Source organism: Ornithodoros turicata, chromosome 1, assembly GCF_037126465.1.
Source record: "Ornithodoros turicata isolate Travis chromosome 1, ASM3712646v1, whole genome shotgun sequence".
In the NCBI taxonomy this organism is placed as follows: domain Eukaryota; kingdom Metazoa; phylum Arthropoda; class Arachnida; order Ixodida; family Argasidae; genus Ornithodoros; species Ornithodoros turicata.
Genome location: NC_088201.1, coordinates 54131439 through 55284871, shown reverse-complemented (window position 1 = coordinate 55284871; position 1153433 = coordinate 54131439). Strand labels below are relative to the sequence as shown.

The window sequence follows — 1153433 nt, the reverse complement described above, 5'->3', positions numbered from 1 at the left end:
TTCTTTTTTTACAAGTATCTGTCCAATACCGCCTACAAGATGCGCACCGCGTGAATGAGCGGGAGGCGCTCATTATTTAAATAAAAATGCAAATGAGTTTCGTAAAAAAGCGTAACTTCTAAAGCAGGGCGCTGTCGGTATTAAAATGGGTACTACCCCTTTTGGGACCTTCAGTGGACACCTTTCAGAGAAAAATCTGCCACCGAAGCGGGTCATTTGTTGCAGTAATTAATTGGTTTCGGTTTACGTATTTTTGTCGCGGCTGGTCGCGGCGAAGCGCAAAAGGACGTAATTCATTGGTGTAATTCATTGGTGTAAGGACGTAATTCATTGATGGATAAGGGAGTGAAAGAGCGTCTTTTTGCGCTTCGCCGCGACCAGCCGCGACAAAAATACGTAAACCGAAACCAATTAATTACTGCAACAAATGACCCGCTTCGGTGGCAGATTTTTCTCTGAAAGGTGTCCACTGAAGGTCCCAAAAGGGGTAGTACCCATTTTAATACCGACAGCGCCCTGCTTTAGAAGTTACGCTTTTTTACGAAACTCATTTGCATTTTTATTTAAATAATGAGCGCCTCCCGCTCATTCACGCGGTGCGCATCTTGTAGGCGGTATTGGACAGATACTTGTAAAAAAGAAAGTTATTCGATTGGTGCACCGGTTCGCGAATTATTTAGCCCGGGGATTTAACTGAAACACCCTGTATACGGCATGCAAAACACAGGCACTATATACACACTATGCAACTATATAACTATGCACACTATATACATCTAAAATTCATCACTTATATAGTCTGTAGGCTATACCATGTCAAAGTGTGAAAGTACAAAGAGAAATAATTATACGATGTTCACTATATATGTACAATCAAGGTGGGTCTCGCACGATGGATACGTGGCCGTCCTGTGCACAAACTGAGGGGTGTGCTCCCCATAGCCTGTCGAAACGATCACGTTCGAGCACGAGTAGTTCCCGCTGCAGGAAGTTCGTCACATTCACGCGCAAGCGTTGCAGTAACAAGAACAATGGGGCGCGATTCCGACGTTGTGCCACCGCCTTACAGCGGCCGATGTCTCAATACGGCCGATAATCCTTTAATCCCCAAGTGTCGCATTACGGCCAAAGTCTCAATACGGCTGAAGGTAGTCTCATTACGGCCGAAGATGTCTCATAACGGCCAAATGTCAAAATGTGTATCGTAACCTGCATTGATATGTAATGTCGCAGCCAATTTGGATATATATTCAGCAGGGTATAAGCCATGCAGTGTGCCCTTAGGGCCCTTATCATATTTATATACATATATTGCGAGACAAACGGTATGTTATCATACCACAGCACAATGCAACATATTGTGTAATGTGTACTCCATGTTGCTGTGAAGCAGGCTACTATGTGGGGTTAGCTACTTGTGGAGAGCTAGATGAATATTGGCTTTGTTGTGACGTTTTTGGAGTCATCCTACAGTCACTGGCCAAGAAGGAACACCTATCTCAGTCTATTTCTCAGTTTATTTCTATTCGCCTTACAATGGTACAATTCTTGCTTCTGGAATGAGTGAACCTGCAAGAAGCGAAGAGCAACCATGAATAGGCTAGAATATTTAAAAACAAACAAACAAGCATTTGACTCTACATGGCTGGTTTTAATGTGCACAAGCTGCACACGTGTTGAGCGTGAACACAGAGCATGACCATGAGATGAATTTTGGTTCATCAGTTCATTCCCTTAATGGAAACATGTGAATATCAAATAGTGATACATTACAATTCATGAAATGATGCATGCATAACTTTCCGTTTCTGGTTTCTTTTTTATAAAAGTAGGGCCCGAATTAACATTCGTGCACTACTACAAAATTTCTTACTTCACAACAGAACCTTATGATGATCTTAACAGCTCACCTCTTCAAACAGGACTCCCTGGGCAGAAACATCCTATTAGCCATGTTGTTGTTTTTCTTTTTCGGAATCCTCCGTGCAGCCACATACCATGCCTGAAATGGAAAACCAGCTATAAATAACAATGTATTTGAATGACTTCCTCTTGAAGTATTTATTCTAATCAGATATGCTTTTGTGCCTAGTATGGTGCGCGAAGGCACATAAGTACAACATTTGCAGACGTTCGACGTAAGCAGTTCAAGGAGATCAATTCAAGTACGCCGACTTGCGCTTTTATTTTTGAACAAATACGACGACAAATTTTAACAAATTAAATATGGGTCACAATGATACGAGTAAATGCTGCTGTACGGTGATGCATTATCGGTATCTTATCGTCTTCGAATAAATTTGCTGTTGATAAACGCGCAACCAACTAGAAACGGCGCAAACCTACGAACAGATACCGAGTTACATCTATTACAGGCACTTCGGCTGTGTTGATTCATTTAAATTACTCGTATGAGAATGCAACTATGTGTGGACAGCACACTACTAAGCCAGACAGTCTACGAAAGCATAACTCACCAGAATTCCTGCTTGACTTGGTCTTGGTCAACACTGCGCGATGTACGTTGGGACTGCGGCGATTCATTCAACTCGGTGTCACCGGAACAACAGGCGCTTCTCGAAAGACAACGACGGGAAATAGAGAGCCGCTATAAAGTCCGCTAATTTGCACATTACAGCACTACAAATTTATATGTGAACACGTCGTAAATAGCAACTACTCGCTCACGCAAGAATCGAGATACCCAACGCTGCTAGACACCATCCGAACTCCGAAGTGAGAGTAGCAAAACAACAAGATATCAAAACACGAAAGGAAGAGTATTGACCCCCCCCCCTCCTTCTATAGCATGTAAAACGTGATTTGCGCTGAGATGAACATATATGTTCATGACGCGAGTAATTTTCACTGATCCAAAGGAGGTCACGTGGGATTGCTTGACGCTTGCCAAATGTACAGCAATGAAAATGGCGAAACGAAACTTGTGAATCGTGCATTTGCTCTTCATGGTAGCTGCCAGAAAATCGAATCAAACTTATGGGACACTGGATTACAGGTATGTTGGCATCTTTTTCATTCCTGCACCTGATTTACGTGGGGGTACGGTGTCTCGCGATGCTGGGGAAATATTTGCATGGGGAAGTGTGCATGGTTCTAGGCCTTTTATTTTTGATCGCGTAATCGAAATATCGGCACCTCGCGTGTTGTAGCTTGCATGTGACCAACCGAGAGCTGTTCCCCTACTTCCTACAACTACTACTCCCAACTTGTGCTACTTCCTACAAACGACAAAACCAAACATGTGGGAAGGTATATTTTTGATTGCTCATATATAACGAGAAAATGTACCGCTTTCAGGTGGCTACCACTGCTCAATGTGCCCGCAATTGTCCTGCGTGTATGATTAAACTACCGACGTCGCAAACCACGGCGGAAGTGTTTTGCGCACAAGCGTTTCAGCGTGAAGCCTGCAGGTAACATTTGCTGCTTACCCTTCTGATATATTGATTCTGAATTTACATACTCTAGCTTAGAGTAATTCCGAATGCCCAGAGTGACACACGCTTACAACATTGTGACATCAGTGCAGTGGCGCATAAGCACTAATATAGTGTCCTTCAAAGATGAACGAGGGGGACTCTTCCACCCCATGTAAAGCCTCATAAAACACCTTCTGAGATATTTTTCTGACTATACCACTGCATCATGATGACATAATTGTCATTGTTTACTGTAGTTTCTTGAATGTTTTGAATATATGAAAAAAAAAGTCTGGTTGACAACGTATGTCTTATCATGAGCATCAAACGAGAGCATATGTCGTTTTGTTCAGCACCTTATGTACTTTTTTTTTAAATTTCAGGTGGACGTACATTGTAGAAGGCAGCTAGTGGGGGAAAAGATCATGGTCATAGGTCATGTGGCTCCTGGTACATGCCCTTGTGGAGTAACCGTTTCAGAACACACACACAGACAGTTTGCTCGCAGGACCAATGAGTAGAATGTTGCTCGAATACTGAGACAAAATGGCGTAACAGATACATATGGGAATAAAAACATTTTTCACGAGGGATGCATGCAACTGTGTCGCAGTATTGTGTGCATGAACCATTGTGTGTGACACAAGCCGTGGGGGCACACCGCCTCGGACACACTTGGGGAAGCATAAAACACAGCGATGGCTAATATGGTGGATGCTTCTGTGTATATAAATATGATAAGGGCCCTAAGGGCACACTGCATGGCTTATACCCTGCTGAATATATATCCAAATTGGCTGCGACATTACATATCAATGCAGGTTACAATACACATTTTGACATTTGGCCGTAATGAAACATCTTCGGCCGAAATGAGACTACCATCGGCCGTATTGAGACTTTGGCCGTAATGAGACACTTGGGGATTAAAGGATTTTCGGCCGTATTGAGACTTAGTAATGAGATGTTACCCTAAAGCGGTGAGTCGCACGGTGATAGTCGAAATACACACGGCAAATGACATTTGTGTGACGGCGAACAAGACACCGAAAGATCCTCGCCGTGTAGGATTCGTAGAGCACATGATTGTTCGTCTCGACGTGTGCGCAGTATGGAGAAGTGTTTGTCGACACCAAGTTCCACAAGAAAAGATGGCCTTAACTTAACTGGTTAGCTTAAGATGGTTATCTTAAGATGGTTAACTTAAGTTAACTCTGAAGTAGTATTCTACTGGAAGCAGCGTTCAAAACCGTGTTGAGTTAGTCAATGAGGTCAGTATTTGCGTTTCAAAACTAGATCGAGTCAACCAGCGTGTTAACTCTGTCAACTCACCTTCCCAAGGTCGGCAGGGATGGGTAAGACCGAGTAGAGACGTCACTCCAGCTGCGTCTCCTCTTTTTCAGGGAACTTGAAAACGAAACTGGGCCAGCGTAAAGCGTACCACAGGAATAGCTCTCCAATAGCTAATCCCTTCGAGACAGTACCACCAAGTCGTGAGATGGCACATCCTAACACCATTCGAAAGCAAGCAAGCTGGCGCAGTTGGTTCAATGCGCGTTTTGTGACTTTGTTTTCGAAAGAGAAACATAGCGAGATTCATTTCCGCAGTTACGAAACTAAGTTTTACATTTTTTCCCCCTGGCTCAGGCGTGCATTTTGTGCTTTGCATAATGTGTTTTATATTGCATGCGCATCAGTTATGTAGTCATCCAAGCAAAATTCACGTCATGTTGTATTGTTTCAAGACTCCTAAGCTGCTGGAAAAGAATCGCGATTGCGTATTTTTACTAAATATTGCTACGATATTTTCATTTGGGATTGGTTGTTGGCTTTATCATGTTATATGACGGCGAGCTCTTTCAGAAGCACCATCACCACCACCACGACTTTTAGAAATGATGTAGTCATCCTGTAGGAGGTTCATGACGTCTTCCCACCCATCATCTCCGAAAAAGAAAAAAACGCTCGCCTTTATGCTTACTCGATGAGAGCGTAACATGCGTTCCCAAACCCGGTTAGCTGCTCTATGGTCACGTGGTACAACCGTCTCACGTGATCTCCCCAACTCGGGAGTTAGTTTAGGAACGCACACTAAATTGTACGAGCTAAGTTCCTGAGAATCAGCTTCGGATACTGGAACGGTACGCTTCTCTGTACTCTGTGCGCCCGCTTGCGACGTACGAGGGGCGTTCAAGTCAAACCGGGACTTTTCATTTTTCGCAAAAGTAAAATAAACTTAGAGGCGAGAAATTAGTTTTATTTTTCAACGTATTCTCCAGCTGGCACTAATGCGCTTGCTCCAGCGTTTCACGAGCGCTTGGATACCAGCACCATAGAAATCCTTACCGGCGCGTAGCAGCCATGATCGGACCGCATTCTTGACCTCGTCGTCGCAGCCGAAGTGGCAGCCCCCATGGAACGCCTTCAGTGGACCGAAGAGATGGAAATGGCTGGGGGCGAGGTCCGGACTGTAAGGGGGATGTGGACTTCATGACAATTCGCTGTTCGATGTGCGCGCTCACCTCGTTGTCGGCCATCTTGTCCAGCACGTGTCTTCTGTTTTGCACAAACTTTGGACCACCATGTGGTGAACGCGGAGGCCTGTCGCGTGTGAAAATGACGAAAAAGAAGTAGCGCGAGCCTTTTGTACACTCAGGAGACAGAAAGTCCCGGTTTGACTTGAACACCCCTCGTACTATGACGATAGAACTCAGGCTCAAGTACGTAGGGAAGTTTCTTCACGGTGCGGTCTTGCGTACAATGGCGTAAGAACTATCGCGTACAGCCAAGCTCTTCAAAGTCCGCATTATCACCCTGTCAGGGTATCATACATCTCAATTTGCCAACATCGTCTGCAGACCGGATCGTTGGAAACGCTAGCAAATGACTCAAGTGAAACTAACCATTCCTGATTTCCAAACTGCTTCTTCAGTGTCTCTACTGGCGTAGGATAATTTTCGTTGGTGAGATTGAGACCTTCAAAAGCCAATTCGGCTTTGCCCTCGACTAGAGAACATAGATTTTGGGATCTTACGACGTTTCACAGTGCCAGGTTGTTGTGGACCGCAGCAGCGAATTGGTCCCAGAAGCACTGAAGGGCAGACAATTCGCCATTGAAGAGTTATATGCGTAGTTCTGCATGTGGTGTAACTCGTCCAGCAGGTCCTTCATGTTGTGTTCCGGTAAGGTAGCGTCGGTCTTCCAGCTAAGCTGTCTATCTCAGCTTCGTCGATGATGGCTGTTTTATTTTGCGAGGAAGTAGCTACCGCCTCATATCTTGAGGGTGTCGTTGATGCTTTACCGCAAGTATTCTGAATTCCTCTTTGCGGGGCGAGGTCTCGGTTGTGTCGGCATATATGTCACGTAGACAACATTTCGTTATGGAGGCTCTGATAAGTGAGGTAGTGTACGACGGAGAGCAAATGATTTACATATGGCCAGCAACGACATTTGCACCATATAGGGGCTTTAGAGGGCGCGACCAATGATTTTCCCACCCCAGATAAACCCCCAAATACCCGCCAAAAAGGCAAAAACATCCAGTAAAGCCCGTTGATACATTCATCCCCCCCCCCCCCCCCAATCCCGCACAATTGCAACACCTCCATGTGATGGAAATACTATGCAGATCCCTACGGACTCAGCCCAGAAAAGTTTACTATGGCAGGGTTTCGCCAACGCTGGCTAACTTTAAATCGAAATCAATGGTTGCTAAAACTTGAAGTTCACACTCAATGCATTTTTACAAGTGTTAGTTGGTGACGTGATGAATGGTTCAGTGACAATAACCCCTTTAAGTGAAGCAGATTTAATCTTTCAATTCAAGTTTAGGGATTGTTGGTCTCGGTTCAAATATTAATCGGCGTTGGTGAATACGGGCCTAAGTTTACTACCACAGATTCCGGGGCTGTTCGCACTAAAGTTCCTTAAATATGTCGTCACTTCCCATCGCTGTGCGAAGAGCAGGGCGGCTGGGATAGTGGCACGCGTAGCAAACATTCATATCTTCACAGGTGTCAACTGTCTCATTCAAGCACACTGTTATCAAATCACACTACTATTAGTATTCATATGCATACATGAAACTCATGTTTTGAATTGGTTATTTTGCATGTAGGCTGCACCGTTTAGAATTACAAAATTGCGGAAAGCATTACAAAATATATATATACAGGGTGTTTCAAAAAACGTGTCATTCGGACTTTATAAAAAAACGGGGCGACGGAAAAAAAACGGGGTAAACGGCATTTGTGTGGCAACTGAATTTGCCATCTTTCAAAAATTTTTTCATTTGATTTTAATTAAAAGAAATTGAATTTCTTTAATTGAACTCCAAAATTTCCCAAGTCAACCTAACGTATTTTTTACAGAATTAGAGAGCCCGTAGCGAACTTAGTCAGATCCGCCTAGAAATTCGCTCGATATTGCAAATAGAACTGCCCCAAAAAAGTCCCGAAATTGAGGCTTCAGAGTTTCGGGTATTCAACGGCGCACAAAATCAGTCGCAAAGACGCACGGAGAGCCTGGCATGCTCCTGCCTCCACGAAGCTAGTACAATTTATCGTCGAACCGGCGTGCAGCACAAGACGTGCCGATAACAAGGCGGTTGACATTGCACCATACGTTGATAAGCGGCAAACAAAAATTATTCCGCCTCTTTTTTCCCGCCCTGTTTTTTTTTTTTTTTTTTCGACTTTCTATCTTTCATGGGGGCAGGAGCATGTCCTCCTCTCCACGCATCTTTGCGACTGATTTGGTGCGCCGTTGAATACCCGAAACTTTGAAACCTCAATATCGGGACTTTTGGGGGGCAGTTCCATTTGCAATATCGAGCGAATTTCTTGGTGGATCTGGCTAAGTTCGCTACGGGCTCCCTAATTCTGTAAAAAAAAAAAACGTTAGGCTGACTTGGGAGATTTTGGAGTTCAATTAAAGAAATTCAATTTGTTTTAATTAAAATCAAATGAAAGTATTTTGCAAGTTGGCAAATTCAGTTGCCACACAAGTGCCGTTTACCCCGTATTTTTCCGTTGCCCCGTTTTTTTATAAAGTCCGAATGACACGTTTTTTGAAACACCCTGTATACAGGTGTCCCAGAAAACGTGTCATTGAATTATAACAAAAAAAAAACTACGCCACCTAGAATCATGCGGTCAACAGCATTTCTTCTTATTACGTTTTTGCCACCTCCTAATGTGAATGTCATGTACTCCAAGTTTAATTATGTAAATATTTGCGAACTGAACTCGGAAATTTGCCAAGTAAAGGTCACTTTTTTACCCCACCAATATGAAGAGCGTGCCGAATTCACTCAAATTCCTGATAATTGACAGTGATATTCACGAGCTATCCCATCGGAAAAAAATAGCCGAATATCATGCTTTTCGAGGCACCGGACCATAACGCGCGATGACTTTTTGAGCGCAATCGCTCTCAGTGCGACGAAAGGAGGTTCCGAAGCCAGCCCACAGAGTGATAGTAGAAAAAGTAACAGTTCCTAAAATTGGGAGAGGGAAAGCATTATCCCAGCGAAAGTCGGACGTGATAAGCCGTGCCTGTTTTATCTCTTTCTGCGATGTCGGGGAGGGCTGGGTTTTCAACCTCCTTTCGTCGGACTGACAACAATTGCGCTGAAAAATTCATCGTGCACTATCCTGTGGGAGCTCCGTAGAGCATGATGTTCGGCATTTTTTTCCGATGGGATAGCTCCTGAATATCGCTCTCGATTATCATTAATTTGAGTAAATTAGACACGCTCTTCACATTAGTGGGGTAAAAAAGTGACCTTTACTAGGCAAATTTCCGACTTCAGTTCACAAAAATTTACATAATTAAAGTTACGTTACACGACATTCACATGAGGAGGTGGCAAAAACCCAGTAAGAAAAAATGCCATTGGCCGCATGACCCTAGGTGGTGTAGTTTTTTTATTATAATTCAATGACACGTTTTCTGGGACACCCTGTATGTAACGTTCGAAGGCTGAGGGTGGCTTGGTGGTTCAACGAGTGATGAAGAAACCAGGTTGTTATGTACAAATCTATTTACACTGCTAATTACAAGATGATGTTGACAAAGATGAGGTTGGAGCGTGGATGGTTGAGTGCGAAGTGTCCGATGCGGCCCTAGGCTTCGCTCTCCCTTTCTCCCGTCAAGGGAGAGTTTCCCTTTCCTCTGTTTCTTGGAACTGGTCCCTCGCTGTCTCAGCTCCAGGTGGCCCTTGAGGGGATATATACAGCAGGTCCCAGAAAACGTGTCATTGAATTTTAATTTAAAAAAAACTACGCCACATAGAATCATGCGGTCAACAGCATTTGTTCTTACTTGGCTTTTCCACCTCCTGATGTGCATTTCATCTAACCTAAGTTTAATTGTGTAAATTTTTGCCAACTGAACTCGGAAATTTGCCAAGTAAAGGCCACTTTTTACCCCACCAATGTGAAGACCGTGCCGGATTTACTCAAAGTAATGATAATTGACAGGAAGATTGAGGAGCTATCGTATCGGAAAACATAGCCGAACATCATGCTTTTCGGAGCACTGGCCATAACGCGCGATGACCTTTTGAGCGCAATCGCTCGCAGTGCGACGAAAGGAGGTTCCGAAGCCAGCCCACAGAGTGATAGTAGAAAAAGTAACAGTTCCTAAAATTAGGAGAGGGAAAGCATTATCCCAGCGAAAGTCGGACGTGATAAGCCGTGCCTGTTTTATCTCTTTCTGCGATGCCGGGGTGGGCTGGGTTTCCATCCTCCTTTCGTCGGACTGACAACAATTGCGCTAAAAAATTCATCGTGCACTATCCTGTGGGAGCTCCGTAGAGCATGATGTTCGGCTATTTTTTCCGATGGGATAGCTCCTGAATATCCCTCTCGATTATCATTAATTTGAGTAAATTAGACACGCTCTTAACATTAGTGGGGTAAAAGTGACCTTTACTTAGCAAATTTCCGACTTAAGCTCGCAACAATTTACATAATTAAACTTACGTTACACAACACTCACATCAGGAGGTGGCAAAAACCCACTAGGAACAAACGCCGTTGACTCTAGGTGGTGCAGTTTTTTTATTATAATTCAATGACACGTTTTCTGGGACACCCTGTATATATATGCAAAATACATTATATTATAGCATTACACCGCGTACATTCGGGCGTTCCCATGATTTTTCCAGGGGGGGGGGGGGCAAAGTTCTTCCAGAGGGATGGGGTCAGCAAAGCGAGGGACCCCCTCACCTCTCTTCCTGGAGACGGACGCTGCGGACTATGCGAGGTTCATTTTATTGTGACATCCGAGAAAAATCATGACGACCCATGAATAAAGGGTGCATTATTTTCCATAAGTGACCTTGAACTCCTGGGAGGGGGGCACCGCCCCTTCTTGCCCTCCTCTGTGTACGCCCATGACTGCGTGGGATTTCCGCGGTTCGTTAAAAGGGTCATTTTCTCGGCTACAGTAACTACAACAGAAGTGCACTGTTATATTACACGTATATGGCCTAATCGTGTCTGCGGATATGAAACGTCCGATCCTGTTTTATAAGATGGTTTTCGAGCAGTTATATATACTAGCTTACAGTGAGGCAGTATTGCGCTGCTCTGTGAACAGTGAAAACAAAGTGTCATGTAAGGACGCTATAGATAATTGTATTTACCGTTAAAAGTACACGTGAAGAAAATACGGGAATAATAGAAGGTCGACCTGATCGCGAACTAATGCAGGCGTTATTCCCTGAATGATAAAGAACAGTAACTTCCGGTGAAATTCGTTGGTTACACGTTAAACTTACAGAAAAGCTCAAAGCACACGCAGGCTTGTCTTTCTAGTTTTTTTTAATTCTCTCAGTGTCTTAGGTGCCAACGCCTTCGCCTACTGTTCTTGGAATTTACGCCTTATCCGCGTTCCGACACCGAAAAAAAAAACATTAAAAGTACTTTTCTTTTCTTATGCAAATTAAGGCGCATATGTGCCTCGAAGGGTGGCCAACCAGACGAGTCAGTCACCTTCGCTCATGTTAATGGAAAGCAAATATTTATTTCTTGCTTTCTGAACGGTTTCTTTCTTATGCTCATTGTGTGCGCTCACCGCTCAGCTCTGCGGCTCCTCCCCAGAGAAATATTCGAGGAAGAGTTTCTCTTATTGCAGCTTTTGTATAGGCAACCAGCCTCATTCACGCTTAGGAAGTGAATTTCTGTATTCACAGAGCGAACAACATAAACTTTTGCCCTGATTGTCACGTGTGACTATTGGCATCGCGATTTTTCGGCAGTAGAGCCATACTACATATTAATACATACATAATAATAATTTTTCAGCAAAAAATCGAACTCTGTTTGTTCCCCCTCCTACCCAAATGCCGTTATATTAGTTATTTATTTTCGCTTTATATTTTTTATTTATTTATTTTTGGATTTTGACGTACCAACTGGAAGAACGCACATCAAATACTTTCACCAGAATGTGTTCTGTTTAGTGTGTCTTCATGCTTGCAAATGTGAAGAGAAAATGCCAGTCCAATGAACTTGCGTTTAATTTCGTCATTACCACCAGCGCCGCGGTGATTGATCATGATACCAATACCATGCTTTCACCGAGGCAACAACAACAACAATAAATTCGTCCCACGACGCCTCTCCATCGCAGTGCAATTTTTTTGTCTATAATCAAACTCAAACAACAATAAATGACAAAAAAGTGATGATGACACGGGGTGTTCCCGTGCAAAGCGTGCGCAAGAGAACTTTGCTTGACTAACCTCTCCATATTTTTCTTTCTTTTTCCAATCCAAAGTATTGGCTTTGGGAATGGCTTGTGGGGTAAAAGAGGACGAAGAAGGAAGTTGGAGGTTGAGTGTGGAAAGAAGAGGACGAGGAAGTTTGGGAGTTGCTGTGCGGACGTGGAAGCGTGAAAGCGATCGGCTGTAAGATGTGAGTTATTAAAATAACGAGTTTCTTGGCACATCTTGTATTTATTGTTGTGTTTCGCCTTCCACGGGGACGGAACGGATGGGCTTTGCCCCGAGAGTGGGAATAGGCTCCCACAGGCTTTATAGCCAACACATCAGGATGTTCCCAGTGGGATGTTCCACTGGCTGGTCACATTAACATCGGTGAAGTCGCTTAGGCAGGTCATCCTCAGCGAGGGACGTTAGAGGAGCAGTAGAAGGACATTTGGGATTTCTCGAAACCCTGTCTAACTCATCACGTGCGTCCAAACAAAATATTTTCTTTGAACGGTGCAGCGCAGTTTCCAGAAACCCCCTTTAGCCATGTGCAGGAGCGGCCTCACCCTGCAGGTGCTGTGGGATCCGCTGCTGTGACGTAGGGAGCCCTGCGTGACGTAGCAGCATCGCAGCCAGCAGCCGTGATCTCGCGTTTCCTGCTGAAAATTGGTCTGCTACGGCCACGGCGGCGGCCTCCCATCAGTTCCTGCTGCGTTGCGGCCTCACAGATAAGGCGCGGACCCCTCTCACGCGATATAGGCGATCATTGTGTTTGCATTTGTCGTGCAACCCTCCGCAACCAAAGACGAAAAATTTATGAAAGAGCCTTTCATCGCTGCTCCTCGAAATATTCCTTTAATTCACGATATGCACACCTTTCGCAACCATCGCTAAAACACGGCCCTCGCTGCATCAGAAGCAGCCGGGAAGTCGCGACGCACTCGCCTCGCTGTGGCGTCACATGCTTGTTCGTTTAATGAGAGAATTCAAGTTCCCTGTCGTACAATGGACCTTTTTCACACTCGCGTCGTACCCTAGCGGCTGTCCAGCGAAACACGTTCGGAGCGCGCCAGCCGGCGCCCTCTTGGCGCCATCTATTGAATATGTAGGGAACCCTCTCTGGCGCCGTCAGGGTCACAGAGCATGCGCAGAAGCGTTCTGAAAAAGGTCCTACACGCGCTTTCCCACTCGCACTTGGATGGCCTTGGAAGGGAAAGGAGGCAAATTCTCCGGCAGTGGAATGGACGACTTCCATATACGTGCGTATTCATGCAAAACTTGTATAGCGCCATGTGTTGTGCACATTACGAGAGCCAGCGGGAATGCGAAACACGTTCTTTCCCATATGATGTTCTGGTCAAAGCCATGTCGTCTCTACATTAGTCTTTTGCATACTTCCATTGTCGATTAGATGCGGATTTATATTTGGTGTGACATAAGAAATATTGAGTTGTTTTGTGCGCCTTATTTCTTACCTACACTAGAGATTACTGTTGTACGTCACATAGCATCGTGGTCAGAAACCAGGGAAATCTCCAAAGGATATGACATCCTTCAGACCAGTCAGCCTAACCAGTTCCATATGCAAAGTCATGGAACGCATGATCCTTCATCGTCTGACGTGGTGGCTCGAGTCACACCACAGTTTGCCAGAATGCGTGGCAGGATTCCGGCGCTCCCGTTGTGCGATGGACTGCCTTATAGACCTTACCACCGACATCGACCACGAGCGTACACTCCGTCGCATAACAGTGGGTATGTTTCTTGACATCAAGAGGGCATTTGACACCGTAAGCCACCCGCACGTTATTTCTGCATTGCGATGAAGAGGCGTCGTGGGACGAATGATAGCCTGGTTATGTGACTTTCTTTCCGGCAGGAGCATCTTCATGCGTACAGAAAAAAGGGTGTGCCAAAAGCGTACCATGACCGCTGGCGTTCCGCAGGGCAGCGTGCTCAGCCCGGTGCTCTTTAACATGGTGCTAAGCGACCTCCCCAAGCTTCTTCCCCGGAGAGTTCATACTTCTCTGTATGCAGACGACGTTTGTATCTGGACGTCGTGCAACGCGCGACCTCAAATACAGCAGACCTCAAATACAGGAGGCTCTGGACACTGGTGAGATTCTTGTCAGAAAGTCGTCCTGCCTTTCACGCGCAAGAGCATGACGAGAATCCCTTTACGCCTAGTTGACTCTGTCCTGAACACAGTCAAGCAACACCGTTTTCTGGGCGTGACTCTGGATGCTGGTTTGACTTGGTCACCGCAGATAAAAAGGATCGCTACAAAAGCCGGTGCTTATCGCACCATTCTGCGCTCCTTGAGAGATGCGCATGAGATGGAGTAGTTCCTGTCAGTCTCTCCTGAGGCTTCACAGATCTTTGGTGAGGCAGACGGTACTCTATTCTCGTCCCGTTCTTCATGGGCTCTCGGCCGCATCGAAACTCAAGCTTCAGAGAACACTCGCCAGAAGCCTGCGTACAGTGCTAGGCCTACCTCGAGCAGCTTCAGACTGTTGCACATTGGTAGAAGGGAATTAAGGCGAACTCTCTTATTAAGAAAGTCTATGGGGAAATTTCGTTCGCGGGGTTCTCGTAAACCTCGCTAAATTTCTACACGAAACAGGTACACGTGCGTTCCCCTCGAGTTCATCTAGGGAATGACATATTTTTGAAGTCCTGGCTCGATGCACTGATTTTTGGCGAATTAAAGTTTGTCAAATTTTGAATACATTGGAGTCTATTGGAGGTGCAACAAAATCGCTTCTCTCAGCACACCCGCCTGCGATATTTGGGCCAAAATGATGTCATACCCTAGAGTAACAGTCGAGGAATTCACTGCAATCAACAAATTCGACAAGCTTACTGCAGTCTTCCAGAACCCTGCGATTGAAAATAGTGGCTTTGTCGTTTTCTAGCATGTTCTGCACGCTGGCGCCGCTTACATTACTTCCTTAAAGCGCAGGAGGAAAGCAAAGCGGAGAAAACAATTTTGTGACGCTTTAGCGAACTCTCTCCGGAAGCGAACTTTAACTAGACCGCATGAGTTCGCCATAACCGCCTGTACAAGCCCTGAGGGTGCAAGAGACACAGCGCCATTACCTGCGCTTGCTGACTCGTCATGAAAAACATCCACTAGTCCGGAAGCTTAGTGCTACTCTAAGTTTCACTCGCTCGTCGCCGAACACGTCACCCAGCTACCCACAAACTTTGAACCGTCTGCACCCCCAATGGTTGTTCCATGGATATTATGGGACCCAGTTGTATCCCTCACTGTGCCCGAATGTCCAAGTAAGCAAGCCGCCAATGTGGATGTCATTAAACAGCGAGTCCTGGAGATGATGGCAGAGCTCCACAGCAACCACTGTCATGTTTACATGGATGGGTCATGTACATTGGACACTTCTTCGCCCGCCTTTGTGGTACCCGAGAGAGGCATTGAAAGGCGTTATCGCCTATCCCACATGTCATCGCTGCTGCTGCGGAGATTCACGCCATTACCCAAGCTCTTCGATACATTAACACAACAAATCGCAGTCGTTGGGTCGTGTACTGCGACAGCAAAGTCGCTCTATTTGCGCTACGCAGTCGCGACCTATACTCATCGTGCGCTTCGATGTATGACGCGCCCTTCTTGTTCACAACGTTGTTGTCAAGGACGGTCACGAAGTGAGGTTTCAGTGGGTACCCAGCCACTGCGGTATCCCTGGCAATAAAAAGGCAGGCTACAGAGGCACATAGTATGCGCCGATGTCGTGATATTCCATTCACAGCGCACGATGCACGCCGACTACTACACAGCGTCATGTACGACGTTTCTCGTAGACTGTGGCTTGCAGACAGTAGCCGTAACCTGAATGTTCTACGATAGATGGACCCCAACCTAAGATTTTTCATGCCTCACGGCGTACCCCGGTCTGCTGAGACTCTTATTCACCGTCTTCGAGCTGGCGTCCCGTTCTGCCGTTCTCTACTGAACAGGATGGGTCTGGTTGAGCCTGCGTTGTGCCCCGAGTGTGATGTGGTGGATGACGGTGGTCACGTCTTGCTGGAGTGCCGCATCTTCAGATCAGGGAGACAGTGACTCCTTGCCGGCATTTTACGCATGACTGACCGCCCAGTGGAGATGGCTCATTTATTGGGTCCTTGGGATACTCCGCGCAATCAACGGAAGGCAATCCGTCTGCTGGTAGCCTTCCTAAGTGAGACTGGTCTCACAACTGTGTTGTGAACAATAAGTGCGAACCCCCTTTTAGTGTGAACTGCTGACACCGTATTTTGTAGATCTGTACTGTGCTATTTTGCTTTCCCGCTTTATTGATTGAGTGCCCGTGAGTATGTGAGGGATCCCGCTGTGATTCAGGGTTTTGATTCAGAGCTTGTAATAGCAATACAGCTTTTGCAATGGAGCAGGCAGCACCCATGGTGAGTTGCTGAAAGCTCCAAGGGGTATTTTATTTTACTAATTTACTAACTAACTAATAACTAACTGTCGATAATCGTCACTACCACACAGCATCGTGTTCTTTCTTTGCCATGTTAAGATAAAGCCGATATGTTACTTACCAAAAACAAAGTCCTTTCGTATAGGTCAACGTGAAACATAGCACACGTCTCTTCTTCTTCTTCTTCTTTTTTTACGTTAACGTTGTCGAGTCGAAGTCGGATGCAGTTGACGCATATATGTGCAGAACTCCAGTTCCCTTCAGTGCAATCGACAAAGAAACCTCACGCTGCTGCACGTCCGCAGAGAATGCAACGTGCAGGGCTGGCCAGCTAAGCTCCGGATGGAGAGCCACTGTATCCGTTTACATGCATGCGCATCGAACCCGGCACGAAGATTGAAGTTTGAGGTTGTTGAAAGTGCACTTCCGCCGGGGGGGGGGGGGGGGGCGTTTGGGATGTTCCGCCACCTTCATGCCGAACGTGAAACGAGCCCGGTCCCGTTCACTGGTTTCTTGATGACAAAAATCAAGGGGAAAATAACATTTGGAGGGTATGTTCATGTTCACCTTCGCACCGCATTCCCCGCCTCGAACCACGTCTGTCTGGCGGATTGGATACGATGCGCTTTTCTAACGAACCGGCCAGTTTACATGGGAGGATTGGATTCGGCAAGTGGTTTTCATACGCTTCTATCGTATTCATGTAAACGCGGCTACACTGTTGCTGCAGCAATTCTATGGCATCAGTTCTATGCAGTCTTGTACACGTTACTAAAAAAAAGTAATTGATTACCGTTACCGTTACCTTGTACGAAAAAGTAATTTTTTACCGTTACAAATTACTTGCCGGAAAAAGTAATGAAGTAACGCCTTGAAAAGTAACGCGTTACTTTGCCAATTACTTTCGATATCTGAGAAAACGATATAAAAAAAGATAGAAAAAAGATATCCACAAAAAACAAAAAAGGAAACTGAGCAAAAACGAAGCGAAACGAAGCAAAAACGAAGTCAGCATTGAAGCAGAATTTATTTCATAAGACAAGTCACGGCAACAAGTCATTGCAGATCGTCGACATCGTTGTGATATCGACAGTATACCGCACAAGACTGACAGGGGCTCATGGTCACAAGAGTGGCATTAGGTTATCGGGGTCGAGAGTTCTGTGAAAAATGTGTCGAGAGGTTGAGGGTTTTGAGAGCTCTGTGAAAAGAGTCCCAACTGTAACTCCCACAAATGACTCATCAGGTTCACGGTACAACATACAGTCCAACTTACTGCATACAGGCCGGGTTACGGATAGATAGTACACATGAATGAGGAGAGGACAGTGGACTCAAAAATACACTACACGTGCGGAACACTGTAGCAATTGACCTCGGAGGTCCTCGGGTAAGTAATTGTTGCGGTAAAATTCCTAGAGATAAGACTGCTGCCTTGCACCGAACTTGCACAGGGCAGTTGGTTTTGTCTTCTCGCGGCGGTGAATCATCCCATATATGTGTGTGTGCGTCGTCCCGAACAATGTGAATTCTTTAGTTTCCAAGTAATCGATTACTTGGTAATGGATTACTGAAAATTGTAATTGAATTACTCAAAAAATTACTGGGCCCCAAAAGTAATCGATTACGTTACAAATTACTCAAAAAAGTAATTGATTACTAGTAACGCAATTACCCGTTACCCGTTACGTACAAGTCTGGTTCTATGGCATCAAAAATTTCATCGCTGTGGTGGTGTTGTGTCTTACCACGTTTCTCTTTCTCTCTCTCTCTCTCTCTCTTCGTTCCCCCTTCGTTGCTTACGAACTAGTTTCGAGCAACGGCTCTCAGAAGACAGACAAAAATCTGACCGCTGCAGCCCTCATCGAGAAACGTCGTCTGCTGCAAATGCTACCGCGCCTGCGCAGGCGGGACCAATACGGATGCGGGTCATATGACTGGATGGCCTTCTGGCTGCCCCTAATGCAGAACCGTGCTCCCTAGCTGCCGCTGCGGTCCCTAGGCTTGCGCTTTCTTGGTAGCTATGTTTGAAGCACGGAGGAGTAGTAGAACCAACTGCGCTCGAAAGTGTGGCCGTGTGGCCCCGAACTCATCGAACCTTTCACAGCCGCTCCGCGGCGCTCGCGTTCCCTGGGAGGCGGGATTCCGAAACCAGGATCCTTACAGCGCTTTACAAATCATTGCCAAAAATACGAAGTTCAAGTCAAACCGCGCTTGAAGACGCAAGGAAGAACTGACAGGAGTTTCTTTCATCGTCATCGCTGTAACGGTTGTTTAGCTTCGTGGCCCAAAATTTTGATGTCTACTGTCCGAAATATCACATAAATTATCAGTGTTTTGCATCATTCAAGCTTCAAATTACCAGCACAACGCACACACATAAACATGACTTCATAATGAAGAAAGCAAGTAGACAACACGAACACAACAGCTCTGGGCTCTGAAGAGCTTTTCGAGCTGTTGTCGTCGTGTTGTCTCTGCGTTTTTTCGCCCACGCACAGACTTCTTCAAGCGGGTGGAGGAACGTTATGTTCCTCCACCCGCTTGCGTACGTATCTACGCGGTTTTATCTGTACACATCACTTCCTACGGCACGGACTCAGATTGCAGTAAATGATAGCCTTTGTCTGAAAAATAAGAAATACGGATAGACCATACGATAAAAATTAACTAAGGTCACCTTGAGGATATACCATGCGAATTCGCAACATCGAATATTTTTTATGTGCCGTTATTTTCGCGAAAATGTTTGCAAAACAATGCACTGTCGAGTCCATAGGTTTCGGAGTCCAGCCTCCCAAGGAACGCGAGCGCCGCGGCGCGACCTCAAAAGATTCGAGGAATTACGGACCATGTTTCATCGCTTGTAGGGTTGTCACTTTCTGGAGTTCAGAATACCGGCCGGGAGATGAGGAAAGAAGGTGAAGAGGAGGAAGGAGGGATGAAGGAAATGAGAAAGGGAGAGGAGGGAGGGAGAGGTACACAGTCTGCGCGCGATTCTGTCTGAACCTCGTTATTCTTACCTCCAGCATGCAACTCACAAAGTGCATGCTGCATAATCTTCGTATTATTTATTTTTGAACACATACTTTGCATTTGAGCGGGCAGCACACAACAGCTGGTGATTACCCTTTATTACAGAATAAAACTCTTCGCGTGTGCACCTCAGGTTGTGCCGCACACACAGTTCCGCCTCCACCGTAGCAACGCTCAGCCTCTTGCGTTCATCTGTCCATAAGTTTGTCATCACGCTAAAAAAAAACACGCTCCACGAAGGCATTGCTGCAGGGAATGCAAGACACAGGTTCCATGATTTTTTGCATGAAGGGGCAGTTCGCTTCCTTTAGAAATTCGTTCAGAATAGCAGTTTTGCTCTTGTTCCCACATTTGGACAGCAGATTTGGCAGCACGTCCATTAAAAAACAAAACTCTGTGTGCAGGTCGTCACCTTTTTCTTCCACATTTAAGTTGAATAAACTTGCAACACTCACGAAGCTCTGAAGCGCAGGTGGCGTCCCGCGGTCAAGCTTTAACTCTGCAAACATCTGGTACGTCGATTTTTCGAAGTCGAATCATTTTTCCATATACGACAGCGCCCTAGTACACACTTGAAGAAATTCCTTCTTGAGACTCTCGGCGTTAGGTATTTCTCCTAAGGCTTCTGTGGGCAGAAATCTGAAGAATTCGTCAACCCTTCTGCGTTGAACTTGACATCGCAGCTTGTTCATAACCGGGAAACCGTGTGTAGGGTCGAAATCCCGGCGCTCAAGTTGGAGGATATCCGCATTAAAAAGCGACAAGCGGGAGTGAACAAAATGAATAGAGCACTCTAGCAACGTCAGTCCAGAAACGTCCCCCTCAACAAGTTTGTCGCAACTGAAGCTCCAAACTACTTTTTTCACATTCCTCTTCTCCTTCGCCAAGCAAATATTCTTTAAAACAGGCTGCCATACCTCGATGATACGCTCAAGTGCAGGATGAAGACTCAGCCAACGGACAGGAATACGGCTCAGAACGTTCTTGTACACGTCGCTACAAAAGTCAAACATCGTTTTCAGTTCTTTGACGTTTTTAGTGCTGCTCGAAAACTCCTTGTAAATCTTCAAAACCAGGGTTTCGATATCGTAAGTGATCGTCTTGACTGCATGTTTGGCAGCATTGGGTAACACGTGACAGTTGCAGTTTGCCTTCACGAGAGCTGGGTTCTGTACGCACGTCTTCTGATACACTGATTTGTGCTTGCCGTATATAGTTTACAGAGGCATTGTCCGGACAATAACTAATGCCATGCTCTAGTCTAAGTTCAACTTCAGAAAGTTTCGTTCGCAGAAGTTCGTGTATGTCATCGGAACTTCCGCTTCACACTTCACAGAAGTCGAACAGCGCGTCTGTAATGCCGGGCCCGTCGACATCGTAAAATCTTACCGCAATGGGGAAGAAATTCCTGTTTGCTTTGTTGCTGGCATCGGTGGAGACGAAAAAGGAAGATTCCCTCCTGCTGGAGTTCTCTCTTTTTTTCTCTCTTTTCTTTTCTTTTTTTTTTTTTTTTTTTTTTGCCACATAACGTTCCTCATCTTCGTACGGCCGAGTTTGATTCGCGATGCCACGGCGGATTGCTGTAACGTTTGGCTCACCAACTTCTTCCCTCAGTCCATGGACATGTAGCTGTGGTTATACTTCACAACGTGGAACAACGCTGCTCATTCGGCAACGGTGATTCAACGGTAGAGTCCTTCGCCACGAAAAACTTGGAAATCGCCGTTGACGTCTTCTATGCCAACACTTTTTATCTGTGACTCTGCGTTACCACATGCTGTTTCACTGCATTAACGCCGTCGCACTTCACAGTAAATGTAGTAGAACAAGCTATGCACGGAGCAAGGCAAGGTTCGTTCTCCACAAGTGGAATCCTAGGCAAAATCCGGAACCGAACGCCACTCACTCATAATGGGTTGCGCCTTATTTGCTAGAGTAGCGCTCATGGTGAAATAAAACACGCTTGTAGTTGTAAGCTGTAAGTTTCAGGCGAGAGGCACGACTAGCATAGTGGCCTTGGCATGGAGTGTACCTCGAAATAAAGTGATCAGAATCCCCGTCGCAAAATAACCTACTGTAAATAAATGTTATCTGGCTATAAAATGCAGAGTCGCGCGCGCGAAACTGCCAACAGCGAACTTAGACTAACCTGGACCTTCAAATACAAACGCCGAACTTGGAGTAACATAATAAACTAACCAACGTGTCCGCCCTGCTAAGCCTAACGGCCGCTAATATGTGGCTTTCGTTCGCTAAAACGACTTGGACAGATATCGAAAACCCGTGAATTTCAGTGGTTAAATAGCGCCATCTACGAATATAGCCATCTTACGAAGCAATCGAGCATTCTCCTTGATTTTCCTTGCTTCGAAATCGGGGATTTCGCAACCGGGAATATCGAGGTCCTCCCCTCCTCCTTTCTACTCCGTGATTTGAAGATATAGTCGCACACTGTCGTACTTTCTGTTGTGCGTTGTGCCATCCCTGCCGTGACTGGTCAGTGTACCACTCACACTAGTACAGCGATGATATACAGTACACAGCGACTGTCGTGTCGCTGTGTACACTGTTGTCCCTTTGTAATTGTCCTCATTCTCAAGGAAATGGTCTTGAACATCGGACAAAAATCGATATCAGCTCTATCTGCAGACGTTTATGCTCAATCTGGAGCTGTCTGATATTATTTGCAGCCGCTTCAGCGCATTGGCCGGTTGTTGATCCGCATAGGGTCGTTTTCCCCATGAAAAAAATGAAAAATGAACCGAGAGAGAGAGAGAAAGCGAAAGACAGCCACACTTCTGCGTTGCTTCTTGGATTCAAGCCTTACTTCAACCAGCGCTTTGTTTTGACTTGCAACATCTCTGTTGTTCTTTAGTTCAGTAAGACCGTAAAGTTAAAATCGAGTGCATGATCTCGCAAGATTTTATATCACTCGATATATAACGGTTGACGGTTTGATTCCAAGTATTTTCATGCATGCACACGAATTATGTAACTGGGGCTCTTAGAACAGAACGTGAAATGCAGTATCCACTCTGTGACATTCATTTACTCCCGAAAGAGAGTATCTTTTGTGGCAATGCATTAAGTCCCCAAAAGGAGTAAAATTACTCCTTTTTTTCTTAGATTGTGAGCGAGTTTTGTGACAATAAAGAATAAAAGTAACAAAACAACTCCACTCAATTTAAAGTGTCACGGAAACAGCCTACATTTAGGCTGTTTCCGTGACACTTTAAATTGAGTGGAGTTCCAATTTAAACTGTAGACTATAAACTGTACGAAGTGGTCGTTTCCACTAATGTGGAATACATAACAGCTCACTGTATCCTTTTTGTTACTTTTATTCTCTGTCACAAAACTCGCTCACAATCTAAGAAAAAAAATGAGTAATTTTACTCCTTTTGGGGACTTAATGCAGTGCCACAAAAGATACTCTCTTTCGGGAGTAAATGAATGTCACAGAGTGGATACTGCATTTCACGTTCTGTTCTAAGAGTCCCAGTTACATAATTCGTGTGCATGCATGAAAATACTTGGAATCAAACCGTCAACCGTGACATATCGAGTGATATAAAATCTTGCGACATACATAGGGCACAATTTCGCGAGAAAGAACCTCTAACTACTTCTTCCTCTGTGTGGGTAGAAAATTGCTAAGTTGGCTGAGTTATACAGCCTTATGCCATCAAATTAACCAAGAGCACATATTAGACTGTTGCATTCGGGAAACCATTTGCGAAGTTCAGTGACAATTTGCAGTCCTGGGGAGTAAATGTTGGGGTTATGGGACTAAAATGGGGAGTAACTGCATTTTAGGGGACTAGAAGCTGCAATTACTCCCCATTTTACTCTCTTTTTTTCTTAGAGTGCACTTGCAACGTACAGAATAGCTATTCTGAAATGAAACATTTTCCCCCCCAATAACCGGAGAAAGTAACGCGTTACATTTTTAATCGGTAACGTATTACATTTTTGATGAAGTAATTTGTAACGGTAAAGAATTAATTTTCGCGCAGTAGTAACAGTAATTGTAATCAATTACTTTTTCGTGTAACGTGTACAACTCTGTTGGTAGCCAAGGTCGTGCTGAAGACTAGGAGGTGGTGGGTTCGAATCTTACCACCGGCTGTTCTGTATGAGGCTTTACGGCAATCTTTCCAGACGAATGTCGGCACATTCTCCTTGAAGTCGGCCCAGGACGAATACCCAACTTCCTTCCTGCTGTCCTCTCTCCATCTGTCCCCCTCTGTACGCCGCTCATAGCCACAGTTGCTTCAAGGTGCCCGCACGGAACAAAAAAAAAGCAGTAAAAACGTGTAGCAGATACAAGGGCACGTTGCAGACTGTAGAAAAAGAAACAGATGTGTATTATCTACTGTTATTTTATGGACTGCATAATTTTTTTTAAGTGCGATACTGAAACTTTAACCATCTTGGCATATCATGTAACATTGGAGCTAGATATATATATATATATATATATATATATATATATATATATATTTACTAAACTGCTGCAATTCTGCCAGCGCGCAGCCAGAAATTTATTTCGGGAGGGGTTCCATGGCAACATTACATGTAGGACGAGGATTTCACCCTAGTCACTACGTGACTGTCATCTATTACGCCCTTGGCTGTACAACTTGAAATGCAGGTTGACGTGGGTGCAGATTTATTCGTTCTTTACATTTGTCCGGCATACGCATAATTTAGCATATGGGGGGGGGGGTGAACCCCCGAAACTCTCCCCCTTGTCTATGCCAATGGATTATGCTATGGAAGCTCGTACACTTAGCTTAATTTCGTCATGTTGTGGCTCATCTGTTCGCGTTCCATATCGGTAATTTTAAGTGTTGGGTGAAAGGCGCACTGAAATCCAACACCTTGCACCCATGACGCCAAACACTCGCCAAGGTACAAATAGAGCTCCCTCCGGAAAGGAGCTGCCTGTATGGCCAGTCTTTACGAAAGGAACGGCTTCAACGAACTGTATACTTTAAACCAGTATGCGCACGAAGCTATCGCATTACTGCGTTCGCCGGGAAGGCTTGCTTTGATCCAGAGCACGATGCTCAGGGCGATGTCAGGTGGTGCTCCATTGTGCTGGTCTGAAAGCAGGAATTAGCATAATTCGTCGCGTGTGTTCACGCGTTTACGCATGCGCTACCCTTCCGGTGATCTGCAAATCGCGAGAGGATGAGATCGTGATGAATATGCTGGGAACTATTCCGGTTGCTTTTGGGGCTTGACTTCGAGCAAACAGAAATGTTGTGTCGCCGAATGTTACCTGCGATTTTGTGGGTGAGATTCAAATACTTAGGAAAAAGCCAATGTGTCCGTGTAATCCCAATGTTGTCAGCCAGGGTTGCTACCTATGACTATTGCCCCCGCCGAAATCCTTCGCTAAGACCCACCTACGGAACTTGAGTATATGCCGGACACGGTTCTGGCGTTCTGCCGAGTCCCTTGCCATTTACAGTGAAGCAGCGAAACCCCTCGTCTGCATGAATACCAAGTCGCCAAGTGCAGACGTGGTAGAACTCACGGTGCGAAATAGTGTAGAATTCGTGGTGGTGACGAGACCGGCTTGGCGTTGTTGGCCTCACTATTGTAGGATTACTGACCCGCACCTACCAATAGACAACAACTTGCACCTTGCAGTTCGATAGTGGAAGGGAATTACGGCGCAATAATTGAAGCCCAGCCGAGCCTCCCTCATGTGGCGACTTGCTCACAATCTCATCCGCCTGCGATTTCACTTTGCACCAGCGAAGGGTAACGGTCATGGTAACGGAAACAGAAACGACATATTACCGAAATTGGAGATGGTAACGATAACGGAAACGTAAACGCATACCACGGTCCTCCATTACGGGAAACGGAAACGAAAATTATCGTCCGGTATTGAATTCGGGTAATGGCTATTCCTGTTGTGCGATGGAATTTGCGTGAATTTCCATTTTTGTTTTTGTATTTTGATGACTCCATTCCCTGTAATGCTCTACATAGTACACGAGATGGAAAGAAGGCACAATATAATTGAGGGTGCATCCCTCGTTTACCTCGTCCCAGTCCTCGTAACTCCATGACATCAACACATGACTATACTCCACTATAGCACGAGGATGAGAACCTACTATTTTTAATTACCTATTTAGTACTTTTTTTTTTCATTTCACCGTGACCATGGCAGTATTATTTACTACTGAGAGCGTCCGCTTATGCATGCGACATTGGATGAAGGTTACGCCGATCTTTAGTTGCTGGACTCCGAGTGACAAAAGACATGTTCCTACATTATTTATTTTAAGGCTTGTAAGATGTGCGCATCCCAACGACGCAAAATTACTTGTGTAGTGTGTACGCGTGACACCGAAGCAGCACTTGGGCAAAACAGGGTGCTAATACAGCCGAACGGGCTGCCCTCCCGCCAGCTCTGTAACAGCCGTTCCATTACCGGAAACAGTAACGGAAACGTAACGGAAACGAAATTGAAAGGCCGGTATCAGAAACGGATAACGGAAACGAAAATATAGCAGTGACGAAAATGGAAACGCTAACGAAAATACGTCCGTTATCCTTCTCTGCTTTACACACTCCAATCACTCTGGAGTGCCCGATTTGCCGGCAAGATGAAAGTCTGGCATATGTATTTGTAAGATGTGCTCTGTCTGCGGCACTCATTAGACGGGCGGCCGATCTCTACGGAGTCCCTAGTGTACCCTTCAGCAGTATAACCAGCGACAACTCAAGGAACAAATCTGTTTGTGCTGCTCATGTCGGAGATACGAAGAAGACGAAGAGATGGAAGAGATACGAAGCTGCAGCCCACAACGAGGCTTCAACCATGTCTGCAGAGAACACATGGGGAGGCCAGAAGAGAGTTGAGATTCAGTCTTATGAGTGAAAGACATATTCTAGGCGTGAGGCCTTTCCATAGAATCAGTGTTGAAAGCCTGGGTTCTTCAAACTGCTAAATGGAGAGACCGATATACAATACTAACCAAAAGCGGTTGAAATGAGACGCTCCCCAGCACATGACACATCCGGCCCTTTGTCATCTGCAAGGGGTAGTGGTGTGATTGTAGCAGTTGGCTACGCCATCACCAGCAGGCTAGTCACTTCGCACTACCAGCGCGTGCCCGAGCCTTCGTGGTCCGCTGCCTTCCTGATCAAACAGTTCTACACTGTGGAGCATTGTCACCCTTTATTGTTGTCCACTCTACATACTCACTGAATAAACCTCTACCCAAGAAACGTGATCATGACGTTGGTAGACAGACTGAAACCGAAACAAATCGAAAGCGGAGGGCTGGGTTCCACGAATGGATAGAAAGAAAAGTAGGCCCGAAGGTCGCGTCCCTTTGGGGCACCATCGTAGTCCCCTCAAGACCATGGCTTTCGGGCGAACAACGCGTTGTTCGCCTCTAGCTTCCAGCGTAGTTCAACTCTACCAAATTGGTGGCGCTGTCGAACACTATGACGTCATTTGTTTACAAACAGGGAGAGGTCTATTCCCTGAAGTTCTCAGCGTGCTGTACGTTCAAACGACGACTGTCGTTCAAGACGCAACACCCTTCGAAGGGTCCTCGCACCACGTTCCGCCAATTGCGGATGTCTCCCAGACCACTCTGTGGCAGTTGCAGTGCAAGACATCTTCAATTTACTAGTCCCATCGCACACGCTTGACCTGGAAATTCATAATGCGCTTAAAATTTGGCGTTCGGATTGGTTGCTGTTGTGACGATCATTTCACTCTGGAACTCTGTTAATTCATCGAGACATTTCGCGTTTACAATCCGTGCATGCAAGTGCGCTTCTCAGGCAATGAATCACATGTCCGGACTGGAACATCAAACTCCAACGGATTTCATCTTCAGGAGGTAACGAGGGTTTGGTTGGCTGCAGCATATGGGATAATATAACGAGTGACGAAATCAAACTACTAAAAAAATTGACGCGCAGCGATTCTTTTGTGCCATTCAGAGATAGTGAAACACGAAGATAACTGGGGCTCTCAAAGAAGGCTGGCCCAAACCCGCTCGGTGTGTGCTCATATTCTTGTTATTTTAATTTCCTCACTGATTATCCCTCTCCTATATACTGAAGCCCCTCAAATATTCCTTACCTCCTGAAGGCGAAATCTGTCCTGGGGCTTTAAGCGCCAATATTATGGTCTTAAACTTCCAAAAGCGATAGTCAGTGAATTCATAGTTGCGGCCCGAAACAAGACACAAGATGCCCTGAAGTGGTTAGCGAAATGCAAGCAACAATTGACACGGGGAATTATCACCGCAAGAGGCGCCCGCATTGTAGCTGCGCCCGCGCTCTATAAAGCCTTGTTCGCGCAGCACCCATCACGTGGGCAAGGCAACTAGTAAAAACGGGGGAAGGCACTGCTGCCCCCATCTGAAAACGGTAGTAAAGCACCAGCGCTATGATCACGACGTGGAGGAAGTCCCATGCAGAGTCTCCCAGAACGACGAAGCAATGAGCCACAGAGAAAGACTATACTTTACAAGGAACTGATATCCACGACTCAATCAGGAAAGAGATATACCCTTTCTATGTGGTATACGTATATTGTTTTTTTTATTCTGTGTTAGTGCCGCGAAGCAACTGTCGCTATGAGCGGCGTATACAGACATGGGCAGATGGAGAGAGGACAGCAGGCGCGAGTGGGGGACAGGAGAGGTTAGTATGCGTCCTGGGCCGACTTCAGGGGGAACTCTGCCACCATTCGTCTGGAAAAACTTAGGGAAACCCAGGGAAAACCTCAGACAGCACAGCCGGCGGTAGGATTCGAACCCACCAGCTCCCAGTCTTCAGCACGACCTTGTACCACCAACGAGCGGACGCCTTTGCCCACTCGGCCATGCCGCTGGTATATTGTTACGGCGAGTGCGGGCGCGAGTATTCAGCCTGCTCGACTGCGGCATTGTGTCGCACCACAGTAGTTGGTCCGTAGCACGACCTACTAGATTATAGCGCTCATGTCATAGGCACCCCTTCTCTACGCCGCATTAGGAGGCTATCGGTGGCGCTACTCATCGGCCCGGTTATTGCTTCCTCAATTTCTACAATACTTTGTACTTCAGCTTACCTTAGCATTGTTGTAGAAGCGGTAGATGTCCTACGAGAGACGCTTCTTTCTAAAGTACATTATCGTCATCATTCTACGCGTTTCCATAGGATCTGTTGCTGTCGTCTGCTACCGTAGTCGTACGTCCGCTTCTGCGCGTTCAAAATTCAAATTTCCAATTTTCCATTGTCCAATTATGACGTAGATCTCGCGGGTCGATGCGTAGCGCTCCTAGCGGATCGTGCGGACGGGCTCCTCATAGGGGTTGCCGATTATGACGTGGCCGTTATAATCTAGTAGGTCGTGGTGCGTAGATTAAGTTCTGCACACCTGAAGGTTCATTAACTTGCGCTGAACTTTCAGCATACAGTCTGACCATTTGCACATTCCAGAGGCAGCCTGGCCAGCAGCTCCTTGAAGGCGACCTCAACCTCAGGACACGGCTTGCCATGGGTGTCGACCGACTTAGCTTGCTTGTACCTCATATCAAACATCGGCAAAACCGAGTGAATCCTTCTGCTTTACAGCAATTGCTGATCGAAGCTTACTGCATGGTTTCAGGTACTGAACCCACCGGTGAGACCACCGGTGTCCTGATTAGTATAGATGCTCAGGCAAGAGGCACCGATACATGGCGTCAGAAGCATCATATACTGTGTCTTTGGAATCTGCCAGCATGTCGTGCGTTGATCGTCAGGTTCACCAATATCGCTGCCTTCAAGCTGCAAGTTCGCAACGGCGCGGCCGGTCGTTGTAAGTACGGCTCCAGTACAGACTTATACGTATTTAGAGTATTGTATTTAAAATCCTGTATTTTAAATACAATTTGCGGTATTTTGGTACTCTACTCCTTTTGTGTATTTGTACTCTATTGTATTTTATGGTATTTTCTACTCAATACTCTAATTACATATTTTGAATCTCCCTCTCAAACTTTCTGTGTCTCGTCTTTCCATTATCTTGCTTGTTCAGTGGAAATTTCCTGAGTCCCTCGGACTTGACCCGGACATTGGCCCTTCTTGGAAGTCTCCATGCCCCTTGCCCCATGTCTACTAATCCTTGGCGAGTGAGGGTTCTATTATGTGTGCCCTGACGCGGTAACGCCGAATTCTGACCTCGCCGAGCAGGGACCTGCTAGAAGTTTGCTTTGTTCTGGGTCACACATAATTAGTGGAGTTATGTGGTATCTCTTTGTCATCTTTTGGGGACTTGTGATAGGAGTCATATGTGTGTTTAGATGACTCCTATCACACAGGGACCGCTTGCGTAGTACGCGGCGTTTAGGTGATTCATGTCACATACCGGCGACTTGCCGCATTGACCACTGACTGGTGACTTTTTGCGTTCAAGGTTAAATAGTATCTTAATTGTATTTCAAATACTGTTTGAAGTATTTCGTACTCTATCTTAATTACTTTAATTTTTATGTATTTATACTCTATCTTAATTACATTCTAACGTCAGTATTTATTAGCTTATCTTAAATACATTTTTGAGTATCTTGTACATGTCTGCTCCAGTATATCACTTCGGGAACTCAGGTGACATGTGCCGGTGTAACGACATGCATCGCGGTAAGGCACTGCGATATCTTTTCTGATCTGGCTCACATTGCTGCACATGTGGCACTTCGAGGGCCACCCTTTACACTGAACAGCTACATTGGCACTCCTCTCACACTGTAAGAAAAATTTGCGTAATTTTACTGTACAAGTGTACAGTAAGTGTACAGTACAAGTGTACTGTACTCTGTTGCTGGCATGTGTGCCGTAACCTATATGTAGGGTTCCGCGTTTTCGGTTTTAATCGAAAAACACCGAATACAGAGTGACATTCCAGGACATGAGAGAGATAAATTGGGGGAGGGGGATAACCGGGCAGAGTCGGGTTTAACCCGAAAAAGTCACTCTTTACCTATATCCTGCACAGAATCCGTTTGGTGTGCACGTTGCACGGTTACGGACTGGGCATTCGGAGTTTACTATCCCTTTAATGTATGTGGCTTTCATTTCGCTTATGGGAGCTATACAGTGTGCACTCCAAACGATTTTTTTTTGCAATAACTACTTTACGGCACATATACAGGCAACACAGTTAGCAGTCACGTTTGTGTAAAATTGCGGATTTTTTTTTTTTTTTACAGTGCAGAGAAAGGACACGTTAGGACCCATTAAAAGCGGTAAAACATCCAGTGCTGATTTCGTGAATATTCGTTCCGTACTGCATCCTTTCTTCTCTCCCTTTCCATATTCCCTCAATGGCGGTTTCACTCTGTAAGCTTATCCCATTATAAGAAGTTCTCTATTTCATGTGTGGTGTATACTGATAGTTTACTCCCACTTTCAATTTCTAGTCTTTATAATTTGTTCACCTCCTAATTCATTACACCGCCTTCGGTGGATCAGTTGGTAGTGTGTACCGCCTATACTAACCCAAAGGTTACGGGTTCGAAACCGGCTGAAGAACCCACCTAGACTCTATAAAGCCGCCAGCTCGGTGACAAGGTACGTGTTGCCTAAAAATGCCGTCTTTCGCGAGGGACGTTCAAAACAGTGTGCTGCGATTTCGGCGCACCTTAAAGAACATGGCGGGAGACGAAGGCAAAATTTACTTAGAGATTGTGACGTCGCTCATGATCATAATCGTCTCACGACGTAAACTTACGAATTATCAATCACTTTGCAGTATTCCTTTTCTCCTTACTATTGATGAATGATTCCTATATCAGTAATCAGTAGATTGTTTACACTGCTAAACGGTGGAAAGAAGAAAGTAAAATACTGAGAGAGGAAGAAAAGGTTCCCAAACCATGACATAAAGCGGGAGAGGTTTTTCGCAGTAGCTTCCAGAAGGGCACCCCTCTTTAGTGAGGACTTTCTGACCTAACCGGCGGCACAGTCTCATGCCCGCACCGCCTAGTGCGCCAAGTGTTATGGAATTGAAGTGACGTCCGAGAAAGAACTAGTCGTATGATCTCTAAAGAATAAAATTAATAGGGGAAGACAGGAAATTTCTAAAATTTAACATACGACACCTAAAGTTTAAAATATGAGCGCGAATGCAAACAAGGTAGGTGCGCGAACTTAAATTAAAGAGTCAAACGTAGGTAACACGCATCGATCGAACGCGGATCTAAGGGGGGGGGGGGGCGGATGTCCTGACCCCCTCCTCAACTTCTGTCTTCACAGGGTGTTTAATTGGCCCTAGGTAGTGTATGTAACATGCTGTCCAAGGCTGGACCCCTCCCTTAGAGAAATCCTGTAAAGATAAGAAGAGGAATACTCTCATCCAGGGTCGGCGGAACGTTTTGAATTCTGGGGGGGGGGGGACAAGCCCCTGGTTGGCGCCCCCCCAATGTCCCTGAGATATTTTGAATTAGCCCACTTGAGCCCTTTTCCACCTGGTGGTAATGACGATTGTGCGCCCCCCCCCCCTCTAGGAATATCAGGGGGACAATGTACCCTTGCCCCCCTCCCACAGTTCCGCCGCCCCTGCTCTCATCTCAGGAGAATAGATCAGTTCTTATCATCTACATAACGTTCTGTGCAAGCATATCGGAACAGGATAGAAACGGAATGGTTAAGTTCATCTGTACCCAGTGAAGAACTAAAAGGAGAGAAGGAATGAATACTCACGAAACTTTCAGGACGTGTGTGTTGTGTCCGTCTTTTTATGTCTTAACGCTGGGGTGTTTTACCGCTTTTAGAGAATCACACACACCAAACTAGCCCAAATTTCAACGCTATTTGAGAACATGTGGGACGTCGATCGAGTACAATCATTCCAAGTCTCAGGCGCAGACATACCCGCCAATCAGAAAATTTCGAGACGAGACATCTACGAGGCCAGTGAGTCAAAGAAATAAGGAAGCCGGAGAGCCAGACGGTGAGGGGAGAGCATACCACAAAAAGAAATAAAGCAACGAATTGGAGGAGCTGTTGTGGTCAAGGCCGGCATGTATTTTGCTGTCCAGGGAGGGTCAGCTTATCCTTCGCGGGCAGTTTGCCCCGTGCCACCTAGTTGCTGCCATCCTGCGATTCGCATTCGATACCACGATGCAATTCCCTAGTGTAAAGCGTAAGTGCCCACGCCCGCTGTTGTCCCCACTTGAGTCCACCTCTGCGACTCCGTCGCTTTCTACTCATTGCTGAGCCGCAAGCTTTGTCATATGTTTCCCGTGTGGAAGTCTCGTTCCAGATTTTCTCAGTCGCAGTTCTAAGGGTTTCCTCACTCCCTGCAGCCAATGTCTCACATGCTTTGCAGAAATTCCTTTCTTTTTTTTTTTTTATGGCGCCATAAAAGTATGGCAGAACATGAAAACTTTGTGCGACATGCTGTGACATAATTGAGTCCTACAGCTGGCTAACCTTTTCAGTGACTTTCATCTTCCTTCATAATGCTCTTGTTGCATTTGGAACATTTCACTGCCAAAGATTCGAGCACTGTAAATGATCACTCATGGTAACAGAAAAAGGTAAGAAGCGAAAAAATAAAATAAAAATAAAATCAATCAATCAAATAAACACACAAAAGGGAACAAAAACAGAACAAGAAAACCGAAGTAGAAATGTACAATGTAAAAAAATAAATAAAAAGTCACCGGAACCTACAGCTGCTCAGTCAAGAAGCTTGATCTCCTAAAGCGCAAAACGACCTCCCGTTTCCGGTTGCACCTGCCCGCCAAGTGTTGAGAGAGGGCAAACACGTCTTTCCTGGCAATATTTTAATTTTCGGATTCAATTGTGTATATCATCTGGAGCTGGCATACATCTTTCAAACGATTGCAGTGCTCGAAACGAAGCGCTTGGTTTTGGAATGGGACATTTATTAAAAGACAAGAAATGAAATTCATTCTCTTCGAGCACGGCGTCTACACACGCCGAAGCCGCCGAAGCACCGACGAGATGACAAACTGAGGGAGGAGGTTCATAAAAGGAGAGAGCAAGCGGCTATTCCATACTGTGCGCACACTCCCCAGAAGGGAGATATGCGGGTTGGCTTTACGCGGCGCCGCAAAAGTACCCGACATATATGTGTTTCAGTACATACTAAATATCACTCGTATAATTGATAATTATCTACAGAACATAACTGCTCTGTTCTATCAGCGAGTTTGTAGGTATTCCTGTCACAGAGGGAGTGAGCGTAGTTGAGGCACCACCCCTAGTGGCCGTTGTTTGGGGAGATCTGCGGCTGGGTTCGGATTGGTTTGAATTCGTCCGTGCGGTGTGGATATGCGTGCGGATTTTAGTTTATAAATGGTGTTCCTAAAGGTAAGTTCCGTACATTGCCTCGCAAAGCATTTTGTGACCGCGTGTGTGTTCACAAACTTGCGAGACATTTGAGGAATCACGTTTTGAACTGACAGGGCATTTTGTCTTTCGTCAGCGGCAGGTTGCGTTGGGCATTGTTTGGTGTTTGTTACTGACTATGCGGAATGTGATGCCTACTTAGAGGTAGGACAAAGTGCGCTTGGAATATTGACGCTGTAGTACTGACTGTGCGCGCAATGGTGAACCTGCTTTATCTCAACACGCGAAAAGGTCACACATACCTTCTTGCATCGGCCGTTTTGTTGTGTGTGTGTGTCTGTGTGTTTCTTGCGATAATTGTTTAGTTGATTGCTGATTAAGACATTTTCTAGTGTCGGTTGTGCATTACCTTGATCAGTACTTACATGTTCGTGTATAGATACGAAGCAATGCAAAATGTGCCCGGTTGATAAGCTGTGTTCGCTCGGTATTAGGGTTAGCGAGGACGCCGTTGCGAGGGTGCATTGACTCGAAGCGTATGACAGCACCAACTCGCGCGCGTATTTCACTGTCATAAAAGCCGCGATTTTCTTTTCTTAGGTGGAGCGGTGACGAAGCTTGGTGGACGCTAAAGCAGGACACTCCTACACGAGGGTGCATGCACTCTCCAGATTTTCTTTGAGGCATCCCTTGTGTGTCTAAGCTCTCCGTACTCGGAGAGTGGCCCGGCAACATGGCGTCGCGTTGGCCTTATATCAGATTGATTTATATCCTTATGACATTATTTGTGGTGTCCTCAAACGCACGAGAGCGCATCAACGTAGCTCTCTCGGACGACACATACCCTGGATACATCGTCCACAAGCTGCCGTACCGCGGGCAAACATTTAGCCTTCATTCTCTAGATGGCCTAACACCAGACGACAGTAGCAGCTTCACTGTGTTGAGCGATGGCATGGTTATGGTGAGCTCTAATGTGTCTCACCTTAGTGGCCAACGAGTCAACTTCCTTATCCGTGAGGAAGGTGGCTTTGACACCTCAGGTGTAACAAGGGAGCACCTATTGACTGTTCATGTGATACCGTCAAAAGAAGTCCTGCGTTTCCCTGAGGACTCTTACTCGACTTCGGTTGTTGAAAATGGTGAAAAGAGCACCGATATACTGAAACTTGCTACTGTGTCGGCCAATCCGAGGCGACGTGTTAGTTACACGATAGTATCAGGAGACCCAGACGGCAAGTTTGAAGTCGTCCGGCCCTATTCCAATGCGTCTCTGCTCTATCTTCGCACCAACGAGCCCCTTGATCGTGAAGCTCAATCACGCTACGACTTGGTTGTCCGAGCAACTGACTTGGATACAGAGGGTGCCCACTATGCTGAGGCAAACGTAGCAGTTGATGTCCAGGACCTAAATGACAATGCCCCAGTTCCAGAAAAGGAATCTTACACCTTTCGCGTACCGGCACACGTAAAACCTTACTCAGTTGTGGGCAATGTTAGCGCCATTGACTTTGATGGGGATGCTTTGGCCTACCGTCTCAGTGCACGACACCCTTGCTTCACAATTATCCCGAAGACTGGAGAGGTAATGGCTACTAAGCCACTGGATGTCAAGACTTACAAGCTGACAGTTCGCATAGGTGACCGCCGAAAGCCTCAAATGTTTGCCCCCGATGTGCCAGTGTTTGTAGAAGTGTTTGACTTGGAGCCAGAAGCATTTGAGGAACGTCTTCAGCAACGTGAATTTGTACGACAAAAGAGGTCCAGTGGACCCATTAGACCAACTAAGAGCTACAAGTACAAGGAGACGGACGGTAGGGACGTGAACAAGACTGTGTTTACGTTGGATAAGAAGTCCCTGGATGAGACTTTTGAATTGGAGAAGCCAAACCGTTGGGTGCACGTGAGCCCCAACGGGGATGTCCGCGTAAAGGAAAAATGGGACTTTGAACAGTTGGACAAGGAGAAGACCATAGACTTCTGGGTGCTAGCACGCTCCAGTGGCAGACCTGGTGAGTCCTTCAATTCTTTCTTTGCTTCTTCCAGAGAGTTTTCAAAACCCACATAAGCTACACTTTTGGATTGAGGTCCAGAGTTTCTCTCAGATATGTCTACAGCAGAGGGAAGTGAAGGAAACAGCCAACGTCCACAACGGCAATGATATGCGGGAAATCCAACAGTGAAGCCTTCTTTAATATTCACAGGCTTTCATGTAATAGTCTACATTTCTTCAGGTGCTACTACATGAAAGATTGTGAATATTAAAGAAGGCTTCACTGTTAGATTTCCTGCATATCGGATGAGTCTATCGAGGATATCAAAACGTTCAGAACAGTACTACGATCATGGGTCAGAAGTAGGGCCCTCGCAATCTTGTGCTATTTTGAACCATGCCTATTTGTAAGTCACATCCAGGTGAAGTTCTTATTAGCTGCAGGTGATACTTAGAACCAACACCAAGCTTTATCATGCATCACCTTTTGTTGTTGGTGGTTGTGAAGGTAGTATTGTTCAGTATGATAGCATGGATGGTACTTAATGGTAATAAATATTTCAGTTAAACTTAAGTCTGCAAGGCTACTCAGTGCGAGAGATCATAACGAAGCAAAATAGTATGTATACAGGGGAGAGACCCATAAGCAGTAGTTGCGGAGAGCATCAGTTAGAAGGAAGCTGATGAAAATGCTATATTGGTGGTACAGTGACCCGGTACTGGCAATGTGGCTTTTCTTTGTCAGCTTCCTTCTAGTGTTCTGACCAAAGCCGAATGCTTTTTAAGGCCAGTTTTTACATTTTTCAATCTCTATAAACAGCTTTTAGGAAGTTGTGGCTGACGCCATTGCTACTGTAGGCCATGCTTTGGCAATGCAGGCCAATGGCCATGCTTTGACGTGCTTTGCTCGTTAAATAAGTACCAAATGGTACCAGCGGCCTGGCTTGGCTGTCTGCTTCGTGGCAGTGTTTGGCAGTACTGAAAAAGCTGTGATGGTACTTCTGGCAAGGATGAATTGTAACGATAACGAAAAGTACGGGTGCTGGTAGAATGAATTGTTTTGACTGTTGTATCGGCGCAAAGGTTGGTCGCATCGGGGGCATTCGCGCGAAGGTGCAGTCACGTATGTATGCAAGCCCGTATGTGTGTGGTACATGCCGTTCAGCACGTTGGAAGAACAGTGCTTCAGCAGACGAGCATGCCCAGAAATGTTTTTGCGCCATTACGTCGTAGCTGTAAAATGTGGGTGACGATTGTGCCCATGTTTGCATGGCAGCAGCGTGTTTTGTTAAAACTCCACCACAAAGAGTGTACAATGATCGGGCAACACTGCTGGTACCTTTTGTGTGGGATGATGCAGAAAGCATTGGCATGTGAATCAACATTTTTTCTTTTATTTTCTATTAAATACTGCACAAAAGTGTCAGAATTGTGTGGTTGTAATATGGGGGATATGTTCCTGCTACACAAGCCTTGCAGAATTGCTGTATAACAAGTCCTAATGCTCACATCTTTTAATGCGCTGAAGGAATGGCTCTGTGATAGCGCAGCAAATAGTCCTTATTACGAGTGGAAGTCTAGCTTAGGAACACTGCAGGAGTGCGTGTATTCACACATAATAAGACGGTGCGTAATATGGAACATGAAAATATTGTAACCTGTTTGACTAGAGAAAGATAACATACGTGGTTATCTTTCGCGGTTTTGCGTATTAATAGCTAACATGTTAGGTCTTCTTGATGGTAGGCATATACAATGCTTATTGCAACATTTGTTGGAATCAACTGCTTTCTATGTGTCAAGTTTATCTGTTTGCATGGCATTGACTATTGCTTCCTCCTTTTCTTTATCGGCTTGTGCGGATGAATAATGCGTGATTAAACATGTGAAGTCACACTTCATCCGGGGTGACGGGTTACTGGTTGCTCGATTGTGCAATGCAGGATACAATGCCTTAGCTACTGTTCTTTGTCTTCTGGTGTTGCTAATTTCACTCGTGTTCAAAGTATTTCAAGTGCAGGGAGACTGACACTGGTAGAGTGTTGCTGACACCTCTGTTTCTGTTTACACACTACTTTTTGGGGCTTGTGTGCCTGTGGTAACCTCTCTCGTTACCTGGTCTGAATGTCTTCAAGGCGCCATTGTTGAGATCATCCACACTTCCTTCTGTTGCGCAGTGCTGCTTGGTCGTATGAATGGTTTTGTGGACTTTGGGAGCAGTTTCTTTGGTTCCCAAATTTCTTGCCGGCCACTTGGAGTCTCCACATCGAGGGAAAATTAAGCTATTACATGCACGAAAAAGGGATGATTCTATTACTATGGAACACTTTTAGTAGTAACATTACTGGTAAGAGCGCTGAGGCAACTGGGAGTGAGGGATTTTTACTTCCATCCTCATAGGCGAAATGTGCTTCTCGTGTTTGTGTGACAATTTGTACTCAGTAAGCGGTCATTGGCCTGTTTGTGGTTAGTTGTATTAAAATCTTTGTTTTCTTAAATGTTACCAAAGTCTGAGTATCCAATTACTATTTTAGCTGCTGCTAAGGGGAAGAAGGCTCATATAAAATCAAGTACTTATTTGTTGCACTGAAAAAAAAAACAAAGAAAAAGAAAGACCATGGCAATCTGTAAGCAATGCATTATATTAACTTCTGTGCGGTCGATAATTTTTTAATCTGTGTCTATTCCAGTAGTGGTCATTATCAGTCTTGTTTGGGTTACCGACATTCGGTAAGTTTTACTTACACGGGAGACCCTGGTATTACATGTTGCTTTCCTCCTACACATTGCGAGGACATCAAAGACAGTCAGTTGGTACTGGTAGTTGCAGTCTTCACTTCTCGGACTTGCTAAATACGTTAGCGTCCTTAGGATGTCATATGAGAACAGCTAAATTGATTAGTGTCAGATCTTAGCAGATGTCGAGGCTCGGAGCCCACTTTTTAGGTCACCTCTGTTGCCTGTGTCACCATGAGCATAGTGCATTTAAGATTACATAGGTAACAGCATTATCTTATATGGGGTGAGACTAGAAACCTATCCACTGAATCATTCCAGTCATGCAGAGCAGAAAACAATTGCACATGACCTCACAATTGTTTTCTGCAATTTCTGCCTGTTTTGTAGTGACCAATGGGGTGCCGCATTCCATTCATTCCAAGTGTTGTAGATATTAATCGGCAGCAGAGACAAGTGGAATACCAAGGAATCGTGGAAGTTATGCCGAGCAGTAGCACACGTAGATCTCATCCTGTGTCGTGTTTGGTGTTCTTGCGCAGAAAATTTCTGAGGAAGCAAGGAGACATACATTTGGTACATGCTCTTGGTACACTCTGCAGCCGCTGCATCGTCCAGGAAATTTTGACAACCCATCTGCGCACATTTCGGGGCGTACCGCCGTGGATCGTAAAAGGATTATACTACCATGAGCAGCTTTGACTTCGTGTAATCACTCCCCAGTCTTAGCCCAGTGCTGGAGATGGGTGGGATACGCCTTCGATCGCCTCGTAAACGTCGCCTGGGTCGCAACGGGAAGCGTCTTCTGAGGCGGTGCTATCGATTCCATATTGACTCCCCAATTCCTTTTCTTTTCCAGCTTTCGAAACGCGTTTCCCTTTGTCTCGTGTTCGATACTGTATTAATTATTGCTCGTCGTAATCCGTGTTTTGTTTTCGTATCTGAAATATGTTTCCAGCTCTGCTGCTGGCTATATTGAGTTTGGGGTGCGAGATACCATGTGGGGCCAGGCGGCGAAGATGGAGCTATTGAGCATAGTTTTCCGATGTGCGAAACCGGAAGTAATGGAGCAGGCGGAAATGAAAGTTCAGTCTTCAAATTGCGTTCGGGTCACCAGTTTTGTGGAGAACAGAAACTCGGCCTTTTATTTCGGCTTGTAAACGTACGAGGACCGTAAGAAATCGGATGTGTCTGTTCGGAGGGCTGACACCGTACTACCGTACAGGTCGCGCAGTTCAATACCGAAGGTAGTTCTTCTTCTTCTGCACTTCCTTGCTCGTTAGGGAGTGGTCTTTTTGTTTGTTTGTTGGATCGTTTCAATTCGGTTTCCTCTTTAATTTAATGGCAGAGTTCGTCTTTTGCAGCCTCCTTGATGCTGGGCAAAATTGCGACACCAAGTACCGAACTACTTGAGAGAAACGGTGCACAAGGACCACTCTGAACCCGTGTTTTGGCCCCGTCTTACATTTTGTATAAGAGACGTTATATCTGAAGCTGGTCCTGTAAAGGGCGACCGCAGAGATATTGCGTCGACCCACTCAGTCCTGTGCCGGGCAGAAATACGTATTACACCTTTAAGGCTCCACCCGACCTTATGTCACAGCGATGGCAGCACGGAAAAAAAGAAATAAAAAATGGGAATCGCCGACTCTGTGATAAAAACATGGGAGCCAAAAATACTCTGAGATGGGGAGTGCCAACGGGGGAGGGGGGAATTAAATCGGGTGAGAACGTTCGAGTTTCTCGGCAGAGGTTCCGTAGTACGTAAAGGTGTGGTTCCTGTTGGGAGAGACATGTCCCGCCTCTGAGTGGCATGTACGAGGGATATTCCCTGTGACAGTATAAGCAGTCGTTGAACACACGTTTTTTTTTTGTTTTTTTTGAGTACCTTGTCTTGGCTTATTGTACAGTTTAACGTTATTTTGAAGTTAGGCATTTAATACATCGGCTCCTAATTTCATCCTTGTTGCCGTTGCGATTGGGAACGAGCAGCTCGAAATCTCATAAAATCGAAGTCCGAACATGAGTTAGTTTTAGTGTAGCGCGCGCCAAGAGCTTGCGGCCCGCAAGCGATACGACGTGTCCCACGCAAAGTGGTTACTGCGCCATCTGGTCAACAACGCGACCGGTACTAATTCTACGCTTACGCAAGCGAAGTTTTCGCCGGAGGCGCGCGAACCGCTTTGCGCGCCGCACACATTTCAAAATAGCGGGCGCACGCATCCAAACTTTCTAAATTTTAATACATAAACATCGCGTGAGCATGCTGGTTTACTGTGTCCCTGTAATCGTACGCGACCGCCACAGTCTTTGTCTTGGTCACTCGACCAGTCCGGGCGCCGTTTAAATCGCTACCTTACCACATTTTGGATGAGTAAATTATTGTGCGTGGAAAGAAGCAATAAAATATGATCGCAGCCGGTCGGCCATTATTTGTATAACGGGGCAACTGTTGACGACCTATTTGTTGTTGGCAATGGAACTTGCCTCGCACCGTCGCTTGCGGTATTGACAGTTTACGTTATTGATTTTCTGACATGAATGGGCGAACGTTTTGCGCGAGAGTCACCGCATTTTTCATGCTGTACAGTTAGTGACTGTACATGGGTTTTTCTTGTCCCGCGTAACACGTACATCTACGTCGAAAAGTGTAAAATGCAGTGATCCGGTCCAAGTAGATTGACGCCAAAGCCTCGGGTCGAGAGGCAGTTCTCCTAATGGCCCAACGGAAGAACAGCTTCTGTTCGAGATATCGACCTGAGCCTTCTGCTTCAGTACGCACCTATGGGATTCCGAATATAAACCTGTTATCGAAATGCTCCTGGTATGAAGGGTTGAAGCACTACAGAAGATATGTTATCGCTCGTGTCTGCCACCTTAGTCCATATTTTCTTGCAGTCGCTGCTGTAACGGTTCCGTTAGCCTTTTTATGGTACGGGCGCCTCAGGGCCATTGAGATCACTTTTTGTGTGCCGTTAAAGTTTCGGTTGTCCGGGCTTTGTTGGTGTGGTATATGCGTAACATAACACACGGACGATTTTTTTTCCCAAACGAAAAACTAATTAATCTTCCCCAAAACAACTAGTGGGATCCCTATCGTAAGGTGGATATTTTCTTTTTTTGGCGCTATAATGCATCTTCCTGCTCTCGTTTTAATTGAGTTTCGTTGAGTTTTCCGCTACGCTAATTAATGAAGGTAGGCGTTGAGCCCACAGTGTTGTGCCGTAGTCCTTCGTAGGCAGATGCGGTTTTACATTTCCGTTGCATGGTGCACGTTGCTGGGGTACGTTATCTCATCGAGGAATGCTAAACATATGGAGCGATTTACTGAGGCTTTGCGCATGAAGTAGGACCCTCTGATTGGCAAAATTTGGGGTCGGGCGATGTAACCCGAAATTATAAATGCAAGCCAGTCGCTTTTTCCGGCGTTATCCTCAGCGACGGTGTAACATACACGTTTAAAACTGGGAGGGAGGAGGGGGAGTGGCGATATGAGCTCACCTTTGTTTGCCACACTGTGTATTCACACGGGCGACATTCTCAGGGAAGGTTCTAGTGGAAGAAAAAGCGAAAAGACTGCATACAGAGCCGAAGTTCGGCCTCGTTTTATGTTGAGCATTCGTACGCTGCCGGAATATCGGAAGTGGCGTACTGCGCATTTAGCAGCGGACACCGTCAGCGTCTTTTCCTGTCGTCTGCTACGGAATATCTTGTGGCTCTGTGTCGCAGGATATTCCCCACGATTAGCAGTGTACGCGAAGACACGACGTTGAGCGCTCACGTGACAGCAGAAAGCCGTGACGTTTCTCGCATCTTCCGCTGGGGTATTCGGGGGAATGTCGCTCGTGTGAATACACGGACAAGGGTGTGGGCATCATTACGTCTTAAAACGGAACTTCGTCGCATAACATGCTACCAGCCAACCATATCGGTAGTGTGTCCCCCTTAGGGGGGGGGGGGGGCGTGATGCGTCCCCAATCTACCTTAAATTTGATTCCAGTTGATGGGTGATGGAGAACTAACATCTGCAAGTGCAGTGTCTCACGTAGACGCCAGGTGTAGCCCATATGTTGTGTGTGTAGGAAAAAGAAAAAGTCGCCACGCAAGTTCCCCTCGCAGATCTTGTTTCTTATATGTAAATGATGCCATTGGACTGTTGCGCGATACGGGATTGAAATTTACTCCCGAGGCGTGTAGAAACGCGGTAGCTAAGTTCATTGAAACACTGCATAGACGACCACAACACTTGAGTTTTATACAACGCCCAATTGCATATTGCGATTAAAGAACGGCAGTTGATGAAACGGCCAAAGATCTCTGACCGGCAAGCTAACGTTCTAGTCCCACTGCTGCGCGTTTTCCTCAACGGCCGTTCTTTAAGCGTGCGCAGGCCCTTTTTACAGGCAGCTTTTACCACATGCAGTTGCAACTCGGCCATTATCTTTCCCGGTGCTCTCCTTTTCTGTCCGTCACTAGAACGATATGCAACTGGTTACGCCCGCAATCTTTACAATGAATCGTAACCGGACTTCATGCGGCACATAAGACATTTCACCGCAGTGGATTGCCCTTTTCTGTTTTTTTGCTCTCTGTCGGCAATCGAGAACCGGCTGACCGTGTTTCCGAAGGCGTCCCATCGCGTTTCGATTGCGGTGATAGAGGCAGGAAAACAATAGGTGCGTTTGACCGAAGCCATTTCGAATGTGGGCAGCGAAGTTTCGATATTAGGCTGGAGAACATAGAGGGGAGACGCCGATTGTGTCGAGAAAGAACCCGTCTGTTAGGACGACGGTCAAGGATGGCAATCACTATTGTATCGCCGGTTTCAACTGTGCTCTCCTTGAACCCACATTTGAACTTGTTGTCTGGTTTTCGCTGTGGTACGCAGCCGCCCATAACCATTCTTGAACTCATGATCACTTGACAGTAGGGTTCGGAATCCCGAGTCTTTATTACAATCTCGTGGTTTCAAAATGCAGATCCCAGACCGCATCGGGATTTATGTGTCCCGACGAGGTCGTATAGGACTGTGTCCGCTTGCGCATCCACGCTATTCCAAATAGCAGTACAGTACGTGTTGACTTCGCGCTTAGCTTAGCAGACGGCATCGTTTGCGTCGTTTCCTTTCGTCTGCTACGGAATGTCTTGGCTACGAATGTTTTGGCAGCACCGCACGATATTTCCCGCGGTTAGCAATGTACGAACACGAGCGTTGTAAGCGGCAGCAGAAAGCAATCACGTTTTTCAAACCTTACGCTAGAATATTGGGGGGAATGTCGCTTGTGAGAACCAGTGTGAACACAGTGATGGATGCGTTTTGCTCTCCATAGTAACTGTTCTGTTCTGGTCTGGAGTAGCCGGGTAGCCAAGTCTAGTTTTCTTGGAAATGCTGTGTCCATTTTTTTTTATCTTTTCACTTTCGATTCAGCGTATTGGTAGAGATGAACAGAACAAGAGGCAGAAAGAGAGCGGGAAAGAAAGATCTGCAATATTTTGGTGTAGTCTCACAGATAGGAAGAATCAAGACATACCGAAATGTCACTTTAACACACACACCCGTTGTGCTAAGCTAGGTACAGCTAGGTGTGCTCAGAAAGGGCAGCGCCCTCTCTGTTCCGAATAGCGCGCTTTTTCAGTTCGGTCCTTATTTTTAACACTCCCGGTATGCTAGCATCGGCTCGCTATTTTTCAGCATCGGGAAAGGGAACGTGGTTAAGCTATGCTGTCGTGAAAGCTGACAGCCTCGCACTTCACTTGTCAGTTTGTGGCTCTGTGACATTCTTGGAAGACCTCCTTTCCCAGCGAGTTGTGCCCAAACAGTTCGGTGCTGATGCCGTAGGGTGTACGAGGATTCCGCATTGAGTTTTCTGTGTGAAAGTGTTGGTTCAAGGTTGTTTGTTCGTATATAAGTGGATTGGTTTCGTTAGGCAAACACGCGGCAAGAAAATTTCCAGGGTACGCGAGACGAGTTAATCAATCTTAGGGGCTGGATTCGAGACCTTCACCAATAACGCGCTCGATTTAGCTTTTCTCACTAGGTTAGTAAATGTAACGAGCTGACTGCAAAAGTTGTTCCACAAGCTTCACCTGACAACCAGGTACAACGGGAATGTGGACTTTTCCTAGAGTACGTCGCTTCGTACAGCAGCTAAAGGCGGGGTTCCATAGTCTCGATTTGAGCAGCAGCAGAGCAACAGCAGCGGAGCAGCAGAGCTGCAGCGACACGAGCGGCCCCATAGCACTATGCGAGAGCAGCAGCGCTGCTTTTACTGTTGAGAAAACGAACCTACGTTGAATGTCACGAAACTGACTACACATCAACGAAGAGTCAATCAGGTAATACGAGGCTCAGACCACCACACTCATCTCAAAGTCCACTTATGAGCTCCAAATCCACAATACAGGGTGTGGGCTTTCACGAGCGCAACGCAAACACAGCGATGACAGGAAACCGGATGATAACTTTGCGCTACTTGTATAAGAAACAGGTGCTGCTAATTACGTAGCACCTGTTTCTTACTCAAGGAACAGAAAAAATAGCACCAGTTTTGTTTTGTTCGCCTATTTATGAAGTGCTAGTGAAAGCTTAATTTTGAACACCCTGTATATCTCTCACACAAACGCCTTTCACCTAGGATTGCGTTCCTAGGTGCGTGTACTAAAAGGCTTAGCCGCTGCGTACGCCTTTGGAATGTGCGAAATGTAAACAATGCCACAGTTGCCAACACGTTTTGTGTTTCCTAAGCCGCTGCTGCCGCTAATTCAAAACGAAGCTATGGGACGCCTCCAGCAGCAGAGCAGCGGCAACAGAAAGCTGCTCTGCTGCAGTGTTGCCGTGTTGCTGCTGCCGCACCGCTGCTGCTTTGCTGCTGCTGCTCGCATAAAGCTATGGGACCCGGCCCTAAAAGGCAGACAGAAATGATCGTCCGCGGGTGAAATGACGAAAGGTTGAACCCCCCCCCCCTTTTTTTTTTCTCTCCTCTGTGTATGTGTGTAGGAGTGTGAATGGCTCGGGTGTGCCCAAAGAACGTATTACGCTTATTGTGCGGGGGGAATTGAATTGTCGGATTTAAGACACAGATAGTACCAAAGCAAATCGGGATTCGTATTATTGTTGAGCTTCTCAAGGTGCTGTTCAAACCCCATTACACTTAAACAATACATCGGGCGCTACTGGATTCTTCCTCCCTGGGGAGGAGACGGAAGATTTTCCTGTATAGTCTCTGTAACTAACGCCCCCGCCTGATTATTTTCTGTACCAGCGTTATTTCAGTATTCGAGGTTCGGAAGGCGCAAAGTATTTGAATTCGTCGGAAGGGGGAAACACGAGTCGGGAAAACTACCAATTCACTGGGGAGTGATGGATATGTTCGCGGCACACAGGGTTGCCATGGTCAAAATCCCGAAAAGTCGCCAACGCGCCCTGAGAAAGTAGCAAATGTACCGTGGATGCAGCCAATTATGCAGCCTGTGTCGTGTAGGCATCATATCGCACGGAATGGACATAACTCCTCTGTGGTAATTGTGCAACGAAATTTATACTAGAATACATGCGATACACATTGATCAATTAGCAATTCGAGTAGAGTATTTGAGGCACGCAATATTTTGAGGAGAAAAAAAAAAAAAACATGACCAGGGCCGTGTCGACATAATTTATGTACCACGTGAAACATGACCAGATAACGAAACATAACCAGATTAGCGGCCACTGCGTAATCAAAGAGAAAGTTCACGTTAATTCGTGTAATGATAAGCCGCGTCTTTACGTCGCGAGAGAACTGTGATCATCAGCCGCACCGCAGCGCCACTTGATAAATTTCACTCAACCGAGGGATCTTTAACGGCATTAGATGTGTCGCCACGATGTAAACTGTCCCGTTTTAGGTACACACTTTGTCTCGAATGTAAGCTCCAAGTACTCGCAAAGTAGCCAGAAAATAGCCAGGTCGCCATTGCACGAATTTCGGCGCCACGACTGTCAGAAAGTAGTCAAGTGTGGCAACCCTGGCAGCACTGGCTACCTCCAACGTTACTCATTTTCACGGGCGGTTTACGCTGACCAGAGAGAACTTTGCACCTTGAAGTCTCGCATGAGAAATGTTTCGGTGACATCAGTCCGGCGTCATCGCATATTTTTTTCCTCTCTTCCGTACCACGGAAAAGCATACACACTCACATGCTGCGGTAATTTTCTTCCTAGCTGGCCGAATACCTCCCAGTCTTGCCGCGAGTGTGAAATTGTTGCTTTCCTTATACGCCGGGCCCCACTACTCCTGTAGCGAAAGCACGAGTGGGGAGGAGATTTGGAGGAAGGAGGGTTCTCTGCAGCACTGTTACTATCGATCCTGTCCATCGATCTGTTGTGTTACGCGACCTTTCCCTCTTTTCGGGGCTGTGGGAAGGGGCGACGAATTGTAACAGTACTTAGGGCGAAAAGGGAGAGGGAGGTAAATGTGGAAAGGGGAGCGGCTCGGGGCTTGGTATATCATTGCGCAAGCGGTCGCCCTTTGCAACTTCCATTGTGCTTTTTGTTTCAGCTTATTTTACTTTTGCAGAGAATTTAGCAGTAGTCGCTTCCGAGTCTGCTTTGCCGTATGATGATGGGAAATGAGGAGGACCACAGCACTTTTCTCTCTCTCTCTCTCCCCTCCGTTTTGAAGTGTAGAAGAGAGAGGTCGACGCTTAGCGTTATCGTTCGGTGGTCTGTCTAGTTTACGACATTTTTCTGTCTCCGAATGTGCGCGCGCGAGCAAATTGTTTCTTCTGCGGGTTAGCAATCGGGTGGGACACCCCGTGACAAACGACGTCTCGCATCGGCAGGCCGGCCGTTTGCTTCGAACGGGAGAAGGGGTCGTTTCGTCGCTCTTTAAAATACCGATTGCGTGGTTTGCTAATGAAAGAGGGCGATGTGAGGGTGTAAAAGGAAATTATCTCGCTGCTGTATCGGTTTTAATGCGCAAAAGCCTATTGACAGACATTTCGGGGGTTGGTACGGCCATAATACATTAGACGCCGGGTCTCTTCGCGTTCAGTGGTACGGATGTGGAGTTCGGCGGTCGCTTTGTTTTTCCTTTCATTCATTGTTCTTTCAGGATTGATCATTTCATTCCGAAACTGACCCCTTTTTGTGTGTGCGTGAATCGGTAGCGTTGGTAGGTTTTGCCTTCTTCGAATTACGTAGTTGTCCGTGTTATGTACGTCCCTGCCGATGACGAAAAGCGCCTCTGGTAATCAAATAGCCCCCATTTGTCGCGTTGATATGGATCTCTTCAATCGGCGAGCTTTCGTTCTCGAGAAGCCGCTGGGAGGGAGGGGTATGGGAGGCTGTGTGTAAGTCGTTTTCGCCATACATTGAGGCTCCTTTTCCAATGTGCTGCGAGCCTTCCAAGTTTGGGTTGAGCCGCTCCACTTCGAATCCACAGTTCTTTTTCTTCGTGCAACGTAGTCACATGCGACAGTGGTGAACGATAAATCGATTGCAGATGTTATTGGAGCAGCCGAAGTCAATTAAATGAACATTAAATTTTCCCTTTGGCTCCACGTTCGGTTTGCACGAATTGTCGGTACCATGCAAGACGTTCTCCAGTATATTGCATCTCTTGCAGTTCTTGCATATTGCTGTCTTGCTCTGTACTTGTCCTGCGTAGTATTCGCATTCTGTCCTAAATACTTTTCGTCGGTGTTCTCCACTCGGTACGAGAGATGCTGTACTCCAGGATATCGTGACTTCGTTGTTTTTGTTTGGGAGAAAGGAAACCCACGTTGTTTTTTCCTAGATCGCGAGGTAAAGATTTAGTTGGTCTTTGCTGACTTATCTAGGAGTTTCTACGCGACATTCCTACCTAAAATGCCCGAGTTCCCTGCGTGACCTCATTTAATATGTTGGCTACTGAGTGTGTGTGTGGGTGTTGTAGCAGGCCTTCCCTTTGCCTAGATGCACACGGATTTCGTCTGGACTGGCATCGTCGTGCTAGCGTATTTCATTATTTTAGGCGTATTCTGAACGTGTTCTTTTGGCGGTCCCTCTTCTGTAAGGCAGTGTGAGATTGCGTGTAATTTGTATAGTAAAATTCGCGATACTTTCAGAGACGGCCATGTTTCGCGTGTCGAAACTTAAAATCATGTCAACAGTTCTTCGCTCGAGCGACCGAAAAAGAAGTGCTATTTGATTGGAAGCTCGAGGGCGAGAAAAGGAAACGCGTTAGCGTAAGAATTCGAGCTGCGATCCCCCATTTTTCGTCGGAAGCTTCCCATAAATGGTTTCATCTTGGGTATCGGATTAGTTTTGAGCTGCATAGGTTTGCCTACTTTTCTTGTCGCCTTTGGGGTAACCTTGTCATTTCATTCATTTTCGTTTTGAACCATCGTTGCATCTGGGTTCCTTTAGCATCAGCCCAAGCAGCAAAATGTACTGAAAGTCGAGTGCAATAGGGGTGGACGGGTAGGTGGAAGGCCTTGAACAAACTCGTGAAACTAAAGAGCACTGATAAGACACATACCGTCCACCCCTGTTGCACCCGACTTTCAGTACATTGTGCTGCTTGGGAGGCGATTGGCCAGTGAGCTGGTTTTGACGCGATGCGAGTTTGCATTTGGAGGCTTCTTAGATTCCCAAGCAGCACAATGTACTGAAAGTCGAGTGCAATAAGGGTGGATGGTAGGTGTCTTATCAATGTTCTCGAGTTTCACGAGTCTGTTCAAGGCCTTCCATCTACCCGTCCACCCCTAATGCACTCGACTTTCAGTACATTGTGCTGCTTGGGTTACTTAAAGTTAAGACAAGGTGAAAGTGAGTTAGTGCATCGTACACTTGCGTATTTGCGTACATAGGGGATAACGTTTGTGGTTCTGCGCACGCGCAAAACAGAGAGCTTCGCGCAGTGCGCAGAACCACCACCGCTATCCCTTACGTACTCAGAGGCGATAGCGTACGACGCACTAAAACTCACTAATACGAATCTCAACCCAATGACATATTGTTTAATCCCGGTGGGTCTGGTTGGGACCATATTAACGCTTCCTGTGAGAAGTCACGCAAATTGACAGTACTGTCCTGGACATGCCAACACCCACGCATGCAAGTTGCTCTCTTCTCTCCGACAACCTTACAATAAATAAACGTTCGTACGAGACATACCAGAGCTGCATTGTAGTTTTGTGCGTTAGTGTGGAGGACTCTTGTGATGGACTTTCTGTTCTGCCCGCATCTTCCAGCATATTTCCTTTTGTTTAATGTCTCCCGGAGCGTTCGATCTGCGAGATTCTGGTATTATTGATTGGCGACGGTGGCAAGCCACTCAGAGCGGTTTTCCTTGAAATGCCCGAACGTTCCTGCATTATACACGCCAGCTCCGCAGTAACTGACGTCCACGTGTATCATAGATGAAGTGCTTTGCTCGCTTTCGTGCACTTCTTTCATTCTTCCGTACATTCCTTATTCATGCGAAACGCAGGATCTGTACCGTTGTAGCGGCACCAACGCTAATGCTGGGTGGATCTGTGTTCGTGGCTTACATTTCTTGCATTAGTGCCGCCTGAGGCTCGTTCGTGTTGATGTGCGTTGATGGGCATGTGTGCTGGCAGTATTCGCTTTGTTACAGGTCACAGCTAGGTTTGTGTGATACGCTCTGAATTTTATCGTCGTACTACGTTATCAGTATATGTGGCTTCTTAGTGCCAAATTTACGTGCAGTGCCGCGGTTGATCACACTTGGAACGTGATGTCGAGGTTCTGGAAAACATAAAAAGAACGACACACACCAAACACAAGCAGTGTTTGGCATGTGTCCTCCTTTTTATGTGTTATTTGCTCGAAGCTCGGCTTCCTTGCAGTATGGATTTCCGGTATAAGATCCATTCCGTTTTTTACACAAACATAGCCTTGAAAGTTTGTTTTGAGCAGATAATAGATTCAGCGAGCTACGTACTCTTTCCTTCGAAGTACATGCCGCAGTGGTATTCTGACAATTTTACATAGTGGTCCAGACAGCGTACTTTTGTGTGCTAGCTTGAATGGGGATTGCCGAAGTTTGTCTGCGAGGCGTTTGGTGCTCGCCCTTCTGCTTGCTCAAGTGTTGGACGTCTTGGCTAATATCTGATCGTCTATATTTCCGTGGACTTGTAGGCAGTCCTAATTTATGAAACAAAGTTGGGCGGTGCATTACTGTCTAGACTGATACGTCGTGCCGTCTACTTTTTTTTTCGCCAGAACACACTTCGCCGCATCGCTCTACATCAACGTGTCACGAGTCAAATTCACGTGTTTTCGTGACAAATTAACAAAACGCGTAAATGCTGATACGCGGATGCACATTGATGTACATTTTAACGTTTCCATACATTGAAACCTGACTCTAGTTGTTTACTGATTAAAGCTGCCCTTTTGTGTTGTGTTAATGAAACATTGAAACTCCGCGCGGCCCGCCGGCGTCCAAGGTTCATGCGAGGACAATTATTGCGGTCGTCAAAAGGGACCACGGTCTAGTCTTACATCATTGTTGGATTTGTCGTGTGCTTTTCCGTTGCCTCCTATTGTCTGGCGGTTTACAGCTTCGTCTTTCAGTCGTGCATTGTGTCGCTTCTTCTGTCTGTCGGGGTGTGGACCTGTTTTCCCCCATTCTGTTTATGTCTCTGTAGTTCGTTGCCTGTCGCTGCTGCACAGCGAGTGGTCGCTCCATAGCAGGTGCAGTCGATGTTTTGTTTGATGAGCGAAAATTCTTTTCGCGTGTTGGGTGACTACGATGAGTTATCGGGTCAGAGTCCTGTGGGAAGCGCGGACAGGCTGCTTGCAAGGCTGCAGATTGGTTAACTGTCTCACTCACTCTATAGATTGCCATTGCGCGGGGCTTGGGTATTGGAATAATTTCGGGTTTTGTCCCAAATGCCACCCTAGCATCACGTATGATATCGCGCCCCGTGCACAAAATATGTAAGCACGGACTGTGTTCATGGGCGTACCGAGAGGGAGACAAGGGGGGCCGTGGCCCCACCCTGTATCTTCACGGTCACTTGCAATAATTGTGCATTCTTTATTCGTAGGTCACGATTTTTCTCAGATGTCATAATAATATGAACCTCTGAACACCCGTACAGTCCGCAACATCTGTTTCCAGGAAAAGGGGTGAGGGTGTTGCACGCTTTACCCCCTCCCCCGAAGAAATCATGGGAATGCCCATGACTCTGTTATCGAGTTTTTTCAGCCAAGGCACTGTACTTTCCGTCTGCCTCACATACAGACATATATGTGCTCAGGGGCGGATGCAGTATGTTTCGGGGGGGGGGGGGGGTCTGGGACACCGTGCAGCATTGCACTGTAAAAGATAAATTAAAATGCACGGTGACGACAGAAATTGAGATGGGGGTTAGGACGTCCCCTCCATATTCGCCCCTGAATATCAATTCAATTCAGCTAAGTTTATTTGAACATTTTCCTTGGTTATGTGTTCGGACGCTAGCTGTATACCATTTATGCGCACAGGGTTCAGTTCCAGCCCAAAATTCGCCGCCTGTCCCTCTATGTATCTACCCATTCGGGAGCCCACCCGCACCACGTCTCACGACAATTATCCCCCTCTTTGTTGACGCAACACACATCGTTCTTTTCGATGCATGCGACATTCTCTAGGCGGCACGGACGCGTCGTTTAGAGAACGTGCTAGCGCGCGTGCCTCCGCTTGCGACGTGTCTGCGGCGAGAAGCGCCTAAGGACCAGTCGAACGTGATGCTGTGGCGCGGTGCATACTGGAGCCGAGCCTCGAATTGAGAGGTGTCCATGGAATACGCTTCTTTTTTTTTTTTTTTTTTTTCATCGGAAATATGAGACCGCTGAGCAACTCGTGTTGGTAATGGTAAACGTGTTCTCGGAGTACATTCCGCGTGTGCGCACAAAGAGCGTGACCGAGCATTACCGAGAAATGCTCGCCCTCTGGTGTAGCTGAACAAAAAAAAGGTATCGGTTTACAGCAAACCGGAATGCGAATTGCATACACGGGGGTGTTGCGGAGCAAACGGTCGTGAAACATTGCAACACTGGCAACATTCGGGTGTCTCGCCTCCTTTCCCCTATACGTGCTGATAATGCTGCGTACGTGGGGGTCGGCAATTGCTATTCCACTGCGGGAGGTGCCGCTTGACTCTCACGTAATATTTGCACAATGTTTGCAGTTACGTCCGTATGTGCCTGCAGGATTGCTGTTACCGCAGCTCCCGTGGCATAATGGTTAGGATGATCGCTTTCCACGCCGAGACTGGGAGGTGAAACGGGCTCGAATCCTGTCACCGGCTATGCTGTCTGAGGTTTTACCTCGGTTTTTCGAAGACTTTCCAGACGAATGTAGACACGGTTCCCCCTGAAGTCGGCCCAGGACGCATACTAACCCCCTGTCCCCCACTCCTTCCTGCTGTTCTCGCTCCGTCTGTCCACGTCTGTATGGCGCTCATAGCCACAGTTGCTTCGCGGTGCTAACACAGAATTTAAATAAAGGATTGTTGTTCGTTGTAGGCTTCACTATAGTGTTTGTCGTCGCCAGCATTCTTTTGGTACGATACTTTGCGCTGAAGATTCATTCTCGTTCCTCGTCTCCCCCCCCCCCCCCCCCTCCCCTGAGGACCTGCAACTGTGGCGTCGCTCATGATCATTGCTGTCTCGTGACTTAGGTCTCCAAATTGTCGCACTCTTGGTATTGACGATCGTACTCAAAGACAGGTGACTCTATGTAGGCTAGCGTATATTGATTGATTCAGTTCATTGATCCGTGTGACTCCCGACTTTATTGATATTGGTCGCCAGTGACACCTGATCGAAGCGTACATTTCCAGGAAGTGATAGGCGACGTGGAGCTTACTTTGAATCCCGAGGGTTGCTTTCGTAAAAGTGCACTCAGAAGGAAACTCAAAGGTACGCGTGAACTCGCAACATAAGAACTCGCAATAAATAAGAAAATATTTGTCAGTCACGCTTTTATACAACCTGGTGAGATATATCGACAAAAGGGCACATTACCCTTCGTAGGCATCTTACTACTGTCGAGCATCAGGCAGGCTTCTACAAGATGCTCAAAGAAGACTTATAAGTAACTGAGTAGAGTACTATATACTGAACCTTGAAAAGTATTTAAGTAGAATAATAAAAAAATAGGTAACTCGTTACGTTCAAGATATACTATCAAGCTGCAGTTCAGTTTTTTCTCAAACAAATGCAACAAATTTCTTCAAAGTGAAGACTAATTCCTGCGTCTTTTAGTGTGTACTCTCCTCCTCGTTTTCCTTCTCTCTTCGTCTCTCTGGACATCTCGCCCGATAATGTATAGCTCGCGCGGATGTGCTCAGAGAAAGAGCCACCGTAAGCGAGCAAACCACCTTAAACTACATCGATTGTCTTGATCAACGGTGCCTTTCAGTTAACATTTGTAGTACGCAAAGACACAATGAAACACCGGTCCTCTCTCCTGGCTTCGACAATCCCTAATCATACAGCAACATGCGCCCTTCACGCCAACACATTGTCCCACGTATCTACTAAACATAGGGCGCTGCACACTTACGCAGGGTACGCCACAGGAGGACTGGGTACCCCGGAGTATCCGAAATGAAATGTATACACACATGTAAGTGGCATATAGCGCCCGAGGAAGACAGGCGAAGTTAATTGTTTGCCGACCGTCCTGTCTCTCCCCCCCCCCCCTCAAAAAAAAAAAAAAAAATAATGAAAGGGAGTAACTTGGGAAGTAACTTAAAGGGAGACTCCTGGACAATCCGCAACTATTATAATGGCTGTATGAACAAGTTCGATGCATTCTTCCGAAACGAGAAATAAAGTTGGTTTGGCAGTCGGGGACTCGTTCGTTGCCAATCGATCTGGGAGGCTCAAAACGGAACCGAAACTTCTGAAGGTTCCCTCTCGTACTTCCTGTACCATGCGCGACGTCACCGGTAGTCTCGTGCGGGCCACCGGCTGTTTTTCGGGCATGCGCTTTGTAACTTCTTCGTGTCACATGGATGACCATGTCATCTGCTTCCTCGATTTTGTTCTAACATTCGCACGCGGTAAAAGCACAACCTACAGAAAGCCGTACAAGAGGAATACCGGTGAGGTGAAACCCAGTGTTGCTGGACTGCTTTTCCGTGGAGGAGCGCCTAATCACTCGAAGAAAATATCCATTTTCTAATTACCTGTGCCGCTTGGGGATGAGAAATTGTGTTCACTGAAATATCGTGCGGTACGGATTGATGTCGCACTGTTACCTCCACACGATTTTGGTGTACGGGTTACTGCCAAAAGTATTTAAGATTGGAAAACTTGAGTAGAGTATTTAAGTCAAGTACAGGTCTGGTATCACGTTAGATTCGGCCACGAGCCTGGCCTTATTCAGCAGCGAGCCTTCATAGGTACAGTGGGTGATACCTTCATTAACGAGGACACCTTGTTGTTGTAGGACGTGGCTTTGTGTCGTGCATTTCAGAGCGCGTATTCGTGGGAAGCAGCGTCCATTGTCCCGTAATTCCTGTAGCACCTGTATAGTTTGTGCGTTCCCCAAGAACGACCCACCTTGCCAGACAAAGCTTCACGTGCGGTCTAATGAATTCTTTGGTCGGGTTCCAAATTAAGCAAAGCGGCAGCCTTACGGAAGAGTAGGCTTTCATTCCCTAAATGGCAGCGAAATGTTCTTTGTTCTGAGGGGGAGTCACTTACTGCGTTAGCGCCGGTTGCAGCAGGTAAATGGATAATGTCGGGTGATCAAGGTGCCGCAGAGCGGGGCAGCCTTTTTGCTCCCTTGTTAGCAAATGCGGAGCTGCTAGTTTTGCTTGTGCTTGCCATCCTCGATGCTTTCGTGCCATTGGGATTGCGTGTTCAGGGTCATGCTTAGTTAACAGGCTTATTTTGTTACTCTATATTTGGCTTCATGCGCTCATGGTTGTGATCCAAACAGCAGATGACGGTGCGTAACTGTTTGTGATAGTGTGTTAGAAACGCATCCCTTTTGAAATTTGAATTGAGTTACGAGAAAACGAACAAGAGAGATTGGTTCTGGCACAGACTCCAGATTGTTTACCAGACTCCAATCTGGAATTCTGCTACTCCCAGGTTGACCCCCCCCCCCCCACACACACACTTCCCCACAAAAAAGAAAAAAAAAAGCTACACCATACACGTGACTCTTTGAACTGCTGCAAACGCCATGAGAAAAAGGAAAAACATTGGGCGCGTTAAGTAGCTGCCCTCTTACTCCTTCTCGGGCGCTCCGAGTTTGACGCCCGAGTTGAACACGATGAAAGATGAAAGTCACTGAAAAGGTTAGCCAGCTGTAGGCCTCGAACCCACATCTTCTGGATTGCCGGTCCAGGGCTCTACCAATTCAGCTAAGCTAACACGCCTTCTCAGTGACCTCCAGGGTGCGTCATCTGAAGGGACAAACCAGCCACTCTCTCTCACTCATCCTCCTTACACTCTTACGAGGGTGGTTCCATAAGTTTCCGGCCCGAGGTAGAAGATGCGCGTGAATTTGAAAATGCGATTAAGGACGCGTGGCGCTATCTGTTGGAGGGTCGGAGCACAACCCTCTCCATGCTTTTGTCGGTTGGAGAGCGGCATTTCAAACAGCCAGGGTGCACTCTTCAGTTAAAATGGAAAAAATTGAGTACCGCGCTGTGATAAAATTGAGAAAAGAGGGACTTTCGCCTGAGGAATTAAAGCGCGACTGGACAACGTGTACAGGGAAGCCTCTCCGTCGTACACAACGGTAAAAGACTGGGCTAAGCAGTTTCGACTGGAGCGAGAGTCCATTGAAGATGATACACGCGATGGTCGTCCAGTGGAAGTGGTGACACAAGAAAATTTTATCTTGTCGAAAAGGAAGTGCTGAGCGACAGGCGTCTGAAGGTGAAGGAAATCTCAGAAAGGCTGGGGCTTTCCAAAACAACCGTTTTTCGCATCATCGGCGAGGGCCTTCACATGAAAAAGGTCAGTGCGAGATGGGTGCCACGACTTCTCTCGTCAGTTCAAAAGCAACAGCGCGTCGTCTGTGCCAAAGAGTTTTTGGAGGTCTGTCAAGCGAACGAAGAAGAAATATTGAAGTCAATTGTCACAGCGGATGAGACTATGGTGCTCTACTATGATCCCCTTTCGAAAAAGGAGTCGATGGAATGGCGGAAACCAGGAGAAGCACCCCCAAGAAAAGCCAAGGTCACACAATCCACAAAGATCATGGAAACAATATTTTGGGATTGTCACGGGATTCTCCTCATCGACTTCAAAGAGAGGAACACCACAGTGAATGCGACTTATTATGCTTCACTCCTGCACCGACTGCGAGACGCCATCAAGGAAAACAGGCGCGGCAGGTTGAGTCGAGGTGTCCGGTTGCTCCAGGACAATACCCCTGTCCACACGGCTTCTGTTGCCAAGACTGCACTGAAGGAGTGCGGCTTCGAAGAAATCCACCAACCACTCTACAGTCCAGACTTGACACCGAGTGACTACTTCCTGTTCTCAAACTTGAAGAGGAATCTCAGAGGACGGAGATTTCAAAACGATAGTGAGGTGCAAGAGGCAGTTTTCCAGCATTTTGCGGACAAATAAACCTCGGACTATTTTTTCAAGGGTATAAGAATGCTGGTTGAAGGGTGTCAAAAGTGCATCGAAGTTAAGGGTGACTATGTCGAAAAGTGATACACTTGTTTCGTCTCTATGACTATTAAAAGTTGCTCGGGCCGGAAACTTATGGAACCACCCTCGTACATTTGTCCCTTCTATGTTGTTCCAGCCTCAGAACATCAGTCCTTTCATGTTCAACGAGTTGAACACGCACGCTGTACTGCCGTTTCTCCCCTTTTGTCTTTTTTTCTACTCTCTGCTCTGCTGCCGCCCCACGTCCTGCGTTCTCTTTCTTCGCTTTCGTGGAAAGGAGGGAAGAGGTCTCGAGACGGAGCATGATACCCCGTTTTCGTGCATCCTCCAAAAGCAGGGGCGTGAAGAGCGCGCACGAAACTCGGAGTACGCACGGAGTGCCAAACACTCGCGCTCCGGAGCAGTCACTTAACGCGCCCAATGACAACAGAACATGAAAGCCAGTGAACTGGAGTAGCCGGCTCGAGCCTAAATACGCTGTCTCCGTAACTCAACGCACTAGTGAACTCGCTGCGTCTCCTCTTCTTGGGTTCCCAAACGCCCAGAGCCTTTACGATGCGTATCATATTTCCATTGTTCAAACCGTCGAGGGCAAATTTCAGTTTTCGCCCCTTAGCGTGCGTATCTTGTGCGATGCATGGGGATATGTTCTCCGCCCGTTGCACACGTTAAACAATTTGCAGAGTCAGCCCTCCCAACTTTATGCAAAAAACTGCCTGCCATACAGGACGTTCAGGTGAAACCGGTGCGGGAGTATCTGAAAGTAGCGATATACCGGAAAGAACATGGAATTTCAGTTCTAGATACGGTGACCAGACGTTCCGTTCAGGCCGGGACAGTCCCGTTTTAGAGGATCGAGAGCGCCGTCCCGTCTTTTCCTCAGTGGAGCGATATGTCTCGTTTTCTACCTTCAGAAATGTGGTCACCCTAGTTAAAGATAAATCTTGTGTAGTAGCATGAGCGACGGACGGTTCACAGCCACTGCCTTCTATACATATGTCTTCGGCGAGCTGCCTCAAAAAGGGGCTTAACGTGTGATTTATAATGTCACCTTCACTGTGGTGCTGTGTGATATCTGCGTGCCCCTAATGCAGCATATGGGTTATTTTTGTTCACATGCGTGGTTTTGTTATCACTATAGTTCATGTCCAAGCTCTCGCGGGTTCGTCGTAACGGAGTAATGTTGTTCGGCAAGAACGACGTTTCAGTGGTTCCGTCCCGGTTAACTGCTGAATTCTGCAGTTCCACCACCACCACCACCACCACCACCAGCAGCAGCAGCACCTAAGGAGGGTATAGCAGATTGAGGGAACGGAAAAGTAACAGATGCGTATACGAAGAGGGGAGTCAAGTCCTGTAGATCACATAAACAAAATACAGAAGCCGACAACGGAAAAGTAGAAAAAAAAAATCACTGGGAATGAATTGTATCGAATAGCTAATATAACATTAATGTAACACAAGTCTTCATGCACAGCCTGCACTCTTCAGGTAAACGCGGAATATGTAACATTCGTTATATTATTCGGACGTTATATATATTTCACGGTTTGTACATATATCTGCTGCCTCCTGAAGAAGTGTAGACTCTGCATGACTGCTTGTGCTGCATTTAAGGTACCGTATTTTAGTTATTCGAGTCGTTTCATTTTCAGCGATTTTTGAGTTCGAAATGCCCTCTATACGTAGACTGTGCTTATCATTTGTGAACCGGAAAGGCCAGAAGATAGTCCTTATTGCCTTTCTCAAATATTGAGCGAGATTACGTTAATCCAGTTTTCGAAAATTACACGAGACAAATGCTTTCTGTGCGGCTAATAGTTTCTTACACGCCAATCTGCTGTTTGCATTTTTGCAAAAAAGATATTTTGCATAGTTTTGTCCAGCAGCTTAGGAACAGGAATGCTGCGTGACTTAACCTTGACCCTGCCTATATTCTTTCGTGCTTCTAGGATTTGTAATTCCATACGACTAATCGGTTAGTTGATTGATCCGTTCATCGTTGCGAGGCTCTAAAAATATGCGTGTTTAGCACAGGAACGACATTTTGTAAATCAGTCGATAAAAAAATTGAAGCAAATGGCAACGTATGCTGCATGTGATGCGGTGAACAATGGGGTTACTCAACTCCCATGACAAATTTATTTTTTGTTTAAACGTTTCAGTAAAATGTATCGCTCATTATCAGATACGCGGACTTCGCTTCTCGTTTTGCACTCACGGTTTCCGGAATATTGCTCAAGCAGTATACAGTGTACTGAATGTGCGACCGCGTAGGGGTGGTAGGAGTTTTTTTTTTTATTGGTGCGCAATTCTGGGATGTGAATTATCCCACCGGTAAGACACTCACCTTCTTCTCCGTGTACCTGAAGCTTCAGCACATTGGGCGAACTCGGTACTTTGGTTCGTATTCGTGTAAACGAGAAAGCATTGGACGACAGCATGTCGTACTCACGAGATTGCAGACTGTCACGACCATGCCCTTCCGTCCTCTCGCCTGGCAGATCTTTTCTCGTTGCCGATCCAACCACAGTGCCCCGTGATCTCTGTTTTATGACTCTCACCGTGATTACTATCGACCACTTAAAGGAAGCCCATTCCTTCTGGGTCGGAACCCATTCAAAGCGCCCGCTTAGTGCGCGATGAGTAGCTTTCGTTCTCTGCGTATTACGTGGCTGGTTCGATATAATGGATTGGTACCACTTTCCCACTATCGTAATGTCTTTGTTTGCAGAGGCAGCAGGCGTCATGGCGCGGTTATCTTACGTCCAAAAATAATGCAATTTTGATGCCAGTTTGGTAGACTCGGAATAATCTGAAAAACGGGAAGGCAGATGGGCGAAGCAAAGAAATGGATATCCCTTTCGCATCTTTAATGCCTTCTCGTAGTTCAAAGACGTCAGTTTGGACGCTTCTGCTGGACTCGTTCCCCTGTTTGTCCTTGTTCGAACTTTCATTGTTCTTCTTTTGCCATGATGGCTTTGTGGCTTCTTGTTTAGCAACGTGTCATCTCGCTATTTATCCCGCTGAAACAAATTTCAAGTCAAGCATGCAGAACGAACAAAGTGCTTCTTCTTTCGCGTCTGTCAGACGAAATCTAGCGTTCTGCGTCCTTCAGACTTGCCGTGTTTATCGGTTCATAACGCGCGCGTTATACGTGGTTAGAAAGTGCGTTCGCGTTACGCAGGGAGTACATACGGATATATATTTTGTAAGATGCAAACTGAAATTCCAGTTCGTTGTGACTTCTTAAGTGGTTACTCGATTTGGAATCATTCATTGAACAGCCGCGCAATTGAATTACGTATTTCTCTTAGCTAATCCTGTTTGAAATAGGGCAGCCTCTGTTCGAAATTTCGGCGACTCACGATCTGAGTCTTTTGCTTTAATCTACCATCACCAGGTCGCTGGGCTCTCCCACAAAACCCAGTATTTTGGACAGTAGACGTTCTCTTTAGTCCGACGCTCGAACTGTGGTTGGCTGTGTATCTTAGGTTGCTTCCTGCGAACTCGTTTTTTTTTTCTTTCTTAGATACTTGCTTAGTTACAGTCGGAATCATCAGGACGTTTCCAGGGAGTGGCTGCTATGAGTTGCCACAATTTGCGCGTAATTACAAGAGGGGAGTGCGAGTTGGATACCAAGGGAAAAGTTGCGACGTAAAGAGATACTATGGGAAGGTTACTTTGACGCCTAAGGCTCACTATCCACTACTTCTGCTTGATACTTAAGACTCTAGAGGGCCTTATAGACATAAATTACCTGACGAAGAAGATTCTGATGCACGACGTTCTTCCCCCCCCCCCTTTTTTTTTTTTTGTTGCTACACGTGTATAGCGATATAGACACTGGGGGAGCTCCCGAGTACACCCGCCTGCTCACCTCGCGCAAAGCGGAAATGTTCTTTGACCCGTGGAGAAAAATTCTTAGTGGTTTTACGCGCGCATTCTCGTTTGACATACAAGCTTTTTAACATTCTCCAGGCGAACACACACATCCTCAGCCACACCCGAGCTTTCAGATGCGATAGCTTGCGCACACGTCAATGCTGACGGCGAACAGTTCTCGGGTTGCCTTTGGTGTTCGTCGTGGCCGAATTGAGGTTGGAGGGCGTAACTGGTTGGGTCACTGTATGCTCGCTGCTTTGTAGTGTGAGCCTGCCGTGCATGAGAGGAGATGCTGGTCAGGATCGGCTGACGACGTTTCGAACGTGGATTCGTCTCTCTGCTGGAACGCCGGTTCTGTTCAGTTTGGCGTGTGTGTCTAATGGTACAAAATAGTATGACAGTCGAAGCACTCTTCCGAAACAATTTGACATCCTTGAAGCGGTAGTAAAATTGACCGACCAGCGGCATGGCCGAGCGGATTTAAGCGTCCCGCTCGTTGGTGGTAGTCAAGGTCGTGCTGAAGACTGGGAGGTGGTGGGTTCGAATCCTTCCACCGGCTGTGCTGTCTGAGGTTTTCCCCTGGGTTTTCCGAAAGACTTTCCAGACGAATGTCGGCACAGTTCCCCCTAAAGTCGGCGCGTACTAACCCCCCTGTCCCCCCACTCCTTCCTGCTGTCCTCTCCATCTGTCCTCATCTGTACGCCGCTCATATCCACAGCTGCTTCGCGGTGCTAACACGAAAAAAAAAAAGACCGATTCAGCGGCCATATTCCGTATTGTTCAACCTGATTGTTTCCACATGACCATCACACCACGCCAAATAATTATGCGAAGAATTCGAGGCTGATTCCATCGGACGACTGTCACTTTTATCACTTCATGCTCCTGCGCCCAGTGTCAAGGGCAGTCAAATGGCATCTGCAGTGACAAAGGGACAAATCAATGTGTTTATTGCGTCGAGCTTCCGGTATATCTCTATTGCCCTTGCAGGTACTGAGTTCAAAAGAGTCGCTGACAATAACACCGTTAACATAAGAATGGCTCTGCAGAGCCAATACCTTCGAAGCCTGCTGCAGAGGCGGCTTCCCCGAGAGCATGCTTGCCTAAAGTTGCGTTTACTTTCAAGTTAGCACACTTGTTTGCCGTGTGTGGTACGCGCAAGAAAAGGTTCGACGTGCTGAGAACTAGTACGCCCGGTCGAGGACAGTATGTGAACCTTTGGCTTAACTGGTCTCCGGGGGTCGATGGCCCTGTTGAAACGCTCGCTAAAGTTGTCCCCACGGATTTTTTTTTTTTTTTCATCCTTTCTGGCGTGCTTGCGTGTGGGGTACCTGTACCTTAGTTTTGCTGCGCTTCCCGCATTCAGGGTTGAAGTGATCTGCTTTATGATTGGGGAAGTATGCTCTCAAATCCAAGGTCAGGAATGTAATGCCAGTAAATGGGTGGTTTTCGAGTTGTGCAGTGGCGCTACGCATGCTGGGTCTTCGAACTTCCGGTCCGAAGTTTTAGTTTCGCGCAATTGGAGCAAAGTAAAACTTTATAAAGTCTGACTTAAATGACAACCAAGATAGTTCGCTTGAGAACGCCTGGCCCCCAGAGATGTAAGGTACTTTAACAAATACTTCGCACGTACTTTTTTTATGACAGATTTCATGACACCATGCATGTTTGGGTTTGGTGTGGCGCGCTTTCTTTTGCCTTGCGAAATGTTCTGTTACAACGCGGTCAGTTTGACGCTTCAGATAACAAAGATAACGAGCAACATTTCCGATATGGCACAACAAAATGTACAAGCAGCATTTTACGCAGCAATCTTCCGCATTCTTAGGATAGTACGCATGTAGCACTCAGGTACCACTCTGGTTCAGGTACCACGTCACGCTTCGCCTTTGGTACCTGAACATCATTTCTGCATGAAATAAAATGAAATGAAATGAAAAAAAAAGTAGTCGTTTCCTCTTAGTTCGGAACGAAGCTGTGACTTTATTGATATTCTTTTCACATTATGGGTTGATAATGTTATTACAGCCACGCGCAATTCATCATGATCAGTGCACGGCACGGCACGGCATTTAGTGATAAGTGCCTACACTCCTATTCCATTTTCGTTTACGGTGATGACATTTTCCCAATTGCGCAGGATCCCAGGGTACGCATACATTTTGTCCTTTTTCCACAGAATTAGGTAAGTTAAGCGCTCATCATCCGTTTATTTTTACGTTGAAAACACGCTAACGCTAGAAGACTCCAGTAGAACTTCGGACCGGAAGCGTAAGTCCACGTGACATTGCAACTTCCCTTACGTCATTTTGACAGGAATTTGCAAACAACCCATTGAAAGAAGTAGCGCGATTGGCTTATCATGTTTTCAGAACTGTTATCGTGAATACTGTTCCCAAGCAGCAAAATGCACTGAAAATCGAGTGCAATGAGGGTGGACGGGTAGATGAAAGGCCTTGAACAGATTCATGAAACTACAGAACATTGATAAGACACATACCGTCCACCCCTAATGCACTCGACTTCCAGTACATTGTGCTGCTTGGGTTGTGATCTACTGAAACTCCCTAATTTTAGGCGGCGATTCGAAGCTCGTGAAATACCGACGATGACAAAAAGGAGGACAACTGTCTATGAGATAAGACTCGCTTTCCGCTCAACATAGCACTCGCTGTGTACATCGCGATGTAATCTGTTAGGGCAGGCAAGATTTCGAGACATCGATACGGCAGTACAGGCATATTAGGTGTTGAGTTCGTGTTATTTCTCACAGTACTTCTGGAATTGGTCCTCGTGTGCGTTCATCGTTACAGTAACTCAGTTCAGAGATCGATAAATGTAAAAAGGTTATCTCCGCAGAGGTACTACCGCACATGCGGCTGTTCTATACCATAAATGCCGGGCGCGACAAACACTTCCAATCGGTTCGTCACCTGTGACTCTAGTATAGCGTGCAGCACGCTCGCGAGGCCACTAAACACGCAAGAATATCGACATCTGTCCTTCCACTTCTTAACGAGTAGTGCATAGAGAGGCTTACGTACGTGTGCATCAGGGTTTCTCGTACCGAGCGGCACGCCAGCTCATTCTTTTACACACTGATCTCTAATTTTCAGCGCCTTTTGCTTTACCTCCGTACAAGTGTGCTGGTAACCGTGTATTCACACGAGCGACATTCCTCGCAGAAGCGGAAGACGCGAAATACGTCATAGCTTTCCGAGCACGAGCGCTCAACGTCCAGTGTTCACGTACACTGCTGACCGTGGGGAATATCTTGCGACACAGCTGCAAGATATTCTGTAGCAGACGACAGGAAAGACGCTGACGGTGTCGTCTGCGAAGTGTCGTCTGCTAAGTGCGCAGTACGCCACTCCCGATATTCCGCACCGTGTGAATGCTCACATAACACGGGACGGAACTTCGTCTCTATGAGCAGTGGTTTTGCTTTTTCTTCCACTAGAATCTTCCGTGAGGATGTCGCTCGTGTGAATACACAGTAACTGGATGAGTTTGGAGAAAAGAGAGAGAGAGAGAGAGAGAAAAAAAAACTTGTAATATACAGTGTGCGCAATGTTGCTTCGCGGCGCTAACATGGAGTAAAAAAAGAAAGAAAAAGTGTGCGGAATGGGAGATGTAGTTGACAGTATGCACGCCAGCTTTTGCACTATCCCTCTAATGTGCCCAGACTCGGACTTTTCATATTATGGAGATGTAGTTTACCGGTAACAAAAAGAAAGGAACAACGGTAAGCAATTTCAACTTACACGAGTCGGATATTGGAATGATTTGCGCAGCTGGGTAGGGTTTAAGAATAATGGTCGTCTGAACATTAATAGTGGCTAATTGCTTTTTTTTTTTTTACAAACTTGCCGGCATAGTTTTTATGTACGGCCATGTCCCCTTTTCCGGAACTCGGTTCGTCGAACTGTTTTTTCCTCGGAAAAGTCTCGACGGTGGTTTCTATTAGAACGAAACTCCGCTTTCCAGAATTGAGTACGCGTGATATCCGATTATGAATGTCATCAATCCAGTTATTTTGACACCGTTATCCATACCACCTCTCTCGACCTCGTTCGCATGGCCTCGTCCGGACTCTTAGAGAGAATGTAGTCATCGGACAACCTCGCGGATACAACTACCGCTGACTCAACGCTTCACCTGCTGTGCGCCGGTCAGAGCCAGCACGGTAGGGGACTGTTCGAACGCCTATCCCTGACGAACGCGTGCGCTACCATCCACTTATGCGAGCTACGTGTCAGTGCAGATCGCTCTTGTGCGCCGTAAGGTATAACTAGAGACGATTTGCAGGTGAATAAAAGTGGTCTCGATAAATATCTGCAAGGTACGCGATGCAGGTATTTTTTTTATTTTTCTGGATACCCCAAGGCCCCCAGTGGGGAGTTATATGAGGGGGGGGGGGGGCGGGCGTAATGTATGTCAATAATATACAAACCATAACTAACAGTGTGATTTCAGGCTATAATAGTGTAGCATTTCTACACATTAGTCCAGTTGAATGCAAGAACGAAGGTAATACAATGAATACTACTTACGAGCGTCCGATGTTATGCACGCAGTCAACGCATAAATTTAAAGACTAACAGCTTAGATACCACTGTGAAGTAAGGTAAGGTAATTGGAGCAGATTTACACGCATAAGGTCGTACACGTATAAAGTGAAGTGCGAATTCATGTTTGGTGGTGGTGATGGATTTGCTTGCCGTAGTTGACCACGCCCGGGCGGACACTGTCATGACTATCGCAGGGGGTACGCGCGCCCTGGGCAGACTTCACGAGGAACTTTGCCGACATTTTTTCTGCCGAACTCATGTTTGAGAGTAACGCGATCGACTGTGGCGACCAACGGTGGCGGGGGATCATTCCATTCCATTATGGCACGTGAAAAGACAGACCAGAGAAACTGTGCCGAATGACAATTCGTGGGTTGTAGTTTTAAAAGTGGTGGTCTGATCGGAGGAGACACACATGCAGCAGGCGTAAGGAAAGGAGGTCGGGTACGAGGGCAGTGTTCGAATTTGTGGTACAGGCACAAAAGACTGTTTCCTGCGTAAGTAATGGAGGCGTAATTCAGCGCAGCTTTTAATCCGAAAGTACGAGGTCCGTCCGTGAGGCAATAGAGAGTTTTAGTACTTCGTACGCTATCCCATTTGCGTACGTAAGCGATAGCACTGATGATTCTGCGCACGCCCATAACAGAAGGAGAGCAGGTTCTGCGCAGTGCGCAGAACCACCAATGCTATACTTTACGTATGCAAAGGCGAAAACGTACGATGTACTAAAACTCTCCATTATATTGAATGGAATATCAAGCCGAACGTAGTCTGATTAACCATTCATTTCATACTAAACATCCCCCCTCCCCTTATCGGTGTCTTCTGGGTAATTACTGTGCAAATTTCTCAAACGGTGCAAGTTCAGTTTAACTACAATACAGCTGCGAAAGCCAGTTGAAAATGTCACCGGCCCTTGAGGGAACGGCTGCGGATTTTCGAAAATAAAAACTATTTGGTTTCGATAGCGTCCCAAGAACACGCTCCATTTCCGTTTCCTATAGAGGAAGAAAAATGGACGAACAAAGGGCAGGTATCTGGTGCTGTGTGAGCCATTTGGGTGGAGTAGGCTTTTCCACCGAGAACAGATATATGGGGAGGGGGAAAACGACGAAGGGTGACAGTGACGAAGCGAGGAGAGAATTGGGCGGGCGGGGGGGGGGGGGGGGGGAGTGGTGAAAAAGACCTTTCAGTTTCATTAGCCATATGGCTTTCGCTGCTGTACCGTTTTGGGGCTGCGAGGCACAACCGCACCTCCGTACGGACGTGCTTAATAGAATATGCCTCTCGTGTTTGTACCTCTGTCAGCCCTTTTTGTGCGCGTGCATGCAAAGAGACAATGTCTCGGTGAGGAAGCGGGTGAACACGCAAACCTCCTGCAGGTGGATTGTGCTAGGTCTCTTCTTCCACAGTTTAATTGATGTAGAACGAACAGTGTTGGCCAGGGACGATTTCCAGTGTGGCTTATTGGCGGCCCAGGGAGTGGGTGTGGTGTGATGACACTGCTGTAGTCGACAGTTCAATGAACAGGAAAAGATGCAAATAGGAAAGAAAAAAAAAGGATGCGAAAGACGCACCAACAAATGAAGTACTAGAAAAGATGGAGCTAATGCAGGCGAGCTGGTGGCAACGGACGTATCTCAGTCGATACGTGTCGTGTTGTCTTGTCGGTCCCTCATTCTCAGAGTTTCTGTTACGGAAGTACCTACAGGCGCAACCTTTTAAAAACGCGCTCGCTCGAAACTAAGCTCTCTGAATCATATCTGCACACAAATCGGAACAGCAAGTGAGAGAAAACAAGACTGGGAACTGGGCGCTACATTTGCGAGTAGACCTCCATTCAGGGACCGGAACCGAACCGAAACTGTAAGCTGAGCCGTAAAACGTTTGCAGTCTGTTCAAGTCTGGAAGCAAGATGAGGAAAAATGAGCCGTCTGAAGCTTGAGGTGGTAGACGTAGCACGTGGCAGGACTGATACGAACACACTCTCACGTAATAACTACAGCGTCGAAGATAGCCGATTATGTTCGCTCTATATGCGGCTGCACGTTGGAAATAATCTCAACTCAAGCATCGTCATATGCCGTGAACAGGTGCTTCGATGAAATTTGATTCGCATCGGCATGGTGTAGGGTTCAAGCATGTTCATTTTGAGCGTTTGCTTAACAGTTTACTGATTGGCTTTCGTCATGCCTAGCCCTTACACTGCATGACACTTAAAATAATTCAATCAGTAGCTCTATTTAGTACGCGCCAGGATGCATATTTTCGAAGTATATTCCGGAATTTACTCCAGCGTGCACCAGAGTGTCTGGAAATAACACAAAGTGATCATGTGTGCTCACGCTCACTATTCAGCAGCTACTCAGTCTGCGGTAGAGGTTCAGGACTTAAACCGAAAAGCATACTGGTTCCGCTATATTAGCCGGTAACCAAAAGGGAAAACCCGAAACTAAACCCTTTGCAAAATTTGGGCGCTGAACAGCATCCGAACCGCCATATGTTTGATTCTGTTTCAGTCACTGTCTCCATTTCTGTTATAATTTATCGCTTCCTATCGCGCGCGGTTGAGCGCCGTACTGCAGAGGGAAGACGATTCATTCGACGCGTGTAGGAACTAGAAAGACTATTCGTATGTAAGACTTCGCAAAATGTGGGGATAACCCACACATTACAACGCACGAAAGAAACTTCGTCGGCCCTTAAAATGAAGCGCCATGATGTCACTGCAATTTTGTCGCGCGACAATGTCCCTATTCTCTCGATTACGCACATCACTTCTAGCACATAAGTGCTGGAAAGATCGTAGAGAGACCTCGATATTCGTCCGGGTAACGTCATTGAGGCGATGGGGCTTTGCGGATCAGGCACGATGATTCGCGCCGTTGTGCGTGTAATGGTTGCAGCGTCATGGACGACGGCCTACGCACCCTTTCACTGTTGAGAGCTTCGCCAATTCCACGTTCATTAAGTGATTCAGCCTCTACGCGTGCATTACGTCGAATGTCCGAGGTTGCGGAAAAAAAGGTCGCAGAGCGTATCTAAGAATCCGATTCAGCGTGAACTCGCCGTCAGGGGACAGCGCTCGATTCGCTGTATTAGGGCGCTCAGACGTCGCGTTAGTTTTTATCGTAACAGGTGATCTCTACGTAGTCGCTTCATGCTTGAGCTTGCTTAAAAGATAACTGTACAGCTGAATCCTCGTTGATAGCGTAGATGTTAGCTTGGCATCCGTCAACTCGGTGTATCGCAACAGTGACATACTCACTAAACCAGAGCAGTTAGTGGCAGGTGTGACGTCTTTTATATTTTATATGCTCATAAATGAACCGTTCGTGAAGAAATGAGCTTCGGGAATGACCCCTTTGACCACTCGCAACGGCATGCAGGAGATAGCCTGACGCTTTGTTGTTTTCCTTGTTAGCCTGATACAAATAATAGAAACACCAGGGGAAAATAGAAAGACAATACTGAAATATAAAGGTAGGTACTTTGACAGCAAAATCGTGGTCTTTCGTCGCGACGGGGTCGTCTATATTTTTATGGGCCGCGGGGCGGCGAAGTTTGGGAACTACTGCCGTAGAAGAAAGTGTCGCCATTGCGGAATTAAAAATGGGCCTATAGTTGTATTAGAACAGTTGAATTAGAAGAAGCGGTTATTAGAAGTAGTTGAACCAGAAGCGTCGAAGCATGGTAGGACATCATAAGAACGTAAAGAGCGGTACAAAACACAGCGAAGAAACAAGCACACGCGCCCACTAACAACTGCAACGTTTATTACTAATGTGAGAACATCGCAATTTTTCACTCCTTACCTTTTTTCTCCCTCGCCCCTCCTTGTCTGCAAAAAGTTCCCTTTTGTAATAAACGTTTCAGTTGTTAGTGAGAGCTTGTGTTTGTCGTTTCTTCATGATCTCGTGTTTCTTACCGCTCTCTTCGTTGCTATGTCGAATTAGAAGTTCCGAGAATTGGTATTTGGGCAGTGTTACCTTTGTAATTTGGGAACGACGAGTCTCGAGCGTTGTGCTCGATAAAAGACTGGGATTCTTCATTCTCTTCTTACTTTGCACGGGGAACTTGGCAGTTTTCGTGCGAGCTCAGCAAAACAAAGCATTGGAGTCTAGCATGCTGTAGCATTTGCGCGCTGAAATCCCTGAAATTTGTTCCTTTTTCAAGTGCAGACAAATCGTAGGTTTATCAAGCACACACACAGTTGCAAAAAAAAAAAAAAAAATGTTTGCTTCGTGTACGGTTTATGTTACACTCGACAGTCTATGGAGGTGTGGCCTGGTTGCACGAAGACCGTTGGGAGCTGTTGAGTTAGCGCTGGGTGGTAATGAGATGGCAGTTGCGTGCCGCAAGCTTCGTCGTTTTGCTCCGTAATCTCTCTGGATTTCTTTTCTTAATGGCATGACGAAGCTGCTCCCGCAAACTTGTCTTTGCTTGTTTGGGTTGTGTGTCTCTGAAGTCGGGATACGCTTCCTTTTACGTTTCTCTTTATTTTTGTTGGTTACGAAGAACCAAGACCAGCGGCATGGCCGAGCGGGTTAAGGCGTCCCGCTCGTTGGTGATAGCCAAGGTAGTGTTCAAGACTGGGAGGTGGTGGGTTCGAATCCTACCACCGGCTGTGCTGTCTGAGGTTTTCCCTGGGTTTTCCGAAGACTTTCCAAACGAATGTCTGCACAGTTTCCCCTGAAGTCTGCCCAGGACGCATACTAACCCCCTGTCCCCCACTCTTTGTTGCTGTCCTCTCTCCATCTGTACGCCGGTCATAGGCACAGTTGCTTCGCGGCGCTACCAGGGAATATAAAATAAAAAAAAGAAACGAAGAGCCAAGACAGCGCAGCACTGCCGTGGAGCCATTCTGTTATGTTTTCCATGTAGGTTTTAATGCGTTTAGCTTTCTCAAACAGATTGTTAGATGCTGTTACAATACATGAGATGCCAGTATCAGCAAATTAGCTTCATTGTTAGGTTTTGATGCCACAGTGTCGTTTTATTGTGTACCGTGCGAAAACTTATACATCTGGTTACTAGGTGATCTGAAATTTTTTTGGAACATTTAATCACTGTAGCGGCTATCACATGACGCAAGAGATTAGCGTCTGCAACATATACGTAAAAGTAATTTCGAAAGAAGCAATCCCACCTCCGTGCTGCCAACGAATATGATTTGTCAAATGCATACACGGCCAACGTTTTCCAAAGCCTCCCCGTTGACAGATCGTGACTCAGTCTCAGACGTTCGCGCACTGCACCGAGAATAACGACCTTTCTTTCCATATGCACCATATCGAAGCAGCTCGTTAGCTCGGCCCTTCCACGGCCATCCGGTCTCTGGCGGTTTATTTGTCCTTGTGTGGGCGGGTGGAATGCGCCTGCACGTCGGGTTATCCCCTCCACCCATCCCTTTTTCGAACGATCTGCCCGTGCATGGGGAAAACTTAATTTGTTCCACTCGCAATGGCACTGCGCTCACTGGGGATGGTAGACGATTTGGTAGCTCGCTATCTTCCCATATCGACTGCGGGGGTGTTAGTCTGAGTCACGTGATGATGTTCTGGGAAGGGCTGCCTGTTTCTCCTGCCTTTCCATCGGAGCTCACTTGCTGGCTCGCTTGAACTTTGTCGCTGCATAACCTCGGCCGAGCGGTTGTTCTCATACGACGTTTCGGTAATCTGGCTGGTTTGGCCACATAACATCACGTAAGGTTATAATTTGTTGCAATTTGCGCGAGGCGATAAACATTGGGAGCTGCAGTGGTATTGTTCTAGTTTTCGTTCTACAGGGTGAATTTAGTGAAGGTTACACATTTTGATCGCGTTGCAAAAATAGGTGATGGCGTTTCTGGTGCTTCAAACTTTGCAGACTGATAGTCATTTGCCTGAAGTTTTAGCGATATTTTTTCAAATTCTGTCACTTTGTAGAAAAAAGAAAAAAGTCAGAAGCAAAGAAAATTCCCACCCCATGCATTTCGTATGGCCGTTACAGCCTGCAGGCCGCCATGTTTTCCTCTGTCTGCTTCACGTTCACATTCCCACGTATAGGTGGCGCTGCCTCGAAACCCTGCATCTGGTCCATCTGGTTGTTGGTCGTTCCATAGGTCTTGGTTTTGCCTCGTCTCCTGGCAGCGTCACCTATACGTGGTGATGTCAACGTGAAGCAGACAGAGGAAAAAATAATGAAAGATAAAAGTCACTGAAAACGTTAGCCAGCTGTAGGACTCGAACCCACATCTTCTGAATTGCCGGTCCGGATTGCCGGAAAAAATAATGGCGGTTTGCGGGCGGTATAGGTCATAGGAAATGCATGGGGTGAGAATTTGCTATGCTTCTCACTTTATTTCTACAAAGTGATAGCATTTGAAAAAAATATGGATAAAACTTCAGGCGAATGGCTATCAGTCTGCAACGCTTGAAGCGCCAGAGATGCTATCTTGTATTTTTACGACTCGATCGAAATGTGTAACCTTTGCTAAATTCACCCTGTAGTCTAGGTGTTGACGTGAAATGAGCCGCGTACATTCGAGAGAGACACAGTAAAACTGAACGTTGATGTGCCAGCAAGCACGCGAGCTCAACTGTCGTACACGTACTTCCCGAATCGCATTTCCATGCGAGTTCCTGGTGTACGCACTACGGACCACAAGACCAGCAGAAGCAATATGAAGGCGACATAGGTTGGGCTGGCGGGAAGGTTTCGCCCATACAATATAATGTCCCTTTGTTTGGCATAGCGAATGTGCTGACCGCCAGAGAACGCTAGGTGCCTGCTTCAAAAAAAAAAGAAAAAAAAGCAAGTTCGCCTTCCCAATGCAATACACGAAAATGGACGTCGTGGTCGTGCCATTCTCCACGGCGGGGATGGTTTTCTTTGGCGTTGCATTGTTTGCCCTTCCCTCCCCCCGCCGGTTCTTTGAAAAGAAGGCTTTCCTTGTGTGGCGATTCTTGAAGATGTCTGCTGAGAGAGGAGGGAGTGGATGAAGGGAGGTTTCTTGTGGTGCACTTTTCCACTCGTCGCGACGTGCAGGGGATTGGTCACGATAAAAAAGAAAAAAAAACTTCACACGGCACACGTATATGAACCAAAATTCTTGCGTGCACTGTTCAACATACACTTCAGACGAGTTAAAAGAGAGGGACTAACTTGCGTAGTGCCGCAATGCGCTACCTCTACTTTCAGGTGTTCTTCGGGTTTCTTGAACAGTGAATTCGAGGCTCGTTCGGCTGCCCAGGGGGCGCCCTCGCTCACTGCCATCAGTGGCACCTGTGGTGGCAAAGATAGGTTATTTACAGCATTTATTTTAGTTATTTTGCAGCTTCCTGCAGTTATTTCATAAGGCATCGTACATATTTACTGAGGTAGGTCGAACACAAGACAGAATTCACGCGATGACGTGTGAAATCGCCAACATCGTCTTCTGCGCTCGTAGAATACGCTAGAAAACTTTTCCTTTGTCCGCCACCAGCGAAGAAAGCCGGCGCCAGTGTCGCCGTGCAAAACTCTAGCCGAACGTCCTTCGTAGGAGAGCGCCACTGTCGCTAGCAGATTTGCCGCCATAATGTAGGTCCTCAGGTTTGTACAGGCCTTCACCCACATCGCATTGACCGTGTATTTCTGTTTCTAAGTTATTGTACTGTGTGAATATTATTTGTACCATATCCAATTAATGTCCATGTTTTCAACGTTAACAGTCCTCTAAATAGCATAGCTCCGAACGAAAAGCGGAACGAAACTTCGAGGGACTTACATCATGGCTGCGATTTCACTGCCCTCTGGAGGGGTGACGTCAGTGAATAAACTCTACTGTCCCACAGAGAATCGTAATTTCTGCGATACACGCGGAGCTGAATTTTCACAAACACCCGTTCTTGCATGGCGGTCGCTCGTATTCCATCCACCGTCCGTTTAGTAAGCAACACTCGAGCTCTCATTTAATATGGGCGCGACCAAACTCGCCATTTATAAATTAGCTTACCGTCTATGTCGAGAGAAAACAAGTGGTAACACTCATCTCACATCCATTGCGTTATCTGCCCGTCCGTGTACGTGTAGTTTGACTTGGGTAATGGAGCATGATGCCGAATGGAGGAGGAAGTGCAGATCAGCCAGGAATGCGTCATGCAGCTTCCGATGGACGCAGGTCGAGTAACAACTTCCGAGAGCATCACTCGTTCCTGGGAAAGAAGAGACTCTCTGCTATTTCGCTTTGTTGCTTCAGACGATGCAAGCTCCAGTAATATGGCTACTTCCACATCGGCATCTTGACTGTGACGTTTTTCGCCCGAATGTCGTTTTTACACTTCAATCGAGGTAGAACACTAGGAAAAAACAAAACATGACGCTGAATTTCTAAACATGTAATATGTACAAGCTTTCGCGTGGTGGACCACCATTTCGATCCCTTTGTACCTGATGAAGCGTGGTCCACCACGCGAAAGCTCGTCCATATTCAATCTTTAGAAAGCTTCAGTGTCTTCTTCTTCTTTTTTTTTTTTTTTAGTCATCTCGAACTTGACTCACCGTTATACCCACGTCTAACTTCAAACGGGGGAGCGGACAATTGCTTACCAAAACGCTGCTGAAGCCGGACAATTGCTCACCACAGAACCGTTGAAGCCGGATAATTACTCATCGCCTATTTCACCACATTTATATTGTAATTTTATTTCGCGTTTATGGCGCTTGACTTTTTTGTGGTAGCTGAACTTCTTTTTTAGCTTCCTAGGTTGCTTCAAATATACCTAGGAAATCCACCAGTGAAGAGGGTGAGGCGAGAGGTCGTCCACTTGCAGGCACTCCTGAAACGTCTTTGTCTGGACTACCTGCGTCCGTGGGGCGTTCCTATCGGATTTGTTTCGGGGGGGGGGGGAACTGCTTCCAGGGGGGCAAAGCGTGCAGCCACCTCACCTCCTTTCCTGGAGACGGACGCTGCGGACTGTGCGGGTGTTCACAGGTTCATATTATGACATCTGAGAGAAATCATGACCTATGAATAAAGAGTGCACAATTTTCACAAGTGACCTTGCCCCCCTCTCGGCCCGTGTGGCGGGGCGGACACGAGGGAACAGCACGTTGGTTAGTTCATTATTAGGTTAGGTTAGACTCGAAGCTGACCTTCAAGGCTCATGTCCAAAACCTAAAGATAAAGTGTGTCAAGTCACTAAACATTCTAAAAATCACTTCTCACAGATCTTGGGGTGCAGACCAGGAAACACTGCACCAGGTGTATACTGCATGAATTCGCTCGAAACTTGATTATGGGTCCTTTGTCTACGGCTCTGCTCGCGAGTCGGTGTTGAAAGCCCTGGACCCTGTCCATCACCAGGGGCTCAGGCTCGTGCTTGGCGCCTTCCGAACGTCTCCAGTACGGAGTCTATATGTTGAATCAAAGGGATGCTCCTTGAAAAGACGGCGTTCTTACCTCGGTACGTCGTACGCAGCTACAATATGTAGTCTACCCCAAAATCCAGCCTCGACTTGCGTCAAGCACACACGCTTTAAACAGCTGTTTATTAACAAGCCCTCTGTCGTCCCTCCATTCTCTTTGCGAATTTCTGCCACGGTTTCTCGTCCTGTGACCTACAAGTTGTAGAGGGTAGCAGAAAGCTCCCACCCTGGGAACCACCTCCAAGGTCTGACATCTCTTTGGCAAAATACAAGAAACAAGAGTGCCTCATCAGTACTTCAACAAGAGTTTGCACACTTAAAAGACAGCTTTGATAACCATACTGAGATTTACACAGATGGGTCCAAGTGTAGTGTAGGAGTGACTTGTGCCATGATTTGTGGCGCGCACACAAGGTCTCGTCGTATAAAAACATTTGCATCAATTTTTACTGCCGAGGTTTACGCCATAATCTTGGCTCTCAACTACATCTTTCAAGATTCCATAAAGTCCTCTGTTATATATACAGACTCCTTGAGTTCCATTAACGCAATTTGTAGTCAGCACACAACAAAGAACTTTCTTGTGCAGCGAGCAAGATCTTTAGCCAATTTGATAAGAACAAAGGGGTACTCCCTCATCCTATGCTGGGTGCCCAGCCACGTAGGCATCAAAGGCAATGAGTTGGCAGATCAAACAGCTGCAGCTGCTCTCCAAAATGACATCGCACCTTTTGAGATGTCTGTGCAAGACATGAGATCGGCACTCAAGAAATCACTGCACAGATTGTGGCAAGCCTTTTGGAACACACAGACAAATAACAAGCTCCACTTAATTAAACCTCACATTCAGGATTCAGGAGACCGGCTGGAAAACCGCCTGTTGTGCACTTTACGAGCAAGGTTGCGTATAGGCCATACGTACCTTACACACGGGTTCTTACTTCGGGGAGAGGAGCCACCTCAGTGTGCGACCTGTGGTCAGCTCCTGTCTGTGGTACACATACTCATCACATGCACACATTATAAAATACATCGCAAACATCACTTCAAGGTATTTTATAAATACTTCTTACCTTTTCACCCAGCCCTATTGCTTGGTGACGAGGCTCTCGTCCCTTTTACGAGCGTCTTTAATTTCCTGAGAGACGTTGGTGTTATTAGCCTTCTGTAGTCTTACACGTATACACTCATCTTTTATTAGTCATCGTGTTTACTCTTAAATAACCATAACATCACCACTGTCTCAACCATACCTCAGTTTATGGCGCATTATGATCTTTGTTGTCAATGCGCCATTAAACTTCCAATCATCATCATCATCATCATCATTATTAGGTTAGTCCAAGTTCAGTGTTTGCATTCGTATGGCCAGGTTGGTCTAAGTTCGCTGTTGGCAGTTTCCTGCGCGCAACTGTGCATTTTATAGTCAGATAACATTTATTTACTGTAGTTTATTTTGCAACGAGGATTTCGATCACTTTATTTCGAGGTACACCCAAGTTCAGCTAATATAAAAAAGTCAAGTATATGAGCGCCATAAACGATAAATAAAATCGCATCACATAAAAACACGAAATAAAATCACATATAAGTGCGGTGAAAGAGGCGGTGAGCAATTGTCCGGCCTCAGCAGTTTTTTTGGTGAGCAATTGTCCGGTGAGCAATTGTCAGGGATCCCTACAAGCGACGCTTAGATTCCTGTGTCTATATATTTGTCTAATATTTGTTTGTCTATGAGTATTGTAAAACCCTTCAATTTCGCGACCTCAATTTTTCGCGAATGGGGCCACACGGCACATATGCGCGGCTACTAAATTTCGCGAATTCTTTGTGCTAAATTCTTGGTTTCATTGGCATTCTTTGTGAGACGCCCGAGGTTACTCCCGGTGCGTTTGATCAGTTTGATTTAGCAGTAACCTGCATAACAAAGTGTGAAGATCAAGTTTGCGATTCCAGCATAGTTTTCGAAGTTTGAAATGTTGCAAGGCATTTTCGCATGCCGTTAGAATTCGCAAAAGTATTCAAATCGCGACTTTGGCGAATATTAAGGGCTAGCGATTAGGGGCTTGTGTTGTAGTGTAAAACCCGGTTTTTACCCCCCCCCCTCCTTTCCTCCTCGACTTCCATGCATCATCGTCACTTGGGGTACAACTCGAATAATCCGAAATTTAGCTTGTCAAAGTGCCAATTCAGCCATCACTGTGGGCACTGGAGTGCACTAAGCACTGCACGTTCAGCAGTGCAGTTCCGCATCTTGTGCTCATCTAAAATGCGAGCAGCGCTCTTTTATTTTCCACCTGATATTACCCGATTTTATCCTGTTTTACGACCCCTGAAATAAAACCCGGTTTTCACCCCCGATAAAAAAAAAAGAAAAAGAAAAAAAAAGCACAGGGCCCTACTCGCGATCAATGCGTGTTTTACAGTATCTACAGAAATCTAAAGGCTGAACCGCAGGACACGAAAAACTATCCGCAAACATCCCGAACCGAAATTGGGACAGAACTTTTTTCCGTGCATCACCGCATGGTACCGAACTGCAAGCTGAAGTTGGGCCGAAGACCTCTAACCTCGGGGCACATCGCCTTTCAACCTTCCAGCTCAATGAGATACTTAATCACTGTATTCATAGGTGTAGAAGTCACACACGCGGCAACAGTCGACCCGATTGCTACGTCATTGTTGTTATGGTTCCCCTTCCGGCTAAAGAACCATTGGATGCTTGCTACTTTATCGGTTGGAATCACTTCCCATTGGCCCGGAATTTTTGTTCCCCGAAAAAAGTTCGGAAAGAATTCGGACGCTTTTCGGGCCATGCGGTTCATGCGACTTTCTGTAGCTTACGAATGTTTTTGATATCTAACATAAATATCCACGGCTGGCGTGGGGTGTGGTGTCACACTTCCCCTTTTATGGGATTCCAGCAAACCCCTGAAGTGACAATGTCCTGTTCACAGCAGTGGAACAGCAGCTTGTTAGGTTATCGAAAATATACTTCGTCGGTACGCATACCACGAATTGCACTTTCCTGATAGCAATACAGGTACCAACGCTATCTAACCAACGGTGGCAAAGGCTACACTTAGAGATTTCACGTCAGGAAAGCAGCAGGAAAAAAAAAAAGCTGTTGTATAGTGTCCGATTTTTGTGCGCTTACTTGAATAATTGTTTCATGCATTCGACGACCGTTTACACTTGGTTTCCATTTGAGAGTACTCGGGAACCGGTTAGTGCCGGTAGAGTTAGCGACTGGAGTTTTGTAGGTCGATATCCATGCTCCCGTGTCAACGTCGCCCAAATGTACGACTTTTTGACGACAACATACTTGCAACATACTTTTTGTCACGAAGCTTCTTCAACCATTGTACAAACGATTCCCGTGTGTCTGTCGCCAGTGAGTACTGAGTAGCTTTCTCCCTTGCGAGTTTGCCAGCGACTGTTTCCAACTGAACTCTGGTATCGGACTGTTCTTCGCAAGCTTTCAAGATATTTTCCTCACATGTGTATCAACGCGGACTTGGAGAAGTTGGGGATACATTTGTACGCGCCTGGAAAGAACAGATTGCCAACAGATTGAAAGCCATTGTGGACTAAAAAATACATATATACTTTATTTTTTCTTAAATTTTGTTACATACCTGAACCTTGCTCAAATGCGTGGTACGCAAAGAACAAATGCCATCAGTGAACATTGCATGCGTAGACGATTGATTGAGAGAGAGAGAGAGAAAAAAAATGGAGATGCTCTTCCGGGAATTTTCGAAAGAACGCGGGAAACTCCGTAAATTCTGATTCTCCGAGACTAGGTGACGTCATCGACAGTTGGCGCGTCTCTCAGCGCGAGCGTCTCCGCTCTTCGCCCGACGTTGGAAGCCTCAAGGTGTCGATATTTCGAACGGAGACTCTTCTTCTACTCCCAGTACAACGGCGCCTGTTCGATATATCGTCGGCTCCTAACGTGAGGATTTTGCTTCAGTCTAAGTAAACTGCAAGTAGAGAGTATTCAATCTGTCAACATACGACAATGATGTCTCGCCGAAGATTGCGACAAGCTAATCACGAACTCTGGGTGTCATTAAGGTGTCCCCAGCCGTTATTTGTCTTCTGCGGTTCAAAGCCGCACGTCTTTGTGCTCCGAACAGCCGGGAAGATCGAAATTATTTTTCGCGAAATTATGAGTACACAAAATACCGTCTTCTGTAGAAAGAGCTTAATTATTTGAGCCGTTTTTTCTTTCCGGCCTGAGACCCGGAGCGGTGTCGTCTGCCGCCCGCCACGTCGTCTCGATAGGCCCTTTTTTCTTTCTTTTTTAATTTAAAGACGCAGTCACTTCCTGCCATTGTTACAGCAACGGTGGTGGCAAGGAGTTGTTCACCCGTGAACAATAGTCTGCGAGGGGCACCGGCGCGACGTTGGTTTGTCTCGCTCTGGGTTGCCCGCATTTGATTTACGGTCACGCTCGCTGCACCGTGTAGCCTCCCTATCTCGTACCGCGAGGTTATGGATCAGCCGCCAAGTTGGAGTGCACTATAGCGTGGGTGTCTTTGCGTATGTTCGATAGCGAATGAATGTTTGATAAAGTGCTTGAAGACTTCTCTTTGCTGAAAGATCCGTACTGCATCAGATGCAGACGAGGAGTACTCTCTTAATTCAGTTCGGAATTGGAGAGTTGTATCGGACAAATGAAGATACATTTTCATAAGGCGTATTTGTGGTCGCGAAACTGTGTTGAATGGAGAAGGATGGCCCTTGAGTTCGGTTTTCCTTGGCTGTGGACGAAGCTGCGTATTTCTTCTGCTTCTTCCGGAGTTCTTGCGCTTCACCGGTCTGGCGACGGATCTCTGAAAGTGCTCCCCCCATCATCATCCCCTCATCCTTTCCCAATGAGCGATAGGGCAGTGTACCGCCACAGCGGCGGTGAATCGCCTACCTCGTCATCATCCAACGCATGTGTGTGTGTGTGTATTTCATAACCGAAGGACTTGCGGAAACTTGTTTCAGTGTTGTGTGGATGACTTCGCTAGCTGGTGGGGGTGGGGTCTCCTTCAACGATCGATTTGGAGTCCGAGTCACTACAGTGGAGAAAAAAAAAAGACGAGAAAAGACAACTTGGTGTATGAGAACTTGCCCTAGCAGAGCCGCCAGCGAGCATGGCCCAGAGAAACACACGAAGAGTGTGACTTTGCACAGAAGCTAGCTTCCGCGATCGAAAGCGATAGCTCGAACCCCCCCCCCCCCCTCCCTCCCCCCTAAGACAAGGTGATTTCTTTAGGTACTCACAATAACATACGCCAATAAATATCAAAGCCAATTATTTATATTCGACTCATTCAACCAAGGGTTTGTTGCTCCGACGTCATTGAGTGCCCCCCCCGTATGGCATCAAAGTTTTATATACTGAGTCTTTAAGAACCGTTTTCATGCTTACTGCGCATTGTATTTCACTCCGGTTGATCATTCCTTTCAACTGCACTGGATTCCCTGCAGCGTGTTACATTTCTCATGATCATTCTTTCTGCGGATCATTAGCGAATGGAACGGTCTTCCTCTGCCGCTGGTCAGCATTACGCATTCCAGTAGGTTTCGTAACGAGCTTGCTTGGCTTTTGTTACGCAATCACAATCATTAATCTTGTACATATCTCCATGTATTTTTGTGTATTATATTTATGTAATGTGTATAACGTACTTCGTGTAAACGTGCCACCCCCCTCCCCCCTCATGTAACGCCCTTACGGGTACCTGAGGTATTTGTCATAAACAAATACATAAAGTCGCGGATTCGGAACAGTACTCGTTGACTACGTTTTCCAGAATCCCGAAAGTCCTAAGCTGCCTAATCCCTGTCGCACACCCCTGCTACGTTCACACAGGTTAGCCTCTTCGTGCTTATATCACCGTCGACAGAAATCTGATGTGCACATGCGGTTTTCTTTTTTTTTTTTTTTTTTTGCAAACTACGAAGTCCTCTAATACTGAAAAAAAAAAAAAAAAAGTTCGGGCAAAAAAAGAGAACGACCGGATACAGGCCCAAACTCATGCTTTTTTTACAGTATGAAGTTCCTCCACCAGCTCGCCTGCATTTATGCTATTTTACAGGTCCTCTAGTATGTAATATCGTATACGACTTTAGTCCGTAGCTATATGGAACGCGGCAAAACATTTCGACGGCACCCGCTGTCCTTTTACCGTTCTTCAGAGCCGAGCTCGACACCTTTGACAAATGGACAAGTTTTTCTCTCTCTCTCTCTTCCAGAAATAGGACGCGGCGTTTGCTTCATAACTTCTCCATACAGGTCTCGCGTTTTCGTAGGTCGCGCCGATTAAAAACTCTGAACGACAGTCCCTATTTTTGACACGTAGCAGGATAAACAAAAGAGAGAAACAAGAGAGAAACTGATCCCTACAGCTGGCTAACCTTTTTCAGTGACTTTCATCTTTCATCAGGATAAACAAACAAAGATTCCGACTGTGCGAAGAGAGAAGGTATACAATGATCTGTCCAAGAAAGAGGCAAACGTGTTGCGTCTCTGGACAAGCCTTCATGCAGACCTTCACGGCACTCACACAAGTAGTGGGCAGCCCCGTTTTTGTTGCCGCTTCTCGGGCACACAACGCAAAAATCGATTTTTTAAAACTGCTAGGCCCCAAAACAGTGCAAGCTTGCATTCGAATGCGTCGCATGCGCGCGTTTTTCTTCTGCGTTATCTATCCAGCTGAAGAAGAAGAAAAAAAAAAAATACTGTTGACTTACGAAATTTTCGAGCTCAGACCCAAAAATAACGGAAGCACCGTCAAGGATCGACGAGACCAACACCATTAGGTGACGGCTTCGATTCCTTACAACTGGCGACGCAACATGTTTGCGCTGCGCTACATTCATGTCATAAGTGACGAGGGCTTTAACAAGGAGCAGAGAGCGGTATTTGTATCGAACACTTCGAAGAGAATCCCTTGAAGGGATAAAGATGCAGATAATCATGGACGAACATAAGATGGGATTTCACATCGTTCCCCATAACTGGAAGCCGATTTTTAACTACGATGAATACAACAGACTCATATGCGGTGAGTGTGTGAAAAATATCAAATATCCACCCAAAACGCAGGTCTCTAGCGTAGAGTACGGTACAGAAGACGCATCAAGGTAGTATTAGCGCAGTTAGGCTCAGCGTAAAAGGGGTCATTTACGACAACCCTGACGATTAATGATCTAAAATACCTTTCCCCGTTTTCTGTGGAGAAGCCGTCGAAGGCATCCCGCTGTGAAGATCAAATGCAAACGCCCGTATCGTGAGATTGGCGCGGGATCCAACGAAAGTATTAAAAGTAAATCGGCGAAGGCGGTCCAGTCACGCGACTGGAACACGGGTCCCAGATCCAGACAGAGCTTTCGCTATTTCCTTTCCATGCGTCTCTGAGGCCGCCGTTGTACAGCGCGCAGTGCTCTAAACGCAAATCGACGTCCAGGTCGGTACGGCTCGTAGATTGGCTGAAGTGGTGTATCTATAGTGACCACTTTAAGAGGAAGGGTGTATCCGATGGAATCTAAGCAGGGGGGTGGGGGGGGTGGGGAGAGATTTCCGTCCGGGCCTGTCTCATTCCTCTTCATAAGCGAAGCAGACGCCGAGGTTTTGTGCTTGCTCCCTCCACTTTTTCATCTTTCGTGGTGTGAAGACCGAATGTGGGCCGTTTCCGGTCGCATGCCGCGGACAGTTATGCGACGAATTTCCGTTTGCGCCAAGAAAAACCTGCACTATGCGCTGCTACGTGTGCTGGGAAAGGGGAGCTGTTCTGGAATTGGAGAAGGTTTTGCGGTTGCTTCTTTTCGATTTGGCGTTTAGATGTTAATTTCGTTTGCACGAACGCGTGAGAAAGCAGTTGCTGTAGGCTTGTGTTGAATTTCGATTAAACTCGCCAACCATAATCACAAAACAAGGTTGTAAAGTATATTGTTCGATGTCATATCTGTAACAGTATTAATAGATATTTTTGACTGTTAAGCACAATTCGCAAACATTTCGAAGCTAATTGATTGAATTCGCTAAAAACACATTCGGGGGTTCAACCCCCCGAAATATCGTACCTTCGGTTGTGCATTTGGGAGACCGAAATGAGGGTGAAATCCTCCTCCCCCATGTGAAGTCCCCATAGAACCCCTCTCGAAATATTCTTCTGGATATGCCACTGCAGGGGCCTGGAGGGAAAAGAGTTTCTGTTGGTGACTCCAGGCCGTGGCGCGGTTGAAGCTGGCACCGTGGATTTGCCATCCTTGAAAACACACTGTAAGGAAATGGCGTAAAACTTATTCTCTGCAACGAACGTAATATGGTGTGCCCTCATGAAGGCACATTATATTAAGTTCGCTGCCGGGAATAAGTTTTACGTCACTTCAAGCGATCCATACAATTGTTTTCACCCGCAAGCCTCTCGTCGTAAACGCCGCTAATTTTCTGCTCAGTCCATCGGAGATGCGAATCCTATTTGTGAATATCTGCTCTGGTCGTACGGGAGGGGAGAATAAATGCACGTGCGATGGGGCGCCGAGGGTATAACTGATGTGGGGGCAGCAATTTGCGGCTGTCTGGGGAGCCCTACGTTGTAAGGGGCTTTGAACGCTGCACCAGCAGGCTGCCAGCCGTTGTCACGTGACAACGACGGTCGAGGCTACCCGATCAATGCGAGGAATAGACTAAACATCTCTGTGGCGGGGGAGCTGGCATGTCGGCGTTGAAGTCTCCGTGTGATCCATCCGTGTCGTGACTTGACAGGAAGAGAGGGCAGGAGAAGGTCAACAAAGGCAACGTTAGTGTTGAATACGGTTGTCGAGGTAGTCGGCGAGGTCACTACAGCAGCAGCACCTGAGCAACGATGCTTCTTGGCAAATGACACTTGGTCGAAACGAAGTTCTCACGTACGCGACGATGTATATTTTTCGTGGCAAGTACAGGGTGAATTTAGCAAAGGTTACACATTTCGATCGAGTCGTGAAAATACAAGATAACGTCTCTGGCGCTTCAAACTTTGCAGACTGATAGTCATTCGCCCATTGTTTTGCCCTTATTTTTTTTTTCAAATGCCATCACTTTGTAGAAAAAAAAAGTTAGAAGCCAAGTAAATTCTCACCCCATGCATTTCCTATGGCCTATACCGCCATTTTTTTTTCCTGTGTCTGCTTCACGTTCATATCACCTTGTATAGGTGGCGCTGCCTAGAGACGAAGCAAAACCAGAACCTATGGAACAATAAACAACCAGATGGACTAGATGCAGTGTTTCGAGGCAGTGCCGCCTATACGTGGTGATGTGAACGTGAAGCAGAGAGAGGAAAACATGGCAGTTTTCGAGCGGTATAGGCCATAGGAAATGCATGGGGTGAGAATTTGCTTGGTTTCTAACCTTTTTTTTTTCCTACAATATGATACCGTTTGGAAAAATATCGATAAAACTTGAGACAAATGACTAAGTGTGCGAAGTGTGAAGCGCCAGAGACGTCACCTTGTGTTTTTACGACGCGATTGAAATGTGTAACCTTCGCTAAATTCACTCTGTAAAACCGTCCTCGGTTCGGTGCCGACCGTCTTTTCATGGGGCAGGAACACTCCGAACGTAATCGGCCCGTCACTTGCCGTCTTTCACCGTCGTTTTTGCACGGGCGCCCCCACAGAGAAGCATGTCCTCCACTTCGTCCTTGCTGTCTTGCTGTCCTTACTAGAAAGACTGGTTTGCTTATCGACCTATTTAACGCATAGAGGGCGTGGTCTTGGTTTTGAAGCTTAGCACGCGACGTCGGCAAATACGCTTATAGCGCATCATACGGATTCTCGTTGAGCTGCCGTCCAATATATGGCCGTCGCAGAACATTTACTGACAATCTGTTCGTTTTCGTCTTCGCTCATTTCACTTCTTTCGTTTTATTGGTTGTTGTTTGTCGTGTGTATAGCTATAGCTTTAGCTAAAGCCTATAGCTTTCAAGGGGAATAAGTTACGGGTTCATTATGCGTACTTTACGGGTACAAGTTCTTGTGTTTCGGGTACCCAGTGTTTAATTATCTGAGATTACATTTGAGTATGCTACCTGGTTTTGGGGAGCATGCAGTTTCCGTTACCCCCTTTATTGCGCGATAGCACAGGGGGCAATCTTTCGTCCGCTGTCGAACACGACACGCGTTATGGTTGATGTCGTCATCCAGGCGATGACGAAGTGTGGCGGACGCTACAGAAACATATACCCCTGCAACAGGTTTTTCTTTCCTCAAATTGATGCGCGTTGTCCACAGGGGACGAGTATTTACTCGCCTTCTTTTCTGCTTCCTTTTTACTCGTTTTTTTTCCAACACCGTGCCCTTTTTTGTACCATTCAATTGTATTTCGGCCGGTTATTATTTTTCAAGAGATGCAGGGGTAGATCCAGACCCTCAGTTTGGGGGGTCATTGTCCGAGCGCGTTGTGGTGAGCGTGGTAAGTTCCGCTGACTTCCGAACTGTAGAAACCTGGGACTGTCGACATTCTGCGCAAAAGCTTTCTCGCCATTCAGGTAAAGTTTCCTATGCGGTACCGTCCGCATGGCTGCTATTAACATTCCGGTAGACTAGATAAATACGCCTGGATGAGGATCAAGAAATGAACAATGCCGAAGCGGTTCGCAGAAACATGTCGAGCAAACGGAGAAACAGCATCTAAAACGGTAGCAGCTCATATGGTGGCAGTGACCCATATCCCCCAAATGCTCTTTTCATCCGAGCGCCCAGAACCACCGAAAGCGGGATACTTGAAAGGACACGCTTCCCCGTTTAACAGGGAAAGGAGGAAGAATGAGCGCTTACTAAGTGTGCAGGAATCCAATGTACAGCTAGAAGCAGAGTTAACTGGAACGACTGGCGGAGCTAAAGTCCAGTGCTAAAGTCGGGGAGAGAGCAACCCTAGCGGCTATTACAAGAAATAAAGGAGAAACAGTGTTTCGACTGTCCCACTGTTGCTGCTGAAGAGTCCGCCTTCCCATGAGTTGTTGACTCAGCATTACCCTCAGCTGTCGTTATCATCGCGATGTTTGTTTGTGTTTGCGGCGATTATGTGAAGATGTGTATGTCGGCTGAATCGCACGGATGCGATGACTATCTTTTGATACACGCGAAGGTGGTCGCGTTCGCTCAGTGGGGCATTTTCAAATTCGTGATGAAATCCCACCATGACGTCGGTGGAAATGGGCATTTGGAGGATATGAGGCCCCATATCCTCCAAATGCCCATTTCCACCGACGCCCCAAATCAACCAAAAGCTCGTTTCATCCGAAAAAAATGTTCGGAGGTTCTGGGCTTTCGGTTGACCTGGGCACGCGGGTGGCAGTGACCCATATCCCCCAAATGCTCTTTTCATCCGAGCACCCAGAACCACCGAAAGCGGGATACTTGAAAGTACACTCTCCCCCCGTCTGTCAGGGAGTGGAGCAGGGGTTAGCGGTTCTTGAGTGTGCGGGAATCCAATCCTGCAACTGACTCAGTAGTGAAGTTGGCAAAGGAAAGGTATTATTGATGTCGATCGCGTTCAAGAAATGATCCGATCCGAACAGAGATATTTTCCATATGAGTGACTGGGGTCCAGGCACTGTGTAGGTCATCATAGTGGAAAGCGAATAGTAACAAAGCGCCCACTTCACAGGTCTCGAAAAAGAACCTCTTCCTTTACTTTTCTTGTATGCTTTCTGTTAATACAGTTCAGACGTTCAGAAAACACGCTATTAACCGACTGAAACAACCCCTAGAAAAAGCTTGCAAACAGTACGAATGCATGAAACCAACATATCGTCTGAACTGTCAATCTCCTCAGAAGACGTTTGAGGTTTGTGCGTTTTCCACCGTACCACTATATGTTCCAGCCACAGAACATACCATTCCCAACATGCTCTTCTTCTGTGACTCATGACGTGGACCTCCGTGACCTTCCGAATATAGTGCTTCTCCCGTCAGCAACATGCATACCAATAAAATTCATTTTCGGAATACCTCTCCGTTCAGATCATTTCTTGAACGCGATCTCATTTGTACACACCGAGTGTCGTGTCATTTCTATCCAACCACGATCAAGCTTCTTTAATATAGATCTCGTGCATCAGCTCTCATATTTATATTAGTCATATATGTTACATCTCTAAGGAGAATTATTAGTAAGCAGGGGAACAAAGGAAGCTGTGCAAATCAACGGACCGCATACCTCATGCTACAGAACATTTCGAGCACCGGATGAGCAGCAGTCAGGAACCCACGTGACCCTCTCTGGCGAGTTGAAGGAAGTACAGCTCGAAGCAGAGTTAACTGGAACGCCACTTCGACCGCTGAATCGGGAAGAGAATCACCCTAGCGGCGCTTAGGAGAAATAAAGGGAAATGTTTCCACTGTCCTACTTATGACGAATTGTGGTGGTCATTTAATTACAACACTGCCTGGCGCTCGGAAATTGCTAGGTCGGCTCCGGAGTTGGATCACGTGACAGTTGCCACACGAACACGAGTGCATGGGATCTGGCGGATCAGGATCATGCTCGCCTCATCCCTTTTGAATCAGGGCAGAGTTCGTGCACTTGGATCACGCTAGGGGCATCGCGGTCGCCTGTCTTCGAGTTCCGTCGTCTGCTAAATCACGTGAACTTCGACGTGCGGGCCAATGAGGGGACTCGCCACCGTTGCAGTGCGGATTTGACGACACCGGATATAGTTGGGCAACCCGCTGCTCGATCGTTTCGCGACTGAACGAAAAACCGGACACTGTTAGCTGGCAAATTCCGGGCGCACGGTATGCACCTCGCGAACATGCAAGATTGCTTGACTGCTCGGGATCTGGGAAAAAAAAAAAAAAAAAAAAAAAAAAACGCTAAAAGAAGTTGCCACCAAATGACGGAACTTGCCTTAGTAGATATCGTGGAAAAAATAAAAAGAAACATAGATAACAAGCTTCTAACCCTGGGCTTGTTCGTAGATTTGTCAAAAGCATTTGACATTGTTGACCACGAGACCCTGTTGACGAAATTGGAAAGCTATGGCATACGCGGCTGTACTCTACAACTTTTCAGGAGCTACCTGTCCGGAAGAAAACAGTACGTAACACTAGGATCACATCAGTCCTCTCAATGTCTCATATCCTGCGGAATACCACAAGGGTCAATTCTAGGCCCTTTCCTGTTTCTTGTATATGTCAATGAGCTACCGTCTTTCTTATGAGTAACCACCGCTCTTTATGCTGATGATATTAATGTTTTCGTGGAAAGTACAAGCCTGGATGCTCTATATAGCAAAGCGAATGAAGTGGCACAGCGATTGAGTCTATGGCTTTGTATAAACAAATTAAGACCTAACCTTGATAAGTCTTGCTACATTATTTTCCACCCTAAACAAAGAGTGCTAGACACAAGTAACTTAGAATTACGTTTCAGGGATATCGAACTTAAAAATGCTGAAAATGTAAAGTTTCTCGGGCTACACATCGACTCTCACTTGTCATGGCGATTTCATATTGAGCATGTCAGAAAGAAAGTCACAAGTGGATTATATGCGTTATCACGACTAAAATTTATCCTGCCAATACACAGCCTACTAATAATTTATTATTCCTTATTTCATAGCCACATCTCGTATGCATTAGAAGTTTACGGGTTGACATATGAATCCCGACTCAGTGATCTCTATGTCCTGCAGAAAAGAGCGCTACGTATAATGCTACAAATACCACTCCATGACACTGTTACATTTGCATTTTCCTTATTGCATATTTGGCCGTTTTTCGTGCTTATCAAGTATAAGTGCTTGATACTCTTGTATAAAATAATGAATAATCTTGTGAATTCCTGTTTAACAACTCCTCATTTTAGCACAAGTGTTTACGACCGTCGAGCTGATGATTTTATGTTGAGTTTGCCATATCCTCGTACTGACTTTGGGATGTTTTCGTTTTGCTATTCTTCCGGTAAGTACTGGAATAGTCTTCCTGTTGTTATACGCAATTCTCCCTCGCTTTATGCCTTTAAAAAGAGGCTCTCGTCTTTTTTTCAGTGATCACTGTGCCTAAGCTGAAGTATCTTGTTACGATACTCTCCCCCTACTCTAACTTAATCCGTTACCTTGTTTTTTATACACATTGACTGCATGTATATGACACTGCATATTCTTTTTCTCTAAGTATTCATGTATACAGAACCACATCACAGGCTTGCCTAGTGGTACTGTTAATTACATAGTTTTTGTATAAATGATGACAGAAAGAAAAAATAAAAAAGTCTGAAAAAGTCTGACCACCCGAATTCGCCATTATGCTGAGAGCGTGTCCGCCTTGGCATGAGTTGACTCAGCATTGCTCTCAACGGTGGTCATCATCGCGACGTTTGTTTGGGTTTGAAACGATTATGTACAGGTGCATGCTGGCCGATATCACGCGGATGTGATGCTGTTATCTCATTGATACACGCAAAGGCAACTCCAATAAATTTTCCACTGGACTCCGTGCACCCTCATTTGTTTTATCACAAGTCTGAAAATGCCCCACTGAGCGAACGGGCCCCCTTCGCTTCTATCAACGAGATAAAGGCTTCGTATCCGTGCGATATCAGCCGGCATACACATTCACATAATCGCCGCAAACACAAACAAACATCGCGATGATAACCACAGCTAAGGGCAATGCAGAGTCAACAGCTCATGGCAAGACTTACACCTCCACAGCAACAGTGGGTTTAGTGTTTCGACAAATAGTGTTTCGATCGAAACACTATTTGCCTAGAGCCGCTAGGCTTGCTCTATCCCCGAGTTTAGCTCCGCCAGTCGAAGTGGCGTTCCAGTTAACTCTGCTTCGAGCTGTACATCGGATTCCCGCATACTTGAGCGTGTCCTCCCAGTCTGCCGAATCCCAACTCGCCGAATGCTTTGAAGGCCGGGAGACAGCCGTAATCACTTGACCTCCAAATGTGCTGGTTCCGTGTCTTCCCATTTCGCCTATTCCCATTTTGCCTAATGCTTCTTAGCGGATTATCTCGCCATCCCTTAGCAGATTCACTGACCTCGAACTGCAGGGGGTCCCATTTGGCCTAATGTATGCTGCAGACAGTCCCACTTCGCCTACTAATCCGTGTTACGTAAGAAAGAAGGCGGTCCTCTGGCATGCTGCCAAAAGTCAATTTCGGATCTTCATATAACTTTACATGCAACCTTGTTGGTTTCACTGAAGCATGAGGTCTGTATTTATAATTCATATTACACTAGGGTTTCTTCCCTCATCTGTTGGTTCACAAATATAGACTGTCCAAGAGTGAAAACATAGTTTTTATTTACATTTTTTAAAATTAAAAGGGCAGCTTTGTTTTCTGCGCTTCAAAATTCTTCCAAATTTGCAGCTCTACTCAATATGCATTAGATGTCCCACGGCATCGAGGTACGACATCATGTCCCGTTCGCCATTCTGAATTATTGACTGCTCAATGACATTCTTAAGTAGCATCACAACTTTTTATTAATTCCAAAGCCCTACGCCGGCTTTTTCAACTGACCCTAAGTGATTTGGGAGAAATTCACAGCACACCCTGGAGGAGACTAGAATTTGTACGACACCGACCAGAAAAGGAATTCCTGTCGGAAATAACTTCCGTGGAAATAACTTCGGAAATAAATTTCCGTGTATAACTCCCACCGTTAGATAATGGGCAGGCCCTCTTCAGAGCACCTTTTTACCGAAAAACGCGCGCGTTATACACCGGAAAATACGGTAGTTAGGTTGAACGTGGGTTAAGGCGTCTCGCTCGGTGGTGTCGTGCTAGCTGGGAGGCGGTGGGTTCGAATCCTACCACCGGTTGTGCTGTCTGAGGTTTTCCCTGGGTTTTCCCGAAGATTTTCGAGACGAATACCGGCACAGTTCCCCCTGAAGTCTGCCCAAGACGCATATTAACCCCCTATCCCCCCACTCCTTCCTGCTGTCCTCTCTCCATCTGTTCTCATCTGTACGTCGCTCATAGCCACCTCTCATATCCACATAGCCACATCTCGCTCATAGCCACCTCGCCGTCGCTCATAGCTTTTCGGCGCTAACACGAAAAAAAAAAAAAAGAGTTAAATTAAACACGACTATAGTGACACCAGTTTCCATATTTAACATCGCTCAGGTGACACTGAACATGGCTCGAAGCCTTGTTTCATTCGTCATGCTGTCCATCAGGAGTCACTATGTAAAATGTTTGTAAACATGTTTGTAAACAAATGTTTTTGTTGTATTTGTACATTATATTTACACCTTATATTTGCAAATGTAAAGGGTCTTTGTTTCGGACGACGTAAGGTAGTTGTCCGACGAGCACATTCATTTCTTGCACACGTCATCATCGGGTCGGAGCGTGTAAGTAACGCCCACTTGCCGACAGTCCGGTTTTGCCTAATGAGATTGCACGGCAGTCCCATTTCGCCTAACGGCTGTTACCCCTCCCGCCTCTTTAATCTGATAATCCGGGTTAGGCAAAATGGGAATAGGCGAAATGGGATGTAACCGCTGGTTCGACTGGCCGAATGACCGATATGTCCCTTCCCAATTCGCCGAATTTACCTTACCACCGTGACTTAGTGGCTAAGACCATCGCCTTCCACATCGAAATTGGGAGGTGACCCGACTGCGCTGACTGGATGCTTTCTCTGGGTTCTCCTTAGATGTTGGTAAGGTTTCCTATGAAGGTGGCCCAGGGCGCACTGTCCTCCCAGCAGGGCCGGTGAGAGAAATTACAGACCCCGGGGATGCAAGTCTACGGAGTCTTGCCCGTACCCTGTCTCACGTCCCCTGGTGTTTGCAGCTGTCGGGTATTGAGTCGGGCAGGCTCGTGATGAGGCCCGGGGCTCCATTCCCCACTCCCCCCTCTCGCCGGTCCTACCTCCCAGTGTAACTTGTTCCGTCGCACCGGCAGGCAGAACGCTATGTAACTAACACGCCGTAAATCAACCAATTCGATTGTTCGTGGGACGTTCTGTCCTTCCTACGTTCATCTCTCATGGGGCTTTCCATTGCCTTGACAAGCATTAAGCTTTCACTGTAATTGGTTAATAAGCGATTATAGAGGGTTTCAAAACCATCCTCATAGCCAGCCACAACGTTACTACGGTAGGACCCCTCACGATAGTGACGCAGAGCTTACGGCTTCTAGGTTCAGGAGCCGAAATAAAATACCTTTAAAATATTTAAATGAAAAGCACAGAAAATTTAACTGACTGAAATGTCTCGAAGAGAGATTTTTCTTACTCTAAATGAACAAATTACGAAACAGCACACACATTGTTAATGAAATAATGTCGAGAAGACATGCGAGCTGTTGGCAAGGATTCAATCTTTCAACATAATTTCTAGTTCTCCAGCCACTGTTCACTAAGGGATGCAATGATTCTCGCACGTTTCCTGTCTACAGGTCATTTGCCACCATACCAAACTCGCCGAAATTTCCCAGCTTGCCGAAAGGGGTTGACCTTTCCCCTCAAAGATAATCCGCTTAACTGCATTCGGCGAACTGGGATTCGGCAGGTTGGGCTGTGACCTACTAGAGAACCGCTCACCCTTCCTCCTCTCCCTGTTAAACGGTGGACGCGCGTCCTTTGAAGTATCCCGTTTTCGGTGGTTCTGGGCGCTTGGATGAAAAGAGCATTTGGGGGATATGGGGCACTGCCACCCGCGGGCCCAGATCAACCGAAAGCCCAGAACCTCCGAATATTTTTTCGGAGGAAATGAGCTTTTGGTTGATTTGGGACGTCGGTAGAAACGGGCGTTTGGAGGATCTGCTACCAAATGTCACGGGGGGCTCTTTGAAAAAAGTCCCTTTGGAATAGCATTGGCGTTCCATCCATTCAAAAGAGATCCTTTGTCGGCGACGTGGAGATCGCTTGTATCAACCTCGCCTACCGACGTGGAGCCGTTGGAGGTGGCGTGTGCGAGTAAACGCTATGAAGTAACGTTGCGTAGACTGTAGATCGAACTGTCAGGTATAGCGAGCAGGCGTCGCTGAGGGGTACAAACACATGTAGGCAGCCGCAGCGACCAAGAAACGAGACACGAACACAAAACACCGCACTGAACCGGTAACTGTACATTACGCAGTTCGTCCGGTGTGGTGTTTCGTGTATATGTCTCGTTTCTTCGTTGCTACGGTTGCTTACATGCATATCTATACCAACCACCCCAATTCCAGACCTTGTTTGAGGGGTAGAATTTTCCTTGCTGTTGGTACACAAACTGATACCTTTAGCTGACACGGCATTGACGTCAGTGCTGTTTTCGATAGCAGCGCTCGGCTACGGTTTCGCGCATTCGCATATAATGCTCGTTTTGTCCTTCGCCCAACCCCTTCGTTTTTTGTTTTGCTGCCGTTTTATCGCGTACAGCCAAGCGTATCCTGAGCCTAGTTTCTCAAAGTACCGTCTTTTTGTGAAGCATCTCCCTTCCCACGATATTTCTCTTTTTGCTTCTCTTCACGTGCGAGGCATATTCCGGAGGAGACAGCCCTGAAACGGCAATTGAGTTATCTGTCCTTCCTCTTCGATAAGGAGTTTGCTGGCTCAGTTCAGATTGCTGTTTTCGTTTTCTGAGGCTGTTTGTCGTTGGTGATTTCCATTTAAGAACTGCCCCTAGTAAAAAGGAAAAAAAAAAAAGCTCCCCAGCATATTGTTTACTTTACAGGCGCCCGCGCGTCTGGCAGTTAATAATGCGGTTTTCCCCCAAGTATTGCGAATTATTTGTTCGTTTTAAAACTTTTGCATGGCGTGGCCGGCTCTTTTGCAGGGTGATCCATCGTCGGAATTTCAGGCTAAGAATCTTAGTGAAAATGCGTGCCGAAGTAAGACTTTTGTTGCCGCATACTGAGCGTTTTTTTTTTTTTTTTTAAAGGCGTACAGGTTCACTTCATGATATGTTCTGCTTCATGGACGTGGTACAGCATATCTAATGGCGAATTCCACAAGTCGTTGTGGTGCAGAAAAGCTGGATGGTCGTTTTCGTGCGGCGCAGTGTAGTGTACACCAGTGTGGGTTCAACCTAAAAACGAACGAAGAGCGAACAGAAGGACCCATGAAACGCGACGCACATTGGATTGAGGCGGCCATGTGACATGCACACTAGTGTATGTTGAGCCAGTGCTATTACAATGGCTTGAGTGTGCATGTTGTTCTGGTACCTTCGGTGCAACGTGCGTCGTTCCGTTCGTTTCTACACTGAAGTTGAACCCATACCGGCACACTCAACTGCACTGCACGAAAAAAGCTGGAATCCTATGTGCTGTACGTCTATTCATCCATAGCCCAAACCAATCCAGATTCTCCTCCCCACCCCCCTCCCCTTCGTTAATCACAGAGATACGTACCTTCCTGTAAAGACAACACGGACTTTCCATGACTTGTGTCACGGCAATCATAGACGTGTGCACAGGGTGGCTTATATGATAATATGCACCTTTGTGATCAATCTATTACACTTTTTCTTTTTGCTGTATGATAAGCGCACTACAAAATTTCAGACAAAGAATATCACGTTGTTAAATGGATGCAGGCGTAAATGAAACTCAAGGAGAAGGTAGCGCGTTGGTTGTTCATACAGAAAATGTTTTTTGGGGCTTTAATTGGGTCCTTAATCATTAAATAGTTAAATGAATTTTAGGGAATTAGTCTTGGATGTCCGGCTGGTCGTATAACTCAACTGAAAAAACGACATCCTTGGTGCTCTCATAGCATTAAAAAAAAAAAAAAAATTGTTGCGGATAAAAAACATACCCAGTAGGGTAAGGTGGGGCAAGATGCGACATTTTTTTGCCCGACGCCACCTGTCTCAGAGACGTGTTGCTCCATGTGCTTGAAACTTTACTCATAGGTGGCTCTGCATCTCCGCTTTATTGCATGTGAGAATTGTCCAGATTGGTGTTTGCGTTGAAGAGAGAGAAAAAAAATCTGTTACCTCTGCCTAAAGACCCACAGAAAAGGCGCGAATTTCTGTGGTCCTTTTTCTTGTCAGCTGTGCAGCAGCGTGTCGCAGGCTTATTCTGTAAATCTAAGTCCACATCCTATTTCTTTATTCATTCATCTAGATATATGCAAAATATGGGCACTCTTGGTCATCCGGTGTTTAACTGAAAAATTAATGCATCCGATGATATGCACGGGGCAAGACGCGACAACTTAATGTAATTTAAATGTAGTGCAATTAAATTTAATGTAGTTTAGAAACTGATAACTCAACTATTAGATGGCTTTATGCTTGTTCCTCAGAGATTCCTGTTTTTTGCATATTGCCTAGGATTTTCCAGGAAATTTTCCTGTGTCCTAGGATATTTCCAGCAAGGCAGAAGGCGCACGCAAAAGCGTGCAACCAGCTACACATCAGACTGGCGGTGCCTTGTTTGCAAAGGACGGTGGAGGGAAATAGCACCGGGTTCTGCGTGGTTTTATAGCACATCATGTAGGCGGTGGGCTCAAGGGGGCTGTGTAGGTGCTTGGATTGCAAAAACTACGTAATTTGTATAGTTCATTACCACGGCGTGTCTCATCTTGCCCCACGCGATGTCTCGTCTTGCCCCGAGAGTTGGGGCAAGATGAGACAATCTGCATTTTTGAATTTCTTGTTCTGTGTTTATTTTAGAACCGGCTACGTTCGTTCTGATTTACAGATGAGAAGCTCTAGACCTCTGAGAATGTGCCTATGGCTAGTTTTTTTTTTTTTTGAAAAACACGAAAAATAAAAATTCCATACTCAGTTGCAAATTTCTGCCTCATCTTGCCCTACCATCCCCTATATACATTATGATTAAAATGCCAAGGAGATTGCAAACAGAGTTGGACAACCTTTCTCAGAGACATGTAGTACGTTCTTTGTGGCAGCATATTGGCAGGCCCCGGTCCCCTGTCACACCTCAGCTGCGTCCGTGAAGTGTAACCCACCGTCATACTGTATAAATATGGTCATTTAAACAACGCTTAATCTGTCTTGATACCTTTTTTATTGCCTCCTACGTTTTTTTAAGAGTGCAGCCAGGCTCAGCAACGTCTTAGGCAAGATGCGAATTATAGGGTCTTGGGAACTGGCTCCAGGTCTTCGGCGTCGTGTTCTTCAGTACCATTTCCTATGGTGTTATCTGCTCTAATGCTAATTAGGTCACACATTAGTCATTGCATTCGCTTACAACTTTGATGTTATGGGACGTGAATAAAACATGAGCAACCCGACGAGTAATAGACACAACAGCACTGTATGCGTGGTGTACCTCGCTTGTCGGGTGCATCATTTCCTGCGGTGTGAGTCACTCATTGATATAACCGGGCCCAAGTCGAATAACGGTGCCTGAATCTATGGAGTTGTTGGAGTCTGCAGGGATGACTATGACCCCTCAGTATGGTATGAAAGGCGAAGGAAGCCTTCGGCAATAATTAAATATCGAAGTTCGTAGAACTTCAAATTTTCAAAGAGAAATTGTCAATTATCTTAACACTAATCATAATAGCTGCGCATGGGACAAAATACAGATAACGGAGACACACTTCCCTGCACTCGCAACTAGAAAAAGGTTGAATTTCACATTGACACGTTTTTAAAGGTTAGTACGTTTCCCTCTCTCCACTTCCCACTTTGTGTTGCGGCAACCTGTAGATAACAGGACTATGGAAGCTTTGACAGATAATCTATCTCCATCTAAGCCATCTATCTCTTGCCGCAACAACGAGATAGATGGCTTACTCATGCAGTTATCTGCTGCATTGTGTGTACAGAAGGCTTCCAAAATTCCTTTTTGTTTGTGTGTTGGCCCTATGCAGTACTGTTGTGCTCGCAAGCGCAGGACGGCATCCACATTCCCTACAATCAGGGGCGGCGGAACGTTTTGAGTTCAGGGGGGACAAGCCCCTGGTTGCCCCCCCCCCCCCCAATCACCCTGAGATATTTTGAATTAGCCCACTTGAGCCCTTTTCCACCTGGTGGTAATGACGATTTTGCCCTCCCCCCTCCTAGGAATATCAGGGGTGACAATGTACCCTTGTCCCCCCCCCCCCCCCCGTTCAGCCGCCCCTGCCTACAATGCATCGCTAAGTGCCATGATTAGTCTATGATTAGTAATTAGATGATTCTTATGATTTTTCTTAGTATGCACAACTACCCCAGTTCCGAACTGTCGTCTCTTGCGTTGTTGTACAGATCACCAGATTTTGTTCTGTCAGCTACTAAGTAGCGGAACGGTCACGCTTACATTGAGTGATGTGCGAATAGTAATTTTCAAATCGAAGCGAATTCGAAACGAATAAACGATGAAAGATGAAAGTCACTGAAAAGGTTAGCCAGCTGTAGGACTCGAACCCACATCTTCTGGATTGCCGGTCCAGGGCTCTACCAATTGAGCTAAGCTAACACGCCTTCTCATCGACTTCCAGGGTGCGTCATCTGAAGGGACAAACCAGCCACACTCTCTCACTCATCCTCCTTTCACTCTTACATTTTTGCTCACACACACATTCATACGACGGGAGCGACGCAGGCGGCAACTGATGAACATGAAAGAACTGATGTTCTGAGGCTGGAACAACATAGAAGGGACAAATACATACAAAGCCTCTGTATGTATTTGTCCCTTCTATGTTGTTCCAGCCTCAGAACATCAGTTCTTTCATGTTCGAAACGAATAGTTGTATGACCGAACCGACCACACACAGCACATGCCCATTGTATTTGCATAAGAATCTTCGTATGAAGCAGCACTGACTTTATTTTGCACCCTCTCTCCTGGCGTTTTTGTACTTACGAGTGCGATTTCGGGACTATTTGGTTTGGAAGAGACGACGCTTCTAATCGAAATATAGTATTCCATAGAATCTGGTATACAGATATTGGCTTCGGTATTCGAAAAATAAATACGGTGTGCCGTCTGCTGAAAAACAGATGAGAAGTGTGCTTGGGAGCTGGTGGGCATTTCCTTGAGTTGGAGGAACGAAGAAAAAACCAGAAGCGAAGGAGGTTAGTGTGAAGGTTATACTCCCGTCACACGGCAAAAATTGAATGTCATCCGCACTGAATGACATTCATTCCGGCAGAGTTGTACGTAACGCGTTACTAGTAATTGCGTCACTTGTAATCAATTACTTTTTCAGTGATTTTTAAAATAATCAATTAATTTTGTGAGCAAGTAATTTTTCAAGTAATCTGATTACAATTTTCGGTAATCAATTACTGAGTAATCGATTACTTTTTTAACCTTCTGTCAACAATGGCAACCCTTTTCAGCAAGCCAATCTGTTCTTCTGTTCCACCCCGAGTTCAACTGAAGCAATGACGCAGAGGTCACTGTGACGGCTGTCTCTAGTCCACACGTATTCCATGCACACCACAGTAATATGACAATCCCTTACAACCGCGACCTACTGGAGCAACAGTAATATAGGTGACTATATTGATAAATTGTGCGGGCTGAACATAACAATAGTAACAAAACGAAGCGGATGTTCCGACGCCTATGCGGGCGTCCGTGTTCTGTGCATATATATGTAAATGTGTATATAAATCTGTAATAAACGCCTGTACATGTTTTGTATGTTCAATGCAGGCTGGTTAGCTTTGGTATTGCCCACAATATAAAAGTAACGGGAAAAGTAACGCGTTACATTTTTAATCAGTAACGTATTAAATTTTTGATGAAGTAATTTGTAACTGTAAAGAATTACTTTTCGCGCAGTAGTAACGCGCAGTTTTTTCGAGTAACGTGTACAACTCTGATTCCGTGTCACACGGTGAAACCAAATGGCAATACATGCGAATGAGTTCGAGAAACACATTCGCTTTTCCCTCTGGCACCGACTGCGTACCCTCGTCAGGAGAGATGGTATCAAAAACAATTATAAACCGTTGGAAGAAATTAAATACGAATTAAAAGCTGTACAGCTCCGGTCAAACTTAATAATAAAACTGGAAAAAATGTGGTCTCGTTCCCGAGCGCGATTACAGCAACCCTTGGGGGCCATGAGGAAATCTTAATTGAACAGAATTATTTTGTTAGTTTAACGCGAGGATTTTGTTCACTTAACATTCCCTGAGTGCCCCAAGGGTGACTGTTATCCCGCTCGGAAATGAGACCCAATTTTTTCCAGTGTTATTATTAAGGTTGACCGGACCTGTACTTTAATATATTATCACAAATTTAATAACTTTTGACATCAAGCAAGGAAGGCACTCTTTTTCAGAGAACTACCCTCTTTCCCAGTCGCCATGTTGTCAAGTGTGGTCCAGATAGGCGTCTTACTTGTCTTTGCTTGTGATACATGGCGAAGTGAGCGTTGTCCAAAACGCAACGATTTTGCGAAATAATATATTCTTTCGCTAGTTTCGAAAAAATAAAATGCATCTAATGTACCTATGTATAGCTTCACATGTTCCGCCTTCGTGTCTTAATCATCGACAGTGACGTCATTTGCGAATGACATTCGGAGCTAATGTCATTCCGCTGGGAATGCCATTCAATTTGCCGTGTGACAGGGGTATTAGTGTGCCTTTAGGCAGAAGTGAAGGTGTTAGTGTCTGCCTTCTGTTTTGTCTTCGTTCCTCAAACTCGAGGAAATGGTTGCCTTCATCGCGTGCCGAGAGATTTCAGTGCACGTCAAAGAACCCTCAGGTGGGCAAAAGTAATCCACACACCGGCCACTGTGGCGTCGCTCATGATCACAGTTGTCTCGCAACGTAAAGCCAGGAATTGTTGTCATATTCGGAAAATTCGAATATTTGCGCAGCCCTATTATTTACATTCTCTCTTGACTGCCCCACTTCGTGCCATGAGAATTAGTCTGTGTACCCCTTACACGGGCAGTTGTTACTGAATGGAACCCCTCTATACAAACGGTAATTAACCGAGTGTCTCGTTCCGCGCACGGCGAGGGCTTGAAATAAAAGCGTACTCTGATAGTGTTTTGTTGAGCCCTTCGCCGGTTGTATGGATGTGGGGCAGTGACCGTGTCACCGGCGCCTTTCGAGCTAGTGTCCGAGCGTACTTTTATTCTGTTGGGTGGCGTCCAACTGGCCTTTTCTCACTGCGCGGTGCAAGCCTGCTTTCGTTGCCTCTCCTTTATAGTGTCATTGTATACCTCACTGTGTACGAAATGGTACTGTTCACTCCTCACTTAGCAGAAACGTTAAAAAAGCAGGGTGTTTCACGTAACTTGAGCCAGACTTTTATTTAAAAAAAAAGTGCATTATGCGAGGGTTAAACCAACACGACTTGGTCGTCTTGCCCATGTCAGGATATTTTGTATTGTCTCGAATGACACGATTTTTTCACTGTCACTTTTAAGGGCGATAATAAACAAGCATGTCGTAGATGCATGCTCAGAAAACCCAAATATAATTGTCTGCAATCAAGTACGCCTTACGTGTTTATTTCCAGGCTAAGACACACACACGCGACAACGCGGATCCGGGACTTTAGTGCTTCAGTACGTCGCGATAGTAGCCCCTCAAGCGCGTTGTGAACGAACGAAGACTCGTCATTCATTCCGCTTCTGCGCTAGGCTATCGGTGGATCTCTCAGTGCGCTTCAGGGGTCTAGTATTGTAGTGGACACTTGGGGCAGTTGGTGGAACAAAAACTTGCGCCTAACAACCTTTTACTCCTTCATAAATTTTACTCGATACAAGAAAAATAAACCAAAACGCCCGTTTGCCTATGGGAACGACACAGGAGTCATTGTGCAGCACGATTTCGGCCACGTAGTTCAGTCGTCCTACAAAATAATTTTTTTGAAATAGTTTGGTACAACGTAACTGGTTTCAAAACGTGACCTCTTCGCTCTTCGATGATGCAGCTTACTAGGGTTCTTCGTTTTTGGGCTAAACCCGATTTTTCACGATAGTTCCCCCCTGAACAAGCTTTCAAGAATTCGGGTAAAATCCGATATCTACCCGAAATCCTTGTGGTCCTTCAACTTGTCGTTCTAGGTAAACCTCGGAAAAGTGAATCATAATATCAGCAAAGACAGCTATTTGTGACAGTCTATTTGTCCTCCTCTTATAATCCCCTTCTGCAGGAGAAAAAAGACTAGCATTTGTGGGGCTCGGACAAGTGTTTGAATACCGCGGTCATTCACTGCCCCAGTTCCGAGCGGAAATATAAAGGTTCTTCTTTCTCGTCCCAGTGTAACAGCAGTGACTTGTTTCATATGAGAGAACTGTCATCGTTGTTTCATATGCCTTTCGTTTCACCCGAAAATCCCCGGTGACATATCAGAGATCGTAGCGCCCGATTTCTCCCCGCGTTCTCGTGTGTGAATAGCACCCGATTCCCCCACCCCTCCCCTCCGAATTTGAAAAATCAAAACCCGAAAACGAAGAACCCTAAGCTTACACCGTGGGTCAGGGCAAGTATCCTCAACGTAAGGAGAACTACGCTCTTACCATTATGCTAAGTACTCTGCCTACATAGCCGGACATATTCACAGTGCACATGTGCAGCCATCAGTTTGACCGACCTGTGCTTTCTCAAACTCCATCCTGTCACTTACATGTGGGCCACGCGAGCTGCTGCTTTTACTGCAAGAAGCAGCGGAACGTTCATTGCAATCCCCTCAGGAAAAACCAATAATGGAATATAGTTGGCGCTGCGCACGCTTGGCTCGCAGGCGCGCGCTGTGTAGGCAGCTCTTTTATATCCATTCTTCTTCCAAAGCGCCCCCTCGCTTGCGCTCGTTGGCTCAACGTATTCGGGTTGCGAAGGGAGCGTTGCATATCAGGCAGTGCACGCGCAGACAGACAGCACTCTAATGGAAGAGCTGACTGTGAGCCTTTAGAAAATGACACAATTCCGACAACGAACCTATTAATTATGCACGTTACTTTAGGCAGAGAAAACTGCAAGTTTTGTTTTCTTCACTCGAATGTACAGGGTGTCCGCTCCAACTGTGGTCAGACATTTTTTTTATTTTATAGGGGAAACGCCTTTTCTCAATTACAATAATTGGCGATATATTATCGGTTAAGTGGACCGCCTTATGGCCGCACTAGCGACCCCCAGCAGCGTTGCCCTCATTAATTTTCACTAATGAACCTTTTAATTACGAAAGGTCGGACCAATGACAACATCTGTTCCCTTTGGTGCGCTGATGCCGATGCAGTTGCGTTTTCAGAAAAAAGTCCGAGCCAACACACGCGAGGAAATGGCCCCGGAAAAACGGTAGATTTGGAGACCTTTTTTGTCACTCCCCCAGAAATACCCTCTTCCTTTGCCCTTAAGTGCGAGAGAGAACGGGCATTCCTTCTTTTATCTCCCTCTCATTTAGGGGCAAGGGAAGACCGCGTTTCTGGGGGAGCGACAAAAATGGCCTCCAAATCTGCCGTTTTTCCGGGCCCATTTCCTCGCGCAGTATTGGCTCGATCGTTTTTCTGAAAACGGCAAAGGCATCAGCATCAGCGCACCAAAGAAAACATATGTTGTCATTGGGCCGAACTTATATCTTTCGTACTTAAAAGGTTCATTAGTGAAAATTAATGAGGGCAGCACTCCGGGAGGTCGCTAATGCGGACATAAGGTGAACCACTTTGCAAAAAATAGATCGCCATGTGATTGTAACTGTAATTTAATTATGTTTATGAGAATGCAGTTGTAATAATATGTAATCATATTCATAATTAAATTACTTCTGTAAAGTAATTTTTACACCTCTGATTGTAGGTCGACCCTAGATTTCTGGACAATATTGCTGAATAAAAAGGTCGGCCTGTGTTGGGAGAAGTGCGGTATTTGGTAGGATTGTAATTAGAATATAGCTAGTGGATGGGTTGAGTGGGTATAAGGATATGCATTAGGAACAGGGAAAGTTCTTTAAAAATCTGCGCAAGTTGCATCTTCATCTGAATGCAGCCTTATCCCTAGTGCCCCCCATTCTCGGAGACAGTCCTCACGCGCCTGGAATGAACAATGCAACACAGCAGCGCAGTTCAACGCTGCAGTGAAAAGCTTTGTGTTCCGCTGCCTTGCCGTTGTACAGCTTGGATTGAGTCGACACTGCTGTTGATACTGCAGATCTTTACTGCATTGGTAGAAACAGGCTCAAAGCGAGAAGTTCCGTGTGCCAAGGTCATTTTGTACCATTCTTTCAATGCATTTTACTCTTCTGGAACATAATTGTAGGACATCCCTGTTGCCAATATGCTTTGTGGACTGCATTATGCCAATAAGAAAGTCCGGAGGAGTTTATTTCTGATGTGCGAGAGGCTTCTGAAGGACAGCTTTTTCTGAATGGTCAATCAGTCCTCTTCCTTGGGACGTACTAAAGAAGTCCAGTATCTCTGGAACATTGAGGACCTCTTTTTGACACAGCTCCATTCGAAAAATGGTGCAGCTTCCTGATGTGGGGTAGGGTAGCCAGGAAGTGCTGTACACACCTCTTTTGATCTAAATGCACAGATACATTGTCGTGAGTAGTATACCTCTGATATATGATAACCCGGGATAAATGTTTCAATGCTTGCTTGCTTTGATCCGCAAAATATGCGACAAATATGCGACCAGAGGCTACTCATTGGCACGCCACTATTGGACGATAGAAATTTGAATTCTGAACGTGCAGAAGCGTATGTACGACTACCGTAGCAGACGACAGCGATAGCTCCTATGAAAACGCGTAGAATGATGATGATAATCAACCTCAGAATGAAACATCTGTGGAACGTCCATCGCTTGTACAGAAATATTAAGGTAAGCTGAAGTACAAAGTATTGTAGAAATTGAGGAAGCAATAACTGGGACGATGAGAAGCGCCACCGCTAGCTTCCAAAAATGCGGTGCAGGGAAGGGGGTGCCCACGACATGATCGATCGTTATAATCTAGTAAGTCGTGGTTCATTCACAGGATCGAAAAATTCACCAGAAAAAAATCTGTTGTATTCCGTTGAGTAGCAAAAATGCTTTTATTACAGAAATGATGCCATATGTAGAATAACGGCAGCGGCGTAGCCAGAAAAATATTTCGGGAGGGGCTCTATAGGTATTTCCCTAGAGGAGGACTTCCCCCTCATTTCCCTCTCCCAAATGCACTACCAAAAGTACCATTTCAGGCAGGGGATTTGAACCACCCCTCCCCCTGGGTATGCCAGTGAATAACTGTATCATAACCGTATAACTGTATCATCATGATTACTGAATGAAAGAAAATATATTGTGGGAGTCTCACAAATCCACAAAATCTCACAAATCTCACAAAAGTCACACAAATCTTACAAAAGTGTGGCTGATAACTAGGGTCCCCTGTTTTGGTGTTCATATTTTCCAAGGTATTGCGAGATAGTGCGAAGATAAGTGGCACAGACAAGTTATCCTGTTATTTCATTATGTTATAAGCCAATTCAATCTTGTACTACTGTAATTTGCTTTGGCGTTCATGCTTACCGCGTTTCGAGAGGTCTCAAAAATTAAAAACACAGAAAACTCTCCCGATAACCTGAGGATTAGTTCGTTTTGAAGACACATGACACGATGCCTCCTCGCATGCTATCGCTGTCATAAATGGAACCATTCATTGTGTTCACGAAGATTGCGTTCAGTTTCATGAGGTTCACTTCAGACGAGGTTCTTTGTGCGCATCTAGTTGAATATGGCAAGCCCAGCGGTTTTTGAACAAGTTTCCCTGATGTAGAACACAGACGCGATTGGTGCTTGTCCTTATCATGACCTCGAAAGGATTATACGTCTGCGACCTTTTCCACCATAAGGGTGGAGATCCGGAGAAGCCTCCACCCCGTGCTAGGGCCTGTGGATTGTCAGGTGTCTCAAGTTTAAGAAAAGCATTTGCAAGATTTGCAATGGTCAGCACTTTGCCTTCTTGCACTGTTTCTGGATAGTTTCCAAAAAAGGAAAAAAGAAGGCAGCCCTGTTCTCTCTCTGAAAATTAGACATCAGAGATGGAAGGAGTGTACTGTGTAGCAAGGCCATGGGTGTAATTCGATAAAGTTTCTACTTTGGTGCCATGATAGTTCACAGTTTAGAAGAAGTAATCTCAGATGTAAGAAACAGTAGTTCCGGCTATAACAGCGTCACTTCTCTGTTCGTACATCAAGTACGACGTAACGAAATAAAGCTCTGCAACATGAATTTGTCTTTCGCAACCCATAACCATGTTTCAGCGAGAAAAATTTTGATTTTGCACTATTTTGAGCTTTTTTCAGTATTTCTGTATTTCCATAGATTGAATAGGAATCTAGTAGATCTACTGCAATTTCAGTAGATCTGGCAACAGTGCTAGCGTTTTGCATGAGTAACCAAAGCTCATTGCTCATGCAAAACCTGAGCTTCAAGTGGAACAAACACGAACTCCATGCAATGCTGATTGTTTTTCAAAACCAATGCATTGGTCAGTTCTCCTAAAGGGAGTTCCATTCAATTGAAGCAGGCTGAAGGACCTCACCCTCTAACTTGATTTTTGGGAAACATTTGTGCTGCGTGCCTGTGTAGTCACAGTTCAGTGAAGGTGATTATGGTCTTCTTTGGAGCCATTTCGTAGGTGCTCAACAGACATTAAGGATCGCAAAGCCAATCCAGTCGAACTACTGAATTATAAATATTAGTGTATGCAGTTGCATAGCAAAGCATATTTCAGGGCATGTCTTAAGCTGTACATCTGTTGCTATCCTTCAGGATGCATAGGCATCTTTGCAGCAAATTCTCAAACAAACAGAACACATCCTCCAGTGACTGTGCACAGTGAGTCAACTGAAATTTAAGTGTTAATGGAGCACTTCTGAAAGGTTTTCTCGCGATATTATAACAGCACGTGGGAGCAACTTCTTCCAGCAATCAAATCTCATAGACTGCCTTTATTGTAAAGCAGCTTTGGTCTTGGGAACACTTTTCAGAAATGTGCTCGGTGGGATACTACTGAGGGGAAACATTTGATGTCTACTAGACAGCTGCTTAATGATTTGTTTGATTTTATTTTTCCAGAAAAAGAGCGTCAGAGGATCATAATCCACATCGCGGACGTGAATGACGAGCCTCCATACTTCATCAACCGGCCGATTCCCATGCAGGCTGTTGTACAGTTGAATGCCCCGGCCGGCACTCCTGTCTTCAAGTTGCAGGCGAGGGATCCGGACACGGACCACAACATCCGATACTCCATTGTGCGAGACAGAAGTAAGCCTTAGGATTTTTCTCCGTTCGCTCTGGCGTTTTTCTCTGGAAAGCAAGAACCACGGGTGGAAAAAGGCAACACTAATTTCGAGATAAGCAGCACATTATTTCGCACATTATTTTGAAGGGACATTATTTGGAACTTGCGTTGCCTGTCTGCAAAGCCAGCACACGAGTGTGTGTTGGTTTTTCTATGCACTAGTTCCAGTTAGAATGAAATACCATTTTTTTTTGTTAAATTTTAAAGGGACAATAAACAGGTATACGAGGCGCACTTTTTTAAAGTACATTGTGATACGTTGCCGACGGTGAACGTTAAAAAAAAAAATGTTGTCGCAAAAAAGTAAATAATGGCTCCAAACCGGCTGAATATTCGCTGCACTCTTTCGTCCTCATGTCCCGCCCTGCGATATCCTGGCGACAATAGCGACACGTCATTTTGACGTCGCGCATCATCAGCCATTTAGAATGCAGGACGCTTATACATTAGTTTTGTTGTAATATCGAGAAGTGAGGTCAACTCTAAACATATTCCCCCTTGTCCAATCCAAGGTAACCAGTTCAAACTGAACCAAAAACCCTCAATATTCTACTTCACATGCGCACTATGTTTTCTGTGCTGTATTGCTCTGCGAGGTCACCGCGATGTTCCCGCAACCGGTGCCCTCGCGAGCTGCAGCTTGTCTCCGTGGGGTCCTTCATTGGCTAGGAGAGCAAAATCTCCCCCACCACCTGCGCCTAGAATTCGGTGTTGCTATACACTGAAATATAGTGACGTGACCCGGTTCCAAGGATAAGGAGAGGCTCGCGCGGATTATGCTCTTTGAATGGCATTGTTTCGTGTTAAAGACGCTCACAAGAAACAAAAGAATTTCATATTCGGATATCGTGAGCTACGTTTTTTCATTGAGCATAATAATTGGAGAATGTTCGTCGACCTGTTTTGTGCCCCTTTAAAAAAGAAAAGAAAAATACAGTGAATATGAGAACTACACACGTTTTTCACCTGACTGACACCACATCATAACTGTAGGTATTGATGTTGAACCATTTTACGGTGTGTCACTTCCTAAATACCTTTCCACACTGTAGCAATGCAGTCTCAAACATTACTTCGTCAATTTACTGTGCACATTGGCACATACATGAACAATTGATCTTGAGTGTGACATACTGGGCTTCACTGTTGTGTCAATTGTCTCTTATTCTTCGACTGTCTTTTGACGTTTTTTTTTTTTTCATCTGTGAAATTATATTAGTGTATCTCTCTGCACTGCATGTTATACTTGTGTGAGCTTCTGTCACTGGCAGGCTTTTGATATCTGGTATTGTGTGAGCTTCACACATTAAGGCAAAGTATGCTTAAAAGCCTTCTGTTGGTAGGGTGCCACCTAACTTCCAGCTTTGAGGGGTGAACATCCATATTTTGGGAAGAAATTCTGCATAAACTGCTTAAAAATTTTAGTTCATTGCACTCTTCTGTAAAAGCAAAAAGAGGAGGGCAAAGAAAAATAGTGTGGTGCAAAACAAGCCTGTGCTATACCTAGTCTACACTACACCAATAAGCATTTGTGTGTAATCACATTGGTTGTCAACCGTGTTATTATACAGAATTGCCTTGCATTGCTTAATTGTAGTAACACATTGGGTATTTATCTGCAGTTCTTATCAAATGGCACCTTTTATTTAGTATAATCCACATAGCATTGGTGTATTGTCATCTTTTCCTGTTTCTGTTGGAGTGAATGGCGATCAGTTGATGAGAGCAATAGGAGCGTAAAATAACTGCGAAGAAAGGAGATGAAGAATATGCTCTTGTCCTGTCTCACCCTCAGTAGATTAAAACTTTACATTCCCTTCCACATCTGAAAGGATGTTTGTTACACTTCCTTTGCTACCCCAAATTCTAGTGTTACTCATCCCCGAAGCTTGCACTTCTGTATCTTCATGGATAAATCTCCTGTTGCATGAGAAAATATAGAAGGTATTAGATGAATCCATGCCTGTTTCAGGAGTTTCTTGATACTGAATTCCTCCTCCTACATTTCATGATAGTAGTGTTGGGAGGAAAAAAAGGAAGAGCTTTAAGCTAGCCAAGATAAAGCTAAGCTCAAGATCACTTTGGGAAACAAATTCAAACTTGGCACCTGAGGCAACAAATTCTAAAATGTCTCATTCACTATTAAAAAGTGTCTTCGGATGATTTCTGATATTGACAAAAATTATTTTGTCGACCTTGTCTTTTAGCGCTTAGGTTGACATGTGATTTTGTCATTCTGCAGGCGGGAACCGTTTTGAAGTGGACCAGCACTCTGGGGAGATAATAACTGTGGGTGGCGCGCCTTTTATGCTGGACAAGGAGTACGTACTGTATGTAAAAGCTGAGGACCTGAACGGAGTAGTGGGTGATAGGCAGCATCAGTCTACCCCAGAAGAACGCCTCTCTATCGTGGGAGGCAAACGTCAGCCACAGTTCTACGTGCCTTCCTATGAGGCAACCATCCCAGAGAACCAGAGGAAAGACTCTGAGTAGGACACCTTCCTTTTTCACTTTCTCTCATTAGAATCTTACCCTTCCAGCTGTGTGAACAAGGAGTACTTGTAGTTCCATACAGGTACCTCTCGTTCTACATCTATGAAACTTCCACTTGTTTTGCTTAGAAACTACAAAGTAGGCAAGAGTGTTATCGCTATTGTGTAATGAGGCAACAAGTAGTTGAATAAAAGAGCACACACAACTGGACAACACAGCACGGGTGTGTGCTCTTTTATGGCACTATTGCCTCCCACAAACTTGCCAAACTTACACTTAGTACGGCCACATGAAGTTGTGGTGGAAGAGAAAAATTTTGTTTGTATAACTTACAATGTATTTCAGCATCATCGAAGTTAAAGCCAAATCTTTTGCCGACCGGGAAATCCGCTACACGCTGCGTGCCCAGGGCAAGGGAGCTGGCACGTTCAATATCGGGCCTACGAGCGGAGTCGTCAAGCTGGCCAAGGAGCTTGATTACGAGGACCTGCGCCAGCCCAAGTCCTACTCCCTTATTGTCACTGCCACTGAGGACTCTGGAGGATTCTCTACCTCTGTGGAGGTGCGTTGTAGCAGAGAGGCTGTGCCGCGTAACATAGGCGTGAAATAAGACCTCTGGGCTGTTTGAAATTTGAATTGAAACAGAATAGGCCTTGGTGTCTGGTGTCTTGATCTTTTGGTCTTAGTCTGCACAGGAAACCTGACTCAGGACTCCTGTGCAGTACAAAGTGTACCATCATGTTAGAAACTGCCTGCAGTGATGTCTATGCTGCACATGATTACAAGTAAAGTATGATGCACCATGCCACTGGTGTTCCATCCACAGGGTGACAGCAGTACTCGCTTTTTCTTTTCTAGCTGACGATCAAAGTGACGGATGTGAACGACAATGCTCCCCGATTTGAACTGCCAGACTATCAGGCTCATAATGTCGATGAAGATATTGCAGTTGGAACGTCTATTTTGCAAGGTAACGACCTTTACGTAATTATTTGTTAAATGCTAAGGGCATGTTCATGGAGGCCTGCAAATATTTGTAGTTGTAAAAATATTGAGTCGGCTTTTGCCGTCTCCCGAATGGGGCACAGATTACCCGCATATAGTGCAAGGTTTTTTTTTGCTTGAAGAAGTAGTCCTTAAAGACAGTCTTACTACTACACGCATTCTTCCATTATACGTGATACCCAAAATGCTGCGGTGTGATCACAGGCGCTAATCCGTCCTCTCTTCCCATCTTCACAGCTGCTTGTCTACAACAGTACTTTCGCTTGACCACACAAGCAGTGAGAAAGGGTGAAACGTTTCCTTTCGCCTTTGCTTGTCTGCTTGGCTTTATTACCATGTGCTTCTGAAAACGAAAGTGACAAAAAATGCTTTCAAGGCATGTGTCATAAATAGGGCCTGACTTTTTCGGGTTTTATTTTTGGCCAAATTCGGGGGGTAAATATCGGGTGATATTTTTCGTTTGAAAATTCGGGTGTATTCGGGTTAAATCCCATTACGGCATATTCTGTCGTCAGGAATTCGGGTGTATTCGGGTGATTTTTTTTGTTTAATAAAAATTTGTCTTAACATGGAACTAATGTTTAGCAATGTTATCAAACTTTATTTTAATGCACGCTTATGTGTGTGCCACGTGACCTGGATGTTTTCGGGTAGATTCGGGTTAAACCCGAATTTTACAGATTTCGTTCGGGGGGTAAATATCGGGCGGATACGGGTTTAACCCTAAAAAGTCAGGCCCTAGTCATAAAGTACAAAGTTTCAACACCAAGCAGCTGTACAGGAAAGTTGGGACGTCCACTAATATGTATGGATGAACTTCCCAGTGCTAGAGCAAAAGGCTAGCACAGTTTCCGACAATTTGTGTTGATGTTCTAGCCCTGCTGCGTCCAGCAGAGAAAATGTGCCATTGCAGAAAGAACTCGGGGATACCTACGTTATTTGCAGGCCTTTGCTGCTACCTTCTGGCATTCTATTTGAGTTATTCGGCAAAGGATGCTATCGTGTTGGACAATATTAGGCATCAGCAAGTCGAACATTCTTCTTCGGCATCTTCAATGTGTGTAACATCAGTCCTGTCAGCGGTACAACCAACGCATCATAATGCTGGGATGCAAGTCTCCCACATTTAACCATTAAAATGTTTTATGGTGTTCCCTTCCCGCAGTTGCAAACTTTCTCCTATGGCAGCACAAAAATTCCACCTCGCATTATATTAGAATGAAAACTTTCAATACAGTCAAACCTCGTTACAACGAAACGCGATATAACGAAATTCGCGATAGAGCGAAATAATTTGGATTCCCATAGAGATCAATGTAGCCAAAGAGGGCCATAGAGATCAATGTATTTTAACTCCCGCTGCAACGAAACACTTTTTAGCCGCCGCCTCGATACAGCGAAAGAACGATATACGGTTTATGACCCCAAAGCCGACTTTAGGGTTATGAAAACAAAGGGCGCAAGCAGCGTCCTGTTCCCGCGGCGAAAGATGGCACGCGCGATTAGGGTCGGGAGGAATCTGGTGCCTACAAAAGGAAGTTTGAGTCATTGGAAAGCTAGGAATTTTCTTCCGAGGCTTCTCCTTTTCGCGCTTGTTTTGAACTGACCGGTTGCAGCCAAGTAAAAAGAGCACGAGACGCAAGGCGCCATTGCGCGCGTGGGAAACGCTTCGTTTGTGTTGCGGCGTAAGTGACGAAATCAGCCTAGATGATTTTCTTGACGGGGACAAACATGCCGTAGCAACGGAGAGCCTTATGGAAAACACACTGTCATAGACGTAGAAGGTTTGTGGGAGATCGCAACACGATATGGAGAAAGCTGCGGTGGCTTCGGGGGCGTACGAACAATCTTAGTCTGCGTCTACAACTGCGTCTTCTAGGCACGATGCAGACGCGTATAACCGGCTATTTCACGCAAGAATAAAATACCATAGGTGCACTTTGGCGCTGTATTTGTAGTTGTTGTCATTTTTCACGAAAAACTTTTCCGCATCGTAGCAGGAGTTATCGACGCTTATGTCCAGCGCGCGCCCTCGCAAAGGTCGCGATTCGTGACCTTCAATTCGGTACAACGAAATGTTCGATACAACGAAAGAAATTGCAGTCCCCGTGGGTTTCGTTATATCGAGGTTAGACTGTACTTCCAAATATATACAGTAATCAACCACCCTGTTGCCTTCCTCACCGGATGTCGAGGATGATGTACTAGATTATTCCTTGTATTCCAAAAGCAAAAACCGTTGGCATACTAATCATTGCCATGCATCACGATGCAAGGTCTTCCTCCTACTGTGCACAAGCTCCTGATGATGTTCTGCATTGATGCAACCACCACTGCAATTGCATGAAATATCAACATCTGAGATTCGACTTTTGTCATGGCTCTCCAGGTGTCAGGAGAAGTGTGCTAGTAATCACCAAGCAACTTAAATGTCAAGTTGAAATGTGTGGAAAAAAATTGAGGTGTTCTTTATTGAAGTTGTCTGAAATATTGACATGGAAGTGCATTAGTTAGTTAGTTAGAATATGATGATACACAGGCGTTGTCCAAAAAATTTGTCAGCAGCTGTACTTAGAGAGATTTGCATGTGAATGCATGTGCAGGTCTGTTGCATCCCGATAGCTTGGCAAGATCAGAGTATACAATGTACAAACCCCCCAGAACAACAATAGGGAATGCTGCTTTTCTTTCTGCATAGTCTCGGCCACGGATATGGACACCGGGCGCAATGCTGAGCTGGTGTATTCGCTGGACAAGGACGACTTCACCATTGACAGCCGTGGCGTGGTCTACTCTAACAAGCGGTTGGATGCCGACGTGAACAACACCTATGTCCTGACCGTGCGTGCCACAGACCGTGGGGACACTCCGCTGACCGGCACAGCTACGATACGCATCTACACAGAGAACAAGAACGATGAAGCTCCCAAATTTAGTCAGGATGTGTACACACCAAATGTGGATGAGAATGCAGGAAAGAACACCCTGGTGACGACAGTAGTGGCCAGTGACAAAGATGGAGACAACATACTCTTCGGGTTTGTAAACAGCGGGACCACGTCGGGGATGTTCCAGATTGAGGAAAGGACGGGTAAGTGTTGCCATCTTTTGTCAGGGCCGTCTTAGGTACTACTGACAAGGGAAGGTTGAACATCTTTTGGGTTTTTGTTGTGCACATTTTCTGTCTGTACTGTAATATTTAAAGTGGAAAAACGAGCACTCAGTTTCGAGAATGATATAGAGAGGATCACAAATGAAGCACTATGTGAATTACTGTATCCTTTTGGTATGTGTACATTTGGTGGTTCTTTCTGTTTGGAACATCTCAGTGCTTGTTTTTTGTGTAACAGATACGTTTTATGGAATCCTACTGTGGAGTCTCATTAAGCCTTCGAAGGACCAAAGAGTTTGAGCAGAAGCTTTCCAGAACCACAATTTTTCATCCTGTTGCACTTTTACAAAAATATGAATGTATGAAGCAGCCTGTCCGTGTTGTTGGGTCCTTGTTATTCATTGCTGCATTTCACTTGTGTTATGTCATTCTCTATAATTTGCCAACAAATCTGTGCTTAATATGTCAAAGGTTTATGTGATACATGGGAACTGCTAATCAAGAACGAGGGAATCACAATATTATTTCTTGCCTTGAAGACAAGGCAAAACAAAATGTGACGGTGCACATGCCATGTTGACTGCGTTCATTGTTGTGCATTTATCATGGAATTCACCTTGAGACTCTCCGATATAACTGACAGTTTGTAGTGTCATGCATATTATCGATTTACTACATATTTGACATTCGCATCTTTTGCACTACTATCATGCACCATTGACATTGTTAAGCAATGACGTTTTAAAACTGTTGGCAATCAGGCCATATGCCCAACCAAACGAGGCAGCAGTGCAGAGGTCCTGCTGCACTTGGGTTCGCCACTATGAAATAGGCTACTTTGAATGGACCAGCCAGTTTAATACATTAACAGCCATACACATTACATCGAACATGGGGTGGTCCTGATTTACATAATTTCTTGGATTATACATTAGTAGGGCCCTGTGTGTTAGGGTAAAACCCATTAAAACCTGTTAAGACCTGTTTTTACCCTCCAATTTGCATCATCATCACTTAAACTAAAACCCAAAACAACCCGAAAGCAAACTCTGCGAAGTGCCAGTTCAGCCGCGACTATGGAGACTGGAGATAGCTAAACACTGTACACTCAGCACAGCTGTTCTGCATCTTATGTCAATCTAAAATGCGAGAAGCACTCTTTTTTGTTAATTTTCCACCCAATATTACCTGAGTTTACCCTGTTTTACAGCTCCTGAAATAAATTGAGTAACATTGATGCTTGGGCACAACACGTAGAAGAGTGGAAGCGCAAAAAATGACACAGACGAGTGAGCAGAGTAGGCAAATTAGCGCTTACTTTCAGCAATTGATGAAAAAATGACACACAAGATAGACAACCCGAAACAGGAAACCAGCACCAAACCAGTTGAATTATCAACCCCCCCCCCCCTTTTCCACGTACGCACGTACCCAAAGAGGAGCTCAAAGCAGACCACCCGTCATGCATGACGTTATGTCATAGCGCAAGAGGATGCGCTACTTGAGAATTTTAACTCCTTTTGTGACAGTGCGACAGACGGAGTGCTCACACAGCCTTGGCCTTTATCGTGTACTGCCTTAGCTTAAATTATTTCCCTAGTGAGTTGATTACTAGATTTTTTTAATATGGTACAAGCAGGAAACATTCGTTCACAACCACACTCTTAGCAGTGTCCAGCCAACCACCCGTCCCTGTTATTCTCAACATTGTAGGCATGCTCACAGAGACAGTCGTTACGACAACAGCTGGTCTGGGCAATATAGGCCTTACCGCATGACGAAGGGATATTATAAACCGCATTGGAGCAACACGCAGCAAAGGACTGCCTGTGCTTTGTGCGGTGCGACACGAAATTAGTGCGTGAAGGGTCAATGACCTGACATAATTTACTAAGTCTGTTAGGAGCTGAAAACACCACAGTCAACGATGAAAGATGAAAGTCACTGAAAAGGTTAGCCAGCTGTAGGGATCGAACCCACATCTTCTGGATTACAATTTGAGGCTTTGTTTGTATCTGTCCCTTGTATGTTGTTCCAGCCTCAGAACATCAGTTTCTCTCTTGTACCACAGTCAAGTTACAAGGGTCTCCTATCTTTTTGAGCCAAAGAAATATGGTGCACATACGGAATTAGATTCTTCTGCGGTCCGCGTTACGCACCGGGATGTGACATCTGGAAGACAAACGCTTAAAAAGGGCCTCAACGACTGAGGTTAAGAACTCACTGGGTAGCCAGTCCCTGTCAACCTTACAACCTGGTCCTCAAAACCAGCTTTGATTAAGCATGGGCACGTTCTTGTCAGGGCATTATTAAAGCACAAATTCACAATTGCCCCTTTTGATTAACTTAGAGTGTGATGAATGAAACGGTAGTAACAGCTTTTTAGCCCTCTGCTGGTATTGTCAGCAGATGAATTGATCGATTATTCCTGAAATAAAACCACATTTCCCCCCCCCCCCCCCCGATTTTCAAAAAACATACTAAAACCCTTAAACACAGGGCCCTATACATGAGCCATTCCAGCTGAAACCAGCCAGGGGGTGGCTCATCCTTCTTAGATTCTGCTGAAAAAAATTAGGCTTAGAGGTGTGTATGTAGGATAAGAGCTTTGTTTTCTCAAGAATTTGTTTTCTTGAACATTGGGGGCGTCTCGAACTCTTCCCAAACATGAAAAAGTGTTGTTTGTTTCGCGCATCATTAGACAGGAAAGGCTCGTCCTGGCTTACCGAAGGTCACATGAAACGAAAATAAATCTGGTGCCGTGCTGAGAGGTCATGAACGCAGTGTGTCTTAAACCAAGTTTGTGATTAATTTTTTACTGTTAATTTTGAGGATTATCGCAAACATGAAGTCGAACCTCGTTATAGCGAAGTCTCACAGGAGCCGTGAATTTGTTCGTTGTACAGTAAAACCCGCGGATAGCGATATCGCGTATAACGATATCCCTCGTAAAACGATGGTTCACGATTTTACCGTCAAAATATACATTGGTTCTATGGGGAAACGACCCGCGTATAGCGATGGAGACCGCGGTTTCGAGTATTCGTATAACGATGTTGGACGCTGTCCCGTGCGCGTAACCACGCGGCGATTTTCGCCGCGATAAGATACCGTAGAGTCTCGATGCTGCGAATCTCACGGGGTAGCGGAAAAAATTCGTATAATCCGAAATTCACATCAAAAGAATTAAACCAAAATAAAAATTGAGGCAAGAAAATAGACAGCGACTGTTCATTTTCCAATACTGTCAGTGAAAGAGGTAGGTGGCAACGCTTTTATGTCTCCGTATTTGGCCAATGCTGCTCAAATTCGCGAGATGATTCAAAAGGCCTAGCACGTGCTTTCCACCCGCGAGTCGCGCGACAGTGTTCTAAAGCGAGCTTCTCCTAGAGCACGCAGGCGTTAGGTGAAGCCGACTTGCGGAATGGTGACCTGTAGTGTTGCCAGAAGTTGTCCTGCTATGTTGTCTGGTTCCCTCCACGAGTTCTGATCGCTGTTTTCCCAAGCCACTGTGATGTCAAACAGCTTCGCTTTTTTTTTTAGCATCTGTTTCTTTTTCTTTTGCTACACGCGGGGTGGCGCGCGACTTTCCGGGGACGCGCTATTTAGGTCAGCCCTCGTTTAACGATGTACCCCGTATAACGATGGAATTCGCGATTACCGTCAATATCGTTATACGCGGGTTTCACTGTATCCGAAATTCGTACTAAAAGAATGCCTCCAGAAAATGCAGGAGATTGCCACTAAGCTACTAACAAGTGCGTGCACCACGCTGTGATATGATAGTCAGGCTACAACACAAAATGAGCACTCGAAAAAGCATATTTATTTGAAAAAGTCTGTTATCACTTGTTGCCTCGTCGCGATAGCATTGCGCACAACGATGTCGCTCACCTTGTCGAGACAACGAAGTCCGTTGCAAACATCTGCTTCTGACGCCTTAGGGTGTTCCAAGGGGAAGTCCTTGAATGTCCGCACCATGCTAAGCGCCTCGGCACTGGTTACGCGAGAGTTCTCCGTGCCTTTGTTTTCGCTGTCACTGCAGTCGTCATCACTGATTGCGTCAGTTCCAAACATCGTGTTTTGCGTGGTGACGGCAGCGATTATGTCACTGTCTGATAGCTCAGCTGCCACCACGACCTCGTCGTCGGCCAACACAAAATCTTGAAAAGTCACCTCCACCACCATTTGCAGACGCTTCCACAAGCTGGCTTCCACTTTGTGCCCAGCCTTGGTGAAAGCTTGCTTCGATGTTCTCCCTTGCTTTCAGAATCGTTGAAAGGGTGTTGGCAGGAATCCCGTACTTCTCGGCGACATTCTTCTTTTTCGTGCCGCTGTCAACATCCTGCAGGATCTGCATTTTCATCTCCAAAGACAACGCTTTCCGTTTGCGAGACATGGCGTACAAGGAGACATGGCGTAGGTGGTGACATCTCCAACTTCATTTTGAAACCGAACGGTTACAGAACAGTTCGGTTTCAAGATGAAGTGGGAGTTTGTCTCCACCTTCCTAGCAGTCCTCAGACTGTACCTTCAATCAACTGTGGTCGAGTTTTTGGGAGGAGTGTACTCACAAAGAGCCGGAGTTTGCATTGGTTCATGCTTTGCCCCCGTGCTCAGCAACTTGCTGCTGGCAAGATACGACAGGTGGCTTGAACGTTCCTACGCGATATGGGAGTCTCCAGGGTTTTCCAGTTTGTTGACGATGACTTGATCGTCTTTGACACTGAGAACGTGCCCGTGGACAAGCGCACAGGCCACATAGTTCTTCCAGCGCACCCTCTCACCTTTCACACTCACGAAGGAGTTACCAGTGGAACATCGACGAAGCTTCCTAGACCTCGAACTCTCCATCGAGCCTGACCACCTGTGCTGCACATGCGCCCCACGCTCTAAGAAGGGCCTTTTGCCGTTTTCGTCAGTCTACTCTAAGCTGGTGAAACGCAGTATTGCACTATCGGCAATGGAAAACGCCGTGAAACGCTCATGCCCACATCAAGTTCAGCGGAGCCTCCAGTCACAAGTTTTGAGGCTTGAGACTGCGGGCTTTCCCATTCAGCTGATGAGAGGCTTAGCTGAGGTTCTCCTCAGGAAGTTGCACAAAAAACACAGAGGCACTCAGGCATGATTGCCCATCCAGGATAGCGGCCATTCCATATATCCACACCATTTCCCCCAACATAAAGTTGCCCAGCGTGCCGGTGTTAGCGTTGTATTCACTGCACCTAACAAGTTAGGCGGGTTGTGTCGACACGTCAACAGTGAGGAAGCCGTTGCTTCCGGATGCAACAAAAAGCATGTAAGGCCTTTCATTCAGTGCAAGTATAATGTTATTCATGACGTTCCTCTGACTGCGCGAAGTCATGTGGGGCAGACAGGACGGTGTCTGAATGACAGGCTGCGCGAAGACTCATCCTCCCTGCAAACCCACACAGGCAGAAACCTGGCCAGGCACTGCCGCGATTGCGGATGCCGGCCTCGTTTGGAAGACGCACGTGTGCTTAGAAGCTACTCCGACAGGCTCGCCAGGGAAATTTACGAAGGAGCACAAATTCATAATAGAGGTGAAAGATGTGTCAGAAAGCCGTCAGTGGACCTATTGTACAAAGAGATTAGTTATCTTCAAGAGTGTTCTTGATTGTCCTCCTTTCATGTTCTTTTCTCCTTTTCGGTTTTGCCCCCTTTGGGAAGTAAAGCTTCAGTTGCTAGTGAGCGCTCTGTGTGTGCACTTGTTTCTTCTTCTTCGTGTCCTGTCTCTGCGCTGTTTTTATGTAGTTACGTACCAACTTGCCCAAATCGCCGCCTTAACCCACAATTATTATTATTACGAGACATGCCAGTGTCAGTCCTCAAGGTTTTGCCACCTTTTCTACCAATTATCGCAAAAGCCAGATATTATCTATGCTCATGAACTATTGCATAGAAATCAGTTAAGCCTAAAAATGTGAAGCTAGCCTGTACCCATTGTTTAAAAGATTGAGAATATCGACAGTACGTAAAAAACGTCACTTTTGAGATAGTCTTTTGACGTGCGTGATGTCTAGGAAGTGAAAAAAAAAAGTGATTTGTAGAACAGACCATCTCCTATAACACATTAAAAATCTACAGGTCTATTTTTTCTTGAAGAAGAAAAAAAATTGCGTTAGGGCATTCACATCCCGCTCTGTCAGGTGGCATTATCATACTTTGAATTAATTTCTCCTCACTGTTTTTCCACCACTGTTTTTTACGGATCTTCCTGTGCTAGTTAATAATAAATGTTGGTGCGGAGCGCGTTGGGACAATATTTCCGAAACAATCTATTGTAGTCTTGTTGTGCTGCAGGAAGCAAAAAAAGAAAGTCAGCATGTACACTGCCATTCTTTCACCGGAGATGGATGTTTTGGTTGCATATATCTGAGTAAAGGATATAGGCTCAAAGTAATGGCACCTTCTGGTGGCCTAGATGGGACATACCTTTTTCAACCGTATGGTGGAGACTCACAGCGCATGCACAAGTTTTCCTTTTTTCTTCTTTTTTTTTCAAGTTTTCTTTCGTCCAGCTGTGAAGGTGTCTGACTACGTGCACTGAATGGGTGCTGTAAGCTAGCCCTGCCAGCCTTTTAACGTTACTGCCAACACAGTCACTTGGCCCCGTACTGTGGGATTAGACAAAGTGCCACCAGGGATGTTAAGTAACTTAGTAAAAGTATCTGAGTATGTGTACTTAGATACTTTTTGTGTATCTTGAGGAAATATTAGATACATTTTCAAACACGCACGTCTGACTGTAACTTAATTACTTTTTCAGTAATTTGTATCTGTCTTTTTGAGTATTTTTTGAGTAAAAACAACGAAACACCGTCGCCGAGCAGAAGGTGGCGTGAAGGCGTCGTCGACACAAGGGATCCTCCATGCGCGTGAGAAGCTGCAGCAACCCGTCGAGGCTCCCTAGCCGACACCAGGCACGAGCTCCACTCCTCCTCGCCCTTGCTGCTGCGCACGCCTAACGCCCTCGCACTAGCACGTGACATTCCTTGTTCCTTGCCACTCCCTTGGCGGCCTTGGCAGTAGTGAAGAGAATGGCAGAGTTTGAAGGCGTCGACGCCACCTCGGGCGCAGACGCCTTCTGTGAGGCTGTAACTCCGAGCAACCTGAGCAAAGTTGCCTCCGTTCTGTCAGAGGTACCGTGGCCACAATATCGAGAGCATAAATTCATCGGAACGAAGGAGAACGGGAAGCTTGAGCTGAAATGTCTCCGCTGTGAGCCGAAGACGAAGTTTGTAAGCGTCTCACCTGTCCTTGTCTCGGTTACCCTCATGCAGTTTAGGCGTTCCTTTCAATGTTTTGCCCGCAATTACGTCCGATTACCCAAGAAGGGATGTCTCTGTGGCTCTAGAGTGATACCTATTATGAGCTAAAGGCGAAAGATATGGTCCGCGTACAGAATTGCAAAAAGTAACTCCACCCGTACTCGGATACTTTTCCAAGGTATTTGTAACTGTATCTCGGTATTTTTTCATGTCAGTAACTCTAACTGTAACTTAATTACTTTTGAAGCTGAGTATCTGTAACTGTAACACAGTTACTTTTGAAAAGTAACTTTAACAACCCTGAGTGTGAGTGTCACTCGATCTGAATACCTTCAGCAGAGCTTCCCACACGAACGAGTGCATGCTCAATGCAGTGCCAAGGCTTTTGAGTACGAGGCTCAAACTTTTACTCAACTTTTAAGCCGGAACTGTGTACGACGTTTTCTCGGCGCACTGAGCTTTGTGGTCGTGACGTCACTCCTGACGGCGAAACGTCGAGCCCACCCGCAAACGGCGTTTTTTGGATGCAGCCTAGGACCCGGCACAACGCTTGTGTTTGCGGCCCCTAGTGGTATTTGTCATCACGAGTGCCAGCTAGTATAGGCTGGCATAACATATGCAACAGGTATCGCTTGAAAAACATGCAGTATAACCTTGCATAAATGCGATCTGGTAACAAAAGGCGACAAACACGGTGCACCGACTATCGTCGTGGAAATCTCTTGAAATCTCTTGCTTGTATTTCTGCTTCCGTCCGCTGTTCTCCCGCTATGGACTCCCGCTGATGTAGCCATTTCAGTTCGTCAAGAAGAAATGAGTCACGACAAGAAACTGACGACGCAGGCACAAAAGCAAATATAATAAGTACTTCAGTTGGCATAACAAGATGAAGATTATATCATACTGTCCGAAACGTCCTACTGGGTGCAGCGATTTCTACCTCAGATGGAAACAGTAATCGATCAGTGTCTAGCAAGTGGGATGGCATGCCTTCTGTCGCACATTCCCCCCATGTCCCCAATTATTTTCTGTCCCGTTCCTGCCTGCAGCCCATTCTGTCTGGTCCACTTCATTCTGTCTTCCACTTGCGCGTACTTGGCGTCTGCTTCCACGCCGTCCATGCCAACACAGCTGGGCAGCTGTGCAGACTGTCGTTTCCGGCATGGCATGCAATTTGTCAAGACGGACACGTCGCTTCCTCTGCTTGCCGCTCAGATCTGTTCACCTCAGCTGTCGGCATCCCCGCTCGACGGCTATTGTTCGCGGAGCAGAACGTAAAAACGCCGAGCGCTCGGTGTTTTTGCATCCAGAAAACGTCGTGTGCTGGTTGGCCTTTATGTAAACAGGCCCAGATCTGTTCTTGTTCCATGTGCCCTTCGGTAAATCAGGCCGAGCCTTTCCCTTTTCTTAGATGAAGAAAGACTTGGAAGACGAAAAGCTTATATCCTACACACACACACACACGTCCCCGTAGGAATGCATACAATTTTTATCAGAAAAAATCTAGGAGGGTTGAGCTGCACGCCCGGCTGGTTTCAGCTGAAATGGCTCACATCATTTTTCCATGCACAGAGAGATGCTCCATAGCAATGATGCATATTTTTCTGCTTATACAGTTGGAAGACATGGCTTTCCAGACAATAGGTAGAATAATTCCCCAGTGTATACATTTTGTGGGAATTGGGCAAGCTGACACATATTTCGCAAGTGCTTTAATGTAATTCCATCATAATCAGTTTTTAAGGGTACTATAATTAGTGCAGTTCACATCTTTTCATCATTACGTGAGTTGTGGTTCTCATTAGACTTCTTGTTCTTCAGGTGTGATCCGACTTATCAATGGACCAATACAACTGGACAAAGACAAGTACGAGCTCAATGTGACAGCACGCGATGATGGTGCTTGTTGTCGTAATGGGGCCTTAACTCCGCACACCAGTACTGCCCTGGTTGTGGTGTTCATAACTGATGTGAATGACAATAAACCAGTGTTTGATGAGTGCCATACTTATGCCCCCAAAGTGGAAGAAGGTGCTCAGAGCGGTACCTCTGTAATCAAGGTATGAGTTGCATTTACCTTTATGTATGCTTTCAGTATCTCATTCCAATGATTACGTGTGCGATTGGTATCCAGAGATGTCCTTATTGAGTGTGGTTTCTGATGGCCTAGGTGAAAGCTAAAGATCTTGACAAAGGCCACAATGGGCAAGTTCGCTATTCCATAGTGCAGCAGCCCAACCAGAAGGGGACCAAGTTCAGTGTGGATGAACTTACAGGGGAGATCCGCACCAATAAGGTTGGTATTGGATTGACCTTCTCTCCTCCGTTTTTGCATTTCACTAGAAAATGTAACTGACTTATTGCTCTGTAGAACATGATATCAGCATGTTCCTTTTTGATGGTAGTACATGATTCTTGCAATGTTTCTTGCATCTAGAATTTCACTCTCTCAGCATTGTCTTCTGGAATTCCAGTGGATTTCTAGGATTTTCAATGCCTTCCTGATGCACATTCTTCTTACAGGGAGACAATTCAAAAGTACACTCAATATGCAAGGGATTTCTCTAAATGGTTTATAATGCAAAGGGGATGTATTCATGTAAAATGTTACCGGTAATCTAATTCTTAACATGACTGCATTTAAAATTTTTGTCTATGTGGGATTTTCTTATAACGTAACCATTTGTGATGAGTGAATACATTCATAGCCCCTGTGTGCTGCTGCTAATAGTTCAGTATAAACTTGCCAAGACCTTAAAGTTTTCTAATTGTAGTCCTGCATGATTAGAGCTATCCTTTTTGATGTGGGTGTCTTTGGGCTGAACTAAGAGAGAGTGCTTTGCAGGTTTTTGATCGTGAAGGAGAAGATGGCAGATTTGTCAGCGTGACTGTGAAAGCAACAGACCGTGGCAGCCCCCCACTAGAGGGCGTATGCTCCTTCAAAGTAGAAATCACTGATATCAACGATAACCCTCCACTCTTTGATCGTCAAGAATACAGAGAAAATGTAAAGCAGGACACGCAAGTGGGCATTCACATCCTAAGGGTGTCTGCTTCGGATGAAGATGCGGACAACAATGGGGCTATCGTGTACAACCTCACTGCCCCATATGACCCCAGCGATGTCGATTATTTCTCCATCAACCCCGACTCTGGCTGGATCAGTCTACGAAAAGCGCTTGATGTGAGTCAAATGGTTCTTTTCTTCCACCAAAAGTGTAGTTGTATTCCCCTGCTTTACCTGGCATGCTGGAATGAAGGGTGGAAGACTAGCATGCTGCAGAAACCCATATCTTGTGGTTCCTTGTGCAACGCGCACAATCCTTGGCTAGCACTGCACAGAAGAGGGGTTATTCTGTTATCCTGTGCTGGGTGCCAAGCCACACTGGTATATTGGGTAATGAATTAGCAGACCAGGCTGCTGCAACTGCAACTTCCAGTGACATTACCCCATTTGAAATCCCTATCCAAGATATCAGGTCAGCACTCAAGAAATCACTTTACGCTAAATGGCAGAGCTTCTGGGATACACAGACATGCAATAAACTCCACTTGGTCAAACCTCACATTCAAAGTAATGGAGGAAAATCAGGAAATTCAATAATTTCTACTGTATTTCAATATTTACACATTTTAATGCTAAAATTGGTTTTTACAGCTTGACATCCTAGCATGATCAAGCAACATTTTCGTTATTTTTTCAGAGGGACCAGTATCAACTGCGTGCCATAGCTCTGGACAAGGGAGTCCCTCAGCACCAGGCGACAGTGGAAGTAGTGATAGATGTGGTGGACCGAGCCAACAACCCACCAATCTGGGACCAGCCTGTTTATGGGCCAATTTTTATCAAGGAAAATCTGGAAGTTGGCAGCCGTGTGATCTCAATCAAGGCCAAGTAAGAGTCACTACAGAACTATATAAATTGTCTATGCCCTTGAATGTAATGCCACCCCTTCCGTTGTGACACTGGAGTCGTTGCTTTACATTGGAGGTGGTGTCGGCTTAATGTGAAGGGGGTGCAAGTGTGAAGGCACACCCATTGGTATCGATACTGAGAGCATGAAGTCGAAACTTGTGAAGACTAGAGGCATCTGAATGTCTGAAAAATTAAGTAGAAATTGGCTAGATTTCCTTACGCACAATAGTTTGAAAAATCTGATATTCAACATTTTGGAATTCAGAGTGTAGGTGAGATATTTGTATTTGGTTTGCAAATTTTGCTATTTGCACAGCTCTACACAGTTACATTCACTGGGATTTCACTGTAATCATTTTTTGTCAGTGTGGGGCATTGTTTATGGTTTCAAAGATAGGCCAATTTTTTATATTTGTACATTATTATTCACTATTTTCGTGTTCAGAATATTTCAGTACTTGTAGGTCCTTGGAAAAAACAGTGTTTTCTTACACCACTAATTCCACTTTGACAAATGTACAGTCACCGACCGACTTTTCGGACTTGAAGGAGTCATCGCGGCGAATTTCTGAAAGCGCAGCCTTGTCGTGGTACCTGTCCATCAGCATAGTAATGGCCGTAAGGATCGCTGCAGTTGATGGGGGCGCAACGGCAACATCTTCATCACTGTCATTGTCATGAGCTATCCTGAAGATTTGGAACACGTCTGAAACGGAGAGGCAATGCACACTAGGGGTGTGCGAATATTCGAAATATTCGATATTCGTACCGAATAACGGTACCGCGCTATTCGTATTCGAACCGAATAAGATTTCATCGAATACTCGAATATATTCGAAATTCCGCAAGCTGGCTACAACTCATGCCTCTGAGCGTTTGGCGAAGCCTACTTCACAATTCTGCGCCCCAAATATATCCTGCAAGGTGGCTTCACCTCATGCTGCTGAGTGTTAGGTGAAGCTTACATTACAGTTTTGCGCGTGCGGACGTGGCGATATTCTGCAAGTTGGCTTCGCCTCGTGTCTCCGAGCGTCAGGCGAAGCCTAGTTTACACTTTTGCCAGTGCCGCGGGGTTGCAGGCATGGTTTAAAAATGCGATTTGCGGGATCACTGAAAATTGCCACTTTTGAGAAATATTTTAGCAAATGTTGGCAGGGATGTCTAAGTTAGTTTAATTATTTTGAGCTTTGGCTGGACCAGCTATGATGGCATAGAAAGAGGGATTTAGTCACACAGCCAGCTACGTTATGTCTGGAATTACAATTTTCAGGACAATGCTAGCACAATCGTATTCATCAGTGAAATATGTGTATATAGTTTGCAGTCAGTCTCACCTGAGTCAACTGAGCACCAGTTTTCAATGAAAGCTTTTGCTTACTATTCAGTAATAAGCACATTTTTGTGTGGTATTCGACATTATTCGATTCGCTACTATTCGAAGATTTTACTATTCGATTCGTATTAGATTCAAACCCAAAAATCACTATTTGCACAGCCTTAATGCACACTCTACTAACCTCCACCTTCGCACATGCTGCGCTTCCTTTCGTGGCACAGTCCAAAATATTGAGTCCCAAAATGCACTGTAGTGAGTCTGTTTTGGCTCTTGCAAGACGAAAAGTAAAAAAAAAAAATGCTTGGAGCGAAATGGTTCGAAAAACCGGGCAGTCTGTCTGAATCATGGCCCGAAATATTGGAAGCAGAAATACAGTTGAACCTCGCAATAACGAATGTCAATTTAACGAAATCCTCTATTCAACGCAGAATTTCCGTCGCTCATACACGTCCCCATAGACGCCAGTGTACTTTTGCGCTCGATTTAACGAAATACATTCCTTTGGTCGCCTCTATTTAACGAAGTCTCTCAGCGGCAAAAGCCTTCAACACATGCTTTTCCCCCTTCACCACGAAGAAGTGGAGGGGAAACCGCGAAACCTTCCCTCTCCGTTGTCCTCACGCGCGATTTCGTTTGTTACTGCGGTTGTCACGTGCTGTAGGCATGCCGTAAAATGAGCGTGCAGATATGTGCGACCGCCGCTGTTAGTAATTTTCGGTACGCCGACACCATTTTGGACCTGTTTTCGCACATTGTTTGCCTCTCGCAAAGCCTAATGTGCTTTTGTTGATGCCAAAGACAGTAGGTTGTGGTTTTGTGCTGTGTTTACTTGCTTTTGTTAGCACCACTGATGCCAACGCCGATGGTGATTAAATAGGCACGATGCCACCACTGGTCGAAGTTCCATCGGCACAAACGTCTGGTGTACGTGATATGTACCCATTTCTCGTTCTTTTCGGTGTTCAACGACGGTGTATCTCGTTCCTTCCGGAACTGTTCATCATGTGCGTCATGAGCGCAGGTGAACCAACCAAGAAACGTCTATACGGGAGCGCGCAGGAGAACCAGGAGAAAGCAGTAGACCGGAGTTACGAAAGTTACGAACTCTCCAAGTGATATTTTGCATAAATTACATATTACCTAGCGTTATTAGATGAATAAAGCTCTATATTTTGTGCCCTTCACGTATTGATACCTGTTTTATGACAAATGGTGTTTTGCGGTACGCACGGCGGAGGTAGTGGCAGCGGCCATCGTTGTTTCACTTGGCATGTTCCATTTAATGAATTGCTCTATTTAACGAAACAAAGAATCAGCATTTACAAATTCGTTATATAGAGGTTCGACCGAATTTTGGGAGTCCTAAATATCGGTCGGTGACTGTGGTAGACCAGTGCCTCTGATCATAAAAGGAAGAAAATGTAATAAAAAAAGCACACAGTCCAGTGGTCTAATCTTGGAGTAAAAAAATCATTCATCGTTGTAACTTCATTTTTCACTCCAAGTTCATAAAAGGAGTATGCAAGCAAGCTGGTGTATACTTGGTGTGGGAGCATGTCCCTGAGTTTGGGGTGTAGACAGCGAAGCAAACAAAGAAACGTAAAACACATGAGTCTCAAAAGCCTTGACCTCTGTTGTACGTTTCTTTGTTCATCTCCTTGTCTACACACCAAACTCGGGGATTATGCCGCTCACATCGCTCCCTGAACTGTGAGTGTCACCAAAGCAACATGAAGGCTGTGCTGTGACCATGTTAGACAACTGCAATTTCACCCAGACAGAATTTCATCCGCTTGTGGTCAACACTCGTAACCTAAATTGTCTGCGTGGTAAAATGTTCAAGGATAAGTCGCCACCTTCCCACCTGTCCTACATGTGAACTAAAACTATCGCTGCATGTGAACTCAAAAATTCATGGTGTACTAAGTGGTTTGTGCTGTACGTACTGTGTTTTCCTTGTGAGGCACATGAGCATTCGTATTCCTGATTTTGTTTTCAGGTCTGGCATCCCTGACAACCCTGAGGTGTTCTACACCCTTATGAAAGGGAGTACGGAGCAGACCAACAAGAAGGACACCTTCTACCTGAACCAGAAGGTGGAGGATGGAAACACTGTGGCAGAACTGGTAGTGAATTATCCCCTGGACTATGAAAAAATTCAACAGTACAACCTGACGGTGCGTGTGGAGAACAATGGTGTGCAGCAGTTGGCTTCTGAAGCCACAGTGTACATAGTGTTGGAAGATGTCAACGATGAAATCCCTCTATACATTGAACGGGAACAAGAAACTGTACTTGAAGGGCTGCCACCAAAGACGAAAGTTACGCAAGTCCAGGCCGTCGACAAGGATGGAACATATCCAAACAACAAGGTAGGTCTTGGCTGTGACATACTGGCATCTGGCTCCTGCAGCTACTTGGAGTCCAGGAATACCAGCTCACAATCACTACTATGTTTTATGCACTCCTAATTGGGAATGGAAGTCCGTGTTGGAAACGCAGTCCTTTTTTTCATAGTGTACTCAAGTCCGTTTATTACAATTTTCAGTATAACGATAACTCATACATAGACGTGAAGTTTTAGGGTTTTACCCGATTCTTCCCCGAATTTGCACCCCGAATCGAAGGTTGCCTCTTTAGGGTGAAACCCGATTTTTACCCGGGAAGTTGCCGTCCCGGAATGTCTGTAGGAATGAACTATCTTACTTGTTTGGCAGGAAATGCAGTTACATCACCACTTGTACCAAACCACTACAGTTAGTTTGAGTAACTGAGACAGATTTCTCCCCGAATTTAGCATACTGGAAGTTTTTCCCACCCGAACTCGCATGAATATAGTGCGCATGTTTATTTACCCGATTTTTACCCCCCAAATTTAGAAAAAATATTTCCCAAAAACTTCAGGCTCTACTGATACATATTAGAATCATATTGTCGGTTCCCGTGAGCTCGCCCATTGAAGCACAAGTACACGAGACTTCATTGTAGCGATCGTGATGAAATTGCTTGCTCGCGTGTGGCAATCAGAATTCTCCTGACAGCCGGTAAAACTCAGACTGAGAAGCAAGATTCCAAATTTTCATTGAAAACTAAGGAAAGAGGCACTTTCAAGAACCATAGCCTGCAATATCGTTGAAGTGCGAGTGAAAAGAGTTTAACTGCGTACAGCCTACAGGAATTAGAAGTGCGTGTTGCAGAGTGTGCAACTTTTAAGACTCTAGCAAGAAGTAGCTGAGGTGCTCTCACTCCACATCATCCCCTCACGCTGAAGCTTTTTCTGGGTTGCTGTGTGCAGTGATACTCTGGGAACTGTTTTGTTGAGAAAAGGCACGTGCCTCGAAATGAAGTTGCGTGTACTTGACGAATTTTGTACTGGCGTACCAGTGTAAAACCTCGCTGCGAAGTACAGTTCCTTCCAAAATGGGAGTTTGCAGAGAGTTACGCATTGCCACTGAAACAAGTGTTGAAGACGAGGACGAGACGAGTTCCAACGGACAACGATTTCAATACTGAGTACCCTCGTGGTATCGGCTGTTATGTTGTTGGCTGGTTAAGCTACCATGGAATGTGACACAAAATGTTGCTTTCAACAAATGTGCATGTTCAGTGGCATTCTTCTCATACCGTTCTACTTTGTTGATATGATCCTGACAGTCGATTTTATGGAAGTTCTTATATAACGATACGTACTCTGATATGATAGGATTTCCTTGTTTCGGTCGGCATTGTTATAACCAGGCTCAACTGTACCTCTGTTTATGTAAAGTGTGTATCACACAATGCCCGTGTGACAGGTGGACAGGGCTCTTGCAGCCTTAAATGAGCGTGAAAACAAGTCATTTGAATGGGTGCGTGCCACGCTTCAATACCCAGGCGAATAGCTGTTGATGATGTGGTACATGCCATGTCTTCTTGTAGGAATTTTGAGTGTATTACATGCTGAAGAAGCAGCTGTGGCTTTCTCTAATGCTTCAGCTATTCCTACCCGAAACAGTTTGAAGCATGGTGTGCAGTGACTCTGGGTTGTAAACCCGCACGTTATGTAGATGTCAGTATGTAAACAGTGGGCGTAGATTTGCCACCCAGCTGGCGAGCCTGGCATATGAGAACAGATGATGCTAAGTTCAGCACCACGTGCAGGTATTCCCGCAACCTTGGAAAATCTGGGGTTCTTGCTTAACAGTGGAAGTGCATGCACTGCTTTGGCTGCTCCTGTAAATGTTTGTTTGTTTGTCAGCTGTAATGGTTTTTGTTCTGCTTCAGGTGTACTACGCGATTGAGTCGAGGGACAACGGGGACAAGTACTTCTCCATTGACCGCGAAACTGGCGACATCTACACCAAAGTAGAGTTCGACAGAGAAGAGAAGATGGCATATGCCATCCTAGTCCGTGCGGAGGACGGGGCACCATCAGCCAGGCCACATATGACTGACAACAGGCCAAATTCAGGTCAGTCTGCACGTTTCCATTGCTTTTGTTTAGGGCTGTGCGAACCATAAAGATATTGAATACGAATCGAATATGACTTTGAATATTGAATTGAATAATGACTTTAAGCAATGCTGTCTACTGGGATGTGCACATGCAGCACGTACAACCACATATTGATAATAAAAATTATGTAGGGAGGCATCAACTATGAATGGATAGAGCCTGAAGTTTTGGGGTTTAACCCGATTCTTCCCCGAATTTGCACCACGAATTGAAGGTCTCCTCTTTAGGGTGAAACTCGATTTTTACCCGGCAAATTGCCCTCACTGAGACGTCTGTAGGAACGCACACTAACTTGTTTTTGTTTGCAGTTACACACAGTTGTTGCAGTTTGCACACTAACTTGTTTGCAGTTACATCGCAGTTTGTACCAAACCAGTACACTTCGTTTGGGTAAATGAGCCCGATTTCTCTCTGAATTTAGCATACTGGAAGTTTTTTTCACCTGAATTCGCATGAATTTAGAGCACATGTTGATTTACCCAATTTTTACCCCCCGAATTTAGAAAAACTATTTCCTGAAAACTTCAGGCTCTATGAATGGATGAGGAAAACGTTGCCACTCCCATGAGACAATTTACACTGCTACAGTTTCCAGTGTACCCCACACATTGTCAGGTTCCTCATGGCAGACGTTAAATTTGACGTCGTGCGACTGTCCCAGACTCGAGGTTTTCACATTATTTACTGACTCCGTGTCATGTAGCACATGCTTGACAGCAACATCTTGAGCTCGATAGTGGATGTTAGAAGGCTGCATATCAGACTCAAAAAGTTGGCGACGTCCATATATCACACGCGACGCTGTCACACTGGTGCTGTCGGCGTAATCTGTCCTCTTTTGTTGTGGCAGGTGGTAGACACGCGGCACGACGTCTCTCGAAAATGATGTCCTTGTTAGCTAATTCTGAGAAGGCACCACTGCTCTCATTACAGCCTTGAACCTGCACCATCCAAGGACTCACACTGAGTACTATGCTTCCAGCTTTCTTTCGCGTGAAAGCTGCTGCTGCTAGTGATGCAAAACTATCGATAGTACTATCGATAGGAAGAAAACCATTGATAGTATACTGCCGATAGTTGGCTATCGGGAAAACTATCGGGGAGCAGATCAAAATAGAAAAAGAAAATGCCTCACCCCTACAAGGTTTACAATATTTATTTCTTTATACCCTCAAGGCATAGCATTACAGAGGGGAGTGGTTACACATGGTTTACAATGATCTTATGAAAGTAATTAGGATTAACAGAAAAGGCCGACGACGCAAGGCGGTTCAAATCATTACTGGTACGTGGTACAAAAGAACTCGGAAAGGATTTTGTACAACAATGCGGGACTCCTACCTTGAATTGATGGTCAATACGAGATGAGATGTATGGTGGTGAGGAAAGCAATTGTTCCTTTAAGGTAGGGTTATGGAAATAAATGGCGTGGAAAAGAGATAATCTAGCAATTTTTCTACGCGCTGATAATGGTTCTAATGACAGTGAGGGCTTCATCGAGGATACGCTAGCTGTGCGGTTGTAGTTTGATAAAATGAAATGAGCTGCACAATTTTGGATCACTTCTAATTCCTCTGTTAAAGTGGAGTGATCAGGATCCCAGACGGATGATGCATATTCTAATTTCGGCCGGACGAGGGTTTCATATAGTGTTAACTTAAGGTGAACCGGGCACATTGCAAAATTTCTCCGAATGTATCCAAGAGTGCGGTTTGCGTTATTTGTGACATGCTTAATGTGAGATTTCCAAGAGAGATCGGTTGTTAATACTACAGCCGAGCCCGTTTATAACAATATTGACGGGAACACGAATTTCAATTGTTATAACAGAGTATTGTCATATGCGAGTTTTCGCGAAATAGTCGCGCAGTATGTGGTACAATCGGGAAACATGCGAGAACAACAATAATGCAGATTGGCCATACCTGATTTATTGCAAAAATGAAAACGTCGTTTGCTTCAGCCTTGGACCGCTGTTGCAAACACTCTTTTCTAGTTTATCCAAGCACAAAAAAAAGTTTTGGTCGAGGCCGCGTGCAGCCACGAACTTCCTGAGGTCCGTGATAGCCTCCACAGCGCGCTGCACCGTGACTGGGCGGTCGTCTTCATCATCGTTTTCACTTTCACTGTGTTCATCGTTTTGGGTTGGGCACACCTCCTGGATGATGGACGCATCTGTCGCTTCCTCACGCGTTGATGCGCAGCTGTCTGCGTTCAGGAAGTCCTCGAGGGTCATGTCGTCTAAGGGCGCAAGCCGCTCCCACGCTGCCTCCACTTCTTCCTGGATTGAAGCTGCTTCCACTTCCTCATCTACCAGGCCTGTGTTTTCGTCAGGAACGCGTATTCCAGCTTTAACAAAACAGTTCCGCACTGTCTGGCGCTTCACTTCATGCCAGGCAGCGTACATCATTTGTACGGCCATGCTTAGGGTAATCTTCATCACGGGAGTGGTACGGGCCGCCGGGTTGGGTCCGAGGTCGCGAAGGATCCGTTCGATCACTCTCCGCTTGTATCAAACCTTAAAGTTTGCAATGATTCCCATGTCAAGCGGCTGAGTTTTGCAGGTGCTGTTTGGAGGTAGAAACAGTAGCTCCATGTTAGACAGCCGGGGATTGACACGATCCATGTCCAGCAGGAGGAGGATCTTCCTGCCTTTCCTTGCCATTTCTTGATCGAGCTCGACAAGCCACTCGGCGAACAGCACCTTCGTCATCCACGCTTTTGAGTTGCTCCTGTAACGCACGGGCAGGCTGTACAGACTTCGGAAGTCTCGTGGTTTCGCTGACTTGCCGATCACAAACAGCTTTTAGCGATCGCTGCCGTCCATATTGCAGCACAGTAGGACCGTCACTCGAACTTTGCTGTGCTTGCCACCAGCACACGTCTCGTTCCTCAATGCATGTGTGTGTGATGGCAGGAGCTGAAAAAACAAGGCAGTTTCATCTGCGTTGAAAACATCCCGTTCGTCGTACGAGGCGATTTTCGCGGCGTGCATGTCCATCCACTCGTCGATATTCGAGATGTCTGCGGAGGCTGCTTCGCCGACGATTTTCTTGAATCGGATGCCGTGTCTCTCTTTGAAGCGGTGCAGCCAACCGTTTCCAGGACTGAACTCCTCGTGCTCCATCAGAAAGGCCAGTTGCTTCCCTTTCGCTGTGAGAACGGCACCACTTACGGGGATATTCTGGCCATGGACTTCCAGAAACCACTTGTAGAGAGCGGCCTCGACGTCCGGGAGTGCTGCTCCCCACATTCTCTTTCGTTTCCCGGACGATCCGTCCAGTGTCGCGGACGCAACGATCTTGTCCGGGTTCCTGATGATTGTAGAAACAGTCGGCTGCGAAAGACCATACTTTGTAACCAAGGTCTTCACTGGAATCCCGGAACGATGGTCGTCTAGGATGCTGTGCTTCATCTCGAGGCTGATAGCTTCTCTCTTCAGCTGACTTCCCGACGACGCGGACGGCATGGTTGCGAGTGCAGTCGAATATTCACGTGCCTACGATCTGCAATGTGTGCTGTCGGCTCTGCAGGCACTCCCGGTGTCGAAGTGGAGGAGAAAAGGAGAAAGAGGAAAACGTCTCTCCGCCACCCTCTCCGAGGTCGCTTGCGTTAGCTGCGGTTACGCAGTTTTGGTTTTGTCCCGTGACTCACTAATCCCTCTGCTCGGGCGTCTAATCCCCAAGGACGCAAGGTGGCCTCAAAAGTGTTCCAAGAAACCTAGCTTGCATTGCTGAACGAATGGAACCCTATTCTTTAAGTCCTGTTCTCATTTTTTCCCCCGGGCTCAGAGCAAAATCCCATCGTTATACACGAGCAAGGCATTCCTATGACCATTGTACAAACGAAGTTTTGTTTGCACGTGTTTCAATGGGCTTGCTGACGGGATCCTACAATTTCATTGTAGTATCAGAGTTATTGTTATATTGAAGATTGTAATAAACGGGCTCGACTGTATACCTAGGTACTTGTACGCTGAGACTGATTCTAGCTGAAAGTTGTTAATGTGGTAGGAATGCGTGGAACTAATGCGTTGACGAGAAACGGACATGTATTTACACTTGTTAAGGTTAAGTTCCATTCCCCAGTGCCTACACCAAGCAAACATTTGTGATAGATCAGACTGCAAAATAGCTGTATCAGCGCTGTTATTAATTTCTCGATATATCACACACTCATCAGCGAAGAGATGGACAGGTGAAGACAGGGACCTTAGGAGGTCATTAACATATATTAAAAATAAAAGTGGACCAAGGACCGAATCTTGCGGAACACCGGAAGTGACCGGAAGGCGACAAGATGCACGCCCATTGGCTATTAAGTACTGGGTGCGATTGGAAAGGAATGACTCTAACCATGTTAGTACCTGGTGGTAAAGATTAAGGGCGCGTAGTTTGCGAAGAAGTAGGGAATGAGGTACTTTATCAAATGCTTTAGAAAAATCTAGGAACATGCAATGCGCCTGTGATCCGCGATCCAAATAGGTGTGTAAGTCATGTGTCAGCGAAATCAGTTGTGTTACGCAGGAAAATGATTTGCAAAACCCGTGCTGGCTAGGCGAAAAGAAACCATGGCTGTCTAGATGCTCTGTGAGATATTTAAATATGGTATGTTCCAAGATCTTGCAAGATATGATAGTTAGTGATATCGGTCTGTAATTACTAGCGAGAGATTTATCACCTGATTTATGGATTGGAACCACCTTTCCAATCTTCCAGTCGTTAGGCAGGGTACCGCTTTGCAAAGACTGCTCGAAGGGTTTGGACAGGATGATTGAACTGTATACATCTTGGTATTTTTTAAGAACTTTGAATTAATGTTGTCAACACCACATGATGAAGATGTTTCACGCGACCAACACGACCACCCACGAAGTAGATAATAAACGCTATAACACACAGACAGCCTTGCAGATGGCGCGGCGGATCGTAGCTCGTAGCGGCGAAGTAGCTGAATGCTTTATTAATGCTTTATCAATGTAGAAACTATGGAAGTGAGCGTCATTTTTAAAATGGCGTTTAGCTGTGAGATAATATGCGTCAACTTTGTTCTTTACAAAATTAACTCTCACGTGGTAAGGGTTGACCAATCCCTGGGAGCCCTGGACCCGAAACCCAAGTTGCTCTTTTTCGCCGTTTGTTGGCAGCACCGTCCACGTTCCGGCAATCTTCAAAATATTTATACGTAAAAAATATGCCGAATTGAGAAATAATGCTTTCTGTGTGTTACCAAACGACGACGTTGTGCACGCTAGTGGGCAAAAATATGGGGGTTATTTTTCACTTTTCGGTCCCTTTAAAGCGTGGCACTCGCATTTTTCTCAGAAGAAAAATAACGCACTGTCTTATGCAGCGCGGATGCTATATCAGATGCACTTGGTAAAGGCACTGGTTCGTGGCTTGCGTTGTCCTAATTTTCGTCGCTACAGTCCGCACGGTCCTCTGGTGTAGTCAGGCTGGCATACAACGCGTCAATGATGTCCGCGTCAGTCAAGATTCCAGTCTCTACGCCGTCACCTACGCTGACATGGTGCCAGTTTGGGAAATAAACGATGACAGTGAACGGGTTGTAGAACGATATTGGCAGTCGCAAAGTTATAAAAGCGAGTGATGGCACGTGAACGCACCTCCTCCCTTCACGTCCTCAACAGGAAGAGAGAGAGAGGAGAGAGCAGAGGGAGAAACGGTAGCGTTCGCGTAAGCATCTTGCTGCTGTCATAAAAGGTCAAAGCAACCTCGAACAGAACAAAATGGGGAAAGGACACGTGCACCATATTGAAGGTCAGTAACCGGGGAAATATGGGGCACTTTTGCAGTTCTGGTCTGTCACACGAGCTCTGTTGGTTCTAATTATCAGTCTAATAAGTCGTATACGCTCGTCCATTCGATTTACCAAGAGTTTCTCCCCATTGAAATACAGTCACTGACCGTTAATTCGGACTTGTAGCCACAAAATTTGTCAGAATTATCGAGCAGTCTGAATTAGTAGCCAATGTCGAAAATCTGCTTACAATAATGGCCTTTATTAGAGACTTTCAAGCTGGATTGAAAAAACTCAGTGTGCATCTATTTAGCAGCACGCACACAGGAGAGGACGTCACATCGCATTTCTGCTAAGGTGTCTGTGTCGGAATACACAGTTCCGAGTGTGTCAATGACTGCGACGATGGCCGCGGTTGACAGAGGATCTCCGATGTCCGTGCTACTGCCGCTGTTCTCTTCATCCGATCCATCTGCAGGCAAGTTAAGAACTTGGGCGACGATCTCATCTGTCAATTCGCCCCAAGGTTCGGTACACAGGTCAACGTCTGCGTAAGCGTCTAATGTTACGCCAGCTGGAATCACCATTCCTGTGCCGCGGAGGTCATCAACCAACGCCAGGCTGTCCGTTGAACTATTGTCGTTGTTGTCACTTATCTCAGTGCTCCCAGTACCAGTACAAAACCCAGCATGACGAAAACTGTTAGCAATTCCACTGCCTTTGACAGCCTCCCAGGCATTTGCGAGAATATGGAGGGCTCCGACCATAGTTAGGGTCTGATTTTTTTTGGGTTTTATTTTTCAGCAAAATCGGGGGTGTATGTATCAGGTTATATTTGGCTTTAATAATTCGGTTGTAATCGGGTTGAACTGAGCCCGATTCAACCCAATTCTTATTGAATTGAACAGAATCAGGCATAAGTCTTCGGTTTACTTCGGCATAATACACACAACACACCAGTAGTCACAGAGCCCATTCATGTAAGAGGCAGCAGGGTCTCTGTTTTGGCAGTTTGTGTGAGCATATTTATAAGTTTACAACACAGTTTCCAAGGTCCTGTGTTAGTTGTGATGATTTCGGACCCCCCTGGTCCAGCAGTTTTCGGGGAAATATCGGGTAAAACCCTGTTTTTGCTGATTTGAATCGTGGGTAAATATCGGGCATAATTGGGTATAACCCTAAAACGTCAGGCCCTAACCATAGTCACCTTGTAGGCAGTTGGTTTCCCTTTCGTGGCACAGAATGGCACGCGATAACAGCTGCGATCAGTTCCATCATAGTCACTGGACGTAGATGCTGACATTTTATCACTTTTGCTCCTTGCGCTGCAGGTCACGTAAGACACAACTTTGCACATGTGCAACTGCGACATGCAACTTCAACACATGCAACTGCAAAAATGGCATCTGTTTTGCTCTGCTAGTTTTTTAAATAAAAATTCTGCAACGAATAAGAAAAACACCCTGTATACCCTATAGCATCCCAATACCGTCTTACTGTCAATGTCCGAGGACTGTAGCTCACACCGGACGTGCCGGGTCTGTCAAGTATGACAGCGTGGAAATAAAGTTGGTGTTTGTTGTCAGACAGCCGAACAAGATTGCATTAGGTGCGATAGCTCAGTGGCGTAGAAAGCTCTTCATAGACTTTGCGCTTCGGTTGCTTCACTTCGAGAATATGCGCTGCTGTCTCAACGCACAGAGTCTACTGCCGAAGCACACAGGATACAATTTTACATCACTGTGATTTGTCAAACCTCGCTTCGATCGCCTCAGTCTTTGCAGCGCCCAGAAGATCGTTACAACAGTGCCCAGTGTTAAAATTTTTTTTTTTTTTTCAAGTGATAAGCGGTTTGACTGTTTTTACTTTTCTTTCTCTTTGTCAATAATTTGCACCCTCAAAAATCTTGCGCCCGGGGTGTCCGCCCCTATGCCTCCCCCTCCCCCCATGCTGCACCACTGTAACACCCTGTACTTCTGCTGACCAGGTGCGGATCTAGAGGGAGAGGCCATATGTCGGAACCCCCTTGTCGTGAGTTCGACTCCGTGGAGAAAGGACCCTGTCGAGCTGCTAAGAGGGCGGTTTATATTTGCCATAAGCCAGATTTAGCATCCAGCCGTGAAAATATTGTTGCACCTGAGAGCTGTCCTAGCTTCTGCTCCACTGAGGATATGGGGCGCCATTCACACTGCTCATGTCTGTTGAGTTCTGATAAGTCAACACTGATACGGATGCCTGATGGTTTCGAAACAATCACCGTTTGAGCACACCATACTACCACCGCTATGCGCCACCAAATTTTGCGCTATACTGTTGCTTCATCTACTGATGAGGTAACTCAAAGTTTCTGCATTCGCTCTAGTTCTTCCCGTGTGTTTTTAAAGAGTGGGAGTGGCACGTGGGGCAAAGAAACACCAGCATATGGCTTTGCATCCTGCTTAATTACGAGTATTTTCCTCCAAGAGGTTACAGTCCTTTGAAGGGCTGAGAGACGTCCTTTTGGGGATCGCAGAGGTGGACTGTACGGTACCTTCGTAACAAGGGGTAGAAGCCACGTCGTTCACTTGTGGGAACAAACAAAACTTTTTGATTACTGGCTTGCCAAGCAAGACTTCCCTTCCCCATGTACAGTAAAACCTCCATAGGCAGACACCTCCCCACCTCGGACAACTCCCCATGTCGGATGAGATTTCATCGCACCGACGGGCTCACATTGAAAATACATGGGGACGAAATTCTCTGTTGGACACCTCCCTATCCCGGAAGTAGGACAGGGTTTTCCCTGCTAAGTCGGACAGAAGCCTGGCCAAATTATCTCAATCTCGGCTCACCTTTGCACCGCAAATACCCAAACCGAGACAGTGCCCTTAACTTTCACCTTTTTTCTTTCCTATACTGGTCTCAGCATTTTGCAATCTAAAGCAATCAAAAGTGGGCTGACGGTTCAGAGACAAGTCCTTGAGCTTAATTCCAAGTGGGTTTTGCACTCTCGAGCAGCATGCTGCTCGAAAAGCTCCAAACGTAATGTCTGAGTGGAATCTGCACGGAATTGAATCTACCAGAATCAGCAACAGTTATCAGTTATCAGCGAAGAGTGGGTAAGAGGTTCCAGGGGCCACTAATGACCATGAATTGAAGGCGGAAATTTCTGGCAACACATTTGTGTTCTTTTCCATTTTTTTTATTTCCCTCATACTCTGTAACTCGGACACCTCCCTAAGCAGGACACATTTCAGCTGCACCGCGAATGTCCAAGATAGGGAGGTTTCACTGTATATCTCTCGTTTTGGTTTTTGGCCTTTTAGCTTGAGGTCACAAATGATCGTTCCTTGGATTTGGAGGGGTTTGCTGTCGGGACCGTGTAGCTGTCTCTTGGGATTTGTAAGCGCGAGGCTTGGCTTATGGTGCTGGCAGAATGTTTCATAAAATATAACTGTTTCGTCTGCCCTGGTGTCTATTTTGGAAAGGTGTAGCCTACCGTTCAGGAGCACTGATATATCCCATCTTGGGCTGCTATCTTCTCCAGCGATGCCTACGAAGCCAACGTCTTGCTGTGCTTCAATTGCGTGCACTGTTGAGGAGGATTTGCACACGAGTGCAAAATGTCCTTTCTTTTTGCACTTGCTGCAGAAGGCAGTTTTCACTGGACACTGTTGTCTCGGATGTGGATCCCTGCCACACCAATGGCATTGTCTTGCCTTTGGAGCTCTCTGAAGACTTTTGCTTGTGTTTCTTCGTGGTTGATTTGTTACTCCTGGCGCGTTTAATATTGCGGTCGATGTTGCTTTTTTTTTTCGCGACCCAGTAAGTGATGGAATTGCTGCGCCATTTGCACCACTCACGGCATGCTGTGCCATCCTGCGCCGTGGAGGATGTTTTTGCTGCATTTGCGCCAGAGTTCTGCCAAAGCGTGGAGTTGGCGACTACTTCGCAGTGCAGAGATCTCGCGCATCACGAGAAAACAAACTCGAAGTGAACGAGGCGCACCAGCTTTTGACCAAATTTAAACATGAGAGGGAGCTGTCGCAGCGGCTTACTAGCCTTGCTAATCAGTCGAAGCGGATACCAGGTAGGCCTCGCCAAGCAGTCACTTGATGCACATGTGCACGTCACTTTGACGCTCCAGCGATTGTGCTGTTCATTTTGTGTTATCTTTTGTGCTTTCCCCAAGCTCACGGACATATTGCCAATGTTAAGTACGCACCAACTAGCTCGCATTTTGCTTCTATGTTCATTGCTGTCCAAGCTGAGAGGCACGTGGTAATATCCACTCTAAGACTGCTTTTGGATTCCTAAGGGTAGCTTGACGTGTCTCCAAAGACATCGTTTAGGCCTATTGTTGATGGTCACTGTAACTTGCTACCTTTGAACATCGCTAGGCTCTTAGACAACAAAATTCATTGCGTACGTGGACATGCAGTTCACGCCGGCCTGCAACGACTCCTCGGAAGCTACTACGCCAGGTTAGGCTGGCGGCTCCCCGATTTCGTGCCTCTAAATTGAGTGCAAAATTGTCCAAGACACAATGAAACTGATATTAATGCGGAAAGCACTCATTCCACATAATTAATTCGTAACCATACACTCCGGAGGACGGCGGATCGTGAAGCTGCGCCATGCTGCGCCAAAACTCGATTTTTCCTGCACCAAGGGTTGCGCCAGAACACTGCGATGCACTTCCATCACTGGACCCTGTCGAAGGTGAGCCTGCCGCTTTTGAACCGTTTCATGTTCACGGGCTGTGACCAACGCTTTGTGGAGGTTGAGATCTGGATCCAGCTGCAGCTTCTCTGACAGTTCGTGATCGAGGAGTCCTACTACTAGACGGTCTCGGATCAGATCCTCGGACTGGCTCGGGTTCTGCTACCACACATTTCCCCGAAAGCCTTTAATCAAAACGTTAATAGACAAACAAATGACGTCAGGTGGTACAACAGCGCCGCCAACTTGGTAGAGTGGAACTACTATAGCACAAAACCAATAAGTCACAAGAAAAACACGTTTAAGTGTGGCTTCTCATATTGTAAGACTTTTTTGCAAAAATTCTTTACATATTAGTTGTATGGCCTTGTTCTGCCAGTAGTCCTATCTTTTTGTAGCCCTTTCTAAAGATGGCTACCGGGCTCTTCCATCGTCTGGAACCTGAAGGGCACGAGTTTCTCTCGGAGTGCACGTGGTGTCTCTATACAAAGCAAGCGCGAACTAAGTCGTAATAACAAACCACATTCCGCACAGGATTACGACACTGACTTTCGACGATGCAACTGTTGGGGTGAAGCCTTCTTTTCTTTCCGCCATGGATTGGGAACGCGAATGAAGACACGAAAGCGACTAAAAACGAGACCTCATTTATGTGTGCCACTAATATAAAGAAGCCACCCGTGACCTTCGTGAAGGAACGTGGCTTTCTGAAGCGGCAGTGTTCTCCGCCTGCGCTGTTTCAGTTTCACTGTGTCTACCAACGTCATGATTACGTCACGCTAACGTTTCTTTGGTAGAGGTCTATTAGTGAGTTCAAGTAATTAGTGATCTAGTAGTTACGTACTGTCTTCCTCAGAATGTCCGCGTGGCAGTATGACAAGCCTGCAAAAGTGACATCTATGCTGTTCCCGTAGCTAATTATAAAATATCTGCATAGAAAAAAATACATAATAAAAGAAATAAACATCCTTTGTATTGCCGTGTTCAACCTAAAAATCTCCTACGCCGATCGAGAGTGAGTTACTCATTTCGGTGGGACAGACGCGGTCGTGAAGGACGATTCCAGGCCCTGCCTATACCTGAGTCTCCACCCACTTTTTGAGGAATCTAGCCAATCACAGGTCGAAATACAGTTCCCTATTATTGCAGGCCATCCAGTACTTTTACCTCACCCTTATTTACTGGGTGCCACCATTTTGGAGAAACTGGATTGATTGGATTGAAACGGATATCGCTGGTGACGGACCAAAACGACGGATTTTGCACCCACTTTTATCAACGCCATCTGCATGGAGAGAGGCATGTTGGGAAGACTCAGACCTGCAGAAATGGTTGCTGGCAGAAGTGATTGGCCAGGAGAGCGGTAGAACAACGCCACCTACGAGGGGTGTTCAAGTCAAACCGGGACTTTTCATTTTTCGCAAAAGTAAAATGAACTTACAGGCGAGAAACTAGTTTTATTTTTCAACGTAATCTCCAGCTGGGGGGGCACTAATGCACTTGTCCCAGCGCTTCACAAGGGCTTGGATGCCAGCAGCGTAGAAATCCTTACCGGCGCGTAGCAGCCATGATCGGACCGCATTCTTGACCTCGTCATCGCAGCTGAAGTGGCCCGAAGAGATGGAAATCGTTGGGGGCGAGGTCTGGACTGTAAGGGGGGTGTGGCAGCAACTCCCAGGCAAAGTACCTGTAAGGTGCGTGTCGTGAGATGCGCGGTATGCGGGCGTGCATTGTCCTGTAGGAGGAGGACTCCTCTGGTGATGAGGCCCGGCCGCTTTTGCTTCAGCACCTTATGCACATCCCTGAGAACCTGGCAGTAATATGCACTATTGATGGTGGTGCCACTGGGCAAAAACTCAACATGAACAACGCCAGCCTTGTCCCAGAAAACCGTGGCCATGACCTTACCCGCAGGCGGGGTGCTTCGGAACTTCTTGGGAGCTGGCGAGCTCGGATGCTTCCATTGTTTTTATGCGCGTTTAGACTCCGGAGTGAAGTGGTGCACCCACGTTTCATCGCACGTGATGATCCGATCAAGGAACGGCTGTCCTTCAGATTCGAAACGGTACTTAGCTCTTGGGAGATTTCCAGTCTTATCTGTCGGTCAAACACGGAGAGCTGCCTCGGGACCCAACGGGCACTAACTTTCCGAAACTGGAGGGGTTCATGAATGTTAGTGTTCAACGTTCCCACAGAAAGTTCCGTCTTTCGAGCCAGTCCGAGACATGTTATCCGTCGGTCCTTGAGGATCAGACGCTCCACAAGTTGGATGTTCTCAGGAACTCTGACACTGAGCTCTGAGCCGCCCCGGCCGGGATCGTCCTGCACTGATGTACGGCCGTCTCGGAACCGTTTGCACCACTCAAACGCTTTGCTGCGGCTAAGTGTATCGTGGCCATGCTGAGCCTGAAGTCTTCTGTGAATTTCAGATGACTTTACGCCTTCATTCACGAGAAACTTCATGATAATTCGCTGTTCGATGTGCGCGCTCACCTCGTTGTCGGCCATCTTGTCCAGCACGTGTCTTCTGTTTTGCACAAACTTTGGACCACCACGTGGTGAACGCGGAGGCCTGTCGCGTGTGAAAATGACGAAAAAGAAGTAGAGCGAGCCATTTGTACACTCAGGAGACAGAAAGTCCCGGTCTGACTTGAACACCCCTCGTAGATACAGAAGACCTGCTTATTGTCTCCTCTCCTTCCTTCGCTACGTGGACATATAAAGTCAGAATTCGTCCGGTACTGGTGCGATTCCCCGTTCTGCGAATTCAGGAACTCGCAAATGATTGCACCTAACTTTGAACCTGCAGAAAAAATGTGCAACATGCTTTTGAGAAAGATATATATGACTGTTTCGTGCTTTATTTTACAGTTTTCCCCATTTAGTACTACTCGCAGACGACGGCGGTTCGTCTCCATGGCTACGACTGCTGAAAGCACGTTCGGGATTGGCTACGGCCATTGAAAACACGACCCTGATTGGCTGACTCTTAGTTATTACGTCACGTTGACGAGTGAGCAGGCTTTCTCTATCTAGGTGGTTGTCCAGCGAACCGGTAGAGAAGTACGAAGGGAGTTGCCTCAGGACAGGAGCCGCCGCCATTTCGAACAGAGACTGTTCTATCTAGGTTGTGTTTGGTAGAACCGCTTCTTCGTAGCACACGGCTGCCGGTGTGAACTTTTAAATCACGTAACGTAAGTGAATTTAATTAAAAAAGCGCAAAGATGTATGTATAAATAACATTCAGTGATATAATGCGAGATCTTAGGTACCAGGGGCGTCTTTCTTGCTATTTTCTTGAGATCGCGATCTTAACTAGGCCTAGCGTTAGCGACGAAACATCTCATTTTCGCGCAAATGATGATGGCGGAGCGAAAGTTGCAGCTGATTTTGCAAATGCGTACATGTGGATATATACTCGCAGTATGAAATTAAAGTAGTCGGCGTTTTTTTGTTCTTTTTGTCACAATCTCTGCTTCGGCGTGCCAAGCACCTTCCTCCATTTTGGAGAAATTTTGGTGTCAGGGCGGTGCCCATGGAAAACGGCAACCAATGTAATGCGCCCAAGTTCGATTGACAGGCAGAGCATCTGTTTTAAGCTCCCCCTAATGGCCAAACTCCCTTTTAATACACTGCTCTGGAAAATTCAAAATCGGCGACGCCCTCTTGCAGTACAAGTTTACCGTTCTGAGATTCATGACGTCGTCGCGCCCTCAAAAGTTTGCTTAATGCTGCCTTTGGATAAGGTTCATGAATAAACAGAAGGCTAGGTTGATGGTTGTTGGTCCGTCAAAATAGTCATTATGCTTTTAACCAGTCGCTTATCTCAATAAATTATCCCACAGAGTGTCAGGACGTCTTTACACGAACGTATGACACGAACAAATGCAAAGCACCACGTTTCTTTGAATATGACTTCATCCGCGTGGTAAATACAGGGACGTGAGGCAGTGCAACCTGTGCCATTCTTAGGTTGAACACGACCACACTTAGAGGAGTTTCTTCACTGTCGCTTGTAATGAACCTGTCACGCAATTACTGAACCTTGCATGCACGCATAATCTCTCCCCTTGTATCGCGCAATATTGTTTCCATTAAAATGTAGATCGCAAGTTGCCAATGGGGAACCCTTGAGTGTTTCGATATATGCACGTGTGCTCGTGGGTGGTTCACGAAAAAGGGATTCTGTAATTTTCCGCGCGTCGGTTCCTTCGTCGATAATTGCCTGGAACAGGATGGCTGTCCTCGGAAAACTACTTGTAATGGGAATTGTCTCCGACTGGAACGTGCCCCCCCCCCCCCCTTAAGTGGGAGTAATTAAGGTGGTACGCGAAGGTGCGTAGCGTCGTGCTGTAGCCTGTTGCGCGCAGCACTGACCTCGAAGTCTTCTAACGTGAAGGGGATTTCCGAGGGATCTTTCACCAGTGGTGGAGCTTGAGTTCGATTTCGTACAGGGGTTGATACATAAAAATACAGATTGGTTTTACTACAGTGCTAATATCCATTGTCGAATTTCGTTATGCAAACCAGCCGAAACCAAAACCGCGAGCCCTAGGAGCGCATGACCTACGTTCGCATCACCTTCGCTGACGGAGGCTTTTATCTGGACCGCAAAGCGGTTGACCTGGCCAGCAGATCAGCACCAGCTCGAATCTCGACTGCTCAAGGCCTCTCTATGCACGCCGTGACGTTACGCTAGTTGTCCCTCTACCGCTTCCCTCTGATACTTGGACGGTCGCCAGGGCGTGCCTAACGTCCCGCTATTGTTGTTGAAAGCGATGTTTTAACGAACGTAATGGAATTTAGCATGAACTCAGGAACAATGCCAATAAACTGGTGAATGAAGCACCTGTAAGTTTGTATATTTATCCGAACGTTTGGAACGTGCGTGGACCTTACGTGCGGTGATTGGTTGCTTTCAGTGTGGAGAAACCTCACACACTTGTCGGTCACACTCGCTGTCCAAAATTTGATGTTGCAGGTGTCTCCTAACTTGCTTTTGAAGTCGTCATAGGAAGAGTCTGAATTCTTCATCACTTCTTCCCTTCTGGTTCCTAGCGAATTTTCTAGGCTATTCTGAAGGGTCATGTTCTCCATCCAGGCACGTTTGCAGTTCGGTGATTCGCGACGAGCACGCGTAGATGACATGTAGGCCGGACAGTTCGGAAAAACTGAAGGCACAGCACCTGGCACCAGCCGTGTACTCGATCGCTTTTGACTTCAATCCTCATCCCAGTGGCCCCATTGCTGTGTGTGAGTTTGGTGACAAAGTCCGATTGCTGAAAATGCAGTTCGCAGACCTACGGGAGAATGAGGACGACTATATTATACAATGAACATGCAAACAACATCACACAGCGCATTCCCGCGGCAGCGGCTTCAAGTTTAGTTACATACCCTGTTTTCTTCCTATAAAACTGTTAAGTAGGCCAGTAAGATGCACCGTGAGAAGTAATTCACACCACAGAGTCACAATTATCGCAGAAATTGAATTCAAAGTACGCCGCAAAAAGCGACCATGCGCAACGGTGGTGGAGAGCAGTACCAGCCTGTGATCAGCCTGTGATCTGTCTGCGACCTCGCGCTGACGCCACAGAGTCCGCGCTCGCTGATTGGTTCAACTTAGCTGTCGTCTGTTACTCGGCTGTTCGGGGCTCTGAAAAAGCATTGCTCCTAGCTCGGTCATGATTCGGCCGTTCCTTCTATCCCCAATTCTCCGGGGGAACTGGCAAAACTGGTTTACGGGGGTAAAGGGACAGGGCGCTGACCCCCACTGACCAGCGAACCAGAACACTTGGACCCTGTAACGTCATCGGTAACGTGGCATTATGCTTCTCCTCATCGTTATACCCGGAGTGGAGTCTCGTTATACCCGGAGTCTAGAGGCCCACAACTTTTTTTCTGTTTTTGGTCAGTATGGAATGTTAGGCGGCCGAAAACAGTTTTCCCACAATTAGTGCAGCCGTAGCTAAATTGGGACGCCTGCAATAGCTCCCCGAACCTCCCGCGCGCGAAACACCCTCCTTCGCCTTCACGATAGGCACGTGATGAGCGCCACCACACACGTCACTATGTGACGCAAGTGGTGAGGACGCTCCTCATTGGACTTGGGATCACATGATCGAGGTGAGCAACATCGCCTAGAGTCACTGTACCGGGAGTCACTGTTCCCCCGGGTACAGTGACTCTAACATCGCCCAGGCCGGAGCGTCTGCTACCGCTTGGGAGACGCCATGCGTTCTCCGGCTTCGTGATGTCCGAAACGGAGGGTTTGAAGGCTGTCAACGACACAACCACGATTTTTTGGGACCGCAGGCACCACGGGAAGAACGAGTGGTGCAGCCCGAAATTAACTGCGTTTGTACAGCAAAAACCCCGTGCTTCTCGACAGTGTGCAGCCTGTCCGACAGTTTTCACCGCACAGTTGGTTCAGGGGCTAACAGGTGGCGCCACAATACCGCTTCCACAATACCGCTTCGCAATAGCTTTCTGCTGCTGTGAATTCTGAGATTGCACAGAAGCCACGGATATATTACTCTTGTGATCGTAATCTTATTTTCTCGGGCTGCGTATATGCTTCTTCTTTTAAAGAAAACGTGATATAAATCATATAAATAATAGAAGTCAACAAGAAGCAGCTAGCAATGTTCGTAGCAGACGGTTTTTCCTACGAACGAATGAGGGGCTCCCTACCACGAACGTCACACTAGAGTGGGTGTGGTCTGCAGTTGGAGCGCTCCGGCCTGTCACCGCGGCAGCGATTTTCCAAATTAATTGCACCGTGGTGATACAACTTTGGACAGAAATATTTTGTGGGAATGCTTTTCACATACTGCTTTACAAGATGACAGCAGTTTTGGGCCATGTTAGATACCACTTTAATGCTCCTTTAAAGGAGCATGGAAATGATCGGAATAAAATATGACGGGAGAAGTAGAAATTATGATTCTGAGCCCTGTGATACATATTCGCACAAAAAGTTTGAGCGTAGCGCGCAATCCTGGAGCGCGAGGGAGCTTTGAATCTCGCGGCAGAAATGCCCCCTCACTCGGCTGTCAGCCGCTGACGTCATGTGACCGCGCCGTCTTTTTCTTTATTTTTTGCGATTTCTCCGGCGCGCGCTGGCAAGCCGACCGGGAAGGAAGCGTTGTTGCTCATCGGACGCCGTGCGAAGGACAGGTGATCACTCTTTAGGCGACACGTCTGCTCTTCTCGACGAAACGTTTTATGGAGTTGGAGGCTAAGTTCCTCGAGCTTCGATTTCGCCACACGAATGTACCGGAGGCTGGTAAGTGATGCTGCTAAGTGTGAACGAACATTCGGATTGAAATATAGTGCTTCTTCTTGTTTACAAATGCATAGTCATGAAGACGCGGCGCAGTGACCAGTGTTTTCACTTGAAGATGTTGCCGCGACCATCATGACTTCTCCGTGTTGTGGTCAACACTATACGCTGTGAACCGCATGGACACTGGCATCTCTGAGGCGAAAGAGCGGACCGATGAACGCATAGCTGTGTAACATTGCGCTTACCATATCTTGGTGATACCAGGAGCGTAACGTCTCCACAAACACTACAACATGAATACCAAAATAAAGTTAGTAAAGTTCATCTGCTAGCGATCTTTGGGAAACCCCAAAATACATGGTCAAATAATCATTTTCTTTTTTGAATGGTCATACGCAGAATACAACACTGGCACATGGAATAAATCTCCAACTGACAGGAACGTATTTAGTCGTATCACATATATATATGCTGCACACACAGGCACAATACTGTTCACTAATGAACGACACCTCAGCACAATCGGAACAGAAATCACAACCGCGTACGATCCACCTCAACCCGGGCCGTCACTGCAACACAGAGGCCTGGCTACACCTTTTACACTGGCCGCAGTCTTGTTTTATGCAAAACTTACGAGACAAATCATGTAAGAACGCAAGTGAATGTCAAACGCAAATAAATAGCAACAGCGTCTCAGTCGGTAAGTTGCCACGATTCCGGAGCTAGCAGACGATTCTGGCGGGGAGCGGACGCTTCCGGCAGCCAATGAAGTGCTCGGACGCCTGACGTCACCACACGCCAGACTCGGCTTGGGGGAGACTGTCGCCGCGGAGCGCATTCTTCCAAACTAATTTTCTCAGGAAATTCGCGCTTTTCGAAGGAAATATTTTCCGTAACAGTTTATGAAGGTAGTATGTTCATATCAAGCGGTGAAAAAATATATGTTCCAAATGATTTCCATGCTCCTTTAAGGGTGACCGCGCGGAGCTATGTTTGAGTTTTTTTTTCTTCTTCTTCTTCTTCTTCTTCTTCTGGGAAACAGATTGCACACATCAAAACCTTTCGTGCTATTCGGTAAATTGACACACACTTTCATCAGACGTCTTAACGTGAAATTTTTTTGGATGGCCTTCTGTACTCCTTTAAAATCTGCGCGTGGAATCGCCTTCAGCCATGATTCCTTGAGAGCCTCATCCTTCGGAAACGAGAACACATGCGCCGAGACAGCGAGGAACACGGCACCGGCCCATGTGGAACTGAATCACCAACGTCGTTTCAGTTAACGGACACTGCCTGGCTGTACATAGAGCTTTCCAAAAGCATACGTACCTGTGTGAATACAAACGAACCATCACGCGGGAAACCTGACAATGCAATACGCGATGCAAACGACATCTATTCTGCTGACGTAGCTTTTTATTTAAAAAAAAAATGTGTAAACGAGATGTGTTCGGTTTTGTGTATGACTATTCGCTTCGCATTCGCTTCAGTTTTAAAATCACTATTCGCGCAGCTGTAGCAAAATCCCATTCGAGTTGGGTGGAATAACGCCTTGCGCTTGAGTTTTGTGTCGTGTAGACTCCTCCTATGTCAAGAGCACGCCGATGCAGCGTATGAACGCCGCACTAACGAATGAAGACGAAGTGTAATGAAATCGATAGAGCATACAGACACATCTATTCTGAGCACATTGTAGCGCTTGTCGCCGCTGTCTGTGCACTGTCGTGGACGACAATGGTGACGACGCGATCAGTACTTGCTTGTGAGTCGCCATTGTTTGGCCTCGGAAGATAGCCTCTTTTGAAGCTGCTCGTCCTTATTTGCATAATAACAAAAGGGCTTCTTTTAAAAGGTTACTACCCACTTGCCTTTTAGGAAAAGGGATTGCTTCAGAAATTCTCTGCTTGTGAGCAAAAAGGCGCCACTTAATTCCTCCTCGCGGAACGCGACCTGCGCGCATTGTGTCCTTTGTGTGCAGGATGTTTCGTCAGCGGAATGATTGGAAATTTGGACGCAGTTGCTGGACGGATTCGGCTTTTGGCAACGCAGTCATTTTGTCAGAACTGCGTCGTCAGTAGTTCGAAGTTGACAGGGGCTCCAAAGACTATGGTTTGCTAGTCCATCTCATATACATAGTGTAAAAAAAAAAAAAAAGCAACTAAAACATCTGTTCTTCCTGATACTTTTCATTTATGGCTTTGTTTCGAGCACACTTGCGAAGAGTTGCGTTAACGGGTACGAATTACACCCATTGTTTGTTGAAATCGATCGGGAAGCTTCGTTATGCAGGACCAGGGTGGTTATGCTCGCTGAATGTCTCGATAACTTGATGCGTCGAGAAAGCTAAGACAACGCTCTTATTGGGCAGCGGAATCCCCCCCCCCCCCCGATATGATTATCGGGGTTACACATAACGCCTAGCAGGTACTCATATCACCTGCTCGTTTTGATAATAATCTCAGTCCGGCCACGAATTCGTGGGTCAAGATAAGCACGTGGTGTAAATGATCAGGTGGTTGTAATGCGTGTATTCGAGAAACGTTAATCTCGACCAACTTCTGCTATCGACCACGGGATACGGCTTTCATTGCAATTGACTGAAGGGCGTCTCCGTTAAAGTCCCAAAATGACTTAAAAGGGTGGCAGCACTTGGCCCCCAAGCTATGCCTTGTGAATGTAAGCGACGGTTATTTGCATCAGTGTGAGCCTGCATCAAAAATTTTACGGCTGAGGGGGTAATAGGGGGTATACAGCTCTCCAGTTTCCCTCTTTGCCTGTGGAGCGACCTTATTCGTCCCTCTCGCACATAAGGGGACAACATATCAAGGTTGAGGCTAGAGTTGCCACGTGTCCGGTGTTGGCTTGGCCGGTTATTTGCTCGCTCTGCCGTTTGCCGTTTGAAAGGTAATACCGGCAGCCTGTTGCCTGTATTCGCAGCTCAAGGCCTTTCATAGAGGCTTTTCCTTTATGCCACAGCATCTACAGCATGAATCTACAGCATGATCCAACTGTGCAGGCACCAGGCCAGGAAACTGGGCCGTGGACACAGGGTCGACGACCATGGTCTCTTCTGTACCCACACCGGTCGGTCAACTCGTGTCCGCGTTCCAGTTTCTGTCCTCCCGACAACCTTCTCAAAACACTGGTACAACGATCCCCTGGGATTTTTTTGTGTGATTCCCCCCCCCCCCCCCTCCTCTAGTTATTCATTACATTCTTAGGTTTGGAGGGACAGGAGCAGCAGTTTCCCGCACCAGTTATTTCCATCACCTTTCCTCCTCTCACCCCCTCCGCCTTGTCTGGTGTCTTTCACGGCGAAATGTGACAGCCCTACGTACAGGGTATATGCAGGGCATCCAGCAAGCTAAGACTCACACGACGTCACCGGGACTTGGAGAGTGAATCTGTGGAGTTCTTCGGCTTCTGGGTGCTTGAAGCGCGTAATGTTCACTAACGAGATTTATATTTTGCGTATTTTTTTCAGCGAGGTTGATTTATAATACGAAATCAAATATATTTTTTAAGGCCCTAGTTGCACTTTAAGTTTTTAAGTTGTACTTCATAGGTAGTCTGGATGAACAGCTATTAACTTCCACTTGAGTGCACCTGCAGCAGTAAATCCTCTCGAAAGCCACATTGTTAGTTCATACCCTTAGAATAGCATGATTTAACTGATTAAATTGTGCAGTTTTTGTTACGTGTCCGCTAATTAACGTCGTCGAACAACCTCATGCGCGGGTCACTTTCAGCTGTTCAAATAGGGATTGGAAATTCGTGTCTCCAGTGTACGCAGGGCCGAAAGAGAGCAAGGAAGACAAAAGGATTGAGCGTGCCTACTATTAAATATGCGATCCTCACTCCGCTCCCGAACTGGCAAAGCTTATGCAAATGGCCTCCGCCCGAAAAGCTCGCTAATACCGTGCAATCAGCAAACATCAGAAAGCCACGGTGTACGTTCTTTCGAGTGATTCTGCGCTCTTGTACGTTCACCAGCCTCGTTAATTAGTAGCAGCCAGTAATGAATGAGCAAGGGATCGCGCATAATTTCAGCGGCCCAATGAAGCCCTCGCTTTTTTTTCTTCGCTGCTTGTTTTAGTTCGTGCAAGTGTACTGCGTCGTTCGCATCGAAGCTGCATGTTTTATTTCAACAAAATAGAAAAAAAAGCGTTTTATTACTGTTTTACGGTGCTTTCCGTTTTGGGTGTTCCGGGTTTGTGCGCTTACTTGACAGTCTTTCGACAGCTAAACCGTAGTTGCTCATGCGCCAATAAACATCAGCTCATCGTCAGCTAAACCGTATGTACACGGGGAAAGTGGACATATTTTACACATTTTTGTATAAATGTGTTCATAACATTTTAGATACGCCATCAGTAATCAGCTTTGCTGAATTTTCACGCCCCGACTCTCATCGTCCGAAATATGTCCCCCTTTTATGTGGATGATACTGCAGCTCGTCAGTCGTCCACGTGACGTATCCAGACGTCATTTAATTGTGTGTCAGGTCATGTTGACCTATTTCACTCATCTTATAGTCATTTTAGACAGGAGGTCCTCCGTTACCCCAAGCCGTGACTTGCTGTAGGTGTGACTTGGTGCACTACTGCATAGGCACTGCTGTTTGCAGGCACCTTATTCAATAAAGTATTAAGTATTACTATTATACAGGGTGTGTGCAGAAAAACATGACCCGCATTTAGGCACATAGCTTGTTGCCTACCTAACTAAGGAACTTCCGGTGGCGCACGATGACGCATTTATGCGTGCGAAATTTGTAGAAAAATTGTGGAAGCCATACCCAGCTTAAAAAATAAACGGAACAACGAAAACGTCGGCTTCCGTGCATCAGAATAGGGCAACATGGTGGACAACAGGGTGTATGTGAAAGGGCAACGTGGTGCACGTAGGAGAGTTGTGTTCAAGTACCGCTAGGGGAGCTATCGGTGCATAAATCGAAACGATGTCCCACATGGATGCTCATCGGCAGTACCCCTAGCCCTGCCTGCCTGCCTGCCTGCCTGTACCCTGCCTGCACATAACTCTCATGAGACGGAAATGCACTACAATGCACTGTCATGACCGCCCTATTCTAATGCATGGAAGCCCATGTTTTCGCGCTCTGTTTATTTTTTTACACTGAGTATGGCTTCCAGGATTTTTTTGTAGCTTTCGCACGCATAAATACGCCGTCGTGCGCCACCGGAAGTTCCTCGGCTAAGTAGACAACGAGTTACATGTAAAAATGCGGGTCATGTTTTTCTGCACACACCCTGTATTAGGGAGTTTTACCGCGTCCACTTCCTTCGGCAGAAATGACCAACTCGAGCGTCGCGCATGCGCTGTACGAATCGGTGAGCGAGTAGTAGGAAGAGCGATTTCGTACGAATGACCCACTCTCTCTGAGTCGTTAGGTTGTATACGGCGAGCACGACCGACTCACGTCGCCCAAGCAAGATGGCGGCCGTTTGGAGTGTTGTAGTTGCAGTGAGACTGCCAGATGTATACTGCTACCGACGGTGTATATCATCTGCGGTAAGTTGTTGGATATAACGACGTATTCAATAGAGCATTTCACACGCATCAGCGCGCGGTTGTGGCGCTGGAACATGTGAAAAAATCACGTGCGCCTGAACTTTGAAATGTTGCCCCCCCTCCCGTATCTGTGAGAATGACCAATGAGGTCGCTCCACGGGCAATAGGGGGGGGGGAGGGAATCTGGGGACCCGCGCAGACCGCTGACCTGCTTGCTGCATAGCGTATATATATTCCTCGTGCACTTTGCTGAGCTGTGCCTGCATGGCAACAACGTGTGCTACTTGCTTTCAGTGGACACGGAAGTGACTGCCACTATTCTTTCTTTTCTTTTTTTTTTCCTTTCTGTTTTTGTTTGTGACGAGAGCAGGTGACCTGCACCGCTTGAAAGAGGGAGACCTCTCTTCCACTATTGGAAAGAGCTTACAGAGAACGAGGGATGGAGGAGGGTATGACGTAGGCCGGCCAGCTCAAGATGAGAGAGAAAGGCACGGGGCCCTGCGCGGCTGCTTTCTCCGGCAATTTTTATAAATTGTACCGCACAACGAAAACATTTTGCATGGTGACTCCCGATGGACAGCTTAACGAATGAGACAGCGTTTCGAGCCACGTTGAATGCCGCCTAATTACAAATATGTGCTTGAACAGAAGATTGCATTCAACAAGAGCCTCATTACAGACGTTGGCACGCGTGCGAGAGGTCGGTGTACTATATTCAAGAGCATGCGCAAGAGCGTATTCCCTAATGCGGGTTGCTTCGAAAACGCTATCCGAAAACTGCCGACGAGGTACAAGGAGATAGTGGATTATTCATACCAGCAGCGCAGTATAGACGAGACAGAGTTAGACGACACAACGCTTCCGCTATCTGCTTCAGCAACCCCCAACGTGTGCAGTTGTCACATAGGACACAGGTGCACCAACGTTCTAGCTACCATGCGTAACTTTCGCCAAGTTCAGGTTACATTCGTATTGGACACTGAAACCATTTCCACAACGTCTTCTCTATAGGACTGTCGAAACAGGAGTTGGTCTGTGCTCTATGAATCGATATCGTATGGGGATGGGGATACTAATGTTTGCACGGTGAAGCATCTTAGCTGAAATCGAAGGTGCGAAGTTGTTTCGGCACCATGTGAGGTGGTTGAAATCGTCTAGAGCTTGGCGGAACAGCATGTCTCCACCTCCGTTTTTATACAAGGTGTTTTTTAAAAATCATTTACAGCTTTTTTTTTTAAATATTTGTGCAGACGGGTTATGCGGCCAGGCGGATATCCTGTGGAAAAGCGAATGTAACTACTGGACGACTAATTGCCTCGCATTCATTAATGGACTTTTAATAAGATGGTTTCGGGAAAACGCGAGAGAGCAGAATTGTATGCAATCATTCGCATCCACGCTTTCAAAAAAAGCTGAAACGAGGTCGTACTTTGAGATATAAACCTCCAAATTTTCATATGTAAATGTGCCGAAACCAGAACTACGCACTTCTCGAGCACAGAAACGACATTACCTTTGACTTACATGGGCCGGAAAACTGTATCTGGTCATTAGATCAGCGCCTTCTCCAATTAGCTCCTTCGCTACAAAACACATGACCCTCCGACGCGAACGCCCATCTCTTTCCTTTTGCTCCTCGATCAGTGCGCGTGGTTTTGGCTCATTTGCGTAGTAGAATTTAGCTATTTATATTCATATATATTTTTAACTCCGTGTTAGCGCCGCGAAGCAACTGTGGCCATGAACGGCGTACAGACGCGGACAGGTGGAGAGAGGACACCAGAAAGGAGGGGGAGGGACAGGGGGGGGGGGTTAGTGCGCGTCCTGTACAGAGTTTGGGAGAACTGTGCCGATATTCGTCTGGAAAGTCTTCCTCTCAGTCTCGCCGTGGAAAGCGATCATCCTAACCACTATGCCACGGGAGCTGGTATAGCGATTTATACGCCAATCGATGTGCTCGTTTCATGGTGTTTATGAAAGGGGGGATTTAAATAGTGATTGGCTACAATTCTGCTATCTCGCATTTCCCCGTAAACATCTAGTTAAGTTAATGAATTTTAGGTAATTAGTCGTCCCGTAGTTACAGAAGCTTTTCGACTGGATGTCCGCTTGGCCGCATAACCCACCTGGGAAACCCATCTAGGTAGCTCTCTTTTATTATAAAAATTCTGTACAGGATTAAAAAAACAAAAAATATCCCTCCACGGCAGTGAACCAGTGTCGCTTAGTGTCAGAAAAAACTCCAAACTGCAAAAAAAAAAAAAAAGCTTGAGTTTGGGCACAAAAAAGAGACTGACGACACAGGACTCAAGGACTTCTGTGTCGTCCCATCTCTGTTTTGTGCCCAAACGCAGGCTTTTTTACAGTACGGAGTTCCTCCACCAGGTCGCCCGCGTTTATGCTATTTTACCTGTCGGCAAGAACGTAGACGTCGCTTCTCTGGTCACCTGTTCCTGTTGCGTGTGTATAACAGCTAACCCTTCACTAAGCGCATACCGCTTCCTTATTTTCGTCAATTTGTTCTGTACGGTGAAAGGCGCTAATGTGCTGCATCACAAATGGAAGAGAGGGGGAATGGGAGAGAGGCTCACAGGGTTGCATCCTCAATCAGGGATATTACCGTGAGGCTTGAATGTTTCTTTCGTTAATTGAAACGTTCCGTGTATACAGATAGACTCAGCGTGTACTTAGGCGTATGTAAAAAAAAATTAAGTCTAAATTATATTTGTGGCATAACTGGGAAATGTTCGAGGCCGTTCATAGTGCCGGGCTCCTAGAAAAAGGTTTAGCCCAAAGACACGAATCATTAGGACCTCTGATCGGTTCACGCCTAAGACAGGATTTATTTGCCAGGTACGTTTTCACTAACGGGGTCCGGCTGTTTGAAACATAGATAAATCAAAGGGACACAGTAGTAGAAAGGGAAGAAAGTAAAGTCCAGACAACATCAACGCTCGCTCGTATTTTTGGCGAAGGATCATTACGTAGATCTCTGCGGACTTTCTGCGTTTTTCAACATTCAGGGAAAAAATGTAACCTGGAAACAGTGAACACTTGGGGATTGATTCCGTTTCCTTCTGCGCATTTCGCACGACACTCACGTTAGTACTTTATGAGCTTGTTCCTGTGCTTGCCAGGAACACCGAGTAGCGAAGGAAAAACAAATGCCTTCGTCGGAACATTGGTATGGAAGTATCTGGGAAACGCTCGCAGGGTTAGCCGTGCGGGCGCTGGTTGCGAATAGTCCAGTAACACAAATATCGGTTAGTTTTTTGTCGAATGACAAAGGAGATTGTTTAGCGACTTTGCCTTCGTCATCCGATGCTGTTTCTGCGAATCCGAAATGGGAAGACAACAAATCGTCGATTTCAAGAAATCCCAGTACTCCTTGCGGACGCTTTGCATCCAGGGCGTTTATTATCACAGGGGACGAGAGATAACAGCCCTTAGCGGTGTCGTTTACGTTGACACTTCGTGGATTGTGGGCCGAGGCAGGAGAAATCGAAACAGATTAGAGACTGTCTTCGCTTTTCCGATAACAAAATTCCCAGAGTTCAAAGTGGCGTTTTTTCTCTTTTCTTTTTTTCTGAAGTCTTCCATTCGTACGTGCGTTCCTTTGACATTAAAGAGGCTGCGACACTTCGTCTCAAGTTCTAGACCTATCCCTGTTTACAAACAAATGCCGTCAGATGGTACAACAGCGCCGCCAACTTGGTAGACGAACTACTCTAGCAAAAAATCAATGAGTCACAAGAAAGCCACGTTTACATGTGGCTTCTCATATTGTAAGATTTTTTTGTTTGTCATTCTTTACATATTATTATAGTTGTATGGCCTTGTTCTGCTCCATTCTACCGGTAGCCCTGTCTTTTCGGTAACCCTTTCGAAAGATGGCTACCGTGCTCTTCCATCTTCTATCTCCTGAAGGACACGAGTTTCTCTCGGAGTGCACGTGGTGTCTCTATACAAAGCAAGCGCGAACTAAGTCGTAATCACACATTCCGCGCAGTCTTACGACATTGACTTTCAGACGGTGCAACTCTTGGGATGAAGCCTTTTCTTTCCGCGGTGGACTGGGAACGCGAACGCGACTGAAAACGTTACCTCATTTGTGTGTACCACTAATACGAAGAAGCCGCCCGTGACCTTCGTGTAGGAATATGGCTTCGTGAAACGGTGCTGTTCTCCACCCGCGCTGTTTCGGTTTCACTATGTCTACCAACGTCATGATTACGTCACGGTGACGTTTCTTCGGTAGAGGTCTATTCCGGATAAATGCAATGAACCATTTACTCATTCGCGTCGTATCCTAGCGGCTCTCCAGCGAACCACCCTCGGCGCGCGCCAAAACAAACCCACGCGGGCAGCACAAAGGACCAAAACCGGTCTTCGAGTGGGGCCGATGAGTTCGTGCAGTGTCCCCACTCCTGTCGTCCCCATCCCGCGCCATCTATTGAACACGAAGATTATCTGGTGCATCCAAGGCCATCGGCACAACAGCGCATGCGCATAAGCAGTTGTGAAAAAAAGGCTCATTATTTGTATCGATGTGAACGTGCATGCATTCCAAATTTTACAGCGAAGGGGGGGCAATAGGGGCGTAGAAAACCGGCACCGCGAATACCGAGACTCGTGCGGCTCTGACGTGACGGCAGGCATCTCTGCCAGTGAGGATGCGTGAGAGAGGCCACGTGCTTGAGACTACCAATGGAAATGGCCGGCGGTCTGATGTCGGAGCTTGACGAGTACGTGTGTTCAATGGTTTCTTATATCTCCCGAAGTACGACGCCTAGAGAAAAGAAAAATTGAATACTCTAGTGTGTAATACAATGTGCGCATGATGTAATGAACCGCATCTATCAAAATGTCAAGACCACATTTACTGGAGTCTGCACACGCCAGGAAGTCCTGTATTTTCTTCACAGTGTTGTTAGTGAACTTTTCTGCGATACATTATTTTTCCCCTCACGACGAGATTTTCTGTGGGTGCTCACACTGGACTTATTCACGGCTAGGAAACGAGCCCCACAGCAGCATTAACTCTCATTTCCACTAACGTTCCATTCCAGTTCCGAAAGACAAGCTGTTTCAGATTACGACCACTCATCTAACTGGAGGTACTCAGACATGTTTTCTTTAGCTGCTGTGTTGAAATATATAGCTAGCGTGCCTGCTGTTTCGTGTCTCCCTTGGTGGTTACATTTTTCATTAAAATATAAATCAGCGAGGTGGTATTAAAGACAGCCCGGAAAACGTTAATTAAAATTTGCTCGGCCTTGCGATTTTTTTTTTATATTGGCCTTGTGAACTTAAACAACGCGAAAGCCACCGTAAAGAAAAGAATAAGTTACTCGAGTGTAATGTGCGACCGTAAAGTAGAAGGATGTAGCTAGAAAGTAAAAAAAAAAAAGAAAAAGTCGTGACGCGAGGAATTTGTGAGCGGACCAAAGCTGGCTCTCGTTTTGCCTTCTGGTGTTTCAACCGTGTCTGCCTTGGACAGTTACCGTTCCATTAAATGCGTTTTCTCATTAAGTAGCTTAAATTTGTGCAGTACGCGATGTCCATGACGTTGTAACATAAATCGCAGAGGCCGAACCAACAATGAGGAGCAGTGCAACATTTAATGGAGCAGGGACCAGCGGCATGGCTCGTTGGTGGTAGCCAAGGTCGTGCGGTAGTCTGGGTTGTGGTGAGTTCGAATCCTACCACTGGCTGTGCTGAGGTTTTCTCTGGGTTTTCCGAAGACTTTCCAGACGAATGTCGGCACAGTTCCCCCCGAAGTCGGCCCAGGACGCATACTAACCCCCCTGTCCCCCACTCCTTCCTGCTGTCCTCTCTCCATCTGTCCACATCTGTGCGCCGCTCATAGCCACAGTCGCTTCGCGGCGCTAACACTGAATAAAAAAAAATAACTTGCATGGCTCGAAACCATGTGTCGAAAGGTGTCCATCAGGAGCCACCACACACAATATTTGCACTGTGCGGTGTACCGTCTCATATAAAAAAAAAAAACGCCCGGAGAAAGCGTCCATCGATCCGGCCCGATCTCCTCGCGTGACGTCAGCATGCCTCGCGTGGTATCGATCTTACGTGGAAATAGACCTCTACCCGAGAAACATCATCATGACGTTATTAGACAGACTGAAATCGGAAGGGGAAGGCTGGGTTCCACGAATGGACACTTGTTGGTTGCCTCCTATTGAAAGAAAAGTAGGACCGAAGGTCGCGTCTCCTTCAGGGACCATCGTTATTCCCTCAAGACCGTGGCTTTCGGCCGTGACCTTCTTCGCCCTCAGCTTCGAGCGTAGTTCAACTCTACCAATTTGGTGGCGCTGACGAACACTATGACGTCATTTGTTTACAAACAGGGAGAGGTCTATTAGCCATAAGCACTTATTGGTCACGGGAAATTCGTCTGCTAATGCTGGGCCAGAGCCGTTTATGTCCCCAAGAGTTCGGCCATCTATTGTTGCTTCGAAGGATAATGAGGTGGAAAGGAGGCCACGAGGCCGGAGCGAAGTGGCCGAAAATTCCAGTGCCAGCGCGGCTTCCTTTTCGGTGCTTGAACCTTGGAAACGATTGCCTCCGTGTTGCAAACTGAAAAGACGTTTTCCCCACGAGCGTTGGTTCGTGTGAAAATTCCTTTCATGCTTTCGAGCGGAAGTTGCACAGCTGCCTGGGGCACTCACAATTGCAGAGTACAACACAAAAATAACTCTTTAGCCATGCAAGATTCCAAGAGAGGAGGATAAGAAGAGACAAAAGTAAATATACAAACCCTGAAGACCTGATTTGTGTGTGTGTGTCTACCTAATACGGTTAATAATAGCTTGTATGTATTATACTTTGCATTCAATCCATTGTGTGAATCTTCGGAAAGTGTTTAGATGTAAACAGACTATAAAATAGAGAACAATTATAGAATATAATTATCAAAATGTTTAGACATACTCTCTAACTCATTTTGCTACCCAGGATACCCAGGAATAAAGTATTTTGTGTTCACGCACTCCCGAAATGAACGTTTTGGAATATAAACTAAAATATCGATATTGCTAATTGTAGATTTACAGAAATGTGCCGCACCGCTTCCACTAAAATATGTCGGGTTATTCACGTCACATAACATTCTGGTTTGATCGGCTGTGAATTCGTGCCTTTGCATTCAAATAAATAGTTTGAAGAAGCGAACAGAGTTGTGTCTCGAACTTCTGTTAGTCGAAATACGTAATACTCGTAAAGTAGGTATGTGCCGATGATGCTCCACGAACAACAGCGTAAGCAGTCGACGGCTCGAGGCTCCGTGTCCAACGAAAAGTGTAAAAAAAGTGGGCGAGCACTGGAAAAGGCGGGAGGTCACATTTTACGTCACGCATATCAGGCTTCTCCCGGTGACCGATCTCTTGGAGCATAAACTGCTCTGCGCCGGGCTGCGTCACGAGTTACCTGATCGTCCCTCCCATCGGGACTGCGAACGCCACGCATGATGTCGACTTCCCTCGTTCACTTACACACTCTTTGATGGAGTGGAGGGTGTCCAGATGAGAGGCCTCTCTCTCGCGCTAGAGGTGATCTGCGCTCGTCAGTCCTTCGCAAGAGCTCATGTTATGTGTCATGTTATGTGCAAGAGCCCATGTGGTGCGGTTGCACAGCACCACGCTGCGGACAACAACGATGAGTTTATGGAGGGGCATTTCATTGTTCCTTTTAGTCCCACCGACGCTCATGCAATGATCGAAGGACGGCAGATTAACGAAAAGCTACGGCGGCAGGAGTTGCACCCACACGGACACTTGCGGCGGTGTGGAGTAGCCGGTCCTCGCATTGGTGGATCCAACCTCTCCATTTTATCCCCCCCCCCCCTTTCATCATCATCATACAGACACACACTGCCTGGTCTTTGATGTGGCTTCAATGTAGTACTTGTCATAATTGTTGATTCAGTCTTTGCAGTTTGCGTTGCTAACTGACAAATTGCCACCAGCCTCTGTTTGTACGTCTGTGTGCGAGTATAAGAGAGTGCATGGAAGGAAAGGCAAGGGAGAATGTGGACAGAGCGAATGTGTGTCCGTGTCTTTTGGAGCGAGGCCTTGGTATGTAGACGAGTGCACTATGTCGGTGTAGTGTAGTCGTAGCACATTTAACCGCCATGGGTTCGGCATGTATGGGTTCGATTCTCACAACCTGTACTCGCAGACTTCTCACAAATGTTCACAAATAGAGCTAAAACAGCTACAGGGAATTACCAGAAGGAGACAGGGAGAAGACACGGCACAAGGAGCACCTGATATTGAGTTATGTCTTCGCGTGCTTTGTCAAGTTTTGCTTCCCTGCAGGATTTTTAACCGTCTTTCCCTTCGTAGCAGCTGTTCCTTATTCTCTAAGTAGCTCACTGTGCGCCTGCTCCTGGGTTACGGATACCGTGAAAGTGTGTGGGGAAGTTTCGCAAACTTATCAGCCGAACATTGCTTACGTGCAAAATATCAGGAAAGTGCGGCATTAGAGTGGCGGTTCGATCTTCGTCAGAATAGATAACGGTCGACTCAAGAATGCGCCAGAGACCGCGACCGCTCAAGGGGACGCTAGTGGCCACTTTCTCGAGAGAGATCGTCGTTATAATGGCGCCTGCAGCGTTCCGTTCGCTTACTGAGTGGCGCTGCAGGGCACAGCTGTCGCCGTCCAATCAGCTGCGAGATCAATTAACGGGCGAAAAGGGGCGCTTTCGCCAAACTTTTCCGCTGCTCGTTTGCGTGCTTGTCGCCCTCGACTCGCTTTTGAAAGCGAGTGGGAGAGAGAAAGTGTGTATGTACATGTAGTGTAAAGAGAAGAAACGAAGCGAAAAGGAAAACGTTGGCTGAGAAGAACAGAACAGACGAGGAGGAGGGGGGTAATTTTTACGATCCCCCACACCATCGGCTGCGTACCTTGAGAGAAAGCTGTAAATTTTTAGGGCGGTTTTCTGGTGATGGCCTTTCCGTGTAACGTAGGTTGGTTTTGATGTCGGTACCTTCGTTAAACTGCTTGTTAACGCCGTGTGCCGCTCGGCGCGGGATGGCTGTGGCGAGCGCGGATGGGCAGGAAGTTGTATCCTGCTCCCGTTTTTAATTGGTTTGCTTTTCGGGCCTGGGTGGGGCGTTTCTGGGGTCTTATACTTGCCGTCATTTCTTATTGGGCATCAGCGTTTCAGTTTAGTTGTACAGTCGTGCCTCGTTAATATGACCACTTTTGAACCCGAGAAAAAATGCTCATGAAGCGAGTGGTCCACGGCATCGAGTATTAGAGAGGAACAAAAGGAATTTAGTCAGGACGGAAAGTAGTAATCGTGGCTTGTTCACATGCATAACGAAATCCAACTCAAAGTATTCAAAATTTCGGTAACATACTGGTCGCCATTGTCCTAAAAAAAATAAGCGCTGTTTGTGGCGTGACAGGTGTGATTATGAACTTGAGACGCCTGTGCGCTCAACGTAATGTAATTGTCAACTCTTCAGACACGTTAAGTGGCCGTCTCTGTGGCTAGAACACACCGTTCACAACCCTATCTTGTTTTTGTTCTCTAAAGAAGTTGCTCCCGTGTCGCTTAAAAGCATGTCCACTCAGTGGCTTGTCTAATAGACAACCTTCTGTTTGCAAGCATGTGACGTCACGACAAGAGCTGTTCCAGGTTTTATTTTGCTGTGGTGGGCAAGGGCCAGCGGGAAAATTGCGTCGCCTGATAGGCTGATAAAGCTGATAGTGCCCACCAGCATGCTTTGCGCGGCGACGAAACGTAATCAGTGACGTAGGGGCTCAGGTGCTCTATGCACGGAATGTCTACAGGATATATAGCCTGCGTATTGCATGTCTGTAGAGTTCCTTTGGCCACTTCTTTTTTCCATTCTTTAGACTGTCTATGAGAGATTGGCACCAACAGTCTATAGACAAAATGAACTGTAAATTGAGAGTTCCTATAGACTAGCCATTGCATCGTAAAAGCCTTTTTACCATCATTATAGGGAAATGTTTGCGTAATCATGAGCGAACTGCCGTCTATAATAGCGATGTTACATGAATGCATAAGCTATATAGGTATGACACCTTATCGCGAGTTTCCATATTAACGAGACGTAAGTACACTGAAAAACTTTGGTCCCCATCGAATTCGTCGGTATTTCGAGTCGCCATTATTAACGAGGTACGACTGGGTCCTATTTAGTTGGTCGTGATTCATTAACCGGCGTCGTTCAAAGACGTACACCACGCAGGTACAAGACACGACGAGATGGAATAATTGGAATCTGCGGGTTAAAGTGCTCTCGCACTCTGTAAAACCCGGAGAATGATTGCGAAGGAACTGCCAATTTATGTGCGTAGTCAGTGAAGCGCAGCCCTGTTCAAAGGAGGACAGCTTTTAGATAAAAGCCATTCTAGTCGAGGGCTGTGTGCCCGCGGAAAAAGCACAAACCGTCGTCAATTGACGAAATATTTTCCCACGGACATGGCTCGCCTTCTTTGTTCGCGGACTCGCGTGATTGGGGGTAAAATGCGGAAGTAGACGTTTTCTGGTGAGGAATTTAAGAACGACTCGGGGGACCACGTGAGGCTATATATGCCTGGAATTGTTTTGAGAGTACAAAGCCGGAACCATAGAAATCTTAAGGAGTATGCTAGAAGGAGACCTCCGAAACTGGGCCGTACGGACGTAGGGTAGCGTCATATTGAATCAGCTGCCGTTGCCGCGGCGCATGCGCAAAAAGAATCCGGTAAGCATACACCAAACAGGACGCAAAAGAAGGATTTTGGAGCAGTAACACGCACACAGCCCAAATCCATGAAACCCTAAGATTTGGAAAAAAAAAAAAAAAAAGATACGAAGAGACAGACACGACACGGACGCCACATGGGGACGCGGTCTCCGCCGATGCCTCGGCCAGCCTTGGCTACAAGCCTGGATAGGGGCGGGCAGTGACAAAATCCGTACGCAACGGAGGAAGCGTTGTCAGCAGTTTTCGGAATTGCGCCTCCTTCCACGGGCTAAAAATAGGCGACGTTTCCTCAGATGATTCAATATGGCTGCCTCCGAGAGAGAGGGAAGAGCCCCGTTCAGTTCTTTGCTCTCCACCGATCCTCCTCCCCATCTTTCCTTCTAGCCTCTCTCCATAAGATTTCTATGGCGGGAACTGAGTCATCTGACTTTGTCCACTGGACATGGAACGTTACAACCATTTCCAGATAGGGATTCTACGGTTCCACTTTCAACGGTGTTTACGGCTTTCAGATTATGCTGGCTTTTGTATTATCCAAATCTGCTCTGTTTAGTTCTTCGGAATAATTCAGCATGGTGTACAAGACTGTCGATCCTGAAACATTTGAGAGCCGACATGAAAGCTGCGGTGCTCTCGCTCACAGTGCCCAATGTTGTCCTTTGCTATTGCGAAACGACTGTACAACTGGCTTGGAAGTACCGGTGATAAGCAAATGCGTGTATGCCAGATTCGCCCCCTTGATCTCCGAAAGGCTATCTCCTGCTCGATATTAATTTTTTCTTTTCAAATAAAATAATAATGTAAATAAATAAAATACATTCGGCATGCAAGCACCTTACAGATAACTCTTGTAACCGACACAATCGTTCAGTTCATAAGCGTGAATGACAGGTGTTAGACTTTTGGATGGGAGGGCACTTGCATTTAAATGCTACGCGGTGTGCATCATCCCCTGTTTTAGACATTTACTGCAGTCGCTTATTTTATTACGTATCAATAAATGTTAAAAAAACGTCATCGGTGGGTCGGTTGGGAGCATGTTCGCCCAGATCCCAAGGTTGCGGGTTCGAACCCGAGTTGCTTTGACGTGCCATCTTCCGCGAGGGACGTTAAATTGCGGTGTTGTATGTGCTGATATTGTTGAGGAACCCTCATGTGAGCAAAATTAATCCACAGACCGACCATATTATTATTATTATTATTATTATTATTATTATTATTATTATTATTATTACATGCGAGCGTAGGTGTGAATTGGAAGCTACGAGTGCATATTGGGAGTCCGCACAGTAAGCCTGTTGGCGGACGTCACAGATGTATACAGTATTTTATGACTGGAGAGGAGCGTAATAAATCTGGAGTCTCTGACGGCAGGACTTTTATTTTTTTCCGTATCTGTCGAAACTCTTGCGGCAGTCTCAAGTTTCAACTCTGCGGGGAGAAACTAACGAACTGACGACGGTGCGGCTTTCTTGTTTTGGAAGACTTCACGGTGTTCCAGTCACGCCGTTGTCGAAGCAAGGCAATCGGCACACTTCGTAGTTTCCCGAGGCATGCGAATCTCCGAAGTTGAAACTCCCGATGTCGGGTGGGGCCACGTCATTTGGTCACGTTGCTCTTACTTCGCTTCGTAGGACGTAGAATCCGTCACAGAAGGTTCTCACCTCGAGGTTTTTTGTTCAACTTTTTCGTTCTTGAGAAAGTACATGACGTGAGTATTTTTTGGAGTTGCTTTTGGGCGCCAAATAAAAGCAGATATATTGCGGCGTGGTCCCGCGATACGCACTACGTGGGTTAGGTAGCGCCTCTTGCGCTCCAGAGCGAGCGACTGTACCCCTGCTAAACGCTCCAAATGCGCGTCACCTGAACGCTAGCCACTTCCTCTCATATGCTCACACGTGCTTCTGCTTCGGAGAGCGCGAGCAACGTTTCTTCATCTTCGTTCGTGGAGTCTATTCAAGTAGAAGGAATTCCTACCGTACCAGTACTGCAGATCCAAAGTTACCGAGGTGCATCGACGAACCCTCCATGTCACTTGAATGCCGCAGACCGCGTGAAACCTGACGGAGCTACGTCAGTGCACTTCCGTTTCGGTCGTTTTCAGTCTGACTCCATTTTTGAGATGGAGTCACAGGGTTTGACTCAAGTTACGCATTCCTGAAGTGCCTTTGGTCGTTTAGTGGACAGAGTCATGACCTTTTTTTACTCTGGAGTAGCTAGTGAACGTCTGCTGCAACCGTTGCATTCTAGCATGCTGGCGTAGACCTTATATCCTTGTCGACACCGTCCCCCGTGTGGGCGTTTCGAAGGGTTACGTCTCATTTCGCCCAGTCCAGGTGTATCGGATTAAAGGCGTGGGAAAAAAAGAAAGGGAAGGTTAGCCAGGCAAAGAGCCGGCTTGCTATTAAAAAAAGGGGAAAGAAGGAAGGAAAAGCGTGGGATGGATGACTGGCGTCATGCGACAGCAAGTGGGTGTTACTTACCTGTCCCGCACAGTTAGTTATTTTACGTCTACAAGAAATGCTCATGGATCGGCGCCTTACGTAGCCTTAACCAACCTTTCCAAATCGATATGTTTGTAAGTGTCCAAACGTCGCCCGAACGTCAAGGTGCGTGTGATATCGATAATATCGAAAGGAGTCGATTATTATTATCGATGGAACGCTTTCGGTGATTCATGAATGGGTGGATGAATGAATCCAAGATAAAGAGGGGTTGGTTCCCCTAAACTGTGTGCGGAACCTCCTACTACTACATAAAATCGCGTGCAATTCATATAATTGCATTTTGTGCAGTGGTGTTTAAAACCACGTATTTGTAGTACTCAAAGAAATTAGCTGCAGAATAAGGGAAGCGTCTTGCAGCTTTTTTTTTAAGAACCCAATCTAACCTAAAGGCCCAACCGCATGAGGTGTTTTGCGAGCGGCAGAGCGCCGCGCTTTTCTCAGCGGCAAGGCGCTGGCGAAAGATAGCGCGAAAGCTAACCGCATGCAGCGTTTCTACAACGGCGGATGGACGGCGTCCCATGCGAACGTTTCCGTAATCTCTCAAGGAAGGAACTTTACGTAACTTGATAAACACTTTTATTAAAAGAACTCTAAACACAGATGCCTTTGAGTGTGAACATGTTGAAACGAACAAGATACTGCAGCAATGGGCACTCAGGAAGCCATTGGTTGTGAATCGTTCCCGCTATTCACAATGTACCCAAATACGAGGTGTGTTCAAAAAATACACGGACTGTTTGAATTGCACGGCTCCAGTTGGTTCCAGGGGAATCGGCTTGGTGTCGCTAGGTTTCTGTATATCAGCTGATGAAACGCTGCTTTCCGATTGGAGAAATCTTCATTTGTTGGTTTATAGAAAATGAGTAATTGTAACTAATTCAATTACTTTGGAAAAGTAATTTTTACAGGTGGCTACGCGGTGTTTAGTGAAGTCTTTTTTTTTTCGTTTGTCGGATTTCAGAATGAATGACCTGAAGGAGCATCGACTTGCTGTGAAATTTTGTGTTAAACTTGTAAAATCTGCGACTGAAACATTTGCTATGCTCAACATGGCTTACGGTGATGTTGCTATGAAGCGTACGGCATGTTTCAAGTGGTATGAACGTTTTAAGGGTAGTCTACAGTCGATTGAGGACGACGAGCGTCATGGACGTCATTCCACGTCAACGAAATCAACACACTGGTGCGGGCAAATCGACGTCTGACCATCAGGGAGCTTGCTGAAGAGTGTGGGATATCAGTAGGATCTTGTTACGAGATTTTGACCGAAAAATTGAGGATGCACCGCGTTGCTGCGAAATTTGTGCCACGCCTGATGACAAACGACCAAAAAGCCAATCGCGTCCAGGTTTGTCAGGAACTGCTTGATCGTTCAGAAGAAGACTTTTTGTCAAGGATCATAACAGGTGATGAATCATGGGTCTACGGTTATCACATTGAAACGGTCCAAGGTCCAATCATCCCAATGTGTGGGTGAAACGTCCCTCAGACCCAAAAAAGCTCGCCAAGTTCGATCCAATGTCAAGGTTATGCTGTCGGTTTTCTGATGATGCCAAGGGTGTTGTTCACCACGAGTATCTCCCCCAAGGCTCCACAGTGAATCAGACTTACTACATTGAAGTTCTGAAACGTCTGAGGGACGCCATCCGTCGCAAAAGGCCAGAAATGTGGAGGAGTGGCGATTGGTTTTTCCATCACGACAACGCTCCTGCCCATCCAGCCCTCAGAACTCGGGAGTTCTTGGCCAAACACTCGATCACGGTTCTTCCCCAACCCCCCTACTCACCTGACCTTTCTCCTTGTGACTTTTTCCTGTTCCCAAAACTCAAAAGATCCTTGAAAGGAAGAATATTTGAGACAGTTCCCGAGATTATAGCAAATGCGGTGAAGGAGCTGAAGGACATTACAAAAGAAGCGTACCAGGACTGTTTCAACAACTGGAAACATCGTTGGGATAAGTGTGTCCGTTCGGGTGGGGTGTACTTTGAAGGGGACCCGGACATGTAACTTAAATAAAGTGCATTTTGTTTTATGACGTCAGTCCGCGTACTTTTTGAACACACCTCGTACACGGAGCGAACGCAGCATTCCGGTTGACATCATCATCATCATCATGCCGTGGCACACTTCTCTTTGTGTTTTGTATGTTGGACGCTCACACAAGTTACGTTTTTAATATCGGCAACAATATTCTGTTCTTCTGCCGAACGCGATCCACTCGAGCAGTCTGAGAAATTCCGCGTGCCGCCATCTATGGGGACTCCCGGAAACTGGCGGAATCGGATGGACATATCCCGAGACTAATCCGTGCAAAATTGTACACGCGTTGTGCAATACGACCCGATTGAAGTATGCACGTCCTCAGAGCCGTGAAGCATGACGGTGAAAGTTCGTCAGGAGTGAGGTTCACAGCTACACCGTATGGACTTCGTGAGTATTGATACTGCGTGAGCGTGTCCCCGCCCAGATGGAGCGGTCTGCGAATGAGACGTGTAGGAAGTAGATATTTCAATGTCATCGGCGCAAGTACACACACGGGAGCATAATACCGTCGTAAACCCAACTGCCGCACAGCGAGTGGAAGAAAGCGGGGAGCATCACGGATACTCCCTGCGAAGCCCATTATTCATTGCGATTGTGCGGGAAACTCTCTTTAGTCGTTTAGCAACATATCACTCGTATACAAGGCCTCTTCTTTTTCTTCCGGCGCGTTTCACTTTGTTTCCTTTTGTTGTGGCATATTAAGTTTTTTTAGGTAGACAGGATGAAAATGTAAGATGGCAATTAAATGAAGTCCACAGGGTAATGCGAAAGAGGATGAAACAGTGTAAGTAAGGCTGTTCGAATATATACTGTATACAGAAGCGAATATATTGAATAACTGAAATATGGCAGTCTTGGAAAAAGCCAGACATCGGTGGTAATCGAACCCCGCACCTATTGATTGCCGGCCAGGTGCGCTCACCAATACGCCACGCTGACGTCTGCTTTCCGATTACCTATATATTCCAATTTTGAGACGAAGCGATGTCTGCTCTATATATTCGAATTTTTCCCAAGCTGCGCTGGTAAGCCCCCAAAGGCCAAAACGATTCGTGTGGGTATGCTGTGTATACATGTTCGCTTCGGGTGCATAACTATTCGCTTCGAGCCGCATTTCCCTAAAGATAAGGCGCGGTGCCGAGCGACACAGATTTGCTGAAAATAAATAAAAATGAGGGAAATCGCCACAATTGAATAGAATCTGCGAAGAGGGACGTGATATGACAAAGTTAACAAAGTACCGCGTTGCTGGAGGGTGTTTAGATTTCCAGGTAATTTATGCGATTTTCTCTCTCACTGTTAACTGCTATTTTCAAAGTCGCTTTAATCATATGCAAGCGATGAATGCAAATGTGGGTTGCGTGGGTCGCCAGGTCATTACAAGTTTACTTAGTCATGCGCGAGCCTTGTATTCCCTCGAATCGCTTGAAAAAGTGCCAGTAAAGTTGCTTTTGGACGTCAGCGAATACTGGCAGCTGAATCTGTATATTCGACTGTAGACGAGGTTTTTAATCTTTGAACGAGGCATATATTTACACAAACTTACATCGTACAGTCAGGTGGTTCGTCCTTCGAGCAACCCATCCGTTTTGGAGCCCGTTAGCAGAGTTCCCTCTCATTGTCCGATAGCCGCCTTTGTAGGCTTTGTGGTGCAATTCATTCTTGCCGCATTGCACTACTAGTAGTGTAGCACTGTAGTTTAGGTGTTCCTACTTTTCCGAATTACGCAAGGGTAGACTTCGCGGGAAGCTGTCCTTCGTTCGCAACATCGATACAAAACCAAAAGAAACGAGACGTTTCTCAAGCACAGCAAGTTACCTTCTTTACAGTGATCGATTCATCCCCTCTCCTCCTTGCGGGGCATGGGGGGGGGGGGGGTCGTAACTTAGCGTGACGTACGTTAGGGCGCTTGTGGGATCGTACTTAACTACCACTTGCTGTCGCCGAGATTAGAACGGACACTTGCGCTTAGCCAGATATTTCCTTTTCTTGCGCTCAACGGTACAACGGTATCGAAATAATTGGTTCCTCATTTCCTTGTCGGAGCCCCCCGTTTATGCCGTGCGCAAAAAGGCGCACTGGGCAGTTTAGTACTTTAGTGGTATTGCCCCATTCGAAGACTTACTCGTCGAACGTAGAAGTTGCTGCATTTCCTTCACAGTTGCACGGCTCTCTGCAGTAATGATGTAAGCGAAAATTTGTATACTTTGGTGAAATGAGGAAAACTGGAAATAATGAACTTTTTTTGAACTGGAGATTACTGCACCTACTTTCTATTGGAACAGTGCACATGGTTTGTACTCATGCATGTAAAGTGGGTCGGTGTTTACCGACTTCTAAACAATTCAGTTGAAAACGATGTAAATTGATTTACATCCTTAATGCAGAGAGTCGTTAAATTTATTCATAAAGATTTCAACAACGTCATTTGCGCACAAATGAAACTGCATGAGGCGTAAACGTTGCGAGCGCTTGTGTTCTTTGGGCGGCGGGGGATGGAAAATTATCAGTGAAAGAGAGCTGCTTTTACAATAAGACATGCGACACGCCTAAAAAAAAAGAGAAAACGGAAGTATTTACAGATCCTCAAGACCAATTGAAAGACAAACAAACTGAAAGAAGCTGCTTATTTGAAAATAAAAGTTTCACCCATAGGTTTACTGGACAGATACACGTTGTAGTGGACGAGGCAATTAAACATAGGACAAACACAAGACAAGCCTCGCAACCGGCAGTTGCATGCCCCCATACAGATGCCGCCCGCCACGAGTGTGTTTGTCTGTGTGAATGTGGGAGTGACTGGCAATAATGTAAGAGAATCTGTGAGTGCGTGTCCCCGTGTTTCCTAGTGTGGCTTGATACGTTGAAGAGAGGGTAGCTGGTGTAAGTGGTAGCATCCCTGACCTGGAATCAGAGGGTATGGGTTCGAATCGCACTGCTGGTGCCTTTTCTTCAACTGCCATCACACAATTGAGGATTGTTGTTGCGCCATTAAACCTCAAATCATCATCATCATCATCATCATTGAAGACATGCTGAACTGCTGTTTTTTTTTTTTTTTTTTTTTTAGTACCGAAGCGAATAGCTGTTTCGAGCTGAGCTGTAGAATTAAGTATTCGAATCGAATTTAATATTCGATGCGAATTTCGAATCGAATATACAATTCGATTCGCATATTTAATTCTGTATTCGAATATCAAATTGAAGCGATGTCTCTTGTAAATCGAATATAGGTGTGTTAGCTTAGCTCAATTGCTGGAGCCCTGGACCGGTAATCCAGAAGATGTGGGTTCGAGTCCTACAGCTGGCTAACCTTTTCAGTGACGTCCATCTTTCATCATTAATTTCTTAGGCATTTGAGGCTTTGTATGTATCTGTCCTTTCTATGTGTGTTCCAACCTCAGAACATCAGTTGTCTCGGGTACCTAACCATTCGCTTCAGGTTTAAAAGTACTATTCGCACATGCCTAGTTGTTTCTGTTACCCTTTGGGTTGTCGTTCTTACCCGTAAACCGATAGAACGGCAAAATTTCATTAGCGGGGAACGATTCCCATAACCAGTTTCTGTTCTAAACCTTACGCCACGATTTCCCCGGAAACAACACAGACAAGTACGAACTGGGGAAAAAAAGAAAGAAAAAGAACAGCAAAAAGAGTGATTCTGCTAACAAGACGCTGTTTTTCGCCGCGTCAAACTGGTCCTTCATTTTCTCATAACGTAAGCCATTCTCCGCTTGCCAAGTGTACCTATTTGCTGATTGTTTCACTGTTTGGCTTGACTTTCCATGCTCTACACGTTTTTCAAGTTTGCGTTAAAGGATCGCTGTGGTGACCCTCCCCCCCCCTTTTTGTTTCTGCTGTGGAGTGTTCTGCAATGAAGAAAATGAGCTTCTGCGAAAGAATGACGAGTTCTGGTGACCTACAGAGCGAGCGCGAGGCCTCTGTTCGGAACACCTTCCCCAGCAACACCGTATATCCTCTGGATGTACGAATAATGACCTCACGGATTCGTACGTCCGATGGAAATCACTCAGATGTCCATCGGACGTGCGAATCCGTTAGGACATTATTCGCACATTCAGAGGATATTCGGTGTTGTTGGGGTTTAAAAAATCCCCCACTTGCGAAAGGAGCGGGTCGGTGAACAAGGGAGCGTCGCGACCACCGTGGTCGCGACGTGGCGTGGTCTCCAGCACGTGACTCGAGACGTACAGCGGGCACGGCTCAAGCCTTAGGTGTAAGCGGCGCGTGAGGCGAGAAGAAAGAAACTAAGAACAAAGGCACGGGGACATTTCCACGTAACAGTAGGATGCAAGCGAGCTGGTTATAATATGGAGATGATATTCATTGAGATTGAGGGAAGACAACGACGGACTGTTGCTTCTCGTTCGTCGTTGTCTTCCCTCAATCTCACGGAATGTCATCTCCACATTTCTACGTCACGCGAGGATCGTGTCGGGCGTCGGCGGCTACTTTCTCCGAGCGTTTTTGGTGATTTGATTGCGTAGCTTTAATGCACCGCAGAGCGAACATATTTCTAATGGTGACTCCCGATGGACCGCTTGACAGAGAAGGCAGGGTTTCGAGCCATGTTAAATGTCATGTCATTGCTCCTTTAAAGTGCCACTCCGGACTCGGAAAACACCGTTTATTTTATTTAGTCCATCTAAAGTAGGTGCCTCAGGGATTCTATACGCGAAATTTCAATCCTGTTCGCGAACGCTGTGCATTTCTGTCGATTTTTGAAGATCTGCTGAGCCTCCAGAAGTTTCGATGACGTTAGGAGCGGGTGACGTAATCATAAGCCCACAAATTACAATGATGTCATGTTCTGGAGAGGGCACTCGTCTCCTAGCAAGGACACCGGCGTCCGGGGAGGGTCACGTGGTGGTGAAGTCACGTGACGCTGTTCGAAAGACGGAAAAATGGGAGAGATGTCTTCTCCCTCGCGTTTTCTCCAAGGTCGGAACGGTCGGAGGATATGTCACGTGGAGCCCTGCTAACGAAATGCACAAAGTGAGCCCCCGGAAGACGCGAAGGGCAACAACGTTGCCAGATGAGAGCCGGGCGCTCCGTCGGCGCTTAACATGACGTCACAATTCTCAAAAATAAAAATTACTTTTCTGTAGCTTTCGCGTCACGTAGAGCCAAAATATTTGGCAGGAATGTAAAGTGAGACAAGATTTCAGTAACATAACTTGGCAGGATTCTGAAGACAAGAGATTTTGTCCGTAGTGGCACTTTAAGGATCACAAAATGGCGTCTCGATGGTAAGTTATGGTTCTTACTTTCCAATTACGACGGGCGATCGCGGACGCTGTCGTAGCATTCCGCATCTCGCCGTCAAGGCGCTCTGTTTGTGGTGACGTACTATGCGTTGCTTCATCAGGCTCAGTTGGAGACAAAACGCGGGAGCGAGAACATGGAAGCTTCTTGTCGATTGGGGACAACTGTGTCCGTCCATCCTCTTCTTTTAGCACTTACAGCGACGTTATTTTTGTTCGGATTTATGAATAGCATCGCTGGCTAATTTCCCACAATGCCACCTCGCGAGCACGTTCCAGTGATTCGTGGGGCGTAGATTGTACACTGCGGTTCGCTTCGAAGCCATCGGTCGGAGGAAGGGAGATATATTGTGAAACGTACGAAGAAAGCAAAGGCGGAAGAAATAAGCAAACATATAAAAGAGCAATTGAATGAAGGTGCGCTTAGCGGAAGGGATAGAAAGGGGCATCATTAAGAGAGTGTTGCTGTCTTCGAAATAAAGGGAGCTGGCTCAGGCGGGTCGTTTGTCATCAAGAAACATTTTTCTCTTCGCGGACGTCAAGGTGAATTTTAGGAACGGCTGGACCAATGTGTATGTATGTGTGTGAGTTCTGTTTTTGCTGCGTGTACGGTTGGGAAGGAAAGGATGCTGATGGTGATAAAAGTTTGGGGCGTGTGATCAGTAAGTGGACTTCGCCACTCAGCACCGTACCCTTTCGGGCAAAGCACGCTTTACAGTCGGCGTGCTCTCGTAAAGGCAAGACGACGAGAGGGGTCTACTCATTGTATGATATCGTACACGATGATTTAGGATAGTGAGACCCGTCTGTCATGTTGAAGTAAAATAAGTTGCGTGTACACGTTTTACCCATCAAGTGACTTTTTCGCTACGTAGACGTTCAGCAGAATCGGCAAAAAAGCACGCGGAAGATTTTCGAATAATATGGCTGAGTTAAAAATCCTGGAAACCCATGCGCCGGGACGATAAAAGAAAAAAAAAAAAAGGAACGCACAAACGCAAGCACATATTTTTATGGATTTTAAAATGCATCACCATCCCTACCAGGTTTCAGCTCTTTTGATATGGATGAGTTTTACATTTAAGGGGAGTGGGGAGTAGGATTGTAGGGGATATTAGGGAGTCTCAGTGAAACTTTTTTGCTCGAACGACTCTCGAACGGTACCGTGGGCAACGAATGAGAAAGGGATGTGACTCACATAATGGAATTCCCTGGTTGAGCAGCGGGAAAGCCGCTCGCAAACAGTGAAAGCCGTTCGCTAAAACTCCCCAGTGACCTTGAAACCGTTTTACTGTCTCAGTAAATAAGTTCCCCGAAAAATTATTTTGATCATCCGAGGTATTGCGCTGGAATTTTCGTTTACGTAAATGTATACTTTGGCGGAACATGTGGCTCTTCGTACATGAGACGTGCTGCGAATCGCTGCGAGGTGTGCATGAATACGATGCGCCTACGCTATCCCAGTTCATTCAGGAAGAAGCGAGGGAAGTAAATTTCAGATGAAACGGGGAAGCGGTCGTCCACCTTTTGCGGGACCCCACACACTCCATTGAACACTGTAGAATGGCTCTTGAGCGTAGAATGGCGTGTTGCTGACGCGGCCTTTAATTTCGTTAACACCAGTGAGTTATGCCTCCTTCGGCAACTGGGGAATGACACGCTTTCGCTGGTGGTACGAGCTGGCGATGTTGCTACGTTGAAAGTAATATGGGCAGTGTTTGCCAGTTAAGTCGCCACCGCGTATGCGCTTACTGCGGAAAACTATAGTAATTCGATATAACGGATTCTCTCTTTTTGGCAACTGCTGTGTTGCAGGCAGATAGCTATCTCTGTTTGATAAGTGAATACTTGTCTTTCGAGTTGCCTGCGGTCTCTGTGACGTCTTCTGGCAGGCTTCCGTAATTTTGAGCAGGTTGAATCCGTGCTCGCATGGCTATTGTAGGTTTTATGTCCTTCGCAATAGTTTACCGACATCACTGGCTGAGGTGTGAAATCTGTCGACGTAGTGTTTTCGATACCGTAGACACTCCGTAGTTCCGTAAATGTTCTGTGGTGGTCGTTCAAAGGGGTTGTCACTGTTTTGACATTGCTGTTTAACTACATCATGCACGGTATAATGGCTGATATATCTTCTGAAAGAGTAAAACTATAGCAAGCTCACAGCATACGAAATTGTTTCTTGATCCGCCGAAGTTGACTGTAACCAGAGGCTGAGCTGTAAAACACTTCCGCGCGATACGATTTCAGGGCGCGTTAAGGAACCTCGGGTAATTCATCACTTGTTCACCACCGGTTCTGGGATGGAGCTCCCATGGACGCTTCAATAAATTCGGCTCTCGTAATGTAAAGAATTGTCTTTCGTGTGCAAATTTTCCGTTCTGCAACTGGCGACGTACAGCTCCGGTCAACCTTAATAATACCACAGAAAAAAAATGGGGTCTCGTTCCCGAGCGTGATTACTGCAACCCTTGGGGCCATGAGGAAACCTTAGTTGAACAAAATTGTTCCGTTTGTTTAACGGAAGGATTTTTGTTAACTTAACATTCCCCCAGTGCCCCAAGGGTGGCAGTTATCGCGCTGGGAAATGACACCGAATTTTTTTCCAGCGCTGTTATTAGGGTTGACCGAAGCTGTACTCGCTAAAGCCGTAGTCTGAGCCCTACTGAATCCCTTTATCTGTTCTCTTCTACATAGTTTCTCGTTGTCCATCCCCGCGTCACACCGAGACTATCACTTGGTCAGATACGCCCGTCGCACAATTCATACAGCGGAGCTGATACACGCCGCGAAGTATATGCCCGTTATATCTTGCCTTCGAAAGAGAAAGAAGTACGTCTGTCTGCCCTATTTTATCGGACCAGGCTCTTGGATCACGTCAAAGCAGCGGATGCAGGACTCCAATGATGCCATTATGCGTTTCAGTATGTTTTCTTCTTTTCCGATGTGGAACTATCGGGCCGCTTGAAGACCGTCACAAACTGAATTCGAATGCGAGCCACACCGAAAACGAGAACAAATGGATAACAACGACAACGATATCTTGCGGGATCAGACTGTTTGAAGCCATACATTATTCATCAATGTTAGACTGCATGCACATAGTAGCAGACGTTGTTTTTGTAGTTTTCCCTACAATGGTTCTCAATATAATATTACAGCGCAGTGTTGTTTTGCACCGCAATTGCAAATTTTTCTTTTCTTTGCAGGTAAGGAATTCTGATGGTCTCGTCTGATTATTTGGTCGCCCAAAATTCCAGTGTAGAATGTGGGTGAGTATCCCACAGCTTTTTTGAGCGCTTCTGGTACCCGTGGTAAGCATTGTGGTATAATGCTTCCCTAGTGGAATTCTATCCAAAAACAGAGAAAAGGCACGTGGAAAGAAGGAACCCTTGCGCGAGGTCGGAAAAGCAAGATAGAAAAAGGCGATTATCGTTGAGACGATATCAAATTAAATATTTTATTATGTTTGTAAGTGCTCAAACGTCGCCATGCCAGTACTGGACAGCTGTTTCGGCCGTAACACCTTAAGGGCGAAACAGCTGTCTAGTACCGGCATGGCGACGTTTGAGCAGTTACAAACATATGCTCTACGTGGAGCCAAAGAACTCCGGCAAATTTTTTCCCCTTAAATACTTTATTAGTTTGATGCGGTAACATCGTATACGATGCTCCTACGAGGTGGAAATCCCGCGTCAGCACCTTTTTGTGTACTTTTTATTGTAAACCCCGTATATAGTAGCAGGGAGTAGTCCGAAATAAGGGACATTTTAGAATCAAAGACCTTCCGCATGTTAAATAATGCGATTTCGCTTTGACAATAGCCGAACTGTATGGACGACTTTCATGTGTACGGGGAGGCGCCATTCTATTCATTGTACACAGTTTCGTGGGGCTGCATAAAACGGGCAACAAATGGCAGTTTATCGCGGTGTCGCTTTTCTGGGACAGCCAGAATCCGCGCCCCTCTGCCCTTTTTCGCCTTTTACTGGATCGCCATCTTCCAAAACGTATTCCAAGTTAGAATTTTGCTCACTCCGATAACAATATAGCCATTCTTCTGGGTACCCAGAGGAGTATACCAACGGAGGACTACTACGAGAAGGCTGAAGCCGTCGCAAAATTTTACGTCCCTGCTGTCAGCATCACCGTCGATAATCCGATATTGCGGGGGCTCCCAAATGTGGCGTTCTGTGGTGTGGTACTCAGGCCCGAATTTTTAAATGCTGCTTTCCTTTTCCCTTCGAAAGAGAGCTTTCCACTCAATTTCAAACAATCCTTTACTTTTGGACTTCCTTTTGCAAGCAGGAAAAGACTGCACTTGGTCTTACTCACTTTGGTGACGGGAAACCTCAATCAATCATCAGTTGCCTGTGCATACGTTGCCCATGGACTACCTTGCATTACAACTTTCACCTTTGTCGACACACTATCGGTCTTGTCCTCTGATACGGCGTTGTAACTTCTCATCGGCTCGAACAGAGTCCCTGTTTTATCTGCTGTTACATGTGTCATTTAGGTTTCGATAGTCATTAAAAAAGCTTCGCTTATTTAGCGGGTAGCTTATTTAGTGACTCTAGGTTTCGATATGTGGCAGCGTACACCGCGAGCACAGGGCTGACATATATGCGCCATTTTTGAAACTTCCCTCAAGCGGGTGCTTTTCGCAGAACCGCCATCTTGTCCTGGTCCAACGTCATAGAATACGTCATTTTGAGGTCAAGTGACTTCGTTTACATGATCTTTTAGCGCTTGCCGACATATTCCCGCCGTCATAAAGACAAGAGATGAAAGTATTTTGCCAGCGTTAACTATACGGTGCTTCGATCGCAGTTGTCTCGCGACGTAAAGCCCCGAATTATTATTATACGGTGCTCCTTCCGCGACATGGTAGCCTATTTCTCCTTAGTTTAAGTACATCGCATCGGCTCAGGGCGTCTTAACGCGGTGGTGTCATCACATGTTTGGAAGTGGTCAACATATAGCTAGGAGTTTCGGGCCTTCGAAACTCACGATCACAATCATCTGATAAGGCGTGAGCTCGGGCCCTGCTACGCACTCACGTTAAGGTCGACATGGCGTATCGGTGACCTCGATCATGTTAGAGTCACTAAATAAGCTACGCTTCAAAGTATCGACACTGAGTTTCAAGAGCGAGCATGCGCCATCTTGTTTCCGCGCCACGCTACCCACGCGCAAGCGCACTGCGCACGTTAGCGCACGATGCCATCTATCGTGCACGGCTGAAATGTTCCTTTCGTTTACAAGCAGCAGTTGACAGCCTTGAGCCCACCTTGACATCTTCGGGACGCTCTGGTGGACAATACATGAATTATCGCACTACAATCATTGCACGCTTTTCTATCCCACAGCGAGCATTATGTTAGCCGTCTTTGATCCTCAACTGGGGGTGGTGCGGAAACAAGATGGCGCTCTGCTCTCCCTTGGACCTCAGTGTCTATACTCTGAAGCAAAGCTTATTTAGTGACCTTAGAAACAGCGGGTGTGATGTTATCTGGTGAGTGTGCTAACATCCGGCATGATCGAGCTCACCGATACGCCATGTCGACCTTCACGTGAGTACGTAGCAGGACCCGAACTCACGCCTTATCATGTACAAAACTGCGCGTTTTACTGCGGGATTATCGGATAAAAATAATTACCGTAGTCGAAAGACGTCCAAAACTGCTCACAGAAACAGCAGTTCGCAGTTCCGAAACGCAGTTCGGTGTGTGTGTGTGTGCGTGCGGGTGTGTGCGCGCGCACGTTTGTAAAGCACACTATCAACAGCCTACAAGGTGACTCATGTTTACTCAACCGTTCTTTCCAACCAGCGACGATATAGGAAACAATGATGTACATCATTTGGCAGCGATTGCGTCGCGGTTCAGGCGTGTGCACTGAACCTCCTTCGCGTGTTCCGTTGCTCGTCTACAAGTGCAACGAACAACCGAGCTGTCTACGTCATTAGAGACGTTTCCAGTTCCTTCGCTCCTTTTTTGCAGTTGACAACGCGGAAGGAGTTGGCATTTTGAGTCCTCTTGGCGCTCAATGTCTGCCCGACGCTCGTTCAAAAGGGTGAATTTAAACGGATTGTTTAATTATAACGCGGACCTCGGAATGAGTGATAGAATCAAAGATAAGCGATATTCCAATTTTTACGAGTCCAGGCAATTGCTTAGTTTCGCCGGAATCTATCCAAGCGCTAGTTACTTGCATTCGCCACTAAATTTTATGTGACGGGCGCTTAATAACGAGGCACCCCAAGGCGTAATCTCGCTTCTTCGGGGAGGAAATAAGCGCTGCTGGTGCTGCGGAGGCCAAACACGGATATGCGTAGAGGGGAAAGATTGTTTGCATACTCTATGGAGAACATAGTTAGAAGGCGAGATGGAAACTAAGGAAGAGACCGATGCAGTATGCGAGTGAATTGCTGGAAATATATTATGGATGCGCGTCACGGTTACTTGGTCTTTCGGAGCAGCTCGTTTCTTGCGCAGCGCAACGGCAAAGGCCTGGGGATATTATTTTGCCGGCTTCCGCTGCATTCCCCTGGAACTCGACTGGACCAGATTTTGGAATCTTGGGCTAATCTGGAAACAGCGTTTGCCGTGGCTGCTTGATCCACAAAGGCAAAATGTTTGCGTCCTTCCTCGTGTATTTTGAAGGTTGACTTTTCAGTGCAAATATGGGGACACCCGTCAAAGTGGCCGCATCACGTCCTGATCGCGGGTACAGGGTTCCAAACATTTTTATCAGATTCACCGTGGTTGAAAACAATGGAAAACGTCCGTGATTTTTGCAGATTTGGTTCATATAATTTATCCACCCTCTTCAGTACTTTGAAGTGGTGCAAAAATATATGGACACTTGGGGATTCTGTGCGAATTTATTACCTAACGCATAACAAAACGAAACATCAGTTAATCCAGTACGTTTTTCGGCCATCGTTGTCCGCTACAACGTCGAGGAGGCGCCAAGGAACGCTGTCGTTGGGGTTCTGGATCGTGGCAGGACCGATGGACTCCCAGGCGACTTGAGCTCCTTGTTGGTACCATACAGGCGGCCGTTGGCCTAGATATTCCCGAAAGGTTTTTCACTGGGTTGAGATCAAGACTACAAGTCGGCCAAGACAGGACGGTAGCTTGGTTAGCCACTAAGCATGCTCGGTTTGACTGGCTGATGTGACATAGTCTTGCTGGGAGCTGACGCCCTGATGACGGCCCCGAAAAAGGAACGGTGGCTTTGGACGACTGTCTCGTGACCCGCTGGATCCATCTGGTAGCTGATGCAGACTATCTTGAGCACGCCCGAGCTGCAGAAGGCGCCCCAGACCAACACTGATCCACCATCGAAGTTCCGCTTGGAGAGGTGGAGCGAGACCTTGCGCAGATCCCTCCCGTGGTGACACGGTCAGGTCCTTCCAGGTTGAACTTCTTCACACCACTGAAAACTGCATGAAACTCAAAAATTGAGAAAATGGGCCTCTGAGAAGACGCCTTTTGTTCCCCCAGTCGGTGCTAAACTGCTAGCGGGCGAATTCCATTAGAACGCCTCTTGCGCCGATCCGTGAGTTTGGAAGCGGTCTTCATGACCTCCCGGACGACGTTTTTCTTCCTGTGGACCTCAGAATGGTATATTTGAGAGTGACATTGGGAGGGTCATTTTCGCCTTGACCCCCTTGACAGAGCGGGTGCTGTTGGAGACGAGCCGTCCTCTCCGCGCCTCATCTTGGGTTGTCAGCTTCCTGAGCCTTCCAGGCCTGAACTGCTCATTGTTACAAGAGTAGCTTGATGGGCTTGTTGGTACATGACTCAGAGAACAAGGAGCAGTCAAAAACAAGGACAACGACACAAGAAGACCTCTGGAGCCTCTGGTTGTGTGTCTTCTTGTGTCGTTGTCCCTGTTTTTGACTGCTCCTTGTTCTCTGAGTCATTGTTACAACCGCTTTTGAAGAAGGTGGCTGATACAATATACCAGTTTTGCAGCGATGCGGCGAAGACTCCGTCAGGCATCAAAATGAATATGCGCTTGCTACACTTCGCTGAGACAGCGTCCACGCGGGGCGTTATTGCCCAGAAACACGCAGTTTATTTAGCCACGCTCTTGTCTCTTTTTATCTTCACCAAGTGGCTTCCAACGTTAGTGCACGAGGCACATTTCAGGCAGGCGTCCCGACTTTTTTTTTTTTTTTACACTGGGTCAAACTACCCAAGCAGCACCCCAAGCAGCAAAATGTACTGAAAGTCGAGTGCAATAGGGGTGGACGGGTAGGTGGCAGGCCTTGAACAGACTGATGAAACTAAAGAACATTGATAAGACACATACCGTCCACCCCTATTGCACTCGACTTTCAGTACATTGTGCTGCTTGGGACAATGTACTGAAAGTCCAGTGCTATAGGGGTGAACGGTATGTGTCTTATCAGTGTCCTTTAGTTTCACGAGTGCGTTCAAGGCCTTCCACCTACCCGTCCACCCCTGTTGCACTCGACTTTCAGTACATTGTGCTGCCTGGGTACCAGTGTGAGTGAAAAAGTGATGTGAAACGTGTATGTATTGAAAACGAAGATGGTCTATGGTTTTTCAACCATGCTTAATATGATGAAACAACAGGTTTGAGACCGGGACGCGGTACAGTCATTTTGCCGGGTGTCCCTATTTACGCACCGCACGGTAGGTAGGCATTTATTTTTGCCTTTTGTCCTTTTTTGTTTGTTTGTTTGTTTGTTTGTTATCCACTCGTGTCACTGTTGGCATTCTCAACTTTTCATGGGCAGAAATGAGTGCGGCTACTACTTGCAGTTTTTAGTCAGTGCACGACGCATGATGTCCACTCAAGGTAGTCATATACCGAGGCGCTCAAGGTATTTCACCCAGCTCAATTTGCGAGCAGCTAACAACCCATGAATGCGGAGTATTTTTTTCTTCTTCTCACCGACCTTTCGGCATAATCATTTTTTACACCCCTCGCCGCGTTTGAAAGTCCGAACGTGCAACGTGGAGGAATGATTTTCTGCTGAGGTAAGGCGCTTGTAGATCGTTTCTTCCACCGAAGCGTTCCACTTGGTCCACCTCCATCGTTTACGTTGCCACACAGGGCGCTGTTGCGAACCGCCGTTCAGGTAGCGTGTGAGCGGTTTCCGCAAACCATGCAGTAATAAAGGACAACGGAGGCAGGTAATGCTAATTCGTGAACACGTACAAATTATATTAGCACTGTAGGAACAGGATGGTGGCGGCGGACTAACGTCCAAATAACGAGAGCCCTTGACAAATCCAAGTGGGCTGTTTTCAACACAACCGAGGGTAAGAGTGTTTCAGCAAAGTTGCCGGAACACTTCCGCGGCATTCCTCGGGCCGTTACTCGGCATAGTGCCCCAATAGGCCATGTGGAAAAGTTCCAGGGCGCAGCGCGCGCCCTGGCAGGGCGTTCCGGGATATGCGGTGTAAAGCGTCAGTGACGGCGCGTAGTTGCTGGCATCACCTGAACATCGTAGCATCGTAACGCCGCTCATTGCACGAGCACGGACGGCGTTACGATGCTGCGATCAGAGAGGGTAATGGTAACGGAAACAGAAACGGTATATTACCGAAATTGGAGATGGTAACGATAACGGAAACGCACACCGCAGTCCTCCACTACCGGAAACGGAAATTATCGTCCAGTATCTCCAGGGTACATCCCTCGCTTACCTACTCGTCCCAGTCCTCATAACTCCATGATATCAACACATGAAACTTACACAACATAGACTCCACGCACTCTACTCCACCATGGCACTAAGATGAAAACCTACGATTTTATTTACTTTTTCGTTACTTTTTTTTATTTCACCGTGGCTAATGGAGTATTGTTTAGTACAGAGAGCGTCTGCCTATGAATGCGACATTGGATGGAGGTCACGCCCATCTTGAGTTGTTGGACTCAGAGTGACTGAAGGCAGAAGACTAACTGAAGACATGTTCCTACATTTTTTAAGAAATCTTGCAAGATGTGGCATCCCAACGATGTAAAATTACTTGTGTATTGTGTACCCGTGACACCGAAGCAGCACTTGGGCAAAACAGGGTGCTGACAGAGCCGGACGGGCTGTCCTCCCGCAGCTCTGTAACAGCCGTTCCATTACCGGAAACAGTAACGGAAACGAAATTGAAAGGCTGGTATCAGAAACGGATAACGGAAACGAAATATAGCATTAACGAAAATGGAAGCTGTAACGAAAATACGTCCGTTACCCTTCCCTGGCTGTGATCTTCAGGCGGTGCCAGCAACGCGCCCGACGACGACGATCGGAGACGATAGGAAAAGCAAGGCATACACATTTCCCCCAGACATCTCCCAACCTGCACTGCGACTGTCGCAGTGGCGCTGCGCCCTATTCCCAGAAGAAACTTAGTCCGGCTCCGGACACCCCTCTTTTGTTTCCCAGCCGATAGCGAAATGTCTCACGTAGCCAGCGTCGAGGTTGGACATACCGCTACCGAGAAAGTTCAGTTTGAGTCTTAACAGCGCATGCCAGGGCTGCATCGTTGCGTTCATTGATAGGGAAAGGGAATACAAAACGAAGACTATCGGGCACCAAAATAAGCCGAGTGAAAAATAAACCTCTAAAGACTTCAAATTGGCGGCGTGTTGGCCTTTCTTCTTGGCACTTCGATCGGCAGAGCGCTATTCGTCGGGGCCACTGGACTGTCTCTATTGATTTAGATGCAGCTGGAAACAAGTACCAAGGAACAACGGAAATGAAACGCCAGAGAGAGCGGACCTTTTGTAAGCTTCTTATTAAGCCGTTTGAAAGTGCGCACGCGCGCTTTGGGAAAAGATTATGCGAGCGGTCACAGCGTGAGCTTCTCTGGCCTCTAGGGGCTGGGAAACACTGGTGTTCCGGCGTGCGTTCTCATTGCCTCTGCGTTCGCGACACGCTTGTGCAACATTAATGCACTGCGTGGGCGTAATAGCGCGGTTGTTGTTAGTAAGAAAGTTCGCAATCTGCGGAAGATTCTGCGCGTGCTTGCCGTGTGAACCAGGCGTGCTACAAGCACGCAACTTTTAGCCCCTTTGCCTCGAGTTTGTTACTTGCATTTGAAGGGCATGTTTCGAGAGCTGTACTTAAAACAGCGTAAATTCGTAATGGAGATCGTTGTCGCTGCACAGTTATAGCTTGCATCGATTTGTTCTCAGGCAGTTGGGCCAACTCTAGACAAACGTCTAACAAGCGTTGGTTTTTTATCGAACAGCATTCCATTCGTAGTCTTCCTATAGCGAATTCAGCGGGTCGTTTTCGTGCAGTGCAGTGTAGTGTGCCGGTGTGGGTTTAGGCTAGAAACGAACGAAGAGCGAACAGAAGGACCAATGAAGCGCGGCGTAGAACTGAATGCACACTCGAGCCAGTGTAACTTTTTTTCAGTACAACGACCAGCAGAATTCGCCATTAGACTTTTCAGGCTGTTTTTGGCGTTCGTACTGTGCAACGGAACATGCATCGCTTGAACGCGTTGTGCGTCATTGCTGACGCCTCTTTGTGCGTCTGTATTTACCTCCTGGGAGGAGAGCATATATTAAGACACCTGCGAACCTCATGTAGAGCATAACGCGGGAAACAATTTATGCTGTACATGCTCTTCGCAAATGTGTCTTCGACGATAATATCTATGGAGAAAATTCTCCTTTCGGAACACTGCGGGCCACTTTTAGGCTAAACACAGCCGCACACTACAAAGCAAAGAGGAAATTGGTGTCTCGTGGCGCATTTTGCGACAACATGTGGGGTGCCCTAAAAACGTGTAAGGAGAATCAAGAGTGCCGTTAATAGTCGTGATGTTCCCTCCATCCATGCCTATAAGAGACACTGTAAATCCAATAGAAATTTGCGCGAATATTTGTTTTTCTCTTCCTCGTTCTCCTCTGATCATAGTTGCCTTGCACCGTAAATCCACGAATTAGCATTTATCCTCCTTCTCCTCCTATCCTTCCCTCTGCTCTCTTCTCACTTGACCTCTACGACTTTTCTCAATCTTCAGGATTTTTTTTATTTTTTTTTATGGGTGCTCGAGAATTCGGCATGACGCTTTTCTTTTATTTTTGCCAAGATTTACTAGTGAGTTGTTTGCGCTATTGTACAGTTCGCCTTTTTGGCTTCAGTCAGGTTAGTCGACTGTATCTTATTATATGTAAAAAGAGTGAGTGAGAAAAGAATGAAGAGAAACTTTTCACTTCCGCTCTGTTCACTTCCGCTAGTTCCGCCGAGGCCGCGTCTCTCCACACACCGTTAGTGCAGACGAAGAGGATTACAGTGATCCGCTTACTAGGAAAGAAACTGAATTAAAACAAAGTTCGTTCCAATCCGTTTGTACTGCATCTATCCTTCTCAAGTATGACTGAGAGCGGCGACACGATTTTCTGCCGCTTCTCCGCCAAAGAGTAGATATTTCAATCGCATCCATCGTATACTATACTCGTGTTCAACTTAAGTAAGAAAAGAAATCTAGTCCGTCAACTACATACGCCGTTGGAGACGCAATGGGCCTGTTCCACGACGTTTGGAGGCAGTCCGAACCGTATTCTGCAGCGCCATTTGTGATCGTGTACAGCCGGAGGTTTTTCCGTACACAGGCATGTATCACCTACACCGCGGCTCTGAAAAATCGTGGCTTAAGGATTTCCACAAAAGAGATTTTGTTGGCGGTACAGCGGTAAGGCAGGGAACACGCCGGACACGACCGTCTAGTAACGGCGCTCTACACTAGAGGACAGTTGGCGCTGCGGTCGCCGGACGAAACTTTAGTGCAACAGGCCCATAGCGCGCTAGAAATACTACAGCGCCACCACGCAGCGTAGTTATGTGGCCTGTCTGAACAGCCAATACGGAAGCAGAGTGAGTATGTTGGATTACATTGTCTGGCGGAGGAGCGAGCGTGACCTCTCTGTGTCCAGCCATCCTACCTGCGGCGCAGTAATATTTTGAGAGCGGACGGACTAGATTTCTTTTCCTTCTTAAGATGAACACGACTATAGTAGATTCATGAAAACAAAAGCGGGTGGGATGTTCGTTTCTTTTGACTCTGCCAGCTGTCGGAAATGATCCAAGTACAGCAAGTCCAATAAGCCATTTCGCGCCTTTATGCAGCGTTCTGGGGCCGAGTGTCGCGTACAGCGCACATTTTCAATCTATATTTAAAAATATCTTCGTAGTGGCTTTGGGGCATCCTGTCAAGGCACCTTCCGCGTAGCCACGGTCAGGCGGTGCGTCTCGCAGGCGTGATGCAGTGATATCTCGTTGTCTTTGGCAATGAAACAAGGACAAACAGGACCGTTGCATTAAAGGGGTAGTGACACTTTGATGTATGTGGTTCATTAAATCATGCACGCATTGCACATCACGCCAAAGTATTGAGGAAGAATGAATCAGTTTTCTGCGCGTCGTACTTGGGGAGATATAAACCCACCGCGTCAAGCTCTTATGTCATAGGAGCCAGCGCTACGACCGTTCCCATTGGTAGTCGTTAGCACGTGACCTCTCTCGCGCTGCCTCACTGGCGTAGATGCTCTGCGTGATGCCAGAGCCGAATGAGTTTCAGTATTACAGGTGCCAGTTGTCTACTCCTCTATTGCCCACTTCGTTGTAAAACTCCGAATGCAGGTTCACATCGTTGCAAATAGTTCTATTTCACATTTATCCGGTATAACTGAAGGTGACGTGTCACGACCCCTTTCGGGTCCAACTCAATGTTAGGAGAGTTTTTATCAGCGGTCACAGTGTTCACATCTCGCTGGTTAATGCGGTGTCGGTGTGATATATCGAAAGTTGCTCCCTATAGCTCGCCATTAGGGTGCCTTCTGTCCTGCATTGTGCGACTACTTGCGAGGTGTGTGAGAAGGTTTTCGGAATGTTCGTTGCAGTGCTGCTCTTGTTAGCGTACCCACTTCTGCGAGCTTCTGATGTTGAACGCAATCACCGGCGAAGAAAGCTAGGTAATTTCTAGGAGGTCGATAAATACGTGAACCCCTGTTAGTTAGGAAAGCTCTGGCGCTTCAATTTGTCAGGTGCTTCACCACGTCGGCATATTTGACGTCGTATTTGGGGGATAAAGCGCCGATTTATATTTGGGAGCCCGGAATACTAGGACTTAATGACGCCCACATTTTCAGCCTCTTGTGGCTTACACTTTCCGGTGACGAGTCCTACCATTCTTTCTTAGTAGCCTTGGCTATCCTTTTATTTTATGGTTTGTTTAGAGCGTGGGACCTTTCACTGGCACTTTACGTGTGCGGGTATTGTCGGAGAACGACCCGCTTTCTCAGGAGGTCACGGGAAACAGGCTAGCATCCTATAGACGACCTGAGCCTCTACGTCATTGATTACGTAACGCCACCGTGCAAAGCATGCTGATAGCCACTATCAGCCGACGTGTTTTCTCCGCTACTTGCCCACCACAGCAAAATATAACCTCGAACCGGTCTTTTCGTGACGTCACATGTTTGTAAACAGAGGGCCGTCTATACACTGTTTTCCAGCCAGCCTCGCTCCCAGCGCTTTCGCACCCAGCACACTCCAGCAAGGAAGAAAGCGATGCCATGGAGGAAGCATACGACACGTGTGCTTTCCTTCTCTCTGGCATGTGCGGTAAACAGTTTTCAACATGCTCCCCCGGCTAGACTGCGCTGTACTTTCACTATGGCGGCGTCCGCGGGAAAACGGTGTATACGCAGTGTTAATGTGTTATACAGTTAAGTTCTATTTTTAGGGCGCCCTGCCGCAAATATGTCTTTAGTGAAAGCATCTCAAACAAGCGCGCTAAAATTTCGGTAGTACCCCTTAATATTTTGAGCAGATGGCGAAGATAAGACATAAGCCTTTGGGATGCTTGGAATGCACGAACCGCAGAGTGCACGAACCGCGGATGGCCGTTGCGAGCTTTCTGAGAGGATTTAAGAGCTTTCGGGTATCTCTGGAATAATCTCGTTCCGACTGCTGCCGTGTCTCTGACGGCTGCTCGCGAAAGTAACGAGAAAGCTCGCTGAAATGGTGAAAGTGTGGAAGTCGTCTCTCACAATATGCCACGGCGCAACGTGGGAGTGTTACATAATTCGATTGGCGTCTCGTTGGTGCTTTCCGAACGTCCGTAGTGTAAGCGATCGGTCAGTAACCCGGAAGACTGATTGGAATGTGCATTGGCCGAGTCGGATGATCTACGCTCTGGAACATAACTGTTCTATGCACGGCACACGGCCGGGGTCAGTTCGCTCCGGACATGACTTGAGAGGTGCTGGAACTGCATCAGCTGACGTTGGTTATGTTTAGCTTCCTTATTTGTTTAACAAGGATGGCGCCAATAACGATGCATTGCATCTCAAATGTTGTGTGCCTCTTGGCGACTACGTTAAGTGCTGAAAGCTTTCTCCCTTCTCCTGAAGGCACAGTTGGGCATGTCGTTCAATGATCGTGGCCGTTCGTTGTAACGGCGCTGTTGTGGGCCGTTGCATATGGCGCTATCTAGGGAATACAGTGCGCAACCGCCTTGGCGAGGCTCCAAGCTTTGATGCCAGTAAGTGACCCTCTCCTTTTTCTCTCGCACTCCTTCTGTCAGGGCAAAAACGAACGAAGAGCGAACCGAAGGACCAATGAAACGCGAGTGCGCAACGCAAGTTTGGTTGAAGCGACCGTTGGACATGCACGCTCGAGCCAGTGCAACTTTTTCTGCACGAAAACAATAAGCTGAAGTCGCTATAAAGCCGGTTCCTTATCAGACAGCACCAAAGACGGGTGCTGACACGTGTCTTTGGTGTGTGACACAATGATACACACAAATGATACACAAAGAGACACAATGATGCCTGGTGGTCTTATTCATACATCTCGCTATCACACTGTTTGGTTATGTGACTATCATTGTATCTCTTCCGTAGGCTTGGGCAAAATTATTGGCGGCGTTATGGAACCAACAAATGCCGCGGAATTTCGAAGCGTACACACTCAAAGACGCTTACCGCATGAGTCCCTAATGTCCGCCATTTACAAAAAAAGGCAAGGTGAGGTCAACATGGCGCCATACAGGGTGGCTTCAAATATGGCTGCCGGTTTATCTCACGATTACCTTCTCTATCTCGTTGTTGTAACGTTGTTGTCGAAACTATTGATTTCGTTTGTAATGCTCTCCATCAAATCGTCTAGTGAACGATTATGTGTACGTAACGCAGACTCTTCCAGTGGATGTGTGGTCTGCCTCATAATTACAGCACTGGGGGCTTTCAGCGCATATACTAATGTCTCTATCTTGCGTACAAACGCCACTATTGTTTATGTTGATGTTGGCAAAAATAATAAGAAAAGAGTGATTGAAGTAATCGCACGACGAATTCGGCTACTCCCATAAACAGAGCCCCCCCCCCCCCCCCCCCCCCGAAAAAGAAAGAAAAAAAATAATGAAAGAAAACGTCATTTTCGCCCTCCCTACGTGGAGGCCTATAAAACACACAGACCAAATCAGCGGTTAGCGTAGTGCACAGTGAAGGACACGGTCCTAGTAGGCTGTCTCCAATGCACCGCTCCTGGTAAAAGTCACAAGCGCTGACAAGGCAGCATCCCTCTTGTCAGGTGACCAAGGACCCAGCACTTTTACGTGGTCAAAGTTTCGGTTGTCCAGTCGCTCGAGAGCAGATTTCATAGTGGCCTTTTGAGATGCGTATCTGGAACAGTGCATGGGGAATGTGCTCAGTGTCTTCCACGGTGTTGCACAAAGTCCCTTGGCCAGGCGACAACAGAAGAAGAAACGAGACAGCGACGACGCACCTGTCTCGTTCCTTCTTCTGCTGTCGCCTGGCCAAGGGATATGTACCAACCGGCCCCATACACTATGTGTTTGCACAAAGTGTACAGTTCGCTGAGTCAGCCCTCCCAATTGTATGGAGGAACTGGCGCCCGTACAAGACGTTCAAACGGAACATGGGCAAAAGCGTCTGAGCAGATCGAGGTAGCCACTGTTGTGTTTTGTCGTGGAACGGACGACGGGTACAAAATTGCCTCGGGTAAGCCCTTTGTGTCACTGTGACGCTGCCGATTTGTTATCCAGTTTCACAAGAATTGCTGTATAGCGCGTACTGCATCTAAACAGTGACCCAGAGAACGTGGTGGAAACCGCAGGTAAATCCTCGATAGCTGCTCCATGACGTGAATGAAACTCCGTAGAGCTCCCGCGCAATTCAAGAGCAAAACGGAGCATTACGGGCTATTTCTCTAGAAAAAACAAAACATAATAACTTCCATACGAATCGCTCTGAAGCTGAATGGCATTTGTTTCCCTAACTAGTAAACTTAGTTCTTACGAACTCACTTCTGAACGGCCGACATTGCTGCCGTTAGCAACACTTCCTCGTTTTCTTCCGCTAAATCTGGCACCATCTGGCAGCTGAGAATGGGATTGATTGTCGCTTCTCCCCCTAGATGCACCTGAACCCCTTCCAGCAGCTATCGATGTCCGGAGGCAGTTGGCCGTGTGTCACCAATATTTCATTTCTACCCTCCATTTTTCTCTGATTGACGGAGACGATGTTGTCACGTTTCCTCCTAACGGGAGCAGGTTGCTTCTTCGCTTGACGAATGTGACACAGAACAGGTTTCGACAGCCGGCAGAATTCGTTGTTTTTGACGAAGTGAGCTTTTCTGTCCTCTTCCTGACGCAGGGACGTAGTAAAAGTCGAGCTTGGAATGACTGTTTATCGACGTGCTCATCCTTAGTACTACTTCGGTTGTGAAGAGCTGCGTGGTTCGGACGCTGTGCTTCGACAAAACCCCTTCCACGGTGATAAAATTTGTCGCGGGAAGAAATGGTGCTCGCAGTGCATTGCGTAATAGAGCGGTGGCGAAAGGTTCCCTGTATACTCATGGAGGATGTCATACTGATTTCTCTTTCGTTCGTCAGGCACCGTTTTTCGGGTACTTATTTTTCTTTGCTTTTTCACCACGTTTGCTTTTTGCAGTAGGGGAGCTGGTATAGGTGTAAATGATTGAGACAGAGCACAAACCAGCGCACTGAATTTCACGTTGCCTGTGCGAATGGTGGCGTCTTTGCGGTGTTCGCGCTCTCTAATTTGCGCTTTTCTCCGTCTGAGGAAAAAGTGTGGTCTTCAAACGTGCGTTCTCTGAGATTTTATCTGTGTCTCTTCCAGGGACAGTCCAGGGAACAGAACGGTGGTGGAAACGGGAACAGAAACGATATGCATGTCCATAATGTAAAATCCTGAGTCTGGGCACACAAGAGGGACGACACGAACACGCGTCCCTCTGTGTGCCCAGACTCAGACTTTTACATTATGGAGTTATCCACCAGCTGACCTGCACATGCGTTATCTTGTCGATATACATGTATTACCGAAATATGAGCTGATAACAGAAACGCATATCACGTTCCTCCTTTCCCGGAAACTGTAGCGAAAACAACCGTCTGATATTGAATTCGGGTAATGGCCAGTAGTTAACTACATGTAGTTAAACTACCTGATTGTAGTTAAAAAGTAGTTATCAACTACTTGCAGAAATCTAGTGGAAACTACTAGTTAGACTACTATTGTAAGTAATTAACTACAGTAGTTAGGTTACCGAATGCGCCAACTACTTCTGATTTTGCCGCAAGCTTTACGGCACGATTGTGCTTGCGACTTTTACCTTGAGCTATTTGTTTAATGAGAACGGAGGTGCACAGCAATTGTGTCATGCATGTGTACTAAATCTTCACTTTTAATGATTGTCTAGTGAAGCCTCATTTGCTGTGAAATAATTCTGCAACTTCGTTTATCGCGTAGGCACAGAAAGAATCCCGCCGCAAGCTTTGTATTTGACGATCGTAGCAATGGCCTGCCATTGAGTTTATCATTGCTTGTGATTCATATTTAGGTGTCCAAGAACACTGCAAGGGATTGGTGTTGATGGACAACGTTAAGTAGTTATAGATGTAGTTAAACTACATTGCAGTAGTCAAAAATGTAGTCTTAACTACTCCCCTGAAAAGTAGTTGAACTACTAAATTGCAAAGTAGTTAGTAGTTATAGTTAAACTACTGTAGAAGTAGTTAGTGGCCATCACTGGTAATGGCTACCCCCGTTATGCGATGACAGGAGTGACTTTCTACTTTATTTTTATGTTTTGAATTCCTATTTACCCTGTAATGCCACGATGCGCCCGTCCCTTACTCGTGCCGTTCCGCATAACCCATGGCGCCAACCCATGCAACGCGAGACCTACGTAACAGGCTCCACGGCATAGCACGAGGACGCGGGCCTACGATTTTTTCGTTTCGCCATGGCTATGGCAGCATTGTTTACGACAGAGTGGGTCCGCCTATGGATGCGACATGGAAAGAGTTTGAGCGCGACGCTCTACAGAATTTCGTAAGGATACCACCGAAGCGAGATTACCTGTGTGGTGTGTACGCGTGCCTCCGAAGCAGCGCTTAGGCAAAAGGCGTTGCTTACAGAGCTGAAGGGCCCTGGACTCTGAGCTCCATAACAGCCTTTCCATTATCAGAATGAGTAACGGAAATGAAATTAAAAATCTGGTATCGGAAATTGATCTGGGAAACGGAAATGTTGCAGTATCGAAAATGGAAACGCTAACGTAAATACGCCCTCTCCCTGTACTGTCTCGGCCTATATTCGTATTGGATTGTGTCCAGTAGTTTTCTTTCTTTATTTCTTTTTCTTTTCTTTTTCCTTTTTTGTACACGTAGACCTAACCTTAGCACGTGAAGTGATACGTGTTGAACGGCATACACTTAAGTTTTTAATGGCAACTACGTAATACCTTTTTAGAGTTCCTTTCCCAATAATGTAAAGCCACGAATCTTTATCGATGACACGAAATTCCACGTCTTGCGAAAAACTGATAAAGTCGCTGTAGTGGGAGACGAAATCTGATAGGCGTGTGAAAAAAAAAAAAAAAAAGAAAAGAAAGAAAAGCGAGCAACTTTTGATTACGTTTCCTCCAGCTTGTATTGCAGCAGAGAGTCTTTGAGGTTCAAACTTTCGAAGGTTGCGAATGTGGTCATGCAGTGTTTCCCAAACTGTGGGTCGTGACAGACTCAGCAGGGGGTCGCGGAACGCCTCAACTTGAAAAAAAGAAAAGAGAAAGGGGGGCAGCAAATGATGCCCTTGGACCATGCTCCGCCCACTATTCTGCGTCACAAAAAAGTTCGCTATAGCAGACCCCGAGGTGTAACAAACAAGCTGACTCTGGTGATTAGGAACAGCCACTCATATGCGTTTCTTTTTTTGCGATACTTTATAGCCCCGCTGATTCACCCTGACTATATTAATTGTCGAATTAAATCTCAGCGACAATTTTGTATATTGCTTATGTGTATTACTATTATTCGTGTATGCACTGGAATCGAACAGCTTGTGGCACTGCACGGCATTGCAAAAAGCCGGGGTAATAGGTCGCGAAGCGATATCTTATATTTTTGATGGGTCGCAGGGCAGCAGAGTTTGGGAAGCACTGCGGTAATGGATGCACTGCCAAAAAGGAAAAAAGAGAAACTCTGGGTTGCTGTCAATGTCGCCACCAAGCTTGTGAGCTCCGCGTCGCATAACAGGATACACTGTTCCGCTCGTGAACTTCATCAGATAGGTTAGCGATTACCGCCGCGTGAAAAAGGGAAAAGAAAGTAAGCAAATGATGAACGGTTTAGTCTCCTGAGTGCGCTACGATAATTAATTGGCGTAAGCGGAGCTGCCATTGGGTTCTTCCTTTTAATCGCGGAAGAGCTGGAAGATTGGCATGGGATTTAGCGTGTTTCGAGGACAAAGAGGAACGTTGGTTGATGGAGTACAAGAGGGGAAAAATGACGAACTTTTGAAGGCCGGTAATCGACTTCCTCGTTAACTTACGCGCACAAAGGAAAACTGTTCGCTACGGAAGCCTGGACTGAACGAGGTGCGGATGTTGTTGGGAGGATGAGCGTTGGTCTTCCAAGGGTGAATCACGTGACTTTTAGTACGGTGCTTTTATGAGGAAGCTGGGAGTTACGGATTGAAGTCCGTGCTATGGCTGGAAAGTAGAGATCGAACAGCCAAACAATTGGATGGTAGTGGATCGTTCTGTGTCTTCGATATTAGGGCGTTTTTGTACATCGGAAGGCGTTCACGATAACAGTTCCGAAAACATGATAAGCCAATCACCTTCTTTCTTTGGAGCGAGTGACATCACACTGCTAAACTTGGATTCGATAACTTATTTTATCGTATCGTTTTCGTGGAGTCCCTCCGATGTACTAAAACTCGCTGTAAATGTGCGTCGTCACTATGCCGATCGGCATAGTGAGGACGCACCTTTTTAGGGATTTTTTGCAATACGGTCGGTCGGTCGCTGCCTGCTGGAGCGGCAAGGAATCGGTCGGCGACCGATCGACCGTATTGCATCGAGCCGGTTCCCCCAAAACTCACTAAGATACTCAGCCATAAAAACCAGAATCGCTTAATAATAGCTAGTTGTGAACGCATATTTTCGTTTGTACTCCTCGCGGAAAATGTATCCTATCCCAGTTGTCAATGGCATTTACTGCTATTACCTGCGTTAAGAGGGACAGATCCCGACATACCGAATGAATGTAGACGTATTCGAATTTCTTGCGTGTCGAAAGGTGGGAATCCAGCGAACCGGTAAGGAAACGTTAAGGGAAGAGCCTCGGGACGAAAGCCGCCGATATTTCGAATAGAGACTGTTCTTCTAGACGCAGATGAAGAACTGTCTCTGTTCGAAATATCGGCGTCGTCCTGAGGCACTTCCCTTAAAATTATTTTCCTTTTTGTCGCGACTGTATTATCGAACATCGTTTATAATAGCGAATTTTAGTATACCGTTGATAAGGTTGTCGTGTCTATCGGAACCAATCGTAGTCGCGCGTGACTTAGAATCTTATCCACTGATTGGATACGGTTCGACGCAAGCCACGTTAACAACGGTCTGCTAAAACTATCTAATATGTTGCGTTAACCATCACCGTTTGTGCTGAGTAACGAATCGGATGCCATCAGTCATGCATGCTACGAACGTGGTCCCCAAACTTCGCGGTACCCAAGGCAGTCCAACTCCGTATTACGAAAGGAGAGGCTTAAAGATACACGCGTGTGAGGTTCGACCTCGCTGAGAAGATAGTCTCGTGAAACAAATCCCACATTACTGAGGTGACAGAAGCCGAATCTTGTCCTGTATTATACTCCCGGGACGCTGAAGACTGCAATGAGAAAGTCTGATGAGCTGGCTTCACTGCAGCACATCTCCTCCCCGCCTCGAGTTATTGGAAAACGAGCCGCTGTGGTGTCGACATCAATTCCGTCCCCTTCGCTATATTTTATTTCAATTCCGCCATCGTGTGTATGTACATTGGAGGAAGGTCCCTTGTAAGGAGCTGCTATCACCCCGTTCGCCCTTTTTGCTCGTTCTCTGTTATCAAACTGAAAACGAGAACAGATGGGCCCACACGTCGATGGTTTTCCTTTTTTACCCAGACTGGTCTCTCGTATCGTCTTGACGGGGTTAGAACTTTCTTGGAGTTAGGCTCTGCAATTGTTTTTTCTTTTTTTTTTCGGGGGGGGGGGGTGGTTTGATGGGAAAGGGGCCAAGATTGCGAGGTACAAGATTGTGGAGAGGAGGAAGCGACAATCCGAAAGCGTGTGTTGGCGGTCGACCGTCCTTTTAATTGAGGAAAGTTTAGCGAGGACACGATATTGCGTGTCGGAAGTGCAAGGGTGAGGAAAAAGGGAATAAAATAAAGGGAAGTAAGACGAATGAGTTCCAAAATTGGATGCCTTCGGCGTTTCCTCTTTTCCTTATTCCTCTATCTTTGAGTATATGGCGAAGGGAGTGCTCTTCGTCTGGCCTGGGAGAATTTAGCTTGGGTTTTAGTTCCGCTGGAGGAATTCGCTGCTTGACAACGCCAAGATACGCCACTCTTCCGGGTGAGTGCGGGCATACGGCTGCTGCTGGACGATGATTTGTCGCAGAGTCGCCGTGGAATGACGTTTTTGGATCAGAACGGTGGAAGTATGAGGTGAACGGTAGGAAGGAATAAAAGGGCACCATGATCAAATGGCGAAAATAATGTATTCCGGGATGCGTGTAAAGCAAACATAAAAGAAGCAGCACTCGACACATGTGCGTTCCAGTCATCGAGTATAAGTTCATCAAGCACCACAAGCCTTCGCGAACTTCTGCTGCACGTTACCTGTCGTAGCCTCTAAACAGTGCACTACGATGGCTCTGTTTCTAGCCTGTCACTACGGTGCTTTCCCTGTGTTTCGTCTTTGCGTGGGTATGACACAGGAATCATTTCCTCGATAATGAGGACGTCAACTGTGACAACAAGCACACGACGATTCAAAAACTAGAATATGATTATTAGACGCACACGGTTGATAAAGCAGAACCGTCAGAAGGGGCGGAGGTTGAAAGGAGATCTTTTGGAGGATTACTAACTCTCTCGGGAATGTGTGTGGTGGTGGTGGTGGTGGTGGTGGTGGTGGGGGGGGGGGGGGGGGCTGACTGCTGCTGACAATAGTGAATACCTGATGATAGATGACCAGATGAAAATAGCTTCGACATTTATCTGCCGTCAATCTGCAGAAAGCACGGAACGTATTAATTTGCTGGTGCATTCAATGTTGGGTGATTTCAAGCAGAGTCAGGCAGGGTGGTCCGGTCGACCTCTCAGATTTTTTTTCGTTTCACTATACAGGGTGTTCAAAATTAAGCTTTCACGAGCGCTACGCAAACACAGCGATGACAGGAAACCGGATGATAACTTTACGGTACTTGTCTAAGAAACAGGTGCTGCTAATTATGTAGCACCTGTTTCTTACTCAAGGAACAGAAAAAGTAGCACCAGTTTTCTTTTGTTCGCCTATTTATAATGTGCTAGTGAAAGCTTAATTTTGAACACCCTGTATATTGAAGCCTAGTGCTTAGGAAGTACATTGGCGGAGGAAATAGCTGAAAATATCTTATAGTTTTTTTTTAATCTTCAAGGCTGTCCATTTCGAGCACTGCGCTTCCACGCAATTTTCAGGCCTCGTATCTTCGTAACCATTAAGGCCATGTCGTTAATTTTTTCCACGCTTATTGCCAATGTGCTGCTGTACTGTTTGCTCTATCTTTGAGGTTCTGGGTTTTGCAGGTGTCCAGATAAAAAATCGCAAAACGTGGCAATCCCGAAAGCCCCGTGGGCGCGGAAAGCCCGAAAATGAACTTCAGACATTTCTGAAGTGAATTTTTTTTCACTACGCTATGTGAGCTTGTCATGAACAACATCTGTGAGGAATATGAACCACGTCACGAGTGGTATGAAAAATAGGCTACCGAAGTTGCGCATTTTTGCCTTACCACCCCTCACTAAACGCGCGTCAGGAAGTACGTCCGAGATTTTAGAACAATCTCTTTTATATGAATGGAAAGATCGTTTAAAGACGAACAGAACGATGTCACGCATGTTAACCTTCTGGTATTTGCTGAAAAGCAGTTATGTGCCGAAAGAGTACGATGTTTTGCAAATGAGGCGACTTTGCCATTGTTTATCTGGACACCTGCAAAACCTAGAACCTCGAAGATACAGCAAACAGTACAGCAGCACATAGGCAATAAGCATGGAAAAAATTAACTGCATGGCCTTAAAGGTGTTGTGACAGTTGGTTTCCAGCTTTCCCAGATAAATACGAAAAACTATTCTATCACCCGACATCATCCCATATTCAAGTTTTCAGGTCCATGACGTGAGCAGGTACGGAGAAAAACGGCCCCGAAGAAGCGACATTGGTGACGTCACACAGGAGCTGCGAGGGAAGACGGGCGTCTCCCAAGCCAAATGGGGGAGAGGGGTCCGTGAGGTCACACCGTGGGTCGTCGTTTTTGGCTGCGCCTATTTTCCGAACCAATCTAGCTAGAGGAAAAATTCTTTTTTTCCCGGTGTTCTCATAATCAGTACGATGCATATATATTATGCTTCAACACATGAGAGGAAGTGTCGCAACACCTTTAATGGTTACGAAGATACGAGGCCTGAAAACTGCGTGGAAGCGCAGTGCTCGAAATGGTCAGCCTTGAATGTTATTAAAAAAACAAAAAAACAACTATAAGCTATTTTCAGATATTTCCTCTGCCCATGTACTTCCTAAACACTAGGCTTCAATACACATTGTAACGAAAAGCATCTGAGAGGTCGACCGGACCACCCTGCCTGACTCTGCTTGAAATCACCCTGTTGTTCCTTTAGCCCTTGTTATGGGGGTTGAACTGCTATGCGGAAAATTTCTGCGATCTCGTAAAGTGTCCTTCTGGTGTACGGTTCACTGGGGATATGCCGCTGGTTGCGGTTGACTTCGTGTGGCCAGCAGCTTACAGCACTTCTTGCGGATAGAACGGCGAAGCATGGACTATATATACTATGGATTGCAATTGGGAGCACGAACATATCATTCTTCTCACTCTGTGTCCGCGGCCATATGTCATTAAAGCTCGAGGAGGAATTGAGCCGAGCTTTACGCGCTGTACGTGTACAACATTCAGTAACAACATTGGAGCCACCCGTATTTTACGCCGCGTAGCTTTCTCCTGTAACGGCTGCTGCTACTGGCCATTAGCGTTGAAAGTGGAGCGGCCCGACCGATAATAAGCGGCAGGACATGGGCCTCTACTGATAAGGGTATGAAAGGGAGATTTTGAGCCGCCTCGCTTCGGGCCTTGAAGACGCGCGCGGACATAAACTGTGCGTTTAATTAAACTGAGCAGATTAACGGGCTACCTTTAGCTCGCTTTTTTTTTTCTTCACGATGTTTTTAGCCGGTTCATGGAAATATTCGTCATTCATTATGCCGTAGGAGCAAAATTAACGGCGATTACAACCGTTTGATGCCGCTGCACCGTCCAGTTCCTGTAGCTGTTGTTGCCTTCGTTGAATGTTATTTCCGGCGCCTGTTTTTACGTACGTTTTCGCCGGACGTATTTCTAGACCTGTGTCGAACTAGAGTCACTAAATAAGCTATGTTGAACCAGTCCAGAAGGTGCCCCGTCGTCCCTTTTCGGAGCGTACACGTGCAACTGCAGGGCGGCGTCGACGGCGGATGTCGTTTTTCGGCAAAGCGCAATCCATGCGTCGTATTGTGATTCTTTTGTCCCAAAACTATCTTTGTAGCCAGAGAGGCGATCACGGTACAGAGAGAGGTTGCTAAATGCCTGGCAAGAGTCTATGCCCGTACGAATAGATAGTGGCCTAATGTAGTGCTCTCACCAGATGCTTAGACGCTGCGGCTGGTTGTTTAGTATGATGCCTAATGTGGCTTATGCAGTCCATATACGGTACATGTGTTGGTGAGCGATTTACGTGTCGTCTTGCCACATGGTAATACGGCGATTTTTTTATGACTGTGGTCGTATACATCGCGTTGCCTTCACACGACTGACTGAATGGCCGGTGATCTGAGCAACTCGCACATGTGAGGATTGCTCCAGCAACCTTCGTGAGCTACCTAGTCATGGACTCCAGAATCTTGAACGATGCGCGTGAGATGTTTATGTATAAAGCGACGGTAGGCCCAAGTCGGGCATTCGCACAGCGTCACGGCATCGAGGACACGTAGGCTGATAGAGCGTTTGCAGCCGTTCGGTGAATTGTGTTCCTGCTTCATCTCTGTCAGTAACACATGATGGCAAGATCGAACCCTTTGGCCTCTACATATTTAAAATCGTATAGCGCCGCGCCGAATACAGTCGAACCTCGTTTTACGAACCCTCGATATACGAATTCCCTCAACTTACGAACGGCTCCACAGGGAACCAAACTTTTTCGATGTATTTTGACCTCGTTTTACAAACCCTTGATATCCGAACTATGAACGGATTATTAGGGAACGGACCGAAAGTAGCCAAGACATTCTGACCTCGATATACGAACGGGCGTTATGAATGTACAGAGGACTGGCCAATGGACCAGAGGATAATGAAAGTTCCTCAGTACATGCTGCGAAGGTCAAACATGTCCCAACGCCACTACGTTCCACAAACATGATTCACCATTTCCTGAAAGAATAATTCGGGCGTTTACAGCCGAACGGTTGTGAGTTTGGACCAGGTCTCCGAGATGGAAACATCTTGACAGCTGGTGACAAGCGTGATATTTGCCGTTGGAAACAGTCTCATCCGCGCGCGATACGGTACTTTGAGGACCCGGTGGATGAGTCAAGTGTCAGACTTCTGTCATCTCTTCTAAACAGGATAGACCCTGCAGAAAGTATGGTGAAAAGCACAATTACGCAGTATTTTCAAAAATAAAACTTATTCAAATCAATTTCCCGTGGTTTTGTGAGGTATTTGTGCACTGCACACCTCGGACCTCGATTTACGAATACCTCGATTTACGAACGATTTTCTGAGAAACGAAGGGTGTTCGTAAAGCGAGGTTTGACTGTAGTTGAATTTCCAACGACTGAGAGGTGGCGGTCGTCCATTCTTCGACGATTAATGGCACCCCTATAGCTTCCCGACAATGGGCAACTGACATTCTCTGCACCTCTGTGTATGCAAAGAGTTGATCAAACACTCGCTCTCCGGATGCCACGAAATAGCTGAATTGAATTGAATTTGAAAGAAAAATAAAATGGATAAGTCGGCACGAAATAGCTCTGGTTAAGATGCTGCATTAATCCATCGGATGACTTATAGCCTTAGTTGATTGTGCGCGCCGTAAAAACTCCAATCATCATCAATTCATCGGATTGCGACTCAATGCGGCTTTGACAGCTCAGTGGCGTTACTGCTTGCGACAAGTTGACTCTCCAAGAAGCCGTCACTGGGTGATCTGAAAGACCTATAGCACATCCTTCTCCATTGTCTGCACTACAAACCTTTCCGGACCACACTTACAGTGTCTCTAAATGAGCTAGACTCTCGCCCTCTCACTGTGGCAAAATTAATTGGTCCATGGTCGAGTGCAGCCCACCAACACGCTGCCCTAAAAGCACTACTAACCATTATGGACAACGTAGGACTTCGGTCCTCACTCCAAGGCTCATCATTCTGTTTTCATTAAATTACCGCGAGCAGTGGGGGGTGGAGTACCGCCTCTGGCGACGAAACACCCCAGTCGTGTTGCTTTTCAGGTCCCGTGAACTATGCCTTCGCGGCTAGATTTCGGTGCTTCTCTGTAGTGCTTAATGCGGCTAGACTTTAGGTGCGGACCACAGAAACTTTCTTACAGCGCTCCGAATATATATATATATATATGTAAAATCCAATTTCATCCTTCGTTCACTTTTTTGATCACTCGAAATATGAAAGTGCCTCAAACGAGAACTGTAACCTCATTAAGCAGTAGGAAAATGTCTAAAACCGATACATCCGAAAATATTTATTCTACGCTGAGCCCTTCTGCCTGATTTCTTTTTTTCTCTCAATCTCTCTTTATTTCTCTCAACACTTTTAGATTTATGTTAACCAACACTGCGTAAACAGAAATCATTTGTTGTTTTGCCTTGCATCAGTGAACTATCTTGTTTGTTGCACTACCTGTTTTTTGCACCATTTAGAAGGCCATGTGCTGTTTTTTGTGCAACTTAATAAAGGAAATGAATGATTGAATAATAGAATCCCCCCTCTCGTGCGTGACTGGAGAAAACAAGGACGGATGATGCACGACCAACCTTAAAGGTACTGCAAAGCAGTAGAGCTGCAATCTCAGAAAAAATATATATTTGATAGCCTGAGCCCTCAGAACTCTTTCGTCACAAATTTCGTCCCAATTGCGCTCAGATTATTATTATTATTTTTTTTTGAAAATTAAAAGCGAAAATTGCGGCCAACACTGTGTCGAAGTCGCTCGTCATTTGTAAGTTGCTCGTCAGGTGCGGTGGCAAAACTACATTGCATGCGCATGACACTGGGTCTAAAACAAGAGGTCGTCTACGTAGCCATCACGAGCAGTAAGCCAGTCGGGAACATAATCAGTGTTGCTTGACAAATTCGGGATTATTTTCCACCAGACGTCGCTCCGAGCCCTTTTACCGTAGGGTGGCCTGAATACTAGCTCCCTCTCTGTAGGGTGGAGTCACCCTTTGTAGAAGCGAATGCCCCCAAGCCGCCCTATTGACTTCCACGCTTACCATGCATGAATCCTGTGTACCGATTTCACCAACTTTTTTAAACCTCCTTTGCTACGAATTTACTCAACTCTAAAATGCAGAGTGTCGCTAACCGTTTCGCTACACTTTTGTGAGCGTATCGCGAGCTGTGCGTGGGCGTCAAGATGGCGGAAATTCGTAACAGGCTGTCTTCACCCTTTGCAGAGGGAGCTAGTATTGAGGCACCTGATTTTACCCCAATCTTACCTGCAAAGTAAAAGTATTTAGCGTTCCCTGTTACATGTATGACTTGTTGTGCTGGGATTAGAAGCAACAAGCTGCTAACGTAGAAAAGGTAAGCAAGGCTTACTTTTCCTGCCGAAATAAATAGCCCCCCACCCACCCACCCCGGTAAACTACGTCGCCAACGTAACCTGTCTGCCTGCTGCTTTGTACTACCTTTAACGTTCAAACGTTGAATACTCGATCCCTTACCCTTCGTACGAGCACTCATTGGAATCCTTTGCGGTTGTTCAAAGAAAGATCAACGGGAGAGCGTGAAAATCTCTTTTCATTGTAGTGTTGCACAACAGAGTGCCTCAGTGTCGCTAATAGCGATACAGAGACGAGTATACTGTGCGTACGGTCCTCTCATGTTGGGGACCGGGTGAATTTCTCCTGAGATTCTCAATCAAATACTTCCAGTATAAGGATTCCGCTCGCTCCCTTTTATTGCGTATTGTATCCAGGAGGTTAAGAATCGTGCTCCGGCCCGCCATTCATCCATTCTTTTCGCTGACCTTAACGATGTGGACGGAAAAACGCTAGCAGTTCCAACTAGAGTTCACTAGATATAAGCTGGAACCGCATGCGGCGTATTTCGGGGCGCAAAACCGGCAGCGCATGAAACGCACCGGCGGAAATACGTGGGCCAAACCGCATGGATCAAGTGCACGCTGTGAAACGGGGAACTCGCCGAGAGAAAAAAAAATCACGCAGTGTTACCAGTACAATATGCACTAATGCAAAACTAGTAAAACACATACCGTAAAAAATATATTTCTTTGCTATAGGAAACAGATTTCTGTTCGAGAAAATGCGATTGGGAAGCAAGAAGGTTAAACGTTGGACTGGTTCAGCCAGGTGCACACGCCTCCGCTATCACAGAACGCTGGGCAACCAAATGGCGTTTGCAATTTCTTCCCATATGAACGTCTTCAATACGTTTCGGTATACCTCTCGTTATCTTGAAGTATGACAAGCTCTTTTTGAGACGCCCGCCATGACAACGACTCAACACGTGGATACAGCGTCAAAATCAACACACAGCGGTTTCCATGGGTGGCGGAACCGGAAAGTGATAACGCATGCCACGCTGTGATTGTCACGTTGCCGTCCGCGTGAAATATCAAGAGGCTGCTGACGCGCTCGAGTACGCGCTAGAAACCGGTTCTCCGCGCGAAATTTTGCGCCAAGCGTAATACGGCGCGTTTATCACTCTGAGATACGCGCCATGCGGTTCCAGCTATTGGCGTTTTGCATTCTCTCCTGATAATAAATTTACGCAGTGCTCTTTCTTCGATATTTTCTGTGCAGATAAGTATCTGCATGTATTGTAATTAGGGTGTCTCGTTTTCGGCTATTATAATTCTTGAGACCTGCCGAAACGCGGCAGCTTGAGCACAAAACCAAATTACGCTAATGCAAGTTTGAATTGGCTCACAATGCTTCTTCACGGGCACGCCACATCTATCACGTCAAGGTAGGATTCGCGTGGAAGACGTCTCGTAACCGCGGATGGCTCAAACCAAATTTACTTTGGACCGTTCTGATTCTTTTTTTTTTTTTTTTGTTGATGGTAATATAGTAATATTTTTGTTGATGGTGTTGGTGGGTTTCTACCCCCGTGATTATGAAGTCGATTTGTGGATCAATACTAGTTTAGGCTGCCAAGGGGGACGTCGGACAAAGTAGCAGACACGACAACAGAAACAGAAAGCTGTTTCTGTTGTCGTGTCTCCTACTTTGTCGGACGTCCCCCTTGGCAGCCTAAACTAGTAATGTCACACCAACTACCCCAACTTGGCACTTTGGTTGTGGATCAATTTTGCTTAAATGAGGGCTGAGACCTCAGCACACTGTGCTCCGGCTCCTCGCAGAGGCCCACGTTGATGAATCCGTGATTAGATGATTGAATCAGGACGTGACTCAGGAAACGCACACGTTAACAATTGATGCATCGAGGCTGATGAGTACGAATAGAACGAAAGCGTCCCTCGGACCTAGATTCCCGAATTCAAGTAGACGTGCGAAGCCATTGGAAACTTCCTTGGCAATTACGGGTTTATTAGCGACGTTGTATTGGTTACGTTCAGTTACACACCAATGTTATGAGGAGATGAGTTCGTTTATGAAGCTAAATTGCACTCTGTGTGATTGACGTTGCCGAGCGTCCCGGAGACGCTAGTTGGCGCGGGATGCTCGCGGAGCGCATCGATCGCGTGTGCTTCCGTCAGTCGGGCCGTAGCACAGGCCGCGGCCGGCAATGGTGTTGCTCGGTGGCGGGTTGCTCCCCGGCGCCCGGCCCTGAACGACCAATGCTGGATGCCCTGAAGGTGCTCTTCGTGCTCACGGGGGCTAGCACCTACCTAGGTGAGTCTCCTCTTCTCGCACCGGCAGAAAAGTTTTTTATACTCTGACAGATAGAATGTACTTTTCTCCTCGGTGCTTTTCCATAGTGTGACAATCAGTTCTCCTAGTGATTTGCGTGATAGCGATCAGATAGCATTTGCGCGGAGCTGTTGCTTCGCAGTGTAACGTAAAATTATCCCCGTTGTTTACTTCTCTCTCTCTCTCTCTCTCTCACGTGAAGTTATGTGGTTGCACATAAATATATACTACACGATAACTTACAGTTCCAGACGACCATTCTGTGTTCAACGCGATAGCAAGTGCGATAGGATGACATGTATTGAAATATAATAGTGTCTAGTCTTGCAACGGTTCGGCTGTTAGCCTAGACGGGATAGTGTCGTCCTGGCATATCACGTCGTTGTTGCATTACGAATTAGGCGTTAGCCTTTTTATTTTCAATTGGTTGCTGCATGACGACTGCTGTGGAGGCAAGATTAAAAAAAAAGTGTCCTGAGACATGGCCTGAGTGCCTGGGAACTCTTGTCGCTTGACGTACGGAGGTCCATGTTGCGGTGCCTATCTGTGGTATGGTTGGATGCAAGCAGTTGTGTGTTGCTCTTACTGCATGAGCGTGAGTTGATCGCAGTTGGTGTATTGGAAAGGTATGCCGCTGTAATGCGACAGTAGTGTGGGTAAGGAAAAACATGGCGTTTCCGAAAGTGCGACTGTTGCACATTTTCTCACAGTCTGAATAACATCCTATGCTTAAATTTCCCACCAGTGAACAAATGATCAATCTTTTGTCTTTCGTGGCACAAATGGACGTGATTGCGAGCTCATAGAAAATATGAAAGCGCTGCACTGCTTGCGTATTCATTCTACAAAAAATTGCCAAGTGTGCAATGTTTCTGTAGAGTGTGATGTGCGTTGTTTTGAATGTGGTACAAATATTTAAACTTGCTCAAAATCCCGGCAACTGTTCCAACTTTTGTTGCTGTCTTTTTCCACCTTCTTCGTGCGCGGTATCTCGGTTATTTCTGAAATTTAGCATAGGTGTTCTCGATCTATGAAATACGCTATATACACGTGCACTGTCTAAGAAAAATTGAGCAAGTTTAGTTCTTTACGGGGACTAAATGCATTGCCACAAAAATTAGGCCCGTTGTGGAGTAAATTCACGGTTGTAAATGATTGTCACAGAGTGGGGACAGCATTTCACGCTTTGTTCTAAGAGTCCCAGGTACATAATTCATGTGCATGAATGAAAATACTTCGAATAAACCGTCAATATGTCGAGTGATATAAAACCTTGCGACATGCATAGGGCACAATTTCGCATGGACGAACCTCTATTTCTTGCTCTGTGTGGGTGGAAAATTGCTAAGTTAGCTAAGTTATGTAGCCTTATTCCATCAAGGGCACATATTAGACGTGGACTGTTGCCTTCAGGAGACCATTTGCGAAGTTCAGTGACTATATTTGCAGTCCTGGGGGAGTAAACTTCTGGGTAAGGGGAGTAAAATGGACAGTAATTGCATGGGATTAGAAGCTGCAATTACTCCCCAGTTTACTCCTTTTCTTAGAGAGTCACGCAAACAGCAGCGTGGATGTACCCTAGTGCATTCTCGCGAACTCTTCCTGTTCAGAGTGAGGACTGTTCTCCCCACCAAGGCCCGTCAGGTTCATCACCTTCACGAAACTTTTCTAGCATCTTCCGTCTATTTTGCGCACTGATATCGGCGTTGCAGGTTCGATTCCCAGTCGAAGACACTGTACAAATTCCTCGAGTGCGCCGTGAGTACCGAGATTTCACCGCACGTCGAAGGTTGACAAAATAATATCCACGAATAAATAACTATGGTGGCGTGAAACAATAGCCGCGCTCCACCAGTCTGACCTTGCACTTCCCATAAGGAAATATTTCAACGCTTTTTTTTTTTTCGTTCCTAGCGTTCATTATGCGTATGATCATAAAAGCTCCCTAAAACGTGTGTAACTATACTGTAACTAAACTAACTGTACTGTAACTAACTAAAACCTACCGTATACTGTAACTGTGGTATATTGCACACGCGCCCTTTTCAATTGCGCACGGTATAGTCTCTTTCGTAGACGCTTGCACAAAAATGTTCCGGTAACGCAAAAACGTCATGATATTACTCCCGCGTAGGTTCCTTCTATGTGCTACTGCAGGCAGGCAAAAGCAGTCGGCTATGCTGCGCTAATGGTCTACGGGAATCCTTTTATGGATCTCGCTAATACAACACGCACGCACACACACACGCGCGCACACGCACGCACACACACACACAACACACACAACACACACAACACACACACACAACACACACAACACACACAACACACACAACACACACACACAACACACACAACACACACAACACACACAACACACACACACACACACACACACACACATTGAAGCAGAACATTCTCACTTAACAGAGTGACAGTCATTTAAGCGTAGTGCTTCGCGCGTGATATGCGTAACTTTTTGTCGACATTGAAAAGTGTTGAAATAGCTTAGCTGAGGTAAGTCTTCAGCTGCCTCTCCGACAAGCAACATAAAAATGATCAACGGTGGTAACCACGCCCGCGTGCACTCAGGTATGTGGCATGAACGCACGCAAAGAATTCGGGTCATATTAACTTCGTCGCTTTGGCGGATTATAGCCTCAGTTGCTTGTGCGTCATAAAAACTACAATCATCATCATTAAATTCATTTGTTGGCACCGTTCCCCCTGAAGTCGGCCCAGGACGCATATTAACTCCCCCTGTCCCCCACTCCTTGCTGATGTCCTCTCTCCATCTGTCGACGTCTGTGCTCCTCTCATAGCCACAGTTGCTTCGCTGCGCTACTACGGAACTAAAAAATAAATACATTCATTAACAGGCAACGTTCAGGTTGGAACGAGAGGCACATTTTTGCGGTTTCTTTTTTCTCGGCGATTCTTGACAGAATTCAGTTTAGATTTCGTATAGTGACATCCTGACCCGCACAACATGTCACCTTATTTTGGGGCACAGAGACACGGTTGTCCCGTGGCATAGACGCAATCTTCGTGTTCATCGTCCAATGATTTCCAATCCGTCCACACTGGTTCGCTGACCTGTACCTGAAAAGGGGAGGGCGTTATCTAAAAGTACCTGGCAGCGCCTGTAGGGCACTATGTACTACCCAAGCTTCGCTATTATAGCTCGACTGCAAACAGTCCGTTTCTGCGATTTGCCCGCGGCGTCGCTACTGTCGAAAGCAAACACTCGTCTTTCGGCATTCAGTCAGCCTCGAATACGCGCTATCTAACCCTTATTAACTTTCTCCTTTTGGCTGTGCCCCCCCCCCCCCCCCACACACACACACATTTCCATTGCTTGATCGCGCCTGTTTGCAACGCGTCGGCGCTTCCCTTCGCCACCTTTCTGAAATTCGTTAGGAGTTCGTTAGAGAAGGCAGTTAATTAGGAGGCCCCACATATGTAAACGGGGGAGGACCGAGAGAGTATTGACTCGGGCCCCCAGCGTACCTGTCAGGATTCTGCTGCTACAGGGAAAGTAATTTGGCCCCGTGGAATGTCGGAGTGTGTGCCAGTCTTCACCGTTGCTTCTTTAGCTGGGCGATTTCTCCGTTTATAACGTGCGATTCAAGGCTCCACGTGCCCCCGTCCCTCCTTCGCCGTGGTGGTCGTTCCACGCTAATTGTGATGTTCCGATTTGTGTCCTCGGAAGCCCATATTCCCGGACTGTGTCCCGTTGCTCTATATTAGACTGTATTGTTTTATTTCTTTTTCTTTCTGTTCGTGTTCAACTACTATGGCCCCTTTTCTTGGTCTCTGTGCGACATATTTCTTGCGATCTTCCGTTCGTTGCCGTCTTGATTTTTTTCTCTGCTACGTATTGTCATGCTTTGTATTTCGTGTCCGTTTTTTTTTTCCTGAGATGTACATCTAGTCTGTACCACATATTTTTTTGAAGCTATGAGAGCAGCACAAATGCCGTTTACCAATCAATCAATCTGTTTTTGCGGGCCGATCATACTGGCAGACGGACATCCTGTCTGCGAGAGTATCTAGGTACTAGATGACTAATGACCTAAACAATTAACTTTTTACTTAAAGCTTTCGGGGAAATGTGAGATAGCATAATTGGAGCCAGTCAAAAGAAAAGGAGAATCCCTGGACGGGCACGTACTTCGATGTATCCATAGCCAAATTTTATTTTGCAAATTAACCGAAACCAGACTCATCTGGAGCGCAAGGACGACACCACTTTCGCCTTTGGCGGCTGATCTGGGCCACAAAGCCATTTATCTAGCCAGCAGATCAGTGCCTGCTCCAACCAGCTCCAAAGCGCGTGACCCTCCGATGTGAAATGAATGTGCCCAGGGCTTCAGATGCGCGCTTGTTTCGGTTTGGGCTCATTTCCGTAGCAAAATTTGGTGATTAATACTTCAACCCAACCAGTTCATTAAGGATTTATTTCTAAAAAATGGTATGGTTTTGTATAATGACTGGCTCCAATTTTGCTATTTCATTTCTCCCAATACCTCTAATTAAAAAGTTAATTAACGAATTTTAGGTACTTCCCTAAGAGAAACGTCATCACTCCCGAGAAACGTCATCATGACGTTGGTAGAAAGACTGAAAGCGAAACAAATCGGAAGGGGAGGGCTGGGTTCCACGAATGGGCACTTGTCTATAGAAAGAAAAGTAGGACCGAAGGTCGCGTCCCTTTCAGGGACCACCGTAATCCCCTCAAGACCGTGGCTTTCGGCGCGACCTTCGCCCCCAAGCTTCGAGTGTAGTTCAACTCTACCAAATTGGTGGCGCTGTCGAACACTATGACGTCACATGTTTACAAACAGGGAGAGGTCTATTATTCACCTAGTAGCTACATACTCTCGTCGACAGAATGTCCGCTGGGCCGTATAATCGCCCTGCAAAACCGTCATCTGTACTGCAAAAAAAGAAAAGAGAAAGCCACCCTGTACCTTAAGCATTACATTTTCATGAAGAAACTTTCATGGTCCATGATGACGGATGACTGTGCTCTGTCATTTAAGTTTTCTGGTTAAACAACGGGGACTACGAAAACAATCGACATGTGAAGATCGCACTAGACTTTATGGCGCTCGATAGAATGATATTCTTTACGATTGCTGTATTTGCGATCGTACCGGCAAACCCACTGGGATGATCAAGTACGGTATACCCTGAAATAAATACACAACGCGAAGTACTCATTTTGCGCTATTGGAAACTAACAAAAACTCGCATTTAATTGATCCTGTTTTCGCGACAGCGTGCAAGAGGAGCGTCGAAAGAAGCCACTTCTGCCGTACGTTTCCATTTTGTTAAGGCCCAGGGGCTTCCAAATTTCTCTGAAAACTAATCGACACGCCCTAATTTCTAGTATGCATTTGCGAGAGACTTGCTTTACGGCAAACCACGATAGCTGCATATTACTTCCCGAGTTTTGCAATTTAGCGTCCAAAATGTTCATAGCCAGCGTTGAGCTGCGGCCTTTTCTGAATCATTTTCTACCCGGAAGGTTCGCTGCTTTCGTGTTGTGTATGTGAGGTCGTGCGATGGCATCTGTGTGCGTGTGCGCGCATTAGTAGGCTACACGTTGCGCCCTCCCTCTTTTTCCTGGCACTGGCTGTGCTGGCCAGAGCCGTCGCGAGGCGAGTTTGCGCCCGGGGCAGGGCAAATCTGAAGCGCCCCCCTCCCCCTCTTTCACTGCCGAAACCGTAAATTCAAACTCTCTGCATGCCTACTTTATACTGCCCCACCAACCTGCCAGGGCTTGCCATTCGGCGCCCTCTCTGGCGGGGGCGACCGGGGGCGGCTGCCTCTCTCGCACCCCCGTCGCTACGGCTCTGGTGCTGACTGTAATGCAAATGGCCCAGTTCGCTGTGAAGTCGCCCCAGGACGCATGATTCACCCTAGCAGCACAACAGCAGGCAAACCACTCGGTCATAGCATGTCACCAACCAACCCACTCTTTCTTTCCTTCTCCTTTTTCTCTTCTCCCTCGAAATACGCGTGTCAGCTTCGCTTTTCCGGTGTCTTTAATTTTGCTGTCCTCTAATTCCTCGACATTTGCAGAGATGGTTCTCCTGTTCTAGTTGTCTCTCTAAAGGCAAGCGTACAATATTTGCCGTTTTTATGGAGCAAGTAATGTTTCCGTGAGTAATGTTTATGGGCAACTTGAAGCGTCGCTCGTTTTAGGTGGTTGGGTTGTACCCATTTTATTTTTCGGACGACTCTGTCTTACGTGGTCGAGTGCATACAATCCTTCTACATTTTTAATGGCAATTTTTTTTGCTGACATTAGATTAAAAAAAAAAAAACGCGAGGCTCCAGCGGAGTCGAACTCCAACAATTTTTCCTTTTTTTTTCTATAGTTCCTTTAATCAAGAAACAAAGAAAAGAAAAAGGCCTAGGTCGCCCGCATTCCCGAGTGCATTAGTAACCCTTCAGTAGATCCCAATCCCTCTCTTTTACATATCCTTTCCCTTTGATGGTTGTTTCTTTTCTTTTTTTCGAACAAATCGTTGCTGGTTTCGATTTGCATCAGATCAGCGTGCTTACATTATACTTGTTTCCAGAAAAGGTCAGTTGTTTTAAACCTTGATGTGATGATAACCCCCGGTAATAGGATGGTACTCCTATTGTATCTTACCCTGGACTTTGTTTTACAAAACAAATATTGCTGCATTTGTTCGCCTCTCACATTGTCGATGTTTTCGATGTTGGCACGCAGTCATAGCATTATAAAACATCGCTCAGCGCGGAGTACATCGAATATCCCTAGTGTGTTGGCCTTGGGATGAAAGCACTTGATGTTGCGGTTTGTACCTTAAGATATTTCCAAACTGAAACGCAATGTTATATATATATATATATATATTACTATGCAGCGTTGTAGAGAAGGAGAATGCTTCACGAACAATATAAATTTCTATGTAAAGTAGGTGGTTAAAACTTAGGATGGCTGTTGGTGATACCAGGAACTATGTCTACCCGAGAGGGCGCAGCACAGTGACTGAGAGTGCTGTCTTCTCATTGGCAGCTTAGAGTCCAATGCTATCAACGGTTTCCTAAAGCTATTGTTGTCAGGTCTGTTTTGATACGTGTGTTCTTGTGCGTTATCTGAGGGGCTCGCCCCTTGATTTGTTTGGGTCCAGAATGATAGCCAGCTGTTTCTGGCCAAAGCACTATCCTGCTCGCCGTTTAAATAGTCGTATATTCAAAACTACGCAAACATTTATATAAAAAATAGTTATGGTGTACAGAGTTGGGAAACCTAAAGGTATCAACGCGTCAGGTACGGGATCAACAAAAGCGTCGGAGCTATCGATGCAAGTTAGAGGTGCGCAGTCCGTTCAACAGATGTCCCAGGAGCAAAAGGATATCGATAGCAATTGACCAGTGTTGTGAAGATGCTACTGTGGCAGTGCTTTATTATTATTATTCTATGTGACAAGCGAAATGAGCTGTAGTGATTTGTTTGAAGGCGTATTTTTACGCTAACAATGCCTTGTACTGAAACGGGTTCGTGGTAGAACTGTCAGCGGTGTTCAGCGCACCAATCCCTGGCACTGGGTCGGTAGATCAAACAAAAATGAAAATAACGAGTACTCGTCTATTGATAAGCACTCGTAATACTTCGAGTTGTACTTTGTGCAGCTGGAGTGCCCCGTGAATCTTTCGAAACTGATTCCCCGAAGCACTGGCTGACGCTATACCGGGTGTTTCAGTTAAATCCCCGGGCTAAATAATTCGCGAACGGGTGCACCAATCCACGAACTTTCTTTTTTACAAGTATCTGTCCGATACCACCTACCAGCTGCACACCGTGTGAATGAGTGGGAGGCGCTCATTGTTAAAATAAAAATGCAAATGAGTTTCGTCAAAAAGCGTATCTTCTAAAGCAGGGCGCTGTCGGCATTAAAATGGGTACTACCCCTTTTGGGACCTTCAGTGGACACCTTTTAGAGAAAAATCTGCCACCGAAGCGGGTCATTTGTTGCAGTAATTAATTGGCTTCGGTTTACGTATTTTTGTCGCGGCTGGTCGCGGCGAAGCGCAAAAGGGCGTATTTCATTGGTGTAATTCATTAATGTAAGGACGTAATTTATTGATGGATAAGGGAGTGAAAGAGCGTCCTTTTGCGCTGCGCCGCGTCCAGCCGCGACAAAAATACGTAAACCGAAACCAATTAATTACTGCTACAAATGACCCGCTTCGGTGGCAGATTTTTCTCTAAAAGGTGTCCATTGAAGGTCTCAAAAGGGGTAGTACCCATTTTAATGCCGACAGCGCCCTGCTTCAGAAGTTATGCTTTTTTACGAAACTCATTTGCATTTTTATTTTAATAATGAGCGCCTCCCACTCATTCACACGGTGTGCAGCTTGTAGGTGGTATCAGACAGATACTTGTAAAAAAGAAAGTTCGTGGATTGGTGCACCCGTTAGCCCGGGGATTTAACTGAAACACCCGGTATAGCTAAGGACCTAATGTTCCACTAGCCATGGATAGAGGGCAAAATGTTGCGCATGTGCATAAACGAGAGAGTCTGAAACCGGCGCACGGTCGGTCGGTCGGTCGCTGACGTCTGGAGTGAGGAGGAAGGGCACCTGGCGGTTCTGGAGTTCGTTTGGCGAACTTTACTGCGAATTACTGCGTGAACGGCGGCTCTTTCGCTCCATGACGCCCAATCATGGCGCCGCCTTTGCAGTCGTACGGCATTAACCTTTCATTTGGCCAAGATTCAAAAGCTTTCAGTCGTATGCACGTCGAAGTCTAAAGCAGTTGTGACACTTTGATAGATGTTGTTGATTGCATCCTGCACGCATTATACTACACGCCAGAGTAACTTGGCGTGGAGTCGTACTTGGCGAGATGCAAACCCATTAAAACACGTACGGGTCCTGCTCTGACATCAGTGGAGCGAGAGGCTCCACGATGCCTATTGGTCCCCGCTGTGCCACCGTAGGGTAAGTTTCGATACTCGCGCTGCCGATTTTCTGCCCATCTAGTACCCCCTTTTGCTGTAGTACTTGCTATGTCCAGGGATGTGCAGTAGTTAACTACTTGTAGTTAAAACTACTGCATGGTAGTTAAAAAGTAGCTGTAACTACCATTCTTGCAAGTAGTTTCTGACTACTAGTGGAACTTATTTTTTGTACGTTAACTACGGTAGTTAGGTTACAGCGGGCTACAACTACTTCGCATTTTTTCACTTAGCCTTCACGGCCTTCTTTCTTTGTGCTTATTAGCGACAACTCTGAGGATTTTTCATATTGCGCATCACACGCATACACAAAATATCAGCACCGTGCATCCGACGCAGGCAGCAAATTCAGCATTCTCATTCAGGGAGAAAATTGCATAACGCACTGCAATGCTCAACGCAGGTGCACAGAGCAGACAGAGTGGCAGGGTAGTCAAAGAGTGCCTTGCCCGGCGCAAGAGCGCGAAGCGCGTGTGGGGAGAAGAGGTTTCGACGGGGAGTCAGGATAGTATCCAACGTGTTGCAACAGGACCGTCGGCTGTAGGAGCATTGGTCAGACAGGTTGAGTTAGACTGGGTAGACGCGGAATGGAGACATTCGTTGTTAAGTTTGCGTACAGAAATGCTACGGCACATGACAAAATGGCGTATAGATGCAGGCTAGCTGGTGGATCAACTCCATAATGTAAAAGCCTGTGTCTGGGCACACAGAGGGACGACACGAACACATATCTTCCCTCTGTGTGCCCAGACTCAGGCTTTTACATTATGGGGTGCTACGGTACGTCTTTTGTGTTAATCAGGGTACATAACAATCGACACACACAGCACATTCAAAAAGCTTACGCCCCCTCCGTCGTCAGATTGGAGGCCATGACTGTATCATTGCATGACATATCACTACGTCAGTATTGTATGGAGGGGCGCGTGCTGTGCTATGATTGTTCCGAGTGTGGGAGCTTACTGTCTTTTCGCTCCCCATGCACCCACGCACCATTCCTACGCCTAAGCGATCACAGATATAACGACGCGCACAAAATATCAGAGTAGTTACAAATGTAGCTAAACAACTACATCCTAGTAATTGCAAAGTAGTTATGCCGATGCAATGAAGCGGATTCCATATTTATCGGGCGTAACTTGGGCGAAGTGTCGCAATCCTTTTAAGCACGTCGCCCTTTTTTTTCTGTTCTTTTTTTTTTTTTTGCCAGTGTAAATTACGAAAATGAATGGACCACTCTGCGAAGAATGAACCTTGATTAACCGCACGCGTGGCCCTGCGCTGTATGTATGCGTGTATACGAGTATACGCGCTGTCTTTTTTTTTTTTTTTTTGTAAGACTTCATGATGTATCCAGCCAATGAGCTGGGACTATACTAACGACATAGGGATTGGCCCGTCGTCCTTTTTTCTGTCCGAGCAGCCCCACCGCATAACGAGAGAGGGAAACGTCGCGTTTCCATGGTAATCAGACGATGGCCGGGAAGCGAGGCAGAACTCGTGCATGCTTTTGCTTGCTTTGATCGCAGTTTCATGTTCGTGTTGTCCCCGAGCGTAAACACGGTTCCTTTATTTTGGAAGGGCTTAGCCGCTTTGTTCTGGATGTTTTCGAACGTGCGCTTTCTTGTTTTGCAAGCTTATCGTGTTGGAACATCCGTGCCCCAGAATACATGACAGCGACGGGGACACAGGAGACGCCGCGTGACACCGTGTTTGCGCGTATCCCTGTAGACGACGACGCTCGCTCGCCGTGTAACTCTATGCAAGTAGGTCAGCTGTCTGCTCGGCTCCCCAGTTTCCCACTCTTCCCTATTGCCCGTGGAGCGACCTCATTGGCCCACTCTTCCGAATAGACATCTGCCGAAGAAACGTCCCCGTGACGTAATGGTGACGTTGGTAGACATATCGATACCGAAACAGCGCGGGTGGAGAACATCGCCGTTTCACAAAGCCGTGTTCCTTCAAGAAGGTCACGGATGGCTTCTTTCTATTGGTGGTACACACAAATGAGGTGACGTTTTTAGTCGCTTTCGTGTCTTCGTTCGCGTTCCCAGTCCACCGCGAAAAGAAAAGGAGGCTTCACCCAAAGAGTTGCATCGTCTGAAAGCCAGTGTCGTACCGTAATCCTGTGCGGAATGTGGTTTGTTATTACGACTTAGTTCGCGCTAGAGTCACTAAGCTTATTTAGTGACTCTAGTTCGCGCTTGCTTTGTATAGAGACACCACGTGCACTCAGAGAGAAACTCGTGCCCTTCAGGCTCTAGAAGATGGAACAGCCCGGTAGCCATCTGTAGAAAGGGTTACCGGTAGAATGGAGCAGAACAAGGCCATAGGGACGTTGGCCTGGAGTTTGGCAGCGCGACACTAGCGCCGCGTTTCTCCCCTGGTGGTACGGAGAAGCAAAGTTTCAAAGTAGACTCGTCGGGCGACGAATGTGATTACATGCGCTGTGCACGACCTTCCACCTGCTTCCGTGCAATATCTGAGAATGTATATCCCGTGGAACGGGAAAAATAAAAGCCTGGACCACGTTACTGTTATAAAATGCACGAACTGCACAAAGAACACCGGAGCGTACCTGTTTTTCTGTTATGTTTTGCATTCAAACTCAAGCTGATAGCTATGTGATTCTGCAAGCTTATAAACTTGAGTTGTTCTGTCTTTTGTATCTGCTTCGTGCTCCACGCTCAGTCTTTTATTTATATATATATATATATATATAATGAATTTTGTCCATCAGCTCGTCTGCGTTTACGCCATTCTGTCGTTTACGCCACCCGTGCGCATACCTATGTCTGGGGCTGCGTAGTAGTGTGTGAGAATCATGAGTAACATGGATTACGCATCCATTTATTTATTAAAAATTCTTAGTGACATATTACGGCTATAGATGGAACAAATTCCTAGGCAGCGAGTGCATGGCAAGCATAGGAGAAGTATGAGATGTCACGAGCGCATGTAAACCCCAAAATGATCAGACCTGTGCAGGATCCACCGGGAGTCGTTGCAATTGGTCATTGGATTATGAAAGTTGTATTGCACTCGAGACATGTTTCTCATTAAGTTAGTGCCTCAAAGTCAATAATCTCAGCCACAAAGACATTTAAATTTTTGTTCTGATGACTCTTCTGATCTGACTCCCATATTCTTCTCTTTCAAAACAGTCACGGATAAGTAGTAGCATGGTTTCGAGTAAGCAAAGAGGGAATGTAACGCTCATAAAAAGACCCAACTACTGGCTACTGACAAGTATGCATACTGCTCGCTCCGTTCATTTTATAAATCATTACTCCACCGGCTCTCACACCTTCGTAAACCCGAGTAAAAAATTTGAAACCAGAGATATCAAACTGTATGCATTCATGCTGTATTCTTGTTAGGTTTCGCTCAGAGCTAGTAGATCTACGGCACCTGGGGAGCACCGGCATTTTACTCGTATTTCGAGCGTGTCCAATAATATTCTGCCATGCGCAAAAAACGCGCCGCTATTGACGGTTTCCATTCTTACGACTTAACGGGGAAACAACCCCGGTCTCTTTTGCCTTATAAAAATCGCAACACAGCTTGGCCATTTTGACACAGCACATACCATGTGCGCGATCAGAGAACACGCTACTTTGGAAAACTTAGCACTATCGCCACAAGTGGCGCTGACTGCTGTAATCAGGAGCGCCCTCTGGCCCAGCCCAACAACCCTATACAACTAATAATATGTGAGGAATTACAAAAAACAAAGAAAACAGAAAGCCACATTGAAACCTGGCTTTCTTGTGACTTAATGATTTTTTTATATAGTAAATCCAGTCCACCAAGTTGGCGGCGCTGCTGTACCATCTGACGTCATTTGTTTGTAAACAGGGAGAGGTCTAAGGTGGTAACAGCTAGCAACTCAAGGTTAGGAGGCGCACACGGTGTCCTCTTTGGACCTATGCGAAGAATCATAGTGGTCTACGAACATCCTCTTATTGCGGCCTTGCGATTGGACAGACGCATCGTCACGTGGCTCCTCCAAACTTTGCCCTTTCCCCTGCACAGAGGCTAACTGCTGTAGCAGATGACACCATCGGCCCAGACGTCTGGCTCGCGCTCACGACGTTGCAGCAGAAAGCTATATGACGTTTTGTGCACCTTCCGCTGAAGTATTTTGCGGATACACTGTAACGCGAGCCACGATATGATGCGGAACCATATACGCTTTGTGCACGATAGTGGACGGCTCTGAAAGCAGAACCATGATGGTTTCTTTGTAGACATGTGACGGATGGGAGACGAGTGCAGAAGGCCCTGGGTGGAATCTGAAGTGTCACTATATAGAGCTGTAGAAATGTACCCAATCGCTTTGAGTCTCCAAAGAAATGAGTTCGTTATTGCGCATGGGCCAGGACCCCCCCCCCTTTTTTTTTCTTTTTTGCGTGATGCACAGTGACGACTTGTTATTGTTTTGGGTGCCTTATTCATTCTATTGACGACTGAGAAGCGGCGCGTCCGCGTACAGACTGAAGAGCTCAAGAGATCGCAATCGGTAAACATGTGACCGTTGGCATTGCGAGATCTGCCCCTGAATTAGGAAAGCTTATAGTCTCAACGCAAATGACTGCGGCAAGGGCAAATCACGGAGCAAAACCGCAGGAGGACCATTAATTAATGGCTTCTTACAATTTTACACGTCAAGTTCCGCGGATGAAACTATTTAAGAAACATGCGCGTAATATTCTTGGCCCCTTCCATCTTTCAACACTGCGACAGAACTGTGCTGATGCCGTCGAAAATCGCCACAGTACGGCGCGCCGGTCGTTATCGCCATCATCATTTCCGCATCGGAACTAATGTCAGCTGGAACAACTTCTTTAATTGACGCCGCGTACTAATGAGGAAACAGGCCAAGATACGAATGGGACATCGTTTCCTTTTCTTATCGCCTCTCCCGTTCTACCTGTGTTTCCTCCCGTCTTGCGAGGAACAGAAGGCATTAAGGAAATACCGGCTCGCGCTGTCGTCCGCCAGTTAGCAACTTCCGCGACTCATCAATAATTTGCTCCCCTCCTTCTGGCCTAGCTTCTGGTCATTTGCGAACGCTTTGCAACGGCATCTTGCAGCTGCCATCGGAACTCTCCTGCTCTCGATCACCTCGTGATAACTGAACGGCGTACAAAGATGCAGGTTGCGGTAATTCCGAACGCGCCCACGCATTGTTCCCCCTTGTCGTACGTTGACACCGAACACACATTACAGGTACAGGTTGTTCGATGGCACGTGAGCAAACGTCGGTGCTCTCCAGATCTATACCCCAACAACACCGTATATCCTCTGATTGTACGAATAATGTCCTAACGGATTCGTACGTCCGATGGATATCACTCAGATATCCATCGGACGTGCGAATCCGTTAGGACATTATTCGTACATCCAGAGGATATTCGGTGTTTTGGTATACGGACAATGGGACAGAACAAACGGACACGCCACCTCGCTCGAACAACGTGGAAGTTAGTGGATATGTGACGACCCGAATTCATGCGGCGCGAATCGTTCCGAATTGGGGCCACTTTTCCGTAGCTGTTAGATTAAGCCTCGTGTTTTTGCTAACGTAGGGTGTTTCGAGAAAGTGTCTGGCGCAGAGTCAGCTCGGCCCCGTTTTAATGAGTCTGCAATTAGGGTTAATTAAGGTTCCTTTTCCTCTGTTTATTCATTTCATTACACGTCGAAGATGGTTTCATTACGTTTCGTCGGCGTCTCGGAATGGGAGCGAGTTTCCCAATCGATTATATATACGCAAACGCACCAATGCTCTACATTCCCTGGTTGTACCTGTAGTTGTACGCAGGGATGTTCATGTACTGTACCAGAACGCCTGAGCTAGCATGGAGGTTTGGAAATACGAGGGTAATTTTTATCTCTATTAGATAATTTCACTTATTTCGACAGAATCTTCCAGGACTGAGGGTTTCTGGAGAAAGGTCACAAGTTGTGATAGAAGCTGACGACATACGTTTCGCTGTGCAGAGGGAGCGAGAGAGAGAGAGGGGGTGGGGTGAAAAAAAAAAAAAAAACTGCGCTCGCTTGAACTACAATATTTTTTTTTTTTTTCTTTGGGAAATCAATGACGTTTTCTACCTGTGGATGCATGCAGTGCACTTCTGAGTTCCCTTCGATTTTCACTACTTGACGCCATTACGGAACAAATGATTTATTAATTTTCATAAAAGCTTATTTCCGACGGGAAGGTGGTGGTGGTGAAATAAGCCCGAGGATTCACGGCACGGGTTATTTCAATTTTTTTCAATTCATCTTTATTGCAATGCAAGTCAGAGTTACATAGGGGTGGCCAAAAAACAGCATCATGCTGTTTGACGGGGCGTATCCCCCTGATTTAGTGCAGCAACAGCAAGCGGAATATACTAATTGTGAACATCAATCTTAATCGTGAAAAAATACTACAGTGAAGCAAGGAAACGGAATAAATATACATATATACATCACAGAAAATTAGACATCATCATAGGAAAAAAAAGACATCATTAACTAGAACATAAACATAACAGTAGAACATAAACATGGCCCGTAGTGCAACAACCGACATGGATTTAAGATCAATTCCCTTGTTTAAATAAGAATTCAACAGCTTTGCGATGTTATGGGGTAGCGACTGATCTCCGCATATTGTTCGCGTCCTTGGGACTTTCCAAAATAGATCCTGACGTGTTTTGCTAGCTATTCGACGTTGTAGATTGCATATTGACAAGATTAACGTATTATTATATTTTACAGCCCTAAGGTATGTTTTTAGCAGGAGGAAATCGTAAATATTTTGTACTTCAGAATTTTTAGGCCATCAAAAAGATTTGCTGTGTGATGATCGAAAGGAACGCCTGCAATCAATCTTACTGCCCTTTTTTGTAATAGATAAAGTTTAGTAATGTTAGTCTTAGATGTCGTACCCCATACGAGGTGACAATAGATAAGGTGAGACTGTATTAATGTATTGTAAATAATAACCTTTACGAAGTTCGGGAATGCGTAACGGTAAGTAGACAGGATGCCAATGGCTCTCGCAATTTTGTTTTGAAGATACGTCAAGTGACAATCCCAAGTCAGATTATCTGAAAATAGTACCCCTAGGATTTTAATCGACCTTACAGTTTCAATGGACTGGCTACCTAACATGATGTTAAAGGTAATGGATACAGGTTTATTACGTGTCCTATATAGCACTGCCTTAGTTTTGTTTATGTTAATAGATATTCTATTATGCTCTGACCATGTCCCGATCGCAGAAAGAGCTATGTTTGCATGCGTTACAGTGTCACTAATCGTGCTACCAGAAACAAATACACTAGCATCATCAGCGTAGATGAAAAATTTAGCTACTAGAGTTGTGTTTACAATGTCATTTATGTAAATGTTGAAAAGTAATGGACCTAAGATGCTCCCTTGGGGTACACCGGGAATAGTGGGAAGTAGACCTGATCGGAAATTATTATTCCATCATATTGGTACCTATTACATAGGTAAGATTCCAAGAGTGATAATGGTTCTCCACGAATGCCACAGTATTGTAGTTCGTGAAGCAATATTGAACAATCAAGGAGGTCAAAGGCCTTTGTAAAGTCTATACAGGGTGTCCCACCGGAAAAGGGCCAGGGGCTAATGAAAAAACGGAGTGATCTACACAAATGGAACCAACTGTACGTGCTTGGCTGTTGTGTGGTCTATCCAAAAATATATTTTTCATCGCCTCTTGTCAATTAATTAGCGGTAATTAATTTTCCAACTTCTTAATTATCGGTTTTAGCTCTCAGATGTCAATGAGGAAGTTGTAGTACATGTCGAAAAAGACGCAACTGAAGTGGTTCGAGGTTGCTATGGCTTGTGGTTAAGTTTTTTCCCGGGTTTAAAAATTGGTTTCAGAAGCCGCGCGCACCACAGAGCGCTTCCCATAATTCGGCGCCCGCGTGCGACGATTGCAGTGCACTCTGATAGGTGTGCCGTGAAACAGGTGAAATATCTTCCTCTTGTGTGACGTGGCCCAAGGATGGTCTCCAAGTGCTAATATCAAGGTCAATATACGCCGGAGGGCGCTGGAATCGTCGCGCGCGGGTGCCGGATTGCCGGACTTTTAAGCCCGGAAACCACAAGCCATAGCGACCTCGAACCACTTCAGTTGTGTCTCTTTCGACACCTACTACAACCTCCTCATTGACGTCTGAGAGCTAAAACCGATGATTAAAAAGTTGGAAAATTAATTACCGCTAATTAATTGACAAGGGGCGATGAAAAAAAAAATTGATAGACCACACAACTGCCAAGCACGTACAGTTGTTTCCATTTGTGTAAAGCACTCCGTTTTTTCTTTAGCCCCTGGCCCTTTTTCGGTGGGACACCCTGTATATATTCCTAGTGTGTATAGTTTGTCTTCCAGGTTACCGATGATTAGTTCCTTTTCGGAAAGCAGAGCTGTTTCTGTGGAATGGTTTTTACGAAAACCAAACTGTGAACTTATCACTGTGTGCAGTGAGAAAAAAAATTGTTAATTGGGCATGTATGATTTTTTCGAGTCCTTTCGAAAAAGTCTGAAGAATAGATATGGGCCTGTAGTTGCCAAGGTCGTTAGTGTTACCGGATTTGCGCAAAACAATAACCTTGGCAACTTTTATTTTATCTGGATAGATTCCAGATATCAACGAAAGATTATATATATGTGTCAATACTGGGGTCAACAGGTCGATAACGTACTTGACAGGTCTTATTTGTATATTATCACAGTCGCATGCTTTACTATTTTTAATGTTGTATGCACCTCGTTTTCGGTAACCGATGCAAAAAAAAAATCGAATCAGAGACGAAAGTAGACAGTGTTCTACAAGCGTCCGTGATGTCGCCAGGTTGAATCGCGCTTCAGCTAGCAATGTTTACAAAATGGGTGTTGAATTTTTCGCACAGATCGTTACCAGTTATCACTACATCATTGATCTTCATGTCAGTAATCTCGCGCTGATCAGTTTTTGTGACGTTTCTCAGCGCCTTCCATGTTGCCGCAGAACTTCTAACATCACCAAAAAGCTTACTGAAATAAGCAACCTTTGCGCATTTGACCTGCTTGGATACATAGTTGCGGTATATTTTATATTGTTTAAGTATGGTAGGGTCGCGAGATTTGATAAACGAGTGGTATAGATTGTTCTTCTCCGATATCAGTTTTAGAAGCTCATCGGTGACCCACGGCTTGCGAATGCGCCGTTTCTCTTTGTAAGTTTTAAGAGGAAAATGTGCGTCATAGATACATTTGAATTTATAAAGAAACTCATCATAAGCAGCGTTTACGCACTGCTTCGTAAGTACAGGACTCCAGTCAGCATGCTGGACATCATTTCTAAAACTATCGAGAGCAGCTTTGGTAATGGACTGGAGACAGTAGAGTACTGGAGGCTGTTTGACTGGACGATGTGTGCTTACAAAGGCATAAATGGGCAAATGGTCACTGATGTCATGAGATAACACGCCTGACGTAACAGCATTTTCGTTTGTTTTTGACAAAGACATCAATCAATGATGATGAAGATTCAGTACGTCTAGTAGGTATCTTTATGACATTAACTAAACCAAATGTATCAAATAACAAGTTCAGCTCGGTGGCTGTAGGTGAATGGCTGAGCAAGTTTATATTAACGTCACCAGCCATGTACGATGTGTATTTGTTTTCGGATATAAAACAAAAAAGCTTTTCAGTGTAAGTAAAAAATGCACGTGTGGATCCTGATGGTGGGCGATACATCACTACAAACAAGCTATTTGCGCTTCTAGTACACAACACTTCGAAATCTTCACATACACATGAATATCCTGTTATAATCTCATAGGCGCTGTCATTCGACACTAGAAGAGCTACACTGCCTCCCCTTTTGTTTTTACGGTTCAGACAGATTTCGCGATACTCTGGTAGAACATATGTTTCGTTATTGGTAAGCCATGTTTCTGTTAACATGATGATGTCAAATTTGAATTTAAAGGATTGAAAAAGTAGCATCAGCTCATCATTTTTATTGCACACAGAACGAGCATTGATGTGCAGAAATGATAGCGTATTGGGTGGCTTCACAACAGTATCCGGGAGAACCAACATGACAAAAAGTCAGACCTTCTCATTCAATGACAAATGTTTACATACATGTCAACCGGCAATGCTGATTACATCCTCTGTATGAAGCACACATACTGCCGGGCCTGTTTCACTCTTACGGACATATAGACCTTACCGTTTTTAACCCAAACAAATGCTAGTTTTGATTGTTTCTTTTTTGATATAGCAAAGCCTAGTACACGTTTTAGGGCAGGGCACAGATACTCATTGACAAAAACAGCGGTACACATTGAACATCCAAGGTCACAGGTCGTGATACGCTTTTTCTTGCATTTTTCAAGGACTCTGTCACGTACCTGGCGGTGCTTAAACTGCACGACAATATTCTTTGCGATAGAATTTAGAACAGGAACGGAGCGCATAATATCTACACTCTGATCTAGGTCTGGTTCATCGTTCACTCTGCCGAGGTTAGACAGTAGTGCCTTTACATCCGTTTGCTCCGTTGGTGGAACGCCTTTAATTTCAAGGTTGCGGTTACGCATGTATTGCTCCGCCTCTGTAACGCGAGCGTCTATAGCCTTCAAATCTGACTTCATTACTGCGTTTTCTCTTTTGAGCTCTTCATTTTCAGACTTGAGCTTGGTTTGTTCATCAAGAAGTTTGGTGAAGTTTTCATGCATGTCATTAAATGTATTGCTCTTATGTTCCATAGCAGTTTTCATATCTCTCATCTCATTGCGATAGCCCCTCTCTAATGCATCCTGCATTTCTTTGAATCTAGACTTCATTTCCCTCTTCAGTTCCTCACTGAATTTTGCTATTTAGCAATTTCCTTTGTGGCCATGACAGCAAAATGCAACAACAATGTAGTGTCAGCAGCAGCAGTAAATAGCAATTGCCAGTACACTAATAAGTCAAAATTGGCTCAGCACCTGTAATACAAGTGATATCAGACACGTTGCTGTCAGAAATGCACTATGCTGCTGCCGACACCAAAAGAAGCAGTTTCAAGAACGTCGTTGTCTTTTAAGCTGAAGAATCTGTGACGTATCTAGGTAAGGACGATTGTGACGCCAGCTGCCGAAATGAAGGGAAAACCACTTTCGGTGGTCGTTTCAGATCCACCTTTATTTTTGACGAAGCTTTTATAACGTAACATAAATCCCGTACGTGTATCGTAGCATAATCTACTGTCCAGCAATAGCGAATTGAATTGCTGTAGTAAAACTGGACAGTGCGTATTTGTCTCGCTGTCATGCACTCTAAATTGACCTGCTGACCATGCACTGCTTCTGAACACACTTCAGCCTTAGCCTATGCCGAGAACTTGCACCTGAATCTTGTCTTCGCTATTGAGGCCAGGTGGTAGTCGAAGTGAAACTGCCTACTGTATAGTTTGCCTCGCCAGGCGGACAACATCACAACTAACGTATGTTACAGAAAGCAGGTGCATGGTTACGACGACGAATCGGACGAATTTTCGCCCGCTAAAAAGCACGCTCTGCCGTCCTCAAATGCGTCGTTGTTGCCTTCTGCTCTTTTCTCGTACACTGCCAAATAAACAACGCCAAAGAGAAAACCGAACAGAACGTACTTTTACCATCGCATTTACCAACTTAATGGGAAAAGTTATACTAGTAAGATTGAGAATAGACGAAAGGAAGACGACGAGCGACGCGGTGAATGCGAAGCCTTGTGGCGAACAACACAGTGAAGCTTGCGTAATGTGCAATCTGTGCAGCTCTGCCATGCACCTCTTGATGCTCACTATACGGCGTCCTCTTACGCAGTAGTCTGTAAATTTGTCTCGAATTGCTGAAACTTAGTATAGAGTTAGAGAAAGCGGATCAGGTATATAGGGTGAGTTGTCTGTAGAAAACTCAAAAACAATGACACTGAAACCTTCTAAATATGTACAATGGACACAAAAATAATCACTCTACTACCCTTTTGCACTGTCAGGTTTACTTCATCGTGCTGCTACGGAACCGCATAATCACTTTTCGCGTACACACATGCACGGCCAATGTTTGCACCAATACGAATGAAGGAGCTGTGCCACTGGTCTCACTCACTGAGTCAGTAGGGACTGCACGCGAGAGGTACGCCACTATCTGCGGAAGCCGCAGCGATTTTTTTGAACGAATTCCTCCTCGGCGTACCGTTCTGCCTCCGCGCTATCCCGAGCGGCAATTCGAATAGCGTTCAACAGCCTTGATTGCTTTCGCGTCATAGAAACACGAATCATTGTCATCAACACGCGCACTTTTCGTTCACGAACAGCAAATGTTGGAACCCGATGCAGTGCAACCCATCGGTCTAGAAAGGTGTCGCACTGGCTTAGCTTACATGATGTTCCAAGGTGCGGGTCCCGCAACGCTTCCTGGACCTCCGCTCTGGCCCTTTTATAATTGCGCAATACCTTCCGCACACGTCCTTCCTTAGACTGTCAAGACTGCCATCAGTACAGTTAAATTAGCCTTGGGCGGCGTACTGACAGTAAATGACGTACGAGGAATTTCGATTGCTTCATATCTGCCTCCCATTACAACCGCAGTTTCCGACCGTTACGCTCATTTGACTTCGTCCTGCGGCGCTGTCCGTATTCCATGCTTGTAACTCGATTAGTCGGCGCCTCGGTCTGTGTTGTGCAGGTGACCGACTGTGTGGGAGTGCACGCTGGCAACGGTTGTTAACTTAAGCACGTTTTCATACCTTGCAACATAACATTTCCCAAATTACCGTGAGCAATGGCGCAGAACATCACCTGTGACGATGAAACACCCCAATCATCATCATAATCACCATCATCATCAAAATAAGGTAGTTTTTTGTTGTTAATAACATACAGTGCTGCGTAGGTGATATTTGACGTGTTTTTGTAAACTTCTCTGGCTGGTATTCACCAAACAAAGTTCACAGTTTGTGATGTGCAGTTGGGCACAGTACGACACGGTACAGATGATCCTTTGATTTCTGTACAAGTTGCGCATCTTAGCATCTGCCATCATCCTTAACAGCCCCAACAACATCGAATGTCCTCTGGATGTACGAATGATGTCCTAACGGATTCGCACGTCCGATGGATATTGAATTGAATTGAAATTCATTTACCATGAACTGAAATATGAGTGATATCCATCGGACGTACGAATCCGTTAGGACATTATTCGTACACCCAGAGGATATACGGCGTTGTTTGGGAGAGAGCATCAGTAAAATGTCTACTGCCACCATGAGGTCCCCTGTTTGTAGGAACCAACATAAGTATGAGATAAGGAAACCGTGTATTATGCGGTGCAGCCATTATGCGACTTCACTCATTACTTATACTTTTGTGGCATTGCACTGAGGTTTTCAGTTGGTCAGGATCTCAACCTGATGGGAGGTTAGCACGTTCCGCGATGAGCTGACGTCATCTCCTCGGATGTTGTCTGCCTACACGCGTCTGATGCGATCCCAATCCGGCCGAAGAGCTGTCCAGTGCAGCCATTGAGCATCGATTACCCTTATTTTTCTTAAAATCCAAATCTACACTCTAAACCAGGTCACGCATACGTAACGGTTAAGTACCGGTGGCCAAGAGGTACATCTTTAAAAAAATGTACCTCTTAAATTTAAGAGGTACACGCGCCCTCACATGCGGTACATGCAACGGATAGCGCGCAGCGATTTAGGCCTACACGTCGGGGTGGTTCCCCTCCTCTACGATATATTGACAGCCCCAGGAAGCTACGCTGTACGATAAATACCACAAACAAATACCTTTATTCGAAAATTACATCCATTTCAGGGTTGATGCTTGTCCATCGCGAGCGTGCATTGTCATGATGCACAAACGCGGAACACACGGGGCACAACGTGTATCGATGAACGCTGACCACTGCATCTCTCCTTCACCATTGCAGCTGCTCTGTGGTCACGCTACTTTATCTCTTCCACGCCTTTAGATTGCTGTTCTTCCTCAACTTCCGTTTCTTCTGCAGAACGTAAGACGAACCACAGAAGATGATTGACTCACCCATTGGCGACATCGCCTAGACGTATCCTAGGAGAAAATAAAGTGTAAAAAATCCAACAACAGAAATAGCTTTCCTGAAAAACATGCCTACTTGCTTGTGTAATCCAGGTATAAAGTCCAATCTAGGCGTCTCTGATTCACGCATCAACGTTCGTGCATGGAGCGCAAAGTTCGTTGTCTCCGTCCCTCAGTCGTTGTGTCCAGCCTGCCGGTGATCAGGACCACTGTGAATCAGAGCGAAGATGAACGAAAATGCGTCGTACGGACGAATAATTACATCATAGATATAATACGCACCTTAAATGACTCCAATCTTGAAAGCGTCGAAAGAATTTCTTCAAAGACCGAGCAGACTCGTCCTCGCTCCCCGACGTTTCAAAACAAACTGATTTGCCAGCGGTTGCAAGAAATGCATTCTTCCCAAACGTGCGATCGCTCACGGTCACGGGCTCTAGTTATTGCACTTCTTTGATATAATTATAGTGCTGATTCATTACGGCGCTGCTGCATATGGGAATTTATTGACTGGTATTCGGAATCACGCGAAATATTTTTGCAGCGCATGGAGATCGTGAGAAGGCCTTCGTACTCATGCGCCGGAAGCACGCGGTACACATGAGGTACAGCTGCTATAGAGCGCGCTTAAAAGGTACCTAGCCTGTACGGATGGGTCTCGGAGCCCTTGTACCGCTTGAATTTCGCAGTGGTCGCGAACTGTACCTGCTGTTGGAGGACTGTACCTCATGTCTACCGCTTGGTCCAGGTGCGGGTCCTCTTTCATGCGGTACATATCGGGTGCCGGATTTAGAGTGTAGGGTGGCTCCAGTGAAACGGGGTCTTCTCTTCTCGGTGTCTTCTCCATGATTTGCTGAAGCTGCGTACTCAGCCTGTACTCCGTATCATATTGTGGCTTACTGTACAGGGCAGTATAGCTGCAGAGCAAGAGAGGCAACAGCGGCAAAGCGTATTCTGTTGCTTTAGTTTGAGCGACGTGGTAGCACCAACAGCGAAGTAGCCGGCACCAACGACTGTGCTCGGCGACTATGCCGGTTACTTCACCGTGTCCGCGATGCAAAAATGGTTATATGCGCGCTTGCACGAAATAGCTTGTGCTTCATCAAGAGGACGTTTCCGAACGAAAATCCAAAGCAAAACCGTATTTAGCCATCTCTTACATTTTGTTGATCCGGAGAAGACCTGAAACATACGGAGGTCGACATCATGCAGACCGATCTACAGATTTTCCCCATGTTGAAAACCAGGACGGAACGCTACCTCAACCACCTCGGCTCGGCTCGGCGAGTTCAAAACAGACCTAATGCCGATGATGCTGTCGCTGTCTAATGTGACAATGAGAGTGTAAAGTTTCGTTTTCAAACTCGAGTGAAAGCCGCGAAAGCGTGTCAATTTCTACTTTCGGGGGAATTATTTGCGAAGCCAATTATCGTTCCTTCGGAAAAAAAAAAAAAAAAAAAAACAGTTGCGCTAACGGCCTCATGATGATTGTAAATTGCAGTTTTCATGGTAACAACGCGTAGTGCTCGTATCCTGGCGCCTGTGTGTCTGGTGTAACCACAACAGACCGCTCTAGCGGTCACATTAAAACAATACGTCTGTCTAGTGCACACACCAAGCATTCTAGAAGGCACCAGAATCATTCCGGTGTCGTAGTAGGCCACTCTGGTGTTGACATCAGGAGAATCCGACCGCACCAGAACCACCCTTGTGTTGCATCAGACATTTTGCAACACAAGTGTGCACATTACCAACACCAAAGGAGTCTACGCCAGGAACACCAGGAAACACCATAATAATTTTGGTGATTTTTTCAATCTGGGGAACATCCCCAATGCAATGCAATGGAATGCTAGACTTCTTCTCGACGCACCATATTTCGTGGCGCAACATTGCAGTGGTCGTGCGTAACGACCTGCAAACACGCAACTTGCATGCATCGATTGGAGTTCGGATTTCCTCTTCCTTTTTGTTTAAGTATGAATAGGTTCGCCAGCATTGTGTTAGGCAGTGTCTAGGTCTCTGGAAATATGAGAAATTGATCTTCTGAGGCTGGAACACATAGAAAGGACAAACACGTACAAAGCCTCAAAGTGCCTAAGAAATTAATGATGAAAGATGGAAGTCACTGAAAAGGTTAGCCAGCTGTAGGACTCGAACCCTGGACCGGTAATCCAGAAGATGTGCGTTCGAGTCCTACAGCTGGCTAACCTTTTCAGTGACTTCCATCTTTCATCATTAATCTCTGGAAATAGGCTGTTTTTGTTTGTAGGTGGGTTTGTTTTGACGATAAAACAAAGAATGCGGCCTTTCGGGAGCTTAACCATGCATCTGACGATGTATCATGCGCCAAAATTTTATGTCAGTACAGTCACTCCGTTCAAATTATTGCGAATAATTCGTGAAAGAAAAAAAAAAAGACTCCTTAATATACGTAGAGAACAAAGAAAAAATGTGATGTCGTGGTTCTATACAGACGCCTTGTCTCTGTGAAATCAAATGGTTGACCCTGAAAAGGGCCTTTTTGAAATGGAAACTTCTCGTCGTCCAGGAAAGGTAAATAAATAAAGAAAGAAAGAAAGGAAGGAAGGAAGGTCGGGTATACCTCAACATGTCCGCCGCGAACACTGATGCAGCGACGGAGTCTTCGTTCGTACTTAGTCAGTACTCGCTCTCCATCATTAATGGAACGAATCGCTTGCTCAATCCTTTGCTTAAGATATCCGACCGTGTTGATGGTGGCGCGGTACAGCTTTGACGTAACCCCAAAGGAAGAAATCACAAGGGGTAAGATCTGTGGATCGGGGCGGCCACTCCATGGTATAGGGGAGCCCCTGCCAATCCACCGCCGAGGGAAAGTTCTGTCCCGCATAAATGTCTTTCTGCATGTGTGGTGCTTCGAGCTCTTGCAAGAACTCATATTGGAGCGTGGCAGGGTAGCTCTCGCCAGTCACTGTGCCGCTGAAAAAAACAAGAGGGACCAACGACCCCTTTGCCTCCACAACCCGCCGTACACGACGACCTTTGGGGACTGCAGAAGGCATTGCAACTCTCAACATGGGCTGTTTGCGGACCAGTATCGGCAGTTATGTGGCGAGTTACGTGGCCATTGAGATGAAAGTTTGCCTCGTCGCTAAGCAAAACGAACTCCAAGTGAGCTGTGCCGTCAGCAGTGCGCCGCAGCTCGGTACTGCAGAACTGCACACGGCGATCGCAATCTCCTGACCCCATGCAGTTCGTGAAGCATTTGAAGTTTATGCGGAAAGAAAGAACAGTCTTTGAGAATCCTTTCCACAGTAGTTTTTCTACGCGGCCCTGGTTGTGGACATGCCAGGACGTTCTTCAAACGTGCCCAGTACGGCGTTGGCGAGTTCGTCAGTCCGTTTTGTGTTCAGGTAATCGTGCTTCTTGTTCGTGCCCGAACCTTCCTGAGTGAAGCACTTTGTACATTTTTTTATGGTGTGTTGTGACGGCGCAGGGCAGTTGTAAGTCGCTCTGGATTTTCTTCGCACAAGTGCAACAATCCTTAGCTTCGTGTACCAGAGCACTACGTTTGTGCGCTCCTGAACAGTTAGTTGGCGCAGTGTACGTAATGCGAATAAAGTGGAAGCGCGGTATATACAGCTAGAGACAAGAGATGGATACACAGTAAGCAACGAGGAAACAGTGAACGATAAGATGAAGACAAGTGCACGTCGAATAATTCGAAGAGATTTGCAGACGATTTGCTATGAAGACAGGATCGTCTGCTTGAGTGCTTGCTGTTGGCTTCATTCTCATATTTCGCCTTCGCGGTTTCACACGACGTATTGCAATCATAATAGTTTTTTCTACTTACAAAATCGCTTAATACAGCAGTTTTGTGCATGAAGTTCGACACACTCCGTTGCTTTCAATGCCGTCCGCAACGCCGCTTCCGAGTCTGGCGGCATCTAGCGGAAGGAACGGAAACAGGTATGGGTCATAGAAAATGTTAAGGAGGGGGCGTTTTTTTTAATGTAATTTTTATTTATACGAATTATTCGCAGCAATTTGAACGGAGTAACTGTACTGACATAAAATGTTGGTGCATGATACGTCATCTGATGCATAGCTATAAGCTCCCGAAAGGCCATATTCTTTGTGTTATCGTCTAGACGAAACCGCAGCTTTATCGTGGGCAACCCTGTATTATTTCTGTCTTAGTCGCGCTTCATCTCGATTTCTCTTTTTTCTTTTGCTGATCCGGTTGACGAAGCCTATGACCGGGTTCTGGAACACGCATTCTGTTTGCAACGGGAGTTATGTTGTGCCGACGTGTAAAGTAGAAAGAAAAGTGGGTACTGAACGGCTTTTCGTAATCAATCGTTGCTAGCGGAAACACAGACAACCAAATGGGCTTTATAAGGAAACTGCGGATGCCGACACAGTACTAGCTCTGATGATCGATGCTGTCGAAAAATGAAGTTAGAATACAAGCATTTGATACACTATGCATTTTCTGTAATCTGTACACCCCTAAAGAACAGAAGTCCAGAGAAAAGTCGTACTGCTTCATCTTGTCAGGTACTCCATTTTGCGTCTTATCCATCGTCGCATCCTGGAGAACCATAATCTGAATAGTTCTACCGTGTTTATCCCTAAGGCTCTGCGCAGCAAGTTCGTTGCCTGTTAAAATGTTTTCTCACGCAGGTGATTTTGAACGATGTAGAACAAACAGCCGGAGGCAGTACTATTTGGCGGATAGGTAGTCATCCGTTCTCTCAGGAACTGTCAGTCACCATTTTCTTGTCAACACTTCGTTGTTGTTTCAGTTTCACAGGCAAATTGTCTTTCAGGAAATTTGGATAGAATTGATGTTCCAGTCACCGAGCGTTCCAGTGTTCGAATTTGTTAGGCGCATCTCGGTACTACTCAATGCGACCGCACTTTTAAACCTCCGTGATGCACCAATCGGATGAAGGTTGATGTTTCTATTTTATGTTTTATTTCGTGTTAGCGCCGCGAAGCAACTGTGGCTATGGGCGCCGTACAGACGTGGAGAGAGGACAGCAGGAAAGAGTGGGGGACAGGGGTGAAGGTGGATGTGTAACATAGTGGAGAAGCCTGGTGAATTAATGTCTAGGGTTGTGTCAGTGTCCTTGAATGAGTGTTATTTGCAATGTCCCCCAACAACACCGTATATCCTCTGGATGTACGAATGATGTCCTAACGGATTCGTACGTCCGATGAATATCACATAGATATCAATCGGACGTGCGAATCCGTTAGGACGTTAGTCGTACATCCAGAGGATATTCGATGTTGTTGGGGTCTAGGGGTGCTGTTTTTTTTTCTCTCCCTTTTCTGTTCTTTTTCATTTTTGGTGGGTTCATTCATTGAGGGGTTCATTATGGTAGTAGCAGAATTCGTCAGATGACGGATTCAATTTCTCACCCCCTGTTTTTATTTTTTATTTACTTTTTTTGTAACATCAAACTCAACTCTATTTTCTCGGCGTGTGCCAGGCTTTCTTCTGTAACCAGTAACTGTATTACATATTACGGTTCTGTAACCGTAATATGTGCCTTGTCTCTAGCTCAATCGGAAAGTGGGATAGGTGACGAGAACAACCTTTTGCCGGTGTCGCTCCGTAAAATGGCGCTACGAAAGGGTATGTTTCACGCTGTCTTCTGTCTCAGAACTTGGCCAGTGGCCCTCGTGTAGCGACGCTCGGGAAAAGCAGGAAGCAAAGAGAAAACTCTCTGCCGTACTTCGCTTGTTCTCATTCAGTAGAAGGGGCAAGCATAATAAAGATGCGTATCTTACTGAAGGGAACGTTGCATTTAAGAGCTAGATAAATCGTAAGCGTTTTGAAAGGAAGAGGCAGAACCCTTTTCCGAGTGCCCGTCGAAAGACCCGTGCAGGGATCGGATGAATGCACATTGTCTTTCTGCAGCACCACTTTTATTGTTTGCTTTTGCTACCTTACGAGCTGTATTCATTTTTATCTTCTACTATTCTCTAATACCACAATTATTGTTTTTTCTGTGCGCATGTTTTTTAAACGAACGACTGATGTATCACACTGCTGTTGCTACTTATGCACTGTCTGTCCGTGCCGATATTTGCGATACATTAGCAGCCGCCGTACGACTCAACACAACCCCAACAACGCCCTTCTAGATTCCGCCCCTGCGTACATCCAGAGGATATACGGTGTTGTTGGAGAATTCATGCAAAATATAATGGAGATACATATCGCGATGGGCGCATATTTCTGTTGTTTGGTGTTCAAGTGGCGTTTTCGCCATAATTATGATTATTATTTTCCCCCGTGTTTTATTCACCATGATATAGCTTGCTTTTGTGTTACTCGATGCTGTCGTCGTCCTGTACCAATGATGAATCGCTTGTGTCATTACAGGTAAGCTTGCCAGCTGTCTCATGCCTGTCTGCTTCCAATCTGTTTCTGGGTGAGTGCTGGGAGCATTGATTGGCCTGCATTGATACCTGCAAATGCGTTTCTGGAACGGAACCTCGGAAATATGAGTAAATAGGTTGTTTTACCAGACCGTTCGCAATGTCACCCGTCGTGGTACTGTATCTATCGGAACCAATCACAACTCAGCATTGTTGATTGGCTGCGGTAGGTGCGGTATCTTACCGGTTTCCGTAAGTAATGGCCTTTGAAATCACTCGGAAGATTTTTTTCTTAGCACTCCCGATGTGTCAGCAGTAAGGTTAGCAATTCGTTAATTTGTAGGTTGGTGATATTTTTGGCTACTGCAGGGTTCATCGTATTAGTACCGAACAGCGTCTGACACTTGAAGTTACTCTATTCTTCGTATATCACGTTTTCCTTTCCGCTCATTACTTCGTATTGGATCCTTCAATGACGCTTACACTGTGGAATTTGTTCTGAACAGTACTTTCCTATCACGTCCACTCAATGTTTTATTCTTTGTTACTGAAGAGGTGCGTGAACTATTATGTACAGGAAACTGAACTCTGCCCTCTCGCCGCATAAATTCGTTTTTCAGGCGAGTGCAACGCGTTTTCTTGCTTGCATGTAGCAAGCACTGTGCGCCCCCCTGGATAATGAGAATTCGGATCTTTGTGCGCGTAAATCCGCACCGAAGGTCGGACCTAATTAAGAGTCCGAAACATTTACATACACTAGACTTTCCATCGAGTGCTTTTGACCCGTAATGATGTTGGGCGATGAAAGGAAGAGGTAGGATCCCGTGCTTGTCATGTCTCTCGTGTTAGCTTTATGGAGTGTGCCTTACTAATAGCGGACATAATAAACCGTGGACTGATGTACCGACTAAATGACCTCCTCATATTCATATCACGATGATGATGTATCTACTTATATCACGGTGATCATGCTACACATCGTTATTTGCGCCTCTTACTTGCTTTTTTTTTAAAAACTCATATTCATAGTATGCAAGTTTGCCCCAATCTTCCAGGCTTTTGAGGTTTTCATTAAAGAGTTTTAGTACATCGGGAAGCACATTGCAGAAAGGACGCACCAAAGATCAGCAATGCTGCCATCCACCTCAAACCAATAATGCGATTGGCATGTCGTTCTTTCGGAACCGTTATCCCAAACATCTCCCGTCGTACTAAAGCTCGCTATTGGTACCCGTCTATGGCACACCACTGGTAGCGGCTGTGTCGTTGGAACTGCTACCGTCGAGCAGACAGTGTCCACACGTCAACGTCGCTGGTGCTCCTATCTGACGCTTTTAACGTTCCCTATTCAGCAGAACTGGAGAGGGAAATATATCGCTCGATATAGCGCAGCTGCCAGAATTTGAATAACATTAAAATATTGCGAGGACTAGTTTTGTTAGTGCTTTAATCGCCGAAGGAGGAGAAGTTCTCCCCTTAAGTAATAGAGAGTCTTAGTAATTCCGGTCATTGGCTCCCGGTATTGATGTCGTCACCGTAACGTAGAAGCGCTAATGAATTGCCGGTCAACCGCGTCTACGGGGCGACGATCTGGAGGCAAAATAGATACCGACCCCTGCGCCGCTCATTCTATAGCGGCGAAACCGGCAGCAGCACCGCCATCCTCCAACTTCGCCAAGCAAAATGGCGATTTCAACCAATGCGGCATTGCCGTGAAAGAGCTTTATTGCGTACGAGGGTCTACTATTCATCTGTTTTGTATTGAGCTAGCCGTGAATGCTCTGACTTATATCCTTTGCCCAGCTACACTAGCGTGCGCGTCCCGCAAACTCATGTCATATCAATCCACATGAACTTGTGTATAGGGTACCGCAGCTTGAGCGCGGGAACACCCCATGACATCATAAATAATCATTTAATTGTTGTTCCTGTTGCAATAACGTGTGCAAAACAGCGATGGGTTGTCCGCGTCGTTGTTTACGATGACGATCGCTTCCCTCCCCTTGAGGTGGCGAGGCGGATACAGAACACTCTGTTCTTGGTTATTTCTAATTCTCTCTTCTATGCTCTTGGTTTTTTTTTGTTTTTTTTTTGAAAATTCGTGTTACAGTATACTATTTTTTCATACGAGCTTACTTGCTACTACTACTACTACTTCATACTTACTTCATATTAGCTTTTCATACTAGCTAGTATATATACTACTAGCTTTTCATTCCTCTTTTTGTCATTAAACTATACAACCACACCTGCTACAGGGACCTTCACCGGCGGCTGCCACCGGTGTAAGGACGGCGACGGCGTCGCAGTGTGCTAAAACCAAGTGCTATACTATACCGGTGTTTCTCATAACGTCGTGCGGCTATCCCGGTAGACACGACAGTGTACCGGGCTCCTGGTAACAGGATACTAGATACTAAAATCCGCTTCTATTTCTAGCCATAGATAGCCGAAGGATAGTTTTGTCGCCGGGGAAAACATCATATTCGGCCTCCATTTACTTTCTGCGCGTCTTTGTTGTGGGAGGAATTGTCAAGAAACAAACCAGCAGAGGAACGTCGCACCCACATTGCTCCTAATTCGAGCAAGCACATCCGTCGGTACGTTTAGTTTTCCCGTCATGTCAGTAGTGCAGCAGTAGTCCTCGTACGCAGACCGTTTATTCGCCTCGTTTGCGCGGTACGCGCGGTCTCCTCCTCCGCTTTTCTTTTTTTGTTTGTTTGGTGTAGGAATCCGTTCTCTAATCCCAGGAGCAGACGAAATCCTCCTTTGAATAATTCAGCAACATTCGGATGCATGTTGACGTTTCTTTGACTGCGTTGGGGAAACTTCTTCTGTGCCTACCGTTATTTATTTATTTATTTTTGTCGTATTATAACTTTTGGGAATCTGGATGTATGTGAGAAAGGGTTCGCTTTTATTTGCGTGCTATTGTTCAAGCGTGCGTTTGCAGTGATGCGATATCTTATATGCGTTGTTGACACACGCTTAAGCGGCAGCATTTCGCGAATTCCAAGAGGCAAGCCGCTTTCCTCGTTGCCATGCGCCGTAGCGGCGGACAAGGCCTCTTTTTCGTACGAGGTGTCTCGTCGTTTCCAGAGTTTCGGTCCATCGTGGTAGCTGTCGTCCGTTTATGTACGTCGTCTCTCCTGGACACGTCTCGCTGACAGTATCGGTGACCTTTTTTTTTTCTGTTTCTTTTTGATTTTCACAAGTTGCAGCCGTAGGGGAAAGTTGACAGCTCCCTTTAAACGTTAGAAGCATGTAGCTGCTCGCTTGGTACTTGCCCTATTTATATTTTCTGACTGGTTAAAGTTTCTGACGCACGTAATGTAGCGCCGCTTCAGTGTTGCCCAGCCTCCCACTTAGCTTATCTAATGTGACATAACCGCTCGCGTTTGGTGCCACCCTCATTACAGTATCTGCATATCGTATATTCACACGTCTGACATCCCCACAGAATATTCTAGTGGAAGAAAAACAAAGAAACTGTTCTCGGAGCAGAAGTTCCATCGCTTGTTGGTTTGAGCATCCGCACGATGTCGGAAAGTGGGGAGTGACGTACTCGCCCTTAGCAGACGACACAGTATCAGTCTTTTTCTGTCGTCTGCTACGGAATATCCTTGTGGCTGCACCGCAGGATATTCTCTACCGTTAGGAGTGCGCGAAAAGCCATGACGTTTATCTGCCGCTGGAGTATTCTGGCGAAGCAGGAAGCTCTAGTGTTTTTTGCGTCTTCCGCTGGAGTATTCTAGGGAAGCAGAAAGTTGTGGCTTTTTTTTTTTTTCGCATCTTGCGCTGGAGTATTCTAGGAAATGTTGCTCGTGTGAACAGACAGATAGGGGAAGGGCAAGTTAGCCTGCCTATGCTTATTTGGTGTTGTACACGCAATGCGCCATTAAGGTAATATTGCGAGACCGTCTCGTTTCGTCACATATCTGAAACCTCGTTATCTGCTTACACTTGTTGAGACAGTCATTCCTTTAATAGCCATAACTTGAACGACGTAAACGCCGCCCTTTGTAATAGCTGCACGGAGCAGTTGGCTTTTTCCTGCTGGCACCCAGCCACGCATTCGGACGAATCCCTCTTGTCTCGCTTTCCCGCTATAACATCGTGAATCGTCAGTTCTTACACAACGACGCTTGCATTCATTCGGAACGACGCGCGGACAGGCACAGCTCCTTTTTACTGTTCTTCTCGCAGCTTTACGACGCGAAACTTGAGTGTATTAGGCGATCTTTACGGGATGTAAAAATGTTCTTTGCAGGCGCGGACCAAGGAGACACCATTTGGTTTTTTATACGCTTGCTGTTTCGTAATTTGTTGTTGGCTGTCTTGGGAGTCATCTGACCCAAAAGAGTGACTACTTCAGCTTTCCGGACTGCACAAAGACGCTACAGTTGTGTTCAACCTGAGAACGGCTGTGTAGGCGACTCGTAAATTTTCTTAGATATATTAGCGTGGATACAACATTTAGTAAGGAGATGAACTATTGACGTGTTGGCTTCGATGCCAATTACAGAGGCTGTGTTATCTACATGCGATGCTGGCTGAATATTGCTATAAGGCAATTTTCACTCGCCACCTATCACATTCATATCGTTTGCAGAGCACTTGCTGGACGTGTGCTGGTGCGTCCGCAAAATTGTCGTCTGCACTCCATTGAGTATGTTCGTCCTCTTTCTTCATTCAGGTTAGTCTTCGAACGCAAATATTAAAAGCTTACTTCTTGAAGCCTGCGTATTGTTTGAGTAGTGACAGAGTCTGTATTTAAGTGCCGTAAAGGCTCGTAATTTTTCCAGATAAGTATTTCGTGAATTTGCCGGTATTATTGAAGAACATTTGTCACCGTTGTAGCTGCGGCTTCCACCAGCATCTGTGCGGCAACCTGTAACTTATTCCGAACTTCCCCCTTAATACAGCACCGCGTGGAACGCAGCGGAACTTCAAACGCGTGCATCAGAACGTCTGAGAAATCTGAGGATTTTTCTGTTTGGTACCCTCCCAACAAATAGATGAACGCGCCCCCTCTTTGCGAATATCGCGCTCTCTTTCAAATGAGGCTGAAATTCGCCAACTTAGCGAACATCAGTTTCTACGGGGGTGGGGTGGGGGTGGGGGGGCTAATTCCGGAAAATAAGGAACGTTCTCCTAGTGCAACGCGCGTGCTGCAGAAGCCATTTCAACTGTGAAGAAAGTTGCACTTAACATCGCCGACTTTCAAAGCAGCAACGATGGCTTGGTCGTTGGTATATAGTAATGGCGGTGCGCCGACAGTCAGAAGTTAGCCGAAAGAATGCGCCTTGGAATGCGCGTTTTGTCTACTCGAATCGATGGTTCCGCGCTTCGCATTGCGTGCGCTATCTGAAAGATTCGAGGTATGCAGTATGCCACACGCGCGCGCGCGGTCATCTGTTCGTGTGCGTTTAACGTCGACGGTCGTGAAGCACATTTTCAAATTTTGCGCAGTTGGACGTGGGCCGAGCTTTCGAAGCGAGTTCGGAAAGTTTTGTGGCTGCGTCGCTAGGCGATAGTCGAAATTTGTGGCATTCGTCATATTGCATGACTGTGATGGTTTTCGCGACGTTAGGAAGTACATTATTACGGTGCGCTTTGAAGTATACGTGAGCAAGTTACGCGGGGTCTTGGAAGGAAAGCAACTTTGGTGTACTCTCTGAAAATTTAGTGTACCAGGCGTCTTCGAATGGTGGAGCCCCCTATAGCTGTCGCCTTCTTGATCCATGTTTGGCAGCTAAAGTTCACTTCGTGCGTGGTGGAGCTGTATTTCCTCGAAAAGAGCGTTCGATAGTTAGTATATCAAAACCAGATGAAGTTTGTGACCTGTTTTGCAAGCGTTGCCCTGTACTTTCATACTACTTTGTGCTTTTGTTGAACAGTGTCGAAAAGTCGATCGAAACGACCCACAGGATGTAAGATGAAAGTCACTGAAAAGGTTAGCCAGCTGTAGGACTCGAACCCACATCTTCTGGATTACCGGTCCAGGGCTCTATCAATTGAGCTAAGCTAACACACCTCCCCAGCGACTTCCAAGGGTGCGTCATCTGAAGGGACAAACCAGCCACTCTCTTTCACTCCTCCTTTCACTCTTACATTTTTGCTCACTCATACACACATTCATACGACGGGATCGACGCAAGCGGCAACTGTTGAACATGAGAGAACTGATGTTCTGAGGCTTGAACAACACAGAAAGGACAAATACATTGAGGCTTTATATGTATTTTCCTTTCTATGTTGTTCCAGCCCCAGAACATGAGCTCTCTCATGTTCCACAGGATGTACTGTGTCAAGTCGCATGGGCTTTTACGCACTATTACATGAAATGCTCGTTTCTTCGCGCGCATTTAGGCTTCTCTTCTGTCCATCATTTTGTCGCCTATTCCATCGTATTGCCTATAGTTCTCATGCTGTGTTCTCTGTAAGAGGGCATAGAGTACGACTTAGGGAAATTGGTTCGTATCCTGCCGCACAACCTCTCTCGTCGCATTCTCGGCGGGGGGAGACAGGAGTGAGTTTTTTGCTTCTCGGCCTCCTTTTCTTCTATTGGAGTTGTGCGACAACGGAAGTCTGACGTCGCCTTTTTTCCCCCTCCTCTTCTATCTTTTCTCGAGATTTCTTCCCCCCCCCCTCTCTCTTCGTGCATTTTGTTTCTTTGTTTTCTTTCTTTTTCCCTTCGACGGTCAAGAACTCACTGGGGTGGGTCGGTTCGATAGCGTGGTCACTCGGAGTGGTGTTGGACCTCGCCATCGAATTTACGGACCACTCCTGCCTGTCAGTGTTTGCACTCTCTGTGGACGTCTGAAAACGAAGTGACTAGGGGATTTAGGGTGGATAACAAAAGGGATGCAGGGAAGATGTCAAAAGGGTGGAAGGGGTAGATCCCTGGTGTCCGCGCAGAGGTTCCATTGAAACTGAAGCGAAGACGCGAGGCGATGTGTGCGATGGTGTAAGAGAGACAGAGAGAGAGAGAGGCTGCACAGGATGGGCCATTGTTCGTGTGTCTAGGTTTGAATGAGACTTCCTTTTTTCTTTTATATTTCCTTATATGTACTATCAAGGGGTGTCCGCGGTAAAGGCGAAGACTTTGTTAGAAGCAAAAGTATGATCCTGTGTTCCCTCCGCCGACAAGCGAGAATTCTTCGATGAATGGGTATGGGATGAAGCATTCGAATGAGCCACCGCCCATAGGGCTTGTCGAGTCATGTACGGTTTGCCTCAATGTTAACTTGAACATTGCACCAGCCTGCGAAGCGGGAAGCGAACCACCCTGGCAGCGCTTAGCAGAAAACAACGCCTTCATAACGAGGGTTCCCCCCCGCCCTCTAACTGTAAATAGATGACCAAAACACCCTCCGCCGCTATGTCTACTAAGCACCAGCGGGGTCCGCAGGCCGGAATGGCGTTCAATTTAACTGTAATGCAAGGCCAGCGAGATGCACATTGCTGGACAAAACTTTACGAAACACGGAGCAGTGTCGTCTGAAGTCCCTGAATTACCCTCGTTCCGTTGAAGTGCAAAAATTTCCCCTTGGTGTCTCCAAACGCTCTCCCGCGACGATTGGTCAAATCTTTTGAGTAGACCAACAGGAGGCCGCTCCGCATTGTCACGCTTCTTGAGAAGGAGCGGAGAGAAGAGGGAAGGGGCAAACTGCGGTTTCCGTTCACGCATAAATCACAAATGACACAACGGATGAGCCCAGTTTCTTTCGTGTTGTCAAGGTAACGTCATCTTTGATTCCAGTATGAGAATGTTTTGCACTTTGGTTCCCTTTTAAAGCCTCCAGTGACTTTAACCGGTCCAGCACTATGAGTTCGTGCAGGTGCAACTAAGTGACAACCTGAATAAATAAGGTAGTAAATAAACGAAATGCGTGCGACAGAACGTTGTAAAATACTCCAGAATCGCTGAGAAGGCAATTCCTGATGCAAAACCATCGGTAGCTACGTTCCTCCATCACTGTACACACTCGCTACTACGCAGGAGTTGTTTTTGAGCGTGTGCGCGCGCACACACGCTCGTGCGACAGCAACTTCACTCCTTGGTTACTTTTCTTTCTCTCTTTACTTGTTCGCGTTTTAATTTTCCTTAATTTCTCGTACAATCCCTAGCGGTCGCTGAGCACTCAGCTTGAAGTGACATGGAGCAGACGGGGTCCCCATTTGTAGAACCACCATCTCCATATTGTTCCTCGTATGTCCACCCATTCTTTACTCACTCATTATTTTGCGTTATCCTTATCGAACAGATATTTCGAAACGTCACAACATTGGCCACGCCGCTCTCTGACGTGCACGAAAATAATGCTGGCGCCCACGAATATGTTGGAATTTTATTTCGGCGCTCCTCACGCAGAAGTTGTGAACGCGTGCGTCAAACAAAATCCGCTACTTTCTGTCTTGAGTGCGATAGCTTGATCTATATGGTAAACAAAGCGTCGAGCGCGCAACAGACGGTGGTGACATTCATTCCCGCCTCCTTGTCGTCCAACGTGAGAGAATAGATCCCCTGTTTCCCCTTGTTTTGTTCAAAATACTTCTCTTCAAGTGCAACGTTGAGGCCACGTTAAAATAACCATATAGAAAGGAAGGTTGCTGTGAATTCTCAAGTTGAAAAAAAAATTTGCGGTTCAGTGAGAGTTAAAAATTTCTGAAGACACTTTACATCCAAAGTGTTGGCCTTCGAAGAGTCACTTACAGGTTCTTAATTGTTTGTCCGTTGCTATTCATTTTCTCGAGTAATTACTAATGACTAGCCAACTGCGTATTCACGCTGAGTCGGATATTTGTGTGTCACAGGGTTCGAAACCATACCACGTGAAAAGAAGCTCCAATATTGTTGCCCCATCAGTAGCCCTGGGGATCGTTGAGGCAAGTAAATCCATTTCATTAGGCACGATGGTAAAATGTCTCAATGTGGCAATGTTGCTCTCGTAACGTAAAAGAGAGAGAGAGAGAAAAGTGAAGCAGCCGCTAAGATGAATTAAGCGCAGCGTTCTGTTCATCTATGTCCTCCTCTGATATAAGAATTTTTAACAAAAATGCGCCGATATAAAGTTTTGGTAAAAAAATCACTAGTGCTTTTACCTTTCTTTCAGTAAATATACCCTTATAGAGCAATCGATCCGTGAATCAATCATTGCTTTGAGGTTCTTTGAGGGGTTATGTAAAGCGACCGTTTGCTTTCTGTTCAACGAGAGGCCCCTTTTTAAAAATCTCCAGTGTTCTTGCTTGTTATGTCCTTCTCTTCTTTGACGTTTATTAACGCACTTCCGAGCAGAGATCGGAATCGTTGGGAGTTCGAGTTCGAGCGTACCGGTTTGGTTCGGTTCGGTTCGGTTCGGTTCGGCTCAAGAGCAGTCAAAAATACAGGTTCGGACGAGTTCAGCGAAGCTAAACTTCGGGCCGATTGACATCGCACATGGATTTCTACTTCAACCAAAGTTCTGGCCACATCGGTGCGATGCTGGTCCACCTATAGGTCGATATGAGATTTGGCGCTGAACTCCGTCATGTATAAAAGGTAGCCGTGTGACTGTTTGAGGAGATTACCTACCTGCCTGGTCTAAGTTAAGGTGCAGAAATTATGCGGAACAGATAATGGGCTGATCCTTGCGCGAATGAGAGCACGTCGGAGATTAAACTTTTGGGAGCCCACACTGTAAACTGAAAAACACCCTTATGCGTGTAAATGGCTTGTCCTATAACTCACACCACTTTTTACACCGTATGGTCTGGAACACCCTTTTTAGAGTGTCTATTCTGTGTAACACACCCTTTGAATGGGTGCTTTTCCTTGAAAATGCCTTGTTTTGCACCCTTTAAACACCCTTTTAGGAGAGTGTTTAACACTCTTACACCCTTTCGAAAGGGTGTAAGCTCCCGCGGCAGCATGCCGAGCCATGCAGTCCGACGTTTTTGTTTGTATGGCAACAACCACCCTAGAGACGGCACAGTTCTAGCCGTGGTTCCACCGAAGAACCTAAACTGTAGCGTAGCGCGTCTCTGGCAACCCTCATCGTCCTAGCAACACTGTGAGTGAGCAAAAAAAAATCAAAGAAAATGAAAGCAAAAGAGTTGGACATGCGTATGGGAAGAGGTGAAGATCGCAACATCGTGACGCCGTCCGTGCTCGTGAAATGAGCGGCGTTACGATGCTGCCATCTTCAGATGATGCCAGTAATGAGCCCGGGCACCCTTGGTAGCCTAAATTGGCGTACCAGATTGATCATATACTGAAATACAGTTCGTTGGAGTACGTTCGCTAAGCTTAGTGCGGCAAAACTCGTCTGTAACGGTGACGAAAATGTGTCTTTGCAATTAACATGTACGCCTGTAACGAGTCAAAGATATCGGCGAGCTTCCTGACATCCCTCCCTGTCAAATATTATATTTTCAACTCAAGCTATCGTCTATAATGTGATTACCTACTGAGTGGAGCTGTCAAGCCAATGTAATTTTTCTCTCACGAATGAAAACACCATTTTCAACACCAGTGTAGAAAGGGTGTATATAACGTAAACACCTTTTTCGACACCAGTGTTACTTGAGGGGTGTAAAGACAGCTGTAAACGCATAAAAACACCCTTTTTGATACAGCACTTGGTGTAATAAAGAGTGTATTTGCTTTTTTTAACACATTTTTTTACCCAGAAAGGGTGTTTTTGAATTTACTGTGCAGTCGTGTGGGAGCGTGATTCATCTTGCGTGTTCTTGTGTGTTTCGATGTGCTACATCTCACCGAATGCTCGTGCGATGATACGAGCCTTACATCGGTAATTAGCAACAACGGCTTAAAGCATATGTTTGCTTTCTTCCAAGTTTATTGGAAATCTTTGCTCCACGTAGACATCGTATTTCTCCGTCTAGACAAACATGAATGGTTGTGCAACCGAGTTACTCACTCCGCGTCAAGTACAAGGGTGGTTCAGTAAATAACCTTAAAACTTGAATTGAAATTCTGAATATCTCTATCTCATACTTAATATTCTTGCTGCGGGTGGTAGTGTTTTGCGACCACCGCGTGGCGCGTGCATGCACGCGACAACGGATTACAAATAGCTGCCCCGCTTCACGTTTGCACCAGGGAGGAACAACGGTCGGTCTCATTTGTCTTAAAGGGGTGAAACCGATTAACACCCACTGCCGGCACAATATGGCAGTGCCTACGAGTGTGTGAATGGGCGCGTAAGTTTCCAAGAGACAAGACAAACGTCAATAAAGCGAGCTAGCGATACTGATGCGTAATGATAAACGCAAGACTCGGAACACAAAAAAGAACACACGCAAGGTCTCAACTGAAGACCTTGTGTGTGTTGTTGTTGTCCTTTTTCGTGTTCCTATAGTCTCTGGTTTATCATTATGAGGCGAACGTGCTCGACTTGCCACGACCTGGCCTTCCACACACTGCTGTAACGGCTGAAACTGTTGGTGCTGATCCTATATTCGTCATATCACCGTTGGAGCTGCACTTACCCAGGAGCCTTACACATGAAATGAGGGAATGCCGCGTCGACGCATCTGTACAACGTTTCTCGGGCTCTATGAGGAGGAAGGGGAGCAATTTTCGAGCCGCATCTAGTCAATGGTAACGGAAGGTATTTGCGTTACTTTTAACTAGATAGAGACGAAAAGAGCAAGCACAGAATGGCGCCACAGCTCGTCAGCTAAACCGAAAAAGTTCCGAAGTTAGGTGAGGACGCGGAAAGTCTTAACTGTTGTGTTGGGATCGCAATGGTACTATCGTTGAGCTTTATATGCCTAGGGGGAATACAGCGTACGCCAAAACATATTGCGATCTGCTAGTGACACATCTGAGGTCCGCTATAAGAGCAAAGCGCTGTGGACCATAGATTGAGAAGTTACCCGTCAAAAAGAACTCGTTACAAGTTAAGTTACCGTGTGCAAAATGTAACTAAGTTAATAACGAAGTTCTTCAGCCTGAAATGTAACGCGCAGTTACTGAGTTACTTAAAAAAAGAACGAGTTACTTCCAAGTTACTTCGGACACAAAATAGCATTACACAGGTACAGTGCGCGTGAGCAGTTGAGTTAGACCTTGAGTTGACTGCGGAGGAGTGCAACACGCTTAGATCGTTTTCGTTTATGTCCAACAATAGACCTCTCCCTGTTTGTAAACAAACGACGTCATAGTGTTCGACAGCGCCAAAATTTGGTAGAATTGAACTACGCTCGAAGCTAGAGGTGAACAAGGTCGCGCCCAAGAGCCTCTATCTTGAGGGGATTACGATATGGTCCCTTAAAGGGACGCGACCCTCGGTCCTACTTCTCTTTCAATGGGAGGCAGCGAACAAGCGCCCGTTCGTGGAACCCAGCCCTCTCCTTCGGATTTGTTTCGGTTTCAGTTTCAGTCTGTCTATGCCATGATGACGTTTCTCTGGTAGTGGTCTATTCGAACGCTTTGCATCTTACTCCCTGTGGGCGCACAATGGTCCTTCATTCTTCATTTTTGGTAGCTTCATTTCAATGGCAGCGGTTCTTACTTCCTGAATAAAATACTGTAATTGATTGAATATCACGTTTTATGGCAAAAAATGCCATGAAGGAACCGGAGAGAAAGCAAGAAAATATGTGGACGTGAGTGAAAATCGAGTTAAAAGTAACTTGGAACTTAACTTAAGTTACTTTGGCAACGTTACCTAAAAAAGGAACGAGTTCCTCTGAAAGTTACCACGGCGCCAAAGTACCGAGTTAAGTTACAAGTTACAAAAAAAAAAAGGAACTTAGTTACAGTAACGAGTTACTTGTAACGAGTTACCTCGAACTCTGCCGTGGACTGCTCAGGGTTCTTCTCCAACATGACAATACTCGCCCGCATACGTCTCGCATGACTACCACAAGCATTCGCGACTTCGATTTGCTTGCTTTTCACATCACTCATATTCGCATGACCTTGCGCCATCGGCCTACCATATCTTTGGCCGCCTCAAGGAGGATAGTGGCTGCCGTAAGTTTGCATCCGACGAAGATGCGAAAAAAGCGGTGCATGAATGACTGCGCATCCGCCCAAAAAGACCTTCTCTACGGGAATACAGGCGCTTCCTAAACGATGGCACACCTGCATTGAAAAGCAGGGGGACTACGTAGAAAAATGATACTGTTTCCCAGAATATTCATTTTCATTGTGCATCAATAAATTATATAAGGTTACTTATCGAACCACCCTCGTGCCTTCGATCGGCTGGTTGCCATCGTCTATGGTCGGCCGCGTGTTCAAGCGTGGAGCCAGTGTGTGCAGCTGGTAAAGATTTGCACCATACTGCTATAGAATCCATCACGTTCCCCCCCGATGGGTGCTCTTGTGGATATTTACTGCACAGTTTGTTCTTTCGCGCAACAAATCGATTGTGAGACGGGGCTAACAAGGAAGTTCAACCCCCGCCCCGCGAAAAAGTTCCTACTCGCACGCCGGGGCACGTGTCCGGAAGATTTTTCATCCGCCATCTTGGTTGCGCTATACCATTGTGTGGTGATAGCTTGACTCCCCCTCACGAGGAGAAATTAAGAGGAAGAAAAACTGCGACTTTGGAAAAGCTTGAGTAACTGCACTTCGTACTGAAAACGTCTTCGGCTTCCGTGAACTTCTCCTTCGTTGCAGTTTTTGGTCTGGCGGTTGTTTCAGTCTCGTATACGGCAAATATCTGGTTGGCTCCACTGAAACGTTGTCTCGTGTTCCTCGTAGTTCCGTATTTTCGTAACGTTAACGGTACGCGGGTACAAGTTCGGTCGCGTTCGTGGAACGGGTGTGCCAAGACCACTGGCTGAGAGCAGTCTTGAGTAGTAACTAAGTTACTTTTAACTTGTAACTGTAACTAGTTACTTTGGGGGTAACTAGTTACAGTAACTAATTACATTTCCAGAGAAGTAGGTTTTAGCTAACTAGTTACTATTTCTGTGAATATAACTGCGAAACGTAACTAGTTACTCGAATAAATGTCGTTCGTTTTTTTTTTTTTTTTCTTTACCCTACCTTCCCCTACTTCCCCCTAACGGTGTCTTTCTTCCTTTTATCCGTAATCGGTATGTGCCCCGTGCCTTGCGTTCTTGGCCAAGCAGGGAATTCCAGCTTTGCGAACAGAAATTAGTTCAAGTTAGTGACCCTCTACGGTCGGAGCGAGTCATATATGTGAGTAATAGTGCCACTGCCCTAGCACGGGATCCTGCCTCCTGCGGATATGGACAAGGGAATGATTATGCACAAAGAGAAACTTTCCGGTCAGCTCACTTGCGCTCCGACCAGTGCAATGGCTAATCCTGCTCCGGTTGCTGCTATCAGAAGCTTCCGTGGCCGCTCTATGAAGCAACCTTCGAGTTTTTATCATGGAAAGATGAGAATAATTTAATTGTAAAGTGCAAGCTATGGAATAAGACGTACTCGGCAAACAGGACGTCAACTTCAAACATGAAAAAGCATCTTGAGGCGAGTTCCTTGTTCTTGTGTATGTCTCTCTCTCTCTACACGCTACGAAACGGGTGCTTGTCACCGTGCTCTTCTTTTTCACCGCGATGCGCCAGCTCGCATGCACATGTCGTATTTTTCCGTGTGGGATAACCGCGTATTAACTTATACTGCTTCTGGTTAAGTGCAACACAACTTTTATCGCACTTCAATAAATGTAAATAAATGTATGTTTTTAACAATTGTATCACCCTCTCATGGCCATTTTTATAAAAGTAACTGTAATGTAACTAAGTTGCTTTCTCTCAGTAACTGTAACTAGTTACTCGACCAAGAAAGTAACTATAACTGTAACTTAGTTACTATTTTTGGCAGATAAACTGTAACTGTAACTCAGTTACTTTTTAGAAGTAACTTACCCAAGACTGGCCCTGAGAGGAATTCCACAGACCGAAACCGTATCCTGCATAAAGTTGAGCCGGAGCTCTGGTTCCGGATGCCACGAGCACTACTACGATTAATCGATTCCGCCATCAGTATAGGCTCTGGCTAGATGTTCCTTACAGCGGTAGCCTCCCGTTAAAACTGGGGAAGGTAACCCCCTCCTGACTGTAGTGAGTGCATCGTAGTAGAGGATGCAGAACATATTCCCCCGAAGAATGTTCAAAATACGACTGCCTCGAGCCTTGCAGTCGCTGGGCCGCTTAGATAGTGTTTCTCGTTGACACACTTAACACTCTCATCGACATTAATTTATTAGCGTTGTCATTGAGTGGATAAAAAGGTGATGAAAAGTCGGAGGGGCTGTTAACGGGACCTAATTGATGTTTCGCAAGTGGAATGTAAGGACACACCACAGTACGTTCTGCGCGATTAGATCGTAGTTAGCGAATGCGACGGAACACTAATTTCCGTGTACTTCGAAGGATCTCTATATCGAAGCGCACGACGTCGCAAAATGAGCCCGGTTTTCCGTCGAGAGAGGGTACATGGCTTCTTCCTCTGGCACATGACCCCGAACTTAGTGGGCGTCACTCGATTTTTTTCCCCCGCCGAAGGAGCCTCATTTGACATGCCGTTGACCGTTGGTCCGAACTTTCCAAACAAAAATATTTATAGCCTGCATCCGGACGCAGCAACGTTCAATATGGCGCTCCCACAATTCTCAGTGAGGCTGCGAAAAATGACGTCGTCAATTATGCATACGCGAGGCGGTAGTCGCTTTCCATCTCGGAGACCCATCCATTTAGAGCCACAAACAGCGGCAACAAGGGCACCAAAAAGTGTTGCCACTGGAAGGAGAAAAGTGGCGACAATAGTGCGTGACGGCCCCCCGATAGAGGCGTGAACAAAGGTGCCCGTGACAAACGATGCTTCTCCTGGCCAGCTAGGTAGACAGGCGCACAAAACCGACCGCCAGTAATATCGTTGCGACACCGAGGAAGTGAGTTGCCCGCTGGTACATCACTCTTCGGTACACGCGCGGGAAGGGGCTGTGAATTTTAGCTGTCGTTCGTTAATGCGATGCTCGATTTGATAAACGAACGATGTAATGGGAATGAAACTTTTAATGGGCTTTGAGTCTTACTTGACAGCAGACCTCGGCAGTTTTGACTGTCGCTCACTCATCGGCCGCTCAGTTCTCGGCTTGGTCACTCACTTCCAGCTCAACACTGTGTCATTGTTTGTGCTGTTTTGAGTTATTTGCTCACTCGTGCTCACGTTATTGCTTTCCACGAAGAATCAGTCGCTGCGTCGCCCATGAACGAGCGAACGAACATGGGAGTCTATGGGAGATGCAACAAAATCACTTTTCTCTGCCCGCCCGCACGGGATATGTGGGCCAAAATGATGTCATTCCCTACAGTAACAGTCGGGGAATCGATTGCAATCAACAAATTTGACAAGCTCACTGCAGTTTTCTAGATCCCTGCGAATGAAAATAATGGCATTGTCGTTTGCTATCGTGTCCTGCAAGCTGGCGCCGATTACGTTGCTTCCTTAAAGCACGGGAGAAAAGCAAAGCGAAGAAAACAATTTTGCGACGGTGCAGCCAACCCTCTCCGGAAGCGAACGTTAACTAGACCGCATGAGTCCGCTTTAAGCACGGCAAGCTATGGTGGTGCTTCGTCGGTGAAGGTTAACGACCCATACGGAAGAGGACGACGAGGCGGGCAGAAGGCAGCCATTCAGAAGCACTGGGCGCATTGAGACGGCTGTTGTAACGCGTCGCCCGCCCGTTGCGTTCGTACCTTCATACAGACATACATACCTCGGTGGTGTTGACTCCCGCTCATTCAAATTTCACTCATTACTCGCTCAGTTCTCAGCTCGCTCACTCACCGCCCGCTCACTCACCGCCCGCTCAGTTCATTGGCCCAATTGAGCGCCAGTGAGCATGAGTGAGCGGGCTCATGAGTGAGTTTTGCCGAGTTCTGCTTGACAGGCGTATACGTGTTACGTAGGTAGCGAGCGAAGAAGGGGACTTCACGAGCTTCCTGTGCCGAAAACGTACCGCGCTTGGACGAGACGGAAAACATAGGCTAGCTGGTGAACCATGGTAGACACGAGAACCTGAAACAGAAGAACACACTGGGACGACACCATTTTTTCTTCTCGGCTTTCTGTTGGCATGTTCCCCCAGGAATAGGACTGGAGAAATTGCATATCGTCCGTGGATACTTCTTGCGGCGCTCTATATATTTGCTAGTGTTTTCCCGCCTTCTTCCCTCACGCTACCGTTTTTATATCGTTATGTGTCGTGTGTGTAGGCGCCCCTTGGCATAACGTTATTTTCGTGAAACATGTTTAGTTTCTTTCAGCTTCTGTCTACACGTGGATAAAGGAGAATACTGTGCTTGAAACTTGTAGTCCGCTTGAGCTAGGACGAAGAGACAATATTTTTTCTTCATTATTTATCCAGCTGGTGACGACGACCTGAACTTCATATTTTGAACTTCTTTTTGTCTTTTTCTGACTGTTTCGTATTAGAGGCCGGTTTCCAGTCGTCTCGGGATTTCTTGCGTGTTTTCCGTGTACTTTTACGGCGCGTCGCCGTTGTTGCTCGTATCAGAAAAACAGTGTTGCTGCTATTATATTGATTTTTCATGTGTCAACAACAAATAAAGTTGTTGTTATGTGGCCAACACCACCTAGGTGGACAACGTGGGCAACACCACCTAGGTAACGCTGGTGCTGAAAGTGCTCGCCGTTGTCGGCCTCACAGAGGTGGGCAACGTCACGACTAACGTTCTGGGGGGAATGTGCGTTCTGGACCGACTTCTAAGGGAACTGTGCCGACATATGTCAGACCGCGTCTGAGGAAAACCCAGGAAAAACCCCAGACAGCACAGCCGGCACCGGGATTCGAACCCGGGTACCTCCCAGTCTCGATGTGACATGGCCAGCACGCTAACCACTAACCGCTAACCAGCACTGACGCACGTAAAGCCTGATCGCTTAAACGACGTGACGTACGAGTCCACCAATCAGGACCGTCCTCGGCGGCCGTAGCTATAGAGACGAGCTGCATGAGAAGCCACCGGTAGCCACAGAGAGCCTGCGTTTGAAACCGCGATTGGCTGAAGAAGACGACATCCCGACTCCCTATGTCCACCTGGCGGAGGAGTAAGAAGGGGCATCAAGGTGGCGACGGCCTTGGTATGACGTACACACGGAGAAAGCGGAAGCTAATTCTCCGTGGGCATGCTTTGAACTTGAACGCGTCGAGCCTTGGGGCGCGTTAACTAGGGGCTCCGGAGCGGATGGAGCGCGCTCACCTTCACGAAACGGGACATCTCCTTTTGGGGAGTGTGGCGCTCCTACCCACAAGTCAGAGTGTTTCTCGCGCTCTCCACCCTTCTCTCCGCTTGGACCCACCTGCACCTCAATCTTTGTAAGGCTGCGGACAGCCGGATCGGAAGACGACTTTACCGGAAAAGAACATCCAGTGGCACCCAGAGGCCAATTCGCCTCTCCAGCGGGTTGCTCGCCACCTAGCGCACTCAATGAATGATAGTAACAGCAGACGACAGGCATATTTCGCGCTGGTCCGAAACTGCCGCAACTTCCCTTCGTGTGCGATGGAGTTTGAGGGCTTATAGAACTCGAACAGCAAGAGCACGGCTCAATTCCGCAGTGCAAAACTACTGCGGAGAAGAATATTCAATGTCGAGAAGAGGAAGACGAAAAAGACATCATAGGAGCGGCGCGAACGAAAACAACCAAGGCAGCGGGAAAGCACGGGCGATTTATGTTATTTGTACAATTTTTGAAGCGTGTCTGGTTGAAGAAGGCATGGAGCAGGTTGATTTATTCATCCGCACTCATTCTTTTCTCCGCCATTTTGAGGACGCCACTAGCGCCTCTTAGGTAGTTGGAGAGGCGAATAGAGGCGCTTTGCACACTCAACGCTCTCTTGACTTAAAGAGATACTTCGGAACGGTCGGTGAAAAAAATTGCTGCACATCGTAGTTGGTGCATAACATCCACAGTATACCTGCCATCAACTTTGTTTCTTTCTCATGGGACGAATTATGCGTCAAATAAGCGGGCAACCAAACCGAAACAGAAACGTGGAGAGGAGTCGCAGAAACTTTCCCCTCCGAAGGCCAACGCGTTACGTCACCCGGCATGGAGCGGACAAGTACTGTACCACGCCGGTCGCAGCCGCTGTGTTACATTCCCGAAGCAAAACAGTGGGCGAAGATTCAGGATCGGATTACTCAGACACAGATGGAAAGGAACAGCGGTCAACTGTTTTCCTGAGAATCAGGAAACAGCGCAGGAATGATATGACAACTGCAGGCTGATTAGCCGACCAGAGAAAGAAAGAAGTGCTTCCATCGACGCTCGATGGTAGCCAGACTTTTTCAAATATCAGAAGTCGTTTTTATGATTCCACCTTCGTTTTCAAGTGAGATATTTCACAACTGTGCTTAGTTCGTGTAAATGATTGTGGGAATACCACAAGCTTGAAATCCATTTGGTTGTGAAGTCTCCCTTTAAAACCCATTTTAGCAGAGGCTCCGGAGCGAGAGGGGCAGAGTGGACTGGGAGCGCGCTCTGCAGAGCCGCTGCTTAACGCGCCCTTGTACTCGCAAATGGAGCTGAAACGGGAGCTTGCTTTACTTTGGAGTCTGCAGGTTCGTCACTATAAAAGGCCTTCCCTTCGGTTTGATTGTTTTGCGAGGCAGGCAGAAATTGCCATATGTTTCTTTGCGTTCCGTATAGTTCGAAGTCACGAAAGACGACCGTTTTTGCGTGCACAGAAGAGTATAACCTTTACCTTTGTTTTCGACACCTCAACACTTTCCGAACCTGTATATGTCCGTGGTGCGAGTCTCGAAGTGTGCGGCCACCGCTTTTCTGCAGCATCCATTAAATAAACCTCCTATAGAAATCGTTTCGTAGCGTCTAGTTTCACAACGAGCAAATTAATACTGCGGTCGTCGGCCACTGAGTCTCACTAGCTGCGCACAGCACCTTATACCAGCCCGTCATTTGGCGGTCAAATCCACAAGGGCCCTTGACTGTTTGTCAGGCTTATCAAACGTGTCCTGACAGTCAAACTAATATCGGCCTGTCTGATCTTGCTTTCCACTTTTTACTGTGGCAACTGCGGTAAAATTGCGAAAGTCAAGTCGCAGTCCTCGCTGGTGTCATTTGCTTCTCCCCTCTCGGCAAAAAGAGGACGAGTGATCTCGAGAACGTTAGCAAGGAGGGGAGGGAGTTACACATCCTGAGGCGGTTCGGAGATCCTCGCCTCTAGATTACACTCGTGGGACCCCTGCGGGAACCGAGACGCAGTTATTAGCCGCAATCCCTCAACTAAACAGCGGCTATATAGGATCATGTTTGCTAAACCTTGGGAAATACACACATATCTTAGTGTGCGTGTTTGAATTGTCACGCGATGAGGTTACTTTGCGCTCTTCCCCCCCCCTCCTCCACAACACACGCACGCACGCACGAAAAGAGAAAAAGCTATATGGCCCTTGTATGGTCTTGTATGTGCGCACACTCAATTTATCACATCATCATCATCATCGCAAAAAGAAAAGAAAATATCAGAAGAGCAGCCTTTCAGGGGGGAACCCCGATATTCCCGGTTGCAATATTCCCGGTCTCCAAATAAGGAAAATCAAGGAGAATGCTTCATTGCTTCGTAACATGATACACCGTGTTTAAAAATCGGATATCACTCCAGTCAAATTCACGGGTTTTCTATGTCTGTCCAAGTTGTTTTAGCGAACGAAAGCCATATTTTAGCTGCCGTTAGGCTTAGCAGAGCGGACACGACGAAACAGCACGTTACTTCGTTTATTATTAGGTTGGTCCAAGTTCGGTATTTGCATTTCCATGTCCAGATTAGTCTGTTCGCCGCTGGCATTTTCTCGCGCGCGACTGTAAATTTTATAGTCCGATAACATTTATTTCCAGCAGTTTATATTGCATCGGGGATTTCGATCACTTTATATTTCGAGGTACACCCCCTTTCAGACATCTTGAAAATGCACCAAAACCGAATTCATTTTATTTTTTTTAAATTCAAATTTGAGCCGCTGAGCTAAATTTTCAGTCCACATATTGCATACATTTAGCCCTTAGAGCCGCGCGCCTCTTTGTCTCGATGTTAGCATGCCTTGCGCATGCTGAAAATGTTTCGACCAGACATGTAGCGGCGTTTCACGTCCGTTTCAAACCTTGCTGTCCCCTACATGGCTTCGGTGCGGTGGGTGGTTGGACTGACGTGAAATGCAATCGATGGCGCCCATGCACAATCCATCATGGTTCTTGTACGCTGGGCTCTTGCGCGTGGTAACAGCTTGTCCTACACTCGCATGTAGGGAAACGATGGCCGAATCAGACTGAAATTCTCTATGCTGTTCAGTTGAGAAATTTGGCAATCTGTACGTAATGTAGCGCCAATTGAACCTCTGTATGCAATGAGCGGATAAGTCGAAAAATTCCTAGCCGAGAAAACTCTAAGTGAACGCTTGCTAATGCCATTGCAGCTGGTATTCCTTGAATATAACGCCAATGATAAATGTATAGCGTACATGTACCCTATCTACCCTATACATTCATGTGCTGTTAGCACCGTTTTAGAACGTGCCACTTAGCCGAAAAGAAACAAATCCAGGGGAGTGACTTATCATCCCCTTTTTCAGTATATAACTCCGCGTGCACAGGCTTATGGCTAGGGTTCCCCGTTTTCGGTTTTTATTTTTGGGCGGATTCGGCGTACGTTTTTCTATCTTTATTGATTTTCACGAAATCGGTATTTTTCGATGTTAATCCTGGCGTGTACATGGTTTTTTACCCGACAGTTATCGGCGAATAGAAATCACAATGTGGTCTCCGCACGACGCTCATTCAACATGGCGTTGTTCGCTGTGGTGGCATTTTAAGGCTAACGAAAAAAGTAAACGGATATTTTTCACAACCATCGTAGTTCTGTATGGTTTTCTGATCTGCATCAACAACTTGCTGGGCATGTCCAGCAATTTATCTCTGTCATGTCCTGGAATGTCTCTCTGTATTCGGTGGTTTTCGATTAAAACCGAATGAGGGAAATTTACCCGGCGTATGTTTTTCGGCGTTTTTCGATTAAAACCGAAAACACGGAACCCTACTTATGGCGTAGAAACCAGTTTTTACGGTGCAGCGCAATGTTCGTGGAGCAACCACGATTGGGCTTATTGTGCTGCTAAGTGAGCATTCCTGAAAATGATGTCCTAGATGACCATCATAATAGTAGCACGACGTTTTCGTGATGACAACACCCAGTAGCCCTGCTAACATGACGATGTGATGTGGGAAGAACATGTAGCGAAGATATAACAGTCTGTTACATTGACACACATGCATTTCTTGTTTCTTATTAGAACTCCTCTAACAGCGTGTCAATAAATTGCAATTCAGCAGGTGCATACCGGCATTTCGATGCCATCGCAGCAAAAATACTGAAAAGAGGATAAGTCGACTTATCCCTTTATCGCATACAGGTTCAGTTGACTTCGCATAATTTTTTTTGCAATCTTTCCGAAAGGGATTTCGAATTCATAGCTATACTGCATTTACAGGTTGCGTTTCCAAAACCGAACTATCTCCCTCTTTCGCAATAGTCGATCTTATAAAGATGCGCGCGGCGCAAAGCAGCATGGAAACTTTGAGCGACGTCTGCTTCGGTTATGGTCGTTATGGTTTATCCCGGCTGACGCTGCTTTTGCGCACACTGGGAATGTTGTTGTTCTACCTCCGTCTCTGGCAGTCTCGTAATGCTCTAAAAGACGCTCGAAGTTTTTAAAATTTAAATAGGACGCTTTCTGAACCTCTGTTTTACCGACCGGAACTTTGAAGGCAAAATGCTCCAGAAGAACAAGAATAAAAAAGAACGCGTGGACACGTGCTGATTTTTAAAGTAATTAATTGTTGTTCATCCAATTACATGTTCATCCGCCTGATTCACACACGGGGGTGACGGAAGATTAGGAACAGCCGCAGAGCGTGCCTTGATAGTGACAAACGCACCGAAGCGTCTCTTCTTTCTGTTCCTTGTCTCCCGCATCTGAACCAGGCGGATGAACACGAAATTTGCAGCCGGATAGCTGAGCGAAAGAGCACATTGGTACGCTGCTCCGCGCAAGAAATATGTAAACCGAAACCAATTAATTACGCGAAAAATCACTGAGTGTCGACGCTCCTCTTTTTTTTTTTTTTTCTTCTTCTCTGGAACATTCTTCGCTGAAGGTTTCGGTCGGTAAAACACATTCCGAAAGACCCCGAAGTAAAATTTCGAAAGTTAAGAGTTTCATTTAATTAATGGACGTATGCAAATGAGCCGCTCACTGCTCAGTTCTTATCCGATGGCTCAGGAATGATGACTAAAAAGAGAACCTTTTGATGGCGCCGCCTGTTTACGAATTATTCAGCCGTGGGACCTTAGTGAAACACCCGGTACAACACGAAGAACACATAGTGTATGGGGCGAAGCGAAGAAGGTAGCACTTCCTATAGAATGATGGGAAACAGAGATGTGAAACAGGACACGTACGCAAGACGAGAGCTCATTGTTGAGTATGAGTCCTGTCCTGTGCACTTGGTGTTCCGTCTCTCCTGTCCCTCATCAGTCTTAAGGAAATTTTGCCTTCATTGAATCTAGGCTCGTCTGCTCGCATTCTTCTTCTTTTGTGCTCAGCATATTAACACCTTCCTATGCTGCATTCTCGGCACAAGAAGATTCTCTCTTTGTTTGTGTGCTTCTTTTTGTGTGTGTGTGTGTGGAGGGGGGGGGGATCTTCGTACATCAATGTCTATGCATGACATGCATGATGCGTCGTCGCTGCGTGGCATCATATTTGCCGTCACAGCGAAGGGCGCTTTGTGGATGCACACACCCTCGCTTTCTGCGCGTATACTTTCACTTTTCCTCTGAGAATTCGCAAGGGGTCATATTTCAACTTCCGGACCTTTAAATCCTCCTTCCCCCTTCCCTTCTTGCAGCTTTCTATACCGCTCGGTAGTATATATATGGGGAACCAGAGAGCCAATATAGGACGTTCGAAGGATGGACGGACTTTCCTCCATCGCAATTTACATTTTCTTTTGGGCGTGCTCTATATTTGTGGCGAGTTTCTTTTTCTGAGGCCTTTGATATTTGACCTGAGGTATTTGGAGCCCTTTGCGGTTGTCTGTTTGAGGTTATTTGCGCGGAAATAGGGTCCTGGCGAGGCGAGCCTGACGGCGGGAGCTACGTTGATCGAGTCGTTTGAAGAATGAGGTTGAAGTGCACGTGTTCGAACATGAAAACGAGACGAGTTTTCTCGGTGGGTGGCGGTACGAATGTGAGTGCTTTATGAATACCAAACAACTCGCCATAATACGTTTTTGGAAGAATTTCCTCGTGGCCTCGTTGGTTAGTTCGGGTCACTGAGCTTTGTTAGTCGTACCGTGCAAGGTAAAGCTAGGACTTCCTCCCACTATGCAACTTTGACTGGTTGCAGTACGCAGGTCTCAATACGCACATTTACGAACACAGTATGTGCGTTCACGCAAAATGTATACGTCATAAAATAGGTGTCCAAAACAAGAGCCACTCTTTTCAACTGTGGGATACGACAGTATATACAGCCGTACATACGTTAATTGTCGCTAGCTATATCATGGGGTAAATCCGATACGTGCCTGGCTGGCGAGGTACTGGGCGTCATACATGAGCGGTGGCTATATTGTTATTGATATATTTTTGTACAGGTCGTATGTGTAGGACTCTGAAAGTGTTTGTGTGCTTCACATATATTTGCGTAAAGCATGTGATGTTTCAGAAGTGTGTGCCCGTATGTTTACTTGTGGCGGCCTGTCGAGCCACGTGGTGAAACGTCAACATCGCGACATCTGTTTGTGTGTTTGTAAGGAAAACCTCGTCTCCCGATATCTTTTTCGTTTTTGCCCCTGTGTGGATTTCAAAGGGGGTTAGTATGACCATACTATCTCCTGAAGTGTGAGGAAAGAGCCGGATCGGTACCATGTCACCCTTAGATGATCCTCATCCACATGAGATGATCTTGACGATCATCCTTAGGGGCTACCTACGAAGTACCGTCGTAGCCAGACACGGCATCTTCTTTCGGTATGGATCGTTCTCACTTTCTCCTATTCCCACAGCCAAAAACATTTCTCGCGGGGAAGACATTTTCGTGTAATAGGACGTCGGGCGGGCCGCGCCGGAACCATTTCTCAGTCACACCGTACTATAGCACTCACCACGAGTGACGTCCCCACGGAATATTCTAGTGAAAGCAAAATAAGAGAAAACAAAAACTGATCACGGAGCGGAAGTCCTGTTGCGTCTTATCTTGAGCATTCGCACAGCTCCAGAATGTCGGGAGCACCGCACTGCGCATATAGCAGACGACACCTTCGGCAGTGTCGTCTGCTGGTGAATATCTTGCGGCTTTTCCTCCAGGATATTACCCGTGGTTAGAAGAGTCACGAAAAGACAAGGATGGCGTTGAACGCTCACGAGGCAGCAGAAAGCTGTGACATTTCACGCATCTTCCACTGGAGTGTTCTGGGACAATTTCGCTCGTGCGAATATACACGGTTCGTGAAATATCGTGCTGACATTAGGGAATTTTAGTGCATCGTACCCTATCGCCTTTGCGTACGTAAGGGATAGCGTGGCGGTTCTGCGCAATGCGCGAAGCTGTCTGTATGTTTTGCGCGTGCGCAGAAGCACCAACGCAATTCTTTACGTATACGTAAAGGCGATAGCGTACGGTACACTAGAACTGACTGTTATCGCGCACATGCTATAGCGATCGCGTCCTGCCAAGAGAGAAAAGGAGGATTGGATTGAATATGAAGGAAAAATATGGAGTGGTTAGTTCGACCCAGTCAGGACTGGCTACTCCAAAACGGAACAATAGGGCCAGAAAAAGAGAGAGAAGAGGCAGACTGGGTCAAACAGAAGAAAGCATAAAGGAAAGCGAAAGGGGTTGGCCCGGCGGTATTGCAGAGAAAAGGAAGATAATAGAATAGATCAGCTTTCTTTTCGAGAATCATCTGAGAATCATCAACCCGAGAGTAAATTACGACAAAATTATTAATACCAGACGCCTAATATACTTATGCCGTGGTCGTATGCATATATGGACGGCCGGCCGTTCCCTCATAAGGTACCGCGGGAATTCACAAATGCTTATGGAAGCGGACTGGCACGTGTGCCAGTTCTTCCACTCGAAGCCGGATGGAAGGTTATGTGATATATACGGATACGATGTGTAACTTCACCGGTCGCATAGCAATTACGGATTACGTAGAATATTTCGAGCGAATCTCTCAACAGACGGATTGCGTTGCATTGCGTAAGTCCCTCCATCGTTAACGTGCGCAGCCTTTAATCATCAGTGGTGCATGGAAACTGCAAGCAACAGCACAGTACAGCTCCAGTCAACCTTAATAATAACACTTGAAAAAGTTCGGTCTCATATCCGAGCGCGATAACAGCTACCCTGGGGGCGTTGGGTGAATGTTAAGTGAACGAAATCCTTGCGTTAAACTAGCCGAATAGTTTTGTTCAATTAAGATTTCCTCATGACCCCGAAGGTTGCTGCAAGCGCGCTCAGGAACGAGACGGTATTTTTTCCAGTGTTATTACTACGGTTGACGTGAACTGTACGTATAGACTGAACGAAATCCTGCGAGGGTTCATGTATCCACATTGTTTCTTCCTTGTCCAACGTTTCGTGCACATTGCTAGCGTTGTTGTCGTACGTGCGTTCGGCTATACGAGTCTTGGGCGGCTCATGAAGAATGCATACGTTAGAAGCTGTCCCGATAAAGATGATGCGAAAAGGAAGACCTGTCCTCTGAATAAATACTGTTCCAGACGTTGTCGGTCTGCTGCGTGTTTTACAGGGGTAATTTGCGGCGGACAAAGTGTATCAAATAGTGATACCAAGGGCCCGCTATGGCGTGTGTGTGTTTTACATCATGCAAGATGTTTGCCTTCCCATATTTTATTTATTTATAACGCTTCTGGCGAGTATTGTGCTTCCAATTGCGCGAATTATTTTCTGTGTTTGCTTTGTGACCGTCGCGATTGCACGTGTACCTTCTCACTCATGGAACATGCACGAGTAAAACTTCTGGTTTGGTTGGTTCAGCTCTTATTCGTGCGCATATTTCTTTGGACAGTAAAATCTTCATGGGTGCGGAGTGCGGACGTGCCGGTACACAGCTACTAGTGGATCCTTTCGTTCTCATCGCTACCTGGCATTCACAAAATTGGTGCCACACGCGACAGCACATTCAATACATTCAACACATACAAATAATTCATCTCCAATACGCGGATTGTGATATTGCCAACTTGCCAAGTCGCGATTGGTGTTTCTTGCTGATAACACGCTAGTTGCGTTGATTTTCTTTTCTTTTCTTTTTTTCTTTTTTTTGTCTTGTGCGCAAGGGGCTCGTTAGGCTTCACACCGCTTAATCGATTTCTCGCTGACTGTCGATCTCGATTTCGCTTCCGCTTGCAAGGCGGAAACTCGATACCTCGGCACGCGTCTTTTTAAGCTTGACGAGGTAAACCTTCTGACATGCGTAAACACGTTTACGATCTCTCCATGTGCTGTGTCCTAAGTAGCGCTTTCAGCGTAATATTAAACTCGGGTGGTGGAGATTTTGAGGGCGTTCGCTGCCCATTGTAAGCTCTCATTGCTTTATTCCTTAATTACCCGAGGAATACGCGCCAGCGCGCTGGTCTGATACGACGTGGAGAGGGTGATATTGACACGGAGGGAGTGCCGAGATATTGGGAGGCTTAGTATAGAAGGCAGGTTTGCCAACTCTTGGCTACTTTTCGCCAAAATGGCAACTTTCTTGTCCCCGTGGCTCCTAAATATTTTGGTTGGCTACTAAGTTCGGCCGAAAATCAGGTTCTTGATTATCGTACGCTGGTGTTTCTAAAGAATCGGAGTAGACTGTCTTCTGAGCTGTCGCAAGGACGAACTTGAGAAATAGGAGGAGAAATGAGGATTTGAGCTCAATTTTGTGAGTCAGGTTTGGCCTTCGGGCGTTACTAACACTTTCGTCTTTCTGCCGCACTGGCGACCCTCTTTACATGAAAAATTGAGCGTTTGCTCGACGATGAAGGATTCAGAAGGAACCATTGAGGCCTGCTACAGATTATTTCCTTTATAGAGTGTTGCTAATCAGTGCGTGGCAAGTACGTGTTTCGGAATTATGTAGACACTAAGAAATCTTCCATATGGCGTACGCATTCTGCTGTATCTTTCATCGGTACTTGTTCCCGGAGATGTGCTGTAACTACTTTTTTAGTAGTTTAACTATAACTAGTGCGTCAAATCACAGCCGCACTAGTTGAAACTACTTTGTAACTACTATGATATTTTGTGCGCGTTATACGAGGGGCGTTCAAGTCAACCGGGACTTTTCATTTTTCGGGGAATTAATTTGTCCAGATCACTTTTGCTTCCAGTCCTCTGCTCTTTGCTCCAGTCCAGTCATTTATTTGAATAACAGATTGCGCATACGCTGACTATAGCACTGATTCATAGCACATGACTAGATTATATAGTACTGGACTGGGAAGCAATGCCGCATTGGAAGGCTATGATACGAGGGGTGTTCAAGTCAAACCGGGACTTTTCATTTTTCGCAAAAGTAAAATGAACTTACAGGCAAGAAATTAGTTTTATTTTTCAACGTAATCTCCAGCTGCACTAATGCACTTGTCCCAGCGTTTCACGAGGGCTTGGATGCCAGCAGCGTAGAAATCCTTACCGGCGCGTAGCAGCCATGATCGGACCGCATTCTTGACTTCGTCGTCGCAGCTGAAGTGGCGGCCCCCACGGAACGCCTTCAGTGGCCCGAAGAGATGGAAATCGCTGAGGGCGAGGTCTGGACTGTAAGGGGGATGCGGCAGCAACTCCCAGTCATGTTCCTGTAAGGTGCGTATCATGAGATGCGCGGTATGCGGGCGTGCATTGTCCTGTAGGAGGAGGACTTCTTTGGTAAGGAGGCCCGGCTTTCCGAAACTGGAGGTGTTCATGAATGATAGTGTTCAACGTTCCCACAGAAAGGTCCGTCTTTCGAGCCAGTTCGAGACATGTTATCCGTCGGTTCTTGAGGATCGGGCGCTCCACAAGTTGGAAGTTATCAGGAACTCTGACACTGGGCTCTGAGCCGCCCCGGCCGGGATCGTCCTGCACTGATGTACGGCCGTCTCGGTACCGTTTGCACCACTGAAACGCTTTGCTGCGGCTAAGTGTATCGTGGCCATACTGAGCCTGAAGTCTTCTGTGAATTTCAGATGACTTTACGCCTTCATTCACGAGAAACTTCATGACAATTCGCTGTTCGATGTGCGCGCTCACCTCGTTGTCGGCCATCTTGTCCAGCTCGTGTCTTCTGTTTTGCACAAACTTTGGACCACCACGTGGTGAACGCGGAGGCTTGTCGCGTATGAAAATGACGATAAAGAAGTAGCGCGAGCCATTTGTACACTCAGGAGACAGAAAGTCCCGGTTTGACTTGAACACCCCTCGTATTTATGATGGCTTAGGCGTAGAAATAGTGCGTGGGGAGCGAGAACAGTGAGCTCCCACACTCGGAACAATCATAGCACAGCACGCGCCCCTCCATACAATACTGACGTAGTGACATGTCATGCAATGCATGTTGTTGTTTGTTGGCCTCTAATCCGACGACGGAGGGGGCGTAAGCTTTTTGAGTGTGCTGCGTGTGTCAATCGTTGTGTACCCTGACTGACACAAAAGACGTACTCTCTGCTCATGCATTTGAAACAGAATATGATGCCAGTGCGCGCTGTGCTATGCGTACTCTAACCAGTCTAACTGAACCTGGTTGATCGAGGCTTCGTTGGATACTGTCCTGACTCCCCATCGAAACCCCTTCTCGCCCCACGCGCTTCGGCAAAGCATGCGTCTCTGTGCATCTGCGTTGAGGATTGCAGTGCGTTATGCAGTTTTCTCCCTGAATGACAGTGTTGCATCAGCTTTTGCTGCCTGCGTCAGTTGCACAGTGCGGACATTTTGCGAATGCATGTGATGCGCAAGATGAAAAAAAAATTCTCAGAGTTGTCGCTAATAAGCACTAAGAAAGAATGCCGTCAAGTACATGGAAGGCTATACGTGAAAAAAAAAAATGAAAAAAATGCTAAGTAGTTGTAGCCCGCCGTAACCTAACTACTGTATTTAACCTACAAAAAGTAGGAGTAACTACCATGCAGTAATTTAGTAGTTTAACTACAGCACATCGTTGCTTGTTCCTGTTTTAGGTAGTGTTCCTCAAACAAACTGTTTACGTTCGTGGCATGGCGGATACTTTGGTGTCTGCTCTCTGTTACTTATGGCTAATTATGGGCTACTTCTCGGAACCCGGATGGCACGTGATTACTGCAAAGGTGATGAACAACACTCTTTGAAACGAAAGTAGGAAAGATACGGAAAACGACGAAAGATGCACCGACGCCGGCGAGCGGACAGCGCGAACCATAAACAAAACACAATGTGTCCAGAGGACGCGCCATGGCATCTTGATGGCGAAATGTGGAAACCTTCAACGGCCGCCGAAAACTGCTTGTGTGGCAGCCGGTACAGCTCCGTGTAGTTCAAAGGCGATTTAAAATCTCGAAGGCCTTTCAGTCGATTGTCATTTTAGGTTGACCGTGTGACAGGGGTATAAGTTTGACGTTGCAACTGCGATGTTATACAGGGTGTTACCCTATAAAAGTCTACCCGCGCCGGCTTGCCGTGCTCGCCAATTACTCAATGCAGGCGATACAATGTGCTGCCTACGTGTAAAACCTATAAGGACATTCCATCATGGTAAATATCGAAGTGATTGAGCACCGTAACGCAAAGTTATAGCGCAAAACGTGAGGTTCCCGTAGTCAAAACACCCAAGATGGCGCCTCTCGGTAAGCAGACGACATCCCTTTTGGGTGTCCTCTGCCGAGTACGTCGGCATTTTGCGTTGCTCACGTTGCTCACTTCTGAGCAAAATACGACAGTTACACGAAAGCGAAATGAAAACTACAGTTCCATCCGGCTGGCAGGATATGCGACACGTCGTCGTCTGGGGAGCAGCATGCCAAGTGCTCTTCTCAACGCCGCCATCTTGATTGTTTTGACTACGGGAATTGCACGTTTTGAGTTATAACTTCGTGCTGCGGCGCTCCATCACTTCGAAATTTACCAAGATTAAATGTCCTTATGAGCTCTATATGAAGATCGCACAATGTGCCACCTGCATTGAGTAATTGGCGAGTACGGCATGGCGGCACGGGTATACTTTTATAGGGTAACACCCTGTATATTTTATTGTCAACCTAACGAATATACCTCTCATTCAGACAACTTGACAAAGCGCAACATACGCACATACAAGAGTCGCATTAGCCGCGTTTACATGAATACGCCACACGCGTGTCGCATCGAGTCGAAATTGCAGAGAAGACAATACGCCACCGTTTATATGAATGCGCATCGAGTCTAGACCGAAGGTGGCGCCACGCCGTGTCATATAGGAAAGTTAGAGGCGTACTTCCGCAAAATACTGCCGTTTCGGGTGTCCCACCTACCTTCGCACCGAACGTTAAAACGTCGAAAACGTTCAAACGTACTTCAGAATGAACTCTGCTCTACGGCTGCAAGCCCTGCTGCTTTTCTTAGTGTAGACTAACGTACATATCCAAAACTGAGCGTGGCTGAGAACTTCCTAGTATCACGATTTTGGCATCCCGACTAGGAGTAGCAGACGACGCAACTAGCCCGCAGCCGAACGCCCCATCCCGCAGCCGAACGCCCCATCCCATAATCCTCTGTTCTTCCCTCGATGCGCATCGTCTCTTTACATGGACAATCTGAGTGCGCATCCACCGTCACGATCCACCTCTGTTTAGCGGACTGCGTGGGTGGATTTGATTCGACAACTATATACGATACGCATGTGTCGTATTCATGTCTTCTTCATTCTTGTCGGTACATTTATTGTCACTTTCCTGCTATAGTGCTTAGGAAGCATCCGCGCACAACAGACAGGCATCGACTTCTTCCAAATGACTCACCGGATGCAGGCACATTCAATCCCGTCGCGATACCCTCTTTCCTGTGACACGAGTAGCGCTTTATCTTGTTGCTTATTATCTTTATTATTCTTTATTGTGACGTCTCAGTAGTTACCAACAATCATGGCTTGCAGCCGGGAAGCGAAGGAACGGAAAAATAAGATGCCTTCAATACAGATGCTGTTCACACGGCAGCGGCCCATTGATGGAATAAGAAAGACGCGCGCTTAAACACGCGCGGCTGCTGTGGACGTGTAATGCATGCGGTACTTGCGTAAAATAGCTATCTGCGGATACATTTATTCCCATCGAAGAGGCGAGACACGGGTATTATTTTTGTGGCCGATATTCCATACGGGCACCTGCGCCCCATGTTTTGCCTAATGGGGAAACGTTACGAGCCTTTATTCTGTAGCTTCCACAGTGACACCTCGATTGACAAGCGTTGGACTCCCGAAACGGCGCTTTTCTTTTTTCTTTGTGATATTTCTCGAACTCCCATTTTCAGTTTTGTACATTTTACGTGGTTTATCCGTAGTATAATGTGATACGAGCCTACTTGGGCTATATGATGTTAACGATCGAGAATATGAGGTCTGATTGGATCGGGCACTATACAAACCGCCTTCAAATCGATCATCATATAATTGCAGAAAGATTATTGTGTGCGATTAGATTTGTTTCGCGAGTTTTGAGATTAGAGAGTTTTAGTACATCGTACCCTATCGTCTTTGCGTACGTAAGGGATAGCGTTGATGGTTCTGCGCACGCCCATAACAGGAGAGCTTTGCGCAGTGCACAGAACCACCAGTGCTGTCCCATACGCATGCCAAGGCGATAGCGTACGATGTACTAAAGCTCTCTATTGTACGATATTTTTACCTGACTTCCTCATGAGCCTCGTGTCATCCGACTGGAACATAAATATCCATGCCTTGTGATAATTGGGTACGATTTTTCCAAGTCACAGTTTCAGTTTTTCAAAGTCGAGGTCGTCACGTCCCCAGCCATTTCTCTGTTCCTTGTTCAGTTTCTTCCTGGTCGCAGACAGGGAACCGCTCCGATGAAGAAATACGTCAGTGCCGTGTTCCGGGAACTTTTGTCCCAAGCTGTACGATATATATCTGTATAGTATGTGCTGTACGTGTGTCCGGTCCAGTCATGTAATCATTCGCTTCAGTTATATTATTATTCGCTTCGGATACATAACTGTTCGCTTCGTAGTCGCCTCGCTTTTAAAATTACTATTCGCCCAATCCTAAAAATATCCTATTGTGGGTGGAACATTTATGTAAGTGTGCCTTCAGCTTTCAGATGCCTCCTTTGAAAGCGAAAGGATAGATCCTGAGGGAGGTCTTCTCAGAAAGCCGTTATGCCGCTGGTATATTTTTGTCGGTTATGCTACGTTCCCAAGTAACTAATAAGCTGAGAAAAAAAAAAGCATCTATGTAAAAAAAGTGTGTGCGACAATAGCTTGCAACATTCTTTTCCTTGTTATCGATACAGCGCAGCTATTTCCATCTGCACAGCTATAGCGTGTCCTCGAATGTGGGTTTCTGTCCCTTCGCAGTGCAGCGCGCGATTTGCAGGACGGTGCTTGCGCCTTGCAGTATATGCGTGGATGTCATGGCCTATCACAAAGTACAGGTTGGCATATTCATCTCCTTCATACCTTCTCCCTTATGAATAGGGAGGAGAGCGGACATTATGCCCCGAACTTCATCACGGTTCCAGGATGCACCATCGTTTTTATCAAGAAACTTTATTCAGCATAATAGTGCCGTGTCAAACAGAAAGCGCTGACAAGGTAAAAAGAAAAGAAAAGAAAAATGAAAAGAGTGAACTGCGAGAGGAAGCAGTGTTAAGGGCAGGAGCTCTATGATTCCCCTTCATGTCTCTCTCTCTCTCTCTCTCTTTTTTTTTTCCTGTTTTAACTTCGCTGCGCACCCTGGCCATATTGAGTTTCGCTTCATGTGCTTTCGTGGCGGCTTCAGGTTCTCTACTTCGACTTCGCCTCATTCCATAAATCTAGCTGTGTCTTTTTCTATCTTTTATCGTCGTGGTTCGGTTTAATTCAATTCCCCGGCTCCTGTTCCCGATGAGAAAAATTCTCTCATTTTCCTTCTCTCAGCTTTTTCTAGATTACTGTGGAGCGTCTTACTTCCGAAAAAAAAAAAATGTTGCTCGGTAGTCCTTTTGGCGTCATTTATTAAATTTTTCCTCTTCAGATGATACTACCCGATACAAATGGCTTCTCCTAGCTACTACACCCTTACTTAGATGATTGCGGTTTTGCCGATTTTTCTTTTTCTTTATTTTTAAGCGTCCGTTACATTTTTCTTGGTACCAAAAACGAAACGTATCCTATTAAGGAATTGGTTACCTGATGACTTTCGTGGTCCGACGATACCTCACTCCACTTCCCTGCCGTACTCGAAGGAGTCACGCTAAATTTGAGCACTCTGGACTGCATCATCATTTTGGTATTTCCAAGGGGGTCATTTTTTAACCCAATCATCTAGGGCCCGTCTTACAGGTTCTATGAAGATGTGGTCTTCACCTTCCTTTTACTTGAAATACTTGTCAGGTATCCGACGCGGGACTAATTGATCGGAAGAACACAGGGATCACACTTCCGTATCTTGTTCAGTCCTCACTTCTTTGAAAGTATAAATGGGTCGTTACACTTAGCCCCAAGTTCAGACGATCACTTGCATCCACATGAACCTGCATTCCAAGTTTTACAACAGAAGGGGCGGTAATAGGCGCCTAGGAAATCGGGGCTGCCAGTACCGAAACTCATCCGCCATCCCGGCAGCCATCTCAGGCAACACCAACCCATTTAGCACTCACTTTTCGTCGGAAGTATAAAATACTTCAGGAAAAGGGCCCAAACCCTGTTCGTACAGTCTACTGTAGCAACCGCGAAGCTAGCGACAAATGAACAACGAATAGTGGCCACATGCACTTCTGTGCAATTTTCATGGTTTTCTCAGCTCATTCAGTGCCTGACACAGGCACTGATTGAGCTAATGGACACGATTCAGAAGCAGAACCGTGTGCACATCAATGATCCGGAAGTTATAGCAGACATGCACGTCTCTCAATAGCTTGCAGTAACTCACAGAGAAGCATCCGTGCGCCTTTGAATCTCAGAGCAGACGAGCAGGCAGAGGACGCACGTACGGCCGAAAGACATGCTCAGTATAAGAAGCGCGTTATTCCCTTTAGCGTGTTACTCCCTTTCCGAGACAGCAGTTCCTTTCGGTACATTTGTGCTTGCAGCTCGTTTTCGGTATCGTTGTGCAATTCGCGGAAGGTATGTAGCACGGGCAGTTTCTTTGTAGCACCAATACGTGCGAAAGGAAGTACGTTTCGTAAAACATGAGCACGCATCGGACAGGACACAAACTTTGCGGCTTTCGGGTCCCATTAAGGTGGCTGTGCTGAGACTGTAAAGTGCTCGTTGAAAGAACATATTGCGGTAGCCTTTAACGGTCACAACTGCAGACGCGCTCGTAACGGGCGTATCTTTTATGCAACCTTTTCGAGCGTCGGGGTTGTTTTGTGCTTCGCGGACGTGATCGTGGTCAGAGTTTGGGGATCGGCGCGATTAGAAATGGAATTTGAGCTTGAACTAAAAGGAAGCAACCAGGAAGGTGTCATGGTGGGGAAGTGGGGAACTAATGACAAAATTAGCTCAATGAGGCGCGTATGTAACACCCCTGAATGCTTCGTACTGCGGACATTTTAGTTGGGGTGGTCTAAAAAATTATTACATGAATACTTCCTGCTCTCTCGCAGGTGCAGGGTGTTATACTTTACGCTTTGTTGTAATGTCACGCAGTGTTTCTCAGCTTTACACTGACCACTCATGAAATGGTAGCATTTTTGCGGGAACCTTGACGAGAAACACTGCCGGCCGTCGACCGAACGAGGTTTCTAAAGTAATGTTATGGGCAGTAACGGACACCCTTGCGAAACAGTGGAGTAATGCTGTTTGTTGCATTTACAGTGTAAGTAACCACTGGAGGGTTGTGAGAAACCGAATGAAATGATGCTTTGTGCATCATCTTCACCAGCTCGCTTGCTTCCCAGCCATTTTTTCATTGCCAATTAAATGTTTACCTCCCAGATGCATGACCTCGGACGGTTCTAGAAAGGACCGCCCCTTTTTAATCGTGGAAGGTTCTGCCAAGTTCCCAGCTTACTCGTACAATATCGGAAGAGAATTTGATAATGCGACCGCAGAGCCACAGCGTGCACTTCCCATACGCAAACCGGGTCATGGCCCGAATGCTTTTTAGTCCATGCTTTTCCGGCTAAATCTCGTTACTGCGTCAAGAGCTGTGTGCCCCCTACTTAATGGTGGGGACACGCGTAGGAGCTTCATCTTGCTCTTCTGATAGAATGAAGAGGGATAGAAGCGGCGACCAAAGTTCGTACACAGCGGTCGAAATGGGACGATTGGGAGACCGACCAGTTTTAGATGCTCATGAACAATAAAAGGGTCTGAGACAAAGATTGTAGGAACGCAGCACTGTTTAGTTCGGAACTGCGACTGATGTAGCGTGGCTCTGTCTTGCGTGGCTCTTACCGCAGTCTTGCGGAAAATAGGCGCGCGTAATTGTTCGGGATATTACGCGGGGGAATGTGCGTGTTTGTTTCGTTTCTATGTGCCTCTTTCGGTGGAGCGGATACACAATCGATTCTTTTTCTCCTTTTTTGTTTCGGATTCGTTTTGGTTGAGGTGAGCGTGTAATTTGGTACTTTCCTTGCGCGTATTCGTTGCTGGAAAGTAGCTTGCACGACGACGTAGTGTTTGGTGGCGATTTCATTTGAAGCATGGTATGGTCGTATGGGTCTTTCTGCACTCACGTGAATCTTATGAATATCGTGCGGGAATAGAGGGCTGACCTCTGCAGAGCCACGTCTGGCGATGATGGCTGCAGGAAACAGCGTTAGCTCGGTTCGACGTTTTTTCTTCAATGACTTGGCGCTCTTTGGCCTAAGTAACCCTAGCAAAACACACGCACGCGCACACGCACGCACCCATCCACCCACACACCAACTACACACGTACATCGGGTCGTCGTTAGGAACTGTGTGCATTTATTCCGAATCTCTCTCCGTACTGCCGGTGGTGCGTTGCATTCTACAATATCCCATTTGCATTGGGGCCGGATTAGGCGAGAAAAGATGACCATATGTCTCCTCTTTTGGCTCTGCGACGTGGAAATCTGCTGACCCGTTCGAATCTCGTCCGAGAATACCTCTCTTGTCAGCGAAGTTGTTAAATTCTTTCGCGTATATATAGCTTTGACGCGAAGGAAACCCGAGAGGATTGACTGCTCTGTTTGGTTCCTGAAAAGTGACACGTTTGTTTTATTTTCCGACCGCTTCGTCGCTGTCAACCTCCCTCTTGTTGTCTCACATTTCGATCCCCGCGCTGCTTTTATCGCAGGTGAAACAAAAGTTCAGCCGTTTGCTGTTCCTGCACTCAGTCGCGCGCTTTGTCGGTACATTTCCTCCGGGACGTTATTTCATGACTTGGCATCCGACGGGCACTGCACTTCGAAGGTCGTCCTGCAAGATAGGGAAGCGTAATGCAGAACAACTAGGCTATTTCTCTCTTAAACGCAGAATATATATTCTACAAATAGGGAGGCAGTCAGCTCACACAAAGCGTGTGTCGGTTCGTGGCATCTCCTGTGAAGCGTGCTTTCACCGCACCGACGCAGTGTACGCAGGAGAAGCAGTCAACCGGTATGTCACTTCCCGGCTCTCCTAGCGAGCATGCGTAACGTTGCTGCGCTGTTTTAATCAGGGTTATTTGGATTTAATCCACACGGATTTTATCCGGTGTATTTTTTCTGATTTTATCCGCACAATTTTATCCGGACTTTTTAGAGATTTTCTCGAGATTTGACCTGAAAGACAATCTGAATTCAACGTCACACGGAAAACTCTCGGTTTATTTTCTTGTGGTGTTGGCTAGCTGTTTGCAAAAGCCCCGTTACGCGCAACATTAGCTTTTAACTTTGTAACTTTAACTCATAACTTTTCAGATTTAACTTTTTTTCCGCTTTCTTCTACTTCTGCCCATTCAGGGAGAGATTTCCTTCCGCTTCCTGGAGGCAGTGTAACTGAAGTGCGCCGAAACACGATAGCTAATCCAGGCGTGCAGGATCCACACCATTCAACCACGCGTGCATGGAACTCCACTTTTCGGAAAGCAATAGAAACTGATACAATGTTGCTGGGACAGGCAGTTCCGTAAACAGAATCTATCAGAGGTCACCCGAAATCAAGAACAGCAAAGCACATTTATTTTTACTCTGTGTCACATTTCTAGCCTTGTATATATTATCCAAAAATATCCGCGTTTTATCCAAATATTGTCCAAAATAATAATAATAATAATAAAAAATAATAAAAAACAATTATCCAAAGCCCACTGGAGATGATATTTTTAAAAAATATCCGGAATTTTTTTAGCCCTGGTTATAATGGAGTGCAATGAGAGCTAGACGGGCCTTCCGGATTACTTACACACCTCGGGGAAACAATATTGCATTGTGATAAAAAAGTCGAAACAGAGAGACTAAGAGGGCAGCGACAAAATAAGAAGGCCGAAGCCTGAGTTACTTGAACCGTCACAAGCCCATCCTCTGTGGTGCCAGTTGAAGCTCACGTCACACAGCACCGAAACAGTGGCAAAACCTTCGCCGCGCGAACGCAGAAAAATTACTTCGAGCGTGCAAAGAGTAAAGGAATTTAATTCCACGTGCATTGACTTCGTCTTTGGGGACCATACAGAGGGTCAGGGAATTTGTGCGTAGGATTTTAGCAGCTTTTTCTTTGCATTTCAGGCAGGTATTTTGGGGTGTGTTCCGAGATCTTGGGGGGAGGGGGTGGGGGATGCTGGTAAAAGTCCCTGCCGACCGTGTTGAAAGCCGACGAACGCTTTGGAAGTGTTCCGGTAAAATTTACAGATTTAGAGTTAGGATAGAATGGAAATATGGCATGGGGAGCGAGACCAAAATTGTAAATTAAGCCATGTACGTGTACATACTTTCCTAAGTTGGTGAAGGTCATAAAATGGAAAGAAATGTTATGCTAAAGACCGGGAGGTGCTGGGTTCGAATCCTACCAACAGGCTCTGCTGTCCATGGTATTCCCTGGATTTTCCGGCAGGCTTTCCAGAGGGCTGTTGCCACAGTGTCCTCTGAAGTCGACCCAGAATGCATATTGACTCCCTCTGTCTCCCACTCCTTCCTGCTACCCTCTCTCCATCTGCCCATGTGTGTAGCCACGGTCGCTTCGCGGTGCTAACACGGGTCAAATTCCTCCTTGTTTTTTTTTTTTTTTTCAACCCCAGTGCCTCAACGTTCACCTAGCTTATCAATTACAAATACGTCTTCCTGTCATTATGTTACCTGTGGGCAGTGAAAGCTTCGGCGGTTAGCAACAGAATGGCCCCAGGGCAGGCAAGATTGAAACTGTGGGCTCCGGGAACAGAAATGAACGGTCGGGGTAATTTTGGATAATGTGCAGGTTCGTTCCCAAAAGAGCCCCGGGGCGTTCGCAAAACTTAGTCCGCAACAATCCTTCCTCTCAGTCGTCGGGTTTTGTTTAATTTTCTTACGATGCATCTTCAAAAACGATTTGCTACTGCGCAACACTAATTATTTTTCATTTTGATGGGAAAATGGAACTCGAGGTGCATGGAATTGCGAGGCTACGCCACCACTGCGCTTAATCTAGGGCTTAATCAGTGCCACCGTTTGCATACTACTATGAACCGTTTTGCTAGTTCTACGTGCTCATGATGCTGTGGACGCCGCGGACGCCGTGCGGGTATGTCACCCCGTTTTACCTGCAACCCGCTGCGACACCGGATTTCCGTCCGCAAAAGTGCGCGGGTGTCTGCGGGTAACCGCAAGCCCGCTCACCTCTACTTACCACCACCATGTATTTGTCATTGTTTCTATATTTCATACTAGAGCTCCCGGTAGCTAGCTGTTTTTAGCTCTCGGTAGCGAATGTTGAAATTCGAGACGAAACTAAGAACCTTTCCCCTATATTTGTTTCTTCACTTGCGGGGTTAATACGTTTACAAAGTTGGAGAAAACAGCAGCCACACTGGAGGCCAATTTGCAGTTCCTTAAAGAAAAGTGGGAGCTGGTAGCAGTGTGTAAATCGTGCTACTTCTGTGGGATGCGTCTATTCATCAGGAAAGCTCCAGCGCAAATTGAATTTGTGAGTTGCGGATTTTTTTTGTGAGTTTACGCGTTCTTTCTTAGAATAGGCCAACTTACGCTATCCTATCTCCCCACAGCTCGTTCGAGCATACGTGAAACTCCGATATTCCCGGTAAACACTGGTACGCAGAGGATTATTTCGCTAAATACCGAAATGTTGGTCAATGCAGTTGCACCTTCCCGAGATTACTTTGTTTCTTTTTTTTTTTTCTCACGTCTTGCAAGTGGTTGTTAACATTACAATAAGAGGCTGAGACAAACACTAGTCTTATCGTGTTAGCTCCCTAGCGGTCTTGACGGCATGTACAACACGTCACCCGACGATCCCCTCTTTCGGCTGGGATGTTATTATCTCTTAAACATCTATCATTTCATTCATTTATTTATCTTATTATTATTTCAAATTATGCATTGTTATATCCCACTCTTCTGAAGAAGAGGTTTCGCTCGAAACGCTAGTTTTTATCCTTTCCTCCCCACTTCGGTACACGAGTCTCCTTATTTTCTGTGTTATTATTATCACACTATCTCCGAATAGTTCGTTCCACGCGACCATACTGACCAATTCTCAGGGAAACCCAATTAGTTTTGATTTACACTCTCTCCTAAGCAACGCCGTCGCTTCATTACCTGGCGCATTTATCTGCTCCTAGAGGCAGAAGCTCGCTAGTTACTTTCCGTCCACTCCACGGGTGCCTGCATGAAAGGTTCCCCTCATTTACAGCGCCACTCCACCTCTGTATGAGGAGACTCCAGAGTTATCCTTATCTATCTGCGCCCAGCACAGCGGAAGTGCCTCACGCTTCCGCTCTGCAGAAACACGTGGCCGCTGCCGTCAAGCGACGACTTGGCCTCGTCAAATTTGCTTCACAGGTAGCTCCACATACGTTGATGGGATCGTCAAGTGTCCTCCTCTTTTTACTGGGGGGTCTAAAAGGAAGGCAGCGCGTTTAAGGTGTCTTTAGAAAAGCGTATGCTCTATGCGCCTTCCCTGCTGCACTCAAATTTCCGCTTCTTTTTTGAACTTGGGAGAGTGTGAAAGAAGTGAGCTGTGTGGAATGAAGAACTTGCATGTTCTTGCTTCTGCGTATCACGAGCACGACGGAGGTATGTAACGTTAGGTGCATCTATGCCGTCTTACGTGTCACTTTACCATACGTTTTCTAAAGGCGAATTCCACTGGAAGGACCAATGCAACGCGACGCATGTTGCACTGAGGAGACCAGTGTAACATGCACTCTCGAACAAGTGAAGATTTTCTGCAGCACAACGACCAGCGGAATTTGTCAGAAGCGTGATATCCAGAAACGTTGTGTCGGTGTTGGAGACTGGTCGTCCGCACTAAGTAATGGTTGCGCAATCGCCTTCGTCATTGCTCATCTACGGTTGCAGATGCAGCTTCTGTCTCGCCGACGAATCCAGATGAACGTATAGAATACGTTCTTGGTGTGCGAACTTCTTTGCATAATGTTTCTGATAAGACTACTGCTTATAATTCAACGCCAAGACTGATTTTACGTTCATAGATATGCGAGCGTAGAGGCCCCGGGTGAGTGTGTATAGTACGCATCCGGCGCTAATCCACAGACCGACCGCTGTGGCGTCGCTCATGATCTCAGTTGTCTCGCGACGTAAACTCCCAATTATTATTATTAACCTCCTGCGCATGCGCCGCCACAGATTTGTTTTCGACAAGATAGGATGACATCATCGCCGTGAGGAACCAACAGCTTTTGCTGGACGTCTTGGAATCATTCGCGGAGACACTTGCTACCCATTATCCCCCTTCTGTAACCAACGCTGGAAAGTGGTAATGCGGAGCCCATTAGCGCATCCTACATTAAAAGAACGCTGCTCACAATATCTAAATGCGCTTTTGATTCAAGATAAGCGAACGCCTTTACATACAAAAAGAAAAAGAAATGCGGAGAAAATAGTTAGGATAGAGTGTGTGAAGCAGCGTGCGTGCTGCGGGAAAGTGTGTGTGGGGGGGGGGGGGGTATATGTTTATTCACACAAAAGGACATGTCAGGGAAAGTGGGAATATGTGGTTCCTTGCCTGCTTAGGCAAGGGGAAGCACAGCTGTCACACTGCTGTGTACCACAAAGCAGCGGACTATGTTCTGCGGCACTGTAACAGCGTTAATTGGATTATTAGTCATGCGTGGTAGGTTTAATCACATGTATTGCTTTGTGCTTAACTATAGAGCGAAGTTAATTATGCAACAGTTTCATTACTATGCTTCGATTAACCGCGCTGTTCTACAGTTTCTCTGTATTCGACTTGCAAAAAGTGCGAGAGAGTCTGTGCAATTGCGTGTTTACTTTGAATCCGTCGAATATTTCGCGTGTGAGCATCCTTTATGAATGACTGGCTGAAGCAACGTCACTTCATAATTGAGTGTAGTAAAGCTGGTTCTAGGCACAGCAGAACGCGAACTACTTTACTGACTACAGCCTGATGACAGATCGCAAAATGCATTCTTCGATTCAGCTGCTGCGAATGTTTGCACAAAGCGTGCATTTCCCATGTCTCGCGCATATTGTGCGCCTCGGTGATTATATATTCCTCCCTAGATATTGCCGCACACTGTCTGCGTTAGCTATATTCGCCCCGGGACGCGGCGAAACATCCCACGCTTTCTCACGGCTACCGCGACGGATTTGAGAAATGCTCTGGTAAATTTCTGCGTCTCTCGGGAGCAAACGCCTTTTGCAAGCGTCTGGGCTTGATACAAATTTAACCGTGTATTCACACGAGCGACATTCCCCGCAGAAGCGAAAGACGCGAAAAATGTCATAGCTTACTGAGCGCGAGCGCTCAAAGTCCAGTGTTCCGTACACTGCTAACCATGGGGAATACCCTGCAACACAGTCACAAGATATTCTGTAGCAGACGACAGGAAAGACGCTGACGGTGTCGTCTGCCAAGTGCGCAGTACGCCACTCTTGATATTCCGCACCGTGTGAATGCTGAACATGACACGGGACGGGACTTGGTCTCTGTGAGCAGTGTTTTTGCTTTTCCTTCCACTGGAATATTCCGTGAGGATGTCGTTCGTGTGAATACACAGTAACTGTAATGCTGAGGATAACTTCGTTCTGCGTGCGGGGTGGGTGTGAGTACATTGCGTTGTGGTTTACCTTTGCACAATTTCGTCTTGTGGGGAAATATATTGACCAGTATATGAAGTTAAAGACGTTATTCGTGCGTTCCTCTCGCAGGGTGGCAGGATTTGAGTTAGTGCATCGTACGCTATCGCCTCTGCGTACGTAAGGGATAGCGTGAGGGTCCTGCGCAATGCGCGAAGCTCTCTTTATGTTATGCGCGTGCGCAGAACGGCCAACGCTATCTCTTATGTACGCAAAGGCGATACCGTACGATGCACTAAAACTCACTAATTTGAGTTGCTTACTTCTGCAAACAAATCCGTAAGTTGAATTACTGTGCAAGTGTGCTAGCAAAGGGAACCATGTGACACTATCGTAATAAGCGAACGTACATGCAAGTTTATTTGTAATTTTAATGCATTATACGGTTATCAAGCTATAATATATGTCCATTACGTGCAGAAACTGCAATTTCATTGGTTGAAGAACACGCTGTCAGACATAGTAATACTACACCGCATCCCACTTGTTGCATTGCGTTCTGCCTGCCCCCAGAAGTACGAAGCAAAGGTTATTGCGTCATATCCGTTTTTGTTCTCGCAACGCTTCGCCTTGCAGTAAGTGCCTGGGCAGTGTTGTGCACATCCCTAACGGCCGTCTGTTTTTTCTCTCTCTTATTCCAGGTAAGCCATACGTTTGCATTACACCTAGCACAACGACAGCCACCGAACTTCCTTTCCCTTTGAGTGAGGAACTGAGGTGGGTGGTGTTTCGCTTCAGCGTGCACAGTCCTCTCCCGTGTTATAGGATGTCGAGTATGAAGTACGTGAGCTCCGCCATAAGTACATATTCCTGGGCTACGTGAGTTTAAAGCGCATGCACACAATATGGAGAGGTTCTATAATATTCGGGCGTCCAATCATCTGTCGGGAGAAATAAGCACAGCCCGTTTCCTTTGGAATGACGATCGTTCTGTGGTTCCGCTCCACACATGCGGCTTAGGTTTGTAGTAAACGATTTCAATAATTTTGCTAATCTCGACGTTGTGACGAATTCTGACGTTGCGCGAGATTAGCTGCGCATCTATTTAGAAAACGCTAAGATGGACATACCTTTCCAAAAGTGCTACTGTAGGAGAGCTCTCGATCGTCCAAGTCAGCGTAACGTCAACTAGACTGTACGAAACCCAATGTCGACGACCTTCATTTGCGTCTGATAAGCGCTGTGTGCTCTTTCGTAGAGCGTAATTGGTGTGATGTTATCATTGCCTTGAGTTTGAGGGAAAACACAGGACGAGAAGAACACACGACCTTGTCCTGTGTTTTCCCTCAAACTCAAGGCAATGTTAACATCAAACCAACACCAGCTAGCCTGCCTACTCCTGTTATTGTTTGGTAATTGCTGTGTTGGCCCTTTGTGCTGCTCAGTAGAATGATTCAGGTGGTTTGAAGGATTCGTGATTTGGCAGTGGGGCTTTTACATTGACTTCTCACTTTCATTCAGCGTTTCGGCTTGGTCCACTAATGTTAGGCAAGTTGATTTGCTGTTTCGCCAGTGCTTCTTTGCTGTCGTCGTAGTTGCGCTGTATAGGACACCGAACCATTGTTGTCGTCACCCCTTCGGAGGAGCACATGGAAACTTAAATAGCGGCGCCTCGTTTTTTTTTTTGTTTTTTGTTTTTTGTCGGAAACGATTGCAGTTAACATTAAAGAGTATAGTACATCGCTTAGGCACTAACGTTAAGCGATGCCATACACGACATGAGACAGCTTCTCCGTTATCTGCGTTGTGTACCGAAGAGTCTTACTAGACCGCTTATCAAGAGGATATACAATGCATTCTGAACTGAATTCCTTGTACACGTTGGGACAAAAGTTTACGGAACACGCGAGCGACGTACTTTTTCTTCGAGGCGACACCCTAGCGACTGGCGGAAGCTGGTGAGTTCACTATTTGTGAGGGGTGGAAGGGTGCACTGTTAGCGACACGGAGCCTTAGCTTCCACTTCCCACCCAAGCACACCCAAGCGACACGGGAACTACCGCAGTGTGTCGCTACAGCGCACCCTTCCATCCCTCCGAAACAGTGAACTTACCCACTTGCGCCAGCCGCTGGGGTATCGCACCGAAGAAAAAGTACGCCACTCGCGTGTTCCGCAAACTTTTATCCCAACCTGTACTACGAAAACTGTATTTCGTAAAATTACGTCGTAAATTTCGTAAGTTCCGTCGATAGGGGAAGATCGCATGTGACGCTTTTCGTTCTCCGATTTTATGTTACTTTTCGCGTATCGCTTCAGTTTTACCATGGTCCCTAAATATGGAGGGACCGTGGTTTTACGAATGATTTCTAATGATCTGGCCACCAGGAGCGCGAAGAAAAGTTAGCACGTGAGGCAAAGGCCAGCCAATCCAATTTCGCATTTTGGCCACGTTTCTCTCTTCTTTTTTTTTTTTTGACCGAAGGAGACAACTCTCGGCGTACGGCCGTGTACTCTCGTCACTTTTCGTTGAGCTTCTGTTCTCCCAATCAGCACGAAAACTCCGGACCGATAGCTGCTGGGTTTATCGTTGCGAGAGTTTCCGCGGAAAAAAGTTTCGTCCCCGAAAAAGGCCAGGCGTGCGCGGCGACGTCAGCATTTATCGTGTGCCGGTGCGATTTACTAAAAACTCTTTATTGATGTGCCCAAAAATAGGGCGGCAAAGATGCAGAAAGGAATGAATGAATACTGACAGCCGGCGTTGAAGCGCTCTGGTAGTGAAGTATCTGCGATGGTGCGCATACCTCGAACAACCGTCGCATTCAATTAATTGCGCGTCCTCTGTTTGCGAATTTGATCGGCCCCATACAGTTGCAAACTGCCAGTTTCAACTTGCTCAGAGTAGTATTCCGAACAGTTTTGTAGCAAACTCATTGGAACATCGATTTCTTCTTAAAAATCTATTCGGCGATAAATTTATGGGTTACGCGTATACTTGTTCCTTCAGGAGATACTAAAATTAGTCATGGAAAACATTAGAGGCGACAACACATCAAGTGGTTTCGAGACACAGTTGAAAATGAACTTGTTATTGCACCGCTCTCTCACTTGTGGTCCGTTTACAAATTCTGGACTGAGGACAGAAATATGCCAGGAAACGGATATATGAATACCAGAGGCTGTGTCTTTGCACTGCCATACCATACACGACGCGCTCACCCCGTTCCACTGTATTCTCGCAAAAAGGTTGTTCCGCTACGCGAAGCGGATGTATCATAAACTTAATTGCTAGTTTCAAGAAGTATGACGTCATAAGATGCGCAACCTGCAAAGCGTCTACCAGTGTAGCTCCCCGAAAGCCCGTCTCCGTCTCCTCACCACAGCTGCTGACCGACTTCCAACGTTGAGTGAAGAACAGATACGCTCGCGTTGTTACTAGGAGAGAGACGCGTGTAATGTTTACTTGCGGCTTTTTGTTTGTGTGCTGTGTATTTGAGAAAAGCTGATTTATAATACGAAGTAAATATATATATATATATATATAGTTTGTCCTTAGTGGCAGTTTAGCAAGCTAGAGGTGTGCGCGGGTGCGGTTATACCTGCGACTACCCGCAGAGTCCCGCGCAGTTTTGGGATTTGCCGGTTGACATTCAACGTCGCTGGGCGTAAAATACGGGTATGCCCTCTATGCGTCCGCGGATTGTGTGGGTAATCTCGCATTACCCGCATCTCCTAAACTATCCTTTTGCGGCCCTAACTAATTGTTGACTAATTTTTGCATTGATTAATTTTGCATGTCGCATGGTGATTTGACCTTTCACCAGATCACATGTGGCTCTCACTTAAATAGCTGACAAATTCGACACCGAACGTTAAGCGAAACAGCAACCGTGAACGGAAACGCGTTCTCTTTTCTGATTCGTTTCGTTGTTTTGTTATAGTATACGAGTAGAAATTGAGTGTCGCTTCAGGGTGCGGGGAATTGCGGATGTATCCGCACTGCGGCCGCGGGTAGTATAGGGTATACCCGCGCATGAGACGTTGCGGTTGCGGGTGGCACATATGCGGGTTGGATACGAATTTACTTAGCCGCGCACACTTCTATTTAACACTCTTGGAGTGAGAAGATACAGGGAAGAGCCCCCGGTTCTGCTTCGCTCGCATGCAGCTCTCATTCACACAGTGTCTGGATGCGTGTAGTGTGCAGCCGTGAATGAAGACAGTGCCGGACGAGCGCTATATACAACCGTTCACAGACGGTTAGCTTGCACCACTTCTGAAACACACATCCCTATATTGTAAGATAGGAAAGGGGGACTTTTCCTGGTACATAATACCAAAGCCGTATATTTAAGCGTGCTTCCCGCGGTACTTTTTCTCTTTTTGTCTCCAATAACTGTCGCGACTATGCGGGTGAAGTATCGAATGGCGTCTCCTCATACATGGGGCTCATATAGTATGCGCCGGTCAAGCTGTGATAAAAGGCGTGCAGCCATATTAACGCCATACGCTCCGCGATGCGTTATATATGCCTTATTTACTCCTTTCTCTCCTCGGTGGGAGAAAGGGATTATGTTGCATAGCGGAGAGACGGATGATAGCTACATATAGCGATCGGTGCTGGGATTATTGTGCCCCGTGAGGAATGAGTTGGATAAGGGAAGTCGTTATTCAGCCTGACAAATTGCCCGCGGGTAATTCGAGCTGAAGCGTTACGGGCCTTGTGGGTGGTCGCATGACATCTCCCTCTCACCTTTTTTTTTTAGCGCATGTCTTTGGAGGGGATGGCTATAGCGTGCTACTCATCTAGAGCAGACAAGATTTCGTTAAAATTTACGTCGGTTTTGCGGCGGTAAAGTGGATACATTACTTACAACAATACCATTTCTGTGTCACGAGCGGCGTAGCTGGCTGTGGATACTGGTATAGGAAAGTAGGCCTGTTGGTAGGTATTAATTGCGTGACGATTCGGAGCCACAGGGACGCGGAGGAAAGGAAGATACTGCAGGCAAGGAGCTGTATGTTGAAAGACGAAAGTCACTGAAAAGGTTAGCCAGCTGTAGGACTCGAACCCACATCTTCTGGATTGCCGGTCCAGGGCTCTACCGACTGTATGCTGTAGCTGTATGTGTTTGTGGCTGTCCGAACAGAGTGGATGCAGTAGCCTCTTGGTAGTGGTAGCTCCTAGGTTTGAAGGCTGAGATGTGGTGTCTTCAAATTCCACCACTTACTGTGCTCTATGAGTTTATTCTTTTTTTATGTTTGATAATGTGGTTTAGAGTATGGGTAATTTATCACGCCTAAGACTTACTGTGAGATAGTTAGTGATTTGCTAGGCTTGCGATTCTAGGTACTCAACAAATCCCACAAATATGAACGTTGGGCAGCCAAGTCCTTTGACTGTGTGAGCATTTCGATAATCAGGTTCGCTCCGTAGCGGTGCTTGAAGGAGACGCTTCAGTCACAATACTCAGCAAAGGGAAATTTGAAATGGGAAATGCAATAAAACGCGTTGCCGAAAAAATCGTACTAATTCTGCGTTCCTGAAAGTTCCAGTGTGACAGAACGTGATTGCGTACATGTTCACGTCATTATGGTTAAGGGTACGTCACCTTAGTAATTGAGGACGAGCGATTTCTAAAAGATCCCGAGCGACCTTCCAGCATCCTTTGCGTCAACACGTGAACCATTCCATAGCCATTAGAACTAGTACCTGTCGCTACAGTCGAATTCACTGGTAGAGTCCAGGATAGACACCATGGGAGGCTTTAAGTCTTTGATGGACGTTTACTTTTGCTTCACAACACACGTGAAATAGGTTCCACCCCTGAAACACGCTTTAGCGATAGGCATAGTCCTTCTGGGCTGTGGCGAAAACAAGCTCACGTAAATCTATTTTCGTCCTCGGAAAAGAAACCATCTATAACCTTGGCTTACGAAGTAAAGCAGTGTACACAAAAAGCCCACCCGTACGTCGCTAGGAATCGGCCTACCGTTCTTCAGGGTATTACATGGTAAGGGTTTTATAACGGTGTTTTTCCTGGCGCGACAGTTCCGTCTGTTCTGTATAGAGCAGTTGTGTGTGCTCTACAATTGCCTCCTTTTTCTCTCTCTCTCTCTCTCTCTCTCTGTGTTTTTATTGACTTACACTCTAACTTCCTTCAGCTTGAAGGCGAACGAAATTTCAACGGTGAAAACGAAACTAAAACTTCACCGAACTGCCTCGGCTTGGTGGTGAGCTGTCAGTTCGTCGCCATAGGCAGATTTAAAGCAACCGGTCGTGACTATAAAGCCCACCTTTCTTCTTCTTTTTTTCTTCTGTTCTGTAACTGTATTTCGACGGAGCGCTTTTGTCGTCGGTTCCTACTTTCTTTCCTTACACTAAACTACGTACAGTGTGTAGGGAACAGATTTGTACCGATGGACTGGGGATGGGGTTTGTCTTCTATCTGTGGGATTGTTTTTGTTTGTTTGCGATGTTGTTTTGAAAAAGTCGGCGCAGTAATGCAATTTCACTTTGCCGCCACTGAGCCCTAAGGCGCAAGCCTTGGAGATGAACTTACAGCACTTTCACTTCTGTTGAAGCAAAAAGGAACGATTAGGAAGCAGTTTGGCAAGTGTCTTCGTAGGGTGTTGTTTGAATTTCTGAATTCGTTAGCCTGTTTATAGCTTGTCGATTTTGAAGTCTTGCAAACGATACTGGAAACATTGGTCGTGCGACGGAATGCTTTTCAGCACGCTATTAAAACTTCAGTCATCATCATCAGCGAGCGGAAGGATGTTGGTCTATAATCTGGATACGAGATGTTACTTGCAGCCAGAGATGGGGAAGTTACTCGACAAAGGGATCTCGTTACCTGTTAAGTTACTGTGCAAGAAATGTAACTTAGTTACTAACCAAGTTCCTCGTAATCAAAATGAACTTCAAGTTCCTAAGCTACTTTAGAAAAGTAACGAGTTACTTTCAAGTTACTTGCTACCCAATGTACAGCGGGTGTCCGGTGAGAAACTGTCATGAAATTTCTAATAGGTTTTGCTTCAGAAAATTATGAAATTACTTGGAATACACACAGAGCGACTTTTGCCAGAGATTGAGGCCGTTTGCATTTGTGTCACGCATTAACTAAGCTAATTTTGCTAATTGAACTTGAAAATTAGCCAAGCAAAGGTAACGTTTTTCTTGATGAATTCGGAAGCCAATGGCCATAGCACACGATTGCAATCGAAAGCACGGGTTTTTCCAGAAGGTTTCTAAAAAAAATTGACAGTCGCAAACCCGTCCCCGTGCGAGGCGCGCTGGCTGATATTTATGTTTGCGGAACTTTTCGCTCCATCCAAATACCCTCCCTCCTATGCGAGCAAGGACATAATCACGCCTTCCGCACTTATCAATGTGCATGCTGAAATTTCCCAGCCACTGATAACGTCGGTTACCGTGGTAATGCCCTCGATCGGGTGTGGCTGTTTCCACTTTGGCTCGATAAAGGCAGAGCCAGCACTTACGCAAACACAAATTTCATCGAGCACGCCTCGCCAATTGATGGCTTTGCGGCTATGATTTCTTTCAGAAATCTTCAGAAAAAAAAAACTGTGATTTCGATTGGAATAGTGTGCTATGGCCATCGGCTTCCGAATTCGCCAAGAAAAACGTTACCTTTGCTTAGCTAATTTTAGAGTTCAATTAGCAAAATTAGCTTAATTATTGCGTGACGCGAATGCAAACTGCCTCAATCTGTGGCAAAAGTCTCTCTGTGTGTATTCCAAGTAGTTTCATAATTTTCTTAAGTGAAACCTATTTTTAGAAATTCAATGACACTTTCTCACCGGATATCCTGTATACTTTTTAGTTCTTTACCTTTCTATAGTTATTCAGATCTTGATCTCACAATGGGCATGCAAGACGTTTCAAAATACGTAGTTTTGATATACAGAAACTATGCCAATATCTGATATGACGAAAGAAGCCTACGTTTATGTGGGAGGGATAGGATGATTTTGATCTCGTAATAAGGTTCTTGAACGGAGCACGAAGCAAGTTTATGTTCGATGAGTTGTCCTCTGCGCACATGTCGTAGAACCGCACCAAGTTTTAACCCTGCACTGTGCCCTCTTTCATAAGTACACTGCTTGTCGCCCTGATGAGCGACACCTGAGCCTCCTAATGTACGGCCAAAACAGAATTTGTGACATTCACCGCGTAACAACAAGGGAGTCGGACGCGGGGTCCACGTATCACCAGCGTGCACGTTGCTGTCGTCTCAAGTCACTAGAGAGGGAGGACGCTGCTCGCGATGTGTGTAGACGAGAATCGAACAAAAGGAACTTGGAACTTTCTTCAAGTTATTTTGAGAAAGTTCCTTTGACGAGTTCCTCAAGAAGTTACTGGAGCTCAAAAGCAAGCTACCGAAAAGAGTAGCTACAGTAACGAGTTACCCCCAAGACTGCTTGCAGCATGATCAATGCATGTAACGCATACACCAGTAACCGTGACGTCATGTAGCCTGATCGAGCACCTGCCGAGTGCTCTAACACTGCGTGATGTATAGTGCGAAATACAGTTGTCGGCACATGCAGTCTGAGGCCGGCACAGTTTAGTGCGAGGGCGGGTGGAGGGAATAAAGTTACTTAATCTAACCTAACCCAATGCAACGCATTTCTACCTTTCCCAATATGGCGGCCCCCACATTCGTTAGGCATTATATGGCCGCCTCTCTGTTGCCGTAGCAGTGCTCCATTACGTAAGAGTCCTGCGCGGGTCGGTATTTTTATATTCGCACCCAGCCCGCGTTTCATTAAAGAATGGAACCCGCATCCGCCCTCCCGCTAACCGCACATTTTATTTCATTTCACTTTATTTTATTTTTCAAAACCCCACTTGCACGAAACCCACAATAAAATAGGATAATGAGAAAGAAACAACGAAATTATACAGTAAGTATAGGAGTTAGAAAAGTAAAGAAAGTAATAAGGCAGCGAGTACCCCGGTGTGACTGTGCTGGGTATTGACTTACGAGCGAGGGAGCGCTGCCTGGACACACAAGCTGCCGCACGAGTGCTGGTCTTCATTTGGAAATTTAAGATTATTCGGGCAGGCAACGTAAAGGGGCAACCCAAACATTTTGTATTCTCTTTTAGAAAAACGTCCTACCCGCAAACCGCACTGGCTTCAACTGTGACGCCCCAACCGCCCGCTAACTGCGCAGTTTGTAACTTGTTTAACTTTGAAAGATGGAAGTCACTGAAGAGGTTAGCCAGCTGCCGGACTCGAACCCACATCTTCTGGATTACCGATCCAGGGCTCTACCAATTGAGCTAAGCGAACACACCTCCCCAGTTAATTTCTTAGGCAAATTGAGGCTTTGTATGTATTTGTCTTTTCTATGTTGTTCCAGCCTCAGAACATCAGTTCTCTCTTGTTTAACTTGTTTGTGATCGCGCACAGTTTGTAACTTATGTTATGTCCTATGATCCACTGTCGACTGTCGAACCCGTCCGGGTATAGATTTTCCGCAGCTGCTCTATTTTACATATCTTCATGTGCGGTAAACGCTGCGGCAGCCAGTGCCGCGGTTTCGACACAATATTTCATCTTCAGTCGCCATGCTGAGACTGCTTATTTTTAAGTCACGCTACAATGAGTGGTGTCCATCTTTCCTTATCGTGGTTTGAGTCGCTCACATCGGGCTTCTGCATATACGCGACGTTGTATAGCCCAAAGCGAGCTACGCCTAGGCGGAACTGCGCTTTTCAGCTCTGTATACATTTTGTGGGACAAGAACGCATTGAATCGCGAATCTCTGTCGCTTGGGATGGCGATTTCTTTGGAACTGCGCCAATGTCTTCGACATGGCGCTTTGAAAAGACAGGATGCAATAATCCGCAGCGAGCGCAAAAAAAAGAAAAAAAGAAAAGAATAAAAAATAAAAATAAACAAAGAAAAAAAGTGTGTTGTTCCTCTTCGTTTCTTCGAAACTTGCTTGTTTCTGCAAGACGCAGCAGAAGGAAAAGCAGCATTCGGAAGAGGAATGTTGTCAGACAGGAATAAAACACCATTAGCTTTTAAGTGTCACTTCGGAGGTGAAGGAGGGTGGAAGAGGCGCAAGTGTGTGCGTGTAACGCTACAGGATTGATTCCACTTGAATCCGAGCGGCATTTAACTGCGGTTTTGCCGTTTGTTTTTCACGGCGTCTCATGTTCTTGCGGGCCAGCGTACCCGAGAACGTCTCCTTGTATTTCCATTTTAACGTTGTTTTGTTTCCTCGCCCTCTTCTTTGATATTCCACAATCGACCCGATTGAATACCTTTCAGTATTAGCATTGTTATGAAAAATACTTCAGACACCGTTAGAGTATTTGTGAGTACCAGCTTGTTTGCCAGTACATGCATAATATTACGAAATCGCCTAGCATTTCGGACTCTTGCAGATGGGTTATGAGTGGTTGAAACTATATTACCTTTGACAGTTTCAACCTGTCGGTAACCAGTATGGTATGCACAGCACGAGGATTACATAACCTAGGGCTGATCGGAACATTCAACAGGTAGCTAACCAGATAATTGCTTTTCGCTTGGAGCATCCCTAAGGACGGACCTATCTTTTGTTTTTCCTGCTCCATACAACAACTCGTTCTGTGATAAAATTGCCGATTGCAGCAAACACGCGTTAATAAAGTTAAATGAACGAGATAATACTGTATTGTTCAATTCGTTCGTTTGGCCTGGCTTCCTAGTATTCAGTCATTGGATTGTATACTCGGACGTGTGTTTATGCGGTATTTTCGTCTCGAGTGTTTGATTCATCGGAATAATACTTAAAAGGGGATAAGTCGAGTTTTCCCCGTAAATCACATTCAGAACCAACGAATAAGGAATCTTGTTTAACAGCTATGGCGTAAGAAACGTCATTTTCATACCGCTGTCGTTATGGAATCGAAGAAGGGATACAAGTCCCTCTAAAAGTACTTCCAGTGATTCGGTCAAGGTAGATTGAATCCTCGGGAGCCGCAGATATTTCAAACAGACTCACCGTCCTTCTACTGGACCCAGTAGAAGGACAGTTGCTAACTTCTCGCTGGTTATCCTTATAAGAGCAAATTCCGTGCATGCAGTTTCTGGTTGTTGCGTTCTAAACTGAGCACGTAAAGGGCTCCTACACGCGCAGTTTCATGGGGCAGGAGGTCCGCAAGAGCTCGCCACACACATGAGTTAATGTCATGTACACCAGCAGCTACGTTGCGCAGCTGTGACTTAGTACCCACAGTCGTAGTCCTTCGGTGTGTGTCTTGCTCTTGGCTGTTATGCAAGTTGCGCCTCGGTCTTGAATAGTTCTCTTGAATGAAAGCTGTGCAGGTTTCTGCGGCGCAAGTTCGGGGGATACGTATAGGTTTGAAACTTGTGCGGCTCTGCTTTTACGAAGTGCGGAAGCAGCAGGAGAAGACACATGCACACTTGTAATCTTGTAGTGAGGTTGCTTCTTATAAAGAAGCAATATAGTGGTTCAATTTAGTTATATATGTGTGATCCAGTATCAATATCTGGGTGTGTGCCGAAGCTGTGGTACGAGAGTAGTCGAGGGATCAACCTCTGTGCTTTCTTTGTATTTTTTGTTTGTTTGTAAAATAGTCATCCATCTGTCCTAAGTACATAAGTTATACCTCTGTAAGCTTCCTACATGTTCATGTAAATGTGGGTTCCATTTTATGTCTACGGTAATAGTGGTGTTGCGATCCATTTCCACAAGGTTGTCTCGGTTGTCGGTCAGATAATTGCTAGTTCATTGCCCACTTGCATTTCATTAATAACTGTGTTAAAACAACGCAGAGGAAACCTGGCGTAAGAACGTTTTAGGCCCGGTTTCACCAACGCCGGTTAACTCTGAACCGAGATCAAGTGTTGCTGATACTTGAAGTTAGCACTCACTTCTTTTTTACAAACGTTGGTTGGTGACGCGATGAATGTTTCAGTGACAAGAAATCCCTTTAGTAAAGCAGAGTTAAGTGTTCCATTCAAGTTAAGGGACCGTTGATCTCGGTTCAGGTGTTAATCGGCGTTTGTGAAACAGGGCATTACTGGAGTATTGTGAAGCCTACACTGTACTGGTAGCTAGAGCACGAAACAGGAAATGTTCGAAAATCGCGTCGCCGAGTTCACTTTTATGCCGTATCGAGCCCAGGTCCAAATGAATTGTTTTCTGCGAGCCATGTTTGAGTGTTTAAAGAGAAAAAGTTATTCTCAGCGCTTTCGTGACAATACTCCCGCAATATATTCGATCAGGCCCGAGCCTAGTGCCGTAGTCATTCCACAAGAAATTGCATCAGTTAGAAGCGGAAGCCATATTAAACTAGGAGAACAGCGGACCATGAAGAAAAGTGATTTGCACGCCTGCTATCTGACAGTGAGCCACCCCGTTCCCGTCGTTTTATTTTGCGCCACCGCCTTCGCAGTATACGAAGATCCTAACACACAAACGCAACTGCCACGGGCTGCTCGAGCGCACAGGAAGATTGCACAAGGCCTTATTATTCCAATTCGAACGCAACAAAACCACTAAGGCATCGAACGAGGACCGCTGCACACGTATTGGTCGAGTGAATAGAACCCCCCCCCCCCCTTCCCCCCGAACACGATACGAAACGCGAGAAACGTGTTTTTGCCGGATCGTTTACATCGATAAAAGGTGTCGGGTTCGATACAGGTCGTTCGATACACGTCGCTTAGGCTCGTCGTTTACCCTTCGACTTGTGGGATCGATCGGAATTGATTGAGTTGGATACGAGAAGGAACGGAGAGGGATGTGTTGGCTGGCAGTGAAGGTCTGAGGGAGGGCAATCCTTGTCGCCAATGGAATCCTGTTGTTGACCTAAGGGAGGACGAGAGGATGAAACAGGGGGAGGGGGGCTGGTTGTTCTTCGCAGTTTGACGAGGATAGTATGTCTTTGGCGATGTGTTTCGGACGCCTCTCTGAATATTAATGCGACTGCTGCTAATCTCGCCTTGTCCGAGTGTTTGCGTGTGAAGTGGTGGACAGAGCTTTTCGGACATGCCCGTGCTTGCCATACGGGGCTGAGTTTGCTGTACGTTCTTATAGCGCGCCGTGTTTTAAAATCATTTGAGCATCGTCCTTTCTCTTCGTCACAGTAGAGGGAGGTAAAAGAGAGATGTTTGCTGTCCCAGCGAAATTATGTTGTAAAAGTTGCGCTGATGCCACCGACGATTGGATGAAGTAATGCGTGACGTGTTTGGTGTCGAACCTGTAGGTTGGACACCGTTCGTATACGGGGAGCGGCTGAAAAGTAATGCACAGTTGCACGTATCGCGAGAACAAAACATCGTACGGAGCGGCGCGTACTGCCTTCTTGTAGACTACATTAGTCCATTACAAACGCGCCTAGAATCGTCGAAGTTCGTTCACTGGTTCTTTGTAAGCAGCTGTTGTCATGGCGTCGAGTGTACCTGCCATGTCAACGCCCAGTGGTTTTTGACGACTCAAATAGTGAATTCAAGTGACATTAATCCCAATTTACAAGTCGTTTGTGGTGATGAAACTTCAGATCGGGGTACCGTGCATAGGTGGCCAACGCAATTTCGTGCATCGGAGGCTGGTAAGGTGAATATTGAGGATGAACCTCGCGGTGGTCGACCAATTACTGTAGCCACGGTTACATGAATGCGACAGATGCGCATCGTATCGAGTTATCGCACCCCCTCGCACCTATCCCAACCATTGAATTGGTTAACGTGGCCCTGTCGGGGAGGATTTGTTGCGATAAGTTGATACGATACGCTTTTGCCGCGTACATGTATACGCAGCTTGCGTGTGATGAGAAATACCGAAAGCAGGCGGACGGAGGATTCAAAACCATCGTCGCATTACGCAACAACGCTTTGCCACCCAGCTAGGTATATCGAATGAACGAGCTATTACTGAGCCAATAATCTTGCAGCACGATAATGCCCGGCCACACACATCGCGAGCCTCTTGCGGTGAAGTTGAAGTTAGAACCCATTCCGCAACCTCCATACACACCGGGCTTGGCGCCCTGCGATTTTCACTTCTTCGCGAATTTAAAGAGGAGCCTTCGTTCTTTTCACCACGGATGATGAAGTGAAGGACGCAACGAGGCCCTGCACTCTTCAAACAGAACCTCACCGCATATAACACGCTACTAGCCAACCATCATCCCGAATGACGTCGTTCTCAGTATTGCCTCGTGGCACCTGGAACCGTTTAAAATCCCTGAAAAACTGCCATTTATCGTGCAAAATATGTTAAAACGAAATTTTTGAGGTTGTGCCTTCTGGATGTGCACATCTCCGAGGCCTCAGTTGCTTCGTGCAGATAAAACAATAAAATGAAATAAGTAGCCAATAAAATGTTATTTCATCCCGTTTCATTTTTTTCTTCATTCGAATGACTTTTCGTTTCGGAGTTATGTGCGACTGTGCGTTAGTTCTGAGCCGCTCCATGTCTTAAGTTCCGGTTCGCGAAGCATCACCTAAAAATGTAGCCGATGTTATGAACCGCATTTGACTTCAGTCGACATTCGCCGCGTTGACCAAGTTTCCTCAAGTTCGAGCCTGTCCCTGAAACTCAACTAAGCGGCCATTTTAGCGCAGCTCGAACCAGAATCATTCCCGCTACCCCTCGAAGTACTTCTCGTGGTCGAACACGAAGCACAGAAGACACGATTGCGAGTTTCTGCCCTGCACGTATTAAGAAAAATTCCATAGATTTTACAACTCTTAATGTACGTTTAATATCACTTGTCATGTCTATCCCTCCCGCCTAAAAGGTGTGCGAGTGCGCCGACCACAAGCGGGCCGTACGCGGCGGCAGTTGTACGCATTACGAGCTAACATCTGCATCCTCGCTTCGTGCTCACCTTTTCGTGGGCTTCCCCTGACGGCAGCGGCGTGTTGCCGCCAAAGCACGCTCTACAGTCGGGTTTCTCACAATGCCATATCTTAGCAGAGGGAAGTGAAGAAAAGAGCCAGCGTCCAGAATAGTAATGATATGCCGGAAATCCAGCAGTGAAGCCTAAGCGAAGTAAAGCCGAACAGAAAGCTCCTGTGTTGGAGTTCCTGCACATCATGCTAGATCTTGCAAACGTTTCCAGAATAACCGATTTCCCGTGAAATACCCATCGCCGAAAGACGAAAAAAAAAAAAAATATTCGCTCAGGATGTCTTTGGACTGCTACCGCATAAACATGACAAAGTGTCCAACTAATCTGAAATGTCTGTGTTCCTATAAATCTAGTCTGCATCGTCTTGATAAATTGTGAAATATCACTTCCTCTGACGGGAGAGCTGAAGCATTATAGTTCAACCGTGGGCTAAATACCATGCATCATACATTAAAAGTGCGTCATTGACTAGTCTACTAGCACTATTCTTGTAATAGTAGGTGTGTGCTATGGGCCGCCATCGTCAGTTAATTTTATTGAGTCTCTGTCTGATGTGTTAAACCGTATCACTACTAGCTTCCCTAGTCCTAAAATTATACTCATTTGCGATTTCATTTCAACCATTCCTGTACCACACTTGTCCTTTCGGGCGTTCCTCAAAGAAGTGTCCTATGGCCTCCATTTGACCTTGTAGCTACGTGCGATAACATCCCCTCACAATGTCTCTGTCCTATAAAACGGTCTTATTTCAATTCAACGTATTTCAATAAATAGTTAAATAAATACTGTAGCAGAATGTCACTGAACGTCGAGAAAGTTGGCATTTCTCGCTGTGGCTGGTTTTGGAATTTGTCAGCCCAGAACATTTGCAGCCTTAAACATAACCGATGACTATTTAATCTGATACAAATCAATCTTTCCTTAAACGAATGCCAAATGTTAATTCTACAGCAAATGTTATCCCTCTGTATACAGGGTGTTTCCTCTAACGTGTAAAGCGAGCGATAAAAGAAAAGCAAGTGGTACTTTTCTGCCACTTGAGTAAGAAACAGGTACTGCTTCACTAGTATAGCACCTGTTTCTTAGTCAAGTAGCTGAAAAGTAGCCCTCGTTTCTCTTTTATCGCTCGCTTTAAACAAATTTCTGGACACGTTAGAGCAAACACCCTGTATACCTCAAACTATTTCAGGCTGTACGATAGTCTCGTTAAAATTCGCACGTAAATACGTGCAAGCTCATCATTCTCCACCAATTCCGAAACTGATAAGTTCATCCCTTTAACAGTGACGATTAATTTGCATGCTTGCTCGACTTATGTCAAGTCATCCGTGTTGATGAAACGAAAGAGGTGGATATGAACAGAATGATACTGATACGTGGAACTAGGTCATGTTACCTTCAGGAAATCTGAGCATCTGCATCGCAGGTCCCAGAGCTTCCATGTCCTTCCTTCCGCTTACTCCAATGCCCGGAAATAGCGACGAGCAGCAGGGAATGACAACGAAACAAATAATGGCGTAATGAATTGAAGTTGCCCTTTGTGAGTTCGCGCTCTGTTTTGTCGCATCCGGTGCCGAATGACATGGCACACCAGTTAACAACTGTATGTGGAAGAACATTTAGCTTCAGCTTTCTTCTTTTGTTGCCACTCGGAATGGATGGGACTTATATGTGAAGGCGTCCACTCTATATTTCTCCCGTTCTACCGATATTCGTCTAAGAAGCTGTTTGCAGCCTCTTCAAACTAGGTCCTTGCCGTTTCTGATTGATGATCGCAGCTCGCAGACCGAAATATCCGTTATTCTTCTTTTCCTCGTTGCTTTTTCGTTATTAATCCTGCAGCGCTCGCAGGAGCTCTGGCTTTTGCCCGTTTATTTCCTTCCCTGTAATCGTATACTCTTTCTTTGCGAGGTCGGACTCACTCCATTCTCGTTCCTCAAAGTCTGATTCTACTTCTGAGATACCACTCGTCTTTATGTTTCGTTCCTGGTGCATTGGCGGACTGACTTTTTTTTTTCTATAGCATCATCTCGATCTCAGATCCACCCTTTTCATCTTCCTCTTTGTATACTGCCATGTTTGTTCTTGACCTTATGCATGTTCAACTGCGTTGAACACTTGAAGTAATCTCGTGCGCCTCCTTTGAGCCGACATCCTAGGAGTGTCATTCCATTACGTTGTGGCGCTGGAAGGGTGGCCAAAGTAAACTTCCAGGATGAAAAGCGTACGAGATATACAGATAAATACCACATAACGTGTCGTACGTACTTGATGTCGAAACTTCGAACGCGTGTACGGCTGTTTTTCCGTAGGCACGGTCACCCGCAGAGACTGCTGTGCCCATCCAGTGAAATAAGGTTAACCTCGTGCGAATTGCTTTATGTAGACTTTTATCGCAGATAGTTTGACGACAGTGCACTACAGTATATGTAATAATAAATGCGTAAGAAATATGTTCACGCGCTCGTTAGCATACTGAAGATCCTTATCTTTAGATGAAGATAGACACCACAGCTTGAAGCCTCTTGCGGAGAAAGTCTCGAAGAAAATCGCCGTGACTCTTCCGGTTGCTTCGGCCATGTGTACGGACTGTCATTCCGTGGTTTAAAGAATAAGGTCAGGTCTGAGGCCCCGAAGGAAAAACTAAGCGAAGTGGCAGGGCATGCTCTTATATACTGCATGGTTGATCAGCGGACTGGTTTATCATCATCATCATCATCATCATCATCATCGGTATTATTATTCTTTCTTCCTCTCTTGTACCAGTTGTTTAGAACTTCAATGTCCGACTGTGCATAAGCGATTTCTGTATTCACCATTCTAAATATGGCGGCGAAATTCGGGAGACGTCGTTAGCTCTGGAGGCTAAAAAGAAAAGATGATTGAAGCTGACAGCTGCGTTCACGGCTGAGTGGCGTTCGCTTCATCTTCACCAAAAATATGAAAGTGATAACGGGCGCTACTGACGAAGACGTGTCTTCTATAAACTTGATCAGTGGATGTTTGTTGCACGTCTTCGGAATACATAGAGACCTTCGCTTTCGCACAAGACGCTATTGGCGTATTAGATTAGATCGGATTAGATTAGATGAGAAGAAGCTACAGGCATAAGAGGCTATGTATGGCTGTTCCTGATGCTTAATTCAGTTTTGGGTTCATCCCTTTGCTTTTTTTTCTCTTTCTGATAAAGCCAGCGGTTCATCTTTATTGACCTTCCTGTGATATGCAGTGCCATGGTGCATCTATGATGCCGCTAGAGGGTGCTGACCTCCCCTCTACAGGCTCATAGATATTGGCAGATACTGCGCTCTGTTTAATCGAAACCTGGTTCGATCCTGCCCCCTGGGTAATTCGCTAAAATCGCGCCGATTTGCTCGGGCAGGCCGTCTTCTTGCGAGGGGCGTCAAACGTGTGCGCTGAGAGATTTCGGAATAATTCTCTGACGTTGCACCCAATCATAATTGTCTAGATCTATGTGTAGTGTGTGCCAGTCATGTACTACGTAACTGTGTAACTGGACTATATGTGTATCGTTTACGGCTCGCTCCACCAATCCATCTTGAAAATCCTAGACCCCCATACATCACCAAGGTCCGCGGCTGATATTTGGTGCTTTCAGAATGTTGCCTGTTGAAAGCCTCTATGTCGTATGTAATGCATGGTCCTTAGAAATGCGACGACTTTATCTTGCAGCTTTGTATGCGCGAAAAATAAGAGGCTATCCACACCTCCAAGCACTTTCCTGTGTCAGACACACGTTTTAAACTTATCTCTGTTAATAAGTCCACAATAATTCAGCCGTTTAATGTTCGAATTGCGCGAGATGTTGAACTTGAATAATTTCACTACGTATAATTCCTTAATTGTATAGAGACGAGTCACTGGATCCCTTCATGGGAACCGTCCCCAAAGGAGAACTGCGCACTTCTAGGACTTAAGGAGCATGACACCTTCGTTCCAGTAACCACAACGGGAATTCGAACATCTCAAAGAAGGTTTTAGGGATCACACTGAAACATATACAGATAGATCAAGGTCAGCCATAGGAATGTCATGCGCTATGGTTATCCTACTCGTACAAGTTGCCATCGTTTGAGGGATATAGCTTCAATCTTCACTGCAGACGTTTATGCCGCATCCTAACACTCAATTACATTTTACAGACTTATAAAATCGTCAGATTGCCTCAGCTTCCTATACATGCCATATGAAAAAAAAAAAAAATTGAGAAATCCCCCTTGTGCAGCGGGCGCAATGCTTGGCTAGTAAAGCTATTAGCAAGGGCCTCATTTTAACATCCTGCTGCTATTCGCATTCGGATACCTGGCAACGAATCGGCAGATAAAGCTGCCTCAGCTGCCCTGTCGAAAGAAAATAACCCCTTTGGAAGTTCCCTATCAGGACCTCTGTGCCACACGTCCTCTTTACCTGTCCCTCACATGAAGCTCATCGTCGGCGTCACGTTCATGAATCTTCCTACTATTATTTACCCTTCCACTCAGCCTTATTGCTGGCTGATGAACCCCTCTGATTGTGTTTAAGAATATAGAATTTTTTTATAGAGATATAAAATATCATTCCATATCGTCAAGGCTTTTGAGTTCCCCTTCGTATAGCATGCCGTTTTAAAATAATCGATTTGTTCTTATCCCTCGCTTACATGGCTTATCGTAGCTTCGGTGCAGTATGACCGATGTAGTTTGTGCACCTACCAGCCCCCGTGCCATAGTGGTTAGGATGGCTACTTTCCACGTCAAGACTGGGAGGTGACGCGGGTTCGAATACTCGTACCGGCTGTGCTGTCTGGGGTTTCCCCAGGGTTTTTCGGCAGACTTTCCAGACGAATGTCGGCACAGTTCCCATGAAGTCTGCCCAGGACGCGCACTAACCGTCCTTGTCCCCCACTCCTTCATGCTGTCCTCTCCCCATCTGTCCACATCTGTACGCCGCTCATAGCCACAGTTGCTTCGCGGCGCTGGTACAAAGTTTGTGCACCACAGAAAGCCCAGTCATTCTCATATGCAAATTGCCCCTCAGCCCAAATCAGCCAAAATGTTAGACACCAAATACTGACTTTTAAGAGTATTTGTGACATACACCAAGTTGCTCCAAAAAGTACACATGCCGTGGTGTTACTGTATACGGCATGTCCCTTGAAGAAGTGTGTACTCCAGGTAGTCGGCAGGTCCATACGCATCGTAGTTTAGCTATAGGCAAAAATGATAGGTGGTGTTACAGGTAAGGGAACCGTCTTTATCACGGGCGCGCACTTGCTACATCCAGTAAAAGCGATTTCTGCTTTCCCGCCCTAATTGGTATTCCGAGGCAAGTATTGCCCGTTAAGCGTCGGGGTAATTGTGCAGGTGGTTTGATTTACTTGTCACGAATACTGAAAAGCGATCTAGTTGTTTAATTTACTCGTAAGTCTCCTTTGATCAAGAACTGTCTAATTTTTGACGGAACGAAATACCTCTCTCGCCTCAAATTAGAAAAAAAAGAAAAAAGGACAGCACGGTCGCGTAGTATCAGCATTTCAGTTTTCAGTTAATCACTTGAGTTCACATTGAAGCTGTGTCCGTTAAATAGACTAAATCAGACAGCATTGTTAGTGACGGAACATGTAAATGGCGGAGCACGAGATGCCGCTATTGACATTTCAGACACTTCAGCACGCATTCATCCAGGACATACAAAGAGAGAGTCGCACCAAGTTCATGTTTCAATTAATCTCGCAATTCTATTTGGTTATACGAGACGAACGAAAAAAGAAACGTATTTGGCATTCGCTTAATAAAGATTACTCTTCCTGTGGACACACGTAAATACAAAGTTGCATTGCAACACAATAGAACAAGACCGTCTTCAATTGGTCACACGTAGGCACGGCGGACTTTGTATGCAGGACAATGTGTGAAACAATATGAAACTGGGGGGGGGGGGGGGGGCTGAAGCACAACTGAAACTTTTGTCTATGAAACAATCTTCTTGGTCTTTGTCTCACACGTCTTACAAAGGCGTGCACACAAAGCCCATAATTCCGTTTCAGTGAGTGTTGCTAGAATTTGGCTTCCATTACTGGCAAAAGTTTAGGCGTTTGCCGTCTTCATTCCACGAGATTGCTTCCTTGATGGTAATGGTGACAATGAGGCGTTTCGTATGCCCATTCCTTCGTAATTCTCACAGTTTCGCTCTTGTGCACCCGCTGTTGCTCTTAATTAGCTATTTGTTGTCCACTTCTGCCTGGCGTACTTTTATGTGTTATTCCCGTGCTCGGGGCTGTAAAGTTAAGGGTCCATTTAGTATAGCGACACGGTCCTTGGCGTTAACGCAATTAGTAGCTCGTCCAGCAATCGTGTAACACCGTTAGACCCGTCCGCTGTTCTGTGTTCCGTGTACTGTAGGGGAGATGTCGGGCATCGGAGTCCAGTTTTGCCACCGGCTGGGTATTTTCGTCCCGTAGGAAAGCGATTGCCATCGACCGTCTGCCTAGATCGTTTATCGGATGCTCTGCCCCCGTCATTCCCCCGCCATATACATCTGCTCGGCTGCCATTGAGCGAGCACGTGCGTCACCCGGCTGTGACGATGATTCTGCTTGGACACGATCACTATGGTGGGCTAGAAATACGGGTGTGCCAATCGGCAAGTTTTTCAGGTACCCAAAAATGAAGGATGCTCCAGGGACGCTGAAGTCCGCGATAGGGCCGCGCTCTGGCGGATTTTCCTAAGTCACGTGATGTTCCACTACAGTTTGCCCAAGAGCGCTGGTGTGCGAATGTCAGTGCTTGGGATGCGATACGGACAAACAAGGACACGAGTCACTCGTTATCAGTTGTTTTGTTGCAGGTATCACCGCGGCTGGCCTTCACTGCTTTTTTATTTGTTTGCTTTTGAACTGGGGCAGCCCGACGAAACAAGGAACTCTATACAGCAATCTATTCTATCAAGCATTAACACAGTACTATATGACGACAGTGGCATGTCTTGCGACTTATGACTTACGGCACGACGGACAGGTTTCATACGAAACGCCGCAAAACTGTGACAAAGATTCTCAGCATAGGCGAATCGACGATACTTTCGAGTCGCCCGTATGGTATCACAAACTGACGAACAAAATATGTTGTGGCCCTTAGTACACTGCGAAACCACAACAGGAACCATTCTGCTGTCTACTGATCTCACTCTATGTTAGAAATGTGAGAAATATTTTCACCGGTGTAATATTATTCCACGAGAACCCCTTCATTTTACGTTTGTCGAAGCAAGAAGTAGACGAGATAGCGTTTTTTTTTTCCTTATTTATTTTCTTGTTCACCGAACTTGGGAATCAAAGCATGTACACGCCCACGCGCTTTATTGATAGGTGACGAACGAACATCCACAGCATGGCATGTGTTACACATCGAGACGTTCAGGTGTGTGCCATTAGGCACACCCGTCTGCCCTGGTCACGTGACGACTCCGACGTACTGTCCCCTAATTGCCAACCATAAATGCAAGCAGAAGGAACAGTTGCCGCTGAAGAAAGCTTCGACATCAAAAATGTTTTATTGCTTACACGGAGACACAGGCGGAGACTTAGTTTTCCTTTGTAGTTCGTGGCGAATCCGCATGGTTCGCTGCGAGCGACGACTCGATCTATCCTTCATTTGAGGGAACCCCCCCCCCCCCCCCTTTCCCCATGCATTGGATAGGCCGATTGGCACACCCGTATATCTAGCCCACCATACGATCACGTATAGAAGGCGCTGGTTTATGATGTCATCAACGTTGATAGGGATGTGGTTCGTTGCATGGTACTGCACGCCTAAAACGAATTCGTCTCCTACGTGTCGCAGTTTGCGAGATACAATCCCTCGAACAGACTTCCGCGTGAAGCCCTGACGTCAGAGAAACGAGAGTATAGGCCATTCGCGTTGTTTCGTGAGAACACGGGACCTCGGCTCACTTGCGGGAGTCTTGCTGTGATGTCCCAGCCGGATGAACTCTCTATTCGCGGTGCCGATTTTCTATACGTCTATTCGCATTTTCTGCCAAATCGACGCCGCACAGCGATGAAACACTGAACTAGCCGATCCAGGTTAACACGGCCGACCCCGCGTTCACTTGCGGAGAAGTTGCTGCTTTTTGCATGGGTCGCTGCTGCACCTGTATTTTGATGTTGAAATCATGCATGAAGGAAACAATGCAGACAACGACCAGCAAACTAAACCAATCGACATTCACGAAAACGTATACCAAGTCAGTTTTGTAACTGCATTTCAATCAGCGCGTCAAATGACTTCGGAAAGAATGCGACGTTTTGTTAAGGTTTCCCAAGAACATGCGCACCAGTGACACACGAATGTCCCTGTAAATTCTAAGCTACATTCGTACTCGCGCTACACACTTAGGTCTTATCTGTAAGAGAGCATCGGCATAGCTGTCGTGTGCTTGCATGTCTCTGACACTCCTGTAGCGCTGGACACTCGCTGCTTGCTATTTCGGCCTCGCAACCGGTTAACGTGAAATTCACCTTCACGAAGGGTGGTTGATCGAACATGCCGGAACGTCGCAAATAATGCGCGACAACTATAGCCTTCTCTTTGGACAACTCGGTTACGCCTGCCAGAAGTATATCAGCAGCACTTAATCCTCGTTCGCCTTCAACGCATCGAGAATCAGCATTGCAGTTCAGAAATCTCAAAATCGAAACTAAGCGGCAACCTGGATACGTCCGCCATGTTGGAGTTTAGATGCGCCACCTACGGGTCATGCAAAACCCACCCCTTTGCTGCAAAACTTGGAACGTAGGTTCACACCGATACAAATGACTACCCTTTATGTTTATCTGGCATGACTTGGGTCGTGACAGTCGACAGTGTGTCTAACCCCGTTGAATGCGTCCTAACGAAAAGCGCTTCGACGCCACAAAAGTCAATGTATAGGCCTTCGTATTTCGTGCCGCTCTCATTGGTTTCTTAGATCATGAACTGCCCCTCGGTTCCCATAGAAGATTGGCACTAGGAAAAAAATGCTTAATATTGTACATAATAGGGTGTCTGCCTCTTTTCTCGAACAGCCACACGTCTGACTGGAAGCATGTATAGCGTTCGGGTGCACTGGCGTAGTCCTGCAAGGAAAACGCTCGGACATTTTTCAGTGCCGGCGGTATACAGACTCTACATTATTTGACAACCTCATTATGACATTAGTAGCGCCCAGTACTAACACACAAAAGAGAAGAGTGCGAGAAAGAGACGCTGATCACCAAAGCTGTGTAAGAAATACTTCTCTTTTAATCCCTTATTACCATTTCACTGCAACATTCCAACTTCACCTAACCACTTGGGTGAGGTTACATCAGCAACGCTATTGTCGTTACCCGTTGCTCCCATCGCCGGCACGCAAGCGACGCTCTCGGTTCCAAACGTCTCTCCGCAGTGTACGGTAGAGAATCATTACGGCATGAAACGTACGTACAGAGCAAGCCCACCGCAAAAAGGGACAATACGGTCGTGCCATGCTCGCCGTCTAACAAGTGAGCCTCGTTTAGTGTGCTCTCGCAGAGTCTGTGCCTCGAAGCGCTTCGTACGTGTTCCTTGGGGTACTCTGGGGAACCGTTTGTTGGGCCTGGGGAAGTGGTGCCTGCTACTAGCATAGCTACTCCCCTCGCTCCCATCTCCGTGTGTTTATGTGTCTATACGGCCTAGAAGGATAATAAGGGTGGCGAAGAGCGCGGCAGAGTTATCTAGTGGCGTCTATGTGGATGGTAGGTATGTGCAGTGCAAAGTGGCTCGCTGAGACGAAGAACGTCGTTAATGCTTGGTGACTGCTTTTATTTAGCTGCGCGTAGCGAGACCGAAATGTAACGGGAAGGGCTTGTTGATGAGGCGAAGTCTCGTTAGAGACAGCCCACTCGAGGCGGCTTTTGCCTCCACGCTGCAGCATCAGTATATGCGGATTCATTTTCACATTTTGGAGTTTAACGTGCATACGCTATTACCCCGTTTCCTCACGTTGAATGTAATACCCCGATCACACGGCAAATTACATGTCGTTCCCAGCGCTGGACGCATTGGACGACATTCGTTCCGTGTCACACGGTGAAACCAAATACCGGCCAATACCAACCCGTTGCGAAAGAGTTCGAGGAGCTCATTCGCTCTTCCCTCTCCCACCGAGTGCGTACCCTTGTCAGTAGAGAGGATAGCAAAAGCAACAACGATAAACCATTAGGAGAAATTAAATTGCAAATGTGTACACTCTAATATTTTATCACGAATTTAATCACTTTTGACACGAAGGAAGGAATGCTTATTGTTTTTCGGAGAGCTACCGTCGTTTCCAGTCGACTACCACGCCTGTGCGATTCCTACTTGTCTTGGCTTGTGATACTCAGCTAAATGAGCGTAGTCCAAAACGCAACGATTTTGTGAAATAAGCCGATGCTTCGCTAGTCTCGAGAAAGAAATAAAAATATGACGAATGTACCTGTATACAGCTTCATATATTCGGCCCTGGTGTCTTCGTCATCGACAGTGACATCGTTTGCGAATGACATTCGGTGCGAACGTCATTCGCTGGGAATGCCGTTCAGTTTGCCGCGTGACAGGAGTATAACACATGTGTAGCGAAAACGGGCGTCCTTTCTACGCTATGTCAGGGCACCGAACCATCGTTAGCAACGCCCCTATACCAGTGAGCAAGAACTGCCAATGTCGCGTTTCTTCGCACGTGCGTCTAAATTCGTCGCTAATAGACATCACGCGACGATGATGCTCAGTGTCGCCAAATTGTGCGCCTTTTGCGTTAGCGGATGGCCCTGATTATCTCATCCGTTTCCTGCGCTGCCATCGACTAAGGTATTCGCCATAATCAACAGCTCATTAGCAGGTAGCATGCAGGCGTGGTCGTAATTGGCGCTTTGCTGAGACGATCGGAGTGTGTATACTCCCGCTTAATGAGACTCGCAGCGAGGCGATGGATGCGTGCAGGTACCCCTTTCGACTTGTTGGATTTGCCTCGTGCACAACTCCCTTTTTGTTGTCTTAATCCCTGGCTTGCTTTATGCCTACGTTCGGGGTATGTGTTGCATTTATAGTCGGCTAGCTTAGCGCGTGCAACTTATGCAGTGGACCAGCTGTGTGTACAGCGGCCTTTCGCCATAGTGGGTATGGTATGGATAGTTATATTATGCCCGTGGGAATAAAAAAGATCGCGCATTTGCGTTTAAGTATATTATAAGACGCACTGATAACAGAAGTGAAAGGCAGGGTTGCGGAGTTGCCACTCCGGAGTTGGAATGATTCCGGAATCATTCCAGATTTATCAGAGCCCGGAATGGAATTGGAATGGAATGGCGGAAACTGTCCTAGGAATGGGAATGGAATGGTCTGGGTGCCCCGGTGGCAGTTTTGGTTTCAACGTGCTGGTTTCTGCCCTCGCACCGCACCTGCACACGGTCAAGAGTGAAATAACCTTGTCTTTGTGCTTTTCCCGTGCTTGGTAATGTCAATCTCCTCTAGCACTGCTGGACTTGCCAGTAGGGTTACCGGTCCTTTTCTTACCGGACTGGAATTGGGTTGCCAAGCCATTCCAGGAGTGGGAACTGACCATACCTTTCATTCCGAGGAATTGAAAGGAATGGAATTATCGCAAATCTCCATTCGTCGGAGTGGAATTGGAACGGAATGGGAGACCCCATTCCGCAACTCTGGCGAAAGGCATAAAATAACTTAATATTTGACGTTTAACTCTTATCGTAAACGTTTAGATTCAACCCGCGTGATGTCGTGCGAGTTCTCAAGCAGCTTCGAAAGTAATGTTCCGGCATGTTTCCATGAGTTTATCTGTGCAACGTCAAAGCATATCGCGAACATAATCGACGTCTGCATTCGCACTTATTAATTCTTGCGTTATCGTCTCTTATCAACGAGCACGGACCCAAAAAGCCGCCAATTACGTTGTCGCCAAAACGTACGACATGCCACTTTTCGGGTAAGCAAACAGCGATTCCCCGCGCAACATTTCTCGTTCAGACTGCAAAACATAAACATGCATGGTTTATGTAGTCGTCTACATGAGCCTAGTGCTAGAGCCCTAATGCCTTCTTGTGCTAAGCGGTTGGGGTGCGCACAAATGCACACTCTGAAATACGAACGGGCGCCTTGAGAAGAATATGGGAAGGAACCTCTCTCATGCGCCGCTTTGGTGCAATGATTAATAGTGCACCATTATGAGCAAATAACCCCCTCCAGGCTGTGGAAGGCTAGATATTACTGCGGGGTATTCTGTTCGTTTTTTTTTTTTTTTTTTTTCGTCGTCTTCTATGGCGTGGTTTATCGCTTTCACGTGGAAGTCATGCGTCGCGGCAAAGAAGCTGGCGTCGTGTTGTACCAGTCTTAGGATGCAATAGTGCCCAAATCCGCGACGAAGCTGTGGGGTGGTTCGGCGTGGTGATACAGTTGTTGTTTCGAGAAAGACAAACAACGAGAAAGACAAAGGTCGAGAAAGAAATGCCCAAACGGAACCTGATATATGAGAAAATACAGTAGAGGTGTTTTTCGTTGCGCGGCTATATTATGGATTGGTTGTGTACTCTCCCTTACTGTTTGAGCAGCTCGATATCGGTGATCGTTTATCACTATCATTCCACCTTATCTCCTGCTCATATAAATTGTAGAACATAGTGAATGCAGAAAACAGTTAATTACGTGGTTTGATAATCATTTGGACACTCTCGTTGAAGATGCATGCTGCACGTCATACTTGTACGCTTCTGTTCTTTCTTTTTTTTTTTTTCTTCGTCTTTCTGTGTTCACCACAATTCGTGTAAATATAATGAAAATTCTGTGGGAGCCTTTCTGTTTTGTACCTCATACAGAACTGAGAAACGACGCGAACGACGCCATTCGCAGAATGGAACCTTGTCCCGTGCTCGTGAGAGCTCCTGGTTGGTTCCTTCCACCGGAGGGAAGCCGTTTGTGCGCTTATTTCCATGTAACGTTATTGGTTCTGTCTTGATAGAATAGCGGGTGAGATCGATAGCCGCATCCAGACAGTACGTGGTCCTGAATCGCCACCTGCTGAGGCACTGAAACGGGTGCGAGGAGAACTTGCGAAACAGGAGAGTTTCTCAGCAAGTAATGATCCTCTTGCGGCGTGCATCCTATATATCGGAATTGCGAGCGCCGTCATCGTGTTCCTTCGTTGCTTTTATCGTGCCTAGTATACACGAAAATTCGTCTGCGGCATGTGAACACCATTCCTTTGCAGTTAAGAGCAAGTTATTCTGTAGCAATAGATTGCTGCCCATTGAATTATCGCATCGTTGATGGGAAAATTCCAAAACTGCAGACAATATCGATCGTCATTACTGCTAGGAAGATAATACATGCGCTCTCATGAACACGCGATGCGACGAAACAGCTGGTCAATTGTGTTCATGTAAATCTTCTTTCGAAGCAATCCATGTGTTGCATACACCCGAATTTTATCGCCCTGAAACGAGTGAGTTAACCTCGTAGCGACTGGCACCACGTTTCCCTTTCAACTCTCTATTTGGCTGCACTGCATTCACTTACATCCTCACAGTTCGATCTGAGTAGAAGCAAACACTTAACCTGGTTTTATGTCGAACGCGGGCTATAAGTAGGGAGTAACTTTTTCGGATTAAACCCGATTCCGCCCGATTATTTCCCTCCCAAACTGACCTCCGACCAATTCGGGTTAAACCCGATTTCTCCCCGAATTCCAGTCACTGTGAGATCCTCAAGTGATGTTTCCACTGAAGACGAACAAAGGTCGCCACGTGTAACACATGTAAGAGCGGGTCACTTGCGTTCCCAGCAATACACCCATGTGTATCAACACTGCCTATGCCTCCGGGGATTACCGCGGGAAGGTCAAGATCCCGCAAAAAACAACAACAACAACAAAAAAGGGAGATTAGGAAATGACTTAATAGACAAGAGGAGAAACGAAAACACCCGATAACACCCGAAGGCACAATTATCGCCCGATTTCTCCCCGAATTAGATATTTAAAAATAGCACCCGTTTTTTACCCCCCGAATCTGAGAAAGGCATGTAACCCGAAAAAGTCACTCCCCAGCTATAAATATAACGTAGCCCCTTTTCGGGATATGTAGATATCCCAATTTGCGCAGTAAAGTCCGGAGGATCACGCTCTCTCCGCATTAAATGGTACTCTGTAGTGACGTCCACGCTTCTACACTTACGATGAAGCTGTCCTCTCTGGGTGGCTTTCTCCACGCGCCCTTTTAAAACGAGATCCCGCTCATGTCTGGTTTTTGTTCGGGTATTTTTGTTTTCACCCAGTACGAAAAAAAAAAAAAAAAGGCCCCGTGTCTGCCCATTGTTTCTGTTTTCATTTAAATCTATTGGGGAGCCGTGTGCACATAAGGGATTGGACGCAATCATGCCTAACTAATAGAAAGTTTTAGTAAACAATTTTTTGCGTCTCCGATACGGTACCCGCTACGGCGTTGTAATCATGGCGCATGCGGAACGCTAGCGGAGCTTCACTAGCGTATCGCCGGTACGGATGTCCTCGAGGAATAACATACCGTATTATCGGAGAGGTCACGCGTGTAACGGGGCTCCGCGAGCAGGAGGAGGAGAACACGAAGCCAACTACGCGAGAAGCAAAATGGCGGTGCGGACTCTCGTAGCATTTTTATGCTGCTCAAGGTGATTGCGAGTAACCCCTTCGTGGATGCGACGAAATGGATTGCAATAAAAGAACTCCTCAGCAGCGTAACATCGAAAGGTTTCAGGGTTCGGGATTTGCCATGCGGGAGCGCTACGACGTTAATTAACCATATACCGTCTCCTTCCACGGGTTACTAAAACGTCAACAGCGTCAGTCTCACGTATCGTGATATCGTTTCGGATTATCGTACCGTGTACCGTAGGGGACGTTGCGAAGTGGTTTACTAAAGCCCACTAATAAGTCGAAGGGAAAGGGGAGAGAGTCACGCGTTGTGCAGCTGCTCTTGCTTGCTTATTGCGCTTATTTTGCACGTGCGAACCTGCGCTTTACAACAGTACTTCAGTTTTGGGCTTCTTCAATATGGGCCTAATTTGGTTAATTGGTAGGGTTTTTGTTTTCACCCATTTCAAGGAACGATGATGTACTCTGAGCACGAACGAACGCAGAATTTTGATATCGCGCAATTAACATTTTTAATCTTTCGCATTAAGGCCTGTGACATACTGCTGTTATCTATGCCCACTGTGCAATGATGCATGAGCATGTCACGTTATGGAGTAGTGAAGCCTTTCCAAAACTTCACACTAAAATTACGAGAGAAAACACCCCACACATTCTTTTTTTTTTTTTTTAGGGTGCGGGGGTAGGCTTAGGCATGCGTGTAGTAGAACAAAATCGAAAAGAAAAAAAAATAACTGTTTGGTTGGGAAAGACAGCGGCTGTTCTTCGATGCCAGGGCGACAGGTAAATTGAAAAACTGCATCGAGATTCCTAAGCTTTGCGATCGGAGACCTTTGCGAAAGCAGCAGTAGCAACAGTGCCGTTGGAAACATGCGGCTCAATTTTCCTGTGAGACACAATACTATCGCTCTAAATTTGCTTTCAACGCTTTGTGCGCACAGTATTACCTACAGAGAACGATGAAGGGATGAAACACGCCGAAACAAATGGAGAAAAAAGAGAGAGAGAGAGAGACCACGGCTTCTCTTGTGACACCGAGGGGTTCTGCCGCCATTTTTCTACGGCGAGCGAAAGTTTACGAACTTGTCAAGAGAGATAATTTTCCACTGTAGATTCGGGGCTCGCTGACATCCATCTAATTTCGATCCGTCCGTTTTTATCGCTTATTTTTACGCGGCCCATTTTGCCGTTGCACCAAGCAGTCAGTTAATACGTTACAGCCCGTGTGACGCGTGCCTGCGGGTCGCTATGTTCTTGCTCGGAATAAATTTCGTAAGCGCAGTTATATATCACTTCTCTGTTTCGAAGTTAGGGCGTGAGTGGAGCGGGTGCTGATGACGTCATTTACTTTTCACGGAGAGTGGCGCTCGGGTTGGCTGTTTGGGTGGCCCGAAAGTGAGAAGGTTGCTCGATTCGGCAGAACTGTGGAGCGCAGGAAGTGCTTTTGTGTCCCCGATTCTGTGTCCTCGTAGGTGAAGACGCTCGCCTCCTGTCTCCTTTCCGCTTCAGACGTTCTTCTGTAGACCGTCACTTCCCGCGCTTATTCATATTTCATTCTCTTGGAGCTAACCCGATGGAACTCTCACTGCTGTATTTCTTTCTTTTTCTTTACTTTGTGAGGACTTGAAACTCGTCACCACGAAGGTACTGTACCGAAAACGAAGTGACATCTGCTGACATGTGATTGTGTTCATCTAGTACAAGTAGCCTATGGCGAATCCCGCTGGTCGTTGTGGTGGAGAAAAGCTTGCGCTGGCTTGTGCTCATGTTACGCTGGTCGTTTCAGTGAAACGCGCCTCGTTTTTTTCGTTGGTTGCCCCGTTCGTTTGTACACTGAACCCACGCTGGCACAGTACTCTGGAAGGGCCCCGATGTCACAGGTTGCAAAATTCCCGGTCTCGAAATTAATGGTCTCGAAACAAAGCAAATTTTCGATTGCTTCGTAAGATGATGTGCCGTGTTTAAAACTCCGATATCACTAATTAACCTAGGTTTTTCACGTGTTTTCGATGTCCGTCGAAGTCGTTTTGGCGAATCAAAGCCACATTTCAACTGCCGTTATAGGCTTAGCAGGGGGACACGCCGGAACAGCATGTTGGTTAGGTTATCATCAGGTTAGTCTAAGTTCCGTGTTTGCATTTTCCCGCGCACGCGACTGTGCATTTTAGGCAGGTTAATTTCACTCGGGGTCCACGAAACATTTATTTCCAGCAGTTTATTTTCTAACTGGGATTTCGATCTTTGTTTCGAGGTACACCCGCGCGACGCTGTCTGCTTGGCGGACAAAACTAGAACATATTGGCCGCGCTTATACATGAGCGAGACAGAAGCGCAACGTATTCACTTATCCCACCTCCTCGCACCAACCATCTCTCGCGTATTGGTTCACATGGCCTATGGTGGGAGCAGATTCACTACGATAAGTGGATACGATGCGTGATGTTGTCGCATCCGCGCGGCTATACCGTCGCGCTTGTCTCGCAAGAATGAGACGGACGGTGCTCCGTAACTGACAAGGAGTATCGATACCACGATACGTATATCAATCAGTGGCGGCGTAGCTAAATACTGCAGACGGCTGCAGTCGCCATCCCTGTCCGCTTCTCTTGGCTGGATGACAAATGACGCCTTTCCCGAGTATGGATTAGTATTTTTCTATTGTGTGCAACTGGGCTGTGTCACGGATCAGTCCTCTGCATCGATTCCTTGTAGCTGAGGTGACCAGAGCATTGTCTTCTGTGCTTTATTGTGAAGGACGTTCGTTCGTTGCTTCGGCGATACTTCTGCGGTTGTTGTTGCAGGGTTAACGTGTACAGACATTCGAACTATTGCAGCGCCAACGAGACAACGGTTTTGATTGCAGCCTGGAGAGTGGTTATTGTGAACGAAACCACCGATTATAAACAACACTGCCGTACACCGAGTGAATACAATGATATGAAAATAGGGCTTTACGTACGACGCGGATATAGCATTCGTGCTCTGGTTCATATATATGTGTTCAGGGCGTATTCATCGGATCGGTGTCATCTATATCGCCGATTACGGCACTTTTTTCTTTCTTATGAAAAGTACTTCTATTCTTACATCTTGCCGCCATTTCTGTACGACGCAAACACAACATAGAGCTATAGTGCATAACGTCTTCAGCACGCGCATGAAACAAAAGCGGTGGAAGTTACGCGGCACGAACTGTAATATCAAACATCCGAAAGTAGACGAACGCCATCTGCGCTCTAGTTTCGGCTTTCCTTCAGCGTATAGCGTTTTCTTTTTCCGTTCTCCCTATACTCTGAACGTATATCACGGGGTAAACCAGCGCAATTTTATATCATCTCAGAACACGGCGGAAGTACCCCGACTACGTCTCGATTATACGGGCCTTCTCATGGTGCACTCTTATTGTGTCTGGATAGAGCAGTGCATGGAGTCAAAAACAGAGTGAATTTCCCTCGGGGATCGGGAACCGTATACGGGAGTGGCATTCCGTCGTTCAAGTCTCTCGAATCAATCTTCTTAGATCTTCATTAGTGAGAGAAGCCCTAAAAACTGATTGATGGCGAATGACGCTGGGCGAGGTGTCAGTTCATTTCCGAAAGCATGCCGGATCAATCGCGTAATCAAGAGCGATTGCTCGCTCGTTTCTGATGCTGGAATTATGCACTCTGGTGAACGCGCCGTCGAAAATTGGAACATGTGTAGCAGAGACTCCACCGCTTTGGCCCCAGTAGGCCTCGGTGTTGTGCGTATCATGAGTACTACACCTCGTGACACTGCTTCTTAAGTGCCTTTTCGTTGTATCGATGTCTCTCACTACATACTGTTTGTGCAGGGTATTTGTTCTCTGTTTGGAAAGCTTCGTGTCATCATTTCGCACTCGGCACTGAAAGATTTTTTTCTTTTTTTTTAATGTGTGGAATCTCAGTTACACATTCTGTTTTAGATGAGACGCCATCAAGATGAGCCCGACCCAAGTGTGCCATATATGGATGCTATTGCAATAGACCTCTACCCGAGAAACGTCATCATGACGTTGGTAGACAGACTGAAACCGAAACAAATCGGAAGGGGAGGGTTGGGTTCCACTAATGGGCACTTGTTCGCTGCCTCCTATTGAAAGAAAAGTAGGACCGAAGGTCGCGTCCTTTTCAGGGATCATCGTAATCCCCTCAAGACCGTGGCTTTCGGGCGCGACCTTGTTCGCCCCCTAGCTTCGAGCGTAGTTCACCTCTACCAAATTGGTGGCGCTGTCGAACAGTATGATGTCATTTGTTTATATACAGGGAGAGATCTATAAGGACACACCCCTACACTCCATTCGACCCACGACCATCTCTTCTTGATTCGACCTCAAACGGGATACAGTTTTCCGGAAATTTGTTTTGCGGCGCGCTCGTTGAGTGTCGCTATACGCACAGTGTATTTCACCTCCAGCTGAGAAAGGATAGTTGTATTTAGACAGTTTGATATGGGATATCACGGAAAGTCTTGGTCTAGCAAGAAAATGTTCGAGAAGAAAAAATAAAAATGTTTAGTGTTGTTACGGTGTATCTCCAAAGCGCAAGGCAGTCTCCAACTGGGGGAACTGTAGGTAGATCAAATACATACATAAAGTTGAAATTTGTATAGGGGATCGTACTTGTTGGGGTAACTTGTATGGGTACGAAATTATTAGTAATACCGGGATTTCGTACGTAACAAGAGTCACGTAGTGCACGTTGCGTTGTGTTACAAGAACATGGAACATGAGCTACAAAGGAAAAGATGCAAAGCTATCCGACTTGCGCGAAAACTAGCAAAAACGGGAGCGACGCTCAGGTTCTTTCAACCGTGTCTGTTCCGCGCAGTATTCCATTGGAGGTACTGCCTTGCCATGCATCACGACGGTACGTTAGCAGCATCCGCAGTTCCCATTTCGAGGCTCCTGCAACTGCCCAAGTCAAAAAGATCCCGCTCCTGCATTTTGCACGCTCCTTTCATACAGAAGATCTCCTTATCGGCTAAGCAGGGGAATGAACCGGGTAATGACGGTATACCTCCAACCGATGAGTACGTGGGCCTCTCTCTCTCTCTCTTTTTTTTTTTTTTTTTTGAAATCTCATTTCGCACGAAGGGATATAGTGTGTGGAGCTCAGTAAATTCGCGCTTCATTTGCCAGCTTTCCTCTTATTTTTTTTTATTTTTTTCTGGCGAAAATCCGCTGCCACCTCTCGCGGTGCGGTCTTGCGTAAAGCGGCGATAAGGCTTCGTAAGCCACCGCTAAGTGCAGTGCTGGTTGAAAAACAGAACGAAGGCACCAACTTTCTTTTATTCTTTTTGCAGAGACATAGATAATAATAAAGAAAAATCTTAGTCTTTTTCTACTTCTCGCGCGTAAGCGGTCTTTCAAGAAATCTGACCAAACGGACACGCTTTGTTCATGTGCTGACAGGGATGCAACCGTAGTCCGTTTCTTGCATGTCGTTTGTCTAGAAATTAGGTATGCCATGGCACTGACACTAACATTACCACCGTCACGGAAACGGTGAAGGATAAAACCACGTTTCTGCCAAGTCCAAACGTGGCACAAACAGTTTTGACGGAAAGGATCACAATTTTCTTGGTGCTCCTAGATGCTTAGGAAAACCGGACTGATTCGGACGTCGTAATGAGCTCTCGGATGTTTAGTCGCTCGAGTGCCTGTGTATTGTGTGTCTGCGTTCCCGTGTATTCTCCTTGTCGCTATTGCATAATTTGTTTTATATCATTGTATATCATATTCATCCCCGCTGTTTGTGTTTCTAGTAGTGGTCAGAATTCAGCGAACTAGAGTATAACGGGCTTCCACTTCAAGTCTCCATTTTGTTCGTATCTCAACTCAACCGACCGGAAAAGTCCATTCCGGAGCGCCCTACTTGGCCTCGAACACCCGAGACATTAAATTAGGGAAACCATTTGTATAAATTTATGAAAGCGAGAGAGTTCTCGCTCTAATAGATTCAAACGGCCCGTCTCTCTCTGTAGCCGAACTTCGAATGGGCCCCAGTAAACGGTGACACGGAAAAAAAAAAAAAAAAAAAAAACACACACATTGACAATGTGGCCTTAACCACAACACCGAACTATACTTGAAAATACTGACAACGACGCTCTTTGCGTAGGTTTCGAAGGCGATTCGATGAAGTGTGGCCGTTTGTTGCTTCACAGCAGGCTCTGAAATTAGTGATTTCATTTTTCTTGTCGTTTTTCATATTTGTTTAAAAATCTGTAGGACCAACATATTGGAATATCGGTGGTGTCTCCTTCCGTTCACCTGCCGATACTCGAACTGTTCTGTTCTGAATTACCTGAAGATCACGCATCGCCAAATCAGTTCGACCAATTCATACCAGCCGCGCACGCACAAACCTGACTCGAGTGGCCTTTATCTCGGTCTTTTATATAGTGGCTAATATCCTTTCACGTTATTTGCGCTTGCTACAAGTATGCATATACGTTCTTTTTGAGATCCTCAACCAGCTTTCTGAGCTTTTCCGACGCGGTTATACATCTCCTCTGTCATCGCTGAACGACGAAACGTTCCCGATCAAAGCGGGGATGCTTAGTGCACTAATCGCCGAGAGCCTTGTTGGCATAAACCTCCTGAACGTCCCGTAGCCCAAGAGCTTAGCAACAGAGGACGCATATATTTTTGAAAGAAGGAATTTCAAAGAAATACACGCACAACAAGCAAGGATTGACTCTGCGTTCTTTCGAGGAAAAGTCCTTGGGAGAAGAGAAAGAAGAGAGGAGTCGTCATTAACGCTGAATCCCTCCGCCATTTTCCTCGTTAGTCCATCCAATTTAAGGAACACTAATTACTGGGATCGCTTTTGGCCCCGCTTTGATCCTTGGCAAGTTTTTATAGCCTTTTAAACGCGATCGTTTTGCAATAGCAACTACGGGCTTCGCTGGATCGTGCTGCGCGTCTTGGCGGGCTTCTCGGTTTTTGCTTTCGCGTGCCTTATACGACACTTCTGCCCTTATTGTAATTATGAAGCTCGTTGTCGTTTGTTCACGCGCTAACTACCTGCGTGCAAGAGGAAACAGCAGCAGAAACTGTTCACGAAACTCGACCCCCCCGTACCTGTCTCGAGTTTCTCATCCGAGTCCGGTGAATAATTATTGTGTGCGTCTAATTATTTGCGCCCGCTATCAGATTTTTTCCATCACAGGACCCGAACACTTGACGTGAGTGAAACCGTGCAGGAATGCGATGAGCTAGACATGGTTTGATTTTTGCGTCCATCGTTTTGTTCCTGCGACATCTCGCGGCATTTGCAATTAGGTGTGTCAGCGAAAGGGTTCCAATCATCAGTCACCACAGCATTTAACGGGCATCTTTCACGGGCATTTTAGTATTTTACGGTGATGAGTAGAGAAACCCCCGGGTGTTTGAACGGAAATGAAGTGCCGTGGGGTCCACGTCATGAGCAATGTGTTTGTTAGCACGTCTGTATGTTAGCATATCGCGCTCGCAAAGCGGAAACATCGACAAAGGAACCCCTTTGCGGAACAAAAGGTGAAGCAGAAGCCAATGGGAATCCGAGGCTCTGCATTGCAACCTTCGAATTGTATCTGACTTCCCTTTTTAAAACCCGAGGCTCACTGACCGTGCAACGAATATCTTGTAGATTTGACTCAACTGCGACATTTGCGATAGTCTGCCTGTATTCCGGAAATCTCGTGAAGTTTATGTACGGTCTTACGTATTTTTTTCCCTCGTTCTCACACGCTGCTCCAAATTCTTCGCTACCTTGGCAAGCCTGTCGCCACTGTCCCCTCCGCTGTCTATCATACTCTTTTGTTTCCTGAACATGGCATTCGAACCATTTACGCACAATGTCAAACGAATGAACCAATGTTCGGGACTAGAGGTTGCAAGGCACCCACTTATAGGGACGGCTCTTCGTAGAAAAACTTCGGGACACTGTTTACAGTGTATAACGCACGCGTTATGCATAGGAAAATACGGTGCGTACTTTATTTTACACTGCGCTCTCCACCATGCATGTGCATAACAGGTTCTTAATTTGCGCCGTTACATCAAGCATTTCATCAACATAATACATTTGGAATGGACCAGATACACACACACAGAAACCAGATTAACGAAATTTGTGGCGACGTAAAGCGACAAATTGACATTATCATTTACATTTTTTCTTTACGTTTGTGTGTTCCGGGTTTAGCGTCCCAAGGTAATTACGGTCTAGCTTATGGCGGTACCGAGGACATTTTCAGCATCCTCCAAACGCATTTAAAATGAGACCAGGAATACTGGCTTGGCTGTTACGTTTGTTTGTTTGAAAGTTCGCCAGCAGGAAGCCCAAACTTGGATTGCAGGAAATTCGCAAGAACAGCACTTCATCATTGGAGTTGGACGTGGTCATTTAGTGTTTCAAAATATTTGCTTGCTTTTGCTTTTCAGCACGCAGAGGGACGAAGAACGTAGTTTAAGAAATGCAAAAAAAAAAGACAGAGGAAAAAGAACTGAATACTACTTTGTTTTACACGCTCCACCTATACGTAGAGAACCATTTCGGAGAATCGATCATGCAGCGAGAAAAAAACGAAGGGTACCTCGAAATAGCTTTCCCAACGAACGCCCTGTACGACCACCCAAGAAGAAGCGCCATGTAGCAGTGTTGTCTGTCTTGAGGAGGACATCCCATTCGAATTAAAGGGACAGCATGGAGGAGGAAATGGAAGCTACAAAACGATAATGAAGCGGCGGAAATTAAATTTGCTTCCCTCCCCCAGCTTCAAATCGCCAGGGCTGTAAACAAACAAAACTCTGGGGCTGCGGAAATGACGTCTTCTGCAGCCTTCTTGTCGCACTAGTCGCACTGTCGACTAGTAAGAAAAAAATATCGCGCGAACACAAGTGGCACTTGTAATTAGTACCCTAGAAATAAAAGCGAGGTGACACGGGGTTCTTTCTTCTTCTTCTTTTTTTTCTTTTTTGTTGTTGTTGTTGTGAAACTAAGGGTAGTTATAATGATGGTTCAGCCAGACAAGACTGTTGGCTTCCTTTTATTTATTTGTTCGTAAAGTAGAAAGTATGCTGCTTGGGCGGATCCCGGTGCGTATTCAAGCCTTGTCTGCTCTCTGGTTCCAAGGCAAGGTGCTTTTGGCGGATGGACCGAAGGCGCCGAACAAGTGGTATTATTCTGGGACGGACCTTTGGGTGTCCAGAATTAATCAAGATATACGGAACACTGCGGCGTCTGTTGTGATCAAAGCTGTTTTGGGTGGTCGAAACACCGAAGCGAACCATCATCGTAATACGCTGGAAGAAGTTACCATATGGAATGGCGCAGTTAGTCAAACCTGAAGTGCTGTTCACCGCAGTCGTGGGTACGTTACTTAATACGCGTTACGTTTATAGCCCTAGTAGCTTTTGCGCCAAAAAAACCAAATCATCATCACGTTACTTAAAAAAGTAACTGGGTTACAGTTATAGCCAGCAAAAATAGCAACTGAGTTTCTGTTACTCTTTTTTACCGCTACAATAACCACAGTAAAGTAACTTAGGCTTCGTCGTCATGAGTCTAAGGCCATCTTCGCTGCGTATGAGATGGCAAAATTCGTCGTATTTCTGGTTGGAAAAGACGGCAGGGCATTTGAAGCCGGGATGAAATCACGCTGAGAACAAAAGCTTTGAATATATTGAATACTTTACTTATTGCAATGCCTTATGTAACTTACAATTACATTTTACAGTCACTTTAACGAAAAGCGGTAACTGGTTACAAGTTAACTAAAACAGGAAGGTGGGCCCGTTGGTACAAACTTGACACAGCGAAAACTCTGAGCCAACAACACAAGAACACAAAACAAGGACCTGACGTACGACACGAATGCTCGAATGCGAATGAGGCATTCGCGTCGTCAGGTCCTTGTTCTGTGTTCTTGTGTTGTTGGCTCAGAGTTTTCACTATGTCTACTTACAAGTTAGTTACTAACCCAAGTCTGGCTCATAGTACTCATACGGTATACAGGAAGGGAGTTGCCTCAGGACAGAAGCCGCCGATATTTCGAACAGAGACGGTATACAGACATTCGAGTGCAAATATTCCCAAAAACTGACAATGATGACCTGGGAGTTCCGTAGCGCAAAGGCATCCCCGAAAACTGTTGGAATCTGCTGAGTTATTTTTTATTTCTTTTTGCTAGAATCTATGCAAGACACTTGTTCGGATTATTTATTAAGCGTGTTGGACTCAAAACCTATACCACGTTCCTACCTACCTGAGTACAATTGCCTCCCTCGTGTCCTCTCTGCCCTCTAAAGACACAGACACATGCTTATGCAAGTTGCATTCGGCACCGAAGAGGCTGCTCAAATGTTTTCAGAACGGGTCCTTCTGCACTGCCCTTGCTGGGCATCACTGACATACAGGTTGCACGGGCGCTACATCATATGCTCTCTCGTCAGAGCATTCCGCACCAACACTTCTCGCTCTTCATAGAGAGGCGCATGTACAGCGTCCAAAGCGAATAATCGTATTTCGTTCAACCTGTCTTTCTTTTGTTGTACCTAAGCCATGAAAGAAATCAAAACCAGGCTCTCCCCATAATCGCTTCTGGCGCTCTTCCCCCTTCCACTCGACCGCCATGATTACCGCGCGACCGAAACTGCTAGGATCAAACAGTCGCCGACATTCCCCGCAACCTCATCAAATTCGCGTTAGCCGAGCGTTTGTTTTCCAGCTCTCCCCATTTTTTTCTGTTTTCTTCCTTGTTTCGTTGCCCACTTTTTCCTGTAGAGTGGACTCATATAACAAAGCTCCCTTTTCCCCACAAGCGCACGGAGTCGGCGTTTTGTTTTTCGAGTATTCGCGGGCGCACGTTATATGTAGGGGCCCCAACAAAAAGTGCCCTCTGTGGAACGAACACGTATAAACATTCGAGGCTGCTGTTCCGTTGCTCTAATGACATTTTGCGGGAAAGCGCGCTGTCGGAGAAATTGAGTCAAACCACAAAAAGTCAGGGTTTTTTTTTTTCTTCTTTTTTTTTTTCTTTTTTTGACGGCACAGCACGCAGGTGTCAGAGAGGTGATGTAGAGTTCACCGGCTTTTGCGCCTCGCTCACAATTCTGCTGAAAGAGCACGCTCTGCTGGACCAGCCCTCGCATTTCAAGACAGCGTATATGTCCACGCGAATATTGCTGTACCTCTCCTACGGCGCGAGCGGTTCCCGACAGCGCTCTTTGGGAAACAGGGTCTGTCTCGAGAACCACTCATTGAGAACGTACTTCACGATGTTATCTCTGGTTTCTCGCTGAACGTCGGAACATGATTGATACGAAGGTCGTTTGTGCCAATGGAACTCCACTAGTGCCTTGAAGAGAAGGGTAGATGGCTGTCCATGGTTCATATCGGCACGTTTACTATTGCTGAGACCATGTTGTTTGGTGAGATGCTGGAGTGCATATTCCATGTGTTGCGGCTCTGAGACTGACGTATAAGGGACACTAGTTGCTCCTGACTACAGGCATGATGCCACACGCAGTTTGACTTTTGTTTCTTAACTTACGTACTTTTGGAGAGGCCAAATGTTCATAAAAACAAGAGAGACACGCCAAGTGGCCAGTATAAAGGATATATACAGAGAAAAAAAAGGCAAGGATTAAACGACAATCTCAAGCGCCCAAAGACACTTTCCGCGAGCCTTCTTAGGTGCCTGTAGATGGGGCATATCGACTTCCTGTCAAGCGAGGTCCCGAATAATTATCCAGCCCTCCTTTCCACGTGCCCGGTGATTACCCTCTCCTTACGCGCCCTCGAGCGGAAATGCAGAAGCACAAAGATAAAATAATAGCAATATAATCCTAAAAGCAAAACGGAAGCAAGGTCGTGCACATTTGAACGAGGAACCACGGAGCGGAAACTCCTCCCTTGCACAGATCAAGGGAGGGAGCGAAAGAAAGTTCAAGCGATGTGGTGCGACACTCTTGAAACTGGCCTAAGGTGCGCGCTATAACTGAAGGCTCAAACCGCCACAACTTCCGTGGAGATGCATGGGACACTGGCGCGGCTGTATTTTTCATCGTACATTTATTTCTCTGCGTAAATGACATGCAGGATGACTGGCGTGCGACGCCGCCTCTCCATCCTGATCTCCCAAACGCTCATTAGCATTATTATGTACAGCTCTCGTCAACCTTAATAATAACACTGGAAAAAAATATGATCTCGTTTCCAAGCGCGATTACAGCGGCCTTTGGGGCAATAAGGAAATCTTAATTGAACAAAATTTGTCAGTTAGTTTAACGCAAGGATTCTGTTCATTTAATATTCCCCCAGTGCTCCCAGGGTGGCTGCTATCGCGCTCGGAAACGAGACTGAATTTTTTCGAGTGTTGTTATTAGGGTTGACGGGAGCTGTACGATAGAATATTCTTACGCTACCGTCAACGGCAGTTTCGTGCTATGGCCATAGGCTGAGAAGGAAGAAAAGCCGGCTCCGTGTCTCACCACCTGCATCTGTCAAGATCGTTACGCGTTAATTACATTTGGCAATGCCTCTTCAGACTGGACGTGGGTTGCAAGAGCTGGGCATGACATTTCGTTGGTGGACGCGCAGCACTTGTGCTTGGAAGCGAGTCGAGTAACCGCTTCCTCGTTTGACCTTTACCCTTCGACGAAGACGATGCCAAAGCACGAACCACATGCGTTGTTGATTGACTGAAGCGCCGTTATTAGCGAGTTTTAGTAAATCGGAAGTCCTGTGAAGTCGGCCCAGTACGTACGATCCTTCGCCTGCGATAGTCGTGACGTTGCGCGCCTGAAAGTGGCCGACAACGGCAAGCAGACCCACCACCACCACTACCTAGTAGATCAGAAGGTGTTGATGCTAAGCAATCGCAGTGCTTCTTTGAAGCAGGTGACATCGCATTGCTAAGCTTGGATCTCATAACTTTCTTTATCGTATCGTGTTTGTAGAATTCTTCGGGTGATATGAAACTCGCTATTCTTGGCGATGTTCTTTCCTCGTACGCTTGTACTGCGCTTCCATAATTTGTTTTGAATACAACAGGCGACATCGTTACACGGGCCACCAAAGTGGAAAAAATGATTGCGGAGCGATGAAAGATTCAGTTACCTTGACAACAACGCAAAGGGATTGATCCGCTCGTTATAATACCGGCTGTTTGAGGAAAATCTCCCAGCTGTAATTCGGAAACGGCTGACGCTATCGACGAACTCTCTTTTTGGTAAACATCCTCGAGACATCGGCCCAGAGCTGACTAATGAGTGGCTCATTTGCATACACTCATTAAATATCCCGACTTTCAAATTTTAACTCGCACGCTTTCGGCGCCTGTCTCGTAGCGATGGGGAGCGTTCAGCAAAAAATGTTCGAGAGAGAGGGGAAAAAAAAAAAGAACCGCTTTGACACTTGGTCAGGTTTTTCGAGTAATTAATTGATTTCGGTTTACATATTCCTCGAGCGGAGTAGCGCAGCAATGCGATCTTTCGCTCAGCTCACCAGCTCTCATGTTCATCCGCCTGGTTCACACACGGGGGTGACGGAAGATAAGAAGCAGCCACTAGAGACGCTTAGATATTATATTCCTTCTCTACCTGAAGGCTGGTTTAGAGTCTGACGGAGCGGGGCGTAGCGACGCGCAGTGCGAGCCGCGGCCGGTGAGTTCATAGTTCGACGACACTCGGCGAAGCGTGGCGGCAACGCGCGACTACGTCAGCCGCCGTCAGGGGAGTAGAGCATGCCGAGTTGTGCACGGCACTCGCATTTCCCAAAATGGCGTTGCCCATGAGCTTTTGATCGAAGCTGTTAAGGAACATCCGTGCTACGACGGATAGACTATAGAGTCAAGCAAAAGAGAGCGAGAACAGCTGGGAAGACGTGCGACTTTCGGTCGGCCCGCGTGGTGCGTTTTTTGCGTAAAAGCTGAGTTTTCACGCCCAGCGCGAAATTTTGTACCTCCTTGCTGCCCGTAGCGCGTGATTCACTGCATCAGAGCGTTTGATATTTCACGCAGCAGTCAGTTCACGGGCGTCCACAGCAACCAATCACGGCTCAGCAAGTCACTTCTGGTTCCGGTCCAGCATCCTACCTCCTTTTTAGCAATGGCCGCTCTTACGAAAAAGCTGCAGAACGACATCTCCATGTGCAACAACTTTTGCTCGTGACAAATGCAAATCAGTTACAAAGTAACGCCCACAAAAACAACCATTTCAGGACGGAACAGGAAGGAGAGGAGAATGTTGCCAACGCTTGGTAAAGCACATATGCCAAACCCGCTGGGCACTCAGCAGCGGGATTTGCACTCCATGTGGTTTGACAGGCGCATTTTTTCACGGTGCATGGCCATGCAGAGTTTTACGTAGCGTGATGTTCACAGAAACACGCACAATGTGGGCCGATCTTTTCTTGTTCAATTCAGTGTCCATGTTTGGGGGTTCCAGTCGTATTACAGGGTCCCTATTCTTGTCAAAGTAATCGATCTCGATTAGTTTGTGTCTCGCCTGTCGTTGGTCGTTACGTAAAGGAGGCTTGAAGAACAGAAATGAATGTCACGCGCCCTGAACCAATAGTCGAGCACTTGGTCCTGCACTATTCATGCTTTATATACTCGTACTTTGTCACGAAGATTGCAGGATCGAGAGTAGGAATATTGGTTGGGGGCACGTGACATTCATTTCTGTTCAACGAAGCATTTGTGATTTGTACTCATTATTAATCATTCTCAATATTATAATCGCGAGTAACTTACTATGTTCCTCTCAATTACGAGGAAGCGTAGGTTGTGCGCCATTGAACATCATCATCAGTTACGAGAAACATTCAGTTTTGGGAGAGTCATGCACTCTGAGCTCATACGAGGCGCTCACGAAGAGCTGGCGACAGTAGAAAGCTCTAACGTGCTCGGGGGCACTTTGGGAGCCCGTCCTGGCGCATTTGCTGAATCGTTCTACGCCTTATTTTGGTGGCGCGAACTTTGCTTTTTCCCTTTTCACTAATGGTTTGTGTGACGTGCCGGCGAAATTAATGGGAAGGATTTTTGTTTGGTTTCCCTCGATGGGCGCCGCGGGTCGAGCTGCCACGAAGGAGCGTAAATTTTTTCCTGCCCGGTTTTGTAGCTTTACTTCCGCTCGGTGTTTTACTTGGGGCACAGGATGACCCCCTCAATCACGTGATGAGTCTGCAGGGGTTTTGCGTGGGAGCATTCAATTAATTGTCCGTGGTCGCTGTCGTTTCCTCTTTGCTTCGTATCCAGAGATTTTAGTGATGCTATTGGAACGCACATGGAATATCGCGCAATGGGTAAAAGAAAAAGAATCCTATTGAAAGGAACTATTTCATAAAATCTGAGTCGGCGGTGTATGTGTGGTCAGAAAATATTTGCCCATAATTGCGTCGAAATTCAATTACGAGTCGCAATGTAATTTCCCAATTGTACCCTGAAATATACGGGGTTATTTTCTTCGTGTCAGAAACCGGAATCGCGTGCCGGATTTACCACACGCACTGTTAGAAGAAAAGGTATAGAAGGGGTATAACAAAGGTATAAACCAGGACTAAACTACCATATTTATATACCTCATCACCAACACCTATACCCCGTTTAAACCATGTGGGAGGTATAAATCGCCGAGTCTATACCTTCCACGCCGGTTGAGGGTATAATAAGGTACTTCTCTCTTGCATTTATACCTTCGGTATTTTGTATACCTTTAGATATGAACCTGTGGTACCACATTAATTTGTGGTGGAGACAGTATACCATCTCAGCTAAGCAGTAATTTAATTAGGAAACACAGTCAGTAATACAGTTGCATCGTAATTAATAGGGGGAGTGGTTTATAGCAGCGTGCTATTTGTTCCTGAAATGACCAAATCTACGCGTCCTGACTCATATACTTGCTCACCGGGCGTAGGTGCCCCACATTTTGCAGTATCTGTTCTCCACCAAATCCTCCCACATTGCTTCTTGCGTGACGAGTAATCTGCACGACCTCTCCTTTACGTTTTACACCTGCACTGAATATGAGTTTGTGGGTACGTTTGTGTGCGTGCGTGTACAGGTATTTTGCTTTCTCTTTCCTTCTCGCGGTAGTTGCTGTTATTAAAGCACTTGTTGCTCAATATTATTTTGTTCTAATTTTGTTAAGAGCTGGATCAGGAAAGTGCCACTCTTAAATAGCGCTGAAAAAATCGAATATTCCAATTTTTCAACATTACACCCCAGGTTCGAAAATATACCTTGAAGGGGATATATGTTTATACCATGAGGTGCAAATAATATACCTTCAGGGAGGTATAAAGTTACTATACCTCGAAGGAGGTATAGCGTTTATACCTCAAAAGGTATGCGCCCTGGGACAAGCCGTTTATACCCTAAAAGGTATAAATTTTTCTAACAGTGCGCAACCGCGAAATGTGCTCTCCTATGCAACAATAACAGATCAAAAAGAAAAAAAAGCCAACATGAAAGGATTGATTGAAAAAATAAACAAACAAAGAATATGGATACAACACATCGCTCTATGTATTTTTCTCTAGAAACAGAAATACCATTGATCCATACTTTAGTAGTATTCATTACGTTGCGCGTTACGCCGAACAACCTGCGTAGTTTTCCTCTTTTGACCCGTTAAAAATCACAACATTTATGACATTCACTGTGTAATGTTCGGTTGAGTACCATCATTAGACACGGTTGCGCGAACGGTTGCACGAGTCGCGAAATTCCTTGTGGTAATTTCTCTAATTTCTCCGAGGAGCGTCGGACCGATGCACCACTGAGCATCGCGTTTCTGGTCACTAAATGTATTTTTGTCGCTCGAAACTTTTAGATTTAAGAAATTGCTGAGTAGTTGTCCTATACTGTACATATACCATCCATATTCATACGACAGTACGTTGGATATACCTCAAATGTCTTCGATGCTATAACTTCATTTTCGTGCGTGGAGCTTCACAGCACGAAAAGCGAGGAAACACGAGCGTTTTTTTCTTTCTGAAGCCTTTTCCATCTTTCTGAGAAAAAACGAAAAGCGACCACAGTGCAGAAAGAGTGCACATTTGATTGCGTTTCGGTCTTATTTATATTTGAGGGCTTCATTTGTAGGGGTAACGTCCTGTCGAGGAACGAACTCCGTCGAGAGCTAACAGTGTGGTGAACAAAGGAAAAAGAAAACATCTACACCAGCACCGAAGTGGGCGCTTGCCAACTGGCGTTCCCGCTAAGAATGAGTATCAAAGGAGCCAAGGAAGAGGCAGAAAGATTGCCGCCACAATTGAATTATTCGTGACCTTATATATTCCGGGCCATATAGCCCTGCAGTGATTGCGCAGACTCATGTTCCTGTTACGCATGTCGTGGCTTCAAGAATTTTTTATATCTTCATTTCCTTGAGTCTCCGTTTTCGAGTAGTCGTGAACGCTAATAGTTTTATGGTTATGGTTCCTTCGGAAAGCTATAGATTTTTTTGCGAAAATCGTTCCGCCGGATTTATCGCAAATCTTTGCCTTCCAAACTACGAAATTTTCCGTTAATACCTGTGTTCGGCCTACGTAATACTTCACCGTAGTCATGTTTCTCGAAAACTACACGTATAAAAGTCGTAGCGGTAAACGCGAGACTCGTGTGTCAAAACTTGAGGGGCAGTTTTGATGTAAGAAGGAAGTCACTGAAAAGGTTAGCCAGCTGTAGGACTCGGACCCACATCTTCTGGATTACCGGTCCAGGGCTCTACCAATTTCTCTACCATCAGTTCTCTCATGGGCAGTTTTGAGTTCGCATAAAAAATGCCCGACTCAAATTGATGGCTTCTTCGTTGTATTAAGCGAACGAGAACGAGGAATTATGAACAAAAGGGTTGTCCCTTCAATTTGGAATTCCTGCATAAAATCACTCTCACCGTCGTACGCGTATACAGGGTGTCTCAGTTAAATCCCCGGGCTAAATAATTCGCGAACGGGTGCACCGATCGAAGAACGTTCTTTTTTACAAGTACCTGTCTGATACCACCTACAGGCTGCGCACCGTGTGAATGAGTGGGAGGCGCTCATTAATAAAAATTAATTAATAATTAATAAGAATTCAAATGAGTTTCGTGAAAAACATAACTTCTAAAGCAGGGCGCCGTCGGCATTAAAATGCGTACTAGCCCTTTTGGGATCTTCAGTGGACACCTTTTAGAGAAAAATCTGCCACCGAAGCGGGTCATTGGTTGCGGTAGTTAATTGGTTTAGGTTTACATTTTTTTGTCGCGGCTGGTCGCGGTGAAGCGCAAAAGGACGCTCTTCCACTCCCTTATCCATCAATGAATTACACAATGAATCATGTACACAGTTATGAGTAATGGGACATAAGGCGTCTCAATCACACCGTGAAACGACACAACACGAGGTAATGTTATGTCCATGAATTGCTGCCTGTTTGAATGAAGCTGAATCGTGACTTTTGTTCCCCTGAAGTTTTTGTGTTCTTATTAGGCAGGCGTTTAGTTTTCATCGTAGTGATCGCCGGATAAAATTTGAAGAATCCTCATTGTTTGCAAAAGTATGTTCACTGGTATACTTACTTTGAAGATGTCGAGTAATTTAACTCTAGAAGAGCAACGTTTTCTATGCAAAAGAGTACATGAAAGCAACCCTACCGTGATCTTCCACTGAGATAGGGACGACTGAGATTCTTTTGTGTTGTGCGCGCTAAAAAACACACCATATATGGATCATGCTCGTGACTTGATACACGTAGGTTGCCCACGAGGAAGCACGCAAGATGTAAAATTCATTTTGAAATATTCCGGTACTTGTAGTCAATGAGTCGCGTACAACTGCCCGCGATAGAGTTCAAAATAAACAACTCTGATTCAATGTGTCGCGCCTCCCCCCCCCCCCCTTTTTTTTTTTTTCGCAGCGCGCGCACGAGTTCTCTATCCTGCACACCTTTCAAAATGTTTCACTCTTTCAAAGAACGTGTAAAAGAACGAGAGAAGGGCCTGGGTACTTCTAGGCGTGAGCAATACTCCCTGCAGGGTAATCATGTGACTCGTGACGTGGACCGGTGGGAGAGAAGCGGGATTATGCCCGTGAGCTGAGCAGAAAGGCGGACACAGGGAGCTGCCGGATACTGCTGATAGGGCTGGCCGTCCGAGGCTGCTTACTCGGAGTGTTTTTGTAAATTTGACACTGACAGTACAAATACAAAATATTTAGCATGGTGTGGCGCATTATGGACAGCTTGAGGAATGAAACAGAGCTTCGAGCCACGTCAAATGACACTTTCCTGCTCCTTTAAGAAGTCCTTCTGACTGACTGTGTTCATAGGGAACAGTACTCTGCGGTTGGATTCAAATTCGAGATGGAGGTTTCCATTTAATCTTTCGTGATCGTCTCGTCAATAGGGAACTCGCAAACTCTAGACCATTCAGGCGTTGATTCCTTTCATTGATCCGGTGCAAGAAGTAATTGAGCTATACTAAGGCATATTCGACGCAATCAGCTGCGTCAGGAGTTTGACGGCGTCCAACGTCATCGAAGTGGCGCTACAACAATATTCCTGCAAGTTTTTTTTTATAGTGGGAGCGTAAACTTCCTCGCTAGCCCTTGGGCCGATTTCGTAGCAGCTTCACCCGTGAAAATATTTCGGAGGTATAACCCTCCCTCGACATCAATTCTATGATATGTGTGCTGTATTTCCTTACTTTCTTTGCATTTGAAAATTGCGTTTCCCCTTTCACAGTTCGGCGCTACCGTTCGGCAACAGCGACAATGGTATCGCGGGCGCTTCCATTTGAAATTCCTCGCTCTGGCATGCAACGGCCTTTTATTTACTACCGCCGAACGAACTGGGCAATATATAACAAACCGTTCCCTGGAGAGAAAAGACCGCTTCAGCAGCGGCGTCCACGTTATGTGCTTTATACTGATCGCGAGTTCTTCGCCTTTCCTTTCGCGAAGCCCCTTGAAAGAGAGCGTGGCGAGATGCTAAGAAGTATCTTGATCAGAATTTGCAATGGTGTTGTGAGGCGTTTGGGATACATTACGGGATATTCCATTTGTAGAACTTGCGGGTCATCGGTACAAAAAAAAAAGGGGGGAGGGGGGAAAGAGAAGCTGATAAGAAAGCTGGTTATTGATATATCTGTGAGGGATCTCTGCAACGTAAAGCAAAGAAGTGTCTCGTTGTTGCTGAGAGGGTAATACGAAGCCAGTTTTTCTTCGAACTCGTGGTGCCGAGCTGCGATACAGTTGCGGTATAATTGAACCTTTGTATGCAATAAGGGGATAAGTCGAAAAATGCCAAACCGAGAAAAGGGGCCTGATGTGATTGTCCGTCCCATTGACGCACATGCATTTCCCGTTTCTTACCCTCCTGTAGTGGGCCAAGAAATAGCAATACGGCTTTAAAATTTCTTTGGCAGGTACATACTGGTATGTAGATGTCATTGCAGCAAAAATAGTTAAAAGGGGATAAGTCGATTTATCCCCATATTGCATACAGAGGTTCAATTATTGCAGCTTTATTATTGCGTTTGAGTCTCCTGCGTACGCCGCACGCAAAGAGTTTGCGGCTAGCAATTTGACCCCACTGATGACAGGTTTAACGTTGTGTCCCACGTAGCGAAAATGGGTGCTGCACCATCTCGCAAAGATGATGCGACTGGTACTACCCCGATCATGCGAGCAAAGCTCTTTTGCACGCCACGCACTGTCGAAACTGTCGAAACAGCGGGGGCGCGCAACGCATGAAGGTGGCTTTGCCTGCTGCGCACGTGCCGCGATCGTGCAGGCGCGTTGCCACGAGAGCGGGAGGCACGCGACCCACCGTGTACGCACGCAAAACTTAAAAAAAAAAGTGCTTGCAAAAATCACTTCGCGTATGGCGCATGCGTAGTGCAAGCAACGCTATGTTGCGAGCGCGATACTAGAACTCTGTATCCATGCTTCGTTTGTTCGTTGTTCAAACCCAATAAGAAGTTATCTCCCGGAGAGACGGACAAGACCCCTTTCCGCTCGCCGTGTTTCATGAACTCTGAGAGAGCTTGAAAGTAATCATAATAAATGCCCGTCTTGGGCGCTTCATTTATTCACCTTATTTTCTGAGCGATTGAATCTTTTCGCTGGAAAGATAGTCGTAGACAGAAAGACAGCGAGAAGGAGTCGTTAGGGTGTCTTTTATGTCTATATATCCGGACAGTTTTGAATATCAAATTGGGCTGCGTGCGCTCCAGTCTTCTCTGGTTTCGCTAGCCGATTCTTCTATCCATTTTCTTTTCAGCGTTTCGTTCAGTGAAGGTCATTTCAATTTGTCTTTCCTCCTCCCCCTTTGGATTCCGAGGTTTCTTCCTCGCCTTAAAAGAAAGAAATAAGAAGAGCATGTGGCCAATAAGGAAGTTTTTTTCCAGGGAAACAGCAAAAAGAAGAGGGGGGGGGGGGGGACTCTCCGGAGTATGGCGCTTTTCTTATTTCGTTCTTTTGTGACAGAAATAAAATGTTCCGGGGTTGCTGTTAATGAGTGCTGGTCGGGTTAAATGTGGGATTAAATTGCACTATCCGCGCTAAGTAAGAAATCCCGTCATTTCATTGAATTGCAGTCCTCTCTCGCTCTCTCTGTGGAAACTTGTGCAATGTATACAGGGTGTTTCAGTTAAATCCCCGGGCTAAATAATTCCTGAACGGGTGCACCAATCGAAGAACTTTCTTTTTTACAAGTATCTGTCCGATACCACCTACAAGCTGCGCACCGTGTGAGTGAGTGGGGGGCGCTCATTATTTAAATAAAAATTCAAATGAATTTCGTGAAAAAACGTAACTTCTAAAGCAGGGCGCTATTGGCATTAAAATGGGTACTACCCCTTTTAGGACCTTCAGTGGACACCTTTTAGACAAAAATCTGCCACCGAAGCCGGTCATTTGTTGCAGTAATTAGTTGGTTTCGGTTTCGATATTTTTGTCGCGGCTGGTCGCGGCGAAGAGCAAAAGGACGAAATTCATTGGTGTAACGACGTAATTCATTGGTGGACAAGGGAGTGAAAGAGCGTCCTTTTGCGCTTCACCGCGACCAACCGCGACAAAATATGTAAACCGAAACCAACTAATTACTGCAACAAACGACCGCTTCGGTGGCAGATTTTTGTCTAAAAGGTGTCCACTGAAGGTCCCAAAAGGGGTAGTACCCCTTTTAATGCCGATCGTGCCCTGCTTTAGATGTTTTTTTTTACGAAACTTATTTGAATTTATATTTAAATAATGAGCGCCTCCCACTCATTCACACGGTGCGCAGCTTGTAGGCGGTATCGGACAGATACTTGCAAAAACGAAAGATCTTCGATTGGTGCACCCGTTCAGGAATTATTTAGCCCGGGGATTTAACTGAAACACCCGGTATAATGTGATAAGACACCATATTAACTGCACGCCTGTGGGAACACAATTAAGTGTACGTTGTCTTTACTCTTCTTTGTGTGTGTGTGTGTGTTAAAATATCGTCGGAATATCGCTGTACGGTGTATCCACTGAGCGTCTTGCTGAGCGAATCCAATCCCTCTATCTGTTTCGCTGCTGACCGCGAGTTAGGTAACTAGCGCCACTTCTTTTATTTATTTACGTTCTCTTATTTTCGCCGGAGTTGTGCCGAGTGGCTTCTTACTTGTTCATTTATTTATACTTCGACGATCTGCGAATGTTATTTCATTGCCCGATTCTGTACAGCATGATGGCAGCTGGTTACTTCCTCCTGGATAAATGATCCGTTATATTTCTGATCGTTTGAATCTTTTGTTGTAGTTAAAGAGGCGCTAAAGGGCAAGAAGTTCCTCCTCGCTGAATGAAAGGAGGTTGCTAAACCCAGCCCACACGGGGATAGTAGAATAAGTGAAAGTTGTGGAGAGGGGGAAAGGCATGATCCCGGCGGAAGCTTATCTGGTACCTAAGCTCGGAAATAAAAACACTTCTTCTACTATCCCTGTGTGGGCTGGGGTTAGCAACCTCCTTTCGTCGGACTGAAAGCGAGGGCGCGCAAAAAGTGGTCGAGCGCTATGCTATGGGCGCACCGAAACACAGGATGTTCGGCTATTTTTTTCAGTGGCGTAGCTACTCAGTATCCGTGTCAATTATCAGGAACTTGAGTAAATTCGGCATGCGCTTCACATTGGCGGGGTAAAAAAGCGACATTTACTTGGCAAATTTCGTAGCTCAGTTTGTAAAGCTTGCCATAATAAAACTTAAGTTGGATGACATTAACATCAGGAGGCGGCGAAAACCACCAACACAGAACAATTGCCGTTAACCGCGTGAATCGAGCTGGCGCTGTTTTTTTTTTTATATATAATTTAATGGCACGACGCCTGGGATGCCCTGTATGTAGACAGGTAGTGAAACTCCCATAGGTCCCTGTGTCTTCAGAAGGACGCCATGATAAAGACCGTCAGCGCCGTCCATCCATTGTGCGGACTACTACGATTGTAAAGAAACGATGTCAGAGATTGGGTCATCGGTATGAATAATAAGCTGTGCTTAATTAGCCCTGGTGCGTCTGCTCTCGCGTGTGTTCTTTGCTTTTATTCATTTCCGATAACGAACACATTCCAAAGCCGTTGGCTCACGAGCCGAACGAAACTTTCCTTTTTCCCGACCAAACCATATCTATCACCCAGGCCAACAATACCAGTCGAGAACGGAGAAAACACTGGTCCAGGTTCAGTCGTGTTCACAACTGGTTTAATGACACGTGGCAATTCGTAATACATGCAGATATTACAGGTTGTTGAAGCACTTAGCGGGAGGAGCATCCTAATGACCACATAGAAACCGGGAAGGTTAATTATGGTCCATTTCTCACCCAGAGCTAAATGTACATGCAGTTTTAGCTGTTTGCATGTTTCCAATAACTGGTCGTAATGGGTCCGTTACGCAAACGAGACAGTGTTTGGGCACACCTGATCCCTGCTGTCATTCACGCAGATATCATGGCCGATCTCGCCATGGTAGAAGCTTTTGCGTAGATCCTGCAACAGGGGATATATTCAGCTCATCTGTTTACACGTGTACATCTTAGCTCACAGCTGCGAGATGTGAGCCTCGCTTCTTTGCGTTCCTATTTGTCCAAAAACGTACGCAAAGGCGGCTGCGTACATATGCCATAGTGAGTTTTAGTACGTATATCGTACGTTGTCGCCTTTGCGTACGTAAGGGATAGCGCTGATAGTTCTGCGCTAGCGCAATACATAAACAGAGCTTTGCGCATTGCGCAGAACCACCACGCTATCCCTTACGTACGCAAAGGCGATAGCATACTATATACTAAAACTTACTGCGTATTACTACGCACGGATAAACAAGCACTTGCACATGCGCAGAGGAGCAGGATCCGGAAGCAGGCTCGGGCGGTTATTGACTTTGTATGTGTACAAAAGGGGCAGCATTTCCCTTTTCCTACATTGAAATTATGAATAAAGGATTAGTACACACACAAATCATGGGCATATCGTAAATATTTCCTTTTTGCTATCGTAGTTGTATTGCCAACACCCAGGATTGCTCGCGCATCTTGTAGATGACCGTGTCGATGGGTCAGACGGTCAGACTTCGTATTCGCGACTCCAGTGAACTATAGGTGGCGCCCCGATTCCCGATTCCAAGACTGCGGACGAGTGCAGGTCTCCCGAGCCAAGCGAGCGTAGGGACTGCAGTGTCGACCGAAGTATGTTAATCTGTTTCAGTTTTTCATATGCATAAATTGACGTGCTTCATGACAAAGGAATTAATTTTCTCTTCTGGTTATCTCATACTGTGCCAGTTCAACTCAGAGAAGTAGGCAAAAAGTTTCCGTCGTCGGAGTTTGTTTACAAACGTGAGTCGAACGAACGAAGGAGATATTTTAGAATCTAAGAAGGCAAAGCAGGGATTAGTTTCTTAAGAAGCGTGACTTAGCATGTATTTTGGAATATGGATTAGTAGTCTGCAAGGTAATGCCATTTTTGAGTTTCTCCTCCGATAGTCCCGTAGTATGTGAGTGCTGCAAATGAACAACAGCTCCTGCCGTTCGAAATGTAGTGTCTCTAGGAATTAGATAGTTATTGTCCGAATTTTGATGCTCAAGTAATCGTAAAAAAAATGTGATGAACTAGTTAACGTACGCATGGGCATTTGCAAGAACTCAAGAGATCGCGTCTTTGTTTGGTTTGGTGATGACAAAACGTGCTCATATGACGTGACGTTTGCATAACTCTCTGCAACTCTGCAGCATAACTCATGCTCTGACTGCATGTCAAATGCATACGTGAACGATACATATTTTGAAATCCCGTGGCACACACGCGTATATCTGACACTTTGTCTTCACTTAACACCATACATGTGCAATTATTTAACATGCCATATGTTGCGCGGCGAAAATCTGAGCGCTGCAAACATGCTCTGGCACAGTGAAGTATTCTTTTTCTGCACTGCTCTTGGTATTCACGTACAACTTGGTTGATCATTTTATCTTTGCGAGTGATTCGTTGATACGCGTGAGACACCAGACAGAAGCTTTCTCTCGCAGAGAACACCCATAGTGGATGCTTGTCTACGCCGCATTAGTACGGTGATATTGTTTACTTTGCATGAGGTTTGAAAATGCATACATGTCAGCAAGACAAAGACGTGCCGGTTCTTTGTTCTGTATTCCGAAGATTAATATTATGATGAAACCGTGGCGACACAGTCGATCACGAAAGCGTGCGATGGGTCAACACATATGAGAATTCCGTTCCGTTCTTCTTGATTACGAAATGAAGAAAAGAAAGCGTGGCGTATTTCCAACATGCTGAGAAGAAATTCGTACTGCAACATTCCTGTTTTCGATTTCGATACATTCTTTGTTGCCGGCTTTCTGTCCATAAGCAGGAGAAACGTGTTCCGTTGTACTGCTTCCCTGCCCCGACGCTATCTCGAGCCTGCACTCGCAGCTTTTCGAAATCTCCGCCAGGTGGCTACGGCTTCGCTGGAGTCGCGAATTGTCATTTAAATATGACATACCAAATCTTCTATCTCGCTTTTGCCCGAAGTTCCTTAATTCAAAATTTAATTAATGAATTTCAGATAATTAGTCATCTTGTAGTTGCATACTTTCTCCGAGGGGATGTCCGCCCTGCCGTAGAACACAGCTGCAAAGACAACATCTATGTCACTCTCATAGCTTTTTTTATAAAAATTCTGGCCAGTCTTGCGTGACGCACCCTGTATATATATATATATATATATATATATATATATATACGTATAGAAGGATGTCGCCAGTTGTACTGTTTCTCATCCTATCGCGCTCCTCATTTTTGTAATTCTGTGAAGACTGAAGATACTTCTTCAAAAATTTATTTCTGCGCTGGCTGAACAAAGCCACGTCCTTATGTGATTCATAGACAGCGATGCTGGAAACGCTTCGCTTTACGGGAGCAAAATTGAGGAAGGCAATTTTGGGCAATCCAAGGGAAGCACAGGCTGGTGAAGAACGAAACTGCGAGCCGTTTGAAATATTCATTCCATTCCTCCTGTGCGATTTTTCCCGGAAGGCGACACATATAGAAGACACGTCCGAAGGTTACCTAGCTCTTTTTGTGCGCGGCGTTCGTGAGGTTAGCAACGAAAGCAAAGTTTACTTTTCTGGAGAGCATAAATTCTCCAAATATGTCTGCACATTGTATTTCCTTCCGCTGGGTCGGGGTCGCTGTTTACTACACGGAGTTTAGCGCTTTGCGTAACGAAGTCCCACTTCGGAATCAGCTTGACACTTCGCAGTCATTTCAGGACAAGTGGAAGGCATGTTGCTTCGAAAGATACGGTGTCAAATATCGTGGTAAATGATTTTATTTAAAAGAGGCTGGCAGTGGAGTCTTCGTAAACCGGCACTGCTTCGCACGACGTAGTATTTCTTAATTAGAAATTATATGTTGTCAAGGGCTGGGGGACACGTTTTAACATTTATGGGAGCGTCTTATAAAATTATACATTTATGTTCGTTAGTTGAACCGCGGCTGAGAAATGAAGAATTTTATCTTCATCCAATTAACGGACCTCTTATATTCGCTCTGCCTCCTACCATCGCGGAACCGTCGCAAAACGCGTTAATCAGACGGAGCTAGAAAAAAAAAAGTACAGTAGTGGCTGCAAATGATACGCGCTTGTCCTTGAAACTCGACACACTTTTTGTCGTTGGTGTGCGCGAATGGATGGAAATACAGAATCCTTGCGTCTGGCATACGCGGATATCTCCGTGGGGAGTTCGGTCTTCGAGGCAGCTTACGTATACGTGAACGTTTTACCTTATCAAGGAAATGAACTACGCTTCCGGCCTTGAGCCGTTTTTGACAAGGGCTTTCAGATAGCAGAAGTTCCTCGAACGAAGAACTTGTGAAACGCTACAAACGATAAGAACTGGTGAAAAAAAAAAAAAAAAGACGCATTAGGGGCCAATGTTTTGCTCTTTGAGGACCCAAAAACTCGTCCTGCTGCTGCAACGTTTCTGTGGTGATTGGTTTTATATGGTTTTTGGTGTTCTCAGTTCAGGAATTTCATGTTGATATTATTTGAAAAGTACTACTTTGAGTATACCAGCTAAGCACTGTTTTGAACTCCCAAGCGGAGCATCCTCTAAAATGAATCACGAATTCGGCTGGTCATTGTCGTGCAGAAAAAACTGCACTGGCTTGAGCATGCACGTTACACTGGTCGTTTCAGTGCAACGTGTGTCGCGTTTTATTGGCACTTTCGTTCGCTTCTGCACTGACCACACATATACCCTGCGCTGCATGAAAACGACCAGCGGAATTCGCCGTAACTGTTTACATTTCAGTGATGGGCAGTACGTCAAGTACTGAATATCAAGGTGTGTATTGTACCGTACCTTATTTGTCCGATACTTTCCCATCAAGTACTCAAGCACCCAACTGGTAATGCGAAAACGAAAAAAAAAAAAAAAGGAATATGAGGTACATATCGGTAGATAATGTCTAGCGTAGGGTAGGGCCATTTTAGAAAAGGAAAATGCTATATTGATAGGCCTGAAATGTTGAGAAGCCATAAGAGCTAGCACTTTATACCCTTCAGCAGTCCGAAGTCAGGTATACATCAACATGCTCACGCACGTTATGCTATTGGAAGCGCGGCAGCGTATTTTTGAATCTTTTTCTTTTCACAGCCCCTGATTTTATTGCTCTGTTACACAGTTTTTTTTTTTTAGTTATCAGTACAATTACCGCATCATTTTTGCAATGCGTGATTATTTTTTTTACTTATTATTATGACTGAAAAGCGAGAGACCAGAAGGCACACATGCTTTCGTTTCGCATTTTTCACATTTTACCCTATGGTAGCATAGAGAACGTTGTTCCAAAATTCGGACACATAAGATAGTACGTTTTGCATTCCGCTTTCTGCTCTTTTATATTTCTTCAGAAAGCCTAAGCTGAGAAATGTATAATTCCCATTTATTAGCTTTTCTTTCTTTTGTCTGGAATTATGTCCGCTTGGACCGTAAGATTAGCATCAGAACCCTGTACAATGGACAGATGAATAATTCGAAAAATAATAACATTTCCACTAGCACAGCTGACGGTTGTGCGAGTGTAGATGCCAATTGTTCAGTATCCTTTATTTCATATTTATCGACAAGAAGTGAACTGCCCGTCAAAGCACTGGCTAAATATACCATTCAGTGTATAATTGCTTTCTCGCTCTTTGTCACCACCGAACAGTACGATACAAGTCACATTGTATACCAGAGGCGGATCCAAGCGGTCGATCGGGCAATCGCCCCCCCCCCCCCCCCCAAAAAAAAAAAAAAAATCATCAGGTGAAACATTAGCTTTCCCCTCCACCGGTGTCTTGATCCGCCCCAGCAACTCTGTGCCTTACTTTAAGTACATTTGCAGTACGGCACTTTATACTCCACTTCAAGTATCAATGATCCCATGTGCTTAATTGGGGTACTTTGCCCGTCAGTATTGCATTTGTTGCCCTGTTGCTTCGATAGAGTGGAGACGTTTGGGATGTGTGCAGTGCACCGTGATTGTGACTCTTGGACCGAATGCGTTTCACGAATGGAAGGATTACTTTTCTCTGCGACGTAACCAAGTGATTGTTCGTGGAAATGGGTAACTCGTTTGCGATAAATCAGTTTCGTAACAGCCACAGCCTACGCTTCCATCCAATCTGGTTTCTGCTTTGAATCCGTTCGTTCCTCGCATTCTCTCTGTGTCGCTCTGCGCTTCCGTTAAAGTGAACAGTTGTCTTGTCTCTGCTCGTTTTACCCTGCGCTTTTCCCCCCTCTTGCCCCTTTTTTCCTTCCTTTGCGTTCGTGCCGAATAAAGATGAAAGTGTAAAGCTTAAGCGTTCTAAGCCGATTATGTTTTCCCCAAAGCAGCAGGCGGAATGCAACGGCTGTGTGCCGTGGCAAGTTGCGCATATATAGGGGAATACCATGTGCGTCTGAACAGGAACTCCGCGAAGCTTCGTGAGGTCCTTGACGTTTCTTAGTGTGTCGGAGGCTTTCCAACAGTTCGTGCTATTGCGAGACATTGTTGATGGTTTGTCTCCGGTACGACTGACTGGCTATCTGTTCACTGTGCATCACTGCTGTGGCAATACATACAATGCTGGGCAGGCTGGTGAGCAGCGATTACTCCCGGCTTTCACGCGATATCAATATGAAAGTGTGTGTACGTATGTGATGAGGATAATGATGATGATTTTGATGACGATTATGGTGGCATTTCTAAGGACGGAAGGTGGTGGAAGGACGAAAAGACATGGCAGGGGGGGGGGGGGGGTTCCATGTTTAGAGTCGTGCGCGTGGATACCGGCATTTTATACGCGAATAAGCATTAGTTTCTTCGCCGTCGTCCCCTGTGGGGTGCCATAATTGAGAGCACGCAGTGAATCGAAAATGGTGTCGTAGCGTGTCATCCCTGGCGTTGATATGCCTTTCACTGCTATTGTCTGCGTATTAAAGAAGGAGTGAGGTGACCCCTAAAATATATATATATATATATATATTGTACTGACGGAGGACGTCAACGATTCGAGGGCACGCTACAAATTGCGACAGGACACGTCATGCAATATGATCCACGCGAGAAAAGGGAAACAAAGAAGTCGTGCTCCGTGCAAGTCAGATTTGAGGACCGTCCATTGTTCTCGTTTCCCTTATATTCCGTTTACACAAAGACAGCAGGAACTATCCTTGGAGCTTCTGAAGAAAGAGAGAGGGGAAAAGGATATTTCGCTCAGTCTTTTTCCCTCGACGACACCGTTGACAACGTCAGTGAAGACATAGGTAATCGAAGGCCTGTGTCTTAGGAACACTTTCATTATTGCTGAACGCGTACTATTCCGTGAAGGCTTTTTTTGCCTCAACCCTGTCCATATTTTATTTTTCTTTTTGCTACCTTTATAGATATTCCTGCGCGTTTGCTACCTCTGTAGGGGGTGCTTCACCCTAATACAGCGCGGTGCGTAGGGAAGCACCCTTTACAGGTAATCTGTGCGACCTATTTCGCAGTCCTGAATTTCGTTGGGATGTACATTTTCACTTGGGCTACAACTGTCCGTGTGGTAGCTGCCGGTATAACTGTTAAACATAAAACTATTGCAACAAAGCGAACTTGCTTACGTTACCGCGTCTAAGCTTTGCCAACGTGGGTTTCAAAGCCACGTCTGCACGCACACAAAGAAAGAAAGGAAAGAACACAATGTCTCGGATATGCTTCGTTATTATTCATCCCTTTTCGGTGTACACAGTTAAGTTTAGCCTCGCCGAAGAATGAATGGCGGTTCATGAATGTATCATCGTGCCCTCGCGACAAAAAGATACCAGTCTCCAGTGGACTAAACTCTGTGCATCAATCATCTTTCGAGGATGATATCATCCTTGGATGCATAGTTTACTAAACAAAAACGCCCAGTGCTTCCTTGCGTAAACCTTCCTTACCCCTCTTCGAGAGGATAGAGCAGAGGAACGGAAGACAAAGATCTCTCTAGTATATATCTCACTATCCCTCCCGTTTAAATCCTCAAAAGTTATTCTGGCACTTTCCCGCGCTTTTTTCTTGTTTGTCGCTCGAGTGCGTTTGCGCGAAAACTTGGTACTTTTAGCGTGCCTCCGTTGCGGTATCGGGTTTAGTGTGGACGCGCCATGTGCTAAAATGTGCGGACGTGTGTGGGCATTATTCTCGAAGGTTCCTTGTTAGCTTCCTCCCCATCTCTTTCTCTCTCTCGGGCGGCTGTTTGTGGTCTGGGCAGAATTTATTCTCGGGATATTGGGAAAAGTTCCGCAGTTATGGGTTGTGATGTTGTCCAGTGCGCCGTTCGTTTCGTTGCTTGTGGTCCATGTAGGAGTGGAGCTGAAATCATGCGCGTCTTCCGTCTCGGTGTGTTAGACTGCGGTTGCGGAACCCCGAAATGTCCTATTTTTCTTTTCGCAGAGTCAAATCCGAAACGCTTCGTGAACAAATATGCAATTTTGCAATAACTTCCATTACGCAATTAAGAAGCACCGTATAGCTGTTCGTTAATCACCGCAGAGATAGTGAGACGTGTCGGAATGGTTAATGTCGTCAGGAACCACCTAACCACAAGCTTGAGATTCTACTGAAGTAAACTTTGATTGCTGCCTGTGAACGATACCACAGCTTCTTACGGCTTAGACTGTTTGTTTGTTTTTAATTTCTTTTACGTTCCGTGCCTGTCACCTGTATTGCGCATCCCTTTGCTGACCACTTCCCTTTGCTTCGTAGCAGCAGTTTAAAACTAAGATCACGGAAAAGAATGCATAATCCGAAAGAAAACCGTATATTGGAACAGAAAGATACAAAGCATCACAGCATACGCGCCTCTCTATGAATCTCTGCGTCGTCCTTCAGTGGTCTCGCTTCTTGCAGACGTTTACTGTCTTTTTCTCTCTGTCCCACTTTTCTGAGCTACTGCGCAGAATGCGTCCCTTGCGTTTAATTTATCTTGGTACGCATCTTTCATCGCGATTGGCTGGAACGCGTCATGTGATGCCGGATTCGACTCTGTCATTGGGGATGATGGTTCACGTGGGAACCCTCGTTGTCGTCGCTTCTGTAGGACGACTCGCCTTGTTTGTGCATTTATTTTATTCGTTTTATGGAAGGTGGCTCTGTTGCAGCTGGCGCGCTGTCGTCTTTCCTCTCGCGAAAGCAATAACAAGAGCGTTTCACATGGAAACTTTGTGATGAAGACGGAGTGTATGTGACAAAATGCTGCGACATCCTCTATGAAAGATGCAAGAGGGTATGACGTGCAGCACATGAAGCTCCATGTCGTACGCGGAGAGGCCATAGAAGGAAGGAAGACGTTGATGCAGCCAAGGAGGAAACCTTTTGTGATGTAACGGTCATCGTTTGACTGATTGAGCACTACTGCCCGTTAGAGGATCTCGAGAAATGTAATTTGTCTGCACATTCAACCACTTTTTGTTTAGCTCTTGGGTGTATTTCGCGCTGCTAAATGGAACGAAAATACATCAATAATAGCGGGTTATTATCGAGAAAGCATTGTTAGCGACTGTCTGATACAGCATATTGGCCATACTACAACGCACAACCGGTGTGTGGAACCGCAAATAAGTAAAATTAATGAAAATGGGAACAACACTCAAAAACAGTAGACCCTGAAGCTTTCTACAGTCATTTCTGGTATACTAGCTTTCGCGTGGTGGTCCACGCGTCTTCCTACGACGCGAAAGCTAGTCGTAGTAGCCGTAAGTAAATGTAGAAAGCTTCAGCATCTACTGTTTTTGAGTGTTTGACCTTCGAGGGCTTGACATGTCCTTCCTTGCTACTTCGTCTACTTGAAAACTGGGAAGTAATAAACATTTTTTAAATACACACGCAACTGCGTCGAGTATACTGATTGCGTAATGCAATGATACCAATATACAGGGTGTTTTTATTCGCTACAGGTTTTTTAATGAAAAAGCTATGAGAGCAGCAGTTGTTGCGTGTCGGTTTTACGGCCAGGCGGACGTGCTCTCGAAGAGAGCATGTAATTGCTAAATGTCTGCCTAAAATTCATTAATTGACTCTTTAATTTGGGACTCTCCTGCAAAAATGAGACCGCAAAATGGACGACAATTCTCAATAAAAATCATGTTATCTTTTTTTTAGTTTTTAAATTTGAAACTAGCACGTATGTTGAAATATCCATCGCCGAATTTTGTTACGCAAATGAGCCGAAACCGCGCACATGAGGAGCGCAAGGAAAACAGCGCTCATTTCACGTGCCTCGGAGCGATGGAGGTGATTGGAGTAAGTGGTGATCTGCTGGCCAGATCAACCGCTTTCCGGCCCCGATAAGTCGCCGAAGGTGATATCCCGCCCACTCTCGTGATGCGCGCGGTTTTGGTCTCGGCTCATTTGCATAGCAAAGTTTGGCGATGGATATCTCAACGTACGTGTTCGTTTCATAAAAAGAAAAAAGAAAAGAAAAAAAAATAGAATGGCTTTCAACGAGGATTGTCTCCCATTCTCCCATTCACTTTCTCCCGAAAGCCCCTAATGGAAGAGTTCGTGAATGAATTTTTTGATAATTAGTCATCTAGTAGACACACTGGCTGCGAGAAAATGTCCGCCTCACCGTAAAACTCACCTCCAAAAATGGCAGCTATGCTGCTCTCATAACTTTTTAGAGAAAAAAAATCTAACGAACAAGGAAAAGAAATGCAGATACTTACTCAAGTTAGATTGCTTTTAGAGGGGGGTCACTGGGGTTGGATCTATATATACAGGGTGTCCACGCTAAGTCTGAACAGATTTTTTAAAAATATATATAACACTTTTTCCAAGATGAAATCAATTGCAATATAGCATATGCTGAGGGGCACTCCCTAGCAGGGCATTAGCAAAGTCCAAAGGCAATGTCTTAATTAACTTTCATTAATTAACTTTTTTAATTATAAAAGCTACAAAGTTGTCCCAATTAGAACATCTGTTCCTTTCGGTCACCTGATATCGTAGCCGTTTTCAGAACAAAAATCCGTTCGATAGATCGCCCGCAAAAAATTCGTGAAGGAACGCCATTTTTTTTTCTTTATTTTGTTCATTGCGCTTCTTAGAAGACGCGTCTTTCTTTCACCCCCAATGTGAGAAGGAGAAAGAGCACACTATCGCCTCTCGCGTCCTGGAAAAAGATTAAAAGGAAACAGAAAATGCAACCCAAGATAAAGCCAGTTCCGATAGAGCCACCCGATACATTTGTTTTTTTGTTTCCGCAAGTTGAAGCTCATATTCGACGCATGAGGCGGCACTGTGCTACTTCCCCCTCTCCCGTTGGGGATGAAGGAAATACGCGTCTTCTAAGAAGCGCAATGAACAAAATAAAGAAAAAAATGGCGTTCCTTCACGAATTTTTTGCGGGCGATCTATCGAACGAATTTTTGTTCTGAAAACGGCTACGATATCAGGTGACCGAAAGGAACAGATGTTCTCATTGGAACAACTTTGTGGCTTTTATAATCAAAAAGTTAATTAATGAAAGTTAATTAAGACATTGCCTTTGGACTTTGCTAATGCACTGCTAGGGAGTGCCCCTCAGCATATGCTATATTGCAATTGAGTTCATCTTGGAAAAAGTGTTATATATATTTTTTAAAAATCTGTTCACGCTTAGCGTGGACAACCTGTATATAGCTATCGCAGGAATAGTCTCTGCAATCCGGTTCAAAATTTCCTTTCCTCTTTTCTTTTTTTTCGTACCCCACGCAGTCTCTTCAACGTTTCTGTAAGCGCGTTTCTGGCTTGCGATGTGTACATGTCCTGCAAGAATTCGACCTTTCCCTCCTGCAGGTCGTGTCGGCGGCATTGCGCGCTTTGTGGCGAAGAGCGGTCTGCACTCTCCAGATATAATGTTGTTAGCATTGTAACGACGTTCCTTTTTATGATTGGATGATCTTGAACAAATGCGTTCTGGCATCAATTACAACTGCGTGTTAGCCTCCCGTGTTTGCCTAGATGCAGTGAATAGGTTTCTTCGACGTTGTAATGGCCCTCTGGAGTGCTATTACAACGTTCAGTTCTGTTCAGGAGTGGTATTTGCGGTGTGGAGTTCTGGATGGAGCTTTCCTCCGGAGTTTGCTAAGGGAATACGTTTCGCGTCTGAAGCGCTTGAAAGGATCGAGACATCGGCGATAATAACGTATTCCAGCTAGCTTGTAGGCAACGGAACTGTGAGAGTACGTACTACCAAATCTCAAGGGTTTGACCGGAAGGACGGGATTTTCTTGCCGTTTCCAACTGATATACCGCTACATTCCCCTTCAAGTACACGTCGTTCCTGGCGTCAGAGCACCCAAAGGATTTTTTTTTTGTAGTACTAGCAAGTGCAGTGCACAGCTCGCGTGAAGTGTATCTTTGAAAATCTCTGAAAGCCTGATGCTCACAGCGTACGTGAAACGAGTTTGTACCGCTTGTAACATACTTGTCAGTAACGCAGTTTCATCGGGCGGAGATGGAGCTGAGCCACCTTGCTGGCGCTTGGGAAATTTAAAGGGAGTGTGTGTTTGGACTAGGCCATTCCTGTTAGAGGGGGGGGGGGGCTGTCGTGGCTGGATTGCTAGCCAGCACATCTGGTTCACAACGGACCCCCTCTAGCAGGAGTGGCGTAGCCCCGACTCTCTCTCTCTCTCCCTGAAGCGCCGCTAGGATGGCTCTGCTCCAGCTCTGTATGATAAAAGTGCGTTATTGTTAAGTATGCTTCGAGCTGTTCTATATTTGAATGTTTTCTTTTAGCAGCGTCGGAGTGATATTCGGTGATCTGAGTTTCATTGCTCGTGCGTCGTTTCTGAATCGTTTAAGCCGTTGTGTCTTACATATATTAAGTGTATGCTCTCCTTGAGTTGAGTGAGTAAATACACCTCGTTTTCGGTTCTCATGTACCGTTGACTTTCCTATTTTCCTTCGTTTATTGAGTCTTTCCATTGACACGCTCAAAGTACGGCACGAAAATAGATACGAATGAAAATCTCATAATTTTCTCTTGTGCCTTGCAGTGACCAAATATATCCGCATTGGCATCGGGGACAAGAACGACAACCCACCATATTTCGGCCAGGCCCGGTACGAGGCCGAGGTCAACGAAGACGAAGACATTCAGCACACAGTGATTACAGTCACCGCCAAAGACAGGGACGAATGTAAGATCCACAGTTTTTGTTTCCTGCGTATTGTACCGTGTAGATGTCTAAGAGTGCATGATGTGTGTCATGGGTGAAATATGGACAGCCAAATGCGACGAGATTGTGGTTTGTTTTCGGTCACGCGCTAGCTTGCGAGTCAGACGTATACGTTACGCAATTGCTCGCTCAGTTCAAAGGTGTCTTGTACCCCTGTCATACGGGCAGTCTTCAATGTCCATTGAACTGAATACTAACTCTGTAAGAAGTAATCTGTGTAGCAAGAGGGATCTGGTATCCAGGCACCCTCAGAGCTGTCTATTTAAAGGGAGTCTGGCCATTGGGAGGACATCCACAAAGAGGCTCGACCTGTCTGTCACAGTTGAGCGCCTCTCATTCGTTTGCTTTTTACCACGGGACCCGCCATGAGACCTAACTCCCACCAAAAATGGCGACAAAAACAAACACGATGGAGCGGGAATTTCGTGACAAGTTTTTCACAGACAACTCCGATTTGACGCTGCAGACGTACGTCCTCTTATAAGTTTCTCGAAAAACAGTCAACGTATGTTAGGCCTAGTGAACATGGCGATCACAACGAAATAATTAGAAAAACGGCACTGTGCTGTGCAATTTTCAGTTTAATTACTGTATGTTGTGGACATTCTTTCCTTTCTTATTTCAACTAGTCAAGTTGTTTAATTTTAAAAAATCGTACCGACGACAGGATGTGTACCAGCAGGTCGTTCTGCCGGCAGTGGAACAACGATGGATGGCAGACGACAATTCGCGACGTGCCTAAAGGTGACGTTCATCAAATAGGCACAAAAATCCACTAGTTTTGCAAATTGCAAGAAGTATCAGTTTCAACCTTATCCAATCCACTTGACACCCAAAGTGGCGCGCCGCCCATGTAGGATGGGGGAACAGATAGTAACTATCCGATAATCGATAGCGCCCTGTATTCCAAGTTGGTGGAGCTTGAGGTGCAGGCAGGTCCCCTTAATGGCCAGACTCCCTACACGGCTCTGGGCACCCTACATTGAACATGCTGTTGCGTCACCAAGTGTCAGCTTCTCCAACGTGTCAACTTCTCAAAGAGCATTGGATCCGGTGCTCCCTAACAGGTTGGTGGCGCTACGCCCATGTTCAATGGTCATTCCTTTCATTTATCATTGGAAACTGCCCAGGGCTATTATTAGTATGGTGCCGTCTCGATACATCTGAAGGGATGAATGTTGACCTAATTATTGCATCTAAGCTCCTATAGTTAGTTCGATGCTTGTTGGTTCGGAAGTAAATTTCAATATTTTGCGAATGACGAGTTTTAACAGAGAGAGCCGGTCTTGTGGACCCCGTTGAGAGAGCCCGGCACTTCAACCCAGTCCAACATTATACCCTAAGGAGAGGTCAAAGTACCACCGCTTTACAAACAGAACGGACAATCGCATTTCTATTGTACTCCTCGGTGGGCGAAATTCGACGCAAAATGTTGATTATTTGTGACGCCGGGGTAACGCGGTGTCATAACGTACGTTATAATCGTCAGCGAGGACGAGCTGAGAAAGCGCAATTCTGGAAGTGTCCAGTGTTAGGGATCTCGACATAGCTGGGAATATATTTGCTTTGATGACTGCGTTTTATCCAAAACATGCAGCAGCGTTACTAGCCCTTCATGTGATGGCCGGCGTACATCTTCCGCAACCTGCCCCGTTCTTTATGTGTACGCGTCTCCCCTCCCCGTTCTCCGCTGTGCCTTCCGAGTATTGCAGTCGTAATCATCTTATGGTTTCTACGCCGCTGATACCGTATGACCCGCTTGTCCCACGCTTATTCGATTCTGGGCCCGAGGATAGACGTGGGAGCACCGTGGACCAGCTTTTGGTGTTCCATATATAGCGCTTTGGAACACGTGACCTCCTCTCTCTCTTCCCCCTTCTCGAGGACCGTACACAGACGGGACTTCCATTTCATTAAAGGAATGGCATCCTGGTGCCGGTTAACGTGACTGCCAGCCTTATGGGAGATCGCCGTCATCTACTTTATTATTACTATCTTCTTCGGAGAGCGCTACGGGCAGTATAGGCGGGCCAGAATACGTTGCGCCAGTCATGAGCCTTATTCTCAATTTGGGTCAAAGATAGACATGGAGCATGAGGTGCTTAATGCTTGGAAAGCGGCGACAGCGTTTGAATTACATGCAGTATATAGGTACATCGGCAGTTGATTTCCGTGATATGCGTGTGTGTGTGTGTGTGTGTAACTGACGGAGCACCCGTCCGTGCCCGTTTTATTTCCTTGCGTTCCCATCATGTCCACCTTTGCATAATGTGGTATCAATCAGCAATATTGGTTAACGGGCTTCAATATCTCCGTAAGCTGCCGCGGGTTGAGGGACGTGTAACTCAGTACTACAACTCAGTCAAAGTCTGTTTTGGCACACTATGACCTTAGATGTCCGTGAGCCATTAAAACTCCTATCATCACGACCACCACCACCACCACCACCATCATCATCATCATCATCATCATCAAGAACTCAGCCCTGGATAGCCAGCCAGGCGAGATACGATTGCATGATTGACGTCAGCCACGGTGAAGATCTATGGAAGTTGCCTGCAGATGTCCAAATCGACACAGGGGGATATGTACTCGACGTTTGCGGACTTTTGCGGCGTTTGCGGGTGCTTTGCATTTGACAGTAGATATGAAGTGAAGTTCTGCTGGGTGAGGCTGAACGTATGATCGTCGTGGTGTGGTGGACATCGCAAACAGTGTCGGAAGTACCTTATTTGTGAAGCAAGAAGGGAATTCGAACCGGCTGAATGCATCCAGTCACTCAGTCGGTCCCATTCTGGACTGACACCAGTTTCTGTAGCGGGTGGAGCTTCAGCCACCTCGACCCATCCTGACGTAGGCCATCAGTACCTCTGGGCTTCCAGGATGTTCTAGTGTCTCACAATGTGTCCCCACGAAAGCTCTCCTCCGATCTGGTCTGTGCGGCACGAGTTCCAGTGTGGTAGCGATATTCTTGAGGGGCAGAGGAGCATGGGACAGCGCGTCTAACACGTTATACAGTTTGACGAATGACCCACCTCGTACGTGCCTATCAACTGTCTTTCCTTCAACAGGCGCGAGAAGTCTTCAGGGGGTCAGTCAGAAGATACAACTAATAAAGTAGACTACTATTATGCACAGCAGTTGCCCAAGTTGCACAAAAATAGAAAATAATGAGCCAGATATCAATATTTCGCACTGAACTAGTACGATATGAACGGCAGCGGAGGAAATTCATTTCTTGTTGCACCCTAAATGCCTCGCAATACGGCACACAGTATTGGGACAAAATGAGATCAGTCTGATCTTGTTCACACCTGGATAGTGTTTTGTGCTCTGTTTTTCGTTTTAGCAGGGATTGGAGGAGGGCCAAACGACACCTCCTTCTACTTGTCTGAACACTATGGGGTCAACGCTATTTGTCTCGGGGGACATTTTGCTAGGACTTCTGAGCACTTTTATCGAATTTAATTCGCGAGAAATTGAATTTTCCCAATTGATCTTCGAAATTTGCAGTGAATCTAACTTTTTTTCTTGGCAGAAACAGAAAGCGCGCGTCGGCTTTCTTCCATTGCATTGTAAAATACATTCCACACTGCTTTGATAATAACTGGAAGAAGAAAAACAGCGAAAAACGACGTTTTAAGGCGCGCAAATTGTTTGCCGCGCCCAGTTCTTCGTCTAATTATGCAACATCCGACGGAAGAAAAGAAAAACTGTCACCCCGCCCCATCCTGTTTCCTTCTCGCTCTTCTCTCAGATAACTTTGCATTGGAAGCATGCTGCTGCTGTTGTCAGCAGCAGCTTTTTAAACGGAAAGTGAGAAAGCAGGTACATGGCCTCCTCGCATCGTTTCTTTTGGAGATCTGAGCGCGGCCGGCAATTTGCGCGCCTCGAAAACACTGTTTTCGTAATTTTTTTTTCCGGCTGTTACCATTGTAGTAATGTGTGAATTTTGCAGTAGAATGGGGTAAATCTAGCATGCGCTTTCTGTCTTCATATATATATATATATATATATATGTGTGTGTGTGTGTGTGTGTATGTATATATAAAAAAGAAAAACGTGAGGTTGACTTGACAAATTTCGGAGTTCAAATGGGAATTTCTCCCGAATTAAACTCGATAAAAGTGCTCAGAAGTCACGGCAAAATCTCTCCCGAGAAAAATAGCGTTGACCTCATAGTGTTCAGCCAAGCAGATTTTTCAATAATATTTTTTTTTTTTTTTTTTTTTTTTTCACGTTATGTGAACACCCTGTGTATCCAGTTCTGCCAGCTCTTCATCGTTACTTTTTTGCTCTGTTCTATACATTCACACACGGCGTTCAAACAACACACAACTTTCAACTCGACAGAAGCAAGCAACCGCGAGTCGCTGAAAAATATCAGTCCACAAACATCCGCAAGACACAGCCTCCTCCCTGATTCATACAAGTTTCCCGTCCTGTGTTTGCCCCCCCCCCCCCCTTAAGCGTCTCTGGAATTGATTTTCTCCAGGGACGTCTGTTATCGGCATGTGGATACTTTTGCGCGCGCAAATTCCACGCGCCAGGACGCTAAAGTTGCGGTGTTTCCCGACATGTTTCCCATACTTCTGCTGTGGTGCGCGCTGTATCTGTATGTACATACCGCGTAGGGAGTGTTGTTGTAATGCATTAGGCGAATTGTAATGATGGCATTGTTAACTCGCAAGCCCTTGCTTGCCTCGCGTGTTAGCCTGGTTTGGACAGCGTCGGGCAGACACTGCGTTTATTGGACGTTTGTTTTTGCTTGACAAGAGTCCAGCTATGGAAATTTCTACTGTGAACTCTGGCGTAGTGGGGCTTCTCAGATTATCCGGACAACAAAAGTAGTTAGTGTAGGAATGCGGCACAAAACAATGATGTAGCTGTCTTCTGAGAGAAGTCGTTGTTTGGATTGCTGGCGATTGGACGTGACAAGAGTGTGGCAACGTTTGAATCGTGAAAGGGGCCATGCCTCGAAGAATATTTACTGTTTATGAACACCCTGTATATGAAAGCGCTGGGGGAGGGAGAACGGGTGAGAGCGAAAGGGGCGTACATTGCACACCAATGCCGAAACAGTGGTATCAGACGGCTGTCGAGCGAAAAATCAGAAGTGTGTGGGTTCAAGTCTCGCCACCGGCACTCGCTGACTGCCGTTTGGCACCGGGCGAGGGTAATTGTTTGCCTCACAAAAATGGCGACTCCAGAACTTCCGGAACTCCCTAAGGTGACGTCACGCGGACTCCTTAGGTAGCTCACCGACTCACAACGGTAGCTTCGGTAACGCGGAATGAAACAGTACCAGTGCCCTTTAATGACACTCGCACTTTAATGCACTTTAATGACACGAGTAGTCTTGCCAGAGTGCATACGACACACATCTCACGCCGCTTGTCAAAAGCATCGAAATGTGCACCATCACGAACGAGGGCTCCGGTAGTTAGAACCAAAGTGGAAGCTGGCCCCGTTCAGGAAAACCGTGCCTGTGTTTTTCCTCACAGACGTCTCGTTGATAACAAAGCAAAGGTTGCCAGATGCTGGCCTTCGTTCCCGACAATTTATGGCGAGAATCAGCAGTGCGCCGAGATAGATTCAGCTGCGTGCTGCTTGCGCCTCCAAACGCCAAAAAAGATATATTTCTAAGTGCGCGCAGCACGAAAACAGGGAGAAAAAGGTTGGAGGATTGGGGGGAGGTCCGCGTCGACACGGCCGCTAACGTTTATTGTCGATCGCGGCCCGAAATTATCGGCTGATGGTCACAACAAGGCGCGGCGTCATGGACAGACAAAGGTTGGAAAAGTAAAGAGTGAGAGTACAGATATGGATTGTGCTGCAAACGACGAGTTAGAGGTGTTCGCTATGATGACTGGTGATTGGGATTGATGTTGCGTCCGTGTTGATGCATCCGTGTCCATTCACAGATGGATGGTGTTAGCGTAGAGATGTTAAACGGGCACGAAGCTTAAGACTTAAATTCCTATCATGGTCCTGCTTCAGTACCAGTGTTTTTGTGAGGTGCCATTTCATATCAGAGAAAAAGTGGATGTGTTGTTCTGCGCAAAGAGTTTCCATTTTCTCCTCTTTTCGCTCCCGTGAAAAGTCCTCTTTGCTATTACCTCAGAACATCGATCGTTTAAAGGTTCGTGCGCCTTCTTCTGGCCCTTTAAAACTTCTAAACCTTTTCTGCGTGATATCTGCAACGAAGGAGAATCGCAGTTCTATTCTTTCTCTGTTTCGCTTCCAAGTTTCAAATTGTATAGTTTCATATCCTTCACGTTTCCCTGAACGTGGAAGCAATCGCAGCTTTAGACAGAATTAGAGGCTGTGTTGTGTGCTCTTATCCATGCCTGCATACCCCCAACCGGCGATGCACAATTTCGCTGTATGACCTGTACTTCCAACACAGCCGTCAGCCCAGCATTGAACTGTATAGCATGCGCAGGTTCTGTTGAGATTCCTTTTCCTCGTGTTCAGTTCTTCTGTTCGTTCCATATGCGCTGGCCTCGGTGGATTAGTTAATAACCTGTGCGATTATTGACCCGAAAATCGAGGGTTCGACCCACGGCCGCCAGGGGCTTAGTGGCAGGGCACAAAATGGTACACGATGCTCTCCGCGAGGAATGTTGGAACGCATGGTGCCGCGTGCTGGCACAAGCCAGTGCCTTCACTCGACTTCATGGCTCCCGCTGTTGCGCATGCCTTTCTTCGGCATTGTATCGCGCACTATAGTTTTCCAGCTACATTGTATTGTACTTCCACCATTTCTGTCAAGCCCGTTGGTCTGTGACATACCACCCCTAGACGAATAAAGCTACTCCAGTGCCAAATGAAGACTGCCGACAACCCCTTGCATTGGAACGTTCAGGTACCCTCGGTCGTGCGGATTCTGCCTGCGACTCCCCACTTGCACCTACTTCAACAGTTCTTCGTTTCCCGACCTTCGTTGCCCTTCCAACGCAAGTCTTCTCTGACGGTACTCTGCTGAGCTCAGAGTCTTCCACCTAGCGGCGTCTCTAATAACCGTTATACTATTGGGGGCGAAAAAAAAAAAGAATCATCATCTAATAACCGCAAGACTTCCATCAGCCTGGACTTGTTATTGAGGACGAGTGTCTCTTTATTACACGGTGCTCCCGCCGGCCACTCGAGGCGTTTCCCTCACCTCCCTTTCCCATTCCGTGCATTCCCATTCCGCCCTGATTACTTGGATGGTGGCTTTTATGGGCCGACACATAGCAACGTATCACTGTGGCCGACCCACATCAGCACCCTTCCTTCCACCGGCAGGACCTGAGGCCTTCCCTACCAGGTTCCCCCAGTACCATATAACTTGGTGGTTGTCGTCATCATCGAGCTGTTTACCTGCTTCATGGGACGGCACGTTGCTCGGAGGAGATCGTGCGTCTTGGGCTTAAATCGTGGGGAGCTGTGTCGACGTTTCCCCGAGGAAAATACTCAGACAGTAGAGCCGATGCGGTGATTCGTACCCGGGACCTTCTCGTACCCGTATCTCTGCACGCACAGCTTCCCATTCAACAGGGGCGCACGTGCAGAACATGGAAGACGGCAGGACGGGGAAACCTGGAAGTGTTCTTGGTTGCGTGTTCTTGACCACCGAGTTCACGCCCGTGTGATCTCGGACATCAACCGGCGTTGGCGCATTCTTGGCTGCGGCGTGTTCTGCAACAAATTAAATGAGTTCCTGCGAGAGAACGACGAGCGTGGACGGCCTGCAGTGCTCACCTTTCAAAAACCCTCCGCTCTTTTAAAGAGCGTGTAAGAGAACGAGGGAAGGCGGTGGGTACGTCGTGACGTCAGCTGTCCCCCTGGCAGGGCCGATCTGCCAGAGATCGGCGCAACTGAAGCGGGCATGACCTGAGAAGAAAGATACAAAGAGAAAAGGCACGACGAGCTTTGGGGGATGGGGGGAGGCTTCTCGGTAGCGGATGGGACTGTCCGTCCGAGACTGCTTTCTCTGCGTGTGTGTGTGTTGTTATCGTTGTTGTTTTTGTGTGTAAATTTATTTGCTGGTGGACAATACACCGATCAGCAAAGATGTTACACGGTGTCTTCTGGTGGACAGTTTGACGAATGAAACAAGGGTTCGAGTCACGTTAAATGTCACCGCATTGCCCCTTTAAGCGGGGTAGTCTGTCTTAGGTGTAGGAGCCGATTCCGACCACCAGCGCTAAGGACGGCTCTAAAAAGAGCAACTACAAATGTTTCATTAAAACGGAGGCCGTATCTATGCGCTGCAACGAAACTTTTGTCGCATTCATCATTGTGCGACAGACCCCGAGCTTGCTTTAAAAAATTATGGAAGCCCATTTCCTTTTACAAACTCGGTCGTAAATCAAGATTATACAGCTGCCGCAAATGCTCAGCTCGGGACACGACTCCGGGAAAAGACAAACGGTCATTTCATTGCAAACACAGTATGTTTCTCTTTTGCTTAGAATAACAGAAAAGACCAGTTGTTAACATTACCGCGCAGTACAGTGTTATTTTATTGTCCTCCAATGAAAATGCTTGTTGTCTCTCGAGAACAACACGCCGGGTGGACGAATCGTTTTAAGGGGATGTTATTGTAAGGGTCTCTTTTTGTTTGTCCCGGCGCTGTTTCAGTGTCGTTCCTTAGGAGGTATCATTTTGACTCTGAAGATTTCTTTTTTAAATATATATTTCACTCCTAGCACCGAAAAAAACTTGCTTGTTGGCAGATGCTTCGTAGTTTTATTTTTGTACTGGTAACGTAGTTTCTCCCTTTTGAAACGATCGTAAAATTGTTCTGCGCTTCCACGCTTTAAACGTTTCACTTCGTCTTCTAATCATTCCCCCGTGTCTGGAAATTGAATTATGCGAATAAATCGTCGCTATTCGGTCGCAGGTTCTGAGAGAGCCCAGTCTAATTTTTGCGATGGAGTGGGCAACTGAAGGACAGAGAGAAGGAGGAGACCAATGAGGGGGAAGCAAGGTTCCCATTGGGTTGTCCAGAGTTTGGGCGGGCGATATACGTACAGAAAGAAGGGGACTATTTCTCTTCTCTGGTTTCGGTTTGAATTTTTGACTGGAAGGGGGAGAGGTCATCAAGTTCTGGCGCAGAGCCAGAAACGTCTCTCGGACAGTGATGGCTGGCCACTGTGTGGCAGTAAGGTGGGATTCTCGACCCGAGGTGTCAGTCCAGTGTGATGTGACCTTGGTTTGAATCGTAGCTTAAAGAGTCGTGGTAGTTGATGATGCTGTTCGAATTTTATCCCTGGGATCTTTTTGTCCCAAGTAGCGATGTAAACCTGATAGACGTTTCCCACGTTACATACGCGGTTGAAGTATAGTACTTCGCAGAATGTTTTCGTTGGGAACGTAGATTGAGATTTTCTTCCGTTCAGACTAACTGGAAATACGTAATGTCGTGCCTTGCGTTGTTGTCGGTGGCATATAGTCTCCACAAGCTGATGTGTGCGCCCCCCCCCCCCTTTTTTTTTCCTTGTTTTCGAGGTGCGAGAAGCTGGATGGCACGAACCCACATACTATGCGATGAAAACCATTACGGCCCTAACACAAAACGCGTTATTATTACCGACAGGGCGTTATTTCGGTCTTATCGAATCTCTACCGTTCTGTCATTTACCTGTGAACACATTTAGACATCGCAAAAAGATGAACCAGCTGCACAGCCGAGTGGGTACTGGGTAACAGCATCCGCTTGGTCGTGCTTGAAGACTGGGAGGTGGTGGGTTCGAATCCTGCCACCGGCTGTGCTGTCAGGGGTCATCCCTGAATTTTCTGGCAGACTTTCCAGACGAATGTCGGCGCAGTTCCCCTGAAGTCGGCCCAGGACGCATACTAACACCACCTGTCTCCTACTCCTTCTTGCTCTCCTCTCTCCGTCTGTACGCCGCTCACAGTCACGGTTGCTTCGCGGCGCTAACACGAAAAAAAAAAAAAAAATAGATGCTCTTCTATTGGCGTTGTGAGCACTAAGACCTATACGCAACACATATCGTCCTCTGAGGAATAACAAACGGACCCTCGAAGATGGGTGTCTGTTTGCTGACCGCCTATACAGTTTTAATTATTCCCTTCTCTCACCTGAACCACATGAGCGATGTCGAAACGGAATGGATAGCGTAGCGTCTTTCTTTCTCCTTCAAGATCCAGAGTGTAAGAAAGGAAGCTCACTGAAATTATAGAACGAGAATGTTAGCTCTCTTCCACTTTCGCTTTGATATCACCGGAACGTGTACCACGAAGAGCTCGAGATTGGTGCCGGTCCCGCAGCTGTTACAAAAATTGCGGAAACCAATTAATGGCAACTACAGCGGAGTAGGAAGTGTGTTTTCGTTCATCGTGTGAGAACACGAAAAAGCTCTTAGGCCTTTTTTGGTTTATTATTTTAGGCATCTCTTTCGCGTTGACATGAACCAACATGGCACCTGAGGCGAAGCTATACGATAGACACGTGTGGTTAATCGTGGTATCTCACGGAAAGCACATGTACCCTACATCGCCCCCCCCCCCCCCTTCGTTGCCTAGTAGTCTTCCTTTTATTTTTCTGGAGGGAGTGCAAATGTTAGAGCAGTGTTTCATCTCAGTAAAGCGAAATGTGAAGGCGCTCCTGCAGTAGTGGACGGTAACGTCGCGTTACACAATTATTGTGCGAGTACACGAAGAACATGCTGTACATGGCCACTTTCTAGCATGGACAGTACCTGAGTAATATTGGTATGCTTGATGTCGAAAGACGTTACAAAACGGTGCACCGAAATGACAGTCGCCCTGCCGACCATAAGTGCGGCAATTTTTGCGGTCACGTGTGGTTCGCAAGTGTTGCACGAACACTGGAACGTCAGCGTGCACACATGTTATTTGTGCAGATATAAAAGGAGGATGGTTAAAATAATAAATACAGAATTCAAAATAACTTGTAGTAGATATAGCCAACTTGCCATTTATTTTGTGGTTGACTATTCAGGTAAACGTCGTGCTCAACTCAACTGAGCCGCATTACAGCCACATAAGTATCGGTTTAGTATCCTGTGGTCCCACAACACGCAGTGCTTTTCAACATCTGAAATGAGTTTGAGTACCGTAAACCAGCAACTCGCGCCGACACTACTGGTATAGAAAAACAATGCGCAAAGTACGAACACACACAATCCTTGACGGTTGACATGCTTGTAGGACTACGAGCCAAGACGGAAGCTTCTGCAATCACGTGACTGCTCGGCAAGCTCTCGTTGGCGAAAGCCGCTTCCCACTTCCAGCGGCGATGCGACGCGCGTCCAAACTTCGCCACGCCGACGCAAATGGACGCAAACGTGTCGCAGCCAGCGTCTCCGTGACGTTCCGCCAGGACAGTCGCGTGTGAGCGTCCCCTCCTACCTCCCACACTTCCTACTTACGCATTTTCTGCACCGCGACGTGAAGAATTCCGCGACAGGAGCGACCGATGCAAATCATTTACACAGTTTGGGGATGGTGAAAGGGAACGCCCCCGTGTTGTCACACTGACGTCACGCATAGCTCTCTCGGCGCAGGAACTTAAAACTGTGTGAATTCTAAAGATTTATGATGCCGATAGTGGATTAGCGGAGAAGCGACATCTTTGCCTCCGAATGTTCGGGCAGACAGTGTAAAGGTGCTCAAGAAAGTGCAAACGAGTTACCCTAAAATGATTGACATAGAGAAGCAACCACTCATGTGAAACTGCAATGGTCTTTCATCAGGCCAGAGATATTCCAGAATTTTTCAGTTTTCTCTTGCCTACTTTTTGGTGATCTCATGACACGGCATAATCCTTATCATGATTGCAACATCTCCCTGTGATATTGGCACATGTTATTGTGATAGGCATGAAGCATGCTCTCAGGAATTCATGTGTGTTGGCATAGTACACTCAAGCATTCTTTTAGGCCTCTCTTAGAAAAGCTTGGGCATCTAAAGACTCGTAAAGCCTGATACTCGAGTTGCAATATAATACAATGTGCTACACAGGCACCCTGCGTTGTGTGTTTTTTGTTTGTCAGGCTGTTATGCTTTTCGAGCGTGCAAATTTGTGTACTGCACTCGATAGGTTGCATGCGTGCACCACCATAATTACTAAACTTTATCAGTAGTAGCTCATTTGAATGTTGATCAAATGAGACACATACAATTTTGATAAGTCCCCTGGTGGTGCCGCTGCTTAGTGTAAGGCATGAACTTGAAAATTGGCAGCTCTAATGTTGGTTTAGGAAAAGTAGGGTCTGTGCAGATTTCTAAACTGAAATTTTTTGTTGGACATTATGTAATTGTCATTGAGCTACATTTTTCACTTCAGAAAGAGGTAACAGAAAAGATACAAAACTAAAGGGTAAAACATGTAACAAATGCTATGGGAGAAAGGCAGAGGCTATTCCATCATTGACCATTGTAGGCCCCTTTTCTTACACTGAAAAAGCTATAGAACAAGAGACTGGCTTGCTGGGCACATAAAATTGGCACAGAACTAAAATATACTTACTGCACATCTGAATCACTTATCACTTCTATGTTACCTGAGGCACTGATGAAGATAATGTAGTTGGTGGTGATCTCCTTTTGACCGACACTAGTGCTCCAAGCCAATTCCAGCAGAAGAATACCAATTATTAATATAACAACAAGTAAGGGACTGCAAGCCATGTGGTAAAACATACCAGAGAGGTATCAGGGGAAACATGTTTAATGCATACCATTAATATAAGTTGCGTCTTTTTCGCTTGCAAGAGGACCTCAGCTGGTGCCGCACACAGCACAATTTTTCTTGCTGGCGAAATCCCGACCTGCGTTTTAATCGGCTCGCATTTGACTAGACTCCAAAGCGAAAAGGGGGTCAGGCTCCGAAAGAAGAGGATGGCGAAACAAAACAAACGGAAGCAAATAATTTGCTCCACTATAAACTTTGAGAACATGCTTCACTTTCTTCCTCTGAATAATAGAAGACCGTCTCTTATGTCTTGCTTCTTATTTGCGGAATGGGGCTAAATTAACCGAAGCATCTTTTATTATCATTTTCAAAGATAAAATGCCAAAGGCACAGCGCCTTTAACAGAATATCAGATTACCTTTCCCCGTTTTTCGTTTTCACTCCTACTTCTCTCCATGACCAAATCTCTTTTGCCATGAATAATTTAAGCTACACGAAGAGTGAGGAAAGAAACGTTGAGATTCTCTCTCTATGCACGGAGAATTGAAACACGCTGGGAAAAGGAATGCTGTGCTGCGAGCAGAAAGAAAAAGAGAGATGGACCCTTTGAATAGAAAGAGGCCGTATCCTTGGCATGCAGGTGTAGGGGTAGGAGGTCGAATTGTGTACAGCGGAATGCTGATGATATGCAGATGTGTAGAAAATATTCCTGTGCGCGCTAAAGTGATCCGGCTGCTATTGGGAGGGACCTGGGCTTCTCCGGACGCTCGTCCGTCTGTGCAGGCCGTGAGGCACATTTTGTACGTCTTTTCTCCTTTGTGACTCCCATGCTGGTGCTGTGCATGAGTGCTGGCTGCTGTTGCTGCTATTGTGATTGGCCAAAAGAGCATGCGAACGTGACCAGAAAAATCACGCATTTGAATTTAAGGGAACGTAAACAGAGGGCGTGTTTTAGGCGACTGCGACATGAAAATGAAAGGGGTACATCCTTTGCGTAAACGACTGTTTCCTCTGGAGTTTGCATTTTTTCGCACAATTTGTTACCCCAGTACACATTTTTGAGACTTAGTTTGGCAGTGGCATTTGTTTATGGTGAAGCCACAAATTCGATTAAAAGTCACGATTACATTGCAGTTGCATTCTGAGCACTTCCCTGCCTAACAAATTTAGGAGTTGCTTTGTGGTATTCCAGTATTCCTTTCAGTTTAGACTGTAGTCATGCATATAATTAGGGAGTGACTTTTTCGGGTTAAATGCCTTTCTTTGATTCGGGAGGTAAAAATCGGGCGCTATTTTTTAAATCTGTAATTCGGGGAGAAATCGGGCGATAATTGTGCCTTCGGGTGTTATCGGGTGTTTTGTTTCTCCTCTTGGGGGATCTATTAAGTCATTTCCTAATCTCTCTCTTTTTTTATTTTTTTATGTATATATATTTTTTTTGCGGGATCCTGACCTTGCAGCGGTAATCCCCGAAGACATAGACAGTGTTAACACACATGGGTGTATTGCTGGGAACGTAAGTGACCCATTCTTACATGTGTTACACGTGGCGACCTTTGTTCGTCTTCAGTGGAAACGTCACTTGAGGATTTCATAGTGAGTGGAATTCGGGGAGAAATCGGGTTTAACTGGAATTGGTCGGAGGTCAGTTCGAGGGGGAATAACCGGGCGGAATTGGGTTTAATCCAAAAAAGTCACTCCCTACATATAATGTGCAGCTGCTTACTCATCACTAATGTACAAGTGTGTGAATTTTGCAATTAATTTTAAGTTAGGTTTAATGTGCTTTGTTGTTTTCTTTTCGTATTTGCAGCTTCGAGGATACGTTATGAAATCACAGAAGGAAACATAGGTGGAGCCTTTGCTGTGAAAAATGAAACAGGGGCCATATTTGTTGCAGGACCACTGGATTATGAGACTAGAAAAGAGGTATGACAAATATGTGTCACTTCAAAATTTCTTTGCCCCTGTGAATAACTTGTTTACTCCTTTCATATTATCCAACTATGTATGAGTGTTGTAAGTCATTGACAGCGCTTCTCATGATCTGAGTGAGTTGTCTGTGGCATCCTTTCTGCTGTTGCTCTTTTTTTTTTCTGTAAACTTCTCTGCAGATGCATGTAGAAAGCATAAATCAAAGGCGTCTTCTCTGGGCTATCTACTGGGTGTAAGCACATGCTGTTCAGGTGGACAGGAAACTTGATATCGGCTGTCGAAACACTATCATAAGTAAATTTTGTAGTTTGGTTTAACAAGACATGCCATAGACACCCCACAACAGACGTGTGAAATATTGAGTGCACGTTAAATCTCATTCAGTGAAACATTCTGGTGTAACTGAGAAGTACAGAAAGTTGGACTAGTTGGTGCATAACTGCAAAAAGGAATATAAGCTCATACAGACGGGACAAAGGAGAGGAAGCACGCACACACACCAGTTGTAAGTAGCGCTAATTGGTGTTTGTGTGCTTCCTCTCCTTTGTCCCGTCTGTATGCGCTTTTTCCTTTTTGCAATTCTGGTGTACTTGTATATTTCTCGAAAGCCCCCAAGAATAACACTAAGCGTCAGAAGCATTGAGTGTATGTCTTTGTCTCAGCTGTGTCGAATCAGCTTCTGTTGTTTATTATAATTGAGAGTAAGCTTTTCTGAGACAAATGTTTTTAACTTGACCTGTTGCATGTGTCTGACTGTGTGATCTGCAGTACCGACTACGGCTGGTTGCATCAGACAACCTCAACGAGAACCACACAACAGTTTTCATCAAAGTCAAGGACGTCAACGACAATGCGCCTATCTTTGATCGGCCCACTTACGAGGCGCAAATTACTGAAGAGAATGACCGTAATCTCCCGCAGAAAATCTTACAGGTCATTCCATTCCCTGCTCAGCAACTGCAGCCCTGTTTGTCATCCCACTTTTGCTCACTTTCCCTCATGTTCACCTTTTTGGTTTTCCCATCACATCTGTAGGAGAAATTTCAGGTGTGGCATGTTTCACCTGATGCATGGACGGAAACTTCATGCTGCAGCATCTTAGGGAGTGTGCAGGTTTCTTTGGTTGCGGAGCACCATTGTCATGCACAAGCATGTGGAACAGTTGCGTTTTTTCATTATGTTTTATGGCACATGTGACATTGTACTGTTTGGTCTTGTTTTGTTTTCTTTAGTATGCACTGTATGCATTTTAGCTGTTTCTTGCAGTGCAAATGAATTTGTCTTTCATGAGCATCGATAAAAGCATGTAACCAGCCAGTATAAGATTTAACAGTGTTTGAAAGTACGAGCTGCGGCCTTGAATATTTAATTTCTTACTAAAGATTCAGTTAGCCTTTATTTTCTGCTCCTAAGATAACATTTTAGTTTCAAGGTTGGGTGAGAGTACTTTTAAATCTAAATTCTTACTCAATTATCCTGTGTGCTATGCATGTACAGTGCCCCAAAGTTAACATGATATAATCATGACCAGATATTAAAACATTGAAGAATCTGGGTGGTCTTCAATAAAACATGCAGCGAGAGGTTCTACAAGGTGTTTGCTCTAACGTGTTCAGAAGTTATATTTACAGCGAGCGATAAAAGAAAAGCAAGTGGTGCTTTTCTGCTACTTGAGTAAGAGGTACTGCTTCACTAGTAGCACCTGGGTCAATCCACGCCAAGTGATCCAATGATGTTGCTCGACCATCACGGATTTCAATTAAAAAATTCTGGGTGATTGGTGGGGTCTCTTATAGATACGTCACTAAATATCAATCCAAAATTCCGAAGAGTTTCGCCGCTATAGGGCTCCAAATATCTCGCCGTGACCAAAAACCATGTTGACTTTGGTAGCCTAGTGCTCCGCTTCTACTAGGCGTAGAAAGCTCAAATTTAGAAGTAATGGCTCCGAAACAGGTCTCCTCGAAATGAACTAATCGTCGATGATGTGGAGCAAGCGGTGGCAACAGTAGCGTCTTTGCAAGCGAAGCGAGAACTTACAAACTTCGACAATTTTTATTTAAAAATTCGCTGCGGCTAGAGACGCGAAATTTTACAGAGGGACAGTGCACGGGAAGAACTTCATGGAGAAAAATTATGATCGCCATCCCCAGCAATTTTAGACCAGTAAAAATTGCGTAAATCTACGAAAAAACTAAAAAAACTCATATTTCAGGACGATTTTTCTCCATGTCCCTAACGAGGTAGGAGAACGCGGTTTCACAGAAATGTAGACGATGATGTCCGGAATGCGTATACCAAAAATTAGAAAAGTACTTTTTGTTAAAACGAAATTATGATTTTTTTTGACGACGTACTTTGCACATAGAGTCCGCACCGCGATCACGACTGGTCGCTACGGGGCAGCGCTGGAGAAGGAAATAGCAAAGATTCTGGCAATTATCGAAACAAAGGGACGAATTATCTTCGTTATTAAGCATTAATTAAGCACGACGAGCGTTGCACAGTTTCAGTCTACCCTATTCAGGGCGTTGAACGTTTCCGTAGAGCCCTGTCTTGCTGCTTGCCAAAATGTCACAGACGTAAGTCTTTGAGCTGTCGTGACATGTGACCTATAGAGTATAAATATTCTGGAATACACATATGACTGTCGATGTTGGGTTGTTAAGAATAGACGCAGTGCTTCGCAGACAACGTGGTATGGAAGGGCTGCGTTTCCGCCGTCCTCAGCTCTCCCACCTTCGTGGTTTATGGGGCACACCTATGATAGGCAAGGGTCATTGTTTTGTCAAGGGACGGTTGAGATAAGGCAGGTTGACCTTGTCTGGTTTATGACCGCGGCCTTGCGACAGGCGAAGCAAGCTTTCTTTTTCGGTAGTGTCAGTCACGACATGTAACAGGATGCGATGTCTGCACCAGGTCCGAGTGGCGAATGTCCCCAAAGGCAAGTATTGTCTCAGTTTCCGTACGTTTTTTCCTGGCTTACTGTTGTTTAATGTAATATATTGTTCATCCTTTCCACCGTGTTTGGTAACATGCCATACTGTATTATGCAGCGTCTCACCACCCCACTACCACTTCGCGCTTTGTTTTATTTTTTTTTCTCTCTCTCTCTTTCGCAAACGTCGGCGACGTCACAATATTCTGCAGTTTTGTGTACAGTGTGCTACATGGCAACATATTTTTTATGCAGGCAAAGTAGCAACGTTCTGTCGCCATGTAGCTTCGGACCCCTTCGCTGTCACAAGGGCAATTTCGTAGCATCGGCCAGTCTGCAGGATTTCGGAGACCTGAGCAGCAGGACGCAAAGGATAGTGTGCCTTCGGTCAAAGTGCAAAAGAGAGGACGTAAGGACTATCTGTAGTCACCACCTCTACCTGTATACGAAGGGGTATACAATCATGCTCGCGTTGAAAAACTGCGTCGATCCGTTTGACGTCCACAAAAAAAAAAAAAAGAAAGCCAGGGGAACAAACGTGATCACCAACAACCTTGCGAGTTCAGCTGCTGGCCTAAGCCTGGTTCCTGGCGACAGATTGTGCCCCAAGTGCTACATGAAAGCCAACTCCTCGCGTCTGGACCCGGCACAAGCAAGCCCAGAGTGCGCCGTTCCACCTGTAGCATCGTATGCTGTTGAAGAGCTTGAACACCTTAGCCCTCTCAATGCTTCATTCGCTGCCTTAGGTGAAAGTACGGTCACACGGAAACTTGCATTGAGCAGAAGGCAGGTGTACGCGAAAAGGAAATTGGAACAAGCCCGTAAGACGCTTCAAGCAAGACTTCAGTCTTCCCTAAGGGTCAACATTTCCGACGTGAGCGCTGAGCAAGGTGTCTCATCTGATTACGGGGCACTGCTACGTGAACTGAAGGAAAAGTTCCAGAAGGAGAAGTCTCGGTCCAAGCAAGTAGCCATCCTTACTGTAGCGCCACATTCATGGAGCCGCCAAAAGGTTGCCAAGTACTTCGGTGCCAGTGAGAGAATGGTTAGAGCCGCCAAGAAGCTACGCAAGGAAGAAGGCGTTCTCTCGGAGCCTGGTGTGAAGCTCGGCAGGAGAATTAGCGAAGATGTGCGAGCATCCATAGCATCCTTCTACGAGGATGACAGAATATCTCACAGCTTTCCTGGAAAGAAGGACACAAAACACGGACATCAAAAGAGAATGGTGCTCTCGAATTTGCGGGAGGCTTACGAGATTTGGAAGCAAGAGAATCCGGGTCTCAATGCTGGCTTCTCAACATTTGCACAATTACGTCCACCGTGGTGCGTACTAGCAGGGGGTCCAGGAACACACACCGTTTGCGTGTGCGCTTACCACCAAAACGTCAAGCTGATCCTGCATGCCCCCGGAGTAAAAGAAAGCTACAAACAGTTGCTTAGTATGGTGGTTTGCGACATGCAAAAAGAAGAGTGTATGTATGGGTCGTGCAGTATGTGCCCTGGCGTTAACACATTACGAGACTATTTTGAGGCGAACGTCGAATGTGATGAGGACCTAATAGGGGACGTTGCGTTCAAACAGTGGGTGCCTGGTTTTCACACAAGACTGGAGACTATGATACTTCCATATGAGGATCTCCTAGATCGTCTAGTAAAAGACATAAAAGACCTCAAAATCCATCACTTTGTGTCGAAGGAGCAGGCGCGGTACTTGCAACATCTGAAATGCACGCTTCGTCAGGACGAAGCTATTGTCTTGATGGACTTCTCCGAAAATTACAGTTTTGTAGTTCAAGACTCCCCCCAGTCATTTTATTGGCACGACAGTCAAGCTACGATTCATCCAATAATCGTTTACTACCGAGACCAGCAAAAGGGAGATGATGGGTTACAGCACAAGACGTACGTCATGCTATCGGATTCACTTTCTCACGAAAATTCTACGGTGCACACCTTCCAGAAGGTCTTCCTACAAAGTTTCACAAAGGACTTTCCGCGTATTGAAGCAGTATCTTACTTTACGGACGGTGCGGCATCACAGTACAAAAACAAGAAGAATTTTGTCAATCTTTGCCATCACCAAGGTGACTTCGGTATTCGCGCCTCATGGCAGTTTTTCGCGACTTCGCATGGAAAGGGACCATACGATGGCATCGGTGGAACACTGAAAAGACTTGCAGCCAAAGCAAGCTTGCAGAGACGGTTTGAGAACCAGATCTTGACTCCTCAGGATTTGTACAAGTGGGCAAAGGAGAACATGAAGAATGTGATTCCGGTATGGGTTCCGAAGAACGAAATCGAAGCGGAAGGCGAGGTTCTTTCATGGAGGTACAGCAAGGCCATCACTGTGCCAGGCACAAGAAAATTTCACTGCTTTGTTCCTTTAACACGGTCCAGCATCGCTGCAATGGCAACGTCCTTCTCAGTTGAAAAAACAGTCTTCCGCGTTTTCGACGGATAGATCATGCTTTGCGAAAGACAATATTGTGGACCAGTGAGTGTGTTGACGTCTTAGTGTCATTAAAACTTGTTGCAGAAATCTTTACTGGAAAAGCACAGGATAAACATATCTGACAGTCTATTCTTGCTTCCCCGTGTCGCAACTTCCTGCGCTTAGCCGCTACTGCCCTTCGGCTCAAACAGGGTAGTGGTGGGAAAATAGCAGCAGGGTCTTTCCTTCGCTTAAAGTATTCTATCAGAGTCCCTTTCCCCTCATGATAAAAAAAAATGTCGGTTGTTTTGCTATCTCTGCATCAGTGCTGTGCGCGTGGAGTCATTACGAGTCCCGATCGCGGTGTGGACTCTGTGCAAAGTACCTCGCACGAATCTACGGAAATGTTAAATGCCCTGAAGAGTGCTTAATAAATGCTTAATAACAAAGATAATACGTCCCTTTGTTTCGATAACTGCCAGAATCTTTGCTATTTCCTTCTTCAGCGCTGCCCCGTAGCGACCAGTCGTGATCGCGGTGCGGAGTGTGTAAAGTACATCGTAAAAAAAAAAAAAATCATAATTTCGTTTTAACAAAAAGTACTTTTCTAATTTTTGGTATACGCGTTCCGGACATCATCGTCTACATTTCTGTGAAACCCGCGTTCTCCTACCTCGTTAGGGACATGGAGAAAAATTGTCCTGAAATATGAGTTTTTTTAGTTTTTTCGTAGATTTACGCAATTTTTACTGGTCTAAAATTGCTGAGGATGGCGATCATAATTTTTCTCCATGAAGTTCTTTCCGTGCACTGTCCCTCTGTAAAATTTCGCGTCTCTAGACGCAGCGAATTTTTAAATAAAAATTGTCGAAGTTTGTAAGTTCTCGCTTCGCTTGCAAAGACGCTACTGTTGCCACCGCTTGCTCCACATCATCGACGATTAGTTCATTTCGAGGAGACCTGTTTCGGAGCCATTACTTCTAAATTTCAGCTTTCTACGCCTAGTAGAAGCGGAGCACTAGGCTACCAAAGTCAACATGGTTTTTGGTCACGGCGAGATATTTGGAGCCCTCTAGCGGCGAAACTCTTCAGAATTTTGGATTGATATTTAGTGATCTATCTATCAGAGACCCCACCAATCACCCAGAATTTTTTAATTGAAATCCGTGATGGTCGAGCAACATCATTGGATCACTTGGCGTGGATTGACCCACCTGTTTCTTAGTCAAGTAGCTGGAAAGTAGCGCTCGTTTCTCTTTTATCGCTCGCTTTAGATAAAATTTCTGGACATGTTAGAGCAAAACAACCCTGTATAGTCATAATCAGTGTTTTCCTTTCTTTTTTTTTTTCTTTTTTTTTTTCTAACCCAGAGGATCTGTTCATCCTTAGCACAGATAGATTTCAGTTTGGTGTAAATTTTTGTGTAGGACATTGTTGTACCAGTCGGAACACATATGTGCCAGAAGTACCAGTGCGTGTCACTCTCAGTAGTCGATTATACCACTGTCGTTCTGCCACACTTTGTACTGCAAGAGACAGCCTGTTTTTGAACACAGATAATTTTTGCTATAACTGCCTGCATGAAACATTTCTTTTTCGTTTTGCACGTCAGTTTAACCTGACTCTGGTTGCGTCGGACACGCTGTATGAAGGCAGCACGACGGTGCTCATTCACGTGAAGGACGTCAACGATCTCCCTCCCGTGTTTAACCAATCCTCGTACGAGGCCACCATCTTGGAGGAGGTCTCCCACAATTTGCCCATGCGAATCATGACGGTAGGGAAACGCCAAACAAACACATAATGCAAAGCTTGGTCCGTGCTGGTGCTAATATCTGGGAGAATACTTATTGCAGTGTGTAAAGAAAATGTGGTGCTGTCTTTTCAATTGGCTATCTGAATGACCTATCCTGCATTTCCCAGAGTGCTGTCTTGAACAACACACCGCTGTCCCCCAGATGTCCAGGAAACATCTACGAACGGACATTGGGACGTCCCGTGTACATCCCTTTTAGATCCGTTTTATGTGCGCCAGAAGGGCAAAGTGATACAAAAAATCTGTTTAATTGTAGGTCCACTGGATGTCCACAGAGATGAAAACTGGCACTAATAGGGACATTCATTGACATTTCATGGTTTTGCTTTGAACCTTTTATAGCTGCTTTGTATTCGAGAAAATCACAATTTAATTGTTCGCATTGTTTTTCCTTTTAGCATACAAATGCACAACTTTACAGGAAGTAGTCATGGCTTTGAAAAAAGCAAAACCTATTTTAACACATGCATGTGAATGTGGCGTGTGTGTTCCCCAATAGGCGTATTGTCTTTTCTTTTCTTTTTTCATAAGTGATCACACGTCTTCAGTAGAAGTCAGTATTTTTCTTTCCGACATGTTTTTCAAAACTTAGCCACCGCACATTTCATTTTATGTTTTTGTTTCTCGTACTATTTCCCATAACGGGCAATCAGAGCGGCGTTTCAAAAACCAGAATAGAGAAACATAAAAACACCCAGGACCACTAAGTCGAAACTGCTCTGGATATACGGCCACAGCGCTCACCTACGAAATTTCCGCAGATGTCCGACGGACATCCATTTCCGGTTACGGACATTCGGATCTATCTTGTGCATCCGGTGGACATTGAGTGTTGTTGGGGATCCCTGTCTAATGCATGAGTGTCTCGGTGAATTAGTCAGTCAGCGGAGCCTACAGGTGCACACGTAGTGTAGTTCAATGATCCTCCTTTAACTGATTAGAATTCGTTGCATATTTGTTGCAGCTTTACATTGATAGGCATGCTAATTTATGTACAGTGATTATTACTGTTATCTTGTTAGGAAAGTAAATTGAGTTTAAGAAAAACCTCCCAATATTTTGTTGTCACAATCATATTTCAAGGTGTACTCCAGTGGTGACTACAGTACTCTGTATTCAACGAATTGCTGTAGAGTCTGTGTACTCTGCTGAAATGTAGGCTGTTTTAAATTCTGTGATTTGAAATGTGCCTGTAAGCTTAAGACCTTCACCAGGACACATGTATGTACAAAACAAAAAAAAAACTGAATTCAAGCACCACATTTTTCTCTGCTCAATTTCTGATCTTAGTGTATATATAACAACGACACAGGAACTTTTATAAGCCTTCAAGGACTAACTACTGTCAACTTCTCTAACAAAAGCCCTTGATAACACAATTCCTCTTTCATTTTACTAGATCTGTATCTCTGGTGTATTGCATGTGTCATATCTCATCTTTGCTCCTTTTTTCTCTGTGAAAATTTCAACATCAATTGTGCAAGCCCCCTCAGCTGATCTATAGCTATGCACTTGTAATCTCACATGGCTGAAGGTTCTGGAGTCAAGGTGAAATGTCCTGGCACTATGAGATACTTGTGTCTGCAATCTGCATGTGTCTGCCTGTGCATGATTGGTGTGCAGGTTTTCTCTGCCAATATTACATTACAATGCATTAGTTCTATGATAACTAACATTACACACAGTATCCTTTCCTTTCAAGTTTTGTAGTGAGTGTATATTGTGGATTACTGCATTATTAGTATATTGTAGAGGACTTTGTCATAAGACATTTTAACAGCGCACATGCACCTTTTTTGTTTACTCATTATTTTGCAGGTGCACTTTATTTGTTGGAGGAAAAACTATTCGAAACATGCTTTGGAAGCTTTAAACCCCTTGTTCTGCATTCCATCACAAAACAATCATGAAGGATATGTATGATGTGTTGATTGTGAAATCATGATGGGCGCCTTGCTTGGTCTCACTGGACAACTGCATAAAACTGAATGAAGAACATAATTTATTGGGTTTAACCCACAAAAATGTCATAGTTCAATTTAAATCCTTGCATAATTCCGCAATATATCTATTCTAAAAAAAATGACGATTCTGAAAGGAACAGCAGGTTCCACGAGACATGGCCAGTTCCGCGAAATTGCAGATTTGGGGAAAGCTAGGGGCTCTACTTATGGGTCAGTGCTTTGCATTTTATGATATGTCATACTCGCTGAGATATAGAGATCCTTCCCAGTGTGCTCTATAACTTGCTTACAATATAGTAGCTCCAGTTTCCCATCAGACCATAACACTTACCATGAAGAACTCCCGACCTCTTCGTTTGATAAGATCATTCATCATGAAACATTTCAAATACGTGAAACCAGAGTAGCTGAATTTAAAATGAAACTTGAATTATGGAGATGTGGAAACCGAAAAATGAACCTTGTTTCCCAGTGCTTCATCAGTTTCCCAGTGGTTCATCAGTTAACTGGTTTTCTTGTTTTACCTGTTAACTTTTTCCATTGGTAATTGTTTTTTGTGCCACACAGATCCCAGTGAGGTCAGCAACAGTTTGAGATATACTACATATTTTCTGATCATTTGATGACCTTTTGTTTTTCTAGTTTGGAGACAAAATGCAAAGTAAATTACAAAAATGCGCAGTTCGGGTGGATAAAGCTACAGTTATTTAGTTTGTGCTGATGACAGCCCATGCTGTGTGTGATCACAAATCGATAGCTTGCAGCAAATCATCAGATGCATGCTTTTGCCTTTCATGGTTGCACCACGGCACATTATAACACGTGTGCCTTTTTGGCACTGCTCAATAAACAGGTGACAGCAACGGATGGCGACAAGGACCGAGAGTCTCTGATTGTGTACTTCTTAACTGGGCAAGGTGTGGATGACCAAGACCCAGGGAATAGCAAGTTTTCCATCAATACGACTACGGGCGAGATATATGTTCTGAAGCCGCTCGACCGGGATCTGCCGCATGGGCGCTCACAGTGGCGCTTTACAGTCTTTGCTGAAGACGAGGGTGGCAATGGCCTGGTAGGCTTTGCAGACGTTCTGGTCAACCTTAGGGACGTCAACGACAACGCGCCATTTTTTCCATCTGCCATCTACACAGGAAACGTCACTGAGAATGGCACTTCAGGTATGCAAATGTGCAAAATTCTCTGTTACTCAACCTTGTTCTCCTCTGTACTTGTCTTCACCTTGAGAGCATGTCACAAACTGAACATGCACCCTATGATAACATTACAGGGTTCAGTGTTATCACGTGGTGGCAGGTCATCTGAGGGCCTCACTGCGAGACCACAGGGAGTGTGGTCGGCAGAAGGTTTACACAGTGTAGAAACGCTATGCACTATTTTGTGGCGCTATACGCATTTAGCTAGATGTAGTTTCGTAGCATTATACAACCCCATAAATTCTCCAAGAGCACATAGCACACGTGACACCTATACATCCCACAACGTGATATAAGTGTAGAATACCTGTCATCACTATTCAGGGTATTAATGAGGAGTGAATGGTGTTACGATACTTCATGATGCCGTGCTTCTCTTTTCCTTTTCTGCAGGCATGACCGTGATGACTATGACTGCGACTGACTATGACGACCCCAATGAAGGCAAAAATGCTCGCCTAACGTACTCCATTGAACAGAACCAGGTGAACGAAAATGGAGAGCTCATATTCACCATCGATGAGGAGACTGGCGTTATTTCGACAGCAGTTTGCTGTCTTGACCGGGAGACCAACCCAGAATATACCATCAAGGTGGTGGCAATGGATGGAGGAGGCCTCAAGGGTATGTCCCCAGGCCATTTTGAGTTGTCTGTGAAACTTGCCAGTTCTGTGCTAATGTGATGTCAGCAGTGTGATGCAATAAGGTTTACCCAGTCTCCCGGTCTTTTGTGTGATATTCTGCATAAATACTTACTTGAGTTCAAAGTGTTCCTCGCAGGAGCCATGGAAAAGTTCCTTATACCCTCTAATTTGATGTAAGCCATAATCCCCAATCAAGATGTGATACGCTTGGAAAAACAAAACAAAACATTTTTAACTCGCAACTCAGAGTATAAAATACCACAAGGGCAATTTTTTTTATGGTAATGGCCACACCTGTATTTGATTCATTGAAGTTACTGCTCTACTGCACGTAGTACAGCTAGGCATCTTGAGCAATTGAAATATGGCAGTCATCGAAAAAGGATTGTGTTGCGTTTGTCCCTTTGTATGTTCCAGCCTCAGAACAATTACTTTCCATTTTGAGCAAGCCTGGTCTTTCAAAAGTCACTTAGTTTCAGTGCGCATTTGTGGCTAGGTATGCTGTTGTGGCAGGTCTGGATGCAGTGGCATACATACCAGGCAGAGTCGCAATACAGACCCATGTGCAGTAGAGGTTCTAAAGCATGCGTCTTATAGCATACAAATGTTCTACGTAAATTGGACTTTCCTGTAGGCGGTTCAAATGAAGCGATTTTGATGCCATTACCGTATTTACTCGCATAATTTGCGCACTTTTTCACCACAAAAAAAAAAGTCTGAAAAGTTGTGCACAGATTGCGCTGCAACATTCGGTAGGTTACGGTATTCAAACGATGCAAAATTTAAAAATTTTAGTATGCTGCTGTAACTTCGGTAGCACTGACGGCGTTGCGAAAAGCAGTCACCACGGTCGCTGAGATGCGCGTGGCAGATATCTGCACGCAAGAACGTATGTGTGCAAATTATGCGAGCAAATATGATATTTTGACAATTTTTTTTTCTTGTACCATATTTTCCGGTGCCTAACGTGCACGTTATACATCGGAAAAAGTGCTGAAAAATGGCACTGTGCGTTATCTACCGGTGCACGTTATACATTGGAGTTTTTTCTGGGAGGATGCCGGGCGACCTGTAAACTCAATATAGCCTCGTACGCCATCCAGTGCGGCAATCTATTAGGAGATTATGAGGGAAGATGTCCTCTGGCAAAAAGGACGCTGGACTTCCCAGGCCCTGGATGGATAGCGACGATAGTGATCTTTCTCTGCAGCGCCACACAGCGCAGTTCTCGACTGAGGGCGACATGGCACGCGTGAGTCAGCCTAGGGTCAGGGACGGGATCGATTGTGCCTAACACACAATAAACGACTTGTACTCAATGTACACGTTTTCGTTACTGCATACATTAAGGGCGATGTAGAACTTAGTTCTTGCTCAATAGTACAGCATTGGGATCTTTGAGACTATGGTGCACATATACATGAAACTTTTTCTAATCATATCGAAATTGCTTGGTCCCTGGCCCAATCCAGCCCAGCAACGATCTGCGCTCAAAGCTCTTTTGACATTTCTGGACACCATTGGACTTCGATCGTTATTGTGAAGGGGCTCATTATTTCGTTCCCCACATCCCCACCAGCAATGGGGTAGAGTATCGCCTCTGGCGATGATCGAACCTCCCTACTCTTCCTCTCAAAATAAAGTTGTTTTTCTAATTTCCGCTTATTTTAGGGGGTGCGCGTTATACATCGGTGCACGTTACACATAGAGCCTGAAGTTTTAGGGTTTAACCCGATTCTTCCCTGAATTTGCACCCGGAATTGAAGGTTACCTCTTTAGGTCGCAACCTGATTTTGACCCAGCAAATTACACCCTCACCGAGGCATCTGTAGGAATGCACACTAACTTGTTTGGGAGCAAATGCGGTTACATCACCGTTTGTACCAAACCAGTACAGTTAGTTTGAGTAACAGCCTGATTTCTCCCCGCATTTAGCGTACTGGAAGTTTTTCCACCAGAATTCGCATGAATTTAGAGCACATATTTATTTACCCGATTTTTACCCTCCGAATTTAGAAAAAAATATTTCCCGAAAACTTCAGGCTCTAGTTGTACAGCGGAAAATACGGTCGTTTCTCACTTATAGATATACAGGCAAGCTTTCTGCAAATCTTATGAGGTGGGCTTTTAACAATCTGCCCTGTACACATTTTTCCTTTGACAAATACCAGGTACATGTATTTATTGCATTGTATGCAGCACATGAATGTGTCATTCTTTGTAATGTATAGGTACGGGCACAGCTACAATTAAGATCAAGGACATCAATGACATGCCACCTGAGTTCACCAAGAAGGACTGGTATGTGGAAGTGGACGAGACAGAGGCAGAGAACATCCCAGAGACACCCATCCTGGTGGTGTCCGTCAATGACGGCGACCTCCTGGAGACCAACCGGTTCAGCTACAAAGTGGTTGACCGCACTTTTGGCTCTGACAAGTTCACAATGGTTACAAACTCTGATGGAACAGGGTCACTGAAGATTGCAAAGGTGACTACCTTCGTGACTCGATTCCGTGTGACCTAAGCACGTAGCTGAAGGCTTCTTTGTGTGGAGCAACTTATAAGCCATAAATTATGACATTGTATCAAAATTTCTAGTGCAGTTGGCTGATTTTGATTAGTGCAGAGAACACGTGCGTGAGAATTTATTTGCTATGGTGAAGCAACCACGGGGGCGTGGGAAGTCCATCGCCACAGAAGGGGCGAGGTGAAGTTAGAAGAAGTGGTGCATTAAGGACTTCCCATACTCTAAAAAAAAAGTAAAATGTTGTAGATTGGTACGTGCTACACATAGTGCAGGATGACTCAAAACATGTTCACAACGGCTTCACCTTACAGTATTCAGTTAATTAGACAATGGCCAGTACGTAGCCAATATATGTGATTATCAGCCATGGACATATTTGAATTTGGAATGTGTTCCATGCTAGAAGTGTAGTGACAGAACCAGTGAATATGTTCATGCGAAATAAGAGATTTTCTTGACTTGGAAAAAAACGTTACCTGCCATAGTCAGATTTCATACAAGGGAATGTGAATATCCTGTAAAATCCTGCCTTATAAGAGAACACCAGACAGCCTGTCAAATCTCGAAGCATTAAAGAGGGCGAGGCGCCCAACTGCCTGAGCTCAAAGGGGCGGCCACCCCCCTTGCAACTCCACTGGACAGCCATGAACCAGGAAGTTCCTGTCTGTGCCAATGACGAATGTGTTGGGCCTATTTCCCACATGTGGTAATTCGACAGGCTGTGCTAATTGTGCTAATTTGACTTCTGTGCTATTCAGACATATTGATTTGTCCTCAGTACATCATTCACATTGGATTCAATCCCAAAATTCACCGTTGTATCCACTGTTCATACCTGGTGATGTGTCACGGAAATGCTTTTTGATTAGTATGCCCCTTTCTGATATCTGTTGGTCATTGACTTGTTTATCTTGCAGGCGTTAGACTTTGAAGACGAAAAACAGAGGTATGGGTTCAACATTACGATTCAAGTGAGCGACAATGGTGGGGAGTCGACAGATCCCTACCATGCTGATTATGCCAAGGTGAAAGTTCGAATCAAGGATATCAATGACAACAAACCTGAGTTTGAGAGGCCAAACATCGAGGTATCAGTACCTGAAAACTCCACAGTTGGGTCCAGTCTGGCTACGTTCAAAGCCACAGATGCAGACCAAGGGGGAAAGTCGAGGGTCAGGTAGGGAGCTGTTGAAACAACTTCATTGTAATAGCAGAGCACAATATCCTGCGTAATAGCCCTCGCTTAGATTGGTCATCATTACCATTTTTCAGTTACATGATTGATCGCTCATCCGACAAGAAGCGCCAGTTTAAAATCAACCCTAACGGTGTTGTCGAGATCCAGCGTACCTTGGACAGGGAGGACATTCCCCGACACCAGGTCAAGATCCTGGCCATCGATGATGGTGAGCTTCCAGTGTGCAGTTCTCTTGCACTTTTCTGGTTAAAAACCAAAAAGGGTAGAAAACACTCTAATGGTGGACGTGTCGTTTGTTTTGCGCAGGTGTGCCCTCACGCACAGCCACAGCCACGTTGACGGTGGTGGTGAGCGACATCAATGACAACCCTCCACGTTTCCAGTATGACTACCGCCCCGTGATTCCCGAGCACACGCCGCCGCAGATAGTGCAAGAGGTCCTAGCTACGGACGACGACGATCGATCCAAGAACAACGGGCCCCCCTTCACCTTTCGCATGGACCCCACTGCCCCCGATGCAATCCAACAGTTTTTCAGTGTAGAGCATGACCCCAGTAAGCAATTTTTCTGGTTGCTCATTTGTCTTGCTCGGTGTCTATATAATAATAATAAGAATTTTTATTCTACTGGTTTTACACATTGAAAAGAAAACAGGATGGCCTATGCCTTTTTGCATGTGGGCCGTTATATAGTTAATGATATATATACGATTATCATATATGATGATACATGATGATAATAATATATATGTATATATATATAGTTAATGAATCTACTTTTTGGGTCCATATGGAATGAAATGCAGTCATATCCTGCCATTTTTTCAAACTAGTTTGTGCTCTACCAAGACTGCTTGTATATTTGAAATTTTGGATAACTGGTTGTTTTTCTACTAAGCATACCGTTATTAGCGCACCTCTGCACGGTAGGCACTTTCCCTACCTTTGTTAACAGGTAAGAGATAACACTGCTTATCATTGTGGTCCTTTATGGATCGCTGTAGTGCAATAAACCTGTAAACCTTTGTTGGATCCTTGCTGCACAATAGAAGTTGTAGTACCTTTATTAGTGCATACAGCCTTGTGTTTTAGGGTCAAACTAAACTACACATCTATCAAAGCTGTCTGGCATCTCATGTCCACCTAAAATGCAAGAAGTGCTCTCTCTTTATTTTCCACCCTATTTTACCTGATTTCACAGTTCCTGAAATAAAACATGAAACCCGAAAACTCACTGGTCTACTAGTGCATAGTAAGCACTTGCTGCTTGACAGCTTTCTCAAATTGGGGAAGATCAAATCTTCTGTCTTTGATGCTCTGGTAGCTGCTGCTTGTGACAGAGTTGAAGTGTGTACCTTGCCACAAGTGGTATTGTTAGCCAGTATTTATCTTGCAGCGCTGTGGTGATTTCCATAACTAAAATACACGGTCTCTCATTTATGTGTCCTGTGTAGCTGGTGCCAATGGAGATGGAATGGCAGTGGTGCGTTCCTTAGAGACGTTTGACCGTGAAACTCAAAAGGAGTATCTAGTGCCAATTTTGATAAAAGACAATGGAAATCCATCCCTGACTGGGACATCAACGCTCACCGTGATCATTGGGGACGTCAATGACAACCGCATGCATCCTGGGAGCAAAGGCATCTTTGTTTACAATTTCAAAGGTACGTGTCATGTTCTTTAAGGTTGCATGATGTACTGTTGATTGTGACGTTGACTATCTAGTCAGTGTGCAATATTTGTTCGATAGTTTGTGCATTAATAGAGGGATAATTTGGACATTGCACAGGAGAATCACCGCCAACGAAAATCGGCAGGGTACATGTGGAGGACCTTGATGACTGGGACCTTCCAGACAAAACATTTTTGTGGGAGAACAACAATCAGCACCCTAACTTTGAACTGGACGAATACACTGGCATGATCACCATGTTGAACTCAACTGGCCCAGGAACTTATTTCCTACGTTTCTTTGTCTACGACCGCATGCACACCATGGATGTCCATTCTAACGTCACTGTCACTGTCAAGGAAATACCTGAGGAAGCCATCTATAACTCTGGGTCAATCCGTGTGGCAGGTATGTGTTCATGTGGTTTGTCAGGCTTCTATGGTAACGGTTTGTGAATCAGTTTATGAAGGAAGCAGTCGAGCATAGATCCATAACGTTCAGGGACGACAAGAAAGACATTTTTTGTGTGTGTTTCCTTGTTGTCTCTAGTCTTGGGATTTTTCTGATGGTCCATCTTCTTGTTGCATCTGATTGTAGTGTGCTCGCTTTGACTCAAAATCACCACAGGCAACGTATGCACACGATCTGCTCGAAACATAAACACGTATTGTAGACCTCTTCTCAGATGTGAAGGGGGCATCCGCCAGAATTCATCTTCCAAAGAATTGTACAATATTAAACTCACTGCTTCGATCACTTCTTAGGCATCACTGATGAAGATTTTATCCGTGTCTGGGACTGGAAAAAACAACGCCAAGTGAAGAGCAAATATGAGATCTTCCGTGACTTGATTGCTGAGCGTATCAAGACGAAGCCTTATAATGTAGACATCTTCAGCATCATACTAAAGCAGGCAAGGCCTCCCATCACAGACATCCGCTTCTCAGCCCACGGTTCTCCTTACTACAAGGCCAGCCTGCTCAACGGCGTTGTTGCTGTAAACCGACGGGAGGTAATCGGACTAACGTTCTTGTGTCTGAATGATGTACTTACCCGTAGCACTGGGACATTTCAGATTGAAGAGAAAGTGGGTATCAACATCACAATGGTTGGCATCGATGAGTGCCTCTTCGAGAACCTCAACTGTGAAGGGAGTTGCACCAATGTGCTCATGATTGACCGGAACCCAGTGATGGTAAACGCCAATCGCACTGCGTTTGTCGGTGTGAATACCTGGGTAAAGGCGAAGTGTACGTGTGGAGCGCGAGACTTCACTGAGATTGAGTCTTGCCGTAAGCGTCCCCCTCCATGCTACAACAATGGGCGCTGCTTTGACACCTACACTGGCGTCAGGTAACTTTGAGCTATTTTAAAGCATCTCAGAGAAACAAGTTGCATTATGGCTATGAGTGCATGTTGTACTGTCATGGCCACTCTTAACTAGAACCTGAAGTTTTAAGCTCTTGAAGCCTGAAGAGCCGATTCTTCCCCGAATTGAAGGTTGCCTCTTTGGGGGAAATCCGATTATTTTTACTCGGCAAATTGCCCTCACTGAGACATCTGTAAGAATGCACACTAACTTGTTTGGCAGCAAATGCAGTTACATCACCATTTGTACCAATCCAGTACAGTTAGTTTGACTAACTGAGTCAGATTTCTCCCCGAATTTAGCATACTGGAAGTTTTTTCACCCAAATTCGCATGAATTTACAGCACATGTTCATTTACCTGATTTTTGCCCCCCGAATATAGAAAAAAATATTTCCCGAAAGCTTCAGGCTCTACTCTTAACCTATCTCCCCTTTCCGTAACCTCGCTCCGATAAGTGCACGACTATCGGAGAACAGTGAAAATAGCAATGGACCGGTCGACTGTGTCTTTGGGGGTGTCGGTTGCAGGTATGGTATCGTTTATTGACAACACATGTAAGAACAACTGCCCAAGTGCAGTGAAAGAAACTCCAGGAAATCATTCAGATAAGTCTCAGATAAGTAGTGTTCTTCCATTGTGGTTCAGCCGTTTTTTTTTTTCAGTAGTGTTGTCAACGCGTGATACCATGCCACCATCCGGCCATCCCCAAAGTGACAATCAGTCCAATGTTGTTTTCACCGTTCCCCATAGTCGAGCGCTTATCGGAGCGAGGCCACGGAGACTGAAGATTGGTTAACAGTGGACACAACAGTACATTCTGCATTCAGCTTCCATTTAAAACATTAAGTTTAAATCCTCTCTGAATATGTAAATTATGATTTCCTGTTATTTGGTACAGTTGCCGCTGTCCTAGCGGTTTCCACGGCCCTCAGTGTCAGCAGACAACGCGCCACTTCAACGGAAAGGGTTGGGCGTGGTTTCCTCCACTTCAGCAGTGCGAGGAGTCTCACCTCAGCCTTGAGTTCATGACGGAACGTCCTAATGGGCTCTTGCTGTACAATGGACCCATATCTAGCCCGGACCCAGGAGAGATTGTCGTCCAGGACTTTATTTCTCTAGAGCTGAACAATGGGCGTCCTCGCCTGCTTCTCGACTTTGGATCTGGAACAGCTGAGCTCTACGTAGATGTTGAGGAGACCCTTCATGACGGTACTTGGCATCGGTTGGATATTTTTTGGGATAGGCAGGTGAGTGCACAGGCAATTTCTTGTGAACCTCTTGTTGCCGTGTTCAGGTGTTCTTAACGCCTCTTCTAATGCAGTCAACTAGGCTTATGGTGGACAACTGTATGTCTGCACGCAACCACGAAGGAAACCAGACAATTAATCGCTCCCGGTGTGAGAACACTACGCAGATTCCAGAGTTTAATGAGTTCCTCAACGTCAACACACCCTTGCAACTTGGTGGTACCCACGTGGGTAAGGACCTCATCGCCTACAACTGGCGCTACCGTCATACGTCAGAGGGCTTCCACGGTTGCATCAAGAACGTTATTCATAACAGTGATGTACGTCATCTAGGACTACTCCATTTAGATCCACTTTATTGAGCCTATGCATTCTGCAGATGTACGACCTGGGCTCACCAGGAAGCTCATTTAACAGTGTCCCTGGCTGTCCTCCTGCCGAGAGCTCTTGCAGTGACAATTCCCTTCATCAGTCATGTGGCCACGGGTACTGCCTGGGTACTTACAAGACAGCGGAGTGCATCTGTGACCCTGGTTGGCATGGGCCAAACTGTGATAGAGGTGGGATATTAGAAATGTTTAGGGCAGTGCAAATAGCGAAATTTGTGCTTGAGTCAAATGCGAATCTAATATTTCCGGGAACATTCATGGAACGGCTTTGAAATGACGCGATACTCCCAAATTTTAGTTTTCTAGTCATGGCCTTCTGGTAGAGCCGTTATTGATGTGATCACTGCCATGGCCTTCTGGTAGAGCTGGTATTGACGTCATCACTGCAGTCTGCAAGCATGAAAGAAATACAGTGGCCTATCGTGCCTACCAGGCAACTGGTATATCCGGTTGCCCAAAATACCGGTCCCTCTACAGCTCACCCTATCGGCGAAATGCGGTGAAATCAACAGCAGTGCCGCTGTGCTCCAACCATGGTGGCTCCTTTACACCTTAGCACCATCGCAGTGGGGTGCTGGCACTGAGAAACGAAATTGTGTCTGAAGGAAGTGGTGCCTACAGCGATGTGACTAGCCACCTTTCACTGAGCTCTTAATTTTTTTTCTCTGACATTTAGATTTTAAACAAGACTGTAATGTGCATGTGATTTTGAGTGAAAAAGGTGTGTGTTACGATCATGCAAACATGCATATGTGAGTAAATGTGGTATCAGGACATGTGAATCCCAACTGCATGATGTAAGGTGAATACTTTCTGTGCTGAAAGATTAGTGGCACTGTTTCAGTTTTTCGACCATAACTCCCACAGATGATATCTCAGTGCATTAGCTCTAGTTGAAAATTATCAATGTGAATGGCACAGAGCAACAACTGACAATATGCTATGTTCATGAATTGCAGAGACACAGTCAAAGATGTTCCAGCAGAGTAGCTACATAAAATATGCACTCCCGTTTGACCCTCACCCTTACAAGACTGACATTCAGCTTCAGTTCCGCACGCGTCAGAAGCACGGAGAGCTGTTTCGCATCACCAGCAAACATGGCCGTGAATATTGCATCCTCGAGGTGGGTCTGCATTCTTTGTGTGTCATACCCCGTGTCAGATGGGCGCACTTACGGACTTAACGGTTACGGTCTCAAGTCCATACGGTCATTAAACTCTTGCCAGACTGTCAGTCGTACGGCCTTTGTGACAAAACTGAGGTGTAAGGGCAATGGAGCTTCTGCAAGACAGTTTACGGCATTCCCCCGAAACTGTCCAAATCTCGTTACCAAACGCCACAAACAAGATGTCGCAGATTTCCTTCAGTTCGAAATAAAATGTTTCTACGAGACGTAATGTTCTGCAAACCTTTTTCGTGCTCAACGCTTCGAGCTTTCTGGTGAATATTTGCACTTTGCTTCTCAGTATATCTCGTCAGTTTGTAGTGATACCCTTGAACCACTGCACTCCGTGTCATCGGCATCCAAAACTGTGCACGCACAACAAAGCATCGAAATTGCTTCAAAACAATTATCGCTTGCAGTTTCTTTTTCTCTTTTTTTTTTTTTTTTTTTCAAATTGGCCAAGTGGAAACCAAACGTTGTTTTCGAGTACTCACAGTGAGAACAAATGTGATTTAACTACATTTCATTCAACGTTGGCAGATGTGTTTATCGGTGTAGACATCACCGGCAAAATGCCTTCACGGATACCGTCTGGCAACCTCCAAGGGTTTAAGGGCATATTTCAGATACGGCCATTTGTTAATGCCGTTGCCTTAAAGGCCGTATGTGTGCCTGTCTGATAGAGGTATCCGAGTGGACTCCATGCTCTGACCACGATTGTCTGTCGGGACATTTTCTCTATGCAGATTCGAGACAGAAAGCTGCGCTTCCGCTTCAACCTGGACAGGACACGTGCGTCAGAAGAACGTGAACTGTGGCTTCCTCATGTGTCAGTGAATGACGGTCAATGGCACACTATCCATGCTCTGCGTTTTGGTGCCTCGGCCAGCTTATCACTGGATGGTGGTTCTGGTCGTCGCTTTGCTGAGCTGCTTGATTTTCTGAGTCCCCATCAGCACATGTGGGTGGAAAAACAAAATGTTGTCGCCGGAGGGGACGTTCAGTATGTCGGCCCCGGTGTCACCGTTGTGGATAATGATTATCAGGAAGGTTTGTTACTTCATGCATACATTTAATGGTGATAGCAGTAATCAATGCATGCTGTGGAAGCTATTTAGGGCCAAAAGTGTTTGGGCTTACTCATATTTCTTCAGGAGCTTACTTTCCAAATGTAGCATTAAAATCCCCCGTCTTGGTTACAATAAGAGAACTCCTACTTGGTAAAAATACCCAGTTCCGTTTTCTCTGTATCTAATTCTAGAGTATCTAACACTAGTCATGCTCATAATGCAGTCATTAGTCGTGCTCATCCAAACAAATGTGCATGAGGTATAGGCACAGCAATAACTTTTCGCTCGAGGTGTCATACTGCATTTCCTGGTTACCGCCATGTTCTCTTCCAACCAAACTTGCAGCTGCTAGAGCAGTGTAATCACATTTTGTGTAGCAGTTCAGATGTACTTGCTAGAGCAGGAACTAGGCGAATTATCTAATTATAAGCCATCACTGATTAAGAACTTAAGGTTTAGAAGTTATCACTCCCAGTGCAACAAACTGCAGTAGGAATATTGCTCATGGCCATCACCATGTGACTTTGTTTCTCTCCAACTTACTGAATTTGAAAGTATTTGCCAAGAACTTCTTTTGAAAGCATAATTGTAGTGAACACTGCGTCGCTCGCAGTAAGGTACAATTCTATTGGTTCATTCACAGTGTCGATTGATGAGCGTGTCACTCGCGATAATTAGCTGCCATTTCTAACTGATACCGTTACTGCCAACTGCAACTGTTTTTAGGTTGCATGAATGACATCCGTTTGGACCAACACTACCTTCCCATGGAGAGTGGGTCTGAATATGCAGCAGTAGTGGAGTGGCGCAACCTGATAGATGGCTGTCCGTCCAATAACCCTTGTCACGGTATCAGCTGCCCACGACCCTTCGTCTGCGTGGACCTGTGGATGCTCCACGAGTGCAGGTAGGTAACACCTGCTCTGTATTGGTTCCCTAATTTGAAATTTGGCTTACTCAATAAATGTGCAACATGCAAACACTTGGAATGACCAAAACCACACAATAAACCTTGTGCAGTAGCAGTAGCTGCCTTAGGCATGCTGCTACTTATGCTGTTGCACACGGTAGCATGCAAAACTGTAGAGCTTATCTCTCGAAACTAGGAAGAACTATCTCTCAAAAACTTATCTCTCGAAGCCTAGGAAGGGACAACTTAGTAACAGAGTCGCCATGATGGATGCAGTAGTAAGCACGCTGTGCACTTTAGTGCACTTACTCCAAGGTGCATACATTGTTCCTACATTTTACCACAGGGGGCTGATTTGCTCGCATAATTGACACGCTTGTATAATGGACACACTCCCAGCTTGTGTGCTCAGATGTTTGTGCATAGTACATCATTTTTCCTGTGTATATATTTTCCCATTGAATATGAGAAGGGAGAACCAGCGATAAAGCAGTGTCTGGCAGTGTGTCAGGTAGTTGCAGGATTGGCACACGCGTGTGGCTCTTATATTACATGGCAGTTTCAGTATCACGGCAGTCGAAGGCTAGTTTTTGAGGACGCTTAGTGCACTGGTTCGAGAGAAGTGGGGCGAGTGCCACACCAAATTCATGGTTGACTGACAGGCGATGGAGGTTTTGATGGATGGAAGTCGACAAACCCCCCAAAAGGGAATGTTCACTCAAGTGCAGCTGCTGGTGCAGCTGGGGTATCCCCAGGATACCCCAGCAGAAGATGCGCAAAACATCATAGCTTTCTGCTGCTACGTGCGAGAGAGCTCGACGTCATGTCTTTTCGTGCTCTTCTAACCATGGGAAGTATCCTCGGCTTACCCACGAAATATTCCTTAGCAGACGACAGGGCTGATAATGTCGTCTGCTATGTGTGTAGTGCGCCGCTCCCGACATTCCGGCGCGGTTGGGGATGCTTAACATGATACATGATAGAATTTCCAGCGCGTGAGCTGTTTTTTTTTTTTCTTCCACTAGAATATTCCGTTGGCATGTCGCGCGTGCGAATATACAGTATCTGGAGTGGATGGCTACAGTGACACATTATCTCACGAAAAATGAAAAAGCGAGACAGCATTCACTAGACTGTTTAGCTGCAAGTGGATCTTCTTTGCCGTGGTATTTTTTTAAGATAACTGCAGTCTCTTCAGCACTTGCAAGAACGTGAAAATGCCTAGTGAGTCTGGGGCAGTGGTTCATATATTTTTGAACCAAATGGTAGTTGGATGTGCCTTGAGTGTTAGGTAATTAATGCACCCCGTCTATGGCACAATGGTTTTTGGTAAAAATACTGCTTGTTGTGCGAGTAAATGAGGTATAATACCTGTGCACACAATAAGAGCCAACAAAACCAGCAGTGCTCACTCACGAACAGCGCAAGCAAACACACAAAAGGGCGTGTTTGAGGGTGAAACCCGTTTTTATGCCCGGATTTACATCATTGTCACTTAGGGTAAAACCCAAAAACTAAGTTGGCAAAGCGCAAATTCAGCCGCTAGTACCGGCACTACAGGATGGTATGTTCCACATCTCATGTTCGTGCAAAATGCAAGAAGCACTCCTTGTGTTTCTTTTTTTTCACCACCTGCAAATCTCCTTTCCCACCCGATATTGCCCAATTTTACCCTGTTTTACGGTCCCCGAAATAACACCTAATTTTCACCCCCGATTTTAAAAAAATATCGTCCCTATTTAAAGTATGGCATTGATGCCAGTCTGACCTGAGGCTTCTGCTTCAGTCAAGCAGTGCAGCTGTTACTGTTGTATCTATCATGGTGACTTCCTAGCTTGGAGACTGTCGTTTAGTCTGGTGTTTGATCTAGCTTGGGTACATGCACTGGGGACATCAAAATCATGATTTGATCAAGTGTGTCTCCCGTAAAACCCACGTTTAATGAAATTTTGTATCTGATTGGTTCATCTTGTTTAGTGTTGGTTTCATTAGTTTTCATGCTACACAAGGTGATCATTGGGCAATTCAGCATTTGACTTGGTGTAATACAACACCCGTGTCTGACCTCTTCAATTTTGATGTTGAATTGCCTAAATAGTTGGTGGATGATGATAACAGTGTCGTGAAACCATGAACAGGCATAATCTAGATTACTGTTGGTCAAAAGTATGTGTCATTATAGTATCACTTTCTTGTGTCAGGTCACCAACATTGCCTGAGTAATTATAGCTGAAGGGCATTAAAACCAGCAATACAATAAATGGAGTGGTTCCATTGTAACACCTGTGTTAGGTATTTAACTTGCACCCATAAATTGCACTACGCCAATACATGTTGTACATGCAAATGCCCTGAATTGATTATCCTAAAATAAACCATGTTTTCCTATTGTTGCCCGAGTCATCTAGGTTGAGCCTAGTTCATGGTGAGATACATGCCAAGATCTTTTTGTATATGTTTGTTCTTTGTCAGCTCATTTTTCCTGTTATTTATGTGCATGGAGCAGATAGACCAGGGCTATTCATATATGGTGAACAATTTTTCATGGTACAAAGCTGTCATGCTGTTTTCTCAAACAGTTGCATAATATTAACTTGCATGCATTTCCACAGCATACATGTCATGGTGATGGTCTAATATGTGCTTCTCTTCACATGAAGCTTCTATGGTGACTAATGGAACTAATGCCTTATTTCAATGTTTTGATGCTGCCATACCAAGTCCCTCACTGTACAAGTGCTAAATACATATAAAGACAACTGAAAAATTTGTTTCGATTCTGCCAATTGTATGCGCTGCTTCGAGGCCTTTCCTAGTAGTGATACAGCTGCCAGTGATCACAAACAGTCCCTGTTTTTATGCATAACAAGTTCTTTTTAGTGTAGATTGATAGCCCAGTTTCATTTTCACAGCCAATGTTATGATTCCTATAGTTATTCCAGTAATATTATGATGGCTCCCTACAAAGTAGGCAAATTTTATTAACATAATTTTTCACGAAGGTACAAAAACGTTTTCTAGGGACAGGGGAATACTCTTGTGCTTCTTCTGACTGATATTTAGTAAGACCTAGCTTCTTTTTGTACTATGTACAACAATTCTAGGCATCCTGCAGACATCCCCCACCCCCCAAAACCCAATGCTTAAATACCTGAGCCCCAGAATTTTATGGTCAAATTAGGGATGAAAACAACTGTTGAACCTGTATAAGCATCCTTGAATACGTATTTGCTCAGCCCTGTTTGAGAGTTTGAGAGAGTTTGAGAGAGTTTGTCATCATTTGACACAGAGAAATTTGCTGACTAGTATTTAATGCTACTACCCTGGAAATTGATTTCCCATTAAAATAACCAAACTTGTAAAGTCATTTCATTGCTAATCTTGAGCAAATGGCATGCAGGTAGTAAGAGTTATGGAATAGAGGGTGACTTTACATCTAACAGACTAGACTCGGTGTATGTTACATTAATTGTTACTGGAGGGTTTTTAGTTTTGTCAAGAAAAGTTATCTTCCTGCTAACTGTACATCACACAGATAATCTTATGGTTTGTAGAATTTGTGATCAGCTGATATCATTACTCCTGGCTCCATAGCACACACATAGTCGTTGAGGGATGTGAAGCCTTTGAATGTGTAGAAAACTAGACAGTGTAACACTGTAGTGATTCTTTGTTGTGGGCATTGTCACGAGTAGCAATGAAGAATTCTTCCCAGCACCTAATAATTAACCGAAAGCTACTTTTTGGTAACAGTTAGCAATGTGTCTTGTTACTGATCCTAAGGTTGTGGGTTCAAACTCAGCAGAGGACGTCAATAACTTAGTACCATGGTGCAGGCTGCTAGCACGGTGTGCTAGCAATCCTCATATCAACTCGCCAAGCCTTTGCTCAGATACGCATGGACACCACTAAGTCTCGAAACATCTTTTGCTGTACCCCTGTCACATGGGCAGTCTTCAGTGGCCATTGAACACGTGCGTAGCGTGTCACCTTTGCAAAATATAACATTCTTCCCATCCACACTCCCATTCAAACAGGCAAATTGCCAGAATTGTATTTATTTGTGTCAGCTGTCAGTGTGAAAGAATACGAGAGAGGATGTGCACTAGAGCACTGTACGGGTCTGAAGTTCTGGCCCAACCTGTCCCATACCCGACGCCACAGTGTCTTACCCGACCTGTACCCGACGCCGCAGAGGCTTACCCAACCCTAGCCCGACTCGGTTGCCGAAAACTGCATAGGCAAATTTGTAATGCGTTTTCTCCAATAAGTTCGAACCTTACGGTAGTGACCTATGCTACAGCGTAAACGACGTGTACCTGGAACGTGCAGGCGCAGCCTTCGATGCGGTTTGTGCTTGCAGCAACACGTTCGCATCAAGTCTCGCGCGCCTGTCTGCAGTACACGCTGTGGCGAAAGCATGATCCTCAACATTGCGAAGTTGGGAATAGCGTGACATGTTGTAGCATCTTAGCAGAAAGACGGAGGAAGGGCCAAGGCACTTGCTTGCTTTGTTTTCAAGACAAATGTTGAGGACTAAATAATGTGAAAGAATGGTTCACAAAATCTCGGCCCGACTCAGGCCCGAGAACTTTTGGACTAGACCCGATCCCGGAGTCAAAACGACTTTGAGGCCCGATTTCAGCCTGCGTGCCTGGTCAGGGTGGAGTTTTCGTCCAACACGGCCCTTTGCGGTGCTCTAATGTGCACAGGCTGAGTAGCATCCTTGAGGCTTGATGTGTTGATGTGAGAGTAGCTAGCTTGGCGCAAAGATTACACATTTGACTGGCAATCGGAGGGTGCAGACTCAGGTGTAACTGCTGGTGCCTTTTCATCACCTGCCTTTCTCTAAATTTGTGCAACCGGGCATTGTAAGGTTTAAGTGTACTGCTCATCCACATTGGCCTCAGTCACTACTGCGTCCTCTAATCTGTAATCTGTGTTGAAATTATCTCGGAAGTTTCATGAGATATAAAATAAATAACAATCCCCTGTAGTAGTTACAAGTGATAATATCCAAATTACCTGGGCACAACAGCATTGGAAGCTCAGTTTTCCTGCTGACTGGTCCGTACAATTTGTGGACTAGTGTCAGACCAGGAGTAGTATTAGTTGGTAGTTTTATGCCAGTACAAATTACTCAGTTATGTTACCCATGAGGAGACACTTATGATGCAAGCCATGGAGGCTATGTAATGGGAAAGGTAGCATTCTCGATAAGAAATTAGAATGGCAGTACAGTGTTCAGAGAGTGTTTTGGGTCACTAGCATTCTCTGTGTCACTAATACGGCAAATTGCCTTCAGCAATTTCTGTCATTCTCTATTCCATCGCGGTTTTAAAGGGCCAATAGGTGATGAGGGTGCCCAATCTCCTTGCATATTCCTCGATTCTTATTTACATTGATGTGGAGGGCAGAAGTAGAGACTTTTATATATTCTTTGACTCAAAAATAGCAGGCTTAACTATGCTGAGTTTTTTATCAAAGCTCCGTGACGATGTCCATGGCAAGTAATGCTCCTTCCAGTGTGTTCTGGAAGGGATGTAACTCTCCTTTCCCTCATGGCTTTCCTTTCCTTCCTGTTTCCCTTTCTATCTGTTCCTCGCTGGCTACCGCATTCCTAGGTGTTCCCCGGGCTTTGCAATAACGGAGGATGGTAAAAACTGCACGGACGCGAACGAGTGCCTGAGTGACCCCTGCCTGAATGGAGGCACGTGCATGAACCGGCCTCATGGGGAGGGCTTCTACTGTCTTTGTCCCGATGGCTTTGGTGGTGACCTCTGTGGTGCCCTACGCCAGGAGAAGATCATGAGACTCAGCATGGCTGCTCTTGCGGCCATTTTGGTCTGTCTGCTCAACATTTTGAGTAAGTGTGTGGTTACCTCCTCCTCATCAAACACTGGAACTGTTATGGCATGGTGTTCACAACATTTCTTGTTGGATGGTTTTTCATCCGTGGGTGCTTGCGAATGGTAGGTATTATGCACAGCCGTGATATGAGTGTAGCAAAAGAGAGTGCTAACCCACACGAAACTTGCTCCCACGAAGGCACTTGACTCGCAAAAGAGACGCTACCGCCTGTTCCTTAACCGCCAATGAGTTAGCATGATTTTTTGCATACCACCTCAATTCGTGATGGCAGAAGCTCTTCCTTTTTATTTCTGAAACGTGCCACTTTGTGCGAAATATTTGGGTTGAGCATAATGTGGTGGCAAACCATTCAAAGAATGAGTTTTGCTGCACTACATCAGGGCACCAGAAATGGTGCTTTTAATCCTGAGGAGTGAGGAACCACGTGTCATTTGTGGTTGGATTAGAAATAATGAGTTGAGGGTTGGTACCAGGTGTATGGAAGGTTTTACGATGACTGAAGACAGGCTCAGTTGTGAAGACGAGGACGAGTGCTTAGCTGAGCCCTGCGGCTACGAGGGACAATGCGAGAACCTGCCTGACGGACTGGGTCACACATGTGCATGTGGGAACGCTTTTGTGTGCCACAATTGCACATGCTTTGACGTGGGCGCCGGAGTTCGCATGACTAATACATCCTTGGCCCTTGGAGTTGAGGCCCTACTCATCATCCTAGCCTGCCTCGTGGTGTATCTGAGTAAGAAGTTTGGTTCTGCTCTGTCTATTTTTCAGGATTTTTTTCAGGTCACCTGAAAGGGAGCGAGTAAAAAAAAAAACATTGAAATACAGTCGAGTCGAGGGAACATAACAACAGTGATGGCAAAATCCAATCATTATGTACAAGCTTTTGCAAAATAACCAGTGAAACTTATGTTAAGAGAGGTTCAACAGTATCGCAACACCAAACATGCATGTTTGTTGAATGAACAAGGATATTTTATTTAGCTCTAAATTAAAGCAGCCTTGTGGGCAGCCTCAAAGCTTAAAGCTTGTCCAACAAGATAATCTATCAACCCATCCAAGTATTGTGGTCGCATTCGTCATTGTCGTTTTCACAATGGAAACTGCATTGTTGCATGGTATACATTTTGTCCACGGGTACTGCATTGACAACTTTTTGTGCAATGATGCGCAACTGTCTGCCAACCAACATTTAGGAAGAGACCATACTTTGTGACAAGGATTTGCACAGTAGTGCCAGTACAAAAATCTGTCAAGCTTGCACAACTTCATTTTTAAGTGAAACCCTTTTCTCCTCAAAATGGTTCCCATAGCCACAGGCACCATCGTTGCATAGCAACTTAGGAAAATGTGGAAAATTAGGAAAACTTGGGAAAAAGAGACCTTGAGGGTGAGAGTGCAGGGTGGAGTGCCTCTGCAACAAACACGGTTAATCCAATATGTCATCCTATCCTATACGCTCGTAAAATGTTCCCACTTCAATAAATTTGAAAGTGTCTTAAGGCAAGCTCTCTTCTTTATTTTTAATTTTATGAATGGAATCTCGATTCTTGCAAGTCTCACTAGCTGCCAGAGAAAATTTCAATCACTATAAGCGAACAGGCACTTTCCAACGATCATCGTCTTGTCAATGCATCAAAGTCTTGTCTACACAACACATACTTCAGTGGATGTGTACTGACGGTAACCAACAATTTAATCATAATATCGGTGTTACCGTTATATATTGAAAATCGTAATATAGACACTCAACTGTACATACAGTCGACGACTGATTTTTCAGACTTCTAGTACCCGTAATATCCGTCTGCATTACTTAGCAGCCCTAATTTTTAGTGAAAAGCAAAAACGTTTTCCCGCAAGGCCGTTATTTGAATTGATGCTTCAAAAGCAGATGAATGATGCAGTATACTGAGCAGGTGTAGAGGGCTTGCCTTCCTCCTTTCCTTGGCTTGTGTGGTAGTTGCTCTCTAGGGCTGTAAACATGCTATGCCAGTATTCAAGTGGGCATTGGAATGAGTCCAGAGATGGGCAGTAACTTTTTTTTTAGTAGTTCAACTACTAACTACTCTGAAATTGTAGTTATTGTTGTACTCCTTCAACTGCATCATAGTGGCAGTAGTTAGGACAACTTTGCAACTACTGCAATGTACTTTAAATACTCTGGCTTTTTTTTTTTTTTAAATTCATTTCTAAGCTTTCCACGGCAGTACAAACAGCACCAGGACTCCTCACGAGCAGCAAAATTGCTTTCACAAATAGCGACTCCCTCAAAATCTTTTCTTCACCATTAACCATGTTTACTCACACCGGCCTCCGCAGCTCTCGTGTACACTGTCAGCATTCGCTCTACTCTGCTTCATTAGATAATACCAAAAATTCTCGACACACAATACCTTCCTAGAATCGTGCACTTAAAGAAGAAAATGTTGCCAGCATGGTCAACACTGTTCCGTATATTTGTTTTTGCTTCATACATTTCTACTGCGCTCACTTCTTGCGAGAGGCCCCGTCTTCTAGTCTTGCTATTGGAAGTTAGTAAAATATGCATGCAGAATAACTGTACTCTCAAAAATTATATCTCACCTTCTGCATCTGTGTGAAGTCAAAATCTGTCTGGTAACGTTGAGGAGGCATTCCACGGCTTCACTGCTTGGTTGCAATGAGTTGAATTTTTTATAGCATTTTTTCACGCTGGGGTAGTCTTTCAAGCTTGACAGCCGAGTAGATTTAACTGATTAAACTTTTTTATACAAATTAACATCCAGGTGACATAGCCATGGTCATTTAAAAAGCCGGTTATATTGTCTCTATCAGTTTCATCTTGACGCGTCTGGTATAGCTAGTCAGCTAAGACATGTTCCAGCCAATGCATCAACCAATGCTCCCACGGTCGTAACGCATTCAGTCATGTCTAGAGAGCGGATTTCCAGGCATATGCCTTTTTGTTGGGAGTCGTACAGATGATGCCTTTCGATGTTCTAAGCACGAATCATGTCGAAGGGGACCCATTAGTGCCGTAATGTTAATGCCTTTTTTTTGCGATCAGTGCCTTTTTTGAAAATAGGCACCGATAAGTGCCTAAATGGGCATTTTACTTGCTGTGTCGTGTTTATTTCACAGTTTTTGCAAAGAAAAAATTAGGACACGCTTTGCCGCACTACATCACATAGTGGAAGTGTCTCCCCCTGTGGCAGGAAGCAATTATTTTTCGCCTGTATTCCTTGTACCTGGTGCAGCACTACATCTGCCCTTGCACTGTGCTTAGTGGTGACCAGGGCTGTATAAGCTGCTCACAAAGCGTAATTAACTTACAGCTACATGACTCTAAAAGTAACGAAGTTACAGCAAAAGTTACCCAGACAGAAAGGCACATTTACTCATGAAATGTTATTGAGTTACTTCTCAGTTACTTCCAGTTACTCATTTCCGATGTGACCATATGTAAAACTTTGACACGCGGTCTATCATACGTAATACTTGTTGAGAACAAACTTCTGAAACAACCCACAACGTGCTTGGCAGTCAAGCTGATAATGATGATAAATTTGTTCTTAACACCAGGACATTTTTTAAAGGTATCATTGGAATCACTTTGTGACGTTCCACCCAGGACCTAACACTTGCATGAAAATTCTGTTGAAGAAGTGACTTTCCTCAGAGTACAAGTTACTCGAAAAAGGAATTAGGTTACAGTTATGATTACATGTTTCAGAAAGTAGTTCGTTACAGTAATTAGTTACACGAAAAGTAATTACTTATAGTAACTCAATTACCTTTGAGTTACTTTACAGCTGGTAACGCTCCTTCTGTTCCCGAGGGTATCCCTCACGAGTACCCGTGTTGGTACCGTCATGCATCGTCAAATCGGTTGATGTCGTGCGGTCGTTTTAGGCCTGCAGGACAATCCGTAGTGACAGGCGACAGAATTTCACCCCGGAACACGTTGAAATGGTGTGCTTTCAATAAGAAGGTGCGTGCACGGTGCTTTGACTTCAATTCCAAAATAAAGATTGCCACGCGATCAGAGCGGTTTTGTGGACGCCAAAATCTTCATAATATTTTTCATCTTATTTCTCTCACTGGCTCTGTGGAATCTTTGCAGAGCAACCAAAGAACGACATCAGAATTTATACTACACAAGCATATCTTCTTCTGAGCAGCAATTGTCACCGAAGCACACGCAATAGAGTGGTATCTTACCGTAAAGCAACCAATGCTGGCGGCATCGCTCCTAGTGCCGGTAGTGCAGTATTGATCGTACCTATTCCAAGAAAATTTGTGCCTTTTTTCGAGCCTTGTTAGGCGCCTAAAACACGTGTTTTTAGTACCTTAAAATCCGCTCTCTAGGTATGTCTCTAATTGGGCCTGTACGATCGTTCTCACCTCACGCATGTCAGCAAAGTGGGGTGCCGTTGTCTCTCTGACTGTGCTGTACATTGCGCTATATTGTGTAATGCCCTGCAGTTATAAGCTTTTTGCCATCCACATCACATCCACAAGCATGGTGTATTTTGAGCACGCATGGTGACTGCCAAAATGAACACATGCATATGTACCCAGTGTAAACAATGACCAGAAGAGCTGTGAAGCAGGCTACTACAGTAGAAGAACTACTGCACATGTAATTAACTACTGCCCATCTGTGTCGATGACTTTCAGAAGCAATTTCTGCCTGTCTTTTACTGCTGCCTTGCACAGTGCAATGTGCATGAATTCACATGCACATAGCTCAAGTTATCATGTAAAGTGCTTCCGCATTCTAATTAACATTTGTTGTCTTTGTGTGGATGCTTGCCACCGCCTTTGAAGGTAGATTAACCATTGTCAAATTAATGAAAATTGTTTCTGCTTGCAAGTGACACTATTCTCAAGTGACACTGATAGTGACAAATGTGGCAAACCTGTGGTGATCACAGTTGTCAAGAGTGGATCATCTCTTTCACATTGAAGGTGGCAGTAACCTGGTAGATGCTAAAAACAAGCAAAAGTAGTGCTTTTTCTTTTAGATTGGTTTATATCTGGAGACATTGTATTTCCTGCTGTGTTTATGTGCTTATGTGGGTCAGTTTTTTGGAAAGCTGATACACACATGGTTCCCACTGGTCCTTGAAACTGTTGAACACCCTGTAATTCGAAAATGCTTTTTAAAGGTCAGGAAAACCTTGGAATTTTGCACAGTCCTTGAAAGCCCTTGCTTTTGCATGATTTTCTTATTCTCACGGAGCGGCAGCGCAAATTCTGCTTATATGGAGTTATAGTTTTGAAACTACAGAAGTTAGCAATAATTACAGTAGCAATCGGTAGCAAAAACGAGATGTCCACAGGACCAAGAGTCCTCTGTCGTGCATCGTATCACCATTGCACAGTCCCCATATTCTGCCGTGTGATGCCCATAGCTCATGAGTATTTTGGTGAAATATTCAAGTCCCGTAGAATAAACTGTGTTTTACATCCTGGGCAAACTGACAGCTGAGTCTTAAAAAGTTCCTTAAAAGATCCTTGGATTTTTGTTCCAAAATTGAGTGGGAACCATGCTTATAATGACACCCCCGTACATGCATTTGTCTTCCCCTTGTGTTTCCCTTCAGAAGCACAAAAGGGTGTGTCAGCTAAAGCTTGTACGGTGGCATGTGTGACAATAGACGACTTGCAAAATGTGCGGCACCATTGGCGTGGCGTGTTTCTCATTATGCAGTGTTCAGAGGCAGTAGCAGCTTGTCTGCTTGGATTAGCTATTGCATATTAATTAGGGCTGTGCGAGTACACGAAATTTCGAGTTCGAGTCGACAAATGATGACTCGTCAACTTTCGAGTACTCGATATCGTTTCGAGCTCGCGTTAGATCCGCATTAAAATCCATCACATGTAAGATATAACCTGTCACAACGATTCCACCGTTTGCAAACACGCATTTTGCGCAGCCGTGACTGCTGTGCTGTCACCCTGTCACAGTTCCGCCATCTTGTTTGCACTATTAGCTTCGGCTAACCTCGACTTGGCTACAGACTGAGTAGTGGCTATGAATGGCAAACCGGCTTCAACTGGCTACTGCTGGCCATGGAGGCGTCGCGCGCGCGGAAGCGTATCCGAGATGGGAGGAGCGCATTTCATAAGAGATAAACTGATGTTCTGATGACGCACCTTCAGATGACGCACCCCGAAAGTCGCTGGAGAGGCGTGTTAGCTTAGCTCAATAGACGAGTTCAGAAAATCCCAGTGCTCTTTGCGCGCGCATTGCATCCTGGACGCTTGCTGAGCGGGGGAACGAAGAATAATCCTTCACATTTCGCTTTCGCTGACCTTGACACGTCGTGGACAATGGACCGGTAGGGGAGAAATCGGAACAGTTTGGAGGTCACCCGTTTCTTTCGTATTAGTAAACTCCCACAGTTCAAAGCGACGCTAAGCACTCTGGGATTTTCTGAACTCGTCTATTGGTAGAGCCCTGGACCGACAATCCAGAAGATGTGGGTTCGATCCCTACAGCTGGCTAACCTTTTCAGTGACTTTCATCTTTCATCTTGCATTTCATAGTTTCGTTTCTTCGACGGGCGAGTCTGTTTCGGTTCTGCTAGTTCATAAAATTCTGAGCCGTCTGACAAGAGTGAAGAAAGTGCATCTGCACAAAACCGAAAAGGGCTGGAAGCCTTGTGTAGGACTACTTTACGAAAATTTCCGGTACGAACGCTTCCTTACCGCGCCCATAGAGAGTCGATCACCGATGATTGACGTTTTATGAGCGGCGCTACTCGATCCCTAAAGTAGATTCGGACAAGTGGTCACATTTGTTGGATACTATAAACGCTACAGAATGAGTTCAATTTTATCTTTTCTTTGTGGTAGCGATTTATGAAGTTGGCCCTGCGCCAAGGAGGCAGTGTGGAGATGTTATCTTGGTTGCGGCGTGGCGCTCCCCCGGCAGACCTCTTTCACAAATGCGCAATACTCCCATTTTAAGCATATTCTGATTCGATTTCGTTTATTACAACGAAAATAACGACTCTGAATGCGTTAGACAATCAGATTTTTGTCCTGCATGTGTGGGCATATATAACTTGCACTATTGCTGTTCTTGCTGTTCCAAAACTAACCGGGAGGAATGGAAGAGTGACGAAATAGCGATATGTGGTACAACAGGAAAGTTAAGCCTGAAACTAATGTTTTCAGCGGAAATTACGATGTTATTTTCGGCTTTACTCCTTCAATCAACTCTGTCACTCAGTTACATGGACAACATGTAGTGTTCACATTATTTTCCACAACTCATGAACTTCTTGATCCAGAGGGTTGATATTTTCAGATATTATTTCTGACAAAGGTTGCCACATTTTGTATATTTTCGAACTTGTAGATTGATATTTTTGTTCAAGATACAGGCGTATATTCATGAGGGTTTCTGCTGTTCGCACCAATCTTTTGGTGCCCCAAAATCAATTTTGGAAATACATGGATAGCTTTGTTTATGGAACTTACATCATTAGATAGGGCATTGATTTGGCTACATTTTCCCATATAGCAACATATTTTGAAGTGATACTGTCAGCCACAAAAAATATATTTGTAAAACCACCCAAAAATGGCTATTTTTGTAGCGGTAAGGAAAGTGTTAAACCGCACGTTGTAGAAAGACCAGTTTTCCTACCCATAACTTGTAAATGTTTTATGGTTGTAATATTTGTTTAGCAATGTTGTCCTTAGGTGGCACATTATTTTTATAAAGCTCTTATGATCTTCATTCATTTCATTTTTTGTTGTCAATTGTAGCACAAAAGAACATTTTTAAGGGGAAGTTTGTACAAAAAGCGGCGCTAAAGCATCTTGAAATTTTTTTCTATCTTCCTGCTTCTACACATTACCTATCATTTAATGGAACTCCAACTACTCGAACTCGACTCGAACCTGAAAATTTTGCTACTCGCACAACCCTAATATTAATATTTTGATGTTGTTACATTTTGATAACAAGTGGTCTCATATCTGGTGTGCTCTTGCACGTTTCATTTCTTTGTTTCACACATCTCTTTCTCTGTATGCTCGATACTGTTTCTTTATGTTGTACTGCATAAGCAGCAGAAGCGGTGGCTTATGTCATAGGATGAGTTGATGTAAATGTAGTTTTCCTGAGCTGCTCTCATATTGTTTCAAATATGACCAAGCTGTAAACATCACTTATTGTTTGCACACTATATTTCTGATTAATTACTGTTTGTTTTCTTGCACGCTACAAGCGTAGAGGCTTGAGAATGCTCAACGTTTCCAGTTAAGACTTGTAATGCTGCAAATTTTAACAAGGAAGAACGGTAGTTGATTTCACTGCGGTCTGCTTCGAAAGTAACCACACGTTACTATACACACCTTCTGATCAAATCACAAAGAAATTTGCCAACGGTAGATCAGCACAGTCTGACAACGCAACTCCCATGGTGCTCTGTGCAACTTCGCACAGCCTTTTGAGATTTTTGCGAGTCGTCTATTCAGGTGTTCATAGTGAAAAAGCCTGAGTCTGAGCCTACGAAAAAATTACACAACAGAGACGACTCAATGTGCCCAACCTCTGGCTTTTTCAGAATGGAGTTTCTCTACCTTTTCCAGCATTTATTCCATTTTATCAGAATGTGATCAAGAGCTGCTGTTATGTAATGGGTATTTATGTAATGCCGTTTATTCTTGAGATCGGCCCAAATAATTGAACTTTCAGATGTCATTGGAGTCCCGCATATATCCTCCCACTAATGCCAGTGCAACAATTTTTCTTCTTAGTTCTGGTACTGGTGATAGTGGCATACACACGGAGCCGGCGACCAGACCAGAAGTTTGGTCACAGTGGAGTGGACGATGATGTCAGGGAGAATATTATCAGCTACGATGATGAAGGTGGAGGTGAAGATGACATGAATGCTTATGATATCACGCCACTTCGAATCCCTGTCGATGCGACAGGCACCCCGCTGGGTGCGAAACCCGGCCCAGAACAAGCGCCACCGCTCAAGGAAGTGCGGCTTAGAGAACGTAAGTTTATGCAGTGTTTCCAGAGGAGGAAACAATACACGAAAGGAAAAATGGGGTTAATGGAAAGGGCTCATCGATATTGGAATACGTAGTTTGCTTGGAACAGCCAAACTACTAGTTACCAACTACCCCACTTTGCCGTTTTAGAACAGGACACGAATTGAGTTTTCAAACGCTGTATACTCTATATATACTCTATACTCTACGCTATATATACGCCTGATAGTGCTACACACCCTGCTAATGCACTGGAAACCACGTTACCCACACACATGCAACCTTTGCCATGGCATGCACGTTTATATTGAAATTTAATTGTAATTTATAGCACCACCAGGTGGAGCCCAGCCTGATGTAGGAGATTTCATTCGAGACCATCTGGACAAGGCGGACCAGGATCCGAGCGCGCCACCTTTGGATGACCTGCGCAATTATGCCTATGAGGGTGGAGGCTCCACGGCCGGGTCGCTCAGCTCTTTGGCCTCCGAGACGGACGATAACGAACAGCGCTTCGACTATCTCAATGGATGGGGCCCACGCTTCCAGAAGCTGGCCGACATGTACGGACAGGGCGAGAGCGAAGAGGACTAAATGTACTAATGCTTCGCTTCCTTTTGTTGTGTCCATCACCTGCTCTGATGCTTTGTTCCTTCTCACTTTGGTGCCCAGTTTTCCCTCTCTCCGAGTGCTAACTCCTTGGTTGGACTTTGGATTGGTTGTGCCATACCTAGTGCAGATTTTTTTATCTAGCTTTTTTTCAAGCTTTTAAATGTTGTAAATGAAAAACACATGTTGGGACCTATTGCTACTGAGACTATGGATGAGCGCTCAAAAGCATTCAAATGTTTGACAACATGTACCTGGACAGTTAATGGCGCCCTTTGCTATAAGTGTCAGGTAGTGTCGTGAAAGGGAAACAGGAAGACACTGGAAGATATGTGTTCTACTAATTAATGACACACATTTTTTTTTTTTAGTGAATGCTAGTTATGACTTCATTATTCAGTCCTTTGTTAGGAACGTCTTTGTTTTAGGAATACAAGTAGCTTCTTTTGATCTACCCTAATATTGCACACAGTGCAGTGGAACTATGCTCGAAGCATCTAGTGATGTCTGAAATAATTATTTTATTGAGGTTTCATCAACAAGCCTCACAATCATCATATTGAACAGTGAGATAACACTTGCCATGACTTTTAGTTTGTTCAAGCTGCAAACAGTGCCATGAAACTTCTTACATCACTTCAAGACTCTGGCTTAGTTTCTCTTCTTGCACTAAGCTCTCAAGAATTTCATTCTACATAATTGCCTTTTCTTTATTTTGAGATCTCATCATCATAGTTTGTGGCTAAGATGCCTGTTGTTGTGGGTATAACCGGAGAGAGGGGAAAAACCTAGTGTTAAAGCAGGTCTGTAGCACATTTAAAGTCTTCCATTTTAAGTGATTCAAGTAGGAGCTTTTTTTAATTAACTTGGTTTTTAATTGTCACAAAAATTCAACCACTAAACCGGAGTATTAGCAGAACTCTGAGCTCTGCTCATGCTTCGTTTTACACTGCAGTTTTTAGCTGTTTACATCTCTCATTTGCTCAAACTTCCTTTCCATTTTTTTTAACGCTGCGTAAAAAAAAAGAAAAAGAAAGAGAAAGTGATGCGTTGTGCTTCACTCACATGTCAAAAATGAAAATATGCTGCTCATGTTTAAGCTACATGGCAGCAGGTCTCGTGGCGCTCTCGACTCCCTCGACGTTCTGTCGGAAAGCAAACTTAGGTCTTTGCTCCACGCAACACTAATAACTACTGCGGGTATGTGTCAGGTTCCTTTCTTTGATGGAGTATGCTCTTTTTGATATACTACTGATTGAAGTTCTTGCATGCAAGAACCTCGATGCATTCCAATAACGAGCTCCACAGGAGGCTGGCAGCAGGATTGCCACCTCCCGTGCAATCCTCCACTCCCCCCATAAGTAAAGGTGTGCATAGCAATTTGTGCAAGATCAAGATCAATCAAATGTTGCGCCTTATACCACTTTCCTTCTGGTTTCCATGCCGGTGACTCGGGACTGCATTTTTTACCATTTTATGGGCACCGATGAGAGACATTGTGGTGGTCAGAGGGGCACGACATTCCACCCTTCATGTAGTGTCATCGGGAAAACATTTCTGCATCAAAATTACTTACAAGAGTGTTCCTTTGTACATGGGTCAGAGAGGCTGAGTTATTTATTATGTCCAGTTATACATACATATACCTAGAGGAGAAGTGTGCAGTGTACTTGATGTGTGGAGAGCGACTTTTTTTACACAGTATATACATGCGTACATACACCCAAGCACTTGCATGTCCACATGTGTGAATGACTTAGAAGATGATGTACTTTTTGTACTTGATTTCATTTTTGTAAAGTATTAAGCGAGGTACATTTTTGTAAGGTATCAAGAGTGACAGCTCCCCTAGCCATGCCTCCACATGTGCCAGTTTCCTTTTTCAGTAGCCAAATTTGATACTCATCCGATCATTCTTAACACATGGAACAGTTTGTGACGATTGTGCAGCTGAGTTTGTTATTTAGAGTGGTTGTTGCTTTTCAGTCTTCATTTTGGTTGTGTTATATAAGATATTTCATTTGAGTAATTTTCTTCTCAGAGGCAGTTTCTACATTCACAGTCCACGTGAATAGGTCACACACTTCCATAATTAGAACAACTTCTATAAACAATTGCTCTAACTACAGAACAACGCTAGGTTCTGAGTTGGATTCAGTCACACATATACATATGGCAACTTTGTACTCAAAGGCTGCTGTACTGCCATTTTGTACTTTTTTCTACTTTTATGTTTTTATGACACGATAAATAGGGATGGTTGCGTGAGTAGTTTTGAGTTCCTTTTTTTTTCCCATCATGTTCAATAGAAGAAAATGTATCACATTGTCTGTGCTTAACATGAGTGTCTACAAACCTTGTGATGGTTTTCTTAAAAAGTGTTTGTGCATGTGCCGTTAACCATGCCACACATGCTAGTCACACTGCTGAATGAAACTTTTGTTTTAATTGATCATTGTTCTTCAATTACTCGTGATAGTAACTAAGAAAACAAAAGCATGATGTAAAAGATCAGTGTGGTAATTCCTGATAAGTGTGCCTGTGCGTGCATGTGGTTAAATGGTTTTTGTACATTTTTTGCGTTTGGAAGCAGCCTGCAACACATCTACATGTGAGTGTACTTGAGCAAGGTCTGGCTTTCACTGTGACAGCGAGAGACTTTAGGACGCTCACTGTTTTCAGTCCCATGAGACAGTGGTGACATGTGTGGTCTCCTCAACAAACTCATCCGCATTAGTCTATAGGGAATACACATCTTTGTTATATACACGCATTGTATTGTAGGAAGAAAAAAAAAGATGCAGCGTATAGGAAAGTTGATGTGACTTTTGAGTTTTAAAGTGTTCATTGTGTATTGCGCATTGTACATTTTAAAGAAATACTTTGTAGTTCACTATCAAAATATCATTTGAGCCGTTTATTTGCACCTGTACATTGAGGTGAGTGTAGCACGAAGAGGATATTTGTTAATTACCAAGAGTCTTGGCAAATGCGCAAGTGACTGTGTGTATGTTGCCTTACTTTTCCATCTCGGAAGATTTAGGGCTGGTGCTTGTTCGAGGAGTGTGCTCCCCTTCTATTGAGTTGACAAATCGTTTGGCATTTGAGAAAATTGTGAAATAAGTTTGTTCATGAAGTGCCTAGTGGTGTAAAGAAAAAAAAGAACCATTCCCCACTCCGTGCTTGCCGAGATTCTGCCTCTGCCGTGTACACGATCCCGCCCCATTCACCATTGTTGTAGGTTGTAGGACCACCGTGATGCGGTTGGTTCGTACAGCTACCACGGTTTTTGTCTTGCATGATTTTCTGTTTTGCAGCGTGTCGACACATTGACAACAGTACCGGCCTCGCTTCATGTCCGTAGATGTTAGACCCTGATTTTTCAGTGAATAAATCCACCTATGTTATACATCATCTCCAAAAATATGAGTGCACTTTCTGTACTACAGTCAAATGTCACCCTTTTTTTGTGTGTGTGTGTGTGTGGACCTGTGGGAAAACATGTATTGGCTCAGTCTGAATGTTCATCAAGACTGAAGCAGTCTTTCCTTATGGCTTTCAACTAAACTCTGTTAACATTTTACTCTGCTTAGTTGAACACCTGTGGGCACCCAGAGGCTTAGCTGACAGGTGAAACTCATGGATGTTCTCATTTTTCTTCATGCAGGTTGTTTTCACCCTGTGCTGTGAGGTATAGGGCACACTTAAGATATATTCAATGTATACAGAGTTATTCTAAATTATTGTTGGGATTTCTGTGTCCCATAATTGTCAAACTACAAACAGCAAAATAAAACTGCTTACAGAATATGAAAATGCTGTACCCACATCCGGGTGTGCCACCTGTTTTACTTGTTGCCCGTGCTCAGACTTATCGCATCGGTTCTTCGCGTGGAGTACAGATTCTATGGCCATCGCTTAGCCTAATCCTGCATAGCTTGATTTCTTCTTAGGAGTGTAGAGCCCAAAATTTTACGGTTTAACCCGGTTCTTCCGCGAATTTTCACCCTGAATTGAAGGTTGCCTCTTTAGGGTGAAACCTGATTTTTACCCGGCAAATTGCCCTCACTAGCTGAGACTTCTGTAGGAATGCACACCAACTTGTTTGGCAGCAAATGCATTTACATCACCGTTTGTACCACGCATCAAGCCCTCATTCAGAGCAGCTCCCTCTAGTTCTTCAACAAAATCTCCAAACAGATTTTTTGTCCCCTTCGAGTTCATCTTAACGGGATTGCACTGTATTTCCGAATGAACAAAATATTATGATTGAGCTGTAGAGTTTCAAAAACAAGAGCTGGAAAGTTACTACACCACTTCAGCTATGATCCCACCACACTCTTATCAGAGTTCATCAGCAGACTTGTGTAAGTACTGCACTTTGCATTTGTTCGATGATATTGAGCTTCAGTTGTCTGCCCAGGGCGCATACTAACAGCTCCCTGTCTCCCTCTCCTTCCTGCTGTCCTCTCTCCATCTGTCCACATCTGTCCACCGCTCATAGCCACAGTACGCAGTGTACATCGTCATGGTTACTATTCGATCGATGTTCACCAGTGTGGCAGAACGGAAACATCACGCGACACTGTTTTTTTCGGTCTAATATTACGCATTCCGTGGTTTTGTAGAATAGCGCTTCTTTTCTCAGATTAATTTACTTTGGCACACATGAGTAGTACAGTAAGTACAATTTTGTGGAGTACAAGGATTGCGGAAACTGTGAGCAGAGTTTGAGCAGAAAGCCTGTGCCTATTTTTGAAAAGTTTAATGATGCTGTAGCTGCCCGATCGCCATGGCAACCGGCTTCTGCGCAGCCAGCCTCTTCATGCATGAGTTTATTCAGGCTGGCTCAGAAGCCTAGGTCAAATGCGCATGGAAGAACTCGAAACAAAATGTGAGGAGGAGGAGAAATTAGGACGACAAGCCCTGGGACAGATATTTGTACAATTCTGGTGCACAGGAGAATTGCCCCTTCCCTCGTTTGCCAGTCTGCAACGTCAAATCCTCTTTCGTGTTTGTGGTTGAATTTGTTGCCTCCCGTCCCGCACCTGAATCATAGCAGTAGACCGGTCGCCTTGCTCGCGCGCGCCGTAGCAGAGGATTCTTCACAACCAATAAAAATGTTCGGCTGATCTGACGTCACAAAGGAATTGGGAGGGACCGCCGCCGCTGCGCGCACTCTTCGAAACAAATGTTCTAGGGAAATATGCGCTTCCCAAATGAAATATTTTGGGTGATATATCACGCGGTAAAAAAAATCGCGTTCTCCCTGCTGATTTAACGAGAAGTAATGCGACAGCAATTGTTGAACTGCAAGAAAATGCGGAGACAATTTTAAATTGCGCGTAATGGTTGGCAGATATGGGTGCATTGAGTTATGATATAGTTATAAGCCACGTAGAGAGGATAATGCGCTGGGGGGTTTGGCGTGAAGAAAAACCTTTGTGGCCGCACATGAATACATTTTAACACACATAACCACCTCGCAGTGTAGTTGCTCGATGTGAAAGTGAAGGAACCGTAAGCCCGCAGTTTGTCCCTCAATGAGTTTGAAGGTCGCACAACACGCCAACCATCCATCTTCCGCCTGCATATTATTTTAGGGGCCATAAACGAGCTTCCTGCGCAGGATCTCTGGACTCCACGTGTTGGTCATGTTCTTAGGCACCTTGAGACTTGTGTTGTGTGCGCCTGTTGTGTGTTTCAGCCTGAGAGCAGTTACTTTCCATCGTTGGAGTTGGAGTTGGAACTAGAGAAGAATAATATGGAGATGGAGGCTCCTACAAAACACAGGAGCCGGCTACTCCAAAACACTTGAAAATAAAAATCAGTAAGTTTAAAAAGTTAGAGGCGCTGCAATGTCCACAAGAAATGTCCTTAAAGCAGCTGTCGCACGCTGTCTAAGATCCCTCGGCCATTCTCCGAGTCTCGAGGACGGTGGTCCAGTCTTTTCAAGGAGACTCTGAGGTCATTACGTTGGACACTGTATCTGGAGCAGTTAATATATGTTCAGTGTTCTCCACTTCATCACACGTGAGGCAGTTCGGCGAGTTTACCTTCCCCATCTTGAACAACTGGGCACGGGTGAAAGGGACGTCTAGTCGAAGCCGGTGCACTAATGATTCAATGGCACGCGGCGTGCGACTCGGAAGACAGAAGCGTAAATTCGGGTCCCCTCTGGCTAGGAAGCTGGACTCCGCGTCAACCAACCATGTACGTCTACAGGCGTCGTGACGTATGTTACGAAGCATTCTCTTTGCGTCCGACGCCGTGAAGTATACAGGGGTCTCGCTCGTTTTCAGGTGTGTCCTTACCAGAGCCGTAGCGAGGTAAGTTTGCGCCCAGGGCAGGGTAAATCTGGAGCGCCCCCCTCCCCCTCTCCAATACCGCCAGAAGCCCCGTAAACAAAGAAATGAAAACGCTTATTTGCACTCCTGAGATCGTACATTCAAATTTTCTTCGTTCCCGATTTTCTCCTGTCCAATCAACCTGCCAGGGCCTGCCGTTCGGCGCCCTCTCTGGCGAGTGCGCCCGGTGCGGCTGCCCCTCTCCCCCCCCCCCCTTCGCTACGGCTCTGGTCCTTACAGCCAAAGCATCGGCAGCTTCATTTCCGGGAATGCCTACGTGGGCTGGAATCCATTGCATAACGATGTCATGCCCTCTTGAAACAGCAGAGTGATACTCGCATACGACGTCGTGTGCAATAGGTGCTAGACTGCGGCCGGGGAGAAAGGCAGTGCGAATTCCCAGCAAGCTTGCCCGCGAATCAGTGAATACCACCCACGAGAGGCCAGTTGGAGAAGAAGCAATGTGACGAAGCGCCAGTAGAATCCCGTGAAGCTCCGCAGAGGTCGATGACATTTGATGGGACAAGCGAGCACTCAGTTGAGCATGTTCCTGTGGCATGACGGCAGCACACGTAGATCCCGCGTTCCGAGTGGATCCATCCGTGTAAAACTGTTTTCTGTCGCTGAACCTGTCAATAAGACCAAGGCTGTGTTGGCGCAAAACGCAAGGAGGTGTCGATTTCTTGCTCAGAATGCCTGGGACCTCAAGGTAGACAACATGCTGATGCAGCGTCCAGACGGGAGGGTTGTCCTACACGTGTTTGTGTTTCGGGATTGAAGCTGGGTGCGGCTTATTGCACGATGTATGCTTGACGAGTTCCTCTTAAGGATGGACAAATGGGTGACGACGATGTTTCGTTACCAAGCGGGTGTAGTGGCGTAGGGATTCCTGAATCCTAAGTATTGAGAAAGGTGGTTCCCGCGCTTCTGCCAAAGCTGTGACATTCGAGGTGTCTCGAGGAACACCTAGGCACACTTTCACGCTCCTTGCCAGGACACTTTGTAGGGCTGACTCAGACGTCGGGCAGACACTGTTAAGGACAGGCGCATGGTATGCCAACATCTGTCGGACAAGGGAAGGATGTGGACCGGCCATAGATCGGCAAGAACTTCCCCAGCGGGATCCTGAGAGAAACCGCAGGATATTTATGCGTGCTGCTGCGCGCTCTTTGATGTTCAAGACTTCTGCATTCCAGGTAAGATTACGGTCGAAGATGAATCCAAGGAAACGATGGTGACTAATCCTACGGAGGGGATGTCCGTGCAGGCTGAGCTGAAACTTCAATAAATGCTTTCGTGTGAAAGGTAAGAAGACGCTCGTGTCTACCGACACATCCATCCCCCGTTGAATAAGGAAGTTAACCAGTGATGTCGAGAAGAGTCCTGCAATCTTCTCTGGAACGCCGGCCATTGTTTTCCAGAGCACCACAAGCATATGTCGTCAGCATACAAGCTTACGCGCACACCGCGTGGCAACAACGAAGGAAGAGCAGCCAAGAGTATATTGAAAAGCATTGGACTAGGCACACTTCCTTGGGGGACACCAGCTGTGAGGAAGTGCGGCCATGCCGTCCCGTCCTCTGTGCGTATGAACACATATCTTCCCCGGAGGAAATCAATAATCCAGTGAAAGGCTCTACCTTTAATGCCCATGGTGCACATAGCTCCTTTTATATGCGCATGGCTGGCGGTGTCGTATGCTCGTTTTACATCGAGGAACATAGCCACCGTGAGGCGGCTACCTGCGCGTTCCTCTTCTATGGAAGACACCAAGTCAAGCACGCTGTCCATAGTACAACGGGAGGCGCAGAAGCCGGACATTGCTTGCTGTAGAAGGTGGTTTGTCTCGAGGAACCAATTCCATCGTGTACGGTGCGTGCCTAACCAGAGGCATAGTGGTGGGGACATGTTGTCTAAGGAAATTTATTCAACGTCAGCACTAGTACACTATTACACTATTTAGAATTCATTACAATGGGAAATGCACAAGCTACTATGTGCATATCATTGCATGACTGTGACTATATGTACATATGACTGCATAACTGTGGCTATGAACATATGATGGGGGTTCTATACAGGGTGTCCCACCGAAAAAGGGCCAGGGGCTAAAAAAATGACGGAGTGCTGGACACAAATGGAACCAATTGTACGTGTTTAGCAGTTGTGTGGTCTATCCAAAAATATTTTTTTCATCGCCCCTTGTTAATTAATTAGCGGTAATTAATGTTCTAACTTTTCAATTATAAAAGCTACGAAGTTGTCTCAATGAGAACATCTGATCTCTTCGGTCGCCTGATACCAAAGCCGTTTTCAGAACAAAAATCCGTTCGATAGATCGTTCACAAAAAATTCGTGAAGGAACACCATTTTTTCTTTATTTTGTTCGTTGCGCATCTCTAGAGGCGCGTCTTTCCTTCACCCCCAAAACGAGACGACGAAAGAGCACACTATCGCCTCTTGCGTCCTGGAAAAAGATTAAAAGAAAACAGAAATAGCAACCCAAGATAAGGGCAGTTGCAATAGAGTCACCCCATACCAGTGATGGCCAGTAGTTAACTACATGTAGTTAAACTACTAGTTAAACTACCTGATTGTAGTTAAAAAGTAGTTAACTACTTGCAGAAATGTAGTGGCAACTACTAGTTAAACTACTATTTTAAGTAGTTAACTACAGTAGTTAGGTTACTGAAGGCGCCAACTACTTCCGATTTTGCCGCAACCTTTACGGCACGATTGTGCTTCCGACTTTTACCTTGAGCTACTTGTTTGATGAGAACGGAGGTGCAGAGCAATTATGTCGTGCATGTGTACTAAATCTTCACTTTTAATGCTTTAAAACAGGTTGCTTTAAAACAATGTTTAAAACAGGTTGTTGAACGTACACCATAGCTGATCTGTTCTGTTTCCCACCACTGTACTACCGCATATGCTTTATCTGTTGTTTTTTGTAACGTCCGCAGTTTGATTCCAAAGCGTAATGATTTGTGTAGTTTGTTGCAATCCTGTGAATGTGACCCTGTTGCACTTACTGAAACTTGGTTATCGCCAGATATAAGAGACAGTGAGCTGTTACCAGAGTGTCCTGGCTTTACCTTCTATCGCTGTGATCGCGTAAATAGACGAGGAGGTGGTGTTTTACTCGCCGTTAAAAACAGTTTTAAATCATATGCTGTTCATTTTACACTTCCTATCGAAGTAACGTGGGTATTGATTGACTGCGTCACGTGTAGATCAGTAGTTGGTGTATGCTATCGACCTCCCTCAAGCAATGCATTCATCCCAGAATTACACAAATCACTACATCATATATTTCACAAATTCCCAAATTCAAAGGTTATTCTTCTTGGTGATTTCAACTACCCCTCAATTAATTGGAGATCCACCTTAGCCTCTGGCAGTGAAGAACGTCCTTTCATTGATTTGTGTCATGTGTTTGACCTTCATCAGGTGGTTCATGAACCCACCCGTGTAACTCCCAACTCATCAAACATCCTAGACCTAACCCTCACTAACGACCCAGATATAGTAGGTCCTGTATTTTTCTCCATGCGCCTTGAGTGACCACAAAGTACTACACTTTACAATATCTGTCCCCAGCGTGCCCCGTCGTTCCTCGTGCACACGCATAAGATTATACGATAGGGTAACTACGACCAAATAAATTCTGAATTATCCAATTACTTGGCGAACTTTCTCGCTAATTTTGAAGTACGGACAGTCGAGGAAAACTGGTATTTATACAAATCCAATATTAATGCACTTATTGAAGCCTATATACCCTCCATTCTCATCAAGACACATTGTCATGCCCCATGGTACAGTCATGAAATCAAACTGCTCGCCTGTATAAAAAGAAACGTCTGTACAGGCTTGCTAAGTGCTCTAAGTCTGCATCATCACTGCTAAAATATCAAGAGTGCGCCCGGAAATACAAATCATTGGTGACTTCTTCAAAACGCATGTTCTATAGCGACGGCCTCGTTAACCTCTTGAAGCACAGTCCCAAAGCATTCTACAAAGTTATAAACCCAAAATCTCCAGCGGTAAACATCCAACTGAAAGATCGTGATGGTAATTTTGTTAGAGATAACCAATGTTCTCTTAGCTTCAATAACGCATTTGCAAGCGTGTTCACCAACGAAGACACAACTCCCCCTGCCGCCCCTCCCACATCCATCTTCAATAGCATGTCACAGATAGGGATATCTCCTGCTGGCATTGAAAAGATTATCTCTTCCATCAAGGTTTCCTCCTCTGCTGGTTTCGATGGAATAAACAGCAAAATTCTTAAAAACACAAAGGCTCACTCGAGTAGATTTCTTGCTGCAATATTTCAACAATCACTTAATAGTTCATAGATGGGTAGAAATCCAGCGAACCGGTAGAGATGTCGGAAGGGAGATGTTTAAAGGTTCATGCGAATTGTGGGTCAACAGCCCGGAGGGAAGAAAGGGTCTACGGACCCTTTCTTCCCTCCGGGCTGTTGACCCACAATTCGCATGAACCTTTAAACACGTCACACCTAACCCTTTAAATACCATGCCAATGACGAGGACGGTGCCCAGAAGAAGAACAGTCTCTGTTCGAAATATCGGCGGCTTCTGTCCTGAGGCAACCCCCTTCCTACTTAATAGTTCAGTTCTGCCAGAAGACTGGCGTCGGGGAATGATAATACCAGTGCATAAAAGTGGTGACACTCATTCGCCGTTGAACTATAGACCAATCTCCATTACCAGCGTCCCCTGCAAAATCATGGAACACATTATATATTCGCAGGTAATCAGATTCATAAAGTAAAATGCTTACTTTTCCCCCTGCCAGCATGGCTTCCGTAAAAATTTCTCGTGTGAAACACAACTAGCTGTTTTTTTTCCACGACCTCCACTCAAATATGGACCGTTGTACTCAAACAGATGCCGTGTTCCTGGACTTTGCTAAAGCCTTTGATTCTGTACCGCACGCTAGATTAATGGTAAAACTCTCACAACTAGGCCTTGACGCACATGTTCTCTCCTAGAATCATATGTTCTTAACTGACCGCCTCCAGTCCACTTTCGTCAACAACCATTCCTCGTCCTTTTGTCACATATCATCTGGTGTCCCCCAGGGTACGGCCTTTGGGGTATGCGAATAAATAAATAAATAATGCTTGTCTAGTGAAGCCTCATTTGCTGTGAAATAATTCTGCAATTTGGTTTATCGCGTAGGCACAGAAAGAATTTCGCCGCAAGATTTGTATTTGACGATCGTACCAATGGCTTGAGCCAAAGTTTATCATTGCTTGTGATTCATATTTAGGTGTCCAAGAACACTACAGGGGATTGGTGTTGATGGACAACGTTAAGTAGTTATAGATGTAGTTAAACTACATTGCAGTAGTTAAAGAAGTAGTTTTAACTACTCCCCTGAAAAGTAGTTGAACTACTAGTTAAACTACTCAATCGCAAAGTAGTGAGTAGTTATAGTTAAACTACTATAGAAGTAGTTAGTGGCCATCACTGCCCCATACATTTCTTTTTGTTTTGTTTCCGCAAGTTAAAACTCATCTTCGACGCATGAGGCGGCACTGTGCTCTTTCACTCTCTCACATTGGGAATGAAGGAAATACGCGTCTTCGAGGATGCGCAATGAACAAAATAAAGAAAAAAAATGGTGTTCCTTCACGAATTTTTTGTGAACGATCTATCGAACGGATTTTTGTTCTGAAAACGGCTTTGGTATCAGGCGACCGAAGAGATCAGATGTTCTCATTGAGACAACTTCGTAGCTTTTATAATTGAAAAGTTAGAAAATTAATTACCGCTAATTAATTAACAAGGGGCGATGAAAAAAATATTTTTGGATAGACCACACAACTGCTAAACACGTACAATTGGTTCCATTTGTGTCCAGCACTGCGTCTTTTTTTTAGTCCCTGGCCCTTTTTCGGTGGGACACCCTGTATACATTTATGGAGGCGCACCAGCAATACTAGCGTACGCACCCTGAATGTGAATGGAAGGGTGATCGCGCCACCGACGCCAGAAACCCCCTCCTAGTGTGAAACCATGTTCAAAGCTGAAGCGTGATGTGGGCGAGCTTACGCTTGTCCCATCCTAGTTGGCAATACAAGCTTTAATGAGCTTGCTCGACGCACATGGCATAAACATCAAGGAAGGAAGGGCAGTTCTACGACAAGGCTGCGTCCATGAGTGGAAAGGACAAAGGTCTTCAAGCACGAGTATGACAGAAAAATTCTCTGGCTACGTCGGTTCCTTGCTCAGCGCACTGTCCGAATCTGGTGGCAATTTGTTGCCGAGTGCTGCCCCGCTGCTGTTGCCTTTTTAGATCTCCTCGAGCAAGTATATGAGTTCTTTACAGCGTCCACACATAGACACCAAGGTGATGAGCGACCTCACCACAACCGTGTCCGGCGACTGCTCAGCAAAGCAGCCCGTTCCAGTACCGAAAACAGTCACCAGCACACGGTGGTCCTGTAGGGCGGATGCTAAGAGAGCCGTCAGGGGATACTGTCTTTTCTTAAAAACGCCCGAAGTTATTGCTAGCGATCGAGATGAAATGGTTTAAATGCGCTTTAAAGCCGGCGGTGTCATTGACTTGAAATGGGAATTTATGCGGCGTTTTGGGCCGATATTTTAGACAGCGTGGACAAGACCAGCAAAACGTTACAACATCCAAAGATCGACCTGAACAGCGACCTGAACATACTTCGACCTGAAGGCGTGAAGCATTCGATCACTACCGCACGGTTGGGGAATATGTAACTGGAACGAGGGAATTTACTTCAACAAGAAAGCGCAATCAACGACCCAGTATATGGCTGACGCCACCAGGGTACGGAACGGCCCTGCATGGAGCATGGTCAAGTGGCCTTTCATAGAAGTTCCACAGAAAGAACTTTCTCCCGGCCCTGGATCAGTTTAGCTTCTCTGCATCAACGGTTGGCCGCGCATGAAGAACTATCGTCCTGGTCGGTCTGCATCTTCGAGGTATACACTTCAGTCTCTGTGCTAAGGCATTTTTGCAAGACGAGGCGGTCGGCAGCTGAGAAGCGTTCCTCTACACGTTGATAATAGGGAAAGGAGTGAAGGAAGTTTCCCCTATGTAGAGATTGCTCTTCGTATATATCCGACTGTGATGGTTAGCAACAGTTCCTGTGAGCGCTAATTTTCGTTACTGCAGCTCATAAATAACAGTCATCGAGACATGAGACTCACAAGTCCCCCTCTTGCTAAGCCACTGTGTGGGGTCTGCTCCTAGTAACCACCTTGTGTGGGCTATAATAGCCCAGTCCGTTCCCTGCTGCCAACAAAGAATGACTCTGACACGGAAAGTAGATCAACTCACGTGTCCTTCCTGGAGCTCTGTCGAACACTTCCGTACTGTCTGTTGTCCGTAACCGTGTATTCACACGAGCGTGTTTTCTGACGGCGCAGCGACTGTAGGAGCGAGAGGGTAAATGATAAGGCGCTGTGGCTACGCCCTCCTGGAATGCCTACAGAGTGTTCCAATGTGCTGTCAGCTTAGCGGCCGCGGACAACGTTTGCGCTGCGGTTGAAGGTTGCAGCATTAATTTTATGTGCACGGCGCTTGGTATTCAATGGACGAAAGAAAGCGAAAAATGGTGGCTCTTACTGTTCTCATTGACGATAGTGAATGTTGCCATGAAAATAAGCGGTTAAGGAAGGTATGGACGAAAGAATGGGTGTTGAGGACAGAGCACGGTATGCAAAATAGCCTTCTACGGGAGCTACGACACGAAAACCCATGTGTCTATCGGAAGGTTTTGAGAATAGATGTGGCCACTTTTGAATACATTCTGCTCCGCATAGCAAAGCGCATAAGGAGAGTATAGTGACAGTATACTAGCCAGTAATCGTCTTTCCATAACCCGTCTGCAACAGGTTCGTTCGAATTATGTGTGCTTAAACATGCCTCTAAATGCATAAAGCGTTCGTAAATAAGACTGAGCGGGAAAGAGCGTAGGAGAGAGCGCTATGAAAGCTGTGTGTCTTCGTTTTCTACCGTGAGTCCGCAGCAGTCAACGGTGTTCAGTGTGATGTAAAGCAGAGACGGCTGTGGTGTAAAGGTCGCACCTTTCGAACACAGTAAAGCAGCGTCACCGCATAACACGCTCTGCGCAAACCATTGCCACGAATGATAGGGCTCACTTCTGATTGGAGGACAGAATGCAGCGTACACCTTTTTTGTGTCAATGATGTGTGTGTGGTAGTTCTACTGCCGCACGTTCTGCTAAAGCAAGAAACCTTGTCCTCTTTCTGCAGAAGGCAGGTCTTGCTAATGACCAAATCTAACACTCTGCTCCCCCCGACGAACTCATGCACCGTCTCTACGCATCTCCACTGTCAGCTGTGAGCACCGTAGCCACAGTGAATTCGTAATGGGATGACTGAATTTTATTTCGTAGGCTACACACTAGATATAGGATAAAATTAAACGCTTCGTGCGGCCACGCGTCCGCTTTCGTTCGTATCTCGTGGTTCTCTCTCTCGGGCGTCGGCCGGGGCGCCTCCGTTGTCATTCGATACCTGTATTTAGAGAAGCAGCGATGCCTGGCGATGAATTCTTACTTAGCTAACACCACCCTTCATCCTCTATCCTCCATCTGTCTTGCTTCTTTTTTTTTTTCCTGTAGTAGTGACGACGACCACTTCTGTGTGGAAAACAACTGCGAGCCGATCCTGCCATTACCCCCCCCCCCCCCCCTTTGTGTCAATTCGGATAAATGATAACTGACACAAAACACCGTTCGCTCTCCTCTCTCTTCGAATCAGAAGCGACGACCCTATAGCTCGTGGCCATGGTTGGCGCATAGCTTGCTATGCCGTGAAGTTCGGATTTTAGAAGTCCGATCCCCTCCTCTGGTAGCTTCCAATTCCTGCGTTTCATTGGCCCCATTGCTTTCGGCGTTGGACAGGCCATGTTTTTGTGTCTACTGCCATCATACACTACTCATTGCAATAAAACGTTCATCGCATATACCGGTGGCATAGCGAGGTAGAGTTCACCACCATGAACCCGCACCGTTGGTAGTGCAATTAGAACGGTAAAAGAACCGCTCTTGGAAATAAGCCTCTACCACTCAAACAACCCTTACGATTTTTCCTTATCTCTTCTTTTGTGTGCGTGTGTGTGTGTGTGTGTGGTGGTGGTGGTGGTGGTGGGAGGGGGGTTACGTTACCGTCCCATCCATACATATAATATAATGGAAAAAACACGAAATTTACGAATTCGCACTTTTTGCATATCGCGTTGTATAAGAAGCTCTCCCAGTGAATAATTACGAAGTAATGCCATTGCAAAGTGAAACGCTATAACGTAGGTACGTCAATATGTTGCATTTTTAGTACTAGGTTTATCCAGGGATAAAACACGTTACTTTGAAGCGCTGTGGCAGTTCCCAAACTGTGTTGCTGCGATGGATGGGAAACACGTAAAAATAGTGAAACCGAAGAAAACTGGCTCCCTTTATGACAACTGTTCGTCCTCGTTGATGCTTGTCAGAACACAATGTATGCACACAGTGGCCTCCCGCAAACGTACCGCATGACGTGATGGTGACCTCGGGGTGCTACCTGTAATCTTGTGTAATGACAGCCCTAAAATATTATAGCATTACATGGTTAATTTATGATGCTAGATAACTATTAATATGCAGCGACCCCCGCAGTGGCTGGCTCGTGGATTAAATATTGAGCCCCTTTGGCTACCTGGCGTGCGACATACCGCTCACACATTTTCTCGTTTTTAAACGAAACTGGGCCGATACCTTCTGGTTTGGAACGCGAGCATGCAGCCAACTCGTTGTTAATAATTAACACGTTCTCAACTGATACAACGACTGCGCCGTGAATATGGGGACCCAAAAAGTGCTTTGGTGTACATGGCTACCGTTGCTTCGACATCCGGGTGTCTCTTTTCCATTTCAAAAGCGATCTTTTCCCATATAGCATGTTTCCTTGCTACATTTCTCTTCATCGGCAACTTTCCACAAAATCAGTTGTTGCTCTACCAGGTGTATTAGATAAAGAACAAAAGAGCTTGTCACATTGGCAACAGAGGGTGGCTTTTTTTTTTCTTCTTCTTCTTTTTCGTTTCGTCCTCCCGGAAGGCTCTGCGCGTCAGTCGTCAGATTCTGTGGCTCGTGAACAAACTATCCGTGTGGTTCGTTCTGACGAACGGAGCTGCCGAGCGCAGTGATGTTGCACAAGGCTCTTTTATATCTCGCCAAAAATAAGATAAAAACTTGCGCGCTTCATAGATTCTGCTGTACGATAAGCCTCGCCCGCGACCGAATGGTTGGATGATTGCGTGATTATGCTGATACCTCCTTCTGCTCCTTCAGTCGCTGCGCAGTCAGAAACGGCGCTCGTGTGAATACACAGTAACACGAGTGTCCCGTCGCCCGCACCTTTCTTCCGTCACACCTCGCAGTGCACGACCTTCGCTCCCCGGGCCTTCAAGGATGAGGGAAGAATACAGGAGGAATGTGCCAGGGGGCGAGGTAACTTATGGGTCCCCTGTCTGGGATCTCCACACTCCCCCCGGACACCGGGTTGGACCCCAGGAAGTCCAGGAGGTCCCGGTTGAAGGTGGATGCCAACGGTTCCGGGGCTTGGTCTATGGCCGTCGCTGGGGTTGGGACTTGGGAGTGCGGGAGGAGCTCCGGCCGGATGGGCCGTAGCACCTGGAGTGCCACGAGGACGGCCTCCTCTTGCGTGGCGACGGTCCCAGCACTGTGCGCGTCGGGGGTCAGGGTTCGCCTTTCCGGCGAAGCCGGCTTGGCCTGAGATGTGGCGGCGGCCTGGTGGCGACTGCCGCGGTCGTGAGCGGCCTTGTGGAGGACGAGGCACCGCGCAGCCTGCAGGGGCTCGGTGGGGTGGCGGTCGCTGATGAGATGACCCCGGAAGGTGGCAGCCGCGGTCCCGGGTCGGCACCGCGAAGGGGCTGTGGTTGGCCCCTCCACCTCCTTCGTGACACGAAACAGGCCGTCTCGTCGCCCTCCTGGACGGTCCAAGTGGTCACTGAGTGTAGTGTGAGCGGGGCCTGGACTTGCGGCCTACTAGTGGTGAGCCCTGGAGATCCGGCCCCTCTCCCGCTCCTAGACCGGGAACGGGTATTTGCCTTCCAAACTTCTCATTCCTGGATGCCCTGTGAGGAGAACGAAGGGTGGCGCCCCGGGAGGTTATCGCGTGCGTTAGTCGTACACACGAGAACGCTGCCCTGCAGTCCCTGATCCGCCGCTGGTACAACATGTCGCCCTACCACGCTGCCTCGGGCTAAAACCGCTCGAGTGCCCTCGTGGCTGACTTGGTGTGCGAATAGCCTCGCCCACTTCGTCCGCCTCCTGATCGCGCTTATGATAGCGCTTTAAGTCGTCAACGTGAACGGGGTCCAGTCTCTCCCCCGTGGTGACACGGCAGAGACTATATGAAAAGCGGGATATCCCAGAATCTACTCGGAAAAGTCCCTCCCAGGACAATCCGGTCTCTGAATGAGGCGCCCCTGCAAAATAATCCTCTCTGGCTATCGTTAAGGGTGCAGACTGTAGACGAAAATACGCTAGCGACGGATTTCTGTGTGGTCCTAACGACACCGGCGGCTGCCTCGATGACTCCGATACAGAGTAGTTTTGTCCAGAGTTTGACGGCTGAAATTCACGGAGACTAACCCACTCCACCGGAGGTTATGGACCGTGGCTTCACTCTAATCGAGCTACAGACTGCGTTGAAGCTTGTGAACGTGGGGTCGTCCCCAGGACCAGATAAAATCACCTATGCCGCACTGAGAAACCTCGACAGGCGGTCACTCCAAGCTCTCCTTCATGTGTATAATACATCTTTGCAACAGGGCCTCTGCCGTCTAGCTGGAAGGAGGCATTGGTTATTCCCATCCTGACACCAGGTAATGCCCCCAAATGCCTCCTCCTTTCGTCCAGTGCGCCTGACAAGCTGTATGGAAAATTGATGGAAAGGATGGTTTTACATCGTCTCGACTGGTGGCTCGAAAAGCAAGATGAGTTCCTTCAGGAAATGGCTGGATTTCGTCGTCACCGAAGCTCCATGGATCCAGTTCTCGATCTAGTCTCTACAGTTCAACATGATCGTGCTCATCGATGGATCGTCGTATCGATTTTCCTGAACATCAAGCCCGCATATGATACCGTCTTGCACATTTGTGTGCTACACATTTTTGCTTGCAATGTGCTTTCACATTTTTGGTGTATCTAGTCGACTCAATTCTGCTGGCTCCAAGACTTCCTACTTTTACGGACCGAACTGTCGCTACCCGTACATCCCAAGGTCAAAACCGTAAGCATTCTGAGTCCGACACTCCTTAATGGGGTGATGGCGGGCCTAAAATCGATAATTCCTCGAACAGTGGCGTTCGCTGTGTATGCAGATGACGTTGCCCTTTGGACAATAGGAAAATCACGACTTGCCGTTCAGCGCCTCTTGCAGCTGGGTTTAAGTAACCTCCACAAGTACCTCACGCAACTTGGGATATACCCAGGGATTTCCCTACACCCCACCTGCATTTTTGCAACACCCCCCCCCCCCTGAAATTTCTCAGGTGACCCCACCCAGCTCGGCCACCAACACGTTCTGGTAGAGTGTCTGGCGCAGCAAATTACATCCTGTACTGTCAAACTTGGGCTGAAGGACCACAGTCATGTAGATGATCGTACCATGCATTTGTCCAATCTGTGTGCTACGTATTTATTGAGCTTCGTGAGGCAAGGTGCTAGTCTTTTTCTTTGTCGGTCGTGTGATCATGCATCTTAATGTTGAAATGCCGTTCATAATGAATCTGTATTCTAATGTAGTACTATGTTCTAACGTAATAACATGTACAAATAAAATGGGAAAGCTGTGCAGAGATGTCACCATTGTGCCACGATTCTTTCCGTGTCTAAGAAAAATTCCTTAAGTGGAACCTTCACCAAGCATCCCCCCCCCTTGAGAGCTCGGCACCCCCCCCCCCCCTCCAGCAGTGAATTTCTGGGGAAATCACTGGATGAACCTTTCTCCCGAAAAGTGCGTCGAGCTCCCGTTCACGCGCAAGGCTATGACAAATTTCCCTCTTTGGGTCGGGGCCAGGAAGCTTGAGCCTGTAAATTTGCATGGCTTCCTTGGCGGGGTCATGGACTCGGATCTGCGCTGGACTCGCCACATTAAGCACCTTGAAGCCAAAGTGCAGCGATGGCTCCCTGCAAATTCAACATCTTTCTGGCTCAGGATGGTGCTGTGATCAGCGCTTCCTTCTAGCAGTTCACACAGCTTTCGTGCGGGCGGCTGTGGTTTACAGCCTTCAGTTCCTGCACAGGATTTCCACAACGTCATTAAATGCCCTTCGAACCCTGTTTGTTCTAAGCCTTCGTCGTTGCCTTGGAGTTCCAAGAATGGCTGAAACACGGCAAGTCCTGGCTGAAGCTGGTGAACTCCCGATTGAGGTTCTACGTGAACATGAAACAGCTTGGCGCTTCCTCCATTTGCGTGCGCACAAACACCACCATCACCCACTCCTCAGGAGAATTCGATACCGCCCTGAAATCGACTTTTATCGAATGGAGCTGAGGACACGCCCGAACCTCACGGACTTCGTAACTAAGGACGTAGCACCGCAGGAAACCCCCCTGGTCTCTGCCAGTACCATCCACATTCGTAAGTCTTCCGAACCTTCGGGAACGAAGAGACCAAGTTCCACCCCAAGTCCTTCGAGCCCATTTTTATGCTCTGGTTTAAGAAGCGTATACGAAGAGGGGAGTCAAGTCCTGTAGATCACATAAACAAAATACAGAAACCGACACCGCCTCAGGTACCTGAGGAAGCGTGGACCTCCACGCGAAAGCTTGTACAAATTAAACTTAAACAAAAATCTTCAGTGGCGGTTTCTGTATTTTGCTCTGGTTTAAGAGAAATTTTCTACTTCAGTATATACTCAGATGGCGCCTCCAGAAATGGCAAGTCTGTCTCGGCATTCGTAATCCCATCCGAAGGCGTAGTGCAAGGACGACGCCTTTCGCATCCAACCTCATCAATAGCTGCAGAACTCTATGCCATTCTATTCTTTCTGCAGCACACCATTGATCTTACTCCGCGAGAATGGGCAGTGTTCACTGACTCAAAATCTGCACTGCAAGTTATTGAAAATACAGGCATACGGGGCTCGTCCGCACCCCTAGTGACGGATGTGTTAACGGCTTACCACCTTGTGTACGAAGCAGGGCACAGGCTGGTTCTCCAGTGCAGTGGTTTATCCAGAATCCCAAGCATGATAGGGTGTGAGAAAAATTCGGGGGGTCATTATTATAGTTATGTCATTACAGCTTAACACATCATTACCGACATCCGTATTTACCCGATTATAAGACTACCTTTTTCTCAGATTTTCCCTCCCTCGCGCGCCCTGCACACCCGGAGCGCGCCAATGGGAGGACGCGTGGGCGGTTAGAGTCACTGTACCGGGCACATGGGCGGTGTCGGCTGAGTGCCATCTGGGGGCAGAGGTTCGAACGTAGACGGGGACGTGCTTTTAGCGATGCTACATCCACTTTGTCGTTCCATCCACCACGGCCCTGAGTTGGCCCGTGAGATGGCGCTGCTCGATTTGTGAACCCAGAGCTCTGTGTGAACCTAGGGACGCGCATTCCTTGGGACCGCGAAAATGGTCGGCGATAAGTACTGAGTCATGATCCCATTTCTGTCTCTCTTCTCCTTTTCGTGGAATGAATTGACGGATTTTGACGGCTCCTGTGTTCGCTTGCTTTTGCTTTTAATAAACGTTTCATGATCGGCGTCCTTGAGCGATGCCCGCGTTTGTTTGTTTTTGCTTTTGCTTTTAATGAACGTTTTATGATGGCTTGATTCATTGCCTGTTGTTAGGCGCGGACTTCGAATGGCGCGTTTTCGGCGTCCTTGAGCGATGACCGCGTTTGTTTGTTTGTTCGTTTGTTTTTGCTTTTAATGAACGTTTTCTGATGGCTTGATTTGCCTGTTAGGCGCGGACTTCGAATGGCGCGTTTGCGGCGTCCTTGGGCGATATCTGCGTTTGTTTGTTTTATTAAACATATGGAACACGCGTTGTTAGACTGATCTTGATAAGACGTCCGCGGAATCGTTGCGCCCGTGTTTGGGTGATAGTAGGGCGCTCTTTGGCGCGTGTGTGTGTGTGTGTGTGTGTGCCTTCCCTTTTATTGAGCATGTCATGCGATTCGTGTGCGATGCGCTGTGGACCGGGACACAGGCGGTGAGAGGTATACCCCGTTTTTGTTTCTTTGTTGTTTCGCGGGACAATCCGCCATTATGGACTGTTTCCCTCTGCGTTTTTTTTTTTCTCTGTTTCATACCCCCTTTTTGTCTTCACTGCGTCATGCGACAGGTGTTGTTACGAAAGGAATTTGATGAGATGCCATGCCCGTGCCGTTTTTGTGCGTATGTTTAGATAATGCCGTCAGAAGACTCTGGTTCTTTTCCCCCTTTTACTGAACATGATACCACACATGTTGTTCGAGAAGGACTTTGACGAGACGCCCAGGCCGTTTTTGTGCGTATGTTTGGTAATGCTGGCTAATGACGAAAGAGGACTACTTTTTTGGTGGTTTCTTTCATTAAACTTTTGGTGGCACCGTACCGCTGTCAATCGACTGGGCACTCAAATCGGACAACAACGATACTCTTTACTGGACGAGAACTCTTCCAAGAGTGCTGCGTACAAGTTCAGCAGCGTTTTTTATGACAGTCTAACCCAAGAGTCGTCGCCCTCTCGAGACGAGTCCACTTGTTTTAGGTACAAGCACCCATTTTAAGACCTTCCATTGCAGGGCAATGGCCTGACATTCCTTTCTTTCGACTGTGTGGGACGAAATGTTCAAGAACATTGCTGGGCACATACGCCATTGCAAGTTACCAGTTCAGACCGGAAGCGATATACTACAATTCGCTACGCTGCCAAGGTCTAGAAGCTGAAGAGATACTGAAACAAAGAAAGCGCCGGTTCCGCGTAAACCACCCACCATTTTCGGCGTCTTGACCCCTCTTTTCTCCTTGTAGGAGAATAATCCGCATTCACTGAGCGACCCAAAGACTGACTTCACAACACAAAGTTCAGTGACAAAAAGTTCGTTGTGCAAAGATAAGAGGTCAGAATTAAGAGGAAGGTTCCATTGTATGCTCAAGTGTAGCACGTGTCTAGTTGTGTTCTTTCTGAGCTCGTCCTATCTCAAACTTTATAACTCGCTCCGATGTTTTCTGCAAAAAATCGAAGTTATAAGGTATAAGTGTTTGTCTTTATATCTGTCGCCGTGAGTTCCCACTTGATGTACGTACTGGGCCGTAAGGACGCTGGACTGATGTCTGTTATGATTTCGTTAGTTTGGGATGCGCCTATTTGCCTCTTGCGTACCACGGCGCACTGAGAAAAGCAATGCAAGCATATCGGGTGTCCGCCCATTTCATCGAACGGCGGTTCGTCGAACGACGTTTCATCGACGCCATTTTATCGAATGCCGTTTCATGGAACGCCACCGGACAGTTGCTCACCAGACAATTGCCCGTCGGACAACTGCTCACCGTTAGAATCAATTTGCCATCATTTTAGATGTTAGGTCAGATTAGAATTAGTCTGCTTGCATTTTAGACGTTAGGTCATGTTAGAATTATAGTGTGGGTATTATAGAGGTTAGAATTGGCGTATTAGCATTTTAGACATTATTATTGTTGTTGTTATGTTAGAATCAGTTTATCGGCACTTTAGGTTCTTGGCGAATGCGTGTTTTGCAATTCTTCGCAATCGCAACAATGCAAATATTCGCAACAATCGCACAATCATATCCTGAATGTAGCAAAGCACATGCGTTAGCAGTGTGCCAACCTATATATAGCTGTGGCTGACGCTGATACATGATCCCAAAGCTGTTTGCGCGCGGGGAAGCTAACTGAATTTAATTTCACGTTTTATCTCTGATGTTTCGTCCTCTGTCACTCACTTATCCGCCGACAAAGCACTGATTTCCAACATCGTGATATCGGCGCTGAGCCGGTGGTTATAAAACGGTTGGGGGGTTCGGCTTACGGGATATCGGCATGCGACGCGTGATCGATATCGGGCCATTCCGTATATCCACTCCTGTTCTTGCATATAGGAGTGCGTTTGTTATTGCTGCCTTGTTAGTCGTCCAACATTTATCAGTTTCATTAATCCTATAAAATGACAGTCGGATGTCATTTTGCATGAGCACGCATCATGATATGCTACAGCATATAAAAACAACAATGTACTCCACTACCGAGGCATTACGGCACGGGTTTCAGAGGACCGCCCTCGACCACATGTACTGTTGTCATCGCCAACAAAAGCCTGTCCATGCAGTTCCTTGCAATAAATGTCATGTTCAGTAATTTGGCAGCCTGCTGTGCGCATTTGGTCGCCCCGTTCACTACAAGTGTCCTCCTGGTTTCACATAGAAAGATGATGCGCGCCCAGTCGATTGACAGCGGTACGGTGCCCCCCAAAGTTTAATTAAAGAAACCACCAAAACAGTAGTCTTCTTTCGTCATTGGCCAGCATTACCAAACATACGCACAAAAACGGCCTGAGAGTCTTGTCAAAGTCCTTCTGTAACAACATGTGTGGCATCATATTCAGTATAAGGGGGAAAAGAACCAGAGCCTTCTGTCGGCATTATCTAAACATACGCACAAAAACGGCACGGGCGTGGCATCTCATCAAATTCCTTTCGTAACGACGCGTGTCGCATTATGCAGTGAAGACAAAAAGGGGGTATGAAACAGAGAGAAAAAATAAAGAAAACGCAGAGGGAAACAGTCCATAATGGCGGATTGTCCCGCGAAACAACAAAGAAACAAAAACGGGGTATACCTCTCACCGCCCGTGTCCCGGTCCACAGCGCATCGCACACGAATCGCATGACATGCTCAATAAAAGGGAAGGCACACACACACACACACACGGCAAAGAACGCCCTACTATCACCCAAACACGGGCCCAACGATTCCGCGGACGTCTTATCAAGATCAGTCTAACAACGCGTGTTCCATATATGTTTAATAAAGCAAACAAACGCGGGCATCGCCCAAGGACGCCGCAAACGCGCCATTCAAAGTCCGCGCCTAACAACAGGCAATGAATCAAGCCATCATAAAACGTTCATTAAAAGCAAAAACAAACAAACAAACGCGGGCATCACTCATGGACGCCGATCATGAAATGTTTATTAAAAGCAAAAACAAGCGAACACAGGAGCCGTCAAAATCCGTCAATTCATTCCACGAAAACAGAAGAAGAAGAAGAAGAAAAAAAAAGAGAGAGACAGAAATGGGATCATGACTCAGTACTTATCGCCGACCATTTTCGCGGTCCCAAGGAACGCGCGTCCCTAGGTTCACAGAGTGCTGCGTATGCCAAAGGGAGTCTGGCCATTAGGAGGAGCCTAAAAAAGAGGCTCGACCTTTCAATCAAATTCAGCGTTTTTCATTGGCTTCTGTTTTTTATGCGGGCCGCCATGACACCAAAATTTTCTCGAAAATGGCGGCGTAGCTTGGAACGGCGAAGCGAGGATTTCATGACCATTTTTTTTTTTTTTCACAAATTACATGAATTGTATTCCCTAAGTGTAGATTCTGTTGCAATTATCTTGCAAATCACCTTTAAATTGCGCTCCAGTGTCGATGTTTGCCTGAAAATAACATGTTTCGTCGTCCTTGTTATGCCTGGTAACAACAGCAATCATAGGCAAATAGCGAGAAAAACGCTATGGATTGCCAAAAAATTTGCATTTTATGACATTGTTTTATTCATGTACGCACCTTTGCCCATTCTCGATTCAATCATATTGTGTTTTATAGTTAAAATACGTATAATACAGGCAGTCTGTTACAACTAGCGGTTCTACCGACCAATCAGTTCTGCTAGCATGTACTTCTGCCTTCTGCTACTCCTGACTTCTGCTATTCTGCGTCTTCCCGACATGCTCCTCTCCATCCAGTTGGCGCCGTTAAAAGTGGACGCAAAATCCATAGTGTTGCTTGCTCGTCAGGGAATATCCTATTCAATCCAATCCAATCAAGTTTCCCGAAAATGTCGGCACCCAGTGTATACAGATAATTTATAACTTGGATAGCCTGGGATTAATAGCGAACTGTATTTTGCCTCGTGATTGGCCAGAGAGCTCAAAAAGTGGGTGGAGCTCCAGGTATAGGCAGGTCCCATTAATGGCCAGACTCCCTTTGGCATACAGGGCACTGGGTTCACAGATCGAGCAGCGCCATCTCACGGGCCAACAACTCAGGGCCGTGGTGGATGGAACGACCCAGTGGATGTAGCATCGCCAAAAGCACATCCACGTCTACGTTCGAACCTCTGCCCCCAGATGGCACTCAGCCGACACCGCCCACGCGTCCTCCCATTGGCGCGCTCCGGGTGGGCGGGGCGCGCGAGGCAGAGGGAAAATCTGAGGCCAGCTCTCTAGAGAATAGTCGTTGCGATGTCAGCGCGATGCAAATACGGCAATACGGGCACAATGGGGACGGCCGAGACGGCGTTCATTCTTCATTCACTGTCATGGCGTCAGCCTCCGGCGTTTTGATGAAAAGTTAACACTTTCGTAAATACAGCAACAATTTAGCGGTGGCAAGGCGGTTTCAAGTATCGGAAAAAAGTGTTATAAGGTGGCTAAAACAACAGGGAGAGATAAAGAATTGTGCCAGCGCAGTGAATTTTGGACACTTGGTGCAATGTGGCTGACGACGTTGTCGGCGTTTGTCTAACTTTTTGAACGGAGCAGAGGACAATGAGCTGTGTGCATTTAACAATAAAGAACACAGTAGCGTAGAAAGTGATGATAAATAAACTGTATTGTGCATTGATTCCAATTGCTATACTGCCTTCCAATCCCTGTTTACTTTTTTTCCAAATTCGTCTACCCTAAACTCGGGGGTCGTCTTATATTCGAGGTCGTCTTAGATTCGAGAAAATGCGGTATCTAAAGCTCATATCGCAAGGGCACGCCCTGTAGGGGGTACACAGGTGAAAAAGTTGGGGGGTGTCACTGAACATTTGGGGCGGAAAAAACACCGCTCCAGTGTGTTCCAGCCCATTGTAGTGCCATGGGGAATGAACAGGCCGACAGCGCCGCAGAAGCTGCTCTCTCGTCTCGGAGGCGGACGAGTATTGCAATGTTGAGAGGAGGCCGTCGTTCCATTCTTTGACGTCCAGTGACACGCCTGGCTTCCCGCCAATGGACAACTGACATTCTCCCCCCATAAATGCTGAGAAGAGTTGATCCAACGCTCGCCACGAAACACCTCTCGTCAAGGCGCTGTATTAATGCGCCTCGATGTGGCTTTTACAGCTCAGTGGTGTTACCGCTTGAGACAAGTTGACTCTCCTAGATGCCGACACAGCGGTGACCTGGAGAGTCTAGAGCACATTGCTCTTCATTGCCCACACTACCAGCCTTCCAAAACCACACTTTCCGGGTCTCTTAAAGGTCAGATATGCCGATTTTGAAGTGGCGCAGAACCGAGCGATTCTCGCGCTGTGTGTTCATTAGCGAACATTGAATATGTGTGCGAAATATCTTGGTCCAACCGTTCGTAGTTTTTTTAGAAAACATTTTTTTAGCTCCCACGCCCGCCCGTCAGACCGTCGGCAAACCCTGCGCACCGACGTCACTGCTCTCGGTTTGGCTTGGCATGAACTCTTGGCTTGGCCGCTTGGCTTCTTTCGTTTCGTCCTCTGTGCATCATACATAAGGGAACAGCGGTTACGTTATTGCTAAGCCGGAAACAAAGCATGCGAATATTTTTTTGGCACGGCGTCGTTTGGGGAAAGTGCACTTCCTTGTTCTGACCTTGCCTTTTATGGGCTGGAGCGATATGATACGTGATAAGCCACGGCGAAGTTGTCGAAAATGCTACAGTGCTACGCTGTTAGAACAATTCATCGGAGCATTCAAGTGTTACCTGTTATAAGCTGCCAAAAGACCAAGCAGTGCGAAGCTCTTGGCTGACAGCGACAGCGGTGCATGCCGAGTTCCTCTCCAAGGATTTCGTCCACGAATGTTATCATAGGTTACGCGCGACTCCAGAGGCAATTTGGAATCTCGGCACGAACTCGTCTGATGAAAATATGAGGTGCCCGACACACAAATTTTGAACGTGCCACGGAGGATCAAGGCAAAAAACGAGAGCAAAAAGGTAAGTCGAGGTTCAGATATAAGAATAGCAAGCTTCATGAATCGATTGTGCAGCTGTCCTACTGCGTCTACTCTGATATAACCACGATTAACAACACAATTGTATTGATAATCTAACTTCTGAATTACCACAGGTGCATGCTGAAGGCGGAAATAAAGCAGGATCTGGCTTGCGTCTGGTGCATGAAGAAATTGCTGACACGTTAGTTGCAGTCTACCTGCCACCAACAGGTATGACAATGTGATGTTATAATTTGAGTATTCACCCATGTTCCACTTTTCATGTGCGCTGTCATGCAGACATCCTTGACACCACTCTTAAATCTGCCCTCAACGTTAAAACGTGTGATAAACGTGTGCCCTGTGCTGTCAGGGTGGAAAACAAAGGTCCCCATTCCGATTAGCTGCTATCTCCCAGTTCAAGCACTTTTGCTGTCTGGACACTGGTTCCTGTGTTCACTGTCTTTGTTCTGAGCGCTAAAAAAAATGGGAACTATTTATTTGTCACAACTTCACACTGGATGTGGTACTGGATTCACATGTAAGCTAAAATACCTGGATTCTGTGTTGAATTTGGTACATTACTGTGGGCAGTGCCACATTCATTACATTTTTAGTGGGTCCAGTGCACAAATACTGTGTGCATACTCCATACATGCTGTTCGATAGGCAAAAATACCTGAGCAGTGCTGTGTAGTCTTTTTATCCAAAGTCCATAATCTCACTGCAAGGTCACAGTACGTAGAACAGCAATGTGCAGTACCCACCAGTAAGCCACCTAATAGTTGACTTATCTGTTTCTAAATTACCTTAAATTTAAAGTCGCATTAAATTTCAATTACATTAAGTTGTCGGGTCTTGCCCCGTGCATATCATCGTATGCATGATTTTTTTCTGTGCTACACCGTATAACCAAGAGTGCCCATATTTTGCATATATCTAGATGAATGAACAAAGAAATAGTATGTGGACTTACATCGACAGGATAAGCTTGCGAAACGCTGCTGCACAGATGACAAGAAGAAGGACTACAGAAAATCGCGCCTTTTTTGCGGGTCTTTACACTACAGGTCTTTACACAGAAGTAACCGATTTTTTTTTTTTTTGTCTTCAACGCATAGACGTACCAATCCGGCCGGAGAATTCTCACGTGCAATGAAGCAGACATGCAGAGCCACCTAAGAGTAAAGTTTCATGGGCATGGAGCAACGCGTCTCTGAGACAGGCGGCGTCGAGCGAATGTCTCATCTTTCCGCAACTTAACCTTCTCTTTCATACGAAGATTAGTTGGCCTTCTGAAGAAAAACGCTCTTTCCTTTTCTTTTCCTTATACAATCTACTCCCATGTATTTATAATTGTTTCGCCTTTGATGCTTAAGGGACGCAAGAGGGCGATCGGTTTAAAAGAGCACGCGCCCACGGCTTGAGCGCTCGTTCTTTTTGTGACCGACGGCAGATTAAAGAAACCGTTGCTTCAAGTAACTGCGGCCTCGTCTTATTTTGGATAGGGAATGTAATAACTGGATTCTGCTTTCCTGTGGCAGGTGCTACATAGGACAAAGCGCGTGGTGTCTGAATTTGTATGCTCCTTATTGATGTCGCCTACCTATTTGAAGGGAAACAAGTGGCATAAAATGAGGTGCATTTGTTGGAGAAATGGGACGACCCCCCCTCCGAATAGACGACTTCAGAAAATCCCAGAGAGCTTATAGCGCCGCTTTGAACTATGGGAACTTGCTAATAACAAAGAAGGAGAAGGTCTCCTAGCTGTTTCGGTTCCTCCTCTCTCGGCCGATTGTCCACGAGGAGTGAAAATCAGCGAAAACGAAACGTGAAAGGCAGTTCTCCCTTCCTCATTCCAGTAATCTCCCAGGATGCAACGCGTGCGCAAGGAGTACTGGGGTTTTCTGAAATCGTCTATTGAGTTGAAGTCGTGGCAGCGCTTGCTCCGTATTCCCAGCAGAGAAGAAAACACTTGGGGGGGGGGGGGGGTTTAGTGCCACTTTCAGCGTCTGCTAGCTACGCGTGTTGGCTGCACCGCACAGAAACTTGCGTCGTGATATTTCAGTCAGTGAAAGTAGATAGTTCATAGTAGATAGTAGATAGTCAGTTAGATACACACACATAACGTATTTATTTTGTTTTATAAATGTTCTTCTCTACAAAGGCGTACACAAAATTTCAAAGTGAAACAACGGGGAAAAAAATTATACTCAAATCCTAGAGTGAACGCTCGCATGGCTTTATTGCCGAACCAACCGCCGGAAGCTCCCGTAGACGTCCAGAGAAAATGGCGGGCTCCCAAACCACGTGATCTCCAGGAGCCACTCACAGTGCTTGCTGAAAAAGCATGGGTGATGAGCGCATGCGCAGACCGACCTACTTTCCTAACCTCTACCTCCTTGTCTCCTCGCGTTTGTCGCCTGCTGGCCTGCTCTCGCAGACGATGCCCCCCCCCCCCCCCCACACACACGCTCTTCTTTCGGCGCTTGCTAAGTGACGTGTTGGCCCAAAGTAGAGGAGTGGAAAGCGATGGCAGTTTATACAGTAAATTTATTTGTCTTCGTGAATTGTTTCGAAAAAGTCACAGTATACATGTATATACACATGTCTTAACAGGCTTCACTGGACCTGTAGGTGTTTCAACGCTGAAGAGCAATTCCAACTAATCGCAGTCCGCATATTCAATATGTACAGGTGAGCCAGGTGTGTCGTTGTCGCCGATGGCTGCGGGAGCACTAAAAAAATAAACTAAAAATAGTTTATTGATCAAGCATAACCCAGGACGAAAATTACTGTACTATTTATAATATTCCTTTATTCACAAAGATGTGAAAAGGAGCGAGCAAAAAGCTTCACTTGAAGCTTGACGAGGCTCGTCTCCTACAACAGTACAGCAGCAAAGGCATACACATTAACAAGGTAAAGAATTTCATCGATGAATAGTATTTACAAACACAAAAGGACGGTAACGCCCTTTTCATAGCACAAATCACCACACCGTGCGCACATGTTCAATCACTTATGAAATATTCCAGAACATCTTTTTCCGTACCATAAACAATATCAATCTTATTTTCGGTGCAATTTAACAGTCGGGACAGTGTAACATCTAAAGTCTGTGTGCCATAATTTGTACGTACGCGAGGCGTAACCCAGCTAGGACCAGGCCGGAGCGGATAGTGAGGCGCTGAAGGTAAAAGTTTGAATAGTGACAAGAACGTCTTATTATTTTCTTTAACGGCTATTCGATATGTAGTAGACAGCTTATAGTCATATAGCATAGAGATATTGATAATCCTATGCTTCTGAAACAGTCCCCTGGTAGTATGACAATAAGGAAGGTTTTCCATGATGCGAAGTACCTTTTCCGGTGCACGCAATAAACTATTTACATTACTACCAGTTCCCCAAACCAAGTGACAATAATTTAGTTGAGAATGTATAAGTGAGTTGTATATTGTTCGAACTATACCTGGATTAAATATATGTTTACTTCTATACAGTGCTCCAATAGTTTTCGATATTTTCAACCTGGTTTGTTCAACATGATATGTCCACGACATCGATTCAGTGAAATACACGCCTAGACTCTTTACCACACTGCATACCTCAATAACATCATTTCCTAGTTGGACACTGCTGGATAGGGCAACTCTCTTATTTCTAGGCTTAAACAATACAACCTTTGTTTTCTTGGCATTGATTTTTAAACAGTTCAGTTCCGTCCACACAGTTATCTTCCTCAGAACTGCATTTGCTTCATTTATAAGAGCATCGCCATCAGTGCCAGTAAGTAAGATAGTAGTGTCATCCGCATAGATAACAAAATCTGCATCCCGGGCACAGCTGACAATATCGTTAATATAGACATTAAAAAGCAAGGGTCCCAATATACTTCCTTGTGGAACTCCAGTTTCCAATTTCATGGCGCTAGATATTTTGCCATTAAGCGCAACGTGTTGATATCGATATCCGAGATAAGAAGCGAATAACGATAGCGCTGTACCTCTTATACCATAACACTGTAATTTGTATTTAAGTACATCATAATTTATAGAGTCGAAGGCCTTTGAGAGATCAATAAAGAGCCCCAATGTAAGCTGCCTATTCTCAAAATTATTTAGTATTACATGTTTTTGCTTAAGTAAAGCGATTTCTACTGAACGTTGTTTCCGAAAACCAAACTGTGAATCGGTGAGAATGGAATGCGCATTTAAAAAGGATAATAAGCGATCGTGCATTATTTTCTCAAATCCCTTCGAATCTCTTCCCTTATGAATAGGTAATCCATGCTGATTTGCTGTTTGAACACCAAAGCACACATCTCAGAAACGTTCGTAGATAACAGTGAATGAACAGCTGGGACGTGAGGGACAACTAGTATATTCAGCACATATAATTTAATTAGCGGCATGTCCGAAACGCACAAGTTACGGCACCGCACTATGAAACGGCTCTAACGTTACAGAGTGACTTGTAAATGTTGTAATACACTTCACACGATAAACCTGCATTACTCCCTTCAGTAGCAAAAAGTCACTTGCGGTACATTAGAAGGAGGAGTGCCGACTTCCTCACGAACGATTTCTACGTCCTTTGTGCAAGGATTCCCTGTCATGTCCGTCTTTCCAGTGTTGCAATGATCAGCTGGATCCCATCCCATCGTCATTCATGTAGTTGTTGTTGTTGGATCGGCCATTCCGTGTTCACATTAGCCGTTTACGGGAGTTCGCCACAATCTAAATCGGAAGCATTCAAAAACATCGAGACTACCCGCTAGCGTCTGCGAGCACAACGGTCGGAGTCTGAGAGAGCACGAGTGACTGGACACGTCTCCCGTCCCGTTTCCAGCGTTTCTCCTCCGTTCGGTGGTTCGGCTCCTCGCTCCTCAATGAAGTGGCTCTCGCCCAGTCAGCGCGAAGAAAAACTGACATCTGTTATCGGAGACCAATGAGCATCCACATATTTCACGCAGCCAATTAGGTTTTTTTTCGCGTGACTGTGCCAGTGGCGACATTGTTTTCGAAGCGGCACGTTTCGCTGAGCTGCCGACGGCTGGCCGAACCTTATCAGCTCCCAAGGTGTACCTGCCAGGCACCCCCCTGGATAAGGCGCCTGGGGTGGCTGTTTCTCCCTCTCAGCCCACTTCCGAACGCCTTGGATAACAAGTAGCAACTAGATTTTAAGTGTCCAAAAGAAACAAATTGCACTTATGCGGCCGCGATTCACACAAATATTTTCCATACGGTTATGTGCACCTTCACACGTACAGCTTGGGACAAAAGTTTACGGAACACGGCACCTGCGTATTTCTTCATCGGAGCGCTTCCCTGCTAGCTATCACGAAGCGATCGAATAGGAAACGGGTGGCGGGCTATTCTATCCGTCTTTCAATATGTATGTCCACTCCTTTTTGCTGCTAGGTTGCCGCTCCATTGGAGAAATGCGACACCCCGGTGTTCCGTAAACTTTTGTCCCAAGCTGTACAGGGCTATCCTAACAAGCACCGTGATGTAAAACAACGCGGAGCGTGATGTGCGAATGAAATCAACTGAATGTTAGCAGTCGTGTATTTTTAGTACCCACTTTTTCATTTTGCGCAATCTAATTGATTAGATCAGATTAACTAAAGTAACTTAGTTCACTAAGTAGTTAACTGCACGGGCTGCTTGTTCGCCCAGGCGCCATGAACCAAACACCAAAACCTTAGGTCGGTAGAACAACGTTCTCTAAAACATTATTCAGTCTATAAAACGTAATTCGTTTAAATGAGCCTTCTCGCTAAAATGGAGCAAGCTAAACTGAAACATATCTTTAAAATATAGGTACCTAAAACGGGGCTCGTAAACGTGTTTGAGCAGCCATAAACGCAGCATTTAATGCGCGAGGGCATTGCCTGTGACGGTTATGCGCAATTCAACAAGGTCTTGCCAAAAGAACGAAGGAAGAGCGACGAAATCACTTACAAAAAGCACGGCGTCACAGCCAAGACGTGAGAGCGAGTCCCACAACAAGTTCCGCCTCGCGCCTGTAGGCGCTGAGAGTAGCGCGACGATCGAGACGCACGAAGCGTATATCACCTGCGCTGTAAAGGCTCATTCACACATGCGTTTTCAAAAAGCGGCGCCGCCTCAGTGTTCAGTGCGGCCGAGAGGAGCCGGTCACACATAGTCGAGTCGCCTGCGTTCAAACGCGTTTCGTTGTTGTTGCTTCGTCAAGATTGTGCCGGCACTTCTGGCGCTCTCCGTCCAAAGTTACATTGTGAATCATTTCTGGGTGCATCATCAATCGTCGGAACGACAGACGTGCCACACTGTAATGCCCCACCTCCTTCCTGCTGTCCTCTCTCCATCTGTCCACGTCTGCACGCCGTTCACGCCCATGGTTCCTTCGTAACGCTAACACGCAAACAAAAAGAAGCACATATTCGAGAGTTTTAGTATCGTACGCCAGGGGTGGTTTAGGGGATTCAACCGCCCCCCCCCCCCCCAAGAAATCGTTCTCCCCGTGTAAAGTCCACACAGAACCCCTCCCGAAATATTTTCTGGCTACCATCCTGTCGTACGCTATCGCTTTTGCGTACGTAACGGGACAGCGTTGGTGGTTCTGCGCACTGTGCAAAGCTCTCTTTTGTTATGGGCCTGTGCAGAAACACCATCTGTCAATGGGTCGTATATACGATATACTAAAACTCTCTATTAGGGAGCTTTGCACAAAGGACGCGCCCTACAAAAAAGCAAGCTGGAAGCTGTCATGTTCAAGATGAGCAACATGATGCCAGCTGCTACAAAGAAATCAGCTGCTTGGCTCATCATAGTTTCGGAATCGTAAAGACCTTCCGATCTGTTAAATCTCTTGTAATCCTTCTAAATTTCCACCACTGAACCGGGGCTGCGATAAAGAAACGATCGAGGGTGATGTAGCGCGTCACGAGACCTGCCGACGCTACGGCTTCACCGAGGCCCAAAAGTGCGTTAAAGAAATGTAAAAAAACACCATTGGTGATTCTGCATCAGACGTCATGAAGATGCCGGGTCCTGTTGACGCACAAGCTTTGCGGCGGGCACGAGAACGCGAACGGAAGCGCAGAGCTCGCGAAGACCCAGCTCGTCGTGCAGCCGAGGCCGCAAACAAGCCAGTGCGACGTCAGGATCCCGACGTGCGTGCCGCCGAAGTTGAGGCAAAACAACATACGGTAGACCGTAGACCCGAAGAACCATGCAGTGCATGCCGCTCAAGCAGAGGCAAGGTAGACTCAGCGGCCGCCGAAGCGGAGCCAAAGAGGCGTCAGAGGCAAGCGAAAGCCGAAAAGGAACCACGATGGGCTTCACTAGAGACAATTCAGGGACAACCCATTTGGCGGGTTATCCTTCAACCGGTACTTCTCACAAAGAATCATCCTCCAACGCCAATTAAAAGGGAGTCTGGCCATTGGGAGGAGTCACAAAAAGAGGCTCGATTTTACGCTGCAAATGTACATCCTCATGTACGTTTCTCAGAAACCAGTGTGAACTGATGCTTACTCATCGATATCTAGCCGAAAATAATACGTTTTGTCGCCGGTGTTAGGCCTAGTGAACACGGCGATTGCGGCGATCACAACGAAATAATAACAAAGAACGGCACTGTGCTGTACAATCTTATATTTAATTGCTGGATTTCATGGATATAATCATTCTTGTCTTTTATATTCCAACTATTCATGCAGATTTGATTAAAAATCGTACCGGCGACAGAATGTGTCCAGCAGGTGGTTCTGCTGGCAGCGGAACAACGACGGAAGCAGACGACAATTCCCGACGTGCCTCACGCACCCCAGGTGGCGTTCATCAAATTTGCACCAAAAATCCACTTCTTTTGCAGATGGCGAGGGTATCCACTTCAATCCCATCCAATCCACTTGCCACCCAAAATGGCGCTGCCTATGTTAGATAGAGGGACAAATAGTGAGGATAGGTTGATCGATAGCGTCCCATATTTCAACACTCCATTGGTCAGAAAGCTGAAAAAGTGGGTGGAGCTTCAGGTATAGGCATGACCCATTAATGGCCAGACTCCCTTTTAATATATGACTCTGCCCTCTTGAGTTTTCTTCGTGCCACCGGCCTCTCAACCAGCCTCTAAGGCCCCGGCCTCTTGTGTGTGTGTGTGTTATTTTCTTTTTCTCGTTTTTTTTTTTTTTAAACGAATAGCAAGTCGGCCTACACCTGACTAAACTTTCCTCCCTCACTTTTTGTTTCCGATAAACATATCTCCCCCATTTGGGTACAGTTGCTCGGTGTGCGATCGCTCGTGGTTCAAGAATGATCTCACAGCGCTGCCGCTGATTTGCCATGTATTGCTTCGACTAGAATTGGACGGGGCCTAATGCCGACGGTACTGTTGCTGCAATTCGCGTTACACAACCGTAACCGTCCTGTGATTTTTCTTGCTATTATCTTTTTTGCAAATTGACCTTCAAACTTTCCCTCACTCCACTCCACTCTTTTTGAGGCTCCTAACTTTTATCTAGGTATTTTTTTCGCGGTCGGCAACTTGTGGAGAGATTTAACGGTGCTTTAACGAAAGCTTTTGGTACAGAGCCATTTAGCGCGAAATTAGCTTTGACAAAACCCAGCTAACGATACCACAAACTTGTGACATCCATTAGGCAGAAGTTGACAGGATACTTACTAAAAACAACACATTCTAGGGAATAAAAAAATAATAATGGTGCCGTGACGTTACACGTAAGGTTTGTCTGCCTATAGTACGGCGACATGTTGCACGTGCCACAGGGTAGGAGTGCGGATAATTTCGACCGCCTGGTGTTCTTTTCACGTGCGCCGGAAATCTCAGACACACGGTGCTGGAAGCAGTGTTAAACCTCCCCCACATTACTACCGTCCTCGGCCGTGTTTGAACCCGCTATCCAGCAAGCCAACACGTTATCGGGCCGGGGCGATAACACGATACGGGCAAGCTCATCACACAGTATCCGCCTTTGCGGGCAGTAGAGTGCACATTCCATAAGAATGTGCTGGGTGGTCGCCACCGCAGGTGGAACAGAGGCTTGTGTCACAGCATCTGATCATGCACTTTAATTGTGGGGTGAAAGCGACATTGAGGCGGAGTCTACGCAGGCGGGAGGTAAAATGGCGTAATAGACGGGCGTGGAAAGAGAACGACAAGTTTGTGACTACCGAATACATGCGAGATTGAGCCGCGATGTCCCGGCGCCATTGTTGCAGACCAAGGATTGAAACCACGCAGTTAGTAGGGTCCTTCTGTCACCTCTCGACAGCACAATGGGCTCGGCTGTCGGGGACTCATGGGCAGCCGTTGCTACTCTGTCATCCTCCTCATTGCCTCTTAGACCGCAGTGACCAGGAATCCACTGCAGTGGTATATGATGACCTTCATCATGTAGACGCTGAACTTGGTGGAGAATGTCTACTACGATGGAGGCTAGCGACCCACGAAGCCCCATGGTTGACACACATTGCAGAGCAGCCCGTGAATCGGTGTAAACCACCCAGACACGCGGAGGAACTTGGGATACCTGCTGCAGAAAGAGTAGAACTGCATCAGACTGCGAACTGCATTAGATGCGTGAGACTGCATCAGATGGGACGACAAAAGCACACGACGAACACTCCCGTGCGGAAAATCCATCAGTGAAGACGGCGGCAGCGTGGTCAGGATATTTAAGGTGCATCATGTCCGCTACCAACTGCTGAAGAACTAAAGGTGACACTTGATGCTTTGGAACCTTGTGGCCAGGGACAGATAGGAAGAGGGATGGGAGCGCAAGCGACCACGGAGGGGTTGTGGGAACTGTTGGGTGGATTATAAACGGATGAAGCTTGGGCCTGACTTCCATGAGACACTTGAAGACAGCACTTGGGCTTCGCCGATAGATTTTTGCTAGAAAGGGATGACGACGGTTGTGCGTTCTGACGCGCATGTAATGGCGAATGGTTTCCATCAGCCGTCGGATTTCTATCAGTAACTCACGGGCTTCGGCTATCACCATTCGAGTTTCCGTGGCTCTCGGAACACCAAGACATATCCTCAGGCTCCGCGCAAGTATACACCGAAGGGGCTGTTCTTGGGTCTGGGAGACGCCATGCAGGACAGGGAGGCTGTACACAACCGTGTACCACGAACTAAAGCGTTGTGGAGGTCCAGAAAGGATTTCTCACCGATTCCCCACTTAGCTCCGGCAAAGTGACGGATGACAGATATCCACCGGTGGGCCTTGGTGTCTAAGTAGTCGACATGCTTCTTCCAGGACAGGTTGAAATCCAGGATGACACCCAGAAATCTGTGGTGTTTAACTTGTCTGAGCGGCGTATTACAATGGAAAGCTGGCACTGGCGCATATCCTTCTTGGTAAAGGCCAGCGCTGCTGTTTTTTTCAGCTGAGATATCCATGCCTGCTTCAGTGAGATACCACCAAATCCTATCCAGCGAAAGCTGAAGACGACGGTGTATGGCTGGTCTTGATTTCCCAATTGTCCAAATACAAATGTCATCGGCATAAATGGAAATTTGAACTCTTAGGCTAACGCAGGGCTTTAGGCCTGCTATTACTAGATTGCAGAGAATTGGGCTAAAGACACTCCATTGTGGTACCCCATGAGCTAAATTAATCTTCGGCGTGGACCCCTTCTGCGTGCGAACAGAAAGTGCTCGGTCGCGTAGAAAATCCACCAGCCACAAGAACATTCTCTCAGAGGCCTGTGCTAGCAGCAGTGTGTGCAGCACAAAGGGGTGACTGACGATGTCGTAAGCTCTTTTGACGTCCAGGAAAACCGCCTTCTGGCTCTTGGCTTGTTCGACGGAGGTGACATGGTCGAGGACCGAATCCATGGCGTTGCGCAATGGCGACGGAAACCTGTCATCTCTGCAGGGAAAGTTCCATGTCCCTCAAGCCACCATTCGAGCCTATGCAGCACCATTCGCTCCAAAACTTTACCGAGACAACTTGTCAGGCTGACAGGACGAAAGGAGGAGAGATCAGAAGGTTGCTTGCTCGGCTTTAACTAACGCATCGTTCCAGCTCACCGGCACTTCCCCGTTTCTCCATGAGGTGTCGTAGACATAGAGCAGACCCGCATCGCTAAGATTTCGGATGGCCCGATAAGTGATGCCGTCTGCACCCGGCAAGGAGTTGGCACATGAGAGGCGTACGGCAGCCCAGAATTCGCAACTGAAAAATCCATGTCCATCACGGCGTTGATCACCGGCTGTCTACCAGCAAGGGCTTCTTGGATTGTAGAAGTATGGTCATGAAATATTTCAGTGTGTGCAGCCTGCGACCTTGCTGGGATACTCTTACCAAAGTCGTGTGCCACGTCAGCCTCAGATTTCTTGAGACAAAAAGCGTGCGCACCCAAAGGGAGGTGAAGGGGTCCCTTTCAGACCCCGTGCGACTCGCCAAACCTGCTGAAATGTCTTGAAGCAGACCTGTTCGTCGGGCTTTCCGTTCCGCCCTCTTCCTACATGACCGGAGCTGTTCAACGCGGGGATTGATGCCCATATGACCCGTCGGGACCTTCACAGTTGGGGATGACGATCGGAGGGAAGCACTGAGCACGCCAGTGAGTTGTTCAGCTGGCATGTACGGTTGTGCCATGCCCGTGCTGTACACTCGGAAAGTGTTCCAGTTGACTAGTCTGACCATTTTTGTGCATGACTGCTGACTATACCGGGTGCATGAAATATAAATGGGCAGATGGTCACTTCCTCTCCCATCGGCATCAGCAAACCACGATAAGATCCGTGATATGTCTTTGGAGCAGAGGGAAACGTTCAAAACGTCCGTCGAAAAATATCTGCGCACAAATGTCTGCGAACCATCATTCGGTAAGCATAAGTCCAGTTCATCAATGATATGGCATGTTCTTTCAATCACATGTATGTGACTGGGGTATATAGAAGCAAAAAGTCACTTTCAGAAATTTCGTGTTAGCGCCGCGAAGCAAGTGTGGCTATGAGAGGTGTACAGACGTGGACAGGTGAAGGAGGACAGCAGGATGGAGCGGGGGAAAGAGGGGTTAGTATGCGTCCTGGGCCGACTTCAGGGGGAACTGTGCCGACATTTGTGTAGAAAGTCTGCCGGAAAACCCCAGAATGCACAGCCGGTGCGGGGATTCGAATCCGCGTCACCTCCCAGTCTCGGCGTGGAAAGTGATCACTCTAACTATGCCAACTTCGGAAACTTTTGCGGTCAACAACTACGAACCCCAGGAAGACTGTCCTGAACTCCCTAAACTTTGGTGTGCTGTCACCTTAATATCAGAAAAACTACAGCATAATACAATTTTGCCAACATCTGTTAAGCGCGACAAGTCTGAGCAAGCAATTGTTAGGAAAAAATCTTCCCGGGAACAACACCGCAAAGGATGCTGCCCCGACGACCATTTTATAGACCGCGCCATCAAAGACACGGCAAGAGAATAGACTGAAAGTAATATAATATTCACTTACATTGTAATAACTGATTTATGATCTATAACTCCGTTGTTACCTATACCTAGCGCATTTCCATTTGTGTTCTGTGTTACTCTGGAATGTACTCCATTTAATGGAAGAGTTTCTCGGTATCCGTTCTGGTTAGTAACACGATATCTCGAAACTAGTTTCAACTATGCGACCACTTTCTCGATGTGTTTCATTCTATACTATTTTGTGAAATGAAATAAATGTCAAAATCGTCGTGCACCAAATACATAATGCTGAATTTGGGACGCCGTAATGGGTAACGCGGCTCGGAAAGACAGCAGTACACAGACAACGGCGTAAAAAATATTTCACCACTTGCTATAGAAGTGCTTGCTATTTCAAGGGAACGTCTGCAATGCACTGACTGATCTCTACGCCGTAATCTTGTTTACCAGTATGCGCAACCTAGCGTATATATTGCAATTACGACTGGGCCAACGTTTATATCTTGTTCTGAGTTTCACAGATTCCGTAGATATGACCACTCTCGTCAAGCTTAATGCATTTTTTTCAAGTTAGAACTCCGGGAAGTCGCATAACAGATCAATTAGAATTCTCGAAGCCCCGGCGTTCAAAACTACAGCCACTGCAGCCGGCTCACCTACCCAGTTGCGAACAGCTCCGGCACTGAGTGGCGCCAAAGATAGAACGACGGGCTGCCCCCTAGAGAAGTGCACGGGGCCTTCCGGACACCTTCGACTCCTCCCTTTTCGACCGGATAACGAATTTCTGGATAACCGAACCAAGCAAACTTCCTGATAAACCCAAAAATTTGGGAGGCATCTTTATGTCCCCAGAGATGGAAAAGATCGTTACTTCAAAAATTCACGCGAAATGAGCTGATTGAAATTAGTAGGCACGCGTGTGACAGGATGGGGGGGTCACAGCCACGGCACCCGCGTCACCCTGCTGTTCAAAGAAGGGTAATGTCTCAGAAAGTTGGTCCTGCGCAGATGTTTTTGTCTTTTTGCAAATGTCTTTGGCATAAGACAGGCGATGCTTTCGGACGGCCTGGACATTGACGTTCACATGTGGATTTCTTGCGCCCGGTGGATGCAGGGCAACTCTTCCGCTTTCTTTCTTTCTTTCTTTCTTTTTATTTCACCATGTTATAATTGACAATTGCCAAAAACTGTGTGGTCCCTTAGCTGATGCTAGTGAAGGGTCCACTAAATTCATACATAGTGTGGTAACGGCAGTCGGGCAGATAATATCAGGAATTAGTTGCAACCGTATAATAAAAATAGAGTAATACAGTAACGCCTCAGAAGCCACAAGAATAATAGGAAAAATATTTGTTTAGAAGCATGAGACTATAAACACAAGATTATCCTCATGTACTGAAAGAAGAAAATTCACAAAATACATAATTTTACATACTTCAAGAGCTCCAACAGGAGCGTAAGCTGAGCCTATAACAACGAAACCATGACAACGTATGCAGTATTATTACCATACACTGAAATGATCACTAATAATGTATTGGTGGCATATGCCACTAAAAATTGTTGACTATTTTTTACCTGGAGCGGCAGTTGATTCCACATTCGAACACCGAGGTACTGAATAATGCGAGTACCATAAACATTCCTGACTATTGGGAGGTTGAAGTTGCGTTCGGTTTCTGTACGGGTTGATCTAATGGTATGATTTAGCAATGATACATGCATAGGTTCGTTATTTCTGACAATGCTCTACGTGAGACGTGCCCATTTTTGTGCTATCAGTTGTTCAATTGTTAAGATGTTTAACTGCGTAAATAGTATCCTGGATGAAGAAGAATATTTGGCGAACATGACGATTCTTGCAGATCGCTTTTGTACACGCACAAGATCATTCAGATAGGACTTATATGTGCAACCCCACGCTTCCAGACAGTATGTGATGTGAGTTTGAATGTAACTGAAATACAATAGTCTCATTACCTGAGTGGGAAATATGTTCCTACATTTAATCAATACATGACAGCCGTATGCAAGTTTCCTTTCTACCGATGTTACTTGTGGCCTCCACGATAGTGTATTATCAAAAATAATACCAAGGTACTTGACTTGATATGATTGTAGTATCACGGTATTGCATAAAGTCACCGAAAAAGTGTTCGCCTCTATCTGGGCCTTAGGAGTGTGAAATATAATGTACATGGTTTTGGATGTGTTTAAGGTAAGTTTGTTATAAAATAACCACTTTTCTAATTCTCGAAGATCATTATCTATAGTTCTACTAATCTGGTCCAAATTTTTACCCGACCAAACTTGTGTCGTCCGCGTAAAAGAACAGAGATAGAGCCTTTAATGCATTAGGAGTCGTTAATGAATAGAGAGAATAAGATAGGGGCCCTAATACAGACCCTTGGGGTACACCAGTATTTACTTGTTCGTACTCCGATGATACTCCACTAATTGTGACCATCCGTCTGCGACCTGTCAGGTAGCTCGGAAGAAATAGGTTAATGTGACCTCTAAATCCATAGTGCTCTAATTTGTCCAGAAGAATATTATGATTAACTGTGTCAAATGCTTTCTTCAGGTCTAAAAAGATACCTAAGACCAGTAGTCTGTCATTAAGTCATCACTGACTGACTGGAGTCAGTCTACCATCTCTACCATGTGCCCGCACGCACCAAAAGGGCGTGATCTCTGAAGAAAGGGGAGTTAAACAGTACAGAATGCCCCGGTGAGATGTGACCCTTTTCCGGAATAATGCGAACACAGCACATGCCAAGGACAGAGGACGTTGACACATTTCAGGATAAGCGAATCAGAATTACCTAGGCTCTGGAAGATTGGTCCCCGTACTTGCTCTCTGGATACGGATAACGAATTCCGGAGACAAAATCCAACTGTAGCAGGCTCGTTCCCGGTAATAGTCCGGATAACGAGTTTTCCAGATATCTGATCTCCGGATAAGCGAGACATGACTGTAAATGCCTATAAACGCCTAAATGCGATTGGGGTTGCCTGTCTTTTTATCGACTATTTTGAATTGTAGCCTTTTTAAACATTTTTAGATGCCATAACAGCCTTTTTTAGAGGTGCAAGTGCGAGTGCACTTTTCAAACTCATGCTGAGTGCTGCTTTTTCCATTTCATTTCTTCGTGTATGCGCCTTTTGTTTCTTTTTTGCATTTGGTTTCCTTCAGTACCTTAGTTTGCTACAAGGGGTTCATGTATATTTCATCAAAAGAGTTGGCCGTTCGAGATCTTCGGGGGCGGAGACGTAAAAGTATTATTCAATATACCGTGTAGGCCGCCAGGTAGTCAAAGTGTACCAGGCAGAAGCTCGTACGGTACCGTAGCCGTAGCGAGTAAGTCTTCGTCTCGCGACGTGTCTCCCCCCCCCCCCCCCCCAAATACTTTTCAGGCGTTCTACCCGCAAGTTCGCTATTCACTATTCACATGTTCGCTATTAGAAGTCCACTATTCACATGTTCACTTAAAGTTCACTATTCACAATTATCCCAAGATCATACACAGAGAATCCTAGAAGGGTGTATCCATACCACCAGCTCTGAACAAATTTCACAAGTGCCGCTAAGGCAGCATCCCTCGTGTTCGGTGCCCAAAACTCCCAACACCATCACACCTGCTGTCCAGTCGATCAAGTGTAACTTTCAGTGTAGCTCTTTGTGATGCATACCAGGGATGGGCATAAATACATTTTTTGAGTATTTAAATATACATACAAAATACATTGTTGAAAGAGGTATTTAAATACTCTTCATAAATACTTTACTTTTCAATATGAGTATTTAAATACAAAATATAAATACAGTATTTAAATACCGTAACTGTAAGTAACTGTACCGTAATGTCATCTGGAACTGCAGAAATAGCGATGATCATAAAAACAAATCAGCAACGAACAATAGCATTTATTTGTTAGATTATCACGTCAACTTTAATATTAGAAGTTTCTCGAAGACTGGATGTTTGAGGCACTTTCTGTTCGGCCGTACAATGAGATTCTCAAAGGAGAACAGCATCTCCACATGTGCCGATGAACAAAGGCTTGTATTAAATTTGACGAAGATGCTTCGTACAACAAAGCTATCGGGTAGACGCGACCATTGTCCGCGACAAGAATGAGAAACTCGCCATCTAAAATGACTTGTCGCGTGCGCATGCTAGCGTAAACACTGCAAACTGCGTCCCAAACTCGTCCTTTTTCCCGAAAGGTCGAACGCAGGGCAACTTTGAGATATGAGTCAGTATACTCTGTAGTTTTGGGTATTTATAAAGTATTTACTAGAATAAATACCCCCAAAATGTATTTATTTATTTATTTATTTCGTGGTACGTTAAAGGCCCTTGGGCACTACATAACGGACGGCGGACACAGCACATATAATAACCTATAAGAATATGTAACACACTATATGTACTACTGCTTTTTTTAATTCCAAAGGATCATGAAGCACTGCAATGTTACGAGGTAAATCATTCCAACATTTCGCTATGTAACAACCAAATGAGTTAAGGAAGAAATCATGGTGACAATGTGTTAGTTCAACCTTGTAGTCATGATCCAGTCGTGCACAGATAAACGCCGCATTTCTTAAAAAGTGTGTGCTTAAGATTGTGTTGTGGAAGACCTTATGAAAGAGACAGAGACTGGATACCTTCCTACGTAAATCTAATGTTGGGATATCAATAGACGACTTCATTGTTGTTATACTACTATATGGAGAAAAATTATTTAAAATGAATCGAACTGCGCGGTTCTGCACCGCCTCAACTGCACAAGAAAGGTTGGAGTGGTAAAGACTCCAGATGGAGGAGGCATACTCAAGTATGGGCCTGATGAAGCTCGTGTAGGCAGCTTTTTTTGTTATGGGTAGACAAGAACGAAGGTTAATTTAAATATTTTTTAAATTAAAATTTAAATATAATTAAGAATACAATTTTTCTAGTCTGTATTTAAATACGAAATATAAATACATGTATTTATATTTAAATTCTGCCCGTCCCTGATGCATACCTATCTATCATACCACTATCCTCCACCGTTGCACAAACCGGACGATTCGACGAGTCGGCTCTTCCAACTTTATGAACAAGATGACGGCCATAAGGCATATTCAACCGACACCGGTGTAAAAACGTCTGAACAGAGCGCAGTAACGTAGACGGAACACAGAACTTCAGCTCCGGATCTATGCGATGTAGCAGCGACGAATCACTCCGCAATTGTACCCATCGCCGTCTGCACATTTCCTGCTACAATGACCTTAATGAAGATGTAACATCTGACTTTGATTACATCACCAGATGTAGTGTTGAAGATAGGTGTGCTATGTCCGCTAGTTCGTCTGCAGCTCGATTCCCTCCTATACCCACATGTCCAGGAATCCACTGCAGAGGTACTTCGTGGCCGGCGACTCTACATTTGTTGTATTCATGGAGTATTTGGCGAGCAGTTGGGGTCATACAGCCATTTCCCAAGTGTGAAAGCATGGCTTGGAGTCCGGCTTTTGAATCGCTGTATACCACCCACTCTGCAGGTGACTGTTGTGCTACTACGTACTGTGTACTACTACGTACCTATTCTGCTGTTGTTGAAGATGTTTTGTTCGACATTCGTGCCATTCCTCTTTCCTGTGCAGTGGAACCACAAAAGCAGATGCTGAGCTGATGCCGTCGTCGATCCGTCAGTGAAAATAGCAGTGCTGCTACAGTGACGAAACAATGCTTTCTCCGCTTTGCAGTGGGCAAAGTGGACTTGGGGTGGTGTACTCCAGGCACGGAGATGCAAATCCGCGTTAGCTCTAGAGTCCAAGGGGGATGCTCAGTCGATCTTGGCTGCTGTGTTTTTGGCACGTTGCGCTGGTAAGGAGGAATGGCTCGGGAGAAGTCAGAATTTCGGCCTCTCAATTTTCGTGCCAGGATGTGCTTGTCCTGGCGCATATTCAAGCGCAGATAGTGGAGCACTATTCCTTGCGTTCTCAGCACCTCTACAGGCAGTACTCTAGCTTCTGCTGTTGCCAAAACATTGGAGGTGGCGCGAGGTACCCCGAAGCAGATTTTCAGACCTCTCGTCGTCTCCTCTCTGCTGTGTTGCTTATCCCATATAGTGCGGGTAGATGGTAGGCCACCATTTGCTGAATAAGCGCCCGATGTACCGCAAGTAGGGATTTCGTTGACATTCCCCAACGGGGGCCGGAGAGACGACGAAGGACGTTGACCCGTGCCTCAGACCGCTCCTGAAGATGTTTTATGTGAGCAGATCATGATAGTTGTGCGTCAATGACGACTCCTAAGAAGCGGTGATGGGGCACCCTCTGAATTGGTAAACGCATTTCGTAAGTGTTTGCAGTGCGCCAAAGAGTGAAGTATTTTTACTCAAGCGCCATGTTAACTAATAGAACTAATAGTAGCGTCATGCTAACGTTGTCCTCGTCGTCGTTTTTTCGCGTTTCCTTCTGCCGACGATGCTGACGCCGGGATTTCGAGAAACGAGGCACTAACAGCTGTCGCTATAAAAGACGATTTGTCTACGCGTATAGCTGAACGAATTTTTCCGTAGCTAGTTGACCCGAAAAGTATAGCTAGATCTAGCTACAAAAATGCTAAAGTGACAACAGTCCAGTGCGTGATTGTCGATAATCGACCAATGCGTGCGACACCGACGGACCGTGAACACCTGACCCACACTTTTCAATAGAACGCGACGATGCACGCGTTAGTTGTTTTCCTGCATTTGCGTTTTTTGAAATCGGAAGAAGAAACTCTCGGCTCCCACCAGTTCTCAACAGGGAGAATGTTAGCGATATAGCTGGTGAAATGTAGTCAAATAATGAATTTCCGTGGAAAAAAGAACATAACGTCTAACACTCCTCATGTAACTGGTTTCAAGAAAAATCCGAAGCTTCGGGAGAATTTTATTTTAACGCTCCATTTCTAGAGCAATATCGGCAAACTCGGTGGAAATACTTCACCGTACAGTCTATGTAGGTTGAAATAAGTCTGGAAAACAAATTACAACAATCCCCCCCTGGCTGTCGACCCACAATTCGCATGAACCTTTAACACGTTATTCCTTCATACTTCCTTACCGGTAGCTGGATTTTCTACCCGTCTAAATTACTATTAAAGTCATGCATGCATTAAATTGGGATGGTTTTGAGTTTCCTGTGCATATTGCAGCACGGGTTATTTTGAGTCGGCTTTTAAATTATTATTTTTAGCTATTTGAACTACCAAAAAGTACGTCCAGTCAGTCTAGACACGCAAGAGAGAAACGGAAAATATTTGGTGGCACCGACAGCAGTGCAATACCAAATTACCAACAACAACCGCATGCACGAGAGGTATCTGATATGCATGACACACGTTTTGAGTGTGTGTAAATGACATCATATTAAAGATACGTTTGAGGGAAAACTCAGAGATAGAACTGTTTCTGAGGTATTGTTAGTTTAGCTTTGCTGAGTAGCGAACGCAAACGGGAGTATAACGTTGGGACGACGTGACGTACTGAATTTTGTAATGTATAACTGCACGTAATATGTGTAATATGTACGCGAAAATGCATCGATTTCTCTGAACCTTTCCCGATTCTTTGACAAGGAGATAAGGAGGTGCACTGGAAGAGACCGCACAACTGACAGTTGGGAAGCGCTGGCGGACATGGAACACATGCAATGAAAGATGGAAGTTTCTTAGGCAAATTGAGGCGTTCTATGTATTTGTCCCTTCTGTGTTGTTCCAGCCTCAGAACATCACTTCTTTCATATACACATGCAATATTCGTCGCATGTTCAAGCCAGTTGCAGGACCGAACAATATAGTGGACAGCAAAGCGATCTGTATTATGAAGCAGGCGTGAAGCCACCGTCACGTTTCTGTAAGGAACATGTTGCATGCCGTGATAACAAATTACGTTCCATTCACAAAAGGAAGCCGCGGCGGTCATTTTGTGGCAATTCTCAATAACGCCCCCTTCGGCGAGGGAAAAAGAAAAAAGAGGAAACCCAAATGCGCTGTCATTTAAAAGTACGTTTTCGTACGATCACGTTCACAAGCATACCACCGCTAGTCGCACGACGAAAGAGGGGCATCGGCCACCTTTCATTTTTCTGACACCTGTCTCTTTCGTGGTATTTGCTTCCTCTTACAACATGCTATCACTCTCCTTTCTGCTGTCGTGTTCGGAGCGGTTCCGTTGTACTTTTCATTGACCTTGTGTGGCGCCCCCCCGCGGCCGTGCACGACGCTCGTGAGCCAAAGCGGAAAAAGGCGTCGCATTCAACGCCCTCCTGCGGTGGCGCTAAATGGGTAGACCACGTTTTTGCCGCTGGAAGGTGACTTGAAAACGTGGTGGTACCGCGACCACAAGAGTCGCCCGTGGGCGCGGTTACGTAGAATGCTCAGAAAAAGCGTGAGCTTGTGCTTTTATACGTGTGTGTGTCTGGCAATGATGTTGCAAAGGGCACTACCACTCACGTTACCATTTTGCTGAGACACAGTCGATAATTTTTCTCTTTTCTTCCGTTGAAGAGGTAGGTTTAAGGAGGTTGCAGCCTGCAAAAAGGAAAGCGTTGTCGTCCTGTCGTGGGATTTATGCTTTATTTGGTAGTATTTCAACAGCGAGTTTTAGTTACATCAGAAAGTGTTCACGATAACAGTTCCGAAAACATGATAAGCCAATCGTCCTGTTTCCTTGAAGTGGGTGACATCACATTTCTAAGCTTCGATTTAATAACTTCACTTATCGTATCGTTTTCATACAGTTCCTTCCGATGTACCACAACTCCCTATTGACTCTCGGTGCTTTCTTTCGGTGCGTTTTCTTTTCTTTGTTGTCATTTCGAGCTCTGTTTGTTTTGTATTGCGCAGAAAATTAGTGAGTTTGAGTTCTGTGAACCACTTAACTAATTTCACTTTATTTTCATATCACTCACGTAATGTCTCGCATGTAATGTGGGGCAGATCGAGTAGTGAACCCCAGTGGTGAGACGCGCCATATAATTTACATAATCTATTGATTTATTTATTTTGTTGTATTTCCCATAGTTTTTATCTGTTGCTGTTGCTTCTCCAGTAAAGTTATGTACGTACATAAATTATGTCTCTTCCTTTGTTTGGGGGAGGTTTTACAAATACTTCATTCGAATAATACATTGAATTGAACGTCACAAATACAGCGACTAGAACGTCTGCGGAGCATTTACGTGTGGCTGAGTGATAAGCATCGGAAAGGGACAGGGAATTCACAGCAGCGATATGAGCTGATAACAAATATTGGCAGCAATATGAGGAACAGCAATAATCTCTGGAGCCGTGATGGAAGCGTACGCCTGCCAAGGGCTGGGATTCATTCGGCTTCGGTTTCGAGGAGGTGACAGTGTTGCCAAATGTCATTCGCAGGAAGTTGCTAGTGGCGTCCCAAAAAGTCGCTAAAAGTCGCTAAAATCGAAACTGAAAGTCGCTAAAAAAGTCGCTGCCGCCACTGTGCCCTTTTTGTTCGTTGCACTTTGTGAAACAATGTAGTGACAGATCAACCAGGATGTGTCAGCGAATGAGCGTGCTAGATGGCCAAGAGAGGACATGAAAAAATGGGTCTGAGTGGATAAGAATGAGAGAAAGAGAATAAATTCTGAACCTTGAATATCTTCTGCAAAACGTTTTCTGGTTTTGTCATAGGAGGCACCGAACGTGGTTTGTTTATTGCTTGCAAAAGGTTCCGATGCCTTCTCGTCTTTTTGCGACCTTCTATGCTTTTTTTTATGTCTGACAACCTCGCATAAATTTCACACTTGCAATAGATGCACAGGGCCCTTTTGTCACAGTCTTTGACTGGACAAAGCTATCCCTTGAATACTGGCAGCATCACCAAGCTCTTGCGATACTTCTGGTCTTACTTAGGAGGCGTTTGCAAAGCACTTGCGTCTAGTCCACGCTACTTGTCAGAAAAGGGGCAAACTGGCAACAGCTCAAAGAAACTAGCACTGCGAAGAGCAGCAACGAAACTGCACTACGCTGAGCCGCTGGAGCTAACCGTGACATGGGATTGGCCCTAGAGCAGTTACGGCCGGCAAAAGGTGGCGCGATTTCATATTCTTCTTCGACAGAGCTTGTCGTCCACCGAAATGTGACAGGAAAATCACGATTCTTCCTGACTTCATGAAGGAATATTTGTGTCGCTAAAAAGTCGCTGAACATATCAGAAGGTCACCAAAAAATCCGCTAATCCCAAATACAAAATATTGTCGCTAGACAGACCACGGAATCAGCTAAATTTAGCGACTTTTCCACAAATTTGGCAACACTGGGAGGTGACATGCAGGGGAACAGGAAAATTATCATACCAGGTCCCTCTCGGTGAAATTTGTCCTGGCGTGTCATTGTGGAGAATCAGCCCAGATACAATGGCTGCTAGCGTCATCAAGGAACGCAGAAGAAAACAATTGTGACGACCAGTACCACGAATGATGGTGAACCCGCTTCAGTTTTATAGTTGTCTCGCGACGTACAACCACTAATTATTATCAATCGGAAATAATTTTAATAGTGCCGTAAATAATCGTATGCGCGAATACTGAAACTCACGCTACTCTGAGACGACGACGATGATGATAGTACAGAATTAATAAATAATCTACCACATATAGTGAAGGAAAGTGGAGACATGACAAAAGCCTCCAGCACCCTACAGCAGCAAACGTACGAGAACAAAAAACAAAAAAAAAAACATGATACATAAAACATGGGAAAAGAATCAGTTCCTCTTACTTCTTACAGAAGTGACATGGTCTGAGATAAATGACTGAAACACTTAAAATATACAGAGGCGCAGTGTAATAGAGCAAACTGAAACTCTGCGTTAAACGTACACATCATCTTACATAAATGCTACACAACAGAAAAGCTACACACACACACACACATAAAGAAACGATAATGAAGATGGGGCTGATGCCGGCTGGACGTTGCCCCAGTGCCAGTTGTAGAGAATGAAGGGTGATGATGGGGATGGCAGGTCAGGTGATCAACGCGCGGTGGAGAGGCCCGTTGATGTCAGAAATACCAAAAAGTGATGGAGGCCTTGATGCACATGAGCGGGACTGGGACCAGGGGCCCAGCACCTTGCCCAGGGTAAAAGGGCGGCGGCCAACTGCATGCATTCCGCGCTGAAAGATATCGCGTTCTCGCTGGTAGACGGGGCAGTCCATAAGGAGGTGGTGTAGGTCAGCGCGCACAAAAAAACTACTCAGGTCTAGAGAAGTGATTCAACAAGTCACTCGTATGTGGAGATGAGATGTTTGTGTTGTTATTCAGCAATTTTATTAAATTATATTGTAATTTCTGAAAGCCATAGAATGTTCTACGCTGCAGTGATAGGCAGTACTTGAAGTACCAAGTACTCAAGTATTACTTTAAGTGCACTTCTGAGTACTTGTACTTCACTTTAAGTACATTTCAATTGTGTACTTTGAACTGTACTTTAAGTACTTCTGTGTAGGACTTTCCCGGCAAGTACTCAAGTACCCGAATGGAAATACAAAGGCAAAAAAAGGAAAATATCAAATAAGTTTTGCTTATAGAAGAAGTATTTTGGAACAAGAAATGGGTTGCTGTCCTACTTTTTCATAGTATACGAAGAGATGTAGCGATGAATAAATCAGGAAATAAAAATACTTTACACTAGCACGGCCGGTTGCCTGCGCACAGTAAACAGAAATTATGCCATCTGTTACCGTTCATATTCATGGGTAAGCATAACAAGCTGGGCTTCACAACTAGCATTTGCAAAAAATGCTTACATTGACTTTTAGCCAATGAGCACATTGTCAAATTTTGTAACCACCAAACGGTGACAGTGGCGCTATGCAAACTAACATTGCAATGTAGAAGAGAGAAAAAAAAAAAACATACAAGAAAAAGGACTGGACGAAGGCCGAAAGGACTCGTACATCTTCCTAAGCCCCCCCCCCCTTTTTTTTTGTTGCACTTGCACATACAACGTACATTTTCACCCTTCAAGATATGCCAACTTGCCTAGATTACTGTCCTAACTCAGATGCAATGTACTTGACAAGTACTTTACAGTACAATTTCCAGTACTTCGTGCTTCACTTTAAGTACATTTAAAATCTGATACTTTGTACTGTACTTCAAGTATCTTACTTTCTACTTCTACTCTGTCCTATTGTATTCAAGTACGTTTGATGCCAGGTACTTTGTACTTTATTTTAAATGAAGTTTTGGGTACTTTGGGCATCACTGCAGCGCTGATAATTTACCCGACGAAGGGTTACGATAGCTATAAGCATGACATGTAAATTGTAAGTCTGCCAGGCCAGGCTAAAAATTCATTTGTTGTTTGTTTTATTATCCTTAGCCGTTGTTCTGCATGCTAAAACTAGCCTTTAAAGGGACCATGAAAGGATATTTGACAAGCCCACGATCATTTTTAATCTGTTCCCCTGTGCTAAAGCATTCACTCTGTGAAATATTAAGTTTAAAATTGTTCAAATAGAGAAGATATTCCATATTAACCACGGGCGTGAACGGCAGCTGCTACGGCCCGCCTCCGAGGCGAACTGGCCGTGACATCATACACAGAACATGTTGCCGATTCGTGGACGGGCTTTTGCGAGCAAACTGCAAAATTTGCAAACAAGCTTGCATACTTCGCCATGAAATATGTTTTAATTTGACCTGGAGACAAGAGTGTATCTAACCGTTGGCACAGAATCCTACGAGAAATGGAGAAAAACATGGTTACCGGAGCACGTTTTCCTCTTTGAACTTCTTCGTCAGAACATACCTCCGTCGGTGACATTTTACGAGCTGCTGAGTACCGAACGATCCATAGACGCTGTGTGTGTCGCATAATCTCTTCCTCCATTGCTGGCAATTTGCCTTTCGCCATATTTCAAGTGATTTCGATGGCAGATATACGACGTCGTTGTTGTCCAAACCGAAACCATGCACCCACATGGTCCCGCGGGGATGTGTCCTCCTCGACGTTCACAGTTGGCTCAGAGAATTGGATGGCGATGACGTAAGCCTGCTTCGAAGCCATATATCCAGCGGTCACGCCTCGCTATTTTTGTCTGATAACTGCGCCCCCGTTGTACTGAATACGGTTAAAAGTCGATGTGTGTCCGATTGTGAGAGATCATAAGAACGGTTTCCTGCAGAGTACTCGGAACTCGCGAAAATCATTTCATGGTTCCTTTAACTGTATAAATTACGGAGATCATGGGTAAGTTACTACAAAAAAAAAGTTACAGTTACAGTTAGCCTGCAAAAATAGGAACTGAGTTACAGTTGCAGTAACCACGTTAAAGTAATTTAGTTGCTTTACAGTTACCTTGTAAGAAAAAAAAAACTTGAAAATCCCTTTGGAACTCACCTTCACAACGCTACACATCCCTTCAACGACCCTTCACAAACGTTACACAACCCTACACAACGCTAAAGCAAGACAGCATCCGCAGCCAAACGAGCCTTTCAGGAATGAAAGATGGAAGTCACTGAAAGGGTTAGCCAGCTGTAGGACTCGAACCCACGTCTTCTGGATTGCCGGTGCAGGGCTCTACCAATTGAGCTAAGCTAACACACCTCTTTCAACTTCTCTGGCTTCCTCCGACTCAGCTTGGCGGCGCCGTCTCGGGGCCTCTGCATTCTTTCGCCGGTGTTCTTACGCACAGCTTTCATAACCCATGGCGCGACCACGCTGATACGTTTGAACTTGTGGCCACCACCGTTGCACGGACCGGTGCGCAGCGTCGTCGTTCTTCACGCGCACCCTCCTTCCCTCTCCACTCACCGCGCATGCGCACCGCGCCTGGGGTACAGATAGACCACGCCGTGATTCTTGCGTACCGGGTACTCAAATGCTCATGCATTAAAAAAGTCTAATAAATGTAACCCTCGAAAACTTTGTTTATGCATTTGTACTGGCCTATAGCATACTTATACCGTGTTATAAGCAGAAGATTTCCCATGAACCCTAAGAGCACGGTGTGAGTTAGTCTAAGGCCTTCTTGGATGCGTATGAGGTGACAAAATTCGTGGAATTCCTGGTTGGGAAAAACTGCAGCGTATACTTGAAGCCTCAGCAAAACGGCGCCAGATAACTGACGCGTGGTAAATATTGCCATACCTGAGTAACTTACTTACAGTTACATTTTGCAGTTACTTTAACCAAAAGCGGCAACTAACTTACAGTTAGAAGTTACTTGTAGTTACTTTTAGTACCTACAAAGTAGAAACTGCAAAGTAACTACAAGTAAAAGTAGAAGTTACTTTTCTAGGAAAGTAACTTCTAACTGTAACTAGTTGCTACCCAAGACTGAATTACGGGTTCTAGGTATTCTGTGCTTTTCAAAGAGACCCTGAGATATATGATTATGATGTATGTTTTCTAAACTACGTAAATATTTCTTCTGGACTAATGACAGCTTGGGTCGCGAAAATTTTGAGGATGCGCCCCCAATTAGCAGACAATAACTGAAATGCGAGCTGATTAATGTATCATATAATTTTGGAACACCACCTGGCAGAAAATGCATTTACAGTATCTACATATTAGTCTCAGAACAGAACATACATTTGCCCCAACGTGATATATTTGGAAAATTATAACGTTTAATAGTAACCTAAGATTTTGACTGTATTAACGACATCTATTTTTTTCCCCATTTGAAAGTATACTGTTTGTTAGGTGAACCTTTTGACTGTAAGCCCTAAATATAACAGCAGCTTAGTTTTAGTAGGGTTTCGTTTCACACGATTTGCACTAGACCAAGCCGAGAGCTTATTTGCTTTTTTAACAAACTTCGTCAATCTCTTTACGACTGAAATGCATGCAAACTTTGCAAACTTTGTATCAACTTTTCCTGCCAAAATAAATATATTCCCCAAAATAAATAGATTGGAAGGAAGAGGAACAACAACACTTAAACTATGAATGATCATGTCATGGCAATGTCTCCCCGTTTATTGGGCCCTATGCTGACTGTTTTCACCAATTATGAAAATATCCTCGGATACCCATGCTCCCTATGCAGAGGACCCAACTTGCTTCCCGGCTGTATGCCAGACCTAACAGGTTGGAGGATTGGGTGTAGGAAAGTTGTTTACAGCAGCGCACTGTAACTTCTTGTTCAGATGGGAAGTTTTAGTGATAGAGCTACACTATAGTAGTAAAATTTTTATGTAAAGATATTATGATGTATCGAGTCAAAGGCTTATGAACAATTAAGAAATGTGCTGCAAACAGCTTGCTTTCAGTTTCAAGTTTCAGGATTTTCGAGAAAGAGGGTGGATTCAAATAATGGTCGCCGCCAATTCTGCTGTCTCGCATTTTCGGAAAAATATCTAATTAAAAAGTTAGTCAATTAATTATAGGTAATTAATCGTCCAGCAGTTACATGCTCTTTCCCGCGGGACGTCCGCCTGGCCGCGTAACCCGACAGCAAAAAAGGCATTAGTGCTGCTCTTATATATATATTTTTTTAAAACGTTTGTAACGGATAAAAAAACACTGCCTGTATAGCTTCCAACAGGAACGACTGAAGAGAGGAATATATCATTCTGGCGCCTTCGTATATACGGTGTCTCGAGAAGAAGGCCCGCCATACGAGCGACCAGAAACCACCATGCACTTTTCAGCGTCGTGAACCACTGTTTCAACTGACTGGTAGGTCGGACATAAGGGGCTACTCCTACCTTCCTACCTACCTGAGCCTCCCTGCCTGTCCGGGCTACGATTATTGTAATCGTCTAAATGTGCATATAATTACCCATACATACCAACAGAAGTATTTAAAATACAATTTACCAGCGGCATGGCCGACACCTGGCGGCCATGCCGCTGGTAAATTGTATCGGAAATACGTTGATGCTCGAAGGGTATTAGAGACGAGCCTCTCTTGTGGACTCCCGAGCCTTCGACATCGCGAAACTGTTAGGTCCTTCGTCGTCCGACAAAGCGTTGAGGGCACTTGACTTTCTGCATACAACCGGGCTTATGGACATACTATGACACACTGAATGTGTGCTGTGTGTGCCCCCAGCGATTCCGACAGTTTACACTCACTTGGTCGAAACTTTTGAACTACATGTTGAACTCCATTATCATCTCTCTTCTTCTCTGGTCATCATATCTTTGTTTTCTCATCATCTCATCATCCGTTTGTGTGTAAGTGTACTGGGGTAGCCAGTTCGACTTCGTCGAAACTCACATCCCTATTTTTTTTTCTTTATCACATCACATCACATCAGCGGCTTGGCCGAGCGGGTTAAGGCGCCCTGCTCGTTGGTGGCACCCAAGGTCGTGCTGAAGACTGGGGAGGTGGTGAGCTCGAATCCTACCACTGGCTGTCCTGTCTGAGGTTTTCCCTGGGTTTTCCGATGACTTTCCAGACGAATGTCGGCACAGTTCCCCCTGAAGTCGGCCCAGGGCGCATACTAATCCCCCTGTCCCCCACTCCTTCCTGCTGTCCTCTCTCCATCTGTCCACATCTGTACGCCGCTCATAGCCACAGTTGCTTCGCGGCGTTAACTCGGAATAACATAAAAAATGAAATACAATATCTCGGGTGCGATACTCAAGATACGCCCAAGAGTGTATCATCGTTATCTCAGGTAGTAGCAATAATTAAGTATTTGGGTGTGGCTGAAGCTACGCCAGTGCTTGTACTGTCCTGCATACTTATAAAGATGAGAGCTTAGCAAATGTCTTGTCTGCTGAGGCGGATTTGTAGCAGAGTGACGTGCTAGCACCGATCGCGTGCTTCCAAGCACTCACTGGTGGTCAGCGAAACAAAGTCCGGTCGTTACGCGGCGCAGAACGCTGTTGAACAGAAGAGGGAAAAAAATGATATGATGAAGAGTGTAGCAAAAGTGTAGAAAGTCACGACTTGTACGGCGAGCACGCACGAAGAACGTATGGTTGTCGAGATACAGTACGAGTACGATGGAAATTTCCAGTTTATATTGCTCTCACTTCAGCTTCCCCATTCGTCTCAAGATTTTTCTCTTTCTTTCCAAAGTTCGCGAGAGAAACTTGATGTAAGTGAAGTAGAATAAAGCGCGAATGTGGTAGTGTTGTAGGTCGCGCCTTCTTCTTCATGGAGGCCAGGTTTATATATTGCGAGTAAAACACGTGAGCTGTTTCTGTCCGCACTTTTTTTTTCTGCGGTGTTAAGTAAAGCGCCCGTCTGTGGAATACTGTATTTACGTATTTTGTTGCGTAGCTTGTGACGGCGCTAATGGTACCCCGCGTATAAGGGCCTTAGATATGTTAGATATGTCGCAGTCATCGGCAGACCGAACTGCTCAGTAATAAAGGAGGAATGAGGTGACATTTAACGTCGCTCGAAATCCTGCCCCGTCTCTCACGCTGTCCACCAGGAATCACCATGCAAAATAGTTTCGCGCTGCTAGTGCGTTATAGCTGTGCTTACAAAATACAGTCGGAGAAAGCAGCCGCAGACGGCCGACACGGATGCTCTCGTGACGTGTGAAGGCTCCGTGCCTTGTTTCTTTGTTTTTTCTTCGCAGCTCACGCGCCGGTTATACATGCTTGAGCTGTGCTGCTGTACGTCACTGGTCACGTGAGGGGAGTACCATACGTCACGGCGTCCTCTCGTTCTGCGATGCGCTGTTTTCACGAGGAAAATGATTTTTGAAAGGCGTGCGGACCAGAGCCCTCGCGCTCGCTCTGTAGGTCACCTACGCTCATCGTTCTTTCGCAGGAACTCACTTTATGCGTTGGCGAACACTCTGCACCGAAAAACTAAAAAAAATTTGGGGGTCACCTCAGTCAGTGCTCCTTTAAAACGCCGCAACGAACCAACCAACCGTGGTACAGTGCTGGACAAAAGTTTACGGAACGCGCGAGCGGCGTATTTTCTCTGGGCAGAGACACCCTAGCGGCGAGCGGAAGCGGGCGAGCCCACTCGTTCAGAGGGATGAAAGAGTGCGCTTGAGGCGACCCATCGTGGTAGTAGTGGTAACCTTGCTTTTGAGTGTAACGAACGCCAAAATGGTTTCGTTTTCGGTCTACTGCACCGAGCGCGAGTGGCTATCGCGGGAAGGAAGTCTCTCCGCTATCGGAGAGATAACAGGGCGCTAAGATGAATTGAGGCGACAACGGGCTGTAGTGCCTAGCTTTTTTTCTTTTTTTATTAGACAAAAACAGAAGAAAAGAGCGTGTACCCTTGAACACACACACAAAAAAAAAAAAGGAGGCGGGGGAGACGATACTGTCTCAATACTTTGTCGGCCCCCCTTTCACAGCAATAACGGAGGCCATGCGCACAGGAAGGGAAGCGATATGGCGGCGAGACCCTCACAAGGGGCGCCACTGTGCCGCTTCTTGGTGGGGATCCTCGTTTCGGTTTCGTTTTTGTTACTTACAGTAAAAACTGTCATATTGGAATGAAAATGTGACTTACTTGGAACACATATGTCGTTTTCTTCGTGCATTATCAGGAAAGATCACCGCTGGGCAGTCTCTTACATGTGCAATGCCTTGATACACAATGCAACGTGCGAATACTGCCCGGGAATATCCCCACGACACGGTTCGTTCAGTGAGCACCAGGGGGCGACTCCCAAACTTCTCGGCGCCAATAGTCGATGGACAAGGTCTACGTCTTCACGTAGCAAGGACCACTCTGCTTCTATAAATTCCCAGAGTGCGTCCTTGCTCCTTGTAGGCGTCCGTCTCTTGCTCATCCTATTCTTCAGGATGCCCTAGACGTTTTCAATGATGTTTAAGTCCGGGCTCTGCGCAGGCCATGTCAGCTGCATTACGCTGAGGTCGTCGAGAAGGCGTTGGACAGTTTTACTACGATGGACGGAGCTGCCATCGTGCTGGAAATGGTAGCACCCATCCGGGAACGGCCCGTCCAGACCATAGAGGAGCAGCGTCCTCTCGATGACCTCTGCGTAGGCCATGGAATTGAAACGCCCTTCCCGTCGTACCAAAGGCCCGGGTCCGTCGTACGACAAGGCGCCCCAGTCGCTCACCGTGTGCCGGCCACTGGACAACACTCTATGGACATACTGGGGCGGGTATCTAGCAAAGGTGGAGAAAGTATGAGGTCGTGCATAATAAAATGAAAATGATTAGAGATACTGAATAGGTATACCTGCAGTTCGGAGGCCGCCAGACACGCCTGGACTGGCACCAACGCGTACTAAATGTGGCCTCGTCGCTGAAGATTACGTTGTGCCACCGGTTGTCGTCCCAGTCCATGTGGTCGAGGGCAAACTGGAGCCTGGCTTCTTCGTGGTCAGCCTTGAGGAGGGTCTTCTGTACAGCAACACCAGATTGAAGCCTCCTGTCCAAAGTGTCCGACTTCCGCCAGTTCACCTGGCGACACAAGTATCCACTTATGGGCATATCGGAATGCGGAATTCAGGTAGAGTTTCGTTTATCGAACTACGTTACATTCACCTCCACCCGTGACGGGCGATGCCGCTCCGCGTTGTTTATTCGGTCCGACGTCCCAGCTATCAAGAAGGATATTATTACGGGCGGACAGGGCGAATGCGTATGTTGCATCGTGCGCATAGCCGACCTTGTCCTTACTGTGCTGTCCCTTTACCTTCCTCCGGCGTTTGCTTACGATACTGGTGACCTGGCCGCAGTACTGGACAACGTCCCGCCTTCATATCTTCTTTGTGGTGACTTCAACGCCCACAATGTCATCTGGGGCAGCGCGCGCTCGGACACGCGAGGGGAGCGACTGGCAGCCCTGTTCGAGGAGCGAAGCCTTTTAATCCTCAATGATGGCTCCCCTACGTTCCCGAAGACAACGTACCATTCCTCCTGCTTGGACCTCTCTGTTGTGTCAGCTCGTATTGCACATCGCTTCAGATGGCAGGTGGGCGCTGATACCCTTGGAAGTGACTACCTTCCTGTCCTGATCAGCATGCAAGGTGCGCGAGTACAAGCCCGCTCCCACACCGCTAAAAGAACGGATTGCCAGTGCTACAGATGTATGCTTGAATCTTTTTTCTTAGACTGGAGGCCCCAAAATGCCCTTGACTTCTGCGGCGTGGTTGCTAATGCGGCACGCGCTGCGACCCAGGTGCACCGCGTACCCGCCAAGTTCTCGTCCGTTGACGCGGAGTATGAGAGGCTGCGCGCTATTCGCCGCACACATCTCCCAGTCGACAAAAGTGAAGCGAGGCGACTACAGAAGGTGATTCATATAGGCATCTGTGCAAGCTGACACGCGACCACTGGAGAAGCTTCGCGACATCTCTATCTCCAAGAACACACATGTCTCGAATTTGGTCGGTGCTCAAAGTGCTCGCCACTCCCGTTTTCCAAAGGCATCATATTTCGGTCACTATCGCTTGCAACTGGGTGCTCTGAAGTCAAGGTTGCCGAGCAGTACTGTGCCCGTCTGACATCGACACCTGCCGCTCCTCTCGCGTCTTCCCTTGACACCCCTGTAGCCCTGGAGTCCTCCGCTGATCCGTCTTTGGATGTCCCATTTTCGCTCACCGAGCTCGAATCTGCTATAGGGCTCTCGCCTGTGCACACGTCGCCGGGTCCTGACGGAGTCACTTACAAAGCGTTGCGGTATCTCCCGCTCTGTGGCCGCCAGCTCCTTCTGGGTCTCTTCAACGAAACTTGGCAGGCCAGCTCCATCCCGCCGCACTGGAAGTCCGCGATGATCGTACCAATCCTTAAACCTGGCCAGTCTCCTCACAATATCGACTGCTTTCGGCCAATCGCACTCACAAGCTGCGCAGGGAAAGTCATGGAGCGGGTGGTTCAATCTCGCCTGAATTGGTTTTTCGAAGTCTCGAACTTCTTCCCTGAAGTCATGGGCGGCTTTCGTCAAGGCAGGTCGGCGATAGACAACGTCATCGACATTGTCTCTAGTGTGCAACAAGCGCGATCGGACGGGAAGCTCACAGCAGCGGTCTTCCTCGACGTAAAAAAAGCATATGACAGCGTGGTGCACAGCACTGTCATTGCTACGCTCCAAGACGCTGGTATTGGGGGCCGCCCACTCGCATGGATTCGGGACTTCCTTGCTGATCGCACCTTGTTTGTGCGCACCTCTGAAGGGGACACCGCACACTACAGAGTTCTGCGAGGTGTCCCGCAAGAAAGTATGCTGAGCCCACTGCTGTTTAACGTCATCATGGCCCGCTTTACCTGTCCAATTAAGTAAACATTTCAACATCACGATATACGCCGACGACCTCTGCATCTGGGCCTCCTCCACCCGTCGGGATGTAATCAAGCGTCGCTTGCAAGGTGCACTGGACACTATCGTATCCTATCTCTCCGACCGTGGTCTTTCTATCTCACCGAGCAACCCAAGCAGCACAATGTACTGAAAGTCGAGTGTAATAGGGGTGGACGGTATGTGTCTTATCAATTTACTTTAGTTTCACGAGTCTCTTCAAGGCCTTCCACATACCCGTCCACCCCTATTGCACTCGACTTTCAGTACACTGTGCTGCTTGGGAAGACTGTTGCCCTGGCATTCACCCGCCGATCCTTCCGCAAATACCCCTTCCGCGTTGGCGGTCAACAGCTCGCCTTCGTACGTCATCACAAATACCTGGGCATAACCATCGACAGGGAGCTGACTTGGTCCAAGCACGTCAAGGTCCTGTCTACCGCGGCGACTACCATCGTGAACGTCCTCCGCCGCATCTCTGGTTCGTCCTGGGGCCCATCATACGCTGACCTTCGCCTGGTGCATACCTCACTCGTCCTAGGGCTCCTGCGTTACAGCTTACCCGTATTGCACGGTCTAAGTTCAACAACAGAGCGCGAACTTTTGAACATCCAGGCGCGGAGCCTCCGAGTGTGCCTTGGTGTCCCCAGAACGACAGACACCTGGTCTTGGCTGAGGCGAAGGAGACGCCAGCCCACGTCCTACGCGACATGGAGACCCTGCGCTCTTGTGCGCGGTACCGCACACGACATGCTGCCCACTACCTACGGGACATTCACCTACTCTATGAAAAGTCAGCTTTCGGGGCTGCTGTTTGCAGACTGGCACAGTCTCTTCCGCCACCTCCGTCGCGCCTGCTATACGCCCCACCTTTGTGGGCCCTCGTGCTGCCTACGACGGACCTGCATATCCCCGGCATGTCCCGCAAAAAAGACACTTCTGTCCTCGGTGCGCGCCAGTTTGCTCTTGACCATTTGAGCTCGGCCCACGGTCAGCGTAAAACAATTTTCACGGATGGCTCGGTTGTGCACGGCGCGTCGTCTGCAGCTTTCTACATGCCTCACAGCGACACTGTGCAGGCTTTCAAGCTGCCGCATGAAACTTCATCCACTGAAGCGGAACTGACAGCCATCTACGAAGCGCTCAACGCCATATCCGGTTCACAGGCCTATCTTCACGGACAGCAAGTCAGCATTGGCGATCTTGGCGTCGTACTAGTGCAGTCCTATTTGCGATCTCCGCACGCTTGTAATCGCCAGATACAACGAGCTCCTGGCTTCCGGCCACAGCGTACGGCTCCAGTGGGTGCCCAGCCACGTCGGGCTGCCCGGAAATACCCGTGCCGACATCGCTGCGAAACGTGCCCACACCACGGCTGCCGTATGTCTCAGCATCCCGCTCTCAATGACAGCCTGCCAGCTCCAAATATGTCGCTTCCGCTCTCGCTGTGTCCAAGATTTCATAGAACGTGCTATCTCGCCCAATACATTTCTGCACTCCATCGACCCAAAAATGCAATACGTCCCTCCCCTAAACATCACGAGGAGGGAGGCGTCTGCCATCCACCGTCTGTGGTTAAGCGTGGCTCGAGCGCCAACACGGCTCTTCCAAATCAGCATGCTTGACACCCCTACATGTGCAGCCTGCTCTACCGAGGGCAACACCTCCCACCTGCTCCTTCACTGTCGCCTGTTCGCCGCTCCCCGTGCTACTCTCATGAAGCGGCTAGCTGCCCTGGGGCTGAGGGAGGTCTCGCTGGCAACGCCACTGGGCCCCCTGTCACGCCCCCTTCAGTGGCGCGTCGGAAGGGAACTCGTGCGCTTTCTGACCGACACAGGGCTCGCACTGAGCCTGTGACTGCGCCTCTTTTCTTTCGCTCTTTTCGTTTTTTTTTACACGGGAATAGCAAGTCGGCTTTTGGAGCCTGGCTAACCTTTCCCCTCTTTCTTTGCTTTTTCTTTGCAATAAACCTATATCCCCCCCCCCGCGTTAAAATCAAAAAAGGAAGAATGAAGTAAGTTTTTTGAAGGGTTCACACTGTAGTACGAAAGCACTGTGTGACGGAATGTTGTCTTCCTTCTCCACCACAGTCCCTACATATTCGACCAAAGTTCTGAAGCCGCGGTTCATGCTAACTGTAACATACGGTTGGACGTAACCGAAGACGACTTCTACTCCGAACCAACGAGGTCTGATGCGAAACAGTCGCCGATATTTCTCCATCCAGAGAGGAGACTGGAGCTCAAGCAAAACCTAATTTATCGACGTCGTATCAAAGCACGGGAAAGTATAAAGTACCGGCAGTTCTCCTGCATCAATGCTTTTGGACGTGAATGTCTATATAATGACGGCTTTGAGGGGACATTACGTCGTTGGCTCATGGGGCGGTCCAATTCACACATCATCTACACAGAGTGCAATTCGTGGCCATCGACGTGATCTGACTTCGGCTCGCGGATCAGCCTCCACTGGATGAGCCAAAGCCCCCGAAGGAAGAGAAAAGCCTGTCTATCCCTCATTGAGGGAAGCCGCGTAAAGAGAAGGAAAAATAAAGATGCCAAATCCGGATGAAGGTTCCAAGGTCTTGTGTGGGTTACAATCGAAGACGTCAAAGTAACGACTGCCGCCATTATGGAGGGACTGTTGCGTTGGGCAACTGGAAGCTGCGGTCAATATGTCAGATACTCTTCATTTCATCCTTGCTAAGGCGACTCAAATGAATAGCACTGCTGCTTCTACTCACAGTAATAACATTTTTTTGCAACACAAGCAAGAAGTTATATTATTGCCTTTCTCCCGCGTAAACTCTCTTCGAAATCGAATGTTAGAATTTTTCGGATACCGAAACGAATAATCTTATATCGGATTCGATTTCCGAATCGAATACGCGAGTCTATATATTCAAATTTTGAATGGAATTGATGTTTCTTCTAAACTGAATATATTCGAATAGCCGAATTTGAATTCCGAAGCTGCACAAGTAAGGCCGAAAACGGCACAGGAGAGGGCATAAAACAAAGTGCACGCTGCTTCATATTCTGATTCGTAGGAATATATCGCGCATTCGTGATGTACACGTGTTTATATCCGTACATGTGCTGCATGTGTATCTGGTCCAGGTATACAACTATTCGCTTCGTATTCATTCATCATCATCAGTGTATTTGTTCTTGTTGTATTCCGCTTCGGTTTTAAAATAACTGTTCGCACATGAACGCCTAGCTGTAACGCCACAGGCTCCATCTTGCGTTCAGTATTCCTCATGCGGTGCCATAAATACTTATGTCGGCATTTTAGGCATAGTGAACAATTATGAGGCGGACTGTATTCACTCTCTCTTTCTCTCTTGAGTGGTTCTTACTGTTATAAATAAAATTTCTAATATATTTTCTAAACACAGTTATTCTATATTTTTATTTCCGTGTTAGCGCCGCGAAGCGGCTGTGGCTATGAGCAGCGCACAGACGTGGACAGATAGGACAGCAGGAAGGAGTGAGGGAAAGGAGGGTTAGTATGCGTCCCGGGCCGACTTCAGGAGGAACTGTGCCGGCATTCGTCTGGAAAGACTGCTGGAAAACCCAGGAAAAAACCTCGTACAGCACAGCCGGTGTGGGGATTCGACCCCGCGTCACCTCCCAGTCTCGGCGTGGAAAGCGATCATACTAACCACTATACCACGGGAGCTGGTACAGCTATCCTATTTTTATGGGTACGGAAATAAAGATATTACAGTAGTTTCCTTTCTGCATTCGCCTCTGTGAAATGCATTCACTCTATAAAAGCAACACTGAAATATCAATTTTGTGTACCTTCTGTCTCGGATTGTTTCTGAAGCCGGAAATACGTAGCTGAAACCCAGGCTATGGCATGCGAACCTGTGGCTGGAGTTAAAGGGGCACTAAAAATGCAAAAGCGAGTTCACTCCAAATTACGTTGCACGCTATGTTAATTTCGTACTTGTTATCGTAATTCGAAACTTTGATTCCGTTACGAAGCTACAACCAAAATTATGCCAAACTCTTTCTTGCTTCGGCGCCGAGCAGTGAACTACGCTTCAGCTCGTGCTTCGGTGTCTTTAGTGCATGCTGCGTGTGCCACGCCATGGAGCATTCCCGGTTAAAAACATAGCGCGCGTTGCAAAGCGGACAGGCGTCGCTGTCCGCAGGACGTGAAGATAAATGTTGTCAGTGGAACATTCGCGAGAACTGTTGTGGGTTGCAGTTCAGTAAATCGGCATTGAAAAATTCAGCAGTGCGCATGAGGGCGCGCATATACGGAACAGTACGATCGGACCCGTTCCAAATCCACAAGCCCACGTTAAGTATGCTCGCGCTTCTCACGCTGTCTCATTGGATGCCGCCAACCTTTGCTTCCTGGGGATCCCATTCGTTGCCGCCAAAGACGGCTCTGTTTTCATTGCGTTTTTCTTCTAAACGGTAGCGTTGTTTGAAATGTTTTTGTTTGAATTATGCTAATTGAAACACGGACTTTCATTTGAGAGCAAGTTCTTTTTGCATTTTAGCGTCCCTTTAAGCCCTGGCGACGCTAGCGCGGAATTTTCTCACTGGTCTTATGCGTTGATGAATATTCTCGTGATATATTTCAAAAGCTCAATGGATCCATCATGCCGCATTCGGCGTTTTCTACCAGTGTATTTAAAATGTCAAATTCGCCAACGTATACCTAAGAAGAATCAAGGAAGTCCGTGCTCTGCGTGGAGAATTCTCTAGTGCTTGTGAAACACATATTGCAGGTTGAGCGTTCATGAAGACTAAAAGAAGAAATGTTACTACAGGTCGTTGCTCATATTGCAACAGCGTATACAGCCATTGGATTGTTTTCTTGGGACTAGAGTTTAACACATTGTGTAATAATCCGTGCTCTATGATATGGACGTGAATGGATTATATCCGGCACAGTGAATTTCAATAGAGAGTAACAGCAAGTCGGTCTTTCGCCATGACCATCGCCAAAAGATAACAAAATTACTACATGATAATAAAAATGTAGCGTTGATCTTCGGTTTGATGCAGAATATTAATGGTACAACAGACATAGATTGCAAGGCTACACTGCATGACAAATTTACAAAGTACTGCTTCAAGTGCGTGAATGCAATGACAGCTAGGGTACAATGTGTACTGGGGACATTACATCTCATTGCGGTATTTCTAAAGTATGAACTTATTTTTCAAAACTTTTCAACAAGACCCACAAACAAGGGATATTGTGCAAGAGTAGACGTTGACACCGTAGACCAGGGGTGCCGAACTCATGCGTGTCCGCGGGCCGCATTGAGCCATGGAGGAGCTACGCGGGCCACATACCACGGCTTTGGGGTAACCTGTTTCTGATATAGTTGACACAGCACAGAACTTAAAACGACATAAAATATTTGGGCTACTTAGCGTTGCCGAATCACAGGTTCTGCCATCCTTCTTATCTGCTGCATCATGAGGAAACTGGGCACCTCTTATTTTTCACAATTGCGCCAACATCGTGTGAAAGTGATTGCGCAATTGCAATCTTAAGGACTGTGTTGAGGTGTACGTTCGTTAGCTGTGGGCGTAACGTTGACTTATTCAGGTTCATCACAGAAAACGCCTGCTCGCAGACGTATGTTGACACAGTTATCTCGCGACGTAAAGCCACGAATTATTAGTGAGTTTTAGTATACCGTTGATAAGGTTATCGTGCCTATCGGAACCAATCGCAGTGGTGCGTGACTCAGAATCTTGTCCACTGATTGGTTCCGGTTGATACTGTTCGACGCTAGCCACGTTATCAACGGTCTGCTAAAACTCTCTATTATTATTAGACGTATGTTGTACCGAACATGGACAGGCTTGATAACATACGCATCTTCAGATAATTTTGCCCAACGTAAGAATAAAACGAAGCCGCACCAACTTCAGCAAACCTGTTCTTATCGGTGCGTCGCACTGCAGGTCAATCAGTTCCATTTCTTAGTCATCAGGAACGTTGTAAACAACTGCGAAAAACGGCGAGCCAAAAAGCTCAGTTTCAAGCCTCGTGCAGTCGAAGGATCTTCGCTCGAATTCACTCAGGAGATTTCCAAGCCTGCGACTGAACCGGTACGTTTCTGGTGGCATTGAAGGCACTAATATTACAAATCGGCCATGTAGGCTTAGCTCAGAAAAAAATGGTAGGAATGTACTGTATGCGACACGATTGTCTGAAATCTCGGAGCGCGTGTCAGGCTGGTGTAGCGAACCAAGGTCGTCAGTTAGTACCGCCTTGGCCTCACTTCCGTGACTAGTAGGCATAGGTGGGAAGTTACTTTTATTTTGTAGTGCACTACCGTTACTCACTACTTTTTCAAAAAGTAACGCGTTACGTTATTCGTTACTGTTGCGGTAGTAGGTAACGCGTTACTAACGCCGTTACTTCTGATCAGTAATGCCGTTACTTTTGCGTTACTTCATGAGGTTTTGCTTATAATATGTACCATTTTTGGTGGAGTCACATAAGTGCATTCCGCAAATTAATACAAGCAATGCTGGGCACAAACAAGGGTTACGCATGAACACAACTTACATGTGCGATTTATTGCAACGCAGTAGTTGATGTTCAAAATTTTCATCTGTGAGCTTCGCCCGTTGGGCTGAGAGGACGCCTAATGACCAATGAGTGCTCCTTGTCAAGGTTGATTAGAGACGGTGACCTTTTATCTCACACAGTACAAATCCAAACAGCCAATCCCTTGGTACTTTGTTACTTGTTCAGGTAGAGGCTATTTTTCTGCCGCTTTTGCCCCATTCGTCCGAAAAATACCAGAGAGAGTGAAAAACAGAGGTGGTAATCAAAGGTGACATCTCAACCAGGGTAGGTCATTAACCCTTCTTTTGCGTTCTTCGTGGCTGTCGATGTGACCTTCTTCTCATTGTTGAAGATGAATAGAAAAAATCAGGGATTTTCCCGGATTCTGCAGGCACGGTCCTCGCTCAAGCATTCAAGTTTAGACGATGAAGCAATGTTCCCGAACATGCAGTAACGCATAACGCCGTTACGCGTTAGTTATTAAAAATGTAATGACGTTACGTTACTCATTACTTTTCTCCCAAATGTAATGCGTTACCATATTTCACTACTCGAATGTAACGCGCTACCGGTAACGCACTACTTTGTAACGCGTTACTCCCCACCTATGCTAGTAGGGCACCCTAGCGGTGACTACGCTGTGACAACGCCACCAGACGGGAGAGATGGTCTGATAATGTCGCGTCGTCTGCAAGCTTTTCCTCGTGCGGTCTGTTCAGGAGGCTGAGTAGATAAGGAATAATGACTTGTCCGTTTGTTCTTTCCATTCGTTATGTAATATGCGACTTGATCCATTGCGGTGGCTGTTCTCACAAGAAGTGAAAGTGAAAAGTAATATTGTTATGAGCGTTTTATGATCGCGGGGCTTGCTTTCTCATGTCGGCCTGGCTTAGGCAGGTGGAAGAGTTTGGGCTGAACGCGTTCATCTGCCGAGATTTTAATACCATCAAATTGCCTCACAATCTCTTCTCATGCTCGCAGTAATGTTTTATTTCTCAATTCTTGTCATGTGCCAGCTGTCCCCGCTGGTCTCTTAGTTAGAGGGTCATCGGCTCTTACAGGTCAGTGGCAACAGTTTTCTATCACTAATTAACGCAAGATAAACTGCACGAGTACAGAGTCCAAATGACAATGCCATGCCGTTCATGAAGCTTGGGCAGAACATTTTTCTATTTTTTGCTGGGGGTCCGCGAGTGCTGCATGGTAACTCCAGGCGGGCCGCATGCGTCCCGCGGGCCCCCAGTTCGGCACCCCTGCCGTAGACCGATGCAGCGTCAAGAGGCCAGTGCCATTTCTCACCCCTCGATTTGATGGAATAACGGTTCGATGTTTGAGTTGAGAACTGAAACCTTGACAATAGCCGATGATACGCATTAACCAACAGTTTCACAATCACTGACACTGCTTGTAAAAGAGACTTTCCCTATTAATATTTGTTTCGCTAAAAGATGTAAGAACACTTTTGAAGGCCCAGAAATAACATGTTTCAATCACACACTTTACCCATCTACATATCAGTTATGTTCACAGCGCACGGCTTACGATAGTCAGAAGGTATACGGCGGACAAGTTGCGTCACCCATCACCACTAGTGCTGATCGCAACAATACCGGGGCGCTCACGGGGTCTCTGAGCTACCCAGAGAACACCCCAGTTTACTTACGACCCACTACCCATATTTACAGCTTGCGACACGGTTGTCTGGAATCGCCTGTCAGTATAGTTCTGCAGCCCATATTTCCTTGGTTGCTCTCGGAACTGTTGTTCAAATAGTGTACTTAAAGAAAGACCATATGCGGCACGTGTTTATCACTCAAATTCACTCAAAACCATTAGATCACCGCCATAATATCCAGACACTCCATCTGTTTCATAAACATTTTCACTCGTCGCCCCTTACTCTTCCTTACATCCGTCCAGCGCGTTACACAAGCTAACCCTTGGATGACGCTCAGAAATGCGAACCGTTCGTCTCCCATAGCAACACTTTTTTCTTTTCCTTCTTTTTACGTGCCATTAGACTATGGAATTGTTTACTCTCATCCATCACCTCTGGTGTAAATCATACATTATTCAAAACCGCTCTCCGCTATTTATTTCCTTTTTAGTATTACTAATCAATGCTATCCTTTTTATGCAACTAGTTGTTTGTGGCATCGTATTACTTTACTCCATTTCCTATCTTTTCTTCTTTTTTCTTTTTGCTACTGCTCTGTAATCATTTTCATTGCGGTTATGCGTTCTCCATCTAATGCCGCAGGGTCCTTGGAGCACCACAATAAATAAAATAAATTATCTTGCAACACCTAGAGATTGGAGATGGGATAAACAACAGGGTGCTGATTTCAGAGAAGCGTGTCGCAAGCAGTACTTAGTAGGCTTCTGTGGATGGGCCTAGATAACACTACAGTGCGCTTCATCTCATTAAATGTTGTACAACGGCATGCAGTTGGGAAAAGAAGACGTCGATTAGACCCACTGGTAAATAAGTTGCTCCAGTAATGCGTGGTAGAGCCTCATAACCACATGTCGAACGTACACAAAAGCCTGCCTGAAAATTCTAAAATCCTGTTTCTTTCTTTCTTTCCTTCCTTTTTTTTCAGAAGGAGCTGAACGGGTGAAAGAATGAAACTGGGGGTGAAGCTCAATCGTGAGACTCTCATTCGGGACACAACGCCACTCTATCATGGAGACGTATGTATGAGAAATTGCTACAACGACTTTTCGCACCGCCTGTGGGAGTAAACCAGAACACAAACACCGAGAGCACGGCTAGGCAATAGCTAACGCACGACGACTGACAAACTTGTAGCAATGCGTTGGCTATTACGGCGAGTCACGTGCGTGCGATTCTTCGTCCAGAGCGCTTCTTATGATCACGGCACGCATGGAGCCAGAAGGAATTATAGAAAGACACATAGAAGCACATAAAAAAGAGAGTGAGAGGAGATAGGTATGCACGGGAAATTGATTGCGAATGAATACTCAAAGAGCACTGAGCTCCAGAGTGAGTAAGGGCACCCCCCTCACTTCAGCTCACATTGAGGCCTGACATCTCTGAGTGGGGCTACGACTCTTGAAGTGAGTGAAGCAAAGGACTGTAAGAACTGTAGCGGCAGTCAGCTCACCTGCGCTCGGTGCAGTCATCGAATTCCTCCAGAACGTGGCATTCTGGATGAATCACGTTATTCTAAGCGACCTGGGGGGGGGGGGAATATGTTTATTAAGAAAAAGAAAGGAAAGGTCAGCCAGACGAAGGTCGGCTTGCTATTCCAAACAAAAAAAGGCAAGGGAAGGGGAAGGAAAGAAAAGGGGACGAAAAGAAAAATAAGAAAAGAAAAGGGGAAGACAGAAGGAGAAAAGGGGAAGAAAGGAAAAATAAGAAAAGAAAAGGAGAAGAAGAAAGCAAAGGAGAAGGAAAGGAGAAGAAATGAAAAGAGGAAGGAAGAAGAAGAAAAGAAAAGGAAAAGAAGAAGAAAAGAAAAGGAAAAGAAGAAAGAAAAGGAAGAAAGGAAAAGGAAAAGAAGAAAGAAAAAGAAGGAAAGAAAAGGAGAAGAAAAACCAAACTAAAACACAAAACTAAAACTGAAAAGTCACACACAGAGTCACACAATCACAAGGCGTGACAAGGTTCGAAGGAGGAGCGCTGTGGTGACTGCCCACTGGGCCGAGAGAGAAACACAGGGCTCACAGGGAGCCCAGGAGACCCGTGTTACGCAGAAAGCGGAGCACCGCTTTTGTGACTCTCCACTGGTTAGCTCGCTGCACAGGGCCAAGGAGTGTTGCGAGGGAAACGTCTGTCCGTCCGTCCGTGACCTGGGGCTCGATGCTCAACGTTTCGTTTTAGAGCGCGGATCTTTTTCATGCAAATGCATGTTTTTTTTCTCGATCTGGTTTCATATCTGAACGATGAAAAAGCACTTTTGGTCGTGCTTTGGGACCGATTAGAATGGTTCTATGGTGCACATGAATGCATGTTTTGCGCTTTATGGGTGGCATATTCCGCGTGGAAATGCACACGTAGTGCAGATTTTGCCATATTTCCATGTGGCCAGGTGCAAGTAGGGTACCTGAATACTAGCTCCCTATGTGTGCAGAGCTAGAGGGAGGCACCCTAGGTGCGAGAGCTTTCATCTTTTTAATGAAAGTTTTACTGCCTTTCGCGAGAATTTCGGTCAGAACAAAATATTTTCGGTCGGATGCGGTGTTCAGCCCCGCCGCTGGCTGCTCCACTGCGTGAATTACTACCCACAAATACTCGAAATCTTTTCTTGCAGCGGCGCTCAAGGCTTGCGCCTTCGCATGGCGTCGGAGTGCGTTCGCTGCACATGTATGTCCCGTGGGCCGTACATCGCCTACGCCGCTTTCTTTGCCGTTACGAAGAGGGGCAGCGTTCGCATTTCAATCTGCACTGCACCACACTGCCGAAAGCAAAGTCTTCAGCTGCATGATTTATATCTGTGGCGCAAGCCTTCTTTATTGCGTGCTCCTGAACAAAGCCAGCTTTATTTTACCATGTGATCCCCAAAATGCTCAAATTTGGTCAAACATTCATTAGATGCACCGTACCAAGTACCAAGAACGACTAAAAACATTGCATATGTTCACTGTTTTTACTACATATTTCGAAAATTTGTGGTGCATAGTTGCATGCATATTTCTGGAGTTTCTAGTGCATATTTATCCGTGCTCTAGATTACATACCGCGTGATAAGTGCTTCGCTTCCACGTGATTCGTCACGAGCTCCCGCTCGATGGCCGTAACTCCGTCGTGCGAGAAAGTTACGACGAAGTCTAGATTCACGAAGAGCGCGCGTCGCAGGCTACGAAATAATTATGGTACTGTGATGTTATGGCTACGAAGTTTTAGACGCATCTTACTGATCGTGTTTGTGAATCCGACCCCTGATCTTCAACTTGTCGTTGTCCCGTACGCGCGTTGAATGCATCATTCGCTACGAGCTCTCTGGATGAGGTACCACCACAAAGAGTGCCTCACAAGGGTGGGCAACGTCACGACCAACGCTCTTGGGGAATGTGCGTCCTGGGCCGACTTCTAAGGAAAACTCAGGAAAAACCCCAGACAGCACAGCCGGCCCTGGGATTCGAACCCGAGTGCCTCCCAGTCTCGACGTGAACATGGCCAGCACGATAACCGCTCGGCCACGCGAGCTGGTCTCTGGCGAGGGCCAGTTGCACCGCCAATTTGAAATCTCGGCCAATCAAAGCGGTTTTCGCGTGCCGTCGCGTTTGGAGCGCACGCATTCACGTGACGTTCCGAGCGCGTCAACTTCAAACATAACGATAACGCTCGCTATTTGCGTGTTGCTCAAGATTGGGGCCCTGAAGGTTTTTTGATCGGTGCAAATACATCCACAGTTGCTTTCTTTTTGCACCACTAGCTCTACTTTTTACGATCTAAATTAATACGTCGCGAGACCTATTCTGTATGCGCACCAACCGGTGCTAAACAACGCTAGCTTAATTGAACTAAATTACATCTAACTATAGTGCTCTGCACTCTTAAAAGAGGGGGGGGGGGTCGAGGTAGCTTGCCGTTGTTGGCCGCACTCGAGTGAGCATCGTCACGACTATAGCAAAAAAAAAAAAGAAAAATGAAAGGGGGAGAGGGGAATTGAGGATTTCAAAGTGACGCATAGGCAGGATGACCGATACTCATGAGACGGAGGCACACTGTAGATGAGAGGTGCACTGAGTGGTCTCTCCGCGAGGCCCGTTTCTTGAAGAAAGCGCACGAGGCCGCGAGTTGTTGAAAGTCGTTCCGCATAAGAACCTTCGAGGAAGAGGACGTCCGTCAGTCAGGCCTGGCGTGGGGAAGATGAGTTTCCCGCATAGTATGGTATGCACGGCATTCTGTGAGGATTTGCGCGATAGTCTCCGGATGATTACAGTAACCGCAACTGGAGTCCTCCCTGGAGCCGATCTTGAACAGTTGGGAGTTCGTGAACGCAGATCCCGTGCGTAATCGGTGGAGCATTGTCTGCATAACACGGGGAAGATCTTTCGTGGGAAGAGAGGGTCGGTGATTCTGCATGATGTCCTGTATGCCAGGATGACGCACCTCAACTAGCTGTTTGACGACCATGTGCCTGTCAGTGTCGGCCGGAACTGGTAAGGATGAGCTGCAGCTGTGGTGTGCTGAGAATGCTAGCTGGTCCGCTCTTTCGTTGCCTCTGATACCGACATGAGACGGGATCCATTGGAGCGTAAGCTCACCTCCGGTTAGCCTATGCTGGGCACACGACCTCCTTATACATCGGGCTAGGATGCTACCACACATGGGGTTCATCACGTTGTAGAGGGCACTTCTGGAGTCTGTAAGCAAAACGGCCTTAGTTATTCCGGTGACTTGAACCGCAGCAGCTGCGTGTAACAAGGCCAGGAGCTCGGCTGTCGTAGATGAGATTGGGTAACGAACTGATTTCCCTTGCCAGGCCATGTTCATTGACGGGATGTAGTACGCGCTGTAGCGCTCGAGGAACGGTGGTCAATGAAGCCATCCGTGAACACCAGAGTATGCGTGTGATAGACGTCGCTTATCAGGTTCTCCGGCATCAGGCCGTTCTCAGGCCCAGGTGGCCATCCTGGCCACCAGGGGGCTGGACTCGGTCTTCTTCCGTAGACCCGGGATGTGAAGCGTTGTTGCTTGCACGAACTCCCGCCATGGCGGCGTAGGTGGACTAGCTGGGAGCCGAGGAAGAACCCCCCTGTTGGCTAGAGAGCTGGTGGCACTAGCCAGGCGTCCTAGGGATGTGTGTGTCCTTTGTTCGAGGTCTGTGAAGAGGGAATGTTTGCTGATAGATGTTGACGCATTATCCAGAAACTGGAGTCCTTTGAGCTCAGAGTGGACACTGACAGGCTTTTCCTTAGCTTCCAGGTACGTTTGGGTGACGCTAGAAAAGGTTGGGTGACCAAGCACAGTTCTTATTCCGGCGCGATGAAGGCGCTCAAGGGCCTGCCACTGTGTAGGCGCGAGGTCTACGTACGGCGCCATGTAGAGAATGCGTGACAAGATGAGGGCGTTGTGAAGGGTGAGCAATGACCGCGCATTGCAGTCCCATGATTTACCGCTGATTCTGCGAAGCAGTGTGAGCGTTTTCTTTCCCTTGCAGATAGTCTCGTTCACTTGCTTAGATCAGCGTAATGCGCTATCGATGGTGACACCAAGACATTTACATGACGCGCATCTTGGGATGGGAGTGTTGTTAATGCTGAGGCTTGGGAAGTCTTTGCCCACGTACTTTCCACGGGGAATGCAGACCATGCATTTTGATTTCTCTGGCGACGCTTCCAGCCCTCTCGCAAGCAGCGGTGCATTGAACCCGTTCAAGGCAATATCAGTTGTGTCACGAACTTTCTCCTTGTCCGTTCCCACGATGCGGAGACAGATGTCGTCCGCGTAGATGGTGAGATGAAGGGCGTACGGTGTAGGGCGGATTCCTCGGTGAACCCCGGCCATGATTAGGTTGAATAGTATAGGTGATAGAACACTGCCTTGTGGGACTCCTCGCTCAAACTTCTTCACGGAGCTAATACACCCGCGGATGGAGACGTCAACCGTTCTGTTGGATAGAAGGTCACAGAGGTAGCCCAGCATGTGGCCAGTGACTCGAGCTGCTTCGAGCGCAGCGAAACATGCCGAGTGCATTACCGAGTCGTATGCCTTCTTCACATCAATGAAGAAAGCGAGAGCAAACTCATTGAATTCTCTCGCTTGCTTCAGGCTAGTAGCCACTTCAGCGATTGCGTCAGGCGCGCTCCAGCCCTTCCGAAATGCTGTAATGTGATCTGGGAAGCAATTGCCTCGCTCCAGGACCCAAGCCAGCCTTTTGTGAATTATACGCTCCAATAATTTGCCAACGCACGAGGTTAGAACAATGGTACGGTAAGAGGACAGTTGGCTCGGTGGCCTCCCCGGCTTTAGGACAGGTATTACTCGAGCATGTTTCCAATCAGATGGGATGCATCCAGAAGTCCACACGTTGTTATATAGTTGGAGCAGAGCGTCGAGCTGATCATCACCTAGGTTCTTGAAGGCCTGGTTAGAGATCCCGTCCGGGCCAGCTGCACTGCATCGCTTTAAGCCTTGGATGGCGGGCTTCAGCTCGAGCATTGTGAGGTCGTCGTCCGCCTGGGAACTGTTTGCTATAGTGTGGCTAGGGGAAAGCCGTTGGACACTGCAACTTGCTACGTGAGCTAGATCACTGGCATAGTCTTCGGCTATGTCCTTGGGCTCCCTGTTAGACGCTACCCATAACGTGACAAGCGGGTCGACAGGTTCGGGAAGGCTTTCGATAGCTCTCAGGGTATGCCAAACCTTCGTTGTTGGAGTGTGGGCATTGGGGGACTCGCTGAACTGTCTTCATTGAGTCCGCCATAACTTCAAGATATACCTTCTATGGGCAGCACAGATACGCCTGTAAGCGACCCAGTCGGCCTGAAGGCCAGTTCTCAGAGCTCGTCGCAGTGCTCGACGCCGCGCAGCACAGAGGTTGAGGTATCGGAGGTCACGGGAAGGCATACTGGCCAGGTAGGATACTGCTTTTGAGCTATTAGCCAAGGACGCCTTTACAGAGTCGAGCAAGGTATCTGCCGTAGAGCCGATCAGTCCTTCCCTGAACTTCACCTACTTGGTGATAGTCTTCGTTTTCCTGGTGCCGTTACTGCGACTCGGAGGCGAAAGCAGAATAGGGAAATGATCTGAACCCCATGTGTCAGGCTCGGCTTCCCGCTTTAGGGTGATGTCAGGAGAGACCAGAGTCAAATCGATGGCATTTAGGTAGCGCGGCGAATGCAGAGGAGAGCCGGTGTTGAGCACCACGAGGTCGCTGGAGGAGACGTAATTAACAATGGAATTACCACGTCTGCAGTTTCGTCGACTACCCCAGAGACTGTGGCTCGCATTGAAATATCCGCACACAATTAGTGGACCTGGACAAACAAGCCGCAGAGCCCTGAGGAACCCGACGTTGGGCGGAGCATGACCCCACTGGTATATGTTGGTTGCACGTTGTCAACCACCATGTACATAGTTTTGGTTTTTTCTCTTCTTCGTAAGCTGACTAAATAAAAGCGAACTGCAGGAGCCGTTTTTTTAGTTCCTGCGAGCCGACGAAGTTGTTGGGTTGTCAGCTTCTTGCGCGCGTCTTAGGTCACCTGCGACAATTTCATGTTCCTGGATCAACAATAGGTTATGGGCCCAGGGAACTAACCAGCCGACTGCAGTGTACCACAGTACTAGAATATTTGCTGGGAAACCAAGAAGGCATTCCAGGAAAGTCTGAAGATGGCATCGGCTGGAGCTTCTGTCAGATTACCGGGCGGCGCCATGGAAAAATTGGACGGGACCAGTTACCCGACGTGGAGGTTCATGATGACAACGTTCTTGAAGGCGCGGCTACTGTGGAAAGTCATCAATGAAGATCCTCCGACAACTCCAGAAGCGAGAGCTACATGGGACAAGGAGGATCTGGAGGCACTCAATGTGATCGTCCAAACGCTATCGAGTGGTCAAACCGCATATGTCATTAACCAGACTTCAGCAAGAGGAGTGTGGAAGAAGCTGGAATAAGTGAGTCGGGGACGTACTTTAGAGAGGAGGCTTAGCTTGAGGAGGAAACTCAACGCAACGAAATGGGAGAAGGGCGAGAATGCGACCCAGTTCATGCACCGTGTACAATCTGTTGCTGAAGAGTTACGCACTTTGGGAGACTCTCTCGACGACGTCATCGTCCAGAGAGGTTGCGAGAAGCGTAAAAAAGAATGACAGTATGGTGTGGCATCGGCGTATGTCATTTGAACTTGGATACATTGATACAGATGGGTCAACGACACGTTATCAGGGGTTTACTCACCATCCAACGCGAACAAAGGAGTCATTCATGAGAAGACTGTTCCACATTCACCAGCTCAAAACGGAATCGCGGAGCGCATGAACCGCACCCTAGTAGAAACTGCAAGAGTCCAAGCTCCCGCCCGAATTTTGGGCTGTGGCCATGAACACTGCTGCGTATGTCCGGAATAGATGAAGTAAAACAGTTCTAAATGGAAAAGTCACGAAGAAGTGTTTACAAAGAGACCTCAGACGGCGAAGTACTTCAAAACCTTCGGATGTATTGCCTACATATCCATTTCCGATAGGTACAGGACGAAGCTGGACAATCGAAGCAAGCCTGTCATATTCCTCGGCTACTGCATCGACAGGAAAGGTTACCGTTTCTACCACCCTCAAAAGAAGCGTGTAATTGTGAATCGGGACGTCACGTTTGTCGAACAGAAGAGAGGATCATACTTATTACAAGGGTCTCTCGTTCAGACACCACGACACGATGAAGTTCAATACATCGTTTTGCGGGGCACAAGCCCTAACGAGAAGCAGACAGACCGGGAAGAAATTCACGAGCACGAAGCGGCTCTCGAACACGGGCCAACCGCTGAAGAGAGCAACACGTGACGAGGAGGACGACAACGGAAACGAACAAGACATTCGTGAGCCACCCATACCTCGAAGGTCAACGCGGATCTCTCGCCCTCCTCAACGCCTCCGGGTGGACCCAGCCAAACCAAGTTACTATGATATCGCAGAAGTGGAACTGAAGGAGCCACACAGCTACAACGAAGCTACAAGCTCACCCCAAAAGTTGGAATGGACCAAGGCTATGGAGGACGAACTCCAATCACATCGTGAAATGGAAACATGGAGTCTTGTACCGAGGAGACCAGGAATGAAAGTTGTAAAGTCGAAGTGGGTGTACCGGATCAAACGAGGGCCTACCGGAAAAATTGACAAGTTCAAGGCAAGGGTCGTAGCGGTCGGCTGTTCTCAAGTCTATGGACTCGACTACCACGAAACTTTTTCGCCAGTTGTAAAACTCACGAGCCTTCGCACACTACTTGCTTTAGCGAATGAAGAAGGCATGGCCATGAGACAGCTGGATGTCAAAACTGCGTATCTGCATGGAATTCTCGAGGAAGAAGTATATATGAAACAATAACCAGGAAGCCCAAATACCACGGCCCACGTTTGTAAGCTGAAAAAGGCAATATATGGGCTAAAACAAGCCGGACGGACCTGATACAGAACGCTAGATAAAATCCTGAGAGAGCAAGGCTATAGACGGCTAGAAGCAGACAACTGCGTGTACATCTTGGAGAACAAAGGTACCAAGGTTATTTTGGGAGTCTATGTTGACGATATTCAGCTTCTAGCGACAACCAAACAGGCCATGGAAAGTGCAATGAAAAACTTGGGTGAAAAGGTGGACCTAAAGAACCTAAGCGAACCAAAGTACATCCTGGGAATTGAGATCACATGGGACGAAGTCAATAAGAAGCTCACGCTTAGCCAGAAGAAGTACATAAGTGACACCTTGAAACGTTACAGCATGGAAAATTGCAAACCGATCAAAACTCCAATGGAAACAGGTCAGAATAACAACGTTGGTCAGACAACGGAAGGTAACACTGAATCAACGGTCCCTTATCAAAACTTGATCGGACACCTGATGTACCTAGTGCAAGGAACACGTCCAGACATCGCATTTGCAACTCACTACTTGAGTGAGTTTAACAACTGTTTCACGTCCACTCATTGGCAAATGGCAAAAAGGGTGCTACGCTACTTGCAAGGGACGAAAGAAGTGGGTATCACGTACACAGCTTGTGAGGAACCTGTCGTGGGGTATTGCGATGCAAGCTGGAACGAGTCAGGCAAAGGGAAGTCACGTAGTGCTTACGTTATTCACCATGTCCAAAGGAGCCATCAGTTGGAAATCGACGAAGCAACAACTCGTCGCGCTGTCAACGTGTGAAGCGGAATACATCGCTATCACTGAAGCCATTAAAGGAGGTAAATGGGTAAAGACATTGTTTAAAGAACTTGGGTTCTGCAAAAACGGTACGGAGAACTTGGAAATCAAACGTGACAATCAAGCGGCCATAAGACTAATCGAAAATCCAGTACAGCATCAAAAGTCCAAACATATCGCCCTCAAATATCCATTCGCTAGACACGAAGTCGAAAGCGGTGATTTTTTCATTTCTTACCTACGTACAGAAAATGATAGCCGACAGCCTGACGAAGCCTGTAGGCAGTATCAAGAACGCCATATGTGCAAATGGATGTGGAATTCAACTCCCACCAACCTAGATTCAGTCTACGAGACTTCGAAGGTTGCTCAACATGAAGGAGGGTATGTTGGTTGCACGTTGTCAACCATGTACGTAGTTTTGTTTTTTTTCTCTTCTTCGTAAGCTGACTAAATAAAAGCGAACTGCAGGAGCCGTTTTTTTAGTTCCTGCGAGCCGACGAAGTTGTTGGGTTGTCAGCTTCTTGCGCGCGTCTTAGGTCACCTGCGACAATTCCATGTTCCTGGATTAACAGTATACAGATATGACAGTGACTGACTTGGAGCCGGTCATCAGTAGACACCCTACATATTCCTCAGTTGAGTAAAGGTGGGATAGGTCAGTTTCAGCCTGGGCAATGCACCGTTTGACAAATAGCGATGCACGCGGGAGGCCGTCCACATGATGGCCCTTGGCGCTGTAGGAGACAAACGGTGTTATCTTGAACGATGGTTGGGTAAGGCTCTCTTGTATCGCTAAAACGTCAAAGTCCATCTTCCGTAAAAGGAGTTTAAGATCGGCCTGTTTATGAATCAAGCTTCTAGCATTCCATTGGAGGATGCGGGGAAGGAACGCTGTCTTGTTTCTATGTTCGGTCATAATTGTTCGCCGGTCGATGTACGAAAGCTGGTGTTGTTAACGCCTGCTGCCGGGGAGAAGCAGGGGTGCTATGACGGCTTCGAGTTGGAGGACCGATTGGATTTCTGCTAGAGCAGTACATTCCGGAACTGCCGAAACGATAGCCTTCAGTGCAACAAAGAGAAGCTGGATGATGACCATGGGCAGATCTGCGCCTTCTGGACGGTCTAACACCTTACGGTAAGCTGGCTGGGAATGGAGTGGGAGCGGGGGGTCGCTCTTCTTTCCATGGGGTTGTGCCGGAGAGGCATCCTTTTCGTCTGTACGGTTTACAGGGCCTAGCGGGGGAAACTCAGTTTCCGCACAAACGATCTGTTGTTGCGACACCTGGAGGCTCTTAGGAGCAGGTTGTACACCCCTATGTGAAGGCTTATCCTGAGACTTTCGTGTGCCCAGTGCCTTAGCTTGATTGCGACGCTTTGTTAGCCGGACTTAAGCCTTTGCCTCTCGGTAGCTGCTATTGGAGCGAGAGCGTTCCCTGGCGATGTGTCGTTGCAACTTTAGGGATGGGCAGTCTCTTGATGTGGCGACATGACGCCCTTTGCAGTTTATGCAAGTGGGTTCGGGTTCAGGGCACATCGGGCTGTCGGGCTCTTAAAAGAGAACTTCGTTCTCGCTCCTGATTTGTTGAAAACGGGAGGTGTACGCCTTTTGTGACACTGATGCAGTTATGTTAATTGTCACAAAAAAGTGTACGCCCTGCGTTCTCCACGAATCAGGAGTGATAATTGTATCATCAGTGTGCCTTCAGCATGCTATGTGGTGAAATTCTGTTTTAAGAGTGTGCAGTGCTGAGAGCCCCCCGCCGTCGGGACACTCTTCCTTCTTTTCGTATACAATATGGCCTGTATTAGGTAGATTTACGCTTGCTCTTTCTGAAAGCGGTGTACTCGAATGCACATCGTACAAAGTGCGCATTAAACAAGCTCACGTTCAACAGTGTTTTCACCTGAGCCTTGGTACGAATGGCGCCACGAAGTGTAGAACGAAAAGGAAACTGAATGAAATACAAACACTAGGTCTCCCACACATAGGTTATTAGTTGCTTAAATTTATTTCGTAAGTATGACCGATCGTATAGCACAGGTATCAAATGTGAACATGGCTGATCCCCTTTAGGCACCTTTCCTGAAACCATAGGCGCTGTCAGGATTTTTTCCAGGGGGGGGGGGGGAGGGGCAGGGCAGAATTTTTGCGCCCGCAACTATATTGTCTTGGCTCAGAAACCCTACGTTTCTGGGAGCCAGGGGGGAGGGGGGGGGGGGGCGACAGCCCCCCGTGACGGCGCACATGGCCGAAACGCATGGCCCTATGCGCTATCATGTTGTATGGTATACATGGTATGCAGTATAGAGTACGATCTCTGATTTCTGAAATGTCTGTGACATTACAAGTTTCAATTATAATGTTTTAGTCGCTGTCAGTATACACGGCGAAGACATGCGCCTGAGTGAGAAAGCTCGCAGACATAAATAACACCGAGGAACAAAAATAAACGCTTTCTACTACGTGTGCGAGGAAGATTTCAGAAAGGCTTGTTTTGGTCGAGCTGGTCCGATATCGTCAAACATAGAATCTAAAAAAAAAAAAAGAAACCAGTTTTAGATCCTGTTAAGAACGATACATCCGCGGATAACCTTTTACATCATGTTCGTTTCATAATATCCCACAGCTATTTTCGGTGTACATGGGAGAAAAGGCAATTCGAACATTGCAAACGCGCGTAAGCTTGTACTACTAGTTCTGGGCGAGTCCTCCTTTCTCTTGCCAGAATGCTCTTTGAATGCGGCCGTCTCAACTTCTCTCCCTCTGACGTTTTCAAGCATAGGGGCTTCCGTTTAATTTCCATGAGAATGTTGAAAACGGAAGTCTGGATTTGCATGAACACGCTTCAAAGGAGTAATGCTGGTCAAGAACAAAAGCTATCGTTTGTAGGGGGTCGTCGAGGCTGAGCACAAATGCTGGGTTATTTGCTTGGCTGGATACGCTCGCCGAACGAAAGAAAAAAAAAAGAGAACGGGCTCGACAGAGAACTCGGCTCGGTAAAAAGCGGGTGAAACTGAACGGTCGAAGTTTGAGTGGGGGCTAATCAAGTTTGAGTGCGAAGGAAAACGGCGGAGTTTCTTTCATGCATGTGCTCCGGGTAACGAGTTCGAAAAAGAAAACTATGTTTCTTTAGAATGTATTTTACCTTCGGATGCCACGTGTATTTCATTAATTTCATTTTAGACTCTCGCAAATGCCTCACATGTAACGCTCGTGAATAATTTCAAGACGTGGTAAAAGCTCCTTGTCTGGACATGGCTTCTTTTTGCCGAGCAGAACGTGCAGAGAACAAGCGAGTTGAATTAATGAAGCCACAGTGGAAACTGTTTATGAAAAACACGTTAAAGTTTTGAAGAAAAAAAAAGAACAAGAAGCGGGAAAAACAGAATAAAAGCCACGTGCACAAAACCCGTTAAATTATCAATGCTACAGAGCAGTAATGGGCAGTGTACTTGAGCTACATCTAGTTGAACTATTAACTAAATTATTTTTGATGTAGTTGCGCAATAATTGGAGGTACCTAACGAAACGTACTTTAAAGCGCATAGTTGAACTACGTTTGTTTCGTCGATAACTACAGTAGTTGTAGCGGCTTGTTTTGACACAGTGTGGGCGAAGACTGCCGCAGGCTAAGCGACCAAGACCAATAGGAGATAATCGAAGTAGCGCCATCTGTCGAGAGCGCCGATTCCGACCGCCATGGTTGGGGCAGATCTCTCACCGGCTGTAGCGTGGCTACGGCGGTAACGTTTGATACGGTTTAACTGAAACCGAATCCATCGGACGCAATTTTTGCGGAACGATACGGTAGAGTACCGAACATTTCCGCGGAATGTACTAATGACTAAAACTGTTTAAAACCGTTGTCTCAACGGCAAAAGAAGTTCTGCAGTTTCGCCGTCGACTCTGTTTTCATCCTGATTTTACCTGGCGTTTTTTTTTTTTTGTTTTGTTTTTTTGTTTACGTCGCGAGACAACTGAGATCATGAGCGACGCCACAGCGGTCGGTCTGTGGATTGCTTTTGCCCACCTGAGGGTTCTTTAACGTGCGATGAAAGCTCACCACACTGCACCCTGTATTTAACGTCCCTCGCGGAATACGGCGTGTCTAAGCAACGTGTACCCTGCCACCAAGTTGCTGGCGTCCTCGGCCGGGTTCGAACCCGCGATCTCGGGATCAGAAGGCGAACAGTACCGACTGAGCCACCGAGGCCGGGTCCTGGCGTTTGTATCTGCGACATTTCTAATTTTGTATTGCACAATACTTTAGTTTGTACTCTTAGGTGCTGTAGTGATGATAAGATTCAACGAGATTGCATGTTGAGATACTTGGAACCACACCACGTTTGTAGTGGTGCTGCTACTTTAAAACAGCACTTTGTAGTTGTGATATATAATTAGACGATTCAGCACTGAGCTTCAGCTCTACATGATGCAGGTAAGTACCTGGTTTTATCATTGCTGCTTGTTCTCATTAAGCCCCTTCACTCTTTTTGGTTCCAAATGTGCAATAAGCCTGGTTTGGTCCTGCAGTTTCATTCAGCTATAAGAAATGATTTTCCGTTTAAATGCGCGAGGCGATCCACGCGCACATACACAGAGAAGATAAAAAGCGCCCTGACTCGTACATGGTGCACTTATTCGCGTGTTTTGTTTCCTTAGCGGTTGGACTAATTTCTTCTGTAGTTCCCCTTGTGCACATAAATTACTTTTCTCAAGCGCATGCATGTGTGAACTTTATGTGGAATATGCATGTGGTCAAATATGACATGTAGACACTGCTCCATATTTGGCACATGTTTATTTGCATACAGGGTGGACGTCATGAGAGTAGGTTATAGGTACATATCCAATGCAATAAGCCAAGCTATCACACTTGACAATTGTGACATAACTTACCACTAGTTCACTGATTTTAGAGAAGAAACTTGTCACGCTCTTCCACTGTGTGAGAATTCTTTGAAGGGCCGTCTATGATATACTAAGCTTCCTGCCCTAAGCTAGAGATTATGTCAAATCATCATTCAAGTGTTCGAACCATTCTACAGAGAACGTCGCTTTTACACGCATTTCTTTCCTCACCTTACCATGTATCAGTTCTTCTTCAACCTCAAGGTTGTACATTCTCTGCTCCATGTCTCAAAGCTGTCTCCTGAGCTTTTCTATTTTGTTTCTTAGCCACTATAATGCAAATGCTAGTAGTACACTCCTCCAGAGGCGTAGCGCCCCCATTCCCTCCACGCCCCCGCAACGCATCGAAGGTGGACGTGTAACTGTACGATATAGTGAGCGAAAAATGAGCCAGAAACGAAATCAGTAGGCCAGAGACCGGGGAGAGTTGTCACCAGACAGTCGAACCAAAACGTTTAACGGTCCGGTTCGGGTTTAGGTTCGGCGATAAGGGTTCGGATCCGGTTCAGGTCCAGAAGGCAATTATAATGGTTCAAACCGGTTCTTTCCAAACGGTTCGGTTCCCGAACCGGTTCAGGGGCGACGGGTGCGAATGAAACACAACAAGCAGGTTAAAACAAGCTTCCGTGTGTGTGTTACAGTGCTTGAAGTGGACAGGAAGGCGTCAGTGGTCGTTCAGGATTTTGAAAGAGTTTGTGCGACATGAAAGACAAGATTAGTAGCGGTTACAAGAAGAGCATAGCCATGAATTACTGGTTAGGGCTGACTTACCCCGCACGTAGCTCAGGGAGCGGGGGGTTAACTCACCCACAGGGTTGTTTGCAGAATCTCACCGGAAAAACAGTCAACCAAGCCTGCTACACTTTAAAAAATATAACTCCTTTTTGGGTGTAATTTGACGATACCCTAACTGACTCCCTTGTTGGTGTATATATACACCCTCTTGCAGAACTACACCCCTCAGAAAGGGTGTTGTCTGAACACCTCATTTGGTGTAATCTAGCGGTACCCTAACTGACTCCCTTTCTGGTGTATGTCTACGCCCCCAGGCAAGACAACACCCTTCAGTAAGGGTGTGATGCCGAGGGAAACAGAAACACAACGGTTAAAATAACAGGCATATTCTTTATTTACAAGAAGAGCATACCCATGAATTACTGGTTTGGGTTGACTTTCCCCGCACGTAGCTCAGGTCGCGGGGTTGTTAGCGGAATCTCACTAGGAATATCTGTCAACCACGCCTGCTACCTTGGCCTAAGTCATTTAAGTAATTGAAATTATTCGTTACCACTCAGGATCGCGAATACACGTTAATCAAATAACGACGCTTCATGGTATGTAGTTGGATTGGAATGGTGCGATCGTGAGCTCGGGGACTTTATGTGTAAAGGGCACGTTATTGTGTCAGCACTGACCGCCGCCGTGCTCGGCGTTAGCGTGAAGTGTCTGTGTAACAAAGACACAGCAAGTGCAAACAGAGAGTTCGACTCATTTTAGACCCACTGGCGAGTTTTAGATACTGTGTCAGTGTGGTCGTTTTTGCTTCTTTTATTTTAAATCCACAAAGAAAGCCAACTTGGCACGTTCTTTTCATTCTGACCAGCATGAGTGTGGCCGGTGCTCCTCCTCTGTCCCTTTCTCGGGTTCCAATTTTTCACCGCCGGTGCTTTACTTTCTAGTACCCTAGGCACGCGGCAAACTTAATGCTTTAAACGGAATGACAGTAACTTCACCTCCTGAGCAACCATCGTCCCGAATGACTGCGTTTTTTGAACACGCCCCTGCTTTCAACAAGGCAGGAGAGAACGACGCCACACAAGATTATAGTTGGTGAGGGGGTGAACTTACCGCCATTCCGTTTCATTAAGTGTGGCTAGCGTATAAGGGGCTTATGTAAGTTCACACGCGCACACGTTGGGAATTATGGTGCAGCGTTGTATACACGAATACGTGCTAGAGCTGAGCTCAGGTAGTTGGCTTCGCAATGCATTATGTGCAAGAGAACAGAAGAAGAAAAAGAAAAAAACGAAGGGGAGAATATTTGAAAGACCGAAGGTCGCACAGCCGACGACATATACGTCGGTTGGTCCGCGTATTGGTATTTATATACAGGATGCCTGCGATAACGGTAGAGATGATCTCGAAGACATAGCGCTGTCAAAGAAAAACTGACAAGTTTGTGTTGCAAACGGACTGATCTTGAAATGCAGCGCCAGGACACCCTGTGTATAGCTGACTCTGACTAGAATATTATTATAATATGTCACTTAATGACTACTACCCAAAACTGTCCCTAATGTCCTGTTGACCTTTAATTCTTATATATATTTATGTGTATGTCTTAGACGTTAGTAGTCCTGGCAGTTTTCAGTTACTATCTGTTGCTATTTCGTGACTCGAGAAGATCCAAATCATTGTTGCAGGGCACGACTTTTTCGGCAAGAAAGACGATGTCTACGAAGCTAATAAATGAAGGAAAAAGACGAAAAATAGTTTTTGTGTTCATGCACAACATCCAAACTTTCGCACTTAATTCTGTGTGTACCGTTATTTGAACCGGAAACCGGTATTTTTTTACCTGTTTAATTCCGGTTCAGCTCCAAGATGGCGTCGACTCTTTCGGTTCGGTTCAGTTCCGGTTCGGCCAAAAATAACGGTTAATAACGGTTTCCGGTTCGGGTTCGGTTCGACTCTCTGGTTGTCACACGGCTCGCTGCTTAAAGAAAACGAAGCAGACCAGCTGAGCCATTTTCGCGCTGTTTGTTAACGGCACGAGCAATCACTAACTGAAGAAACCTTCATTGTCATGGAAAGTATGGCAAGGTGCACACAGCACAAGACTTGTTTCTGTCACGAGTAAGTAAATTTTCCGTTCTTGCAATTTTCAAATTTCGCGCGACACATACTAAAGCTCTAAAGAATGCACGGGTTCGTAATGTATTCGTTCGTATCGGTTCGTATTCAACTTTCGGACATCTCTTCACGGATTTTCAGCGGAATACGCTCCACAGTTAAGTCCACTGTTCAGGTAAAGTCATTGCGGGTGTCATAGGGGTCAGTTGTCCCATACGAGGCAGGGTAAGTTGTTACGTGCTTCAAATGGTAGAGCAACTGACAACGCAAACTATATCCCCGAGAAAGTGCTTCAGTAGCTTTTTTAGTACATCTTAGGGATCGTGTAATAATTTAGTACCGCTTTTTACATTTACAGTGCATGTCTACCAGCCAGTAATGGCTAGCTTGCATGAATCCTGTACAGCAAGGACAGACGTGGAAATATAAAATGTAAGGCATTAGATAATAGGTTCTTCTCTGATCGGTTAGTTTATTTTCCATGTGCACTTCCAATAGTATTTCATTCGGTACACCTTCACAATAGAGATTACGAGAGAATGCAGCTTGGACAACCTGCCCCAGCCCGTGTAACATGCCCCGCTACTGGGGCGTATTGTCACACTTGACGACTTCCGCGCAAATCTGTAAACGGTTTTTGGAAGCCAGCTTTAGTTTAATATGTGCGTTGTGGTAGCCAAAAAATCGCACTAAAATCCAGCGTTGGTTTCATCAGCCTGACGCACGTACTTTCGTCACAGCAAAGTCAGAAGTAAAAACCGTGACAACTCTACCCGGTCTCCCCTGCTCCTTGGTACAGGTGAAATATTTATTTCCGCATCGTTGGTACACTTTTTACTGGTACACACATGATAAAGAAAGCAGATACAGGAACCAGAAAACACTTAGAAGGTACGTAAAAACGTCGTTTTAATCCACAATTGGAAACGTGTTTTCTCTAGGAGTTGTTCGCTTGATAAACTCGTTTGCTGCAGCATTTAGGTTCACTTCGCGAGCAAGCTCTTTATGGCAATGAAGTTAGGCTATATGGTATAGCCTGACCTTCCGCATTCTAGAGCGTAAGTAAGTTTTGACCCGTCGAAGGGCATGAGAAAGACCTTTCTGACGTGCAGGAGGTCGCAGGTATTGTCAGTACAATTCGAAGAAGTTTAACAACTTCTGGAAGTTGCGTCCTTGAACGTTTTATCATGGAACGTCCTTAGTGCTTCGCCTTCCTTTCCCGACAGAAACTCTTTCACGTCCTGAAATGAAGCAAGGCTTGCGAGTAGCTGCTTTGCAACATGCATTAGCATGTCGCGGTGAAGTTGGAGGTGACCTGCATCAAGGTCTCCTTTATAGAACTCTCACAAATAAGTGCTGTCAACCTCTCCCGTCAAGAACTTTTCGACTAGCGTCACGTGATCCCACAGTCCGGGAGGATACCGAGTGCACAGGGATGCATGAACTGTGTCGATAACCATATAGAACCGCTGCCGATAGATACCTTCCGGGTATATAAACACGTGTGCTTGCGATCCTTCGTCATAATGACGTGATGCTTACCGCTGCCTTTTCGGAACGCTTGGATTTTCAGCATTTACCTCTCCATCCTTAGCTAACAAGTCGCCCCAAAAGCAAGAGAATTGGTCGCGGAGTTCAGCAACGCACTCTGTAACGGCCTTCACTATCAGCTCTTCATGGCTAAACTGTAGGCTTTTCTTCTGAAGAACAGAATTTGCACTTTCCGATCTTTCACAAACAAGGGAGAGGGGATATATTTATTAGAACAAAGTTTTTTTTTGATTCCGTGTTAGCGCTGCGGAGCAACTGTGGCTATGAGCGGCGTACAGATGTGGACAGATGGAGAGAGGACAGCAGGAAGGAGTGGGAGACAGGGGGGTTAGTATGCGTCCTGGGCCGACTTCAGGGGAAACTGTGTCGACATTCGTCTGGAAAGTCTTCGGAAAACGTCAGACAGCACAGCCGGTGGTAGGACACACACACACACACACACACACACACACACATAGAGATACGATGATGAGATGGGGCTGATGCCGGCCAGCAGGCTGGGCGCTGCCCCAGTGCCACTTGTACTTGATGAGAGATGGATGGAGATGATAAGGGGTCCGGTAATCAAAGCAGGGTGGAGAGGCCTGTTGATGACAGGAAATGATGATGACAGGAAAAAATGACGTCACTCAAAGGTGGCGCAGACCTTGGCGTGTATGAGCGGGACTGGACCATGAGCCCAGCACCTTGCTTATGGTAAATGGGCGATGATCGATCGCATGCAGTTCGTGCTGCAAGATCTCCTGCTCCCGCTGGTAGTCCGGGCAGTCCATAAGTAGGTGGTGCAGGTCTGCACGCACACTGCATGCTGCACAAAGGTCCGAGGGCGCACGGCCAAGACGATGCCTCATAACTGGTGTAAATGCAACATTCAGCCGCATGCGGTGAAGAAGGGATGCGTAGTGTCGCGGAAGGCGATGAGGAAGCGACAGTGAAAGAGAAGGATCCACTGCGGGAAGCAGAGAGTAGGGTGTAATTGTCATGCAGCCACTGTGATCTTGTCTTGTCTGCAGAGAGAGCACAGACGAGGGCCTGACGATCACCTTTGGGCAAGATGATAGAGTGGGCTGAAGCTATATGATGACCCCGCGGGGCCGCCCGGTTGGCCTCTTCATTGCCGGGTACGCCGACGTGACCAGGTACCCACTGTAATACTATGCAGTGGCCCAGGTCCAGCAGCTCCTTGTAAGTTTCAAGCACGTCAGCAACAATGGACATGAGATGACCTCGAATGCCCATTGTTGCGAGGCACTGGATAGCAGCTTTCGAGTCTGTGTAGCAGACCCATGGCCGAGCTGAACACTGCAGGATCTTGCGCATGGCAAAGAGCAAAGCATGTAGCTCAGCACATGTCGACGACGTCAGATGCGAGAGACGGAAGATACCAGTTATGTCTTCGGACGGAATAATATAGGCGCATGCAGAGCTGGCTTTTGTGGACGAGCCATCCGTAAAAACAGGAGTAAAGCCTGCATACAGCTCGCTCATCACATCCAGTGTGAGCGCCTTGGACACACCTGCAGCGTCATCATCCTTTCTCTGCAGCCCGGGAACGGATAGTGAAGCAGATGGCAGAGGGAAGGTCCAAGGGGGAGTTGAACGCGCCTGGGGTTCAACTTGAAAATGTGGCAGGTGAGGCTTTAGCTGTTGAATGCAGGGCCTGAACTTGTTATTCCAGCGACGGGAAAGCTTCAGCAGTAAAGGGTGCCGCCGGTGATGAGCCAACAAACGGAGATAGTGACGGCTCGTCTCATTAAAGCGCTGGATAGCAAGCGGAGACTCTCTCGCTTCTGCAATGACTAAACAAGTATCCGTTGTTCTTGGCTCGCCCAGACACACACGAAGGATACGTGCCAAAAGACACTGAAGCTTGGACTCGGATGATGGCGAAATCCCGTGTAATACTGGAAGGCTGTATAGGAGCGGCACCACGCACCATATAGATTATAGACAAAGAGGAAAAAAAACGATGAGTGTAATGCGTATGAGGTGAGAGTGGGACACTGGAGAATGAGGGCTTGAGTTCACAACCTGTTCGTTAGACCTGTGTCGCTGAGGAACTTCAAAGCTGCTTTTGTCACAGACCGCAGTGTGGGATGTCGTACTGGGCCGAGCAGAGTGACCAGAGAAAATTGTGTGCACCGCAGCTCGAGTAGGCGTCGTCTGAGCGCGGCTCAAGGGGTGTCGAATCTGCGGCAGACGAGGAGAAAATGTGGAATATCAGCGTCAAACAAGGATCATGAGCCTAAGCATGAACTAGGCATCGAATTTCTTGAGCGCCCTTGCGTACCCACCACGTTTTGCCTCTGTGTCATTCTTTTCATCCTATGACAGCGTGGAAAGAAATTGGACTAGTTCGGAATAGTTACTTTACACCGACCCAAGTGAGGATGGCGTCCATCATTCATCTTAGCATCCATCTGGTTTTGCAGAATTGCCTGAGGGCAGCTGTTCCTTCCTTTCGAAACTGCTCGAACCAGCTGAGGCGCTTCTGAGAAGTTTTAACAAAGTTTATCAGGTCCGTGAACAAGCTAACGAATTCCCGACACACATCAATTTTCACGCACAAATCCTACAACGCCAGGTTCAGTGTGTGTGTGCAAAGGAGTGGACGTACATGGCTCTTGGTTCAGTGTCTTGCACTATGGTTTGAAGCCCACCGCTTTTGCTGGAAACATTTGCAGCTCGTTGATTGCCCACGGCAGTTTTCGATTCGAAGATTGAATCGACAAAGCACATCTTTCAGAATGGAGAAGAGGGTATGGGGGGTGTTCGTTTATTAAACTCGCGCGAGTCGGAGTCGTGATGTATGAGGGTCATCGTACGACATTGACTCCAGCGACCCACATCGAAAGGAGAGTCGCTGCGAGACGAGTCTCGAGCACCTCTAGTGTTGGGTCCCCGAATTTTAGAACGGGAGGTCACGTGGACGACATCACCAGAGCCGCGCCGCAGCATTTTCACCCACCAAGAGTCGATTCCCTCGACTCTCGAGTTGTCCGAGTCCAATAAATGCACGCAACCCTGGTGTGTGTCCGCGGTCACATAAAATCCCACAAATACCTCTTCCACTTTCAGACTTTGCTTAACGTACTTAAGGCAGAAGGAGAGCTGTCCATGCGTGCTTATGTCGGAAGTCTCGTCAGCAATCACCGCATAAAACACTGCATCCTGCACAGCTCTCATTAGGGAGCGAAGCATGCGGTGGGTAATTAGCTCTAGCATTTCGTTCTGCACTTCTGGATAAATCTACTTAAACCCTGTTTTGCTTAGCCATGCCCCTAAACCTGGTTCGTCGGCTTCGCGTAACATTAAAAGTTGCCTCAAGTTGCCCTCGTCCTCATCGTGACTGCGCAGTGCGAGACCCTGGCATGCCAGAAAGCGAACAGACGACAATAGTGCCAATACAGCCTGGTGATTATTAACTTGCTCACATGAGTGCTCGTGCGGATTATCCTTCATTCGGTGAAGTTTTGACTGTGAGAGCGCAGACGCTACGCTAAGTCCTGTGCTACGCCGTGGAAGCTGCGCGACGAGGCGCTGAATTTTCACGGCTTCTGAAGCGTTGCAGAGCTTTTTTCTAGTTCTGGAAGACACTTTCAACAAATGCGATGTATGAATCCTTGTCTTGCGATGTGCATGGTAGCGGAAATTTTTTGTCCCTGGCAGTGACGCAGATGGCACAGTGCACCTTACCGGTTTTTGCATTGTACGAAAGCCACTGGTAGATGGATTCCCAACTCTTCGGGTAGCCCCGCCCGCCCTAACTTTTGGTGGACGACGGCTCGGTCTTTCGTGACGGCCAGAAGTGCTTGGTTTGCCAGTTGGAGTCACATCCACGCTAGCTGAAGACGGCCCCAGAATGTCTCCTGCAATAACTGCTGACGGGCCCGCACCAGTGGACTTGCCGGCCACAAACGGAGTGTAGGCGTTGCCATTGTCAGGTGAAACGCCGGTAGGTGGACGTGGCGATGTTGGGAGTTTCAGATGTTTCAGCAGACAACCGTGATCTCTTGATGAGATATTTGTTCATTCTGCATGTCAGGCTGACAGTCCCTCCTCATGGACTGACGTGTCAAGCACCAGGAGTCTTCAGCAGACCAGACTAGCGGCGAAGCGATACTTTTTCTGAGTACGTTCTCGTACGCCCTCGTTCGTACGTAGGAGGAAGGTTGTGTTGCAAACTTGCAGCCTCGTTAAGTCGCGAGACACAGAAGCAAGAGCGTCTTCACCAGTTTGGGTCTGGGTTCGAAGACTTCTTTATTTACAAAGAGAAAGGACTGTACATGGGGAAAGGGAACTGTAACTGGATACGTATGTACACAATACGTGGAGCAGTCACAATACGGAGGGGTCGCGAGGAGTTGGCATGTTGGGAATTGAGAATAATTAAAGCAAGTAAACGTAATTAAAGGGAATTAAATGAAATTCAAGATTATCTCATGTAACCTGCGGTTACCTTCAGTAATTAAAGTGTAATTACATCGTAATTGAAAGTAATTGAGGCTAATTAAAGGTTAATTAAAGATTTACATATCGTAATTGAAAGTGTCGAACCGGAAGTGGATACCCGGAAGTCAAGTATGCACCGGAAAAGGCGCTTAATGCTAACGCATTTCTCTCGCATATACCGCTAAATCTCCACTGAATTTTTTTTTTGTAGGTTCCTTGCTTTCCTCAAGGCAAAAAGAGATGTCACAGCATCATCACGCAGGATATGTAGATCACTTGCAATGTTTGGAAGGAAGTCACTCTGAAGTGATTCGAACACACCAACGTTGATTTGTTTTGTAGAGGTCGTCCTCTTTTGGTAAGCAATGAGATTTGGGACCTGAAATATATGGGGGGACTTGCTAACGTGCTGTGAATCACAAATTCTTAATAAGCCGAAACACAAAGAACGAGAACAAAGGCCTGTCTGTCCTGTATATATTTCGTCTTGCCTTGTTGTATCATATAACGTTACCTTTTTACCGGGTTGGACCACTTCCGTGTGCGTTTAGCGGCAGCGGCGGCGATGCGTCTTGGTCTGAAGCATCCTTCCAGGGTAACGCCGGATGAGTGCGGGGGTGGTCAAGTTCAAAAATTCTTTTTGCTGCCAAAACAAAACGTGTTTCGATGAAACTTTGTACAATAAATGTTCAAGGGGGTGTACTATGGAATGCACGTTTTCTCATATCTTTATTAGGACCACCTCAGTGCGCGGTTGACGGCTGAACATGTGGTACAATGCAATATTTCCGAAATTCATAGTTTTTTCTGCGTACACCCGAAGTCTGTGCGCCTCAAAATATTTTTAACACGTTCCATGCCTCCTAGACAACAACGCCAAACAGTTTAAATAGCTGTAAAATAAATAGCTGAGTTCCGTAAATAATTCCAAAAGTTCTCGAAATTTTAGTTTTTCGTAGCATAAACTCGATAAAAATTGTGGGCTAACCATCAACAGATCTTGGTGCGGAAGTGTTATGCTTTGCCTTCACTCAGAAGAGATGTAGTTGAAACTTGCAAAAAAAAAAAAGAAGAAAAGAAACTACGGTATTTCGTTAGAATATTTTTTCACCAGGTAGGTCACATGCCCCATCGTAATCCTCAAGAGGCGGCCATTGATGCCTTCGGCCCAATTGCCCTCACCAGCAGTGACGGGAAGATTATGGAACGGATGGTATCTGCACGACTGAACTGGCATTTTGAGAGCACCCGATTCTTCCCCGAGGCCATGGCTGGCTTCCGTCAAGCTCGGTCTGCAATTGATAATGTCATCGATCTCGTCTCCTCTATCCAGCTAGCAAAGTCTGATGGGTTCCTAACGGCCGCTGTCTTCCTCGATGTGGCGAAAGCATACGACAGTGTTGTCCACAATGCCGTTGCTGCATCGCTTCAAGAAGCTGATGTGGGCGGCTGTACCCTTGCCTGGTTGCAAGCCTTCCTCTCCGACATGTCAGTGTCCGTACGCACAGCAGAGGGTGACAGCGCCAACTACTCTGTGCATCGCGGAGTTCCACAGGAAAGCGTCCTCAGCCCGCTCCTGTTTAATGTCATCCCACACCTCCGTTCTCTTCCGCCTAAGCATACCCATATCACGGTCTATGCTGATGACATTTGCATATGGACCTCTGCAACGCGCCGTGATGCCATCCGGCGTCATCTGCAACATGCCTTAGACCTTACCGTGCCTTATCTTGCTGACCGTAAGTTGTCTGTCTCGCGCAGTAGCTATGACATTCACGCGCCACTCTTTCCGCCAATACCCCCTTCAGCTAACTGGCTCTAGACTGAACTACGTCTCGCACTGTCGCTACCTAGGCATAATCTTTGATAAGGGACTGACATGGTCGCGGCAAATCAACTCTCTCTGCTAGCGCCCGCATCTACAGTAATGTGCTCCGGCACCTCTGCGGATCCACCTGGGGCCCGTCCTGTGTTGACCTGCGTGACGTGCATTATTCCCTGTTGCTTGGCATTATAACCTATCTGTAATGTATGGGATCTCCAGCACTCACGAGCAGGAGCTGCTAAATATTCAGGCCAGAAGCCTCCGCTTTTGTTTGGGAGTGCCGAAGACTACGGAACCCTTCTCTGTTTTGGCGGAGGCACGGGAACCATCGGTGCTTATTCTTCGCGATAGTTCAGAGTCTACATGATTCATGTAGACGCTGAACTTGGTGGAGAATGTCTACTACGATGGAGGCTAGCGACCCCATGGTTGCCACACATTGCAGAGCAGCCCGTGAATCGGTGTAAGACCACCGAGACACACGGAGGAACTTGGGATATCTGCTGCAGAAAGAGTACAATGGCAAAGGGAGTGGAAACAATGCCTTATTTACTAAAAATTTAACGACCTGCCTTTCCGCGAGTACTTTCTATTTTAGTTGTTACTGTTTTATTCCGTGTTAGTGCGGTGAAGCAACTGTATCTATGAACGACGTGGACTGTGGACTGATGGAGAGAGGACACAAAGTAGGAGGGGGGGGGGTTAGTGCGCCGCCTGGGCCGACTTCAAGGGTTGTTCTGGTGCGGTTACTCTGGTGTTACTCGCAGTGCAAGCGAGCAAGCCAGTAGTGCAAGCCAGCTGTCCTCGGCTGGGAGTGCGCGATCAAATTACAAACATATGCTCAACGTGCAGCTACAGAGCTTCGGCTATTTTTCATTTGTATATGTACGTGCTGGCTTGCACTGCGGCCTCCACAGGTGGCGCCGTCACCGTGGAACACTGATGCCTCGCCGAGGCACACTGTTAGCGCCAACCCAAGATCGTGTCACTTCCCTGCGCCGGGCTGAAGAGCTCCAAGTAGAGCGAAACAGCTATCCTCGGCTGGGAGTGCACGATCAATTTACAAATATATATAGGAGGGGCGTTCTAGTCAAACCGGGACTTTTCATTTTTCGCAAAAGTAAAATGAACTTACAGGCAAGAAATTCGTTTTATTTTTCAACGTAATCTCCAGCTGCACTAATGCACTTGTCCCAGCGTTTCACGAGGGCTTGAATGCCAGCAGCGTAGGAATCCTTACCGACGCGTAGCAGCCATGATCGGACCGCATTCTTGACCTCGTCGTCGCAGCTGAAGTGGCAGCCCCCAAGGAACGCCTTCAGTGGCCCGAAGAGATGGAAATCGCTGAGGGCGAGGTCTGGACTGTAAGGGGGATGTGGCAGCAATTCCCAGCCAAGTTCCTGTAAGGTGCGTGTCGTGAGATGCGCGGTATGCGGGCGTGCATTGTCCTGTAGGAGGAGGACTCCTTGGTGATGAGGCCCGGCTTTCCGAAACTGGATGTGTTCATGAATGATAGTGTTCAACGTTCCCACAGAAAGGTCTGTCTTTCGAACCAGTTCGAGACATGTTATCCGTCGGTCCTTCAGGATCAGGCGCTCCACAAGTTGGAAGTTATCAGGAACTCTGACACTGGGCTCTGCGCCGCCCCGGCCGGGATCGTCCTGCACTGATGTACGGCCGTCTCGGAACCGTTTGCACCACTCAAACGCTTTGCTGCGGCTAAGTGTATCGTGGCCATATATACTGGGCCTGAAGTCTTCTGTGAATTTCAGATGACTTTACGCCTTCATTCACGAGAAACTTCATGACAATTCGCTGTTCGATGTGCGCGCTCACCTCGTTGTCGGCCATCTTGTCTAGCACGTGTCTTCTGTTTTGCCCAAACTTTGGACCACTACGTGGTGAACGCCGAGGCCTGTCGCGTGTAAAAATTATGAAAAAGAAGTAGCGGGAGCCATTTGTAAACTCAGGAGACAGAAAGTCCCGGTTTGACTTGAACGCCCATCGTATATATATATTTACGTGGACGAACGTAGGACGCATAAGGACGTAGGAGTATAATGAATTGTACATATGGCACTCACGAATTTGTTATCATTCTATGCAGTCCAGATGAGGCCTAGGTGATAATGTTGAGAAGGAATATTTGTATTGTGAAACACATTTCCAACTTGACACGTCAGAATTTTAGAAGAGATATCTTTTTTGTGACACTTATGAAAATCATCTTAGCGTTGGTGTTCATTTTGCTAACATTTGCAGCATCCCGGTATCACCCCTGCTCTAGATAATTAAGAATGCAGGGGGTCTGCAAAATCTTTCATCTGCTATGAGTGTAGTACAGCTGTATTGTGTTCCACATTGCGTGGAAATGTAACTACATCAGCAATTGAAACTACGTTGCTGTATAGCTGCAAGTGTAGTGTAGCTTAACTCCTCATATCGCACACTCACATTATCATCCTATTTCATTTCTTTCTTTCTTTTTTACCTTAAGGACCCTCGAGCTGATGACTTTACAGAATGGGAGGGCAACATAAGTTGAACTCTTCAACGTATATCAAATACATTCACAAAAATACATGTATAATATGAACAGCAGTGATATGCTACAGGATAAGTAACGGAATATGCGACAATAAAGAACTGGAAACCTAATATACATGCAAATGTTCATCACATAATGAAATGAATAAACTTAAGTTTCGTTCTGAAACAATATGATCTGTCAGGTCATTCCACTTCGAAATCATGAACTGATGCGGAGAGTAAACAAATTTATTAGCACGTGCAGGCGGAGCGTGCACTCTGAGTGGATGATTTCGTCGAGAATATAGTCTAAGGGTCGGGGAATAGTATACAAGATGTGGAAGGGGTTCGCATACTTATGAACAAAATTAACGGCGAGACCTCTTCCGTCAGATATACAGTGCTGGCAAGGGGATCTGTTCTTTTAAGGCTGTCACTAGAGAATGTACAATAATTCCTAGTGATAAATCGCGCGGCTTTCATTTGAATTGCTTCGATGTTATCAAGCAGGTATTTTTGTTGTGGGTTCCAAATTAATGATGCCTATTCTAGTTTCGGATGGACTAACGTCGTGTAAGCGAGTTTTTTGGTTTCCTGAGAAGCTAAATACAAGTTTCGTCTTAGGAATCCTGATGTCTTACTTGCTTTGATGACCACGGAGTTGATAAGAGTGTTCCAATAGATCATTTGATAGTGTAACGCCTAGGTATTTATTATTTATTTTTTATTCATTCATACTGCAGACCCAGTTGTGGGTCCTAGCAGGTGTGGACATTCTTATTAAGCCATGAACAAAAATCGTTATAATCCTGAATGAATCCTTCCTCAGGCAGCGTGTTCCAATCCCCCCTGTGCGTTGCAAAAATGAAAACTTGTGAGCGTCAATTTTTGATGGCTGTACTTCTAGAGACATCGCATGATTCAGTCTCCTGGATCCTGTAACTCGCAGAGTTAAAAAAATTACAATGTTACATTCAAGTTTGTGTTGAAGAAGCAAATGCACAAATTTTAGTTTTGTCCTTCCACGACGCACAGCGAGGGTTTCAAGCTCACACTTACACAACAAATCATTAACAGAAACAGTCCTTCTGTAGTCAGAAGAGATAAAGCGAACAGCCATTCGCTGTATCTTCTCTAACGCTGCAATATCATTTTTATTATACGGATCCCAAATCTGTGAGGTGTATTCCAATATCGGCATAACATACGTTTTATACGCAGCCAGCTTATCCTCATATGAGGCAGACCGGAACTTCCGTCGCAAAAGCCATAGCTTCTTGGTAGCGCGATTGCAAATTTTCTCTATATGCGAACTCAATTTCAAACTTGTTGTTAAAGTTACACGCGAATAGTCTACTTGATTAACTTTCTGAATTTCACGATTATCTGGCATGTACTGATACTCAAGTGGTGTTTTTTTCTTTGTTATGCTCATGGAATACATCTTACAGACATTAAGCTCCATACTAAATTCATCACACCACTGCTTCACAGCACACAGGGACTCATTTAAAGCTATCTGATCTTGCATAGTATTAATTTCAGACCATAAGACGCAGTCATCTGCAAATAATCGAATCTTCACTGGAGGTAAAATTCTATCGGGCAAATCATTAACATATAGCAAAAACAAAATTGGTCCTAAAGCACTTCCTTGTGGGACGCCAGAAGTAACACCCAAGGAAGAAGAAAATACTCCGTCCAAACTCACAAACTGGGCTCTACTTGAGACATATGCTCGTATTCAGTTCAATTAACCTTCGGGGAAACCGTACTTATGAAGTTTTCCAAGAAGTTTGAGATGTGACACTTTTTCAAAAGCCTTCGATAGGTCGATAAATAATGCGTCAGTCTGACCTCAATTATATAAACATGCTGTAAAATAAGTCACCTCTAACAACAATGTTACAGTACTTTTGCCAAGTTCAAGCCAACATCAAGTTCAAGTAATAGATTCAGAATGCCCTCAACTGAGATATCTATATCATCCATCTGATATTTAACAGTGCACTCAATGCGATTATTAACAGCAGGTACATCTTTAGAGAAGACTGACTGAAAATTCAAGTTAAAATGAGTGACAATCATTTCCTTGTCAGTAGTGTGCACACCATTCACAAAGAGTGCTTTTACATTTTCTTTGTTTTGTGAAAGGGAACGCCAGAATTTCCGTGGATCACTAGAGAGCATATTACGCAATGTAATCGCATGAAAACATTCTTTTGACGCTATTATCATTTCCCTGAGATTACATCTCAAATTCATTAACTCAAGGCGAGAAGCATTGTGTTTATGCTGCAAACGTTCTATACGACGTTTTAAATGAATTATATCACGTGTGATCCATGTATTCCGTCGCCCCCTTTTTATACATCTACTTGGGACGAAGTTTTCTATACAGTATTCTACGATTTTTCGAAATTCCTTCCACATAACAGTCACGCTTTCGAGACAAGCAAACCCATCTAGCTTGAGCTCAAGAAGGTCCAGAATAGATTCATCTGCTGCACATTTAAAATCCTTCACAACGCTATTCTTGTTTTCCGTACGGGGACATTTTTTTCCCAACTCACATTCCACAAAAACAAGTTTGTGATCGGAAATGCCATCAGCAATACAAATAGTATAATTAGGAAGAAGTCTACTAACAAACATCTAGCACGGAACACGATGTATCACTGTACCGCGTGAGCTCAGTAACGATTTGAGTTAGGTTGTGATCAAAGACAAGATTTAAAAGAAGTTCAGCGTTAACATCCCTTCCAAGTGAAATGTTATTGTGCCACTCTATATTAGGCACATTAAAGTCACCCGTAAGAACAAACTTTACATTATTTAACCTTAAACCAGCAAGGAAATCAGACAATAACTGTAGATAGGATGGGGATTTATCGGGTGCTCTGTATACTGCTCCTATTACGATAACATGACCCATGAATCTGATTTTACAAAACAAGCTTTCGTGGTCATGGATGTGATCCAAAGGTTCAACACACAGGCATTTTTTAACTACTATGGCAACACCTCCACCCTTGGCACCTCTGTCTTTCCTAATTATAGTGTAATCCGGTGGAACGACTTCGTCGTTATCGATGTTGGGTGTCAGCCATGTCTCACTAATAGCTGCTACATGTGCACTATATTCATACAGAACGCTTTCAAGCAGATGTATACTTTATTCACAAAACTACGCGCGTTAATATTCAGCAAACGAAACTGTGACCATGCCATTCCGTATGAACAGGAGCCCTGCGAACGCGAATATAGGTTTATTGCAAAAAAAAGCAAAGAAATAGGGGAAAGGTTAGCCTTGCTCCAGAAGCCGACTTGCTATTCCCGCTTACAAAAAAGGAAAAATGAAAAGAAGAAAAAGTAAAAATAAAAAGAAAGAAAAAACGAAAAGAGCGAAAGAAAAGAGGCGCAGTCACAGGCTCAGCGCGAGCCCTGTGTCAGTAAGGAAGCATATGAGTTCCCTTCTGACGCGCCACTGAATGGGGCGTTGCAGTGGGCCCAGTAGCGTTGCCAGCGAGACCTCCCTCAGCCCTAGGGCAGCTAGCCGCTCCATCAGAGTGGCACGAGGAGCGGCGAACAGGCGACAGTGGAGGAGTAGGTGGGAAGTGTTGCCCTCGGTAGAGCAGGCTGCACGTGTAGGGGTGTCAAGCGTGCTGAGTTGGAAGAGCCGTGTTGGCGTTCGAGCCACGCTTAACCGCAGACGGTGGATAACGGACGCCTCCCTCCTCGTGATGTTTGGGGGAGGGAGGTATTGCATTTTTGGGTCGATGGAGTGCAGAAATGTATTGGGCGAGATGGCACGTTTTATGAAATCTTGGACACAGCGAGAGCGCAAGTAACGTATTTGGGATCTATTACTAAGAAAGGCGCGTATCCATTTGGTAATTTGAGGAAGTAAATTATATGAGGTAGGTAGAAGACGTTTGTGTGGGACCTTGTCAAATGCTTTTTTGAAGTCTATAAATAAACAGGGCGCCAGTATGCCCGTGTGAATGCATATAATTATGGAGGTCCGCGATTTTTTCGAAACCCTTGTTGGTTTGTTAAGACAGTTGTTTGTTTCTATATGAGCCATGATATGCGAAAGGATATGTTCGAGGATTTGGCACGGAATCGAGATGAGGGAAATCGGACGATGGTTATGTACCGTGTTTGCGTTTCCACTTTTGTGGATCTGGATGACGTTGGCATAGATCCGGTCGATGGGCAAAATACTGGGAGCCAGGAATATCTGAGGAGGAGCTAAAGATAAAAGAGGAGGAAGAAGGCTCGGGCACCTTATTTTCAATATTTTGTTATCTGTTTCGTCAACTCCCGGAGTATGTGGAAGTTTATCTACGAGTACCGAAATACATCAAGCATCTATCGCGATGGAAGGCATACCTTGGAGCCTATATTGTACGGGGGCGTAATCGGGAAGAGAGTAATTGTCTTCAGTGAATACGCTAGAAAGGAAGCCGTTGAACATATTAGCTGACTTTTCTGCTGTTCGATCCCATCGTTATTTAGTATAACAGGGGGCTCTCTTACCCTCCTTTGGGTGTAAAATCTCCCATGCTTTCCAAAGGTATGTGTATGTGTATATCCTATGCGTATGTGCGTGCGTGTGTTAACTCATTTTTTCGAAAACGTAGTTAGCTGGTAATTTTAATTGATCTCTAATGATGTAGCTAGTATAGCTGTAGTTGAGCTACTTTCAGAGTAGTTCATGTCCATCGCTGCTAGGGAGAATTTCTTGTGCAAGGATCCGAGAGGCATAATTTCGGTTACCAATCCATTGAGAACACCTCCCCAGTGTCGGATCCAGAACATCTCTGAAAGTGGGAGAGGGAGGGGGGTCGGTATATGCTGCATACGCTGCTATGTTCAACGCAGCGGCGTAGCCAAGAGGGGGAGGGGGTTTGGTTTTCCAAATCCTCCCCCCCCCCCCCCCGAAATCGTACGCTTGGGAGAGAGAAAAAGCGGGTTAACTGCTGCTCCTCCGTGTAAATTTCCCGTAGAACGCTCCCGAAATATTTTTTCTAACTACGTTACTCGCTCCATTGAGACACATGGTGGCAACAGAAATTGAAAGGGGTGATCAGGACCCCACCCCCTCCAGGTCCGTCCCTACACGTCGGTGATTATAACGCTTGGTAATAAGGTGGTAGGCCTTGCGACGCGCGCGCGGAAGCACACACTCTTAAAAATGAGTTTCACCACAAAGCGCGCTCCTAGCCAACCATCATCCTGAATGGCAACGTTCTCGCCTCTGATTTGTTCAAAACTGGATGCGAAGCCTATTTTGTAGCCATTATACGCGTGCATAATGGGTACAACAACAACTTTATTTTCGGCCTTGGAGAGTGGGGAGTTTCATCGCAACAGGCGATACTCTACCCCAGTGCTTGGTGGAATGGGGGGAATAAAATAACGTGCCCCTTTACAATAACGATCGAAGTCCGATGGTGTCCAGAAATGTCAGAAGACCTTTGAGCGCAGAGCGTTGCTGGGCTGGATTGGGCCAGGGACCAAGCAATTTCGGGAGGGAGAAAGGGCGAGAGTCCAGCTGACGAAGAGACTCGGAGAGTGTGGTTCGGGAAGGTTCGTAGTGAGGGCAATGAAGAAGAATGTGCTCCAGATCCTCAAGAGCACCACAGTGGCAGCAGGTGGGAGAATCAATTTGTCTCAAGCGGTAACGCCACTGAGCTGTAAAGGCCACATCGAGGCGCATGCGGTGGATTAATGCAGCATCCTGACGAGATGTGTTTCGTGGCATGCGGAAAGCGAGCGTGGGATCAACTCTGTTCAACATAGAGGGGGGAAGAATGTCGGTTGTCCGTTGGCGGGAAGCCAGGGGTGTCACTAGACGTCGCAGAATTGAACGGCGGTCTCCTCTGAGCAGAACAATACGGGTCCGCTTCCGTGACGAGAGTGCTGCTTCTGCGGCGCTGTCGGCCTGCTCGTTCCCCACGACACCACAATGGGCTGGAACCCACTGGAGAACTAGCCTGTGGCCTGCGGCGTAGATAGTGTGGTAAGCCATTAACACGTCTGTGACTAGGGGTGCGGATGGGCCTCGTATGCCGGAAGTTTCAATTGCTTGAAGTGCAGATTTGGAGTCTGTAAAGACTGCCCATTCCAGGGGTGGAAAATCAGCGATGTGTTGTAGAAAGAAAAGGATGGCATAGAGTTCCGCAGCGGTGGAGGAGGTTGGATGTGAAAGGCGTCTTCCGTGCACGACGCCTTAGGATGGAATGACGAAGGCTGAGGCGGACTTGTTGTTTCGGGATGCGCCATCAGTATATGCTGCCGTAAACGTAGAAAACTTCTCGTCTACCAGAGCATGAAAATGGGCTCGGAGGACTTGAGGGGGGACCTGATCTCTTCTTTGCAGAAGGTTTGGGAGGCGTACAAAAGTGGGCGGTACCGGTAGAGACCAGGGGGCTTCCGGCGGTATAGTGTCCTTAGTTATGAAGCCAGTGAGAGTCTGGCGTGTCCTCTGCGCTACATAATGGGTACAAATTAGGCTCTGCTTCCCGTTTTCAACAAACAAGCGTTTGTGAACGGCTTTTTTGGAGTCTCCTTTCTGACTGTCGGAATCCTTAGGGCAGGACTCCGATGAGAAGTTGCTCTGTGAGCTCTCTATTCCAATAAACTACAGCGCCGTAGGGGCCCTCAAACAACGCCTTCTAAATACAGAAGTCCTGCTTATTGCCTCCCCTCCCTCCTGTGCTAGTGGACATATATAGTCAGAATTCGTCTGCCACTGCGATTCGCCGTTCTGTGAATTCATGAACTCTGAGATGATTGCAGCTAACTTGGAACCTGTAGATATGAATCTGTAGACAAAAAGTGCAATACACTTTCCAGAAAATCAGTCATGAGAAAGATATGAGACCGTTTTGAGTTTTCCCGTTTAGTACGCGGGGACGTTCCATTACTGCTCGCAGGCGACGGTGGTTCGCCTCCATGGCTACGACCGCTGAAAGCTCGCTCGTAATTGGCTACCGCCGTTGAAAACACTATCCTGATTGGCTGACTATTAGTTGTTACGTCACGCCGAGGAGTAAGCAGGCTTCCTCTATCTAGGTGGTGTTGCCTCAAAGCACTTGCAGTCGTCTTCTAAGCAGGGAAAGGTAACGGAATCATTTTCGTTTCCGTTACCACCTCCGTTTCTGGCCCTTATTTGTTTCTGTTTCAGTTTCGGTTACCACCATTGTTGCTTTCGTTTTCGTTACGTTTCCGTTTCGGTTTTCGGTACCGCCCCACCCTCCAGCTTTTTGTTTTCCTTCTTTCTTTTCTTTCCTTAAAAAAAACATTGAGACCGTGACAAAACTTAATCCCTCTACGTTCTGCAGTCTATTTTGAGGACTCCAGGGATACATGCATACAAGAGACAACGCTTATTCAAAATACACATATAGGTACGTGATTTCTGTGAACAGCTAATATGAACATGGTTTCCAGGAATGTTACTCACGCTTGCAACTTCCAGGTCACCATAAGCGTAAAAGAACTATGCTTCTTCTATTTACCGTATACTACCTACTTATATGCTCCAGTTTGATAGTTCATTTTAGTTTTAGTTCTTCAGTTAATTTTAGTTTGCTTCATTGAGGTTTATTTCATAAATTTATCTAAATGACATTGTGAAGAATTGCAATAATTCGGGTCCTGCGGTACCCGAATTATTACCGTGAATTATTGTCGTTTCCGTTCCTGTTTCAGGTATTCTAACTGTGCGATATCCGTTTCCGTTTCTGTTACCGTTTCTGTTACCTTTCCCCGCTTCTAAGGTGTCATCTGCTATTGTTGCGTCGTCTGCTATTGCGTAGGCGCCACCTGTTAGTCCCACCAGACACGACAGCTTTTCTGAAATTGGAGTTTCTGCACCAATTTTCAAATGCAGCACCCTATTTCTTTTTTTTTTTCATACACATGTAAAGAGGGTCTGTATTTACCGATTGAAACATTTCTCTTCAAAGCGATGTAAATTCGTTTACATCGTTATTGCAGAGAGCCATTCAATCACGAAGTGAGCAGTCACGTTTTGTTGTTCACAAATGAAAGCATATTCGGAACGAAACATTGCAAAAGAAACGTCCTTTTTGAGTATCGTTCACCCTCCTCGCACAGTTTACTACGTCGCGTTCTATATAATATAATATCAAAAAACAACGACAACGATGTGCACGTAGTAGCAACTACTTGTTCAGCTTTCCTCTCCGAGCACAATCACAATGCCCGTTCACAGTAAACCATGATTGGTTGGTAAACCATCATCCAGCGCTATGGCCTCGTGCCTCGTTTCTTTCGCTCACTAAATCCGAAGCCCACAGCAAAATTTCACAACTTTTTAGGCTGAAGTTTGTACGTATATGTAGCAACAACGCAAATTCGCGCTACAGCCGTTCCGCAACAGGTAGAAATTCCCGCAAGGGAAACCACCCGAGGAGTTAGCAGACAACATCCCGTTGCACGTTCTCCACTAGGCCCCGAGGCGGCGCTGCAGCCGTGGTCGCTGTCCGCTCTCCACCTGAGAACGCGCGTTCCCTGTTCATATCTTGGCTCAGTCGCGTTGGTTCCCAGCTGCAGAGGTACGCGTTGGGAGGAAACTGCATCTGTGTGGCTGTTGCTCGCACTGTTTGTGCGTCCAAGGCGTTGTGGTACTACTTGCACACCTGGTGACTCTCGCCTGAATGTTGTATGGTTTGTTGACAGCTTGGATACCCATGAGTGCATCGTTGTCCGCGTGTTTTGCGCTGCTTTGGCTCAGTCTCCCATCACTTGCAACAGCGTCCGTTCATGCCAGAAAAGGTAGGGCTACCTAAACGTGGTGTAATTCATTAACTGTGCTTGGTGACGAAAATATCATGGCGTGGATGTGTTTAACGGGTTCCAAATGCGGAAAGTGACAGGCATTCCGCAGTTGGGCCGAGACACAGACGTTCCATTTGTCCCGATGTCAAAGTTTCTGACGGGACTCCCGCATGACGGGGTACATAGATGAGCACAGATGCACGCAGTGATTTATCCAGACCCCCCTAGACCCCCCAAATGCTCAGTGACACCCCCGTAACTTTTTCACCTGTGTACCCCCTACAGGGGGTGCCCTTGCGATATGAGCTTTAGACATATGTCGGTAATGATGTGTTAAGCTGTAATGACATAACTATAATAGTGACCCCCCCCCATTTTTCTCACACCCCTCCATGCTTGGGATTCTGGATAAACCACTGGATGCACGGCTGGCAGCTATGTCTTACAGCTGTATAGAGTGACACAGTAACATGATGAATAGAACATAGAGGCTGTCGGTACATGAAAACGTCACGTATATCAGCCAAAACGGAATTATCTGATTCCATCTTGGCTGAAATATTTTGAAGACGTTACTACGACGGGCATGAAATAGTTGATGAGTGGTGCGCGGGTATAGCTATCCGTAAGAGGCATGTCATCCAGTGGCACCATTTGCGAACCCGCGGACTGTTTAGTACCTTCCGTGCTACGACAAAGTGAACAACAGGTATGTTACTGTCGACACTTATAGGGATATTTCGAAAATTAGCGACTTGTGTCTTCGGGTATAGTCTGTGTTTCCTTCTGAACTAAGTTTCGACGTAAGCTGACGTTCACACGTTTCACGGCAACTTTCGCGGCGGATTTCTTACTTCCGTGTAAGTCAACATTTTTAGTGGCATTGAGCAATAAATAAAGCAAAGTAAAAGTAAAAATAAAGTAAAGTGAAAATTTCAAAACCGCGTAAATTGTCCAGCGTTGTCTTCGCCTCACCTGTTAAAGCAGGATTCCAACACTGCCGTCTGTTGGTTCTCTTCTGTAGTCTGTGAAAGCTTTCTTCCTCAGGTACTGGATAGAGCACAAAATAAGAAATTACACCGCGTTCATTGAATAAATGTGTATCTCTAACAAAGGAAGCGATTTATTATGCGCTATAAGATATGTTCGGAGAGATAAAAAGCACATTAGAGTGGAAGAACTGTTGCCATGACACTGCTGGTATACTCGGCAGTGCGCCGTATACATTATATTTGTACCTTATATTTGCCATTAAAGTAGGCCATTTAGAAGGTTAATGAGTTAAGGTAAGTTATCAAATAATTTCAGAAGCGATACATGTTCTTACCCGCATTACACAACAGCGGACTACCGCATTGTTTAGGCAACACCACGCCCAAGGTGCGCAAAACTTTAGGTAACACCACGGCCGCTTCTTGTGGTGTCACTTCGTCAGGTTGCATAGTTTCCAGGTACTTGGTCGTCGCGCCGTCTAAGCGATATGCCTCCAGTTTATCACCATCGACAACAGGAGGCCGTTACGCACCATTAAATCGTGACGTACAACACATACACTGTCGCACCTGCTCACCCGCTCGAGTTTTCCCACCTCGACTTGATATGCTCCTTAGGGAATGCAGAAAATGAGGCAACAAATATTCGTGAGTCAGACAGCAACGTTAATCAATTAACAAGAAGTATCTGAAGAAACAACCATTATGGACCGTCGGCGCCTGATTCGACTCATCGCACTTCGGAAGGAAGTTAGCAAGGAACACTATAACAACAATAGCAAATATACATATTATGAAACACAAATACGAAAATCATTACGGAGCACACGTGCGTATAGTTACTCGACTGAAGTGCGAAAGGCGCGTTGAAAGTATTTTGAACAAAAAATGTCAAACGGTAAAAGTAAGATCCTGCACCGCCCCACCAACAGATGGTAAGAAATCGGACGAAATTCGCTCGATGGAGGAAGCTTTATTTTCACATCTCGTTGTCGCATGTTGTTTCGCTATAATGCTGCGAAGCAACAAACACTGGCAAGGCGAACGCGCTGCTGGCGCTGAAAGCCCACATTTCGTGTAGCTCAAATTGCGTGCTCCGTTATATCTCATTCCTCCTGTTTGCTGCAAGGAACGAGTGTTTCGATCAGATGTCACGCACGATAGTCCTTTCAAAGAGAGAAGAAACGGAGTGCGCCAATGTGATAATAGTAATCCACCTTTCCCATGCGATAATACGATTTTGACAGCACGGAACTGCACCCTTGTGTTGCTTCCTGAGGACGGATGATTTTGCCCCAAAATGACCACTCGTTAGCCCCTAGGTACACAATCGCATTCCCAGTTTTTCTTGTCCTTCACTGCTCTTGTTTTCGGTCGTCTCCGCAAAGTTAAGTGACATAATCTGCCGCGTCTGTTTATTTCTCCTAGTTTACTCGCACACAATCAGCATAAAACAAGTTAATATTTTTCGCAAGCAGGCAGTATCTCGTGTTCAGATTCGCGCTTAGCTCCGTGTAAGGCGATATGTTGTAGAAATTGCGTGGCAATGTATAGCGCTCCAGCATCAATCGTAGTGTAGTTTAATTATCGGGTTGTACTGCACTCTTAAAAATGAGGGGGGGGGGCGAAATAGCTTGCCGTTGTTGGCTACGCACGAGTGGGCATCGTCACTACTACAGCAAAAAAAAAAAAAAAAAAAAAGGAGAGAAAGGGGGAAGAGGAGAGTTGAAGGGTGAGGTATAGGCAGGATGAACTGTACTGATGAGACGGAAGTGCACTGTGGATGAAAGGTGCACTAGAGGGGTCTTCACACGAGGCCCGTTTCTTGGAGGAAACGCACACGGTTAAAGATGAGCTTCACCGCATAGCACGCTCCTAGCCAGCCACCATCCCGAATGACATCGTTCTCGCCCCGACTTGTTGAAAACGGAACTCGTACGCCTTTTTTGTACAAATTATGCAGTGCATAATTACTACATAAAATGGCGTACGCCTCCCGTTTTCAACAAATCAGGAGCGAGAACGATGTTATTCGGGATGGTGGTTGGCTGGGAGCGCGTTATGCGGTGAAGTTGATTTTTAAGAGTGTGGGTTTTCGGTGCCATTCTCATAGCTCAGTTCTACTGCACTGATCTGAAAGAATTTGATGCCTTCTAATCTCAACGGGAACTACACGGGTAATCCTTGTGCAGCGCTACCGAAGCTATCCAACCTGTAAAGCTGGCTCCTCCTCATTGGATGTGACGATGCTGCGAAGTACGCTTTACAGACGTCTCGCAACACGACTCCACCACATAACGCGCTGAAGGCCACCCATCGCGCAGAATGATACCGTTATCATCCCTACTTTGTGGAAAGCACGGGGCGTACACCTTTTTGTGAGAAATACTATTATTGCGTGTCACAAGAAGGGGTACGCCTCCCGTTTTCGACAAATCATGGGAGGGAACGATGCTATTTGGGAATGACTGATGGCTGGGAGCGTGTTATGCAGTGAAGTTCTGTTTTCAGAGTGTAGATACACCGCAGAGATAAGACGCACGAAAGGAAACGCGCTGATCGCGAAGAAGTTTTGAGGTGTGTCTATTTATACTCTTAACATAACAGCCGTTACCTATGTTTAAAAAAAAGAAAAAAAAAACAAATTGCGGCATTGATAGGCTTATTACGGTGGCCGTTACCCATTCAACGTGAAGAAGGGTAGGAGGAGGAAAACTTGAAGCCGTTCTTTATCCACTCTACCGAATAGAGTCTGAAAATTGTGTGAAGCTAGGTTTCTCGGCTGAGGGCCTTGCTCTGTGAAGAAAACGGATAGCCTATTTTCCCGCTGTCACGTTTGGCAGCCCGTTACTCTAGCCACAAACTGACACGCAGCAACCCAAGATCGGAGGTCGAAGGAACTTCCCTTTCAAAGTTCACTTCCTCTACTTGCTTTTCACGTCTTAGATCAATTCAGCGGACCTAGGCGATAAGGTACTTCCCTGCTCATGGAGTGTCTGCTCTTCGAGAGGGTTGTTTAACCAACTGTGAGTGCGAACATTTATATAATGCGTTTCACAATTATCAACAAAGATCTCAATAAAGTTGGCTTGCGACGGAGGAACACGAGGTAGCTGCCTCGAACGACATGTTTTACCACTGACAATGTATGCCATAAACGCGAGAGTCCAGACATTGTTGTCTCCGCCCATTTCTTGCATGTGCCAAATAGATGCGTAAAACAGTTCGAAGATGAAAAAAAAAAAAAAAAAAAAAAGAAAAAAAAACTTCGATACAATGATGGGGAATATTGGCGTAAGAAATACCGTACATTTGGTACGAGTCGTTTCGTTAGAGGTGCTGTAAGCCCTTTCCTTTTGACGGTCAATCAATCATAATCATGTCGAAAATGCTTTAGGACCGTATGGTGTATGGTGTAGAAACGTAGTGGTGTAGAAACGTAGAAACGTGGTGTAGACCGTATGGTGTATGGATGTATGGTGTAGAAAATGGGGATGGTCGGTCGAGCGAGTATGAATGAAAAAAAAAAAAAAAAAGGAGAAATGAAAAAAGAGCGAGCGAGAGAGAAATTTCTGTGAACGCATTTGCATTGCCCCAAATATCCTTCCAGTTGGTAATGAGGCAGCTGTAATTGAAATTGTGACAGTCTTTGAAAGTCACGCTAACAGTTCGATATGTTGCGTGGTACACTCTAAAACCCTGGGGGGAGGGGGGGTCGAGTAGCTTGCCGCTGTTGCTTGCCGAAGTAGCTGCCGCAAAAAAAAAAAGGGGGGGGGAGAAGAGAAGTGGGAGAGGGGGAGAGAAAAACAGAACTTCACGGCATAGCACGCTCTGCGCCAACCATTGCCACGAACGATAGGGTTACGGCTTCTGATTCGAAGAGAGACGGGGCGTACACCTTTCTGTGTCAAATTGGAGTTACGATAATGACACAAATAAGCGTAGGGGAATCAAATCATGCGGGGAAATACTTTGCGCAGAGCGTGCTATGAGGTGTGCGGTTTTAGAGTTTAACCACGTGTGAACGATTGAGTGAACAGTCTTACGGACAATCGCGAACGTTTTCTTTTCCGCCGTAGGGCTAGCGAAGTTTGCACAGCGCCATTTCGGGCCCAAGCGGCCACGGATCCAACAATAGTTTCATCAGCCTGTTCTTCATGGTGTGCGCCAAGGAAGGCTACAAAACCTGTAGGAAACCCACAGTAAAAGCGGTGCATCTTGCTATGTGCGAACAACTCGAGACCATGTATTTGAAAGTGCCGCGTCGTCTGTTAAACTACCGTGGGTTGCATATTTTGGGGCGCTGTCGTCGCTGCTCACACGCGCCACCTGGCCGGCAGAAACAGGTCTATACAACCGCGAGAACTTGATTTGGCATTTTGATTTTGACCTTATTCGCTGGGCGAATGCAAGGTCACTTAGATATAGGAACAACACCTACAATTCTTTTTCTCGTTTCTGTATAGCAAATACACTACCTCCGGAACCGGTTCGTGCCTAAACGAAATTTTGTTAAACGTAGCACATAAGGATGGGTAAAGAATAATTTTGGAAAACACCCTCTTGACGCCTCCGTTTTGATGCTATATGGAAGCCTATGTTTTTCATGCTCAATAGAGCTAAGGCGTAAAGAGAGAGAGAGAACAATTACAAGACAACATTTTTCTAAACAATCTGACAAAATACACGTGCTGGTAGTATAATCGAATTTCGGTTCGACTGACATCTGGACGTATTTTGCATACCGTGTACCCCAAGGGATATGATTCCCTATCTAACTGCGGTCCCTGCGATTTAACTATACTGCTAGAACAACACCGCTGTCGTTATCATGGCTCAGGTAAGAACGCTACTCGCAGGGGTACCTTAAAAAAAAAAAACATTCTAGGCATTATACAATCCTCATCTATATAATCAATTTCCACAGAGGCACACACAAAGCCCGCATGCGGAAAACCTCCCTATCGGGGGCGTGATTGGGCGCGCGCACAGCGCTTAACGATTCGCGGCGCGTACGTTCTTTCAAGTTTTCCTCCGTGCTTACCTACTGGAGCGTTAAGAAACGCTGTGTGTATAATCGGTACACGCTACTCGAGTGTGGTGCACGGTTAATTATTAGCGTAAGTCCCGTTGGGAGCGCCTGAGTAGTATTAACACTCTATAGTAGTAACCACGGAGTAGTAACTCATTCTCGATAGCGGCAGACCTACGAGGAGTCTAATTGAAATATCATACAGCTGCGTGTTCCCAGGCCTTCTGAGACGGTTTTCAATATTCCCATCTACGGAGGAACGGCATATTGGGCTTACTTGTTTACACAGGGTTGCAACACCGTTTCGGGATTAAACTTCGCCCCATCGGGCTTTCCGGATAAGGTAATACAAGAAGAAAAAAAAAAAAACACGTGTCACACGTTGTAATACGATACATAGCTCTCATTTGGTACTTCCCGGCGATGTGAGGGCCCGCCCGTGTCCACGAATAGCGAGAAGTAAGTTTTGATGATGACGCGGGGAAATTTTCCGCTCCAGAAGCAGAACACTGAAGGAAACTGGAAAAGAAGAATGTGATTTTGCGGCACTTGCACCCTAGTCAGACGGCAAACTTAAGGCCGTTAGAGCAACGGCCGTAACTTCATCGGTAGCCCAACCATAATTTCGAATGGCATCGTTATCTGCCCTGCTTTGTTGAAAACGGGAGCCGTGCGCCTTTTCTGTGTGACAGTTATGCAGTTCATAATTGTCACAAAAAGGCGTACGCCTCCTGTTTCCAACAAATCAGGGCAGATAACGATGTCGTTCGAAATGATGGTTGGGCTGCCGGTGGAGTTACGGCCGTTCCGCTAACGGCCTTAAGTTTGCCGTCTGACTAGGGTATTAGTCTCGTACATGACAAAATGCTACTCCGCCACAAAATTCATCTCGAGATGGAAAAGTAGTCCCCCTACAATAATGACCCGCTCACCCAGATTTTAGTTATCGGATTGTTCCGTTGTCCTAATAGAAGCCAGTGACATGGAACGTTACCATTACCCTTCGGTGCTCGTTATCTGAAAGCCCTAGTCCGGTCCTAATTGTGTCCTAATCCCGTGCTAGCTTGACCCAGGTATCCGAACACAGCAAGTAAAGAGGATGATTGCTGAAGTACAGTCATTAGCACTATACCGTTTCTTACCTTGGCCAAGGCATTACGTGTGAGGAAAAAAAAGGAACATATACAAATGGGTGATACGCAATATGTGAGTTCATTGGTTGTGGGAAATTGGGCACACTATATAGTGACTCGTGGCATCAGAAACACACGGAAGGCGGCAGTCACAGTAAACGACCATTTCGCTCCCTTGAAGAAAGATGTCCGAAAAACGCGAGAGATGATCGTGTGCAACGACAATGAGAGGGAGAGACCGGAAGCGCATCTCTTGTTCGCTTACAGCGGGGGCCTCAAACTTTAATCGAGTTGCGGGCCACATTGACCTTAGACTCTGTCTGGATGGCCACACAAAAAATAAATAACCGTAGTTACAATAATGTCTACTAAGAAAAGGGAGCAGTGTACTTGTTGAGTGGGGCAGTGTGTACACAGTTCATTACTGATAAACTCCACACACCAGGAGGAACGAGCAAGTAGCCTTCCCAAGTGGGGGATTGAAAAAAATGAACATTGCATTCGAAGACCAGATTTCTGTAGCTGTTAAGTTGTTGAGGTTCACAAGCAAAGCATGGCGCTCACATACGGACGTGTTGCCTAACATGTACAGGAGCAGCAGTATACTGCGCCAGGCAAGGGCAAAAATAATGCTTGAAAATCTGCTTTCATTCCTAATATTTCATTAAACTTCTTCAGAGGCAAGCTTCCTTCTGTTCGGTGGTCAAAGGCCCTTGGGACGTAGAATAGCTGACTGCGGGCCGCATGCTACGTGTTGTAACACCCGTGGTCTACAGCGTCGCTCTGTTAGTGCGCTGTAACTTGTAAGCAGTCGCTATTTCCGGACGGTGCGAGTACCTACGTCGGTGTTTTTAGCATGTGTTCTCAGTGTTGTACTTAGCGGTGCTACCAATGGAGCCGCTACCATATTCGCTACTTTTTTCAGTAGCGGAGTATCGATCCCGCTATATTTTAAATTGGTTGCGGAATAAAGGCCAGTTCCCACATACAGCGATTCGCTTTATAGCGCTAGAAAATAGCCCTCAAAATCTGACGCTGTTTTTCCGCCTGCCGTTCTCACATACAACCGAGCACATAGCGCTATCCTGCTGGGGTCACGGCATATCTCGTTGCGACGTGATGGACCGGTACTACCGTGATTGCTTACTGTCAGCGTCGTGTATCCGCAGCATGAAGGGGGATGACACTTTCGATGATGTGATCGCGATACTAGACTATAGTAACCAAACACCCCTGCATTGGCAGATGAAACTCGTGGCCATTTTCACGTCGTCGTCGTCGTCGCATTCCCGTCTTGCTGCTTCGAGTGATCGGAAGCTAAACAAACCCCAGCTTCCGTGACGTCACGGCTGAAAGAAGCTCACGATTGGTCAACGCAGACTCACCGCTCAATATAGCGCTAAAAAAGTTGACCGGGGCTCTACTTCGACAAGAGCGGTTTTATAGCGGTTCGTAGCAATGCGAGGAGGAAAATGTAGCGCAATTTTCTAGTGCTATGTAGCAAAGCGCTATATGTGGGAACTGGGCTTGAGAATTGTCGCTACAAATGGAGAACGTGCAGCGCCTCTAAACAAAAAGGAAGAAAGACAGAAGAAGCGGGTTGAGTTATGCGATTCTGTCCTAATATCTCTGAATCTATCCATTTGTATTGTCTTGCGGGTACTCGTGTACGTGTTATATATATATTATGTATAGGTCGTCGAATTATGACTCGCTTATTGTTTCACATGACGCATGTAAGCCTGTGGGCAGTGAGCGTTGCGTCCCTTGCCGTGTTTAGCTGCTTTGTGGCGTGAGGGCTGTAAGTCCCGTGTTTATCCGCTTGTGTGTACATTAGCCTCGGGAATCGTTGCGCTCCGTCTGACAAAGCTTGTAAAGCTCTTACGTATGCCTACGTTTGGTAAACCCCTTCTGAAAAGAGAAGAAAGAAGGAAAAGAAATCAACTGTCCTGAAATCAATATTTGAACATCTTTCTTTCGAGAATATCCGATGCATTTGATAGAGCTTGGCACAAGGAAGATCAATCCCGTGACAGTAAGTAGAAGAAGAGGAAGCTTGAGACAGAACTGAGGATGTTTCTAAGAGAAGACTATTCTTGCAGAAGAACAGTCTTAAAAAATACTGCTTTGTATACAAGGTGTGAATGCACAGGCGTAGTGTGAAGTTAATATGGTGTATGCAGGTTGTTTGAAAGAACACTGCCGATAGATACATAGCGCAGCGAGGTGGCTCAACGGCGAAGGTACAGTAGCGGAAAAGCACTTGCGCTACTTTTATTCGATAGCGTTATCGCGTTACGTTCTCAAATTTGTAGCCACGCTAGTATTGCGCTTCTTTTGACCGTAGTGGTGGCTAGTGGTATTCCGTTACTTACGGCGAGTAATTCCATTTTACCGTCGCCATTTGGCGTGCATACCTGTTCTCCCCCGTACCGTTCCGCTCGTTTTGCCCCATGCGAACTGGCGGGTCGAAACATATTGCCCGTGGGGAAAATGTTTTGCTTCTCATCCCCCAATGTAACTATCCGCACCTGACCTTGTTCTGCCAATTGAACAATTTTTGTACCTTCTCGGAGCAAGACTTTGACGCAGCACCTACAATGGAATTCGCCATTAGTTTCCTAATGGCTTTAGCGCTTATTATATTCACAATTTCTGGTTCGCTGAATTTATCAAAATCTACCGATGACTGTCTGTTCGACATTCCGTAATGCAGTCGGCGAATGTGAAGAGCCGTCGGTACCCAACGGAACGGCGAAACTCCAGCGACAACCGCAGCGGAGAAACAAATATAGTATGAATTGACTTGGCGTCGCGTCACATGAGGTTGCTGAATTGTCCTGGACAGTCCTCTGATCTGAATCCAAATAGAAAATTCGTGGCGGAACGTTCGGTACGAGATCTCAAGGAAGCAATCCACAACATAAACGGAGCTAATTCAGGTTCTAATTCGGACCTGGAATCAAATATTTGTGCAGGCTCATGTAGAGAATCTGATTTCGTCTATGCCTACACGATGTGGGGCTGTGATCAAATTCAAGAGTTGGCCAATGGCCAACGAGTGAGTGAGAAAACATTATATGAGTGAGTGGTGTGGAGGCTCTCCCTATTAGTGGAGGCTCCCCAATTCACAAGAAGGAAATGCCAATGTTGTGTAAAGTTAGGATACCTGACCGATGATCAGTAGGGTCCAGGTTCAACCCCTGTCGCTGGCACTCATTGGCTGTAGACGGAATGGCGTAGGTGCAGACTAGCTGGTGGATAAACTCCATGATAGGCAAGCCTGAACAATGGGCGAAGACTTGACGAAGACGTTTGAGCCCGTTGGAGAGACGAGTTGAGACGTGTTGCGTTTTGTTAATGTGTCTTCGCCTATTGCTCAGACTTGCCTATCATGCATTCATTGGCTTTTTCGTGAATTACTTATGGATTAATCACTTGTAGGACGTAGCATTTTGTGGAGCTCTTTTTTTGTTTTGTTCTAGAATAGCTGAGGCAATTGAATCACGGGACGACGAACACAGCGTTTAAGCCTCAACGTCATTCTTTAATCGGGATTAGAAACCATGTTTAATGTGTATATTTGAAACTTTGAGTACGATTTGGTGCACTAGCTAGCTTCCTTCTACCCCAAACAACATCAGGTATCGCTTCAGGAGTAGTAGTAGGATATCGATGGTTGCTGGCTTAACTGCGGCGAAAGGCGAATTTCTGCAGAGGCATATCGGAGATGGTATCGCCGGAGCTTCTTTTGTTCCTGCCTCTACGACTTACGAGCGCCTTTTCGAACGTTGCCGATGGGTCAAAGAGATCTCCGTGCTTTCTCGTTTATTGATGTCGCTTTTCGAGCTAGCAGCTCCTTTTGTAAAAATATTTGTTGTGCCTTCTTGCGCCTTTGATTGAATTAAGAGGTAGTATGCACGTGTCAGTGTGCGAAAAATACGGCAGAATAGTGTCCAGATTAGCGCATGGAAATATTTGATATAGGAGCCAATGTGGCATCGTCGTGGAGTCGGTATTTTCGGGGAAACGAAAGAACTGACCAGCGCGTTTACAATAATATGTCATTTACAAAGCTCTAAGAGCCACTCGCTCAATCATTTGCAGTGTCAACTATAACATCAACTCAATCAATATCAAGTATAACACGAAACTGGAGCCGGACTTAAAATAACCTAAGGAGGGCTTATGCGCGTGCCCATCGTCGTCCATCATGGAGCGCTAGCTATGATATAGACAGGAGGGTATAGATGGACCTGGTCGGTAACTCATTTCGCGTCGATGCAGTATTTGATACGGTTCATGCAAACCACTCGAAACACCTATCGCAAGCTCTGAGCAAATATACCTCTCCGACATTATGCGTCTAGCTATGTATTTTACTCTCATATTCCCGTGTTAAGAGTCCCTAGTGGACTGCTGTATGCTGTATGCACAAGGCTTACCCCCAATCCCCTGCAAAACGAATCTGTGTTATGCTAGCGGCATTCGAAGGGAAGGGAATGTCTTCGCTGTTACCTCTCTGCTCTATAGGAACTGGTAAAAGTATCCCAAACTCTTTTTTCATGTAATTGCACATTTTTTTCGTGTGGGCCACTAATATATCGTCATGTATAAGTAGGATGCCGTATACAACGCATTGAGCACCCAATCACTATTAGAAGATCACAATGATAGCTAACTAAAACCTATTGTTGTCAAAGTTCATATGAGCTGGAGTCCAGTGGGCCGTACGGACAGGCCGAAAAGTCCCCAAGATAAGGACGGACAGTAGCAAACTCGTCAGGACTGGTTGTTCGTTTAACATAACATTCCGTGGAACACCCACAAAAAGTGATGCAGTACACTCTAAGAAAAAAGGGTGTGAAAAGGTGGTATCTTCTATAGTTACCACCTAGGTCGACATAGCGTCTGATAAAGGGTGTAAAAGGGTGGTAAAAGCAATTATCATATATCCAAATTGCTACAAAAAGGCGTACGCCCCCCTCGCTCACCGAATCAGAAGCGGTAACCCTATCATTCATAGGTAGCAGGTGCAACCTTTTAGGCACAACATATGCGACAACTATTACCTCCTAAAAGGTGTAAACTACTCCACCCTTTTTTCTAAGAGTGTACTTGTTATCTGGGCTACGTAACACGCACGTGCACACCTCAGATGGCGGCCGTGAAAGTGTAAGCACGTGAGTGTGGGGGTTGGGTATAGCAGGAAAATTATAGAGATCTGTGGTCCCTCTTCCTTGTCGAGCTCTCCACTTGCGAAAGTTCTCTGGCAATGTTGAAGCCACGGAGGCGGCAGGGAAAGCCTGCCCCGAGAGAGAACGCTTCATTGATCGGGCTTTAGTAGCGTGAAGCAACAGTACAAGGCGACTATGAAGGACGCTGCGCGGTGGCGGTGATTACTTCGTCTGCGCTGCGAGACTCTTATAACATGAGGAGGAAAGGTATTATCGGGTAGGCGATAGATATTGCCGCAGGGTAGATGAGGTGATGTCTGTGTTTAAAAGGATTGTGGAGAACACTCAGTATGTGGTGTAGAAGCGGAAGGAAAGGAATGTGCCGAGAGAGAAAAGAATTCACGCGTGCTCGATTCCAATCTCGCAGTGATGTAACACGGTGAGGAAACGACAAGAAATAAACGATGCCTTGGCGATGACACGGAGGGGTTGCTAGAGCTTTGTCTAGGACACACTGAAGGTCACATTAGGGTTGTGGACTCGATGTATAGTGACTAGATCCGAGGGGCGGTATTCACTATCTATAACATGCATCGGCACTCAAAAGCGCGAAGTAACGAATCACACAACTGTTACCCAATGCATTACATGTGTGGCACCATATGTGTGACTGCCTCCTGTAGTGCACAGCAAAAAGACGGGAACATCAGCACGTGGCTGACCCGTACCTGCACTCTTAAAACGAAGCTTCAGTGCATAGCACGCTGAAGGCCCACCATTGTACAAAGTGATACCTCTATCACTTTTGATTTGTGGAAAGCGCGGGGTGTACGTCTTTTTGTGACAATTAACATTTCTGCATAAGTGTCACAAAAAGGCGTACGCCTCCCGTTTTCAACAAATCAGGGGACAGAACGATGTTACTTGGGCTGATGGTTGGCTAGGGGCGTGCTATGTGGTGAAGTTCATTTTTGCTCCTGCTCCATCCTTCTTCCTTTTTCTTTTTTTTTGTTGTTGCTATAGTCGTGACGACGCCCACTTCTGTGTGTCCAAGAACGCCGAGCCGATCCTGCCATTGCCCTCCCCCCCCCCCCCCCCGCTCATTTTTAAGAGTGTGGGGCATAATCGCGTGCACGTCTAACGAGGGGCGGAGCACTCGTCTAGGAGGGCACGTGCACGGTGCCCTTCGCGGGATACGTGAAGGGCGCATCATACGTCACGCGCAGTGCAATACCCTAGTCAGACGGCAAACCCAAGGCCGCTAGCGGAACGGCGGTTACTTCATCTCTTGTCCAACCATAATTTCGAATGACATCGTTCTCTGCCCTGATTCGTTGAAAATGGGAGGCGTACACATTTTGTGACAATTATGCAGTTCATAATAGCCACAAAAAAGGCGTACGCCTCCTGTTTTCAACAAATCAGGGCAGAGAACGATGTCATTCGAAATGGTGGTTGGACAATAGGTGAAGTAACCGCCGTTCCGCTAACGGCCTTAGGTTTGCCGTCTAACTAGGGTACAAGACGTGTCCATCTTAACGAATAACCCGCCCCTCGTTAGCTCGTTAGATGTGCACGCGATTTAGCCCCCTGATCTGTCCTGACAGGGATTCCCGCCGCTGTCAGATATGTTTACTTTCCCACCAATACCAACTACTAATAAGAAAATGCAAATTTTGTTTAGCAGTGCGTATGCTTTTTATCTTCCAGCATGTTTGCAGAAGCGTAGCACGTTTAGAGACTAGAATTTGATGTGTATTACGACACAAAAACGTAGTCGCATGATTAGCAACAAATTTTAACATGCTCAGTCATTATGTTTGCCTTCATGTGTTCCGATTCATGCGGAGTTTTGACGTACAGCTTGTGACATACTTGTCTGTAATCGACAGCTTGAGGTTTATCCTGCGTGAAACCTATAGGTGTCGCAAGAATGTTTCTTCCAACTAATAGACACGTACTGCGTGCTCCCCAGTACGTGTTTATTAGTATAGTAGGAACAAGCAATCTTGCTACGCCTGGAGATTCCAGGCCGAATACACCGCAAGCCGTCGATTCCATACAAGTATGTAGCAAGCTGTACATAATTAGACATGAACGATGCGTACAAACCACTGTTGTGTGTTAGCGACCGAATGAATTTCATCGTTATTTTTGTGTGTGTGCCACGGTCTGAACCTGTGTAAAATGGGTTCGACGTATTGCCGAAAGTGACTACAGATAAAGCTTTTTTTACCATGCAATACCTGACTAAAAACACAAGAAAATCAAGCAAGCTACACCCTTTCACGCAAGAAAAATAGTTGTAGACCGGCATATACAGACCTTGAAGCTGTCAGACTTGTAATACCAAGTTGGCCACCACCAGTGTCGACCCGCAACACGAACGACGAAGAATTGTTACAGGTATAGCGTCGTCTCGCTGATGGGGCACTCTGCACATACTCGACAAACAAGTGACTCCGCTACGCGTCACTTCTTGAAGACAGGAAGGACGTTTCGCCAAACGCCCCTCAATACCGCTTGTAAAAAGACAGCCCTCTCTGTTGCTCCAGTCCAGCAAATAAAGTCCCTCAGCGGCAAATGATACCCTATAAGATAAACATCAGTCCATTTTAACACTTTGCCTGAACGAAACCCCTACAATCTTTCTCTTGAGCTCAGAGTCCAGGCGAGTGCTGGGGCTGATAAGGCTCCTTTCTCAAGTGGGCTCGTATAATATAAAATAGCGTGCAATGTGCGCAAAATAAAACTCGCTTCTCGAGCACCAGGTCGATTTCCTGAGAAAAATAGGCATCGGAAACGACCCCGTGCGACGTGCAAAAACCGGTCGATGTTAAGTCTGCCACTTAAAATCGGATCAGGGTCCCACGCGTTTTTCTTTTTGGGTCGAATGGTGATGCCCTTTAGCTGCTATCGACCATACTGTTTCCTTGTTTTCTCTCTGCCATGTAGACTACCTTTCTTTTTGCCTCTCGATAGAGTTTAGCCTTTTAAAATTAATGCTCTCTCCGCCTCAGAGCACGACCTTTGCTTCGAGTTTACGAGAACACCTTTTGTTCCAGTTGTTACTGCAATTGAGTACGCGTTATTTAAAAAACAAAACAGAACGCAGGTAACCGGAGTTCTTTCTTTTTTTACAATCTGAAAATGACGCGTTTCGAACTAGATACATCCGTGAAAATTACTGGGACAATGTTGCTCAATTGCAGAAAATATCTTCTAGCAGCATCTGTGGTCACAAAACGTGATCAATGGGTCATAGCGTTGTAGTTATCATTTTCCCGCAAGTAGATTCTATTAAATGGGGCGACGCGCATAATCATTTCTTGAGCTTCCTACCTCTACAACATATGGTGACGAATGTGTGGAACTCCTGAAACGGGATTAGGAGGGAACTCTGTTTTGGGTATTAAATCTGTAATTTGTGTACAGTGAAAATGCGCTATCAACGGAATAAATGCTCCGTTGCATTGGCAAAATTTGCGGTAAAAACGATAGCCTCTTTTATTGTTACCAGTGAAGCAACCAACGTTTCTTTCTTATCTCTTGAGGCTCGTGATTCCACCGCTATAATGATGGTTGGTTGGTTGTGCATTTCCATTACCAAGTAGCACGTTGCTCAAGGGAGGTCGTCGTGCGTCCTGTGCCAACATCATAAGGGACTGTGCCATTTGCTATAGGGTTTGTTCACTGATGTCACCTCCCGCCATACTGTAGGTCCCTCGAAGTTATGTTCCCGCATTCGTTCGCTGCCATATGCTTTTTGGATCACTATTAACGTCGAAAACATGGAAATTACTTGGATATGCTACAAATCACACAGCACAATATAACTTTGAAACGCCAAATATACGGTGAGTGCGATATGGGTCACGACTTGGATGGGACCTACAATATGGCGGCCGATGGCAGCACATCTACCTGCTAGCGATAGTGGCGGTCTCCTACGGATGACGTCATGTGAATAAACCCTATAGAGCGTTAAGGAAAACCCAGGTAAAGTACCGAGACAGCACACCGGGGACCAGGATTCGAACCCGGGTGACCTCCGAGGCCGCTGTAGCGACGGCCTAGTGGGCAACGTCTTAGGTAGCAAAATAGTAGAGGCACGATCGCATTGTCAAGAAACCAGGGGTAGTGAGTATGGCGTCTCCAAACTAGTGATACTCCGAGTGGGAAGACACCGGACAAAAACAAGTCCTGACGCATAGCGGCATCGCAAAGAAAGTGGAAGTTAACGGTCACACATAGCGATCCCGCAAACGCGTGACATGTCCCATGTTTCCTTTTTATTTCATTTGTTAATTTCCTTTCCTGTAGGTTCACGATTAACGCCTTCAACTACTAGTAGTCGTTGTGCAGTCGACTGGAGCATTCTGGAGTAGCCGGCTGCACATTCGTAGAACCAGCAACCCCGGACACTATTATTTTTCTTTTCAGTCCAACAATTACCAACGCTAAGGTGGAAGATATAGAAGGAACGGGAAGTACCCAGGCGAGCTGGTGGTGACGGACATCCATACTCAAAATCCTGATATTGAGGTTGCGTTGCCTTCTGTGTTCCGCAATTTTAGGGTCTTGAGTGTAGGAGATATATTTCTCTATATCTGCACATGTAATTGAAATATTGCAGAGGTCAAATTTGTCCTTCTCCGGGATGCATTCTACCGTAAAATGCCGTACAATGCATTCTGTACCGTACAGCATGCGCGATTAGATCGCGAAAGACAAGACCAGTACGCACGGAATAGGTGAACGGTACTTTCTAAGAATCATGGGGAAAGGGTCGGATTCCGTGTCTACGCTAGCAGACGATGCACGCTATGGGTGCTGGAGGTGGATGTGCCTGGCTCTAGAAACGTCTTTAGAAAGCGGTAAAGCGCGACTGTCAGAACCTGACTAATAGACTGTTTGTCTGTGAGTGTACATCAACTAACTTACCGGCTGTAAGCACGCACGTAATGTAACATTGAGTATAACGGCTGCAACAAGCAAACTTGAAGTGTGCGTCACGTGTGTATGCAGCGATTTTCAGCTGCAGCTGAAAATAAAAAATATGTTAAAATCAAAATGTCAAAAATTCGTTTTTGATGTTGTGGGTTTCGTATCCTTCCATACATTCATATGTAGGAGAAGTACGCAGCATTACCGTCGCTGTGCCAATACCTTGCTTTGTAGTCCTGAAGGGAACAGTCAGCCCTTCACAACAGCCACCCATACTGCTTCAGAAGCGACTGGGAAACCAATTTTAAACACGCAGCGATCACAAAGCTCCATGCCTATCGGAACCTGTGAGGCGCTTGACACAGAAGCCAGGACACTGACGTCATTTCCGCACGAAATTACAGGTGACCTATTTAGTTCGTTTACATTTTGCAAGCTGGTGGCAACTTCTGCCTGCGCGGTGCGGATGACGAAATACCCTTGCGTTTGGTAGGAGTCTCCGCCGCTGGAACCGCCACTGGTATAGATCCAGGTATACCCAAAGGGGTCACTTCACTATCATTACGTTCCGCACTCCCTATGTTGAAAGGATTTCGGGAAAAAAGCCGCTTTTTGCCGCATGGATCGTCTTTCCCTATGGATGTTTCTTCCGTATGGATCTTCTTTCTCCGTTTGGATCTTTATTCCCTCCGTCACGCGACAACGTTGGAACTTCTTTGTGTTGTACAGTTGCAGTTCGTATTGCGACATGGCTCCTTGCGTACATTTTTTCCTCTTAAAAAGTAATGTAGTACCTATCCACGTCATGGTTTGCTTGATACAAACTGACAGTATGGCACGATGGCCCGCTTATTAAAGGAGTACAGAGGGCCATCCAAAAAAATTTCAGATTAAGACATCTGATGAAAGTGTGTGTGTCATTATACCGAATAGCGCGAAAGGTTTTGATGTGTGTAATTTGTTTCCCATAAAAAAACTCACATAAACATAGCTCCGCGCCTTCACCCTTAACTCGCCACTCCAGCTATAACGAGGATGAGGAGGTATGATGGCACGTCACCGATGACGGCATAAGGAGACTCGTTCTGGTTTGCCGATCAGTGGGGGTCAGCGCATTGTTCCTTTGCCGCCGTAAACCTGTTTTGCCAGTTTTCCCGGAGAATTGGGGATACAAGGAGCGCCCGAAGCTTTACCGAGCAAGGAGAAAGGCTTTATCAGAACCCCGAACAGCCGAGTAGCAGACGACAGCGGAGTAGCAGACAACATTTTTCTAGGCCAATCAGCGAGCGAGTCCTTATAGCGTCAGCGCGAGGTTCCAGGCAGATCACAGGCTGGTACTGCTCTTCACCACTGTTGCGCACGGTCGCTTTTTGCGGCATATTTTAAATTCAGTTTCTGCGATAATTATGACTCTGTGGTGTAAATTACTTCGCATGGTGCATCTTACTGGCAAACTTAACAGTTTTATAAGAAGAAAACTGGGTGTTAAAAATGACTTCTGTGCTACTTTAAGCATTCTTTTCGACCAGATATACACACTCACGCGCTTCCTCGCTTGGATTCCCTTTCCCTATTGACCTTTTTGCCGCGTGGATCTTCTTTCCCTATGGATGTTTCTTCCGCATGGATCTTCTTTCTCGTTTGGATCTTTTTCCCATCTGTCACGTGACCCCGTTGGATGTTCTTTCCCAATGGATCTTTTCCCCCGTTGGATCTTTCTTCCACAAGCATGTCGAAAGTCATACCTATATGACAGGAAGGGAGTTGCCTCAGGACAGAAGCCGCCGATATTTCGAACAGAGACTGTTCTTCTTCTGGGCACCGTCCTCATCATTGGCATGGTATTTAAAGGGTTAGGTGTGACGTGTTTAAAGGTTTATGCGAATTGGGGGTCAAGAGCCCGGAGGGAAGAAAGGGTCCGTACGGGCTTCTACGGCCGGAGTGAATGGCTGCTTTGTTAGAGTGTGGAGGGGATTATGTGAACGTAGTGATCTAGGCTACAGACCGGTTACAGAAAAATTGAAGGTTCACGAACACGTGTTCGTGAACCTTCCATTTTCTTCCATTTTCTGTAACCGGTCTGTAGCCTAGATCACTACGTTCACATAACGTGGTGAAGTTCATTTTTAAGAGTGTACATCTCTACCGGTTCGCTGGATTTCTACCCATATACCTATATGACAGTTGTCTTAACCAAACAGCTCAGCCAAGTGCGACTCGACTCTTTCGACTGCTCGAAACGGTTAAAGAGAAAGAAGCCCCGATGCGTAACGAATTGCACTTGGCTACAAAGAATGCGCGATGCCGGACTAGAATTACGTTGCCGACATAACAAAAGGCTTAGGCACGAAAGCTTCGCCTGTTGCTATGACAACCTAACAACACGTGTCTGTTCGATGTTTCGAATTCGAGTTAAGCTGATTTGAGACTGTTACCGGATGCGCAAATCGCATGCAAACGAACTCAAGTGTCCTTTATCGCAACTCCCCCCCCCCCCCCTCCCCATATTCATCACCGTACTCGTGTTCAATTTGAGATGGAAAAGAAATTAGTCCGTCATCTACATACGCCGTTGGAGATAACGAAACGCAATAGCGCGCCAGAAGAGATAGTGCAGCGCCGCCAGGGGGAGGGCTCGCGCAGTGTCATGCGGCCAGTCTTAACATCCAATAGGGAAGCAGAGTGAGTGTGATGGCTTACATTATCTGGCGGAGGCGGGAGAGTGACGTCTTTGTGCCCAGCCATCCTATCCGCGGCGCAGTAATATTTTGAGAGCTGACGGACTACATTTCTTTTTCTTATTAAGTTCAACACGACTATAGCTGTTGCAAGGATGTTTCAGTGGACCTGGCTTTTTGTGTTGCTGAGCTATTGCGCTGGGTTGCGATATTACTCGCGGAGTTCTTGCACAACCAGTGCTTGCGAGATGAATTTTAACTGAATCCATTTCTCTTCATCTCTATATAGAGCTTCTAGTGCTGCAGAGTACAGGACATCGCTGAGTCGATTTTGATTTCCAGTCTAGTACACGCAGAGGTGTTCGCCGATAAATATGTATCATTATGACACAATCCCGCGCCACTACATACAACTCGTCATCATCATCAATCGATATCATAAGCAAAACAACGGATGAGGTTACAACCGTTTTCTCACCTTTATTGGGTTCCTACAGCGGAGTTTTGGGGTCGAGTCGAGCGTTACATTCTGTAAACCGTCTACAAGCACTTGCGGCATAAAAAAAAATAAAAAATGAAAAAAGAAAATGTTCCCATTGTTCTACTCGTGCTTGCAGGCGACTGCAAGTGGGCAGACGAAGGGTCGTTTATAATCTCAATCTCGTAGCTCACAAAGCAAATCACGAAAAGCTGGAGCTGGAGGATACAGATGACGTTGGTAACGGCAACGGCGTGCACCATGCGTGAACTCACGAGACGAATTGGGGGCATCACCAAACACACACCGCTGAGTTGTAATTTTTCGAAGCAAGAACTTCCTAACACGAAAACAAACTTTCTCCTGACTCCGGAGAATTGCGGCGCGATGAGCTTATTTTCATAAATTCCTCATTCTTGTAATGAATGCGTCGTGGATGAGAAACCACTGCGGCTCGTTTTTAAACGCGCAGGTTTGAATATTTGACAGCTTTTGTTGCTGGCTCGTTTTATGATTGCGCTTCGCTGTTGCCTTCCGAAACTTTATGACGAAGCTGAAATGAGCACGGAGACTGAGTTCAAAAATGTCTTATTACGCTGCGTGGTCTTTGCATTTATATATATATATATATATACGGCCGAAAATTTAAACCGATATTATGCAGACTCTTGCGCCAGTAATGCACACAGCGAGCGAGAGGCGCTGGTATCCCGCGTTATGCGGCTGTAAAAATGTGCAGACGCCGTAAAAACTATGCGTTCCTATCGCTTGCCCGCCTCCTGTGAATAGCTGCACAGAAGACTGCGTAGATTGCGAACAATTTGGGTTGGATGCTGTTCGCGAAAAACGTGAGATAAAAGGAAATCGGAGAAGAAAATAGCCAGCAACCGCCGGGAATGTCGTAAAGCACCTTTTTCTTTCTTCCTTTTTTTTGGGGGGGGGGGGGGGAATGAAATGTAATGTGGAATTGTATTCGGAATAGCAAATGGTGATGTACAATGCGCAAATTATGTATGACAATATACATACAATGCAACGCAATATATATGAGAATGCGTTCGAAAGTTGGACGCAGCCATTGGGTGTCCTTTCGCGCGTTTTGGGAGCAATGAATGTGAGCAGTACGCGGAAATGTGAATGCACGTTGAAAGCATATTGTCATGTCACAGGGGCAGGCCCCAAAGCCAGAACTGAGGAAATAGAACGCTCTCTACAGGACAATATTGAAATGACGCAGGAATGCGTGTCGAGTATCTCTCGATTTTTTTTTTAAATCCGTGTTAGCGCAGCGAGGCAAGTGTGGCTGTGAGCGGCGTACAGACGTGGACAGATGGAGAGAAGGCAGCAGGAAGAAGTGGGGTTATTGTGCCTCGTGGGCCGACTTCAACGGAATTGTGCCGACATTCGTCTGGAAATTCTGCCGGAAAAACCCAAGGAAAACGTCAGACAGCACAGCCGGTGGTAGGATTCGAACCCACCACCTCCATGTCTTCAGCACGACCTTGGCTACCACCAACGTTCACTCATGCCGCTGGTTGGTGGTTTCAACATAAATGTGTGTGCCAACATTGCTCTCAGTATACGTCGGACCCACTGGACTCCAACTTGGGTGTTAATACTGAGTGGACAATACTGGGGTACAACGAAACTACATTAATGAAAGAGCACACACGCAATAAAATATTTGGGCTAAGGAGATGTTAAGGAGGCGCCCGCGAACGTTCCGCTTGCTGGAACACCCAGCGCTGATGTCGGATAACTGTCCCAGCATGCAAGAGACCAGCAGAGGAACAGTCTCTGTTTCAAATATCGGCGGCTCCAGAGCTGAGGCTTTTGCTTCGATCTTACCTTTACTGGATCGCGGGATTTTCCACTTTTGGAAGACCTGTATAATCGCCATCTCTGTATGTGTGTATGCGTCCATTGTTGGGACACCGAAACTGATGCTAATAGTAATTGCAATCGTATAATAAAACGAAATACATTTGGATAAATTTTTGACTGTATATGTGTTTCGTTTTTACGCCTGATTGCATTTTTTTCCGGTTTTCCAACAAGGCACCACACCATACGTACAGGAAAATTTTTAACTGTTGTGCAATTTTTATAATCATGCGACCTTCTCGACACCCTCTGAAGTCTCCGTGTGTCCCCGGGGACTGCTCTCCTGAGGGCAGGGTACATTGTGCAGTGCGTTGAGGGCCACTGCTGTCTTTGGCCTATCCCGGCTTTGTCAGGACTCATATCTTTTTCGTATGTTTTTCTTTTTTCACCCAATTAGTCAATCGACTTGTTAACGAGCGCCCAATTGAACTGTTTTAGTACGTCCACGGGACTGTGTGACCAGATAAGGACCTAAATATCGATATCAAACTTGGAACTTGAGATCCGTAACTGCTCTTGCGAGAGAACGTACTAAAAGTATCTTTTGTAAGTTTGTGCGCAGCATCACTCGAAATACATTGCTACTTATGGGATTCGGTTGAATGTGGTAAACGGAAGAATGTGGATTACAGTACTACCCGCCTGTGGGTTCTTTGAACGTGCCCTGAAATCTCAGCACACGGAAACCGGCGTGTCTAAGCAAGTTGTCCCCTGCCACCAAGTTGCTGGCATCCTAGGAGGGGATCGAACCCGCACCCTTGGTATCAAAGGTGGACACGCTATATGCCAGCTGGTCCACCCAGGACGCTATCTGTTAATTAGGAAATGACCAGTCACTCTCTGTGACGATAAGATATAGAGACACCTGCTTTGTATCAGAGGTGTGGTGACGATACCAGTGAATATGTATACGTGAAGTGACAGTGCTACCTAAAGTAAAAAATTACAAGATTGTCCTCAGATGGGTGCAGAGTGGACAACGACGTCGCTTCTCGGCGATATCAGCTCGCATACAGTTTGCGTAATTGCGTGGGTCCAAACCGTGTCTCCCTTTATTTCTCCTATATGCGCAGCTAGGGTGGCTGCGTTTACATTAACTCTGCTGCAAGCAATGCTCCATGTGTCTCCAATGCACAAGTACTTCGGCGTTCCTACTATGTTTATCGACCTTAGAAAATGTGGACGGATAAGCAGTGTGACACAATGCAGCTCGTATACCGCGAAAGAAGCGTTGGCAGTGCTCATCACGTTTTCGCCGTCTCTACTGTAGCTGAACGGAATCGTATAATTTGTTTCCTTTGAGCTGTGGAAACTGGATACAACACGTGCACGTGCATTTTGAGACACTTTCTGGTCCCTCGTTCGTGACAAGTGTTCCCACTAGTTCGGAATGTTTGTCTCCGCCCCCCAACTACGGTGTTTTCTCCCTTTTTTATTTATTTCAACTAACTGCGGCTAAGTGGTCTGGGGTAGCAAGTCTGACTTTGTCGTGGCTTAAATCCCCCCTTTCTTTCTTTTTCTATCGCATCACATCACGTGCACCGCCACGTAAAAAACGCGAAATAACGATAACAAATGACTGACACGCGACTCAAAAGTTATAGAGGGCGGATAAATACCCACACAGTCCAATACCTGTGTACATGTTTCCTATGTGGGAACAGTATATGACCCGAGATTACAGGGGTAACGAGAACGAGTAAAACGACTAAAAAATAAGTGAAAAGCCTCTCTGGTATTGAAATATCTTCTCGGCAACATTTTTTGTCATTTCCGCCAGAAGCAATTCTGGGCGATCATGTTATGGATCAGCCGTTCTTCTTTTTTTGTTTTGTTTCTCTTTTAATTTTTCCTTCCGTGTCCGATCCGTTCAACGATTAGTTTGGGCGAAGCCCAGCTGTGCACGGCCGGCTCACAGTATCCGCACACGCCCGCGTCAACATTAATAAAGGCATTTATTATACCACATCGTTCTTCCTACCATCAGACAACAGCATATTGTTTCGACTACTGCACCAAGCGTGTTTCCGTGTGCATGCTGCAGAGAAGGTTTTCATGTGGACCTGTGGGATAGGTGATCCGAAACTTAGCCGACGAAAAGTGACGGCGGGAAGAAATACGTTAGGTTGAAAGTCCGAGCTATGCATACACGCCATACTAAGGACGTAATTTGCGTTGGTTTCAAAAACCATTCACTCCTGGGAAAGAGCGCATCGGAGAATGGGGAAAGGAGGAGGGTACGTCATGTCGTAACGTATCCCCTTGGCAGGGCCGATCATCCCGTGGACTCGTGACGGTGACTGGCGCAGCACAAGTGTATAACCAGTGCGTGAACTGAGAAGAAAGGTACGGGGGGGGGGGGGGGACTTGTCGACGGACGGACGCCAAGATCTTGGCGGCCGTCCGCTGCTACGTTTTCCGACTGTGTTTGTAAGTTCCATGGCGCAGTGATAATGTACATCGCACAGCGAAAATATTTTGCACAGTGACTCCAAATTCACAACTTGACGAATGGAACAGGGTTTCGAGCCATTTTAATGTCACCTCATTGCTCCTTTAAGTTTTCCTAAATGCCATATTACGCCGCATCCTGTACTTCAGGTGGTGGACTGCGCTTTCCACCTGAAACGGATGAGTTTTGTGGCAAGTGTCATGACGCTGTGACTTCTTCGTGTTACACTCTGGGATTATAATCAACGCCTCTGAACTGAAGGTTAGCGTAGATTAGAATTAGAGAAGAAAAATATGGAGATGATGGCTCCTACAAAAACAGAGGAGCCGACTACTCCAAAACACTTGAAAATAAAAAATTAGTACGTCTAATAAGTTAGAGGAGTTGCAATGTGCACAAAGATTGTGATTAAAGCAGCTGTCGCACGATGTCTATGAACCCACGGTCATTCTCCGAGGAGCTTCACTAACTGAACTGAACTGAACTGAACTAAAGAGGATCGATGCCTACTCACCCTTCTTCGTTACATGAACGTGTGAAGTTGCAATATCTTTCGCTTTAGCCAATCGCCGTTTCAATTTCAAAATTTCCGCCACGCTGATTCCCATCACACACAAAGTCTTTGGCCACGAGTGACTGCCCATGTGGCAATGGCGGCTCTTCTACAGCATCGTTCTTGAGAGCATCGTTGTCATTGGAGGGCTACGTCTCATCGATTAGCGATCAGGCCTGCTTTAGTCGAGATGATGTTGGTGATAGCACTTAGCACCAGACATGCGATGAGCCTTTGATTTTCAAAAAATAGAATACTCATAATTCAGGTTTTTACGTCGCCAGAAAACTATATAATGGCAGAGACGACCATGATCATGAGCGACATCACAGTGGTCGGACTGTGGACTAGTTTTGCCCAACTGAGTGTGCGCTGAAATGCCTGCATAGAGCACCTCGTACATATAATGTCCCTCACGGAGGATGAGGTATCTAAGCAACTTGTAGCATGCCACCTAGTTCTTGGCACTGAGCAAGCACGTTTCGATGTGATCCACCGGTTCTTCTTTGAATTTAATAAATCTGTGATAAGGATTGGCGGGAGCACCTTTTCACGTTATTGTGCTACCCACACTTTACATGCACGATAGGCGTTGGTGTCGATGCAGAGTAGTTCCGAGGGGGGTGCGAGAGAGGCAGCCGCCCCGGGCGCTTTCTTCCGAGGTGGCGCCGGACGACTGGGGTCCCGGAAGCTATAAGGTTGGGTAATAAAGCGAAAGTCGAGAGAATATTCACTGTAAAGTTTAAAATTTAACGTTTTACCGTTCGCTTCGCATTTCACAATTTATTCTCCCTCGTTTCACATTTTTCTTCTTTTTTCAGTTATGGTTTCTTTTCTTGTTTCTTTGTTTGAAGTGCAGAACACCTGTTTTCAGAATAAATTAGCAATCAACTGTGCATAGCTAAAAATGAAGAGCACGGATGTAAAGTCTATGCCTATTTCTTGCTGACTATTATGCAATCTTTAGACCAGTGGTTCTCAACCTTTTGCTCCATGCAGCCCCTTTGCCGTTCATGAAAGCTTTGTCCCCCCCCCCCCCCCCCCCCCGCGAAACTCCAAAGCAATACTATACACGCGTAAATATTTGAGGTATTTTATTGCTTCTTCCGTGTTTCTTGAAAGTATTGAGTGTGGCGAGCGACTGATAGGGCGAATGTTACTGCTAGATAGCACTTCTAGTACCTTGCGAGGGAGATGTCCTGTGATTGATTGATTGACAGGGTGTTTCACCTAAAGTGATAAAAAATTCTAACTGGTGACGCACTTGCCGGAGGATTGTGGGACTTTTGGCAATAACGTTCTGGAAACCTTTGCAACCATTCAGGAAGGATTTGAACAATTTTTAATTGCGGAAAATTTGTTTTTGTCAATTGAACTATGAAAATTGCCAAGGGAACCTTTTTTTTTTTTTTTACGGAAATATGAAGTCCTCCACGGATAACCGCAGACCCAACAAAAACTATGCACAGTATCGCAACAGAAATAGTCAAAAAAAAATTAGTGAAAGTTACGCTTTAGCCCCGCCCGCTTGATTTTCGCAAACAAGCGCGCGCGAAAAGTGCGTCTAGAGGAGGAAGTGTCCTCGGGTTCATTTGTTTTGCCTTCTTTGTTATAATACGGTTGTTTTGTTTTCTTTGTGATAAGACGGTTGTCACCAGCATCACGGTCAAAGCGGGGGAACGAAAGGTAAAACAAGAGGCGGGAACACTTCTTCTCCCCGCATCTTCCAAGCGCTCTTCTTTGCGACAATCGAGCAGGCGGGGCTAAAGCGGAATTTTTACTAATTTTTATCGACTATTTCTGTGCGATAATGTGCATAGTTTTTGTTGGGCCTGTGGTTATCCGTGGAGGACTTCATATTTCTGTACAAAAATGTTCAAAGTTCAAACGAAAAAAATACATTTCCCTGAATGAAAAAAAAAAAAAATGTTCAAAGCCTTCCTAAATGGCGGCAAAAGTTTCCAGAAGGTAATTGCCGAAAGTCCCACAATCCTCCGGCGAGTACGTCGCTAGTTAGAATTTTTTATCACTTTAGGTGAAACACCTTGTATACTACGCAGAATGTGTGCAACATCCGATTGGAGGCGAACGTTACATTGTGTGCCAGTCCTCCCTTGTCATACCCAAAATCCTCCACCCCCAGGGGGGATTTCCCACCGGTTGAGAACCCCTGCTGTAGACTGGTTCGGAATAAGGAGGGGGGGGGGGGTTCGTGATCATCATGCCTCAGGCGGAAGTTGGCCTCAGGACGGATTTGTATCCATGGATGTCACGCTGCATAAGCTTGTGAGCACACAGGACATGTTACAATTCATTAACGTTCGCAGACGGAACGCATGCATCCTTTCTACATTTTTGCGAAAAGTGTCCAGCGCAATTCCTGCAATACAATAAACTGTTTGGTCCTTGGGTTATTTAGTTGATAATGAACTGCAACAACCGAAGATATTGCTGCTTTAACGAGGTTTCTTTCTCCTTTTTTCTTCTGTCGTGCGCGTGTTAAATGTCGCCGTCTTCCCTTGTTCTGTTGCTGCACTGATGACGTCTGAGTAAACGACGATGACGACGAGTTCTGATGAAACGTCTGAGTAAATTGTTATTTTGTTGTGTCATGTCAGTGTACAGTTCCTTTAACCATAAAATCTCCTGGCTTTTGGAACATTTTTTGCGTGTTAAATGTTGTACGTCAGCGAAATTTGTTTTGTACTTTAGCAGCATCTTGTATTTTAGCATTCATTTTCGTTTACGAGTGTTTGCTCTCGCCCAACATTCCATGCAGATCGGGTATCCTTCACCGACGGTCTACACTTACGACGGCGGCCAGCTCCTTGATATACTTTTAGCATTTCAAGTACGCAGAAGCGTAATTCATACACAAATACCGGCTGTATGCTGCAATAGCTTAAATCGAAGGACAAGTATTTCGGACAAAATGGAAGGGACGAAACGGAGGCAAATTAGAGCTATTCATGGCTGTCAACTTCATTGACAGGGCAGTGCATTCAATAGGAAGTCATCTATCTCTGTTGCAGCGCTCCCGTGTCCAGAGGGATGCCTGGAGATATTCGCAAAAGAAATTCGCGGTATGCTCCGGGGCTGCTCTTGTGCCAGCACAGGGATTTGCTTGAGTGCGTCTCTTCTCGGATGCGTTGGGCATTTCTCCCATACTGCAGAGCTCAGCGGATAGCAGCCGGTCACGTCGGATGCACCGGACGCATTCTTTCGGTCCGTTGAGATTTTCGCCTCCTTGGTGCTCTTATCAGATACGGTGGGTGCATCTCTTACTTCGCAGGATACTCCTTATCGAACGGAACAAAAAAAAAAAAAAAAAAAAGAAGGGGAAGAACAGAAGAAGGAAAAAGAAGACAGGTCGCTTGGGCCGTATGTGGACAGGCCCGGGAGAGGACAAATTGTGGAGTTACGTAGGCTCACATAAGATCCAGAACCGGAAAGGGAGATGGAGATCATTATGAAACAGAGCCTACACTCTTAAAACAGAACTTCACCGCATAGCACGCTCCTAGCCGACCATAATCTCGAATGGCATCGTTCTTTCCCCTGATTTGTTGAAAACGGGAGGCGTTCGCCTTTTGTTTGACACTTATGCAGTTCTTAATTTTCACAAAAATGGCGTACACCTCCCGCTTCCAGCAAATCAGGGGGGAGAACGATATCATTCGAGATGGTCGTTGGCTAGGAGCATGCTATGCGGTGAAGTTCAGTTTTAGGAGTGTACACTCTTAGAAATGAACTTCACCACATAGCACGCTCCTAGCCAACCATCATCCGGAATGACAACGTTCTCGCCCCTGATTTGTTGAAAACGGGAGGCGGAGCCTATTCCGTGCCGGGCATAATGGCACAAAATAGGCTCCGCCTCCCGTTTTCAACAAATCAGGGGCGAGAATGTTGTCATTCGGGATGATGGTTGGGTAGGAGCGTGATATACGGTGAAGTTCTGTTTTAAGAGTGTAGGGATGGGCGTAGGGTTCACAGTACGCGGCAGCTAGGCTACACTCTGGGTAGGGTTTAGACCAGGGAACGGTAACGGAAATTGAGACGGAAAGTATATTACCAAAATTGAAGTTGTTAAAGGGTTAAAACTTGGGCTGGTTGGTGATTCATAGTTAAGAAGGATAAAACCTTCAGTGCCGTGTTCTCGTCTCTTTTTATGTTCCGTACTCGTCTTTCCCTGCACTGAGGGTTTCATCCTTTTTAACTATGAAGTTGTTAGTGGTAACGGAAACCTATTCCATGTTCCCCCATTACCGGAAACACAAAGGGAAACGAAAATGATTGGCTGGTATAGAATTCCGGTAATGACTGTTAGCGGTGGCGTAATGCGGTGACGTCGGTGATTTTTTTTTCTTCCGACGACTCCATCCCCTGTAGCAAACGCATCGAATACAACACGAGAGCATAGAAAGCGCAGTATGGGATCTTAAGGATGCAGCCGTCGCTTGCTCGTCCTAGTCTGCATAACACATGGTACACATACGTGCAAAGAGATCTACGCAAGGGACACCGCTACATATCACGAGGACGCGGCACTACGATTTTTTTTCTTAGTTCACCGTGGCACGGCAGTATTGTTTACTGCTGGTATAGCGTCCTCCTGTGGAAGCGACCTTCGAAGGAGGTCCGGTAAAGCCTAGTTGCTGAACAGAGAATTTCAGTAGGGTACTCTGTACAGTATCAAGACACGCGAGAAGGTGTAGAGCGTGTTGGTTGGCACATTGAAACATGATCAGGCAAAGCGACGGAGACAAGGACAGAGGATAGAGGTAACGCTGTCCCTGTATGTCCTTTCTCGTTGTCTCGTTGCCTGATCATGTTTCAATAAGTAACGCTGTCCGTGTATGTCCTCTGTCCTGTCAGACACGCAGTCTTCCGCGAGGGACGTTAAATGTGGTGTGCTGTGTCGAGATTTCGGCGCACGTTAAAGAACGCTCGGGCGGGTATCGTTTATCTAAAGAAATAAAAAAAAGGAAGAGGGCGGTCGCTTAGGTGGGCAAAATTAATCCACAGACCCGACCACTGTGGGTCGCTTATGATCACAGTTGTCTCGCGACGTGAAGCCCCGAATTATTAAGTTAACATTACATGCACACATATGTATTACATTACATATTATATACTTGGTACGTTGAATAAGGCCTATTGGCAAATAGTATATTGTTCTATATTCATCAAGTACGATTAATGTGGTGCATTTTGTGCATGGTTGTTAGTGCCAGTAACGCCAGCAGCTATGTCCCCATTGTTATGGATTGTCAGCCAACCTAACCTAGGCAGCGTTTGAAAGAATAGCACTAGGATTGTTTGATTAATTGAAGAAATGAAAAATATGGACATGTACTCTTAAAAATGAACTTCACTGCATAGCACGCTCCTAGCCAACCATAATCTCGAATGATATCGTTATCTGCCCTGATTTGTTGAAAACGGGAGGCGTACGCCTTTTTTGTGACACTTATGCTGTTCATAATTGTCACAAAAAAGGCGTACGCCTACCGTTTTCAACAAATCAGGGCAGATAACGTTATCATTCGAGATTATGGTTGGCTAGGAGCGTGCTATGCGGTGAAGTTCATTTTTAAGAGTGTGTGATGGCAAAGAAAAGAGCTCACATAGAGCACAATACTTTGTACACGTTGTACATGAGAACACTCCGAACACTGTTTGCGGTTGCGCATTTTTTTCGACCCGAACTGTGAACGGATGAAATAGGCTTTCTTTCTTTCTTTTTCACTAAGCTACATTTAAAAGAAGGGAAACAGAGTTTCTATGCAATGACACCGCTTTCAACTCTTGCGCCTTTATCGCAGTTAAAATGGAAGGCACCTAAAACGACAATTACGCGAGAGATCATTATGCTCCGTGGAAAGTTTTATGCGTCGCGCACGTACCAAGACCAAAAACAATGCGAGAGCATTATGAAAGTAAGTCGGACATTTCCAGAGTCATGTTACTCGATTTGCTCGATGACTTCCAGGGCATCGTCATTTAAAACCGCGCCAGAAATGGCGAATTCCGCTAATTGAGCCGGACTTTCAGAATGGCCCCTTCCGATGGGCGGCAGCCATTACGCCTTGAATGGTTGGTCTTTCAAGACCGATTACGTTTAATATCAATACGTATGTGGCCCATGTACGGACGTGCTGTTCCATTCGCTTCTGGGTTTGAAAACTGATTCCCTCGTGGCTGTAACGGCGATTCCGTTTGTAGGGAGCTATATAAATGCTGTACGAAGGTTCTGAAAGGATTGGGCGATAGAGGATGCTTTCGGATGATGGTTGATTCCTTTGTTTCAGGATGTCAGAATGGATGCTCCTATCGGGTCGTTGATGTCGCTTAGATTTAATTGTTAAGGTTCGTGCAAAAGCGTTTGTGGAGCTGTCAATGATGAAAGGAGTTCCACGCAATCGCTGTTTTAATGAGTGAGCCCATGGTAACAAAATGACCAGTTGAGCGCATGTGGATGCGTTGGCCACATGCACGGACACGAAACTGCGATAGTTGGATGACGCTATCTCAAATGCTGAAATTCACAGGTTGAAGGCGTGATGTTTTTGACAAGTATCTGGAAATGTTACAAAATCGAGTACACTGTATAGCCACAAATTCACATCGTCACTTCATTTCGTGCAGAATATTTAGCCGTAAATGGATATAGTAGTGTGAAGCGGTGCTATGCATAGACCAGAAGACAAAACCGACCAAGCCAAGCAAAACAAAGACTGGGGAATAAAACAATTACTCCAGATCCTAAGATTCCCACCGGGAATGCTGCAGGGGCTACCTCATGTGCTCCTCCATACCAAGCTGGCGACTCTCCGTGAGGTGAGGGTGGGTGTTAGGGTTTCGCGTTTCCTTCAAGCTTCCGGGTGACGACTGCATAGAAAAATGGCGCTATCTAAAAACGTTTGTGTGTTTGTAGAAAAAAAAGAGAGGAAAAGAAAGTGAGGAAAAAAAGAGGAAAGAGAGAAAAAAAAGAGGAAAAATGAAGCCCTTGAGCTCGTCTCCCGACGTGTTCTGCTACGCATAACGTCTCATCTTCTTGTTCTAGTACTAAGGCTCACAGCAGATGCATCAAATTAGAAAACGCTGCGTGGTGTCAACAGACAATTGAAAATACGTGTACAGTGATTCGTTTCTTTTTGCGAGCTCGTGGAGCGGGGCTATAGTTGGACAGTGCGTTTGGAAGCGCTTGCGATGTTATTAGGCATGTTGGTTGGTAAAAGTGACCATCGTTGAAGCTTGAGACGAGGGACTAGTGTGACAGGATCAGGAGCTGCGTCACATGAACGATCATAAAAATGTCCACTAAAAGTCACTGGGAGATCAAATTGAATTCATGCAATTTTCAATGAAGATGAAGCCGCGCACCGCGAGAATGAGGCGACCTCAAGATATTCAGCGGTCCTCAGACGGGGGTCTGGAAAAGAGGAGGAAAGCCTAGCGGTGCAGCCCGACGTCGAGACTGGGAGGTACCCGGGTTCGAATCTCGGTGCCGGCTGTGCTCTCTGGGGTTTTTCCTGGGTTTTCCTCTGGTGCTTTTCAGACATATGTCGGCACAGTGCCCTTAGAAGTCGGCCCAGGGCGTCAGTCGTTACGTTGCCCACTTCTGTGAGGCCGACAACGGCGAGCCCTTTCGCCCCCCCCCCCCCCCCCCCCCTGGTACAAGCCCAAGGCCAGAAGCTGCGTTGATGGAGCCTCTGTGTTGAGAACCCGTCTTCAAGGCGTTCCGCAGCTGATTTACCCGATGATGGCTGCCGCGCCACCCAAACTTCATTCACAAGGATGTCGGAGCGTTACCCGGGCTTCGATGCATGCAGCACTGCGCCGACACGTACACACACACTGTCTCTTGGCGCTCACATCATGATTATAAAGAATAACAGCCGACGACAACAACAACCACATGCTTTTCTTGGTATGTGTGTGATGATGATGACTGCAGCGTTTCGTCGCAACAGGCGGCACTCTACCCCATTTCCCGCGGTATATTTTTGATGAGCCTCACAGTGAGAACCGAAGCCCTACATTGTCCAGAAAGCTTAGAAGGGACATGGTGTGCAGTTTCCGCAAAATGAAAGTACGCAATTGGACAGATCACAGATGACGTTATGAGCAGCGCGGCGAAGCTGTTTGTTTTGCGTAAACCTTTTGGACTATACAAACAACATCAAAAAAAGAAAAAAAAGCACTTTATCCCATTTAGCCTAAGAGTATCTTTAGTGCTAGTCCCATTTGCCCCGTAGGTGGGGCTGTTCGGAACAAGTCGTGTGGCTATCTTCTATGTCCCGTTTTTGGGTCTTTTGTATTCCTTTTACACATGATACCCAAGTAGGGGAGTATTTCGCGGGACTAGTGTTTGTGTGCAGTTTTGTGTGATGCTGCAGCACACCTAATATGAAGCCACTGCAACGCGCCGAAAAACAAAGACACCGCGTTGCAGTGGCATAATGTACCAACAAGCCCATATTTCTACGTTGACCTAATATGAAGTGCGTGTTGTGGGAAAATGGCATAATATACAAGCCATACTAAAATGAGTTTTGGGCTAAAAAAAAAAAAACGTAAAGAACGCGAAAAAGGACGCTTTCCTAGCTGTGTAGTAGGACGTTTGCCTCCGGAACGTTCCGACGCAATTGCCTCCCACACTCCGGAGAGCGAATTGTTTTCGACGTGAGGAGTAACAACCGGGGGGGTGGGGTAATAATTTGGCGTAGATTTACACGTAAGGTGAGTCAGCCTATTTGTGTGGCGACATGCTGCACGTGCCGCAGGGTAGGACTTCGGATAATTTCGACCACCTGGGTTTCCTTTGACGTACGCTGGATATCTCCGACACACGGTGCTGGAAGCAATGTTTACGGTTCACCTCCCACACATTGCTACCGTCCTCGGCCGGGATTGAACCCGCGATCTTGAAATCAGCAAACCACTCCGTTACCGACTGAGGTACCGAAATCGGTGCCACAAGAGCGATTTCATTAGGGTGCGGTACGGTCTGCTGGACTAAAGACGCAATATGGGCATGCTCCCGGAGCTATATATACTGACGGACAACTGAACACCACTTCACTGCGCACTTCGGAGCGAAGTGGTGTTCAGTTATTCGTCGCATTGATTTTGTCCCTGTACGGTAGCTCCGAGGGAATGTACAAGCTCTGGAGCTGACAAACCCAGCCAAAAATGTTCTCGTCGTTAAGGCTTAAAAGCAACAGAGTTTTAGAATATATAGAATAACTGTATCGGGAGTCCTGTGCACGCCTTTCTAAGAACATGCAACAAACGAGGCCAGGGCTTCAGCTGCCAAACAGATAGCTGTCTGGTATATGTGGTGTTTGGTACGCTTCTCACAACAAAGCGGAGGAGCCGCGACGGAACGCGGGACCCGAGTTACCCAGATGGAATTTCTCCCGCTGCCTGAGCCTTTGATCCTGCTAGAAAATGCTACCGAAAACTGGAAGAAATTCAAGCAACTTTACTTGTACTTTACCTGCAATCTACGGAAACAGAGCCGAGATCAAATAACCAAAAACCTGCTATTTTTTTTCTACATTTGGCGGGTTCAAGCTGGGCGAATCGAAAAAGGAGGATTTTGACGAACTGATGAGTAAATCTGAACAATACTGTGCTCCGTGGAAGAACGGGATGTATGAACGTTATATATTCAGAAGCCGCGTTCAGCTCGAGGGCGAACCGTTCGAATATATGCTTCCTCAGAGATGTGCAGCTGAAAGCGCAACCATGCAATTTTGAGAACCTGCAGGACCCTATGCTCCGTGATGAGATCATCTGCGGGATTCGCGACAAGAAGGCCTGAGGACGCCTGCTGCGCGACAAGGCGTTAACATTTGACGAGGGAATGGGATTTGGCAAAGTGGCCGCGGTAGCGGCTAGACAGAACCGCACGTGGGAATGCCCGGAAGAAGAAGAAGAGAGAAAAAAAGTAGAAATCGCGGTAAAAAAGGAAACAGAAGAGTAGCAAACTTACGTTTCGCGATTGGATTCATGACCCCAAACAGTGCCCAGCCTATGGTAAAACATGCAGGAAATGTGGCAAGAAAAACCACTTCTCGGTATGCTGCAAGCAGAAGCGCATTCCAACTTCAGGAAGAGCTGGAATGTGAGACAAGAGAAGACGGGACTGATGATTTTGATATTCTTGACTTCAGCGTCTGCACTACCGAAGGTCGAAACGGCGGAGGTCGCAGGAAGGTTGGTGCAGTTTAAAAATCAGTACCGGGTCACAGGCCAATCTCTATTGCTTGTGCGAAAAGATTGGCCCTCCGGCCCAACGACGCTATCCTCAGGAGCTACAGCGACGATATTATTAAGCACCTGAGAACTGTAATACCCCTGTCAGACGTACTAATTTAGGGTCACTTTCAGCGAGTACACTTGCGGTAAGTGTCATTCTTTCGGAGTCACACGGCATCTTTTAGTGACACTAAATGCAAAGTACACTTACGATGAAGTGAGTTCGCCAAACTCACTTCACTTTGCCTGCGACAATCAAGTACGTATCCTCCACGGCAGGGATTGGGTAACAAAATGCTTATTTTTGGAAAAGGAATGAGACAACCCAAACAGAATTGATTTTTGGACAAATTTGTTAAGACAGCGCTGATTTATATAAGAAAGACGTAATGATTTTTATGATGATTTACCGGTACTTTCGTTCACAGACTGCCCAGTAGAGTTCGTAATCCACTTCGCGGCAGCCATATTTGTTGACATTCCAATTTGAGTGAGCGCATGGTGGTTAAGCGTTACCGGCGAAATCGCGAAATACTCGCAGTGAAGCACTGAATAATGGAAGACAAAAAAACAGGGCGTCGTGGTCTGAGGTAGAAACCTATGCTCTCATGAGAACACGGGAGGACCATCTTAGCGACCTTCGGAGGACCAAGCGAAACGCGAAAGTGTATGCTGACATCGCGGGCCAGTTGCACGCGCAAGACATAGTAAAGACCTCCAAAGAGGTGAAGAAGACGATTGAAAATTTGTCAAATAAATATGCTTGTGTTGGTTCGCAACAATTATATTTATGACGTTAAATCGACTTCAACTGCGAAAGAAATCTTTATAAAATGTTTCTGAACGTAAGAAAAATGATTTTACGAAGAAACTATGGTGCACTCCCCGATGTTAGGTGGGAGTTCAAGCTCGCCCATCGTCATCACCATGACTGCTTAGTGACACTTACTTATGCCGTGTAGCAGGAGCGTAGTGAAAGTGACATTACAGGACGGAGTGCACTTCAAATAAGTGGCACTAAATTAGTACGTATGACAGGGGTATAAGACTGAAAATTATTTGCCGCGATAGGGAGGAACAGCTGGCATTTTTAAGGAAGGACGTTGCGCACTCGTGGGTCTTTGAGTACGTGAGAGGCTGGGAATAATTTCACGCCATTCATTGTGTAACAGGAAAGCCTGATTTGTATGCGCAGATCTAAGCCGAGTTTCCTGATCTATTCCGTGGAACCGGGCGTTCTCAGCAATAATAGATAGTAGTCCTGAAATAGTCCTGAAGGAAGCAAGTGTGCCTGTTCCAACCCGGCCAACCCTGCGAGTTCCATACGGCTTAAAAGAACCCCTGAAGACAGAACTTGCACGGATTGCTAGGATCATTGCTACACTCTTAGAAATGAACTTCGCATAGCACGCTCCTAGCCAACCATGATCTCGAATGATATCGTTATCTGCCCTGATTTGTTGAAAACGGTAGGCGTACGCCTTTTTTGTGGCACTTATGCTGTTCATAATTGTCACAAAAACGGCGTACGCCTCCCGTTTTCAACAAATCAGTGCAGATAACGATATCATTTGAGATCATGGTTGGCTCGGAGCGTGCTATGCGGTGAAGTTCATTTTTAAGAGTGTAGGATGGACGAGCTCAGTGACTGGGTGAATCCTCTTGTTGTTGTCCAAAAGTCAGACGGAAGGATCCGCGTCTGTATATAGGTCCCCGGCACATCAATCGCTGCGTCAAACGGGGAGATGCGCCGACGTGAGGATGTAGAGGCGTCCTTAGGTGGTGCAAGATACTTTTCCCGGCTCGATACAAATAGCGGATTTCACCAGGTGGACGAGGAAGGTTTGCGCCTATGCACGATGGGAACGCCATTTGGGCGATATACTAGATTCTTAGAACTACCCTTCGGAACATCATCCGCGCCGGGGATTTTTCAGGAGAGGCTTCAACAGTTCCTGGAGAGCATCGAAGGAGCACGCGTGTAACATCCAGGGTATTTTAGTTTGGGGTGTCACCAAAGAAGAGCACGACAGACGTCCTAGGATTGTGCTGTGCGCGATAAAATAAGCGGGGTTAATGCTTAACGAAGCGCAGCGCAAATTTGGTAGTCAAGAGGTTTCCTTTCTAGGAAATCACATTGATAGAAGATGGTATAAAACCCGACCTTGAACTTGTCAACGCCGTCGTCTGTGTGCCGGACGCAACGGACAAGAAGGAGGTCCAAAGTCTCCTAGGCACGATGAATTACTTTGGAAAGTACACCCCAAATTTGTCTGACAAAACAGAAACACTACGGCATTTAGTTCAGGAGGACACGGGGTTCGATTAGACTGAAGCTCACGCACGCGAATGGAGCCACCTGACGTCAGTGATCACCCACACTCTTGTGCTGGCATTCTATCATCCAAGAAGGGAAACGAACGTGTCAAGAGAGGCCTCCCAGTACGCGCTCGGGGGAGCAATTCTTCAGCGTTATGGTGATTCATCCAGTAGCCTATTCTTCTCGCGTGCCAGTCGAAACCGAAGGGCGATAGTTTCAGGTTGAGAAAGAACCATTGGGTATTACGCGTGAAAAGTTGTACGGTTTTGTCCACGGTTAGCATGTGGTCGTAGAGGCGGATCATAAGCCGCTAGTTACCATAGCGAAGAAAAACCTTGCCGACATGCCTCCGCGGTTGCAACGATTATCCGTACGATTCTCATGAAATACGATATTAAATTGCATTACTTGATCCTGAATACTTTGTCACAAGTTCAAACAGCAGTAAAACAATCTCCTACGGGTAACCTGGAAGTTCACGTGGTGAAAACTTTGGAAGCCCTTGTGAATAAGTCAACTTTCGTCAAGCTCTCTCCGCTTACGTCGCAAGACAAGGTTTTGCAGCGTGCTTTTAGAGAATAGACGACAACTTTCCCGAAGGTGAATACAAACCATGCGTGCGGGAACTGTCAGTGGTCGAGGATCTGCTCTTTAAAGGGCCAACGGTTGTAATACCAAAGCTTTTGATAAGGAAATGGTAAATAGGCTACATACCGGACACTTGGGAGTTGAAAAATGCGAAGCCAGCGTCCGTTTGTTAATGTTCTGGCCATGTATGGGTGCTGATATTCATGGTCTGATTGGGCCGCGCGAAACATGTAAGCAGTTTGCATATCGTACCGGCCGAACCTCTTCAGATGCGAACGACATCAAAGCAATCGTGCTGTCGAATAGGAGTAGTCTTTTGCCGGACAAGAATATCTCGTGACCTACGACGCTTATTCCAACTATCCCGAAGTGGAAAAGATAAGTATTTAAAGAGATTGAAACGTTTAAATAATTTATTTTCCTAAGAAACGAGCTTTAGGACGGACTCCGTCCGAAAGCTTGTTCTTTAGTAAAATAAATCATTTAAATGTTTCAGTCTCTTTAAATACTTATCTTATTCACTTGCGGGTGCTAGACTTTTCCTATTTTTGTGTGATAGTTTTCATCCGGAACTGGAACATCATTCTAAGCCTAGTTCAGGAAATGTAATTGTGAAACTTTCTCGCATGTTCGCTGGACAGTCCCCTCGAAGTGTCTTCGAATAATGGTCCACAGTTTAATTCCGCGCAATTTTGAGAGTTCGCTAAACGATACAACTTTGTTCATAACACATCGAGTCCACGGTTCCCAGATGAAAGGGACTGGCAGGAAGGAGAGTTCATGTCGTGAAAGGCCTGGCTAATGAGGGCGCAACATGTTAACCAAGATTTCTGGATAAGGCCTCTTAAATTACAGAGTAACAACAACAATTATATTGTGACGATGAAGTGGGGAGGTTTTCCACTCTAGGAGTAGAACGCTACGCAATTACAGAGTATTACCCTTCGAAGGTGGCCGATCTCCGATGGAGCAGCTCAAGGGACCGGAAAGGAAGATCACTACTTCCAGAGTTTAATGCGCAGCCTGCGGCACCAGTCACAAAACGTGCACAGAGACAGAACGGTCGACCACTGCTAACCCTGAATCATGGTTCGACGGTGCGTATACGAGATGGAAAAAAGAAGAAAAAAAAATTGGAGCACAAAGGCCAGAGTAGAAAGATCAGTAAGACGCAGGTCATACAAGACAGTTACCGAAGCTGGGCAATTAACACTGATCTTTGGGTTTGTTGATGTATATCCATTACGTAGTATTAAATGAAACGAACACAGGGAACACTGAGGTGCGACACAAACGAAGCGTTGAAGATGGGCAGGTATTCCGGAGGAATCGGGAGCACGTGCTACGCACGAACGAAACCGTTGGTGGAAAACTGAGTTCAAGGATACGTGGGCAGAGGTGGGGAAATTACTTTTATTTTGTAATGAATTACCATTACTCATTACTTGTATAAAAAACTAATGCATTACATTACTCATTACTTTTTGGATATTAGTAATGCATTAGTAATGCCATTACTTTAACGAAGTAATGGCATTACTCTGGCATTACATGTACGTTTTAGCCTCAGCCTCAAGCCGTTTTAGCATAAGCCTCAAAGGTGCTATGCATAAGTTTTTTCCTCGCTTTTTTTGCTATAGGCAATAGCCACCCGGGTGTCCCCAAATCGGTGCCACTAAATCCCCGCAGAAGCGAGTCTGATAGGCAAAAGCTATAGATAAGATTTATTGCAGATGATGCCTTTTCTAACATTATGGAGCCGGCGGATGAGGCCCAGCTATACAGTTGTGTCCTGGCAGAAAAACTACCTCTGACAGCACAACAGAAGCTAACACGGTACCATACCAAAACAGTGAATCCCTACGGCAATTGTTACGTATTACCGTCATAGAGGCTATGTTTCTATTTCATTGATTTTCCTTTACTCCAAATGAGCACAAGAGAAAATCGGTGATATCATCATGTAGAAACTTGTGATACACACCGCCGACTGTTGAACTCTTACAGAATTCCCCAGGCTGTGCCTTTCTCTTTCCTTGTTGCCTTGTGCTCATTGTTAAAGGGGGCTTGAAGAAAACCTGGATGTTCCCAATCTTCCCGTGGCGCAATGAACATTCGACAAAAGTAATGAGTAATGCCATCCTGCATTACTCAGTCGAAATGTAATGCATTACCATTACTCATTACTTGCTGGCAAAACGTAATTCATTACCATTACTCATTACTCAAAAGTAATGCATTACCGGTAATGCATTACTTTGTAATGCATTACTCCCCACCTCTGTACGTGGGGGATGGCGGTCAGAGTAAATAAGCAACATCAACTCCTCCTCAGATCCAGTGTGAATACCGCGCGGAGGTAGAACCAGTAGGGCCACACGGCTCACAAGACCTAAGGATTTACGAGTGCGCGGACAACCTGCTTAGGACATCCCAAAGACCTTCAAGAGCGCCACAGATGTTGCACTATGACAGGAATTTCAGTCAAGCGTGTAAAAGTGACAACTTTGTAGGACTTCTTTTGTTATGCCTCTTACTTGTTGCGTCCAGTTATGTTACTCCCGAGGAAAGGGCATGTATCTGGAGTCGGACAACCCTGTACACGCCTTTAGAAGAACATGCAATAAACCAGGCCAGTCAGTTCAGCTGTCAACCGGAGGGCTGCGTCGTGCCCCAAACAAATAAGGAGTTGGCACCACACATTGCACAAAGCTTTGTTTGAGTTCTGCGAATGCGCAGCGATGACGCCGTATTTCTTTGCGGCAACAAAGTGCTGGGGGTACGCTGTTTTAAAAATCCTTGTGAGGCAGTTTTAGAATACAGGGAAAACGGTCTGTTCTCCTTGGGTGTTTAAAACTGAGGCAAAATCAAGTACTGTCACTATTCATTGGGAGGATGTTCCTAAAGTAGTGTTGGTTCGTGTTTAGGACTTACCAGTTCGCGTGGCGTAGCGGTTTGGATGATCGCCTTTCACTCCCAGACTGGCAGGTCACTCGGGTTCGAATGCACCGGCTGTGCTGTCTGAGGATTTCCCTGGGTTCTCCGGCAGACCTTTCAGACAAATGTCGGCACATTCCGCTCTGAAGTCGGCCAAGGACGCACACGAACACCCCCTGACCCCACACCTGCTGTCCTCCCTTCATTTGTCCACGTTTGCACGCCACTCATATATAGCCACAGTTGCTTCGCGGCGCTAACACGGAATTTAAAAAGAAACGTTTTGGACTTGTTCATTATCGAGGAATCCTGAGGTATGCCTTTCAGCGCTATGTCTACTATGTACGTAGTTTGCGACCCGACCTACTGCTATACTATATAGTACAGTCACTATATAAGCTTACGCTTATATAGTGACTGTACTATATAGTATAGCAGTAGTGCGTGGCTTGCAACAGGTATAACGTTGGACATGGAAGTAAAGTGTAAGCGAGCTGGTGTATGCTTGACATTGGCAACGTGTCGCTGAGCTTGGGGGAAGGACAAAATACAAACCACACAAAAAGAACAACACAAGACAAGCCCTGTCTTGTGGTGTTCGTTTTTGTGTTCCGTCCTTGTCGGGACATATTACCAACGTCAACAGGTACATGTCGGAACAACAGGACCGGTAATGGCCAACGTGAGCCCTGTTTCCACTTTTAAAGACCCGTTTGATTTTGGCTAAACGCCAATCGTGTTGTATAAGACAGAAGTTAACATTGATGCGCGATAGTTGATACGTAATCCTCATGCAGATGCATAATACAGATCCTCCGCAGTAACAGCATCTGGGAGAGTGAACTTGTCTCAAGCGGTAACGCCATTGTGCTGTAAAAGCCACATCGAGTCGCATTCGGTGAATTAATGCAGCATCTTGACGAGAGGTGTTTCGTGGCATGCGGAAAGCAAGCGTGGGATCAACTCTGTTCGGCATAGATGGGAGAGAATGTCAGTTGTCCATTGGCGGGAAGCCAGGGGTGTCACGAGGCGTCGCAGAATGGGACGACGGTCTCCCCTCAGCAGTACAATACGGGTCCGCTTCCGACACGAGAGAGCAGCTTCTGCTGCGCTGTCGGCCTGCTCATTCCCCACGACACCACAATGGGCTGGAACCCACTGGAGGACGAGCCTGTGGCCTGCTTCGTATACAGGGTGGTAAGCCATTAACACATCCGTGACTAGAGGTTCGTATGACGAGCCTCGTATGCCGGAATTTTCAATAGCTTGCAGTGCAGACTTTGAGGCAGTGGAAACCAGGGGAAGCGTCAGACAGCACAGGCGGTGGTAGGAGTCGAACCTGCCACCTCCCATGCAGTCTTCAGCACGACCTTGATTATCACCAGCGAGCGGATGTTTTTGGCATACTGGCGATGCCGGTAGCCCGCGTGCATTTTCAATTAACATTTTGCCTAATTACTGGAGCACCATGTATAATTAATTTGCAACGATATCTGAAATTTGTGAAACGTAATAAAATATTTTGTTGTTGTTGTCGTATTATCTTCTCTCTCACTTCCTTTGTTTCATTTTTTTTCTTGCCTTATGATTCTGCCACGCCATTCATCACGACTTACTGAACTTATTCACAACCTTATTTTTACATTTCGCAAGCGACATCGCGTTGCATTTGCTTGTTGTGTTGAAGGACATCGCGAAAATTTCCAGCCTTTTACTGAAAGCATGAGGAACTTCGAAAAAGCTCGCACCATGTTGGAGAAAGTGGCTTCGAAGGACAGCCCGAAATCAAACTAAAAACAATATCAACTCTCTCCTCCCCGTTATCTTCACAAGGGTTCCGTCGTACTTTTTTTTTTTTTTTTTACTTACTCCCGCCCTTGTTAGATGCTGATTGAGGTTTAACGCCCCGAAGCGAGCAAGATAAGCTCATGGCAGGACTTACTCTAGGGCCGCACCTATGAATCGCCGCTAAGGCCAGTCTAATCGAGACGGCCATATATTACTCCTCTGCTGGTCCGTGCGGCTTCCGCGAGACTTCAACAGTGTTTTAATCTCTAAGCAGCCATCAAGAGGGCTATCATACCTAACCATCTTATCGCAGAACAAATCTACTCGGGAGTTCGCAACCGTTAATGCAACTTAAGTCCTCTCGCCGTCTAACTTTGCTTTCCGCCTTGTTCACGCTGAGTGCAAGTGGCTGCACTCGCAATATAAATCTTCCATTCGAGATCTCTTTCACCTTAGTTAGCCGAGTACATGGTAGGAATTTCGGAGCAGAGGAAGCACATATATAGGGAGAGTGGACGTATAACAGCAAGAGCTTTTCTTTCTTTCTTTTTTTTTTCAGCGAAAGCTTCAAGATGCACTCCTTTGTTTGGCGAAGAACACCCACGAGAGAATTGGGGGAGAGAGTAGGACAATGTCAGTGGTGTTGTTAGAGACTGGCGTACTCTGTCTGCGCGCAGGAGCAGTCATCCGCGGTCGCGTGCTCTCTGGTGGCTGGCGTTGCGGCTTGGCAGAGCTTCGCAGAGGCGTGAAAACGAAAGAAGAAAAAAAAAAGAGGTGTTGTAACGGTATAGTAACGGGTAGAGCGGTTGATGCCGATGTTGATTATTTTGACGGAAGGGTGAGCAGCGAGGAACTTTGGGGAGCCGCTTAGCCCGTTAGCGTAGGTTAGTTTTGCGGCGAAAACGTCGTCACAAAAGGAAGCAGCTCTCAATATTGGACTAAGGAGGTGTAAGATGTTCGTGCTTTGCGCGCGGCAGAAATGGAAACGTTTTTTTTTTTTCTTCTTTCAGACACTGTCATGACGGCGATTCTGAACCTTGCGCGCCAAACGCATATGTGTATATTTGCAAGTGTAGATTTTCTTCCGTTTTTTTTTTTTTGTATACATGGGACTGCAATGAGAGATGAAACAAGAGTCACAGCGTGTCACTACTGCGCTGTACGGTGTCGTTTTCGGATACTTCCGACGATTGCGGGAGCATTGATGGCAACACTCTGGCACACACGGGATTGAGAAATATGCAGTTGATCGCCGGGAACTCCCACAGGAGGAACAATCTGCGTCACTTCCGTGGTCTGCCACTGCGGCGCGGCGACGCTCACCAGGGGCTCAGGGTGGCCCGCGGCCGGATTTTATATATGAAGCAAAGAGATCGGCAACATATTTTGGCTTCTGCACTCCCAGTTTCACTATATTTATCCTCGACCACTGATGGCTTACAGGTCTTCCGTTTTTCTTCTGCAGGAAAAGAAAAAAAAAGTCAAAATCGCATCACACTTATGTGCTGCATAAATTTAATGATGGAGTAGTCGAAACGCAGTTATCGGGGTTTTGTCTAATCTATGCCACGCAGCAAAGGGAAGCCCGTTGCCTTGGAGGTTACGTGCCCTTTTATTTTGTTTATAATCAAATGAGAGAACCCGAAGACGGTGAAGGGGGGGGGGGGGGGGGGGGAGTCGCCGTTGTTGCAGCCATTCGTAGCGCCATAAAAGAAATGTAGTTCTGCATCTAGTACATTCAGTCGTGCACTCAAGTGGGTTCCTACAGGCGGCAGTCCCGCTTCTTTGCAAAGCTCTGTTCACTGCGCTACTTACTTTAGAATGGTAAGCTAATCGACATTAGACAGGCGAAGATTTTATGCAGTCTATTACATAAAGCGCGACCGTCAGAACTAGAACGTAACGCGCCACTCGAGAATTACCTTTCTGCCACTCAGTTACTCCAATATTGAAAAAAAAAAGAAAGAAAAAAGGAATAATATATTTGGCAGACTTTCGGTACATACATATGCCACATGGAACAGGTCAAGGTATTGACGCAATGAGTCATAATGTCCCGCTTTCTGATATATACGTTGTGAGTGGTTGTTGTTTTTCAGTGGTTTTGTTTCGTGTTTGAAGGCTGTTTGTGTCATGAGCGACTGCTCTTCACCATATCGGCCATGCGTAGTTGCTACTGAAGCTATTCTATATTGTGGTTTTTAGGCCGAGCACGGCTGTAGCCGAAACAAAACACACCGTATAGACTCTATACAATTGTCTCGTTAGAGACTACGCGTGGTATAGATGTACAGCTGGTGGACATACTCCATAAGATGAAAAGCCTGAGTCTGGGCACAACTAGAGGGACGTGTTCGTCCTATCCCTCTAGTTGTTCCCAGACTCAAGATTTTTACATTCTACAGATTGTATAGCAAGTGTGCTGAATGGTGCGCTGAAATCGTACACTCTTAAAAAAAGGGTGTCTGAAGGGAGTGAGGAGACTCCTTTTTGAGAGTAATTGTACTCTCCAAAAAGGGAGTGGTATATGTGGCAACGGAAGGAGTTGAAGTACACCCTTTTTTTAAGAGTGTAGGTCGCGGGGATAATACTACTGACAGCAACAACGACAGCCACTGCAGCAGCCAACTAGAGTGAGCGGAGCGAAACCCCTCGGATTTCCCATTTTCTTTTCGCTCAGTTTCTTACTCTATACGGAAGATTATAAACATTGTAACACGAAACGGAAACGTATAGGAATTCCAATGTCAAGGAGGCTGACTCTGAAACCCTGCAGGATTTTCATAAGTTTTCAAATGTCATGGCGCGTCGCTGTCGGTCGCTTTATCTCGTTTTCGTGTTTACTTCCTCCAAGAACAAACAACTTAACTAACTCAGTGTTAGATGTTTACGTGTACTATAATGACGTTTGTGTGAGGCATTTTGGCGCCCTTCTTTGCCATTCCTGTTCCTGCAGTAAAAGAAAACCCCGCACACTGTTAATCAAATTCCAAAAGTACGCCTGCCATACATAAATATTACGGTTGCGCGAGTTATGAACCGTACCAGACGAAATGCCGCTGCCTAGGAAATTAGATGAAGCCCCCTTGGGAAGCGATATTGTGATATGAATCATTCGATTCGCGCCATCGCTCCTGAAAGCTGCAGACAAAGGAAATATAATATTTCTAGACTGATGATCAGAAATTGGAGTTGCTTGAGGCGACAGCTTTTCAGTTATTTCAGTTATTTAGTGAGTGCTTTTCTGCTAATTTTTTCTTCGCGTTTTTAATCATCTTCAGTAATACAACAAGGTGTATAGGGTAGAAGGACAGGGACACAAAACATAAGGACAGGACTTGATTGTACAGTCTAGTCCTATCTATACTTTGTTTTGTGTCTCTATCCCTATACCACCTCCTCGAGCACAAGGAAATGATACCGCCCACGTCGTTAAACCAGCTTGCTTGCGTTCTAATGCTCTGTTTAAAAGAATGCGCCCATGCGGTCAACTCTGGCATAAGTTTTCCCTACCAGGAAGCTGTAGCGTTAGAAGAGCACTATACGCAGCATGCATTGCTGCGCCTCTTGTGCTGCCCGCATAAAAGCGCGCGGATATGTCTTTGAAAGCGTTTCGGCTTCATTGTCGTCATCGTCTGTGTATGTTTGCATGTGGTTTTATCATTAGCAGCTGCCAGAATGAAGATGTCCTGTTTACAGGTTTTCGCAGGGAACTCAGTGGCGTGAAAAAAAAAAAAAAAAAAAAAGAAAGAAAGAAAGAAAGAAAGAATATGATACAGGGGCACTAAAATGTATGGGGCGTTATGACGGCATCTTTTACGCATGTACTTTTAAAAATGTAAACATTGTATGTATACTAGTCAAATGAGAAACGAGCAATTGTTCCTCATCATTAGTATTATCCCCTGTTTTATATTGAGAGGTGTCGTGAACTGAGATCGGGGTCCCCATCACTACACTCAGGATATCATTTTCTGCTATACTTGAACAATAGGTGGCTGTAAAGCAAAGGCACATAGGGAGATCGGAAGCACATTCGGCACCCAGATGGAGCAACAGGAGAGAAAGCCTCTGATTTTTTTTTTCTTCAGGAATGTGCATGCGGGTTATCTTGGATAAGCACTGTTACGCAAGCTCAAAGCTGCCAAATCCCGTGTCGTGGTCATCTTTCAGGCTTCCTGTATAGCTCGTCGACCTACTGATTGAACTGAATAAAAATAATAAGGGGACTATGGACCAACTGACAACCAATGCGAACTCGTTATTTTCATAGGTCCACCAGTCCTACACTTTTAAAACGGGGGGGTCATGGCAGACACACAGAAGTGGGCGTCGTCACGACTATAGCAAAAAAAAAAAAGGGGGGGAGCAACGAAAGTCGGATAGAGGATGAAGGGTGGAGATGCGTAGAGGGTGCATGAGTTCGTCGGAGAGAGCCAAGTGTTAGAGGGGTCGTTGAGCAAGACCCGCAGAACAGAACTTCACCGCATAGCACGCTCCTAGCCAACCATAATCTCGAATGCCATCGTTCTTTCCCCTGACTTGTTGAAAACGGGAGGCGTACGCCCTTTTTGTGACACTTATGCCGTTCATAATTGTCACAAGAATGGCGTACGCCTCCCGTTTCCATCAAATCATGGGGGAGAACGATATCATTCGAGATGGTCGTTGGCTAGGTGCGTGCTGTGCGGTGAAGTTCTGTTTTAAGAATGTGCGTACCTGTCTCGCTGTGTATAGAGCGGAAGTTCCGTTTCGCTGCTGAACCTTCCACGCTCGCTCATGGTTCCGCTTCCCATATTAAAACATATACCCGTCATTGAGCGAGTAAACGCATCACAAAGCAACACTTACAGGCGCAGAAACCCTTCGAAGCGCCACCTATTTGGGGAAGTGCGCTCGGCTCGTTGCATTAGCAAAACGGGGCATGCTCGAGTCTATACAGAGCAGCGGAAAAGTTTTTCCCTCCAAGTACATACCCCCCCATTTGTAAGCAGGGTACATCCCCTTTTGCATCACTGCGCCCACCCAAATGCTGCATAAGTGATACAGGCCATTTGCGCCGCGTTCCGTAAGGTGGTTCATGATATTGTTTAACCCGATAAAGCCTTGTGACCTGCGTTATTGAACCAACTTGGGAACCGTAAGCAATTATGCTGTAATATTCAGCGACCTCAGAATACACCCAGCTCGGTCATTACCGTTAGTTACTTAACGTAATTAGCTGCACCAGACCGCTAATGGTGGCATAAGGGAAAACCGGGGATGATTCCGCGCGGCGAAATGCGGATTTCCGGGTGTTCGCAGGATACGTGGTGACGCCCTGATCAGTGTTGGCAGTTTATTGGAGGGGGAAGAATGGGGACTTTGAAGTGGAAATAGAGGTTACAATGGTAGCTGATGGGGAGCACATTAGGTTTCGCAACGTGCAGATAACGAGGGTGTTTGTGTACTCCGGGGGACTGAAGTGTTTGGGATGGCGGCCGGTCTAATTTGGGGTTGTCCTCGTCGGTAAGTAGTAGCTCGGGTTGTAATGATTTTTGCGCTCGGTAATGAGCAGAGGACGGCCTATGCGAGTGGCTATCGGGTTAATTAATTCTGACCTCCATTTGTTCGAGAGAGTTGGCGTTAGGTGTTGCGTGGACCCTGTATGTAGTGGTGTCAGGCGGTGGATTTTGTGCCATCCCATTGCCATTACTTTCTTGCTGAATGCACCCGCCAGACACTGTACTTCACGCATATGTTGCATAGTGAGTCACTTCACTAGAAACGGAGTATTTTGTGTCTCTGCAGGCACGAGGCTTTCATCAAGATGCAAATTTTACTAAGGAAAAACAATAAACAGTAGTACCCCAAGCAATACAATGTACTGAAAGTCAAGTGCAATAGGAGTGGACGGTACGTGTATTATCAATGTTCTTCGGTTTCACGAGTCTGTTCAAGGCCGTCCACCTACCCGTCCACCCCTATTGCATTCGACATTGTGCTGCTTGGGACGCTGCACATTGTTTTCTACTTCACCAGTCCACCTCACCCTCGTATTCTCAAAAATACGACCACGTTGTTCTGCCAATGATATACTCGAGAGCAGGGTTCCTTACCCACACTTATGACTAATCTCTCCTCTCTTTCGTTTTTCGATAAACGTCTCCCCCCCCCCCCCACACACACACACTTATGCACTGCCAACACGCGCAGCTACTTCCAACCGGCACTTTTTTTCTTGGTCCTCTCGTATAGCACCTTACTTCAGGATCTTGCTGGGTCACTTGTACAAACTTTATTTGATACACCTTCACCGTTCTTCTACCGTCACTGGACCTCAACTACAATAACAAAAAACAAAAAAACCCGGCCTTGCCTGTTCAATCATACGTCCGAAGTACATGATAAAAGGTACTTGCACTTTTTTACCGATATGAAACAGAACAAGCTGATGGATGAACTTGTATGTAGGCGTCTCTCGGAACGAAGTACTAGGTTCTTTTTTATTTTGCAGTACCGATGCGGAAAACACACAGAAAAGGCTAGTCATTTTGAAATCGTTACGGTAAAGCACACATTTCGAGGGAATTGAAATTGAAATAAGCCGCTTAATTAACGTTTTAATTAACGTTTTACGACAATTTATTTTCTTCTGAATTCGAACATTTACGTGGCCCCCAGTCGCAGAGTCTCATGTCACAACGAATGCTTTTCGATCATTCTTTAAGATCCATTTCCCATTGCTTCAGAATGAAAATGTCACGTATATACGAACTCTCATCGGATGCGGGACAGCTGCGCTTCATCCACAGTCGGCGACGCGGGAAAACGCTCTGTGACGTGAATATTTTGAGCCCTTCAAGCTAGGCCTCGCTTGGTGAATTTTCTACACGCACTGAGAGTTGCGCAGGGATGTTTTCATAAGTCATTTGCGAAGCGCACTGCAAAATTACTTGTTCGAGACACATCGAAAGTAATCCCAACTAAAACATGTCCCGCCTTCCTTCATATTGCCAAATAATGCACAAAAACTCAAACCTGCCTTGCGATAAATCGCTCTCGAAAGTTGTCCCTTCCTTCGGCGCGCGTTTAGAAAGCGCGGTACTCACTTCGCACCTTACTTTGCGTTTTGAATCAATTTATTGACCCGAGCCGGCTGTGCGGCGACAACAACGCAGCACGGTGCTGATGTGTCCCACACCGACGTCAGTTTGACCAAATCCTCGTCCATCCTCCATTGTGTGGTGACTTGGCTGGAGCTGGCACAATGGGCATTCTTGGCCGGGGTCGCGTGGCCCACCTCCGGGGTCCAAGATCAATGATTCCGTCGGACAGCGCGCACGCCGCGCAAAGGCACTTCTTTTTGGTCTATGTTATACCAGTTCTGCTTTCCTTTCTTTTGCTCAGTCGCCCTGATGTGCGCTGGGGAACACTGGGGTTGCATCACCGGAATTCCATTCGTCTTTCGCCTGTTCTTCAATGAGGCTTCAGGGATTGCTGCTGGTATTTTGTTCTTGTTCGTGAACTTTTGTTCCGTCTTAGAATGTGGGTACACGTTCTTTGATACGGTTATGTTAGTGTAACTTCTGGTCATGTTTTTTATGTGTGTGTGTGCGCGCGCGTGTGTGTTTGTAGTTAAACGCGGAAGTGTATAGTGTTGCCGACATTTGGAGAATTCTTTCTACCACCCCATCATTCTACACTGCACCTTCTTGATCAGGTGCAAACGAAGGTGAATATCACAGCAGTGTTTCCTTTGACTGCGAGTGAGTACCGTACCAAATCTTCACATATATGACTGGCAAACCTGCTATATGTATACATACAACGGCAACACATTAGAAGTCGAGGAAAATGTTCTATTCGTGTAAATTATACATGTAGGCAAGTATAATTCACATTATTCGATTGGCGGGTCGCAAGAATGATCTGAGTCGGAGCCTATATCCCTGGGTTGCGTATCTGCGGGTGACCGCAGACACCCGCAGGCAGTACAAGCTCTAATCTTGGCGAGGAGTGCTGCATTAACAGCTTCTCCTCGCATTTGCTTCTGAAACTTTGGTTGCGAGATGCCCTGATTTCAAGACAGATAATTTATCTTATTTGGTCCAACGCATACGATGAGCTACACTAGTGCGAATGGAATTTCATGTAGCATATTGTATCTTCCTGCAGCCCGCAAAGCAGATGCTGAATCACACATTAGTCGCATCAGTGGATGTCACTTGCACATAATAAATTTCATGCAATCACGGAGTGGGCACATTTTAGAGTTCATGCATGAGAATTTGGGGTTTTCTAAAAAAAAAAAAAAAAAACAAGAAGAAGAAAAGTGAAAGACAAGCCAAAGTTAAAAAGAAGTAAGGTGTACGCGGCCATTCGAATGGAGCTTGGGGGAGCCGGAACATGAAAACATGAAAATGACAAAGGTGATACAGGTGGTATGGTTACGTGGGCTTGTTTGCGGTAGTCAATCTTAAGATCGGTCAAACCAAACTTCGAACGCTAAGACACCAAGGGGCGGCGTCACTGACATATGCACACTGAATGCGTGTGAATGTAAACACTGTTTCAAGATGATATGTCGCAGTGCTAGATAATATCACACAAAATATGTCACACTGCACTCTAGGAAAGAAACTCTCCATTCGTCATCTTGAAATAAAGTTGTTAAGAAAGAAAGACGCAAATATAGACCTTTTGGGCATGGCTCGAACCATTACAGTCAAAATGGCATTGCAGGCAAGCTGACATACCATATCCAAGTTCAGGCTTCCCGAATCATAGAACCGTTAGTCCCTTTCAGGTCTAAATGCACGGAACTTTAGACGAAGTCTCTACGGAGTACGCAGTTCTGGGGTGTCGACTTCAGAGGCAGGGGACCAAAATGGGGAGTAAGTGCAATCGACTAAAGCTAGTCTGTGCTGTAAGTGCTCCCCAATTTATTAATTTCTTCTTAGAGTGTACCTTCGAGTTCGAGATTCCTCAAACTTTCCATTTGAGCCAAAATTCATTGAGGCTATCTTGTGGTTTTTCCTCCCGAACGAAACACACGCCACACACACACAGAAATCGTCGTCCATTGGCGGTTTGCCAAATTTCATAATTTCTGTATCCCAGGTGTTTGTATCTTCTTTTGTTTGCTTGAAAGCTTTAGGGAATAGCAAGCCCACATCGTGGCTAGCCTTTCCCTTCTCTTTTTTTACTATCCCCCCCCCCAACCCCCGCCCCCCTAAAAAAGCATCTTCTTTCGCTTTCGGCGGTTTTGGTCCGGGTTCACATCCTGTTCTAGCCCGACTGCTGTAAATATTCATTATTGGTTAAACTCATCACTCAGTTTCGTAATTAGTGATGTGTACGATTTCCCCATTGAAGCCATCCTAAATTAACTGCTTCTTCGAAATCCTGACAAAAATTGGCAGGTTATAATTGTTCCTCGGCATAAGCGCTTGGAACGACAGCGGAAAACCCCTCCTCAAGGCTGAATAGCTTAATGCTTGTGGATCACATTAACGCCCTGTGGCAATTGTTAGACGAGCGGTGCCTTAAAAAAAGAGAGAAAAAAAGAAAAAAACATGCAGAGGACTGGACGCGTTGGGTTTCGCTTTCAACTTCCATATCAGGTAATTTATGAGAAGGTTCGGGTGAAATGGTATGCGACACGGCTTGATGATGATGATGATTGAAAGAGAAAAAAAAAGGGGATTGTAGCCCTCATCACGAGGGCCGGCTACCCCAGATCACCTAAGGAAAGGAATGCCAGACAAATCTTCACGATGACACGGCTTCATGATGTCCAAGGGAGCGCTATAATGGCGAGTGATAGAAGGTGAGGACAATTTTTTTTTTGTGTGTGTGTGTGTCTAAAATAGTCTTCAGTCACTCGTTTAGTATTCGCCGTTTCGCTTGCAGAGAGCTCAGTTCCTCTTTTTGCTACAAAATAGGCTCCGCCTTCAGTTTTCAACAAATCAAGGGCGAGAACGTTGTCATTCGGGATGATGGTTGGCTAGGAGCATGCTAAGTGGTAAAGTTCATTTTTAAAAGTGTAGTACCGCTTGGGACAAAAGTTTACGAAACACCGCACTAGCGTATTTCACCATCGGAGCGGCCCCCTGCTAGCTGTCAGCGAGAGACCGAATAAGAAACGGGTGGTCGGCTATTCTATCAATCTCGCAGTCAGAGAGTCGAACCGAAACGTTTAACGGTCCGGTTCGGGTTTAGGAAGGGAGTTGCCTCAGGACAGAAGCCGCCGATATTTCGAACAGAGGCTGTTCTTCTTCGTGCAGCTTCTGTCCTGAGGTAACTCCCTTCCTACATCTCTACCGGTTCGCTGGATTTCTACCCATCCCGGTTCGGGTTTAGGTTCGGCGATAAGGGTTCGGTTCCGGTTCAGCTCCAGAAGGCAATTACAATGGTTCAAACCGGTTCTTTCCAAACGGTTCAAACGGTTCAGGGGCGACGGGTGCGAATGAAGCACAACAAGCAGGTTAAAACAAGCTTCCGTGTGTGTGTTACAGTGCTTGAAGTGGACAGGAAGGCGTCAGTGGTCGTTCAGGATTTTGAAAGAGCTTGTGCGACATGAAAGACAAGATTAGTAGCGGTTACAAGAGGAGCATAGCCATGAATTACTGGTTAGGGCTGACTTACCCCGCACGTATAGCTCAGGGAGCGGGGGGTTAACTCACCCAGCGGGTTGTTTGCAGAATCTCACCGGAAAAACAGTCAACCAAGCCTGCTACCTTGGCCTAAGTCATTGGAATTATTCGTTACCAGTCAGAATCGCGAATACACGTTAATCAGATAACGACGCTTCGTGGTGTGTAGTTGTATTGGAATGGTGCGATCGTGAGCTCGGGGACTTTATGTGTAAAGGGCCCGTTATGGTGTCAGTACTGACCGCCGCCGTGCTCGGCGTTAGCGTGAAGTGTCTGTGGGACAAAGACAAAGCAAGTGCAAACAGAGAGTTCGACTCATTTTAGACCCACTGTCGATTTTTAGATAGTGTGTCAGTATGGTCGTTTTTGCTTCTTTTATTTTAAATCCACAAAGAAAGCCATCTTGGCACGTTCTTTTCATTCTGACCAGCATGAGTGTGGCCGGTGCTTTACTTTCTAGTACCCTAGGCACGCGACAAACTTCATGCATTAAACGGAATGACAGTAACTTCACCTCCTGACCAACCACCGTCGCGAATGACACCGTTTTTTCAACACGCTCTGTTTTCAACAAGCCAGGAGAGAGCGACGCCACGCAAGATGATGGTTGGTGAGGAGATGAACTTACCGGCATTCCGTTTCATTAAGTTTGCAGTGTGGCTAGCGTATAAGGGGCTTATGTAAGTTCACACGCGCACAGGTTGGGAATTATGCTGCAGCGTTGTACACACGAATACGTGCTAGAGCTGAGCTCAGGTAGTTTGCTTTCGCAATGCATTACGTACAAGAGAACAGAAGAAGAAAAAGAAAAACGAAGCAGAGAATATTTGAGTGACCGAAGGTCGCAGCCGACGACATATACGTCGATTGGTCCGCGTATTCGCATTTATATACAGGATGCCTGCAATAACGGTAGACATGATATCAGACATAGCGCTGTCGAAGAAAAACTGACAGGTTTGTGTTACAAACGGACTGATCTGATTGATTTGTTGAAAACTGAAGGCGGAGCCTATTTTGTAGCCATTATGTACGGCATAATGGATACAAATTGTGCTATGCGGTGAAGTTTGCTTTTAAGTGCGTACGTTCGATGTCCTGATGTAAGTTCGATAGTATACGTCGAGCGGACACTTGTCTTTCGTTACACTAATTAAGTTAACGTCGTTTCGATAAGAAGGTATTGTGCACTTCATTTTTTCGTTCAAACGCGTATACTCTTGTGGAGCTGCGCTGTTGACGTGCGGCTCTGTGGTGTTTACCGGCCACATCTATAGATGTGCTCCCGCATCGAACTGCCATCTCCCAGTTACTAGCTTTAGCGGACGAGAAAAATGGAACGGAGGAAACGAGGCGATTAAACTGAATCACTTGCAAAGACAAAATTATTTCACCCAACTGTTTCCCATTGAGAAGGTCAAAGAACGTCTTCTTCAAGCACGCCATCGTTACATTACTTCCTTTAATCCTTCTTTCTTCCTCACTTCGAAATGATTTACGTTCTCGCATAGAGAGACATAAATCACAGCTCTTTTTTTTTTTGTGTGTGTATTCATCCCCTCCTTCTTTTAGCGCCGGATAACCCGAAGGCATTCTTCTGCTTCGGTCATTTCCAGAAATCGCTACTGCACCCTCTCCCCGTACCATAGCAGCGGACGTCTCACAAATCCTGTGCAAAGATCCTGCGCCGTACACGCATACTTGGCTCGGGCCTCGTTAAGACGTTCTGTCCTGCGAGAATAACGCTGATGAGATTCCGGTTCCCCCATTTGCCTCCCCCCTTGCTTTCACTCCCTCAAAAATTCCTGTAATGGCCGGCTGGAAATTTATTAACATCATTTCTGACCTCGCTCAGCCGCCGTTACTTCGGCTTGACACGCGAAAGAAAGTTCAGGGCACATCTTTTCCAATGTGTGTGTTTTTGTTTCATTGTTTAGTACTTTTCGTCTCGCGAAAGGCAGGTGGGTCGCTGTTAAACAGGCAGACGGCAGGAACCCTTCCTTACTCGTTAGTGAAAGTACAGAGCAGTCTTCGCGTACTTTTCGTGATTCAACGAGACCCCGTTGTTTGAGTGTCGTGGATCGGTGACAAGCTTTCAACGAATTAATACATGTTCTTTCGCGCTTGAGACTGCAATAACGTACGACGTGGTTCCTTGTGTGTTGGACAGATAAGATGAAACATGGTGTTGTACTGGATGCGATGGGACGTTTGGCTATACATTGGCTAGAACGTGCGGGTGTTAATAAGAGATCGCCGTGAGAAGAGATGTTGCTATTCGGGAGCGACGTGGGACATATGCACGCAGCGGCCTGGTTATTTTTTTTTTAAATTCCGCGCTAGCACAGCGAAGCAACTGTGGCTGTGAGCGACGTACAGACGTGCACAGATGGAGAGAAGACAGCAGGATGGAGTGGGATGGGGTTAATATGCGTCCTGGGGCGATAATTAGGGGGCGCTGTGCCGACATCAGTATGGAAAATGCGTCTGAAAATGCAGGGAAAACTTCATACAGCACTACCGTTGGTGCCTTAATTCGCCCCCACTATACCTCCCAATATTTAAAATGACCTTGGGACTGCCTCTAGCAAACAGATGCTGCATCAATTGCACCGTTTGTAGACGTTAACTTGTGGATACACCTCAACCTGCAGAATATGCTCGCATACTTCGAGCTACACTGTAGAACGGGGTGTTCTGGATCGGATATTTGAGATGCTCGGTGTCAGCTCGTTTATTTGAGGGTACATGAAGTAGTCGTGGTGCGAGTTCGATGTGTGGAAAGTTCGTTTTACACCATGTTTGAAAGCTTCACAGGTCATGTGATGGTGGTGGTGTCTGAATAATGGACGTTCCGTTATGGAAAGCACGAGCTCGCACCCCCTTCCGTAAGCGGCTTGACCCAATCGCAATGATAGTTCTGTGCTTTCATTTTGCCTACTTGAACGTTCTTTTCCAAGCAGTGCAACGCGTTGAAAGTACGACTGCATAAAGGTGTTCGGGTAAAACGGGTTGAAGGTTTTTCTCGCGCGCAATCCTGGAGAATCAGGCACAACACAGGTAAGACACCACACTCAGCTGGTCGCTGTGGCTTCTTCTATATTCTGTTTGATGTTTCGCACTCCTTTTACTGACATAATTTTCGTGTGAATTAATGTAATGTAATTAATGTGTAAGTGTAATCGATGCGTTCCACGGCGCGGTCTGAAAGCTATAGCTATCATGATGCATTCATCGTGTACTAAGGCGCCGGTCATTACCGTTATGTTGTCCATTGTAGTATGTAACGAAGTTAGCGACACATTAGGCTGGAAATGCCGAACGAAGCATGATCGATTAATTGTTAATCGATACCACCTGAGCTCTGCCGCGTAGATCACCGCTAGAAATATACATCGTTCGCTAAAGGTTCCTCTGGAAAGCTCATTGTTTGCAGCTGCTTTTCTTGGCTGAAGGCTACTTGAAGGACATTACGCCCTGCGTCGTCCAGATGTCCTTAATTTGTCGTGATATAGAGACGAGAACGAACGCACAGAGTATCTTCCTGTATACCGAGAGCCTGGGGCTTTGAGCGATGTCCAAGGTTCATTGTACGTTTTCTTGGGGGGATCGCTGTTATTGCAATATTTTCTATGTGCGTGGGAGTGAGGCTGCTGAAGGATTTTCTGGTCCTTATTACTTGAACGAATAAAGGAGGATGACTGTTCTGTAACCATCGGTTAGGTTAGGTATATGACAAAAATATGGAGAGGTTGGTTTCTACAACCGAGGAGCCAGCGACTCCACGTATGAAAGTAAATTGGTGTCTGTTTGTATATACGTGTATATGTGTGTGTGTGTTTGTACAAGAGAGACCATAAGAACTTTCATCAGGGTTCCGATGACTCGTCTCTTCAGCTCAACAGGCCAGTACTGCCGTACTGCAATTGGGCGAATTCAGAACGGCATATCGGGTGCTGGAGGACAACTTATAATATACACTTATTACGCTTAACTACGAAAATAATAACATTTTTCAAACGCAATTATGACCCGAAGAAATTATATACACAGCGTTTCGAACACCATCTTGTCTTCCGCTGGTTATAAATATAGGAAGAAAAAGAGGAACACACCACGCCGTTCTTAGGTTTAACATGACAAAATAATAATAAACTCCGTAATATCGTTCTAAAGTTGAACAGTGGCTATAATCTTGTAGAGAAAGGAGCGACCGACGTCCAGTGGCATGCAATGTGTCAAAGATTCAGTTGCACGAAGACGTACGGGTTGCGATGCAAAAAGATAACCTATAGGGTAGATCCTAGCTAGAAGACTCGACTTCGCACCTACCAACCATATCCGTCTGCATACATCATCACACACTTTGGCGATATTTCTGTTGAAGTTGGACCCCGTGAAACACACGTGGCGCACATTGGTCAGCTGGAGGACTTTGAGTGCCGCTGTATCCGCGACTTCGTTTCTATAAATCCCAACATGAGCTGGTGTCCACTGCGGGACGATGTCACCCTCTTGAAAATGCTGTATCATCCTCGCATGTCTTCAACGAATGCAGGTATAGACTGTGAACAGGACGTAAGGCAGAACGAAGTGCCAGAAGACTTGCTTTGGAGTCGGTTAAGATTACCCTGAGGAAATCGCCAGTCATGCATACTATGTGCTTTAGAACCAACAATATATCTTAAAGCTCCGCTGCGGCGTAAGAGGCGAGTTGTCAGTCGGAGATGCTGCTTTGGCATCACAACAAAACTACACTGAGAAAAATTTATCTGTTGTTTTAACAGGAAAGTACTGGGAAAAAATAGTCCAGGAGTCCTGTTAATATATACATATGCCACTTTCAAGAAATTTACAGGGACTGATGATATAACCGGTATTGTCTGTTGTAGCAACAGGCTTTCCTGTTGTCGCATTAGAACAGGACGTATATTACATGCTAGTTCTGTATATCAAAATTGCAGCACTCTGTCCACTAACTTGGAAGGATTTCTTTCTTCAGGTAAAAAAAAAATTCCAGGAAACGTGGTGAAGTTCATGACAAAACCATCAGTTCTAGAACTGCTTGTCTTTATTGAAAGTTTTCCAGTAGTTTCATAACTTTCAATCATACATTAGCTCTTCTCATGGCTACTCTGAAGGTCTATTCAAGCATCCAGGCATTTGTTTGATGCTGCTTGATGCCCCCAACAAGAGTTCCTGAACAATGCTTCTGGCGCCTTCATATAGCCCCAACCGATGGATAGATCTCAAGGAAGCATATGAAATATAGATCCCATCCAAAGTACTATATCAGCAAGAGCAAGTAGCACAAATGACAGCGCAACCGTACAACTGTAGTTTTGGGACTAGGTATATAAGCTGGATATTGTTCTGTCAGCATATGTTTGAGGGCTGTATGGTCCAGGGCATTCGAACCTGATGTGCAATTTGTCATTTGGGACGCTTTTGTATTGTGTGCGTTATAGTTAGCAGGAAAAAAAAAAGTCTGCGCAGGTTATACAATGAAGGAAACTATGGGTATGAACGTTTCTCAACACGTTCACGTTCATGGTCTCTCCTATGCTTGCCCCAGAAGTTTTTGCATGGGAGCGGGGCGAGACTTACCAATTGATAATATGACTGGCGTGGGTGGAAGAGCGACACCCTGGAGTGGTTCTCCTATCTGAAACGCAAAGTGCACTACTATAATGTGCTTCATAATGCAGCAAAGCACACCTGGCTTCAACAACACGATCTCAGCACATACCTTACTAATTTCTAATATGACTGGCGTGGACAGAACAGAGAAATCCTGGATTGGTTGTCCTGCATGAAGAGCAACGTGCACTACTATAATGTGCTCTATAATGCAGCAAGCACATATGGCTTCATTCACGCAATCGCAGCACAAAGCTTACCTACAGGAGAAAATTTGATCTTGTATGCTCTATTATTCTGTCGGTACCTGCAGTTCTTCAAGAAGGAATGATTCAGTCTCCTCCATACTGGAAATCGTGTTAAGATTAAGGTGATTCTGATATTATTGACCTGACCTACTGATCTGACTGATATTAAGATGTTTTCTTTGATGCCTAACGTAACTCGTACGTGAAGTCATCGATGTTGCAGCTTACATTTGCAGCACGAGGTATGTTCGAATAATATCACCTGTATAGGAAGTGGACCAAGGGGTGATGACGACGTTCGGTTGCCAGGCGAGTGTAGCGACATATGGATTCCTGCGTCCTAAGAGCTGAAAAGGCACAGCCCAAGGAACCCATAAGCCCACCTTTATTTTCGTGCAAAGACACCCTGAAGAACTGCTTCTTATGCTCCATTTTATTTATTTTTATTTATTTATTTTCATCAAGGCGAACCAAATGCTTCTGAAGTGCGACAGACGTCATTTAGTCCACCATCTAGCGGACAAGCGAACAATGTAGGCATGAATTGCCCCAGCAAGTACCTTAGCCTGTGTGCCCCCCCCCCCCCCCCCCGGCATCTCTTTATTTGAGAAGGCTCTTATGAACAAATATGTAACTCCTAAAATTGTTTTTGCTTTCTTTTTGGCTTTGTATTTCACGCTTTAGATTACACGCATTTTTATACTCATGTTTCATTGTACTCTGGCATACACATATTTGGGAGACTGACATTACGGCTTCCGGGCACGGACTTAAAAGACATTTCCTTGATACGTTGAAAGGATTTCTTTCATCTGAGTGGACCTTGTCTTGTGAACAAAGAGCTCCATGTCACGTAGTAGTACCCGTGGCAATCCCAGCTTACACCTACTGCTTACGTCATGACCTTCATATGTAATGCATCACTTTGTGACCTCCATTGTGCAAATAATCGCATTTGGCCACTGTGTATTTCCCCTTTCATTACGCTTGTTTCTGAAAGCGACTCCCTGCGAAAACCTCGATACCGGATCGTCACATTATATATTCAGAGCAGATCGCGTGAGGCCTTTCGTCAGTGCCGTTATGTTAACAATTGGCATCCCTAACGAAGTTAGCGGCGTAAGTGGTCACCTCACGCAATACTCCGACTCGGAATGAAGATATTGATCGATAAATGTCTAATCGATATCATCCCGAATTCAGAAAGGGGAAGGTTCGTCACCCAGGTCGTGCATATTGAACTGAAGTTGGTACATATTGTATCGCATTTTGAATTACCTTCTGTCCGCCTACGGTTGTTGCGTTGAGTAATCACTAACGACTACCTCTCAGATTGCTTTTCTTGAAGTAGCAGAATAGCGTAAGCAGGATTAAATTCTTCGAGTGGTATACAATAGAGTGATGTCGATAGAGGGAGCGACGTGCTTGCGGCGGCAAGTTCTTCAACCAGAAAGACTAAAACAGAGCGTGGTCGAGCGGTAAAGTTACAAAGCCCCACGTTTTATGTGTGCTGATTAGGTTGCACAATTTTCGAAAAACAAAAAATAAAATACTCAAATATATATGGGATTCGCCTAGGCGCACGGATATCAAATGTGCGTAAGCACCGGATGCTGAAGCCAAATATTCATTCATGAGTTTGGAGCACTTAGCGCTGAGCTAGGTAAGGAAACGCTATTTGGAAGCTTCGAATGCCTAGAAGCGCAGGAATTCCAAAAGCACCCAAGGCCGGCCAATTTCGAAGTGATGGCTATCCCGAGTTATGAGATACCTTAGACGTTACATTCTACACCGTGTACCAAACCGTTCTTCTCCCTTCCTTGCTTTTACATCAAGGACCCTAGTGAAGGACATTACATGAGAGGGGAGCATAATACACAGGGTGTTAATTTTTATCCGTTACAGATTTTTATTTAAAAAATATAAAGAACGCTACGAAAGCTACACAGATGCCGTTTTTGCAGTTGGGTTATACGGCCGGTTGAACATCCTGTCGGAAAGGTATGTAACTACCGGACGTCTAATTAACTAAAATTCACGAAGTTTTTAATGAGATGTTTTCGGGGAAACGCGAGATAGCAGAATTGTAGCCACACATTATTTCAATCGACCCTCGATTTGAAATATTCAGGAGCACATACCTTGAGATATAAATCGTTAAATTTTACCAAACGGATGAGGGGAAACCGAGACCAAACGCTCTTCTCACGAGCCACGGAGAGCCACGTGTTTTGTAAGGACGGAGCTGATTGGAATAGGTGCTGATCTGATGGCCAGGTAAGCTGAAGTTCCTGTCGTTCCTGTGCTCGGGAAGTGCGTAGTTCTGGCTTCGGCTCATTTGCATATCAAAATTTGGCCATTTATATCTGAAAGAACGTGCTCGTTTCAGGTTTTTTAAAAAACGAGGGTGGATTCACATAATGATTGCCTTCATTCAAATAATGCCTATACAAATAATGTTGTCCCCCATAGTCTCGAAAACATCTATTTGAAAAGTTAAGTAATGAATTTTAGGCAATGAGCCGTCCAGTAGTTACAGAGGGTAGATTGAAGTACTGATTGACTTCATTCAAATAATGTTGTCTCGCATATTCCCTAAAACTTATAATTTAAAAGTTAATTAATGATTTTTAGGTAACGAGTCGTCCAGTAGTTACACGCGTTTTCGTACAGGGCCCTCCAGGCCGCATGCCCCATCTCCGAGAACACTACAACTAATGTAGCTTTCGTAGCGCTTTGATATAAAATCTGGAAGGGATAAAAATGAGGACGATGTACATAAAGAATATACAAGTAATGACTACAAACATGATGACATGAAACTAATATTGCATCACTATGGATGATAAACAAAGTTAGTCTTAATTTTGTAGCCCCACAAGAGTAGGGAGACTCACCTTATGTGTAAATCTACTTCCAATTATTTGTTAGTCTTAATAAATACAAGAACAAAGATAATACAGTGCGTAGATAACACTTGTACAACACAATAAGTAATACTAATGAGCGTCTGACCTCACGCGCAATAAACATAGAAATGTAATGGCGCAATAACTTAGACACCGGTAGACAGACGCCTGGATCGATTAGGTAGTTTGCCTGGGTCTCTCGCATCTCTCACCAGCACCTCATTTTTCAGAAGCTCACTGTTGGATCATTTTAATGTCATGGAATAGGTCTATTGAATATGCAGACAATGCTCCATCGGCTACGCACGGGATCTGCGTTCACGAATTCGCAGCTGCTCAAGATCGGCTCCAAGGAGGATTCCAGTTGCGGTCACTGTCATCATCCGGAAACTATCGAACGTATCCTGACAGAATGCCGCGCATACCATACTATGCGGGAAACCCACCTCCCACACTCCATGCCTGGCATAGTGACGGACGTCCTCTTCCCCGAAGATTCTTATGCAGAACGAATTACAAAAGCTCGCAACCTCGTGCATTTTCTTCAAGAAGCGGGCCTCGCGGAGAGACCACTCTAGTGCACCTCTCATCTACAGTGCACCTCCATCCCATCAGTATCGTTCATCCTGCCTATGCTTAAACTTTGAACTCGCCAACCCTCTTCCCACCCTTTTTCTCTCTCTCTCTCTCTTTTTTGGCTATAGTCGTGACGATGCCCACTTGTTTGCGGCCAACAAGGGCAAGCTACTTCGACCCCCTCCCCCTTATTGAATATGCGTTTTTCTATTACACCATTGTTCAGTTGTATTGCGTATGTTGTTTTATATTATTCTTATGTATTGTAACCTTTTTTTGTAAAGATTCCTTAACACTTTTTTTGTGTAAATTAACTCGCTTCCCTCTACAATGCTCTCGCCCTCAGAGTAATTAAATATATAAATAAATAAATACCAATGGGAAGTGTGAGTTCATGTTTCAAAGTAATACGATCAGAGATGGCAATAGATCAATCATTTCTATTAGGATACGTGCCAACCCCCCCTTTTTTTTTCTCACCGTTAAACATATCCCCTCAGGGCACGTGACAAAAAACGAGATCCACGAAACTGATGTTTAATAAATAAAAGGGAGAGATTGAATTCGTCACAGGACGAATTCGGCTGTTCGGCTAATTAACTGCGTTAAATGACAATTCATAGGTTGTAGTTTTAAGGGCAGATCTAATCTGAGAAAATACACGTGCAGCAGGTGTAAGAAGATGGGGTCGCATATGAGGGCTATGTATAAATTTGTAAAAACAATCACAAACGACTATGTTTCCTGCGCAAGTAAATGCCCGGAAACTCAATTGGGCTTTTATGCCGGAGATGCCGAAGAGTAACCACAGTTATTAGTAATGAAGCCTCATTTTGTCCATGGCTTTCTAGAGATGATTTATGCTCATGCGAACTTGAATTGGGCACTTCATTTTGCCCGTAATTACTCGTCCAAAAGAAGACGCACAGGTCTGTTTTCTCTTCGTTGAGTGCACAGGATAAGAAACCTCCTCCGAGACGACGCTGTTCTTTTGCAATGCTAGAAAGGAAGGTTGATAACAAATGTTCGAGAAGTCGAACTTCGGTCCCTTAAATGTCGTCGTTCTTCATTTTTACTCTTCACACACATTTACACAACAATGCGAAGGCGTTCTATCCAGCAACGCGATGCCAATCTTGCAGATGCCAAATACTGGAAGGACATCGCAAATTGAATGATAGGCGGGGCTCTCACAGTGCATATATAACACCTCGCAGCAGCATTAAAGGAGCTTATTCCAATGCATACAGTGATTGACGTGCTTCCGTGCTCTTATTCCTATTCCATTAGGCAACTTCCATTAGGCAGTGGCTGACGTGTGAAAATTACTGCGGATTACCGAGGTGTTGAAAAGTCGTCGGGAACTGTATTTATTTGCACGGCTGTGCACAAAACACGTTCGGGACTCTACAGGGCGTTTTTCTTATCCTTTACAGAATTTTTAAAATAAAACTATGAGAGCGGCCTACATGTGGTTTGCGCTATGTAACTACTGGACAGCTAATTACTTAAAGTTCATTAATTTATTATTTAGATGTTTGCGGAGAAATGCGAGAATTGGAGCCAGTCCTTATTTAAATATTTGTCTGAATATCCTGAAACTATAACATGTACTCTGAGATATAAATAGCTAAATTTTGCTACGCAAATGAGCCGAATTCGAAGCCACGCACTTTTTGAGCGTAAAAGAGGCGACGAGGGTTGGCGGCGGTGGGCCACGTGTTCTGCATCGATGGAGTTGTTTGGAGTGTAGGCGGTGATCTGATGGGCAGATGCACTGTCATCCGGCCCAGATAAGCTGAAGGTCGTGTCGTTTCTGCGCTCGAGTCGTGCGTGGTTCTCGTTTCGGCTCATTTGCATATCCAAATTTGGCGATTTATATCTCAAGGTACGTGGTCGTTTCAAGATTTTTTAAACAGTGGGTGGATTCAAATAATGACCGCCTTCAAATCTGCTGTCTCGCATTTTCCCCAAAAACATCTCATTAAAAAGGTAATAAGTTTAGGTAATTAGTCGTCCGGCGGTTACTTACGCGTTCCCGCACAATGTCCGCCTGGCCGCATAACCCGCCTGCAAAAATGGCGTCAGTGCTGCTGTGACAGCGTTTTTAAAAAATCTGCGTTCATGGCCGTAGTTGTCACGCGACGGAAACCAAGAATTCTGAAGAAAAAAAAAGAAAGAAAACAAGAAAAAATCTGCAAAGAATGAAAGAAACACCCTGCATCGTTCCGCATCAGTTCCACAACTGTTCCGCGATGAGGAAGAGCGCGGTACAAAACACAGGATCATGAAGAAACGACAAATACAAGTGGCTCATGAGCGCCTCTGTTCGAGTTTGAGCTCTTGTGTTTGTCGTTTCTTCGTTGTTACCCCATCCACCCCCCACCCCCCCACCCCCATCACCACCACCACCACCACCACTACCACCTGTCTGATGTTTTCTCTGGGTTTTCCGAAGACTTTCCAGACGAATGTCGGCACAGTTCCCCCTAAAGTCGGCCCAGGACGCATACTAACCCCACCGTCCCCCACTCCTTCCTCCTTTCCTCTCTCCATCTGTCCACGTCTGTACTCCGCTCATAGCCATAGTTGCTTCGCGGCGCTAACATAGAACAAAAAAAAACACTTCGTGGTCCTGCGTTTTGTACCGCGCTCTTCGTTCTTATGATGTCTCACCAACTTGACCAACTCCATGCTTTGGCACATTTCCTGAGATGTAGTTATGCGCTATTACAATGCCAAGAACAATTATTACGTACTATTGATTGATTACGTATATAAATGGCAGCGGAGAAAAATGATTGAAACCGGCCCATAACATGTGGCATATACGCTATAGTACAACGTAGCGTTCTCGGGAATGCAGTTGTGCGTGACTGCCGGCGTCATCTCAGAGATCGGTTCTATTGAACGGCTTGTAGTTGTTGAAAATCAATTGTTAAAAAGCGTTTTTCATGCAAGCGCAAATCTTTAGGAAATTTGTGTATAGTGTAGGCTGTAATTCCGGTTTTACGATTCCAAAGACCGTTCCATGCTTTTGGGCTGTCGACAGTCATGTTCGTTGAATGCTTGTGGGTAAGCTTTTAGCACCTGTCAACCAGCTCCGCTGGCGCAGCGGTAACGCGTGCTCTTGGAGACTGGGAGGTCCGCGGTTCGAATCCGCGGGCCGGCTGTGCCGTCTGGGGTTTTTCCTGGGTTTCCCTCAGATGTGTAATAGGCGTATGCCGGCACAGTTCCCCTGAAGTCGGCCCATGGACGCAGCTATCCTCCCCCCGAGCGGATTCCGCTCGGTCTTCCACTTCACCCTTTCCTCTCCTCCTCTCCACCACCTTTCCCTTCCCGAGAAACATGCCGCCTAATCGGGCAGGCAGACCTCTCGGGTTCCTCCCAACGACACTCCTCCTCCTCCTCCTCCAGCACCTGTCACCAACCCTCCAAGAAGCGCAAGTATTCCACGTCCTATATAGAGCCACCGGCCATTTCTCCGTTTTTATATCTGTTCAGTGACTACGCGCTGTTAGGCGATAGAAAGTTCGACTGTTTGTGAGTGACATACTACTCCAAATTCGATATCATCCTCAATATTCGTTATCATCACCAGTGAACCCAGGCAGCACAATGTACTGAAAGTCGAGTGCAATGGGGTTGGACGGTATGTGTCTTATCGATGTTCCTTAGTTTCACGAGTCTGTTCAAGGCCTTCCACCTACCCGTCCACCCCTATTGCACCCGACTTTCAGTACATTTTGCTGCTTGGGAAGAAATCACGTTGAGAAAGCTTTTCTCATTCGAGTTTGTTGGCTGGCACAGATAATTCTTTACGCTTAAATACTTCCACTCCACATCCGCCACACGGCATCTCTCTCAATATTTCCCTTACAAGTTATGCTCTTGAAGCTACCGCTTTCGTCCGCAAACAGTCTTGCGTTCTGCTTTGGAGGGTTATGTGCTTTTATTCTGAGCGTATCAAAACACAGAAAAATGCTCCTGTGCACACAGCCTTATGAACCCCTTTATGAGCCCTTTATTATTGTTGTTGTTGTTATGAACCCGAACTCACGAACTCACAGTATAGCAGTTACATAAACGACGATGATCCTAGAGATCAACAAGCCGCGAAGTAGCATACTGTGCGCAACAAGAGGTGCACAAATTTCCGGGCTGTACTCACCCGATATACCGTTACGCCAGTGCAGAGGCCATCTTACCCACTATTATATCTGTACAGTATCTGTCTAAGGCTGCAGTTTCAGATATATAAACAATCAACATAAACGGTCCCGTTTCGATACATTTCTGAAAAGTCCGCGAGCGTATAGAAGTAGTCGACAGGGGAGTACTTACGTCGCAGAACGAAGCTGTGCCCCGAGCAAAATGACGGGAGCTTTCATAAATTAAAGCGGCGCATGAAAATTCTCTCGACCATATTTCACGCTCCGATAGAAAACTCCCTAGGAAGAAGCCGGGAGGATTAATTCTCCTATCGGCATAATAAGATTTCCAGCAGGCCCCCTTTCCGCTTGCCCTCTAGCGTCATATACCTGCCGCAATTTAGGCTTGAGCTCCTTTCTCCTACGCCCTTGATGCTTCGTCGATGCGGTTTACCACCATCGTGTTAAATAATGGCTCGGAAGTTTTTGTGTGAGCTGACTCAGATTGGGAGTGTTTACCAGCCAGCGTTTTATTTCTCTAGGTCTTCTCCTCGACCCCTTTTTTTCGTTATTTTGAAATAGTACAATTCACAGCCCAGCCACGCACAATTACGGACTATTTGTATCGGTATTTTTTGGAAGGCAATGATGCACTTGCGCAACGGCTATTCGGAGCGAACAAGGCTGCACGCCATTGCATCGCCGTGGTATTGCAATAATCCTGCACCTTGGGCTCACTATTGTACACCTGTGAGCCGACGGCATTAAGCAGCTTCAGCGTTTTCTCGTAATGCCTGCAGTGTTTACCGACGCACTCGGAGTCTCAACACTGAGCGACCGACCCTCATTAGACGAGCGCTCCGATCTGGCTGGATTATGGCTTTAGTCCTCTGGGCCCTCACGCTGCTCCCGGTGCCGGGCATATAGTGACAGTTCAGGCAAATATGCGCTACTCTGTTGCTGCGTGGCTAAAAAACGCCGTCGTTAGGGTAACAGCTAACGTAGCGGCTGTTCAAAGAGAGGAATGGTGTGACTGATTGTGTGACTGCCTGCTTGCGGCGTGGCTCTTTCCTGCATAGCTCGGGAATGAAAAGCTGATGTTGAAAGCCAGTGGTATACGGTTTCGTGCGTTCGGATTACGTGCACCATAGTCACTTTTATTAGCGACCACAAAAATGAGCGCGAACTGAGAGAGTTCGGGCTCCCTGGAAATCCGCCGGAGGCCTGCATTCTTAGAAAAAAGGGTGGAGCAGTTACACCTTTTAGGAGGTAATAGTTGTCGCGTATGTTGTGCCTAGAAGGTTGCAAAGTTCTACCTGCTACCTCACTCTCAGTACGGGACTTCACCGCGTAGCACGTTGTCCGCCAACCATTGCCACGAATGATAGGGTTATCTCTTCTGATTCGGTGAGCGAGGGTGGCGTACGCCTTTTTGTAGCAATTTGGATATATGATAATTTCTTTTGCCACCCCTTTTACACCCTTTATCAGACGCTATGTTGACGTAGGTGGTAACTATAGGACTTGCCACCTTTTCACACCCTTTTTCTTAGAGATGTGTTCACACCCCTGAACGCAATTACCGAGCACCGGAAAGGAACACTCCATGCCATGCCATCATTGATGAGCATAATATTGATAAAACTGTATATATTTAAAGGGACTGAAAAGTGAAAAATAACCCCCATATTTTTGCCCACTATCGTGCGCAACATCATTGTTTGATAACACACAGAAAGCATTACTTCTCAATTCGGCGTATTTTTTAGGTATAAATATTTTGAAGATTGCCGGAACATGGACGGTGCTGCTAACGAACGGCGAAAAAGAGCAACTTGGGTTTCGGGTCCAGGGGTCCCAGAGATTGGTCAACCCTTACCACGTGAGAGTTAATTTTGTAGAGAACAAAGTTGACGCACACTAGCTTACAGCTAAACGCCATTTTAAAAATGACGCCCACTTCCATAGTTTCTACATTAATAAAGCGTTAATGAAGCATTCAGCTACTCCGCCGCTCCCGCCGCTACGAGCTACGATCGGCAACGCCATCTGCTAGGCGTTTATTGGGGTTTATTGTCTACGTCGTGGGTGGTCATGCTGATCGCGCGAAGCAGAAAATGGACGTGAATGATATGTCTGTGGCTGCTGTGTCATGTATTCGAGAGACCGCGTGGCGTAGTTTTGGTGTTCGGGGATGCAAAAATCATCTTCGTTCATCTCCGACGACGGGCGTTTCCTACCACAAGATTCCACAGGAGAGTTCGCGAAAACGAATGTGGTTCCAAGCACTCTGCTATTAGATACAGCAGTCGTGTCGTGTGTGCTGAGCTCATTTTGCTGCCGATGACTACGAAGATGACGTAGAAAGCGAATTGCGAAGACGTCCGAAGCAAGCTGCCATTCAGTAACCATTGATTTTGCTTCATCGAGGTGACGAGTTCAACACAACCTCTTAGGTATGTGCAGATGTCACGCATGTATAAATTATAATATAGCAATTCCATTTAACTTATGTTATCCTACTTGTCCCGTACTGAGCATTGTCAACATCAACGAATTTGATTTTAGGGGCCTTTCAGTGTTGAAGTGTCGCCAGACTGCTTCGTGTGTGTGTGATCCAGGCACTCAAGTTTACCTGACAGAAATTGCTGAAAGCAGGTATGCAAAGTCCACAGATAGAATCACTAGATGTGTTACGCGTTGCAGACTTCGTGACATTTTTGGCGTCTTTTGGGCAGGTGCAGAACATTAGTATGACACAAACAGCAGGAGAATAAACCGATGAGAACTACTGGCTTCTTTGAAGGGTAGAGGACTACTTCCTGTTGAGGTACAGTTATGACTAGGGAACGTTAATTAATTTTCTAGAGATGCATCCTCTACACTTGAATGCCCACTGAAACAGCGAAAGTTCATTGTATTCGAAGCCCCCGTACTGGAATTGTTCAAAGCGTGTCACAGCTGCAGTGAGCCACACAAGGTTACATCATATTGGTCCTAAATTTGCAGAGTTCCCCAATCTCGGACACAACGGTCATTTCTCTTCATTGCTCTCTCAATCCTACCTTCTCCTAGATTAAGGTGGTCCTGCGTTGCATGGGCGCTGCTTATGTTTTTTCTACTTATGCTTTCAGTTTCTTGTTCTTTTGAATAAATCTTCAATTGAGAGTTTGCAGCCATCACGCTGTCTACTGTGTTTGCCCCTCATCTATATTGATGTGCTATAACGGTATAGCACATCAACATGCCGACAACTTACCAACAACAACCAAACAATCTTGACTTATCCTACTTTTGGACGGAAACTACACGATGTGGTAGCATCCACATATATAAAATTTTAGTCGACGGAGATTTTCTGTTTTTGTACAGACTTCATTGTACATTTCTTTTGTCTTGCTTAGCACGCGTGAAGAAAAGTTCTCATCTTCATGAAGATGACAGGTCATTGTTGGATCTATCTGCAGCATTATTGTTCCTGTAATTTTCTCATCAACAAGAGAATACAAAAGTGCACACATGGTGAAACATAACTTGCTTGTTAAATTCAAAAGGGAAAGACAAAACTCTTTATACTTCTCTTGTTTATTTTGTTGCAGGTTTTACAACTCTATCAAGTACGTCAAAACATCAGAGGGCAAGAAGTCCTACTCAGTTTCCTAAATTTCTGGACAATAAAAAAGAAATATATAGTTTGAGGTGTGACAAAATGTTGCTTCTGCTCTTTTATTATATTTCAATTAAATGTTACGATGCACTTGTCGTGTACACTGAAGCCAGTTGCAGTTTACGGGGCTGTCAAAAGTACTTTACAAAAGTACATCTGAATTACATTAACAGAGAACTTATGCACTAAATTATTTCACCATTTTTGACTATTATGCACACCAATGCTGCATGGTTGACTTTGTACCCAGATCCGAAGGGTTGATAATACTTGAAGTCAGCCCTCAAGTCCTCCTTTACAAATATTAGTTGGTGACATGATAATGAATCAGTTACAAGTACTCCTTTTAGTAAAACAGAGTAAATCAAGTGTTAAATCCCAATATTGGTTCAAATATTAATTGGCATTTAGAAACGTGGTCAATAAGAAGTATATTAAAAGGCTATGAACACAGTTCAGCTGAATGACACTGATGAAAATTATCCTATTTACTGCTCATATATACAAGACATTAGATAACCTAAAAATACAGATTACTTAACCCTCAGGATCACTTAGCCCCCAGGTTACTTAATCCTCCAGGAACAAACTAATAACTATGCTGTGACAGCAAAGAAAAAGACGCGAGAAAAACTTGTAGCAAGCAAGAAATGAAAATTTGCTGACATCAACATTTCTACAAGTCTGCGCACTGATGGGAAAGCATCCCAAATAGCATGCGACGCAGATCGAGATCCAGTGGAGTACTTTCTATTGTATTTTCTCGGAGCACCCTATATCTTTCTTGTGAATGGCCGACAGGTGATATAACGGAATTTGCTGCAGAAATAAGGGTTTTTCGTCCAGTTTGCCGTTCAAGTAGCACGTAAAGACCACACGGCGCTGCCGGGTATGTAGCAATGCTCTTCAGTTCCTCGGATGTATGTAAAAGACACTTGCAGTACTTCAGTGCCCAGGCACAGTATTTCGAAATATTTGTTAGTTGTGATGCAATTGTCTGTCAGCTTTCCATACGCATTCTCTACCTCTTGGCAGCAAAAACCGTAGTATCCGTCGGTTTGCATTTCACACATGAACACCTGTACGACGAAAAAAACAGCGCTTGTTTCGGCTTACACAAGTGCTTCTCCCTGATACATGAAAATTTCGCAAAGCATTCTATGTTCACGGCACGACGAGCTACTGATGAAGACGAATGTGACTCCGGTTAATCTCTAGACGAGGAATCTTCTACTGCGAAGCACACACCAGTGGCACACACTTTCCAGCACGCTAACGCACGAACAGCAGTTCTGTGAGCGACAGTTCTCGAATGCGGAATTCCAGCGCTCTCATGTTCAAGAGGCTCGACATTCTTGGCGTAAAAAGTGGTCACAAATGCCCCCTGCCATTTTTGTTTTCGCCGGATTAGCGACTGGAAGCGCGCGTATTACATGCGTCCTCGACAGATGGCGCGGGGTCATGCAATTGTTGACAGACTGCTCGGTTTCCTACTAGGTCCCTGAACATGCAATTATGGGAAATTCGATTACAGAAAAACTACAGCGATTTCAACGGAGTTCTTTGATATTTGAACTTTTGAAGGTTCAAGCTTTTCGCTGAACATAAAGTTTCGATAGGTTTATATTCACTTTTCGGTCCCTTTAACGGTGTGTTATAGCAGAGTATTTCGTAAGTGCCGTGCGAACTACTCTGACATAACCAGGTAGGGCCCACACTCTCAATTACAGTTTTTCGACGTACACGAGAACTCTTGGGACGTTATCGCTTCAGGCATAAAGTGATGCACGTTGAGTATGTCAACTCTGCCGGAACCCAGCCGAGTGGAAGTGAAGCAGAGCTGGATAATGGGGCACACAATGGAACACTATTGGAAAAAGTGCGTACAGGATGAAACCCCTGTGAGGTGTGTAATGTTATGTAAAATATTTGATCTGCTTTTAGGTGATAAATCGGAGACACGTTAAACTATCTGGGTGTAAGCCGCATAATGGATGAGCTTCGCGATATATTGTATTATCAAAGACGTCCTTGCGTAACGTTTTGCGTGCAATATATATAAAAAAAAGTTACGCAAAGGCACCTGTACATCAGTTTACCAAGCTTGTGAAGATAAACCACAAGAGCTATAATGACAATGGAGAAGAATGATCTGTGTGGGCGGAAGTTTCATGAATCGGCCAATTCTGTCGATTTGAAAAGGTTATAGGGGAAGCGAACTAAAGTGACCTTTAGTAAATAGCACGACTCGTTCCTTTCCAAATCTATTCCAGATGGATTTGCGCGGCAACTACTGGATCGTGGTGGATCATTCAGACATGTTTTTCTCCGTGGCATATCGATTACCGCAACGCACGTTACGACTTTATCTTTGCGGAAGACTCGAGCTGGGACGAACCTGAGGACGTCGGTCATGGTGTCGTCAACGTACTGTCGGGCAGATGTTTGCAGATGGATGACCCGATCTCACGTTAATGCATCAGGAACATGTAAAAAGGCAATTTCGCTTTGAAAAAGATTACATCACCCGTGAGCGAGAATTCCTGCATAGTTAGACTAAGAGGACCAAATAGAAAAGCTCTAAGGCTCATTCACACATGCGTTTCAAAAAAAGCGGCGCTGTCTCAGCGTTCGTGACGCGGACAAGAGGAGCCTGTCACACATAGTGGAGCCGCCAGCCTGAAAACGCGTTTGATTGTAGTTGCTACGTGAAGATTGTACCGATACTTGTTGCGCTCTTCGCCCAAATTTATATTGTGAAGTATTTCTGCCTGCACCTTATGTGGCGAATTTCCCCATTCATTACCATTAATTTATCTGTTGTTGTTGTTGTTACATCATGAATCGTCGGAACGACAGACGTTACAAAATATGATATAATACAGATGCAGGGAAGGAACGGTAGAACGTGCGAGACACAGGTTTACCTGCCGGCGACCAACACACATGGTCACATTCAAGTCGTATTTATTTTCGTTTATTCTGTGGTTCGCGTAAATTCCCAGCTCGTTGACAGCTTAGACAACAATCAGCTTTTGGGGACAATTTGGTCGCACAAAACACACAAAAAGGACAAAAGATCACCACGCGTTGTTACTGTTGTATTGGGAGGCAATTGCGCCAGTCCGCGGGCGCTCCAATAGGCTGGCTGGAAAGCGTCTGCGGATCCGCGCTTGAGAGCTGTTGCACGGAGCGGTTCTCGAAAAGCGGCCGGAAACGCTTCGCATCTCCGCTGACGCGGTGCCGCCCCAAGAAGCGCATGTGGGAATACACAGTAAATGACTCTAATGCGCCTTGTATACCGAAGAAGGGTGAATGTTCGAGCCTGTTGGTACATAGTATTGGTACATAGACACACGGACGCTGGTGCCAGCGTGCGTGTGTCTTCTTCTGCTTATTTTGTCCTGTTTTTTACCGCTGGTTACCTTCCTCCAATTGTATACCGAACAGATCTTTCCACCTGGAGCATACGTTCTTGTTCAATCATATGTATCAATAATATCACACGAGTATCAATAGTATCAACACACGTTCAATCGTGTGAAATACTCTATTGAACACATTGTCGTATCCAGCAACTTCCCGCGGGAGATTTACATTTTCTACAACCGTTCCACGGACATTACCATGGGGGAAGGAAAAAATTGCAGCACATTAATGTAATTAATGCGGCGGAAATGCGTCAGCATTCAGCCGACCCGCAGCCCATTCAGCCCACCCACTGCCACTATCCACGCCTAACTATCGCTAACTGTTACTAACTACGCAGCCACAACAGCGGCGCAAGCCTTCTTCCACCCCGACGGTATATTTTGAAACGCTCCTTTCGCTCTTCCTCCGTCTCGTTCGAGCGCCGAGCAGCGGCATCCGCTGCCTGACATTGCTTGCGTTGTCCCGTGGTTTCCACTCGTCACCTTCGCTCAGAATCCGGTTTCTTTTTGCGTCTACTTGGCCCGGCACTCGTACTCGGTTCACACTCCATTGTATAGTTGAATTAAGCCCACACGCGCCTTGCACACCCGAAAGTTCAGACTCGCCCGTGTATCTTGCGCGCCGCCAAGACTGCTGCCGCTCCGTGACCTACTCCCTTACTCTCAACTCTCCACTGCCCTCCTCCTCTCGCACGCAGGGTACTTCCCTCCCCACGTTTTGACCACGGTTCGACACCGACACTTTTGCTCGAAACGCCGCTTCTAATGCTAACGCATTAAAAGAGAAGGCGCCCAAGGGGTATTCTAGGGAAGAGACAACAATAGGGCAAGTGTTCTTTGAACAGGAGGTTCCTTAAAAGGCCCTGGAAGGGTCACGTTTGTTGAGAAAGCCAACGAGCTGGCTTTGCACATGGTACTCTAGGGGTTATTGAAACACGTTAGAATCAGTCATCCAGGAATTCCGAAACTATGCTCAGGCCGAACCACTCGCAACTGTAAAAGCGAAACCGGAAAAGTAGCGGTGACGTCAGATGGCTTGCCCCCAACAGGGTGTATAGACAACCTGAGCCCCTACGTCATCGATTATGTATCGCCGCCGCGCAAAGCATGTTGGTGGATACCTATCAGCGTTATCTGCCTTCACAGCCTATCAGCCGACGCGTTCTTCCCGCTTCTTGCCCACCACAGCAAAATATAAGTTCGAACCAGTCTTCTTGTGACGTCACATGTTTGTAAACAGAGGGTCATCTATTCACATGGCGTCAGACGAGCGCGTTTGGCCGACATGGCGGTGGTCAGTTTTTCAGCTCACCTAAAGTTTCAGTCAGTTTTTCAGCTCAGCTGAAATTATCTAGCGTTTGCTCGAAAACGAAGCCTAGAATGGTGTTTTGAAATCCAGTCCCGTCCACCCCCTGCTATAATCCCGAAGACACTTCGTCATTGTCGTTCTCCCGTTTTCTTTTACGAAAACTATTGTGGCCGCGTTGAAAAATCGCGCAGTTTGTCATCTTTCAATGTTGTTAACACGGAAAGTGACCACCAGTGGGAGGAGCTTGTGCCCAATGCGACTTCACAACGTGACGAAGGTGAATGCACTCTATTCCAGCTTCACTTTTCGGTGGAACAGGGGCCTCCTTTTATTCTTTCTTCCATGGCTAGTAGTGGGTCGTCCAGACGAAACCGCGTTCCCCACGACACCGATTCCTGCGCACCAATTCCACCGCGCACACCGATTCCTAACGCGCATGCGCGACACTTGAACCGGTCGGTTTGTTCGAGGGAAAACAACTCACTAAAACTCTGTTCTCTTTCAAAGAATTTAAAAGAAAATGCAAAACCGCACCACGTCACAAACGTCCTATGTATTCGCTCTGTTGCGAAGTCTGAAATGACGTCACGGCGACATTATGATTAAACGAGCAACATTGCATTATCTACTGGCAGGTGACTAGTTTTTGGCAACTCTACCTGGATCAGCCATACATAGGAACTTCAAGAAATGCTAAGAAATACTGGAAAATCACGATAAGCGCCGAAAGATTGAAATCTCATGTACATGCGCACTTCGTATCCACGTGCTTCAAGTACACTCTTAAAAATGAACTTCACCACATAGCTCGCTCCTAGCCAACCATCATCCCGAATGACAACGTTGTCGCCCTAGATTTGCTGAAAACGGGAGGCGGAGCCTATTTTGTGGCCATTATGCACGGCACAGAATAGGCTCCGCCTCCCGTTTTCAACAAATCAGGGGCGAGAACGTTGTCATGTACTCATCTTAAAATAACGTTATTGTCACGAGTGCTTTGCAGTTGTTCAGCTGTCAGCGTATTTCATTACAGAAATTCGAAGCGCTGTGCACGAAGAGCATGCTCATGCATGACTTATCACATACGCTGTAGGAGCGACTGCACATACGAGGTTAACACAGCAGTTTATTTACTTCCACCGTACCTCACAAAATTAAAAGAACAGTGGAACAAATCGACTGTGAGGGGAACCTGCAAGCACAAGCGCATTGTTTATTGAAAATACATGGTCTTGAGATTTGTAGGAGCAGCCACAAATACTTTCTTAGTACGTAATGGCACCAGCGAAGTAGCAATGCAAACAAGTCTGAGTTCATATGCATGCGATACGAATAAACACATTTTTCCTCAAAATAAAGAGCTTACCTGCGTAAAATTATCCCTCTTTCTCTGTCCGTGTGAAGTGTACTCAAAGCTGCAACAAACTGGCATGACATGCCCTTTAGTTTGAAGTAAACTTTAAAAAATACGGGCAGCCCCGCTTGAACTAAATGCAGATGACAGAATGCGTTGGGCCCACCAAAATGGCGGCCGGTGACCACGCTGTGGAGCACCCTATGCGCGATTCAGCCTATACTATAGAGATCAGTGGTCTGAAATAGTGCAGTCGACCTGTCACCTTGCTTTCTTCTGCGCCAATGAGAGTGCTCCCCTACGTCACGGCGATGTAACAACGGCTCTTCATATGTTCTTTGCGGTCCACACGGATGATATCCAATCTTGCACTCCTCCATAAGTTATACTATTCGCGATTCCAATGAACTACAGGTGGCGCCCCGAACTTGCCAAGATGGCGGACGTGTGGAGGTCTCCCGGGCAAAGCGGCCGTGGGGAATGCGGTGTCGACCGAATTATGTTCATCTGTTTCAGGTTTTAATGCCCACAAATTGACATGTTTCATGAAAACGGAATTAATTTTGTGTGCTGGTCATCTCCTACTGTGCAGCTCAACTCAGAGAAGTAGGCAAAAAGATTCCGTCGTCGGAGTTTGTTTACATACGTCGGGAGGCGAGCGAACAAAGGAGGCATTTTAGAACCTAAGAAGGCAGAGCAGGGATTAGTTGCCAAGAAGAGTGGCATAGCATGTGTTTTGGAATGTGGATTAGTAGTCTGCAAGCAATACCATGTTTGAGTTTCTCCTCCGGTAGTCCCGTATTATTTACATGCGAGTGAGGAAGGGAACAACAGCGCCGTTGGAAATGTAGTGTCTCTAGGAATTAGATACTTTTTGTCGAAACTTTAAGACACAAGTAATCGTAAAGAATTGTAATGCACAAGTTAACGTTCACATGGACCTTTGCAAGAGCTCAAGAGAACACGTCTTTGTTTGGTGTGGTGATGACAAAATGTGCTCATGTGACGTTAGTTCTTACCCTGATGTTTGCAGAACTCTGTGACTGTATGTCAAAGGTAAGCGTGAGCAATACATATTTTGAAAGCCCTTGGCACACAACACACGCGTATATCTGACACCTTGTTTTGAAAAAACATCATACATGTGCAACTATTTAATATACCATATGCTGCGCGGCGAACATCTGAGTGCTGCAAGAGGTGCTCTGGCAAAGTGAAGTATTCGTTTTCTGCACTGCTCTTGGTATTCACATACAAATTGGTGTGATCTTTGCAAGTCATTCATTGATACGTGTGTGGCACCAGACAGAAGCTTTCTCTCTCATAGACCATCTATAGTGGGTGCTTGTCCACGCCGCATTAGTACTGTGGTATTGTTTACTTTACCAGAGGTCTGAAAATCCGTACATGTAAACACGACAAAGAAATGCCGGTTCCTCGTTCTGTATTACAAAGATTAATATTAAGATAAAATCGTGGTGACAGAGTTGACCAGGAAACTCGTGCGATGGGTCGACACATGGGACTTCTGTTCCGTTCTTCTTGATTGGGAAACTATTAAAAGGAAGCGTGGGGCATTTCCAACAGGCTGAGAAGAAATTAGTGGTGCAACATTCCTCTTTTCGATTTCGATACAGTCTTTGTTGCCGGCGTTCTGTCCATAAGCAAGAGAAACATGTACCGCTTCCCTGTCCGGACGCGCTCTCGGACCTCCACTCGCAGCTTTTCGAAATCGCCGCCAGGTGGCCACGGCTTCGCTGGAATCGCGACTCCTACATCCGATCTATTGCCCATGAGCGCAAAGACTTTTTCCAAGACATGACTCGCCCGATCAATTTTTGCCCCTCCCGTACGCACCAACAAATTCCTCTTCTCACCTAATCAGATTATGATAGCCACCTGGAACAGCCTTCCATCGCCTAAGTACGAGACTTGTCTTCTTTTGTAGCACTTTGTTATGAACATTTCTGTGTACTGCTTGCGACACGGTTGTCTGAAATCAGCACCTCGTGGTTTATCCCATCTCAAATCTCGAGGAGTTGCAAGATCACTTATTTCGGCTAAGAAACACGTGCAGCATATGGCTCACCTTTAAATACAATGTTGGAACAATATTTTCGATGGCAATCAATGAAATATGGGCTTCAGAAGTACGGACAGGCGATTTCAGACAACCGTGTCGCGAGCAGTACCTTAAGTACTCATGCCGCGCGCACATGTACTGTAGGTTGGTGGTTGGAAAAATAACAAGGGGAGGTTGAATTCGCGCAAGCGAATTCTGCTACCCCCCCCCCCCCCCCAAAAAAAAAGGAAACAGTACGATCACACCAGAGAAGATGCGAGCGCACCGCAAAAGTTCACCGGGGCGAGCGTCTGGACCGCGACCACGCAGGACCGTGCGCGCCGTTCACATCAAGGATCATAGTAATGTCCACGCACCGTCTAGTATAGGGTCTCTAGTCCAGATTTCACAATGTGTACTGTGTGTGTACTGAATGTGTTGTACTATTTTGTGTGCTATTGTACTATACATTCGAGCCCCTTTATGTAAAGCCCTCTATTTGAGGGCCCTTAAAGTAAATGAATGAATGAATGAATGAATATGACGTCAGAACACGCCAGAAGGAGCTGGGAGAGATCATCGCCGCTGCGCGCAGTCTTGCGTAAACTAATTTTCTCAGGAAATGCGCGCTTCGCAAAAGAAATATTCCGTGTGACAGTTCCTGTGGGTAGTAAGTTCATACAAAATGTTACAAAAAATGTTCTGCAAAAATACGTGTTCGAGGTGCCTTCCATGCTCCTTTAAGTGCCAGCAACAGTTAATAACAACAAACACCTCTGTGTGTATAATAATGCCCTTTCTTCAATCACCACGTCACCTTTATGCACCAACCCGTACGCCCCCGGCCAAGCATTTCTCCCTTCCCTTTGCGCTTACTTTCTTTACGCATGAAAGCAGCGCTATGTTACACCAGCAATTCTTCGACGCGATCCGTCGGGATATCGGGTTTGCTTGCGTAAGTGCGAAAAGCAAGCGAGCAATAGCAAGGCGATATATTCCCCGATTGATCGCTTCTTTGGTATTGCGCGCCATCGTGCCTTATTTATGTGTATGAGGAGCAGTGAAGCGCTACCCTGAGGATGATATGAAAGCTGCTCGGAACCCCCTGGGTGTTCCTTCGCGACAGCTTTCCGGCAAATAGGAGCATCCATATTCCTCTTAGCCGTGCATGAAACGTGTTGCTGTCAGTGATTTCATTGGCGCTCCGGGGATACCTGGCTGCCGCTTCAATAGAGGCGTATGAGTGCCTTGTAGCTCCTCTGGGGGAATTGCTCGTTTCTCAGTGAATAGCACCTATGCGCGCACTTAATGAGGCTGAGTGCGGTGCACTGCGAATAGCTGCACCACTTTGGATTAATGTATAGCTGTGTATTCTCTGACAGGTGTTTTGCTTCCGGGTTACATCGACGCAAGTTGCATGCCCTCGTAAGTTTCGGGGGAAAAGCGTAGATGGCCGAGGACCAGGGGGCGGATCAAGGGGGTAGGGCTCGGATGTGCTTCACTTGAGCTTAGGCAGTGTATGGAGCATGCCGTTCTAGATCGGACATCCTCTCCCTTCCGTGAGAAAAATTCTGGGTCCGCCCCTGCTGAGGACCACGCACGTATTGTAGATATTGTAGATAGAGCTTGGACGACCGTGGATGCACGCAATGGTTTACAAAAACAGTTCCTTCCACACTGTTATTCTGCGCCACACCTAGACAACCTTTACCTACAACTGATGAACTCAAATACAAAATTTCAACAGAGAAGCGTGCCTCCAGACCTATTGAAATGCCCACGGCGACCTGCAAGATTCCCGCTCACAGATCGACGTCCTCCCTGCCTTCCTGGCATTAAGAACAGATGCCCCGTTCAAACACTCTTCCCGCTAAGTAGCTCTCGAGCCCCGGTGAATAGTCTGTTCGTCGAGCTATTTCGAATGGCTTACGACGACTAACGTCCATCAGCCTCAGAGACAAACACGTAGCGTGCATTAATTATTGCGCTGATGGGAGAGGGTCCTTTGTGTGGGAACGGCGGGCCATAGCGTCCAGCTGCCGCCTTTTGTGTCCGCGAGAGGCGCAATACACGCATCGTCCGCCAGGCGTCGCTGCTTGATGCCCCCGAAACAATGGCGTCTCGTGTCTCACGGAAGAGCGGGCCCATTTGTCTCCGAGAACGCTGGCGATGTTCACGCTACGCCTTCTATAACTGGCGTCGTTATCGTTGCTTCCTGCAGCTCGCTCTTGTCACGAAGCTGTCAGTTTTCCTGGCAGGGGACATCGGTTACAGCGCTGCGGTCGTTTTAAGCAGTCTGGGGGTCACTCGTGCTTGGGATGCAAAGCTCTTGGTACTGCCCAAGTGATTAAGCTAATTGTAAGGATGGCGATGCCAATATGACTTGTATTGCTAAATACGTCTTTGTGAACGGGGCAGTGAATCTTCGTCGGTGCTGTCCATGTTGGGGTCATTAGAGTATGACGTTATAGTTCTTAAAGGGCAACTCCGGTTCGACTTCAGCTTGTAGAAGTGGAAGGGCTGAATATAATACAAGAAAAACCATTTTTCGAGGTTCAGCGTCAGACACACCAGAAAAGAAAGAATCAGAAAACCTCGATGTTTGTTAACTGCTGAGCAGAAGAATGGAGGCATCCAAGATAACGTCAGAATTGTCAGATTAGGGAGTTTTAATGCATCGTATATCGCCTTTGCATACGGAAGGGATAGCGTGGTTGTTCTGCGCAATGCGCGAAGCTCTCTTTATGGTTTGCGCGTGCGCAGAGCCACCAACGCTGCCCCTTACGTACGCAAAACCGAGGCCGTACGATGCACTAAAACTCACTATTATCTCAAACGGGACAGTTTGAATCCACGTGATTTGTATGAGTGAATTTTGAATGTGAGATGTTCGTCGCTGATGACGACTCCGTTCCGTCAGTGTAGTGCTCGTCGCTGAAGCTGGCGTATTAAGCATTACCAGAAAAAAAAAAAAGAAAAAAAGAACGGGGGCACAGTTAAACACACAATGCATCTGCCACATGCACGTGCATTTACAGCGCTCTGTATGCTCGCTTTGCAAGCGCGATCAGAGACATCTTACGTAGCGAAATTTGGCAATTTATATCTCAAGGTACGTTCGCACTCAGGGTGGATGGATTTGAATAATGACTAGCTCCAATTGTGCTAATATATAACATATAATACATAAGTTAATTAGTGAATTTTAGCTAATTAGTCGTCCAGTACTTGCATACACTGTATAAGAATTTGTGAGCAGGGTTTAGCTGAACACTAACCACGAAGATGTAAAAAGGGGTGTCTTGTTCTACTTCAACTTGAAGGTAAGCCGAAGAGAGGCCTATATCTTCCTGAAGTATTTTGCTGAAGTCTCCAGTAACAATGTTCCTTAGTCTACTGTTTGGAGACCTCAGCATTGATGCACAATTGAGAGCGTGTCACAGGTGTGCATTTATCTTCGGGAAATGACGGTGAACGAAGCTTGGTTGTAAGCGCACAACTACAGGTTTTCCCGGCGATTTTAATCCAAGTGCCAGCTAAATTAATCCATGCCCCATAAAGTTTGCATGGCGCGTGGATTAATCTAGCTGGCACTTGGATTAAAATCGTCGGGAAAACCTGTAGCTGTGTGAAATCTTCATTGCACTGCCGCTGCAGTTGGCCCATCTTGACCCGCACTTTGCGCCTTGTTGCACCTCCTGAATGACATAGGTACTGCGGCCATCTTTTGAGACCGATTTCTCACAATATCCCAAGAGAGTGATTGGCATCCTAATGTAACATCCACAAAGTGCTCTGGAATAGCGGGCTGCACCGGAGTGGCCGACGACTCCATTATTTTCTTCTTCTTTTTCCCTCTCTCGCTCAGCCCATCTTGCGTGGGATTCCTTGTATGGAGGTACTATACGAAAGTCGTGTTAATCGAAACATAAGCAGACAGGTACCTCTTGGTTTATTTTTCCAAATACTAGCCATTTCTCAAGCGGACGTGGATATAGGGTGACAGCATGAGATGAGTAATGTATGCGAGGACGGCCATGTTCTCTAAAAAATGGCAAGGGCACACCTGCAGTGCGGTATGTACATGGTGCGCATTATTGAAAAACCGAAACATCTGCAGCAGTAGTCCTTGTCATTCACTCTTGATGTACCAGAGTTGTCGAAAAACGCTGCGTATAATAGGCACCACAGGCGGTTGTTTTATGAAGGGAGCAGTCACTTAACAGCAACTCTTCTGAGTTTAAAACAACAACAACAAAAAACAAAAACAAAACAAAAAATAGCATTATATCCCCTGCAGACATCATATGAACTTTCTGATATCGGTGCTCCAGGACGTTTTTTTCAAGAGTCAAAATAGGTGCCGTATGTTATTCGGAGGGCGATCAAATGAACCACAGCTGGATTCAGCAAGATGCTTGCTCCTTCATCACTGGTGTGTATATGAATATGCATCTAGCACAGATATTTCCGTACATCAGTGGTACTTAACTACAGTTTGAAACACTCCATGCACTAAAAAAGAGAGAGCGGGAGAGAGTGAGCAATGTTAGTGCTTTTGAGGACTAGATGCAATGTCACAACCATTCCTCCCTTGCGGGACTACATGCACGGCAACCGTCTATTGGGAGGTTTAATGACTGAGTGCTGGGGAGGAAATTTGAGAGTCGGGGGCTGAAACGAGGTGTAACCGCAATCTAGGGGAGTAGAAGCAATTACTCCACAATTTACTCCCTTTTTTGTTAGAGCGTATATACTACATCGCCGGCCTAACATCTTCAGGTCTTCTTCTATATGGCACATTTAAAGCTGGTACTTATCCCTTGGCTGTAAAGCTGTTGGAGGTGTGCAATCTTTATGCAATCCTTCTATCCATTCACGAATACTACAAAGCCTTCCTCTTTCGTTTCCCAAAACACGTCAATCACCGGTTGCCTCAGTGGTTTCACCTGTCTCATCTTTGTTGGATTAATGGATAAAGGAAAATGTGAAGATGGCTGTCCCAGAAATGCGGGCCCGTCCACTCCACGTCACTTAAAGCTGAGCGCTCAGCGACCGTTTACGATTGCAGGAGAAACGAAGAAGCAACATTAAAATGTAAACGAGGAAGAAAAATTAAGATGTGAGTAAGTAAAGAGTGCAATTAGTGCCAAACGAGTGTGCGGAAATATAAAGCGACGAAGCCGGATGAGTTCCACTTCTCTTCACTGCAGTGCGTCCCGGAAATTGTCCCTTTATTCGTTGTCGTTGCATTAGCTCACTGTTGCGTGGTGCGCAATACTGAAACAGCAACGTGACGTGGCCGCTGTAACCGAAGCATGGTGCAATATAGCTACATACCAGCTTTTGCTTCCATGGTAACGATTAGAACTTTCCACATTGTCTCCACGTACGTATTCATTTTCAGGAAGCAAAGTGCAAGCACAACGCACAGTTTCCGACCGTTCAATTTCTCTTTCTCTCTCTCTCTCGAAACGATTGCATTAATTTTAAACTAAAATAACGAGCAAAGTAAACATATATTACCTGCGCATGTAACATCGTCGTTTACACGCTTGTGTATGGAGCTGTTTCACCTAAACTCTCGCTTAAAAACAGGTTCATTACGGTTTAGAAACCAAAGCCATTGTCCGCAGAGCGAGTGTTGGCACTATTTTCAGGTAGCCCTGTGTCGGATTCTACACCTGCCTAACGAACCGCATTCTGATGCAGCGCTTTTGTCAAGGTAAGCCCATACGTTGAGGAGTATCGAACGAAAAGCCTGCGAAAAAAAAAAAAAAAATCTTCCCTCCGGAGACTCTAATCTTGCACAGGGCGGCTACAGAGGACCAGGTGCTCACATTTTGCGCTAATTACTCACTTTGCCAGCATGCGCTTAATTCGAGCGTGTTTAATAGGAAAATATTCATCGAGATGTTGGTGGAGGCGAGCAACGCAACTGGGGAGCCATTTCCGTTCAGCGTGATCGGCAAGTTGCAAACACCTGTCAAATCGAATATGAGTTGGCGCGCATATAGAGGACAAGCGGTTGCCAAACACGCAGTCTTCACTGTGTGAGGTATGGGACCATGGTAGGTGTGTCACGTGGTGTGATGCCAATGAGGCACAGGGGGACGTATGGTCTCGGTGCAGATTGTTTATATACAGGGTGTTTTCTTTATTCGACACAGATTTCTTAAAAAGCGGAGCAGCGCTGATGCCGTCTTGGCAGGCGGGTTATGTGGCCAGGCAAACATCCTGTACAGGACAGTGAATGCTACTGCACCACTAATTAGCTAAAATTCATTAATGAGCTTATTAATTAGATGTTGTCTGGGAAACGCGGGATATCAGAATTGGATTTAGGTTTGGAACTAGGAGCAAAACGCAAGGGCAGGAGAACGGCACACCACACAGCTCCTTGTCCGGAGCAGTGCGGGACACGCTGAGCGCGTGTCTTCCCATTTCGCCTATTCCCATTTCGCCTAATGCTTTTTAGCGGATTATCTCGCAATTCCTTAGCAGGTTCACCGACTTCGAACCGCAGGGGGTCCCATTTGGCCTAATGTATGCTGCAGACAGTCCCACTTCGCCTACTGATCCGTGTCACGTGAGGAAAGAAGGCGGTCCCCTGTCATATGCTGCCAAAAGCCACTTTCGCATCTTCACAAAACTTTAAAACCTTGTTGGTTTTATTCAAGCATATATATTTTGTCAAGCAAAATATCGCGATCTGCACTCCGGTACCGAAATAGAGTATCGATTACTGTAACGGCGTTACGTACAACACTGCGGCGTACGCTTCTTTTCTTTCAACTGAGCAAAAATCTGCCCTCCCCCTTTTTTCTTTTTTCATTCAAAGTCAAATCCTCTGAGCCGCACGAAAGACCTGTGAGTAGTAGCCGATCCATTTCCGTGTCCAGCATCCAGGATTAGTGGTATCGCGCACGGATCCAGGACATTTACTCACCGGACATTTGTGCGAACGCTCAAGGCGGACCAATCCTCACCAAGTTTTATATGTGCCTATTTCTTTTCTTTTCTTTTCTTTTTTTCGTAAGTTACCGTAGGTGTCGTGTTTGGTGGGTGGTGGCACAGTATAATAGAGTGGTAGTTTCTCACAGGAGAACATACCTTGTTGTGGCTTGAGGAGGAGGAGGGTTGAGTGGTGGGACCTGGGAAACATCAAATTGCAGCCAATATGCGGTCTCAGCTCTGGATTGGTGAGCAAATGTTCGGTGAGGAATTGTCTGCCCCCCATCGCACACACCTTCATTTGCAAATGTAAAGGGTCCTTGTTTCGGACGACGAAAGGTTGTTGTCGGACGAGCGCATTCATTTCTTGCAGACGTCATCATCGAGGCGGAACGTGTAAGTAACGCCCACTTGCCGACAGTCCCGTTTCGCCTAATGAGATTGCACGGCAGTCCCATTTCGCCTAACGCCTGTCACCCCTCCTGCCTCTCTAATCCGATAATCTGGATTAGGCGAAGTGGGAATAGGCGAAATGGGATGTAACCCATGATTTAGGTTTGGAACTAGGAGCAAAACACAAGGACAGGAGAACGGCACATCACATAGCTCCGGACACGCTCAGCGGTTACATCCCATTTCGCCTGACCCAATCTGCCATTTTAAGTAAATCAGAATTGGAGCCAGTCATTATTCAAATCCATCGTCCTTATTAGGCACCCCGAGAAGCGAACGTACCTTGAGATATAAATTTTCGCTATGTAGTTATATAATATCATCGCTAATATTTTATCGCTAATATATATTATCGCTATACAGTTATATATATTTCGCCATATAGCTAGATATAAAGTTTCGTTATGCAAATGAGAGGAAACCAGAACCACGCACTTTTCGAGCGCAGAAACGACGCGACCTTCATCTAATCTGGGTCTGCAGAGAGTGGTAATAATGGCAATTGGAGTAGATTTACATGTAAGGTGTGTCAGCCTAGTGTGGCGACATGCTGCACGTGCCGCCGGGTAGAACTGCGGATAATTTCATCCACCTGGGGTTCTTTTGACGTGCATCGGAAATCTCCGACACTCGGCGCTGGAAGCCATGTTTACCTCCCCCATGTTTACCATGGAAGCCATGTGTATCGTCCCCGGCCGGGACTGAACTCGCGCTGAGGTCAGCAAGTCAACACGTTACCGACTGAGCTACCGAGGATGGTCATCGGAGAGTGGACTATCTCTCCGATAACAACAGATTAGCGCCCATTCCAATCAGCTCCATCACGTCAAAGCACGTGACCCTCTCACGTGGATCGCCTGTCGCTGTGTCTGCGCTGGAGTATAGTGCGTTGTCCTGGTTGCGGCTCGTTGGCGTAGCGAAATTTGGCAATTTATATCTCAAGGTACGTTCGCTTCTCAGGGTTGATGGATTTGAATAATGACTAGCTCCAATTGTTCTAATATGTACCATATAACGCGTAAGTTAATTAGTGAATTTTAGCTAATTAGTCGTCCAGTACTTGCACACACTGTGTAGTAACTTGTGAACTGTGTTTAGCTGAACACTAACGAGGAAGATGTAAAAAGGGGTGACTGGTTCTACTTCAACTTGAACGTAAGCCGAAGAGAGGCCTATCTTGCTGTAGTATTTACCTCCGGCCAAAGTGGCAAACAAGTCATCTACGTTTGGAAAGGGGTTATGATCTGGGGGGGGGGGGGGGGATATGTTTATTAAGAAAAAAAGAAAGGAAAGGTTAGCCAGGCAAAGAGCCGGCTTGCTAGTCCGAAAAAAAAGGAAAAAAGGGGGGAAGTGGAAAACGAAAAAGAAAAGGAAGGAGAAAGAAAAAACAAAAAGGGGAATCAAAAAGAAAAAAAGGGGGAATGGAAACAAAGGAAGGAAAGAAAAACGAAAAACGGGGGAATCGAAAAAAGGAAGGAAAGAAAAAACAAAAAGCAACAAAAAGAAAGGAAAGTGAAAGAAAACAAGAAACGAAAAGGAAAGAGAAACAAAAAGAAACGAAAGGAAAGAAAGAAAGAGGAGAATAAACACTAGCACAACGTTACATGCAGTTCACGAGTCCTGAGACTCGGAGAAAACCGAGGAGAGCGGCAGTGACAGCCCACTGGTTGGGGTGCAAGACGGGGCCAAGAAGAGCGGCCAACGAAAAGTCGTTACAGCCAATCTGGAGCATACGGCAGCGGAGGGTGTCCCTATGTTGAAAGTGCTGCTGGCAATACAGGAGTTGGTGTGGGATGTCAGCTTCCACTCCACAGACATTACAGTTTGGTGAATTTAGCCGACCCATCTTGAAGAGAAGTGAGGGTGTACGGGCAACATTGAGTCGTAGGTGGTGGAGAAGGGATTCTTCTTTACGGCTGCGGTGGCAAGTGATGACGAAGTCCATCAATGGGTCGATAGACCGTAGGAATGAGTTGTAAGTCGTAGTTTCGGCACGGAACTGCTGAGCACATGTGGCACACCGACGGCGTATGTATAGACGGCATGTGGAGGCTGTAAGCGGCAGAGGTGCCAGGGCCGAAGTGTCACCAGACCCAGCGCGTCTCGCTACTGCATCTGCTCGGGTATTTCCATACACGCCTACGTGACCAGGGACCCATTGAAATGTGATGTTGTAACCAGTGGCGGAGAGTTCATTGAATTTTTGAAGCGTCATGGTATGCCAATCGCTTATTATGCTGGGGCGAGATGACGACAACATATCTAGTGATGCCTTGCTGTCGGTAAGAATGACCCACGTTCCGTGCCCGGATTCGGTAATATGCTCCAGTGCTGCCAGGATACCAAACAGTTCGGTTTCTGTCGAGGACACTGTATAGGGGAGTTTGAAACCGTGCCCCACGTCTTCATCCGGAACGTAGAAAGCCGCGCTCGAACTATCTTGGGTTACTGAGCCATCGGTGTACATATGGCGACTTAGTCGGTGTGTTGAGGCGAGGTGCTCCAGTGTGAGCTGGTGTGCCACGACTGTGGGGACGTCTTTCTTGCGTTGGAGGCCAGGGATGTTAGAGTGAATACAGGGTCTTTCAAGAGTCCACATCGGCGGTGCATAGGATGGTGGTGGTTATGATCTGGCTTGATACAGTATGCTAAAGCAGTTGCCGCCGCAGAGCCGGATGGTCTTCTCTTTCTTCTGAACGTCCTAATCACTGCATCGTACCGAAGATATGATTCCATCTGACTAGTTTCTTAACTTCTTCATGTACCGGTCCGCGAAGCGAGTGCGGTAGAGGTCGAGGCTTGTTGAAAATTGTAGTCTATCCTTCTTGGACGTCCACCCCCGTCATGAACCCATTGAGAATTCCTACTCCATCAGCTCGGAATACTTGTGTGTGTCGGGACAGTACCTGATCCAACACAGTCTGATGTGGATTAGGGGTCCCCTCACGGTGAAAAGCGAGCCCCAATTGAAATGGATTTTTTTCGAGCCAGTTGCGGCCAAAAAGGGTCGGGCGTTTCTCCTTTGAAATAATAATGAGCGGTACGGTGAACGTTTTCTCCTCATACTGCACAAGAGTATGGATTCCTCCAGCAATTGGAATGTTGTCACCTGTACAGGACAGTTAATTTCAGGTCCGTCTTCTCCAGCGCATATGTACGAAGATGTTTCCCATAAATACACTGAAGCTCCTGTGTCCACAGACGTCCGCACTGGGTATCCTGCTAACTGTGCAAACACCGCAATACCATCTCCTTCTCCTCTTGTCAAGTTCACAGTATATACAGCTTCGATCCAGTATCGTCGGTGTAGTCATTTGGGTCATGGCCAGTTTCCGTCTCTACCATGTTTCGCCTTGCACTTCACCTACTCAAGCATGCTCTAGCGATGTTTATTTATTTATTTATTTGTTCAATTTTCGGTACCCTTCCTTTCCGAATCGGCGGTATGGCGTCCACCGCACCGGTAACATGGGCGGGGCGCTCGATGAGAACAGCCGTCTGTGGCCATTTTCTTCCTGACATTGTGTACCTCTTCAGGCTGCTGGTCGGATTCCGGTTTACCATTTGACGCCACCAAGCCGATACGAGGTCCATGCCTATGACCAGCGGTGGAGCCAGAAAAATATTTCCGGAGGGGTTCTATGGGGACTTTACATGGGAGAGGAGGATTTCGCCTCGTTTCCCTTTCCCAAATGCACTACGCCAAGGGTACCATTTTGGGGGTTGAGCACCCAGGACACCTCCCCCCGGCTACGCCAGAGCCCATGAGCAGACGTTATACTATGAACTCACCACGTAATCCACAGACAAGTCCAATATGGGCTTGTCCAATCGGACATTGACGCAAGCATTTTCAGAGCAAGTCGGCAGTAGCCTCGTCCGCTTCCTGGTTTCTTTTATGAAACTTGAATCGTTCTGCAATAATACTCGGTTCCGGTTTGAAATGGCCCAGAATCGCGGTCTTCAAATCGTCGTACGTGCAGGCTTCGAGCTTCTTAGGCTTCTGAATGCCTTTCAAGAAGCAGTAAGTCTTTGGCGGTAGCGTTGCAAAAAGTACAGGGTGTACTTCCGTAAACGGGCTTGTGGCTTTTAAAAAATTAGCGAGTGTGTTTAAAAGTGAAATAATGCGTTGAAGTGAAGGAAGACCATATACCGAATCTAAAAAAAATACAGCTATAAAAATGTGTGGTCTAGAATCTTTTTTTTATATGCATTTGAACAAGACCATCTGAAGCCCTTCTGCAGCAGGAGAAACACTGCCATGCTAAGCCTAACGGACTCGGACGTTGTCGTCTTGCGAAAGGTATAGGTGTTGGGTTAGGTTAAGTTAGCACACCTTAGTTAGGTCAGGTCAGGCCAGATTACACAGATTGGGGGGAGGGGAGTCTGTCCCACTCCACCTCAGGCACGCTCTAGACGATGTGGACATCAGAGTGTGCTGCCTTGCTGTCTGAGTGAACATGGCGGAGCTCTGAAAGAAACTAGCGATAAAATTTCATTTTTATACGTTTCGTACGACATTGAACCTCGTTCCATTTTATTCGTCATTTTCTCTTCTCTGTGATAAGATCATTTGTTCTTTGGGGTTTATTCCTCTTTGTTAAAAAAAAAGCCAGAAGCCCGTCTACGGAACTACATTCGAAGTACGCGTACATTTTTTTTCTCCTCGATCCCGATCTCGTTCAATGCGAGCCAACGTTCAAATCTTTCTTCAAGCTTCTTCAACGCTTCAAGGTCATTACTGACCTCTATGTATGCAGGTACCTGTCCTATCATTGCCATCGTTGTGTTTTCGACAGGAGCCTTCCTTGAAGATTCGCCCCAGGACAACGTGGACGATCCCACGCTCTGTCGCCACTATTCGCACGTCTCAAACGAAATACGAAGGACAGAAGACAACAACTCGTGCCCGAGACTCGCGCACCCTTTTTCTACATCTCTCGTTAGTGTTCAGCTAAACGCAATAGACGATTTCAGAAGATCCCCGTACTCCTTTCGCGCGCATTGCATCCTGGGCGCTTACTGAGTGGGGGAACGAAGAATAATCCTTCACGATTCGCCTTAGCTGACTCTGACACGTCGTGGGCAATGGACCGGTAGGGGAGAAATCGAAACAGTTTGGAGGCCACCTGTTCAAAAGTTCATGTGCTTCACCGCTCTGCGTAATGCTGTAAGTGGTAAGTACCATAATGGACGTTCCGAGGGGTAGCAACGGGAAGGGGTCGTGGTCCTCCCCTGGAGTTCCTAGACCACCTTGCGTCTTCTTTACTTACGTCGCTCATCGCGGTTTATTCTCAGATGTCGTCATGATAATCTGAACCTTACTCATCGGATCTCTGCATTTCTGAGGTTTCCACTGCCGTCATTCTGTTGTCTACCGTCTGTTGGTTGCACGCTTTGCTGCCCCTCTGAAGCTCTTTGCCCTTCCCTGAAAAAAAAGAAAAGAAAGAAAAAAATCCTGGGAATGCCCATGAGTACTACGGCAGTATGATACCTCAAGCCTTTAACGCAAGTTTTTTTTTAAACCAGAGAGCACGCGCAAGGCTCTGTTCCGCACCCCAGCTTTAAAGAACGCTCTCCACATCCGAAGAGCGCCGAAGCGAAGCCGAAGACAGCGTGACGTATCACGGGCTACGGCACGTGACCAGTGACGTCCAACGTCACAGCTGAAACATGTATAAGCGACGCGCGAGCCGAGATGAAAAAACAAAGAAAAAGGCACCGAGCAGCTTCTACGTCACGCGGGGCTCGTGTGTCTCTCCCGCGACTGCCGTTCTGCGACTGTCTTTTGTAAAGTGCATTGCACAGTGAAATTACGCCGCAGATCGGAAATATTTTGCATGGTGACTCCTTGTGGACACCTTCACAGATGAAGCAGGGTTTCGAGTCATGTTAAATGTCACTTCCATGCTCCACGCATTTACACGTCAAGGACACGATTATTCCGACATAAACTGCGCTTGCCGCGAATGGACTGTTGTAAAACCCGGAATTCTCGCACATTTCCTGCACCGATCAGGTCAAGCTGAAGGCTCATTCACCACGAACGTGTCGTTTCTATTATTATTTCTTTTCGCGACCCTGGAAAACGGACACTGAAAATGGTCACATCCGTGTGAATGAGCATCCTACCATACGCTCCGCTTGCACCTCCGCATGTGCATGCCACGTTTTATCCCAAGGTATTGCGCACAAAAAGAAAAAAAAAAAAGAGAGCGAAAGTAATGAAGAAAAAAAGCCCAGCAAAAGTTGCGATGACAAAGAGCGTGCATATTACGAGCGCTAACTTGCAATTCTGTGACTTTACTTGGGGTACCGCTCTGGCTAAGAGCCACGCCTGCCCAACTACCACTACTTTATTTTTTTCCCGCAATGTCAAATGACCGACGGTCCCAGCATTCAGCGCTTTTATCCCGAGATAAAATGTGGCTTTTACTTGCCAAATTCTCCACCTTGGATCCAAAAGATCAAGAAGGGAAAGAGCCTGCATGTCACGATTAGGTGACCAAAGAGTTGATATAGTGTTGCTGGTAGTATTGTTGGCCACTCACACATAGTTTGGCTACTTGAACACGTAAATGCTACGTATGGAACGAGAATGACTGTTAAGTGTAAAAAAGAAAAAGAAAAGAAAGAGGAATTTGTCACCGGACGAACTCTGCTGCTCCCATAATAAATACCGCCCCCCCTTCCAACAAGAAAAAGAAATCACCCCCTTCCTCGATAACCCACATGTGTGTCTTCTTATTACCAGCGGCATGGTGGTAGCCACTGTCTGTACGCCACTCATAACCACAGTTGCTTCGCAGCGCTAACACAGGAAAAAAAATCATTATTTAAGAATTTATTCTTCGTGGTTCTTCCACCTATTCTGTAAAACCTCTCAACAATAGAGCATTGTGCTCAACCCATCGCCACACTTCTTCTTTTTTTTTCTTTGGTATTGACCGAGGAGGCTCTTTCGGGCAAGGTGGGAGAAAGTTTTTTCCGGACGGGTCCCGCGACCCGTCGCTATATACGATCTGGGCTTTTGCCGGGCATTTGAACCATCATTTCTCGTTTATTGGATTAACTGCTTTGGCCGAGCGTTGTCATCAATCAGATTTTGTTTGTCTTGCGAAGGTCTTGGTCACATCACAAACACGCGAATTCATCAGAATTAATAATCGCGGCTGTCACTACCGCCATAGTTAGTTTCTCCTGCTTCAGTTATTTCTTGAATAACATTTCGGTTCATCAGGCATATTTTGACGGCTTGCCGAACCATTTCTCTTTCTCGTGATATATCATGATTTGTACAGTAGAGGCACTATATACGTGGAATATCATCATCCATGATCATCATGTTGTGTATCAGATACCATTTTCATTGCAAATGAATCAAGTCGCCTCAACCCAATGACAGACTTCTCATTAATTCATCGCAAAATAGACGTATCTGACCATAATGATCGAGTGTCCTGGAGCCACACAGCAGCAGCAGCAGCCTCGCTCGCTCCACCCCACACCAGAAGATAGAACACACAGGCTCGTCTCACGTGCCAACTCGAACTTAACAAGATGTCGCGTCATTTCTTTAACATGAACGCAAAAAGTATTCATCTTTTCTTCCGTCTCTCTCTCTCTCTCTGTCTTTTTTTTTTGCCTGTTTTGATAGTATGCACTGCTATATACCTTCTCATATGGTACTGGCGCATGCTCTTAGAAGGCAGATTGACGGTCGCCTGTAAGAGAAGCCATCAGTCAAGAGCTCGAGTGCATCGGGCTGGTGACTCAAGGGATGACAGATTTTAGTGACGGGCAAGAATCGCATCGGCTTCTCATGCGTTTAGCCGAGAGGGAGGGTAAAAAAATGGGAGAGAGAGAGAGAGAAAGCCGTCGCCTCGAGAGTGATGGATAGAGTGATTGCTTGATTGAACGCTTGGCGCAGGAGCAACGAAGAAAGACTTTTTTTTTCGGCACCCGATGGATAGCGTGCCAGTTAATTGTGTGTGGACAAATCTTTTCTTCCTTCGCGCGATTCAAAATGGCCGAACGCTTTGTGAAAGGAAGTGACGGGATAGTTCAAGATGAGGTTAAACGTGCAAAGAGAGGGCGGGAGAGGGGGTGGGGGAGAGTGCGTTGAAAGTAGTATTATGTTGTAGGCCGGCTAGAAAGCGATTTTGTCTTCAGCTCAGTGAACGGGGACGTGGTAAGATGATGATTCGGAGAACAAGGAGCAGTCAAAACACAAGAAGACAAACAGAGGACTATCAACAAGTTTTTACTGTACAGCACAAGCACATTTATAACCAATGGTAGGGAGGGGGATCGGAGCATAAACGGGACACACGTGGGGGCCATAAACACGAGGAGCAACCGGATCTAACTACTCACTTCCACCTTTCAGTCTGCATTCCAGGAAACCGAACTCTTCCCTTGTTAGCGATATTGACGGCTCACTGACACATTTATCAGAACCGTACTTCATTATCAAAAAGGCCTCGAAAATTTCCCTTTCATTCTTTGAGTTGAATCGCCCTCTAATCTTTGTTCTCGGAAACTCCGTAACGCAACCGCGGACCCTAACGTGTTCATGCAAGGTACCCCCACCCGTTTTATTTACACAATTCCTATGCTCCATTAAACGTTCATTTATTCCTCTGTTTCATCCATTCATTCCCCTGTTTGTGTGTCTTGTGTTTTTGTCCCTGTTTTGACTGCTCCTTGTTCTCCGAGTCATGTACCAACAAGCCCATCAAGCTACTCTAGTCGTTAAGATGATGATGCTCAGTTGTGGTTACATGTCTAACATTTTTCGGGATGTTTCCCCATTATCTTCCCCTGCAATTTACGCTAACTAGCTTCTAACTGCATAAGTTGCTAAAATTTCACTGAACTAAAAATGTGGCCCCATGTACTAGAATTTTATTGCAGTCGTTTTGGTAGCGGGAATGCAATGCCATTCAATGACGCAACGGTTGGAAATGCATTATGCATATCATCGTTGCATATGCATTATGCGTTGCAGTGCATCGTGGCATATGTGTTGCATGTGCATTATGTATCACCCTTGCCGTATTTCTGTTTAAAGCAGACGAAAGGAAGGCAATATAACCAGCGATATCCTCGTCGATTGCCAACAAATATTCAGCACATCCTTTATACGGATGGACCAACAGGTCCATATTCCGATCTTTCTGGATTTTTAAGGATGATTAGTTGTGCATTCCTGCTCTTTTGTCTCCTGGCCGAATGTAAATCTCTTAACGAAGTGTTGACGAAGGCTTTTGGGACACATAGTCGTTTTTCCAATATAGGATGAAGGTGTAGCACTCATTTCACTGTATGGGAACAAATTTTTAGGCGCATACATACCGATGCTGGTGTCCTTGGACTCGGAACGACGCGGAAAGCTGTCATACATCCTTATTCACAGTTACGTATACGTACTCTATACAGACGCATCTGATGTTCTATGGACCAGGCGGTGAATCGCAGTCTGAACGAAAATCAATTCAAATCAAGGGTATAAGTTGCTTAGTACAACTTATTTACATGGCACAAATCACTGGGAAAAACAACGACCTTGTCCCCTTAAAATCCTGTGCCGTAGCAAACACGATTCTTTTCAGAATAAGCTGAGTAAAGTAATGTAAGCTAATCTGTTAGCTACAGCGCATATAAAGGCGGTATTTCAAATTTGTGACCCTCACCATTGTAACTGTGTGAAAAAAAGAAAAAAAAAGGGAATTATTACCTATAGGAAGAAGAGCATAACGACGTCGGCGGTACCGAGTCGGGTAGCACTCGCCGAGCTGTTATAAATAGGTAATATTCCGCGAGCCTTGCGAACGTCGCATAAACCTGTCAATTACGTTTACATGGACCGATATGTCGACTGAAAGTTCCAGTCGACTAATCGCCAAGGTCGAATAGCGAGGGTTTACATGACAATCGAGCGAGACTCCCGAGGTCGCAGAACACTCGATTGAACCTTAGGGGAAGCTGCTACCTGACTGGTTTCCGTCGACAGCTGTCGTCTGGACTACCTCATCCTAGCTAGAGTCACTAAATAAGCTTTGCTTCAGAATATCGACACTGAGATTAAGATTTGAGATTTGGTAATCTTTATTTAGTCTATGTTGCAAAAGTGTACACAAAGCGGGACTGTGAGGGCAAGCCCTGTAGTACAGTCCCAACACAGTTCAAGAATTTACAGCTAAAAGATACAGTTTAGCTGTGATTAAGATATTGTTAAATCGATATGCGATTTAAAAAAAAAGTAAAGATAAAACTACACCCGACAACTAACACACTGATAAGTTACTGAAGAACTAAGGAACACACGGGGAGTTACCCGACAATAAACAGACTGGTAAGTAAGTTATTGAGCAGCCTAACGAGCATAGAAACCTTATACAGTTGTTGAGAAAAACAATTTTAACCAAAACATCACGTGCTATCATTTAATTCATCACATGGTTACATCTGCAGTGATGATAGGGTATTATGCTGGGAGTGTAAGAAACTGCGTAACTGATACTTAAAGTGTGGAAAAGATGTTAGGGACCGTATATGAGACGGCAATGAATCCCAGACATTGGATACGAAATAACTCATTGAATAAATCCCGTAATTCGTTTGAGGTTGAGGTACCTGTAGCATACCAGGTTCGCACCGCAGCGAATAAGGTTTTGTAGATGTGTGATTGAAATAAGATGATCTGAGATCATGCCGTTGCATAATCTGTAGATTAGGATGGCAACTTTGTATTTCAGTAAATTGTATATGCTCTTGATAAACAGACACTGGAATGCAAATGAGATACTATCGCGGGGATGTGCGAACATCATTATGCGCATTGCTCTCTTCTGAGCGTGGAGTAGAGGAAGCAGGCTGGATGAATAAGTGAGCCCATAAACTTCCAGAGCATAAGACATATGCGATTGGACTAGAGCATGGGAAACCATTAGGAGACAGGTGACGGGGACCAGGTATCGAATTCTTGAAAGAGCATAGAGCCCGCTGGTGACCTTAGACTCAGGTGCAAGGCAGAGCAGGAGAGCCATCTTGTTTCCGCACCACACCGGTACCATCCTCATTTCAGGATCAAAGACGGCTAACATAATGCTCCCTGTGGGATAGAGAAGCGTGCAATGATTGTTGTGCGATAATCCATGTATTGTCAACCAGAGCGTCCCGAGGATGCATAATGTAAAAACTCCGAGACTAGGGAACACGAAGGGACAGACACAACACGAAGTCTCAAAAGAGACTTGATATGAGACTCTGAGACTTCGTGTTGTGTCTGTCCCTTCGTGTTCCTTAGTCTCGGGGTTTTTACATTATGCATCATCTTCACCAGCTCGCTTGCTTCCTAGCCATTTTTTCATTGTCCCGAGGATGTCAAGGTGAGCTCAAGGCCGCCAACTGCTGCTTGTAAACGAAAGGAACATTTCACCCGCGCACGATAGATGGCATGGTGCACTAAGGTGCGCAGTGCGCGTGCGCGTGGGTAGCGTGGCGCGGAAACAAGATGGCGCATGCTCGCTTTTGGAACTCAGTGTTGATACTCTGAAGCGTAGCTTATTTAGTGACTCTAATCCTAGCGACTTGTTTTTCATTGTGCCGATTTCTCCTTTTAAGTCGATATACGCCTGTTCACATGCAGGGGAGAAATCGACTGCTCTCGTCCAGTTGACATTTGCCGCCTTCATGTAAACGCGCCTATTTTGGCGGAGATCACTGTAACGGTAGCAACAACCTGTCGATTGTCCTTCACGTTTTTTTTTTAATCTTTGATCGTTATCTTCATCGAAAACTACGAAGACCGCCGTTACATTTCCTGGTCTTGTTCGATGCCCGCCGAGCGCATCAATGAAACATCAGCAATTATTCAGTGACTCACGTACTCGTTTATCTCTCAACCGAAGGCTGGAACATTCGAACGTCTGCGTGGATCTGACCGGGGACAATTTGTATGTATGGAATGGAGCCGCGTTAGTTTCTTGCATAGATGCGGGTCTTCGACACGCGGAATACTAATGACTTCTACGCATTGTAACTGCCGTGTTCAGGTACCTGTATGCTATCTGGTTGGCCTGCGGATGTAGTTTGAGTAGGGGAGCATGCAGTTAGGCTGCTAGTAGTAGTAGCTCTAGGGTAGGAGAGGAGCAGTATAGCCCCATCGAGCGTTCTCTCATAACTTCGTTTTCGACTGTTAGGATCTCACCGCCCAATTCTGTGCTGAGACATGGGACCTTCTACCGATGAGACACTGATGAAGCTTTAGGCAGCGTTCACACGGGGCAACTTTTTCCAGCAACTATGAACAACTTTGGAGTTGCTGTCAGCCGGCAACCTCCAGCAACTCGAGTTGCCCAGAGTTGCTGCGAATCGCTCGCCGACCGAAAACTTGAGAATTTGCTCGTGCACCGGTCAATCAGCGAGGGGAGCATTGCCACGTGACTCCCGATTGCGTTGTGGATTTTGTTCGTGGATTCATGGGTTCAATCCTGAAGGTGCAGCTGAGAAATAACTTTTTCTTTTTTTACGAACTCCACAGAAACATATCAGTTGCCATTTCTGGAAGGTAATAATGATCTATTGGGGCAATAAAACTGACTGAAATTTGATAAACAGCAGCTAAAGAAAAGATTCCACCAGTTCGATTCGAACCCACATTCTCGGGTCACCATAAGGTTGCTTGTGGGTGGAGCTACCGAGTTGCTGCGTGTGAATGCGGACTCGAAATTTCTCGAATGACGTTGGTTTGAGTTGCTTCGAGTTGCTGGGAAAAGTTGCCCCGTGTGAACGCCGGCTTATCGTTGTTGCGCAGTGTACTGCTACGGTTTCCCACCCACTCCTATGCAACGCTGTTTCGCTCTTTCACAGCGCTTGCGTATTCTACGTATTCCGCGTACCCGGGGTCCCAGATTATCGTGCACGATGGGGAAGAGTGTCGCCAACGGCGATGAAACACCTCAACCATCATCATCATCATCACTATCAAAATGAAGTAGTAGTAGTTGTTGTTGTTCATGCCGTCGCCCTTCCAGCGTTTGTGATTGGGCAGCTTTAATAAGGGGCAAAAATTTCTACTCGCAGAATGAAAGATCGCGTTACCTTGATCGCCAGTCAAAAGGAACGGGTACATCCATTGCGTCGTTCGTGATTTCAGCGCGAAGGAAGCCGATCATTAATTGCGGGGCGACCATCCTATTGGTTTCCGCAAATTATGCCTTGCGATGATTGGATACCATACCCGCATCGCTCTGTCGCGCCTCTTATAAGAAGGAGAGAAGAGGGAAAGCGAGCGTAAGACGTCAAGGTAACGGCACGTCTAATTTTGCGAGCACACATTTTTGCACTGCGGTGGCCCTTTGAAGATAAATGTGGACGGGGTCTGTTGTTGCGGTGGTTGCGGCGTAAGCCTAAAAATGTTCGGGAATGGACCATTTCCGACAACGCGTATGCGCATGCCCAGCCCTTGAGTCCTCCATCTTTGAGTGGAAAACATCGCTATGGACCCACCTGCGGGAGACTGTCATGTTCATTCTGGTGAGATAATCGGTTTCAAGGTTACGCGGACGTTTGAGGTCTGGTAACGAGTACAATGCGCTTTCATTCTTTCCGTATTCTTCTTCCAATCTCCTCTTGCTACTTTCCCACGCAATGTGCCAGTCCGAAAAGCGCGTCATCATTATTGGGGGAAAAGACATGATGGTCGACATTCCGTCGCCAGGGGCGACACGAATATGGAAATGGTCCATTGGTTCGGCCGTTTTTGGTTTGTCGAAGGTTTCTATATGCGCGATTGAGTTGCACTTTCAAGTCTGCTCCGTTGACTCTGTACTGAAATTTTCTGCTCTGCTGATCCTTTGACGTTGACGGTTGAAGGTGACGGAATTTGCGAAGTCCCGATACGGTGGCGGATGAAGCTGCGGTAGAAGGTTGCAGTTTGATCCCATGACGACGCTGTTTCAGCGATCGGGGGCATTTGTAGTATTGCTTCATGTTCCGCGGGTCAGAGTGCTTACTGTCCTTGCTCCAAACCAGCCAAGAACCTGATGCTTTTAACTAAAGTGGCAATTATACAGACAGCCAACAGGCAATGAGTAAGTCGAGGATTGAATTCAGAAGCTCTATAGTAAGTCGTGTCTGGACGATTTGTTTCTGAGCAAGCTGACATGTTACAGGAGCATTTTTCAACGTAAACGACATGCCTAGACGTTGGTAAGTGCCTTTGTGCGCAATGAATGAAGTCCTTGGTTGATTCGTGCTCTTGACGCGAATTTGCCAATATGATGACTTGCGATCCAGTGAGCCGAATGATGGCCACCCACAAAGGTCACTTACGATGTCGACTCGTGGGAGAAACTGGATGACGCTGTCAGTTCGTCTGCTAAATTCAGTGTAGTCCACGCACAGACGTTCCTCGGTTTCTCGTAGAATACAGCTGCTGGAGAAGCCAATGGACTAATAGTATACCGGTGTAAGGTACGACACTGCCTACATAAACCCAGATGTTTGTTGTTAGAAAAAGCTAGGGTATCGCATGGTATCACAGTAAAATTGGAGACTGCACGACTCAGCTCCTTGTATCAGTTGAATGCGGTGTGCGGTTGCATTGCACAATTTATTCCAGCGGTGAGCAGGTGTCTGCCTATAGTCTCATATGAAGTTGGAGCTCTTTCCGAAAGTAACTCTTCGCTTGGCGAGGACGAGAAAGAAACGTTCATCTGCTCGAGTAGTTCGATTTTTCATCACAATGAAGTGGAGAGCACGTTAAGGATGTCAGTATTGGATGCTGGTGACTGCAAGTGCTTGTTAAATTTTCGGGAAGTGAGGCCGACTGTGCTTCTCGATGTGGTCGAGCTGTCCACTGTGAAGCCGTTGAGATCTACTTTAGTTGTCATGAGAAGGGGGCAGGTAGGATGTTACTGGGGGTGAGTGGTTAGACCTAGGCGGGGTTTCTGAAGAAGCGGGTTGCGACGTGTTTTGTGGCGCGGAAGGCAAGGTTCACGAGATCTTGACTGCACCATTTCTGAGCCGTTATTGCAAGGCGAAGACGATAGTGTTGAGAAGAACGAGGAGGTTTATTGAACAACTTTATGATGATGATTGGGGAATGCATTGTTGGTGGTAATGTGGAAAGCCGATGGGTGGTGAATGTTCGACAACATGACATAGCGTGGATAGTAATACAGAGAGAACAGAGTTATATGTGCAAGGCCAACGCCACCTATATACAGAAGACCTGCTCATTGGCTCCTCTCTCTCCTTCGATTAAGAGTCAGAATTCGTTTGCTACTGCGATTCACCGTTCTGCGAATTCAAGAGCCCGCAAATGATTGCAGCTCACCTGGAACATGCGGACCTAAATATTTAAACAAAAAGTGCAAGACGCTTTCCAGAAAATCAGTTTCGAGAAAGATTGGGACCGTTTTGCGCTTTATTTCCAAGTTTTCCCATCTAGTACGCGGGGACGTTCAATCACAACTCGCAGATGACAGTGGCCCAGGCAGCACACGACATCGGGCCGATATCGGCAGCAAGTTGGGCACGTCGGCCCAACATATCCCCGACACTGCCAACTTGTGACCGATGTACGACAGAAGTTGGCAATGTCGGCTCGATGTTGAAGGAAAAACGCGACATCTAGCCGACACTGCCAACTTGCGACCGATATCACGCTGAAGTTGGCAATGTCGGCTCGGCGTTGACCGAAACGAGCGACATGTAACCGACAATGCCAACCTGCGACCGATATCACCAAGAAGTTGGCAATGTCGGCTCGATGTTGATGGAAAAACGCGACATCTAGCAGACACTGCCAACTTGCGACCGATATCACTCTGAAGTTGGCAATGTCGGCACAGTGTTGACCGAAATAAGCGACATGTAGCCGACAATGCCAACTTGCGACCGATATCACTTTGAAGTTGGCAATGTCGGCTTGGTATTGACCGACACCAGCGAGATGACGCTGACAATGTCAACTTGCGATTGACATCCCACAGAGATTGACAATGTCGGCTTGATGATTATAGAAACCAGAGACATGACGCCGACATTGCCAACTTGCGACCAACATCCCACTGAAGTTGGCAATGTCGGCTCGATGTTGACCGAAGCCAACGACATGACGCTGACACTGGCTTTCCATCGACTTCCTTGGTGTCCCGCGCCAAAAGCAAGTAGGAAACACATTCGTTACGTTAATGTCGAGTTACTATTCGAAGGAATTCCTCACCTGAGCCTCGTTTGCATGCTTGAGCGAATTAAACTGAGACACGTCACCTCCACCATTTTGATTCCGAGACGAGCAGGGCTCTCGAAGTTGCGGAAGTTCGTAAGACATGAAATATATAGTATCTGTTTTCGCTTGGAAAAGGAATGCCGGTTCCTTTTGAAAGCTTCTTGGACTTCGTGGTCCTTGGAGCTTTTAAACTTTTTTTCGTCTTGCTTTTTGTAACGCCGCGCTCATTGCCCGCCACGGGAAATACGAGGAACAAAGGAAACCATCAGAAAATGAATCGAGTAAGAAACAATGGCAGAAATAAAACGTTGTTTCGTCGCAAATAACCGGTCTAACGTTTAGTTACGATCGCCAACACACGAATAGAAATACAAAATTATGTTGGCACAACATCTGTCACAAATCGGTAGCATGTCGAAATGACATCGGCAGCATGTCCAAACGATATCGGACCAATATCCTGACCCGACATCGGCCCAACTCTGGGCGGTGTTGCAAAGTGTATGTTGGGCCGATATCGGGGATGTCGGCAGGAGCACATCGGGCCGATGTCGGCCCGACATCGGGGTGCTGCTTGGGGGTTCGTCTTCATGGCCATGACAGCCGAAAGCACGTTCGTGATTGGATACGGCCGTTGAAAACACGATCCTCATTGGCTGACTCTTAGTGGTTACGCCATGGCGACGAGTAAGCAGGATTTCTCTATCTAGGTGGTGTTGGCAAGCCGCGCCCATACATCACGGTTCGACCATAGCGCGGTGCCGCGTGTCGGGCAATACTGTAAAGTCTCACAATACTATGTAGTACGCCTGAAGGCACAATGTCCAAACAGAATGAATTTTTCTGATTACAATGTTATGACCACAAACGCTATTAAGTTAGTGACACCTCGTCCGTACGCACAGTTGCTTCGCAGCGCTAACAGGGAATTAAATTTAAAAAAAAAAAAAAAGAAAAACAAGAAAAAAAAAACAGAAGTTAGTGACGGCTGAATGATTTGAAGCGCAGTTGAATGCCAATTGCAGTTCTTGTGGCAATTGCATTTAATTCCACTTGGTTGCAGTACTATGTACCTTTCAAGAACGTTATTTCCTACATAGACGCCATGCATAGACGTAACTATGGCAGAGGTAGCGATGCCAACTTGGCGCTTTTCTAAAAGAACCCTAAAAAGATATAGCTCTATCATTAAATAAGCTCTGTATCATTTTTTCGTCTCCCAACATACGCTCTGAAGAAAGCGGAAAAAGACGCCTGCTCTTAAAGGACCAGTGATATGACTTTGCAGAACTGTTTTTTTTTTATTGGCTATACAACAAATACAATGCGTTCTTGCGTAAGAACAGTGATCCGAGTGCACAAGAGGTCTTTGATGTGCACCCCCCTCTAGAATCCCTCTTCTTCCTTCCGGGATCCCGTGAGCGAATCAGCGAGGTTAACGTCACTCTGTGACGCAGCAGAGTCCGACGAAAGTGCCGATCAGAAGGCTGGCTCACGGCTTCTCGTACGTTGCTACCACGTCACGCTAGGCTGACTACGTCACGACAAGGCCGCGCCTCTTGAGTTCGCGCCGTTCAGCAGACGCCTGATATTTTTCAGGATGTCTTTTTCGATTCAATCGGGCAGCGATAAAAATGCCGTTAAATGAAAACATTTTGCATGGTCGTTGTTCCTGATTGTTCATGAATTGTTCAGGGTTTCGAACCAGGGTTTCAGGTTCAGCATTTCAGAGGTTCTGTGTGTTTCTTTCATGGAGTAGGAAAAATACATACACAGGGTGGTTCACCTCACGTGTTAAAAAAAAAATCTAGTTGTCTGAAAATTATGGGATCAACGCTGTTCATCTCGGGGAGCTTTTGCCCATGACTTCCGAGCACTTTTATCAATTGTAAGTTGCGAGAAATTGAATTCCAAAACTTGCCACCCCCCCTCGCCCGTCATTTTGCAAATTTTCAAATTTACCATCACTCGCGTTTTTTTCCCTCCAGAAAGAGAGAACACATGTCGGATTTACCCTCATTCCACTGCAAAATACATTCCCTACTACAAAGGTAATATCTAAAAAAAACAACAACAAAAAAAAGAAAACAAAAGGGAACGAAAACCGTCGAGCCCGGTTCTCCGTCAAGTTAATGCAAGATGCGGGAGGAAGAAAACGGTGACCTGCCTTTTCCTATTTCCTTCTCGCTCTTGTTTCGGATAACTGTGCGTTCTAACCACACTGGTAACCTGGTAACCACTGGTAACCACACAGCATGGAAAAGAGAAGGGGGAGGTGCATGGCCTCCCTTCATCGCTTCTTTAGGAGATGTGAGCGAGGCCAGTGCCGTGTATTAAAAGGGAGTCTGGCCATTAGGAAGAGCCTGAAAAAAAGAGGCTCGACCTGTCAGTCAAACTTGAGCGCATTTCATTGGTTGCTGTTTTCTATGGGGGCCGCCATTACACCAAAATTTTCCCATCATGGAGGTGTCGCTTGTAGCAGCGAAGCGGTGATTTCGTGAGAATTTTTTTTCCTCACAAACTACCTTAATTTCATTCTGTGACTATATATCCTCATGTACCTATATCTACAAAATCAGCTTCAACTTTCACTCCGCCATCATTATTTACGCGAAAATGGTACGTTTCTTTGCGACGTTAGGCCTAGAGAGGACCACGATCCCAAGAAAACAGCAGGAACCAAACCACTGATACATAAAATTTTTTGCAGGTTTTTGTTGAATATTATTTATATCTTCATCTTTGTGAATTTCTGATTCCATCTGCTTAAGTTGCGTGATTTAAAGTTACCGGTAGCCGTCTGTGCACGAAGGAGGGTTTCTGCAGTTTTGTGGCTTCCCGCCTCTCTCCATGCAGATGGCTTTGGTAAAAGCGGCAGCAAAATACATAGGTTTGGTATGTCGCATAGGTTATCCGTTTCAATCCAAGCCAATCTTGTTTCCCCATCATGGTAGCACCCTGTAAATAAGGGCGAATTATTCTGCCTTCCCTTTCCCAATTTCAGGAACTGTCACTTTTTCTACTATCACTGGGTGGGCTGGGTTTCCGACCTCCTTTCGTCGGAGTGACAGCGATTGCGCTCAAAAAGTCTTCGCGCGCTATGCTCGGGACGCTACGAAGAGCATCATGTTCGGCTATTTTTTGCGATGGGATAGCTCCTGTATGACTGTCAATTATCATGAATTTGAGTAAATTGCTCTTCACATTGGTGGAGTAAAAAAGTGGCATTTAGTTGGCAAATTTCCGAGTTCAATTCTCAAAAATTTACATAATGAAACTTACGTTAGATGACATTCACATCAGGAGGTGGAAAGAACCTAGTAAGAACGAATGCTGTTGACCGCATGATTCTAGGTGTAGTATTTTTATTAGAATACAATGACGCGTTTTCTGGGACACCCTGTAAATGCGGAGGAAACACAGGCAGCATACGATTCAGTTTCGCAGAGCTCAGGTAGTCTGTTATGTAATATTATGTTCCAAATCAGCGGTATTTTCCAGCATTTGAAGTGCGGCGAATTACGTGCAGAACACTTTCTCCTGTGGACGTCGGAAACAGAGAGCAATGTCCATATCCGGGAAATTGATGTCTATCGAACAATTTTGGTAGCTATAGGTGGACGCCCCTGGCCGTATATTCGCAAGATGTCCCGTTGCAGATGTTTCAAGAATTGCTCAAATCAGGACCCTGACGAGGGGATGTTGCATGAAGCATTTAGCGAAAGAGACAGAAACGCACAATGGTGTAGCTATGCACCAGTTTGACTCTCGATGGACGTGCTGAATGTCTCAAACCAAAAGAAACACAGACGCTATATTGATAGTGAGTTAATACTCCAAGCAATCCCTTACTTCAGTATAGTTTGTGTACATACACCACACCTTTCACTTTGACTCAGCGGCGAGCAGGACTCTCGAATTTGCGGGAGCTCGCAAGACAAGCAATATAGTACCTGTTTTCCCTTCGAAACTTCACATTCATGATCTTGAAATAAAGTTGTTGCTTCTTCTTCTTCTTCATAACTGTAATAATTGGGAGTAGATTTACACGTAAGGGGAGTCCACCCATAATTGTGTGGCTGCCGCTGCACGTGCCGCAGGGTAGTAATGCGGATAGTTTCGACCACCTGGGGTTCTTTTTCATAACTGGTGTCTGGGGCTATTTGGTTCCTTTAGTTGGCACCTGTAGCTCCATTTCTTGAAACTGGTGGCGTGCAATTGGCATCCTGCGTTGGCACTTTTTGGCCCATTATCCCATTCATGCGGCGTTTCAACGTTACATTTAAGCGCCCGTTTAAGTTTCATGTGTCCTATGCAGAGAAAAAGGAAACATTTGTAGTGAAAGTAGGCACCACAAGCTTTCGGCTTGGTGTTATATACTCATATATATATATATGTACCTATTGTCATATAAGCAACTGCTCTGCTTGCTCAAGTATGTGATAACTCAAGGCTGCAGGATGAAAGTCACTGAAAAGGTTAGCCAGCTGTAGGGATCGAACCCACATCTTCTGGATTACCGATCCAGGGCTCTACCAATTGAGCTAAGCTAACACGCCTCTTCAGCGACTTTCGGGGTGCGTCATCTGAGGGGACGACAAACCAGCCACTCACTCTCACTCACCCTCCTTTCACTCTTACATTTTTTGCTCATTCATACACACATTCATACGACGGAAATCGACGCAAGCGGCACCTGTTGAACTCAAGGCTGCTCGCGATTTGAGTGCGAACAATTCTATACTCGCAAGGATCCACTCTTGAGCGAGAGTGAGAGTGCGTGAGTACAACAACACAGTTCATAACAATGGGAACTGTTTACTAACCAACCCGTTCTCGATCTAACCAACGCCTCGACCCCGGGTGCGCTCTGGACTCACCTACTAGAACTTGGTTCCGGCGATTGCTTGCACCGTCCACGTCGCCGTCCTCCTCTGGGTTGGCTTTCCTTTCCGATGCTTTACGTTTTCACTAGCGGTTGTTGCTCGTAGAGTCGCTGTGAAGAGTCAGAGGCCGACGTCCGTGTGTGAAAGTGGCCGCACGTCGCCAGTGGACAGTAGAGCTTCAGTTGAGTGCAGGAGTCCGGTGTCCGTGTCCGGAAAGCGCCTCACGTCGCAAGTCGGGGTTGCGGATCCTCGTGGGCAGCTCTCCGGTGACAGGCAGGCCGATCTTCCTCCTCGCAGCAACACTCTTCATTGTAGCCCAGGAAAACTGTGTCAGCCATCGTTCGCCGTCGGCTTTTGTAGAGACCATCGGACGCGGTTGACCTTCTTGCGTCGGCCTGTCCTATTCTCCCGAAATTCCCTTTTTAGCGGGACGTGCGTCTTCATTGACAAGGCCGTCGCGCGACAGTTTTCTAGGAACCGCTGTCTGCTGCTTGGTTCTTTTTGCGGTGTCTGAAGGTTAGGTTGTCCGTCATTCTGTGTTCTGGGGATTCCTCATCGTGGTATGCTCTTCGCTGGTAAAGACGCTGCAGCACTGGTTGCATCTTCGGTTCTTTCAAGGTTTGGGACAGTGAGAAGGGCTTTGCTGTAGTTTGTGTCGGGGAGTGCAGAGCCGTGAAGGGCGCATTACAATGCCGAATCCTCGTCCCAAAGGTGAGCAGAGCGCACGACCAGCTCCGGCGGCGCAGCGGTGGCGCAGCGGTAACGCGTGCGCTTGGAGACTGGGAGGTCCGCAGTTCGAATCCGCGGGCCGGCTGTGCCGTCTGAGGTTTTTCCTGGGTTTCCCTCAGATGTGTAATAGGCGTATGCCGGCACAGTTCCCCTGAAGTCGGCCCATGGACGCAGCTATCCTCCCCCCGAGCGGATTCCGCTCGGTCTTCCACTTCACCCTTTCCTCTCCTCCTCTCCACCACCTTTCCCTTCCCGAGAAACATGCCGCCTAATCAGGCAGGCAGACCTCTCGGGTTCCTCCCAACGACACTCCTCCTCCTCCTCCTCCTCAGAGCGCACGTGCAAGGTCAGGCATCTACATCAGGCATCAGCATCTACGGGTAATTCTTAGAAGTTTCAATAATATTCAATAAAACGTGTGGCGAAGCATCACAAGTACACGCTAAAGTGTAACGCATCATTTTGAGTTTCCAGAAATAAAACAGTCATAGCTATGTAAATCGTGTATGCCTTTGATGAAACTAAACTTCTCATGGAAAAATATCTTATTTCCTACAGTCAGGACACCAAATCAGATTTTAAAGCGATGTGAGTACCCTGAGGGCATGGCAGGCAATATCCCAGCAGGTCCGAATCATATCCCTGTCTTGTCCCGCACGGCGTCCCAGAGAAAGGTAATGCGACGTCTTTTGGCAGACACTGGGATGTCCCAGGGACCTCTGCAGGATATCCCCTGGAATCCTGCTGCTGGATATCCCCTGCTCGGGCGTCCCGTGGAAGTCCCACGTCTCCCAAACGTATATCCGTAGGACATTAGACGTCATTATATGTTGTCTGGGAACACACTCTGATATCTTTTTAGTTTGTTGTAACCTGGGCCCCGACCTTGAACTTTCACATGGCGATCGTTATCTTTATGTTTAAAGTTCGCGCGCTCGAAAGCCGCTGTGGTAGGCTCGCGCAAGAGCTCGTGGCGAATCATGGGCCGAAGTGATGCGTTTAACGCGTGTTATGGGATATGGGAAGTTGAAGATCGGGCTCCTGTTCTACACAAACCATAACAAAAACTCTACTGACTCAAACGAAAAGTAGATTAAATGAGAGATAAAAAAAAAGAACAAGAAAGAAAAGAAAACGTCAGTCAGATTACAGCGAATTCAGAACAGTGAGTCTGACTAATACGACTATAAACATGCACGAAACGACGTGCCTGGATAGAAATGAAATTCTGTACCTTTTCAAATAATTGATCATTAAAAGGAGAGGTATTATAAATTTTTGTCGATTCCTCAGTGTCGTATGCGTTTTCAACATTTCCGGTGGGAAGTTTTATTAATTTCAGCTTGTCTGAAAATTGCTGGGCGTGAATGTGTAATGAGGGATATAAAAATCAGCGGTACTAGTTTCCGCAGGCATTCGTGGAAAGTTTTGTGTTCTTATCACACGGCATGAACCGTGCCAGCTCGACCCTGTAATATAAGATTCAACGTGCACCACCAAACGCTGTTTGATTTATTGATGGAAAACTGCCCTAAACTAGCGACCAGAGGCAGGGATATCAGAAGGAGACTTTGGAGATTTTGATCGGAGGAAATCGTTGTGGATCAGTGCACACTGGTCTACTTTTTCTAATTAATTTATCAAATATTTTTGGTAACATAGCGCCTTAGCAGTTTACCAGTCGTAGCGCATCTAATTTCGCAATTCATAGATTTAAGTATTTAAAGGAGCATTGAAGTGACCCCCAAAATATTTTTTTGTTTCTCGCTACGACGTCTTCTGCAACGAATAAAATGAGCGCCTGCGAAAGAACGATGAGCGCAGGTGACCTACAGAGCACGCGCAAGGCTCTGTTCCGCACACCTTTAAAAAAAACCCTCTCACATGCAAAGAGGGTATCGGCGAACGACAAGACGTCGTGACGTATCCCGGGCTCCGGCACGTGACCAGTGACGTCCAACGGTACAGCTCAAGCATGTATAAGGGGCGCGTGAGCCGATAAGAAAAAACAAAGAGAGGCACTGAGCAGTTTCTACGTCACGCGGGGCTCGTGTCTCTCGTCCGCGCCTGCTTTCTCCGACTGTCTTTTGTAAATGTTATTGCGCAGTGACAATAGGCCACGGAGCGAAAATATGTTTCATGGTGACTCCTGGTGGACAGCTTCACAGATTAAGGATGAAAGTTTTGAGGCATGTTAAATGTCACTTCCATGCTCCTTTAACAGTTGCTTAATCAACAAAGGTATGATTCGTTTGCAGGAGCTAATTATGTTCCGTTAACTTGTATTTGATAGTCAATACTGATATAAGTTACGCACAGCACTATTTTCTTCTTCACTTACTTTCTTGACTTACGCTATCAGGATGTCTTCGGAAGCTACCCAATTGCATGCAGTTGCATTCACATTTTGTATACACGTCATTCTGCAGAAAGGGTATCCGGCGAGTGAAGTTTATACTGACTAGTAATTTCCTGCAGGCTAATCCATATGGCGTGATCGAGTGATGCTTGATCTTTGGTTTCCCTCTCACGCCATCTCTATACGATCCGATCAAGATGTTAGTTATCCCCTCGCCTTCAAAGACGAAACTATCAGGGCACTCCCAAGTTGGAAAACAGAAGAAAGAGGAAAATATGGAGTGGCTTTTCGAAAGTTGCGCCAGTGCAGACTCCCCTGTGGGTGAGCGCGCTATATTGTTAACTTCCCTCGGGGAACAGTTTGGAGCGCAGCGTGCTGTAGCGGAATCGATAGCATAAAGCGGATATGTCCCAGACCTTTTATAAGTCTCATCTATCACGCGAACTAGTACTGTGGGGAGCAGCCTAACTAGTGATGGATGCGCATTCTCAAACCTCAGGACAGCGGAGATAATGCGCAGGGACAACTAGTCCGGCTAGACCGCCCAGCAGTAATAAGAGACTCTTTCTGGGGTCGTGGTTCCTTCTGATTTTGCTTAGTATATTTGAGCACTCACTGTTAAAGGAGCTATGAACACTCCCAAGCTAGCCCGCCGACTGTGTCGGCTCCAAACGGCGATTTTAACTTGCTGGCTGTGACACCTTTGGTATAGAGGAATCCGATAGGTCCGTATCCTCACCACATATAAGCACGCTCCTAGCCAACCGTCATCCCGAATAACAATTCGGGCCCCCCGAATTCTCGCAGGGACGAGAGCGTTGTCATTCGGGATGATGGTTGGCTAGGAGCGTGCTACGTGGTGAAGTTCATTTTTAAGAGTTTAGAGCAGAACGGTGTGTACCTCCGCGTCGGCGTCTGATTGGGTGATACAATTCTTCAAATGACGTAACAATGGATAGAGGTATCTGGATGACGGTACGTCTGCTCGCCCGTATCCGAAAAATAGTGCGTTTTTGTATTTACGCTGCATATATTATGAATGAGAAATATTGAATAATAAATTGTAAATAGAATTACGAAGCGTAGAAGAACAATATTATACCTATTACACCCGTAACTAAATACCTGCAGATAGGAGTTGTTACCCCCTTTAAACGCGTAAGGTAAAAAAGAAAAGAAAATGTAAAAAAGGAAGAAGAGGTAAAAAAGATCAAAGCTGCCAAGGGGAAGGAAACGGAAATGGTACGATGACCCGTTTGTAAAGTGGCTTCTGGGTTGAACTGGGGAAAGAAAGTCGCTTAATGCGACATCCTTTTCAGCTATACCCCCGAGTTGAGGAGAGGAAAGATGGAAATTTCCCGTTTCCTATGGGTTCTCATGAACGCCGGCCTAGCAAGTCGTGCACAACACGTATTGTACAGACATTACGGACACGCAGGGGCGTAGCGGGAAACGTGATTTGGCTGCCCTGTCTTCATATGCTTGTGCAGGGTCAGTGGCCATACTCTTAAAAGGATTCCTAGAACTGGTTGGCTTTGGCATTGATGAAGAAACTGCTAGGTGACTCTAGGGAGTCGCACAGTGTCAAAGCGCGTTACAGCAGTTGGTTAGGTTTCTTTCTTTTTTTCTTTTTGAGATAACTGATAACTTTGCAGATAGCACCATTAGGCGTGTTGCTAACGTGGGGTTCGGTAACGTTCGGTTAATCGGTGCCATTTGCAAATGGAAGCATGCAACACCTTCAAAAAGAATCACGACTGACGCATTCCCACCTCTCCTATGTCAAAGTTAGCGAATGACAGTTTCTTACTTTTTTATATTTTTTAGCGAAAGATTGTACGCTTCTGGAAGAACCTAAGCGGTAGAGACAGGATGCCATTGCCTTTCTACTAGCAAATCGATTTTGGATACCATCATCATCTCATGATGTATTAGATGGTCGGTCGAATCCTTAGCATGTCACATGATGTCACTACATGAGGATGGTGTGCTGATTCCTGCAGTCGAAGGAGCCCAAAGGGACACACATTTCAAAATAACTGCCCTTTCACTACCTTATTTCTTTCAGGATTCTTGCAAAGCAATAATTTACGGCAATCACTAGCAGTCATACTCGCAGAACAGCAGCAACACAAAGTGTCTGCCAAGTGCCAACACATCACATCGGTGCCCCCTCACTCTTCCGTTTCAAATTTCTCTCTCCGTCTTAGGCTTATAAAAGGAACAACAGAGCGCAGCTGGCACAGCACCGCACGTAAACTTGACGGCGCAGCAGACAGCAAACGTGTCTGAAAGGGCACCCGTTTCCGAGCGCTAGGGAGACGCCGGTTCTCCACTGCGGGTCACTACAGACCCCGGGCTGGACCACTTCAGTTGATATTGCACTGCTATATACTTGTGATCCCCTGGAGGCGAAAAATGGCAACTTGTACGACCCTCTCGGTCTCCCTCATTACTCACACCAATTTCCCGGAGCTCCTAAGACAGATGTGACCTCTGTTTAGCACTATGGCTCTCCCTCTCTCAAGAGGAATTAGGGAGAATTATAACAAGGAAGAAAAAGAAAAGAAAAAAAGAAGCAAACGTAATAATCTTCAGGTGGATTGTGAATCAGTGGAATGGAGTGTAGCAAAAGTTGTCGTGATGGACCGTGTTTAAAGTGACACTGTGGACTAAAAAAAGTATTTATTTTGTTTCGTATTATACACGAACCTGGCTCAAAAAGTGAATGGGTAAAATATAAATGCCACCAGTGAAGATTACGTGCTTCAACGGATTTACGAAGGAGCCCGCAGAACTTCATAGTCTCAGATTCTCCTAGAGGAAGTGACATCATCGCGAGCGAGCTATGGCATCTCGCCTTACAACAGCGCTCTCCGCCCCACGTTCAAAGACGGAATTCGACCTTCGAGGAGCAGTGTTGCCAGACGCGTGGCGGATTACGCACGCTGTAACGTCATGCTTCTTAGAACTCTAAATTAATTCTGCGATAATTTGGCGACAAACAGCGAAACAATGTCTTGAGAGAATACAGTGTGAGACACGGTGTTTCCAATGAAATCAATTCGGTAGGATTCTGAAGACAGGACGACATTTATTCCGTAGTGCTGTGCAGGGATTGGAACTGTTATATTTTGGGGGTCCGGTTCGGGTTCATGCTTATTGGCTCAATCCAGGTTCTGGTTTAGAGAACAAAAAATAAAGGTTTGAACTGGTTCACTGAAGCTGAAAATTTACGGATATTACGATGCAAACGTTATTTAGGCCGGGTTAAGTACACAAAATATAACTTTTTCTCACTGTAATGTGATTTCATAATACCCTCCAGGAAGAAATTATTTGGCTGACAACAACAGTACAGCCGCAAAGCGATCAGTGATAGCCTAGATCAGTGATAGTGGTAAATAGCCTTGGCATGTAAGTTACAGGAGAAAAGTGAGGGGCAGACTGTAATACATGGCGGAAATGGTGCGTTGTATTCGGCGTGGAAGTGAGATCAGAAGCGAATATTGCTTCTGCCTGAAGCCCTACAGCAACATTTGACGAACGATGGCTACTACTTATTAGGGCCAAAGCGCTCACTCAAGGTGTCTCAAAAAACCAGAACCATGAGGAACTACCATCTCTAACCTGCCGCTTCAATCGGCCCCAGGAAACTTGATACGCTGTGAGGATGGCAGTACTACATTGAACCCCCGGTCTTTCCTTTTTTTTAATCTTAATAAACATATACCCCCTCCCCCCTTCATGTGCGTTTCGGCTCGTGACTTGGTGAAAGCGCTTGATTTGACTCGAAATGAGGTTTCCAAAACCTGGCGAAGCCATTGAAACTCAGCTACCTGGCTTGCAATGGAAACACTGGAGGCTGGCTTGCTGAAGCAAACTGTTTGCTGAACCGTTTTGCGAACCGGTAGCCGCTTCAGATTAAGGTATTTCGGTTCAGCTCCGGTTCGGTTCAGCGGTAGAAAAAATAATTTCGGTTCGATTCAGTTCCGGTTCAGCAAAAAAAATAAAAAAAAATAATAATAAAGCAGTAACGCTTTTCAGCGGTTTTCGGTTCGGGTTCAGCTCCGGTTCCGATCCCTGGCTTTGTGTACGGCGTTGTATTACTGTTACAAGTGCTGCGCAAGTGCAGCTGTCACGGCACGTCAGGAAACTCCCAGGTGGACAGTTATAGACGACCCGCGCCCCTACGTCATTGATTACGTAATGCCGCCTCGCAAAGCATGCTGGTAGGCACTATCAGGTTTATCAGCCTATCAACTGACGCGTTTTTCCCGCTTCTTGCCCACCACAGCAAAATATAACCTCGAACCGGTCTTCTCGTGACGTCACATGAAGACCGGTTCGAGGTTATATTTTGGGGTGCGGGTCGTCTATTCCATAGCCATATTTGTCTGGTGACGTAACGACTCCATTTTATCAATTGTGACATGCACATCACACAAGCCAGCATTTTGGAGTCACGCAGTTATCGATAAGTAGAATCTTGAGAGTACAAAAAGAGCGTGTTGGTTAAATGGTTCCTTAACCATGTAAGTAGAATCTGTTCTGGAGAGTCGTACATTTCCGCTGTGTATACAGGGTGTCCCAGAAAACGTGACATTATTTTATAATAAAAAAACTACACCACCTAGAGCCATGCGGTCAATGGCATTTGTTCTTACTGGGTTTTTGCCACCTCCTCATGTGAATGTCGTGTAACGCAAGTTCAGTTATGTAAATTTTTGCGAGCTTAAGTCGGAAATTTGCATAGTAAAGGTCAATTTTACCCCACCACTGTGAAGAGCGTGTCTAATTTAGTTAAATTAATGATAATTGACAGGGTTATTCAGGAGCTATCCCATCGGAAAAAATAGCCGAACATCATGCTCTACGGAGGTCGCACAGAATAGCGCACGATGAATTTTTCAGCGCAATCTTTGTCAGTCCGACGAAAGGAGGTTGGAAACCAAGCCCTCCCCGACATCGCAGAAAGAGATAAAACAGGCACGGCTTATCACGTCCGACTTTCGCTGGGATAATGCTTTCCCTCTCCCAATTTTAGGAACTGTTACTTTTTCTACTATCACTCTGTGGGCTGGCTTCGGAACCTTCTTTCGTCGCACTGAGAGCGATTGCGCTCAAAAAGTCATCGCGCGCTATGGTCCGGTGCTCCGAAAAGCATGATATTCGGCTATTTTTTCCGATGGGATAGCTCGTGAATATCACTGTGAATTATCATGAATTTGATTGAATTCGGCACGCTCTTCATATTGGTGGGGTAAAAAAGTGACCTTTACTTGGCAAATTTCCGAGTTCAGTTTGCAAATATTTACATAATTAAACTTGGAGTACATGACATTCACATTAGGAGGTGGCAAAAATCTAATAAGAACAAATGCTGTTGACCGCAGTTTTTTTTTATTATAATTCAATGACACGTTTCCTGGGACACCCTGTATAAAGTAAGCAGATTAACGGAAGCTGTACCGACTTGGCATCGAATGCGATCGCCGAGGGCCATATCTAATTACTTTGGAGAAAGGGAAAACTCATTAGTTTGAATAGAACTCGAGCTGAGGACAGCGGAGCAATACTGATCAATCGGCTGCCATGAGCGCCAGAGGATTACATAAGCGTTCTGTTCGTCTTTCTCTCCCCTCTTGCGCCGAGGCAGGCTGTTGTTACAGGCTTAGCTCCTCATTGTCACTCACGAATTGCTTTGGTTTGCTTCCCGTGCTATTGCTTTTGTACTAAAGGGACCGATTCAGGGTATATCACTTAGACATATATTCCGTTAGTTTTGCCGCTTTGGCTTCTGCATTTATTAATCGGGCTTCTATGGAGCCTTCTCTGCTGCTCAGCGTATTTGTATGCAGCCTTTAGTGCCCTCGCGAAAACAGAAATGGAACCGGTGGTGTGAACAACACAGGACTCTGGCTTGCACAGAACTCGAGCACTCTTGGCAATCTTTAGTGAGTCGTGCCCCTTCCTCGTGTCGCTCTTTGGTTGCCGTGGTCTCCCAAAACACGGGAAGACGTGTACCGTCCTGCGTTTATATTTATACGTATAATGATCAAAGCACACCAAAAAACAATCTACTCGAGACTCACGGAAATAGGGGAAACGTTGCTGTTCTACGGGGTTGTAACGGCAGTCTTAAGTGTTTTGGTGCAGTGAACTGTGTGGTCAAACGGTGAACACCTAATAAGAACAGAGGTTACTATTGGCAAGTTGGCAACATGTCCACACCAGCCAAATCAGCGGGCTAAATGGGTAACAGATTGCGCTTAATGTAACACACAGCTCGAGTTTATTCGAAAAATCTGTCTTGCCTGTGCTGGAACTGCGACCATCACGCTTTCACTGAATGAATCTAAAGTCTTGTGCGGATGAGTGCTGTGGATTTCAGCTCATATTGTGAACATATGACATCATTGGCTTCCAAGACGCCTAATCGCCTCATATTCCGCTTCGACTGATGATAAGCGTGTTTTGTATGTCCTGAGATTTCAACAGACGTTCAAGAACTCTCACGTTGGATAAATTAATGCGCACTGCGTCAACTGTGCCGTCTCTCGTAATCGCTGTCCTCTTGGGGCGGAAAACCTAGAATTTTAATGACGCCATCTTTAGCGTCCTAATGACTTGCCTTAGCATCCGTCCTTACGGGCGTGAAAAGTGTTTTTGACGTAGAAGCCCGAAATTGCACGCTTCTAAGGTAAACGTCAACGGGTTATCCCATTGCGTTTCTTTAGTGTCTCTTTGTTGTGGAACACGGTGGTACCCAAAACTCTGGCATGTACCTCTATAGTTTCATAGCGTTTCGTCTTCGCATGCTTTGTCCCATGACGACATCAAACACAACTACCTCTGCAGATGCAAACTGGAAGTGTACCTCCACGTGGGCAGACTGGAGAGCGTATCCTTCCACATTTTAAACAAATCGCAACAGCCTTAATCCACTTCCACGATGTACTGCTCCGGGATTACAGTGTCGTGCCCGTTGCAAGTCGACGTTTCACGTATCATTTGCTGTGACACACGTAAGGATTGGAAGAGCAATTTATCTTAGAGGGGGATATTGTGGGAGTAAAAGTACTGCCTTCTGTGTCGTTTCACTTTCGCTTGCTCAAAATAGAAGCCAGTATAAAGAAAGCCACTAGGCGTATATGCAAGAAAAATAGCTATTCTGAACAGGGAAAGCACGGCAGGTTTCTGTCTGAAGCTAAAGGATGCAGATATATTCTGTGTGTGTGGTACTCCGTGTTCGAACTGAACGCGTCGGAAGTTAAAGGAGCACTCAACGCATATACAAGGTGCGTCCTTTTTTATTGCACTGCGCTACATTGCTGACGATAAACGTTTTCCTAAAATTATTAGCGAAAACAAAATAATGTACATAACGCATCCGATCGGGCACAATGGTCACTGCACTCTCGCGTGCTCCACCGGTGATGCCTTGCCGACTACAGCCACACATCATTTTGATGTCGCGCACCATCAAGTAGTCAAAAGTACGGGATGCTCAGGGTGTCTCACTTAACATATTAAAAAGTCGTATTAAGAAATCTGCCTGTCTGAAAATTGTGGGTTCTAGGTTATTTATCTTGGACGAGATTTTCGCCATGACTGCCGAGCACTTTTATTATTTTAAGTCGCGAGTAATAGGAATTTTCTGAATTGAAGTCCAAGTGAACCCAACGTTTTTTTCTCTTTATTTTCTCTCTCTCTCTGCCAGAGACAGAAAGCCCATGCCGGATTTAGCCTCATTCCATTGCAAAATACATCCCCTACTACAACGATAATTGAAAAAAAAAGGAAAAAAAAAGCGGTTTGAATTTCATTAAAATTTGAATTGAAAACCGACGTTTCAAGACGTGCAAATTATCGCGCAAGCTAGGTTACGCGTCAAGTTAATGCAAGATGTGGCGGAAGAAAACGGTGACCCGCCTCTTCCTGTTTCCTTCTGAATCTTGTTTTAGCTGACTTTGCGTTGTTGCCGGGCGGCCGTTATCAGGAGAAGCATGGAAAACGCAAAAGTGAAAGGGCAGGTACATGGCCTCCTCGCATCGCTTCTTTAAGAGATCAGAGCGCAGCCGGCCTCGAAACGACAGTTTTCGAAAAAAAAAAAAAAAATCAGCTATTACCATTGTAGTAGGGGATGTATTTTGCAGTGATTTGATTTGATTTGATTTGTAAGAGAAAAAAAATGGAGATGTGATTGGAGACGGAGATGCAATGAAATTGGGGTAAATCAGACATGCGCCTTCTGTTTCTCACAAAAATAAAATAGAAATAAAAAAACACGCGAAGTTAACTTCGCAAATTTCAGAGTTCAATACAGAAAATTCAATTTCTTCCGACTTAAAAATGATGAAAGTGCTTGCAAGCCATGACCAAAGCTCCCTCGAGATAAACAGTGCAGACCCCATAATTTTCAGGCAATTGTATTTCTAATACGATTTTTTAACACGTTATTACAGTAACTATTATTGCAGTATCGCGAAGTATGCTAAATTCGAAACGTCTTTCCACTTTAAACCTCCAAGATATCAAGCTGAAGCCGTACAAGAAGTCCACAATGTTCCATTTTATGTGTGGACTATGTTTTCAGCGCTTTATTATTATTAATATTTATTTTTGTTTGTTTCGTGTTATGGCCGCGAAGCAACTGTGGCTGTGAGCGGCGTACTGATGTAGACAGATGGAGAGAGGACAGCACGAACGAAGGAGTGGGGGGGGGCAGGTTGGATAAGTATGCGTCCTAGGCCGACTTCAGGGGGGAACTGCGCCGACATTCGTCTGGAAAGTATTCGGAAACCCCAGGGAAAACCTCAGACAGCACAGCCGGTGGTAGGATTCGAACCCACCACCTGGGAGGTGGTGTGTGTGTACTTGAAAGTTTAGTGGAGCAAGGGCAGCTAAGGCCAAAAAGCGTCAAATCAATGACGAATGTGCGCTCAAGGTGAAACCTGGGAGGTGGTGGGTTCAGCACGACCTCGGTGGGCCTTCGGTGGGTCTTCAGCACGACCTTGGCTACCACCAACGAGCGTCCGCCTTAACCCGCCCAGCCATGCTGCTGGGCAGGGCTTTATTGCTTCGCGAGGTCACCACGATGTTCCACCACCGATCCCACATCTACCCACAGATCTACAGTGCCTGGAACGCAGAGTTGCTTGCTACACGTGCGAGATTCGTGGCGTAGCTGCTTTCCGAGAAGGAAGGAGAGAGTGAATGACGTTGGTTCTTGGTGAATACGTTCGCTAGGAGTAAGGGAATGGCACATTCGGATATTGCGAGCCGCATGCTTTTACGGAGCACGTGAATTAGAGAAAACTCGTCTAGCTGTTTAGTGCCCCTTTAAGCTGGCAGTACAATGACTATTTGGCAGTCGCGACAGTTCTTGCAAGACACGTCACGTGCTTGCAGCGACAAAGGGATAAGCCTTTCCTGTAACATTAAATGACGCCTGCACGTGATTTTTCTTTTCTTTTTTCCTCCCCATTTTTTAGGCTGTCATGCGACTGTGAGTGTCCGATCTAATCACGCATCTTTGTTTTTCACCCTTTCTGTTGGTGAAAAAAATGTTCGCTTCTGACCATGCTAGTGAATGCCAATCTCAGTATGGAATCAAGGTGCCATGCCGATATGGAGTGTGCGAAGGAGATGACTATAAAATACAACCTTACAAATTTCAGAACCCCGGACAGGGCCCACGTTATGGCGCTAGTTTTCACGTTCTGTTCAAATCGCGAGCGAAATACAACGCCGTTCGTGGTACCTTTCCATGACAAAGATACTTCAGACGCCTGTATGTGGTGCCAGCCTGTAGAGCGTACTCCACAGCAGAAAGGGTCATTATGCAAGGAAGCACGCTTTACAGATAACCGTTAGGTGTTTTGTGCATCATGTTCCATGTTGCTCCGGCTTCGAAACAATTTTGGTATACATTGTGTCCCAGAAAACGTGTCGTTGAATGGGTCACCGGTAATTTCGTGCGGGAACGACGTCAGTGCCCATGTGACTCCTCGCTTCCGTGTTGAGCGCCTCACATGTTCCGATAGGTTTATACGTACATGGTGCCTGGTGATCGCTGCGTGTTTAGAAGTGGTTTCCCAGTCGCTTCTCAAGCAGTATGAGTGGCTGTTGCGCTGTTGTCAAAGGCTGACTACTCCCTTCAGGACTACAATGCCATATTGTACTACAGGGCTACAATGCCAGGTATTGGCACAGCGACGTTAATGCTGCGTACTTTTCCTACGTATGAATGTATGGAAGAATATGAAACCCACACCACCAAAAATGTGCGTGTGTGCGAGCGTGTGTGCGTGCGTGTGAGCCCGTGCGCGCTTGTGTTTGTGTGTGTGAGCGAGCGTGTGTGTCCGTGTCTGAGCTTGTGCATGTGCGCGCGTTTGTGCGTGTCTGTGTGTGTAAGCGAGCATGTGTGCGCGCTTGCGCGCGTGTGAGCATTCGTGTGTATATGCGTGTCTGTGCGCGCGTTTGTGTGAGCATGCGTGCGTGTGTGTGTCACAGTTGGTTTGTGCCACGAACACGGCGATCTCATAGCACCTTCCCCTTAACAGCAGTCGCTGTAAAAAATCGGAAACGTTAGCCAAACGGTTTGTCAACTCGGTGTGTGGTATTTCGAGATCTTGTGTGTACACCGTTTACATACAGCTTCTATGTCTCTACTCAAAAGGAAAAAGCACAGAACTAAGAGGTCACATCTTTGCATACACATGTGACGCACGCTTGACGTTTGCTTGTTGCAGCCGTTTTACTCAATCTCACATTCCGTGCCTGTTTACCGTAGGTAAATTAGTGTTTGTGCGCGCACAGGAAAACACAGTCTATTAGACAGGTTCTGACATTCGCGCTTTACCGCTTTCTAAAGATGTTTCTGGAGCCAAGCACGTCCACCTCCAGCAGCCATAGCATGCGTCGTCTGCTAGGGTAGACACGGAAGTCGACCCTTCCCACGATTCTTAGAAAGTACCGGTCACATATTATAACAATAATAATAATAATAATAATAATAATAAATAATAATAATAATAATAAAACTACGCCACCTAGATTCACACGGTCAACGGCATTTCTTCTCACTAGGTCCTTGCCACCTCCTGATGTGAATGTCATCTAATTTAAGTTTTATTATGTCAGTTTTTACGATCTGAACTCTAAAATTTGCCAAGTAAAGGTAGCTTTTTATCCCACCAATGTGAAGCGCGTGTCGAATTTACTCAAATTCATGATAAATGACAGGGATATACCGGGTGTTTCAGTTAAATCCCTGGGCTAAATAATTCGCGAACGGGTGCACCAATCCACGAACTTTCTTTTTTACAAGTATCTGTCCGATACCACCTACAAGCTGCACACCGTGTGAATGAGTGGGAGGCGCTCATTATTAAAATAAAAATGCAAATGAGTTTCGTAAAAAAGCGTAACTTCTGAAGCAGGGCGCTGTCGGCATTAAAATGGGTACTACCCCTTTTGATACCTTCAATGGACACCTTTTAGAGAAAAATCTGCCACCGAAGCGGGTCATTTGTTGCAGTAATTAATTGGTTTCGGTTTACGTATTTTTGTCGCGGCTGGTCGCGGCGAAGCGCAAAAGGACGCTCTTTCACTCCCTTATCCATCAATAAATTACGTCCTTACATTAATGAATTACACCAATGAATTACACCAATGAATTACACCAATGAAATACGCCCTTTTGCGCTTCGCCGCGACCAGCCGCGACAAAAATACGTAAACCGAAACCAATTAATTACTGCAACAAATGACCCGCTTCGGTGGCAGATTTTTCTCTAAAAGGTGTCCACTGAAGGTCCCAAAAGGGGTAGTACCCATTTTAATGCCGACAGCGCCCTGCTTTAGAAGATACGCTTTTTGACGAAACTCATTTGCATTTTTATTTTAATAATGAGCGCCTCCCACTCATTCACACGGTGTGCAGCTTGTATAGGTGGTATCGGACAGATACTTGTAAAAAAGAAAGTTCGTGGATTGGTGCACCCGTTCGCGAATTATTTAGCCCGGGGATTTAACTGAAACACCCGGTATGAGAGCTATCCAATAAAAAAAAAAAAAAAAGTCGAACATGCTGCTTTTCCGAGTACCAAGAGCCTAGCGCTCGACGACTTTTTGAGTGCCCTCGTTGTCAGCCCGACGAAAGGAGGTTGCTAAACCCAGCCCACAGAGGTATAGTAGAAAAAGTGACAGTTTTTGAAATTGGGAGAGGGAAATCATGATCCCAGCAGAAACCGGATGCGAAAAGCCGTGCCTGTCTTATCTCCTTCTCTATTCCCGTGTGGGCTGAGTTTAGGAACCTCCCTTCGTCAGCCAGGCGGAACTCCGTCTAGGATAGGAACATTGTTGTTCTTGAGGCAGAAGCCTCTCACTGGACATGTCGAGCCAAATGCCTTGCAGTCACTGTCTCTTCATGAAAACAGAATGGCGCGTACACTTTTGTGAAGCTGCAGTCGCGAATAAAATTTCATCCCAGCTCTATACTGCTACGAGTGTTCTCTTCTAGGTAACGTTGAGAGTGCCTGTTGGCGACCCTGTATAATATTACCAGTGTACGACACCAATCGTCTTGAAGCACGGTTTAAATTCATTTCCGAGTATAACACTGAGGGACACACTGCAAACACAAGTTGCGTTAGCACAGTGTCATATCAAAGCTTCACGATGCTTTTTCAAATTCCGTATTAGCGCTGCGAAGCAACTGTGGCTGTGAGCGGCATACTGATATGGGCAGATGGAGAGAAAGCAGCAGGAAGAAGTGGGGGAGGTTAGTATGCGTCCTGGACCGACTTCGGGGGACTGAAAAGTGTGCCGGAAAAGCCAGGGAAAATCTCAGAGAGCACAGGCGGTGCGGGGATCCGAACCCGCGTCACCTCCCAGTCTCAGCGTGGAAAGCGGCCATCCTAACCACTATGCCACGGGAGTTGGTTAGTTGGTTTCATGATGATGCGCAGATACGTGTGCAACTATACTCCAAATGTCTGCATAATTCTCAATTTCTTTCTGTTATTCTTTCGCGTTACAACTTTTTCGACCGACATATGAACAACGAGCGCTTACATTACTATTATCTACATTGGCGCGCCCCCACAAATGTTACAGTTGTGCGTCTCAAGTTACGTTGCTAACGCTCGCTGCGTGTACTAATATATGCGGTAGTGATTCATTGTTCTTACGTAAAAATAAAATGGAGCCGGACATTAGGAGAAAAGCTTCCCTTCATTATCGCTTCAAACCCGCTCTAAGCGCGCTCAATATTTCCATGGGCCTCCTCCTGATGCATTCAGTCTCGTACGCACCACAACCGACATTAGTGATGCATGGTGTGCTCGAACGCGATCTTGAACAAGAAACGCAAATTTAAGCCATTCGACGGCTGCAGTTTCTTCAGGCCTAGTTATTCAGCCTCTTGTGTGTACATTTACATACAAGAGCCTTCAACTATGCGGACTCCTCAATTAAAACGAAAACTACGAGTCCCCATTGTCCCAGTCTTCCGTTTGACAGCATAATTGCAGTCGAAGATCTATATTAAAATCTCGTCCTTTATTACGCAGGGCGGCATTGCTCTTTGTGCGCAGTGCATACAGCCCGTGCGGTGTGCGGATCTTTCTCAAACACTTCGCCTCATTCAGTATTCCTTTGAGGCTATAAACTCGTTTGAGTTGCGTATTTCCTTAATGAAATGCTGCCTGTGTGCCCTGTCGGTGACCTTAATTAACAAAATCTATTGTTTGTTCGATTAAAAGTGGGCCTGGAGGCTGTAGTCGACCTTCAACAGATTAGACTGAGTGAGGGGGCACACGTTAAAGTTTTCGCACAGCGTTATAAGCCTGTTAAGGGCGTGCGCCAGGAATTTAGACAAAGAGAGAGAGAGAGAGGAAAAGACATGACAGCTTGAGAAGCCACTGGGTCGATTTAGTTTGTTTGATAGATCTAGTGGGAGCTCAGGGAAAGAAATGTCAAGGGAAGGGGGGGTTATGTTTAATAGATAAAAAAAGAAAGATAAGAGGAAAGGTCAGCCATGCTGATGCCGGCTTGCTATATAGATATATATATATATAGGGTGTCTTCTTTTTGGCGATACAGATTTTTCATAAAAAACTAAGGGCTATAGACTTGCTGTTTTCACTTCTATCATCTCTGGGCCGGAAGACGTTCTTGGCCATATGTTGCTGAACCGTCAAATGAATAATTACCTAAAAATCGTTAATTAACTTTTTAATTATAAAAGCTACGAAGTTGTCCCAGTGAGAACATCTGTTCCTTTCGGTGACCTGATATCGTAGCCGTTTTCAGAACAGAAATCCGTTCGGTAGATCGCCCGCAAAAAAAAATTCGTGAAAGAACATCATTTTTTACTTTATTTTGTTCATTGCGCATCTTCGGAGACCCGTCTTTCCTTCACCCCGAATGTGAGAGGGTGAAAGAGCACACTGTCGCCCCTTGCGTCCTAGAAAAAGATTAACAGAAAATGCAACCCAAGATAAGGGCAGGTCCGATAGCGTCACCCGATACATGTGTTTTTGTTTTCTGCCGCAAGTTAAAGCTAATCTTCGACGCATGAGACGGCCCTGTGGCGGCATCTTCGACGCATGAGGCTCCTTCACCATCTCACATTGGGGGTTAAGGAAAGACGGGTCCCCGAAGATGCGCAATGAACAAAATAAAAAAAAATTGTGCTCCTTCACGAATTTTTTGCGGACGATCTACCGAACGGATTTTTCTAAAAACGGCTACGGTATCAGGTCACCGAAAGGAACAGACTTTCTCATTGGGACAACTTAGTAGCTTTTATAATTAAAAAGTTAATGAACGATTTTTAAGTAATTAGTCATTTGACGGTCGAGCAACATATGGCCAAGAATGTCCGCTGGCCCAGAGATGATAGAAGTAAAAACAGCATGCCTATAGCCCTTGTAGTTTTTTATGAAAAATCTGTGTCGCCTAAAAAAAGACACCGTGTATATATATATATACAGGGTGTCCCAGCTAAATGCGAACATATTTTTTAAAAATGTATAAATCACTTTTTCCGAGATGAAATCAATTGCAATATAGCATATATGCTGGAGGGCACACCGTTAGAGGGCATTAGCAAACTCCTAAGGCAATGTCTTAATTAACTTTCAATAATTAACTTTTTAATTATAAAAGCTACGAAGTTGTTCGAATGAGAACATCTGATCTGTTCGGTCACATGATAGCGGGGCCGTTTCCAGAACAAAAATCCGTTCGATAGAACGTCCGCAAAAAATTCGGCAAGGAACACCTTTTTTTCTTTATTTTGTTCATTGCGCATCTCTAGAGACGCGTCTTTCCTTCACCCCCAATATCAGAGGGTGAAAGAGCACACTATCGGCTCTTGCGTCCTGGAAACAGATTAAAAGAAAACAGAAAATGCGGCCTAAGATAAGAGCAGTTCCGACAGAGTCACCCGATACATTTGTTTTTGTTTTGTTTCCGCAAGTTAAAGCTCATCTTCGACGCATGAGGCGGCACTGTGCTCCTTCACCTTCTCACATTGGGGGTGAAGGAAAGACGCGTCTCCGAAGATGCGCAATGTACAAAAAGAAAAAAATTGTGTTCCTTCACAAATTTTTTTGCGGACGATCTATCGAACGGATTTTTGTTCTGAGAACGGCTCCGGTATCAGGTGAGCGAAGGCAGCAGATGTTCTCATTGGGACAACTTCGTGGCTTTTATAATTAAAAAGTTAATTATGACATTGGCTTAGGAGTTTGCTAATGCCCTCCTAAGGAGAGCCATTCAGCATATGCTATATTGCAATTGATTTCATCTCGGAAAAAGCGATGTATATGTTTTTTAAAAATGTGTTCGCATTTAGTTTCAAAAAACGTGTCAATCGGACTTTATAAAAAAACGGGGCGACGGAGAAATACGGGGTAAACGGCATTTGTGTGGCAACTGAATTTGCCATCTTGCAAAAATATTTTCATTTGATTTTAATTAAAATAAATTGAATTTCTTTAATTGAACTCCAAAATTTCCCAAGTCAACCTACCGTTTTTTTTTTTTTTTTTTTTACAGAATTAGAGAGCCCGTAGCGAACTTAGTCAGATCCACCAAGAAATCCGCTCGACATTGCAAATGGCACTGCCCAAAAAAGTTCCCGAAATTGAGGCTTCAAAGTTTCGGGTATTCAACGGCGCACCAAATCAGTCGCAAAGATGCGCAGAGAGCAACACATGCTCCTGCCCCCATGAAAGATAGAAGGTCGAAAAAAAAAAAAGAGGGCGGAAAAAAGAGGCGGAATCATTTTTGTTTGCCGCTTATCAACGTATGGTGCAATGTCAACCGCCTTGTTATCGGCACGTCTTGTGCTGCACGCCGGTTCGGCGATAAATTGTACTAGCTTCGTGGGGGCAGGAGCATGTCAGGCTCTCCGCGCGACTTTGTGACTGATTTTGTGCGCCGTTGAATACCCGAAACTCTGAAGCCTCAATTTCGGGACTTTTTTGGGGCAGTTGTATTTGCAATATCGAGCGAATTTCTTGGTGGATCTGACTAAGTTCGCTACGGGCTCTCTAATTCTGTAAAATAACGTAAGGTTGACTTGGGAATTTTTGGAGTTCAATTTAAGAAATTCAATTTCTTTTAATTAAAATCAAATGAAAATATTTTTGAAAGATGGCAAATTCAGTTGCCACACAAATGCCGTTTACCCCGTATTTTTCCGTCGCCCCGTTTTTTTATAAAGTCCGAATGACATGTTTTTTGAAACACCCTGTATATTTATAGGGTGTTTCACATAAGGTGATAAACAATCTAACTCGCGGCGTACTCGCCGGAGGATTGTGGGAGTTTTGGCAATTACTTTCTGGAATCTTTTGCCGCTATTCAGGAAAGCTTTGGACAATTTTTAATTGAGGGAAATTTATTTTCTTCAATCGAACTTCGACAATTGTCTAGCGAACCTCACTTTTTTTACAGAAATACGGAGTTCTCCACGGATAACCGCAGACCCAACAAAAATATCCACAGTATCGCAACAGAAATTGTTGAAAAAAAATAGTAGAAATAGCGGTTTAGCCCCGCCTGCTTGGTTGTCGCTAAGAAGCGCGCGCGAAATGTGCGTCTCGAGGAGGTAGTGTTCCCGCCTTTATTTGTTTTACCTTCTTTGTGATAAGACGGTTGTTTTGTTTTCTTTGTGATAAGGCGGTTGTCACCAGCATCAATGTGAAAGCGGAAGAAAGAAAGGTAAAACAAAAGGCAGGAACATTTCCTCCTCTCCCCGCACCTTCCGTGCGCATTCTTTCAATCAAGCAGGCGGGGCCAAAGCGGAATTTTTACTTTTCTTTTTACTATTTCTGTTGTAATACTGTGCGTAGTTTTTGTTGGGTCTGCGGTTATCTCTCGAGGACTTCATATTTCTGTAAAAAAGAAAGTGAGGTTCGCTTGGCAATTTTCGAAGTTCGATTGAAAAAAATAAAATTCGATTGGCCCATTTGGTACAGAAGCAACGGGGTGCGGGCAACGTTGAGACGGAGGCGGTGCAGAAGTGTTTCCTCGTGGCGAGTGCAGTGACGCGCATACCCCACAAACTTGTGGTGCGACTACGTATCAAAATAGAATAGCCGTGTCCTAGAAAAGATGCGATGGAATCGATTGACAATTTTTAAACTCGATGAGAAGCAATGAGACTGAGCTCGCTCCACCAATTTAATTCATTCCAGTCAAAAGCCACCAATTTAAGCATTTCGTGTTCATTTCACATGTACACCCGGATCCAATAATCAAGTAACGCCATTAGCCAACGTGCGTTTGACATCCGTCTTATGCCTTTCACTCGTCGCTGTGTAGCCGTTAATCCCACTTCCTTATTTACCCGAAGAACGTTTGTTAATTAGTCAAAAGCCCGGAAGTGCGACTATAGCAGAGAAAGACAAGACGAGCCTCTCCCCAATGAGGCCTGTCGAGAGTCCTGCGCAAACACTGGATGCGCACGTCATCAAATAAACATATGTTCTTACAACAAATGGCGTACATAATAGAAGTGGCATGTACAGATATATTCTTCGCAAAAGTTGTAGCTAGTGCGATGGCCGGGAAGGAGAAGACGAAAAGTGCCTTAAACTACTGTAAGTATAAGACTGCAGAGAGCGGAAAGCCTGCATGAGGAGTTCGTTAGCGGGATCTCTGCCACTCGAGTGGGTCGCTTATCTTTTTACGCCTGCGGACGGATCTGCATGAAAGCGCCGTCTCGAGTGAATTCGCCGTTCAAAATAGTAAGCTTTAGTATAACGTACGCTGTCGGCTTTGCGTACGTAAAGGATAGCGTGGTGGTTCTGCGCAATGCGCAAAGCTGTGCTTGTGTCTTGTGGGTTCGCAGAACCACCAACGCTATCCCTTACGTACGCAAAGACGATAGCGTACGATATACTAAAGCTCTCTATTATGCCGGGCGTTCACTTATAACACCGTTTTCGTATCGGTGTGAGCCACGGTGTTTTGATGTGTTCGTATCTTTTGTAAAGCGGCCGCATCGCTGGTAAGAGTAAGTGAGTGAGTGAAAAAAAAACTGCTTCGCTTTCACAAGTTGCAAGACTTGCAAGACAAGTGTGTGCAAGACTTGTGGTGCAGCATGCTTTCTTCTGAGGAGACTGTTAGTGGATCGCGTCGATTTATTACGAATCATAGTAATGTAGGTACTAAGAAATCAACCACGCAGTTCGAATATCGCATTCATTATTCGATCGTACGACCGAAGATAACGAGTGAGACTAGCCATTTCATCCATTACCTATTAAAAATTGGTATTATCTATTTTTGTATTCCGTGTACTTCTTCCCAGCATGAATTCACGCGTCGGTAGCGAGCCTTCACAGTGTGCACAATGTGTACTGTTTCTTATACCTCGCTGACAAATTCGGGATGTAAGAAGCATTGTTCCCATTACGTATATGCGAATTGTTCGTTTAAACGCGAAGTGAATACGAAGCGAATAGTTACAAAAAACCGAATCGAATAATCGAACCGGACAGAGGTAAAAAATGTGTAGGCACTTTTAGGTCTAAAAGTACAAGGTACACTCTTAAAACGGTTACTTCTCACGTTACCTTTGGAAACGGATAACTTCTGCTGTAGAGGTTACATAATCGGTAACGAGCTTAGATGAAACTCTCTGGTGGCCAGCGGTAATACAGGCAGCGTCATGGTCAGCCGCAGGAGTTACACGATCACAACGCGCTCGATGCAACCCGTTAGCTGCTGCGTTAGCGTATGCTGCCAGCCTGAGGGAACCGACTATTCGCTCTACAGCTAGCCGATCCCGATTTTCTCTTCTATTTGTTTATTTTTACTCTTTTTACTCTGAGCCCTTCTTGTAGTAAACAATCCTAATAATGTCTGTTACTAAAGACAAAAGATAGGGCAGCATATTGGATCAACCAGTGTTGTGTCACGGTGATAAAAATACTGTAAAGCACCTCATCAATGTTACCTGAAGAATGGATATCTCCTATTGACAGTAAGTTCGTACCTTCCTGAACAATCAGTTCCACAGTTACGGGAATTCTACTTTTCCTAATCTTTTGTCAGCGTTGGAGGTTTTGCAGCCGTGATGTTATCTGGTGATATGAACCTACTAGAAATGTATTTTTGCTAACAAGTACTGTTGCCACGACTTGCTGTGTGAGGGGTGATTAAGTTGAGAGCCCGCGAATCAGCGTCCAACGGTAACTCCTTGTTTTATGTTATGCACTGCCATGCGTCCCTAACAGACAATAGGGAGGGTGGAATATGTGCTTAGTCCAAGAAAAAGGACAAAAGTCAGTCAAACGCAATCCGGATTTGATATTCTATTTTAAAGAAAGAGGAAAGTGACGAATGAAGATCAGTATGCAAAGAATATGCATGAAAGACGTCTCGAAACTGTTGATGATACTGCACTCAGTGTGAGGTTGTTGAGGAAGAGCAAAGGGTTTAGGCAGGGTGCCTCTGCTCGTCACACTTCGCATTACGAGCGCAATGTTTGTTAGTTTCCCAAAGCTATGAAACAGCCTGACTGGCTAACCACAGTAAATGATGTGAAGAAATACGACGTAAGCATGTCACGTAGAGAACGAGTTGGACCCGTGTATAGCGGCCCGCTTTTTTGTTGCTAACTTTTCCACGGAACACGATAACATCTTGCTCAATACGAGTTTCTATCAATCACATTGCACCCAACTATGTTGCAGTTGACGTTTTTGATATTTCGCTGTTTGCACAACGAGCGCAATGCAACCGCGAACGTCAATCTGTTAGACGTGGTCCGCTCTCCTACCGCCGCCGACGAGAGCTCTGCAAGGTGGCGCTTCGTTCGAGGACAAACACGTTGGCTCGGTCCCTATGAAGGTTTCACAGGAAATCTTCGGTGAAGTTATAGTGACATTCGTAAGCATGCCAAAGCTTCCGAGGGCACCGTTCTACAGACATTCAAGCAGGAATGCTCAGCGAAATTATTAATGCGGTACCATTACGAGTGTCATAATGAAAAAAGCTATACGTATGTATGTATGTATGTAAATGTATGTCCCCCCCTATGTGTGTGTGTGTGTGTGTGTGTGTGTGTGTGTGTGTGTGTGGTGTCTGTGTATGAGATGGTGAAGCCTCACCGAGGCAGAGGCATAAGTGGACATGTAAAGGGGATATAAGAGGGTAAATGTAAATGCAGGTAAATGATAGGAAATTGAAGTAGTTGAAGGTAATTAAAGCTAATCAAAACAAGGAAGTAAGGCAAGTTTCCAGGTAATGAATGCAAGATTAAGATAAGGGAGAGATTAAATGAAATTAAATATTATCGAAGGTAACCGCAGCTTACCGGATGTAATTAAATGTAATTAAAGATAATTAACGTTAGTTAAAGCGAAATTGAGAGTAATTAAAGAAAGTAAACGTAATTACAGGGAATTAAATGAAATTCAATTACCTCAGGTATCCTACGGTTACCTTAGGTAATTACGGAGTATTTAAAGGGTAACTGAGGCTAAGTAATGGTTAATTAAATGGACATACAGATAGTGATTGAAAATGTCGAGCCGGAAGTCAAGTATAGACCCGAAATGGACAACCAGAAGTCAGGTTAGACAGGAAGTGGAGAACCGGAAGTCAGGTTAGACCGAAAGTTGGGGGGGGGGGGGTTTAGACCGGAAGTTAATACCCGGAAGTCAAGTTTAAACCGGAAAAGGCGTTTAATGGTAACGCATTTCTCTCGCATTTACCGCTAAATCGCCACTGTAGTTTTTTGGAATTGCTGTCCTGTTAGCTTTGAGATCCTGACGATAATGCGGTGGGGAGTGATCCTGCTTCCAGAACGTTGTTCTTGGAGCATGAAGCACATAGCCACTCACAATTACAGTAAAACAATGAAGGGGGCTCGCCTCGTCTGTGAGCTACGGTCATGACAGCTGCACTGCAATTTGATGCCCGCATGAAGTGACCTTTGATATTGGAAGCTAATCTTAGGTAATTCTACAAAAGAACAAATACTACTGTGGCAGTGTGTGTCTGCACTGGCCTTTATTTTGTATGCCGTGTGCATGATAACCACCTTGCACGATTCCTTTCCCCATATTATGTGGCCATGCTTTATGCCATCTGTGTCATCAAGTCACAGCCTTGAAAAACGGTGATAGCATGTTAATGTTACTTTTATAACATGCAAAAGTTGGTGTTCTCTATTGTCTGTGATATCATTTTTGATGCACTCAGTTTGATACACAGTGATAACATTTTGATGTCATTTTTTTTTTTGCAACCTGCAAAATTCATTTTCTGCGACAGCTTATTAGTATCGTTTCTTGCGCTTATCATTTATAATATGTGTCACCGAGGCATTAAACATGGTGTATCATTTTACCCCTTGCAAAACTATGCGAGCTACCAAGATGAAGTTTGTGCGGCAGGTAAAACGGCTAGAGGTATTCTCCATAGCTTGCCTAAGTAAGTAAGTCAAAGTTCCTGGCAGGCCACACCACTGACCATATAATTATAAATATTCTGCTTGTTTTATGTGCTAACTCTGAAGTATGTACAATGTTGGAACATCAGGGTGTTGTTACAGCTTTTTCCATATATTATGGCATATACTGCTGGTATTGCATATACTACACTGTGCGAAATGCAATAAGGGAATTCTTTTCATGCATTCCGGTGTTATTTTGATTGCATGAACGCAACAACATTAAGAGGTCTTTGAATGAAGCTAAGCATGGTGCACACTGATGAGGCAATAAATAAATAAATAAAAGAACACGTATGATCCTTTTCTGATCCTGAAACTATGCCATTTTAGTCCCCAGGTATTGTACCTAGGAACATCTTTGGAGTCTAACACTTTTCAAACAAATTGTGGAGCCTGTGGGGATTCCGCAAGGGTGTCATTTCTGTCCTTGAGTGACATCCTCAGGATAAGTGAGGGATGCGAGCGTGTTCTTGGGGAGTTGGGACGAATAGGCAAAGGATGCACCCCCGAGATGTAATATTTGCGCTCTCCATGCTCTCGTGTAGTATTCAGGGCACATATTATAGGGAATGGAGCCACCAAAACACAAAAATAAAATGGAAGGTCACTGATGTCTTCGCACACCAACAATAGCCATTACCCGAAGTCAATACCGCGCGATCATTTTCGGAGTGATCATTGGTTTTTTTTTTTTCGTTTCTGTTTCTGTTTCCGGTGATGGAGGACCGTGGTATCCGTTTCCGTTGTCGTTACCATCTCCAACTTCGGTCATATTCCGTTTCTGTTTTCGTTACTGTTACCGTTACCGTTCCCTGCTTTGAACACAGTCTGATAATCGGAGCGCTCCTCCGAAGTTCTGATGGTATACCTCAGCGCCTGAAGGTGATGTGAAACGTGCTGCGTCGGTTGTCGTTGGCCCCTCACATAGCGTGATTCAACACCACGAAGATGCTGACATTACGTTTTTTCGCTGCGTGCGACACAATACTGGATTATGGTACTGAACGTTATTTGGGCAGTGTTTTGTTTGTGTTCTTTCCTCTTTAACTTCAGAGGTACACATACTTCATCAATCGAGCGCGGGATAATTGTAATGATTTAGTTAGAGTGCGCGGAACACACATTATCGAATGCAAATAGCTGAGTATCAAAGCATACAGAAGTCCAGAAGAAGCGAGGGTGTTGTGTTAAATTGCTGCTCCGACGCCGCCGTCTTGCTTGTAAACACTGTCCCAATGACAAATGGAGTCACTTTTCATGCTGTGCGAAAACCAGAACTATTTTGTTCTCTTCCCTAGGAGCAGCACCGCTATTTGTCATTCCGCTGCAGAGCTCCGGGACGATAAGAAACGGAAGGGCCTTCCATCGACGGGTGAAATGTCGACACGCGCGGAGGGCGATACGCAGGAGTTTTAAATGCAAAGTGACTGGAAATTCAATTACAAATAAGTAATCTACATTCCAGTATTTGCGTTCACATTACAAATGGGGCGTTTCTAGCGCGCTATCCAAGGGCGGCGGTATCCAAGTCGAATGTACGTGATGTTATATTGGCAATACAGTAAAGCAAACTCTCGTTCGTTGATCGGTTATAGCTAACTCACAATGGAATGCGGCAAAACGTAGAAGTGTTTATAAAGCTTCGGACAGCCTGTAAGGTTCTGGTCAATCATTGCGCCCTTGTGTTCCGCTTTATGTGTTTTTATGAGTGATATACAGGACTCTTAGAGGAAGGAGTATCCTCCTAGTGATTGCTTTCTCTTTTGACGACAGCAGGAGCATGCTCCCATGACATCGCCCCATGCAATGTGGATTCATGTCGCGCACCTCAGTGATCATGAGGGCAACACCACCAGAAAGCAACTGAAACTGAGCGACGGAGTTCTCCTTTGAAATGCACCATGAAAGCAGCTCTAAATCATTGCTTCTTAGCATGTTCAAACAAACACGCCCATGCCGTATTCGTGCAAGATTTTTCTGTATTAGATCGCCATTCTTCGCAGTCTTCTACCGCCTTTGCCCCCTTTTTCCTTACTGCACTCTGACATATCCCTTAGCTGCCGTCGCTCAAAGGCATCTCTTTAACTCACAGTTATGCAACATATCCTCGCAGTTCCCCGGCGCATTCTTCACATGTTTACGCAGATTCACCTCCTTGGAAATACTCTCTCTCCGAATGAATGATTAGTAGTAGGACTGACGTTAGGTGAACCCGCATACCAGTCGTTCCAGCCCACAACAAACAGAGGCAGATCTCCTCTTTGGGAGAAAGGTTTGTTGTTTCCGGGCTGACACATTTTCTCCATCCCGTAGCTTGTCTTTGTCTTTCGCGTTCGTTTTATTCATCTCGCTTACTTTGCTCTTGCTATCACGATACTGCTCTTGCTATCACGATAGAAGGAAATAGGAACGCTGACTGCATGGGGGGTACCACGCACGAAGTGGTCATGTAACAGGAATCGGAGCGTGCGAACTCTCAATATCAGCGCGCCCGGCATAGCTGCGTTGCCATCGTGTTGCTGTCGAGTTTTGGCCTGGGTAAGCTGTGGACGCCATGTACAAGTCAATGTGGTTACAGTGTGTACTTGACAGTCAGTATGCAAGGATATCACATCCAGTATGGGAATTGGTGTGGTGTAGGGACAAGACCCTTGTGTGCGTGTGCTTAACGTCTGGTTCTTTAATTTAATATTGAAGTCCACTACTAGCTCGATTTTCCGCTCGTACACGTAATATGGTGTCGCATAAGACGTCGATAAATATACGTGAAGTTACAAGATAATCTTTACGTCGGTTTCCGTGCCTTCAATTGTTTGCGTGCCAATCCCAAAATTCGCGGTCACACCCACGCCGGCGCACTCCGCCACTATGCTCAGACGCTATGCGGGAAGCGGCCTTACAGGATGTGAATTCAAAGTTAGACAGCGTTTATGCCAATTAACAGCGAAACAGAAAAAAAAAATTTAAGATGTCATCTTCTAATAGAGAACAACACCATGTAAAGAACCCCTGGAGACATGAAAGGCGCCAGCAGAACATAAACCTAGTGCACCCTGCAATTTTAATGCATTGCGCCTATGGGGATTTCGTCGATTTTTGCACAGCGCCCATGTTTAGACTACGATTTTTCGACAAAGACAGTCAAATTCTGGAAATGTCATCGCCTGTTTTTGTTCAGCACGCCCTCCAGGCCACATACCAACCGTGGCACGATGTGTGAGTGTTAATCCTCATGCATCCAGGGCCTTCAAAGTTGCGACTCAGACAGGGTTCCCCTCCTAGGCGCTCGACGGACGAAGTCCCAGTATTATCGTTATACGCATGCGCTGAGACTGTACGGCCGGTCTGAAGGAGTTCGAAAGGCGAACGGTCATTTTTTCCAGAATTCGAAACTGGTGACAGAATAGACAACTTGATGTTGAGTACAAACGATACCATTATGTATTTTATATCGGTTTTATATTGAACTATACAACTTGATAAAACTGTCCATTTCGAGTGCCATTTTGGAAGTGATTTTGTCAAACGCGACCTTTCAGGGTGCAACAGAACAAGATACGGAGTTCAAACCCCGTGATCTTACTTTCACATATACATATTACATAATCAGCTTAGGCTATCTTTGTTATCATCGTTATATCAAATTATATTAAGCCCCGAACTTGATGAAATTCGCCATTTGGCCATTTCGAGGGCCGTTTTGGAAACGATTTTGTCAAACGCGACCTCTCAGGGTGCAACAGGGGAAGATACGGGGTTCTAACCCCGTGATCTTACTTTCACATATACATATTACAAAATCAGCTTTGGACATCTTTAATATTATTTTTATATCAAGTGATATTAAGCCCCTAAGTTGACGAAATTGGCCACTTGGCCATTTAGAGTGCCGTTTTGGAAGCGATTTTGTCAAACGCGACCTCTCAGGGTGCAACAGGGGAACAAGATACGGGGTGCAAACCCCGTGATCTTACTTTCACATATACATATTCCAAAATTAGCTTAGGACATCTTTAATATTATTGTTATATCAAAATATATTAAGCCCCAAAGTTGATGAAATTGGCCATTTGGCCATTTCGAGTGCCATTTTGGAAGCGATTTTGTAAAACGCGACCTCTTAGGGTGCAAAAGGGAAAAATGGTACGGGGCTCAAACCCCGAAATCTGGATTCCATGTATACATTCTGTAAAACCAGCCATTTTTTATATTATTTTTATATGAGCTCATATTAAGCCCCAAATTTGATAGGATTTTATTTATTTATTTATTTTTGCCTTCGCGAGTGCCGTTTTGGAAGCAGTTTCTTCAAACGCGACCTCTCCATGTACAGGGGAAACAGGTACGCCCTTGCACCACGATTAAAGGGGCCTCGCACGTTTTAAAGGGCTCGATCTGCTGCCGAACGTGGCGGTAGCCTCTGTTACAATCCCAGTACAGGCCGTTCATAGTAACTTTTTGGCACCATGATGATACAAATCATTTGAGTCATATTGTAAAGGGCCCTGCTGCCGCCTTTTCCAAATTTTGCATTGGTTTCCGATGCAATCACAGAAGAGGGGCATAACATAGTCGTCGCGTCTTTATATGTGTGTAAAATGTCTGCCACCATGATTAAAGGGGTTTTTGTCCGTTTTAAAGGCTCTGCTGCAGTCTTTGATGAAGTTCGCGGCCGCATCCGTTATAATTCCAGTAGAATGGCAATAGCATAAGCCGTTGCGAATACTTATATGACTTTGGAACTATGATACAAGGGGTATCGACCGTTTTAAGGGGCTCTGCTGCCGCATTTTCCGTATTTTGCGGTAGCCTCTGTTACAATCCCAGTAGAAGGACATAGCACAAGCCATTGATGACATGTCATTGGCAGCATGATACAAGAGGTCTCGCCCGTTTTGAAGGGCTATGCTGCATCCTTTTCCGATATTTGCTGTCGCCTGTGTTATGATCTCGGTAGAATGGCATAGTATAAGTTGTTGATAATAAGTCTTTGGCAGCATGACACAAGGGGTCTTGCTCGTTTAAGAGGGCTCTGCTGCCACGTTTTCCGAATTTGGCGATCGCCTGTGTCATAACTCCACTAGAATAGCATTGCACAAGCCACTGATAACTTTCTTTCTTTCGCTCCATGATACAAGGAGTGTCGCCCGTTTTAAAAGGCCTTGCTGCCGCCGTATCCGAATTTTGCGGTCCCGTCTTGCGGTCGCCTCCTTTTCAATCCTAGTGGGAAGGGCAATAGCATAAGCCGTCTCGAATATGCTTTTGGCACCATGATAAAAAGGGTTTCGCCAGTTTTAAAGGGCTCTTCCGGCGCCTTTTCCAAATTTTGCGGCCACCACTGTTCCTAGTACAAGGGCCTATAGTATAAGTTGTTGATAATGGCTTTGCTATGCAGAATACACCAGTGACTCTTTGTGGTGTATTCCTTGGATACCCCTGCCATCATCAGGGTTGCAGAAAGGTTACTTTTTACTTTTCTGAAAGAAGTTCAAGTGATGCGATGTTTCAGAAGGAGACTGGGTCATTTCTTGCAGGTAGACGTGTAAGCGAATCATGGACTTCTGTATGCGTGCTGCACTTCGAGAAAAATTGGTTGATTACCATGAACAGTGAAATTCAAACGGCTTCGTAACGGATATATATTTTCATCTATGATGTCTTTTCCTCAGACTTTAGCACCAGTGCTCGTAGGTGTCTGCTGCCGTGTAAATGTCCGGACTGCCGGCGATTTGCCGTGCACGTTCACTTTTGTGCCCCGTATCTTGGCAAGTCTTTTTCCTTGCCATATCTTCGCGGCTCTCTCATGCTGAATTCAAACGGCAGGTATCAGCTTTTAGACCGTTGCGCAACTCGTATCAGCACCGAAGAGCAACAACAATATCTTCCTAGTCATTGTTGTTGTGGCTGGCACTATCATCAATGCGCATAGAAGCCAAGATGCGGTACCGGGCGTGATAAGATGTCTGCGCGATTTCGAGTGGAGCGAACCATAGGGGGGTATATCTTTAGGGATACATATCTATGGGTATATGCATTGGTGGCCAAGCTGTATCAGGAAATCTCATGAATTACAGGGGGGTGGTTAGAAAAATTAAGGGGGAGTGTACACCTCCCTGGGGGGTGGGGGTAATGAAACCCCTGGAAAGGACCGCAATTATAGCAAAGTACCTTAGCTTAAACAGCTGAGCGGTATAGTTATTAGGCATTCGCATATACAATTCATCAATGAAAAACTTCACTTGACGCACCAACAGAAACAAATGAGCTTTTCCAAATGAGACACTGAAAATTTGAAAGGCGCTTCAAGTTCTTCGTACATAGTTCTTCACGAACGATTATCCCAACGTTCAGGAGTACTGAAATTGTCGGTTTACACAATGTATTGTGGATTTGGGTTACATTTGAAACATGAAAAAGAAAAAAAATCAGGGAAAGAGAAATAATCACACAATGACCCTCGTACATAACTACTTCATCTCTCTTTTTTTTTCTTTTTTTCTCTGCGCCTCTCTGTGCTCCGTATAGTTTTTCGCGCATGATATCCGGAGAGGCTGCTGCTATGCTGCAGGCCCATAAACTTAGTGTAATAATTAAGATGATGTCATTCTCTGCACTTGTCTCCACTATTACTTCTCAATTATCATATTACTTACAGTGTAGTTTATCAAAATGCACGTTCAGACCAGATCACTATAACTACTTGTTGAGGTTCATGAGTCACAACAACTGCTCGAATGTGAACGTACTTCCTAACCTGGTTTCATTCCGAATTCTTCACTATTGAGGGGGGGGGGGCAGCTTTATTCTATTTAGTGGTCAAGAGCCCTCGGAGCACAGAATAGCTGACTGCAAGCCACGCACATGCGGCCCGCGTGTGTGAGAGCCCTGATTGCCCTGATCTAAGCATTGCTTCATCTTAAGCGAGAAATAAATAATGTACTCGAGGGCGCGTAGCACTTGTTTAGCGTTATCTCGAAATCTGCTTGTGAACAACTTTATTTTTGACGTTGGGGTGTCTAATCGCCACCGGCGATATTCTACCCTGTTCCAGTTTCTACTCCCCTATACAGGCTATACTGATCGAATCCCCATGCCAGTCTTCGTACCATGGATCCATACAACTGGTTATTGGAAATCTACAATAAACATTGGAGGTCAAGTTAAAAGGCATAGGCTGGGATTGAAGGAACGGGTCGCACCATCAAACCGCGTTATTGTTGTTTCGTTTCAAGCTGATCTAAACTCGCTGATTGCTATACAATTTATTTTTCGAGCACTTTACATTTTCCACGCATATCTATACTACTGAATACAACAGACATCTGTCGACGTCTGTACGCCGCTCATAGCCGCAGTTATTCCGCGGCGCTAACACGCAATAAAAAAAACTGAATACAACAAGATCCGTACGGTGCATCCGATGCACCCTACATTTGTAGTTGTATGGGACGAAAGTCGCCTCGGTAGGAATACTTTAACCCACTGGATCACGTCACGGAAATGTTTCTTTTCCAGGCGGGGGGCGGTAGACGTGCATTGTCATTCAGAGATGCGATAACACACCACCGAACGCGTTTCAAAATGAACCCCCAGAAAAAAGCTCATTTTCATGTTATTTTGGTTTCGTCACTGATTTTCCTTTCCGACACTTTAGTCAACCAAATTTCCTACCTGCGGAAGGCAAAATCTGACATGGGACTTTAAGTTAGAAACTGCAACATCTGTTGTAATTGTCTGTTCCTGTGTTGTTGTAGATTGCCGTGTAACCTATCCACCTGCGACTATACGTACAAGTATGAGTAAACAGTGCGCACGAACATTGCCTTCCGTGTACACGCTTCGTTTTGTTTTTACTATAATATCAAACCCAAAACTATCTACAAAGTTACTTATATGTTTGCCGAATAGCGAGTCGACACACCGTTTGGCTGACCTCTCCGCTTTTTCCCCTTTCTTTTTCTCTTCTAATAAATATATCCCCACCCCCCAAAGCTATCACAAACATCTCCGCTGAAAACCTCTCTGCCGGCACCACTAATGCTGTCTTTGAACATGGCAGGATAAATCGGCACTTGGATGAATACTGCTAACGAGCAAGTCCGATGCGTTCGTTTCCCCTCGGACAGCTGACAGCGAGAGAGGCTTTCAACACGCTGCCATTATGGAGTCACAGATGTTCCGAGAGGGAATCGAGGTTCATATTCCTGAAAGGACTCTATATATCTCCACATGTAGCAAGGGAAGCAAATATTTGGATGGACAGCGTTGAAAAACGCGTTCCTTCGCACCGCTGAGAAAACGCTAAAACGTTACGTATATACGTCAGAGTACAGGGGTTCCTCTTTTTTCGTTGGCGTGCGAGTCTACTCGTCAGCTCTGTCGAAGTGCAACCTGTTCCGAAACTGATTGATTGATTGACTGAGAAAAAAATCGAGATGTGTTCTGAAACTAATTTACGTGATCCCTGCTGCGTGTTTTCTAAAATGTAATTGGCAGAAATAGAGTTCTGCAGTCGGTATTTAAACTGCCCTCAAAATTCCAACGCTATAGTTCTCACGGAGCTGTTCTGAAAAGACTCGTTGACTTACCGATGATTTTTCGATTAAAATCTATGTCGTTATTGAGCGCTTCATCTAAGCCTCGCGTTTAGTTCTCGTTTCTTTACACGCGGAAGTACCGGCCTCGCTGAATCGCTTTAGTCACGTGTCCACCTGGCGAGCCCAACATTGCTGGTCCAAACCCGCCCGACGACGAGAGGTACTTGGTGGCAGGGTGCAATGTGTTTAGACACACCCTCTTCCTCGAAGAACGTCAAATACGGTGTGTGCCGTGTGCTGAGACTTCCGTGCACGCACTCTAAGAACAAAGGGTGTGAAAAAGTGATGATCTGTCGTTACCACCTAGGTGAACATAGCGACTGATAAAAGATGTAAAAGGGTGGTAAAAGCAATTATCATATATCCAAATTGCTACAAAAAGACGTACGCCCCCCTCGCTCACCGAATCAGAAGTAGTAACCCTATCACACAGGTAGAACATTGCAACCTTTTAGGTACAACATATGCGACGACTATTACCTCCTAAAAGGTGTAACTGCTCCACCCTTTTTCCTAAGAGAGCGTTAACGAATCCTTTAGGCAAGCAAAACTAATCCACAGACCGACCATTGTAGAGTCGCTCATGGCCAAAGTTATCTCGCGACGTAACGCCACCAATTATCATCATAATTAACATGCACAAATACGCCGTAATCCAGTGGTCCCCAACACATCGCCGCCCCGCGGCCCATAAAAATATCGACGACCTCGTCCCCCCCCCCCCCCCCCCCTCGCGATTTTTCTCGTCGCGGTGTCGGACGTCTTCCGATCTCACCGCTAGAAGGTTAGCCAGACCGATACAATGACATTTCATTGACAATTACATTCAGAGCGAATCCTGGGCCAAAATGTCTTGCACTAAGGCAGGAGCGCACGGCCATGAACGCATAGCTACTTCTCCCTAGTGGTTGGAGTGAGCCTGTTCTTTGGAGCATAGTTTCTTGAAACGAGAACGGTGTTTGACACCGCAACCCTTAGTCCAGGGGGCTTGATCGCAAGTCCACCTTACGAGCTAACGAGCCTTCCTAAAATCTATTTCATCTAACCGAAATCCATCTTGACGGTTACGGCTGCGTGGTTCACGGCTCGCAGCTTCCGTTATCTTCCAGGCAAAGAAACCTTCCGCCATTTTCTTGTTCTCTGTGGGCGCATGCAACGTTAACGTCTCTTCACCTGGGTTACCCTCTCGTATAATACCGATCACGGTATGTAGTTTGCCTAAGCCAAAGATTGCGCCACTTTTAACGAAAACGAGGAAGTTACGTCATGCGTCACGAGGAGCAAATCACGGGCCCGCTAGGCCCGCTGTGACAGCCTCGTTTCCTCGTTATGCGTCCAAATTCGTTATCATATTTCGTTTCGGTAAGCTAACGATTCCTTATGTCGGTTCGTTTCGCTCGCGCAGCGATTAAGCCCCCAGGCTCGAGCTTGAGCTGTGACCCGCTGTACTCTGTTGTGAGTGTCGCCACAGCGGAGAAGCGAAGCTCGCATAAGTACGTTGTCACAAGCGGAAGCAATATTTTCATCGCTTTTCTCATCAATAGCCGGTATTCCGTGGCCAAGCCTGCCAAAAATAGCGGAAGTGGTTATCGCGGAAACCGCAGCCTCAAAATTCAATCTGAACTCAGGTCCACGAACTGCTCTTCGTCTTGTGTACTAAAGCCCTCGGGAAGAGAAATCGTGCTAAACGGATCCCTGATCCAGTCATGTCTCTTGAACTGGCTCTCCGGGGAATACTTCTCAAACTGAAGCTTGAGAGCCGAGATATGTCCTGCAATATAACCGAGGACCTCAGCTGTGTCACACGATTCTGCGCCATGCGAACCGACTGCGCGGTGCGCCGTGAAGGCCCGTTCGTGTATGCCGCGATAGACGCAGACGCTGTGGCGTTTAGTGGAAGTGAGTGTTGTTCTCACGCCATAGATTTTGGCCCTCGTGCACAAGTGAAATCAGGCGTGAACGCGAGGCTGTGTGATGCATCGAAAGCGTCACGTACCCCGCATGCAAGCGCATTTAGAAGAAACCTCCGGGTCTGCTGCCACGGGCTTCCTTTTAACGCAGAATAGCGGGCACAGCGTGGCGTTTTTATTTTATTTTTTAATTTGTGGGCTGCTTCGCGACCCCCCTCGGGGTCACGACCCACAGTTTGGAAACCACTGCCGTAATCCAAAAGAATGAGAAAGCTTCACCAAAATCCGCAAACTATGTGCAGTTGCCTAAAAGTTCAGGCCATTATCCTCGATTTCAAGAGCTTTCCCGAGATTTTTAACGATTTCTGCTAGCTATCATCATTGGCGCGGCCTCCGCGTTTATTTTTATTCGTTACAGAATTTTTATTTAAAAACTAGTAGAGCGAAATAGATGCCGTTTTTGCCGTTGAGTTCTACAGCCAAGCTGACACCCCCTCGAAGAAAGTATGCAACTACAAGATGACTAATTACCTGAAATGCATTAATGAACGGGGGATTTCGTGCAAAAGCGGGAGATCAGAATGAGAGACCATCCTAGTTGAAAGTCATTCCACGTTTGAAAAATCCTGAAAAACGCACGTGCGTGAAGATATTCACCCCCGAATTTTGATATGCAAATGAGCCGAAACCGAAACCGCGGCGACCTGGAACGCAGGATGTACAGCCCTCATTTCACGTAAGTGGGCCACGTGATTTGGAGCGATGGAGATGATTGGAGTAGGTGCCGACCTGCGGGCCTGATAAACCGCTTTCCCGCCCAGATAAGTCTCCGTCGGCGAAGGTGATCCGCTTATCAGGCGCGCTGTTTCAGTTTCGGCTTATTTGCATATCAAAATTCGGGGATGGATATCTTAACGAAGGTGCGTGTTTCAGGATTTGTTAAACGTGAAATGGCTTGCAACGAGGATCGTCTCTCAATCTACTATCTCACTTTTGCCCGAAATCCCCTAATTAAAAAGTTAATTAATGAATTTTAGGCAATTAGTCATCTTGTAGTTGCGCACTTTCTTCGAGAGGATGTCCGCCTGGCCGTAGAATTCCAACTGCAAAAGCAACATGTATGTCGCCGTCATAGCCTTTTTATAAAAAATCTGTAAAGGACAAAAAAAACACACCCTGTATTGAATATAATTCAAAATGAAAAAAGTAAAATAAACAGAGAAGGTTGGGATAATCTATCTATGATTAATTACAAGACTTCCGTGGATGAAACTGCACTTCTCCAGGTTAGAAGAACTTCTAACCTGAAGAAGTGCAGTTTCATGGACGTAAGTCATGTAATTAATAAATAGATTGATGCTCCTACCCGTCTTTTTTTTTTTTTTACTGCTACCTTGTCGGCAACTTGATATTGTTTTTACACCTTTTTGCGATAAATTTAATATAATGCAGAAAGCCACGAACTGTATTTTCATTTGCGTTTCAAACGCAACGCGACGCAACGATCTCTCAAAAATTCACGTTTGGGTCAATACAGTTTTCATCTGTGCTGCCTAGATAACGCACAAAGAATGAAGCCATATCCGTAACCTGTTAATATTTGGATGGCCATCTCCTGGTCCTGATCATAGCCGCACATCGGTTAGACCAGATGGCCTGCAAAAGTCGATGTGATTACTCCGTTCCAAAGCTACGATAAGGGCCTCAATGGGCTTTCTTTGTGTTGTCGGTTTCTTCTTTAAGATCTCTTATACCCGACATTCTTTCACAAATTTTCGATTGGGTTATTGCCAGAGGAATGTCCAGGCCATTTATTCGTTGGGACATCCTGGCCGGCTTGATCGCCATAGAGGACAAATGGTTCTTTCCGTCACTAAAATAACTTTACATCACTCGTTAAAGGTCCAGGATTGCTGTTCCTTCGCCCTGGCCAGTCTATGGTTGGTTTTAGGCTTCGTTTTTCTGGCAATCTGACAATTTTTCTGCAGCCTTGGACGCACTGTCCGTGTTGACGCATTGGAAACACCCAAATTTGCTCTTCTTTACTAACAAATGACGTCAGATGGCACACAGCGCCGCCGACTTGGTAGACTGGAACTACTATAGCAAAAAATCAGTAAGTCACAAGAAAGTCACGTTTAAATGTGGCCTCTAAAGTAATAAGATTTTTATGTAATTCCTTACATGTCATTAGTTGCATGGCCTGGTTCTGTTCCATTCTACCGGTAGCCCTTTCTAAAGATGGCTACCGGGCCCTTCCATGTTCGGGATCCTGAAGGGCACGAGTTTCTCTCGGAGTGCACGTGGTGTCTCTATACAAAGCAAGCGCAAACTAAATCGCAATAACAGACCACATTCCACCGGATTACGACATTGATTTTTAGGCGATGGAACTCTTGGGATGAAGCCTTCTTTTCTTTCCGCGGTGAACGGAGAACGCGAATGAAGACACGGAAGCGACTAAAAACGTGACCTCACTTGAGTGTACCACTAATACAAAGAAGCCACCCGTGACCTTCGCGAAGGAATACGGCTTTGTGAAATGACGGTGTTCTCCGCCCGCGCTGTTTCCGTTTCGCTGTGTGTACCAACGTCATCCTTACGTCCAGGTGACGTTTCTTCAGTAGAGGTCTGTTCGTGAACCACGTGCCGATACATCCAAGTGACGACTATTTAGGCTAATGCGGATTAAGACGTGATCTTGGAGAGGCGAACTCTTCCATGACATCCCATAAATCTTGGTAGTTTCACTCTTGCTATGTACATTCTCTTCCAACGGTTACACTGGTTACAGGATACCCTTTGAAAGCAAGCAACCTTCCAGAGTAAGAGTCTTCAACGAGCAGCGATAAGTAGAATTTGAAAGGGGAAAAATATGGAGCTGTCAGGCCCGACAGAGCTGGAAGACACTAAAGTGATTGCCCTTGTCGAAGCAAGACAGGAGTTTCGAGGCATTCAGACTACTTCATAGGGAGAGATTTTGAATACGCCAGAGCGCGCGCACACGGTGTCAACAACAACAACAGAGATATTCTGATGATGAAGTGGGGAGGTTTTCCACTCTAGGAGTGCAACGCTACCCCATAGCTAGGGGGTCTAATATGAGTGGTGACAATGATGAGTGATGACGATGATGAGCGATAACGATGAGAGATGACGGGAATGATCGGAGCGGCGATGGCGATCCTGATCGTGATCGTGATGGTGGGAATGTCCGAGAGCGCTGTTGGGATCACAATGAGTCCTTTAGGCCTGCCGCCTCAAAAAAAGCCAACTACATGACGTAAGGCCGCCCAGGAGTGGGCCGCGGTGTCCCAAGGGCCGAAGATGCTCCGCCGAAGAAGAAGTTGAAGGGGCGGCAGCCCAGGGTGGCAAGCTGTGACTGCAGTGTACGCCTCTCGTTGATATAGGTCTGACAGCGGAGGAGTGTGTGTTCTACGTTGGCAAATACACCACACTCGTCACCACGGTGTCAAGTGTCTGCCAATGCTCCTTGATTTATCAGCTTACGGCGACATATGATTGGTTGCTGGATAACCAGCACCATGTGTCGGAGATTTCCGGCGTACGCCAAAAGATCCCCAAGGTGATCGTATTTTTCCGCAGTCCTACCCTGCGGCACGTGCAGCCACGTCGCCACACAAAGAGGCTGACACACCTTACGTGTAAATCTATACCAATATACCTATTTGTGCTGGATATCGCAGTGTACATGGATTTAACAACGATGATAACTATGCTTGCAGTCCCCCTGTTCATGTGGTTCCCTTGTCTCTTTGTATACGACTCAGAACTGGCTAGATGCCCTGTTTTGGTCATTCATTTCATGTCCATCGCTCATCTAGCGTCTCTGATATGGGACTCGTTTCGTGGTATTATCATTGCATTATTATTTTGCGTATGGACCATGTCAGCTGAAGGAGCAGGAGGGATTTCGTTGCTTGTAACGACATGGTCGGCCCACCTGTCTTTCTTTCTTCTGCTATTCGTTTGTCATTTCATGGGTGCAAAGGAGTGACGGTAGGCGAGCGGTCTGGCGGCCTATAGACTGGCAGTACGGTACCGGACGACAAGGGCGGAAGTACGGGAAGGACTTATTTGCTTGTCAGCAACATGCTCTTTTAGCCGCCCTTGAGGGTCGACAGCCTTCAAGAAGCTCAGTAGAGCTCGTTGGACCAGCTCCCGACGCTGGTCGAGGTTGCTGCGGGGATAGACCATCTCGTCGAGTTGCGACGTGCCACTCGGCTGCAAACCTTGCTGAAGCCTAGGCCTTGCATCGTACGTGTGGTGGGCAGGCCACTACGACCTGCTCTCCCGTTTCTGTTGCTCTGCAGTGGGACAAACGATTCTGAAGTATATGTCGGTGATAACTCTGTCCATGATAGCACCCGAAAAACAGGGGCCGTGTCTGAGAGAGGCTTCGCCGACACATTTAGCTTGAACCCGGCACCACTCCTTTCCAGCCTGAGGCATGTAACACGGCGGAGTTACCACGTCTTCTTTTGTGAGTTGACAACTCATCGTTGTCGATAGTGCCCACCTGCGAGTTCTCGAGATTATAGAGTATGCCATAGCCTACGTTTCACGGGATGTAACCTCCAGGAGAACTAGAAACATGAATCTCAGAACGGCGTCCTTTCGGCACTATATTTACTTCACACTGTTCAATAGCAATTCACTGCAATGCAAGAGCAGCATTCAGGGACACTCCCTCTGAAACCCGGCTTGACCTGATAGCAGAGGACTACGCAAGGTAGCTAAGTTTACAGGGTGGTGCCTGAGTACGTGAGGAGGAACAGATTTGGGCAGGGAGAGGACATATCTGAGGCGAACAATTCCCTTTTCGCGCCCTGACCTGATAACAACACCGATAACACACCCGGGAGCTTTCGCGTAAGATAAAGAACAAGATGTAATGTATAACTGTGGGAACGAGCATGAGACTTTCCAGATATCGGGAGATTGCCGGATGAAATTGGCAGGTTGGCGCCTGTGATAGCTTTCTGAACGACAAATTGACTAAATGCGAGTTCTAAGAGTGCAGCGAGGACAACAGCTACGGTCCGCAGACGATATACAGACTACGTAATTTGATGACGATACCGTCAGTATCAAGTTTGTATCAAGATTTATTACGAGCTAAAATAGAGGAAACTGACAATTTGGCGCCAGTGAGTGCCACTTGGGCGACGATTTGGCAAAATGTCTGAAGTATACAAAACGGGCTGGTGTAAATCCACAAGCGATCAAAGAACAAACACGAAACAACAACAGCGTGACTTGTGTGTGATCTTGTCTCCTGTTTGTTCTTGGTCGCTTGAAACTGAACGATTTGACCAAACGCTACTTCGCAGGCTCTAGCAAGGGAAACAGGTATGGGCCGCGGACTCATAGCTATTAAGCAGGATATACAGACTACGTAATTAAATGATGACATCTTCGATATCACGTTATTACTAAATGAAATGGAAGATATGGACAATTTGCCGTCTGCGAGTGCTGTGGCGATGCGAGTGGTGGCTTCTGCGAGTGGCAATGATTTGATCAAAGTTGGACGAGAGATTTTGGTGCAAAACTAAATACATTCAGAATCGAAGGAGTGTATATTCCCAAATCCCAGCAGTGGGTAGGAATACAGAAGGTCACCGACACACGAGGCGGTGAATAAGTAGAGAACACTGAGTGAATTTTATTTTAGTGTATTTACAATAGCTATCAGCACCGAGGACGTATGTCGAACACGAAATATTCTGATATTCAGCTGTTCTTCGTCCAGGCCTTTAAAGGCCTTTCTGAAGGCACACCTATCTGAAAAGCGTTTATGCCCACCGACACGCGGCAACGGGGTATCTCCAATGGGTACCGGCTATCTCTTTCGGGTCTGAAAAGGCCTGTACGTCGAACGCCGGGCAGCCGATGACATGCAAGTCACGAATATGTACAATGAAAATGCATTCGTTTAAAATTGTATTCATCGTTAAACAGTTTCTTGATCATGCAAGAGGTTCATCACGCCTAGTAGAACCGTCTTTAATTCGATACTCTCGCACGAAGGTCCTTGATAGACATTGCATCTCCACTGGCTACTTGTGTTATTATAAATAAGGTTCAATTAATCTCTTCGGGTTAGATGACAAGATGACATTATACTTTCCCGAATTCTGGTGGTGGGAATCGGGTGCTACTTTTATATCTGTAATTCGGGGTGAAATCGGGGGCTATAGATACATTCGGGTGTTATCGGATTATGTTTTGTTTTTGTCTGTCCAGCAAGCTGCCCGCAGTAAACGATACATATACTATAATAGTCAAACATACATTATACTCGCGAATCATAGTCACAGCCACATGTTGTAATATCAAATGTGCTTCGCATAGCTTACCGTTGCACTCAACTAATATTTACGACGAGCAGAGCATTAAAACGCGAGCAAGTTGGTGTAACGATGTGGATGGTATCACTTTCTTGAGCTTGAGGATGTGGTATAGGGACAGAGACACAAAACACAAATAGACACCAGGCATGCGTGGAGGTTGCTACTAAATAGAGCACGTGATAAGTGAAGTGACACGATAGGATACGTGATTGAAATTCGGAGAGATAATCGGGGGGGGGAGGGGGGGGGTTAACCCGAGTTGGTCTGAAACTGATTCGGGAGGAAATACTTGAGAGGAATCGTGTTCAACCCCAATCGGTTCGAAACTGATTCGGGGAATAATCGGAATAAATCGGGTTCAACCCGATACAGTCACACCGTGCCTCGCCATCAAATACTGCCTCGCTATACAGCCTCGCTATCAAATACACCCACGAAGCTATCCGAATAAAATGCATGTAGGTGTTGTTCTGCTCCTATGCATACAACTGTACTTCGTAATTTCAAGTTTCCTGCTAACAAATATTTTACATTGCTTTCCTGTTTTTTTGTTTTTTTTTAACAGCTAGAACCAACTTTCTGGCGACGTGCGCTGAGAGTACCATATATTCCACGATCCCTTTCATTTTGTCCCGTTCGTCTATTCGACAAAAATGAACCGAGTTACTCCTTTATTATTATTTTATTTTTTTCTTTAGAGCGTACACTCTAAGAAAAAAGGGTGTGAAAAGGTGGTAACTACTATAGTTACCACCTAGGTGAACATAGCGTTTGACAAACGGTGTAAAAGGGTGGTAAAAGCAATTATCATATATCCAAATTGCTACAAAAATGCGTACGCCCCCCTCGCTCACCGAATCAGAAGCGGTAACCCGTAGGTAGCAGGTAGAACTTTGCAACCTTTTAGGCACAACATATGCGACAACTATTACCTCCTAAAAGGTGTAACTGCTCCACCCTTTTTTCTAAGAGCGTAGCTATCGCGCGTCTCCAGCACGCGCTCGCGTATTATACACAGCATTCAAACGATAGACAAGCATCGCGTTTATAGTCCATGTACGGAAATAAACTTTAGCGTTCGCTTCACCAAACAGGCTGCAATAAACTAGCAAACTACCTTCTTCGTAATAATACACCTGTCGTTTCTACGTTATTGGCTATCGATTCCTCTTACTCCATTCTTTTTGCCTCTAGCGTGCTATATTCTTTTTTGAAGCACTTCAAGCGTACGACGATTCCTTCTCGTGATGTCAAGTATACTGCACGCATTCTTGTTTCTTTTTTTTTTTTTTCACTGTCTTTTTCTTTGTGTTTGATGTCCTCTTTTCTCGAATAGACTTAGGAGCGCAGGAAGCACGCTTTTTAAACGACATCTGTGCATGGCGTTGGATGACAATGTCTCCCAACGATATTTCAGGAACGGCGAGGTACTCTTCTATTTCTGTTTTTTCGTACCGCAAAATTCTTCTCACTATGCGTAGACGCTCGCGTGGCAATTCCTCATACGTCCTGGCACTCGATGCCAGCAACAGGTGTGGTCGGATGCGGGACGAGTGGTTGCGGGGCTATGGTGGGCGAAGTGGAGTGTGAAGCGGGAAAATCATGCCATCTCAGGTGTAGGGAAGTATAGCGCGAAGAACGGCCGCCGAAATCTGTGTCCAAAAAGCAAAGGAGTATTTTGCCGGTGGTAGACGATGATATCGCGATTACCAGGTAATATCGGTAGTGGGCCCATGTGGTGATATTTATAGTGGTGAGTCCCTGGGGGGAAAACCTGTGCAAGTAAGAAGCTGATACGAAGTGACGGCGAATTCGCTAGCGACCTGGGTAGTGAGTTTTAGTGCATCGTACGCTATCGCCTTTGCGTTGTAAGGGATAGTGATGGTGGTTCTGCGCACCGCGCGGAGCTCTCTTTATGTTTTGCGCGTGCGGAGAACCACCAACGCTATCTTTTACGTGCGCGAAAGCGATAGCGTACGATGCGCTAAAACTTTCTAGTGTCTTCGTTTCCGGATTTGCGTTTCGTTGCTCCAGAATATTGTACGAATCAGGCGCTATTCTACGCGGAAACAAGATATAATGATACGAAGGTAAGATGGACATTCGCAGATATGAGCTAGAAGGCACAGTGAAAGACACTTAACTGAGAAAAATCGCTCGTTGCACCGGATTTTCACATTGCAAAGTTCGCTTAGGGCCCCTACGCATTAATGTACGAAAAGCCTCTCGTTCCGTATAAACTTACAGGCCCGCATCTAATCATGCCAACTGATGCGTTATGCAGCAGAATTCCACGTTTTCTTTTTTTTTTTTCGTTTCTTTTTATATTTACGCGCTACCACAATCCTGTACCTTCCTTCCTCGGGAGCTCTCTACACCGCATACAACGTTGCAAGTAAAAGAAAGAGGCCAAATTGAGGACAGACTTCAGTTTTATTTTCAAACAACTCTAGGAAGGAACATCGTAGAAACGGATCTCGTGTTTGTACAGGTAAACAAATACGCCTTTGCACTGTAGGAAGCAGACTTTTTCCTTCGCCCTCTCGTTTGTGTCCTCACTTCATTTTACTTGGCTTGTTTATGCCAGTCTCAAATAACTTATCAGGGATATGGGTATGAACGGGCACCCTTCATAAAATATGTTGACATTTTACGTTTATTAAAGTAAAGTCAACTAGTCTGAAATGTACTTAAAGTGGTACTTGAGCACTTGGTACTTCAAGTACTGCTCATCACTGGTTTGGACATACAGTGTACGCTTTTGCATGAAAAATGCTCTCGGTCAGCACTCACACATACATGGGATGATGATGTGATGAGCCATTCACAGCCGCAATGGCGATCAACAATAACAATTAATTGAACGATAGCAGCTGAAAAAAAGGCACCATCCGTGAGATTCGAACCCACACCCTCTGGTTGCCGGTCAGAGATGCTACCATTTACATCACGCTACCTACCCTCTCTTCAACCTACCAAGCCACGCTATAGGAAACAGGAGGACACGCGCTCACCTTCAACACATTCTCTCTTACATTGTTGCCAGTCACTCCCACATTGACACTAACGACGAACACACTCGTGGCGGGCATCTGTGACGTTGCAGTGGATGAGGCAATTAAACATAGAAGGCCAAACGCAACACATTTAACTGCCATCATTCAATTGAAGTATATGCAACTGGGCGTTGTGAGGCTTGCGTTGTGTTTGTCCTTCTATTATGAATTGCCTCATCCACTGCAACGTTACAACAACAATTAAATGATGAACGATGAGGGATCCTTGTTTTCCGTGATAAAAACAAAAACAAAAAACGAAACGAATTCTGCGCCAAAATTTGGGAAATTCCGCGTTTTCCGGCAAGGTCGCAAATCTACGCATGAACCGTAGCACAGAATCGTTATAGAGGGTTTGCAATATTAAATATGCTTTATTTTTCTAGCTCATTTCGTGTATGCCGCTCCTAGCTTCGGTACATTCAACGAACACACGCGCGCACAGCACAGAATGTTGGAGGCAGACTATCTCAAAGCATTCAACGAAAAGATTAAGTAACTGCATTGAAATATATCTGGAACATCCCGGCGACGTTCTCCTGGTCTAGGCGCTGGCGTTGAGGCCGGAACGAACTTCCCAGCTTGCTGAAGCTCCGCTCTATATGAGCAGGCGAGACCTGGACTTACAGCAAGCGTATCGCAATCTGGGAGATCGTAGGTGTACGCTGAGCCGTCCAGCGGCTTTCAAAACACTATCGGATGGACAATTTCGGTGCTGCACTCCCAGAAAAAAGGGTAGAGTAGTTACACCCTTTGGGGGGGGGGGGGGTAATTGGCTTGCTACATATGTTGTGCCCAAAACGTTGTAACGTTACACCCCCGGTTATGGGTGCAAAGTTACACCCCATGCAAGGGTGTAACATTTCCACATGCAGCAGCTAACTATGCCACCTATCGAAGGGTGTAATAATAACAATAATAATAATTCGGGACTTTACGTCACGAGACAACTGGGATCATGAGAGATGCCACAGTGGTCGGGTCTGTGGATTAATTTTGTCTACCGAGGGTTCTTTTAACGTGCGCCGAAGCCTCCAAGTTGCCACCGCAGTCGGCGGGGTTTGAACCCCCGATCTTGGGATGAGCATGCGGACACGCTACCGACTGAGCCACCGAGGACGGCTAAAGAGACGCAACATTTGCGTTATATGCACACAGTCACAAGATTTGCAAGATTTTATCACCCTACCATGAAAGTGGTAACGAGGGCAGTTACACCCCTTGTGTTCTTGAGCAAGGAGGTAACGTACGCATAAGGTGGTAACTCGTGGGGTGACCACATTTTTACACATTTTTTTCTGAGAGTGTGGGGTGTTCAGCTACCTGTTTGTAGACCGCCCATTCCTGCCGACATTTTTCGGGGGAGTGTAGCGTACATTTCAGAGTCACCGGAGTCGTTACGGGTTATCCATACCTACGGCCTCACGGTTCGGCCTCAAAATCACGGTTCTCAGCAGCGCCGAACGAGTTTTGCGACTACCGATTATGTGCGCGCTATTTATAAATAATAAACCCGTGTTTATCCGCGAGAGGTATCGAAGTCCGCCTTTCTCCGTGCTCAAAATGAAAATCTGCGTTTTTCCGTGACCACGGCAGCCTAGGATTCCCGATGATGATGATGTCATGGGGTGTTCCCCGGCTTAGGCTGCGGGACCCTATACCGCGGTGCGTGTCCTATAATATGATATAATATGGCGGTCAAGGTCATGAGAGTGTAGGACGCATTTCAGGTACACGATTCACATTATACTGAGATGTTATGTGCGCGACTTCAGCATTGAGCTTTCCGACTGCAAACACAGCGAAATACGGTTGTGCAGTTCATTACTTTTCCGCGTTTCCGCGCGTATTTATTTGTCTTATAAGGCCGCGCATTAGAGCGAACGAGAAAAAAAGATGAGACTCCAAGAGGCACCGAACGGTATACCGCTAAGCCAACGCCAACAAAAAACCGATTCTCCCCCCCCCCCAAAAAAAAAGAAAGAAAACGCCGCATTCGCTTTCCACCGCCATCCAGGTGCTCTCTTTCTTCCACATCTCGTCAATTCACCTTCTTTTACTCCAGCCAAGCCACTTCCTCCCCCTTTCCTTACTCGCGAGCAATAATCTCGAGCTGAGAAACCTCACACTTTATTTTCCTTTGACCGTATCCTATGTTTTTCTATCGGCTTCACGGTCGTATGAAGGCTGGAGCCGTTGCTCCACCTTCTATACGTTGTTTTCCCCCGGAGGGGGAACGTACACCCACTGTTGGCAACAACGCTTCGGTGACGTCGGCGTTTTGTGCGCAGCCATCGAATCTTTTGGCGAACCGGAAGAAAAGGGTTCTGCTAGCTTTTTGGTTGACCTCCTTTTCAATCAAGGTGTATTGTTTCTGGTGATATGGGCGATATTGGGAGAAGGGATGAAGGTGCATCAATGCGGGAGAAGTCGTGTTGTTCGAACCGCGATGCATGTTGGCATGCAGGGTCGCCGCTTGCTGTAGCATTGAAGGTGGAAATGTTTTCGAGACAGGTAGAGCTGATCCCAAAGCTCCTGGAACAGCCGTATCAATACGTGGTGGTTTCGAGGTGTCCGCATGCGAGTGTAAGTTTCATGCGTGTTGCGTCGCCGCATACAAAGGAGATTCGTGAAAGGTACCGCAAATCAACAGACAGGCATGTTTACGTTGACGGCGCAGTTTAGCGGTTTGTTGTTTCTTATTGCAACGCAACGAGTTATGTTTGTGACGGAGCACCCTTAATATTTTTAATTTGGCGGATAAATGGCGGTTAGATGGCGGTAAAATGGCCCGGGGCAACGTCTGGACGGAAATAATCCCCAATTCTTCAAGCAACAGTGAGCCCGAGAACAATTTCCTTCTCCTGATGGCTAGGTAGCCGGCACGTAGCCGACTTTTTTTCGTTTTACACTCAGTGTTATGCGCATGCAATGTAGTCTCGTCGCCGTACTTGACGAGTAATGGGAAGTTGTTGGCAACTTCGACACAGTGTTGTCCGTTGACTGCAATTTTAATTTAATTTAATACAAATATGAGCGCATTTTGAAAGCAAATTGTGACATAAAGATTCTGAGGGCTCAGGCTATTGACAAAGGCCTTCAGAAAGAGAAAATATTGAAACGGTTGGTAAAAACTGGAAGCTCTGGCACAGGAGGGACCCTGCTGCAAAAAGCGACATGCATCTCGTGCTTGTGTAGCGAAGCCGAGGAATAATGTATTTTCCAAAAGGGGGACGAAAAAACACAGTAGACAACGCGGACAAGCTGTAATCACTTTTTTTAAAACTTGTGAACCTTGAGTCGCACAAGGTGACACCTATGTCGCTTAGAAAGCGCAGCAGGGGTCAAAGTGCATGTTGTCCTGGCTGATCTGGGCACTCCCCCAGTCACCTCCTCCACGTTGAGTGGTGGACAACCCAAGGCAGCAAGTCAGACTCCCTTAACATTTAACCGGGTGTTACCTGTCCTAGGGAAAACATTATTTGTTAGCAATCTCACAGCACACCATATTGGTGGCGGATTAAACCTGAACACCCGCTTTAACGATGGGCTGTACGGGAGCCATTTCACTGCAGACATACTTTCAATGAGCGAAGGACCACTCCTCAATGACCATTAAACCTCTATGACTTGGTACGTGGTGGCTCTGAATTATTGAATTTAGGGTTCCGTTGTGATATATTGCTCTCGCAGTACCGGCGTTGCCCCCCAGTTCTCTTCTATAGCAGCAGTCGATGTAGCAGAGTTGCCGACGCCAGGTACCGTATTTTCACGCGTATTAGCCGCGGCTTATGCGCGATTTATTTTTTTCGCGGACGCTCTGCGGCTTATCCGTGGGTGCGGCTTATCTGGTGACTATTTTTCCCTGGTACTTTCCCCATACCCCGGGTTAAACGAAAGGGCCGACAGTGCCTCATGTTTTTCGGAACAGGACCGCCCTGCCAGTGCACGAACAGTACCGAACAAGGGCGGGTCCACTCCACATTCGAGTGGACTAACCCGCCAATCCACGAAAAACACGCAACAAGGGCACAATCCGATCTTAGTAGAACACTAGAACTGACCTCCTTTGATATACATCATGCCGACACCGGAATGTGGACAGGGTTTATGGCCTTCCCTACGGTCTCCTTTGTCGGCAGACCCACAGGAAGGGTTCAATACACCTGTCATCGGGATAAAACGTGGTCAGCTAAGCGTCAGTTCTCATTTGACGAGAGCAGCAGCATTCGTGGACACGGGCACGGCAGTTAGATGTGAGGCATGGCTCCAACGCTGAGGCACAGCCACGACAGCGGCTTCAAACTAAAAGTCGTCGACTTCGCGGACAAGTACGGGAACAGGGCAGCTGGCAGGGAGTACGGCGCTGACGAGCGTTGAGCGTCCCTGTTGATTTTGTATGTGCATTACTGGTTTAGCGCACAAAGCAGTCGCGTCGTATTATCCGCGGCTTATCTGCGAGTGCGGCTTATCTGCAAAAACATTTTCAAAATGTATCTAAAAACGAGTCCTGCGGCTTATCTGCGGTGCGGCTAATACGCGTGAAAATACGGTAATGAGCCTCTCAAATATGGGTACATAGGTACAGAGAAAACGGCGCTGCCACGTGTGGCAGGCCTTCCTGCACCCTCTCCGTTCCTTCTTTTAGACCCACTCCGACATGAGAAGCTAGCACCCACACGCCAATGCAAAGCGGACAAGGCGCATACGGTGACATGAAAAGTCACACGAAGCAAGCGCGGCGTCACCTTCGCAACGTCATCTTTGCTCCCATGTTTTATTCCTAACTATAGCCACACTTTCATAAAACAGTGCACTCAACAGAACGCAAGAGTAGAGACGGTGATATGCGTTTCTCGGCCCTTCCGAAAATGAGACGCGCACGCGTTGCCTCCTTTTCTTCATTTTTGCCTCTTGCATTTCATCTTTGTGCGAACTCTCCAACGAGGAAGGTGCCTTCGCTCAGTTGTTCCTGCCTGAAACCGTTGTGCGGGTTACCATTCGTATGAATGCGAGAAGAACTTTGCCGCTGGAAATTCTAAAGGAAATTTTAAGCGGCTCAAAGTTATATGTGCATGAAATAAACGAGAAAACGAGCGAAGCGTGCGCTGGCGATAAATTGGGGCGTCACGGCGCGCGTAGTGCTAGAAGCGTAGCTTCATAAAGCGCATGCGATCGCGATTTGGGAAACCTGGGAAGTCTAATACATATTGCACTCTGATTTATTGTCGTTGGAATTGCTACCATAGTACTTCATTGCGTATGCGAGCTCGTGAAGAATATTTCGAGTGATGGAAGAGGGGCTTGGATTTCTTAGTGAGTTTCCAAAGGTGTGTGTGTGTGGGTGTTCATATCTCGTTTGTTTTGTTTCTTTGCTCGTTTGAAATTCGGTGCGGAGAAAATTAGTTTTGGAACTCTCGCTGCGCGATGGCGAAGAAAGAGAGAACTGCCACCGAAGAACTTCTGGCCATACCCAACGGAGCCGGGTTTCTTCTTCATTGTTTTCCTTTTTTTTTTTTTTTTTGAGTCGTGCGAAGTTAATAACTCACTCTGTACGTTATTAGTTGTTCTTGAGGTGACGTAAACACTGAATCACCTCTAGTTAACGGGTTGTTTTGTGACATTTGCTTTTCCTTTTGTGCAGGTAAGGATGAATGTTTCAGCCATGTATCCTGAATGACCGTCCTCCCGGTGTTTGTAGCCCAACAAGGCAAGTTTCAGTGTAGTTTCATTTCATACTTGTGCGCACTTTCTAAGACAATTGTCTTAAACTCTTTAAGACAATTGTTTTAAATTTTCCAGTTATTTTTTTTTCACGCACTATCATGCATATTTGAAAACTGATTTGCTGCACTACTTTTCATTAGGGCTGTTTGTACCATTTGGCATTGCTTACTGTCACTGTACTGAAAACATATTTCAGTTTCCATGCTTTATATTACCGTGTGATCACCGATACCCTAGCGCACGTAGGGGCACAACCAGTCAGAATAACGCGGGAAGCAACCTACAGTTTCAACGCACAAACACAATTCGGAATCTTCTTGCGCGTGGAGAACGTTTAGTTAACACAACTAGTAGTATAGATAGGGGATAGGACGCCGGCACCCCCACCAGGGCAGCGCCACTGTCGCGTCTGCGCCGACTTTTTTCGCGATTTTTTCCCGTGCGCGACAGGCGGCGCCCGGGTGGAGGGTTGTCCGCGCGCTTATCGGCGGGGGGAGGGCTAAGTGCGCGCTTACCTTCGCACATTTTTCAGTCTGGGCCGACTTCTTTCGTCATTTTTTCCATCTGTGTTGAATTCAATCGCAAATTTTTTCATGCTACAACAGATGTGGAGTAGGCGGTTTACATGCAAATATAGACATGCAAAGGATAGTAATACACAAAAGTACAAGTGAAAATATATTCATTAAAGTCATTAGTGTCGGCAATTATGTTGTGACTCAGTGTGAAGGTGAAAACCCAGCCAAAAAACCTGAAGCAGAAGAAACACAATATGATACACATAACAAAGGTTATGCTTATTACAGGTATGATGCTATAGCATTGAAGGGGTATCACACATCATACACAATATTTTTTATTAATGGTAATTGTGTAAGCACTCATTGCATCAATTCACAGTTTGACTCATCATCACTTTGTTCTCTTTTGCTTTGCTGTATTGACGAAAATAAAGGACTCGTGAAGTAACGTTCACGAGGCACTTCGTGCTGATCGTTCAACACGGGCAGTCGTTCCTCGATTCCGTCTTGGCTCCCGAGACTATGCTATCGGTAATCACACAAATTTTCAATTAACCAGAACTAAAATGGGATACCACATTTAATCAAAGAAGATACTTTTAATCAATATGATTACAATCAAAATTATAAGTTTTATTATAAAAAGTCTAACATTATTATACATGAGCACCATAGTGGAGTTTTAATTACAATGTTCTGATAGGATGTACATAACTTCAAGCACAATAGCTAAGTTGAATATTCCAACATGACACAATTAATCAGATTCTTATGAAGTGATCGATAGAGTTGGCGGAGGGCCTTCGTTTACCGTCGGGCATTTTTCAACCTCGGCTGACTTCTCTCACGATTTTTTTTGTCCAGCGCGTGGTGGGTGTTGCGCGGGTGAGGGGCTGTCCGGGTGCTTACCAGCGGTCCGAAGGGCTGGGCGTGCCCTTATCGTTGTGTATTTTTCACCCTGGGCCGACTTCTCTGGCGATTTTTCCGCCTGGGCCGACTTCGTTCGCAATTTTTTCAGATGGTGCGTGTGTGTTTTACATGTAAGTAGGGGCATGCACACTGACAACACCTGGCCTGAATTCATTCACATTTTTCACCCTGGGCCGACTTCGTTCGCAATTTTTTCAGGTGCTGCGTGAGTGGTTTACATGCAAGTAGGTACACGCGGGTGAGGAGCTGTCCGAGTGCATACCAGCGAGCCGTAGGGCTGCGCGTGCCCTTATCATTCTGTATTTTTGCACCTGGGCCGACTTCGTTTGCAATTTTTTCAGCGGTGCGTGTGTGGTTTACATACAAGTAAGGACATGCACACTGGCATCCCAGCCAGGTGATGATACCGTCACACCTGGGCCTACTTCTTTGGCAATTTTTCTGCCTGGGCTGACTTCTTTCATAATTTTTTCAGGCGGTGCGGTAGGCGGTTTACACGCAAGTAGGGGCATGCACGCTGACAACACCTGGACTGAATTCATTCGTAATTTTTCCACTACAACAGTTACGCGGTGGCGGTTTGCATACAAGTAGGAACATGCACACCAGCAACCCCACCAAGCGTTGGTGCCGTCACACCTGGGCCGACTTCATTCGTAATTTTTTTCCACTACAACAGCTGCGTGGTGACGTTTTACATGCAAGTATAGTTATACAAAGGATAGCCTTACACAAAAGTACAAGATTAAATATATTAAAGCCAATAGTTGCAGGAATTATGTTGTGACTCTCTGTGAAGAAGAAAAACCCAACCAAAAACATGAAATGGAAGAAACACAATACACATAATAAAGAATATGGGAAGCTAAGTTGGGAGAAAAATGCAAAAAAAAGAAAGCAGAAGAAACGCAATACACATAATAAAGAATATGGGAAGCTAAGTTGAATATTCCAACACGACACAATTAATCAATTTCTTATGACGTGAATAGCACACATGCAAGGAAATAACAAGAAGCACGATTAACAGCTAATAGAGAACCAAACCCATGCATCATCCAAACAAGAGATACGTACAGGAAAATAATTGAAAAAAAATCTATCAAAATGAGAAACATGAAGATTTTAATACAGTGACTAGCACAGAGCTAACGCTGAATAGCAGAGAAACACTTTGAACAGCGCATCATCCACACGTAAACAATAGATACATGCAAGGAAATAATGAGAAACCCGATCAACAGCTAATAGAGAGCCAAACCAATGCACCATCGAACACGTAAACAAGACGTACACAAAGGAAAAAATTATTTGAAAACAATCTATCAAAACAATAAACATGCACGAACTTAACACTGAAGAGCAGAGAAACACTCTAGACGGCGCATCTGCAAACGTGTAAACAACACACACATGCAGGAAAATACTATCGAAACAAACTATCAAACAAGAAACATTACAAATTTAATAAATTGAAATGGAAGTAATCTATCTTTTGAACTATCATAAAATCATCCTTGCGACCTAATCTAGTCGAACAATATACAATTTTCGTCCTACTCAGGCACTATAAACATTACCTTGACAGAGGTATCCAACACACACAGTACAGCCAAGCTTTACACAGTACAGCCAATCTTTGCTACTTGAGCCTGGTGGGGGTCACTCTCTCTCTCTTCCTCTGTACAGCCCAAAGCGAAGAAACCGAACGTCCTTTGTCAATCTATGGGGTGGGGAACTCTCTCTCTCTCTCTTTCACATTCTTTCCTCCAAAGGGAAATATTCTTAGGACTGGTGCACAGAGGCGAAATTTTTTATCGATCAACTATCGCAAATAGATGTTAGCATTATTCGATTCTCAATAACACCATAAGAATTCTATCAAAAACAAACAGTAGCAAGCAAAAAATCTAGGAATAGACGTCAATATCAGTGCAAACTGGTTTTAGACAAACATTATCTAAGCAAGCGAGAAATATCATCTGCGGAAACAATACTCAATCAAAACGAGAAACGTTGCATTTAATGTATTTCAGATCAGACACAACTATCATGCATACATTATTCTCAACTCACAAAATATCAATCGAGTGAACATCTGAAGCAAAGAGAGAATTGTAAAGTTTAATCAGTGATAGAAACAATACTAATTCGAAAACGAGAAACAAATTTAATTACATAATTTTTTTATGATAACTTTGCAACAGTAATTTCTACACGCAGAAGTTGCAAACAAACAACTCTTCTGAAATGCAAATTATTGTAAAAGCTTTCTGTAGCGGAAATCAACGCACACAGCTCAAACATTCCCATCTAGTAGAATATTTTTATTAATATCAATCGAGTGATCATCTGAAACAAAGTCAAAGCAGTAATTAATTTAGGCAAACATTTTCCTAACCACGCAGCGCAAATACATCACAGAAACACGTCTTTTTCATTCAGGACCCACTAGTGGATTCGAAGTGAGAGAGGGAAGCCGCTAGCCATAAAGTTCTCATACACTTTCATTAAGGTTACGCCCGCAGGGAGTAGGGGATTCTACAATGGTCTTGGTGCACAATGTATAGTTGAAAAACATAAACTCGCTCCTACAAGCCAAGTTAGGGAAGGGAGGTTTCTAGTGGGTTTTGTACGTAGAATCATTGAAAGCACACGTTTTTCTTACTCATCACATCTTTTTGTAAATTGATTTTCATAATTCTCACGGCAGGTGGATATTAATAACATTCTATACCTGATAACATAATAAATTTTTAATAAATAAAATGAGCACCAATATGATTTAATTAAGTGTAGAAGCACACTACAAAACAGAACAAGGAAGTTTCAGCGAAGAGGTGGATGGATTTCGTACTCGTTACCATAGGTCTTGGGAGGACATGATAAAAAGCTGCTTCGAAAAAGAAGAGCAACGAAATGATTCTATTATCACAGCATTTCAATACGTCTTAGACATGGTCGTATTCGGAGATATGGTACAAATTACGGAATTTAGGTGCAAGAACTAGTATGCCGAATCTACAATAGTTATTAAAATATTTGCACGTCAACAACGGAAGGGCCGCTGCGATTGATAGTGGAGTTTTTGAGGTTTGCTAACGAAGAATTGAAATACACTAGACCAGATGTAATTGTAATCATTGCAATGGGCATTGCATTAATCAAGAAAGCAATCAGATCAAATTATCATATACAAGCAGTCTATATCGCGCGATTCATTACGGATTTGTTGAAATTACACCTAACAGTTGAAATGGAAAGTACATAAAAAAATATTATCAAGTGATATGTTCCACTACAACGTCTACAGGATTATTTTCTTCTATCAGTTCTTGCAATGATGTCGAATGAGCAGAAGTTCAATATTGTCGTGCAAGGTCTGATGTATCATCACTTATTGAAACTCAATGAACATATCAATTGTGGTGGACCATCGGGCGATTTTCGTCTAATACTCTCTTGTACGCCATTCAAGAATCTTCATACAACGAAAGGAAACATCAACAAGAGCATAATGCAAAAACCGCGTGACTAGGGAACTCGAAGGGACAGATACAAACACGCGTCAACCGCGTCGTCAAACCCGTTTCCGGAAGAAAGCAACACGCTCGCGCGGGGTGCCGCGTTAACGCGTCGGGCTCCGAATCGCGTTCGGTTTCGGAATGGTGTCCGGGAAACATTGCCCGGCATGTTGCCGATGCTAATGCTAACGTCTATTTGCGATAGTTGATCAATAAAAAATTTCGCCTCTGTGCCCCAGTCCTAAGAATATTTCCCTTTGGAGGAAAGAATGTGAAAGAGAGAGAGAGAGTTCGCCACCTGATAGATTGACAAAGGACGTTCGGTTTCGTCGCTTTGGGCTGTATAGAGGAAGAGAGAGAGAGTGACCCCCACCAGGCTCAAGTAGCAAAGATTGGCTGTACTGTGTGTGTTGGATACCTCTGTCAAGGTAATGTTTATAGTGCCTGAGTAGGACGAAACTTGTATATTGTTCGACTAGATTAGGTCGCAAGGATGATTTTATGATAGTTCAAAAGATAGATTAATTCCATTTCGATTTATTAAATTTGTAATGTTTCTTGTTTGATAGTTTGTTTTGATAGTATTTTTCTGCATGTGTCTGTTGTTTACATGTTGGCAGATGCGCCGTTTAGAGTGTTTCTCTACTATTCAGTGTTAAGTCTGTGCATGTTTATCGTTTTGATAGATTGTTTTTAAATTATTTTTTCCTTTGTGTACTTCTTGTTTGCGTGTTCGATGGTGCATTGGTTTGGCTCTCTATTAGCTGTTGATCATGTTTCTCATTATTTCCTTGCATATATCTATTGTTTACGTGTCGATGATGCGCCGTTCAAAGTGTTTCTCTGCTATTCAGCATTAGCTCTGTGCTAGTCGCTGTATTAAAATCGTCATGTTTCTCGTTTTGATAGATTGTTTTTCAATTATTTTCCTGTACGTATCTCTTGTTTGGATGATGCATGGGTTTGGTTCTCTATTAGCTGTTGATCGTGCTTCTCATTATTTCCCTGCATGTGTGCTATTCACGTCATAAGAAATTCATTAATTGTGTCGTGTTGGAATATTCAACTTAGCTTCCCATATTCTTTATTATGTGTATTGCGTTTCTTCTGCTTTCATTTTTTTAGTTGCGTTTTTCTCCCAACTTAGCTTCCCATATTCTGTATTATGTGTATTCTGTTTCTTCTGTTTCATGTTTTTGGTTGGGTTTTTCTTCTTCACAGAGAGTCACAACATAATTCCTGCAACTATTGGCTTTAATATATTTAATCTTGTACTTTTGTGTATGGCTATCCTTTGTATAACTATACTCGCATGTAGAACGTCACCGCGCAGCTGTTGTAGTGTAAAAAAATTACGAATGAAGTCGGCCCAGGGTGAAAATCGCGAATGAAGTCGGCCCAGGTGTGACGGCACCAAAGCTTGGTGGGGTTGCTGGTGTGCATGTTCCTACTTGTATGCAAACCAACCACTGCGTAACTGTTGTAGCGGAAGAATTACGAATGAATTCAGTCCAGGTGTTGTCAGCGTGCATGTCCCTACTTGCGTGTAAACCGCCTACCGCACTGCCTGAAAAAATTATGAAAGAAGTCAGCCCAGGCAGAAAAATTGCCAAAGAAGGTGTCCCAGGTGTGACGGTATCATCGCCTGGCTGGGATACCAGTGTGCATGTCCCTACTTGTATGTAAACCACTCACGCACCGCCTGAAAAAATTGCAAACGAAGTCGGCCCAGGTGGAAAAATTGTCAAAGAAGCCAGCCCAGGTGAAAAAAATACAGAACGATAAGGGTACGCGCAGCCCTCCGGCTCTCTGGTATGCACTCGGACAGCTCCTCACCCGCGTGTACTTACTTGCATGTAAACCACTCACGCACCACCTGAAAAAATTGTGAACGAAGTCGGCCCAGGGTGAAAAATGTGAATGAATTCGGGCCAGGTGTTGTCAGCGTGCATGCCCCTACTTACATGTAAACCACTCATGCACCATCTGAAAAAATTGCGAACAAAGTCGGCCCAGGGTTAAAAATGCACAACGATAAGGGCACGCCCAGCCCTTCGGACTGCTGGTAAGCTCCCAGACAGCCCCTCACCCGCGCACCACCCACCGCGCGCTGGGAAAAAATATTGTGAGAGAAGTCGGCCCAGGTTGAAAAATGCCCGACGGTAAACAGTAACAGTAAACAGGTAAGTATAACATTTGTTACGTGTATCGTGTTGTGTTTCTTCTGCTTCAAGTTTTTTTTGGCTGGGTTTTTCACCTTCACACTGAGTCACAACATAATTCCCGACACTAATGACTTAAATAAATATATTTTCACTTGTACTTTTGTGTATTGCTATCCTTTGCATGTCTCTATTTGCATGTAAACCGCCTACTGCACATCTGTTGTAATGGGAAAAAATTCGCGATTGAAGTCAACACAGATGGAAAAAATGACGAAAGAAGTCGGCCCAGGCTGAAAGATGTGTGAAGGTAAGCGCGCGCTCAGCCCTCTCCCCGTCGATAAGCGCGCGGACAACCTTCCACCCGGGCGCCGCCTGTCGCGCACGGGAAAAAATCGCGAAAAAAGTCGGCGCCGACGCGACGGTAGCGCTGCCCTGGCAGAGGTGCCGGCGTCCTATCCCCTATCTATACTACTACCACTGAAAGCTCATATGTCATATAAACCAACGTGTAGCGCTCACCAGATGAGCAGCGGTATAGGCGCAACCTTTTTCAAGAAGAGCAGCAAGGTAACGTTATAAGGTAACGACTTCGATGTTAACGTCACCGGAACTCTACTGCAGCGCCAAATGATAATGGGGTCAGCGTAGAACACAAGATTAACGCAAGTGCTATTCTTTTTCGTTTAATCCCGGGGTGGGAGGAAAGAGGGGTGCGCAGATGAATGCCTTTTGGAGGCTGCGGTTAGAAAATCTGGGAATCACTTGCAATAATACAGGCAACTGTGTTTGCATACGATGTACCATTTTAGTTTAGTTTGTTGAAACTCAAGGTGAAGGTTGTCGCGTTCTTTCCACGTAAAACTTTTGTGATGTTAATTGCTTTAGTAAGTCTATGACTTTGACTGGTAAGTTGCAGGCATTACCTGAGAGTTCTGAAACAGCTGAAGAACCTCTCATAGAGGACGTTCACAGCCGTTGCACGGTGTTCGGGCGCGTTTGAGAACGTTGGGACGGAATTGGTGGAGGAGCCGACACGTCGAAGGTTCCTCTGTAATTTTCTGGCTCTACCCTCTCAGAGACTCTATGAACCGTAACGCAAAAGGGTTACATCATATTTTCAAAGTGTCAAAAAGGACGCTTCGGCACGACTATGTGCGCGCGTCCTTTAGCTGACATTAAGCTGCGAACTTGAACACGTCGTTCCCGACTTGTATTCATCTTAATAAGCTCGTGAGGAACATTGCTGCGGCTCGATGCAGTTCGATGACAGTGATTCTGGTCGCCTCGTTGCCTATAGGATGTTGTCGTAATTACGCGCTGCTGTACGTATCATCGTCTGAACAAATGATGTTCTGGAAAGATAAGCTTTTTCTCCTTTTTTTTTTATTTGCTTTTTTGAGCAGAAGGAGCGGAATGACAACCGTTAGCAGGCAAGAAAAGGAGAAAATAAGAGAGCGGAACTTGTATCTGGTCCTCAACTATAGGGCGCGAATAAAGTGAAATTCGTGTACGAGTAGTGCCAATAGTACAAACTCGCGTACTACTCGTGTACCAGTAGTATAAATGTGATTCCACAATGATTTGAAGAACAGACTGTCGCATAATGTATTTTCCGTAAGCACGTTCAATTGCTGTTGTTTTTGTTGGTTGGTTAAATAACAAGGGGATGTTGAATTCGCGAATTCAACGCGAAAGTGAATTCTGCTACCCCAAAAAAATTGCTCTCTTGACCTTTAGAGGTTACACTCTGGTAAGCATGTTATGGGGAGAGATCGCAACGGTTGATTCGTTACGTGATGGTGACAACGAGGCCGCGCTTCGGACAAATATACAGGGTGGTCCACCAACCATGATAGAAATTCATAGTAAATAACGCAGGCAACGGAGAGAGATGCGGTCGAGGGATTGTTTTTTCTGCCAGAAACATTTGCCACATATTGGTACCATTTTTATTTCGTTTCAATTGATGGAAGTTTAATTTTTTAAATTGAACTTTGAAATCTCTCAAGTCAACCTAACGTTTTCTTCGCGGAAATGGGTTCCTCGTGGTCATTTTACTCGATATAGCACCTGATAAGACACGTGATGCAACGACAATTGCTGAAATAAATTCGCCGAAAATCCACGGAAATGAGTCCTCCTCATTTTTGTCGGCTCTAGATTGAGCGGCGAAGTGCGACGAAATTTCGGGGAAATTTACGAAATTTCGGAGTTCAATGTAAGAAATAATATTTTCATCAATTAAAATGAAATAAAAATGGTACCAATATGTCGGAAATGTTCATGGCACAAAAAAAAAAAAAATCCTTAGACCGCATGTCCCTCCGTTGCCTACGTTATTTACTAGGGATGGGCCACCCGGATCCGCGAATCCTCGAATCCTAGGCAGGTATTCGAGATTCGGGAATCCAAATTCCAGTGCCTGAAACGGTGAATCGAATCTTTCAAATCCACCAACCACGTTTGTTTGTTTGTTTTTAAAATTGGCGCCCTCTTCAGCACATCGGGTGTCATATAGCTGATAAAAAACGCAGTATAGGCTAGACACTGAGCGCGTGAGAATGCTGGTGTTTTTGAACAAAAGTCGGCATTAATGTAAAACTTTCAGCTGTGTTTTCTTGTTTGTTCGTTTACATTGCTCTGCACTGAAAGAGTTCAGGCATGAACTCTTACACTAAGTTTAAAAGTAACATGCCTTTGCTTTTGATGGTTTCATAGTCTTATGGAAAGGATTCAGACTCGAGAGTTTATGTATTTCCTGTAGTCGGATGAACAACGTGTTAAATAAATTACATTTAAGAAGAAGTATATAAGTACGTTTTCTCTGAAAGTGAACGGTTATATCATTTGTTTTAAACAAACAACGATATCAAGTTCTGCTTCAAAACACTTTTCAGTAGAAGTTATTTTGTTCCTGTCTTTTCAAACTCTTTTTTTTTTAAAAGATTCGAGATTCGTGGATTCGCAGAGCCTTCCTTGGTTTCGGATTCGGATTCGGATTCGGAAAATTATGGATCCGTCCCATCTCTATTATTTACTGCGAATTTCTGTCATGGTTGGTGGACCACCCCGTATGTGGGAACATGTACACTCTTAGAAAAGGGTGTATTGTAACTCCTTTTTGGGGAGTACACCCTTGCCACATATATTACTCCCTTTGGAGTGTACAATTACTCTCCAGCAGGGAGTTCCTTAAGGGGTCTTCTCGCTCCCTAACGAGAGTGAGGAGAATTATATACTCCAAAAGGGAGTGATATATGTGGCAAGGGTTACTCCCAAAGAGGAGTTACAATACACTTTTTTAAGAGTGTAAATACAGCCAATCATCGACTTATGAACTTTCCATTTACGAATTCCTTCGCTTTATGAACACTGCCCCTCTCTCTCTTGGATATACATATATGTGCGGAAATTCGGATGCCATGTTATGCATATTTAGTCCATACATACTATACTATTCTGATTCGTTGTGTATTTCAATCTGGGTTTTGCCGATATAAAAGGAAGGAGATATACATTTCGCACGAGTAAGAAAAGCCGCACTTAGCTTCCACAGATGCAAACATACAGAGAAGTCTTTAAACTTGGCATAACAAAGCACTATCCCTCTTCCTTTTCGTGACATTGGACATGCGAGTGGATACACATTATTGGCTCGGTTGCCGTCATTTATTTTAAGTCTTTCGTGGGGCTCGTGGCGAGCGCCAATTCTGATAACGAAATTGCAGCCTCACTCGGTCGACTCTCGGAGACAACAAAGACGAAAATGTATTGACGCGTTGCAAGTTATTCTGCTAAAAATGAATAGCCGTGGAACTCCGTGGAAGGCCCTAATTTACTGCGAAGGTGCAGGGTAAAAGGTGCGGACGACTCTTCTTCGAGTCCTAGAAGAACATACATGAAAAGGAAACGATCAGATAAGTGAAAGGTGTAGTATACCATTTCTGTCTAGCGGAATAGTGTCCTATCGGGTTTTGCTAATATATTCGCTGCCTCATGAAAGATGAAACATGAAACGAAAAGCGTTTTATTCCTTTAACACCAGCTCAACGTCTTAAAAATTAAAAATTGCATCTCCGGAGAGTGGAGTACCAACGTGCAGTATTACTACGGTACGTTTGTTGTACCTCACATGTTCATCCCTTATGTGAAAATTTTTACGTATGTAGAAAGAGAAAAGAGCAACACAATTCCACAGGCGTGCTACCATATTCCTACAGCGTGCTTAAAAAAAAAAAAAAAACTAGTCGTAACGATATAAGCAACAGCACCTCTGATTTCAATGGGATTGACGTCGGGATCCAGAAGCGTTTCGATCGATTTAACAAGTTTGATATTAGCGCTAAGTATCGAGAAAAACCTGCTGGTAAATTATGAGACCGTACGCCGTGATTTCCAGCCTAATAATTCGCCACTATAACGTAACCTGAACGAATAGGAAGGTAAAAGAGAAAGATTTTCAGAACTGCGTCATGATTGCTGCTAAGCAGAAACCGAGGAATGTTTATAACAGAGCAGACAAGATGAGCCGCTGGAAAATTATCCGCCAACCGAAAAGGCTTCCTCGACAAAAGGAATGCCCGGGTTGCTGGGCCAACATGGACGCTCGCGAATGTTCGTAACCTTTACGCTTGTCTTTCTTTCCCACAACGGCTGGCTGACGCATACTAGAGTTTGGAAGTGTTACTGTTTCTAAACGAAGATTTCTGGGATGAAGATGTATTGCTCTTCATGGTGCATCTCGCTATTTTCTTCGAGACATTATTCGTCGTGGATTGAACAGATGCGCCTGTGCGCCTTATGCATACGATAGTACGTAGCTGAATTTTTGGAGCAACTCTGCCGTTGACGAATTTCCATGCTGCGTTGGATGACAATGGGAGCTGTTGCAGGGTATGAAGAGCGAGCGGGCTCTTCTCTGTGTTGTTTTCTTTTTTTTTTTTTTTATTCCGTCGGTCGAAGTGTATTTGCGTTGAGGAGAGCACGACGGCTTCGCGATTCGAGTGTGCAAGACGAGTAAGCATGATCTGTGGAACGCAATCAAATGGAGTGTACGATGTCTCTGATAATGCAAGAGGCACGAAAATATGCGCAGACGTCGCCACGTGGCTTATTTGATTGAGACGTAGGAGGGTAGTTAAAGTTTCAGGCCTTCTTCCGGCGCCACGATCCCCGGGACATCGCCGGATTTGATTTTCGCGTGTTAATTATTCAGAGCCGACAGCATAGGTGACAGCGTATGTCCTTTCGAGTCGGACACGGAAGGAAACTTGATGTAAAAACACTATCGCGTTGACAGCGGCGTGGGCTGCGACGCAGAGCATAGTGACCTTAGTCTCACCGCCGTGTTGGAAGTAGGATCGGAACCGTTATTTTTTTCGGTTTGGTTCGGGTTCGGGGGGATATATTTATTAGACGAAAAGGAAAAAACAAACGGAGGAAAGGTCAGCCAAACGAAACGTCGGCTTGCTATTCCAGAAATAAATAAATAAATAAATAAATAAAGAAAATTAAGGAATAATAAATAAATAAAAAGAAAAGAAAAGAATTGAAGAAAGAAAGAAATAGGAAGGAATAAGAAATAAATAAAGAAAGAAAATTAAGAAATAACTAAAAAGAATTAGGAAATAAAGGATAAACTAATTCGGGTTCGGAATCAGGCATATGAATTCGGATCGGGCTCAGCTCCACAGCAGCGCAAAATATCGGTTCGAACCGGTTTAGGAAAGTGAATTTTTGGTCGGTTGCGATGGGTTAAGAGCGAGAACATCCTTACGATTACGTATAAGTAGTAATTTTCGCGAGGACCTATTTTTAGCGAAATTCGCGAACGCCCTTTTTTCCGCGAATTTAAAGTCCCACAAAATATTCGAAGGAATGACAGAAAAATACGAGAAAGAAATAACTCCCAGGACGCTGATACATCTTATGTACGCGGTTTATTGCTGCCTTACACTGCACTTTCAGTTGTATTTGCCACGTTTACGCTTCTGGTTGTGCCGATCAGCGACTTCGCGAGAGACATGTTAATTGGCAGCAGAAAAAGTTTGTCGCCCACCGTATGGAGGACGGCATTTACGGACGGACCATGCATGTGGTCGCTGGTTGAAGGTGCAGGATGCGGCGACGTTGGCTTTATGTACCGGAGCAAGGACAACAACGGCAAGGAGTCGAACAATACGAAGCTGTCACGACGTTCACTGTGTCCATGTGGACATAAGAATGACGGGAGACAAGGAAATTCGTCAATGACTCAGATGCCACGCGAGTGATGACCTCTCATTGTAGCACTCTGAGTCAGAAGGGATTAAGAGGGATGAAATGGGTTGTTGTTCTTTTGTTAGTTCAAGGTGGAAAGTCCCAAAGACACCTTTGGCGGAGACGACCCTCTGCGGTTCCGCGAATTTAAGGTTCCGCGAATAATTGCCTGATCCTGGCTCCTCGCAAATTCGTGAATTATTGAGCCCGCGAATTTAACCACTTATACAGTATCAAACAACACAAATGTACTTTTGTTGCTGTTGTTGCCGACACAGCAGTGGTTCACAGTAACACTGCGTGTTACAGATATGCGTTTTAGGGGCAACGTTACGGTAGCATACTGTACTCTCTATGTTCACTCATCGTGTACAACCTGCTATATACCTCACATACCTCACATATACTGCTCAGGGAGTGGCCGTTATTTCCACAGCCCAGAATGGAAACTTGGGGTTGCCGGACCAAAAAAGCGTACAAGGAAGCCCATAACTGCCAAACGGAAGACCTCGAAACTAACACAACTGAATGAACGCAATAGAAATATGTGCGTATCTCTGTCCAGCGGCAGTTGAGTGCCGACTTAAATAACATCCAAGACCGAGTGGTAGTATATACAGATGGCACCACCACAACGACTAGATCGACAAGTGCCTTCGTCATACCCGCATGTGGCGTTGAAAGTGGAGTGCGTTTGTTCAACGCGGCATCGTCGACAGCAGTGGAACTGTACGTCCTGCTCATGGCTATGGAATATATAGCGTCGGTCACTCACGGACCAAGTGGGTGATTATATCGGATTCGCAGGCCGATCTGCAGTCCCTTGTGTCTGCAGCGCTGTCAACCCTGCTGGACGCACCCTGCAATACGTCCCTCCCCCAAACATCACGAGGAGGGAGGCGTCCGTTATCCACCGTCTTCGGTTAAGCGTGGCTCGAACGCCAACACGGCTCTTCCAACTCAACACGCTTGACACCCCTACATGTGCAGCCTGCTCTACCGAGGGCAACACTTCCCACCTACTCCTCCACTGTCGCCTGTTCGCCGCTCCCCGTGCCACTCTGATGGAGCGGCTAGCTGCCCTAGGGCTCAGGGAGGTCACGCTGGCAACGCTACTGGGCCCTCTGCAACGCCTCATTCAGTGGCGCCGTCGGAAGGGAACTCGTACGCTTCCTTACCGACACAGGGCTCGCGCTGAGCCTGTGACTGCGCCTCTTCTTTCGCTCTTTCCGATTTGTCTTTCTTTTTTCTTCTTTCTCTTTATTTTTCCTTTTCTCCCTTTTCCTTTTTGTAAGCGGGAATAGCAAGTCGGCTGCTGGAGCCAGGCTAACCTTTCCCCTCTTTCGTGTTTTTTGTTTTGTTTTGCAATAAACCTATATTCCCCCCCCCCCCCCCCCTGCTGGACACGATACGTTCTTTCAATGGATCCCAGGACATTGCGGCATACCTGGGCATGATGCGGCTGACGCTGTGGCAGGCAGCGCACATCAGAAGCGTGTGTCACGACTCATCTATTAGAGCAAGTCCGATGCTAGGGCCATGTTGACTGCTCTATGCCGCCAACTGGCTGAGGCACAACGGCTCTCTGGCGGGGCTCGCGGAGCTTACCTTTAATTTCCCGACATCGTTCCCGAGGCCGTTTGCGCCTCAATGTGCCCTACAGCCGACGTCTTCTTCACAAGCTTGGAAAGGCAGATTCACCTAACTGTGGCACCTGTGGAACTGTTGACTCTGAACGCATCTTACTATCATGTCCACGGTATCAGCAAACGGCACAAAGGGACTATACCCACCCAGCTTTAAGGGTCCGGGTGAACTGTAAAACGTTGTCCGTAAAATGCAGTAAAGTGACACTGACGTTCGTGCACTGGACATGTGATTAGGAGGCTTGTATGTAGTTTTATTACAAACAAACCAGAACACTAATTAATGGGCGCAGGCATTAAAATGCACAACGCCGTATTAAACTAATTTTGTTCTCCTGTATATGTCCTCCGGTTGACGACCGCAGAACGTACGAAAATGACCATCACTGGAAGATCCCATGATGACACTCTCTGGACCTCCTCCAGACATCCCATCACGGACGAGGACGCGATGACACTTTGAGGACATCCTGAGGATCGCGAGTGTTCTTGTGGTTTTTACTCGCTAGAAAAGCAGATTTGACGATTTGACAGCCGATTTGAGCAGAAGTTTTGTGCAGATTGGATTTTGGACAGAGATTTGAACAGAGAACAAGCCGACGATTTGTCAGACGCCATGCACACCTTTCTGCATTAGGACGGACCAGCTACAAGAACAATTTCCATAGCACTTTGGTCTCAGACATTGATCGTCGTACATGAGCGTCTAGATTACGCTCTGAGGTCGGAAACCGTCGACGTAACAAATTCAGCGACAAGGCTCGTACCGACGTGTACCCATCCGAAAACGTGTTCTACGCTGTGGGATTTTATTTATCTGATTCTTTTTTTTTTTACTTCGACATACTGCCAACAAGGTTACAATTCGTACGTGAAGTGGAGAAACGAAAGGACCTCATAAGATCAGAAGTTTATACGTTAGTAATTTGACAACGAAATGGAAGATATGGTAGCAGATTGCTCGCATTCTCAACTGCAGGCTCGAAACACCAAAGAGAACGCCGGTGGAAATGAAACTGAAACGGACAAACTTCGCACAAACATAGCAAGTGTTGAAAAGATGAAAACAGAGAAACTTCTGTTTATTGGCGCGCAAGCTTCGATGCAGTGGGATGCATTTCATCAAGTACCTGATGGAATACAGTCCACTGCATGAAAACTTGTACGCCATATAATAAGCAGAAGTGTCAGCGTTTTTATCTTTTTACCACTTGTGCTGACCGTACTTGACTGAAACTTTCCACATGCATTGATTGCCACTACAAAGAACCAAAAAGAAGCTGTAAAAACCAATAAGTTATAGAGGCTACAGGAACACATACGATACATATAAATAGGAAAATACAGCATCTATCGAGCAGTCTGCCGTCAGACTTGAGAGGACATTTTTGAGGAGGTTATACCCCGAAAAACTGGCTGCATTGCGAGCGACAAAGCGAGAGTGTATCCTATTTGTCAACTAAGCAGAGCAGAACGTGTTGAGCCGAGAACGCATTTCGGTGTTGTTGGCACCCGTCTCAATATCTGAGAAAGCTACATGACTACGTACTTCAGCGCGATCTCCTCTTTGCCTCGAAAATGCTTGTTTGCAACCGGCTCAGGACATGACAACGAACTTGACATCGAGCTCGCGTTTGAGACCGACCTCATATGTGGCTCTATGCAAGCGAGCCCTGATCTGTATTTTGCGTAGGCGTGTGGAGTAGTAAATGGAGAAAGTCAATGCCACCTCTTTAAGAACAGCTATATAAGAACGCAAAATATTTCAATATATTTTTCTCTCCATTTCTTATTTTCAACCCTATGCTTGTCACTCACTGCTTTCTAACTACTGGATTTGTACGATTGGACTCAGAAAAAAAAACAAAAAACTTTTGTTGTTGTACGTATTTATTACCTGTGGTACACAACTCTGATAACGAGGAACGCCACTGTCGTCTGTCCGTGGACTAGTTTTGCCAATCTGGCGATACTTCAACGTGTACTGAAATCTCAGCACATCGTATTTAACGTTTCTAAGCAATTTGTGCCGCATGCCACAAATCTGCTGGCGTCCTCGGCCGCTCTCCAACCCGTAACCCTGGGATGAATAAGGGGACACGTTAATCACTAATGCACCGAGGCAGAGGCGGATCTAAAATTTTTCTGAGGAGTGGGGGTGGGGGTGTTGCCTTGGACAGCATCCTACTACACAACCTCAAGTCAATTAAAACTCTGTGTAACGACAGAAATTGGGGGGGGGGGGTCATGACATCCGGACGCCACCCCCCTAGATCCGTCTCTGCACCGAGGCCTGTGCAAGGTTGCAGCACAATACCATTTACTGATATCTATAGTCAGTGTCAACATAAGTCATACACTTGACGCCGCCCCCACACAAGAATCGCTCCGCGCGCGCGAATGTAGTGCTGCGCTGCCGGTAACATCTCATTACGGTCGAAGTCTCATTACGGCCGAAAGTCTCATTACGACCGAAAATCCTTTAATCCCCAAGTGTCTCGTTACGGCCAAGATCTCATTACGGCCGAAGGTAGTCTCATTTCGGCCGAAGGTGTTTCATCACGGCCAAAAAGAAAAAAGAAGCATCCACCATATTAGCAATCGCTGTGTTTTATGCTTCCCAAAGTGTGTCCGAGGCGGTGTGACCCCACGGCTTGTGTCACACACAATGGTTCATGCACACAATACTGCGACAGTGTTTCATGCAATCCTCGTGAAAAATGTTTTTATTCTCATACTGGGGGTTGTCGTACGATATTTGTATGTGTTACGCCATTTTCTCTCGGTATTCGAGCAACATCCTACTCATTGGTTCTGTGAGCAAACTGTTTGTGTGTGCTCTGAAACGTTACTCCACAAGGGAGGCCACTGGGAGCTCCAGGAGCCACATGACCTAGGACCATGATATTTTCCCCCACTAGCTGAACAAAACGACATATACTCTTGTTTGATGATGACCATAAGACATATGCTGTCAACCAGACTTTTTTTTTTTTTCATATATTAAAAACATATTCAAGAAATTATGGACAACAATGACAATTACGTCATAATGATGTAGCTGCATAGCCACAAAAATATTTCAGGAGGTGTTTTATGAGGCTTTACATAGGATGGAGGAGTCTCCCTCGTCAGTGATTTATCCAGACGCCCTCCTACACCCCCAAATGTTCAGTGACACTCCTAACTTTTTTGCCTGTGTACCCCATACAGGGGGTGCCCTTGCAATTTCAGCTTCAGACACGTCTGTAATGCTATGTTAAGCTGTAATGACGTAACTATAATGATGACCCCCCCCCCCCCCACACACACACACAATTTTTTCCAACACCCCTCCGTGCTTGGGATTCTGGATAAACCACTGTCTCTCGTTCATTTTCGGGGGGCACTACGTTAGTGCTTATACCGCTGCACTGATGTCACAATGTTATAAGCGTGTGTCACTCTGGGCATTCGGAATTCTTATAAGCTACAATATGTAAATTCAGAATCAGTATATCAGAAGGGTAAGCAACAGATGTTATCTGCAGGCTTCATGCTGAAACTGTACGCAAAACACTTCCGCCGTGGTGGGGCGACGTCGTTAGTGTAATCATACACGCAGGACAATTGCGTGCACATGGAGTAGTGGCAGCAACCTGAAAACGATACATTTTCTCGTTATATATAAGTAATCAAAAATATACCTTCCCACATGTTTCGTTTTGTCGTTTGTAAGAAGCGCTAGTAGGGGAACAGCTCTTGGTTGCTCACATGCAAGCCACAACGCGAAAGGTGCCGATATTCTGATTGCGCGATAAAAAATTAAAAGTCTAGGACCATGCACACTTCACCATGCAACTACTTCCCCAGCATCGTGAGACACCATGTATCCACGTACAGTGTAATATGTGAAATGATGTGCAGGAATGAAAAAAGATGCCAACCTACCTGTTATCCAGTGTCTCATACGTTTGCTTCGGTTTTCTGGCAGCTACCATGAAGTGCAATGCACGATTCACAAGTTTCGTTTCGCCATTCTCATTGCACATTGCTGCACATTCCGCAAGCGTCACGCAATCCCACTTGACCTATTTTTGATCAGTGAAAATAACTCGCGTCATGGACATGTATGTTCATCTCAGCGCTAATCAGGTTTTGCATGCTATAGAAGGAGGGGGATCAATACTCTTCCTTTCGTGTTTTGATATCTTGTTGTTTTGCTACTCTCACTTCGGATGGTGTCTAGCAACGTTGGGTATCTCGTTTCTTGTGTCAGTGAGCAGTTGCAGTTTACGACGTGTTTATCTATCGATTTGTAGTGCTGTAACGTGCAAATTAGCGGACTTAAGCGGCTCTTTATTTTCCGTCGTTGTCTTTCGAACAGCGCGTGTTGTTCCGGTGGAAATTGAGTTGAATGAATCGTCACAGTGCCAACGTATATCGCGCAGTGTTGACCAAGGCCAAGAACCAAGAATTCTGGTGAGTTATGCTTTCGTAGACTGTCTGGCTTAGCAGTGTGCTATCCACACATAGTTGCATTCTCATACGAGCAGTTTGACTGAATCAAAACAGCCGAAGTGCCTGTAATAGATGTAGCTCGGTATGTGTTAGTAGGTTTGCACCGTTTGTGGGTCGTTGCGCGTTTAGGAATATCAAATTTATCCGAAGTCAAGACACCAATAATGCCGCGCCGTACAGCAGCATTTATCATTGTGAGCCATATTTCATTTGTTAAAATTTGTAGTCATATTTGTTCAAAAATAAAAGCGCAAGTCGGCGTGCATGAATTGATCTCCTTGAATTGCTTACGGTGAACATCTGCAAATGTTGCGCAGGCTTTTGCACCATACTAAGCGCAAAAGCATATCTGATTAGAATAAATATTTCAAAAGTCATTTAAATACATTGTTATTTATAGCTATTTTCCATTCCAGTTATGTTATGTGGCTACGCGAGGGATTCCGAAAAAGAAAAACAACAGCAATATGGCTAATAGGATGTTGCTGCCCAGGGAGTCTTGGCTGTAGAGGTGAGCTGTTAAGATTACAAATGTATCATACGGTTCTGTTGTGAAGTGAAAAATTGTGTAGTAGTGCACGAATGTTAATTCGTGCACTCCTTTTATAAGAAACAAACAAGAAAAGGAAAGTCATGCAGGCATCATTTCATGAATTGTAATGTATCACTGTTTCATATTCACATGTTTCCATTAAGTGAATGAACTAATGCAACTAAATTCATCTCATGGTCATGCTTTGTGTTTACATGGAAGTCACATTTTTAAGGCTTGTCATTTTTTTGTCTAGATGAAGATTTATGTTAGCCTTGTATGAAATAACGGACACATATCAACATGTATGCAGCTTGTGCACATTAAAACCAGCCATGTAGAGTCAAATGCCTGTTTTTTTTTATATTCTAGCCTATTCACGGTTGCTCTTTGCTTCTTGCAGGTCTACTCATTCCAGAAGCAAGAACTGTACCATTGTAAAGCGAATGGAAATAAACTGACGTCGACTGAGATAGGTGGTCCTTCTTGGCCAGTGACTGCATAGGATGACTCCAAAACACGTCACAACGCAGCCAATGTTCATCTAGCTCTCAACAAGTAGCTAACTCCACATAGTAGCCTGCTGCTTCACAGCAACATCAAGACTACCTTGGGGGTGTACACATTACACAATATGCTGCATTGTGCTGTGGTATGATAACATACTGATTGTCTCACAATATGTGTATATATATGATAAGGGCCCTAAAGCCACACTGCATGGCTTATACCCTCCGGAATGTATATCCATACCTGGCTGCAACATTGCATATCAGTGCACGTTACAATACACATTTTGACTTTTGGCCGTTATGAGACATGTTAGGCCGTAATGAGACTACCTTCGGCCGTATTGAGACTTTGGCCGTAATGATACACTTGAGGATTAAAGGATTATCGGCCGTATTGACTATACAGCAGTCGGAACCCTCACGACAGTGTATATGACGTCACTGTGGTGGCGCTGATGCTGCAGGCAGCGTGTCATCGTTCGCCTCACAGCTGTGGGCACCGCCACGACAGTTGAAGGTGATAATGATGAGGTGATGATGAAATTAAGATGATGGTGTGAAGTAGATAGGCTCGGTGTTTGTTCCGCACTCCGAATAGAAAACCGAGTTGGACCTGAGACATTACAGAGGTCCCCCAAGGCAGCATCGTTACGCAAAGAAATCGTCTCGCGGACAGCGAACCCCTGAGGTGTACAATGGCCTGCAGGGTATCAGTCTTGCGGTCTACAAAAAATATTTTTGGCGCGCCTCTTCGGCCCTTCGTATGAGCAGCATTCCTTTATGATCTAATCAAAAGGGCTGCGACACTTCGTCTCAAGTTATTCCGGATAAATGTAAAATGCAATTATTTGCATCGATGTGAACCTGCATTCCAAGTTTTACAGCAGAGGGGGTTATAGACATAGCGTAGAAAACCGGCACCACGAATACCGAAACTCATGCGACTCTGACGTCATGGCAGGCGTCTCCGCCACTGAGGAAGCGCGAGAGAGGTCACGTGCTTACGACTACCAATGGGAATGGCTGAAGCTCTGACGTTAGAGCTTGACGAGTGCGTGTGTTCAAGTGCTCAAGGGTTTATATCTCGCCAAGCACGGCAGGTGAAAAAAAAATCTTTTTTCCCTTAAAGTAGCACAGAAGTCATTTTTAACACCCAGTTTTCTTCCTATAAAACTATTAAGTAGGCCAGTAAGATGCACCATGCGAAGTAATTCACATCACAGAGTCATAATTATCGCAGAAATTGAATTAAAGTACGCCGCAAATAGCGACCGTGCGCAACGGCGGTGAAGAGCAGTACCAGCCTGTGATCTGCCTGGAACCTCGCGCTGACGCTGTAAGGAGAACGCTCGGTGATTGGTCTATTGGAATGTTGTCTGCTACTCCTCTGTCGTCTGCTACTCGGCTGTTCGGGGTTCTGAAAAAGCCTTTCTCCTCGCTCGGTAATGATTCGGCCGCTCCTTCTATCCCCAATCCTCCGCGAGAACTGGCAAAACTGGTTTACGGCGGCAAAGGGACAAGGCGCTGACCCCCACTGACCGGCGAACCAGAAGGAGTTCCGCTTATAACGTCATCGGTGACGTCGCATCATACCTCTCCTCCTCGTAATACCCGGAGTGGCGAGTTAAGGGTGAAGGCGCGAACCCATGTTTATGTGAGTTTTTTTCTGGGAAACAAATTGCACACATCAAAACATTTAGCGCCGTTCGGTAAAGTGACACGCACACTTTCATCAGACGTCTTAACCTGAAAATTTTTTGGACTTCCCTCTGTACTCCTTTTATACTCTAGTGTGCAATACAACGTGTGCATGAAGTAACCAATCACATCTATCAAAGCGTCACTACTCCTCTAACGAAGGCTCTAGAAGAGCGTGTTGGTTATAGACATGCACGTTAGACGAACGCGAAAGGAAACACAGGGGCTTTAGGACGAACTCACTCGGTGGTTTCCATGCTTATGTCGGCGCCTGCAATTCGTGCCATCCACGGCGCCAGGTTTGAGCAGAAAAGATTTAGTAAACGATGTCACTATTGTGGTACTGGTGACCGACTTACTATTGTTGGCCTCACTCACTCTGTGAGGAGTGATGCGAAGGGACGAATCAGTGGTTGAATCGCCTTATCTTTCAACGTATGTCAAGATAAGGATGCTCTAGACTGCACTGGGCCAGCTTGTATTCTGGAAGAAAGGTCGCTTCAAGAATGTGGATAATCCAGAGATCGGGTGAATGTAGAGGGAAGCAAAACTCTTCATGCCGGGAGCAGATCCTTTAAACACCATGCCGATGATGAGGACGGTTCCCGGTAGAACAGTCTATGTTTGAAACATTGGATATTCCGGACCCGATGCCTTCGCTTCAATCATTTCACAGACGTTCGTCCCCAATACTTTTCGTACGAAATGTGTCGAAGTGGGGATTAGATAAGTGGAGGTCTTTCAAGATCTATCGAAGATCAAACTGTCATGCCAGGTTCTCAATGTTTCCGGAACCGGTCGAGGTGCCCAAGATCAGTATTCTGGGAGGCTATCGCGTGACGTCGGCTTACGTTAGTACCAGTCACTTAAACACAGTCTCGACAACTCCGCAAGCTCCCATCGGTCGATAGTTTCTGGTCTTGTCCACAAACAAATTCCCAGTAGAAATCAATGCCAATTACGATGGGTCTTAAGGGAGCTGTTCGCACATTCGCGCGCCATGCCTGGGAAACTTCTACAGAATGTGTGTGTGTGTTTTTTGTGTGTGTGTGTGTGTGGAAGCAGAACGGCATGTGGTCAAATAGCCACCACTATACTGCTGTATCGCTTCGACGACATGTGGTGAGTATCTATAGACCTCGCTAATGTATTTGCACTTGCGTGGTAAGTACGTTGCTTTCTGCAGAAACAGAAATAGTTAACTGTTCGTTCTCGAAGAAATTCCACCCCGAGCGCCATTCATTTGCAGTAAAAACCGCTCTTAGCGAAAAGCAGGTGTGTTCAGAAGCTATCGGAATCTTGTTTCCTTTTGTACTGGTTCTGACCGGTGTTCTGACCCGTGTTTGCGCTGCTTTTGAACCGAGGGGGCAAGGTTTGAGCAGGTGGCACTAGGAAATCACGTACTTACGCATGTAAGCTCCGGCGGTTTTCTGCCTGCAAGAAACCTTTTCGAATACAATTTACTCGCTGCACTGTGGCCTCCTTAAGCCTAGTTACGTTGGTTGGGTCAGGTTTCCCCTATGAAAGAATCAGCAATACGGCGCACTAGATAGACAAACCGCTTAATATTGCTCCTTCGAGCATCGAAGTCACACTAATCGTCCCTGCGCTGCCAGCACGCTTCAAGGCCGGCCCACATGGTGCGTTTTTCTTGCGCAAAAGCTGAGTTTTCACGCGCGGCGCGAAATTTTGTACGTCGCAGCTGCTCGTAGCGCGTCATTCAGTTCATCACAGCTGGTTTGATAATTAACGCAGCAGTCAGTACACGGGCGCCCGTAGCAACCAATCACGGCGCAGCAAGTCGCTTCTGGTTCCGGTCAAGCATCCCACTTCCTTTTTGGCAATGGCCGCTCTTACGAGAAAGCAGCAGAAGGACATCTCCAAGTACAACAACTTTCGCTCGTGCGGGTCCATTTTACCAAATTCAAGCCAATTACAAAGGAACGCACACAAAAACCATCATTTCAGGACGGAATAGGATGGAGAGGAGAATGTTGTATTGCCAACTGCAGGATGGGACAACCGTAAGCTCGCCCACATCACGTTTCAAAAATAAAGCGCCACCTGCGGCACGCAAGGGCTCATTGGAGGAGAATGTTGCCAACAATGCCAAACCCGCTGTGCTCGCAGCAGCGGGATTTGCGCCCCATGCAGTTTGACAGGCGTATTTTTTCACGGTGCGTGGCCATGCAAAGTTTTACGCACCGCGATATTCACAGAAGCCTTTACAGCCTTTACAGTTCGGCACGCACTCCACGTCACGTTCATCGGCGTGGCCCTCGTCGTTGTCGTGTCCACCACTAGATGACGGCCATGATGACGTCACACCTCCCCCTCCCAGAGGTAGGGACGTAGGAAACATCCGCACTAGCTTGGAGAGAAAGTGAGATCACCCGCTGTACATTTCACGCTCAATCATGGCAATAATCTGTTCGGGACAACGTACCGTGGTCCCCCCCCCCCCCCACTTCCTAAAGACTGTACCCTTGAAACAACACTTAAACAACACTGCAACCCCTGCAAGGAAAATGCTCTTTCAGATCCTACACTGTTAAAACGGAACTTCACCACATAGCACGCTCCTAGCCAACCATCATTCCGAATAATATCATTCTGTGTCATGATTCGTTCAAAACAGGGGAGGAGCCTATTTGGGACATGCATAATGTGTCCCAGATAGGCTCCTGCTCCCATTTTCAGCAAGTAAGGACACAGAATGATATTATTCGGAATGATGCTAGGAGCGGGCTACGTGGTGAGGTTCTGATTTAACAGTGTATACACCTGACAGCAGGTCACTTAGGGAGTCCTAAGAGGGAGTCCACTAGAGCACACTAGAGCACACTAGAGAGGGAGTCCACTCTCGCCTAATATGCTCAAGCGTAATTTCGTATTTCTGAAGCGCCAGCGCCCATCGGGTGAGTCGAGCACTGCACGACTATCAAGCCAGAAACACACGGGGTTTGGTGGTCGAGCAGCAATCCGCTCCCCCAAACCCCAACTGTCCAATTTCGAAAGGGCCCACAGAGTAGAATACGCTTCCCTGTCGATAAGCTTCCGACAACTTTGGCAATATCGCCTAATGCCCACAGCCATTGTGGCCCAGTAGAACACGATCCTAGTGCGCAACCGGGTTTTCTTCGCCGCAAAATGACTTCTTCCAGGCATATCATGAGCCACCCGTGGTACCTCCGTCGTACGGTTAACGGGTAAATCGAGCTGTTTAACTTTTTTTTTTTTTTCGTGTGTGTCAGCCTTATGAAACAAAAGTCCATCCTCAAAAATCATGCTATGTGTCCCATTGGCCGCTTCCAACCACGCATCAGCCAGCGTCTGATCCTCGCGTTGCCGTTGTCTAACAAACGTCCCTTCGTCCGACCCCTCTCGACTACTAGCCACACCGACAGTTCCTACACCTGCCCCAATATCGCACACCTGCTCATCATAAAAGTCCTCATCCTCAAACTGCAAAAGTCTCCCGGAGCCCTCTTCTTCCAATGCATCAAGAGCATCAACCTGTCCTTCTATTAGCCACATTTCTTGCACTTCAGTGTCTACTCGACTGGGTCTGGGTCTACTTCACTGCCTACTGGGTTCAACACACTAGACTGAAATATTTGCATGTTCGGGCTTGCGGTATTCCCGATCGTGTGGGCACTTGAACGTTTGGACTCTAGGTTGAGGTCTGATTATTCTCTGAGTAACCACCATGCAGTCTCTGTCTATCCGTCTCGCCAACACCTGCTCAGGACGCAAGCCTGACGATGGGAGAATCACCACCAAGTGGCGCTCGGCATAAAGACGCTGAACTTGCAAGGGGGGAGGAGTCAGGATTGTAGAACACGAAAGGCTCTAGCGACGAGATGGTCATGTGACAAAGAGAAGAAAAGGGGCCCACAAGCCGGAATGGTGACAGCCTGGTACGTGGCACCAAGGAACAATGAGCTCAGGGCTTGGAGCCTTCGGATCATTAAAAGGTTTCCTGCTTGAAACGGACCTGTATTCTTGACTAACCTCCTTAGACATTCCCCCGCGAGTAAAGTCCAGTGACCAGCGATAATGGTGGTGAAACAGCTGTCGAGGTGTCCCCGTGGTGACGTCCGCGTAATAGACACCTGTTGAAACAAGGTTAAAACCCGGGCGGGTTGGTGATACATTCTAAAATCGTTAAAACCACAGAGCGGGGAGAGACAATAAATCACAAAGACGAGACAACGCACGCACTGACTGCCAACCAAAGATTTTATTCGTGGAAACGATGCGCTCTTATAAGCACTCACCGCTCTCCTCCTGTCGGTAAGAAAAAATTTGAAAGTTCCAGATTATTCTTCGACAGGAGGAGGGGGTGAGAGGGTTGAGTGTTTATAAAGCGCGCATCGTTTCCACGAATAAACTCTTTGGTTGGCAGTCAGTGCGTGTGTTGTCTCGTCTTTGTCCTTTATTGCATCCCCCGCACTGGGGCGCCGAGCTCTTCGATCGTCGCTTATGGCTTTTATCACGGCCACCGGCCTACTGGACAAACTCTAAGCGGTTGCCCTGATACCTTCGTGGGCTGTCATCCTCACTCATCAAATCATATCAACCCACATGCTCTGGGGTAGTGTCCCGCAGCCTAAGCTGGGAAATACCCCATGACATCATCATTCATAATTTCTTTTTGTTGTACTGCAGTACACTTCTACTTGCACTTCAGCATGTGTATATCTAAACAGCGATAACGTGCATTGCGCACCTCTGCTCGCCGGTAGAGATAAACTATTTTGATAAGAATTCGGAAGCATAAAGCGGCTTGTTCTTACGGGACATGCGGATGGTATGCAAATCAGCTTCTCGAACAGTAGTTGCTCAACGCCGTCATCGTCGGCTCCTTAAGTGTTTATTTCGCGAAGTTGCAAAAAATATTCAACCAGTAAGCCCTACATATGCTGATTCAAACCTCGCATATAAACTCCAAGCGTCAACATTACCACATTATATACCATATGCATTTTACTCTTCTCGTTTCTGTAGTCGGAGTTCATGAAACTCCCTAATGAGCTAGTTACGCCGTGCAGCTCCACCACACCACCATACCTATTTTGCTTCGTCAAGCGTTTTATCGCGGTGTTTTAGCAATGCCCAAGCGACGGGTTGAAGTTTTGTGCTGTTTTGTGGTGGTCGCTTCACTTCAGTCAGTTTTATTAATAGTCCGTTTTAAGCCTCGCCGGTAAAGTTGGGATGGATAGCAGGTACTGCCACAAGACTGAGACCACCGAGGACATCCTAAAAGACTGCTGTGCGTACGAAGGGACGGGCCAAAAATTTCTTCCACACTACAAGAAGGATACCCTGCAGGCCATTGTATACACCCCAGCGGCTTGCCCTTAGCGAGACGCATGGGTGCCCAGAATTTAGGACGCTGTCTTTGCGTAACGAGGCTGCCTTGGAGTTGTAGGTCCCTGTAATGCCCGAGTGTCGAACACGGTTGTCGACCGTGGGGTGTGTGTGTGTGGGGGGGGGGGGGATCTGTTTATTTTAGCAGGAAAAGCCAGCCAGTAAGGACGGACAGTAGTTCCTTAGTGGTTAGTCAAGTTCCTGAGGTATAGTCAGAGTCAGGCGATGTGATGTCGCGGGTCCTCCGGCGTCCCACCCACGATGTCTCTGGCTGCTGAGGAGACCAGTATCCCCCAGGACGTTGAGAAGCGCTGCGGTTATACCACCGCGACGTCTGCCAAGTAATGTGGGACAACCACCGATACTGCTTGCTTCACATCCTGCCCTCCTTTTATCATCACCACCCCACAAAGCAGCTATAGTCGTGACGACGCGCCTATGAGGCCAACAACGGCAAGTTACCTACAAAATCATTACCGCCACTACCATCTTATACGAGAGATCGAAGCTATTGCCGTTGGCTGACGAGGCTTCCTGGATATTCCATCGTTCTTTTACTAAGGAACCAACACGGAAGAGGCAGCGCGCAGGGGTAACGATGTTGATTCGACGTTATAACTGAGGTAGGACGAGATGAGTGTAATAGCGCTCAGTTGCATCAAGCTACCTGGGCACAGTCTTTAGTTTGACAGAGTGAGTAACTCATCCCCTGAATCAGTGAGGCTGCCCGGACAAGCTACTTCATTTTCCAAACCAGTGCTGTGCTCAAAAAGGTGTGGGTGCAAAGGAAAAGAAGCGGCAAAGAAAGGGGAGTCGAACTGAAGTTTACACCTCGCTACCCTTTTCGCGGTGGAGCCGTCGCGTCTACGATGTCGAACTATCTAGCGCCGCATTTCCTTTTCTTCACGGCGGGAATTGAAGTGCGACCTGCTTCGGATTCGAAATTTACCACACTGCGTTCGCTGCGTCTCTTCTTCAATGCATACAAGTACAACAAGTCAAATGCATACAAGTCAACTGCACATCGTGTCTATTCGTTTTCTCCTTCTAAACGTGCTCTTTGATGACAACGCATTTTGGTGTTTAGAGGGAAAACCTTGACGGAGAAGTGTTACTGTGTTCACTTTGTTGATGGCAACTTGTACAAACTTGCGATGGTACTCGTAAAGCTGCTGTTCGGTGGTGTGCGAATCCGAATTCATATGGAACATTTCGACTCTCGAACGAGAGCCTACTTTTTTTCCATTCATAGGGAACAATAGCAATATCGCGGCCGCTCCCGTCAATGTCTATCCAGAGTCACCACTGAAACAGCCAGAATTCCTTTTTCCTACCTATATTGTGCTGTCGACATGACAGCTCTAGCGCCTTGCACACTCTCGCTCTATAGTTGCCCTTTGCCACTTTCTCGATGTCCACGTACATGCCCTATGCACAGCACCTTCCTCTTCCGCAGAGTATCTGTATCTAGCCTATGTGATGGCATACAGGTTGGGACAAACGTTTACGGAACTCGCGAGCGGCATACTTTTTCTTCAGTGGGACCACCCAGCGCCCGGCGGAAGCGGGTGAGTTCACTGCCTCGGAGGGGTGGAAGCTACCGCTGTGTGTCGCTAACAGCCACCCTTCCACCACTCCGAAACAGTGAACTCACCCGCTTCCGCTAGCCGCTAGGGTATCGCACCGAAGAAAAAGTACGCCGCTCGCGTGTTCCGTAAACTTTTGTCCCCACCTGTACCTCGGCAAAGCTAGCATATGAGCATGTTTACTCGTGCTCACTGTGGCCAGTGAGCTGTGCATGAGTGAGCTGAAATGACGATCAAGCTTGGTGAGGTGAGCATGAGAGAACTTGACCGGCTCAGTCATGCTCAGTAATCTGGAAATTTCGCCTTGAAAAGTGGATTGTCAGAGTAAAATTTTTGTCGAACAACCTGATGTGCGAAAAAGTCAGTATTTCGTCCATGTTAATGCACACGCGTCTACAACAGTCTACACCAGGGGTCTCAAACACGCGGCACGCAATCAGCTCGCCTGCGGCTCGAGGGCCTTTGGCCACCGAGCAAGCCACTCTTTCAAACATTTTAATGAAGAATTAGCGGATTAGCGGTGAAGCTAGTTTTTTTCAAGCATTGTGATTAGGCTTGCAGGACATATGGCAGCACCTGTCCTCGATTGGCAGCACATACGAATGTGAGCTCAGGAACCTCAAAGTTTACGCTGCGTTCACAGCGATGTCTATCTATGAACGCAACCGTCACAAGCTCATCGAAGCCCTCCAAGTGTAATCCGCACGGGAATAGGAAGGAACATATGTGTTCTTGACGTGCCATATTAATGTAGCATATGCTTGAAGCGAGAAACGCGTGGAGCGTTTTCACGGCGATTTCTGGACGCACGCGCGCTATGCGTTTGGGCCGACCTCGAAAGAAAGAAAAACCCGCCTTTTCAGCGCGCGCGGGGGGCATGCGCCGGAGTCTGTCGACAACAGATATTCGCGCGCGCCTCGGGCGACGTACAATCAGGGCCTGTCAAGGAGGAGACAGGAACACGCCGTTCTCACTTGCTATTGCTGTTGTATTGCCACCATGGCGACATCGGACCACCGGCATTCCATTGCCAACTATGTCAAGTGCGGAGAAAGAGCACTAGCAATCCGATGAAAACACGACCTACGACCGTAGTAGCGGACAGAAGACAAAGGACCTCGCCTGCGTGCCGGCAGATAAAGCTACGCGCGAGTACGAGTGGCTTGCACAAAGATTTTCGACGCAACATCCACCACGATATGGTGAAAGAGTGAATACAAAAACCAAAAAACGAAAACAGAATCTGTTCAGTCGAACAAACGCCTGTGTAAACTGTATGCGAATATGGCAACATTGGTGCTCGTCAGTCGTCACTCTTCCCACGTCCATCCCGTGCGTTTCCAGCAGTCGTACCTGACCTCGCCGCGCATGCAGGCCACTGCGTGCTCGCGGCATTTTGACGCTATGAAAACGTTCCCTGCGTTCCGGCATTAAAACCGTATCCATGAAGCCAGCCTAGTGCTCAGGCCTTCTCCGCTTACTGGCACACATTCTGCTCTCTCTGCATACTCTCTGCTTCATTGTTTTTTTTTTTTCGTTTTTTTGTTGTTGTTATTTTTAAGTTAGAACAGCCGTGAACAGCGGTGGCAATACAGTCAGGGGCGGATTTAGGGGGTGGGGCGACCGCCCCCCCCCCATACGGCCGTGTTCCCTATGTAAAAACCCTATCTCCTTGACGATGGTGCGCCACAAAGCACGAAATTTCCTTAAGACCGCCCCCCCCCCCCCCATGACAGACCCTTAAATCCGCCCCTGAATACAGTGCACAGAGAAGATGTGGTTTCAGTATCCGGCTCTCGTCATAAGTGCCACATTCTCCACATTTATTTTTCCCTACACCAAACGAAACCCAACCAGATGGTTTCAGTGCTTCTGAACGCAGACGTGCTACCATGTGAAGAGTACGTATTCTTCCTGAACTCGTTTTTCATTTTTTTGCAATACCTCATTTGGGAAGGCAGCTTACTGATATCTCTTGGTACGTCAAGTAGACTCTTGCAGTTACGAATTGTAAACGCACCATCTGGTTCCACAATAAGAAGGCCGCTGCCGTTCTTTAGGTGTACGAGTATTTTATAGTTATTACTGTCATTTCGTTTGTGTGCAACCCTCCATGATGTAGTTTATATACGGTGAACGCAGCCCGCGACTCGATTTGGGCTTTAGGACCCTGGTCTTCGAATCCGGGGGGGGGGGGGGGGGGCGAATATGTTTCTTAAGAAAAAAAGAAAGGAAAGGTTAGCAAGGTAACGCTGTGCTCCTAGGCATAGTCAACTGCCTTTAACACGCCACTACAGACTAAAGAGGGATGTTTATTTTATTTCGTATTATCGCTCGATCTTGCCCAAAGACGCAACGCGCCAAAAAATAAAAAAATAATCAGTGGCGATTTGGGGGTATATGCGAGAGAAATGCGTTAGCATTAAAGGGGCACTAAAATGCGAAAACAAGTTCACTTCAAATTACTTCACACGCTATGCTAATTTCGACCTTGTTAACATAATTCAAAACTTTGATTCCGTTACTGAGCTATACAATCGAAATTATACCGGACTTTTTCGCTTGCTACGTCGCTAAGCAGTGAACGTCGTTTCAGCTCGTGCATCGGTGTTTTTAGTGCGCGTGCCTTGACATGGAGCAGTCCCGGTGAAAAATATAGTGCGCGTTGCGAAACGGACTGACGTCGCTGTCCGAAGGACGCGAAGATAAATGTTGTTAGTGGAACATCGCGAGAACTGTTGTGGGCTACAATTCAGTGGATCGGCATTGAAAAATGCAGCAGTGTGCACCTGCCGCGCATATACGGAACACTACGATCGGACCCGTTCCAAATCCACACGGCCACGATAGGTATGCGCGGGCTTCTCCGGCTGTCTCATTGGATGCCGCCAAGCTTTGCCTCTTGGGGATCCCATTCGTTACAGCCAAAGACGGCTCTGTTTTCATTGCGCTTTTCATCGAAACGGTAGCGGTAACGGTAGAACTAATTTTACATGCGTTACACTAATTGAAACATGGACTTTCATTTGAGAGCACGTTGTTTTTGCATTTTAGTGCCCCTTTAAGCGCCTTTTCCGGTCTAAACCCGACTTCCGGTTGTTCACTTCCGGTCTAACCTGACTTCCGGTTGTCCACTTCTCGTGGTTTTATGCGAAATAAAACTATTACTCTGCCCCAAAAAATGAGAGCAAGAGCCTTCATTTTGTGGGTGAATGAGCTGTGGCGGAGCTCGTTAAAGCGACAGTCCGGACCTCGGGAGGGTATTCGAATTGCGACTGCATTCGATTGTGCTCCGCACGTATATCATCCACATAAAATAGAAAGGGTGAAAGCTTCCCTGTTTTAGAGAAAATCAATTAAATGATACGGTTAATCGATATCCATTTCGGGTTCTCCGTGACGTCAGTGTTGTTCCCGACGTCACAATTGTTCAAGACGACACAACAACAATCTGCGCTTGGTTGAGGCGCAAAGTAAGATTTTCATGTGAGATTTGACCCAGTTAGGATTGGCAATTTGGTTTAATAACTTGTTCTTTCGAACTATGTAGTGTGTGGCATTTGTTATGCACGTGTTGGTGCTGTAACTAAGAGAGACCCGCCTGACAAATGTTTGTGCTGCGTATGCCAAATCTGTCACGAGAACGCTGTCGACACTTAATAACACTTACTTGTCTTTTCAAAAGGCATTGGTACTGCACCGAGCTTTTATTCAGGACGGTGAATACTGGCTATCCGCAACTGTTTTAAGGGTTCGATCTCCGCAAACCCGAAAAACGACACGCACATTGTGTTTTCCTTCTTGTTCTCACGATGGAGTAAACAACACCTATGCTTCGTCGCTCAACAACACCATCACATATGCAGTAACCAATCGCTGATAATAAAAAGCAGGAATGACATGCGTATTGAAAGTAAAGGAACCAGGAGCGACGACGCACAAAGCACAACACACAGGCACAGACCGCCGAGAGGAGCCGTGTTGGAGGAGCAGAGACTGTTCGAAGTGCGGCTTTCAGTCGGGGGCAAAAGGTGCAATTTTAAAATTGCATTAAAAATTATCGGAGCCGAATATAAACGAAATATTTTGCATGGCGGCTCGGAAAGATATGAGGAATCGTCTGATAAGACCTATGTACTTCACATCTGGTGTCCAGACTGTCCCCTTAAGCAGAAAATGGCATTAATGCAGGTGCTGCTAAAAGTATCCGTGCGGCAGCGCATGAGTAACATTAAAACTTAATGCATTAAGCACCCAATGTCAATCTCGGTATTATTGTCATCATCATCATCATCTGAACTCGAGAGCGACGTCATCCAAGCTACGGCACGTGCTTTGACACCGACTGTTGGAAAGCAACTAGTCAATATGCACACATTCAACGATTATCTCTCATCAAATCGGAATAATCTCGCCTGATATCACGTGGATATGTCTCTGTGTGATCGGTTGCAGCACATTTAGTGTTACAATTGCAGTACCATTTTTAATTGCACAGCCTTTTTGTTTTATTTTCTGGAAGAAATATCCCTTTCTGTCGGGCTACCATCAGAGGTCTGCACCCTCGACCCCTGCTCACTCCTGCTGACTCACCTCCCGCTCACCTTTCCCTTTGCTTACTCATGTTATAGCTCATCAGTCATCACTCAGCTCATTCGCTATATTCAGCATGAGCGAGCATGCTCATGAATGTGAGCTTTGTCAAGTATGACACGTTCGTCAGTGGAACAGCCTTCTTTTCTTTTTTCAGTCCGTGTTAGCGCTGGGAAGCAACTGTGGCTATATGAGCTGCGTACAGACGCGGACAGATGGAGAGAGGGCAGCAGGTAGGAGAGTGGGACAGTGGGGCCGTGCTGGAGCTGCAGGCGCTCTGACCATGAGACTTGGCCTTCGCCGATGGTCGTATGCTGCCATTGTAACTGTTATGGCTGTGTGGGTTATTATGATGGCTAAGGGTGATGGTGCGAGAGGGATTGACTTAGTGGTACCCGTGCGGATGATCTGCATAGCGCACGCAATAATCCGGAACCTTTCTTTACCGCTATACGTCAGCTCGCCATTTGCTGATGCATACTCACTCACTCCCGGCTCAGCTCTCTTTTTGCTCACTTATGCTCAGCTCATTCGCCACATTAAGCATGAGTGAGTTCTGCCAAGGTATGGGACACCGTACGAACCTTTTGAATGCAACGTTGTGCAACAAAACGCGTAGTGTGAATCATCCGCACAAGACTAATTGACACTCACCTGACACTTAAGGAAGCCGAAAATATGGGATCAAGCTGTGCTCAACGTATATATTGATAACTCTATTGGGAACTGGAAACTATGACGTGCACACATACGCCGAATCGAGCTGATTCCCACGTCGTTCCAGCCGCTCTGCCATGAGCGCGCCATCCGTTATCATTAGTCTTTCCGCTCAATTTCGTCCCAACTGCTTCAAGTTGACTTTACATCACGATTGCACTCGACAGCTTGCGCCCGCGGTGTCCGAAAGAATTTTTTTAAACTCTTCCCGACAGAAAACAGCCGAGCACTTCTGCGCCCACGCAACATCTTTCTTTTGAGACTGCCGCTCCGTTTTTCGTCGATTATTTTCGTCAATCGCTTAGTGCTGCGCTTCTGCCTGACTGTGGGAGGTCGACGGGTGACAATTAAGCGAGGAGAAGTGAAAGAAAGCAGGAAATCAAAAAACAATTTTGAATAACCCTGATTGAACCAGGTGACTTTGCGTGTCATTAGGAGTTTTAGTACTCCGCAGGCAACTACTTTGCGTGCGCAAGGAAATAGCGAGTGCATACTTCGTATGCGCCGAATTTGAGTTTGCGTTTAGCGCGTGCGCAGTGTGAACACGCTAGTTCCTTGTGTGCCCGAGGTGGATGTGTACGCTATACAGCTAGAACTCTTCAGTATTGTTGTCGGCAACACATGAACATTATCCCCTACAGGCATCAATCGTTTCCAATCGTTGGTCCTGGGATTTTTCAGTTCATTTGAGAATGTGCCTTTTGCAACCAATACTGGTACGCATAGTGGTCATCAGCAAAGTACTTGACAAATAGATGGATTGGAATGAATATGTTGCCGGGCTTTCCGCTGCTTTTACGTTGTTGTCTTCCCTCATGGTCGTACGAATATAAGCTCCCACTTCAGACATCATTGTCCAAATCGTTGCACGTAGAAGCGGGCATTACATTTGTTTGGAAATTAAATTTTGCGATACGTCATGAAAGAGAAGCACTGCCTGAACCCTGCTAAATAAATGTTCGTTTTGCGTGGCATTCGTAGTGGACGAGAGGTGTACAGTACAAACGTGCTTTGTGTTCGACACATGATGCACTCGTTTATACGGGCATAAGTATAACGGAGTGAAAACATACATACACGTACCCATATGCATATTTTTAGGAGCGCGAGCGTCTCGGCAGGGTTCATAAAGAGTTGGTGAGTGGAAGCTGAATTACGCACAACGACTCGGAGGGTTCGGCGCCAGTTTGCGTGACGGAGAAACGCATCCTGCTCCTATACCAACGCAGGAGACGCACTGACTTACCGTTGAGCAGGGTCGCCAGATGGTAAAAGCTGCACGTAGCCAGGCTCGTACCCCAAGTAGCCATATAATATAGCCAACTAAGCAAGACTCTGTGCTGCTGAAAGATAACCACCACTTCATAATATTTTATTTCTTAAAATATACATTTCGACAGCAACTTTGCTTACCAGCCTTAGAAGAATTTTCCGAATTATACGCAGACAAAAAAAGATCAACACCGATTACTGACAAAGCTCCTATGGCAGTTCTGGCTTTAGGCAACGATATATTTACCCAGTTCCTCAGGAACCAGTGTTGTACCCGTTACCGAAATATGGTATCGCGATGCCGATACTTGTTACTTGAGTAAAAAGTATCGAAATACCAATACCGATACTTCTTTTTTAACGGAGTACCGCTACCGTTACTAAAAAAAAAGTAACGCGATACTTTGCCCGATATTTTTGTCTGAAATCCGAAGATGATGCAACATACAAACCTTGCTTACGTGATCATCCCATTTGTATAGCAAATTGGAAGAAGGCAGTTTTGCAGTAAAAAAACAAAAAAGAAAAACAGCGTGTTTATTATGCAGCTCGGACAGTTTGCTTGACTCTTGTCAATAGCTGGTTTTCAAAGTCGTCTTCTGCCACCCTTGCAGGCTGTGGTCTCTCCCGCAGCTGACAGAGGTCAGTGTAACAATTACGTGAGTGTCAGGCGCACACATACCATGGAGTCCAATGACGAAGTAAACCTATCAAGTTAACGATACCACAGTATATGTGAGAGTGACTCAGTGCGACACGGCAGCTTAGCAGTGGAATCCAGAGCGCACTGTCAAAGACTTGACCTCTGTTCGTTGACCTCAACTGTTTTGTTGAACACAGCGTGGTTATTTCCTCCAGTTTCTAAGAAAAACAGTGAACATGTGTCTGGTATGATTCCATAGTTCCGGTTACGGAGCACGTAGGCGTGTCCACAGGCTTCTTGTCGAGCGCTAGGCGGACCATTGACAATGAATAAGAGTTAGAAATATGGTTGGTGAAGAAAGGGTGGAACACTAAAAAGTATCGGTAACGATACTGAGATCGCGTTACCATAAATTTGTAACGGAAATACTTTTCGGATACTGGTCTAAACAAGTATCGCGATACGCACTCCGATACCGAAAAAGTATCGATTACTGTAACGGCGATACGTACAACCAGTGATTTCCCCAGAAATTCACTGCTGGGGGGGGGGGGGGGGGGGGGCTACGCTTGGTGAAGGTTCCACTTACGGAATTTCTCTTAGACACGGAAAGAATCGTGCACAATGGTGACATATCTGCACAGATTTCCCATTTTAATTGTACGTGTTATTACGTTAGAACACAGTACATTAGAATACAGATTCATTATGAACGGCATTTCAACCTTAAGATGCATAATCACACGACTGACAAACAAAAAAGACTAGCACCTTGTCTCACGAAGCTCAATGAATACCTAGCAACCAACGGTCAAAACCTTAGACGAAAAAAAGCGAAATACCTCGCTTGATTGAGTTGGGCGCAAATGGTTCTTGATGATCCACATTGAGTTTGCGTGCCCGCACGCATTTTTGCTCATATATGCGCGCAATATATGCATTGAACAGTCACTTTTTAAAATGATTTTGGAGAAATGCATGGTACGATCATCTGCATGACTCTGGTCCTACGGCCCAAGTTTGACAGTGCAAGATGTAATTCGCTGCGCCGGACTCACTACGAGACTTGGTGGCCCAGCTGGTGGTTGGTGGTGGTGTCACGTGAGAAATTTCAGGGGGGGGGGGAGGTTGCAAAAATGCAGGGAGGGTGTAAGGAGCCCCCTGGGGGGGGGGGGGGAATTTCCTGCGTACAACACTGTCAGGAACCGACTGTTGTCGTCAGAGCACTCCGTGATGTCTCTTTTCCGTTTGTCAGTGTTCAGCATAGTTAAGACAAAGATGAGGGCATGTTTGAAAAATATCTCTTTTCTCTGTGCTTCGCTTTAATCTTCAGGATGATCAGGTGGGGTAGCCAAAAATAGCCGAATAGCCAACTCCGATATTGAGGCGCCAGATGACACCCAAAACAGCCAAAGCTGACAATACTAATAGCCAAATCTGGCAACTCTGCCCGTGAGAGAATGAGCGCCCTGCAGGTGTCCTGTAACGTGATTTTGTGACGTTTAACCAGGGGAGAGTAATATTTAGGAGCCCAGCAGCTGCTGAGAGAGTGTGATGTTATCTCCTATGACGCCTCCTGTGTCTCGCTTTCTTGCTCCCGCTCTTTAGCCATGGGTGTTGTCAGGTTCGACTGCCGCGGAAACGTATTTTATGTAGCTGAATTGTCACATGTTTAATATATGCTTAGGACGATTGACGATAATGTGGCGGTGTTAAATTTGCTTAGCACTCGTCGCTGCATTAGCGTTTGACCATAGGTGCTCGTATGCGCTTTATCGGCGTGTCTATTGGCACATACAATGTTCTAAGACTGAAACACCTGTCACTTGCGTCGGCATTTTTTTTTTTATGCTGGCTTCCGCGTAGTGGCAGCAATTTTAACAGTTACTAACATGAATTATTCATCGTTTGAGATTAATCCAGTTATTGTCACCCTCGAGATACCGAAGATTGCTAAATCTACGTCAAGTTAACAATAGCCGGCGCTTTTCAACAGTGGTCAAATACGCGGGAGGCTGGGTAATTTCTATTCGCCAGCACCGTGTGTCGGAGATTTCCGGCGCACGTCAATAGAACTCCAGGTGGTCGAAATTATCCGAAGTCCTACCCTGCGGCACGTGCAGCATGTCGCCACACAAATAGGCTGACACACTTTACGTGTAAATCTACTCCAGTTACCCCCATTCAATGCACAAATGTTCATCGGGCTACGTGAAGCAGCAGGCCAAAAATGGCAGCGCACTAGTGCTGGCTACTGACACTAATCTGATATGGCGGCAGCTTACTTCCATGACGATTTTTTGGGACACATCTTTCGTAACGCCTTTGCTATACGGAGCGCGGGCTCTAAAGGACTGGCAAAATCAGGAAAAGAAAACGAAAACGGGCACATTGTGTCCTGGTGCGAGTGTTGAAAGGCACAAGCGCTGCGGCCATCTTTCTGGGCACACGAGGCTTACAAGATATCCAGAAAATGATTAATGCCTCGCGCTAAAGCCAAGAGAGGGCCCCTATCTTGAACTCTAACGTAGCAAGCGTTGTTGGTATTTTCAAGGTAGGCGCGTTTCAAGCGTCACGTGAAAAGCGTTTTGGTATGCCGCGCGATTTCCAATAAGCGTTGCTATTGCTCCCTCCCGCGACAGGTCGTGGCGAATCACGCGGGCCAAGTGATGCATTTAATGCGCGTTACGGGATAACGACGAGTTTCAGATCTGGGACCAGGCGCAAATAGCCGCACCATGCAGTGCGCACTTTCGGCTCTACCCCCCCCCCCCCCCTTTCTGTTTCTCACTTTTGTCGACTGCTAGTATTGAATTGAATTGATCTGATCTTTATTATACACACACAGCGGTGTGTATACAGCCAAGCACAAAAAGCTAGATTCTAGCTTGGCGAGGCGCTCAGCTCACACAGTATCAGCGATCGTTACACTCACGATTGTAGACAACAATAATAAAAACAAGTTGACAGTCACATATAATACACATAAAGAAAAACATTAGTCAAAGTATGTCATATGATGCACACATTAGCACTTTGTTTTGTACCTAATAGAATATAATCTGCTGAGATATGGGCAAACAAGCATATATGTCGTCACGCGACAATTTTGATAGTGACTTTCCTTTCTTTCTTTTTTATTTTACAGGAATTCTGCTGCTGACAAGAAAAGATAAAAGACAATCAATATTAGCCATGCTGTTTCAGTTACACAATAACAGTTTAGGTTCATTTTTCGGGGGCAGACTATTCTCAACAAAGAAACTGTGCTGATTGAGAATACGTGGCATGATAGAGACAGAGACTTTGGTCACCACACATCGTGCGCGTTTTCGGCGTTGACCATTTGCCATCACGTCTGGCGGAATATGTCTGACCTCGGCGGATAACTTGACACGCGAACCGCAACGATTGGAACGAAACCTCACTTTGCGCTTTCCCTCTTCCATCCTTCTCAAGAAGCGCGACAATACGGAGCGGCTTCCCATTGGTTTACTCAAACGATTTGTCCAGTCATCGCGGGAAATCGTTCAAGGGGACCAATCAGAGGCCTCTCCGCATTGCCGCGCTTCTTGAGAAGAAGCGAAGGGGGAAAGCGCAAGCTGCGGTTTCGTTCGCACGTACTTCACGTATACGACGCAGCTAATGGATCCCGTTCCTTTTGCATTCCTCTCAAGGTAACGCCATCTGTCGCTCGGCGCAAGGAGAATTTTTAGCATTTTGGTGCTCCTTTAAAATGGACCATTATGAGACTGCAGGATTACTTTTCTCTGTAAATCGCGTGACTAAATATTCTGTGAATATTCACCGAATCCTGGAATTCTACCCCGTTCGTAATGGCTGCGAATGTAACAATACGATGTACATTTTAAACTGTGACTTATTTGCATGCTAACGTCGGTTTATGCAAAATATACTGCCTTTCTACACACGTACGCGGAAGGGTACTGAAGTCGGTGACGGTGAAAGCAAAAAATAAGAGAGAGAGAGAGAGAGAGAGAGAGAGAGAAGAGAAGAGAAAAGCGGAAATTTCGAAACAATAGTCGAGTTCAGAAAATCCCAGAGTGCTTAGCGTCGCTTTGAACTATGGGAGTTTACTAATACGAAAGAAACGGGTGGCCTCCAAACTGTTCCGATTTCTTCCCTACTGGTCCATTGTCCACGACGTGTCAAGGTCAGCGAAAGCGAAATGTGAAGGATTATTCTTCGTTCCCCCGCTCAGCAAGCGCCCAGGATGCAATGCGTGCGCAAAGAACACTGGGATTTTCTGAACTCTTCTATAGACGTGCCATTCTTAGATTTTGTGTTCATTGCCCTACTTGATGTGAAAGGAACGCAGAGGAAGTCGAGTTGACCGAATCACTTCAGTGTACCAAGCTTGCATCGCAGCATTTGTTTGATTGTGCTTTAGTGGAACCGTTGTTGTGTGGCTTTCATTCATCTTAGCTCAGTAAACTCATATAAGTATACTATAAGGACAATAAGCAGACACAAACAGCGTTAGCTGCTGCACGTTCTTCTGCAGGGAGCGTACGTTGCTCTAAGCGAAAGAAGGAGTCATAAAAACTGCTTCGGGAGATTCACATGAAAGTTTTTGTGTGTTTCCCTGGTTTATTCGGTGCATCGCGGATGAGTATTGCCTGAAAAACAAAAAAAAAAACGAACAAACAAAAACAAAGAAAGAAATGCTTTTCTGTTACTTTATTTTTCACTGATTGCATTTTAAGTGGATTAGTTGGAACGTTTTCATCGATTTGTTTAATCGAATAGTCAGCTTTAAGCAGCGTCAGACTTCTTTTTAGCTTAGTTTTAACCCAATTTGTAGCCGTGTATCAGGCGTTAGGGGAATAAGAAAAGAAAACGAGAAACGTCGAATACATTATTAGTAAATTATTGCACCCTATCGTAATATTTCTAAGTTTAATGCATCACTTTTCGAAGTAACCTGATAATCATAGAAGCATCGTTCGCAGGTATTCCCTCTTTCTACTTGGCCCTTTGAAAAAGAACTTCAATTCCATTATGGCTGAAACGTGAACGTCGTCATCACTTGAAAGGAATGCTGATGTATTATTGTACCTGCGCACACAGACCACTTTTTATTTGCGACCGTCCTCACGGGAAAATGCGGAGAAATATAATTCTCTGTTCTGATATTACGTTGACGCTCGAAAACGCTCCGCGCGAACCTTAAACGTTAGATTTACACTCCCCCTTAGGTGCAGCTACACTCTCGTTTCCCAATTAGCGTTGCCTACATTTGCATACTTAACGAAATGCAAGCCAGACTCGCTCGCATTCGTATGCGCTTCTTTTTCCCCTCCCTCTACAAACAGTCTTCTAATTACAAAGCCGGCTAATAACTGATGAGATCCGGTGACAAACGAGCGAGGCACGAATCAGCGCCGGCGCTTGGCACGAGCGTCGCTAACGTGACACTCTGACAAGTAAGCTAAGCTAGTCAGACAGACTCCGATCGCTCTCCTCCACTGCAATAGGGAACGCAGCGCAACGCGACAAATGCAGGTAGCACTTTCACCTCCTTCATTAATTAAAGAACCAACGCCGGCGACGTCGTGACTTTACGACGCGTAAAAAAAGAAAAGAAACAGAGGATAAAAAGAAAAATAACGCACTTCTGTCTGTGTTGAGCGTTTTTTTTAAGTTCCGTGTTAGCGCCGCGAAGCAACTGTGGCTATGAGCGGCGCACAGACGTGGACAGATGCAGATAGGACAGCAGGAGGAAGTTGGGGACAGGGGGTTAGTGTGCGTCGTGGGCCGACTTCAGCGGGAAACGTCCCGACATTCGTCTGGAAAGTCTGCCGGAAAACCACAGACAGCACAACCGGTGCGGGGGTCCGAATCCGCGTCACCTTCCAGTCTAGGCGCGGAAAACAGTCACCGTAACCACTGTGCCACTCCGGTGTGTTGAGCGTTTTGCACGCAGTATCGTGCGGTGAATGTGGCGTCGAAAATTCGGAAATGAAGATACTGCGATTTCTAAATCAGTAGCTCAGCTGACAGTTAACAATTAATAGTTTCGATCAGATGATTTACGCATAAGGTGAGCCAGCCTAAATGTGTCTGGCGAAATGGTGAACGTGCCGCAGGGTAGGAGTGCGGATATTTTCGACATCCTGAGGTTCTTTAGCGTGTGCCGGAAGCAGTGATTAGAGAGTTTTAGTACACCGTACGGCATCGCGTTTGCGTGCGTAAGCGATAGCGTTGCTGGTTCTGCGCACTGCGCGAAGCTGTCTTCCGGTTATGGGCGTGCGCCAGAACCATCAACGCTATCCCTTGCGTACGCAAGGGCGATAGTGTGCGATGTACTAAAACTCTCTATTACCTCCCCCACATTGCTACTGTTCTCGACGAGAACGTACCCGCGATATTCAGCTCAGAACCTCAGTACCTCTTGATACGGAAGATTTCTGTTACCGTGACGTGAGTCGTTGATCCTCCTCTAATGTGTTCGTCTCCTCAGAATTGTGACTTACGGCATGACGGATGCCCAACCACTGTAAGATCACGCGACTCGTCACCCGATATCGGCGCTACTCGTTGTACACTCTGTGTTAGCCGAGCTCAAGAGTACAAACCGGTAAACGCCAGAAGCCAAATGCGTACGGCGGAAATATGTAGGACAATTATATGACGTCGAAATATCGACTTCAACGTAGCTATTTCGATGTACAGCTTCATATAGTTATACCGCGAGGGATTTTCCTGCACCCGAGTTCACTCAAATCCCAACTGAGCCGCTGGGTAAATGTACGTTGCGTTACTAAAGGCACAGTCTATAATTTACAAAGCAGGTTCATAACCTCTTCGACACAGTCCGCTGGCGCCACCATGCTTCCTCCTTTGAAAAGAAGCATCATATAAAACATTATATGTTTCGATCGGAGAATGGGACTTAATGAAAAGGCAACACCACTGCGATTCGCACCCGCACCCTCCGGTTTCTGGTCGGCTATGCTTTAGTAGGCAGGTGTGTCCAGAAAAGTTTCGTTATGTCACTGTGCCTGACTGGGAACGGAACCACTTGAATGGCCCAGAAGGTTAAACCAAAGAGAAATATATGGAAGAATCTCGAACGTGTTGTGTGTTCAGTGCGGCGACACACATGCCGAACAGGGACACGACTGCTTCAGTTGTGCGGAGAAGTGTTGCTTAGAGTCGGCTGGCTTCAGCGAGAACAGTATTTGTTTCCGTCGTTTTCTGGACACCTCGGCAGATTCTGAGGGCGCGCGCTTTCATACAAGCCAAGGGGGGGGGGGGATTTATTGGTAGAAAAAAAGGAAAGGGAAAGATAAAAGGGGAAAGGTCAGCCATGCAGCATGCCGGCTTGCTATTCCCTAGACAAAAAAATATAGAGAAAAGAAAAGTAAAGCAAAAAGAAAAGAAAAAGAAACCCGGCTTACAGGGAGCCCAGGAGGCCGGTATCACGCAGAAAGCAGAGCACCGCCTGTGTGACACTCCACTGGCTAGCTCGCTGCACGGGGCCAAGGAGTGTTGCGAGGGAAACGTCCGTGGTGCACTCAAGCTCTGAGAGGCGTTGCCAGAGCACTGCCCAATGATGATGGTGACGCTGACAGTGGAGCAACTGATGGGCGATATCGTCTTCTACGGCGCAGCAGGGGCAAGTGGGAGCCAACTGCTCTTCACTGGTGTGGCTGATTCAGTGGAGCACAGGAAAGCTGTAGCGTATAGCGTCCGTTTACCATAAGGGAACTATGACCGCTTGCCGCGACGGATGTACCGTTGAAGCGTTGACGTACCGCTGGATCTTGCTCTGTACGCACGGCACTTCCGCAGACCACTTGAGACCACTATCAGTGATGACTCCAGGATAATTTTGCTGATTGACATACTGAAGAGCCGTGTCATGTGTGTACACCGGATAATCGCGGAAGCTGCGCCGCGTAAGTGAGACTGCCATTGACTAGGAAGGCGAAAGGTCTAGTCCGCAACAGGCGAGGTATTCCGAACAAAGCCATTATGGGCAATAAAGGCATTATTATATACATGAACAAAGACACGCTGAAGGCGGATCTGTATAGTGCGCCGGTGCAGAAGCCGAGACACAAATGTGATCGGCATGTAGGGTTACCTTCAGAGTGGAAGGTAGCATATCCGGGATACTGGCCATGACAATACCGAAAAGTAGGAAATATATAACAAAGCAACCGTGCTCCTTTACAATGTAATCTTACTCAATTCTGTCGCAAGTCTCGCAACTCTGCATTTACAGTTGAATGTTCTTGGAAAAGTACCCGTTTATTTTGTCTTCGAAATTTTAGACGATCGCATAGAATGACTCCGTCTGCATTGTTGAACTTCCTTCCACGAAGATCTTCAGTTTTGAGAGCAGGTTATAACTGCTGGGAACGAGGTCGGCGCTGTAGGAATGTAGATGTAAACGCTCACTAAGAAATAAAAAAAAAACTGAAAAATTAAACAAAGAACTCTGTTTCGATCGAGTTTTTCAATAAGCTGGAAGTGAAAAAGAAAAGTTGCAAATTTTCCGGACGGCTTTTTTTTTTAATAACATGTTTTCGCTTGTGCACTGTCAGTTTGTTTAACGAGCAGAAGGCAATAATGACCGCAGGACGAAGCACGTGAAGATCACCGTCCTCATATTTATTTCTTACAACTGAGTTAATATGCGAAGTTCGGTCAAAAAGTGATGGCTGTGAAACTACACACGCAATGAAAAGAATGAGACGTTGCCTTGCAGAAAGCACTAAATAAAATAAATAAGTAAATAAATAAGCAAATAAAATGAATAAATAAGCAGAAATAAATATAAAAAAAGAAAGACAGGGCGGTCTGCTTGCCGGGACGGGTGGCAAGTTGCCACTGAGTTGAGAAGCTGTTACTGTTAGTGCGAGAGCTACTATCATGCGGAAAAACTTACAGACAACCACGTTTGTATCACGATTACATAACGGCATGAACATCTAGAAATCTGGATATTCCTTGACACAGTCGCCAGGCCAGCTTTCGCTTGCGTCTTACCACATACCGCTCGATGGACGATAGCGTGCCGGGAGAACGCAATGCATTCTGGACAGAGAGCTCCTGGCCTGACGTCACCGCAAACCTCGTCATACAAACACCACCTAGATAGAGAAAGCCTGCGCATTGCCTCCTCTCCCTCTTTCAACTAAAAGTCAGAGTTCGTCTGCTACTGCAATTCATCGTTCGGCGAATTCAAGAACCCGCAAATGATTGCAGCTCACCTGGAACCTCCAGATCTAATATTTATACAAAAAATGCAAGACACTTTCAAGAAAGTCAGCTTTGAGAAAGATTGGGACCCGTTTGCGCTTTATTTTCAAGTTTTCCCGTTTAGTACGCGGGGACGTTCAATCACAACTCGCAGACGACGGTGGTTCGTTTGCATGGCCACGACCGCTGAAAGCACGTTCGTGATTGGCTACGGCCGTTGAAAACACGATCCTCATTGGCTGACTCTTAATTGTTACGTCACGTTGACGAGCAAGCAGGCTTTCTCTATCTAGGTGGTGTTGGTCATACCCGTGACCATACAAATGGCGGCATCCGTGACCAGACCGTTTCTAAACAAAGTGACTGCCGTTTCCCTGCGTCGTAACGTCGTTTGTAACGTTTTTCGGTCTGTGCCAGTAAGTTTTATCCAATACGTATGCTTGCAGTTAAACAGGTCGGCTTGCGCATGTGGCCTCGTGCTGCTCTCCATTCACAACGATGTGATAACGATCCGGTGCTAGGGCTCACCCACTGATATGATGCACTGAGAATTCACCAGAACAAACTACTACGTCGAGTAACAACCACCGTGTAACTTACACCAGCGAAATACGTTCATTTAATTATTTTATGCTGAAAAGGAAATGTGTGCCAGCGCGAAAACAGAATATAAACAAGGTCACATTACCTCAAGATGACGTTTCTCGTGACCGCTTGAGGGTGGTCACAAAATTTGCACGTTGTGCCACCCCTGTGTTGCGTCCCATCTTATTGTCTGCGATGCAACAACTATAGCTCTAGCCCTTTCAAGAACAATCTGTGTGTCATCTGCGCCTCTTTGTCCACTTTCAGGACGTGAAGCATGATTCACAGAAAAAGGGAAAATCTTAGACGCTGGACGTTTCTCCAGCAGACCTGACATATGACCGAAATGACCTCAAACTGACCTCGTGTCGAGTAGAGTCACTAAATAAGGTACACTATTCAGAGACTCCAATGTCGAGCTACCCGTAGGCAAGGGTGGAGCTATAACGTCGTCCCGTCGTCAGGGCATGAATTTTTGGTTGAGCTATTGGTTACTGGAACCCGGATAAATCCAAATTGCTTTAAAAATTACCGGTGTATGCTTTTCGGATTTTTTCTTCGGATCAATCCCGAAACCCTGGAACCCTATTCAATTTTATATGTAAAAAATAAAAAATAAAAATAAAAAGTTCTATTGCATGTTGGCCATATTCAACTTGCGCAAGACTGAGATTTCGACCCGAATAATGTACGAATGGGGAACCTCAAACACGACGTCGCAAATACCGACACTGAATGTGTATAAACGGACGTGCTCTGGAGAACGTCACAATACTTTATTACGGTCGACCCCCTGCGTTTATTCGCACCACCTGATCCGGACTGCGTTTATCCTCCGCCAGGCGGAAAAGAAACTTGGGGAGGGGGTGCGAATTCTGCCCATAATATTTGCCTTCGTTTATCCGGGCTTCCGTTTCCGGATCTGAACGAAAATAAGGAGGAACAGCCGTTGAATACTCAACAACTTCCTTCCCTTATCCAACGTGGTGGTGGCAGAGACAATGTATGGCCTGTACATTGTGGGTTTTCCGTCACGTGGACAAAGTGTCAGCCAAAGGCGTTGCAGAACAGAAAGTAGTACGTCAAGCACTGCAGCAGTCTTCAAGGGTAAGAACGAGATTCCCCGATGGAAGTTTCGGATATCCGAGAGAGGGAGAACACAACAGTTTGGGTTGGTTATTCGCATCTTATCCGCTGTCTGACGAAAATCGTTCGCTTGCAGAGGTGCGCTCTCAAATACTAAACATTGCATTCTACCAGCTAGTGACAAATCTACCATTCTCGAGCATGTCAAGGTTAATCATCATGATGTCGCCCGAGCTTCCACAAGGGTGCAGATGTCTGTAATAATCTTGGTTCCACTGCAGATGAGCTGCATGGATCCGACGACTACAGTGACGAACGTAGTAGTTCTGGCTCTTGAGGGTGCGGTGCGCGAACTGTACTGACAACTGCTCTGGCACTTTTAGAGCGTAGCTATTAGGCGCTTGCTCCTGGGTTGAGCGGCGTCGGCGTTGTAACCGGCAGAGCGAACGAGGAGCGAAGTGAAGGATGAAAATACGGGAGAGCCTGAGGAGGAAAGCAGCGGGGGAGCGTACGGCGAGAATGAAGTGGGCGCGAGGAGGAAAGCGATGAAGGAGGGCACGGCGAAAGCGAAGAGGGGGTGAGGAGGAAAGTGAAGGAGGATGGTGCAACGAGAGCAGTCGAATGAGCCACGCTCGATCTGCGGCTTCTGCCTATATAAGCGCAAAAAAAAAAAAAAACACTTCATGACCATCATGACCATTAAGAACTGGGATAGGAGTGCTACCCGAAGAAAGTACTCTGTGTGGAAAATAAAAACATTGGTGTATAACTCAGCCTCAGCAGCTGCGCTCAAATTTCGCATAACCGACTATCGTAATCGTCCAAAGGATTTTTCTGTGAGCAAATGAATGTAGTCGACCTGAACCAACACCATCTAGATAGAGAAAGCCTGCTTACTTGTCGACGTGACGTAACAATTAAGAGTCAGCAGATCAGGACCGTGTTTTCAACGGCGGCAGCCAATTACGAACGTGCCTTCAGCGGTCGTGTCCATGAAGAGGAACCACCGTCGTCTGCGAGTTGTGATTGAACGTCCCAGCGTACTAGATGGGAAAACTTGGAAATAAAGCGCAAAACGGTCTCAATCTTTCTCCCAACTGATTTTCTCGAACGCGTCTTGCGCTTTTTGTCTAAATATTTAGGTCTGCAGGTTCCAGGTCAGCTGCAGTCATTAGCGAATTCTTGGATTCGCAGAATGGTAAATCGCAGTTGCAGATGAATTCTGACTCCTAATGTCCACGTAGCGAAGGAGGGAGAGGAGGCAATGAGCAGGCTTTCTGTATCTAGGTGCCGTTGCCTGAGCCCCTACGTCATGGATTACGTTTCGCCGCCGCGCAAAGCATGTTGGTGGGCATTATCAGCTTTATCAGCCTATCAGCCGGCGCATTTTTCCCGCTTCTTGCCCACCACAGCAAACTATAACCTCGAACCGGTCTCCTCGTGACGTCAAATGTTTGTGAACAGAGGGTCGTCTATGGACGCCCAGTAACACCGCCTGTACCAAACAAACAAAAACATGCTTGATTGGCAAAATCTGGCGTCTCCGCTTTCGCGTTTCGTTTATCCAGATCTCTCACTATCCAGAAATATTCGCCAGAAACGGCCAGTACCGGATAAATAGTGGTCGATTGCACTATAGTTCTCCGAGAGGATGGGCAAACGCGAGCGCAGTTTATTCCACCTGGGCGTCATGTCACGTCCAAAGAGCGCTCCTTGCACGAAACCAAATGGTAAAAGGTGACTTCGTTCCTGTCGCTACCACGAGGGGGCGCTTAAGGTCAAATCGCCTTGCCTATGCTTCAGACGAGTTCCAATTGACAGTGGATGTGTGTACCGTAAACCTGTCAAGTGAGCGTCGGAAATGTTTGTTTATTCCGTTGCCTGTTTACAAACGAAAACGTTTACTAACCAAAGCCCGGGAAGTGGTGCACTTGACACAATAAAGTTAAGTAACCCAACGGAACGTCGCAAAAAGTTAGAGAAGGTCGAGTCGATACGCTTGAAAGTGCAACATTTACCGCACTCTTGAAGCCTAGTGTCTCCATGAAAATATCGATATCTTGTGTTGCAGTTTGGTCATATGTGTTTCTAAGGTAAGCCATGTAAGCTGTGTCTTAAATGTAGGCTATGGTTGTTGCTGTTTCCCCTAACAAGGATGAAGGAAAGTGAAGCTGAAAAATGAACCGAGAGCATTTGGTTGCAGGGCTTAAATCGAACACCTGAAAAAAAGTGACAACAGGTAACAGTGATGGAACCTTGGAATGAAGTAACTCTTCTGAGGCTGGAACACGGAAAATGACAAACACAACACAACACAATCAAGAGGTCCAGACTCGACTCCTGCAGCTGTCTGACTTTTTCAACGAGTGCTATATTTCAGTGTTTCACCTTCTTAGACTCCTTGAGGCTTGTGTTGTGTTTGCCACTTTGTGTTGCAGCCTTAGAAACCAGGTATTTTTCATCATTCTTACTTCTTTTTTTTTTTTGTGGTATATGAATGAAACCCTGAAACCTAATGCTATTGAGTGCCACCCTTGTTAGGGGAGACAGCAACAAACATCGCGTTCCACAAGCAAAAGTGAATGAATCGAAATGAACGAACGCAACAGACATGCGTAGATTACAGTTGTGAGTTTGCATACCGCGCGGACGAATCTTTTATACGTGATAAGTGATAATTAGCTGTGCATTATCGCCTGTACTTCCGTGGCACGCGCCGTGGCTACCCGCCATTAAATGGACAACACGGATCCAGCTTTAGGCGCAAGTGAATGTGAACAGGTCCTCTCGACGGCATCCTTCACCTTTCCGCTTCCCACTCAGCTGGCCCTCTTTCGCCCAATTAACTTCGACAGCGAACGGCAAAACTTCCTGCAAACTAAGGTCCCCACGTGCGCAGCACTTATGGGTTTTATCCCCGCATCAGATAAAAGTTTCCAAAGCACTAATGTTGCTAAACCCCTCTTGCAAACCTTCCTTGACACATTTCAAAGCGGATACTTCGCTACAAACTGCTGACTCGCAGCCGCCGCACTATTTCAGCCTCGGAGAGAAAAGAGTTGGACTGAGCAGTCGAAGGGCGCATATCTGGAGGCGCAGGTTCCGATTCATTTGCTCAGCGAGCTACTGCACCGTGAAAACGAATGGACCACCGCGCAGCAGAAGCAAAAAAAGGAACGACTCCGCGCGTCCGTTTAGTTCCCGAAAGAGTTGGGGGGGGGGGGGGGGGGGCTTGTGTAAAGTAGGTCGTTTGCTTTCGGATCGCTATTTATTTCGCCCTCCCATAACTTCGCGCAGTATCTTGTATTTGTGAGTGATATATGCTTCTTATTAAACATGAATCGTCGAGAAGCTTTGTGCGGAAAGCGCTGCTGTTGTTAGGAGCCAAGTATTGTACACGTGCGTAGCTGATGGTAAACTTTATTATTTGGACTGCACCCAAAGTATGTCTGTGTGGGTGACGAAAGTTTTGGCTGATGATGATGATCGTGGCGATAAAAAAAAAGATACGTAGATGTAGTCCCCACTTATCGTGAGAGCAGCTACTCCAGAGTGATTACGTAAGCTTTGTTTTCCAGTTGGGTTTAGTGACATTGACTGCGCGATGGAAAAATATTAGTTATCTACACGCCATACTTGAAGACTACCATACCGTAATTTGAAGTAATGTGCTATGTGCGGGGGGATTAAAGGAAGGGAGTTAAACTACATACACAATTTAACTTCAGGATTTCGTAATTAACTTCGTAATTTAATTTCTTCGTGTCCCTCAGTGTTTGTAATTTCAGCTTGAATCTCTCCAGAATGAGTTGCGATTTTCGAGTATTGGATAACTAAGGTGTACGTTCGTGATGCAGCACGGTACAGCAACAGTCGTCAAGGTTTCGATACAGCTTGAATCTAACGGAATCCGCCGTGGAAGAAAAACACAATCAACTTCGCGTTAAGATATTGACACAACGCGTTATGATATTGGCACGGCCAAAATTGCAGAATATGCAATCATAGTGCGAAACGAATGATTTCCGAATTCTGGCTAATGTTTTGAACGCGGTGTGCCAGCCAAATACGCAGCCCGACAGGTCGCAGTCTCATTCACGCTCTAGGGTTTATCCGTGGAAGATGGCATGAACGCCCAGAGAAGTAACGCAAAGAAGTTTTTCTTGTACGTGCATGTTTTCTTCCGATGAAAAACGCAACCAGAAAATTTATGACCATACAAATTTTACCTAAGCAAATAATTAGGATATTAAGTACCCCTCATGTGTGTGCCGCAGTTACGATCTCAAATGTATTATTTGTTTTGGAGGGAGCGCGCCTGCGGAATAGTAATAATAATAATAATTTTTTTTTTTTTTTCAATAGAATGAGGCACATGCTACAGAAGGGCCCGCCAGAGCCAAAGAGGCTTGCGGGCAGGACCAAACAGAGAGTGGGTGCAGGGTGCCCTAAGGTAGCTTAAACAAACTAATCCCCTAGTCAGACGACAAACTTAAGGCCGTTAGTGAAACGGCCATAACTTCACCTGTAGCCCAACCATCATCTCGAATGACATCGTACTCTGCCCTGATTTGTTGAAAATGGGAGGCGTACCTTTTTTGTGACTGCATAATTGTCACAAAAAAGGTGTATGCCTCCAATTTCCAACAAATCAGGGCAGAGTTACGGCCGTTTCGCTAACGGCCTTAAGTTTGCCGTCTGACTAGGGAATTACTAGACTCAATTAAATAAACAGAATGCTGACACATAAACAATGCACAAGAGTAACAGCAACAAGTACAGACAATTCGTCATAAAATAATAATAATGATGATAATAATAATAAAGTTGTAGTGCGTTTTGCGAGTCACCCAGAAAATGCACTACGCGGCAACAGAAACGAGCATGTTTTTTTGTGGTTTTTGTAGAGTGAAGGCGAGAGTCCTCAGTCGCCATTTCACTTTGGCGCACATCGCACACGCCCCGCGACTGCTATTACAGTGCTATCCGTTTCACTTTCCCACCGCTATTATGAGTAGAGCCGCGTGTCATTCTCACGTAGTCAGCGTCGCAGTAACATTAATCGCTGCCGCATTTAGCTTCTCACGCGCACAAATTCGCACTCTCGCCTTCTGCAACAGCTGTTATTAAAGAGCCCATCGTAAATTTCATCTCGATACGAGTCGCTAACAACCTGAGCAATACGTGACCGCTGGATGCTGCGTCCCCTCTCACTCGCGTCAAAAACGAGTAAAAAGGAGAAGAGAGAGAGAGAATGATTCACGTATGATAACGCGTAAATACGCTTTTGGGCGTGAATACAACATCACATTGCCTGGCGTAATTTTCAGCGTTGCCTGCCTTTCGGACGGAAACCGGTCACTCTGCGCGTGATTTTTTGTTCTTTGCTCCTCACTTTTTTTCCTCTCTCATTCGCTCCCTTGTCCGGCAGCAAATTGCCTTTCTGTATCTGTTTGCTAGGCAACCCTTTTACTGCGTTTGCTGTGTGTATACATATTGGAGGTAAAAAGTTAGCTTGTCCTTTTACGAGGCCAGAGTAAATGGCCGCCTGTGTGTTTGGGACGACAAATGCTCGGGCCCCGGCACGTACTAGCTTTAAATCAATAGGTAATGGGTAGCTCGCTTTGAACGGGGGACCTTTTGAAGCCCTGTCGACTGGATCCTATTGGCATGGTGAGGTAATGGTATAGTGTGAAAGGATATGGTTTCATTGTCGTAGGATAAAATGGTGCTCGAATTGAGGCTTTAGAGAGTGGATAGTTCAGTGACGGGCTCGTAATGGATCCAGGTTTCGCTCCGCTTGTTTGTCACCGTCAGGTGGTTTGATTAAGAATATTTGTTGGGAGGAGTTCCGGATTTTCCTGGGTTCACTAAAAGGGTTGTCTTCCTGCGGTCCATTAGCGGAGTTGGAGTTAGGCTTTTGTGAACGGAGCGGCGGTTTAGAAATACGGTAGCTTGATGTACAGATCCAGTTTACTGATGCGGAATTGTGAATATGATACTCCCTGTCACTCAGTACTGTTTTTGTTTCTTTCACCTTTAAAAGCTGCCTGAAAGTTTACTTAGTGGTTTCTAGGATGATATGGCTTCGCGATGCGAAGCAGGAGAGGGGCTGTCATGGATTTATTTTGGGTCACATTTAATTCCGCACATTTATTTATTATTCATTTACTCTTGTATAACGGATATACATTTACTCACGGTCTGTTATACTTCTTACGCCTGCTTCTTTATGACGAAAATACCCTTTGCTTCATTATCGAAATACGGTACGTGTAACAATTTTCGAAATTCGATGCGCACTGGCCTCGGTGGCTCAGTCGGTAGCGTGTTCGCCTTCTGATCGCGGGTTCGAACCCGGCCGAGGACGCCAGCAACTTGGTGGCAGGGTACAAGTTGCTTAGCGTCTTCCGCGAGGGACGTTAAATACGGGGTGAGCCGTGGTGAGCTTTCATCGCACGTTAAAGAACCCTCGGGTGGGCAAAAGCAATCCACAGACCGACCGCTGTGGCGTCGCTCATGATCTCAGTTGTCTCGCGACGTAAACACCCAATTATTAATTCGAGGCGTTAGGAATTCGTAGGCAGTTATTGTGCTATTCATTGGTTGCAGAGGTATGTCTGCAATAAACAGGGTGGTCCGGCAACCATTATAGAAATTCATAGCAAATTACGTAGGCAACGGAGACACATGCGGTCAAGGGATTTTTTTTTTCTGCGAGAAGCATTTGCCATATATTTGTACCATTTTTATTTCACTTCAGTTGAGTTTAAATTTTAATTTCTTGAATTGAACTCCGAGATTTCCCAAGTCAACCTCACGTTTTCTAACGAAATGGGTTCCTCGTGATCATTTTACTCAGTATAGTGTAGCACCTGATAAGACGCGCAACGCAACGACAATTGCTGAAATAAGTACGCCGAAAATCCGCAAAAATAAAGTCCTTGGCTCCGTCTCTTATTTGTCGGCTCTAGTTTGAGCGCCAAAGTGCGACGAGAGGAGGTTACATTGACACGCCACGTGTCAATGTAATGTAACGTGTCAATGTCAACGTGTCAATTTGTAAGGCCCTTGTACTCTGGGAATAGTGACATCAGAGCAAGACTTTCCGACGCCGGCCGCTGGTTTCTCGACCCGTAGAGCTGGTGCCGCCGAACAACTGGCGGCGGAATGCGCGTGGCAGTCTGCCGCACGAACCTCGTTGCAAACTTTCGCTCCATGGACAACGGCAAGCCGGTCTCGTCACCACCACCACGATCTCTTTTTCGTTGGTAGACTTTGATATAGTTTGGCTTCCTTTCGTCGGGTTCCTTTTCTTTTGCGCACACCCAAACACTGAAATCCTCGCCGTTTGTGGTTTAATTGTCCTTACACAAAGTTTACCTAGTGCATCACGAATGGGATCACACTCTGGAAATCCCGTCTCTATCTAATGGCTTCCACAGATCAATTTGCGCATGATCGACTCCCGAGTCACGCAACAACAGAAGTCTACACTCTCTCACTCTTCTTCCTGGCTTAACACATGGTGCCTTCCTAGTAGCCAGGTAAAAACGTAAATAACTTAGCCATCCATTTGGAACGTTTTCGGCAAAGAGGGGCAGGAGTGCCTCGAGGGAACGCACTGGCAGGGCAACTTTGGACGGCGAATCAACCAAAAATCGCAACACAGAAAAGGGGGGGGGGAGACGAAAAACACGGTAATTGGCGCCCGCTGCAGCGGAACAACTCTAATTGACAATGATGGACGCGCGACAAGTCCTGAAATAGAAGGGGGCGCAGTAGCAGCACCTGGCTGTGTTGTTTACGTTTTGCTGCTTGGTGCTGGTTACACGCTGGTGCACGCTCTCTCGACCTACGCGGACATGCCTGAATGGTGAAGCATCCGTGAGCAGAGTGGTAAGGTAACGCGGTAGGGCCTTTCGGAGTTGGGATGCTCGATAAATGCGAGTGCAACGCGTTGCGGGCTTGGAATTGGCGGAGCGGTGAAAGGGCGCACTTTCATGACGTAACATCAATAGGACTCAATCAACGTGCGTTGTGAGATCTTTATCTAACACGAATGGGGGGGAAACGCGCGTGCCTCAGGACTCTTACACAGCGCCGTTGCCTACGGTTGCGCGTCTAACGTCCTTAGACGAGAGGGCTTCGAAGGTCTCTTAGGGTTCATGTACTCCGTGTACAAGATATTGGAGTAACTTCTTCGAAATGGCTACAGGCCTAACTGGAGAAGGCGCTTAGTTGAGGTGGTGTAAGCAGGTATTCCGAGCTTTACAGTAAACGGGGTAAAAGGGGCGTAGAAAATATGCGCCGCGCATACTGAAACTCATCCTTCTATGATCTCATATCACACCTCTCTGCCTGAGACGGCCGTGGGAAGTGTCACCTGCTTACGAAAACCAATAGAAATGGCCGAGGTTCTGACTCCTCTGACGTCAGAGCTGGGCACCGAAATCTGTCCAGGGTTTGTATCACGACAGCTACGACATATGTAATTTGTTTCTCTGAATGCTCTAGCGTAGAGCAGTGAGTACATGATGTAACAACGACATATATCAGAGTGTCACAACCCCTTTAATACGTCATATAGTCGTGTTCAACCTAAGAACGGTACTTTTGAACCCCACCCTACGCGTGTTCCTATTGGCTGCTATAGCTAGCCTCATCACTGCGTCGCGACAGGTACTGCACCGGCACTGAAACTATAGGACTCTGCTACGCGAGCCCTGTCGGCAGTCTAATAAAAGACAGAGTAAATTAGCGTAACCTGAGTGCAACTATGACTTTTACACTCTTTCAATTCACGCTTTCGCCGGTTAACTCAAATGAGTGACACGGCGTGGCCCCATACGTAGCCGCTGACGCGGGGAGCCCTAGAGAATTTCCGGTTGTGCCTGCCGTTTGTAAGCAGTGAAAGGGTTTAACTGAAATGAGTGACACGGCGTGGCGTCACATGTGGCCGCTGACCCAGGGAACCCTGGAGAACTTCCTGTAGTGCCTGCTGTTTGTAAACAGTGAAAGGTTTTAACTGAAATGAGTGACACGGCGTGGCGTCACATGTGGCCGCTGACCCAGGGAACCCTGGAGAACTTCCTGTAGTGCCTGCTGTTTGTAAACAGTGAGAGGGTTTAACTGAAATGAGTGACACGGCGTGGCGTCACATGTGGCCACTGACCCAGGGAACCCTGGAGAACTTCCTGTAGTGCCTGCTGTTTGTAAACAGTGAGAGGGTTTAACTGAAATGAGTGACACGGTGTGGCGTCACATGTGGCCGCTGACCCAGGGAACCCTGGAGAACTTCCTGTAGTGCCTGCTGTTTGTAAACAGTGAGAGGGTTTAACTGAAATGAGTGACACGGCGTGGCGTCACATGTGGCCGCTGACCCAGGGAACCCTGGAGAACTTCCTGTAGTGCCTGCTGTTTGTAAACAGTGATAGGGTTTAACTGAAATGAGTGACACGGCGTGGCGTCACATGTGGCCGCTGACCCAGGGAACCCTGGAGAACTTCCTGTAGTGTCTGCTGTTTGTAAACAGTGAGAGGGTTTAACTGAAATGAGTGACACGGCGTGGCGTCACATGTGGCCGCTGACCCAGGGAACACTGGAGAACTTCCTGTAGTGCCTGCTGTTTGTAAACAGTGAGAGGGTTTAACTGAAATGAGTGACACGGCGTGGCGTCACATGTGGCCGCTGACCCAGGGAACCCTGGAGAACTTCCTGTAGTGCCTGCTGTTTGTAAACAGTGAGAGGGTTTAACTGAAATGAGTGACACGGCGTGGCGTCACATGTGGCCGCTGACCCAGGGAACACTGGAGAACTTCCTGTAGTGCCTGCTGTTTGTAAACAGTGAATGGGTTTAACTGAAATGAGTGACACGGTGTGGCGCCATATGTAGACACTTACGCTGGGAACTCTACACAACCTCCGGTTGTGCCTTCTGTTTGTAGGCAGTAAAAGGGTGAATTCTCTTTTCTGTCCGTCTTTATTCAGACCACCCCGCCTTACTCTTTCGATCCTCATTTTACCCTGCTATGACGACTGTGACTTTACCATACCACCGTAAATACGCAGGTTCTTTGACTACCTCTACTCTAAAATCGCGGCTTGTGAGCGATCGCCAAAGTATGTGCATGTTAGTGAGCCATGCTTTGTCACAAGTCTCAACGTCTGTACGCCCGTCCATGTAACCCCTCTCAGTGTGTATACGCCCAGGGCTACGTCAGGCACAGGGCCTGAACGTTAAACGTGCTCTCTTCATCAATAAACAAAAAGCAGTAACAAAGTAACGTAAGTGACGAACAGTAACATAATTTTACCCCGCATCCACGCAGAGTATTTTTTACTCCCTTGCAGGGTTAAGTTGCACTCCTGGGTGACAGTGTAACACGCTTTCGAAAAAAAAAAAAAAAAGAGTGATTACGCTAAAAACGAGTGATCTCAGTCACAAATATTTTACACTGTATAAGAGTTGGTCATGCTCTATTTTTTCTTAGAGTGCATCGTGGGTGGTTCTCCAGCATAATTTTGACGGCGGAGTAACTCGCTTAGGAATGACGAACAACATTTCGTGTCGTCGTGTTGTTTCCCGTGTCGGTGCAAGACTACGTGATATCTGTAAGCAAAGAAAACGTCGGTTTTATGTACTGCTCGCTCCCTCGAGAATGCCGCGTTTGTCGCGTATTGTCGTTCTGATCCCTTCCAAGTTCTGTCGATGTTAACGCTACATTTATTTTTGTGTAACGAATCTCATGTGACGAACCTCCCAGTGGTTGAACAACAAAAGAAAAATCCTATCAAGGCATTTCCTGGGTAACGAAAGTGATATAAAGTGTCAAAGCGAAGTGAATACAATCAACAATACAGCACATATTATGCCTAGAGAAGACTGACGACCATGAGCAAATGGCGGGTGAGATGGGGGCGCTCTTGTACCGGAGACCAACGTCAGTGCTCGTGAAAGACAGACCTCAAGATAAGGAGGGAGGGTGGAAGGAGACAGGGGATGGCTTCCAGCAGAAGCCTTCTCTCTATGCCCCTATGCCCCTGTGGTTTGAGTGTTCCGGCTTATTTAACTCGGAGGGGTTGCATGGAAATGTGACAGCGGACATTTCGACGAATACCACGAGCGGCATGTCAGTAAAATGCAAATGAGATGATTCAAGAGTGGAGAGCCTAAGGGATTTTGTGTGTTAAAACGGCAGAGTGATCTTTTCTTTCGAGGTGCCATCGTTGAATGAACGGCGTCTTTTTGTCATTTTTATCGTGCGCCTTACAGTTGATACTTCGTCGAAGGAAATTTTATTCCCGCGAAAATCCACTGTATCCAGTGCGGAGCACAGCGTAGCGCACATAGCATTTCTGGACCCTGTAAGGTGAACTGAATTTTAATGTAATCACGGAGGAAAAAGATGGTAGTTGGTTTTGTAAAACGAGCTTCCGCCTCGTGTATTTGAGCAATGCAGCTACACTCTTAAAAATGATCTTCACTGCTTAGCACGCTCTTACCCAACCATCATCTCAAATGATATCGTTATCTGCCCTGATTTGTTGAAAACGGGAGGCGTCGCCTTTTCTGTGACAGTTATGAACAGCATAAGTGTCACAAAAAAGGCATACGCCTCCCGTTTTCAACAAATCACGGCAGATAACGGTATCATTCGAGATGATGGTTGGCTAGGAGCGTGCTATGCGGTGAAGTTCATTTTTAAGAGTATACGAATGATCATGGTTAGCGATATAAGCTTTGCAAGGGTACACTGTTAAAACAGAACTTCACCACATAGCACGCTCCTAGCCAACCGCCATTCCGAATGATATCATTCTGTGTCCTTAATTGCTGAAAATGTTAGGAAGCGCCTATCTGGGACACATTATGCTTGTCCCAGATAGGCTCCTCCCCCTATTTTGAACAAATCATGACACAGAATGATATCATTCGGTATGGTGGTTGGCTAAGAGCGTGCTATGTGGTGAAATTCTGTTTGAACACTGTAGCATTGGTGCAGTGCAGCTGCGATCGTAAGGTTTAAAGGAGGTAAGAACTCCTATCTGCATGTATTTAGTTACGGGTGTAATAGGTGTAATATTGTTCTTCTACGTTTCAGAATTCTATTTACAATTTATTGTTCAATACTTCTCCTTCATAACGTGTGCAGAGTTTTCGCACTTTTTTTCCGATACGGGCGAGAAGACGCACCGCCATCCAGACACCTCTGTCCGTTGTTACGTCATCTGAAGAATTATATCACTCAATCAGATGCCAACGCGGAGGTACAAAACGTTCTGCTTTACACTCTTAAAAATTAACTTCACAATATGGCACGCTCCTAGCCAACCATCATCCCGAATGACAACGTTCTTGTCCCTGATTTGTTGAAAACGGGAGGCGGAGCCTATTTTGTAGCCGTAATGCAGTACATAATGGTACATAATAGGCTCCGCCTCCAGCAAATCAGAAGCGAGAACGTTGTCATTAGGGATGATGGTTGACTTGCAGCGTGCTATATGTGGTGAAGATACGGACCTATCAGATTCATCGATGCAAAAGGTGTCACAGCCAACAACTTAAAATCGCCGTTTGGAGCCGGCACAGTCGGCGGGCTAGGTCGGTCGAGTTCATTGCTCCTTTAAAGGTCTACACTCTTAGAAATGAGGGGGGGGGGGGTGATGGCAGGATAGGCTCGCCGTTGTTGGCCACACAGAAGTGGGCGTCGTCACGACTATAGCCAAAAAAAGAAAAGGAAAACGCATATGATTATGCACGGCACAAAATAGGCTCCTCCTCCCGTTTTCAACAAATCTAGGGCGAGAACGTTGTCATTCGGGGTGATGCTTGGCTAGGAGTGTGCTATGTGGTGAAGTTCATTTTTAAGAGTGTACACTAGGGGGGATAGTAATACAACCGTTTCGCAAGGTCTCGCTTATGTTGGCACGCGAAAACTCATTTCATTGAATGTAACACTAAATTGACGCCGCTTGCAATTTCGCCAGCCCCATTTTTCCGAATAAATCCAACCCTGGCATTTATGTACGAAGCAAATAAGAACAGGCATACATGATCGTGGTGTATCGGTGGGCGGGATATAGACGGGGTGAAGCGTTCATACCGCACGCGAATGACATTCGTTTTTTACGTTTGTTCTCTTTCTTTCTTTATCTCTATTTTGGTCACATTGCGAAACCAGGCTTTCCGCCGCACATTGAGTGGCGTTTGCCCCAAAGTGAACGCTTATTGGAGCGAGGCCACTTGGGGGAAAGTACCGCGGTTAGTTGCGCTCATCGTAGCAGTTATGCGTGAAGTCGAGCGACGACGACGCCTCGAACGATGAAGCGTATCTTATACGTATGCGACGCTGTAACTGTGTTCATACGAACGAAGTTATGTGTTCGCCGTGATTCGCGCTGCATTCGGTTCTTTTCTGCGACGCAGCGCGGAGGGCGGCCTTGATGGCGCACAACAGTCACAGATCATCATCATCATCATCATCTCTGGCTATGTGTGTTCGTGAAGATGAGCGCGCGAGCGAAATCTTGCAGAAATCATTCCCGTGCTATTGGTTGGATAACGCCCGGCTGGAAAGGTTTAGACGACTAAAAAAAAACAACAGAAAAGAGCGTTATCTCCCATACTGGCTGCGGCCATAGTGGCCATTGCCATAGTGGCCATTGCATAGGGTGTTTATTCACATATCATATTAACAAATTGATTAACAAAACAGAATTGTTGCTATTCCGAGAATTATGAGAGCGCGGGGCATACGCCTTTTTTTGGAACTGCATAATTGTTCCAAAACGGCGTACTCCTCCCGTTTTTCACCAATCGGGGGGCAGAACGATGTCGTTTGGGATGGTGATTCGCTATAAGAGTGTGCTATGTGGTGAAGTTCTGTTTTTAGAGTTCATCATCATCCCCATTCATCATCGTCAATTTGTCTGTTGTTGTTGTTTGCCGCCATAAATTGAATTTTCTGAATTAAACTCCGAAATTCTAAAAGTGAACATACTTCTTATTTTCTTTATTCCTGAAACAGAAAGCGCATGTCGGATTTACCCCATTTCGGTGCGAGATGGAGTAAGCATGTTGATCGTAAACCGTTACAAAATGGGGTAATAGCGGCTAGCTACGAACGACGACGACGAACAAGCTCGGTCCGCACATCGTCACAGGCCGCGAGCACAGAAATTTTGGAAAGCCGCCTTCCCGTTTGTTCTCTTTACTTGTCTGGTGAATGGACCTCGGATGTCCCTCTCCCTGCTAATTCTGAAGCCACAGCTGCAAAAAAAACAAAAAAAAAGAGAGAGAGAAAGGAAAGAAAGGAAAAAAAAAAGCGAAAGAAAAGCGAAAGCTATATGCGGCTTTGAGACGCTCAAATTTTCGGCCGTCTTCAGTTTTCCGTTTAATTCATGCAAGCAGCAAAGAAACAGAAGGAGGAAGTTTCACAAAGAAACAGAAGGACGGTGACCCGCTCATATTCCCGTTTCCGTCTCCCTGACTGTTTTAAATAATTGGTGAGTAACCTTGCCGCCGTTATCAGCAGAAGCAGGGAAAATAAAACTCAAAGGATGTATCCCTGTCCTTCTTTCGCCGCTTTTTGCATCAGCTTGACGGAGAGCTGACGGCGGCCGACAATCTGCGCATCTCGAAACGACGGCTTTCGCAATGCTTTATTTTTATTTTTCAGTTATGACAATTGTATAACGGAATGTATTTCGTAACAAACTGGAGTAACTCCGACCTGTGCTATCTGTGTTTTGAGAAAAAAGAAAGACGAAAAACTGGACAAAAAAGAAAAAGAAAACATAACAGAAGACGCAGACGACAGACGACGGAACAGAAGACGATGTGCCACCGTTTACATGGATGCGCATCGAGTTTGGCTCCAAACCAGCGCCCCGTGGTGTGACACCGAGTGCGTTAAGTTGGTGCTCCGGGAACGTCCCCCCTTTCAAGGGATCACTTAACACCTCCAAAGTGTGCGTTCACGCGCCGTTCGGCGGGCTTAATTGGCGGTTTCAATTCTCCCGCCTTCGTCATGTTTACAGAATGCAGACGACAGAAGAAAGTTCCATATGTGGAGCGCGTGCGGAGCACTCGGCTTCCGGATAACCTCACAAACACCGTTAAGTGGAGACACCAATGGTACTCTCCCCTGAGAACCCGGGAAAGGACGCTCGGGAGCCTGCTGAACGCGCCCATTGAAAATAGTGAGTTTTAGTATACCGTTGATAAAGTTATCGTCTCTATCGGAACCAATCGCACTCGTGCGTGACTCAGAATCTTATCCACTGATTGGTTCCGGTTGATACGGTGAGACGCTAGCCACGTTATCAATTGCGATTAACGGTCTGCTAAGACTCTCTAATATATAGCTCTGCACTTCCGGAACTCTTGTTTCCTTTGCCATTTCTCAAAATCTTCTTCCTCGTACAGAATATCTACCCCGCATGGTTTTGTTTTTTTTTGCAGTAGCTTCTAGAAGGGGCTCACCTCACTTTGGTGAGGTTAGGTCAGTTTGGGTTTCACAGATTGGGGGGGGGGGGGGTAAGAACGAATAACGTCTGCGTGTCCCGTGTCCCTCGGTTATTCGTTCTTTCATCATCTTGTGTTTACATGCACGCCTTCAATGCGCGTCTATACCGTCTCGATCCACGTCTGTCTGGAGGATGGAATTCGATGCGCTATCTTAGCGAATTGACCGTTTACATAAGCGCATTCAATGTGACAAGTCAAGTCGACGCGCCTCTATCGCACTCATGTAAACGGGGCTCACAGCCGCGTTTACGTGAGTTGGCGAATTTCGGGGTTCAATTCAGAAAATTTAATCGTTGCGAGACACAATTGATTGAAGTGGCAAAAGCCCGCTGAAGGTAAATACAGTTGATCCCATAATGTTGGAACAATCTGATTTTGTCGTACAATTTTTATCGCGTTGGGTGAAGTACACTGTACAGTGCTGGACAAAAGTTTACAGCACACGCTCCGGCGCATTACTTCCTCAGAGTGACGCGTAGCAGCGAATGGGACCGTACGGACTTACAGGCATGTGCCTAGGTAACCCGGCCACGTGTTTGCAATTCCGTACGGTACCATTCGCTGCTAGCGTGTCACTCCGAGGGAGAAATGTGCCGGAGCGTGTTGCGTAAACTTTTGTCCAGCACTGCACGTGTAAAAATATCACGGAATATTGTAGCAGCGATTTTGTGGGTGTAGGGTTGTTGCGCTGAATGTGACGCAGACGTAGTGCCCTCTTAGTAATGCCAACTGTTTAGTGCCCTCTTAGCGACTTACCCTGTAGCCAAATGGCTGGCATCTCCGCCAGGTTAAAAAAAAGTGCACAGTGGAAAATATCTGTGGAACTCTTGGCTAAAAAAACATGCTCAGCGTTAATTTCTTCTCAGTGAGTCCGTTGATAGGAGCAAGTTGGGTTTCATATAAATAATTATTTTCAGTAAACTCTTTCTAACCGCACGCACGACAGCCAACAACCACTAAAACATCCGCTTGCTAGCCAAATACACATATTTACGGCACGAAACGAACTTTCGGAATGTCGCACGAATTCCGTGGGCATAATAGCATAATCTCGAATTGATTCATGTGTCTACCAATGGATAGTAATGAGCATTAACGCTGTCTCATAAAATAGCAGTGAAATGGATATACGGCATAATGTTTTAACCGTTGATATCTTCATCGCAAGCCACGGGAAAGCCTCCCAACAGTCGCGCACTTGCACTCAGGGGGGCTCTTGTACGCACACAATAAATACTAGATAGTGCTGCCTAGCATGCACGTGGTAAAAGTGTTATTAGGTACCATGATTGCATGTACAAGCGCTTATTCCTGTAGACGTAAATATGCTGCCGACGCTTTGTTCATCACGAAGCTACTCAAAACAGCCCGATGGATCTCGACGTCGAAAATAAGCAAAGTTAGTTCGATAGTTAGAGTTAGAAAAGAAAAATATTGAGATGGTGGCCCCCACGAAACACAGGAGCCGGCTACTGCAAAACACTGGAAAATTAAAATTAGGACGTTTAATAAGTCAGAGGCGCTGCAACGTCCACAAACCAAATAACCAAAACCAAAACAAAAGAACCAAAGCGGGATTCACGCCCACGCGTAGCAAACGGGTATCACACACCGAACTTGCACTTTTTTTAGGCGTATATTATGTCGCCAGAGTTCCTCTCCGTTGACTTGCATTTCGCTGTCTTGTTTACTTTTTTGTTCAGGTTAAGGTTAATTTCTTTGTCCTTTGGCCTGATTTCGACCGTCTGGGTTTTCGCGAAACTTGCAGTTCAAGCGTCATTCTTATGTGTCAGTGTATATTTTCAAATACTACAAGTATTGAAGTAGTCAGTCCTGACCCCGTCGGCATATTCTTTTCCCCCCTCAAAACTAAACTAATTTCGATAGATATACTTTTAAGGGTAGACGCATTTCACTGAGCGCGTACCCTTTTCGCTCTCATTTTCACTCAATCGACGTGTAATGCTGAGCTACAGGAACGTCTCCTCATCCGGTGACCAGTGATATCACAATATCGCTAAACGACCGCACCTTCAAGTCCTACAAACTTGTTATAGGACTTTGGCATCGCATTTTGCTTCTTGTGTTGCATTGTTATCAACTTGTTAAAATGCTCAAAAATGACAATACAAGCGTGCGAGTAGTTTCGCACGCGCAGGCGCTTTCTTTTAAGCGCTCTGCTCAGAGCAGTACTTACACACTCTTAAAAATTAGTTTCACCGCGTAGCACGCCCCTAGCCAACATCCATCCCGAATGACAAGGTTCTCGCCCCTGATTTGTTCAAAACGTGAGGCGGAGCGTATTTTGTATTCATTATGCACGTGTATAAAGGATACAAAATAGGCTCCGCCTTCCGTTTTCAACAAATTAGGGTCGTGAACGTTGTCATTCGGGATGATGGTTGGCTACACTCTTAAAAACGAACTTCACCGCATAGCACGCTGCTGGCCAACCATCATCTCGAATGATATCGTTATCTGCCCTGATTTGCTGAAAACGGGAGGCGTACGCCTTTTTTGTGGCAATTATGAACAGCATAAGTGTCACAAAAAAGGCGTACGCCTCCCGTTTTCAACAAATCAGGGCAGATAACGATATCATTCGAGATGATGGTTGGTTAGGAGCGTGTTATGCGGTTAAGTTCATTTCTAAGAGTGTATAGGCGTGTTATGTGGTGAAACTCATTTTTAAGAGTGCAGGCTCGCGTTCGTGACTCACCTAACGCCACTCCAACAACAACATCCACTGCCAACGCTGAACGACACGTTTCTAAAGGATTCTTGGTCGTTCTGTGATGCGTTCTCTTCTACACTCTTAGAAATGAACTTCACCGCATAGCACGCTCCTAACCAACCATAATCTCGAATGATATCGTTATCTGCCCTGGTTTGCTTAAAACGGGAGGCTTACGCCTTTTCTGTGACAATTATGAACAGCATAAGTGTCACAAAAAAGGCGTACGCCTCCCATTTTCAACAAATCAGGGCAGATAACGATATCACTTGAGATTATGGTTGGCTAGGAGCGTGCTGTGCGGTGAAGTTCATTTTTAAGAGTGTAAGTACATGTCTCCAGGTGTTGTAACGCTAAATAAACACTCGAAAGTCGTACCTTCTATATTAATGAGTGTTTGCAATATGTTGTGATTATTTGTAAATACGTGCACTTTTAGTTGTTCTAACCACAAGGGCCTGCGAGCAAAAATTCCGAGCCCCGGGGATGACTGTGGATGAGTCCTGCGCCGGGCCCCCTCGTCATACACGTCTTCTATACAACATCCCTGAAGTTATCCATTTGCTGATAATATTGTTCCGAAAGGCTGTCTGTAAAATTTTAAAATTGAGAAGTTACGCGTCTTGAGTACGGTTGAATTTCCTTTACTTGTGTGCAAAGTTAGTTCTCAGTTCGGTGGAGGATTGCATAACTTTGACGTCTTTTGAAAGCGTCAGTGCGCGCCCCGGTGCATTTTGAATGGTGGAACTTATACCTTGTATAAATGTCCCGCTTGACCATAATGAACACCCTAATATTTAGCATCTTGACTGGTACCTGATTAAGAGTATGGTACATAATGTCCTTACGTCACTGGCCAAAAGAACAATAAAGCGCATGCTCCTGCCGTGCTGCACGAACTTCTATTCAGCTTCTCGCGGCCCTGTACATTGGCTTCTGCAGCAGTGTTTACTCAATAAACATCTCTTGTAGCGTTACAAAAATTGAAATTATCATCTTTTTTCTTTGTTATTCTGTCAAATGCGCAAGCTGCATATCAAACAAGGGCACTTGGGGACACACGACGCTGGCAAGAGAACTCTCGCTGTTTTACCATTATTATTCAAACAAATAATTTGTAAACCTCAACGTAATTTCTCCTGTAAACGCAGACGTCACATATACTCAGCCTTTCCTGTACGACGTGACGATGGGAAGCTGTCCTGCTTAAAAATATATTGTCAGCGTAGACATGACAGTCACAAAGGGAGGCGCGGGAATTTGTCTGCATTGTTCCACTCGCTGTTCCTCCCCTCTTGTTTCAGCAATTTGTCTCTTCGTGGCCCCGAGCGACTGACAGCTGGGGTTGGGTTCTGGATTGCGACCATGCAAATAAAACGTACGAAGACTCTGTAGCAGCTCTGAATGAGTTGTATGAATAGTGCAGAGGGAGGGAGGGGGGGGGGGAGACCAACGTTTAACGTTAAGAGTGGCGTCTGTTTAATTCTGAGTTGGTTTTGAGGTTGTTGAATCAAAGACTATGTGAGAAAATGTTGATGTGCACGAGAAATACGTTGTTTGGTGCGCGAAGAATGATGAGTTTTTTCTTTTGTCTATGCATGAGCAATTATGGTTAACGCGACGAAATTCAGCATTTTCAATCTGAAAGCATGAGGCGTGGTTATTTGTCATGCATGTGACCTTTTTTCCCAAATGCGCACAACATCCCGAAACCATTTACCAGCGGCATGGCCGAGTGGTTGAAAGCGTCCTCTCCTTCGTGGTAAGCCGAGGTCGTTCTGAAGACTGGGAGGTGGTGGGTTGGAATCGTACCACCGACTGTGTGCTGTCTGAGGTTTTTCCTGGGTTCTCCGGCAAACTTTTTGCAGACGAACGTCGGCACAGTTCCCCCTGAACAGGAAGCATACTACCCCTGTCCCCACTCTTTCCTGCTGTTCACGTGTGTAGGTCCCTCATAGCCACAGTTGCTTCGCGGCGCTAACACGGAATAAAAACAAAACAAAAACATTTTTCGGTTCTAACGCTATAGAATACTTCAGAGGTTACGTCACGGCATGACTGTCATTATACAAGAAGGTACAGAGCGTGTTGATGATCGATGACTGTTCATCACTTTCAACGGTGATCATGGGCGACGCCACAGCAGAATTAATATCGCACACACCGGAGTGCTCAGTAACGTGCGTCGATATCTCGGCACACTGTACCCTGTATGTAACGTCTCTTGCGGAGGACGTCGGGTCTAGGCAAGTTGTAGCGTGCCACCAAGTAGTTGGTGGTACTAGGCTGGGTGGAAGCAATAACCGGGCCGATGAGTAGCGCCACCGCTAGCCTTCAAATGCGGCGCTGGGAAGGGGTCCGTATGACATGGTCGCTATCATCTATAGTAGGTCGTGGGTCAGACACGACAACGGCCCTCTTGACCTCAAGAAACTTCTGGATGACTGGCCAAGCAGCATATCGACATGTTTCGCACTCTGTGATCTCCTTTCTTCGGATGTTTATGAAAGAAAAGTCCTTTCAGAATCCTTGGAAGTGACACCTCGCTACACTAAGCGTGCTGAAGTAGCCGGCCCAATGTAGAGTTGGACCAACATCTCCATATTTTTCTTTTTTACATCAACTACCCAACATGTTCTCTTGCGGGCTGTCGGAAGTTTATGGTGTGCCAAAGGAATACGTATGCCCCGTCGCGCGGGAGTAGCTCGTCACCTGACGGTGTCCCAGCGTGACCAGTTTTCGGGCGCGAGACGGTGGGCTCGTTTTATTTTTCACCGCCAGGGTGTTTCAGTGGAAGTAGTGTGCCACTCTCGCAAATTGCATTACCATTCCGAAGATGCAATCTAATGGCGTCCACTGAATATGATTATAGGTTCTGACCTACACTGATGTGACACGGATAGCGAAACAGTCCCGTGTTAGTTGACGGAAACTATGTTTGGGTTGAATAATTTACGATTTCTGATTTGGTCTTAACACTGGGTGTGGTGTTGTTTGGTTCTAGTTATGCTGGTCATGTTTGGGGGGCATAACACGTATTTGCAGTGCTATCGGTTAATCACGCCTGGCTGCTCTGGAGTGTGTATGGAAGATAAGGGTTGCTTGACATGCATCTGGGTACGCGCATGCGCGCTTCGCAGACCTTAGCGTAGTTCATCAAGTTGTTGTGACGGGGCCAAAGGTGAAGAATTTTTTATTGAGGTTACATTACACGTATTTAGCACAAACAGCCATGTGGCGACGAAGTTGTTCTAAACCTTGAGTTATCGAGGAGTATGGGCCAAAGCGGTGCAACGGTAATTTTTGAAGCGTTGACTCTGTAATGCAGCGTTTAGCTGCATCGAATTCTGTGCACAAGGGGGTAAAGGAAATACTAGTAACGCACGATATTTAAAGTCAAAGTCAAGCACAGGTGCTTTTGAGCGATAACTTATTATAAAGAACAAGATACTACAGAGGCGCACACACGGAACCATTTGTTGTGCATGCCGGTCCCGCTATTCACGGGGCTCTCAAATACACCGACCGAACAAGATTCCAGTTGACATCTTCGTCAATCTGTTTTACACTTCTCTTTGTGTTTTGCATGTTGGACACCCACAGAACAAATACGTTCTTAACATCCGCAACAATCCTCTGATCTTCTGCAGAACGCGATCTGCCCGAGCAATCTGAGAACTTCTGTGTGCCGCCATCTATGGGGTCTCCCGAAAACTGGCGCGACCGGATGGACATAACTCGAGGCTATCCCTGATTCGCCACTTGCGCGCGTCGCTCCTACCTGTTCCGTCGCCCACCGCCGAACATCCACTCGATTCTGACTCCGGGAGCAGCCCCGCGTTCCTATTGTTCGCCGCCGCTCGCCAAACGCTGGAGAAACTCCTCATGTGGTTGAGCTTTTACATGTTGATATCTACAACGTTCTATGAATTGATTGCACGGGCAGCACGTGATTATTTAACGTACACTGCATACCTGGGTCTCGTTTGGTTGACGACGAAGTGTGTCGTGACGGACAGCGACATACTGCCTTGCTGTTGCCGTCTATTTATTTCCTTCTCCACATCGCTTCTGAGATGACTGCTGACTGGTAAGCACTCTAGCATGAGCCAGCTTGGGCACGCAAGACGTCAATGATAATGATAAAGAAACATTGCTAATAGTAATAACGGCAGAGGCCGTGTGGTGTGCTTTGTGTTTCCCACGTGCCCGGATCAGGTATCGGCCATCCAGAGATGGGAAGTAATTAATGCATTACCCGTAATGCATTACATCCCGGTAGTGGCTAATGCATTATATTTTGTTGGGGAGTAATGAGTAATACAATGGCAGTACGTTATGGTTGGGTAACGCGTAATGACATTACTCATTACTTGGGTTGAAGCGAATTCCGGCATTGTCTGGAGCCAGCAGTTACGAATTGTGCCTGGTGAAGGCGAGGAAAACCCCCTTGCTCGTGTCCAAGGAGGAGGTCAGAGCTCAAGTGGAGTTTTTGAACACCAAATTCTTCTACGCTGCAATTTATCTTAGCTATGGTTGCTCATTTAGATTATACACACTTCTCTCGTCTGCGTCTCTAGATGAAATCATTCAGCAATTCTGCAGAAACTCTATTATTTACTATCAAAAGTGATGTGTAATCGCGTTTTTTTTTTAATTTCGTGTTAGCGCCGCGATGTAACTGTAGCTATGAGCGGCGTACGGCCGTGGACAGATAAAGAGGGAGGACAGCAGGGAGAAGTGGGGGACAGGGGGATCTTGTGCGTCCTGGGCCGACTTCAAGGGGAACTGTGTATACGTCTGCACAGTCTGTCAAAGAACGCAGGGAAAACTTCAGACAGCACTGCCGGTTGTAGGAATACGAACCCACCACCTCTCAGTCTTCAGCACTATTGGCTACCACCAACGAGCGGACGCTTTGACACGCTCGGCCATGCCGCTGGTAAGTAATGCCAAAGTAATGACTAATGCCACGCATTGCTTTACAAAACCGTAATGAGTAACTGTAATAAATTAAAACGTAAAGTGATTACCCCAACTCTGCGGCCCTCATATGCCTAAGTGAGCTTGAAACATTGGATGCTAACTGGCCCTTCATGACGGGGGAACAAGTGAATCACATATCATCCCGATTAGTAACAGGAGCCGTCAGTGCATGACAGCGCAACATTTCTCGCCAGCTTTGAAAGTCTGGGAAGCATCATTCATTTCTGACATCATCTTATCGCCTTCAGTTACAACTAAAGTAATTGAAGTAAAAAGAAGAAGAAGAAGAAAAAAAAAAAAGGAAACGAAGTGACGCATCAGCAAGCTAAACAGGGTGGAGTGGCTTACGCTGTCAGAGAAGAAGAATACGAAGACGTGAGCCTTCTTGCGGTCAACGTCAAAATAAATCAACCCCCTTCCCCTCTTTGCGCCGCCTCTTAATTTTCAGCTTCAGTGCGGGAGATGTCGCCCACCTCGAGCCCTAATCGTATTCACGTTCATCCAATTTGCTCGTCGTGACGTAATCGACCGACCCTCCCTGCGTTAATTAGCGGGGATTATTAATTTTATTAGTCACCCCTCTCCTCTTCTCATGGTCTTACGGTGGCGAAATCGAAAAGGCGCAAACACAATGTTGCGCTTCCACGCGTCGCTCAGCGGGGAAACTTTGAAGGAAGAGGTGATGGGAGAAGGAAACCGCGGCTTCTGGAAGCGCCCTGTGATCAGCTGATTATGTTTATTAAAGGAGCCTCCACGTTTATTATCGTCAGGTTCTGCTTTTATGAATACACGATTAGACTGTCAAGTGATGCTTTGTTTTTGTTTTCATAACGTCTGTCGGCACGAATATACGGGAGGGAAGAAAAAAGCGAAAACATAAAAGAAGCGTAACATTGAGGTTCTTAATCGAGTAAATATTTCCCGCCTGAAGGGGTTCTGAAGTCACAAACTTTTGCGACTTTCTCATCAATACAACTGTTGTGGCTTCACGCTGAAGTTGAGTAATGCAGTATTTTTTATCGCGCAGCCGAGGGTATGACTGTGTTTCGCTGAGGTTCCATCTCATCGTGTGCTGAGGCGTATATACTGCTAACGAAGGCACTGGGATACGTGCAAGGCTGCCCGCCGGCGTGATACAGTTCGTTTTCGATCAACATTAGGTTGCGGAATGGAAAAGTACGGTGTTAGCTTGCTCGATAACTTTAATCTTTCTTTGCTTCACGCGTTCAAGCCTTGCTTGAAACCTTTATTTCCTTCATGGCAAAGATCGAAGCTCAACTCACGTGAGTCGGGCCCACAAATCATGCAGTCTGGATTCTACAGCCTGGTCTTTTTATATTCGATCAGACTTGTGCCCGTTACTCGAAAAGAGTAATTGATTACCGTTACCGTTACTCGACTCCAAATGTAATTGCGTAACGAATAGAAAAGTAACGCGTTACTCCGGTCGTTACTCTGCATTCACGCAAATTATACCTGTCTTTGTGTGCCTCAGGAAAGAAGAGAAATAGAAAAGGTTGAACAGCGGAACAGCTGGAATAACGCGAAAAACAAAATCGCCAAGGACAGGTAGATCTGTACATCTACTGTATTTATCGCCCGGGAAGACGTTGACCGGATTGTGGAAGAACATTGCGTGGTACTTCCCCATGACTCACTAAACCTCCAAAGCTTCACATATACCACCACACTGGTGTAGGAAGAGATTAGGGAGAAAGATCCTGAAATTCCAGAACGTTATTCGCTTGCTTAGTAGAACGGCCCAACAAAGGCTGACGGCACGAGAGCCTGACTTGGGGCAGAACATTTGAAAGATAAGTTAATCTCTGCTGGAAAAGTAATAAATTACCGAGTAATCGATTACTCCGAAAAGTAATTGATTACAAGTAACGCAATTACTAGTAACGCGTTACGCACAAGTCTGTATTCGATACATAATTTTTATACGAAGGCTATGAGAACAGCATAGTTATACGGCAGTTATACGACCAGGCGCACATTCTGTCGACGAGAGTATGTAACTACTAGATGGATAATTGATTCATTAATAATTATTGTTAATATGATTTTAATATTCAATAATAATTAAATAATATTAATAATTCTAACTCTTTCACTACATTTTTTTCGTTGAAATGTGAGACAGCATTACTGGAGCCAGCCATTATTTAGAGCCGCCCTTCTTTCATAGAAATTTTGAAATGAGCACGTACTTTGAGGTACCGTTTCACTAAATAGTGCAATGGAAATGAGCCGAAAATGAAAGAAGCGCGTCGCGAGTGAATACGCCCAGAAGAGCATCTCCCATTTCGCATCGGAGGGACACGTGGTTTGAAGTTATGGAGCTGACTGGAGTATGCGCCGTTCTGCTGACCACTTTGCGGTCCAGATAAGCCATCAACTCTCAAGTTCGTGTCCTTCCCGTGCTCTTGATGCGCTTGGTATGGGTTCCGGCTAAGCTCCGCGCCAAAATCCCCATTTTCAGACGTTAGGTCCTTTTTCTCCTTCTCCTTCGTTTAATCGTCATTGTTATATTTCCGCTTACCAGGTGTGTGTTTCGGTCAGCGATGGCGACATACAAGGATAGTTCCTTAGCCTGTGCATTTGATCACCATGCCATCTCAGAAGACGTTCGCAATTGTGCTGTCGCCTGTGTCCTTTGTTTATTTGTGCTGCGCTTAGCGCGTGGATAGTTCCACGTCTCACAAAGGACATCTAGAGTATTTCGAAACTGCAGTGTTTAGTAGGGTAGTGTACCACACGTCCAGGAAGGTCCCCATCATCCCTTTGTGTTTTCATCATCTCATCATCGGTTTGAACTTTCTGTATTAAGTGTACTGGGGTAGCCAGTTTGACTTCGTCGAAACTCACATCCCCATTTTTTTCTTTATTCGCATCACATCGCATCACAACACATCACATCCAGGAAGGTACTTAGAAACATCTAAGATACTTGCGTATTGACCGTGACTAAAAATATATTTTTTAAAGCTTTACAAATATGCGCTATTCGCTTATCGTATATGGATGTTAGAATATGTCAAATAGCTTTCTATTATAGTTACTTGACCTCCAGAGACAGATGCAGTTTCATGCACGACAACTTGATTGTGAATGGGATGGGGTTGTCACCTTTCGCCATGAAAAATACCGACTGAGTGAAGAGACCAAGAGGGAGAGGAGGAAGAGTAAACCAATGGGCCAGGAACTGTTTGTTACGTTTGTACTCTTTGTGCCACAGTATAGATCGAAAACAAGACGTGGAAATAAGGGACTACTACGACAGCGGAGTTGGGCTCGTTCGGTGGGTTCACGGAATTTGCCGAAAGTCACTCCGTGAAATGCCTGCTGTGGCAAAACGCTGCCGGTATCCCCTTTCAAACGGCACGAGCAACAAATAACCGGCCGGTTGGCAACCCCCATTCTATCCCATGCGGTCCACATTTCATTTACTTAAATGGATAGTTCGCTCCGTAGCGAAAAAAAAACAAACAAACAAAAAAAACGTGGTGGACTGTGCAATAGACAATGAACAATCCATTTCGTTCGAAATCGACGTATTTTCCGAGTTTTCAGTATTTTCCTGTGGGCACCGGCATCGCGGTCGGGCACCATGGGAGGAGCATATTACGGGAGGCTGCGATCGGCTCGCGTGACGTCTCGTGACGCTGCTTCAAGGCTGGCGCACGTGCTGGCGATTGGAATTCGCATGACTGCCTGGGAAACGGGACGCCCTCTTGTTGTCACGTTGTTCTCAGAACGACGTCGCGCGTACGTCATTCTCCGCGGGAAAGCCTACTTGCGCGGGTCTCGTTGCTTTCTGATGCCTACAATAAATCATACCGCGCGAGCTGCCGGAAACTAATGCACGGGCCTGATAAAGTTCGAAATACACTACCGTCTGCAACAGAAATCAACGAATCGAGGCTTGGAGAGCGAACTATTCCTATAAACCCATTACGAGTAAAATTTTGTTGGTAGAATGAGCCTATGAGCCTCACTGGTTCACGCCTGTAAGGCTCGCTAATCTTTTTTTATTTTTATTTTGTACAATGCATAAAAAAGCTAAAAAATTCTATGTTATTCAGCTTTGCATTCTTTCCTTTGACGTCCGTGCTCGATGATACACAAGAAATTGTTTTTGCATTACAAATGAGCGTGCACAACATGAATTTTGGTATATGTTATGTGTAGAACACACACACACACACAAGAAAAAAATGACGCGGGAGCTTTCTAAGCCTATGTACTTAATATGTACAAGCTTTCGCGCGGCGGACCACGCTCCATTTAATTCAAATATGACAATTTTTACTGAAAGTAACAGAAACGAAACCGAAACGAGAGGCCGCACAGCGTACCTAGTGAGGGTCTCGCCGCCAATGGCAGAGCAGGTATAGGGTGAGTCAACTCCATGATGGTTGTAGTACACTGAAAACAATGACACTGAAGTGTTCTAAGTTTAATATGTACTTTCGCGTGTTGGACGCTTCATCAGGTACCTTCATCAGGAAACAGTAAGAAGAATGCAGTAGGTTTCAAACTTTCGGCATATGAAATATGCACGGGAAGACGACACAGACGACGAAGCACGATCACAGAGCGGCTTCGTTTGAAAAATATTTAATGTCCCCAGACAGGTATTTATCTTTCTTCTCTTTGACTTAATTTCATGTTTCATGTCGGAATGCAGGACAAAAACCCAAGGCGCAGTACGCAGAAAGAAAGGTATACTGGACACGACGGAAATAAGAATATGAATCTGAGGGGCCGTGATATCGGGAGAAATACGCAATGTTACAAATACAATGTGCTGACAAAGGATATTTGAGAAAATAATAACAATGAAGATATCTTGAAAGAAGATGTTGAGTAACGTACTAACATATCAACAAACAACTATAGGCCATCAAGGGCCCCTTGATGGCTAGAGTTAGGGGACTATATGGTTAGGGGATACTATAACTAACTACGAGGGGCGTTCAAGTCAAACCGGGACTTTTCATTTTTCGCAAAAGTAAAATGAACTTAGAGGCGAGAAATTAGTTGTATTTTTCAACGTAATCACCAGCTTCACTAATGAACTTGTCCCAGCGTTTCACGAGGGCTTGGACGCCAGCAGCGTAGAAATCCTTACCGGCGCATAGCAGCCATGATCGGACCGCATTCTTGACCTCGTCGTCGCAGCCGAAGTGGCAGCCCCGAAGGAACGCCTTCAGTGGACCGAAGAGATGGAAATGGCTGGGGGCGAGGTCTGAACTGTAAGGGGGATGTGGCAGCAACTCCCAGCCAAGTTCCTGTAAGGTGCTTGTCGTGAGATGCGCGGTAAGCTTGCGTGCATTGTCCTGTATAGGAGGAGGACTCCTTTGGTGCTGAGGCCCGGCCTTCCGAAACTGGAGGTGTTCATGAATGATAGTGTTCAACGTTCCCACAGAAGGGTCCGTCCTTCGAGCCAGTTCGACACATGTTATCCGTCGGTTCTTGTGGATCGGGCGCTCCACAAGTTGGATGTTCTCAGGAACTCTGACACTGGGCTCTGAGCCGTCCCGGCCAGGATTGTCATGCACTGACGTACGGCCGTCTCGGAACCCTTTGCACCGCTCAAACGCTTTGCTGCGGCTAAGTGTATCGTGGCCATACTGAGCCTGAAGTCTTCTGTGAATTTCAGATGACTTTACGCCTTCATTCACGAGAAACTTCATGACAATTCGCTGTTAGATGTGCGCGCTCACCTCGTTGTCGGCCATCTTCTCCAGCACGTGTCTTCTGTTTTGCACAAACCTTGGACCACCACGTGGTGAACGCGGAGGCCTGTCGCGTGTGAAAATGACGAAAAAGAAGTAGCGCGAGCCATTTGTACACTCAAGAGACAGAAAGTCCCGGTTTGACTTGAACACCGCTCGTAAATAAATAAAGGTACGATGGAGTGCGTTGAGTAAGGTGCCGAAGATACGTGCAACTCTGGCAAACTGTGTTAAGCGCTTAAATGAGGAATTGGTGCGCCGATCAATTTTGGTTGCGAGATAATTTCATATTCCCGTCATTTCCTTGTAAGCACATAAATTCGGAGTGCACTAGAACTTGTATAGTGTGATATACGCGTGACAGATATAGACGTTTGAATATTTTTAATATGAGTTAGCATGACTAGGATAATCGGCTTCGAACTCCACATTAGGGTGGCACAAACGTCATTTTGGTAAAAATTGAGTGTCTTTTCGTCAAATGCCGCCCTTGAGTTAAATGGCTGTTTAGGTGAAACGCATATCACGTGAGATCGATCGTTGGAAAAGAAGTGGGTATGCATTTCTATAGACCTGTTTCTGTGGGCCAGGTGGCGCGATTGAGCAGCAACGTCAGCACCCCAAAATATGCAACGCGCGCTAGTTTAGCAGACGACGATGGCACTTTCAAATACATGGCCTCGAGTTCTTTGCAGTTGGCACGATGCACCGCGTTTTCTGTGGGTCTCCTACAGGTTTTGCAGCTTTCCTTTGCGCCATACCGCTTGATACACCATGCAGAAACCGCTGATGAAACCACCGACTGTTGGATCCGTGGCCGCTTGGGCCCGAAATAGCGCAGCGCTCGACTTGGCAAACTTCGCTGCAACAGCCCTATACATACATAAACAGTTTATAGGGATAATGTTGCTGGGACTCCAACCCGAGGAAGGCCTCTGAGGGCCTTTCGCTTATTCAGCAGCACTGTGGGAGGACTGTTTTTTATCTATACCCAGTCACTGCGCATTAAAATGCAGTTACCAGCCCATTCTGCTTCCGTAAGCACCGATTTCAGGAAAGCGGTGAGAAAAGGAAGTGGCGTCAGAAAGATGCATTCTGATTTTCACTTACAATGTATCACCTGCATTTGTACATAATGGGCATAAGACGCCTTGAAATGTGGCAGTTCATGCCGCCATTTGTCAAAGAATAAGAGAAAGACCCCTCGGGTGTTTTTCGTGGTAGCAGCAGCAGCTCCACGGAGGTTATCTGTCTAAGTTATACCAGCTTCCCGTCCTCGTATTTTTGCTGGGCTGTTGTATCTGCTTTAGCGTCAGCGTAAAATATGGCTGTCTGGATCCTCTGCGCCTCGAAAGGGAGACCGCGAGCTGTCAACGACGGCCGTCAGGCAACGCCCACGTTGGTCCGTTTTAAAAAGCTCCACGTCCCATTTGAAAAAAGAAAAAGGAATTCAAACGTCTTTCGTGCTGTGCGCTAAGCATTTTGACACTTTGGTGCCATTTGAAATGTTGGGGAACACTTAGCCGCGCGGGCGTCTCAATAAACATTGGCAGATATACGTTTTTTTTTTTGTCAGGTAGTTTGTGTAATGTTTGTTTTTTTGAAGGTATTTCTGCTTCTACAGCTCGTCTTTGGCCATTTTCCCGGCTTGAAGTTCGTTGACTCCGTATTGTATAGGTGGTAGACGACCCCCACGATGTAGCTTAAGGAGTACAGGGGGTCATCCAAAATATTTTCAGTTTAAGTCATCTGATGAAAGTATATGCGTCAATTTGCCGAACAGCACAAAAGCTTTTGATGCATGTAGTAAAAAAAAAAAAAAAAAAAAAAAAACGTACACAAACACAGCTGCGCTCTTTCACTCTCGACTCGCCCCCCGGGATGTAACAAGGAGGAGAGGGGACGACCTATGACGTCATAACCTCTGCGCGGTCAGTTGAGGTCAGCGCCTGTCTTTTTTTTCGTGAGTGAGGGCTTTCTTCTTTGTAGTCGGTAAACCTACCCTATTGAAAGGGTGACCGTGGGCATAGAGGATTTCATTGTCCCGCGCAAGTTTCCCTGTGGGCAATGCTTCTTCAGAGCCCTGAACAGCTGACTTGCAGACGATACTCTGAACCAATCAGCAAGCGCGGACGGTGTAGCGTCAGCGCAAGGTCACAGGCTGGTACTGCTCTCCACCATCGTTGCGCACGGTCGCATATCGCACCGTATTTAAATTTAATTTCTGCGATAATTATGACTCTGTGGTGTGAATTACTTCTCATGGTGCATTTTACTGGCCTACTAATGAGTATTATAGAAAGAAAACAGGGTGTTAAAAATGATTTCTGTTCTACTGTAAGGGTAAATGACATGATACTGATGACGTAAGATAAGCTGTAGTAAGAAAATTATGGAGGCGTTCACTCCGACAACCGAGGAGCCGGCTAGTTCAAATCATGTACATGTGAAAGGAAATAAGGATGTGTGCGCGTATGGCAGAGGGTAAGGGATTGGCGATAAGAAATTTTGACCAGGAGCTCGATCTTCAACTTGTCGTTATCCCCATACGCTCTGCAAGTAACCGAGCGTTCTGCGCATATCTCCTCTCCCGGTTACTCCACTCGGGAAGCCCCACTGGCTACGGCGGCGCCCTCCCGCTTCCCTCTCCCTGCTTCCTCTAATGCGCAGAGACGCACTTGCACAGCGTATAACGCGCGTTAAATGCATCACCTCGCCCGTGAGTCGCCACGAGTTCTTGCGCGAGCCTACCAAAACAGGCTTTCGAGCGCGCGAACTTCGATAACGCTTGCTATGTCAGAGTCCAAGATCGGGGCCCAGGGCTCGTCGCCTCAGCTCACCGCCCAGTCCAACAGCAGTTTCCTCATGCTTCAGGGTGCGGTAGAGCAACAAGCAGGCATGTTTGGTGGCATTTAAGAGCCTCTTGCTGACGAAAACTTCGCAACCTATTCTTTATTTTTTTTAACGTTGTCAGAATTGCGATAATATCGGTCTGGGCGACACCTGGTGTGAGACAACCCTCATTTTAGCCGGCGACACTGGCGCCAATGTATGCAGTAATTTTGGTTTTCGCGCGGCGCGGCATTCGCTGCTTTAGACCCAGTGTTATACGCGTGCAAAGTAGTTTTGCCGCCGCCCTTGACATGCAATCCCAAGTTGATGTCTACTTCCGTGGAGTGTTGCCCACAGTTTTGAATTTTGATTTTCTAGAAAACTTTTAGTGTGGTTGGGACGAACATTGTGAGTTTATAGTCCAGAGGGCTTACGCTATTGAATGAAGGCATCTTATAAGATGGCGCCTCAACTCTTTTACGGTACCTCTAGTGGACGAGGGTCTACTCGGTTCAGGGTAGTGCAAAGGCAGCGTCGATGTAAACTTTATCAAGAGTAGCGAAGGAAGAAGTGCTCTCTGTTTTCAGCTTCGCCGCACGTGCGACAATTGGGGGAATTCACTTCTTCTGTCTTGTAGAGACAGGCACGACCGAAAGGTACGTCCGGACGAAGGCGATGCATAAAAAATTCGGTTGCACGTGACGCACGGTTTAAGATTGTAAACATAAAGTATAGGGACGATCATGGCTTGGAGACTTGACTCCGTTCCAGGCCAACCACATACGTCTGCATACACCGTTACACACTTTGCCGAGCATTCTCCGGGCATCGGACCCCGTGACATACACGTGGCGCACACTGGCTCAGTGGTGGGCGCCAATGTTGGTTGCCAATGTGAGTGGTGCGGCAGGTGCAGTTCTTTAGGAGTTGCAAAGATAGCAGTCGAGTAACACATGCTTGATATCTGCGAAAATGGCACAGCGAGAGCAGAGCATGGAGTCGGAGCAGCCGAGCAGATGATTGAAATGGGGGATGAACGCAACCCCAAGACGGAGCCTATATGCATCACCGATGCAAAATAGCGAGGCACATGGGAGCGCATGGTGTAACATAGGCCATACCATGTTTCCTCGGTCACTATCAGCATAGAGTGACGTTTGCTTCCTAGGGGTATCTAACGAATCAATGTTAACGATCTGTCTATCCTTTGTGGACCGCGAATACGTTATTGAGACTTCTACAGAACTCTCAGCAGCTCGTAGAACGCAAAGTGCAAGCGAGAATGATTCCACGCAACGATAATAACTACAGGGCCATCTGGACACTATAATCATAGCCGATATGCCTCTGTTGAACAGCATCACCAGCAATTTTAAAAACAACTGTATGCAGCTTGCAGTTCACGTGCCATTTTACGTCAACGTATAATCGGGGAGATGAATAAAGATTTTCTAATAGTTTTTTTTTTTTTTTTTTTTTTTGTAGTCTGAAGCTCATTCCTGGGGGAAAAATGTCTATGTGCAGGTTTCTTGAATAGAATTAAATGTTGAAATATGGAGCACTGCGTAAACATGGAAATTTCCCCGTCAGGTAATAGTGCTTGCTGAGGGCACGATCAGATTGTGAAAAAATACGTATAGCGCTAGCACCAGCGTTTTAGTTATACGCGAGTTGTACATATACGAGGGGTGGTTCAAGTCAAACCGGGACTTTCTGTCTCCTGAGTGTACAAATGGCTCGCGCTGCTTCTTTTTTGTCATTTTCACACGCGAGAGGCCTCCGCGTTCACCACGTGGTCGTCCAAAGTTTGTGCAGAACAGAAGACACGTGCTGGACAAAATGGCCGACAACGAGGTGAGCGCGCACATCGAACAGCGAATTGTCATGAAGTTTCTCGTGAATGAAGGCGTAAAGTCATCTGAAATTCACAGAAGACTTCAGGCTCAGTATGGCCACGATACACTTAGCCGCAGCAAAGCGTTTGAGTGGTGCAAACGGTTTGGAGACGGCCGTACATCAGTGCAGGACGATACCGGCCGGGGCGGCTCAGAGCCCAGTGTTATAGTTCCTGAGAACATCCAACTTGTTGAGTGCCTGATCCTCAAGGACCGACGGATAACATGCCTGGAACTGGAACTGGCTCGAAAGACGGACCTTTCTATGGGAACGTTGAACACTATCATTCGTGAACACCTCCAGTTTCGGAAAGTTAGTGCCCGTTGGGTCCCGAGGCAGCTCTCCGTATTTGACCGGCGGAGAGGACTGGAAATCTCCCATGAGCTAAGGTACCGTTTCGACACTGAAGGACAGGCGTTCTTTGATCGGATCATCACGTGCGATGAAACGTGGGTGCACCATTTCACTCCTGAGTCTAAACGCGCATCAAAACAATGGAAGCATCCGAGCTCGCCAGCTCCCAAGAAGTTCCGAAGCACCCCGTCTGCGGGTAAGGTCATGGCCGCGGTCCGTTTTCTGGACAAGGCTGGCGTTGTTCATGTTGATTTTCTGCCCAGTGGTACCACCATCAATAGTGCATATTACTGCCAGGTTCTCAGGGGTGTGCATAAGGCGCTGAAGCAAAAGCGGCCGGGCCTCATCACCAAAGGAGTCCTCCTGCTACAGGACAATGCACGCCCGCATTCCGCGCATCTCATGACACGCTCCTTACAGGAACTTGGCTGGGAGTTGCTGCCCCCCTTACAGTCCAGACCTCGCCCCCAGCGATTTCCATCTCTTCGGGTCACTGAAGGCGTTCCTTGGCGTGCATTAGTGCCAGCTGGAGATTACGTTGAAAAATAAAACTAATTTCTCACTTGTAAGTTCATTTTACTTTTGCGAAAAATGAAAAGTCCCGGTTTGACTTGAACGCCCCTCGTAGTTGTACAATGTGTCCACCTTTATTATAACCATTATTTTTGAATGGAATGGCTTTCAACGTTGATTGTCTCCCACTCTCCTGTCTCACTTTTGCTCGAAAGCCCATGAGTTCAGAAACGAAGCTTAGGTAATTTGTCATGTAGTATAGTTACATGCAGGGGATGATGTCCGCCTGGCCGTATAACTCGACTGCAAAAACGGTATATATGTTCTCATGGCTTTTTATATATATAAAAATCCGGTGCAGCTAAAAACACCCTATATAAAATAATTACTGGGTGGAGATTCTGATGGTCATGATAATAGAGAAGAAAAAACATTGGGACATAAGTCTCGACAAAGTCGGGCGGGCTATGCTTACACCTGCACACAGTTGGTTTGGAAATAAAAAAAAAATGCACACATAAAGGAGGAAGAAAAAAAGTAAAGGGAAAGGAAGTGACGACTAGCCGGATAAGGCATGGTTTCACTAATACCAGTAAACACTTAAGCCGAGATTAAACAAGGTATATCTAAACTGGTAGCGAAAACAAGCGAAAATACCATATCAGACCCATTGGCAAAGCTACCAGCAAGAGGCGCGAGCGATCGTGGGTGTTGGTACTGGAGGTACGATCGTAAACAGAAAAACTTTACAACATGGGTATGGCTTGTGTGTGTACTAATAGGCTATACATAATTTCAATGTAAAAAAAAAAACTTTCTATTGCCCCACTCGTGCACATATACGAAATCATCTACCACCCGAGTACATTTCCGTGTCCTGCTCCCTTTGCGCATGTGTCACAGTGGGCGTGTTTATCCGTGCATCTCTGTATCCGTGCCGTGTGTCCGAGCATTGTAATGCGGAGTTCGTACACTTTTTGGGTTAAACAGGGAGCGACGTCCACATCTCGGAGCTGTAAAACCAAGAATTACACGTGTGAACAGATGAATACAATGCAGCCCCTGTTGCTGGCACCGCGAAAAAAAAGTTTCGTCATGGGACAAGCGGCCATGATATCGTGAGTGTTAGCAGGAATCAGACGATGCCATGTTTTGTTGCAATGTATGAATACAACGTTTCAATGAAAACAACGCAAAGAAAGTGCGCGAATGTAAACGTACCATGGCTAATTATGCACTACTTATTATTCATAGTGCTGACGTAATCTCTGACGTCATTTATTTACAATCGTAGTAGTCCGCGCAACGGATGGATGACGCTGACTGTCTCTATCATGGCGTCATTCTGAAGACACAGGGGCCTATGGGAGTTGCGCTACCTGTTTAGATATACCTTGGATTAAACTTCCCTAAACTTGGTGTTAGTCGACAACACTGTGTTACCAACCGCTCTACAAGAGGGATGGCGATTAACACCAAGGTTAGTGAAGCCTAACCTCAGTTTAATTGTTAACTTGTGTTGGTGAAACAGGGCCTAAGTCACAGTGAAGCCAATGGGAAACACTTGTCGTGTTATCACACATTCACAAAATACCTATTAGCCGGGTTTCTTCAAAGTAACGTTGTAGTGCGTTCAAAGCAACCGCTGGATGATTTAAACTCGGCATGGCGCACCAAGGGAACGAGGCAACTATAACTAATATAGGTAACGAGGTAACTATAATAGAGGACAAGCGCCTTTGCAAGCAAACTGCTCTCTTAGACGCTAGGTGATGCCATGTCTGAGGATCCACAATTTTGCAATGTCTAGGGAGTAGATTTACACGTAAGACGAGTGAGCCCATTGGTGTGGTGCACGAGCACGTGCCGCAAGGTAAGGTACGCGCCGGGAATCTCCTATGCACTGTGCTGGGCGCAATGTTTACCTCCCCACATTTCTACCGTCCTCTGCGGGTGTCCGCGAGGAATCCGGAATTATAACTTTAGAAGGTTAATGTGATACCCACTTGGATGCCTTCCAAGAAGGAAACACAAAAAAGTGTCGCAAAATTCGTACGTGTTCAAACAGATCGAATTCGAAACCAGCTGCCGGTTGAAACAGCCCTTCCGCGTTTCGCCGCTGTGAAGGAACAACGTGGCGTAGGCGTCTGTCCAATCACAGCGCGGCAATGTCGGGGTGATCGTAGGCCTCGCTTCAAGATGCCCTTCGCAGAAAAGACCGCTGCGCCTGACATTGGGTCATTACCCCCGTATTTCGGCGGACCACTGAGGTCGCACCTCAGCGCGCGGGGAGAGAGAGAAACTGCGGAGCTGCGCAGAGAGTCCACCTATACTTGCAAAGCATACTGCGAGGTATCTTTTTTCTGTTTTTAATAATAGTTAATTAATTGGGAGTAGATCTTACACGTAAGGCGAGTCAGACTTTTTCTTCTTCTTCTCGTTTACATTCTCAGATCTCTGTGTACAAGTGTATACTGGTAAATCGGTTACGGCACACAATCCAATATGCTTCATTCGGGTCTGCACATGTATGACGTCATGCTCAACCCCAGAATAGCTATGCACCTTAGCGAGAATACAATTTGACGGGCATTTTCGCTTTCCCATCCAACATTCGTTCAAGTGCTTGTGAAACCCCCGAGATTGCTTTAGTAGTTGTGCAACGTTAGCTTCGGGGGCGGTGCAAAGTGCCACTCCAACGGTAACAACAATAGCAGGCGCCTGCTACTGACAGATCAGAGACAGGGTAGAAATGGCAGTGACATTATTTCGTCTGAGACGGTTTGTAAAAGAGTTTACTGCAGTTCCGTTGGTCTTTTGTACAGGTGAAATACATTTCTGGCTGCGACATAGATTGACTGACGAGCCAGTGGTTTTTACAAGAAGCGTGTGCGCTCTGCACACGAAGATGGGGTAATGTTTATTTTGTAATGCATCACGATTACTCACTGTAGTTTGGAAAGTAAGGTATTACATTGCTCATTGCTTTCTTATGCTTAGTGATGCATGACCGACGTCATTAGTTTCATGAACTAACGGCATTACTTTCGCCATATTCAGTAATCGTGCATAACTAAACCACTTCAACAACAACTTTTTTTAAAGATGGTGAATGGGGAGTTTCATCGTCAGGGGCGATACTCTAGCCCGTTGCTGGTCGTGATGCGGGAATGAAATAATGAGTCCTACGGTGACCAGAAATGTCGAGAGGGCTTGGAGGGCAGTGCATTGGTGGGCAGGATTTGACCAGGGACCAAGCAATTTTGAGAGAGAGGGGGGGGGGGGGCGAGAGTCCAGCTCATTAGGAGACCCGGACGGTGCGGTTCGGGAGGTTGGTAGAGTGGACAATGAAGAAGAATGCGCTCTAGATCTTCTACAGCACCGCAGTCACACCATCAGGTTGAGTGAACTCGTCTCAAGCGGTAACGCCACTGAGCTGTAAAAGCCACATCAAGTAGCATTCGATGAATTAATGTAGCACTTTGACGACAGGTGTTTCGTGGCATGCGGAAAGGGAGCGTTCGATCAACTCGTCTCAGCATAGATAGGGGGAGAATGTCAGTTGTTCGTACGCTTGTAGTATTATCATGCTCTGTATCCCAATGACCATCGGTGCTTCTTTCGCTTTTTTTCCCTTCAACTTCCTTTTGTTCGGTGGAGCACAGTCAGCAGAGGGCAGCTCAATTGTCTCTAAAATAATTTGTACATGGCTCCTTTGAACTTTACTCTCATATCTCACACCTAATGTTTCGCGTGTAATGGGTTAGGGTAGTGCTCTCCAGCCGTGGATCACCCCCATGTAATAGTCATGATCTATCTGTTGTTGTTGTTTCGTACTCTTATTGGTGACTTGCTCAGCGACAAAGGAAATAAACCGGTCTGTGGATTTTGCTTGCCTTAAACCAGGCACAATTCCTACTGGCTTCCTAACGGTACGTGAATTTTGACAATAATTCGTGGCTTTGCGTTGCGAGACAACTGTGATCATGATCGACGCCACAGTGGTCGGTTTGTGGATTAATTTTGCTCACCTGAGGGTTCTGTAGCGTGCGCTGGAAGCTCAGCACATGACACCCCGTATTTTAACGTCGCTCGCGGAAGACCGGCGTTTCTGGGCAACTTGTACCCTTCCACCAAGTTAAACCTAAATTTTCAACCAAGTAATGAGCAACGCCATTACATATCAAACAACAACAACAACTTTATTGTGAGGTGATTAATCTCTCTCTCGTCGCTTGGCCTGCCACTTGCTCGTTTGTTGCGGCTACTTGCTCGGATGTTTTCACAGTCTTGGGGCGACCCATTCTAGTGGTTACAGGAGCCCCGCACACAGGGGTTTTTAAAGAGCGTGAATGGGTTCTCGCGTTTTGGGGCTCTTGTCGTGTACGCTTTCAGCAATATACTAAAAATCTGGTGATACCACCGATAGCGGTTGTAAGCCGGTGCGGTTTTCATCCTTACCCCCCCCCCCCCCCCCCCCACACACACACACACACATGTCGCCGCCGCTGCGATCTCGGGAAAGTCTGCACTCTACAGCTGACGCTGTAAAACTGACGTACTTTCACTTTTCATCAATAGCGGTTGTAAACTGGCGGGATTCTCCTCGTTACTCCCAGCGCTGAGCGCACATGCGATAAGGGTTTTGTACGGACATGCGAAAGCCGACGATGCCGACGCGATCTCGGGGAAGTCTCCACAGCTGACGCTGTAAAATGAAAACGGTCGCGGTATGGCAGTTGATATGCCTCCTCCAGGTTGGTCGCCTGCACCTGAAAAACCGAATGAGTTCGGCCCATTCGATATTAGAGAGTTTTAGTGTATCGTACGCTATCGCCTTTGCGTACGTAGGGGATAGCGTAGTGGTTCTGCGCAGTGCGCGAAGCTCTAGTTATGTTTTGCGCCTGCGCATAACCACCAACGCTATTCCTTACGTACGCAAAGGCGATAGCGTACGATCCACTAAAACTCACTATTATCATCTGACCGGACTTTCCCCTACGATACACAAAATACCTCCCCTGTCATTTTTGTGTGTTTTTAGGAAACAAAAAAGCTCGCGTGAAAGAGAGAGAGAGAGGGGGGATAAACAAGGAACAGATGCAGCCGTATGTCCGCACTACAACTGCAGGATTCTGGTGCTAAAACAAGGCACTACTCCATTTCTGGCTGGCGACCTTGTGGGTTTTCAGCTGACGGTCGAGTATCTGTATACTTTGAGGAAGTGCACCAGGGCGCAGAGCGCGGGTTTTCTTTGCTCATTTCATCACTTTCCCGGCACGTTCACACTTCGAACGGGCAATTGATTATCTCTGGCCAGTGTACACATAATACCCCTGCCACACGGCAAACCAAATGGCATTCCCAGCGAATGACAGTCGCACCGAATGTCATTCATTTGTCTCACATCGAGCTACACGAAGAAACAGCATGTCATTCGTAAATGACCTCACTGTCGATCATTAAGACACCAGGGCCGAACATATGAAGCATTATACATGTACATTAGTTATATTTTTAGTTATTTTGCTCGAAACTAGCGAAACATTAGATTATTTCACAAAATAGTTGCCTTTCCAAAGACAATTAAGTGGCTAGGTACCTCAAGCAAAAACAACTAAGAAGGCTATGTGCACCGCACTTGGCAACGTGACTGGGTGACTGGGAACGAGGGTAGTTCTCCGAAAAACAGTGTTTAGACTTCCTTCCTTCGTGTCAAAAATTATAAAATTCGTGATAAAATGTTGGAGTACAACCTTTCATTCGCCTTTCATTTCTTCGAACCGTCTATCATTGTTGTTTTTGATACCTCTCTACTGTGAGGTGCGAGAGGTAAAGGTGCGAGGCGGAAAAGCGAATGAGTTCCCCGAACTCATACGCGAATATCATTCGCATGTATTGCCATTTGATTTCACCGTGTAACACGAAACGAATGTCATTCAGTGGTGCGAATATCATTCGCTGGGAATGACATTCAATTTGCCGTGTAACAGGGCCATAAGTGTTGATCGGGTAGAAATGCACCGTCTACAGGATGTCAGGAGGTGCTCTGTATGTACCACAAGTCCTGAAGCTAGACGTACCAGCAACCCATATCTTGTAGAGTAATGCTACCGCTATCGTCTGCAGGGGTCGTGCCATCCAAGGGTGCTAGACGACAAGCGGATTTGGGATCGATGTGGCCACTTAGTCGCATGATCTGAGTGGGATAGTATTAAACTGTGATTCGCCTTTTTTTTTTTTTTTTTCTGCGGGGGGGTTCAATCTTGCATTTCGCAAAGGAGATTTTCCGCAAAGACTACCCCTAATGTGGTAGTATTTCAAGACGTTTCAAGCATCACACATGTGTATACTTGAGGGAAGCTCAAATGGGGCGGACTACATCCATAGTCGACGGTGTCACAAGGCAAACATCTGATCCTGTATTCGCATGTCGAAGTCAGATGCGCTCTTACCGAAATGTTTGAGAGGCTGTCAAAATTTCAAAAGTTGCCCGCTTTCCACGAAAGTGCCTCCTATGTCCCGGGGAAACCAAACGGGATTACATAGCATAAGCCGAAGAGGCAGTAATGTAGCCAGAAAAATATTTCGGGAAGGCCTCTACGGGAACTTTACATGGGGGAGAGTATTTCACCCCTGTTTTCGGTCTCCTACATGCACAACCAAAGGTACGATTTCGAGGGTAGGGGGTGAACGCCCACCCCCTCTTCCTGGCCACGTCTCTGCATAGAGGCGTTCTTTTCTGACAAAAAAAAAGAAAGACGTTCACATTTCGTTGTTATGCTGAATCAGGTTCCCCGGCTTGTGGTTGATCTGAGCTGGAGATTAATAATCCCCAATCCGAGAGCATTTGGCTTTGGCGTGAAATATAGCGAGAGGAAATAATGGTTCTGAGCGTACGGTGCCCCGGGAGGTTTTCTGAGACGTTTTCATCCCACAACCTGCATTTGTTTAGGCATATACAAGAAGCCCCACCTTTGCTCTTTCAGCATGGTTGTGTTTATTCAGATTCATACAGCTCGAGGAGCATTTCGTTGTGCAGAATTAGTTAAAAAAAGATGTCCGGATTTTCGCACTTTAAATAGTTTGGGCACATTAAACGGATTTGGCTTCTAGAGTCTAGACAGTCGTTCAGGTCTCTGCGTAAAGATGTGATGCACAACTTGCTCAATATGCAGAATTTATTTTCAGTTCTCTACTCCATCATAAACGTACGTCTTGCATAAATCCCCGTTTCTTTGCACTTTTGAGTGAGCTTTAAGTAACTGGAAATAGCTTCACGCTGCCGTTTTGTTTCTACTTTGCCTCCAGGTACAATGCTGAAATTTGTGATACACAGAACTCATCGCCTTCCAAACTGATACAGACAAATTAATTTCGGTTCAGTATGTCTGTTCGACGGTACTTACGAATGTAATTGGCGGCACAATACACATCATGCATCTTCGAAGGGCATATTAGGTTCGATTTTAAGTTTCGTTGATTTATTAATAAGTTTATTCTTTAATTTGTGAACATTGAGAATTTGTGGTCCTTGCCCAGTCGGCTCACTTTGCACTCGTCTCAACTCTTAGCATCAAGGAAGCAAATAAACGCGAGGTAACGTGAAAGGGAGGACAAAGTTGAAGAAATAGAGCCCTCTCATGTTGAGTGAGAAAGAGAACAGCAGCAACAACACCAACAAGAAATAAGTTAATGATAATGAATGGGGGAATTCACCACGTAAGGAGAAAGAGAAATAGAGACACTTTATTCGTAAAAGGTGATACTATTAGCTGCCAGGAAGAAAAATGAAATGTTGTGTCATCATCGCCATACGATATGAGCAAGATCGACCCTGGCTCTCGCGCCTGTTTAGATGTTACAATTCCTCTCACAAAGAGCTTCTCACTCATTTATAGATACTGTTGACGCGCTGAAGAAGCCGAGTCTACGTCCTTTTATATATATATTTTTTTTTCCAGTTTCGTATCAAACCTTCTTAAGTTATGCTAACATGAGGAAGCTAGCGTGAGCGACACTAACAAGAATCTTCGTCTTTCTGATAACTGCCGTGCAAAATTCCGCGGATAATCAAGTAGATTTATTGCTTTTATTTTAAGCACCGATATTTTAAGCGTGCGAGCCAGCTTCATGGTGTATACGGGGACAACATTTCCTTGAGTATGAGAAACACAAAGCATACTCCTCGTTTTGTGTTTTTGCCCTGTTGTGTTCTTCAGACTCAAGTAAACGTTGCCCCTGTCTAGCCCTGAGAATAACTGCAGTGGTGGTGGCGTTGTTTAAACACCGTCTTTAGAACGTTGTAATTCTCGAGAAGTTCACCACGAAGCGTTCATTCAGCCGACAACTTCGACTTTCTATTGTGTCTGGAACGAAGGCAGAGGTGGTGGGGCATCGATTACTTTCGGGTAAATGGAAAACAGCTGGCCTGGGAAATGAGTGAAAATGAGGGTTCAATTTTCGGCCCCTGGCACCACATTAGCTCCGAGATCAAGTTCCTTCGAGTTATGCAAATGAAGCGTTCGATTTCATCCTGGCGGATAACAAATTGCCGCACCCCCGCCACGAAACAGGACTCCCTCAGAATAACTCATGATCAGCCAGTGACACCTTGTGCCGATCGAATTTTATTGTAGCGCCGGAAAAAAGGGTAAGTGATGTCGCTTTTTCGATGAGCTTCAGTTGGAAGCTACATTGTACCCGCAGCGTTGTCTCATAGTTGCTATTTTGATTCTGTGCTTCTTGTAGGCGTCATGCGTTTGATATGTTAATTGTTAATGGGGGTCGTCGAGCAACAAGCCAGTAAGACATAAAAGTGTCATTCCAACAGAAAAAACGGAACACCTGCTGTACGATACTCTGTACACATGTTCACAAACATAATGGCATACGTCACTTTTCTAGAAATCAAGATTTTTTTTTCTTCCTTTCATAAATATTACTACTATCAGCGCATTGACAGATCTTCGTCCAAACCTACGTGTGTATCCTGGTAGACATTTTGAATACTGGTATGTTCCCGCGTGTCGTACTTCTGATGGTATGAAATACACACGTTTAGAAATACTTTACCACGTATTTTAAATAGACTCAGTGCAACCAGCATGTCCGAGCTGGTTAAGGCGTCCCGCTCGTTGGTAGTAGCCAAGGTCGTGCTGAAGACTGGGAGGTGGCTGATTCGAATCCTACCACCGGCTGTGCTGTCTGAGGTTTTCCCTGGGTTTTGCGGAGACTTCCAACCGAATGTCGGCACAGTTCGCCCTGAAGTCGGCCCAGGACGCATACTAACCCTCCGTTCCCATCTCCTTCCTGCTGTCCTCTCTCCATCTGTCCACCCCTATACGCCGCTCATAGCCACAGTTGCTTCGCGGCGCTAACATGGAACAAAAAAAAAAGACTCAGTACGTAAGATATCGATTTTTTGCCAATGTTACGTAAGCATACCTACTTCAGATATTCTCTTAAATTTAAAATTGGTACACCAGCTCTCTTGGTAAAGTAAAATTGTAAAGTAAAGTAAAGTAAAATCTATCAGCTAAAATTGGTAGCTCTCTTGAGCTTTCTGCATAGGACTCCATAGGACTTCGATCCTTATTGTGAAGGGGCTCATTATTTCATTCCCCACATCAACACCAGCAATGGAGTAGAGTATCGCCCCTGGCTATGAAACTCCCCATTCATCATCTCACAATAAAGTTGTTGTTGTTGTTGTTGTTGTTACTCGTCAGGTCTTTTCTTCTTTTTCTTTCCTTCTTTCTTTTTGTTGTCATGGCCTGTTACTCTGTGTTCAACGGTTTTTGTGTGTAGGATTTTGTATCGTGAGTAGTGCCATGTTAAGTATGTGGACATGTTAAGTATATGGAGTACACATACCTTGCGTATGTGTACTGTGGGGCTGTTGTTGCTGTCGCCTCCAGTGTCGGTGGGCTCGCCAAGCTGCTCTCTGCCGCTTCCCCCCCCCCCCCCCCCGGCCCCACCCACCAGTGAGTGAAAAAAATAAAGGTTGAATCGAATTGAATAAAGCTACAGCTCCAGAAATTCAGTTTTCCGTTTTTAAATGTTAAATACAGAAAAGGAGCTTCAGCTGTGCCTGCCACATTTTCCCTGTTGCGCAAATGAGTACCCATTTCGCTTGTACTTTGCAGCGCATTCCCCAGCACGTACCTGAGCTGTTTTTATATGCCACTTTACTTACCCGGCCTCTAGATTTTACCGACTTCTAATTATTGCGGCGTAACGCGGTATACGTTCTCTCTATGCACCTCTCTAATTTATGGACATTCTTATTTGCTTATCGTACGCTGAACAATCGGGATAAGACTGCAAAGGGCCAAACGGGCATTCGGGGACCTCCTGTGTACTCGCATTAGACAGTCAATGTGTGCACATCAATGCGTGCGCGTTGCATCGTAGGGACGCATTGAGAAAAGAAACCCAGATAGTGCAAAGATACTGCAAACACCGTTATGCTAATGAAATGCGCGAATATTTCCAGTTCTGCGTAGGGGCTCTCCGCTAATACGCATCCATATGCACATAATTTTGCGGTGTTACATACCTTTTGTGCGTAAAAATAGCAACAGAAAACTTGGATCAGTGTTGTAATGATTACTTCCTCTCTGTTTTTGCTTTTAATTTTGTTAATTGTATTGCCTTCGCGACTTTCTCTAAAATTCTCATGCTCGTTTATTTTCCATTCTTCTGTTCTGTGCGATTGTCCAGTGCTGTTGTAGGTTCTCCAGTGTGATGTCATTGAACTTTTCGAAAGCTTTGCACGGGTGCGAAATATTGCTATGCGGTTATCTCTAAACCGTATGTAAACTCATCTAAACAAATACCTAACGTAATTAAACTTTATTAAAACAATGTATACTACATGTCACAAATCTCTCACCAACGTAAGCGCATCTGGCTTTATATACCTGGAGGCCATGAACAACTTCGGGTCCAGTTCGAGGACACGCACAGCCTTTTGCCTTCGGCTTGGATGTTGACGCAAGCCGATGTCTCCAAAGACACCCTTGCAGCTGATGGGCCATTTTCAGGTCAGGTTTCACCGAATCACTTCTGGAAACGGGGTCTCGTATCGGCTGTCGCGACGTAACACCGCTATCACCATCACTAAAATCAAGTGTTGTCGCCGTTCAGGTCAGGTCCGAATACGACGGTTGCGTCAGGCCAAGGTATCAGGTCCGGGTGTGCTTACGTTGGTGAGAAGTGTGCCTGGGAGCGCACATTAGAGTAACAGGAGGGGGCAGGTCTGTAGGCTGTGGTGAAAGCTTCTAGGCCGCCTACATGAAACTTTCGGACTCCCCTGGAGAAAACCAACTTCTTTTCGGGATCAACGATGCTACCGATGCGCTAAGAGATTACGTGCACAGATGATTTACTTACGCCAAAACTTGGAGTCTGCGCTTGTCCCGTCGCCACCCTTTGATTCTTCCTCTCTCTCTCTCTCTCTCTATATATATATATATATATATATATATATATTAGAAGCTTAGGAGGGCGGCTGACCACGAGAACGAAATAAGCAGGAAAAATCAGAAGACGACAAAGAGCTTACAGGAAAACACAAAGGGGAGTTTATTAACACATATAGAGATGGGGGTCGACGTTTCGGCAGTCAGCGCTGACTGCCGAAACGTCGACCCCTATCCCTATATGTGTTAATAAACTCCCCTTTGTGTTTTCCTGTAAGCTCTTTGTCGTCTTCTGATTTTTCCTGCTTATATATATATATATATATATTTTTTTTTCCTATTATGCGTCGCTGAGCCATGTACCAAGCAGCGAAGCGGCATAGCCGTGAGAATATCTAAATTACACACGTTTGTAACTTACAGATATCTGTTTGGCGATTAAAATAGTTATTGTTCATCTTCCAATGCCTCAGCATTTCATGATAGTGCAGCAGTAATAAAGGAAGAAGCTCGTTGTTGATTACTTTTCGCTAGCTGCAGATCGTACATACTTCGTCAAAACCGGTCGCTTTTTGCATATACACATTTCCGGAGTAGCATAGAAAGTTGGCCGTTGCTAAAAAAATAAAAAATAAAATAATAAAATAAAATAAATAAATAAAAACGCGAATGAACCAGGCCAAAAAATTGTCGGCAAACAAGTGTTTACCAATGCAGGGTTGGCCAGGACTTACATATACATCACCATGAACTGAACAGGCTTTCGAGGCAGGTGACAGGACGCCATAATTGGTTTTCCTGAACTAACTGGAATCCTCTGGTTTCATGAAAATCTAGACCACTCTCTATCCTTACTGTGGTTTTGTTTCTGGCTTCAGTGTAATCGCAAATATGCAAGGCCTGTGTTTGTGAATCTGGGATCAGTGCCTTCCACGCCAGCAAAGTAGCCATTTCCAACATCCGTTTTCGTTTCTGGTTTTGTTTGTAACCAATTTTCGATACCGATTTTGACGTGTGCTCAACAGTTCTGGGTTTATGAGGACTGGATTAATAAATTGGATTGGATTGCTGAGTATTCCGATTTAGTTTCGTGCAACGCTTGCGAAGCGCTCTACAACTTATAAAAATATCATTATTTAACATTCACCATTTTATTTCCAACACTCTAAACACGATATGGGAAAGTCATAGACACGCATAACCGTGATCTCTGCTCACCCTATCGATTTGCACCTCGCCTATTGCGCAAGTTGCTTATGCTGACTAATTTGTTGTTCGGCTGAATAAGCTAAACCCGCGACAAGCACTAGCCACCAAAATGTGACGACGTCCACCAGTATACGAGTTCGCTGAAGGGCGAATGTGTGCATTCCGTTTCCGTTACAGTTATTGCCCGATTTCGGTTTCTGGTAATGGAAACGACAACGTTTACGTTTCTGTTCTATTTCCGTTTACCGCGGTGTTAGGGTAGTTAACGTTCCTCGTTTCCGGCAAAGAACCCTGCTTATATACTCAGATGTCTCCCTTCTGAAAATATGGCATTATGTTTTATCTGCAATACGATGTGAGCACACAACACACCAGGATCACAGGCCACACTCAGTTTTGTAACGTCTCACCCCGTCTCACAAGGTTTCCGGAATCCACGAAAAGCCCAGCGGCTTCAATATTATGTCATTTGAAAGAATCCATGACATAAAACACGAAGGCGATCCAAGAGGTCTTCAAGCTCCACTTCATGTGGGCATCGCTTTCTACGTACCTGGCGGTTCCTGTACTTCCGTTTTGCATACTGGCGCGATGAGAAAGGGTAGGCTAAACGAGGAGGTGTTGTCAAAAGAGATGCGCTGCACGTCTTCAGGGCGAAAGCGACAGGGCATAAGTAGGGAGGTTAGAGCATAAACAAGGAAGGCGCAGCTGCACTGCATGGTCGAAAAATGAAGGTGGAGTGGCATAAGGACTCCTTGGCGCCAGTAGGTAAACTATTCAGAATAAATGAAGACCACTTCTCGGGTGAGTAGTGAACATTGCTGGGCTTAGAAATGTAAACGAGTGCTGTGACCGCGGCAATGTACGTGAGTGCCAGGATGCATGGGTACATGTCTCAGGGTACATGTATACCACGAATGGATACCCCTTGACTATGGTGTCGGAACACTGGTTGCTTAATTATGCGGTAGGTCGTTTTCGATGGCAGGTGAAACTGTCGAAGGAACTAATGCGTATGTCATCGTAAATTCAAATCACTGTTCAAGTGATCGCGAACCAGACGGCCCATTATTCTAGAATGCTAAGTGGGTAGGAGTTTAGGACTGCCGTCCCGGTCACAGAAATAGGTGCACCTTTTAGAAGTGATTGTGCACGTGTTAGTTGTCTCATGACAAGCATGCTTTTGTGAAGCAAAACATGCACGATAAACGCTTATATCAGAGTTTCTCGGCTTAAGACGCCACACAAACTTTATATTGAGCAACTCAGTTACATTTTGAATGAGCTGATTGCCACGTAGTAAGGTTGTTGGATTTAGCATTTCCAGAAGCTGGAGTACAAGGTGCGTACAAGAACAATTGTTTATAGCTTTCCATGTACCGTTGGTTTGCTTCAGAGTTGGTCAGAGTGAATGTGGCTTTAAGGCTTGACTTATGACGATTTATAGACTGCATACTGTTCAATGCAAAACAAAGGTAGCAGCTGCAGGACGGTTTGAGTGGCAACAACTGCTCTGCCATGGAAAGACTCTGGTGTCTTACAGTGACGCCGTCACTAAGTGGCACCTTCATGGTAAAACGTATACATTGTGCAATACTGATGGTATAAATGCTTATGTAAATGTTAGCAGCGACATGTACGGTACTCGTACCATATTATAACAGTTGTTGCTGTTACGGCTTCTTAGGGAGACAAATTTCATTGTAATTGTTGATACCGAACCTACGTTAACAATATTCACTGCTTGTTATCGGAATAGCAACCAACATGCAATCGGACGTCCCACAGCCTATAAGACATTATGGTTTATAATTTATTGTTGCTGTTTGTTGTTACATCAATCTTACAAAATAACCTTAAGGAACGTTAAGCGAAAGGAAAATGGTGACGTTTGGTTAGCCACAGCAGAATAGCAGTATATCCAGCCCTTTCTCTCCTTTAACCCGAAAACGTTCTCTCTAGCGGTTTAATGTCAACCGACAGCGCTTGGGCATGCCACTGCACTCACGACAGTGTCGCATTTAAATTTCTGCCAGCTTCGCTGTAATGTAAAAATTATTCTCTGCGATCCCACTAATGCATTTTCTTTCTATGGTGCGGATGATCCTGTGCCGTCGCTCTAGAATTTAATTTAGAGGAGTGTAATGTTAAAAAAAGAAGTGCAGAAAGTTGAAGGAGAGAAGCAACAAAATGGTGAGAAGGCATCTGAGAATTTCCTCTCTTTCCTCTCGCTGGTTCTCGCATCCAGAAGATGGGCAAAAGAAAGGCGAAAAGAGCGACTGGCGGTAGAAGAGAAACCGTCTTAGAGATAGAGCGCATCTTAATGCGGGAATTTCATCTCGATTTTGAAGAGGAAACGCTGGGGAAACCGATAAATTTACTTTTATTCCTTTTTTATTCGCGCGTTTTCTGAAGCTATACTCTCTCACTCCCCTCGAAAGATTTGGATATACGTGCGAAGGTTTTGAATGCACGCAAGAAAACACAGAGAGAGAGAGTGTGTGAGAGAAAAAATAACTAATATAACGAGAGGACCAGTGTTGGAAGCTCTGAAAAAGGATTACTGGGATACCCCTTGCAGCACTGGTTAATCCCAGTCGGGGGATTTGTGTGGTGAAAGCTCGCTTTTGCCCCTGGGCTTCTGAATCGCGGTTCCTATCTGAAAAATTCAGACCCTGAGGGCCTTCATATATTTGTTTCTCGATATATTTCCTTTTTTATAACCATTTCGCGGTATGCGCGTGTTGCGAAAGGGGCGAATGCGCTGCAGATACAGCTGGGGATATGCGATTTCGGGCTTTATTGCGCCAGCAGAGGCGCTGCTTCTGATGTGTGCTTGATTTGTTCTTCGGGAAAAAGGTCAGCGTCGTCAACCAACGTTTTAAGCAGCACGTGGGGTTTCGTGAAGTAATCATTCTTGATCGGATAGTGTGACGAATGCGGTGCTTCGTTCACTTCACTAGAACTTCGTTCATTTAACTGGGCGCGATAAACATGGAATATACATAAGGTGATTCGGAAGTGCCATTTTATCGTGTAGCAGTCACGTTATTAGAACAGCTGTAATCGATTGTTACTCCAATAATTCTTCAGCAGGCAAAAATATGCTATGGTGGAAAATTAAGAAAGGCGAACACAAGAAAAAAAAAGTTAAATAATTTGTTTCCTGACACACGTAGTTATTGATATTGAGATTAACTGGAGCTCTAGGAGTCGCAGTCGGCGTAAGATCTGTTCCCGAATGATTCCTGCGTTTCCTGAAGGATTGTGTGCTGACGTGATCAGACAAAGGACTGGAAAAGCCTCTAGGCAATAACTCTTTTCTTCTCCTATGTGACCGAGTTTTGAAAATGTTTGGCCTAAATTAGTTACACACACTCTAGAAGCAGAACTTCAGCGCGTGACACGCTCCTAGCCAAACCGTCATCCCGAATCACATCATTCCCTCCCCTGGTCTGTTGCAAACGTGAGATGTTTTGTGTCACCTATAAATGCAGTCACAAAAAGGCGCACGGCCCGCGCTCTCCACAAGTTAGGGGTGAAGGACGAAATTAAGGGAGCGTAAGATAAAAAATAGAGATTATATCTGATTATAGATTTATTTCTTGTGTGTCCCTTTCGTTAAAACGTTAACCAACGATAATTGGCGAGCTGAGATTTTAATCTCCTCGCATTTCCCAGCGGCACAAGGAATCATCGAGAAAATTGGTGGCAACAAGAAGGTAATCCCTCCCGTTTGCATTCCGGCGAGAAATTACCCGCTTTCTACCCCCGTGCGCAAGTATACGGAATGATTATCCACACTGTAATTCGATGGTCTCATTTGTGACACAATTTACCTTGCGCTTTTGCCGCACGTCTCCAACAAACAACTTGTTTGTGAACTTAGTAAATTTTTGTTTGTTTTAGTACTCGAAAGCTCAAAAGTATTTGTACACTGGCCATTAAAGTTTGGAATAACAGTTTCGCAAGCCCTTTGCGCGAACGCGGTCGACGCAAGTGTCACTAAATGGCCGTCTGCAGCTGAACCACACTACAAAGACAGCCGAAATGTAATAACAACTGACTAGATTCTATTAAACGAGACGTGCTAATTTATTTTTGCAATATTTGGTGTTATTTTGTACTTTCAGTATACTTTGCTTTTCGATCTTGACGAACGAGACGCTGAAACCAAGGAATAACCCATACTAGCCGTAATCTTGCGAGATGCTCACGTATGAGCTTCCACCGTACGCACGCTTATCCTGAAAAATAGCCCGCTCACGCTCATCGTAAGTCATCCTTGCTGCTGCACCACTACTACTACTACTACTTCCACCACTACAACAACTACTACTACTACAACAACTACTACTACTACTTCTACTACTACTACCTGCTACACTGCTACTGCTGCTGCACATGTAAAATGGTGGCAACGCTATCTTACAGCATGCGCAAAGCGATAGCGTACGATCCACAACTACTCCCTAATGCGTCTCATCTCTCTGACAGCTCGCGTGATGTGACCATACGTGCTACTGTGTTATTCGAACACCGTGACCACAACACAGTCCTGCCCGAATTTTATTGCCCTGCATGCACGGCATGCATATTACGCCCTCAGATTGGCGCAGGAATTTCGATACAGCCATTAACAAAAGCGCAAATGCGAAATGTTTATATACTTGTATTGTTGTCTCTATGAGATGGGCCACAGAAGATTGTATGCACTTGCTGGAGGCACTTTCTGAAATGGCCACTCTCAATTCATAGCCAGGTCAGTGAGGCATGAGTAGCTAGGCAGTGAGGCCATTTGCATGGCCGATGGTGTTCCTGCGGTTTTTACGTATCCGACGCGGATAAATCTTTCTCCGTGGCATCCCTGAGTAGGTTCCGTAGTGGTACACATGTGTTCGTGCTCACTAGACTCATCAAGTACCGTTCTGAACGTGGCTCGGATTGGGTGCATAGGTTAATTTGCTTCGAAGAGTTTTTGATTTGTCCATCGAAACATTTCTGCAATTAATATACTGTGCTACATCTCGGTAGGTGAATTCGTTGTACCACTTATTTAGTTAACAACTTGGACGCGTCGTGTTTCATATTTTTATATCGTTAATTTAGAATTTTAGATCAGACAACATTATTCGTAAAGAAAAAAAAGAAACAATTAGAAAGATGAGACAGTGACTCGACTGAGTCTAGCTACTACAAAATGCTTGAAGAGAGTACAATACATTGGATAACAACAACAACAACAACTTTATTGCGAGATGATGGATGGGAAGTTTCATCGACAGGGGGCGACGGAAAGGAATATCGAAGTTTTACCGTCGAATTAACGTAAATATTTGGCATACATGAAGCGTTAGCTGCGTGCTCGTTTTCTATTCGCAGGTTCGACAAAGTAACAGCGACGACTGTGCGCCACTTGTCATACAGACGTAGTGGAATACTTATTTGCTACATGTACAGCTCGCATCAAAGTTAAGTTGAACGCCATTCCGGCCTTCGGACCTTCGTGGTGCTTCGTAAAAATAACGGCGGAGGGTGTTTTGGTCATCTATTTACAGTTAGAGGTGGGGTGCGGGGGGAGGGTGAAGCTCGTTATGAAGGCGTTGTCTTCTGCTATAGGCGCTGTCAGGGTGGCTCTCTTCCCGTATCGCAGGCTGGAGGAAACTAATGCTGCTTTCTGCAGTGCTCTGTATCACTGCATGTCGGCTCGCTAAAAAGGAAACGCAATAGACAATGCTTAGAACATTTGCTGCGCTATAACTGATCTGTTGTTTTATCCTACGCTCTGTGAATACCTCATACAACGTCAAAGCGTAAACCGGTACTTTTGGGTCCTCGTACAGGATATTTTGGCCGCATCTCATAGGATATGCACGACAGTATGTGTTTGATCGTTTCGGATTGCTGACACTGGGCGCGTTAAATAGCTGCTCTCTTACTGCTTCTCGGACGCTCCGAGTTTCGTTCGCCTGGAGCAGCTATTAAACGGCACTTGGACGCTTGAACACGCTCGCTGTACTGCCGTTTCTCTCTTTCTCTCTGTTTTACTCTCTCTGCTCCGCTGGCGCCCCACGTTCTGCGTTCTGATGTGATGTGATGTGATAAAGAAAACAATTAGTGACACTTGCGCTCTAGCCCTGCCTGCTTGATTTTCGCAAAGAAGCGCGCGCGACATGTGCGTCGAGAGGAGGAAATGTCCCCGCCTTCATTTCTTTTTCCTTCCTTGTGATAAGACGGTTATTTTGTTTTCTTTGCGATAAGACGGTAGTCACCAGCATCAAGGTCAAAATGGGGGAAAACAAGAGGTGGGGAAACTTCTTCCTCTAGACGCACATGTCGCGCGCGCTTCTTTGCGACGATCACGCAGGCGGGGCTAAAACGTAATTTTCACAATTTTTTTTCCGACTATTTCTGTTGCGATACTGTGCATAGCTTTTGTTGGGTCTGTCGTTATCCCTGGAGGACTTCATATTTCTGTCATAAAAAAGTGAGATTCGCTTGGCAATCTTCAAAGTTCAATTGAAAAAAAAAAAAACTCATATAAAAATTGTCCAAAGTCTTCCTAAATAGGGCAAAAGTTTATAGAAGGTAATTGCTGAAAGTCCCCAATCCTCTGGCGAGTACGTCGCCAATTAGAATTTTTTATCATTTTAGGGGAAATACACTGTAGACAAAGAAAGCTCCTTCACTAGTCGCAGTGCAGGCGGAGACGATCCAGTGCAGCGAAACAGCCCACCGCGTGATTTTCGTTCGACACGAAAATCATTCAGTTGAGGCAGTTCCCTGCAACTGATCCTTTCTCATTTCGGGATCTTCCGACAACGGATACCTTGCGTTTACAAGAGCTCACACAACGCCAGCACATAAGGGCGCACATGATTTGCCAGTGAGCCTGTCGAGATTTTATTACTGCGAACCTAGGTTATGTCGTGATGGGCATGCCTGGGCTCCAAGAACGCACTCGAGAACGCGCGGCAGAGAACACACTGAGAACGAGAGGGGTAAAGAATACATAGACGAGGCAGTCTTTTGGGATTTTCTTTCCTACGATAACTGTTTTATCCTCCAGGCAAAAGGGACTATCAGCTTATCGCGCTGCCTCTAAAAGCAGTAGGAGGCATTGCTCGCTTTATATACTTCCAGACTTTCTGTTTACTTTGATCCTTTTTATTATTCCTTGTATACGGCAGTGCATTTGGATGATATTGGTTTTCGCTGAAGATCTACCTCGGTGCGGGGACTGGGCTGCATCGCAATTGCGATATCGTACATTTATATATTTCCATTCAGGTTGATGATGCTGTCTTTCCGTTTGGTATTCTTATTTGTGTGTGTGTGTGTGTGTGTGTGCGTGATGTCCCGCTGTCTTGAAGAAAGCGTCTCGCAGTTATTGAGTGGAGCCTGTAATATGGCATGTCATAAAAAGTGTGAGTAATCCGAAGCGTGTATAGGTGCGTCATTTTTTTTAGTCGTGTTTCGTCGCAAAGAGGAAAGTGGCCTTGTTTTTTCGGTGTATCGACGACAGCCTTGTACGACTGCAAATTGCTTTGGTTTTATTGCCCATCCCCCCTTTTTTTTTCCTGTAGTCGTCGATATGTTCCAACGTACACCTCGTTCTACAGCAAGCATGCGACTATAGCGAGTGTTTGGGAAAGGAATACCACATGAATATCGTTGTTTGCAGCCTGTTTCCAGGGTAGATCGTTTACCCTGGAACAATTAAGGTTTTTGTCCAAAAGCGGCTCTGATGTGGCGCAATGCAATGATATGCGAAACATAGTGCTATTCTGAAACATTTGATTACGTACTTCCCGGTCGAAAGTAGCGGTATCCTGATGTATAGGTTTCGATATTGCTAGCAGCTGTGATAATGTGGTCTTACACGCCATAGGTCCGTGGGTCTAGATCACGGAAACTTGAAGTGTACCCTTAGCAATGAACTTCACCGCAGGGCACGCTCTCAGCCAACTATCCTGTCGAATGATATCGTTACCTGCCCTGATTTATTGAAAACAGGAAGCGTACTCCCTTTTCGTGACAATTATGAACAGCATAATTGTCACGAAACAGGCGCCTCCCGTTTTCAAGAAATCAGGGCAGATAACAATATCATTCGAGGTGATGGTGGGCTAGGAGTGTGCTATGCGGTGAAGTTCATTGCTAAGAGTGTAGGTTTAAAACTGAAAAAAAAAAAAAAAAAAGCAGAAGAAACAAAAGAAGATGGCGACGAGCCGGTGGACATTAATACTGCGCAGGAACGTAGAGCTCGAAGAGAAGGAAATTAACGAGCGTGCGTCGCCTCGTCTTTTTTCCTTCCTCTCAAGTTCAAGGTTCCTGTGCGGTTTAAGTGCGGGCGTTTTTCGTTACGCCGGAAATACTTGAATCACTTCAGTGCTAAGCAAAGGGATATTTGAGCGAACTTTTGGTAACGACACACATTATGTTGTTCTGCTGTGCCAGTACAGAGGGAAAGATATGAGTGAAGAACACTTGACCGTGAAAGAGAACGGAATTAGATAGAGAAAAAGAGCACCACCAAGCGATTTGCCACGGAATCACTGTTTTGGCTTCATTCTTCGCTGCGAATGTTTACACAGGTTCGCCATTCCGCATTAAAGGGCAGTGTCCCACACCCCGAACAAACAGCAGGGCAGGCCAGCCGAGTGGCTCCGGCGGCGCTTACGCCTACGAGGCGAGCAAACAGAACAGGAGGAATTTCGAAGCCTTCGTATCGGTTCCTCAATGGCTTCCCCGATATTATGTTCTTCAACCGCGAGCTGAACCTACGATTTCTAAGCAGCATATCAGAAAACAGGGGCGGGGGATATATTTATTGGTAGGAAAGGAAAGGTTAACCAGACTACATTCTAAAAAGATAACTTCACCGCATAGTACACACGCTCTGCGCCAGCCATTGCCACGAATGGTAGGGTTCTGATTCGAAGAGAGAGGGAAATGGGGGGGGGGGGGCATGCGCCTTTTTGTGTCATGTTTGGATATATGATAATTGACACAAAAGGCGTACGGCTCCCTGTCGCTTCGAATCAGAGGCGATAACCCTATTATTCATGCAATGGTTGGCGCAGAGCGCGCTATGCGGTGAAGTTGTGTTTTTTTAGAGTGTACGATGGGCTTGCTTCACCGCATACACCAGCCAACCATCACCTCGAATGATATCGTTATCTGGCCTGTTGAAAACGGGAGGCGTACGCCTTTTTGTGACACTTATGCTGTTCGTAATTGTCACAAAAAGGCGTACGCCTCCCGTTTTTTAACAAATCAGGGGAGATAACGACATCATTCGAGATGACGGCTGGCTTGGAACGTGCTATGCGGTGAAGTTCATTTTTAAGAGTGCAGGTGGCAGGAATGATCCATTCTTTATGTCAGTCGTGCACGTTAGATATTATATTAAGTCTATTGCCTCGTTAAGGCTCGATTCACCATATATCGAATTGGCACCGCTGAATAAACGGGAGCCTGGTAAGTGCTTAGCATTTAGGGCGTGGCGCTGTGGTCACGACACAAACTGTTTACTCTTCAGGGTGGAAAAGTAGACGCCCCGGAACTTTGTTTGCTCAATAATAAGCGGAATCTGGGCACGCATCGGGAGGAAGTTCGCTCACGATAATTCCTATTTCCGTTCTGCATTCAGACTTAATCATTGTGCTTGTTTGCTCATACTGTTAAAGTGGGACTCCGGAACAGAATCACCACAAAGGTTGTGATATATCAGTTACCTTTGGGATGTCTGGAACATGTGTACGAAATACCGCGTTCCAAAACCTCGCAGATTTTATTCAAACGAATTTACTACGAAGCGAGCGCTTGGCCTCTGTGAAGCGAGAGGGCGCTGAAAGCAACACACTGCTGACATCATCCAGCGTCTTTTCACGGCGCTGCTTCATTTGTCGTGCTCGTGTTTTGGAAGGATACAACCTTTTTCCAAAGCGTACTTGCTTCTATCCCGTTACAATCGACGTCATAATGGTCGGCTCAATATGTTGCATGAGTGGTTGCGTCAAGAGGTTCGCTACAAGACGGAAACAGCAACTACATGGGACGTCCTTTTTGTTTCTTTCAAAACGCAAGGGAGAATGCAGGTTTCCAAGCAGACGACAATGCTGGGTGACGTCACGGTATCCTCCTCCGAACGAACCGACGTAATATGGAGCTCTGTTTTCTGCTCTTCGCATTTCGGTTTCGGTTTGCTATTGTCCTCATTTACGAATTAATTACTCGCACAAAATGAATGCTAATGTTGTATTCGGTATGGAGGAGGTGGTTGGTGTTCGGTACGATGCTCACCTAATTTTTTTCGAATCCTTGCGAAGTCTCCCTATTCAACCGTATTCAATTACTTTCGTGTTGATAAGTGGAACAAACTTGCATTGAGTTGTGTATCAGAGAACACAAATATCGTTGTACGTGAGTATAGAATTGATGACATTAAGATTGGAATGGGGTGATTGACGGGCTCCTGCGTTGCACTGTAAGACCCAACGGCCCACACACTCATTCGACACATATCCTTGTGGTAAACTGATCAGGATGCTGCGCACATTTTGATGGTGATGATGCTGTTGATGATGATTGAGGTTTCCTTGCAGAAAAGCCACCTTTTTCTATAGTGTGCGAAGCTCCCTGCCCACAATATATGAGCATCGACTGCGTATCATGGGGAGCGTCTCCCAGTGTGATAAATATGCGCTTTCCTACCAGAGGTCACTACCAGTAGTCCTGTGCCTCGCGATTAATTCCGATTATGTTTTATAATTTCACCAAGTTGAAAAATTGAGGTATAGGTTGGCACGTTGTCCAAAAGGAAGTACATGATGCCCGGAGAGCAGGAAGTGCGTAAGTTCATTGCCCATATAGAGTGGGCACCCTGTGTCTGCTTTTTTTTCACTTCCGTTTCTTTTATCTCACTACATTACATGATAGCTTACAATATACATATCCTGGTATAGATATAGCATGCTATATTTTGCCCTTTCGCTACAATCGCATGTTGCAGCCGCTTTCCAGTAGGTAGCGGGTTTTAATTGTGTGTGGTTACATTAGGCTGGATAGCGCAATCATGGTAAGCCCTGTGAAAATGCCATCCTCGTATGAAGTGTAGGCGTGACTGAAAGAGACAAGCTAAGGATTAGTTGCCCACGGAAGGGTCCAGTGGGCCTGTGGACACGGCGTCGATAGTCCGCACTGTTAGAGCTATATCACGCGCACACACGCACTGTATTCGCATAGTTGTTGAAACGACATTTTCAGAAGAGGCTCTTGTCACGGCGAGACGACTTCGTAGTTAATTTTGTTGCACGGCGGGATAGCGTGTGCATGAACGCTGAACGCTACATGACGTGGTGAGCATATCCCTGAGTTTGTAGACACCTATAGACAGAACAACAAAGCGAACAACACAACATAAGATTCAAACTGTGTCTCATACACGTGAGACTTTTCTTGTAGTGTTCCATGTCCATCCTTAGAACTTAGGGACATGCTTGCGCGTCAAGTGTACACCAACTCGCTTGTTGTACTGCTGTTATAGGTTCACCTTGGCATACTTAACTTGTCACAGCACTATCAGATTTATAAAAGTCGTCTGATAAACCAGCAAACCGCGGGGCGGGAAGGCTCCGACCACAAACCACGCCCAGTGCAGTGACGCACTGGGGAAACGAACTGTTCTTTGACCATGGAAAATTCGTCTGCCCTCTTAACTATCACCTCGAATGACATCATTCTCTCACCTGATCTGTTGAAAATGGGTGGCATACGCTCTTTAGTGACACTTATGCAGTTATGCTAATTGTCACAAAAGGGCGTACGTCCCGCGTTTCCCACACATCAGGAGTGATAACGGTGTCATTCTGCGCAATGGTTGAACTTCAGTGTGTTTTGTGGTGAAGTGGTTCATCCGGGCGCCGGTTGTGCTGTCTGGGTGATTTCCCTGGGTTTTCCTCAGAGACTTTAAAACAAATGTCGGCACAGTTCCCTGTGAAGTCGGCCCAGGACGCATGATCCCCCCTGCGATAGTCGTGACGTTGCCCGCCTAAGCGTGGCCGACTACGGCAAGCGCAGTACCGTCATCACCACCACCACCTTGTTCGGCGAACACGAGAGATTTGTAAACTCTTTCCTTCCAAACTGTCAGCGATCCGACACTCTTAAAAATGAACTTCACCGCATAGCACGCTCCTAGCCAACCATCATCTCGAATGATATCGTTATCTGCCTTGATTTGTTAAAAACGGGAGACGTACGCCTTTTCTGTGACACTTATGCTGTTCATAATTGTCACAGAAAAGGCGTACGCCTCCCGTTTCCAACAAATCAGGGCAGATAACGATATCATTCGAGATAATGGTTGGCTAGGAGCGTGCTATGCGGTGAAGTTCATTTTTAAGAGTGGAGGCTTGAAAGGCTACAATCCATACTCACCGACGCGAAATTTGTTTGAAGTGTCCGCACACACTCTGACCGCTTCGAGTGAGTTGATTGACGTCATGCTTCGATGAATCTGAATTCACAGATTCATCGCCCCGTATGCGTCCCGCAGTAACGTAGACCTCCCGTATATGTCGCGCAGTAACCTAGACCTCACTCATTCTCAGAAAGGATAGCAAGCCCCAACATTAACAAGTTACGTAAATGTAGGATAACAACTGCCATCATACGCAATCTCAAGCATGCCATAGTTGATCATGATGATTCGAAATGGTTCTTCGGGCTCGGTCGACAGTATGGTATACTTGCTTCTGCGCATTTCGACTCATTAAATGGTCAGTACGCTCAATCCTTCGGAGACTTACGTCGCTAGACAACTATGATGATGGACGACGACAGAGTGGTGGGTCCGTGGATTCATTTCTTGCACGCGACGGTTGTGTGACGTGCGTTGATATATAGGCACGCGACACATCCCTCACAGAGGACGACGACCCTGACCAACTTGCACCAGGCCAGCGAGTTGCTGGCGCCCATAGCCATATGAATATTCTTGTAATATATGACCAGCGCTGATGCTAAACCCTCGAGCAATGTAACGGGTTGCAGTTATACATGAGCCCAGAATACGAAAAATCAAGATAAGATTTTTTTTTCTTCATCGCACGCGCACTCTGTCTTTTCGCGTTAGAATAATGAAAAAGCCTGTTCAGTTTGTTTGTTTGTTTTTCTTGTTTCTTCTTTATGTTTCTTTTTTTCCCCTTTGATGGGAATAGGAAGCCGGCGTAGCGCAGGCTAACCTTTCCCTCCTTTTCCAAAAATAAACATATATTCCTTCCCCCCCCCCCCCCCCCCGGTTCATTAGTAGTAAATAATGACAATCAATACCGAAATCAGGATGGGATCCGCTTTGGCTTGGAAGTTGCCCAAATTCAGCACGCATATGGTTATCTTGAAAATTGGAATCACAAATGAAAACTGTCGTATTGTCAACATCCTAGCTTTAGCACTGATTCTTGATAAACTCACACCCTCCGCAACACGTGTAAAGAACGTATACTTGTCACATTACACATCAATGTGCCACTCCCTTCAGAAATAAGAGCCGACCTTTCGAACGACTTCAACATTTTGTAATGGAAAGCGCGACACATTTCCGCAACGTCACTTTTCACGCCTCAATACGAAGTAGCAAGACCAAGTGATATCGCAGGCCAAGAAACAGCTGCCACAGGGGCCAATCGTTAGCGTATTGGAGAACGTTAATTTAATTTATTTGGCGCCCGTTCTTCGCCCTTCCATGAAACGAATTTGCAAGTTCACTGATTTGTTCCGTCTTTCCACATGATCGATTAACGCCGCTGACGATAGACGACGCCATGAAACAAGATAGAGCGTTGTGATCGAGGAAGACGAAAAAATGCCTTGCACTGGGTAAGACAAACAATCTGGATTCAATAACAAGGAAAGTAACAAAGAAGCGCATATCAAGAGCCTATAGGGTTCCTAAGTGGGAAATGGCAGAGAAGTGGGCGGTAATGAAAGTTCAAAAGAGCCGGCCGCAAAATCTATAGCGCGGTGATAGTGGAAGATTGAATGCCACTGCACGGGCGGCTGAACTATATTCGTGCAGGCGTGGTTTAATGGCTTCGATTCCTCTGGTTAGTTGGTTCGTTAGAAGACTATACATGAAGAAACTGGCCTAACTCAACGCCGATCCGGTTTACTCCTGACGCTTAGGTAGACAAACACTACTAATCTGTTTCGAGGACGGGAACTGCTCGGTCGGATACAGCTTGTCCATAAATTAATGGTGGAAGTGAACAACAAAGTGCCTCAGTTTCGGGAAATATTGCTCAGTCCAGGTGGCTTTCCTTCTGAGTGTTGTGAATGTGCCCGTGCTTTATGAAGAGTGCAGTCCACATATGAGCTTCTTGTTTGTTAGTGACCGTTATATACATGTGTACGAAAATGTCATGTCCTGCAGTATGCTGACTAACAATATTCTGGAAGCCCATATCGAACTGTGTCTGAAACCACCCTTTATTTCCACAAAACAGCCTCATATTTTAAATAATCGTAAATTAACCATTTCAAAAGAGACATGGGAGCCGCCATTTTTATGACAGCAGCTGTTCACGCGGTCTATACCGCTGACGTAAGAGATATCAGTGTGCTTCAAGACATCCCTCCCTCTCTACGGAGCATACGGGAATGTAGACAGGCGATGGTGGCAGGGAGCGTCTGCTTGGTCGACGTAGGCTTCTTGATTGCATCGTTTTTTATTTGTGGGATGATCTGCCAATGCCAAAACACGCTGTTGATACCACTTGTGCAGTTAGGATTCGTGCAAGTATGCTTCCGGCCAGCGTTCCGCGTTCCGGCCAGCGGCAAACTTGCGAAGAACACAATGAACGTCACGTATCATCAACCGAACTGTGCTACGCCTACATAGGAAATATATTTTTATCCGCATTGTAGGTATCTTTGATAAAGTAAGTCAATTCATTGCTTAATTGAAGACTTCACTCCCTTATCGTTACGGCTCACCACTGCTGTATCACTTGCTGCTTGCATGCACTTGCGCATATCTTTCTCTCTCTCGAATGCCTGGCGTTGACGTTACAGGAACAGTAATCACATTTCTTGGCATTAGAATCGGGTGAACGAGTTGTGTTTGGCAACGCCATGTTATCGTATACACACTGTAGGTACGTACGTAAGAATGAGGTGTGAATGATAACTTTAGTGCAGATTCGCCATGAACGTATTTGCCGAAATTTTACACTGTCGAGCGACCAAGCACCAGATACAACAACAAGCAAGATACTTACATGAGGGCATACGTGGCTTATGAGAGCTCAAGAGTAGCACAAAAAGAAAGAAAGGAAAAATAAACAAAAAAATGCACTGCACAGTACATGGGCACAGTGCAAGTGTAATTATATGGGATATGGTGTCAAGAGATTTTTTTCTGCCAATAACTTTTGCCACATATTGGTAACATTTTTATTTCATTTCAGTTGACGGAAAATTAATTTCTTGAATTGAACTCCGAAATTTCCCAAGGCAGCCTAACGTTTTCTTTGCGGAAATGGGTTCCCCGTGGGCATTTTACTCAGTATAGCACATAATCCCACTCGTAATGCAATGACAATTGCCGAAATAAATTCGCCGAAAATCCGTGGAAATGAGCCCTTGGCTCCGCCTCTTTTTTGACGGCTCGAAGTTTTAGCGCAAAGCTGCGAAGAAAGGAGGTTACATTGACACGCCACACGAGGGGCGAAAGGGTACAAGCCGTCGGGCGACCTCATTTTTGATAAGATAGCTCTGATTCTCGCACTCATAGCGCGTGTTTGTTCCGTGGGTAAGGCTTGTAACCCTTTCCCCCCTCGTGTGGCGTTTCAACGTAACCTCATTGCTTCGCAGCTTTGCGCTCAAACTACGAGACGTCAAAAAAGAGGCGGAGCCAAGGGCTCATTTCCACGGATTTTCGGTGAATTTATTTCGGCAATTGCCATTGCATTACGAGTGGGATTATGTGCTATACTGAGTAAAATGACCACGGGGAACCCATTTCCGCAAAGAAAACGTTAGGTTGCCTTGGGAAATTTCGGAGATCAATTCAAGAAATTAACTTTCCGTCAATTGAAATGAAATGAAAATGTTACCAATATGTGGCAAAAGTTATTGGCAGAAAAAAATCCCTTGACCGCAGGTCTCTCCGGGGGCTACGTTTTTTACAATGAATTTCTATCATGGTTGGTGGACCACCCTGTATGTTGTCAACGAATGTACACAGGCTGGACAGCATACATGTGTCATGACGGTGTGCTACAAAGGAAATGTGCAAATGAGCTCTTGCAACGTGCCATGTGTCAAAATGATGATTCACAGATAGGTGAGTCTTTCTTATGACTTCACCTATCTGCGCCAATCTGTGATGAGCATGCTGACCTTTAAGCTATTTGAAGCCGTTGATAACTACCACGACTGTGATGCATTGCAAGATGACGTCTCTAATGTCCATCGTTGGTGTTGAAACAACTTGCTTAGTTTAAATATTGCTAAAACAATCGTTATCTCTTCTACTGGAAAGCTGTTGCGAATTAATCGCTCTTACTTTTTGGACTCCGTTGTTATCAGACAAGAATCATCCGTCAGAGACGTGGGTCTGCTTGTTGACAGTTTTTTAAATTTCCGCACGCATGTAACAAATATTACCAGCGCTGCTATTCGTAAACTTGGCATTATCTCACGGATCCAGTGGATCCAGTACATCTGTGATTCAACTTGTTTCATTCGCTTATTCTTCTCTATAGTAGTTCTTGTTCTTGAATTCGCATCAGTTGACAAGGCCTCGCGAACTCCTTTGAGTACTATACGAAATGTTTTTCAACACTACGTTAGCACAAAGAACAATTCTCTCAGTTGCACGGAAAACGTGCGTGTGCTAGCGAATTGTAGTCGTAGCAGGTCCTATTCCGTATCTATAGGGGAACTAATCACACTTTTTTATCTTAACCATTCATCTAGTCCCGTTTCGCCTAATTAGCTTCTGCGACAGTCCCGTTTCTTATACACTCCAACCTTTGGTATTCGCAGCTGAAATACACTGACAGCTGCGTCGTTACGCATTGTGGGCAGACTTTAACACGACCATTTCTCTGTGCTTGAGAGTTCTTAACATATAATATGTTAATATTTCGAAATTATATCTTACAAATGCATAGCAACTCGAACTCTGTTCGCATGTTTAGGAATCTTTACAATATTTTCTGAACGAGTTCGTGTTGCAAGTGCACAAGACAAGAACCTTCACTAAGAACCGTCCTCGGCGCAGCCATCCTGGCGAAAGGCCTAGCGTCTTGAGCTTTCCACTCCCGCCACCTGCATCACCACACCTCACGTGATACCCAATGTCGTATCACGCCACCTTCGCAGAGCGCGCTTCTTCGGTGACTCACCGCCGCGATATCTGGGACACACGGCGAACGCACGCTATCTGATGTTTAACTCCGCATATACAGTTGTCGCTGTGAAACAGAACTTCACCGCATAGCACGCTGTGCGCCAACCATCGCCACGAATGATAGATGCAAGAATGATTATCGCTTCTGATTCGAAGAGACAGGGGGCGTACGCCTTTTTTGTGACGTTATCATATATCCAAATTACCACAAAAAGGCGTACTCCGCTCCCCCTCTCTGTTCGAATGAGATGCGATAACCAGGTCCCCCAAACTCACCTCGGAAAAGCGTGCAACGAAGAAGGCCGCCACTAGATACCCCACTGTTGCCGTTCCGGATCACTTCAGCGGGCTAAGTTTAGCGCGAAAATGTTTTTGTTGTTTCTGCGAATGAATCTAGTCTTTATATGTCCAAATAAAACGCATATAACAACTTTCTGTGTCGTGTTTCACTTTTTGGTCCCGTTTTTAAACGTGTTGAGGGATCGGAAGGATCTAGTGCACGGCTGCGTGCATCACATAGCGTGCCTGTCGTACCAGGTGCCACAGGCGCAGTCGTCCATTTCTCCTTCGGTGACTTGGCCTGGCATGGATTGTGCTTCAACTGGATCTTTAGCGCGCTACAATACAACGCAAGCCAACGTCTGGTAACAATGCGGTATCTAAGGGCGGCCTCCGGCATTGCACGCATCGGGATAGGAACAAATACATGGGAAATGGCGACCTTGGGGGACCTGGCGATAACCCTATCATCGTGACAATAGTTGGCGCACAGCGTGCTATGAGGTGAAGTTCTGTTTTCAGCGTGTATAACGCCACTCAGTTACCCCACATCTTTAATCCCATAACTTTGATTAGGCAAAATGGGAACAGGCGAAGTCTTTCTGTACCCACAGGGCCTTCTTGCGATTGCGGAACAATTCAGAAAGGGAACAGCGGGGTAAACATGCAACATGACTTTATTCAGCTGTTGCTTATCGTATGCCAACAGTGCTCTCGAATAGAAAAGGCGCAAACGTCAAATGCACACACGCGTCATTATCATATCAAACATCACTTTGAGTGTAATGTGGACCCCGAGCTTGCTTTAGGAAATTAATGAGCTGAATAACATATGCAAATGGGGCTGTTGATGCGGGCTTCTCACCATCTTTCGCATTTGCGAGTGCTTCATTGTACGCGGTTCCCCCTCTCATCCTTTTCCGTTTGTTCTTTCTTTTTCGGGCAGCTATCTCCGTGGTTAGACTCCACACAGATTAAAGAGAAAGAAGGGATGTGCACTCCCTTGTTCCAATTTTTGTCGATTCCGTCTCTGAAGCACAAAGAGGCGAATTTCTGCTATCTTATTACTACGTTGTTCCTTGCAGACGAGCTGCTGTGAAAGCAGTTTATATATGTACTTTTCATTTTCGCTGCGTTTCATGTTTTTTTTTTTTTTTTCACTCTTTAAATGCGAACGTACGCACTAAAGGGGAGACAGAGGGATATAAAGGAACGCGAAAAATAAAAAAAATGCGGAAGAACGAAAAGGAAGACGGAAAAAGAAATGGGCAATGGAATGTGCGGAGAAAACGCGGAGTCGGTTGGATTTTCATAGGCAGTGATTTTCACTGCGCCCTAGTCTTTCCCTATTTTTGACCCTCGGTTGCACTGTTTATTTATATCTTCACCTGCAGGAAATGTATAAGGTCGCGTTTTTCGAGTGGCTTGCGCGGTAATTTCATCGCGAGCTCATTCTGGGCAGTTTGTGTCGCAAGTCTTGTTGCTCTACGGAGCCGGAGAAAGTGTGTTGGAAGGCGAAATTACTTTCTAGTTGTGGAACTCGTTTTGCTTCTATGCTAGTGTGTATGAACAAAAAAGTAGCGTAGACAAATTTTATGAGGCTAAGGGATGATATAGTAGAGCAAACTTTTATTATTTTTGCCCTCCTCTAGTTCTATGGAGTCAATCTAGGGAGCCTGTAGTCTTGAATGTTATTGTCAAACGCAAGGACGCAATACGCCCGACTATAGTCGTGTTCAACTTAAGAGGGAAAAGAAATCTAGTTCGTCAACTAGATGCGGCGTTGGAGATAAAGGAGAAGTAATAGAGTGCCAGGAGGAATACTGCAGCGCCATCATGCGCCATCAGTAGGGGAGCGCACTTTCTGCTACAGCGTAATGTAATGCGGCCAGTCTTAACAGACAATACGGAAACAGAGCGCGAGTATGATGGATTGCGTTATGTGGCGCAAGGAGGGAGCGTGACCTCACTGTGTCCAGCACTCCTATCCGCGGCGCAGTAATATTTTGAGAGCTCACGGACTAGATTTCTTTTCCTTCTTAAGTTGAGTATGACTATAGAATTTAAAAAAAAAAAAGCTGTTTTTGATCATTACAGCTTATGATGGAAAGCTTATGATTTAACTAAGGTATTTTCTGCTTATTATTATTTTCCGAAAGAAGCGTATTTGTGGCAGGTACACTCCGTGGATACAAGGCATTTATTATGGATGCGATACATGTGCAGGGCTGGTCTACCGACTCGTTAGTGCTATGGACGTCAGTTATTTTGTTCTAGTCCGATCTATCTTGAATGCGTACGATGTACTGAATTAAATCTTACGAACGTGTCATTCGATACACACGTAAATATCGCCATGCTCTCTGCAATGGCTGTTCTTGTTTTTGCTCCCTTTCATCAGAGCAGCCTGATACGTCATCATGGCATACTAGTCGCGTTGTTGCTGCTAGTATTTATATTCGGTCGTTACATCTTCATTTATCCTCGTATCTAACTGTATTGAAGACCGTATTTCGAAAAGGGTGTCGCGACATTCACGTTAGCTCTCCGCCACGAAGCAAATGAGGTCGAAATATGTGATTACCGGTGAAATGATTCGCTGTGAGTATAATGCTTCTCTATTCAGCAGAGCGTAGGTCGCACTTGGCTTCGTTGTTTTTTCAACATCTCTGTGATTCGAGAGCGTGTAGGAGACGAAACCGTAAGGACATATTTATATGCCGCGCTGGCCCTGTGGACCTGAAATTCAGGCTAGCAGCACGTGGAAATAGCATTCGCCTGATTAACTATGGCCTTTGAAATTAGACCGAATTCGCTCAGAGAATGGGGTTTTAGCGGCTCTCGCCTTCTCCAAGGCACCTCAACTATAGTCAAGGTATATAGCTGACAAAACGAACGATGGCTCATCATATTTTGCGCTCTAAAGTGCTTGCCGAAACTGTTGGAGGAGTCGCGTCCTGATGTCCCTGCGTTGCACGAAGTATTCATTAATGAATGGAAGCGTGGTATCTTCAGTCACCGGTACAACGCAATTACTCGTGGAATCCTCCGCTGGTTATACAGATGGGGCTTGAGAACGTGGGGGAGAACTACTACGGCGTTCGAGGAAAGGTCACGACCATAACTTCCTGACCGATGTCACTGACATTTCCGCATACAGCATCTCCTTAGGAAGTTGGGTCTCGAATTAGAAGCGACGCTGCAAGAAAATATTGAGCAAAAATACGTAAGCTTCCATTGTTTTCCTAGAGCTGAAACAAAGAAGCCAACAAGGAGGTCATTCAGCATTCTCTCTCTCTTATGTCTGCGCAGAATTTAGTCTCAGGAACGGCTCTTAAAGGAACCGATAGTTATTCTTTCCGCAGAGCATCACTACAGATTCTATAGAGACGTTACCGAGCTCTTGGCTGAGCGTGTTGACGAACAAGTTCTTTTGGTCCCCACTTCCCTCCACCTTTTTCTTCTTCTTATACATCCATCGGTGTTTTGCGTAGCTATTTGGAACTGTGCGTTCGTCTCCCTGAACATAATTTCTACTACTAATCATATTTTTTGTAACTTGTAATTTGGCATATTCAAAGCGTTTTTCAAACTGTTGTAAAACAGTTACGGCATCAAGTTAGCAATAGGTACAGTGATTAACACCGCGCCAGGGCATGCACGTTTGTAAAATGATTCACCATTGCTGATGAATTAGAATGTTTCGAAGTGCACTATTTGTACTCAAACGTGACCTTTTCCGTCGGTCGTTGCGTTTCGGTCAGCAGGAATGACACTGTTTAAATGAAGCCTAGCACGCTGTACGATTCAAATCCGAAAACGTCCTGAAAAGCCCGAATTATATTGCGACTTGGGCGCGTTCGCTGTGCGTTCACATTGTTCACAGAAGGCACATGGTAAGAGAGCATGTAGGTACACATTTCGACTACGTCGTAAAAGCACGAGACGGCTAGTCCATCCCACCTCAAACTTTACAGACTAATATCCATTTGTCGGATGTTTTGTTGTATTTTTTCTTCAAACTTTGTCGTTTTGCAGAAACAAAGCTCAAGCAAAATCTCACCCCAGCATTTTGAATGGCCAATCTTACCCCAAAGACGTCATTTTCTCCTTGTCTGCTTCACGTTTCCATCGCCACACACACGTGCCTATAACAGGTAGTAGCGTGCTATTTCCGAGCGATCTGCCTGCCTCTCTCTAAAAACAGGACTTCACCACATAACAGGCTGTGCGCCAACCATTGCCACGAATGATAGGGTTATCGCTTCTGATTCGCTGGAAGAGAGAGTGGGGCGTACGCCTTTTTGTGTCAATTTGGATATATGATAATTGACACAAAACGGCGTAGGCGCCCCTGTCTCTTCGAATCAGAAGCGATAACCCTATCATTCGTGGCAATGATTGGCGCACAGAGTGCTATGCGCTGAAGTTCTGTTTTTAGAGCACCCTCTGCGCATCTCCGCCCTTCATCCTCTATCCTCCATCCGTCTTGAGGAAAACCAAGGGAAAACACCCAGGCAGCACAGCCGGCGCCCGGATTCCAACCCTGGTCACCTCCCAGTCTTGGTGGTAGCGGAGGTGGCATTCGAGGTGCCTATAACAATACGACATGGTCACGTAACGCACTCATCCTCTTGATTGATTGATTGATTGATTGAAAGAAAGAAAAAAATGGGGATTGTAGCCCTCATCACGAGGGCCGGCTACCCCAGATCATCCTCTTCCTGTGTGTGTTGCGCCAGGCTGCGTGCTGTGATTTGAAAGTCAAGCAGACTCACGAAAAAATGGCCGATTTTGAGTGAGATAGACCGTTAAAAATGCATGGGATGAGATTTTGCCTGCTTTCTACTTTTATTTCTACAGGACAGCGTTCGCAAAAGATATAATACAGCTTCACAGAAATGTGTATGAGTTTGAAAAGTATCGGGTGACATAGGCCGCATCTTGTACTTTTATGACGTAATCGAAATATGTAATGGTTGCTAAATTCACCCTTCAGATTCACTCTAAAAACAGAGCTTCACCGCATAGCATGCTCCTAGCCAACCATCATCCTGAATGACAACGTTCTCTCCCTCGATTTGACGGAAACGTAGGGTGTACGCCATTTCTGTGGCAATTGTGAACTCCATAATGCCACAAAGATGGCGTACGCCTCCCATTTTCAGCAAATCAGGGGAAAGAACGATGTTACTCGGGATGAGGGTTCTGGCTCTGTTGTTCCACCCACAAACGCGTTTTGGAGTAGCTAGTCTTGACTGGGTCGGGACTAACCTCCACATATTTTTCTTTCGTGTCCAATCCAGTCCAATTCAGTAGTTGGCTGCACTGTAAACACTGAACTTCACCGCATAGCACGCCCTTCGCCAACCATTGCCACGAATGATAGGTCTACCGTTTCTGATTCAAGCTATTGCAGCTTTTAGCCCCGGCTCCCACCATCTATTGGATGGAAATAAAATTGAATTGAATTTATTCGAGGAGAGAGGGAGGCGTACGCCTTATTGTGTCAATTATCATATATCCATATTGAGACAAAATGGCGTACGCCCCCCCCCCCCCTCTCTCTTCGAATCAGAAGCGATAACCCTATCACTCGTGGCAATGGTTGGCGCTGAGCGTGCTGTGCGGTGAAGTTCAGTTTTTATGGTGTAAGAGCGTGCTATATGGTGAAGTTCATTTTTAAGATTGTAGACCATCCTGTACCTTAAAGGGGCTAACTCTACCAAGCTACAGTCTTAGAAATGAACTTCACCGCATAGCACGCTCCTAGCCAACCATCATCTCGAATGATATCATTATCTGCCCTGATTTGTTGAAAACGAGAGGCGTACGCCTTTTTTGTGACACTTATGCTGTTCATAATTTCACAAAAAAGGCGTACGCCTCCCGTTTTCAACAAATCAGGGCAGATAACGATATCATTCGAGATGATGGTTAGATGTGAGCGTGCTATGCGGTGAAGTTCATTTTTAAGAGTGTAGCCCGCCGACTGTGTCGGCTCCAAACGACGATTTTAACTTGTTGGCTGTGACACCTTTTGTATACATGAATCTCATAGATCCGTATCTTCACCACATATAGCGCGCTGCTAGCCAACCATCATCCCCAATGACAACGTTCTCGCTCCTGATTTTTTGATAACGGGAGGCGCAGCCTATTATGTAACCATTATGCACGGCATTATGGCTGCAAAATAGGCTCCGAGTCCCGTTTTCAACAAATGAGGGACGAGAACGTTATCATTCGGGATGATGGTTGGCTAGGAGTGTGTTATGTGGTGAAGTTCATTTTTAAGAGTGTAGAGCAGAACGTTATGGGTACCTCCGTGTTGGCGTCTGATTGGGTGCTGCAATTCTTCAAATGATGTAACAGTGGATAGAGGTATGTGGACGGCGGTACGTCTACTCGCCCGTATCCGAAAAAAAGTGCGTTTTTGTATCGACGCTACACACGTTATGAAGGAGAAGTCTTGATCAATAAATTGTAAAGAGAATTACGGAGCCTAGAAGAACAATATTACACCTCTTACACCCGTAACTAAATACCTGCAGATAGGAGTTCTTACCTCCTTTAAGTCTCAGAAAGTAAGGCGACAAAATAAGATACCGCTTGAATCTTCCAAGGAAGACGGCCATTTCCCTTCAACAGACAATCGCGCAACGAAGTGCACAATACTTTACTGTTCAATCTGTGTCCGAACGGCATTTACATTTCCGAATCCGAACACAATTCTTGACGGCAGTCCTAATCCAGGGTCCTTTGGCCCTCGTAAAGCCTGCGACGTTACCCCATGACCGGTGACCAGTGCCCAACAAATGTGGATGACGTCACGGGAAACGACAGAGATAAATCCGGCGCTATGTGGCCCGTGCCAGGCAGCCATTAGCGTTACCCAATGGGACGAAGAGCACGCTTTGGCCGTGCCTCACACCAACGGCCGCCGCTAAGTAATTGCGTGTAATGCTACTCTCTACCTGGATGGCCCCTGACCATAGCAAACATGCTGGAACGCTGCGCGCTCCTCGCGCACTCGGCTTGTAATCCTTTGCTGCCAGTAGAGCCGTTCTGACTATTATAGTTGCGAATATCAATATGTAGACGTTTTGATGGTGGGTGAATGCCTATTCAGATAATGTCTACCTACAATATTACACCCTATTACAGGGGTTCATAGAATTGAAACAAAGATGTTCGAGTGATAACACTACCAACTCGGCGTAACGCCATTGGAATTTTGCCTGAATTGAATCATGCCTGAATGACTCAGGAAACTGAAAGCTATATACTCAGCACGATAGCTTCATCGAGTATTGACTCACGATAATAATAATAGTACAAACCCATTTTAGCAATGTCAAGGCTGCTATGCTGCCTCGGGGGCTGCAAAATTTGAGTGAAGCGTTTTCGTGTGTGCAGCCATGGGCAAACATGTTGTAGAAGACAAAAAGGGAGATACAACGCCAACGTAGGAGGTTGGCGCACAGCGTGCTATGCGGTGAAGTTCTGTTTTTACATTGCAGTAGATATCCGAGCTGGATCGTACCCGAACTGGAAACCGATTGCAACTCCTTTCGTGGCCGACGCGTTGGTCACGGAGACTGTAGTCTGGGTATATAGGCAAGGAGGTAAATAGGGACGTCAAAGATGCTGTGGGTGTTACGTAAAGCGACGCGGTGTGCACAATAAACGAATATTTTTAACGGCGGTGAAATATGCGGGGGGCAGTGTCATTTCCATTCACTGTATATGCACAAAGTCGCATGGGCTTACATCGAACAGCAGGCTACAAATGCCAGTTTATCATGGTGTTGCTTTCTAAAGATTCTTATCCGCAAGTTATGTATGAATTTTATATAAGCAGTAATAAAAATTACGTAAGGTGTAGGGTTTATTGTGTAATCTTGGGCAGCGCATTAGCCATGGAGGCATGAGGGTTCGCTTTAGCGCTAACTATTACTAATAGAAATGCAATAACACACATAACCTAACATGCGGGTAAACATGCGGCCAGAAAACCGCACCATCCAATTGCACAATAACTGTACATTGCGCGAAATTTACGGTAACATAATTTGGCTCTTGCTTTGTAGTATGAGTTGAATAGATTTCCTGCAGCAGGTACATAACGCAGTAAAGCAGCGTAACGAGGCCCGGTTTCAATCTAAAAATCCACATTACATGCAATCCACTTTACATTATCCTTTTTTGCATAAACTTTAACGTTACGCTATTCTGTTATATTTGGGGACAGACTTTTTCCCCTTAAACCCAATTCCTCCCGATTATTCCCTTCCGAATCAGTTTTGGAACAATTCGGGTTGAACCAGATTTCTCCCCAAATTCCAATCATGTACGACGTTGCACCACGTATGGCGTGCACTAGATAATAGCAATGTCTACGCATCTCTTATATAAATATAAACTGTGTGCACCAACTAACTATGCGAAGCACGTTTGATGTTACAACAACAACAAGAAATAAATCGTGACTATGACATGGGGGGGTGTTACAACATGTGCTGCTTGCCGCTATAAATAGCGTGGTATGTATGTTGGGCAATATATGCACTTTAACTGCAGCCGGCTTGCTGGACAGACAAAAGAAAAAATAACCTGATGGATAAATAACCTGAACACTCGATGTGTCAGTAGCACCCGAGTTCTTCCCGAATTACAGATTACATTGAGCAAAGATTTGCTCGTAAAAATAGTACCCTGGGATTTAAAAATGCTACACTGTTCAAAAACAGTACGCTGGTCCCCCCCCCCCCCCCCCTGTCGAATCTGAGGCAGGCATTTAACGCGAGAAATTCTGAGCATAGCTGTATTACGCTTATGGGTGGCAAAAAAAAAAAAAAAGATGCACATGACCTCAGCTGTTCCGAGTTTTAAAGGGGCGGTCGCATCTGTTCCAGTCGTTATCGAAACTATAGTGTCATTTCATTAGGCAGTTTTAGCATACCGTTGGTAAGGTATCGGAACCAATCGCAGTCGTGTGTGACTCAGAATCTTATCCACTGATAGGTTCCGGTTGATACAGTTACACGCAAGCCACGCTATCAACGGGTTGCTAAAGCTCTCTATTCCTTGTGGACCTATGACCACGCGATCCAAGATCTAACGCGAAAGAGTGGCGTAGCTTTACTGTTGTTCGATGCAGTAATGACAAGAGCAGCCGGCGGATGTTGAGAGTGTGCCAGAATTCCCTCTCGAAAAACGAGAGAGTCACTCCCTAAGAACCAATGAGGGCGTGACCTTGAGAAAAGGAATGCCGCGGCCGTGCGGGCGTCTCACTGAGTTACGGGGCGTCTGGACGGCGCCTTTCTTCTTCTTCTTTGTAGGGGGCAAGAGTTCTCAGCCACAGTCAAGTGGCGCCTTTCGTCCTCCGAGCGCCACCCTCTCTCTCCTTCGCTTAGGGAGTGACGTCACGCCGCCGGAGCCTCTGCAGCTGCGGTAGCAGCGCTGATCTTGAAAATTCGTTTATTTAATATCTAAGCACTTTTCGGATGAAAACATTAGCCAAGTAGATGGTCGGCTGACGCCGAACATAGTGCTATCGATGAAAGATGAAAGTCACTGAAAAGGTTAGCCTTGTATGTATTTGTCCCTTCTATGTTGTTCGAGCCTCAGAACATCAGTTCTTTCATAGTGGTATCGGTTTCATAGATGACTTTCCTGATGCGACCGTCGCTTTAAAGGGGCACTACAATGCAAAAAACAAGTTCACTTCAAATTACATTACACTGTGTGATATTTTCGAACTTGTTATCATAATTCAAAACTTTGATTCCGTTACGAAGCTACAATAAAAATATACCGGACTCTTTCTTGCTTCGGCGCTAAGCAGTAAACGTCTTTTCAGCTCGTGCATCGGTGTGTTTAGTTCATGCTGCGCGTGACACGCCATGGAGCAGTCCCTGTGAGGAACATAGTGCGCGTTGCGAAGCGGACTGGCGTCACTGTCCAAAGGACGTGAAGGTAAATGTTGTCAGTGGAACATTCGCGATAACTGTTGTGGGCTACAATTCGGCGAATCGATATGGAAAAAAGCGACGGTGCGCATCATGCCGCATATACAGGGTGTCCCAGAAAACGTGTCATTGAATTATAATAAAAAAACTACACCACCTAGAATCATGCGGTCAACGGCATTTGTTCTTACTGGGTTTTTGCCACATCCTCATGTGAATGTCGTGTAACGTAAGTTTAATTAAAATTTTTGCGAGCTTCAGTCGGAAATTTGCCTAGTAAAGGTCACTTTTTTACCCCACCAATGTGAAGAGCGTGTCTAATTTAGTCAAATTAATGGTAATGAACAGAGATATTCAGGAGCTATCCCATCAGAAAAAATGTGAACATCATGCACGGTCGCACAGAATAGCGCACGATGATTTTTTCAGCGCAATCTTTGTCAGTCCGACGAAAGGAGGTTGGAAACCCAGCCCTCCCCGACATCGCAGAAAGGGATAAAACAGGCACGGCTTATCACGTCCGACTTTCGCTGGGATAATACTTTCCCTCTCCCAATTTTAGGAACTGTTACTTTTTGTACTATCACTCTGTGGGCTGGCTTCGGAACCTCCTTTCGTCGCCCTGAGAGCGTGCGCTCAAAAAGTCATCGCGCGCTATGGTCCGGTGCTCCGAAAAGCATGATATTCGGCTATTTTTTCCGATGGAATAGCTCGTCAATATCACTGTGAATTATCATGAATTTGAGTGAATTCGGCACGCTCTTCATATTGGTGGGGTAAAAAAGTGACCTTTACTTGGCAAATTTCCGAGTTCAGTTCGCAAATATTTACATAATTAAACTTGGAGTACATGACATTCACATTAGGAGGTGGCAAAAACCTAATAAGAACAAATGCTGTTGACCGCATGATTCTAGGTGGCGTAGTTTTTTTATTATAATTCAATGACACTTTTTCTGGGACACCCTGTATACGGAACACTACGATCGGACCCGTTCCAAATTCACATGCCCACGATCGGTATGCGCGCGCTCCTCTTGCTGTCTCATTGGATTCCGCCGGTCTTTGCCTCCTGGGGATCCCATTCGCTGCCGCCAAAGACGGCTCTGGTTCAATGCGTTGTTCTTCTAACCGGTAGCGTTGTGTGAACTAATTTTGTTTGAATTGCACTAATTGAAACACGGACTTTCATTTGAGAGCAAGTTGTTTTTATATTTTAGTGCTCCTTTAAGGAAGACTCTTGAAACAACGCGATGGAAGAGAGAAACGAACGATATGGGAAAACATTTCTTTTATTTTCAGCCGATGGGACGCCAATTTCATGCGCTGTGCTCATTTTTCTCTGAATCACGCACACATCACAGCTGACCACAGAGACAGACCAAAGAAAGCAAAGGCTCGTCAGCTGCAAATTTCACTTTTAACATCTCGAAACGACCACGCCACCTTATTTGCTCAGACCAGCTTCATACCTTTCGAATTACTTCGAAACGTACTTTCTCCCCAAACGATCGCCGCAGGGCAATATCAGCCTCTGTAGGACAAAGAAAAAAAAAAAAGACAAAACATCTAAAGACCCTAATACTGAGCAAGTGCAACCAAGCCGTAAACGGAAGCTCCCATCCCCAAACGAGCGCGCTTAACTCTGCACAAAACCCAGCAAACAAACGGGCGACCAATCCACAAGGAGCGTAGCAAGCGTCCAATGAGCCGCAGCGAGCAGCAGACGGCGGAACAAAAAGTATACCAAACTCATTTGGACGTAGGCAGCATTTTACTGTCGTCAACATGGCGTCCTTCTCGTAACGACACAACTCTGGTCAATAAAAGCACGCGAGGTCAGACTGTCACATCGGCCGTTGTTGGGAGCCAACGCAATTAGACAGAGTCTAGCCTGAGATGGGGCTACTGAAGCCAAGGAGATAGTAGTTGTTGCAGGTTCTGTCAAATTAAATAAAGGTCCGAAACAATCGCCAGTAGCTTATTGGACAGGCTACTGTTCGCTGCTTTCGGGAAGGGGGGAGATGCATTTTAATGCGCCTCTTTGCTCTTGCTGCTTGCACAAGTGGGGTTGGTGGTTCCGCAATGGCACTTTAGTTAATTTAATTTCGGGCCCAGTTTTGCGCCCAGTTGCCGCTTCGAGGCCATAGTATTCTGGGCACCGGATGTGTGTGTTTGTGTGTGCGTGCATATGGGTAGGGTGAACTGCTGCGTAAAATGCTGAACGGTGTGAGCGACCTATACTGTGTGGTATAACAGAGTTGTTTGTTGCAGTCGTAGAAGAAACTGGATATGGCTATGGGGCTAGATGGAAATGGGTTTCTACGGTACGGGGTCTTGTTTGGAGTGAAGTAGGCAGGTAGCAATTAGTCTATGTTCTCAAACGAGCAGCAAGAAGCCCAGCAAACGAGCATTCCTTTCCCCTCTCATTACCGCTTACGTCGACTCTTTCCCCAAATTCCGATATGCCGGTACCCGCTCGAACATTTCACCGCAAGACCCAGGGAAGAGCTCCGACAACACAGCCGGGATTTGAGTCCGTCATCTACCAGGCTTTATCGTGACCTATGGAGTTATACCGTCAACTAGCGCATGTTGTATCTACTCTACCATACGTGCGGTTCTGTTAAATCGTGTGCCATGAACTATGGCACCGCATTGTGGACCTTGTTGTGTGAAGGGCATTGGATTTTTGGATACCATGTACAGAGACGAAAGCGTGGGGGGTGGGGTGGGGGATATGTTTATTACGAAAAACAAAAGGCAAGCAGAAAGGAAAGGTCAGCCAGACAGAAGTCGACTTGCTATTCCTTGTTGAAAAAAAAGGAGAAAGAAGCGAAAGCGTGGTAGTGAATGGAGGACACGCGTTTTATTCAACCCATGTCACCGCGCACATGATAACCAAGGTAGATGCATCTACCTTGCATTAACTCTTTTCTCTCGATTGATACATTTTTATATTAGTTTCATTATGTAAGTATAGGTACCTTGCAAAAACTTAAAACACAGTAGCGCCACCTGTTGTGAGGGCCTGCTCTACTCTACTAGGTATTATGGAAACTACGTTATTTCGCACATGATGTTCTGGGCAACGTCATATCGGCTGTTGATTACTCTTTCCTTTAGTTATGCATAGTTCTATTTGTATTACATCTGAATTGTTATTGCGATTGAATTGATTGGCTTGACATCATAACAAACGTTTGCTCGTTTTGCATGTTATTGCTTCTCTGCACTAAATATTGCTGATGTACGCCACACGGTATCATTTTTGGCAGCCGTCTTCGTCACACACCATCGTGTTCCTTCTCGGCTATGTTGGGTATATGCTGATTCGGGACAGCATTATCTGTTGAGGTGAAGCCGATAACTGATTTTCCGTACTAGCACCGCACTAGCCGTCTGCACTAGCACCAGCGTTAACGTGCTTCGGCACCTATGCGGGTCCTCCTGGGTTCCGTCCTGCGCTACGTCAGGTGCATTCTTCCCTGATTCTGGGTGCTATGCTATAGCTTACCTGTATGGGCTAAGCAGCTCTGGAGAATGGGAGTCTATGTGGACACGTCCGTCAGCTCATAAAGAGTAATGCAGCAGCTGCTGTGGCCTATCATAGTATCAACTTGTACACTGCATCACATCCATATCTTTCACACTCACCGAACTGAAATATACGTGGGTGTACTGAGAAGTTATCGGCGCGACAAGGAAGAACGTGGCCTGGAGTCAAACCTTTCTACAATTCGACACATTCACCAGGTCACCGAATTCGCCATTTAAAATGGGCCAACTGCATAGCCAACCTGTCCCGCCTGCAATGAAGTATAGCGGATACGCTTCACCTCCTCATCAACTGCCAGCGCTATGAGAGCCAGCGTGCCGTACTCGGGCACCGCCTTGTTCATCTGGCGTTTCATGACGTCTCTCTCTCTATCTCTCTCGACATTACTTGGTACTACCCAACACAGGGACGCGACTGCAGCACTACCCGGGTTCCTCAGGTAAGCCGAACTTGGCAGGCTGTGATGGCTCCACCACGGGCGAACAACCAGCAGGGAACAGTGTCAATTTTGGTTACACATCATCAAACTATTTTTAAAGGGTATAGCGATGGCCGACTCGTGTATGGCTAACCTTTCTCTCTACCTCTTTTTTTACAATAAACATGCCCTCCTTATTTCCCCTTATTGTTCCATTATTTACGAGAACTGTATTGTTTCGTATAGGCAAACGTGAAATCGAATCGTCGCGGTGTATGGGAGGGAGGACACTTGGTTCTGCTGTTCTTCCTGCTCGTTCACCTCCCGAGTCAAACTTATAATGCAGTTGCGGTAAACGTGTAGCAAAGCTGCAATCAATTCCCTTCAGTGCGATCAACTTGAAAAGTAACCTCATACCGCTGCACGTCCGAACGGAGAATACCATGCAGGGCTCGTGGAAGATACGCGCGGACAGCAAAGCTCCGGAGAATGTAACTCCCGCAGTGCGCCGCGCGGTTTCGCGTTGCCTCCCGGGAGGCAAGTGGTCTCTTTCGTGCAGTACACCGTTGTCTATTGTGTTGACTAGAGGTGGGACGAATCTAGAATTTTTCGAATCCGAACCTGAATTCAAGGAAGACCCTACGAAACCACGAATCTTGCGAAAATGGGATCTTTCGAATCCTTTTGTTAAAAAGATATTAAAAAGTCAGGAAAAAAAAAAACACTTCTAGTGAAAAGTGCTTTCAAGCAGAATATGATACCTTTATTTAATGAAAAACAAATTAAATGATGCTTCAGTTTCAGGAGAAAAAAATTTTTTTTTGTAATTTGTTATTGTTATTATTATTGTTATTGTAACATTGTAATTAGCATTACTGTGTTTTGCTTTGCCTATGTCCCTTATGTAATGCCCTCGGGCCTTTAAGGGTTAAATAAATGAAATGAAATGAAATGAAAATATACCCATATAGTTATTCTTAAGCGTAATTTATTTAACATGTTGTTCATCGACTACAAGAAACGCATAAATTCTCGAGTCTGAATTATTTCCATAAAACTAAACAACAATCAAAAGCAAAACCAAGTTACTGTTAAACTTGTAATGTAACAGTTCCTGCCTAAACTCTTTCAGTCCAGAGCAACGTAAACAAACAAACAAACAAGAAAACACCTGTCGGCCAATGAGGCTTTCGGCGGACTCCGGAGGCGCCAATCTGAAAAATAAACAAACAAACGTGGCTGGTGCATTCGAAAGATTCGATTCGCCGTTTTGGGCACTGGGATTCGGATTCGTGAATCTCGAATCCCTGCCTAGGATTCGAGGATTCGTGGATTCGGTTGGCACATCCCTAGTTGAACATGAGACAATTGATGACAATTGACCGGTAGTCCAAAAGATGTGGGTTCGAGTCCTACACCTGGCTAACCTTTTCAGTGATTTCCTTCTTTCAACATCCCTAGTGTTGACCATTACAGGCAGCATGGGAACGTTTTTGGAGGTGAACAAGTGCGACGCCATTTGCGGTCGGCATTGTGTCGAATCGTCGCACTCAACGCATCACATGCGTTCTCGGCCATTAGTTCTTTCTTCAACATACGTATATTTTTTTAAGTTCATAATTTTTCAATTCGACAATCTGCACTTGTACAGAGGATGCAACCGGACTCGGTGGATCAGTTTGGTAGCATGTTCGCCTACTGATCCGAGTCGCTTTGGGCAACATTAATCCACACTGTGACATCGCTCATGATCCGAGTTGTCTCGCGACGTAAAGCTGCGAATTATAAATTTTCTACAAGGTACGCGACACGTTTCATGGTCATGTGCCCTGTGGTATACACGGCACTACCGGGCGGGCTCACCCGCATTTTACCTGCAACCTGCAGCGTCACTGAATTTCCACTCGCACATAGCAAAACTGCGACGCGAATCAGCAAAGAGAACGATATCCATCTGAATGACGGTTAGCTCTGGCTCTGAGCGTGTGATGCCGCCATGATGTATAGGTCATTCGAAGTTTGGTTCCGATTTTCGTTCACTGTCATGTGCTTTTTAGAGGACTATTAACGTTGAAACCATGGAAGTTACTTGGATTGTGGTACAAATAATATCCACACAGGACGGTAACTCTGAAACACCAAATGTACTGCGAGTGCGAAGTGGGTTAAGGCATGGACAGTCAACCTACGGACCTACATTACGGTGGCAGATGTGCTAGCGACAGTGGTTACAACGTGCTAACGTCTGTTACAAATTCCTATATTTTCCATTTCGTTCGCTGTTACACGGAAAAGTCTTCACAACCGTCGCCTCTTCCAACGTTGCTATAGGTTCAAACTAAGCCAACGTGTCCTCCGTCTATGCACTGCATCAGCAGACAATATGAAGCGGCATCAGCGAGCGAGCAGTGTAGCGCTCAAAAGTCGATTTTCGCTGTTTAATGGCCGCTCCGAGTGTCTCATACTTCCGATTTGAGGTGCGCCAACTTAACGCACCCTTAGACTTCACGTGTCTGTAGAAATGTCGTCGTCGTCGTTGCTGTTGTTGACGACGATGATGGTGGTGGTTGTGAAAAATATGGAGATGTGAGCCTCGCTTTGTGCAGGATCGGCTACTTAAGAGAAGTTAAGTAAACGCAAGTGGCTAGTAAGATGTCAGAATGATTAGAGGTGAGTGCACGTGCTACCCGGTTACCCGCAGAAACCCGCACAGTTTTGCGATTCGCGACTAGAAATTCAGTCTCGCTACGGGTTGCGAGTAAAATGCGGGTGTACCCGCAATGCGTCTGCGAGTAGTGCGGGTAAACCCGTGTTAAACGCACCCACTAAACCTACCTTTTGTCACCCTAACCTTACAAATTTGACATCGCACATTCAGCGGAACAGCACGCGCTCGTGGAAACTCCTCTCATTCCTTTCAGCTCAACTGCATCGGGAAAACACACGTGCTGACCAGCTCACAGTATCGCGATCAGATTGCACTAGCTGTTACCATGACGGCCGTTTCCTCGCCCTCTGGAGGGATGATGTCAGTGAATAAACTCTATTGCGTCAAGCCGCGCAGTAAACCAGTTTTGACAGTACTCACTGCATGAGTTGCTGCTGATTTCCTAGCTGGAAAGCGTTCAATGATATAATTCAGTAGCACGCATAGAATGTAGAGGATTCTGTACAAATATAAACCGTCACTTCTTCACCGATAGCATTTGTTTCTCGCAGGATCGACTGCAACTCTCGTTCCTTTCGGGAAAGCCAAGCACCAATACACAAAAGGCGAATTTCTTCTTTCCAAGCAGGCATGAAAGGAAAAACGTTGTAGGGAAACCCTTCGTTTTCGACCATCGGACATTCTGTCACGTCCACAGAGGTTCGCTGCCAGAGCTCCGCGTAGGATTCAAATTTTGCCGCATATACTTTTGCATTTCGAACGAGAGTCGCAACGTCCTGAATAAGTAAACAAGCCGAACGTCCAATCTACTTCCCCGCGGGTTTCTCAAGATTTGTGTATAGGGAACTACAAAAGTTTGAACAATGCATGGCAATTCATGTTTGATTCCCTTTCGCCCTGGCTGAGTTTGGACCTGCTTTTTCGGAGATTGAAGCTCGGGGCCATTGTTACAGGACGCGATGAAAAAGTCTGGGATCTTTGCCTGTATCGATTTACCGAGAGTGACGGGTGCAGAGATAACACTAGTTCAAAAGTAATTACGGCGTCCATGCACGTAGAGGGTTCACGGCGGGAACTCCAGGGGGAAGTTCCCATGAATTGTGCAGAGTTCGATGGGCGACGTATCCATTTTTGCGAAGTTTTCTTGAACTGTAGGCGTGGGTTGATGTGTCGATTCAACGTGGGCTAACTGGCGATGAAGAGCTGAAAATCTGATACGAGCCGCAAGGTACACCTACAGCCAACAGTAACATGTTGCAATGTTCATTTATATTACTAACATTAGGATGGGACATGACGCAATGCCTTCCCACATCGCGTTTCAAAAATAGTACTGCCCTTGTTCAGTATTCATGCCCAATGTTCATTTAAGGGGAGTCGGAGAGTGTGCTGATCGAGGGAACAAAAAGTAGTCAACGGGGCGGTGATGGATTTCTGAAAGGTTCCTTCCATGTGATGACTCCGAGACTTCGCCGTTGATCTGATACCTCCGGCCCCGATGATGGGTGCCGGACCCAATATGCGCCGGAAACCTTGCAAGGTTTTGACCCAACGACGGTTATGGTAGACGAAGTGACTGGTTACATTTATTCAGGTGAAACTGGTAGACCTTGTGGTCTTCCAGAGAGAATGCCTTTTCCCTCCACGCCCCGAGTTTTTAAGGAGAGAAACATTTGGACACATCCTAAAACCTCACTAACCAATAATAAATACCAATATCTTTCTCAAACATCGGGTTGACCAAAGTAACTTAATACAATCAACCAACATTTTCTAACGCCCCGACATATGATATGTTATAATTAGGGTTGCGCGTTTTCGATTTCTATTTTTGGGCGGATTTGGCGTATGTTTTTCTATGTTTATCGATGTTCACGAAATCGGCGTTTTTCGATGTTTTTCCTGGCGTGTGCACGGTTTTCCCGAAAGTTATCGGCGAATAGAAATCAGAGCGTAATTTCCGCGCGACGCTCAATCAACACGGTGTTGTTCGCTCGCTGCGGTGGCGTTTTACGGCTAACGAAAAAGTAAACGGATATTTTACACAACCATCGTATTTCTGTATGGTTTTCTGATCTGCACCAACAACTTGCTGGGCGTGTGCAGCAATTTATCTCTGTCATGTCCTGGAATGTTCCTGTGTATTCGGTGTTCTTCGATTAAGACCGAATGAGGGAAAAATTTCCCGGAGTATGTTTTTCGGTGTTTTTCGATTAACACCGAAAACGCGGAACCCTAGTTATAATAAAACACCAATACCTGACTGAAACAGTTCTCGAAATTACTAAATTATTCTCCTAGTTAACAAAAACTGCACTTAAATTGACGCAAACAAGTAAATCTTCGGCATGTAGCAAAAGTATAGAGAGTCGCCGCCGTCGGATTTGTCACAGTGGCCGCAATTACCTTCTCTATAGGCTGAGTCCATAATCGTCCCGTCCGCACACCTTTCGCACCACACTAGATGGTGCAGACACATTCAGAGCGATTGAAATATGGCATGTGGTTTGTGTGTTCCAGTCTCAGAGCAGTTACTTTCCATCGCATTCAGAGGGGTCCACAAAAATAAAGATACCGCGATCGTAATATGCCGCGTCTAATAGTCCCTGAGAGAACTGATGTTCTGAGGCTGGAACAACATAGAAGGGACAATCACATACAAGGCCTCAAGTTGCCTAAGAAATTAACGATGAAAGATGAAAGTCACTGAAAAGAAAAGTCACGAACTCACATCTTCTGGATTACCGGTCCAGGGCTCTACCAATTGAGCTAAGCTAACGCGCCTTCTCAGCGACTTCCAGGGTGCGTCATCTGAAGGGACAAACCAGTCACTCTCTCTCACTCATCCTCCTTACACTCTTACATTTTTGCACACTCATACACACAATTGGTAGAGCCCTGGACCGGTAATCCAGAAGATGTGGGTTCGAGTCCTACAGCTGGCTAACCTTTTCAGTGACTTTCATCTTTCATCGTTAATTTCTTAGGCAACTTGAGGCCTTGTATGTGATTGTCCCTTCTATGTTGTTCCAGCATCAGAACATCAGTTCTCTCATGTTCAACATTTGCCGCTTGCGTCGATCCCTGTCGTATGAATGTGTGTATGAGTGTGCAAAAATGTAAGAGTGAAAGGAGGATCAGTGACTGGTTTGTCCCTTCAGATGACGCACCCTGGAAGTCGCTGAGAAGGCGTGTTAGCTTAGCTCAATTGGTAGAACCCTGGGCCGGTAATCCAGAAGATGTGGGTTCGAGTCCTACAGCTGGCTAACCTTTTCAGTGACTTTCATCTTTCATCGTTAATAGTCACTGCTTCCCAAGGCTGTGGTCGGCATCTATACTGACACGGCATCACTGTCCGTCCATGAAGACAGAACGCAGAGTCAAATCATTTGGGGGATACGTAAGGTTGACGTTTAGAATGGCGGGGCAGTAGGATGCTGTGCCCGGCAGACGGTACTCTACCCAAATGTTAGTATGGTGTGCAAATCCCTACAATTAGGAAACACACGTTTGAGATAATTAGGAGTAAAAACATCTTTGAACAGCTTTACACGAGAAATATCTTCAGATAGGCACTATTTACCACTATTCCATTTCACGAAGGATGCACCCAAGCCCGAAATCGGAACCCTGTGATGATGATGATGGCGATGATGAAACTTCAACCCATGAGGATAATCACTAGAAAAGACTTGCAGAATGACCGCATGCGCTTAAGTAAGGAAAGTCACAAAATGTAATCTACGTCACGAAATGTATAGTATGGCTCGTCATACCCGCATCATTGACATATTCTGGTGACAGCAGTACATTACAAATACTAGATAAATATGACACCTATCCGTCTGAAAACGATGTGTGAGGGCGAGCTATTTGTTAAAGTGCAGCGGAAAAGCATGGAAACCAATTTCCATTTATAATCGCCACCCAGCCGTGTGCACTTTCGTTGCATGTTTCCTGGAACGTAATGAGTCACGTTGAGCGTGACAAGCCGGTTTATGTCTTTTGGAAACGCATCCCCATAACTGTCTCTGTAAACAGGCTACTGCTCACCATTTCCCACGCGCCAAATAAACAATCTGCTAACGGAAATCAGTCCACACTCATAAATTCGTTAATAAAGGCAATTAGCTAGATGATCGCTAATTCGCCCACAAGCCACGCCTGTCATATTACTCGTTAAAACCAAGTGAGTGCCTTTGAAACATAGTTCGGTTGAAAGCGCGCTGCGCATGTATGGCAGGATATGAGTAGGAGACAAGGGAACATTGGGAACATTAATGAAACGATTAAATATATCATGCGGTACCGTACATATTTCAAGTATGCATACCAATATCGCAAGGTAAAGCCCACTTAGGTTCTGATCGGAGCCGTCGAGGCGACTGCAGAAAAAGAACAAAATTTCGTTGCATCATTAATAAGAAATGTTTTCACACAAAAATCTTCTATTTCAAACATGCGGGTCTTCTATAACGTTCGGAGTATCGTTGTTTTAATAACCATGCACGCTCATCAAACATTGTTCAGCCGAACGCATTTTCTCTGTTAATGCGGGTGCACTGATCTGGAGTGCTGCCGCCAAATGAAATGTGGGTTTATCGCGACCCGCATTGTACGGTGTGCAGTTATTATGCTCAACATAGGCGCGCTTATATGCGCGGGGGCCCTTGCCCCCCGGAACATGAACTAGAGGGGGCGCCGCCTTCCCCGGGAAGTCCCGCTAAGAGACTGACACCAACCTTTGGGGCTCGGCGCGCCCGGGTCAAAAGAGCGAAGAGGCACCAACCCCCAAAAATGCATCTTGCAATTTGTAAATTATGTATCGGCCCACCATACTCATTATCACAGTAGAATGTGAGGCGAAGAAACACAGAGGATGACACAACATATAGCCTGAATTTCGCCCAAAGCAATCAGATCAATGAAACGAAGCAGTCGAAAAGGTACCAGCAGCTGCCAGTGAGGTGTAACGGTAGAATCTTCGGAACGCATATCCGTTGGGAACGGGTTCAAATCCCGCTGCTCCATTTCATTGACCATATTCATAATATTGCGCGCATTTCGGACAAACACCGAGGATTCAATGCATTTTGTTCCTTTTGCACTCAGTTTTCAAAGGCGTAATGCCTTCAGTTGTGCACATGTTGACTGTTTACGTTTTCTCTGGTTTTTTTTTTTTCTGTTCTTCCTTCCTCTTATTTCTATACCAGTTCTGCATACATCATAAGATCCCGCCAGAGTGTGTGGTTCTTCAGCTTTAGTTTGTGTTCTTCATTTTTCTTTTCCTTTTCTTTCCTTCTTTTTGTTTTCTTTTGCTTTCTTTTTTCTTTGCCTTTTTTGTCTTCCCCTTTTCACTTTTTTGTGGAATAACACGCCGACATCCATCTGGCTTACCTTTCTTTTTTTTCTTCATAAACATATCCCCCCCCCCCCCCGCCAGAGTACTTATTTCGCGGTGCGCCCTTGCCCCCCCTGGGAAAATGAAAACTTTCCGCCTCTGATGCTCAATGCTCCGCGCCGGGCGACGCGCGTTTCGCGTATAGACGCTAGCAAAGTATTACACTGTATAGAATGCTAAGCAGTCACACCGTAATATGTTGCTTATACCGTTATGTGAATTATATAACAAAATATTGGTCGTTCTTCTTCCGCAAGTGGGTGCTGTGTTTCACATAGTTTAGCACGTAACGCGTTTTTGGCTCTCTCGCGTCTCGTCTGTTTCTACACGTGTCGCGTAAAATCCGTGATTGGTGACTTAGTGGGGAAGTGTCTGCACTGATGCCAATGTTTCCGTCTCCGGTGCTACGGAGAACGCTGTTGATTACCTCAAACAAGCTGGTTAAACGCGCCGTCATCAATACGTAAGTGCGCACAGGGGACGCATATTATAGGTATCGGGATTTCACTGCAAAGGGAAAAAGACTGAAGTTGACGGAAATTTAATCCGCAAACTCTTTCGTCTCGTCATGATATCTCCTTCCCGACTCAAGTCTTACACGCTTAAAAATGAGGGGGGTGGGGGATCATGTCGTAATCGGCTCGCCGCTGTTGGCCACACAGAAGTGGCAACGTCAAGAAAAAAAGAAGAAGCAAAAAAATAAAAAGTAAAAATAAAAGAGCGCTCCAAAATGAACTTCATCGCATAGCACACTCCTCACCAACCATGCATAATTCTGAATGACATGGTTCTCGGCCCTGATTTGTTGAAAACGGGACTTGTGGCTTCTTGTACCAATTATGTGCTATATCAGTGCTGGGGCGTCGAGAGTCGCTCGCGACAGGGGGGGACGACCCCTAACGCAACCCAACCTAACCTAACGTAACCTAATCTATAGGACAACAATAACAACACTATTGTGAGATGACGAATGGGAGTTTCATCGCCAGGGGCGATACTCTACCCCGTTGCTGGTGGTCATGCGGGGAATGAAATAATGAGCTCCTTCACAATAAGGGTCGAAATCCTATGGCATCCAGAAAGGTCAAGCGAACTTTGAGGGCAGAGCGTTGGTGGGCTGGATGTGGCCAAGGACCAAGGAATTTTGTGGGTGGGTGAGTATGCTTCGGGAAGGTTGGTAGTGTGGGCAATGGAAAAGAACGTGCTCTAGATATACTACAGCACCGTCGTGACAGCATTGGGGAGAGCCAACTTGTCTCAAGCGGTAACGCCACTGCGCTGTAAAAGCCACATCGAGACGCATTCGATAAACTAATGCGGCATCTTGACGAGAGTGTCGAGGCATGCGGAAAGCGAGCGCTGAATCAACTCTGCTCAGCATAGCTGGGGGGAGAGGGTCAGCGTTACATTGGCGGGAAGCCAGGGTAGTCACGAGGCGTCGAAGTACGGAACGACGATCTCCTCTCAGCAGCGCAATATACGCCTCCGTCTCCGAGACGCGAGAGGCGTTTCTGCGACGCTGTCGGCCTGTTCATTCCATTCGACACCGCAGTGGGCTAGAACCACTGGAGAACCAGCCTGTGCCCTGCTTCGTAAATAAGATTGTAAGCCATTCGCGAGCCGTTAAGCGAGGCGCCATTCATGTGCTTATTAGTAAGGACTCGTCCATGCAATCCGATGACTGTGGAGGACGCAACGCATATGGAAAGGCCACCTCGCGTTCTTAATTAGTATCTTGAGGCGAAAAAAAGCAGCACACACTGAAATATTGGTTGATTGCTTCATTAACTGCCATAAATCAAATAGAAGTAAACCAGCGGTGGCGTGTTCTTTCATTTTTGATTTTTGTTATCAGTGGTGTTTTGTTTTAAAAGCGCAGTGGTGTCGTCTGTTGCTGCCGAATGTTCTGGGCTGCGTTGAGCAAAACCAAGTCGACGTCTTTTGCTGGAGCAAAATCTGCGAAATTTCGTATTCTACTCTTGAAACGGGTGTTCGTTTGCACTCTGCGCGCTAACAGAGCTGAAAGCGAGTCTGCCTCGGACGACACGTACAAATGAAAAATGGAGTGGTGGGACCCTCAGAGCGAAAGTGCAGGGGGGGGGGGGGAGGGCTTCCAGCAAAAACTAGCGGGAGCGACCGCCCCCTCTGCCCCCACCTTCCTACGCCCCTGTATGAGTGGTACAGCTTGGGACGAAAGTCGAACACCCAGGTGTCGCATTCCTCCATTGGATCGACACCCTAGCAGCAAACAGAAGCGGACACACACACACTGAGAGATGTATATAGTCTAGCCAGTCACCCGTTTCTTACTCCATCTGTTCGTGACAGCTTACAGGGAGCCGCTCCGATAAAGAAATACGCCATAGCCGTGTTTCGTAAGGTTTTGTCCCAAGCTTACAAAAAAGGCGTACGCCTCCCGTTTTCAACACATCATCGGCGAGAACGATGTTATTCGGGATGATGGTTGGCTAGGAGCATGCTATGCGGTGAAGTTCATTTTTCACCAGCACCACCATCATTTTTAAGAGTGTACACTCTAAAAGCAGGCAGGGGATATCCAAATAGGTTTGCCGTTGTTGGCGACACGCGAGTGGGCATCGACATGACTATATAAAAAAAAAAAAAAAACTGTGAAGGGGTGAAGATGAAATACAGAGCGCGCTCTTTGCCAACCACCATCCCGAATGACATCGTTCTGCACCCTAATTGGTTAAAAACGGGTCGGGAGGGGTACGCATTTTGGGACACGTATGCAGTTATGTTAATTGTCCCCAAAAGGCGTACACCCCGCGCTTTCCACAAATCGGGAGGGCCAACGGTATCATTCCGTGCAATGGTTGGCTTTCCCCGTGCTATGGGATGAAGGTCTCTTTTTAGACCGTACACCGATAAAGCAGTACCATATGTACCATGTCCCTGGCCAGCCGCCATACCGAATGATATCATTCTGTCTCCTGATTTGTTGAAATTAGGAGGAGGAGCCTATCTTGGACACGTGATGCATGACCAAGATAGGCGCCTCCTCCCATTTTCAAAAAATCGGGAGACCGAATGATAGCAGTCGGGATAGTGGTTGGCTAGGAGCACGGTGTTCGATAAAGAGAGGTGGTGACACCTAGAGTCACTAAATAGGGAGCAGAGTAGCGACAGTGAGCCACGCCGGCGAGCGAGCCCGCCATCTTGGGTCCGGCGCGACTGCGTCGCCTAGCAATGGCGCGCCAATCACCCCCTTCTTCGCCGGAGAACAGCGCGCAGTCGAGCCAGCTCGCAACCGAGGAAACCGGTTTTGGATGGAGGTGACTCAACATGGACGGCACGTGCTTGCAAGGAGAATGCACGTGACACGATCGGCCCAATCGCGGACACCCAATGGCGGTTCCAGCGCGGAAAAGGAATGCGATACTCTGTACCCCAATATAGCGACTCTAATGACACCCACGTCAGCGGAGCGTCCAGATAATGTTCGCTTTCAAGGGCCCTCGTCTGGTCGCCATCGCGCAAGATAGCTGCCGAGGCCAAGAGTCGAAGACTCTCGCTTGCAATGCCGGGAGAGGCGAGGGTCACCTTTGGCTCTCCTGTCCTGTCAGTTCTACTGCGCGCCGAGAGATGGCGATCACATTAGGGGACTCAAGAGACGAACGCTATCTGAACGCGGCCTGCCTTCGCATGGCGAGACGAGAAAGTGTCATCACCTCTATCCTTCACCGTGGCTAGGAGCATCTTTTCTAATGAAGTTCTGTTTTAAGAGGTTTCAGACAGCGATCACTGTCATCAACCGAAAACCATGGAACATACCCTCAAAGAATGCCGCGCATACAACACTATGCGGGAAGCCTACCTTGCACACTACAGGACTGGAACATTGGCGAACGTCCTATACCCTGAAGGATGCACAATGATCTACACAAACTCGTAACCTCTGGCGTTTTCTCCAGGAAACGGGCCTTGCACAAAGACAAAGACTCCTCTAGCGCACCTCCCATCCACAGTGCACTGTGGTCTCATCGGCTTCATACACCCTGTACATAGTACATACCTCACCTTCAACCCTTCACCTTAATATTTTTTTTTCGTTATGCTGGTGACGACGTCCACCAGCGTGTGGCCAACAACGGCAAGCCAGTTCGGACATTACCCTCCCCTCCTCTGTCTTAAGGGTGCACACTGTCAAAACAGAACTTCACCACGTAACACGCTGAAGCCAACCATTGCACAGTATGATCACCCGTGATTTGCGAAAAGCGCCTGGTGTACACCTTTTCGTGACAGTTAACATAACTGCACATATAGGTGCCACAAATAGGGCTTATGGCTCTCGTTTTCAACAAATCAGGAAAGATAACGTTATTTTTCGGGATGACGGTTCGCTAGGGGTGCGCTATGTAGTGAAGTTATCTTTCTGAAGTGTATCAACCACGTAATATAACATAGCTGCTTGGAAAGGTCCAGCTGTAAGAAGTACAATGACGTGTCGCAATTTCTTAGAGTATGAAATACAAAGAAAAAGGAAAGAAAGAAAAATACATGCCGCTGCTTGATGGTCTTTTTGAGCGCATGCCAGCCTGTTAGACAGCATGAACAACAAGCACGAACAAAGTTGAAATTGCCACGCGTTCTATAACCACTGCCATTTTCACATTTGTGCAGATTCTTCGAAGATCATTTAGTATTCACCCCCCATCGTCTGAATCTTGACGCTGTCGCAGGGCGATTTTTAAGATCTTCGTCGCTGCATCTATATGCGCTCACAATTAGGACGCTTCCAAGTTGCGCTTCGCCTCAGGAATTCTCAAGTTTCGCTTGCTTTCTCGGTTGCTAGTTTTATGCTCCTTAGGATATACGTCCGTATACATCCCGATAGTGAGAAGCAATCTTCTGTTCTGTTTCCCTGGAAATAAACCGCCGAAAAGCAATCCCGACATTCCAGGGACGGTGACCGAGTCTGGATCAACATTCCCAACTAATGATGCGTTTGAAACGAAAAGCCCTGGAAGGCATGCTTAAAATACTCGTCCTGTCCTTGACGATCGGAACACTCGGCATTCATTTAAGTTTGAAGGAATTGTTAGTATTGATTCCAAAAAGTTTTTTTGTTTTTTCGTCTTTACTCGAAGCATCTCGCGCGCGTGTCTTTTCAAACACTGGAAGAGGTCATCCGTGAATTTCGGAACCGAATTGCAGAAGTGATAATTGTGTTTTTCTCATCGCGCGAAATCATTGCTTGTGCAGAGATCATAGCTTTCCCTCAGCTCAGTGACTCAGTACAAGGCAGAGAGGGTGAGAGGAAACGTTGCGACCCGCTTGATTTTACAGCCATGTTCTACGTTGACCGAAGTGTTTTAAAAGTGAATCTCCCCACACGGTGTTTGGACTGCTCACGTTTCGTCTCTCATCAAGCCGTAGCAGAGAGCATAAAGCATTTGTCACAAAATTGTAGCAGAAATAGATGATGATACTGCATTTAAGGACCAGTGTTTGTAGGGCAATATACGTAATCAGCGTTTAAAGGAAACTGCGCAGGCTGGGAAATTTAGCTCAAATATTCTTTACTGACGCAATGATGCATAACTATGCTTTGCGATTGCAACGGACATTCCATCGCCTCTTAGATCTGCCCGTCAATTTTAGTGCTCAACGTTCTTAACGAGCCGATTGCTCCTGCTGTGCACTTCAATACATTTCCTCTCTGCCTCCGAACGTTGGCGAATAATTCACAGCAAAAAGAAAGTTAAGACTTTACCCGTTCCATCCCCATTAAACAAATAAGTAAAGTCGCAATAAAAAAGTCTAACCATGTTGCTACTGACGAAGTTTCAAGAACTATGGGTTTAGAGGATGTGAGCGAGAGAGGAAAAAAAAAGTCTCATTGAGGATTGACCCTGTATAAAGAGTGGTTAAAGCAGCGATCGAAACCGACCGAGGTCGAAGCGCAAGTTGAAATCGGCAAGAATTTCCAATTACCTTCCTTACAAAAGCGGCGTTACGCAACTGACCAATCGATGAGGTTTTGTGCTTCTACCTTTCTTCTGACATCGATTTTCTCAATTACCCTTCGCTCACCTTATCTGCAGAAGTAATCACCTAATTTCGAAACGATTCCCGGGGGGCACTTTCCTTATATCCCTGGGATGCCTCTTCCTATATACTTCGTAAAGCTGTTTTGTTTCCTTCGGGCAACTTCCTATACGAGCACCTTATCTGTTGTCACTTGCCCGAACTGATTCGATAGTGCATGCTCCCGGGGGCGTAGTTTGTTTTTCCAGTCCATTTGCTGCCAACATGTTTCGTTTTGCTTTCGCGAAACAATTAGCGGAGGGGTGAAGAGCTCCTAACACCATATTTTTAAGCAGTGGCACATCAATAAGTTTGGAGAACTGGTCATTACGCTGTAGAAAAGTAATTGAAATGTAGTTTAACAACACACTCTTTGGGCTAGTTGGTACATTTCGAGTTACAGGAAGGTTATAACTTATAACCACTGTAAAAACAGGGGCGGGGGGGGGGTAATGGCGGGATCGGCTCGTCGTTGTTGTGCCACTTCACCGCATAGCATGCTGAGCGCCAACCATTGCCACGAATGATACGGCTATCGGTTCTGACTCGAAGAGAGATGGACCGTACGCCATTTTATGGCAATTTGGGTATATGGGTATATCACAAAAAGCCGTATCCCCCCCTTGTCTTCGAATCAGAAGCGGCAACCCTGTCTTTCGTGGCAATGGCGCACAGCATGCTACGTGCGGTGAAATTCTGTTTTAAGGCGTAGCGCCAAAGGAAGACTCTTTTTGTGACAATGAGCATAACTGCATAAGTGTCACAAAAGAGTGTACGCCTCCTGTTTGTAACCAGTCAGGGGCAGGACGATGTCATTCGGGATGATGGCTGGCTAAGAGCGTGCTATGCGGTGAGGTTCTGTTTTAAGAGTGTAGGAACGTGCTACGAGGTCAAGTTCGAGGGAGTCACCTCAAGTGACGTCAATGGTTGACGCGTTGACTTTTTTGTGCCGCTTATGCTGTTCATAAATGTCACAAAAAAAAAGCGTACGCCTCCCGGACATGGAAGTGTGGCGGCCCCTGGACAACGGCGAAATCACTCCGCTACGGACACGCCCTATACCTCCAGTTCTGTCGGCAACGTCCTGGAGTGACTGTCACGGGTTAAGAAGCTCCACAACCGGCCGTCCCAGCCGTTCCATAATCGCCGATCGGGACTTATGTAGAGGAACAACATCTCCTCTAAGAAGCAGGAAAATTCTGCGCTGTAGTGCTCTCGCGATTTATATCGAAACGCAATATGACTAAAAGACATCGATGTCACGTATGCAAACATCTGCTTTTTTGTGTGTGTGTGTGTGCTAGGACAACGAGGTCACTGTTATTTGGAATTATCATTCATGGCTACACTCTTAAAATAGAACGTCACCGCATAATATGCTCCTAGCTAACGATAATTTCCGAATGAGTGCGGTGTCTCCTCTTGGTCTCTGAAAACGGTAGGCGTACGCCTTTTTCTGACACCTATGGAGTTATGTTAATGGTCACAAAAAGGCGCGCGTCCTGCATTTTGCACAAACCAGGAGTGATAACTGTGTCATCCTGTGCAATGGCTGACCATCAGTGTGGTGAAGCTCCATTTCAACAGTGTAGGATCCGTATACAATAGCTTCACTATTCTATACATCGCACGCACATGATCATCAGCATCCCTACCAGTGTGTTGCCGCTGTATAATAAGCAAATAAAGTAAACGAGTAAACACTCTAAGTAAACTAATTCGCAAGATATAAATAACATTTCTGCGTGGAAATTTGAAAGGGTGAGCCTCCGTGTGTAGACTCCTAAAGCAGGTGGTGGTGATGGTGTACTATTTCCGAGCGACATGTTGCTCGAGGGGATGGTGCGTCCTGGGCCGACTTCAGAGGGAACTGTGCCGACATTTGTCTTAAAGCGTACGAGGAAAACCCAGGGAAAACACCCAGACAGCACAGGCGGCGCACGGATTCGTACCCGGGTCACCTCCCAGTCTTGGCGTGATGGAATGCCGCGGCTCGTGGACGACGACGACGACACGCCTGCCAGTCAGTTCTACCGGCACTGTCCTAGCGCGAGGCCACGAACAGCTGCCCGCTGGGATATTCCATCAGCGTCGGTCAGGACTCATGCAGGGGATCACCACGTCCTCTACATTGGGTGACCCAAACAACGAGCACCATGCCCGGCGTAATTCGGCCATTCGCCATCCTCAATTTTTCGATATGTCAGCAGCCAACCACCTCCTGGCAGACAAGTCCCACCGCGACCACTGTTACACCGGGGACTCGCAGACAGAGAACAGTGAGCTCCGTTTCCGGCCTCCACATGCTTCACCATGGTTCTCCCGGGCATTTCTCTGGCGACAAACAGCATTCACGCTCTCGTGCTGGTCGCGGTACGCTCACTCAGCAGCCATTCAACGCACTCAATAATCACTCAACGCAATCAACAACCACTCAACGCAATCAGCAGCCACTGAAGCACTCAGCATTCACAACTCATCACTGCGACCTGCCCTGATCACAGCGCGCTTGTTCATGCCGTCCCTCTGCTGCTGCATCAACTCACACGATCACAAGTCGTGTGCCCAGCCGTCTATCACCCACGAGTCGTCCTCATTCTCCTCTTCGCGGTATCTATGCGGGCATCAACCTCATGCGCCGCACCGCGTCTGGGCAGGGGGAGTGATGTGGCGGCCAGTGGACGACGACGACGCGCCTATGCTAGCGCGCCCCACTGCGTCTCCTAGTCAGTTCTGCCGGCACCGTCCTAGCGTGAGGCCACGAAGATCTGCCCGCTGGGATCAGCGCTAGTCAGCACTCATGTAGCGGAACACCACCTCCTCGTCATTATCATCGTAGTCACTAAGCCACGGCAGCTGGTCTCTTCAAACAGAACTTCGCCGCATACCATGCCGAAGGCCAACCACCGCACAGAATGATGCAGTTATCACGCCAGATTGGTGGAAAGCGCGGGGTGTAGGCCTTTTTGTGACAAACATAACTGCAGAAGTGTCACAAAAAGGTGCACGCCTCCCGTTTTGAACAAGTCAGGGCAGAGAACGATGTTGGTCGGGATGATGGTTGGCTAGGAGTGCGTTGGAGGGTGAAGCTCTGTTTCAAGAGCGCTGGGTAGTATAAAATGAGGCGGCACAGAGACAAAAGGCGTTAGCACAATTTGATAGTGATCTGTCCTTCCCGAGCAGCACGATGCAAACATATTGGGCGATAATGGTTTCGGTGACGACCAGGGTTCTTGAAAGGGAACAGTATATACCATGTCGATCGTCATTGAGGCTGACGCGGGGTTACGACGTTCCTAGCGCTCGGCAACAATCCTCGTTTTTTTTTTATTCCGTTACCGACGTTACCTCTTGTGAACTTCTTTAATTGAACAACCCTGATACACAGTAAAATGATACTCACTTCCAAACATCGGATGCACCGAGAGGAGAAACAAAAGAGCCTCAACGCGCGTGACATGTCGACGAAAAGATCACTAAAAAAAATCTCACCTTATTTGGCGGCAGCTTAGATTGCATAAAACTAAAGGAATGTCAAACCTGACAAAAGATCAGAGAATTCATCAAAGCGATATTGCGAAATTTGGCTACTTTTTCTGTGTTGTATCTTCTTTTCTCTCTCTCTCTCTCGGAGGCTCCTCCTGAGATATCGACTTACCTTTTAATTTTGCCTGAGGCTCTTTGTGCTCCGTGCGCAGCGGAATCTTTTAATTAGGCCTAACTCGCGTCAAGTAAGGGACACACCTCTTATTAAACCTGTCATGGCGCTTCAACGATGACACAGCGCTTTACATGGAAAGATTAAAAAGGATATACAAAGTAAACTGAAAGGAGAAAAATTAAGAAGTGCAGATTATGGATGAAAAATCGTGTGTCGTGTTAACTAAGGTAACCTGAGCTACAGAACAGAAACCAAATCACAGAGTATACTTCACTTGTAGTCTGTCGTCACTTCAACGGTTGCTGGATAGTGCTGGGGTGATCTGAAACAGCAAGTCGACAGGCCTGGCACTCTGAGTCTACTTGTGCTGCGTGTACGTTGTGTAAATTGATCCATTGGCTCATTCCTAAGGCGAGAAATACCGACGAAATTCTCATCTAGCGGCACGCCTGTACCTCGAATGACCGATGTTTAAAAGGTCACATTATACAACCTGCACGCCTACAGCTAGGCACGCCCGCGCACGTCCACGCAAATCTAAAAAAAATAATAAAATGTAGGGTTTCTAGACTAAGAGATCGGTTTCACGTGTAGGTCTTGTAGAGACACTTGAATAGAAGTTCCGTTTCATAAAAATGTAAACAGAAATATATACAATTCGACAGAAGAGGCAAGGTGATACAATTTCTGTAAAGATGTATGCTGGGGATCGTGTTACGTTTGAGACAACTGGCACCGTCCTTCTTAAACGCATAAAGCAGAGTTGCGCTTTTTATGAGAACTGTGGCTACTTGTATAGGGAAAGGAAATTGCGTCCCACATTTATCCCATTGCGTGTATGATCTGCTTACAATATGTGTTCTAAACCAAGCTTAACACAGGCCTTAATTAAGACTCTCGCGACATCTGACGCACCGATCTCGATTTAGCCACCTTATCCTAGAAGAATCCCATAGCTTCGGATTTCTCGAATGATCATTGCCTCCAGGAACACTCTCAGTAGAAGAAACAAAATCTGAAAACGCCCAACGCTGAACTAACTACAAAGTATATTCTAACGGACTTGTAAGCTGCCGTAACGAGCTGGAAGAAGATCTGACGACTTGCGCTTATATGTTTACCCAAGGTTCACCACCGAAGCCAGCAACTAACACGCTGTACAAGAGGGACCTCGTACAGGTATAAAGATATTCACATTTTCCCCAAGATATCCACAGATCTCTCGTATGCACTCTGAATATTTCATGTGAATCACTGAATGCACTCTCTATACTCATCTAATCTTTGCTCTCGGGGGAAGTATCTTAGAGGGACGCCATCCTAACATCTCTCATGAACACTGCGCATCATGCCATCATGCATGAGGGTGCACGATGGCATGCACTCCAATGGTGCACTCCATTCAATGTAGGAACACCTCCCTGGGCCATAGCGTGCGCGGAGTTAATTAGCGTCTTGCAACATCGCAAAGTGATCGTTGGCAATTCGAGAGAATATAATTTTGTGCATGTTATGCGACAACATGTAGGCAGCATCTGTGTTTATTTACACGTGAAGCGAGTGAGCTCTACGTAGCACGAAAGGAAATTTCTAACTAGGCATTGCGCTATGACTCGTCGGGAGACGAGTTCAATTTCTCCTCTTTTTTTATTTCCCTACAAACAAACAAGCAAGCAAACAAGCAAACAAACAAACAGGCAGGCAGGCAGACAGACAGACAGACAGACAGACAGACAGACAGACAGACAGACAGACAGACAGACAGACAAACAACTCGTTTCACCGTGGGTCTTCGTGGTCAATCTTCTAACGTACTCCGTCCTCGAAGTCCCAAGGTCTTGTGTACTAGAGTTACGTCTTTTTTTTTATTTGCACTTCTGTTACTCGAAATACTCGGTAACCTACAGCAAGTTTTCATGAACTGTAACAAAGTCGTACAGACATACACTTAGAATACGACGGAGACCTACAAACCTAAACGCACAAACCAGTACGCCACATATCCGAAATGTCAACAGCATATGGGCTGATACTAACCAGGGACGGGGCAATGTCTTGAATTCAGGGGGACTCCAGATTCCGATGGAGCCCCCTTGCATCCCCCACCGCCACCACCAATTCATGTCTGGGTCCCAAAAAAGGCAAAGTAACAGGGTTTATAGCATTTTATTCGCATGCGGCACCTGAGACAACGCTTTGGCGCCTCACCTCCATGAGTATTTTGCGTCTCCTTCACAAATTCAGGGGCTGTACAGTAACTCCTGTGACCCCCTCCCCCCTTCCGCCGCTCGTGATACTAACCAACATGAAGCGTACCTCTGAAGTAACCTCTGAAGCGTACGAGGCATAGTGGCCATGGCAACAACTAGAGGGCTAAAGAGGTTACACTGTGGAACCGCTGCTGTGACTGTTTCGGGATTCTCCATCCTTCGTCTTCACATGAACAGGGTTGTTGATGGATGCAACGAAGGGCACGTTTTCTAAAATTTATGCCAATGCAGGATATTGTTGTCGCAGGCGACACATATGCTCGTTTCACATCGAGAAACTATAGTACTGCCATTGGCAACGTATAAACAGTGTGAACTGGCTCTTCCGACAGCTCAGCTTAAAGGAGGTAGGAACTCCTATCTGCAAGTATTTAGTTACGCGTGTAATAGGTATAATATTGTTCTTCTACGCTTTGTAATTCTATTTACAATTTAATGTTCGATACTTCTCCTTCCTAACGTGTGCAGCGCTAACACAAAAACGCACTTTTTTTCCGGATACGGGGCGCCCAAACGCACCGCCATCCAGATACCTCTGTCCATTGTTACGTCATCTGAAGAATTGTAGCACCCAATCAGACGCCAACGCGGAGGTAAACATAACGTTCTGCTCTATATTTTAAAAATGACGTTCACCACATAGCACGCTCCTAGCCAACCATCATCACGAATGACAACGTTCTCGTCCATGATTTGTTGAAAAGAGGAAGCGGAGCCATTTTGTAGCCATAATTCAGTACATAAAGGACCCACATAATAGGCTCCGCCTCCCGTTATCAACAAATCAGGAGCGAGAACGTCGTCACTGGGGATGATAGTTGGCTAACAGCGTGCTATATGAGGTGAAGATACGGACCTATCAGATTCATCTATACTGGGTAGGACAAGGAAGGAGAACCTCCTCTTGTCCTACCCAGCTCTGGGAGTTTTTAATTCTTTTTAATTGAAACATGTACCAACCAGCACAAACACTCGCTCATCTATACAAAAGGTGTCACAACTAACAAGTTAAAAATTAAAATCGCCGTTTGGAGCCGACACAGTTGGCGGGCTAGCTTGGTAAAGTTCATAGCCCCTTTAACACTCAACAATCCAAAGTGCATATAGGTTTGCAGAACCCTGACCATACCAGGAAGACAAGATGGTTCGATTCGCGATGAAGCACCCCAGTCATTGCCATCGAATTAAGGCGCTCGTCGGTTCAACAGAACCATTCATGTGAGGCAGTTCTAATTAGTCCAATTAGACTTGCAAGACTTTCCCCGCTGTCCCTTCCTAACTCTCTGAGAAGTAAACCTCCTATCGCGTATCGCAAATGATAAGTATTACGACGTTGCCAAGCATCACATTTTCTTTCGTACAACGACAAAGTTGTCGTTAAGCATCATCATAAGATAAAGTAGTTCGACTTTATTTTAAGATGATGCTATTTGCTATGCTATATGTTATTTTAAGATTTTTGTGCAGCATTCTCTATTTTATACAATAATGCGTGAGGGGGGGATATACGTTTATTTCGGAAAGGTCAGCCTGACCGAAGGTCGGCTTGCTATTCTTTAATAAAAAATATAGCACAAAGATGAAGCAAAACCAAATATAAGATGACGAGGGTGGGGTGAAGTGTAGATGACATGAAAGGTCAACTCATAATTTGTTCATGGGGTCTGTCGTGTGGAGGAAGTCGAGCAAAGCTCGAGTGACGCACCACTGACGGGAGTGTCGCACAGTGCCAAGTGCAATGCATGAGATCTCCACGATTGATGTTATGAAAGGCCGTTTTCCTCTGCAAATTTTGCAGCAACTACACGCTTAAAACAGAACTTCACCGCATAGCACGCTACTAGCCAACCATCATCTCGAACGACATCGTTCTTTCCCCTGACTTGTTGAAAACGGGAGGCGTACGCCTTTTTTGTGATACTTATGCAGTTCATAATTGTCACAAAACTGGCGTATGCCTCCCGTTTCCAGCAAATCAGGGGTATTTCATTATATCAGGCGTACAACGGTATCATTCGAGATGGTCGTTTTTTTTAAAATTATATTATTCTGTATTAAGAGTGTACACTCTTAAAATGAGTTTCACTACATAGCACACTCCTAGCGAACCATCATCCCGAATGACAACATTCTCGCCTCTGATTTGTTGAAAACGGGAGGCGGAGCCTTTTCTGTAGCCATTATGCACGTGCATAATTGTACAAATTAGACCCCGATTGCACGTGCATAATGTGCACAAAATAGGCTCCGCCTCCCGTGTTCAACAAATCAGGGGCGAGAACGTTGTCATTCCGGGTGATGGACGGTGGCTAAGAGCGTGCTATGTGGTGAAACTCATTTTTAAGAGTGTACTGGTTGCGTTAACAGACGGATGGGCTTCTTTCAAAAAGAGCAGTTCCTTGTTGGGTGAAAGTCCTTGAAGACACTTCTTCGATGGCGGTTTTTAGTTGCTTCTATATCGAAAGCTCTGGATAGAGAAATACGAGTTGCTTCGCGGCAGTAACACGAAACAAAACATACACGAAAAAAAGAAAGAAAAAAAACGGTGTCATTCCTGAACGTGAGACAAACCTGAATAGTCACTGTCCTCTGTAGCAATATCCCGCACAATATTGTTTCTTTTCAGCTGCACAGCTTAAACAGCAGCTAAATACAGCTCTATATACAGCTGCTCAAAGAGCTGTACAAGCATTTCTGGAAACAGGCCTATGGATACTTATCGCTATACGCTTGTCATTGGTTCTCAATTGCGTCACTAAGTCTCGCTTGTGAGTGAGTGTCACTGGGATGATGATAACAAGAAACCAAATTGGTTACATGAACTGCGACGCACTCTATGAAGGAATAGTGTATACCTAACTGTTTTGCCAGTGCGATATCTTTGTCACTGAGGTAATTGTCATCTATAGGGTAAGGTCTACTTTTCTTTTCAGAAGTGTAAATGCTCATGCACTGCCGTCTGGGAGTGCGATTGCACTTTTTAAGGGAGTAAAAATCACTCTGTGGTGATAGGGGGGAGGGGGATAAGTTTGTTTTACTGTTTCACAGGCGTCACTTCGTTATTGCTTCTTTTATTGATCAAGAGTGCCCCATTTTGTATAAGTAGTAATTTTCGCGAGGACCTATTTTTCGCGAAATTCGCGAACGCCCTTTTTTCGCGAATTTAAAGTCCCGCGAAATATTCGAACCAATGACAGAAAAATACGTGAAAGAAATATGTAAGAAATTTGACCCAGGACGCTCAGGCAACTTATGTATACGGAGTTTCTTACGCTGTTACACTGCATTGCCTCGCAAAGTGTTCAGTTCGCCGCTGCAACTGGAGACTGTAGTCCTGCCTTCACGTACGAATCCCCCGCGGATGTAAGCCTCCCGTGATTCCGGTTCCTTGTAAGCCTGGATCATCCAGAAAGCGCGTATGCACTCTGTCACGCGTATAGACCTTTGGAAAAGTTGTCGCATCACTACCAAGTGCCAATCCCACCTGCTCGATGCGATGACAGGAATGACGGGAGTCAGGACAATTGGGCAATGGCACAGATACGAGCCGAGTAGGACCCCCTAATCGCATCCCTTGCAGTCAGAAGTGCTCAAAAGGAAGACAAATTGAACGAGTTACCCAGTTGGGATACCTCCTATTAGCTTCTTCCAAGAAGTTCAAGGTGGATGGCCCCTAAGATGCAGGGTGGACGCAGCGCGGTACCGCGAATTTAAGGTTCCGCGAATAATTGCCTGATCCTGGCTTCTCACAAATTCGCGAATTATTGAGCCCGCGAATTTAAGCACTTATACAGTATTGGGCGTACCGAAACACTGAGACGTACAGATGACCACTTGGACTGAGAAACAGGATACAGCCACTCACAAGTCACTATTCGAGAGAATTATAGGCAGTCAACGGACGAGAACGCGCGTATACACGCTTAAAAATGAACTTCACCACATAGCACGCACCTACACTCTTAAAAATGAACTTCACCGCATAGCACGCTCCTAGCCTACCATCATCGCGAATGATATCGTTATCTGCCCTGACTTGTTGAAAACGGGAGGCGTACGCCTTTTTTGTGACACTTATGCTGTTCATAATTGTCACAGAAAAGGCGTACGCCTCCCGTTTTCAACAAATCAGGGCAGATAACGGTATCATTCGAGATGATGGTTGGCTAGGAGCGTGCTATGCGGTGAAGTTCATTTTTAAGAGTGTAGCCAACCACTATCTCAAATGATATCGTTATCTGCCCTGATTTGTTAAAAACGGGAGGCGTACGCCTTTTTGGTGACACTTATGCGGTTCATAATTGTCACAAAAAAGGCGCACGCCTCCCTTTTTCGACGAACCAGGGCAGATAACGATATCATTTGAGATTATGGTTGGCTAGGAGCGTGCTATGCGGTGAAGTTCATTTTTAAGAGTGTAGAGCACGGTATGATAACGTTATGGTAATGCTACTACCCCAGCTAGTGGATCGTAGCCATGCCAACCAGTTCGAGGCAGCGGCCCCTGTTGCGGGTCGGAGACCTCACACAAGAACGCAGGACAAGGAGCAGGTGCTGAAAACCGCCTTTAAAGTAAAATCCTATGCATCTTTTGCATAGCTGCAGTGCCAAAAGTACAGCACCATAATTTTTGCTCCATTTGAAAGCAAGAGAATTTATTGTCCGGAAGAATTACCTTTGAAATAAATGATGCTGCTTTTCTAACTATGTTTGTTACTGCAACAACCGCGTTTGTTGCTATTTAACAGACAAGTGCCTCGCAATTCCTAAACAACTATTTTCAATATTGCCGACTAGGAAAGGAAATCTCGGAAGAGTCAGTTAGGGGCAATGTGGTGTAAGAGGAGAGCACATTCGAGAACAAAAATGTAAAAGGGGAGCAACAGTACCTGTAAGAGTATCAGTTACGCTCTTTGAGGTGTAACAGGAAAGTTGGTTGGGTAAAGTGAGTCTCGAAAGAGTAAGTCGGGGTGATCAGAGTGAAGATCAGCAGAACAGGGCAGAAAGAGAGTAAAAGTTATAGGCATATTCGATTTACTCTTTTGCAAGGTCGGACTGGCTTGTCGGGGTGGGAGGGCGGTGGTGGTGGAAGGGGATATATGTTTATTATGAAAAAAAAAAAAAAAAGGAGGGAAAGGTCGGTTCGGGCATGCCGGGCTTCCCGGACTACATGGACTCTCGTTCACATTTTTCTTTGGCGTTGCCGTTATAGTCCAATAGTTTTGCGGTCCTACCAATATGACTACATTTACCATGAAGGAAGGTGAACAACAACAAAGGAAAAAAAAACGAGAGTTTGTCAACCAACTTCTCGCTATACCCCTTTACTGGTGCTGAATAAGGAAACTTGGTCACATGAGGGACTTGACAATTCAGAAACTGAAGCGAGCTCAAGAAAAACGATCAGGTGCCATTACTGTTTACTCCCGCTCTGTCGTAAAAGTATTTAGAATTCGAGGAGACAAGCACCTCTATCTGTTGTGAAATGCCATCCATCTGTGACCGTAAGCGATTACGCACGGGAAAGCCACTGTCACTGCAAGTATTCTGGAGCGCATCCTGATAAATGACGGTTGACATGGCGTTTCTGCGTTTCAATTTCTCTTGACCGCTGACGTCGACGGGAACGAAGCAGTTGGAACCGCATCCAGCCTGCTCATCCATCCGTTCCTACTACCGCATCCGTCCTACCATTATAACTGACAGCCACACAAGACGTTCCACCCTTTCTTTATCATACGACCCGAAGAACGCTATTGTGTCCTCGAGCCCCGTACAGTGCCTTTACATTCTAATCCGCTGTCTGAAACATTATGTCTCGTCATATACGAGGAAGCGTAATTCCACGTCGCTATAATATTGGTACCTAAACAAGGGCTCTAGATGTGTATATGTTAGGTTTATACGTGAAGTGAATAGATTCAGAGGTGGTCATTATGGGTGGTCATTATGGGGTACGCTGTACGTTTACCAGACTGACATCCGCCACAACGAATAAACACATTTTTGCGTGGCGGTTTGCGTTTCTTTCAGGGAAAGTCGTGCTTGCACCATATTCCACTATGTAGCACTGTGTAAAGTAAAGGGTGACCTCGATGATTATTCACTGTAAAAACGGTGGTGGTGGTGGTCACTACTAATACTCCCGCATGAACGCACATGTCTATTATGCACGTAACTTACACAACAGATGTATTAATTTGCATTTCATGATAGCCCATGAACATTCAATGTCGTTCTCCGAACCATTAGATTAGCTATGACTAAGCATAGTCCGAAAGCGACGCATGAAACTTACACGTCCACGGTGCTTCCTAGCTTATTCTTGCAGCGTAACATAGGGACATAGCATATAACACTACTACACCGTGTAGCCTGTTGCTGTCGAATGAACTATTAATACATTTTACACGAGATGACTCAGCGAGATTCTACGCATCGGAAAGCATCAAGTTGTAATTATTATTGTCTTCTGGAGTATCTGTGATTTTTATCCTCCGGGATGGTATCCGTGAGTTTTAACGACCATTGTTTCTGTACTTGTTTTCGAGGTTGCAAGTACCGCTGGGTTTTGCAAATTTTTACATTTGCTGGAGGGTCTCTCGAAAATAATAAAGTAACGCGGTATTTATCGCCATGAAAAGTTGTGACGTACACAGCAATGGTGAATTGAAAACAAGGCAAGCACGGTGAACCTCACTGCTTGCTTAAGATATATTTTCTATAGCATCCTTTCTGGTGTAGCCGTAATAGAAACCATGATGGCTTCCGAATCATCCTGCAAACATTGTGCTACAATAGACAATCTCCGCGCAATTAGTAATCATTTCCTCATCCAGCACTATCCTGATATTGCACGTAATTGTTTGTGAGGCAACCTAATCGCAAGAAGCACGCCATTCGGCTTGATGACTATGGCTCAACTGCACTGTTTTGTGGATGTTTGTCGGCCGACCGTGGGGCCCAACGAATACGCGCCGCCCCCTTGGCAGGTAAGCCTGTTGTCTTCGTCGTTGGTACCCACTTGATTAAAAGTTCATTGACCAGCTGCCATTATGTTCTTGGCTTGGAGTGGAGAAAATTGGTTTCCCAAATGGACAGGTCCGAACACGGACGAGAAACACCGCTGGGATCACGCGGAAAATGGCCCTATACGCTGGTCGCCAGGGATTTGCGATCGCGCTTGTAAACTACGGGAGGAAAAATAAACGGCCTACTCCCGAGGAACGCTCTCACGCAGGGAGCGGACGAGTGGCTGGGGCCTGGGCTGTTAAATGGTGCAAGCTTATAGCGCGGCGCTGCGAGAAATTGAAAAGGGAAGGCGCAGCTATAAAGAATAGCCCTGTGCTCGTTTAGTTTTTCTTGCGGTTGCTGTATAGAGAGCGCTGGATTCTGTGGTTACGTCGGTGGTTTTGCTCTGTGTGTGTCTGTGTCGGTCAGTGTGTGTGTAAACCTAGAAGACAGTGAACATGGTGAGGGCAGCGTGCGCAGGAGAAGAGAGAAGTACATTGAGGCCCATTTTCGTCTTCAGTGAAGTTCTGCAGCGTTTGAGTGCTGTTGCTGGGAAGCCGAGAAGAAATGTGAAAACAGACATAAAACCTTTGCATTTATTTCTAACGTTCCAATGACGACAGCGACGGTACATATGTAGGACGCTGGATGCTTATGGCACCTTGCCGCCCTTTCTGGCAGGCAGGACGCCCTTCTCCGGTATACGATACGATACGATACACTGGACGTGTCGCACTTCTCCGCTTGCTTGCACGTTTCAATCAAATATCATTTCTATGCAAGCTTTTACACGCACACGCAAGGAAATGTATCATTATGTTCCCATGTATCGTTTTTATTAGAGTGTATTTCGTGCCACTGCATAGGCGCATGATGCAAAGTACACAGGCGAGGTGATGTAGCAAAAAAACAACAACAACAACAACAACAAAACAACAACAACAACAAAAAAACACAAAAAACATCAGCTCCACAGTGTCACGAGCAACTAGTACCATTATTTCAAGGGATGCACGCAGTCGTCTGATATCCACTAATATACACTGTCAGATCAATGCCGTGTCTGATTGTCTGCTTCCGTTGCCATGTACATAATTCCAGTCCGTCCTTGATCACAGGATTTAAACAGTTGGACGTCCCAGGTGATATAATTAACCAGCTTTGAAAACATCGCGGATTATATGCACTAGATCTGTAGGCGGGACGACTCGATATTCCATTCCTGGATGCGAGAACTGCATATTAATCGGCTGCAGAGACCGATGTTGTGTGAAAAAAGCGCACAGCTCATCCGACAGCGTAAGCAAGTGTGACGAAGGTAAACAAGCGGACCCTGCAGGAATGGTCGTATAACTATCTCTTTAAATTGTATTCTTCGATTGTAGATATTAAGCATTAGTTCCTTCTCTGATATTCAATTGAACACAAGTACACCGAGCTCGTTATAGCGGCACTGAGGATCCCATTATCCACATGTGCAGGCGAGGCTAGGAGCATGTTTCTGTATGGATATAACTGGCGGTAACGGCGCAGGTGCTTGATGGAAAGCGGGAATAGCCGAGCCGTTGCTCAAATAGGGTAGTGCCTGTGCTCTGACGTTGTATATGGAGCGCAGAAGCGAATGGTGCAGACGGAGCGCTGAACAGGGAGCTCGTGATACGATAATCGAATGGATGCCCGGACGCACTGAACCGCTTTTAGCCGACATGCTTACCTTTACAGACCGATTCTGAAGTGACGCGCAGCCCATGGAAAAGTACACAAACCGCTAACTGTGCATTCCCGGCGAGGATCTCTATTACGCTCCCGAGCAAGTGCCGCCGCCGTTGTGTAGAAACTATTAACGGTGGCGCTATACAGCTGTATCTGTTTTGGCGTTCTTTAGAAGAGTAAGGCGGCGATAAGGCATACATCGCAGTTGGTCACCGTTTACTTGAAACTTAAAGCGCCACTTGTTTCCTAGTGAACGTCAAACTCAGTGTCGTCTCGTATGAGGTGTCCATTCTTCGTTGCTTTTCCATTTTGGAGATGTTCTCGCAGTGTGGTAGCTACGGCTTCCTAACAGGTCATAGGCATACGTCGTCTGTACATGCTGACTATCGCTCGTTGGGTTATGAGGAGCAAGGATATACGATAACACATCAAAATGTTTTTTGATCATTTTTCAATCAATCGTTTTCTCTCGGAACCGTCGGGTTCCCGTCGGGCTCCTTCGCAGCATAACTGCTGTTTTGGCGATTCGTCTCGTGTTCTTGAGTTCCTGCGTCCACTTCCAACTTACCTGAATGTTGCCGAGGTACTCGTAGTAAGTATTGCGGTGGTAGCCCTTTATCAGGCTGAGCTCTCTTTTTGATGCGCGTTCGGTAAGCTACTTTTGTGGGTTTTGGAAAACTATATAGGCAATGCGTCGGTTTTCCTGGCACGATCAGCGGAGGTTCGTCGATAACACCTCTTGGGACATGGCGCATGGTGGCTGCTGAAGTGTATTTCCCACTTCACGCTTGACTGGAGCATTATGCTGCTGTGCGGCGTAACACGTTCCCACCTTGCTTCGTTCTTGGGTATACTAAACAAGCGAAACTTTTCCGAAACTCGTAAAATTTTTCACGTTTAGGGAAGCAACAACGATTTATTCGCGCGAGTTCGCATGTTTCGCATACTGCATTTTCATCATGCTTCTTATCGAAGCGTTTCCTTGATGGCGGTACACTGTTAAAACAGAACTTCACCGCAATGCACGCTTCTAGCCAACCACCAACCCGAATGATATTATTTTGTCTTTGGATTTGATGGGAATTGGAGGAGGCGCCTATCTGGGACACATTATGCACGTCCCAGATAGGCCCTCCTCCTGTTTTCGATAAATCAGGAGACATAATGATATCATTCGGGCTGGTGGTTGGCTAGAAGAGTGCTATGCGGTGAAGTTCTGTTTCAACAGTTTCTGCTTTCTCCAGGAATCGGGCCTCGCTCAAAGGCTATGAGCACTGCTCGGACTTCTCATCAACTCTGGCAGTGTCATACACTCTTAAAAATGAACTTCACCGCATAGCACGCTCTTAGCCAACCATCATCTCAAATGATATCGTTATCTGCCCTGATTTGTTGAAAACGGGAGGCGTACGCCTTTTCTGTGGCAATTATGAACAGCATAAGTGTCACAAAAAAGGCGTACGCCTCCCGTTTTCAACAAATCAGGGCAGATAGCGATATCATTTGAGATGATGGTTGGCTAAGAGCGTGCTATGCGGTGAAGTTCATTTTTAAGAGTGTAAGGCAGTGTCTGCCTTAGATCGTAACTTCCGGCCGTCTTCATTCCTTCATCTGTTATCACATTATCTCATCTCATCCTGGCTACAGTCGTGACGCAGCCCACATCCGTGAGGCCAACAACGGCAAGCCGGTTTACCACCACCACCACCTGTTTCAACAGTGTATTATCGTAGCTTACCGTTGTTGACTTCATAGCTGTGGGCATCGTCACGAATGTGGATGAAGATGATGAGGTGATGATGAAAAAAAGAAAGAAAAAAGGATGAGAGTGTCAAGTAGGTAGGGTCGTGGTTGTTCCGCATTCCAAGTAGAAGATCGAGTTGGACCTGAGTCATTAGGCAGATTTATACCCCTAGCCACACGGCAAACTTAATGCATTAAACGGGATGGCAGTAACTTCACCTCCCCTTCACCTCCAACATGAAAACAGGAGGCGTACGCCTTCCCTTTTCAAGAAATCAGGGGAGAGAACGATGTCATTCGGGATGATGGTTGGTTAGGAGGTGAAGTCACTGCCATTCCGTTTAATGCATTAAGTTTGCCGTGTGGCTAGGGTATTAGGCAACCGTTGGTAAGGCTATCGTACCTATCGGAACCGATCGCAGTCGTGTGTGGCTCAGAATCTTATCCACTGATTGGTTCCGGTTGATACTCTTTGACACAAGCCACGTTATCAAGGGTTTGCTAAAACTCTATTATACACTCTTAGAAACGAACTTCACCGCATAGCACGCAGCTAGCCAACCATCATCTCGAATGATATCGTTATGTGCCATGATTTGTTGAAAACGGGAGGAGTACGCCTTTTTTGTGACACTTATGCTGCTCATAATTGTCACAAAAAAGGCGTACGCCTCCCGTTTTCAACAAATCAGGGCAGATAACGATATCATTCGAGATGATGGCTGGCTATGAGCGTGCTATGCGGTGATGTTCATTTCTAAGGGTGTAGAGGCCTCCAATGCGGCCTCGTTGCTCAAAGAAAGCGTCCTAAGCCCTGGGGCGCCTGGCGCAGACCGAGCTGCTGGGATGTACCATAGCCCGTAGGGTGTCATTCTTCCAGTCTACGTGGAATTTTTACAAGAAGCGTTCTCTTTTTGTATGTCCATGCTTACTGGCGGCCGCACCGACGATGTGAAGGACATAGGAGTCAGCACGAAGTAACAGGGAAAACTGCTGACAGCGCGACACGCGGGGTGACGTTTCCGGCTGTGGACAGCTGTGTAAACGACCAGAGGGGAGTAACATATCTCCTTTAGAGCCACTCCACCTATGGCCCACACACTGTTGCTAGACTTCCTGTTGGACGCGAGCCCCAAGCGGGATAAAGAAGGGGAAAACAGCCGTCACGATTTCTGCCGGAAGGCTTTAATTAGTTACCCAAAGAGGGCTCGGCCTTAATTCTGCAGTCGTCATCCCACTGATTACCGCGCGAGAGAACACAATCCGAGTCAGTTGCAGGGATGGGGCAAATTGCTTGACGGAGCAGTCATCGCTATTGCGCCAAATAAATGACTTGCTTTCGTCGTTGCGCTTGCCACCTTATGTTCTGGTCATTGGAGCTCTTGGCCACGGCTTGTCGTTGTCGCTATTTGTGTTTACTCGATGGGAAAAATCGACTCAGCAGTAGAGATTGCCCTGGATATTCACGTCTTATTTCCTGGGTACGACCACCACGGATAAACGCATACGTCCTCGTAAGTAAAATTCAACTGAATTACATCCAGCACGTAAAGCTAACGACAGCTGCGTGGTGCTTCAAGGAAGCAAATAGAAGTCACGTGCTCGGCCTGAATGCTTACCTCAACAATATCGAAGGCAACAAAAGTATAAAAGATGATTAAAATCACCCGAGATTACAAACTCGGATGATGGCAGAACGAAATTACAAAGTAATGTTCGCCTGGTACCTGGGTGCCTGTTATGCATGACAAGACTTTACATGACACAGTAAATAACAATGAAACTGGTCCGTAATTAATATGGGCTCCCTGTATAACTTCAATCGTTTTAAGTTGATACGTTGCTATCTATGTGGCTTATACCCATTTCGTAAAGTACAAGTAACCCTTATGCAATGACATGCGAGACAGAGTTCGGGCTTGGTTGTAGTGCCAGGTCTTATGCGTATTTCCGAAAGACCCTCTATCAGCTCCCGTGGCATAGCAATTAGTTAGGAAGGTCGGTTTCCACGCCGAGACTGGGAGGTGGCACGGGTTGGAATCCTGTCACCGTCTCTGTTGTCTGAGGTTTTCCCTGGGTTTTTCGAAGACTTTCCAGAAGAATGTCGGCACAGTTCCCCCTGAAGTCGGCCCAGGACGCATACTAACCCTCCTGTCCCCCACTCCTTCCTGCTGTCCTCTCTCCATCTGTCAACGCCTGTACGCCGCTCATAGCCACAGTTGCTTCAAGGCGCTAACACGGAATTAAAGAAAAAAGAAAAAGAAAGACCCTCTCTGCGGAATGTATACGCTGCTCTTCATCCTCGGTGAAGCTATCGCCAAAAGTGCGGCAGCGTACTGTATGCATGCATTACTGCTTCGGGCGGTTTTCGGCCCACACCACAGCTTGTGCGCTTTGTTTTTCCTGGCATGACTTTGTGAGTAAGGGAAAATAAAAACAATGGCGTGAAGAAGCCCTCGCCGATGTGTCGCGAATACATCACTGCAGAATGTCTACATCTTTTTCTAGCACTTTTTTGTTTGTCTTTTTGTAACACTAAAACTCGATTTTTTTTTCAACATGTTTTCAACATCATCCAGACAGGCGTTTGGTTGCTGGGGTTAGGGAAATACCTCATTTTAGCATGGTTCACACTACTGCGTTTCATTGCGTGCGGACGCGGGCGAACGTTGGTTGCGGTGGCAACAGACGCGTGCGAGGTCTTCCGCAGCAGAACGCAGAGAGTTCTTCTCAGCTGAACTTTTTCCGACGCACGCACCGACCTGCAAGAAGAGAACCGATCGCCGCGTTCCGCGCATGCCTGTTGAGGCGCTTCTCCTCTGTGCAAGACGTATTCCAACATGGCGGCTGTAAACATGGAACGCATGGAGTGTGCAAAAAAGATACAGCATTCATTACATTTGAAGTTTCTGCACTGTTAAAACAGAACTTCACCACACAGCACGCTCTTAGCCAACCATCATTCCGAATGATATCATTCTGTGTCCTGATTTGTTCAAAAGGGGGGGAGGCGTCTATCTGACGCAGCCCACATACGTGAGGCCAACAACGACAAGCCGGTTCGTCACCATCACCACCACCACCTGGGACAAGCATAATGTGTCGCAGGTAGGCGCCTCCTCCCATTTTCAACAAATCAGTGTACAGAATGATATCATTCGGAATGATGGTTGGCTAAAAGCGTGCTATGTGGTGAAGTTCTGTTTTAACAGTGTGTCATGTCACACTCAAGCGTGGACACAAAGCTTTCTGCCATAACAAAAAAAAAAAAAAAAGTATTCAGTGTAATTTTGCCTTCCGTCATTAAGGCAGAGCGATTCGTTTTCCGCGCTGCAGCTGGATGTGTTCATGATGATAATTACACATATGCTTTTATTTGATTACTGTAATTTTTAACATCACCGCGAACTTGTTTGCTTGTCATGTTTTAAATTATGTTATTATGGTTAGCTCCCTGACCAGAATATGCAGATGGGAATTTTGCCTTGTTCAATAGAGTACTGCTTACACAGAAAAGCGCAAACATACATAAAATATGTCTTGACAGTACAGGACTTTTTGGCAGATGACATTTCGGCCATCCTCATTTTCGTTTTCGAAATAGAAGCAAGCATGTCCTGCTGCTCTTATATACGCGATAACCCTATGCTGTTGGATGATCTGTGTGTTTGCAAGGAAGAAATCACTGGCTCTACAGGAGCCTCAGGTTTAATCGGGTGCTTGCTATACATGGGCTCAGGGTGGTCAGTCAATTTTATTATCCATCCCAGTCCACATTGTGTACAACTTTCGCTGAGAGACCAAACAATGCTTTCTATGACCGACAGCATAACTTCTACAGAAGGCCAAATAAGAACTAAATATATGAATAAGAGAGCCAGTTGAGCAAATAGTAGAAATGGATAAATTGATAACACCGCCACGCGCAGTCTAATGCGAACGGATAAAGCAGAACGAAGGAAGAGATAAACAAAAATTGCACTCGGCGCTGCTGCGCGCACAAAAACCAAAAACAAATAATAATAATAATTTATTTCCCATTCGATACACTCTAGCAAAGTACAGCAGGCCCGCCTAAGCCGAAAGGCTTGTGTAATAATAATAATTTTGCGTGTGTAGTAACAATAATAAAAGCAACACCGACAGCATCCTGTACAGAACCTTCTTGATAGGACATGCCGCACATGAAACGACAATCGCTTGTTTCGATATCACACGAGCAAATCGACTTGCCCCGTAACACACTCTTAAAAATGAACATCACCACATAGCACGCTCCAAGCCAACCATCATCCCGAGTGACATCGTTCTCTGACATGATTTGTTGGAAACGGGAGGCGTACGCCTTTTTGTGACAATTAACATTTCTACATAAGTGTCACAAAAAGGCGTACGCCTCCCGTTTTCAACAAATCAAGGGAGAGAGCGATGTCACTCTGGATGATGGTTGGCTAGGAGCGTGCTATGTGGTGAAGTTCATTTTTAAGAGTGCAGAGCCGTATTTTTCTGTATCGGCACACATTATGATACAAACTAGCCCCCGCGATCAATGTACGTTCATCCTACATACAGGGTGTTCCACGGGAGGATGTCATTAAATTCCCAAAATAGGTTTTACTTTTAAGAAAATATGAAACTACTTGGAACACAGTCATATAGACTTTTGCCACAGCTTGAGGCCGTTTGCATTCGTGTCACGCACTTATTAAGCTCATTTTGTTAATCGAACTTGCAAATTAGCCAAGCAAAGGTAGCCTAGGTAGCCTATGGCCGTAGCACTCTATTACAGTCAAAATCACGGGGTTTTTCACAAGATTTTTACAAAAATTTGACAGCCGAAAATCCGTCGTTGGGCGAAGCATGCTCCGTGAAATTTGCGTTTGCCAAACTCTTGGGTCCGCCTTTGAGGTATAAAAAGCGACACAGTTTTATTCAGATTGGGGCGCTTTGTCGCCCAAACCGTCATTATCAGTGGCTGGCAACTGACGACGGACACGTTGATAAGGGCGACATCTGTGATCGCGGTGTGCTTTGTTTTCTTCTAGCACAGGAGGGATGGTATTTGGACGGAGCCAACGGTTCCGCAAACGTAAATATCAGCGATCGCGCTTCGCCCAGTGACGGATTTCGGGCTGTCAAATTTGTGTAGAAACGTTGTGAAAAACCCCGTGACTTTGACTGGAATAGCCTGCTATGGCGATAGGCTACCGAATTCATGCAGAAAGACGCTACATTTGCTTGGCTAATTTGAGAGTTCAATTAACAAAATTAGCTTAATTAATGCGTGACACGTATGCAAACGGCCTCAATCTGTGGCAAAAGTCTGTATGAGTGTCTTTCAAGTAGTTTCATAATTTTCTGAAGTAAAATATATCATAGGAATTTAATATCATCCTCTTGTGGAACACCCTATATGCACTGATGACCTGGTATAATACTAATAATGCTTCTGCGACTGAATGCAACATGTGCGAAATTATGCCTCGACCAGTCAACTGATGAAACGAGGAATTGTAGATTCGCCCTACGCGTGAACGTATAGATAGTAAAACATATAGAAGTGAAACACCTGGCGGACAATTACTTGTTTGTTGTTGTGTGTGTTTCTTTTTATTTTTTTATTCATGTATTTTTTTTGGGGGGGGGTGAGGTGGGGGTGGAGGGGCTGTTAGGCCCTTGGGAACTCTATGCGAACCGCGCCTGTTCAAACATGTAGTGTAGAATCTGCCTGTAAAGCGTGCTTTGCCCGCATGGAAACAGTGATGTAGGTGAAGCCAACTATACGTTGTTCCCATACCTGTTCCTGAGATACTTCAAAATCTGGGCTCGAACGTTGGTAGCAGCCTCTTTAAGCGCTGGTTGAGTTTCTCGATTGTCCTCATGTCAACCTTTCGGCTCTTTAATGATGACGAAGTGGAATAATTGTAGCTCCTTTTGTTTCCATCGCAGTCACAGTCCTTCTAACGGACAGCGCTAGTGCCGACCTGCCATGCGACCTAGGTACGCGAGACGAGCGTGCAGTGAAGGCTTGGTGGCATCGTGGAGACAACCCGACCCAGCCCGTATACACCCTGGAGGCACCTGTCGGCCGCAAGGGCACCATCAATCTTTCTCAGGCCCGCCACACCGTCGGGCCTTCTCTCGTTGGACGGGCACACTTCTCCGTCGTGCGAACGCCCGCGCTTTTATCCATCCTCAGGCTACGATACGAAGATAGAGGCGTCTACGTCTGCAACGTCGAGTTTGAACGGAGTCCGAGGAGAAGCTACGACATTGAGCTAGAAGTCATCAGTAAGTCCTTTACGTTTGATTGATTTCTCACGTAATACGCATGTGTGTATGTGTGTGTCGTAAGGGTGAATATAGTAAAGGTGCGAATAATCCTTCTTCCGAGCTCGTACGCACTGTTTGAGTTGGTGCGTTCGTGCCTTCATATTTTGGTATAGAAATAGAAATAGGTACAATGTTCCGACAAATTTCCGTTGGGGACTAGCCCGTGCTGATTTTACACCCTGTCATACTTTGCTTCTTGCCATTTTTACAGTCAGATGTGATGCAGCACATTAAGTTTCTGGATAGCTTCGCAGGAAAGAGCATATGCGGCGATTACCTTCGAGTTAAAATTAGAAAAGCTGTAAAGATTCCAAAACAGAAACCATCAAGAAGACCCGTTGTGATGTGACGATTCCTCGTCGTTGGTGGAGGTACTGCGCCTGCAGAGAGTTCTTTGATAGAAATGTATGTTTTTCCTGCGAAATCAAGCAAGAACACGGTTTCAGCTTTGCGACCCTTTCAGTATTCAGAAACGGTCCGATAGCGCATTCCTGTTCCGTACTCGAGAGAGAGAGAGAGAGAGAGAAAGAGAAAAATAGAGAATTCTTGTTACACATCAAACAACATTACATGCGTGACCGTTCGCTGCAAAGACTCACGCTCTTATCGAAGGTCCGCGTTCCACGTCCTTTCAAGGGAAACGTTACCTACACACCACACTCGTCATACTCTAGTCCAGGTGCCTCAAACTCAGTCGCGGGCCGCATTGACTGCGTCATGGAAGGCAGCACAAAAACGGGCTGACCGTAATGACCATAAAATACCTGCAAGAACAAGAACAAGAGCGGTGTCATTATTGTGGTGCAAGACTATATATTTCTGTTGAGGAGCTTGAATACAATAGAGTGTTGGTAATACTTGGTCCGAAAGCTAATTCGTTAAATTTTTTGACAGGGGAGCTTCTTTGTATTTGGTGGACAAAGGATGTCGAGCGCCCCGCGGTTCGCGTGTTTCAAGCCCCTGCTCTAGTCATATCGATTCAGCTGTTCGTTACGATGTGATGGTTGCAGCAGCAGCGTCTCTCCAACTCGCTGGGTTGTGTGAAAATGAAACCGCTTCAATATCTCTGGAGCATCAACAACCTGAGTTGACTCATGTAATTGCCTTGGCAACTTGCCCGCTGCTTCAAAGTACAGCGCCACCCCACCACCAGCTCGAGCTATCCTGACGCAATGGATGGAGATTGCTTCTTACGGCAGTGAGCTCTCGAGACGATGCTAACCTTTTTCGTTTTACCTTTCTTTTTTTTTCTTCGATACGTGTGTAAGTAGAGAATATATCGAAATACAGAAAAAAATGTGTTACTTTACAGACTTAGAATCTCAGACTTTTGACCTGAAACCTTATTAGAACCTGGCTGTATAAGACACCTCGCACATGGAGCTTCGCCCTTACAATTCAGGAGCAACGGCACGTTCCTGTGATTGATTCATTGCACAACTAGAGGGAAGCTACCGTCGCCACGGCGTGAAATTGAGGAAATATTTGTACACCTGCAATTTGCCTAGATGCCTACACATATGAAAACGTACGTAGACAGAATCCCGATAGTATAGACGTTACAGAGGCAACGTACAGGGAGTCATTTATCACGCAATAGAGCTACGTCTCACTGCATCTGTAGTTTTATTTTACACACGTTTCATTTCTCGCACGGCACGTGCTAGGAGAAAGGCATGAGAATTGAGATTTTTCGAACACAGCTGATCCCAGGACCTATGCCTTTCTGAAAGGTGCCCTGATCATTTTTTGAAACCCAGGGCTTACAATACCCCCAGGGAGTGATTCGCGTCCTGATTTTTCACTCACCAAGTGTTTTGGAGTAACTAGCTGCAAAGTTCCCCTTTTTCTTCTCTACTTCTCATACATTTGTCAGTTACAAAATGCAGACTGTGTTGAACATCGAGTAACGCGTAGCTATTTCCTAATCATGCTATCAGGATGAAATTAAGGAGAAGAAACGACTACTCTCAAATATTATTTGCAAGAGAGCAAGGCTACCGTCTCTCTCTCTCTCTCTATCGGTAGATCTTGGTGCTTTCGTAGAAGATATCATGATAGAAAATGTCACACACACCGGTAAATCAATGATTGATGTAGCACATACGACGAGATCAGAACGTTTTCAGAGGGAGCAAGTCATACTGCAACTTTGAACTAACACTGCAGCGAGAACGCTGAAGATGAAGAAGAAGAAAAAAATAAAAATTTTCACCTTCACAACAAGTCTTCCCTTTTCCCGTCGGCTACACTCACGCTCCTGCTGTGTGTCACCTTCCTTCACCCAAACGCGTTCCCCTCAATGTATGGTAATACCATTCAGCCGTGAAGAGAGAGATCTCCAATTATTTCCTTCCCTTTTGATTCTATCACTCTTCTTCCATTGTGCGTTCCGCTTGGTACTTTCCTCCCCTTTATCTTTCTACCACCTTTATGAAAAAATGGGTGCATCCTTCGTTTGACTCGCGCCCCCCTCGTAATTGGGTTGTCTGTCACTGTCATTCTCCGCTTGATGTCATCTTCGCCGCGACAGAATCATCCGGAACGGAAAATATAATTTCCTGTTCCCATCCCACTTTTTTTTCTCCCTCCTCTCGTGGTCTCCTATATTTTATATATATATATATATATTTATTACACATCCAACGTTTTCGCTTTCGAAGTATCAATGATTTAAAGGCGGGCGAAGGCCTCTGTTTCTTTGCTTCAAATTACTATACATCTGAAAGATTGGACCAGAAGCCCAGCTTCAGTGCGAGAGATGTCAGACCCTCTTCTTGCCCCGCGGTGCGGTAAAATATGTGCGCAATATCGTTCTGTAGCACTTTTTATATTTATCATTACTATTTTTTCTTCTTCTCGTACTGGTGAAGTTGCGGGTCTCGGGCCCAAGAAATACGACCTGACAACCGAGAAGAGCGCATTTCGTTTCGCTGCCCCTGCGGAAATGGAACAGGTAGAAATTTGTCCAACTCTGTTTTGCTCAATCGATGATGCTGTGCGTGATGAATGACTGCAGAGGGTAAGGTCGACGGCATCTCAACGCGTATGTTGCAGTGGAAGGTTCCTTAGTGGAGGGAGGGTCAGCACTCGGGGGCAGGGCATATGTTATCATTAGAGAGCGTTGTGACTTCTATGTGGTAATCGAGAGGATCATAGTGCTTCCTATAGAACACTTCGACTAGGATACTTTATGCGCGTGGTTTCAACGTGTTCCTTAAGCGGAAACGCTCTGTATTTTTTTGTTTTTGTTTTTCAATAGGTTCCGATTTGCTTTTTCTTGCGTTGCATGCACACATGCAGAGTCACACGTGCTTTTTAAAAGGCTACCATTTCAGATGATGTTTTGACATTTCACGATCGATGCTAAACATACTCTCACAACAGGAACTCATTTCTAAGTATATAAAATATTCCACGTGAGTTGTATTAGTTGAAATCTATTACAGCTACCCTGCACCCGCTTTTTTTTTTCTTTGTCCATCCATCGACCCATACATCACATGCATCGACAAGTAGGTAGGTTTCCGTCGGTGTGTGAAAACGATGACGAATGTGAAACTGCTGTAGCGTGTTCTGCGGTCTGTTTTTGTTTTAGATAGAGTAGCAAAATTACCGTGGCTACAGTTACATAACTGATACTGCCACACAGCCCACCGAATGCATTGCTTTAGCATCCTGATGGGCTACGTGCCGTATTCTCGTTAGCAGAGCTTTTCCGTAATGTCTTATGTCTCACTGGACGCTTATATTCTACTGGACAACAGACCATGGGGCACCACTCTTCCGGGTACGTTCTCCGACGGCGGAATCTCATTAATGAGGAAGGAACTAGCAGAGTGTCCCGTGGCTCAAAACGCCTCTCAACGAACGAAAATTTTCAGTATCTACGGTGAGTTCGGGATTTTCCTCCCAAACTGAACGTACTCCGAACGGTTACTCCTCGCGCGTGTGTTCCAATGTCTGACACAAGCCGTGGTCTGAGCGTCCGCATGATGCCTGCCTTGCATACTGCGCACTCGCCGGTCCAGAAACGTGCTGTGGCTTGGCTACACGTGATTCTTCGAGAAAAAGAAAGCACATAGCAAAAGCGGTCATGTAAATGGCATTTCCTTTTTTTTTACTTCCTTTTAGTTCCAAGTGTTCAATGAAAAACCGCCCATTTTCGAGTGTCATTGTAGCTTTTCTTCCTTTGTAATTCCGTAGACTTTACAGCCCCTTTTAGTACACATAAGGAATGACATCGATCAATACATCCGAGAAAACAGCCGTACGTTATTTAAATTTGAAACGAACACAAGAGCGTGCGTATCGATTGTGGAATATATTTTTGCTGCGCTTATCCGAGAATGCGTTGCAACATACCTTCTTTTTCATTGTTGTGCTAGTACAGGAAGCCGCGGGTGTCTTCCCACCTGACCCGTCTTACGAGTGAGGTCAGCGTTTTTTCTTGAGTGCAAATGCGACGAACAAGGTTGTCAGATGAGACGTACGTAGTGTTCCAATGCTTTTGCTGACAGATTTCGTGCTTTTGTTATTTCAAATATCACCGTTCATTACCGTGTATGCGATATTACCATATAGAGTGTTCATTTTTATCCGTTAGGCTTTTTATAAAAAAACTACGATAGCTGCACAGATGCCGTTTCTGCGGGTGGGTTATGTGGCCAGGCGGATGTCTTGTCGGAAAGCGTGTGTAGGTACTGGACGACTAATTAGATGAAGTTCATTAATTAACTTAGTCATTCGATGTTTTCTGGGAAATGCGAGATAACAGAATTGCAGCCACTCGTTATTGAGATCCGTCGTCCTTGTTAAAGGGGCTATGAACTCTACCAAGCTAGCCCGCCGACTGTGTCGGTTCCAAACGGCGATTTAACTTGTTCGCTGTGACACCTTTTGTATAGATGAATCTGATAGGTCCGTATGTTCACCATATATAGGACGCTGCTAGCCAACCATCATCCCCAATGACAACGTTCTCGCTCCTGATTTGTTGATAACGGGAGGCGGAGCCTATTATGTAACCATTATGTACGGCATTATGGCTACAAAATAGGCTCCGCCTCCCGTTTTCAACAAATCAGGGACGAGAACGTTGTCATTCGGGATGGTGGTTGGCTAGGAGGGTGCTATGTGGTGAAGTTTATTTTTAAGAGTGTGGAGCAGAAGGTTACGCGTACCTCCGCGTTCGCGTCTGATTGGGTGCTAGAATTCTTCAAATGGCGTAACAATGGATAGAGGTATCTGGATGGCGATTCGCCTACTCGCCCGTATCCGAAAAAAAGTGCGTTGTCGTATTAACGCTGCACACGTTATGAAGGAGAAGTATTGAACAATAAATTGTAAATAGAATTACGAAGCATAGAAGAACAATATTACACCTATTGCACCCTTAACTAAATACCTGCAGATAGGAGTTGTTACCTCCTTTAAATATCCTGAGACAAGCACGTACTTTGAAATTTAATTGCCAAAATATTTCTGTGCAAATGAGCCGAAACCAGGACTACGCACTTCTCGAGCGCAAAAAGAGCGACGAACATTCAATGTCGGAGGCCCACATGGTTTGGAGCGACGGAGATGATTGTAGTAGGTGCTGATCTGTTGGCCAGGGAGGATAAGTACGTTCAGTGTAGGGATAACTTGATGCGTCGAGATAAGTAATCCAAACGTGCCTATGGACAGCGTTGCGCAATGTGCTCCCCGCTGTCCAATAGGCACGTTCCGATTATTCTGCTCGGCGCATCAAGTAATATCTACACTGCACGAGCTTAGCCTCCCGGATCAACCGCTTTCCGGCCTAGTTAATCCGGCGGCGCCGAATGTTCCTGAAGCCCCTGAGCAAGGTTCCTGAGGGGCGCACTTTTGGTTTCGCCTCATTTGCGTAGCAAAATTCGTCAACGGAGATTTCAACGCACGTGCTCGTTTCAGGATTAAAAAAAAAAAAGAATGGCTTTCATCCATTCATGCCGGCATTCATGGATAACCGATGATTGTCTCCCACTCTGCTGTCTCGCTTTTGCCCTAAATGCCCTAATTACAGAGTTTAAGAACGAATTTGAAATAATTGGTCATCTCATACTTACATGCTCTCTTCGAGAGGATGTCCGCCTGGCCGTATGACTCAACTGCAAAAAACTGCATCTGTGCGGCTCTCATAGTTTTCTTTAAAAAAAAAAAACATGTAATGGATAAAAATGAACCCCCTGTATTCGCGAGGACAACCTATCATACCGCCACCACGTGGCGTTTAGCGGAAACCGTGAACAGTGTGCGGACAATTCGCATTGCAGGCTTTACGCTCGGTGCGTTCCCTCTACTTTGTGGTCTTTAGTACTAACATGGTAACAGGGAAATATGTGCTCGCAATTATATGCCTACAACCGTTGAGCCTGAAAACATTACATTTATCATGTTGTTATGAATTACCACGGTCCCTTGATAGCTTCCTGGTCGCGCAGCTTCTCCGTAACTCTATGGGAAAGCTTTGCCCAGGGACCGAAGCGCCCGCGTGGCGGCGCTGCCATCGAAACCCGGGAGGGAAACGCCAGCGTCTCTCATTGCAGTACACGTGTTTCGGCCGTTGTCGCGTGATAACCGTGTGCTAGCAGCATGCCAGAAACATGCTGTATTACGAAATGTCGCTCTGGGTATCCAGGAGGTGGCAAGGTATCCATATTCGTGTTTCCTGCGGATCCTGACAAGCGCGAGAAGTGGAAACGTGCCATTCCTCGCATTGAATGTGGGCGCTTCAGTTTTGAGTCTCCTCACACACGTGTCTGCGAGAAGCACTTTGGCCACAGCGACGTCGTGTGGCACGACGAGTTCGTCGTCAAGGCTGCAAAGTGCTGAAAATGCTGCACAAGCGTGGAAAGCCAAAGCTTCGAGTAGATGTAAAAAGAAAGCGTGCGCCGTCGACACCAACAGCGAACGCAGTGCTTTTGAGCTGATTTGGCTCCCAGGGATGTTAACTGGTGCAATAATCGTGTAATCGCGATCGACCGATCGCGTCAGATACTATAAGCGGTCATGTAACTGTCTGCGATTAACTGTAGAAGGTCCTCTACGTGCTAAATAAAGTACGCATTATTAAAGTTGTTTAGCATGGCAGGATAAAAATGCTGCTCGAGATTGACTCACGCAAGCATGTCGAACACATGGCGGTTCCTTTCAGTCTCGGAAAAGAAATGAGGTCGGCTCGAGATGACTAAAACAAGAGATGAACGACAAGGACACAGCGGCTAAATTTCGTGGCCTGTCTGAGTCAGTCGAGATCCTTTTAGAAACTATACTTTTGTCTTCATCAGCTTCGCGACAACAATTGAGAGTAAGTCACCTGGTACCACGTGAAAGAGACTGGTGTAATTGTGATCGGCCGATCGCGTCAATTAGTACACCGTCATGCGCGCTGTAACTGTCTGCGATTAACTGTAGAAGGTCCTCTAAGCGCTAAATAAAGTACAGATCACCTTACCGCCGCGCACTATGCACATAAACGGCGCCAGAATCTCCGGTTGAGGGTTTGAAGAAAGGAGACTCGCGACAATACATCCGTGCCACTCGAAGTGATCGGCAGCAGCTTTCCGCATAAAATAAAGTCGAACAGAAAACTATTATTTGCATTATAGCTGCTGCAACGTAGCAGGAAGTCATCGCAACAAATAATTTTCTTGTAGGGTGTTTAGAAACGTGCAAAAACAACACTGTATCTGCCGTTCCCATGAGTGGTCCGAGCGGGAGCTTCTCCCGGGTTCCCATCCCTAGGCCAACTTTTTGATGGAGCTGCATGAGCAGAAAGCTATCAAGGAACCGTGGAATTACTTAACAAAGCTACACTTACCTGTTTCAAAACAACAACAATAACAAAAATACATGAACTAACTTGATTCAGGCAAACAAAGGGCAATAGGAAGACCGTTCCTTGCTTCCCGTGGCTGTTGCTCTCAGATTGCTGCCGTTCGCGGCCCGTCAAAGCAACTCATTCAAGAAAGTGTATATCGAAAAAATGACTGAGCGAAAGCAGATGTCAAGAGCTTAGTAGACGGCATAGTGCAGTGTATTTCCTGAGGAAAATATACACACACACGCGAGAAGGAAGCGAAACAGGGTGGTACTCCATCACTGTAACAGTGAATTATATTGGTTAGAGTGAAAGGTTGCACTCTTACTCGTCCGTATAGGTCGACGCTTAGTGCTTCGCCTTACGATCCACGGTTTCCTCAAAGCGTATACCATCAGCTGAGTTTCTGTGCAGTTTTACTTAAAGTGCCACAAGAGACTAGAGACGGAAACGCTGGACAGAAAAAAACAAAGAAGAAAAGAAAAAGAAAAACTGATAGATGAGAAAAGAAATGCGAAAAATAAAATAAAAATAAAAACAGCGGTATCTTATTTTCAATGGGCCAAAGACACACACAAAAACCCCCCAAAGAAACATGAAAATATCTGAACGGCATTTCTTCTTTTACAGTTTCGATTCTAGACCGTCAGCTTCGGTTTGGTTTTCAGGAGACAACAACGTAGCTCAGGGCAAAGCAGCGAACTATCACTGTCGTCATTTTCGGATGTTTTTGTGTATTTTGCCTGTGAGTATGGCGGATCATTGGCAAAGTGAGTACCAAGCGAAGTGCTTCAGGACCAGAGCCGCCGATATTTCTAACAGGGGGGGGGGGGGGGGTATATGTTTATTCACACAAAGGGACTGGGACAGGGACTGTTCTTCTTCTGGGCAAAGCGGTTCGTACATGGGTCACGTGGACGCTTCGAATCATTTCAACGTGTGCGAATCATAGACTCCGTGCAAAAGGCATGCAGTCAGCAAGTACTGAGAAGCGTCGCACAGCTTTTCTCACGGGGCATCTGCTGTCCTGGGAGGCATCCGCGTCGGGCGAAGAAACTGGTCGCAATTTGGAAATGTGCATGCCAAACTGCCAACGTGGTCGCAGAGGAACGCAACAACAGCAATAAAGGATGACGAGGTACACTACCCCATTGCATGTGGAACATTATGTGAAGATGATGAAGGAAGGATGAAAATACAAGAAAGAACTAAAGCGTCTGGAGCAATCCAGTGGACGACAGGAAGTCTATGAACAGGTGAAGAACCCGACGATGTAGCACAGGATCTTCATAGGGGCCAATGAGTGCAGCTAATGTCAGCGGCCTCTTGCTGATACGGGCAAGCTCATCACACAATATCCACCTTTGCGGGCAGTAGAGTGAACATTCCATAAGAATGTGCTGGGCGGTCGCCACGACACCGCGGGTGGAACAGAGGCCCGTGTCACAGCATCTGATCATGCACTTGAATTGCGGGGTGAAAGCCACATTGAGCCGGAGTCTCCGCAGGAGGGAGGTAAAATGGCGTAATAGACGGGCAGGGAAGGAAAACGACGAATTTGGGTCTACCGAATGCATGAGAGATTGAGCCGTGATGTCCCGGCGTCATTGCTGCTGAGCCAAGGGTTGAAACCATGCAGTTAGTAGGGCCCTTCCGTCACCTCTCGACAGCACAATGGGCACGGCTGACGGGGACTCGTGGGCAGCCGCTGCTACTCTGTCAGCCTCCTCATTGTCTCTTAGACCTCAGTGACCTGGAACCCACTGCAGGGATATATGATGACCTTCATCATGTAGACGCTGAACTTGGTGGAGAATGTCTACTACGATGGAGGCTAGAGACCCACGGAGCCCCATGGTTGCCACACATTGCAGAGCAGTCCGCGAATCGGTGTAGACCAAATAGGCACGCGGAGGAAGTTGGGAGATCTGCTGCAGAAACAGAATGGCATACGGCTCCGCCGATGATGATGACGTACGATGTGAGAGAGATATCCACGTGCGACTGCGTTAGATGGGACAACAAAAGCAGACGACGAACCATCCCGTGTGGAAGAACCACCAGTGAAGACGGCAGTGTGGTCAGGATATTTGAGGTGCATCATGTCCGCTGCCAACTGTTGAAGAACTAAAGGTGGCACTTGATGCTTTGGAACTTCGAGGCCAGGGACAGATAAGGAGAGTGAGGGGAGCGCAAGCGAGCACGGAGGCGTTGTGGGAACTGTTGGGTGGATTGTGAACGGAGGAAGCTTGGGCCTCACTTTCATTAGACACTTGAAGATAGCAGTTTGGCTTCGCCGATAAGTTTTTGCTAGAAGGGGATGACGACGGTGGTGCGTTCTGAAGCGCATGTAATGACGAATGGTTTCCATCTGCCGTAGGATTTCTATCGGTAGCTCACGGGCTTCGGCTATCACCATTCGAGTTTTCGCGGCTCTCGGAACACCAAGACATATCCTGAGGCTTCGCGCAAGTATACACCAAAGTCGCTGTTCTTGAGTCTAGGAGGGCCATGCAGGACAGGGAGGCTGTACACAAGTGTGCCAAGAACTAAAGCGTGATGGAGGGCCAGAAGGGACTTCTCATCCATTCCCCACTTAGTTCCGGCAAAGTGACGGATGACAGATATCCACCGGTGGGCCTTGGTGTCTAAGTGGTCGACATGCTTCTTCCAGGACAGGCTGGAGTCCAGGATGACGCCCAGAAATCTGTGGTGTTTAACTTGTCCGAGCGGCGTATTACCAAGCTGGCACTGGCGCATATCCTTCTTAATAAAGGCTAGCGCTCCTGTTTTTTCAGCCGAGATATCCATGCCTGCTTCAGTGAGATACCGCCAAATCCTATCCAGCGAAAGCTGAAGACGACGGCGTATGGCTTGCCTTGATTTCACAATTGTCCAAATACAAATGTCGTCGGCATAAATGGAAATTTTAACTCTGCGGCCAACGCAGGACTTTAGGCCTGCCATTACCAGATTGAAAAGAATTGGGTGGCAATGGCGACGGAAACCTGTCATCTCTGCAGGGAAAGCTACATGTCCATCAAGCCACCATTCTAGCCTATGCAGCACCATTCGCTCCATAACTTTACCGAGATAACGGTAGGAGGAACGCGACAGAGGAACGCGAGCGAGGACCAGGGTATATGATCCCCGATATCAACGTGGGAAAACCACCGAGCGATTCACAGGGAAACGTTTCCTCGCCCAGCGGTATCCACTCAGGATGACACTGTTTCGAGTCGGGGCCTCTGCATCTGAAATGTTGTATTCCTGTCTCAAAAATTTTGCAGGAACTTATATATATATATATATATATATTTTTTTTTTTTTTTTTGAAGCATGCAGTGCTACGGAATAAATGTACGAACAAGGCAGGAGAACGTAGGAGAATGTAGGAGAATCCAAGCTGGCTGGTGTACATGTGAGAAGGGCAATATTTCCTTGAGTATCAGCCCAGACGGATGGACAGCACACACTCAAAACCAGCAATGAACGCTTGCTTCGTTGCTGATTTTGAGTCTGTGACCTCAAACTGAAAAATAATAATAAAAAATCATTTTGTCATAAGAATAAGTACGATTCTTCGGGTTTTTTTTTGTTGCAAAAGTTCCAATTTTCTATAGAAAAACACGAAATACATTGCTTTTCTTCAGCCATTTAAAATTTCCATAAATCTTACGTCTCTACTACGGACTGAATCTGGTGTCGTTAGACCCCAGCAGAACTTACGTCGTGTCTACCTATACGTGTCAGACAGTGCTCTCCCACAGTATTGTTTCTCTATTGAGAGGAGATCGAATGGGATACATTGATACGCAGAGGAGACGAATGTGACCCATGCGACGTGGAAGTACAATAAAATTAATTTTCTAGTGTCGAGGGTTATGACGTCATGTGATGCCCAATCGGCCACGCGTCTGGCAACATTGATCTTCGAATGTTCGATTTCTCTCCCCTCACCACAACCGCTGGCAGTCTACAAACGTGGGGCGGGGAGCGGAGACGCTGTTACTGGGGGGATGGGGGAGGGGAGAGACCATAGCAAACACCGCCTAGAGACAAAGCCTGATCGCTTGAGCGACGTGACGTAACAATTAAGACTCCGCCAATCACGACGATGCTTTCAGAGGCCTTAGCTATAGAAACGAGCCGCCATCATCCCCATGGGCAGCCAGTGGGAGCCACAGAAAGCATGTGTTTCAAGATCGTCTGCGGCGATTGGCTGACATCTTGGTTGGCTGCTGCGATTGGCGGACTTTATATGTCTACGTGCGAAGGAGTGAGAGGAGGCATTAAGCAGGCCTTCTGTATCTAGGTGGCGTTGCCATAGCCCTCAGGTTACGTCACCGAGAAACGACGTCACGTGGAAAATCCGAATCTATGAAGTCTAACAACTCGAATCAACGTTATCATCAACTGTTTAACACAACAAACCTGTCTGGATGCACAAGTAACCAAATCGGCTGCAGGACGCCTGCGAGCGAGTTGCAAAGTCTGCACAACAACCGCCCTTTAGACAGGGTGGAATATGCTGGTTCTTTTGACGCTTGCATCGGTGCGACCTGTGCATCAGTACATTCAAGGAATACCTCCAGGGAATCTAGTTACACGACGGTGTAACCTGCGGCAAGAACCTTTTCGTCTAGCCAATAATAGTGAATGTCGAATGCATGCTGTCAGCGGGTAGCGTCTAGAGCTATCCTTGTGTCCATAATGGATAATTCGTGGCTTTACGTCACGGGACAGCTACATGATCAATAGTGAGTTTTAGTAAACCACTTTGCAACGTCCCGCTACGGTACACGGTTCGCTAATACGAAACGGTATCACGATACGCTAGACTGACGCTGTTGACGTTTTAGTACACCGTGGAAGGAGACGGTACGGTTAATTAACGTCGTAACGCTTCCACATGGGAAATCCCGAACCCTGAACCGTGAAGCCTTTCGATGTTACGTTGTTGAGGAGTTCTGCTATTGCAATCCATTTCGTTGCATTTAAGGGTTACTCGCAATCACCTTGAGTAGCATAAAAATGCTATGGGAGTCCGCACCGCCATCTTGCTTCTCGCGTGGTTGGCCTCGTCTTCTTCTTCTCCTCGCGCAGCCCCGCAACCCGCGTGACGTCTCAGATAACGCGGTACACTATTGCTCGAGGAGGTCCGTACCGGCGATACGCTAGCGAAGCTCCGCTAGCGTCGCGCCTGCGCCTTGCGACCAACGCCGTAGCGGGTACCGTAGCGAAGATACAAAGACGATCTACTAAAACTCTCTGTCTTTAATTAAACGACTCGTGCTAACTGACGAACTGAACGACTACGAAAAGTAGGACTGATCATAGTGGTCGCCAGTGATGAAGGGTGTAACCATAGAGAGAGGAAAAATTGGGAAGAAAAGGAACAGTATCTGGGCTATACCTTTCTATTCCCGGAATAATTTTTTTTTCGCGTCTGATCAACGTGCCTATCTCCAAGTACACCACAGCGGGAAGGCAAAAAAAAATTCCTTTTTTTGTTTCCCACAAATCCCTGCCCTCCAGAAATAACACAGGCTCGTTTCTGTCAGAAGTCTCCCAGATTTTCTCTCAACGCGTCGGCACAAAGCCCCAAAACGAATCCCGTAATATCCCACGTGCGTCTTTCAGCCATTTTAGTCACGCCCCCTTAGGACACCTTCCCTTTCCCACCTCTCTCTCTCTCTCACTCACTGTTTATTTCGACTTTAAAGACCGAAACGGAGGAACAGACGAACAAAAGGTGTACGAAAAAGTGCGAAAAGAATAAAATTCAAACTCTGCCCCCATGATGCGAAAGAAGCACACAGAGAACAAGGGGAAGGCAGAAAAAAAAGAAAGAAAAAAAAGCACCTTCAATCGATTCCTTCATATGTCGCCCCCAAGCGGTGAGGTGCGGAAGCTGAAATGCAACACAAATTGGAGAGAGAAACGGGCTGCAAAGAAGAGAGAAACTGAAATCGAGCGATAAAAATGGAGGATAGCTAGACAACGGTGCAGTTGTGGCGTCCTCCTTGCTCTTCCTTGTGTCTTCTTTGCCTATAGGCGATTGGGTGCGTTTGAAATATGGCGGGCGTTATGTCGAGCGACATCTGGCGACTCTTACGCACGCTACCTCTCTTCCCAGCTGGATTTGGACTGTAAAAGCTTCTCGTTGCTGGCAACATTACGTGCGGGGGGTCGTCTTGCTTCTCCTAGGCGTCCACGCTTCGGTGTTTTGGGAGGCGAAATATGTTGGTTTCACTATTATTTTTTCGTGATGTCCCGGGCCTGATATTTTGGTTTAAGAAAGCGCTCGGAAGACAATTGCACTTTCTCGGCATCTTCCACGAATGGGCGGCTTGTCTTCAGTCCTAGGTTTCTTATTTATTTTCTACTGCGGAAGAAAGCCCTTACTAGAAATAGAAGAAATCCTGGGAAACGGGGATAATTCGTCATACCCAGTGAAGCAGTGCGTATAGAAAGGGGCAGGGTGTGCTCTTCAGCACACCAAAAACCAAAAACAAATAACAGAAAAATATGGTCTTCGGTCATCTTTGAGCGGCTTCGGAAAACGAAGGATTTTGAAAGTGAGACAGTTCGGAGACTGGTTTTGTAATATCTTTCGTCTGGAACCTCATCCCTTTCCAATAGGTGAAGCACAGATATGCTTCCCTTTCCCTTTAAGGGGGAAAGTGCATTCGGGAATAGGTGATACTCATTCACAAGTAAAATTTGAAGTACAGAAGAAATCGGACAGGAAAGGGTTCACTTAACGTACGTGCCGTCAGAGGCGACGATCCGGAACATGAACTCTTTTGTGCTCCAGCATGGTTTCGCAAAGTGTCAAACTTTGAATGAATTGAAATTTACATTTTGATTGAGATTGAAGCAGAAGCTTCAGGTCTGGTGCCCCAGATAGTTCGCACAGCGACTGTTCTTCCATTTGAGTCCTTGCTAGTTTTGTCCCTGTATGCCTCAGATACAATGACATATTGCTTGTACCTGACCAGTGCTAAACATCATTGTTTCGGACGCTGTTCTTCTTTTCCTTTCACGTTGCCGTATCTAGTTTTTCAACGTATCTGTCTTTCCTTACTATTTTCGTAATTTTCTTGTCTTTGGGACCGATAGTTGCAGCATTGAGTTATCGGGCTCTTAAAAGTCTTCGATCAATCGACTAAAAAGAAAGTCTGTAGCAACAAAGTGTGTTTCCAGTTAAATCTAAAAATCGGGTTGATTTCTCGAATAACAGGTAAAGCCTATCAAAATGCAAAAAAAAAAAAAAAAAGAAAATCTGCAGAGAGGGCGCTCCACTTCATGAACACCGCAAACGCACGGACGGACCCGTTGAAGCTTTGTCTCACTTAGCTCCCTCTTTGTAGAATGCACAGGCCTTATATCAGATAGAGGATCACACAGAGGAACGCTGATCGATCAGCGTCCGTCGTTGTGCATCTTTTGTCGGTGTTCCACTCGCTGATCAAGACCTGATCGTGTACCAAGTACCCCAAGTATCCATTCTTGTCTCGTAGAATGCACTCTGCCCTAGAACATACCACACCGAAGCCTGGCGTTACAACTGCGCGAACAAATCAGTATAAGCAGTAACCCAGCACCCAAAACGCTTGTTCGTCGTTTTCTTATTAAAACCGCCTCTGTCAACTTGATTTGTGTATTCGGTAAAACGGAAATTGAGAAGCTTACAAAGGGCACTCCAATAGTGGAACCAACAAGATGTGGCATTTCGATAGAATCATTTACTTTGACGCCAGTCAGCAGTGATATAAGTTCGGCGATTATTCGCATGATATCCGTCGAAAGCACATTTTCTAGTTTTACTGAGTACTACAAGCAATATGGCAGTTGAAGAAAAGGCACCAGCGGTGGGATTCGAACCCACACCCTCGGATGCTGTGGGCGTTATGAGGCATGTGTTGTGTTTGTCCTTCTACGTTGAATTGCCCCATCCACTACAACGTTACAACGGTGTATACAGGCTTCTGCATTTCCCCCCGAAAAAGCCGCTAACCATAGGGAGATAACAGTTGTCGTTAGTTTGCTGCTGACAAATAAACAAAAAGAAGAACGAAATGACTGGACGTACAAATGCTGCAGACTGTCGAGTGCAACTGTTCTGACAATGTGCCCTCGGTGGTGTTAGCCTTTCCTGCATCAAGTACAAACATTGAACGAGTATTTTCAATGCTTCGCGTAGTCATCGCAAAGAAACGTTCAGAGTAGGACTTGGGACAGAGTAGGACACGTTCAGAGTAGGACAGAGTAAGCATGCCGGTGTTGTCTACTAGCTTCATAAAGTGGTGTACACTACGCTACTTTTTCGGCTTGTTACGATAAAAAAAAAGAAAAGAAAAGAAAACGTTGTTTGTTTCACAAGTCAAGTTCTCCTATAGTAACCGAGTAAATAGACGACCCGAAATTAACAACAACAAAACACAGATAACCCATATGTTTCAGAATAATATACACCCTGATAAAACGCAGGCGGACTTCGTCCCGTCATAAACAGTGGAATCAGGGAACCCATAGGTATACGGTACCTCGAGAAACATACGCGCTGCGAGAATTTCGTCATGAATATAAAATCACGGGCGCGGAGATTCGAATAGAGCAGTTTCAAGTGCAGTTGTGCTTTCGAATATACAGATATGCATGGACGTTGATGGCTTCGCAGGATGTTGCCAGTCTCCATACACAGCGAATACAAACATCGCAGCGTTTGGTTCAGGCAGTCAACGTGTTTCGAAATTCTTCGCGAATACTTAACTGAACCTAAGCGTAACTTGAAACTTGGTTTTAAACGAAAATTAAAGAAGACGCTGCTTGGATGGTTATGCGTTTCAGTGGAAGTAAACTTAATGGCTACGGAATAGTGACTGCTGGATAACTTGATTGTCCGAAACACATCGTCACTGACAATTCCCTCGGTAGATCAGTTGCGTATCTGCCTACTGATCCCAAGGTTGTGGTTCCGATCCCAGCTGATAAGACGCCAGCAATTGGGTGGCAGGCTACAATTTGCTTAGACATGCCGTCTTCCGCGAGGGACGTTAAATACAGAGTGCAGTGCTAGATTTCGGCGCACCTGAAAGGGACTGTCGCATCCGTCACGATCGATTCTGAAACTATAGCTTCGTTTTACTCCTCGTTCATCATCGACGCCGAATATCCGACGCGAATTAGTGAAGTAGTTCCCTGCGCAATTTGATGTAATACATGGCAACAGCAGACGCCGGATGCTGAAAGTATGCCGGAGTTCCCTCTCTGGAAATAGGAGAAAACGTCACACGAACAAGTCCAATCAGGAAGAGCCCTTTGGTGACCGGCTGGCGAGTGGGCAGGCGCCTGCAACTCGGGAGAAGCATGTGGTCGGCTATAGTGGGATGTTGATTCTGGATTAGCGTCGGACGTGTTCGTGCAGTCCGTAACGTAACACCGTGTTCCACGCGACATGGTCGCGTCAGAGCTGACACTGGTAAGCGAAATCGTATGTGTGTTTTTTTCTTCGATGTCTTTTCACTTGGTGTATTGCGGTGCGAACGCGAAGCCGACGAGCTCGAAGACAATCGCCTGCGCTGTGCTCTCATCGGTGCGCTTGGCCTACTTAATCATGACGTTGTCTTCGCTGGCGCCTCCTCAGCTGTAGAGGCAGTGCGAATCTTGAAAACTAGTTTATTCAATATGTAAACTTCGGAAGAGAAACTCGGCCACGTAGACTGTGAAGCGGTGCCAACCAATACCGTATCGGTCTCATACACACGTTTGAGGATGCGATAATCCCTTTAAAGAGCTCTCAGATGGGCAAAATGGGTATGCCGCGGTATCCCAATTGTACCGAAGTCCCAGATTGCAATATGACAGCTTACACCTGCGACGTCAGAGAACGACCGTGTTTCAAAATAGGATATAACTGAGCAACGTGTCTGCTTCGTCTGTTTTCGATTTCGGGCGAAGTTGTTTTAGCGAATGAAGCGTACATTTTAGCGACGGTTAGGCTTAGCAGGGCGGACGCGCTGGAGCAACACAAAACGAAACGACGTTGGTTAGTTTATGGTTATAGGTGAGACCTCAGGCTAGTCCAAGTTTGGTGACTATATGCATACCTGGGTAGTGTAATTTCATTACATTTCCATTGCAGGAATGTGTAATGCAATTTAATTAAATTCTATCAGAAGTAATGAGCAATGTAATTTAATTACATTTTAGAAGTAATTTGCCCAGGTATGGCTATATGTCCTCCGCGCGTGTTCTATGAGTTGCCGGCATCAGGCTGTGCTAGGTTTGCTACCTGTCCGGATTTCACCCGAACAGTTCGGAAATTCAAAGCTTGCGTTCAGTGTCCGGGTGAAGGTGTAAGCCGGACATAAAATGTTCGGGAATTGGCTAAGTCGTAGTAAAAACGTTACGATTTCGAGTTTTTCGTTTGCGTCATCGTAACCAAACGTTGAGCGATAGCTAAAATGAGCAATGAAAGCTACGTTGGTCCACATGAAGATACTGTAGAGAACCTATTATTAGAACCCTCTGTGCCCGCTCAGCTTTCAAGACTCAAGAATTTGATACGGTATTTTACAATCCACTTCGTCCAATCCAAGACGGGGTAAAAAATGGAGGGCGGTGTGGCAGTAACAGCTCCCCATAGAACGCATAGTTTGAGATAGTTCACACAGCACTAAGCACAATGCAAATGAAATTAACAGGGTCAATTAAAATGCAACGTTATGCATTCCAGCCGGCAAAACAGGGGCCCCCCTGCTTGTCTCGCCTTTCAGCATGACAGGGCTGGCATCGACGTCTACTGGTTTTCCGCCTGACGCCCAGTTATTTGTAGTCTCAAATAACTAAAGCAACGTTTGGTTGAAAAAAAAAAAAAAAAACTTTTCATACATCGTATTGATTCAAAGGTCTATGTACACAAAGCCCCCCCCCCCCCCCCCCCCGGTGTTCGGTATTGGCCGACGGAGAAGGTGGCAACCCTAGGCTGTGCCGATTTGGGTTTTTGAACATCTGGGACTTTGAAGCTGTAGTTTCTTAACTTCCGAGACTCCCTGGGGCAAAATTAATCCACAGCCCAACCACTGCGGCGTCGCTCATGATCGTAGTTATCTCGCGACTGTAACGGCGCGAATTATCATTTCCTCTGTGCACCGAGTGGTACGTATGTCCTCATGCAACACATGCATCGATTGCTTGCGTTGGAAGCGTCATCAGTGTAAACCAATTGAATGACGGCAGCTGAAGAAAAGGCGCCAGCAATCATTCAGTCATCAATTTTATCATTCAATTAAAGTACGCAACTGGGCGTTGCGAGGCTTGTCATGTTTAATTGCCTCATCCACTGCAACGTTACAGTGTAACCTCTCTTGCTGGCGGAAGATAACTGCCAGGAGCAACTGATGCTGAAGGCGAACCAAGGAGCCATTCTTAAACATTGCCTACGTGTGCCTCTTCCGATGCCACCCGAGTTGCCCGGAAATATAATTATGCGTATGATTGACATTTCTCGGGTCTGGAAGCATACACATCACGCAAGTGTACTCCCATGCGTATATACTGTTTCAAATGTCACTGTGATGTGTCAACGTGCTTCTTTCCTGTGGATGTACGGGATGAACACTTTGGATGACGGGGCACTAGTGTTGTATAATACTAATCATACTTTACACACTCTTCGCAGCAATTATAAAGCGTACGTGTCATCGGGATATTTTGCCTTTAAATCAGCGACGCAATAAGTGACGGAATAAGGGAAGGCCTTACTCTTTCAATAATTACGCTTTTATCGTCCAATAATTTGTTACGATACGGTGGACGTCACTTTACTTGTGGTAATTTGGGCACTGCTATTTTTCAACAGCCTGGAATCCTTAAGGATTTGAAGGGACTGCAACATAAACTTTATGTACAATCATTTTTTGGTGTGAGTCGTTGATATTTGAAGTGACAGTACGTCAAAATATTTCTCGACGAGCATAATTAATAATTAATAATTGGGGGTTTACGTCGCGAGACAACTGAGTCGACGAGCACACTGACAAATATATAGAACACATTTCGCTTTACCAATATAAGTAACAATATTCAACAACAAAGGCACGCGAACACACTTCGGTATCAATCATAATTTAATCCCGCTCGAAATCCTCGATTTCGGTTTGCCCCTGTTGAAACCGAAATGTGGGATTTTCATTTCTGCGTGTTTTCATGCTCAGTACAGTTTTTGCACTGTTTTTCCTTCTTTGTACGTTCGTGGGATGAAACACTGCTTTCCCCTCAGCAGACCGACGATGGGCAGGATGCGTAAGCCTTACTTCAAGCTGTGCTTTCACGTATGAATCGTACCTTCTGAACGGGAAACAATATCGTTCTTAATTAAAAACCAACATAAGCCCTCGCGTGGCACGCGAACTGCCGTGAAATTCCGCTCGGAATGGTGTTGCCGAATCAATTCATGGCACGGTCCATGAGTTTTGTGTGTATAAATTACGACGACGATAACAACAAATATAGTAAACACGCAGCCACCAATCATACGAAAGCGAGGGATCAAATCTGCATGCATAAAAGGGTAATATTCATTCGCCCTCAGCAACCTCCGGGGCAGGGCATCAAGGCATGAAAATCAGGCGACGAGGATTACTCGATGGCAATATTTGTCTAGAAAATTGAAATAACGCGAGGACGCTATCGGAAAGCGCAAGCAGATATTGATGGCTCCTGCGCCAAAGGTTCTCGCGACGTTCTGGCAGGAACGCAATAAACAGAGATGGAGTGGCAAGTACAGTTGTCTTTCGCGAAATGGCTGGTGAAACGGCAGTGAGTGGCCGAAGTTTGACACCTAGTATTAGTATTCCTCCTATAGAGAAACAGATTATGTAGTTGTTTATTTTTTATTTATTTATTTTTTTTTGCTCGCACTTCTAGGACACTCGAAACTTTGTCAGAGGACCGCAAAAGGCGAGAGCTGGGAGAAGAATGAGTTGATTTTATACGATAGAGTCAAAATTAAGTTATAGAATTTGGTGGGTCGTGCGCTTTGGTGTAGGTTGTGGTGTCGCAGGAAGGGTTGAAACGCATAACAAGCAAAACAAAAAATAAATTTCGAAGTAAATCAGATTTCTATGAGAGATATATTGTTTATGGTAAGAAAGCCACTAAAGTGTAGTAGGAAGGAGACTGCACATAGGAACGTCGGTACGTGGGTAGAAACAGGAACTGCTTGATAGCGAAGATAGTCATCACAGTAATTCTTCCGAAGGCTCGAGTAACACTTGATAGCAGCCTCTCAGGAAGAGTTAGGACGCGATCGCTCGCACCTCGCAATATCAGAATCGTGCCTTGATGTGCTGTGGTACACACATATGCGGCTTATGATGATGGAGGGCTTAGAAATCGATGCTGGGCTTCGACGTCGACCTCATCCGTTAATTAGTTGCATGTGGCGCGTCGGTGGCGTTGGACACTATAAGGCGAGTACTAGCAAAAAGTGTTAAGCTCTCACTCATCGTACCATGCACATGGGATTGGTTGAGGCTAAAGAAATGCACCTATGAATGAAGGGCCCAACAGCCGCCACTTCACACAACTAGCATCTTTCTCCGGTATGGCCAATGCAGCGGTGTGTGTCTTTCATCGGGTCGCAGTGGCGTACACCCGCTCCCTTCGTGCTGGGTCAGCGCAGGTCACGATATGCAAATAAACTCTTACTTCAAACTTTACACATACACTCATATCACATGGTGGTACCAGGCTAAGACTACAAAGACGACTTTGTTGCTACGTCACTAAAGTGAGCAGGGACAAACCTGTGACGTGCCGTCACCACCTGCGGGCTTCTTCAGTATGCATGCTCAAGAATATAACCATATACTGTAATTAAATGACTCGGTTTAAAGAAGACATCCCGGAGGAGCAACCTGGCCGTAGGCTGCAAAGATTGTACTGGAGGGCAAGGAAGCCTTGGATGAGCTCGCGATGCCAGTCAGACTTTTTTTTCTTGTTCATTCTCTACTGCACAGCCTTTTAGAATCAAGTATGATCAAATCTCTTCTGACGGGTAACGCGTTCATACCTAACATTATGATGTCCACTTGTTCAAAAAAGCTTTCTCTCAACAACTCAACTCCCCGGTTATTGCAACGAACCTGCCCTTCATAACCCTGCGACAGCAAAATGAACAGCATCAAGGGGGAGTTACCATGAGTGTGTGTGTGTGGGGGGGGGGGGGCACAAAGTGAATGTAGGAATAATTTACTCCTGCTTGGGACTCCACCCTCCTTGTAATGCATTCGCAGCGCGTTTTGGGCCCGTTATGGGGCGTGTGAGAGGATTCATTTTGTCATCAGGTATTCCGAAGTGGGCAGCGAGCCAGGCCTAACGAGATCCCCAAAGTGCAGCGAGCGGCACTGGGCGTGGAGAGAAAGGGGGGAAGTGGTGTTTGTAAATTTTAAATTATAAATTGGGCCATTTAGTAGTGGCACCAGCTGGCGCCACTTATAACAGCGCGCGCGAGAGAGAGAGAGCACCGGAATGGGTTTCGGAAAGGCTCACCTAACTAGAAGGTTCGCATAAAGAGCTTTAGGCTGATTTCCTCTTTTTCTTTTTTTCTCCACGTATGCATATGTGGGCTTTTATTATGGTTGGGTCACGAAAAGCGCAAGTTGTGATCAGCATATTTCGTCTCTTCTTCGCTTTTCTTTTAAGTAAAGCCGAGAGGAAGCCCTAATGACAATAGACTCCGTGCATTCTTTGTTCAAGTGCAGTATTCTTTGCTCGATTACATGTTGGCGTGCCGTGTGGCAAGAATATTTCGCGTGCCGAATCAGAACGGGCGTCGGGCGAGAGGAACAAGCAATCGAGCACACGATGCGTTTTGTTCGTAATAAATGGGCTTACAAGGAGGCTAGGAAGAATGTTCCATCACCATGTGATGGGGATGGCCCGAGAGCCATAATACAACAATCTTGTCTCCAGTGTGCTTCAACAAACCTAAACACGTGATGGTTTACGTGTGCGGTTCTAATTTATAGTAAGAGTATCCGTTACGCACATTTGCAACAGTCATCACAGCCGCTGTGTTTATTACTTGATGCTGATTAAGTGTTCCGGGCTCTCGCTCCTTCCTGCTCTGCTATAGAGGTGTAGAGGCCTAGATGTAGATAGAGGTGTAGAGGCCCGCGTTATCGTCGCGCTGGCGAGCCGCCACAGAGGTATTCCTTCACATGCCACGTAAATAGATAAAGGAGAACTTCGCAACCATTATGCATTTCGATCGAGTCGAGATATGTAGGACATGGTCGAGTTATCCATCGAGTGCAATTTTCATTGTTTTTTGGTAACGTTTCTTCCCGAAGGTGGCGAATGAAGGAAGCTATTTCAGGGGAATCATTATCCAGTTTGAAGTGTGTTACGTATCATCATTATATATGTCGTAGTAGATTTGTATAAGGATATCGATAGCGATTTCAATTAGTGGCCGCTTCACAAGGATTGCCTCGCGGCTACTAATGTACTATAATGAATTAGCTTATGTTGCAATAAAATGAGTTGAGTTGAGTTGATAGCCACCCTACATAGAAGCAGGCCCTACTTTTTCAAGTTATATACGACACACATTCAGTTGGTTTGTGCTACACTCTCAGAAAAAAGGGTGGAGTAGTTACACCTTTTAGGAGATAATAGTTGTCGCATATGTTGTGCCTAAAAATGTTGCAAAGTTCTACCTGCTACCTCGCTCTCTGCCACGAATGATGGGGTTGCCCCTTCTGATTCGGTGAGCGAGGGGGGCGTAAGCTTTTTGTAGCAATTTGGATATATGATAATTGCTTTTACCACCATTTTACACCCTTTATCAGACGCTATGTTGACCTAGGTGGTAACTATAACGTTACCACCTTTTCACACCCTTTTTTCTTAGAGCGTATCCGATGATTACGCCTATTCAGTAGCCTAGATAGCTGTGCCGGGATGAGAGCTGGGCGCTATTTGCTGCATTGTAGTATTTGTGGATCGTCGTCATTGAGCTCTGAATAGTCAAGAAGTTCGAAGCGACCTCTACATGAACATTAGAGTAGATAGAACCTTACGCCATGTAATCTACTGTCGGTAACCATGAAAAATTTTAGGTTGTAAAATTTTGTACCGCATTGTAGTGGTGCCTTTTATGCGGAAATCTTCAGATCAGAGGGCAGTGCCGTTGGTTGTTAACTAGGGAAGCTTCGGACAAGACACGCAAATGAGCAGGAAGACTGAAATTCGAACGATGCGTGGCAAAATTGCACTACGCTGGCTTGCACAGCAACGATAACAGGCAGAGGATGTAGGCAAACAGCATATCGAAAGACATTGTAAATCTTCGTATAGACCTGCTTCCGTGGGCCAGGTGGCGCGAGTGAGCAGCAACGTCAGCGCCCTAAAATATGCAACGCGTGGTAGTTTAGCGGACGACGTGGCACTTTCAAACAGGGTGTCGAACCGAACCCGAACCCGAACCGAAAACCGTACCCGAACCGTTGTTTTTGCCTGAACTGAACCTGAACCCGAACCGAAATTTTCATGACACTGTTGAACCCGAACCGGAGCAGAACCGGAAAAAATAATAGGGGTAACCGGTTCGCAGCAAAACGGTTCGGACATCAAAGAAGTCAAGCCTCAAGTGCCTCCCAATACCCGAACGAGGACACATTGGTCTCGATATCATGGATTTCGCAAATTTTCACCTAGCAGTCAAACGAGGACTCAGCGCCTTTTTTAACATGTTGAAGCGCATTGTCCTTGTGAGCGCAGCCGCAAGCGCCCCACTCACGCGCTTCGGCGTCTGCTCTTCAGAGAGGAAGCACCACGCGGATGAATGAAGCAGGAATAGAGTATAGGCCAGTTGTGTAGCTATATAGGACGAATATGTGATTAAGCAACCGTCCAAAATTTCCCTTTACACGTCAGCAGTAAAAGTTAAACAAGTCAGAAACATGGGAAGTGGAGAAGGGGCGCACGCAGAACCGTGCCTGTTTGATTGGTCGTGCTTTGAAAAAAATGTAGTTCTGCTTACTGGTAGTGCAATTGTATCGTGACAGGTTGCCTTTGTGTTGTGGATTAACTGGTACACTGCTGTGAACTCGGGCAGAGCAAGGCTGAAAGACTTATTTTCGACATGATTCAGTACAATTGCAGATCGATTCACGCTGCGAATTCAGTGCGCCGACAACTACCGCCGTCTGTGTATCTTGCTGGCATTGTGCGTGTGAAAAAAAAAGGGGGTTTGGGAACAGAAGGTATCAGGACTACACCGCTCCATCAGCATGGACGCTATTCGCAAGTGTTCATCCTTGTTCATTTGCAAGTGTTCATCAAGTGTTCAAGGAGTACCTGACAACTAAAAACGTCAATGCAGACAACAGCCGTAAGCTAGCCACGCATATCCTGATAAAAGCAGTTCTATTGGAGATATAAAATGGAAGCGTTGAACCGGTTCGCGAACCGGTTCGAGGCTGCGAACCGGTTTGCGAACCGGTTCGATTTTTGCCTTGCCCGAACCGGAACGAAATCCAAGCAATGCGAACCCGAACTCGAACCGAACCCGTATTTTTTGCGGTTCGACACCCTGCTTTCAAATACATGGTCTCGGGTTGTTCTCACTTGGCAAGATGGACCGCTTTTTCTGTGGATTTCCTGCAGGTTTTGTAGCTCTCTTTGACGCATACTGCTCGAAAGACCATGCAGAACCCGCTGATCAAACTCCCTACTGTTTGGATCCGTGGCCGCTTGAGCCCGAAATGACGCTCCGCAAACTTTGATGCAACAGCCCTGTGGACCGGTACTATGAGGGTAATGTCTCGCGATGAAGCTGCACGATTGGACTGCATACGATAAGAGCGATTATGTGGCGATCTTACCATTCATAGCTGGGCGGTAAATGAACTTTTGTTCAAAAGGATTCAGCAATTTTTTAGTGCGTAAACGCTAAGCCGTTTTCCCTGTCAGTAAGTGCTTTTTGCGTACCGTTACTCCGGCATTGTGCTCGAGTCCATGCCGCCATATCGTATTAGTGTCAGTAGCCAACACTAATGTGCTGGAGGGTTCCTACGTCTCAGTTCAGCTTCGTTAGGGTACTGTTGTCTAAAAGCGCCCGAAGAAACCCTGGAGGGAATATCCAGGCGGGCAAGTTTGTTTGTTTGTTTGTAAGAAAACAAGAGAGGAGAAATTGAACTTGCCACCTGACGTGTTCTGCTGCTCATAACATAAGTACATAAGTTCTCCCCCCCCCCAAAAAAAAAACGAAACAAACAACAACAACAACAAAACAGAAAAACTACTACGTACTTCACTACCTCTCAGCTGCTCTGGTCGCAAGTTCGCTATTGACAACTTCGATATTCACTATTCACATGACAGGCACGTAAATTTTATTGCTGCGTACATTTATAAACACAGCTCGAACCTATACACCGCTACGCGCCCATATTCGAGATCATCATGTCCGGCAGAAGTATTCTAGGCTGCAGCTTCTCCTTATTCAAAACTAACGTGTGCTTCTTGGAGATCGGCAGCACAGTCGAGTACCACAGTGACAACGGATGGCAAGCATACAAATTACACATAGATAGAGTTGTGCATTAATTGTACGTTGTACCCAGTGGTGAGAGGACCTAACAAAATGCTACACTTAACAGCACGATAGACATACTCGCACCATAGGTCAAACGTCGCGCTTTTGGGCCAAGCTGCACAATGCCCCTCACGGTATTTTGACTCCGCGAGCAAGGAATAGCAAGCCGTCTTTTCTGCCTGATTTTTCCTGCCAAAATGTATAGATTCCCCCCCTCTCCGCGAGCATGGTACTAATTTTTAGAGGGTGATGATACTATGCCACACTGCTTCAGCAGCGTGAAGGGATGTGCCTCAGGACGAGAGCCGCCGATATTTCGAACAGAGACTGTTCTTCTAGGCGTCGTCTTCTGGTTGTCGTCTTCGCCCAGAAGAAGGACAGTCTCTGTTCGAAATATCGGCGGCTCTTGTACTGAGGTACTTCCCTTTACATCTCCTTACAGCTTCGCTGGATTTTCTACCCTTCTATGATTCAACAGCGTGTTGTCCCTGTCATCTCCGTCACACGTAGCGCGATTAGAATGTTTTGCGAAAATAAATTTTAAATGCACTCATTTCTTTAACACACTTTTGAAGCTTCGGTGAAGCCACACGCACCAAAACGTCCTCTCCTGTTGGCTATCTGCCTCTTTCTCTCCTGCATTTCATTACGAGTGGCTTCCTGTCAGAAACCTGCCTTTGTTGATCATCTCATTACGCTCTACTATTAAGCTTTCCGTTAATGGATGACATTAAGACACCGCGAGATACGACAAACCTGCCCCCCTTTACTACAGTTCCATTCAATTATCTAGATGCTCTTGAAATCCCGTTCCCAAACTAGAGCTATATTTCACGAAGTCGTCCTTTCTCCCTCCGCAGGTCAATGACATAAATTTTGAGTTGGGATCCCACAACGCAAATGACCGTTTCCGTGTTCTGCACACAGACGCCACTATGGGAGGGATTTGTCAGCTTCGCACCATTAATCCTGCAGCTGCAACTAATCCTTTCGCCTAATGCCCCGGTAATCTGCGTTCCAATGAGCGGAAGGAAGTTCGTAAAGCCCGCATCCAGATAGACTGGAGGAGGCCGTCTGTGGTCGACGCGGCTTGACCGTACGCAGCACGCCCTCAGCCTACTCTGTCATGCATTGATCGCTGCACAGATTGACCGTAGTCCGGGCCGTTGTGGATTGGCTTTATTCTGAAATTTCCAACGCGTGGCTCGTGTGCCTCAAAAATTGCACTGCGGAGACCGTAGCACTGTTGGGTTTTACAAGCAAGCGGCATCCGTCCCGATCGATTCCGAATCTATAGTGCTGTTTACTCCTCGTTCATGACCGACAATAACGCCTAAAATGCGACGCGGATAAGTGGAGTAAGTTCCTGTGCTATTTGATGTAATGCATGGCAAGAGCAGACGACGTATTTGAGAGTACGCCGGAATGCCCTCTCTGGAAATAGGAGAAAACGTCACTCGGATAAGGCCAATCAATGGTGGGGATGGTGATGGAACTGCTTGCCGTAGTCGGCCACGCTCAGGCGGGCAACGTCACGACTATTGCGCAGTGGGGTATCGTATTTGAGTCCGGGGCACCTCCCCAGGCCAATCAGTGACCGCCTTTTGACGCGGACAAGTCCAATCAGGGAATGGCCGGAAGACGTTTGGCAACCGCCCGGCGGGTGGGATGACGTCTGCAGGTGAGCGGCGGAGGGTCTGCGATGTTTGTGATCGGCTTGTGGAATGTTACTTCTGGGTTAGCGTCGGACGTGTTGGTGCAGCCAGGACATTAACACAGTGTTCCACGCGACATGGTCCCATCAGAACTCGCACTGGCAAGCGGAAGTCGGCGTATTGACCGATGACTTTGCACTTGAGTATCACAACAATCGCCTCCGCTGTGCTCCCATTCGTGCGCCTGGCTTACGTCATCATGATGTTACTATCGCTGCCGAGGGAGTGCGAATCTTTAAAACTCGTTTGTTTAATACGAGGGTGGATCAAATATAAACTTTCATTTTATATTTTTTATTTGTAGTTAGAAATAAATGAAGTGCGCATTATTTTTCTACATTATCTCCGGATGTAACAATGCATTTTTCCCTGTTGGTCGGTAGCTTTTTTTATCCCCTCTTCATAAAAAGAAGTGGGTTATGTCAGCAGCCAGTTGCGCACAAACTCCTCCACTGCGTCGTCGTCGTCGAATCGTTGTCCTCCCAGTGCTTCTTTGAGTGGCCCAAACAGGTGAAAGTTACAAGGCGGTACGTCAGGGCTATAGGGAGGGTGTTCCAGTGGCGTCCAGCCCATTTCCCCTAATTTTGCACATGCGACGGCTGCAGTGTGGGCGTTGTCATGGAGGAGAATCGCTTTACGTGTTGGTTGCTCACGCGTTTCGCTGCGATAAGCACGTTTAACCTCACTCAAAGGTCACAGTAATATGAAGCGTTGATGGTGCGACGATCGTGCAAGAAATCAATGTGCAAAATGCCACGCTGGTCCCAAAAAACAGTTGCAAGCACCTTGCCAGCTGACAGCCGAGTCTTGGCTTTGACAGGGGCTTTCGTTTTCAACCTCGTCACGGCCTTCCACAAACTCCTTATGCCAGGCAAAGACACGCGGCCTTGACAAGTGTTTGATTCTCGAACTGTGCCGTCAATCTGTGCAGAATTTCTGTCGGTTTTACACCCTCACGAGCAAGAGACTTTATAATAATACATTGCACAATCGACGGGTGTACCTCTTTCTCAGTCATCGTATGACGGACTACTGAGGAAATGTAACGACACCGGTCGGCTTCTCACGTAACTACTGACCCACCTACCTAGCACGTGCACAATGCGGCAGCGCGCGCCAATTGATAGAACGTGCTCTACAACAAAAGTCTCGTTTATATTTGATCCACCATCGTGTGTAAGCCAGCGCAGGTCTGAAAGGCAGCAGTTCACGGAAGTTCACGAAAAGTCAACGGCTGCCAGTGGCCAGCGGAACACGAACCCAGACCTCTCTAACTACCGACCAGATTATGCTACCATTACACTACTCCGACATCGTGCTTCTTTAAGAGATCAGAAAACGCTGACTTTCAGGTAGTTGCTTTGGCGTTGGTGAGGCTTAAATGTTGTGTTTGCCTTAAACGTTCAGACTGCTTTTTATGTTACTATCAATCAGCAGACGGCACATCGTGTTCAACGTCCTTCGCGGAAGGCGGCGTGTTCAAGCAAGTTGTGCCCTGCCACGAAGGCGCTGACGTCCTCGAATCCGGCCGAGGTCGCCCCATAACAAAACAGTATCCCTCTTAAGTGTTTCGGGTTAACGCAACAACAAGAACAGATGATGATTCAGATTAATGATGATGAATGGGGGTAACGCGTTAGAGGACAAAGTTACCGCTTTTGATAACTAGCCACTTGGCTGTAGTTACTTCTGAGCCCTGACAAGGAACTCAACCTGTATTGGGTAATTTGCTGAAGTGTCGTAATTTTCCGTCGTCTTGCTTGTATCGATGCATAACGCCCACCGACGAAAGTAAGCGAAACTTAAAAAAAAAGTTCGATGTACAACGTGCACCGTAGAGGTGAAAATACTGCATAAAAACTGCAGTCTTGACGTCTCCGTTAGTGTCCACAGAAATCAGTGACCTCGGAGCCATCACACCCCGATCCACACAGAATATGTGTGGATTTCGGTCCCTTCGCCGCTCTCGAATCAATTCCATCTGAACAACGGCAGCTTTCTCAAACGAGTTTTGGATCACTGACACATGATTTAACCTTGAACGCAGGCTACCTGCAACCTACGTGGCGCAATGAGGGGTAGATGATACACTATGGGCCGTCAGAACACGGGGACTTTTTACAGTTTAGCGGTGGTAGTAACTTTTTTACCACGCGCAAAGGGAATCACCCATTTACATTTTTGCTGCCGGGATGCGGCCAACCTTGTCAGTCTTGTGTCCCTCAGGTGGGCAAAATTAATCCACAGACCGACCACTCTGGAGTCGCACATGATTATGGTTGTCGCGCGACGTAAAGCTACGAATTATTATACACGTGATCTCTCCTGGAAGAAGTAAGACCAAACTTCATAACATTTAACATTTTTCGTGACATTTTCGCACATACCCTCACTTTAAAAGTGCCTCTTGTTGGATACAGCGCGGACGCCAGTATTGGCCGCCCTTACTAATCCCTGTCTTCGTAGACGAAACGCAAGATGTTGCTGCAAGTTTTGCAAGAGACGCAAGACGCAAAGTGAAGATGCGTTCATGACTTGAATTATCAACTTTTTGGGTAGTGGCTTCTTGCTTAAGTGTGTTGGGCCCTTTGTTTAACCCATTCGCATTTTTTTACACGCCTTCTTATTGTTTTCATTTCAGATTGTGCAACTACTGCTTTTTTCGTCTCCACTGTATTTCACAATGTAAGGAGAATTGTCGTCACAGAAAGTTGGTCGAAAGTTTCAACTAGAAGCTCACAACGGGAACTGGCAAGAACCAAAAATTTTGTTTTCGCATAACGCAATGCGCGCGCCCTCATTATCATTATCCGCCTGTACTTTCTTCGCTTCGCATAAAGTTTCGCTCCCAACCCAGTATTCTCGTGGGAAGCTTGAGTGTTGAGCTCTCTGCTATTATTGGCCTTGGGATATGTAAATTCACTTCCCTATGTGCTGTCCCACCTCACCCCGCGCTACACGTCAGAGCCAAGCGAAGCGTTTGCAACCCAAGCGTCAGTGTTCCAGCCATGCTAGGCGATTATGCGCATTCATGAACTGCTCTGCCCTAGTAATAACGCGCAAATCACTCCGCTGTCGTGTTCTCCCACACGACATGGGCTTAAAGGGTACGGTTTCGAAGCTTTACATTAGGGACATGGCATGTTACCTTACTTGGTAAACCATGCGTTGCTGTACTGGAAGGCTCGCGCACTGCATTCTTTAATTACGGTTATTTTTTCTTCGTGCGATATGTCGTGCATAGGGTTCCGCGCTTCCGGCATTTGCCGAAAAATGTCGAACATGCCGGTATCTGATTGCACTTTTCTTCCTCCGGGGCATATTTTCGTTTTTCCTTCGCCTGGTTTCCAGGTGGAATGCGGGAAATACAGCTGCTAGCGTCTAGTCCAGGAAAAAACCTTCTTCTGTAACACTCTGATCAGTGGGTGAAAAGGGTTCAATTACACGTGGTACCTTCTAACGAAGGAAAGGGGATTCTTTGCTTTCTCGATGTCCTCCTACCAAGCTGCTCTCCCTCCATAGTCCTTCCGCCTACTGATTATAGCGGCCGATTTTTCGACGTCTATTTTTGGCGCAAGCGTTTTAAAATGCGGAAAATATCCGAATTTGACAAAGCATATAAATGCCGGGTAAAAAACGTCGAATGTGCCCAGAAATAAAAGCCGAAAACGCGGCACCCTAGCACTCATGCACAACACTAATAATACAAGATGTTCGTACGGAATACACAGAAAATGGCATGAACGCGGGCAAGATGGGCGATAAGTTACCGGATGGGAAAGCCAGTGCTTGGGCGACAAAGCACAACGTTCGCTAAGAAAATTTGACGTTGATGACGACTAACGAAGCTGAGAGTAGTTGTTTAACTTTGAGCTCTGGGGAACCTGGAGGTGGAGGCGCGGCGGAAGTAGTAGAGCGCCGTGTAGTTGGAGACTGGAGAAGCAATGTTGTTATCGGAGTTGCGCTGTTCCCTGGTCAATCTTGCAAAGCAACAACAGTGCATGAGGCCCAAGAGCATAGGTGGGGAAGTTACTTTTATTTTGTAGTGCACTACTGTTACTCACTACTTTTTCAAAAAGTAACGCGTTACGTTATTCGTTACTGTTGCGGTAGTAGGTAACGCGTTACTAACGCCGTTACTTCTCATAAGTAATGCCGTTACTTTTGCATTACTTCACCAGTTGTCAAGATGTACCATTTTTGGTTGAGTCACATAAGTGCATTCCGTAAATCAATACAAGCAACGTTGGGCACAAACAAGTGTCACGCATGAACAAAACTTACATGTACGATTTATTGCAACGCAGAAGTAGTTGATGTTCGCAATTTTCATCTGTGAGCTTCGCTCCTTTTAATGACGCCTAAGGACCAGTGAGTGCTCCTTGTCAAGGTTGATAGAGACGGTGACCTTTTATCTCACACAGTACAAATCCAAACAACCAATCCCTTGGTACTTTGTTACTTGTTCAGAGGGTAGACGCTATTTTTCTGTTGCTTTTGCCCCATGCTCCCCAAAAATACCAGCGGGAGTGAAAAACAGAGGTGGTAAACAAAGGTGACATCTCAACCAGGGCAGGTCAATAACCCTTCTTTTGCGTTCTTCGTGGGTGCCGGTGTGACCTTCTTGTCATTGTTGAAGATGAATAGAAAAAATCGGCGATTTTCCCGGATTCTGCAGGCACGGTCCTCGCTCAAGACTTCAAGTTTAGACGATGAAGCATTGTTCCCGAACATGCAGTAACGCATAACGCCGTTACGCGTTAGTTATTAAAAATGTAATGACGTTACGTTACTGATTACTTTTCTCCCAAATGTAATGCGTTACCATATTTCACTACTCGAATGTAACGCGTTACCGGTAACGCACTACTTTGTAACGCGTTACTCCCCACCTATGCCCAAGAGTAGGAACGGGCCCTCGTGAAAATAAATTTGGCCTGTCTATTGACTCTGTTTGGACGTTGTTTGGCCCCTTTGGCTTTTCTTTTTCCCTTGCCTTTCTATAGACAATTGTACAAATAACGTCTAAAGACGTGCTTTGGACACCTTTTTTCCCGCATGTCCAAAGCACTCTTCCAAAGGAAGTCTATAGACGTTCTTTGAAAATTCTTTTTCTCCACATTTAATAGACAATAGGAAATAGAAATACAAAAGACAGTTCATTCGAAAACTTGATGATTGATTGAAAAAAATGGGGATTGTAGCCCTCATCACGAGGGCCGGCTACCCCAGATTCGAAAACTTAGTGAAGCAAAGACAGCATCGTGCTGTCATGCTATTTCAGTCTCTTCTGTTTCTACATATACAGCACATTTTCAGAAGCTTGATCATAATTTTTAATTTGTGTTTATATATACATGGATGTGTGACTCCCACATGTATAAAATGATGAGTGCAGATCACATCACGAAAAATGTGTTGTGTTCTCGCAATGACGAAAACTATGACAATCCATTACAGAACAATTTAATGCACCTGTGTTACTGCACAAAAAAAAAAGAAAAAGAGAGAAAAGGAAATAAAAGGTCAAACGAACACTGAGGTCATTACATACACAATTACATGCAAAAGCGGTTGACACGCAGAATTGGCCAAGAGATTAAAAAATCTAGATTTCAGAAAAGTTCTGTAGATCAGTACAACCCACTGGAAAACTGCAGGTATTCATACAACACTGCTTGGCACCTCAGGCGAGGGCCACGTGTATCAGTCGTGGTTATCCCCAATGTGGGTCAACGGGGTCATCCAATGAGTCGACGGGACTGGTTAGCCTCCCATTCAGGGGAAAGGCACCATTGACAAAGGGACAAAGTGACCTATTTCGCCATTTGTCGTAGGTGTGGAAGCGTGAAGAGGTCTGTCTTGCCGTGTTCCTTCACAGATTTGCCTTGTATCGCCAACTGTAGGATGGGACAAACGAAAGCATGCTCACATCACATTTCAAAAATCACAGATTTGCCTTGCAGAAAATGCACGTTTTAGTGATGTGGCCCCATATGAACGCTTTGTATGTCTACCCGGTGGATCAAATATTTGATGTGGACATTGGTTTGCACGGTGCGCGTGTGGTGGAACGAAGCTCCCCGTGAAATGGGATCTGGTCGCTGAACCGTCCGAAGGTTTTATCGTAGCAGCTGGTAAGTTACTTGCTTATCTGAAGCTCTTGGCGCCGTGTGTGCCCGTACATTTTACGAGTAGCATTTTTAGGAAGGTGTTCTCTGCTGCATGCATGCGGTTCATAATCTCTTCTATTGGTACAGGGGATGCTGCAGCCTTGAAAAAAAATAGGTTAGGAATCCTCAAGGCGCTCGAAATCGTTGCCGACCTATGTGGAAACTACGTAAGTACCCCATGATCGTGATTAATTTATTCTCTCATTGTTTGCCATCACAGTTTGGATGATCAAAATGGCTACACGCGTGGCTTGCGTGAAAACGGGATTTGCCGACGGAATGCTCCAATAACCGAGCGTCCATGGGAAACCATCCCAGTACCAAATTTAGGAATGCAATACGTAACTGGAATCGGAGAGTTTGTTGAATGCACTCGTTCATTAATCAATCGTAACCGGGAAAGAACTCATTCGAACTGCCGTACGGAAGAGTGAAGGGCTCACCGTTGGCCATGCTTACATTTAACGATAGATAGGCTTAATAGAGCGGCAATGCCGGAGCTCTAACAGCTCTAGCTTTGCCCCTTTTTATACTTTTATTTGTTTTGGATTTTGTTTGGATTTGTTTAGATTGGAAAGTGATTGTGACATGGTGCATGGCTATGCGATAAATGTGCGGGATAGCATCGCCGTCAGAGAGGGACAGTCTGGGATATTGTTTTTTTTTCTTTTTTTGATTGCGTGTTAGCGCCGCGAAGCAACTGTGGCTATGAGCGGCGTCAATCTGGGATATTGAGTACCCAGATATTCTTAAACAGGTTCTTCTGGTAACATTTTTTGAACGCAGGTCACAGCAACACAAGAGCCCACTGGCACTACATGTGACAAGAACGTGAAACGAGCAGCTGAGCTAGAAGACGAGAACGAAGCACTGTCCAGAAGGCTCCCGAAGTGTAGGAGAAAAAATTATGTATGAGGAACAATAAATTTTCTGGCGTTTCACATGTCTGACTTGGTCAGTGTGTTATCTACGACAGGGCGCGTTTTGGGGGGGGGGGGGAAGAGAACATGCGAAAACAAATGCATGCAGGCCACCGTAAGAATTCAAAGAGAAGGAGCATTTCAACTGCAATGGGCGGAAGCCCCAGAAGGTGACCTTTATAAAGTCTATAGCATGTCCAACGACAGATTATCTTTTGCTTTCCAATAGCCCAAATGCTATAGAATGTCCGTACCAAATAGCTAAACGGAGGAAAAAGGAAGGAAAGTACTGTGTCCAAACAGCGTCTATGTGCCGTCTATTTGTTGTCTATAGCCCCTTTAGACTTTTCTCTATAGAAATGCTATAATATGACCATAGGATTTTTCACAAGGGGGGGCTAAAGACACCAACGCTGGAGACAAAGGGAGTTGACTCTGTACCATTCGTCCTTTCTCTCGTCCAGGCTAAGGCTTTCCCATGACGAAGCTATCCTCTTTGCACTCTATCCTCTATCCTCTTTGCAATCGCGGTTGACGATTTTCTGTCTGTCCTGTTTACACAAGTGATCCACCGCTGTTATTTATCCTCACTTGGACGGCACTCAAAGGCGAACGGAGTTCCACTTTCTTGAAGTATCTCACAGGGACAAGTGATATCATTTCGCGTACTCCTGTTTCAAACGGATATCGATTGCTGTGTACTTCCATGCACCCTTGTAAGCTAGTAAAAGCGCAAGGCGTGGTATACTACCGCGCTCTGAGATTCTGTGAGTGAAGTCCATAGCAACGGCTGTCGAAAGAAAAAATCGACAAGTATGAAATCCGCGCGACTACAATGCCATGTTCGCAAGTTAGAAATACATTGCTCACTCAGACATGGGGACTTGCCGCAGTTGTTTACTGTGACAGTCTCTACTTGCCGTTCAAATCTAATCTTGCGTACACTACCTTACGCGAGCCACGTATGTTTAATTTCACATCTCTCGGTCTAGAGACGCAGTTCAATTTTCTCAACTCACACTTGTTTGTTATAGGACTCGTGCTCTGTTTGATGTCTTAGCTAGACGCTCTATACGAACTTGGTGACCCGGAGTCAGGACGCAACATGAATAATCTGCAAGGGCGACATCGATGACAATGTTTTTTCGCGAAATAAACGCGCAAAAGACCGGACTTCCAGTGCGTTTTATAATAATTTGATGGCCATTCTTTCAACAGTTATGTATCATACAACAACAACTTTATTACAGCTTATGTATCATGAGTGTAGTGTACCAAACGTATAAAGTGCGATGAAACGTCCACAAACGCTTTCGGGTTTTTCTTCATTGCGCTGCAGTACTCTAACATGTGCAACTCGGCTGCACGCCCCGGCATTTCGGGTCTGCGGATATACCCGCACTGCCCGTGAGTGCGGATTCGGAGATCGTGTCTGCGGGTGCGGTGCGGGTGTGGGTTGAGAATTATATACCCGCGCACACCTCATCGGACCACTCCGCCATCAGTTTCAAGTACATTACCGCTTGTGTGGATCTATACACGAGGGGCCAATTTCCATCAAAACCTTCGCAGAAGCGTTTGTCAACACATGGGTAGCCAGATTCCGGTGTCCGAAAACCAATGCAACGGACAGAGGTCGGCAGTTCCAGAGTACCCTTTTCACGGCCCTAACCAACCTCCTCAGAACCCGGCACACAGCAAAACCCTACCACCCAACAGCGAATGGGCTAGTCGGACGGCTGCATCGAGAGCTGAAAATCGAGTTCTTATAGCTCAGGCCAACCCTGTGCACTGGGCTCGACACCTTCCCTTTGCGATATTAGGGATAAGGTCAGCTCAAAGAACATCCTGAATGCGCCCCAGCAGAAATTGTGTATGGGTCACCGCTAGGCCTTCGGGGAAATTTCTCATCCCATCAAGCGCCCACCGACTACATATACAAGCCCTGCGACACTTCTTTCACAACGTCATCCCAGCCTGGCACACCGACGGTATGTACAGCTCCAGTCAACCTTAATAATAGCACCAGAAAAATATGGTCCCGTTCCCCAGCGCGATTACAGAAACCCTTGGGGCCATAAGGAAATCTTAGTTGAACAACATTATTCTGTTAGTTTAATGCAAGGATTTTGTTCATTTAACATTCCCCCAGGGTGGATGTTATCGCGCTCGGAAACGAGACCGAATTTTTTCCAGTGCTATTATTAAGGTTGACGGGAGCTGTACAGTCTTCATTAGTCGAGAGATAAGCAACTCAACCCGTGTATTCGACAGGACGGACCTTGTAAAACCACACGGAACACTCCAATACACAGGTCTGTATTCAGTGCTATCTCGAACATCGAAGATGTTTGGCGTTGAGATCAACGGCAAGCAGGACACACTATCGCTCGACCGCGTCAAGCCGGCGTACGTCTTATCATGCCTCTCCTTTCCCACTCTCCTTGGTCCACACACCCTTTCCCCTCATCCGCTATAATCAAGAAAGCGAGTCACCTGGTCATCCTGGAAATCGACCGTCTATATATGTCCTACGACAACGTAGAGGGGGAGCCACGTAGCGCCCTTGGTGGCACCTTATATAGAACACGATAGAATAAAAGTGCTTGCCTCAGTTATTTCTGGCAGGCGCACCGCGCGGACCTTTAAGCCACACGCTCTTGTCTTGTCTTCTGTCTCTTGTCTTAGCTAGATGATCTAAAGTCGCATATGTTGGTTACAGTCGCATACAGATGGTTTGCAGATCCGACCACTCAAGTATACAATTGATATTTTAGCTTCTGTCCTTACACATATATCCAACCTGTGTCTTCAGTCGGGTGTTTTTCCTGTGCGCATGCAGATTGCAAAAGTTGCAGCGTTGTTCAAGAAGGGTGATAAACACTGTGTAGCAAATTATAGACCGGTCTCTGTTTTACGTGTCTTCTCTAAATGGATTGAGAATATTATTTATGCTCGAATGTCTTCTTTCTGTGACACACATAACATAATTTCCAGTGGGAAGTTTGGCTTCAGAGAACATAGAAACAACAACTTTATTTTTAAGATGAGGAATGAGGAGTTTGATCGTTAGGGGCGATACTCTAGTCCATCGCTGGTGATGATGTGGGGAATGAAATAATGAGCCTCTTCACAATAAGGATCGAAGTCCAGAAAACATAAAGTCTACTGAGTTGGCATTGCTTCATCAAAACGAATATATGTGTTATACGTTGCTTTGAGCAACGAAGCGTTGTCCTTGTAGTATTAATCGACTTTACACACACCTTTGACTGTATCGATCATCATCGCCTTCTAGCGAAATTATATAAGTATGGTTTTCGTGGTCGAATTCGAACTTTACTTACATTGATCATACTTAGCACATCGCCTCCAGTACGTCGAGGTTAACAGTTAAAATTCGCCGGTTAGATCAATAATAGCTAGTGTCTCCCAATGCAGTATTCTCGGGCCTCTACTTCTTAGCTTATATGTAAATGATCTTGTTAATATACCGGCAGATGCATAATATATCTCGTATGCGGACGATCTTACGCTATTGGTTTCGTCTAGTATATCGTTGAAAACACGATTGAATACACTAACATAGCATTAGGTAAAATCCATCGTGGGGCACAAGATAATAAGCTAAAAATCAACGCTAGCAAGACAAAAGCTATTATGTTTCGAAAAAAAAAAATAGTTTCGACACCTGTTGATCTACTGCTAGGTTTGCATAAGGTACAAGTTGTAGACAGCGTTGAAGTCCTGGGAGTTGTTTTCACTAGCCACTTGAGATGGGATGACCACAAAAAAGCTCTAGTTATGAAGCTTTCTCGGATTACAGGAATTATTTCCCGTAATCGTTACCTGCTCCCAATTAAGGTTAAGCTTTTGTTATACAACTGTCTGTTTTTATCGCATTTGAATTACGCCCACTTAGTCTGGGGCACAAGTACCTCCGGCAAAAAGGACAAAATCCACACGTTAGAAAAAAAGGTTATACATGGTATAGTTAAATCGGAACCATGTGCATTGTACAACAGAGTTACTGCAGAAGTTTAACATTATAGGCATCTTTAATTTATATGACATACGGTTACCTGAACGGTATAAAAACGAGACTGCAATAAATGTCGCTAACCTCAGTGCCTTAGCGGGTCTACGATTGAATTCGCATACCTATCCTAGTACGTTTGACATTTAACCTATTTCAACTAGTAGATAAGCCAACCAGGTCTATTGCTTCAACTGAGACCGTACTCGACCTATAGTTCTGACATCACACTCCGACGATGTTACCTCCTTATGAATCTTTGATGGTCTGAGCGACCACGAGGTCATACACTTTTGAGTAAAGTCAAACCGGTATTCCAATCACAACTACATAAACAAAACTATTAGAGATTATAAGCGTGCAAACATTGATGCAATCAATAACGGTCTTCGCTGTTTTCATGATGAGTTTGTTTTAGATTTCCAGCACCGATCAGTAGAGGAGAACTGTCCGTTCCGTAACACGCCCAGTGATTTGGCGGATAAATATATTCCTACATTATATTCCTAGGACAGTAATGGAAAACCGTCTCAATTACAGATACTGCTTCGGTGTTTTCTTGATATTTTTCTTCGTTTTTTTCGGTCACAGGCACAGACTTTTATCATCGTATTTACCTCCTGTACAGTTGCCTAAGATGGCTAAATTGCTGATTACATCATACGGAGTCTTCAGGTCGGACGGTATGAACTCTAAATTGCTAATCATGACTAAAGTTTTATCTAGTATCATATTGGCTTATACTTTCGCTCAATCACTCCAACAGTCTCCGTTGCCTGTGGACTGGAAAGTAGGAAAGATCGTTCCAGTCTTTAAATCTGGGAATAGCCACGCAGCTACCGACTACCTAACTCCGGTCGTCGTTTGTTGTAAAATCTTCGAACATGTTATTTTCTCGCATATCATGAAATTCTTCGACGGGAATGGTTTCTTTTACGCACTCCAGCATCGATATCGCAAATACCATTCATGCGAAACCGAACTTGCATGCTTTCTTCATGACTTCTTTCTAAATTCAGATTCTTCTTCGCAGACACCTTTTTTCTAGATTTCCGAAAATCTTTTGATCAGGTTCCTCATAACTATCTTCTTCTGAAATTATCAACACTGAACTTGAACCTCTCCGTGTACAACTGGGTATTGTGAGTCTATTTCCTACCGTTCACAGCTTGTTTCATGTAATGAATTTCTTTCTGGTCGTGTTCCTGTTGCTTCTGGTATCCCACAGGGCTCGGTGCTAGGTCCTCTTCTCTTCCTGATTTATATGAATGACCTTCCTAACAATCTTACCTCCACAGTGCGACTGTTCGCCGCGGGCTGCATTATTTATCGCAAAAATTCTTCGACTTATGATCAGTTTACTTTGCAGCGTGACATATCGTTAATTCATTCGTGGTGTGTCACCTGGAAAATGCCACTTAACCTTAACAAGTGTAGTTCTATGTCTTTCCTGCATCGCGATTTTAAGCATATTCCCACCTTCCACTACTCTCTCAGCAATACTATTCTCACTAAGGTTGAGACATACAGATATCTCGTCGTGTATCTCTCGGATGACCTAACGTGGAACCAACATATCGAGTACATCATAAGCAACGCTAACCGTTCTCTCGGATATATCACACGTAACCTTAAAATGGCCCCACAGCACGTAAAAAAGTTAGTGTACACGTCCCTAGTCCCTCCAAAATTAGAATATGCCTCAGCCTTGTGGGACCCACCTGAACTTTACTTTTCCGCTAATACTGAGGCTGTTCAAAGCAGAGCCGCGAGGTTTATAGTTGGTATTTTCTCATGTTCGTCTTCAGTTTCCGCAATTAAACAAGAACTTGAGCTTCCTGACCTCGATAAACGGCTTGCTTGCGAGGATATCACTCTTTCAAGGGTTTATTCATAATGTTCCCCAGTGGTAGTTCTCCTATAACTCGAGCGACACAGTTTGACCATCAATTTAAAGTACAACGCTTGGATTATCGGACAAACATGTCTTCTGCAGGACATCTATCGATTGGAACGGTCTTCCCCCAGAATTAGCTTGCAACTGATCATTCATCGTTCCGTGATCGCATATTTAACTTCATCGGCATCGATTAATTTCCATATCTATATTGTTATCATATTGATGTGTTTTTGGAAATATTTTTTTCTTTTCTATATATTGTTTTCACATTGATGTGTACTTTTGGAGATGTTTTCTTTTTGCTGCGCAATTTCATGCACTTTTCTTGGTTCCAAATATTGTATTTGGTGTTCTTTATGTTAAGTGTGTGCGTGATGTGTACACCAGTTGTTTATGTTATTCCACCCTCCCACGTAATGTCTCTTGACCTTTGGGGTATCTTGAATAAATAAATAAATAAATAGTAGGCATTTTGAACTTGGCATGTTTCCAGGTTTCGCACAAGTATGCAAAGTTTAGGTAATACATTACCGCGTTCTTTAAATCATCTGATTCAAGATGAACCATTTCAATCATGGCATCCAGCATGATTGAAATGGTTCACTGTCATACGATGTCTATCGGCCAATCCGGTCGTGCCTTCGTAACTGACGCTGTAAAATGCCAACCGCGTCCAGATTTCGAACGATAGCTTCCGCACAAATTAAGATAGGCGCGTGAAATTTTAATACATGATAGAGGGTTTGATAGAGGGATGATAGGTTTCGAATCCTGGTGTCGGCTGTGCTGTGTGGGCTTTTTCCTGGGTTTTCCTCAGACGTTGCCGGACATATGTCGGCACAGTTCCCTTAGAAGTCGGCCCAGGATGAACATTCCACCAGAGGGTTAGTCGTGACGCTGCCCACCGCTGTGAGACCGACAACGGCGAGCTCTTTCATTAGCGAGCTCTGTCGGTACTCTCGTCCCAGGCCCACGAAAAGAACCACACCTTGCGGGCCTTCGCTGCTCTGGGGCTGCTGTGCCTGTCCACCAATCAGAGACGATTTATTTTCAAAGTTTGAATCTGAAGCGTTTATACCGCAAAAGTTACCGTGCGAGATTGGAATCTTCTTCCGTAAGTGTAACTGGGATCAACAGGTTTCCTTTGTTCTCTGCAGCTGTGGGAAAGTTCTAAAGTTTGTGCCTTAGCTTGGTATATTTTACTTTGTTACTTTTTCCCCCTTTTTTTTTTGTGCAGAGTAGCGTAGCCAGAAAAACATTTCCCAAGGGGTTCTATGGGAACTTAACATGGAGGAGGAAGATTTCACCCTTGTTTCCCTCTCCCAAATGCACTACCGAAGGCACGGTTCCGGGGGGGGGAGGGGGTGATCCCCCATTCTATGGCTACGCCACTGTAAGAACCGTTAAACATTGATTCACACGCAGCTGACGCTGAACATCGTGTTGCAATTTCGTAACCGTCCCTTCAATTTTTTTCGAATGAAAGATGTTGCACGGACGTATCACGCCCATCAAGGCAGCATGCGGTTGCACTGAAAAGTGCGCAGCGTGATGCAGTCAGAATAGTCACGAGCCCACGTTCGCCGCCTTCGTTTGTTTTATGGAACGGTGGAATGTAATGAAAAATTGCTTGTTTTCGTTCTACGGGTAATCACAAAACATTACCACGTCACATCTCATTGGGGCATTGGTTCATGTTGTCATCGATTATAGCAGCAGCACAATGTGCGTCCTCGCAGTGCATCCTTCACCAGGTTATAAAATCGACTGTATATAATGTGGCGTTCCTTTACTGAGCTATTTGCGCCTGCACAGCCACAGGCAATTCTGCTTCGATGCAGGGTGCCTTGATGATTCTTAATCGTTTCTTTCGCATCACGCTCTCGTGCTCGATCTTTTATTTTACCGAACAGCAATTGCGCCGCTAATCGCGGGTAAATTACTTGCCTGTCCTTCCCTGATTAACAGGCTTCACAAACAAGGACCTGTTCTCTAATTAGCAATGCGCGAATGAAAGCCCCGATTCTTAGTATTGGAGGGGACCTTCGTGACAGATGGACTGGTGGTAATGATAATTTGTGGCTTCAAATCGCGACACAACTAACATAATAAGCGGCGCCACAGTGGTCGGTCTGTGCATTATTTTTGCCCTACTTGAGGGTTCTTTAACGCGTCGTCGAAATCTCAACCCACGCCATATCGTATTTTGTCCAAGCAACTCGTGCCCTGCCAAGTAAAGTCACTGGAGGTGGAGAAAGTACCGCTATCCTGTTATCTTTGCCGCCGCGATCTTGGAGCAGCAATGGCGGCCGTATAGCATGCCAACACGTGCTGCGGCCGCCATTGTTGCTCCAAGATCGACGCGGGAAAGGGAAAGGATGGCGTTACTCTCACCAATCCAGTGACTTTACTGCCATCAATTGCTGGTGCCTCTGCCGAGTTTGAACGCGCGACCATGGCGCCATAGCGCGACCTTGGCATCAGTACGCGGGCAGCGCTACCAACTGATCCACCGGGAGCTACATTTACGTTTATAAAAAAAAAAAGAATCCCTGAAATCCTACAACGCCGCAAAGAAAAACAAACGAAACAAAGAAAGAAAAGGAAAGGGACTAAAATTTTGTTTCTCAGTGTCGCCAAATCGGATGTGTGTGGGCACTCTACGCACCCACTGACACCTGTTTATTGTATTCAAATCGGCCGTCTTGACAGATATTTGCGAGGACCTGATTTCCCAAATGGAAATCATTTCATGTTTTTTTTTTCAACACCCAGTTGGAAAAACAAACCAAAAAAGAAACAAAAAAAAAACATCGAGGTGCAGTTACATTGTACCAGCACTACACAGGAAAACGTTAGGGGGTATTGCCAAATATTTGGGAGTGTTGGGGGGAGGGGGATCTGGACAAACCACTGGACGTTGAATACCACCGAATGTGAATGTCACCGTATTGCGGCGTTTCTTGAAGTGAACTGTCAGAGAACTGAACATGGCCGAGTGACATGGCCGAGCCATTGCGCTTCGAGAAGCGACGGGTTTCGGCTCTTACCTCACCTATCACCACTGCAGTGCATTGCAGTCCCAGGTAACGATATTGAATATGTGATATTTTCTCCTTTAATGCGCCATGTGATATTCTGCGTGGGAACTCCACCTCAAGCGCGAGCATTTTCTTCTTGTGGAACCTAGAGTCACTAAATAAGCTACGCTTAGCTTAGCTGATTTAGTGACTAGATCTAGTGGAGCCTTGTGTCAGTGAATAGTTGCCCACATTGCGGTAATGTCGAGAGAGTCATGTGCTGTATGATTGTCATACTTCAAGAATCTTTTGCGGGCTTGTTCATCTCCTGCCCCGTGACCTTCGATCGCCAGTGGTCATGTCTCCAGAGAAGTAGAGCCGGTTGGACAAACCACACTATCTGTTTACAGGGGACGGCCAATACACATGTGCGGGAGCCAGGAGAAGTGAAAAAGGTCACTGCTAGACACACGCCATAGCAAACTGGTGCTGCTGTGGGACCGATATTGTGGTAGTTCACCATACCGATACGAGAAACAGCTCAGTGCGTCTGTGCGCCCTCGCCTACAAAGAGTGGTTTGTTCGACCCGCTTCACATCTCTTCACCTGCGCAAATCACGTCAGTGGCCACAGCTCGCGCGTTTCGCCTAAGAGTGATTTTAGTGGTATGAAACGTACGACAGAGCGAACATTACGAAACAGTATGACCGAGAACCCGAAACAGACCACGGGAGGCAGACTCTTTGTGACAGGTGTATCACCTTGGTGGATCGAATCTATTGTGAACGGTTCAATAGCAGATCAAACAGGCGCGGAGATGCGTCAATAGCTCATCGCTATGGACGTCGATTGAGCCTGGGTGAAAGTGCATTGTTCTCGCGGTTACCCGGACAACGGGTTCTTTTTGCGATACAGTAGGCGCGCCAACAATCGGCATAGGGAAGATGCGCCTATACTACAATCAGGGTTTGTTATCGAATATAATAATGCTTCAGTTTCCGTTTCTGGTACATGAAAACCTCTACTTCTTGTTTCCGTTTCCAAGCTACACCTTCGGTACCGGTTTGCGTTTCCGAGCTACTTTAGATATCGTTTTTTGAGTGGGCTCAACAGTTGCGGATTGCCGTGGATTGGATTGGATTGCTTGAAGCGACAGTCCGGACCTCCGTGGGTATTCGGATCACGACTGCATTCGATTCTCATCTACACGTATATCATCCCCATAAAATAGAAAGGGTAAACGCTTTCCCGTTTTAGAGAAAATGAATTAAATCCTACGGTTAACCGGATATCCGGTTTCGGTTTCTCGGTGACGTCACTGTTGTTCCCGACACCACAATTGTTCAAGATTACACAACAATCGGCGCTTGGTTGAGGTGCAAAATGAGATTTTCAGGTGCAACTTGACCCAGTTGGAATTTGCGATTTGGTTTAGTAACTTAGTTTATTCCGAACTATGTAGCGTATGACATTTGTTATGCAAGTGTTGCTATGCATTCTACAAACACTCTAAACGACGCATCTGCCAACGTGTAAACAACAGACAGGAACACATTATTGAAACAAGATCAAGCGCTAATAGAGAACCAAAATCCATCACGTAAACAAGAGGTACACAAAGGATTAATAATTGAAAAAGAATATATCAAAACGAGAAACATGCACGCACTTAACACTGAATAGCAGAGAAACACTCTACACGGTGCATCTGCCAATGTGTAAACAACAGACACATGCAAGAAAATAATTGAAAAACAATCTATCAAAACGAGAAACATGCACGGATGAATAGCAGAGAAACATTGTAAACGGCACACAATCCACACGTACACTCTTAAAAATGACCTTCACCACATAGCACGCTCCTAACTCAGAGAGACCCGCCTGACAAATGTTATGCTGTGTAGGCCAAATCTGTGACTAGAACGAGATCGACACTTAAGAAACACATACTTGTCTCTTCAAAAGGCTTTGGTACTGCACAGAGTTTTTATCCAGGACGATGGATACTGGCTATCCGCGACTGTTTTAGGAGTTCGGTCGAAAAACGACACTCACGTTGTGGTTTTGTTCTTGTCTTCACGATGCACTAAGCAACATCTATCTCATCTTTCAACATTGTCACATATGGAGTAACCAGTTACTGCCAATAAAAAGCAGGAGTGCGTATTGAGAGTACGGGAACCCGGAACGGGAACGCACAAAGCACAACACACAGCCTGCCGAGAGGAGCAGACGCCAGAAGCGCCAGAAAGACCGGAAGAGAACGCTCCTGGCGTCACGACTTTTGGAAGTGCGGTTTTCAGTCGGAGGCAAAAGATGCAAGTTGAAGTTCCAGTATAAATTGTCGGAGCCGAATATAAACGAAATATTTTGCATGGTGGCATGGGAAGATATAAGGAATCATCTGATAAGGCCTATTTATTTCACATGTGGGGTCCAGACTGTCCCTTTAATAGTCTGCTTAGGTCGCGACAGCTTATAGAAATATTAGTATTTACGTTTACCACTTTGTTTCCAAGCCACTAAACGAGATATGGGAAAGTCATAGATATTCATAACGATGAACTCTGAACGCCATACGACAACTTATCGATACAGCGCAGGCTGCATGCCTCGCTAAATAAATTAACGAAGGAGCCAAGCAGTTATCTTGCGTGGATTTCTCGCAGTTGCAGCCGCTTTCTTTCCTTTGTTCTTCTTTTACTTCGTTTTAATTGTGAAGTATAATTTGTACTCCACAACGGACGACTTCAGAAAATCCCAGAGAGCTTAGTGCCGCTTTGAACTATGGGAGCTTGCTTATCAGAAAGGAGGAGGTGTTTCGATTTCTCCTCTCTCGGCCCATTGTCCACGAGGTGTCAAAATCAGCGAAACCGAAACGTGAAGGACTGTTCTCGCTTCCTCGTGCACGACAATAATCTCCCAGGATGCAACGTGTACGCAAGGAGCACTGGGATTTCCTGAAATCGTCTAATGTGCGTCTACTCCTTATACTGACTCATGTATGGTTTGGCCAGACAACCCGCGACAACTATTACCCTCCAAAGGTGTGGCGATGTCTACCAGCAGGAGTTCATGACTTCGGTTTCCATTATCGTTAGCGCTCTTGTATTTAGTTTCCGTTTCCGCTTCAGTTTATGGCAATGGAAGCGAAAATACTTTCGTTTCTGTTACTATTACCGTTTCAAGCGGATTTAGGCTCGTTAATGTTGCTAGTTTCAGTTTCCGGTGACAAACCCTAACCAAAATGCAGTTTTCAGGATATCTTTCATACAATTGAGTACATTTATTCAGGTGCTGTATTTATGGCGTGGATGATGGACTGCGATTCGTCGTGTGTAATACTGCCCACATGGCAGTGTGGTGACGTATGCAGGATTTTTCCGAGGAAGGGGAGGGGGGTCCGGTTTTCCAGAGAATGCTACATGCACAGCCTAAGGTCAATAGGTGACCGGTACTTTCTAAGAATCATGGGAAAAGGATCAACTTCCATGTCTACGCTAGTAGACGACGCACGCTATAGGTGCTGGAGGTGGATGTGCCTGGCTCTAGAAACATCTTTAGAAAGCGGTAAAGCGCGACTGTCAGAACCTAACTAGTAGACTGTTTTTAGGTGAGTGTACATAAACTAATTTACCGACGATAAGCACGAACGTAATGCAACATTGAGTATAACGGCTGCAACAAGCAAACTGCAAGCGTGCGTCGCGTGCGTAAGCAGATATTTTCAGCTGCAGGTGAAAATAAAAAATGTGAAGCAAAATGTCAAAAATTTGTTTTTGATGATGTGGGTTTCATATTCCTCCATACATTCATATGTAGAAGAGGTACAGAGCATTACCGTCGCTGTGCCAATACCTGGCAGTGTAGTCCTGAAGGAAATAGTCAGCCCTTCACAACAGCGCAACAGCTATCCATACTGCTTCAGAAGCGACCGGGAAACCAATTTTAAACACGCAGCGACCATAAAGCACCTTGCCTATCGGAACCTGTAAGACGCTCGACGCGGAAGCGAGGACACTGACGTCATTTCCGCACGAAATTGTGACCTAGTGAAGTACTATATGTGACGACAGAAACTGAGAGGGAGGTCGGGATATAGCCGCGCCTGACTAGGCCCCGTACACTCTTAAAAACATAGCACGCTCCTAGCCAACCATCATCCCGAATGACAAACCGGAGTCGGAACCTATTATGTACGGCATAATGGGTATAAAATCGGCTCCGCCTCCCGTTTTCAACAAATCAGGGGCGAGAACGTTACCATTTGAGATAATGGTTGGCTAGGAGCGTGCTACGTGGTGGAATTAATTTTTAAGAGAGTGTACCGTGGGTTCATGTGCAGCGCTGGTATGCGTTCGAGTTAGAATGGCGTCACTTTGATTCGGCAACGAAATAATCTCTGCTGTCGCACACAGAAATAGAGATAAATGTAGGCTGTAGGAAAAATCGATGGATTGATGATGGATGCTTATGAAAAAAGTCATCTTTTGAGTGCATACGTTATGTTCATCTTAGAATGATTTTGTGAAGCTCACGGTAGTATCATTCCACACAAAACGAGGGCATTTAGCAACGTACAGGGTTATCCAAGCTAAAGTACGATTTTTTTTTCGTTCCGTCAAAAATACGACGGGAACGACAGGCGCCTTTGAAAACTTCGTCAACCACACATGGGGCGCTTAAAAATCGCGTAAATATTTTTCAACCTCCAGGTTTGTTCCTGCAAATTATGAACCATTCAAAACAGCACTTTCCTATACAGTTACAATCCTCTATTTTATTCAGCATACGTATTAAATAATATGGGAAATATACGAGTATATACAGGGTGCTTTTTTTATTTATTCGTTACAGATTTCTGATAAAAAAGCTATGAGATCGGCAGATATGCTGTTTTTTGCACTTGAATTACACGTCAAGCAGAGGTCCTCTCGAAGACAGTATGTAACTACGAAATGGCTAATTTCCTAAAATTCGCTAATTAACTCTTTAATTAGGCGACTTAGGGTAAAAGCGAGCCTTAAGAGTCAGAGACAATCCTCAATGAAAGTCATTCCACCTGCTAGAAACCCTGAAGCGAGCACATACATTGAAATATCCACTACCGAGTACTGCTATGCAAATGAGGCGAAAGCGAAAGCGCGCAAACCAGATGCGCGGGGGAAAGAGGGTTCAATCTACGCCAGAGGGCCACGTGCTTTGGAGCGATGGAGATGATTGGAGCACGTGCTGATCTGCTGGCGAGATCAACCGCTTTGCGGCCCAGATACGGCTGCGGGGCCAAGGACACGCACTTCTCAGGCGAACAGTTTCGTTTTGCCCTCATTTGCATAGCAATGTTCAGCGATGTAAATGTTAACGCACGCACTCACTTCAGTACGAAGGGAGTTGCCTCAGGACAGGAGCCGCCGATACTTCGAACAGAGACTGTTCTTCTTCTCTGTTCGAAATATCGGCGGCTCCTGTCCTGAGGCAACTCCCTTCGTACTTCTCTACCGGTTCGCTGGATTTCTACCCATCTGCACCCACTTCAGGGTTTTTAGAAGGTGGAATGGCTTTCATCGAGGATGGTCTCTCACACTGAACGCTAGCTTTTCTCCTAAGCTCCGTCATTAAAGAGTTCATTAGTCAATTTTAGGTAATGAGTCATCTATAAGCTGAATTCTATCTGCTAGAGGACGTCTGCGTGGCCGTATAACTCAACTGCCAAAACGTAATCCCTGCCGATCTCATAGCTTTTTTCATAAAAAAATATGTAATGAATAAAAAAAAACACCCTGTATATATTAGAAGTGCATGTCGTGTCTCAGAGCTCTAAAACCGCAGCAAAATACATATTCTAACAAAGTTTCTACTGCTACAGCAGTATACAAAGCGGCATACGCACGAAGCTTAGCAGACCGTAAATAGGCCATTTGAAATGTAGAGACTGCAGCGTTCCTTTTTTCTTTTTAATCTTTACGGTTCGTCGATAAAGAAATGGACCAAACTAAATTTTTTGAAAATCTGAATGCTTAACGTATGTGACATCCTCGATGTGTAGTTTAGCTCACGAGCATTTTTCCTATTCATTTTAGCTTCATTACAAACCCCGTAGTTTCCCTTGGGTTATCCATCCTGTGCAGAGAATCGTTTCGGAAGAACAAGCGTTACTGTTTGAGAGCAACATTTTCGGCATTTTCAAAATTCACAGAAGCTTCATGGGTCACAGAGAAAGAAGAAATAATAATGAGGATAAGATGAGAAAGGAAGTTGTTGCGTGGCCGCTTGGACGTGTCCCTTTACAATCACCGAGCCTGGGGGCAAGGAACGCCTCGTATGGGCTCACTGGAACAGTTTCATCCGTGGCGAGTCAACCCAACACCTCCTAGATAGCAGAAGGCGTGCGCCCTACGTCACGCACGGAGGCCTGCATGGGCTTTGCCAGCTGCTTCGAGCATTTCCCTTGTTCGCTCTTTCATTGACGTCATAGCAGCATCAACAGTTGTAACAGCAGGCGTCCCAGTGTGACGTAGGGCGCAGGCCTTCTGCTATCTAGGAGGTGTTGGTCAACCCCGTCATTTTCGAGGAAACGTACTGAAAAGAAAGAAAGCAAGAGCCAGATCTGTTACCTATTGTGCTATCGCTTCCTGATAATCGTTGATAGAACTATTGTCTTCTAGCTGAAAAATAGTGTCATTAGTTCGATTACGCCGAGTGTTTTTCATTCTGGGAACATCATAACGATAGAGAGTGCGGATCATATAGTTCGTATATATATCCGCTATTTTGGTAGTATGAAAACTGCGGTAATTATCAAATTAATATTTTGCCCGTCCTCTCTGCAGTACCACCGAGTGATCCAGTAATCCTGAACGAGAACATGACTGCTATGAACGGTACCGTGGGTCCCTATAACGAAGGGGCGCTTCTCATCCTACACTGCCACGTCAACGGAGGTGAGTGCTAGAAGTCCATCTCTTTGGTTTGCATTGCTTTGGAGTTTGGAGTGTTCTGGCGCAAGGATATCGGAGATCAAGCTTTGCATTGCTTTCACCGTCCTGTCACTTAGGTGTGCGCCGTACAGGACGACGTACTGTTGGTGCACCGTCTTGGGTCAGTCATACCCTTGTTCTTATTTTATTTTTATTTTTTTACAAAGCTTACGCGCTGCTTTCTGTTTCCAGTACTCTGTGGAAGTCGCTCTGTAGTAGCACCATTATCTTCGGAATTTCCTTCGCAGCGCAACACCCGATGTGTGCGTATCTAACGGTATCTACACGAGTCATAGCGGTCATGCAAGAAGGAGAGTCTGCATTCTGCTCAACTCGTAGTACCGGCCTCATGAGCATGTTTACGTTTAGAGCTGACATCATCGCTGGGGAGCCATTGCTCTGAAAACTGATTTCTTTCTGCTCGTCCGCTGTCACTCGAAACAGAATGGGGAGCAGCAATGACAGCGACCCACATTCGGAATGAGTCTTCTTTCAAAACCCATTCCCTTTGGAACATCCAGAGGAATGTTTCTGTTGGCGACGACGAATTTCACTCGCAATGGCTTGAAGCGTCTTTCATTCGGAAACGTCCTGCCATTTCTTCTATCGCTCCACACTCAAGCTTTGATTTACGAACAGCTATATTTCTCGGCCTGATGAGTTCGCTGCGTCTACTGTCCGAGAACGGCTTTTCTTTTCTTTGTGGAACTTGACTGAGCTTTGGTGAGGATGACTTTGCTTCCGTCGTGCTTGCGGGCTTCATTCGCATCCTCTTGGCTGTGATACATGTCAGTGTCTAAAAGTGTTCTACGCACTACCGGACAGCAATTCTACTAGCTGCCACATCACTATCTCCGTCCTATAGTGCTATTTCAAAGACAGCACGCGCGCTGCTATATTAACAATCTTTAATAATTAGTATTCTCAGTAGCGAGCTTATTACTTTATTGAGAGAAAATATTTTGCAAAAATAGCCCAGTATTTTTGGTCAACCTACAAAATCTGCGAATGTCTAATGTATTTCCCGCACTGTACACGAGAAATACGAGGTCAATGTGCACGAAATTAAAACGCTGAATGTTTTGGACGGTTGGAGTAACTTTTCTCAGCAAGGTTTCCTCTTGGGAGAGGCATGTTGCTTGCTTTCTTCTCCTGGTAACATCGAGTCAGTGCAGTGAAAGCACGATTCACAGGGTACTGTCACGGACGGACGCACACGCTGTGTCGGACTTCACTCCCTGTATGTAGAATGCATTCTGCATTAATAGCCAGTGTGAACAGGCGATATAAGGGAACCTGTATACGTCGTGTAGATGTTCGAATTCGAATGATACTCGCGTATCTTCGCAAACAGATCCATTCAGAAATTTCCGATATCAGTGATTTCATATTAGGCGCTTTTTCAATCTTTCCCTAACGCTTTATTTGACTATTAGCAGGATTATTTTCGTGTGCCACACTGCTTCATAATCTTCTTCTATGTCGTGAGTCCATTCACCCATCACGTGATGCGTTGCTACAGGCAGTGACTTTCGATGATACACCGAAATGTGTAGACAGCGGTTCCGGCTAACTTTAGCATTAGACCAACGGGCGTTTCGATCAACCGTACTCAGAGCATAGCGGTAAACGCAAGAGGGAGGATATGAGTTGGCGACGTCCACCGGTCAATCGACGGCATCAAAGCGAACGCCACAAAGCTATTTAAGTGGCGTGATGGAGCGTCGCTCAAGTTTCGAACACTTGTAGGCTAAGGGGGCGGTGACTCACGTCACGTTCATGAAGGACCCGCGGAAACGGTACCCAATGGACTTCTCAGCCACCAGAGTGCCAGCATGTGCCCGATCCTGCAGGGAAGAAGAGGCTTCCCGCCGCCACGTCTGCAGGGTAATGGAAGTGTCGCAACAGATCTTGTGGGATAATCTAAGCGGAGGAAAATAAACAGCAGCAGCACTTTACTTTGGTGGCCATGAATGGGGTGTTTCATCGTGACAAGGAATTATATTTGGGGAAAAAGAAGCCCAGCCCTCTAGATGACTTCGCACGCCGTTGCAGGCAGAGTTGGCAGACAACAGTCCTCACCTGAGAGCTCTGTACTTCTTGATGGTGGACTTAAGCTTTCGGAGAAGGTGACAGGGTGCCATGGGTCACCAAATTCTGGTGCAAGACTGTGACAACAGCGGTATTAGTTGCATTCCTCGTACGCATCGTACGGGTGGTCAGGCATCGTGCTTCTGGTAGGTTCAAGGAAATGCCACCTGCAAAATCCGCCTTGGTTTTCGTAAAAACGACTCGACATCGGCGTTCCAAGAGGAAGATTTCGTATATATGAGTCTCGGACTGACGAAGTTCTAGGGGCTGTAGGATGTTGGCCGAATGCAGTATGAAACGCCGGGAAATGTTCATGAGCCCGTGGAAGCGACGAAGCTGGCAATGCTTTGAATTTTCTTGGCGTGTGTGGGCTATGTCGCCTTGGGTGACTCATTCAGCCGGTTGGGTGAGTGTATAGATCTCTCTCAGGAAGGCAGCTTACGAAGTGAGCACCGCTGGTGTCGTGGCACGGCAACTGTGATTGCATGTCGCCAGAAAACATGACAGCTGTTATGCGTCGACGAATGCACCAGGTACTGTTTGCTATATTAAATGTAAAAACGAAGATACTTACACGCGAAACTTCTGCGTAACGGAATTTTCAGAGTTCGGGACTGCTGCAGGCAAGAAGACCGAGCCAGTAGTGGGCAAAGTACGCATACTGTGCAGCGTTCTCGTGCTGGTCTCTGAATGAAAGAGACTTGCTTCTCAGAGAAAATATATACAAGCCAACAGGAACTAAGCACCCTTTTTGAGAAATTATTCACTGATATTTTCCAAGTTTTCCGTTTGCATTGCCAATCGGGTAGTACTTGAAAGGAAGTACCGAAGTACGCCAAGCCCGTCTCGTCACCACCACCACCACCACAACCACCGAAGAAAAGTACTTAAGTACACATATTGAAATGTATTTCAAGTAAAGTACAAGTACTGAGAAATGCACTTGGTACTTCAAGCACTTCCCATCACTGCTCACAGCTGTAAAATAAAATAACGGAGCCGACGACTTCCAAGTAGTACGTAGTACGCTGAATTCGGTTCCTATATGACAACCAAGAGGTGCGTCAATCGTGTTCACTGAGATGCCAAAGGCAATTTGTTCCGAAAGGGGAAGCAACGCCAGATGTCTTCAGACTCCCCCAACTGGTTTTTGAACCACTCGCATGGCTTCTGCAATGTTTGGAATTCCTGCCAATGATCTTATACCCACCGTTGAGGTACACTTACGTCATCTGCGCTTGCTAGGGAAGGGCCACCACGTCGAGAACGGCGCGTCTGCCTGGTGTACGACAAACGACGATGGAGTTCCTACAGGAGCTAACGGCTAGAATTCCCCTGTACTAAAGCCGTGACAACTTTGCAAAACCTGTGAACATCAGAAGTGTTGATCTTCGAGCTTGTTGTAATTCATGAGTAACCAAAACGCGTTCACCGACGCAACAGGAGAAACGGGAAGGCCAGGGACTAGCGCTGGTCCCTCGTGTCCCTCCCTGGCTGTCTGATGTCCTTGACTATTCAGTGGAAGCTTCTCGGTTACTTCTGATATCAGCGGAGACATTGTTGGTATGCGAACCTTCTGCAGGTCCAGCTTTTGGTCATCAGGCAGAGGGTGATGACTATCGAGCGGTACATCACAGGGGAGTGCTCGTGACTATTGGAGTTCTGCGCCACCTCCAGATCTCCGCACGCTTTCTTCCACAATCTTATTCGTGTGCTTGGCCAGTAGCCATAGGCAAAGCTAGATGCAATTGACAAGATCACGCACATATGGTGAAGTGAAGACTGGAAGAAATGCCCATGTACAATGTTGGGATCGGAAGGTGTTGCAACAGCGCCTGCGTTGAGCGAATATGTTGCAGTGGATGACGATCCCCGTGTTTCCCAAAGCAGCTGATGCAGTCTTTGTCCACTTGCGTGTTCTATGACTGCGTCTTTCAAGCAGTCGTTAGGTATTGCGTGTACGTATATATAATGTAATGTGTAATATGTGCAACGTCAATGTGGCATGGCTACGGGACGCAGCAGCACTCGTTGGTTGCGTCGTGACACCACAGAGCGGAATTGAGACCTGGCTGAAAAAAAAAAAAAAAGATATTGCATGACCGATAGATGCTCAGTGGAAGGATGACGCTGGCGCGCAGACTTGCTAGGTAGTTGGGTTATAGTGGATGCGCCAAACGGTTGATTTATTTCGATCACTTGTTCAGGTCACCAGTGTCATTATGAACGAGACAGTTGGAACAGAATGAGAGGTATTGTTATTCTGCGTCGTCCAAGCCAAAACTGATAAAGATATTACTGGTTATTTATATTAACCAGTATCGGCAGATTTGTACAGTTGATCACTAGTTCTGAACATGTTTCTGAAAATAAGATTGTTCAAGTGATTATTCAAGTTCATGTAAGGCGTCATTAGCGAAAGGAGGGAAAGAGTGCAGGCAAGCTGGTAACGATGTATACTAGAAGAAACAGTGAAGCACGGAAGTCCTGTCCTTCCGTGTTCCGCGCCTCTCGGTTTCCTCTAGTACGCGTCATTACATCTATTAATGAAAATATTTGCGCCGCGCAACACGGTGGATGAGCACTGATGTCTTTTCAAGCCTCTTTTCTTCCGGATTCTTCTGATGCTGTATTTTAAAGACTTCAACCTATCTGGTATACCTCTTTTTTAAACAAAAGTTTAATAAGAACATTTAGTCCATTTTTGAACGAGTCCATGAAGGAATCCGGTTACTAAGTTTGTTCACAAGCTTCGGTGAGAGTCTCTGTATTCGTATTTTTAAAATCGCGGCTTAAACAAAGTCACCCGGTTGTGTAACTGTAGTTACAAACCAGGTTACAATCAGATCAATAAACCAGCAGAACAGGTGTTGGTCTTGATGATTCTCCGTTGAAATGAGCCATTTCGATCCCCTTGCCAAAATCGACGGAGCATATCAAAGCTCTCCTTTTTTTAGCTTTTTTCTTTTAGCCTGACGACTAATGTATTCCAGTTCAGGGGCGCCAGCCCGGGAAACTAGCTTGCTTGACGCCGTGAAAATTATTATCTTTATAAATGACACCGGATTGCGACAGGGGAACCACTACGCTTTCAGGAAATGCAGACTTATTCATGCTATATGCTATCTTGACTTAATGTCTCCGACCGGTGAGAGTGATTTCCTTGCTGTGCATACGTGTGTTTCTTTTGTTCTTTCATGTATTGTTCATGTCATGTCTTGTTTTGTTCTTTCTGTCTAGTGACAGAATGTAGGGATTGAAGGAAAGTTCCGAGAAATGTCCGGTTAACACTACGTCCCTCACATGGTTGCCACGTTTTTAGAACATTTAACGGGTAACAGAACGGGTAACATTTGCTGTGTACTTTGCAGGGAAACCAGAACCTCGTGTGGTGTGGCGCCAGGGAACCACGCAGCTCCACCGTGTGTACCATCAGACTGAAGAAGGAGTAAAGAAAGCCACACTCCACGTCCGCACATTACGCCGAGAGCACCTTGGAACGACATTCACCTGCGAGGCTTCCAACAATAACCTCACTGAGCCTGCCAGAACTTCTGTCAAACTCACCATGAACTGTGAGCACATACTTCTTATTGCATTTTGGCGAAAATAATATTTTCAGTTCGTTCACAAAAACACCAGTCTTAAAGATCAACCAACCACTTTGTTCCATTTTGAGTAGCGACCGAGCTACTACTTTTTCTCCTTTTTTCTTTCTTTCTTTCTTTCTTGGTAGCTCCGTCACGCCAATTTGCTTTCTTCTCCTTTGCAAAATATTAAAATGATGTTGGCATTTGGTACAGCTGTTGGACACTCATACTTACCATAGATTCGCAAGTGACATTCGGTACAGGATAATGTTACGCTAAGGATACGCATATTCCAGCGATACATTTAGATTCACATGCGTATACAAGATGTAAGTACGATTTACAAACCTCCGATGCTGCCTCCCTCTTCTTTGGAGACACCGAAGGTGACGGCAGCTTCAGGACACGGGTCGGCGACAACAACTCCGGGTACCAAGGTCCTGACAAAATCAAGAATGAATAACGCTAACGATACAAGTACAGGATGTCCAAAGATCGAGAGATACTAGACTTGTTTCTTCGCTTACTCCAATGCCTTTTTTTTTTCGACCTTTAAACATGGCACAGAGTCACGTTTGCTCCTTCTGTTTGAGTGATAACAACCAGGAAGTACTTCGTTATCCCATAATGCAACTTGGACGAGTTTCATTTCTGAGTCTCTGCTCTTCTGTGGGCAATACTGCTCGAAAATAGCCGGCCACCGCGCCACGCGGAATCTTTTGTGCAATGTCCCGCAAGACGCACGATTAACTCCTCATTAGCTTTAGTGCTGTTTAGGTTCGCAGCTATAGAGTGGAAGTTGTTGTCGCACATCTACACTGTGGAGACACGCGAAGTATGCCTCGTAACGTCGTGGCAGAGGATTTTCGGTCGGTTATTGCACATACAAATACAAGTAGCTCAGAAATTAAACTTCATCACATAACGAGGTTCCTCCAGGTTTCTGCCACTCAGATGAAAGCGGAAAACCAGAATTTGTGCCAAGTTTGACCAAACGTAAGTAGACGTTACAGGGTCAACTTTAAAGCCTGCCCTAAGAACGCTCGGTATTTCGGTATTGCGTGTGTCATGTGTGTGTGTGTGTATGTGTATGCCTCGTCTTATTCCCACTCATATATTAACGCACATGCACTGAGGTATGGTACCGCAATGGTTGCGGTGAAACACCTCATCTCATCGTAATTCATGTAGCAGTAGTACTAGTAGTTGTTGTTTGGTTCGGCATGTCTCGCGGTAAGTCGCACGCGTACTCATTTTAAATGAAAACACGTAGGTCTTATTACGATTGGCGCATATTTTTGATCAATATGACAATGTGCCTTTCTGGAAGCACACAAACCCCACTTTGGCAACATCGTGCAATTAATTCGGGAAAAATGCAGGCCGCCGAGACATGAAATATAGCTTTCCCCACAAAGACGTGGAAACGATAAATCTTGTCCTTGAATACCCAGCCCAAGTATGATGACATGTTTCTATTCCTTTGAATTCCTTCATTTTACCCGATATAACTTGACAGATATATAGCATCGTACATATAGCCATAACAATCAGTCTTCAGCGCACAACTGTGTTCACTGTTTTCTTGTTCTACGGAGGCTCATTTCCGATCCTGTTTCATGGACGAAGCCATTTTCTTTTCTTCGGTGTCCTCCTCTATAGGTTATTCGGTGTTTATAGCCTCAGAAGAACAGCATTTGTACACGGGAAATAACACATATCGAGGTCACGTCTTTCGATACCCCCTTGCTTGCTTTGACGCTCGCTCAATTCCCGTTTGCACCCGCCAAATGCCACAGGCGAGATTCCCATCAAAGCCACGTCAAGGTCACATTAGAATGATTTAATGGCAGTGATTTACAAGTACCCGTCTGAAAAATATATGGTTGTATAAAATGAGAAAAAATGAAAGGAGTTGTTTATTCGCAACGGGAAGGGGAGTCGATTTGCCCAGATAGCCATATTCTGGCTTGCAGAAGCAAGTCTTGTTTCTTCTTCCTGTGAAAAAGCGATTTACATGCCTATTCTCCTAGAAAGTGACTGTGCGTAGAGCGTAGCGTCAAGGACACAGATATTCCGTGTGAGATTTGAGGATGTGCGCTTTCTTAGCTCCAGCTGTTTTGTGCCTCAGAAGTTATATAACGTGTTAGGAGGGCAGCCGTTGAAATAGAAGGCAACAGTGGAGCAAGACGAAACGATTTCGAAACACCGTACAAGACGTGTCATCATAGGTTGGTTTGGTTTCGTGCAAGGAAAATAAGACAAAATGAAGAATCAGGCGCCCATGAAGAGTGCCGGCTAGTCCAGTTCAATTAAGTATCCAGAAAAGAAAATAAAGTGATAGTTAAGGAAAGATGAAAATGAATAAAGATGAAAAGGAAATAGTAGTCGCGTGTCACATACGTCACATGCTTGTCACAGCCACTGTACATCCACTAACTTAGTGTCTGCAAAAAAAAAAAAAAAAAAGAACTACCAACGCCTACAGGGCTTGCAATTGTTTGGTCGGAGGCCAAGGACCCAGGGCCTTCGCTGTATCAAAAGGTCGGCCATCCAGTCGGGCCAAGGTGGCCTCGAGATTCTGCTGATATCGTCACATGACTCAATCACGTGCAGTGGCCTCTACGGACTCACATACGCGGCCAGTTAGGGAAGTCTGGATGCCTTCCTAAACCGTCCGCTGTAGTACACATTTAGGCGAAGCCGGTGAACCAATGTGGCAAACTTTAGCGTACGACCGATCACCTGTGCCGTACGACGCTTGCTACCCAATGGCATGATCCCCGCAGCGGTTTCACGTTGCCCTTCACGCATATCCCCGCATGGTAGTGACCGCTCTCCCCACTATCCCTCCTAGTTCGGATTCCTCTATTCAAATGTCACAAGCTGTTCTACGAAACAAGGCGCAGGAAAACGCAATCTTAAGTGGTCGCCTACAACAGGCAAGGGGCACCTCGTGGAAAACGGCGGCCTGCCCATGGCTCTCCCCTTCTTTGCACGCAACCATGCGGTGCTTCGCTTGGGGTATCCAACCTAGCGCACTAGAAAAACAAGTTTCACTTGAACTCAAACTTGATTTTCTAGTGCTCTAACTCAACCCACACGTGACCACCTCCAGACGTGGAACATTACGATCACGAACTGTTTTCCGCACTGTGACTATGTGGAGACCAAGCGCCACGTGCTTCTTGAATGTCGCGTAGCACGTATAGACGACCCTCTGGTTGCAAACATGTGACGTCACGAAAATACTGGTTCGAGGTTATATTTTGCTGTGGTGGGCAAGAAGCGGGAAAAACGCGTCGGCTGATAGGCTCATAAAGCTGACAGTGCCCACCAACATGCTTTGCGCGGCGGCGTTACGCAATCAATGACGTAGGGGCGCAGGTCGTCTATATTTTGGCGATAGAGCTATAAGTTCCACCAGATACGTGAGACTGGAGAGCAGCTTGGGAGTCGCTATATATACTACTCCCAGGTCTGCTTTGGTCTCCCTTGAAATCCGCGTTGGCGGTGGAGGGAGGCAAATGGGAGCCGGTCCATCATATACTGGAGAGGGGCCCCTTGATAACGCGGTCTGCCCCCGGGTGGGCCGTGTCTTTGAACGCGCGGCCTATCAAAAGGTTGTCGGGACAGCATCTGCAGTGCTGTTTCCGGGAAGATGTTTTCTTAAAATATTACCCACTTCGTCTGTGAGCGCGTCGACACTATATATTGCATAGCGAGGAGCATTATATGCAACTCCGCTGCTGGACAGGCGGATGAAATGTCGAAGAAACTCTTGAACACGAAGGGCTGCCACCGGTGGTTCCTTACTCTCTGCAATTGCCAACTTGTTTGATGTCGACTGATGAATACCTAAGCAGACTTTGATAGTTTTGTCCAACACACTTTTAAGGAGAGACTCTGACGTGGTGCACAGGCCGTGTAAAAGTGGATGTGAAACACCACGTATCAGTGAACTGTGTAGATTCTGGAAATACTTCGATGGTGCACACCACCGTTCTGCAACTTGTGCCATAGATGTAGCGCATGACATTAATGGTGCAGCCCGCTTTCTGTTTGATACGGCGTATTTCCGCTGGACAGGGATCTGTCCACAGTGGCGGTGGTGGGACACTCTTCGTAGGCGTTGGCCGTTGATCTGCAAGGGGAAATCCGGAAGACGACAGTAAAACTTGAGATGTTGGTTCGTTGTTTTCAGCTGTTCGCACTGCTTGTCGTTTCCCAGTTGTCTCCGTTGTGTCCGACGATGCATTCTTCTTTGCTACAAAACCATTGGGAGAACTTCACATGGTAACCAGATCTCCCGTGTTTTTGCGTCAGACTCTGGGAGCCGCATCTAGACCCCAGGCATGCAAGGTACGAGGGTGGGATGTTCAAGGTGTCCGGCCGTGTTCTGTGAAAGCGCGGAGACACACAGAAGTAACAATATAAAAGAAACCAGCCATTACCGTCGCACAGCAAGTTTCAACTTTACAACGACTTCCTAGCAAATGGCAGCAGTACTTTTTTTATCATACGAGATGTCCATTCCTCGTTGTGTCATATAATCGGCAGTTGTATCAAGCGGATCCTGGAGACGTGCACATCGCTGGCAACTGCATCCTCGAAGACCACAGGCATACATCGTCCGCATAAACGCTAATATGCACTCCTCAGGGCAACGGGGATAGAAGAGCTGCCAGTATGACGTTAAATATTATGAGGCTGAGACAATCGCCTTCGGGTACCCCAGCAGTCATGCTGTTCCTCTGTGTGTCCTCGACACTTGTACGCCTGAATACCGTTCGTCCCCTTAGACAACTGGCTATCCATCGGAATGCTCTGCCCATTATTCCCAGCGAGTATAGTCCATGCAAGACATGAGCATGGCTAGCAGAGTCGTTTGTCCTCTTTATGTCTAGGAACATGGCTGCAGTCACCATTCCATGAGCACGTTCCTGCTCAACTGTTAAAACGAGGTGTATTGCACAATCAATCGTGCATCATGCTCTCCTAAAACCGGTCATCACCTTGGGAAGACCGTTATGAGATTCCATGAACCACTCTACTCGGGTTGGAACCAGGCGCTGCATAAGTTTGCAGAAGCAACTAGACAAGCTTTCCGGACGGAAGGTGTCTATTGCATGAGGTGGCTTCCCTGGTTTCAGTATTGGTATTGCTTGGGACATTTTCCAAAATTCAGGTACGGTACCCAAATTTCATAGGTTGTTCATGAATTGTAACAGGACACTAAGGGCCACACAGCCGAGATGAGCCGCAGCATGGTACGATATTCCGTCCGGCCCTGGTGCTGATCTGTGCCGGGACGCTCGAATTGCCCTTTCTAACTCCCGAGTACTGAAATCTGTGTCCAACACCGGATCTGCTACACCTCTGGTAAAATGACTGTTCTAGTGTGTTGACTGCGCTGACAAGTGGTACGGAATGGTGGACGATGCAGCTGACGGTTGAAGCAACAACTTACAAAATTCCTCACCGGTAGTAGACTCAGTTATATTTTGATGTACGGATAATGCCCGAAATGGAAACAGCAGATTGACTGCCGTCCCTAAAGACTTCACGAGATGCCACATACGACGCGCAAGAACAAAAGACGCGAAGACGCGCAATGAACAAAATAAAGAGAAAAATAGTGTTCCTTCACGAATTTTTTGCGGACGATCTATCGAACGGATTTTTGTTCGGAAAACGCTTTTGGTATCAGGTGACCGAAGAGATCAGATGTTCTCATTGGAACAACTTCGTAGCTTTTATAATTAAAAAGTTAATTATTGAAAGTTAATTAAGACATTGCCTTAGGAGTCTGCTAATGCCCTCCTAGGGAGTGCCCTTCAGCATATGCTATATTGGAATTGATTTCATCTCGGAAAATGTTATAGATATATTTTTAAAAAATATGGTCACATTTCGCTGGGACACCCTGTATAGTCTTATAGCTGTACTTGTAACCTCGATGAATGCTGTTAGTCTTTCCGGAAAAACTGACCTTCGTTCAGCACTATTTAGCAATCAGCTCCAAAGTTTAGCATATCGGAACGGAAGGCTTCGTCGATGGAACAGGAGGCTAGAGCGCTGAAAAGTATATGAGGAGGAAATATGTTCTTGGACTCTCGGGCACCAAAAGTGCTATCAATGGTTGCCTGCACCAGCAGATTTCTTGGAATGAGCTGCTAACGTCGGAGTTCGAAAAACGAAATCGCAAATACAGGAGAAGATTGTAAACTTGACCCCAAAACATACTCAGTTTTGTATGTTGTTATGGTAGCCAAATGCAGCGAGCAACTCCATCATCATAATTGGCCTTAGCCGTTGCCGTCTGCCAGGGTACTGGAGAGTACGACCTTCTCCTGGCTACAACATTTCCTTTCGGCCGTAATGTTTAAGGTCTTAAGTTGTGCCGTCTGACCAGGGTAAAAAGAAGCCAAGAGTATGAGCCACGAATACATGGTGACTACAATAACCCAGCGTGTGACAGAGGTTTCAAGCGTCCAGCCAGCTTCTCAAAGAAATATTTCCTACAAGTTCATTACACCAGCTCGCACTTACTTATTTTCTCAAAGGATGGAGCTTATTACAGTGCCAAACTGTGGTGTAAAGAAGGCGACGCAGCAAGTCAAAAACGGAACGAAGCAACGCACGATCCAAGGCAAGAGAGAAATGCAGATGAGTATGTGCAAAAATGGCTGTATCGCGTGATATCAATGTCTCGAGCACCTGTCGCCTTAGTAACATCATCACCCTTTCTATGTAAAAGTTGTTACGGCTCTTTAGAGAGTACCTTGAAAGTACGAGGCTTTCCAATCCATCTTTGACGATGTGTGTGACGTGTATTCGGACAAGGAGAATTATGAAATTGTGGGATGCCAAGTTTCAGAAAATGAAGCCTAGGTGTTACCATAAAACTCATGATTTTTCGTTATTGGAAAAGTTACAAGGTTTAGATTGTATGCTGTTAGTAATGTGCACTCATAACTGACTCTTTTGAGGATGGCAATGAAATAAGTTCAGTGCCATCGTATATTTCACTGTATTTGTAATACAGTTACTTCACTTGGTCACACTAGTAAATATCGTTGTGAACAACAAGTAAGTAGGAGAATATTTATAGCAAATTCCAGCTTCGTCCGAGAACTACATTTCTAAGACTGGCCTTTCTCGATTGCCACAGCGAGAGGGCAAATTGAAGAACACTACTGATTCAAAATTCCTCCCAAGCAGAAACACCCAGACGAAAGAAACAAGAAACACTGAACACACCGCGAAACAAGATACGCTGGTGTGCAGTCGGCAGTTGAGGAGCGTTTTCAAACATGTCTGCTCATAACAACATGTCGCATCTTGACACGCCCCAGAGTCGTATTACGAACCTCGAAGCCCTGAAGTGCACCTCCTCCCAACAGATATTGAAAAGCGAATATCCATGTAGCCGTCTGTACATCACATCCCTAGCACTGAAGCGTCTTGCACTGCTAGTAGCGTTAAAACCCGAAAACAAGATTGATTTCGCTGAGCCGGAAGAGGGGAAAAGCGAAAATGTTACATCAAATAAAGAAGAAGAAAAAAAAAGAGGTTTGCTTGCTCCTTCTAGTGGATAGGCAAGCGGAAGATGGCTATTGAGGACAGCCAATGGGATGAGAGATTCGGACACGCATCTCCTGTTTGTACTCAGGCGTACCGGAAGTCAACAATGAAAACAGAAAAGAAAACAAAAAATCTGTTCCTGCAAGATATTTCCACTATAGCTACATAGGCGAAAGAAGGGGTGGAAATGTTTGGGCCGCGTGGATTGCTTGAGCGTGAGGCTAAGGCTGAAGATAAATAAAAATCGTTTTGCGAGACTTGCGCTTATGGTTTGCTACATTTCTTATTATTTGTTTGTTTGGCACGTCTTAAATGGAAGATTTATGCGTTGTCCCTCGTCGCAGAAACTGCTCGTTACAAGAATTACTTCCAAAGCTTCGGGAATGTCATTAGAGTATTTTAGCAACCCGCATTCCTTGACGCATCGTACGGTTCCCTATACCATGGTTTCAATGTGGGCATTTAGGAGGGGTTTCATTCGCACGCGACGGCTTGTCCACGTTATGCGTGCGTTATACAGCACTGTAGGCGTGGCAGACATGCACGGTAGCGAAACCTGGCGCAGAAGCAGTCGTGCGCGACCCACCAATATAGACATATTCACGCGAATGGATTTTGATGGAATATACACGGAAGGAAATAAAGTAATTACGTAGGCGTCCTGAGCAAGCCGAGTCATAAATACACATGAGACGATTTCCTGTATTGGAGAATGTGCCAGTACAGGACATGCAACTATCGTAGCGCACATATCTTACAATGTAGGCATGTGCGAATATTCGAATTTTTCGAATACCGAATGAAATAATTTTATATTCGTTTCGATTTCCCAATCGAATGCGGAATTCTATATTCGATTTTCGAACAGAATCGATGTTTCTTTCGAACCGAAAATATTCGAGTAGTTCTGCCCACGTAATTAAAAAAAAAAAAAGCACAATTGAGGGCCGAAAAGAAAGTAAGCTCTACTTCATATTCTGATCCGCATACTCGCACATATATACTGTACGCGTGTTTATATACATGTGTTTATAACATGTACATGTGTTTACATGTGTTTACATATACATGTGTTTATAACATGTGTATCAGGTCTGGTAATACAACTATTCTCTTCGTATTCGATTCGGTTACTTATCCCCCCTATTCGCTTCGGTTTCAAAGTAATTCTTCGCGCATGCCTAAATTATAATATTGAGATTAAAATAATAAGTCACCTCCATCTTCACCTTAACATCCGGTTAGATTAGTCACTTGACTGCCTATGGAGGTGGATATGTTAGAAGGCACCTCAAGTAGATATGCGAATTTCAAGGGTGCAAACAGGACGCTCGGTGGTCGACGCATACTTTATATTTATAACGAGGAAATGTCCCAGGAACCACATGTTCAAACTCTCCCTCATGTACTCGTGCTAAAATGTCCCGAAGTGGGTCATGTACCTTCCCGGTTTGGCTTTCCAGACCAGCTTATCACGACTAACCCTCTTATTTTACGAGTTATTTGGTATTAGTTATTTGTCGATTCCTGTTCTGCATTAAGCACTCGACACAAAAGGACGTCCCCTATTGACAGAATGGCGCAAATGCAGGCTAGCTGGTGGATAAATTCCATGATAGGCAAGCCTGAGCGATGGGCAAGACACGTAAACAAACACAAACACGAAGGCTCAAAAAGGCTTTGAGCCTTCGTGTTTGTGTTTGTTTACGTGCCTTGCCCATCGCTCAGGCTTGCCTATCATGGACGTCCCCTATCACCCACAGTCAAACATAACCGAACGGATGAACAGGATTATCAAAATGATGATGGTTGCACATACCAGGCATAAAGATTGGGATGCCCGTCTTACGGAGCTCGGCGGAGCTTGGCTGCTACTGCTACCCATACGACCGAAAATAGGTCCACAGGGTTTACGCCCGCCTATTGGACCTTCGGCGCGAAATCGTATTTCCGCTGGAAAATACCTTGCGGAAAGTGAGAGAACACTCCACTCGTCCATACGCAAGATATGCGAAACATCTCTGCCAAAGACACTTAACGGCAGTTCATTCCGCACGAGAGAATCTTTAGGTCGCTCGACTGGAGCAAAGACTCCAGTACAACAAGGTCGACGGCAGGTACATTACCGCTTAGTTGACCTTGTCATAGGACGGACTCACCCACTTAGCGACGCGGCGAAGGGCTTCTGAGCATCTATTGCTGACTTATGGGATGACCCATACCTGATAAGTGCGCAGCTGACGCCGGTTACATACAGGCTCACGCGCTGCAACAGCCATGAGGAGTCCGGTCCGTCCACGTCACAGACCTCAAGAGGTACTTCGAGCGCAGGTTGGACAATTGTAGTACCCGTGGTCGAGCAGCTTACCGTAGGCCTGGTCCAGCCATATCCGGCAGAAGAGGGCGTGGTCGTCCTGTCCCGGTACAGCTTCCGGAGAGGCCTCCTTCTGCAGCCAATCCTAGTCGTGGGCACATGGCCACCTGAACCGTTTTGGATGGCGAGACAAGCGAGGGCTATGCGTCCAGACACGTTGGCGCTCACAGTCCAGGCTTCTGCAGAGGTAGCCCTGTAACCTCAATTCCAGAGCCGTTCCGGGGGCGCACTCTTGAAGACAGGCGCCCCACGGAGCCGGCAGCACTATATCCTACTGGTGAGCAGTCCCGACTCTGTACGTTATGCGAAGTCGCGGAGCCCACGGACTCACAGCGCGGGAGCCCTTTATAGACTACGTCTCGACTAACTCGTCAAGCTTCAGGCGATGAGCACACTGGAGAGACTCAGCCTCTCAGCTTTGAGGTGGCCGTTCAGCTCCTTCAACAGCATGGCTCGCATCTTTTGGCATCTTTGGCTCGTTTGGCATCTTTTGACTGTCCCTACCCAGAAGACACTACTATCGACATGCTCGACCTTAAAGGGGGGGGGGGGCGGAGTGTGCGATCTTTAAAGAGGAGGAAGTACAAAAACTGGACCGTACGGTGACTACCGTGTGGATGGAGGACGTAAGAAGTTTGGGGACTAGGGTTCAGAGGCTTGAGGCTTGGCGTGACGTGATGGCGTGAGGCATGGCGTGCATGGGCATGACGTGAGTGTAATAAAGGATCTCCTGTAGACCAGAGATGTGTGGCTTGCGTTCTTGGAGTTGGTTCAGACAAGTCCGTGGGTAAAGAGGCGGCCCACAAACTCTGGAGGAAGAAATCATTAACGCGGTGGAGCGAATTTTGAAGCGAGGTGAAGCAAATCAATTTCAGTCTCTAATTTCAGTCTTTTGCGGCAAAAGACGCCCCTGAGGCGCTTTAAAATATGGAAGAACAAATATGCATTGGAAAACGAATGGTTTTGCTGGCGTGGGTTCGACCTTCCTGCGTGCTCGACCAGTCATTTTTAAAGCGTACATGTCACTCGAATCATTTTGTACGGCCTAGGACGTTGTCACCAGGGGCCTGATGAATCATTTTGAGAGTCTCCTTTTTTGTCTACAACAATATCAGCAGTCGTGGAATCGCAGACGAGCGTGAAGACATGATCACAATATCGCGTCTGTGACAGTCCACGGTGCATTCACGTCGAAGCTAATGGGCGTGATAACGCATCAAGCATGTAGCTAATGGCGAATAGCGTTGAGACTTTTTATTTCTCAAAGTTGCCGAGCAATCGGTACAATCCGAAAAATTTCCGATAGCATCTCGTAAGGTTCCCGGCCAAGACAAATTCCCTATCTCAAAATGACTGATGTCTCGAAACTCGCTGTCTGGCGCGAACTGTCTTCTTTCTGCGAGGAAAGAGACAGCTGATGGCTTACAATAGCTCTTTAATGGTACCATGTTGGCATACAGAAAAATGATTTGACTGGGGTTCTCTAGGAGGATGAAGCAGTAAAAAAAACCTTCATGCAAAGTCCTTTCATGGAGATTCAAAGGAACTTTTTTCGTAAGCCGGAGACGTCGAACTAAATGAACGCCTCGACGCGAGGCAGCACGGCTGGCTCTGTGTCATTGACACATCCATTTAGCTCGTGGTTAGCCGAGGGGAGATCTTCCCTCATCACGTCACCGTACAAGAAATCGTCCTCCACCTTCTTAACATGGTCCATAGCTTTCCTTCATTACTGATGTTGCAAACCATTTCCTTTACATCCTTTACATCCTTTACTGGTTGTGTTTTGTACGTATGTACATACGTCACATGAGTTTTCATCTGAGCCCAGATTCCGCTGCCACTATCAGGTCATAGTGATACAGGGTGTTTCATTTAAATTGAACCCAATCTTTTAAAAAAAACGGCGCATCGCACTGGAGCGAGACCATATTCATAATATTACCAGCCTTGCAAGACATTCAGCATATTTTGTTTCCTAATTAATTAATTAAAAGTAATTCGTTAATTGTTTAATTAGTAGGATTAGATAAAAGTGTCCAACAGTGAAATTGTGGACGGTGACATGAGGTGACGAATGTCAGTGGGTACAATTCTCTACCTGTTGCGCGTAATTTTTTCTTTTTTTTTCTGTGTAAAACAAAAAATAAAAAATAAAATGTGCGCGGACTTTCTCTCGCGTCGCGCGCGAAAGGTGCGTCTGACCGAAGCGGCCTCTGGCGCCCACTCTACGAAAGACCAAACCAAGAAACAACGGTTATCATGCTACCAGATGTCAAGGTTATTTGTGAAGGAGCAAAGGGCGTGTGGCCATACCTGTTGAGCGAATGAGCAGGGCACGAAGATCGGACCACTTTTTTTTTTTTTTCAGTGGCGCAACTTCAGTTTGACAAAGTAGGGTTTTATTTCAGAGTAGCCTTTACCCTCACAAAAAATCCTCGAAGGGGTCTCCTTCAGCAGCTACACAGTACTGGCATCTCGTATACACATTTTCTGTTGCTCTCCTTAGTACAGCTTCAGGTATCGCACTGCACACTTCCGTGATATTTCCCTTGAGTGGGTCTGCTGTTGTTGTTTCGTCCCTGCACACGCGGTCTCTGATGTGTCCCCACGAAAGTTCCAAAGGTGTCATGTCTGGGGACCTAGCAGGCCATGACACAGTCCCGAACCTTCCAATCCACTGGTTCCGGAAGACGCTATCGAGGTATCTACGAGCTTGGCGTGAGCTGTGGGCAGGAGCGCGGGTCGTGTTGGAACCACACTGGGCGAAATCTTGCCAGCGGCTGATCGGCACAAAGGTCATCTATGATGGCCTGAAGAATATCGCGCACATATCGATTTGCAGTCAACGTCCCGTCAAGGAAGACGCGACCAATGAATGTTAAATCAAAAATACCACACCAAACGTTCAAAGACCACTTGTATTGGTGACGCGTGTGAAGCCAGTGCGGATTAGTAGAGCTCCAATAATGAGCATTATGCAAATTTACCTGCGCGTCCCGGGAGAAGTTTGCCTCGTCGGTCCAAATGACAGTTCTAAGAAAGGCCGGCTTTTCAATCGACGTTTAGCAAAAGTCAGTTAGCGAAATCCACTCTGCTTTGGAGATCCCTTTGTTCCAAGTGTTGGTGCAGTTGTACATGGCATGGATGAAGGCTGGCTTCTTTTGGAAGTCTCTAAACTGTTGATAATCGTATTCCAGTCTCCCTGCTTGCCTCACGCACTCTAGCGCGTGGGTTTGCAGTAAATGCCAGTATGTCGGTACGAACATCTTCTTGCAGTGTCGCTGACCAGTGGCGTTTCTTCGTGAGCTTTCCGATTTCTTTTAAGTTCTGATAGTGCCGCAGTACTGTCGCACGGCTTGGTCTCGTCCCTATCTTCAAATATCTTCACCCCTTTTTTTTTTATTGCCCCGTGCTGCACCTAACTGAAAGTAGGTATCATATCAGCTCTCTGTTCATTGGAGTATGACATTATTTGCTCTATTCAGCAGCATCGCCTGTTCAACAAGTAACAGCTGTACCGAAATGAAAGTCAATAAAAAGCGACACACGACAGCAGCATGCTCAACGCGCAAGCTGCGCTAATTTTGCCATTTCCCTTATGTTCTTCTTTTTCATTGACAAAAAGAAAACGTGTGTACCGTGATTCGTGTCGAGCTTATCGTTCAGCAGGTATCAATGTGCAATTCTGATATCTTAAAAGCAGTTGGCGGAATAGTGCTGAGACCACTTGTCCGTGAAGTGGGCGCCAGAGACCGCTGCGGTCGGACGCACCTTTCGCGTGACGCAGAAAGGTCGTGGTATTTTGGAAGTCCGTGCACGTTTTTTTGATACGGGACAAAAATAACGCGTAACAGGTAGAGAATTGTACCCATTGGCATTCGTCACCTCATGTCCACAACTTCACTATTGCACACATTTTCTAATCCCAATAATTAAAAAGTTAAATAATCTATTTTAAATTAATAATTAATTAGTTAGGAAACAAAAATATGCTGAATATCTTGCAAGGCTCGTAACATTATGCAGACGGTCTCGTTGCAGCGCGATGCGCCGTTTTTTTTTTTTTTCTCTCTCTCTTTCTTTTCTTTTTTTTAGTGAAACATCCTCTATAGGGGGCACCATCGGCATTCAGCGGGCTCGCCTGCGATGCAGACATCTTTTTTAAATACGAGTGCCTAACGCTGCTGACTATCCTGAACACCTTTGCGTTGTGCCTGGGTTGGTCAAACAAAAGTCTTTGGAGCCTAGTCATTGCTGGATGTCAGGCTTCGTAGTCATGCATACGGGAATGCTCTCGACTCGTCTCGAATGACATGGAGTATTGTCAATTACATTGCCTCGCTCAGTCTTGATCAGAATATATTTATTATACAGACATACAGGGTGTTTCACTTAGGAGTGACCGCTAATTATAAAAAAAAAAGTACTTGGGATAAAAATTAGAAACCTTCTGCGTCATACTTGTGAAGGTTTTTGACGCCCAAACAGGTGGTTTCCATCAGTGTACCTCATTAAACTGTCTAATTAGCTGATTTGAACTAAAAAAATTTCCAAGGAAAGGTAACGTTTTTTTGCACTAATTAGAAAGCCCATGGCCAAAACACCCCATTTCAGTCATAATTACAGGACCTTTCACAATCTTTCCACAAAAATTCGACCGCCTAACGAGCGCGGTTCTTCCACACCAGAAAACACACACAAAAAAACAAAAACAAAGAAAATAGCAAAATGGTCGAGACACCCTTGCGCAGACCACACGAGTGGCAATGCCACATGGGAGATGTACCATAATTTTCTACACAGTACTTTCTTAATTGAAAAACGCGCTCTTCGAAACGCAGATTAAAATTCCCTGGCTGTTGAAACATTGCGATCAAGCTCTTGAAGCGCCGTGGTCCAGACTCCGTGGGCTACACTCCTAAAAGGTACACGTAAAATCTTTGGACTAGAGTAATACGATATGTCTCCAAATGAGTCTTACAAATTCAGTCTTACAACGCAGTAGCCGAAACTGGGCCCCCTCCACACCTTGTTTGTGCCTTGTGTGCGCCCTGCTACGACCTAGGTTTCCTTGAGATAGCAACCCTTAGAACAAAGCTATACGATCATTCGCTGAGAGCGTCGCCGTCAACGCGCGATATCACCCTGCTCAATGAGCAGATGACTTCCTTGGTTGGTTTGGTTTGGTGAACAAATTCGATTTCTCGCAGAAATCCGCAGTCCGTCGATAAACCGAGGGCCAAAGAGGATATGGTCCTCATGAAAATTGTCCAGCAATTTAGGCAGCACGAATTTCGCTCTGCTAAAAAAAAAAAAAAAAAAAAAAAAAAGGAAGTGGAGGCGCGGTTTTTCTCCGCTGCCGTATATTTTTGCAGCCGAGTTAGAGTTCAAGTGACCATGCATGGACTTTTTTCTAGACCGGGTGCGGAGAATGAGGATCTTTTTTTCTTGCTTTCGTTTCGTTGTTGGTGTTCAGGACTGTTCTCGAGCCAATGCAATTGGCTTCATGTCGCATACTAGGCGTATGACAGTCACGTTCACGTGCAGTTCCCCCGTACCTTACACTGCACGTTCACGATAATCTCCCTGTATTCGCTGAAAAACATGATGCGGCCCCAATGTTGTGTCTTTCAAACTTTTTCTCGTTTATCTGCCGCTGCTGGTCGTGAAGCATGCCGGGATCGTTTGCCCCGCTTGAAGATGATGCCGATTTGGAAGTTGCACAGTCCAAATCTCAAAAAGTTCACGGAAAAAGGTGCACTACCCAATTCAACCTGCACCAAACATTAGCTGGAGTAGTATTTTATTGCACAATCTGAACAACTTGTTAATATTACCGAATAACAATGGTTCTTAGCCTCACCTGTAGCGGTTCTTGAACTCATAACAAACTCAAGAGACTAACACAACAGACTAACTATGAGCTAACAACAACAACATATATGTTGTGATGATGAAGTGGGGAGGTTTTCCACTCTAGGAGTGGAACGCTACCCCATAGCTAGGGGGTCTAATATGAGTGGCGACAATGATGAGTGATGACGATGAGAGATGATGGGAATGATCGGAGCGGCGATGGCGATGCTGAACGTGACCGTGATGGTGAGAATGTCCGAGAGCGCTGCTGGGGTCATAATGAGTCCTTTAGGCCTGTCGCCTCAAAGAAGTCAACCATATGACGTAAGGCCGCCCTGGAGTGGGCCGCAGTGTCCCAAGGGCCGAGGATGGCCGACAAGTTGATGGGGCGGCAGCCAAGGGTAGTAACCTGTGACTGCAGTGTACGCCTCTCGTTGATATAGGTCCGGCAGCGGAGGAGTATGTGTTCTACGTTGGCAAGTACACCACACTCGTTGCACATAGGGCTAGCCTCACAGCCTAGCTGGTAGCGGTAGGACGGAGTGAAGGCCACATTCAGATGTAGCCTGTGAATGAGCTACTTCAGAGGACGAGGAAGCTTTGCAGGCAGCCGGTATGACAGCGTTGGGTCTACACTTCCCAAAGAGGACCTAGTTGCCACTGTAGGGTAGACTAGGAATCGGACAAATGCCTGAGGAGGGATCTTCTGTCTCCTCTCGAGAGTATAATGGTCATAGAAGGCCGTTGTTGATGTGCAGCGGCAGCCGCAGCGTCGTGGTTCCCAGTTATTCCGCAATGCCCTGGAACCCACTGAAAGGCAACGGAGTGGGAGCGATCTTGTAGGGACTTCAGGGCGCACAGGATATCTATCACCACTTAGGAAAGGGAACCGCGGATGCCCATGTTTTTAACGGAAGTGGATGTCGATGAGGTACGGTGAGACAGACGACACCCACGTGTAACAGACTCTGGTGGAATGGCAAAGGCAGAAGATGAAGTGCCCCTGGTCGACGATCCATCCGTGTATACAGCGGTACTGTTGCGGTATTGAGCCTCGATGAAGTCAAGGGTAAGTTGCCTAAGGATAAAGTCAGGATAGCTCTTTTTGTTGTTCTTGAGGCCGGGTATGGAGACAGTGATAGGCGGCGATGGCAACGTTCATGGATGACTTTGGGTGCCGTCGGGTCGACTATGAATTTGGATATATGAGGTCTGAATGATGTCAGAGCAGCATGAACCGTCGAGTTCCGTCTAGCGTGAAGCTTGCGAATCAGAGAGTGACGGTTATGATGGGCACGTAGACGTAGATAGTGGCGTGCAGTTTCCCGAGTACGGAGAACCTCAATGGGGATGTCCCTGGCCTCAGCCACTACTAGACGGGTTTCAGCGCCTCGCGGGACCCCGAGACATACCCGAAGGCTTCGCGCGAGCAGGGCTCGAATCCTTTGGAACAGTGTCTGAGGAAGCCCGTGCAGGACGGGAAGGCTGTACATCACTGAGCCACGAACCAAGGCATTGTGCAGCATGAGAAGATCCTCGATCATTCGCGTCATAGTGCCCTTCTCGTCTCGCCCCCATCTCATACCTGCGAAGTGACGAATGACGTTCGCCCAGCGTTGACCCAGCGAACTTTCTTTTCAATAACGTCTATGTGGCGCTTCCACGACAAATTCCATGATAGAGTTACGCCGAGAAGCTTGTGATGTGTCACCTGCTCCAGTGGGCTTCCGCCAATGTACAGGCGACATCTATGCATGTCTTTCCGCGTGAAGGCTAGAACTGCGCTTTTCTCTACGGATATCTCCATTCCTGCCTGGAGTAAATAGAGGCCTGGATCTAGCACCAGAGTACGGCACGTATTCTAACCGCAAACCATCGTCGTCGTTCGCCTTGTCCTGAGATGTGCCAGTAGCGAGAACAATGGTCAATATATATGAGTTACCGTCGAGGCTGTCGCGTCTCCGAGCCTAATACTGCTTGACCTCGATAGCGTATATTGCACCTGCACCGTTGTTATAGCCTGCTTATAGCCCCTACCCATTCTGACATCAATTACAGCCTTCGCTGCAAACGCAGTTTCGATAAGGGCCCAAGTATTGTACACAGTGTGTGTCACAGGGAATGAAACGACGGAAATGCTGAGAAACATTGCCCCACCTCGTATGTAGACCACTGAGGAACAAATAAAGACAGAATGCACCCAGTGATATAGCGGTCTTCCGATACACAATTTATCAACGAAATGTCACGAAATAGACGCCAAGTTATTGTACGCTCCCAGGAGTTAAGCCCACAAATCACATAAATTGGCCATTTTCAGTAATCCGCCCATTGATGTTCGTCGAGCACGTTCCACGGTCTAGCTAAACTAAACATAAAAAGAAAAAAGGAAAGGCTCAGAGAACTGCTCAGCTTAAAGAGGAAGCAGTAAAGTAGAAACAGATAAGGAATTATCTAGAGAAGAAAAGGTATACCTACCGGTAGTTTGAGCTATATATATATATATATATATATACCGATTCTATGCAACAACAACAACACCAACAAAAAAAGAACAACCCACAACACAAAAAGAAATCTATGAAACCTCGGACATTTCTAGGATAGCTTAGAGCCCGGCAATGTCATCCATTTTACTCCTAAGGCAATGAGGCCCTCAGGAATAAAAATGTATTGGTAAGTGTGGTATTTATTTGTTCGTAGAGCGTATAATACATTTGCGAGGATTTATTTATATTTGCCACGACGTTGGCAAAGTCGCTACGGCCCGCAGAGGAGTTACCGAGACTCTATATTACTGTACTCCCAGCTTTTGTGTGCTAGTCGTTGGCGAGAACGAATGCACCGGGTCTCATTTCGTAAAGCGAGAACAGACATAGCAATTAATGCTAGACAGAAAATTATATCAATGTTTTGAAGTGCTAAACAAACGTATTCTCAACAGAAAATCATTATTGACCCGCGTACGACGTATCACGAATGTACAGTCGTCGTCGCCGCCATTCTTCAATCTCGTTGTTGTTTATTATGTACATGGATTGGTGGTAGTTTGCTGCTAGTGTTATCCACGATGGTCATGAATGCTGATCAATGCAAAGACGTCGGTAAAGTTTGCCGAACAAAGCAAACTAGAGAGGAGCGCGGCACGAGAAATAGAAAGCAGAGAGAAAAATATCGCATGCATCACGTATTGGAAAGCCGGCTCTACGTGAATATAAATTGCGACCGGGGACTAGTATTAAGTGAAGGCGCATATGGCCTTCGCGCACGTGCTCCACTTTTGAACCATAAGACGTTCTTTGTGCAAGCTCTCTGAAGGATGACGTTCTGCAGTAAATAGTCCTTATAGGCGTGCAACTGCGAAACCGACATATTTGTTGACGTTGTGCGGCACAAAATCCACTCGAATGAGCTTGCAGCAAGGAGTAAATTCACTGTGTTTCACCTCACACCAATTAATTTTATGCGTTTTCATTTGCTGCAAGTGCAGCACAGTCTTTTGTAGCGTATCACAGATTCCTTCCACTGGGAGTAAATGAATAAGGTTAAAATCGAAAGGCGGGGCAGTTAGGTTGTTAGTTTTCCAGGATTTCGGTTTCTGTGTCGGTTTCAGTTTCGGTTTCGGTTTCAGTTTCGGTTTCAGTTTCGGTTCAGTTTCGGTTCAGTTTCGATCGAAATACATCTAAGAACTGGGACTGCATGGCGAGACCGTGAAGTAGTCCCATATTCTACAGGGTGCGGCACAAACACCTCCCAGAGTTTAAAGATTAAGAAAAAAGGAATGCTATTCAGAATTTTATTGCTGATCTCCACACTACCAACCTTCCCGCACTCTCCGGGTCTATTAATCAGCTGGACTCTCGCCCTCTCTCTATCAAAATTGCTTGGTCCCTGCCAAAGTCCAGCCCACCAACGCTCTGCCCTTATAGCTCTTTTGACGTTTTTGGACACCACAGGTCCTTCCATGCTTATTGTGAAGTGGCTCATTATTTCATTCCCCACATCACCACCAGCAATTGGGTAGAGTATCGCCCCTGTCGATGAAACTTCCCATTCATCATCTCAAAATAAAGTTGTTGTTGTTATCATTGCTGATCTAAAAGTGCTGAAATATTTCGATGTAAAGGTGCATGGAATACAGTTTAGTTTCATGCTGCTTTGAATACGACATCATCCACATGGTGGCCTTCCTCTTCAAAGATGTAAGTGTCATGAACACCAAAATCTGCGGCAGCGCAGAAAACGTGGCATGTTGGATGGGTAGTGGTCTTTCACGAAGCTGATGAGGATTGCTTTCCATGATGGTCGTGGCGATCACAGAATCCTTGTTTGAGTTAAATGATCGATAACAAATGCTCAGCGAGCTCAATAACATATGCATGGTGCACGCTTCTTCAACCCATGATTGTACAATTGATAACGGTAAGACACATTCTATCGGAGCACCCCAGTACGCCCGCCCGCATCACAGAGCGTCGAACCAACGGCTGAGCGAAATTTAGGAGTTTTCTCGCCGCACCCTGTGGATCGCAGAAAGGGTCGACACTGTCTAGTGAGGAGCTTTTAGACACTTAACGATACATAGGAATACCGAACACACACAAAGATTTATGCAAAGAAAAGCAATGACAACATCAAGTACGGGCAAAAGCAAATAGATCCCGAGAAGTCCAAATTTTCACTTCCGCTCTTAATATAATTCCCGAGAAACTGTAATTCAGTTCCTGCGTACATTGAATTGTAAAGCAGGCCTGCGTGTTTTTCTTTTTTTTACTATCGACTGAGTTCATTGATTAGTTTAACCGTAGTCGCAGAAATTCCGTCTCAGAGTGCTCAGGAAATATAGCACCTGTCATGCAGTTCCACCGAGCTTTCAAGAAGCGTATAATAGCCGTTGTTTCTGGACGTTCCATGCAAACTTGATATGAACATGTCGATTACCTTTCCAGTTCAACCGCATTGTGCTTATGCTCGTACGGTTATGACAAAACAATCTCGAACTTAGCATAGCTGGTAGCACATCAGTACGCTTCAATATACAGGGTGTTTTTTTGTTTTTTTTAACCCTTCACGGATTTTTTAAACATTTTTTAAAGCTGTGAGAGCAGCACTGATGCCTCTTTTTGCGGTCGGGTTACGCGACCAGACGGAGATCCTATGGCAAAGAGCATGTAACTACTGGACGGCTGATTACCTAAAATTCTTTATTTAACTTTTTAACTAGATGTATTGCGAGACAGCAGAATCGGGGGCAATCATTATGTGAATCCACGCTCTTTCTTAAAAGTCCTGAGGCGAGCGCGTACTTTGAGATATAAATCGCCAAACTTTGGTATGCAAATGAGGCGAAACCAGAACTACGCCCTTCTCAAGCGCAGAAACGACATCGCCTCGGCTTACCTGGGTCAGAAAGCGGTCTATCTGGACAATAGCTTAGCGTTTATTCCAATCTGCTCCATCGCTACAAAACACGTGGCCCTCGAGACGCCAACGCTTTTTTTCCCCTTTTTGCGCTCGAGAAGTGCGTAGTTCTGGTTTCGCCTGATTTGCATAACAAAGTTTGGCAATTTAACAACAACAACAACAACAACTGTATTTTGTGATTATGATTTTGGAGTTTCATCGTCAGGTGCGGTACTCTACCCCATTGCTTGTGGTAATGCGGTGAAATTAAATAATGAGTCGCCTCACAGTGAGCACCGAAGTCCTACGGTGTCCAAAAGGTGAGAAGTGCTTTGAGGGCAGAGCGTTGGTGGGCTGGATTTGGCCATGGACCAAGCAATTTTGACAACGTCAGGGTCCCGAGAATCCAGCTGATTTATATCTCAAAACACGTGCTCGTTCGTTTCAGGATACTTAAAAAAGAGAATGTATTTAAATTAATATGGTTGGCTCCAATACTGCTATCTCGCATTTCCCCGAAAACATCTAATTAATGAATTTTAGGTAATTAGTCGTCCGGTAGTTACATGCTCTTTCTCACACGACGTCCACCTGGTCAATGGTCACTAAAAACACTCTCTCTAAACAGAGCTTCACCGCACAGCACGCGGGGGGGGGGGGGGGCGTACGGCATTTTTGTGGCAATTATGAACTGCATAATGCCACAAAAAATTGCGTACGCCCCCGTTCACGGGAAGAACGATGTCACTAGGGGTGATGATTGGCAGGGAGCGTGCTATGTGGTGAAGTTCATTTTTGATAATGTGGCCGCATAACCCACCTGTGAAAACCATATCTAGGTAGCTCTCATAGCTTTATCACAAAAATTCTGCAACGGATAAAAAAAAAAAGACGCTTGTCAAAAGGGCGCAATGCATATTTGAAAGGAAACGAGTAACTTACCGAGTTACTTACCGAGTAACTTACGAGTAACTTAGTTACCACGATCGTAGCAGACAAGTTGATTACGTAAAACGCATGCTTACAGGTATCATCGTGTGCAGCGATACAAGCAGTTCTCGCTGAACTGAAGCTTCAACATATTTCGCTGTATTCCTCGTTGCCGGAAATGGCATTTCATGTTCGTATCATCTCGATTTAAACGCAATCGTCGATGTAGGGTAGCGCCGGTCCGTATCGCTGCTATGAGCTCTATTTATAATTCAGTGTTATACTGAATAGATGTTGACTGACTGAATGAGCCGCGTTTACGCCGTATATATTCGATATGAAGTGACTAGTATGATGTCCGGTACCACATATACATCAAGGTTTATCAGGCTGCGCTCGTGTACTTTGCGAGGGCTACGGAAATGGGATAGGATATGTATACGTCTTGCTTCAATGCGCTGCTCTTAATGCTACTCTTAATAAACGTGGGTGGTCATTAGAAGTGTGTCTGTACATTACCGTGTGATCGTTAAATATTCAGCTAGCTTGCATCAAACCGGACATCTTTAACGCAATTGTGGGCGGCTCGGGTATGGTATGGAGCACTGAAGCGAATGCTTTCGAGCAGTGTGCACTATAGAAGCAGTCATGTGCCTTTCTCAGGCAATTTCGTGCATCGTGTCAGATGACACGATAGGCAGGCGATGCTCGAGCATTCATCATGTACGAAAGTATTGCCCTCTCGCAGCCCTTGTCATATTGCCACGTTCTTCCAGGTAAAGAGAGGCAGCACAATGCTAGTCATTCATTAATATTCGCGGGGATGCTCTGGGAAGTCTTTTGGCGGTGCGGCGTATACAGTGGAAATGGAAGAAAAGTCTAGGTCATGTATATCACGATACGCGCAAAACGAACGAATGCGTGTGAAACCCATTGAAATGCAAATAAATGGCACTGGTTAACTGTCTGTTTGTGTGCCAACTATTGCTCTGTTTATTGAGGATTAATTAAGCAGTTCTGTTAATTAAGGATTAATTAAGCAGCTCTGTTAATTATGTTATAACAAGCCAATTGACTGGCAGTTTTGTTTTATCTGTGCATAATCAGGGGTGGCCCTTAACACATATAGCTATTGTCGTGCATCTTGCAAGCCTGCTGGTCATGCAACTTAGAGGAGCACTGAAGTGACCCAAATTTTTTTTTTTAAATTTCCGGTGCAGAGTGTTCTCCGGCGAATAAAATGAGTTCCTGCGAGAGAATGATGAGCGCAGATGACCTACAGAGCGAGCGCGAGGACTCCGTTCCACACACCTTTGAAAAATCCTTCTCCTCGTGAAAAGAGCGCATCGCAGAACAAGAGGACGTCGTGACGTGTGCTAATCCTCTCACATGACCAGTGAGGTAGGGCGACGCAGTTCAAGCATGTAAAGTGGCGCGTGAGCTGTGAAGAAAAAACAAACAAAAAACAAACAAACGAAGGAACAAGGTACGGATCCTTCTCGACGTCACGAGGGCATCGTGTCGGCCGTCCGCGGCTGCTTTCTCCGACTGTTTTGTGTAAATTCGATTGCACAGCTATAGCGCCCCCCAGAGCGAAAATATTTTGCACGGCGACTCCTGGTGGACAGCTTGACAGAGGAGGCAGGATTTCGAGCGACGTTAAATGTCACCTCATTGCTCCTTTAACGCCTAACACACTTAGCAGTACGAGCGCCATGCAAGTCGCAGACAAATATTAAAGGCACACAAGCAAAATCTTTGCATGAACGAGAAACCGGAACAATAGTCGCAACTACGATAAACAAAGTGCAACGACATGAATGTAAAATGAGCGGAAAAGTCCAAAAACAAAAAATAAGTCCAACGGTAAAAGTTCCAACACAACAACACAATCAACAACACTAAAAAAAAAAGTCCGAGAAATCTTCCTTTGGTGCGCACAATCCCTTCCTAATGAGAACCGTGAGAGTCGAGCAAAGAAGTGAATCCAAACAATTAGGATTAGATTATTTGGGATTAGCTTTTTTTCTTTTTTACAGAAAGTTTCTCCTCCGCCGCAATTACATATTAACGCACCGCTTTTGTGTCACAAGACGTCAGCTCCCTGCATGTGATAGTTAGTTGAAGGTGACTGCGACGTGCAACGTAGCGTCAAGTTTTCTCTCTCTTTTTTTTTTTTTTTCTGTCCCTCGCTCTTTTCTTTCAGTGTCTTTTTTCTCCCTCTCTCTCTCTCTCTTCTGTAGAAGCGAAGCAGAAGACAGGAAAATGTGGCAGTCGTCTGGAGTGTAACGAGACCGAGCATTAAAAAAAGGTTCTCGCGCTGATAATGGCGCCAGTCATTATCTAATGGTGTGCCTTGAATGTTCTACACGCTCTCTACGTTGAGACCAGCCATGGTACCGGGTGTGTTAAATATCTCAAGAAGAAATATGCTTCAAGAAGCTTCGGCGCTTCAATGTTTTGTTAATGCTGTTGAGAGAAAAAAAGGCAAAGAAACACAGGCAGAGAAATTTGAAAAATAAAATAATAAAATAAAATAAAAAATAAATAAATGGAAGCGCGAAAGTACGAAATAGTCTCTAACAATATTAGCAATGCAGCGTTACCTGAGAGTTCGACGGATAGAGAGAGAGAGAGGAAAAAAAAAAAACACCGATTCTGCCGGTATAGATCTTGAAACTGAAGATCCAGTTCTACGCGTATGCATGTGGTGATGCACAGCCGCTTGCATTTGATTGATTGATTAAAAAAAAGAAACACATGGCGATTTGAGTCCCGACAAAGGGACAGGCTACTCTAACACACGTAAGTAGAAGAACAACGCAGAAACTTAACGGGAAGAGCACAGCAAATGCAACCCGAAATGTTTAACAACAGAAACAACCAGTGACTCCAGTGACAACTAATGACTCAGTCCAGTTAATGAGACCATAGTTCGAAAGTTCGTAGACCCAATATAGCAATGGCCCCCAAGTGCACACTGCAGAATGTACCGTGCCCTGAGGACAGTAGCGGAGACACTCAGAGACTTCGGAGATTTCATTTTGCGTGTTGTATTTATTTTATTTTCGACGCTCGTTGCGATACGGGTGGGGAACATGTTGAATTTGAGCTGTCCTTGCACTGCGAAAACGAAACGACTTATGCGGATGTCGTTTCTTGTGTACAGGCGCGCATGCATATCCTCGCACTTCGTGTTGACGAGGCGTCTTCTTTACACTGCTCAGCGAACTAATGGTCGCTGGCGAGATCTCCTTCAAAAATGGTCCTCTTGTTCCTTTGTTAGAGGTTGCTGTCGACAGCATAAGGCATTTGATAAATGGATAAGCGTGCAGCAATTAGGCGGAGCTTCCGCATGATGCATTGCCTTCTTAAACTAAGAGGAGAGCACCTTGTCTTACAGCACCACACAATGCGGCCCTAGTGCGAAGGGGCACAAAATTAAAGGAGAAGAGAACCCGCGTTTAACCGTTTCTTTTTTTTTTTTTTTTCAGCTTTCGAAAGAGGAAATGAAGAATGAAAGGATGAGGATTTGTTGTTTCGGATCTGCGATATTCCCGTGTAACATGTGCGCTACTCTTTGTTGTCACAACGAAGAGCGAGTCAGATTAAACTTGGAAGGCGTCCTTAACATTGTACGTGCTTGCACTCGGAGAAAACATTAGCGTGTGCTATATAGTGCTGGGAATTATGCACAGATGAGAAGGGGGAAATAGCACAAGAAATGTCGCTATGGGCGTTCATAAAGACATTACTTTTTATGTCTTATTCTTTTACATTTTTTTTTTTTTGCCACGAGAATCAAGATAAGCAAAAGAAAAATTCGCAATCATGACTTGTTTCAGCTGCTCATGGATGTGTAAGTCTGATGAGAAATCTCAGCGTCATTCTTTAAAATGTGCCCCTAAATTAACTCCGTGGATTTACTTGCCTTGTTGCTTTACTTTCTTGTTACGCACATGTAGCGGGTTTCCCCATGTTCATCCTAGAACTAGTGCTCTCTGCGGTACGAAATTTTGCATGCCGCATCTCACAGCCAGACATAACTGCAAGATCACAACTTTCTGGCGGCAACATATTTTATGTTGAAGCTTCATGTGTTTTCTGGCCGTGAAATTTTACATAATTCCTATCGGCTAAATCCCATATATTTTTTTTTTTTACTTCTTCACTTTTCTCGTGTTAGTGCCGGGAAGCAACCGTGAACAATGAGCGGCGAGATTTCCGTACAGCTTGCAGTGATACGTCGCGCCTTGCACGGTACTGCGCCGCAGAGTAAAGTGATCATAACGGGAATCACGAATGACCTCTTCCGTGCGCTCTATCCTATGGGTCCAGAACTCTAGCCTGACAACACTGCCCCCACCACGCGCTACGTTCACTTTCTGGAAAGACAGTCAGCAATATTATAATGCAAAGGGGTAACCAACCCAGGGTAGACTAACCCAGACAAAGAAGACAATTAGTAAAAAAATAAACCACACACAGAGAAGGAGGTCATATGTTACAGGTCTTAAATGCTAGCTAGAAATTATCCCGAATAACACGGGCAGAGAAACAAGGGTGACCGACAGAAGGGACAGACTTTACCGCATAGCACGTGGTGAACCATTGGGACAGAGTTATCGCTTCTCATTCGAAGAGAGAGAGAGAAAGAGGCGTACGCCTTTTTGTGGCAACGGACGATTTCACGAAGCTGCGCGCGCCCTCAAGTGAGCCGCGCAAGGCACTGTGGGTATCGTGCAGGGCGAAGCAGCGTCATTTGCTTCTCCGTGTGTCAGTGCGCGTGCGAAGTTGCAAGGTTTAAAAACGTTGTAACGCGTTGTTTGTGTATGGTAGTTTGTGCATTTCGGCGCGCAGCACGGTCGCCCGCTGTCTTCTTCTTCTTTGGCGGCTGCAGTAAAGCACGTGGCAAACAAGCGTCAGCCACTGAAACTATATCGGATGCAGTGATTTCCCCAGAAATTCACTGCTGGGGGGGGGGGGGGGTGCCGAGCTTTCAAGGGGGGGAGGTATGCTTGGTGAAGGCTCCACTTACGGAATTTTTCTTAGACACGGAAAGAATCGTGGCACAATGGTGATATATTTGACAGCTTTCCCGTTTTATTTGTACATGTTATTACGTTAGAACACAGTACATTAGAATACAGATTCATTATGAACGGCATTTCAACATTAAGATGCATAATAACACGACCGACAAAGAAAAAAAGACTATAGCACCATGTCTCACGAAGCTCAATTAATACCTAGCAACCAACGGTGAAAACGTTAGACGAAAAAAGCAGAATACCTTGCTAGACTGACTTGGGCGCAAATGGTTCTTGATGATCCACATTGAGTTTGCGTGCCCGAATGCATTTTTGCTCGTATATGCGCGCAATATATGCATTGAACAGTCACTTTCAAATGATTTTGGACAAATGCATGGTACGATCATCTGCATGACTGTGGTCCTACAGCCCAAGTTTGACAGTATAGGATGTAATTCGCTGCGCCGGACTCACTGCCAGAACGTGTTGGTGGCCGAGCTGGGTGGGGTCACCTGAGAAATTTCAGGGGGGGGGGGTTGCAAAAATGCAGGGAGGGTGTACACCCCTCTAGGGGGGGGGGTGTAGGGATATCCCTGATCGGATGAGTGACCGGGCGGGCTCTCTCCCTCAAATATCCCACAATACCTCGCCCTGGCCACTCGCGGCGCTGCTGAATCGTCTATTATCATATATCCAAACTGCCATCAAAAGCACTCTCTCTCTTCGAATCAGAAGCGATAACCCTATCATTCGTGGCAAATGTTGCTATGTGGCGATGTTCTCTTTTTAGAGTGCACGGTATGCCTCGTGGTCCCGTTGTAAACCTGTAGATTTATGTGTAAAAAAAAAAAAAGAGAAAAAAAAACTACCTGCCTACCTATGCGCGATACACGTGGTAGATATTCCTAAAGTGTTCGACCGAGAGATACATATACTCGTTCCTCTCTTTTTCAGTGAAACCAGTGCGAGCCATTATCCGCGGCAAACAGGACTTTCTTTCCGCGGAGTTCCCGACGGAAGTGGAATGCGAGGCAGAAGGCTCTTTGCCTCCGGCCGCCATCTCTTGGTGGCTCGACTCCAAGCCCATTGACGCGTCCGAGGCCCTGACACGAGTTTTAGCAGGAGGAAACTCGACAGCGTCACTACTGCGCTTTGTGCCGCGGGCTGATGACAACGGCAAACAGCTCCGCTGCGTAGCCGTCAACCCCAAGATGTCTTCGCACGACAAGGTGCAGGATATTTGGACGCTTCAGGTGCACTGTAAGTATGCTTTCAGTTTAACGCTGTAGTCCGTCGACCCTCATTCGATTTGCGGTTGAGTGGTTTCAAAGTGTAGGGAGATTCAACTATTGTAGTTCAATGGATATGTTGCATGCACAATGACATCGTACGTCGCACGCTCAATGACAAACACAGTATGCTGCGAGATGTAGAATATACGCAGAAACCGTGTTTTGCATTGGGATATCATGTATGGTATTCTACCACGATGTAATGCGATGGACCCGCCTGGTCACGTTTCCTTTCATCGATATTGTATTATGAGCGCCTTGTTAAACCGAGGGTGCTGCCGACGTGGCAGAGATTAAAAGGTTACTTTGCGGTTTACCAGAAGCCGTCCGCGATTTCTGCCTAAAACCTGGCAGTCTGAACGCTTCTTGTAGTGGATACTGGTAGCTGCTGGTAGAGATGTCGCTGGGACCAAATTGCTGGATTTAAACTTGATTTGTAAGCCGCACAACTATCATAATTGAAATACTGTGCAAAGGGACACGAACACCACAAGGAATTTTGTGACAGCTGGTCGTGGATATCTTTTGATGCCTGTAGTTAATAATACGCGTATAATAACTGAGAGCACATTTACACGTAATTACAACCTATGTTCGCGTGGTGACATGCTTCACTTGTCCCAGGATAGGACTGTGGAGGATATAGTTTCGACCACCTGGGGTTCTTTAACGTGTGCCGGAGATCTCACATACGGTGCTGGAAGCGATGTTTACCTCCACTCTTCTCCGATCGTTCTCGTCTAGGATCGAACGCGCGTTCTCGAGCTCAGAAAGTCAGCACGCTATGATGGCCGGGCAACCAAGGCCTTTTTCTTTGTCTTTAGTACATGAAGCGTATACGAAGAGGGGAGTCAAGTCCTGTAGATCACATAAACAAACATTTTACGGCCACAAATTTGATATCCTAAATGCTCGCCAAACTCCTGTCGCCATTCATTTCAATCAACCTAATCACGATTTTGAAACTGATTTGAAAATTATATTGCTAGAATCTGGGTTCCGCACCGACATTAAACGTAAAAATAGAGAGTCCTTCTTAATTTCGCAATTCAAGTGTCTCACACCAAATGGTCTGAATCTTAGTCCTGGCTCGTTATATCCCCTTATGTAAATTTAATAGTTATATATTTATATTTATTTGTGCACAAGTCTTGGATCTTCGCTTCAGTCATTGTCTGGCTCTCAGTCAGATAATCCGTAACCTTCCCTTTTGTCCGTTCTGGGCCACTCGCTTCCCATACTCCTGGCCCCCCTTCCGCGAAACTGGGTTTGCGAGCCTTTTTGTTCACAATAACACCTTTTACTGTTCTTAAACTGTAAAAGGTAACTTATCCGTCTGCCCAGCAATTCATTGTACACAGACATGTGGCATCATATCTCCTTTCCCCTTCCCTTTCTTTGTACAGCAGTGTGTTTAGTCGTGTATATGTCTATACTATATATACTTATGTGTGTCACCACTTCACTTTGTACCTGAGGAAGCGTGGACCTCCACGCGAAAGCTTGTACAAATTAAACAGAAATCTTCAGTGTCGGTTTCTGTCTTTAGTACATGTGAGAAAACAATGATGCAAACATCCTAACTGAGCTACCGAGATATGCAGGATATCCTACTCAGGGAACGTGTGCTCGGTTCCATGAGTGTAGCAGTATTTGGTCTAAAAAGCACATATTGGTCTCATGTGGTAAGTGTAGTGTAATTTTCTATGGTTTTTTAACCATACGCCACCAAGGCTATCCATCTGAACGGCGTCACCTTGTCTGCTGCGTGAATATTTATTCTGGTCTTGTTGTGCCGTGCGGCAATATCACATAATGCATAGTATATCACAATAGAGCTTGACCAGCGGCATGGCCGAGCGGGTTAAAGCGTCCGCTTCTTGGTGACAGCCAAGGTCGTGCTGAAGACTGAGAGGTGGTGGGATCGAATCCTATCACCGGCTGTGCTGCCTCAGGTTTTCCCTCGGTTTTCCGGCAGAGTTCCCCTTGAAGTCGGACCACGACGCATACTATCCCCCACTCCTTCCTGCTATCGTCTCTCCATCTGTTCACATCTGTACGCCGCTCATAGCCACAGTTGCTTTGCGGTGCTAACACGGAGTAAAAAAAAAAACGCAATAGAACTTAGAGATGCAGCGTACGAACAATGCGTGCTCGGACAAACGTCACTACCAAGTACCAGTGTGACTAAAGGAGTCCGCTGTCCGCAACGCGAAAGATTTCCCGCCACCCAACATCCACTTCCATTAATTGCTGTCTAACGGGAGAGGAAACGGCACGGCATATATAAGCGTTTATGGAAATGGCTTGCGTGCCAAGCACCGTTGTTTGCCGACGAAATATTGGTTTATGCGAAAGAAGTCCGACTGGACAAAATACCAGGCTTCGGGACGCTTGCGAAAGTGGAAGATGTAGTTGCCGAAACCGATGGCTTCGTTTATGTTGAGGGCGGCTGCCGTATATAGCGTGCAATCGCAATGCATTTTAGAATGATCGCCTATCGATGAAACTAATGTTAACCAAAATTCTGGGCGCTGGAAGGGAGTTCATTTCAAATGTTCCAGTCAAATCAGCCCATCGAACTGAACACATGCTGGTAGAGGTTCAGATGCAGCAGGATCCATGTAGTATATTCCTGCTCATTGTGGATCCACCAAGCGTTGGAATTACTGATATACATTATTTTGAGGCGTAAGTGCAGCAAGTGCTAAAGACGCACGTTGAAGTTCGGAGAAGCTTCGAATCAAGCTGGCGATTGATGTCAGGTTTCTTGTCAACAAACTATGTCTTCTCTTGGAAAATAGTCTATGAGTCTCTTAGGATACCTCGATTGTGTTGAGGCCCGAAATTTCGTCCAGTTTCGTCATGCAAAGAGGAGAGAGAAATACTCCGCTGAAATACGTTGAACAAAGCAGACGAAATATGAATCTGATGGCATTTTAGAAATTGTCTTTCCTTTCCGTTTTCCGGCGACGATCATTTCACTCATAGTGGTTTACCGAACGTGAAAGATTGACAACAGCAAATTCAAAATAAAATTCTGAAATGCAAAAATGAGAAATTTTGCGCGAAGTACGAGGGTACAACGAAGTACAACGTAATCTCCAGCTGCACTAATGCACTTGTCCCAGCGTTTCACGAGGGCTTGGATGTCAGCAGCGTAGAAATCCTTACCGGCGCGTAGCAGCCATGATCGGACCGCATTCTTGACTTCGTCGCAGCTGAAGTGGCGGCCCCAAGGAACGCCTTCAGTGGCCCGAAGAGATGGAAATCGCTGGGGGCGAGGTCTGGACTGTAAGGGGGATGTGGCAGCAACTCCCAGCCAAGTTCCTGTAAGGTGCGTGTCGTGAGATGCGCGGTATGCGGGCGTGCATTGTCCTCTAGGAGGAGGACTCCTTTGGTGAGGAGGCCCGGCTTTTCGAAACTGGCGGCGTTCATGAATGATAGTGTTCAACGCTCCCACAGAAAGGTCCGTCTTTCGAGCCAGTTCGAGACATGTTATCCGTCGGGCCTTGAGGATCAGGCGCTACAGAAGTTGGATGTTCTCAGGAACTCTGACACTGGGCTCTGAGCCGCCCCGGCCGGGATCGTCCTGCACTGACGTACGGCCGTCTCGGAACCGTTTGCACCACTCAAACGCTTTGCTGCGGCTAAGTGTATCGTGGCCATACTGAGCCTGAAGTCTTCTGTGAATTTCAGATGACTTTACGCCTTGATTCACGAGAAACTTCATGAGAATTCGGTGTTCGATGTGCGCGCTCACCTCGTTGTCGGCCATCTTGTCCAGCACGTGTCTTCTGTTTTGCACAAACTTTGAACCATCACGTGGTGAACGCGGAGGCCTGTCGCGTGTGAAAATGACGAAAAAGAAGTGGCGCGAGCCATTTGTACACTCAGGAGACAGAAAGTCGCGGTTTCACTTGAACACCCCTCGTAGTAGTCTTCAAGGCAGCGTCACCACACTCCCACTCCGCCACACCTCTCCATACTCATCTTTCACTTTTGCTATAAATTACCGTGGACGGAACCAACCACTACAATTTCACTTCTGACGAAGTAAAACGGTTTCGTTCAAGGTTTTCGGTAGTGTTGTTCGAACTTGTGTTTCACAAAAAGTAAAATAAGTTACACCAAAGTGAGCATGAGTGAGCATGAACAACTCCTCCGAAGTTTATCTCACTTCGCAATTGGAACATGGGGATTTCGGTATGTTTCGGCCACGTCACGGTGCACAGCGCTCACTCATCACCGTGGTTAAGAGCAGGGCAAAGCTCTCGTCTCGTCTCGTCGTCTTTTTCCCCCCTATTAGACCTCGAGTAGCTTGTCCCGCGGTATACGCGGGCTCACACCTCCATATTTGTTCTCCTACCACCATCATCATCATTGGCCACGAATGGGCACTCACGAAGCCAGCATTACCACGTGGCTTAGCTGTTGCTCCTCTTCATTGTCAAATCCACACTTATAGCTATACCCGACTTGACACCACGCGCTCTCGCATCCTAATTGGCCTGGAGCACTTTACTCGTTGGTTCAGCTTTGACACCTGAGCACAAAAGAAGCGCATAGTGAAATACTCAGAATTAACCCTCGAGGAAGGTACGTGCTAATGTAAGAGCAAGACCGAGAAAAGCGGGGCGGTTTAGTGGCGCTATTAAGGACGTTACGGGACGCCCCGGCCCCGAACTTACGTTACTCTCTAATGGCGGACCGGCTTTGGACGGCATTAGTAGACGCCTCGGCTTGGCGCTGATTGCACCGAACGGATCAGACCGTTGCTACATAGTAACAACATTTCTTGGGAGTTGGGGGGTAAAAGAACGGAGCAGGCTCATCACTCAGTTTATTGCTAACTTTTGGGTACTTTTTAGATAGAGGCAAGTCCTTAAATACTTGCTCGTTCCCGTGCCTATAGTTGTTTTAAGGTTTATGTGCCTCGCTAAATACGCGGACTGCGGTAAAGCTAACCATTTATGCTTTACTCATGGTCTGAGTTGCAGCTGGGCCTTCGAAAATATTCATTTAGAGTTGTGATTATGTCGGGGTAGCAACCTGTTCAATTTTTCTTTCATTGTGAGGTGACAAAATCCGAGAGAAAGTTCTGCTTGAGCAACGCGTAACGACAATATGGAGCGACAACCTACCAAATAAATGGAATTGCACCAGTGCAATAGACATAGCTCTACCCTGTCTTTGATATATACACATTTTGCTTTCCAAGAGAACATGCAAGCACAGGTCTTTGGCAAGAACTGCGAGCCGGCGTGGGCGAATCAGTTCATAACGTGTCTGCTTTCTGATACCAAGGTTGTGGGTTCGAACCCGACCTAGGACGCCAGCAGCTTGGTGGCAATGTACAGAATAATGCACAGAATAAGACACTTCGTCCTCCGCGAGGGACGTTAACTGTGAGGTGTGTATAGTGTGCTGAGATTTGAGCGCACGTTGAAGGACCCTCAGCTGAGCCCAAGTAATCCACAAGACCTTGAGTAATGTTATATCCTCCTCATATCTCTCATCTGATGTTACACATGCTATGAGGACTGCTCCCGAACGGGGAAATACCCCATGTCATAGCCATCACGTATACTATGTTGTTGTTGTTTATGTCCTCCCTGAAACTGATGCGACCAGTAACATGTAGTTCAAAGGCTATTTCTTCTCCTCCTTCGCTAAATTTGTTATCATAGTTACCTATCTCTATTATAAACTACTTATAAACTAATTATAAACTACTTATAACATGAAACATGCCAGAACTGCAAATTTTCCTGCGGTACTGCGATGCCGCTACAGTACAGCCGACTTCAACGTCTAGAAGCAGAAAAAGAAAAGGGTTGCTGTTTATGTCACTTTTGTTGTATCCACATTAAATCCTAAGCGCCAATGACGGCTCTCTTTGGTCACCCCCTTATGAGCACGGAGAGGAAATGACATCCCCTTCCTAAGGTACTCGTAAATGGCTAATGGCGTGGGACGAAATCGAAGGCAAATTCGGTGGGACCCGGCGTCGCGGTCGATACAGACGATTGGCAGCCACCGCTAACGTTGGAAATTCCGGGTCGTTTTTTCAGTCCCGGCATTTTGAGATTTTCCCCGACGAATCCCGGGATTCCAGAACTGGCACTCTGTGCAAGAACCTCGCATGCACAGTCATTCAATTATAACTCCGACGTTTCCTGCGCGCGTTCTGTGTGTGTGTGTCTCCTCAGGATCATGTCTAGACGTGTCCGTGAAAATCCGTCATAACGTAGTGCTTTCTATTCTTGTTTTAATGTGCGACTCTTTTTATAGAAAAACTGAGACGGTATTTCGTTATGTTGTCCTGAAATAAGAGTTTTATATGTAGTCTTATGCGCAGTCGTCACGTCTAGCCCACATCGATTTATTTCGTAATGACACCAAGGACGAAACCAAGCTTGCACTTCCAAAACTGAATCACTGAAGTATCAAAATGTGGCACGCAACAGGAAGTGAACGGCTCCGAGTGTTTAATGTTGAAGAAAGGGTCTGCTTTCGAAATTCCAGATGAGTTATTTTCCAAGCGAGTATTTCACTTTGTGTTGAAGGGGATGAGACTATGGGAGGAGACCTTTCGTAGAGGTATCCCAAGAGTTTTCAGTATTTTGCCACACCACCTGCATTGATCTTCGGCAGGCAATGGGTAAAACCACACCCTGGTTGAATCGCCCGACTTCTGCGGCAAGTCGCTATACTTTGTCTGTCTGTTCTTTGTCGAAATTAAAACGCCCCCAGCGCTCTTAGAAATGAACTTCACCGCATAGCACGCTCCCAGCCAACCATCATCTCGAATGACATCGTTATCTGCCCTTATTTTTGTTGAAAACTGGTGGAGTACGCCTTTTTTGTGACAATTATGTGTTGGACTGACGACAACGACAGCAGGAGTAAAAACCTGCACCTGCACACGGAACAACACGCGTGCTTGCGCACGCACACTATTCTTTTTAGTAAAGTTCCTGTTCACTACGTGTAGTCGCTTCCGTGTTTACTGCCGCTCAACGGGTTGTGGGCCCAGGAGACTACTGGGTGTTGGACGCATAGGGCGGACGGTCTTGGGTCTAGGAATGCAGGGTGCCTTGGATCAAGGATGACGGAGTGTGCAGCAGCCAAGTTTGCAGTAGCGAAGCTGACCGACGCGAACTACCACGCGTGGAAATTCAAAGTCATGATGCTACTGGTAGGGGAAGGAACTTGGGCTTACGTGGAAGAAGCGGGTCCGGAATCCCCGATGGCGTCCTGGATCGCAGGTGACAAGAAGGCACAGAGAACAATTTGTCTGAGTATGGAGGATAGCCAGATTGTACACGTCTGCAAGTGTAAGACTGCACGAGAGATATGGGAAGAGCTCTGGAAGGTACACGAGCTGGCAAAGCTCAGCAACAAGCTCTACGTAGTGAGGTATCAGTCAAGTCCAGAGGAGGATATGCATAATTACGTTCGACGCACCTTGGAACTGGTGGAACGGCTCAGAGGGATTGGGCAGGACACTACAGATTTCCAGGTAGCTGCTTTGCTCCTTAGTGGTCTTCCTGACACCTACGAAGCTCTCGTGACAGCTCTTATGCTCGTCCGAATGAAGAGCTAATGCTAGAATACGTTAAAGGCAAGCTCGCAGACGAGTACAAAGGAAAGCAGGATACCTTAGTAGGAACATCTAATCCTGAGACGGCGCTGCGAATCGAAGCGCGTGGGGCGCAGAAGGCTTCAAGTGTTGGCAGGGAGTGTTACTATTGCAAGAAGTTGGGTCATGTCAAGAGAAACTGTCCCGCGCGAAGAAACGGGAAAGGGTCGTCTCCCAAACAGTCCTCTAGGCAAAGGGCGAGAGGTGCTGCGTCAAGTGACACGTCGTCTTCTGACGTTGCTTTTCTACCATAGTTGCTACTGCTACAAAGACCGCATGGTATATTGACTCAGGCGCAACCAGTCATATGTGCAACGACCGGAATTTTTTCACCGAAAGTTTCTCCGAGAAGGTAGAGGAGGTCGCTGTCGTGGTCGAGGTGTGTCCGCCAGGATGAGAGCGCAGAAGAAAGCGACCGTCTCCGAGAGAGAGAACACGTTGAATGCTTTATTGCCCCAAGACCACACCACACGCGCAGACTGCTCTGCGTTAAGTCAACGTCGTCGTCTTCACACGACAGTCGCCATGGCAAATGGTCAGTGCATACCTTGCGATGGGATAGGCGAGGGGTTCCTCTAGTCAAGTCAGGGGACGTATGCAGAAAGGTTCCAACTAGAAATGTCCTGTACATACCGTACCTGTACCTAGAAGATGACCTCTACCAGCTTGTGATCAGCAATGCCATGGGGGAACAAATCACGCGAGTCTCCAGCAAGACGTGACAATAGCAGATCCGTCAATGCGAAACGTCTGCTCGCAAAGAGGGTGCTCGGGGTCGTCAAGTGGTTCAACGTGAAGAACGGCTATGGATTCACCGGAATGACACCCACTAGGATACCTTTGTTCATCAGACAGCCATCACCAGAAACAACCCCCTAAAGGTGAAACGCAGCGTAGCTGAGGGGGAGGTGGTCGAGTTTGATATCGTTGCTGGAGACAAGGGACATAAAGCTGTCAACGTGACATGTCATGGCGGAAAAGATGTGCGAGGTAGTCGCCATGCTCCAGACCTGCGGATTTCTAGAAGACGCAGGATTGGTGAAAGTAAACCTGCAGCGGAGAGGAATACGCACCTCGGGAAGTGACTTATTACTTCCAACGAGGAAATATGCGGACCTTCGGTAGGTTGTTGTCGAGTGGCATGGTTGGACTGACGACAACGACAGCAGGAGTAAAAGCCTGCACCTGCACACGCGTGCCTGCGCACGCATGCTATTCTTTGTAGTAAAGTTCCTGTTCATTCCCACGTGTAGTCGCTTCCGTGTTTACTGCCGCTCAACTTTATGAACAACATTAGTGTGCTATGCGGTGAAGTTCATTTGCAAGAGTGTACAATCACCGCTCTTTATTTATTTATTTTCCTCTCCGTAAGCACGGCGCCACAGTCAGCCAGTCGATTTGACACCATCGATATACTTTCAAAACAGAACTTCACCGCATAGCACGCTCTGCCAACCACTGCCACGAATCAGACGGTTACCCCTTGTGATTCGAAAGGGGGAGGCGTACGACTTTTTGTGTCAATTTGGAAAAGTTTGTGTCAATTTGGACACAAAAAGGCGTACTTCTCCCTTTCTCTTCGAATCAGGAGCGATAACCCTATTATTGGTGGCAATGCTTAGCGCACAGCGTGCTGTGCGGTGAAGTTCTGTTTTTACAGTGCAAGGGAGACCGGAGGGAGTTGTCACATTTTTTACTTCTGATTTCGATGTGACGAAAATACGTACGCGCTGATGGAACCACCGTCGATGTCAAGTGGAATCTCTTGGCTCCACATCACGCATATTAAACAATGGTTAGATGAGAAAAAAAAGTAATATAAAACCACTCCGCGCGCAGGTTATCATGTGTGACAATATCCCCTGATAGCTGGGCAGGTTGTCACACACGCTGGGGCAAGTTGTCTCATGTGGGTTCTCTTGTAGTGTTTATCGTGGACATGTGTCGAATACAACGCCCATTCCCAGTGCATATTAAAAACAAACTTAACGAGGAGGAAGCAACCTATTACCTTAGGGCTTACATGCTGTACAATGTGCAGTACAGGTTCCATGAGCCCAGTGCTAGCTAGCGGTTTGTGGTTGTAGACCCGCCTTATGCATGTATAAAGGCGGACGAAAATATTACGCCATTCCTAAGGCGCGCTAAACAGAGACACCGAAGCAGTTTCTGCCGGATACAGTTTGCTGGTGCAGCCGCTCTGTACCATTTGAGACACTTGACGACTCACTCCACCAGAAATAGAAAAGCTTAACCCGACATAACCCAGACTGTCTTTACGTTACCAGTGGACTTAGCTATATCTACACTCTAAAAACAGAGGGGGGGGGGGGGGGGTTATGGCAGGATCGGCTCGCCGTTGTTGGCCACATCACGACTACAGCAAAAAAAAAAAGAAAAGAAGGACAGACGGATGGAGGATAGTGGATGAAGGGTGGAGATGCGTAGAGGGTGCATGAGTTCGTCGGGGAGAGCAAAGTATTAGATGGGTCGTTGAATGAGACCTGCCTTCTGCAGAAAGAGAATAGGGTTTCTGATCTAGCGGAACGTTCGGCAGAAGAACCACCGGTGTAGAGCACCTCGATGCATACAGACCATGGTCCATAGACTCCGCACTGGGTCTGCGTTCACCAGCTCTCACCTATTCAAGATCGGCTCTAGGGCTGACGCCTGCTGTGGCCACTGTCAACAGCCTGAAAAAATCGAAAACATCCTGCGACACTGCCGAGCGTACCATTCTGCGCGCCAAGCCCATCTCCCTCGCTCCACCTCGTTCACGCTAGCGGACATCCTCTAAAAACAGAACTTGACCGCATACCACGCTGTGCGCCAACCATTGCCATGAATGATAGAGCTCGCTCCCGATTCGAAGAGAGAGAGAGAGAGAGGGAAAGAGAGAGGGGGTACGCCTTTTTCTGGCAATTATCTTATATCCAAATTGCCACAAAAAGGCGTACGCCTTACTTTCCGTTCGAACCATATGCAATAACCCTATCATTCGTATCAACGGTTGGCGCACAGCGTGCTATGCGGTGAAGTTATGGTTTTAGGGTGTAACATATACCGTTGAAAAAGCTATGAAAAGATGCATGAATGATGAAAAAATATTACGGCTATGCGCATATTCCCGAGCATTTGTACGCGTTCTTTTAAGAACCGAAAATGTTACGCGCAACTGAAACACATTCTGTGCCGTGTACAAGGGGCCAGGCCTTCCATGACGGCAAAAGTTTGTTCACTCACTGGTTACTCGTGCCGCTAACAAAGGGCGGCAAAACGACCTAACTGTTTTGCTTCGTTCTTTTTTAGTAGGCTGTGTGACAACTTACTCGCGTGAACTACCCGTGTGACAACTCTCCCCTGTCGCCCCTACCCCACAAAAGAGCAAAGTAATACACGTATCTCCGGCGCGCTGTCGCAGACGTGAAAAATCGAAGCCCGATCACGGGCACCGCTCAAGGAAGGAAATGCGCGTACGTTATTAGGGTGCCTAGGAGGGATGTAGCTAATGACAACGATTTATAGATAATTAAAGCAAGTGCTAAAAGCACGTCCGGGCGAACCTTCATGAGTGCGATGAAATGGTGACAATATTACCTTGCACGCTTATAGCAGAACTTCACCGCTTAACACGCTGAAGGCCATTGCGTAGATTGATAGCGGTATCACTCTTGATTTGTGGAAAGCGCGGGGCGTACGCCTCTTTGTGACACCTAAGGCAAAAGGCGTACGCCGCCCGTTTTCAGCAAATCAGCGGAGAGGACGGTGTCATTCGGGATGACGGTTTACTACACTCTTAGAAATGAACTTCACCGCATAGCACGCTCCTAGCCAACCATCATCTCGAATGATATCGTTATCTGCCCTGATTTGTTGAGAACGGTAGGCGTACGCCTTTTTTGTGACATTTATGCTGTTCATATTTGTCACAAACAAGGCGTACGCCTCCCGTTTTCAACAAATCTGAGCAGATAACCATATAATTCGAGATGATGGTTGGCTAGGAGCGTGCTATGCGGTGAAGTTCGTTTCTAAGAGTGTATAGGTGCATGCTATGCGGTGAAGTTCCGTTTCTTTTTCACATTTTTTTGAATCCCGTGTTAGTTCCGCGAAGCAACTGTGGCTATGAGCGGCGTACAGTCGTGGATGGATAGAGCGAGTACAGCAGGGTGAGACAAGGGGTTTAGTATGCGTCCTGGGTCGACTTGAGGGGGAACTACACTCTTAGAAATGAGCTCCACCGCATAGCACGCTCCTAGCCAACCATAATCTCGAATGATACCGTTATCTGCTCGGATTTGTTGAAAATGGGAGGCGTACGCCTTTTTTTGTGTGACAATTATGAACCGCTTAAGTGTCACAAATAAGGAGTACGCCCCCTGTTTTCAACAAATCAGATAACGATATCATTCGAGATTATGGGTGGCTATAGGAGCGTGCTATGCGGAGAAGTTCATTTTTTTAAGAGTGTAGGCCGACATCCGTCTGCAAAGTCAGCCAGAAAACCCAGGGAAAACCTCAGACAGCACAGCCGGTGGTAGGATTCGAACCCACCACCTTCCAGTCTTCAGCACGACCTATAGGAGTAACCACCAACGAGCGAATGCTTTTGTCCACTCGGCCATGACTGTGGTGTGAAGTTATGTTTTTGAAGTGTAGGGTTTTCCTTTTTTTGCGCGGGGGGGGGGGGGGGATCCGATCCTAATGTAGAGCCAGGGCGCAGCAGGTAACAAATAATTTTTTTTTATTATTCAAGCCCTCAGTAATAACGAATTCCAAGAGTACACCGTACAAGAGATCTTCCTGTTTGTAAAATATTGCCTACAATTGGATTCGCAGATAAGCCAAGGGCCGTACTTCGGTGGGGCCACCGCGTCAATGCGTCGAGCATAGTCCAGGGACAAGACGTGTACTTGGAGTGCGATGTGGAAGCCAGCCCACGACACACGGACATCGGCTGGAGGTTCAACGGTGCGGACTTGTCGACTTCGAGAAGAACGGAGGGTGCTCAGATTGTGCTCAGCAACCAATCTCTAGCGCTCAGAGGCGTTCAACGACACGACACTGGACATTATTCCTGTGTGGCCACGAATGCTGAAGGCACCGTTGAGAGCAACCAGGTCATACTGCGCGTTCAATGTAAGTGAAACTTGCTATGCTCTTTCATGTACGATGTCTGCTGAGGTTGTACCGTCATTGTACTCGTCTCAATACAGTATTCCAATAAAGCCTAAGAGTCAGAAGGATTACACGCACTGACGTAGCTAGAAGTAGTCAGAAACCGAAGCAGTGTAGTGTACCGAAAGTTCAGGTGCATGGTGGTGGCTGGTGGGTGTCTACTCCATTTGGCAGAGCTGAACACGAAATGGCCACCTGGAACAGCCTGCGTCCATCGCTATGCATTCCCACTTTCGGTACTTGTCCGAAAAGTGCTGTACAAAGTGCTACGCAGGAGTCACTGTACGTTGGGAGTTGGAGTTGGGCGGACTAAAAATAATACGGAGAGGTTGAACTTGTCACCTGACAAGTTCTGCTACTCCGAGAAAACACGTGTTTCCCTTTCATAAGCATTGCTTCTTTACATTTACGATCACCAAGATGTGCGGTAAAACTATGCACACACTACGCTCATTCGTGTGTGAATAGTTTTGACTAGCTATCTATTCGTATATTTATAAGGTCGCAACTAAAACATGGCTTTACCTGCATCGTACGTCTGAAGAGGTGCCACGTCACGAGGCCATGCGGAATGTGACATCTTGCTTTCAGAGTGAGCGTTTGACGGGGTAAAATACGTGGTAGACTTGTACGTATTTGGAGTATTGTATTTAAAATACTGTATTTTTTAAATACAATTTTCGGTATTTTGGTACTCTACTCAATACTTTTTGTGTTGGGTATTTGTACTCTATTTAAAATACATTTTATGGTATTTTCTACTCAATACTCTAATTGCATATTTTGCAATTCCCTCTCAGACTTTCTGTGTCTCGTCTTTCCATTATCTTGCTTGTTCAGTGGAAACTTCCTGACTCCCTTGGACTTGACCCGGACATAGGCCCTTCTTGGAAGTCCCCATTTAGAGATCTTGCCTCGTGTATGCTAATCCTTGGCCAGTCAGGGTTCTATTATGTGTGCCCTGACATGGTTATGCCGAATTCTGACCTCGCCGAGCAGGGACATGCCAGAAATTTGCTTTGTTCTGGGTCACATATACTTAGTGGAGTTATGTGGTATCTCTTTGTCATCTTTTTGGGACTTGTGTTTAGATGACTCCTATCACACAGCGTCGGTCAGCGTAGTGCGCAGGGTTTAGGTGATTCATGTCGCGTAGCGGCGACTTACCGCATTGACCACTGACTGGTAACTTTTGGTAAACTAACTGGTAACGTTTTGCGTTCAAGAATAAATAGTATCTTAATTGTATTTCAAATACTTTTTGAAGTATTTTGTACTCTATCTTAATTACATTAATTTTCATGTATTTATACTCTATCTTAATTACATTAATTTTCATGTATTTATACTCTATCTTAATTACATTCTAACGTTAGTATTTATTATCTTATCTTAAATACATTTTTATGTATCTTGTACATGTCTGGGTAGAGCAAACTAGCTGGAACTTTCTGTCTGCACATGTATAGTGCATGTGTCTAACTCACACGTCGTCATGGGCGAACCGCGACAGCTGTTTCAGACTACTTAGGCCTCCAACAGCAGACCTTCACGTTTGAGGAGTTGGTACTTCCGTTACGCGTGCTACCCCCGTCCAGCGGGAGAAACTCACGTCAGAAAGGCATACCGTCATGCAGTATTGAGATACATACAGGGTCTTCCACGAGAGGATATCACTAAATTCTTAAAAGTAGGTGTTTTACTTCAAAAAAATGATAAAGGTACTTGGAATGTACTCGTACATACTCTTGCCACAGATTGGCGCCGTTTGCATTTGTGTCACATATTAATTAAGCTAATTTGCATAATTTAACTCTAAAAACTGCCAAGCAGAGGAAGCATTTTTCTTTCTGAATTCGGAAGCCTATGACCGTAACACACTATTCCAATCAAAATCACGTGTTTTTTCCCAAGATTTCTACAAAAATCTGACAGCCGAAAATCAGTCGCTGGGCGGAGCATGCAAGGTGAAATTTGCGTTTGCGGAACTCTTGGCTCGGCCTTTATCGAGACGAAGTGGAGAGGAGCGGCACACTTTTATTCCGATCGAGGGCCCTGTCGCGCAGCCCGTCATTAACAGTGGCTGGCGGCAGATGACAGACACGTTGATAAAGGCGAAAGGCGTGATTGTGGCGTGGTTCATTTTCTTCTTGCACTGCAGGGAGGATATTTGGACGGAGCCAACAATTCCGCAAACGTAAATATCAGCGAGCGCGCTTCGCACAGCGACTGGTTTTCGTCTGTCAAATTTTTGTCGAAATCTTGTGAAAAACCCCGTGATTTTGATTGAAATAGTGTGCTATGGCCATAGGCTTCCGAATTCAGGAAGAAAAATGCTGCCTTTGCGTGGCAATTTTTCGAGTTTAATTACGTAAACTAGCTTAATTAATGCGTGGCACGAATGCAAACGCCTCAATCTGTGGCAAAAATCTGTATGACTGTATACCAACTAGTTTTATAATATTTTGAAGTAAAACCTCTTTAGGAATTTAGTGACATCGTCTCGTGGTACACCCTGTAATTAACCATTCTGCATGCTTTTTTTCTAGATTCGCAGTAAGAGTACTAGTCAATCGCACAAAATTTAAAGCCATGCCGTTAAGAAATAGGCCTATCGAGCGACTGCACATGTAACGTTGCGCGTAACTATAGGCTAGGTACGAAATCCATGAGCTCATCAAGGAACGTGTTGTCCGTTCCCGATTACACGGTACTGTGAAAAGATATAGTGTTGCTATTTGCACCATCTGGGTCGTAACTGGAAATGGCCCAAAAAAACGAAGGCAAAATGGCGAAAGACCAATTGTGCAACCTCCCTCCGAACTCACAGGGAAGTCCGACTAACCCGCATGGCAATCGCCATTAAATACAAGAACCACCACTCGAGCATCGGCCATTACAACATCACGCCCACCAGCGCCCATGTACTTTTAGTTCCTACGACGAGAGAGAGTCTCATTCGTCTGGCGCTTAGGAATTCGATGTAGACTGCGACATTTGGTTTGGAGCGGTTCCTTCCTTCCTGCGCTATCTATCGTCGTAACAGGGCTCTGGAACCAGAACCGGAAATCCGGCATATCTTTCCGCCATCCGCCCTACTTCCCCTGGACGTCACTTACTCGTTACCGTCCAGGCATATATCTATATATATTACAAGGAGAAAAACAAGAGAAGACAATAGAATATGATGTACGTACGCTCACTCCTCATGCGGCGTAATCTACTGGCTGGTGGCCCCATCGAGTGGCTCACACATTCGCTTTCGCAGAGGATCATGATAATGCCGCTCGGAGCCATTTTATGGTTGCCAGAAAAGGAGATCGGGTCATCTTATGTGCGGAGGTCAGAAGTACTCCTCCTGCTTTGTGTGGAGACAAGTCATCGCGTTATGATGATGGTGATTGTGATGCTGGTTTCGTGAGAGGGCGGCATGATGCAAGATGAAAGGGCGGCGTCTTGGCATGAAAGAAATGTTTGATATACCTGTACCGCTATGCTTGCTTTTGACGTCGCGCGTTCCGCACGGCAAATAGCGGCATGCAGTTAACATCAACACTCCCACGTCAAATGCTCGCCTTACGATGTAAGAGAAGAAATTTGGTCGCGCATAAGAAAGAGAGATAGAGAGAAGCCATTGCACAAAATGATACCGTTATCACTCGTGATTTGTGGGAAGCGTGGGGCGTACGCCTTTTTGTGATCAATTAACGTAACTGCAGAAGTGTCACAAAAAGGCGTACGCCTCCCTTTTTTGTTGATGTTGATGTTGATGAAGAAAAATACTAGGGAGAGTTTGAATTCGTCACACGACAAATTTGGCTACTCACATAAACAGACCCCCCCCCCCCAAAGGTGAAAAAAAATATAAAAGAGAACCCCCCACCCCCACTTTCGCGATAACTATCGGCCAAAGGCCAAAATCACCGGTTAACGTGGCGCACAGTGAATTACATTACCTTTTTTGTGATAATTATGAACAGCATAAGTGCCACAGAAAAGGCGTACGCCTCCCGTTTTCAACAAATCAGCGTAGATAACGATATCATTCGTGATGATGGTTGGCTATGAGTGTGTTGTACGGCGAAGTTCTGGTTCAAGTCGTACGATGCCCACTCGAGTGCGGCCTACAACGGCAAGCTACCTCGACCCCCCCCCCCCCCCCTGGTTCAAGGGTGCAGGGTAGGAATTCTGCATCATGTCCCCATTCTATATCCCCTGACAAGCTGCATGGGGCCCACTAAGAGCTGGACATATAGCTGCTCACATGTACTGCTTGCGACACGGTTGTCTGGAATCGCCTGTCAGTAGTTCTGCAGCCCATATTTCCTTGGTTGCCCTCGGAAATGTTGTTCCAATATTGTATTTAAAGAAAGACCATATGCTGCACGTGTTTATTACTGAAAATAAATGATCTTGGAACACCCGGAGATTTGAGATGGGATAAACCACATGGTGCTGATTTCAGAAAAGTGTGTCGCAAGCAGTACTTTTACTATTTTTTTTATGTGTTCGAGTTCTAAGCACCGACAGTAATGGCATTGATTATCGTAATAAGACATCTTTCATTGGCTTATTTGTCGGCCAGTTTTCTGTGGATTTGTTTTCTTGAAAATTGGCGCAGATATACATTCGGTTCGCTCTTGACATCGAAAACTCCATACCTATTTTATTTTATGTTAAAAATATTGGCAAATTTGGCTGCAGGAAATTATTTCGTGCCTCGAAACACGCTATGGCCCTCTTTTGAGTTGCTTTAGCCTCACACTCTTAAAAATGAACTTCACAGCATAGCACGCTCCTAGCCAACCATCATCTCGAATGATATCGTTATCTGCCCTGATTTGTTGAAAACGGGAGGCGTACGCCATTTTTGTGACAATTATGTACCGCATAAGTGTCACAGAAAAGGCGTACGCCTACCGCTTTGAACAAATCAGGGCACATAGCGATATCATTCGAGATAATGGTTGGCTAAGAGCGTGCTATGCGGTGAAGTTCATTTTTAAGAGTGCACTGTTCATCCTCTTTTCCCATTAAATTGGGTTCCGTACATTAAACTGCAAACGGCGACACGTATCCCTACTATGTTTCACTCTCGCGCTTTCGTATGGTGTCGGGTTGAATCCCAATATTCAGGTAATGCTTCGGCGGCGTGAGATATCCAGACGAAGCTACGCTCTAAAAACAGAACTTCACCGCACAACACGCTGTGCGCCAAACATTGCCACCAAAGCTACACTCTTAAAACTGAGTTTCACCACAGAGCACGCTCCTTGCCAACCATCATCCCGAGTGACAACGTTCTCGCCCCTGATTTGTTGAAAATGTGGGGCGGAGCCTATTTTGTAACCATTATGCCATACATAATGGGTACAAAACAGGTTCCGCTTCCCGTTTTCAAGAAATCAGGGGCAAGAACGTTGTCATTCGGGATGATGGTTGGCTAGGAGCATAATATGTGGTGAAACTCATTTTAAGAGTGCGCATGTGAGTTGAAGTTTTCGCAGTTGAATGCCCCTTTAATAGACGCATAAAAAACAGGGCGTGTAACTGGATTAATGATACTCTTAGTGATGACAGTCTCAAAGTTTTAAACTATATTCTTAAGTATATTCTCTGAAATAGTATAGCTCCTCCCGGTATTTTACTTTGCGTTTTTTAAATAAACAAATCTTCCTGTTATTCACACTCTTCACTGTGGCACAGATGAAATTAACGTATCTAATACGTGCAAATCATGGGCTCAAATTCATTGATAAGGATTGAAAGAAGGAACTCGATGCAGTGTGAACCACACGTTTACAACCTGTGCTGTGTTGTGTCTTGCTAAAGCATTTCAACCCCTCCCCCCCCCCCCCACACACACACAAAATACGCCACTAAAAGTTTCCGCCATAAAAACCATCTTCATACGTTCCTAGATATGAATGTTACATTCTGGTTGCTGCTCCTACGAGAACAGCTAAACATTATCAGCATAACAAAGCGTGGTCCACGCGAGATAGATGCACTGCATGGCCACATTTACGAGCTCAATCATCTTGAAATACCTCACTATGAACACTTTTTTTCTAAAGGCAGCATCAACATTCGTCGTCCTTACTTTCAATTCACTCTAAACAAACGCAGCATCTCAGTACACTAAGCGACGTTACAGTTTTTAACACATTAGTCTCCTTGCAGCGGTGCCATTTAAACCGGCCACGTAGCGTAAACCTCTCCACTTTAAATCACACCACTATCTACGCAGCCCATAAAGTGGCGTCGCCAACATTCTGCTTGCTTTGAAACATCTTCTTGTTTACGACTGTCGCGACTATATGTTGTTGGCTTTGGCGAGTGTGTAGTCTCGTTTGATTTTTTCTTTTTTTTCTTTTTGTGTGTGTGACTGTATATGTAGTAGCACACGAGTCGAAGCACTTTTTCCGGGCCGTTATAGCTAATAACGGTGTCGTATAAGGACCCGCATAGGTTACGGCCGGCAATATCGTTCGCGGAAAATGGTGGAAAGCATCCAAACAAAATCCCGAATGGGCGCCCCCTCTGTTTCCCGTGTTGCCAACGGGCGCCTTCATGTCGCCGGCGAAAGGGGGACGAAATCAATTGATTTGGACACATCATGCTCCGGGTGCGTCTTTTGCGTAAACGAATACGGCATCGAGCAGGAAGGGGCATTCCTGCAGAGGAAGGAAGGATATATAGTGCGCTTTTGTGAGATAGACTCGGTACATGACTGTTGTCGTCCGCTCAAGTGTACGCAGTTTCGACTGAATGATTCTGGAAAGGGCTACTGACGACATGTTGGCGCATAGTGCGTTATAGGTCGAATTATTCGCTGTGAGAATGGGTTCGTGCTCGAACTTTCCGGCAACGACGGTGTGCGGTAATGAACACTTGTTCAGGTTAAGCTTATCTCGTACTGCTTCTTCACGTGGGGCAAGTCGCTGCTCTGGCGGATGTACAAGTAGATATTGACGAAAAGACCGTAAGGCCGCTAATATTTCCACCGAACGACATGTGATGTTTCTCCTAATGCTATGTTCACACTATACGACCTCGAAAGTCGCGAACGCGGGGAATTCACTCACGGCTTTTATAGCCTTCGGGGCCCTTGCGTTCACAGTGCTTCGAACGCCGGGAATGCCGGCTCCACCGTCCCCCGCACCAAAAACTGAGCGGTTGAATTATTAGTTCTGTGCTCAAGTTCCGCACGTGTAATACGGAAAATGTCGCTGTGATAAATCAAGTTAACAGTTCCAAAACATACATTTATTGTATTTTATACAGCGACCTGAAAAGCGATGCCCGCTGCGAGCAGCAGACGGCATGCATCTACACATCTCTCTAGTCATGTCAGTCTCCACACTTAACTTCTACATCTCCTCACAGCAGCTGCTACAAGGCGGTCTTCATATTTGCGTTTCTGTTCCTCTTGCGTTTGCTGTCGTCCAACATTTAGTGCTGCTTTAGAGCCTTGATCATAATTTCGTAATTTCGTAGGTTTCGCATCTGCCCCGTTTGTTGTCCGCGTCGCTGCTCTGCCTTCCCAGCATTCTCGCTCGCGGAGCGCGCTGATTGGTCCAGACTCGCGGCTATTCCGGCGCTCCCGGCAAATGTAGAAGCAATCTCGACTCTCGCGTCGCGGCTTTTGTCACCTTCGTGGCCTCCGCGGGAGTCACGGATTGCTGTGTGAACGTGACAAGCTGACCAGCGTCTCCGTCGTTCACGTGCTTTGCTGTAGTGTGCGTCGTTCACGTGCTTTGCTTTGCTGTAGCGCACTGCTGTAGTGTGAACGTATAGCATAAGACAGTGTGAATTCAAAAAAAAAAAAAAAGCTTGAATATGCTTCTCGTAGTAAGAACATGGGAAGGCATGTGCCGATGAAGAACAATATATGCGGCCGTCTCACCTGCACTTCTGTTACCCTTACAAGGAAGCCACGGAAGAATTCATCCCTCCTGCCACCTTGCCTTCTCGTAGTGGCACTGCGGGGTCTCATTTAGCTGGGATATCGCGGATGTGCGTATCGTTTGATGATGTGTCTTTCCGAGAACGTATTTGCCATTTCATGTTACAAGTAAAGTAGGAACAAAATAATTCGTCCGCTATTTGCGGGGCTTGATTTGCTACAAACAATACCGGTATCCATTCCAACGTCAACCTTTTTTAAATGCGGTAGCATTTATGAGCGAACCCACTGCGTTTTCTTGAGGCAGGGTATGTCGCAGCGTAATGCTCCCACTCATTGGCTGCTGCTTGGAGATCACGTGTTTGGTGATAACGCCGGAATGTTCGCAGGCGATAACAAACGTGACCACAGAACGTGAAAAAACTCCCTCGCTGGGACGAGGGAGCGAAGCCGTTAAAGGCTGGTTTAGAGTCTTCGCCCATCGCCGCCCGCGTTGCGCGCCGACAGCCAGCGTTCGCTACGCCACGCTTCCTCGTCCTACCGGGATCATAGTCCGACGCGATTCGGCGTAGAACAACGAAAACAGCAGCAGAGATTTTCACATTTCGTAGTGGGAAAGCGGTCATATCTGTACCCGCGTGGTGGAATCCGGCGAAAGACAATCCGTGTTCCCATCGTTGGCACAGTTAAGTTTGTATTACTGTAATACGTTTGGTGCCCCCAAACATGAACCCTGAATTAAATAAGGAAGTCGCACGTCTTTCCAGTTGCTCTCCTTCTTTTGCTTGTCTCTATAGGCCATCCGTCGTTTATTATATGGGCACGGATGTTCCTTTCCAGTTTCGATCAAAAGCTCAATGGGCGGCGACATGTTGGGAAATGCGAGTCCACCGGAACCCACGCTGTGCACAGCTCGCTGGCCACCGCCAGATGTAGAGCATGGTTCTACTCCCCCGACGGCGGCTGGCGTAGTCGCGCGTTGAGGCCGCGCCGCGCTTCGCCGAGTGTAGTCGAACTATGAACTCACCGGCGACGGCTCGCGATGCACAGCGGTGCGCCGCGCGTCGTTACGCCAAGCTCCGTCGGACTCTAAACCAGCCTTAAGTGCGGCAGCGCCAGCGCCAGCAGCACGAAGCATAGAGAAAAAGAAGAGACAAGACGAAGCTGAAGGAGCGGCTCATTCACAACAGCAGCGTTGCACAGAGCAGACGCAAAACAGTACACAGCTCAAGCACGGCAGAATTGCATGTAAGCAAATAAACATATTTGCCGTTCCTTAACTTGCACGCTGCTGTGTTCTCTGGGGCAGCGGCTGTGGTCAGACAGGTCGGCGTGTTATTTTGGGGTGGAAATTCCCATACGTGTTCAAGAGCGGATACAAAACCGCCATGAGAGAGGGCGCACTTTCAAATGTCACACCGTGGACGTCCAGACACCACGCACGCCGGCGCAAGTAGTTGCCGGCGGAGGAACTTCTCCAGTTCAAGCGTATAAGTGTGTCTAGGCGCAGCGTCAATGTGTGCGAGGTAGACTTCAGACCAACGCAAAGGACCTTTGTGCAAAATGCGACAAGCTAAGCGGGCGATGCAAGACGCAGGCTGCAGCGAGCTATGCAACCCACCAGCACAGCTACTGAACCCCAACTCCAGGAGATTGTGCTTACCAGAAAATAAGTCAAAGGTCCTCCTCGTCCCCCCTCCCACTGTCCTCTCCCCCGAGCAACATGCCGCTAGCCTAGGCAGGCAGACCGCTCGTCTGCCCAACGTAACCTCCCCCTTTTAGCGGGCGAGAGTGTCTCACGAAAACTACAAACAGCACCAACTTCATCTACAATGCAAGGGGGCCGCGCGCTAGACAAAAAAAAAACAAAACAAAAAAACTACCTACTAGTCTCGAGGTTTCCGAAAAGATGGTGCAGCGGGCCAGGGGGAACGACAAACATGGAGGCCCTTACCGTGCAGAAGCCCAATGCACAGGTAGCATAGCGACTGACCCGGTACTGGCCAAGTGCAACGTCCTCGCCGTATGGGAGACGTGGACCAACCGACCGCGACATTGAAAGGCTTGTGATGCGTTTCCCTTGCCAAGAGAGAAGGCAATCGAAGTGCCGGTGCCGCACCCTACTCGTGCAATGACGAAACTATCTTAGCAACCAAGATAGTCACGCTCAAAGGACACAAGGTAGAAAACGCCCTAGCCGCTGCAGACGAAGTTGGTGACGTATGCGTCGTAGAGACGGGGTAATTATGTTTGAGGGAGGTGCGGTCAGCCTGCTCGCGGACGGCGGCTAGATGCAGCCAGGTAAGGGAGTAGAGGGAAGGGTGAAAAAAAAGGAGGGGAATGTGGTGGTGTGTGGGGGTTGAGCTCATAAATGAGCTCATCGCGGTGTCAATCGCGCAATGTCAATCTGCACAGCGATTTCTGCCGTAATTTTTCCCCCTTCGGTTCTGTCTTTTCTTGTCGGTCCTATGTCGTTTCATGTGCAGCTCGCTTGCTACAACTGTTCAACGAGCCTCATTTAACGACAGAAACCATTTGTTGGTAACTAATTTGTTGCTTGATTGCTAACTAAGGTATTTGGTATAGGGAATAGCAAGCCGGTTTGTCTGGCTGATTTGTCCTGCCCCCCTCCCCCATTTATTGCTCTACAACAGCTCTATGGGCGATCTTGTTGACGTGTGTCAGGGGCTCTTCGGGTAATAAATAACGCGTTAAGTCTTTTTGCTGCCGTTTCTAAACAGGTTGCAATAATCTCCTGGAGCACCTGGAACACTAATAAATTTAAGATTGCTTGGGTGGCCATTAACAGCGGAATATGAAGCTCAGATTGCGCTGTTTTCCCAAGTGCTTTTCTTCTTTTTCGTTTTCTTTTTTTTTCTCTTGAAAACTATGAGGTAGCCGGAAATTGGTTTCCAGCTTCCTTTTTTCGGGTCTTGTGTCTTCATCCACGGCCTACCGAATAGTTCTTTCGAAAAGTTTCGCAGCCGCGACTACACCTGAGACAAACTACGTAGCAGTGTTGTGGCACAGCAGCGCTTCAAACACATTAGAAATAATCCTGTCGTACCTCGATTCGTTTCTCGGATCAGCGCGTGCATTATGAAAATTTCATCGTTATTCATTTCGCATTAGCCTTTCGACGTTTCCATTCAGCATTTATCACTCGCGGGGGAAGAAAAAGAGCCCCTTGTCGCTCTTTTTCTAGATGTTATCAACTTTAGTCGCGAACACGTAGCTCTTGCTCATCTATTTGTTATTGCGATTGTTCGCGGAGCAATTAAACGAACCAGAGACAGCTTACCATTAAATGACCTCACCTCTCTCCACACGCTGACGTGTGCTTTCATTTCTTGATTTTTCTTTTCTTTTTTCGGGAATCGCAGATTATTAGGATATGAATAAAAAAAAATGAAGAACAGAGAGGAAGTACAAAATAAAGGAGGTTAATATCGACCATCGTGAGGCACGGATAATCGCGAAGAGCATTTCGAACTGGAAATCAATAACCCTAGAGTCATTGTTTAAAGCGCATAATTAGCTAATATGGTCGGAACCGCCGATATAATGGCCGGCTGAATCACTTTTTAAGTGAGTGCACTGTCTTTTTGTCAGCATAATGGATAATGGTAGTTATCTCCTTCCGTTTACGTTACTGTTTACAGAGATAATGTGCGTCATAGCTTGTTGGTGCTTCATGCAAGGTTTTGTGCATGCTTCGCACATGGGGCCCACGCTTGGCGTCTTCCATATTGATCGGGATGCTAGCCTGGCTGCGGCTTTAAACAATTAATTAGCTGGAGCACACTGTTGCAGGTCGCCCGTGTGTAGCAGATCGAGACACCATCGTGCGGCATATAGGACACGTTGTATCAGACATTTACCACGAACACGAACTGGGACTGCGTGTGTAACCTGTTGAACAGTCGACTCTAAAGAAAACCGTTTTGCGGGAGCATAGTCAGATGCGACTGTGCGGACCAAACGTTTTCAAACTAAGTCAAGGCGGTCACAGCACACCCTTAAAAATGAACTTCACCGCATAGCACGCTCCTAGCCAACCATTATCTCGAATGATATCGTTATCTGCCCTGATTTGTTGAAAACAGGGGGCGTACGCCTTTTCTGTGACAATTATGAACAGCATAAGTGTCACAGAAATGGCGTACGCCCCCCGTTTTCAACAAATTAGGGCAGATAACGATACCATTTGAGATGATGGTTTGCTAGGAGCGTGCTATGCGGTGAAGTTCATTTTTAAGAGTGCAGTTACCGAGTTACCTCAGTTGAGTTGAGTTCTTCCTTTCTTTCACTTTTATTCCCCTGAGCGTCACAATAGAAATACATAACTGTTGTAGCGCCAGAGATTGGAACCGTTATTTTTGGGAGTTCCGTGCGGGTTCAAGCATATCGGTTCGGTTCAGATTCAATTTCGAACAGTTGCAACTGTTTCAGTTCAACAGTTTTGAATCGGTTCATCGAAGCAAAATTTTAAGTCGATTCACACTGACTGAAAGCAAACGCTGTTTTTGCCGCGTACGTACGTAAAAGGTGAATTCTGAGTTGTTTAAGAATAACTTGATAATAGGTTGCGATACTGCCTCACAACATTCGAAAGTCTGGTGCATCATCATCATGAAACTAAAGTTGCTCTTTGTTTCTGGTGCATCAGCGAAACTATGAGTGCGCTGTTCAGAGCGACAGCATACCCATGTCGGTGGATCTCACTGCTTATATAGCGTGTAAAATGGCTCAATGAGGCGTATAGTGTCCTAGTGGCTTACTGAATTCTCATCGTATTATTCTCGTGGCTCGGAATGAAAGTTTTCGATTGCCAGATACTGTATACTGCACCAAGAATAAAGAGGTGATAACTAACCAGGATAAGACTTTCGGTGGCACAATATAGGCTCATATTTCGTCCAAGCGCTTCTACCACTTATACTTCCTCGAAATTCACGAAGTGTGCCTTTATTTATTGTTCGTTTTCTCCTTTTGACAGGATAGTGCACTGTATGAGCTCTAGAATCAGTATGTCCCAAATGGTTAATATTTTGGTCGACGGAGCCACGTACATGCTGCTTGGATATCCATGCGGATTCATTGCTCACCATTCCCACTCTATACAATTGCATGGCTGCAGCAAGGCCGATGTGCCACTTCAGAATCCACCTTTTCAGTTTCATTCCCCGCACGTGGCTCAGAAATCCACCAGGTTGGGCCTTATTCTACTTGCCTGTTCAACGTAATAGTATTGTAACACGAAGCAAGTTTCAGATTTACCAGCGGCATGGCCGAGCGGGTTAAGGCGTCCCGTTCGTTGGTGGTAGCCAAGGTCGTGCTGAAGACTGGGAGGTGGAGGGTTCGAATCCTACCACCAGGTGTGGTGTCTGAGGTTTTCCCTGGGTTTTTCCGGACACTTTCCAGACGAATGCCGGGACAGTTCCCCCTGAAGTCGGCCCAGGACGCATACTAACCCTCCCTGTCCCCCGCTCCTTCCTGCTGTCCTCTCTCCATCTGTCCACATCTCTACGCAGCTCATAGCCACAGTTGCTTCGCGTCGCTAACACGGAATAAAAAAAAGTTTCAGATTCAATGCGTTTCAATGCTATTCTCCGCTGCCAGTCCTCGCCGGCGGCAGGGAACATGCTTTCCCTACCTCCTAAAGAAACTACTGACTGCAGCTTCCTAATGTATCCTCCTGAGTCTCCACGATTTCTAGTAATCTATGCAAAACAAGAGTCACTGTAATACAGCAGTTTATCTCTGCGTAGGGGAGAGGGGAGAATCCACGTGACGGACTGTCTGGCCACTCACAAGGCTGCAATAAGGGTGGGCATTCGTAGAGCGGCATAAGAAACCACGCGCGCTTCACCTTGAACCTGAACCTTGAACCTGCCCCCTCATTTGGGAGAGGGAATAGGGGAAAGAGGGAACTGGGGAGCTTCCTAGACAGATGACCTACTTGCGTAGCGTATATCGATACGATTCCTGTATTTTTTATCTTTAAAATTTAAATTCCGTGTTAGCGCCGCGAACCAGCTGTGGCTATGAGCGGCGTACAGACGTGCACAGAAACAGAGAGGACAGCAGGAAGGAGAGGGAGGGGGGCAGGGGGCTTAGTATTCGTCCTGGGCCGACTTAAGGAGGAACTGTACCGCCATTCGTCCTGCACGTCTGCCAGAAAACCTCAGACAGCACAGTCGGTGCGGTGATTCGAACCCGCGTCACCTCCCAGTCTCGGCGTGGAATGCGATCACTCTAACTACTACGCCTCGGGAGCCGGTATATCGATAAAATTTACACACAGCTTGCGGGTGAAGTTCTGCACTCTTCATGAGCACCACAGTCTCCATTTTATTTTACCATGCATCCAGGCGATCCCCCCGTGCTCGCGGGCGAAACTGATCCGACCGCTCTGGCTTCCTGGTCCATGTAGCCGTCATCGATATCCTCCCATTGCTGTGGTCACCTCGTCGTGTTCTGTAAGATCCACATAATCTTTGGCGTCCCTGCTGTCGCAATCGAGAGTCCTAGAAAAGAAGAAGAAGAAGAAGAAGAAGAAGAAGAAGAAACAGAAACAGGTTACAGATGTTTCCCACCCCAGAGGAACGTCGGAGCGCCGAATGAGTTCAACGCACGCTGATTAACTCAGACTAACAATATTTTACGCAGTGATTGATAATGGAGCCCCCTTTTACACATTGCTAAACGTCACATGAGATCTCTGCCGTGGAGGACTGTCGAGAAATCCAAAGCACATCGAAAAGCTGGAATCGTTACCCAAAATGACTACTCCGTGCCATGCTCCGTGTTCATTCGAGTGCCGTCAGCAGGAAACCATTCAACATGACTGCAATTATAGGCCCGTGTCAGAACATTGTATAACACCGTCGAAGCCATCAAATGTTTATGGAGGTCCTGGTGTGTACCGGTTTGCGCCAGACACTTTAGTGTTGTACCCTTGTCACACGGGCAGTCTTGCATGGTCGTGGGCACTGAACATGCGCATAGCGCCGCCTAGCCTGTAATGTGTCAACTTCGCAAAGAGCAATGGATTCAATGCTCCCTGACAAGTTGACACGTTACACGATTACTGGCGCTACACGCATGTTCTGAATGGCCGTTGGTTTCAATGATCATGAAAGACCGTCCGTGTGACAGCGGCGCTATTACAAGGTGTTGTTACCCTATAAATGTCTACCCGTGTTGGCATGACATGCTCGCCAATTACTCAACACAAATGCATTTTTTTTTATTCCGTGTTCGCGCCGTGTTCCGAAGCAACCTAAGCAGCACGCCAATATTGGTCCATATTAGACCCATATGGGCTGCCAATATGGGACCAATGTGGGGAGTGCAACCAGGCTCCATATTGGACCAATATGGAGCCATTTTGCGCCAATATTTCCGTGATAACGCCAACGGGGATCCGTGTAATAATAAAGCATTATCCTGTATAATATCCACCACTGATATTACTTCTCTCTTCTTTTTGCTTTTTCATTTCTGCAGATCTTATTGATCCACGTTACATAGCGTTACAAAAACAACACTGCATCGCCCTAAAAACGAAAAGCAAGTGTTACGCCCATCTTGCTGAAGGGCCCTAGCAGTCGTATTGCCAACTGTAGGATGGAACCAGCGAAAGCTTGCCCAGATCACATTTCAAAAATAGTACCGCTCACGCCCTAAAATCGAAGAGCAGGATCAACTAGTGCTAGGCAGGCAGTCGTATTGCCAACTGTAGGATGGGACAAACGAAAGCTTGCCCACATCACATTTCAAAAATAGTACTGCTCTCGCCCTAAAAACGAAGAGCAGGATCAACTAGTGCTAGGCAGGCAGTCCCACGGAACCGCCAATGCAAACATGCCTCAGAAGCCTTTATTGGGATCGCAATAGTGTATGAACCAGAAATTTCCAACCCGCTCCTAGAGTACAAACGAACGAAACACTTTCGTGATGGTGACGAACATACGCCTCAGCGACTCATACTGCCTGCAGTAACTTGAAAGCATCTAGCGTTACAGAAGATACATCCCATCCTATCAAACATTGTTTTTTACTTGACCTGCCGCAATTCCGTTGTCATTAGAGGAACCAACCACATTTTAGCCCGAATGAAACGTCCGATCCGAGTGTCACGCATGCGCATTAGTTGTAGGACGTGTGATTTCGCTCAAACGACCACGCTCTCAGTCGGTTCGACCGATTGGCATTGGCATCGCGAAGCAACATGGCGGCTGTTTGCAGGAAGTGCAAAGTTGAATTGTCGAGTTGTAGTGAATGTTACCGTGGGATTGCCACGTATGTTGACTTTTCGAACAATGTGTATCATCTGCGGGAAGTTGTTGGATGTAACGACGTATTGATTTGGGCATTTAACACGCTTCATGGTCCAATCTTGCCGTGCTGCTTGGGCATTTGTACGACACGGGTACGTACCATTTTCTGAATTTTCAGTCAATATAGGGTGTACACGGGCATTATGGGGCCCATATTGCCAAGTTTGAACAAATAGGGGGGAAATCCTACCAAAACCGGTCCCATATTGGACCGATATCGCCAATGACCATCCAATATGGGTCCAATATTGTGTGCTGCTTGGGAACTGTGGCTATAAGCGGCATACAGATGTGGACAGATGGAGAGAGGACAGCAGGAAGCAGGGGACAGAGGGGTTAGTATGCGTCCTGGGCCAACTTCAGGGGGAGCTGTGCCGACATTAGTCTGTAAAGTCTTCGGGAAACCCAGGGAAAACCTCAGAGAGCACATCCGGTGGTAGTATTCGAACCCACCACCTCCCATTCTTCAGCACGACCTTGGCTATAAGCAACGAGCGGGACCCCTTAACACGCTCGGCCATGCCGCTGGTGCAAATGAAATATTGTGTTGCCTACATATAAAAAATCGTTTTGCAACAACGTTTCAAAACGTACGTTTCCGTTCCGTACGTTTACGTTCAACAAATCGTACGTTTTGCATTATAACTTTGCACTACGATGCTCAATCGCTTTGACATATACCAGGATTGAATATCCTTCAGATCTTTATATGTAGGCGACACCATTTTCCGACTGCATTGCGTAATTAGCGGCACGGGTATATTTTTATAGGGTAACGCGCTGTAGTTTCTTGTCCAATGACCATCGGAGCTCCTTTCACGTTTCTTTTTTTTTATATATTCCTCTTCTTTCATCCTTCTTTTGTTCGGAATAGCATGGTCAATCGAAGACACCTCAATATTGTGGGGTACACCCCATTACACCTTATATAATGTGGTGTACTGCTCCGCACCGCTGCATCAGAACAACTCATGACATAGTCATTTATCTCTTGTTGTTGTTTTCACTCAAAACTACCATGAACCAAACTGCGTACCACGTGGTGCCACACCGAAGATCGAACCAATATCGCCATAGTACTGAAACGTAGCTAATGCGTGACGGGAGGACCTCGATATTTCCGGTGATGAAACCCCCGGTCTCAATTTTCTCAGTCTCGAAATAAATAAATTTCCTGATCGCTTAGTAAGTGTTAGTTTTTACATTTGAAGCGACGACCATATCTATTGCGTTATGCAGGATGTAGGATGTAGCAGGATTAAAGGTAGTATGAATAAATGACGAACATAGGTGTCGGTTGATCAATGACTAGTCCGAAATCTTCTAACAATGGACGCAGCCACAAAACTAGCCTAAGCATAAGCCGCGGAAATGTACGAATTCATGGTAATCCCTGGATCATCATAAATTCTTACATTTTTCCATACTACCTTTACACGCGGCTGAATATATCCTCATTTATTATCATACATACAACATTCTCTTTCGTTGTTATTAATGCAAAAGGTCGCCTGCGTGTCATGTATTGCAGACGTGCAACAGCACAAAACTGCTAAACAAAGAGAATTACTGCATTTTAAAATTGCAAAAATACATGATCGGAATAGCCATATTTTCTGGCGGATCGTTACAAGGTGGTGACGAGGACGCCATAATACGCTTCCACAATACGTGGGGGTGCCTTAGCGGTAACAGATATCAGCCAGAACCGCCGTATTTTCTGGCGGGTGGCTGTCTTCGTAGTAACCGCGAAGTGACGTCCCTTCGTCAGGCGACCAGCTACACTTTGCCAAGGATATAAACCCTCCTAACCTTACCACTCCAGGGAAATTCCACGGTGACATCACACCGACGGGTGTGCAATTAGAACACTAGAATAACGCGACTGTCGTGTTTCAGCAGTTTATTGTAAATCGGGGGTCACGAACAGTTTATTTTCATCACTTTATTTTGGAACGTGGATTTTGACGGGTTTATTTCAGGGTACACCCCGTGTGAGTTTTAGGTCCTGCATTAGTTTGTAAAAGTGCTTCATTCGAAAGGTTCCTGCTGTGTTTCAAAATAGGAACGCATAGAGAGCTGGCGTGTTATGGCGGACTAATTTCTTAAGAAAGTCTATGGGGAATTTTTGTTCGCGGGGTTCTCGTAAACCTCTCTAAACTTCTAGACGAACAAGGTACAGGCGTGTTCCCCTCGAGTTTATCTACGGAATGAAGACCTGGCACGATTCACTGATTTTTGGCGAATTAAAGATCCTCAAATATTCAATACATGGGTGTCCAAGGGAGATACAACAAAAACGCTTCTCTCGCCCCCCCCCCCCCCCCGCGCGCCCGTGATATTTGGGCTGAAATGATGTCACTCCCTACAGTAACAGTCTGGGAATTTATTGCAATCAACAAAACCGACAAGCTCACTGCAGTATTCCAGATCCCTGCGAATGAAAATAACGGTTTTGTCGTTTGCTAGCATGTTCTGCACGCTGGCGCCGATTACATTTCTTCCTTAGAGTGCGGGAGGAAAGCAAAGCGAAGAAAACAATTTTGTGACGGTGCAGCCAACCCTCGTTCCACTCGTAGAGTGGAAAACCTCCCCACTTCATCATCAGAATATATCTGTTGTTGTTTTTGTTGTCTCCGGAAGCGAACGTTAACTAGATCGCATGAGTCCGCCTTAAAGCCAACATTCCACTTGTACCGTTCGGCGAACCGGTACCCGCATCAGATTTATTTCAGTTCAGTCCTGGGCCCCAATCTTGAACCCAGACATAGCAATAGCGTTCTCGTAGTTCGCGCGCTCCAAACGTCACGCGGCGTCACCCAGGCCTTCAACTATGTTCGCCATACGTTAACTTCTCGTCATCCCGTAACGCGAGTTAAATGCACCACTTCGCCCGTGATTCTCCGCGTGCGACCTCGCGACGGCCAATCGCAACGGTTATTTGAGATCGCGGCCTGCCAAAACGGTTGCCGCCGCGCGACGTTCGGAGCGCGCCAACTTCGAGAACGCTATTGCTATGTCTGGGTTCAAGATTGGGGCCCAGGACTGAACTGAAATAATCTGATGCGGGTACCGGTTCGCCGAACGGTACAAGTGGAATGTTGGCTTTAAGGCGGACTCATGCGATCTAGTTAACGTTCGCTTCCGGAGACAACAACAACAACAACAGATATATTCTGATGATGAAGTGGGGAGGTTTTCCACTCTACGAGTGGAACGAGGGTTGGCTGCACCGTCACAAAATTGTTTTCTTCGCTTTGCTTTCCTCCCGCACTCTAAGGAAGAAATGTAATCGGCGCCAGCGTGCAGAACATGCTAGCAAACGACAAAACCGTTATTTTCATTCGCAGGGATCTGGAATACTGCAGTGAGCTTGTCGGATTTGTTGATTGCAATAAATTCCCAGACTGTTACTGTAGGGAGTGACATCATTTCACTCTAGGAGTGGAACGAGGGTTGGCTGCACCGTCGCAAAATTGTTTTCTTCGCTTGTTATGCTATGGCGAGGCGAGGGCAATATATCTATAATGAGGCTTGCTGTCGGTAAGAATAACCCACTTTTCAGTCATCGATCTGACAATATGATGTAATACTGCAAGGATGCCGAACAATTCCGCTTCCGTAGAGGACACTGTACGGGGGTCTTGTAAGCTTGCTTCAGGAATCAGGTCTACATCTGGAATGTAGAAGGGCGGGCCCGATCTATCAGGCGTCACTGAGTCATCGGTGTATATTTGGCGTCAGTGAGCTGAGCTAAGATATTCCAGTGCGAGTTACGATATTCCATGCGAGGCCACGACCGTAGAAACGTCGTTCCCTCACAGATGAGTCGAGGGATGCTCGAGCAAATATGAAATCTTCCAAGTGTCCACATCGCCGGCGCATGAGACGGCGTAGACGCTCGGGAAGGAATGCTCCCTTTCAAACGGGTAATGGCACTGCCGAAAGCGGACGATGGGCGACAGAGGGGGTTAGTACGCGTCTTGGGCAGACTTCAGGGGGAACTGTGCCAACATCCGTCCGGAAAACCCAGGACAAAAACCTGAGACAGTGCATCCGGCGGAAGGATTCGACCCTACCACCTCCCAGTCACTACGAAATGAATCGATGGGCGCTATACGAATGCCAATGAAACTAAGCCTCTTATTTGAGGCGGACACAAAAAAGGCCTCGTCAGTGTTTCGGTAGAAAATGCGCAACATATTAAAAAAACATGATTGAGAATATTAAAAGAGAATGGAAAGCATTAAACTATGAAGAACATTTGATTGACATGTAGAAACAGAGCACCGAGGAGACACGTCACAGTTACTACTCAAATGCTGTGTGTGCGCGCTGGAACTTAAACAATGACTCGGGATTCCCAACACTATAGTCACATGCGCTCTTACGATGCTCAGAGTCACCCCGCGAAAATTTCGATCAAGTTCGAGACCATTCTAGCCTACCCTCGAACCGCGTTTCCGTACCCTCGGCAATAGGTGGGTTGTTTTGCTCTGGGCTGCTACGAACCGTGGTTGCTGCCGTGTGTGGCAAGCGTTGTGGGTTTCAACTCGGTAGTTTTCGACTACATGAAGTGCGCAACGCATTAGCAGCGCAGCGCAGCGACAAAAAAGCAGCGCATGGCAGCGCAACGCGCCCATCGCCCTATAGATGGCGCTAGGAAAGGACAAGATGGCGGATAACTTGGGTTTAGGAAAAGTTTCGTCTATAGCCAGTGCATTCGGTGCTCAGATGTCACCGTCAGCAGCTTCCGGTTCTTCTTCTGGCAATCTAATCAAGCCATCGGTGCGCGCCAGGTTTGCTGGTTACGATTTATTATATCTCAAAACAGTTTTCAGTTGCCTTTTATCGCGGTCGTACACCCCTTCGGCGTCTTCCAACGTATCGTAGATCATACTTGTATCACTGTGAAACCGAATGTGAGCTCCTTTCGTTTGACTTGTTTATTCAAAAAACTACGACGCCCTGCTGGATGAAATAGTGTGTATGGCGCCTACACGCGTAACTTACAGTCGAATACAGCTCTATACTATCAGTCAACAGCTCGAGAATGTTTCTTCGTTACCTGCTTACCGGACGAACTTCCGGTGACGCACGAGGACGCATTTATGCGGGCTAAACCTGCAGAAAAACCGTGAAAATTAAACGTGCATAAGAAACTAAATATGTCGACGCAAGCTTGGGAATCTGTGCATTAGAAGAGGCTATGCCGATGTCAACAGGGCGGTGTCCGGAGTGTTGTGTTCAGGTGCCGCCAGGAGCGCCACTGGTGCATAACAGAAATGAGCAGCCAATGGGATTCGTTTCTGTTCCTCCACCGGTATAGCGCCCCTAGCCCTACCTGTACAACAACCCCCGGATACCACATCGGTAATGCACGGAAGCCCAGGTTTGCGTCTATATATTTATTTTGTTACGCACAGTTCAATTTCCACTAGTTTTCTGTAGCTTCAGCTCGTCTGCAAATGCGACTTAGGTTTTTCTGCACACAACCTTTACTGTCAAAGTTCTTTTGAATGCTATTCTCTCACGTCATAGCTTGCCGACGGCAGCGAACATCCACTCACTACTTTAACTCTGCACTACTCTTTCCTTACAACTTTTCCGTGCAGCTGTGTCTACTCTCTCACTACTCTGTACTTCCCTAGAAGTCGCCGCAAATCCCACGAATCTATGCAAGAATATGATGACTAGCGACACAACTATCAGCTTATTATCGGCATGTTGACAAAAATTATCAGCCGCAACCGGAGTGCAGGAGAGAGCTGCATGAGAGGGAGAGGTATAGCGTTAAGGATACAGTGCGATTTGCAGTGGACAAAGCCCGAAACATATTCCTTATGATAATGACGACAACACTTGTCTTGATTCAGTTGTGTTAATCGAACTGGAGAGTTTTAGTACATCGGTAGCAACCTAACGAAAACGATTCGGTAAAGGAAGCTGTCGGATCAAAGATAAAGCAACGTAATGTCAGCCACTTCAAATGAATATAGCCACTGGCTTGTCATATCTTCGGGACCGTTATCGTGAGTATCTTCTGATATACGAAAACTCGGCAGTGTGTGGAGTGTGTAAGGGAGTGCTGAACGCGCTTGATGTCACATGTACTACTTGATGATGTACTACGCATACACAAAAATGTAACCGTGAAAAGTGTCAAGATGTTATGTCACCCAAATACACAAAATGTGTATGCACATCAAACGGGAGAAACTAATAATGAACGACCTTATCGACTATGAATGAACACAGACTAAAATGAAACACTGGTGTGTCACTGCACTGGCACATTTTACGCTGGCTCATCCAGCTGCAGAGTTAGAAGCCCGAGATAGTGACATACGCATACCGGGTTCGCAGGCATATCTCGGGTGCCGACGTCCAGAAATGCTGCCGAAATCGTATTCAATAGTCAAAATTGTTGGCAGCTGTACTACAATGCTGCAATAAACTGCATACATTGGGACACATCGTATTCGTGAATTCCAATGCCGGTATTTTTCTGTCATCGGTAGTAGTATTTCGATGGGGCTTATTTTCCAGAAAACATAGCCGTCCTGAATTCGCGCAGTCGTCGCGAAAACTGCTACTTTTACGGCACTCATAAAACATCACGAAATCGAGCGTCTTATAGACCTCACGCTGTTTGTAACCAAATGACGTCATAGTGTTCGACAGCGCCACCAATTTGGTAGAGTTGAACTACACTCGAAGCTAGGGGCGAACAAGGTCGCGCCCGAAAGCCACGGTCCTGAGGGGATTACGATGGTCCCCGAAAGGGGCGCGACCTTCGGTACTAGAACAAGTGCCCATTCGTTGAACCGAGCCCTCCCCTTCCGATTTGTTTCGGTTTCAGTTTGTCTACCAACGTGATGATGATGTGTCTCGGGTAGAGGTCAATTGCTTACACTTTTGTCTCATATGCATGCTTGCATCTCTTTTTCCAGACTTACCCGTGTGTGGGCCGGGCCAGCGTACTGTCTATTCTGCCTCGCGCCACGAAGAGATCCGAATAACGTGCACGGTGATTGCTGACCCGGCAAACAACGTAACGTTTCATTGGTCCTTCAACAGTTCCTCCGGCCACCCTCGCGATATATCTCCAGCTCTCTACTCCACACTGCCTTCACCCGAATCCGAAAGTCGTGGGAGGTCGTCTTCTACGGTGGCTACTGCTAGAAGCTTGCTGCAATACACGCCCAGGAATGAATCTGACTACGGCACGCTGAGTTGTTCTGCTAGGAACGCCGTGGGCCTTATGATGCGCCCATGCGTCTATCACGTCGTCTTTGCAGGTGAGGGCACCGCGCCTTTTAGACGAGACTGTTGGTTTGATATTGGTTCCTACACTTAAGGGCAGGAATACACGACTCACACAATCAGCTGTCATAGCACGCCGGGTCGAAACACATGAGGATACGTTAGAGCTTCTCCGATATGCACACTCCTGCTGACGACGTCTTCTTGTAGGCGCACATTATTGATGATTCGTATTGTTAAGTACAGATAGTTTTTAAATTATAATTTTAATCAACGTGAGCTTAACTTTCAGCGAATACTGTGCGTTCTATTATCGTTAAAATGAAATTTCTATGTTTTGCATTCTGTGTGCGTGTGTGTGTTTATTTTTCTTATGCTTGGCCGTCCAAGCAAACCTTAAAGTCTTTTATTTTAAAATTCAATGACATTTCCAGCATCACACAGCTTACAAGGTGATTCGACCGCTAACTTCGATCGCACAGCCGTGTGATGTATTTAATCGACGTTCCTCCTGTCTAGCATGCTTCGATCTTCCCTAGCATACATCCCATAACGCGACGTGGAAATACGCATCCGGCCCGCTAACAACCTAAGCATCCGGAAACGCGACACCACAAAACATCGTCAAAGTGGCTTTGAACGCACCCTCCGTAAGCTCTCGACAATTAAGAGCAGCACGTTAAACAGCCGAGTAAGCCCGAGCGAAATCCCCGAACGGATTGTCGTTTTGTCGCTGCAACGCACAATTAACCTGGAGCAACCTATTCGGGTTCCCGTTGCTACAGCGTGGAAGCGAAAAATGTTTCGCATATTCAGACGGGGGAAAAAGCAGGAAAATATACGAAGATCAAGTTGGCAAGTTTTCTCGACAAATTGAGCACGGAACGTGCGTTTGAATCCATTGCACCGCTAAATCGCAATCACAGCGAAATTTGCTTTCGCGCGATTAGACTGCCAGCTTTAGCCGAGTGCTTGTGACGGCAGAGCGCGGGAGGCGAATGGAGATTTTGACGTATAATTTTGGAGCCTAGTAAACAGGTGATTGCCTCTATTCGTACGTGGAACTGTGCTGATTTTGGGAGGGTAATGGGAAATGGAACAAAGAGTTTGACGCATGGGGTGAAAATGTTAAACTATTTTGTTAACTCCGTCTACATCCGCCTGCATTTGTGATGCCTTATTTTACAATATCCACTCTCGAGACTCTCCGTGTTAGTTCATGATCGGGAAGAGATGTGACTGCGTAATATATACTTATTACCAGATCATGGTCGTCTAATGTTTGTATTTGCGTATATTACTGATGCGCAGCTTCAGTTTCTTGATGCGACAAAGATTCAACGGAGCAGAAGTATACCCTTCTACACATTTTCAGTTTTGCTTTCTGTTGTGTGTGTGTTTTTCCATGTATCTTCGACCTCTTATTTCATTAGCACATTGGCTGTCCAGTATACAAAATTCGCTCTATATGTCGAATCCAATACAAAGTAAATATGTTGTTTCGCATTAATAGGTGAGTACGTTTGAGGAATGAATAAATGTACGAATAGCAGTCTGAGGCTACTCTACATACTCACAAATATACTACTGTGCTGCACGCGCGTTTACGGAACGCGCGAGCGGTGTATTTTCTCCTCGGTGCGGCACCCTAACGGCCTGCGGAAGCGGGAGAGTTCACTTGTTCAAAGGGGAGGGCGACTACGCTGAGTGTGACAGACCGCGGTAGTTTCAGTATCGCTTGAACGTGCTCGCGAAGTGGTTTGGAGATGTGTCGCCACCGGCGCACTCCTCCACCCCTCTGAACGAGTGAACCAGCCTGCTTCCTCCCGCCGCTAGGGCGTCGCACCGAGGAGAAAATACTATTAAATAAAGAAATGTAATTAAATACTACTAAATAAATGTATTTTCTCCTGGGACCGACACCCTAGCGGCGGGCGGAAGCAGGCTGGTTCACTCGTTCAGAGGAGTGGAGGAGTGTACCGATGGCGACTCGAATCCAAACCTCTTCGCGAGCACATTCAAGCGATACCGAAACTACCGCGCTTTTTTTGAATGTGCCAAAAATGTGCCTAAATGACGGCCGTTCGTATCGTTTCAAACTTTTTTCTTCTGGGGCGTCAACGGTGACAATGCTAATGTCGTCGACGTTTGCCCCTGTGTGAGCTAATGTCGTCCTTTCTCTTTTCGCAGGTCCACCCCAACCGTTGCGCAACTGCTCCCTAAGCGAGCAGACGAAGACTTCGTTTCGTGTCGACTGCTGGCCACCGACGGGCCTCCCAGAGCCAGGCCTACGGTATCTACTTGAAGTATATGAGCTGCACAGTAGACGCCTGGTCGCCAATTACAGTTCGCTGAACCCGCGATTTCGAGTACAAGACCTTTCATCTGGCTCTCAGTGTACTTTGCTTCTGTACTCGGCTAACGAACGAGGCCGCTCTGAACCACTCCTGCTCACTGCGCACACGCTGGCTAACACAGCACAAGGATACTCCGAACCAGGTGCAAAAACCATATTCATGGAAGCAAAAAAAAAAAAAAAAAATGTACTGTGTGTTTGAGGCTGTGAATGCCGTTTGTCGTTTTCTTTTGCAATTGAGTGAAGCATGTTTAGTAGTTTTATTTATTCTGATGTTCATTGGCAGTGCTTGTAGGCCCACATGTAGAAAAATAATCTCCCTGAACCGAATTGTCCGTTCCTAGTGTCGTCTCAAGTCCTCTACAGTTGCATAAGTTGGTTTCCGTCGTATGGTTCAACGGACTGTGCACTCAAGTTCAGAGCATTATTCACACTACTGCATTTCATTGCGTGCGGACCCGGGCGAACGTTGGTTACCATGGAAACAGACTCGTGCGAGGGTTTCCGTAGCAGACACGCAAGGGGGGGGGGGGGAGTTCGCCCGAGCTGAACTTTTTCCGACGCACGCACCGAGCCGCAAGCGGGAACCAATCGCCGCCTTCTCCACATGTGTGTTGAGGCGCTTCTCCTCCTCTGTATGAGATGAATTTCAACATGGCCGTTGCAAACATGAGCGCGTGGAGGTCGCTCACACTCACACTCACGTTAATTACGCTCAAACTAAGAGCAGTTTGTCTCACTCAAATGCGGGCTTCAAACTTTCCGCCATAACGCTTCCTGGACAAGGACGTCACGAGAGGCGCGCATTGACTGACACTTACGGTTCCATTGTGTATGTGAACAGTCCAGCCGATTGCTTATGTCGCACTCATACCCACTCAGGTGTCTGCGCAAAATGAAATGTATAGTAGTGTGAACCATGCTTGAAGGTCGCTACAGCCGCCTTTCGCCGAAACGCTTAACAGAAGGAAAATAAAGGCAAGCTAGTGGCACACAGCTTGCTGTCGAGGTCAGCGTCGGTACCACGAAGACGAGGTGAGGCATAGCTGGACACCGGGCTTGTAGTTATGGCAATGGTTTCAGCTGCAGCGGGATGGCGTGGCAAGTGGGCTGTGAGCCGGGCGTGTTCCAGTGAAGAGCTAAAGCGACGTGGGATCCAGGGCGAGGGTGCGACATTACCGCAACTGGTAGTGGGCAGTGAACTGTAATCGACCATCGCAGACCAGGTGGAGGCTGAAAACGGAGCTTATTGTGGTCTTGTCTGCAAGTGCGTGGTTGGCAGCTAGCTTGCCGAAGATGAAGACAGATGGGGGAAAACCATGTGGGAAGGTTGCTCGGGCTGGGTTCCCTGACCATTTGGGTAGGAGATGCGTTGGGTGCCGTGCGGTCGACTGCAGGCGTACCGCGACCGGTTCTGGGAGTGTGGCTCGGAAAGGTGCCGATGGTGGGTGCCCGAGAAGGACTGTCGCCAAGCAGTGAAGGTGACTGTGGCGTGCTGGGAATGGTGCGAGGCGGGAGTGGCGGCGTAGAATGCCAAGTCGATGAATGGGCATGGCTCGTCGCCGCCTAGCGAGTCCTCGAAGGCGCGAGACACCGTACCTCCTGCAATGGCTTTCGGTGTGGTACGTGAATGCTACCGGACTGTGGTGTTTCATGTTCGGGTCCCCAAATGTAGAGATGTTCCTGTACATGAGTCCTCACCGGCGATGATGGAATGTGCCGGATGTGCTGGGGAGCTTCTCAACACGTTGTTTCGCTCCAGGACGATTGCGGTTGCGATAGAAGCTTTTGCCATGGCGCGCGGTAGTAGTGGCGCGTCGTCGTCGTTGTCCAGGGTCTGCGACACTTGTATCAGAACTACTCATCCCAAAAAATTCTGCATAGTTTTGTCACGTACTACATTTACTTTTCTCTAATTTTAATATCTACACATTCAATTTTACGCATAGTACTCTGATGCTAGCCAATAAGTAACATTTTCTCCGCCACAATCAGGAAGCGCAATGCAGAGTTACACCAGACCACCACGAAGCACACCCCCTAATGCCACGGTAACAAATGGCACGAAGAAACACGGCAATACACGTCTTGCGCCATCAGCAGGCCACCTAAGGAGCAGGCCTCTGAGAACCATGGGAAAAACATTTCTGCTGCATGTTGTGTTCGGAGCTGATGAGAGTCCGTTCGCTTGCTGTGGCCTTCGTAGATTGGTATTTCTCATAACTGCATTTTTACGACACGTGGTCTGATATGCGATGTGGTGTTACAGGCTGTGTAGTCAATGTTGTATTACAGGCTGTGTAGTCTATGTTGTATAGCGACGGTCCCGTATTTGCTGCCTTTTTAAGTGTAGCGGAGCACCGATTACGCTACATTTTTAACTGGTAGCGGAAAAAGCAGCTCCACTGCAAATTCAGATTTTTGTTCAGATTCAGAAATTGTTTCTTTATTTCTTGTATCCATTTGCTAACCAGGCAGACATGTTTGGCACGGAGCTTGAATATCGATAATAAGTTAATGGTCAACTCCAAAGGAAAACATAAAAAAGAGATACAATACGAAGAGCAAAATGGAAAACGCTTTCATTTACCCTTTTCTGTTTACTTCTATTTAATAATCGTGTATAGTTTAGGGATCACGTTTGGTATCAGCGACGTTGCTTATACGCGTACATAATGCAAAATGGGACATGGTCATGGGAGCACGTTTAGCAGTAGGCTTGGAACATGGTTAGAACGCAGGTGCGCGTCATGTAATGCTCTGTCTCCATCAGCGTCGCGCTCCCTGTAATCAAGTATAATCAACCGTAATTAGTTGCTATCACAGTGGACGTGTGTCCCACCGGTACCCTCGTCAGGTATCTGGTGAACACCGCGTAACAAAAATTTTAAAAGGCTGAATTTGATTTTGCTTGCCGTCTCATATGGACCTCTTCCATGATTTGTCAAAGCTTGCGCCCCTTTATTACAAAATCTCACCATTGATGTAACACATGCCGTGAGGCGCGTTCCTGGTGAAAGTTTCCTTACACATTATCCCGGAACAGGAATTGTACTATATCGGTTCATAACCATACGGGGTCATACGGCAGGCACATGAAAAGCGATACTTGTCTGGGTCTACCGATGACAGCTGTGCTCACAGTCATTGGCCCATGATTCACATGTGATATCAGCTGACCAGGAGACAGATTTCGATTGTCTCGAAACATACCTTTCGTCCGTTTCGTTTTTCTGTGACGCCACCCGTTATTGCTGGGTTCACGATGGCAAAACAGATCCAATAGTAGTGAGTTTTAGTATACCGTTGATAAAGTTATCGTCTCTATCGGAACCAATCGCAGTGGTGCGTGACTCAGAATCTTATCCACTGATTGGTTCCGATTGATACGGTGAGACGCTAGCCACGTTATCAACGGTCTGCTAAAACTCTCTAGTAAGGTACCCGCAGAGGTGAGAAAGAATCATGCCAAATACACTTGTCTAACGTTAACAAGAAAAAATAAATATGTACACACAATATAACGGTAGCATTGACGAAAACATAAAAAAAAACACCGATGAGCACTCTAATACGCCGAACGAATGAACACGCCGAGCATTCAGTGATCCGCCCTGACCTCACGAGGGCCCGACGACACCTACCGGCCGTAGGTGAAGTTGCAGAGGGTGGACTCGGAAGATGACCTCAAGGGTGATTCTCCTGGCTCAGGCTTTCGATTGCTGCTGCCGTCGATATTCCTTTGCCCCGGTCTCAGCTCCCTGTCTACGACCCGAGTCCAGCCGCGGCAGCGACAACGCTGGACTACGCGCAGTGGGTCTATGCTGTCCTACTTGGAGGCTCGGTCCTGAGGGTTCGGCTGCCGTCCTCGCCGGCCCGTCTTGTCGCTCTCGTCATCGGCTTCGTTGGTCAGTCGCAACATCTGAGTGCTCCCAGCATCCGCTTTGGTTGCCCGGACGTCAGCGCAGGTTGAAGGCGACTTCGGCGACGAACATATCTGTTGAAGCTGGATTCCAGGCATCCGGGTGCCGACATTGTCGATCTCCGTCCAAGCCTCCATCCGGGCTCCCGCTCTCGTTGTCTTGGGCTGCGTTCCCTTTCCAACTCCCGAGTAGAGTAGATCACGTGACCGAGTTGTACCACGTGACCCTCGAGTAGCTAGTCGTTCGAGTAAATTTCGGAACGCATGGTACACTGACTATACACTGTGATCGAGTATAAGCATGGAGGCAAGCGGCTGTTTACGGAGATGATGGGTGGGAAGACATTCAGGATGGCTACGTCATGTCGAAAAAGCGCATAACGAGATAAAGCCAACAACAATCCAATCACAATAGAAAATATGTCAAGATTCCACAGAAATACGCAATCGGCAATTCTTTTCCAGCAGCTTGAGGAGCATGAAACAAAAATTAACAATAGAGCATCACGCTAATTTTGCTTGGACGACTACATCTAAGTTCTTCGCATTGAATATAAGAGCAAAGCACAAAATGCAAGACTGAACTAGGAAAAAAGGCAAAACTTACTTTAGCAACTGTGGAAGTGCGTCAAAGCTGCAAATATATCGAGTATTCAAACGATTCAACGATATAGGCTACTATTCAAATCTACCCATTTCCATGCAGATGTATTTGCGAGAACTACTTATGTACTGTAGATAAACCTCTGTTGTTGAAGCTATTGTCTACTGCTGCGGCAATGCTCTGTCTGGCGACATTGACGTGTTTCTATGGTGACAATGGTTGTGTAGATCACATCGCAACTACATTGGTTTGATTACTGCACTTTGTTAGCCTGTCCCGGGGAGGTGGTTGTTTCAACAGACGGAACGGGGAAGAAACAAGGCATACGCCACGTGGTGGTTTTCTTATACAGAACGGAGTGTTTGAAGCTGTTCAACCCATATATGACCCAGTTTTAGCTCAACAGGAACTGCATTCATGCATTGTTATGGCAGGAAAGGAGACTCTATCTCAATATTCGCAGACTTTAAGAACTGGCAGTGCTGTGGACTTGCAATATTCACGAAAGTTTCGTAGTGTATTGATCTGTGCATTCCCCCTCTAGTGTCGGCAAACCAACGTTGAATTATTTTTACCTGTGCTTATTCGCAGGCAAACCCTGGATCATATCGTCGAAGACGCTGCTCTTTCTCTTGATCACTGCCAGCTTCTTGCTCGTGCTGCTTCCGTTTGTCATCGTTCTTGCCCTGAGATACAGGAACAAAGCACCTGAAGAGCCAGGTCAGAGTTGAATCATCTTGCTTTGCTTCTACTGCGTAGACTGTGAGAAACGCAGTGTCCTCTTTTTTGTTTATTGTCTAAGCCTAACCACAGCGCTCTTAGCGCTTGAACTGCACGAAAGACACGGTGCAGAGCGAGATCAACTACAAGTTCTGAATCATTGTTCTGAAGATGTTGCTCAGTCCCGTGCTCACATGTCAAATGAAAGAAAGCACACTCTACTTGACTGGAACAGTCGCCGCAGGTGCTCACTCCCCTCTCGTATGAAGTGAGGAAGCAAAAAAATTGAAACTACTTCTATAAAGTGCGAAAGGAATCTCCGTAAACATCTGTGTTTCGTGCTTTAAAATCGCAGCAGAAAGTACCACACTACGCTGTGAACGTAAATGATTGCCGATATTACGAGATTGCAATAATTTCTGTCATTAATAGTTTAATTAGGGCTAGTCTAGCCGCAGGGGTGAAGTGTGGTTTACAAAAAAAAAAAAAAAAAGCGATGTGTATCGTGTAACGGAATGCAGAACTGATCTCGCTTAAAGATTGTAGACAGAATTAATGTCATCCGTATCGATTACAACGATCGAATGACACTGACGCGTCGCCCCATGAGTGCAAGATTGCAAGGTTAGCAGCAGTTGCCTGCATCGAGCTATGGTTTCGGGTTTGGTGCTACGAGATTTCCGAAACGTAGTATTGGTCAGTGGCGGATCCAGGGGGGGGGGGGGGCAATCGCCCCTTGAAAATATGTCAGTTTATACATTGGATTTTCCTCTCTCCCCTCCCCCACTACGCGCTTCGACAACGAAACCGCCCCCCCCCCTCAAACCGCCCCTGGTATTGGTTGTTAGTTGTAAAGTTACGGGTGTACCGAGATGTACAGCTTGGGACAAAAGTTTATGGAACATGGTAGTAGCGGAGCCCCTGCTAGCTAACAGGAAGAGATCGAATAAGGAACGGGTGACTGGCCATTCTGTCCATCTGTCTGTATGTGAGTCCACTCCTGTTTGCTGTTAGGGTGTCTCACCAATGCAGAAATGCGACACCCCCGTCTTCCGTAAACTTTTGTCCCAAGCTGTACGTATATGCAGGTACATATTGCTGTTGCTTTTACCCCTTGACGTAGATAAAGTCAGAGATGTGAAAACAATTATATCAGTTCTTGCGCTGCCGGCTCGGAACTTGGGCTACTCACAATATAGATACGCCAGGGTTGACTTGTGCAGTCCTCTTTCACCAAATTATTGCAATTTTCGACCATTGCGACATACCCCATGCACGCATGGTAGAGCGCGTTAAAACGTGCTTATCTGGCCGAGTACTGCACTACGCGAGCTCAGGGACGCGTTCCTCGCAACTTCATAGCTTCGCAAGTTAGCTTTCGCTCCGCCTTCGCCCACGCTGCGTGGGAGGCCGTTGGATGGTCAGGGGCATGTCCACAGCCACGTCGCAGATTCGCAAGTTAGCATTTACTCCGCCCATCAGAGCAACAGGTGGGCCACGTGGTACGCTTCGCGGAGTGAGCGCTAAAGACCCGTCCCCTGCCGGGCCCTGCGCCTGTGATCATCGGCGTTGGGACAGGGGATTGAACGACGGAAATATGTTTGACGTTCGCGTTGCTCTTAAATGAGGAAGGCATCGCTGATGACGACCCAGTTCGCAGATACCGCATTTATAGGTATTCCTTCGCTACCATAAAGAGGGGGGGGGGGGTGATAAAGAGAGCATGGTGACAAAAGTACTTCGAATTAATATTGTTAGTTTTGTAAATCCATGCACCCAATACAAGTACGCTATATATCGTGCCATATCCTGACAAATGACGGGACTTTAATATCAATCTGACAATAAATGATAATGCCGAACGCTGCTTTATTCTCCATATACGCTCTCGTGCGCCTCGACGGCTGGGGACGGCGCGCGCTTTCGTGCAGCACAACCATTGGCGACGGTAATTGTGCCACTACAAAGCAATCGTCTTTTTTTTTCTCTCTTTCACTCGAACCATGGTCATTGGTTGCGCTGACGAGGGCGAAACAAACCCGGACTTGCGAAGCTAAGGAACGCGCCCCCAGGCAGCAGCGCGGACTTGTTGCGCGAGCAGCAGTCAGGCAGTACGTGCATTTGAATAAACGTTGTCAGTCTCCTTCCTAAAAGACGACGCAACGCGTTTTTCTTCTGTTTCGCAGTTTATTTCGTTCAGTTTCTGTTCCATATGTATTTCGTATTCTACGGAGCGAAGGGGAGCCAGTTTGTCGATTGCTATCGTATTTGCACAGACGAGCGCATTTCACGGCGTAGTAGCCATCCTCCTGTAACGCTACGTCTACAGTACAGCATCAACGCAGGGAATTCATTCACGGCTTTTACGGCTTTCGTCCCCCTTTCGCTCACACTGTGCTTCCCCATTCAACATCCTTTAATGTATCTGTTCTCCACTTCAAAATCTGCTCAGTTTAATAGACCTCTACCCGAGAAACGTCATCATGACGTTGGTAGACAGACTGAAACCGAAACAAGTCGGAAGGGGAGGGCTGGGTTACACGAATGGGCACGTGTTCGCTGCCTCCTATTGAAAGAAAAACAGGACCGAAGGTAGTTTCCCTTTCAGGGACCATCGTAATCCCCACAAGATCCTGGCTTTCGGGCGCGACCTTGTTCGCCGCTATAGCTTCTAGCGTAGTTCAACTCAACCAAATTGGTGGCGCTGTCGAATACTATGACGTCATTCGTTTACAAAAAGGGAGAGGTATATTCTTCAAAATCTTGTACTCAAAATACGCACTTGTAATACGCATAATGTCGTTGTGATAAAACAAGATAACAGTTGCAAAATACATACTTATTGTATTTTATTCATCAGCGACCTGAAAAACGATGTCTGCTTCAAACAGCACACGGCGGGCATTCTACACAAGACTCCATACACTCGACACACTTACTTCCACATCTTCTCTCAGCAGCAGCTCTGAGGCACTCTTCATTTTTACGTTTCTGTTCCCCTTGTGTTTGCCGTCGTACAACATTTACTACTACTGCTTTAGAGTGTTGTAATTTCATAGACAGCAGGTAGATAGGTTACGCATCCGCCATGCTTTCTGTCCGTGCCGCTGCTCTTCCTTCCTAGCATCTCGCTCGCGGAGCGCGCTGAATGGCCCACACTCGCGTCTTTCCCGGCATTTCTGACGTTCACGGCACCGGCCTCGGTAGCTCATTGAGTAACGTGTTGGACTAATCAGACTCTTGAAGTAGAACTTACGGGAAAATGCGACAAGAGTCTGACCGATATTTCAATCTGATTAGTCTCATTCCCGTAAGTTCTTCTCTTGAGTTTTATGCAGTCGGACCTCGTTTTATGAACCCTCGATATACGAATTCCCTCAACTTACGAACGGCTCCACAGGGAACCAAACTTTTTCCGTGTATTTTGACCTCGTTTTACGAACCCTCGATATCCGAACTATGAATGGATTATGAGGGAACGGACCCAAAGTAGCCAAGCCATTCTGACCTCGATATACGAACGGGCGTTATGAACGTACAGAGGACAGGCCAATGGACCGGAGGATAATGAAAGTTCCTCAGTACATGCTGCCAAGGTCAAACATACAATGTCCCAACGCCACTACGTTCCACAAACATGATTCACCATTTCCTGAAAGAATAATTCGGGCGTTTACAGCCGAATGTTTGTGAGTTTGGACCAGGTCTCCGAGATGGAAACATCTTGCCGTTCCAAGAGGAGGCGTTCAGTCCTGACAGCCGGTGACAAGCGTGATATTTGCCGTTGGAAACAGTCTCATCCGCGCGCGATACGGTACTTTGAGGACCGGGTGCATGAGTCAAGTGTCAGACTTCTGTCATCTCTTCTAAACAGGATAGACCCTGCAGAAAGTATGGTGCAAAGCACAATTACGCAGTATTTTCAAAAATAAAACTTATTCAAATCAATTTCCAGTGGTTTTGTGAGGTATTTGTGCACTGCAGACCTCGGACCTCGATTTACGAATACCTCGATTTACGAACGATTTCCTGAGAAACGAAGGGTGTTCGCAAAGCGAGGTTTGACTGTATACACACTTTCGTGTGACGATAACACAGGAGTGAAAGAAAAAAATATTGCTATATCGTTATAATGAGCTTTGCTCTCAACTTCGTTCTAATGGTATAGCTTGTATGTACAGTGCTGGACAAAAATTTACGGAACATGCTCATTCCTTCCTCAGTGTGACACGCTTGCAGCAAATGGTACCGTATGGACTTGCAAACAGGTGACCTCGGTTACCTAGGCACGGGTCTGTAAGTCCGTACGAGCCCATTCGCTGCTGGCGTGTCACTCTGAGCGTGTTCCGTAAACTTTTCTCCCGCGCTGTACTAGTAGCTTGCATTGGATATCCTTTCCAACAACCTTCGAAAAGGAATAGGTGGAATGATCAGCCCGAAGCCCAGACACGTACATGATACCATAAAAATGCATTTATTATGGAAAACGATTACTTATTTTTATTGAAGCATAGACATTATTGGCTAGTTCTATTATTTCTATTTCACACCGTTCGTCAGTCAGCCTCCCCCTCTCTTTAATGTCCAGTTGGTCAATAAGTTGTTGTCCTTCTCCACCATGCATTGCAAAGATGAAGCCCATGGAACCAAGGGAATCTTGTTTTAAATATTAGCATTGTTGGAAGACAAACGAAAAGTAATTGTGAGTAAGGTACTCAAGACACGTACAAGACTGCTTAAGTGTACATGTGTGTAAGAACGCGCCGTATCCAGTCACCAATCCTAGGACGTGCCCGCAGCTCGGACGTTGCGCGCGTTTCCCGAACGTTCGGCGGGAGGGCGCTGTGACAACCCGAAGACATCAAGCCAGCTTCAAGCAATTTTAACGGCTGTACAAAGTCGCCTACTGTGTAGAAACAGCACACATAAAACGTGAACCGTCCGAGTGGTGCTGTCCCTCCTCTTTGTGATCCTGGAGGTTGGATGGAGGATATCCTGTCTAGGAGGGGCGTTCCTATACTCTTAGAAAAAAAAGGGTGGAGCAGTTACACCTTTTAGGAGGTAATAGTTGTCGCATATGTTGTGCAAAGTTCTACCTGCTACCTACGAATGACGGGGTTACCGCTTCTGATTCGGTGAGCGAGGGGGGCGTACGCCTTTTTGTAGCAATTTGGATATATGATAATTGCTTTTACCACCCTTTTACACCCTTTATGAGAGGCTATGTTGACCTATGTGGTAACTATAGAAGTTACCACCTTTTCACACCCTGCGCAGACCCGCGCACCCGCGCGCGCTGGGGTGTTGTCATTGCGCAGTGGACTCTTTCGGAAGCTCGCGAAGAATTTCGTACAACCATGGGCTGCTTTTGGCATCACAAATGCGAAAGAAAGCACTGCTTGCTTGCTTACACTGCACCGATGCATGCACCGATTGCAAAAGAAAACGTTGTTACCAAAACATAATTCGAAGGAGCACGGTATGGCTCTTTTTTTTTTTTTTTTCAATCAATCAAAGGAGTGACACACACAAAAAAAGTCGGAAGGCGTAGAAATTCCGATTACAAGCTCCGGAATACAAGCGTATATTCGCAGAAAACGTATGCTTCCAATGCGCAATAATGTTGAGTGAGAGCGCTTTCAATATCGTGAGTCAGAGAAGCTGCTTCCGCTCTGTGACGTCACGTCTTCCGCCCAATAGTGAGGCGCGTGCCTTCTTTTTCTTTCTTCCTTTCTTTCTTTTTGAGCTTGGCACCGCTCATGTGTTCGTCTCATCCATCATGGGTTATTTCCTGCAGACGTCACGTCAATGAAGCAACTACATGGAGCAACGCTTCGACCATTAGCGTCAAATCACATGCACACGCAGAGATGTGAAAGTAAACTGTCCGCAGCATTTTTAAGACACTTGACGTAGTGGTTATGAAGAGCCCTCGAAATTATGGTGCGTTTTCTTCTCATCTGGGCACCGTCATTGTCCTCTTTCAGATCGAGCTTTTCTGACCCTTAAGCACGTGGCCCTCCGACGTGAATGAGCGCAGTCCTCCTTGCGCTTTTGGTGGGCGCGGTTTCGGTTTCAAGTCCTTTGCTTAGCAAAATTCGGCGATCGATATTTCAACGTACGTGCTCGCTTCAGAATTTTTTAAAAGAAGAAGTGCTTCGAATAAGGATTGTCTGCCATTCTTCTCTCTCACTTTTGCCCGAAAGCCCATAATAGACGGTATGCAAAACCTAGCGCCATCTCGTAGCACTCTCGGAAACCTACCGGCATTCCGCCATGTCTGAGGCGCCCCAGCCGGCCCGAGCCATGCTCTACGACTGTCGCACAACAGCTCTATCACGTGTCATGCTTCACGCATATGCTGTTCCACTATCTTATTTGCGTGATGAGACGAGGGTTTCAAAAGGGAATGCGCACCAGGTAAGAGAAAAACAACAACTTTATTACGGGATGATGGTTGGGGAGTTTCATCGCCGGGGGCGATACTCTACCCCATTGCTGGTGGTGATGCGGGGAATGAAATAATGAGCCCCTTCACAATATGGATCGAAGTCCTGTAGTGTCCAGAAAGGTGAAAAGAGCCTTGAGGGCAGAGCGTTGGTGTGCTGGATGTGGCCAGGGACCAAGCAATTTCGTGTGAGAGAGAGGGGGCGGGAGTCTAGCTCGTTGAGGGATGCGGAGAGTTCGGTTCGGGAAGGTTGGTAGTGTGGGCAATGGAGAAGAATGTGCTCGAGATCTTCAACAGCACCGCAGTGGCTGCAGTGCGCAGAGGCAACTTGTCTCAAGCGGTTGCGCCACCGTGCTGTGAGGACCACGTCGAGGCGCATTCGATAAACTAATGAGGCATCTTGACGAGAGATATGTGCCGGCATGCGGAAAGCGAGCGGTGGGTCAACCCTGCTCAGGATGGTGAGGGGTAGAATGTCAGCGGTCCGTTGGCGGGTAGCCAGAGAGCTTCAAATGTATGTATTCCTTATTTAACTCATCGCGGTGGATTTCGACGATTTTGTACAAGAAAACTACGCTAACCTAGTGCAACGCTGCTTTGTTGTCCCATCCCAGAAGAAATTTATGCAGTTTAGTACAGCCCATTTGAGAGCTAGTTAGTACACTTTATACAGCAGAAACATTTGGAACAAAATAAAAGCTCAGTATGACTACAGTTGTTGCTATGAAACCCGCTGTGACACCGTTACGCTCTGGTATGAAATGTGATTTTTCTCAGCTCGGTGAATCTGAGTTTTCGTTATTTGAGCATCTCTAACTGTCACGTCAGGTTGCACTGCATTTCATGTGACTGTTTACCAGACAGGTAGTCCGCCTCAGATATGCCCCTCAGACTGTGAACTCTGACTGTTTCAATCGTTTAGTGCGAGGACACTTCATGCTCGCCTTACAGTCACCTTCCACAGCTTCCCTGAGACAAAAATGACTGCTGGCCGCCAAGATGAAACATAAGATCAATACTGACACAGCAAAGATGTGTTCACGGCAATTTTTTGTCGGACTGACGGACACACGGACTGATTTTGTCCCAAACGTGCCAAATGGAAGATTTGGAAAGAATGGAAGAAGAAATGGATTGCGGTGCCGTCAGTCTTCACATTCAAGAAGCCAGACTAAAAACTACCAAAGGAACTACGAGTGTACATCGATACTGTCCAGAAAGTATAGATAGGTTTTTGATAACTTACCGTCGATACTTGCCGCAATTGTACTAATCTCTTATTTTGTACCAAATGTTTTGCATACAGTGAACTAAATAGTTCTTAAATGGACTGTACTAAACTGTCGAAATATCTCATGGGATGGGATAAAAGAGCAGCGTTGCACTAGGTTAACGTAATTCTATCTCCCAAAATCGAAATTAACTTGGCTCCAATGCTTTCAATGCAGTAAGGAATACAGAAACACTCTTACATTGCTTGCATTCTCTTTCGAACCCACTCGTCTCCCCACGTGAATAACATAGTGGAACAGCGCATGAAGTGCAAGCGGGAAAAACGCGACGGTTGATAGGCTGATAAAGCTGACACTGGCCACCAACTTGCTTTGCGCGGTGGCGTTACGTAATCAATGACGTAGGGGCGCAAGTCGTCTATAGACGGCCCTCTGTTTACAAACATGTGACGTCACTAGAAGACCGGTTTGAGGTTATATTTTGCTGTGGTGGGCAAGAAGCCGGAAAAACGCGTCGGTTGATCGGCTGATAAAGCTGACAGGGCCCCCCCCCCCCCCAGCATGCTTTGCGCGGTGGTGTTACGTAATCAGTGACGTAGGGGCGCAAGTCGTCTATAGACGGCCCTCTGTTTACAAACATGTGACGTCACTAGAAGACAGGTTTGAGGTTATATTTTGCTGTGGTGGGCAAGAAGCCGGAAAAACGCGTCGGTTGATCGGCCGAAATACTGATACGACTGATAGGTGTCCACGATGACTTAGTGGCTCAGGTCGTCACAGCGAACGAGTAAAAATCGCCTAATTTGGTAGAGTTCGTAGCCCATTTAAAGAGTTAATGAATTTAGGTAATTAGTCATATTGTAGTTACATTATAGCTTCGATAAAATGTCCGCCTCGCCGTATAACCCGCTTGCAAAAACGGTATCTATGCTGCTCTCCTAGCTTTTTTATTTAAAAAAATATGTAATGAAAAGAAAAATATTATATAAAAGAAATACCCTGTATAAGCTCTCCAGAATAAGACTGGTGTAACGGAAATGACCTGGAGCCGCTTAGGTTTTTCTTCGACCACTCACAATGGGTACACGTTCCCCCTCCTTAGCTTGTCCTACGCTGCGTATAAATACCGTCACTGTGAATTTCGTACCACACAAACTGCGATTATACCTCCTTAGGCCGAAAAGTCGACACACTCGACCCCAGCTAACGCCAGTAGGTCGACATCACGAACTCCGTTTACGTGCAACTTTATAGCTTTTTTTTTCTGCTGTCTTTGGTGTGCTGCTTCTATATGTCCTGTGTACGAAAACTGCAAGATGTTCTCTTTTATGTATGACATTCCCCTTGCATCCTCAAGAACGTTAGGGCAGGCAGGTCTTAGCGTCACGCTGTGCGTAAATAAATAAGTCTGCCGCTATACCTTCCTTCCCTAAAGTGTTTCCCGGCATCGGCTAGAAATCTCGTTATTTCCTCGATTCAGTGTGCAGCGGAATCCCCCGCACTTCATGGGAATGTTGCTATCAAGTTGGATCTGTGTCTGTCTACTCGCACTATTTGCCGTTCGACAACTTTCAGAAAAGGGTCTAGGCTCCGATTGCGTTTATATATTTGCGCGTACTAGATTGAGTTACCCCATCAAGCTTGGAAGAAGGTGATCGAAGAAGGGGATAACGACAAGGCAGACTGTATGTCCTTACAAGGTGTATGCGAGAGTATTATGAAGGAGGGTGGTAGAAAGGTGGCCCTCGCTTCTCCCTGCGTCTAAATTTGCGATGCGTGTCTTGGTATAGTAGAAAAGCAACAGCGCTGTATTACGGTACTTTAGGAGATCTTCGTTCCTGCGAAACCGTGATCTTGCGCATATAGTTATTTGTGAACGAACATGTTGCCGTATTTTATAAGTGCACTCCATTATTAAATCCCAACGTTTTAATGTTATATACTGTGTGTTTTCCAATGACCCTCGGTGCTGCTTTCGGCGCTTTTTTTCTTCTTAATTTCGTCCTCTTTCTGTTCTGGTTTCCACATCCACCTGAGGATCCCCTAATTGTCCAGTGAACTATTTAACTCATTTCACATAATTCTCTATCTCTCATCCGATCTCTCACATGCGATGGTGTAGCGTACTGCACCCCAGCGATGAAACACGCCATGCTGTCGTCACCGTTAATTTGTTGTTGTTGTTTCATTCTTGAATAATCATAAGCACACTCCGGCACTGCAACATAAAAACGGTAAAATATTCGCCGTTTCTTAAATAATCCTAGTTGGTGAATACATGACAGGGAAAACGTACCGCTTCCCGGAGAAAATGTTCATTGGGGAAATGTTAAATGCATGTGCGAATCGGATGTGAATATGAGTAACATCCTCTGCGCAAGAAAAAAAAAAGAAACGCAACGAAAAATTATGAAGCCCGTGCATAAAAGTGATTCAGAAAAATAAGAATGCCACTGTGACCGCAAGGTCACTAAATCATGGGCCGGGTACCTTTTGTAATCGTATCTGGGAACGGAAATTCTGCTTAGCTGGTGGAGACTATTCGTGGCATTAGAAGACGATTTCGGTTCACTGTTGGTTTCTTCCAGAGTGCCACAATCTTCGTTACTCTCTTCTCCCAGCGAACGAGCCTACAAATTCCGTACCTGCCATTGGAATGTATGTTTAGGCAAATGACAGGAAGTTGAAGGAAATTATAGCAAGAGATGAATAAATTACCAATATTGGAATAGAAAGTTTTCCTGCCGGCCGACGAGCGGAGCAACATACTTATAATCTCTAAGAGCTTGCATACCGAGAACCCAGAAGACACCTATTAAGCATTTAGCGGGAAAAATATAGTAGGACGTGGTCGAAGCAACGTGCTCATGTTTCTATAGGCCATTTGCAAAACGTTCCAGGGAGCAGCGCGCGCCCTGGCAAGGCGTGCCGAGAAATGCTGTGCAAAACGACAGCGATTTGCTATCGTCTCCGGTCGTCGTCGTCGTACTGGTGTATGCACCGTCGCTTTCGTTTTGCACAGCATTTCCCGGCATGCCCTCCCAGGGCGCGCACTGCTCCCTGGAACTTTTGCAAACGACCTATTAGCTCGAGAGGTGGTAGTGGTAACGCTGTGAACAGTTGGCCATTGTTGGTTTCATACTTGTGGGCAGCGTTACGACTGCCGCTGGAAGATCAGATGAGATTATCACGATGTGATAAGGATAGGGGACAACTATAAAATCTATCGATCGATGGTCCTCCAAGTCCGAGCTAATCATGGCTATAAGAGGTCCAAACACTTGACCTGGCGTTCATATAAAGACCTCCAAGCTAGCCCCTTTTCATGAAGGAAGGTGCTGGATTGTGCGCCTCCAAGTCGCTCTGGGAACAATATCTCTCACGCTTTTTTTTTTTTTCTTCTTAAAATGGTCTCTCAACGTGAGCTACGTCGTGTAAGTCATCGTCTGTTGATGCGTAAGGCAGAAATGCTAAATACTAAAAGCTCACCTTAGGCAAGGGGTTTTTTCCCAACGAGTCAAAAATAACGAAAACTGCGATCATTGTGCCTAGGAAATTTATTTCGCGTATGACACGCCTTCTATCAAATTTTCATCGAAATTTAGGCCTCTGAATTGGTTGGCGAATTATGACACTTTAGTAAGGCATTTTACGTCAGAACCGGCAAACGATTTTTCAGATTTGTTCGAATGCACTGCTTGCTTTATAGGGGCCTGGGCAAAATATGTTTTCTGATACAGTAAAACAGGTAGAATACAGGACAAAAATCGCTGTTTTGAGATGCGCAGTTATACTGCTCCGTGCATAGTTATCCGTAAAGCTACTGCAAGAAGCGTCGTATAACAGCAAGCATGGCCCCCACCTCTTCAGAATTCGTGCGTACTGCTGCTGCGTACAGCCGGTACCGCTCTATCTTTCCCGCAGTTTTTCACTAGAGGCATTGAGAGAAGGGAACTTAAAGAGGCAGGTACTTGCCTTTCTCGTGCACCCCATTCAATTTAAAAAGAATATTTCGCCGCACACCACACTCAGAGCCAACAACTGTTCAGAATTGTTCCGGATTTGTTGAAAATAACGGTAGGCATGCTTCTTTTCGAACGTGGAGAAATTGCCACGGGAAAAAGCGCGCTATTCTCTCTCGTCAAATGGTGTGAGGTAATGGTATCATCAGTATTATTTTACCTTGAGCGTGTTATGCGGTGGGGTTTACTTGCAGTAACTTATGAAAGACGCTCAGAGGTTGATTGGTTCGTTGGTGATAGAAAAAAATAATAAAAGGGAGAGATTTAATTGCCAACTTCGGCTACTCCCATAAACAGACCCCCGCTCCCCAAAAAGAAGAAGACAAAAAAACGCTGGTTTCGCAGGTGCGTAATTGTGGCTGTCGGAGGAACAATGTTCAAGCAAATTTCAGAGTCCAATTCGAAAAAAAAAAAAAATATTGGACGGTTACGACTCGTGTAACGCGAAATTCAGCGTCAGCTGTGCGTGTGGTGAAATGAGGCCAGATGAAAGTGTAGACAAGTTTATTTAAGCGCGCGATGAGTATCGATTTGTAGTCGCCGAAAAGGTTGGCGAGGTGAGTGGTGTCCTGAACGAGGGGGCTGTTCTGGAACATGCATGAGCCATGTCTAGTTGTGGGTTGGCGGATATCGGTGCACAGCGTAAGGTCCAGTTGTTCGGACATATCACTTAGGAAAGTGATGTTCTTGGCCAGCGAAACGTCCACGTTGAAGTCTCTGACGATGAGATGCTTGTGCGTACGGTAAGGCGCGACTACATACACGATAAAGTCGCGGATGCGTTCCGGTGCGGCGCGGGGCGAGAAGTAGCACACAGCCACCACGAGCCCTGTGGGAAGCTGGACGGCACAGCTGACGCTGTAAAACTGACGTACTTTGGGTTTTGTCTCACTTTCCATCGATAGCGCTTGTAAACTGGCGGCGTTCTCCTGCTTACCCCCAGCGCTGAGCGCACATATGCAATAATAGTTTTGTGCGGACATGCGAATGCCGACGACACCGACGCGATCTCGGGAAAGTCTCCACTATACAGCTGACGCTGTAAAATTCGCTTTGTCTTAACTGAATCTTCATAAAACGTCTCCTACTGCGTAAGAAAACCTAAGTCAATTGACCCCATTGATATTTTTTTAATTGAGAAAGTTTCTTTTTCATGCGAGTTTTGTGACGATAAGCGAAACGTGCTGAATAATGTTCGTAGTCCGCTGAATTATCGTACTGTACGTAGGAGCTGAATTATAAATGTTCGAGTTCTGAGCAATAATTTCGTCCTCCTCTCTTATTCTACTTTGCAGATGAAAAAGAGGTTCACCAGGAGAAGCAGTAAGTAGTGCTATACATATGCATGCGCGTGTATCTGAGTTTGTATTATTGGTTATCAAAGCTTCACGGCGAGTAATAGCAACGGAACTCGTCCTAGCAACTGGATCCAGCTGTCTCAAGGGGTGGAGCACCGCAGTGAACCAGGAGTTTTCCCAGAAGAAGCTTTCGTTACCACTATGACATGTAAGACTATTTCCTTGATTCAGCGTTGAGGGTGAGGGCGATTGAGGCGAGGGCCTGCACGGTGCCGGCACACCTGCGCGCAGTCTCCAAATTAATTCAGAGCCTTCTAAGTTAATCCAAGTGTCATCGAAATTAAGCCATGTGTCATTTTAAATGCTAGGAGAAGAAAACGTAATTCGCTTTTCATTATGCAATGAATAATTATGAATGTAGGCGTTAATGAATGAATGAACAAATGGTACGCTACGAGAATTTCATTTTATTTCTGTGCTGAGTTATAATTTTTTCTTTCTTCCTTTTTTTTGTGTGACCTGCTGTTACGATGGATAATAAGAAAAACCGATCTCGTAGGGGTATCAACTTGTAGCATAACGGGGGGGGGGGGGGGGGTCTTAATTATGAAGTCTTTCAACCCTTGTTGAGTCTCGATCGAGTCATACGGTTACTTTTGATCTCAATTGGCTATTTCGGCATTTGGATTTTCTTTGCACTGGATGGATTGCGGGTACCCATATAATTTTAGGCAATATATTGAGATTACCGTTACTGGACAAGGGGCGATAACCACGAAAAGCTCAAGCACTGGTACCAAACCCGTATCCATCGTTTGTATGGGGGTTATTGCCATCCGTTCTGTTTCTTGAGCGTTACGCCGTTATAATGGTAATACAAAAGGATAACAGCGGGGAAACATTAAATGTTATACCTTTGGTACGTGTGAGCGCATTGCTATACGGGTTATTACCGGCAGTTCGATTTCAAAGGCATTACATTTTGAGTACCAGTATCAGGAATATTGTTGTGGAAGGCAACTAGGAACCAACTTTAATGTGGCCATCGGCGAAGCTGTACGATACGATTTTACTGTACAGCGGCGGTACCTCGGTTGATGCAAAGTACCAAAATATTTTACGTATGTTTCGCACTCAAGGCGGGAACCCAACCTTAGGACTAGGCACACACTTCAATTTGATAGCGTTTCTTTTTTCTTTTAGGTTGTCTATCAGTTAATGAAATCCTAGACGGCCCAGTCTCTGCATTCTCTTCACGTTCCAATGGTCGGTTCCTAAATGTTTAGAAAAACATTCAGAAAAAACATTTTCGTTACCTGGCCTAGCGTACGTGGAATGTCACGCGTTCCGCTACATCATTAACATCCTTCGCTATATCGCGCTGGTTCAGCGATTTCGTTTACGCTAGATGTTAAACATCCAATTGCTGCCTGTAACTTTCCGTAACAAAAAAAAAAAAAAAAAAAAAAAGACGGGGGTAAGCTCGACATCCTGAGACGAATTCAGACACAAAACATTTTGAAGTGAAAGATCCTCCAAGTACCAAGTATGCTAGTACCCTCCAAGATGCTAGCCCGGATGTTTTCCTAGATCTGTAGCAGGAAGTCGTGAAAGCTCCGGGGAGCACTGGACAACACCTCATTTTATAACAAAACATATAGTTAGTGACCTGTGAAAGGCACGGTTGTAAGTGGATCCCCACCATCGGTCTGTTCAGTGTCACCCAAGCACCATAATGTAATGACAGCGCGACAGGAGTCCAATGTTGTTTCTGCGCTCACCCCCAGCGCCAAATGAATCGCTGCAGTGGTAGTGTCACGTGCCAGCTGCCTGATTTCCACTTGAGATTTCAGTATGTTGTGTTGCTTGGATATGTGTGCTACCTTAAGGTCATGATAGCGTGCGAACGCTGCAGTTGAGTGCTTCAGGATCTAGGACGATATCAGTACCCAAGCAGCACAATGTACTGGAAGTCGAGTGCATTAGGGGTGGACGTTCCGCGAGGGACGTTAAATACGGGGTGCGGTGTGATGAGCTTTCATCGCACGTTAAAGAACCCTCAGGTGGGCAAAAGCAATCCACAGACCGACCGCTGTGGCGTCGCTCATGATCTCAGTTGTCTCGCGACGTAAACACCTAATTATTATTAAATATTAGGGGTGGACGGTATGCGTCTTATCAATGTTCTGTAGTTTCATGAATCTGTTCAAGGTCTTTCTTCTACCCGTCCACCCCTATTGCACTCGACTTCCAGTGCATTTTGCTGCTTGGGTAAGCAGGTACACTGACGACCACTGACAGAGGCCTTGAGTTCGACACGTGTTCCCAAGCAGCACAATGTACTGGAAGTCGAGTGCAATAGGGATGGACGGGTAGGTAGAAGGCCTTGAACAGACTCGTGAAACTAAAGAACATTGATAAGACACATATCGTCCACCCCTGTTGCACTCGACTTTCAGTACATTGTGCTGCTTGGGGGAAGTCGAGTGCAATAGGGGTGGACGGTATGTAGCTTATCAATGTTCTTTAGTCTCAAGAGTCTGTTCAAGGCCTTCCACCTACCCGTCCACCCCTATTGCACTCGGCTTTCAGTACATTCTGCTGCATGGGTTTGATCCAGACAGATTTCCGAGCATGCGCAATGCAAGTAGGGAAGGCGACTGCGATGCCCCCCGTCCTTCTTCCCCCACATTACTCCTTGGGAAGGCATACGATTTCGAAACCTTAGACGTTCATAAACGGCAAAAAAAAAAAAGAAAAAGGAAAAGAAAAGAAAACAAGGTAGACATGTGAAAGGAAGAGGATGCAAGAGGGACATGTTATCGGTCGACGCAATCCTTATCCCGCAGAATGGCGGAGACAGGGAAAAGGGAAGTGAGTGGAAAAGTAGGCCAGTGGTGAAAACTCCTGTAAGCCTTTGTGAATTCAGAGTGAGCTCTAGATCGTAGCGTTTTCAATATTTGCGTTTTGCGGGTTCGTCCGTTTTAAAGAACAACGGCAGCATACTCGCAGATGATCCGTTCTGACGTTCTAGGCATTCATTGCCGACGAGCACTGTCATTTTTTGCGTCTCTTCCTTTTTCGTTTCCTTTCCTTACCTTCTTGTTTTTGTTATATCTGCATCATAATCTTTCTTCGTGTACCTTACAATACAGGCAACAATACAGAAGCTTTGAAAGTTTGAAGGCGTAGATGTGATGCTCCGCTTGTGGTTGATATTGCAGCACCATTAGCGTTGAACCGCGGATTTTTGAAGCGGACTTGATACCGACCGATTTATGTTTGTTGACCGGAGAACGATTCTACTGCGGACGTATCGTCTCCAGTTTCGCGTGTTCTCGTGCAGCTTCGTTCTGCTGTCGAAATGGTACTGCTACACGGGTGCCCCGTCAAATTTCTCGTCAAACTATCTTCAGGCCTACTTTCATTTGTGTTGCAGGCTTTGATACACTAATTTCGTATTTTTTTCCGTGTTAGCGCCGCGAGGCAACTCTGGCTATGAGCGAGGTACAGACGAAGAGAGGACAGCAGGAAGGAGTGAATTTCGTATCACAATATACCAAACAAATAGATACGAATTGGTGGATGAGTTGGTAACGTCTTATAGTGATCCCATGGTTGCGGGAGGAATCATGCCATTGTAGAAATCACGCCATTGTAGAAATCACGTTACGAGGCTGTGTCGTCTGGTTGAAATTTCAGCGCACTAAAAACTGGCAAAAAAGTAAACAAGTAGAAGTAGAAAGACAAAAAAAAAAGGAATACGCCGAGGACGGTATTGGTAATAACGGTTTAATTGAAAAACGGAGATGAGTGCTATAGACGTCAGCCTGGATTGTAAGATGAGCCTGTCAAAAATACTCTGTCACCCTTTTTTTCTTTCGTCTCTCTTTCTTACTCTCTTTCTACCTTTTTAGGAAAGTAGCGGAAAGAAGGATGTACCTACTGACTTGTTATGAAAATATTGAGTTTTAGTGTATCGTACGTAAGGGATATCGTTGGTGATTCTGCGCAAATGCAAAACATAAAGAGAGCTTCGCGCAGTGCACAGAGCAACCGTACGTACGCATAGGCGATAGAGTACGATGCACTAAAACTCACTACTAGTTTTAACTCACTACTTGTTTTATTTGCGAGAGGGACCATTGAGGTCGGTCCACGGAGAATAGGGGAAAGAGGGCAACTGAGGAGCTGCTCAAACAGCTTACCTACTTGCATAGCAGCACTGCTAGTAGCAAACAACCCCGAGTCCGCGTTATGGAAAGGTTGGCTCTAGAGTAAAAGCTGAATGTTTTGCGAACAAGTCCCCGGGTTTAGGCGGGCCCGCTCAATCATTGTAACCGAATAGAACATAAAAAGAGTAAAAACGAATAACGCAGACCTTTGGAATAGTTGGTATTTCATAGCTGATAGTGCGAGAAGCGCTGCAAGGTGATACAGGACGGACGGTGAAGAGACAAAAATATAACAAGCGCCACTAGCAACTTTAATGTAAAAATGAGACACAGCACATTGGTACAGGTAACAACCATAAAGTCCCTCTCGGACACGCCTTCAACAAATCACTCTCTCTCAGCGGGAGACCACACGTGCATCAATCTAGCTCCCTCCCGTTCAGCGCAACCGGCGGCTGACTCACGCATGGCTCGGTACCGAGCCGCCAGATATGATAAGCTTCTATCACTTCCCTCTTTAGCCTATCTATCGCCCTGTCCAAAATAGTTGTATCGCCAAACAACGGTTTACATGAGGAGACCGTACCGTGGGCAGCGAGGTGGCCGCAGACAGGTGTCTTTGAACAAGCATAACTATGTTCTCTAAGTCTGGAACTTACGCACCGCCCCGTCTGCCCAACATATGCCCTCCCACATGTCAGCGGGTTGAATGTGGATGAATGTGGTGTAGTTGGTGTAGTCATGTCTAGGATGGTGTACAACATCCCGTCACTTTGCAGCGCTTTCGGCACCATCAGAGAAAAAAACGAAACCAAATGAAATTGAACTTGATGTACACAGTGGCGCGCCACGAATGACGTAGAAAAGCAGAATTCCGGAACAGTAATAGCGTTGATTTGTGCAAGTTGTCCCGGCGCGCTTTTCATTTCTAACATTTTCTGTTTTGTGCAGCATTCCAGGCACCGGTAAACGAACCTACGGAGCAGCCCCTGCCGTCGTTCACATCTCCTGGCGTATCTGACAGCCAAGGCTACTGCCCAAGGAGCGTCTGTTAGAGGCCAAACGCCATAGGATGTCTCAATCTCTTCCTCTTGCTCAATGCGGAGCGGCGATAGGGGAAAAAAAAAGAAAGAAAAAAAGAACCGCGTCCCTACAGTCCTGTGCTACTGTGCAGCAGTGAATGAGGCCTGCCACAGAGTACTTGTTCTAGAACGCCCTTGTGGTATGCGTTCTGTGTTGAAAAATCGGCTAACGGTGTGTCGGCCAGGATGGCATGGAGTGGCGCATTCAACGGCAAAAAAGGACATCGGAGTATTAGTGAAGGATCGAGTGGTGCGGTTGAGTCAAACGATACGGATGACATTGATTGCCAGTTTGCCGCGGCAGAGCTACAAAGTTTCGAACGCTGTTTCGAACTGAAGTGACGTGCACAACCCTGACTCGAGACATGGTGAGAGGATCTGTACGCGAAGCAATGACTTTATTGTGAAGCGTTGGTGAAAAAGCGTGCGAACGAAGTCGTCACACTGTGTACGCTGTGTGGATGGTTGCTTTGCTTCTGCTTTGCATGCCATTGTGACAGGCGCCATCGCCGCGAGGACCTTTCGCTATCCGTGAACTGTTATGTTCTGCGTTGGTGTGAACTCAAGCGCTGTTTGGTTCGTGAGAAATTTGCGAAGCTCTACACACGAATTTGCCGTGACTGTAACAGTGTTAGGGATCCGTGAAGGACATCATGATGTGTAACCAAATAATTCCCCCCAACTTTTGCTGCGTAGGGCGAAAAGACGAGTCTCGCGAACTATGTGCGCGGAAAATAGGTGACTACCGTTCCACTCGAAATTTTAATGACATTTTTTGTGTGTCTTAGGAGGCTGCATAAAATTAGTAAACGGCCATCATTCGTTGTGTTCTGGGCTCAGATGGGACTGGATGATCACGCCGGATAAAGAATCCCACTATCTGAGCCTAGGTATGTTTGTCGTTTTAAGACGGCCTTTGTTGTTGATCGCAAGGTTCATTCAAAAAATACGTGGGTTATTTCGAAGTGAAATGGAAATGAATACGGCGGTTCCTCTCATAATATATTTTGTAGATGTAACATCAATATCATGTGAGAAATGAAGCGGAAAAGAGATATTTGTTCAGCGCAGGAGAACAGAGTCGAAGAACCCTCGACCGATCCTAGAATCATCAAGTTGCGTGACCGAGGGTGAAAGAACGCTTTCTAAGTACTCGCAGCAGTTTTTGTTACGCTTTTCTTTCTTTTCTTTTTTTTTTTGAGGGCTTCACATAAGCGCGACGGTATTCTAGTTTGAAAGGAAATCTCACGAAGCAATGGACGATCGATAAAAATTACTCATCCAACACACTGATAATAAGTAATGTTGTAGGCTACCTTAACAAAACAAAGTTGGAGATGTTTCACGTTGCTGTGTCGCTTCTCACGGTACACATGGTGTGTGCAGGAAACATTAAGGCGACAGAACGCTGCGCGTTTATATGTATATATTAAAAAATGCGCTCTGCAGAGGGTGTTTCCCCCAGAGTACCCCTGACTCGTCAAGCTACACCCGTCTAAAATATTTGTTATTTCTTTTAACCCCGTCGTTCTTTGTGAGAAGAAAGACGCAAGCACCAGGCGATCAAAGTACCCGCTACGAAAATTAACAGGTGATCCCATGTCCTGAACGTTTCATGAAGTCATTGTCATGTGACTCTTGTGGTGCCGAACAGTCTTCGTGTGTACTTCAAGTATTTTCCATCGAAGCAGCTGTTGGGCAGTGCATAACTGTAAATATGTTCAACTTGTGCGTATTTCATGGTACATTCCCTCCCCTCCCCTTTCATGTGGCCGAGGCATCATAGGGGTTTTTTTCCGCTGTGTACTGTTCAGGTGGATCATGCTGCTTTTCCTTGGAACCTTATGGATCGTTCGTAAGTTATTCGAGATTTTTGTACATTTGTACAGATATGTAATTTATTGTAAGTAAACTGTATGAACACCTGGAAGTATAGTGCTTGTTCTTTTTTTTTCTTGGTGGGCGAATGCGCCAATGAAAAAACGAAAAACGTTCCCTCGCGAGAACAATCTATATCTACGCGGAACTACGCTCACCATGAAATTGAACCTGTAATCTGGTATTAAAGCAAGGAAGCGTGTGTCCTACCTCATACTCTGGTCGTGTTCTCCGCCTCTGCGTATGAAAACCACGTATGTACTCTATCGTCCAAGTCGGCTTTATTATTCCCATTACAATATGAGGTGCTCTGTTATTTCTTCTGCGCACTACGTACAAAAAAGCGAATTGTGTGTGTGTAGAGCGGGTAGCTGGACCGGGTATATTAATAAAGGCGGATACACAAGAAGCAACAGCCTGGGGAACAGCTATTCATTACAATTAAGTATTAGAGGCTAGCACAAGGAATACTTTTCTTCGAATATGATATAAAAGGGATTAGTTACAGAGTGTTGCATATTGATGATGACGATGACGAAGAACGGATAGAGGAGTCGTGATAAGGTCAGGCTGACTACCACGCAGTGCTCCTACTTTGTAACAACCAAGAAAAATGACAACGAAAAAGAAAGTAGCGGTTCAACCAGTTGGCATCAGCCCAGTGTCTACATGGCCCAGTGTCTGCCTACATCTGTCCAGTGTCTACATATAATTAAATACAAGAAAGTCAGAAAATGTACATCGCACCAGTGCTTGCCACTTGTTGTTGCGCCGGCCAACGACTCCAAATTTTAACATAATTAAACGTCGAGCTTCCAGCCGAGGCAATGCTGCTTCCAGGGTTTCCATGACACTGCGACTGTCGGCGTCCTCCGGACAAACGAGGATGCTGCAGAAAAAGGAAACCCATTCGTAGATTAATGTGTAAGAACTGATCAATTGCCATAACTTGGCGGTAAGAACAGGAACGTGGAGGAAGACAAAGTTTTTGAGTAGCACACAACAGCATCTGCAGTTAGCTGCAATCCTCACGGCAAGCCATCACTCTGGAAGCGAGCCCAGGCTGAATGAGCATCGACCAAACTTTAATCTACGCGTGCTACTGTTGAACCCAGGGCCGTTACAGGAGTGGAAAAACAGTGCACTACATCCTTACACGAAACAAGCATGCGACAGAGGTAATGACATACAAGATATATTCCCAGCACACAACGCAATGCTAGAAATACGATGCATGACTACTAAAATAATACTCCATACACAATACTATTTAAACAGAAATGCTATCTAGTCTACAGAATTTTCCAAATGTGAACACGCTATGTTGTCATTCAATGAATTCTATTCTTGACACATACAAGAAAAAATGCGAATAATAATAATAACGAATTTGCTCAGGTCCGCCGCCCAAGGAAGACAAATAACTATTGCAAGGAACGAACACAAGAAGCAGATGACATTATGAGAATAATACATTAGAACATGACACGGAAACGTGTAACAAACTACTAGCATTGAAAAATATAAAAAAATACCATACGGAGCAAACACACCTACACCACCACTGTTCTCACAAAGACTCTTCATACATGTTTCCATTGTCAACTGTAGGACTGGACAAGACCTAATGCTTGCCCGGATCCCATTTCATGTGAAAAGGCTATTTATCGGTTATAACATATAACTTGTAAGACAGCCTCGTTAAAAAAAAGGGGGGGGGGTGAAATCTGAGTGAACGGGAGGGTACATATGGATGTTGGCCAAAGATGGTAAGTCTCAGCAGTGAGTGATTACATGTACGACTCCCAAGGTTGTACGACATGCAAGGGCTTGCAAAGTAGATGTTTTTAAGACATCCCGTGTTAGCGCCGCGAAGCAACTGCGGCTATGAGCGGCGTACAGACCTGGCCAGGTGGAGATCGGATACATACCGTTTTCACCGCTCACAGTTTGGTGACAAAACGACATCTGGTTTCACAGCAAACAGGCTCTGCGCCAACCACCGTGCCCATTGATACAGTTTTCGCTTCTGATTTGAGGAGAGAGAGGGTCGTGGACGCCTTTTTGTGGCTATTCAAACTGTCACAAAAAGGCGTACACCCGCCGTTCTCAACAAATCAAGAAAGCGAAAGATATAATTCTGCATGGCGGCTGGTTCCGAGCGTCATTAGTCGCTGAAGGAGCGGAAGTCTTCGTGGCACCGGAAATTGTGGCGGGGGCTTGTTTATGTTTACCCGATAATGTCATGTATAGCAGGAACGGGTTGGGGGACAAGGTGTTTAGTGTGCGTCCTGGGCCAACTTCAAGGTGAGCTGTGCCGAAAGTGTGCCGGAAAACCTATAAGTAGAGCCCCAGATACCCAGCTGGCGGTAGGATTCGAACCCACCACCTCCTAGTCTCCAGCACTACATTGGCTGCCACCAACGAGTGGGTAAAAGCATCCGTTTTTTAAAAGTTTTTTGAGCGTGTTCTGTTCATAACCCGCCATCTGAGCAAAAGATGACGATGCACGCGCGTGACAGTGTCGGGTCTTAGCGGGAATTTGCCGAAGCAAATTGGTAGGCACGTGGAGCAGAAGCTAGCATTCGAAGTATTGTGTCAGTAGAGCGGTGCGATAGACAGATGTGGTCCGAAACCCGAGCCCGACACGATCAGTGTTAGGCACTGCTTTTTTTTTCTTTTTTTTTTTTCAAGTCTGGGAACGAGCGCCCACACCAGGGAAAAAAGGATCCAGCAGGCTGGTTTCTGATCCCACAGTTCAGTTCCGTTTAGCTGCGGACCGGGCTTATGTCTATAGACTCACGACACTCGTCTTAAACTTTGGCCTCGACTCTTTGTTGCACATTTTCGATCCGCAGTCTGGCACACAAGTGTTACGCGTGGAACACTTATTTCGACAGATTCTGTTCAATATCTGTGGTACCTTACTCACCTGCATTAATCCAGTGGGTACCCCATATGGACCAAACAGGTGTGGTATACAAACAAACTTGACTGCTAGGAATGTGACACGTGTTATATTGGGCAATCTGGTAGGAAGAAAGCCACGCGAATGAAAGAGCACAGAGCTCCGATAACAAAACCACCTACTAATAACCACCACACTGAAATGGTTGATCACGTGTTAAAAACCCGTCACTCTGTCAATTTTAACAATGTAACGACCTTGGCTTTTGAACACAGATAGGGGGGGGGGGGGTGAGAATATCCATCGAACTATGGTATATTCATGGTGGGATAAATGCGTGTAACAGTCACCGGGGCCCCTTACCAGTTTGTTACAAAGGTTTATAAAGATTCCCATTTTAGATTGTGCTTCATTCCCCGTGCTCGTTCACACGTTCACACCTTTCTTTACTGATTGTTATACAAGCCGGTGTGTCTTCTTCGTTCTATAAAGTAACAAAACAAACAAAACACAACAAAACAAACCACCAACGTTTTCGTCAAGGAACGATCACTGTTTCAAACCCATTTTCGCTCACACTAACCACTATATGTTCTCCCATCTTTTGTCATACATTCGAGATTGGAATGCCCTTCCTCAGGCCATCGTCAACGAACCCTGCCCCGAAAGAGTCAAGGCGCTATGCTATAAATTTTGTTTTGTGTGAGATTAACTTCCTTGACCTTATATGCTAAATTACCCAAATCTTGTTATAACTTGTTGTAACTTCACCTCCTTTCGTGTGTCTCATATATTTATTTGTTTACGATGTGATCATGTTTTCCTCATGTAATGTGTTCTAAGGAACACCACTGAGTGAAATAAATGAAATGAAATGAAACTAGAGCAGACGACGTTATGCGTACCTCCGCGTTGGCGTCTGATTGGGTGCTACAATTCTGTGTATCTGGATGGGAGTATGTGTAGTCGCCCGTTTTTGTATTAACACTGCACCCGTTATGAGGAAGTCTTGAACAATAATTTGTAAACAGAATTACGAAGCGTAGAGGAACAATATTACACCTATTAAACCCGTAACTAAATAGCTGCAGATAGGAGTTCTTACCTCCTTTAAAGAGTTATTATTATTAAGAGAATTTTCGGTAAAAGTCGTCTGGTAGTTGCATAATTTCTTCGAGAGGACCGCCTAACTGGATATCTCAACTGCAAAAGTGGCATCATAGCTTTTTTAGCAAAAATCTGTGTACAAAAAAACCTCTATGATCACCTTACCATTGATCATCAGTCAAAACATTTAAATTTGTGTATTTGGACCCTTTTATGAAAACGGGGCAACCCGTTTTATTGTATTTTTATTTTTTGTCGGAATTCAGAAGGGCATTCTGTTGTAGAAGCCAAAGACCGAACGAAAGGCTTTTCTTTGAATCTGATTATTCATGCGTATTTCAATATCTGTGGTGCTAGTGCATGTCTTATATAACACAGTTGTCGCAGATTTTACGGGACTTTCGTAAATGTACGTCGTAAAGAGTCTGCTGCTGCCTTTCCTATACGTACTCTAAGCAGCTTTTGAGTAACTGACGTTTCCTGTGTGCTTATTCTGTGTGTCATCTGGACGCTCTGTCTCCACATGTCAATCAAAACGTTCCTAATAATTTCCATCCTGTCTTTAATATGCGACTCTTTTTCTAGAGACACTGGCAAGGCCCTTATAGGTAGTCCTCAAATAAGAGGATTCGTTTTATTCGCAGTCGTCACGTATAGCGCCTATCGATTTGTTTCACGCTGGCACGACGGGCAAAAGCAGGAGAAGGCACCGAGAGTTTTCAACATTTTGCCAAACCTCCTTCCCTTAGCGTCCAGTCCATCTCCGGCACGCAAGAAGTAAAACCACACGCTGGTTGAATCGCCTGACCTCGCGGCGGGAAGTCGCTATATACTTTGTTTGTTTGCTTGTATTAGAAATTAAACTGATCCTTCCGATCACCAGTCATCCTTTCTCTCTCTTGTTGCTGTTGTTCACGTGCACGGCGGAACACAGTCGGTTCGACGCCGTTGATATCCTTCGAAAGAGCAAAGCTAACGCTCGGAGCTCAGGCACGTATGTCACAGGCGTAATCAATCGAAGCCCCTTCGTCGGCACCGTTCAACAAAGGAAAGACGCGCACGCTGTTAGGGTGCTGCTGAGGGGGATATAGGATATTAGGGAGGCAGCTGAGGACCAATAATTTGAGGTCACTGAAGCCAACGCTAAAAATTAGACAACAACTTAATTATACCGCGGTTCTCTTCTTCTCGACTGCGCCAACACGGACGGTTTGATGAAAGAAATGATGAAAGAAGGAAGTCACTGAAGATTTGTCGGCATTTCCCTCGAGTCCCGAATTTCCAGGATTTTCTCGAGGAAATCATGAGATTTCGGGACGTGAAAACAGCCGGGATACTGGGATCTCGAGATCCGGGATATTTCGGATCCCAACACTATTACCTTTTATTCAGTATGAGTAACCTAGTTACTTTAAGTAATAATATAATAATATCACGATGGAAGTTGATATCAATAAGTCAAGTAATGGATCTTCGTCTTTCATTTCATTTTATTTTTCAATTTTTTATTACCTTAAGCACCCCTACTGGGGTATTACATGGGGGGGAGTACAGCATATATAAAAACAAGAACAAAAATCAAACAACAAAAAAAGAAAGTAGCAGCCGCACACTCGCGTGCCACAGCAACAACGCATACACACACAAACACACAAAAAATATATACATGTGTATTCACGGTCTCGGTTACTAAATGCACAACTCACATTCTTTACGAGAACAGACTATGTCAGTTAGGTGTTTAGTTTCTTGCGGAAGAGCATTCCAGTCTGAAATAGCAGACAGCAAAGGGGAAACGTGAAAACGGTTAGTGGTCGCCCTGGGAAGATGGAATTGTGTAACATGTCGTGTCTGATAAAACGGTGTATTTATGCTTATGAAAGAGTGATACCCCGGGCTATTATTTGCCTGGAGGAATTTAAAGAGAAAACAGAGCCTGTCTATCTTCCTTCGTAGGTGTAATTGTGGTAGGTCTAGTCTGTTTTTTAATGTAGTCACACTCGTTGACCTGGAATAACCACGAACAGCGAATGTTGCGGCTCTGTTTTCAATAATTTCAACTTGATTTTCGAGGTAGTTTTGATATGGGTTCCAGATCAACGATGCGTATTACAGAGAGGGGCGAACTAGCGCCTTATAAGCTATCAGTTTGACTTTAGGAGATGTTAAATAAAGATGTCGTTTGAGAAAGCCCAGTTTAGAGTTTGCCTTTGCTGTAATAGAATGTATATGGTCGTTCCAAGAGAGATCACTGGAAAAGGTAACCCCCAAGTATTTAAAGGTGGAAACTTTGTCTATGGGATTACCACCTATACTGTAGCTGATTGCAACTGAATTTTTTGTTGTAGTAAATGACACGTGTTTGGTTTTTGAGACATTAATTTCCATTTTCCACTCCATACATCATATACTGATGTTATCAATGTCTGTTTGAAGCAATAAGCCGTCCTCAGTACAATTTACGTTTCTATGTACGACACAATCATCGGCGTATAGTCTAATCTTTGAAGAAACGCAAGTAGGCAAATCATTTATATTGACTAGAAACAAAATTGGGCCAAGGATTGAACCTTGTGGGACGCCTGATTGGACTGAAACGGGGGAAGGAGTAACGTCATCGAAAATGACGCATTGCGTACGTTCAGTCAGGAATGCTCCCACCCAGTTAACAACTTTGTTATTAATTTGGAGATTTCTTAGTTTGAATAAAATACCTTGATGAGTAACTTTGTCAAACGCCTATCGGAGGTCAATAAACACAACAACAGTTTGCGAGTGTTCGTGTAAACAATTTATTTATTTATCTTATCCCAAGGGCCCTCACGGGTATTACATGGGGGGGGGGGGGAAATAGTTACAATTACAGTATTGTCACCTACATACAGTTACAGTGGAAAAACAGTAAATACAGTATAGAAGATACAAATAAAATACAGTGAACATTTGCATGATGAGAGATGGAAAAAAAGGAAGAAAGAAAAGAGGACATAATACAAAAGAGTTAGTACACCATTAAACAACACGAACATACTTAATACACTTTGCAAGTAATCTAAAAGAGAAAAGCAAAAACAAACAAAAATCAGTTTAGCGGGCGTATAATGTTAAAAAATGACTGGTGGTCGCGAGTGGTGGCTACGTGTCCTGGGAGATCATTCCAAATGACTATGGTGGAACAAAAGAATGACTTCGAGAATGCGTTTGGTGTTACAGTAAAGACGCGTGATTTTATTAGTATGGTCTAGAGGTCTAGACGGGAGAATATGATACCGGCACGAACGATTGGTGATTGATCAGGGGGAATGGTATGGAAAAATCGGTGAAAGAGGGACAATTTTGAAATGGTACGACGATGTGCTAAAGTCGAGAGGTTAAGTTCAGCTTTCAGTGCAGGTACTGATGTTGTGGTGCAGTAATTGCTGAATATGAATCGTGTTGCCCTGTTTTGGATACGTTCAAGATTATCAATGAGGGTTGTTTAGGCGGGATCCCATATTGTGGAGGCGTATTCCAGCTTTGGGCGAGTGAGAGTGAGACATGCTAAATGTTTTAAGTGAGGAGGTGCCTGCTTCAATGTTCGACGGATAAAGCCAAGTGAACGATTGGCGTTCGAGATTATGTAGTCAATGTGTGTATTCCATGTCATGTTTGCTGAAAGGTGAACGCCAAGATATTTGCAAGAATCTGCTCGTGGCAGAATGAAGTTATCGATTGTGTAAGAAAATGGGGGAAGGGTGCAGAGTCGTTGTCGTGAGAAAGAGACAGTGTTACATTTGTTTTTGTTCAAGGGCATTTGCCATACTGCACACCATTCCTGTCACTAGGTAAGTCATTGATATAGATGAGGAACAGCAGAGGTCCGAGAACAGAGCCCTGCGGTATGCCAGATGTTACTGGGATTTCGAGAGAGTGGAAATTGTTACACGAGACGAAGAGCGACCGTTTTGTAAGGAATGCTTCTATCCACCGGAGAACATAATAATCCAGATTTAGAATGGAGAGTCTATATAGAAGTTTGTTATGTGGGACCATGTCGAATGCTTTTCGGGAATCTAAGAATGCAGCGTCCGTTCTAGAGTTAGTGTCTGCATGAGAAAGAATATCATGAACAAAACAAGCTAGCTGCGTTTCACAAGAGAAGTTTTTCCTGCATCCATGTTGCAAAGGGTAGAATAAATTATTTTTTGCAAGAAATTTAATCACGTTAGAGTATATAATGTGCTCAAAAATTTTACATGATATGCAGGTAATAGAAATCGGACGGTAGTTTTGTGCAAGCTGCGTGTCACCTGACTTGTGTACTGGGATGACCATGGCTGTTTTCCAGTTATTCGGCAGGGTGGAGAGATGAAGACATTGTCTGAATATGCAACACAGGATTTCACTTGATCTTAGTCTAGTGTTTGTATCTTGGAGTTTATTCCATCTGGTCCAGCAGATGATGACAGTTTTATGTTTTCAATTATTTTACCAATGCACTGTGAACAATCTATGTGTATTGATGCAGTAAAAGGCATCGATAAGTAGGGATGAATGCTTGAGCTATCAGTACTGAAAACAGATGAGAAGAAGGAAGCAAATTCGGAAGCACTTCCGGCAGGGGGAACAGCCCTGGAAGAATCCGTTAAAGTGATGTGATAAGATTTCAGTGGTGACAGAATGTTCCAAAATTTCTTCGAGTTGTTTTGCAACAATTTGGAAAGGTCATGGCTGTAAAAGTTTTGTTTGGCACGTTTGAGGGAACGGCTATATTCACGGGTACAATCGCGGAACTCCGCCCATGCGTTATCATCATTAGTTAATTTTGCTCGCCTATAGAGGCGTTTTTTTCCTATTGAGAAGAGTCTTAAGATGCTTTGAGAACCATGGGTTGCAGTGAAACGATTTTATTTTTATTTTTGGGATGTGGGTATCAACTAGTTGCATGACACAATCACGGAACAGACGCCAGTTATGATCAACTGTGCGCAATGTGTAGTTTAGGAAGTAGTTTTCGTATAATGACATGAGGCCCTCATTAATTGCTTGGAAGTTAGCTCGATTGTATGCATAAATGGTCTTGACGGTACAAGCACGAGAGAGAGGTCGAGTTGTGGTTATATCAAAGATGATGATTTTAGGATCGCTAAGACCATCAGTAACGTGAACATATGATATATGATCCGGGTGTAAAGTCAGAACAAGATCGAGGATGGATTTCGTCGTTGATGTTATTCGTGTTGGTTGTGAGATGACTTGTGTCAGGTTGAACATTAATGACAAATCAATAAACTGCGCTTCCTGAGAGAATTGTGAAGCAGTGAAGCTAGTGGTATTCCAGTTAACAGACGGGTAATTAAAATCGCCCATCCAGAAGATGCGATTTGTGCGGTATTGCGAGGTGAGTTGAACCAAATCCTGATGTAAACTGTCGTGGAAAGTGGTGTCAGTTAGGTCAGGGGTCGGTAACAATTATGAAGATCTGTGGAAAATTCGAACAGTTGAAAAATACATGAAAGGTTTTTACGAAATCCATGCTGGCAACTGCACGAGGTATTGTTGAGTTCCACATAATTCATGACGCTAGAACAGAGTATATGTTCAAGAAGTTTACATACAACTGAAGTCAATGAAATGGGCCTATAATTTTCTACCTTGTTTGGGGACCCGCTCTTATGGATTGGGACGACATTGGCGTGGCGCCAGTCACGTGGTAGCTGAGCTAAGTTAAGAGACTGGTTAAAGAGATCTGCAAGAATATCAGCTATATACGGTAAAGTTAGCTTCAACAGTTTTACATTGATACTATATCACCACCCGCAGACACTTGATTCGGTAAACGCTTAATACATTTCAATACACCGCGTGCATCGACCAATATGTCACTCATCAAAGAAACTGGAGGTTGACAGGACGGAGGGTTGGGAGTACACACACACACACATAAATAGGATGATGATGTGGTGGGTCATTCTCCGCCGTTATGGCGGTACACTGCCCCATTGCGCTTGTGGAAGAGATGAGAAAGTGATGATGATGGAAAGGTGTCCTATTAGAGTTCGTCCATTAATCCAGTGCTTGAGAGGAACTCAGCAATAGCTCGTAGGCCTTGCATCAGATGTGGGGGGCCCGACCATGGCCCAATAATTTTGGCTAAGTCGAACTGGCGTTGATCGACGCGTTAGAGAGCAGTTTCCATGAGGGCGCGCTCGCGCTCGTACTGTCCGCAGACCAGGAGGACGTGATGGAGGTCACCGCGCACAACATGTGGAACAGAGTCCGGACGGGCCGACACCGAGGAGGTGTTTGAAAGCCGGTGTAATAGCCACATTAAGTCTCATGCGGTGGAATACTGTGGTAAAGGAACGCGGAATTCGGCGGGGGATAGTAAGGGACAATGTGGGGTCAACGGAGTAAAGCAGAGAGTGTCACGTTGAGAGTGTCACGTTGTCATTGAGACTACATCATGGAGCCAGTGAGGCTTGAGACGAGGTAACGGCGATCCCCCCGAGACAAGATTATGGGGACACGGCGGGTGTACTGGTGCGCGCCTGGGCTGTTCGATCTCCGTCCTCGTTTCCGCTGATGCCTACATGACCCTGGATCCACTAGAAGACGATAGAGTGGCCCTGTGCGCATGCTTTCTTGTATACTTGTAGAATTTCAATGACCACAGGACTGAGGAAGCCGCGAAGTCCCATAGTTGCCACACATTGCAGCGTAGATCTGGAATCCGTAAAGACGACCCAGGAGCGAACGGGGCTGTCAGTAATTTTCCGCAAGGCGAAAAGCATAAAGCTCAGCGCATGTTGACGATGTTTTATGTGAGAGATGATGGCCATCTGAAATTGACGCGGAGGCAATGACAAAGGCAGACGACGAACTTCCCCTCGTGGTTGAGCCGTCCGTGAAAACTGCGGTGGAAGTCTCATAACACGAGATCATATCGAGAGTGAGCTGCTTCGTCACGCATGCAGCGACGTTGCCTTTCTTCCCTGTTAGCCCAGGCACCGACAGGGAGATGCAGGGCGTCGGAAAAGTCTAAGGAGGAGTGCTGGGAGCTGTGGGTGCGACCACAAAGTCAGGTATGCTTCTCTTCAGTTCTGAGACACATGGGTGCACGCTGCTGTGCTTGCGTGTCCGGAGCTGCCTAACTAGCGGATGCCGCCGATGGTGAGCTAGAAGGCGGAGGTACTGCCGACACGTCTCTCCGTAGTGAAGCACTTCAAGCGGGGCTTCCTTAGCCTCAGCAATGACCATATGGGTTTCTGCCGCCCGAGGGACTCCCCAGCGTACTAGGAGACTGCGCGCCAGGAGGCACTGAAGCTTATGGACTGAGGAAGGTGGAAGGCCATTCAACACAGGCAAGCTGTATGCAAGTGACCCGCGAACCAAAGCTCGGTGGACGGCCAAAAGCGACGCCACGGCACTGCCCCACTTCATGCCTACCAGATGCCTGATCACCGCAATCCACCGGTGGACCTTGGCTTCCAAGCTCGCTATATGTGCTTCAGCCAAGACAGCCTGGCGTCTACCGTGACACCTAGGAAACGATGAAAAGATGCACTTCTCAGCTGTACACCAGCAGCTGAAAGAGGCATGCATGCTCCTTCATGCATGCAACTGAAAGATGCAAGGCATGCAACTTGCAAGGCATGCAACTGAAAGAGGGATGCATGTTCCTTCTTGTAAACGGGAGTACCACGGACTTTTCAGTCGAGATGTCCATGTCAGGTTGGGAGTATCTTTTGTAAAAACACTAGAAAAATAATCATTAAAACGATTCCCAGCTTGGGTGCTAGTGACGTTCGTTCTCTTCACTTGATATCGTAATAGGATTACTTTTGTAGCTGGGTTTTATGGCCCTCCACGCTGCACTTGGAGAATTTTGTAAGATATTGTCTAGGTCATAAGTAAAAAAAATTTCTTCGCCTCTTTCACTTTCCTCTTGTCTGTTATAATCGTGGCATTTCTGCCAAACCTCGTTAGACTGTTGATGTTTGACCAGTCGATATAGTAGTTTCTTTTTGTTTACTAAAGATTTCAACAAGTGGTTAAACCGCGGTCCTTTAAACTTTTTTGGTACAATCCTTTTAGGAACAAACCTCTCTCTCACATCCAAAAGGGCACCCCTAATAGTGTTCCACTTAGATTCAACAGACGATTTATGGTATGTGTCATCCAAAGAGTCATCCAATACAAGTATCATCAAGTGTCATCCAATACAAGTATCAGGTCTAGAAGAGAATTTTGCCTTGTTGGTTTTTCAACAACTTGAGTTAATTGCAGATATCGTACAAGGTTTAGAAATTCGGTACCAAGCCTTGCATTGGGGGAGCCGACTTGTACCGACAGAGTGTCACAGTTAATACAAGGAAGGTTAAAGTCACCTGCAATAACGAAACAGGAAGACGGAAATCTCTGCATAACGGACGTAATAGATGCTTCGAGATTCCTTATAAATTCACCTACGACATGTGGCGGTCTATAACACGCACCCAGTATTAGATTGCAAGGGTGACAAGGCTTTCCATTCACGTTATTACACCTGGAGCAAATGACAAAATCAAGGATAAGCTGATCTACGTCAACGTCTTCAATTACCCCTGGCCTATGAAAAAAAGCCCTTTTCAGGACCATCCCACATATCTGCATCAAAGACCATGCTTCTGCATCGAATAAGCCCTTATCATCATTGATGATTATAAAATTTCATATCAAAAATACCTAGACGTGCATTACGAATGTGCAAGATGGAACAGCCTTATTTTTGCTAATGTTATGGTGGTGTCTTCATGAGCCCATACTGGCTCAGATTTTGATTGTGTCAGGGGTTGCACACTAAGATGTCCAGCACGTTGAATATAAAAGACTGGGAAATGTTTAAAAACTTTCAAAAATACCAAAAATACCTAGACATCCATGCCAAATTTGTAAGACTGAACAGCGGTTTGCAACTTCATGTCGTCTGCCTTATTGTTGCTCATGTTACACCGGTGTGTTCATGAGCCCATATACTGTCTCAGATTTTGATTCAATATCAAGGGTTGCACACTAACATGTCCAGCACGTTGTATATGAAAGATGTGGAAATGTTTAAAAAATATCAAAAATTCCTAGATATGCACAACGAGTTTGTAAGATGGAACAGCGGTTTGCAACTTGTCGACATGTCGTCAGTCTTATTTTTGCTCATGCTACACCGGTGTGTTCATGAGCCCATACTGGCTCAGATTTTGATTCAATATTGGGTTGCACACTAACATGTCCAGCACGTTCAATATGAAGACGTGGAAATGTTTAAAAAATATCAAAAATACCTAGACGTGCACAACAAGTTTGTAAGATGGAACAGCAGTTTGCAACTTGTCGACATGTCGTCAGTCTTATTTTTGCTCATGCTACACCGGTGAGTTCATGAGCCTATACCGGCTCACATTTTCATTTGATATCAGGGGTTGCAGGCTAACATATTCCAGCACGTTGATTATAAAGGTTGCGGAAGTTGAGTGATAGTCATCTTTTATTGTCCCTTATTGTGATGTACGTCCACAGCACTGACCAATTGTGTTAAAATTGGGTTGTTGGTATTGGGTAGTCATAATGATGTTCTAGCAGCAAGCTCTGAGCAACCTGTCGTCCTCTCCTGTCAACAAGATTGTCTTGTCTTTTGCTGCTTGAACATCATATGACTACCCAATACCAACAACCCAATTTGAACACAATTTGAACAATTTTTTGAACAATTTGAACAATTTTAACGAATTTGAGTTGTTATATTTGTGACCCATTAATAAGTGTTGATTCTGGCACAGGAAGGAGTGCCACTCTCATCAGTTATTGTCAGCTACTGAAGGGGTACAAGACAACATTATTGAGCATACCGGCCGGCATCAGCCCCATCTCATCATCGTATCTCTATTTGTGTGTGTGTTTCTCTTTGTGTGTGTATTGAGCATAGTTTGGCCATATACTGCTCCGGTAGAGATAACACCTTAGAGAGGCTATATGCAAAGCAAACTGATGTAGCCTGCTGGATCAAGCACTTCCTTCTCGCAATACTACCGAGGTACGCGGGACTGCCGTCCCCCCCCCCCCATGCGGTTCCGACAATTTCTGTACACATCACTTTTGGCTATTATCAACAAAGTAATAACTACCTTTCAATACTGCGCGTATCCAGTTCTTTGGACACCGTTGCCGCTAACAGTTGACTGCGTGATGGTCGACAGCTTTTAGTTTGAGCTGCGTCCGGCGCCGTCCCATACATATCGTGCTCGCAGAACGTCTCTTACCTCATATGCATCGTGAACGAAACGTGCGGAGTACACGCACTCGTGTGGCAATCAGACCTTTTGTTGAAGATGCTTCGAGTATGTGACTCCCAACAGGTGCTTTTCTATATCCACTTTCGTCACATTGTCGTCGTCAAAAGAGTTGTTATACACCCGGGTTACGTTTCCACCACTTCCATACGCAATATTCTTTTCGCAGATAAGACGAACTAGAAGTGCTCAAAATACCGAACGATACGAGACAAGTTAGTAAATAAGCGTCAACTGCCTTTATTAGGTGGAGTCATCCACGTAAACTCCCTCTCGAAATGAAGTTGCGAGACGTATTGACATTGTTGTTCGACCACATTTTACAATACGCGTCTTTCGTTTGACCAGACCATATGCAGCAAATTTATGGCCGTCGCCGTGATCCTCGAGCACCTTTTGCAAGTCGTCTGCTGTCACCGCTGCAAAAAGGCGCGAGAGCAGACGGTTTGTTCATCCAATAAGCGGCCTGCCATCGTAGCGGATATCGCTGTTGCCAACAGAAATCGCAATGTGCTGGCGCTGTTCTTATCAACTTAGTTCGTTTATTTAATAACCGTGACGATTCTGGACGAGCGAATTCACAGTATTACGTTTTCAGCAATGAGGAATCGAATGGTACGCTTTGTGGATGGGCCAGGGTGTACGAGACCGTCCCTTTAAACGGTTTGACGAAATTCCACAGTCTGCTTCTGACGTCTCTCACCCTCCTCGAAAAATCCTCAGATATAGCCATTGGACTGCCTCTAAGCTTTTTTGCGTTTACTAGAATCGAGTGCTTTTCATGCTCGTTGTTGAAAGCTGCGATAATAGGGGGATTAGTGCCCTGGCGAAAGGATCCTTCTTCATGTAGTCAACTCGACGTGTTAGGTCATGTAGCCTTTCATTGTACTCCTGCTGAAGTTTCTCGAAATTGTCAAATCTTTCTAGTATTCGACTTTGACCCTCTCTTAAGCTTAATAAAGCGGCTTTTATGGAGTCCTGGGCTGGGGAATCTTGCTCGCAATATCGCCCGCGAGGAGCAGCAACAGTACAATAAAAAACAATTTTTCGAAACTTATGCTGCGATAAGTCGTCCGCACATTTTCTACAATGCAATGACGCATGCAACATCAAAATTTGTTCTCAAGTAGCATTACTTGGTCTCAGAGCCGGCCAGCACTCAAAATTCACGGGAAAATTCGTGAAAGACTGATCACCAACCTGGATAAACAAGCAGGGTGTCAGATACATGTCGGTCTGCGTGCAGGCTCTGAATCCCAGAGAACCCAAGGCGACTGTTGCTTTTATGGCATGTGATGGCGTTCGAGACGCGAAGAAGGAACATTCTTGAACCTGTGACGTTTTTGGTTGGTAGGAGGCAGCTGATTCATCCAGCGCTGTTGTAGGATGTTGTTGGTCGTTGCCAGTATCAGTAGGTGATAAGTTTCCCTGATCCGACAACCATGAAGCCCCCGTTATCAGCAGATAGCCGGCAGCCTGGATAAACAAGCAGGGTGTCAGATACATGTCAGTCTGCGTGCCGGCTCTGAATCCCCAAGTGTTGAGAGATGTGTTTAAGTATTGAGAGAGGTCAGCCAATATTTGGCTAGCTACTTTTAAAAGAAAAGTTCACCCACACCAAAAAGAAAAACAAAAGAATTCACAGACATGGGGAAATGAAGATGCTAGGAAGCACACGTGTCACAGGTCCCGCAGGTTTGCGGCCTTGCGGCATTTGTCGTCTATAGACCATGCACCCAAAATTTTCGCAATGGTAAGTGGCTGGCTGGCCAGTGTGGAGAGACGCTTTTCGAGGATCTTTCTCTCGTCCTCATATTCCGTGCAGTGCAGTAGTAGATGGATGTCACCTTCGCTTCTGTGGCATTGTCTACATGTAGGGTTGTCGGTCATGTTAATGGATAATCACGGAGCTAATGCGGCGCTTTGTGGTACACCCGAAACCACCGGGAAATACCGAGCAGTAAGGAAGTTCCACTCTAGACAAATTGCTCTGTACAGTATTCTGAGAAACGTACAAGAAAGGTCACTAACAGAAAGGCATAACAGTTGAGCCTAAGACTTCCTAGAAACATTATGACAAAACTTCGTATTTACAAAAAAACGTTAATGATGCTCTGATGTGTTCAGCAGCTAATACGACACAGCACCAAGACGAACTCACAACAATGCTATATGCTAAAACAAACATCCCATGGTGTTTGTGTGGTGGCCACACCTGTGCTTTCAAACGTGATTCTCAGGCAGTGAGGAGTCATGTGCCATTTTCTGATGAGTCATGGTTCACGTGGAAAGCGACTACCGACGTGTTCACATCGGAGGGGAACCCGGCGGTAGTTCGAATCCCCATCAATACTCTGAAACGATATCCTCGGCTAGATACACTGAAAAGTTGCCTCTATCGTTCAAGCAGTGCAGCGCTGCAGTCCTTCCGTGATAGAGGCAACTTTTCAAATGAGCATTCCATTCTGACTTCTGATTCCCTGCACATCGGCGACAACACTCGTCCACACAGGGCCAACATTGTGAAGCAATACGTAGCGTATGGCGATATTCGCCGTTTGGACTTTCCCGCACGTTCTCCGGACTTAAGCCAGTCGAGCACACGTTGGACGCTCTCGGATCGACGTTGCGTGACGCCGCCCGCCTTCAACCAGAGAATTGTGCAGAGCGTTTGTACGTTAGTAGGATCGACTGCTATTGCTGGAGAGTGTGCAGTTTGTGGCAGGGCGACCACACATCCTATTGAAAAGTGTCTTCGCCACCAGTAAGGAGCAGCGACATGGCCGAGCGGGTCAAGGCGTCCCGCTCGTTGGTGGCAGCCAAGGTTGTACTGAAGACTGGGAGGTGGCGGGTTCGAGTCCTACCACCGGCTGTGCTGTCTGAGGTTTTCCCCAGGGTTTTCCGAAGACCTTCCACACGAATGTTGGCCCTGGAGGCATACTAATCCCCTGTCCCCCACTCCTTTCTGCTGTCCTCTCTCTCTCTATCTGTCTACATCTGTACGCCGCTCATAGCCACAGTTGCTTCGCGGCGCTAACAGGGAATAAAAAAGAAAAAACGGTAAGCATCGGGATGGGGTAGCGATGAATTCTGCATATTCATCAGCGACTATTTCTGTGGTTATTTTCAGCGCAGCAGTGCTGTCAGTTTTCTCTTTCCTCTTGATATCGTGTCACTGCAAGCTACTGAGCATAGCCGTATAAAGTTTGCTGAAGACAGGGCGCCTGTAAGGGTGCAAAGCCTCCAACTCTTTTCTTCTTTTTTTTTCTTTTTTTGAGCACCAATGTAATTCGCACTCTAATGGTGCCCTTTAATTCCTCCCATACGCCTCCGTATATCTGAACATGAGTACGTAGGGAATGGCTTGATAACATCCGCTAAACCAGAGAGTCGAACCGAAACGTTTATCGGTTCGGTTCGGGTCTAGGTTCGACGATAAGGGTTCAGTTCCGGTCCAGCTCTGGAAGGCAACTGTAATGGTTCGAACCGGTTTTTTCCAAAGGGTTCGGTTCGCGAACCGGTTCAGGGGCCACGGGTGGGAATGTAGCACAACAGGCACTTCCGTTTGTGTGGCACAGTGCTGGTACCGTACTGTGGTACAGTGGACAGGAAGACGTCAACGGTCGTTCAAGATTTTGGACGATTTTTGCGCGATATGAAAGACAAGATTAGTAGTGGTTACGACAGCAGCATAATCATGAATTACCGATTTGGGTTGACTGCCCCAGCACGTAGCTGATGTCGCGGTGGTTAACTTACCCACTGGGTTGTTTGCAGAAACTCGGGAGGCATATAACAGTCAACGAAGCCCGCTACCTTGGCATAAGTCGTTTAGTCATTGATATATTGATTACCTGTCAGGAGACGCGAATACACGTTAATCAGCAAACGACGCTTCATGGTAGTTGGATTGGAATGGTGCGATTCTGACTCCGCGTTCTTTACGTAAAAGGTCCGTTATCGTTCATCACTGACCGCCACCGTGCTACCATGTCGCCGTTAGAGTGAAGTGTCTGTGAAACAAAGAGAGAGCACGGGCAAGAGCAAGTGCAAACAGAGAGTTCGAATCATTTTCGACCTATTCACGATTTTTAAATACGATCAGTGTTTTTGTTTTTACTTTTTTTATTTCAAATGCACAAAGAATACCTGGTTGATATGTTCATTTGTAAGTTCACACCCAAGCAGCACAATGTACTGAATGTCGAGTGCAATAGGGGCGGACGGTATGTGTCTTATCAATGTTGCTTAGTTTGACGAGTCTGTTCAAGGCCTTCCACCTACCCGTCCAGCCCTATTGAACTCCACTTTCGGTACATTGTGCAGCTTGGGCACACGCATGTTGGCAGTTTATCCTGCAGCGTCATACACACGGACGCATGCTGTATTTGAGCTCAGATCAGATAGTTTGCTTTCGCAATGCACTGCGCAAAAAAGAACAGAAGAAGGAAACACAACAGAAAATGAAAAAGAGAAAATCTGAAAGACCGAAAGTCGCACAGGCGACCATGCAGCCGACGACGTATCCATCGGTTTTTCAGCCTACGCGCATTTATATACAGCAGGGATGGGCAGTATTTAGATACATTGTAATTAAAATAGTGTTTGAAATATAAATACATGTATTTATATTTTGTATTTAAATACAGACTTGAAAAATGTGAACAAGAGATAAACTGATGTTCTGAGGCTGGAACAACATAGAGGGGACAGATACAAACAAAGCCTCAAATTGCCTAAGAAATCAACGATGAAAGATGAAAGTCACTGAAAAGGTTAGCCAGCTGTAGGCCAACCCACATCTTCTGGATTGCCGGTCCAGGGCTCTACCAATTGAGCTAAGCTAACACGCCTCTCCAGCGACTTTCGGGGTGCGTCATCTGAAGGGACGACAAACCAGCCACTCACTCTCACTCACCCTCCTTTCACTCTTACATTTTTGCTCACTCATACACACATTCATACGACGGAAATCGACGCAAGCGGCACCTGTTGAACAAGAGATAAACTGATGTTCTGAGGCTGGAACAACATAGAGGGGACAGATACAAACAAAGCATCAAATTGCCTAAGAAATCAACGATGAAAGATGAAAGTCACTGAAAAGGTTAGCCAGCTGTAGGGATCGAACCCACATCTTCTGGATTGCCGGCAATCCAGAAGATGTGGGCTTGGCCTTGGCTTTCGTTGAAAAATGTATTTATAGTTATCTTTAAATACCATTTTTTCAGTATCTTGTAAATACCTCATAAACACTCCTAAATACGCAAGATACTGACTCATACTTTAAAGTTGCCCTGTGCGACAAACAATTTTAGATGGCCAGTGTTTCACTGTTGTTGCGGCCAACGGTCGCGACTACCCGACTACCTTGTTGTACGAAGCTTCATCGTCAAATTGAATACAAGCCTTTCTTCATCGGCATCTGTGGAGAGGTGTTCTCCTTTGCGAAACTTGTTCTACGGTCGAACAGAAGATACCTGGAAGCTGCAGTCTTCGAGAAATTCCTAATATTAAAATCGCCATGATAAATAAGAGATAATTGATCTTGTTCTTTGCATATTTGTTGTTATGATCATTATTATTTCTGTAATTCCAGATGACTTCCTCACAGTATTTATGGTAGTTGTTATGGTATTTAAATACTGTACTTATGTTTTGTATTTAAATAATGATATTGAAAAGTATTTATGCAGACCATTTGAATATCTCTTTCAACAAAGTATTTTCTATTTATATTTCAATACTCAAAATATGCATTTATACCAATCCCTGATTATACAGGATGTCCACGATAACGGTAGAAATGATTTCTAAGACACAGCGGTGTTCAAGAAGAACTGACAGCTCTCATATGACATTTGTGTTACAGCCCGATCTTAGAATGCAGAACCTGTTTGTAACGCAAGCGTCATAAGAGAGTAGTCAGTTTTCTTGGACAGCGCTATGTCTCAGCGATAATTTCTGCAGTTAGGGTGGACACCTTGTATAGCTCAGGTTGATTATTATATTATAAATATAATATGTCATATATATATATATATATATATATATATAATATATGTCACTTCTTGAATGCTACCAAAAGCTGTCGTTGATCCGTAATTCTTATATATATTCATGTGTGTGTGTTTAGTATACATTAGTAGTCATAACAGTTTTCAGTCATAACTCCCCATCAATCATCTTAAAATAAACTTGTTATTTCGCCACTCCAGAAAATTCAGAGCATTACAGCAGGGCACGACGTTTTCGGCAAGCAAGAGGAAAACTGCGAAGCTAATAAAAGAAGAAAAAAAGATTCCATGCACAACATGCAAAGTTCCGCCCTTAGTTCCGTCTGAACCGTTATTTGAACCGGTTACCGGTATTTTTTTAACGGTTCAGTTCCGGTTCAGCTCCAAGATGGCGTCGACTGTTTCGGTTCGGCCAAAAATAACGGTTAATAACGGTTTTCGGTTCAGGTTCGGGTTCGGTTCGACATTCTGCGCTAAACTTGCCTGCGATCTAATGCAACACTAATTTCATTATCACTGTGCGGTCCCATAGTGAGAGCATGCCCAATTTCGCAACACAGCTAGTGCACGTCATAGCTGTTTTAAGGCTTGCGATAACCATCTTTTCCACAACACATATTTCTAGCAGTACGCATGTTTTGATACAAGTTGTCTATGCATGAGGCTACGATCATTGAGTTTTCATCGACAGACTCGTCCTAAACCCCTTCCAATAAAGCATTTACCGAGCGGGAGCCAATCCTCTCACTGTTCGGAACTCTTTCTCGCTGTTCCATCGACTCCGCACAAGCGAAATCCTTCTCCACTCTTTGTTGCCCGTGAAGCCGAAGCCCTGCAAACGTCAGGGAAGAAGGTGATTTTGTTCTTTCTGAGAACTTTAGTCCTCTTGCACTCGGTCCATTAAAAGACTCGACAAAGGAGAAACAGGGGTGGAAAAGAATGCAGCTATACCGACCGACTGAAAAGGTTTCTCACTGCGCCCGAATTCTTTCTGAGAGAGGAGGAAATGAAGACATACAAGGGGATGGGAGAAAGTGCATGCAAGAATTTGCAGCGCTTTCGTTTCGTGTCGAGATGAAGCTGGGTCGGCTGCAGTGGTAAAGCCCGCATAGCATGACGTGCCACGGGTTTTAACCGAAGCCTATTTCGGATCAGCTTTTCACGTATTCACCTTGTGTTACAATATGAGGGTCTGCAGCGTGGACGTGTGCGGTGACCCAGTTGTGGCTACTGAATGTCGTAACTGCGCAGAGCTTCTATACCGTAACGATACCTTACCGTGCTTAACCGTAGCGTGGCGCGGCGTTTACAGAAAAGGCGGTCTGCCTGCCGGAAAGGGCGGCAAGTTGCCCAAGGGTGCTTGCCCGTGTCAAACATTTTGCGAAATATTTCCGTAGCAGGGATGGGCATAAATACATTTTTGAGTATTTAAATATAAATACAAAATACTTTGTTTAAAAAGGTATTTAAATACCCTGCATAAATACTTTTCAATATGAGCATTTATATACAATATATAAATACAGTATTTAAATACTTACCATAATGGAAATTGATGTTCTGAGGCTGGAACACAGAAGAAAGGACAACCCGATACACAAAGCCTCAAGTGCCTAAGAACAATGAAAGAAGGAAGTCACTGAAACGATTAGCCAGCTGTGGGTTCGAGTCCTACAGCTGGCTAACCTTTTCAGTGACTTCCTTCTTTCATTAAATACCATATCTACTACCATAAATACAGTGAGGAAGATGTCACCTGGAATTACTGAAATAATCATACTGAATATCATAACAACAAATCAGCAAGGAACAATGGCATTTATTTGTTAGATTATCATGGCAATTTTAATATTAGAAGCTTCTCGAAGACTGCTTCTACCAGGTACCTTCTGTTCGGCTGTAGAATCAGATTCGCAAAGCAGAACACCTCTCCACAGGTGCCGATGAAGAAAGGCTTGTGTGAAAGTTGACGAAGATGCTTGGTACAACAAGGTACTCGGGGAGTCCCGACCGTTGTCTACAACAACAGTGAAAAACTCGCCATCTAAAATGGTTTGTCGCATGTGCGTACTTGCAAAAACACGGCATAACTGCGCGGCTCTCTAAACTCTGCTTTGCCCTTCTTACCGCAAGGTCAAATGCAGGGCAACTTTAGGATATGAGTCAATATCTTAAGTATTTAGGAGTATTTATGAAGTATTCACAAAAATAAATACTCAAAATTTGGTATTGAAGTATAATTATTAATTTTTTTAAATTTAAACTAAATTTTAAATTAAATTTTTCAAGTCTGTATTGAAATAAAAAATATAACTACATGCATTTATATTTTAAATACTATTTTAATTACAATGTATTTAAATACTGCCCATCCCTGTCCCGTAGAAAGATATGGCATACACAACGTAATTCGCGCACTAGGTGCGCTATCTGCGCCGCATGCCGGCACACTTCGTGTGACGTCACAACGCTTGTTTAAAGGCTCAATCTGATTGGCCTCACTGGTAAGCAGTTGTGCATGACATATTTGATCGCTTCGAAGTAGCTCGACTTGCTTTCTTGTATGCCCATGAGACGTATTGTTCTCAAGTCTGCAAGCGATTGTTTTCTGAGCACTCCGTAGCAACTGACGAAAATGTTTAAATGAAACAGTACGTGATGCAGGTGTGTACGGTTTCATGCTGAAAATATTCCGCGCTCTGAAGTGGAATATTATCTGCATCATTAAATGCTGCTAGCGGTCACGTGATAGACCAAAGCAATGACATTTTACGCATGATCGGTGTCCTATATCAATAGGACATCTCAAAGACATCTCCTAGGGCTGAAACGTGGAACGCTGGGAAGTTGCGTAATGCCCCCTCATAAGGTTTTTCCTTCCAGTGCATGTCACTCTGCAACAGGTCATTCTGTTGCATGACAATAGTAGGCCACATAAGGCTCACGTGACAACGAGAGCTTTGGCACCGACGGTCAGTTCCCGGTGGAGAATGCTTCTCAAGGATGACTTTTATCATTAACATATGCGACTTTTGTCGTACTGGATTCCACGCCTGCGCGGTGCATGCTCAAGCACAGTGGCGAGCGGCCGCACGTCACACCCCCGCAAGCAACCAGACGTCACTTGCATCATTTGCTCATTCCAAGCCAATGGGGAAGGCCGCCTACTTCTGACGTCACATTTAGTTTCGGCGTCGCGCCGGCAGCGGTCGAGTCGCAGCAGTCACGTTTTTTCAGACGTGGTTTTCAATTAAAGGAGTTGCCACAGTTCATCTCAGGTTGTCCCAGATAAACGTAAGAGACGGTTCTTTGTACCAACGTGAACCTGCATTGAAAGTTTTACAGCGAAGAAGGTAACAGAAGCCGAGAAAATGGGCACCGCGATTACCAAAGCTCATGCGACAATGACATCACAGACGTCGCCGCCGCCAGTCAGGCAGCACAGGAGAAGTCACGTGCTTAGGGCTGTCAATGGGAATGACCCCCCATTCCCCCAATCCCCATTTTTTTCTTTCTTTCAATCAATCAATCAATCAATGGGAATGACCGCAACTCTGTGCTCTCTGACGTCTGCGCTATGCTCGGGAGTGAGTGTGGTCGAGGGCTCGTATCTCGTTAAGTACGACACGTAGAAGAATAATTCTTTTTTTCCCTCAGTATTCTGGCGTGCAATACAATGGGTCCATGATGTAATGAACCACATCTATGATAATATCCCAATCCCTTTAGTATCTCGTTACTCAAACCGATAAGTGATAAGTGATAAGTGAGTTTATTTTTTGTTCGGTACCTGCCAACAGCCAGAGGCCTTCTAGGCAGTGCACCAGTCAAAATTACAAAATACAGATACATAGGCAAAGGCCAAAATTCGCGCAAGTTATACAATACTGTGGAATTAACAAATAATCGATACACATACAGACCTAAATTGTCTATAATTAGAGAAAATATCAAGATCCGCGCACACTATCTGATTATACAAAAGTTGCATTCGAGAAGTAGGTACTATTGAGTTACACACGGACGGGTAAAAAAGTAAAGGAGTCCTACTAGAACGAGCAGTGCATCGAAAACATATGTCAGAGAGAAGGCAACTTGAATCGACCTTATTGTTCAAAACCTTATGGAGAAAGAAAACGTCACACAGTGACCTCCGTGAACTCAACGCAGGAAGTTGCAAGTGTCTTAGCAAGCGAGAGTATGTATAATACAGCCTCCTCCCTATGTATCTATCATAATAAATTCTTACAAACTTTTTCTGAATATTCTCAATTTCTTCTGATTTTGATAGGCTCATACAGTTCCAGACAGTACATGCGTATTCGGCCTTCGAGCGAACAAAAGAAACATAAAGAAGTAAATAACAAGACGGATTATTGAAATCACGGGTAACCCTGGTAATGATGCCAAGTATACGTAGACAGCTACTAACAACTGACGTGACGTGAGCATGAAAATTTAACGACGCATCAAATGTTACACCGAGATCTCTGACAGTATCAAAACGTTTCAAAGGTACCCCACACACGGAGTAAGTATGAGTGATAACATTTAATTTCCTGGTTATAGACATAAATTTTGACTTACTGGGATTAAGAACCAAGTCATTTTCAGCGCACCATGTACTAACATCATCAATATCCTTTTGTAAAAGCTGGCAGTCTCCTGCACATCGTATCTCACGAAAAATTTTAATATCGTCCGCATATTGTAATATGTGAGAGTTCCGTATCACTAAATGTAGGTCGTTAACAAATACTAGGAACAACAGAGGGCCAAGATTAGATCCCTGGGGGACTCCCGACAGAGAGGAGTAACTTCGTGACATAACATTTCGCACTCTAACACTACTCTCACGCCCGATTAAGTAACTCTGAAACCAGTCAACATATGCCCGGCTCAAGCCATACAATGACAACTTACATAGTAACAATCTGATGTTAACCGAATCAAAGGCTTTCGATAAGTCAAAATACACAGCATCACACTGGGATTTCGTCGTAACAATCTTAGCAACTATATCCGTAAATGTACACAAGTTAGATTCCACTGATCTGCGTTGGATAAAACCATGCTGCGCATCACAAAATTTGAGTTTGAAGTAGTGCTTTAATGTGTCAGCCATGACCATCTCAAATACTTTAGATAAAACGCACAACAGCGAAATAGGTCGGTAGTTTTTTACATCACACTTATCGCCAGCTTTAAAGATCGGAACAATGATTGCTCTTTTCCACAGTGAGGGAAATACTGCCTGGTTTAAGGAAGTATTAAAGACATGCACAAGAATTGGAGCTAAAATATCTGAACAGCCTTTGATAATGAAAGACGGTATGCCATCAATGCCCCCTTTGTAGTGATTCTTTAATCGCATTATGGCTCGTGACACATCAGGCAACGTAACTTCAGACACAGCGAGCATATTCCCGTGTACCTGCAGCGCGTTGCCTCTCAAATCGTCTCTCGTACCATGAGTGGAAACGCAAGTACTAAACTGTGCTGCAAACAATTCACCCACTTCACGCGGCGAAGATATATATTCCGATCCGCTACGTAACACAGTAGGGGCGTTGCTAGAGACCGACATACTATTTCGTACATGTGACCAGAAACCTCCCGGATTTGAAAAAAGATTATTTTCCGTGCTCCTGATATGCCTACGTTTATCCCTGATAAGCAATTGTTTAACACGGGAACGACATTCGCTGTATCTATCGTACCAATACGACAGGCCAGTTTTTTTATATAATCGATGAAAGTGTAATTTCCGACGCATAAAGAAGCGGAGCTCCTTCCCGAACCACGTAGGATATGAATTACTATGTTTCACTCTCTTAGGAATAAACCGATGCATAGCATCCTGAATAGTTCTTGTTACGTCACTTACAACAACATCAGTATCTACACACTGGAGGATTGATGACCAGTCGTAATCTCGTAAATAACAATACATCCCCTGATAATCACCCTGACTGTACACATATTGAGACAAGACACTTCTAGGAAGCCTGGTTGGGCACAAATCAAACGAGATTAGCAAAGGTGGATGATAAACATCCGCAGGTACAAGTGCATTTACTGCTACTTCAACAAAATGGTTGCAATCATTAGACAAGACGAGATCAAGGACATTGCCTACAGCATTCATGTGTTTATTTGATTGTTCAAGGCCATTAAAATGCAGAAAATCAAGGAGACGAGAAGCATTCAGCCTTACAGACGACGGAGCCGTGCCCAATACACAACCACTGGACCAGTCTGTCTTTGGTAGGTTAAAGTCACCGTAAAGAAAGACCATATATTTGCCAAAATCTATTCGCTGTTCAATTGTATCTATATATGAAGTAAATGCTGTAGTATCAGAGTTCTGAGGGAAGTAGTGGTTTGCGATAAGACAGTTTTTGCTTCCAGCGCAAGAAATTTCAATCCAAACGCACTCAGGGTGTAGCTCAAGGTCAGACCGACGCACAGCATTCAGACTACTTTTGGCAGCAATTAGCGCACCGCCACCGTACTGTTGTCCACAGGAAGCATAGTCTCTATCACTTCTGAAGACAGCGTATTCAGAAGTAAAGAATTGACCATTATGCATCGTGTCGTTGAGCCAAGTCTCAGTAAGACAAACAATATCAAATGAGTCACACACGAGATTATTGAAAAACACTGAGGACTTGGTACGCAGACCGCGAACATTTTGATAGAATAGATATACTTTACGGACCATTCAGTACACTTTCATGAGAATGGTTAGACGTGGTTCGGGTCAATTCATCTGGCAGACAGATACGGGAATGGTCAAGGCGACCGAAAAACTCATGAAAAATGCACCCTTCCGGCCAGACCTCGGGGTTGTTCACTGCATCAAAGGAATCCTCACTTACTGTAATATGGAAAGATGAATACGTAGGAAACCTGGTTTTCAGTTTAGTGCAAACGCTGTCTTTACCTCCAATCAAAGAACGTATCATGGCATCGATGTCATCTGAAGTAGTCGATGCAGCAAGTCTTGAAACAAACAGTGCACGACGCGTTGCACGACGAGGGGCGGCTGAAACTGCTGAAGACTTAGCTTGTCCGACGGAAGGCGGTGGTCTACGGTGACGATACTTGACAGGCACAAAGTCGTCATCACATCCGTTCGGGACAGCGGTTTGACACACATTGGGATGCCAAATATTGGACGTGGTAGGTATACCACTAACGATATTGAAACGTCGCATGTTATGAACATCAGCAGAACAGTCAGCAGCAGAGGGGTTCCCCATTGATCCCGGAAAAGCACCATGATTAGAAGGGCCAACATCCCCCGAAGGCTTGTCGACAACACGTGTAGCTGCCGCGGTAACAGCAGCATAAGATTGCTCTCTCGAAGAAACACCTCTGGCATGTTGCCCCGTATAACGTTCGATATGCGTACCTGAAAGAATACCTCGCAAGCTTGATAATTCAGAGCGCAGTTGTTTGTTCTGCTCCTTCAAGTACAGTACTTCTGCAGTCAAAGTGTCAACCTTCCTAAGAACCTGTTCCAGCAACGATGCAATCGGCGAATTTGGAATATCCGAGTTATCTTCTGTGGCTTCACTCCACAATGAACGGGTGTTCAATGCCGCACGGGTTTCATCCCGAACGGCATCCAAAACAGGTCTTCGTCTCGTACAGTCTTGGCATTTGTAGATGCTTGTACCATCCTTCATAAATACCTCGTATTCTGCGGGTCCAACTTTGATGCATTTACAGTGAAATTTACGTTCGCAACCACCAACACAAGATAGATACTGTTGCTTGGCGTAAAATCTTTCGGAGCAGCTGCCACATACGTCCTTCCCCGCGGGCGCCATCTTGCGATGTTCGGTTCATACTCCGCACGGAGTATGTTTTGGCACCGAGGAATTCAATAGAGATGCTTACAGAGGTTTTGAGGATCTCTTCATAGTCCCTTTAAGAAGCATTTAGGAGGCACAACTCCCCACAGAAATAAAGAGCTACAGCAGCACGTCTCGAAAGCAACCATGTCGTACAATGATCTATGCTACTAGCCTTAAGAACCAGGGCTAGCAATATATACAAATGCAAAGGCAATACGTATCTTGTGTTTCTCAAGCAGAGACCTATATAGAAGGGCCAGCAGTACCGACCGTGAATCCTACGCGTACTTCTCGTGTGTATACTTTCACCAAAGTCAAAATGTGACCACGTGCAACATGTTAGCGGACAGCAATGAAACGCGCCAAACCTTGCTACAATTACTCGTACTACACAACGTAGTGGGTACAGCGATAGGGAGCACACGGAGAGTCACGGCGTATACGAGAGGCGTTCAATAAGTTCTAAGTCTAGGCTGATACTATACAGTGTCGATATTTCAGTGTTGGATGCCTATTACATCGTGCTGCCATGTCGTAAATACTTGGCAATTCAGCACCCGTCTATACGAATTAATTTGCTGGGGATCCTGTCTAGTTCAGAATCTATAGCCAGCGAAAAATAACAACGTTAGATGCGAAATTGCTACGAGACAATAAGAGATGCAAGATGTGAAGGAAGTGGCGTGCCTGTAACACGCAGACGGGGCGCTGCTGGTCGTAATTGTTTGATGTAGCCTTGCTCCGGCTTGTCTACTATGGCACTGTATAGACATTGGCACTGGAGCAGCATTCAGTAACAACCAGTACATCGTTATAGTGTCTATGTCTATTTCTAACAGGAGACGTAGATGTAGAGCCTGTCGTCCACGTCCTCTTCCACCATCATTTCAAAGCTTATGCATTCCAGATCAGTCTGCACACAAGGGCGGTAATTCAAGGTTCGTTCCAGTAGGGCATATTTTGCCCCAAAGTAACACGTGAATGCATGTTGAGCATATTGGTAAGTTGGTACTGAAAAAAAAAAAAAAAACTGATCTAGCGCATTCTTTCTTCTTTCAAATGTAAGCGTCCGAAAAGTCTACTTCTTGTAGAAGACCCCTAAGGCCAGTCGCAGCAAGATGAATGAGAATAAGGCGCGTTTACACGGTGGCGATAAAAGTTGACTGGATGAAAGAAGTCGATCGCTTCTCTGCATGTAAACCGACGTTTATCGACTTAAAAGAGAAGTCGACACAGCGAAAGCAGGTCGCTAGGATGAGGTATATAGTTCACACGACAGTTGCCGATTGAAACCAGTCATGCAACTCATCCAGCAGCTTCCCCAAAGCTTCAGTCGAGTGCTCTGCGACACTGGGAGTCTCAGTCGATTGTCATGTAAACCCTTGTCATTGGACCTTGACGATTAGTCGACTCGGGCTTCCAGTCGACATATCGGTCCATGTAAACGCAGTTATAGTTTACTAGATATCTCCTATTTCTCGAATTCTCCCTATTACTCGTTGAGGGTATTTGCACGCTTTCTAACTGTGACTCTCAACAGCCGGTGCCCGCTCCACAAGTTCTGTTATTTCCTAATTCTACCACTCTCACGCTCTTTTTATTTTATTTCATAGCCAGGGTTGCGCGCTTTAGGATTTATCCCAAGAAATCTGAAAAACATAAGGCGGTAAAAACATCTCGGCGAATTGCCGAGAGCTCCGCAAGAATAACCATATTCGGGCTGCTTGCTTCCTTTTCTGGCGAGATTGCCTCGCCCCACGGCAAGAAAGGGTGAAAGAACGCAAAGATTGAAAGATTCGTATTGTGCTCGTGTGTTTGTGTTCCAGCCTCAGAACAGTCACTTTCCATCATGTCCAAGAAAGGGTTGGCTCTCTGGACCTGAATCCAATGTGCAACAGTCCTTCACTTAACAATACCCGAAGCATCTGTGTAATGCGGGTTAACTCTATCCTTGCCTAGAGGCAAACTTGTAATAATAGTAACAATTGGGTGTTTACGTCGGGAGACAGCTCAGATCATGAGCGACGCCACAGCGGTCGGTCTGTGGATTGCTTTTGCCCACCTGAGGGTTCTTCAACGTGCGATGAAAGCTCATCACACGGCAACCCGTATTTAACGTCCCTCGCGGAAGACGGCGTGTCTAAGCAACTTGTACCCTGCCACCAAGTAGAGGCAAACTTGCACTACATAACTCAAATACTCTGCTTAAGTTATTCTATCTTAAGTACTTTTGGGAGTATCTTGGTATCTTGGCATCAGTATTTAATGTCTTAACTTAAATACTTTTTGGCAGTAAGTTGTACTCATTTGCTAAGTTACTCCTATAATACTCAATTTCATTTTTTTTTTTTTGGGGGGGGGGCGGGGACAGGAAGGTCGAGCAAAAGATTCACTTCGTCTCCCTTGTTTGGGCGCAATGCCACTTACATGTGCATACATTTCATCCGAGATATTCCGCGGGGGTACCCCGTCATTCTGCGGCGTAGCTTGCAAAAGCGGCCTTGTATAGGTTTAGTGGTTTAATGTGTCGGCATGAAGGGCATGTTGGTGAATGTTCGGCTTCTATCGCAGCCAGGGAAGACGAACGGTGTTTCATGGAGTAATAGCCAGCAAGGCCGGTTGTAAATGTTAATACTTTAAATGAAAAGTTTATTAAAACAATAGGCGTAGTTCAAAGAGGCTTGCTCGCTTACGGTCGTTTTATGTGGCTCTTCTTCTTCCTCTGGGCACAGCATCGGGTAAGCACGCGAGCGACATTATCGGGTGAGATGTCAGCGGAGGAAAGCATGCCCGAAGAGGATATCGTGGGAAACCTAGAATCACAAATATCCGTTTTTGTCTTCGCTTTGTTTGTATTTGCTTGACAGCAGATTTCACACATTGTAACTTGATAGTATCTTGAAAGTAACTCGTTACTTAACTCGTTACTCGTTATGTGGGTCTTTAGAATTCTACTGAAATACTTTTCCCAGGTTGATTACGTAGTGACTCTACTCCGTTACTTTTTTCTTGTTACTCAGTAGATTAACTTCAATACTTTTTTTGTGAGTATCTTGGGCAAGCCTGCCTCGACATTGGGACATTGTTCGACGTGAGGCCAGGAAAGGGGGGGGGGGGGAGACAGGCGGATAGTATGTGTGCTGGGCCGATTTCAGGGCGAACTGTTACAACATCTGTCTGGAAAGTCGTGTGGAAAACCCAGGAAAAACCTCAGACAGCACAGCCGGTGGTAGGATTCGAACGCACCACCTCCCAGTCTACAGCACTTCCTCGGAGCAGCCACCAACGAGAGGGTGCTTTTGTCCAGTCGGCCATGCCCTGGTTTGTACGGAACTGTACCTGTGCCCGAAGTGCTGTTTGGAGTACATGGTACACCTATGGGTAGGACAACGGTAGGCTTCGTCTAGCGTCTCTGTGAATCACGTGAAAACTGCTTTAAATTCTATTACGGATTCGCGGGGATGCGTGACTGTTTAGTTAGCGGAGCGCGCATGCATTTATGAGGGAATGCATACTTCTGGCTGACTAACACTTTTCCTTTTTCCTCCCTTGCGTATAGTTGCAGTACTTACCAACGCATCGAACTACTTCTGCTCAGACGAGCGCCTTTAGAATGAGACATGATCTCAACTAGTACCATAGGTAGCATTGTTTATGGAAAACACTCTTACCGTCATACATTTTCTTGTATGATAAATTTATGCCGGCTTTGGGCCTGATGAGATCAAAAAGGCGATCATTCTTTCCACCCCCTTGAGCACGCTTAGTCTACTTCCGCTCTTCCCAAGATATCCTAACATGTCATTACCATTAACGTGCCATACACTCTAAAAACGAGAACTTCACCGCATTACACTCTCAAGGCCATCCACCCACCACCACCACCTCTCTTTTTAGAGAGCACTATAATGTAATGCATGCGTTAAGTCTATATTGATTCCGAGTGCCTTGTGATAAACAACTCCATAATAATATTATTCGGACACTTTCGTGTTATCCCTTGCATAAATTCAGCTCAATTCGTTACTTCCCAGTTCCCAGATATGTTGGTAAAGGACCTGAAGATCGTGTAGGCTGCACTATCCGCAAGAAACTCCACTTTACGTATTCATGACATACTCCGTTAGGAATCGCGCTTGGCGAAATTTAGCCTTTCAAAGCTTTTAAATATGGGAGAATTCACACGTGTAAGCTTCTTCTCGGGTGTGACCTGTAGGGAACGTGCCGGTGAAACCTCACCCGTGGTCACTTATTCTAATGCATCCCGGAATAAATTATGAACGTTCATAATTTTCAGTGCTGCACGCCAATGAGGCTCTAATTAGTGGTCTGGTCTTCAAGTAGCGAGCCACGGTGCAGTGCGATCAATTCGATTTAATGTTGCCTTCAGATTCATGGCGCCTATAAATATATGAAATTCACATAATTCCTTATACTATACACCAACCATACCTTTGAGCTGTGTCAGGAGTGATCAAAATATCTCCCTTCACTTTACTGCAAAGATGAAATCCACTACATTAATTATTGGGACGAATGCGAAAACGGTGTTATATTTATCTTATCGCGCGTGCCTATTAATGTCACTCGCAACAATACTGTGCTTCAAATATGGGATTTCCGTATCAATGTGCACAGCCTTTAATGGCGCGGGATCATTTATTTATCTATTTTTCAATACTGTTAGTCCCAGAGGGACAGTTACGGGGGGTGGGGGTTAGTAAATACAGAAGTCGATGGTATGATAGTTAACAAGAGTAACACAAGAGAGAACTGATGTTCTGAGGCTGGAACAACATAGAAAAGACAAATACATACAAAGCCTCACATTGCCTCAGTTCCTCCTGAGTCCTACAGCTGGCTAACCTTTTCCGTGACTTTCTTCTTTCATCGTTAATTTCTTTCGTCAAGAGTAACACGTCAAGGCTTCAATACATAATCATCAAAGTATTTCTTTCAATAGACTATAAGGATACATTATACATGATTTACCAGGTATGTCCAAAGACTCTGCCACTGCTATCAACAAGAGATAAACTGATGTTCTGAGGCTGGAACAACATAGAGGGGACAGATACACACATTTCATCTTTCATCTTTCATCACTGCTATCAACTTCCGGTACTACAAATTTCGCGACGAACGCACACGTAGGAGATGCGACATCAGTTCCTAGAAGCCGTGCACATAGTCTAGCGTCGTTTTAAGTTTAAGTTAAGTAGTTTAAGTTTTAAGTAGTTTAAGTAGTTTGTTTTTACTTGTAGTTTAACTACAAGTAATTAACTACTGCATATCCAAACAGGTTTCGAATTTCGGACATAATTGCAGGCATGTGCCGAGATATACGTTCACCCACCGATCTGCGGAAAACTCACAGGATGTGTTTTCCGGACCTGGAGACTAGAGATGATGATATAATGAACCTCCAGAAAAGATGTCCAACTAACAAACAGCTTATTACATTCATTGGTATCTTGTGGCCACTATACAATCCCATTTGGAAAGAAGAAATTTTCATAAATAACCGTACAGAAAGTCATCCGTTTCGATACGTTTTTAATGCTTACGTCGGAGACCTTCCTCTAAATTGTTTGTATGTATTCTGAGGGTTTACTACATGTAATCCCATTAAAAGGTAAGCAGGACGTTTTTGAAGTATTCCACACTACATTAAATTTTTAAACGTTCAATTTTAACTCTATGCGCTGTTTTTGGAACACTAGCTCATCGTAACATGTGCTATGGTGTATCAGACCGAGAACAAAAGGAACAGGGTAGGAATGCGGATAATTTCGATCGCCTAGGGTTCTTTAGACGTGCGTGCGAAATCTCTGACACACGGTGTTTACCTCCCCCTGACTGCAACCGTCGTCAGGGATCGAACCCGCTATCTTGAGCTCGGCAAGCCAACACGTTACCGACTGAGCTACGGAGGTTGGCTGCATTTCGATGGAACCTTGTGATTTCATTAACTTTCGTAAGAGCTGCTGGTTGGCAAACAAAGGCAACAGGTAATGATATTTCCTTACTGAAATGTTCCCAGGGACTGAAGATTTTTTTTGAAACTTTATAGGGAAATACTAGGAATTTCCTACAGCTAAGATCTGAGCATAACATTTCATATGAAAAACATTCTCATAGCTAGTAGATGGGTAATATTTTCTCAATTAACTAGGTAGTAATAGGGAGTTGTTTTCAGTGCTGGTCTGGGATACGCACAAATTTGTTCCAACGGAGATTTTGGCGTGTACAACTTGGAAGAAACATTCCCGACCTGTCGACTCCTGCCCAAATTATTTCATCGAGCTCTGAACTAAGCTCAACGACAGCACAGCCAACATGTGGTTAAAGGAGGACTCATATTAGAAAATTAGGTTCTTTTTTTTTGTTCGAATATATCAATAGATCTCGTATTGCCAAATGTAGGATGGGACAAGTGTAAGCTTGCGCACATCACGCTTCAAAAATAAAGCGCCACCTGTGGCAAATGTGGCACGCAAGGGTTCATGGGAACTTAGAGCTTCTTAACCCATTACAAGACGGCCAGAGGCGGAGGTAGAAGAACAACATTCCCTGTGTGCGCAGCAGCAGCGTCAGCCAGGGTAGACAATAACCGAAGCAGACGACAATGCAGTGTCCCTCAAAGTTCCCATGCTGCTTTGCGCCGCGCGCTTGGTGGCGCGTGCATCATTTTATAATCGCGTATTAGGGACCGACGCCGATGCGATCCCCGTTCGAAAGTTATTACACACAAAAAAGTAGTACGTATTATTGTAGAAAACGACGCGCGCCTCTTCACGGAAAGGTGTGATTCGCGCTTGTCAGCTCCTCTCGAGGAAAATTCCCCAATGATGTTTTGTCTATCGACCCCTGTGAAAACGCTCTTTTTCTAAATGTTATTACAAAAGCAGTGCACCGGAGAGAAGTAAGTCTTGCGTATTGAATATTTGGACATCAATACTATATTATAAAAGCGATAAGAATAGTTCAGTGCAAACCTAAAACCACACAGGGGCATAGCCCACACACCTACACACAGCACTGCTATATCAATCAATATAATCAATACTACAAACATATACACTACACACATATCGTTAGAGATGATTCTTCAATCCGTTTAAGACACTATGCGTGAAATAATCACAACAGTCAACTATAACATTTCACAGCAACATTCGCAAACTTGACAACATACTCAGCCGCGATCCCTCTCCACCTGTAACCCCGCAAGTAGGTTGGGGGCATGCTTCTTTTCACAAGACGTAGTTTACGACCAACACGATAGTTTAGTAAAGTACGAGTAAAGGGAACCAACTGCCGCCTCACCACCATGCAATGGTGGAATGTGTCGGATATGTAGATTAAAGCAGACTAGTCAGACTCTAAAAAGCAGAAATACGAACCTCGCGCTTAAAATCAGCGCAGACCTCGTGCATTCCCGCCAATTCCATCGATGTTAGAGTGCAGTAGCACATTATACAGACCTTGCGAGGAAATCATTTAGAATAAGGCTTAACAATCACAGTCTCGAGGTGACCGAAAAGCCCAATCTTCCAACTTCGCGCCACTTAAAACATCACGGTATAACTCAATTAACGATGTCGTAGTTTTCATTCATCAGTCGAGTTACCAGCGATGGGGAGGAAGGCGAATCTCATCTAATTTACAAATTCCATTATCTCATTATCGACGACCTCGACGCTTTCACCAGCGCAAGTCGCGCCGACTTCTGCCCTTGCCTGCTTTCTGTTCCCGAGTTGACTGAATTGCGACCGTTTAACATAACAGTTCGGGATTTTACATCACGAGACACTTATGACTATTAGTGACTTCACAGTAGGTCCTGCGTGAACGAACTTTGCCCACCAGACATCAGCGTAGATTGCTTTACCTAGCACTGTAGATATATGGGATAGTTGGTAGCATGATGGTGTAGACATATCGCAGCAATTTAACGAGGGACACAACACAGAAGAACACAAGACACGATGACTGCGGTCATCCTGTCTTGTCTTCTTCTGTGTTGTGTCCCTCGTTAAATATCTGCGATATGTCTACACCATCATTGCTTTACCTAACCAATGACCCCTACGTTGCTTCTAGTTCCATCGCATCTAGCACATTACAGTACATGTTGTACATGTAGAAAACAGCCCGAGCTTGGGCAGAAAACACACACTCACACAAGAAAAATATTTCTTTTTTTTTTATATATAAACGACGCGACTCGTTTTTGTGTTTGCTGCCCAAGCTCAGGCTCGTTTCTTTATGGAGCTCATCCACCAGCTCGCCTGCGTCTATACCATCTTAGAGCGCAGGTCTGCTGCAAGAGCTAAAGTTCAGCTTTTGTTCGGCTGTTGTTCATCTTAGTTTTTCTTTTTTGGTTACAACGGTATTCACTCTCTTAATGTCATCATGGAAGCAGTCCTATACGGACGCCCGTTATACGCAAGAAGCACACAACACGTGCCCACACAGCGACATGGACGTTTGAAATGGCGCCGAAAGTACCAGTCAAAAGCGAACTCGGAGAGGGGCTACGCACTCGCTTCAGCAACGCTGGCGCGTGCGCCCTCGACTCGTAGGAACTTCGAAGCTGTTGTGGAACATCTCTCTTTTGAATGTGAATTAAGTATCGTGTTATTCATGCCTGGGCTAAGAAAAAAGGTAGACGCCACGACACCCTTTCAGGGTGTAGTCGATTGTCCCGTACGTGACGTCCCATAAGTGCCAAAAAACACCCCATGGTGAAGGGTGTTCTTGTACACCCTCCCTGAGGGAGTGATAGTACACCCCAGTTTACCGAAGAGTGTTCTTGTACACCCTCCCTGAGGGAGTGCTAGTACACCCCTGTTTACCGGAGGGTGTTCTTGTACACCCTCCTTGTGAGAGTGGTAGTACACCCCGTCTTACTGAAGGGTGTTCTTGTACACCATCCCCGAGGAAGTACAAGTACACCTAGTACACCAAGTTAGTACACACCACAACCCTCCACAGGAAACGTTGGTTCATTACACACCTCAAAATGTACTCTACACTGTGTAAATGAAACAGTACCTCAATGATAGTGAGTGTTTTCTGATACATGCAAACCACACAACAAGAAGCCACAACAAATGCAATGCTCATTGCGAACATTTTATTGCGCACATTTGTACATTTGGTGGAATGAAGGACTGGAATACAGGAAGCTTTACGAAACAAAGAAACAAGAACTAAAAATGTTCTTTAACGTAATGTATGGTTTGTGAGCAAATTATCGATTCTGAGTATGACAGTGGGCTTAGTTTACTACGACGTAGCTAATTATCAACGTTTACCCTTATCGTCACGCCATACTCCCCAATTGCAGGACACAGTTGAAATGTTGTTGTGGTCACCTGTAGAGACTAAGGGTACATTTTGATCATGGTAAATTTCACTCGACCATCGTAGTGCAGAGTTACAATGCAATATGTGCAAAGTCCTTGGGCAAAATAATCAAATGGCAGCATTCCCATTAACAGATGATAGCCGATAAGACGCTGCATTCCAGGCGGCGATATAGTTACTCTATGCCTTAGCTGCTTTTGCCAAAGGCAGAAGAAAAAAAGTTTATTATACAAAATAATAACAAATAACATAACAATTATCAATCAAGATGCTATTGGATGCGCGCTCTTTGATACAGATACAGCTCAGGAGCAACATCCCATCTCCTGTTGTCAAAGCTGCCACTTTGATTTTTCTGCCATAAGACTTTGTACGTTCTGCATTGTAACTCTGCATCGCGATGCTCGACTGGTTTGAAACTTAACTGAATCAAAATAGAATAGGCTTTATACAGGTGCACACAAATTCTCCATCTGAATCAAATAATTGGTGGGTATAGCATACCGATAAGGGCAAAGTGCTATAGGTAGCTACGTCGTATGTCAGTGACCTTTAATGTGCACGGTGTCCAGTTATCAGCAGTAGATGAATACAATTTAGTGGCGTACGCTACACGTCCATCATTCTCTCTAACATGGTAAGCGTATTTTAAAGTGGATGCATACTGAATGTTGAATGCCCAATACAAGGAAATTAACAAAGAAACTGCAGAGGTCACGTCTGGTACCTCAATGATGGGTGCCTGTGCTGTTCTACTGACGCTTTGGCTTGTGTGAGGGTCTCCAGTGTATACTGCTGCTGGATATGGTTGTGCTTGGCCTGAATCCTGAAATAAGAAAGAACAGGACTATTACAGTTTGTATCGGCACGTAGAAAACTATATCACAGAGAAGTTGGTTTGGACACATTCTTCTACAGTTTCACAGAGTTGTCCACTGCGGTTGAACAGCATTGAAACAAATCAAGCATTGCCTCGTGTTCAAAAAGCAGTACTGCAAAATGGGCTAGACTGGATCTGTGTGTTGTTCTTCTTACCGATCTTAGCTTGTTGGGTGCCTGCTGTTGTCGGATCTTTAACAGTGGCACATTTTACAGTTAGGTCGACAAGCCAGTGCTGCTGGACGGTGTTAGTTGTTTATTAATTGTCAGTTAATTATGAAATTTCTTGTCATACAGCTGGAATGAGTACAGATCCTTGAACCACGTCATGACTCTGTGCTGCGATGCTCAGTAACTTGGAAATTCGCAATGAGGAAACATAGCTATTAGAAATATATGCAGGCACATGTGCTTTCCAACTGTATTGCTCTCCTTCATGTCTATAATCTTGTGTGCTCACTGGGAAACAAGGAAAAAAAGGAAGAAGAAGGAAATAGAAAACCTGATGATAGAATGCAGAGGACGCAATAGCAATCACTATGTGCTACAATTTCAATTAAGGAGCTGCCTACACTGCAACACAAGCTCACTTGTAACGTCCTTTCTGTCACAAGTTTTCAATCAGTAACTTGGGCTCTTTAGTTTTTCCGATACTGTTATTACTGGCCAGTTTCAAATTACGGTTAACTTCCCTCGCCATTATTTTCTTAGCGAATGTATTGACGTACATACTCTTTTGGAGACGTTTCGTATATATAGCCAGCATAGAAGCAAATGCGACAAACTAAGCATACAAATGACGACCGGGGTTAGACAGAAGTCTTTTCAGTCAATCTATTCTGACTTGAGTAGTTGTAATAGGACCGAATTTGGGAAAATGTGTGGAAGCGTCTGGTAACCAGTAACTACTTGCCTGTTTCAGTAACTAATTACTTTCTCTTAGAATAGCATATTTTTGCCGGAATTTTGGAAAATTTGAAAGGTGGTAGGAAAGCAGTTGAAGCGTAATATTTATTTTAGCCTCAGGACCCTAGTAGTAGTTGCTCTCAATAATTTTCCTGTGGTAACAAAAAATTTAAGAAGTATAGATGGACAAGTAGATGATAGAATTTTATCTTTCATCCACTTGTGATGAGGTAGAACAGGAAGTTGTTTCTTTTTTCCAGTCGAGTGTGTGTGTGGGACAAACTTACCAAGACAAACTTTGTGCAGAAACTTCTGCTCAGGTTTAACTTCTACGCCTTCACTTTGCACTAGCATAGAATTTGGAATAAAGGTTGTTAGACTTGAGTTCATGCTTTTGCCAATCCGCAAAGTAAATGTAAATTAACTAAGTTACTTGCAACTGCAACCTAGCTCTGTAACTTATAGTTACTTTTTTCGTGTAGCAACTGTAACTGCAACAAGGCTACTTTTTAAAATAACTTCTCCGGATTCAATTTGCATTTAATTCAATTTCATTTTATTCAAAAATAAAGTTCGGATGTACAAATAACAACCGGGACTGCAGAGAAGACCCGGTTACAAGTGCTCTGATGGAAACAGGGTTGAGTGACCGTGGGCAACTGGAAAAATACGCGAAAAAAGATAAACCATTGGCATACCTCGACGATCAAATGTCCAAACTAGCTTAATGAATAAGCAGTCGGTATGAAAATTGTCATAGTTAATGGGTGAAGCCTCCGTTACTGCAATATGCAAGGCTTCTGCATATGCTTCTGCGAACAATAAACTTTCGTAAAATTATTCATTGCATTGTGCAAAACGTTCTGTGTCATACGAAGCCATACACGAGTACGATCTTGCAGCTCGCGTTCAAGTGACGAAAAGCAGCCCCCGTAAACCGTTATCACAAACATCGATCCAATTATCAAAGGAAATTATTTTTGTACACACGATATAAATATTTGGATATGCCACGAAGAATACGTGGGCGCTTCCACAGTAATGCTGATGCTGCTAGCTTTACCATCAGGATCCGTAAAATGTGTGTAGCAGACGCCTCAACATAACAAATTCTCTGAGGGTTTCTTAACTTGCAGCAGACATGTTTCAATTTTAGCTCAACTTTGCGCGTTAGCTTGTGCGGTGCACCCCCGGTATCTCGAGAATATTCATCACAACCTCTTCCCTTTGAGACTTTTACATGAATAATGACAGCAAAGCTTTTGCTTTCCGTATGCAACGAAAACGTGCAGACCACGGAAATCTCATCTGATATAAAAAAGGCTGGGACTTCTTCCTTCCTTCCTGTGCACGGGTTATTACTTGGATTTATGACGGCACTTTATTAAGCAGTAAATTGAAATAGCCTGGTAAAATTACTTGCAGCCCTCGTAAAACAAATCCTGCCTCCGGAAGAAATTCGGAAGGTTGTTCGCCTTGTAGGCACAAGTGTGTGCAACATCGTGTTGTTGCGGGACATTTTACCTCGACAAAAAAGCTAACCGCAGGATACGGGGGCCTGCGTATCACGAAAGGATGCAGGGCTAACCGAAAAAAAAAAAAAAAGAAGAAAACGAAAACGGAACGCCGCACGGGGTGTAAAGTTAAGCATGCACTAGCGTGGCAAATATATTTCATCTTCTTGGGATATTTTCATGCATTCATTGTTCTTTAGTGTAAAAAGAAAACAGGCTGATAAAAATGTACGATATTCTGTGAAAGGAAGGGAGAGAGGGATAAGAAAACAGAAAGGTTGAAGCTTATACCCTGTAGCCGCTGCTGCTGCACGCTTTAGGTCATAAGCCCAGTTTGCCCTTTCCTTTTTTGTTCTAATAAATGTATCCCCCCCGCAGTTCGCGCGCCGCTGGTAAGCATCGCTATTCCTGCTACAGGGCTGCCGTAAAAGCAGGGTTCAACTCGCGTAAACACAGCCGTAAAGAACCGCCTAGCATTTTGGGGATGAGTACGCTACGAATATACAGCGGGAAATTGGGAATTTATTCCGCTAGAATGGCTACGGTCTTGGACCTACCACACATGCACTCTCGTTATTTATTTAACGTTTTGTTGATGAGAGAATTGGCCAACAGGTTGTGTTAATGTACAGTTAGTGCATTTAACAATTATCATCTTGTGCATTCAAGAGGAAGAATATATAAGTCAGACTCAGAAATAAGTATGTGCGCTTATGTAGAACATGCAGTTCACGCAAGAAGTCTGGAATTCTTTTGTAAGCATCACGGTGCTTCTGGCAACGTGATTCACATTACTATAAGGTTACTGATAGACAGACTGGCCAAATCAATAAATGTTAAAAAATAGAAAAGTATTATAGCATTTGTTTCTATTCGGCTTATGCTTGACTGTGGTGTGACATTGGAACACAGTTGATTAGTTGCACAGGTGGAATAGTTCATTAGCTCATTGCATCTTTCTGCACCTGTCACTACAACTGAGATGTCCTTTGCTAGCTTACAGGAAACATGGGACTTTCAATTACATGCTTATTAGTAGATTTGAGGAACTTCCTTCCTGTCGCCAATTGTATTAAAGCAGTACAGTTTGCACATGTATAACACATTTCCTGATAAAAATGTACAGAGCTGCGTAAATAGTAGTTATAAAACCGAGGCAAAGGTGAAACGCGTATTATGTAACCGTACCGAACACAAGCGTGTGTACGGATACAGCATATTACATTCGTAATACATCCATATGGACCTTCGTATGTGTAAAATTCCTAACATGCACGTGCATCCTATAACGTGGATCGACAATTTGTCATCTCTCCCTTCTATCTAACTCGCTCGCGTGGTGCTATAGATCGCCCTGTTGGAATCACGTAACACATAGCGGTTTATCGTCCACTACCCCAGACAGATATCTTTTGTAATTATTGTTGTGCCCGATCGAACATTATTGCATGCTGCGCTGACTGTTCTTGTTAGTACTGCTACGAAGAGCTGATATATTTTATGTCGCCCGAACGCTTTTCGTGCTGCATTTCAGCTAATTACGTTGCATTGCAATTTAGGTTACATTTCACTGTAGCATATATGATATGTCGCGATGATCGGGCTTTTGCCCTCCTGCTTCCAATTATCGCTCCTTTTTGTCAGCCTGTTCATCTTGCCGCGCATGTTGTGTAGCATGCAGTGTACTTGAACGGAAAAGGGCACCTGGCAAAAGAATGTATCTCGGTTCCTACAAAGGCACCTGAACCTGATTGTTGTGGATGATCATTTTCTAATCCGTAATTCATTATCCGTAGTCAGCTATTTGGATTCGGATATGCACTGTGATGAAATAATGTTCTGAATTGATGTGGAAGATCTGTTTTACTGTATTCTTCACTCTGAGTTATTTATGGTGGTCAGAGGAAGTATCGAGAATTGGGCTCTGGTGGCTTTTCATAGGGCGTGCGGTGTTTCAGTTGATGTATTTTTGGAACTCCTGAAATGTTTACTTCCCTCTACCTACATTTTTGACCAACAGCAATGTTACATACAGAAAAGAGGTATCTGCATGGGGTCAGCAGTTGCCCCTGTACTCTGTGACCTGTTCCTGTTATTTGTTGATAGGAAGGACTTATTTTTTTTACAACCAGCGGTACGACAATGCTCCCAACACCTTTGTTAATCACATACTAGATGTTTTGCGGACACACGGTTGTGGGCTTTGGTTTACCTTTGAAGTGCCTAGAGATGAATCCTTACAGTATCTTGATCTCAAGTTACATCGTTCCGTTCATCGTATTTATTGGTCTTATGCCCCCAGATTACTCAAACAGTTGTTACCTCATGACTCCTCCCATTCTAAGCTAGTCAACAGGGCTGCGTCCAGAAACAGCTGTCCAGTGCTGGTGTGGCGACGTTTGGGACTTACAAACTCATGTTCTACGTGCAGCCAAAGAACTCCGGCTACTTTTCTTCACTTAACACTTCACTGGCTTTGCACTGGGCTTTCAGAGGTGAGTCTCTGACCCTGACGGGAGGACATCACGTTCCACGTGACCTTCCGACGCCACTCGCTCAAACGTCGCCCACCTGCGCACTGCTGACGATGGCCCAATAACGGCGGAACAGCAGTTAAGTGCTGGTGTGGCGACGTTTGGGACTTACAAACACATGTTCTACGTGCAGCCAAAGAGCTTCGGCTACTTTTTTTCGCTCAATTTTTTTACTGTTAGTCCTAGAAATAGAATTCCAAGATACAGAAACAAATTCAACTTAAGTAGCGATCCCGACAAAAGTTTACGGAACACCGTAATGGCGTATATCGTCATCGGAACGACACCCTTGCAGCAAACGGGAACAGATCGACATACAGGTGAGCCGGGGTGTCAACCCGAAACGTTTTTGGTTCCGATCTTCGTTTCCGTTCAACAAACGGGTCAGTTCCGGCTCAGCTACGGAGTAAAAAAATAACGGTTCGAAACCGGTTCAGTTTCACACGGTGTAAGGAGAAACTGACTGCATAGAAGATAACCCCGTTTACTCTCCAGATGTCAAGGAGAGGGAGAAAAACAAAAGTGAGCTTACAAAGATCTCACCAAGGGGCCTTAGAGAAAAACAACGAGCACGTTTTGTGCTCTGTGGCCTATTGTTGTAATGAGAGGTTTGTGCAAAACTAACTACAATGTAGTTGACCTCAGTAACAGCAAGTCGTCGAGTATTCTCGGGGAAAGACGGGACTTTTGATCCGAGAGAATGAAATTAAGAGTTTCCTTCCTAAACACCGATGGATGCCACGTATTGTGCACTTGAGCTCTTGCACTACACTGTAAAAAATTCCGTAATTTTACTCACAAGTGACTGTTAACTCTGTTGGCGGCATATGTACCGTAACCTAGATTTGCAAAAAATTCGTTTCGAGCGCGCACTGCACAGCTCCCATAAGCGAAAAGAATGACACTGGCATTAAAGGGATATTAAACTGCGAAAACCCAGTCCGGAACTGTGCAGTGTGCACTCCAAACGAATTTTGTGTAGCATATAGGTTACGGCACATATGCCGGCAACAGAGTTAGCAGTCACGTGTGCAGTAAAATTACGGAAATTTTTCTTACAGTGTATGTGCTCTTGAGGTCCAAGTAGTTCAATTTTCCACTTGAACCAAAAACCGAAAACAATTTTTTCTTCGGTTTCGCTCAGGAGCATACTTTTTTTTAACGTTTTCGTTCCCTTTCCGGTTCGCCCAAAATGTATGTATATATATATATATATATATACAAGGAAAAAAATAGCCGGAGCTCTTTGGCTGCACGTATAGCATATGGTTGTAACTCAAACGTCGCCATGCCAGTACTGGACAGCTGTTTCGGCCTTGTTGGGCCTCATCAACAGTACGCAGGCAGGCAACGTTTGAGTGGATGGCGTCAGAAGGTCACGTAACACGTGATTCCTCCCGTCAGGGTGAGATAACTCACTCACTGAAAGCCCAGTGCAAAGCCAGTCAAGTATACAAGGAAAAAAATAGCCGGAGCTCTTTGGCTGCACGTATAGCATATGGTTGTAACTCAAACGTCGCCATGCCAGTACTGGACAGCTGTTTCGGCCTTGTTGGGCCTCATCAACAGTACGCAGGCAGGCAACGTTTGAGTGGATGGCGTCAGAAGGTCACGTAACACGTGATTCCTCCCGTCAGGGTGAGATAGCTCACTCACTGAAAGCCCAGTGCAAAGCCAGTCAAGTATACAAGGAAAAAAATAGCCGGAGCTCTTTGGCTGCACGTATAGCATATGGTTGTAACTCAAACGTCGCCATGCCAGTACTGGACAGCTGTTTCGGCCTTGTTGGGCCTCATCAACAGTACGCAGGCAGGCAACGTTTGAGTGGATGGCGTCAGAAGGTCACGTAACACGTGATTCCTCCCGTCAGGGTGAGATAACTCACTCACTGAAAGCCCAGTGCAAAGCCAGTCAAGTATACAAGGAAAAAAATAGCCGGAGCTCTTTGGCTGCACGTATAGCATATGGTTGTAACTCAAACGTCGCCATGCCAGTACTGGACAGCTGTTTCGGCCTTGTTGGGCCTCATCAACAGTACGCAGGCAGGCAACGTTTGAGTGGATGGCGTCAGAAGGTCACGTAACACGTGATTCCTCCCGTCAGGGTGAGATAACTCACTCACTGAAAGCCCAGTGCAAAGCCAGTCAAGTATACAAGGAAAAAAATAGCCGGAGCTCTTTGGCTGCACGTATAGCATATGGTTGTAACTCAAACGTCGCCATGCCAGTACTGGACAGCTGTTTCGGCCTTGTTGGGCCTCATCAACAGTGCCGAAACAGCTGTCCAGTACTGGCATGGCGACGTTTGAGTTACAACCATATGCTATACGTGCAGCCAAAGAGCTCCGGCTATTTTTTTCCTTGTATACTTGACTGGCTTTGCACTGGGCTTTCAGTGAGTGAGTTATCTCACCCTGACGGGAGGAATCACGTGTTACGTGACCTTCTGACGCCATCCACTCAAACGTTGCCTGCCTGCGTACTGTTGATGAGGCCCAACAAGGCCGAAACAGCTGTCCAGTACTGGCATGGCGACGTTTGAGTTACAACCATATGCTATACGTGCAGCCAAAGAGCTCCGGCTATTTTTTTCCTTGTATACTTGACTGGCTTTGCACTGGGCTTTCAGTGAGTGAGTTATCTCACCCTGACGGGAGGAATCACGTGTTACGTGACCTTCTGACGCCATCCACTCAAACGTTGCCTGCCTGCGTACTGTTGATGAGGCCCAACAAGGCCGAAACAGCTGTCCAGTACTGGCATGGCGACGTTTGAGTTACAACCATATGCTATACGTGCAGCCAAAGAGCTCCGGCTATTTTTTTCCTTGTATACTTGACTGGCTTTGCACTGGGCTTTCAGTGAGTGAGTTATCTCACCCTGACGGGAGGAATCACGTGTTACGTGACCTTCTGACGCCATCCACTCAAACGTTGCCTGCCTGCGTACTGTTGATGAGGCCCAACAAGGCCGAAACAGCTGTCCAGTACTGGCATGGCGACGTTTGAGTTACAACCATATGCTATACGTGCAGCCAAAGAGCTCCGGCTATTTTTTTCCTTGTATACTTGACTGGCTTTGCACTGGGCTTTCAGTGAGTGAGTTATCTCACCCTGACGGGAGGAATCACGTGTTACGTGACCTTCTGACGCCATCCACTCAAACGTTGCCTGCCTGCGTACTGTTGATGAGGCCCAACAAGGCCGAAACAGCTGTCCAGTACTGGCATGGCGACGTTTGAGTTACAACCATATGCTATACGTGCAGCCAAAGAGCTCCGGCTATTTTTTTCCTTGTATACTTGACTGGCTTTGCACTGGGCTTTCAGTGAGTGAGTTATCTCACCCTGACGGGAGGAATCACGTGTTACGTGACCTTCTGACGCCATCCACTCAAACGTTGCCTGCCTGCGTACTGTTGATGAGGCCCAACAAGGCCGAAACAGCTGTCCAGTACTGGCATGGCGACGTTTGAGTTACAACCATATGCTATACGTGCAGCCAAAGAGCTCCGGCTATTTTTTTCCTTGTATACTTGACTGGCTTTGCACTGGGCTTTCAGTGAGTGAGTTATCTCACCCTGACGGGAGGAATCACGTGTTACGTGACCTTCTGACGCCATCCACTCAAACGTTGCCTGCCTGCGTACTGTTGATGAGGCCCAACAAGGCCGAAACAGCTGTCCAGTACTGGCATGGCGACGTTTGAGTTACAACCATATGCTATACGTGCAGCCAAAGAGCTCCGGCTATTTTTTTCCTTGTATACTTGACTGGCTTTGCACTGGGCTTTCAGTGAGTGAGTTATCTCACCCTGACGGGAGGAATCACGTGTTACGTGACCTTCTGACGCCATCCACTCAAACGTTGCCTGCCTGCGTACTGTTGATGAGGCCCAACAAGGCCGAAACAGCTGTCCAGTACTGGCATGGCGACGTTTGAGTTACAACCATATGCTATACGTGCAGCCAAAGCGCTCCGGCTATTTTTTTCCTTGTATACTTGACTGGCTTTGCACTGGGCTTTCAGTGAGTGAGTTATCTCACCCTGACGGGAGGAATCACGTGTTACGTGACCTTCTGACGCCATCCACTCAAACGTTGCCTGCCTGCGTACTGTTGATGAGGCCCAACAAGGCCGAAACAGCTGTCCAGTACTGGCATGGCGACGTTTGAGTTACAACCATATGCTATACGTGCAGCCAAAGAGCTCCGGCTATTTTTTTCCTTGTATACTTGACTGGCTTTGCACTGGGCTTTCAGTGAGTGAGTTATCTCACCCTGACGGGAGGAATCACGTGTTACGTGACCTTCTGACGCCATCCACTCAAACGTTGCCTGCCTGCGTACTGTTGATGAGGCCCAACAAGGCCGAAACAGCTGTCCAGTACTGGCATGGCGACGTTTGAGTTACAACCATATGCTATACGTGCAGCCAAAGAGCTCCGGCTATTTTTTTCCTTGTATACTTGACTGCCTTTGCACTGGGCTTTCAGTGAGTGAGTTATCTCACCCTGACGGGAGGAATCACGTGTTACGTGACCTTCTGACGCCATCCACTCAAACGTTGCCTGCCTGCGTACTGTTGATGAGGCCCAACAAGGCCGAAACAGCTGTCCAGTACTGGCATGGCGACGTTTGAGTTACAACCATATATATATATATATATATTTGTTTTAGTCTTCGGTTCCGGTTTTCGTTTCGCTCCGGGACCGTGCAGGTGACTAGGTATTCCATGCATATCTCAGTAACTGCGTCCACTCCAGGCCGCTGCTAGACTGTCGCTCCGATCAAGAAATACGTCGCTATCGTGTTGCGTGAACTTTTGTCGGGACCTGTACGCACCAAAATAAAGTATAATCTTTTAAAGCAGTACAACAACAAATAAATCCTGACTATGACATGGGGTGATTCACCACTGAGAGCAGTACACTACGCCATTACACACGAAACATTACATGTGAGATATGAGAATGAAGTTAAAGTTATATGCGGAGTACGACAATTGAGCTGTCCTCCACTGGCTGCGCTATGCCGCAAAAAGGAAGACGAAGAAGAAAAAATCACACATGAAAGAAGCACCAGTGGTCATTGAGATACAGAGTATGACTCTACAGCGTCTGGAGCAAACCGGTAGACAAGAGGAACTCCAGGAATATCAGAAGACATCGACGGTGTTGCACGTGGGTCTGACATGGGCCAAGAACATTGCAGCCAGGTTGAATGTCTGTCGGCTAGCAGTACTCAACTGAGCGTAGAGTTGCCTCTTCTCCGTTTCGTAGAGCTCACATTCTGTTAGGACGTGCTCAATGTTCGCTACGACGCCACATTTGGAGCATAGCCTGCTGTCACAGTATCCGATCCGGTACTTGAATTGGGGAGTGAAGGCTACACTCTCAAAAGCAGTACGGATCCTTATTGTCTGCGGTAGTACGAGAAATGATGCTTAACATGTGGTAACTTGCCTCTGCAATAAGACTAATATGTTGATCAAACTTCAGCGAGGCATCAATGTAGATGCCTCACGACGTAGTATTCACGGGTACAGTGAACCTTCGCAATTCCACAACCATTTAGAGTATTCTGATATTCAGCAACTGGTAAAGCCTTCCGTGTGACAGTTCATTTGCACAGTTTTTGTTAAAGAAGATTAGTATCTTGTTCATGCTCCACCATTTATAGACTGAAAAAATATCGTTCTCGAGAAGGACACAATCAAGCACCAGCGGCATGGCCGAGCGGATTAAGGCGTCCCGCCCGTTGGTGGCAGCCAAGGTCGTGCTGGGAGGTGGTGGGCTTGAATCCTACCACCGGCTGTGTTGTCTCAGGTTTTCCCTGGTTTTCTAAGGTTTTCCTACTAACCCCCTGTCCTCTCTCCATCTGTCCACATATGTACGCCACTCACAGCCACAGTTGCTTCGCGGCGCTAACACTAAAAAAACAAAACAATCAACCATGGAATCAACCTGACAAAAAGTCTTAATATCATCAGAGTACTGTAAAATTCTAGAGTGCCTAATAAAACAGCACAGATAATAAATATACACACACATATAGTATATATATATATATATATATATATATATATGAGAGAGAATCTGCTCGAATGACGACGATCTGGACAGAAATTTAGGAGAATCTGCTCGAATGACGACGATCTGGACAGAAATTTAGGAGAATCTGCTCGAATGACGACGATCTGGACAGAAATTTAGGAGAATCTGCTCGAATGATGACGATCTGGACAGAAATTTAGAACAGCTGCAACAAACCTTTGTCGGTCGTCAGTATCCACCCGATCTAGTTGAAGATGCTCTCAACAGAGCTCGCAAGGCAAACCGTCTAAGCTTACTGGAGAAAAGACAAAACAAATCAGAAAGTAATGCCGTGAACTTAACTGTAACATTCGCCGGAAATATCCCAAACATTAACAACATACTTAGCCGCCACCACAGTATCCTTCTCCAGTCAGAACGCACGAAAAACACATTTCCTAATCCACCACGTGTCGCTTACAGACGTACACGTAACTTACAAGATAGCTTGGTCCGCTCTAAAGTAGGCGAACCCACTAGCCATCCGGCGGGCTGTCATCCATGTAATCGCAGGAGATGCCAGATTTGCAAGTTAATGCAGACCGCACAAACGGTCAGAAGTACGAATTCCAACTTTACCGTCAAGATCAACGCAGACGTACACTGTAACTCATGCAACGTTATCTATCTAATCCAATGCAACACATGCCGGGCCCAATACGTGGGTCAGACAAAAACTTCTTTCCGAATTAGATTCAACAATCACCGATCGGATGTTACCAAGAAACCTAATCTTCCAGTCTCACGCCATTTCAAACAACCAGAACATTCAATCAACGAAGCCTCAGTTTTTATTCTCCAGTCGAACTTTACCTCCGACCGCTCCCGGGAACAACGGGAATCTTACCTAATTTACAAATTCCGATCGGCCATTAACGAGGACCCCGGCATGCTGTCAACAATAAGAAGTCTAACAACCTAGATAAGATCCTGTTGCCTTTTCTCGTTTCAGCCAGATCAAAATCCCCACTGACCCACAAGGACGATGACCCCACTCCTGGACCTGACACAAAAACGCTCTGGAATTTCCCCAATTGACAACCGCCAGGTGGCGGGAATTTCCCCCAACCGACCACGTCATTCTCAAGCCCCTTATCAGCCTCGTGGCCACATTTAGCTCTTTTGTCCCGAAGAAGGCGGAGCTTCCGCCGTAACGTAGACATCCTCCCTAACTTTTATGATTTTTAAGTTTTAATAAACCCCTTTTTTGTTACTTCCCCTACTTTCGTCTTCTGTCTCCCATTTATTTCAACTATAATTACGTAGCCGTCCGATCCAACTCCAACTTTTCAAGATATATATATACATATATATATACTGACGAGAAGTCCAAGAATGGAATCTTGAGGCACACCGATGGCACACCTTGGGGCACACAAACATAAGTAGGGTATCCCCAAGAGCCCTACTGATGACAAAGGCAAACTGCTAATACCGATCATAAAGGGGAGACGGAACAAAATAGTACCATAAATATTTCCTTCATTTTCGAATTTGACCAACTCCCGTGGCCTAGTGGTTAGGATGTTCCCCTTCCACCGGCTGTGCCGTCTGAGGTTTTTCCGTGGGTTTTCCGGCAGACTTTCCAGACGATTGTAGGCATAGTTCCCCCTGAAGTCGGCCCAGGACACCTACTAACCCACCTGTCCTCCACTTTTTCATGCTGTCCATGTCTGCACGCCGCTCATAGCCACATTGCTTCGCGGCGCTAACGTAGAATTTAAAAAAATAAAAAAACTTCGAATTTTGTTTCTATACGGTGGTTATAATGACAGCGTGTCACATGTGCAAAATGCGATAGACGTGCAATACACTTCGTTAAGTTGCAAACCTTTGTCAGCGCATAGGTTGACGGTAAGAAGGTCCAGGGTTCCGGTGACAGCATGTTAAGAATGTAGCCACAGGGCAGGAGCTGACCTTGCGAACAGATGCCGTTCGCACTGTAGGGGAATAGTGCACCTTCGTAATATATGCTCCTGACCTAAGTTATACACGTACGTTGTATATACGTACAGCATGTTAAAAAAGTGCACTCACCCTACCAACGCACAGCTGCCGAATTGTCCTGCATCCTCCAACAAAGTCTGTATGATCTCATTCGGTATTATGACTTTCGATAAAACCAGGTCACGAGGACATCCATGCACCGCAGGATAATCGTGGGCCTTCTCTGGTGCGTCCAGTTTTCCCAAGGGGCCAAAAGAAATTGGTATCAAAATCACAGCTGCCTTTAAAACACACAAATCACCACACATTAACCGCAGTATTCTTGCGCACAGCAATAAGTATTGCACGCTTATTTCTAGAAAGCTAGAGAGGAATGGTGTATTTTTCGAGAGACTGACTCAAACCCAACAGTAGTGAGTTTTAGTATATCGTACGCTATCGCCTTTGCGTACCTAAGGAATAGCGTGGTGGTTCTGCGCAATGCGCAAAGCTCTTTTTATGTATTGCGCGTGCGCACAACCACCAACGCTATCCCTTACGTACGCAAAGGCGATAGTACACGATATACTAAAACTCACTAATATATCTTCAGTTCATCTTTCGGTGCATCAGACTGGTTATCTACGTTATTCATTAAATTCATAGTTCAATGATTGGATCACCTCTCTTATGTGGGGGCTATCTTATCTACGCGCAGTGTATGGTTCGGAATCGCGAGCCAGTTTTACAATCTTGCTATTTCGGGATTTCTAATTGGGGTTCCGGGATGGGATGGGAATTTTTGTGCAACTGTCCCCACGAGGTCGTACACGACGGTAAACTCCACGCTGTTGCAAGTACCAATTGATAGAAGCGCGCGTTTCCTACCTATTGATGCGTTTTGATCCACTCTCTTTTCCTCCACAGAACTATTGTGTTCTGGTCCGGAGCCGAGTCTATTTTTCTGGAAAGGCTGTCTCCAATTCTTCTCTTCACTTTCAAACCAACATATTGCTGAAGATCAAGAGAAGAAGAAGAAGAAAAACAACGTGAGAGAGAGAGAGTTCTATAATATTTTGTGTAGTCTCGCAGACTGGAAGAGTTCTTGTGATTTTGAAGGAGTTTTATACTTGCTATCTGTTCTCGGCTATGAGCTGTGTGGTGAGCTTGGTTAGCAGGACCACGCAGTTGGTTCGCTTTCGCATTGCAATCGATATATATATCTATATATATTTTTAAAGGAACGCCTGAAAGCTAAAGGGCGGCAAGATATAGGTATTTCCTTTTCACGCGTATCACCAACCAATTCGTTGTCAAGAAAGCCGAAATTTACTATTACGAAAACCCCGAATTTCGCCTCGCGAAATATACGTGTACATGGATTTCGGCACACGAAACTATACCAGGATCCCGTAATTTCGGGCCATCTGGACCCTAGGACCCCAACCCTAGTCACCATTGCACAAAAATAACGTGATTATGTTCCCTCCAGAGCCGCCTTCCAAAGTGAATGCAAGCACTCCACCTTGGGCTTCTGAAGCCTCCAGTAGTGCGTAAATTAAATAAATGAATAAAGTAATTAAGATAAAACAAGTCATACGTAATTTGGCAAGTAACTGGGAAGTAACAGCGAACAAATTGCACAGGGCTCAAACTGCTTTCATAGGAAGAAGGGGAGGGGGCTATTATGGGCCCGCAGGATTTGATAACGGTTATTAGTGCTCGGAAAGGACGATGTTGTCGACGATAGCGAGGGTTTGACGACTTAGAGTGGGAATGATTCGGTAAGTAGTCGGCCCGGGAGACTGCCTAATGACGCACCGAGAAACGGCGTTCAAGCTGCTGTTGACATTTACCGTTATGCTTGCAATAAGCACTGTCCTCTGGGCTTGTTGGTGTATATCCATAACTTGGTGGAAGCGCGAAAGAAATATAGTGAGACACAAACACACCGAGAGACAAGACAAGCGGAAAAGCGCCTTGTGTGTGCTGTCTCTGGATGTGTTTGTGTCTTGTTATATTTCTTTCGCGCTTCTAAGAAGTTAAGGTAATACTTGCAATTACACTGCATCCAAGTGCAATAACTGTTTTCTTCTCCGTTTTATATGCCCCCGAATTCACAGATGTAACTTGACTTGAACCTGCATCTTGACTTGTGCAAGTTTGTGCCAAGACCTGTCTTCGTTCAAGAAGGTTTGCGTGTTTCATGAGCCCTCCCACTGACTTACTTCGTCAAGCTGAAGCCTGCTAGATTTAATTGCATATTGAGAGCGAGATTTTTCGTACAATTGTGTACTTAAAATTTGTATTCCAGTATGAAACAGGACATTTCTTAGCGTCAGGACTCACAACATGTGTTACTCCTGTGGTCTGGTACCAACACTTGTACAAATAAGGCCCCGTAAACAAATTGATGACGCATTAGCTCATGTAAAGCCAAGACAAGGCACGATTCTGAGTGCCATGTGGCTTCCCGAAGCTGCCGTACTGGAGCGTTATCCAAGTCGGGTTCAAGGTAGCCCGAGCGCTGACTTGAAATTTTCACCAGACGTGTCACGTTGAGCTCGCTGCGTAAGAATGCTTGAAGCTGAGTGGGGTTTCTGAAGTGCATTGACACCACTTTGAAGGCAGCTGAAAGTTAAATTGAGATCAAGTCACATCGCCCAGGCAGCACAATGTACTGAAAGTCGAGTGCAATAGGGGTGGAGGGGTAGGTGGAAGGCCTTGAACACACTCGTAAAACTAAAGAACATTGATAAGACACATACCGTCCACCCCTATTGCACTCGACTTTTAGTACATTGTGCTGCTTGGAATTCATAGATCTATGAATTCGGGGGTTAAAATCAAGGAATGCAACGTTGCTAATTCATATGTGATACATACGATCCCCATAAAAAAGATAATCCTAATCAGGTGCAACCTTTCAACGTCAACGTGAAGGTTAAATAATGTGCTCGTAATGCTAGTGGCAGTGTGGCAAACGTCTGCATTTAAGGCTCTTCCTTGCTTACTGATTTTCATAGTATATACGAGTACTGTACACACATTGTAGGGGTGGGCAAAAGGAACGATGAAAAGAAAATAACAAAATTAAGAAAATTACTTTCCTCGGAATGTACAAATTGAGAAATGAAGTGCAAGGGCGACAGGTTGTCAGGTGCTGATCGTATGAAAGCACACTTTGTAACATATTTGTTATCAAGTGATTATTATTCGGTTGGCTCTGGAATCCCACAACAGCCTATCTTCACGACCATATAATAATGGCGACCAGGTCTATATGACACTGCTTAAAGCGACGGTCCCGTACCCCCTGCCCCTCTCATAAAGTGTAACATTCGATTGCCCTTTGTTGAAAATGGGAAACTGCGAATTTACCCGACAAAGCACGTCACGGTTATTAAATAATCGAATTAAATTGATAAAGATTGCAGAGCTTGCCGCGATCTGTGTTGGCAACAACAAGAACCGCTACGTTGCCCTATGGTGGGCTAGAACAGCGTTTCCCAAACTTTTGGCGGTGACGGACCCCCGGAAGAGATGAGAACCAATTCACGGCCCCCCCCCCCCCCCCGCACACACACACACACAAATATACCGGGATACGCGCTGTGTACACTGCATTGCAGACCGAGTTTAATATGAGCGACAGGGTATAACAAAGAACGGAATTACATTTGTGCAAGCATAAACATGGTCAAGTAGACAGAAGCGAAGTTGATTTCCAACGCCGCGTTCAGTGCGAGGTATCATCTGTAGTGCCACCATCGCTGCAAGAGGTCTGCAGGCTGCCAAATATAAAATGCGCTAAACACAGGAACACTCTCAGTCAGTTCGAACTCGAAGCAAAACGATATTACGCACTGTATTTCCCATGCTAGCCAGTGCATAACCAGCAACGTCGTCAGCTGCTGCGTGCTTTCGATACAGCTTCAGAAACGATTCCGGACTGGTTTCTTCTCGTTTGTGTGTGTATGACGCGGACAAACGTGCATTGCAGACTTTTCTATCAGAAATTAGAAGCTAGCCGTTGAAGCATGCTTGTAGCAATTTTGGAAGTTCTGGGTGTTTCGAAATCGGGCAGCATGTACGAGCGCGTGTTTGTGGGGACGAAGATCCTCACTGAAATGTGAGAGACGGTCGCGGACCCCCACGGACACTCTGGCGGACCCCCAGGGGTCCGCGGACCACACTTTGGGAAACACTGGGCTAGAAGGACTGGTGAGGCGTTCGGCAGTTGTCATATGTACCCGCCGATGTTCCTGCCGAGAGATGGCGCCAAGCGTATCTCGGCGCTATGCGATCTAATCGCCTCTGGCGGCTCATTTCAGTGCTACTCGTCACGTGATTACACACCTGCCGTTAACCCATGAGCGTGCCTTTTCTTTGCTCTGCATGCAAAATGCCCCTTGAGTGTCACCCAGGGATGGGCAGTAATAGTAATACTTTGTATTATAATACTATTACTGTAATACTTTTGAGTATTTGTATTATGTATTATAATACTCATTTTTGAAATGTATTTGTATCTGTATTATAATACACAAAACGAGGTATTACATGTATTATAATACTTTTGAAGGTATAATACTTTCCCAGAGGTCGTAAGTTCGACCTGCAAAGTGTCACCCGTGCACTTTATCAGTAATTTTTTGGGTCCCACAAACATTTGAACAGGAACAAGGCTCCTATTACAGTGTTCCCCTGCCCCAAATTATCCCAAAGCAAGTGACTTTGGGGCCAGAGGTTACTGGAGGTTTCCTCGCATTCCTTCTACTTCAGAATCCGTAAGGATGAGTCATACCAGTACAAGCCATTTGTCTTATGAAAGAGTGCGTCCAGTGCAGCCAGTCACCCCTGTACGTGGTTGCACTATGGGCAGTCACAGGTTTTTGAACGGCCCACATTTTATCGTCCAGAGTGAATGAAATCAGGGCTCTGCCACAGTGAGAGCAAGTTGTTCACTGCGATCGAATTGATCAGCGCTATCTGATCTTATTCGGAAAGATCAGGCCATGTGCAAAAATGTAAGCGTGAATAAAACGTCATTGGAGAATGATTGTCTCGATAAGTAATGGGCATATATCTAAGTAATTCTCCTGTTCTTTTCCTTTTTTTCTTCCCAAGTTAAGTATATTACAAGCGTATTACAAGTATTACTCGTGTAATACACAGAAGTATTAGTATTATGTATTATAATACTCATTTTTGAAATGTATTTGTATCTGTGTTATAATACCGATTTCTAGGAAGTATTATGTATTAGTATTATAATACAAAATATGAGTATTACTGCCCATCCCTGGTGTCACCTGCAGGAGCAAACGAATGGCACACCCAGATATCAGTGCTGACATTCGTCGGCGCGTCCCTATCAGTCCTCGGGTCTGGGACACGTGTACTTTGATAACGATAAAGACGTGTTCGAGCAGCCGGTTCTGCCTTTGGGTAGTGATATTCGTGATGCTCATCGTTCCCTTCATCTGAGCGACCTTTACCTTCCAGGTTGCGAGGTCCGGTGACGGGGGATTGTGATAGAAATGTTTAAGTCGGTGGTGGGCTATAAGCGTGAGATATACGTTAACTGCAGCTAACCAACGGAAGCGACTGAACTGCTTATTACAGTCTGCATATGAGCAGTCAGTAGAGGGAAGGAATCCGGAAGACAAAGGGGACGACACAAATATATAACGATTTATACATTTATTTCAGAATACTGGTCCCAGAAGGAACCTGGGAAGGAGTAGGGAACGTACATTAATTATATAATATATACACATAATACACTCGTATAGTGGCGACAATTCGAGAGAAACCCGCAAAAGAGACGCAGCAAAGGGGTCCCAGTTACCTTCGCGAACGTGACGATCGGTAACACGAGTGTTCTATATACCGGTAGTCTGACCTAAGCGGTAGCATAATGAAGTGTTCTTCTGAGATAGAAGAGGCTTTCTCTTGACTGTGATGCCTATTAAGCGCACGTGAAAATTCCATCTAAAATCGGACGGGACGGCGACCCCAAGATATTTGTACTAAGCTCCCTTGCAAGTATACTATGATGTTGGCAAAGCCTTTGTTCTCCATATAACAGCATAGACACAGTTTTGTCGGTGTTCAAATTGATTTGCAATTTGTAACACCACTCGTTGATGTGTTCTAAACTGCTTTGCAAAGGTGCGTAATATAAGGCAAGCAAGGTGATCCATAAGCAAAGCACACAGAAAAAAAAGAAAGAAAAAGAGAGAGAGAACGATCGGCATATTGAGGACGCACGTTCGGACATCCCTATGTTTTTCGGAATATATCGCGCGATATGTTACGCAGTCATCAGCGAATAAACATGCTTTACAATTAATGTTACTTAACATATCGTGCATATAGACAAGAAACAGCAAAAGTCTCAAGACTGACTCCTGTCGTATACCCCAGGTGTATGGGGTTCGATCAGACAGGGAATCAGTCCCGAAGCCAATCCATGATCTTGGTATTAGGTGTCAGCTTTCTATAGGGTACGTACACGGTCAAATGCCTTGGAGAGATGCAAAACCAATATTTCAATTTGTAGGTTATTATATAAAGCAAATGCAAAGTCGTGGATGAAATCAAACAGGGCCATGACAGCGAAGTAGCCCCCACGAAAGATATGCTGCAAGGAATGCTGTTACTTGATCATGATGTTAATTGTTTGGAAAAGATGTGCTTTAGCAATTCACAAAAGCTGGAAAGAAGAGAAAATTCGAAACCGAAGTCGGGACTCCTGCCTTACGTATCGGTTTTATGCGAGCGCATTTCCATTCGTTCGGGACAGTCCCTTCGTCCAGCGATATCTGGAAAATAATTTTGAGGAATTGCGCAGCTTACTCGGCGTACCTTCTAAGAAAATCATTCGGAATATTGTCTTGCCCAGAAGACCACAATATCGCTTCCTGAAGTAATCAGTCCCGAGACTTTTTGGACTAGTATATCCACTTTTTTCCTTTGCCAATCTACCCGCAGAAGACTTCTTCATATTTACCTCCCACAGTGGCATAATAAGAAACAGAGATACAAGTGCTGCTTTAAAGTAATGTCATACTAATAATAATTCGGGAGTTTAAGTTGTGCGACAACGGTGATAGATCTATTAGGAGTTTCCCACATCTTCTATATAATCTGTTCTCTGCTGTGCGTCATTTTGTTCCTCTTTTGCTCGATACTTTGAGTAGTCATATGCCAAATTTGCTGGGAGTACGCAACAAAAAGGTAGCTATAATATTTCTTTTTAGACTCACTTAATTTCCTCATTTCCTCCTTCAGTGCCTTCGTCAAACCTGAAACCAGGGTTAGTTTCCATCGCCGTCTAATTTTGTTTATGCGACGTTTAAGATGCTAAGCTCCGCGTGTCAGCCATGCTCTTTGAGTGTAAACCTTGTCTTTTTCGTTTTCCTTGTTTTTTCCTTTATCTTTCCTTCCTTCTCTTTTCCGTTTTTCCCTTTTTTTGGAATAGCAAGCCGGCTCTTTGCCTGGCTAGCCTTTCCTTCTTTTTTTTTTCTTAATAAACATATTACCCCCTCCCCCTGTAAGGCTTCTTGGACACGAACTTTTTTGTGGACATGTGTATAGTGGCCTTGAAAAAATTTCGGGCCATATTAACATTTCTCGAGATGCTACAGATCCAGTTAAAATTTGTACAAGGATCTGCCCAAGGAATATCGTGGAATATCTGGATTTTAGGTCTGTCATGCTTAAAGTTTATATGGTGCATCTCAAGAACCATCTTGTGATCTGAATGTCAACCAAGTACTTGGCAGTCCCATTTCCAGTGAAGGATGTTAGGCACCAGGAACACATCACGTATTGAAGCAGAAGACTCTTGACTTCTAGTGTACCTCATAGCAAAAGGCAATATCAAGTAGTGCATTTTCATTTATGAAGTCTCAAACTCCGGTTGGGGTTTCCTAATTTACACTTCAACATGGGACCATATACTGAACAATCATGACATTATATCCTTAACCGCGCGTGTTCAATGTGAATAGGTTTCATTTGTAACTATGTTACACCCTTTTTAATACAACCTGATGATGGCGGTGATGAGATAACAGAAAAAGATAGGGATATGTGTCGCGACAGAGTCGGGGCCACCCCAGGACGCCTACAAGCGACGAAAATGCAAACAGATGCACATACGGTGAACGGATCAATTGCAAAATGTAGGACAAAGGTCTCAGAACAAGTGAGGGTAGTATGACACAAGTAATATGGCGGGGGGGGGGGGGGGGGGGGCACACCAAGCGGGCACTTCGCAAGTCATAGGGCACATGTATATTACGCTTTTCAACTTGAATCTTTATAATCTATAATGACGGCATTAAGGCTGTCGGTTGTGGGCCACAAACCCAGGTGGCGTATTTCCCTATTTATCATCATCAGTGCATTCGTTGTTATTGTATAATGTCACGCTTGCAGCGCTCTTAGGCCGCTCAATCAGTAAATAAATGAGTGGATAAAATGAGTTTAACATGATGTTCTAGGAACCCTTTGTATAACATCAATTCCATTCAAGCATTTTCGGTTAATAATACAAGTGTGGCTTTTTTTCGTCTCTCTCTCTATGTATATATATATATATATATATATATATATATATCTGCAACAAAATAAGGAGCAAGGAAGAAGGAGCAAGGAAATAAGGAATATATGTTTCGCGCTATATATATATGACTCGATCGTTCTACTGGTCAACAGTAGAACCGTGCGTGCAGAGAGAATACTACTGCGGTGCTACAATTTCGTTTTTATGGCCGATACCATGTTCCTTTATAGTTACATAGGGAGCAAAAGAATTACATAACAACTAAGATGTGCGGCGAGGTACACTGTATAGAAAGCGCCATAGTTTAGCTAAATGACAATTTAGTTGAACAATCTACCATCGGCCTATGTTCCGTGACAAAGTGTTCCCAACACAACAACTCGATAATCTAGGCTGCAAAGAAAGAGTGAAGAGAAAGAAACCATCAAGGAGGCGAGCTCTCGGACGCAGTTGCCGCTCTTCATTTTGTTTTTCGACCCGTCTGTCATCATCCAACCAAGATAAGACATGCGGTCACGTGCTTCGCAATATTCCGATATCTTTCGCTTGCAGGGATCGTCGGCTAGGCAGACGTGACGGTAGCAAATGTCACGTGGTTTAGTTACAAAGCACTGCGGATGCTAGTAAACAGTCAGTGCGGCAAACCAACGTAGTGCTGGTCCAAATATATTCACTATAAAAATAGTCAAGCACACATACACCGTCACACACGGCACATGTTGGACTAGTTCAACGAGAACCCGCTTGGTTCGCAGCGAGCGCATAGCGCCGGAGCTCAGAGGCTTGGCTTCAAAACAGGGGCATCGCGCATTCCATGTATTGAATATGGCGGTAAGCACACCAGTCTTTCTAGCCCACCATAGTTGCCCTGCGGGAAAGTCCGTAATAGGATCCAGAAATCGTCTGCTTTTGCGCGCGCTAGTGCACCGGCTTGAGCAGACGACTTTCAGAAGTGACTGGGTACCGCGGCAACTCTCGTACATTTTCTTTCAGTTCTCAGGTGAAAAATGCACATTCTCAGAAGTGGCAAACATGGGAATGTATCGATCAAGTATGTTACACGGGAATGTATCGATCAAGTTTGGAGACCACAGGATTATGTGAGACGGCAGTGTGGCATATTAGTAGACGGTGGACCATAATATACACGATTCACCGGTAAACGTACAATATTTTTAAGCGAAAATTCTAGAACTCAGCGGTTTTGACCGGAAGCTCGAAAAACGTATCACATATAGAACAGCTATCTAGTTACGTACCTAGACAACTTTTTTTTTTTACTTAGAACTATGTCTTTCTTTGCAGTATAGGTGTGTCACAGACCGACGAGGCTGCGTCACGAAATTGGAAGTAATTTAAAATGCCTATAATTTAAAAACTATTCAATATATCGCAATGCGTAAGGTGGCGTCCTATAGATAACAGATAAAAGTTTCATGCGATATTGCACGCGTTAACGGCAATGGTGCAGGTGCAGGAGAGGGGGAATATGTCGCGCAATTGGATGGCACAAATGTTGTCAGTCGACCGACGACCACCGCGTGTCGCAGCAAAACAAATGAGGCAATAGTACCACCGGCTGTGCTGTCTGAGGTTTTCCCTGGGTTTTCCGAAGACTTTCAAGACCAATGTCGAGACAGTTCCCCCTGAAGTCGGCCCAGAACGCATACTAATTCCCTGTCCCCCACTCCTTCCTGCTGTCCTCTCTCCATCTGTCCACATCTGTATGCCGCTCATACCCACTGTTGCTTCGCGGCGCTAGCACGAAAAAAACAACAACACACAAATAATGTGTCAAACGATTCGTCTTGACGAGCGGCAACCGTGAGTGTATATAACATTTAAAAATTCGCATTCGTAACTGCAACCGCAAAAATTCGTCTAACTGTGAATTTTCTGACAGCGTCGGCATATATGAGACGAAAATACAGTCACAATAAAAGAAAGTGTGTCCTACAGGAAAGCGGACAAACAAAGGTGCCACTCACTGCTGCAGAACGTTCTAGATTTTACAGACAGGGAAAGAAAAAGGAGGCCACTAGCGCTAACAGCGACGTTACGTCACTAACGCCATCAACGTCGGGCGTTACGACTACAGAAAGAGTCCAAATGGCTTCAACCAGCACGGATAACATTTGTCAGTATAGTTCTACGTCAACCCCCCCCCTCCCCTCCGGGTTTGACCCAGAGCATAGCCATCGCCATAATTTTTTAAAGCAACAATTATCTGCTTTCGGACCACCGCTCGAAAAGTGTGACAGCAGATTCTTTATTCATGTACTCATTTCTTCCCAACACCAGAGTACACAGAGTTAACGTGAGTGTATTTAGATGGAGGCAAGTAATGTGGTAGCTGGACTGCTCTGGAGAACACAATGCCTCAGCTGCCTCTCTAGCGTTCGTGAATCTTCTGCTCTCGACCTTGGCAACATGCAGGCGTTCCCATCATTGTCCTGAGGCCATGTGAGTTAAACACAAAAATGTACATACGCAGCAGATTGTGCGCCACACAGCGGAAAGACGGAGCGGAATGACGGAGCTGAACAATATGTACCTGTGCCTCAAGGGGACGAAAATCAAAGATGAAGTCTCGTGGATGAATATCTCTCTGGCTTCGGCTTAATCGAAGTGACTCGGAAAAGACAGACGGCAGCAGCGACCCGACAGGATGAAATTGTGGTGGTACTCGGGGGCAGTTGTCGGTTCTCAAAAATTGAACTCCGTATATCTGAAAATTTCCGTCTTTCAAAGAGGCAGTGTCGGCAGACGGAGACTTAATGGGGTTGGGCGCTTTCCAGTTTGCAAAATTGTGAACATTCTTGTTTTTTTATTACTTTGTTGTACACAGCCTATTTTCTCCCGCCGCTATACGTAGCTAACGCATATACATAGTTCCCGCCCTCTATCCACCGCTGTCTGGCTTTTTCGATGACTGCCATACTATTTTCTTAACCACAACAACCGAACCGAACCGAACCGATGCCGAACCGAACCGAAACCGAAAACCGAAAAAAAAAACGCTATTTTTGGCAAACCGGGGCTCGCTTGCACGAACGTTCAGGTGATTCCTCAGTGCTGCCCTCGGTAGCTTGGGTAGTGCTTTCCGCACACGATACTGTCCTCGACGCTTCTCTTCCTAACGTGATCATGTGGGGTAGTTGGTACATATTAGCTACAAAAGAAACTCAGACTAACAAGCAACTGACAGAATTTTAATGCGAAAAAACAAAGAAAACGCAAGGGGGCAAAAAAAACTAGCTTCTTAGTTAGTAATTATCTTAGGGGCGGTCTAACAGCTCGTGTCGCACACATAACTAATCTCTTGTGGCGATAAATCAATTGAGTCAGTTGTTAGTAAGCAGATGAGGCGTGATGTCTGTCTTCCCTTGTCTCTGGCTGCGTTTCTTTTGTAGCTTGTCTTCCTTAGCGCACTGGCAAAAATTCCGAGAGCAGCACTGAGCAATTGCCTGAACGTTCGTGCAAGCGGGCACAGATATGAACGAAAACCTTAATTTTCGTTTTCGTTCCGGAGCAAAAAAAGAAAAAAGAAAAAAAGAAAAGAAAAACAATAGTCTTCAACGTTTTTGGTTCAAGTGGAAAGTAGGCACCGAAGAGCAGAGCGACGTATCGTCTCGAAACAGGGCTCATATTCACAAGCCGCCGTTCGGTGTTTTAGAGTTGTCAGTTTATTTTTACCCATCTTAAGATGAACTACGACGAACAAGCCCACATAACCCACCTTCTATCCTATCATACCTGGCACTTTCAAGTTTCCAGGTTGCGCTCCTCCAGAGCATTTCTCGAATCTGTCTTAAAATCTTGAATCGAATGGCAGCACATACCTCACTTCTATTAGGCTTTCGCTTCTATTCTCGCTTCTTCTTTTTTTTTTCTTTAAGAAACTTTCAAATTCGGCAAATTCTGATTCCTCGGAAAATCTTATAACTAGCATATAGCTAAGAAGCAAAAATCTCCATTCACAAATCTGTCGCGGATACTAACAAAAAGAAAAAGAAAAGAAAAGTATTTCAAAGCATCCCACACCCCTGGTCCGCTTGGATTGTGACGAAGCGCACAGGGCGATCCGGCACCCGTTCACAGGGAACGTGATAGATGGCGTCTGTGCTGGCGTCACAGCAGAACCCGGTTCGAACCGGTATGAAATGTTATTTTTTTTTACTCCCGAACTGAACCATTTTCCTGGAACCGGTACGGAAACGTTTCAGTTTGACACCCTAGCTCCAAGTTATTTCCTCGTTTCGCTCGTTGCCTACAACCTGCTGTAATAAATAAATAATAATCGCCAATATTGCCAACTGTACGATGGGACAACCGCAATGCCTGCCCACATCACATCTCAAAAATAGCACTGCCCTCGCCCTAAAAACGAAGAGCAGCTAGGACGAAGTTTACAGGGAAATTACGCCGAGCAATATTCCCTCGGACATTTCTGTGAATTTCTGAAAAGAAAATAATAAATAAATAAATAAAATACTAGACTCAGTTACGCTAATTAACGTAACTTTTGTATCGTTGACTCTATGAGATGAGCCACGTGGAACTTGCTTGCTTTGTGGTTCATAGAAATTGTTTGGATACAGGACACTGTTCTAAAGTTTTCAAAAGGGCAATACGTCTATTATTGAAGCAGGCCTCCCTGGTGTGAAGCCCTCTGCATGTATAAACAATAGCGACATAAATTATCACTAATTACTTCTCACCAATAGCGTAGCTCTCGCTAAGGGAGCAATTGTCGGGGATGTAGGTGATAAGATATTCCTACCTTTATTGTGGGCTACACCCGCCTATGATGCCCCTTGGAAATTGCTCCCTCTCCGCAGGACAATAAAAGCAAAACAACAAAAGAATGTAAGCAATAATAACATCTGCTTCCGTTGCAAGGAACATTGCAATGTTATTTCAACGAGCATTGGAAAGTAGATTTACTGTGACCATGGCGAAGAAAGCGGTATACCGCTTTCTTTCGTTCATTTCGCTATTTTTCATGAGTGCCACACTCACCGCTTTATTTTTTGTTCCATCAAACCTCACCAAACCGAATACACATGGTGATGCTGATTGTGGTGGTGGAATAAGTCGCCACAAAGTCGGGCTGACTACTAACGTAGAGTTGGTAAAAAAAAAGGAGGGCATGCACGCGCAAACACACGCAAAGGTGAAAAGAGGGAAGAAAAAGACAAGGAGAGGAAGTAGCGACGAGCAGGATAAGTCACAGTTCAGCCTATGGGAAACACTTGTCGCGTTATCACACGAAAAATCACGAAATGCCTATTAGCTGGGTTTCTTCGAGGAAACGTTGGAGTGCTTTCTAAGCAGCCTCGTGATGATGAGAAGGTTGAGGACCCAGAATCTGCACTATATCAAAGGGTCGGGCATCTTGACGAGCCGAACTCACTTCTAGGGCCCTGCGACTGTCGGCGTACTTGACATTTGCTTGTCGTACACTTCACTTTGCTCAGTCATTGCGGCGAAGAAAAGCCAAGTCACCGAACTAACTAACCCTAATCACTCAACCTAACATTGCAACCGTTAATTAACGCAATTACTTGCACAAGAATCCTGCCGCCCACTCATCACTAACGTATACATTTCCTTCGTTCCATCTCCCTCTATGCCGCTAACGCCCCGTCGAAACTAATGAAGGACGTCTTAGCAGCAGTCAGACAGAGGAAGGCAGGTGTCCTTCATCACTACATATCACTCTGGCCCACAAAGCTGGTACACCTTGCTATTTCTCAGTATGTTGCAATGCACACAAAACGAGCGAATGACTGATCATCCTCCGAGAGGCAGATTGCGTTGACGGTCTCACTCATCCATCATTTCATTGGGGACGTCATTTATTTTGCTTCCTTTCCGCGCCCGTAATTACTAATTAACGTGTACAGTTTCTCTTGTCCCTTCTCGGTCGGCGAGTGCTCCGGAAAATATATGGCTTTGTTTTTTTCCTTCGGCGTCTCGACTTTTGCCAGTGGCCGCAGTGAATAAATCTTTCCGTCATAAATAGGGCTGATTATGAAGACGATTTTGAAAGGATGAGAAATGTGAGACGTGAAGAACCGGTGACCGCAAAATAACATATTTCGTGATAAGATGTGACGCACTCAGATTTTGTCAGGGATATCCCTAATGCTTGATCGATAAAACGGAAGTAGTTTGTGTGAGAGACGGTCAAACGGCAGATGTCGAACCGCGATCCCGAATACAAACCGCGACACGTTTAAAACCGTATTTCTAGCAAATAGGAACAATACCAGAACTGCAGTTTCCCATATAACTTGAACCAGGGCTAAATTCACAACGATACGGTGCGGTTCGTATTATACGTAAGTATGTTGTTTTTGGGTACCATAACAAAAATAAAGTTATTATTATTATTATTATTATAATTAATTGATTGGACGTGAAAGAGAGCGCGAAGATTCCTCCCCCCACTACCATTACTACTTTTATGAGACAATCGACATAATGTTCTAAGCATTTTAACGTTTTGTCCATGTGTACTGACCTCCATAACAAAAATTCTTATATCTTTGTCCGCTGCGATGCACCAGAGTCAGGGCGTTTATGTTATGGCAGATTTTGTGTCGCGGACTCCTTTGAGCACCACGTTGGCGGAAGTTTAGCGCTTTTTCCTAGTCGTTATTTTCTCATCGTCTATAAGACCGGAACATGGGGAGTAGACTACCAGACAGCTGCGAAGAGCCGCAACTGTTCTGTGTGTCTCCGCTACCACCGGGAACGTAGTGGAGGTGTACTTTCTACCACAAGAGCCTGAACTCGTCCTGTTACTGAAACAAGAAGCAGCAAACAAGTAACCTGGTGCATGAACGAAGTGGGTACCATGACCTAGAGCTTGCGGAGGACAAGTGGACACAAGAAATGGGCAGAACGTTTCGCCGATCGTTCTGTGAAAGTTCTTCAGTCCGATTTGTCTTCCTCAAGCTCAAGGTCATGTTGCCTACTTCATGCTATTATGTATCTTGCGTGCGTATGTATGCTCCACTCCCTGGAGTGCATAGTGGAGGAGTACTTTGCACCGCAAGAGCTAACTGCGCATCCACTCCACTATAGCTGGAGTATAGTGTAACATTACCTTGTACCACAAGAGCCTCAACTCGTCCTGTTATGTATTTGCGCGCGTATTTATCTTCGACTGCCTCAACTGCAGTAGATGAGTGCCTTGTATACCATAGGAGCACCACTACATTGTGTGCATACCTCCACTGTAATCTCGTATACCAGACGAAGTACCTGCTGTCAGGGTTAGTGGTTCCTGAACATCTGCATCGATGGACGTGTACATGAACATAACTCAAATTTAATATCTTAGTTTCCTTACTTCTGTGACCAACAAGAGTAAAGTGAAGTCAGCCTGAGGGCAGCAATACAACCGTTAGAATACACGAGCTTTTCTTCATGTTTCACGGGAATCTACAAGCCTATAGCATATAATGACTCACATTAAGAAGAAAAGAGAGAAGCCGGAAAGAAAGAATGATTCCCTCCCTAGTAATACGGGGCAATCCGTATTTCTCCAGACGATGTTGATCTCGATCTGTCTGCTTGACGGCATAGTGTGCCCTCCAGCACTAATAAGGGGTCTGTCGGCTTGTTCAACGGACGTGGCGTTGGCGTGACATGTGGGGATCGCCCAGCACTTGCCCTCGGTGTAGAATTATGAGCATCGCAAGCTTACTCGTGCCGGAAAAAATAGGCGACGATCTCAGAAAGTGCGCGCATTATGGAAAACAGCATGGCTAAGCGTAACGGCATATCTACGCTCGCGATTCGGCAAGACGGAATGATCATAATTTGGCTTGTGATTGAACTGAAGAACGGAAAAGCAACACATATACTGGCGGCAACTTAATGTGGGACTTATAGGGCTATTTGGCACGCGTTTATCGCGTTTGTACGCGAATAAACGTAAATACGATAAACGATTGCGCAGGTTTCGAGTTCCGATTTCTCCTTGCACGTTGCACGCTAAAAGAAAAGTGTCAACACCGTCCGAAATTGATCAGCGCATCGAGCCACTCCAGATCAAAGCTGAAAATTCATCTCCGTGTGAGGTAATAAGCATTATCCCATTGTTAACTACCATTACCCACATGCTACTTCGACCTGTGTCTAACGATACAGAGTGTTCTTATTTTCTGTAACATATTTTCTCATGAAAAGATACGAAAGCAGCACAGACGTCGTCATTCCAGTCAGAGAGCCGTCGGAGCCAGTCACTATTTAAAGCCACCCAATTTTTAAAAGTCTCGAATAGGTTGCGTACTTTGTAGTGCCCATCGCCAAATTTTGCTTTGCAAATTAGCAGAAATCGAAACCGAGCATCATTGGTGCTGGTGGTGATGGAACTGGTTGCCGTAGTCGCCTCCCGGGCCGACTTCGCAGGGAACTGATGTCAGGGAGGACACGACCTTCCGCTTCGGCCGCTAAGCAGCAGATGAGCGCCTACTCCAATCAGCTCAATCGCTTCAAAGCACGTGGCCCTCCGACGTGGAATGAGCGTTGTTCACCCCGCGCTCGAGACGCTATTGTTTCGGCTCACTTCGGCTCACTCACTGTTTCGGCAGCAAAATTTGGCGGCGGATATTTCGACATATTTGCTCATTCCGGGATTTCAAAAAATAAAATAGAGTGGCTTCGAATAATGACTGGCTCCAGTTCTGCTATCTAAGATTTTCCTGAAAACCTCGAATTAAAAAAAAAAAAAAAGATAGTGAAGAAATTTCAAGTAAATTCAAGGACATTTCAGCCATCTAACAGTTAGCTACTTTCGTCGATTCGCCTGGCCGTATAACCGGCCTACAAAATAGGACGGTGATGATGATGATGATGACGAACAGAAGAAAGAAATGGGGAGGTGAGTCGCGAGTAAGTTGTACTACATGGCTACCCCAGTAGACCTACGTAGAAGACAAAAGCGGTTTCTGCACCGCTCTCGTAGCCTGTTTCTAAAAAAAAAAAAAGGTTTGCAACGAAAAAACACACACGGTGTTAATTACGTGCCTGCTTTCTTATCCCAAGATTGCCTGTCCGAATCCTTCAAAGCACGTTAAAGAAACCTCAGGTAGGCAAAATTAATCCAGGGGGGCCGACCATTGTGGCGTCTCTCATGATCACAGTTGTCTCGCGGCGTAACACGGATTCATCCCAAAAGAAAAAATGGAGGAAACATGCGAAGCGAAAGGAGCAAGACACTCTGTAACAAACGACATGGCTATGCTAAAAGGTTGCGCATTCGAAATAGACATTGATGCAGTGACTAATATGTTTCTAGACGCGGGGGCAACGTCGAAAACAGGCGACTTTTTGCGTGTCACGTTGCTACTTTTCCTCGTTTTTCTTTTCTCTCTCCCTCTCGCGCACTCTTCCTGACGAATGATTTGGCTGGCTGCACAGCGGGGCCCGGAACAAACTATTTCCTCTGCTTCGTGGCTGCTCTTCGCTGAGTGCATTCGTGTGTTGCTGCCAGAGCGCACCGCGCTCACCGTTTTTCTATTACCTCTCTGATACGAAAAGCGAAGGGAAGGGAGAGGTTACAGAGACTCTCGTGCTGAAAGGGTTGTTGCTCTTACAGGTGGATTGGCAGTCTGCTTTGGGGATCGAATGTTTTCTCTCTTTTTTAACGACCTTCATTTTACTCTGACAGCCATGAAATCTAAAGGAATTTCCAGCTTTTCAACGAGAATGCTAGCAGATGTTAGCAGACCATAGCTGCTCCTTGAAAACTGCTAATTTTTATTGAACTTCGATCCGCATAACCGTAAGATCCTGCACATCACGTAAGATCCTGTCAATTAACGATACTGGGAGGCACGCGCCGGAGATTGCTATTCAAGCAATATGCCTCCAGGGCTTGCCCTCTCAGTCCTGTTGTTGTACGAATCTTGTATTAAAAATAATAATAATAAAGAAAAAAAAGGGTGTCCCTGATAGCAGAGTCTCCGGAGCCAAGACGGGATCAAGGAACGACTACCCGTGTTGAACGATGAGCACGAAGTGCCTCGTGAACGCTATTTCACGAGTCCTTTATTTTTGTCAACACAGCAATACAAAAGAGAACAAAGTGAGGATAAGTACAATGAGCACAACTGTGAATTGATACATGAGTGCGTACAACATTCTGCCCCTCCCGCTCATTCGTCAATTCACGGTAAAATGGAAAGTCCACAATGTACACAAAAGTTGTTCTTCACTCCTGATACCGGTTTCGTCAGGGAGCCGGCTACCATTTCTGTAGTGGGAATAAACGATACCTGAAAAAGTCCATCTTGTATTTCCTTCCTTGCGAACAAATATTTGAGGCCGATATGTTTCGACCTTTGGTGTTGGACGGGGTTTCGGAGAGCTTGATTGCGGATTTATTATCACAAAATAGTGCCGTCGCATCTTCGCATAGATAGTCAAATCCCAGCTCACATAAAAACATCCTAAACCACTTCCCCTCCTTCATGGCTTCGCACAGAGCCACATATTCAGCTTCACAGGTCGATAAAGCGACTATTCTTTCTTTCGTGGATTTCCAGGAGATTGCCGCTCCCGACATTGTGAATACTAATCCACTCTGCGATTTTTCACGTGCCGTATCTGAGTTCCAACTAGCATTCGAATACCCGTGAAGCCAGTCGTTGTTCCCTTTTGTACTGTAGGCAAAAGCGCTTTGTCCCTTGTAAGTATCTCAACACTCGCTTTGCCATTTTCCAATGTTGGGTGGTGTAGGACGAGTTGAATTGACTGTGGTAGTTGGCCGTGCAGTCGAAGCTTGCTGGGCCCATAAGCATTGATAGCAGAGTCTCCGGAGCCAAGACCGAATCAACGAACGACTGCCCGTGTTGAACGTGAAAGTGCCTCGTGAACGTTATCTCACGAGTCCTTTATTTTCGTCAACACGGCAATACAAAAGAGAACGAAGTGATGATAAGTAGAATGAGTACAACTGTGAAATCGATACATCAGTTTGTACAACAGTCCCAACTGCCGTGCAAAAAATAAATAAATAAAGAAAGAAAACAAACTGAAGCACTCTACGTGAATAAACCTTTATTCCGTGTTAGCGCCGCTAAGCAACTGTGGCTATGAGCGGCGTACAGATGTGGAGAGATGGAGAGAGGACAGCAGGAAGAAGAGTTGGACAGGAGGGTGAATGAACTAAACTAAGTGTTACTAGAAGCCGTGTAGCCTGGTCGCGAGTATTTTTTCATCGTGCCTAAATAATTAGATAGGATTAGTCATCTAGACTTCAAAATATTGGTTACAGGGCAAAATAAAATCTGGACTGAATGCGGCACGGACGCTCATTACAGCCACCGCTACGATACGGACGACCGCGGACGATAGCCACCGCTGAAAAACGACGTTGTTTCTGTAGTAAGCAATAGATGGACGAGTCAAATATGTTACCCACAGAACGTAGAAACAAAATACGAGCAAGCTGGGTGTTCTTCGCGGGACGAGACGTGTCGCCGTTTTTCCCGGGTTTTTCAGAGTACCGAATGTCCACCCTACGAAGTTGGCCCAAGACGCCCCCCCCTCGCAACATCCAGCAGACATCCCGTTAATTGAACACGTGATCCGTCCACACACCTATTATATCCTTCGCGCTCACCTAAGTGTAAGCAACACTGACCACGTCTCGCCGTACACCGAGCCCACACAGCCTTTTTTCCTCTTTCCACAGATACGATCACACCGATAACTGAATTCATTACTTCTCCCTTGCAGCCTTCCCTGCTGTTCACTCCAGCCGACCGTCTATCCTTTCAGGGCTTGCTGGTCTTCCTCTATGTCGAGCACGAAGTGTGATTAGGCGACCTCTAATAAGAAGGAGCGCCAACGGACGCTGTATGGTTCTCCCTCCAAGCAGTTCATATCTTGCTGGAGAATCGCGTCGATCAATGGCTATGGCCCGAGGCAGTGACGAACCGGGTCGGCGCCGACCCTGAGAAACAAAAGGGGCTCCGACGAATTCATCATCGTGGCGCACCCGCGTCTCCTCTTGCCTCTCCCAATCCTACGCTTGCTTATATTTCATCCGCATGGGAGGCATTGATGCGGTGTTCCTTTGTCGGCGAATGAAACATGGCTGCTGTGTTGGGATGGTCGGATCAGCGCGATTTGTCACCTTCCACGAGAGAGCACAGTGAGTCCATGTCATGTCGGGAAAGGAATCGAAATAAAGAAGAAAAAAATCGTCTTGTTGCTTGGTGGGTTTCCATTTAACGTTGTGTATTTAAGGAGTATCTTTTGAGCAGGGTTGTGGTTATCGAAGATAACCGAAACCGAAAAATAATGTTTCCGTTTTTGTTTCCGGTACCTAAGAAATTCAATTTTTCGTTTCCGTTACCGTTTCCAGACGATTTTCGATTCCGTTTCTCTCTTTGTTCCACGTCGAATTTTGCTATTTAGCGTTTCCGTTTCCGGTAACAAACCCTACTTTCTATGTTATACTTGAAGTAGGAAATCAGAGAAGGCGTATGGTGGTCTTCCCCGACCATCATGCTCGGCACAGACTCAGGCACCAACTTTACACAACTTCGGTACAAACTCGAGCACATCCAACAGTTAGTTGCGCGGTTACGGTGTTGCGATTTCGGCCGGATTGAATTAGATCGGATTATGTTAGTATCACAAGAAGCTAGTGAGCCTCCCGCTGGAACCTGTCTCCAAGAATCATACGCATTGTCCACCTGTATTTCGCCATTAAATCAGTCTGATGACTGATGAGGTGTGAAAGAATACTAATGCTTGCACATTTATTTATTAATACCCTCAAGGCAAAGCACTACAGAGCGGAGTGGTGGTTAGTTATAAATAATTCGATGGAACATACCTGTATTCATACAAAACAATGAGGATGGAAGCAGGGTGTCGAACGGCAAAAAATACGGGTTCGGTTTGGGTTCGGGTTCGCGTTGCTTTGATTTGGTTCCGGTTCAGTTCCGGCTCGGCCAGGCCGAAAATCGAACCGGTTCGCGAACCGGTTCTACGCTTCCATTTTATATGTTCCATAAAACTGCTTTTATCAGGAAATGCGTGGCTAATAGCTTACTGACTGTTGTCTGCATTGACGTTTTTAGCGGTCAGGTACTCACTTTAGCGAGAGAAAGGAGAAATTGATGAACACTCATTGAAAATAGAGTCCACGCTAATGAACCGGTGTAGTCCTGCTACTGTCTGTTCCCAAAATCTCTTTTTTCACACGCACAGTGCCAGCAAGATACACTTAAAGGAAGCCTAATAACATGGACAGCGTTACATAGACGATAGTATTTGCCAGCACACTCCATTCGCAGCGTGAATCGATCTGAAACCGTACAGAAGCATGTCGAAAATATGCATGCCAGCCTTACTCTGTCCGAGCTCACAGCAGTGTACTAGTTAATCCAGAACACAAAGGTAATGTGTCACGACACAATTGCACTACCAATAAGGAGAACTGCATTTACTTTTCAAACCACGACCAATCAAACAGGCACTGTTCTGCGTACGCTTCTTCTCCACTTCTCATGTTTGTGACATGTTTAATTTTTACTGCTCTTGTGTAAAGGGAAATGCTGGGAGCTTACTTAATCACATATTCCTGTTACATACCCCTACATACTCCATTCCTGTTTCATTCGTCCGCGTGGCGCCTCGTCTCTGAAGAGCAGTGATTTCCCCAGAAATTCACTGCTGGGGGGGGTGCCGAGCTTTCAAGCGGGGGGGGGGGGGGGTATGCTTGGTGACGGTTGCACTTAAGGAATTTTCTTAGACACGGACAGAATCATGGAACAATGGTGACATCTCTGCAGAGCTTTCCCGTTTTAGTTGTACATGTTACTATGTTAGAACGCAGTACATTAGAATACAGATTCATTATGAACGGCATTTCAACATTAAGATGCATAATCACACGACGGACAAAGACTAGCACCTTGTCTCACGAAGCTCAATGAATACCTAGCACACAGATTGTACAAATGCATGGTACGATCATATGCATGACTGTGGTCCTACAGCCCAAGTTTGACAGTACAGGATGTAATTCGCTGCACCGGACTCTCTACCAGGTGGCCGAGCTGGGTGGGGTCATCTGAGGGATTTCAGGGGGGGGGGGTGTTGCAAAAATGCAGAGGGGGTGTATTCCCCCCCTGGGGGAGGGGTGTAGGGAAATCCCTGCTGAAGAGTAGACGCCCCAGCACGTGCGTGGGGCGCTAGCCACGGCGCTCACAAGGACAACTGCGCTTCAACGTGTTAAACAGACGCTGAAAGTATACTTACTATACGTCCTCGTCTGACTGCTAGGTGAAAATTTCCGAAATCCATGATATGGACGCGTGATGATGATAGCAATGTGTCTTCGTTCGGGGATTATTTCTCTGGTACGCTTTTCGGTTCGGGTTCGGGTTCTATTCGACACCCTGTACGGAAGGTGGTTCAACTCCACGCTTGTTCTAAGTATGAAGGGATTTTTAATATATTATTATATGTATATTAAGAGGAAAGGTGGGGGAATTAGGTTACGTGTATTGCGTTTGCGTTAACGTTTCCAGGCGTGGGTTTTTGTTTCCGTTTCGGCTTCCGGCAAAGGATAGCGAAAATAATTTTGTTTCGTTTCTATTTCCGTTTCCTGTGAAATTTGGGTATTAAACGTTTCTCGTTTCCGTTTCTGGTAACCAACCATGCCTTTAATTCATGGGCAGGTGGAATTGCTTAATCAGCTGTGCTGTTTAGTTAGGTGAGCTGGTTCTTGTGAAACAGAGGGAAATGTACCGACGATACATTTCGAACCTGCACATAGTTGCTCTGAGGAGCGGTACGGAGTCGCTGAATGTGTACCTGTGTTTAGCTTGTAATGCCCCTTACTTTGATTGCAATCAAGTATATTATTCCGGAGACCAAAAAGGATGATCCTTGCGCCAGCCGATGCGACAGCGGGCACGACGAGGGTCTTGTGAAGTGAGGTACGACCCTTGAAATCACGGCGTGTCCTGCGCACTGCGTTAACGTTCACTGGCGTCCACTCACTGCTTCCTTGAAGTTATCAGTGTTCTGTGATAACGTCCGCCGACGTCCAAACGCACCACACTTCAAAGGCTACTCTTGCCGCGTTCCGTCAAATTCGTTGGTCCCCCGTGTAGCTCTGTAGCGCTTTCGGCGTCAGTCTTCTTCCGTTTAAAATTCACATCGCTCGCGGTCAACCTATAGAAATTGTAACGCGCTTGGAATTTCATGCACAAACTGGTTGCTAATATGGCAGAGCAATGATCATGCTCACTGTGGAATTTATTCCGTCGATTGAGGCATTTTACGCTTACCGTCTTCGTAGAATGGTTAGGGAGGCACGCAGGGAATGAATCGCGTATCTGGACAGGAACATCCCGACAGTTAGCACTCAAGGCTATCACGTTTTCGGATACGTCTTGAAGGTTTTTATCACATAAGAGAGAGACCATTTGAGACCAAAAATGCTCACCAAGTGAGAGCAGTGTCTAGTAGAGACGTCCGCGTAAGGTGGGTGTCAAAATGGAAATTGCAAAATAGGAAAAGGGAATAAATAAGCCTTTTTTTTTTGTTCAAACTTATCCGTGGGCTGTAGTCGCTGTAGAGGGCGCATAAGTGATGTGCAGATGAGCAATTGAGTGAACAAGTGCTGAAAGGAAGCATCATACACACCGTAACTCCTTCTTAGCGCATACAAGTATACAAGGAAAAAAAATCGAAATGAATCACACTAAATATGGATTTTACAAAATCTGCATCAGTTAATACGCATAACAGGGGTACAAATTCCATACGGTTGTACAAAAGTACGTTTCTGGTCAACCGCATTTTCTACCGTCGTTTAATATGATTTCTATTCTTATTTTCAGAAAACATGCGTGAAGTTCACACCAAAAGTGGCCGAGCTTTGCGGAAGAATAGAGGATTTTAGGGAGCTCAGACGCTTCCCGATTCCGACTCTCTATCACCACCCGTCAATCGACCTTTTTCACATACGCGTCGTATCTTATAGCGGCCCTCCAGCGAACCACCCTCCGGCGCGCACCAGTACAAACCAATGTGGGTAGCACAGAGGAACAAAACCGGTCCGGAGTGGGACTAACGAGCTCGTGCCGTTCGTGCGCTCTCCCCACCGGTCCCCACTTTTGTCCCTTATAAAAATGATTTTCTAGTTTGTATACAGGTCTTAACCAGGATGTATCCAGCCTATTCAGTCCCAATCTAGCAGATAGAAAGTGGATTAAAACTGGATACAGGATTTATTGAGCGCACTGTATACATTTTCTATACAGGAATTGCTAATCACTTTGTAACCAGCACTTCTCAATTTCTGTACAATAACACTCTATACAGATTTTATACAGAAATCTCTGTCCGCTTTGTTACTAGTTCCTATTCAGTATTTATTCAGCCGCAGTATTTTATGACTTTGTGAACCCCATCACAATGTACGCAGATGCGGTATTACAAAAAGAATTTACTACAAGGAATCTTACTCCATTTCTTTTTTAATGAGCCAAGCCATTGACCATTCTTTCACAAGCGCCTTACATTGACAGAGACTTCAAAATCGTTTTTATCACTGTTGATGTGCCACGGGTTGAGGCTATGTATCTACGCACCAGAGTCTCGTGTGTTGTTGGTCGTACAGTTGATCGTACTGTAATCCCAAAATTGCATCTTGTGTTCCAGTAGTGCTGAGCTCAGCATTTGTAAAATACACGTACGCGAGGACAAAGAATTGGGACAATTTAGCGGCTATCTGTCCACCACGACAAGCAAAAATATTCTATTCTTCCAGCTTGCCCCGATAAGTGTTCTCCTGCCTTGTGCAGAACAACTTCTCTTCACGTTCAAAAGAGAAAGCTCTAAACATCTGATACAACGTATCGTGCACAAGAGTGAAGAGCTTGAAATGACCATGGTCATTTCAGTCTCCTTCACTAACTGTGCGATTTCACTAACTGTACTTCACTTAAACTGTACAATTCAGCACAGGAGGAAAACTGCCGTGCACGGCAGTTTTCCTCCCTGTGCTGAAGTCCGAATTGTTAAGTTTGCAAGACATGCAGGATATATAAATCTTTTTCAAGAAAGTAAATTACCTTACGGAAATGATTGCTGATTGCTTTCTTAAATGCTACGTTAACTCTCCTTTGGTTTGAAATTTCCTGTGGTGCACAGAATGTGACGCATGACCATGATAAAGTCTATACAACCATATACAGGGTGTCCCGGAAAACGTGCAATCGAATTAAAAAATAAATAAAAGAAACTACACCACCTATAGCCTGATGCAGTAAACGGCATTTGTTCTTACTGGGTTTTTGCCACTTCCTGATGTAAATGTCGTGTAGCGTAAGTTTAATTATATAAATTTTTGCGAGCTTAAGTCAGAAATTTGCAAGTAAAGGTCACTTTTTCACCCCAGATGTGAAGAGCGTGTCTAATGTACTCAAATTAACGATAGTTGATAATTCAGGTGCTATACCATAGGTAAAAATTACCGAACATTGTGCTCTACGGAGCTCCCACAGGATAGCGCACGATGAATTTTTCAGCACAATCTTTGTCAGTCTGACGAATCCCTTATGAAAATGATTTTCTAGTTTCTATACAGGACCTATAGAGAATCTATCTATCGTGTCTAGTACGTGTCAATCTTGTGCACAGGAAATAGATAGAAGCTGTATAGGGTGTAATGGGAGGGGGGGGGGGGGGGGCTGCTGTCAACAACGAGAGGCACCAGGTTCCGGGAACGAGCAAGAGATTCGCGGTCGACAATCCTTCTACGCGAAGTGCTCGGCTAAAGTCCTTAATCATGGAATCTGTAAATGCAAAATAGTATCTGTTTTTTTCCTACTATCAGCGCTGTCGTTCATGTTACGGAGTCGTATAGCGCGTGAGGCTAACGTGGTTCTGCTAAAGGTCTCTTTCTGTCGCCGCGTTACGAAAATTTGAATCGTAAAAGGAAAAAGAGACGTATTATGTTCCCGGGGTTATCCAGAGCTCTTGTCGCAAGGACATTCTGAAGCCGTTTCTGAATGGTTAGATATTAACAGGTTTAATTAGTTACATATATTTAACGGAGATTATACATTTACCGGAAGTCCAACGAAGTATTCAGGTCAGAATCTACTCGGAGTATTCCGTCGTTCCTCGGGATTCCTGAGTTGCGCTATACGGACAGCCCAGACAATTAACTGTAAATGAAACTGCACACGAGTACAGCACCCTGTTAGATTTTAATCCTAATGGTTGTTATGGGGAAATTTATTAACATCACGTGCACACATGCACGCACCCATAGCCGCACCCACCCTACACTCCCCCCCCCCCCCAAAAAAAAAGGGTGGCCAATGTTATACCTTTTAAGGTGGAATGGCTTGTCACAAATGTTAGTCCACAAATGTGGGAGGTTTAATACCTTTGGTAGGGTGGTACTGTTCAACACTGGGCGTGGGTGCTAACTGGTTGCCCTGGGTGTCAAATTTACACTCTTCAAGTGTACAAATGGATTGTTCAAGGGCCTATAGCGTTTGAGCTGAGAACAGTACGACTTCCTCGAAATACGCTACTAGTGTATGTTTTGTTGCTGTAGTCTTTTTTTTTACGTTTCGTTAGCGTGGTACATACATTCATACGGCAGTCATGTTTTATTATTTTTATTTTTTTTGTTGTTGCAAATTTCGATCTATATAGCAGTCGTAACTCTTCAGTGTTTGATTTACAGGGTATTACGGATCATAAAACAGGGAATCGAGAAGTTATCTTTATCGACCGATCATCAAGGGAAAGACGCAAAGAAAAATTAACGGCGTTTATAAACACACAAACTTTGCGCGGAAAGCCGCACGCGCAAAGCACGGGTGTTATAGGCTTAAAGGTCGTGCAGATTATCGCCATATAATCACAAATGTGGCAGCAATTTGTCGGAGAACAGATACTATTAAATAGGCTGCGACTTCGCAAATTCTACGGTCCTCTTCGTCTCACAAGCGACTTTGAAAGTCAGGGTTCGGTGATTTCCTCATTGTAGTAACAGAGAATCTGCCGCCACAAGTGACAACATTTCGGATTAGCATACAACGCTGTTGCTGACTGCGTTTTCTGCTTAAACTAATCGTCAAATACGATGATACTGTTTCATCGAGAAATTATTGTTGTATCATGTAATAAACTTGTGTACCCTGTGTGGTAAATGAGCTCAGTTACCATCCCGCGTATGTTGTTGACCGAAAGATGGCGCCCCAGTCAAGGAGGTGAACAGTCCCGTTATACCCTTCCGCACATGGGCGTTGCAGCCGGGGTGGTAAGAGAGCCGGTTACCACCTTCTTAAACCATTTTTTTTCTGAGAGTGTATACTTTTTGCCCATTTCGAGAGCGTCTCACAGGAACATCAGAGACCGCGACAAAGTCGCAGTGTTGCTTTGCAGCCCTCATGCTAGTAAATGCAGCCAAAACAAACAAAATGTGCGGGCATTGTACCGAAATAAACTAAGAGAATTAAGTTAGGATGCTCGGGCTGTACACTGTTCCTCCAGTTCGTTGTCACCACACTCCAATTCAGTCATTGAGGCGAACATTCGCCCTTGGACGACGTCTCTCCACATGAAATTCATGAAATGAATCCATCATGAAATGAAAGCGAAATCGGTTATTTTTGTTGCGCAGCGGCAGGATGTTGTCCGGTCTACAACAGCGTCGCCGTGGCTTCTGCTCGATTTTCAATTGTGTTCTATTGTCTCACTTAACGAATACAGGTTGCGTGTGCCTCGTAGTCGGTTACAGGAATCGGAAGTGGAGATCCCATTCTATATCCGTCTGTGTCCTCAAATCCATAAGCGATACTTTGCATCACTATGTGCGCTGCTTGAATCATGTTGCGCGGTGAAGCTCTCTCCCTAACCCGTGCTGAGATGCCGTGTAGAAGACATCGGAGGTCGTTCATACGCAAAGTGACAGGGTGTGAAGTGAACCTGATGGATTTCTTACTTTCGATTTGTTGCAAACTTGTGCATTATCTACCACTATCCGCAGCTACGAATGCTGCGCTTGGTCCGATATAATCTGAAATTCCTAAAAGAAAGCAGTTCGTAACGGGGAGATTACAGGCTAGAAGGGAATTAGTTTGTCGAAATCCCTGCTGACTGTGCAGTCAGCCTGTGATTCAGTTAAACCTGTTTCGGCCCATCCGGAGCCCACATGCCCACAGGCAGATTTTTTTATTATTGCTCCATCATCCAGCACATCCTCATTCAAAGGCGAGCGTAAAGGCGCCTTTTAAAACAATGACCCTAATAACCATAACTTATATTCCCATATACCGCCGACGCTTCGACTCTAGTCGGGAAACATTGAAGAATGGCCTCGATAACTATAGAGCATCGACCGTTTGGTGTTGAAAAGGTATTGGGGGGGGGGGGGGGTAGCCAAAGCGCCAACAACAACACGAGCTGCGTGCCATGGTGAGCTCTTCCAAGGACACAATCCCGCATCGTCGAATGCGTTTCGGCAACACGCCGGGCAACGTTTCCCGGACACCGTTCCGAAACCGAACGCGATTCGGCGCCCGACGCGTTAACGCGGCACCCCACGCGACCGTGTTGCTTTCTCCCGGAAACGGGTTCGTCGACGCGGGTGACCATTTCTTCGAGTTTTAAGTAAACTTCGTTCGAAAAATATTCGTAACTTTTAATATCCACGACATAGAGAATTCACATTACGGTATAATGTATACAGAAAATATATATCCATTCGATTAAATTCTCTGTCATCATAAAAGAGTTCTTAAAACCATCGCGTGTCAAAGTGAGCCAGCTAAAGGTTGCGTATTGTGAAATTACACTTTCTACAACTCAGTTCGTAAATTGCGGCACCCGTTCAAATTTTAATTAAACACTTACTGATGTGTGATAGTCTCCACTGCTGCGGAATGTGATCTGATAAATTTTATCAATTAATGCACAAACAAATATCTTGTATACAATGTGTGACCATATACACAGCTTTTTAATCTATATCCTTAAAAAAATTGTATGAAAGAGTGTACAGTTTTGACTTTTAAAATTTAAACAAGAAAATGATCTTTGGAGTTTGCGTTTTGTCTCATTATGAGCTAAAAACTTCTAAAATTAAACTATGCCCTTTCCATGTGTCGTGCCTCGTATGCTATGACATTATGAATAGGCTGATAGTTTTTCAGTGTGACTAATGAAAACCTCAGCTCCATTTTGTGAATTGGATCTATGTTTATGTGTGATCTGTGCTGCTTTGGTTACGTTTGCAAAAGGAATATTTACTTATTATAATTACATATCTTCCATTGTGTTTATGCATAGTGCTCATCTTCATTGTATAGTGGTTAAACATTGCTGATGACAGTTGTGTGATTCGATTCTCCAAAAATCTGAATGCAATTGTGTGCCGCGTGCTACGATGATTAGAATTGTAGATTCCGGCTGCGCGTCATGCTTGCAAAATCCATCACTTGCATCGCGTCATTTAGTAATAGATAATAGATTCCTTTCAACATGTATTGACAACTCTGCAACCGTTTGAGAAATATATACACTGTGCAATTTTTATTCATAAAATAAGCTTTCGCAAAATATTAGTGATCCTCTTTTGTAAACAAAGATTGATGTAACATGCCTCTAAATTTCAATTAGCGATTCTTCTTCTACAATTCTATCCTTCGGATGTCGATGTTGTATAGAGTGTAGTCGTGTAAAACCTCTTTGATTGTCAGTGCTGATTCCATGCGAGGATCCTTGTACATAGTGTGGAATAAACGTGTCCTTAGCAATCCTCAATCTAGCCATACTAATCAGCTGATTTCGTTGCGATATGTAGAATACATTACATTGACGACGAATACTACATTTATTATTTCAGTTATACACTTGTTTATTTCGATAAATTACACTTCTATTCCAAACTGTGAAGTTTTCGTTTGTTGTCTTGATTGATGAATTCCGACGACATCAAATAGTTTAGTCTGATTATTGGGCGCTTGAATCCAGCGTTGATTAACGCAGGCGATATGTTGTCGCCGTGTTTGTATTGCTTCAACAACTTGAACTTTGTTGCGATGAACTTGCACAGTCTCTTATTGATGTTTCCTTTCTTTGTATGAAGATACTTGAATGGCGTACAAGGGAGTATGAGATGAAAATCGTCCGGTGGTCCACCGCAATTGATATGTTTGTTAAGTGATTCAATTAGTTTCAATAAGTTTTGAATAAGTTTCAATAAGTGATGATACATCAGACCTTGTACGACAATATTGAACTTCTGCTCATTCGACATCATTGCTGGTAGAAGAAGGAAATTGTGTAGACGCTGTAGTGGAACATATCACGTGATAAGATTTTTTTTATGTACTTTCCATTTCAACTGTTAGGTGTAATTTCAACAAGTCCGTAATGAATCGTGCGATATAGACTGCTTGTATATGATAATTTGATCTGATTGTTTTCTTGATTAATGCAATGCCCACTGCAATAATTACAATTACATCTGATCTAGTGTATTTCAATTCGTCGTTAGCAAACCTCAAAAACTACCATCAAACCCAGCGCCTCTTCCGATGTTGACGTGCAAATATTTTTATAACTATTGTAGATTTGGCATACAAGTTCTTCCACCTTCAGTTTTGTAATTTGACCCATATCTCCGAATACGACCATGTCTACGACGTATTCAAATGCTGTGATAATAAAATCATTTCGCTGCTCTTCTTTTTTGAAGCAGCTTTTTACCATGTCCTCCCATGACCTATGGTAACGAGTACAAAATCCGTCCACCTCTTCGCTGAAACTTGCTTGTTCTGTTCTATTGCGCTACTACGCTTAATTACATCATATCTGTGCTTATTTTATTGATTAAAAATTTATTATGTTAACGGGTTCAGAATATTAATATTATCTCGCTGTGAGAATTATGGAAAATGGTTTAAAAAAAGCTGCGATGTGTAAGAAAAAAAGAAAAAAAAAATGTGTGCTTTCAATGATTCTATGTACAAGACCGCGCTAGAGTCGGCCGCTCCCTATCGTGACTTGTGTGTGTGTGTGGGAGGGGGGGCGAGTTTATGGCCTTCAACTATATTGTGTACCAAGACCGCCGGAGAATTCCCCTACTCCCTGAGGGCGGAACCTTGACGAAAATGTATGGGAATTGTATGGTTAGCAGCTTCCCTCTCGTTACGAATCCACTAGTGGGTCCTGAATGAAAAAGACAATTTTCTTTTGTGTATTCGCACTGCTTGCTTAGAAAATGTTTGCCTGAATTAATTACTGCTTTGACTTTGCTTCAGATGATCACTCGATTGATATTAATAAAAATATTCTACGAGTTGGAAAGGTATTTCTGAGTTGTTTCTGTTGATTTCCTCTGTATGATGTCTGTTCGTAGATTTTTTTGCTTGCTATTGTTTGTTTTGATATAATTCTTATTGTGTTCTTGAGAATCGAATAATGCTAACATCTATTTGCGATAGTTGATCAATAAAAAATTTCGCCTCTGTGCAAACTTGACCCGTCCTAAGAATATTCCCTTTTGGAGGAAAGAATGTGAAAGAGAGAGAGAGTCCCCACCCCATAGATTGACAAAGGATGTGCGGTTTCTTCGCTTTGGGCTGTATAGAGGGAGAGAGAGAATGACCCCACCAGGCTCAAGTAACAAAGATAGCTAGCTTGGTTGTACACTGCGTGTCGGATATCTCTGTCAAGGTAATGTTTATAGTGCCTGAATGGGATGAAGATTGTATATTGTTCGACTAGATTAGGTCGCAAGGATGATTGTATGATAGTTCAAAAGATAGATTATTTCCATTTCAATTTATTAAATTTGTAATGTTTCTTGTTTGATAGTTTGTTTCGATATTATTTTTCTTCATGTGTCTGTTGTTTACACGTTGGCAGATGCGCCGTTAGAGTGTTTCTCTTCTATTCAGTGTTAAGTCCGTGCATGTTTATCGTTTTGATAGATTGTTTTTCAATTATGTTTCCTTTGCGTACCTCTTGTTTACATGTTGGATGGTGCATTGGTTTGGCTCTCTATTAGCTGTTGATCGTGTTTCTCATTATTTCCTTGCATGTATCTATTGTTTACGCGTGGGTGATGCGCCGTTCAAAGTGTTTCTCTGCTATTCAGCGTTAGCTCTGTGCTAGTCGCCGTATTAAATTCGTCATGTTTCTCGTTTTCATAGATTGCTTTTCAATTATTTCCTTGTACGTATCTCTTGTTTACGAGTTGGATGACGCATGGGTTTGGCTCTCTATTAGCTGTTGATCGTGTTTCTCGTTATTTCCTTGCATGTGTGCTATTCACGTCATAAGAAATTGATTAATTGTGTCGTGTTGGAATATTCAACTTAGCTTCCCATATTCTTTATTATGTGTATTGAGTTTCATCTGGTTTCTTTTTTTGTTGTTGTTGAGTTTTTCGCTCAACTTAGCTTCCCATATTCTGTATTATGTGTATTGTATTTCTTCCGTTTCATGTTTTTGGTTGGGTTTTTCTTCTTCACGTAGAGTCACAACATAATTCCTGCCACTATTGGCTTTAATATATTTCATCTTGTACTTTTGTGTATGGCTATCCTTTGTATAACTACACTTGTATGTAAAGCGTCCACCGCCCAGCTGTTGTAGCAGAAAAAAATTATGAATGAAGTCGGCCCAAGGTGAAAATCGCGAATAAAGCCGGCCCAGGTGTGACGGCATCGTCGCTTGGTGGGATTGCCGGTGTGCATGTTCCTAGTTGTATGTAAACCGTCCACCGCGCAATTGTTGTAGCGGAAAAAATTACGAATGAAGTCGGCCTAGGGTGAAAAATGTGAATGAATTCGGCCCAGGTGTTGTCAGTGTGCATGCCCCTACTTGCGTGTAAACTGCCTACCACACGGCTGTTGTAATGAAAGAAATTATGAATGAAGCCGGCCTAGGCTGAAAAATCGCGAATGAAGTCGGCCAGGGTGAAAAATACAGAATGATAAGGTCACGCGCAGCCCCCCGGCTCGCTGGTAGGCACTCGGACAGCCCCCTCACACGTGTGTCCATACTTGCATGTAAACCACTCACGCACCACCTGAAAAAATTGTGAACGAAGTCGGCCCAGGTGGAAAAATCGCCAAAGAAGTCGGCCCAGGTGTTGTCAGTGTGCGTGCCTCGACTTGCACGTAAACCACTCATACGGCACCTGAAAAAAATTGCAAACGAAGTTGGCCCAGGTGGAAAAATCGTGAATGAAGGTGTGACGGCATCGTCGCTTGGTAGGGCTGCCGGTGCCCATGTCCCCACTTGCATGTAAACCGCCTACCACACGGCTGTTGTAGCGAAAAAACTTATGAACGAAGTTGGCCCAGACGGAAAAATCGCCAAAAAAGTCAGCCCAGAGCGAAAAATGCACAACGATAAGGGCACGCCCAGCCCTTCGGCCCACTGGTAAGCCCCTCACCGGCGCACCACGCACCGCGCGCTGGAAGAAAAATCGCGAGAGAAGTCGGCCCAGGCAGAAAAATCGCCAAACAAGTCGGCCCAGGATGAAAAATGTACAACGATAAAGGCGCGCCCAGCCCTTCGGCCCGCTGGTAAACACCCGGACAGCCCCTCACCTGCGTGCCACCCACCGCGCGCTGGAAAAAAAATCGCTAGAGAAGTCGGTCCAGGTTGAAAAATGCGCGACGTAAATGAATGCACAACCCAACTTAGCTATCGTTCTTAGAGTTACGTACATCCCCTATCAGAACTTTGTAATTAAAACTCCACTATGGTGCTCACGTATAATAATGTTAAACTTTTTATAATAAAACTTGTAATTTTGATTGTAATCGTATTGATTAAAAATCTCTTCTTTGATTAAATGTGCTACCCATTTTAGTTCTGATTCATTGAAAACTTGTGTGATTACCATTAATAAAAAATATTGTGTATAATGTGTGATACCCCTTCAATGCTATAGCATCATACCTGTACTAAGTATAACCTTTGTTACGTGTATCATATTGTTTCTTCTGCATCAGGTTTTTGGCTGGGTTTTTCTGCTTCACACAGAGTCATAACACAATTCCCGACACTAATGACTTTAATAAATATATTTCCACTTGTACTTTTATGTATGGCTATCCTTTGCATGTAAACCATCTACTGCACACCTGTTGTAGCGGGGAAAATATTGCGATTGAAGTCGGTACAGATAGAAAAATGACGAAAGAAGTCGGCCCAGGCTGAAAAATGTGCGAGGGTAAGCGCGCACGTAGCCCTCTCCCCGCCGGTAAGCGCACGGACAACCCTCCGCACACGCGCCGCGCGAGAAAAAATACGCGAGTGAACCCGATTCGACGGTGGCGCTGCCCTGGCGGGGGTGTCCGCATTTCTCATCCGGCCTCCTACGACACCCCCATTTACTACTATCGAGAAATAAAGGATAACAAAAGGTGAAAGCAACACGAGATAAATTAAAGACAAAGATGATTAAAAAAACAATTTGGGTAATGCGTATGAGGGTTAAGTGGGGTGAGGGTGGGATACTGAGGAATGAGGACTTGAGTTCACAGACCTGTGTCGCTGGGGAACGTTAAAACTGCTTTTGTCACAGACCGCTGTGTGGGATGTCGTACTGCGCCGAGCAGAGTGGCAAGAGAAAAGTCTGTGCACAATTCTGGGCTATGTAGTGAGAGCCGTTCCCGTAGGTAAGTGGGTAACTAATTTCCGTGGAAGCTTAATGTAAGGTAGAGCTTATTTAGTGACTTTGGTGTAAGGCAGTGTTTCTCAAACGGGGTTCCGCGGTCTGGATACTGTTCAGCGCTCGCGAGTGTAACTTGACCGCCTTCAAGGCTCTCTCTCGCACAGCCTCGGACAGTGCTCCACGTTTGATCGTTAGCATTGGGACTGACATCAAGATTGCAGGAGCAGGTTGCTGCGGCTGGCGGTCATTGCAAAGTGTAGAGCCAGCAGCTTCCGCGCTTATCCCCGGTGAGGTTAACGCACAACTCAACCCAATTTTATTGTGCGGTGAGGTTCTCCGCATCACGATTTTGCTTTTCTCTTGTGCTTCGAAAGCATTACAAGCACTTGAAAATCTGAGCTGCTTCCGAGAAACTTAAGAGCTGCTCTCCTACCAACATGGACCGGGGATTTGCAAGCATCAGTGGCAGTCCACAACGCGTTAGTATCGTGAAAATGTTGAATGGATCCAGCATACCTCAAACAACATCCCGCGACGAAACAATAAACAATTAAACAAATTATAATTACACGATTAAATAATCAGTTATACAGAACAAACATTTGTTGTCTGTACCACATCTGGTTGGCCTCACCCACTTAATTATAATTACACGATTAAATAATCAGTTATACAGAACAAACATTTGTTGTCTGTACCACATCTGGTTGGCCTCACCCACTTCTACCCCAGTGTAGTAGGATCCTTGAGGTCGCACTCCTAGGGGATAGCTGTTACAAGTACATACACGTTCACATCCCGCACGGAGAGCACGGACCTCACATACATTTCTCAAGCGGCGCAAGAATACTAGACATCATGACACATGTAACCGCCGCCCCACCGAACATCACGCACTTCATACTCCACGTAGGGACCAACGACATCGCACGGTCAACAGCACAACATGTCACCCAGAAATTCGAAGCACTAGTTTCCTTCATCACAAACAACAGACCAGCCGCTGAAATAGTACTTGTAGAGGACGATGGTCTTCCTCTACATGAGCCCCGACCGGCGATGATTGTATGCCACGGAGAGGCGATGACGGTGGCCTATCTCCATGGCCGCGCCGGTGAAACTGAGAAGCGGGTGCTCCACGCACGTGGCCATCGTTGTCATCGTTGTCGTCCAGCGTCCGCTACAGGGGTCCCCCGGCCGTCAGATGCGTTGCGGACGCATCGCAAGTGCTGGAGTCCAGGTAACGCGTCTGGGAAAAGCTGCAGTTGAGGGCGACCGTGGTAGACGTGCAGACGTGTGGTCGAACAGGGGCACGGCACACGTTGGCGGCATTTCACAGAGGATGAAGACGGGAACAGCGATCCGTCCGGTAGAGACGAGCGAGAGAAAGTGAGGCGCTCGGTGGCGTGGTCCTGGGGTGCCGCGACCGGCACGGGAGCCGAAGCTCGAGAGTCCCAGGTGGGGTGAGTGAGGTGCCGAGACGGGCTGAAGCGTGCCGAGGCGTCGGCTGCCGCGACTGCCGCAACCGGCAGGTGAGCGCAAGGCTCGAGTGTCGCGGCCGGCAGTGAGGAGCGTGCGAAGAGGAGTGAAGAGTACCGAGATGCGGTAGGAGTGAAGGCGGGCCGTGTGTGCCGGAGGTAGTGCTGCTCGATGGCGTCGTCACAAATTTGGGATGGTGAAGGGCCGAATTGCTCCGGACGTGATGTTCTTCGTCCGGGTCACCAAATGTAGAGGACGATGGTCTTCCTCTACATGAGCCCCGACCGGCGATGATGGTATGCCACGGAGAGGCGATGACGGTGGCCTATCTCCATGGCCGCGCAGGTGGAACTGAGAAGCGTGTGCTCCACGCGCGTGGTCATCGTTGTCGTCGTTGTCGTCGTCCAGCGTCCGCTACAGTACTGACAACGATACTTCCCCGAAGACAGAACAAACACCGAGCATACATACACCAGGGCACATGGCTACACGAGTTCAACAGGAAGGCGCACGCTGTCAACAACCACCTCATCCACATGCGTCAAGCACACACCAACGTTATGGTTATCACACACGCAGCTTTCGAATACCACACTGAAGCACATCTCGCTCGGGACGGCATCCACCCAAACCACGCAGGCGTACGAGCTATGGCACACAACATCAAACACCTAATGGTCCATAGATGCCGTCCAGCACTGACAAACGCTCAAACACAACATCCTCAACCAGCTTACACATTAAGTGCCAGCACCGCAAACACGCCAGAACACACGATGGCATCAAAGGGGACCACAACGACCACTGCACCCACGCATACACACGCGGCAAACGACAACACTCCAAACACAACCCGCACACACACAAAGTTCACGCAAACTGTGACACGGAAGACCACAAGCACGCAAACACAGACAGATGACATCGAGGAACACAGCGAGTCTCCAAAGCTACTGACCCCACAGCCACCGACCCCACAGACACGACGCACGCGCACATCACGCAGAAAACACCGTTGACTATCTAATCACCAGCCTACCATGCAGTCAACGAACTTTCTACGAATGCGAAAACTCATCGAGAAACGTAGCCGATACCTACATCGTCTACGGATATACACCCACCACCTGGCACACAACACAGTACCTAAAGGTCTGACCCCTAAAACAGTTCCTGCATTAGGAAAACTGACACCTGAACTAGAGCTAGAGTGGGCATCAGCCCTTAGCAACACAGCCCGTACGTTTCTAGAAATATTAAAGAAACAGTGCCACGCGCAATTCGCTACGATCCAGGCCCATATGAACAATATCAGTCTCACCGACGCGGAGGTAAACACTCTCGAACTACACATTCAACAACTCAACCGCGAGCTAGCTAACAAGGAACACTCAAAACTCGAAAAACCTAATTCCAACAACGACACGGATACCGAACCCACTAACACGACACACGCAGCAGCCGAACAAATCATTTCCAGCACCACAACCACAACTCTCCGCAACATCGCTGAGCCACCCCGAGAAAACGCTGACGTAAGCAGCGTAATAGATATATCACGCTCACTAACCAGCGACGAACTACAAGTCCTCTCTAGGGGGTTAACATTCTGCCCTACACTCAATTCTGTTAACGAATACGAAATCCACAAAGACATATCAGACTTTGCGAGACGGCTACGCCTTAGAGAATTCTTCGCTGATACAACACAAGAAAACAACAATGACCTCCGACTACCATAAACCTGGACACCAAATCACGGCCGAGAACCCGCATTAGACCTGTACATTAAACAAGTAAGCAACGACATCCTTCGCGGTATTTCCCAAAGCTCGCGTGGTCACAACCTCACTAAAACACAGCGTGACATCATCAAAGCGCTAGCTGACAGAGATGATATCATTATCAAGCCCGCAGATAAGGGTGGGAGTATCGTCATCTGGCCCACAGATAAATATATTTCTGAAGCCCATAGGCAGCTCAACAATACGCAACACTACCTCAAACTGGACCATGACCCAACAAAGGAGTGCACGGCGTTAATAACCCATACCATACAGGACCTCCACGAACGAAAGCTCATCACACGTGATGACCTCAGATATCTCACCCCATCAAACATAAGCGCAGGTCGTTTCTATTTACTGCCCAAAATCCACAAGGTACACGCCAACGAGCTCTATACGGCTGACATCCCCGGCAGGCCAATTGTATCTACTAACAACACACCAACAGAAAGACTCTCGAAATTAATGGATCACTATTTAAACCATATTCCGACAACACTGCCATCGCATGTACAAGACACACCCCACCTCCTCAGAATAATCAGAGATATAAACAATACTCGTACATTTGGTAGGGACACAATACTAGCCACGCTGGATGTGACATCACTGTATACTAACATCCCACACAACGACGGAATCACAGCCCTCTGCAATACCCTTTCTACAACAAACACCAGAAAAGACACGGAAACCATACTCGCTCTGATGGACTTGGTCCTTAAACTGAACTACTTCGAGTTCAATGGCGAATACTACCTACACAGTAAATTCAAAAACACCCTTTCTGGGTAAAAAAATGTGTTTTTAAGCAAATACACCTTTTTTAATTCCACAAAGATAACCAAAGGCCGCAAAAAGGGTGCTAAAAAAGGTATATGAGAAAATACACTCTTTATTACACCAAGTGCTGTATCAAAAAGGGTGTTCTTATGCGTTTACACCTGTCTTTACACCCTTCAAGTAACACTGGTGTCGAAAAAGGTGTTTACGTTATATACACCCTTTCTATACACTGGTGTTGAAAACGGTGTTTTCATTCGTGAGAGAAAAATTACATTGGCTTGACAGCTCCACTCACTAGGTAATCACATTATAGACGATAGCTCGAGTTGAAAACACAATATTTGACAGGGAGGGATGGCAGGAAGCTCGCTGATATCTTGACTCGTTACAGGCGTACGTGTTAATTGCAAAGACACATGTTCGTCACCGTTACAGACGAGTTTTATCGCACTAAGCTTAGCGAATATACTCCAACGAACTGCATTTCAGTATATGATCAATCTGGTACGCCAATTTAGGCTACTGAGAGTGCTCGGGCTCATTACAGGCATCGTCTGAAGATGGCAGCATCGTAACGCCGCTCATTTCACGAGCACGGACGGCGTTACGATGTTGCGATCTTCACCTCTTCCCTTACCTCAGTTGTCTCGCGACGTAAACACCCAATTATTAAAAATTACCTCTTCCCTTACATATGTCCAACTGTTTTGTTTTCATTTTATTTGAATTGTTCTTTTTTTTTTTGCTCACTCACAGTGTTGCTAGGACGATGAGGGTTGCCAGTGACGCGCTGCGATCCAGTTTAGGTTCTGTGTGGAACCACGGCTGGAGCTGTGCCGTCGCTAGGGTGGTTGTTGCCATACAAGCAAAAACGTCGGACTGCATGGCTCGGCATGCTGCCGCGGGAGCTTACACCCTTTCGGAAGGGTGTAAGAGTGTTAAACACCCTCTTAAAAGGGTGTTTAAACAGGTGTTTTTTTGCACAATACACCTTTTTGAAAGGGTGTTACAGTTGATGCGGTGTAAAAAAGGGTGCCAGCCATAGGACAAGAAGGTGTAAGCGGTTTATACCCAAAAGGGTGTTTTTGAATTTACTGTGTATACAAGTACACGGTACAAGTTTGGGCACACCTGTTGCACCCACATACGCAAATATCTTCATGGGGGTTCTTAGAAAACAAAGTTCTCAGCGCCCTCTCATTAAAACCCACTGTGTACCTTCGATACATCGATGATATACTGATAATATGGGAACACGGGGAACATGAATTTCAAAAGTTCGTAGATCTACTGAACACCGCGCATAGCAACATGAAGTTCACATCACAACATTCAACTCACCTAATTAACTTCCTCGACACGACAATATCACGAGACAACGGCAGCCTCATCACAACCCTGTACAAAAAGCCAACTGACAAACAACAATACCTTCACTTCAAGAGTCACCACCCGCGTCACTGTAAGGTTGGAATTCCTAACGGGCAGAGTGTAAGACTACGCAGAATTTGTTCAAACGACACAGATTACGCTGTGAAGCTTGACGAACTCTGCAGTACACTTGCCCAAAGGGACTATTCGGTTAGGAGGGAGTCTGCAGACTCCCTCCTAACCGAATTCCGTCGCAAGGCACTCACACTCGATCGAAACGAGGTTCTGGAAAACCAAAAAAGTCCTGACGCGTGCCAAATAAGCTTCATCACAAGATATTCCAACGCACTTCCAAACGTCAAAGCCATTCTACAGGGGCACGAGCCCCTCCTCCAAAGCAGTGACCGACTTAGCAATATATTCACCCATCCCATACAGGTGACCCATACCGACGCGCAAAAAACCTAGCAGACTCCTTGGTCAATGCCAAAATCAGCAAAACGAGCACCCCGTACACGGGAACACGACCCTGCAACCTCCCGGGCTGCAAAACATGCAAGCACGTTCAACACGCTAACTCCATCAAAAGCACTGCGAGCAATTACACCCACCCCGTTAACCACGCATTCACATGCACCAGCTCCAATGTCATATACTGCATTGAATGCGGCGACTGCTCTATGCAATACATTGGTGAAACCGGCCAACAAATGAACAACCGCCTTACCGGACACAGAACCGACACGTCCAACAAACAAACTCCCCAATGCAGTCGCCGAACACTTTAACGTTGCTGGTCACAATTTTGACAACATTAAACTATATATTCTAGAAACCGGGCTTAGATCCACACGGGACAGACGTGATAGGGAGTCTTATCTCATATACAAGTTCAACGTTCTTCACCCGTCCGGCATCAACAAATCACAAGGCACCCTAGAAGCACTTCACAAATAAAATATGCTTTTCCCTTGTACTTCCATTAGCATCTATTATGTTCTGCATGGCCACTGCTTTCTTTATTGCATGCCACAACTTTGTTTCAAAAAAAAAAAGAAAAAAAAACTTTGCTGGTTCTGGAATTTTCCCCACGTAACCACTAACCTCCTTATCTTTCGCTATGCTTGCCAATTCTTTCCTGTTGTCCCGTTTCGTCCACGTGTTCGTGAACCTTCCATTTTTCTGTAACCGGTATGTAGCCTAGATCAGTGTTTCCCAAACTTTTGGCGGTGACGGACCCCCGGAAGCGATGAGAACAAATTCACGGACCCCCCCCCCCCCCCCCCCCACACACACACACACCGTCACAGCCAGTGCATCACCAGCAACCTCGTCAGCTGCTGCGTGCTTTCGATACAGCTTCAGAAACGATTCCGGACTGGTTCCTTCTTCTTGTTTGTATGTGTATGACGCGGACAAACGTGCATTGCAGGACTTTTCTATCAGAAATTAGAAGCTAGCCGTTGAAGCATGCTTGCAGCAATTTTGGAAGTTCTGGGTGTTTGGAAATCGGGCAGCATGTACGAGCGCGTGTTTGTGGAGACGAAAATCCTCACTGAAATGTGAGAGACGGTCGCGGACCCCCAGGGGCACTCTCGCGGACCCCCAGGGGTCCGCGGACCACACTTTGGGAAACACTGGCCTAGATCACTACGTTCACATAATCCCCTCCACACTCTAACAAAGCAGCCATTCACTCCGGCCGTAGAAGCCCGTACGGACCCTTTTTTCCCTTCGGGCTGTTGACCCACAATTCGCATGAACCTTTAAATACGTCACTCCTAACCCTTTAAATACGATGCCAATGATGAGGACGGTGCCCGGAAGAAGAACAGTCTCTGTTCGAAATATCGGCGGCTTCTGTCCTGAGGCAACTCCCTTCCTACATCTCTACTGGTTCGCTGGATTTCTACCCATCTATAGTACATTGAGGCCCACGTATGATATTCAGTGAACCCCAATCGTGAATTCAAATTCCTGAGCGTACCATAGTGGCAGGATGCCAGCAACCATCAAGACTACCAGAAGCGTATAAAGAAAAAAGAAGAAAGAAAGAAAGAAAAGCAGCACAGTCCACGATGCATCGGAAGCGAGAGGAGTGATTAATAGCGAGAGGAGGCGCGAACGGATTGACGCACTTATTATTGTCAATGTGACAAAGTCGTAACGCATTTTATATGGACTTCTGGTCGCGTGAGATATGTGTTCTCAACGCAGCAGGAACTCAGTGAGTTGCAAATGACGTGTGACAACGTGGAAAATCTGGCACTTGCACTTTTTAATAGGCTATCATTTTACAGCCAACACAACAACAAAGACGTCAACCTCAAATCTCCAGTATTTTGCAGATCTATACAAGGAGTTCAGACAAATTCTCTCGAGAATTTGTCTGAACTCCTTGTCTCGGGTCTTACATCACAGTCATTTCCTTATGTGCCGACTTTCTTGCTCTCGTAGAGGGCGCTGCAGCGCTGTGATAGGCGCCTAGGCACCTGGGTGCGCTGTGTATACTAATGGCATTTATCGAAAGCAGCGTACCATCAAAATGAACGGCATATTTTAGTGTGCTTTCTTCGGGTAAGTAAGCGTCTAATCGAAAACGGGTTGCTGCTTGCGTGTACCATGTTTACCGCAGATAGGTCTTGAAGGTACCTAGACATTTTTTGTTTTTGACGCCGTGTTAGCGCCGCGAAGGCACTGTGGCTATGAGCGGCGTACAGATGAGGACAGGGAGAGAGGACAGCAGGAACAAGTGGGGGACAGGGGGTTAGTACTGCGCCGACTTCAGGGGGAACTCTGCCGACATTTGTCTGGATAGTCTTCGGAAAACCTAGGGAAAACCTCAGACAGTAACCTTTTGCCGGTGGTAGGATTCGGACCCACCACCTCCCGGTTTTCAGCACGACCTTGGCTACCACGAAGGAGCGGGACGCCTTAAAGGTACTGTAAAGCAGCAGGCAAGCTGTTAATATTGGCAGCGGCATTTGAAAGGTTGTTCCGAAGAGTGTAATTATTGTAATTCAGTGTAAGTATTGTCAAATTCTACGTAAAGTTTCATCGTTTGAAAAAAGAAAAACTCAAGAAATTAAAAAAATTGAGGGCGATTAATGTAATTAATGCGATGACAATGCGTTAGCATTAGATATTCGTCTCACTTCTAATTTCTTCTCATACAGAATGCATACCTAGACCAGTGTTTCCCAAAGTGTGGTCCGCGGACCCCTGGGGGCCGCGAGAGTGTCCGTGGGGGTCCGCGACCGTCTCTCACATTTCAGTGAGGATTTTCGTCCCCACAAACACGCGCTCGTACATGCTGTCCGATTTCCAAACACCCAGAACTTCCAAAATTGCTACAAGCATGCTTCAACGGCTAGCTTCTAATTTCTGATAGAAAAGTCCTGCAATGCACGTTTGTCCGCGTCATACATATACAAACAAGAGGAAGAAACCAGCCCGGAATCGTTTCTGAAGCTGTATCGAAAGCACGCAGCAGCTGACGAGGTTGCTGGTTATGCACTGGCTGTGATGGTGTGTGTGTGCGTGGGGGGGGGGGGGGGGGTCCGTGAATTGGTTCTCATCGCTTCCGGGGGTCCGTCACCGCCAAAAGTTTGGGAAACACTGACCTAGACCACATCACACCACAGCAGACACCACACCACATACAGACATGATACGTATGACATACGCCACATGACATGATACACAAACTCAGCAGCTCGCGAAATTCTCTGCACACGTCTGAACACGTCCAGAGACGAGGCGCAACTGACGACGGCTCAAGCTCCAGCTGCCATCGCTCCGCCCCTCCACGTGACGGAGAAGAGCGAATCAGCTTGGGGAGCACAGCCTGACTCGCTCTTCTTCGTCACGTGTCGCGCTGTACACGGACACATCCACAGGGGTGGCATCCAGTGTATTGCTCCGTAGACGAAAGCATGCTGGGCGAACGCAATGTATCCTGGACAGGTCCTGGTCGCACGTCACAGCAAACGTCAAGGCACACGTGACCTTAAAGATGGCGGCGCCCGTGATCGGCGGCAAACCGTTTGTAAACAATGCGGTTGCTGTTTCTGTGCAACGTTTTGGATGTCTTTCGATCACGGTAAGTATTTTGATCCGATAATCTCGCAGTAAAACGCGCACTTTTGCACATAAGGCCTCGTGCTGTTGACGGCTTCCAAAAATGTGATGCATTAAGACTCACTGAGCCGATGCGATGTACTTAAACTAAGGAGAAATGGGCTACCATGTTGCGGAAGAAGTACCGCATAGTTTACGCTGGCAAAATACGTTCATATTTTGGCGTTATGACGACGAAAATATGTCGGCAAGCGGCAAAACGACATGTAAACAAAGTCACGTGACCTCAGAATGACGTTTTCTATGACGTGCGACCAGTAAAAGATGGCAGTTTTGCCAAAAGCACCCGCTTGAGGGTAGTTACAACAATGGCGGGTTTGTGTCACCCCTGTGGACACATCGGTCATCCCGCTACGACGCCGGCTTCTCTTCGAAATGGGGCTTCTAATGCTAACGCATTAAAAGAAGCTTCAGTGGTCTTGGCTACGATGACAGTATTCCACGCCAAGACACAGCGGTGAACCTAGTTTGAATACAGGCGGCCGGCTCTGCTGTCTGGATGTTTTCCTTGGATTTTCCTCAGGCGCTTTAAGACAACTGTCGGCACAGTTCACTGTAAAGTCGGCCCAGGACGCACGATCCCCCCTGCGACAGTCGTGACGTTGCCCGCCATATCATGGCCGACTACGGCAAGGCGTTGCACCACCGATGCAGGCGCCATAAACACTAGTTCCCGTAGCCTTGTGGTTACGATGATGGTGCTCTACGTCGAGACTGGGAGGCGATCCAGGTTCGATTACGGGCGCCAGCTGTGCTGTTTCGGTATTTTTCCTGGGTTTTTGTTGATACGATTTAAGACAAATGACGATATAGTTCCTTGTGAAGTCGGCTCAGCACGCATGATCCCACCCTGCCGTAGTGACCGTGACGTTCCACGGCTGAGCGTGGCCGACTACAGCAAGCAGTTCCATCACCTCCACCACCGCCGTGAGAGAGGGCGAGCTTCAGATGTCACAACGCAACGGTGCAAGATTTTGTCGGCGGAGCGACCTCTCCAGGTCAAGAGTAGCGTGTCGAGGCGCGGCGACAATTGCATGCGAGCGCAAGAAAGACTTAGAAAAACGCGAAGTGTAAAACGCGACAAGCTAAGCGGGCGAGAGTGTCTCGTGAAGGTGACGAAGAGCACCAACTCCATCTACAATGACTATTGACTAATGACTATCTAATTAGATACGCGCTAGACAACCAAAAAGCTACCCACCACTCTTGAGCTTTCCGAAGATATGGTACAATGGACGAGGGAGAACATGGACATGGACATAGGGCACTTGACGTGCTGAGTTTCAATGCACATGTTACCGACATAGCGACTGACGCCAAGTGTAACGTCCTCGCCCTCTCGGAGACCTGGAGCAACCTACCGCGACATATGGAAGGCTGGTGATGCGTTTCTCATGCCAAGAGAGAAGACAACAGAAGTGCTAGTGCCGCCATCTACTCGAGACATGACGAAACTATCTTAGCGACCAAGGTAGTTACTATAATAGTACACAAGGTAGAACACGCCCTAGCCGCTGCACATGAAGTTGGTGACGTACGCGTCATAGAGAGGGATGATGTTTGGGGAAAGTGCGGTCAGCCTGCTGTGTGGCAGTGGCCCGGAGCATTCGGGGAAAGGGAAGGGTGAAGGGTGAAAGAGTTAGGGAAAAGGTGATGGTGGTACAGGAGAGGGAGCGGTATGCAGGCCCTCTTGCTCCCGGAATCGGTTAGTCGCGGAGAACAACCCATCACAGAAAGCAGACAAGCATCCCTCACTAGCCTTCATTCTGTACCACGTTAACCGCCAGGATGATTGGCGAAGTTACCCCACCTATGCGTCGTAGTAGGAAGGGAGTTGCCTCAGGACAGAAGCCGCCGATATTTCGAACACAGACTGTTCTTCTTCTGGGCTCTACCGGTTCGCTGGATTTCTACCCATCTACTATGCGTCGTAGTGGACTACAAGGATGCCCCCACCCTCACCGTGCCGGTATACCGCACACCGTGACCCTCTAAAAGGCAAGATCAAGAGCTTCCTTCTACCCAAAATCTTCAATTACACTGCGAGCAACACCTTCGTAGAAATCTTGAAGGAACACAACATGTCTATGACTATCATGGGAGACTTCAATAAGGACATTAAGGAGCCCCAAAACAACTGGTTCGCGGATTTCATGAACGAAGTCTTCGATTTCCATAGCCAGTGACGATAAAGTTCCAACAGCTCTTACGGGAAGTGTTATAGATTGTGTCTTCGTCAGAGGCACATACAAGCTAGTTGTTGCCAAGTACGACAGCTACTTCAGTCTCAACAGGCCTCTACTGTCCATCGTCGGGAAATGCCCGCGATGAGCTCATAAAAGCTATCGCATTGCAATGACAATCGGCTCAGCGATTTCTGCCGTAATTTTTTTTAGCAACCGATGACGAAGAATGCCGTCAAAAGCTTTCGCAAAATAAAAAAATTGCATCTAGTCTATCGCGATTAGAAAAACTGAATATATCGGTTACAAATTCAAAACGCTGAGTTTCACAAGAAAATCCACTCCTGAAGCGTATTGATTGACATGCAAGAAAAACGAAAAGAAGAAAACAAACACACACGCCATTTTGCCCCCATTGCATATAGGAGTGACATCAACTAACACAGCAAACAGGCCTCGCGCAAACAGCGAACAGGCGCGCCCACGCGCGTACACACACACACACACACACACACACACACACACACACACACACACACACACACACACACACACACACACACACACACACACACACACACACACACACACACACACACACACACACACACACACACACAACTGTTATAACACTTGCTTCATTCAGAGAGCGATAATAGACCTTTAGTAGGTAAAGTATGTAGTAAAGTATGTCGGGAAGGCGAGGCACTGCAACTCCGTAAGGTAAGACACGCTACTCCGACTAGGTCAAGGCACGTCGCGAGTGGGTGCGTTCAGCAGAAGTGGCGCGCTCCACTCTCGCTCTTCAGATGGCGTGCGCACTTTGCGTGGAGTGTGGTACAGTGGCGACAAGCGCACAGGGCCGGTTTGTTTCCCTCTCCCTGCACTTGACTACCGTGCCGGTCAATGACTCTGCTGTAGGTGGTGTGATGTCATATATGCGTGGTGTCATTGGTGGCATCTACTGTACCTTGCGATGTTGTGACCTCACGTCGCTTCTGCTACGCTCGCCATAGTCACCGTCAACGCCGCAAAACCTCCTGATACAGCTATCGCTGTAAAATCACGAGACACGAAATGCCTCGTAATAGCGGAAAACAGAATATATGTTCTAGTGAGTTACATGTGGGTCTCTGTGGTAAAGGGCCGCGAGCGAGCGAGTGCAACAAGGTTGACTACCGTCGGCTGTCCTTCGTGAAACACGGTATACATCGCGTAATGAATTGACTCCCAGAAAAGAGACTCAAATTGCAGCGTCGTGCACTGTGTGAGACGCGCCTTGCTCCCGCATATGATATTCTGTTGACGACATTGGCGGGAGTAAGCACTTATCCTATTCCCGTCGTGGGGCAAAATTTGTTCCCTCAGTGGAACTCGCCATACGGAAGATCTCTCAAACCAGCGAATAACATGGAGTTTATCCACCAACTTGCCTCCGCTTACGCTGCTTTATCTTCCTACATGTCCTCCCATGCACACCGCTGATAGCCCATGCAGTTGCTCCCCGGTGATAGCATGGATTAAAAATGGAGAACAACGACAAAATTCGACTTGCTAACTACACTTGTTAACTTGTTATAAGTAAAAAAAAATATCTATAGGATACTTTTTCTACTTCTCCACTCGGCACAGATTCGTAAAAGAAAATTATTACTAATGTAGGGACTACGAAATAGCTCCAGCTAATGACTCTTGAGCCTCTACGGGACATGATAAACGACCTCCGATATCTATTTGCACTGACTTAAATTCAGCACTACATAATGGCTACGCCGATCGTCGAAAGATTACGCACGTAATAATAATAATAACAGTAATTGGAAGTATATTTACATGTGAGGTGAGTCTGCCCACATGCTACATGCTGCACGTGACGGATGTCGTGCTGTGGATAATTTCGACCACCTGGGGTTCTTTAACGTGCAAAAGAACGAGTGAGTTATGTTTTTCGTAATGACTCCTCTTACAAGACGCCAGAAACTCGCACAGTGTGACGAGTAGCATAATTGTTGAGCACTATCTCGATAATTAGTATAGTCAGCACATAAACTACTGAACTACAAAATGCTTTGTATTCTTGGTAAATATCAGATAATAAAAGGGCATCAATATTTACAACAAATTACAGAGACTAAATTAGTGCTAATTTTATTTTATTGTATTTACCAAGAATGCAGAGCATTTTGAAGTTGAGCAATTCATGTGCTGCGCCATGCTGATTATCAAGATACTGCTAAAAATTACGCTACTCGTCACAATGTGCGAGATTCTGGTGTCATGTATAAGAGGAGACACTACGTAAGATATAACTCACTTATTCTTCTACATACAAAAGAAACTCATTATTAATATGCCAATTTTCCTCCATTATGCTGTCGGTGAGAGGACACTGGGCTTTAAAAAATATTCTGACAACAAGCTGAGCATACTGATTTTTTTAAAGGTAAGCCCTCTCGGTGTGTAGCACGGTCCCAGCGACAACGAATAAGCGCTCCGGGAAGGAACTGGCAACTTCGAGCTCCTCCTATCTCCGGTTAGACTTGAACCCCAGGTACAACGGCAAATTCGGATTACGGCTATCGTTGTTATGCGGTGACACGAGTAACTTTTTATTTTATTTCTATTGTTAATAACTCTATTTCCCGTAATATACGCCCTGAATACCACGCGAGAGCATGCGGGGAGCGCAATATTGGATCTTCAGGATGAATCCGTTGCTTACTCGCCCCATCCGGCCGCCGGCTATGCTGTATGAGTGTTTTACCCGCGTTTTCCTGAGACGCTTTAAGACAAATGTTGGCACATTCCCCTGTGAAGTCGGCCCAGGACGTGCAATCTCCCCCTACAATAGTCGTGATCTTGCCCGCCTGAGCATGGACAACTACTGCAAGCATGTCCATCACCACCACCACCACTACCATCACAGGTCCCATTCCGCAGAACTCATGACGCCATGCAAAGCGACACCCACACAACAGACTCCACGACATAGCACGAGTAGGCGAGCCTGCAATGTTTCCGTTTCACTGTGGCGCTATGGCGGTATTGTTCCTGTGTGGATGCGACATTGGAAGAGTCACACTCATATAGAGTCGCTGGACTCGGAGTTTCAGCCCGAAGCTCTGCAGGATGTATAGACGTGTTTGTATATAACCTTTTTAAATACTGGAAGATCTACGGATTTCAGTGAAGCGAAATTACTTGCGTGATGTGTATACGCGTGACACCGAAGCAGCACTGAGGCAAAACGGGGTGCTGAAAGAACTAAAAGGACTGTCATCCCTTCTGCTCCATAACAGCCGTTCCATTACCGGAGACAGTGACGGGGACGTAACGGAAACGAAAAAAATTGCAGTTACAAAAATGGAAACGGTAAGGGAAAAAATATGCCAGCTACACTGTCGAGACTACGGCAACAGCATTTGGAGCTCTCATCATTCGTTGCATGCAGCTAACAAGAGTTTTTCACTTTGATTCATGTTATAACCTGTTCCCTCGAGGAATGCGATAAAAGCCGGGCGATAATTGAACTTGACACTGAGAAACGAGGGAACAAATAGAAAAAAAAGAAAAAAAAAACATCAATCACATTTGTCGCACCTCACTAATGCTTTGCCCACATCTTCAGTAAGTACCTACAAGGAATGTCTCTTCTCCGAGGATAACGTAAAAGAAAAAAGACCCAGGGTTCTCAAGCCACTTCGCTGCGTGTAAGTGAAATCCAGTTGCCGCCTCTGGCCCCTCACAACGAATTAGATAAGGCAGGAGAAACCGTCGAAGTGCTTACACTGCAATGTGATGTTCAACCGAAATCGCCTCGAAAACAACATTCCGCGTAGAAAGCTTCCTGTTTCCTACCTGCTTCAATTCCGGCAAATAACTTCAGCAGCAACGAAGAACGAATGAGAACTCAGTTACGTAAGTACTTTCTTTTCCCGAGTGCCCGACTCTTCGTCTTCAATGAGCTATCGGACATTGTTACATAAGGGCAGCTTACAAGGTTCCTATTTAGTTGCACACATGTAAGACAATATGCCGGTGTGCGCGCGGCAGCAGTAAATATCTCCTCTTATCTGATGATATATTTATGTCCTCGCCAGATTCGGAAGAAGTCCTAATGAGATTTACAGTCAACCTTCGGTATATGAACGGTAAAAAAAAAAACAAAAAAAAAAACGGCAAGATAGTTTATAAATCGAGGTTTGCAATGATGATGGGGAAGTGTCTTGTGCCAAAGAGGGCACCGTTCATGAAGCGAGGGAATAGAAGACTTGCTGTTTGCAAACAATCTACTTCACAACGCCAGGTGTCGCGACCCGTCGTTGGCAAAAGAAAACCACGTGCCTTGGCAGCCGGCGATGATGGTTGATGATTGATGGTTGTTTCCGATGGTGGATCTCATTGCGCGAGGAAGATACGATGGAAAGTTTCATGTGTGGGGCAGATACTACCCTGACCTCATCTCACGAAATGCGAAAACCACGAAGTTACACGACGGCAACACCAACGTGCGCTTGTTTTGCCATCGACCCACTCTTTCCCAATCACATGAGACCTTGATGTGACGTGCTGCGGCGGGTGGTCTATTCGTAAATCGAGAGCTGACTGTATAAGCAATTTCAACCAGGCACATCCCGACCGTAACTGTTCATCTCCTGGATCTGCAAGTAAAATTAGGCGACGGAGTTTTGACTACTAACCTGTTCTGTAACCCCACAGATTCTCAACACTATCATTTCATAACTGTCACCCAAGGCATGAAAAGCCTGCAATCCCCTACAGGCCCTTTGATATAGGAGAATCTGTTCGAATGACCACGAACTGAAACAGAATCGAAACCAATTAGAACGAATGTTGTTCGAGACGCTATGAACAGAGCTCGTAAGACGGGTCTCCAGCTCTATTCACGAAACGCAAAAGTGACGCGAAAAGCGGTTCAGTAAACCTAACAGTAGCCGCGTTTACATGAATGCGACACAAGTGTATCGAATCGAGTCGAAACCCGAGAGAGGACGATACGCCACCGTTTACATGGATGCGCATCGAGTCCAGACCGGAGATGGCTCCACGCCGTGTCATATCGGAAAATTAGAGGCGCAGTTGGTCGTGGCACTTCCGCAAATACTGCCGTTTCCGGCGCCCCGCTACCTTCGCACCGAACGTCAAAATGTCGAAAACGTAGCATCTACGCCCCATTTTCAAGATTACTTCAGAACGAACTCTGCTCTACGGCTGCAAGCCCTGCTGCTTCTGTCAGTGTAGACTAACCTACATATCCAAAATGGAGCGTGGCTGGGAACTCTCTAATATCACCATTTTGTCATCCCAACTAGGAGTAGCAGACGACGCCACTAGCCCGCAGCCGAACGCAACTTCACATGATCCTGTCTTCTTCCCTCGATGCGCATCGTCCGTTTACATCCACATTCTGAATGCGCATCCACCGTCTCGATCCACCTCTGTTTAGCGGATTGAATACGATACGCTCTCCTAACGAACTTACCCGTTTACATGGGTGGATTCGATTCGACAATTGGATATGATACGCTAGTGTCTAATTCATGTAAACGCGGCTAGTAACATTTGGCGGATATGTTCCCAAGATTAGCAACATAGTAATCCAAGGTTCCCAGGCACTCAAAAGCACAGACTCTAATTTCGCCGTGAAAATTATCGTAGACTTGGACTGTAACTCTTCCAATCTATCCATGTTATATGTTATATCTATGTTATTCAATGTAACGCCTGTGAAGGACAGTGCGTGCGTCAGACGAAAACATCGTTCAGAGTTCGTATTGTCGCGAAGTCAAGTCACGACAATAAAGGAGACAAAGGCAACAACCACTTTGCCGCGTGAGGGCCGGATCTCAACTAACGAATTATTGCACGAACAGTCAGCACGAGCAGGGCAGAGACAGGGCTCGTCGTTGTCAGCAGGTGCCGCTACAAGGGCACCCCGCCTAGACCGGAGGTTGACGAAGGCAAGGCCGGAAGACGTGGCCGAAGTCGGGAAGGCCGCGCACGGCTGGGTCGTCACCACAGATTCCCGGATGGGTACGAAGCGGGAAAAGTGTGAATTTGCGGGGAGTCTGGAGCTCATTGGACGCACCGTGGAGCTGGGAGGCAGCTTGCGGGGTAAAGGGCGAGGAAACAGGAGCCGAGGGGTCGGTGCAGGAGAAGTGTCCAGGAATGCCGGCTTGACGCGGTCTATGGATACGACCTCGAGACGATCCGGAAATTTGAGGGTAAGGGTCTTGTCTTGCCTCGAGTGCACCAGGAAGGGGCCGTCGTAAGGAGGCTGGAGTGGACGGCGGATGGCGTCGTGGCGAAGGAAGACATGGGTGGCGGTGGAAAGGTCTGGGTGCACGAATATCGAAGGAGAAGATGAACGGCGTGGGACTCGCGTGCGAAACTCAGCCACATGTTCTTCGAGCCGTGCGGCGAAGTGAAGAGGGTCGGGTGCGGGCCCGCTGTGGTGGAGTGGTCCACCCTGGCTGTCCGCAGGCGATATCAGCCCTCCTAACCCCCCCCCCCCCCCCCGACCCAAATGTCAACGACACCTGCCCGGCGGTGAGCGCTGCACCGGCAGCTCCCAATACCGAAGTGGTCGTTCATCCAGTGTCGGCTACGCAGAACTGGATGGACCTCTCAGCTTACAGCACCCTCTCTCGACTTCTCCGCGTTACGGCCTAGTGCGCTAGGTTCGTCCGCAACAGTAGGCCCCGCCAACCGTTTATAACGGGTCCACTTACGCCCGAAGAGCTTCGGCATACCGAAACCATATGGGTCTCACATGTCAAAACCAAAGCCTTTCGGCACGACATCTTGGCGCTCAGACACGGCAGCGTTGCTGCGGCTTCTTCGTCGGTACGTGTTTTCCAGCCATTTCTCGACGCCTCCGGAATACTGCGCGTCGGCGGTCGTCTTCACCAACTTCAAGATTCGTACCAGATCAAGTATCCCATCCTCCTACCACCGAAGCATCGATTCACAGAGCTCATCATACTCGACGCCCACCAGCGCTTGCTACACGCCAGCGTGCAAGACACAATCGCCGAGGTTCGAAGCACATTTTGGGTTATCCGCGGACGGCAAACCACAAGGCGTGTCCTGCGCTCATGCTTGACCGGCCGCAGACTAAGGGCGCACCTTGAAACAGCCCCAGTGTCACCTCTACCTCGGGAGCGTATAACGCCGGCAAATCCGTTCACAGTTGTCGGCGTAGATTTCGCGGGACCGCTCTATATCTCAAGTTCAGCTTCTCCCAAGACGTACGTAGCCCTTTTCACGTGCGGTGTCACAAGGGCCGTCCTCTATGAGCGTGCCTGATTTCCTGCTTGCCTTCCGGCGGTTCATCTCTAGGCGTGGGGTACCTTCCCTCATCTTTTCTGACAACGCTCGCACCTTTCGCAAATGCTCGCCCCTCCTCCCCCTGGTTAGCGCAAGGGATTTCCTAGACTTTGCCATCCAGCATCGCATCGCCTGGCGATTCATTGTTGAGCGAGCTCCTTGGTGGGGAGGCTGGTGGGAACGACTCATACGAACTGTGAAGGAAGCCCTAAGACGCTGCCTTGGGAGAAAGCGCCTCACCTTTGAACAGTTGACTACGACACTCTGTGAAGTAGAAGCCCGCCCACTCACGCATATTGTAGCTGATCCCGGGGAGCTTGAGCCACTTACCCCATCGCACTTTCTGTTATGGAAACGAGCAGTGGCTTTGCCTGATGAATTCGCTGCCGATGCATCACGCCAGAACGACCTGCGACTCAGTTTTCGAGTCATTCAACAGGCAAGGCAGCAGTTCTGGAAGCGCTAGACGCACGAATACCTCCTTCAGCTGCGGTCAGCGCACGAAACCACCTCGCCAGCAGTGTCCGAGACTCAACTGAGGGAAGGCGACGTCGTGCAAGTGCAAGAAGACAATGTCCGTCCCTCGTTTTGGAAGTTGGCTCGCGTGTCAAGCGTCATACGAGGGCGAGACGGCGTCGTACGGGCGTGCTCGCTGCGCCTGGCGAACGGGTCATCGATCGTCCGACCCGTCCAAAGGCTTTGTCGCCTCGAAGTTGACGTGCCCCAGGTCCCGGTGCAGGATGATGTTGTATAACTTAGAGGAGGACGATGGGCGACCAGGTGCATGGATTTGCGATGAGCGCGCGGCTCCTGGCTCGAGTTGGGATTCTGGGCACTTGTGGATTAAACCTTGTTGGGGTTGGCAACCCCAACAAGGCAATGAAAGGCATGGCATAGCAATGAAAGGTGTCGCGAAGTCAAGTCACGACAATAAAGGAGACAAAGGCAACAACCACTTTACTGCGTGAGGGCCGGATCTCAACTAACGAATTATTGCACGAACAGTCAGCACGAGCAGGGCAGAGATAGGACTCGTCTTTAACAACGTTCAACTCGTTTAACAACCACCCATCTAATGTGACTTAGAAACCGAATCTACCCGTTTCCCGCCATTTCCAGCAGCTGGCAATTCAATTAATGATATATCCATTTTCGTACTAGAGTAAAATTTCAATTGATCAATGCCAAGGGCAACGGGAATAATATTTAACTTACAAGTTCCAGTCGATCATTAACGAAGAGCCAGATGTACTGTCAACAATAAGAAATTTGAACAGATAAGTCATGTGACGTTTCTTCTCATTTCCTCTGTTTTACAGCGTGAGCTGTATAGTGGAGACTTTCCTGCGATCGCCGTCCGCGTCGTCGGCATTCGCATGTCCGCACAAAAACGACGTCAAAGGGAAGATACTATCACAGGAGCTGCGTGAACGAAAACGACGAAGACAGCGGGGAAAGACACAATTTTCCAGCGTGTACTTCTTCTACTTCTCCATCTAACTGGATAGTGTCTGAGCTATGTGGTCTCCCTGGTGGGCACCTGCAGCTCCAATTCTTTTAAGCTTCAGCGTAGTGTGAAGACGTGTCTCGAACGTGCGACGCTCTGCCATGAGCGTCACTGTTTCCTTCATTCTCTCATTTTCACATCAGCGAGAGAACGGCTTAATAGCGGTTGACGATACCGCTGTCTTTTAAAAATGCGCAGAGGGCTTTCATTACTTTCACTTGTTGCTGTTTGTAGCGCCAGTAACCAAATAGTTTGCAGAAGCTGAAAGATCGAGAGTCAAGCTTATCGAGCACAGCCTGAAGTCGTTCTCTGTGAGTCTCGTAATTTCAGTGGAGACTTTCCCGCCGTCGCCGTTGGCGTCGTCGGCATTTGCATGTCCGCACAAAACTCTTATCGTATGTGCGCTCAACGCTGGGAGAAAGGAGGAGAATCCCGACAGTTTACAACCCCTATCGATGGAAAGATAGATAGGTGAGTGAACTGCCAATGACTTCAACTTCTATCACGGAAAGGCGAATATCGACAGAACTTTGGCGGACGAATTTCACCGACTGCAAGATCACCGCCTACGCACCATCACTACGCAGTGCGTGAAACAACTAGACAAGCCCCACTCGTTGACTTGCAGCCCTAAATGTACGCTCCGTACAGCTCCACGCAGAAGACGCTGCACACGACTATGTCCTCCGTAAGACATCACTTCTGTATCTTTCCGAGCCGTGGATGAAGACGGAGAGAACGATACAAGCCGACGGCTTCAAGTGCTGCTGCGTGACGTGTAGCAGTGGCAAGGCAATCGAGCGGCAGGAGTTGCCATTTACCTGTGTTTTGGAGTACTGGCTACACCACTTGAAGTCACCCTTCCTGGAGATGACGTCGGAGTAATTTGTGTCGTGCAGCTTCCCACAGGGCTCGTGGTGGCTGCGTGCTACTTCTGGCCTCGCGTCGCGCCGGAACGCATCCGCGACTTTATCGTGTATGTACTTGCGCCTTACAGCACGCATAAGCTTTTCGTCATCGGAGACTTCAACGTGGACGTTTCACTCGCCAAAAACACCACTTTTCTGTGATATGTCGGAACAACTCGACCTTCCGCAGTGCACCGACATCCGCCAACCCACAACTAGACATGACTCATGCATAGACTTATTGTTCCAAAGCAGCCCCCTCGTTCAGGACACCACTCACCTTGCCAGCCATTTCAGCAACCCCAAATCAATACTCATCACGCTTAAACAAATTTGTCTACACACTTTCATTCGGCCTCATTTCACCACACGCACAGCTGACGCTGAATTTCGCGTTACACGAGTTGTAACTGCCCTTGTACTTTTTTTAATTTTTTGCTGACTGCTGTCACAGCCCCATATCATGAATACCCACGGACAAGACACCTTTCCTACCTCTAGGACGATGACCCCGGACGTGACCCAAGAACATTCTAGTTAGTTAGTTAGTTCAGTATCCTAGGCCCTTTTGAGACAGGGCGGGCACCTGGGTGGCGCCGCAGGACTAAATTTCGCACGGAACTGTACTTCGAAGACACACTTGTGGGTCTATTGTCCTCTCTTCTTGGTCTCTCTCATTCTTCGGTCCCACTCCCGTAGATGGCACTTGGTGGTATGAGCCAATGGGAACAGACGTGTAGTTTCGGTAACGTTCTGATCTGATCTGATGGTTCCGGGCGTTCCAGGTCTAGGAGGCCCAGTGCTATGGCCTTGTTTCCGTTGCATTTCTTGAGCTCCGTCCGTGTTTTTGAGGTCTTCCAGGTTCTCACATATGAATAAAATGTGATCTATGTCGTCCTCTTCCTTGCCGCAAAGGAGGCATTCTGGATTTGCTTCTCCAAAGAGTTCATGTGTTCTCTGTTGGGTTAGGAGGGAACCCGTCCTCGCTTGAAACAGCAGCCCGCTCTCCCTGTCACCCTTGTATGTTGGAACCGGTGTCGGGGCTTCTTTGTATTGGGCATATGTGTGTGTGTGGGGGGGGGGGGGGCAAGGCTCTTCTTTTTCTTTAGCCCTTCCCTCCAGTGGGCTAATTTCTGTTTAGAGACTTCTTTCTTCACGGTCCGAGCCCATTCTTTTTCAGTTTTCGACTTGTGCCTCGTTGTTCCCGCACTATATATTCTATCTATTGCGGTTATTCTTTGGACCCATTGTGTCTGGATGCCACGATATCTTATGAATTCATGTATCCTTCTAGCGTAGTTTTGTCTTGGAAAGTGGGATAACCGGCCGAGGTGTGTCAGTTTTGAGCGGGCTTCTCTTTCCCTAAACGTGGACCACCCCATCTCTCGTGTTACTGCCAACTGGGCAGTTGCAAAGTTACCCCCGAGGAGCCACCGGCCCATGTCGTACTGGTATCTGTCCAGAATTTTCAAGGTTGCAGTGACAACCGACAGGTGGCGCGACTTCGTCGATTGTAACGTCACTCTAAACTTTTGAAAGCCCAACGAGTTAACTTCGTCCTGACGAACGCGGAGCCTCCGCCACAACGCTGCCATTAACGTAAGTTTATCTTAACGCTGCTTAAGCAATTAGTACAACAAATTAGTATTAGTATAACAAATACCCCTTTTTAATTAATGTTCGCACTTCTATAGTTCGCGTCGCATTTACCTTTTTGTACTCGCGTATACAGGGTGTTTCAAAAAACGTGTCATTCGGAATTTATGAAAAAACGAGGCGACGGAAAAATACGGGGTAAACGGCACTTGTGTGGCAACTAAATTTGCCATCTTGCAAAAATATTTTCATTTGATTTTAATTAACATAAACTAAATTTCTTTAATTGAACTCCAAAATTTCCCAAGTCACCTAGCGTTTTTTTTTTTTTTTTTTTACAGAATTAGAGAGCCCGTAGCGAACTTAGTCAGATCCACCAAAAAATCCGCTCGATATTGCAAATGGAACTGCCCAAAAAAAGTCCCGAAATTGAGGCGTCAAAGCTTCGGGTATTCAACGGCGCACCAAATCAGTCGCAAAGATGCTCAGAGAGTAGCCCATGCTCCTGCCCCCATGAAAGATAGAAGATCGAGAAAAAAAGAGGGCAGGAAAAAAGAGGCGGAATCATTTTTGTTTGCCGCTTATCAACGTATGGTGGAATGTTAACCGCCTTGTTATCGGCACGTCTTGTGCTGCACGCCGGTTCGGCGATAAATTGTTCTAGTTTCGTGGGGGCAGGAGCATGTCCTGCTCTCCGCGCGTCTTCGCGACTGATTTTGTATATTCTTGCTATGCGACTTTGCGACTAATTTTGCTATGCAAATGAGTCGAAGCCGAAACCGCGCGCCTCAGGAGTGCATGACTTTCTCTGTCGGAGGCTTATCTGGGCCGCAAAGCGATTAATCTCTCCAACAGATCAGCACCTACATCCAATCATCTTCGTTGCACCTCTGGCGATGAATCTCCCCAATCGTAATCACGAAATAAAGTCGTTTATGTTCGTCTCTCCGAAGCACAAGGCACGTGGCCCTGTGACGTGGCATGAGTACTGTCCTCCCTGCGCTTCTAATCCACGCGGCTTCGGTTTCGGCTCATTTGCATAGCAAAATTCGGCGATGGATATTCCGACGTACGTGCTCGTTTCAGGATTAGGATTTAAAAAAATAGAATGACTCTCAACGAGGATTGGTCTCCCATATTGTTATACCACTATTGCCCGAAATCCCCTACTTAGAGAGTTAATTACTGAATTTAAGGTAATTAGTCATCTAGTATTTGGATACTCTCTTCGAAGGATGTCCGCCTGACCGTATAACTCAACTTGAAAAACCGGGGGGGACATGCTGCTCTCTACCATCTTGAAAAAAAAAAATACTGCCTACACCGAGCGTATCACAAAGGTCCCCCGGCTGAATAATTCGTAAACAAGTGGCGATATCGAAAAGCTTCCTTTTCAGTGAGCATCCCTGAGACATCGACCAAGCAGTGAGCGATTTATTGGCATGCGCTCATTAATTAAACAAAACTCCTACCTTTTAAATTTTACGTGGACGCTTTCAGAACCTTTGTTTTACCGACCAGAACCTTCAGCGAAAAATGTTTCAGAAAAAAACCGGGTCGACGCTTAGTGATTCTTACAGGAATAATTGGTTTCGGTTTACCTATTATTTGCGAGGTTCGCAATGCGCTCTTTCGCTCAACTATCCGGCTGCCAGTTAGGCCTGCTTCACACGAACGTTTCTCTAGTCCATATTTTTAACGGAGACAAAATGGACCCATTAGAACCTACGGGGCTGGACTGCCCTTAGCTTCTATTTTTGAAGCAAACAACGGACGACGAAAGCGGGCGTGTGAAAGAGCCGTTCATCCGCCTGATTCACATACGGGGGTGACGGAAGATAAGGAACAGCCGCAGAGCGTGCCTTTATCGTGATGATGACGAATGCACCGAAGCGTCTCTCCCCAAGCAGCAGAATGTACTGAAAGTCGAGTGCAATAGGGGTGGCCGGTATTTGTCTTATCAATGTTCTTTAGTTTCAGGCGTCGTTCAAGGCCTTCCACCTCCCCGTCCCCCCGTGTTGCACTCGACTTTCAGTACATTGTGCTGCTTGGGTCCTGTCTGCTGCTTATCTTCTTCTACCCCCGCGTATGGAGTAGGCGGATGAACACATAATTGGCAGCCAGGCAGCTGAGCGAAAGAGCGCATTAGTGCGCAGCTCCGCCCAAGAAATATGGAAACTGAAATCAATTAATTACTGGAAAAAATAACTAAGTGTCGAGACGTCTTCTTTTTTTTTTTCTAGAATAGTTTTCGCTGAATGTCCCGATCGGTAAAACAAAGGTTCCTTAAGCTTCCCAAGTAAAATTTAAAAGGAGTTTTATTTAATTAATGAGCGTGCGAAAATAAGCCGCTCACTGCTCAGTTCTTGGCCGATGTGTCAGGGATGATGACTAAAACGAAAGCTTTCCGACAGCCCCAACTGTTTACGAATTATTCAGCCCGGAGACCTTCGTGAAACACCCGGTATATGTTCTTATGTTGCTTACTTTGCTTACGCTTGACGTTGCATGTTAGAACTGCTCTGCACATGAACGTTGTTCGTCGTTGCAGTGGATTTTCCCTCACAAAGAACATGTTGGCTCCTGCCACCAAGAATTCGACCCGTCATGGCAGCGGAGCGGCTGGCTTCGAGCTTTGGCCGAAAAACGCACTGCTGATTTCTTACTCAGTGATAGCAGACCCTTCAGTGAGTCAACGTTTTTTTTTTGTGTGTGTGTGTCTGTGGTTGTGTTTTGTTAGAGTGATAAATTAAAAAGGGCTTTAAGCAACCTCAAATACCATTTTCTTGCTCCTTAATAGGAGACAAAGAAGCTTCATCAGGGGCTCCTTTTCTTGCTCCAATGGTTGCCGGAACCACGTCTCGTCTCAAGTGCTCGTCATTAGCAGAACCATGAAGAGCAATTCATTAAAACGCTTCCCTGTAGTGTGTTTGTGCTTGCTCGTCTTAAACGGCTTTTTTTCTCCTAAGGCTTAGGCGCACATGCGTGGTAGTGGGAATATATTATATAAGCTATTGTGACAAGATGAAAGACGCGAAGGCTGCTGGGTTGTAGAAAATTTCTCCGGGTTTTATCAACGAGGGGCTGTTTTGGCGCACGCAGTTGTTCCGTTGAACAAGAAAGTCACGTGCGCCCATTGATCTCCCAATATATCTGTGAGCGGGATATGCTAACGCGCGCGAAAATTCAAAAGGGGCGTAAGCAGGTTACAAAGTTTCGGGTTTAATATTAATAGCAATGTCGGTGTCTTTCATCACGAGGCAACTGACCATAGGGTGCTCCAAGGTGGCTGATAACAGGAATAATTTTGCCTAATTGAGACTTCATCAACGCACGCTGAAATATCAGCACGCGGCATCCCGCATTTATAGCGCGTCTTGCGGAGGGCGATGTACCCAAGCTGCCATACGGCCAACCTGGTGAAGAGCAATGCTGGATTTGATCTCGCAGACTTACGGTCAGTAAGTAGATCGAGGAATTCTTGCTCCGAGGGCGGTGTCTTGTCTTTGCTTTCTTTCTTACTTTTTTTTTTATGCGCGGAGTTTTGTGAATATGGCTTAAACATCAATAATTGCGTGTGCAAGGAGACATCATCTCATGTGCCAAGTGCTTGTTGTTCGCGGCGAACATATTTCGGTGAACATTTTGCAGAACGAAAGTATACCGTAGTTTTCGCTCGAAATTAAACGGGAATATTTCAGGTTTTATCTCTAGATGTGAAGCCGGGCGAGATTTGCAAAGAGCACAGAGAGAAAAACTGCTAACGTGAGATCACAGGTTAATGACATCCCCAAATAGCCAGCTAAACTCCGCCTTTCCTGAGGGCCCAGCAGGGCATTACTTGATAGAGCTCTCCTTGTTTGTAAACAAATGACGTCATAGTGTTCGACAGCGCCACCAATTTGGTAGAGTTGAACTACGTTCGGAGCTAGGGGCGAACAAGCTCGCACCCGAAAGCCACGGTCTTGAGTGGATTACGATGGTCCCTGAAAGGGACGAGACCTTCGGTCCTACTTTTCTTTAAACAGGAGGCAGCGAACAAGTGCCCATTCGTGGAACCCAGCAATTCCCTTCTGATTTGTTTCGGTTTCAGTCTGTCTACCAACGTCATGATGACGTTTCTCGGGTAGAGGTCTATTACGTGCTCATTCCTTCTTCCCTCAAAAGCTACTAAACAAATTCGTGGTGGTGGCCGTGACGAGACTGGCTTGCCCTCGTTGCAAGTGGGCAGCGTCACGACTGTAGCTAGGACGAGATGAGATGATCAAGTTTTACCGCTACACTCAACAAATGTCAATGTCCAGAGAACGACTTCAAGCGTGTGTTGCGCCCTTTCGCAACATCTCGGTTGCACCCGATGATGACGATGATGACCTATTCATGAACCGCGAGGCTACTCGTCGTTTGTACTGCAAAGAAGCATATTAAGGTTAAGTTTTGGATCACTCAGTCTTACATCAATGATGTCGTGTGACAGTCGCACAGCATGGTGTACACTTGATCCTATATGGTAAATGTGTTGGTTGGTACTGTGCTCTTCGTGAATGCACAAGTGAAGAAAAAAAAGAATATATTTCTTCGATACTATGTGCCTGTCCATGACTTCCAGGGTTAGTTATTATAAGTGATGCGTTTGGATGGTCTTCCTCCCGCAGTAACAGTGGCTTCCATAATATATATATATAAATAAAAATAAAAATGTGGCGGGCTCAGTCGTGTCCGAGCCGTAGTGTTTGACATGAAAACGTCATGATCTCCGATTCCTTTGCTCCTTTGCAGTGTTTTAGTGAACGAAATAGAAGTCTTTATTCATTTATTCATTCCATTCATTAGTCATTTATTATTAGAGGACAAGGGCTCGCTGTGCGCGCCGGCAGTCGAATTTACCTCCGCCGCTAATCTTATTCGGCGTTCCCGTACCTCTCTCGATTGCTCGGTGCTGGACTTTGGGGGCTTTTTGGGTTCCTCTCGAGCCGCCCTTTCTTCCGATTGCCGTTTCCTTCGATTCTGATCATATTTTAGTTTCATATATGACGACATTCTGGCAAAATTTTGATGCTTCCACATTGCAAATTGATAAAATGTTCGTTATCTTTGTCGAAGCCGATATCGCTTAACGCCCAGGTAGAACCTCTCAGGCGCTTTCCAACGACAACTAGATCGGCGTCCTAGCTTAGCGCGTTCGCGACATATACTGCACGCAAGGTACGCGTACCCCTATATTTCCGTCTCTCTCGCCCACGCCTGCCACACCAAGAGATTGTGTCAGCCGCCGCAATGACCTTATAGCCAGAATCTTAAAATAATTGAAGAATGTAGAGGGTTGGGTCAAGTTTCACTTGGCAAAAGTAACAACACAAATATAAGACACTGAAGCTTTCCTTTAATGGTTACTAAAAGGAAACGTTACTTAAAGGAAAGCTTCAGTGTCTTACACTTGTGTTGTACAGTGTTGTTACGTATAAGCTATCTGGATTTAGCCGGCTTGTTGCTATCGGTCGCACCGAGTTATCGCGTCATGAAATTCGGCACAAATGCGTTGCATCGTAAATTTTGACCTGGCTACCAAACCGAAGCAGACGTTTTCACACCTTAAAAGTGCTTCACATAACGCGCTGAAGGCGAACCATTGCACAGAATCATAGCGTTTAGCACTCCGGACATGTGGGAAGCGCGGGCCGTACTCGTTTTTGTGATAGTTAGCATAGCGGTATAAGCGTCACAAAAGACGGCCTGTCGTTTTCAACAAATCAGGGGATAGAAGGATGTCATTCGAGATGATGGTTGGCTAGGAGCGTGTTATACAGTGAAGTTCTGTTTTAAGAGTGCAGATTGTTCACGGAGAAGAAACCGGAGCTACACTCTAAAAACGAAACTTCACCACATAGCACGCTCTGCACCAACCACTGCCACAAAATGATAGGGTTATCGCTTCTGATTCAAAAGAGTGAATGGGGCGCACGCCTTTTTGTGTCAATTTGGATATGTTATAATTGACACAAAAAGGCGTACGCCTCCCTGTCGGTTCGAATCAGAAGCGATAACCCTACACTCTTAGAAATGAACTTCACCACACAGCACGCTCCTCGCGAACCATCATCTCGAATGATATCGTTATCTGCCCTGATTTGTTGAAAACGGGGGGCGTACGCCTTTTTTTGTGACAATTACGAACAGCATAAGTGTCGCAGAAAAGGCGTACGCCTCCCGTTTTCACCAAATCAGGGCAGATAACGATATCACTCGAGATGATGGTTTGCTAGCAGCGTGGTATGCGGTAAAGTTCATTTTTAAGAGTGTATCATTCGTAGCAATGGTCGGCGCAGAGCGTGCTATGCGGTGAAGTTCTGTTTTTAGGTGTAGCAGTTGCGGGATTTCTAGACACGGCGAAGGTTTTCTAGACACTTCTGAGGCGCGCTGTTTTGGTTTCGACTCATTTGGACACTCTTCCACTCTTAAAAATGATGGTGGTGGTGGAGGTAGTGGTGGTGTAAGGGACTTCACCACATAGCACGCTCCTAGTCAACCATCATCCCGAATGGCAACGTTCTCGCCCCCGATTTGTTGCAAACCAGGGGCGGAGCCTATTTTGTGCTCATTATGTACGGCATAATGGCTGCGCCTCTCGTTTTCAAAAAATTGAGGGCGAGAACGTTGTCATTACATATTCTTTTCGAAATGATGTCCGCCATTCCGTAGAGCCCAACTGGAAAAACGGCATCCGTATATTTCTCATAGCTTTTTGCTTTTGAAAAAATCTGTAACGGATAACACCCTGTATACAGGGTGTCTCAGATAAATCCCCAGGCTAAATAATTCGCGAACGGGTGCCAATCGAAGAACTTTCTTTTTTACAAGTATCTGTCCGATACCACCTACAGGCTGCGCACCGTGTGAATGAGTGGGAGGCGCTCATTATTTAAATGAAAATTCAAATGAGTTTCTTGAAAAACGTAACTTCTAAAGCAGGGCGCCGGCGGCATTAAAATGTGTACTACCCCCTTTTGGGACCTTCGGTGGACATCTTTTAGAGAAAAATCTGCCACCGAAGCGGGTCATTGGTTGCAGTAATTTATTGGTTTCGGTTTACATATTTTTGTCGCGGCTGGTAGCGGTGAAGCGCAAAAGGACGCTCTTCCACTCCCTTATCCACCAATGAATTACGTGTTCTGGAGCTTACTTCGCAACGGGGAGTGCTGAAGAAAAAGTAACAGCGTCAGACAGGCTAGACCCCAGTCCCCACCTCGCTTATCTGACTGATATGCGTGCTTTCTCTGTTATGGTCGCACAGATGAAACACAGATAATCACATGCTTTCCATTTTTCTTCAGCACTCCCCGTTGCGAAGTGAGCTCAAGAACACTTAATTCGTTGGTGGATAAGGGAGTCGAAGAGCGTCTTTTTGCGCTTCACCGCGACCAGCCGCGACAAAAATATATAAATCAAAACCAATTAATTACTGCAACAAATGACGCGCTTCGGTGACAGATTTTTCTCTAAAAGGTGTCCACCGAAGGTCCCAAAATGGGTAGTACCCATTTTAATGCCGACTGCGCCCTGCTTTAGAAGTTACGTCTTTCACGAAACTCATTTGAATTTTTATTTAAATACTGAGCCCCTCGCCCTCATTCACAGGGTGCGCGGCTTGTAGGTGGTATCGGACAGATACTTGTAAAAAAAGAAAGTTCTTCGATTGGTGCACCCATTCGCGAATTATTTAGACCCGGGATTTAACTGAGACACCCTGTATAGAGTGTTCATTGGGGGACGCGCATATCTGGAGGACGTTTAATGTTATGTGACGAGCTCTTAGCTTAGTTTAGTTTCATTGGACGGTGCGTAAATGGCGATTATAACGTGAGAGCTTCCGTCATTCTGAATCCATGCACGGCAAGACACCTCATCAGAATGCGACGCGCCACCCTTCCAAGCCTTAAACGTTCTTTACCCAATTCAATTTTTTCTCGGCACTCTCGGTTCAACCTATTGTAATGTATCTTTCACAAATCACAGGAAATCTACTTCATTTGCATATTCTGAAACAATTCCGTCCTTGTACAGACTCGCATTTCAATATCCGACACACTCGACTGCTTGCCAAAGCTCTGCCGTTTGGCGCCTACATATCAATTTACAAGGACAGTCTTGCCGACTGCAGGGCTAAAGTTATCCGCCGCCTCTGTTCAAAATAAAAAGAAGAAAAAGGACGCAGTATATTGTTTTCGTCGCAATATCAAGCCGAGTCTGATATATGATTTTCAAACTGCCCCTTTCTGCCATAACCTCCGAAGTCAAAACTCAAGAGGGTTTTGATACACACCATCGAAACGCGTTTATGCCGCTGTATGTGGCTCGACATTACAAAAACCCTAGTAAATCTGAATTGCAATAAAGCCTGCCCCCGAATAAAAAATTTGGAACACGGGATATTTATTCTGTTCTTAGGCGAATGTCATATTCCAGCCCTTTTCTTTTCTGCTTTTATTCCGCGCCGCAATCCATTTATCTTGCTGACAAATTTCTCCTCTGGGTCCCATTCCGCATACATCAATAGTCTCTTTTTATGCGTATCTGTTGGAATTACAAATTGGAGGCTACTGGATCTACAGTTTACTTGTGTTTGAGAAACGTCGCGATTTTTGTAAGATGAATGAAATGTAGCACGAGCTTGACAACGCTAACGGGATGCATCAACTATCTTTGAAACAATCCAGCACCCTTTATGTTTCGGATTAACAGTGAGTGCTCGTAGACCGTGATAACGCGGCTCCCGGAGTATTGTGCCTACCGCATTATTTAACGAGGAATTATGTAACGAAGTGAAGAACAGATTAGATGAAAAAAAGAAAAGCAATAGCAGATAAAGACAAGGTCGTACATAGGCAATAGTTCAACACACTAACAGTGGGGTTGTTATACATAAACTAAAACACATTAATCTATTATCATTGCTTGCAGGATGGAATATAACTTGAAATGATTACATTGATTGCCGACAAGTTATGTAATGTAAAGTTCGAATTATGACGTCATGATACCGTTCGGACATGCTTATGTAGAAAAAAAAGAGGACACTGCCATGGCACTGCTGATACCAGTCATCGAAGAAGAGACTCGATCAAAAAACACGTGCACGTGATCTTTACAACGCACCTTCATCAAAACATTTGCAGAAGCGTTTGACGAGAAGGGCGAAGAACAAAATAAATTAGGAGTGTACATCAACGTCGCAGCGTTGCATTGTAGCGCGAAATTTGCCGCGTTGAGAGAACAAACTTATCTAGAAGCTTAAAGAGTTCGCTACTGCGTAAATTGCGTAACAACAGAGTACAAAATCAAGCCCATGGATAGCCTCCTAATTGCTTTGCGTCGAGACAATATCACTCCATTGCGAGCGTGCCAAGCATGCATTCCAACCAAAGTAAACTCTAATACCGGGAGCGCATACACTTGGAGAGCGCGCAGTCTTAAAGAGGGGATTTGCGCATAATCTCGAATGCACATTTTCTAAGCTCCTGCGTGTAAATTACGGAGCGTTTCTCCATCTGAAAGTAGGGTGCGTTAAATATGTTCAGGATTAACACACGGAGGAGCACTTCTTTAACAATTCCCTGTTGAGAAACATTTAACTTTCACCATAAACACGTCCAGTGCTACACAGGTATGCTATGGACTCTAACATATAGCTATGTCGCCACATTTTTCGGAAACTCTCTTAAATCCGTTCGGCACCCTATCTAACGCCATAACTGCGCAGACACACCGTAGTGCTGAATCTCCGGGCCACAGGAAGCGCCAGCATAGTAAAGGCGTCCTCACGCGAAACCGTAAAGCGCGAGCACGTGACCCGAAAAGACGCCAATGCCGCCAAGCGCGTTTACGCTGGGTTCAAGACATCGGGTACCTGCGCCCAATGGCTCCATTTCTTTTTCATTTTTTGCTGCGGAGCGTTGTGCAACGAATAAAATGATCTCCTGCGAAAGAACGACGGGCATAGGTGACCTGTAACGCGCACGCGAGGCCTCTGTTCCACCACACCTTTCGAAAATCCTCCACTCTTGCAAAGAGCGAATCGGAGAATGAGGTGAGGAGGGTACGTCGTGACGTAGCCTATTCCCCTGGCATGTGGCTCGTGACGTAGACCGGTACAGCCGAAGCGGGCATAGATTAGAGCTACGTGCCAGGCAGATTTTTTGCGCCACCCTTGCACGTGTGGCGGCGGCGGCAGGCGACACATGGCGTGGCGGCGTTTGGCGGCGCCTGGATCAGCAAAATGAGCAATATACGCCATATACGCTTCGGATCCCATTCGAGGAGCATCCAGATGACCAGAATGTACGGCAACATTGTGAGAGATCACCCTCCCTTACCCTTTAAAGCATTTAGAGCCCCTGGCCCATATGTCATATCACCTTACAGCGTAGAGCCCCCGGGGACTCTTTCGCAGACGCCAGCAGAGATACAGTGAGGAGTCGAGTTTCGCCACTTCATGCTTCACACTGTGTGTGAAGTAGGTCAGACAGCTCTTCGTAGAGGAAAATATGAGGAACGAGTTTTTATCTAATTTTTCCAGGAAATTAATCGGTTTCACTGAATTTCGAAATGGATGTACCGCTATGTAGATCCCCCAGGTTGCTGTGCCAGGTCAACTGGCGGCGGCGGCGGCGGCGCAGAATAGGGTGGCGCACCAAGCGAAAACGGAGGGCACGTAGCTCTAGTATAGGCTCTTTTCGCGTGACGTCACGATCGAGCTGTGCGCCACGTTGCTGTACTCTGCAATCCGAAACCACCGAACCGCCTGCATAGCTTGCTCTGTCTTACGTTGTGTTGAGGCGTTGTGCTTGGTTCTCCGTGTGACATGCCTGTTGAACACCGGCCGGATGACGTCTTCCGACGTCAGAGAACTCAGAAGCAGCTATTTTAACGAACTATGTGGAGAAAAATGCAGACGCTACGCCGCCAGGATTGATATATGCGATGGCATTGATCCGTTCGCGCTGCCGCAGAGAGAGTGCGTTAAGAATCATAGCCTATGGCCTCAAGTCAATGAGTCAGATAGTCACGAGTACCTGGTGAGGACGACAAGCTACCTGACAAGGACAAGGAGATGAAGGCATACAAAAGCCTTGAGGCCAACAACTACGTGACGAGCGGATGTGTCAAGGAACCGCACGTCAGAGCACTGTCGGGAGATCAAATCATCGTTTTCATTGAGGTAATGAAAGTTTTGCAGTAAAATTACCTAATTGAGCAATTTAACTGTGCACAGGTCATTTTTATCAATTATTTTCTTACCAACAATCTATCATTCTTATCAATTTATTAAGTAAGAGGGACCAACCTCAAGAGGTTGACTAATTTTTCCTTCCCTGTGTCTGTTGTGATGGAACTACAATAGAGCCCTGTTTTGCAGGTAAATCCCCACTCCCAGTGCCTATCAACTCCACCTGCAAAGGCCTGGTTGCTAGCAAGAGCTGACGGTGAAATCCGGACAGGGCACTGCACTTGCATGGCAGGCACCGGTGAAGTTTGTTCCCATGTCGCTGCCCTTTTGTTCTATCTTGAAGCTGGCATACGTATCAGGTGGGAGACATCATGCACGGACAAGGAAAATTCTTGGTTGACTGCCCATGTCAGAAAGCTAGAGCCAACGCCTGTAGTTGAAATGGACTTTTCGTCTTCGACCATGAAGAAAAAACGCTTAGATGGCTCCAGTGCACCAGCCCCTCCAAAAGGACAGCGTGTAAAGGTGCCTGCCCCAAGCCAAGACGAATGGAATAGATTTTTTTGATGCAATTGTTGCGTCAGGGCTCAGACTGACAGCAGCTGCCACTAATCCCAGGCACTGTGACCTTCACGTGCCTTGAGTTACAAGGAGCACTGCGTACTGTCTAAAAGACCTTTTCGATCCCAAGTTCATCGGACTTACGTGGGAACAACTAAGGGAGAAGTGTGACACGGTCCCGGACTCACTGCAAATTGATGAAACAACAATCAGTGAAATTGAGAAGAAAACCAGGGCTCAGTCCAAGTGTTCCGTGTGGCTTACGTACCGCTGCGGCCGTATCACTGCATGAAATTTTAAATCAGCATGCAGGACAAATGTTGAGGAGCCGGCAATTTCTACCCTGAAGCAGATATGTTACCCGCACGAAAACAAATTCTCTACTGAGGCAACAAGGTATGGACTGCAGAACGAGGAAAACGCAATTGCTGCGTACAAGCTCCGTGCATGTGAGTTACACGATGGTGTAACATTTTTCAAGTCTGGACTGATAGTAGCAGAAGCGTACCCATTCCTTGGTGCTACTCGAGACCTTATTGTGACTTGCGGCTGTTGTGGGAAAGGCGTAGTGGAGGTTAAGTGCCCCTTCAAGTCAAATGACTCGCATCTTGCATGTTTGACACAGGACAAAGGTTCATGGGTCGGAGATATTGATGGTGAACTCGTGCTGCAGAAGACACACCAGTACTACTATCAAGTACAGTTACACATGTTTGTGTATGATGTGAAATATGGGGGCTTTGTCATATGGAGCACGAAGGAAATGAATGTGGAGCGCATCTACCGTGATGACGGCTTTCTGAACGTCAACATTCAGAAAGCTGCGAAGTTTTTTCGGTATGCCGTTCTTCCAGAGCTGCTTGCACGTTGGTTCACACGGAAGGTAGTTGCAATGCCACTGAAAGAGTCTCAAAGTAAGAAGACTACAGAAGCCAGTCAACCGCAACCCCTGCCAGACCAACAGCCCATGTACTGTCTTTGTAATGTACCTGAAGAAGGGACAATGATAGCTTACTCTATCGTGTGGTATCATCTGACCTGTCTTGGCATGAAAGCTGTACCCAGAGCAAAACGTTGGGTTCGCAATGTAAGGGCAGATAGATGTGCCACAGGTGTTATGTCTGGAACGGGAACAATTGGACCTCTGTATGCAATAAGGGGATAAGTCTACTTATCCCATTTTTACTATTTTTGCTGCAATGACATCTACATACCAGTATGTACCTGCCAAAGAAAATTTAGGACCGTATTGCAACTTATTGACCCGCTACAGGAGGGTAAGAAACGGGAAATGCATGTGTGTCAATGGCACAAGGGGCTTATCTCGAAAGGGAATAAAAGTTTGATGCCCTAGAGCCGGACATTTTTTTTTTCTCTGCCTAAAGTCGGATACTTTTTGAACAGCCCTCGTATACTTTGCAAATTGCCTGATTACTTACGTGATAGGAACATGGCTACCGTTAACCCTTTGACCCAATTTATCACGAGTCTTATTATTATCGTCATGTGTGACAGAACTCTGGAGTTATATATATAACAAAATAAACTGAGACCACCATTATTATTAAGGATATAAGCAACATCCACGACGTCGACATGTCTTTGCCTCATTTATTGACAAACACAGATGAGTGACAGTGTTCAGTAGCAAAACAGGTAAATGCCAGGAAAAATAAAAACAAGCTGAATGTCAGGTAAAGGAGCTATACCGTAAACATTCCAATCCTATTCGAAAGGCACAACTGACTGGCAAAGATTTACGAGTGCACAGCAGACAGAAGCTATTCTATCAATTGGGGCCACATCATTCTCATTTGCTCTTAGCAGCTCTACAGGCAGTGTTCCCTTTAAGATAGAGTACTTGTTCCGCACAAGAACAATAACCCTCTCATCATCTATGCAGACATTGGTCAGCTCCCTAGTGTACTGAACATCTGTGTGCGCGAGTTGACGTTTTCCCCTGGTGCTTGTGGGACCGTGTAAAGTTCCATGTAAAGTTGCACCACTGCATTCCTACACTCTCTGCAACTAAGAAGCCACGGTCCGCCAGCACTACGTCACCATGTTCCAACAGTGAGAGTACACCACTCTTTTCCGTGATTGATTTATCACTCGATATTCCCCCATAGGCTTTTGATAGGAATGTCACACTACCTTGTGGGCATATTGCGATGAGAAACTTTACTGTATTATGATGTTTATAGTTGGACCAAGTTAGTGCCCGAGTCAACAGTGAACTTGGCCTGTGAACAAACACTTCAAAAGAGTCAAGAATAACTGTCACCTTGGTCCCGAAGTTTTCTCTGAAAGTTAAAGGCATTGTCTTCACCAGCTCTTCTTTTGATGCCCACCTGATGAGTGGCGACAATCTGTCATAGAATACGTTTAGCCACATTTCGAGCACTCTAGATATGGTTGTCGGTGAAACACTGAATCGGTAGGCTAAGTCTTGTATGGGGAGGTACAAACGTAGATGGTAGAAGGAGCACAATCATCTCTTCGAACTTGCTGAGTGCATTTTGGTCGGAATGTGTCACGTGCTTTTCGACCAAGTTGAACAACGACATCAGCACCACAAAGCTTGGCAGTCCAGTGTAGAAGCTCACTTTATCATCTTGGCGCGTCAGGGACTCTGCTGTAAATCTGGAGCTTGAAATGACTTCCCTGGCAGAATAGAGCTGTCGATTGACTGAAGCGACTTCCTTCTCCAGATTGTCAAAGTCCGCAGCTGTAAGGTCAGTCTAGCAGCTCACTTCTACGTGAAAGAAAAAAAAAAGATGATACATGATAAGATTTTCTTACAAGATTAATGTTGACAGGAAGCCATTATCTTGCCATGAACACGTTCTGCTGCTGTTAGGTCTTCACAGCAGTCAATTTCTGCATCTTGGATGGTGCTGCCTGCGTGTTTTCATTATTTTGTGCCGTTTCTGCTTCCAAATGTGCTGTTTCGTTTTTCTGCTATACCTACCTGCTGCTGCGCGTGCAGACGTCTGTTTTCTACGCCCTTTCAAACGATTGTAACGAATGTCAGCCTTTTCTGTGCTGCTTCCTGAGTGCCTCAAATGCAAGCTCGGAGACCAGTCAGGGTTGCCGTTGTCGAAGAGAGCCGCGGTGGATCCTGTAGTATGTACTGGTGTCAGTGTACATCGCCGCGTAGAACCGATGGCCGCATGTCAACTCGGCTGATAACATTAAGTGAGCTGGGCACACACACACCTGATATGAAGTGTCTGGAGCAAACCTTGTACTTGTCCAGGTTTCTGGTGTCTAGATCAGCCCTCCGGATTCTTGCGATCCACTCCGTCCGCTTCTTCTCCGATAGAATGCGCTTCGTCTCACATTCGTTGTGCCTAACTTTTGGGACTTTGAAGAAACGCAAATCTTTTTTTTCTGCTTCACAACCTTTTCCTCTTTCGTGTGGGAACGGCTAGCACAGCCCACGACCGCGCAGAAAACCATCGCGAGAGAGTTCAACCGGGCACAAAAGCGAGGTACTACATATCAACAAGGCAATGCGAGCTCCACACAGTACAACAAAATGGCGGGCACTCCCAGAATGCACCGCTCGAGTGACGTCGGTGAAAACCCCCTATAGACGACCCTCTGTTTAAAAACGTGTGACGTCACGAAAAGACTGGTTCAAGGTTATATTTTCCTGTGGGCAAGAAGCGGGAAAAACGAGTCAGCAGATAGTCTGATAAAGCTGATAGTGCCCACCAGCATGCTTTGCGCGGCGGCGGTACGTAATCAATGACGTAGGAGCACAGGTCGTCTATAAGCAGCACGTGACCTGAAAGAAAAAGAAGAAAGGCAGGGGGGCTTGCCGACGTCACCCGAGGATCGCGTCGGCCATACGCAATTGCTTCCTCCGGCTGTTTTTTGTAAATATGATTGACAATACACCGGGTGACAATACAGTGACAATACACCGCATAGCAAGAATATTGTGCATCGTGACTCCTGGTGGGCAGCGTAACGAATAGGAGAGGGTCGCGAGTGGTAAATGTCACCTAATTGCTCCTTTAACATGCGCAAAAATCTCAGCACACCGTACTTAAAGTGGGACTCCGCAACAAAATTACCACAAAGGCTGTGATATATCCGTTATCTTTGGGATGTCAGGAACATGTATACGAAATATATCGGTCCAAAACTGCGCAGATTTTACTCAAAGGAATTATTACGAAGCGAACGCTTCGCCTCTGTGAAGCGAGAGGGCCCTGAAAGCAACACACTGCTGACATCATCTGGCATCCGGCAAGGGAGAAAGAATGCAGGCTTGGAAGCAGACGACAATGCTGGGTGACGTCACGGAATCCTCCCCAGGACGAACCGTCGTAGCTCTATTTTCTGCTCTTCGCATTTCGGTTTGCTATTGCCATCATTTACGAATTAATTACTCGCGCAAAATGAATGCGAATGTTGTATTCGATATCGTGGGTGTGGTTCGTGTTCGGTATGATGCTCACCCAATTTTTTTCGTATCCTTGCGAAGTCTCCCGTTAACGTCATTCGCGGAAGACGGCGTCTCTAAGCGTCTTGTGCACTACCACCACACAGCTAGCGTCCTCGGCAGGAATCGAACCAGCAACCTTGGGATCAGGGGGTGAACACGGTGCCAGCTGATCCAACGAGGCCAGTATTTGCAAATATAATACAATTCCGTGAACGTTAGTTCCTAACTGTCGTTCCTTGTGTACACATTCATAACGGCTGCGAGCAAACGTTGCGCAGCAATGCTCGGGGTGAAACGGAGGGATAAAAAGAAAGTGATCTGTTACACAAAAGTGCGTTTCGCGGTAGCGGACCCGAAAGCTCCAGAACGCTTTGTATAAAAAAAATCAGATTGTCTCCGAGATGTAAATGGTTGCCCCCTAATCTGCGGCAATTATTTTCGCCAGGATGGCTTCGCAAAAAAGGGCAATTCGAAAGGCATAATGTCGAACAGCTGAGAAAAGGATAATCAAGTTAAATGGTATCATTCTCCCAAGTTCGAAGCTACGCTAGCGCAACAGGACCTGGCAGGGGTAAACGACCCGTAAACAGAAAAAGGCACCGGCGTCGTTGTATTGTTGATGCCACGGGAAAAACACGATGGGGAATTTTTATGTTCGCCCGATTTGTTTTTCACTTCCACGTAGCTTTTCGCCTTGATCAATGCGCGAAACACTTACGGAATCTTGATAAGGCACTGGCCGTCCGCTTCAAGTGCTTGCTTTGTGTGTATAGAGTGCGCGGAACAGTGATCGAACGGTCCCGTCCAGCTGGCTGTTGGAACGAGGACATATACCCATGCAAACACATGGATCACACATAGGCAGGTTTAGCTAGTTCAAATCCAAGTTAGGCATAGATTATCTACTGAGCAGGCTGACCGCACCTTTCCCCCTACCTCACCCCTACACCAGTGATAGAACGTGTGATGTGCCCGCAGAAAACAAACTGGGGAGCCATGAATTGTTTTACTGTTGAACACGAATCCGCGTTTCAAAATTGCGGGGAGGGGGCCATCAAGTATCGCACTGCAAAACGCAACTTTTCGTAGAAGGCCGGATTCGTAAATTTACAGACAATCCAGGAAAGTTTTGCTGTCATATTGGTTCACTACTGTCACACCAATGTCCGCACATATTCGGGTTGAAGTTGAGCTGGAGTGTAGAAATGAGTAAGACAGGGGAACGCATCCCATAAGCCTTCATCTTTGCGTTGCCCAATTTTTACTCGTGCTGCTTGTGTCGCGTGCATGCCGCGCCCGGCTTCTCATATTTTATGGTTCGAAACAGTCATTTTGAGGTAACGAAACTTAATTCATGAGAAATAGCATACCTATTAAGATCAGCCAGGAGCCTCATTGTAGCCATCAGAGGGAATGCTCAAGGGCACACTGTAAATGAACCCATTTATTCTCCTGCTCAAGAATCTCATCCAGTGTCGCTCTTTCTCATCGAGTTTATATTTCAAGCATGTTTCACACTAGAAAAAACACACAGAGAAAAAAAAAGGGGGAACAGGGAGTATTTACAGCTTCTACTCCCCTAGATGAAATTACTCCACACTTTAGCCCCATGACTCCGAAATTTACTCCCCAGGACTGCTGATAGTCACTGAACTTCGCAAATGGTCTCCTGAATGCAACAGTCTACGTAAATACGTGCTCTTCGTGAATTCGATGGAATAAGGCTATATAACTTAGCTAATATAGCAATTTTCACAGCCACACAGAGTGAGAAATCGTTAGCGGTTCCTTCTTGGTAAATTGTGCCATATGCATGGCGCAATATTTTATATCGCTCGACATATCACCGTTGGCGGTTTAACTCAAAGTATTTTCATTCATGCACGTGAATTATGTGCCTTGGGATCTTAGAACAGAGCATGAAGTGCAGTCCCGGCTCTGTGACATTCATTTACTCCCGTGCATTTACTCCCTAAAGGGACTAATTTTTGTGGCAATGCATTTAGTCCCCAAATGGACTAAAATTACTCCTTTTTCTTCTTCTTCTTCTTAGAGTGTACTCTCCGCCTGTACCGGTACCACCAATACAACAAGTCCCATCCGAAATAATGATAGGAGGCACCTCGCAGTGGGCACATACTGGAAAGGACCATTCCTGAATTAAAAATCTTTCAGAGCGTTGAAGCGCGTCGCTGGTACGTTTTTATCTTTCCAGACGGGGATAATACTCTGCTCTATCATTCCGCGATAGATTAGCAGACTACGATAAGCGCGGACGCGCAACCGAAGGCGGGCCGGAACAGCGCGCTCATTTTCTTGTTATTTCGGTTTCGTCACTGATCGTCCTCTTCCGTTTCAGAGCCAACTAAATCTTCCTTACTTCCTGAAGACAAAATCTGTCCTACACTGTCGAAACAGAACTTCACCGCATAGCACTCTTCTAGCCAACCACCAGCCCGAATGATATCATTCTGTCTCCTGATTTGTCGAAAACAGGAGGAGGAGCATATCTGGGACGTGCATAATGTGACCCAGATATGCGCCTCCTCCAATTTCCATCAAATCCAAAGACAAAATAATATCATTCGGGTTAGTGGTTGGCTAGAAGCGTGCTGTGCGGTGAAGTTCTGTTTTAACAGTGTAGGGCTTTAAAGGACAACAGAAATGAAATTTGGCGATTGCACGAAACGGACCAAACAAGGCGTAAACTTTACGTAGAATTATGGAATGCTGCTCTCGCGAAGCATTTCGGGAGCAGCTGGGGAGCGCGTCACGTGAGGTATTACTTGAGGTCGAGTGGGCGGCTGCCAGGGGCCCTATCCTGGTCAAAGTAATCTACCTCGATTACTTGAAATTTCTTCTGTCATTGGTGCACAATCGAAAAAGGCGTGAATATTAAAAGTGGTTGACACCTTCTATCAACCAATCGCCCCACGTGTTATCTTGGAAAGCGACCCGCCTTATCGGTGTTTCTCCTGAGAATCCGAAGACCACACCTGTGATCTGCCTGCCCTGCCTTGTTTCTTCGGTTCTTAGGTGTCGGAAACAGAAAACTCTACCGGCGTAAAACTGAATTTCGTGGAAAATACGTGGAAAAGCACGCTCGTAATTTCCTTTTTTGCTGTTTCTCATTTTTCTTGACGTACAGGTGTGCAAGTGTGCAAGACGGCAATGTTTGTGTGACACCGTGATTGTACTTGGCATTTATAATTCGGAATGTACCCGTGAGATGGCGCTGATGGCAGGCAACAAAACTGACAAAACGATAAAAGCGCGAAGGATCATTGCAAAGGGTCAAATGGACAGTGTGGCGCGAGCCGTAAACGCGTTTATGAGAAATCGGTTCGTGCTTTAAATCTTGAGCTTTATTTATGAGCTTTTCTTTATATTTTTCTGTGTGTTCATGTGCTCGATATGCGAAATGATAATTCGCATTGCAATATGCTTCTGTTGCTCGTGAGCTGTGGGGGTGGTAATGATACCGCAAATGAGCATTGATAGTTTTACTCAAGAAACAGTGAACTTTGATCGATGAGTTTTTTGTGTGCACACCGCTACGTTGCAATAACATTGATTGTACGACGTACGGCTCGGACGACGCTTCGAAAAGCCCGCCGCTTTCACGCATACGATGCCGCGATCGGCGCAGAGAAACGGTGTTACGCGGTGCTTTTTTCTCATCATTAAACACAAACGAAGAAAGACATGATTTTTTTGTTGTGACGAGCACATACAGACTTTATACAACACAATAAACGGAAATGCACATGCGGACCCATCACGAAACCCATCGCCGCTCAAAGTAATCGACCCTCTTTCGCTAGATTACTTTTCAGCTTTGAAACTAATCTTTTACGTCATTGTTACGTCAAAATGACGTAGGGTCACGGTCCGAGATTAGGGTCGAGAGGCTGCGATGGAAAACTAGGTATACATTTCAATTGAAACGGGCGGGATTTAAGGGCGGAGTATTCCGTGGCAGCCCCGCCCTACAGCTTGTGACGTTAGTAATCGAGGTCGATTACTTTTGACGAGGATAGGGCCCCACACTCTTAAAAATGAACTCCACCACATAGCACGCTCCTAGCCAACCATCACCCCGAATGACAACGTTCTCGCTCTAGATTTGTTGAAAACGGGAGGAGGAGCCTATTTTGTGCCGTGCATAATGGGCACAAAATAGGCTCCTCCTCCCGTTTTCAACAAATCAGGGGCGAGAACGTTGTCATTCGGGATGATGGTTGGCTAGGAGCGTGCTATGTGGTGAAGTTCATTTCTAAGAGTGCAGGTGAACGGTGTTACACGGCAAATTCCGAACAATGCATCCAAATACCAGATTCTGAGGTATCGTGGAAGTCTGAAGGCAACGTCTCCGATGATTTAGGGGTTCATACCTATTTGTCTTTTTTGTTGTTGTTTTATCCGCAGCGGGAATCAGACGGACCAGACACCGAAACGCCAAGTGAAGGTGCAGATTTCTGCCTTCCGTTTGTGCGTGAGTACAGGAATGCTAATGAGCACCTCCGGATATGTTATGAAGTCTTCGTCAACAAAATGTGCTGCGCACTTACGCCTAGACGGATTCACGGCCAGGATAAGTTCCCGTCTTTCGGAAACAACGACAGACTATAGTAGAGCGTGTCAGATTTGTTGAAGCATGCGCTGGGAGAACGCAAGAGGAGACAACAACAATGTGAGCAGCAAGTCTCTCCCCCTTGGAGAGAATCAGGTCACCTTTCTGAGGGAGGATTTGGGGGTAGCGGTAGGGTTGTCTTTGTAATAAACGTCATGTTGAAGTTTGATGCCGTGTCTGTGCTGTCTGTCCGTGTGTTATTCGCCCAAGAAATACCCTTACCTCTCGTTCTCGAAAGGAAGTCCGCAAACGCTGTAGCACAGAAAGGATACATTTCACCAGCATGCATAAATGTGTTGTTGCGGAAATAAAATCTCCGATCGCAAAACAACTGCGAAATGAACGGCAGGAACTCCAACAGGAGGAACAATGTGCGTCACTTCCGTTGTCTGCTACAGCGGCGCGGCGACGCTCACCAAGGGCTCAGAGCGTTCCGCGACCGGATTTTATATCACGATCATTGCGGCATTTCACCGAATATACGTAAATCCCAGTCGAATTCCGCATGTTTTTGGTACACACCGCGATATGAGGTAAACAGACTGGTAGCATATTTTGGCTTCTGTTGTCCTTTAAAGGGACTGTCTGGAGCAATCATGCAAAGTTTGCGGGCGTTGTTATACGATTTCTTATGTTCCCTGGAGCCACCATGCAAAAGCTTTCCTTTGTATTCGGCCCCAGGAATTTTTTATTGAATTTTGAACTTTGGACACTACCCCCGATTGAAAGCCGTACTCCGATCACTGGTGACGTCACCGGTGACGAGTTCCGGTGTCTGCTCCGCCGTGCCTCGGAGGCCTGTCTAGCAGTCGCCAGTGGCTTTTCGTACTTTCGATATTTCAATACGTGCCGCCTTTTTGCTACTTCGACGTCGCTGAACGCGTTTGTGGCAATGGGAGGACACAGGTTCACTGGAAGAGCAACAAAGAGAACGCAACAGGAGTACCATTTTTCGGTTTTCCGAAGTGCGAGCGTCGACAGCTATTGATAGCAAAGGTTCGTCGCCTCGGATGGCAGTTCTACGAATCAAGTACCCTCTGTTCCGAGCACTTTACCGCAGATTGCTTCGAAGAGACTGACAGACCTCAGCGGGAGCTCGGCACATCTCGTATCTCTCAGGCATATCTCTCAGGAAAGACGAAGCCACACCTAGAAATACCAGCGGCATGGCCGAGTGGGCTAAGGCGTCCGCTCGTTGGTGGTAACCAAGGTCGTGCTGAAGACTGGGAGGTGGTGGGTTCGAATCCTACCGCCGGCTGTGCTGTCTGAGGTTTTCCCTGGGTTTTCCGAAGACTTTCCAGACGAATGTCGGCACAGTTCCCCCTGAAGTCGGCCCAGGACGCATACTAACCCCAGTGTCCCCCACTCCTTCCTGCTATCCTCTCTCCGTCTGTCCACATCTGTACGTCGCTCATAGCCACAGTTGCTTCGCGGCGCTAACACCCAATCAAAAAAAAAAAAAAACCTAGAAATCTGACGCGGTACCTTCGGTTTTCATTGATCCTCCGGTTGGTCTCAACGCACCATCAGCTTCTTCGAGCTACGATAGCGTAAGTCCCTAACTTTCCTGATCATCTCAGGTTCACATATTGTTTGCTACACATCTTTCATTGATGCGCAGCAGCAAGGCCGCGCGGTGCAGCGTCAGTTCTTTTGAAGAGACAAGTGAGTACGTTGAATAATAATATTCTGCTTTGTAAAAATAGAAAAATACGTACTGAGCCGCAATATTTGTCGTCGGCACGTTTCCTGAAACTAGTATCGCGCTCACTGCCAGAGTGGCACTCATGACTTTGCCCGATGGTTTGGCGTAGTCAAGATCGCAGGTGAACTGCATGGGCAGTATCGGGGAAATGTGTGCTGTGTTTTCGTAGTTCAGTTGACAGAAGGAACATGAAGGAAAAATTTACAGAAGAGACAAAGCATGCGTGCGCTAATGTATTCTGATCCTCTTTTTCCAAGGTGTATCGCAACACTCTCCACCTGCTTCCCAGGAGTCTGGTGTGCATTACTGTGCATCTTCATGATGTGACAAAGGTGGCACAATTTCTGTTAATACAGCATCATCTGGTTTTAATCTTTGCGAAGACCCGTTGTAAAACCACATTGACTAACTAAAATACATTTTGCATTCTGGTAGTCAGACGCAAACTAGTCGTTCACCTTTGCATGTTTAACAATTTTTATCCCAAACATCAGTTTGCTTAAAAGCCATAAATGATGTAGCTATATCTCGGTGTTTCTGTATAAGTGGAATAGAGCAAGTCATTATGGTCCTGAAAAAAGTATTTTGCACACAGTCAAACTAGTCACTCGCTTTACAAATGTAAGTTGCTCACTGTAGTTCCGTCCCCATTCATAGGGCCTCGGCATGCAATGAAAGATGCAGCAACACAGAGAGATGACCGTTTGGAGGAAAGCCCACAGTCACAATGGAGACCACCCGCACAAGATGCAACCACTCAAACGGTGCCTACAGAAGATCCACCTCGTTTGGTCATGAGGAAGTTCCTGAGCCATCAGATAGTCCCCAAGCTCTCCCAGATCATCAACATCTGCTGTGGAGCCTCCACCTTATTCCTTGTCAGTTTCATCACCAGGGCATGATGACACAGCCGATATTGTCAGTTTTGAGGAGGAACCCAGGTAATTAACTGTGCAATCATGCATATTTTGTCAGTACTGTTCACATTGCACTGAAAAAGCATGGCGTGGTTGGGCTTGCCATACTGAATACATATGTTCCTCATGATGACGTTTGTGTCACAAAACTAACGAAGGCTATCGAGTGCCAATCTAGTGGTAAAACATAAATGTGGTTAATTTTATACATCTGTGTATGAGGCCGTACTGATGTCTCACTGCCATCTGATATAGGTCCTGGCTTTGTGTGATGACCCATCATATCAACTCAGCTCAGAGCTTGGCTATGACAGTGATGGAGAGTGAGTGCACAATTTTTTACGCCCTGTACATTAGAGAAGCAATGAAAAAGCATGGCGTGGTTGGGCATGCCATACTGAATACATATGTTCCTCATGATGACGTTTGTGTCACAAAACTAACGAAGGCTATCGAGTGCCAATCTAGTGGTAAAACATCTGTGTGTCACAACTCCTTTAATATATTCGTGGCCTTCCGTGATTCATGATAGGTTACATTGGGACCAAAGACGTGACCTTTCAGACGGACCAGAACTGTTACTGTTCTCGTCTCTGTGTTGCTCCAGTTGGGTGCGGATGTAGTGCCTCATGTGTCGTACAAAAACGGAGAGAAGTTGACGGTGAAGGCACAATAATGGAAACATATGATGCTGAGCCATGCTATCAATGTTGTTTTCGTCGCACATTCGGGAAATAATCACGACGCTTCGGCAGCACAGAAATTCATCCGGGCGTTCCGGATCGTAGCCTAAGCACCAGCATCTAAACAAGATATACAGAAAGTTGGCTCAACAACATATGCCGTGTGAACAGACACAAAACGCGCGTGCAGACAACGAGCTGTCACCTAAATAAATCTGCTGCTTGAGTGGGAATGTCCGGCTACGAAGGAGCCTCATCGTCCATACCCGTACATGCTTCCGTGCGTACTTGCGGTAGTGGCAAAGGGTTCGTTGTAAACTGACATTCGTCTTCGGCTTAGTTGTCATAATAAAGGTCGTCGTCGCTCTCAGAAAGCAGCTCTTCGTCCGTAGCGCCCATGCTGAAAACACTTTCGATTGCATTGCGTCTCGCGTCGCCGCTGTAGACGCTGCTTTGTCTCGACACCCGTGACGTCACTAGTGTCGAGCGTGGTAGGGGGATACCGAAACTAGATATGAAATTCGCATACAATTAAATTCATTTTCTCAACAACGAGGAAGAATTAAGCTTTCTCGTTTCACATGTAGCATACACGTCCTGTTTGGAATCAATACAGTCGTTATTCGAAAATCACCAGACCTCCGGACTGTCGCTTTAAACAAAGAGAATCACAGAAAGAAAAAAGAAAGAAAAGGAAACGACATTCTTCGGAGGGCGGGGTTTAAACGTCACCACCACAAACGAGATGCTCCTTGCTGGACTTTCCTTGCACGAAAACATACCTTGCTGACATGATTGTTGACCGCTCGATGACATCAGAAATTTTATGCTCTTTCATTGCTTTTGAGAACATTTAGCTGCTCCTCGAAGACTGTAACAATCCTCCTTTCAAAACTCCTCCGGTGTTCTGTTCCTCCTATTATCGTGAAAGTGGGCTCCGCAGCAGTTGTGCACAGTTGTGCACAAGCACAGTTGTGCTAGGACGAGCCTGGTTTACAAGACACTGGTTATATGCAGTTAGGGGTCATCGGTACAAAACTGTTACAACGCATTAGGAGCGATGTTAACATAGCAGAATCGCACATCCAGTTTTTTAAGCTTTGTCGTCGTTGCAGTCTAAACAATCTGAATAGAATTTAAGGATTATCTGATAATACGAAGGACACGTTAAGAAGCACTGTTGGGGATTTTAAATCTCGGATTTGATATAAATCCGGATTTAAATCCACAAGAGAGACTGGGAGATTTGATCTGGATTTGATTAGCGGCTTCATTGTGAACAGGATTTGGGTTTGGATTGAATCACACTGTTGCTCAGAGATTTGGATTTGGATTGAATCACATTTTTGCTTAGGGATTTGGACTTGGATCGAATCACGTTTTTCCTCAAAGATTTGGATTTGGATTTGCATAACTTTCCATGAAATTCAGCCTATATGCATGAACGATGCGCATACTAGCGCGCCCCGAGGAGGAACGCTTGCCCCGGCTCTGGCTACCTGTGTTATACTTTGTAATGCAATGCTGGCAGTAAATCAATACAGTTCAATATTCAGCAAATAGGACACTCAGAAGACCTCGGCGACTCTTCATGGATAAAAGGCTGTTCTTCGGCGGTACTGCCCGAACACCGCAACGACGGTTTTGCACGCTGCTTACGTCAATTTACGGCCCATTATACTTCATGCACGTGGAAAAAAAGCAGAGGACCCATCTTATCCTTCCTACTCCCCACCAATTTTTGCAGTGCTGTATCATTATGCTCCCCCCCCCCTCTCCCATCTCTTTATTTCACGAATATTTTTTTGTGCATAATGCACAGCAAGAAATGTATTATGTGGCTGGCGTACCGTACCAAGACCAGCGACAAGGAAGTAATAAGCGCGGAAGTTTCCCGCAGCACAATATTCGCCTCCTGCGATCAAGTTCCCATTTCTTTTTGCCGCAGTTTATGCTCATAGGGTTCCACTCAAGTACCGTATTTTCCTGTGTATAACGCGCGCGTTATACAGTAAAAAAGTGCTCTGAAGAGGTCCTGCGCGTTATCTAACGGTGCGCGTTATACACGGAAATATTTTCCTGCAGAGTTCCTGTTCAGGTCGGTGACGTACAAATTCTAGCCTCTTCCAAGGTGTGCTGTGGCTTTCTCCCTAATCTTTTAGGGTCAGTTGGCAAAACCGGCGAAAGGGCACTGGACTTCATAAAAGGTTAACGGTACTGCTTAAGTATGCTGTTGAGCAGTCAGTAATCCTGAATTCATTGCAGAACGGTAAATGTGCTAGGGTGCAGGCGAGCTGGTACATTGTAAAACTACGAAAAACCTGAGACAAGGAGCAAAAAGGAACAAACACAACACGTTCTCAACGGCTGGCGTTCTCAAAGGCATTTCACGACGCTCGCGTGATTGAGAAGGGACGCGAAACCGAAAGCGGAGAGGAGACTGAAGTATGCAATGATACCGACTGTGTTGAATTGGAGTTTAACGGCTTTCACTAAATGTGTCTCAAATAAAGCATACGCATATATGATACACCGCATTGGTTTATTGCGTATACTGGTGGCAGTAGAGAAGCTTGTAGCGACATTGTGGTGCGCGTTATGCACGGGGTCGAACTTTTTTTCAAATTCGGCTCGTTTTTAGGGGTGCGCGTTATACACCGGAAAGTACGGTAGATGTCTTCCATATGTTTCGCCTCTTTTTCGTAGTTCAGCAACTGTTAGGAATTCGTGTTCGTAATTGGGTATTATGTGTAAAAAAACCGAGCTTCGAAAACTGCGGTCGATTCTGAAACCATTCCACAGCTGTTCAGCAGCGTTAGTTCCGGATTTGTGATGGATCTGAAAAATCGGGATTTAAAATGGTATTTTATTTGGCGTGCTGAAAGTAAATCTGGATTTAAAGTGATTTAATTTACTCGAATACATTTAAATCTTGATTTGGATTTGATTGAGCGCCTTCTGCGAACCGCTGATTTGATTCAAATCCGATTTGTTTCCTCAAATCCCCAACACTGTTATGAAGTCGGTTTCCCTATTTGCGTAATAGCCTCAGTATGCCTCACTTTCACTTGATATCACCTGGTGAATCTCCAATCCCACTCCCACCACCGATCTCCAAATTTGTCGTTATCCCATAAAGCGCGTTAAATCCCAGGCAGCACAATGTACTGAAAGTCGAGTGCAATAGGGGTGGACGGGTAGGTGGAAGGCCTTGAACACACTCGTGAAATTAAAGAACATTGATAAGACACATACCGTCCACCCCTATTGCACTCGACTTTCAGTACATTGTGCTGCTTGGGATGCATCACTTCGGCTCGTGATTCGCCGCGAGATCTTGCGCGAGAAAATCAGAGCGGCTTTGGAGCGCACGAACTTTAAATATAACGATAACGACAGTATCAATGATAACATGCGATAATATAACGATAACTATCACTACGTGAACGTTCAAGATCGGGGCCCACATCCCGATGATTGCTGCGACAAAATAAGGCTCCCTCTTGTAGTGTTGCATAGCAAAACAAACTTTATGTCTGTGCCGTTTGCGTGCACGTTTTTGATTCCAAGGAATTTCACCACAGGTACAGACCCAATCCTCACAATTCACCCATGTGGAGGTCGGGACGGGAGAGGGGAATCTATTTATTTTGGCGAAAAAAGTCAGCCAGAAAAAAAAAATAAAAAATAAAAAAAACACCCATATGGTCAACCGCCATTGTCCGAACGACCAATGAAATCGAAAAACCACCGCAACGTATAATCATAAGTTACAAATAAGTTACATACTGCGCATTCTTTCCTCTTCTCGCTCCTACAACACGTCTGCTGTCCATGTATAATGAATACACATATCTATGTGTATTCGAATGCCCCGTGCGTCGTTCAGCGGCATACGATCACTGGAAGCCCGCAGAAAAGAAGTATTAAAAAACAGACAAAAAAGATTGTTTCGTTTCAGCCGCGCCACGCCTCTGTCTTTTTTTTTTCCTTTCTCTCTCTCTCTCTCTTTTTTTCAAGTTCTTTCCAGCATTCATCAAAGAGCATATCTTCTCTTGCTTCCGTTCTGCAACCCACTATCGCATACTTGGAAGGCACGAAAGCCGGCTTTGTATTGTTCTCTTCCGCATTGGCGCTGTTCAAACGAACACGTATTCTTTGTAGTTGATCCGGCAAAGCCCATACGCAGACAAGAAATGCTATGGAAAATAGCTCTCGCAATATCGCGCGTTTCGCGAGAACACCAAGAACGCAAAGAATTCGGCCATTTATGAACGTTTATCTGAATAAATGGTTCGTGCCGTTGTGTGCGGAAAAGCAGCTGAAAGCCAGGTGCACCTGAATTTGTTGTGCAACCACATTTGTTTACGCACACATACTTGCCGTTACTCGTAGCCTTGTTGCACGGCAGCGGAAGTTTGTTGAGAAACGCAGTGTTTAGTAGTTTAGCTGATTCAAAGAATGAATGCGAGAGTTGTGCGTTGGCGGGTTGGGGGGGGGGGGGGGGGACGAGAGATATACTTTATTGTGGTAATGAAGCCGCTTACGTGATCTGACTACGTTTCGTAGACGGCGTGGCTGTAGGGTTTGTGAACTATTTAGCAACGGCGAAATTACGTAGAAGTTCATTAATTTTCTATTACGCCTGTGAGCGTTCTCGTGAGAAGCTGGCCTGTGCATGGTTTATGATGTTTACAACGTGGTGAAGCTCATTATCTACAACGGGCAGTTTTGTACAATATGCATTTCTGCCATCAAGAGCACGTGACAGCAGCGGGGACAGGCGTCCAGAGACAGGTTCTCGTGAAAAGGAAACCCTCATGCAGGCAGCTAGGGGTTACATGCTGTACACCACAGAGAACACGAATAAAATCAACGAGTTATAGCTTGCAATCTGGTGGTTTTCGTTTCTCCGACGCTCTTTTGGAACACCTAATGGACATTTGTTTCTTTTGGGAAATTACGCACAGCAACAAGCAGCACTGTGAACATAAAAGTGCCTGAACAAACGTGATAAAATGCGCGTTTAATCCGTGTAAGTCCATGTAATGTGGCTGTCTAATAGTCTAACAGGAATGTTCATTTAGTAGCATTTCCTACCTGCGCATTCGTGAAGTGGCAGTCGATGTGGAGTAGCACCTTTACATTTAGTGACAATGACAGACAAAAATGCTGAATTTGGCTACTTTAGGTTATTTTTGCGACCCAATTTGGTCTTCTGTGTGCCGGACAACGTTTTGTGCTTGTGTTGGTTTGCTTACAGCTCCAAACTTAGTGCTGTAAAAAATTGGAACCCGAGAAAGGGACAAAGGAGGGGTTCTAATTTTTCACCATGTACCAGCTGGCCTGCACCCTTGCCCTTTTGCCATTAGTGCTGTGATGTAGCAACAGTGGTACCAACAGTATAGTAGCGACATTGGTAACGTTGTAACGCGTTATTGTGTATCGCACAGCATTGAATTTTCCTGGAAACTGTTTCATTGCGCAGAAGAACCTGGAAGAAAGAGCTTTAAAAACTTCACGGGCCTCTGGAGATTTGTGTGCGCGAATTTCGAACTTAGAAACGATACAAAATACACAGTACTACGATGCATAGGAATGGCAGCATTGAGATCCTGAACATTGGCATTGTACTAAATTGCAAAGACGCATCCATGACAATCCGGCAGATCTGTATATACAAGTTCCTGCAATTGAGCTGAGATTCACACATGGACTCTTGGCTCAAAACTCCTTCTGACCAGACCATCATATAGATACACTTATGGGCGTGTAAACAAAACAGTTAGATGCAGTGTGGGAATATCTATCCGTCGTAAGGTTGGAGAGGTACATAGAAATTAAGCTCAGCACTGATGTGATTAATAATTATTCGTGTAGCCCCCCAAGCGCAACAAATATTCGAATGTTGAAAATAGACCCTCACGCTGCACTCCTTACCCCGTCCCACCGCTCCCCGGGTCGAACGTATTCTCTCTTTCATCGCTTCAGCCCGAATATCCACTTCAACGGCCAGGCATCTTCAGAAGCAGGGGAAGATCCTACCACCGAATACCACTCCGTTTAGGACTCAATGCGCCGTCGATAATTTTGTTCGATTCAAGAATGGCACCTCGGCACCTCTTTGTTTATCATACCCTGCATGCTTCTCGTGTGTCTCTGCCAAAAATCGCTTGTCAAGCGAACGTATGGCATGAACAAATGAAGCTTAAGGCCGGCTTCACACTGACGTTTTTCTCGTCCGTGTCTTTCACGTGCGAGAAACGGACCCATTAAAGTATATATGGTGCTTTTCACCGCCGCGTAGGGGCGCCCTTTCACACAACCGAACTCTTCGTCCGCGTGCATCCTGATATTGATATAAATAAGAGATAAAATGAAGAAGGGGAAGAGAGTGTACGCCACTCACGTACGCCACCCTCAAGGATAGCGGCCTTATGCAAGATAGGCGAGACCACCACTTTCTGCTGTTTCTGTAGAACTGTGAGGTCCGTCTTTTTGGCCTGCCGTTTCGCCATTCCGTGATTTGAAGCTATGACTCTCAGACCCTCATACCGCGTCATTTTTGCTTACCGTTTCTGTGACAAATGATTTACGACAAGAATTGTTGCAAGCAGGGAACGTTTTCAATTGCTGTCTTTTCTCAACAGCGGCAAACATATAACTGGTACATATACAAATATATGTAGAAATATAAAAAATATTGTAATATTCATGATAGGACCGCTAGAGGAGCCACAGCAATATGTACTTGAAACAGAGAGGTAGACAAAATTCCAACGTCCTGATGTCCTTGAGGAGCGGGAGGGACAGAACATGCATCCGAAGGGGGTGTGGCGCACGAGAAACACGGTCAAGAAACGGACATGCAGTAATTTTCACGGAGCGGGCGCACGTGTTCGGACAGTGTGAATAGCAGCCTTGAGCAATGCTGGTTCGTTTTCTACCCGCTACAAATTTCGATATGACACGGAGGAAAAAATGCTGTAGTCTGAAAAGGCACGGAGTTAAAGACGCGTTTGTTCCGTGAAAATCGCTTAGAATGGGGCTCGGGCGAAATTTATCGTCGCAAACATGCCACTCGAGAGGAAATACTGTAGTGTGTATGACCTACATGAACCCGAGTGGAGCCTGTGAAAAGTGAAAAAAAAAAAAAAAAAAAAACAGACAAACGTCACGAACACGGTGGGCACACGGATGATCACCGATAAAAAAAGCGGTCCCAACAGGGACGCATTTCACGGACGCGAAAAGCGTCAGATTAGTGGGAAACCAGCCTAACAAGTTCCTATGAACAGGTTATGTGCCTTAGGCCTGTTTCACACGAACGTTTTTCTCGTTTTTAACGTAGGGAAAACGGACTCGTTAGAACCAACGGGGCTCGATTGCTATTAGCAAGCGGACATGTAAAAAGCGCTTAAAGGTCAGATATGCCGATTTTGAAGTGCCGCAGAACTGAGCGATAGTCGCGCTGTGTGTTCATTACCTAACACTGAATATGTGTGCGAAATATCTTGCTCCAACTGTCCGTAGCTTTTTAGAAAACCGTTTTTTTAGTTCCCACGCCCGGCCGTCAGACCGTCGGCAAACCCTGCGCACGGGCGCACCGACGTCACTGCTCTCGGTTTATCTGTCTTTGGCTTGGCATGGACTCTTGGCTTGGCCGCTTGCCTTCTTTCGTTTCGTCCTCTGTGTGTCGTACATAAGCGAACAGCTGTTATGTTGTTGCTAAGCCGGAAACAAAACATGTGAATATTTTTTTTTGGCACGGCGTCGTTTGGAAAGTGCACTTCCTTGTTCTGACCTTGCCTTTTATGGGCTGGAGCGATATATATACGTGATATGCCACGGCGAAGTTGTCGAAGATGCGACGGTGCTACGCTGTTAGAACAATTCATCGGAGCATTCAAGTGTTACCTATTATACGCTGCCAAAAGACCAAGCAGTGCGAAGCTCTTGGCTGACAGTGGTGCCTGCTAATTTCCACTGCAAGGATTTCGTCCACGAATGTTATCATAGGTTACGCGCGACTCCAGAGGCACTTTGGAATCTCGGCACGAAATCGTCTGATGAAAATCTCAGGTGCCCGACGCACAACGTTTTGAACGTGTCACGGAGGATCAAGGCAAAAAACTAGAGCAAAAAAGGTAAGTCGAGGTTCAGATATAAAAAATAGCAAGCTTAATGAATCGATTGTGCAGCTGTCCTACTGCGCTTAGCCGGCGTTCACACGGGGCAACTTTTCCCAGCAACTCGAAGCAACTCAAGCCAACGTCTTTTGAGCAATTTCGAGTCCGCGTTCACACGCAGCAACTCTGTAGCTCCACCCACAAGCAACCTTATGGGGACCGGACAATGTGGGTTCGAATCGAACTGATGGAATCTTTTCTTCAGCTGCTGTTTATCAAATTTCAGTCAGTTTTATTGCTCCGATTGATCATTATTGCTGTCCAGAAGTGGCAACTGATATGTTTCCGTGAAGTTCGTAAAAAAAGAAAAAGTTATTTTTTAGCTGCACCTCCAGGATTTGAACCTATGAACCCACGAACGAAATCCACAACGCCATCGGGAGTCACGTGGCAATGCTTCCCTCTCTGATTGGCCGATGCACGAGCAACTTCTCAAGTTTTCGGTCCGGGAGCGATTCGCAGCAACTCGGAGCAACTCGAGTTGCTGGAGGTTGCCGGCTGACAGCAACTCCAAAGTTGCTCATAGTTGCTGCAAAAAGTTGCCCCGTGTGAACGCTGCCTCACTCTGTTATAACCACGATTAACAACACAATAGTATTGATAATCTAACTTCTGAATTATCACAGGTGCACGCTGAAGGCGGAAATGAAGCATGATCTGGCTTACACCTGGTGCATGAAGAAATTGCTGACACGTTAGTTGCAGTCTACCTCCACCAATAGGTATGACAATGTGATGTTATAATCTGAGTATTCACCTATGTTCAACTTTTCATGTGCGCTCGCATGCAGACATCTTGACACCACTTTTAAATCTACCCTCAAAGTTACAACCTGTGCTTTCAGGGTGGAAAACAAAGGTCGCCATTCCGATTAGCTGCTATCTCCCAGTTCAAGCACTTTTGCTGTCTGGACACTGGTTCCTGTGGACGGGGTGTTACAAGCTTCACTGTCTGATATAGAAGGTACGTCACATTAGTTCAGTTAATTTGTCTTTTGCACGTTTTTGTTACTGTTAGCTGGATTACTGTTGGACATACAATCCTTTGGCACACCGAAGCTGATGTCGCCTCTGAGAACGTTTTAGAATTTTCAGTGTCATCAACGTCCATTGAGGAAGGTGCCTTTACTATCTGTGAATTGAAGAATAGCCCAGAATTCATGTTAACATTGTCTACTCTTATTAATTCACTGTCTGTGTTCTGAGAGCTAAGAAAAATGGAAACTATTTATTTGTCACAACTTCACACTGGATGTGGTACTGGCTTGACATGTAAGCTAAAATACCTGGATTCTACAATAATTGTGTTCAGCTTGGTGCATTACCGTGGGCAATGCCACATTCACTACATTTTTAGTGGGTCCGGTGCACAAATACTGTGTGCATACTGCATACATGCATACTGTTCGATAGGCAAAAAATACCTGAGCAGTGCTTTGATGTCTTTTTATCCAAAGTCCATACTCTTACTGCAAAGTCACAGTACATAGAACAGCAATGTGCAGGTATGCTGCGCAGGTATCTAAATTTTAATGAGACGAGACTTTCGTGCACAAGGCTGCTCTTGTTAATGTCTAACATTAAGTTACAAAATCCCAGAATATATAAAACATGTTGTAATGTAGAGAGCGAGGGTTGGTACAGACATAAAAATAATTATACAGTCATATATAATGAAATAAAAAGGGGTACAACTTCCCCTTCAACTCAACTCGACAACTCAATAACTCTACTTATTCTCTACCTTACAACATGTCATATACTCTGGAATTTTGTAACTTGATGTTAGACCTGAAGAAGCACAGCCTTCTGTGCGAAAGTCTTCTTTCTGTTGTGCACAATCATTATACAGTAAATACGAATATCCATTTCTTGTCATTAAATGCTTTTCCTTTTTTTCTTCTTTTTTCTGCAGTGATGAGCATCCATAAGGACACATGCCAGAAAGGGAGTCTCTTTGAGATGACAAACCCTCATCACCTCATGAGGATACAATGGTTGACGAATGGTTCTCAAGCGCATCGAAACTTCAACAAATAATTCATGAAAAAGCCAGTCAGTGCTAGCACCAGGAATTGAACGTGGACCATCCTGCTACCAGTCAGGGATGTTACATTTCAGGCGCTCATTGACTTTTGGTGAATTACTTGTTGACTTTGTCCCAAGGTGGAGCTCGCCACAGCTCATTAGCCTATCTGTTGTGGAGTGTGTTGCATTTTTCTCTTTGTGTGTTCCAGACTCAGCACTGTTAATTTGGATCAGGTCAGGTACGTTTCATTTAGACATGGCAAACATAAAGTGGTGTTTCTCAACACAACTTAGCGGTGGCCTTCATGCATTACTGCTACGGCCATTACGCGTGAATGGAAAGCTGTACATTATGCATGATGTAAAACCCCCAAGACTAGGGAACACGAAAGGACAGACACAGACACGTCCGTTTGTGTTCTCTAGTCTCGGGGTTTTACATATGCATCATCTTCACCAGCTCGCTTGCTTTCTAGCCATTTTTTTCTGTACATCATGTTCACTCTACTTTAATCGTGTGCTATATAATAATGTTCAAGTTCTGTCAAACGACGTGTAATGCTATAAAAAAAGATTCTGTACACTGTTTATGTGAGCTTAATGGTAGCGCATGAATGCAGGAAGGAAACTGTCATGTTATGGCAAGTGTTTACGTATTGTGCATTTAACTACTAATTTTATTGGTTAGCTTTTGCCGGCGTGTCATGTCAAGCCATGTTATATTAATTTGGAACATGTTCTTCTTAGTAGCCAGAGCAGCTGATACACAGTGAGAACATAGCCCGTGTGTGTTTGGCTTTTCCACTGCAGCCCTTGGGTTTCCTCCCTGATGGCTACACATGTCAGGGATAGGTTTCAGAACCGGTAGTTCCCGCCAAGTGTGAATTGCTTTTCAGGGATCATCACGCTGGCAGATGAAACATATGGTTTAAATTATTTGCAGGACAGGAATTGCGTAGCTTCACACAAATAATAGTACTACTACGTAAGAGTGGTTTCAAATCTAGCTTTTTTGTGTTCCTGACATTATCGCACAAGATGTAGTATCCACTATGATCCTTTATATGGGGGGTATGTGCAGTGCAATCAACAGATGCTATTTACAAATCGGTGTTTTCTACTGTGTTGAAATGGGGTAGTTTGTATCTGAGAGCCATAGTGAAACACAGGCAGCCAAGGACAGACTTTTGATGCCCTCGAAAAACATGGCAACACATTGCAGGGACTCTGGATGCTGCCTAAATTTCCAGAACACACAGCTCAAGGCAGCGGTTAAATAACAAGTGGTTAGAGAAATCCAAGACAGTTGCATGTGTAAGCAGTCCGCTGTTGGATTTGCTTCTGTCCGAGATACGTTATCTCAAAGGGAATGCACGGGCACACTCAGAATAATACCAGGGCAGCCTGTGAAATAGAATGAGAAGAGCGGGAGATATATAACCCTTTCTCCTTGTCTGTTATTCTATTGGTTAAATTGTCATTTGCATAGCAGCATATATGTGTATATTCCAGAGTCTGCTAATAATTATATCAGTTTAGAGCTAGCAGTCGCACTGTAGATGTATCATCCTGTCCTTGGCTGCTTGTGTTTCACTATGGCCATGCTTGCTATTGAAAAAACAGAAAACAAAAAAGACAATAGAAAAACACGAAAAGAGCGACCTAAAAAGCATCCTGTCCTAGTGCTCACATGGAGGCAATGCAATGAAGTAACATGTTCCATTCATGAACTGTGCATAGTAGTACATATCACAACGGCAACCGATTATTCAGATTTTTCTTGAAGTACTTTGTCTATTATTGGAGCTTTATGTGATTCCCCTCTTGAGATTGCTGATGCTGTGCAGTTTGTTAATTTTGAAACTCTACTGTGCTGAGGTACAAAAACATAATTGTCATATCTACATTTGAGCACATAGGAATAATTTGTAAGTACTTTCCTTGTTGACATTAATATTTGCACCAGGTCACAACACTGTTGATTGATGGAAAATGTAAATAAATATATTTATTTGCTTGCCAAACAATGCACAAATGTCTTCTTTCCTAGTGAGATATTCCCTGTTTACCAGACATAAATGTGGAAAAGTTAAAGGGGCACAATGATGGTAGAGTTTAGCGTTGCTTTTTGCCACTACACATATATTCACTGTTATTCATGTGCACATGTAGGAATAGGAAGGTAGAGCATGCGCATAAAAAATTTCGTATGCAGCCACACATATGGTTCAGAAGATTAATTAGATGATGTCCAAGCATATACAATTATGCTTCATGTGCAATGGGAATGCTAACGGCTTGCTTCCATGAAGCCTTTTTATTTATTTTTATAAATTCTTTTTATAAATGTTATTTTTTATTTTATATAAATTTCATATTACATATTGTATACTTATATTTTTATAAATTTTATAAATTAAAAACTCAAGGTACACGGCCCCTGCAAGAGTGCCCTTTGCAAATGGTTTGGTAACGTGTCTCTAACTGTAAAGGTAAGAGGCAATCGAGAATGCTGCAGACAAGGTTGCAACTTACATATTGCTTATCATGTCCTACATACAAAGTGATTTGTACAATAATTCCTGAGCACGGAATTAATTCCAAGGCTGGCCAGTGATGTCACCCAGGACGACAAGTCACATAATTGCCTCTAACACTTTTACACCCCATGGGCTGAGTTGTGAATTGAAAGAGCACTCTACAGAAGGATAAGTTGCACCTGATTTTAGGATCTATGCTATGCCCTAACTCTTCAGACAGAAGTGGCAATATGTGCTATGGTACTTCTTTTGCGTCTGCATAGTGTGCAACCACATGGCTGCTGGAGCTTTCGTGTGCATGTTTTTGTGCGACGGTGCTCATTACAAACAATATCCAGATGTTAGACATAAAATGCAGTAGTTTGTAGCGTGCCACACAACGCAGCGTGACATGGGAGTGTGTGATTCAAAGAAAGCTTCTGGAAAATGCACAGAATCCCACAAAAAGTTTAAAATGTGACTTGTATTTCGTTTTACGTCTCTCATCGTTACATACCATCGTCGACGCTGTTGCACATTGATAAATCGTACGTAAAACTTGTGCCATAGCAGTATGCGGTTTCTCAAATACATAGCACAATTTTTTCCTGCAGGAATAAAACGCTGTCGGCATCTTTTGCGAACATGGCTGTCGAAACGTCAGTCTGTACAATGGGCAAGTGCTGTAAAGGGGCTAACGCAGACGCGACTTGATACAAATTGTACGTGCTCACAAAACACAAACGACGAATTCCAGTCACAACATCGCACAGAGGTTGGTTCGCGAATGAGTTCGCAGCTGCTACACTGTTTACTTATCGCGAAACGGTGGAACCCGGCTGTCCGCCATCTTCAAGCACAGATACGTGAAGCCGCGAGAAGCTGTAGCTGAAATCCACTGACAAGTACGAAGGCGCGTACACGTCACAATGCCCGTTCGGGTGCATCTACGTCATAAAAATGGCTGCGCCCATGTGTGTTTCGGAATGAATTATCTATTTTTTTACATGGTACTGTACCGAACTGAGAGAATGAAGGTGCATTTTGGGGAGAGCTGGATGTGGGCTTTCAGAATATCACAACCGTTTCGACTATTTGGGATATCGGCATAGCTGACCTTTAAGCCCATTTCACACTACCATACTTGTCGTCCGTTTGCTTCAAAAATAGAACCTAAGGGCAATCGAGCCCCGCAAGTTCCAATGGGTGCGTTTTGGCTCCGTGAAAAACAGGGACGAGAAGAATGTTAGTGTGAAACTGCTTGCTTCCAGCACTGTGTGTCAGAGAATTGCTGGGCTGATTAAATAACCCCAGACGGTACAAATTATCCTCAGTCCTACCCTGCGGCACGTGCAGCATGTAGCCACACAAGTGTAGGCGGACTCATCTTACGTCTAAAGGCTAAACCAGACAACTTGGACGATTTTCGCGGCGCATTTCTTGACGAGCGACGGGCCAGCGACGCCGCTCTCTTTGTCACCTCCGCGACGTCGCGAGCGACCGACTCTGCCAGATTTCCGTCGCTGTCGTACGGCGCGACACCGGAAACCAGAGCACAAATCACCAATAAGGACATACCGACAGTGGCGCCACTAACGCGGTTCTTTCGCAAAAGTGGAGTGGGAACAATCTATCTGCGTAAAACGTTTATCAGAAAACGAAAAGCGGCGACGATGACGACGACAGAATACACAGAGCGCGTGAAACGAAAAAGAAACTGAAGTGTGGTGCCAATTTTGCCTCTTTTGTCACTATTGAATACACCCCTACTTCCGGTAGGTGCAAGGTGTGCTTTTGTATTGCGGGGTGCGCCACATGTCATCATATGTAATTGTTTTGTGCCTGTTTATCAACGTCGTGTTAGCAGGCATATGACTCGCTTGCCCCAGTACTGTGTGCGCGACTTCGCGTTGTTGCCACCTCGTCGCTCTTGGTGCGACGTCGTCGAGCACGACGATCCGGCTCAAAAATCGCTCCATATGGTTTAGTCTTTAATCTACTCCCAATTAATATGTCGCTCGCCTGACTATATATAATCGTTTTGTCTATATTCGTGACTATAATGGTCACTATAATCGGGCTGGGAGATAACGAAACAAGTTGTCGTCATTAAGCCTCGCGAAACTAGGATGATAGGCCGTTTGCCATCTGTAGTGTCCTTGAGCTCTTGACGAACGCGACAGCAAGTGCTTGCCGATCAGGCACTCGTCTTCTTCGCGAGGAACACGAACGTGCTGGGAATGCTGTGAGGCAAGATTCGATTCTGGTTCGAATTTTCGTCTCAGCCTCCCTCACTCTTTCGTTCCTTCTTATTTTTGTCTGAAGTAGTTTCATTTTGTAGTTCTCTTTCATTCACTTTTAGTTTGGCTTGCTTGAAGTGCCCGCTATAGGGACCCTTTAGCTGTGGAGAGCCAGCATCACGATTTTTCTTTTTCGTTTTTTTTCATTTACGAAACGAAACATTAAAAGCTACCCTGTATGTATTTGTAAATAATTAAGTAGTGAATGTGCCTAAGAACAATACTCGATCCCAAATAGCTAATTCGTTGACTTGGAGAACCCTAAATAATATATTTCTCGGAAAGGAAATTATTCAAGTTGGCGGATTTTGAAAATTTGTACTCTCTACCACCCAGGTAGCATTTCTGTTACACAGTTTGTACTCGCAGTCTGTCGCCACATTTCTCTTCGACTATGTTCAGTGTAACTTAACATGTGTAAACAAAAAAAAAAAAAGAAAGAAAGAAAGAAAAACTACCTGACACGCGCTAAGTTTGTACAGTTAATTGGTTTCGCGCTTTCAAGCTCGCAGACTTCCCCGCACCGCTATGAAACTTCATCAACCGTGCAGTGCTATGACAGCAAGTATCCATACGAAACAAAGCGTCACAGAAAAGAAATCAAACCACCCGCGACGCGAAACCCAACATACGTTCTAGCAGCGCGTAATTTAAAGAATCGACAAGTGTATCTTGTTTGACGGCGTGACGTCGTGCCTAACCTCATTCGCACCGGAGGTAGCCGACCGCCACTATAGGCCGCTATATAGTTCCCTCCTCTCATAAATTTGTCACGCGTCTTTCTGGCGTGACCAAGGCGAATGTACATGCAGGGTAGTTAATTAAGCCATTCCACCGGCGTAGCATTAGCTGCACCCTTTTTTTTTTATCCCTCTCTGCTTTCAGCCTAGTGCAAAATGCATGCCCGCACACCTACCATCATGCATGCTGCTCAACTACCAAACGGCAACCAACAGTATAGCTCTGTATTTAGCAGTGGCAGAGTAAAAACGCCACATCGATCAAGCGGGGAGAGGAAAAGATCACGATACGCCATCTTTGCTTGCTGCCGTTTTTCCTGCTTTTCCTGCTCCAGCTTTTTGCCTAATTACATTACCATTCGCCAAATGGAATCTTGGCAGGTATATACACACTGCGTGAATGCAGTCACAAAGTTCAACTCCGGTGCACTGATGGGTGGACCTGCCATCTGTGGATGCATGGGTGGTCGTAATTCGGTGGCTGCGCCCGTATGCTGTCATTTGCGAATATTGTATGAACTGGTGTTAGAGGAGACAGCAGAAGGCTTCCACATGAGCATTGAACGTTCAATAATGAATGGTTTGCAGGCTAATATATTTCTGCCCTTCTACATATGCTCTCGACATGACATTTCCACTCCAAACCTAATGTTGAAGCCATTGGTTCGGCTTTTGAAGTGGAAAGTGTACCACGCAGTGAACATCGGTACCATCTGGCTGGACATGGAACGCTGGACTGCTACGAGGAATAGGTGGCAACACAAAATACCTGCCATCGTCTGCAACCAGGGTTCGTCGCTATTTTCGTAAAAATACCCCTGCGCCAGGATATCTACTAGTGCAAGCTACCACGTCGCTTCACGAGCACGCGCGCACGGAGCAACGAAGGTAATTGCCGCTACGATAGAACGCGTGAGCCTTCCATTTTTCGCTACAAGATTGGACTCCGCCACGCTCACCTGGCGCACTACATAAAGATAGTGTACACTGCAGCTTGTCTAAAAAGCTTTAAAGACTTGTTGAGGGAAGGGCAACCTTGAGTAGACGACCGAGCGACAGTCAGGATATAAGCGGAACATAAGCGAAATAAAGTTTCTTGGTTTTTTCAGTCAGTGCTTTGTGTGGTGTGTCGTGTATTTTAGGTCCCCGGCACTGTTTTTTTTTAATAGCGATTTTAATCACAACTTCACTAGTGGCACAATTACTGTGTTCGCTACTTTTAACGCATGTATATGCTTTTACAATGGACTAACCTGGTATAAATCGTGATTGAAAAACTGAGAGCAAAAATCGAGGCACAGCAGGTGTTGCGCTCCCAGACGTGCTCTCTCACGTCGGTTGCACGTCACATATTCGACCGACAGGAGAGTTTCCGCGCACTCACTCGCCGAGCGGCGAGTCAGTGCATCTCCTGCATTGACAGAGCGCTATAGTAGCGTTGCATAGCGCTGTTTCAAGTAAGGCGGTGTTAGATCACCCAGTACTGGCCACATCGCCGTAAAGCAGCGTGACGACACCATTAATGGTGGCCGGGGATGCCACGTTAACCCACCGTTAAGAATCCATCGTTTAAACTTCCAGATGTCCAAACTCCCGGATTTCTAAATTAAATATTTAATATGAAAAATGGCCCAATGATAGTGTTGAATAATACATATTACTGACAAACCTCGCAGTATGGCGTGATTTTGACGTGGGTAGAAGTCATTGTCGTGAATAAAAGCCACGTTTTTGCCGACCGTTAGCCTTAGGAGCCACATCAGATCACCAGAAATGGTTAGAATTTGGTTAGGTTAGGTTAGTTTTCAGAAGTTAGGTTAGTTTAGGTTTGTTTTTCGACAGTTCACGACGGGTTGGGGGGCTCACCACAGCTGAGCACGCGCGCAACGCTACGCTAGCGCCGTTTGGGATTTTGAACATATGGGATTTTAAACGGTGGATTCTTAACGGCGGCATTTCGGGATACCCCCTGGTGGCCGCTCGTTTGGAAGTGTACGCGAGAGGAGAGCAATGTTGAAAGATGAAAGTCACTGAAAAGGTTAGCCAGCTGTAGGACTCGAACCCACATCTTGTGGATTGCTGGTCCAGGTCTCTACCAATTGAGCTAAGCTAACACGCCTTCGCAGCGACTTCCAGGGTGCGTCATCTGAAGGGACAAACCAGCCACTCTCTCTAACTCATCCTCCTTTCACTCTTACATTTTTTCTCACTCATACACACATTCATACGACGGGGTCGACGCAGGCGGCAGCTGTTCAACATGAAAGAACTGATGTTCTGAGGCTGGAACAACATAAAAGGGACAAATACATACAGGGCCTCAATTTGCCTAAGAAATTAACGATGAAAGATGAAAGTCACTGAAAAGGTTAGCCAGCTGTAGGAGTCAAACCCACATCTTCTGGATTGCCGGTCCAGGGCTCTTTCAATTGAGCTAAGCTAGCACGCCTTCGCAGCGACTTCCAGGGTGCGTCATCTACAGTCCTACGAGTCCTACAGCTGGCTAACCTTTTCAGTGACTTTCATCTTTCATCGTTAATTTCTTAGGCAAATTGAGGCCCTGTGTGTATTTGTCCCTTCTATGTTGTTCCAGCCTCAGAACATCAGTTCTTTCATGTTCGAGAGCAATGTTCTGTTGTCAGATTTCGTACCGCGGTAAATGTGAAACTGGTAAATGTGAAACGCTGGAAATTTACTGTCTGACAATACGGTTCGTCGTGCATATCTCGCGGATAGACGTACGAGTGTGCTAACAGGTTCAAGGATCGTATGAGTACTACGGCGAACGTTCCGTGTCCCGGCAAGGCACACCGAGTCATTACTCGGGAGACAATTGCGGCTGCTGAGGGTCTTATCGGTGCGAATTGAAGCGTCACCGTTGCAGAAATGGTTGACACGCTTCAGATGAGTGTAGACTCAGTTCGACACATCATCCATAAAAAGCTCATGTACCGAAAGGTGCCGGCAAGATGGGTACCGCGCCACTGACATCCTCACGGCGCGTACGGCGAGTGGACGCCTGCCAAGGAGTTTCTACAACGTTTTACAGAATAAGGGAAATAGCCTTTTCAGTCGTATCGTGACTGGGGATGAGAGCTGGACTCACCATTACCAGCCGGAGGCAAAACAGTCCAGCAAATAATGGTGTCACTTCATGTCGCCGTTACCAAGGAAAGTTCGGACACAACTGACGGCTGGAAAAGTGATGTCCATTTTGTTCATGGATTACAGGGCCCCATACTTGAGCACTAAACGGAGAAAGGTAGCACAGTCAGCAGCGGAGGCCTACTGTTTCTCCCACATTCTCACCTGAATCACCACCAACAACAACATCTTTATTCTGAGATGATGAGTGGGGAGTTTCATCACCAGGGGCGATACCCAGTGCTGGTGGTGATGTGAGGAAGGAAATAATGGTCCCCGTCACAATAAGGATCCTATGAAGTCCAATGGTGTCGAAAAAGGTAAAAAGAATCACAAAATCACCTGAAACCTGCAATTGTCCGCAAACGCCGAGGGTTGTTATCATTTCTTTTTCTATTTTTTTGCTTAAAGGGACGGTTGCACCCGGAAACCCATCTATGAAACAGATGCCAATATGTTCGGCATTGGCCGACAATCTACCGGGCTATTATGTGCTATAGATATAAAAAGAAAAAAATATATATATATATATATATTTTATATTATGTTTACAATTTGATCGTGCACTCCCAGCCGAGTACAGCCGTTTCGTCCTACTTGGGACTCGTCAGCCCGGCGTAGGGAAGTGACACGATCTTGGGTCGGCACTAACAGTGCGTCTCGGCGAGACGTCAATGAGCGCCACCTGTGAAGGCCGCAGTGCAAGGCAGCAACTACATATACAAAGGAAAAATAGCTAATGCTCTTATATATATATATATATATATATATATATATATATATAATATATATGCTTGTAAGTCAAACGTCGCCATGCCAGTACTGGACAGCTGTTTCAGCCTTCTTGGGTCTCATCAGCAGCACGTAGGCAGGCGTGCCCTGTGCTATACGTGCAGCCAAAGGCCTCCGGCTATTTTTTTCCCTTATATAATATCTATATGTGACGTAACGACGAAGAGACCGAACTCACGCTCGTGCATGGGCAGGATTATTCATTAAACTGATATTGCTCGGGACGGATGTTCCAGTGTTCAGCACGTATATATATATATAATGAATTTATATTATATATATATATATATATATATAATATAAATATTTTTATACATAAAAGGTAAAATATAGATATAAAAGTGCTAAAAAAAATCAGCGCAAAAAAAAATGCTTAAAAAAGATCAGCGCTGCTTCCGCGGCCGCAGAAGCTCCGGCGGCGTGACGTCGCTCCCTAAGCGGAGGAGTGAGAGCGCGGCGCTCAGAGGAGGAAATAAGGCTGTCTGGACGTCCCGTCACTCAATGAGACGCCCGCACGACCACGGCATTCCTTTTCTCAAGGTCTTAGGGAGTGACGTTTTCTCGTTTTTCTAGAGTGGGAATTCCGGAATACTCTCAACATCCGGCGTGTGCTGTTGTCATGTGTTCCGTCGAATAACAGTCAAACTACGCCACTATTTCGCGCGGAACTTGCGATACCGTGGACAGTGGACCAGGAGGAATAAAATGACGCTATAGTTTCGAAGTCGACTGGAACGCATGCGACCCGTTCCTTTAAGCGCGACCCGCTTGTATAGGGTGTTCGCAAACCACCGGCAGTCTCAGAATTGAAAGTATCCCTGCTTATTTTTTTTTAGTTCCGTGTTAGCACTGCGAAGTAACTGTGGCTATGAGCGGCGTACAGACGTGGACAGACGGAGAGAGGACAGCAGGAAGGAGTGGGGGACAGGGGGGTTAGTATGCGTCCCGGGCCGTCTTCAAGGGGAACTATGCCGACAGTAGTCTGGAAAGGCTTTGGAAAGCCCAGTGAAAACCTGAGACAGCACAGCCGGTGGTAGGGTTCGAACCCACCACCACCCAGGCTTCAGCACGACCTTGGCTACCACGAACGAGCGGGACGCCTAAACCCGCTCGATCATGCCGCTGGTCCAATCCCTGCTTTTTCACCGGACATAGCACCTTGGGATTTTCACATTTCTGAAGCTCTCAAAGAACGCCTTGGTGGAAGAAAGTTTCAAGACGGCGCTGAAGTCAAAAGTGCGGTGCATTACTGGTTATACACACGTCCGAGAGACGCTTTTCATCGGGTATTCTCGCTTTAGTGCACCGCTGGTGCGATTGCGTTAACATCAGGATCGATTATGTTGAAAAACAGACGAATGCAATTTCACCCACGTGTAATATACAGTTGCTACAAATGCACTTGCCGTTTTCAATTGAATCACCCTTCCATAAAAGAGATATCGTGAGAACGCGCTGTGATAATACGCTAGGACAGTTTGTCTCTCCGCAGGGTAGAGGGTAAAGTTTGGGGAAACCACGTGACGAAGTGTCTGTCCAATCACAAGGCAGCAATAAGAGGGTATTCGTACACCGGCATGGGTGCACAAAAGAAACCACGTGCGTCTCACCTCGAAATGATACCTCCTTATTTGGGAGAGGGACCAATGAGGTCGCGCCACGGGCAATAGGGGAGAGAGGGAAACGGTGTAGCTGCGCAGACAGCTGACCTATTTGCGTGGCGTATAGCACTCTCAATCAAGCAGTGAATGAACGAAGTCTTCGTTCGACTTCCACGGAGCCGCCAGGCTAGTCTAGTAGCTTCGTTCAAGGAAGCGTTAACACCGTGTATGTATTAAAACAGTCAGAGCGTGCTCATATCGCTGAAAAACTATATTCTACAATGTCTACTCTTTCTGCGCTGATAGTTGCTGAAAAAGACATGAAGGGCGCCCGTATCAGTTCCAAGCACCTTCTTGGTTTTATCACTAAATGTGGCATCCAAGCATACGTGGGGGTTGTGTTACTCAATATATATATGTGAGTGGAAATGTACGTCCCCTTTGATGAGAAGCCGCACAAAAAGAACAGATAGTGCAACAACATACGCGGACTTTATTTTTCTTTGCGTTTGCAGGCATACCTCCTCTCCACAACTGCACCCGACCGCCGTATTGACTTCCGTCAAGCTTTACCCAATAATGATCATGGGGTAACTTCGCCAATAATCCTGGTGGTACCGTGGGAGCATCCCAATGAAGACTACTGAGGGATGCTCGCATGTTTTCTGTGGTGGGTAGTTCTCTTGCACTACCCAAATCCCAAAGCAAGAGGGTTAGCACAACCTTCCCTTTCCTGTGCCGCCATCATCTCTTCCCTCCCTCTTTCACCCTCCCCTCTTCTCCCTCCCCTGGGTGCACCGAGCCGCCACTCCAGAGCAGGATGACCGCACCTTCCCCCTGCATCACCGCATCCCACCACCAATAATGATCGGAATTATAAACTCTGGAGGTCTGTAATATGAACCTATTTATATAATTCAATATGAACCGATATATGTTGACTGTGACCACAGTAAAGAGCTTTAATTTACAGCTATATTTTACCAAATTCACGACAAAACCCTCAGAATGGTTCCTCTGAATCAGTCAATGTTATGCGACTGTTCCGTTCGCGAAAGTATAAAAAGAACGTACTTTTGAGATCAGGTAGAAGGAGAGGGAATACCGAAGAGTCACTTGTGGCTCTTCCTTATCTTCCGCTACCCCCGTGTGTGAACTATAGGCGGATGAACATTGGCAGCCGGATAGCTCAGCGAAAGACCGCATTGGCACGCTGCTCCGCGCAAGAAATATGTAAGCCGAAATCAATTAATTATTGGAAAAATCACTACTGTAGTCGTGTTTTCTTTTTTCTTTTTCTTTTTTCTGGAATATTTTTCGCTTGAGGTTTCGATCGGCAAAACAGAGGTTCCGAAAGCTTCCGAAACAACACCTCGACCTTGGAGAGTGGGGAGTTTCATCGCCGCAGGCGATACTCTACCCCATTGCTGGTTGGGATGGGGGGAATAAAATAACGGGCCCGTTCACAATAGCGATCGAAGTCCGATGGTGTCCAGAAATGTCAGAAGAGCTTTGAGCGCAGAGCGTTGCTGGGCTGGATTGGGCCAGGGACCAAGCAAGTTCGATAAGGAGAAAGGGCGATAGTCGAGCTGACGAAGTGACTCGGAGAGTGTGGTTCGGGAAGGTTGGTAGTGAGGGCAATGAAGAAGAATATGCTCCAGATCCTCAAGAGCACCACAGTGGCAGCAGGTGGGAGAGTCAACTTGTCTCAAGCGGTAACGCCACTGAGCTATAAAGGCCACATCGAGGCGCATTCGGTGGATTAATGCAGCATCTTGACGAGGGGTGTTTCGTGGCATGCGGAAAGCGAGCGTTGGATCAACTCTGCTCAACATAGAGGGTGAAGAATGTCGGTTGTCCGTTGGCGGGAAGCCAGGGGTGTCATTAGGCGTCGCAGAATTGAACGGCGGTCTCCTCTCAGCAGAACAATACGGGTCCGTTTCCGATACGAGAGTGCTGCTTCTGCGGCGCTGTCGGCCTGCTCGTTCCCCACGACACCACAATGGGCTGGAACCCACTGGAGAACTAGCCTGTGGCCTGCAGCGTAGATAGTGCGGTAAGCCATTAACACATCTGTGACTAGGGGTGCGGATGGGCCTCGTATGCCGGAATTTTCAATTGCTTGAAGTGCAGACTTGGAGTCTGTAAAGACTGCCCATTCCCGGGGTGTAAAATCAGAGATGTGTTGTAGAAAGAAAAGGATGGCATAGAGTTCCGCAGCTGTGGAGGAGGTTGGATGTGAAAGGCGTCTTCCGTGCACGACGCCTTCGGATGGAATGACGAATGCTGAGGCGGACTTGTTGTTTCGGGATGCGCCATCGGTATATGCTGCCGTAAACGTAGGAAACTTCTCGTCTACCAGAGCATGAAAATGGGCTCGGAGGACTTGAGGGGGGACCTGATCTCTTTTTTCCAGAAGGTTTGGGAGGCGTACAAAAGTGGGCGGTACCGGTAGAGACCAGGGGGCTTCCGGCGGTATAGTGTCCTTAGTTATGAAGCCAGTGAGAGTCTGGCGTGTCCTCTGCGCTACTCGATAGAAGTCGCTTTCAGGGCGGTATCGAATTTTCCTGAGGAGCGGGTGGCGGGGAATGTGAGCACGCAAACGGAGGTATTGCCGAGCCGTTTCCCGTTCACGGAGAACTTCAATCGGGAGCTCACCAGCTTCAGCCAGTACTTGCCGTGTTTCAGCCATTCTTGGAACTCCGAGGCATCGACGAAGGCTTCGAGCAAACAGGGACCGAAGTGTATTTAATGACGTTGTTGATATCCTGTGCAGAATAGGAAGGCTGTAAAGCACAGTTGCCCTCACCAATGCCGCGTGAACCGCGAGCAGGGAACGCTGATCACAGCCCCATCCTGAGCCAGAAAGATGTTGAATTGCGGGGAGCCATCGCTGCACTTAATTTTCAAGGTGTTTAATGTGCCGAGCCCAGCGCAAGTCCGAGTCGATTACCATGCCAAGGAAGCGGCGAAAGCGTACCGGTTCAAGCTTCTTTGTACCAAGCCACAGAGGGAAATTGGCCATAGCTTTACGCGTGAAAGGGAGCTCGACACACTTTCCGGGTGAAAGGTCCATCCCGAGGTGCGTGAGGTACGTATGGATATTGTTTAAAGCGAGCTGCAGGCGGCGCTGGAGAGCTGGGCGTGATTTTCCTACTGTCCAAAGGGCGACGTCATCTGCATACACGGAGAACGACACTTTGCGAGGAATTTACTGATTGTAGGCCGGCCATCACCACGTTAAAGAGTGTCGGCCTGAGAATGCTTCCTTGGGGGACTCCTTGAGGAACAGGATGCTGAGGGCTTTGGCCTTGGGACGTACGGACAGCGACAGTTCGGTCCGTAAGGAAGTCTTGGAGCCATATGAAGAGCCGACCGGATACTCCAAACGAGCGCAAGGCGTGCAGCACACAAATGTGCGAGACAGTATCATGTGCGCGCTTGATATCGAGGAAAACCGATCGGACGATCCGTCGATGGTCACGAGCATGTTGAACTGTAGAGACTAAGGGCCGGTTTCACCAACGCTGGTTAAGAGTTAAACCGAGATCAAGGGTCCTTAAACTAGAGGTTAACCACCAACCCTGTTTCACGAACGCCGGTTAGCCAAATCTCCCGTTAAAGTTGACGGATTTCTTGATCGCTCGTCAACGGCCGGTTAACCCGTGAGTTAAATATGGCGGCGTTGGTATTGTGGTATTGCAGCGGAAGATTTCGTGGCGGATTTGTGCTTCAGAAGAGAAATTGGTCTCGAAATGAGCATCGTTTCGCAGGGATGTGTCGCAGATGTTGTGAATAAAGTACGTGGATTATCAGCAGCATCGCGGACTCTTGTACCCCATATGTTAGTGTACCTGTCCTTGCATTTCAAGCATTACTTGCCATTCTTGCACATAGATAGCTTCATTTCAGTCGAACAGTATGTTGACAGCTTTCTTGGGTGTTAGCTGAATGTAACCAGTTTGCACCTCGTTACGAAGGCATACGTGTATGCGTGCGTGTGTTACCGTCTGCGATTATAAACAAAACATAGTTTGCGCTGACACTAAAGAAAACTGATTGAAAAACGTATTTTCACATAAGCAACGCGCGTAAACAAAAGTAGGTTTACATGGTAGGCTATTCATTAAGATATTTTAATTATTATGATCGTCTTCAGTATAAATATGTGTCGTCTGCTACAGACAGAAGGTAATCACTTCTGATGCAAAGCCATGGAGTACTTTGACGAGGATCTGGAAGATCTACACCTGAGTTTTCAAGTTCAGCCGTCACGATATTATCCTAGGGACAGCACGGACCCTTTTGTAGCCCTAAATGACAAGCAGTTTCATGACAGATTTCGGCTAATGAAACATACAGTGTATGATCTCCTCCTGGTAATTGAGAAGCACCTCGAGTTTACATCAGACAGGAACTCCTCAGTACCACCAATACGCCAGCTCCTAATCTGCCTCCGTTTCTATGCTAGTGGAACTTTTCAAATAGTTATAGGCGACACGTCTGACATAAGCAAGTCTACAGTCTGCCGTATAATCAAGCGAGTATCACATGTTCTTGCCTCACTGTCACCTCTCTACATAAAATTTCCATCAACGCAAGATGAAAAGCAAAGGACAATGCTCGGATTCTATGACATTGCAGGCTTTCCAGGAGTCATTGGAGCAATTGACTGTACACACGTAGCAATACAGTCACCAGGTGGTAACACAGCAGAGCTGTTCAGGAACAGGAAGGGCTACTTTTCAATTAATGTGCAGTGTGTATGTGACGCTGACTTGCGGATCACCGACATTGTTGCTAGGTGGCCTGGTGCTACCCATGATGCCACAATTTTTGACAGCTCGAGAATTCGAGCCCACCTCGAGACAAATTTAGGGGGTCATTTGCTCGGAGATGCAGGATATCCTTGCAGGCCCTATCTGCTTACACCCTTAGCAGCACCTAACTCTGTTGCAGAAAAGAGATATCAGAACAAGCATGTTGCAACAAGAAACACTGTAGAAAAGCTCTTTGGTGTGTGGAAGAGGAGGTTTCCTGTGTTGAAGATGGGGCTACGTTTGAAGATTGACACTGCTCTGGCGGTGATTGTTGCAACAGCGGTGTTGCATAACATTGCTCAACAAAAAGACAATTGCATGCCTGACATTTGTGAGTCAGTTGTCGAGCATGAATCAGTTGATGTTGTGTGGAACGGTCCCTTAGAGCCAGGAGCCACAAGCGCTGGAACACAAATAATTGCAAACTTTGCAAGGAGCCGTGAGGATCTGCAGCAGTTGCTACCAGAATGGTGATAAGCAGGACACATGAAGGACGCATAAGATGCAGGCTAGCTGGTTGTATATGATAGAAGAGGCATACACACAGGACAACATATTTTCAAACAAAACAATTTTTTATTTCAAACACGGTGACCGTAGGCAAAGGAACCTCAGAAGAGTAAAGTGGGTTGACACAGAGGGCACACTTACACAATTTCCTTTGCTCGTAATCTCTATAAACGCCTACAAGGGGCTTTCTGTCTTAGGTCATCCCTGAATTTTGGCATTCCTGAAGATGCTTTGTGAGCTCAGAACTGGTAACACTGGAATCGACATTTTGGTTATAATCTGATAATTTTTGGAGTGGGCAAAAAGGCTCTTGTGGAAGCTCACAGAGATAAGCCGCAGAGGAAATTGTGTCAGTGAGCCCTTCATGTTCTCTCACTCACTCTTCTGAAGTTTCTTGTCCTAAAGTATTCAATGTCATTTTGCAGCAATAAATACATTGTCGTAGAGGGTATAGACATTGTTTATGGTTACGTGTTCCCACACTCATGCATTTAATTGTCTTCGTTTTATTTCCAAGTCCAGCTGAGCTGACTCAAGGAGTAAAGCCTTGTACTCTGTGTCCATCTGTGCGTGAATCAATTTTTCCTTAGCTATGGATTCCTCGAGCTTTGCTACGTCCAACCTCTTCTGGTTTAGTGTGATTTTTGATTTTGCTAGTTTTCTGTACCATAATGCAGATCTCTGTGCTGGCTGCATCACAGAGCGTCGAGGTGGTGCAGGCCTCCTACGTGACGAGGTGTCGTGCACTTGCCTGCTTGTCCCTGGGACACCTGGTAGACATGGGGCTCCTGCTGTAGCGGCTAGGGTTCCAGAATGAGATATTTCTGTGGTGGCCTGTCCTGTTGAGGTTGAGGTGCCTTGTTCATGTGTGTCCTCATTCCACAGATCTTCACCGCTGAGACATGCCTCAGAATCAATCCGACGCTCCTGTAATATAAAAGAAGAATGCAGGCTTTGCATCAAGATCTATGATGTAGATGCGGGCTAGCTGGCGGACAAACTAAATGATAGGCAAGCCTAGCTTGGCTTGCCTATGAATGCATTGCATCAAGAATGCCATTTTGATTTTCATATGAGGTCCAATGCCAGGAAGAACAGCAAGAAGAGCAAATGTTTGTTCTTTGCCTTGTATAAATCTCTTGTACAGGTCCCGACAAAGGTTATGGAACACTGGAGTGACGTATATAGTCATCTGAGCGACACGGTTGCTACAAACAGGAGCAGACAGACTTACAAACAGGTGACCGGGTACTCGACGCACCACACAGTACGTGTGCCCACTCCCATTCGCCGCTAGGGTGTTGCTGAGATCAACAAATACGTTGCTCTAGTGTTCCGTAAACTTTTGTTGGGATCTGTACATCTCATAATATTTCAACTCCTGAGACTAGGGAAGTATGAAAACAAATGACAAGGACAAAGTGTCCAAGTTGAGACTGTCGATGTGTGTGTTTTGTGCCTTCCTAGTCTGTGGATTTTCATATTACGAGTTCTAATCACCAGCTCACTTGCTTTCTAGCCATTCTCTCTCGAACACGACAGCAAAATGCTTTCAGCTCTACAGAACATAACATCACTGAACGGAGTAAAATAAGCAAAAGACTTACCACAGGAATCTCGTTTGTACCTGTCCCATTGATAATGACATCTAAAAATAAAAAAGGTCAATTCCATTCACCTGAGAATTACGCATATCCAGGATAACAAAATAACTGAGCAGATGTAAATACCAAATATTCTTGAAGCATCCGAGTCATAGGAGTTCTGCAGTGGCTGTAGATTTCCAGATACCAGAGAGGCAATCTGAATTGTTGCACTGGAGAGCGATGATGGTGGTGGACCCCCCCCCCCCCCCCCCCCCCAGTGCGAAACACTGCATTCCGGTGCTTTGCTAGTTCCTTACGGGATTTTTTCTTTTGATTTTCGTAGCAGTGCTTCAACTGCTCAGTGACCCTCAAGTGCACAGTTGATAATGCATTAAACTCCGATGTTAGTTTCTTCCACGTAGCGTTTTTTTGCTCAACTGTCTTCCCATCAGTTTTCTTGTTTTCAATTACAGTTCTATATTTACTGACGAGGTCTAGCAGAATAGATATCTCACTTTCGGTAAAATTCGGGCTTCGTTTCGCCATCGTGGGAAAATAAATAGCAATACGTATAAGGCAGAGCTTCGAAAATGCTGTCGTCTGCGAAATAACAGACCATAATAACAGGTAAGATGATTGCATTAGAATAATTGCTAAAAACGAGTGAAAAACGCTGTTCTGCCTCTTTTATTGCAAATAAATTTACAGGCTCTTGTACATGCAAGCGTTCCTAATTATGTCTGCTTCTCAGTGCTGCTTGTAGTACAGTAATGCTATCTCCATGGAGCCAGGCATTGTGGGAGGGGATTGAGACAAGCTTACGAATTGCTTACCGCAGTACAGACACGTAAAACAGCAAAGATACACACAATATTTTCGTGGCACACCGGTCGGTAGCATGGAACGACGCAAACCGAACACAGTACGTCACACAATCTCCAAAATCCGTGCACAGTTGTTTGCAGTCATGACTTCAGCGTACAGCGTAGCTGTATGTTGGACGTAAGCAGCTTGGCAGCACAGTGTGGCAACAACTCCTGACTGGAAAACTTACAATTGTCGCACACGCAGTAACCAAGATACCCGCACTGTAGCACTCGCAAGGAAGTTGTGTACGCACACCAAAACTATCCTAATTGTTGTACTTCGGGTACTGCGTAGATGCAAGAAGCCGAGAGAACGGAGAACAAAACAGCTCCCATGCTGCCACCTGGCGACCGTACCGGAAACCAACAATCTAACCAATGAAACCCGGTCTACATGCCAGAGAACCCGATTAGTAAACTGGTCATCCTAAACTCGCAGTTTGAGTTCGTGAAACACAGTTAAGTTAAACTGCAGTCAGCGTCATCGCGCGCCGTTAGGTGATCTCAGTTTAAGGCTAACTTTAAAGGTCAGCTACGCCGATTTCCCGATGTGTTGAAACGGTTGTGATATTCAGAACGAGCACATCCAACTGCCCCCGATACACACCTTCGTTTCTCAATTTTGTCTTCCTATTATGAAAATTAATTCATCAAAGAAACCAAAACAAGCCATGGGCGCAGCCATTTTTGTGACGTAGATGGGATAAACCTGCTCCATCTACGTAGATAGAGAATCGTGCGTCTGATTGGATGAAAGCTGAGGCTTTCTCTGACTTCCCTGGCGTCTTCTCCCGTTTGCGAGGAAATCCAGTTATGGCCGCCGGCTACGATGAGCGTTTCGTCCGAGGTAATCCCGAGAACTATTGAACGATGGAAACAACAACCGCGAACTCACCTCAACATCATTTTCAGCGTGAAATTGTGATTATGTGCTCGAGAACTTCGCAGTTCAACCGTTCAGCTGCCATTCACGTCAACCCGTTTGCTGCTTTTACTATAAGTGCAGGAATGGGAGCGATTGAGCAACAACGTGAGACTTTGTGATCGTTTGAGCACACACCTGCAGAGGACTGGTCTTCAAAGAAAGAAGGCCGTATTTCTGCCCATGCACATCGTGCGATTGCCAGGCTTGTTACACGAGATACATATATTGTGCAGCATCATAGCGCGACTGCAATGAACGACGTAGGAATGTATCGTGACCACTCGAACTGCATTCGTTGAACCATTCGTCGGTTATATAAAAGTGCTCATTAGAGTTGCCCCGCACAAAAACTGTTGGATGTAGTTTTGTAGTGTGTTGTTTATCTCGTAGAGCGCATCGCGGCATGTAGGTCGAGAGCCCTTATACGTATTTTTTTGCATGTTTACTTGAGTGTGCGCATTGTTCTATACCACACAGGCCATATTTCATTCATAATAGTTTCGCAAATAACACGTACGGGTCGATCTCATATTGCTTTTGAGTTAGGCATAGTGTCTTCAAATCAGGGTATGTGTACCCTGTTTGCTGGGCCCAACAGATGTTATTAGGGGAGTGCAACATTTCCCACTTCTTGAACCATGCTAACATTGCCAGAATAAGGAACATTACACTGTGCTGTGTATTCCACACTCAGTTGTCTCGCGACGTAAACCCCCAATTATTATATTGGGTACTCCACATGTTCACCAAGTCAGCACTTCCCATATCCTATTTTTTTTAAACATGTGCTTCAAATTGCACAACTGCCACTCAAGTAACTTTGCCACCAAATTAGTCAGTGACAAAAGGTACATGTACTTTATCACAAATTTAATAACCTTAGTGGAAATGGTGGATGGTGTCCTCTGCCTAGTGCACTTCATAGCAAAATACACATTAGTCCAAATGTTTTCTTTGTCCACAAATGCCCTGTCAAAGCTGAAAGACTCTTATCAGAATGGGGAAGCGGGCTTGCTTGTCCAGAGAAACAAATATGAAACTGCAGTGCTCAACGTAAATAACTCCATGCTCAGCAACTAAAGCTGGTGATGCCGAAGACCTAATATTTCTAGGTTAAAAGGAACAAAAGAGAAAAGACCACTGCGGCATATTAATGTTGTTTCAAAAGTATAACACCACAAAATTTGTGAGAGGCAGTTGGTGTATTTAGTTATGTTGGTCGCCTCCTGCACCAATTTTTAATAAGATTCAAATGCGTTGCTACCAACCAGGACCTAAGCCTGACATATGATCTAATAATAATAATAGTATCTATCTATGACCTATATGGACCTTCACCACTAGTTTGGTCTAGGCTTCACACGTGGCTTCTAGTGAAATTCGAAGCTGCTCTGTAGAGCTGACAGGAGACTTGCAGAGTAGAGAATTTATTTATATTTTCCAAAGAACATGTAAAAAACAATGTGCTGTACCAACTGTATTCAAAGAAATACAAATATACTTTGTTTGAGCTATGTGCATATTAGCAGATTACGGGTGACCGATGACACACAATGCGCGTCAAGGGTGAGAACACAAGAATACTACCACTGCAGGCACTGTCCTGAAATTCTAAGTCACTATTTGTCAGAAAGCAATGACCACACACAGCCTAAGGATCATATTGAGCTCCTTCCATTATTCTTTTTATTGACAGCATGTTGGCTGCCATCCAGTCCATGAAAGTGACCCTTATCGTTGAAAGAACGGTTCAACAGCAAGCGAGCTGGTGATAGTGTCCATAATGACGAGACCTGAAGAGGAGATACAAGAAGGGACATAAACACGCTATGTTGAGACATTGTGTATGTCCCTTCCTATCCCTTGTCTCAGGGTTTTTCGCTATGGACCTTCAGGATGTTTCCTTCGGCAAACTTTACATATTTTTATGTAGAATTGTGAAGGTACAGCCAGGCGCTGTTAGCAAATCACACAGTACTTTTCTTGAATCAAGAATCCATGGAAGGTACACAGTCATCTTCAGCATTGCACACATATATGGGACATGTTAATCACTTTGGAATGTCACAGACATGTCATGGAGGCCGGCACATGATTAGTGGTGCTGAACACACAACTATTTGTCATAGTTTAGGCATAAAAAGCAGTTTTGTCACCTGCATGTTGAGGAAGATGTATCTCTACATGCTTTGCCATGACACAAATATATGAAGCAACAAATGTACCCTCTACTTTATTATGGTTATTAGTCAACACTGCCAAGAATGTGGGAACACAGTCTTGTACCACCTACACTCTTCAAAATGACATTCACACACGACACATTGTAGGTCAACGAGACTCCAGAATGATGTCCTCTCCCTCCCCATTGGCTGAGAACATTTTTCTACTACTTTGCATAATGGGAAGTTAGTACAAGAAACATACACATTCCTTTTTTGAGCAAATCAGTATTCAGCGCGTTACCATACTGTGGTAGGCCTGCAGTGCATTACGTGGTACAGCACACACTGTAAGAAATTTCACCGTAGAACATGTCCCCCATTCTAATGACAGTCTTCTCCAGTTTTTCAAACTGCCATTTCCCATAGTGCTTTATGGTATGACACAGTATTTCTAAATCTTTACTGTAGTTTACTGGTTGTAGCAGAAAAAAGACACCACTGTTTCCGATCACAGGACGCAAGCCATAAGTGCTATACGGATACAGTACATGCTGCTCTCTAGCGGTTGTTAGTGTTTGGACATCGTATGGTGCATGCAGGGTAAATTCCATGGTTAAAATATCCAAACGTGAACAACTGTAGTGCAGTAAAACCTCCAAAGTCGGACATCTCCCTACCTCGGACAACTCCCCATGATTTCATTGCACGGGCAGGCTCCCATTGAAACTACATGGGGACGAAATTCTCTATGTCGGACACCTCCCTATCTTGGAAGTAGGATAGGGTTTTCCCTGCAAAGTCGGACAAAACCCTGGCCAAATTACCTCAATGTCGGCCCATCTTTGGACCAAAAAGACCCAAAATGAGCCAGTGGCCTTGACTTTTGCCCCTTTTTTCCCCTATTCTGGTCTCAGCATTTTGTTGCTTTAGTTTTTCGAGTCCAAAAACAAGTGCTGTCAGTCTACATTGTAATTCTTTACGTGAGCACTTGTCTTCAGTTTGTCTAGAGCCTTCGAACGAGCACTGCACCAAAGCTATGAGAAGTAGGCTGACGCTTCAGAGACAAGTCCTTGCTGCTCGAAAAGCTCCGGATGTAATGCCATTGAGTAGAATCTGAACGGAATTGAATATAGTAAAATCAGTAATAATTATCAGTGAAGAGTGGGTAGAGGTACCACTACCAGGCACCACCACCAGGTACCACTAAGGACCTTAAATTGAAGAAGGGGGACATTTCTCACAGCTGTGATCTCTTCCATTTTTTGTTGCCGTCATATTCTGTAACTCGGACACCTCTATACGTAGGAGACGCTTCGGCTGCACTGCGGGTGTCCAACATAGGAAGGTTTCACTGTATTTATGTTCCGTGTCATGTGACCACAAACAATATATGTTTTTGCTCATGCTGCACAGCACAGGCGAATTGAGCTGCATGTGAGGATAATAACATGAAACCCGAGGCGTGGAGGAAAAGGCATGACTTTACGGTCTCTGTGTCAGTTGTTTCATGTTGTAGTTGCATACCAGCTGGTCTGTACATGAGAATAGGTTTGATGCATTGTACACGCACCATACACATGAAGTATGTGGTGTGTTGTGATAGTAATGCCACTGCCAATTGAAGAATAATGCTCCAGGTGGATTGTTTCGGTACAATCTTGAACTATGCATACCAAGGGGTAGGGCATCTGCGTGACAGGTTTACATGGAAGTAAGAATGTAAATGTTAGCTAAAGTCATTGAATAATTAACATTATCAATATACTGCTGCAGATCATACCAACAATAGCACACAAGATGCTCCGATATGCTATGCAGGAATGTCTCTGTACTCACAATATTAGTACAGCAGCTACAGAAAGGCATAAAACTAGTTTTTGTATACATGATACCACTTGAATGCAACACAAGCTTCTGCTGCACCTGAGAAAAAGTATGTACTGTTGCACACATGATGCTGTTTGAATGTCTCGTAAAACATAATTTATGACCGAAAGACATCAACTCGAAGATTTCGATTTACCTTAGTCAAAACTGAGAAAAAGTATGTGCTGTTGCACACATGAAACTGCTTGAACTGCCCTTGAGCGCTCTGGAAGAACACCTTATTTGTGACCAAAATACAACAGCTGAGCGAACATTGAATTTATACCTTACTCAAAATACACAAGATGTGCTGCCGTGCATGTGATACGATGATACTGCTTAAATGTACTCTGAAAGCGCTGGCACCTCAGGCATGGTTGCTCTAAGCTAGCGAGCAACAGCAAGGGTATACGAACACAAGAAGTCGAGCACAAGTGGTGGAATGCACTTGATTAATCAGAAAATGAAATGTCTCAGTACCAGGTGTCACTGTTCCGTCAACAAAAACAGATGAACTTTGAAGGGGCGTCTGGTTGGCACTGGTGACAGCCTTCAGATTGAAACCCAGACGGTGATAGTTGAGACGTGGAGTGCAAGCTTTTCGGTGGTGCCAGAATGCCTGCGAAATCATTTAACAAATAAGGTAATTCCAAATCTGTACTGAGAATACACCCGCTGGGGCGTAATCTCAAAGGATGAAGCAGTAACTGACAGATAGCGTATTTTTCTCTTCTACGTGATGCAATTTGCACCGCATGACTGACTTGTCTAACATTACGCGTCTTACCTTTATCTGCTGCCTAGTCCTGCCCCTGCAATCTCCTGCTGCAGATAAGGTTGGCACGGCATCCCGGACGAGACATCTTCGGCTTCTTGTGAAACAAGTTGCGCATTGCTTCCGTAACATTCGTATGGGCCAGATGAACAGATCACTGCTTTCGAAGGTGGCACCCAGTCGGAGTTGTAACCGATTGTTGCAGTCAATTGATTTCTCTTTCACCTTTCGGAAAATTGTGGTTTGAAACATTGGAACTGCATGCTGAAGTGTTCTTGCAGATGGGAGCAAAACGCTCACGCATTCTCGGCACGCAGCACAGAACACGAATCACACCAGGAAGTCTGTACTGGCCTAGCAAATGCTTTGCAGTCGAAGGAAGCAAAACTCACGTTCCTCGCGGGTTTAGTGAAGTCCAGAAATATACTGGCTCCCTAATAGCGAACTGTTTATCACTTCCCCAATGTGAATCTGCGCAGCAGACGGCTCGGCAGGAGAAACTGTCCGGCTTGGCGGAAGAAACCAAGCCAAAAGTCATGCCAAGCCGGAGCGCGGGCAGACCACGAATGTGTCGTCGACACAGGGTTTGCGGGCCACAAGACGGGATGTCAGTAAAACTAAAAATTCACTTTTTCGGAAAACCGCGAGGAGTTTGGGATAACTGTTTTGCATACATAATCAGTGTTCCCTTATGAACACATCGTGTGAGTACCATTCCATTCTGTAACACTCGAAAATCGGCGTAGCTGAGCTTTAACTCGCGTTGGTGAAACCGGCCCTAAGTCGAGAACTGGATCCATGGAGCTTCGGTGGCGACGAAATCCAGCCATTTCGTGAGGAACGCACGTTGTTTTTCGAGCCACCAGTCGAGGCGATGCAAAACCATTCTCTCCATCAGTTTACCCATACAGCTTGTCAGGCTCACCGGGCGAAAGGAGGATAGGGCATTTGGGGGCTTCCCTGGTTTCAGGATGGGAACAACCAATGCCTCCTTCCATGTATGTGGTAAAAATCCTTGTTGTCAAGACGTATTATAGACATGAAGGAGAGCTTGGAGTGACCGCCCGTCAAGGTTTCGTAGGGCGGCATAGGTGATTTTATCGGGCCCAGGGGACGAGCCGGCGTTCACAAGCTTCAACGCTGCCTTCAGCTCGATTAGTGTGAAGTCGCGGTCCATAAATTCCGGGGGACCGGGCCAGTCTTGGTGAAGTTCAGCCGTCAAACTGTATACAAAACTGCGGTGTAGTGGCGTGGTCGAGGCAGCCGCCGGAGTCGTTAGTACCACACAGAAGTCCGTCGCAAGCGTGTTTTCGTCTACACGCTTAACGATAGCCAAGGCCGCGAGAGGATTCTTTTGAGGAGGCGCCTCCTTCAGAGATCGGATTGTCCGCTAGATCTTCGTGGCCGGATCAAACGGTGAAAGGTGGTGGCAGAACTTACGCCAACGCTTCCTGTCCTCGTTCTTAAGTTCTCGTGTTACCTTAGCTTTCATCCGGCGGTATTCCACAATGTCCGTAAGTTGCCCTGTCCGACGAGCCATTCTTTCTGCTCGGCGACGTAATGCTCTAAGGTGATTGATTGCTGGGGAATGGCAGACATGGCCTGTTACCCTTTTAGACATGACCATCGCGTCCTGAATACCGCGGGTAATTGCTGAGAGCCTGAGAGAGAATTGAGAGAGAGCCTCTGGGGACATACCGGTGTGCACAGATGTTCTGAGGCCCGCACGAAAACGTCTCCAGTTTGTGAAAGAAATCAGTCCAGCAGTGGCTGAGAGGGGCAGTCTGTCGTGCGAAATATATAAAGGAAAATGATCGCTACCTCTAGTGTCGACGTCCGTAGTCTAAATATATACTACATCCTCCTACGTCCGTAGCCTACGTAGGAGGATGTAGTATTTTTGTTGTATTTTCGACGTAGCCTACGTAGCCTACGTCCGTATATTTAGGCTACGTCCGTAGCCTAAATATACTACAAAGCATCCGAAGTCACATTGCAAAGTTCTGAATTTTGATTTAATAAATCAGCGTATGCAAATAAGCCGCTCACTGCACATTTCTTGGTCGATGCCTCCGGGATGGTCACTGAAAAGAAAGCTTTTCGATAGCACCACCTGGGTGGTGATAGCGTGCTATATTCGAGCGCTCTGCCTCTACTTGCCTGGCGGCATGTTGCTCGGGGGGGTGGGATCGACTTCACAGGGAACTCTGCAGACATTTGCCTTAAAGCGTCTGAAGAAAACACAGGGAAAATCCCGGGCGACACCTCCCAGTCTCGGCTTGGAATGCCATCACCGTAGCCACGCAGCCACGGGAGCTGGTATAGCGTCACCTGTTTACGAATTATTCAGTCGGGGGACCTTCGTGAAACATCTCTCTCTCTCTATACAAAACCACGGGTCAAAGGAATGCAATGCACTACATTTCAAACACACGGGACAAGATTTAGAGACCTGTGATTTATCCCACATTCTGATGCAGGTTCTGAAACGATGGTAAGAAAGGTCCAGCCTAAAACGGTTACTGAGCACTTTCTTTTGCATTGCTCAGACTCAGGATTTGTCCATGGTGCAGTTCGTCCACCAGCTCGCCTGCATTTATGCCATCTTATCGGTGCTTTTGAGATTACGTTTCAGTTAATCAATCGCATGCTACGAAGAAGACATACCTGTCGTTACCATCTGCGTGAAGTAACAGGCTTGAGATGATCGTTCGACGCGTAACATCAACAGTGCATCAGCGTTATGGACACTCTCACGGGAAGGTAATATCAGGCGAAACATCGCATAAGAAAATGCCACCGACATCGCACTATGGACGACATGATGGATTCGTGGAATGTTTTCGCCGTCGATGAGGAAGGAAGAAATAAATACGTATAGCTAGGTTCTTGGCTTCTTCTCTTGATATCCAGGCCGGGATGAATAATTAAGGAATGGCGTTGTGCCTTTGCTGTGCGGTATCTTTTGCTGTCGTAGGAAGATGTCAGGCTACATAAAGCAGAGTGAATACCATTAGCAGTGTCGCACATAGCGGAGCAACTAGTAGTACAGCTATGTATGTTCCACTTTTTTTTTTTTTCGTAGGAGAGCAGCGATTCCGCTACATTTTAATTAGTAGCGGAACGTACTATTGGTACAAATTCCGGTAGCGGGAAACCCTTTCCCCGCTACCCCTACATTCCATAAAATGGAAACTCTAGTGGCACTGCGAGAAAAAAAAAAAAGACATTAAAGCGAGATACAGGGCCCCGCGAACAATTTTTCCCTTATATATATATTTTATTTTCTTATCGTTCAGGAAGACATGTCTTGCGATCATCTTCGAGTTCAACTACTCTACGCGGCAGGTAAACAGTATGTTGTGTTCTGTGGAACAGGAACGCAACAGAATGTCTCCATGGTCATTTCACTGAAAAAGCTAAATAAATTTAGCTGATATAGGTCGCCGAATGCGATCCAATTATTTCACACGAGATATGTAAACCTGTCGGTAGTGAGCTTTGATTTCTTTCACATTTGCCTTGTTTAGTTGCTCTGTGGCATTGGGGGTGGGGTGTGGGCTCTAAGGCCCGTGCTTGTCTAGGATTTCTGTCGCTAATTATCAAAACACAGCAACCGTTTCAGGACTGAAGAGTGAGCCTCCTTGTGGGCGGCGGCTCGGTGCCGTCAGGCAAGGGACTAGTGGGAAGAGTGAAGAAAAAAAAAGGAAATGTGGTGGTGGTACAGGAGAGGGAGGGGTGTGCAGTCCATCCTGATCTGGGAATAGGGTAGTCGCGAGCTACCCAATGCCGAAAGCACACGAGTATTCCTCAGTAGCCTTGGAATGTTATCTGTACCGCCACCGGTAACCGCCAGTATGATTGGCGAAGTTATCCCACCTGTGCGTCTAAGTGGATTATACGTGGATGTCCCCCCTCCTTCATTGTGCTGGTATCCACTATGCCGGGATCCCTTAAAGGCAAGATCAAGAAGTTCCTTCTAGCCAAACTCTTAAATTACTCTGCAAGCAGCACCTTCATAGACAACTTGAAGGAACACAGCATGTCCATGATTGTCATGGGAGACTTCAATGCGGACATTAAGAAGCCCCAGAACAACTGGTTCGCGGACTTTATGAAGAATAGCTTCGACTAGTCATGCACGGAGAACATAAGATATATTGATATTGTTAGGAAGCGGGAGATGATGGAGTTCACTTTCGTTCCTTCTGTCATGAAACGTGTGTGAAGAAGAAGAAGAACAAGAAGAACTCACATACTACCGCATTAAGGCTCGTTCGCACTTCCGGGCGGAAGCCCGGAACGGCGCTCACAACGGCAAAAACGTCATTTGCAGGTCCGTTCTCTGGCGCCGTCCAAGCAGTCGCTCCTTGCGCGACTGACACCGGCGGACGGGTGATGACCAACCAATCGTGGCGAAGAAGAAGACGAAGACGCGGCGTTTGTTTACCTCCACATTCCCCACGTGGTGCTGCCTCCACATTCCCCACGCTTTTGCTGTTGTTTCATCGTCTATTCCGAAGTAGTAACGCCACTGACAATAGAATCACGTTGATTGTGGAAAGAACTTCTTCCATTGAAAGCAAGAAAAGCACAGTGGTTTGATAAAACCGAGAACTCAGCAGCTGACCGGACAGCGGATACGGAAGTGGCGCAAGTCTTGCTCTCGTCGAGACACCTCGAGATTACTGGGGACCGTCGGGTGCCTGAGTGTGGACACTCTTGCCGTTCGCGGGTCGCCGTTTCGAGAAACGTGAGCGGGCGCCCGGCAGTGGGAACAAGCCTTTACTTGGTTGTACCTTTCCGCTTCGCAATATCAGTAGGCAGTCACAAGGAAAATCCAGCAATGCGATAAACTAAAGAGAAACGCTTGATCTCGGGAACTACGAATATATTTCGAACTCAAAACTGTTCTTGGGGAGCAACAGGTTTAGAAAAATTCTTGCGTTGCGCAATTGTCGTAAATGCACATACGTAATGTGGATTACGTATCCACTCACACGAACTCCCACTGCCTTCTTTTTTTTGTGTTCTTTCTTTCCTCTTCACGCCTCCTTTCCGTGTGGCATCTGTAGAAGTTCATCAGCACAAAACTACTTCACAGAATTGCCTCCTCTCTGCTGGTTTACATATGATGCTCCTTGTGCTATAGGAAGTACAGCCAATGAAGGTGAAACACACAAACACAGACAAAAGTTGGCTCTGGGCATTGCGCCAAACGAGCTTAAATGCAGTAGCTTTATAGGGCCATGGTTGGCGGTTAAATGTTTGGCGAAAGCCTTTTTAAGATGCTATTAAAGTTTTATTGAAAGCGTTTAAATGCGTATGAAATACTTTATTCTTCTTTTTCTGCATCGTTACTATATGGTCGTTAAGGATTTTCAGTGCATCGCAAAACACAGTCTGGCGATCACATGATGGTGGCACTGTCACGTGGTGTTCTGTGCCGCTTTTGGTGTCATTGTCCTCTTTGGAGGCTATGCAGAGCAACGGTTTGCAAAGCGAGAAGCGCGTTACAAAGTCCATGCACCGAAGTGAGTGCGCGCGCGCCTCGTGCGAAGGCGCAATCAATGGTTGTGCTGTTGTGGGAGCGCCGTCGCGGCGCTACTGACGAGGTGGAAGCCGAACGAATTGCGCACAAAGTCGACGGACCAGGCGTTTCACTACACCTGAACTTTGAAGTTACTGGCCTGGATCACCAATATCGTGTCGCAGTCGGTACCCGTTGCCACACGGAATTGTCACAGCGGGACGGACGGACGGACGCACGATGATACGTTGCCCTCTCTAGGAAATTCTTCGTTTGGCAACGGCACTCACTGTCCGCATACCTTCCACACATGCGATTTAATCCATACGCGGTCACGCACTCCCAAACGGGTCGTCCAAGCGCTGGCGGCTAAGATCTCTGCCGGCCGCAGTTGTGTCCACCACTGCACGATACTCGTCGTTTTGTTCCTACCGCATCTGCTCTCGTTGTCTGACCCGTCGTTCACGCGGACCTTCTAGTAACAGGGATGCCCTACCACATACCGCTCTCTAGACGATAGCGTGCCAGGAGAACGCAATGCATTCTGGACAGGTCCTGGCCTGACGTCAACGCAAACGTCGTCATACACGTGACCGTAAAAATGGCGGCGCCAGTGAACAGCGGCCGCACCCTTTATAAACAAACCGACTGGCCCCGTAAAGGTGTACGTACACTTAACCGTAACACGCGAGCTCGTGGCCCGAATAGACACCAGCGCCATCAAGCGTTGACGCTGAGTTCGAGACATTGGGTTTCTGCGCCCAATGTTTCGAACCCAGTGCGAACGCTTTGCGGCGCTGGCGTTCCCGCGTTACGGTTAAGCGTGCGGATGCCTTTACTACTCGCCATTCACAACGATGTGATAACGCAGCGGGTGCCACGGCTCACTCAGCCGATGTGCACTCTCAGAAAAGGTGGAGTAGTTACACCTTTTGAGAGGTAACTGGCTTGCTACATATGTCGTGCCCAAAAGATTGTAAAGATACACCCCTGGTTATGGGTGGAAAGTTAGACCCCATGCAAGGGTGTAACATTTCCACATGCAGCAGGAAACTATACCAACTATACCGCCTATATACCACCTATCGAAGGGTGTAATAATAATAATAAGTCGGGGCTTTACTTCGCGAGACAACTGCGATCATGAGCGACGTCACAGTGGTCGGGTCTGTGGATTTATTGTGCCTACGTGAGGATTCTTTTAACGCGCGCCAAAATTTCCAAGTTGCACCGCAGTCGGCGGGGTTCGAACCCGCGATCTTGGGGCCACCAGGCGGACAGGCTACCGACTGAGCCACCGAAGGCGGCTGAACAGACGCAACATTTGTGTTAAATGCACACAGTCACAAGATTTGCAAGATTTTATCACCCTACCATGAAGGTGGTAACGAGCGCAGTTACACCCCTTCTGCAAGCGAAAACAAGCAAGCGTTGGCCAGCGCGAAAACAAAATAAGGTCACATGACCTCAAGATGGCGTTTCTCGTGACGTCAGGCCAGGACAAGATGGCGGTTTCGCTACGAGTGACCGCTTGAGGGTGGTTACAAAATCTCGACATTATGTTACATTATGTTCTATAGTGCTCGGGCATGACGCCTTGTCAACGGTTGACGGGCCGCCATTCCCGGCCCTGCTCGTCAGCACCCTGCTATATTCGGGCGGCCATACATGTTTCGGTGCCATTCTGACTTCAACTTTATTCTCTTGTTTACAGGTGTTTCCGACGGACTTGCACGGCTGTCGGTGTTGGTTAGCCCTATAAGGCTGTCTTCTCACAAAGTGGGACAAATCACGTGCATACGTGCATACAATGCGCGGTGCTAATTATTGCAGATATCTCAAAAACGTGACCACACACACACACACAAATAGAGATACGATGATGAGATGGGGCTGACGCCGGCCAGCAGGCTGGGCGCTGCCCCAGTGCCACTTGTACGTGATGAGAGATGATGATGGACATGATAAGGGGTCCGGTAATCAAAGCAGGGTGGAGAGGCCTGTTGATGACAAGAAGTCCCAGAAGTGACGCAGACCTTGGCGTGTATGAGCTGGACTGGACCATGGGCCCAGCACCTTGCCTATGGTAAAGGGGCGATGATCGATCGCATGCAGTTCGTGCTGCAATATCGCACGCTCCCGCTGGTAGTCCGGGCAGTCCATAAGTAGGTGGTGCAGGTCTGCACGCACACTGCATGCTGCACAAAGGTCCGAGGGCGCACGGCCAAGACGCTGCCTCATAACTGGTGTAAATGCAACATTCAGCCGCATGCGGTGAAGCAGGGATGCGTAGTGTCGCGGAAGGCGATGAGGAAGCGACAGTGAAAGAGAAGGATCCACTGCGTGGAGCAGAGAGTAGGGTGTAATGTCATGCAGCCACTGTGATCTTGTCTTGTCTGCAGAGAGAGCACGGACGAGGGCCTGACGATCACCTTTGGGCAAGATGATAGAGTGGGCTGAAGCTATATGATGACCCCGCAGGGCCGCCCGGTCGGCCTCTTCATTGCCGGGTACGCCGACATGACCAGGTACCCACTGTAATACTACGCAGTGGCCCAGGTCTAGCAGCTCCTTGTAAGTTTCAAGCACGTCAGCAACAATGGACACGAGAGGACCTCGAATGCCCATTGTTGCGAGGCATTGGATAGCAGCTTTCGAGTCTGTGTAGAAGACCCATGGCCGAGATGAACACTGCAGGATCTTGCGCATGGCAAAGAGCAAAGCATGTAGCTCAGCACATGTTGACGACGTCAGATGCGAGAGACGGAAGATACCAGTTATGTCTTTGGACGGAATAATATAGGCGCATGCAGAGCTGGATTTTGTGGACGAGCCATCCGTAAAAACAGGAGTAAAGCCTGCATACAGCTCGCTCATCATATCCAGTGTGAGCGCCTTGGACACACCTGCAGCGACATCATCCTTTCTCTGCAGCCCGGGAACGGATAGTGAAGCAGATGGCAGAGGGAGGGTCCAAGGTGGAGTTGAACGCGCCTGGGGTTCAACTTGAAAACGTGGCAGGTGAGACTTTAGCTATTGAATACAGGACCTGAACTTGTTATTCCTGCGACGGGAAAGCTTCAGCAGTAAAGGGTGGTGCCGGTGATGAGCCAACAAACGGAGATAGTGACGGCTCGTCTCATTAAAGCGCTGGATAGCAAGCGGAGTCTCTCTCGCTTCTGCCATGACTAAACAAATATCCGTTGTTCTTGTCACGCCCAGGCACACACGAAGGCTACGTGCCAAAAGACACTGAAGCTTGGACTCGGAGGATGGCGAAATCCCGTGTAATACTGGAAGGCTGTATGGGAGCGGACCACGCACCAAGGCTCGATGAATGGCCAAAAGAGATCGCGCATCGCAGCCCCACATGAGGTGGAGTACTGACGGTAGAAAACGTGACCAGCTAGCCCTGTCACTATGGCAAAATTACTCTGTCCATTCCATGGTCAAAATCCAGTCTACCAACGATCTTCTCTAAAACCACTACTAACATTTTTGGACAACGTACGTAGAACCTCGGTCGTCGCTCATCATTATATCTCCACCAAATTACCGCAAGCAATATGGGATAGAGTATCGCTTCTGACGATGAAACACCCCCAACCATCACCACAATCCAAATGAATAGACATATCGAAAAAAATAAAATAAATGAAATGAGGTACAAATAATGTAATTAATGCGGCGGAGATGCGTTAGCGTTAGACGTATTCTCATATGTAACTGACGACGGCCGCGCACCGACTGCACCGACCAACCACCCACCCACCCACCCACAACCACTATCCACCCCTAACGGTCACTAACTACCACTAACTATCCCTAACTATTAGTAACTATCCCCAACTATCACTAACTTTCTTTGTTACTCTGTTTCGGTTTCACGTCGTCGCCGCATAGCCTCGGCATTCGTTCCACGACGCTCTTATGAGTGGTCACCTACACCGCTCGTAGAACACACTCACGTAGCTATACAGATGGCCAAACGTGCCCAGGGGCAAACGGCAACTACACAGCGAATTTTGGCCTCACGCCAACCTCTCGAGCTCCTCCGCGTGACACCCTTTCCACTCCTCTGTACACCGACGGACGACACCGGGTTTGCTAACGAATTAAAAAAAAATGGAGACGGAGGTCGCGCCGGTGCGACCAGCTGCTCCATGACGCCTTGCTGTTGTTGGGATGAAACCCTCCCAACTTCTTTGCGATAAACGCCCACCTATATTGTGGAACGTTTATGATCTCATGCTATCGGTCGAAGAGTTAAAAACTTGAACTTGAACTGCAATTAACGCATGTTTATTAATTTGTGCGCTCTCTTTTTCACGACAACATGGTACAGTGCTAGACAAAAGTTCACGGAACGCGCGAGCGGCGTATTTTCTCTGGACAGAGACACCCTAGCGGCGAGCGGAAGCGGGCGAG

At 45.9% G+C, this 1153433-nt stretch overlaps 3 protein-coding genes and 3 long non-coding RNA genes across 9 annotated transcripts; 5 read left to right on the top strand and 1 right to left on the bottom strand.

The window, feature by feature from the left end:
• Nucleotides 1-33888: 33888 nt before the first annotated feature.
• LOC135378262 (neural-cadherin-like) lies at nucleotides 33889-400429 on the top strand. Of its 4 annotated transcripts, none has more exons than XM_064611240.1 (35): nucleotides 33889-33995; nucleotides 34575-35986; nucleotides 106120-106311; nucleotides 108591-108837; nucleotides 109187-109403; nucleotides 109700-109811; nucleotides 112545-112937; nucleotides 122072-122310; nucleotides 122421-122546; nucleotides 123096-123434; nucleotides 123955-124145; nucleotides 127502-127874; nucleotides 129766-129952; nucleotides 344177-344320; nucleotides 358843-358958; nucleotides 365946-366110; nucleotides 368967-369291; nucleotides 369721-369951; nucleotides 372203-372462; nucleotides 373419-373678; nucleotides 373774-373907; nucleotides 374006-374254; nucleotides 375154-375363; nucleotides 375489-375779; nucleotides 376136-376383; nucleotides 376447-376724; nucleotides 377641-377989; nucleotides 378064-378309; nucleotides 378369-378549; nucleotides 379338-379504; nucleotides 380293-380596; nucleotides 381343-381523; nucleotides 387871-388133; nucleotides 396161-396409; nucleotides 396738-400429. In XM_064611240.1, the coding sequence occupies exons 2-35, from the start codon at nucleotides 34708-34710 to the stop codon at nucleotides 396998-397000; spliced, it is 9009 nt and encodes a 3002-aa protein (XP_064467310.1). In that variant the 5' UTR covers nucleotides 33889-33995; nucleotides 34575-34707; the 3' UTR covers nucleotides 397001-400429. The 4 variants fall into 4 exon arrangements, with proteins under 4 accessions (XP_064467310.1, XP_064467312.1, XP_064467311.1 ...); XM_064611242.1 differs by lacking the exon at nucleotides 387871-388133 and adding an exon at nucleotides 387151-387392; XM_064611241.1 differs by lacking the exon at nucleotides 365946-366110 and adding an exon at nucleotides 359733-359897.
• Nucleotides 400430-503360: 102931 nt separating this feature from the next.
• On the top strand, nucleotides 503361-973649 carry LOC135378260 (hemicentin-2-like). The gene is made up of 12 exons (XM_064611239.1): nucleotides 503361-503594; nucleotides 824818-825159; nucleotides 876258-876368; nucleotides 881867-882070; nucleotides 910226-910531; nucleotides 923048-923347; nucleotides 946594-946941; nucleotides 949097-949405; nucleotides 954380-954508; nucleotides 967506-967533; nucleotides 967595-967716; nucleotides 972635-973649. Exons 1-12 carry the CDS (start codon nucleotides 503477-503479, stop codon nucleotides 972736-972738), a joined length of 2421 nt encoding a protein of 806 aa, XP_064467309.1. The 5' UTR covers nucleotides 503361-503476; the 3' UTR covers nucleotides 972739-973649.
• LOC135399004 (uncharacterized) lies at nucleotides 576524-577189 on the top strand. The gene is made up of 2 exons (XR_010424169.1): nucleotides 576524-576562; nucleotides 576930-577189. It is a non-coding gene; the product is annotated as an uncharacterized LOC135399004 (long non-coding RNA).
• On the bottom strand, nucleotides 858853-933266 carry LOC135378261 (uncharacterized). The gene is made up of 3 exons (XR_010418317.1): nucleotides 933183-933266; nucleotides 882434-882525; nucleotides 858853-859275 (listed from the first exon to the last, which is right to left on the bottom strand). It is a non-coding gene; the product is annotated as an uncharacterized LOC135378261 (long non-coding RNA).
• Nucleotides 973650-1084413: 110764 nt separating the features above from the next.
• On the top strand, nucleotides 1084414-1087385 carry LOC135398999 (uncharacterized). Its single transcript, XR_010424168.1, has 3 exons — nucleotides 1084414-1084470; nucleotides 1087019-1087154; nucleotides 1087268-1087385. It is a non-coding gene; the product is annotated as an uncharacterized LOC135398999 (long non-coding RNA).
• Nucleotides 1087386-1134176: 46791 nt separating this feature from the next.
• Nucleotides 1134177-1135256, top strand: LOC135392314 (putative nuclease HARBI1). The gene has a single exon (XM_064623051.1). It carries the CDS (start codon nucleotides 1134177-1134179, stop codon nucleotides 1135254-1135256), a length of 1080 nt encoding a protein of 359 aa, XP_064479121.1.
• Nucleotides 1135257-1153433: the final 18177 nt, after the last annotated feature.

Bases quoted from the DNA above. Each gene is read 5' to 3' on its own strand.
- LOC135392314 (XM_064623051.1), top strand. From the start codon at position 1,134,177: ATGGAGTACTTTGACGAGGATCTGGAAGATCTACACCTGAGTTTTCAA.
- LOC135378260 (XM_064611239.1), top strand. From the start codon at position 503,477: ATGTTGTATGGTTTGTTGACAGCTTGGATACCCATGAGTGCATCGTTG. The intron at 954,509-967,505 runs GTCAGAGTTGAA...TCTACTTTGCAG, and splicing joins CAAAGCACCTGAAGAGCCAG to ATGAAAAAGAGGTTCACCAG. The intron at 967,534-967,594 runs GTAAGTAGTGCT...TGGTTATCAAAG, and splicing joins GAGGTTCACCAGGAGAAGCA to CTTCACGGCGAGTAATAGCA.
- LOC135378262 (XM_064611240.1), top strand. From the start codon at position 34,708: ATGGCGTCGCGTTGGCCTTATATCAGATTGATTTATATCCTTATGACA. The intron at 109,812-112,544 runs GTAACGACCTTT...CTTTCTGCATAG, and splicing joins TGGAACGTCTATTTTGCAAG to TCTCGGCCACGGATATGGAC. The intron at 358,959-365,945 runs GTATGACAAATA...TTTGCACGTCAG, and splicing joins ATTATGAGACTAGAAAAGAG to TTTAACCTGACTCTGGTTGC.